The sequence below is a fragment of the Puma concolor genome, chromosome B4, assembly GCF_028749965.1.
Source record: "Puma concolor isolate L17-30 chromosome B4, mPumCon1.1.hap2, whole genome shotgun sequence".
NCBI classification, from domain to species: Eukaryota; Metazoa; Chordata; class Mammalia; order Carnivora; family Felidae; genus Puma; species Puma concolor.
In genome coordinates, this window is record NC_141673.1 from 104,101,112 (window position 1) to 105,082,471 (window position 981,360).

Consider the following 981,360-nt stretch of genomic DNA (forward strand, 5'->3'; position numbering starts at 1 on the left):
AACCAGGCTCCAGGCTCCAAGCTGGCAGCACAGAGCCTGATGCAAGGCTCAAACTCATGAACCATGAGATCATGACCTGAGCGGAAGTTGGATGCTTAACTGACTGAGCCACCCAGGTGCCCCACCACAGACTGGCTTTTTTTTTTTTTTTTCAACGTTTATTTATTTTTTTGGGGACAGAGAGAGACAGAGCATGAACAGGGGAGGGGCAGAGAGAGAGGGAGACACAGAATTGGAAACAGGCTCCAGGCTCTGAGCCATCAGCCCAGAGCCTGACGCGGGGCTCGAACTCATGGGCCTCGAGATCGTGACCTGGCTGAAGTCGGACGCTTAACCGACTGCGCCACCCAGGCGCCCCTAGACTGGCTTTTAAAACAAGTTGTGACTACTTAGGGACTCAGCTTACACCTGTGCACTTTCTGCTGTAGTCAGTCCCCCGCTTGTCACCCAAAGAAGTGATACCTTCCATTAGCATTGGGCCATATCCACGATCCCAAAAGACAGGTTTCATGCACAGTGGGTGTAACAAACCACCCTATAACTTTGTGGCTTAAACAACAATTTATTATTTTTCACAGTTCTGAGATTCAGGAATCTGGGCAGCACTTAGCTGAGCAGCTCTTCTGACCATAGGTGTCATTTGGGTTGGGGTCTTTCACTTGATTGCATCCTGCCGGAGACCGGGCTGGGCTGAAGAATCTATGCAGATGTCAGCACGTGTCTGGAGCCTCAGAGCTCTTCCACGAGGCCTCTCGGTGTGGCTGCCTTGAGCTTCCTTATAGTGTGTGGGCTGATGCTAGCCTGGCCTCTTCCATCTCCACTGGGATGAGCAAGGGAGAGGAAGTGGAAGCTACCAGGCCCCTGAAGACCTGGGCTTGGACGTCCCAGAAATCTTCCTATTAGCAAATTCTATGGGTCAAAGCAAGTCCCATGCCAGCCCAGATCCAGGGCAAAGGCAAGAGACTCCAGCTCCACTTCTTGATGGGAGTCACATATTCAAGGACAGGGAGGGGAAGGATTATCAGGGGGCCAACCTTGGACGCTTGACAGTGAACCACAGACTGTGAACCGAGGGCTGTGGGCAGAAGATGCCGCAGAATTTGGGAACATTTTGAATAAGACCCATGGGCTGTCAGTACCTCTGTTATTGGTTTTTATTTGCATATTAGGGATTGAAGGGTTCAGAAGCTTTTTCTCTCCACCAGAAAACCACTCCTCTCCGTGGACATGCAAAGGCTGGGGAAATCCCAAGTCTCTATGCCACAGGCTATAGCAAGAGAGGGAGGGGGGTCCTTAGAAGGAAATAGGGTGGAGCTGGTGATATGGGTGGAGGTGGTGTGGGTTTGGGGACACGCATTCTGCCAGGGGCACACCAGCTTGCCTCTCTCTGTGCCAAGTTCAGAGGTTACAGTCTGAGTGTGGCCATTCTCCCTCATGGCAGACATTTCAACCAGTGCCAACTTCCCTGGTGAGCCCAGATTTTGACTTGGAGTTCTTGTTAACACGGCACCTACGACACAGATCTGAATTGGCTTGACGTATGCAGGGAAATCCTTTGAGTGATGCAGGTTATCTGCTCTGCGAGGCATCAAGGGGCCACTCTGAGATAAAGTCTGGCAAATCTTGGACTGGCCATTCTCTCCTCCATCTGGGTTTGTACTCAGAGCAAGACAGGACAGAAGAGAAAAATGCCCTCCTGGCAGGTACTTTCCTCGGTTATCAGAAAAACAACACACCATTTGTGGTTTGTTCTTGGAGCCAGTGGGCAGAAGAGGAAAGAAAGAACACTGCACCTTGATCTATTTTAAGCTCTCCCCAACTACCAAGAGGGCTGGTCATTTAATAGGTGCAATCATGGGCACTTTGAAGCGACGCTGGGGCCCCAGGGCTCTTGATTTCATCATCTGTAAAGTCATGGAGTTGTTTCTATGATCTTTTGCAGCTCTAAGATGTTATGGCCATATAACCAGATGAACTTTGGAGGTCTTTCATGCATCAGAAGATTGGTGGCTTTTCAAAGCAGATGAGGGAATGTGACCACTAACCTCCCTGCTTCATACACAGTGAAAATGAGAGAGAAAAAAAGGTAGCTTGACCAGAGGTGTACTTTGGCAGAATCAGAGTGAGAAACTTCTCTGGGAGGGCATGAAGGCGTGGAGGTGTGTTTATTTGTTTGTTTCCTGTAAGAGTCACATAAGAATCAGAGGGAGGTCGGGGGATGACCAGCTTCAGGCCTCTGCCCGGGATCCAGGGGTCCATACTCTGGCCATCAGCTTCCATCACCACCAGTCTCCTGGAAAAGAGAGCTCCTTTCACAATGGGTGGGTTTAGGAATGCCCATAAAATCCATTTCCTTCCCCACAACTTCTTCCTCTCATCATTTTCCCCCCTTTTTAGACTTGCACCTGCGTTATTGCTTTTGCCAGAAAGGCTTAAACCTTGTCAACTTTTCAGCAATGATGAATCCCACCCACCCTCCTGCTCCCTCCAGCCCCAGTTGCCTGATTAGGCTTCAGGAAGAAGCTTCAAAATCCTCAAAGATGTTAATCAGTACCTCCAAATCCCTGAAAAAGAGGAAAACACAAGTTGAATTGGGCTCTTGAACAAATCCAGATGGAGTGGAATCCTGCTGAATGAACCAGACTGTGAGAGAGAGAGAGAGAGAGAGAGAGAGAGAGAGAGAGATGAAGAGCAGAGACAGAGACAAAGAGAAAGATCTTGGGAGACAGCAGTTCAGGACCCAGAGACTTTAAAGACTGGGCTTCTCACTCCTCAGCAGTGCAGGCCACTGCTGGGAGGCCAAGGGCACAGGAGCCCTGTGAATAGGGGCCAGGCTGCCTCTGCTTTCCCTGAGAATGCTCCCAAGACCAAGACGCAGTGGGGTGGGGAAGACTACGGGGCCTGGTGGTGGGGGAGCCTCCAGGGCTGTGACATTGAGGCTGTCTCCAAGGCCTGCTGGGGCAGGGACAGGCATCCCCACACGGTCTCCTCAGCGGGGCCTCGGCAGCCTGGCCCCACAGCAGCCTGGGCCCCAGCCCCAACCGTGCAGCCCTGCTCCGAATTTCACACCATGTCTAATCCAATCACCAGCAGATTGCAAGCTCTCTGCCTACCTCCCAGATCGAGAATTCTTGGCTGGCTCCGGTGATAGGCCCCTTCCCAGCCTAGCCGGCTGTCCTTTTGCCCATCCATGTAAACCATTCTGCAGCTCTCCCCCAGCCCCCTACCTCCCCTTCTGGGCCCACAGAGTTAATCCTGTTTGCCTGGTCTGTCAATTTAAACAGCTTTAAATATGCCTCACCAGGTCCGGGTGGCAGAACCCTGGTGCTTATAAAACAGAGGCCTTGCATCAAAGGGAGCTGGGGTAACAGGGGCCACAAGGGTGTCATTCAGAGACACAAAAACAACCCCTTGTTAAAAAAACAAAAAAAGCAATTCAAATGAATCACACACGCTTAAAGGGGGCGGGGGAACACCACCCAACAAAATGGAGTTCCCTGTACTAAGTGCGAAGACAGTGCCAACGTGGGGTGACATTAGGGGTACAGACGGAAGGGCCAGGGCTACAGGTGTAGGGAGGGCTTCTGTTGTGTGAGCAAAGGCTGACAGATTGATCCCCCTGGAGGAATACTCCCACCTTCCTTCAAAGTCACAGGATTGGGGCTGGATGGCTGGGACCCGCTCAGGGAAGTGTGTGTGGAGTAGGAACAGATTCAGACACTTTGAGACGTGATCTTGCTCTGGGTTGAGGGTCCTGCCTCAAAGCTCGCAGTGAGTAATGGAGAATATGCCCTAGTCCAGTGCCTCTCAGACTTTAATGTACAAATGGACATCCTGATAAAAGTGCAGAAGCAGATTCATTAGATCTGGGGTGGGCCTGATGATTTTGCATTTCTACTGAGCTCCCAGGTGAAGCTGATGCCTCCACTGGTCTGTGGACCACACTTTGAGCAGTAAGAGTTTAGACGGAGCCTAGTGCCCTCAGCCTTGGACACTTCCATCTTGGTTTCGACTTCTATTCCTTCTTCGGGTCCTCCTCCAGCCTTTTCCATTCCTGTCTCCACAAGTAATAAGACAAGGGAGGGGCGCCTGGGTGGCTCAGTCGGTTAAGCGTCTGACTTTGGCTCAGGTCATGATCTCACGGTTTGTGAGTTTGAGCCCCGCGTTGGGCTCTGTGCTGACAGCTCAGAGCCTGGAGCCTGTTTCAGATTCTGTGTCTCCCTCTCTCTCTCTGACCCTCCCCCATTCATGCTCTGTCTCTCTCTGTCTCAAAAGTAAATAAACGTTAAAAAAAAAATTAAAAAAAAAAAAAAAGAAATAAGACAAGGGAAACCGATCTTGCGTTAGAGCATATGAAACATCTAATCCAGATCTCAAAAAGGTGCTCGCAGTCTGTCACATATCCGTGGAAATGCTCATCGCTGGAAACAAGCACGGATAAGCAGGGGCTACTTCAGGGCAGATAGCCAAGGGGCTATCTGTTGAGGAGTACATTAAGACTTAGCTGGAGGCAGGGGAATGCATGAAATGACCCCTTAAGGGGCCTTCCTAACCCGAGATTCTGTTATTGTAAGTCATGTCCTTGGTTTTGATAAGGGAAAGGCATCTGTCCTCTCTCCATCTGGGCAGAGGGTGACCCAGGGTGCTGGCTGGAAACTGGTATCTGCAGAGGACTTGAGCTCCAAGCAAAGCAAGGGGGGGTGGGGGGAGAGGGTGGGGGCCTGGCAAGTATGGGACAGAAAGGCTATTTGCGCTGGGTTTTCAAAGTTTTGTTTTGAGTTCTAGAGAGAGGGACAGTCCCACTGTCCCACAACTGCTAGAAAACAGAGTCTCTAACCACAGTGGGGTCCACTCCACCACACCTTTCCCAAACTCCACCTTGTCACCCCACATTATCATCTCCAAAAAAGGCAACAGGACAGTCCAGTCCACTCTGCTAGAAATGTCCCTATACTTGGAGTATTTGCTGCAGAAGGGGGAAAGGCAAGGTGACAGAGACCATGAGTACAAAGTCATGGTCTGTGCGGGGGTACGGGTGGGGGTGGTGGCAAGGATAGATTCTAGGAAGGGCCAGGTGGCTAATGCTCCAGGAAGACAGGAAAGTGAGCTTCACAGGACACCGTTGGGGGAGGCGCCCCAACCTCAGCATGGCACCCGCAGCCACCACACTGGGACATACGAATGATGGCAGCCTAGGGGCTGGGAATGGGGGGCAACAGCAGAGGGGGAGGCTTAGGTGGAAGAGGCAGGGAGGCTGGTGTGAATGTAGATTTCTGTCAAAGGTAGAGTCCATAACCAAAACCACATGCAGGAGGAAGTAGATGAGAAGTGAAGCTCAGAGCGTCCCATTAAGATCTTTGCCTGGAACTTCGTGTCAACCCCATGTTAGCATCCCCTCAGGCAAGCAGGGCACCAAGGCTGTGAGATGTAAGGAGGTATTTGCCCTCAGAGCCAGGAAGATGTGCCTGACTGCCTCACTCTGGCCCCAACTCTGCTTTCAGTCTTGAGCTGGTTTCCAGAGGAGAGAGGCCAGTGTGGATCCTGAAGGACTGTTTTGTCTGCTTTAAGTGAAATGGTAAACAGGACCTTGCTACTCCATTTTGGCCAGAAGTGGAAGCTTCACATTATTTTCTTAGACCTTGGTGTCTTCATCTGTAGAATAAAACTATTTTTTAAATACATCTTTTAAGATTAAAAAAAATTTTTTTAATGTTTATTTAATTTTGACAGAAAGAGAGAGAGAGAGACAGGGCATGAGTGGGGGAGGGGCAGAGTTAGAGGGAGACACAGAATCCGAAGCAGGCTCCAGGCTCTGAGCTGTCAGCACAGAGCCTGACGTGGGGCTTGAACCCACAAATCGTGAGATTGTGACCTGAGCAAAAGTCAGATGCTCAACCAACTGAGCCACCCAGGTGCCCCAACTTTTAAGATTTTTATTTATTTTTGAGAAAGAGTGAGACTGAGAGAGTGCAGGAATGAGTGAGGAGTAGAGAGAGAGGACGACAGAGAATCTGAAGCAGACTCTGTGCTGACAGCAGAGAGCTCAATGCGGGGCTCAAATTCACAAACCATGAGAACATGACCTGAGGCAAAGTCAGATGCTTAACAGACTGAGCCACCCAGGTGCCACATGTAGAATAAAATTATTAGATTAGGAGTGGCTTATAAATTCTCATTACTCTATGCCTTTCCCTCAAAATGGTTAGCCCTTCAATAATTAGCTTAAAAAAATTTTTTAATGTTTATTTATTTTCGAGAGATAGCGTGCAAGTGGGGGAGGGGCAGAGAGAGAAGGATCTGAAGCAGACTCCAGGCTCTGAGCTGTCAGCACAGAGCCTGACATGGGGCTTGAACTCATGAGCCATGAAATCATGACCTGAGCTGAAGTTGGATGCTTAACTGACTGAACCACCAGGCGCCCCAATAATTAGCTACTTTGAATAAATCACAGATAGTGGAAGACTCTCAGAATATGCTCTACTTTATACCTGACTAAACCTCACACTCTTCTGCTAATCAGAGGGAGATTCCTTAATAATTCCGCCTCTCTTCCCTCAAGTATTTTCCTAGATCTCTCTACATGATTGCTGGTCAGGGAAGATCATATCTGAGTGAGATGTGTGATTCATCTGTAATCTAAACACTGATGAGTCAAGGGAAAGCCTCCTGGCCCCTTTCTCCTCCTCTCCTTTCCTTTCCACCCTTCCCTGCTTACTCCCAAGACACACTGAGCCACTGCTGTGTCTGATACTGTGCTAGACTTAGTGATGAGATCTCCCTGTGTCCTGGGGAAACAGCTGCATGAAATATAATTTCTAACATCCAAGAAGTGTCAGAAGACTATGCTGTGTGAGCCTTGGCTCACCTAGCACCCACAAGCAATGAATAGAAACTCCATTCCCTGGTCATTCTCTTGGTCTTACCCTCTGTAGGATAACTCGACTCAAAAGGCAAAGGGAAAAGGACAGAAAAAAAAAAAAAGCAGAGAAAGTCTAATTTTAATTTGTTTACTGTCTCAAAAAGGTATTTTGCTATTTTATTCTCTAGAAAGCTATGACGTGAAACTTCCAAGTTAGAAGACATTGCTTTTCTCTTCTATGTCCTCCTCCCCCTCTCCCTCCCCTCCTCCTTCTCCTCCTTTTCCTTTAAGAATGAAAATTTTTTAAATTATTAGAGCTTCATCATGTTAGTTTTAAATATTTTAAATGTTTTGCTTATTTTTGAGACAGTGCAAGTGGGGGAGGGGCAGAGAGGGCGACAGAGGATGTGAAGTGGGCTCTGTGTTGACAGCAGCAAGCCCCACGAAGGGCTTGAACTCATGAACCACATGACCTGAGCTGAAGTCAGATGTTCAACCAACTGAGCCACCTAGGTGCCCCACATCATGCTAATTTTAAAATGCCATTTCCTTTGGTGACCCAGAGGTGCGATGTGACTCTTACCAAGGTGTTTGCTACTCCCTTTGCACCAGAGTGTTGTCTGAGTCCATTGTTCATATATTTTTTTTGACTAGGTGGGGAAAGGAAGGCTTCCTCTTGGCAAATTATTGCCCATGGTTTTGTCTATGTGTGTATGCATGTGAATGTGTGCATGTCTCAACATGCATTTCCCCTTCCTTATGGGATCTCACCACCACTGTGTGCAATTTTGGTGGGACCATTCCTGCTGAGTGTGAAGTGGTGGGTACAATGAACTCAACTACACCAATTAGATGTTGTTTCCCAATACTTAAGATCTTGAGCAGAGAGCTGAAAGGGTGAAAAACCACAGCAACAAAAGATTGGAGTACATTAATTCCCAGGGCAATGGTCAGGAGAAGTGTTCGGAAGCAGTAGTGATGCCAATTCTAAGTCCCTCTTCTGGACCCATGCCTCGTTCTGCAGCTTCCTATCCATTTGTGATCTCCTTCTTTTCCCCTCAGTAGATCAAGAAAACCAGAATTGGAGTCTGTGGCTTGCTGGCAAGGAATGCAGGGTGAAACAGCTACCGTCAGTGTTTGGTACTCAAATAATGAATATCTTCCCTCCTCCAAACTTCCAGGGAAATCCCACTGTGCTGAGTGCTGTGATTTACTGCCCAGAATCCACCCTAAGGGTGAGGCACTCATTCTCCCAGCTGCCGGAAGTGTAGGTGGCTGGTCCATCTCCAGGAATTGCCCTCTGCAGAACACAGCTACCTTACCCAAGGTCACATACTCCACAGGGGGCGGCTCACATCCAATGACAGGCATATATGTAAATGTGCATAAAGGCCTGGTCCCCTTTCCTCAGGGGAGGACAACTCCTAGAAGCCATCTCAGCTCCAGAAACCCCCATCGGGTCATCTGAGGCTTGGGGACTGTTCTACCTTCCTTACTCCCCCCAGTCACTGCCGCATAGACTTTCTGTAGACCTCCAGTGTCTCCTTAAGAACTGACCTCAGACACCTGCCCAGGGCACTGATCCACAAGAAAGAGCAGTCTCTGTTGGCACCTGCCTCTCTTCTGTGTGACTTGGGCTTTCGGCAAGCCTCAGGTACACTTCGAGATGGCTTCCTGGATTTCAGCATCATTCATTTTAGTCAACAAATTGACAGAGTGTCTACTGTGTAGCAGACTCTGTTCTGAGTACTTGGGTAATATCAATGAACACAAAGATAAAGAAAAAACAAATGCCTGCCCTTATGGAGCTCATAGAATAAGGATGGGGTTTAAAGGTGTTTTCAAGGGTGGGAAGTCCAGAACTTAAAAGAGGTTGGTCCTGTATGGAGCTGCCAATACTCACCTTTCTGGAATAATCCCTTCCCCTCAAGGATGCAGGTACCACTTCATGGGTTCATTTCTTTTATGAAACAATAATTTACCTTAAAAGTCTGATTTGCCTCCCAATTACTCCCACCCTGTCCAGTTGTTGCCCCAATGCACAATTTGGGAGGGAGTGATCCTCATCCCAGGAGTAGGGTCTTCTCTGAGGACAGTAGTTATTTTTCTTTCTTTTCTTTCAAAATAGGGGTGTGATGGGCTCCCCAAGTCTGAGAAGTGAAGCTCCAGCAGGGCAGTGGTAAATGCCTCCCCACAGGCACTTCTTTGTTATTGTCCTTTTTAAGCAATGGAACTGCAACCTGCAGCCAGTCTTCCTCACGTCCCCTGCAGGGCAGAGTGTCACATCCTAATGCCTAAGAAATAGTCTGACCCTCAGGAAGGTCAAGGAGAGTAGCAGATTTGCTTGACTGAAGTTAAAAGGCAGGTAGGCAAGTAAGAAGAGAGAAAGGTGGGGAAAGAAATGGGGCATGCTGGGTGTCTGGGTGGCTCAGTCGGTTAAGGGTCCAACTCTTGATTTCAGCTCAGGTTATGATTTCATGTTTCGTGCAGGGTGTGGAGCCTGCTTGGGATTCTCTTTCTCTCTCTCTCTCTCTCTCTCTCTCTCTCTCTTTCTCTCTCTCAAAATAAATAAACTTTAAAATTTTTTTTTAAAAATGGGGCATGCCAACTTATGGTTCCCCCCAAAATTATAAATACCATAGATGATATAAAAGGATTTTCATGGATGACCCAGGTTCTCTCTCTTTCCTTCCTAGCCATTGTGCAATCAATTAATACAGAAAGCTGCCATGGACACAATTCTAAGCAGTTCTTCCATCGTGGACCATGTCAGCCCATGACAGATGTTTAATAGAAGGTGGAAAGGTCAAACCAAAGCCAATCCTCTCGGTTTCTTATGAGTTTCTTTCACAGAAAGAGAAAATACAGTTTTAGAATATCTGTAAATTGCTTTTGTCATCTTACTCATGCTGTTTCTCTGCACCTGCCCCTACTACCCACCCTCAAGAGTTGACCAAATACAGTAGCAGGGATGATAAGAGTTATGTTGCTAGTTTGCAACTTAAAAGGTCATGGCATCTAATATTTCAGAGGAAGCCCAAAGTTCAACCAGTCGGCTCACCTCTTTTGTCAGATGAGAAAACAGGCCAGAGAGGTAAATGGCTTGTCGAAGGTCACAGAGCCACTGGTGAGAGGGCTGGTGTTTGTGACACAGTCACCACTCTCTTTGTCACACTGTGATGTTGATCGTTACTCAGAAGGATGGGGGCTACCAGGCAAGCCTTGCGGAAGGTGACAGTTTCTTCTTCCTAGCCATATCTGTGTATTTGGGAGAACTGCCATCTCAAAGAACATAGATGCCTGCCCATGGGTCTACAGGCTTCAAGTGTTCCCTGCAGGTGAAAAGAAGTTGAAAAAGTGGAATTGGCTCTTCAGTAAACTTTCTACCAAAATGTAATTCTTTATTACATTCTTAACTCCCACTTAAATTACTCATCAATTTTTATTTGTACAAATCAAAGTTCAAAATAATATAATGCATGGGAAAATACCAAGTATCTTGGTGTTTAGCTTCATATTTATTAAACGGTTCTGAGTAAAATTTTCACCCACTGTGGGTGTCCAGGTTTATTTATTGTTCTTTTTTAATGTATTTATTTTTTGTCCAGATTTATTTTTAGCAGTTGCTAACTAGCTTTTCTAGTGTGTTATGGGTGTCTATCAGGGTTAACATGTCTTTAACTCTCTGCTCTATATTTTGCTGCCACAAGAAAGTTCTTTTAATGTTCAACAGAAAAACACATCCTGCTTCTCTTGCTGGGTTTGGCTCTCAGCTGGCCCCTGTCTGTGTCTACACAGTAGGAAATGAACTTATGTCAGGTCTTTGTGATGGTTTTTCTCTAGAGAGATTTCAGCTTAATTTTACAACTAGTTAAGTTCCCTTTAGCTTATTGCCAAAGTTTGTTTTAAAATAAGCAAACTAGGGACGCCTGGGTGGTTCAGTCGGTTAAGTGTCAGACTCTTGGTTTCAGCTCAGGTCATGATCTCACTGTTCATGGGTTCGAGTCCCGCATCAGGTTCTGCACTGTCAGCTTGGGATTCTTTCTCTCCCTCTCTCTCTGCTCCTTCCTCCCCTACTTTCTCTTTCTCAAAAATAAATAAAAATTAAAAAAATATTAAAAATAAAACAAACAAGCAAACTAAATTCATTATTAGAGCAACGTAAACATTAGCCAGCATCACTAATCACTAAATAATAATGTGCAAGTATGTAAGCTTTACAAAATTCAAGAGTTGTGACATTTCTCACTAATAATGCTGACTAATGCTAATAATAATGGGCCCGCTATTAAGTGCTTTCAATCTTTAACTAACCAATCTTTTTGGAAAACGCTGTTAAGTAAATATTTTTATTATGTCCAATTTATAGATCATGAAACTGAGGCAGAGTGAAGGGAAACAGCTTGCCTGAGGTCACACTTTTGTTAGTGGCGGGGCTTGGATTTGAACCCATGCAGTGTCTGAGTGTCACTCAGGGTGCTCTACCACAGCCAGCACCTGGCACTTCACCCCAAACTTACTCTCATTGTACTTCAGAACCTTTTTAAAAAATGTTTATTTATTTACTTTTGAGAGAGTGAGAGAGAGTGCTGTGCAAGCGGGGCAGGAGCAGAGAGAGAGGGAAATAGAGGATCCTAAGTAGGCTCCACGCTGCCAGCACAGAGCCCAACGTGGGACTCGAACTCACGAACCATGGGATCATGACCTGAGCCGAAGTCAGCCGCTTAACTGACCGAGCCCCCCAAGTGCCCCTCACTTCAGAACTTTTTTAGGGGAGTCTGAGTCCTTCCCTTCACCTCCACAGAATATTAAGAACCCAACAGAAACAGCAGAGGAGCAGGTAAACTGGTGATGAAGTCATTTGTTAGAAGTAATAGAGTATGTGAGAAAGCTTAGATAGCATGAGATTTTTTTTCTTAGCTTTGGAAATGGACTCATTACCCTTGGTGCAACAGCTGTTGGGAACATAACCCTAGTCCAGGGGTCAGCAACCTGTCCCTGGCAAGGGCCAGAGAGTAAATATTTTAGGTTTTGCGGGTTGGATGGTGTCTGATGCAGCTACTTAGCCCTGCCTCTGTGGGGCAAAAGCAGCCATGGACAGTAACTGCGTTCCGATAATGCTTCATCTCTGGATGTTGAGATTTGAATTTCATAATTTTAATATGTCACAATGTATGATTCCTTTTTTGATTAAAAATAACAGGTATAAAAGTGAGAATCATGCTTAGCTTGTGGGCTCTCCAAAACCAGGCACTGGGCCACATTGGCCTGGGAGTCACAGTGTGCCAAGCCCTGCTCTAGCTAGGAGCCTCCCCCACCGCAGGTGGGGCACAGCCATGCCCCTTCGCTCACCCTCAGAGTCATTACAGACACTTAGTACAAGTTTGCTGGGTTGAACTGAACTGAACCTGGAAAGAAGGATAAGGAGGGGGCACTTTCAGAAACCCCATCCGTCCTGCCTCAAGCCCAGGCAGGATCTCAACTCAAGTATGGGACATTCTTGCTTTCCTGCATACCTCCCTTGCTTTTCGTAATTGTTTTGTTCACTTTTGATTGCACTGGTACCTGGCTTATCCAGGTCTCCCCATGGGCTCTCTCTCCCCATCACTGTCTGGCAGGTCTCATACTGCAATTTGTAGATAGAGATCTTGACGGAAAGAAGAAGAGGCTAACAGCCTCCTCAGCTGGGCTCCCCGCCAAGCTGCCCCAGCTGGCACTGCAAGCGAGGGGGACCTTCCAGGGGATTTAGTGGTTCCTCATTTGGCTGCATAGCAAAGCAGAATGCCTCTTTCTGATTTCTGCTCCTGATAGCATGGCACACAGATCAAAGAAAGAAGTGTTCCAGATAATACTGAAACCTTCTGCCTCCAGCTGCACCGTAACTATTTGGGAAATATGTGAGTCTAGAAGGTTTGCAGCTTAGAGGAGTAGAGGGCACTTCACCTGGGTCCTCCGAAAATGCACGCATTAGAGATCCCTGTGACCCTGGGGCTCGTTAAGATCGGGGAAATTCCAGTTGTCCTGTGATAGACAGACTGTGACCCCTGAAGCTTTATCCTGGTTGGGAGACTTGGTTACTAGAGACAAAAGCCTCATCCTCATCTACAAGAAGTGACAGGTGACTCTGAAGACCTGTAGTCAATCAGGTTATTGAGCGTAAAGCTGATTCTGGGCTGCTTTAAGGGTTCGGGACATCTAGTGGGTGCCTCTCTCTTTCAAGTGCCCAGAATTGGTTCTTGACAGGCAAAGTGAAGAAGGTGGAGTCTTTAGTTTTTAGGTGGTACATTTCCCAGCTGAGCATGAGTTGTCTCTCCCCCTCTATACCCCCTCCCACCTATATTCCCCAATAACACCTGCTCTGAACAATAAACTCCACAAGACAGCTTACACACTGTGGGTTTCCCCTCCTCTCTGTTCAGGTCTGCTTTCAAAGTGCTACTTGATTAAGGAGGGGATTTCCCCACCCATGTTGCAATGTGTTTCTCTCTTTGGGAGATGCACTTCCAGTTTCTTGGCTTTTTTCAACTGAAATAATTGGCACTCCTTTTCGCTTTTCCTGCCCACTCTTACTGTATTTTCTTTTTCTCAGAGCTTGTCCCCGACTAGAATTATGCACACACAGAGTAGGGGGTTGCCCAGTCTGGAGACCTGAAGGGATCCCAGAGGTTTTCCCCAGAACTGCCTGATATCCTACTATCAGTGAGTCACTTGTTTGGGTTAAGCATTGACCCTTTACTGTAATTCTTAAAACTCAAAACAAAAACAAATAAAAACCCAACAAACACCCATGGCTATGTCTGAAAGGGTAGAACTTAAACTTGGAATGCTTAATAATTTATTTACTTATTGACTTTAAAAGTTTATGTATTTAGAGAGAGAGGGAGAGAGAGAGAGAGAGAGAGCAAGAAAGAGAGGGGCAGAGAGAGAGAAAGAGAGAGAATCTCAAGCAGGCACCACAGTGTCAGTGCAGAGCCTGGCATGGGTATCCATCTCACAAACCATGAGATCATGACCTGAAGCAAAATCAAGAGTCAGATGCTTAACCGACTGAGCCACCCTGGCGCCCCTGAACTCTTAATGATTATAATCTCACTTTTCTATTTGACAAGAGTGACAATCCCATTATGAGAACAGTGAATACCAAGGGAATGGACCAGTGTTCTTCATGATATATTCCAAAAAAGGGTTCAAGCTAGATGGAGTACAGTCTAGGGTCAAGAACACCAAAGTCCCAGGGCACCTGGGTGGCTCAGTCGGTTAAGCATCTGACTTCAGCTCAGGTCATGATCTAGCAATTCATGAGTTCAAAGCCCATGTTGGGCTCTGTGCTGACAGCTCAGAGCCAGGAGCCTGCTTCAGATTCTGTGTCTCCCTCTCTCTCTGCCCCTCCCCCACTCACGCTCTGTCTCTCTTTCAAAAATAAATAAACATTCAAAAAAAAAAAAGAACACCAAAGTTCCAGGATTCCCAGCCAAGAGAGCAACCAATGGCTTCCCGTTGGACTTTGACCCAAACTCCAAATTCCTCACCACAGCCCACAAGACCCTGTGTGGTTTGGCCCTGGCCAAACTAATTTCAGCCCCCATTATGGTCCCCTCTTTCACTGTGTTTCAGCCACAGCATCCTTATTTTCCTTTCTCAAACACATCAAGCTCATTCCCACTTCAGGCCCTTTGCAATGGCATTCCTTTTGCCCAGAGCACTCTTCCTCTAGATATTTGCATGGCTACTTTCTTCTCACTCAAGTTTCCATTTATATTTTATTTTATTTTAAGAGAAAGAGAGAGAGAGAGCGAGAGAGAGAGAGAAAACACAAGTTGAGGAGCAGCAGAGGGAGACGGAGAGAAAGAATCCCAAACAGGTTCCACACCCAGAGCAGTCTGGCATGGGGCTCAATCCCATGAAACATGAGATCGTGACCTGAGCTGAAATCAAGAGATGGATACATAATTGACTGAGCAACCCAGGCACCCCTCATTCAAGACTGCATTTAAATTCCACTTCCTGGTACTCAGGCTAAAGTTGCCCATAGATATTCTCGATCACATTGCCTTCTATCATTTTTAGAGTGGTTATTAGTCTCTGAAATGATCTTGTTTTTCACATGTGCTTCTTTCTTATTAAACTTATTAAAACTTATTTAAATAACTTATTAAAATAAATGAATGGCAGAATGAGAGTCTGATCTTCCAGCAAAGACCAAAAGCAGAGATAGGAAGTTCAAGTGGAATCTTGAGGGGAAGCAGGGCTGTGGCCTAGAGGCCATAGACAGGTAGCCAAGCCAATGCTGGGAGCCCCAGAGGGTGGTGTTCCTTAGGAGGAATAGTGGAAGCATTGATGTAGAGGTCTCTGAGAGGGTTCCATAAATAAAGCTCCTCTTTTCCATCTCAATTCAGAACCATCAGAGAAATAAGACAAAGGAGGAAGTGACAGGAGCTAAACTATCACTTTAGTATTGATAAATTGGAGGATGTGGTTTATTTCTAGGGGCAAGAGGGCTAACTAATATGAAACATCAGCACTGGGCAGACTGCCCACTTAGTCACAGCAGAGTTGAGCCATGCTGCCTTCCCTGGGGATGGGCCTTGTATAAATCTGAGGGCACGGAGAAGCAGGGCAGAAAGCATGCTTTGTGGGCAGTGGCTGTCCAGTTTTTCTTTCCAGACTCACCAATCAAGTCCACCACTCTGCCTCCCCTGTGACAGAGTGAGTGGGGGGGTGTGCAGAGAGGCAGGGGTCAGGGATGCCCCGTGACAGACAGCTCTGGATGGAGGTGCTTTCCACACAGAAGGAAACAACAGAGGTGGGGAACTTTGGCTCTCTGATGCCAACCACTGCTAGTCTTAGAGGCAGAAATGGATATATCTCAGAGGGGGTCACTTAGGACAGAATACCTGAGGACTTTGACCACCTGAGTGCACATGGCACAGGCTTCTCTGCCTAACCATGGTCTGTTCATTCATTTTTAAAAATTTTTTCAAATATTTATTTTTGAGAGAGAGAGACAGAGAGACAGAGCATGAGCGGGGGAGGAGCAGAGAGAGAGGGAGACACAGAATTGGAAGCAGTCTCCAGATTCTGAGCTGTCAGCACAGAGGCTGATGAGGGGCTCAAACCCATGAACCATGAGATCATGACCTGAGCCAAAGTCAGACACGTAACCAACTGAGCTGCCCAGGTGCCCCTCATTCATTCTTTATATATTCATTTGTGTGTTTGTTTTGCAGACACTAGAGACCAAGGCTAGAGATGAACAGGACCTACTCACTGCCTCCTTTGGTGGTCCACTGCTGGCTAGTGGAGGAGGAGACCTGGTCTGGCTTCTACTTTTCTGGCGTCTCTCCCAGCATCTTCTCTCTCCTCCCCAGGGCTCCAGTCACTTTGGCTTCCTTCAGCCCCTGCATGTGGTGCTCCCTCCAGCATAAGCTCTACTCTCTTGCTGTCCCCTCTGCTGTCCCTCCCGCTGTCCTGCAGCTTCTTAGTAACTGCTCATTCTTTTTGAAATCAGTTCACTCATTGGTTCATCTGAGAAAATCTCCCCTACCTACAGGGATCTCCTCATTATGTGCTCTTATTGTACCATCTATGTCTCCTTCGGGACACTTGCCATAGAGGCAACTTTGTTTTCAGTTGTGTGATTCTTTTATTCATTTAAAAAAAAACCTTTTTTTTAATGAAAAATTCTGAGCATTTACAAAAGTAGAGAGAACAGTAAAAATAACCACATATCCACTTCCCAGTTTTAACAATGATCAAACCATGACTTTTCTTATTGATTCTTCTATTGCCTTCTCATCAGTGAGCCTTCTAATATCCAATTGTATTTCTTCAAGTTTCTTGAATAGAATTTAAGCTTCAAGAAAGCAAAGAGAGTGTTTTTCTCACCCCTGTATCCCTAGTACCTAGCACCGTGTCTTTCTCATGTAAGGCACGCCATTTTGAATGAATAATGGCTTGAAAGAATGAATGATATAAATTATGTAAAGGAACAACCCAGTTTACTATGAGGGCACAGCAGAACAGCATCTAGCCTCAACTGAGGAGTTTGAACATGTCCAGGCTACCAGCTTGTTCTGACACTGAAAGCTCTGGGACAGCACAGAAGAAGGCATGCAGGATGGATAGGGGGTCTGAAAAGGAGAGTCCATGGGTCACCTGGATGGTTCAGCCCATAAGTGTCCAACTTCAGCTCAGTTCATGATCTCACAGTTTGTGAGTTCGAGCCCCACATTGGGCTCTGTGCTGACAGCTCAGAGCCTGGAGCCTGCTTTGGATTCTGTGTCTCCCTCTCTCTACTTCTCTCTCTCTCTCAAAAATAAATAAAGATTAAAAAATTTAAAAAATAAGAAAGAAAGAAAGAAAGAAAGAAAGAAAGAAAGAAAGAAAAGGAGGGTCCACAAGGCACAGGGGAGGGCAATACACCTGGTCAGATGTCCCGTCTAGCAGCAATTCAGTCCAACTCTCTTGCCTAACCAACTTGTCATTCTTTTTTGTTTTTAGTGTTTATTTTTTGTATTCCTGAGAGAGAGAGAGAGAGAGAGAGAGCGAGCACAAGCAAAGAAGGGGCAGAGAGAAAGGGAGACACAGAATCTGAAGCAGGCTCCAGGCTCTGAGCTGTCAGCACAGAGCCCGTCGCAGGGCTCCAACCCATGAATGGCAAGATCATGACCTAAGCCGCAAACACTTAACCAACTAAGCCACCCAGGAACCCCCCAACTTATTGTTCTTTATGCCAGAATTGATATTTGGGCAATGTTGGCCTCGAACAACAATTCCAAAGGAGTGCTACTCTGGAAAGCTACTTCTTGAAGAAGGGATCATGGGTGTGGTATGGTTGGAAACATTGCTTATACTCTGCTCTCTTCTTGACTATTCACTCGAAGTTTTTTCTTTCTTTTTTCTTTTCTTTTAATTTCTTTTCTTTTCTCTTATTTTTTTTTCTTTTAAAGAAAGTTTTAGTTTGGTCTAAGACAGATAAAATTAAGTTTTAATTTGGTCTAAGACAGATCTTCCCAGATTGATTCATCACAGAACCCATCACCACTACCAGGCAACTATTAATAGCATGGGAACCAGTGTCTGAAGAATACACTTTGGGATGCATTATAAACATGGTTGCTCCATGACTAATCATTTCTAGAAACAAACATTTTTTAAAAAATGTGTGCTTGTTTATTTTTGAGAGAGAAAGCACAAGTGAGGGAGCGGCAGAGAGCAAGAGGGAGAGAATCCCAAGCAGGCTCCGCGCTTTCAGCACCAAGCTCAATGCAGGGCTTGAACTCACGAACCGTGATCTGAAATCAAGAGTCGACACTTAACTGACTGAGCCACCCAGGGACTCTAGAAACAAACATTTTTAAGTTTGTTCCTTTTTTTTTAAACCTTTTTTCCTTTTTATTATATCATTAATATGGGGTCAACACAGGAGAAACAGAAAGTAAAAATGAAATAAAGGAGAAATAAAAACTGCTTTTGATTCCACTACACAGAAATAATCCCCTGACTGTGTTGGTGCATCCATTTCTGGGCTCTTGAAAAAAACGCATCATTACTACACATATTTCTTAAAATATATTTTTAAAAAGTGATCATTGACATTAATTTCCAGTGACAATGACAAAACACTCTTGAAAGTAGAATGCGTCCCCTGACAACTTAAGTAGGGGGTTCTTCCTCAAAAATTCCACTGTGCTATTTTACCTTTTGTTCCTTTGTTTTATTGTGAGTGCATTCCACTTGCTTTCCTCTGTCTATCTGACATTCCCCCAGGCTAGAATTAGTCCAATTTAACAGACAGATTGCTAGCTCCAATACAGGTAGGTCACCAAACTTTTAATCCCAGTACGGGTTCAGGGAAAGAATGTAGTCTGCCTCACTTCTTGATATCAAATGACTTGGAAAGTTCCTTAGCCATCTTTTATGGTGGAGAATTGGGGGCGCTCCTCTACGGTTACTTAAAATGAGACCAGGACACCTGGGAATGAGCTTGAGTTATTTCCCCAAGATTTACCTTTGTAGTACCCTAGGAGTAGATTTCAGTTTGCATGGCCTCCTTTCCCTTGGCAGCTGGGGAACCCAGCATTTCTGACCTTTCAGTGCTTTCCCTATTCTCCCTTCTCTTCTCTGACAATGTTACATAGCATGTATTTATTTGTACTGGAATTTAAAGTGGAGAATTCTGAAGAGAATATCATGATACCCTGAACTGACGGGAAGCCTATTTTGAGAGTTTTAGGATGAGTGGTGGGCGTTTTTGTCTTCGACTTTACACTGTGGTAGGTTGATTGCTAGTCTCAGCCCTTCACCCCTGGTAATGATGTCAGGACCTCTCCCTTACTGTGGCCTCATTGTGGGCAAGGGTGGAGTCCCCGGCTGTGGACTTTGAGCTTGGCCATATGACTTTTTGGTCAATATGTTAGAAAATGTGACATGGGCAAAGGCTCAAACGTGCTTCAATGGTTGGCCTTATCCTCTTGTGCACCTCTCTTTGTCCTGAGATGAATTTACCCTGCAAAACCACTGCCCCAGGGAGGATGAAAGACCCAAGGAGCAGGTCAGAAACCAAGCCAAGCCCAGCTGAGCCCACCCTTTATCAGCCAAGTCCCTCCTGACCTGCAGATGCATAAGAATAAATACTCATAGTTGCATGCCATTGAATTTCAGGGTGATTTTTTTTCCCCACAGCATCATTGTAGTATTGCTAACTGATACACATGGGCTGGGTCAATGTATGTGAAAAGCAGAACTAGGATGCCAATTAACAACCATTAAATAGGAAACATTTAGGAAGCCTAGTATTTTTCTAATACCAAGTTGTGAATATTTGGCCCCCATTTTCATCCAGGTATCAGGTGTCTGGTACTATGCTTTGAAAGGGACATTACAGAGAACACAGAAAGGAATAGAAGCAGTTTGATGTAGGTAGGTAAAAGAGTGTAGACTTTGCAGTCAGAAAAATGCAATTTTTAAGTTATGCTATTTTTTTTGCTACTTGCTTGCTATGGGGTCAGTGGCAAGACACTTAACATCTCTGAGATGTAACACACAACACGAACATAATAGTGTTTAATAGATCACTATCTTGCAGGATGTAAGCATCTGACACAATGTTGACATAGCGGGGGCACCCAGTAAAATAGTCACTGTAAAAATTATTATTGTTAATTGTAGCATCTCAAGTTGCTGGTCATGTTACATACAGACTTATGTCACAGAAGCATAAGTAAGAATGTCAAACAGGATATGGGAGATGCCCACTGAGTAGAAATGTTGGCTGGAATGGAGGGATCCATGTTGGTTGGAGCCAGGAGAGAAAAGCCTTAAAAAGGTAAGTGTGCGAAAAAGTGGGTGTTTTCATAGTGTTATAAAGTTTAGGCTTCAGGACCCCTCACTGCCATGAACCCCTTCCAAGACTGCGGGAAAATACCCTAGGTATTTTGCTTTCTTTTTCTTAAAGAGGATCTCACAAATTGAGTAAGCTCTGGAGACCCTCTCTTCTATAGCCCTGGGTATGTCACGTTGCAGTGAGTCTCATGGCCGGGCTGAGGAGTTCAGATTTCTCATGTAAACCCTGGAGGGCTATCCAGTGGGAAGGAAGGGGCAATGCTGGTGCTCCTGGAAACCGTTCAATTGCCTGGCATCCAGGGAATTTGCTCAGTCCCCCTGTGTTGGTAAAGACGCCTCACAGAGCATGCCCAGAACAGCAGACTGAGAGAAAACCCTGAACTCAACTCCCCTCCCTCGGGCAAGCCAACGCAGGTCCCTCTGTTCATGTGGGATCTGCTGTGGCTCACCCACGGCCTCTAACAATTTGGGGAATCTAAAGCATGGTGCTGCTTTCCTGCCGGCTCCCAGCCGGCTGACACTACCATCCGGCTAAGGAGATTAAGCAGGCTTTATTTACAGAAGCCTTCTGGTGACAGCAGCGCCCACCACACCCAGGTAGAGCCTGGGAAGAATGAAAGCAACATTCCTTTCTTGTTGCCGCTGAATGCCAGGGCAAAGGCTACATCTGCCACAGAGATGGTCTACACAGGTACCAGAGAGATCTGGCCAGAGGCTGCCCTGACAAGGCATCATGGGAAGATCAACTCCAGTGGAGTCTTGAACATGATGGTGGCCAGTGCAGACAGGGTGTCTCATCCAGGGGAGCCTGCATTGCCTGTGCCGTGCTTAGCACAGGAAAGGAGCTCAATGAACATTTGCAGAATAAATGGAGGAACGGATAGGGACGGCAATGACCAACCCCATTGCCTCTGTGTCATATCTTCCCCCAGTCTTCATTTCTGGAAGAAGAAGTTTTTCTTTTTTTTTTTTTTTTTAATTTTTTTTTTCAACGTTTATTTATTTTTGGGACAGAGAGAGACAGAGCATGAACGGGCGAGGGGCAGAGAGAGAGGGAGACACAGAATCGGAAACAGGCTCCAGGCTCTGAGCCATCAGCTCAGAGCCCGACGCGGGGCTCGAACCCACGGACCGCGAGATCGTGACCTGGCTGAAGTCGGACGCTTAACCAACTGCGCCACCCAGGCGCCCCTGGAAGAAGAAGTTTTTCAATAGTATTTTATAAGCACAAGCATTAACACAAAATACATTATTTTATTAATAAGCAATAGCAATCCACCCCTCAGGTGTGGAACTCTCACTCAAAGAGTTTGAACAGACATAAACAATTATTCCCCTGTCCTTCTGCCACATGCCTTCCAGTTGTGCACACGTGTACACACACACGCACACGAACATGCCTGGAGAGACAATGCTGTGTAGCGTCGAGCATCCAGTCTCTGGAGTTAGATGTTTTGGGCTGGGGTCCCGGTTCTTCTGTGTAGTAATGAGGTGACCTTGGGCGAGTTACTTAACTTTTGTGAGCCTCAATGTTCTTATCTTTAAGATGGGCTGATGATACCAACCACTTCACAGGGTTTGTTAGGAGAGTCAATGAAGGCACAATAAAGTGCCATAAACTACATGAAGGGTTTTTGCTACCTAGAGTGTGGCCCGGAATGAGATGAAAATGAGGACTCTCTACTTTGGCTCTTCCTGTCATTCAGTGTGGACAAGGAAAGAATATGCATCCTTACCTACCCTGCTCAGATGGGGCTTGGTAGACCCTGCTGTCACTGGAAATATTTCTGTGGAGTACGTTCCTAAACCTGCAGGGAAAGAGTCAGGGAAGACTTCCCAAAAGAAGTGCTTTTGAAAAGGATCTGAGATGCCTGATCTCTCAGTACTTCAGCTCACTTTTTAAAAACCCAAATATGTCAGGTATCTCTGACCTCTATAAAGATGCTAGTGCTATGTTAGGACTTGTGTTTTTCTGATTTCTATCCTGAGATGCATGTATTTTTTTTTTGTTTTAATTTCTGCCTATCCATGTCATTTGCAGATTTGTCTGCTGCAAGTTGTGTAGCTAGTGTCTTCTTTGTGAAGGGTCCCAGCCCTTTTGGTTGTATTAGTCTGCTTGGGCTGCTGTAACAAAATGCCACCAATGGGGTGGCTTAAACAGCAAACATTTATTTCTTGTAGTTCTGGAGTCCAGCAGTCCAAGATCTAGGTGCTGGAAGATTTAGTTCCTGGGTGTGAGTCTTTTTCCTGGTTTATTGACATTGATCTCCTTGCTGGGTCCACATGTGGCAGAAAAGAGGGAAGGAGGGAGAGAGAGAAAGATCTTTTCTCTTATAATCATACTAACCCCATCATGGGGGCTCTACCCTCCTGGCCTCATCTAAGCCTAATTACCTTCCAAAAGCCCATCTCCAAATACTACCATATTGGGGGTTAGAACTTCAATATACACATTTTAGAGGAGATACAATTCAGTCCAGAGAATTCTGCCCCTTGCCCCCCTCCAAATATGTCCTTGTTGTGTGCAAAATACATACAGTACATCCCAATAGCCCCCAGTGTCTTAACTCATTACGGCATCATTTTTAACATCTAAAGTCCAGTCTCATCTAAATGAAATCTGAATGAGATTTGAGGTGCTATTTATCCTGAGGCAAAAATTCCCCTCTAGCTGTAAATCTATAAAACCAAACAAGGTATGAGCTTTCAAGATACAATGGTGGGACAAGCACAAGACAGACATTCCCATTCCAAAAGAGAGAAGTTGGAAAGAAGGTCCCAAGCAAGTCCAAAACCTAGCAAGGTGAATTCCATGAGCTCTTACGGCTCGAGAATACTTGTCTTTGGCTCGATGCTCTGCCCTCCAGGCTCACTGCCATGACAGTGTCACCCCCATGGCTGTGCAAGGTACTGAGGCTCTCTGTGGGGGTAAGGAAGGACAGCGCAGGCTGTGGATCTCTGCAGGGGTCCTGTCCTTTGACACAGCGGTAGAGACAGCTTTGCCCCTCCCTGTTCCTTCCAGACCGCTGGCCTGTGCACTCTGGACCTGGGGTGGAGTGGCAGCCCTGCTGACCTCTAAATTGCCTTCGGGATTCTCCTTCCCCTTTCTGGAAGGATAGCACACATTTGTAGCTAAATACCCCTACAGTCCCATCTTGTAGAATCTAAAAAGTCCAACAGCTTTCATTCTTTCCCTTCCAGCTTTCCCTATTCCCTTTAGTTAAAACCTGTAAGGGTTTTGCCAATATAATCCCATCTCTCCTGGTCTCTGCTGATTAAACTCATGAGTCGGACCCAAGACCCTTCTGGTTGCTCAGCGCACACCCTCCGTGATCTCTTCAGAGCAAACTTTACTTTTTGCAATATGTATAGCCTGCAAATTATCCAGATCTCAAGTTCTGGTTCTTTTTTGTTGAACAGTTCTGTCTTCAATTGATCTCTCTCCTTCATTTTACAGTAAGCCCTTAGGAGGGACCAAGTCGCTCTTCCAACACTTTGCATACGAAGCTCCTCAGCTAAATTGAGAATTTCATTGCGAGTCCTACAAGGCACAAGAACACTAGAACACAAAACACTAGAAATCAGCCAAGCTCTGCCACTTTTTAACAAGGATCCCCTTTCTTCCAGTTTCCTATAACGTGTTCCTCATTTCCGTCTGAAACTAAACCGCAACATTTTTACCATCCGTATTTCTACCAACAGGCTGCTCATGATTATCTTACGTGTTCTCTTACAAGGTGGAAACTTCCCACACAGGTGTCCCCAGATTGATAGTCACTATGGAGATGAGATCCAGGGGACGGGTCAAGACTGAGCCAAAGGACATTTTTAGGACTCCTTTTTTTTTTTTTTTAATTTTTTTTTCAACGTTTATTTATTTTTGGGACAGAGAGAGACAGAGCATGAACGGGGGAGGGGCAGAGAGAGAGGGAGACACAGAATCGGAAACAGGCTCCAGGCTCTGAGCCATCAGACCAGAGCCCGACGCGGGGCTCGAACTCACGGACCGCGAGATCGTGACCTGGCTGAAGTCGGACGGTTAACCGACTGCGCCATCCAGGCGCCCCTAGGACTCCTTTTCCTACAGTTAATTTACCTTCTATTCTCCCCAACTTCTTTTTTTTTTTTTTTTTTAATGTTTATTTATTTATTTTGGGAGTGTGTGTGAGTGTGTGTGTGTGTGTGTGTGTGTGTGTGTGTGTGCAGGGGAGAGGCAGAGAGTGAGGGAGAGAGAGAATCCCACGCAGGTTCTGTGCTTTAAGCACAGAGCCCAACATGGAGCTCCAACTCACGAACCGTGAGATCGTGACCTGAGCTGAGATCAAGAGTTGGATGCTTAACCGACCAGCCAACCAGTGGCCCCCTCCCCAACTCCTGTACTGTAGCCGTAATCCCTGCTGCACTTGGCTTAATGTTTTGATCTTGGGTTCCTAGTGTTCCAGGGCTGCAAGCCGTTATTTTTTCTTATCATATAGAAACTTAATATCTTTGCCTGACATTTTTTCAGTATTTGTGCAGTCTCCTGAATTACTCCATGCTGCAAGGCAGAAAGACTACAACAGAGAGAAGCAGTACAGAGTGGTCTGGCCTCTCAGGGATTGGTTTGGCTCACTCTGGGACACCCTTGAAAGCCTGATATGCGGAAGGAGAAAAAGGCCTACACTTTAATCTTGTTTTTGCTACCAAATAGCTGTGTGACCTTGCATGAGTTGACTCATCTTGCTGGTCCTCAATTTGTTTATCTGTGAAATAAAATTTGGGGGTTAGGTACATTCATTCTCGCTCTAAAGTTCCATGATTCATATGTTTTGAAACGGCGAGGGGTAAAAAAGAATCCCTGACCTTTGAATTCCTCCAAGGTACCATCTTTCCTGCAGCCCAAAGAGCTGTGGCTTGTGCTCTATAAAAAGTTATTTAAAATATTGTTTGTTTGTGATTTAGCAGTAATTAGCCTTACATCTAAGAGCAATACCAGATAACATTTATATATTTTCCACATGATATAGAGGCTCATTTTTATGCCAAACTAAGTAAATAGAAGCATAATCAAAAGATGTGAATAGGCCACTGTTGTGTTTAAAAAATATTTATGCACGTCACAATCATTGCATGTATATATTATACATTATATATACACCTGTTTATATATATATATAGCACACACACACTTACATATATATGTATACATATACATATACATATACATATACATGTACATATACATATATATGTAAAGAGAGAGAGATAGTGTTCTGGAAAAGTATGCCACAGATTATCAGTTCTACATGTGTTGTAATACAACATAAATGACGTTGAACATAAAAAAAAAATTCTCAAATACAGACTCAAGCAACTGAAAATTTCCACTAAGAGATTGAAACACTGATTTCAGTAGTTAGATGTAGAATGAAATTTCCAGGCTCTGTTTTAACTTTGCATCATTGTACACATACAGTCAAAGAACCAGCCCCAGAACACATGGTAGTCAATGCAATTTTTTACATACCAATTCACCATCCAGAAATACTTAGGATTATCTTTACCCACCGAGCATTTTGGATCATTGATTTTATGTTGATTTGTGACATCACTCGGATAGAGGGGGGAAAAACCCACCCACATTAAGTCTAGGTTTGAATTTGTATTTACATTAGAAAGAAAGTTAAATGAGAAGACAAGAACATTTTGTGAAAACTTAAGAAGCAGTAGTTTTCTCACTGGGGGATTAGACCCACTGCTTCCTCCTCTTGCTGTTTCCTAAAGATGAAAAGATTTGACCCTTCTAAAACTCAAAAATCAACCAAGAAATACAATGATTTTGGCAGATTTGGGAAATTTGGGACATGTTTCAAATAAACTACACTTTGAATCCTATCGTGACTATAAGTCTTTGTCAAAGTAAAACCGTTGTTTTTGTGATGCTGCTTTTGTTCCCTTTGTTTTTCACTTACTTGTTGTTTCCTTTTTCATTTGGCTGTGTTATTTATTTATTTTTTGAGAGAGAGAGAGTGGGGGAGGGACAAAGAGAGAGGGAGAATCGCAAGCAGGCTCCATGCTGTCAGTGCAGAGCCCAGCATGGGGCTTGAACTCACCAGCTGTGAGATCATGACCTGAGCCAAAGTCAGACACTTAACTGACTGAGCCACCCAGGTACTCCTCATTTGGTTACTTTGTTGGCTTTGTTCACTGGTAACACTAAGAGGAAAATGCATTACAGGGTTCAAATATGAATCTAGTTATACCTTGAATTCATGCTCCAATTCCCTTTTGATACCAAGTCCCTGGGCTCTTAAATCACATTTGAGTATGCTCAGTACCAAGGAGCCTGAAATATGCTCTACTGTTAAATGATTGATTAACATGTTTATGGAGCATTTATAATGAATGCTGTACGATTATCCCAACATACAAAAATTGCTTTTGCTGGAGTTAAACTAAATAATCCACGTTATGTGTACAAAACCCCATTGTTGAAAAATAAGGGACTTTCTCAACTAATTAAAAAGGATGTTTACAGAACTTATAGTTCACTAAAATGACCCTTTTTTAGGCAAACAAAGTTACTTCAGATGAGGAAGTTTTCTTAAATTAAATGAATCTTTTCTTAAATTAAAAAACAAGTCATGTGCCAGTGTATAGTACTGTTATAGAATCTTATCTTAGAAGCTTTTATAGCATCCTGTCAATGTCCACTGAAACAATGAAAACCCAAAAGGTACAGTCAATAACCATGGCCAAATATTATAATTGAATTACCAAGTGAAGCATATATTGAGAAATAAAAATTTTTAAGAGTTAATTCCTTGCTCATAATCAGCACATGGGCTTTGCATGGGGTCATATAGAGACACAGGCACCTTTCCACTCATGTTCCATCTTTTCTAGGTCCTCTTGAGCCAACAAACTGAGGATGGTCTCTTGTAGGTTTCTGTTTGCCAGGCTGGGAAGAAGTACACATCCTTTTGCTCCTAGTCTGTTGGCCATAATTTAGTCTCATGATGACATCTGATTGGAAAGGAGGCAAGAACATGTGACTGTTACGTATCCAGGAAAAGGAAGAGAACATGACCATGGGTGAATGCCAGCAGAGTGGCGAAACTGAGGCACCAGCTTGCCTCGATGCAGTCTGAAGTGGATAGCTTTCTGGGAAGCTTCTGGATCTCTTTCTTTCTGCATAGAGGCTCATGCATACTAGTATGGGCCTGCAGTGAAAGATATGTGTCTGAATCGTGGCCATGCTCATTCTTTCACTCATATGTTCATTCAACAAATAGCTATGAATATCACATTTGGACTGGGAACTGTACACCTAAATAAATAATAAATAAATATTTCACAGTCCAAGACCTCAAGGAGCTCACAGTCTAGTAGATGAGCCAGGACAACTACAAAAACAATGGTCATACGCAGTGGTGTCTGGTAAATAGCCTAGGAGAGGGGCAATGTCTTATAGGATATCTGGAGATATCCCATATGGAGAATATTGATTTATTTATGGTATTTTATGCATGTGTCAGAGAATGGTGAGGATCTTGCAGATGGGTTTGCAATGGGGAAAGAGGGTGGAGAGTGAGCAGAGATGGGTAGAGAGGACAGAATGATTTAATGAAGAAATCAGGGAAGCCAACCTCAGGAGGCCTTGGAAGAGTCTGGACTGTATTTCTCAGAAAATGAAGGCCACTGACAATCTTGAACACTTGGGCAGGTTGATTTTAGAGGAGAAAAGGATCTCTAGTGTACCACACTCTCCATCCTTGGCCCAGAGCTTTGCCTTGCCAATGCTGCCTGGTCACAGAAGGGGTGAGGGAACAATTGTGCATGGTGGGAGTTCTGGGAAAGCAGACCAAACCCAGATCCACCAAGGGAAGGTGGTGGTGGTGGTACCCTGGCTCATCTTGCTGTGGACACTACCTCTCCTCGGGAACCCACACTCCATTGTTAGCAAACATTCCACTGACCTCTAGTGGTCAAATGGTGCCCAAACGGTCCCACTTAGTCCTGTTCCACAAGTTTCCCCCCAGTGATATCTGTTGAGGAAGAACTTGCTTAGAATAGAGCTTCTCCTCTTCTAGAGTCATCTTTTTGGTCCTGCATGGGCTTTTCCCTTTCATTCAACTCTCTTAGCCTGGCCCAAGCTTCTGGGCTGGAGGAAATGTGACACTTCACTTGTGTCCAAGTTGGTCACAGGCAGCTGAAGCTCTTTTCACCTCATGAAGCATCTTGGTTGCGGTGAAGGATGTGCACACACTAAAAGTCAGTATCTTACAGTTACATTATACTACACTGTGAAGTGGGGTCAACTTCCTGTAATAATCACCAATGCTTGAAAAACACTGTATGTCAAATGCCATTCTAAGCACTTTAGATATAAAAATTGACTTAATCTCCACAAAATCCCCTGGAAGTAGCACTGTTTTCCTTCATTTTAAGGATGAGGGAATTCAAGGGCACCTGGGTGGCTCAGTCGGTTAAGTGTCGGACTCTTGATTTTGGCTCAGGTTATGATCTTGCAGTTTGTCGGATCGAGCCCCACATTGGGCTCGATGCTGACAGTGCAGAGCCTGCTTGGGATGCCCTCTCTCCCTCTCTCTCTGCCCCTCCCTGGGTCTCTCTCTCTCTCTCAAAATAAATAAATAAACTTAAAAAAGATGAGGAAATTGAGGCCTGGTGAGGGGGGTGGGAGGGGAGGAACTGGTTTAAGGTTACATAGCTAGGCAGGGATGGAAAAGACACCAGACTTGAACAGCATAATTGCAGAACCTGTGTTTTCAGACACCACAGGATAATGACTCCCAGCATCATTTGGGAATAGCCCTGTGACATTTCTATGGTCCCTGGGCCTCTGCTTCCTCATCTGCTATATGAAAGGATTGAACTAGAGCAAGATTTCAGACTTTCCTTAGAAGGGGAACAGACATGGACAAGAGATAACAGAACATTTGCTTTAGCTAAAGCAGAAGGCCAATAACTCACCTCATGTCTCCTTTCCTCCCTGCACCCTTTCCCACCCAAGGGGCTCTTAAACTCCTGGGAAGGATCTCAGGACTCCAGGGAACTGGAGGGCACCAAAGAATTGTTTAGCTAGTATTTATTTAGTACTTACTGTGTTTCTGGTGTTGCATTAGGTGTTTTAGAAATATTTTACACTTAATCCTCACAAAAATCTCATGAAGTAGCTGTTACTATTCCCATTTGGCAGATGAGTAAACCAAAGAGACAATTAAATAACTAGTTCTAGGGGCGTCTGGGTGGCGCAGTCGGTTAAGCGTCTGACTTCAGCCAGGTCACGATCTCGCGGTCCGTGAGTTCGAGCCCCGCGTCAGGCTCTGGGCTGATGGCTCAGAGCCTGGAGCCTGTTTCCGATTCTGTGTCTCCCTCTCTCTCTGCCCCTCCCCCGTTCATGCTCTGTCTCTCTCTGTCCCAAAAATAAATAAACGTTGAAAAAAAAAATTTAAATAACTAGTTCTAAGTCACACAGCTAGTAAGCAGCAAAACTGGGTGCAGGTCTAGGTCTGTCTGATCCCAAAGCCCATGCCTTTCACAGCAAAATTGGTGGTCCCTCTAACAATGAGACTGTGTCCTGGCGTCTGGTTTCAAGCCTATCTATCCTTGATTCATTGTGGAAGCTAAGGAGAAGATGAAGTCGATCCTACCTGCAGGGCAATGGGGGAAGCTGAAGGTAGAGATGAGCTTATAGGAAGAACCCAAATGGGGGACTTCCCCATGCCAGCTCTGGTTGCCTCAAGCAGACAGCTAGCCACCAGGGTCACTGTCAGTGGCCACTGACAGTGGCCACTGTCAATAAGAATGGAGGCCATCTCTGCCTTTACAGAATGTTTATGTCAAAGGAAACTGTTCTGATTGAAGTTCCTACTTTCAAGGCCCCTCTCTAGACTCTGGCTTCCACACTAGGAGGTAGTAGAAGCAGATGCCGTTGTCAGCAGCCCAGACACCAACCAGCTGCCTCTAAGAGGAAACGGCAAATCCTGGCTGAGCAGGGCTGTCAGATCAGCCCACATCGCCTCGCCCACTTGGTGGTTGCCTATCTCCACTTGGCAGGTAAGGAGACGTTGGTTAGAGGCCCGCTGGGAGGCCCCCTTTCTTGAAGGCATATGTTGTTCCTCAAGCTTATGGTTGCTCTAAATCTGGGGTTTGGATAGTGATTATCAGTGGTCTTTGATGCCCTCTCCTAATTTAAAAAAGACCTGATTTCTAAGCAGTGCATCTGTATAGAAGAGAATCAAGAAGATCTGCATTCTAGCCCTAGCTCTGCACTTACTAGTTGTATGAACTTGGGTAAATCTTGTTTCCTCTTTGGCCTTACAGAGGGGAAGCGACTGACCAAGTTCTCCCAGCAAGCTAATGACACAGTCAGGACTTAAAACTAGGCTCCTATTCCCTCTTCAGTATCATGCGACTGATGGACTCACTACATTATTGGATTAATTCACTAATGCAATAAATGTTTGTTAAGCTTTCCCTCTGTGCCAGGGACTGTGCCAGGAAACAGGAATACTGTGATGAACAGAAAAACACACTCCAAACTGGAGGGAAATTCTGAAATCATCAAGTTGCTTGTTTTCCATTAAAATTGAAGAAAGGGATTTCCAAAGGGGTAGCATAGTGACTTGATCAAGGTCACAGAGAAAGTGAAGTGCTAGAAATAACCTTGATGTATGATGAGCATAAAAAGGGACCATGTAAATTAATTTAGTATATTTAACTGAATTTTGTGTATGAAGGGGATAAAAGAGCTGATTAAAAAAAAATGAGAAGGGCGGGTGGCGGGGGGGGGGGGGGGGGGGCGGGGAGCCTTATTTGGAGGCCCAGAAGTCATAGACTGAGAGGTCAAGACTGCCAAATGAACCCAAGCAAGTTTTTATTCCCCACTGTGGCTTTTTGTTCTCTAAGAATAGTAAGAATTACTGTGTTCAGAGGAGTGTCCAGTATAGAGTGTTATTTCCCTAATATGAACTATGGCTGGGAGTGGAAGCAGAGAAAAGTGATACCGAAACAAAGTTTAAGGAAGTTGTTCTCCTTAAGGTCCTTGCTCAAAGGCTGGACGTGTGATAAAGACTGAAATGCCCTTGGGTGGTTTTCTGACTGTCTGAACTTGGCAAACCCAAGGATGCATCTGAGAATGGTGGACAATAAGCTCCTAGGAGACACACAATCTGATTGTGCGTTAGAGCCAAGACTTTGTGCTTTGTGATCACAAGAAACATGTTGCCAGCTGATTTCTGGCGACAATCATTTCTCCCCACTTGTAACCTGAGCATTATAGTTCAAGACTGGGAGCAAGCTGGCTTTATGTGAACGGTACCAAAAGCAGTTTTGAAGCTCACCATTTTAAATTAATCTATTGTAAATCAAAACATCACACCTTAATTTATCTTTTCAGTAAATGTTGATTTTAATTGTTTTTTTAAATTATTGTTTTATGTTTATTTTTGAGAGATAGAGACAGAGAGAGAGAGAGAGAGCGCACGAGCAGGGGACGGGTAGAGAGAGACACACACAGAATACGAAGCAGGGTCCAGGCTCTGAACTGTCAGCACAAAGCCCGATGTGGGGCTTGAACTCATAGACCATGAGATCATGATCTGAGATGAAGTCGGAAGCTTAATCATCTGAGCCACCCAGGCACCCCTGATTTTAATTGTTTTACACCAAATTATTTCTAGTGTCTGAATTATTGGATATGACTGTAGTTGAAAGAAAATGATGTAGTGGAGATAAATCCAGATAAATCCAGAAAGAGGCAGAATAAAAGTTAAATTCACTCTGTATGGGCTATCTACATACCTATCGCTTTCATCATTTACTTGCTTAAAAAAATGATCAAGAAAGGACCCTCATCTTTGAAGAGTTCACAGTCTAATGGAGGAAATAAATGCGTGAATAGTTCAGTATGAAGTGATATATGCTCTCAGAGAAGCATACTCAAAGAATGATGATTAAAGCCATATTTTTTAGAAAAGATGAAGTACCTTCATTGCCCTGTATCATTAGCCCTTACAAAAAAGAATGCATTTTATGCCAATTTGTATGGCAGCCATATGAAAGCACAAAGTAATTATGTCCATTAGAGGAAGAATTCAGTGCTCCCGATGCACTAACCACAACCCCACTCACTCTCCAACAGACTGTCCAGCTGCAATCCAGAGGGCCAGTGTTCCTTCATGGTTTGGCTCTCTCCTGAGAGTAATGGGCCTTGGCCCAAGGAACTATGGGCTGAGATTTCTTGACCAAGACCCTGCAATGTTGCCCAGTGTTGTATTCTCACCAGTATTTGCCCAAGGTCATGTATGGAGCTCATTTCTCCCTTGAGCACTAACCTCAGAGAAGTGATAATGGTGTCTTGAAGGGCAAGAGTGCCTGAAGAACAAACAGGACTGGGAAGTGAGGAAATTGGGGGTACAGAAGGAAACGGGGTGAAGAAAAGGGGAGTCAAGCCAAGGAATGTGATTTTATAGTTTCTGGGTCTAGACATGTCCTACCTGGTTGAGGCCCAGACCTCATTTGGCTTAGTGATGATCCACCATGATGAAGGAGTATGCCTTGGTCCTGAGCACTCATGGTTGAGCTGGACCACAGATGCGGTCTCAGGCTGAATCCATCTGTGGAGGTCGGCCCCAGGGTGACCTTGGCCTCTTCCAAAAACCTGTTCAGTCAGACCAGGCTAAAGGATGGGGAGAATAGCAGGAGGCCAGATGGCAAGCCAAAGGGGCTAAAGCCAGGGTGGATGCTGTGGCTGATGGGTTCAGGGCCCCTGGCTGGACTTCTGTCCCTGTCCCCGCCAAACTCTCTTGCTTGTGGCTGGCAGGAGGAACCGCATGGCTGTGGGGAATTAGTAATGAGATATGGAGTCATTCACCTCCAGGTCACTAGTTCAAAACCAGGTCAACACTGAGTCAAAGTTCCCAACAAGGGGGGACATGGTAAGTGGCTTGAAGGCAGATATTTGCCCTCCCCAAAGACAGCTCAGGCAGGTCACCCTGGGCCACAGGGCAAGAAGCTCTGTCCCTAGCGACATGCCATGCAGGCCAGAGAGGCCTCCGTGTGGGGCTTGTCCTTCTGGCTCCATTCTCTCTAAGACCCAGATTCTCTGCCTCCAGGTCAGGTCACACTCATATATGCTCCCATAGGGCTTTGCATGTCAAGAGAATCCAGGTAGCCAGCACTCAGATCATCTGGCGACAGCTCTGCTTCCTTAGAAATCTCTGACTGTCTGAGGTCAGAGACCACATAGATTATATGTGGTAATCCCAATTTTACTGTTATTTTGCCTTATCATTTAAACTAAATTAATTATTTGTTTATTTGTGTCTTGCCTGAACCTTACACTATTATCATGTAAGCTTTTTGAAAGCAGAGACCCTATCTATGCCTGGCACTTATTAAGTGCTTAAGAACTTTTCGTTGAATGGATGAATACATAAAAGAAGGAATTAATCTTTGATGCTTCACACAGCGTCTGGCAGAGAGGATATGCTCAAAGGTAATTTGCTAAATAAATGAATGAATAAATTCATGGATCACAGAATGAGTTTTCAGAAACATTAGCTTCCAGCATACTAATGGTACCATGTCTTCCTCAATACCAAACTAAAATCTCCAAATCAAAAGCATAGTGCTTGGTTCATAGCAGATGCTTAGGAAATGTTTCTTGAGTGAATGAATGATAAATGGATAGATGGAAGGATGGATGGATGGATGGATGGACAAGAGGATCAAACAAGTAAGGCTAGCATACATGAATGAAGCAAAACCCAAAAGATTTATGAAAGTTAATTTTTCCTTTTCAGTCAAAATGCTGGCCTTTTGGTTTCCCTCTTTCCATACCTCTAGATCTGGAATGTTCTCATGTGTTCAGGCTCAACCTAATTAAGTTTTTTCCATCATTTATTCATTCATTTGTTTTTACAATATTCTCTGTATGCCAGGCATATACAAAGATGAGTAAGACACAATATAAGCAGTGGAGTCAGACAAGTCTTGTAACTTTCTTTGCCTGCCATTTGCCTAAAATATCTTTTCTTCATCATATAACTTCTAGCTTACTCATCCATGTGTTCACTGGGCCCTTGCTCCATGCCAGTCCTACACAATGGAGTTATAACAATGAGTAAGATAGTCTGGTTGTGTTTTGTGTGATTATCTCTATGTCCTGCAGCTGTACTGTTTTTCCTATGTTATAAGTGACTACTCATTCAGACACAGAAGTGGGAATTAGTCATAAATCAGAACTAAGTTCTAATAAAAATTACAAGCAGGAGCTATATTGAGCATATTCACTGTGTATCATGACTAACCTAGCACCACTATGTACAGATTTTCAATGATTAAGACTGCTTATAACACATAAAAGCATTATAATTTCCAGTTATATTTCTCCATGCAAGAATTGAGTAGTCTCATAATTCAAGAAAATTGCTGTAACATTTAGGAGTGTCTGCAATATGGCATATACCATGCTATGTGTTGAGAATGATGGATAAAATCTTACTCTGGCTCTCTAAAACATCTAAATCTAGTTAAAGATGTAAAAACATCTTGGTCAATATGATAAGGATTATAAACGAGATACGTTTGAATGCAATGGGAGCAGAGGAGAGGACTTGACTCATTACGTTTTGGGAAATTGGAGTGGCTGTTACAGAGGAGCCAATATTTGAGGTTTGCTTTGGCTAAGGAATAGAAGTTTGTGAAATGAGCGGCTCCTGGGTGCCTTGGTCAGTTAAGGGTCCGATTTCAGCTCAGGTCATGACAACATGGTTCATGGGGTCGAGCCCTGCATCGGGCTCTGCACTGACAGCTCGAAGCCTGAAGCCTGCTTCGGATTCTGTGTCTCCCTCTTTCTCTCTCTGCTCCTCCCCCCGCTTGTGTGGTATCTGTCTCCATCAAAAATAAATAAATAAACATGAAAAAAAAAGAAGTTTATGAAATGAGAAAAGGGTTCTTCAGGAGAAGGGTACAGCATAGCCTAAAAGTCTGATGGCTGTAGTGTGAAAGTTTGGAGAACCATATGTAACCATGAGTTGTCTGTGTGGCTAGAATGTAGGGCATTCTCTTCAGAAGAGAATGGAACTGGAAAAGCATTTATGAGCCAGACTAAAGGTCTCCTAAAAGTTACACTACAGAGCTTGATGTTTAATGTCTAGGTAATAGGGAGTAATCAAATTAGTGCTCTTGACTATTAAATCTTGGGTCAGGGCTTCACCACTTCCAACAACATGACAAATTAGATGACCTGAAAACTCTCCTACTCCAAAATTTCTAGAAATGCGAAACAATGTATTTAGAAAACATTTTTCCTACTACCCCAAGCTGAGCTCACAAGAGAATAAAGAGGATTCCCCCAAGAGGAAAACAAATAGGAATTGGGAATGAGTACAGCCAGGAGGTGAACAGATGTGAGACAACCCTGGCCATTGAGGCAGGTATAGAGAGGACTGGGTTTTTAGGCTTTTAGGATTTTACAGTCTAAAATTTAGATTGGGTTTTTTAGATGCACAGATATATTGCATATGAGACCTTGGGTTGATGCCAGGTGGAGAGTTAAAAGGACTTCTGGTAATGCTAAGAAAAGGTTTATAAGAAAACATTCTGCTCACATACAAACGGAGATGCCACACAAGCTTGTCTGTTGAGCCTGGGCTAGGAGTAGAAGGAAAAGAAGTGTCCCTTATGATCTCACCCCCCACTTGCTCACCTCCATGTGGATCAGGGCTTTACATTTTCATTATTTGACTGGTCCAGGAGTCCCCAGGTCAATGAAGTAATACTTCTCATCTTGGGTGGATGATACTGCTGGGACTCCATGGTACACAAAATGGCTCTTGCAGGATACAAACTCAGTGCAGGTCATTCAGAATTCTCATGGCCAATGTAGCAAATTCTCAGCTCTGAAGTTATAGTCACGATTGGCAAACATCAGCAGACACACGAACAATAGGTGTAGAACTCTAAGAATCATCGTTCAGAAAATAGAGCTGTTGGTGAAAAACTGTAAATTATGTGTTTTAAAAATAATTAAAGATGAGTAAAGGGGAAAAATGGAAAAAATTAAAAATCATAAGACACTATGCAAAAAACCCAGACTTATTTGAAAAAGCAAATAGAACTTAAAAAAACAAAAGTGTAGTAGTTGACATGGATTAGACATAGCAAAAGCAAGAGTTTAAGAACTGACAGCTTTCAGAAAACTGCCTCAAACATAACAGAGACATAAAGAGATAGAAAATGTAAAAACAAGATTAAGAGACATGGAGGATGGAATGAAAGTAAATGTATGACTAATAGGAATTTCAGGAGAATATTAAGAAAATGAGAAAATAACCAAGGAGAAAAAGTCTGTGAATTTTCTAGAACCTATGAAAGAAATGAGTCTTCAGAGGCAGGAAATGAGTTCTAAGAAAGATAAAATGAAATCTGTAGCAAGTAACATCATAGAAAAAATTTTAAAAAACGAACAAAATATAGGGCCCCTATCTGGCTTAGTAAGTAAAGCATGCAACTCTTGATCTCAGGGCCATGAGTTCGAGCTCCATGTTGGGTGTAGAGATTACTTAAAAATGACATATTTAAGGATGCCTAGGTGCCTCAGTCAGTTAAGCATCTGACTCTTGATTTCAGCTCAGGTCATGATCTCCTAGTTGTAGAATCGAGCCCCACATCAGGCTCTTTGCCGGGTGTGGACCCTGCTTGGGATTCTCTCTCTCTCTGCCCCTCCACTTCTTGTGGTCTCTCTCTTTCTCTCTTAAAGTGAAAAAAAATATATATATGTGTTTATATATTATAAATTATATATAATATAATATATATTTATTATATATATTATATAATATATTTATATATTATAAATTATATATTATATATAATATATAAATACATATATTATATGAATATATATATTTTAATGTTTATTTTTGAGAGAGAGAGAGAGCAAGTGGCAGGGGGGCAGAGAAGGGGAAACAGAGGATCTGAAGCAGGTGCTGCACTGACAGTAGAGACCCTCACATGGGGCTCGAACTCATGAACAGTGAGATCATGACCTGAGCCAAAGTTGGATGCTTAACTGACTGAGCCACCCAGGTGCCCCCCAACAATTAAAAAAAAATAAACTTTTTAAAAAAACAATCAAAAATAAATTATTAGTTCTTAACAGCATCCAGAGAGAAATCTGGACTTCTCACAAAGGAATGATAAGGAGATATTATGATGATTGACTTCTCAAAAGCAGCAATGAAAGCCAGAAGTCAGTGAAATAACATTTTTGAAGTGTTGAGAGAAAAAAACTGTTAGCCTTCATTTTTACCTCCTTCAGCTATCATTTAAGAACAAAAGAAAATAAAGATGTTTTAAAGCAATAACCAGGAGAATTTACTAATCAAAGATCCTTGTGGAGAGTATTTCTAGAGTATGCACTTTAGGAAAGAAGAAATTGAACTCAGAGGTAAAAATTCAGAGGCAAGAAACAATGGTAAGTAAAGAGGTTGGTAAGCATCTCAGCAAAGCCAAAAGTGCATTCATTGTTCAAAAACAGCAACAATAATAATTAATAATAAGGATAATAATGAAATTTAGATGTATAGAAGTCAGGTGGAAATACCTAAAATGCTGGATGGTGGTAACATGTCAGTTTAAGAACAACTGTTCTTAATTCCTTACCTCATTTTGGAAGAGGTAGTAATATTAAGTTTAGACTTCCGGGCCAATAAGCTTGACCAAAGTTTAAGGTTCACCATAAAAAGGGCATAAACAGAACGTGTAATTTCAAAATTAATGGAGGAAAAGGGAGAAATAAAAAAAACTTGACCCAAAAGAAGACAGGAAAAGAGCAGGAAAAGGGTTGCATAAAAGCAAAGTAAGAGATAGTACAGAAAGAAATAGTGAAAATAAATCCAAATCGCTTATGAAACAACACATTTAGGTGCATTAGACTCACTGGTTAAAAGATAATTGTTAGGTTTGATGTAAAAAAAAAAAAGATGAAAAAGAGAACTTGCTACTTCTGTTTTCCAAATATATACCTTCACTGGAAGGATTCAAAGGTGGAAAGATAGAGGATAACAGGAGGTATATCAGGCAGGGACTAATGAAGACAAAACTGTACCTATTATAACTGCTGCACAGTAAAAGTCTCTAAGGCAAAAAAAAAAAAAAAAGAAAAAGAAAATCATTATATAATGACAGAAAGGAACAATTCATCAGAAGATATAACAAATAAAATTTGTGTTTATTATAGACTCTCAAAATGTATAAAAACAAAAGTCAACTGAAGTATAAGGAGGAGCTGAAAAATCTTTATAGGATATTAATTTTTTTTCCTTTATAGGCTCCTTTATAGGATCTTTTATTTTTTTCAATTTGTTTTAATTTTTTTCATGTTTTTATTTATTTTGGAGAGACAGAGCATGAGTGGGGGAGGGTCAGAGAGAGAGGGAGACAGAATCTGAAGGAGGCTCCAGGCACTGAGCTGTCAGCACAGAGCCCAATGTGGGGCTTGAACCCATGAACCATGAGATCATGACCTGAGTTGGAGTCGGATGCTTAACTGAGTGAGCCACCCAGGCACCCCTCTTTTATAGGATATTTTAAAATACCCTTTTCTGGTAATTGATTGTTAAAACGACATAAAAATTGGTTTTAATTTATAAGATTTGAATGACACCGTGAACAAGATTGATCTAACATATCTAGAATCTCGCACCCAACAACTGAAGAACATATACATTTTCAAACACCCAAGCAATGTTTGCAGAAATTAAGAAGGTTCTAAGCCATAAAGCAAGTCTCAACAGAAGGCCAAAGAATAAATATCATATAACCTACTTTTTCTGACTAAAATCAAAGTAAGTTCTAGAGCACCTGGCTGGCTCAGTCAGTAGAGCATGTGTCTGTTGATCTAGGGGCTGTGAGTTCAAGCCCCATATTGGGTGTAAAGATTACTTCAAAAAGAAATTTTTAAAAAGAAAAAAACACAGAAAAAACCAAAGTAAGTTCTAAATGAACAGCAATAAGGTAACTAAAGCCACAACAACCAATGCTCAACATTTAAAGCATTTCTAGGGGTGCCTGGGTGGCTCAGCTGGTGAAGCGTCCAACTTTGGCTCAGGCCATCATCTCACAATTTGTGGGCTCGATCCGCACTTCAGGCTCTGTGCTTACAGCTCGGAGCCTGAAGCCTGCTTCAGATTCTGTGTCTCCCCCTTTCTCTGCCCCTCCCATGCTCATGCTCTGTCTCTCTCAGTATCTCAATAATAAATAAGCATTAAAATTTTTAAAAAATAAAGCATTTCTACGTGATCTACAGATCAAGGACAAATTGTAATAGAGATGAACAAGTACTTAGAACAAAATTTGAAATTCTACTTAATAAAACTTGAGGAATATAGTTAAGAAGTACCGAGAGCAGTGGACACTTTTGATCCTTCAGGAGACATTTGTTAATGTCAGGAGACATTTTTGTTTGTCACAAGTGGGGGCAGATACTACTAGCATTGAGCGGGTTGAGGCCAGACATGCTGCTACCCTACCATGCAAAGGCCAGCCACCCACAGTAAAGAATTATCTGGCCCCAAATATCAATAGGGCCGATGTTGAGAAGTTATGGTCCTAAAGGTTAATCAGGAAGAGAGGAATAATAACTGTGTGGGCAAAGTGAGGATCGATTAGAAAACAGAGCCAGATGGCAGAGAAAGTAGGTTAGTATCATAGTTAAGGTGGACAATAATGAGGACTTAACCCGAGGCAGTGGCAACAGGAAGGACCAGAGAAAGAATTTTTAGGGTGAATCAACAGGACCTAGAGATGGGTAAAGGAGAGGCGTGAAGAAATGAGATGGCTCAGTAGGGACATTCCAGGGTAGAAACAAACTGCAAAACTTCACAAATTTCTTAGTCAACTGTGATAGTCTCGTGGGGTCAGTATTGATTGGACATCCACAAACGTCCAGCCCAGGGAACAGGATCAAAGATTTGTGGCTGAGTGCCATGGGTCCCCAATGAGGAAATGAGGTCGAGGCCACGCCCTCGGAGGTGGGAAGCTGGTGGACACCGGCTCCCAGAGAAAGGAGACAGCGGGGAGACCATGTGCTTTCTGAATTATCAGATATAAGAGCACCTGAGGCAGGAGTGTGAGTGGTGAAATTCACTAGCTCCCAAGACCTCGTCTTGTTCACGTGGACATGATGCAAGCCACTGAAGAAGTTTCCAATTCCACCATGGTAGAGAGAAAGAAAGAGTCCTGCCCACACATACCACAGCTCAGAGTTTCAAAGACCACATTTAAGGTGCACTTCAAACAGCCGTTGTGCAGTCAGAGCACGCCCCAGACTGGAGTCAGTGTAAACAGAGTTATATTTACTAGCAGGAGGCCGAAAATAGAAATCTTATATGCAGCAAGCTCTTCTTCATTAACACTCTGTTTAAAAAAAAATTTTTTTGATGTTTATTTATTCCAGAGAGACAAAGTAGGAGCAGGGGAGGGGCAGAGAGAGAGGGTGGGGGAAAGAGACAGAATCTGAAGCAGGCTCCAGGCTCCCAGCTGCCAGCACAGAGCCTGACGCGGGTCTCAAACTCACAAACTGCAAAATCATGACCTGAGCCAAAATCAAATGCTCAAATGACTGACCCACCCAGGTGCCCCAACACTGTCTCTTTAATACCTAAGTGGATACTCGGGCAAGACCTGGTGTCCGTTGTTAATACCAGAAAGTGGCTGATGGGCAATTCTTTCTCGTATTTTATGGGGAAATTTGAATGGCACCAGCCATAGTCTGGCAACAGCATTTGGAGCACATGCTCAGAGATTTTTCTCTTTGGACCTAGCTGGTTTCCATGGGTTGATGTTTGGTATCTGAAGAGCCTCAAACAGGTGGCTGAGGGAACTTGTAGGTTCATTGTTCAAAAGAATGTTTAAGATAGTCATGAAATTAACTTCTCTGAGCCTCTTTCAGGGTCCAATGATGTTTCTGACCTAATGAGGTTTTGGGTTTTGGGTTTTTTTTTTTCCATCTAGATAAAAGACAGTCTACTGGTCAAAGTAGTTGGTAATTTTTATTTGTTTGTTTCCCACCAGACTGTCTCTCTGACATACACGCAGACCTAGACTCAGTCTGTCAGTGTGTGGGAGGGATAGACACACAGATGTAGAGTAGCAGACACAAAGAAAGGCAAAGAGACAAGGGACTCATCTGTTTGTGTTGCCTCCTCTGTTCAGTTGTCTGTCCTGTTGAACTGTCTGTCTCTTTGAACCTTAGAATAAATAGAACTTCCTAAGTAAATGGTGGTGGTGGTGAGGAGGTGGGAGTGCAGAGAGAAAGATCAGTGCATGTAGAGGGAGAGAAGCTGATGAAGGGGGATGGATGGCAGGAAGGTGAGCGTGTGTGGCTATTATTTTCTGCTCTTAGCCAGCAGAAAGACATGGTCAAGTCCCTGAGGATGAACCCACCTGGATGTCTGGGGCTGTACTTATTTGGGGTCTAGGGTTTTAAGGGAGGAGCTGAAAGAAAAGATGTAGCAGCTTCAGCCCCAATTGGAGTGGAAGTGGGGGTCTGGGAGGAGCAGGAAAGCCAGGGGACCCAGGATGTCTTGCATCATGTCATTGACTGCCTGGCACTGGGCTATCTCCTTCCTCTAGTAAGGGTCAGGAAGGGACATTGTGGAACTTGTACAGACTGGTTGACATTTTTGTGGGATGAAGTGATTGTTGGATTTCAACATCAAGATTTAGCCTATTTGAAAGCTTCTTTGCCTACAAAAGTGAATTTATTCAGCCCATTTCCAGGAAAAATGAAAATGTTACAACGAAATATTTTCTGTTATGCTGTGAAAGAATCCTAACACTAATACCTCTCTGCACATCATAATACCTTATGTTTCTTTATTTTCACAGCTGCAATCTCATTTGGTTCCATAAGGAAGTATGATCTATTACTCTATCACTTTTAATCCTTAGGACATGGGTATGCTTCCTCCTTTCTGATAATAAGAATTGTATGATTGATCATCTTATTTTTTGCTTTGGCTACCGGGAGGCTCAGAACAAAATTTGTAGCTTGAATATAACTGATTTTACTTTTGATTCTGGTTTTGATTTTTTGCTTGTATCCTTATTTTCCCTTGGTCTGTTTTTTTCATTTCTGATTGTGTTTGCCATTTTATTCTCCTTTGAATTTTGGTTAGAAGTTCACTACATTCATGCAACAAATATTTATTATCCCTTACATTTCCTGTTCCTCTTCCCTGTTTTTATTTATCTCCATAGCACTTAACGTCTTCCCATGTACCACGTACTTTACTTCTCTATCACTTGTTATATATCTCCTCTAACTTCCTAACACTGTCAATAGAAATTAAGCTCTATGAGGGTAGGGGCTTTGTCTCTTCTGTTTTGTACTGTATTTTCAGAGTCTAGAGCAGTGCCTGGCATGTTGAAAGCCCTCAATGAATACCTACTGAGTGAAAGAATTGTTTTACTACATGCCAAGTTCTGTGCTAGGAGATCGGAATCAGAATTGTCTTAATGGTATATGACCTGTGCAGGCTCACAGGACCCCACAATTAAACAGCTTCCCTACTTGGTTTAGTGCTCTGTTGTCACCATCTTGAAATTCTTAATACATTTTGAACAGGGAGCCTCACATTTTCATTTTACACTGGGCTCTGTGAATTCTGTGATCAGTCATGATGGAAATGTACCAATGTCATTCCTGCATAGGTCATGATCTACTGGAGGAAGGAATTATAAAAAGTATATATATACATAATCAAAAATGTTTATTTATAAAATTTATTTATTTACCTTGAGAGAAAGAGAGAGAGCATGTGAATGTGTGCATGGGGGAGGGGCAGAGAGAGAGGGACAGAGAATCTCAGGCAGGCTCCACTCTGTCAGCACAGAGCCCAATGAGGGGCTTGAACTCACGAGCCGCCAGATCATGACCCAAACCAAAATCAAGAGTTGGACATTCAGCTGACTGAGCCACCCAGGCACACCTGAAGAATTCTTCTGTAGTTTTATAATCCTCTCTCTAATATTTTATAATCGTTTTACTCCTAAGCAAGTTTTGGTGTCTTACCTTTATCAAGTCTTTCTAAATTATTCAACTTAGTTTTCATATAAATGAATACCTTTTTGTTTTCACATTTCATTGGCTTGTGTAATATCAATTACATAAATATCAATATTGGCTTGTGTAATATTCAATTACATAAATTACAATAGCATGTACAACTAGCATGAGTCAATTTGGGAACAAATACAAATGACACTTAATAAAAAAAAAAAAAACTAAACAAGAGAGAAGTAGAAGTATCCAACCATATTGAAGAGAGACCTACCAGCTTCCAGCATTCAGTGCATTGTGGGCATCAATCAGGATGCTTCCCAGAGAGCTGGAAAGAGTTGGTGAATCTGGGAATTTGGTTAAGTGAGGTTGGTTAAGAGAGTTTCTACTGTCATTAATGCTATGACAACATATAATAAGGAGATTCAATTAGGTGACAGAGATCACAGAAGTCTTCCCTGAGGACTTTATGACTAGGAAGAACTCTTAAGAAATAAAAATAGAGTAGGAGTTGCTTTGATGAAGCGAGAGGAGTATTCCAGGCTGTAGGAACAGCATGTTCAAAGACCCTGTGAAGGGTAGGGACAAGGCATACTTAGAGACCTGAAAGAAGGCTGGTGTAGCTGGAACCTATAGATTGAGTAGAACAGGGCATATGATGAGCTAGAGCTATAGGAGAAAAGGTATGGACTAAAGGTAAAAAGAAATTACAATGATCTTTCTATGAGAGAAATACGATTTCTTTCTATGAGGAAAAAAGATTAAACCACCTAAGGTGAGAATACAGAATGAGAAGGAAATTTCTTATGAAGTCCAATATTTAATTGCTGGATAAAAAATGAAGAGCCCATAGGATAGAAAGAAAAAAAGCTGCCAAAGAAGTTGGAAGAGAGCTAAGAAGTTTTGGGTGGTGAGAATCATGGAAAGAGAGTAATCTTAGAAGGAAAGAGGTCAAATGCGCCAGAGAGTTTAAGTAAAATAAGGACTGTAACAACAACAAACAAAAAACAAACAAAAGTCCAGGACCAGATGGCTTCATTGGTGAATTGTATTAAATATTTAAAGAAGAATTAATACCAATCCTTCTCAAACTCTTCCCAAAATAGAAGAGGAGGGAATGCTTCCAAACTCATCTTATGAGGCCAGTATAACTCTGATACCAAAACAAGACAAAGACACTAAAAAAAAAAAAAAAAAAAAGAAATTATAGGCTAATATACCTGATGAACATAGGTGCAAAAATCTTTAGTGAAATATTAGCAAACAGAATTCAACAATACATAAAAAGGATTGTATACCATGATCATGTGCTATTTATTCCCAGGATGTGAGGATAGTTCAACACCCGCAAATCAAGAAGCATGATACACTACATTAACAAAAGAAGGATACAAATCTTATGATCATCATAATAGATGGAGAAAAAGCATTTGACAAAATTCAACATTCATTTGCTATAAAATCTCTCAACAAACTGGGTATAAAGGAAATGTACCGCAATGTAATAAAAGCCATATATGACAAAGTCACAGCCAATATCACACTCAATAGTGAAAAGCTAAGAGCTCTTTCTCTAGGATCAGGAACAAGACAAGGATGCCCACTCTTCCCACTTTTATTCATTATAGTATTGGGAGTCTTATTTGGAACAATTTGGCAAGAATAAGAAATAGAAGCCATCCAAATCAGAAAAGAAAAAGTAAAATTCTCACTATTTGTAGAAGGCATGATATTATATATAAAAAAGTCTAATGACTCCACCAAAAAACTGTTAGAATTAACAAACAAATTGAGTAAAGTTTCAGGATACAAAATCAATATACCAAAATCTGTTGCATTTCTATACACTGATAACAAACAATTAGGAATAGAAATTAAGAAAATCCCATTATAATTGCATCAAAAAGAATATAATACCTAGGAATAAATGTAATCAAGGAGGTGGAAGATCTGTACACTAAAAATTATAAAACATTGATAAAAGAAATTAAAGACACAAATAAATGTAAGGATGTACTGTGCTTATGGATTGAAAGAATTAATATTGTTAACATGTCCATACTACTCAAAGCAATCTATAGATTCAAGCAATCCTTATCAAAATTTCAACAAAATTTTCCACAGAAATAGAACATTCTTCACAGAAATAAACTTTCACATTTGTTTGGAACCACAAAGGACGCTGAATAGACAAAGTAATCTTGAGAAAGAAGAACAAAGCTGGAGGCATCACACTTCCTGATTTCAAACAATATTACAAAACTTATAGTAATCAAAGCAGTGTGATATTAGCATAAAAACAGACACATAGATCAGTGGAATACAATAATAAGCCCAGAAACAAACATATATGCTCAATTAATTTATGACAAAGGAGTCAAGAATATACAATGGAGAAAGGACAGTCTTGTCCATAAATGGTGGTGGGAAAACTGGACAGCCACATGCAAAAGAATGAAACTAGTCTATTATCTTAAAGCATATACAAAAACTAACTCAAAATGTATCAAAAACTTGAATGTGAAACCTGAAACCATGAAACTTCTAGAAAAAAACATAGGCAGTAAGCTCCTTGACATAAGTCTTAGTGATAATTTTTTTGAATTTGACACCAAAAGCAAAGGCAACAAAAGCAAAATAAACAAGAGGGACTACATCAAACTAAAGAGCTCTGCACAGCAGGAAGCCATCAACAAAATGAGAAGGAAATCCTAAATGGGAGAAATTATTTGCAAATCATATATCTGATAAAGGGTTAATATTCAAAATATATAAAGAACTCCCACAACTCAATTGCTCAAAATTAATCTGATTAAAAATTGGTCAGAGTATCTGAATAGATATTTTTTCAAAGAAAGCATACAGATGGCCAACCGGTACATGAAAAGGTGCTCAACATCACTAATCAGGGAAATGCAAATCAAAACCACAATGAGATATTACCTCACATCTGTTTGAATGGCCAGCACCAAAAAGAAAAGAAATAACAAGTATTGGTGGGAGGTGAGAGAAGGGAATGCTTGTGCACTGCTGGTGGGAATGTAAATTGGTACAGCCACTATGGAAAACAGTATGGAATTTTCTCAATTAAAAATAGAACTATCATATGATCCAGCAATCCTACTTCTGGGTATATATCCAAAGGACACGAAGACATTAACTTGAAAAGATATATGCAACCTCCCAGTGTTCATTGCAGCATTATGTACAATAGCCAAGACATGGAAACAGCCGATGTGTATACTGATGGATGAATGGATAAAGAAAATGTGGTGTGTGTGTGTGTGTGTGTGTGTGTGTGTGTATACACACACAATGGAATGTTAGCCATAAAAAGAAGAAAATCTTGCCATTTGTGACAACATGGATGGATCTTAAGGGCATCAGGCTAAGTGATGTAAGTCAGAGAAAGATAAATACCATGTGATCTCACTTATATGTGGGATCTAAAAACACAACAAGAGAAAACAACAACAGCAACAACAAACAAACTCATAGATACAGAGAACTGATTGGAAGTTGCCAGAGGTAGGGGATGGGGATTGGATAAAATGGGTGAAGGGGGTCAAAAGGTACAAGCTTCCAGTTACAAAATAAATAAGTCCTGGGGATGTCATGTACAGCATGATGACTATAGTTAGTAATACTCTATTGTATATTTGAAAGTTGCTAAGAGAGTACATTTTTTTAAAAAACATAATTAATTGTCAAGTTGTCTAACATACAGTGTATACAGTGTACTTTTAGTTTTGGGGGTAGATTCCCATGATTCATCACTTACATACAACATCCAGTACTCATCCCAACAAGTGCCCTTCTCAATGCCCATCACCCATTTCCCCCTCTCTCCTGCCCTCCCCATCAATGCTCAGTTTGTTCTCTATGTTTAAGGGTCGCTACAAGAGTACATCTTAAAAGCTCTCGTTACAAGGGAAAAATTTTGTAACTATATGTGGTGATGGATGTTAACTAGACTCACTGTGGTGATCATTTCACAATATATACAAATATTGAATCATTATGTTGTACACCTGAAAATAATATAATGAAATTAGTAAGGACTATAAATATCCATTGGAAGCAGCAACATGGACGTCACTGATAACTTTAGTAAAAGCTGTTTCCTGGAGAGATGAGATAGACGGCAAACTGGAGAATATATATATATATTCTATCTCCTTATCTCTCCCAGAAGGATTTTCTGTTTTTTTTTCTTTTTTTTCTTTTTTGATGTTTATTTATTTTGGCGAGAGAGAGAGAGAGAGAGAGACAGAACATGAGCATGGGCGGGCAGAGAGAGAAGGAGACAGAGAATCTGAAGCAGGCTCCAGGCTCTGAGCTGTCAGCACAGAGCCTGACGTGGGGCTTTAACTCACAAACCATGAGATCATGACCTGAGCCGAAGTCGGACGCCTAACCAACTGAACCACCCAGGTGCCCCTAAGAAGGATTTCCTGTATGACTTTCAGCAAATCATATAATTTCTCTGAACCTGTTTTTTCAGCAATAAGATGGGGATGTGTGTGTGTGTGTGTGTGTGTGTGTGTGTGTGTATGTGTGTGTATGTGTGTGTAAACAAATATATATGGATATGTATGTATATTCATATGGTAGTCATATCCATCTCTCTATGTATACACCTGTATACAAATCCACAAATCCCTATTTTATTATTGCTAAAACGGTTCAAAGAAATTATTTTATTTGTTAAAAGTCATACAGAAAACTTGTAGTAAACCTCTGACTATAGATTCATCAGAGATGGTTCAGAACAGGGAAAGAAAATTGGATTTCAGAGAGCTCTGGCAAATTACTCATTTTCTTCAAACCTCGTTCTACCTCATTTGTCATGAGGCTCAAATGCAATAACTGTGTAAAGAACATGACAGTAGGAGCATTCTGTGTCAATTTCCTTACCCCAGAATTGCCTCCTTACCCCATAATTGCCTTCTCACCTTTTCTCCTTAGTCTAAGAAGAGAAGGGTCACATGAAAGGAGAGAGGGCAATTGGATATGTGTTTTGAGAAGGATGATGAGCTGGAAATTATGCTTAAATCAGCTGGAGAGATGTAGGTTAGATGAAAGAAACAAGGTATTTGCTGCCAAACAACCGAGAGTGCAGAAAGTGGCATCAAGGAGAGCTAGAAACCGTCTTTCCCTGGAAGTCTTTCAACTAAGGCAATAATTCCTTTTTGGGTTCTTCAAGCCATTTGTTTAGTGCTACTGTCTCTGGCCTTCAGAGGCAGTGATACATTAACAAGTCTGAGAACTTTGTTAGCAATTCTGAAATCAACTCTTCATTAGCATTTCAGAGGAATATCTAAATGCCATCACTAAAGTGCAGGCTTCCTTGGCCTCCTCAAAACACATGCACAGATTCCTGTGGAGCCAGGCCACTAAGCTGAGTCTCCAAGGGTGACCGGAAGGAATGAGGCTGCTCCTTCCCATGTGCCCCACCTCTTCATTCTGTCCAGAGTCCAGAAAACTCAAGTTACCCGGGGGGCTTATGACCAGTTGTCTTCTGTCTCAGCCCAAAGATGTTAAACCAATTTAGATGACTGGGTTTGGGCAGAGGCATTAATTTGTTCCAAGTCATTTTCAGACATGTTATTATTTCCCAAGTGTAGCCCATTTTAAGAAGAGAATAGTTTCTTATCACCCTGAACCAATAAATATATAGATTTACCTAAAGGTTGGAATTCAGTTGAGGATGGCCACCAAATGACCCAACACAAGGGGCATATATATTGCAGCCCTGTACATTAACATTTGGGTTCTCCTACTCAGTTGCGGTTTTGTTTTGTTTTTCATGAGAACAAGCCCCAGAAGTTGCAAATTCCATTCAACATGCTTGAATAAACTATTTCCAAATAATTCATTCAGCGTCACAAGTCATAGCCAGGGGCTCTATTTCCTCCTAGTTGGGGGAAGGTATGGAGGGAGAATTGGAGGGGAAAAAAACCCAACTGGATGTAGTTAGAATAAATTTGAGAATGGAAGAGATGCATGGTTGATCAGACTCTGCTTGTAGAAAAGGTTAAGTAAATAACCTTCAGCTACAACTTGAGTGAAACAGGAAACTCAAACCTCCTGTATCAGAGAAGTTTCTACAGTTCATGGACTTAGCTGTCCTTAAGCACCCCCCCCCACATGGATGTTTTCTTTCTATCCCACAAACACTTAGGTTCAAAGCATTCAATCTTTTTTTCAGGGCTTGGACACTCAACCATGGCGTCTCTTTCTCTGGTGAATTTTAGGGAGTGGTTCACCATCTGGTTTACAATTTAAACATCACCCTTAAAAAATATTGTGAGTGCTTACAATCAGGTAATGCTTAGCCTTCTCATAGAATGTTAGACATAAAGAAGGTCTTAGAAAATCTAGGGCAATTTGAACATAAAAAATAATAATAATAATAAAGAAATATAACCCATTAATAAGTAAGAATCCATGAGTCTTCCGTGATAGAAATAAATGTAGAAGAAATGATGGAGAATCACCATTTGGCAATCATCATAACTGACTTAGCCAAGTCAATAACATCATCATAACTGACTTAGCCAAGAAATCTCAATGGGTGTTGAAACTAATGGGTGAAAGTTTGAGGAGTATTAGAATTTTATACAATCTGTGTCTTCTCATAAGACATTAATATCAAGGGGGAAATGGTCATTTACAGTGGAGAAACCTGACAGACACCACGTTAATGGAGCAATCAAAATTAACATCACAGTAATGGGACAAATTGATGTTATGTGCCTCCTGAAATAATGCACTAAGAAGAACATAATATAACTTCTGTGGTGTTTTTGCCAAATACATTAAGTCTAATCACCAGGAAGCAGTAGACAAATCCAACTCCAAGGGAATTCTACAAAAGAATTGAGCTATATTCTTCAGAAATGTCTATGACATGAAACACAAAGCCAATTGAAGAACTATTCTAGATTAAGGGAGACTAAATTAGAGATGTGATAAATGAATGCAGTACAAGTCTGGATTTTCTTTTGAAATAAAGAACATCATTGGGGTGATTGGTGGAATCTTTATAAAGTCTCTAGTTTAGGTAGTAGTGTTGTTATCAATGTTTTTTTATTTTTATAATTATACTATGGTAATATCAAAGTATCCTTGTCTTTAGTAAAGATATTCTGAAGTATATAGTGATGTAGGGGTATCATGTCTGCATGATACACAGTTTACAGTCTTGTGCACACACACATACACACACACACAGAAGGAAAATGATAAATCAAATAGGGTAAAATGTTAACCTTTGAGGAATCTGGATGAAGGGCATATATGAATTCTTTGTATCATTTTTCACAACTTTTCTGTATATCCAAAGTTACATTTTAAAAACTTTTAAAGAACATCTTACAGACCAGCTGTCAAATCTTATTTGATGATAGAAGTCATTCCTAAGGACAACCAAGAGGCTGGTGGTGGAGTTAGGCTCAGAGCCTAATTCGGTCTCACGTCATACATCCAGAGAGATAGAGATACAACCCTTTATGGTTTTCATTGTCAATCACTTATGGGCTCTCTTTTGAGACCTTTCTGGATCTCTATGGCCTGGTTTAATGTTGGATAAGGTAGCCTATGAGAAAAGAGGACATGCAGAGCAGTGCTGGGGATTGGCGTTGAGAGCAAGGCTTCTCTGATGATTTCTCCTCAGAACTGTTCTTGATTCAACAATTTCTAAGTGCACCTTGGGGCTGTGAATAAATCTACTGTTGAAAGAAAGGATGTTTGAATCCTCTCCCTGGCATTATTCTAGGCAGATCTGTGACCTTGGGTAAGAAATTGAATCTGTGCTCCTCAATTTCAACTCTGCAAAATGAGCACTTTCCTTTTTGCCCCCTCTCAGTTATTCAGGAATGCCTTGATGTGACATTGCTAAGGTTTAAATATGTTCAGGTTCTTAGAGAAGGACACCTTTTAAAACAAAGTGTAAATGAATGTGGCCTTTGTATTCAGTGTCCTTAAGGAACTACCCACATATGGTTTTTCTCCCACCACAAAACATCCTGGTAATGTCTATATATTATCTTCATTTGATTTTGGGTAGAAGAGTTAGAGAGAGGGGAAGTGATGGAAATCCAATTTCCAGCTGGACTGTGAAATCCACAACACATGGCTCTTCCTCCTCAGACCCTCCTACCATCCATTAGCAAAGCCAAACTCCTTACCCAGGGTCCATAACCTGTTGCCAACTGTTTTCTTCTTTCAGCATTTGGGATGGGGGAAAAATGAGAATGGAAACAGCCCACCCCCTTTATAGCAGCTTTTCCTATTCCACCCACCATTCCTTTCCCAATTTGTCACCTTTAAATCCTTGGGTGAAGTATACTTTTTCTATGGAGTCTTCCCACGTTAAGACCACTCCATAACAGCAGCTCACATTGATTGCCTTCCAATTTGTGACAGATTTTATGTGCATCCAGTGAGCAAACGTAGGCAAAGGGTGAAGCACCATGTTGAGAGAATAGCAAGTATTTCATACATTTTAGCATTTACAGGTCCTTAGTCCTTATCCAAAACCCTGAGGACCAATTGAGTTTGGGAATTAATTAGTTAATTTATATTTATTTTGCATATATTAGGAAAGTAATGAGGTGCCTGTACTAGATATTAATAAAATATATAGTACAGTTGGGTCTGGGGCAACATGCTCCAATCAAATGCATTCATATTGCTATGGTGAAATGTATGAATATTCATATTCAGTGGAATAAATAGTGTAAGTAGCTTTATTTCGGATCACTCAGGTTGTGCAACCAATGAGTTGCCTCCAAACTTATGTAGAATTTACATAAGAGCTTTTGGGGTTTGGGCATAGGATTGTAGTATATTGGTACTCCTATTTTACAAGCGGAGAGTCGCTGCTCAGAGAGAGGAAGAGATTCTTGTAGCTAGGAACAGGGCTGTAAGGCAAACTCAGATTCTTTCTGAACTGGGAGCCCTCACTCTGCAGGGAGTTACTCTTTTTCCCTCCAGCTATTTTGGCCTTCTCTGGAACTTTGCGTGCTTGTGTCTCCAGTGTCCTAACTCCATCTGGCACACTTACTCGCCCTTTCCTTTGCAAGTGGGTTTGGAAGTCCTGAGATTGTGAGCCAGAAGTTCTGCCTTGAATGTGCATTCTCTCACGAGGCATGGAAGATTTTCAAAACTGGTGTGTGTACTTCCCCAGTGAAACAAAGGGCCCAAAGAGGCTCAGCTCCACAGCTTCCCTTTGTTTTTTAACATACTATGGAGAATTTTTAAATTTTTATTGGAAATTCACAGAACACAAAATTAGCCATTTTATTTTATTTTTTTAAGTTTACTTATTTATTTTTGAGAGAGAGAGGGAGAGAGAATGCAAGCCAGGGAGGCATAGAGAGAGAGGGAGACAGAGGATCTGAAGTAGGCTCCATGCTGACAGCAGAGAGCCTGAGGCAGGGCTCAAGCTCAGGAACCGTGAGATCATGACCAGAGCTGAAGTCAGATGTTTAACCGACTGAGTCACCCAGGTGCTCCTAAAATTGACCACTTTACAATTTTTTTAAGTGTATTTCTTTTATTTTCAGGAGGGGCAGAGATAGAGGGAGAGGGTGAGAATCGCAGGCAAGCTCCAAACTGTCAGCACAGAGCTCGATGTGGGGTCCAAACCCATGAACCCTGAGATCACAACCCGAGCCTAAATCGAGAGTCACTTAACCAACTGAGCCACCCAGGTGCCCTTAAAATTCACCGTTTTAAAGTGAACAGTTCAGTGGCATTTAGTACATTCACAATGCTGTGCAACCAGTAACTCTAGTTTCTTTTTTTTTTTTTAATTTTTTTTTAACGTTTATTTATTTTTGAGACAGAGAGAGACAGAGCATGAACGGGGGAGGGGCAGAGAGAGAGGGAGACACAGAATCGGAAGCAGGCTCCAGGCTCCGAGCCATCAGCCCAGAGCCCGACGCGGGGCTCAAACTCATGGACCGCGAGATCGTGAGATCGTGACCTGCGCTGAAGTCGGTCGCTCAACCGACTGAGCCACCCAGGCGCCCCTCTAACTAGTTTCAAAATATTTTCTTCACTTCAAATGGAAACCTCACACCCATTAAATAGTTACTACTCACTTCTCCCTCCCTCTACCATTTGGCAACCACCAATCTGCTTTCTGACCGTATGGATTTATCTATTTTGGATATTTCACATAAATGGAACCATACATTATGTGATCTATAGTGACTGGCTTTTTCACTTAGCGTGATGTTTTCAAGGTTCATCCATGTTGTAGCCTGTGTCAAAACTTCATTCCTTTTTATGGCTGAGTAGTATTCCATTGTATGTATACACCACAACTTGTTTATCCATTCATCTGTTCATGGACGTTAAACTAGTAATGCTGTGATGATGAGCATAGGTGTTAAGAAATTACACAATGCTTGGGGCACGTGGGTGGCTCAGTTGGTTAAGTGTCTGACTCTTGATTTTGGCTCAGGTCATGATCTTACGGTTCATGAGATCAAACCTTTTATTGGGCTCCATGTTGACAGCACAGAACCTGCTTGAGATGCTCTCTCTCTTTCTCTCTCTCTCTCTCTGTCTCTGTCCCTTCCCCACTCACTTTCTCTATCTCAAAATAAACTTAAAAATAAACAAAGAAATTACACAATTCTTTTTTAAAAAAATAAACAAACTATCCCAGCCAAGTGTCACCTTTCCCTTTTACCATCTCACTCCAGGCTCCTCTGCTAGGGTTTGGTATGGACTGGAGCTGGTTCTTTTGTCTACACCCAGGCAGAGTGTGGGAAGGTCTGAGAAGGAGTGAGCGGGTGGAGGAGAGAGACAAAAGGGGGTTAGTTTGTGTTTGCCTTGGCTTTAAATTGTATTTTTTTTTAATGCACCAAGTAATGCATGTTCATTATGAAAACTTTTAAATATGCAGAGAACACAAAAAAGAGATACTTGAAAATTCTTTTTAAGTCCATCATTCAGGGAGAGCTTTCTGGTCTTTGGCAACTTGTATTGTTTATACTGTTTGTTTATTTGTTCTTAAAATAGACTTTACTTTTTAAGACAGTTTTAAATTTACAGAAAAAAAAAAACGAGAGGATAGTACAGAGAGTTTCCATTTACTACATCACCCAATTTCCCCTATTATTAATATCTTACATTAATATCATACATTTGTTACAATTCATGAAGACTTGTTGATGCATTATTATTAACCAAGGCCACAGTTTATTTATTTTTTTAATGTTTATTTATTTTTGAGAGAGACAGAGCATGAGTGGGGGAGGGGCAAAGAGAGAGAGGGAGAGACAGAATCTGAAGCAGGCTCCAGGCTGTGAGCTGCCAGCACAGATCCTCATGCGGGACTCAAACTCACAAACTGCGAGATCATGACCTGAACCAAAGTTGGATGTTTAACCAATTGAGCCACCAGGCGCCCCATAGTTTATTTACATTTCCTTGGTTTTTACCTATTGTCCTTTTATTTTTCCAGGATTCTATCTGGAGACCACATTACATTTAGTTATCACATCACTATGGGCTTTCCTTGGCTATGACAATTTTTCATAGTTCCCTTGTTTTTGATGACTTGGCAATTTGGGGAGGGGGTCTAATCAGGTATATTGTAGAATTTCCCTCTATTGGAATTCGATGTTTTTCTCATGATTTAACTAGGGTTATAAGTTAGGGGAGGAAAGTCACAGGGGTAAAGTGCCATTCTCGTCACATAATATGGATACATATTATCAATATAACTTATGACTGTCAATGTTGACTTGTGTCACCTGGCTGTGGTAGTGTTTCTCTGGTTTCCCCATTGGAAAGCTATTATTTTCTCCCCTCTTCCCATGTGTACTCTTTGGAAGCAAGTCACTATGCATAGCCTACACCAAAGGAATGAGAAACTCCCATGGTGTTTTAGACACTATGATTTTGAACAGTAGGAATTTACTAAAGGAAGCTACACTAATATGATTAACCTACCCTCTTATTCTACCAAGTATACTAAGTATATCACACATTGAATACTCACTGATTGTAGCTACTGTGTAGGACATCCTCATTATTCTGCTCCTACTCATTGAGCCATATACCTACTAGCCATTTCTATTTTTTCCCAAACCTACAAATGCTAATTGTATTTGACATTGTAACCATATTATTTAATTATTAGGCAATTCAATAAACTGCAAGTGATAAAAACTATTAACCAACCAATGAACAAGCCTAACTGAAATTCATTAAGAAGCCTCTATGGTAGTGGCACCTCTATGGTAGGTGGTTCAATTGGTTAAGTGTCTGACTCTTGATTTCAGCTCTGGTCATATTCTCACTGTGAGATCAAACCCCGTTTTGGGCTCTGTGCTGACACAGTGGAGCCTGCTTGGGATTCTCTCTCTCCCTCTGTTCCTTCCCTGCTCTCTCTCTCTCTAAATATAAATAAACTTAAAAAAATGGCTCTATTGTAATATTGTTTTATGTCCAAAAAGTCTTGCCTATATTCATTTATTTTCTCTGCTAGATTAGAATCAGTTTGTGAGTCTAAAGATACTTTAAAAATCTTGTTGTGATTTTCAGTTTTGTTTCTATGAGGATGAACTTGGATGATTTGGAAAGAGCCAATAAAAAAGTCATTTTAAAATCACTACTTAATTAGAAATGGTTGGGACAATCATTTCTGTTTACATTCTCATTCTTAAAACAAAAGCTCCTGAAACTGAAAATTGTGTGTTGTATTATGTGTACAGATTTTGCAAGGAAGATTATGCAGAATCCCAACCAGCAGACCTACACTCTAAGATGTTGTCCTCACAGCAAGTTTGGTGAATAAATATGCACATATATGTTTTAAGTTAAAGTAAAATATTTGAGGTAGATATGAATTATATTTTATTATTTCCCACTTTATTAATAGTGCTTATTAACCTACCAGTTAGTAGGCCTAACCAAAATTCATTATGCAGTTTCTATTGTATGTCATATTGTTCTATGTCAAAAATGTCTTGCCAAATTTATTTATTTTCTCTGCTAGATCAATTTTAGAAGTAATTTGTCAAGATATATTAAAAACTTCTATTGCAATTTACATTGGGATTTTTAAAATTTATTCATTAATTTGAGAAAATTGGCTTTATAATACACGTTTTTATGATGGCACAAATCTCTCTCCTTTTATTCAAATCTTTTCTATATTCTTTAGTAAAGTGTCATAGTTTCACCACATAGCTGTTCTATGTTTTTTTTTAAGTTTATTTATTTTAAGAGAGAGAGAAAGTGTGAGCAGGGAGGGGCAGAAAGAGAGGGAGAGAGAGGATCCCAAGCAGGCTCTGCACTGACAGTGCAGAGCCCGATGCCTGGCTTGAACTCACAAAACACAAGATCATGACCTGAGTTGAAACCAAGAGTCAGATGCTTAACCGGCTGAGCGACCCAGGTATCCCACTTTCTGTGTTTTTTATTGAGTATATGCCTAGGTATTATAAGGACTTTGTTGTTCTAGTTAATATTATTAGATTTTCAAATTGGTTATTGTTGGATTTACAGGGAAACAATTATTGTGTGTCGATCTTGTATTTAGCACTGACATCTATTGATTTTAATAATTAAAAAAATATATTACCCTGAATTTTTAAAGTAGGTGATCATGTATAGGCTGCATGTAATGACAGTTTTATTTTTTCCTTTTGAATATTTGTATCACTTACTTTGTGTGTACTGAATTGGTCTGGATCGCTGGTAAAGTGTTGAATAACAGCAATGATCAAGGCGTCCTTCTTTGTTCCTCATTTTAATGGGCAAACTTCTGTTTTCACCATTCCTGGTAGATTAACCTACCTTCTTATTCTACCAAGAGTTTCCTTGTATCTCTATTTTGAAAAATAAGATTTTTATTTATAATGTTAACATATAAATTATATCCCTAGTGTTAACCATTTTTGCATTCCTGAAATAAATCCTATTTGGTCATAAGATATTATTCCTGTATTACATGGCTGTATTTAAGAATTTTACATCTAGTTTATATGTACGATTGGCTTATAATTTGTCAGGTTTTGTTATTAGGATTACTATAGACTTTTTAAATGAGTTTTGTATTTTTCCATCTTTTTTCTCTGCTCTGGAACAATTTATATGTCATAAGGATTATCTGTAACTTTTAGGCTAGGTAGAGTTTACCCATGCATACACCTGGGTTTCATGACAAAAAATTTTCTAAACATTTCATTTCAGGAATATCATACACAGAGATAATTACTCAGTTTATAAGTGTGTCGCTTGATGAATTATCCCAAAGTTAGCATACTCTAATGACCACCAATAGATTAAGATACCCCCAAAGCCCTCTCCTGTCTTTTTTCATTTGCTATCCCTACTTTCCTCCCCAAAGACAATTTCTGCTCTGACTTCTACCACTTTAGATTAGTTTTGCTTTATTTTGCAATATAAATGAAAATATACAATATACATGCTTTTGTGTGTTATTTTGCTTGGTGAGATTCATCTTGTCGTGTGAAGCAAGAGTTTTCTCATTTCAGTTGTCACATGGTATTTCATTATATAAAATTTGCCACAATTAATTTATCCACTCTGCTATTGAGGGATATTTGAACTTTTCAATGTTAGACTATTATGAATAATCCAGCTTTGAACATTTTTGTACATGTCTTTTGAGCATACACATGCATAATTCTAGTAAAAATGAAAAAATAGGATCAATGGGTATGCATGTGTTAATCTTTAGTAGGTCCTAACAACCACTTTCCAAAATGATTGTATAAATTTATACTCCTAAAACTAATGTATGAGAATTTTAGTTGTTTGATATGCTCACCAACACTTGGTATTATGAGCCTTCTTTTAATTAATATTTTAGCCATTCTTGTGGGTGTTTTGTTGTATTTCAGTGAGTTTAAATTTGCCACACCTGATAACTGAGTTGAGCATGTGTTCTCATATGCTTTGGCAGCTTGGCTATACATTTTTCTCAATGTCTATTGACCCAAATGTCATTTGCCCATTTTTTTCCCACTTGGTTGTTTATCTTCTTCTTAGTGATGTATAAGATCATTGATTTTCAAATTAACTTCCTTTTCCCCCAAATATATGCACTTAAGGCCATTTACTTTCCCCTATTAGCTGGATCTTACATATGTTTATATGTCATATTTTCATAATAACAATGTTTAAAATATCTACTATTTCTTCTTTGTCCTAGGGGTTATTTAGAAGCATATTACTTAATTTCAATTTTATGCGGATTTTCTCATTATCTTTGTGTTATCTACTGTGGTCAGGACATAATCTGCATGATTTGAAAATGTTTTGAGGCTTGTTCTACAAAATAGCATACAGTCAATTTGGACATATATGTCTTGTCAAGTCCATATACACTTGAAATGAATTCTATAGTTATTGGGCACTGTACTGTATATATGTAAATTAAGTCATTTGCTAATTATGCTGCTCAAATCTTTTGTATCATCACTGGTTTTGTCTGCTTATTTTATATTTTTTAAAAAACATGTCTAAATTTCCCACTATGGAGCTTTATACTTATAATTTGTATACTTTTCTGCATATGATGTGTTTTGATAAAAAAATTACTAAATATCTCCCATTGTAGTTATGGGTTTGTCTATTCCTCCTTTAAGTTTTGTCAATGGTTGCTTCATATATTTTGAGATTGTGATTTTCTTTTGGTAAATGCAAATTTGCAATTTTTATATCTTTCTGGCAAAATGACTTTCTTGATCATACTAAAATATCTTCCTTTTTCTCTGCTAAAGAGATATCTCTATATTTCTCACTTTAAAATTTACTTTGTCTGATATTAGCACACCTGTAAGTTTTGTTTTGGTTAGTGTTTTTATGGTATTTTTTTCATCCATTTATTCTTAACTTTTCTGTATTGTGATATTTATGGTATTTATTATGTAAGGAATATAGAGTTCAATTTTGTTTTTCATCTAGTCTGAGCATAGTAGTTTTGTCAGCTGGACATTTTAGGTAATTATAGACGCATTTATGTTTAAATATATCATCTTACTACTTGAAAGCAGATTAGACACAGCTGAGAAGAAGATAATTGAATGGTAAAATAGGTCAGAAAATAATTAAAGGTGCAAACAACGAGAAACAAAAGGGTACACAATATATAGGGAGAGTATATAGCAAGAGTATAGGTGAAAGACATAATATACGTGCAACTGGAGTCCCAGAAACAAAGCAAATTCCATGTTTTTCTTTTTTTAACTTTTTGGGAAGTATTTGTTTTAATCAATTTCTATTAGCTTGTAAAAAATATATATTTAACTTTATATATATGTTCATATGTTATTTGTTAATACATATATATGTTAGTATGTATGTGTATTTAACAAATTAATAGAATACACACACACACACACACACACACACACACAACACGTATATATTCACTGCTTACCTTAGAGATTTTAACCTGCAATCTTTATCTTATTACGGTCTAATATAAATGAGTACTTTTTCTACTTTATGGAAAATTGCAGGTCCTTAGAACACTTTAACTCCATTTATCCCCTTGTAACTTTGTACTATTGTTGTTTGTAAATTAATTTCATATCGATTTGAACTTAAAAAAATTATATTTTTATGTAATTAATATTTATTTCCACTTACCCATATATTTTTCCTTTCTATGGTTCTCATTTCTTTTTGAATCTCTGTGCTTCCATTTAGAAACATTCTCCTTCCACCTGAAAAATTCCCTTTTCTGTTTCTTTTAGCATAGGTTTGTTAAAGTTTCTCCAATTACTGCTTGCCTGAAATTTCTTTATTTCACCTTTATTGTTTTTTTAAACAGTTGTTTATTTTTTTAATGTTCATTGTTGAAAGAGAGAGAGAGAGAGAGAGAGAGAGAGAGAGGCTCTGAAAGTCAGCACAAAGCCCATCGCAAGCCTCCAACTCACAAACCATGAGATCATGACCTGAGCTGAAGTCAGATGCTTACCCACCTGAGCCACCAGGTGCCCTTCACCTTTATTTTTGAAGTATATTTTGCCGGATATAGAATTCTAGATTGTCAATTATTCTCTTCAGCCCTTTGAAGACATCATTCAACTGTCTTCTAGCTTTTACAATTTATGTTGAGAATTAAGGTATCAGTGTTGTTTTTCCTCTTTTGAAGGTGATTTTTTTCTTCTGCTGCTTTAAGATTTTTATGCTTTTTTTAAAAAAAGATTTCCTGGGGCGCCTGGGTGGCGCAGTCAGTTAAGCGTCCGACTTCAGCCAGGTCACGATCTCGCGGTCCGTGAGTTCGAGCCCCGCGTCAGGCTCTGGGCTGATGGCTCGGAGCCTGGAGCCTGTTTCCGATTCTGTGTCTCCCTCTCTCTCTGCCCCTCCCCCGTTCATGCTCTGTCTCTCTCTGTCCCAAAAATAAATAAACGTTGAAAAAAAAAAAAACATTAAAAAAAAAAAAGATTTCCTGCAGTGGCCCTAGGTGTGGATTTCTTTGGTTTATTCTGTTTAATGTTCAAAGGGTTTCTTAAACATGTGGGTTGATGTTTTATTTCACTGGGAAATTCTCATCCAGTATCTCCTCGAATACTATTTTTGTCTCATTTTTTCTCTTCTGGGATTTCAGTTAAATGTATACTAGTTCTTTTCACCCATTCCAGTAGTCTTATATTTTCTTTTATGTATTGTCAATCTTTTTTTCACACTTCTTCAGTTTGGATTTGAAAATGTTTTGAGGCTTGTTCTACAAAATAGCATACAGTCAATGCTATTTTTTGGCCTATCTTTCCATTAATCAAATTTCCCTTTGGCTGTGTTCATCTAATCTAATCTGCTGTCCAATCTGTTGCATTTTTAATTTCAATTATTGAATTTCTCAATTCTAAATTGCCACTCTCTATATAAAATCTTTTTTTATATATAGTTTTCAGGTCTCTACCAAAGTTGTCATCTTCTCATTTAATTTATTTAACATATTTATGTTTTTTTAAAATAGGTTGAACCCTGAGATCAAGGGTTTCATGCTCTACCGACAGAGCCAGCCAGGCACCACTAATTTATTTTACATATTATTCATCTTTTTAAAAAAGTGTCTGTCTGATAAATACACTAGATGAATGCTTTGTGGGTCCATTCATATTGTCTGCTATGTCTCTTTCTGTTATTTTGAATGCTTGTTTATTTGACAGGAGAGGGGGAAGTTGAGTACTAGACAGATTTTTAAAAAAAAATTTTTTTTTTAACGTCCATTTATTTTTGAGACAGAGAGAGACACAGCATGAACGGGGGAGGGGCAGAGAGAGAGGGAGACACAGAATCGGAAGCAGGCTCCAGGCTCTGAGCCATCAGCCGAGAGCCCGACGCGGGGCTCGAACTCGCGGACCACGAGATCGTGACCTGAGCTGAAGTCGGACGCTTAACCGACTGAGCCACCCAGGCGCCCCTAGACAGATTTTTTGTATAAAACATTGGAGAGATAATTTGACTTCCTAGATGGTATCTTCCTGCATAGAATTTATTGTTGTTGTTTCTTGTAGAAATTTAGATTAGGGCTGATCAACTAGTCCAATAAAATACTTGAAGATGGGCTAGTGTTTGTGAGGGCTGGTCTAATTCTGGTTCACTGCTATTCCTAGGGTATAGCCTTTTGATATCCCAACTAAAAACGTGGGAGGCTAATTAGCACCTTTCTCTTGGGGAATTCTGAACCTCAAATACCGTTCTCCAAAACTTGAGAGGCTGCTGAAAGTTCTTTACTTGACTTCTTAGCCACAATTTTTGATCAAATGTCTCTAGGGGAAAAAAATGTTGGACTCCTCAATCTGAACTTCCTTTTTCTCTAGGTCCTTATTCTTATAAATATTTGCTTCACTGGTAGCCCTCCAGTCCCTTGAGTAGATTATTTATTTATGTGACATTTAACCTAGCTCTTCTAGTTGTTCTTGGGGACAGATTTGGTCTAAAACAGGCTGGAAGAAGCTTCCATTGCTGAAAGTAGGAAAGTTATAGCATTCCCTGATGCCATTAAAAAAAATTTTTTTTAATGTTTTTATTTTATTTTATTTTGAGAGAGACTGAGCATGAGAGGAGGAGGGGCAGAGAGAGAGGGAGACAGAATCTGAAGTAGTGTCCAAGCTCGGAGCTGTTAGCACAGAACCCATCACAGGGTTTAAACTCAGGAACTGTGAAATCATGACCTGACCCTAAGTCTGATGTTCGACCAACTGAGCCACCCAGGCACCCCATCCACCACTCCTGATGCTATTTTAAAAGTTATCTTTCGGGGCGCCTGGGTGGCGCAGTCGGTTAAGCGTCCGACTTCAGCCAGGTCACGATCTCGCGGTCCCGGAGTTCGAGCCCCGCGTCGGGCTCTGGGCTGATGGCTCAGAGCCTGGAGCCTGTTTCCGATTCTGTGTCTCCCTCTCTCTCTGCCCCTCCCCTGTTCATGCTCTGTCTCTCTCTGTCCCAAAAATAAATAAATGTTGAAAAAAAAAAATTTAAAAGTTATCTTTCAGTACCTTTTCAATTTTTGATGTAATTATTGCTCTCAGTCAGGTTTTCTACACCTTTTGAGTAAGTCTTCTAGAAAATCATCCATTTTATTTAAGTTAAAGTTTATTGTTATAAAATTATATATGCTATTTATTCTCTTATAATTTAAAAAATGTAATGTATCTTTTGCCATGTTTCCTTTCTCATTCTTGAGTTTCTAAAAATATGTGTTTTTTTTCTTTATCAGAGTTGGCAAATATTTATCTACTTTATTGTTCTGTTCAGTAACCTGGTTTCTTGTTATATCAGTTAAGTTTATGGTTTAAAATATTTTTTTAGTGTTTATTTATTTATTTTCAGAGTGAGAGAGCATGAGGAGGGGAGGAGCAGAGAGAGAGGGAGAGAGAGAATCCCAAGCAGGCTCCACACTGTGAGTGCAGAGCCCCACTTGGGGCTCAAAACCACGAACCGTGAGATCACGACCTGAGCTGAAATCAAGAGTCAGATGCTTAACCAACTGAGCCACCCAGGCACACCTAAGTTTATGGTTTTAATTTTTTTTTTTTAAATTTGTTCTCTAGAGGATCTCAGTTTTGTTTTTTCTTTCTTTCTTTCTTTCTTTCTTCCTTTCTTTCTTTCTTTCAGAGACAGAGAGAAAGTGAGCATGAGTGGGGTAGACGGGCAGAGGGGGAGAGAGAGAGAAAGAGAGAGGGGAAAAAAATCTTAAGCAGGCTCCATGCCCAGCATGGAGACTGAGCAGGCCTGGTCCCATGACACTGGGATCATGACATGAACCAAAATCAAAAGTTGGCTCAACCAAACTGAACCACCCAAGCACTAAGGATCTCAGTTTTAGACCAAGTCAAGATGGTAACTTGGGAAATAATATTTAAAAAAATAAATAAATAAGCCTTCCCTTTGGTGTAAAAGAGTCAAGTTTCAATCCTGACACTATCATTGGCTATCTGTCTCATCTTAGGCAACTTTCTCCAAGTCTCTGAGCTTCACCTGTGAAAGGGGAATAATATCTATTCTATAGGATATTGTGAGATAGCATATTAAAGAATTTAGTACAGTGCAAGGCACATGGTTAAATACATAGTGGTTGTTATTATTTTGATGTGTGAACAACCGAGTAACAATATAATTAGAATTGTCATAACACAACTGCTGACAAATATTTAGGATGTCATGTAAAGTGATTACTCTGACAATAATGGAACATGGAAGATAAGAGCTAAGATTTAATTAGACAGACTTGGGTTTGGACCCTGGCTGTACCACTTACTTAGCTGTGTGAACTTGCACATGGTACTTAACATCTCTGAGCCTCAGTTTTCTCATCTGTAAAATGTGAATCATAATAGGATCATTTCAAGGGCTAGTCGATATAACACAAACAAAGTTCTTAATACAGGGCTTGGCACATAGTCTTTAATACATTTTAGCTATTGTTATTAAATTGCTAATTCCAGAAGGCAGGGCTAGAAACAACAAGTAGAGATCTCAATATAAGAAGGATGTTTCCAAAGATTAAAGTTCTCCAAAAAGGGAAAGATCTAGCATTGCAAGTAGTAAGTTACACATGAGTTAAACACTCAGTCTCCAAGGTGTTTTCAGCTCTGAGATTCTATGATTCCATGACAGTATCAGTGTTCCAGATCTTTCCCCCTTTCTAGATTCCTAAGCCATTTGCCTTTGCTATCTCACTTGGCAACTACTTTGTTACGCTATGTGTTCTTTTTGGCTTGTCTCTTCATTCATTTAATCACAGTGCAGGAAGCCCCATGCCAGATGTTGAGAATAAAGTGAGGAACAACGCTAGACACCCCCGCCTCCCCTGAGGCTACAGTCCAGCATGCAAGAGAGACATTAATCAACCAACCTTACTGACTACTGAGTGTGTGACTACAGCCTGAGATAAGAACCCTGAATATGAGAGAACATGGAGAACCTGACCCAGACCCTCAGCTCAGGATTTCCCTGAGTAAGTGACATGTGAAGTGAGATTCACATTTGACTAAGAGAGACATTAATCAATTAACCTTACTTAATACTGAGTGTGTGACTACAGCCTGAGATAAGAACCCTGAATATGAGAGAGCATGGAGAACCTGACCCAGACCGCCAGCTCAGGATTTCCCTTGAGTAAGTGACATGTGAAGTGAGATTCACATTTGACTAGGATGGCTGAAGTAAAACAGGGAAATGAGCAAGTCTTGTCTTAGATGTCCATCCACTTCTCCTAAACCTCACATCTCTCGACTGGGGCTCATGCTACATGGCAGCCATTGCTTAGGCAATTCCTTATGTGGGGCATGTAGCCTGAAACCAATCCTCCCTGACTTGCTCGTACTAATCAGAACCTACCCATCTGGTGTCGCATTTCCTTATGCTTGGTTCAGCGCTAAGTCAAGTTTAAGATGACACTTTTCAATTAAATCGGTGCATTTTATCAAAGGCTTTAATGTGTTAAAGAAGAAGGATGAGTAATGAGGTCATTTCAGCCATTCTCTCAGGCTGGTAGAAGGGATATTTTTGGGCAGAGAGCCTTTCTCTTCCTCTAAACTACCTCACGCCATGGTTGTATACTTGACCTACCTACGCTGGGGTTCCGCTCCGCCTCTCTACACCCCACCCCCCACCTCAAAGCCCCTCCATCTTCCCACACCCACAGATTCACCACAAACAGCCCTGGGTCTCCCCTACACAAGCATTCACAGCCACAATGTGCTTTCTGCAGGGTTCCAGGGGAAAACAGCAGACAAAGGAATGTCTTCCACATGACCCAAAGAAGGAGACATTGTTGAGGAAGGGACACTTGCTCTGTTCAGCCTTTTCTCTTGGGTAGCAATTATTATCAGCTGCTGTCAGCTCCTCCTTCAAGGAAGAGAGAGCGTAAGGGGAACCGAAGGGTGCCTGCCTTGTCACCTCTGTGTCTGGCTCGGTCAGCTTCAGTTATCTGCCTCAAACTTCTCTCTTAGGCATGGGAATGCATAGAAGTGTTTTGTTTTTGGAGCAAATTGACTATGAAATGATAAATCAGAAAGGTTCTACTGAAATAGATATGAAAGACTTCTGTCTGCTTTAAAACGCTGCATGATATTAACTGTTTACGTTTTTTTCTCTTCCTCCTCATAAAAAAGAAATGCAGGCAGTACCATTTGGTGGTGGTGTTATTGTCACTACTATTTTTATAAAGTGTCACGTTGGCAATGATTGTCTGTGTGCCTGCATGGTCTGCCTGGAGTCATGGAAGATTTATTTTGTGTCACCAATCACAAATTCACTGATGGGTGTGAGGGAGAGGAGCAGGGCTTGCAGTCTCAGAGAAGAAGTCAACCAGGGCTATTAAATGTAAAAAAATAGGGGGGCCTGGCTGGCTCAGTTGGAAGAACCTGCGCCTCTTGATCTCAGGGTTGTAGGTGTGAGTCCCATGTTAGGTGTAAAGATTACTTACATAAATAAAAATCTTAAAAAAATGAATACAAATTTAAAGTTTAAAAAATATATTTGCGGGGTGGATAATCTACTTCTTCGGAGGATTTCAATAGGTTATCGATATAGGAATCAAGAGAAGTAGTGGGCAGTGTGGTGGACTAATGGTTTGGAGTGCTGGTTTGTAAGGCAGTAGAAGGCACTGCACTTATATGCAGGATGAAGGCCAGAGGAGTTCTAAAAGAAAGGTCCAGAATTGATCAAATATGCAGAACATGGGATTTTGGAAGCAAGACATCAAAATCACTCAGTTCAGAGAAGAGATAATTGAGAAGTCTTCAAGGATGTGAATGAGCCTGTAATCACTGATGTACTACTGTTGTTCTGGAATCCAAGATTGTTTTGATATTCCATCAGTAGACATTTAACTAAGACATTTATGACCAGAATTGCTGCTTGGACCCTAACCTGCACTGATAAGGCATCTAACAGCAAGACAATCAGCATCTTAATGGTTAGTCACATCTTTGCTTAGAAGAAGGAATATGGAGAGGCGCCTGGATGGCTCTGTTGGTTGAGCATCTGACTCTTGATCTCCACTCAGGTCATGATCTCACAGCTTCATGAGTTCAAGCTCCGTGTCGGGCTCTGCGCTGGCAGTGCAGATCTTGCTTGGGATTCTCCCTCTCTCTCTGCCCCTATCCCAGTCTGTCTGTCTTTGTTGCTCTCAAATAAATAAATAAACTTTCAAAAAAAGTATAGAAAATGAGAAATTACCTTTGGCTTTGAAAAGTAGGAGAGGATCACAAAGGAGACATTTGGGATGGGTTTTGAAGGATGACTAAGAGTTTGCCAGACAGTAAAGGAAAGAGAGGGGAAAGATCATATGCAAAATACAGCTGTTCTGAAGAACATTATTTGTTTGGAGACTAAGAAGCAGTTCTGTGGGCCTGTGTCAAAGGCTGATGTAAAAAATTAATAGAGACTTTATTGTACATTTACTGAGAACCAGGCAACATCCAAGTGCTTTAAGCATATTAACTAAACTAATTCCTACAACAGTCATGTGAGCTTTATTATTCCCTAACTGATAAGGAAAAGAAGATATATTAGAGAATAAAATGATTGTACCTTTTCATGTAGTTTTATGAGGAGCAGGATTAGGTGGGGGACAGAGGGCAATGAACCGGCTTCATCTTAAAGAAAGAAAAAGCATGCTGTTTAGTATGCAGGAAGCCCCTCTTACCAGATATTTGCCAATCGTTCTTAATTGCCTTCAACTTACAGGATAGGTGTCTTAGTGTTCATGATCCAGGCTTCTTAACTCTGATAAGTCCAAAACATGCACATTTAGGAAGAGCAGCTATTCATCTCTGTTTGAAATAAAAATGGGACAATTTGTGTCCTAAGTAAGATATTTACAAAAGCCAAGACTTGTTTTTCTTTAAGTACATGGCTCTCTCCCTTATTCAGAATTACTTATTCTACAACTTCCACTGCCTAGAATCAGGAATACTTCGGAACAGTCAAAATAGACATTGTATTGACTATGTACTAAAAATGCGTGGATGTTATTCAGACCCATTTCTTCTTGCTGACGTACAATTCTTATAAGCTATGATGCTTTATAAACTGCTTTCAAGTACATTATTTCATTTTAATTTTCACTCACTTTAATTTTTGTGTACTTCCTTACTTTCTGGAAATAAAAGGTGCACCAGGCTCATTTTGGATATTTCCTGACCCAATGCTAAAATCGGCTATGTCTTCAAGAAGCCTGGTTCCTTTTCAGGGCGCCTGGGTGGCTCAGTAGGTTAGGTGTCCAGCTTCAGCTCAGGTCATGATCTCACGGTTCATGGGTTCAAGCTCTGTGTCAGGCTGTGTGCTGACAGCTCAGAGCCTGGAGCCTGCTTCAGAGTCTGTGTCTCCCTCTCTATCTGCCCCTCTCCCACTTGCACTCTGTGTCTCTTTCTCTATCAAAAATAAATAAACATTAAAAAAATTTTGTTTAAAAAGTAGGTTTAAAAAGAGAGTGCTGCTGTTGGTGGGAATGCAAATTGGTGCAGCCGCTCTGGAAAGCAGTGTGGAGGTTCCTCAGAAAATTAAAAATAGACCTACCCTATGACCCAGCAATAGCACTGCTAGGAATTTATCCAAGGGACACAGGAGTACTGATGCATAGGGGCACTTGTACCCCAATGTTCATAGCAGCACTCTCAACAATAGCCAAATTATGGAAAGAGCCTAAATGTCCATCAACTGATGAATGGATAAAGAAATTGTGGTTTATATACACAATGGAGTACTACGTGGCAATGAGAAAAAATGAAATATGGCCTTTTGTAGCAACATGGATGGAACTGGAGAGTGTGATGCTAAGTGAAATAAGCCATACAGAGAAAGACAGATACCATATGGTTTCACTCTTATGTGGATCCTGAGAAACTTAACAGGAACCCATGGGGGAGGGGAAGGAAAAAAAAAAAAAAAAGAGGTTAGAGTGGGAGAGAGCCAAAGCATAAGAGACTGTTGAGAACTGAGAACAAACTAAGGGTTGATGGGGGGTGGGAGGGAGGAGAGGGTGGGTGATGGGTATTGAGGAGGGCACCTTTTGGGATGAGCACTGGGTGTTGTATGGAAACCAATTTGACAATAAATTTCATATATAAATAAAAAATAAATAAAAAATAAAAAATAAAATTAAATTAAAGCAAAAATAAAAAATAAAAAAAATAAAAAGAGAGTGCTGTTAGAAGCCAAGGTCTGGGTATAAGGTTTGTCAATTTCTCCTGGAGTACCATTACTTTTAGGCAGACCAAGGAGATACATGTGCGTATGCTAGTCCATGCATGAATACATGTCTATAAGTGCTTCTGTGTATAACCATGCATGAACGTGAGTCTATACTAATGTCTCCAATTCTAATCCATTACTATGTGGTTTGTTTTGGCCCCCTCTTCTTGCTTATCTGTAATCTCCTACTCCGATAATAAAAACCTGGCCCCCAGAACTCACTTTCCATTTACTTAGTTGTTCATTACCAGGATACATGTATAGCAGAGTCAGAATACAGTGTTCAGGTAGTTTCTTTTGCCTTGAGTCTTATAGACTCCATTTATTTCCCAAGTTATTGAAAGTTGTACATTACCTACTCCCTTCAGTAAGGTTGTTCGATTCATTTGTTACCGTTATGTTATTTTGATCACATAGGGCATTCTGAAACCTCTTAAATGATTTTTTAAAATTTACATACATTAAAGATTTATTCCTTGTGCTATGAAGATCTATGGGTTTTGACAAATACCTAGTGTCATGCATCCACAATTAGTGTCATACAGAATAGTTTTACTGCCTTAAACCAAACCAAATCAAACCTGGGCTTTATCTATTCAACCTCCTCCTTTTTCCCCCAAACCCCTGGTAGCCACTGATTTTTTATTTTTACCATTGCTATAGTTTTGTCTTTTCAAACTGGCTTTCATTTATCCACATGTCTTTAAATATTTTTTTTAATGTTTATTTTTGAGAGAGAGAGAGAGAGAGAGCATCAACAGGGGAAGGGCAGAGAGAGAGGGAGACACAGAATCTGAAACAGCCTCCAGGCTCTGAGCTGTCAGCACAGAGCCCGATGCAGGGCTCAAACTCACAAACCACAAGATCATGATCTGAGTTGAAGTCAGATGCTTAACCGACTGAGCCACCCAGGTGCCCCTATCCATATGTCTTTAAATTAAGGTTCATCCCTGTATTTTTGCCACTTTTTGTCTCATTTCTTTTTCTTTTTCTTTTTTTTGTCACTGATTAATATTCCATTGCATGGATGTACCACAGTTTGTTTAAATCAATCATCTATTAAAGGATAACCTTGACATTGCCAGTTTTTGGTGATTATAAGTAAAGCTTCTATAAATATTTGTGTGTGAGTTTTGGTGTGGGCATAAATTTCAAATCACTTGAGTAAATATCTAGTAGCATGAATGTTTCATTTTGTAAGAAGCTGCCAAACAGTCTTCCAAAGTATTTGTACCATTTTGCATCCCTACCAGCCATGAAAGAAAGTTATTGCCCCACTTACTCACCAGCAACTGCTATTGTCAGAGTTCAGAGTTTCAGGCTTTCAAGTACATGTGCAGTGGCTTTTCATTATTCTTTTAGCTGGAATTCTCTAATAAATAATGTGCAGCATTTTTAATATGCTTATTTGCCATCTGTATGTGTTCTTTAATGAGGTGTCTGTACAAATCTTTTGCCTATTTTTAATTGGATAGTTTGTTTTCTTATTGTTGAGTTTTAAGTGCTCTTTGTACATTTTGCCTATAAGGTTTTTTTTTTTTTATCAGTTACATGTTTTGCAAATATATTCTCTCTTGTCTGTGGCTTTTTAAAATTTGAGCATAGTTGACACACAATGTGACATTGCAGGCATACAACATAGTGATCTGACAAGTTTTTACATTATGCTATATGCACCACCGAGTGTAGCTACCATCTGTCCTGACACATTACTATTATAATAACATTGACGATATTCCTTATGCTGTGCTGTCGCCTGTCTTTTGATTCAACAATGTCCTCTATGGAGCAGATTTTAATTTCAGTCAAGTCCAACTTACCAAAGCTTTTGGTGTTGTACTGACTTATATATATTAAAGGATTTTCTACATCAAGCAAACATGTCTTCTGCAAAGACAAAAAATTTTTCTTTTGGCCAAATTTTATGCCCTTTATTTCTTTTTCTTGCTTCTTTGCACGGGGTAAGACTTCTGGTACAATGTTGAATAGAAGGGGTGAGAGATGTTAATCCCATCCAGTAAATTAAAAAATTAATATATATTTATGAAATATATATTTCAATTTGGTTATTTTATTTTATCTTTTTTTAAAACTTTTTTTTAAACATTTATTCATTTTTGAGAGGCAGAGCACAAGGGGGGGAGGGGCAGGGAGAGAGAGGGAGACACAGAATCTGAAGCAGGCTCTAGGCTCTGAGCTGTCAGCACAGAGCCCGATGCGGGGCTTGAACCCACGAACCGTGGGATCATGACCTGAGCCGAAGTCAGACGTTCAACTGACTGAGCCACCCAGGCACCCCTATTTTTTATTTTATCTTTTAAAAAATGTTTATGTATTTATTTTTGATGGGGCGAGGAGCAGAGGGAGAGAGAGAGAATCTCAGGCAAGCTCCACACTGTCAGTGCAAAACTCGATCCCACAAACCATGAGATCATGCATGACCTGAGCAGAAATCAAGGGTCGGACACTCAACTGAGTGAGCTACCCAGGAGCCCCAGAGTTTGGCTATTTTATATAGTTTCTACTTCTCTGTCAAGATTTCCTATTTGTTAATGTATTATTAGCATATTTTCCTTTATATATTTGAACATTGTGACTTTAAAATTCCTCATACTTGCCAAATACAATGTCTATATTCTTTTGCGGTTGATCTCCCTTGATTGCCTTTTCTTTGGAAAATGAGTCACATTTTTATGTTTCTTTGTATGTCTACTTATTTTGTATTATACCCTAGACACTGTATGTGGTAGAGATTCTGTATTCCTTTGAAGAGGGTTTAGTATTTAGTTTTAGTGGACAGTTAACTTACGTGGACCATGCTCCATGCTATGTGCCCTCTGAGTGTTGGCAAGAGCCACTGATAAATTATTTCAAGTTTAGCAGGAGTCTTTGGACCCTGCTACATAGATTTGTAATTCAGGAACCAGCCAGCATTTATATACAGATTTGGGGGCTTTTTCTTTGTGGCTGTCTCCAGTCTTGGATTTCTCCCTTCAATTCCCAGATGATTGGGATTCCCCAAATTATATCTTCTGGTACTGTAAGCTAGTTAGACTATTGATCCTATTTTTAATCACCCTGGTTGGGAGCTGACTGAGACTTGCCCTAAGACAAAAAGTTGGAAAAAAGAAAAAAAAATCCATAGGAATCAAAAGCGAAAGTAGACAAATGAGACTACATAGAAATTAAAAGCTTTTGTGCACAATCAACAGAGTGAAAAGGCAATCTATGGAATGGGAAAAAATACTTGCACACACACACACACATATATATATATATATACATATATATATTTTTTTTTTGAGAGAGAGAGAGACCATGTATGCATGGGGAAGAGGTAGAGGGGGAGACAGATGGAGAGAGAGAGAGAGAGAGAGAGAGAGAGAGAAAATTGCAATCAGGCTCCATGTACATCATGGAGCCCAATACAGGGCTCAATCCCACGACCCTGGGATCATGACCTGAGCTGGAATTAAGAGTCAGATGCTCCAGGCACCTGGGTGGCTCAGTCTCTTAAGGGTTGGACTTCAGCCCAGGTCATGATCTCACAGCCCGTGGGTTCAAACCCTACATTGGGCTCTGTGTTGATAGCTCAGAGCCTGGAGCCTGCTTTGGATACTGTGTCTCCCTCTCTCTGTCCCTCCCCCTGCTCATGCTCTGTGTGTGTCTCTCTCAATCTCTTTCTCTCACAAAAATAAATAAACATTAAAAAAAAATTTTTTAAAGTCATATGATCAACCAACTGAGCCACCCAGGTGCCCCTGCAAATAAAATATTTTATAAGTAGTTAATATACAGAATACATAAAGAACTTGTAGAACTAACAAGCCAAAAAAAAAAAAATCAAATAACCTGATTAAAAAATGGGCAAACTGGAATAAGCATTTCTCTAACAGTAGTATTGAATAGAAATATTATGCTATCTTTTCTTTTGGGGGGATGTTAATGTAAATGGTATTGTGTTTTTAACTTCACATTCTACTTGTTCATTGCTGGTATATAGAAAAGCAATTGGCTTTTGTATATTAACCTTATATGCTACCACCTTGCTAGAATCACTTTTCTAGTCCCCTCCTCCAGTAGTTTTTGGTATATTCTTTCAGACTTCCTACATAGGTAACTTATCATTTGCAAACAAAGACAATTTTATTTCTTCCTTCCCAATTCATATACCTTTTATTTCCTTTCTGTTTTGTTGTTTTAGCTAGGACTTCCAGTATGGTGTTGTAAAGAGCGAAGAGAAGAGACATTCTTTCCTTTTTCCTGATTTTAGGAGGAAAATTCCTCTTTCTCACCATTAAATACGATGTCAACTGTAGGGCTTTCATAGGTGTTCTTTATCAAGTTGAGGAAGTTCTTCTCTATTCCTGGCTTATTGATAGTTTAAATCATAAATGGGTGTTGGATTTTCCCAAATGCTTTTTCTTATCTATTGATGTAATCATGTGCCTGTTGATGTGAAGGATTACATTAATTGGTTTTCTGATGTTGAGTCAGCCTGCACACCTGGGATAAATCACATTCAGTCATGGTGAATAATTTTTTTAATGTATTGGATTAAATTTGCTAATATTTTGTTGACATTTTACATCTGTGTTCATGAGATATATTGGTCTATAGGTTTGTTTTTCTATAGTGTGTTTGTCTGGTTTTTGTATTAGAGTAATGCTGGACTCATGGACAGAATTAGGAAGTACTTCATCTTCTTCTTTCTTCTGAAGAGATTGTACAAATATATAATTTCTTCCTTAGATATTTGGAAGAATTTACCAATGACCCCATCTGAGCCTAGTGCTTTCAGTTTGAGAAGGTTATTAATTATTGATTTAATTTCTTTAATAGATGTAGGTCTATTCAGATTGTCTATTTCTTCCTGTATGAGTTTTGGCAGATTGTGTCTTTCAAGGAATTGGCCCATTTCATCTAGGTTATCACATGTGTGGTCATGGAGTGGTTCATGATATTCCTTTATTGTCTTAATGTACATAGGGCTTGTAGTCATGTCTTCTCTTTCATTTCTGATATTAATATTGTGAGTCCTTTTTCTCTCAACTAGCCTGGCTAAAAAGATCAACTTTATTGATCTTTTTCAAAGAACTAACATTTGATTTTATTGATTTTCTCTATTGATATTCTGTTTTAATTTCAGTGATTTCTGCTCTGATTTTTATTATTTCTTTTCTTGTGTTTACTTTGGGTTTAGTTTGTTCTTTTTTCTAGTTTTCTAAAGTGGAAGCTTAGTTACTGATTTTAGATATTTCTTCTTCTTTTTCTTCTCCTCCTCCTCCTTCCCCTCCCCCTCCCCCTCCCCTCCTCCTCCTCCTCCTTCTTCTTCTTTGTCTAATACATGCCTTCTCTGCTATAAATCTCCCTTTAGGCACTGCACTGTTTTTTCAGCATCCCCCAAATTTTGACTAGTTATATTTTCACTTTTATTTAGCTCAAAAAATTTTTTAAATATATCTTTAGATTTCTTCTTTGACCCTTGCATTGTTTAGAAGTGTTTTGTTTGATCTTCAAGTATTCAAGTATTTGGGGATTTTCCACCTATCTGCTATCAATTTCTAGCCTAATTCCATTGTAGTCTAAGAATAGATATTGTGTTAATTCTATTCTTTTAAATTTCTCAAAGTGTATTTTATGGCCAAGAGTGTGGCTTATCTTGGTGAATATTGCATGTGAGCTTGAAAAGAATGTGTATTCAGTGTTGTTGGATGTAGTAATCTATAGATGTTCATTCTATTCAGCCAGTTGATAGTGCTGTTGAGTTCAATTATGTCTTTACTGATTTTGTCCTCTGGATCTGTCCATTTCCAAAAAAAAGGGTACTGAGGTCTCCAACTCTGATGGTGAATTTATCTATTTCTCTTTGCAGTCTATCAGTTCTGGCTTCATGAATTTTGATGCTCTATTGTTAAATGCATACACTTTAAGAATTGTTATGCATTCTTGGAGTATTGACACCTTTTTCATTATGTAATGCCCCTCTTTATTTCTGATAACTGTCTTTGCTCTGAAATCTGCTCTCTCTGAAATTAATATAACTATTCCTGCTTTATTTTGTTTAGTATTAGCATGATGTACTTTTCTCCATCTATCTCGAAAACTCAGGTTTAAAATGATTATTGATATAGTTGGATTAATATCTACTACATATGTTACTGCTTTCTTTACATTGCTCTTGGTCTTTATTCCTATTTTTGTCTTCCTATTTTTTCTGCCCTTTTTTGCCTATTCCTATTTTTTTCTGCTTTTTTTGTGGTAAAAAAACATATAACATGAAATCTATCTTCTTACACATTTGTAAGTGTACAATACTGTTAACTATATGCACGTTGTTGAGCAGAGGATCTCTAGAAATTTTTCATCTTGCATGATTAAAAGCACAGACCCACTGAACAGCAAAGCCCTCTTCCCCCTCCCCTACACCCTGGCAACCACCATTCTATTTTCTGCTCCTATGGGTTTAACTACCTTAGACACCTCATATAAGTGGGATCATACGTATTTTTTCTTCTATGACTAGCATACTTTACTAAGCAAATATCTCAATATTCATTCATGTCTAGCATATGACAGAACTTTCTGCTTTTATAAGACTGACTAATATTACATTGTATGTGTATACCACATTTTCTTTGTCCATCCACCTCTTGCCTACTGTGAATAATGCTACAATCAACATTGCAAATATCTCTTCAGACTCTGTTTTCAATTCTTTTGGATGGATACACAGAAGTAGGATTCCTGAGTCATGTGATGAGTTCTATTTTTAATTTTTTGAGGATCCTCTAGTTTTCAATAGCAATCGCACTATTTTACTATCCCATCAACAGTGCAAGAGATTTCCCATTTCTCACATTCTTAGCCACAGTAGTTCTTTTCTTTTTATCATAGCAATCCTAATGGGTATGAGGTAATATCTCATTGTGGTTCTGATTTCCATTTCTCTGATAGTGATGTTGAGCATCTTTTCATATACCTATTGGTCATTTGTATGCTTTCTTTGCATAAATGCCTATTCAAGTTTTTTGCCCGTTTTTAAATCAGTTTATTTTGTTTTGTTTTGTATTGTCTCCTACTTAGTTGTGAGAGTTCCCTTGGATATTAATACCTTATCATATAAATGGTTTGAAACTATTTTCTCCTATTCCATAAATTGTCTTTTAAGTTTGTTAATTATTTCCTTTGCTGCAGTTTTTTTTTAATTCTGATATAGTCCACTTGTCTAATTTTGTTTTTTCATATTCTTTCCCTTTTGTGGTTTCTATTATTCCATTTTCTACCCTTTCTTAGCATATCAACAATACTTGTTTTTTGCTTGTTTAGTGGTTGTCTTAGAGTTTGCAATATGCATTTACAATTAACCCAGTCTACTTTCAAATAAAACTATAGTTCAAGTACCTCACCCATAGTGCAAGTACCCTATAATAGCAAAATAATCCTAATTCCTACTTCCCATTTCTTTTTTTATTCCTGTCATTCATTTCATATTTATATATATTATAATATTATATATACTTATATATTAATAATACATTAATATTATATATAATTCAGTGTTGCTATTATTATTTTGAAAAAACTGTTATCTTTTAGGTGAATTAAGAATAAGAAGAATAGAAGCACTTATTTTATCTTTACTTATTTCTTCTCTAATGTACTTCCTTTCTTTATGTGATTCTAAGTTTCTGATCTGCATAATTTTCCTTCTCTCTGAAGAACTTTTAACATTTCTTCCAAGGTGGATCTACTGGCAATGAATTCCCTTAATGATTGTCTAAGAACATTTTTATTTATTCTTTACTTTTGAAGGATAATTTTGTAGTATACAGAATTCTAGTTTGGGGTTTTCTCTCTCAACACTTCGAATATTTTACTCCTCTTTCTTCTTGCTTATATGGTTTCTAAGATGTAATTCTTATCTTTGTTTCTTTATAGATAAAGTGTTTTCCTCCCTCTGGCTACTGTGAAGAGCTTTGTCTCTATTTTTGATTTTCTGCAGTTTGAATATGATATGCCTAGGTGTAGTTTTTGTGGCATCTATCCTGCTTGGGATTCCTTGAGTTTCCTGGATCTGTGGCTTGATGTTTGACATTAATTTGGAGAAATTCTCAGTCACTATTTTTCAAATATTTCTTTTGTTCCTTCTTTCTTTTACTTCTCCTATTGGTATTTCCATTGCACATACGTTATACCTTTTGTGGTTGTCCTGCAGGTCTTGAATAATTTTTTTACACTCTTTTTTCTTCTTCCTTTTCTGTTTTGGAAATGATTTCTATTGAGATATCCTCAAGCTCAGAGATTGTTTCCTCAGCTGTGTCCAATCTACTAATGAGCCCATCAAAGGCATTATTCATTTCTGTTACAGTGTTTTCAATCTCTAGCCTTTCTTTTTTATTCTTTCTTAAAATTTGCATTTCTCTGCATACATTGCTGATCTACTTTATTCATTAGAGTCATTAGAATATTAATTGTAGTTGTTTTAAATTCCCAGTCTGATCACTCTAACATCCCTGCCACATCTGAGTCTGGTTCTGATGCTTGACCCATCTCTTTAAACTTTGTTTTTTGCTTCTTGGTGTGATTTGTTAAGTTTTTTCTTGCTAGTTGGACATGATATCCTGGGTAAAAGGAATTGTAGTAAACAAGTTTTTAATAATGTGGTGGTGAGTGGTGAGGTGTGGGGGGAGGGGAAGACTTTTATAGTCCTATGATTAGGTCTGTTTTTTAGTGAGCCTGTGCCCCAGACTGTGAATTCATAAGTGCCATTCACTCCCCCACTCCCATGCCTTAGGAGGGACAAGATGTCTAGAGTGGCTGGAGTTTAGTATTTTCCCTCCCCCATGAGGAAGGTTAGTGTAAGTGGAGTTGGCTATTTCTCTTCCCTACATGGATAGCCAGAACAGGTTGTAGTTAGCTATTTCCCTTTGCCTATTGGATCATCTCTGATAAGACCTCAGTAGGCTAGATTCTGGTAAATTTTTTTTCTTACAGACAGGCCTGGAAGAACAGAGTTCTCTGGTACATCTCAAAATGACCCCTTTCCTTTCCCCTGGCCAGATGCATGAGGGGATTTTTCTCTGATACTCACTGTGAGTACCTGGTCAAGATCCTGGAGGTAAAACTGACAAAAAGGAGAGGGCCCCCTCTGAGTTTTTACCTCTCAGACTTGTCCATCCTGAGCCTTTAGCAACTTGTCCATCTTGAGACTTTGTTGGTTACAGTTTAACATGTCCAACTGCAGTACTGGCTCCCATGTAGGTTTCTACTCCAGTAAGTTGTGATTTTCTATATTTGCCTTAGATTTTTCTGTATTTCCCTCCAATTTTGGGGGCGGTAGCTTGCCTTGTGACTTCACTTCTCTGATGGATCTAAGAAGACATGTTGATTTTTTTAGTTTGTTCGGCTTTTTCTAGTTTTAGGGATGGAGTAATGACTTCTAAGCTCTTTATGTGCCAGATCACAAACCAGAAGTCTATGATACCCTTTCCATTCTTTATATGCACAAAGATCTGAGTCTTAAGTCGTCCTTAAGCAAGGAATTGCTATTCTGCTAGAGTGTTAGGTAGCAGATGAAATGTGAGTATCACATGCCCACAGTGCATGGAGCTCACCAGGTTATTAATCTGCTTGCCTGGAGGAAATTATCTTAGATCAGTGATAGTTCTCAATCAAGAGAGATTTTATTCTCCAGGGAATATTTGGTAATGTCACGTTTTTGATTGTCACAATGGGGGAAGCTGCTATAGGCAACTATTAGGTGGAGGATGCCACTAACCATTCCTCATTGAGCAGAACAGCCCCCCACACCCCAGCAAAAAATTATCCAGTCCCAGATGTCAATAAGTGAGACTGAGAAACCTTGTCCTGAGTTAAACTTCAAGTTTTCTTCTCCTCCATCTTCAATAAAACCAGTGTTGAACCAACTTGTTGCCTTGAATGCTATTTTACAACTTTGAAATTCAACTATTCTCTTGATTATTTTTAGGTCTTGCCACCATTATTAGGGTATGAGTCAAGATTCAGCCAACAATGCACTGAGTATCTATGACCCACCAGGCAGCATGCCTATTACTTTCTCTTGTTATCTTGCTTCATTCATCTTCATTAAATATTAATTGAGCCCTTAATACATGCCAGGTACACTACTTCAACATGAAAGAAGGATTGTTTTCCCTGCTTTTACAGATGAGGAAGCTGAAGCTCAGAGAGGTTACCTGATGTAAACCAAATCATATAGCTCAGAATTGGCTTGTCAGTCAGATACATATGCTGAGAGAAGCCACCATAGCCTTCTCTCTGCTGAGAGTTGTGGGTGCCCATATGCTCTGGCTAACTGAGGCTAGCTAGCATCAGCATCTGTCAAAGTTTGGGAAACTGAGGCAGGGTTGAGGAAGCGACACCATGAGTGGCAAAGAGAGGAATAGAACCCAATGTTCCAAGTCCCCACCCAGGTGCTCTGCAGGCCTCCCAGAGAGCATGAATGGGTTTTGATGGGGATAATAGTCTCTCTCCAAATACACTCACTGCTAGCCTTTCTTATTGAGCAATTCAGCTTTCAAATGCTCAGTACATTAGACCAAAGGATGGGTGTTTTGTCTTCTTTTTCCCCCTGGCTTTTTCTTTTTTAGGGAAAGCAATTTGCTCCTTTCTGATTTAGAATGAGATCTGGCAAGTAAGTGCTTGTTCTCCCTCCTTCCCTTGTTTCCCCACTCCCTCCCCACCCTTCAGTTTAAAAACAAGTTGTGGGGAGAGGGAGGGGGAAAAAGAACACAGGATCCATGCTAAGCAAAACTATTTGCATAAGCTGTACACTTGGTTCTCAGAGCCTGAGCTGATCTAACCTATGACAAATTCCTCCGTCTCGGCCACCTGCCAGCTGCGTTTTCATCGGGGCTGGCAGGACAACTGAAGTCTACATTCTGTACTAATTAACGACCTTCGGGGAGAAGACCACCAATTGCAATGCCAGCACACTTTGCTTGTTAAAGGGGACAGGGGGCCGTGTTGGACAAGGCCCAGGCTTTTTTCTTTAGGGTGGTGGGCGGGTAAGCAGGCCAGGAGGAGTGAGGGGTGGACAGGGTTGGGGGGTGCAGTAAACATACCAGAAAGACAAACTCAAAGTTGTAGTAACAGTTGAGAAGACATCTGCACATGCCAGAACATTGTCGTGAACTCTGGCTTCTTCAAGGTAACTCTTTAGCAAGTAGGAAAGGGGCCTAGGAGTGTGGGGCTATCTTTTGGGGAAAAGACTTTGGTCCTGAGAGTGGCAGGCAGAGCCCATGCTACACAGGGCAGCCAGGTCTGAAAACATTAGGGTTGCTTTATCTGTGCCTGCCAGTCACCCCCACAGAGCAAACAGTCATCAGCTTTTGGTAGCATCACCTTGTGGTACAAGGATCAGAGATATGGGTCTACAAGCCATGCTTCAAGAAAAATCTTCTCCCCCAGGATCCCATCCATTTCATTTTTCTTTACTATTGGGGCTTGGGGACATGATAAGAGGACATTCTCAAAGAAAGTGGGGACAAGGAGAAGACTCATCCATGAATCTCCCCATCTAACTCAGTTGCTCATTTATGTACTGGCAAACGTCGCACTGCCTTTGCCACTTTGTGTGTATTCTTGTAGCCATCCTTCACTTTCTTCTCCTGGATGCAGGAGGCCTCCAACTATGACACATGAGGGCTGAGGAGACTCTATGAGATCATTTCACATACCCTTCTGGCTCCAAGAATTACTCTTTAGAAACTAACCCTAGGTGGGTGATGACACAGTAAGCTTTTAAAGAATGAAGAAGTGTCCCCCAGGGTCCTGCTTGTCCACTCGTATGTTGGGTGGTGTAGGGAATCTCTTTGTCCAACAGAAATGTTCCTGGCTGATGCTCCTTGGCCTAGGACCTCCTGCCCACCTGCCCAGCAGTGTCACTCCTTGAGGGAAAACAGAGCCTTTGGTCTTCCAGCTCACCTCCTCACACCTCAATCTCCAAAGTCTGTGGCATGGAATTAGTTTCTTTCTTATAGGCACATCCATTCGAACTGTGGGAGGTAAAAGAAGGGCCAATTGTCCCTTCCCTCAGGAGGAGCCTGGAGTAGAAAGGTGGGGTGTCCCTCTGCTCACCCTTATTCCCTGTAGGCCCCCAACCACCCCCATAACACCAGCCCCATGCTTCATTAAGGGAGCACAATGTGTCCCCGTGGTCGCCTGCCAGCCGGGATGTCCTGTGTGACAGCAGATGCAAAGAGAATGAACAGGCGGCTGAAAGAGCTGGGGACAAAAAGAGCACATTGTCCAGAGCTCTGAAAGGGCTGCCTGAGAGGGGACATATGCATCTGAAAAAAATACCCCAGTGGGTCCCCCCCTTGCTGGCCTCAGCCCGCCCTCACCCAAACCTTCAACTGATGCTGCACAATGGCGTCTCTAGGCCCAGCAGGGCCAGGCCAGCTCCAGGCTAACAGCAGACACGGGGGTTAGAGGGTGAGTGCGAGGCACAGGTTCCCTCCAGGAAACTCTCTACCCCTGTCCCCTATCACTGAACTGCAGAAGACCAGAGCTGGGAGTGTCTGTAGAAATTACCGGGCCTCCCTCCCTCACTTTGCAGGTGAAAGAGGCTGAGGTTCAAGATAGGTGAGGCCAGGATTCCTGGGCACCCAGGTCTCCTACTGCCTGCTCTGCTTTGCTTTGGGTGCCACAGATGCATCAGAGAATGAGGGTGGACTTTCCAAAGGGGTTAGGTATTCTCACTAATCCTCCCTCTGCTGCTCTGCCAGGGTATGGAGCCAAAACTCAGCTCAGGAAGTGATTGCATCATATCCGTAAGAATCCCAGGGCTTGGTTGGATTTCCGAGTTTGGAGCCCCAAGAAATGGGAGAAGAATTAAAAGAGCTTACAAACAAGCTGCTATTTTGTGAGAGACGACTTCATGGTTTTGCAAAAGGAAAAGTACACGGGTTTACAAGTCAAATGTAAGAGTCCAAGTCCTCTATTCTGTTTTGTGAACCCAGACAATCCATGGAACTGCCGCAACTTCAACTTCAAAGTTAGAAAATTAGGGCTAATGCCAGTGTCAGTACCTTTACTGATAACCAATTCTGGTACTAACATTCATACTAGCAATATCTGCCCTGCCTCTCCCAGGGAGCCACTCGAAGATCAAATGTGATACCATGAGTGAAAGTTCTTTGTAGACAATACATCACTGTATAAATTAGAATATTATTTTTAACACTAGAAAGCTTGGGGAAAGCTGTAATGCATGGCCCAGGACAATATTTCTTTGGAAGATACTTTCTAATCAGAAATTGCTTCTTGAGTTTTTGGAGGAGGGGAGGAGGACTTAGTGGAAGTCAAGGTTCTTTTTAAAATCAATTATAAATTGATAAATCCTTTTAACCATAATGGCAGAGAAACTTTCTGGAAAACCAACTCTCCTAGTCAAGGAAGGTGTCCGTAGAAGCACTCAACCTTTAGCCTGTCTCCAGTGAATTTTATGACATGAGAAAGTTCCCCTCCACCTGGGGCCACTTCCTCTTTCCTCCTCAGCCCCTCCCAAGGTGTACTTAAGTGGACCCCACAGACTCAGACTGCGTCCCCAGGAGAAATGAGCTCACCGGCTGTATGCTAGCAGATGTGGGGAAGTCTGTGTGGTCTCTCACAACAGCTGTTCAGAATTCTTTTCCCCTGAAAGTTTCCATTCTGTATATGAGGAGGTGGGCAGGGGGGAAGGGCAAGCCGGCAGGCAAGGAAAGAATGTCGGCTCTCCACCCTGTTTTGGAGCTGTTTTGTTTCTTTGAGATCTCAGTGTTTCAGAGACAGTGTACATGCTGGAAGATGTCATAAATGAGTTTGTTTTGTTCCAGATGTATGACACCAGGATCTCCGGCTTGGATTATACATATTGTGTTGCCATGCCAACATACACACACACACACACACACACACACACACACGCACGCACACACATGCTAGTGTCCCAAACCGTGCTCAACACTGGGGAGGGAATGAGGGGCCTCAGAGAAATATTTTTTTTTGTCTCAAAGGAATTTCCCATGTGAAGTCAAGTAACATATTCCTGAATCAATTAGAGGCCTGGTAAATATCACACTGCCCGGAACCCAGAAGAAGGAGTGTTCTTTTTGGACAGGGCTAATCAGAATAGAGTTAGGGTGAAGGTGGGACTTGAGCTGGCTGGAAAGGAGGGTATAGCTTGGGCAGAAAGGCAAGGGCTGGGCACCCAAACAGGATGAAAGGGTATACAAGATGGCAGAAGTGGGATGAGCCCCTTTCTCCTACCCACGGGCATCCTACATATGTCCAGAAGTCTACTTAAAGATTCCTAGAGCAGAGAAGACCAACTTGTCTATCCCTATCTCCAAATGGCTTCATGACCAAGTCATCCTCTTTCATTCATAAAGCTTATTCCAGAATCTCTAGCACGTTGTTCTAGAGTTTTACAACTGTAATTGTCAACAAATCTTTCCTCATACTTGCTTTTAATTCCTCTGGCAGCATGGTATTCACAACCTGAAAGCAAGTCTTAAATTTGTTTAAACCAATGGCTCCAGAGAGGTACTGTGTATAGGGTGAAAGGAACTCACTCAGCAAACACTAACAAACACCTATGGTGTATCAGGCTATACATTAGGCTCTAAGCATTCAGAGGTAAGTTAGGATTTTCTTCCCTTTACGATGTTCATAGTGTAGTAAGCAATTAAAGCATAATGTCAGAAAGCCCATTATAAAATATAAGCAAAAAGAATTCACATGAATGTTACTGTTTAGGGTTTGGGAGATGATAAGGAAGGTTGCATGGAAGAGGTTATAGTTGCGCTGGATTTTGAAGGATGAATAGCGGTTTGCCAGGTAGACATAGGAGAAACTGGTGTTCTAGGCACAGGGATCAGTAGGTGTGAATATGTGAGGGATAGACAAGCATCCCCTCCTTATTTCCTCCTTTACTGTCATAAAGTCAATTTAGCATAAGCTAAAAGAACAAAAAATGAAAGACCAAACACATAAATAGCACAACACTTCACAGAAATAAACCTTAGAGGCACACAGGGTCTTTTATTAATTGGTTGGTGCCCAAAACAGTGTCTGAGACTGATGGTGAGGTCAAAGTTCTTAGCAGAGTGCCCAAGCATGTGAAGGCCACTTGATCATTCACTTATTTATAGGCTACTCTGAGAAAAGGGATTCCAATGGAGGTAATGAAAGCCTTAGCTAAATCCATGAAAGATAGAATCATAACAAGAAGAGGGGTATAATGTTGGTGTAATGAAAGAAGACATGTTTGTGTACTGTGGCCCTTGGTCTCTTCTCAAATGTTTCTGTTACATAATATAAGTCTGGTTTCCTTCCTCATTGAGCTGGAAGAGACACACACTACAACAATAGTAAGTATGATGGCAATGGTGGCAATGGAAACTTACCATGGACCACGCTCTGCTCTACATGCTTTGTATTTATTAACTCACTTAATCCTCATGATCCTGTAAGGTAAGTGTGATTATTAGCCCCTTTTTATAGACAAGGAAACTGGAGAGTCAACTCAAGCAATTTACCCAGGATCACCTAGCTAATGGTTATCAGAGCCTGCAGGTGAGCTTAGGTGGCCTGGTCCCAGAGCCCAGATGCCAATCCATGACCTTCTGGGTCTTCTTCCAGTGATATAGGACAAACAAGATCCCTTTCCCTGCACCCTTGATGCCTATTTACTGAGTCTCAAATAATAAAAATCATTGTTGTTGTTATTATAACTGCCTTCTAGAAGTCCTTTCCTCCCACCCTCACTTCTTCCAAATATCAGAATAGGGGTGGTGGCAGAGGAAAAGCAGACGCCCCAACTAAGATGTTGTTTGATGATTTGAAAGGGGTTCTGAGCATCTCTGTGTCCCTGCCTTTTTCTTTTGCTGGGGGGATTACAAGCCCCACTTTGACCTTTTGCTTTACCTTCCAAAGCCTTGCAAGAAAGATATCTCATTATAAAGATGAGAAACTGAGGCATGAGGACAACAATTCATGTACCAGTCATAAGACCCTGAGAACATCAAGGCAAGATAAGACAGCAACTCCTATTATATAGTTCCCCTGACCACACAGCTCATGTCACTAGCATCACTAGCCCAGCGCCAGGTGAGAACAGATGGCGGCCATGTGACACATCTGCCTCTGTCTCCCGTTCCTGCTCCAAGACCGACTTCACACATCCATGAGGGCATTCTCTTCCACTGAGTTTGAATGCTGCCTCAGAAGACTTCTTTCTTTTTTTCTAAATTTTAAAAAAATGTTTATTTATTTTTGAGAGAGAGAGAGAGAGAGAATGAGCGGGGGAGGGGCAGAGAGAGAGGAAGACAGAATCTGAAGCAGACTCCAGGCTCTGCGCTCTCAGCACAGAGCCTGATGTGGAGCTCGAACCCACAGACCACAAGATCATGACCTGAGCTGAAGTCGGACGCTCAACTGACTTAGCCACCCAGGTGCCCCAGAAGACTTCTTTCTCAGTTGAGTGCTTCAAGTGGTCACTACATCTCAATCTGATTTGACCCATGAGATAAAACCCTTTTGATATCCCTGGACCAGCCATTAGCTGTTTGAAGGCTAAGAAGTCCTTGGGGCCCCTCTTAGATCTAGAACCAATATAACACCTCTGAGGAGAGCTGGACATTTTCTCACTGCAAGGCTGTTGGGCTAGCTAGTGTTTCTCTCCTCTTTTATGGGACCTGAGCTAGAGGAACAAACATCTGAGTAGTGGCCTTACTTGAGGTTAGATAAATGAACTTTTATTGTGTGTCAGTCCCTGTTAAAAATGAGATATAACAATCCCCAAAGCTTCTGCTTAGGATTGTACAGAATATATTCAGACTACAATGTGAATGGCACCCCAGAGGGTTGAGCAGTGCACATTCTGTACCACTGTCCCTTGATGCCCTCATTATTCCTCCCTTAGGGAGCTCATAGTTGAGTTGGGGTAATGATATCTAAATAAACAACCATAATTCAGTCTCATCAGCGCTATCACTGACGCACATCCAAAGAATACAGCAAAGGAGGAAACCAGTATCTCCCCATCTGAGAGCTGGGAAAGTCTTCATAGCATAAGTGCCTTTAAAGCTAAGCATTGAACAATGAATAGGAGCTTCTCCAAGACAGCAGGAAAGAAATGGCATTCTGGGTAGAGGAGCCGGAATGCGGAAAGGCGTAAGTGCATGGCAAATGGTTTATCATGTGTGTAGAGAGGAGGGGGTTGTGGGGATGCGGGGAGTTCACTCACTCTGTTCTCAGACCACACGGGCTATGCCTGGGTGCCTGCAGTTAGATTAGGCCACTCCCAGGAATCTTCTTGTCTGTACTGCTCAAGGCTGTCTGGAGAGGAAAGGTCCTCAGAGACAAGCATGTCCAATCAGAGAGGAGATGGAGAGATTTATTTTTTTTAAGGCAACCCTCCCACAAACACCTCAGTCCCACAGTACATCAGTGTGTGAAAGTCAGAGCACCGATTCACAGCTTTCTGGGAGTGAGGTGAGAGCAAGGCTATTCCCAGAGGCTCCAGTCTCTGTTTGTGCAGACAGCATGGAATCTTTTCAAGCCATGACCATGTGGCATCCGCTGTTTCCCTCCAGGAAAATTCATGACATGGTGAGGAATGGGCCAGGTTGGTCTGCCAGAGAAGGGGCAGACGTTCTGGGGCCCTGCCCATTGTGGTGGTCAATGCACTTGAGAGACTGTAGCAGTTAAAAGCTCAGTCTCAAGCTGAACATAAAAGCAGTCCCCAGGTTGAGGAGAGGGAAGCAAGAAAGGGCTTTTAGGGACCAAACCTTCCTCAAGGAAAACGCTCCAAGGACAAATAAATCCACTCCTAAGCCAGATAAATCCCCAGGCACTCGGCCACTGAGTGAAGTGTCCATCATCTCTGGCAAGGGTTCGTTTTTCTCCTGCAGCCATGGGGGGAAAAGTGCAGACAAAGTCCCAGTAGGCTCAAGCCACAGGGCAAATGCTGGCTGACCATCTGGGCCAGGACGATTCTGTCAAAACTAGATTTGGGGTACCTGTCGCTGTTCCAAACACTTCAGGGACTGTCCTTGTCTATGAGTAGAATCCAAAATCCTCACTGTGGCTTATTTAGATCCATCACTACCTCCCTCTGTCGTTCAGCTGCTGCACCATTGGCCTATTCTCACTCCCCACGGGTGGCTCTCCCTTCCCTGGGAAGTTCACTGTTCCCTGAGCTCATCACAGCCATAGTGCTGCACTGCCAGCCGGCAAAGCCCGTCCGTCCCTCCCTTCTGAGCTGTTGAAAATGCAGCCTACCCCCACCCCCCACACCCACAGCTGACTCACATGTTGCCCCTTCTATACCGCTAAGTCATGATCCCTCCTCTTGTTCCTCCACATGACTGCACTATGTTGGTCCCTACCTTATTTTGATCAAAGATAAATTCAATTTGTAAAAAAAAAGTATGCATGGTTGTATATCTTCCATTGGATTTCGAATTTCTTAAGGGCAGGGACCAATCTCCCACAGTGTTCGTGTAAGTGTCTTACACTTAGTCACCATGTGCCTACTGGAAAAAAGGAGTGAGGGAAGGAAGGGAGGATGGAGAGGTGGAGAGAAGAAAGGAAAGAAGACTACTGTTTTTTTGAAGACTACTGTTTTTTTTAATTGTTTAATGTTCATTTATTTTAGAGAGAGAGAGAGAGAGTGTGTGTGTGTGTGAGCGGGGGAAAGGCAGAGAGAGAGGGAGACACAGAATCCGAAGCAGGCTCCAGGCTCTGAGCTGTCAGCACAGAGCCTGATGTGGGGCTTGAACTCACAAACCATGAGACCATGACCTGAGTTGAAGTCTGATGCTTAACTGACTGAGTCACCCAGGCACCCCCAAAGACTACTGTTTAATCAGGTGATTTTTTTTTATTTTTTTAAGTTTATTTATTTATTTTGAGAGAGAGAGAGAGAGAGATGAGAGCACAAGTGAAGGAGGGGCAGAAAGAGAGAGGGAGATAATCCCAAGCAGGCTCTACAGAGTGCAGAGCCAATGTGGGGCTCGAACCCACAAACCGTGAGATCAGGGCCTGAGCCAAAGTCGGATACTTAACTGACTAAGCCACCCAGATGCCCCTAATGAGGTGATTTCTTATTCTTGAAAGCAGACCTTACCAATATTGCCTTCTTGTATAGATATAATCAATTCTGTCTGAAAGAGAAACCCTGTAAGCCAGATGTTTTCACAAAGATATCTATGTGTGATGTGGCATCACATATTTGAATACATGAAAAATGATAGTTGCTTTTCATAAAATGTTTCCTTTTTTTTTTTTCAATAAAGATTTCACAAGCCCCTACACTGTGTCGGGCACTACACAAAAAGAGACTGAAACATGGGGGCAGATGTGAGCTATGTCCTCTAGAACTTCCGAGTCTATAGAAAAGGGAAAGGCATGAGCCAAAATATCAAATGCAAGGTGAAAATCCTTACACAAGGTGAGGGCTGGTGAAGAGGGAGGTTTACCTCCAGCCTGCAGAGATGGGAAAGCGGGGCTTTCTGCCTTGAAGGTCTGGGGAGGAATTGCAAATCTGTTTGTTTATTGCCAAAGAATGCTTGCCTTGGAAACTGGAGAGTGCCTCAGATTCAGTCCCAGTGATAGAGTGTCTCTAAACTGGGTCAGGGACAAAGACAAAGGACAGACGATACCATAAATAACAAACTTATAGGGCAGAAGGTGTCAGCTCAAGTATTTAGAGGCTCTCTGCGAGAGAGAGGGAACCGGGGGTGTAATCCTTGGATGAGAGAGGTTTAGGAAAACTTCAAAACCAAAAAGTCAATTAATTATTGAGCTCAGCACTTTTCTTTCTTTCCTGGCATGTTACACCTTCTTCCAAATTGATTTCCCCAACTTCAATCTCTCCCTGGTCTTACCTACCCTCCACAGTATTGCAAGGTTGATTTCCTCAGACAACGCTTTGACCACGTTATTTCTCTTGTTACAAATGTAATAGTTCCATTGAAAAAGAATAAAAGTAAAATTTTCATGGGCTAAGTCATTTTAGCTGCAGCCTGTTTTAACAATGCCCCCAAGTGATTCTGAGGCATGCTAAGATTTGCAAATTATTGCCATATGGCTTATCTCTTCTCCCAAGGAAGTATATGTATCTTCTGAGGCAAGAGCCCTCTCTAGTAGATCTCAGAGTCCCTCAGCTCAGAGGCTGGCATATGGCAGATGTTCTAGAAATCATGGAAAGGTAACATATATATTCAAAAGTTGCTTGTCAAGTGGAGTGCTGGGTGCAGAGGGAAATGGAGCAGAATTAGATGTGTTAATGGGCATTTGTTCATTTTTTCTATCCCCCCCCCTTTTCTCCCATGACTTATTTACTCCATAACTGGAAGCCTGTACTTCCCACTTCTTTTCACTCGTTTTGCCCATCGCCCCACCACTCTGTCCTCTGGCAACCACAAGTTGTCTGTATTGATGGGTCTGTTTCTGTTTTATTGTTTGTTTCTTTGTACTTAAAAAAAAATCCACATGTAAGTGAAATCGTATGGTATTTGTCCCTCTCTGACTTATTTCGCTTAGCATAATACCCTCGAGATCCATCCGTGTTGTCACAAATGGCAAGATCTTAATCTTTTTTGTGACTGAGTAATATTTATTGTATATATACATACCATGCCTTCTCTACCCATTCATCTTTCGATGGGCATTTAGTTTGCTTTTACATTTTTACTATTTTATTTATTTCTTAAAATGTTTATTTTTGAGAGAGAGTGCAAACAGGGAAGGGGTAGAGAGAGGGGGGGCAGATGGTCCAAAGTGGGCTCTGCCCTGACAACAGCAAATCCGATATGGGGCTTGAACTCACAAACCACAAGATCATGACCAAAGCCAATGTTGGACGCTCAACCGACTGAGCCACCCAGGTGCCCCATATTTGACTGTTTTAAATAATGCTGTGATGAACATACAGGTGTATGTATCTTTTCAAGCTAGTATTTTCATTTCCTTTGGGTAAATACCCAGGAGTAGAAATCATCTGATTTCTATTTTTAGTTTTCGGAGGACCATCCATACTGTTTTCCATAGTAGCTGATCCAATTTGCATTCCCACCAACAGGGCACAAGGGTTCCCTTTTCTCCACACCTTCGCTGACACTTGTCATTTCTTGCCTTTTTGATGCTAGCCATTCTGACTGGTGTGAGGTGATATCTCATTGTGGTTTTGATTTGTGTGTCTCTGATGATCAGTGATGTTGAGCATCTTTTCATGTGTCTGTTGGCCATCTGGATGTCTACTGTGCATTTGTTTTGAGTCTATTGGAGGAGACAGAATTGACACATGCAGCAAGTGAGAATAACACAGTGCTAGTCCGTAGGGGGCAGTTCCTAAAAGCAACACAAGCATAGAAAAGGGGATGAGCCCGGGTGGCTTAATTTTATGTCTTTATACGACTGAACTCTTCTTTCACGGTGCTTGTTTTATTCCTTATATGTCTAGGAGTAGGTGGCCAGCAAACCAGAGGATGATGATGATGATGATGGCAACAGTAACAGTCCTATTACTACTTGTGATAATAATAGCTAACCTGTATGAGGTGCCACTAGCATTTTATACAGGTAGCTTATGCAACCCTCACAGCAACCCAACGGTAGATACCAGGGAGGGGTTGAAGTTGGGGAAATCAATTCAGAAGTTACTGCAACATGCTAAGTAACTCAATGAGATAATGTTATTAACTGGTTTTACAGAGGTGGAAACTGAGGCACAGGGAAGTTAGGGGAGATTCTACTGATGTGAAGCAACAATCAGGTTGAACACTTCTGTGGACCAAAAGGGTTGAGAAGGGATAGCTAGGGTTCCAGCAAAGTGCAGGATGGGACTTTAGACTAAACAGAAATTCATGATGTCTTCAGCAGGAGTCTTTCTGGATGGCTGCAGATCCATACTTGGGCTTCCATGAGCTTTCTGGCTCCGTGATTAGCTCGCTTTCCCACCTCCAGGGGAGACCTCCCTTTTTCTTTATCCATTCTGCTTTAACCCATTTCACCATCCTCCTGTCCCTTTAGAAACCCCCAGATACTTCTAGGAGTGATATACTGGCATCTCATCGCCCTCTTTTTCTTCCTTTGCCCCTGGCTTGGGTAGGCTCACCATTAACACTGAGGATCTTTGAGGTCTCTCCTCCATTCTAGAACATTCTTTTCATTTCTTTTTTTCTATCCCATCAGGTATGGAACAACAAGTTCCTATGGCTCCCCTTACGTCTGGATTTTAAAAACAGATGCACAGAGAGTTAGAGTTCAGTGTGATCCCGCGGGGTGGATGCTTTAGGAGACTTGCAGCAGCTAAGTTTTATGCCATCTCTGACTTACTGTGTGACCTTGGGGCCAGCCACTTGCCCTCTCTGTGTCTCAGTCCCCCGCGGTGGGATCATAATATCTACCGCCAAGCAGTGCTCAGAGCATGAATGAATTATTATCCTGAACGCCCTCTGAGCTTCTGGGACAAAGGTGCTATGTTAATACACAGTATCCCTCTTCTTCTTCTTCTCATTAGTATTATTCAAACCCAGATGGCATTATTATTGTTGTTGATTGACAGCCCCGCATAGCCCCATTCACGGGTGTCAGAGAGCCAGGCGGTAGTTAACACAAGCAAAAACCATGTTTAAAACAAAGCCCAAGGAACACTCCAATAGTGTGTGCCTTGGGTTGCTATTAAAGCCAGAGCAGCTGCATGGCATCGCGGAGGGACAGGGCAAGGAAATGCATCCCGGAGCACAAAGAGGGGAAAGTGGGTCTTGACACTGATCATATAATCGTGCTGGGCTTTTATAGACACTGGGAGGCCTCAAACAGAATAAATGCTTGAACTTTATCCACGGTTTACAGGCAGCGGCTGTAAAGGTCTTTGTTGCTGTTGCTGCCATGTTAATGACCCAGCTTGGGGCGCTGCCGCGGCCGCCGGCCGCTTCTTCCAAAGAAAACAAATCAAAGTGAGTAACTCGATGTCCAGCAATGAGTTTTCCATTATATAAAAATAAGTATAAATCTTTCCCAGTTGGGCAGCCGTACTGCGACGTCGGAGGCTGGTAAAGGGGTCAAGGGAGCTAGACGCTTTGAACCCCTGAACCAGCACATCAAAAAGAGGCTCCTTCTCTTTGTTAATTGCAAAATAAACAGATAAAAATAAACTGTGGTGTTCTGGCTCTGTGGACAGTGTTTGCACCAAAGGAGAGAGGATCGGAGGCAGCCTGGGAGGGGCAACAGGGTCCCTTGATCTGATTCTCTGTTCCTTTTCCACCCTGCCTACAGTGGTAAAACCCCAGGAGTAACTGACCCTCAACCAGCAGAGACATTAATCTTCAGCTACAAGGCCTGCCTTGCAACATTGGAAAAGTTCAGTCAAAGTGGTATCGTGGGCAGGTACAATTTAGTGCCTCGGAAGCTTTAAAAAATTATGGTCCATAAATATTCTGATCGTTTTAACAGAACTTGGGAATCCTTGGTAGTGTGAGGAAGCTGAAAAGTGGAGGCAGCATGCCTTTGGTGGAGGTTTGGACAAGCGGGAGCTCCTAGCACATGAGAAAATGGATGAACTAGGGTAGCTGGGACGAGGAGAGGCAAGCATGTGAAAGAAGGCAGGGTGGAAGTGGAGGGAGAAAGCAGGGGCAACGAAGCAAGAGAGAAGTCTGGGGGAGCTTGTCCCTGGTTGGCGGCGGGGGGGGGGGGGGCGGGTGGGGGCGGTGAAGGGAGTGACAGGGACAGAGTTAGTGTCAAGGGAAGGAAGTTACACATCTGTGGGCCCAGGGAGGGAAGCCTTGGATGGGGAGGCAGATGATTCCTGAAGGGTGCTGTTTATAGGGTCTGGGACCCATCCTCTTCCCATACCTATTCTTCCTTCAGTCACAGCAGAAAGAACTCAATGTGCTGCTTGAATGTGGCAGTCTCCCAAAACAGAACTCATCACCCCCAACAAAAATAAATGTGTTCCTTTTACCCACACACTTACTGAGTTTTCATACTCTTCTTCCTCACCAAGTCTCTTTCCTTCCCTGGATCCTCCAGACTATCTCTTCTTCTCCACCAGGTGGGTATTCATCCATCCATCTTTTCACTCAGTCACCATGATGGAACCCATCCTGTGCTACCTTCCAGAAACCGTACAAGCTGTTCTAGATGCTAATAAGGTAAGGTCTCTGTCCTGAAGCTGCTCTCTTCCCAGCGTCAGAGACAAACTGGTGCCATCATAAGTGCTTGAAGCGTGGGGTGGGTCAGGAACAAGATCAGGTGAAAGGGAAATCACTGGGTTATGAGATGAGGAGACTGGAGGGCAGGGTGTGGGGTGAGGACCGGCTGGTTAGGAGGCCTTGTCATCTCTGAAGCAAAAGGCCACTTGGTCTGAGCTATGCCAGAGGTAGCAAAGAAGGCAGACTATCTAAAAAGGTGGAATCAGGAGCGCCTGGGTGGCTCAGTCGGTTAAGTGTCTGACTTCAGCTCAGGTCATGATCTCACAGCTTGTGGGTTGGAGTCCCGTATCGGGACAGCTCAGAGCCTGGAGCCTGCTACTGATACTGTGTCTCTCTCTCCCTCTGCCCCTCCCCTGCTCATGCTCTCTCTCTCTCGGAAGTAAATAAACATTTAAAACATTAAAAAAAATAATAAAATAAAAATGTAGAATCACCTAGAGAGGGAGGTGTGGGAAAGGCAAGGAGAGGAAACCTTTCGGAATTCTAGCAAGTGTAATTAACTCCCTCCTCACCCCGAAGTGTGTCTAACACCCTCTGCGTGTCTCTGCTTTTGCTGCCTCCCCCCCTTGCTTTCCTCCCCCAGGCATGTTCCCAGCGATTTCAAACTTTCCTCTCCATTCCCCAACATTCCTTCTCCTTCAGATCTCATTCTCACCTCCATATTCTCTCCTTTTTCCGCTTCCCTGCTCTTCCCAGGGGGCTCCGCAGTGACATCCTACTGCCCAGGGCTGCTGGAGGGAAGTGTGGAAGGATTCTCCTGGGAAGCACGACGAGGGAGATTGGGGCCCAGAGAGGAGACAGACCCAGAGAGATGAGGTCAACGGTGCATTTGAGGCAGAAATTAAATTAAATTAAACTGGTCTTGTTTCTTCCCTGACATAGTCTGTTGGGAACAGATTTAATGTGGTCCCTGGAGATTTCACATTCCATGGTCCTAAATTTGAGATTTTGTTATAGTGTGGGAGAGAACCTAATTCCTAAAAGGGCACGAGGGAAGCTTCCCTTCCTGTACCCCCCACCTCCCAGGGAGCGGGAGCCTACATTCCTGATTCTAAACACCTCAGGAAAGACCAGCACAGCCTTCAGAGAGACGACAAGGAGTCGTTTCTGTGGTTTTCCACACTGGTGGGTCCAGAGTGGTTTACTAAACATCTGCTAGATGTTCTGCTTAGCTTATGCATATGTGTATTGCTCATACATTATGTGTCTTCTACTCCTGACATCAACCTTGTGAGGTAACTGTGATTAGAATTCCACCTCAGAAATGGAAATACTGGGGCTGGCGGAATTAAGAGACTAAGCCATGTTCGCAGGAGGCCTCGGCCAGCAGCCTTTCCCACTCGGCCACGCACTCCTTCCATGGCCAGTGCTCTTCAAAAATAAAAGTAAAGCATTCCTAACCCATATTAGCCTGATGTACATTTAATCTGACATTTTTTCATTCTCTCTCCTAAAATGTTAGAAACAGATTCACTTTCTGGGTTTTGCCCGTAACACATTTAAAATGTTTCCCATATAATTATGACACTTTTCCCCAGATGAAACGTTTGGTATCTTGGAAAGGGTTTGGTTGCTTGGTTGGTTGGTTTTTGAAGGATGACATCAAATAAAGTCTTTCACTCACCTCATCTTCCAGACCTTTCCCAAGAGAAGCTCCTCGGAGGAACTGATCTCTGGGCCGATATGTGAGAATTCTTTCCCAGGACTGCCCCAAGGGGCAGGCATTCTGGAAGAAAACTGTCTGCCTCCCCTGCATGGAAGGAGACCAGAAGCAGGCTTGATGAGCAGTGGCTGGAGGTATAAATGGGCAAGGGGGCTCAAAGTAGGGGTGCAGAAGGTGAGAGAGAAGTGGAACACTGCTGTAATTAAAAAAAAAAAGATAGAAACTATGAGAGTGGCTTTGGGAGAGTGGAGGACAGAAGCTGGAAGGCCCTTGATGAGGGTACTGGTAAAAATCCAGCAGATCTCCAAAACACTGTTAGCAGAAGCCTGATATCCTTCCAGAAAGCATCAAAGATTAAGGAAAAATGAGGCAAAGGTAACCGGAAATTAGAGAGAAAAGGGTCCCTCTTTTGCAGTGGCAGAAAGGTTAACCACACTCTTGCCTGCAGTGATGTGGAAAATAGAAAAGGTACCTCATGAACTGGGTGGCCTGGCCGAGGAGATTTCCGGACACCATTCAAAGTTCCCCTGGCTTCTTCCTGCTGCTTGTATTAAAATCTGACAGGAGAGGGATAAGCTCAAGGAGGGAAATAAAGTTAAATATAAAGGAGGCGAATCTGCATTGTTGGACTATCCCCTGCCTCTTCGAACTGAAAAGCAACGTTAAACTAAGAATGGCTTCTAGACAAAAATACAGTTCAGGGAATACTCAGAATAACACGTTGGAAAGATGAAACTGAGATGGTGGTGATAAAGTCCTTTGTGAAGACCTTGGAAAGATTTAAACTAAGAAAACTATTTGGTCAAAACCAAAAACAAACAAAAACACAGGACTTTTAAGGACCCTTGGCAGCCTCAGCAGAAGCCCGAGGTACAGAATGGTTTATCGTGAAAAGATTTGTGAATGTGGCCTTTTTCCTTCCCCTAATTGCATGAACCACAATAAGATTCACAGGAGGCTCCCAAAGATTTAAAGAGAATTGTAAAAACAGAAACATCACCAGTTTGGACTAAAAGAGAGAAAGAAAAGTACCAAAAAAAAAAAAAAAAAAGTCTTTGGATCTCCAAACTTCTTTTTTTTTTTTTAATTTTTTTTTTCAACGTTTATTTATTTTTGGGACAGAGAGAGACAGAGCATGAACGGGCGAGGGGCAGAGAGAGAGGGAGACACAGAATCAGAAACAGGCTCCAGGCTCTGAGCCATCAGCCCAGAGCCCGATGCGGGGCTCGAACTCCCGGACCGCGAGATCGTGACCTGGCTGAAGTCGGACGCTTAACCGACTGCGCCACCCAGGCGCCCCTGGATCTCCAAACTTCTATAGGGCCGAGAAAACTCAGTAGCAAATATGGGCTACCTTTTACAGAAAAGGAAGAATGTGACAGAGGGCAGAGCCAAGAGCCACAGAGAATAATTCCCAGGGCTTTATCTCTCATGAGAGGACTGACCACATGTGCCCTGCCACAGAATTACTTTAGACCCTGCACTCCTGTTTGCCTCCTGTTTTCCCCCTTTCTGGGTGGAGTGTCTATAGCGGCTATCCCACACCTGTGCGTAGGATTGAATGTTGGGTGTGGCAGAGGGGTACAGATAGCTGCTCCCTTTAATTCCCAGGTTTTCAGATAGAAACGAGCTGTGCTGGGGGAACGGTGTTCATCTCTCTATAGAATACACCTTCCTTGGCACTTGCACACTCTGTTCCCCCTCCCTAGAGTTGTCTTCCCTTTGTTTCTCTACCTGGATAACTCACTCTCATTCTCTAAGATTCAGTTCAAAAATCAGTTCCTCCATGAAGCCTTCCCAGCTTCACCAGTTAAAGTTAGTGGCTAGGTTTGCTGTCTTTCTACAGGACCTACCATGGCTTTACTTTCTGTCTTCTCCATTGGCCCATGAGTTCAAAAATGGCAGGGACGATGTTTTATCACTTTTGTTGTTTACAGAAACTCATTGCAAAATTAGTACAGATGTTCAGCACATACATGATGGTAAACAAACATGAAACATATATATTTAAACAGATAACATGCCATCTTTGAAGAGAGTGAGTTAAGAAAACCTAAATGGTGTGCTTAATAACTGAGGCATGGAGAAGAGGAAGTTTGATAAGCGTGGAGCTGCGGTCCTGTCTGGAGGTCAGTGTCTTTGATTTGGTGTTTGGAAAATCTGAATGTACTTGCCAGGTGGTAAGAGTATACAGGAAAGACACAGCTTCATTTCTTTGGGTGCAGGTGAGGAATTTTTTTCTCCTCAGCATACAATCAGTGACTTCTAACTCACTCTCAATCTCACAGAACATGAAGGGGGAACCAGGGGTTCTGGAGATGTGAACATCATCAAATTCCCAGAGACCACCTCAGACCTAAAATGTTCTGTTTGGAGAAACCAACTTGGAAACAAACTTGTGTTAAGCTCCATGTGACCAGAAACTGGCTGTGTCTTCCTTTGTCACCACTGGCACATAGTAGGCATAAGAACGTTTCGTTAATGGTTGATTATTGGCATATGGGAAGGAGGAAGAAAGGAAGGGAGAAGGTTAAGGGATCTCTTTAGAAATTTTCTAATGTAGATTCAGTGAGCAGGATCTTTTTTTTTTTTAAAACGAATGGTGTGGATTTCTGGAGTGAGGGTGATATTGTAAAGGAGGTTTTACACCACCACAATAGTGATCTCCAATACCCATGGTCTCAGACTTTTCTCCAGAAGGCCCCTTACATCTGGATGTGACTCTGTTCTCCCCTAATTCTTAGTTAAGGCTCATTTCTGAGAAAGTAGGAGACAGAAGCCCATGCCTCCTGCTGTCATGGAAAACTCCATCTGAATGCCAGGGAACCAGAGTCTTGAGGGCAGATGATTCATGTTGGGCCCAAAATAAGATTTACTGAAATGATTGATATTTCTGTTCTTTTTCTGTCTCTCCTCGTGAGAATCTTATAGCTGAGATGTAAGAATTATCACAAATACACAAATATGTGTATGCCAGACTACATAGGACAACATAAGGAGCCACTTGCAAGATACATTTTAAGAGGGGCTGGTGACGGCTCTTTCCTCCTCCACCTGCAGCACAAAGCTGCCACTGGCCAATACAGTGGCTTTGTAGAAGTTAGAAAAACCATTCTTTCCTTCGAGAAGATGGCAGCTCTGTGCCAGGGTACATGGCTTAGCGGATAGAGGGTAGAATGGGTTTATGGTGTCACCCACCCTGTTAGCTTCAAGTTCCTCAGTGAAAACAGTCTACACATTCCCAGATGAAAGCCTGTTGTCATGGAGTCCAAAGTTCCACCATTTGGATTCCATTCTTTATGACTGGATGAAAGTAGTGTTCCCTCCTTCATCAAGTGCAAGCGCCCCTGCATCGTGACCAGGGCTGCATTGACACCAGGCTCCTATCAGCCATCACTGCATTACTCTACCAGATGACAAGAATTCGGGGCAACAACATGGGAGGAGCTACCAGGCAGAGGCAGGAACTAGTGCAAGGCCCAAGGAGGAACAGACGGGCTTGTAGGAGGAACTTAGTGGCCCTGGGAGGCTGAAGTTCTGGGGCAGAGGATGGGAATGGTAGGGTGAGACTGAAGGTCGGTCAGACCAGACCACATTCACCTATGTCCTTGTAATGGGTTTTAACGTGGCTTATAGCAACTTTAAAATTACACGTATAGCTTGCATTATATCTCTATTGGGCAGAAATAGAACTTACTCTCGACATTAACGCAGTGCCTAGCACCTAGCAGGTGCTCATATACAGGACTTGAAGTGAGATGAAACTAAAGGTACCACAATTACATGTCTAAGAACTGTGGCTGATACCCTTTCCTTCAGCAGTACTTCTTTCTCTAATTTTTGTTCTTTTATTTTTTTCCAGTTCTATTGAGATATAATTGACCTGCATCCCTGGATAAGTATAATGGTTTGACTTACCTCTATTGTGAATCTTGTTCTCCTTTGCAAAAATTCATATGGATACTTAGCATGAAAAATTAAGACAATGAGCCAAAAGATACCCCTAGATACTTTTTCTGTAAATAAAAAATTCCCCACGTCCCTCTCCCTTATCTCCTTCTCTGGGATATGCCATAATTGCTCAAGTACAGTGAGATAGTTGGTTTTACAAGTAGAAAAGACAATTTATTAACTTTGGATCCTTTTTGTAGATGGTGAAATTGATTCAGAATTCTAAATTGTTTAGGGGCACCTGGCTGGCTCAGTCAGCGGAACATGACTCTTGATCTCGGGATGGTGGGTTTGAGCTCGGTGTTGGGTGTAGAGACTACTTAAAAATAAAATGTTTTAAAAAAATTCTAAGTTGTCCAAACTCTAAATCCTTTTTGAGGGCTTACCATGGATTCAAAGTCAATATCTATAGGAAATACAGCACAGAGCAGAGGAAGTAGTTAATGCCTTTTTGTTAAGTGAAATTGAATGAATAAAGCCTTGAGCCTGAATTAAGAATGTGCTGGGAAATAGAGATTTGGAGAAAAATTTTAGGCTTTTTTTTCCCCCCTGAATTACCAGGGATATGAAATCTCGAATAAATTTCATCTGGAGTTTTCAGGAAGCTGGGATGACTAGTGGAATCAGGAATAAAGTTGTAACGTGACATGGGACAATCACTTCTTGTTCTCAGCTCTGTTACCCACAGTTCCCGCATGCAGCTTTGGTGTGACTCAGCCCTGTGTCCCAGAGTGAGCCCTCCATGACAGTGGGCCAGGTGAGAGATGGCGCGTGCTGAAGGAGGTGGCTCCCAAAGAAGCTCCAGGGGCGGAGGTGCAGGCAGGAAGCAGGCGTAGACAGGTGCCAGAGGAGACTGTGGTTTTAGGGGAGTTTTTGTTTGTTTGCTTAATTACTTGTTAGAATGGATTTAGTTTCTCTCCCCAGAAGAGATACAGATTCAAGATGAATTTTAGATGTTTTTAGAACAAAAATGCTACTCAGTTGAATTTCTGTTTTTGCCATAGCTGTGCAACTGAGCTGGAGGAAAAGAAAGCACAAGTATCCTGCACCCAGACTGAAACTGTTTTTTGTTTTTTCCGTGTCACAGAGCCTTCATTCTGTTCCTGAGGAAGAAATAGTTTCCTGAAGGAGTCCAGAAAAGTTGGACAATTAAGTAAATATTTTTGCTCAAAAAACATGCCATTTGGTGCCATTTTCCTTGATAAATTATCTTCTCCTTGTCAAAAAGGGACCAAAAAAATGTAACCCTTCTCCTGAGATAGAATCATAATGAACAGAAAGATACAATTGGGCTTTTATAGATGTTAAAGCATTTAAACATACTAGACCTTGAAGTAATTAAGCTTTTTTCCATCATATTTTTAACATTCCTGAAATGGAAAAAAAAAAAAAAAAAAAACCAACCCAGCGCTCATGCTAACATCTCTTCTCTTTTTAAAAGAATGCTGTGAAATTGAGGAAGGAAATGAGACGGTTTGTCCCTAATCGTCTTGCCTTAATAGTTGTAAAGGCCACACTTTTACAAAAGTATATTAGGCTATCTTAACTGGCTTCATGCAGAATTAACTTAATGGCCATGATACAAGACAACCTTCATGGAAAAACTGTGTCCACTGCTTTCCCCCTACTTACACAGTCGCTCAGAGCAGACACTTAGATAAACAACAATTGACCACAGAGGTAGCAATATGGCAGTAAGTCACACGTCTTGTGTGTTCACTCAGTCTTGCTTATCATATGATTCATCCATTCATTCATTCAGTTTATATGTATTGAGTGCATTGTGCAGAGAAGAAATAGAAATAGCTTAGCCTGTAGGATCTGGAGCCAGCTTCCCAGTTGAAATGAGTTTTGATCAAGGTCTTAAAGTTAAAGGTGTGGCAGGAGGGCCATGCTGACAGAAGGAACAGAGGTGTAAGGGCACAGGAGCATGAATGTTCAGGGAACAGCAGGAAACCCCATGTCAATGGAGTGTGGGACGCCTGGCAGTGGAAGTGGGGTGGACCTGAATTGCAAAAGATGTTGAAAGGCAGCCTAAGGAGTTTATGTTTCAATTTTTAGGGAGAAACTTGTCTGAAATGGATATCCTGTTAATTTGGCTTTCCTTAATTTTGTATTTCCCTGCTCTCTAAGCATAAAGCAATAAATGACAGGTGTAAAAAGAAAAGCAAACATAATAAGATGTAGCCAAACTCAAATACGAGAAAACAGTATCTTTCTGGATCACTGCAGAGCAGTGAGAGTGGATGGAGCCATGGGCTTGTGGGGCTCCAAGTCCAAATCAGACAGCAGCAGGAAGAAGCCTAACTCCTTTGGGGGCAACCAGGACTGAGCCTCTATGCACAAGATGATAGTAGCAGGCTAACTCCCTGGAGACAGGGTCTGACTCTCGCAGAAGATCTGGGGGCAGGGAAGGAAGATCTAAGACCCAACCTCCTAACTAGGAACTGATCCAGGTTCTGCGACAGACTCTGTAATACTCTCATTGTCACTGTGGGGCAGGAGCCCCTCGACATCACTATAAACTGGTGAAGGACCGAGAGTGCAGGGTCCTCGGTGAAAGCATCCACAAAACTTCTCAATTGGGTGCAAGAGAGATCAAAACAAACAAAACAGAAATCCTCTCATGCAAAATGAGTCTGCAAACTTTCCAGAATGTATGTAGAAATGAGACAATCAACAAAATCAATCCATAACTCCAGTGAAAAAACAATTTATGAAGCAATTTGACAAGAACTCACGTAAGACGATTAAAGATATTAAAAAGAAATTAGATACATTGACAACGAGCAAAAGTTGTGACAGATAACAGGGAGAAATTGAACTAGATAGATTTAGTATCAATAACCTTTGGTTACATCACAAACCGCCCCAAAACTCAGTGGCTCAAAAATCAAACCTGTGTTGTATCTTACGGTTTTGTGTTGAGTAGGCAGTTCTGATCTGAACTGGCTTAGCTGGAGCTGCATGGTCCAGGATGGCCTTATTTGCACACTGGGGGCCTCGGCTGGAATCACCGGGACAGCTAGGTGGCCTCTTACTGTGCTTTCTCATCTTTTAGGAAGCCAGTCCTGGCTTCTGCGCACGGCGATAGCATTTTCCTGCAGCCAGAAAAAAGGACAAGCTCCAGTGTACAAGCTCTTCTCAAGACCTTGTTTGAATTATATTTGCCAATGTCCCCTGGTCAAAGAGAGTCACGGAGCTAAACCCAGATTCAAGGATGGAGAAAGAGAATCCACTTTTTCATGAGGAGAACCTCAAAGTCACATTGCAAAGGGACATGCGTGTAGGAATGGGATGAATTTGAGGCCATTTTGCAAATCACCACATGTAGGTATGCAAAAATGATCTGCTGGAAATCTTGGAACCTAAAAATATATTATTGAATGGAATAAGAAACTGAATAGGCAGGATAAATCCTTTGGGCACAGTTTAAGAGATCATTAGTAAATGAGAAGATAGTGCTGACAAATTCACCCAGATTTAGTACAATAAAACAAAGAAATACAAAATTTTAAAGAGAATAGTTAAAGGAATGGAAGATTAAATGAGAGGTTGCAACACACATCTCTAATTTGAGTACCAGCAAAAGGAAAACTTGAAGGAGTGATGGAGAAGCCATTTTTTGAAAGAGAGTAGCTCAGAATTTTCCAGAATTAAAGGAAAGCATGATAATTCAAATCAAAAGTGCTCTTTGGGTATCTAGCAGGATAAAGATACATCTATAACACAGTGAAACTGTGTAACGAATTCAATAAAAGAAAAATCTTTAAAGTTACCAGAGAAGAAAAAATAGATTACTTGTGAAAGATTAACAATTAGACTGAAGTTGTGCCTTCAACTTTCCACCCGTAGCGATAGAAGCCAAGAAATATAGGAATCGTATCTTCAAAGTGCTAAGGGAAGTTTATATTCAGCTAACTCTGAGTCAAAATGCAGTATAAAAATTTAAAAATACAGTATAAAATAGAAACATTTCAGAAATGAAAAGGCTAAAATCTTGCCACCAACTAATCCTCACTAGCAGAACTTATTATAAGTTATATTTTGACAAGAAAATGGAAAAATAATCGAGTATACAGAAATTAATTAAATATGTTACTAAATATAGTTAATTACTGACAATAAAAGTAATACTTTTTATTTATAGAGCAGTGAAAGTAGAATTCAAGAGAATAATAAAATGGAAGAGGAAGAAGAAGATGAATTTTATGTATTACCAGAATGAGAATAAAAATATTGAAAAAAGTTTAAAAATATTGGAAAAGTTTAGATTTGTTAATTAAAAATTTTTTTAATGTTTATTTATTTTTGAGAGAGTGATAGAGCACAAGCAGGCGAGGGGCAGAGAGATAGAGGGAGACACAGAATCTGAAGCAGGCTCCAGGCTCTGAGCTGTCAGCACAGAGCCCGACATAGGGTTTGAACTCACAAACCGTGAGATCATGACCTGAGCCAAAGTTGGACGCTCAACTGACTGAGTCACCCAGGCGCCGTTGAGATTTGTTATTTTTTTAAAAAAGTATATTATTGTTGACTGTTTAAGGATAAATATAATATTTTAAAGGATAGAAATGCATACCATAAGCAGAAGAAAAAGTAGTGGTAAAAACTATCAATCTAAAAGCACATAGGAAAAGAAAAAGCAAATTTAAAAAAGACAAAAGAAGGATAATAATAAATTCATACTACTTACAAATGAATTATACATATTTTCTGATCACTGTGTGATTAAGTTAGACACCTGTAAGCCAGAGGGGAGGTTTTTTTTTGTAATGTTGATTTATTTTTGAGAGAGAGAGACAGAGCATGAAAGCAGGGGGCGGGGGGCAGAGAGGGAGACCTAGAATCCAAAGCGGGCTCCAGGCTCTGAGCTGTCAGCACAGAGTCCGACGCAGGGGTCAAATCCACGAAACGGAAGATTATGGCTTGAGCTGAAGCTGGCCAGTTAACTGACTGAGCCACCCAGGTGCCCAGGTGTTTTGTTCTTTTTTGTTTTTTGTTTTTTTGATTTTCTTGAGTTTATTTATTTTGAGAGAGAGAGAGAGAGAGAGAACACAAGCAGGGGAGGAGCAGAAAGAAGGAGAGACAGAACCCCAAACAGGCTCTGCACCATCAGCAGAGCCCAATGAGGAGATTCAACGCACAAACCCTGAGATCATGACCTGAGCTGAGATCATGACCTGAGCTGAGATCAAGAGTCAGATGCTTAACTGACTGAGCCCCCTAGGAATCCCCCCAGGTTTTGTTTTTTTTTTTTTTAAGTTAAAAACAAACAAAGGAACAAACATGTTTGGGAGCTTAAAAATGCTCTCTCCTAAATAGTTTTTGGGTTCAAGAGGAAATCACAGTGGAAAGTCCAAAATATTTTAAACTAAATAAAAATGAAAGGGTCACATATAAACGTAAGATGCAGCTAGAGTGAAATTAAAAGGTATAATTTTGTACATAGAGCTACGTAATGGTACATATTCAGTCCCTTGAAACCCATTGCCTATATCCTTTTTTTTCATAATAATTAAGGGATTTGTATTTAATTTTCATGAATTGTTTTGTGTGATATTCTTTATTCTGATTCTGAACTTTTCATCAGGGCTATGTAAAAAAAAAGGTACAATTAGAACCTACAATTAATTTATAAAAAGAAAGATGAAAATTACATGAATGTACAATCAATTCAACTCAGAAAAAGCCTAGAAACACCAGAAGGAAGGAGATAATAAAGCTAAAAGAGAGATCAATAAATTAGAAAACAAACTGTATCAAAAGATCAATGAGTAAGATTGGATTTTTTGAATAAAAGAAAAATATTTAGCAAGGCTACCCAAGAAAAAAAGGCATAAATAAACAATATTGAGAAGCACAACAGAAAAGAACAAAAAAAGAACATACACATACCACATTAAGATATGGAGTAAACAAACCATGGGGAGAAAATAGATAAATGTATGCAAATAAACTTGAAAATTCAGATGAAAAGGTTGAAGTTTATTTTTACAATGGGAGAAGGGGAGAATAAATACTGGATGAAGTCAACAACCTTGGCCATATGTTCTAGTCCTAGTTTGTTAAGGTTTAAAAAAAAATCATGTCTGTGACAAATTCTTTTTTTTTATTTTTTTAATGTTTGTTTAATTTTGAAGGAGAGAGAGACAGAGCATGAACAGGGGAAGAGCAGAGAGAGGGCAAGACACAGAATCCAAAGCAGGATCCAGGCTCTGAGCTGTCAGCACAGAGCCTGACACAGGGCTCGAACTCACAAACCATGAGATCATGACCTGGCTGAAGTCAGACGTTTAATTGACTGAGCTACACAGGCGCCCCATGTCTGTGATAAATTCTATTAAATGCTTTTTCTTCACCTATTGGGAAAAGCTTTTCCACCTTTCCCATGAAGATGGTGGAATGTGAAAGTAGAAACCAGAATCTCTCAGACTGCGATGCGCTCGCTGTGTGCCATTTGAATGGACTACCTCTGGACATCTTGAATGTGAGAAATACATCTCTATCTTGTTTAATCCACTGCTATTTAGACTTGTGTTACTTGCAGCCAAGCCTAATGCAAACTGATACAAAAAGGAATAACTTAACCAAATGAGGAATATTTATAAAAATGTATCACAAAATCACACATAATGGCAGAGTCATGTATGGAGTCCCCTGGAGTCATGCCACACTGAGACCTAAGATATAAAACTTCATAAGGATTCCTATCAGAGTCAAGAGGAGCCAGGACTGCTTACTGTAACTGCTCCTTCTCAATACTTTACTGAAAGCCTAAGTAATACAATAAGATAAAGAAAATAAGTAATAGACACAAGAATTTAAAAGCAAAAGGAAAACTGTCCCTACTTGCAGATGATATGATAGTATGAAATTTTCTAAACAAACTTTTGGGAATTAATAAAAGTGATCACGAAGGCTGGATATAAGACCAACAAACAAATCAGTAGCCTACCTCATCATCAGTAGCAGATAATAAGAAATATAATTTTTAAAATGTTTTATTCACAAAAATGTAAGAAGTATCTGTGGCAAAAATTAGGAAATAATACTGAAGGAAATGGAAAAAAAAAAAAAAACGCCTGTTACATTCATCAGGATGCTTTCACATGCTAGTAACAGATACCCAACCAAAAATGTTTTAAATCAGAGAATGTTTATTATTTTGCATAAGAAGAAGTCCAGCATAAGCAGGTCCAGGGTTGTTTAATTCTGCCACTCAAAGATGTCATCAAACACTCAAGCTCTTTCCATCTTTATGCTGTGTCCTCTCCAGCAAGGCTTTTATCCTCAGATTTGTCTTCTCAGGGTTGCAGGTTAGTCTGCAACCTAGTCTGTGTGCAAAGTCTTCCTCACATAGCCCTGTTCTGAAGGACGTAGAAGTATCTCTTCACACATCCATTATTATCAAACCTTTCTCATAAATCTTCACCTTATGCCCCACTGCCCAGGAGGACGTCCTGAGGTCATGCCTGCCAGTAAGGGAGCTGGGAGAGCATCTCCTGTCTGCAGCCTCTATCATGGGGCTTGTTGTTCTACCAACAAGAAAGGCATGGGGTAGGGCATGTCGCTGATGAGTAGGTAACCAGCATACCCTGCCACACCTGAATAAATGGATGGAAGTACTCAATATCATTAGCTTGTCAGCTTTTCCCCCCAATTTAAATCCATGATTTCAGTGCAGTGACAACCAAAATTAAAATGAGGGGTTTTTTTTCAAGGACCTTGAAAAGCTCATACTAAAATTAATATGGAAGAACAAAGGGCCAAGAATAGCTAAGACAATTTTGGAGGGAAAAACATTAGAGGCGCTTGTCCTGTCAAAACATCCTATCAAGTCACAATAATTAAGCTGGAATTGCTTTGGGGTTCCTGGGTGTCTCAGTGGGTTAAGCGTCCGACTTTTGATTTCAGCTCGGGTCATGGTCTCACAGTTGTGGGATCGAGCCCTGCATCAGGCTCAATGAGGAGCATGGAGCCTGCTTGGGATTCTCTCTCTCTCTTTCCTTTCTCTCTCTATCCCTCTCCCACTCATACTCTCTCTGACTGTCTCAAAAATAAATAAACTTTAAAACATTAATTTAAAAAAAGATGGAATTGCTTTGACATAGAAACCTAGACCAAGAGAAGATAGAGAGCCCAGACATAAGCCTGACTGTATTTAAAAATACAGTGAAAGAGGTGGCATTATTTCATCAGTGTTTCTCAAACAGCAGCAGTAAAACCTTATTGCTCCCTTTGATAAAAATTAAAATCCCATGCACTCATCTGCACTCTCAAAATAATATGCTCTCCCAAAAGGATTGAGGGTTATAGTATTGCCTATATATCACTACAAAGCAGGAAATGTATTTATGAGCCAAGAGCTTTAATTTTTCTTTTCAAATAATGTCTGATGCTTTGAACCATGCTTCATTTCCTGCTAAGATTCCAAAATGTCCCCTCCCAACTCGGTTAGGAGTCACTGTGGGAGACAACGGGAAACTAAAGAAATCTAAACAGGGGGCTGACATGGTCGGATCTGCATTCTAGAGACATCGTTGAGTAACAGGAGGATGGCATGGAAAAAGGAAAATAACATATAATCTTACCTGAATGGGTTTTTAAAATCTAGCAGCCTAGCTATGAAATACACACGGTGTGAAGGACAAAAGACCCTCCTATGGGAGCCCATAAAAGACCGCCCAGGGACTCACACCAGAGGAGTGACATCTTATCATGGAAAGTGCCAGGGAACAGGAGCTGGAGGATTGGGCTGTGTCACTTGAGCACTTCAGGCCTCAATTTTCTCGTTTTTAAATGTGGGAGAATGATAACACCTACTTCGCAAAGCTGTTACAAGAATGAAATTACAAGGTGTATATGAAAAACGCATTGCTGACTGTAAACTGCTATCTAGATGAGAACCAATACAGAGCACAAAGATGTATATTGTATCTCTGAGCTACAGTGCTCACCCTGGCAGTAAAATTAATGACATTGACTTCTGTCCTCCTTACCTGCCATAAATTCTTCATGCAAGCAAGGTCACCGAAGGGCAGTTTTGTTACTTAGAAAGCAACACCAAACCTTCCAGTTGGAAGAAATCTTTGAGGTTATTATTTCTGCCTCCCACGCCATGGAGGAATCCGGTCCACAAATTCCTGCCCCGGGTGGCCATCCTGCCTCAGCTTGAGAATTTCCCATGGTGGCCATTGGTAGGCAGCAGGAATCATGATAGATGGAGCTGTGATCAGACTCCCCCCAACCTCTTTCCACTCTCTTCATTCAACCTCTGGAGCAACACAGCACTAATTCTCTCCCTCTCCCCTGTGACAGCTCTTCAAGGATTTGAAGACAACTTTCAGGGTTCTCTCAGTCTGCCCTTCCCTGGGACAAACATTCTCATTTTCTAACTGCCCCTCTCACGACAAGGTTTCCAACAGCCTTCTCTTAATTTGCTGCCCACCCTGAGTTGCTCACTGCTTTGTTGGTATCCCCTTTAAAATCTGGTGTCACCTCCCTGCCACACCTCTAAAAAGAAACAGCTTAAATGAGTCAATGTAAACAATGTAAACAACCTAAATGAGTCAATGTAAACAGATTAAGGCATATCCATATGATAATAGAATGTGTAACTACTAAAGCTGTGTTTTTAAAGGATATATAATGAGTTGGGGAGATAATTCAGGATACAATGTTACTTTTTAAAACCATATAAAACTACATAAGCCACAGTTTTATTTATTTTCGGAGAGAGAGAGAGAGGTGGGGGCTGGGGGGGGGGGGGGGAGGGAGAATGCAATCCTGGGGGAAGGGGCAGAGGGAAAGAGAGAATCCCAAGCAGGCTCCATGCGGTCAGCTCAGAGGCTGACATGGGGCTCGAACTCACAAACCATGAGATCATGACTTGAGCCGAAATCAACAGTAGAACACTTAACCGCCTGAGCCACCCTGGTGCCCGTACGTTTTCCCCTTTTTAAAACTTTCTCCCCTTTGCCTCCTTCTTACACTAAAAAAGATCTGAAGGATGCATACCAAAATGAAATCAGTAGTGATCCTCAACTGATGAGAGAACTAGATTGCTTTCATGTTCTTTTTTTACCTCTCTACATTTCTAAGTTTCTAATGATTATATATTTTTAAAAAAAATTTTTTTTTCCAACGTTTATTTATTTTTGGGACAGAGAGAGACAGAGCATGAACGGGCGAGGGGCAGAGAGAGAGGGAGACACAGAATCGGAAACAGGCTCCAGGCTCTGAGCCATCAGCCCAGAGCCCGACGCGGGGCTCGAACTCACGGACTGCGAGATCGTGACCTGGCTGAAGTCGGACACTTAACCGACTGCGCCACCCAGGCGCCCCATCTAATGATTATATTTTGATATTATAACTAAAAAAAAAAAAAATGGCAAAGGCCCACAAAGCTTAATATGAAAGAGAAACCCAGTGCCTAGGGCAAACCCTGAGACCCTGAGGGAAGTGGCCCAATGGCATGCTCATGACTGGGGGGGGGGGGGGGGGGGGGCAGGGGGGCGCCCTATGCTTCCCTCTCTGTTGCCTGATGAACATTAGTCTTTTGTAGCCATGTCAGAACTTTTGGCTTATGTTGAGCTTTTTGAGCTCAAGTCCTCAAGATTTCTTTACATTAACTATTGTCAACAGTTTTAATAACTGAGTTGTTGTTTTCTTTAAATCAAAATGAAAAACTTTCATTCCCCTCCCCCCCCCCATTAAATTCCACTGTGTTTGTTTTGGCTCCTTGTTCAGGCAGACCATATCCTGTTTCTGTCATGCAGCATATTATTTATATTTCATTTTGTGTCAGCCCATATTTACATGTTGGCATATAGTGCATGTCACTGAAAGATTTTCAACAGAACCGGTCCCAAACAGGGACCAGAGGCATCTTGTTGTATCTACCTCTCCTTGGGTGACTTCGCTCAATCGTGCAATGCTTTCTGGATGCCGTGGTTTGCCTGGTTGTACCTTCACTCAACTGGAAAGCATCTGGTCCTTATCTATTCATCTTACCATGAGAAACTTTGTCAAAAGCCCTGCTGAAAGATTCGCTCCCTCTGGAACAATCCGGTGAGTTTTGGTAACCTTTCAAAAAAAAATGTAAAAAATATGAAATGATGTCAGTATGATGTGGTTTATTCTGCATGAATTTGTACTGGCTTCTTGAGAATACCACTTCCTTTTTGATGTGATTATAATCTCACTCTTTAATAACCCAGGTTAGGGTTTGCTGGGATCAAAATTAAACTGAACAGTGCAAACTTTCCCGAAGCTACGTAGTCTCCCTTTTGACAACTAGGACAGTTGCCCATCACTATTTCTTTGGCATCCCTCCAGAGATTCCTGAAAGATTACTGACAATGGTTCTGTGATTAAATCTACAAGCTGTTTCAGTCCCCAGGCATGTAATTTGTCAGGGCCTGGAGACCTGAGCTTATTTAGAGAGGCCAGGTATTTATTTTCTAAGGAGCTTCGCACCTAGGGCTGCAATTTCCTCTTCACCATGTTTATACTCTTTCCAGATTAAAGATCCTTCTTGGAGATAGGATGGAAGCTAAGTAGGAGTTGAGTAACTCTGCTTCGTATCTCTCACCTGCTAGCATTACATCCTCTGTCCTAAGCACTGGACCTGTCCTTCCCTAGTCTTCCTGAGCAGAACATATTTGCATAAAGCCCTTTCTGTTGTTCCTGAGCACTTTTTGCAAGTCTCAGCTCCTTCTGAGCCCCTGACTTGCTAACGTGGTGGCTACAAGCAAGTGACACTCTGCTTTTCTGCTCTGATTCTGTGCCCCTCCCTCCCACTTTTGTAAAGGCTCTTTGAAAACCTAAGGAGTGCTGTGGAGTTTTCTCTTCTGGCTGTGCCGGGGTCCCCTTTGCGGCTGGACATCGTGTTTTCTGAATTTGATTTAATTTGGTGGAAAATGTTTCTTTAATACATCCTCTGTCCTCCTGTCCTTTAAAAATAAAACACAATAAAATAAAACGAAACAGAGTAACAACCAAAAAGTTCCTCTTCAGGTTTGCTTCCTATCACAGATGCAAATGAGGTCTGGTAAACAACTGGTGGACTTTTAGGCTCATCATGTTCAATTTGCCTAGAAAAATGTATGACAAATGATAAAAAATGTTGCTTAACTTGCTTCAAATAAGAATGTGGAGGAGCTGTTCTTTCCAGTTTATTGTGCAATGCGAAAGAGGGGAGAGGGCAGAGAATAAGAAAGAAGGGAAATTAACATTGAGTGCCAACAACACTATTTCATTTAATTTGTATATCACTCCTGTAAGCACTGTCCTGAATTTGGAGATGGAAAACATGAAGCTTGGTTTAAGTAACTTGAAATAACATTGTCTGTGATCTAATAGATCGAGCCAAGAGTCTAACTCAATCTGTATGACCCTACTGCTTATTCTCTTCTTCCTGCATGATAGGTTGTAGGGAAAGCAGCTCACAGGACCAATTTAGCCCAGAGATGTGTTTTGTGAACCATATGGCATTTAAAAAAAATTGAATATATTGTCAACATTTACAATTTAGGAGATTTTCCATCATCAAATTCCAGATTTCCAGCTTCTTTTGAAAATTTGTGGACCCACATTTTTCCCCCGCCAACCACTGGCCAAGTTGAAGAGAGGTGATCCCTTTAGGGAGATCCTGCCCTCCCCAGGTCTTCATGATCTGTACTTCTTTCCTCATTTACATTCTCTACTTGGTCCTGCTAGGTATTTGGGTTTGCAAAGCCCAGGGCCATGCTGTGGCTCCATTGTTTTTCCTGGTTTCAGAGAGAAAGCCTTCTGCCACATAGAAAAGGAGGGAGCAAAGGCTATGAAAATCACAGATATGTCTCTTACACTCAATTCAGCCTTGTTATTCTCCTGGAAGAGGGGCTCCCAGAAACTCCAGGGGTTCCAAAAAGAATGTACTTATGTTGCTCAGCTTGTCCAAGCTCCTCCATTCCCAATAATGTACTCACTTTCTGTGCTGTGGTTTTTTAACCATAAAGTCTGACAAGAATATAATTTAAGACGTTAGAACCTCTAAGAATGGGGGCAAAAGTTTGTTCCTATGACTGCTTAAACAGGGTTCTCAAGCATAATCAAAGCTTATGTTCTCCATGAGTTTCTGGCTAAGCATGCCATCATAGATGGACACTACTAACAGAACATTAAAAATATTTAGAGGCTGGAATGACCAGGCAGTGGAGGTAACCTAGGCTGAGAATCAGGAAACCTGTTTAATAGTCTTGGTTCTGTTACTAAAGGACACCAGGGCATAGGATTTTATAGTAATACAGACTTGAGAAAATAAGTTCTAAACTAGGGCTGGTAGCTAAAATGGAGAATATAGGAGGAAATCTGAAAATCATCTTTAAAAAAATTATTTTAGAGGGAGAGAGACAGCAAGCATGGGAGAGGAGAAGGAGCGGCAGGGGTGGGGGTGGGGGGAGAGAGAAACTTAAGCAGGCTCCATGCCCAGCACAGGACTTGATCCCATGACCCTGGGATCATGACCTGAGCTGAAATCAAGAGTCAGACACTCAATTGACTAGCCGCCGAGGCACCCCTGAAAATCATCTTCAAGGGAGAAATCCATTCACTCATTCAGGTACTTGACACATATTTACTATGTGTCCACATTTTAGTCAATGAGGGTTCAGAAGTTAACAAGACAGACAAAAATCCCTGCCATCACGGAGCTTACATTTTAAAAGGGAAAGGTAGGCTATTAAAAGAAAAAGAAAAACAAGTAAATATACATAATGACAGTTGGTGATAAGGCTGTGGAAAAATCCAAGCAGGGTAAGGGAGTTAGGGAGCTTTGAGACTGGAAGAGGGCTATTTAAATAGAGTAAGTGGGACATCTTCAGCAGGAGATGAAATTGGAATACAAACCTGAAGAAGTAAGGAAGCAAATCATATAGATATTTGGAGAAGAGTATTGGGGTAGAGGAAAGAGCAAGGGCAGATCCAGAGGTGGGGCCACACCCAGCATGTTTGAGATAGAGCAGAGGCCAGCATAGGTAGAGTGGAGAAGGCAAGGGGGAGAGAATTTGGAAACGGGGCACAACAGGCAACAGGGCTTCAGACCATGGAGGGACTCGCAGACCACTGTAGACACTTTGATCTTTGTTCAGGTCATCGTGGGAGGCAGGGAAGTGACAAACTCAGGCTACACGGGATTGCTCTGAGAGCTCTGTTGAGAATAGCATGTAGGCAACCAGGCACAAGCAGGGAGTTAGGAGGCCATTACATGGTGACTGGACTAAGGAAGTACCTTGGAAGTGGTGGGTTGCAGTTGTATTATGCACATTACGTTGAAGGTAAAGAGAACAGGATTTGCAGAAGGATCACCATAGAATATGAGAGAAGAGAGAGGGAGCAGGGGGTGGGGGAGGAAGGAGATTGGATTCTAAGATTTTAAGCCCCAGCAACCAGAAGAATGCCATTGACTAAGATGGAGAAGGTTGTGAGAAGACCAAGTTTTGGTATCAAGACCAGAGTTCAGTTTTGGATGCCTTCAGATGCCTCTTATACATCCAAATAGAGATTGTGAATGGGCAATTTGATACATGTACATGCAATTCCAAATGCAGGCATCATAGGCATATTGATAATATTTAAAACCATGGACTGGATGAGGTCACTCAGGGAGAGAGAGTAATTAGAAAGAGGTCTAGGGACTGGGTCCTGGACATTCAAACAGTAAGAAGTGGGGAATAAGGTGGAATCAACAAAGGAGCCTGGAAAGCTGTATCCAGGAAGGAAGAAGGAAAATCCGAAGAGGGTGGCTTCCCAGAAGCCAAGTGAAGAGAGTGTATTAAAGAAGGATGGAGTGATCAACTCGGCCAAATGCTGCCAAGGGGTCAGGCACAGTGATTACTTGGGATGACTGCAATGGTGAGGCAATTATTGGTGATTTTCATAGGAACGGTCTTGGCAGTGATGGCATGCGTGGGAGGGCATGGGAGGGTAGGATGCTGTGAAATCCTAATGAGACCGAGTTCAACAGAGAATATGGGAGAAGAAAGATTGGAGGCTATGAGTATAAACAACTACTGAAAGGAGTTTTGCTGTGTAAAGAAGAGAAACGGGATGGCAGCTGGAGGAGGAAGTGGGGTTAGGGAGGTTTCCTGTGTGTGTGTGTGTGTGTGTGTGTGTGTGTGTGTGTGTGTGTGTTTAAGATAGAGCCATGTCTGAATGCTCATGGGACAGATCCAGTAGAGAGCAGAGAAGTGATTCTCCAGAACAGAGGGGAGAATTGCTAGGAAAATGTCTGAGTAAATTTGCAGGATGGGATCTGGTGTGTGCATGGAGAAAGTGGCCTTTGCAAGGACCAGGGCCAGCTCATCCATAGCAGTGGTATAAAGGTGAGATACAGGGGTGTCTGGGTGACTTAGTTAAGCATCTGACTCTTGATTTTGGCTCAGGTCATGATCTCAGGGATGTGAGATCAAGCCCCACATCGGGTTCCATGTTGACAGCACGGAGCCTGCTTGGGATTCTCTCTCTCTCTCTCTCTCTCTCTCTCTCTCTCTGCCCCTCCCTCACTCACACGCACAAGTGCTCTCTCTCTCTCTCTCTCTCTCTCTTTCTCTGTCTCAAAAATAAGTAAGATAAAAAGTTTAAAAGAGAAAAATAAAGTTGTAATACAGATATGTTGGTACATGGGGTGACAAAAACATGTAGCTATAGCTGGTCTCACCACCAAGTTGAAAATGTGTAGGACAGGGAGAAGTTAGAAAGCCAGACCGAAATACTCATGAAGAGGTTGGTAAGGGATAGATGTGTTTAACTCCACTAACTGAATCTGAGAAGACACCAAGTGGAGGCATCCTCTAAGTCATGAGACAGAGTAGACCTGAGGGTCACAATTAGCTGGTCTACTTCAGGCGCCATGACCATAGGTATTTCTCCTTTGTCACACTTCTTTTTTTTTCTTTTTTAAGTTTATTTATTTATCCTGGACACTGCCACTCATAGAGACTCATAACTGCAGTTCTCTTCAACTCCCACACCATCATAAAGGTCAGAGATTCATCTTCCAAGGCCAGGGACTCTTTAGGAACTCATGCCAGCACAATCTTCTTTAATCCTGACAGTTCCACCTTCTCAATGTCCTCTTGCTCCAAAGGCAAAAAGAATATTTGTGTCTTTGATGGCCAAGTGACCCCTTTTTGCCATGCAGAAAGTTTCTGTGTTGTTTTTCCTATTCCAAGAATATTTCCATTTACCAGTTCATTAAAAGGTATGATAAGGATACAGATGACCATTCAGATGGAAGAGATGCATAGGGAAAGGTGTAGGGAAGGGGTATGGAGCTTCTGTTCTATATAGAGATACTCCATTCTCTTGAAATCTCCATGTGTTCACCAACCCAGAAGCTCTGAAAGTCACAATTAGAGATGAAGACTGTGGGCACTGCCATCTGAGCTGATGGCTAAAAAGCATGAGATGGGATGAGTTCACTGAGAAAGACAAAAAAAGGAAGAACATAGCCCAAGGAGTAAGTGTTGCAGGACACCCACACTTAGGGAGCTGTGCATGCACGTGTGTGTGTGTGTGTGTGTGTGTGTGTGTGTGTGTGTGTGTGTTGGGGTGGGAAGGCAGAAAACACAGAAAAAAGGCATTGCTTGGTTTGTGAGTTCATACCTACTTTCTTGCTCAAGGGAGTGAAGATAACCAAGCATGCCAGAGAGGTGGAATGAAGAGTATTTTCAGAAAGGAGTCTTTAGCTGGGTGACCAAACCCAGGGAGACCCCAGGGCTGAGAAAGGGGGCAGGGAGGGTAGCTTAGGAAAGTCACCAGATTTGAGAAGAAGAAGGTCACTGGCTTTCAGGGGAACAGTGGAAGAAGTTGGGTAGATGCCCAGTCTCAGGGGCTTAAGATGTAATTAAAAAAAGAAATGGAGGGGCGCCTGGGTGGCGCAGTCGGTTAACCGTCCGACTTCAGCCAGGTCACGATCTCACCGTCCGTGAGTTCGAGCCCCGCGTCAGGCTCTGGGCTGATGGCTCGGAGCCTGGAGCCTGCTTCCGATTCTGTGTCTCCCTCTCTCTCTGCCCCTCCCCCGTTCATGCTCTGTCTCTCTCTGTCCCAAAAAATAAATAAACGTTGAAAAAAAAATTAAAAAAAAAAAAAAAAAGAAATGGAGACACTATGTGGCTGTAAGGTTTTACACATTGAAATAATGTTCCCATGAAATGAAGAAACTTCTATGAGAAACCATATAGTGTCTCTAAAAACCAAGCAAAACACTTTGAGGGATATCCAGGACGACGTGAGGAAAGGGAATCATGGAGAGGGCAAGAGAACCCCGGAGGGAGTGTTGTGCCTGCACAGTCCTCAGACTGTTTCTGGCTGGGCTGTCCTGGTAGCATAGCCAGAAACTCTGTGGCGCAGGCGGAAGGACACAGCCTCCTGGTAAGATTGTACACAACAAGCAAATGGGAAAGCAACATGTGCCCTAAAATCCCCCGGGATCTGTCTTTCATAGCCTGGAGAAGAGGATAGGAGGCAGAACATGTAGATACCGAGTCTTCTGTTGCTTTCCTTGTTCGTTTTCTGAATTACTTTTCCCACAGGCCTCTAAGTCTGGCTGTAAATGTGTGTCTTTGAGGGGTTTTTCTAACAAGCTCCTATTCCACATGAGAAGTCCAGGAGTTTATTCTTGGGGATGGTGCCATCAGAGATGGACCCTACAACTTTTGGAGAATGACAAATATTGTGCTTTGGGTCCTACAGCCTCCTCCTAGCTATGTCTTGTGGAGGCCTTTATTGACACTGAGAGCCAAAAACTTCAGCCACAGTAGAATAAAACAGCTTCAGGCCCCCTCTGCTTCAGTTTGCTCTTTGACATTCTTACAGAAGGTCTCATGAAGCCTTTAGGACTAAAGCACACTGAACATTTTTACTTTGGAAAGAACTCGTGTTTTTCTTACATTTTAAAGATGCATGCATTTATTTATTAATCCATTAACACATTTCTTTTTTTATGTTTATTTTTGAGAAAGAGCACGAGTGGGGGAGGGGCAAAGAGCGAGAGGGAAACACAGAATCCCAAGCAGGCTCCAGGGTCCCAGAGGTCAGCACAGAGTCCGAGTGGGGTTCTAACTCACGAACCGTGAGATCATGACCTGAGCTGAAGTTGGAGGCGAAAGGGACTGAGCCACCGGGCGCCCCCATTAACACATTACTTAATAAATACATTAAAGTGCAGAAAATGAAGTTTAAAAAATCACCTCTCCACCTAAGGCAAGTCATTTTCTCGAAATAAAACAGATTTCAAGTACTTGAAATAACCGCAGTCATGGGGCCACGTGCTTGACCCGCATCACCAGATTGAATCTTCAGAACAAATTGATGAGGTAGGTATTTACTGTAGCTATTTTATAGATGAGGAAAGGGAGCCTCGGGGACATTCATGGGCCCAACACCCAGAGCTGGAAAATGGCAGAGCCAGAGTCCCATTTCCAATCTGCTCCACTGAACGTGTTTTTACACCACTGCAATCCCCCGTGGTTTTTGGTCAACAGTTTTTCACATGGCGGCCTCGCTTTCACGGCTGTGGTGATGAGGGGTTTCCTTGTAGGAGGAAGTCCTCTGGGAAATCCATCGGGTCCCCTTTCCTCCTCCCCCAGTGATGCTACAATTCTCAGGGAGCTTGGACCCCCCCCCCCCCTTCATCCTCCATACTGAGAACCTCTGTGGGTAGAGGGAAGACAAGGCAGCAATGGAGCCCCCTGCTGGTGAAGGGCAGGATGTGCAGACAGCTCAGAGGCTTGCAAAACAGGCCAGGTCACAATTCCTGTTCAGGGTCCCCTGGGGCCCTTACTAGAAGTGTGACTTGAGACAAGTGGCAAAACTCCGTGGGCCTCCGTTTCCTCAGGTGGAAGGAAGAAGTGATCTCATCCTCCTCTCGGGGGAGGTACGGTGGGGGTGGGGGGAAAGAGCCCTGCCCAGTCATCTGAGACCAAGCTGGAAGAGAAAAGGAGAAAATGTGGGGAAGCCATGGTCCAAGCAATGGGCCGGCTTGGAATTTGCAACCCGGTGAAGGCTGGGGGGGGCGGGGGGGGGGAGGGGGTCAGGGGTTCAGGCATGTGAGAGATAAGGTTGGCTTCACAGGGATGGGATTTGCCAGGGAAAGTACTTTCCTTGATTTGAAGTGACAAGTGCTCTTGACAGTGCTCTTTAAGGGAAGGAGATGTGGCTTCAGTGGTGTAATTTCTGGATGACTGTTACTGGCGAGCAGGAGTTTATGTTCCCACGGCTGATGATGCGTCCAGCAATGCATGTGGCTGGGCTGTTTCTTCACACACTTTTACTTTTGCTTTCCTGTAAAGAGTTCCAGTGTTATCATTATGTTTAACAGTTATAAACACTCCCATTTATTACGAGCTTACTAAGCACTGGCTTTACTTGTATTTGCCTGGGAAATTTGTGCTTATCACCCCCAACCAGGGCAATGAGTGAGCTGTACAAACACTGCTTTATAAGTCTCAGGCTGGCTTGTTAGTATGCAGCTCTCACTATAATAGTACATGGTTCAGCCTCCAAGTTCCCAACTGTTCCTGGTGTTGGAAGATGGCAGGGGTAGTGACTACCAGAGAACTTAGCTTCTTCTCAGGTGTGTGGGGAGGATTTGGGAGGTTGGGAGTCCTACACAGGAACAAAGATGTTTGCTGCCTTCTACATTCTACCCAGGCCCCTGGCCCCAGTGGATTCACAAATCACCGACATAGCATTTTTCTTACCACACAGTCCTTATCTGTTTCTTTAATGCTCTCTCCCCCAAGAAGGTGAGCTCCTCATGAGCAAAATCTAGATATCCTTTCTATTATCTCCTCGTGCCTAACGCCAATGTCCCCAGTAAGGTCTGGTACATAAGTGGATGTTCAGTGTATGTTGAACATAAGAATGACTTCTTTTCTCAGCTCTGTTTCTGACATGCTTTGGGAGCAGCTCATTTTTGGAAAGAATTTATTTTTCCTCTGTCACAAACTCATTCCAAGGCTTGCCCACAACTACAGGACAAGTTGACCCTTGAACGACATGGGTTTGAACTGCACAGCTCCAGATACATGTAGATTTTTTTCCAGTACAATATTGTAAATGTATTCTCTTTCTTAGGATTTCATTAACATTTTCTTTTCTCTAGCTTACTTTTTTGTAAGAATACATGCATGTAATATGACATATTACATATGTGTATATACACATTACATATAACATATAACACACAAAATACGTGTAAATCGACTGTGTTATGGGTATGGCTTCCGGTCCACAGGAAGGGATGAGTAGCTGAGGCTTGGAGGAGCCAAAAGTCATACATGGATTTTTTCTTGTGCAGGAGGTTGGTGCCCCTAACTCTCAAACTGTTCAAGGGTCAGCTGTATTTTTATGACAGTGGTGTGATTCTGAAGTGTTCTGTTAAGATTACTCATGACAATTTATAATTTACTATCAAGAACTATTTCACAAACATTGAGGGGAGAAGCCAGTTCTCCCTGGGATGCACTTGATGTTATGTAGGACACACAACAGTAGTTTCTCCATTGTTAAGAAATGTAACTATACCATTTATTTGGTGAAATATAAATGCGTTAGGCTGTTGGCCAATAGAAGAAGGGTTGGATTAGAATAGGATGGGCACCAATGATGCAAATTGATCCTGAAGCAATTAGTTGTCCATTCAACAACTTTTCTCAAATTCCATAGCATAGGGAGGAAAGTGAGCTAGTTTGGGCTTTGTTATCAATTGTGTACTAAAATCCTTTTCTTGCCTTAAAATGAAATGTGTTCTAGTATTGAGCTATGTGGGCTTACTTCCTATGACTCCTAAGATAAAAAAGAAATTTCTGCATATTAGATTATTACCTAAATGTTCTGATTAGGAAAAACTGTCAATGGCTTGGAATTCATTCAATAGCCCACCAAACTTTTTGGAGTATCCCCTGGACACTGCTCAACAGGAAGAGGGGAAGAGGGAAGAAGGGAGCGGCCCAGGACACACAAATCAATAACAACACAATTCAACACCCACACCCAAATGCCACAAGGATTATTGTGATCAAGTGGCAGACCAACTGCACTGAATGCATCAGAGATTTGGAGAGAGGAGAGCACTGTGCCTGGGGGTGGTTAGGAAACACTGCCCAGGAGGATTGGTTAACTGCACTGGGCTTTAAAGGGCCGGTGAAACCCCACTGAAAGAGATGGCTGGGAATCACATATCACATTTCACCTTAGGGAAGTGGCCTTGGCAAAAGGATGGATGGGCCTGTGCACCTGGAAGACGGCATGGTCCATCTGAATGGATAGTAGGCTTGCACCTGGGTGGAGGAGACACAGCCAGAATTAAACGCTGGGGCCAGATATGTTGGACTCAGTGCCACACTACAACATTTGGATTCTAAACCAAAATGTATCTTCCAAATTAAAAAAAAAAAAAAAAAAGGGTGGAATAAATTTTATTGAGAGGAAACTGAAAGCCGAGATCAATGAAAAAAACTAGTAAGAAAATGTTAGATTACTTGAGACATAGAACAGAGACCATCAGACCTTGAAGGGCCCTTCAACATCATCTGGTCCCAATGCCGTATTTCACAGATGGGGACGTTTCAGCTGAAATAAAATCAAAACGTACCCACGCTCACTCAGCTAGTAAAGGGCAAAGCCAGAGCTAGAAACTAGTGTGGTGTTCTTTTCACCCCCCTTAATAAATTCAAATCTCCAGACTTTGACAAATCACATCCCAGGTTGCTCAAAGAACTCCCAGAACCATTGTCAATAATCTTTGAAAAAGCATGGAGAATAGGAGAACTGTTAACAGACAAGAGAAGAACAAAGTTGTCCCGATTCTCAAAAAGGGGGAAAGGGGCATATTATAAAAACTATAAGCCAGTCAGCTTGACAATTATCCCTGGCAGAATTCTAGAACAGAATTTTAAAAAGCTATTTACTCCACAAACATTATTATAATAATAGAAACGAAGGGGGAAATAACCCACAATTTCCCCACTTTAACCCATCAACTGAACAGATTATTAAGTAGACTCTTTGTAAGTCTTTAGAAAAGCAGAGATCACTCAGAGCCAACCCGAAATCTCAGAAAACAAAACATGTCTTCATTTATTCCTTTTTGGATAGGGATATTAGACTGGCAGAAAGAAGAGGCATCAAAACCATGCTTGCTTTCAGCATGGCATCTGACGAAATCTATCATAATCACCTTGTGGATGAGACATGACCTGGCTGATAGCCAATGGGTACAACCACGGCTGGTGTAAGAAGTATACCTAAAGACTGCTGATTAGTACATATGTCAGCCTGAAGGGAAGCCACGGCGGTGAGCCCCGGAGGTCTCTCTTTTACACGTCTCTGAAAGGATTTTTGTCTGTGTCTTACAGGAGATGCTTATCAGATTTTCATATGCCATGAACAAGGAGGGATAGCTGATATGAAGGATGATGGATAATATTAATATTAATATTAATATTAATAATAATAATAGCAAACACTTAGCGAACACTTGCTATATTGCATGAACTGTGTTAAATATTTTTCCACAAAATTATCACACTTAAATTGTACCACTCTCTGAGGCAGGTGGTAATATTAGATCTCCATTTTAGACATGAAGAAACTGACATTTTCAGAGATCAAGTCACTAGCCCAAGATGACACAGTTCATGAGCAAAGGAACAAAATTTTGAATCCCATTATGTCTGGCATTGGAGTCTGAATTAAATGAATCTATGTAATTTTGACAGACCACAGCCAGAAACTGAAATCCGTGCCACATCTCAGAGCTGAACACATGCATTATAACTTAAAAAATTAATTTCATATACAAGGATTGGGCCGGTCTGACCTACCACATCCATGGGAGTGACCTAGGAGTTGGCCACAGGCTCCAAAAAGAAAACGGTGAAGAGAATTCACCAAATGTGGGTCCTCTTCATAGAAACACAGTGTTTGAACCAAGGCAGCTAATGGTTCTGCTGGCTATGTGATCAGAACACGTTTTAAGATAAATCAGAAAAAGGCAACCAAAATCAATTCAGAAACCATGTTATATAAAACATGGTTGAAGAAAGGGCTGAGAAGTCCTAAACCATCACATATATTTTTTAAAATTTTTACATGTTTTTATTTATTTTGAGAGAGAGAGCAAGAGAGAGAGAAGGGGAGGGGCAGAGAGAGAGGGAGAGAGAGAATCCCAAGCAGGCCCTGTGCATGAGCACAGAGCCTGATTTGGGCTCAAACTCACAAACCATGAGATCATGACCTGAACCAAAATCAAGAGACAGTTGCTTAACTGACTGAGCCACCCAGGAGCCCCTAAAGTATCACATATTTAAAAACAAGTCATAGGAAAAAAAAGCTCAGAATTCCTTTAAAAAGAAGAATGGAAATCTATGGGTAGAAGTTATAAAGAGCCATGCTTTTGTTCAACCTAAAGGACTCTCTGTTGCAATTCTCTGGAAATATGATGGGCAGTTTCTCAGAGTGGCCAGTTTGCCGTTTCTATAAGAGTTTAAACAGACGGAGTGAGCCCTTGTTAATGTGGAAGAGGTTAGTGTGGGAGCTGGGAGGAAGACAGAGGTCATGTAAGCTCCTTTCCAAATCCAAAATTCTAAGACTCCACTTAGATGTTATCTTAGCAGAATTTGGTTAGTGGTTATGGTTCCAATAGTGAATAACTTATCAAATGGTCCATCAACCAATCCTGAAACAGATACAAATATGTTCAAACAATATGATTTGTTGGGAAATAGGAACGTTTCTACTTTAATTCTTAATTGAATTTGTAGCTACCTGAATTTATATCAGTATTATTTAATACTGGCAAAGGTCCATCCATATCAATCCATATCAGAACAAGAATGTAAAACTTCTCACTTTTAATTCTACTGCACAGTTGAGCCTCCTGACCACCTATCTCTTTTTGACACTACATAGTTAAGAGATCTGTAGTTTTTTATAAATGCCTTTACTCCTAAATACACATTATACTGCTTTCATTCGGTCTTGACCATTTGGTTGATTTGGGGTAAAGCAGCACAATTAGATTATTGCTACTCCAGACAGCTATTCTTAAATGTGCTTGACAAAAGCTGATCTTGCCCACCCAGAAACAAAGGAATTCTCTGGCTTATTAGAAAGTTTGTGCTCGCTTTTTTTTAAAATTAAATCACAGCCATTCTTGCCTGTGTGCCAGCGCCATCTAGTGATGAAATGAGCACATTTCCAGTCAGGGAGTAAAAACCCTGTTTCAGACAATCTGGGGGACCACCATTCCTATCTGCATCCCAAAATATTTGGAGTGGAAGATACCTCAGGGGCCAAATATTTAACAGGCTTGTATCATCGTCTCATCTAGGCAGGCCTTCCCCAAGATCCTTCCCAGAGACAGTGATTTTTAGTCTAGTCCCAGAGTAAGTATTCACCCAGGAGAGCCCAGGCTGAAAGATATCCTCCCAGGACAGATGAAGATGAACGAATTGAATGGTAGAGATCACGCTGATTTTTTCCTTTCTATTTGTTTTTAGTTTCACTTTTTTTTTTTTTTTTTTTTTTTTTAAGAAGTCATGGCAAGTGAGGACATGCAAAGGCATGTGACTGGAGACCTGCAGAAATGCTTAGAATAGCCTCAGGGAGTGGGAATGGATGCGAAATGAAAGCATGACATAGGAAAATGTACAAGCGCCCTATGATAGAGGGGAGGAACTTAACTTTCTTCAGGGCAGTGGTTTTTGAGAAGTGATTCCCAGGCAAATCTTGTTCAGTTCTGTGGTAATGATCAGCCTTGTCTTAAAGCCATTCCACATTTCACCACTGGACTTTGAAGGGAAGGATATTATAGGCATTCCTATTCCAGTTTTAGAATTATTCAGGATCATGGATAATGTTAAGAGTATCCTATCAAGAATGTAAACATGAGAGAGCATCATCGACAAATGTTAAATGTTGATGGAGGGATTTGGATTACATGTTTGCTAGGGTTCATTTTCTCCTCTGAAAGTTTCTTATTCTGTGATTTGAATCCATCCACAAGGTCTACAAGGAGTGCCTTTGTATCAGGGGTACCTGTCTCAGAGGGCCCACGGTTTGACAGAGTAAGAGCCTCCTTGTTTCTTTAGTTGCACAGGTGAGTCAAAGCAAAATGATCTGGACAGGAGAACTGATTCTTAGCTGATTCCTGTCCTTGCATTCTTTGGATGGCTTGTGTATTTACTTGATATCTTTTACAAGTCTTACATGTAATTCTCTTTTTAGTTTCCTCCAATAGATTAAAAGTTCCTCAAAGGCAGGGAGTTTATCTTTTGCTTCCTGGATGTCTGGGCATCATGGCGCTGATATACCTTAGCCCAGCATCTGATCTGTCTCATTATGACACCAAATCATGGACTGTGAGATCTGGCAGCAACATTGGAGATCACCTGGTCCAATGATCTCATCTTTTAGATGTGAAATTGAGGCCCCTAAAGGGGATGTGACTTGTGCAACATCACCCAGCTAGTTAGGACCAGAGCTTGGATCAGCCTCTGAGTCTCCTGACTGTTCTAGACTTTAACATGTCATCTCAAGCTTCTCTCCCATAAAGGCAGGGAACACGTGCCCCCTAACCCTCAGCTGGAAACAGTCAGCCACAAGCAAGAAGCTGCTCCTAACAGTATGTGAATATTGCCTTCTCATGTATGCGAATATTACCTTCTATTGCATAATAGATATGTGCTTGTCTCAACATACAAATGTTAGAATTATTGTTTTCTAATAAGGAAAATTGGTACCGAAGGTATAATGGGAAAGTCATTTATTCCTTGGCATAATGCTGTAAGCATGGAAGTCAAAACAAAGTTGTAACTTTGGGTGGAGTGCTTGGGGTTTAAGACTGATGGACATCTTTCTGAGTATGGTTCTGGACTCCCTGAAGCTATGTGAAGGAGGTCAGAGGAGGGTAAACCATGGATGTGAAAGCAAAGATCCTATATTTTTAAAAAAATGAATTGTTTTAACAGCTTTTTTTGAGCTGTAATTCACATACTGTACAATTCCTTTATTTAAAGTGCATAATTCAATGGTTTTTAGTATAAAGGCACTCTATCTTGAGAGAACAGGAAGAAAGCATGAGAACAGCCAGTGGTCAGTGTATTACAAACACACCTCCTCCACACGGTGCCTTTTAAAGTGGAAAGAAAGACAATACATATCTAGTTTTTAAATGCAGTGTATGCTCTGTCCTGCCTCCTAGTGATCTATAGGGCATTATTAATCTACAGAAGCCCCCTCTATTGCTCACCAACTCCCCCTCCCACACTGAATCAAAGCTCTATCCACAGACACGTACTTGATTTGCTGGACGAAAGCAATGGACTTCATGGTGAACTTGCAGAAAAGAGCAGTCCTCGAGTTGGTGGGCGAAGGGTGCAAAGGGTCAGGGAAAGGGATGTAGGCAGTAAGGCAACAAGTAACACTGCCTTTTTATAAAGAAGAACATAAATTTATCTTGGGGGAGTACTTGAATTCCAACTGCAATTGGGTAATCAGGTCTGGTGTCAGAAGTAGATGGGTTGAAACCACATTGAAAACTGGCATAGAGTAGTAATTAGGGGCACAGGCTCCGTAGCCAGCCACCTAGGTTTGAATCTTTGGTCTTGGGCCAAGGTAATTAATCTCTCTGAGCCTCACTACCCTTACATGTAAAAGGGGGTAATAAGGGCACTTACTCTATAGGGTTGTTATGAGAATTATATTTGTTGGTATATAGAAAGAGCTTATAACAGGGTCAAACACATACTTTGTGCCATGTATTTGCTAATTGTTATACCAGGCCCAGTTCAATCTGCACATCTTATCTGCTCCCTGCTCTCCAAACATGCACACTCAGACACACTCACACTCTTAGGAAATTTGCACCAACTGTTCCCTCTGTATGGAATACTTTTTGCCCAAATATACATCACACTTGCTCCCTTACCTCTTCCAGACTTTTCCTCAAATGTTACCTTCTCAATGAGGACCATCCTGATTACTCTCAATATCCTTACCTTCTTTGTTTTTTTTCTGTAGTCCTCATCACCCTATAACATACTGCACAATGTTGTGCCTGCCTCCCCCAGCATGTAAATTCCACAAGAACAGGGATTTTTCTCTATTTTGTTCACTGATCCATCCTAAAAAGCTAGAGACAGTGCCTAGAACATGGAGGGTGGTTGGTAAATATTTGTCAAATGAAGAACTGAAGAGTAATTCATATCAGATAATTTGTTCTAATTTCTTGACCTTCCTGGACGTGCTCATTAGGAACAAGAGAAAGCCCCACATGCCTGGAATGACCTAATGCAGGCAGGACACCCTCCGGCCACTCTTTCCATCACCCAAAGCTTTTGCTTGCCTCCCTGTCTCCTAGTTTTAAAAATTATTTCTTATGGAAGTGTTTTCCTGCTTTCTGCTTTTAACCTCAAAGCTTCTCACACTCTTTTCTAAGTCATTTCTGTTGTCCCTTTCCGGATCAGTCCTATTAAGTCCTTCTTGACAATGTGATGACCAAAACCCTAATGTGGCATTCCTGGAAGGAAAGCCCCAGCCAGGAATGTCACAGCCCCAGAGCCTTTTCAGAATCTCCATCCTCTAATTAGGATGGCCACACATCTCAGCTGCTGCTTTTGACTGCTGCTGTGAGCTGCATGTTGATGCCCAGCATTGTGCCCAGATAATTTCCCTGAGCAGCTAAAACTAATAATCAGTGGTATTTTCAATAGAGCCTTGCCATTTAGTGGGGGAGTTATTTAGTACTTCATTTTTTTTTTTCAGTTGAATTTAATTTCTGGTCATGTTTCCTAATTAGGAAGATTTATGGGATTCATTTTGATTTTTTGAAAAATTCCTTCCCAGGAGGAATGCTTATCTCGGCTTCAGCAAATGTTTCATCTGCTTGTTTCACCTCTTAATTCCTGTCGGGGTTGTTAATGCGTCAGACTTCAACAGCAGGGCTGATTCTGGGGCTGCCTCATTGTTGGCTCTTTTTCAGGCTGAGGCTGGGTCTTTATGTTCAAGGCTGATGGGCACAAATGCTGCTTTTTCTCCCTTACTCCGGGTACCCTCTTGTGGCCCCTCGGCGTTCCTTTTGCGCCTTCTTCCGGTCTCCGGCTCCTCCTTTCTGTCAAATCCAGCCTGTCTTCCATGTGCATTTTGAGCACTCCCCTATTTCTGGCTGTAAATGAAGATTTAAAAATAAAAACAATTATGAAAATTACATTAAAATTATAAGTGATGCTATATCTTGCATCTTACCACTTACTGGTTCTCTTTTCTCCCTCTACTGTCTTTATGTGACATTTGGTTTTCACCACTTTCCCTTGCCACTCAACTAATGGTTTTCTGATCATTTTCATGCTTTCCATTGACAGGTCTCCACTGCTCCTTTTCTTCTCCTCTTTCCTTTCCCCTCAGGCATTTCCTCCCTCCTCTCCTGGTATTCAAAGATCTAATACAGTCAAGCAGGTGGAAGGGGGGCTGCGAGCACTCAGTATCCTTGGGCTGGGGTTAGCATGGCTCTAGACGCTTCCACCCAGAACACATATAGAAAACATGTAAGATAAAGTAAACTGTCTTCCGTTTGTTTGGTCTTCCTGAGAAAGCCAGTGACCATGGGCAGTAAGCATAGTTTCTACTGCCGTGGCACATTGCCCAGAGCCATAATGTAGAGGGAAACATTCCCAGTGCCAGACCTTGTGTGACAGGAGACATTTCAAGCATTACATGCAGAGAGTAATCTATTGAAAGACTGAGAGGCTGGGCTCCAGTGATGGGGCCCGTCCTTGAGAGGTATAGAAAAGTATAGTCAAGTTGTTTCCTATGAGGATATTTTAGAAAGTCCCAGATCCATTGCATTTCCTTAGCCAAATAAGAGGTGCCTTATTAGTACAATTTCAAATACCTAGATGGCCCAAGTAGGTAATTTAAGGATGAGAAATATTGGCCTGGTAACTCAGGTAAAGCTGAGAGGCCATTCCTAGTGGGATGGGATCAGCAAGACTTTAGCCAGTTGTTGGCATATGAGAATATCGAGTCTAAGCGAAGCCAGGGTCACAGTATTGAATGTGAAATTTCCTAGTTTTAAAATGGCAGTAACTTACCCCCTAAACTTAGATACTCTGTGTGTGCTAAAGCTCATTAGCTATCAGTTTGCGATCCCAGGACTAAATGGTCATTAAGGTCCCTTCCCACTCTTGTTCTCTCAGTGGTCATAAATCAAGAATGATAGGAAAAAAGTTTAATACTAAACTTTGCACAGATATTTTCAATTTATGAAATATGTTCCCTTCATATTGCTTTGAGATATAGCAGTTTATATTTTAAAAGCTGATATATATTCAAACCAGTTGTGTTCTCTCCATTCCATTCTTTGATCACCACCACTGGCAACTCTAAGACTTCAAGGAAATGAAGTATAGTCCCAGTCCCACAAGGGTGGAGGACATGGTCCTAACTTGCTTTATAAAAATCCCCATCTTTGAAAAAGAGCTAAATAGTATTCACTTAATAAAAATTGTTGAACACGAACACAAAAAACACTAGTAACAATGGGCCAATTTCATTAATTATAAATAAATTTTAATCCTAAATAATGGAATCCAGTAGTGTATTCAAAGAGTAGTGAATGCACTAAAGGGAGTGTTTATTTCTTTTTTTTTTTTAATTTTTTTTTAACGTTTATTTATTTTTGAGACAGAGAGAGACAGAGCATGAATGGAGGAGGGTCAGAGAGAGGGAGACACAGAATCTGAAACAGGCTCCAGGCTCTGAGCGGTCAGCACAGAGCCCGACGCGGGGCTTGAACTCACGGAGTGTGAGATCGTGACCTGAGCCGAAGTCGGCCGCTCAACCGACTGAGCCACCCAGGCGCCCCTTTTTTTTTTTTTTTTAAATTTTTTTTTAACGTTTATTTATTTTTGAGACAGAGAGAGACAGAGCATGAATGGGGGAGGGTCAGAGGGAGTGTTTATTTCAAGTATGTAAGGGTGGGCTGGACATTAGGAAATCTAGTACAGTTATATTAACAAGTCAGAGTAAAAAGTGAACATAGTAATAGAGCTTAAAGACAGTTCATAAAATTTAACCTCCTTTCCTACCTAAAACCTTGTAGGACACGAGGATTAGAAGGAAGTTTCTTTAAAGATGACTGTATTTTTAGGGGCGCCTGGGTAGCTCAGTCAGTTGAGCATCCAACGTCGGCTGGGGTCATGATCTTGCGGTTCGTGGGTTTGAGCCCCACGTTAGGCTCTGTGCTGACAGCTCAGAGCCTGCAGCCTGCTTCAGATTCTGTGTCTCCCTCTCCCTCTGTTCCTCCCCCACTCGCACTCTGAAAACAAATTAAAAAAAAATTGAGAGATGACAGTATATTTTAAGATTTTATTTTTAAGTAATCTCTACACCCAACATGGGGCTCAAACACACAACCCCAAAATCAAGAATTGCCTGCTCTACCGACTGAGCCAGCTAAGCACCCTAAGGTGACAGTGTATTTAAAGGATATCAAGAACGAACTAGAGACAAATGCTTGTTTTACTGCATTGTAGACTGAATGTTCATTCTCTTGTCATGTGTTCCTCAAAAGTTTTCTGAGGTTTTGGCCAATGCAATAGTAAGAGAAAAAACTGCATTATTTGCAGGTAAAATGATTGTTGACATAAAAATTCAGAGAGATCAGCTTACAAACTATTAGAACTAATAAGACATTTTCAGTGTGTAGGGTTACATGTTAAATAGACAAAAATCAATAGTTTCCCTAACTTACAGTAATGAAAAATGTCTCATTTGCAATGACACCAAAAAAATTATAAAGTATCTTGGAACAAAATTCACAAAAATTGTGCAAATCTTTGTGAAAAAATATGTATGTATTTGAAAATATAAAATAACTAAATGCATGAAGAGATGTATTCCTGAATGGGAAGACTCACGATTTTGAGAATTTTGAAAAAGAAGGTACTTAGGAGAGAACTTGCTTTATGAAACAGCAAATATGTTACAAAGCTACAACGATTATAAGTGTGACATGGCAGGGTAATACACAGATAATAAAATAGACAAGAATGTTCAGAAACAGATATGCCTCCCTCCCACACATTTAGTTTGTAATTAACGTGCCACTTCAAAGCATTCGGGAAAAAATGGGTTATTCAATAGGTGATATTGGGGCAACTGTTTAACTATTTTGTAAAAAGTAAAGTGGAAAAAATAAGGTGAAGATATCTATCTGAATCCATTTATAAGAAAAAATTAGAGATTTCAAATTTAGACACTATTCTTGAGTGTGATTTGGCAATATGTACCAAAAATTTCTATAATCTCTTATTTAGATTATAATCTCTATAATCTCTTATTGAACAATTCCATTTATAAGAACTAATCCAAGGAGGTAAGTGGACAAATGTATAAGAATGTTTATTGCTGCACTTTTTAGAATAGCAAAAATTGAAAACAACTTAAATATTTAACACAATGAATTACTTCAAATGTGTGTGTGTAAGATATACATACAAACCGCGGAATGCCATGGGTCTCCTTCAAAATGATGAAATAGGCTTAAATGCATTGGAGTGAAGGCTATCCATATGATATTAAGTGAAAGAACCAGGTTCTAAATCTATAGGTATTCCTTGATCAAAAAAAAAATTTTTTTTTAATGTGTAGAGCTATGTAGAAAAGCCTGGAAGGATAATATAAACAAACGGTTTCTTTTTCCTTTCTCCTGGGTAGATTCTATTTCTTTGCCCAGAAGATTCTCCCCATCTCTTAGGGTTCTTTATCCAGGTAAGTTCAATAGTGTATCCTTTAGGTCTTAGCTTAAACTCCGTAGGCAGGAAGAAGGAAAGTAGACACTCTGTCCTAGGTAAGCGGCTCTCATAGAACCCTGTGCTTGCCATACTACCTATAAACCATACTGTACCTTTTTATTTACCTAAATTAACTTTTCCTTTCTTCCCCAAGACTCTAAGCTCTGCGAGGGCATGGGCTGCCTACGGGTCAGTCTAGCATGCCAGAGCCTAGCTAGCTGTCTGGGAGCTCTTACTGCATGTCAAATACTGTGGTTGGTGTTTTAAATGATCTCACTACACCCTCAGGCGGGTACTATTACTGTCTCCATTCTGAAGAGGAGGAACTTGAGAGACTGAAGTTTGTCCCAAAAGCCACTGGCCACTCTGGGATTAATTCTCAGGCCTGTCTGATTCTTGGCACTCTGACACTACACTCACTACGTAGTGATCAATAAATACCGTTGGAAACACAACCATCCGCTGCTTGAGGATCATTCGGGGAGGAGATGTTGCCGTGGGGACTCAGCACCGGAAAGGTAGTTGGAGGAGAAGCCCTTTAAATTCCCTTACACTCCCCTTACTCGCAAGCCCCGCCCACCGCGATCCGCCCACCGGCCCGGAAGGGAGCGGCTGGGGCGGGACGAGCTTCCGGAGGCGGGGCGGGGCCAGCGCTGGTTGGCCGGTTCGGGCGGAAGTCGGGAGGGTCGGTGGTCCGAAGACGCTGGCTTGTGACAGGGCGGGGTAGAAGGAAGGCCTACATAAAGGTTGCCTCTCCATCCCTTCGCTCCCGGGGACCCTCGGAAAAAACCCAACACCCCGGTCCCGCGGCTAGCCCCTTCCCCCAGGCTCTCTCCGCTCGATTTCGCCACCGTTATGTGGGAAGCGAATCCGGTGAGTAGCCGGGCGGGACGGGGCGGACCCAATGGGCGGGGTTGAGGCGAGATGGGAGGGAGGGGGTTCCCGGGAACTGCTCCCCCTCACCCGCTTCAGGCTGGGTGTTGAGTTCCGGGACCCCGAAGATCCCGGCCCTTGTGGGTTCTACAGTCTCTGGCCTTTTGAGCGGTAGAGATGATTCCGTGGGATCCCCAACGCATTATTTCTTTCTGTTACAGTTATTTATTTGACTTGCTGTGGTTTCTCTGCCTTCCGCCCTTCACTGTCTTTTTAAACTTTGTGTTTTGCTTCCTGATCGGAGTTACGGGGTTTGGACCTGTTACTCTTCCTTTGCCTCAGGTGTACCTGCCAGTCCCATCCGTCCAAAGCGAGGGGGATTCGACCCCCCGTGTCTTGAATGGGCCTAAGAGGAACCATCAGTACTCCTTTTCCCTTCTTGGTGGACAGTCATTTCAAACTTGGGGGACTGAGTGTATGTTCTAAGCCTCTAGATGGGGAAGTTCTTAGATTTTTTTTTTTTCAGTGGCCAGAACTGATGACCCGGGACTTTTCAACTGCAAGTCTTGTCTCTCTCTCTCTTGTTGTGTCTGCACGTATTTTTGTCTGCTTTGCTTTTTATACATTTATTTAATGTGCCGCCCTCAAAGAGTGGAATCTGTTTGCCGAATATTCCATTCATCTCTTGTTAGAGTTGAAATCGCCTAGTAACATGGCAGACGTACACTATATACACCGTACGAGTTGACCGTGGAAATGGCAGAATCACATTTTGCCAAATTGTTGAACTGTGTGAAACTACCTCCTATGCTGAGATAACTGCCCAAATTTACTTACAGCCCCGTCTACATACTTGCAACAAGTCTTTTGCTGTAATCAACACTTATTTTTTCCCATTTCTGGAATATATTGCCAGATGAGTTGGAGAGTTTATCAGTTAATTCTGTTATGTTTTTTAAGTTTTTGGCCAGTAGCAACTAGTCTTTTGGTCCGCACTTGTTGGTTGTACATCCCAGCCCACCATGTCATCATCTAAGATGTTTGTTGTTGTTCGTACATATAATTGTGCAGTGTCAGGCCTCATCAGAGAAAAGTGATTGCTGGCATTTGATTTTAGCAAAAGTAATTTAGGATTATGAGAATGTGCTCTCTGCTTTTATATTCATTTTCACTGTCATCAACCGTCTTCATTTTATATCATTATATGTATATGTGTGCATGTATATGGGTACATTTGGTGTGTGTGTATTCAATTTTTATTAACAGTCCCTTTTGTCTTGGTTTCTCTGTACAAACTTTCTAGTCACCGCAGTATATCTTGCTCAAATTCTTCACTATATGGTAAGCTCTAGATGGGCAGGGATTTTTGTCTGTTTTGTGAGGATTTTTGTATCCTCAGACTAGAGAACAGAGCCTGGCACTTAGCAGGCACTCAGTAAATAATTGTTGAATTAATAAAGGTGATTGGATTAGGACTAGAGAGAGTCCTTGGCTCCTACTGTTCACTCTGCCTCCTCCGTCACATATATAGTAGCATCTGCTGTTGGCTTATTTGTAAGTTTGTAAGGATTATAAAGATACTCGCGAATGTCTCATATATTTAGTTTGCTATATCATTATCTCATTTCTTTGTTTCTTCTGACATCACCCTAATGATTTTGTTTGATTTCGGTAGAGGAGACTGACTTTTTTGTTAGTAGTGGTGAACCTTCCACATACAATCCCACATTCTTCTTTGACTTTTATCATGCCGCCTTAGTATGTCTTAATGCTACTGTGTTTTTTTACTAGTACTGGTTTTCTTCCGATGAGCATATGAATCCCATCAATAAGGACAGTTTAGTTTTTTTAATTTTTAATTTTTTAATGTTTATTTATTTTTGAGAGACAGAGTGTGAGTGGGGGAGGGGCAGAGAGAGAAAGAAAGACACAGAATCTGAAGAGGCTCTAGGCTCTGAGCTGTCAGCACAGAGCCTGACACGGGGCTCGAACTCACAAGCCCTGAGATCATGACCTGATCCGAAGTGGGACGCTTAACCGACTGAGCCACCCAGGCGCCCTGAGGACAGTTTAGCTTTTGAAAATACAATCAACATCTGTATTTGTGTTTCTCGTGTAATTTATTATCTTATATCAATACAAGAGGCATCTGGACAGTTTGTCCAGCTATGGTCATGGAATGAAAATTAATTTTAATGTTACCCTAAGCCAAACACATTGGGAATTAAAAAAAAAAAAAAACCCACAATGTATCCTAAAGATAAATGCAGAAGACTTTTGCATTACACAGTTGAATTTACTATAAACTGAAATTCCTATTTACCATTTCTTGCCATTGAATGAGATAATAAATTCTGCTTTGTGAAGAAAGGCCACTGTGAACTGCTTTAATTGAAGTCTTCTGCCTCCTTTCTCCCTGCATATGTTTGGTAGCATATATGGCCTTAATAGACCACCTATGAGCTACAGATATGCCTCCTACTGCAAATACACCTTCAGCATGATACTGTATTCTACTCACAAGTGGCTTTGAGATAATGTTACACTGATGCTGGCCATGGTAATACTCCAAAGCAGCTGCCCCTTCCAAACGAAAAGTCTCCGTGACATAGTTTGAGTGTGGAAAATCACCACTGAGCTTGCAACATTTCCTCAGGGGGGAAAACTACGAGATAACCAAGGAGTTATAAATAAACTTTGTCTCAGTACAAAATTTTATTTTATTTTTCAAGACAGTCATGAGGTCAGTGCTATCTACTCAAGCTTTTCACTGACCAGGCACCTTGAGGTAAGCATAATGTCCCTGCCAAGGCAGATCTGGTTGACAGAAGCAGCAGGCACACTCAGTTCTGATATGAGCTCTTGGCAGTTCTTCATCCACCTGGGGGAGGTAGCCCTTGACTGATGTCCCCCAGTTTAAGAAAGGGGCAAGTCACAGAGAGGAATTGCCTTTCTCTGCACCTTTGTCATTGTCTTCTTCCTCTTTTGCAGGGTTGGAATAAGTAACCACTGTTACGTATGAAGGAGTTTCAGTTTCCCTCCATCACACGGAGAAAGGAAACTGAAAAATGACAAACATCTGTGAGGTTATAACCCCATTTATTACAGTATTAAGACCTTACTTTCAATGATAAACTCTTCCATAATTCCTTTCCACGTATTACTCATACTGTTAGGATCTGATGAGTTAGCTCAGGGAGGAGAAAATGATTTTCTCAAGATCACACAGGTGAGTGAGCAACACGATTATATTAGTGCCCACGTCCTGTCTTATGAGGTGGTAGCAGTGGTAACATTTGTGTGTTGGTGCAGTGCTTTACCTGCTGAACCGTCTTTTTCTCTGTTATTTTATGTTCACAGCTGCCACCAGACTCACTTGGCACTGTGAATTTTATCTTTCCTTCTCCTGTCAAACTTCTTGAAGGAATAGTCTTAGGCTTTTTGTCATTCTTATTCATACCTCTGCTCTGCCAGCCCCACCTCTGCCCCTAACACCATACTGGCTAATGGTCACCAAGAATTTTCAAATCTACACATACAGAAGCGACCTTTATGCCTCCAGCCTCTTCTTTCTGCAACATTAATGCACTAGGGGTGTTTCTCAGGAGTCTTTTTTATTCTCCTGGGACTGTATACTCATTTGGATTTCTTTTCCTTTCTGTGATTTATTTCTGAATAATAATCTTAACTGTACTGCCTTCTACCCCTGAAATGTTTTACTGTTAACCTTTGTTTTCTCTTAGCACATCTTTTTTTTTTTCCTTGTGAGTTCTAAGGCTTCAGATATTACTGTAGTGAATATGCCTGCCAAATGTACATTTTCAGTCCTGAGCCTATTCCTGAGCCAGGTCATGGACACCTCTACTGGTTGTCTCTCTGATAGTTCCAACTATCAACTATAGGTCAGAACCAGACTACCAGAGAAACCAATCATTGATTCATTATTTCACCCACTCAACAAATATTTACTAAGTATCTACTACATATAAAACGTTCTAGACACTAGGGAGGAGGATTACAGACATGGATCAAGTCAGAGTCTGCCCCTAGGGGTCTTGCAATATGATTTGGGGGAGAGAAGGTGATACCAGAGCATACAGGGGACTAGGAGGGTTTAGTAGCATAAGTTACATTTGAGCTAGGTGTCAAAGTTATAGAAGTGGTCTTATGGGAAGGTGAGGAGAGCAAAATGACCATAGACCACCAAGGTGAAAGAGAACAACAGGTACAGTTTGGATAATGGAGTGAAATGGGAAGAGTGCATACCTGATGAGTAGAGTCTCAGTATGGGCATTTTGAGAATGAGGATGAAGGGGTTGTGGGTGGTGGTGACTAACATCTGTGTATTATCTCTTCTGAGTCAGGCAGCATCCCTCAGGCCTGGGAGACGATGGAGGTAAGATTTGTTCCTGGAAATGGAAGTTCTATAGCGAACATAGTGTCTATGAAGATGTGTTCCTAGATCAACAGACAGTCATGGGTTCATATACTGATAATCTGTATGTTGGCATTCTTTGTAATCGTCCTAGTAATGGATTGAGTTAAGCTTAGAGAGTAGTGTGACGTGCCAGTGTTTGGTGGCTGAGGCGGTGGTAAGCAAAGTATATGCACACTGAGTTTATCTAATATCCGTGCGAGGTAGGAATTAAATCATTATCCTCACTTTTTTAGTGATGATACTAAGTCTCAAAGTTTGGCGAACTTTCGGAATAAGGACGGAAACAGGTTTTAAATCTAGGACTTTCTGGCTCCAGAACACATACTCTTGCCAGTCGGACTTAACATATGGGATTTCAAGCAGGTAGAAAAGGACCTGTGTGAGGCGACTGGGTGGCTCAGTTAAGTATCTGACCTTGTCTCAGGTCATGATCTCACAGTTTGTGGGTTTAAGCCCTGCATTGGGCTGTCTGCTGTCACCACAGAGCCTGCTTTGGATGCTCTGTTCCCCTCTTTGCCTCTCTCTGCTTTCTCTCTCTCTCTCTTGCAAAAATAAATAAATTTTAAAAAGAAAAGAAAAAAAAGAAGAGTGGTGTCTGGGTGACTCATCGGTTAAGCAGCTGACTTCAGCTCAAGTCATGATCTCACAGTTCATGAGTTCGAGTCCCGCATTGGACTCTATGCTGACAGCTCACAGCCTGGAGCCTGCCTCAGATTCTGTGTCTCCCTCTCTCTCTGCACCTCTCCTGCTCATGTTCTGTCTCTCTCAAAAATAAATAAACAGTGCAAATTAAAAAAAAAGAAAGTAAGAAAAGAAAAGGACCTGTGAGGAAAGTCACAGGGAGTTGAGATAAGGAAAGGTTCCTGAGTTGCAGAAAATCATGAACTTTTTGTGACACAGACTCTCATGTGTTTAGAACTTGTTTCTAGTGGTTCAGCACCTGAGCACGAGTAGGGAAATGATACAGCCTCCTCAGGATTGGCACGGCACATGCAGCACATGGCCGAGGAAATGAGTCGAATGTTTTTTGGTGTCTCAGAGTTTGGTATACAGGCTACAGGCAGACATTTGCAACAGGTTTGAAGGATGGGGTGAGGGGAAATGCTGAGTATGACCCACCTGTTCTAAAATTCTCAAGCAGAATGTTGAGGTCTTTGGTTGATGCAACTCACCCCCTAAGAGTTAGGTCTGTTTTTGAAATAGTATCTGATAACACTCATCTATTTATTGAGTACTTAATACAAGTCAGTCAGTTCTATGCCTCTGCACTTACAGTGGTGAACAAAACAGACTAGGCCCCAGCCCTCATAGGCTTGCAGTGTAGTGCAGGGAGGCATTAAGCCAATAATTAATCACACAAGTAACATTTAACTGCAACTGCAGTAAAAGCTTTGAGAGAAAAAGAACAGTGAGGGTGCCTGGGTGGCTCAGTCAGTTAAGTGTCCAGCTCTTGATATTGGCTCTGATTGTGATCTCACGGTTCCTGAGATCAAGCCTAGAGATGGGCTTTGTGCAGACAGTGCAGAAGCTGCTTGGGATTCTGTGTCTCCCTCTCTCTCATGTCCCTCCCCGACTCATTCTCTCTCTCTCTCTCTCTCTTAAAAATAAATAAACTTAACAACAACAACAATGACAATGTATCATAGAGGGAGCTAATATTAGATTGAGAGACCGGGTAAGTCCACTCTGTGAAAGTCACTTTTACAGCAATCTGAAGGATTGAGCAAGAGTCAGCCAGGTGAAGGTTGGATGGGAGGCCAGGAGGGCTATTTAGACAACAGAAATAGTGTGAGCAGAGACCCTGAGACAGAAAGGAACTTGGTGCCTCAGGCAGAGAGAAGCCATGTGTGGCAGGAACCCAGTGAACCAGGAGATGAGGCCAGTGGGTAGGCAGGAACTAGCCAGGCATGTTTAGAATTTTGAATTTTGTCCTTAGAGGAGTGCAAAGCCATTGAAGGATTTTATATAGGAAGTGGCATTATCATATTTGTGTTTTAAAAAAGACCATTCTGACTGCTGTGGGGAACATGAGTTATGTATTAGGGAGGGTGTTAGGCAGAATAATGACCTCCCAACACACCTACATCCTAATTCCTAGAAGTTGTGACTATGTTAGATTGCATAGCAAAGGGGAATTAAGATTGCTAATCAGCTGACTTTATGATTGGGAGATTGGTTATTTGGATTATCTAGGTGGACCCAGTGCAATCACAAGCATCCTTAAAAGCAGAAGAAGGAGACAAAAAAGCCAGAGAGAGATGTTACTATGGAAGAACAGTCAACATTGCTGGCTTTGGAGATGAAGTAAGGGAGACACAAGGCAAGGAATGTGGGTAGCTTTTAAAAGCAGGAAACGCCAAGGAAACAGATGCTTTCCCTACAGCCTCCAGAAGGGAATCAGGCCCACGGTGATTTTAGCCTAGTGAGTTCCATGTCAGACTTCAACATAGGTGTGAGATAATAAATTTGTGTTGTTTTAAGCCACTGAGTTTATGGTAATTTGTTCCCTCAACAATCGAAAATTAATCCAGAGGGGCATCAGAAAGGCTGTTGGAAGACCACTTGGGGATCTATAGTGTAGTCCAGGGTGAAGTTGAAGGTGATCTGGACTAAATCGATGGTAGTGGACAGAGAGAGACAGAAGTGGATCAGTTCATGCTGCGCTTTGGATGAGGAGTGACAGATTTCTGGCATGGGCAGCTGGGAGGAACGAGATACTTTTCACTGAGATGGGGAGACTGGGAAAGTGGAAGTTATGGTGGAGATCAAGAGTTTGGTTTTGGGCCTGTTCTAGGTTTAATGTGCCTGTGAAGCACTCAAGCAGGAAAGTCAAAGAGGCTATTGGCTATTGGGTAGTTGGGTCTGGAACTCAGAGGAGAAGACTGAGCTAGAAATGGCATTTTGGACTTAATCTATGTGGATGGCTTTTAAAGTCATGAGAGTAAGTGAGGCTCCTAGGACAATGTTTCTCAAACTTTGAACACCCATGCAGATCACCAATTTTAAACAAGAAAGTAGTATTTAAAAAATTGTTTTCAGTATTGAAAAGGATGATATTGGGGCGCCTGGGTGGCGCAGTCGGTTAAGCGTCCGACTTCAGCCAGGTCACGATCTTGCGGTCCGTGAGTTCGAGCCCCGCGTCAGGCTCTGGGCTGATGGCTCAGAGCCTGGAGCCTGTTTCCGATTCTGTGTCTCCCTCTCTCTCTGCCCCTCCCCCGTTCATGCTCTGTCTCTCTCTGTCCCAAAAATAAAAAATAAAAACGTTGAAAAAAAAAATTAAAAAAAAAAAAAGAAAAGGATGATATTTTTGCAGCCTCTTACAAAGTATATATCTGTCTTGTTGACAGATAGCTTGAGATGTACGTTAGATCCAGACACTCTGAATTGCCCCCCCTGTATTTCTACTAAATTAGGAGACTCCATGCTATAGTTATAGATTGTCAAGATTTGCAACTGGTACTTGCTGGCTCTGTCAGATGTTTTGGGATGCCAAGACCAAACACAGACTGAGAAAGTATGAGATTTTTCCCTGAAGACTATTCCTAATGCTCCATCAGTTGCCAAATTGACACACTTAAAAGATTAAGTAACTGTAGGGGTGAATGTTTCAACCAGCCTAAATGTTTGGAAGATAGGAGCAAATGGATTCTTAGTCATTCTTTGAGTACTTCAGTCTCTGGAAAGTATCTGTTGGTGTTTTGTTGTAACATTTGGATGTGTTCCTTATATATCCACAAGCATAAAATCATTCTCACTTTGCTGAGTGAAGAAAGCCATCCAATTCTGGGAAGGAGTCACACCTTAGCAATTCAACCATTTGCAGCATAGTTTCGTGACCAGCAAATCTGGTATCTTATTCTCCTTATTAAAAACTGAGATATTTTGGCCTTGAAGTAATGGTTCAGGTTAGTTAAGCTGCTGGGTGTATTTTAGCTAAGCAGCCCTCTGGAAATCAGGAATGGCTATTAGTATTATCAGCATCACAAAGAAATATTTTTATCTCGTCTCTCCCTGTGGAAACTCTTGTCAGCGCTTTTTTCCTTGACACCCTTTACACTCGAGTAGGAAGGGTAATTTTGCAAACACTGCCATTTCTTTCCACACAGCCAAGAGCACATACTGAGTTGTCAAGATTTGCTGACACTCAATTTTCATTATTTCCTTCAACACTCAGTTACAATCAGGAGGCATATTGTTGACTTCTAATTGTTCCATGTGTCTAAAACGCCTTTTAGTAATGCAGCAACACCTTTTCTTGTTGTTTGTATAGCTCATGCTCTGTCGGTTTTGAGCGGGGTGCACCTTTTCCAGCCCACGTCACGGCTCACAAAAGCATCATCGTCTAAATGAAAACTGTCTTCCCTTGTGCCGTGAGTTTTCACTGATAAGCAGAACAAAAAGTTATTGAGTACTTCTACCTCATTACAGCGTACATATACTACACGGACCGATTTGTGTTTTTCCACAAGTAGTTTGTTCAGTTTTAAAACAAAATATATGCTGAAACACTCATGTGATAATAATTGCTCTCTCATATCATGTGCCATTGATATTATGTGACTTCCAGCAGAGTCCTATAATAAAGAAATTTTGTCAATAGCTGTTTTTTTTTTCCCCCCGACAATTAAATTGGGCATTAAATTTGGGCTAACAGCTTCTTAGGAATATTAAGACCTTACTGTTTTAGCTGAGGAATGCCTCTAGTTTTGGTCTCTTCTCTACCCTGTCAACAAAGTAAATTGATTTGAGGCTTTGTTTGAAGATGAGGTGAAAGTTCACTTGGTTCTACACCACCATATTTGCTGAACACTAGCTGATACGCACTGATCAGCAGAGACTGAACATACTGACATAGCAAGTTGGTAACTTTAAAGAAATCCATGAAAATCACTATTACTCATGTATTTCAACTTTACAAAATGTATATGAGCAAATTTCTTTAATTTTTCCTCTGAAAATGCCTGTGAACTACTTCATGATTCTTGAGGACTGACCATGTTTTGAAGTTGCTGAGAAAGACAAGAAAAGGGGCTAGGACTGAGTGAGCCCACAGAACCTAAAAGTTGCAGGCGATAGATTTTGTGGCGAAAAATGTAAGACAATCTAGAAAGTATGATTTCATGGAAATCAAGAAAAGAGTAATTCAGGACAGAGGGTAAGCTGTGGAATGTTACAGAGAGGTCAAGTAAGATGAGGACTGATAAAAGAGCCTAGGGTTTAGCAACATGAAGCTAGGATTGGAAATCCTCGCAAGTCCAGTATGTTTGTTTGCTTGTTTGTGATGGTGGCAGGAGGTATTGGGCCAGAAGCTAGAGAAACTAAATTAGAGTGGATTTTACAGTGAATGGAAAGGGAGGAAATGAAAAGGTGTGTATAGCAAAGAGTTCTAGTTAATCCACCAGTGGAGATAAAATGGAATCCTAAAAGTGTACTGAATCCAAAAGAAGATAGAAAAAGATGAAAAGGGAACAAAAACAAAAGGAACAAGTAAAAAGCAAATGGCGAGATGATAAACTTAAACCTAATATCAATAATCATACCATAGTAAATGCTGTAAACACTTCAATTAGAGGACAGATTGTCAGATCAGAGTAAAAAGTAAGACCCAACTCTAAGCTGTCTACAAGAAACACACTTTGAATATAAAGATGCAAGTAGGATAAAACTGAATGGAGAGAGATCTGTGGTGCTGACAGCAGTCAAGAGAAAGCTTGAGTAGTATATTAAAGTGGGTTTCAAAGACGATGATATTAGAGAAAAGAACGTCATTTCCTATGATACAGAGGTCAGTTAATCAGTAACAACCCTAAACATTTATATACCTGATAATAGAGCTCCAAAATACCTGAAGCAAAACTAATAGAACTGTAGGGAGAAATAGATAAATCCCATTATCGTTGGAAACTTTACTACTCCTCTCTCAATAATTGCCAGAATAAGTAGATAAAAATGAGCAAAGGTATAGAAGACTTGAACAATACCGTCAGTCAACCAACTTGACCTAATTCACATTTATAGACCATTACACTCAACAATAGCTGAATACACTTTTTTTTTTCAACTATACAGGGAACATTTCACAAGATAGACCACATTCTGGGCTGTAAAATAAGTCTCAGTACATTTAAAAGAATTCAAGTCATATAAAGTATGCTATCTGATCAAAATGGAATTAAATTAGAATTCAGTAAAAGAAAGATCTGTAAAACCCACAAGCGTCTGGTAAGTAAATAGCACTTTAACCTATCGGTCAAAGAGGTAGAAAGTATGAAGGTAACAGATCAAACTTGTGATAAGCTGCTACAACAGTACTGAAAGGGAAATTTATAGCTAAATTGATGCCTATATTGGAAAAGAAATGTCACAAATCCATGACCATAGCTTCCTCCTTAAGAAACTAGAAAAAGAAGAGCAAATTAAACTCAAGCTGGAGCAAGGAAATAAAATTTAGAGTGGAAACCACTGAAATTAAAACAGAAAAATCAATGAATGCAGAAGCTGGTTTTTTTTGTTGTTGTTGTTTTTGTTTTTTGTTTTTTGTTTTTTGTTTTTTTTTTTGAGGAGCATCAATAAAATTGATAAACTTCTAGCCAGACAGATCAGGAGAAAAAGAATACAAATTATCAATATTAAGAGAGGTGACATCACTACATATTCTACAAACATTAAAGGGTAGTGAGGGAATGTTATGAACAATTTAATGTTAAAGACACAAACTACCAGAGCTCACTGAAGAAGAAATAACATGAATAACCTAAAATCTATTCAAGAGTTCAAATTTATGGAAAAGGCCTACCCACAAAGAAAACTCCAAGCCCAGATGGTTTCTCTGGTAAATTCTAACAAATATTTAAGGAAGAAACAGTGCTAATTCTGCACAAGCTTTCAGAAAATTGAAGAGAAGGTTATACCTCACAACTCATTCTATGAAGCTGGCATTACCCTGATACCAAAACCAAAGACATTATAAGCAGCTAATGAACACGGATACAAAAATTTTAAGAAAAATTTTAGCAAATTGAGTCTAACAGATAAGAAGGTTGATGCATAATTACAAAATGGTATCCTCAAAATGGAAGGTTGGTTTAATATTTGAACAGCAATCAATGTAACTCACCATATAAACAAACTAAAATAAAAAAAACCCATATGATCATTTCAATGTATTCAGAAAAAGCATTTGGCAAAATCCAGTATCCTTGATAAAAACTCTAACCTGGGAGTAGAAGAGAACTTGCTCAACCTGATAACGGATGGGCAGAAAAGGGCTAACTCAACAGGCCTGGGGTGCTCAAACTGTGTACATTCTCAAGAAAGGCCTGGGCTCTTAAAATAGTTTGTCTGATGAGTATATTTGCATGCCTGAGATCTTGAGCCATGCTATCCCAATTTATGTAGATAGTTTATACTGGCAGTGTGATTTATGGTGAACATTTGCTTTCTCTCTGGAGGTCTGAAATGTCCGTAGCTGAGGTCAGTCACATAGGGTGCTAAATGCTTACGTGACTAACTCCTAGTAAAAACCCTGGACATGTAGGCTCAGGTGAACATCCCTGGTTGGCAACCCTTTGTACTTGTTTTCACATATGGTTGCTGGGAGAATTAAGTGTGTCCTATGTGACTCCATTGGGAGGGGACACTTGGAAGCTTATACATTTTCCTCTGGACTTCATGCACTTTTCCCTTTTGCTTATTTGACTCTGTATACTTTTACTGTAATAAAGTGTAACCATGAATAGAACAACTTCTGAGTCCTGTGAGTCCTTCTCCTGTGAGCCTGAGGGTGATTGTGGGAACCCCTGACATAAGGGGCATCTACAAAAACCTGTGTCTAATATCAAACTTAAGAGTGAAAGACTGAATACTTTCTCACTTAGATCAGGAACAAATGATGCCCATTCTTTATTCATCACTGAATATGCACTGGAGGTTATAATCACTGCAATAAGGAAAGAAAAAGAAGGCATGAGAAATAGCAGTCATCTATATGCTAAAACAAAGTAAGGCAATCTGTATCTCTCTATCTCTCTATCTCTAGAAATGCCTGTATAGAAGATCTGATGGAATGTCCAAAAACCTAGAAGTAATAAGAAGGTTTAGTAAGGATGCTGAGTACAGGATCCATGTACAAAAAATAATGTACCTCTATATATAAGCAACATTCAACCAGTAATTGAAATTTTAAATGCAATTCCATTTACAATAACAAAAAATGTGGAATACTTAAGCATGAAGCTTGCATAAATGATGTGCAAACCCTATACACTGAGAACTGTAAAACATTACTGAAAAAAAGGTAAAGAAGACCTAAAACAAGTCAATAGATATGCCTCAGGGTGCCCAGGTGGCCCAGTCTGTTAAATATCAGACTCTTGATTTCAGCTCAGGTCAGGATCTTACAGTTTGTCAGATTGAGCCCCGCCTTGGGCTCTGTGCTGACAGTGCAGAGCCTGCAGAGTTCTCTTGCTCTCTCTCTGCCTCTCCCCTGTTCACGCTCTCTCTTTCAAAATAAATACATAAATGTTAAAAAAGAAAGAAAGAAAGAAAGAAAGAAAGAAAGAAAGAAAGAAAGAAAGAAAGAAAGAAAGAAAGAAAAAAAGAAAGATGTGCCTCATTCATGGGTTGAAATTCTCAACATTATTAAGATGGCAGTTATCTCCAAATGGGTCACATACTACACCATCCCAATCAAAATTGAAAGGACCTAGTAGAGCTAAGCAATTCTGAAAAAGAACAAATTTGGAACACTAACACTACCTGATTTAAAGATTCATTGTGAAACTGCAGTCATCAAAACTGTAGTATTAGCAGTAAGATAGAGAAAATGATTATTAGAATAGATCAGAATCCAGAAATAGACCCACCAACATAGATACTGATTTATTGTTTTTTAATAAAAGGATTAAGTGGAAAAAGGACAGTTGTTCGATGTTTGGTCAGAGGTTGTGTTTAAGCCTCTTGTGCCAGTGGAGGTTTCCACTCTGTGTTGATCCCTCCATATGCAGCTTAGGAAATGTTTTCAAGTCTGTCCCATGACCTGCTCTGATCATTCCTGGGTAGGTACAGCCTGGTGCTTGTACACAGCCTTCCTGACTCTCATGGTTAACTGTAATCCCAGGAGGGCTTTCCTTGGTTATCCCTGTTTCTCTATATTAAACTTCCGTATGCTCTACCATTTGGCTTGTATCGGAGCTTTGGGCCTCTTCATTGCTTTTCCTGGATATTTCCATTATTTTCAATAACGCTCTTTGGCATGAGGTTCTCTATTTTCTGTTCCAAATAAAGTCAATCCCCTCAGAGACATGGAGCTCTTTGTCCCTACAGTGTGCCTTTCCCCCTCAGTAGAACCCTGTTGCCACTATACCTGTGGCTTGGGGTGGGAGTGGCTTTTCCCATAGTGATTGATACCTGGTCTTTGGGTGGAAGGGGTGTTGGTAGCCCCGGGTCTTCTTGACTTACTCCTTCTGACATGGAATTTCCACCTTATGAGTAAACTAGGGTGGTAGCAATCAGGGCTCAGTATCTCTAATCTACTGGGCCTGGAGTAGAGTTTCCACCACATGAGCTAGGACTGGGTGGAGGAACCAGGAGGTCCGTCCCATCTATGGCCTGCCCAGAACCTCTAGGCTGAAGGGGATGAGAAACACCAACAGCCTGCCCCTTCCAGGATGAAACTAGCCCAGGACTAGGATATGGAGGGAAAGGGAACCCCTGTCTTCTTCTCTGCACAGACCTGAGGTAGAGCTTCTGTAACAGAGTGCTGGAGGAATGGGGTAATGGAACAGATCTTGGCTCAAATGCCACACTCTCACCTGTTCTGAGATTTAGTAGATTTTTTCTGAATAAATGTTTCTCCATTTGCTATATGCCCTTAGAGACTTTACATGTTTTTGTTTGTTTGCTTTGGTTTTTAAAATGATGCTCACCAACTAAAATGCAATTTTGCTGGGAAGGCCCACTGAACTCCTTACTGTGTCATTCCAAAAGCTCCACCTTGTTTTTAAGCTTTTAATAGCAGGCTTTGGATCTTTGGATCTTATTCTTAGACAAGAAGATTTCTTGTCTCAGAGACAAGAAAGTTTTCATTACCAAATATGATTTTTCTGAAGATACTGTGTTTATACTAATATTTTGTTAGCATTTTGTTCACTGTAATATTTTATTCACTGTAATAAACTTAGCAGAAATCTTTTAACTGGTCTGGAAGATGGCATTATTTTTCTCCTGTAGACTGGGATTTTGATGTTAAATTACTTTTCCACATAGCCTTTCTATTTGATGACCCAGATTGACTATTCCCAGGTTCCATATAGTCTCTTTGGATAGATAGCATTATAGACAGATTCGACCAGCATACCCACTGCACTTGAAAATTTATAAAATGCTTTTCTGGTTTATACTAGCTTCTTTTCTTCATAGCCTGGTGTGCCAGAAGCATCAATCCTGCCAATTAAAAACTGAACATTGGCATGGTAGCTGAACTAACTCGTTCAGCTAGCATTTATTAATTGCCTACTCCACGACAGACAGCTTGCTCACATTCCTCGTATTGCCTATAAATGTGTTCTAATCTAGGTCCGTTATTGCTATGGTTAATGTATTGTGAAGTTATTAATTTAAACTTGGCTTACTCTTTGAGCCTCGTTATACAGAATAGCCCTTCCTTTGGAGGAGTAACTTATTGTAGAAAACTATAAGACTTAGTCTTATGAACTAACTCTTGGGAAAAAGCCATAATGTCTGAGAAGTAAAGCAACCAAATTAAGCTTTCACAATAGAGGAGAGAAGGAGCAACTGTCCATATATGAAAATGAAGCCATCTGCGTTGGCAGTTTAGGGAAGAACTGATGCTCAGGAGGTCTTGGGTGTTTCTTTAATCTCCTTTGTACTGCTAACTCTATGATTCTGTTTTTTACTTTGTTTTTTGTTTTTGTTTTTGTTTTTTTAGTTTCAAGGTTTTGTTTTGTTTTGTTTTTAGGTCTATTTTTTGAGAGAGACGGAGGCAGCGTGAGTGGGGGAGGGGCAGAGAGAGAGGGAGAGGCAGAGAATCCCAAGTAGGCTCCCTACTGCTAGGGCAGAGCCGGACATGGGGCTCAAACTCATGAATCTGTGAGATCGTCACCTGAGCAGAAACCAAGAGTCAGGTGCTTAACCTAAGAATGAAACAGGCGTCCCTCAAGTTTTTATTTAAATTCCAGTTAGTTAACATATAGTGTAATATTAGTTTTAGGAGTAGAATTCAGTGATTAATCACTTACACCCAGGGCTTATCACAACAAATGCCCTCCTTAATACCCATCACCCATTTAACCCATCCACCGCTCACCTTCCCTCAGTTTGTTTCTCTGTTGTTAAGGGTCTGTTTTATGGTTTGCCTCTCTCTCTCTTTTTTTCCCCTATCATCATCTGTTTTGTTTCTTAAATTCCATATATAAGTGAAATCGTATGGTATTTGTCTTTCTCTGACTGACTTATTTTGCCTAGCATAATACACCCTGGCTCTATCCATGTTACTGTAAATTGCAAGATTTCATTTTTTTAATTACTGAGTAATATTCCATTGTGTGTGTGTATCTATGTATGTTTGTTTGTTTATTTATATGCACATCACATCTTCTCATTCATCAGTCGATGGACATTTGGCTCTTTCCATTAATTTGGCGATTATTGAAAATGCTGCTGTAAACATTGGGGTGCGTGTGTCTGTCCCTTCAAATTAGTATCCTTTGGGCAAATACCTAGTAGTGCAATTGCTGGGTCATAGGATAGTTCTATTTTTAACTTTTTGAGGAACCTCCATACTGTTTTCCAGGGTGGCTACACCAGTTTGCATTCCCACCAGCAGTGCAAGAGGGGTCCCCTTTCTCCACATCCTCACCAACATCTGTTGTTTCCCGTGTTGTTAAATTTAGCCATTCTGAGGAGTGTGAGGTGGTAGCTCACCGTAGTTTTGATTTGTATTTCCCTGATGATGAGTGATATTGAGTCTGATGATACTTTCATATGTCTGTTAGCCACTGGATGTCTTATTTGGAAAAATACCTGTTCATGTCTTCTGCCTATTTCTTAACTGGATTGTTTGTTTTTCTTTATAGATTTTGGAAACTAACCCTTTATCAGATATGTCATTTGCAAATATTCTGAAGGTTGCCTTTTAATTTTATTGATTGTTTCCTTCACTGTGCAGAAGCTTTTTATCTTGATGAAGTCCTGATAGTTCATGTTTGCTTTTGTTTCCCTTGCCTCAGGGGATGTGTCTAGTAAGAAGTTGCTAAAGCCAATGTCAAAGAGATTGCTTCCTGTGTTCTCCTCTAGGATTTTGATGGTTTCTTATCTCACATTTAGGTATTTCATCCATTTTGAATTTATTTTTGTGTTTGGTGTAAGAAAGTGGTCCAGTGTAATTCTTCTGCATGTAGCTGTCCAGTTTTCCCACACCATTTATTGAAAAGATTGTCTTTTTTCCGTTGGATATTCTTTCCTGCTTTGTCGAAGATTAGTTGACCATATAGTTGGGGCCCATTTCTGGGTTTTCTATTCTGTTCCATTGTCCTATGTGTCTGTTTTTGTGCCAGTACCATACTGTTTTGCTCACTATAACTTTGTAAGATAATTTGAAGTCCAGAATTGTGATGCCCCCAGCTTTACTTTTCTTTTTCAAGATTGCTTTGGCTATTTGGGGTCTTTTGTGATTCCATACAAATTTTAGGATTGTTTGTTTTAGCTCTGTGAAAAATGCTGGTGGTATTTTGATAGGTATTGCATTAAATGTGTAGATTGCTTTGGGTAGTATAGAAATTTTAACAATATTTGTTCTTCCAACCCATGAGAATGGAATGTTTTTCATTTCTTTGTGTCCTCTTCGGTGTCTTTCATAAGCATTCTATAGTTTTCAGAGTACAGGTCTCTTTACCAATTTGGTTAGGTTTATTTCTAGGTATCTTATGGTTTTTGGTGCAATTGTAAATGGGATCGATTCCTTGATTTCTCTTTCTGCTGCTTAATTATTGGTGTATAGAGATGCAACCGATTTCTGTGCCTTGATGTTGTATCCTGAGACTTTACTGATACCATATACAACTTCATATATCAAGTTCTAGCAATTTTTTGGAGTCTTTCAGGTTTTTTACATAGAGTATTATGTCATCTGTAAATAGTGAAAGTTCAGCTTTTTCCTTGCTGATTTGGATACCTTTTGTTTCTTTTTATTGTCTGATTTCTGAGGCTAGGACTTCCAGTACTATGTTGAATAACAATGGTGAGAGCAGACATCCCTATCTTGTTTCTGACTGTAGAGAAAAAGCTCTTAGTTTTGCCCCAGTGAGGATGATATTAGCTATGGGTCATTCATATATGGACTTTATGATGTTGAGGTACGTTCCCTCTATCCCTACTTTGTTGAAGGTTTTTATCAAGGATGGATGCTGTACTTTGTCAAATGCATTTCTGCATCTATTGACAGGATCACACGGTTCTTAGCCTTTCTTTATTAATTTGGTGTGTCATGTTGATTGATTTGCAAATACTGAACCTCCTTGCAGCCCAGGGATAAATGTTACTTGATCCTGGTGAATGATTCTTTTAATGTACTGTTGGATTCAATTTGTTAGTATTTTGTTAAGAATTTTCACATGTATGTTCATCAAGGACATTGGCCAGTAATTTTCTCTTCTAGTGGGATCTTTGTCTGGTTTTGGAATCAATGTAATGCTGGCCTCATAGAGTGAGTTTGGAAGTTTTCCTTTCATTTCTCTTTTTTGGAACAGTTTGAGAAGAATAGGTATTAACTAATCACTTAATGTTTGGTAGAATTCTCCTGGGAGGCCATCTGGTTCTGGACTGTTGTTGGTTGGGAGATTTTTTATTACAGATTCAATTTCTTTACTGGTTATTAGTTTTTCAAATATTCTATTTCTTCCTGTTTCAATTTTGGTAGTTTATATGTTTCTAGGAATTTATCCATTTCTTCTACCCAGTTTGTTAGCATATAATTTTTCATAATATTCTCCTTTAATTGTTTGTATATCTGTGGTGTTAGTTGTGATCTCTCCTCTCTCATTCGTGATTATATTTATTTGGGTCCTTTCTCTTTTCTTTTTGATAAGTCTGCCTAGAAGTTTATCAATTTTATTACTTCTTTCAGAGAAACAGCTCCTGGTTTCATTGATCTGTTCTTCTTGGGTTTTTTTGTTTGTGTCTCTATCATTTATTCCTATTCTAATCTTTACTATGTCCCTTTTTCTGCTGGCTTTAGGCTACATTTGTTGTTCTTTTTCTAGCTCCTTTAGATATAAGGTTGGGTTGTGTATTTGAGATTTTTCTTGTTTATTGAGTTAGACGTGTATTGCTATATACTTCCCTCTTAGGACCACTTTTGCTGCATCCCAAATATTTTGGATGGTTATGTTTTCATTTTCATTTGTTTCCATGTATTTTTTAAATTTTTTACTTAATTTTCTGATTAACCCATTTGTTTGTTTTCGTAGGATGTTATTTAGCTTCCATGTATTTGTGGTCTTTCCAAATTTTTTCTTGTGGTTGACTTCAAGTTTCATAGCATTGTTGTTGGAAAATATGCATGGTATGATCTCGATCTTTTTGTACTTATTGAGGGCTGATTTGTGACCCAGTATGTGATCTATCCTGGAGAATGTCCCATGTGCACTCAAAAAGAATGTGTATTCTGCTGCTTTAGGATGAAATGTTCTGAATATATCTGTTAAGTCCATTTGGTCCAGTATGTCATTCAAAACTATTGTTTCCTTGTTGATTTTCTGCTTAGATTATGTGTCCATTGCTGTGAGTGGGGTGTCAGAGTCCCCTGCTATTACTGTATTATTATCAGAGTTCCTTTATGTTTGTTATTAATTATTTTATGCATTTGGGTGCTTTCAAGTGGGGGTGTAAGTATTTACAATTGTTAGATCTTCTTGTTGGATAAACCCCTTTATTATGATATACTGCCCTTCTTCATTTCTCGTTAAAGTCTTTGGTTTAAAATCTAGTTTGCCTGGATGCCTAGGTGGCTCAATTGGTTAAGCATCCAACTCTTGGTTTTGGCTCAGGTCATGATGTTGCAGTTCGTGAGATTGAACCCTGCCTTGGGCTCTGCTCTGGTAGCACAGGGCCTGCTTGGGATTCTCTCTCCCCCTCTCTCTGTGCCCCTTCCCTGCTCACACTCATTCTCTTTCAAAGTAAGTAAATAAACATTTAAAAAAATGTCATTTGTCTGATGGAAGTATGGCTACTCTGGCTTTCTTTAATGTTCTTTAGCATGATAAATGATTCTCTATCCCTTCACTTTCAATTTGGAGGTGTCTTTAGGTCTAAAATGAGTCTCTTGTTGGCAGCATATATATGGGTCTTGTTTTTGTTTTTAATGTTTATTTATTTTTGAGAGACACGGAGAGACAGAGCATGAATGAGAGAGGGGCAGAGAGAGAGGGAGACATAGAATCTGAAGCAGGCTCCAACTCTGAGCTGTCAGCACAGAGCCACATGTGGGGCTCGAACTCATGAACCATGAGATCATGGCCTGAGCTGAAGTGCTGAAGTTGGACGCTTAACTGACTGAGCCACCCAGGCACCCCGATGGGTCTTGTTTTTTTTTTTTTTTTTTAAATCCGTTCTGACACCCTGTGTCTTTTGCATTTAGTCTATTTACATTCAGAGTGATTATTGATAGATATGAATAGTGCCATTGATTTACTTGTTAAGTCATCGTTTCTGGAGATTTTCTGTTTGTTTTTTTTTCTAGACATTTTTGCTTTTGGTGTTTCTTTCCCACTCAAAGAGTCCCCTTCAATATTTCTTGGAGGGCTAATTTAGTGGTCATGAACTCTTTTAGCTTTTGTTTGAGAAACTCTTTATCTCTCCTTCTCTTCTGAATGACAACCTTGCTGGATAGAATATTCTTGGCTGCATATTTTTCCCATTTAGCATGTTGAATATATCATGCCACTCCCTTCTGGACTGCCCAGTTTCTGTGGAGAGGTCTGCTGCTAACCTTGTTTGTCTTCTCTTGTAAACTAGGGATTTCTTTTCCTTGCTGCTTTTAAAATGTTTCCCTCATCTCTATATTTTGCAAATTTTACTACGATACGTATTGGTGTTGGCCTGCTTTTGTTGATTTAGATTCAAATTCTCTGTGCCTCCTGGAGTTGGATGTCTATTTCCTTCCCTAGATGAGGGAATTTTTCAGCTGTAATTTGTTCACATAAACCTTCTACCCCCCTTTCCCTCTTTTCTTCTGGGACTCCTATGATATGAATGTTATACTTTATGAAGTTGCTGAGTTCTCTGAGTCTACATTCATGATCCAATATATTTCTTTCCCTCTTCTTTTCTGCTTCATTATTTTCCATAATTTTATCTTGTTTTTAAATTCTTTTTTCTTTTATTTGAGAGACAGAGAGCACACGCCAGGGAAAGAGGTAGAGGAGACAGGGAGAGAATCTTAAACAGGCTGCACGCTCAGTGTGGAACCCTATTTGGGGCTTGATCCCATGACCCTTGGATCATGACCTGAGCTGAAATCAAGAGCCAGATATTCAACTGACTGAGCCACCCAGACACCCTGATAATTTTATCGTTCTGCATTACTTATCCATTCCCCTCCTTCTTCCATCCATGTGTTCATTACATCCTACCAGTTTTCCATCTTGGCATTTTTATTTTGGCCTGACTAGTTTTTAGGTCTTATCTCTGCAGTAAGCGACTCCCTGGTGTCTTCCATGCTTTTCTCAAGCCCAGCTAGTATCTTTATGATTGTTGCTTTAAATTCTGAATCAGGCATATTACTTACATCTGTTTCGATTAGATCCCTGACCATGACTTTTTCTTGTTCTTTCTTTTGGGATGAGTTCTTCTATCTTCGCATTTTGTCTAGGTCTATGTCTTCTTCTCTGTGTTAGGGAAGCCTGTTATGTTTCCTGTTCCTGAGGCTTTTTGAAGAAGAGGTCACATAGTGTCCAGGTCCTTGTGCTTCAGGGAGTTTCTCTGGTGTGTGCTGTGTGCACTCTGCTTCTGTGTCTTAGCTACTTTATCCTTCAGACTAGTCATCTGCAGAGGCTCTCCTTGTCTACAGTAGGCAGTATTTGGACCTTGACCAGAGTGTGGCAAATTTTAACTGGGTGTGCTCTGGTCTTCTTGTTAAAAGAGACCAGATCCTATTTCCACTAAAGCTAGGGCTTTGCAGCACACTATGGTCAGTAGACTTGGTGGGGTGGGGGGTGTTTATGCTGGCCTTCTGGGGGAGGGGCCCACTACTCTGGTTCTCAGGCACACTTGCCATAGTAAAGAAGCACCTGCAGAGTGCACGGGAGTGGAGCTCGGTGTAAGCAGTTTAGGTCACCACTGTTGGCACTGTGCTGTTACTGAAGTTAGTTTATGCTGTGGGACAGGGGAGGGAAATGGCACCAGCCCTCTCATTCACACTGGAAAGGGGAATTTGCAACCACCGCTGTCTGGGAAGCCCTCCCAGAAGAGCAAACAGTCTCTCTGTTTTCCAAGTGTCCCTGAGATCCCTGCCTTCACCCTATGTCCCAGCTATCTGCCTACACAGCAGTACAGTGCACCTGTGTTGTATCCCAGGCAGGCCCACTGAGTTATAAAACTCTAAACTTTAGGGACAGTGTGGCACAAACGTGCACTAGTCCTCTGGAGAAGGGTCTCACTGGGCTGGTGCTGGTTTGTCTCAGAAAGGCAGTGGCACTGAAGTGCAGGAGCTTGGAGTTTAGAGTAAAGCACAGCAAAAACCTGGTGCCCAGGTTAGCCACCCTCAGCAGGTGTCTCTGCCCTTATGCTAATAAATGGGGCAGTGCAATGGCACCTGCTGGCTATTTTGTCCCCTGAGAGGCACCACCACCTCTCCCAGATGTGCTCCAAGAAGGGAGAACCATTTCTCCCAGTCCATCCAGGGGATCCTCAGATCACACTGTCTGCTCCTGGGCCTCTGCCCTGCTTTCCTACAAGAGCACCACAGTGCCTACCAGGCTCCACACCAGCCATAGTGCAGACTTCGAAAACTTCAGTCTTTGAGCCCCACTGGTTATAAAAACTCGCCATAATCAGCCCCTCTTGTTTTCCCAGTCAATGACTTTGGGAAAGTGTTTTCCTTGTATGATTCCCTCTGTGCTTTTCTTTCTTTCTTTCTTTCTTTCTTTCTTTCTTTCTTTCTTTCTTTCTTTCTTTCTTTCTTTCTCTCCCTCCCTCTCTCCCTCTCTCTGTCTCTCCATGACCATGGCTCCTTCTCCTCTGCAGCACCTGTGATCCTTCTCTCCCCCAAACCATGTCTCTGCACCTCCTACCCTCCACAGTGTGGCCTCTTCTCTCCCCCTAGTTGTGCAGTTTGTTCTGTCCTAAGATCGATTTCTTGGGTGTTCAGAATGATTTGATATTTGTCTAGCTGTGTTCGAGGGGTGAGGCACGCCTAGGGTCTTCCTGCTACTCCACCACCCTAGCCCCCCCACCCCCCACTAACTATGATTCTAGACAAAATAACTGCATTTTCCCTGCTTGATTTTTTCTCTAGCTTTGATTGGAAGATAGTGACTTTTCCTGCACGTGGGGTTGTAAAAGACAAAATATTTTGTGGAATTTGAAGTGCTTTAGAAATGTTCGCTACGGTGGCACCTGCCTATAGTGATGCCCTCTCGAAAATAGGGATAAATATGAGTCTGTCCTAGGTCCCACCTAAAGCTATTTATGACAGGAAATTCTGGAAGGACTTTGGTAAAGTACTTACATTTGTAGCCTGGCTTAAAGTGTGATCTTTGGAACAGTGTGACATAGCAAAGCACAAGTGATGCATGTATACTGTGTAAAGAGTATTTTCTGTTTCCCATTTCTTGTTTTTATTTCCCTCTTCTAGTAAAAAAAGATAGAACTCCTAAGCCAAATATTTACCTTAGCTATTACCTTTAAACTCATCTTTCTAAATTTTGGGAGTTACTTTCAGAAGAAAAAATAAATTTAGGTCATTCTTGCTTTCTCACAGTGGAACGAACAAATGATGTGAACGATAATAGAAGAAAGAGCAGGAGCTGGAATAGTTAATATGAACAATTGATCTTAAATTTTAAACCATTGGCTTTATTTTCTGATTGAAAGGTATAAGGCAAATAGTGGGTACTGTACCTGAAGCTCTTGACCCTAGGGTGTTGTATTTTTCATTTCTTAGCAGCCAGTCAACTTTAAAACATGAAGGAAAAATCCACAAAATAATCGTAAAGCATTCCTTGGAGAAGTTTCCAAACATGAATAAAAAATAACAAGCCCCCTTCATTGAGCTCAGGTACTGTACTTGGTACTTTACTGCATTATCTCATTCATTTCTAACAAGAGCCCAATGAGGAAGGAGCCTTTAATCTCCATTTTATGAAGCAGAAACTGTGGCCTAGACGAGGTAATTAGAAACTTATCCTAGGTTATACAGCTTCTGGATACAGGGTGGACCATCTTAAGTAATGAAATTTAAAACAAATGTTTTATAAATTACTCAAGTAGTTACATATTCTTTGTAAAATAAATCAAAGCTGTAGGAAATACAATTTTTAACAAATCACCGATAACTATATGTTTGTATGTGTGTATATGGTTAACCCCCCCCCCCCCCCCCCGCCACACACACACATCTGAAACACACATAGTAAGTTGATAGTCTTGGTTAACCCTGAGGAAGGAAGGAGAGAAGATATCAGAAATGGAAGTGATGATGGTCGAAAACGTTTTTAGCTTTATCTTGAATGTTTTGACTTTTTGCAAGGAGAATATTTTCATATATTAATTGTGCAACTTAAATTTATTCAGAAACCCTGAGGACACATTCCAGATAGTTAGTCTTCTTTGGCTAACCTCATTGCCCTTTTTCTGGTGACCCTCTCTTCATCCTAGTCTCTACCCAAGAATGTTTAAAACTTTTCAAAGATCACGTGTACATGAGTTACTTGATATGGTGATGATTATAAAGTCATCATTGATGAAGTACAAAGCAGTATATTATGGTGGTTACAGGCACAGGCCCTGGATCCAGACTGCCTGGGTTTGAATCCTGGCTTCCTTTTTGTATGACCTCTCTGTGCTCCAGTTTCCTCATTTATAAATTTGGGATAATAATACCTATTTTACAGGATTGTTGTGAGTCCTAAATGAGCTATTATATGTACGGCACTTAGTGCTTGGCATATTTTAAGAGCTAGATAAGAGTTACTGCAAATTATCCTAACACTCAGAAAAAAACTATGATAAATTGTATATATATCCAAACTTTCTTCTGTGTGTGTGCGTGCCTGTATGTGTGTGTGTATATATATACATACGTACATGTACATCCAAATACATTCATGTGGGTAAATATAGATGAATTTTTTTTATTAAAATTGGATTATACTATTTCTATGTATTGTAATCTTCCTTTTTACTTAACTCTATAGATTGCAAACATCTTTCCATGTCATTAAATGAAGTAATGAATGTTTAAAACAAAACTCAGGTGTATTTGGTTTTAACTAATGTGATACATGGATTCTTTTGACCAAATATGTGAACATATGGTAAGACAGAAATTTCTTGGCTCTGTACTGAGAATCTGGAGTGCTTATAGATATTGAAATATCTTAAATCATTGGCGCATTGATATATCTTACTTAAGTGTATTATTATTTGTTTTATTTGTTAAGCAGTGATATTCAGCCTTTTTAAATGTTTGTCTTCAGAGTCAATATGCCAGGGAAAATGGTACTTTTATTTTTTTAAGTTTATTTATTTATTTTGAGAGAGAGGGAAAAAGAGTGCAAACAGGGGAGGGGGGACAGAGAGAGAGAGAGAGAGAGAGAGAGAGAGAGAGAATATCCCAAACAGGCTCCATGCTGTCAGTGCAGAGCCTTGATGTGAGGCTCAATCTTACAAATGATGAGATCATGACCTGAGCCAAAATCAAGAGTTGGACACTTAACTGATTGAGCCACCCAGGCACCCCAGAGGATGGTATTTTTGAAGTGTCACCGTGGTAAGGACACTTGGAATACAGTTCTTTGTAAGAAGAAAAAAGATGTATAAAAAGTACATTGATTGTTAAGAAACGTATATTTCTTCTTCTGCCCCTTTCTGGCTTTTCAGGAGATGTTTCACAAAGCAGAAGAATTTTTACCCGGAACGGCAAATAGTGAGATGGATGAGATGGACACGTCAGACACCCAGTGGGGCTGGTTTTACTTGGCGGAGTGCGGGAAGTGGCACATGTTTCAGGTACCTCCTTTCCAGAATGTAGCACAAGGGCATCCCCTTCACTCAGCATCACTTTGCTGACGCACAAAGTAGCAGTGCAGACCTGGAAGGAAATCAAACCTTAAGGAAATCAGGTAGCTTGACTAAAAGAAAAGTGAGAAATTCTTCTAGTCCTTTTCCTTCTCCTTTCCCCAGGTTTTCTCAATCATGTATTTATTTATTTTTTTTTAACATTTATTCATTTTTTTGATAGAGAGAGATAGAGCGTGAGTGGGGGAGGGACAGAGAGAGAGGGAGACACAGAACCTGAAGCAGGCTCTAGGCCCTGAGCTGTCAGCACAGAGCCCAATGCGGGGCTCAAACTCACGGACCGTGAGATCATGACCTGAGCCGAAGTCGGACGCCCAACCGACTGAGCCACCCAGGTGCCCCTCAATCATGTATTTAGAAGAAGCAGTGCGAGTTCACTGTGTGTACAGAGGCGAGTGTGACTGAGTTACATAGTCTCAGTATGGCTGAACAACTCCAAGTTCCATTTGGTGAACGAGGAGGAGGGGAAGAGAGCAAGCCCATATTAAGCACCTTGTGTCCGCCAGGTATTATGTTAGATGTTGCAGGTATATTTTCTACTTTAGCCTCACAGCAGCTCTGAAGCAGATGTTAACACTCTGTCTCATGGTCAAAGAGAGCAAAACTCAGAAAGGCTAACGGAATCTGTCCAGAGTCACGGCTAGTGAATTTCAGCCAGTACCCAGAAGCTTGGTGGTCTTTCTTTACTTAGAAGCCTACCTAAAGAAGATTTAAGTTGAGCCGGTTAGGAAGTTGTAATTATTGTAATCATTTGTAGAAATTGTAACAGTCTGGAGAGAGGGATTCTCACCAGTTGCTGGAGTTTCTTAGCTGGAAGTCCTTACACCGTTTCGCACACGCTTGCTTAGCCGTGATTCTCCCTGTGTGTGGGAACTAGAACAGGCGCTCAGTCAGTTCCCCTCATCACGCCAGTCTCTGTCTCTGTGGCCACAGAACCGCCTCTGTGGCCAAGTCATTGACATGAACAGCTGGTAAATGACACTCTCTGGTTTGTCTTAAAGCCGGACACCAACATTCAGTGTACAGTTAGCAGTGAAGATATCGAAAAAAGCTTCAAAACAAACCCTTGTGGCGCCATTTCTTTTACTACTTCCAAATTCAGCTACAAGATAGACTTTGCAGGTATGTTTTTTTCCCCTAATAGTTGTGTGTTTTTAGCATATTGATACAGTAAAATCTACAGTTGTGAAGATGAGAATTAGTTAATATATTTGTGCCTAGTGAAATAAATCCTTTTTGTCATACACAAAAATCTCTCTATAAAAATTCAAGATTTAAAATCTTGCACAACATTACCTTTTGTAAAGGAATATTTGTATGCTTATCAATACTAACATGTATGGAGATTGTCATATCTTTTGAGCTTATGTAACAGTTTTCCTCTAAGGAACACAAAACACTTTTTAGCTGTTGTTTTGTTCATCATTGAAATATCTGGGAATCTTTGTATTTTAAGGATCCATCTGAGAGGTTAAGTAACAAAGTCATAGGTAGCTGGTGATAGTTTTAAGACCAAAGTTCAGCTGAACGACCCATCTCTTAGTGTCTTTACCAGAAAACTATTTCTTTAATGGATGTTGCCTTTTGCCATTTTCTGATTTCATTGGCTCTTTCACAGAACAGCCAGCTAATCTGGAAATCAGTCCTACTTTGGATTTCATCCATGATCTATGGGCATGGTTTTAGATATCCCATGAAAAACCTGTCGGATTCAACTCTTTTAGTTTCAAGCTGTTGGTTTCAGCTGTTTGTGGCATAGAGGCATACAAGACCTAGAAGGGAAGCCTTTTTGTTTTTTAAGGTTTTATTTTTAATTAACCTCTCCACCCAATGTGGGGCTCAAACATACAACTCCAAGGTCAGGAGTCACATGCTGTACTGACTGAGCCAGCCAGGTGCTCTGGAAGGCTTTCTTAATAAAGCATATTTTGGCTGCCACGTGGTTCAGTCATATAGATGTTCCGTCCTAGTTTCTATGAGTAGTGTCTTTTTGTTGTTGTTGTTGTTGTTCTTTATATATATTTTATTGTCAAATTGGTTTGCATACAACACGTAGTGCTTATCCCAAAAGGTGCCCTCCTCAATGCCCATAACCCACTTTCCCCTCTCCCCCACCCCCCATCAACCCTCAATTTGTTCTCAAGTATTTAAGAGTCTCTTATGGTTTGCCTCCTTCCCTCTCTGTAACTTCCCCCCTGCCCCTCCCCCTTCCCCTGGTCTTCTGTTAAGTTTCTCAGGATCCACATATGAGTGAAAACATATGGTATCTGTCTTTCTCTGCCTGACTTATTTCACTTAGCATAACACTCTCCAGTTCCATCCATGTTGCTACAAATGGCCAGATTTCATTCTTTCTCATTGCCAAGTGGTATTCCATTGTATATATAAACCCCATCTTCTTTATCCATTTGTCAGTTGATGGACAATTAGGCTCTTTCCATAATTTGGCTATTGTTGAAAGTGCTGCTATGATCATTGGAGTACAAGTGCCCCTATGCATCAGCACTCCTGTATCCCTTGCGTAGATTCCTAGCAGTGCTATTGCTGGGTCATAGGGTAGTTCTATTTTTAATTTTTTTAGGAACTTCCACACTGTTTTCCAGAGCGGCTGCCCCAGTTTACATTCCGACCAACAGTGCAAGAAGGTTCCCATTTCTCCACATCCTCTCTAGCATCTATAGTCTCCTGATTTGTTCATTTTGGCCTATGAGTAGTGTCTTTATGGCAGAGTTGTGTTGTGTTGTGGTGTGGGCGGGTGGTGACACCTAAGAAAATTCCCTTGGATGAACTAAGGCCCAGAAATGGTAAAGGGGATTTGTCCAGTAAGAGATAGATGCAACCAAATCTCTAATCATTATTGTCCCCCCAAAGTTTTTATTTTATTATTGAGAATTTAAACCATTATATTCTTCTTCCCAACTAACCCATAACTGCTTTTTTATGACATTAGCTAAATAGGCTGCCTTCAAGGGCCCTGACATTTGTCTTTTTGCTGCAGTGTAGACAGAAGGTATTCGCTAGACCTTTCAGACATCTTGTGTACAAGTGCCAGTTTGAAGCAATACTAGGACGTAGTGATATGCACACACATCACGCTTCATGTAGAGGATGAAGTTTATCAACACATTTAATTCAGCAAGCCATACGTTTCTGAAAGAATATTTGCTAATAAACTGTATTTTGGGGAGAGCTTTCTCTCAGACCATACAGTTTGTTAAAAAATGTCTTTATCAAAGAATAGGAGTCACATTCAATCATTTAATTCCACCAGCCCCTCTATATGATGATACTGCATCAAAGGTATCATCAGTATTTCGAATGTACTATTTGCAAAATTAGCTCCAACTGTTTTGCCATAAGCTGACTCAGGTGCTCTTGGTAAAAATGGTGAAGAGGAAACTCAGAGTGAGGTAGTAGAAGACCCTGCAGCCTTTGCCTCCTGTGCTGAGGTGATCTTGCTTTTTCCTGCACAGCGGTGATGCCAGTGTGTGTGCAGAACCTAGGGGAATCTGAAAAGGGCAGGGCACACTCTATATTTTACAGCATTTGCCTGGATGGGCGAAGCTCTTTATTTTGGAATGGAATGATGCCAATTAGATAAGATACACTGACTGGGACCTCAAAGTAAGCCTCAGCACTAAACTTTGTGGGAACGAAGACATGGATCTGGTAACAGTGCCACAGCTAAGGCACAGAAGAGAGAAGATGACACTTCCAGTTAGTTATTAGTCTTACCTCACCAGAACCTCTTGAAGAAGCACGTATTTAGTCTAGCTAGATTTTCTATTGTTGGTTTTGGTATATGGTGTAGAGAAGGCCAGAAATGTACCAATTTTTGAAATTCTGTGAATTCTTTCAGTTTTATAGTGGTAGTGTATCTTTTTATCATTCCCCAAATTTTTGGAGCAATCAAAGTACACTTCCCATTTCATAAACTGACCAGAAGATTCGGTACTATAATTTTATTCTCTTTCTAATACTCTTTATTTTCCTAAGTCTTGCACCGTAGAATCAGCTTAAACTTAAGTGTGCTACAGAAAGGTACGGACCCTGTGTACTTAGCAGTCTGAGCCTAGCATCCTTTGTGTGACCGAATGATGAAGCCATGTTCCCTGAATAGCGCTCCTAGGATGTCATGAATAGATGTGTGGCAAGGGGTCCTTGATACACTGTGCTCACCAGCGCCTCCCCAAGTGCCATGGTTCCGGATCGCCATGTGCTGTGGCTACACATCTTCGTGACTATTTGTAGCACAATCTGTCCCTACCGCCTATCTAATATCTTTGTCTTTGCCTACAGAAATGAAGCAAATGAATCTCATCACTGGAAAACAGCGCTTAATAAAAAGAGCCCCCTTTTCTATCAGTGCTTTCAGGTATTGTAAAGAGAACAGGGATAGAGAGAGTGGGCTTTCCTCCTCTTTTTGAGTATTTGACAGAGGCACAAATAGACTGAAAATGTTTGGGTAGCTTATTTAACGATCTTCATGTTGGTCTTTTCATGGCTGAATTTTGCATTAGTTGATGAAGTACAGTATGATGGTTGTCTGCCCTTGTTTCCTTTCCTGTTTTGCTCTTCATTTCCCCTTCTGTATTTACATTTTTCATGTCTTTAGGATGGTCACAGAATGCCATATGGTCTCTGCTATAAATCCTTAAAATAGCTTGCTGAAGTAGGTTTGAATTAACTTGTAAATACTCTAGAGCCATCCAGTTATATGGGCTACTTATAACTCCTAGGCACTTGCCCCCTTTTTCTCTACCTCCACTGAGCCCCATTGGGCAACCCCTGGGAGTGATTCCAAATCTGTAATGACCAAAGGAGACCTAAAGAAGGTGTGAGCTCAGTGGGACGGCAGCACAGCCCTCTGCTCCTGGCTCTGGGTCCCACATTGTCCTGTTTGGTTTCTCTGGCGGTACACAGCCCTAAAAGAGAGCTGTAGATGCCAGAAAAGAGTAAGTATTTGTTATTCCTGTGAATGAAATTGAAGGGGAAAATCTTCGAGAGCATACCTCCTACTTTCTGTCATGGTCCCTCAAGTAAATATTGCTGTTCAAAGAACAAAATAAAACAGAAAAAAAAAAATGGTAGCATGTGAATTGGAAGGGATACCTCTTTGCTCTTTCCAAGGAGATATTTTGAAACAAGGATTCAAATAAGGAAAGAAATGCTTTACGTTTCTATCAGTCTGTTTCTTAAGGCTTTTGGCTTATATTTTAGCATCCTGATTTAAAAGTTTATTCAAGCACTTCTATAACAAATGCCCTAGTACTGCTGTGGAATGTGGAGGATATTATTTTCTTACCCACCACATCATATCTTTATTCTTAGGCACAAGGAATATAATAAACGAATTTCTTAGCTTCCCAAGGGTATGTAATCTAGGGAAAAAATGGGACATAATAACGGAAAATGTTATTGTAATTGTACGTTATTATTTCTGGTATACTTTGGAGGAGAGAAGCAACAACACTATGGGGCCGAACACTTTGTTCTGTCACGGACGATACAAATCATAGAGCAAAGACAGGAGAGGGAGAGAATTAACCAGAATGGACGAGAATAAGCAGGATAATAGCAGAGGAGAACAGTTAGGTCTGCCACAGTAGAGCGATGCTGGTAAGTGGGTGTTGATACAGAAATTATTTACGCAGGAATATATCAAGTGTGTATTACACAAGGTGAATAGTTCACATTTCCTACTGGCCAGGAAATTACAATTAATTAAGGCTATGGTCTACATAAAAATTAAAACAACACAAACAAAAAAACCCTTTTACATAGCTAAAAGGTACTCCAGGCAAAGTAAAAAAAAAAAAAAAAAAAAAAAAACCAACAAAAACAAAAAACAAGCAACAACTGGGAGAAGTATTGTTACTCATGATCATAAAGGGCTCATCTCTGTAATGTATAAAGTACTCCTAAGAATCTCTGAATGGTAGAAGACCAGCAAATCATTAGAAACATCTGGCCTCACTCAGAATCAGGGAAGTACAAATTACACCAGACAATTTTTTACTATCAGATTGTCAAAAATTCAAAAGTTTGATAATGTGCCTTTTTGGAGAGGTTGTTGGAAGTAGGGATTCTCTACATTTCTGGTGGTAATGTTAATGAGCATAACCTTCAGAGAGGGCATTTGGACAGTATCTGCCAGAATCTAAATAATAGTCTTTGACCCGGAAATTCCATCTCACAGATGTCCTCATACAGATACACAAGTAGACAGGTAAGATGGCAGAAGAATCAATTTGTGGTTTTGCAGCATTCTTAACAGTAGCAAATAGTCAGAGACATGCTAAATACCATCAACAAGGGACTTGTTACATAAATTATGGTATGTCGGTACCATGGAATTTTCTGCATCTTCAAAACAGATTGCACTCATTTGTTCAACCAGTAGGTATTGCATGAGCCAGTTTCTGTGGTAGGGGCTGGGAATGAGGTTACTCTCTATCTATTGATGCAGAAACATCTCTAAGAACATATTAAGTTGGGGGGGGGGATGGCTGCAGAAAAACCCTGTAAATTTTATGTGTGGGTGAAAAATTTGGCTTGTGTGAACCTAAAGAAGTCTGGAAGAATACCCCCAAAGACTAAAAAAAAAAAAAAAAAAAAAAAAAAAAAAACAACCAAAACTGATTACTTGGAGTTGGGGCAAGAGTTGAAAATTGGACAGATTAATTTTCACTGTTTCTTTATATGTGTTGTTTCTTTATATGTGTTAATTTTCAAATCATATGATTGTAGGATCTTTTCAAAAATTAAAATGAGCTTTAGAAATTAAGCTAAAGATAGGCTTGAAATTTATGACTTTCTTCCAGTAACCTCCAGTCCCCAAGGAGGATTAGTATGTCCTTTTCAACCTTTTGCCATTAAGCCCTCCAACTTACTTTTTTTCTGTGTTTACATCCAGTGGCTTCAACTTGGTGGGCAGGTTTTTCAAAGTTTCGCTGGCTTCACTGGGTGAATTAATACAGGCTGTGTATGGGGAAGAGAGGGCAGTAAACAGAGAATGGCTTAGGTGTGAGTTAGAGCTTGAAGCACATTGCATGTATTGCCAAGAGGTTTGGATTTTATTTGATAGGCAGTATCAGTCTTTTAGAGGGTTGTGTTCTGTTTTGATTTTAAATTGAGAGTTTCATTTCTTCTTGGAAATTCCTTTCCTTTATCTAAAATCTTCCTTATATTTTAAGGGAATTGTGACAATTTAAAAAAAAACAGGACAGCATTAAACAACTGTTTGTGAAATTTTGATGTTATTTAAGACTGGATGTTTTCCACCAGAGTTTTCAATTCCGCACCTAAAAAAGTAGCACACAGAAGACATGCAGTAAATATTTGAAAATAAAGAGCCGAGAGCTTCAGTTCATTGCGTTTGTCACAATGCCCTAGACATGAAAATTCAGCTTTGGAGAAAAGGTGGAATTAAAGCACTGACAATGATTATTAACAGCTTCTAATATTTTGTCTTGTCTTTTGCTATGTAAAGTTATATATGTGAAAACGAGGCTATCCCCATGCCCCCGCACTGGGAGAACGTGAACACTGATGTGCCCTATCAGGTAAGAGCAGAGCTGATGAACCCCACTGTGGAAGAGCGGAAAGGGCCCCAGTAAAACTATGCAAACTTCTTTTTCCAGCTTATTCCTTTGCACAATCAAACACATGAGTATAATGAAGTTGCTAGTCTCTTTGGGAAAACAATGGATCGCCACAGAATTAAAAGAATTCAGAGAATTCAAAATCTGGACTTGTGGGAGTTCTTCTGCAGGTGAGACGGTGTCCAATCTGAACCCTCTCTTTGGCCTCTAAGACCTTTGTAGTCTTAGAGATAGCAAAACATAGATGTCTAACCGGACTGCCCCTCAGGTGTTGTACCACCTGTGGAGATGCGCTGTGTGTTTCTCTTGTATCTCAACCCTGTCTGTCAGTGCTCCTCCTCAGCACTCTCGGGGAGTGACACAGAGCTGCCCTAGAGGTGAAGGTCAGGTTCACTTCCAGCCCTGTGACACTACCCCCAAGGGCAAAGACCCCCTCTCCTTGCCAGGTGCAGAACTGTGCAGTCTTGGCTGAAATCTGCATTAGAAGGGAATCTAGGGAGCTCTTTAGTTTTGTTGACATTACTTTGGTGGTACAGACCTGTCTGTGGAATTAGAAGTCTCTGGAAACATTGTTGAACTCATTTATTTATTTTTTATTTTTTAGAGAGAGGGAGGGTGCGTGTGCCAGTCGGGAAGAGGCTGAGGGAAAGGGAGAGAAAATCCCAAGCAGGTTCCACACCCAGCATACAGCCTGACTCGGGGCTCGATCCCACCAACGTTACATGATGACCTGAGCCTAAATCAAGATTCATACGCTTAACCACCTGAGCCACCCAGGCACCCCAACATTGCTGAAATTTTTTTAAAAAGCAACTACACTATCTTGCCTCTAGTCATTTGCTTATTTTGTTTTGAAGGACATTGTGGAACATACTTTCAAATGTCTTATTAGGCCCAAAGTTTAGGTAGTAGATTTACTGCTTAATTTAGGGTATAAATGAGCCATTGGATTGCTCAGTATGCACTTCATCTAAAAATAAAGTCCATTACAGAAAACTTAAATGTATTGTCCAAATTAACCTGTTGTGCTGTATTTTTTAATAGCAAATGCTACTTAAAATAAGTGGTTTATAAGTGGAAATATTTTTATTAAATTTTTATTTGTTTTTATTAAATATTTAAATTAAATTTATGATGATAGTTGATTTTTAATTTTTTAAATATAAGCAGGCATTTAATACTGGCTCAGGAAAATTTCAAATAATAGAATCTAATATAATGAATATAATGAATCATATAATGTATCCATCATCCTGACTTAACATATTTAACCACACATAATCCATTTCCTTTTTTGTTTTCTATTGTTGTTGCTGAAGTATTTCAAAGAAAATCACAGACCTTAACTCATTTCATTCGCATATACTTGAAAATTAGGCTGACTTTTGTTTGGTAATGATACATGGAATTCTTTCATGCTCCTGATAAGTAGTTAATATGGCCTGAATATATTCCTGGTTTTATTGTCATAATAGTTTATGGTAAAATAAGGGGTTTCAGCTTGTATTCTTTATAGTCCTGAGTCTTTGGACCAAGCTAACTTTTATTTCTGACAGTAATGAGTTTAACTGAGTGTAGAAGGTTTTGTTGGGTTCTTTTTTTTCTTTTTTAATGTGAAATTTATTGTCAAATTGTTTCCATACAACACCCAGTGCTCATCCCAACAGGTGCCCTCCTCAATGCCCATCACCCACCCTCACCTTCCTCCCCCCCCCCCCCCCACCATCTACCCTCAGTTTATTCTCACTTTTATTGGGTTCTTGTTGACATGATTCTTTTGTTGAGGAAGATGGAGGCCTCTCTCCCCTTAAATTTTATTCTCTCAGTGAATAAAGTGAGTTTTTCTAAAATGGTCTGATGAAAACTTAATTCATTATTCTTAATCAGGCCTCTGAAGTGGAGTTCAGTTATAACTAAACTCATAACTAGAGTTGTCTCAATTTAATCATAGTGGTAAAAATGTACCAGTGAATCCACATGTTTAAACATTGTACACTAGGAATTTCACTGAAAAAGTATCACTCTGTTCACGCCCTTCATGATTTTATGTAATGTTGGCCTATAGAAATCTGTGATGGTAAATGAACCTGTCACCTGCTATGACATTAGAAAATACTGGGTCTCGTAGTAAGGACAACCTGTTATTTTGACATCTCCATTAAGAACTAAAATCCTGGTCAATCTTGTTGTCACATAACCTCTGACTCACCGTACGGGCGGTCAGACATCCATTTCCATGTCGCTCAGTCCTTGTTTTTTACTTTTCTCCTTTCTTCTTCAAAAAAAACTTTTTTGTTGTTGTTTACTTATTTTTGAGAGAGAGAGATACAGAGGGTGAGCAGGGGAGGAGCAGAGGGAGAGGGAGACACAGAATCCGAAGCAGGCTCCAGGCTCTGAGCTGTCAGCACAGAGCACAATGCGGGACTCGAACTCAGGAGCTGTGAGATCATGACCTGAGCTGAAGTTGAACGCCCAACTGACTGAGCCACCCAGGCGCCCCTCTCCTTTCTTCTAATAAATATATCAGAGTACCTACTTTGTGACATGCACTTTCCTAGGCACCCATGGGATATAGTAGTATACAGGACCATAATTTAGACAAGGAGCCAGACAATTGTATCACAAAATAAAAATGAAAATTGAGATGAGTGGTTAGAGAAGAAGGTAGAAAGGTAGTCAGGAGGTTGAGCATGGAGGAGTTTGCAGTAGAGCCATTGGAATAGTTGTGTGATTTTCTTCAGTAGCCTTACCAGAGTTGAACTGACCCAGAGTTGAGGTCAGAGAGTCTGAAGGAGTAGGCCATGCAGGGCCTTATAAATCAAACTGAGGGGTTTGGATTTTTTTTCCCGGGACTGTGGAAAGCCATTATAGAATTTTAAGCAAGAGAATGATCAATATGATTTGCATTTTAGAAAAATAATTTAGCAGGCTGTACTGTGGAGAAGGGGTCTAAAGCAGTGGTCTCAGTTAGGAGTGATTTTGCCCATCAGGGGATATTTGTCAATGACTGGAGATGACTTTTAATTGTCATGTGGTGGGGTGAGGAATTAATACTGGTATCTACTGGGGAGAAGGCGTGGGTGCAAAACATCCTACAGTGCACAAGACAGCCTCTCACAACAATTATTTAGCCCAAAATGGCAATAGTGCCAAGGTTGAAAAACCCTGGTTTAAAGGGGTCACAATCAGAAGCAGGGAGACCAGTTTAGGAAATTGTTTCAGTAATTAAACTGAGCCACATTGGGTGGCTTGAACTGAAGTGGTATGTGCTGTGTTGGGAGGAAGAGGACGGTTTTGAGATATCAAGGATGTAGAATCATGATTTAATGTATTCAGTGGTGTGGGTAAGGAGATGGGAAAGAGAACTCCAGAGTTTCTGACTCATTTTGGTTGACTAACGGAATATGGGCAGAAACAGATTTTGGTCTTTGTCTTCAGGGAGGATGGGCAGGAAGCAGTAGTTGGTACATGTGTCATAGCTCAGGAGAGTGGTGTAGACTAGAAATAAAAGTTTTGGAGTTGTTAGGAAATGTGAGGTCGTAGAAGCTGTAGAATTGATAAGATGACCAGGAAGTGTATGTAGATTAAGAAAAGAAGAGGACCAAGGGCTGAACTCTGCAAGGGATGGACAGAGGAAAACTCAAGAAAGAAACTGAGAAGTAACAACCACAGAAAGTGGAAGAAAAACAATATACGGTGGAGTCACAGAAACCAAAGGGAGAGAGAGTAGTTTAAGCAAGTAGGTCTCATCCTCAGGGTCACATACAAAAGAGATGCCAAACAAGATGATATTGAATTTGTCCTTTGGATTTTGCAACAAGGTCATTGGTACCCTTGATGAGAGCAATGTTGGTAGATGCTATACTGTGTATACACCAAATGTGACAGCTCTTCCAAGAAGCTTAGCAGTGAAGAGGAGGAGGGATGTGAGAAGATGGGTACCATGGAGTTAAGAAAGGTGTCTTTGTTTTGTTCTGCTAAGATTTTTGAATTTAAAGATGGGAGGGACCTGAGCATGTATAAATTACAATAGGAAAGAACCCAGGGAGGGGGAGTTTAAAGGACAAGAGAAAGGGGAGAGTAATTGATGCGTTTAGGCTCCTAAAGAGGTGTGATGGCATGGAATTCAGAGAATTTACTAGAATGTACAGAAGGAGCCAGACAGGGGTGGGCCAGTCATGTTTATAGATGAGTGGAGGTAGAGGATGAGGAGAGGGGTTAGGTTATGGAATTCCTGAAACTTTAAGTGTCCTTGGTGAAGTAAGCGAGGTCACCTACAGAGAATGAAGGGTTAGGGAATGTGGATAAGAGAGAGCGATAGGGGAAGAGGGGAGATTTGGAATGACCACTATGGAAAATGGGAGAGAAAGAGCTAACTTGGGGACCATAGCATTTCCATCAGTGCTGAGGGTTTAGCTGATGTTGGAATATGTGAATTTGGAGTAGGGACCACGGGGATGTTGTGTGATCTATTTCAGCAGTCCATATGTAAAAGCAGAGAGTGAAGGTGGTTGGGTTAACCCAGGGTTGGGCAGGATACGGCATCAAGGAAATGAGAGCAGTGAAAGCTGCTACCTCACTAAGAATATGGATTTAGGGGAGGGTGCTCCAAATCACCTGCAGAGCTCTTTAACATGCGGCAATGTCTATCACCCATCCCGGGTCTACTAAATTAGAGCCTCTGTGTTCTGACACTTTTACCTTTCAAAAGTTCTGCAAGTGATTCTGATGGAGAATCAGCAGCCAGGATGGAGAACCACTGGTCTGAACCTAGGCGAACTTCCTTCAATCTGGAGCATGAAGATATTCCTGTTGCAATTCAGGACGCATGGCAACTTAGCCCTTTTGGCACCCTAGTCCCTGAGACGGTGGGTAATTGTAAGATACCTTCAAGAAGTAGGTGCTGCAGTATTTTCTGTAAGTTCAGAAATGACTGTGGGGTTGGGCATAGGAGGGCAGGGTTGTGAAGAACTTAGTGTAGCTTGAGTCCTATGATGTTTCCCAAAGGTTTAGCTGCAGCCCAAGAGGTCCTAGAGTTCAATGTGAACCTTTCTGGAACCCCAAAGCCATAGTATGTGAGGCTGCACATTTCATGGGTGCCTTAGTAGTTGGCACTAGGATAAATTATGCTGTGGGGATGCAAAGCTTTGCCCCCCCACCCCCACCTCTGCCTTCAACTGGTATATGCCACATCCAATCCAGTGACTCAGCAGATTTTCAATGCTCACACTAAGAGAGACTCAAGTGAATTTTCAAATTAGAAATTATTTTAATTTCTAAAAGAAATTAATGAGTGAATATCCTGATTTTGAAGTGCATTCTAGTCATTACAGATGGTAAAGCTTGACCTTAGAAAGATGTATACTAAACAAATATTTACTTGGGGAAAAAGAGTACGAATTCACTAGTGCCGTGCCCAGCTAACTAAGAGGATTACCATAGTGGTAGACAGCTGAGCCCCTTAGACAATGCAACTTGATTTCTACAATATGGTTGACAAAGGTGCTTATGCTGGAGGCAAGATAGATGTATGCCAGTAGTAGTTCGAAGAGAAAAACTAATACCCAGTTATAAGTATTGGGCAGAGAGTAACTTGAGTGGCATGCATGCTTTCTTCTTGAGACCCTCAACATTTCGATTGTTAATTTGGATAGAAATGTAGAAGGCTTGCTTATCACGCTTGTGAAAGCTTTAAAACTGGGGGCGCCTGGGTGGCGCAGTCGGTTAAGCGTCCGACTTCAGCCAGGTCACGATTTCGCGGTCCGTGAGTTCGAGCCCCGCGTCAGGCTCTGGGCTGATGGCTCGGAGCCTGGAGCCTGTTTCCGATTCTGTGTCTCCCTCTCTCTCTGCCCCTCCCCCGTTCATGCTCTGTCTCTCTCTGTCCCAAAAAAATAAATAAACGTTAAAAAAAAAAAATTAAAAAAAAAAAAAAAAGAAAGCTTTAAAACTAGAAAGGGTAGCTTATTTGTTGTGTAAATGAATCATGAGTAGAAAGACTTTGGAAGATTGAAACAAATTTGTCAAAACAAATTATATTATCTTTTTTTTTTTTAAGATTTTTTTCCTTGCTTAGAACAGCAACAAATGTGTATCATAAGAAAAAAGACGAAAGTCAGTACCTAAAGTTCTAAAAAAGAAAGTCAGCAAATTTGTTCGTAGTGAAAACATGCTGGGTTTTTCTGAAGTAAATATTTGTTTCATGCACATCCTTCTAACACCATGCTTAATGATCTGAAAGACCATCACCAGTAGATCAAAGCATATACATTGAAGTTTGTTTTTTTTTTAATTTTGCTTATTTATTTGGAGAACGACAGAGACAGCAAGAGTAGGGGAGGGGCAGAAAGAGAGAGGGAGAGAATCCCAAGCAGACTCCATGCTGCCAGTGCAGAGCCCAATGCTGGGCTTGAATTCACGAAACCATGAAATCATGACCTGAGCCAAAATCAAGAGTTGGACACTTAACCAACTGAGCCACCCAGGCACCCTTGAAGTTTTGATACATATTGTCAAATGACTCTTGAGACCATTTCCATTTCTGTTGCTTTTAAAAAGTTTATTTAATTTGAGAGAGAGGGAGAACGAGAGGGTGAGGGGCAGAGAGAATCCCAAGCAGACTCTGCACTGTGTGGGGCTCGAACTCACTGTGAGATCATGACCTGAGCCAAAATCAAGAGTTGGACCCTCAGCCAACTGAGCCACCCAGGTGCCCCACCATTTCTCTCGTTTAAATGCAAGTACCATTCCCCCACATAGTCACTAACCTGCATGTTGATTATCAATTATGTATTTAAAAAAATTACTATATCAAGTTTAATCGAAATGAACCTACTACATTAGGTTTATAAATCAGTTGTACAAATATAGGAAGCCAAAAAGAGATCGGTTTGAGAAAGTCTTGGAGGTTCTGAGTGAGTACAGAATTGTGTTTTGAGTGACTACAAATTCACGCCTCTGCTGCAAAATGAACTCGGTGGTACACCAGGAGAGCCGTGCTGGCTGATGGTATCTGGACTTTTTCTATTTCTTACCAACATTTATAAATTAGAAGGTATCCAGCAGACTCTTGTCAACTAAAGGCTGTCCAGGATAGAAAAAGGCCTGGAAGCCGTGCCCTCTGAGAATAGTTGAGGGAATGGATGTTTAACCTCTAGAAGAAAGCCTAGGTTGGTGTTCATTGGTTATATTTTGGAGAATCACAGAGTTGTTACATATAAGTGATTGGAGTTGTTCTGTGTTCAGGAGAGAATTACTGGGACCAATCAGTGGACATTAACAAGAAGGCAGATTTTGGTTCAGTATTGCGGGCAACGTACTTCCTAACCATTCTAGCTGATCACAGAGAGTTGTGCTGTCGTGCAAAGTGTGTACTGGAATGAATTGAAGCAGATGTTAAGTAGCTATTTATCAGAGATATAATGAGGGGAGGGGATTTTTAAATTTTTAAGATCTCTTTTCTATGAAGTATTTCATAGAAATATGGAAATGCTGCAGTTAGTTCACAGACACCCTTGTACCTGACAATGAGATTTAACATTTTGATATTTGTTACATTTTTTAATATTTTCTTCATTTTTGTATGTGGGCTTTTTCATTTTTTAGTGTATTTTTTAAATTTATTTTTATTACTGAAGTTTAGTTGACACACAGTGTTGTATTAGTTTCGGGTGTACAACATAGTGATTCAACAATTCTACACGTGACTCGCTGCTCATCAAAATACATGTATTCCCATTGGTCACTGTAGTGTTATCACAATATCATTGACTCTACTCCCTGTGCTGTGCTTTTCATCTCCATGACTGTTTAGTTTTATGTTTATTTGTTGTTATTTATTTTTATTTGAGTATAGTTGATGTACAGTGTTACAGTAGTTTTAGGCATACAGCATGACGATTCAACTTCTCTGTATACAATACCCTGCTCACCACAAGTATAGCTACCATCTGTCACCATACAAGGCTATTACAATATCATTGGCCATATTCCCTATTCTGTGTCTTTTATTCCTGTGACTTATTCATTCCATGACTGGAAGCCTGTGTTTCCCTCTCCCCTTCACCCATTTTGCCCGGCCCCCTAACCCCCTGCCCTCTGGCAACCATCAGTTTGTTCTCTGTATTTATAGGTCTGATTATGTTTTTTTTTTTTTTGTTTATACATTTGTTTTAGATTCCACATGTGAGTGAGATCATATGATATTTGTCTTTCTCAGTCTGACTTATTTCACTTAGCATAATACCCTCTAGGTCTATCCATGTTGTTGCAGATGGCAAGATCTCATTCTTTTTTATGGCTGCTTAATATTACACTGTGTGTGTGTGTGTGTGTGTGTGTGTGTGTGTGTGTGTGTGTGTATACACCACATCTTCTTTATCCATTTGCCTATCAATGGACACTTGGGCTGCTTCCATATCTTAGTTATTATAAATAATGCTGCGATAAACATAGGAGTGCATATGTATTGTTTGGGCTTTTTTAAAGATACAAACATTACAAATACAGTGGAAGTGTTTATCCCATCCCCTTCCTGTTCTGCTTTCCTCCTGAGGCTGGTGTTCTACCTTCTTGTCCATGTTTTTATATTTTTTACTACCTATATGTGTTCATATGCAATATACAGTATTGAGTCATTTGTCTCTTTCTGCAACATTCCTTTTACATTCAACATTATTTTTCAAGAGTTGTCTAGTACATGTAGATCTGGTTTATTTTAACTTTAAGGTATGGATATATAATTATTCATTTTTCTATGAAAGAATTTTAGGCTGTTTTTAGTTTGTTTGTTTTTTACTGTTACAATCAGTCTTGCACTGAATATCTTTTTATATGTTGGAAGAGATTTGTTCACTGGGAAGTGTGTTGAACTAGATGGGTTAATGTTCCTTCCAGCCCTACGATTCAAAATTCAGTTCAATCCAACCAACATATTCTAGTCTCTGGAGATAAAAAGATTAAGGCATGGTCCCTGCTCAAGGAATGCACTGTTTAAAGACTCTCTGAAGTTTATATTATTTCGTTGTTTATCGTGTCATTTTTAGGCATCTAGAAAGCGTGGCTGGCTTAGGCATTCAGTTACCTTGACTATGATGGGGCATCATCTGGGATATCTCTATAGTTTTGAGTATAATTTTCAACCTTAAGTCTCAATTTTAACTAATAATTTTTGGTAAGATGATTATGTGTCCAAGAGCATTTGAGGTTATTTCTTTTCCAGAGCTGTTTTCACCACCTATGATTTATGTTAAAGAAGTCTTTTCTGTTTTACCCTTCGTTATTGAACTTGGCTCTTCTGAAAATTAATAAATGCCACTTATGGTCTATCTCTCTGTGTGTTTTATGCCTATGTGTATTCTGTGCTTAGGAAAAAGGCTCAGCTCAAGAAAAAACGAGGCGTGCCTCAGATTAATGAACAGATGCTCTTTCATGGTACCAGCAGTGAATTTGTGGAAGCAATTTGCATTCATAACTTCGATTGGAGAATAAATGGTATACATGGTGCTGTCTTTGGGAAAGGTAATTATCAGAATTCCAGGCCCAGTTTGAGTCCTAGGAGACAATCTCATCTCTTTAGAGATAATTGATTGTTTCATAATTCAGGAGTTTGATAGTCATTAAGTTAAAAGTTAAACTGTACTAGGTTCCTGGCACACCCTCAGAGTTTCTGAGCCACGGAAAAGCCACCTCCTGCATGTACAAGGTAGAAGTAAGACTTTGACACCTCTACCAGATTAAGTAGCTCCCCAAGTCCTAGTCATTCAGATGGGACAGCATGTCTGTATTGGCTGATTTTTGCATTACATTTAATTTCCATGTATAAATCCTATACAGGTATGAGTGTATACCAAACCGTTTTATGTCCAATGTATAAAGAACTATAAAATAAATTGATCACATTGTACCCAGGTCTAGGTACTAGTATTTTCTGTTCATTTTGTTTTTTAGAAAATGATAGGTAAGGATATTAATGAGCAATAAGGAGTAATGGGGGAACTCCTCACGTTTTTTTCTAATACTGTGAAAGTCCAGGCTCTCAAATTTATACCTACTACTCAAGCAAATTAAGGTGAGAAATGAGGAGAAAAAGTAGGGGTGAATGTTTATTTTTCTGGCCCTTACTTTGTACCTTATCTCCAGCGAGAGAGCTGGCTACCACTTAGGATCAAGATATGCTACATTTTTAAAGAGTAAATTAATTTTTAAAGTAACTCCTGAAAAGGTCATCCCATTGATCTGACTGTAAGAGGATTAGAAAAGCGTTACCATAAATCCTGTCAGCACTGGGTAACCTGAGACTTTGTGATTCGTTTCCCAAACATTTTAGAGTAAATATTCCCTTCACGATGTCAGTCTCCTAGGCCTACCGTTTGGGAAGATTTGATGCTTCATTGACTTTTCACATGTAGGCGATGAACCTCTGTGAAATTGTACTTTGGGAGTGCTCAGATGTGAATAGTGTTGCACTCTTCAGAGATCTCTTTGTGGTTGTGGGGTGGTTACTATCTCCAGAAATATTATTGATTTGCTACCCCATATCATAGAAATGTGGTTTCTTGGGTTTTGAAATAATCTCCATGGACCAGTAGTTCCCACTGCGCTCTGCAGAGCTTGGTGAATGCTGGCCAAGGGCAGTGGGCTGAGGAAAGTGCTGGAGGGAAATAGAAATGGGAGGGAGATTCAAGCAGGTAAAACTCAGGCCTTGCCTTACTTTTAGTCACGGAAACAGACTGTATCTGTCTTACGTACTGGATTTCTCTAGAAGCTTTCTTTTGAAAATAGAAGACTGATAGCTCTGTTTTGGTGGGAGCGGGGGAGGGTGTCGGTGGTGGGGAATGGTCTGTGTAACAAATCTATCTGTGGGGTGGTCCACAGCATGTGCTTTCTGTTCTTTCCTTAAAGATCTGCAGACAAGGACATTCCACATCTCCTTTTGTTATACGATTCCACGTGTCTGCTCCCCTAACAATTAGAGTGTTTTTGCTTGTGTTTCCTATATTCTTCAGAGTAATCTTGGCTTCTTCTGGTCCTTTTTGTTTAAGGAACCTATTTTGCTAGAGATGCTGCTTACTCCAGTCGCTTCTGCAAAGATGACATAAAGCACGGAAACACATTCCAAATTCATGGCGTCAGCCTGCAACAGCGGCATCTGTTCAGAACGTATAAATCTATGTTTCTTGCTCGAGTGCTAATTGGGGATTACATAAACGGAGACTCCAAATACATGCGGCCTCCTTCCAAAGACGGGAGCTATGTGAATTTATACGACAGCTGTGTGGATGATACCTGGAACCCAAAGATCTTTGTGGTGTTTGACGCCAACCAGATCTACCCTGAGTACTTGATAGATTTTTATTGATTTCACTTCCAAATCTCAGTGGTCAAGGAAGTTCTAGTCTGTTTTGCAGGAAGATTTGCTCTCCTGTCATCTAGCCACTAAATGTTCACTATCTGATACTTTTGAAACAGATATGGAAAAAAGTGGCGTCCATATAAAAAGGCATACTGACTTGAAGGTTGGTTTTTTTGTTGTTCTGTTTTTGTCTGTTGCTCGTAGTCTTGTCTGTTAAAGATTGATAACCATTGCCATTTTAACACAGAGGTGAAAGATAGCACTCGAAACTGAATCAGCTGGGTCTCAATTAACATGATCATTCAGAGTCTGTAAAGTTTACATGTGTGTTCTATTTATTCATATATATGTTGAAAAAATAAAAAAAAAACAGACATAACTGTGTCCCTTCAGAAGAATTGATCCTTTGTAAGTTGAATTCTGAGAGTATTGTCCACCAATCAATATGTTGCCTTTGTTGGTCTTCTGAAGTGGGAATTTTAATTTTTTTTAATGTTTATTTATTATTTGAGAGAGAGAAAGGGGGAGAGAGAGAGAGAGAGAGAGAGAGAGAAAGAGGGCATGAGCAGGGGAGGGGCAGATAGAGGGAGACACAGAATCTGAAGCAGGCTCCAGGCTCTGAGCTGTCATCACAGAGCCCGACGTGGGGCTTGAACTCATGAACCACAAGATTATGACCTGAGCCAAAGTTGGACACTTAACCGACTGAGCCACCCAGGCACCCCCTGAAGTGGGAATTTTAAACCCTGAGGCAGTCTGAGTACCTTGAGAGAACTCAGAAATAAAGCCATTATTTACAGTGCTGCCAGACCAGCCAGAGGGAGAAAGTCAAGGTAGAGTGTCCTGCTTCTGATTGCGTCTGGAGGGCAGGCTGCCGTCTCATTCTCTTGTTCCCACGTTGACAACTGCAGAGGGCAGTTAGCCCACAATTCATCCACCGGGGCTCTTGAACTCTGGTTGCAGGACTTGCTGCACACAGTGTTTATTGCACCTTCAAAGTGAAATCCCTTTGTTTTGAGTAGCAGAATGACAATCTGCAAGCTCTTGAACAGTTAGATACAATTTATAATCACGCCTAATACAACTTTGTGTACCTGTTTCATCTATTTTGCTATTATTCTATTCTGAAGAAGAATAGGCAATGTTGGAACAGCTTCCCGCCCCTGTAGATAGTCTGGCAGAGACTAGACAACACCTTGGCAGAAATGTCATACCAGAGTTCAGGTATCAGATGGGGGAATCGGCCAGATGATCGCTGTGTCCCAACCTTGATTGTCCATGGTTCTTCCTGAAAAAAAGAATACACTTGTATCAAGCCTGGCCAGAAAACCGTTTCCTAACTCAGTATAATAGTGAATTCTCTTCCCATTATCCTCATTCAGTTTTGGCCGAGAGGTTGTGAACATAACTTAACTTCTCAGGAAAAAGCCAGTAAGTGCCCAGGCCTGTGTGCCTCGTTTCAATCATTTGAATTGGGAAGATATCTAGAAATAATAAAAATAAAGAGAATGGAGCAAGATTAGGCATGGTAATTCTTTAACTGCCATAAATCCCCAGATTTATTGTAGCCCAGAGTACATGTAACTGGGCAATTCACAGTAAGTAGTACACAGGAAACTGTTACGTAGGACACTCTGAAACCAAGCAGCAACAAAGACTTCCTGACCCAGCTGCACACCCTAGCAGCCAGCTCCCATGAAATGCTGTGAGTATTTAGGAAGAGCCCATTTTAGAAACACACAGAGGTTATTATGGAAATAATTGGAGGAAAAGTCCCTAGACAACCTTGTGAGAGGCTCTAGACTCATTCACCAGAAAACAACTAGAGACATCAGGAATTCCGATTTTGAAAATCTTTTTGTTCCATGTATTTGTTATTTACACACACACAAAATGCTATGGTGACCCCCACTTCAACATGGATGTCTTGTTTTCAGTTTAACACGATTGCCCTTCCCATCACTCGAAAGGACTAAGTGTTGTAGCATTTGGGGGTTCTTCTTGTGCAGACCTTATCTGAAGGTGTGACCGAGAGCCCTGACTTGAGGTTTGCAAGGCAGTCTGTCTGAACTCTGAACTTCCCTAGCTGGCTCACATGTAGTAAGTAGAGTGCATTGCAACATTGTAAGAGAGGATTCTTTTCCTCTTGTCTGACAATGTAGTCCAACTCTCCTTTTATAAGAAAGAGCTGATTTTGATAAATTTTTTCAGTGTGATAGTGTAGCATTAATTGATGTTAAAATTCTGTTTTGGTCAATAGATTGAGTTGAGGAATCGTAATTAGTATATAAACAGACTGGACACAACCATCTGCCACCTTTTCCTCTTGTCCTCACGTAGTATGTGTGGAGAGAGTAAAGAGAACCTATTCCAGATTAATGAATAAATGACTTTTAAAAGTCTATGTTGAGTAAATTCCAGCTGATCGCGACTTTTCTTTTTCTCTTTGGTGACATCAGTCTCAGGGTAAAAAAAAAAATGTGTTTATGAGAAACAGTTTCAAAATCTTGTGGTTATGAACAGGAAGGCTTTTTTTTTTTTTAATTAGTGCAACTTTCATTTCTAGACTGTTACGGTGATGATAAAGCATTTGGAGCCATTTTTGATATGTGAATGTATTGTTTTTACATGTGGTGATTAAAGCTTTCCGTAGCAGGGCTCAGTTGTCTGTGTATGCCATATATTTGTTTCTATGATTTCTGCGTCTCATTTCCACCTTGCATTACTTAAGCCTACATTTGTAGCTCAAACTCGACCCTCAAGAAGTTTGTTACCTCTAACCCTTATGTAACGCACTTACAGATGGGACAAGTCTCTTGTTCTTGGTTTAAGTCATCATGAGCAATAGCTAATCAAATAATCTGGGAAAATCATTTACTCTGCTATTGAAAATTCCAAAAGCAGTCAAGGCCAAGTGCCTACAGACAGTGTCCTTTACTCTCAGGGTGCTCCCCTGCCTCAGAGGAGCCATTCTGGAGGGCGAGTCTACATTCACCTGAGGCACATGCCTCCTGCAATTCACCTAATCTCCAACCACAGTAAGTGTGAAGTGTGTGTGTGTCCACAGTAAGTTGTGAAGCAAGTTAGACATTTCATTTCAAGCTTATGTTGGCAAAAAAAAAAAAAAAAAGAAAAGGAGAAAAAAGAAAGGAAAAGAAAAAAGAAAAAGGGGGGAGCTATCCAAAGCTGCCTTAATGTTAGAGGAATGATCAAGGCTACTTGTGCAAACAAATCAGGTTTTCTGTTCACTAAAATCATGTCGCAGTCTGTGTACATGTTGGCCTACTGTCAAGGCTCAGTGTGATAAAAATGCAACTTCGATGATGTAGAAATGTGACATCTTTCCAAGTTTTGTTCCTAGGCCATCCGGGACGTGGGGTCGCCTCCCAGGTCACCAGGAGTAGCACTGGGAACAGTCTGTCAGCGGCCCTGGTTACACCGTAGCCTCACGCCGTCCGTTCTCCTTGGAGAAGGATATTGTTTGCTTTTAGATAAACGTATTTTGTTTAAAACCAAGAGTCTATTTCTAGATGAAATTACACATTCTGTACTTGTAAAGAGGAAAAATAAAAGGGAATGGAAAATAGCCAGGAAAGGAAAAGCAAACAAAGCCTTGTCAAATATTAGTTTTCATTAGGAACTTGAGCAAAAGGATTGTACTTATTTTTACCCCTTTGCACTATATGCAGGAAGAGGTTTGGTGAAACGAGCCGCCCTGCCTCGTTTCCTAGGAATAATTTTATAACATCGCTTGGGGCAGCACTGGTGGAAGAAATCAACATTTCCAAGAAGCATGGAGAGCACCATTATTTGGGGGCTGCCTGGGTTTTGTGAGTAATACGTGCAGAAGTGAGCCCTACATATCCAGGAAGATGTTCTTAGTTCATCCATTCAGCTTTACTTTTTTGCAGACTGGCTCACTTCTCCCATTCCAGAGACTGCAGGCTAGAAGGTGGCAGAGAGCATTTGCAGTCTCTTTCCTCTGCCCGCTTCCCAGGCTGAACCGCGCCTCGCGCCTGACCCATCCCAGGTAAAAAGGTGTCTTGGTTATTCCGAACCCTGAGACAGTAAATTCCCTGCTGTTACGGAATTAAGTCTCCTGCTGTAAAATTATGTAATCCATTTTCTCAGCTCTAATTGCTTGGCTTTCATTCTTCAGCACTGCAGGCTGAGAACTTGGCTTTTATTTGAACTTTCTCACTGTGTGGCGATGTAGTTTCGAATTTAACATTGATCTTACTCATTTTCAAGTGGCTTCTCATGAGATTGGAACATAGAACAATGCCAGGGACACTTATGTTTCCTGCAGCTTTTTAGCCTTGCTGTATCCTCTACCAAGAGGTTATACAGGAAACTGATTCTGACCGACTCTGGCTTACACTGACTCCACTGTGGACAAGCCAGTTTAGGAGAATCACAATCCAGGATTTTATTCAAATCAGTTTTGCAATGTTAATTCTAAGTCCAGATTGTAATTCTTGTGTTTCCGTGTTCGTTTTTAAAAAAATACCTTTTCCTGAAGGGCACATTTTGCTTTAATGTCTCCTGGATAACAGGTGGAAGCTGCAGGCATTACAAGTTCACCTTTGATTAACACTCTTAGAGAATCAGTGTTCAAGCCCAGCTCCTCCTCTTTATTCCTTTAAGAAGGAGATCAAGCACCATCTTGGGAGTTGCTGATCCAAGTTTTATTTCTAGCTTTGATGTTTCACACAGCGTGACCTTGGATAAATCAGCAGAGGGGAAGGTTCACTTTTCAGAAGGTGAAGTTTCTGAAAGACTCTTGTTAAAAGTAAAAGGGCCTGACAGAGCGTGGCTAGATTTCTCTAGGCAGCATCTGACCTGACTGAAGATGGTTTTTGAGTTTGGGTCAAGAAAGTCCAGCAGCAGGGATCGCGATGCATTATGAAGCAAGAGTACGGAGTAGGAAGGGAAGCTTCTCCCTGACCCTCTACTGCCAGTCAGCCCCTCTTCGACTCAGAGGTCCTGCGGTGTGCCAGGCGGTTGACAAGTTGTGCACCCGCCTCTGCTCTGGGGGAACTCCACACCTAGCGGGGGGGGGGGGGCATACGCTGAACTGTAACAAGAGCGATGGGCTTAACTGAAGGGGAGCTTCAGGCCACTGTGAAAGCCTGCCACAAAGGGACCTAACCTCTCCTAGAGAATTAGAGAAGGCTTCCCTAAGAAGTGACATTGGAATGTGGAGACCTGAGAGATGAGTGGGTGTTAATTAGGTGAAGGATTGATTTTAGTCCCTCCGGCAACACCCAGTGGTGGGTGCCACATCAGGCTTTCGGGAGATGAGAAGAGCAAGGTATGGGTAGAAGGCAGGTTGTAGCGTTTTTATCACTAAGGTGACAGAATCAAAGCCACTTTAAGAGCCAGAATTATTGCCCAGCTGCAGCTGGCCCTGGGGGTAGCCTCAGGGGAATCAGAACCCCCACTGAGGGTCAGTGGAGACAAGAGCAGGGATGGTGTAGATCTTTATATAACATGCTAGCACAGTCAAGATGCTTGTTAGGTAGGCTTGCTTATTCTTGCCCCCATGCCTTTGCTCATGCTTTGCTGCTTCCCCCCCAGAACCCATACTTGCATACCTCCCTTCTCCCTCCAGAGTCCCATGTCTCTGACACATGGGCCCTGGAGTCAGGTGACCAGGTTGAACACTGGCTCCACCACTTACCAGCTATCTGACCCTGGAGAGGTTTCTCAATCTCTCTGTGTTTCAGTTTCCTCATCTATAAATTGAGATAACAATAATGCCTACCTTATGTGATGATGATGATGATAATAATAATAATAATAATAATAATAATGCCTGTGGAGTGCTTTGATAATGCCTGGCAGCTTTAGCAAATGTTTGTGGGTATTGGTCTATAAGACCCTTCCTCTTTTAGGAAGTGTTCTGTAGCTAATTCAACCCTCCCAGATCTGGGATTCTTACAGGTTTCACATTACACTTGGAGTTACGGGCATACTTTTTTCTTTTTTAGCATTTACTTGGTCAATGGCCTTCACCCAAAGACCACCAGAAGCAGTGCTGTAGTTAAACAAGTTGGGTTGTAGTCAGGGGGAACACAGACCATGAGGAAACATGGAGTGTCCCAGTGAGAGGGTGTTAGAACTTATTATAGGATTTGAACTTTGGTTAGTTAATTTGGGGAAGCATCTAAGGAAGTGGGGTTTTGCCCTAGATTGGACCCTGTCAGACAGCAGGGTGAATCTTTGATTGGGTATCTCACTAAACCATACCTGTCTGGCTGGGTAGACTAGGCAGGGAATAAACTATAATCTGTAAAGCAGTAGCAATTTCTCATTTTGGCTGAAAGACAGGATGTTTGGTATTCTGCAGGTGGCACAGTGACCTAATTTTTGCATGTGCTTGGACAGAATTATGAAGTAGCCTTGCTTTGTCTCATTTTGTCATCAACTCCAATAACCTTGTCTGGGGTTTGAATTCTGGAAGATAGTTTAGGCTGTAAAGGAAAATAACATGACTTAGCACGAGTACCAGGCCAATTTCCAAATGTCAGCGGCTGATCTTTTTTTTCCTTCTCAACTTGTTAAATAACTATTTTGTTTGGGTTAGTTTTATTCCTTCGGGGGAAGTTATATATTCATTCATTCAACAAGCATAGGGCACCATGGTAAAAACCCTGCTTTCAAGGAGCTCCAAGTCTACATGAGAGAAGATTTAAAGACTGTCTGCTTCAGTCAGTCATTTGGGTGGTTTTGATGGTATAAACGCCTCCTTCAGCTTTCCTATTAAAGAAGTTCTCCGGCCTGTGTCTGGATACAGTACCAGTAAGCACCCGCTCCCATGAGACAATATTAAAAGTTTAAGGCCAAGCATGAGAAAATCTTACTTTGACCTGTAACCCCCTCCCTGTGTCTTCCACCACTTGGATCCACGTCTCCCATTAAAGGCACACAGAACAAGTTTTCTGCATGTTCCCTATAGCCCATCTACAGAGTCAACAACACATGAAGGGTGTAAGCAAACTCTGGATTCTTAATCTCAGTGCTGTACTGAAAGACTACTCATATTTTTCTCAAAAGAATATTCTCATTCAACAAATAATTTAATGCGGTTGTGTTTTCTGAATGGCTTTGCTATTAACACAGGCCTGTACTGTGTGGCTGGAGAACAGAGACTATGTCACTGGGGGTTCCTAGGCAGGTGGATGACATTGCGATGAGAGCTACATACACTAGATGGCAGCACCTTCCTTCAGAACTGGCAGCAAGATGTGGGCACCGAGTTCCTATCCCTGTGTTTTACAGAGCAGGGTGAAGGAACCCTCCAGAAACCATCTCTTCCTTTCCTCTGCCACCAGGTATGACAGCCCCTGCTCAGGTCCACCTGGTTATGCCTTTGTCCCATTTGTAGAAATTGCTAGGAAAAGGGGGGCCCTTTCTCAATAGTGACCTCTTCTAATATTTTAGAGTCTTGCCTATTTGAAAGTTCTTCCAACCATTCACATGCTATCGTTTCATCTTATTTTATTTCCTTTTTTCATATGAAAATTTATATAGTCCAGAAAATAATTATTGGGTACTTTCTGAGTCCATAAACACAAAGATAGTTACTCTTCAAACCTTTCCTCTTTAGGCATAACATGAAATGAAATGAAATGATAAAATAAAATGAAATAATAAAATAAAGTCTCTTGTTCTCTAACTGCTTTCTGGCCTCACCCTGCAGCTCTTTATGTACCTGTGGCTCTATCTCCTGGGTATGTATGCTCTATATCATTTGCAAGTTATGGAGCCCCAAAGTTTCACCATCCTCCTTCAAACAGACAAGATACTGTTTCTTACAATTGTAAAGCTAACTCCTCAGAAAGCAATACGTATATTCTTTACTCTTCATGTGTGCCAGAAAAGAGAGGCCATAAACTTGGCTTAAAATTGGAATCTATGACACACCAATACACATTTCCGAAATACCTCTCTCAAACTCTGAGGAGTTGAACTTGGTGCGCTACAATTTTTTTAAAGGTATAATTGCATACAATTCAAGTGTGCTTGGGTGGGTGGGGGGTCAGGTAATAATAATTCACCACTGTGGAGGACAGAACAAAGGGATTCCCTGAGGTCATGTTTCAGTGCCAGAGCCGGCATAGACCCCAATCACAGGCATTGTGCTTACCAGTCCAGGGATCCTTTAGCATAACTTTGTTTAGTGAGACTATATTTGCCTGATCTTAGCACTGACTGATATCCTTCTTTTTAAAAAAAAGGTCTATTTTAAGATGAACATTTTGAAAATATATGTCATATGTTTAGCATTTTGTATTTGGAAAACAATGTGCTATAATGAAAAAACATGGGTTTTAGAGTCAGATCATCCTATGTTAGAGACCCAGCTTTACTACTTTATAGCCATTGTAGCCTTGGAGAAGTTGCTGGTCTCCTCTGAGCAACACTCTCAGAGTTACTGAGTTACTCAGAGTTACTGTTTCCTTGTCTTTCCTCTTTGTCTTTCTGTGATGTTGGGAGAATTACCTGAGACTGTGTGAGTATGAAAAGCACTTAGCACTGGCATGTGCTAGTTGCTCAACAGTGAGATATAATTTTATTACAAGTTGAGTTGTTCCAAGAGGAGGGTATCTGTAAGGCAGTGGTGGAAGGGCCAGAAGGTGTGGGAGAAGTCATTCTGTAGTGCTGCAGAGCTCAACACAGTCCTTCACCTCTCAAAACCGTAAGAAACATGGAATGCAGGAAAGAAAAGGCAAGGCACAGAAAGTCCAAGCGATGTAAATAAGAAGGTATCTATGATTTAGATTCCTTCCCCTGCTTCTGTCCCCTGGCTTCCAGACAGATCTGTATCTTGTCCATTCCAGACAGCTCTAGTGGGCTGGGAACAAAGCAACGTTGTGGGTAAGGATAGTAGGACTTTGGATATCCCTGCCAGCCTGAGAACCTGCTGTTGAGAATGCTGTGTACATCTTCATACCCAACAATAGCAACAATAGAACCTAATGCTTTGGCTTCATTCTAGATTATCATAGACTGCAGTTAAGTAACCTACCATCATTGACTTGAATCCAGTCTTGGCTCTTCCATCAACTTGGCTAGTCACTTCCTCCTCCTAGGCCTCGGTCCCACATCTATAAAATGAGGAAGTGGTCTGAAGGCCCCTTCTAGCTCCTGTCTTCTGTGATACACAGCTTTCACTCTCTCAAAGCTGCCAACAACAAAAACATCAATTCTGCAAAGTAATTTATGTTCACTGTTCTCCCACTTGGAGTCAGAATTGGACCAGAAAATGGAAGGTAGAAAGAAAACTAAGCAATAAGCAAAATATACTAAAATAAAGGTAAAGTAGCAAAGACTGAGGATACTTTAATTTTTTAATATATTTATTTATTTAGAGAAAGAGAATGCACAAGTGGGGAAGGGGAGAGAGAGGGAGAGAGAGAATCCCAAGCAGGCTCCACACTGTCAGTGTAGAGCCCAATGTGGGGCCCGATTTCCAGAACCATGAGCTCCCGACCTGAGCCAAAATCAAAAGTCAGATGCTTAACTGACTGAGCCACCCAGGTGCCCCTGTAGCAGAGCCAGAGGTGTTTTACAGAAAGTTGACCCTCTTGCCAGATGACCTTGGAGAGTCCATTGTATTCTAATAAGAGGAATGATACCACGGGAGGCCATGAGATCTAGTTTATTTCAGCTGTTCCCCCTGCTGTCACACAGGTTAGATGACATTCACAGGCATGAAACACCCTCACAGGTAATCTAGATTTTGAAGAATGCCCCCATGTGTCTGGGGGCAATGAGGCATAAGTTGTAACTACACAACTCTGGGTGCTAAATGGTTACCAACAGCAGCTAGCTGAACTTCATGTCTTCACCTCCTCTGTGGGAAAGCACATTGCAAAGGGATGGGATGAGAATGATCTTGAATAAACTCTAAGGACATAGCCAAAATGATACCATTCAAAAATAAAAGCTCTGTTTTAGTAATACAATTCACTTGTTACAAACCTCACAACAGGCTTGGGATCTTTGCTGTTGAAATCTATTCATCTAGGGGGAGAATTCATAACCAAACAACAGGTATGTGAACTATTCAGCATGTACCTCCACAGGTACAATGTTCATTTACCTGCCGGTGGTGCGGTATATACTCTGGAACCCAGGGAAGGTAAAATCTATATACAGTTTGGGCTAATAGGACAGTCAAAAGCCTTCAAAAATGTATGACCTACACTCAGTGTATGCCTGGGTGGTGGGTATTGCAATAACATTTGGCAAATTTGAATGCAGTATTTTAGGTGGAAATAATTAAACCAAATGAACCTACTCATAATCCTTTAGTTACATCTCATTACCAAAACTGGTTCTTAGTTTTGGTAATATGTGGTTTCAGTTAATAAAACTACCAAATGAATTCTATAAATTAGAAAATGCTAATTGTTGCTTTAGTCATTCCACATTTATTGACCATCTACTGTGTGCCATTTGATAGCCATCCACATACCAGGTCCTTTGCTAGGACTGACTTCAAAGATGAGCAATGTAGAGGCACCTGGGTGGCTTAGTCGGTTAAGTGTCCAACTTCAGCTCAGGTCATCGTCTCACAGTTCGTGAGTTTGAGCCCGTGTCAGTCTCTGTGCTGACAGCTCAGAGCCTGGAGCCTACTTCAGATTCTGTGTGTGTCTCTCTCTCTCTCTGCCCCTCCCCTGCTGATGCTCTGTCTCTCTCTCAAAAATAAATAAACATTAAAAAAACAAAGATGAGCAATGTATAGTACTTGCTTTCCAAGGGCTCTTGGCCTAGTGAGGAGACAAATATGTAAACAAATAAATGATGATTCCATGTAATAAGTGCCTGTCAGAGATATGAATTAATGTGTCATGGGAAATACAAGATGTGCCTGGAGAGTAGAATAAGGCTTAACCTTAGGGCGGGGCAATACAATACCTAAATCTCGGAGGGAAATACCAGGTGACAAAAGTGAGAAAGGCCAATCCAGTGCAGGCAAAGAGATGAGCACAGGCAAATGAGTGTGTTTGAGGAAGAGTAAGCGGGGGTGGTGGCGCTGTGTGGTTGTGTGGTGAAAGCAGAGGGCAGGAGTGGAAGGAGATTGGGCTGAAAATACAGGTTGAGGAGGGATTTGCTTTCCCAGCTGAGGGGTGTGGGCTTTGTTTGAGGAATTGACCAAAGGTTTTAAGAAGCTGAGGGACAGTTTGCAAGACTGGCTGAGTAGAGATGTCATGGGTAAGGGGGGGAAGCATTGCTGGAGACTGTGTGATTGCATCAATGTTTTGTCTGCCTGACACTGTGCCGATTTCCTGGGAAGAGCAGACCTGCTTGCTCTCCCCTAGCCCGTGTGAATACGTGAACCTAATGAGAGCTTTAGGTTCCTTAAGAACCCCATTTCCTTAGCTATAATGATTGTTCTAGGGGTGGATGCCACATGCAAGCTGGTCCAATCATACCGTCTTGTTCTGTTCACCCTTTTCCAAGTGTTTGGTCAATGTGTGGGCATGTGACCCAGAGACCTTCCTTGATAATTCTGCATTTTGAATTGGCAGTAAGGGAAAGAATCTTTCTTTTCTGATGATGAATCTGTGAAGTTGCAAATGTAGACATGCCAGTGCTTATGTATCATATGTGGAAGAAATTGGTATTTATTAGAGCAAAATGGAAACTAACACATGGAGAGAAGCAGGTATGAAAGACAGAAGGGAAGTGAGTTCTGGTGGCCTTTCAGTCTCTAGCTCCAGGCATCCATGAAGCTAGTTTAATTCCTGTCTATCCTGCAGTTTGGTCAACATGAGCCAATCAATTACCCTTTTTGCCTAAGGTCGTTACTGTTGGATTTCTGACATTTGCAACCAAGAGTACTAATTAATGAAAACAGGAAAATACATCTTGATCTTGATACATTACAGTTTAAAAGGCTCTTCTTCAAGCCCAATGTCCATCAACTGATGAATGGATAAAGAAGATGTGGTATATCTATACAATGGAATACTACTCAGAAATGAAAAAGAATGAAATCCTGCCATTTGCAACAACGTGGATGGAACTGGAGGGTATTATGCTAAGTGAAATAAGTCACTCAGAGAAAGACAGATATATGTTTTCACTCATATGTGGAATGTGAGAAACTTAACAGAAAACCATGAGAGAAGGGAAGGGAAAAGAAATAGTTAAAAGCAGAGAGGGAGGCAAACCATAAGAGACTCTTAAATGCAGAGAACAAACTGAGGGATGTTGGGGGGGGGGGCAGGGGAGAGGGGAAAATGAGTGATGGGCATTGAAGAGGGCACTTGTTGGGATGAGCACTGGGGGTTGTATGTAAGCAATGAATCACGGGAATCTACTCTTGAAGCTAAGAGCACAGTGTATACACTGTATGTTAGCTAACTTGACAATAAATTATATTAAAAAATAAAGAAATAAAAGCAATATAGACATTTATGGTATAAAGGTTGAAAGGCAAAAGTTTAAAGAAAGAAACACGTATCTCCTGCCATCTTGCTGTTCAAAGCTACCTCTTCTGAACATCTGAATAGCTGTCTTTTCAAAATTGTATTCTAAGGCTGTGCAAACATATGTATATATCACAAAAACGACATGATACACTGTACATATACTATTTCATAGCCCCTGTTTTTGCCGTTTGGAAATATTTCATGGACGTTTTATCAAGTCATCAAATATTCTTTGAACATACAGCTTTTATGTTTACATTTTAATGTCCATTATACAAAAATGCCATGCTTTGTTTACTTAATATATGAATATTAAGGTAAAATAAGTTAATTTTCTAATTTGAACCATGGACAAAATGTTAGTGGAATTATGTTGAAAAAACTTTTTTTTAAAGGGCATATTACATGTTCAGTTACCCCAAAATTAAGGATCTTTATTTAAGCAATTGCAACTGAAGTTATTCTTTCTCAGTAATTATGGTTGTCACTGGAGGTAATTTAGTTTTACTGAAAGAAATTTGATTAACATATGAAGTTAAATAAAATGGTTTTATGAATTTTAAAATAAAAAATAAAAGGCTCTTCTCCAGATAGTAACAGAGCTCAAGAGAAAGGCAAGGACTGGAGACCTAGATTGGAAAGTCACGTTTGGATAAGGTGGTTGTTTTGCCTTGGAAGTGGACAACCTCATCTCAGGTAAGTGTAGAAGATGGCCAGAAGCGAGGACAGAACCTTGGAGAATGCCAGCATCTGAGAGTATCAAGAGGAGGAACCGGCCGTTTCACACTTGGGCCATCTCTGATTTTACCCAGAGCTTCCAACCGCACTGTCCTCAGTGGGGAGGGGGCAATCTAGGAAAGCCCATAGGGTGTCACTAGCTTTCCTTTTAATTTACTATTTTTTAAACTGCTTTAGGCCACATCTTCTGAAATCTGCCTCCTGTAGCTTTCAGTCATGGGGGCAACTAATCCTCCTTTAGAATGTTCTGGCCTGTATTTGAAATCTGTGATCTCATAACCTTGGGTCTTCTCTTCCTCAGGGTTAAACCTCTCACTTCCTCCAGCCATTACTCATCTGATAATACCAGATTTTACTGAACTCCTCTAAATGTCGGTCCACATTGCTTATGAAGGGTGGTATCTGGAACAGACATAGTGTTTCAAATATCATGTGCCTAGCACAGACTACAGTGGAACAGGATGCCAGAGTTTGCCATACTGAACAGCATACTAGTCACGCTGTTAGGAAATATTGCACTTGTGAGCAACCAAAACATCCTAGGTCTTTTCTTTCCCCTAGAAATTGCTGGGAAACCAGACAAATAAAAACTCTAATTTTGTGATTGCCTTTGAGCCTAAATAAATGCCTTGGCATTTGTCCCTGTTAAATTATTTTGAATATGAAAGGATGATCATTGTAACATTATCTATAAGGTTAAATAATTGGAAACAATATACCTGGTCAAATATAGGGGAATGTTAAATATATTACAGCATATATACAAGATATAACATCATGTCTGTGAAAATGATCTTCCTGAAGTACATTTAATGGCATAGGAAAGTGTGTATGGCGTATGTTAAGGGAAATTCTGGACTTAAACCCTGTGTAACAAATTCTTAAAAGTCCTTCCACTGGCACTCTAGAGGATGGAAGGGAGTGTCCCTGCTCAACTTAATCTTATTGGTATAAATCTACTTTTTCATCTTCAAGAAATATGTTTTGTCCTAATTGCATTGCCCAACAATTTTGTCATCCAAACTTGATCTGCCACAAAGGAGGTATAAGTGATTATACTATTGGGCAAGAATAGAGACCTGCAGTCAATACCCAGGAATGCACTGAAGTTTTGAGACATAGTAACCCAGACCTACTGGGATTTTTGACTTAAGCAGTGTATTTTTTTTGACATATACTGCATTTTTTATTGCTGTACAATATTTTGTTTTTTGGATGATATCACAGTTCTTTTGTCAGTTGATAGACATTCAGGTTGTCTCAGCTATTATGAATAATGCTGTTTGAACATTTGTATACACATTTTTGTGTGGACACATGCTTTAACTTATCTTAATACCTAAGAGTGGAATTGCTAGGTCTTTTGGTAACTCTGTGTTTAACAGTTTTAAAAGCTACCAAACTGTTTTACAAAGTTGCCGCACCATTTTGCATTCCCACTAGCAATGTATGAAAAGTTCCAATTCTTCACATTCTCACCAACACTTGTTATTGTCCATTTTGTTTATTACAGTCATCCTAGTAGTTGTGAAATAGTTTCTCAATCCCAGTTCCTATACCTGGAACATCTTTCCTTTCCCTGCCCATCTTAAAAATCCATCTTTCAAATTGTACCTTCTCCATAAAGCCTTTTCTTGACCACCCCAACTGGAAGTGATTCTTTCTTTCTTTAAATTCTCTAAAACATTGCTTATATCTCTCTTGTGGTGTATTTATATCCCTTATGTTGTATTTCTTTGTATATCTTTATCATAAAGATAGAAAGTTACCACAAATGGAACTAAAATGGAAGGTACCATATCCCATTGATGTTTATTTATTTATTTATTTATATTTTTAAATTTTTTTTAACGTTTATTTATTTTTGAGACAGAGAGAGACAGAGCATGAACGGGGGAGGGTCAGAGAGAGGGAGACACAGAATCTGAAACAGGCTCCAGGCTCTGAGCTGTCAGCACAGAGCCCGACGCAGGGCTCGAACTCACGGACTGCGAGATCATGACCTGAGCCAAGGTCGGCCGCTTAACCGACTGAGCCACCCAGGTGCCCCTCCCATTGATGTTTAAAACCCTAGATTCTAAGTCTCTGAGGAGGTATGTATGGTGAAGCAAGAAGATAATCTTAAAAGGCAGATTATAATATGTACAAAAGAGAAATATTAGTAACTGTGTCCCTGTGTGTGTGTGTGTGTGTGTGTGTGTGTGTGTGTGTGATGGGTTACATTTTGGGAGTGCCTGCCAAATATGCCCTTAGGAAAATTACCTAATTCTAGGAATTAGGGAAGGTCAAGTCACAATATGCTACTCTGTGATAGAAATGGGAATTATGGGGCACCTGGGTGGCTCAGTCGGTTAAGCAGCTGACTCTTGATTTCAGCTTGGGTCATGATCATGGCTTGTGGGATTGAGTCCCACCTTGGGCTCTGCACTGACAGCACGGAGCCCATTAAGCAGTGTATTAATCTCTAACAATGCATTAGTGGAAAATACATGCAGACCAAAGGGCTTCTTAAAAGATCCATTTCATCAATCTTTACCCCTCTAGCCAAATTTGGTGTTACACCTTTTAGAAAGAACCTCATAATCCAGCATTCCCATCAGTGGCTTGTAAGTCAAAAGCCCTGAATTTGGTTTGTGCCTCAATATAGGATTTTGACCAAACACTTAACCAAGACTCTTGCTTCCCCTGTCTGCAAAATGGGATTTGCTTTATGTGAAGTTCCTCATGTTAGTCTAATGTCAGGACAAGATGTAGTTGAAACAAGGAACTATTACATTCAGCTGTAGCAGAAGGAAGGTAGATTAGAACAAAGACATTTTCATCTCAAAGAAACTTGGATGGGAATTGAGGAGCCCTGACAGCACAATATGGAAATTAGGAGAGAAAATCAAGAAAGAAGACGGTGGAAATCTGACAAATCAAGATGCACATTCATGGATATTTTCGTTTTGATGATAGCAAAAGAATGATATCTTTGCATACCATGTAAATACTGTGTGTGCTTAACAAAAGTCCAGTTTCCTTTCATAGAGTTCTTGAAGGACAGGAGAGATCCATTTTTCTGAACAGCAGTAGACAGGGAAATGATTGATGCGCCACCTTCTGAATACCTCTTCAAATCTGATATCTGTAAAATAGTTGAACTACTGGGAGAGAAGCTGAATAAAATACAAAGAAGCTTCATGGCCAATGTAGGGCAGGAAAATTAGTTCTCCCCTTACCTTCTGAATTCTTGCCTGAGACCCATGTAAGGAAAGACAGACTAACAAGAGGAAAACAAACAGCAGCTTATTAACATGTGTACCCCATGTATAAAGGGGAGAAACTCAGGGAAAAAAGAATAACTCCCTGAGGCGGCTTGGAATTCAGGCTTAAATACCATCTTAATGGGGAAAGGGGGTGGGATGTAGGCATCTTAGGGAAGAGTAAATGGGTTTTAGGGGAGATGAATGGGCCCTTGGAAGAACAGATGGGAGGTATAATAATCTGTGACACAGTTTGTCTGGGTGTGGTGTTGACTTCTAGTCTCCTCTCCTGTGATGAGAGTCAGTCTTCCATGGTTGATGAAACTCCCAGGGAGGAGATTTGTGACAATTGAGTTCCTTTTGGAGGATCTGTCTTTAGGCAGATAGCGTTGTTCAGAAAACTCCTCTCCTTGTGTTTGCTGGGTTTTTTTTGTTTTTGTTTTTGTTTTTGAGTGCTTATGGTTCAAAACAACACCTAGGCAGCATATTCTGAGGTGGCATATTCTGGGGCAGCATATTCTGCTACCATTCATTAATATTTGCAAGTAGAAAAGGATTTCTTGGATCAGAAGGTATTACCTGAGCAGTGGACATTATTACCCTAACAATATTCAGTACTTCGTAGTTTAAAATTACTACCGTTTGAGGCATATTTCCTGAGGACTTCACAAGTAATAAATGCATGTCTTTTTTTAAACAACCTAATGACATCAATTTAATTAAGATCAAGTTAAAATATAATATAGGTTTCTCTCTTTACTCCTCCTTTTACCACCTGCTTCTCCCTAAGAAGGTGACTGACTCTGAACGGGAGCAAACTCCCCTTATCTTCTAAAACAGGTTTTAACAGTGATGAAGTGTTTTTCGGGATGCATCATAGTCTGGTTATTGTCCTTGGGAGAAGATCATGGCCATCTTAAACCTGCCTACCCCAACACCTTGTCTGTGCACAAAGGCAACTGCACTGGCCCCAGGGTTGCTAAATTCCCACAGAAACCCATATGCCATGAAAATGGAGTATGATGTCTGCATTCTGTTTCCTCAGCCTACCCATGATGGGTAATCGTATCTAGATCCCAAGAGGGACTTACTAACAGTCTCAATCCCCTGAAGGGTTATTATGCAGAAGATGGTGGCCAGCTGCTGTCCATTGTCTCCAAGAGCAGACCAGAGAGACCAGATTTAAACTACAGCGCAAGATGTTTTAGTTAGACACCAGGAAGAATTGCCTGTTACTGTTTTAAGACACAGAATTGGTAACCAAGGGCAGCTATGAAATCATCTGCCTTGAGGATCTTTAACAGGAAAGACAGGCAGGTGGACTAGGGCAGGTGTACATAGAGGCCACTCTTCATCGATTTCCCCCTAGGGAGATGTGCACTTGTCCTTAGAACTTGTCTCATAAGACTGATCCCGAGGTGGGTCCATTCCTTATCCCCTCTACCAGATGCTAACAATGTTTAGGGCAAGAAGAAGGTCTGGACTGGTACCTCAAACATAGTAGATACTCAAGATGGATTTCTGGAGTAATTAATTAAATTCAGATGAAATTTACCTTTGCAATTCCTCAATTCTTTACCTTCCTTTCTACCTCTTCCTCCTTTCAGTGCCCTTCTCAGCTCAAGCGATCTCCCAAGTCTCTTCTAGGTCAGAAATCTTCTAGGTCACAAGTCTCTTCCTTGTGTTGGTACTACACCATTTTGCCTTTCTTTGGAAGCACAGATCTAATAGTCATACCTGAATCTGAATTCCTTAATAACAGAGTAATTGCTTCCAATTGTACACATTATTTCAATTCAATCTCACAACTCTGTGGATTAGGCATAATCATCCTAATTTACAAATAAGCTAAAGCTTAGAGAGACTGTGACATGTTCAAGGTCAAATAGCTAACAAGAATGTAGACTCACATCTGACTCCAAAGCCCAGTATTCAAACAAGGTCATATGAGCTCTTTCATTGAGAAAGAGAGAGGTGGGTGCAGAGAGGGAAAAACAGAGAGAAACAGAGAGACAGACAGAGAGCACTCGAAGACATTAGTCTTCAGTGATGGGATAGCACCTCCCATTCTCTGGGGTGAAGGAGATATAAATTGAACCTTATAAATGCCTGCAACATTCCAGAGCAATCCTGGAATCCTGCCCCATAAGCCTATCTGACCTTACACCAGCTACTGCTTAGCACCTGCAAAATGCAGGCAGGCCCTAGTTGTCTCCTGGGATAGGGGTCTCCAGGTACCAGAAGCTATGGAGTTGCTTAGGGCCCTAATATTTGAGTGTATGTCACTGCCTTGCAACCTTAGGACTCTAGCATTTCATCCACTGGCAGAGTTACCTGTCAACCCTCCCCTTCTGTCATGGGAACCACCGGAAGTCGGATCTCTGTCAACAGGGCAGTTTGGTTTATTTTCCACTCCTTCAGTTGCCTTTTGTTCTGATCTTGGACCATTAATCCAAGGGGGAACTTTTGATCAGACTGCATCACAGAGCTCCAAGACTGTGATATATTTAGCTGCCATATCAGAAGTAAGAAATACAGAAACCAGTAGCACACACGGCCCACAAGGCCTTGTGCACTAAGTTCTCCCAGTGAAGTTCTTACTGTTCGGCCACATATTGATCTTCCCAGACTCCTTTTAACGAAAGTTATAAATTCTCCCCACCCTACACCTGCAACTATGGTGTAATTTCCTGGGAAAGTGTGGTTTAATTTGCACGTAATTTTCTTGGATTGAATAAATCACCGTAAAGCAATTGTCTATTGAAGTTTTGTTATTACATATGCAAAGAAGATGGTCCAGTTATTGTAGACTGGAGACTGGCCTATTCTACAGGTTTACTTGCGATGGCACTGGTCCAGGTTTGCAACAGAGCGCCCTGAGCTGGAACTTGGAGCCCCCATTGTGGAGGAATAAGAAACTCTGGGGACACACCCAGTAAACTTTCAAATTCTCTATGTTATACATTCGTATGCAAGGTGGCGTGGTATAGTGACTAGGAATATAGACTACGAAGCCACGCAGCCTGGGTTCCAGACTTGCCGGGGCACCAGCAGGCTTCGCGACTCCTCCGCACTTCTGAGGAGTCACTGGCAAAATGGCCCTTTTCCCCGGGGCTGTCATGACTGACAGTTACATGAGTTGATATTAAGTGCTTGGGACACACCTGGCATATAGTAAGTGCCCTACAGCTAACACAGCACCTGGTGCCCAGTGGCTCAATGAATGCTTGGGAATGACTGGCAGCACATCCCTCCGCTCAGCTGTGATCATCCCGGCAGGGGACCCCTACCCCTAGATCAGAATGACAAATTGTGAGAAGTTGGAATGACGGACCAAGCAGAGAATGAAATATCTTTCTTTGAGGTTCTTATAACAACACTGACTTTCCGGAGTCAGGGATTTCCGCGTGGAGTCCTGCATATGAAGAAGGAGCTAGAGGCCTGGGGAGGAAAAAGGCCCTGCATGTTCTTCAAACAAGAGAAGCAGCCTCTGCTCACCGTGCAATGCTCTCCTCCATATTGTAAACAAGCCACTGAGCTCCACTAGAGGGCGCTGTGCTGAGAGTGCTGGCTGGGGACCCTAGAACGGCCTAGGCCTTCCTGGCAGGTGTGTGCAGAGCAACCCCCTACACTTCTCATGTACGACTTTGGTCTCTGCTGTATTTTTCTTCCTGGTACTTCGAGGACCCCCCTCCCTGTCCTCCTTCGCCCTCTGTCTTGTGATCCCAAGCCTCTGACCAAGAACTGTGCAAATCAATTGCCAACATTTAGATGTCATAGAAAACATGATTCTGTGATCCACTGGGGAAAAGCTGTGATGTGAGCATTACGTCTGTAACAGATCCACTTTGCTTCAGTATGTCTTCAATATATGAGTTTTTATGCATGTATATACATGCACATATGCACTCATGCATAAACTTTGTAAGTAATTATACATATATACACTTTAAAGACTATGATGTCTGTATTCATACTGCCCTAAAGTATAAAATGCCTTGCTTCTTTTTTAAAAGTAGGCTCCCCACCCAACGTGGGGACTTGAACTCAGCCCTGAGATCAAGAGTCGGATGTTCTATCAACTGAGCCACCCAGGTGCCCCTTAAAATGCCTTGCTGCTTCTGCTGCCTGGTTTTGTGTTCCTCTACCTTTCCATGACTGAAATCCCCAGAATACTCCCATTACATCAAATGCTGAATGTAGTTCAATGCCTAGAAGAGAAAGAAAGAAAAATCTGTCCCATCTCATATTTTTCTAGCATGAGAATGCTTTATATCTTTTCAGAAAGGATTAACTTTACCAGCTGATGAACTTGATATTCCTACCAAGTATATTAGTTGACCGTAGTTTTTTTTTTTAATGTTCATTTTTGAGAGAGACAGAGAAAGAGACAGAGCATGAGTGGTGGAGGGGCAGAGAATGAGAGGGAGACACAGAATCTGAAGCAGGCTCCAGGCACTGAGCTGTCATCACAGAGCCCGACGTGGGGCTCGAACTCGGAAACAGTGAGATCATGACCTGTGCCAAAGTCAGACGCTTAACCAACTGAGCCACCCAGGTGCCCCAGCTGACTGTATTTTATTCATATCTCAGTTCTGACATTTGCTGAGCAGTATATCATCGCCTATCTCCACCTTGGGCTCCCTATCCTCCAGACTCTAGTATTCAAGAAAGAAGATGGGTGCTTCTCAACCTTCCCTAACAGCACCCAAAATGTAATTTGTTAGAGGCGCCTGGGTGGCTCAGTCAGATGAGTGTCTGACTCTTGACTTCCACTCAGGTCATGATCTCACCGTCGTGGGATCAAGCCCCATGTTGGGCTCCAAGCTGAACGTGGAGCCTGCTTAAGACTCTCTCTCTTACTGCCCCTCTCCCTGTTCACATATAGTCTCTCTCTCTCTCTCTCTCTCTCTCTCTCTCTCTCTCTCTCTCTCTCTTTCTCTCTCACACACACACACATTATATATATATATATATATATATAAATGAAGTAGTGATGTTCATGTACTTGTGTATGTGAGAGAGAGAGAGACAGCGTGTGTGTGGGGGGGTTGTCTGCAAAGAACAGAAACTCACTTCTAGCTCAAGAGAAAAAAGGTCAGGGTTTGATGGTAGGAATTTCTGAGAACACTAGAACTGGAAAACACATCAGGATTTCAGCAGTTTCAAGACACCCATCCTCTTTCTCGCTGCTTCAAAGTCTCCCTTGTGACAAATTTTCTCATCTTTGCATATCAGTCCTTCTTCCCTTTGGTCTTCACTGATCCGTCTCCTCTACATTCTTCGGTGTAAATTCTGACAGACTTAGCTCATTCCTACTACACTAGTGGACAGCACCATTTCCGCAGGCTGCCTCGTGGACTGATGCCCACCCTGTGACTGGGCTGTCTGAGGTCACAGGCACACTCTGATCTAGTCAGTAGCTACACCTTCCCAAAATACTGCCTGGCCTTGCCACTTTGAAGGATGGGAGGTGACGGGCTGTGGACAACACGGTTAAAGAGGACAATAGTTAAAGGGAATAATAAATGCAGCAAGAACATTACAATTCATGCAGAGTATCCCTGAAAAGGGGTGCTGGGACTGTAACAAACAAGCAAATGGATGACGACTGCGTGATTGTTATCTGCCAACTTTGTTCCAGATCCTTCACACATAATCCCTCACTTGACCTTTGATGATGTGGTATTAGGGTTGTCAGATTTTGCCAATAAAAATACAGAACGGATGCCCATGCACTATTTGGGGCATACTTATACTAAGAAATTATTTGTTGTTCATCTGAAATTCAAATTTAACTGGGAATATTGTATTTCATTTGGCAACCCTGTGTATCCCCATTGTACAGATGAGAACACAAGCATGAGAAGACAGTTTGCCCAAGAACACACATCTAGGAATTGGCAAAGCCAATTTGGCTTCAGGTCTTGTGCTTTTTTTTTTTTTTTTTTTAACCTTTATTTATTTATTTATTTATTTATTTATTTTGAGACAAAGAGAGACAGAGCATGAACGGGGGAGGGTCAGAGAGACGGAGACACAGAATCCAAAACAGGCTCCAGGCTCTGAGCTGTTGGCACAGAGCCCGATGTGGGGCTTGAACTCACAGACCGTGAGATCGTGACCTGAGCTGAAGTCGGACACTCAACCGACTGAACCACCCAGGCACCCCACAGGTCCTGTGCTTTTAACCACTGTGCTAAACCGCCACATGCAAACACTCATGTGCACACGTACGCACATGCGCGCGCACACACACAGACCCACAGACCCACACACCCACACACCCTAATGAGGGTGTTTTGTTCTTGTCAGCTTTCAAAAATAAAAGTCAAACACCAATGAGTCCTTAGCGGGTGTATTAATCAGGATCCAGGCAGAAGACAGAAATCACAGCAGAAATCCCAACAGGAAACATTTTAGTATAAAGACTTGTTAACTCTATGAAGGTTGTTAACTTTTAAGAGGTACAAGCGAAGGCTCAGGGCTGGAGAGGCAGTAACTAGAGGAAGCAGGAATTTCACCCAGGACTCAGGGAAAAGAAAACAAGGAAGAAACTTAGAAACTCTGAGAAAAGGGCCCTGCAAGGCTGGGTCCTGACCTCGGGAAGAGTTTCCGGTTGTGACAGGAACATGCCACCTGCAGCATGGGGAGAGGGAAGGGGTGGAGGATGCCCACTCTTGAGCTGCAAAGGGCAGCCTGCCACTGCAACAAAATGCCGGGATACTGCATCTGATCTGTGACCTGCCACACCGAGAAACAGAAGACCAGAAGGAGAAGAAAAAGACCTTCCTTTCTCATCCAGCCTTGCATTGTCCCTCCCACACTACTATTGTCAACGCCTAACATTAAGCCAGCTGGCAAAGAGAATATAGCCCATAGAGTCCAGCTCCTGTAGTACAAAGCAGGATACAGGGGGTGAAACTGAAGTTTGGAGCTGAAAGATACTAAATTAATAACAGGTGCATCTTATCCCGACGATGGAAAGAAGCCCAAAACATCATCACGCAAAAGGAAGATAGATTGACTCAGATATGCATTTGCTCTTAAAAAACCGAAGGTTTTCATGAAAGCATCTCTTGGAGTAGAGCTGTAAAATGCAGTCTGCTGCCAAGGTATTGGATAAGCAAGACAAGGTGTTATGAAGCCTGTTGTGGAAAAAAGATGCAGAACACGGAGAGGTTTTTAACTGAACAAATGCCTGGTACAGAGTTAATAGAGCCAGGAAATTCATTTTGTAAGAAACCGAGTAAAGCCAAAAATCAATCATTACAGGATAGATCACTTTTTAAGTAGCCTCCTTAGTTATTACTTTCAAATGAATGGTGATAAACATTTTCTATGCAGCATATCATTTACCTCCTGGACTCCTGGCATTTCTGGAGAGGGTAAGACTGATGTTTGCAGAGTCAGGGGCACACACTTGATGAACTGTGAAGACCCCATTCACTGCCAGAAGGGAATGGGTCTGGGGATGATGAATAGAGACAGTCTTCGTATGTGAAGGAGAGGAAGTCAGGCATCAGGTCTGTTACTTTAGTCGTGAGGTAGTAACCATTCTATATTGTCAGCAGTTACTTCTTTTTGTATAGAACCCTGACTTTCCTGCTTCCATAGCATCTTCTCTAATTGCAAAGTGTCCTCTCTGATTTGCTCTCTAGACAATCATGTCTGTCCTGTAAAGTGCTGACTCTCAGCCTTGCTGGGCAAATTGAACACATCACTCTTTGAAATGCCGATGTTGCCAAGGTCAGTCCAAGGGGCATTCTTCTATATTGAAAGTATACTTCACTCTCTTGCCTAGCCTAGCAGTGGTGTCTCTTAGTATTTATGGAACATCTACCCCTACAGCTGCACCTGGTCCACATTGATTGAGTCAAGACCCAAGCCATTCTGTATGAAAATACCTCCTATGTAGAGCCAATGCTCTGCATTCACTCTCTTCTTCAAACTGGAAATCAGGGCTACATCCTACTCCTTTTTCAAATATCTAAGCGTGCTTCAAACATTTTTATATTCCTAATTCTTCCTTGAGGGGCAATATAGTATAGCTCCTAAAAGCATGGGCCAGTCTTCCTAGGTTCAAATCTTACCTCTAACCTCTACCAGATATATGAATTTGGATGAGATTTAAAAATTCCTTTATGCCTTGTCTCTTCATCTGTGAAATGAGTGCAAGGATAATTGTATCTATTTCAGAGACCTATCATGAGAATTTATGTCCATATAACAGACTTAGAATCAATGGCTTTGGGAACAGCCCTCCTGCCCGAAAGAATTAGAAGGCATTGGCACAACAAGGCATACAGGACCATGATATCTGGAAGAAGAAAAACAAAACTAGCTGAGTCCTATGATTGCCCAGTTTCCCAACTGGAGGCCATTTATGAGCTGCAGTGTAGGTCAAAGAAATCCAAAGGACGTCCTGTGGTCTCACTAAGTTGATCAGAACTCAGAGTTTGGGGAAGCCAAGGCAGCTAGAATTTGTGGTGCAGAGAAGCTCCAGACAACTACAGAAGGGTCCCCTCAAGTCTTCGGCTTATGATCTGCTTTTGTGCGGACCAAAACCTCATGAGGCGGAGGAAATTATCACCAGAAAGAATAGGCAAAGCAATTAGAGTTCATACAAAGCTGGAGATAGTGCCCATTCCAGCAACCAGAACAGAGAGAGATTATAATACACAAGACATTGGGCAGAGTTCTTAGAAGGGCAATCCTTTAAAGTTTGCTCTGGACCCACTTCATCAAACTTAAAAGCAAGCTTCTAAAGGAATAAACATATCTTCTAGTAATTTAATCATATTCTAGGACAAAAATCCAGCATTCTTTAAAGGATTACAACAATATCCAGAACTCAACATTGTAAGATTCACAATGTTTGTCATACCATAAGAAATTACCAGACATCCATAGAGATAGGACAATATGACCCATAGCCAGAAGAAAAATAGATCAATAGAAACAGATTTTAAAAATGAGAAAGATAATGGGATTAGAAGATTAGGACCTTGAAAAACTATTATAAATATGCTGACATATGTAAAGATAAACATGAACATAATGAAGAGTAAAATGGAATATATAATAAAGAGCCAAGTAGAACCTCGAGAGATATAAATGAGATTGAGAAATCACAAAAGCAAAAAAAAAAAGGAGTGAAATTGAAGGCATACTAAGAGAAACTGCTTGAAACACACAAAGAAAAAACAGGAAAACAAGAAGTAAAAAGCCTCAGTGGACAGCAGACCGCTTATAAATTGCTCAAGTCAGAAGATAGTGCAACACCATCTTTAAAATGACAAAAGGATTAAAAAGAAAGAAAGAAAGAAAGAAAGAAAGAAAGAAAGAAAGAAAGAAAGAAAGAAAGAAAGAAAGGAAGAAAGAAAGAAAGAAAAGAAAAGAAAAAGCCAAACTTGATTTATATAGCCAGGGAAAACATCTTTCAAAAATGAAGGCAAAATAAACCCTTTTTTCATCTGATCATAAGCCAAGGGAACCCATCATCAGTGACCTACATTTAAAGAAGTCTTAAATAAAATTCTTCAGGCAAAAGGCAAGGGATAGCAAATGAAATTTTCTATCAATAGAAAGAAGTGGAGAATGCTGAAGATGATGGATATGTAGATAAATATAAAAGGTATCTTTTCTCATATTTTTAAGTCTCTAAAAATAATTGACTAATTAAAGCAAAAATAAAAATACTGTATTGTAGAATTAATAAAATATGTACTAGTAAAATGCATGACAACAAAAACAAAGGAAAAAAGAGGAAGTGGAAATATAGTGTATGTTTTTTACACTATGGATGAGGAAGTAAAATATTATGTGAAGGTAGATTGTGATATGAAGATAGATATTGTATATCCTGGAGCAATTTCTACTTTTTTTGTTGTTGTTAATACCAGAATTTATTTATTTTTTCATTTATTATTTTTTTAAATGTGATTTATTGTCAAATTGGCTTACATACAACACTGAGTGCTCATCCCAACAAGTGCCCTCCTCGATGCCCATCAACCCACTTTCCCCTCTCCCCCCACACCCCCCCCCATTAACCCTCAGTTTGTTCTCTGTATTTAAGAGTCTCTTATGGTTTGCCTCCCTCCCTATCTGTTTGTAACTATTTTCCCCCCTCCCTTCCCCCATGGTCTTCTGTTAAGTTTCTCAAGATCCACATATAAGTGAAAACATACGATATCTTTTTTTTTTTTTTAGAGAGAGGGCACGTGAGTTGGGGAGAAGAGCAGAGGGAGAGAGAATCTTAAGCAGGCTCCATGGTCACTGGGGAGCCTGATGCTGGGCTCGATCCTATAACCCTGGGATCATGACCTGAGATAAAATCAAGAGTTGGATGCTGCAACAACTGAGCATAAAATTAATAATTTTATGTTTCAGTGGCACCTGGGTGGCTCAGTTGGTTAAGCATCTGATATTGGCTCAGGTCATGATCTCACAGTTGGTGGGTTTGAGCCCCACTGACAGCTTGGAGCCTGGAGCCTGCTTCAGATTCTGTGTCTCCCTTTTTCTTTCTCCCCCTCCCCCGCTTATGCGCGTGCTCGCTCTCTCTCTCTCTCTCTAAAATAAATAAATAAAAACTTCTTTAAAATAAAAAAAATAATCTTATCTTTCACCTTACAAAACTATGAAAAGCAGAGCAGGTTAAACCTGGAGTAATCAGAAGGAAGGAAATAATAAGGACAGAAGGATAAAAATGATACAGAAAAGCAACAGAGGAAATCAATGAAACCAAAAGCAGCTTTATTTAAAGAAACCAAAATTGATAAACTTCTAGCCAGCCTGATAATAAAAGGAAAGGACAAAAATTACCAGTATCAGGAATGAAAAAGGCAGAATCACTACCAATTCTATAGACATTAAAAGAAAAATTAGGAAATATTATGAAAATGTGCATGTCAATATATTCAACAACTTAAATGAAATTAAAAACTTGAAAAACACAAACTAAGAAAGCCCACTGAAGAAGAAATAAATAAATGGGAAAGTCATATATCTATCTAAAATTTTGAATCTGTAATTTCAAACCTTCCCACAAACTTCAGGTACAAATGCTTTCACTGGTGAATTCTATCAAATAATTAAAGAAGAAATAATACCAGTCCTACAAAAATGCTTTTATAAAGCAGAAGAGAAGGAATGCTTCCTAACTCATTGGTTCAGTATTATTCAGAAGCCAGATGCTATTAATAGACAACTATAAACCAATAGACTTCATGAACATAAACGCAAAAATCCTTAACAAAATGTTGACAAATTGAATCCAGCAACATATAAGAAAGAATAAACAACATGGCAAAGTGGAGTTTGTTTCAAGAATGAAATACTAAATTAATAATCAAGCAATGTGATTCATCATATTAATAGACAAAAAGGAAAATCATACAATCAACTCAACAGAGGCAGAGAAAGTATTTGAGAAAACTCACAACTCATTCATGGTTAAAAAAAAAACAACAACAAAAAACCTCTCAGAACACTGGGAGTACGTTGGAACTTCCTCAAACTAATAAATGGAATCTATGAGAAGCCAAGAGCTAACTTCATATTTATCAGTGAACAACTGTGTGCTTCCTCCTTAAGACTAGAAAGAAGATAGGGATCTCTGCTTTTTTCACTTCTGCTCAACAGATATAGTCTTTGGCATTATAGTAAAGTAAGAAAAGGAATTGGGGGAAGTAAATTGGAAAGGAAGAAATAAAACAATCTTTATTTACAGTTGGTATGACCTTGTATATACAAAAAAAAAAAAGGTAAATCTACGAAAAAGTGAAAAAGGTGAATAGAACTAGTTAGTTTAGCAAGATTGCACAATACAGAAAATACGATACACAACATATCAGTTGTATATCTATGTACTAGCAATGAATAATTGCCTTATTTACAATAATGTCAAACAACAAGAAATACTTAGCAATAAATTTAAAAAGTATGTACAAAACCTTCACACTAAGAATGGTATGTTTATCGACAGAAGACTCACTCAATATTAAGGTGACAGTTGACCTCAAATTGTTCTATAGATTCAACACAATATCAAGCTGATTGTTAAATTTATACGGAAACTCAAAGGTCTTAGAAGAGTCAAGACAATTTTGAAAAAGAAGAAAATTTGCACGGGCTTGCACTACCTGATTTCAAGACATATTAAAAACTACAGAAAGGGCGCCTGGGTGGATTTGTCAGTTAAGCATCCAACTTCGGCTCAGGTCATGATCTCACAGCTTATGGTTTCGAGCCCTGCATCAGGCTCTCTGCTGACATCTCAGAGCCTGGAGCTTGCTTTGGATTCTCTGTTCCTTCTCTCTCTGCCCCTCCCCTGCTCATGCTCTGTCTCTCTCTCTCTCTCTCTCTCAGAAATAAATAAAAGTTAAATTTTTTTTAAAAACTACAGTAATCAAGTATGATCTTAGAATAAATATAGAAAAGAAAATCTAGAAATAGACATATATATATATGATTTTTTTTTGTCAAAGTTGCCAATTCAGTGATAGTCTTTGGAACAAGACTATCCAATAGTATTGGAACAATTAAGCATAAGGGAAAAAATTAAATTTGACTCATGTCACATCATACATAAAAAAAAATTCATGGGGCGCTTGGGTGGCTCAGTCATTAAGCATCTGACTTCAGCTCACGTCATGATCTCACAGTTTGTGAGTTGGAATCCTGTATCGGGTGAACCCCGCCTCTCTCTCTCTCTCTCTCTCTCTCCCCCCCCTTCTCTCTCTCTTCTCCTTCTGGGATTCTCTCTCTCTCTCTCTCTCTTTCTCTGCCCCTTGCTCACTTGTGCCCTCTCTCATTCTCACTGAAAAAAAAAAATACTTTCTTGCCAAACTTCCTGTTCCTTAAAAAAAAAAAAAAAACGGAAAACAAAAAAACAACTCACAACATCATAAACTTAAACATAGAGCTACAATTTTAAAAGTTTAGAAGAAACCATAAGAGAAAAACATTGTCCCCTTGAGTAGGTAGGTATAAGTAGGACACAAAATACAAACCAAAAATACTTATGAACTGAGCTTTATCAAAATGTAAACATAAATAAATAAAACATTTGCTCTTGAAAAAATAGTGTTAAGAAAACAAAAAGGTAAATCACAGTCTAGGTAAAAATATTTGCAAAACGTGTATCTGAGAAAGGACTTGTATCCATAATAATAATAATAATAATAAATAATAATAATAATAAACCTCTCACAATTAAATGGTAAGAAGCCAAATGACTCAATTAAATATGCAAAAGACTTAAATATATAGAAAATAGGATATATAAAGAAAATATGTAAATAGAAAATAAGCACATGAAAAAATGCTCAACATCACTTAGCCATTAGGAAAATGTAGATTAAAGCCACAGTGAGATGCGGTTACCCATTACACCTCTGGTATGGCCAAAATGAAAGACCCTGGCAATATGAAGTGTTGACAAGGATGTGGGGCCACTGGAGCTTTCATCCATTGCTGGTGGGAATACAGAAACAATACAACCACTTTGGAAAACAGTTTGGTAGTTTCTCACATTTCTGTAAAACCTTGGCACCCCCACTCTGACGCATGTATCCAACAGAAATGAACATACATGTCGACAACAAAGACTTACTTGGACGTGAATTTTCCCAGCAGCTTTATTTGTAATACTCCTACACTGGAAACATCCCAAACAATTAGTTAATAGATAAACAAATGGTGAAATATTCATTCATCGGAAGACTACTGACTGATACACGCAACTGTGTGAATGAATTCAGAAACATTATGTTAGTAAAAGCAGACACTAAAGACTACAGTGTATGATTCCATTTATATGAAATTCTAGAAAAAGCAGGGCTAGTGTTATAAAAAACAGAACAGTGGTGCCTAGGGGCATGGACGTGAGAAGAGATTGATGGTAAAGGGGCATGAGGGAACTTTGGGAGGTAATGGAAATGTTCTATCTTGCCTGTGGAGGTGGTTACAGGGTATATACATTTGTCAAGACTCATCAAACAGCACTCTTAAAATGAAAAATGGATAAATAGTGGAGTATTACTCAGGAATAAAAAGATACAAACTACAGGTACATGTAACAACGTGGATAAATCTCACAGATATCATGACAAATGGAAGAACCCAGGTACACAAGAATGCATAAGGTATTATTGGAATTATCTGAAGTTCTAGAATAGGCAAGAAAAATCATCTATGCTGAAAAAAATCAGAGATGTGGTTGCATATGAAGCAGGGGCTGGGGAGTGGCCTGATGTAATTTTTTTGGGTGTGGGTGGTGGTAATGTTCTGTATTTTGATTGAAGTATGAGTTACACAGGTGTATACATTTGTCAAAACTTATTGAACTGTACACTTAAGTTCTGTGCATTTCATTGTGTATAAACTATAGCTCAGGAAAATGTTCTCAAAAATTAGAAAAACACCAGGGCATCTGGGAGGCTCAGTTGGTTAAGCATCTGACTCTTGGTTTCGGCTCAGGTCACGATATCATGGCTTGTGAGTTTGAGCTCTGTGTGGGGCTCTGTGCTATCACTGTGGAGCCTGTTTGGGATTCTCTTTTTCTGCCCCTCTCCCCTCAAATAAGTAAACAAGGGGCGCCTGGGTGGCTCAGTCGGTTAAGCGGCCGACTTCGGCTCAGGTCATGATCTCGCGGTCCGTGAGTTCGAGCACCGCTTCGGGCTCTGTGCTGACAGCTCAGAGCCTGGAGCCTATTTCAGATTCTGTGTCTCCCTCTCTCTGACCCTCCCCCGTTCATGCTCTGTCTCTCTCTGTCTCACAAATAAATAAACGTTAAAAAAAATAAGTAAACAAAAAAAAATTAGGGGCACCTGGGTGGCTCAGTTGGTTAAGCATCTGACTTCAGCTCAGGTCATGATCTTGTGGTTCGTGGGTTCCAGCCCTGTGTTCTGCAGGCTCTGTGCTGACAGGGTCCTGGACCCTGCTTCGGATCCTGTCTTCTCTCTCTGCCTTTCCCCTACTCATGTTCTCTCTCTTTCTCTCTCTCTCTAAAGTAAATATTTGAAAAACTAAATAATTAAAAAAAGCACTTTTGTATGCATTATTTCATTTGTTCTTCCCAACAATCTAAGAGGGGAATGCAGTGACCCCCTCCCAACACACACATATTACACATTTCAAAAATCCAGTGTTCAAATGAAAAAATATAGGACTTGCCTGAGCTTACACAGCTAGGATAAGAATTCTGCCTTTCCACTCCTTTTCTTTCTATTACATGTGCTATTGAGTAGTTTTAACTGAGCCATGGAACACAGTGTAAATCGGTCCTTTATAAATAAGCATATGAAATACGATTCTGCGGATCCAAACCAAACCTGTATGTTTTCCAAAACAATAGGACTCAAATAAAAACGGAAGCATCAAGACCTCCTCTGCGGCGATAATTCACGTGGACACGGCACAGTGTGTAAATTGCAGTCCACATGCCAGAGTTCTCTCCACCCGTTGTTAAATTGTAAAGCAAACCCACTCAAATGATAACAGATAGCAATTGCTGGTTGACAACTTCCAGTCGATCAGCAGAGTTACTGATTGCTGCTGTTACCCAGCGGGTTTGTTAGGAACTTCAGAGACGTGTGATGAGACACAAGTCACTCATTACTGCAGGTGATTTAGTGAACACCCCTTGGGCCTCAGTCCTTCCTCATGAATGTTTCTCCCGAGGTGGGCTCATCGTGGGAGCAGTTGATTTCCTCGGGCAGAGAGGTATCATCTCCTCACTGATCTGATAGGGTATGATATGATGTATGAAAGGATCTAGAATCTCCTACTAAATTCTCAATGTCCGATTGTACAAAGTCACAAATATTTGCAGCTCTGTTGTAAAAGAGGAACAGCAACTTACACCTTGTAAGGTCAGAGATCAGGAGGCTCGATGGTGTTTTATTCTGATTTTCCCATAAAGAATTTGAGATACACTTTTCATTGTTAACTGATTCCTAGATATTGTTATTAATTGGTTTCTTAAAAAGGCGCCTTTGGCGTAAGTTCCAGCTTTGCCTGGTCAGTGGTTTATGTCTGTGGCAAAGCTTCGAAATGAGTCAATTCCTGCATCTTTCTACCTCTAGATGGCGCTCTTCTCATTCTGTCTCAGATTTCATAGTTTCCAAAAATGCCAGGGAAGATGATGGCACAGACATTAATTGGCCTGCACTCTTCTTTTTGTGAAGGTTCTCACACAGAGAATAATCCTCCCTCCCTCCCTCTCTCCCTTCCTTTTGTTCAACGAATGTTACTGAGCACTTACTATGTGCCAGGCATTGAAAATGCAGAGTTAATAATGGCAAGTCCTTCCCCATAAGTTACATCCAAGAATGGAGATAGATATGTATCCAGATAATCATAACACAATTGTCAAGTGCTAGATGCGAGAAGATAAACCTGGAAAGTTAGGTCATGACCTGGGGCGCCTGGGAGGTTCAGTTGGTTAAGCGTCTGACACTTGATTTCGTCTCAGGTCATGATCCCAGGGTTGTGGGATAGAGCACTGTCTCTGGATCTGTGGTGGGCATGGAGCCTGCCTAAGATTCTCTCACTCCCTCTGCCACTCTCCCCTATGCTCACACTAAATAAATAAATAAATAAATAAATAAATAAATAAATAAATAAGTAAAATAGATTGTGAAGGGACTTGTGTGCCATAGAAGGTGGTGGATTGTTCCCCTTATGTGTTTGAAGCAGGGGAGGAGTCGGGATCAGATCTGACTGTTGGAGAGATTACTCTGGCCTCAATGTGTAGGACAGATTTAGGCTGTGAAGATTAGAGCCTCCTTTGCTGGCTCTCCCTTCTTTTCCTGGCCTCTGCCACTGGAGGGTGTCAAGGCTCAGTCCTGGGCTTTCTCTCTTCTCCCCTTTCCTTCTCTAGTCATACCCTGTTCCACTGCTGTGTCAGATGATTACACTTAGTCCGGCTGCTTTAAACAAGACCTACTGAGCGATGACTGTCAATTTTGTGTCACAGCCCAGACATGTCTCCAACCTACAGCAGCTAATACCTAAAAGCCTCTTCCACCTCCACTTGGTTGTCTGGAACCTAATCTTTCCATCATCTTTCCCACCATGGTAAATGTCACCACCACCCATCCGGTTAGCTACCGAGGACATCCCATCAGACACACTCTTTTTCCATAATGTCCCATGCTGATCCATTAAGTCTGCACCATTGCCAAAGTATATCCGGATTCATCCACTTCTCTCCATTTTCCCCACCATCACTCTGACCCAAGCCACCATGACCCCTGTACTGTTACACCAGCTTCCTACCTGCTCTACTTCCTTTCACCCCACCCCCACCAGTCCATTGACCGGACACTAATCAGAGGGATTTCCAAAAGACACAAGTCAGATTATGTTACACACCCCCCACCCCGCTGCTTAAAATCTATCCATCAGTACCTAATGCACTTAGAAAAAAAAATTTCCCAGCTCCAGTCTGAGGACAAAGGGCTTTCTGTTATTTGGTCTGATCAGCCTTGCTCTGAGTCATGAGCTTGTGCTCACTATACTCCAGCCTCCCTGTTCCTTAGTCCCTCCAACACTTTGCACTTACTCTGGAATGCCCCGGGCAAGGCTGGCTTCTTCTCCTCAGCTCCCACATTTCCTCCTCTGGAGTCAGCCCCCCTCTGCCCTCAGTCTCCTTCTCACACTCAGATTGCTCTGCTTATTCTCTCAGCAATATATATATATATATATATATATATATATATATATATATATATGTGGATCTTATTTAGTGCCTTTCTTGTCTGGCTCTCCCACTACAATAGAAGCTCCACGAGACTAGGGACTTCTCTCTTACTCATCACTGTGTCCTCAGGACCTAAAAAAGAGCCTGGTGCAAAATGTGTGTCTTGAATAAGTGACAATGGGTGATGTAGGGGGGCATGACAACAGTTCAGATGAGCAATTATGAAGGCTTGAACTAAATCAGTGACAGGATGGGAACCAGAGGAGGTTACAGTCAGTGTACATGAAGATTGCATCAGTGGTGACTGAGAGAAGGGTGGGTGTGGGGACCAAGGGTAAAAGATATTTCTGCTCTGGGTGGATAATAATGCCATGATGTAACGCAAAATTCAGAAGGAGGAGCAAGAATGAACCAGGCATGTGTAGGAGCTGCGAGGCTGGAGAGGATTAAGAAAAACAATGACTTGATCTGTAAAATTGGCTAGGGTTCCAAGACAATTTTACAAGTAGAATTAGATTGTAGATACATATTTTCATTTGAAATCCAGACTTGTGCAATTTAGGCATGTATTAAGATATTTTTGAATTGGCTGATTTTTTTCTACTTCCCAATTCCGTGTCTCCTTATTCTACTTTTAAAAATGCATCGTGTGTGTGTGTGTGTGTGTGTGTGTGTGTGTGATACAATCAAAGAAAATGCCAGCAAGTGAATATCCCCACTTAACTAACTGTCTGATCAAGATTCTGCTATTTTTTCCCATTTAAAAAATATAAAGTGTTTTGAGTTCAAAACATTTAAAATCTCCTGAACAACTTAACTTTTTCAGATCCTTAATGTACTTTGAGCCCAGGTAGCAAAATTTACTAAAAGAAATGGACAGTTTTATTTACTTATCTTTTTAAAGTTTATTTCTTTATTTTCAAGACAGAGTGCATGCACACATGCATGCACGAGTGGGGGAGGGACAGAGAATGAGGGAGAGAGAGAATCCCAGGCAGGCCCTGTGCTGTCAGCACAGAGCCTGACACAGGGGTGCATCCCACGCACCATGAGATCATGACCTGAGCTGAAATCAAGAGGTCACTTAACTGACTGAGCCACCCAGGCGCCCCAGAAATGGACAGTTTTAAAGGTGGATAGGACTTCAGAGGTCATTTAGTTTGGCTAAGGAAAAAGGTGTCCAAGTTAAATATGGCTCATCAAATGCGTGAATCAGAAAGAGAACCCAGGAAAGTGTAGGTAATTAAATCCACTGAACGCCCTGAATTTGAACTCAGCTTTCTATGGCAGCAGCAGAAATCTTCAGAATACTGGTCGCATGTTTGGTGCTGCTGTCCCTTGTCCCCACATCAGCTCAGTTTGATTTTCCACCTTCATAGACGGCACCAAACCTCATCAGTTTCCATTTCAGGGTTGTTCCAGCTGCTGCTGTGGGAGTTGTGGAGAAGTCACTGCCTTTAGCAAATGTGTGTTCTGTTGTTTTAAATGACAACACTAGCCTCCCACCCTCATCCCGCCTAATAGCCTAACAAGTCGGCCGTCCAAGTTATTATTCCATCTCTCTATTCCTTCTGATAGATGAACCCCTTCTCTCCTTTTCCCTTCTGCTTCCAATGCAGGATGCCTGGCCTCAGCGGGTGTTTTGTACCCACTGCACCAGCCACCCATGTAGTCTCGGAAGAACCTTCGGAGTGAGAGCTGAATCACGTCTTCCACGTTGTCAGACTTCCCAAAGTCTTCTGACATTCCGCCTGGGGCTGCATGTTCCTCCACGGGGTATTACTCAAGACTCTGTGTGTACAGTGAAATAAACAGTGATCAGACAGACCTGAAAACAGCATGGCGCACACCACATGTGTGTCTACTGTGGTGCTAGCAGTGGAGACAGCCCGCCTGGTATTTGAGACACTAGGTGGGACTGCCCACCTGCAGGGACCATGCGCTGTGCAAAGGCCATCCTCATTTTCTGAGTTCCAGAGCAGACTGACTTCTGAGCAAATCATGCCCTTGGCACCTCTTGGGGAGGCCAGATCTTTCCTTCAGGAGCCAGACACAGTTCCAGCCACACAGGGCACCAAAAGGCAAGAATTCGTTTTCTGCTCATGACCTCCCAGAAACCACCAAACTCTCCAGTCTCAGTGTGGATGGGACGGAAAGGTTATCCAGTACAACCATCCATATTTTCCTCTAGTAACTTACGGATCTTATCCAGGTACAGCCTGAGCCTGTGCCTCCATTGTTTAAATGCCTTTGAGTCATGAGAAAGCTAACATTACCTGTCTGTAGATGCATCAAAATCTTCACTGGGTTTCAATTTCCCACTGCTCCCCAGCGCATATTCTGCATTTTAACCAAATGATATTGTGTGCTTTCCCATTTACACGTTGTGTGAATTTCCCAAATACACATGGTGCTTTCCCATTTCTACAAACCTCTTCTTCCAGGCACATATCCTTCTCCCTAGCTTGTATTTCCCCCATTCCTTCAGCTCTGTGGCTCAAAGTTATATCCAGCCTTAATGTCTGATTTCAATAACTCTCTCCATAAAGACTTCCCCATTTGTTCCAGCTAAAATGCTCTCCCCTTCTTCAAAACTCCAATAGCTCAGTTTTTATCTCATGTTACCTAATAGTTTAGTTATTTGAGCACATAGCTTATCTACCTCCTGCTTTAATTAGACTGTAAACTACCCAATGGCAGGTCATTCTCTGCTATCTCTGTATCCCCCATAACATCTAAGATAGTCCTTTGCACCTAATAGGAGCTCAATAAACATCTTTTGGGACATGAATGAGAATCAAGAAACGAGTAGTTCAAGGAACATAAAATGAGTAGTTAAGACATTTTGGGGCCCTGAAAAACTCAGCTGGTGGCTAGGTCCAGAGTAAAAGAGAAAGGCAAGAGCAGGAAATGTGCTGGTTTGATCGCTCTTTGGAGGCAGCCAGCTGCAGCCCCAATGAAATACTTTCCTTAAGAAACAAAAACAAAAAAATGAAAACAAAACCAGCAAACAAAGTTGGCAGAGGAAGTGATGATGTCAACCTTCTATTCCTTCACAGATGTATCACTCAGGTAAAACTCCACAGCTCAGACACTAAAGTATGACATCTCCTCATCTTTCACCTAGGTTTTCTGGAACACACACACACACACACACACACACACACTCATTTCAGGTGGACAAACATCACCTATGTTTTAGAACCTTGTATTCTTGGTAGGGCAGAAGGTATCACCCAGAATAGGTGTATATTACATATATTTCACTTTTTTCTTTTTTGCAAAGGCCAAGATAGTGGTCAAGAATTGATTTTTGTTAAATTTATAATACCCAGGGACTCCTACTGGTATCAGAAGTGTCTACATATTGTGATGCTGCGAAATATTGAGCAGGTGGCTGGAAACTTGGCACGCTGTTCCAGAGATCCTGGCAGTGGAATATGAGTCCATGGGGACAATGGACAGCTGGGAAGGACATGACCCGAACAGGAACAGCTCTGGCTAGGGTCATGGTGCCTTCAGGAGGGGAGGCAGGTGAGGAGAGAGATTTTGTGTCACAGCAGGATGGTATTATCTACACACATAAGAGGCTTGTCACTCTGGGCTTCGATCTTCCAGAAGTCGTGTGTCTATTGCTAAATTGGTACTGAGCATCAGATTTCCTTTTGTTGTAGATGTATTGAGGTATAAATTACAGACCTTAAGTCATTCATTGTGAGTATACAATTTAATTATTTTTTTAACTTTTTTTTTTAACGTTTATTTATTTTTGAGACAGAGAGAGACAGAGCATGAATGGGGGAGGGGCAGAGAGAGAGGGAGACACAGAATCAGAGCAGGGCTCCGCGTCTGAGCCATCAACCCAGAGCCTGATGCAGGGCTCGAACCCACGGACCGCAAAATCGTGACCTGAGCTGAAGTCGGAGGCTTAACCGACTGAGCCACCCAGGTGCCCCACAATTTAATTATTTTTAATAAATTTATAGAGTTTTGCAACCATCACAATCCAGTTTTAAAACATGGCTATTATCCTAAAATTCTATTAAGTTTATATGCAGTCAATACTAACTCCAACATCCTGCCTCAAGTATTCACTAACCTGCTTTCTGTCTCTATAATTTGCCCTTTCAGGGCATTTAATATAAATAAAATTATATAATAGATATAGTCTGGGTTGTTTAAGTATATTTTTTTCACGTTCATCCATGTTGTTACATGTACTAGTATTTCATACCTTTTTATTGCTGAACAGTGTTCCATTGTATGGCTATACCACATTGGGTTTAACCATTCACCAGTGGGTAGACATTTGAATTATTTCCAATTTGCGACCACAATTTGCATTGTGAACAATGCTGCCATGAACACCCACTTATAAGTCTTTGTGTGGACATGTCTTCATTTCTCTTGGATAGATTCCTTAGAGTGAAATTGCTGGGTAAGTTTATGTTTAATTTATTTTTTTAAAGATTTTATTTTTAAGTAATCTCTATACCCAATGTGGGGCTCAAACTTCTGACCTCAAGATCAAGAGTTGCATGCTCCACAGACTGAGCCAGCCAGGCACCCCAGTTTATGTTTAATTTAACGAAATAACCAAATAACCAAACAGTTTTTCAAACCAGATGGACTGTTTTTATTTCTGCCAGGAATGTATGAGGGTTCCCACTTTTTTAAACCCTTATCAATACTGTCCTCTTGAATAAAGCAGTCCACTGAGTGTGTAGTGGATTCACATTTGGATTTTAATTTGCATTTACCGATAACTAATGATGTAGATCACCTTGTCACGTGTTTATTACTCATGTATATTTTCCTTGCTTATTCAAATCTTTTATCTGTTTTTAAATCAGGTTGTTTGTCTTCTTCTTGTTGAGTTGTAAAAATTTTTTTCATATTCTGGGTATAAGTCCTCTCTCAGATATATGTTTTATAAATATTTTAGCCCAGCCTATGGCTGGTCTTTCTACTTTGTTGAGGTTTCTTTTTTTTTTTAATTTTTTTTTTTAACGTTTATTATTTTTGGGACAGAGAGAGACAGAGCATGAACGGGGGAGGGGCAGAGAGAGAGGGAGACACAGAATCGGAAACAAGCTCCAGGCTCCGAGCCATCAGCCCAGAGCCTGACGCGGGGCTCGAACTCACGGACCGCGAGATCGTGACCTGGCTGAAGCCGGACGCTTAACCGACTGCGCCACCCAGGCGCCCCAAGGTTTCTTGAAGAACAAATATTTTAATTGTAATAAAGTTCAATGCATCCGTTTTTTTACGGCTTCTGTTTTGGAGCCATGAAGACTTTCATAAAGTTTATTAAAGATTTTTCTTCTACATTTTCTTTGGAAAGTTTCATAGTTTTAGCCCTTGCACTTGGAGCTATGATACATTTTGAATTAATATTTCTGTATTATGTGAGAGAAGGATCCAAATTCATGTTATTGCAAATGGATATCCCCTATCCCAGCCTATTGTTGCAAAGATTATCATATCTACAGTGAATTGCCTTGTTACTTTAGTTGAAAATCAATTGACCATAGTAACATTTTATTTCTGGACTCCAAATTTTGGTCCAATAATCTATATGTCCATCTTGATGCCAATACATCATTTCATCAATTACTGAAATTTCTAGTAAATTTTGTAATCACGTAATGTAAATTCTTTCACTTTTTCCTTCTTTTACAAAATTGTCTTGGTACTCTAGGTCTTTTGCATTTCTCTATAAATTCAGAATTAGCTTGTCATTTTTGCCAAAGAGCCTGATAAGACTTAAACTTTTAAAAATTTTATTTATTTATTTATTTATTTATTTATTTATCTTTTAAATAATCTCTATATCCAACATGGGGCTTGAACTCACAACCCTGAGATCAAGAGTTACATGCTCCACCAACTGACCCAGCTGGGAGCCCCTAGATTTTAATAAGTTGCTTCTATGTAGAACTTAACAATATCAACTCTTCCAATCCATGAACATTTCATCTTCATTTATTAAGATTTTACTTCAGATTTAATTTCTTCTTATTTTTCTAGTTTCCTGAGGTGGAAACTTAGATTACTGATTTTCCATCTTTCTTCTTTTCCACTCTATGCATTCAGTGCTATAATTTCCCTATAAGTACTGCTTTTACTGCATTCCACACATTTGGATAAGTTGTATTTCATTTTCATTTAGTTCCAAATATTTTTAAATTTCTCTTGAGATTTATTTCACCCATGTATTATTTAGAAATGTGTTATTTAATCTCCAAATATTTTGGGTTTTTCCAGCAGTCTTTCTGGTATTGATTTCTAGTTTAATCTCATTGTGGTGGGAACATACTTTGTATGACTTCTACTTTAAATTTGTTAAGGTTTCTTTAAAGGTTCAGAATGTGGTCTGTCTTACTGAATATTGTATGTGAGTTTGAGAAGAATGTGTATTCTGCACTTGTTGGATGAAGTATTATATAAATGTCAATTAGATCCAGCTGATTGTTGTGCTATTTGTGTGCTAATTGTGTTATTCAGTTCAGCAATATCCTTATTGATTTTATGCTGACTAAATCCATTATTTACTGATAGAGGGGTTTCAAGTTTCCAACTATAATAGTATATTTGTCTATTTGTCTTTGCAGTTCTATCAGTTTTTGCTTCATGTATTTTGACACCCTGTTGTTAGGTGCATATATATTAAGCATTGTGTTCTCTTAGGAAATTAACCCTTTTATCACTAGGTAATGCCCTTTTTTATTTTATCACTGATCATTTATCTTGTTCCACAATGTGTTTTGTATGAAATTAACATGACTAATATAACTTTCTTTTGATTAGTGTTATTTCACTTCTTCAACTTATCGGTGCCTTCACATTTAAAATGGGTTTAAGCTTTTTTACAGTTTATTCATTGTAAGAGAGAGCACAAGTGGGGTAGAAGCAGAGAGAGAGGGAGAGAGAATTCCAAGCAGACTCTGCACTATCAGCCCAGAGCCCAACACAGGGCTCGAACTCATAAAGAGTGAAATCATAACCTGAGCCGAGATCAAGACTCTTAACAGACTGAGCCACCCAGGCGCCCCTAAAATAGGTTTCTTAATAGAGAACATATAGTTAGATCTTATGTTTTTATCTGTTGTGATAATCTCTTGTCTTTTAATTTCTGTATATGTCATTCATATTTTAAGTGATTTTGGTATAGTTAGATTAATATTTACCACATTTATAACTGTCTTATATTTGTTGCACTTGCTTTTTTCTTTCTTTTTTAAAACCTCTCCTCTTTTAATGCCTTCTCTTGGTTTTTATTGAGAATTTAATTTTTATTATTTTATCTTTTTTAATATTTTATTTTTAAGAAATCTCTGTACCTAACGTGAGGCTCAAACTCACAATCCTGAGATCAAGAGTTGCATACTCCACAGACTGAGCCACCTAGGTGTCCCTTATAGAGAATTTTATAATATTCCATTTCTCTCCTATCTTAATATCAATTACACTTCTTTTTGAAACATTTTAGTGGTTATCCCAGAGTTAACAATATATATTTACAAATAATCTAACTCTACTTTCAAATGGGTCTATATTTTTAATTTTCAATTCCTCCCTCATGTTCCTTACAATATTGTAGTCATTCACTTGGCCAAATGCTATACTCACCCTGTATATTGTTTTATTATTATTATTATTATTATTATTATTATTATTATTTTAGCTATCTATTAAATCAATTAAGAATAAGAGAAGTAAAAGATTTAATTTTATTTATTATTTTTTAAAATTTTATTTGGTATTTCACTGATTCCTTCTCTGAGATTCTTCTTTTGATTATATAGATCCAAGTTTCTAAATTATATCATTTTCCTTCTATCTGAAGAGCTTCTTTTAAAACATTTCCTGCAGGGAAGGCCTACTGGTGATAAATTCCCTCACCTGAGAAAGTCTTTATTTCTCCTTCATTTTTGAAGGAAAATTTTGTTGGACATAGAATTCTATGTTGGTGGGTTTTTTCTTTCAGTGGTTAAAATATTTTACTCTACTTTCTTGCTTGCATGGTGTCTGAGGAGAAGTCCAATGTAATTTCCATCCTTGTTCCTCTGTAGGTAAAGTGTCCCTCCCCTCTCCTGCCCTTAACTTCTTTGAAGACCTCCCTTGCCTTTGGTTTTCTGAAATTTAAATATTAGATGCCTACATATAGATATTTTGGTATTTATCCTGTTTGGTGTTCTCTGAGTTTCCTGTAGTTTGGTGTCCGTGATTAATATTGGAAAGTTCTCAGCCATTATTATGCAATTTCTTTTGCTTCTTTCCTTCTTTCTTCTCCTTCTGTATGCCCACTACACATATGTTATACCTTTTGTAATTGTCCCACAGTTATTAGGTATTCTCTTCAGTTGTTTTCATTTTTTCTCTCTGCATTTCAGTTTGGGCAGTTTCTATTGATGTATCTTCATTTTCATTGATTCTTTCTTCAGCTGTGTCCAGTGTACTGGTGAGCCCATCAAGGGCAGTCCTCATTTGTGTTACAGTATATTTGATTTCTAACATTCTTTGTGATCCTTTCTTAGAATTTCTATTTCTCTGCTCATGTTCTCTATCTGTTCTTGCACATTGCCACTTTTTTTATTAGAGCCCTTAACATATTAATCATAGTTATTTTAATGTTTATTTATTTTTTAGAGAAAGAGAGAGACAGAGAGACAGAGTGTGAGTGGGGGAGGAGCAGAGAGAGAGAGACATAGAATCCCAAGCAGGCTCCAGGCTCTGAACTGTCAGCACAGAGCCCAATATGGGGCTGGAACTCACGAACGGAGAGATCATGACCTGAGCTGAAGTAGGATGCTTAACTGACTGAGCCACCCAGGCGCCCCTAATCATAGTTATTTTAAATTCCATATCTCAGAATTTCAAAGTCTGTGCCATATTTCAGTCTGGTTTTGATGCTTGCTTTGTCTCTTCAGATTGTTTTCACTTGCCTTTTACCATGACTTATAAGTTTTTGGTTGAAAGCGGACATAATGTATTAGGCAATAGCAACTGAGGCAAATAAACCTTTAGTGTGAGGTTTTTTATTTTTTAATTTAAAAAAATGTTTGTTTATATTTGAGAAAGAGAGAGACAGAGAGACAGAGAGACAGAGCCTGAGCTGGCGAGGGGCAGAGAGAGAATCAGAGGCACAGAATCAGAAGCAGGCTCCAGGCTCCCAGCTGTCAGCACAGAGCCCAATGCAAGGCACAAACCTGTGAACCGTGAGATCATGACTTGAGCTGAAGTCCCACTCTTAACTGACTGAGACACCCAGGGACCCCTAGTGTGAGATTTGATGTCAATCTGGCTAGTTGCTGGCCTGTATTTAATGTTTACTGTAGCTGCAGCTACCAGAGGCTTCAGTTACCTCCTGTGTCCTTGTGTTTTTCAGCCCTTTCCATTGCACTCTGCTTTTATTATACCAGAGCCCTGTTGATGTGCTGGTAAGGTGTTGAGGAGGGATGATTTCTGTAATCTTATGGTTAAATCTCAGTCTTTTAGTGTGCCTGAGTCTCTGGGCTATGACCTTTGGAAGTTTTTGTCTTTTTAAAAATTTCCTCAAGGTGAAACAGGAAGTCAATACAGAGCTAGAGCTGGCTTCCCCCAGGTAGATAAAGCTCTGATAAAGTTGGCCCTTTGGAGAGCAGATTTTTGTTGTGAAGCATATATTAAAATGGTTACTTTCCCCCTCATTTCTGCTGGAAACATGAGGGAGTTTTTGTCGGATCCTCACCTTGAGACTTTGGTGGGGTTCCTAAAGGTAAAGCCAATGTAGGTGTGGGGGCTTTCCTAACTGCCCGCACCTCCAGGAGCTTCTCACTTTCCAGCAAATCCACACTCATCCTCCAGCAATTCATCAAAATATTTAAGTATTCTTACCATTTTATGGCTGTAGTGGCTTTTCCTTTAGGTAAGGCGATTGAGGCTGTGAGTCTCTGTATTTACCTGTGTCTCCAGATGTTAGTCTGACACTTTGCCTTGTGACATCAGTTTTCTGATGGGTCTTAGAACTAAGTCATTTATCTTTGGTTTGTTGAGCTTTTATCTTGTTGAAAGGATGGAAGTAATGAATTCAAGCTTTTTATATGTCATAGTTGACTTTCAATCTCCTTGTTTCTTTCTTTCTTTCTTTTTTCTTCCTTGTTTCTCTGAATCTAAGCTGCTTTTCTTGGAGACAGCATTGAATTTGGTCTTGCTCTTTTCTACTCAGTCTGACAATCTATGTCTTTTGAGTGGAGTGTTTTTTTTTTCCTCACACCACCAAGCAATTCTTGGATACCAGCTGCATGTTCTACAAGTCAACTCAATTGTGACACCTATTATCTGGAGACAAGCAACATCAGATTCCGAAGGTCCAGGGTTCAGTCCTGTAACACTGCCTCCTGCTTCAGACTTCAACTGCAAGCCTAAGTTGTTGTCTGGTGCTTCCCACTTGCTGGATGGCAATTAGAAGTTCCCCTGACCCCCTTCTTGGGTTTGATTACTAGAGTGCTGACAGAACTCAGGAAACCAGTTTACTCATTAGATTCCAGTTTATTGCAAAGAATATTAAAAGATATGCATCAATAGCCAGATAAAGTGATACATAGAATGAGGTCCCACATAAAAGAGCTTCTGTCCTCATGGTTGGGGCCTGACATGGTGACATGTGGAAGCATTCTGGCTCAGCAACCTGGAAGGTCTCCAAACCCCATCCTTTTTGGGTTTTATGGAGGCTTCATTACATAGGCATGGTTGATTAAATCTGGAGCCATTGATAATTGATTCAACCTTCAGCCCCTCTCCCCATCCTGACAATCATGGGTTGGGACTGAAAGTTCTAACTTTCTGATCATGGTTGGTTGCCCTGGCAACCAGCTCCTCCTTTCAATCTTTAGGGGATTTCTAAAAGTCACCTCATTAATAGAAACTCGGTGGTGGTGGAAAGGGGATTGTTATGAATAACAAGACATCCAATTCACTTTTGTGGCTTGGAAACAATTTCAGGAACTGAGGACAAAAGACCACATATTATAATGAAAGATACCACCATTGCTCTCCTCACTTAGGAAATTCCAAGAGTTTGGGGACCTGTGAGCTGAAAGCTATGGACAGAGAACAAATCTATACTTCTTATTATAACTCACACTATCACAGTAGACTGTATTTATATATATTTAAAATTTTTTTTAACGTTTACTTATTTTTGAGAGAAAGAGACAGAGCGTGAGCGGGAGAGGGACAGAGAGAGGGAGACACAGAATTGTAAGCAGGCTCCAGGCTCTGAGCTGTCAGCACAGAGCCCAATGCAGGGCTTGAACTCACGAATCGTGAGATCATGACCTGAGCTGAAGTCGGACACTCAACCGACTGAGCCACCCAGGCACCCTAGACCATATTTATATCTAGTGAATTACTGATAGGGTTGGACTTCCATCTGCTATTTTGCTATTTGTTTTCTATTTTGTCTTTTTATTCTTATTCTCCTCCTTTCTTTCGTTTGTGTTGAATAAATAGTTTTAGTATGTCATTTCAATTCTTCTGGTTTTTTTCCTTTTTGCTGTACTTTTTAAGTTACTTTCTTAGTGCTTGCTCTAAATATTACAATATGCATTCCAACTTATGACAATCTAATTCAGAATTCTAATTAATAATAATAATTAATTCTAGAAACTGTTTTGTAGGGGCAGAAAAATGTTTTCTTTTTCCCTTCTAGGTTCTTTAGCTGATCCAATAATTAAAGTGATATAAGATGGATTAGTAGCAGAATGTATAGGAGTCCCATAAAAATATGAGCCCCAAAGGGCAGCCAGGTAATTAAGGCTTATAGAACATCCTGAGCTAAGGAAAGGTATCGGAGTCTGAGGATGGAAAGAGAAGGATGGCCATTCACAGGAAAGTGAGAGATGTTTGAAAAGTAAATATTGTCCTGTTGTGAAGATAAATTTCTTAGGTATAAAAGGTATCTCTAGCAATAGCTCTTTTCCTAGCATATAAGGAGCAAATAATGTAAATTTAGGCCACTGAGGGGTGGGGAGAGGTAAAGAGCTTTTCCTTAATTTGAAGTTTCTTGAAAGTAATCAACCTAAAATAATCCTGATGACAAAGAGACATATTCTGCTCCCCTGCAATACTGTCTTTGAAACTTCAAATAAGAAGTTTCACAGTCCAGAAATTAAGTTGACAGATTGCTCCAAATCTCTTTGAACCAGACTCAGTCTTGAGAATAGATCAGTTCAGTTTAAGAGTTGTCTCATTTTGGGAAGCAGTCCTGCAGGTGGGCTCCCAAAGTTAGGCCTCTGTTGTGCAAGCAATCAGGTAAACAGAAGAAAAACAAAGGTTAATGGTTGCAGCAAATTATAAACCTAGTGCCTGAGTCTTGAAAGCTGCCAGTCAAGAATATTTCTAAATGCCAGGCTTGAAGCATCTTCAGATGGAATGAAGGCAGACAGGGACAATTTGACTGATTTTCCTGGTTTGCAGTTTGAATGTCTCTGATGATGTCATCAGGTATACTGTGGTAGGGTCACCACCCTAAGGAGAGAAAAAAAAAAGAGAGAAAAGGAAAAAAACCAACAACCTTCAAGGTAATGTGATTATGCACCTATGTGACAACAGCCCTCATGACCTTGTAAACTGAGACCACTTAATCAGACTACATGTTTGTGTGTGTTACCACATATGGGAGACAAAGAAATAGAAAAGGTATTAAAAAAACCTGCCACATGATGTTCGGTTCTCAGTTCTTCGGGTATGAACCCAACTGAGCGGTGCTGGCACGAATAAAGTTGCTTCCTGGAAATTAAAAAGCCTCAGTGTCACGAATCTGAGAGAGAGAGAATCCTGCTATAGTACTGGTTAGCTTTCTGTGTGGCCCATTCAGCAATGGGCATGAAGGTTGTCTCAACATGAGCTATTGTGGAAATTTTCCTGAAGTTTATATCAACTCGTCTAGCTTCAGTTTGCAGGGCTTCAGGGAAAAGTTCTCAATGATTCCAAGTCAAAGGAAAAAATTGGAAACATTAGTTTAAAGATCTGTAGCCCGATATTTGAGGAGAGTAGAAGAATTCAGGATCTAGTCCAGTTTACAGATAAATAAAACCTCAAAGGCAATGGGCAATCATGAAATCTAATAGCCACAAAGGTGAGCTCCTGAAACATAATTTTTCTCTCTAAAATCACTTTCATTTTACAGATATATAGATATAGAGATAGAGATAGAGATATAGAGATACAGATATAGATGTGTGTGTGTGTGTGTGTGTGTGTGTGTGTAATTACGTATATACAAATTTTAGTTGGTTAACATACAGTGCAATATTGGTTTCAGGGGTAGAATTCAGTGATTCATCATTTATATACAACTCTCATAAAATCATTTTTATTTTTACCAAAGATAGCCAAATTAAGACTATTTTGTTTGCAAAATAGGTCTACTTTCAAAAAACTTGGCCTGATTATTTACACAAGCGTGGCAAGAATAGCAGTTGACCACATAGACTCTTTTAAATCTGCTTTACTGGAACTATCATAAGGAATCTCAGACTGAACTTTTAAAAGCCTCTCCAGGCTAGGAAGCCAAGCCAAAGGCTTACCATCAGACTTTGCCTACAATACCATAGATTTGGGTAAATTCCTGTCTTTGAGGTCCCAAAGATATCCTGAGGTTCCTTCATCTGCCAAGAAGTGACCTACCTTACTCACCTATTTAGACTGTCAGGAATCCTGTAAGCAAGGTACAAGCCTGTTTTTCCAAGGGGCATTATTGGCTCCATAAAAGGCAGCCTGTGTTTCTTGAAGCTGTCCGGCATATCTGATTCTATGCACATCTCTCTCAAATATGTCATTCCAGTCAAAGCCTTGGTAATCTAACAGATGTTTCCAATTTTGTCCTGTTACAAGGAGAGCAGATTCTTATTGAACTTTTGCACATAACTCTATTGCCATGAAAATAAGAATACTCACTCACTGAGAGTTTCCAAATCCTGGAGGGATCAGGTAGGGAGAAAATGTGATTGTTTCATCTTTGATTGCAAAACTACACTTTACCAAAGTTGCTCTAAGACATAGGTAGCCTAAGAGAAAATTTTCCTTGGGGCATCTGGGTGGCTCAGTTGGTTGAGCATCTGACTCTTGGTTTTGGCTCAGGTCATGAACTTGCAGTTCATGGGATCAAGCCCCCCATGAGGTTCTGTGCTGACAGCATGGAACCTACTTGGGATTCTCTTTCTCTCCTCTTTCCCCCTCTCTCAAAATGAACAAACTTTAAAAAGAGAGAGAGAGAGAAAGTTTTGCTTAAATCTGGAAAAACAAGACAGTTTCAAACAAAAAGTCATAAAAATTATAATCATCTTCATCAGTTTATTCAGCCCATGTTATTAATTCTTGTTCTGCTTGAATCCAGTTTTCCTACTAGTTCTGGAAAATTCTTACCCATTCCGTTTTATGATCAGAAACCTGTGCTTGTCAGAGTCCTTTCCATGAATTCACTTGAAGATGAAGCACTTTTGTGGGTATGGTTTTGTAAATGCACCATAGTAAAACAATCACTGTAAATGACAAAAGACTTACAAATGGCCAAAGCTAAAAATCTGAGGAGAGTTCATTATAATACTATTGATAAAGAAATTTGGTTATTTCTGTGACACACATATTGTAAGATAATAACTGGAATTACAAGTGGTACTATTACACTAGGACATACTAGAATTTTAGGCATTTCATACAATTCTGGAATGGTTTTATATCTAAACAAATACAACATAAAGAAGACTACTGTTACTTCTTATTTGACAATGTTTCTCATGTAATTTAATATATTAAAGAAACCTAATTAGTGCAATATTTTCCTATTTATAAAGAGAGAGAACAAACCTTTTTAAGATGTTCTAGGGATCCTCTGGGAAATTCCACAGTTGGTTCAAGGTCAAAAAAACTTCATTTGGAATTTGATTTGGTAAAGTTTATCACAAATATCAAAAGGTTTAGATCCTTGATTAATAAGGATCACAGATCACTATGAAACAATACTTAGTTATCTATTTAACCAAAGGGACAATACAAAATTTCAAAGGCAAACACAGAAGGTCACACAGTTGTGAGCAAAACTTAGATCTTCTAATATTGAGAAGTTTCTGTTTTCTTGAGTGCTAAAGGCCTGATTAAGACAACATGAAGCACAAGAAATTATTTTGATAAAACATAAACTCTTTTCTTCCTAGGCAGATTACCTAAAAGGTAAAGAGGAACTTTTCATAATCTCTTATCAGGAGCAGACCAATAGTCCAAGAAAACTTTGTCTTTTTAGCAGATGAGAGAAAATCAAGTTTTAGTTTTATATAAGAACATCACTGATTTTAAAACTGAATTTTATAACCATTATAATACATTTATTCAATCTAAGCCAACTTGACCATACAAGGTCAGATTCTCTCTCTCTTCCTCTCTTCCCAGCTTTCTATCTGATTTGTCCTTGATTCTTTCCTTTCCCATTTGATATTTCACTTTTGAACCAAATTAGTTTCTTTTCCCTCTATCTCTATTTCTCAACTGTTACACTGGCATTCTCTATGTTGGCAGATTTATGAATTCATTTCCTAATTTTTAGAAGGCTGTGCCCTTTTTTTTCTTTGCATGTGTCATTTATAATAACACAATCTCTGGCACAGGGCATGTTTACAAATAGTCCCAAATATCTTTAGTTTCTTTGAAATAGGAAGCCAAAAGTATATAAATCTATGCTCAGTAATTAATATTTTATTATTTTTACCTTATTTGAAAATGGTCTAGATATTCAATAATTTTATATTATTTAACTTAACTTCACATAACTCTAAAGTTTCAAGCTACCAAAAAGATTTTGGAAGCTATTTTTAAGTACACATACCATAAAATGTAACTATTGCTAAAAATTTCACCTATAAATTCTTATCCTGTTTGCATCTAAATCACTGCTCCCAACAATTATGTGTATGCTAATTATAAAAACTTCATGACACATTGGACAAAGTCAGCCGTCATCCAAAATGATTTTTCTTGCTGACAAATTTTATAAGAGATAACATGAATTTGACTAGTAAACCCAAGTCGAATAAAAGTTACTTGTGTTATAGTTAATGTTGATAAATCTAAAGACATGTATGTTTCAATTAAACCAATGAACTTAAACTGGCTTTAATAGTGAATATTTTTCCAGATCATGCAAACCTGAAAAAATTTTGGGTCAGTTTCTGTTATATTTCTGAGACCTTTAGGATTGCTCTACTTATAAGCACTTAATTTTAAGCCAATTAAATAGAGCTTTTTCATAAATTAACTTGGCAATACCATCCAAGGTGGAAATGAGGTAAAAAATGTCACACACCTACTATATGTACATCCAGAGACATGGAAATGTGAGAAGTAAGGGAGATGATTCAGTTTCAGAAATACCAAATAAAATGTGCTGTCTAGTTAACTGTAGGTTTACAACCTATTGGAAATATGAGTGAACCCCCTACCACAATGGAGTCCCAAAACAGTTCGCTTCCTGGTTCTTCTTCCCCTCTCTTGTTTCTCGGGCTTATTTTCTCTGGCTTTGCAATGAGCATGTGCCAAAAAACAAAGGGAGGAGGGACTGAAAGTTTCTGCATCACCTCAGGGAATGATGCACATTTGTTCCCATCAGACAACTTTTTGCCTTACATGGGCACAGGCAACTTCCGGTAAGGCTGTAACCTCTGTAGTACTCAGCCAATGAGGAACCAGGGGAGGGACTTGCACACTAGGAGATAAATGGTCCACCTTGACTGTCCCTTAATATGCCTTTCAATCAGACACCCTCTCTTGCAAGAATGTTGATTAAAGAAAGCCTCACTTCACTGTGTTCTGAGTCTCTGTGTCCCTCCTTTGATTGGGTTGGTGGGCTTACTTCATACAGTAAACTTACATAAAGACAGACAGAGAGACCTTATAGCTATTGTTTTAAATTTTTAGCCATGAGTCCGGTACAATAATCCAAAACTAACTGGTTTATAAAATAATAGTTGAATCCAAAATTTGTTTTGCCAGTTGGAATAAATTAAATTCACCTGCTCAGATAGCTAAAGCCTTTAACTCATATTTGCCGAGAAGACATTTAAGATTTTTTCATTAGCCCAGTTTCCAAATCAGTCCTTCTTTTCTCCCCTCCTTCTCTTGAGAAACTTCTCCCTTAAAGCTTTCACTTCAAAGAATGGCTCTTAGTCTTAGAGAAGATGGAGGTAGAAAATTTACATCACAAAGGCACATTTTCTTTAAGGAATTTTGGGGTATATTTGCCTATTATCAGAGGTCTAGAGTAATTACTTTTAAAATTTTTCCTTCTTTTTCTTAAGGGCAGGACAATTCTGTTTGTAGTGACATGATCTTCTACAATACCTAACAAGCATTTTGAGATGAATAGGAGAGGCTTGGGGATTGGTAAGGATAAGTGAGGTTTGCATTGCTTCTAGAGTTACATTTATGGTTTTGTAGAGATTTGTAAGACAGTAAATTGTTTCTAACTCCTCAAAGAATTGAACTGCAGCTTGAATATCAACAGAACAACCCATCTATCCAACCAGACTTGCTTCTTTATATCAGTGAGATTTCCAACTAAGATGGAAATCAGAGACTTCTGTGTTTTAAAACTTCAGGATTAACTTCTTTAATGCAGAATGCCTTTTTAATTTTTTTAATGTTTATTCATTTTTAGAGATGGTGACAGAGTGCAAGCCGAGGAAGGGCAGAGAGAGGAGGAGACACAGAATCTGAATCTCCAGGCTCTGCACTGTCAGCACAGAGTCCACACTAGAACTCAGGAACCAAGAGATCATGACCTGAACTGAAGTTGGACGTTCAATGACAGCCACCCAGGTGCCCCCACAATGCCTTTCTAAAAATCTGTGTAAATCAGGGGTGCCTGGGTGGCTCAGTTGGTTAAACCATGAGGGGCTCAGGTCATGATCTCACGGCTCATGAGTTCAAGCCCCACATCGGGCTCTCTGCTGACAGCTCAGAGCTTGGAGCCTGCTTCAGATTTTGTGTCTCCCTCTCTTTCTGTCCCTCCCCCGCTTGCACTCTCTCTCTCACTCTCTCTCAAAAATAAATAAGCATTAAAAAATTTTAGAAAAAATCTGTGTGAATCATTCAACAAAGGACTTCGAGTGCTCTCATTCTTTCTGGGTACACAATTCAACCTTGGGTCAATTCACCTTGGGTAGGGGGGAATAATTTAATTTGCTTTTATCAGTCCCTGAATATCGGCCTCCAGCTGATCCATTTCCTGATCATTTATAGGAAGGCCTGGGAGAAATTCTAGTTATCCTTTGGGGAGAGGGCATTCCCCAGGGGGCTATCTGGCTTGTCTGATAAGTATAGTGTAATCATGCATTGAGAGAACATCCCTTAACAACAAATTGGGGTCTCAGTGAGTGGGATTGTGAATGGCCACTAATCTTTTCAACCCTTGTCTAAATTTGTTAGGTTATTCCGAAAGTGGAGGTAAAAGGGTTTTATAATTTAGAATACCTGCTGCTGTCCAGGGGACATGAATTCTTTGCAAGATAGGGGGGTGTCCAATATACATCTGCAAAGACATTGCATAGGAAGGGCTGATCTTGCAGAACCAGATTACAGAGTCCTAGAAAGTAAGAGTTAGAAGGGACAGAACAGTGAGCCTTACTGCCCATCTCAGGTGCTTCTGCCAAATTACTTTCTTGATTTTCATATTTATATGGGTAACCTGCATACCCCAGGCCTGGAGTATGCTGTTCATAAATCTTGCAAAGAAAGGGAAGTCAAACCAAGCAGCTGGGTGTTGAAAGGATTTTCTGGGAAAACTGGAGGAATTGGGGGGGAATCTAAGGGAATTTGATGAGGTCATAGGCTAGATTTGAGAGAAAGGGCCCAGTGACCCAAAATATCTTCTGGAGCATCAGGGACAGGGAGCTGGGGATAAGGAGAAGGGAAATTCATGTTAGATGTGGATTTTGATTTTCGTTTTAAGTACAGTTTCTATTCTTCTGTCTTATTAAGGAAGCTCCTAGGGTTAGCCCTCATACTCTTTTGTGTCCAGTTTTAACTTGATCTTTCCATAGGTACTGTTGGAGAAGTGAATAAAATACGCCAAAGATGGCCGATGGGGCTAAAACAAACTCTGGTCTCTAGCTTAGAGACCCCTCCTCCAGTTCTTCTTCCTTTGCTGAGCGTGCGAAAACCCCCACAGATATGGAAGCTGACAACTATAAATTACCCTTCCCACTTGCATTCAATGCTCAGGTCTTTGGAGAAATGGTCTCCTCTGAGCTCACTGGTGTTAAATAAATCTCCGATCCACCAAGATCTCCAAGTGTCGCTTGGTTTTTTCACCAGCGGTCCAGCCTGGTTCTGTAACAGTACTAGTGAGACAATTGTTTAGGATCAGTGTTCTCTTGAAAAATTTGTTTTTCTTTGAAATATAGGCAATTCAAAGGATCCATCATCTGGCAGTGAGTGAGTAGGATCTTACAGGGACTCAAACCAAAAAGTTTTTTTATGGCTTTACCATGAACACAAGAGGCATCCTTCAAGGAGAGTGCAAAAGATACAGCGCTCCCCATTTCCACAAAGTTCCACAAATTTCACTCTCAGGGTTAGTGTAAGAAAGATCTAGCCACAAATGGGATGCAACCCACATTTCTGTCTTACCAAATTAGTGAAGTGCTGTTTCCCTTTTCCCATGAGACTAATGTGGAAATGAGGTTGAGACAACAAAAGTCCTGTATGTGCCTGGACCCATTATAACAAATCCCCCACTGTCCAAGAGTTGGGAGTCAGACAAGAGAGCAAGTGCATGTCAGTATGTGCATCCTCTGGTTGGTGGAGACAAGAGAGAATATACTCACTGGTCATAAAGCCAAGCTCACAAGACATAGAGCAAGATGAGAGAGGAAGAATCAGTTAAGCATCTGACTCTTGATCTCAGCTCAGGTCTTGATCTCAGGGTTGTGAGTTCAAGTCCTGAGTTGGGCTCCGTGCTAGGTGTGAACCCTACTTAACACACACACACACACACACACACACACACACACACACACACACGGAGGAAACTGTTCACATTAACAGCTTTAGTTAAGCCTTGGGTTTCTTAGCACCAAATTAATATCTGAGAGCGATGTGCTGCTGGGTCTGGGATTGTGTGTTGTTTTACAGTCTACTTTGCTGCATAGAAATTTTCTTGAGGTTGACAGGCGACCCAGTGTCAGTCTAACCCATTTTGTGACCAACTTATCTTAGCTCAGAGACATAGCGTTAGGTGGCCAGAGCTCTATCAGCTTTGAGGTGCTGATTTGACCACCACACGCTTTCACTTCCAAGATTGCCTTAGCAATAGCCTTTACCTCATTTGCATGTTCACTCACAGCAAAGTTTGTCTAAACAGACATCAGTCTGGAAGAACCATGAATTCACCAGTCTGTAAGGCTGGTCTGGACAATAGGCTATAGGACCTATGCCTGTCTTCTACCTATGGTTTTCCTCCTTATGACAAATGACACAAAAGACAGAGACAAAGGAAAAAAATGACCATCTCTGGGACAAAAGGGATCAATACAAAATAAAGTGCTCATAACAAATCTTTTTGAAAAGTTTATTTATTTTGAGAGAGAGAGAGAGAAAGCAGGGGAGGTAAGAGGGAGAGAATCCCAAGCAGGTTCTGCACTATCAGTGTGGAGTCCAATGTGGGACTTGAACCCATGAACCATAAAATCATGACCTGAGCCAAAACCAGAGTCAGATGCTCAACCAACTGAGCCACCCAGATGCCCCCATAACAAATCTTTAGCAGAGTTGCTGTCCCCAAGGAGCTAGTTCACACAAATATTCTTTCCTACCAATCTAACTTTACAAAAAGAAGAGGACTCTCACCACTCTCCCCTCCATCAGACCCTGTAGACAGGGATCCAGGAAACTGACGTGGTAAGAATTCTTACCTTCTGCCAGCTTTTGTCAGAGGCCCCAGGATCTCTCAGCAGCAGCAGCATCCCCAGAACAAGCGGTGTCCAGCCAGTGAAGATCCCTTTCACAGTTGCCAGATGTAGGGGTGGAAAAAATTTCCATTCTTCTCTTCCAGGTTCTTTGGCTGGTATAATTATTACATTGATGTAAGACAGATTAACACAAGAAAAACAAGCACATTTTATTTCACGTATGGTGGCCTCATACCATGGGCAGCTAAGTTATAGAACATCCTAAGTTAAGGAAAGGCGTTAGGGGTCTGGAAATACAAAGGAGAGGCAGATCGTTCACAAGACGGGAGGAGACGTTTGGAAAACAGGTTGTCCAGTTACACACATGAGCTTCTTAGGTAAAAAGGTATGTATCTTTGATAATAGCTCTCTTCTAGTACAGGCCTCCTTTCCAATGTAAATTTAGGCAGTTGAGGGGGAGGTAAAGAGCTTTTCCTGAATCTACAGTTTCTTAAAAATAATCAGCCTAAAATAATCCTTATGCTGGAGAGGCATATTTTTGGGGTGACAAATTTTGCTCCCCTGAAGTTTCAGTATATTTTCTTTTCTCCCCTCCTTTGTTCCATTATTATCATACCTATTTCTACATATGTTATATAGTTAATACAGCGTCATAAAAATTTTTGCTTTGTAAAATTTATGTTTTTTAAACAAGTTAGGAGGAGAACTAAGAAATTATACTTATAGGGTCTTTTATATTTACCCACATGTTTATCATTTCTGAAGCTCTTCATTCTTACTGTGGATTCAAGCATCATCTGTTATCACCTTCTCTCAGATTAAAGGGTTTCCTTTCATATTATTACAAGTTGTGTCTGCTAGCACAGCACTGTCTCCGTCTTTCATTATCTGGGACAATCTTTATCTCACCTACATTTATGAAGGATGGTTTTGCTGGATATAGAATTTTCAGTTGACAGATATTTTCCAGCACTTTGGAATACGTCATTCCACTGCTTTGTGGTATCCATTGTTTCAGGATTGATTCATTTGTATAATTTCTATCTTTTTATTAAGATTGTTTTTATTCATTGAACTGTTGTCCTACTTTCTTTAAATTTTTGAGTAATTTTGTTTTGTTTTTTTTTTAGTTCCTAAAACATATTTATAACAGTTGCTTTAAAGATTTAGTCTGATTAGAGCTGACACCTTAGGGACACATGGTCCCTACTGACTTTTTTTTTCTGAATAGGGTCACACTTTCTTGTTGCTTTGCCTGTGTTACAGTTTCTTTGTTGAAAACTGCATACTTTACATGGCATTAAAAGAGGACTTCAAGTACTCTCATTTTGACCTCAAGCTTTCGATTAAGTTGTTTTCAGCTTATTTCTTATCCCAGGCAAAAGACTGTGCAAGCAAACCATCCCCTGATGGGAACCAAAACTATCCCCTCAAGCAGTAAGGACTTCCCTGAGCCAGCAAGACCCCAAGACAACAATCAGATTGACCTTCATTGCCGGCCTGCATGTACCCACCCACCGTTGTCCCACATTTTCCTTATATAAACCCAAAAGTATTTTGAGCACTTTGAAGACCATCTATGAGATACTAGTCCACTGTCTTCCTGTGGTATCACTGAAATAAATCATTTTCCTGTCTCACCTCCACTTATTTGTCTTTTCTCTTTCTCCCATCAGAGGGGGAGAGAGAGGGGGAGAGAATCTCAAGCAGGCTTCATGCTCAGAAGGAGCCTTATGTGGGGCTCAATCCCACAATCCTGGGATCATGATCTGAGTCGAAATCTAGAAATCTAGAGTCAGATGCTCAACCAACTGAACCACCCAGGTGCCCCATCATTTCCATTTCTTTGAATTTTTTCCAATGGCAAGTGGCCAAACCTCATCTGTTTTGAACCCCTAGAACCAGGTGCTCTTGCACCCCTGCACCCCAGCTACAGTATATTGTAGTAACTACATATTATAGTCTCCCCCCTGAGTGCTGTTTTGTGTGTGTGTTTAATAACTTGCCTCGGCTAAATCGGTGAAGTCTGCCTCCCCTGCAATGTGCATCCACAAATGTTTCTGCTGCTTTGTTCTTCTTGCTATTTATTCAATAGGTCCTTTGACTTTTATTTTCTCAAATTCCAGATTATCAGCTAGTATAACTTTTGATATCTAAAATCTAGCATTGGTTGACAGCACCAACAATTTTTTTTTCCTTTACCAAAACAAAACATCTTCCCAAAATGGCGACGTTCCTAACAAGCTGTAGATGGTGGACGAATGAGGTAATCCGGAGCCTCCCACGGTGCACCGGTGCACGAGGCAGCAGTTTCCTTTTGTTGTCCCTGCTTTTAGAAGGGTGCTCCATCCACCAAACTCGGCTTACAAACATTTCCTGGTTTCCAGAACCCTGCTTAACTTTCCTGTGTTTCTCATCGCCCTATTTACGACGTTAGTATCCAGGGTAAGGTGGTTTTGCATGAATGTGTGCGCATGCGCGAGAAAGCAACCTCGTGAGGACAGAAGAGCTGTCCTTTCCTTTTTGAAACATTTTATAAATAGCAAAATAGTAGATATAAAACATTAATTTAATCATCCCCACGGAGCTAATTCTACCTGAATTTTCCTGTACTTTTTTGGGTAACATATTACTCATGGTAGACTCTAACTTTTTTTTTTTTTTTTTTTAGCAGAAGTAATGATTTGGTTTCTACTGTCCTTTAGGAAACACGCTTGACTATATGGTGCCTTTTCTTTCCTTGCCCCACAAATGTGAAATTCAGAAATGCCTGATAGAAAAGTACAACCTCCTACCCAGGGTGGCATCAGAGGCCACACTTAAAGAGGGTGGAGGTGGGATGACATCCTGCATTCACAGCCAGGAGTGGTCATGTCACCACTGCCATTGGTCAAGTCGCCCTGAACCACAGTTACCCTCTTTATGATAGATGGGATTGGCTCTGTGACTCTAGTTTTCTTCCAGCTCCCTAACTACAACCCCATCTGAATGATGAAGCCCATCTTGCTGCAGGAGGGAGGGCAGAAAGCCATTGCTCATGTCTTGCTTGACCTGCTTCTGAAGGATTCCAGATTGGTGAACCCCGCAGGGGAAGTACATGCCTTTCATAAATTTCCTCAAGGACACCTCATTTTTCCTAACTTCTGGCTTTATGCTTCAATAACAGCCATGAGCCTGACTTGGCCCCTGCAGCCTCATGGAAAATGTCTTTCCTCTGCAAAGCCCAGCATTTTCAAAGAGGAGAAAGATGGCAGATGTGGATACTGGGCAACCTTCCCTGGAGTCCACTTACTCCAGTCGAGCTCACTAACCCTCTGCCCCCTCAGCAACTGTTTGCTTTGGACTTTGCTGGATAGGCTCTGGGAGGTGGGACAGATGCTGCCATTCTGCATGGCGCCGCCCTGGAGAGTCAATATTGAAAGGTCTGTTTGTTTTTCTAGCCTCCACCTGTTGGAAACTCCATAATTACAGCCACTCCTAATCAGGAAGAAGGGACAGCAGGGGAATTCCTGTACTGGAACAGTGAATGTTTCCACTGTTCTCCTGGGGGGACCAAGAGAGACCAACCCGCCTTCAGTTATAGTTGAGAACAGCGTGTAGGCAAGAAGACACAGAGATGACAGGAGGAGGGTGCCATGAAGCTTAACGGTGACTCAGGAAGCACACCTCCTGGAAGTGTCCCGTGCCCTCTAAGCCTACTTGCTACTCTCCCTTATTGGGTGTTCCCCCACCACTCCCCCAGCAAAGGAGGCAGCAACTCGCAGCATAAGTGTCTAAATGCTACCCACCCCATTGGCTTACCCCAGACCCTCCAACCATCACCTATTTTCCTGTGTTCTAGAGAACTTGGGGAGTCACCCAGGACATCCCTCCACCTTCCTCTTGGGCCTCACTCCCCACCCTTACCCACTGCTATCTTCTTCCGCAGTCTCTGGGACGTAGGGGCTTCCCCACCCCCACCCGTGCTCTCCAGGCCCTCCTGTCTCTTCTGGAACCAGGGCCTTTGACCCCTCTGCTCTCCCCATTCCTTCTTTCTTCATCCGATTCTTGACCTCGATCTAGAAACACTTTGTCTCCTTTACATTTCTCTCCCCTCCCTGCGCACTATCTCCTTCCCTCTGCTGCCAGCCTCCCTGAGAGGGGCCCCTCCTCACTCCTCTATTTCCTCACTTCCCATTCACTCCCAAACCATAGTGTTGAGGCATTCAACACTCCTCCCAAATAAAAACAAAACGCAACACAACACAACAAAACCCCTGTTGTAGGACCAGAGGAAAGGGAGAAAGGGGGTGCTGGTATGAGCAGCACCAGAATGGTGCACCCAAAGAGAAGATTCAGGGGTGTTCTACTGGGGTCAGTGTCTGGGGAAGGATTCCAGGAGAAGGGGACATTTCAGCGGGGCCTGGATGCATGAATAAGAGTTCCAAACTCAGACAAGAAAGGGGAAGGGTGTTCCAGGCAAAGCAAGAACTCCCAGAGGCTGCTGTTTGGCAAGAGCCTGGGTGCCTAGAGCCGGGGTGCATGTGTGTGTCTTGGGCAGACGGGTTGAGGCTGGAAAATGAGCGTGTGGCCAGTTTGCCCAGGAAGGTTTTGTATCCAGGCTGAGGGTCATCCGTCAGCCTGAACCTTGGGAGGCCTCTGGAGATTTATTTAATGCTTTATTAATACATATGTATTGGATGTTATTATGTGGGCATCTATGCCCACAGTTCACCTTATAGAAGAGACAGGAGAGCATGAAGGACAAAATCCAGGCAGGTTGAACAGCAGGGGTGGGCCTGGGGTGGACCTGGAGTTTTTCAGGGGTGCATATCCAAAATGAGAGAAAAGCAGCGCCCTACCAGGCTGTCTGTAAACATTCTGAAACCTGGGCGAGGGGCCTAGGGGCACTGGAGCAGAGGGGCCCGGGAAGTCTGACCAGTCAGGCAGGCTAAGTCAGCAGCAGCCCCGCCCTTACCACCCAGGCTCCCGGGCTGGCTGAGGTCGCCTCCCGCCGGCCCAGACCCCACCGCGCGGCGAGGGCGGATCCTGGAGGGCGCCCAGGGGGCGGCGGCGCCGGCAGCGGGGGTGGGGGTGGGGGGCTCCAGGCACGCCACCGCCGCTTCTCTGGCGCCGTGGGCTGGTGCTGCCGGTACGGGTCGGGGCGGAGAAAGTGGAGCAGCCCCGCCTGGCAAGAGGCCACCTGACAGCTGTGAACTGAACCCGCGGCAAGGGCGGGTCAGAGGGAAGGCAGCGAAGCCCAAGGTACGGTGGAGGAGGGTTGAAGGGTCGAGGGGTGCGCGCTCCCCCTTCCCCGCTGTGCGCGGTGCAGCCCGGGAGTCGGCGTTTCCTCTCTGTACCCCCGGGGGCAGCCAGGTGTGCGCGAATGTGTGCGCAGCACATGGAGTTGGGGGGCAGGGGAGGCTGTGTGTCCCGGAGGGGAACAGCGGGACTCCCTCACTCCTGCCCCCACACTGTGCCCGGCCCTTGCTCCCTGGTCGGGAAGATCCCTGAGAGGGACTGGAGGAGGGTGGAGAAGCACTAGGGTTGAGATCCAGAAGGCCCTCAGGGACCCTTTTGCCACACCCAGCCTCTTCGTTTTACAGAAGAGGAAACTGAGGTTCAGAGTGAAGTGACTTGCCCAAGGTCACAGATCTAGAAAGGAAAACTCCTTACTTGCATGTCAGTGCTGTTATGAGCTCTTGCCACGTGGACCAGGACAAAAGCATGGCTGTTACCTTGAGTAAACACAAAGCACTGAGAGAGACAGAGAATCAAAAGACAAAGAGACAGAAAGAGAACCTTCCAGAGCAAAGGAAGAAGGTCAGGAAATGGGCTTATTACTGGGGCTGCACTTCCTCCCTGGGCCTGTTCCTGCTGTGGTCTGGCCACATGACTCAGCTGGCGCTGCAGCTGTGGACTAGGTGTGTGTGCGTGTGTGTGCATGTGTGTGTGTGCATGTGTGTCTGTGTGTGTAGGCACATGTGTATATGTGTGTGTGCACACGTGTGTATGTGTATATTAGCACCAAGATGTAGTGAATCTCGCCAACCATTTGGAAAAGCCTGCTGAGTCCATATGTCCATCCACTTATACACAGTGAACTTGTTGGGGACTGCCCTGTGTTTGACTCTGAGAAGGTTTTTACAGACAGGTTCTGGCATTGAATGGACCATTTTAAGCCCCTATTGCCTTTATTTCCTTTAAACAACACACGCATACACAGAATGGCCCATTATTTCCACTCATCCATCAAGTGGTCAAGTAATTTCCTTGACATCTTAAATTGCTTCCTTTCCTTTAAGAGACATTTGGTTAAGGCTTAGCTTAGTCAGAGCCAGAGGGTGTCCCATCCAAGTGTGCATGGTCAGTGAGAGCTGTCAGTCAAGTCAGAAGGTACCTGTGCCCACTGCCAGCCCCCGTAGGCACTGATGGGGGGAAGCAGAAAGGAGAGGGTGGTTGTGGGAGAAGAGGAAGGAGAGGGAGGGACACAGTGAAGAGAAAAAGGAAGGAAGGAAGAGCTAAGTCCATGGCACAGACAAGTCAGTGGCATGGGCAGAGCTATGTTTGGGGATCTACACTTCAGGAACATGCTCCCCAGTACTTAGAGACGGCACAAAGCCGGGAGATAACCAGATGGACATAAAAGAAAAGACAAGAGCTAGTCAGCCTTAGAATTTATCGTGCAATCCATTCACTTATGAAAGTGAAAAGGAGAGTGTTAACAATGATGCAGGACACTCTGGACAAATTGGTCTTCCTTATGACAGCAAGTACACATATGCTTCCTGGTTGACGCTTCACTAACAACCCCATCACTCTGCTGTCATACTTTTTTTTATAGAAAAAGTAACTGAGGAACAGAGAGGCAAAGTATCGTGCCCACGGTCACGCAGCCAGTAAATGGTAGAGGCAGAATTTGAGTGCAGGCATTTGGGCTGTTCCAGAGCCTGGATCTGCAGCATCACATGACCCTGGCCCTCCACCACCAGCACTAAGATAGAGAGGACTCCCCTGTCCCCTTCCAGAACTCAGCATGTGAGCTTTTAGGTAGTTGTTTCCTCTTATATCTGCTCTCAACTGTCAGCTTAGCATGACATCAGCTGGATAGGAAGCCGAGCTGTGGTCAAAGCTGTAGTGACAGAGGAGGAAGCACGCTGTGGGCCTTGTCCTTACAGGCTGCACCTTGTTTAGACAGCCTTGGCCTCGGGTCTCTAGGTTCTGATTCATTCTTGCTTTGTAGCCACTCTGGCCTTTCAGACTGGGTCCCTGAGGATGTTTGGTCTGGGTTAGATGTAACAAGATCCTCTGGAGGGCCTGTGTTGGGAGTGGGTTCCTAAAGGCCCTCTACTGCCAGGAGTGACTCAAGGGGGCCACCGTCTGATGGACAAAGTTACATTCAGGGGTCCCTCCCAACTTGAGGAATATAGGATTTTCTTTTGTGACAGATTCTTATGCTGACAGGCATTCCCTTTGTCAGTTTGTTTTGGCTCCCAGCCCTGGCTTTCTCAAAGTGTCAGTGGGGCTCTTTCTTCCCTGACCTGCTTGTTGGCACACCCTGGATGGGCTGGCCCGGGGAGGCATTGCTGGGGGCAGCATCTTAGCAGTGAGCAGAGTCTGGCCCTGGGTGATGCTCTGGGAATTTCTAGGAGATGCAGGAAGGTGGGAGCAGACAGGCTTCCCATGTGGTTCAGGTTCCAAGAACCTCTGTCCCCACTGACCTTGTGCTAAAGACCCCTTATTCACGTAACAGAGCTACCCTGCCCTGGGGGCTGGGCCTGAGAAATTGTGGGAGGGAAGGAACCTTCCTTCTTCTTCTTCTTTTTTTTTTAATTTATTCATTTTTGAGAGAGACAAAGACAGAGCATGAATGGGGAAGGGGCAGAGAGAGAGGGAGACACAGAATCCAAAGCAGGCTCCAGGCTCTGAGCTATCAGCACAGAGCCTGACGCGGGGCTCAAACCCATGAACCGTGAGATCATGACCTGAGCTGAAGTCAGACGCTTAATCCACTGAGCCACCCAGGCGCCCCCAGGAACCTTCCTTCTATAAGGGAGCTCCAGCAGTGTGGCTGGATTGGCTTAGCACCCAGCCCTTGCTCCTTGCACTCTCCTGGGTCTGTGCAATCCTCTGCCCTCCTGGGCTTGGAGGAAAGGTGAGAAGGTGAGAAGGTACAACTTAGCACCCAGGCTGGAGTGTGCCAAGACCCTCTGGGGCCATGGTGTGGGTGCCCTCCCCCCGCAGGGCCTGCATTTGCCTTTCTGGCCAGGCAACTTCCTTAGCTCCCCTTCTAACTCACAGCAGCACCAGGGAAGTATGAGCCTGGCTACAATGGCTCAGTTGCCAGTGCAGACAAGAAGACAATCTCCCATTAGCTGGGCGATGGGTTTATTTTTACTTTATTTACTTTAGAGATTGCTCAGTGTTGAGCTCCAGGATATGCAGCTGGCCCAGGTATTTGGATGGAGCTTTGCCACACTGAATCCACATAACCCCACACCTGTACTCGATGGGGTGGGAGGGGAGAAAGATGGACTTCCAGCAGCCCCACCCTGAGTAAACACAGAACTGAACCCCCATTTTACAGATGAGGAAGCCAAGGCTCTGAGAAGTAGAGTAATTTGCCTGAAGTCATATAGCCAATAAGAGGCCAATCTGGGGGGCACCTGGGTGGCTCAGTTGGTTAAGCGTCCAACTCCCAGTTTCGGCTCAGGTCATGATCTCACAGTTCCCCAATTCGAGCTCGCATCCGACTCCAAGCTAACAACACAGAACCTGCTTGTCATTCTGTCTCCTTCTCTCTCTCTGCCCCTCCCCGACTTGTTCTCTATCTTTCAAATAAAAGTTAACCTAAAAAAAAAAAAAAAGAGGCCAATCTGGGATTTGAACTTGCAACCTGGCCCCAGGGCCATGCCTCAACCATCCCTCAGCTTGCACCTCTGAATGCTGAACCCAGAACCAGAACCAGACTGGCTCTGACTCTGACCAGCCACGTGTCCTCAGCCTGAGTTTCTTCCCTCTTCAGTGAAATGGGAATAATTACCTGCCAGTCTGCCTTGGGTGAGCAAATGGATATGAAAGGGCACCGCAGTGAAGGCTTTCAGGAGCCCTTTGGTCGTGGTGTCTTTTGCTGTTGAGCTCCACCGTCCAGGGCTTGTCGCTCCTTGCCAGCATGCCCATCTTAGCCCCTGCTTCCCCAGAGGACAGGGACAACTTCTCTCACCTAATCAGCATCTGTACTTCCTGAGCTCCTCTTGGCCAGCTAAGGGCCCCCAGGGGACCTGATTTAAGAAGAGAGGCCATGTCCCTTCAGCCAGCGTTCACAGTCCCCTTGGAGGGTTAGTCTAAAAAAATGGCCAGTCCTGTTGGGGTTCAGAGCAAGCAGAGTCAAGTATATATCTTGCGGCCCCACAGAGCAAGTGGGATTTGAGCTGAACCCAGAAGAGCGGGTCAACCTTGGAAAGACACAGAGGAAAGTGGAGGTGTTGGAGGTAGAGCCTGTGACAGGGTACAAAGCACAGTGGGCAAAGGCATGCTGGTGAGCAGCAGGAGGCCTTCCCGATTGAAGGGTCCCCACAGAGGCCTGTGTCACCGAGTCAGTGTGTCCGGCTTCCAGTAGAACTCCGCACCACATTGCTGCCCTTGTGCTTGTAATGACAGCTGGGAAATGCTGTTGGGCCCCAGTGAGGCCAGGCCCAGGCCACAGGGCATTTATAGCAGGAGTGCCCTGAGGCACAGGACAGCCCTTTACTCTCTGGAATGGTGGCACCAGGCTGGCATGCCTTGCTGCAGACACCAGTGAGGTCATGGCCAAGAGGGTTAGAGACCCTGGCCAGAGAGGCTACATGTGCCTCCAGCTAGGGTTTATATTTCTGTGGGGAAGGAGGGGGTGGTGTGTCAAAGCCACTCTGTTTATAACCTGAACAAGACAGCAGCACCACTGTCCCCAGAGAACATGGAAGGGAAGGGGTGGAGGTCCTTGGAAGCTTCCTTCTATTTCATCTGAATTATGGTCAGAAATTCCTATCGGGGAGATACCATCAGAAAAGACGAATTGTTCTGCATAAGAATCTTAGCTCTTTCTCTGATGCCATGATCCGTGGTGGCTGTGGGTTTTCAAGTCTTCTGGCAGCTTGTATGAAACAGACGTCCCGGGGGCACCTGGGTGGCTCAGTGGGCTGAGTGTTCGACTTTGGCTCTGGTCGTGATCTCCCGATTCGTGAGTTCGAGCCCCGCATCGGGCTCTCTGCTGTCAGAGCAGAACCCACTTCAGACCCCTCTCTCTCTGTCCCTCCCCTGCTTTTGCTGTCTCTCAAAAGTAAATAAACCTTTACGAAAGTAATAAACAGATGTCCTGGGTAAGGATCAGCTTCGTGCGAAAGAGGTGGTAGCCTTCAGTGTGGTGTCTGGGTGCACGGACAGTGCCTTCCCTGAGTCCCACAGAGAGAAGGCGACCCTAATTCTCCTTTCTGTTACTTTTGTTTTAATGTCTTCGGTGGGCTAAGAGTTCAGTTTTAGGATATTGTTTTATTTTAGAGTTTTTTTGTTTTTTGTTTTTTGGTAACTTGGTCTTTTTTTTAATTGGAGTAAAATATACAGAACATAAAATTTACAATTTTAACCATTTTTAAGTGTGTAGTTCAGTGGCATTAAGAACATTCACAGTGTTGGGACGCCTGGGTGGCTCAGTCAGTTAAGCGTCCAACTCTTGATTTCCACTCAGGTCATGATCTCACGGTTTGGTGAGTTGGAGTCCCGTATTGGGCTCTGTGGGAAGCCTGCTTGGGATTCTCTCTCTCTCTCTCTCTCTCTCTGCCCCTCCCCTGCTCACACTCTCTCTGTCTCACTAAAAATAAGTAAATAAACTTAAAAAAAAAAAGCATTCACAGTGCTGTGTAGCCACCACGACCACCACCAGACGTGTCTTCATCTTCTCAACTGATACGGTGAGGTATTAACCCTGACACAAGAGAGTTCCCCAGTCTTGCTGTGTCTCAGCTTCCTTTCTCGCAGTGGCCTAGCTATCAGATGCCCCCTCCACTTGGGCAATCTTTTTGCTGCTGTTCCTTGATACTTGCTGGGGTGTTGTTTTTTTTTACTCTTTGCTTCTGCCACACGAGCTTCTGTGACACTACACTCCTTTGGGCTGGGTTCTGTGCTGAGCACTTTATACAGCACCTCATATATTTCTCCCAATGGTCCGCTATGGTATTTACTATCATTCATCCTTCGAGATGAGGATGAACAAAAAAGATGTGGTTTATAGATACAATGGAATACTACTTGCATCAGAGATGCAACATCCTGAGGCCATGGTAATGCCAGAGGCCGGGATTGACTCTGGACTCTCTGACCTTCCTCCTTCGTCTGGATGGGAATGTCATTGTATAGAATCAAGCACAGCGTCTACTCCAGAAGGTTTCTAGAATCTGCAAAACTTTGGGTATATGTCCCATGAACCATCTTCCATTAGGATTCCTCACTGGAGGCTTTAGCCAAAAAGGGTTTGCTTGTAAATAGCTTAATTACATACCATAGATAAACTGCTAATGGAATTTTACCAAACTGCTAAATTAAGCTTCTCAACTAATTACACACGTACTATAAAGTGCGAGTTTAGCTTTGACCGTGCATGGGTCCCTCCCACAGCGAGATAGATGGCGAATTCTCTTTGGCCATAGGGATTTTGTCACCATGTCAGTTCTTATTCTTAATCACGAGCAGTTGTGCTTTTCTGTCCCCTCTTGGTGTTCTGATGAAGCCTGACTCTGCATTTACTCAGGCAATGTAATTTATCCCTACAACATGTTTGTCCTGACTACAAATGTGCCAGAATGTATTTCCTGTTTCTTCAGCAGACATTCTTTCCAGCATTTTTATCTTTTGCAGTGTGTGTCTCTTTGGCACCTTTCTCCTCCTCCTCCCCCTCCTCCGCCTCCTCCTCCTCTCCTCCTCCTTTTTTTTTTTTTTTTTGCTGTACTAAATGACTTATTATTTTGTAAAAAATAATTGATTGTCAAATTGGCTTACATGCAACACTCAGTGCTCATCCTAACAAGTGCCCTCCTCAATGGCCATCACCCACTTTCCCCTCTCCCCCACCCCCCATCAACCCTCAGTTTGTTCTCTGTATTTAAGAGCCTCTTATGGTTTGCCTTCTTTTCTCTCTGTTTGTAACTAGTTTTTTCCCCTCCCCACAATGGTCTTCTGGTAAGTTTCTCAAGATCCACATATGAGTGAAAACATGTATCTGTCTTTCCCTGACTGACTTCTTCCATTTAGCATAAAACCCTCCAGTTCCATCCACATTGCTGCAAATGGCATGATTTTATTCTTTCTCATTGCCAAGTAGTATTCCATTGTATCTATAAACCACATCTTTTTTGTTCATCAGTTGATGGACATTTAGGCTCTTTCCATAATTTGGCTATTGTTCAAAGTGCTGCTATAAACATTGGGGTACAAGTGACCCTATGCATCAGCACTCCTGTATCCCTTGGGTAAATTCCTAGCAGTGCTATTGCTGGGTCATAGGGTAGATCTATTTTTAATTTTTTGAGGAACCTCCACAGTTTTCCAGAGTGGCTGCACCAGTTTGCATTCCCACCAACAGTGCTAGAGGGTTCCCATTTCTCCACATCCTTGCCAGCATCTATAGTCTCCTGATTTGTTCATTTTAGCCACTCTGACCGGCATGAGGTGGTATCTCAGTGTGGTTTTGATTTGTATTTCTTTGATGAGGAGTGATGTTGAGCATCTTTTCATGAGCCTTTTGGCCATCTGGATGTCTTCTTTAGAAAAGTATCTCTTCATGTCTTCTGCCCATTTCTTCATAGAATTATTTGTGTTTTGGGTGTAGAGTTTGGTGAGTTCTTTATGGATTTTGGATACTAGCCCTTTATCTGTTATGTCATTTGCAAATATCTTTTCCCATTCCGTTGGTTGCCTTTTAGTTTTGTTGATTGTTTCCTTTTCAGTGCAGAAGCTTTTTATCTTGATGAAGTCCATTCAATAGTTCATTTTTGCTTTTAATTCCCTTGCCTTTGGGGATGTGTCAAGTAAGAAATTGCTACAACTCAGGTCAGAGAGGTCTTTTCCTGCTTTCTCCTCTAGGGTTTTGATGGTTTCCTGTCTCACATTCAGGTCCTTCATCCATTTTGAGTTTATTTTTGTGTATGGTGTAAGAAAGTGGTGTAGTTTCATCTTTCTGCATGTTGCTGTCCAGTTCCACCAGCACAATTTGCTGAAGAGACTCTTTTTTCCATTGGATACTCTTTCCTGCTTTGTCAAACATTAGTTGGCTGTACATTTGTGGGTCCAATTATGGGGTCTCTATCTATTCCATTGGTCTATGTGTCTGTTTTTGTCTGGCACCTTTCTTCTTGCTTTTCATCACCCTCTCTGTGGACTCTGCTGGCCCCTGCTGTGTTGCCCCACACTCAGATTTCTAGGGTTCATCTGGGTTCATCTTTGCTTGGGGCTCAGGGTTTCGTTTTTGGGAGATGTGGCTTAAGTCCAGGAATGAAGTCAGCTGGAGAAACAGCAAGGTATCCAGCAGACTTTGACATGGGCTCCCTGCATAAGATAATTTATTGAGTACCTACCATGTGCCAGGCACTGTTTCTAATCTAGGACTTAGCATCCCCATTTTACAGATGAGGGGACTGAGGCTCAGAGTGGTTAAATAACTTGTCTGAGTTCGCAAATCTAATTCTAGATTAGATACTTACATCAAGGACATCTCCCCCATTGCTGCCGATCCTTCTGTATCAGAAAGGCTCCCTGCAAAGGCTAATCCCTTGGGGAGTGAGGTCTGCTGAATAACAGAGCTCTGTTAACACACCTGTAACATGGGAGCAGTTTCCTCTGACTTGGCACTAGGTAACGTGCTCCAGGCACAGGCCAGCCAGAAATATAGGGATGGGGAAGAGCGATTGAAAAGTCTGCTCTAGCATTTTTTAAGGAATGTGATTTTAATACACTGGGCCGCTGCTTGAATCAGAAACAAAGACACAAAAAGGAACTGCTAAGTGAAATGAATGTTAATGAAAAAAAAAATTACTAGGCCTCCATTATGCAATCACACATTGCAAACTAAAAATATTTTTTTAAACATGCAAGCCCTATTTGCTGGAGTTAGAAATAGAATGAAGAGCTCTAATTTGTTCTGAATAACAATCACATTACACCACTTACCACATCTGAATTTTCGGATACTTCAGGGGCTAAGTGAATGTGATTTTAGTGATTATTAATGCCAGCCTCCCCCCCCCACACAAAACCGCAAAACTTAAACAAAATGGATCAACAGGTAGTGATTAAGCACCTACTGTGTGCAGTACGTTGCGCTGGCAGAAAGAACAAAGGCCCTAATACTTGTGTTGACAGCATAGGTAACTGTTACAAAGAGGGCAAGACAGAGTGTGTACTCTGGAAGGAAATGGGCTTTAGAGAAGGCGTAACAGTGTAGGTGAGAACTGAGCTGGGCTTGCAGTGATAGTGGAATTCAGCAGATGGGTGGCCACATCGAGTCCTGGGAGGAGTGTTCCATGAGAATCCTTCAGTTCATTTTAATAGGCAGTGTCTAAGGGCCCTTCTGAATGGAAATTAAACCCACAAGACATGCTTTAACCCTGCCAATAATTTTTTAATGTTTTTAAATTTATTTTTGAGAGAGAGAGAAAGAGAGAAGAAAGATTGAGCATGAGTGGAGGAGGGGCAGAGAGAGACGGGGACAGAGGATCCGAAGCGGGCTCTGTGCTGACAGCAGAGAGCCTGATGTGGTCCTTGAGCTCATTAACCATGAGATTATGATCTGACCCGAAGTCGGATGCTTAACCGACTGAACCACCCAGGTGCCCCAACCCTACCAATATTTTCAAGGGTTACCTCCTCCTCCTACTGGCCATCACTGACCCAGTTTACCCTCTAAAAAATGTTAGGAGCCAGAACTCTCTGATCCTTCCTCTCTCACGTGGACAGAGATGTTGTATAGAATTCAGCACAGCCTGTCCTGCCTGGGCACATGTGTGTCTACACTCGGAGGGTTCTAGATTCTGCGTGGGTGCAAACCTGTGTTATATGGACCATGCTTCATTAGGATGGAGATGTGTTCAGAACCACGCAGAAGGTTCTATAGGGCTGTAGAGTGGAAGCAGGCAGGGCCACCCACAGAGACTCACACTCTTTGTACAAAGTTATCCACCAGGAAAGCTACCCAAAACAGACAGAGAGGAGAAGCCCAGGTGATAACTCCTTTAACAATAGCCCACCATTGGCTTCTTTCATGTCTGCTGCCTGATTTCTTTTCAGCCTAGTTGTGGGGCACACCCGAGGCCTGGCAACAGCCTTAACCATCCTTTCTGCCCCTACCTGCCTGGGTCCCTTACTAGTTCACGCACCACACAGCCATGCCATGCTGTCTGCAGCTGCAAAGTCAGGGCCGGGCTGTCCCAGAGGACTTTAGAAAGAGATGTTAACTAGCACAGTGACGGTCATGGCTGACTGTCTTGTCCTCACCCAGGGAACACATGTGTTCACGCCACTGCTCAGGGCCGTTAGCCTATAAACTCCAGGCTGATTGGGCCTAATTAATGCTCCTGAGCGAGTTTTCTTCTGTAGCTTAAGACACAAGCTCAGTGACAGAGTCATGCCTCATGTCCCCCTGAATGCAAATGCCAGTCTGATGGAAGTCCTAATGGGGTTCTCTTAGGATGCAGTTCTCTTAGGACCTGGTCCCCAGGAGTGGAAGCAGGCAGTCGGGGTAAGACCAGAAAGCTCAAGCGGAGCAGTTATGCTTGGCAGTAAGTGTGTGGCACTTGCTCACTGTTATTGGCCTCAGCCACCCGCCCCACTGATGGCCCCATGCCCATCACATCTCTTAGGCATGTTGTGAACAGTAGAATGAAGCAGTAACAATGGGAAACCACTTTATAAGGATAAAACCTTTTAAATGGAGGCTGCTTATATTTTTTTACAGCCAAGTAGTCCCCATCCATTCACCAAGCTGGGCTAAATTGACCATTTGCTTTGTAGGTCTTTAAAATAGGTCTGTGGGGAGTCGGCTCAGGCCTCAGTGCCATTTACCAATAGGGTGAGCTTGGCCAGTGACCAGAGTCCAGAGCTCCCAGCTTGCAAGACTCTCAGGCAGAAATGGGAAGGGTCCAGGCTGACTGGCGCCTCGGGGAGCCCGGGTTCCGTTTCATCCCCAACAGCATAGAGATGCCCCACAAATAGAGGTGTTAATCTGAGGCTTTGTTGTCTGTAAGAAACGATCCACAGTACGTCCTGATATCCGGAGCTCCTGCCCTTCCTTCACAAATATTTGCCCAGGGGTATAGAGAGTAGAGGTAGCTATGGAGAAGAAAGGATGGAGCATGGTGCCTGGCTGCAAGTGCAGGTGTGTGTGGTCAGACACCTGTCAGCTTCACTTGGTGTAGATGCAAGTTCACTCATTCACTGAGTGCCTCCCATGTACCTGAGTTACGAGACAGGACTATTACTCTCATCCTTAGCTTAGAGGTGAGGAAGGTGGAAGCCAAGCCACCTGCTCAAGGTCATCCGGGTAATAAGTGTAGAATCAGAATTCAAATGCACATGTTTGGACTACAGATCCCCGACTCCCAACAGGCTAAGACCAGTACGCTGACGATGATCCTTCCTGCGGACGAAGCTCTTTGCTCTTTGCACAGCGGTCCCATGCTCCGCTTTTAAATCTTCACAGCAGAACAGTGAGGTGATTATAATGCTGGGTGTTGTATGCTCCACTGTGCATGTTAAATGAAATGATGCCTATGGAAACACTTAGTAAATTGTAAGATGCTCTCCAAATATGATATAATTACTGCCTCCAATTTACAGGTGAGGAGAATAAAATCAGAGAGGTTCAGTGGCTTGACTAAGGACACATGGGAACAAATGGAAGAGTAAGGATGCCAGCCCAGGTCTTAGAACTTCAGGACTGGTGTTAGTTGTTTCCTTGACACAATCAAGGGAAGATTGGTTCTGGATTTGTCCTTCCCTTCCCTGTTTTTGTTTTTTTTTCCTTAGTGTTTATTTTTGAGATAGAGCGCATGTGCACAGGGGAAGGGCAGAGAGAGAGGGGGACAGAGGATCTAGAGCAGGTTCTGCGTTTACAGCAGCAAGCCCAGTGCAGGGCTCAAACCATACGGGGCTCGAACTCAAGAACCACAAGATCTTGACCTGAGCCAAAGTCAGATGCTCAACTTGCTGAGCCACCCAGGTGTCCCTATCCCCTCCCTGGTTTTGTCCACCCCCACTCCCCATCACCACCCCCCCCGCCCGCTGCCTTCTAGATTGTTGCCAAATGAAAATTAGGCAGAGAACTTCAAAGGGTCTAAGCTAACTTTTCTTAGCTGCCTTTTCTCTTCTTTCGTAGTCCTTATGAAACAGAGTGAAGTCCAGGATGGAGTCAGGGAGAGTGTCTCAGCATGGGGACAGGGGTGCAGAAGCTGCAGCAGAGGGGTCATCTGTGTGCCTCCTGCTGTCTCCTGGTTGTCAGAAGAGCCCTGGGACAGGGAAGCAGGTGGAATGAACCATTTTGCCCTATGGATGGACGAACACATTTTTTATGATCTCTTAAAACTGCGAACGTAGGTTATCTTACAATTGTGAGTTAAATGGAAATCCAAAGTGTACATATCCCTGGAACGTGTGTGTGCGCACATGCAGTATTTTAAAAATAGAGATATCGTATTTTGTTTGGAAGATCTTGGGCTTGATACTGAAAAGATAACAAGGAAACAGCTGCTAAGCATCAGCTCTGTAGTGCAGATTCATATGCTGTGACAAAGTGCCAGAATTGTATCTTCCACCTGAAGCAGAGGCAGTAATTCTCTGTTGCTAACAGTGTCTTCCTTCCTTGTTTATTTATTACATTTTGAAGAGATAGGAAATTAGGATTTATTTTACATCTTCTGGAGGCAGAAGCTATGTTGAGAGCATTTGTATGTGTCTGCTCATTTATTCCTTACAACAGCCTTGAATAAGTGGTATTATTATGTGAATTTTTAAATTTTATTTATTTATTTTGAGAGAGAGAGAGGGACAGAGAGAGACAGAGAGAATATGAATCTCAGCAGGCTCTGCAGGGTCAGCAAGAAGCCCGATGCAAGGCTCCAGTTCCCACAAGATCATGACTTGAGCTGAAACCAAGAGTCAGGTGCTTAACTGACTAAGCCACATAGGCGCCCCATATGAATTTTTTAAAAACATTTTATTTCAAGTAATCTTTACACCCAACATAGGACTTGACCTTAAAACCCTGAGATCAAGAGTCGCATGCTCTACCAACTGAGCCAGCCAGGTATCCCTATTATATGAATTTAATTTTTTTAAATCCTTATTTATTTTTGAGAGAGAGAGACAGACATGAGCAAGGGAGGAACAGAGAGAAAGGGAGACACAGAATCGGAAGCAGGCTCCAGGCTCTGAGCTGTCAGCACAGAGCCCAACGTGGGCCTCGAACTCAAAAACCGCGAGATAATGACCTGGGGTGAAGTCAGAAGCTTAACCGACTGAGCTACCCAGGCACCCCCCTATTATATGAATTTTTAAGATGAAGATTCAAGTTTCGCAGGTAGTAAGAAATGACAGCAAGAGATTAGTGTAAACATGTCTGACTCCAGATCCACGCTCTTTTGTCAGTGGACTGAGAAAATCCATTTTCGTTTTCCTTCTTCTTCATTCCTTCTTTAATCTCAGATCTTCCATCAGAATCTTTCCTCCTGTCAGAAATATACCTTTTAAAAATTTCCTTTAAGGGGCACCTGGCTGGCTCAGTCGGTTAGGCATCTGACTTCGGCTCAGGTCATGATCTCGAAGTTCATGAGTTTGAGCCCCAAATCGGGCTCTTTGTTGTCAGTGCAGAGCCTGCTTTAGATCCTCGGTCTGCCTCTTTCTCTGTCCCTCCCCCATTTGCTCTGTCTCTCTCTCAAAAAAAAAAAAAAAATACTCTTTAATGAGGGTCTGCTTGTGGCAAACTAGAATTTTGTTTATTGGATAATGCCTTCATTTCTCTTATTCTTTTTTTAAAAAACTATTTTATTAGTTTATTTTATTATTTTTTTAATGTTTATTTATTTTTGAGAGAAACAGAGAGAGACAGGGTGCAAACTGATGAGGGGCAGAGAGAGAGAGGGAGACACAGAATCCAAAGCAGGCTCCAGGCTCTGAGCAGTCAGCACAGAGCTGGATGCGGGGCTCGAACCCACGAACCATGAGATCATGACCTAAGCTGAAGTCGGATGCTCAACTGGCTGAGCCACCCAGGTGCCCCTTTATTTATTTATTCTTTAAGTAATCTCTACACCCAATGTGGGGCTCGAACTCACAACCCTGAGATTAAGAGTCACACGCTCTACTGACTGAGCCAGCCAGGTGCCCCCATTTCTCTTATTCTTAAAGAATGTTTTTTTAGGTATAGAATTCTCAGATGACGGTTACTCTCTTCTACCATGTTGAGGGCATTTGACCACCACCTTTTGACTTAAAATCATTTAAAGGTAACTTGTCTCTTCTCGTTGGCTGCTTTTAAGATACTCTTTTTGTCTTTGACATTCTGTAGTCTCACTAAGTTATAACTAGTTGTGGGTTTCCTTTTATTCATTCTTCTTGAGATTCATTGGCATTCTTGAATATGTCTATTGGTATCTTTCTTCACTTTTATAGCCATTATCTGTCCAAATACTTTCTCTCTCTCTTCCCTTGCTAGGGCTTCACAAAGACACATGCTAGTTTCTAGTTTTCATGTCTCTTAAGCTCTCTCCGTATTTTTCTGAGTCTTTGTCTTTCTGTGTTGCATTTTGGTTAGTTTATTTTGACCTAGCTTCTAGTTCACTACTTCTTTCTCAGACTGTATCTAATATGCTATTAAGTCTGTCCACAGATTGTGATTTTAGTTATTTATTTTTATTTCTAAAAATTCCCTTTGGTCCATTTTCCCCATATATTCTTCATTATTTCTCGCAATTTGTTGCTGTTGTTCCTTGTACATAATTTCAAGCTTGTCTTTAATTTCCTTGATTACATTATAGCCATTATTATAATCAGAACCTAGATATTCCATTATCTGCAGAAGTCCCTGACCAGTGAATTCCTTCTTCTCTTGCCAGCTCATCATGCTCTTAGAGATATTTTTTAAAAAAATGTATTTTGTACAAGATTTTTCAGTTGTTTTTAGTGCAGGGGCGGGGGGGGGGGTGGTGGTCAAAGTACTTAGCCTACTATAATGCCAGAAAAAGTTTAGAGTATTTATTTGAGGAGGGCACTTGTTGGGATGAGTACTGGGTGTTGTATGTAAGTGACGAATCATGGGAATCTACTCCTGAAGCCAAGAGCACACTGTGTACTCTGTATGTTAGCTAACCTGACAATAAATTATGTATATATGAAGAAAGAAATTCTGTTAAAAAGAATTGACAAAATTGGGGCACCAAAATTGGGGCATCAATTCATGATCTCAGCTCAGGTCTTGATCTCAGGGTTGTGAGTTCGAGTCTTGTGTTGGGCTCCATGCTGGGTGCAAAGCCTACCTAAAAAAAAAAAAATGGCAAATTATGAGTGGGAAGAGTAACCCAATGGAGATTGGCCTCTGGGACCTAGAATTGTCCACACTGTACTGAATGTAGTTTATGAACACCCTGAACAGTGCATATGTGCCTTAATGAGAAGCCAACCAGCATGGCTTTCCAGCCCAAGTGGTAGAGCGATGGAGGCTTGTTCTGCTCTGTGCCCCACCCCGCAAGGACACGACCCCAGAAGTAGTACAAGCAAACAAGATGAGGAGGTTTTCAAGAGACCTCCTATCTGAGGGATCATTTTATCTCTAAGGGGTTAGAGGCACCCTGAGGAGAGGAGGCTGGGTAAGACTTGTCTCCCAATTGCTGCTATGAGTCATGGAGAGCCACTGGGGCTTGGTCTTGTCTCTGTTTGGAATTCAGGGACACATGTTACTCCAGCTCAGTGATCCTCTGGGAGTATCCAAAATGGACGTAGAGAGGACCATAGAGCACAAGCTGGCCTCAACCCCTCTCCCTATTTACCATATCCAATCCCTCAGTCCTCCTGATCCCACCTTCTAAGAAGTTCTAGAATCTCCCACCTTGGTCCAGGACACTACCATCTCTCACCTGGACTATAATATTCCCCCACCTGCTTTCGGTACATCCACTCCCCATTCCATCTTTCCCTTACCCATTTCATTCCCCACAAGTTGGCCAAAGTTATCTTTTAAAAAACAAATCAGATTGTGACTGTCCCAAACTTTTAGACTACAATATCAGTGATTTCCTAAAACTGCTTGGATGAAGTCCCAGATCCCTAACCCGGCCCCCAGAGCCCCCTCATCCCGCATCCCTGGCCACTCCCTGCCATGTTAAAATTGTTCTTTTCACTTCCATTTCCTTCCATTTCCTGAACACATGAGCGCTCAGGATGAAAACATCTCAGGATGTTTTCAGGGGCTGCTCCTTGTCCCCGCTTTCCATCCTCTTCCCTGGCTCACTCCTGTTCATCTTGGGGAACTGACCTTAAACGTCCCTTCCTTTCCCTCATCTTCTGTCACTGCTGTTGCTTTCCACTCCCTAGAGCAAGCATTCTGTATGTCTTCATGTCTTCATCAGAGCCACTTCCCTCACTTGTGATTCCATCATTATTTTTGTCATGTCTGTTCATTGTGTGTCTTCCCTCACCACCTGCTGGGGGTTGGATTCATGTGTGTCCTGCTTGTCACTATATCTCCAACACAAAGTACAACGCCTGGCTGGAGTATGGTAGATATTGCTTCTCTAGAGAATAAGTCTATGAACGAATCTGGCTTCTGCCTCTATCCCTCCACTGGGACTGCTCTTTCTGAGTTCACCTGTGACCTCCCCATTGCTAAATCCAGTCTTTCTTCTCAGTCTTGACACTTGACGCTTCCTCATTGGAAGCCATTGTCAACCCTCTGCTTCTTTAGACATTCTCCCACTTTTCTTGTCCTTGGATTCTGAGACAACATTCTTTCCTTTGTTTTCTTCTGCCTCTCTAAGTTCTTCTTCTGAGTCTCCTTTGCTCACTTGCTCCAGAGTCCCTTAAATGTTAGCATCCTGCATGAATCCAACCTTCACTCTTTTCCTTCCTACACAATCTGTGATCAGCCTTAACTTTATTGTGGCCTCAGGTATCACATTTATTCAGGTGAACCCCAAACCTATGTGTCCAGCCTGGACCCCACCCCTGAGTACCAGATCCTTCTTTCTCATTGTATTTTGAAATACCTTCATCCCGATATGCCACAGATACCTCAGTATTCACGTTTCCTAAATGTACTTAATTATCTTCCCTGCCAAACTTGTTCCTCTTCCAGCATTTCCAGTCTAGCTAAACACTTTCTCCGCCTACCTAACTTCTGAAGCTAGAAGCTGTGGAAGCATCCTGGATAACTGCCAACACTGTATCCCATGTCCAGCCGTTATCACAACCTGTCTCTTACATTCTCCTCTTGCATCCCTGTTTCTGTGCACTACCACCAGCTTAGTGCAACCCCTGCTCTTACCTGGGCTTCCACCTTCTGGCCGTTTCCCCTCCGGTTCATTCCTAACACCAGTGCAGAGATCTTGCCCCAAAGAACAAAGCTCAATCATGCCACTTCTCTGCCTCACCTCCCACCTTCATTCAAAATGCCTATACCATAACGCCCATTCTCCTTAGGCTAATATGCAGGGTTCTTCAGATTTACCCCATTTTCCCTGCTGACTTTGCTTCTCTTCCCAACATCCCTCTTCCTCTGAACATTCTGAACATGCCATCCTTTCTCATCATGTGTTTATGGTGTCAATCAGGGGTTCTCAAACATTATGGGGCTTCCAGAATGACACAGAAGGCTTATTAAACACAGCATGCTGGATCTCACCTCCAGAGGTTCTGATTCCGTAAGTCTGAAATGAGGCCCAAGATCTGAATTTGTAACAGGTTCCCAGGGGCTTTTGGTGCTGTTGTTCTGGTGAGCATTGTGAGAATCACTGATGTAGACGAGTCAACAGTATGAGCCTGGGAGCACTGGCGCCAGCACTGAAATCTTGCCTCTGCCACTCACTTCCTATATCAGCCTCTCCATGCCTTACTTTGTTTTTCCATAAAATGAGGCTAATAATATGAGCTACCTGATAGGCTTAAGTGGAGGACTAACTGAGTTAATACTCAGAAAGCACTAAAAACAGTCAGTGCCTGGTTTGCTGTAAGTGCTCAGGAAATGTTCGCCGCCATCACTGTTTATTATATTTTCATCATAATTCATATCCTTGGTTGTGAAGGTCTTTCTGCTCACCATCTTCTACTCTTCCCTCAGGAATTAGTTTCTTTTCCGCGGTGCTTTTGCTAGCACTGCCTACCCCGAGGTCTTCCATGCCCAGTGTGCACATCCTACCATGTGCTTGCCACATGGCACTTAACCTCCTTGCCAGGGGTGGGTCTCACCCACCAGGTACCCCTCAAGGCTTCATTTTTGAGTCCCTGTCTGAAACATCATAGGGAACTCAAAATGTCTAATTAATTAAATGACCGAATTGGCATATATTGTAGAATTGATTACTGTATTGAAAAGATGGTCAAATGTGTCAAGTCTGGGGAGATGATGGACTACCAAGAAAAGGTGGGAAGATGGGGTGCCTGGGTGGCTCAGTCGGTTAAGTGTAGACCTCAGCTCAGGTCGTCATCTCGTAGTCCATGAGTTTGAGCCCTCTGCCGGGCTCTGTGCTGACAGCTCAGAGCCTGGAGCCTGCTTCAGATTCTGTGTCTCCCTCTCTCTCTGCCCCTCCTCTGCTTGCACTCTCTCTGTCTCTCAAAAATAAATAAAAAAGAAAAGGTGGGAAGAGAATGATGTGGAAGTTTGGGAAGCTATAGTCAGTATGGTGAGATTGTGCTTCAGAAATATGGTCCTGTGGTTCCAGGAATGTCTGAACGCGCATCACTTAGGATCATCTTAGGTGTAGGCAGTAAAAACAAAACTCCAAAACCCATTTCAGTGAACATAAACAACAGGGGTATTTATTACTTGTATAATGAGAAGTTTGGGGGTGGGGGAGTGACATCAGGGCTGATTAGTCCAGTGGTTTGTTCAATGATATCATCAAGGACCTGGGTTCTTTCTTTCTCCATTTTTCCCTTATGCTTATGCATTATGGTCACAACGTAGTTGCAGAAGGTCACCGTGTGGCTGGACAAGACAACATCCAGCAGAGGAAGAGGTTGCTGCATCTCTCTTTTTAAGAGCTAGGAAAACATTTCCAGAAACATCCTCAGGAGGCCCCTCTCATGTTTCCGTGACCAGAGGGAGTGACATACCCATCCCAAACTTGCCCACAGGCAAGGGGCCTGCATGTGTTCTGACTGGATAGGGCCCCTGAGCTGGGCATAGGTCGCCTATGCTGAGTGGTAGCACAATTGGAGTTCTGTTGGAAAGGAGCAAGGGAGAGATGGATGTTGCTGAGGCAAGCAGTGGTGTCTGCTTCAAAGCCAGACTCAAAGCCCATCTGGAAGTTCATTTGATAAGCAACAGGCTAAAAATTAAGTGACTTCAAAGGCCTTTTCTACTCTGAGAATCTATAATGAATTACATGAAGTCAAAGTGAAGAGACCTTTCCTCTGTCTGTTCGACCTGCAGGTCATACCCTGACCACAGCTGCCCCTCAGGGGACTGGCCTGGAGCCAAAGTCAGGTCATCAGGCTGCTTGTCAAGGGTGGAGCCTCAGCCACTTGCCACTTTTCCTCATGAGCCCTGCCTGGGTGTCCACCTGGCACTCCCACGGCCACGTCTGTTCGTCTCAGAGCAGCCCAACCCGGAGGCCTGGGCTTCAGAGAGAGCTCCAGGAGAGCTCAGTCCCGTGTGCTGCCTCCCCGACCCCAGGCGTGGAAGCAGATGCAAGGCTTCCTTCTGGTAAGGACCAGAGGTTCCTAGAGGCAGGTATAGTGGGAGCCTGCCAGGGGGTTGGGACAAATAAGCAAAGGTTCTGAGTGATGATGCAGACTACAGTATCTTTGCTAAGGGTCTCTGATTTTCTATAGCCCCTCTTAAAACCTCTTCTAGGTGACCTGCCGAAGCAGAACCCCAGACTACCTGGATTTTGTGTTTCTTGCATATCAGATTTGTAGATAAGTGTAGAATAGGCTTATTGTTCATGGTCTTCCTCTTTGAACAGGAAAAGGGAGCTGATATGAAACTGAGGGGTAGCAGACAGTGATCATGGACAGCAGTGGGCATCCGCAGTGGGCAAGAGGTTTGGGCTTTAGGCCAGGAGCAGTGGTGACAGCTTCTAGAAATTGTCTACTAGCCTGACATTCCAACACTTTCCCAGGTCTTCCGGACACACATGTCAGGAGCAGCTAAAATGAAATACAGTGGAAGATTGAGGCCAGGCAGCAGTCCAGTGGGATTTAGTTGAGAGTGACTTCTGTGGCGTCCACTGGGGGATGAGATCATGCTTATTTGGCCGATATGAAATGTATTGTGTTATATTACATATATGTATTATATATGTATATAATGTGTATGTGTGTATATATATGTATATAATGTGCATGTGTGTGTGTCTCCCTCTCTCTCTCTGTCTCTCTGTCTCTGTCTCTCTCTCTGTCTCTCTCTCTCTCTCTCTCTATATATATATATATATGTATTATATTTTTTGTGTCTGTCTGACATCTTCAATCACATTGTCAACTCCCTGAGGGCAGATAGAGAACATTTTCTTTTTCCTATGTTCTTCACAAGGTCAGTACTCAGTGATTATTGACCAACTGAGTTTTTGTTGCATACCTATGCAATAAAACTTGATCAGCCAAGGTCCTAAAGTTTTCATTCATTGGGACAGAGTTGCCCTCTGTGTCTACCAAGCCCCTACTGAGATGGAACAGTGTCAGATGGCTCTGTCACTTGAGCTGGCCGGAGTGTATTTATTTCCTATGGCAGCCATAACAAAGTACCACCAACAGGGTGACTTAAAACAGCAGAAATTTATTATATCAGAGTTGTGGGGGATTGAAACCCAGTGTCAAGGTGTGGCAAGGCCATGCTCCCTCCCTAACCTGTAAGGGAATCCTTCCATGCCTCTACCCAGCTTCTGGTCGTTTGTTCGCAATCATTAGCATTTTGTGGCTCTTAGCCACATAATTCACGCTCCACCTTCATTGTCACATGGCTTTCTCCCTGTGTGTCTATCTTCATGTGACTGTCTTATAAATACACCAGTCATACAGGATTAGGGGCCCACCCTATTCCAGTACGACCTCATCTTAGCTAGTGACATCTGCAATGACCCTGTTTCGAAATCAGCTCCCACTGGAGGTCCTGGGGGTTAGGGCTTCACCATGTCCTTATTGGAATTTACCCTGGAACACTAAGTGAGCTCATTCAGGGTGACAAGATAGAAACACACAAAAGGCTAGGGGTGAATATTAACAGAGAGAGAATCCCAAGCAGGTGTGGGACTTGATCTCACAAAACCATGAGATCATGATCTGAGCTGAAATCAAGAGTCAGACTCCTAACCGAGTGAGCCATCCAGGTGCCCCCCCTTTTATTAGTTTTAAACATCCTTCTAGAGTTTCATTTTGCAAATACAAGTCATTACAAATATATCTTATGTCTCCATCTTGTTTTTTCTCACTATACACACTTCTTTTTAACCTTGTTTTTTTTCCCTTCACTTATCTTGGCGCTCTTTTTCTATTAGTATGTTTAGAGCTTTCCCATCATTTTTTTAAAAGGGGTATAGTACTTCATTGTAGGGATGTACCCTAATTTATTCAACCAATCCCCTGCTGATGGACACAGGTTGTTTTCAGTCATTTGGCATTTATTACAAGTAATGCTGCAATGGGTAAGATTGCCATTTTGTATTGTACCTAAATGTACCTTAAAAATTCTGAAATGTCTATGAATTGTCAAGAGGACTGGAAACACTGGGTTCTAATAACCATATGCTGACCACTGGTTTGGACATTTTCCCAACCCTTATCCCCACCCCCCAATTTGTCATCTTCTTTTTCTTCTTCTTTTTTTTTCTTTTTTGGAGGGTAGGGAGGGGCAGAGGGAGAGAGAGAATCTTAAGCATGAAGCCTGACGTGGGGCTTGATCACATGAACCGTGAGATCATGACCTGAGCCAAAATCAAGAGTCAGAAGCTCAACAAACTGACCCCTCCAGGCACCCCCCCAAAGGGAGTCTTTTTCAAGAAGAGAAGAAGAGGGTAGATTTCTGTGTGGATGTGATTCTGTTTCATTTGCACATGACAAGTGCGCTTTCCTGTGTTACTTGTCCAGGCACCTGGGTGTGCAGCCTTGCCTTGTTATGTCCATGCCATTTTATCCCAGACTGGAAGGGAAGAAACCCTACTCACTATTTGTTTTAGCACAGCCTGGGTGGCTGCTTGAGGACCAAGGATAAAAATGTCAAATGACAGTCAAAAGGCTCATTCTGTCACATGTACTGTCTCACCAGAACCCCATGAGGATGTGGGATTCCCATTCGCATTTTATAGACAAGGAAACAGTATCAGAGTGAAATCATTTGACAAAGATTCATGACTTGTGCTTTGTAGAAGGAGTATTTGAACCTACAAATTTCTCTGCCTCTAGAACCTGATGCTTTAGCTAATATATTACACTGCCTCCAGGGTCTTAAAAAAAAGTGTGATTTACAGTTATACCTTTTACCTTTTAAGTTTGCTGTTAGTGGTGGCATGGTGATGATGGTCATGACAGAGGTAAGAGAGCAGCTCTGAAAATGGGCCAGTTGGTGACATGCCCCAAAGAAGGCTTATAATGAGAATGCGTTTTTGTTCTCCTAACAAAGGTGATGGCTCAGCCTTTTTGGTCTGTCGCACTGTAATTGGCCCTATTGCCCCCTTTACTCTTTCAGTCCCCAAATATCTACAGTACAACTTCTGAATGTGAGGTATGGTGCTAGATGTGAGAGATAAGAGGGGTGAGCCACACCCTGGTCCTTGGAGCCCAGTTAGGACATGTCAACAGGAAGCTGCTGTGCCACCTGGGAAATGTGGTATTGGAATGCCATGATGTGTCAGGCTGGGGCCTGAATGTGATCAAAGAAATGAATTCACTGCAGTGGGGGAACAGGGTGGGTGGTTTCCAGTTGCCTTGGGTCTTTATCATTGCTTGATGAAGGAAGGAAGTGAGGGTCCGGAAGTGGAGACTGTGGGCTAAGGTATTGAGCCATCCTTCTGCCCACGGCAGGGGGTGGGGGATGAAGCTGATGGTGACTGCAGCTCTGTAGGCTGTGGGCTCGGGTCGAAAGGTGGGTTGAAGGAAGTCTCCTCTCCCCTTTGCTGCTCCCAGCTCAGCTTTTCTCATGCTTGGCCATTCTGCTGGTGGCTCAGCTGGCCTCCCCTCACCCCCAGCTGGGACACTCACTCAGGGGGTTAGCATTCCACTAGATAGGATAGGGGGGATGGGCCAGGAGTTCTTAGGTCACTGAATCTGACCTTTTTTTTTTTTAACACACTTTTTTTTAAAAAATATAATTTATTGTCAAGTCAGCTAACATAACAGTGTATACAGTGTGCTCTTGGCTTTGGGGGTAGATTCCTGTGACTCATTGATTACATACAACACCCAGTGCTCATCCCAAAAAGTGCCCTCTTCCATGCCCATCACCCATTTTCCCCTCCTCCCCCATCAACCCTCAGTTTGTTCTCTGTATTTAAGGTTTGCCTCCCTCTTTGTTTGAAACTATTTTTTCCCCTTCCCTTTCCCCCTGCTCATCTGTTAAGTTTCTCAAGTTCCACATATGAATCTGACCTTTTAAAGTTTGTTTATCCATTTTTGAGAGAGAAAGAGAACACAAGCAGGGGAGGGGCAGAGAGAGGGAGACAGAATCCCAAGCAGGCTCTGTGATGTCAGCACAGAGCCCAGTGTGGGGCTCGAACTCACGAACCCTGAGATCATGACCTGAGCTGAAATCAAGAGTTGGACTCTTAGGATACTTAACGGACTGAGCCACCCAGGCATCCCTGAATCTGACCTTTTAAATCACACCTCAGCAAAAGGATCTCCCACTGGAGCCTCTTGTCACAGGGAAGCTCCTTTCCCTGCTTTTTCATGTTGCTATTTATGTATCTTCTGCCTGAGTCTGCATGCAACAGCATCTGTCATCTCTGTAGTTATCATAGAACAACTGGGGTGGGGGGGTTGCTTTTATTTCTTCTTTCTCTGAGAGTGAAGCCCACCACAGCAGCTTACTGGCAGAGGGAGTGGGGAGGGAGACAGTTGCTCTTCATTCAAAAACTGGTCTTAGGCAGGCTGGCAGTGAAATTTACAATACACCGGTGTTGAAACTCAGTCCCAGTGACTGCTGGGGATCTATTGCTTGTGCTTCTACGGAGGAGTAATGGAACTTGTTTTTTTTTCTGGTTAAAAGGAGGATTCAGCCCTGAGGGAATACAGACAACGGGATTTTTTAGGGCCACAGCTGTGTATGCGTCTCTGTGCTGGCGGCTGCGTGCAGATCCGAGAGAAGAATCCCAAACCCGTCTTGTCCTCAAGTAACTCAGTGACAGGAAGAGGAGCAAAAAATACAGGTGACCGACCTTTGACCTTGGTGGGCTCATTGGAGACACCGGTAAGGTTGGGTTTGGTCAGTATTTCTAATGGGGTCAGCACTGCCCCCCAGAGGAGTGCTTCCCAGGCGTTCAGTGTGCCTTTGAATCACCTGGGGAACTTGTTAAAACACACATTCCCACCCATAGGTCTAGTTCAAGGCTTCAGATTCTGCATTTCCAACAGACTCCCAGATGCTGCCTCTGGCCCAGGGACCACAGTGCTTTGAGGATGGAAGCCCCAGAAGGCATTTAGTAAATCTGTAAGGATGGCTTTGAGTTGCTACCTCCCCTGACAAGGGCCCTGCAATTTACCGTGTGGGGGCTGAGGGTGCTACCCCATCAGTGAAGAATCGTCACCTGCCCTGTCAAACTCAACCCCAAACAAATACAAATCAGTCATACTTTTCTACATGTAATACTGAGAAGTTTTCAGAGACGTTATGCCAAAAGCCCAGTAATTTAGGAGATGGTTTCTGGGGAAGAGAAGCCTGACTGGAATAAAGACAAAATCTTGAAATGACTGGATAATTTCCCCACTCTATGCATTTTGTCTAGATTAGAGCATTTCCAAACATATATTTAACTGAAAAGGGTTTTAGTGCAATGTGTAGTTACTGCAAAAGCAAGGAAACCACTTACAGATTTGTAACAGAAGATTTGGGATTTCACCTAACACAGGAAGATGTAGGGCAACATATCATTAAATTAGCGGAGGCACATGAAATATTGCCATGTCAATAAACTCCTTTGTAAAACCTGCTTTTAAAATAGTTTCTATTCTCGGGGCACTCGGATGGCTCAGTCGGTTGGGTTGATTGACTCTTGATTTGACTCACAGTTTGTGAGTTCAAGCCCTGCTTGGGATTCTCTCTCTCTGCCCCTTCCCCCCTCAAAATAAATAGGCTTAAAATAGTTTCTATTCTAATATATGTCTATATAATCGTAGGACAATGATAGGATCACATTACGGTGATTTACTTTGGGGTTGCCTTTCTTTTTCACTCTTACTTTGATATTTCCCTTTGAGATCTATCAAACATTTTCCAATCTGCCCTCCTCTTCCCACTGCCTGAATGAAAAGGCTATTGCTTCCACAGCTTTTTTAATGCTGAAGACTGAATGTATGCCTCCACTCTGTGGGTGGGATTTCCAGATGGGAGACATTGTTTTCCATGACTCTTTGTCACTGCCCTGTGCCATGTCAGCATAATAAATTATTAGGACACTATATAAAGTTTAACTCATTCTCAAGAATAGCATCCTTCCTGGTTGTATCTGCTTTCACATTAGTAATTTCACCTGACTTGTTACCCCTACCTCTGTTAAGACTATTTCCTTCTTCCTCTTGTCGGATCCAAACCAGTAAGTGGGTTTGTTATTTCTTATCCTAACATTTTTAAAATTCTGTCGTCCCCTAGTCTTTTATTCCCTCATACTCCTCATGTAGATGTATTCATTGTACGCAGGTGTAAGCACTGACTGCTTCATTAGTGCGTTCCCATGCAGTCATGCATGAACACCTACATAATGAAATATTTATTATTTTAATATAAACTGCTTTCCTTTTTTTCTCCTGCATATTGCAATTAGAGCTAAATTATGCATGTGTGTTGACTCACTTGTCTGGGAGTATCGTTTCAGGGAGTAAAGAGAGTGGTTGCAAAATATTTGTTATAAAAATGGGGCGTGGATTGGAGAAGGTGGAGCACTAGGTCTCTGACATTTGTCCAGCATTTATTATTTTTTTTAAGTTTATTTACTTTGAGAGAGAGAGAACGAGAGAGCACGAGTGGGGGATGGAGCAGAGAGAGGGAGAGAGAGAGAGGATCCCAAGCATGCTCTGTGCTGTCAGCACCGGGCCCAACTTGGGGCTCGATCTCACAAACCATGAGATCATGACCTGAGCCAAAATCAAGAGTTGGACGTTCAACTGGCTGAGCCACCCAGGCGCCCCTGTGCAACATTTAAAAACCAGCAGATGGCAGTCTGATCTGAGGCTACATTGAAATGATCTTGGAGGAGAAAGCAGTCAGGAAGGTCAGTATCCCTCGTAGTGTCTGCTTGGATGAGATGCATGAGTCCTCCACAATTGAAATGGTCGTTATTCCCAGGTTGTTCCTGAGAAACTGGGAAACCCAAACAAACAAAAAGCAAAAACCCACACACATACTTCACACATTGACCCCACCCAGGGTCATTTGAAACTGAATCTCTGGACTGAGGCCCCCCCTGCCCCCCTGCCCTGGCATCTGGAATCTAAGTCTTCCCAGATGAAGACTGAGAATCACTGCCTACAGTAAGGTGAATGGTGAAAATATAGGTCCACGTCCAGACCTACGAATGTGACTCTATCAGAAGAAGGGTCTTTGAAGATGTAAAAAAGACACAGATCTCCAGACAAGATGGTGTTGGGTTGTACACGTGGGCCCTCCATTTGATGACAAGTGTCCTTACAGAAGATGCAGAGAACAGACACTGAGAAGGGACGCCCATGTGAGGACAGAGGCACAGATTGAAGCTGGAAGAAGGAAGGACTGATTTCTCCCCTAGAACCTTCAGAGGGGGCACAGCCCTGTGGACACCTAGGATTAAGACCTCTGGCCTCCAGGGGCGCCTGGGTGGCTCAGTCAGTTGAGCTTCCGACTTCAGCTCAGGTCATGATCTCACAGTTCCTGAGTTCAAGCCCCACGTTGGGCTCTGTGCTGACAGTTCAGAGCCTGGAGCCTGCTTCGGATTCTGTGTGTCTCTCTCTCTCTGCCCCAACCCACTCACATTCTGTCTGTGTCTCTCTCAGAAATAAATAAACATTAAAAAAAATTAAAAAAAAAAAAAAGACCTTTGGCCTCCAGAACCATGAGGGAATACATTTCTATTGTTTTTAGACACCTAATTTGTTTTAAGTTTATTTATTTTGAGAGAGACAGACAGAGTGTGAGTGGGGGAGGGGCAGAGAAAGAGGGAGAATCCCAAGCAGGCTCTGCACTATCAGCACGGAGCCTGATGCGGGGCTTGAACTCATGAAACTGTGAGATCATGCCCTGAGCCGAAATCAGGAGTCAGACGCTTAACTGACTGAACCACCCAGGTGCCCCAAGACACCTAACTTTTGATGATTTGTTATGGCAGCCCTAGAAGACAAAGCCCCTGCCTAAACGGTGGATGATGTTTGGTAGGAGGGAAGGGACATAGGAGAGTTTTAGATATGGCAGCAACATGAGTGAGAAGGAGTGGCTGGAGGGAGGATGGGTGGCAGGAAGAGCAGAAAGGATTCTTCAGAGAACCTACCAGAGAATCCTTGGATGTAGATGATTCCTTTTCCTAAGAAAAACACCCTCCCCTCCAGGCTGGTTGTCCTACTTCAGGGAACTGTCTATGCAGCACCTCTTAGGACCACAAAGAGCCCCAGAAGCTCAGGAAGCGAGTTCACTCCTCCTTTGGCAAATGTGGAAACCACTGAGGGGTTCAGAGGAGGGAGTGACAGGGTGATGTTTTAAGGGTACAGGCCTATATGGCCTGAGATCACATGCCTAAACACTAGTGTCTATTGTGAATTCATGTAATTTTTCACTGAATCCATTCCACTCTCCAGCTCTTCCCACCCCAGAAGTGCCCCCTACAGTGGGGGCTTCCCTTACAAAGCCATTGTTTCCCAGCCCTGGAAGTGTGGGTGGTATTACTACCATCATTGCCTGGATCTGCCCAGGTCTTAGACGTTGATCCCACCTCAGATCCCTAAGTGCAGTCACATCACTTCTGATGATCTCCAGAGGGACCATCCTCAGTCAACTGCGTTGGGAGGAAAGCAGCCAACCTCAAGCCACTTGTAATGCTAGCCGTGCTTCCTTAACCAGCCTGTTGTCTTGCAGAGGCATCTCGAGGGCACCGCACGATGGAACACAGATCCGTGCCCTACTTTCTGCAAGCGTAAGCAAGGGAAATCATTCATTGACAATGCTCGTGAACTCCGTGTCCTCCCGGACTTTTGTGGCTGGCACATAGGAGCTGAGCGGGGGCGAGAGTGCCCCGGACCAAGCCTCGCTGATCACGTTGCTGGATCTTGCGTGTGCATCTCTCATGCATTCTCAGCAGCCGACTCAGGAAGGACCAGTAGTGTGGGGGCAGAGAGGTCACCTGAGTACAATTGTCTTCAGGGTGGAGAGACAATCATACACTGTCTGGCAAGGACCATCCAGGGACTACAGTGCCAAGCTGGAGGGGAGGGGAGGGGGAGGATACCGGACTGGAAGCAGAGAGAAGAATCAGAGTGGAGCAACCAGCCCACGGTTATTCTTAGTCTTCAACTGTCAGCTGTGTTGGGGAGTTAACGTTATGCACTGTCCCAGAAACAAGCAAAGGACAGAAGAACTTCATTTCGTTTTCTGGGAATGAATGTCTTAAAAGGAAGGAGGTCACTTCCTTCTGTGGACACCACCCTATGGCACTGTGAAGTCAGTGGCTACTGTTTTCATGTTGAGGGACAGGCTGCAAACTGCTGGGTGCAGGTTGGATTGGAGCTGTTAGCCTCAGGAGTTATTTGGGGATCTTCTGGACAGGATGTCCTGCCAGAGGGCCTCCCCGGCCTCCCCCTGCCTCCAGGAACCTGAGCGGCCATCCTTGCCCATTATGGATTGTGAAGGAGAAGGGCCATCCTCAAGTGAGATGTGGGGCCAAAGTTAGGGGGCAGGGATGAAGGACCATTGCTGGTGTCAAGTCTCACAGGGGCACTCAGCTGCCCCTTCCTGAGGCAGAGGACCAGGAAAAATGTTTCCAAGTTGAGCAGTGAGGTGTGCAGAGTGCAAACATACAGTTTCATCACTGTTTGAAAGAGGAACGCTCCCTTGCTCACCATCTCCTGTTTGCAAGGGAATCTGAGGAATTTTCCCGGGGTGGGCGGAGGGGTGCATAAATCTTACACTAACTGACCACGTGAACTGTGGGGAGAAACAGTGGCCCCCAGAGGGCCAGCACTGCTGGAGGATCCCTGCCGTGAGGAGAAGTCTGGGGCATGGCTGCCTTCTCTCACACAGTCCCAACCCAGAGAGAGGGCATCCCAGAAACCAGCCATCAGTCCACCTACCAGACACTGCAGCTGCCTCGTGCTCAGTACTCTAGGGAAGTGCTGGGCGGACCGCTGGGGCTGAGACGGACAGGCCCTGGCCTCAGGGGGGCTCACAGTCCAGCAGGGGAAAGAGATGGTAACTGATGACACGTAGTTATCCATTACAGTGGGGAGAGATGCTAGGGAGGGGCTTGAAGTCTGTGAGAACATACAATAGGAATCCTGGTCTGGGGGTCAGTGATGGAGGTGGGACTGGACACCGTTCCTGACTCCTCACTTGGCTTTCATCTGGGCGGAGGAAATTGATTTACCTGTGTCAAGGCCAGCCTTATTGATATGTTCATGAAGATGTCCCAGGCTGGGAACTTTTATTTTTTTATTTTTTATCATTTTTTAAAGTGTATTTATTTATTTCAATAGAGAGAGAGAGAGAGAGGGACAGCAAATGGGGAAGGGGCAGAGAGAGAGAGAGAGTCGGGGAAAGAGAATCCCAAGCAGGCTCCACACTGCCAGTGCAGAGCCCAACACGGGGCTTGAACCCACGGTCCGTGAGATCATGACCTGAGCCGAAGTTGGACGCTCAACAAGGGCCCCTACCTCTCCAGTCTGGGAACTTTTAGAGAAATACAGTGGACAGGAAAATGTCAGAAGGCTGCCTGGGGAGGAGCTCTTTCCACAAGCCCTGTTCTGATGGGTGGGAGCTCTTCCAAGGACAGGGCAAGTCCCATTGGGTGCTGTCTGTCCCTCTGTTGACATCAGAAATAATAAATGTGCTTGGGACACTTAGCAGCTCAGGAGCAGTCAGCCCTCCGTTCTCAGCACTGCCTCCAGACTCCCCCACCCCGCCTTCTATTTTCTTCACTTCCCTTCTCCGAGCAGCGGGGCTACCTCAGGTCCCTTCAGCCTCGAACGGGTGTCGTCTCCTTGTTTCTGTGATGTTGCCGTTTGACCCTGTCCTCCACACCGTCTTCAGACTCTCCTGGCTTCTCTGACCACTGGCTGTAAGACCTTAGGCAGGTTACTCAACCTTTCTGAGCCTTGTATGTGAACAAGGGTGGACGTAGCACACAGGATTATAGGTGGGACCAACGAAGACAATATAGTTTTGCACTTAGCATAGTGCTTGGTACATAATAACTGCCTGAAGTATGTTAGGTTCTGGATCTCATGATGACTCCTTACTACCTACAAAATAAAGAATAACCCTCTTAGAATTCAGTTCATCCAAGGAGCATCTGTAGACTCCTGTTATGGGCTAGTTGTTATGCTAAGTGCTACGGTTACAGAATGAATGAGCCACGATCCCTGACCTCTGAGACCTGAAAATTGAGTAAGGTATAGACAGGAATACAGCCATGTGTAATGTGGTATGATGAGTGGTATATTAGCAACAAACACAAAGGGCCAAAGAAACACAGAGAATAAGCAACTGAGTCTACTTGGCACAGCATTTGAGGCCTCCAGACCCCCTGCTATACTTCCCACTCTAGGTGAGTGCCTGTACTACTGTCCTCTTACTCACATTTTCCCAAATTGTCCTCCCCATCGCTTCAGCCCTGGGGGCCATTTCATGCTTCTCCTCAGCCTGAGATCATCTCCCCCAACCTCACCACCCAATTCTACCTATCCTGCGGGGCCAATGTCCTTACCCTATTCTCCACAAAGCCTTCATTTATCATCCAAATAGCTATCCTTCATAATGTGTTGGTTTTTTTCTTGAAAAACATACTTTATTTGTTTATTCATAAGCAGCATATTATTTTTAAGTAGGCTTCACAACCAACGTGAGGCTTGAACTCACGACCCTGATATCAAGAGTCACATGCTCTGCCAACTAAGCCAGCCAGGCGCCCTGAAGCACTGTGTGTTTGTCATAAAAAGAACTATCTGAGAATATAGCAGATAGTATAAGAAGAGAAAAAAAATGGCCCATAAATCCAATAAACAGAGATAGTCACCATTAACATTGGGGTGTATTTCTTCCCACCCTTTTTTAGTGCACACACAAACATACTTTTCTTACTACTTTTCCTCATTCTGCCCTACATTTAAGTTTGTCACGTACATCCATCTCCATTAGACTGTGAGCTTTTGAGGGCACGAATAATGTGCTCCTCACTTTTTATCCCTGTTACGGAACACAACATCTTGCACTAAGGGCTTCCTCCATAAATGTCCGCTGAAGATATCCACCAGGTGAATTTGTTGGGCTTTGGAATGCAGCACACCGTTATTTTTGAAAAAACAGATTTACTGCCCTGGTGCTTGCTGCATGTTTAAAACTAGCGTGCATTCCTCAAGCCCTGGTCTGCTGGGTGGCGGGAAAGGGGACAGAGATCCATAATGGTTCAACAGGTAGCTGAGACATGGGTGGGTAACTCGGTTTGCCCTGCATCGTGCGTCAGGCTGCACTGAAAAGGCAGTACTGCCCCTGGTGCCTGGCAGAGGCCCTTTTCTTGCTGTAGAATGACACGGTTGAGCCTGGTAAATCTTTTTTTATCCTTTCTGATCAAAAATAGTGTTGGCGTCTCACCCCGGGCTGGGGAGAGGTGGGTGGAATCTCCAAGAAATCCGTTTGGGCTCTTAACAACTCTTATCTTAGGTTAAAATTCGAGAGGCCCTTGGAGCCAGGGTTGGAAATGGAAATAAGACAGGGTCTTTTCCGGAAAGCTCCATGTAGGGAGGATAGGGAGGCCGGGACCAAGTCAGGAGGGGAATTCGCTCCGTGCGCCACAGGGGAGAGCAAGCAAGGCAGAGACATAAGAGGGTTTCACTGGCATAAAAGCAGCGGAAAATGTTCACACAGCATCAGGATCCCGAGTGGAAACATGAGAGGCTGCTAGTGGGTTGAGTACCTTCCGTTTTTCGAAACAAAATGTAGGGAATTCATTGGTATAGTTGGCAACGGAAGAGTAAAGGCAGATGTAAGGGAGACAAGCCCCTTTGCCTTCTGAGATTTTTATTTGAAGATGGCAGGATGTTTATTATTTAGATGTCTTAGATTTGTGGCATAGCCGAAGCTCTATCTAGAATTAAATATCTCTCAGGGAATTTCATTACAAGATCAAGGAAAAAGTCTGCAAGGTTTTGGCTTCTGATGAAAAGCATCTAAAACTAAGCAAAATCAAAGCAAACCCTTAAACAAACAAATTATTGATTTGGACGATATGAGGAAACCTCAGCGGGAGAGCCTTTTTGGGAGTCAAACAGTGGAGAGGAGAGTGGGAAAATATTTAGGGCTCAGCCTTGGAGACTACCTTCTGGGCTGGGATTTCTCCTCTATGCCCACCGGGAAAAAGAAATGAAGTTGATGCCATCTCGTGGTTTATAGAGTGGAAAAGACATGAGCCCAGCACCCGAGGAGGCCAAGTGACTTTTCCAATGCTGGGGCATCAGCGCTAACGTGAGGGAGTATGCTTTTTTTAAAAAAATCCAAAATCAACTTTTCTTTCTGCAACTCTATATTGCTGTGGGAGGTAAAGGGATTTAGTAGAAAGGACATAGGTCTGAGACGCCCTTGGGTCGAATCTGGCTGTTTGGGGACAAGTTTTTAATACTGTTTTCAGACTCCATTTACTCACCTGTATGAAGCCCACACTGCTCCCCCAGACTGCCTCAGGACTGTCCCCACCTTCTCAAGCACGGCCTCCAGCTCTTGAAAGCTCTCCCTGAGGCCTCACACACTTATGGGTTCACTCATTCATTTAGGGCCCGTTCCACGTGCTGGGGACCCAGCTGTGGACCAAAGCCACAAAGCCTTGGCCTCCATGGAGCTTACTTGCCAGGCCAGTGCTATGCGGTAGACACATAACAGGAGCCATACATAATGCTTTTCAATATTCTAGTAGCCACTTCAGAAAAAGTAAACAGGGGAAATTGGTTTTATTAACCTTTTGTTGAACCTGATACACACCAAATATCATTTCAAGTGCAATCTGCAAATGTGCTAGTCAGATATTTGACATTCCTTTTTTTCTGAACTACGTTATTCTTACAACACATGTCAGTTTGGCCACATTTCAAGCACTTGATGGCCTCGCGTGGTTTGCAGCTACTCTATTGGACAGGGTAGTGGTAGGGGTCAGGAGCAAGACTCCGCCGGCCGCCCCGGTGACCACAGTTGCCTGCCTGACTGCAGGAGAAGGTGCCTACCCAAACCAAGGTGCCTCCCTGGGCACCCGGGTCCACCCTGCTGCAGCACGCTGATTTCACGAAGCAAGAGGGACAATGTCTACCCCAGGAGTTCTGTCCTAGTTCATGCATTCAGGCGAGAGAATGACACAGTGCTGTCTCTGTGATAACAACAGTAACATAATCAGTACTTAATGAGTACTAAGTATGGGCCAGCCACTTCACATGCTCTGTGTCTTAGTATCTTCTGGATAACTTTGCAAGAGGTACTCCTATCACCCGTATTTAACAAAGGAGGAAAGCGGCTCAGAGAAGTTACATACCTTGCTGAGGGTCACATGAGTAGTAAGGGACAGAGCTGGGACTTGAACCCAGGGCTGTCTAAAGCCACAGACTTGTGTTACTCAGAGAAAGCAGAGAATGAGATCCAGGATGAACACAGGTTCCCGGAGTCTTTGTCTAAGGCTCTCCTGCTCCACTCACAGGCCACACTGCCAAGTCAAAGTGCCTTGGGGATGCAGGTGTCATTGAGGATGACTCAGGGTCACATGGAGAGGTGACATCTGTGAGATGTGTGGGCGTTCCTGGGCCTAGGCATGTTCTTACTACAAATAAGATAGCACAACCTTTGAAAACCATGTAGCAGTGTGTGTGTATGCGCGCGTGTGTGTGTTACAAATAAGATACTAGCTTTTTTAAAAGTTATTTATTTGTTTGTTTATTTATTTATTTATTTATTTATTTTAGAGAGAGTATCTCAAGCAGGCTCTGCACTGTCAGCGCAGAGCCCGAGGCAGAGCTTGAACCCATGAACTGTGAGATCATGACCTCTTGAGCTGAGATCAAGAGTTGGATGCTCAACCCACTGAGTCACCCATGTGCCCCACAAATAAGATTTTAACTTGTAAAAAAAAGTGTCTCCTAACTCTTAAGTTTCATGTGAAAGTTTGCTGCCATTACTAAATATTTATTGCTATACTGTTACCGTGCAGTCACCAGTGTGTCCAGGGGGCTCACCACAGCCTTGATCCCTGGTGCCGTGATGTAATAGCAAATGGCAACGGAGAACAGAACCTGGCTTGCATATTCTGTCCCCAGTGACTCCTAGCACCTGGAAGTTTTTGAACTTCACTTACAGATATATTGCAGTAAAACCCCACGCCCAGGTGAGCTAATTAGCCAGGTGTTCTCATTTGCCGGCTTTCCTGGTGCTGAAATCAGTCTTTATGTTCAGCCTTGGGTGGCCAGCAGCACTCCTGGCTCTTCAGAGCACAGCTAGAGAGACACTTAGAAGCCTTCAGACATGATCGAGGGCCCCAGGACTCCCTGCTCCAGTCCCTGGGCCGGTGAGAGGCCAGGAAGCCAGCCACCAGCATCTGGAAGAGAAAGTGTCCCCGAATGTGCCTCAGGTTCCAGGGCATCCTGGTGGTCTTGCTAAATGAGATTACCTTGAAGACCATCCAAATCCCATGCCCTCTCCAAGGCCATTTAAGTCTTGCTTTATGTACAGAAGACTTTCCTGCATGTGCGCCCCCTCCAACCGGTAATGTCCTGCAGTCTTGTGTCACTCAGACATGGAAGCTCCTTTCCTGTATGGTTAGCTGCACATTTTCCTTTCTTTCCCATTCCCAGACTTCTGTGAGTGACCTCTCCTGGCCACAATCATCCTGTGACATGTCTGATGTTGACTTGTGACATTTCTGGTGATGTGGTTGGTAAACTCCACCTTGCTGCGGAGAAGGTTTAGTGGGTTGGTTCGTTACTGTAAGTGTGCACAATGTCCTTAATTAACTTTTCATTTGGCTTTGCCTGCCACCTCTCCATCCAGAACATGCATTCTCCGAGATTTGGGCTCTTGTAATTTTGACCTCCAACTGTATCTGCCTGACGTACCTTGGAGACTCAGCAACAATGTGTTGCTCAATACTGAGCAAAGGGCTAGTAAGTAGTACCTCAGTTCCATTCAGCTCCCTCTGATGCTAATTATTTGCATAACACTCTTTACTTTTACTTCGGTGCAGTTATATATGTATTATATTTTCATGTATTAGTTAAAGCCTCTCCCCTGCACTGGCGGTGGGGATGGGGGCGGTTAGTTCTCCGCTCTATCCTGAGCACCTAGTACAATGCTCAGAACCTGGTAGGGACTCGGACTAGTTAGTTCAGTAAACTCACATATGAACGAATCAGCGTGGCCACTGTGGGGGGCGGGGGTGATGAAGGCAGAGAGATGGGGAGTTAGGACCTGGGGTGCTCAGAGGCTTTCTGAAGGCTTCAGCTATAAAGAGAAGTGAGGTCAGCTACAGAAGGGCATGTGGAATAATGAAAAACATACTGGCCAAGAAGCCAGGTCAGGTATTTTCCTGCACTGGGGTTTATTTCCTGTGTAACCTTGAGAAAGTCTTGTGAGGGTTGAGGGTGATAATTTTGCAAAATTGCTTTCTAAACTACAAAGTGGTGGGGTTAGATGCTATTCACCATCCTGAGATCTGGTCCCTGCCTACTTGTCCAAATATACTTCTATTAATTTTATTTAGCTAAGTTTTTCTTCTCATTTAAAAAACTGTTTTTTTCCCCACTATTGCACAAATAATACATTGTAATAGCAAAAATATTAGAAAATACAGAAGGAGAGAAAAAAAAATCACCTCTTAAGATTACCATCCAGAGAGGCGCCTGGGTGACTCAGTTGGTTAAGCATCTGACTCTTGATTTCGGCTCAGGTTATGACCTCACGGTTCATGAGAAGCAGCCATGAGTCGGACTCTGCAGTGACAGTGCGGAGCCTGCTTGGGATTCTCACTCCCTCTCTCTCTCTGCCCCTCCCCTGCGTGCTCTTGTGTGTTCATGCATGTGCTCTCTCTCTCTCAAAATAAATAAAATTTTACATAAACTTAAAAAGAAGATTACTGTCTAGAAATAACACTGTTGATGTCTCTGTGTATAGCCTATGTATTTTTTTTTTTAAAAAATAGGTATGACCAGGAGCGCCTGGGTGACTCAGTCGGTTAAGCTGAGTTGGCTGATGTCGGCCTAGGTCATGATCTCGCCATTCCCGAGTTTGAGCCCCGAATTGGGCTCTGTGCTGACATCTTGGAGCCTGGAGCCTGCTTCAGATTCTGTGTCTCCCTCTCCACTAGAGTGGAGCCTCCCCACTCTGGTTGCTTCTAGCGTCCTCAGCAGCGATGCCAGTGAGGGGTACCGAAAGGTGACTTAGGGAGGAGGGTGTCTTCTTCCAGCACTTTTTACTCTCTCAAAGTACTTACTGGATTTATGTATCTATTGTTCGTCTCTCTCTACTGGAATATAAATTCCGCAAGGTCAAAAGCTTGCTAGATTTGACTTATTGCTGCCTTTTGGCACTTAAAACAGTGCCTGCATGTAGTAAATATTTATTAAATGAAGGCATGAACACCCCCGTGCTGTATTCACATGGAATAGGAAGCATTTGCTTTGGCTGAATTGTGCATATGAGCTGTATGGAAGGCCATGTTCACTGGTAAGACACATCTGGTCTGCCAGATCAAACTATAGTTGGAGACTGGGCTTAGCAGCAGTGTGATGGATAACCCCAACCCCCTCTGAGTCACCACTGCTACCTCCAGTGATTGCAAGCCTGCTCTCAGACCGTGCTACTTAGCATGTGGCCAATGCATTCTGCAGATTGGACACAAAGAGCTTCAAGAGCACTGCTGGGAACTGGGGCTTTGAGAGGGCCGTCCAGTTAGCCTTGAGGCTATGCCCTTCTCAGGCACAAGGGTCTGCCCTCACTGGGCTGGACACAGTCTCCAGACTCAGGCCACTAAGCACTCAGGCCACTAAGCACTTCCACTTCATCTCCTCCTCTCCAGAATCTGGAAGAGGATGGGACTACACCTGGGTCATTGCAGCCCTGCCGGGAGGGAGGAAGTGAGGAATGGATCCTCTATTTTTCCCCAAATTACCATAAAACCCCTTCCACTGTGGTCCCCAGTGGAAAGTGAGTTGTGATTGTGATTTGTCTGTGTGTGTTTCCTAGGTGGGATTCAAATCACAAGTAGCATAAGTGCCTGCCAGACAGGAAGAGTTATCTATTCCTCCCTCACCCCTGTCTTCAGCCTGTGTTGGGGCCACTGATATTGTTTTTAGTATTCATGAGGATCATTAGCAAGTGCTTAGATTTCAGAACCTGAGTCTTCTCCCAAGCCTTCTTTTCTCCCAAGCCTTCTTTTTTATTTTTTTAAGTTTATTATTATTTTTTTAATGTTTATTTATTTTTGACAGAGAGAGAGAGACAGAGCATGAGCAGGGGAGAGGCAGAGAGAGAGGGAGACACAGAATCCAAAGCAAGCTCCAGGCTCTGAGCTGTCAGCAGAGAGCCTGACGTGGGGCTCGAACTCACAGGTGGTGAGATCATGACCTGATCCAAAGTCGGATGCTCAACCGACTGAGCCACCCAGGCACCCCTTTTTAAGTTTATTTTTATTTATTTTGAGAGAGAGACAGAGCAAGTGAACATGAGCTGGAGAGGGGTAGAGAGAAAGGGAGACAGAGAATCCCAAGCAAGCTTCACACTGTCAGCGCAGAACCCTATGTGGGACTCGATTCCACCAACTGTGAGATCATGACCTGAGCTGAAACCAAGAGTCAGACACCTAACTGACTGAGCCACCCAGGTGCCCCTCTCCCAAGCCTTCTTGAGGACAGTTTCTTTCTTCTTTTTTTCCAGCTTTATTGAGATACATAGGTTAATTAACATATGACATTAACATATTAACATATAATCAACATAATTTACATAAAACATTGGTTAATTAACATATAACATTATGTAAGTTTAAGGTGTATAACAGAATGATTTCATATATATAATTGACAAATGGTTAGCACCATTTTGTTAACATCTGTCACAGCACAGAGTTATAATTTTTCTCTTGTAATAAGAACTTTCATATCTGCTTCCTCACTATAGTCACCACTCTGTATGTTACATCCTTAAGACTTATTTATCTTATAACTAGAAGTTTGTGATTTATGACCACCTTCACCCATTTCCTCCATGTCCTGTTCCCCACTTCTGGAAATCACCAGTCTGTTCTCTGTGTCTGTGAATTCTGGTTTTTTAGATTCCACCTATAGATGAAATCGTATAGTATTTGTCTTTTTCTGTCTGATGTGTTTCACTCAGCATAATGTCCTCAAGATTTGTGTTGTTCACAAATGACAGAATTTCTTCTTTTTTATGGCTGAGTAATATTACATTTCATGGCTGAATAATATAATATTTTATGTATATATACATATATATATATATATATAATGTAACACATTTTCTTCATTAATTCATCCATTGATAGATACTTGAGGTTGTTTCCATGCTTTGGCTTTGTAAACAATACTACAATGAACATGGGGATGTAGGTATCTCTTTGAGATAATGATTTTATTTCCTTTGGATATATATCTAGAAATTGAATTCTTGGATTGTATGGTGGTTCTACTTTTAATTTTTTTAATGTTTATTTATTTTTGAGAGAGAGAGAGAGAGAGAGAAAGAGAGAGAGAGAGACTAGGGAAGGGGTAGAGAGAGAGGGAGACACAGAATCCAAAGTAGGCTCCAGGCTCCGAGCTATCAGCACAGAGCCTGATGCAGGACTCAAACTCATAAGAACCATGGTATCATGACCTGAGTTGAAGTCAGATGCTCAACCAACTGAGACACCTAGGTGCCCCTCTCCTTTTAATTTTTTGAGGAACCTCCATACTGTGTCCCACAGTGGCTGCACCAATTTACATTCCCACCAACAGTGCACGGGGTTCCTTTTTCTCTACATCCCTCACCAATGCTTGTTAGCCAGTATCTTTTTGAGAATAGTAATTCTGACAGGTGTGAGGTGATATCTCATTGTGGTTTTGATTTGCATTTCCCTGATGATAGTGATGTTGAGCACATTTTCATGTACTTGCTGTCTGTTTAAATGAGTGTCTTCTTTGGAAAAATGTTTTTTTAGATCCTTGGGTCATTTTTAATTGGATTATTTGCTTTTTTTGTTTTTGTTTTTGTTTCTATTTTGCTATTGAGTTGTATGATTCCCTTATATATTTTGAATATTACCACTTTATCAGATATGTAGTCTGCAAATATTTTCTTCCATTTTGTAGGTTGCCTTTTTATTTTGTTGTTGGTTTCTTTTCCTGTGCAAAAGCTTTTTAGTTTGATCTAGTTCCATTTGTTTATTTTTGCTTTTATTGCTTGTGTTTTTGATGTCATTTCTAAAAAATCATTGTCAAGACCAGTATCAAAGAACTTTTTCCCTATGATTTCTTTCTATGAGTTTTATGGTGTCAGGTCTTACATTTAAGTCTTTAACCATTTTGAGTTATTTTTTAAAATTTTTTATTATTTTTTAATCTTTATTTATTTTTGAGAGAAACAGACAAAATGTGAGTGGGGAAGGAGAAGGGGAGAAGAGGAGCGAGGAAAAAGAGAGAGAGACACAGAATCTGAAGCAGGCTCCAGGCTCTGAGCTGTCAGCACAGAGCCTGACATGGGGCCCAAACTCATGAACCACAAGATCACGGCCTGAGCTGAAGTCAGACACTTAACTGACTGATCCACCTAGGTGCCCCCATTTTGAGTTAATTTTTGTTAGTGATATAAGATATGGGTCTAGTTTCATTTTTTTGCATATGAGTATTCAATTTTTTTAAGCATCATTTATTAAAGACTATCTTTTCTCCATTGAGTATTCCTGAATCCCTTATCAAATTGTATATGTATGGGTTTAGTTGGGGGTTTAGTCTCTCCCTCTGTTTTTATGACAGTACCATACTGTTTTGATTACTATAGCTTTGTAGTATGGTTTGACAGCAGGAAGCATGATACCTTGTTTTGTTCCTCTTTTGCAGATATGCTTTGGCTATTTGGAGTCTTTTGTGGTTCCAAACTAATTTTAGGATTATTTTTTCTATTTCTGCTAAAAAAAAAAAAAATGCCTTTGAAGTCTTAAGAGCGATTGCATTGAATCTGTAAGTTGCTTTGGGTAGTATGGACATTTTAACAATATTAATTCTTCTAACCCATGAACATGGAATATCTTTCCGTTTATTTGTATCTTCTTTAGTTTCTTTCATTAATGTCTTATAGTTTTTAGTGTACAGATGTTTCACCCCTTTGGTTAAATTTATTCCTAAGTATTTTATTGTTTTTTGATGCTATTGTAAATGGGATTGTTTTCTTTATTTCTTTTTAAGATAATTTGTTGTTATTGTATAGAAATGCTACTGATTTTTGTATGTTGATTTTATATTGTGCAACTTTACTAAATTTATTGGTCAGATCTAATAGTTTTTTGGTGAACCCCTTAGAATTTTCTATATATAAAACCATGTTATCAACACACAGATCATTTTACTTCTTCCTTTCCAATTATTTTTCTTGCCTGATTGCTGTGGCTAGAACTTCTAGTGCTGTGTTGAATAGGAATGGTGAGAATGGGCATCCTTGTCTTGTTCCTGATTTCAGAGGAAAAGCTTTTAACCCTTCACCACTGAGTATGATTTTAGCTGTGGATTTTTCATATATGGTCTTTATTAAGTTGAGGTACATTTTTTATGCCCAGTTTTTTTAGAGTTTTTATCATGAATGGATGTTGAATTTTGTCAAATGCTTTTTCTACACCTATTGAGATGATCATATAATTTTATAATTCATTTTATTAATGTGATGTGTCATATTCATTGATTTGCATATGTTAACCCATCCATGCAACCTAAGGATGAATCCCAATTGATCATGGTGTATGATCCTTTTAATGGTGCTGTTAAATTTGGTTTGTGTCTATATTCATCAGGAATAGGGTACACAGTTTCTTAAAAACTAGATGACAGAGGTAAGTTCTACTATATTAGGGTAGTTACATTAGTGGTAGTTCCACTACAAATGTAAACATTGTTTCAACAATGCCTCGGCAGGAGAAAGTTTTGTCACTTTTACATGGTGACATTACATGCCATTTTAACATAGCTCTTTTACATGGGAACGAGAAAGCCTAGAACCTTTGCTGGCTGCTATGATTTGTTGTTCCACAGTCACTTGTCACTTACAGAGCCAATTCCCTGGCAGAGCATGACCACAGTCTTTTGCTTTCCTCTCTCTGCTCTCTGACCTCTCCCATAGCAATGATAAGGATATATTTGTGTTTGTATGTAGCATTGCTATTCACTTTCACATCCAGTGTTTCATCTGACACTCCTCTGATGGGACAGGTGAGAAACAGTTATTCCTACCTTTTCAGAGAAATGAACCAATTTTCCCAAGGTCACAGGTGGTGAAGCCAGCACCTGAACCAGATTTTTTTTTAACGTTTATTTATTTTTGAGACAGAGAGAGACAGAGCATGAACGGGGGAGGCGCAGAGAGAGAGGGAGACACAGAATCAGAAGCAGGCTCCAGGCTCTGAGCCATCAGCCCAGAGCCCGATGTGGGGCTCGAACTCACGGACCGTGAGATGGTGACCTGAGCCGAAGTCGGACGCTCAACCGACTGAGCCACCCAGGCGCCCCCTGAACCAGATTTTTCGATGCCTGGTCAAAACCTTTTAGGACACAAGGGGCGCCTGGGTGGCTCAGTCGGTTGGGTGTCCGACTTCAGCTCAGGTCACGATCTCGCGGTTCGTGAGTTCGAGCCCCGCATCGGGCTCTGGGCTGATGGCTCAGAGCCTGGAGCCTGCTTCTGATTCTGTGTCTCCCTCTCTCTCTGCCCCTCCCCCGTTCATGCTCTGTGTCTTTCTGTCTCAAAAATAAATAAACGTTAAAAAAAAATTAAAAAAAAAAAACTTTTAGGACACTGTGGTTCCTGCCAGCCTCTTGATGGAGGAGCTTGAGACAGAACAAGACTTCTCCATTGAGAAGGAAGTCAGACTAGATGTTTGATGAGGGAAGGTTAGGAACTGTTAGCTAAGTTGCCAATTAGGCTTATCTCTGCAGTGTGGATTCATTGTTGTCCTTACTCCCCTTTCATTTTCTACCAGCCACTAAAGTTCATGATAGGACTATGCTGTCCAAACTCATCGTGATTCCTGCAGGACTGTGACCTGGGAGAAAATGTGTGACTTTAGCTCTTTGAGTGGCTGTTGTAGAAGGTGCATTAAACAGTGGTTCTTGGTTTTCTTTTCTGCTTCAGATTAAATCAGAAAAGAGAACATGGGCTTGGATTTTTTTTTGTTATTATTTATATATGTTCATTCACTTGGCTTTGATAGTGAGCCAGACATTTTGCTAAGTGCAGGAAATAGGATATGATCCGTTCTCTCAAGGCATGTGCAGGTGGTATGTATGTGTGTGTATATGTGGGGGAGAGAGAGAGAGAGAGAGAGAGAGAGAGTATAAGAGAAGGATGGGGTAGCACAGACAAGTCAATCTCTACCAGGAATAATTCCTGCAGCAGACGTAAGTCCTGGAGACTGTGAAAGCCCAGAGGAAGAAGTCAGACTGTGCTAAGGTCAAGATGATTTCTCAAATAAAGTGCCCCTTAAATGGAATTCTTAAGTGTTCATAGGACTTAGCATAGACAAGGAGAAGGGCATTCCAGGCAAGTAAGTGGTATGTTTGAGATGCTGAGGCATTAAAGAGATGTGAGAATAGAAAATCATGTGGAGGGAAGAGAATGTGGAGAAGATAACTGTAAAGAGGTGGTGGCAGTCCTGCGTATTTAAGAGTTATCCTGAAAGCAGTAAGGAGGCATGGTCAGGTCCCCTGGGCAATGCTGCCATGGCTTGGCTAACTGGTCTGTTTGGGTAGTATCTATTAAAAGCCATTAAAATATGCGTACAAAATGCCCTTTGGCTCAATAACATTACCTCTGGGAATAATAATACTTACCACCTACTGCATAGTGCTTACCATACCAGATATTTTTGATATATTGTGTATGTTATTTTTAAAATTCTTATAACAATTCTGTAAAGTGCAAACCATTGGTCCCATTTTACCGATAGAGAAACTGAGGTTTCAAAGAGTCTGGTTTAGGACTGAATTCACACTGTGTCATTAATTACCTGCTTTCCTAAGACAAACTACTTACCCCTCTGGAGCTGTTTCCTGAAGAAGTACTATTTAAAAAAATAATGCAACCAGAATTAAATGCAAGGTGTTCTTTTTTTTTTTTTTTTGGTTATCCATTTATTTGGGTTATTTCTGCCAGAGCTGACCTCCATTTTCTTAAATATTTACGATTAAATAGAAGAGCCAGAATTGAGTGGCGTGGAGTGGTGTGGACAGTGGCCTGGTTTGGGGGGACCATTCTGACAGTGGCTTGCTCCTGCAGTTTTCCTTGTGTGCACCCATGCAGCTCTTATCTTCTACCTCCTTTATTTGTATCTTGTCCCCTGCAAGATTGTAAATTCATTGAAGAAAGGATGGTCTTAAGTACATCTTTGTATCTCTCACACCATCTGCCTGGTTCAGTGCTTTCCATGTGCCCAAGAGAGCTCAAAGTTTAGCTTTTTTTTTTTTTTTTTTTTAGTTTATTTATTTATTTTGAGAGAGAGAGAGAGAAAGAGAGTGTGAGAGCAGAAGCAGGGGAGGGGCAGAGAGAAAGGGAGAGAGAGAGAGAGAGAGGGAGAGAGAGAGAGAAAGAGAGAGAATCCCCAGCAGGCTTCACACTGTCAGCCCAATGTGGGGCTTAAACCCATGAACCATGAGACTATGGCCTGAGCCAAAACCATGAGTTGGATGCTTAACTGACTGAGCCACGCAGGCACCCCAAGATTAGCCTTTCTAGAAGTAATTAGAACATAATGATTCAAGGAAAAATAGGGGCTCTGAGAGTAAAGAGACTTGATGGCATAGGGAAGGACACAGAAAAAAAAGAAGATATTTTGGGTTGGAGACCTGGAAAGGAAGGTTTGGAATTAGGGGATCTGGGAGAATGTATTTAACAGGAAACATGAAAAATGTTCTCATTAATGCTGAGTCGAGAGAGTTGTCTTAGTATGGGTTCCCCAGAAGGAGATCTTGAGGGGAGGGGATCCATGTGCAAGTGGATGGAATTAAGGAAATGCTCTTGGGAGAACCCAGTAAAGGAGAGGGAAGGAGGACAGGTGTAGGGGAAATAACCAGAGTGTCAGGTGGAGCTCCAGCCTCAGCCTTGTCCTACAAAAGTGTTCCAAACTGTAAAGTACAACTCAGAGTTTGTCCTCGCTTGGGCTTTCACACTTCCACCCCAGCCAGTCATTGGCTATCAGCTGTTTAGAGGTGCCTGGGAAGCCCCAGGCACTTCTGTCTCTGTCTATAAGGACAAAGCCACTGCGGCAGCCCAAGGGCCGGCCTTCGAAGAGGCACAGGTGCAGGGAGTTAGAAGCAAAGGCATGTAGATGCTGGTGGGGGGCAGGGGAGGGTGCACAAATATCCGAGGGGATGTGGGTGGCGCATCAGTAGTGTCACCTTGATAATTCCTGTCTTAACTGTGTCCAGCTGTACATACTGATGTCTGCCTCTGAAGCCCACTTTGCAGCTTCCTCACCTACAAAGCGGGACAGTCTTATTTTGCTTTTGCTCATATCACAGAACGATTGTCAAAACAAAATGAAATGAGACAGGGTACCTAGAATCATGTTGACATCAATAAGCCATTATACAAAGCCAGATGTCATTACCGTATCTTTCTTTTCCAGGCCCAGAGGATATATTAACTCCTGGTCCTCACTGGGCACTTGTCTTGCAGGCATCGATGCTGACAGCCTTTGAAAAGAGCTTGTTTGTGTTGGGAAAAGCAGGCACTTTTTTAATGTTGTTAAATTTTGCAGCAGTTTCTTTAATATATACCAGCCGCCTTGAACTACATCTAATTAACCACCAGATATCACGCTGTGGCAATGTTTGGCTTTGATGTGCTCATCAGCATCAGCAAGAAAATATTGGAAAGCTAATCATAATAGGACTTAGCTCTTATAAAATGCCTTTTATCTTCAAAGTGGTTTACAACCACTAATTATTAGAGGAATTGGGGTGAACAGCAACCATCTCACGGAGACCTCAAACCATTATCAGGACCTTTAATGTATCTTATAATAGAGCAAGAGAAGTGTGAAGGGGGATGTTTAATAATAGTTGTCCAGACCTGGAAGAGTTATTTTATGGAGGTAGGAGACAGCTGTTCCCTGTCTCCCTTGAGGCGAGAACAAGGAAATTGGACCTAATTTGAGGGAAGAGGAGGCAGGATGTAGCAGTTGCATAAGCGACAGCAGGCAGCAGAGTGGTAAGATTGCTCTTCCAAACGCTCTCCCGTACACCTGCCCCTTTATTTAGGCTGAGGAGGCATGTGGCCTTCTTGGTGGCCCGGGGTGGGTGACATCACACCACAAAGTCCCACCCAGCTGTGGCAGCCAGGGGTAGATTTAGGAGTTTCTTGATTGTATCTATTCATGTAATATTTTCTTTGTTTCGTTGCTTTTTTGCTTCTTAGTTTGCCCTGTTAGAATTTTATCCTGGGTGGAAGAAGCCCACTTGAATTCCATAATAGTAAGAATAACCGTAGCTAATATTTTACAGATGAGAAAGTGGGGCACGGAGAGCTTAAGACACCTGTCTGTGGCCATAGAGCTAGTAACTTGGGCAGGCCAGCGTTGGAATGTGTGTTCTTATCCACCACAGTAAGAGGCCTGTCAGAGAAGGGGAGGGATTGGTCCAAAGCCCCCTGCACCGTGTGTCAAAAAAGTAGGTAACAATTGCGTTTTCCATACGCAAAGTCTCATTTCCAGACTGGTCTGGTTCCTGTGCTAAATACTTTAATCCTGAGCAGTGAGTGGTGAAAGGGGCCCTGCAAAGCAGCTCAGCATCTTTGTTCCTCACTGCAAGGAGGCATGTACCTGCCTCAGTGTCCTGAACACACCAGAGCGTCTGCCCCAAGGCCGTGGAGAGGAGGGGAGGAGTGCGGGCATGAATAACAGGCAGCCACCCGTGAAACCCTGAGGTTTGGTTACAGAACGTCTTCCCCAAGTACCAAGATGCATTTGAGATGGGCTGTGCCCCTTAAGTCATAATGTGGGGACAGCGACAGGAGGCATCAGCTACCATCGCCTGTGCAGACAGTCCTGGGGATGCAGAGATCAGGACACCCTGGGCAGAAACATTAGCCTCATGATTCCTTTCTCAGTGAGGGCTGATTGTTGGAAGCTTGAAAGGGGCCGTGATAGGAATACTGACGTTATAGGAACAGGCAGATGCTACAAATCCCCCCTCCTCACCCTGGAGAACTGGTTGCCGGATATTGCGGTGTCATTTTTTTTTTTCAGCACCATTTCTGACACAAATGATTCAATTCAACTCTGATGCTAACTCCCCAGAGTTGGCGTAGACCCATGGTTGAGGGCTCCTTCCTGTAAGACTGCCCCCCTTCAGATCCTGGTCTCAAGTCCCCAGTTGCCACCCATATGTCCGACCGACCCGCAGGAAATTCCGGGCTTCTCACAACCCCTCCTCACATTCAGTAATTCACTAGGACTCACGGAACTCAAGCAAGTGCTTCACTTATATTTACTGGTTTATTATAAAGGATACAACTCAGGAACAGTCAGTGGAAGAGATGTGAAGGGCAAGGAAAGGTGTGTGTAGGGGAGTGGCATGGTGCTTGCATGCCCTCTCACCTCCTCCATGCACTCACCAAGGTTTGGAAGCTCCCAAACCCCGTAGGTTAGGGCTTTTCATGGAGGTGTCATTATCAAGACATGATTGATTCAGTCATTGGCCATTGGTGATTAAACCTAAGCATCAGTCCCTCTCTCCTTCCTGAAGGTCAACCGTCAAATCTCCTGGTTGTTTCCTCTGGCAACAGGCCCCCATTCTGAAGCTTTCTAGAAGCCCACCAAGAATCAGCTCTTCCCCATAAACTCAGGTGTGCTCAAAAGGGGTTCATCATGAATAGCAAGAGACACCCCTTTCATTTAAGAAATTCCAAGGATTTTAGGAGCTCTGTGCCAGGAACCAGGGGCAAAAACCAAATATCTATTTTTTCATTAATCACAAATATTTACCACTCTCAGCCCTCACTGTCGATGGTCAGTTAAGAAGCGAACACATATTTCTTAGGCACCTGCCATATGCTAAGTACCAGACTTGGAATTGGCAGGACATTTGTTTATTTAAATATTCAAATATTAATTTCATACTCACTAAGATTTATTGGGATGGCACTTCTGCCTTCAAGGACGAAGTAAGTCATATCATGTACGCTTGAAACTCTAGGCAACTAGACCAAGCTGTGTATTCTAATGCTGAAAGCATGATAGAGTCAGTAAGAATTCAGAGGGACAGCAGCCAAAGCAGTCCAGACTGGGCAGCCAGAAAGACTTCTCGGAGGAGGTGGACTTATACCTGGGCCCTGAAGGCATACCCAACACTGAGAGTCGGAACAGACCTATATAGACTGTTTTTATAGGATGAAGAAGGAACTGGAAAACTTGCCTTTGTCAAGTCCTAGAAAACACTTCCCATCTGAGGCCTTGATTCCTCCTTAACTTGCTCCTTCCCCGGGGGGCCCACCAGTGTCATTCCCTCATGACATCCCATCCACTCATATTGCAGTTGTGTTTGAAAGCCTTTGCTCAGCACCCCTCCTGTGCCCTCTGCAGTTTGACAAGACCTGCCTACCTCTGCCTCCTTTTGACACTGCCCACTCACAGTGAATGTCTGAGACTTTGAGCGGCTGCTGCATACGGACAATGCCTCTGGCGAAGCCTGGGTAATTAAAGAGATGTGAACAGATCCTGAAGATGCCTTTGTGCTTTTGATTTCCCAACTTCCAGGCCTGCAGGAGAGATTCAAGCGAGATCAGGGTGATTTAGTGGCTGCTTTCAAGTGCACAGCGGGTGTGGTATGTGTTGGGGAGTGGGGGCCAGCTGCTCTCTATCTCCACTGAGCCCTGAGTAAGGGGGTATTCAGCTTAGAGCCCCTAGGAGGGATTTAGGTTTGATCTATGACCTTTCTGATTATAGCAGTTACTAAGCTACTGGAATTACTGTGGAATTCTGGGAAGTGTTCCTGGAAATGTTTGAGGGCTAGATAATTTCCATCTGTGTGTAAAGGCTTTTCAGGAAGCACTCTGGAGGGAGAAGAGTGGTCTGCAGGTCCTGATAGAGAAAGGAAGATGAAAAGTGGTGTCATGGCTCCCCTTGTGATGGTGGTGGCATTTTCCCTTTCCCTCTGGAATATACCCCACAATTTTCCCTTTTATGGCTGTATGTTAATCTAAAAAATATTTGAGGCAGAAAGTTGTGTTCGGCCCTGAGCCCACAGCAACCATGGGCTTCACCCAAATGTGAAACAGCCCAGCCAGTCACAGGGCTTTGTTTTATTTCTGAAAGAAAAGTAGAAACACTTCTGTTGTTTTGTCTGCTATTTCCCTTGGGAAACCCACAGATGCTGTTCGAAGATCACAGGCCAAACCAGAGGGGGCTGGCGTCACAGTAGGGGAACGGTCTGCCCCATTCCCTTACTGCCAGAGTTCACTGAGCTCTCTATGGTAAGGGACTGAGGATTTTCACAGAGAAATTACTTGATTTTATGCCATTTCCTGCTTTCCAGAGTTGAATTTAGAAGGAAGAATCAGGCTCCTGGGGATAAATACAGTAGGTGGGGGTCAGATTTGCAAGTCGGGAGATAGCAGAAGGTTCTGGTCTGGGCCTATTCTCTCTCTCTCTCTCTCTCTCTGTCTTTTAATAGATCTATTTAGCTATTGACATATAATAAACTGTACATATTTAAAGTGTACAATTTGGTAAGTTCTAATATATATTTCTACATACATATGTATGTGTATGTAACTATATGTGTGTATATGTGTATGCATATATACACATATATACTCATACATATATACATACATACATACATACCTGTATATATCTATCTATCTATATAATTTATATATATCCATGAAATGATCACAATTAAGACTGTGGACATATCCACACCCCCAAAAACTCTCCTCTTGCCCATTTGTAATCTCTCCTTCTCACCCTTCTTCACCCTCCCTTATCTCTTTTCTGTCACTATAGATTAGTCTTCATTTTTCTAATTTTATATAAGTGACATCAAATACTATGTGCTCTTTTGTCTGGCATTTTTTTTTTTTCTCACATGATTATTTCAAGATTCATCTGTTTCGTTGCTTAGATCAATAGTTGATTCCTTTTAATGCAGAGTGGCATTCCATTGCATGCATATATGACAGTTTGCTCACCCATGTACCTGTTGAGGAATATTTGTGCTGTTTTGGGCTACTACAAATAAAGCTTCTATGAATGTTCATGTACAAGTCTTTGTATGGAAAGAATGCTTTTATTTCCTTGGGTAAATATTTAGGAGTGGGATGTCAGGACCGTATGGTAGAAGTTTGTTTGACTTTTTAAAGAAACCTCCAAATGTTTTCCTAAGGGGTTGTAGCATTTTACATTCCCACCGGCAGTGTGTGAGAGGTCCATCCAATTGTCCACATCTTTGCCAATACTTGGTATGCCGATCTTTTTTTATTTTAGCCATTCTAATAGGTGTTTGGTGGTGTTTCAGTGTGGCTTTAGATTGCATTTCCCTTATGACTAATGATGTTGAACATTTTCATGTAGTTATGTGATATCCATATATCTTATTTGATGAAGTGGCTGTTCAAATGTTTTGCCCATTTAAAAATTGAGTTGTTTGTTTTCTTATTCATGAGTTCTGAGAACTTTGTATATATTCTGGATCAAAACCCTCTATCAGATACAGGCTTTGCAAATATTTTTCCCAATGTGTACTTAAATGGTGTCTTTCAAAGAACAGGAATTTTAAATTTTTATAGAGTCCAACGGATCAGTTTTTAAAATATGCTTTTGCTATTGTGACTAAGGAATCTTTGACTAAGCCACAGTCACAAGGACATTTTCTTCTTGTAGTTTTATATTTTTAGACGTTACAGTTAGGTCTATGATCCATTTTGAGTCAATTTTTGTATGTGGTATAAGGTATGCATTGACATTCTTTTTTTTGCAAATGGTTATCCAATTATTCCAGTCCCATTTGCTGAAAAGATTATCCTTTCTTCACTGCATTGCCTTTGCATTCTTGTAAAAAAAATCAGTTATATATATGGTCTATTTCTGGATTCTCTATTCTTTATTTTATTCCATTTATCTTTTTATTTTTTTATTTTTAATTTTTGATCTTCATGCCAATAGCATACTGCCTTTTTTAGTATAAATTTATAATGTTTTGAAATCAGATAGTGTTAGTTTTCCAATGTGGTTTGTCTTTTTCAAAGTTGTTTTGGCTATTCTAGGTCCTTTGCATTTCAATATGAATTTTAGATTGGCTTGTCAATTTCTACAAAAAAAAAAAAAAAAGCCTGCTGGGAGTTTGATTGAGATTGAGATGAATCTTTTGATGAATTTAGGGAGAAATGACATCCTAGTAGTACTGAGTCTTCCAAACCATGAACATGAATATCTACCCATTTATTTTGGCCTTCTTTAATTTCTCTCATCAATATTTTGAAGCTTTCTGTGTACAGGTCTTACACATTTTTGCCAGCTATCTCCCTATTTCATATTTTTGATGCTATTGTAAATGATATTTTTATTTCAATTTTAAGTTTTTGTTGCTGCTGTACAGAAATACAATTGATTTTTTAGAGAAAACTTATATCTTTTAACCTTGTCAAACTCACTTATTGTTCTAGTAGCTTTTTGTGAATTTCACCAGATTTTCTACATAGATATGATCCGGATGTTTTTTATTTCTCTTCTTGCTTCATTGAACTGGCTAGAATCTCCAACACAATGTTAAATTGACTAAACACTTTTTTATATATGTAATTTATTGTCAAGTTAGTTAGCGTACAGTGTATACAGTATGCTCTTGGTTTTGGGAATAGATTCCCATGATTCATCGCTCACATACAACAGCCGTCCCAACAAGTGCCCTTCTCAATGCCCATCACCCATTCCCCTCCTCACCCCCACCATCAACCCTCAGTTTGTTCTCTGTATTTAAGAGTCTCTTATGGGGGCACCTGGGTGGCTCAGTCAGTTTAGCGTCTGACTTCAGCTCAGGTCATGATCTCATGGTTCATGAGTTTGAGCCCCGCATCAGGCTCTGTACTGACAGCTGAGAGCCTAGAGCCTGTTTCAAATTCTGTGTCTCCCTCTCTCTTTGCCCCTCCCCTGCTCACTCTCTCTCTGTCTCTCTCTCTCTCAAAAATAAATAAACATTAAAAAAAAATTTAAGAGTCTCTTATGGTTTGCTTCCCTCTCTGTTTGAAACTATTTTTCCCCTTGCCTTCTCCCATGGTCTTCTGTTAAGTTTCTCAAGTTCCACATATAAGTGAAAAATATGATATCTATCTTTCTCTGACTGACTTATTTCACTTAGCATAATACCCTCCAGTTCCATCCACATTGTTGCAAATGGCAAGATTTCATCGTTGTTGCAAATGGCAGGATTTCATTCTTTCTCATTGCCAAGTAGTATTTCATTGTATATATAAGCCACATCTTCTTTATCCATTCATCAGTTGATGGACATTTGGGCTCTTTCCATAATATGGCTATTATTTATAGCCCTGCTATAAACATTGGGGTACATGTGCCCCTATGAATCAGCACTCCTGAACTCTGGATAAATTCCTAGTAGTGCTATTGCTGGGTCATAGGGTAGATCTATTTTTAATTTTTTGAGGAGCCTCCACATTGTTTTCCAGAGTGGCTGCACCAGTTTGCATTCCCACCAACAGTGCAAGAGGGCTCCCATTTCTCCACATCCTCGTCAACATCTGTTTCCTGAGTTGTTAATTTTAGCCACTCTGGTGTGAGGTGGTATCTCAGTGTGGTTTTGATTTGTATTTCCCTTATGATGAATGCTATTGAGCGTCTTTTCATGTGTCTGTTGGCCATCTGGATGTCTTTCTTCTTTGGAAAAGTGTCTATTCATGTCTTCTGCCCATTTCTTCACTGGGTTATTTGTTTTTCAGGTGTTGAGTTTGGTAAGTTCTTTATAGATCTTGGATTGGATACTAACCCTTTATCCGATACGTCATTTGCAAATATCTTCTCCTGTTCCATCGGTTGCCTTTTAGTTTTGTTGACTGTTTCCTTTGCAGTGCAGAAGCAGCAATTTCTTGCTCGACATGTCTCTGAAGGCAAGGGAAATAAAAGCAAAAATGAACTATTGGGACCTCATCAAGACAAATAGACATTTTTGTTTCTTGATCATAGGGGAAAACATTTGGCTTTTTACCATTTAAGTATGATGTTACCTGTTGGTTCTTTTGTGGATACCCTTTTTCAGGTTGGGCAAATTTCTCCCTACTGCTGGTTTTCTGAGAGTTCTCATCAGGAGTGGATTTTGGGTTTTGTCAAGTGCTTTTTCTGCATCTACTGAGATGATCATAATGGTTTGTCATTTTTAATTTGTTAACATGGTGAATATATTGTTCATTTCAAATGTTAAGCCATTCTCTCATTCCTGAGTTAGAACTCCACTTGGTCAGGATATATTTATTCTTTTTATATATGGCATTGGATTGAATCTGCTAAAATTTCCTGAAGAATTTTTGCATCTGGGGCACCTGGGTGGCCCAGTCGGTTGAGCATCCGACTTCAGCTCAAGTCATGATCTTGCAGTTTGGTTCATGAGTTCGAGACCTACATCAGGCTCGCTGCTGTCAGTGCGGAGCCTGCTTTGGATCCTCTGTCCCCCTTTCTCTCTGTCCCTCCCCCAATGCACTCTCTCAGAAAAAAAAAAAAAAAACTTTTTTGCATTTATGTTCCTGGGGGATATTGGCCTGTATTTTTATTTTCTTATAATTTCTTGGTCTAGTTTGGGCATAAGGTAATCCCGGCCTCATAGAATATGTTAGGAAGTATTTCACATTCTTCAGAGTTCTGAAAAGTTTGCATAGAATTGGTACTAATTTTTCTTTAAATATTTAAAGAAATATTAAATATTTCTGGGCCTTGAGTTTTCTTGCAGGAAAGGTTTTCACTATTAGTTCAATTTCTTCAATAGTGTTACTCATTTTATCTATTTTCTCGAGTGAACTTTGTTATTTAGTGATTTTCAAGGAGTTTGTCCATCCCCTCTAAATTGTCAAATTTATTGGCATAAAACTGTTCATAGCATTCTCCTATTAGCCATTTAATGTCTGTAGAATTTGTAATGTGCCACCTCTCAAAGTTCTGATATTATCATTTGTGTCTTCTCTCTTTATTCATCTTCTTAAAGAACTGGCCTTTATTTTTATAAATTTTCTCTAGTGTTTTTCTGTTTTCTAGTTAATTGATTTCTGCTCAGACCCTTATTAGTTTTTCTCCTTACTTTGGGTTTCCTTTGCTCTTCTCTTTCTAGTTTCTTAAGGTAGAAGCTGATGTCATTGATTTGAGACCTTTCTTCTTTTCTATTATATGTGTCTAGTGTTATAATTTTTTCCCTGAGTACTACTTTAGTAATATCCAACCAAATTTGATATATTGTGCTTTTATTTTCATTTAGTTAAAAGTACTTTTTCATTTCCCTTTCCATTTCTTTGACCCATGAGTTATTTAGAAGTGTGTTATATAGTTTTCACATATTTAAGGGTATTCCAGGGGTCTTTCTGTTATTGGTTCTGGTGTAATTCCATTGTGGTTAGGGTACATACTTTCTATGACTTCAGTCCTTTAAAATTTATTGAAACTCATTTTATGGACCAGGATATGGACCATCTTGGGCCACATATCCCATGTGCACTTGAAAAGAAAGTATATTAACCCTTTGTTGAGTATTCTATAAATGTCAGTTAGGTCGAGATAGTTGACAGTGTTGTTCATGTTTTCTGTATCTTTACTGATTTCAGTCTACTTGTTTTATTAACTATTGATAGAGGGATATGAAAATCTTTGAATATGATTGTGGATTTGTCTATTTCTCCTTACAGTTGTATCAGTTTTTGCTTCATGCATTTTAAAGCCTTGTTATTAGGTACAGAAGTATTTAGGATTATTACTATCTTATTGATGAATTTACTTCTTTATCACTATGAATTACTTTCTTTATTCTCATTAATATTCTTCCTTGTAGAATCAACTTTGCCTAATATTAATATGCAGCTCTTTCTTGACTAGTGTTAACATGGTATATATTTTGCCAACCTTTTACTTTTAACCTATTTGTGTCATAAAGTTTATACTTCTTATAGGCAGCATACAGTTGGGTTTCCTCAACTTGGAGACTCTGCCAGTCCCTGCCTGGATTTCCCCCTTCCTGTGTCATGGCCTAAAAACTCTTTATGCAATAATAGGGCTCGTTTCGTTTGTTTCTGTCAGGAACAGGCTTTGGGCTAGAGTGAGGTGAGTAAGGTCCCTAGGGTGCAAAATTTAGAAAGTAATTACTCTCTAATGCACAGTTTTCAGAATGGATTTCTCTTTGAATATTGTACCTTAGGCGCCTCTTCCTTAAGAAGACACTCACTTTTGGGGCGCCTGGGTGGCTCTGGCTCTGTCGGTTAAGCGTCTGACTTCGTCTTAGGTCATGATCTCACAGTCTGTGGGTTTGAGCCCCGCGTCGGGTTCTGTACTGACAGCTCAGAGTCTGGAGCCTGCTTCAGATTCTGTGTCTCTCCCTCCTTCTCTCTGCCCTTCCCCTGCTCGCACTCTGTCTCTCTGTCTCTCTGTCTCTCAAAAATAAATAAGCATTAAAAATTTGTTTCAAAAAAGCAGGCACTCACTTTCAGAGTTGTGCAAGTACAGGGCTAGTACCTGAGAGTAAATTCCTCCTTTAATTTTGCACTTTAGGGGCCTCATTCAGCTCACCCTAACCTGGCCATGCTGAAGGATCACTGTCCTTCATTGACTGATGTCTAGTGTCTTAGAAAGAATTTTCTTTTTTTTTTTTAATTTTTTTTTAATGTTTATTTATTTTTGAGACAGAGAGAGACAGAGCATGAACGGGGGAGGGTCGGAGAGAGAGGGAGACACAGAATCTGAAACAGGCTCCAGGCTCTGAGCTGTCAGCACAGAGCCCGACGCGGGGCTCGAACTCACGGACTGCGAGATCATGACCTGAGCCGAAGTCGGACGCTCAACTGACTGAGCCACCCAGGCGCCCCAAGAATTTTCAAAAATATATTTTGTTTGGATTTTTTAAAAAATTATTTTAGCTGGGAAAGCAAACCCAGTCCCTGTTACTCCATCTTTTCTGGAAACGGAAATCTGAATTTGTTCTTTATGAGATAAAAATCCCACACAGAGAGCTATCTGATTGAAACACAAATGTTTTTAGGCCTCCCTGCAAAGGATGCAGCAAAAAAATTGTTCTTCCTTCATTTAAGAATCAATCAATATGCACTTACTGTGTACCATATTCTGGGATAGGAACTATGGTTAAAATCAAATAAGACATGGTGCCTATCTGCTAGTTGCTCATAGCTGGCTGCTTTAGAACTATTGGACTGGTTCTCTCATGCCATGCATTACCTGGGACATGGGTCAGGGAAGGCAGAGAGCCAGAGAAAGTCAGGCCTAGAACTGAGAGAGCATCTCTACTAATTTCCAGGCCAGAGTGGCTCAAGGGCTTACTTAGCTCACATAGGTGGTTAGAAGTAGTTGATTGCTATGTCGTCCGTTTTGAGGGATATGGAGGAAGGACCCAACCTGAAATACCTTCCCTTACCAGCAGTTACCATGACTGAATTCCCACTATTTGAGACTCATTCATTAACAGCAGGGACCATGTCTTATTCATGTTTGCATTTTTCAGTGTTAGCTCAGAGCCTGCTAATTGGGTAGTTGATAAATAAGAATCAATGAATGATTGAATGAATGATAAATGTTAAAAGGATGAACATGCCTCTGGGAAGTGACTTAGGTTATTATCTGTTGGGGATAAGTAGACCATCAAGAGCAAGTCCATAGCTTGGAGCCATGCTAGGAAAGTAATATGGTATAGTACAACGGGTCTCTAACTATACTAGACCTTGATCCAAGTTGTTTAACCTTTCCCTAACTTAGTTACCTCATCTGTGTGATGGGAATCCTAATTTACCTAATAGAGGGATTAGGTTCCATTAGGATGAAGTATGTTATGGGGCTGGCAAGAGAAAAGCCTCAAGGAAGAACAGATATTATTCATCCAGTCTTCTGGGAACCGCAGGTGGGAATAAGGTAGGGGCTACTGGATGGCAGAGACCTCGAGACAGTCCTGGCTGGGCAGCAGGAAGACACAGACTGTTCTGCTAATGCTGTACATTTACAGAAGCTCAGATGTTACCACTTCTATTATCCAAAAGCCCTTCCTAAGCTGAGTGTTGCGATAGATATTTTGGGCAATACACGTAAGCCATGCAAAAACAGCCCTACTCTCTTGGGACTTATAACCAAGGCCTTTAGTTCCCTCCGGGGAAGACAGAATAGAAATGTTAAGTCTGTCTATGATTAGGTGACAGCCAGTTCACACTGTGTAGGAATGGAGAGAAAGACCCGATTCCTGAGTGAAGGGCTAGTCAAAGGGATCAGGTGGGAGCCCATTGTCCAGTCCAAGTGGAGCAAGAATGTCAAGTCTCCTCTACTTTGTCCAGGCTCTGTTACACATGGTGCATTCCTGAGGCCAGAGGTAGTCTTCCAGCTCTGGGTCCACAGCTCTTGACACATCTGGTAGGTGGAAATTGTTGACCCAAATCACAGATTACTTTGGAGTTATGGTGTAGCTGAGCCAGATCCCTGGGCTCTGATAATCAGACAAACCCACCTGGTGATAGTGTGATTTTCCTCCTTTTTTTCTGACAATGGTGTAGGAGATATGATCTGTATTTCCTTCTTCACTTTTTGCATTTCCCCAAAATGCATTACAGTGTGTATCTGTATTTTAACATTTAAATATTTAAAAATTTAGACCTAGCTTACTTCCAAAAAGTTTTCAGATAGAAAACTCCAAGGATATGACTATTTCCTTTCATCACATTGATCCATTTTTTTATTAGTAACAATTTATTATGTTGAAATATCATACACTTACAGACTGTCAGAGGTAGAAGGGGCCTTAAAGAAAATAGGACCGGTCTTCTCAATACACAGATGAGGAAACTGAGACCCAGACAGGTACTGACTTATTCAAGGTCACTTAAGGAGCAACAGAGTCCAGACTAGAAGTTGGTTTCTGCATAACTTCTCCCATAGCATCACATTACAGTGCACCCTCTGAAAAAAAAAAAAAATCCATAAGGGGCTTTAAATGTCTGATCAGGACATATAATTTGTGATTTTATGTTGGCCAGAGACCAAACTAGGCCTGGCAAATCCAGTAGAGCAGGAAGCTCCTTGAGGACACAGTACACTTTCCTCCATCAGCTTTCCGCTGCATGCTCTCAGGCCCCGTAGAGGCCTGCAGTATGAGCTAAGAGCTCACCAAGAACTTGTTGATTGTGAAGGGCATAGGAAACAGTGAATCTGAGAGAAGAGAGTTCTCCACCCTTCGAAACGCTGAAGAGTCAGGACAATGTAGGATTAAGGTCAAATACAAGTTTGATGAGCTTGGATTTAAATCTGTTTTTGCATTAACTTGCTGTGTGGCCTTGGTCAAGTCACTCAGCCTCTCTGAGCATTGATAAAATGAAGATGCTAATATCTATTTCAGAGGGATGTGAGAAATAAATGAGAAAATGTATACAGAGACCAAGACATGGTGCCTGCCTCCAAGTGAACACTCAATAAATGGTAGCTGGTCTGTCTGTCAGGATCTGTTTTGTTGCTGTTAGTTTAAATGGGGAGAAATTATTTTCAGGCTTCCACTACCCACCTTCTTTCACTCTAGAAATGTCTGTTTTCTTTTCCCCCTTCTTCTTTTTTTTCAATGGGCTGGCTGATCTATTAGCAATCATAGCACATTTCCCCTTGCCGTTCTGCTAATGAGGAGGTGGTTGGTAAGAGAGGCCAGGCACACTGGTGAGCAGTTATGGCTGCCCTCTAATGCCCTCTCATTCTTTCTCAGCCTCACTCCATCCACACCACACCCACTTGTCTCTCTCATCTTCTGTGTTCAGGTTCTGCAAAGACTTGAAGAAATTGACAAACCCGGATGGCTACCCCTGACAGGAGAATGGTCTCTAGACCCCAGAGACCTGGAAAGGGTCCAAAGGAAAGCGGGGCCTGCCTGAGTCCCCTGGACAACCTGGAGTGTAAGGAGACCCAGGAGCTGGCACTGGTAGAGCTGGCCATGCTGAGCAAGGCACAGGAATTCTTTCAGACCTGTGACACAGAAGGCAAGGGGTTCATCGCCAGGAGGGATATGCAGGTAAGAGGCCAGCCCACCTGGAATGCCAAATGGCATGGCTCTCTCCCTCTTGGGTTAGGGCCTGCCCCACTGGGGGCAGTAAAGGTGCCATCTACTCTGCCCTGGAAGGAGGCGTCAGCCTCAACTCTACTGGGAGCCAGATCTCCTAGGTTCATTCCTTTCCTGGCCTTTGCTTGCCGTCAGACTCACAGATTGTTTCCCCTCTCTGACTCAGTAACTGTCAGGTTTGGAAAATGGTGATAGCAACATACAGGACTTGAGTAAGACATGGTGGAGAACCTTCTGAGACAGAGTGGGAAGGCACCAGCTTGCTACTTCACAATAAAGCTTTGAGCTATGCCGTGGTGCTGTGTGTGCCTTAGGAACACATTGACAAGTGCAACAACCAGGGAGGAAGGCATTTCTGGAGCTCCTCCAGAAACCCAACCACACTCAACCCCTCATAACTGGGTCCCAAGAGACATACTGCAGAACCCCGGTGTACCCCATTGCCTGGTGCAGGGCTCAGCAAACTTTCTTTAAAGGGCCAGACCATAAGGATTTTAGGCTCTGTGGGCCATGTACACGATCACAACCACTCAATGCCATGCTGCTGCACGAGCTGACATAGGCAATATGTACACAGGTGAGCTTGGCTCTGATCAAATGAAACTTCTGTGGACACTGAAATTTGAATTTTATATGATTTTTGTGTGTCCCCAAATAGTCTTCTTTTGATTTTTTTCAACCATTTAACATTATATCTCACCCCCGAAACTAATATAACATGGTATGCTAATTATCCTTGAATAAAAAATAATAAAAGTGTAAAAGCCACTCTTAGTTCACTAGCCATAAAAAACAGATGATGGGGTCCGATTTATAACCCTGGGGCATAGTTTTCCACCCCTGGTCTAGTGCCTTTCCAGCATTCGTGTCAAAAGCTTCTTCTGAGTGTCTTACTTAAGTCCGTTATGTTGCAGCCGTGATGTCCTCTGACATAAACAAGATGCAGGCTCCACCAGAGCAAGCTGGACTCAGCCCTTCTCCAGCTCTTTCCAGCCAAGAGCATCTTGGGGAGGGATGCATGGCCGTGCTGTTGCAAGAAAATCCTGCAATGGTCAAGTTTTCTTCTTTTTATTTTTTCATTTTATTTATTTATTTTGAGAGAGAGCACGAATGTGGGAGGGGCAGAGAGAGAGAGAGAGAGAGAGAGAGAGAATCCTCACTGACAGCATGGAGCCTAACACGGGGCTCAATCCCACGAACTGTGAGATCATGACCTGAGCCAAAATCAAGAGTTGGACGGTCAACCAACTGAGCCACCCAGGTGCCCCTAAGCTTTCTTTTTTAAATTTGGCTTTTCAGAATACAGTGAAGTTGGGCAGTGGAATGTAGACCCTCATGGGGCTCAGTCCCCTTCTGGGCTCACATGTGGGAGCTGCAAAGAGATGAGCCATGTGACCCAGGTGAAGGCCGTGGGTCTTTCCCTGGCCCCACAGGATGGTGTTTTCAGGCTTTTCCCAGAGCTCTTCCACCATGCCATAGATGCACGAATGGAGGGAAGAGACCCGGAGGACAGGACAGGCTTAGCCCACGAGAGAGCTCAGACCATCTGTGTTGTCAGTAGTTGGCTCCCCAGTACATTTCTGTCACTGAAACTCAACCCAAGTCTTACTCTCCATGGAAGGCCAGACTCTGTGTGCTTTGAGGAAACCCTGTCTGTGAACTTCATTATTGTCCTTCACAGGTCTGTGGTGGTTGGTGGTGGTAGTTTTAATGGCATACTTAACTTTTGATCGTCCCTTCTGGAAGGAAAGAAAAGGGAATTTGACATGTACTGATGGTCAGCTCCGGACCATATGCGTGGTGCAATTCAGCACTTTCTCTGTGTGTGTGTGTCCCAATTAACCTTCACTGAAGCCCACACTTTACTGAAGGAGGAAGAGTCATGGTGAATTTAAGCTGCAAAGTGTAAGTTGTAAGAAATCATTTGTATCTGACCCGGAATGAAGTCATAACCATCAAGTTGCAGAGGTACCAACTCAGCTACATTCCTACTCAGTCCTTGATTGTGACCGAGGCAAGAGGAAAAGGGGACAGACATCCTACCTAGTGGATACTTACACATCATGGCCTTTATTTCTACTTTGTTTCCCAAAGCTTCTGTGTACCTGTGGACAGTGAAGCATTTGAAATTTTCAGTTCTGTAGGCTCCGAAAGTGCTATCAAGGAAGAACAAGGCCCATCACTTAAGCGCTATCTCTTTGCTGCTTTCTCGGGTCCTATCTGGGGGAAGATGGGCTGGAAAGAGATACGTGGAGAACAGCAATCCACACATCATCAACACTGGATGCTCTGTGGAAGCCCCACGTACCCTTTGGCTCTCCTGGGCAGAACCTACAGACATCTGTCTGTTCCTTGTCACTCCCTCACGGAGCTGCTTTGCCAGGTGACCCCTTTGGTTGGTGGTCACCTCCTTGAACTTGACCACTACCACCTTGCTCACCTTTGGTTCTCAGCCTGGCCTCATGGGAACTGAAAGAAGAGCTCAGATTATGCATGCACACGAAAATTCAGCCACCAGGAGAGGCCCTTTAAAGCAGGGACTGAGGGGTGCCTGGACGGCTCAGTCGGTTAAGCCTCCAACTCTTGATTTCCACTCAGGTCATGATCTCACGGTTTGTGGGATCGAGCCCTGTGTCTGACTCAGTGCTGACAGTGCAGAGCCTGCTTGGAATTCTCTCTCTCTGCCCCTTTCCCACGTGCTCTCACACTCTCTCAAAATAAATAAATAAATAAATAAATATTTAAAAAACAACAACAACAACAACAACAGGAACTGATTGTCAAGGAAGGTGAGGCCATGGACCCGAGGGAGAGCAGATCCAGGGGCTGGAAGAGGTGGGTAAAGAAGCAGAGTCAGAACAAGACCATGCAGGGCTTACTGTCCTTTAGGAAAAAGAGAGAGTTAAGCTCCTCCCTTGGTGCTCTTATTCTTCTTGGTCCTGATGAACAAAAAACTATTTTCAGTGGGTGAGAAAGACTTTGTGTCCATCCAAGAGGTAGGGGTGGGGGGGGTGCGGGTGGGGAAGGAGACTGCTGCAGGGTCTGAGCCCCAGCAGTATGGAGCCAGCCCACTCTGAGAGAGCAGGGACCACAGAAGGAAAGGAGCAGGGTCCAGGAGAAGTTTTTTCCTTTTGGGTCCCTGGAGAAACCTGGAGGAACCAGAGGCAGACTGCACTGAGGGCAAGGGTGCAAGCTGTCCTATGCTGGGGCTCCATATGTGGACGTTCTACTGCGGGGACAGCCGGTGTTGGAATCAACCTGTGTGAACAGATTGTAGGCAGCAGTTTGAGAAACCTCAGCTCCACCCATGGCCCCTCAGACCCCACCCCCTCCTCTATGAGGAAACTGGGTTCCATGGGGATCGCTCCAGGCAGAATTGGAGTGAAGACTGCTTTGCAGGGCAGAGTCTGGTGCAGCCCCTAGACAAGCAGAGTCATGGGGCTGAGGACCCCGAGTGAAAGTCAGTCTTGCCTCATAGGGACAGAGGGACATGAGAAGGCCAGGCTGGAAGGGTGTGAAGGGACTTCTTCAGCCCAGAGAGGGAGAGGGGGCCAGTATGGGCAGAAGATCTCTCTGAAGACACCTAGAGCCTCAAAACCCCTGCTTCCTTGACTTTTCAAAGTGAAATGATTACCTACCAATGCCAAGTACCTACCTCCCAACACTGCCTAGAGTTCCTAGACTAGCCACACTGTTAAGAATCATCTAAGAGTTGGCAAACCAAATATTGCCTATTTGTGTGAGTAAAGTTTTGTTGGAACACAGCTGTGCTCATTCATTTACAACTTGCCCATGGCAGCCTTCATGTTTGTGGCAGGATTGAGTAGCTGTGACAAAGACCAAAAGGCCCGCCCAGCCTGAAATATGTATTTCCTAGTCTTCTACAGAAAAAGTTAGCTGATTCCTGGTTTAGGTTAACTTTGGACTCTCTAAGATTTTTATAGCAAATTGCACTGAGTTTTAGCCCTGAATCTGCAACTTAATAGCATGTGAGTTTGTGTGAGCCTCTTAAACCCTCTAGGCGATAGTTCCTCATCTGTGAATTATTTATAGTACCTCCCAGGGTTAGAGAAGAATTAAATGTGCGTATGCATGTAGAGCTCTTGGCCCTGAGACTGGGACCTGGAAATCTCTCCATAAATACACTTTGTGTGTGTGTGTGTGTGTGTGTGTGTGTGTGTGTGTGTTGGGAGCAGGGGTTGGGGGTTTGTACCCTATATGTCCTCCACAGTGTGATTTTTAAAAATTGTGGCAAAATACACATAACATACAGTTTACTGTCTTAACCATTTGTACGTGTACAGCTCAACAGCATTGAGTACCTTCATGTTGTGCAACCATCCCCACTGCCATCTTTAGAACTGTTTGCATCTTCCAAAATGGAAACGCTGTACCCATTAAACACTAACTTCCATGGACTCCTCCTCCCCACAGTCCCTGGCAACCACCATTCTGCTTTCTGTCTTCTTGAATTTGACTACTCTAAGTTCCTCCTATCAGCAGATCACAGGTGTCTTTCCTTTTATGACTGGTTTGTTTCACTTGGCATAATGCCTTCAGGGTTCATCCGTGTTGTCACAGGTGTCAGAATTTTCTGCCTTTTTAAGGTTGGATAATATTTTATCGTACCTGTGCACTACAGGTTGTTTATCCATTCGCTCATCGACGGACACCTGGGTTGCTTCACACCCTCGTGTGAGACTGATGCTGTTGTGAACAGGGGGGCGCAAATACTCTGAGTCCCTGCTTTCAATTCTTCGGGGTATATGTGCAGAAGGAAAATTGCTGGACCATACAGTAGTTCTGTTTCTGAATTTTCTGAGGAGCCACAGTACTATTTTCCAGCCAAACCATCATACTATGACTTTAAGTGCTCATCTGTCCCTCCTCGGGGACAAAGAAAAGGCATACCTGCTAAAGAGGGGGCCTTCCACTCATATCCAGATGGTGCTATTGTTGTGTGTGCCCAGTCTACATGAGTGGGGCAATTTTGCTTCTTAGAGGACGTTCGGTGATGTCTGGAAACATTTTCGATGGAAACTAGACGGGGGGATGTTACTGGCACCTACTAGGTATTGTCAGGGATGCTGCTACATACCCTATAAGGCACAGGATGGTGCCCTCTTCGTCACCCAACAAAGAATTAACCATGCCAAGATTTCAGTAGTGCCAAGGTTGAGAAACCCTAGGCTATACCAAACACTCAGCCCAAAACAAGCACGTGAAAACATAAAGCAGAATAAAGGTAATCTCACATCTCAGACCTTGAATTCTCCTTATAAAGATGTTTGGAGTAGCTGAGTTATGATACAGGGAAGAGAGTTTTTGGTGCTGGAATAGAGAGGTCTGAACAGAATGCTGCAGAAGCCCCAGAAGAAGGGAGACTTTAATTCTGTCCATAAAGATGGATCTCTTCTGGTTTTCTCTTTAATAAGTTTTCCTCAGACATGTTTGAAGCTGTGCACCCATTCATTTTAAGCTGTGTGAGGCATGTTACTGGACTGGTGACCAGGAAGATAGAGGGGTCTGGCTAGAGTGTAGAAGACGATGGCATTTTTCCATGGTTTTGGGAGCCCCAGGCCTTTACACTGCTGCTGCAGAATTGCTTCCTATTCCTGGTCTTGGAAAATGTCCAGTTTGTAAGACCTTGCTGAGAATCTGCAGTAGTGCTGGCCAGGACTGGGAGTATGAGAGGTCCAGACCAGTGCTCCCTAGATAGGAGTTCAGCGTCTCTTGCCATCACCCTTAGCCGTTCATTCATTCATTCATTCAACAAGTATCTGAATACTCCATGTTGGTCAGCATGGGGCTACCTGAGAACACGATAGTGAGTAAAAACGAACAGAATCCCTGGCTCAGATCTCCTAGTCCACTGAAGGAGCAGACATTCATCAACTGATTGCGTCTATCAGTATATAACTACAAGCTGATAAAAGAAGGCAATGTGTTCAGGGGAAGGCACAGCCTGGCCCTGCCCCAGGGGCTGCAGAGCCTGAATGAAACAGGAGTTCAGAGCTAACTTAAGGCAGTGGAGGGAGGCTGGCTTTGAAGGAGCTGCAGAGTTTTACAGAGCAGCAGCATGAATTGGGTGAGCTGACTTCCTCCCCATTCCTCCTCCCTCCCCCGTCTGCCCTCCCAGATGGAAGTACAAGTGAAAAACAGGATCTCTGGAAGGCTAGTATGTGGTGCTGCTGGCAAGAGAGACTTTTGGTGGTAGGTGGGTAGGCAGGGCATGGTAATGCTGAGTACGGAATTCTAGAAAGAGCACAGCAGAGGACACTTTGACTATAGCTGAAGCCCCAAATGAGAAATCAGCTCTTTAATCCCAGTGCTGGTCTCCACTGTGACTTTAGGCAAATCTAGAGCCTTGCAGGCTTTCCGATCAGTGGAATGAATAATCCTGTCCCTCTTTGCTCTGCTTACCTCACTTGGCTGAAAATGTAGACAGCACCAGGTGCCCAGGAAACAAGACCAGAATGAGTTGGTTTCACATGTCTCTGCAGGCCCTGAGAACAAAGATACATAAGAGGTGATTATGGTGATTGAGACTAAAGAATTTTTCCAGTAGGGCCAACAAAGAGAGGGTCAAGAATCTGGCATGGTGCAGCGTGCAGAGAAGGCTGAAGAAGCACTCAGTACTAATTTGCCAGGACAGGAGGAGCAAGAACTACTTGGAAGATCTAATATCACTTTCTCCAGGTTCACGGACAGCAGAAAGAGGAAACCAGCCTGAGTTGTAGACAAGAGAGGCTGAGATTAGGTGATGGAGGGATTTGTGTTAGATTCAGGAATAGAGCCTAAGGTGGTGTATATTCAACAGCTTTTCCCAGTTCACGTCCTCGAGAGAAAAGGTACCCACGTGTGGGGGTGGCTTCAGTGAAAGGCAAATTGAGGGTCACACCAATGTCGGCAGACCTCTTGCAGCCCATTTGTAGCTCCAGTCCTATGTGAGGCACGTCACTGATCAGATCCAGCAATCCTAGGCTGATGGTGATGGTGGGAAGGAGGAAGGATTACCCCAAGGAGAGGGCCAGACTTGCAAGGGTTTTCACCCTACCTCCCGTGTGATGCCTTTGGTTTCAAATGGGGCTAATAAAACTTCCTGCTTGCAAAATTGACTCACTCCTCACCCCGCATACTCTTACTGTGGCTTTTGAGACAGCTGGTTTATGGATGTTGATAAGCCAGAGATTCTGCTCTGTGCTGAGCAGATGCGCTTCTAGACTCTGCACAAACGCTCACTCCCCTTGCTTTCTAAAAAACTCATTCATATTTAATTCAGTTCTCCTAAATGGCTTCCACATCATCCTGTCTTTCCACTTTGTAATGCATCACAGTCTGCCTTAATGCAGTACCTGCCAAATTAAACTTTATGGCTTATCAGCTAGAAGATTGCCATAGGATCAAGCCAAATGTTCTCGCAAGTTGTGTTATGGGCTTTCACACCTGCCGGCTCATTTTCATTGTTCAGAGGGGTATATACCTTCCTTCCTACAGCCCTGTGTTCATTGTCTTCAGCTGTCAGTCACTTGCATACTGGCGATTTTGTGCACCTGTCCCTTGGGTAACGGGGAGGAAGGGGAGGGGCAGCTGGGCTATAATGAACTCCCTTGGGGAGTCCTTGTTTGGAGACTTAGATTATTAGGGTATAAGACTACGCTTGCTTCAACTATGCAAATTAGCCTTGGCCTGGGGCCACTGCACATCAGGCAGAAGGCCGGAGGGAAGCATCAGGAGCTCAGCCACTTGCTCCTCATCCCTTGGGCTGGTCCCTGCCCTCCCATCCTCTGTGACCCTAGCCAGGCCAGGGCTCAGGTTCAGTGCTTATATGTAACTTCCTTGCACACCATCTTGTCCAATTCTCCCTTAGAACACAAATGCTCCTGGGGGAATGACACCTTAAGCCAGTGACAGTTAACATCTTTTTGGTTGGCAGCCAGTAGGGGGCAGAAGTGGGGCACAGCCTGGTGTGATGGGTGGGGGTCACTCAGAAGAAGGGGGCTTATCCAGCTTCCCCCGCAGAGCTGAAGGACCAAAATGTGTGTCCGCCAAAACTTACAAATGTGGTGCCGGGGCCCTGGGACGTGGGTGGCCTCCATCAGGAAGGCTCCTGAGGGTGTGACCCATACCTGCATCTCAGTAGAGGAGGTACCAGGGCAGAGGACAGGGGCCTGAGGAGACCAGGAAGGACTAGACATGAAACCTGGCTCTGCCATTCACTTGCTGGGCCTTGGTGGGTCAGTGGATCCATCACTCTCATTCTCTCTCTCTCTTTCTCTCTCCCCCCCCCCCCCCACTTCCTACTACCTTTTACCAAATGCTTTCTCTGGGCCAGGCATTGTGCCATGTTCTTTATGTTCACAGTCTCATTCAACTTGACAACACCATGTTCCATGGCTGTGATCCTCCCACAGGATTCAGTCCAGTACAGTTCTGGTCCTTTGTGGCTGTGAAGAGGGCCAGTTTTGGAGTCAGACCCCGGATTTGACTACTCATTGTTATTTACTGGCTAGGTGACCTTTGGGCAGGTAACTTTAACCTGTAAAATGGAGATAATAATGCCCACCTAGAGGGCTGCCATGAGAATTCAGTACAAATATACATGTTTATAAAAATATTGATAAATATTTTATTTATTTATTATTTATTATTTATGGATCGCCTAGCAAATTGCCTAGCACATTAGGAGGCACCCAATAAATAGTCAATGTTGTAACATTCAAAGGAGGAGAAGGATGGATGGTAATGGGGTCTTTTGTAGGCCAGGGCCCACTCTGGACATTTCTGGCAGAAAGCTCTGCCTTCCCAGGGCAGCCCTGTGTGACGATCCGAGTGTTAACCAGTGCCATCTGGATTGTTTTCAGAGGCTCCATGAGGAGTTACCACTCAGCCTGGAGGAACTGGAGCATGTGTTTGACGCCCTGGATGCTGATGGCAATGGCTTTCTGACGCCAGAGGAATTCACCACTGGATTTAGTAAGTTCTGATGGATGCCGGGGCCCCAGCTACATAAAGCTATGTAAGGTGCATGCCTCCTCCCACACCACACCCATGGGTCTGTGTAGCACAAGCTTCCCTGTCCTCCTGAAGTTTCCAGGCTCCAGATTATTTGGGCCTCTTTTCTGGTGTCCGCACCAGCTGTCCACACCACTGTTCTCTCAGTGCCCACTGCACTGTCTCTGTCAGATCCCCTCCCACCTGAGAAGGACAAGGGGAATGCAAGGGAGCTTGGACAGAAGGCTTGACGTAAGAGGGGAGCCGAGATGAGATTTCCAGCCTCTCCTTGTCTCCTTTCCTTTCTGTGACACCAGTTCACAACAAAGTGGGATGGCTGCATGGCTCATTTCAGCCTGGGTCTGGCTGAGTCTTCCCGGGTGAGGGGAACCAGCTATCAGAGGAATTTCTAGAGGGTTCTCAAAGTACCCAGGAGGAAGGAGGACAGAGATTCATGAACAAGATAAAGAAACCAGAAATCCCATCAGATAAGATACTGGTCAGATACTTATCAGAGCAAGTACTGGGCAGCAGGCAGGTCTTACCACACATCTGCCTCATATAAGGTGCCATATAGTTTGTTTAGAAGTATCTGAGGCCTTTCCTGACCTCTAGGAGCTTCTAACTGCCTTGGGAGCATAAGACAGGTTGCTGTATATTACAGACAGTATGAGTATGGAGAACGTGCACCAAAACTGTTATGTTGCTTGTAAATGTGAAGTTCAGTGATGCCACTGGGGGAAGTGACTAGATGGTAATATGGAGCACAGTCAGCCTGCTGGAGGTGGATGGAGGGGAGGCTCTTGTTGTTTAGAGAAGAACCCAATGAAGAGATGAGCTCTAAGCCAGAGAGCCACAAAGGTGCCACAGTCCTGTCATCCATTCTGCCTTTCCCAGGTTGTAGCAGCTCACTCAGAATGTCATGGAAGACGGGAAGACCCCAAATCCAGGAGCTGGTGTCCAAGAATGTTTGCTGGAGGGGGTTTCCCTTTTTCTTCCCTCAGAGGAGCCCCAAACGATTCCTGGCAACTAAGAATTATAAGGTCTTCCCAGGTGCATATTGCCTAATTCAGATCCTTGTGCTGTGCATCCTATAGGCCACTTCTTCTTCAGCCAGAATAAGCCAGGTCAGGAAGATGCAGGCGAGCAGGTTGAACGGCTCCAGGAAGAGAAGGTATATCAGTCCAGAGGGGAAGAACATGCGGGCGGCACGGATGAAGATGAGGAGACTCAGTTCCAAACACTGATGGACAAACTTGGAGCCCAGAAGGTTTCCGAGGAGTAAGTGATGACAGTGATTTGGGGAATGGAGCCCAGCCTAGGAGCAGCCCCTTCGTCTGCCCTGTGCACCATTAAAGTTTGTTAAGCACTCAGCCAGGCCCCAGGTGCTGGGCTGCCAGCGAGGAGGCTTGTTCCGTACCGCCTGCCCTTGGCAGACCCCTGTCTGTGCGCCATGGACCAGGGGCTCTGTGTCTGCTGTTACACTGTCTCATGGGAAACACTGCTAGGCCCCTCTTCTCCCACTCTCCTCACTTCTACCCTACGTCGTCAGCATGGTCCTTGGTTCCATGAGGAGTGCTGTGCAGCACGGGGCGTGCCGGGCCTGGAGGGTTTCTCAGTGTGTTTTGCTGAGGCTTCCGGTCACCACCAGCCTGCCAGTATTTCCACCTCCCCCAAAGCCAGCCCTGGGTCTCAAGGGCTGCAGGGCATCGCAGCCAGCCCCACAGTGCTGTGCTCCTGCCAAAGGTACCTTACGTGCAAGCATTTGCACACTGTATCCCTGAGCCGAACCTAACCATCAGGAAACTGAGGCAGGAAGTGAACCCATTTGTACCAACCCACTACTTGGATAATCAATAGCTCGGCTGAAAATTTCAGATGGCTGGAACTTCAAATAAAACATAATCCCCCATTTTCCCCCAAAAATTTATCTAAGCCCTGACATTTAAAATGAAATGCAGTGGGCCCGCCTGGGTAGCTCAGTTGGTTGGGCGGCCAATTTCAGCTCAGGTCATGATCTCATGAGCCCCATGTTGGGCTCTGTGCTGACAGCTCAGAGCCTGGAGCCTGCTTCAGATTCTGTCTCCCTCTCTCTCTGCCCCTCCCCTGCTCATGCTCTGTCTCAAATAAATAAACTTAAAAAAAAAATGAAATGAGATAAAAATAGGATAAAATAATTAAAATAAAATAAAATAAAATAAAATAAAATAAAATAAAATAAAATAAAATAAAATAAAATGTGATGTAGCTGGTGGAAACCAGTGGCCTGAAAAACGTGGAATAACTTTCTTCTCCCTTTTCCCATTGCATTTTGCCTTTCCGTTTCTGGGTCCCCTCGGTCCTGGGTTGGCTATGTGTTCCGGGAGTAAAAATGGCCTAATGATTGGAGCTGATGTGTCCCAGGCTTGGGAGGAGAAGGAACTGGGATTGAGAATGATAAAGAGGAAGCAGGAAAGGAGTGGTCTGCACACAACACACAGGCCAGAAAAAAGATCTGCAGCTCTGTGGAATTTTGAGCAAATGATTTGATAGACTGTGTCAGAGTTGAGAAAGGCTGGCAAAAGCCTAGGAGAGATCCTGGTGAGAGGCTTGGCAGGGGTGGGGAAGCATGTTTGACCCCAGCAGCAGGGGCAGCATCAGGGGCAGATCTTCTGGGCGTCGGCTGGGGCACGTGGGTGTGCAGGTGGGTGGGAAGTGCATGAGACAGAGACCAGACTCAGATCCTCTAGGGGTAAGAGGCACAGCGACCACTGCCAGTGACCCTGTGAAGCCTCTTCCTGGCGGGGGGGAGGAGGGTGGTGTGGGTGAGCCGAGGAACCGTCATGAAAGAGAGGCACTTCTCCATCCACCCATTCCTTCTGGGGAAGCCCCCTTCCTGGCCAGGCTCTCAAACCAGTCTACCCAATGTTACCCCAAGGGCTCGTGTTAGAGGCCAATGCAGAACTGAGCCAGCATGAGGCATCCTGGAAAGGCTCAAGGGAGGGTTTCCACAGTGGTCGCAGACATTGATATGTAGAAGACGGTGGCCAGCACCTTCCATCCCCGTGGAAGCTAAACAAAAGGCAGAAGGCTCGTGTTGCTGCATGAGGGGGGTGTCAAGACCACGGGGCCCCAGATGAGGAAACAGAGGAGGCTGTGAAGACTTCAGAGGTCTTCCAAGATTTCACGCTCCAGAATAGCTTGTGTGTTGTTCTGGAAGCAGGCAGATGGGTCAGCTGACCTCCCAGGGTCTCTTCTAGCCCTGCACCCCTGGCCCCTTCCACCAGGAGCAGAATCAGTAGGCTGGACGTCTGGACTCCCAGCTTTTCACAGTTGTCCACTTGGCTGAGTGATTTGGCAGTTTAAGGGCCTTGGCTTATTTTTCATCAAGAATTGACAGATTTGTCCCTTCTCCAGAAATCTGGAAGGGAGTGATGTGGCCATGAGTAAGTGGTTCAAAGAGCTTTGGAAGAGGATCGTGTGGGTCTGCAAATCTTACTGGAGGCTCTAGCCGATTGGCTGTCCCATATCTGTGCCCCAGGCACATGGCTAACATGCACTGTCAAATGTCACTTGTTTTTTAAACACTAAAAAAATTTAATGTTTATTTATTTTTGAGAGAGAGAGTGTGAGCAGGGGAGGGGCAGAGAGAGAGGGAGACAGAATCCATAGCCAGCTCCAGGCTCTAAGCTGTCAGCACAGAGCCTGACGCAGGGCTTGAACCCATGAGCCACGAGATCATGACCTGAGCCAAAGTCAGATTCTTCGCTAACTGAGCCACCCAGGCACCCTTCAAATGTCACTTCTCAGGCAAGCTTCTCAAATATAGCACTTGTTACACAAGAACAAAGGATCTTATTCTTTATCCTGAGGGTTCCTGGTTGTAGCTCCCCTCAGATCATGGTGGTTTTAGAATTTCATGGGTTACAGGTTGGACCGCTGTTCTGGCTCAGTTTGATGGTCGGCTGTTTCTCCAGAGAGGGAGAGCATGGTCCGCGGGGTGCGCCACTGCCTCCGTCCTCCCGTCACTGATCAGTGTGGCCCTGTGAGTCTCTCCTGCTCTCCAGTGCACACCTGCCCTGTGTGCCTCTTAGCCAGGGGCATTGGGGTGGCAGTGGCTCTGGACATGTCACTCTGTGTCTTTATCTCTCTGCCTGCCCGCGTCCCTGCCAACTTTCTACTTGTCTTGCCCTGTGTGCACACACATCCTGCAGATTTGCACCTTCCCTTCCTTTCTCCTGTCACTCATTCCTGGTGCCACCAGGCCCCAGTGGGGTGCTGCATATTCTCCTCCATTCCCCGCAGTGACAATTGCTTTCTGCCATCCATCAGATGGCATGTCTTTACCTCTCAGCTGTGAGGACCATCCTTCCTGGGGCGACAGGCTCTCTCCTTTAGCTCCATGGCGTTTGTCCTCACATGCACCAGGCTCCTGTCCTCTCTCTTCTTCCTGACATTCTGAGATGCTCCCAGCACGTGGCCTTGCACAGTCAGCACCACCAGCCCCTGGGGAAACCAGAGCGTGGAAGCAGTGGAGGGTGCGGTTAAGGAGGCGAGGACAGAAGCCAGACAGCCTGAGTTTGACTCTTGACCCTGTCATTCAGCAGCTGAGTGATCTGAGACAGCTCACCTCACCCTCTTCCGGGGGTAGTAGAGCACCAGCCTGGTAGGTTACTGTGAGGGTCAAATAGGCCGATGTACATAGAGTACCTAGCATACAGGAGGCACTCAATACATGCTAGCCACTCCTGTCATGATCATGACAACGGTGTTCTGGCTGTCACTTTCACATCTGGGAAGCTCAGTGTTTGCATGCTCTGACATCAGTGTCCCCCTTTCTGTCGCAGTGAAAGTGATATCAAGCAAGTCTGGCTGCAGCTGAAGAAGGACGAGCCTCACTTACTGTCCAACTTCGAGGACTTCCTGACCAGGACCTTCTCTCAGCTCCAGGAAGCTCATGAAGAGAAGAATGAACTGGAGTGCGCCCTGAAAAAGTGAGTACCCAGCCTCAGCCATTCTCTGTTCCTATGTGTGGCAAACAGAAGCAGAAGGTGCGCTTTCTCATATTCCATGAAGCCTCCTTGTCACTGTCTGCCAGAGTGGGGCCCGGGCCCTATGGCGGCCGTGATATATAGATACTGTCAAGCCCTTGCTCACTTTTATCAGGCCCTCAACATATGCTAGGCACTATTCTAAATATGCACACCACCTCATTTGGACCATTCACTGTATTTTTTTCAAGTGCATTTATTTATTTTGAGAGACAGAGAGCATAAGTGACTGGGGGAGGGGTGGAGACTGAGAGAGCAGGGGGGGGGCAGAGAGACAGGGAGAGAGAGAATTCTAAGCAGGCTCCTCGCTGTCAGCACAGAGCCCCACACAGGGCTCGATCCCACAAACTGTGACATCATGGCCTGAGCCGAAATCAAGAGTCAGATGCTTAACTGACTGAGCCACCCAGGTGCCCCCTGGACTATTCACTGTTACTCACACTTTATAGATATGGAAATCGAGGTACTGAAAGGTGAATGACAGGCCCCAGGACATACAACTTGTAAGTGGCAGGGCCAGCATTCAGGGTGAGATAGCCTGGCCCCTGAGACTGCACAGGGAGGGTTCCACAGCCCGGCTCTCCCTGCCACCCCCCCCCCCCCCCAGCTCTAGACCTGCCCTTGGTCCCACTGAGTACCATCCTGACCACTGTCGGGAACATCACACCCTCACGTCTCTCCTGCCATCTCCTGGCCACCAGGGCCTCTGCAGTAACTAGTGGTTTCTAGTGCTCCCCCTTTGCTTGGAGAAAGCATCCCAGCATGAACCTGAAGCCAACCTGAGTCAGCCTTGTGCCACAGCCGTGGGGCCACATAAATGCTCATCCACCTGTGAGAATGGTGTGCCATTGGGGTACCACACTTGTCCCTACTCATCAAGTGTACGTTACAGCAGTGAGCTCACATTTTGTGAAGCCTGGTGTAACCAAGAATGGTTCCTAATCCTGAAGGTGTGGCCGAAGTACCGGGCTGGGTTTGGGCAGCACTGAAGTGGTCCTCCGGGTGACTGCACATGCTCTTGTCCCTGCCCAAAAATCGCTCCTATGGCATGGGCAGCCTCAACAGTCCTAATGCAGACCACAGGCCCCTCCTTGCAAAGCTCCTGGTGCCCAGCACCACGCCCTGGGGGCAGGGCTTCAGAGTCTATACTGACATGGCCCTGGGGAAAGCACACAAAGCCCCTGATTTAGAAAGAGACCACCACATGTCTGTGTCTTACTGTGTAGATCAGTTGTCCACACATTGCCCTGAACTCCTTCGCATCTTGTGTCACCCCCAGATCAACTCTAAAAATTACTTGTTGGGGTCCACCGGGTATACACAGGTCTGGAAAAAAGGACCTTTAAGAGCCTGAGTTATGAAAAAATTGTGGCCAAATAATACCGGGGAAAGCACAGTTTGGCTGGAGGAGTGTTATGAATATTCTGGGCAGAGGCCCCAAGGCTCAGAGAAAAGAAGGATTGAGAGTATACTTCTATATAGTTTTTAGCTGATTAAGTTGTGACTCAGGCAGATCTGAGTTTGCATCTTGGCTTTGCTCCTTAATAGCTGTGTGACTCAGGCTAAGTTACTTAACCTCTCTGAGTCTCAGCTTCCTTATGTGTAAGATAGGGATGATAATAAAATACTGGCACATAATAAGTATTCAAAGGATGTTAAAATAATAATACTTACCATTTTAAATAAGTATGTTTGTCAGTATTAGAGGATTTGCCTGGTTAAAGTGAAGAGTTTGAGCCTGGATATGACCAGTGGTGAGGTTTAAAGATCCCTTTACCCTTCCAGACAACATGGTATACAGCCAGTAGCATTGGCATCACCTAGAACTTTCTTTGGGATGCAGAACCTCAGGTCTCACCCCAGCCCTACTGATTCTGCATTGTAACAAGATACCCAGATGCTTTGTGTGTGGGTCTGAGAAGCGGGGAGCTGGGAATCAGGAGCTCTGGATTGAAGTTATGTGTGGCTCTCCAACCAGCTAGCTCTGTGACCTTGCTCAAATCTTTTGGTCTCTCTGAGCTATGGTTTTCTCACCAGTAAAATAAGGGGCTGTTTTAGTTTCTGACTCTCCCTGCAACCCCACTTTCCTCTGACCCCAGCGTTGCTCACCCTGAGGAGCCACAGAAAAAGTCAGGTGGTGCCTCCCAGAGAAGAGGGTGCTCTTTTCTCTAAGGAAGGTGAGAGGAGTCACAGCCTGAATGGGCAGGCAGCGACCCAGCTCATGGCCTGGAATCTTCACTGTAGGATGCTTCTCTGCTGGCCTGCACTCCCACAGGGAGAGGCCAGCGCTCTTGACTTGTTTCAGAGCTGGTTAGCCCTCACATTCATCTTAAAGTGACCTCGTTTAGTGCTTTTGCCCTCATTTAATGACAAAGAGTTCTTGAGATGAAAGCCAAGGTCACTCTTGGCTGCATGTGCAAAACTAGCTCAGCCAAAGGTTCCAGTGGATTATCCCTGCCAGGTGCATCTGCCCTGGGTCAGCCGATGGAAGCCCCCTCCTGGCTGGAGAGCTGTGGTAGGATTAGGGGTCCCCGGAGCTCCCTAGCCCACCTCAGGGGTGTTCTCTGGGTGCAGAACCAGAGACCACAGGCTGTAGTGAGCAGAGCACTAAAATCGCTCAGGAAAAACCCAAGCTCTTGCCCAGGCACTGCCACTGACCAGACATGTGACCTTGGGCAGCTTGCTTTATCTCTCTGTGTGTCGGTGTCCTCCCTGGTGACCTGAGAAAATAGGTGTGGTGTTTTTCACACTTTTTGTGATTGTGAGTCACCAGAAGAAATGCATTTGACTTTGCAACTCGCGTACACTTCTGTGTGTGGGTAACTGAACATTTCCTGAAATGGAGCTCATGCTTCCTGCATGTGATGTACTCTGATATTCTCTATTAGAGCCTCTTTTATTCTCTTGTCTTCTGTTAAAGAAACCAGAAAGGTTGATCACATCAGGGCTTCTGGGTTGTGACTGAAGCAGCTGATCTACAGGGGCTCTTGCAGCTCAGCTGTCAAACAAGCAAACAGGAAATCCCGATAATGTATAGACTATTTCAATGGGAGGCGTGACGAATAGCCCAGGGTGAGGTTAAGTGATTCTGAGACATCATCGAGGAGATGAATTTGGAGGTTTGGGGATGTGTGCGGGAGGGGCATGTCCAGGCATCAGTGAGGGGGGAGAATGGAAGCTCTCGGAATGGCCCGATTCAGGCTGGAGTCGGGGGGATCCTGAGGACGGTCTGAACCCCTCCCAGTCTCCTCCGCAACTGGTTTTTCAGTGTGGGGTATAACATGTTGACTCCACAAGGCCAACGAATGCCTGTCCCAGACATGGCTCAAGTCATTGCCACTGTGTGTCCCCTCCCCCCCAGGCTAGGCACCCAGGACACAGGGTGTCCTCGTAGCTCGCCTTAACAAGCACTTACTCTGTGCCAGGCTCTGAGTTAGGCAAATAGAACACAGAGTCCTCATCTTGAGGAGTTTATGATCGCACTGATAAGGTCGAGCTCATGCTCTTAAAAATTCTGCAACAAAGCCAACCAGAGAATTCGTACCATTGAAACGCTAGACAGCGCTGACATAGGCAGCAGAGGCTTTTGCTTCCTCCTCCTTTTCCAAACCACACACCTTGTTTATCCCTCCTGTGGAGCCCAGAGAACATGGGACTGACTGGTGGGGGTGGGGGGAGGGTCCCGTCCCAGCTCCCCAGGCTGAGTCATGTCCCTCAGGGATTCAGTTCTGCTGCAGTGAGTGAACCAGGTCTGCTCTGGCTTCTGGGAGGGAGGGCTGTGCAGCTGGCCTGAGCGCCTAGGGAAAGCTCCTGAGAGCTGGTGTCAGGAGACCAGGGGCCCTCCTTACCTCACTGCCCTGGATTGTTTTTACAATCTGTATATTGGGAATAGGGGGAAAAGGCAAGTCTGGGAGCACTCAGTCTCTCACCCCTTGTCCCTTGGAGTGGAGCTTGAGTCAGATCTTTGATACAATGTTCGACTCTGTTGCGTGTTCACTGGGAAGAAGCCACGGCCCATGGGGCAAGGTGGGGACATGGTCAAATGCACAAACCTGGGGCCAAAGCTCAGTTCTCCTGTTGAACTTCAGAACCTACAGGAGCCTCCACATCTCTCTTAGGAAGTGGAGGCCAGACGAATGGAGCCACGCTCCTTGGTCCACTGCGCAGAAGTTCAGAGAACTTCACATTTAGCGTGATTAATATGGCTTAGGCTTTGGAAGAACTTCTGACTATCAGAATTATGAAGTGCTTTGCCATGGAAAACATCTTCCCAATCACCTTTTCCTGGGCGGCTGGGGCGGGGGGGGGGGGTGAAGCTTCAGCTTTCCAGGGGATGGAGAGCGATACTGTCTAGAGGCAACAATAGATTCAGGCCTTTTGCCAGAATCACTAGTGGAAGTTAGGGCCCCACCCAGGAAAGTCTGATTTATTTGGGCTGGGTTGGGGGCTCAACGTCTGCATTTAAAAAGTATCCTTAGGAATTCTGACTTTTGACCAGGGTTGGAATCTGCTGGATGCATGGACTTGATTGGCCCCTTACCAGGATCTAATCCTGAGGCTGAGGGTAAGGATGAATTAGGTGGTGTCTGGAGAGTGCTTTGAACTCTTGGAAGAAAAGTGCTTTCTAGATCAAAGGCAGGTCGTGGCTGTGCTCTGCTTACTCAGTTGTCTGCAGCTCAGTAGCCTGGAAGGCCACCCAGGCTGCCTATTTCACATCACTGGTGGACCACACTTGGCTTTGACAAACTTGTCAGCACCCACCAGGGCCACATTGGAATCAGTTCCTCATCTGTACATTCTTTCTCATCCAACTGAGTCAGGCCTCATGCAGCTTCTTGAGGGCATGGGGGCCCTTAAGTTGCATCCCCTGCCCAGCCATTCTCTAGGCACTTTCTGTCCAGAGTGATTTCCCTGGGTTCTGGGACAGTGTTCAGACCAGGAGGGAATGTGTCTCATAGCCTGACAGTCTCAGCTATGATACCTGCTGCTCTGACATAAGCCTGAGAACTGGGATTCTATGATATGAAGATTCAGGGACATGAGAGTCTCTGGGGGAAGAGGGGGTCATTGTTTCCTTGGCCTTGCCTCCAGATATGGCAGCAAATACTGCAGCATATATATGGCGTGTGGCCCTTACATTCCATCTGTGAAGGACTTTATCTGCATGGTTCTCCAATGTTAGCTTCCTTCAGAATTACAAGAGGATCTTGGTTAAAGGTAGATTCTTAGGTCTCTCCCCCAGAGAGTTTAGATCAGTATGTCTTGGGGAGGGAGACCAAGAATGTTCATCTTAGCATACATCCCAGTGGTTCTGATGCACGCAGGCTACACACCACACTTTAAATTTTTTTTTTTAGTGTTTATTTTATTTTTGAGAGAGAGAGAGAGAGCACGTGTGCAAGCAAGGGAGGGGCAGAGAGAGAGGGAGACATAGAATCTGAAACAGGCTTCAGGCTCTGAGCTGTCAGCACAGAGCCCGACATGGGGCTTGAACCCACGAACCGTGAGATCATGACCTAAGCCTGAGTCAGACACTTAACCGACTGAGCCACTCAGGTGCCCCAGCACTTTGAAAAAATGCTGCTCTAGCCTCTACATTTTTCCAAAATGTATCAGTCTGCAAAAAGCACGATCCAGGGTGCCCTTCCAGTCTGGGATTTTAGTCTCTTTCTTAAGGTGAAGATAAGTTTTTGGTGAGGGCTCTAGGTAATGATGCTATGGCTTAGTCAGGCACATGTTTTTTATTGGTATATTATTATCTGAGGCAGAAGCACATTTTTATCTGAGAGCAAATTGAAAGGTGAGGACTGTTTGTGCTCTGTGTACACCCTGGGCATGATTTGTAAACCTGACTAATCAAGAATGGGTTGCTTTATAGGATGGGATAAAGCAGCAAAGTTGGTTTATACAAGGCAGGAGAATCTAATTAGGGAGAAACCATCCATCTTGAAAATCCAATTGGCAATTATAGAGCCTGCAGAATTATGTACAAATTCTGATGTTTTCCCCTCATTCAGCTCCACTCCAGTCATGTGTGTGTGTGCGCGTGTGACAGAGACAGACAAACAGACACAGAGACAGACACAGAGACAGAGAGAGGGAGGCAGTTAGAGAGACTGAGAGAGACTCTGAAGATTTTTCTAGTAAGAATTCTCTTTGCTGTCTGGAGACTGCAGCTGCCTGAAGCAGGTGGCAGGGGGCAGCGGTGAGCCTGAATCCCTCATGTACCTTTCTCATCCCAGCCACTAAGTAGGCTGAGCCTGAACGTGCTTCCATTTTCTTCTCTGGCAAATAGCAGACTCCTTGAGAATTTTCCGGCCCAGGATCTTCACTCTGTGCTGAGTACACATGGGGGAGATGGGTGGGAGACATGGGAAAAAGGGTCAGGCCCTTCTGGTGATCTTGGCCTTCTCCAGCCCTGGTGGGGCACCTACTCTGGTTCACACTCACTCTACAATCGAAAGACTCCAGATGGGACTTGGATTGTTGATGATCCTGAGCACAAATGTATGGAGTTACCAGTGTAGACACTCAGGATGCTTGGGAAGACACTGTGGTGTCATGGATGGAACAGGAGACTGGGACTCAAGGCCTGGCTTCTCCCCTGTACTCAGACCTGGACTATCCAGATGCCCACAGACAGGTTACTTCCTTGCTTTGACCCTCATTTTCTTCATGTTAAGCTCAGTCTATGATGAGGAGGGGGATTCTTCCTCTCTTCACATCTGCCTTTCACCAGATTGTGCAAACTAAGAGACATACTGATCAGACCACTGCCTGCCCACATGGAGACACGTGAAATCAGAATGGTTAGTCTCCAAGGCCAGAGACATTTCTAAGTTCTGCCTTGAGTTCAAGCTTTTGAAATTTATTGAAAGTGTAGAAAAATGCCATTTGTCCAAGGTCAAGACTACACCATTTAGGGAAAGAAGAAGCTACCTTTTTCCTGAAATGATTTCAGCACCTCCTGCCTAGAATCTAGAAGGTTAACCAGATGACTTTCTGAGACCCTCTGAAATCTGAAGGGATTCTGTTCCTAAGTGCAGGCAAAAAGGAACGAGGGAACGGGAAAGAGATATTTTGACCAGCAGTATTCTATAGTAGGAAGGCCTTGACCCGTGTGTCATTAGCTGGAACCCCAGTGGTACTGAGTATTAATGCTTTCCTCCAGTGTGGTACCTTAACTCTCAGTGTGCAAATCACTTTGTGAAGGTTAATTAATTTTCACAGTCCCTGTGGGAACCTGGCAGGGTAAGTTAATTGCTAACTACATCTCGCCTTCCAATTCCCTGCAAATAATCTGTAAAGGTCTCTCTGAACCTAAGCCTTGTACTTACATGAGAATCACTATAATCCCCACCCCTACTTCCTTCCCCCACATCCCACCCTAAATCTTCAATATCACGCACATGTGTATATGCACACACACGCTTAAGGGCCTCCTTTAGACAAGGGGCATCTTCTACAGTTAGACACCCTGGGTGGCCCACTATGCTGGACCTGGGCTTTTCATCCTGGCTTTCACTAGGACTCGTTCTTTCATATCTATCATGCCCTATGGTATCCTCAGTATATAATTGTTGCTTCTTCCCTTCACAGTTGAAAATCTCCCTTTTCTGGACTCAGCCCCTCTTAACTTGTTCCCAGAGAACTCTGTCATCCTCCACACTACTAGAGTAAGGGACTTTGTCCACTTCCTTCCAGGAAGGGCTCTCTGGTCACAGAGTTATTATCAGCCAGAGCCCAGGAAGGCATAGCAGGGTGGGGTCTGCTCCACAGTATATGGCTTCTTCTTCCGTTCCTTTCCTCTATGCCACGTTAGCGTCGGACTTGGTGTTCTTAGATGCTAAAGTCCTGGTGTACAGAGCCCATTCCATAAGTCTAAATTATTTTACCTAGAGTGTTACTTTACAAAGAGCTTAACAAGTACTTAATGTTGATGTCTCCCTCCTTCCATGCTTTGTCTTCTCTCCTGAGCCACCTCAGGTCTTGTCCTTCCCCAAGTCTTCTGTTCCCTGATGTTGCCCTATTCTCTCACACCCCTGTTGCTGCATCATTCCCCTTCAGTCTCTACTTGCCCCTTGGCTGAAATTTGAAGGAATTAGAAAGCAGCAGCTCTCAAAAGGGTGTCAAAAACCCCTGGAGAATCAGAGAACTCATTTACTTAGAATGTATTAAATGCATACTATCTGCTCCCTATTGTGCTAAATAATTCCACATGCATTATCTTATTTAAACCTCACAACTTCTCTATAAAGTAGGTATTAACCATCTGATTTTCCAGATACAGAAAACCTCAGGCCCACTGAGGATATGTGACTTATCCAAGGCCAGAAAGCTTGTAGATATCAAAATCAGGATTTGAACCACAGCCTTTTTACTCTGGCTCTAATGAATTCTGAGACAACCATAGCTGTCAGCAGGGGGATTATAACTTAGACTACACTGGAATATGCTAGAGGCACTATCCAGCCATTATACAGAAAGAGCAAGAAAGCGAGAATAAATATTGGTGCTCATGACTCCTTTGCTGCCTTCTTCCTACATTTGTTTCTCTGTCTCACTGAGACTTCATGTCTCTTTCTCTTCCTTTCCTTTCATCTCCCTATTCTCTGTCCCTCCTCCCCCTGTAGCTCAAAATGACTAGGCACAGATAGCAGACAGGGGATAATTAAATAAACACTGGGTTGTTGGGGAGTGTTTTAAGGATGACTAATAGAAGATAAACTGGATATTTATGCCCACAAGTTATTAATAGCTCAGAGAGCTCTCTTCCAGATTGCTGCCCTTGTCTCTTTCAATATTTTTACCAATGGCAAAAACAAAGAGAGATAAGGACGAATATTTTGTAGTAATAAAAAAAGTTCCATCCACAAAGAAGATACAACAGATACAAACTTTTATGCATCAAACAACATAGCAACAAAATAGATAAGGCAAAAACTTTTAGAAAAACAGAAAATTTGATAAAAACAGACTTTAGAGGATTTTAACAAACTTATCTAGGATTTGATACATTAGGCAAAAAGTACAATATATATGTAAAATATTTAAAACTGTCAACCAGCAAGCTTAATTTAAGAGATAAATGTAGAGCTGTGTACCTCACAGTAGAATACACGTTCTCCTCATGGAAGTTATGCAAACATTGATCATGTTTTTGGCTACAAAGCAAAGGTTAATAGGTTCCCAAAAGTAGATACCTTACTAGTATATTATTTTTACTATAATACAATTATTTTACTATAATACTATAATACTATAATATAAAAACAGCAGTTTTTATGTTAGAAACACTCTTCTGAATAACTCTCAGATGAATTAAATTGTCAAAACCAACATATTATTTAGCTTACATTATGACTGAAATTTTTAAATACCAACAAAGCTTGGAAGGTCATTGAGTACACTAGATGACCAGTTGGGATCTATTAAGATAATGTCAGCCTGGAAAGATGGACTGAATCTAACAGAATTATATCCGAGCTCTTGTTCTGGTGTCCAAAAAGCCAGTGACAGAAACACAAGGTGGAGGAGATATGATTCAGTAGCACCATCTTTAAAAGAAAAACAATCACACAGACTTAAGATTTAGAGGTTTTAGTTGACGAATGGGTTCAGCATTCATCAACTGTGATGTGGCTGCCAAGAAAAGTTAATGTGTTCTCAGGCTGCATGAATAGATACGCAGTGTCGAGAACAAGAGAGGTATAGTCCAGCTCTAAACTCTGCTAATCAGACTTGATACACTGGGCATTCAGTCTGGGGCTCCATGGCTTGAGGAAGCTAAATCAGGGCACATTCAGAGAAAAGTAAAGAGAAAGGTGAAGGGACTTACAAAAAAGAAAAAGAAAGTCCATGTGAGACGTGGTTGGAGAAAGTGGAGAGGCATGGCATGAACCCAAGCAACCCCTTGAAGTCTTAATGCTGTTTTCAAATATATAAAGGGTTTTTATGCAGAGGAGAGATAAGGTCATAGAAAGATATATTTCTGTGAGTCAGAATATTCCAAAGATGAAAGAGCTGTTTAGAGATCCAGCCAAGTTCCCTATTGCTGGAGGTGTTTTAACCTACTTTGGGTAAATACATGGCGGGGACATTGTGGCAAGGATTTTAGCACTGGGAAAATAGGTGATTGGATCAGATGAAACTTTCAATTCTGAAATTCTTCAGTTCTTCTGGAATCTGGTATTCCTCCAGTATGGTCCTTCCATGAGCTACTGAGTTAGGTATCCCAAGTCTTAAATTGATTTTATACACATTTTCAGCATTCACATTTTGAGCACAGACCCTGTGGGTGACAAAAATGTCTGAGTTTTCCTAACCTAGTTGAGACAGCATAAACCCAGGTGAAACAGTTTTTGAGGATTTTATTTATTTTTTTTTAATGTTTATTTATTTTGAGAGAGAGAGAGAGAACATGCATGAGCAGGGGAGGGGCAGAGAGAGAGGAAGAGAGAGAATCCCAAGCAGGTTCCACACTGTCAGCACAGAGCCTGATGTGGAGCTTAATCCCATGAACCGTGAGATCATGACCTGAGCTGAAGTCAAATGCTTAACCAACTGAGCCACGCAGGTGCCCCAGTTTTTCAGGATTTTAAAAGTAAATGTTCATTGAAAGACATTTGATATTCTAAGAGTTCAGAGAAGAGACAGTGAGGATTAGAATAGGTGAGGAAATCCTCATAGAGAAGACTAAAAAGTGTAGATGTGCATCAGGCAATATGAGTGGTTTTAGAAATTGTGGCAATATAGATGTATATAATAAGCAGACGTAATTGGTTGCCTCTTTCCTTTGGTGGAGGAATATGGTGTGCCCGCTGGAACAGCACATGCCACATGTGCAGACCTTTTTAGAGTGTCTCTCCCTGTTACTGTTCTCACGGCCACTGCAGAGCTCTCCGCAGACGCAGGCTTCGGGCTCAGTGGCTCCTGCTCACACACAGCCTGCGTCTCTAATGGATTGATCTGACAGGCGCTTTTATGGACAAAGCTTTCCGCTCTTCATCTTCCTGATTGCTTCTCACCTTTACCAAACCCAGCAGCACTTTTATCCTTGAAACTAAGACCTTCCTCCCCCTTGGGGAGCAATGGCCCTTGCCCTCCACAGCCATGACAGTAATTACAATAATAAATAATCCCTTATATTTATTTAGGGCTTTGCAGTTCCAAATGCTTTTCACACCAGCTCTCTTGTTTGTTTGTCATGCCGGTGCTATGAGGCACTCCTGGCGGGTGCTCCTCTGGGGCATAACGAGGTCAGAATGCTCAAGGTCACACTGAGAATATGAACAGGTCTTCTGAGCCCTGAGCTGGTTTAATGCTATGAATGATGTGAGCAGCACCATGATGCTCCCCATTCCTAGGGCTCATGTGTCTGACCCAGGCTGGTCATGAATCAGTCAGTTCCTGGGGCACCTGGGTGGCTCGGTCTATAAAGCGTCCAACTTCAGGTCAGGTCGAGATCTCACGGTTTGTGAGTTCGAGCCCTGCATTGGGCTCTCTGCTATCAGCACGGAGCCTACTTTGGATCCTTTGTCTCCCTCTCTTTCTGCCTCTCCCCCATTCTCTTTCTCTGTCTCTCAAAATAAATAAACATTAAAAAAAAATGAGTCAGTCTTTGTGGGATTCATCTTCTGAAAGCCTTTGGGCCTGGCCCAGGTCCCCTAGGATGCCAGCTGTATTCTAAAGCATTTCCAGAGGGTTGGTTTCACAGATAAGTCTGGTTGAGCTGGACCTAGATGCATTGAGGCCCACCTGGAACCCCTGGGCTTCTCTGCAGTGGACCCAGCCTTTGTCAATGAGGGCTAGAAGTAGGCACCATTCAGCAGCTACCTCTGCCTTCCCCCCATTTGTTTTTCAGCAGTCTGCAAAATTACTTACTTCATGACGAGTGAACTGACATGTGGGCATGAAAAACAGTTTATTAATTTAATCAAATAAAACTTAGAGCAAAGTTAATGTAATGCAGTTAATGATAGTGTAGAATTGGTTATTAAGCACAATGGTAAACAGCTTCTATGGATGACTGTAATTAGTATTACTTTATCAGAGAAAATCAGTTTTTAAATTTCTCCCATCTCACTTTATTAGGTCTTCAGTATTTATGTAGTTGGAGTCACTGTCTAAAGTTATCTAGCACCTGAATTTCTTCAAGCATAGGAAGATGATTGCAGGGACCAAGTGAAGACTTTCTTTCTGAAAGTCCCTTGAAACAATATTCATTTCTGTCCTTGAACTGTTCCTATTCAACAGCCAGTGCCTTTGCTCCTCATTTCCCTCTGTATTTCTTTGTATTTATTATGGGTTAGCTCATAACTAGCTCATAACCGAAACATCTGTCATTTACCAAGAAGGGATTTCTTACTGTTAGCCAGCAAGACATTTCCTACACCCAGGATGGTAAACACAGGCTCCAGCTCATGGAAGTCTTGGAGAGCTGTCACCTTTTGTGCTCAGCAAAAGTATGGCCATTGCCATACTCACTCAAAGGATTTCTGGTCTTAGGGGTATGGCCGGGAGAGGGAACCTAGAGCTTCTGGCCTGATATGAATGACGTTGGCCGTGGAGACTTACACCAGTTCCTTGTCTGGGTCAGTTTTATGGTTTCTACAGATCTAGAAGGATGTCAGTCAAAATGGCTCCTTTGAGTCATAGGCATGTGGTTTAAAGGTACCCCAGCAGGTAGCAAGTGAGGAAGGGACATCTTTTGGTGCAGCAGGGAAGGCTGGCACTGGATTGGAGTCCCAAGTGGATATAAGGCGGTAGGGGTTGAAACGAAGGTCTCAGTGTAATATATACATTCCCATCCTTAATCTTTTGTTCAGAAATCTCCCTAGTACCTCTCAGAATTGAAAACTGGAGCTATTTCCTCAATTATTAAAGTCTCCTTACTTGCGTAAAGGACAGAAAGTGCTTATCACCATTTCAGTTTAAAATGGCAAGTGCCAAAATCTGCAGTATGTGTGTGTTCAAACAGCCTTGGGAGCCAAGACATCAGCCTGCTCCTGAACCTGGATTTCCCTTAACAGGTGAGGAAGAAGAATGGGAGGGACTCAGAGAGAGAGAGAGAGAGAGAGCCCTTAGCTGCAGGTCAGGGGAGAGGGGTAACTGTTCAATGCCCTGGAAATGGGAATACATTGGAGTGATAACTTCCATCTCAGTTCAAATGCTAATACCTGATCCTTCCTGTTTGAATTTGGAGTTGGGGGCTGGGGGTGGGGAGGCATTCAAAGAAGGATCTATTTGGGGAGAGAAGGAGGAACAACACCAGAGATGACCTATAGCCATAGCCATATTTGTTCCCATAGCCATATTTGTCTTGGTCTCTATATAGGAGCAGAGTACCCAGGTTTTTCCTTCCTGTCCTGTGGGGCTCTTCAAGTGTAGGGAGAAGATGCTGGCAGGGAGGAGGAGGGATGTCTCATTATCACTGCCCACCTTTAACCAGCCTGCCCCTTCTCATACTGTCTGCCTGGGGCCGTGGGCCTGAGATGGCATGAGCACTGGCCAAGTGTGGCCCCCACTTCCTTTGTAGGGGGCATGGTTTCCATGATTGTCATTGTCATGGAATCTTTTGTCATCTGATGAGAAATGTGGATCACATAGACTTAAGCACACAATTTCAGGAGAACCCTATGACAGTATACTTTAGACAGGGCTGATGGAGCCAGGTAGAGAGAAAGCATCCACAGTGGGAAGGAGATAAACCAGGAGCCCAAATAGGAAAGAAGCCCACACAACACAACTTTATACTGTCTATAGGTGTAGGGACCAGCGGACAATGAGGAGGTGCGTTCAGCAGAGGCCAAGGGGCTTGTTGTTGAAATAAAGCAGAATTAAGGAAGATAGAGCCAAGGAAGCTTCACTGAGGAACGTGTGGGTCATCTGGGACTGATGGCTTCCTCATCTAGGAGAAGGACGAAGTCCTGCTGGGCCTCTATGGTCAGCTAATCCTGAGGAACTGGTCCCACCTGACCTACGCAGTCGTCCCCACAGCCCCAAGCTCCTGTTGGGATTCTGGTGCCCAAGCTCCAGAGGATAAATACTCTGGGGGATAAATGAATTTTGGTGTAGACCTTCGCAGACTCTCTTTCTGCCACCTCTGCAGGAAAATTGCTGCTTATGATGAAGAAATCCAGCATCTCTACGAGGAGATGGAACAACAAATCAAGCATGAGAAGGAGCAGTTTCTCCTGAAAGTAAGAGTCCACACCAGGGCTTGGCTCTGAGCACCAGGTGGAAATATCGCCTACTCTGACTACCTCCCCCAGTTTAAGATTGCAGTGCCCCCACCTGAGGCACTGTGGATTCCCTGTCTCTCTGCTGCTTTATTTATATTTTTCAAGACATTTGTCACCTTCAGACATGACACTTAATTTCCTTGTTTATTTTTGTTGATTATGGTCTGTCTCCTCCTACTATCACGTAAGCACTGCAAGAGCAGGGATCTTTTAAAAAAAAAATGTTTATTTATTTATTTTGAGAGAGAGAGTGTATGAGCAGGGGAGGGGCAGAGAGAGAGGGAGACAGAGAATCCCAGGCAGGCTTTGCACCGTTACCGCAGAGCTCGTCATGGAACTCGAACCCACAAACGTGAGATCATGGCCTGGGCTGAAACCAAGAGTCAGATACTTAACTGACTGAGCCACCCAGTTTCCCTGAGAGCAGGGATCTTTATCTTTACTTGTTACTGTATCCACAGCCCCTCAGCCATGCTTGGAACACGGTTGGTACTCAGTAAATACTTATTGAATCAATGAATGAATGAACTAATGACGAAAGGATGAAGGTGCATGTGCTTACCAGTTACAGCAGCTTGGAGACCGGGTCTGATACTGGCTGGTCCCAGATCTGGAAGGCAGACCCACCCAAATGCAGTCCATTCTACTCCATGCCCAGCAGCTCCTCTAGGGGGACCATCATTAGAGCCTATGCTTCCCATCCTTTCCCTTAGACACCTAGAAAACTTAATAACCAAGACAAGTCAAATCTCACCCTTCTCGGACCCCATGGGAGAAAATGTAGAGCTCATATACCTCGTTCCGACTCTGGCATCTAGCCTCCTAGCAGCCTCTAGCCTGCTGTTTGTCTTGGGAGGTCAGAATTGGTGAAATTCTCTCCTCTTCCAAACTAAGCAGGGTCCTTTTGGGAGCATATTTATAAAAACAAAGCTACAGGAAACTCTCTCTTACCCATTTTTTCATTATCCACTTGGTGAGTTCTCAACAGAAAGTCATTGATCTTGAATGGTAGCTTTAGACTACCATTGAACTGAATCCCATGAACTGGGTGGCTTATAAACAACAGACATTTATTTCTCACAGTCCTGGTGGCTGGACATCCAAAATCAGGGGGCCAGTGTGGTCAGGCTCTGGTGAGAGCCCACTCCCTGGTTCTGGCTGTGGCCCTCTTGCTGCGTCCTCATGGGGCGGGGGTGGGGGGGCAAGTGCGTCCATGGGATCATCACCTTGGGGGTTAAGTTTCAACATAGGACTTCTGGGAATATAGCAGAGGGACCACGTCTTGCGCTGCCTCTCAGAACAGAACCTGGGCTATTGCCACAACCCTTCCCTCCTCCTTAATGCAGGTTGGTTTGAACCAGTTTTTATTTATATGCTGATTTGGATTATCTACACCGAGGATCTATTTATTATCACAGATACCATTCAAAAGGAGATGAAGTCTGAATGCTTTCCAGAAAAAGCCCATCATTCTCCAACTAGAGCCCTCTGAAGGCTTGTCTGTATTTCCAGACTCCCCCTGTACCCATTCTTTCTTAGAGCTTTAAAACAGTCTGCCTGTCCCCTGCCCTTCAGCATAGTTGGATGAGTATAAGGCAGACAGAACTCACACACTTGTCACCCAGCATACCCTAAAATAGTTTTCTGAGAACAGTAGCCTTTTTTTTCCTGCAGTAGGAGAGTCACTCCCTTTACCCCAAATGATCTACTGCTGGGCCATGACTACAGGTCAGAGGTCCTAGCTAAAAAAAGAGGCCTGCTTCCAGAAGCAAAAGGTGGGCCAAGGTGTGGGAACTGGGAATGGGAAGAGGTGGGAGGAAAAATTTCAAGGACACATTAGGATCATGTAAGGGTATATGACCACACCACTGTACCCTTCACCCCCCATTCCACTCCCTCCTACCCCTTCTAGTACCCCAGGCCTTTCAGGCCCAGTGCCTAGGTTTTCCACTTTTGCACAAACACAGAAACTGTTAAAATGTGCTTGGCTTTGCAGACACAGGCTTTTGCCTTGTCACAACGTGAGGACAGTGGTGTGACAGTTTATGACAGCATGAGAAGGGCTGGGCCTTCTGGCTCTACATGTAGCAGTCTGTTTGACCACGAGGGAAATACTTAATGACTGGCACACTCCGGCTCAAGGAAAATAGACGCCGCCCCTCGATGCTCCATGCTGGCCGGGGCTATAAGGCACTCTGCAGGCCCACCATGGGGATGGCAGCATCCGTGCTGGACTTGTGGAGCTACCCGCCTCCCCCGCACTGTTCATGGGGCACCTACTCTGTGAGTGACAGCCAAGCTGAACAAAGCAGGTTCCCCGGTGAAGGTGTTGACAGCAGGAGCTTCCCGGTCAGATCTTCCCCCTATCGTTGCCTGTGGTTGATGTGAGGGCGATCACAGGCTGTCCCTGAGCTCCATGTACCTACCTGAGAACAGGCTGAGGACCAGGTAGTGTCTACAAAAGATGAGTCCAGGAAATAATTCTGAGCCTTGGAACGGAGGTGTCCAAAGGCCTGTGTCCTGAGAGTGGTTGTGTGCTCCCAACCCCCTGGTGCCACCATCACACCCAGCCTCATAGCCCCTCTAGTGTCCAGCATTCCAGGCTGTCCTCCAAGGCAGGTGGAACCCCAGGGGCTCCTGTCATGAGCTGTATGCACATTATAATGGTTTCTTCTCTCCCTGCAAGTTTCACACCTCATTTCTGCCTTCAGGGGAGTGAAGAGCTGTAGGTGGCCTGCATATTTTTGTTTCTGTCCTGTGAACAAAGAAACAATGATAGATGAATGAAGTCAAGTCAGCTAGGTAAGACCAGGGCTGGAGCCCCAGTCTCCTGACGCCCAGATGAGGGACCTTGTACCAGACCAGGCTCTGTGAGAGTGTCAGGCGTCCAGACAGCCCACACAGTTTTCTCTTTACCCCACCCCAAGCCCTTTCTCACTGCGTCAGCAGCTTCCTGAGTGGGGAAGACCAGTTCTAGGGCAGGAGGGGAGGGGCTGTGGATCACAGAGGCAGAGCTATCACAAGAGCAAGGCTGGGACACCTCAATCATGGTGGGACACGGTGAGGACCTAGACCCTCAAGGGGAAGAAGTAATGCCCTGTGTTTCCCGAGCAAGGGGTAGTGTGAGGGAACAAATGACTGTACCCAATATGGAACAGAATATCCACATTAGAAGGATACCCCCCCCCCCAATTTAGAGATAAAGAGATGGAGGTGTGAGAATCTCTATGTTCAGTACTCCACCACTAACCAACACTGTCTCTCTCTGGGGGAGCGGTGCACAGTCATTGGTCATGGTCACACATGGTGGGAGTTGGGGAGTTGGCATGACCCCTTATGAGCACTTGCTCTGTCTCCGTCCCAGTGGGCCTCCCTGACCAGCCAGGCAGGGCATCGAAGCCCTGGAATGTTGTGGGAAGGGCCCTACAATCCAAAAGGATGGGGAGGCCCTGCTGTTGAGCAGGTGCAAGGTGGGGGACAAATCTCCATCCCAAGTGCCCTGGGGCCTCACGCGTCCTTCTTTCCGGCCCGGCAGGACATGGAGAGGTTTCAGGCCTGCAGTCAGGAGCTGGAGCAGAAGCTGTTATCCAAGGAGCAGGAGCTGGAGCAGCTCATCCAGAAGCAGCAGCAGGTGCGCCTTTGCCACCTTTGCCACGGCCTTGGAGCACCTGGTTCCTCTCTCCATCCCCCCCCCCCCCCCCCCCCCCCCCGCTCTTGCCCACTTTCCCTGCTATTCACTCAAGGATTTGGGTTTGTTTGTTTGTCTGTTTTTAATTGGACGAGAACCATTTAGCTGTACAAAAGATAGCATTTTGAAACCACAGGTGATCTCAGGATAAAGCCTTTACCTCTCCAGCGCCAGGTGTTTAGTTGGGAAAAGTTGCCAAGAATTCTCCCTTGAGGCATCTGAAGACATTGTCAACCTAATTATACCCAGGAGCCGCCAGAATGCCAAACATTAATTTGTTTCCTGCATCCTGGGTAAGAGGAGAGGGGGGTGCTGTGGTACAAAAGACGGAGTCACTAATGCTTTGTGGGAGGCTGCAGTGATGTCTTCCCACTGGGATGGCCATGGATGCCTCCAGCTGGAAGAGACTCTTCAAAGATCAATTTGCCCATCCCCTGTTTTCCTGTGTGCCGGAAGAGGTTCCTTAGCCTTTTTTTTTTTTTTGTGGCTATACCCATCACCCCACAGGATGGATGCAGACACCAGATGTTCCTCTGATGCACTTGAGCCCCCACGAGGCGGTCTGGGCAGTACACTGTGTAGGGTGGTGTCCAGCCACCATGGCTGCCTAATGACCTCAGGAAGATTGATTACCTAGGCAAACTTCACAATCATAGACTCCTCTCCAAGGTGCGGGCTCGTGGGGGAGAGAAGGCCAGGATGTCACTTGGCCTCCCATTTTGTTTTGTCTGGCTCTGGAAGTAATCCAGCCCTGGACAGACCCAGACACACCACATCCATTTGTATAGAGAGGGCTATTTTCAGCAACACAGTAAAATATGCTTGAAGCTACCCCATGCTGAGGCTAGAGACTGTCCCTCTCCTGCTGCTCCCTGACCTATGTATGCATTCTGGTTTCTTTCTTTTTTTAATAAATTCTTTTTTTTTTTTAGTTTATTTTTGAGAGAGACAGAGACAGTCTGAGCAGGGGAGGGGCAGAGAGAGAGAGAGAGAGAGGGATCTAGAGAATCCCAAGCAGGCTCTGAGCTGTCAGCACAGAGCCCAGTGTGGGGCTCGAACTCATGAAACCATGAGATCATGACCTGAGCTGAAACCAAGAGTCACCCATGTGCCCCTTGGTTTCTTTCTCTTGCAACACGATAATTTCCACTGGAGGAACTGCCAGCTGCCTTCCCATTACCCCTCCACAGCTATCCCTTGCTTCTACTCTTTCTCCCCCTCACTATTATGCATTAAGTTCTTACCAATTAGACTTATCCCTCAAACGAATGATTACCACTCGATTTAATTACTGCATGCTTGCCTGATTACACAGGAGCCTCTTGAGAATCACACAAAATTCCTTGTTGCTGCCTCCTCTTCCCCTCACTGGCCACATTTATAAAACTAAATTTATTATGATATATTTGCCTTGGTTTGATTCCTCCTCTGGTGAGAGGGTTAGAAGCTTTGCAAAGCAGAATCACCAGCCAAGAAACGCTGCAGTTATACAAATGCAGGTTTTTTTAGTTCCTTTTGGGACATGAAAAAAAAAAGGTATGTGTTTGGTCTGACCTGTTTTAGCTGTTTCCTAAGAATTTCCAGGGTTTCTGGCCACCACACAACATTTGTCTAGATTAAAGGAATGGATTTATTTAGCGGAGCAAAGAAAAGGGGATACACAGATTTCTGTCAGAATTCAAAATTAGGAAGGACAGTTTTATGAAGAATGCCACTTAGCTGCTTCCCAGGTCCATCAGGGCCGAGGGGGACAATTGGCTGAAAGGACAAGAGGGATTTAGGTTGGCTCTCAAGACTATGGATGAGATGCTAATGGCATCATTATTGTCACCGGGACTGGGGACACAGATGGACTGTTGACCTCCCTTTCCCAGCAGTCTTTGTGAATGGTGCTGTTCCCTCTAGACTGTTCAGTAGCCCTGTGAAGACAGGGGAGAGATGAGATGTGCTCTGGCCATTCCTCCCTGCCTCCAAAAGTGCATCCGTGTGACTTAAGGAGCAGGACAAAGCCTGTCGAGTCCCAAGGGCAGTGAGGGCTCCTGCCCACAGGTGGAGAAAGTGAGGGGAGACTGGGGCAGAGCCAGATGGGATGGGGGTTGTTCATCATTCCCTCCTGCTCCCCCACCTTCCTTTCCAGCTGGAAGGCCAGTGCACCACCCTGCAAAATGATGAGCATGAAACCAAGGCTGAGAACACCAAGCTGAGAGTCACAAACCAGGAGCTGGCCCGGGAGCTGGAGCGGACCTCCCAGGAGCTGCAGGATGCCCGGAAACAGCTGGAGAGCCTCCAGCAAGAGGCCCACCAACTCCACCAGGAGAAGGAGATGTGAGTCTGGCCCTCGTGGGTTCCTGTCCCTGCTGTCCAGCCTCACCCCCTGCTGTGAGCATGACATCATCTCCTCCCTTGGAGACCCTGTCGCCTTGCCTAGAACGTGGGGCTCAGGGGCTCCTTGGTCCCTGAAATCTCTTCTAGGATCCCGAGGCCATCAAGCAGACCAGCACTGTAGCAAGCAGAATCTAGGATTGACAGGAAATCTACAACCCTGTTCTTGGGAAATATATCATGTGATTCAAAAGATGTGTTATCCACCCAACAAATACAGGGCGGTCACTGAGAAAAGGCTGAGTGTGTGGACAGACCACACGTGACTGTCATAGGTTAGAGACCCAGGACGAGAGTGAATCAGGTAGGCTTCTGAGATTTAATCTGATGGAGTATATGACAGTACCCTGGAATCTTCACTGCAGTCTGCCTACTCTCTCCTACCAGTGTCCCTCTGTGTGGACACAGTGTGGTGAGCCCCACATCTCTCAGGGCCTGGTTTGCTAGTGACCTGCTCTTGGTGTGCGGCCAGTGGACTCAGCCTGCTAGGCAGAAGCACACGTAAGGAAGAATCAAGAGCTGGGTCTGCAGGCTGGGGCTGAGGAGCTGCCAACAGTCATCTTGGGAGTGTTAGGTTCTGAGAACAAATGCACTCTTTGGCGTGCCCAGGGACAGGAATCCCACTTATTTGTTCACACATTTATATTTGTTTACTTACTCATTTGTCAAAAATTTATTGCATATGGCTCTGCCCCAGGTACCATGTTGTACATTCAACATATCTCACCTATGTCAACAATTTGACATTGTTTCATATGAACTTTACAGCATCCTGATGTGGCGGGTACTGTTATTATCAACTCTAAGTTATGGACGAGGAAGCTAAGAGTCAGAGGTTTTCAGTAACTCTCTAGCACAACACTCCGTGCTAGACACATCTTGCTGACTCCACACAGTGAATCATGAACCGGCCAGAAAATATGTACTCAGGAATGGGACTGGCCATCATTCACTCATCACTCATTCATGCATTCGTTCATTCCCTTCATTCATTCTGCAGAAGGTAACGTGTGCCTGGTCCTGTGCCAGGTATTTAAACAGTGTGATTTCAGAGGAAAGGGCAGTATTACTTACCAGTGCCTGAGTGTTACATACGTTAACTGTCCTTGTTCAAAAGGGAAAGCCCTCACTCAGTCTGAATGATGGCAAAATTTGGGTCCATTGGCCTAAATCAAATTGTTCTGCTGTCTGTCCTGTGTGTGCTGTCCTGTACTGTTTTGGACTGATTTGCCAGGGTGAAAGAGAGGAAATGTGTTTGCATGTGGAGTTTTACCCTAAAAAGACTTCTCTAGTTTTTTTATTTATTGATTGATTTTATTTTTTTTTAATGTTTATTTATTTTTGAGAGACAGAGACAGAGAATGAGCAGGGTAGGGGCAGAGAGAGGAGACACAGAATCTGAAGCAGACTCCAGGCTCTGAGCTGTCAGCACAGAGCCCGACGTGGGACTCGAACTCACAAACTGTGAGATCATGCCCTGAGCCAAAGTCGGATGCTTAATGGACTGAGCCACCCAGGTGCCCCAAGATGTCTCCAGTTAAAAAGAAAATGTATTCTGAGCAGCTGACTTAAGACAAATCCCTTCACTCCAATTCTTGGGTGACCAGGGGAGGACAGTGTATTTCATTATAAATGAGCAAAATCAGTTCCTCCTCATTGAGAGCAGGCCAACAAGGCACAGGCATTTAACTTTACAAACAGAATTAAGGACTCAGGCTCTTAAAATTGAATCAAGTTTTAAAACAACAAACATCTGAAGGCACCAGCATTAGAACAGCAAATGGAAGTAAGCACCCAGTGCCAGGGTATCAAATCACAGCATGAGGATTAAAATCTTTCTGAAGTCTTATCTTAATTAACCAAGCCAGAGACAATCTCTGGAGGCTGGGAACTGAAAAAGAGGGTCAGGAGGAAGAGATAAATGATTTCAGGAACTTCATGACTTGTTTTCAAAAAGCGCGCAATGCCTTATGCAGCTGGAAAGCATGCTGGAGCCCAGGAGAATGTGTCCTGTCTGGGGAGGTCAGGAGAGAGGGCAGTGAGAGCCTTAGCTGGTTCCCTGTAGAACAGAGTCCCAGATCTGCAGTACTGATAGCAGGTGAGTGCTCTAATCCACCTCTTCATTTTATAAATGAAAAACTTGAGGCTCAGAGAGATGCAGTGACACAAAGCCACACAGCTAGCTAGTGCCAGAAAACAGGGACAGAGCCGAGTTCTCCCCATATCATGTATGTGCTTCCCCCCCCCAACTCACAATGTCTTGCTGTCTGATGCTGCACCAGAGCATCTGGGAAAGGAGAGGATGGTACTGGGAGATAAAAAGACTTAGTCACTTATCAGCTAGAATTCTAAATGGGCAAAATTAATTTTTCTGTTCTCCAAAGATGCTCAAGGAGGGAGAACTTGATTTTATTTATTTATTTTTTTTAATTTTGTTTTTCAACATTTATTTATTTTTTTGGGACAGAGAGAGACAGAGCATGAACGGGGCAGGGGCAGAGAGAGAGGGAGACACAGAATTTGAAACAGGCTCCAGGCTCTGAGCCATCAGCCCAGAGCCTGACGCGGGGCTCGAACTCACGGACCGCGAGATCGTGACCTGGCTGAAGTCGGACGCTTAACCGACTGCGCCACCCAGGCGCCCCGAGAACTTGATTTTAAAATAAGATAAAGAAAGAACAATCAAGCAGGAGAGATAACATAAAGATGAAGGTCAGCTGGAAAGCAGCACCTGTTTATTTTGTTAATGAATTTTTATTTGGGGTGGGTAGTTTATGACGAGACACAAAAGGATCTATACTCAGCAAGAGGTCTGCAAAGACCCAGAGGCCACCCCTCAGGGTTTCTTGTGGATCCTTCCAGAGTGTTCTATGCATATACAAGCACACACACACTTTTCATTTACACACTGTTCTGCATTTGCCTGTGTTTTCACTTGGCGATATATTTTGGAGATGCTCCCTCTCTCATCCCTCTCCAGAAAATAAAGCCAACAGCAGTTCCCTAAAGACAGCCATAAACCTGTCACCAGTCACTCCTATGAAAAATGGTAATTTCTTTCTCTTTCAGTCCACATAGTACCAAGTACAGACCTTTAGAATGTCTAGGTTAGATGCCTTCCTTTTTTTTTTTTTTTAAATTTTTTTTCAACGTTTATTTATTTTTGGGACAGAGAGAGACAGAGCATGAACGGGTGAGGGGCAGAGAGAGAGGGAGACACAGAATCTGAAACAGGCTCCAGGCTCTGAGCGGTCAGCCCAGAGCCCGACGCGGGGCTCGAACTCACGGACCGCGAGATCGTGACCTGGCTGAAGTCGGACGCTTAACCGACTGCGCCACCCAGGCGCCCCAGATGCCTTCCTTTTTGTGAACACAGAAAAAGTCTGACAATGTGTGTGTATCTAAATAGATGCATGTTTATTAGACAAATAGGTAGACATATTTCATCAATATGTAGTGTGTGTGTGTGTGTGTGTGTGTGTGTGTGTGTGTGTGGCTCCAGTAGTCAACTCTGTTGTGTCTACAGTGCAAAGACCTGGAATGCCTTATTTCTTAGGAATCGCTCCTAAATCAAATGTTCTGTGAGAACACAGATGTCAGGTGTCCAGGGAGTGATTTCCCTTAGCAGGGGTAGAGTCGTCTGCTCCTGGTTGAGAATCAGAACCCAGGGCTGGGACAGAGGATCCACAAAGCCATCGTGGCTCACAGGGCACTGCAGCAGCAAACAGCTGTGCTCACATACTGCTCATCACAGCAGAATCCTAGACAGGGATTTGGGGACCCAGTTTGGATAATGGGAAATACATTGTTTTCCCTCAAGTTGAAATTAAATATAATTGGTAATAAAGTGTTAGGAATTGGCATCTCTGCAGGAGCTAGAGAAGTTTTATTGCTTAATTAGGATTGTCTGAGGTGAACTTAGAATTTGATTCGGTCTGTTACTGTTGTAAATTGACTTTATAATTATTCCATAAAGGGGGAAGAACCACACAGATACCTTTTAAGGAATCTATTGTGAGGTGGGCTCAAGCCTTATGGACTGAGCAAGCAGGTGCTATTTTCGCCAGCTCAGTAATGACATTGAGGGTGCGGCAGAGGGGTGACTGTCTCCGCCCAGCCCGGTGTGTGCACAATCGGGGTAGTCTGGACAGCCTATGGAAATGGACGCATTTTGTGAGACTATAAGATGCTCCCTACACTAGCAACTATGCTGTGGTTTGGAAATGTGGAACTTTGGGCCTTTTGCAGTAACCTTAGGGGCGATTTAAACATTTCTAAAAGTAGGGGCGCCTGGGTGGCGCAGTCGGTTAAGTGTCCGACTTCAGCCAGGTCACGATCTCGCGGTCCGTGAGTTCGAGCCCCGCGTCAGGCTCTGGGCTGATGGCTCGGAGCCTGGAGCCTGTTTCCGATTCTGTGTCTCCCTCTCTCTCTGCCCCTCCCCCGTTCATGCTCTGTCTCTCTCTGTCCCAAAAATAAATAAACGTTGAAAAAAAAAAATTAAACATTTCTAAAAGCACAGTGCAGAGCCCAGAGGGAAGGATGGAGGCAAAGTTGCGAAGTTCAGCAAGGCTTATTTTCCAGTGTCGCCCAATTCTGCTTTCCTTTTTTTTCTTTCTTCCCCGGGTGGTGTTGAATACCTCCCCGACTCACCCCTCCCTTCCTCTCTTCCTTCCTCCATCCCTGCCTCCTTCTTTCATCCCCCACTCTCTGCCCTCTCTCCTTTTGTTTCTTACTACTATTCGTTTGTTGTTGTTGTTGTTGTTTATGTATTTATTTTGAAAGAAAGAGAGCATGAAGAGTGCACAAGCGAGGGAGGGGCAGAGAGAGAGGGAGACAGAGAATCCCAAGCAGGCTCCAGGCTCCAAGCTGTCAGTATGGAGCCTGATATAGGGCTTGAACCCACGAACTGTGAGATCATGACCTGAGCTGAAACGAAGAGTTGGACGCTTAACCAACTGAGCCACCCAGGGTCCCCTGTTTCTTACTGTTTTTTGTTGACGACACCTTCATGCTGGGCACTGGGTTGCATTTAGAGATGCAGACAAACCAGGCAGTTCCTACCTCACCATGTGAGTTGGTCTCCAGACACCTCCACTACCTCTCAGCTCCTCCCTCCCCTTACTCAAAGGGTGATTGACATGATTGATGTGTTCACACTGTGATCTAAGTATCTGATTATAATTGATACATTTGATCTCTGCTTTATGGCTAGAGATGAGAACTCCTAAGTTAAAGAAATGAATGACCAACAGAGGAAATTACAGAGATCTAAGAACAGATTGGAGACTTATAGGGGAGGATGGGGAAGGGGAAAGGATTCTTCTGGAGCTCCTGGAAACAAAGGAAACCAGCTACAGGAAAAATACAAGTTCTGCTCTCACTTGCAGGATTGGGCTGGAGAGTATTGGTTCTGGGTAGGACAGGGTCACCTGGAGCCTGGGAAGGCCAAGTGATTATTATGAAGCCCTGTTCATGGGTTTGGGAGTAGGGGGTCCTAATCTACTCAGTCGTGGATTGTCTATGGGACACGGGGAGAGTTACTGGTTCTCTGTCTGTGTCTATAAAATAGGGGTAATCTCACCTTCCAAATCGGGAGTCTGTGATGATGAAGTGAGATCATAGCTGTAACCACCTGCACACAGCAGGTGCTCATCAGGGGAGGCATATCCCTCTGACCCCAGGGTGGGGTGCTACCTGCTGGTCCTACCCAGGACCAACTACAACAGGACCAACTACAACACAGCCCCTCACACCGTGGTGGCTTAAATCCCTGCTATAGAAGCTCATAAGTCTGTGTTGGCCTCTTCTTCAGGGAAGTGTACCGTGTGACGGAGAGTCTGCAGCGTGAGAAGTCGGGGCTTCTGAAACAGCTGGATCTCCTGAGGTGTGTCAGCATCAGATGTGTTCTGAGAGCATATCCCACATTCCTTGGGTTGGAAGAGCCAGGCTGAAAGTCTTCTCTGCCTACATTCTGGATGATCACAGCTGCTGAGAGAGTGCCCTCATTCCCCTGATCCCCAGCATATTATGTTTGGTCCATTCACACACACGCCCACATCCCTCTCCAGTTTGTACATCTGCAGGTAGGCTCTGCCTCATTCTTTGTGGCATCTCCCACAGCACCTTATGTGGTACTTGCTCAGGTAGGAGCAGAACTGAATTTCTTGAGCATCTACCCAGTGGAAGATATACTATCCCTTTCTCTTTAAAAAAAAAAAATTTGATGTTTATTTTTGAGGGAGAGAGAGCGCAAGCTGGGGAGAGGCAGAGAGAAAGGGAGACAGAGAATCAAGTAGGCTCCACATGTGGGGCTCAAACCCATGAACTTGAGATCATGATCTAAGCCGAAGTCAAGACGCTCAACCAACTGAGCCACCCAGGTGCCCCTGGTATGCCTTTCATCTTCAACAAAATTAAAGAAAGGAGGGCAGTTCCTGATAGGGGAATTAACAGAGAAGGAAAATGATAGCAGAGAAGTGAAGCAATTTACCAAAGGAGACAGACACTCACTTCGGGAGTCAGACTTGAGATCTGTATCTGGCTGATTCTCTTGATTCTGCCATAGTCTCCTAATGTCTGTTGAGTGAGCAAATGAGTCACAAACAGAGCATAAACAGAGCAAAGGAGTTTAGAGTTTCCTCCACTTGCTAAAACTTACTGTAAATTCAAAGCTCATTGGTCTGGAATGTGCCAAAACCAAACCCAAAACAAAACCTGCGTGTGGAAAGATGGGATTTTCACTTTTGCATGTGAGGTTTCCAAGTTACAGTACCTTCTGTCTGCCAAACACCTCTTGGGAATGGTGATGGGGCACGAGCACTTTGGGTTCTGCTTTTTATTTTTGTTTAAGCTTATTCATTTATTTTGAGAGAGAAAGAGTGCTGGAGGGAGAGAGAGAGAGAGAGAGAGAGAGAAGAGTCCCAAGCAGGCTCCACGCTGTCCGCACAGAGCCCAATGTGGAGCTCGAACTCACAAACCATGAGATCATGACCTGAGCCAAAATCAAGAGTCGTCCGCTTAACCGACTGAGCCACCCAGGCTCCCCAGGTTCTGGTTTTTAGAGTGCAGTTGTCTTAAATCAGGTACACTCTGACTTGTTTTGTTTTATTTGAAAGCAAGGTGAGGTCACCGTGTCTGGCATCTGTGATGCTACCAAATTGAAAAGTGCTCAGAACTGAATGCATTTCAGATTTACTTCCCTCAATACATGATTCAAACAGGACTGCAAAGGCTGGGGAGATGGAAGGGGGTTCTGACATGACCAAGTTCTAATCCATTTGAGAGCAGGTCTTGAATCTTAGAAGGCTTTAGTGAAAAGAAGAGAACAGGGTGTACAAGGACAAATTTTGATTTTTCCCCCTTTTTTCTGTTGTACTTAGAAGAAAAAGACAGATTCAAAGCGAATGAGCAGAGGAGAATGACAAGGCAGATCTCTACAAACGCATGGGTCTTTTTGATGGAGACTGGCATTTGTGCAGAATTACATGCCCAAAGTCTTTCTGTGCTATCACATGCATACAAGCTTAGATTCTGCAGCAGGTCAAAGTCCATCCGTAGCGAGGAAGGCCCCCATGGCAGATTTTTCCTCCACAGTGAAATCATCGGGTAGTGACAGACAGCAGTGGGGAAATGGGAATCAAGGACAGAGATAATGCCGAGGCAAGGGATATCAAGTTGGAAGTTGGGGGGGAGGATGGGGGTCTGCCCCCATCATGGCAATGGCTGGGATATGACAGTGTGAGGAAGGGACTGCCCTCCTAGGGGCAAGTAGCAGCAAAAGGAAACAATTTCAGGGGACTCAGTTGGGAACATGGACTTTGGGGCCGGATCTGGGTCAAGACCCAGCACTACCCTTATTACTTTGTGTGACCTTGGGCAATTGACTTAACCAGATGGAATGTTCGTTTTCTCATGCCTGCCTCACAGGCTTCTCTTGAGAGTGAGATGATATATATATGAGTGACCATCACGACAGGGCATTAGTGTGAATTAAGGTGGACATTTATTTAGAGGGTGTAGCATCTCTTTGACTGTCGAAGCTTCTGCCTGGAGATGACTGCACAAAGCAGGAAACACCACAGCGAACTCCCTGATGGAGATGGGGCTTCCCGGGGCCCCCATGTCCTCACCCGGGTGCAAGGCTGCTAACCTCTCTGCCAGCATAGAGCGAGGGGCCTTCTGGAAGGAAACTCTCCCTTTGCCATTCTCAGGCTTTGCTACTATCATGGAGACAGGCAGAACTGTCACATGAGCATGTCCCCTGTGCCCATCCATGCCTACCTCCCGCCTTCTCTGTTGTGGTGGCTGAATGCCCCATGTGCCTGGCTCTCCCAAATGTGCACTAGAATGAGACCTTCCTCAAGGGCTGGTCCAGTGGGTATTGTCTCTCCTCCATGGCTGGTTGTTTCTCTTTTGGGGAGACCAACCAATGTCCTATAACATTTCTTACCCAGCAGCTCCTGTCACCACTTAGGCATCCAGCTACTTTGCATTTCTTTAATGGCTTTCAAAACCTTTCAAAAGAATTGTTTACACTTGCATTCCATCTCCACTTCCTTTCCTCACATTCTTGACCCTCCAGTCAGGCTCCTTCTGCCTCAATTGCACTGAAAGGGGAACCAGGGACCTCCATGTTGCTTGAAAGAGTGGCCAGTTCTCAGGGTGCCACCCTTGTCTCCAGCAATGTATTCTTAGCACAGCATCTGTAGGGCTCCTTTGAAAACTTGAGTCAGATCAGGACACTCCTCTGCTACTCCCCCAACCCCCACGGCTTCATATCTCATCTGGAGTAAAATCCCAAGTTCCTACAATGGCCCACAAGACTATGAATGAGCAGGTCTCCATTTGTCCCCTCACCTTTCTCTGACCTCATTTGCTTTTTTAAAAAAATGTTTATTTATTTATTTTGATGGGGGGGAGTGGCAGAGAGAGAGGGAGAGAGAGAATTTCAAGCAGGCTCCATAGTGTCAGCACAGAGCCTGATGTGGGGCTTGAACCCACAAACTGTGAGATCATGACCTGAGCCGAGATTAAGAGTCAGACACTCAACAGACTGAGCCACCCGGGTGCCCCTCTGACTTCATTTCCTAGCGGCTCTCCTCTGAGCACTCTGATGCCCTCCTCTGTGTTCCTTGCACACCCCTGTTTGAGCCTGACTCCAGGCTTAGCCTTTGCTGTCTCCACTGCCTGTGCTGCTCTTCCCTCAACTGCTGGCATAGTGCCCCTTCGCTCCTGCAAGCCTCTGCACAGATGCCCCTCCCTGACCGGCCTCCTGAAATACCACTGCACCCCTGGCACTCTTTATTCCACGTCCCTGCTTTATCTTTCTTGAGAGCAATGAACCCTGCACTAAAACACCAATTCCCCAAGGACAGAAACTTTTTCTTTTATCTATTTGTGTAAACCTTGAGAGCTAGGACTTCACTTAGCATGTAGTGGGTGCTCAGGGGACATTTGTGGGAGTACTGCATGCATGCATGAAATGAATGGTTCAGAGAGAGAGCGCGCCCAATAGCAAGCTCACAGGTGCAGCTGGAACTGCTGGTCACCCTCTGGGGGAGGCTCCCCCTAGTGGCAGGACAGACCAGTGCATGATCCTGAAGGGTGGTGGGTGTCACAGTCATTCTATGTCCCCCCACCCCTGCCTCCAACTGATTTACACACACACTACCCTCCATCACCCCCCCCCCTTAGGAAAGAGATTCCACGCGCTCCCTGGGCCTTCCACATAAAGCCTTTCTCTGCACTCCTCTCACTGGCAAAGTGGCTGCTCTTGGATTTCTCGACTGCAAATACCATGTCTGAATAGATTCCCCTTTTCTGTTTGCAGGGAAAGGAACAAGCACCTTCGGGATGAACGGGACATCTGTTTTCAGGTAATTGCCCTGTGTTCCCTTTCCCGACGGGGTTTGGGTCCCCTGGCCGCCAGAGACCATGCTGGGACAGGCCCAAGAATGTCCTTGCAGTCTGGCTCACCCTTTCTGTAGAAGCAGAAAATGGCATGGATTTTTTGAAAATAATAAAAAATTCGAGGGAGCCTTCTGAGTAGCAGTGTGTTAGTTTTCCGTGAAGTAACACACTTTCTTCTTGGCATGAAGAGACTACGATGCTTGGGAGGGTCACAGATTTCTTGGACATGGACATGGTAGCTCCATCCAGGAGGCGGTGCAGTTGAAATGTCATGATCACTTTTAACCAAAACACTCACAAGTTTTTTTTTCCTTCATTAAAATTTTTATCATTTGATGAAATTTGCATTTTTCCACAATCATGGAACAAATTAAAAATGTACATTTGACTATTAACATAGCTGATTTTAAGTACCCATTTTTTATCCTGTGGGGACCCTGCTCCTCCAGACCTGAGCTCTACAGTACACACTTTCCCTAATAGCACAGAATCCTATATTTATTTACAGGTCATCATTTTGAGCCACATTAAACAAAATCCAGGATTCCGTGTTCTCCTACTCATCTTCCCCTTTAGATAGGAGTCATTGGATGCTCTGAAGGGAAGGAAAAAGAGGGAAGAATTCATTGATGCAATGTTCTAATGATCAGGATTTATCACACCATGAATTTCTCGTATGTCCCTGGGCAAGTCATTAATTTCCTTGAACCATGACCCCAACTATCACATGAGGAAAGGGAATGCCTATCCTTTTTTCCATATGATAGATACTTTCGAGGGAAAAAAAAAAACTCTTGGAAAGAGGAGGGTCATATGCTGTGGGCCCTTAGCTGGACAGTGGCCTAAATGTGGTCAGCACAAGGCAGCCGGTTTGCAGTGAATTAGGTCCGACCTGGTTTATAACTGCAAATCCCTGGGCGACCTGGTTACACCACTGTATCTTTTCTGTCACTGACTGGCAGCAAACTTCTCTACCGCCTACCTCTGTGTACTATTCGAGCAAGGCTTAAGCCTACACATGTTTGTTTGAGGATGATAATGGTTATAATTGTTTTAGAAGTAACACTGAATTTATTATGAAACTTCCAACCAAATGTCCGCCTAATCCTTTGACCTCACGTCCCTCCACCTGCCAAACTCATTTTGCTTTGAAAAGGGAATGGAATTAACAACCCCTAGCGGGGAATAGAAAAAAGAGGGATAAAATCACGTTCATGCTGAATAATAATTAAAGATTAATTTGGAATCATTATAGCCATACCTTCAGGGACCCTGGGAGCACTGCAGCCCCTCCTTCTCTCATTAAGAATCACTGGAAATCGTGGGGATGGTTGATGAGAGATTCTTCCTTGTGATCGAACTCCCCCTCATGTTCTGGAAGACATTTGCTGGGGAGAATTGCCAACAGGGTTGCAAGCCCTGACTCCTCCCCTCCCCAACAAGGGCGCTGGGCTAATCGATCCTCTGGACCAGTCCCTTTCTCATTCCTGGGGCTTTGGAAGTAAAGAGTTAGAGGCACACAGATGAGTGTGATTTAAAGATGCACAGACATTTCCACGCGTAAATATTTTCCTATGCATTCCACATTATCTCTTCTTATTGTCATCTTGCAAACTGTTAGTACTCCTGTGAAGGGTAACAAGGTGGACCCCAGGCTCTAAACTGTGTATAGATTCATTCCCTTAGATTTTGGGTGGGAGATGGAGGGATCCTGGCAAGAGACAATAACAAAAGAAAAGAGTGGGTGAATGTTAACAGGGAGCATGTGAACATTGCGTCTTACTTCAGAAATTTGTTTAGAGCCTGACCTGTGAGGTGGGAAAGTTGAGCCCTTTCTGCTCAAATATTGGGACATATCAGCAGGCATGGATCTGAGGGCATTCTGTGTTTCTGCAGAAAGATAAGGCAGCCAAGGCAAACACAGCTGCTTCCAAGGCAAACTGGAAACAGAGATCTGGCTCTGTGATAGGCAAATATATGGATGGCAGAGGGATTCTTAGGAGGTAAGTTATCCTGTATTTCTTCATTCATTATGTGTTCATTTGTCTTGCACTCCTCCAGAGCTGGCTCTGAGCCCGTTGTTTCTCAAGGAGTGGCCCTGGGTGAGGGAGCCTGGAATCAGTTTCACTCATTCCCCTTGAATCTTGGAGGACATGTTCCTTCCTTACCCTACATCCAAGTGGGAGGAGGACTATGCAGAGCAGGTCCCTAGGACAGGACATCATCTTCTGGGGCTGCCCCACCCTGGTGTGTGTCTACAGAAAGGAACTGAAGAGACGCTGTAGATCAGTGGAGGAAAGAGAGAGAGGACGAGAGGGGTCGAGCAGGAGAGATGAAGCGTGGCTGTAGGTACTGTGCTCTCTGTTGAGTAGGCTGAATGCACTTGGTTTTTCAAGGACATGACTATTTGGACTCTGAAGGGAAATTAAAGTGTGGTATGGAGTCTCCAATAGTTGAACTCCTTTATAAGCAGGAATAGGGCCTGCGCTTGACAGATTCCTTTCAATGACTCATATTTAATTACCTCAAAGATAACATTTTTTGTGGTTGTTAGCACATTATTGAGTTGGAGTCCCCAAAGGGGTGGCTCATTGCCCATTGAAAGAGGCAAGCCAGTCCTCTGCCCTCTCTTCTTTTTTGACATGTTGCTCCATCCACATAAAGGCCATATAAAGGTAGAGGCAACCAGACCCCTAAGTATGAAAGCCAGGGAAAAAGTGAATAGATTTGCTTATCCAGGAGACCCTGAGGACAGCAAGTATGAAATCACAATACAAAAAGGGGAAGTGACTCTGGAGATGTTGATGAGCTCATCAGTCAAGGCTTGGACCCAGTCATCCTGAATTGCTTTTCTAAATAGCTCAGAGAGGGATACAGTTGGGGATCCAAGTTTCTGCAATAAGAGTTGGCCTTTCACCAACTCAGCATTGAATATATTCATTCAACAAACATTCACCGATGACTTACTTTGTACCAGACATTGTTTTGAGTTCTGTGAAGATCCAAAAATAAGCTAAACATGAGTCCTGCCGTAAAATCCATTATTGAGTGCCTCCTATGTGCAAGATATTATGCTATGTGTGAAGTATACAGTGGTGAGCAAAATAGACCCTATCTTTGCTCTCATGGAGCTTATGGTTGAGTAAAGGAAACAGGCAATCAAGTAAATAACAAATTGTGCACCATCAGTTCCAATACAGACTTTGGCAGAAGCCACTGCTCTCTGCTGCTGGTACATAGCCTTTGGTGACAAAACCAAAAATGAACACAGTCGTGCTAAGCCAAGGGTATTACAGGGTGTCAATAGTGCTCGAGAATTTTCCAAATCAAAAGCTTTTTTCAAAAAAATGCTTCATTTTAGGGCTGTTGCGGTGGCCATTTTTTTTCCTGGCTGCAAGGCCTTTAAAAAATATGCTGCATGTGTATTCGCACACTTGCTCACATGTGCACACATGTACATACTTGGGTGGAAGCAGAGTGAAAGTGAATGGGAATACTAATTGTGTTCTAAAGTGGATAAGCAGTCAGTAGGGTTGATAGACTAGAGAAGAAATTTGTTGGAGAGAGGACAGTCAGCTTCTATTAAAAACTATGATTTTATAAATAACTGGAAAAGTCCCTGAATTGCTATAAAGTTCTTTATTTTATATCAAGGGAACCAAATTAAGTCACCATTTTTGTGAGCAAGCCTTCTCTCTTAATTTATCTTTTGGAGTTGTACTTAACTTTGGGACAATGATACATGCAGTTTTTCCTTTTTCCTTCCTATTACTGGTCCTTAGGAATAATAAATATTATAAGCTGAAGACAGGGGGGAAATGAAGGGAGCTTCACTGTTCTGCATACTCTGTGACCTTCCCCCCTGCCTTCTTTCTCCATTGGCCCTGTCACTTCCTTACCTCATTCACATTCTGTTTTCTTTTCTAATCATTGCATATTTGTGTGCATGTGTGTGGACGTGCATGTGTGTTTCAGTTTTGGACTCAAAATTCTCCCTGTCAAACTTCCATTTAAAACACTTCCCAGCTTTAATTGTTCACAGAGACCCGAGCTCCTGTGCCAGGAAGGGTCTGTGAGGCCTTTGCTGTCAAAACCTTCTGAAAATACAGCCTGTGCTTTCATTCTACATCTGGTTGACCAGTTCCCTCCTTTCACTTCCTGCTGCTTTTCCTTATTCTTGATGCTCAGATGCTTCTGGGAGCAAATATGCATGTAGACCTCTGAGGCCACTTACTCTTCACTCTGACTTCCAGGGACACTGAAAGAGAAAAAGAAAGGTAGAAAAAGCAGGTAGAGGTGCCCTGTCTGGCTTGCTTCCAACCCCAAGCCCATCCCCAAGTGAGCAGCTTCTTTGGAGCCAGTGGACGTCCATCCTGTGGTGGGGGCTTCTCCCAGAGCAACAGTACCCCTCACTCACATTGCCAAGGGCTGTTTTGTGAACATGTCTACTTATGCATTGTCTTATTTGTGAGATAGGCAGGGAAGATGAGCCACATTTTTATGCTGAGGAAACTGAGATTTGGAAGGGTGGAAGTGTCTTACCTAGTGGCATAGTCAGTAAGGGCTGGTATGGGACCACAGCCAAGGCCACCTGATTGTTAATTGTGGGTACTTTATTTCCAGATCTTTTTTTATTTTATTTATTTATTTATTTTTTTTCAACGTTTATTTATTTTTGGGACAGAGGGAGACAGAGCATGAACAGGCGAGGGGCAGAGAGAGAGGGAGACACAGAATCGGAAACAGGCTCCAGGCTCTGAGCCATCAGCCCAGAGCCCGACGCGGGGCTCGAACTCACGGACCACGAGATCGTGACCTGGCTGGAGTCGGACGCTTAACCGACTGCGCCACCCAGGCGCCCCTCCAGATCTTTTTTTAAATGTTTTATTTATTTTTGAGAGAGCACAAGTTGGGGAAGGGCAAAGAGAGGGAGACAGAGGATCTGAAGTGGGTTTTCCACGGATAGCAGTGAACCCCAATGTGGGGCTTGAACTCACAAACCATGAGATCATGACCTGAGCCGAAGTCAAACGCTCCACCAACTAAGCCATCCAGGTGCCCCTGTCTCCTTTCCTCACACCCTCACTCCACCTTTTAAGCACTTCCCACAGCTTGTCGAAGTATATTTAGTTGTGCCATTACGGCTTCCATTCCCCACTACGCTGAGCATTCCAGGAGGACATGTCCACCTGTGTGTGACTATGTCATTAGCTAAATATCTGGTGGTAATCATCATCACCACCACCTTCATCATCTTCATCACCACTACCATCACCACCACCTTCATGATTGCCATCATCATCAACATCACCACCATCTTTATCATCATCATCACCACAACCTTCATCATCACACCAGCAACATCATCATAATCATCACCAATGCCTTCATCATCTTCATCACCACCACTTTCATCATTATCACCACTACCTTCATCATCATAACACCACCTTCATCATCTTCAACACCACCATCCTCACCACCACCTTTGTCATCATCATCACTACCACCTTCATCATCACCATCACCTTCATCATCATCACCATCACTTTGTCATTTTTATATTCACTAAGCACTTCCATAAGTGTGTTGGGTGAATGAGCCCAAGAATGCAGGGTCTTGTTTTTTCCTTTCCTGGAGCTCTCTGCCCCCAAGGCGTAATGCTCTTCAGTTACTTGTTTGTCACAGAGCTTTCAAGACATCTTGTTTGTCAAAGAGCTATGAGACATCTCTCTGGTTTCAATATTGATATATTTTGTGCTATTCTCCCCATTTCTCTTCCCTTCCCTATCCAAAAATAGCCAGTCAGAGGAGGAAGAAGATGTATTTGGCTTCTCGAGAAGGAGAAGCTCCCTGGGCCTGAGTGGATATCCCCTTCCAGAAGAGGAGCCAGGACCTGGGGGTCCACTCACCCGGGCATTCCGCAGAATCATCTCTATTGAAGAAGACCCCTTGCCCCAGCTCCTGGATGGTGGCTTTGAGCAGCCACTGAGCAAATGCCCAGAAGAGGAAAAGGTCTCCCAACAGAGGGCGGAAGGACAAAGCCAACAGGCCAGACCTTTGGAATGCATGCCTACATCTCCTCGAGGGCAACCTATTGGAAAAGAAGACCTGTCTAAGGTAAGTGCACATCCTATATTGGTCCATAGATGTCACTTGTCACCTCTATACCTGTCATTTGCATTTGAGCCCAAGAGCCGCAAAAGCAGCGTGAGAAGTCAGGTTCAGCTTGGGAAGTCAGGTGCAGCTAGTTTTATGAATCATCATATTTGTGTCCTTCTGATACTAGCTTGCCCTGCTGAACTGAGTGTCACTGGGGAGACTCAGGGGTCCTGGTAAATACTCTATAACTTCTGTTGTTTTCCCCACTCCCTATGTTCTCATTTCTGATTCAGATTCAGAAGCATTTACTGAGTAGCTACTTTAGACAAACAATCTGCTTGGCTCTTAGCATAAAATTATCACATACTTTTGAAATTACACATCCTCTCTCACATTCTGTGACTGTTCCCAACAGGGGCAATCATTGCTCTGCAAAGTTTGTGTACCATCATTTTTCTCTCAGTTCCTCATCAGCTAATCATGGTTTAATTCCCAAATGCCCTTCCCATGCCTCCCTTTGGGGTAACCCTCTGTTCCCACATCCCTCCTGCACTTCCTACCAGGTATTTCTGCTAAATCTTGTGGGAGAAGTAGGCCATATTAACCATCTTCCTCTGGTTCATGGTGATGATGTTCCTCACCTTGTTGGTGATCCAGGCCCATGAATAGACTCCTCAAGCCCTTTCACCTCCCACTTGACCCTCTAAAAGGCTATAGAAATGTCCACGACAATGTGAAAGAGGCTCGCCCCGTCCACTGGGGCAGCCCTTTAGACCTGAGCCCTTACCACTGGAGCATTTTCAAATGGCTGTGTTAGCATGTATGACAGGAAACCTTTCTGACCACTGCAGGGACCTGTCGGCATCATTGTCATTCTTGGGCCTGGCCTAACATTCATGCTTACATATCCTTTCCCTGAAGGGCCCTAAGCCAGGGGAAACTGAGAACTGGATGGCACCAGTGGTGGGTAGGAGCTCCTCCTTCCTACACGCCCTTCCATGTACCCTTCATCACAGACCTACACTTGCAGGCAGGGGGCACATAGGGGTTTTAAATATCCCAAGATATACCCCCCAATATAAAAGTGTTAAGAAGTCAGTAGGAGACCAGATAAAGGGAAAAACTAAGCATCCATGTGTGCTGGGCCATGTGATCCCCACAGTTGTCTGATGGGGTCCATCAGAAATGGCTTCTCCCATGTGACAGAGAGGGACACAGAAGCCCAGAAGAGTGGGGCCTGGTCTAGCCCCACAGGGACATGCGCCCAGGCTTCTCACCATGTGCTCTCCTGTCAGTGCTGGCTGCCCCAGGTGTGCCAATAGTTAGCCCAGGACAGAAACTACAGCAATGGGGAAATACGCTGTACAAGGAGGCAATAGCAGCTTCGGTGGAGGCTCTGGTCTTTAGAAGAGCACTGTGAGGCAGGCCCTCCCATGCAAGGCTGCTAAGGAATAAATTGGTACAGCCTTTCTGGAAAGCGGTTTGATAACAGGAATCAAGAACTTAAAAATTCCACATCCTACAAACTGGCACTTCTCGTCCAGCAATCTTTCCTAAGGAAATAACCAGATTCAGAAAAAGACTTAACTCAACAATGGTTATGTATATTTGTAAACACTTGAAAAAATGTCCAATGAGAGAAACATAAATTCAAGTGTATTAACTCAATAGATTACGTAGCACTGCTAAAAATAACATTTTCAAGAAACTTTAGTGATGCAGAAAAATATTTATAATTTAATATGAGAAAGTAGAATAAAATTGTATATAATATCTCAAATCTTTTTATTTTATTTTATTAAGTTTGTTTATTTTGAGAGAGCAGAAGAGAACGAGTGGGGGAGGGGCAGAGAGAGAGAGGGAGAGAGAGAATCCCAAGCAAGCTCCACACTGTCAGTGCAGAGCCCGATGCAGGGCTCAAACCCACAAACTATGAAATTGTGACCTGAGCCAAAATCAAGAGTCGGACACCTATCTGACTGAGCCACCCAGGCGCCCCAATATCTCAAATCTCTTTAAGTAAAACATATATTCATTCATCTATATGGAAAAAAGCCTGGAAGAAATGCATCCAAATACAAATAGTGACCACTTCTGGGTGGTAAGGTAGATTATGAGTAATTATTTTCTTCTCTACTTTTCTGTTTTTCCTAATTTTATTTTTTTATTATTTTTTTAATGTTTATTTATTTTTAAGAGAGAGAGAGAGAGACAGAGCACAAGTTGGGGAATGGCAGAGAGAGGGGGAGACACAGAATCTGAAGCAGGCTCCAGGCTCTGGGCTGTCAGCACAGAGCCCGACGCAGGCCTCGAACTCACAAACCATGAGATCATGACCTGAGCCGAAGTTGGCCGCTTAACCAACTGAGCCACCAGGTGCCCTTGTTTTTCCTAATTTTAAAAATTAGCAAGTATTACCTTTAGTTTCTTAAAGCTTATTTAAAAAAAAAAAAAGTGCTAGGAAGGAGAATGAGAACAGGTCTTTCTCTAGCCCTGGCACCCCAGTCTGGTTGCCTCACTGCAGACTGCCCCCCAGAGGGGACACAGGTTACATGAGTAAACATGACTAGGAGTTCCCTGCACCCGTCAACTGGGTCCTGCCTAGAGCTGGACCATCAGTATGTTGACCTTCTTTGGCCTACAAAAAAATGTGCTCTTCTTGGAGTAGGGCCAGCACAGCATCTGCAGCCAGAACCTCCTTCTCTTGCCCTAGGCCTCACATTCCCCACCTGTCGCTGTGCCTAGGGATACACAGACTGTTGCACTGAGCTGTAGTCTCAAATAGATGACAGTTGGAGGCAGAGAGGCTGAGCAGAGACCATCAGGTTGGATGCCCTTCTGCATTACAAGAATAAAGAAAACAGGGCAGAGAGCATAGTTTATGAGTGTGCGGTTTGTTAAAGGTTTAGTTTAAACTCCTGTAATTGACCTTGAATTCCCTCCTAAGTACTACATGGAATTGATTTCTCCCCAAAAGGCTGTTAATGGCTTTTCTCTGAGACTCAAGTTCTGCTAATATCTGCTGTCACTCCATTATAGTATTTGCTCAATGAGAGGAGCTAATTCCCCCAAATCCGCTTCTAAATAGATTCAAAAGAGCCTCCTGGCTTGGGCAGGCGGTGCTGGGCCCAGAGGCAGGATTTGGGCGAGCACACAAGCAGCTCAATGGAAGGGAGGATCATGCAGCCGAGAGGACTTTGTGCCAGAAGGCGGCTCCTTACTCTGCTGCTCCTGGCAGTCCTGGAGCAAGTCCATTCCCCACTGGGCTCTAGCATCCCAGACTAAAGAGCAGGCCGGCTCCCAGTCTATCTCCCTACTGCTGCTGGACACAGGAGAAGGAGTACAGTGACTGGCTCTCGAAAGCTCTGTCCGGTGGCCTGGCATTGTGGATTTCCCAACCTACTGAGTGGAGACTGTTCCCCAGGGCAGACGGGGTCCTAAACAGAAGCTGATGAGATGGACAGAAGAGTGATATGCAGGGAGGCAAGAGCGTCCTCCATTCAGTCCAGGCTTGCAATGATAGGGCAGAAATCAAGGCTCCCTAGCCCACCCCAGGCAGTCTCTGCCCCTGTGATATAGACATGCTTCCTTTTTTCTATCTCCCCCCACCCCCAGCAAACATCCCACCTGTCCTTCCCCTGCATGGAGCATCTCTGCCTCCTCTTTAAACCCCAGCTGAAAGTGTCCTCCCCTGTGGATCCTTGACTCTTCCTCTGTGCTCCTAGAGCACTCAGCAGCTTGTTTTATAATTTTTTGTTTACACGCCTGCCTCCTTCCCTCCACGGCAAACCAGGCCTGCCTCCTTGTCCCTGTGTCTTCAGGGACAACACAGGGGTCTGCAACACAGGAGGCAGACAACACATGGTTGAATGAGTGTCTCTCTTCCCTCCCACTGAAGCTAGAAGGAGCCTCTGTGCCCAGAGCCCAAAGCTATGTGCATCCAAAGCTGGAGTGCCCTCCCTCATGCTGGTCCGGGGGCAGGTCCCCACCTTCGCCTGGACACTGTAGGGACAGGTCGTAGCAGGAGGAGGGGCTGGTGACCATCCTGGCGGTTGGCCAGACTGTCTGCCATCCACAGGAGGAAGCCTCTCCCTCCATCCCAGACCGGCTCTTCAAAATTGTGTTAGTGGGCAACTCGGCCGTGGGGAAGACATCTTTCCTGAGGAGGTTCTGTGAGGACCGGTTTGCCCCAGGCCTGGCAGCCACTGTAGGTGAGTTCTCGGGTCCCACTCTGGGAAGGGGACGGTATGAGAAGGGGGCCCAGGAAGGGACTGGGGGCCCAGCAGGAGTGACCATGGGGGCCTGGCGGGTAGGGAGGCCCGTGTCCGCTTGTTCCCCAGTGAGGCTAAAGGGGCAAGGTGAAGTCCACCTCCCTCACCCTGCACGGTGCTAGCTGCTGAGCTTGTTCCACATGGAGCGGAACCACAGAAGGCTTCCTCTGTCCAGCCTCAGGGGAACTGAAGTTTGCCTCATGCTCCCTCGTCTCTGAGCCCATCTATTTCTTATCTTTTTTCTCCATTTTCAGCAGGGCCTTGAGTGTTCATGCTTTTCCTCAGGTGCACACCTGACACCACAATCCCCACCCCATCCCCCAGGGGCCAGCAGCTTCCTGCCCTGCCCTCCGGTGTGTGTGTGTGTGTGTGTGTGTGTGTGTGTCCCCACCTCCCCCAGGGGCCAGCAGCTTCTTGCCTGCCCTCCTGCGTGTGTGTGTGTATGTGTGTGTGTGTGTGTGTGTGTGTATGTATCCCCACCTCCCCCAGGGGCCAGCAGCTTCCTGCCCTGCCCTCTGGTGTGTGTGTGTGTGTGTGTGTGTGTGTGTGTGTGTGTGTGTGTAGATGGGTGGAGTGGAGGACAGTGCATTGGGTGGCTTCATTTACCATCACATTTTACCCATTCTGCATCCCAGGCCTGCTGGGTGACAGCTGGGTTTCATCATTAGGCTCAGCCACTAATGGATGATCATGGCTTAATGTGTTCCCACTCCTGAGTAATATTTTATTCACATGGAGGCCTTTGCTCACTGCATTGGAATATGTGACAAGACTCAAGGGTGTACTGACCTTTTAGCTTTTGTTTGAATCACTCAAGCAAAACATAAATCCCTTAAGCACCTACTATGTACCATTTAACTGGAGTGATCGGTCAGCTGGATTTGAAAATACATTGATGTGACCTGCATAGTTAGCATGGGCTTTTATGTTCATCTCTTCAAATCTGTGTTCACACAACCCCTGTTATCAGCCCAATGGAAAGATCAGGAAACTGAGGCCCAGAGAGGTTAAGGACGCTTGTCCACATCCCCTCAGCTGGTTTAGTGCTGATATTGGCCCCCTGCATATCCCTTCTAGTCCATCCCACAGTATCTCCTAACAGTATTGAGTTGTGTGTGCCCAGCACCCAGTGGGTGATGAGGACACTTCCCTGCCACGAGAGTTGGGCACACATTGATACAGGCAGGGGAGGCTGTTAAAGTTCAGTGGGACACCAGAGGACCTGGATCTTCATCCCAACTCTGCCGCTGGCTGATCAGCCGTGTGACCTCTGGAGGACATGCCCCACCTTGGGGCTTCAAGTTTTTCCTCCTGGAGGATTTGAACCAGGTCATCCAGGAAGGCTTCCAAGCCTGGTTCTCAGTGCAGACGATGTTTGACCTTTGACTATCTGACAAGCTGGCTCTATAAGACAGACTTTCCCTGCTCCAGGGCCCTGCCTGGGGAGACTCCATTTTCTTCCCTTTCCTTCCAAATTTTTTCCTGCATGTGGATCCCTTCCCACACACTTCAGGCATACTGTTCTTACGGCTGGGTCTTTTCCTATGCTGTTATCACATCTGGAACATTCTCCTGACCCCTCCCTTCTGCCTCATTCCACCCAAAGACTGAGAGAGTCCCCACATGAAGAATCAGGACCCTGACAGGAAGAGGGGCAGAGCCTGTGACTCAAGCCTGGAAGAGTCTGGCCTTGAGAGGCAAGTCTGGGAGTGAGCCCAGTGTGCTGCAGAAGGCAATAGCTGTGGGAGGGAAGACTCACTTTTCCAGGAGCATTCCATGGGATAGGAACCCCAGGTCAGGGCTCCAGCACAGACTCATGGGAGGCAAGAGGCAGATGCCAGCCTCTTGGGCCTCAAAGGCATCCCCCTAGACAGTGCACACAGTGTGCCTCTCCTGTTGATGAAATCAGGGAATCAGGGTCCGTTTACATTTCCAACTTGTGCCCCTGAGCTGGAAGCCTCTGAAAAAGAAAAAACCAGACTAATTTGCACTTCCCAGGAGGCCAATTATGGAAACACCTGCAATTTAGGAACGGAAAAATATCAAAGATTCCAAATCAGGAATGCCCTTCATCACACTGCGCAGAACATGCTGGAACAGCAGCTGAAATTAGTCTCCCTGCCACATAATGTGCCTTGTTCTGGTACACTTGTCAGTAACAGATGTCATGCCAACCACCAGAAAGATGCTCCCTTTAAAGAGACAGAAAGCCCCAGAGTCCTGCCTATGGCCAAAGCAGGGAGCCTAGACTGGGGCTCTGGCTGCCACCTGTTAAGGGCAGCAACACCATCACAGTCAGCACAGTACTAACAGGGGCTCTACAGGTCCTTCAGTCTTACCACCACCATCAAAGGGGACTTCCGGTCTCCTACCACATCATACGAACGTGATCTGTGCTCGACTTGTGGCTTGTGCACCATGTAAGTGCTACAACACAGCAATGTGACTGGGAGCCCCCTGCCCGGGAGCACCCTTTAGGACCAGCTTTCTTCATGGGAAGGTGCTTGAGCCCTGTGGGTGTCCCGGAGATGTCAAATGATGGCTTGTGTAGAACGTTAGAGCTCACTTTGTCAATGACAAGGCTGATGAATAGAAGATAAAGCTCCATGGAAACCAGGACCCTGAGTCCTGTGCTCCTTCCACTGCCCCACATTGGCTCACAGACCCCTGCTTTAAGTCACAGGCCACAACCCAGCGTGTTTCTTCTAGAAGTTTTCCCCAACAGAATGCACTCTGCCTTTTCTTGGCCACCAGAGTCTGGTTTCCTTCCTACTCAGCATTTCTACAGAGAAATCCCCAGAGTTTTTCTCCATGACACCTTGAAGACCCTCCCCACTCCCATATCCCTCCTACTCTAAATGATGTCTGGGGCCTGTCTTGTCCAGAAGGGCTAACGTCACCCTCCCTGGACTCCATCAGCCCAGCTGTAATCCATACTATCCCACGACAAGACTGGACATGATTCACAATGAACAGGGATTCCTAAGGTCCAGCTGTCATTCAGAAACCAGTTAGGTTGCAAGTTGGGGGTCACTTCCATGTGTTCATTGAATGTCACAGCTGAATTTAAAGATTATGAACATCTGGGGGCGCCTGGGTGACTCAGTTGGTTAACCATCCAACTTTGGCTCAGGTCATGATCTCACAGTTCGTGGGTTTAAGCCCTGCGTCGGTCTCGGTGCTGACAGCTCAGAACCTGGAACCTGCTTTGGGTTCTGTGTCTCCCTCTCTCTCTGTCCTTCCCCTGCTCACACACACTGTCTCTCTCTCAAAAATTAATAAACATTTAAAAAAATATTATGAACGTCTGACCTACCCCTCCATACCCTCCATCACACCTCATTTGCAGATGAGGAGTGAAACCCCACAAAATGACGTAATGCCACCAAGGTCACACAGCTCGTCAGAGGCAGAACTGAGACTAGAACATAGAACAGAGGGTTACCTCTGCTCCTGAAATATTAGAACTGGTTGTGGTCTTAGAAACCAGTTTATTCCAGGCCTTCTGGTCCCACATCATTGTACGCTGCCTCTTCTACTATTGGACTGTGACACCTTGTGTCTCCTGCCATCACCCCCAGCCTTCCCCATGGGTTTATCTGTTTCCTTGGCCTCTTTGTCTGAGGTTGCAGAAAGAAGTATGTTGTGTACCCAGAAGGGACCCTCAGCAAGCTCAGCATAGCACAGAGCCCATTTTGTCTAGCACTCCGTGGTCCACTTTGCTCCCTGCAAGACAAGCTCCCTGTCCTCTGGCAAAGAATTTAGCCATTATGGTAAAGCAGAACCATGACAGCAGCCAAGACCTAGCTGCCCCAAGCAGCACCACCTGCCACCCCCCCACCACCACCACCTGCATGCCGTTCCATTCAGGAGAAGGCTCTGTCTTCGGGGGCTTCGGACCCTCTGGCTACTTTAAGATCAGGCCCTGAAGGTGTGTTGACCATGGCTGGCTTTCTCTTGAGCAGTTATCAGGAAGCAGGAAGCTCCTTCAATCCCCTGGAACACAGACTGGGGAAGCCCTTCTACTTTGAGCTAAGAAGAAAACTCACCCTTTCAAATTCAGCCCAGCTAGTCATAATCCGTTTTGATGAGAGCATTTGGCCCTGGACTTTCTAGATGAAATGAGGCTGCCAGGTGTCCTTGTGCACAGGGCACTGCTCCAAAAAGAAGAATGAGCCTCAGAACTGGGCTTGCAACTCGGCGGTAGCTGCTGCCCAGCTGGGCAAGCAACGGTGGACAAGGCACACCGTTGCTGGACACCTGCTTCTTCATCCCTCAATGGTGTGGGGGTGGGGAGTACACATGCACTTACCCGTGAGCATTTGCATGCAGGCGTGTGCCCGTGCATGAGTGTGTATGCATGTGCATGTGTGTACAGATGTGCATGCAGGCGTGTGCTCGTGCATTGTGCAGATAATAACCCTCATGTGAAAGACACAGGAGTGTGGTGAAGATTGAGAGATGGCATGGGAAAACTAGAAATATCAAGCATTCTACCCATGGGACAAACCACTCTTTTTCTCTCTCAAATGCACAAACGCACTCCCTTCTCACGGCCTCACCTGTGAAGCACAGGGACTGTAGAGTCCCTGTAGGTCTGCCATTCTAGGAATGGATGACTCTCCCGCCTTCCCACCACTCCTGGGCCCCTCCCCAGAGCACTAGCCTGTGCCTGTAGATGTTGGCTGGAATGACCTTTTCTATTTACTGCTTCTCTGTTGTCTTTTTTGTCCCATTCTGTCCAAGATTCTGTTGCTGTCCCTTGCTGAGCCCTCCATGTTAAAGGCCTCAGAGGCTGGGCCTTTTCAAAGAGGCAGGGAATGCCCTCTGGTTCCCTGATCTGATACCATGAGGAGGAAAGACGTTTTTAAAAATGTTAAGCATTTGTGAACACTCTTTTTTTTTTTTATTTAATTTTTTTTACATTTATTTATTTTTGAGAGACAGAATGAGACAAAGTGAGAGTGGGGGAGGGGCAGAGAGAGAGGGAGACAAAGAATCTGAAGCAAGCTCTAGTCTCTGAGCTGTCAGCACAGAGCCCGATGTGGGGCTCAAACCCACAAACCATGAGATCATGACCTGAGCCAAAGTCTGACGCTCAACCGACTGAGCCACCTAGGCACCCCCCCTTTTTTTTAGAGAGAGAGCAAGAAAGGGTGAGGGGTAGGGGGAGATAGAGGGAATCATAAACAGGCTTCATGCTCAGCAAGGAGCCTGACATTGGGCTCAATCTCATGACCTTGGGACCATGACCTGAGCTAAAATCATGAGTCAGACCCTCAACAGCCTGAGCCACCCAGGCGCCCTGATTTGGGAACATTCTTACACGATGTAGGAAAGAAGAGTATGTTCTCAAAGAAGCTGCATCAGGTCCTTATTTCTGAGGGCCACTGTAGGGGTACAGAATGCATGTCTCTGACCTTGTCTCTCTGGTCTAAGACTCTGGGTAGGGTCCCGGCCTCAGAGAGATGATTTTGAGTGGCCCAGTGGATGGAATTAGGAGCTCTAAACCCATCTTAAGGGTGAAAGCTGCTTTTGATTCCCTACCTTACCCCTTTTCTTCTCTTCTGACCCCCAATCTGCCTACCACCTCTTCCCCTGCCCCACTCCTCCACAAAGATTTGACTGGGTGATGGAAGTCTGAAGGTATGATCCATTCCTGCAGGGATATTTGGATTTTATTAGGGGAACTTTGAAAAATATTTTAGGGAGGAGAAGAAAGATATATGAGGACACTCTCCTCCTTTTCCATCTTTGCAATAGTAAATTCATGAAAAATAATGATTGTCTTTGCCTTGGTGTATTGCTTTTATACATATGTGATCTGATACTTACTATAGTATACACAAAGAGCATGTGGATTACACTACAGTGAGGAACCTACAGTCAGAGAGGTTAAGTGATTTGAGCAGTACCCCCACAGCCACCCCGCAGTGGCAGACACAGGACCAGAACTCAGGTTCCATGCTTCCCTGTCTAGTCCCCCACGTCTCCTCCCAGGAACTGCATGGGGAGGATTGTCACCCTTGGCCTCATGTGCTTCCAGCTATGTGGGTGGGGGGGGGGGCATCTTTTTCTGATTTGGAAGTGATAGGCTCATTCCACCTTGCAGGCATCGATTACCAGGTGAAGATGGTGCATGTGGATGGCTCGTATGTGGCCCTGCAGCTGTGGGACACGGCCGGGCAGGAGAGGTGAGGAGCGTCCCCGGTCAAACCCTGCCTCCTGCATTGCCCATCACAAGGCCTGAAGGTCCAGGCAGTGGGGGGGGGGGGGGGGGGAGCCATGCAGCCCATGACCTGTGACCCCTTGATGGCAGGTATTGCTGTATCACCCAGCAGTTCTTCAGGAAGGCCGATGGCGTCATCGTCATGTATGATCTCACAGCCAGACAGTCATTCCTGTCGGTCCGGCAGTGGCTGAGCAGCGTGGAGGTGAGCTGGTGACCTTCCTAGGAGCGCTTATGCTGACTCCTGTCTCCCCTTTGTCCCTGCCCATCTCATGCCTGGCCCTCTGCTCTTCCAAAACCCAATTCAAAACCCACCTTCTCCAGGAACAAAACAATTCTGGCGTTCATATGGCCATTCATCCAGCCCAGTACTGGGTACTGGGGATTCAGAAATGAACAAGACAGACACAGTCCCTGCCCTCATGGAGGCGGGGACTTGAAAAATACAAATTATATCAATAACTGTGTCACTGCAATTGCCGTAAGCGCCATGAGCGAGTGGCATAGGATTGGGGGAGGGGCTTAGAGTGGAGCATCAAGGAAGGTTTCCCTGAGAAACCCACATTTAAACTGAGTCCCACCGTGTTCTTCCCCCTTTTCATCCCCGCACTGTTCCAGCTGCAGGGAGCCCAGCTGTGCCTAGCCTAGGAGAAGCACCACGCAGTGTTTTGGGGCCTCTGTCACATCCCTTCACAATGTGAGGGCCCCTGGCTCACCCCAAAGTTACCCTGGGCAGGGCACACAGGCAACAGTACTCTTCTGTGAATTCTGGGTTATCTGTGGGACTCTACTCTCTTGATTTATACTTGCAATAAGTCACTTTAAAAAAAAAATTTTAATGTTTATTTATTCTTGAGAGAGAGAAAGAGAGCATGAGCAGGGGAGGGGCAGAGTGAGAGAGGGACACAGAATCTGAAATAGGCTCCAGGCTCTGAGGTGTCAGCACAGAGCCCGACGTGGGGCCATCGGGGCTCTAACTCACAAGCCATGAGATCATGACCTGAGCTGAAGTCAGACACTTAACCAACTGAGCCACCCAGGCACCCCAACAATAAGTCGCTTATAAGTGCTTTTTACTTTCTGACCATCTGCATGTTCTTCCTCTACCCCTCACATGTAGCCTTCACAAGGCCAAAGTCAGTGTGGACAAGCCACATATGTGTTTTACAGGGCCTCAGCTGAGTATTTAACCAAACAGTCAGAGAGGATGTCCCAACTCCTTCCACTGGCGGGATCCATGCTTTGTTCATTTATTTGTTGAAACCACTGCCAGGCACTGGGAATTCTAACAGCAGATAAGAGACAAGTTTTCTGTCCTCATGGGGTTTATCCCTGCTCAAGCCCCTAGAACCTGCCATAGCCCTTACCTCCTGACCACAGTGTAACACTGCTGTGAAGGTCACTCCTAAGAACTGACACTATGTTTGTCACTGTGTAACTGGTGCTTGGCATGGGGCCCCCCCAGAACTAGTGCTCAGCACATGTGGGAGGCATGAATGGATACGGAATCCTTACGCGGGCAGAATACTGGAGTTGTTCATTTCTTCATCCTTTTGGCCCTAAGATCTGTGATTCCTCCCACCAAAATCTGTTTCTCTTCTAGTTTAGGTTGGCTGGGCCATTCCTTTCTCTGCTGTTAATCCACATCCCTCTCATTTCCAGGAAAAATAAGGAACAAGAATGGAAACTAAATTCAAAGGTTTCTCTGAGATTTGCTTAATACAAATTATTTCTCAAAGTACTGGGCTTAAAAAACTTACAGTAGAGAAAATATAAGTTTTGAAATTTAGTGAATGGCTCTACACCAAGCTAATAAGGGAAATAAATTGTATGGGTAATCTGGAAGTGATTCCTGTTAAACCTTTAGAATTTATGACATGATTTTTTTTGATACAGCTACAGATTTATCTTCCTTGCAGAAATTAAGCACCAGGAGAAACATTAGGGATTACCTAACCCAGTGGTTCTCAACCTTTCTTCCTTGGAGCCCTGGGAAGATAATGATGTCCCCCAGGAACTGGGGAGTGCAGAAAAAGGGGCCATGGTCACAGTTCTGGGTCCTTCACCCCCCCATGTTGGTCAGAGCCACTCTTCATTCAGTTTTCTACATTGGAGGCCCAGGTACAATTTTGTTAGACAAGAGGATTTCCCTTTGAAAATCACTGATCTAACACAGCCATCTCATTATCAAATGGAGAAATAGAGGCCATGCCTTCTTTTGCATCACCCGTTCTTTTCCCAGCCACAGACATTTAATCCCTAATTTGTCTCCTAATATCTAAATCTTTTTAAAAGTTTTTTTTAATGTTTATTTATTTTGAAAGAGAGAGACAACATGAGCAGGGGAGGGGCAGAGAGAGAGAGAGAGAGAGAGAGAGAGAGAACCCCAAGCAGACTCCATGAGGTCAGCACAGAGCCCAATGTGGGGCTCGATCCCACGAACAGCGAGATCGTGACCTAAGCCAAAATCATGAGTCAGATGCTCAACCGGCTGAGCCACCCAGACATCCCTAAATCTTGATATATACTAAAGCAGGCAGAGGCTGTTCAAATAGTCTGGGATCAACAGGGATGGATAGAAGCAAACTTATAGAAACATGCTGTCTGCCGTCAGCAGGGGGTGTAGTTTCTGAGGCCCTTGTTTTGGACCAAGAGCCCAGGATCTAGCCAGAGAGGTGGCATGTCACACTGAATTTGGCGGTGGTGGTGGGGTGAAGGAATATCAGAGGGCCATCATGGCAGGTAGAAGAACAAGTTCCATCATTCTCTAGAAAACCAGGCCAAGCACCAGAATGTTCTGTCATTCTCTGGAAAACCAGGCCAAGCACCAGAATGTTCCATCATTCTCTGGAAAACCAGGCATGTTCCCAAGCGGGGTAGGGCTGAAAAGCATCAGCATGCACCCAGGGAAGCCCTCGTGCATCTGTAGGCCCAGAAAGCCACGCCAAAGGGGCAATTCCATATGCAGTTAACTCAGAATTATCTATGTGTGGATGGGGCTTTTCTGTATAGTTCAGAGCTTGAGTTTTCCTTCTTAAAAATTTTAGCAGAAGGCATAGGTAAACTCAAAATGATGATTCCAAACCTGGATAATCAGGATCACCGTCAGTGCTTTCAAGCAAAACAGATGCCACAAGCCTTCTCTCCCAAACAGAATGATTCAGAGGCTGGAAATACAAAGAAAAAAAAAAAAAAAAAAAAAAAAAGCAACAGTTCCCCCAGGTGATTCTGATTCTCAGCTGCCATGGTTCCCCCAACCTGGGAAGTGCTTCTCAAAGTCTTATATGCACAGGAATCTCCTGGGGACCTTGTGGAAATACAGAATTTGACTCAGCAGGTTCAGAATCTTAGGTAGCCCCTGAGATTCTGCATTTCTAACAAGTTCTCAGGTGAAGCCAATGCTGCCAGTCCAGGGACCACACTCTGAGAAGCAAGGTTCTAAATCAGTTTCAAAGATGTCCGTGCTTCTTCAACAAGAATTTGCTGAGCATCATCCACATGTCTTGCACTCGTGAGGCTCTCTGGGGGACTGACTCGGTGTGGGGACCCAGTCTGATGGCCCAGGATTTCGAGAACAAGTGCAGGGGGCCGTGGTGTGAACATCTGAACAAGTGTCAGATGGTGGAGTCTGTGTTGAAGGTGTGGAACAGTGGGATCATGAATGCAATTATTCTCAAGAGTCTTGAAAAGCTAAGTCACTCTGCCTTGGCAACCAGCAATCAGGGGTGTCAGGTGACAGATTAAAACCTGACACCTAATTTGATCAGAGGGAACTGAAAATAATAAGAACTTTATATTTGTGGAGTACCTTATTTTTCCACAGAGCTCCAAGCACTTTGCCAACTCCCTCGCCTAGAGAAGGGAGGGTGGAGGGGGAGCTTTAATAACAGGCTTTGGGTTCCGAAGCCTTATTATTAAGTGAATGCTGGCCAGCTGTTCTCAGTGCCCCTTCCTCCTGCAACCTGAAAAGCAGTGTAAAAAGAGAGGACTTAAATTGCCACAGATTACATGTGGCAAAGACTCGCTGTTGGAAGAGGTTGTGTGGGGTGGGAACAGATGCTTGGGGGAGGTATGGACTTCCCTGAAAAGGAAGCTCTCACCACCCCAGCTTGGCACTTCCTGGCCACGAAACTGGCCAATCACCTAATGACAGAATGGACCAGAGGCTCTGAAGGGCTCCTCCTGGCCCCCACATGCTGACAGGCTACAGCATTTTGGTCCTCTGGGGGAGGGAGGGGGGATCCAGGATGGAGGAGTGTGTGCAGATGAGAGGACCCTAGAGGATCCTTCCAGCCCCGAGGGAACCCAAATCCTTTGAGATTGAAAGAGAATGAAAGCATGCCCTGCTTTATGAGGTGGGAGAGCCCTGCCCCCATGGCTGTTCTCCCACCCCACCCACCCTAGTTTTCACCCCCAAGTCCAGGCAGCTTTACCTTGCCTGCAGGCCTTCTGCAGAAGGGGCCTAACACTGTGCCCGTTATTGTGCCATTTTACATTTCCTATGTACCTGATAGCGAACCAAAGCAGGTAGCCATTCATGCCAATGCAGTATTCCAAACCCTCCCCTACCTCCTTCTCATCTCTGCTTGGGGGGACCGGTTCAACCAGTCTAATCTAGAGAAGAAACTGGTTGGGCTCTAAGGGTCCCATGGTTAGACCATGGAACAGACTGGACATCTGGAGTCTGGAACAGACTGGACATCTGGAGACTTTGGGGCCTGTATCAGATAGGGAAAATGGGATTTGGTACAAGCCTGAACGGGCCGTTCGTTGGTCCAATTCCAGTTTGTTGGTCCCCAATGTCTGCACTCCGGGTATGTTGAATTTCTTGTCTCGATCTTTTGTCATTCTGATAGCCCTGTGTTGTTAGGCCTATAAGTCAAGGAAGTGGAAAATGACTGAAGTCATTAAGCCAACACGATCAGTGTCTCCGAAAACAAAACAAAACAAAACAAAACTTGGAGATTAATCTAATGCAGCTTCTTGTTTTATAGATGAAAAGTCCTGCGATCCAGAGAGAGGAAGTGACTTGTCCAAAAGTACCCACAGCTTGCCAGACGCCCAGCCAGAACTGGAATCTAGGGCTCTGCTACTGCATTATGCTGCATTATGCATTATGTGACAAGAGCGTCACATGGCCCATGGTTGAAATCTGCTTCTGAAAAATAGGTGTTCGTTTCTTTTTTCAGTCCTTCCCACTTCCGCCCCAAAGCAGAATAGTTCTTTAGCTCAAAGGGGCCAGGCTCACTCTCCTCTCATTTTGTGGACCACCAGCTAATTCTTGTTCTGTGATCTTGGTCATTGGTGACAATGTACAGCACAGAGCAAAAAATAGCAGTTTGATTTTTTCCCCCTGTTCCAAGTTGAGCTTGAAGTGCTGGCAGTTTAAAACGAACTACACGAATAAATCTTGTTTTGACTCATAGTCCAGGGGGTGGATAAATATGGAAACCCCCAAGATATAATTTTGCAGTCATTTTTTTCTTAGCATAACTACATGCTTTAATGTGCTGAGAAATTTTTTGTTCTGGCTCCAGAGAAGTAGCAGCACTATCCTGGCTAAGTGCTTTTTCTTGCCTCCCAGCAAATGGATATTAACACACACACACACACACACACACACACACACACACACACACTACAACCAACCAACCAAACCCAGCAGCTGCACGTTCTGAGCTGAATGCCAGTCCTCTGCTCCAAGCTGACAGCTCATGTTATTTAAAGTCAGAGGTGGGTAATCTTTTGAATTTTAGCACGTCTGTCTTCCAACAAGCTCAAGTTCAAAGATAGGCAACTAAAATGGTTGAAGGTATGGAGAGGCTTCTGTGTCAGTGTCAGAGGACAGCAGCTTTTTGGGGCCATCTCATAGCTCACAGAATAGACTCTGTGAAAAGTGGTGATTCTGACAGGTCCCACACAGACAGAGACTGTATGCCCAACTAAGTATGTTCAATTCCTTCCCTCTGACCTGCCATGCCTACAGAGTTCTACCAAGCATCTATAGAAATTTCAACAGAAATCAGGTGGGGCTTAGACTTGTTTGCCAAAGGAGGTGTGCTTTCGACTTTTAAAAGGAAGTGTTGCTTCATCTGATAGGTAATGAGAGCCTCTTTGTGCAAAGCAGTATCCAGGCTGAACAACGGGTTGGGTATGTGAAAGGTGTCAGGTTTGGGCAGATAGCTCAAGACTTGACATTAAAGTCAGAGAGGACCATGAGACACCCACCCTAAGCCCCGCCCTCCCCATGGCCCTGTGTCAGAGACTAGTCTTGGGCCAGGGTGATGATGGCTGACTGCCCATGGTGAATAGCACACCTTCCAGCCTTCCATGTGTTCTCACTTGTTTTTGCCTTGACTTTGGAGATAAGCCTGATTCTTTATCAGTGGCAGGCCAGGGTCCACAGAGGGGAAGTGAGGTGTCCAGAGTATTTGTGTAAGAGAGGAACAATGCAAAGAACAGAAGCCACAGCTCCAGCTGGGGGCTTGGCTTTTATCAGCTCCTTCTAAGATGTTTTATTTTTATAACCAAGAATTGCTTTAAAAAAGAAGACTGCTTCCCTTCCCCACCCAGAGGCAGCCCTGCTCTTTGTGGTACATGGGGCTCCAATGTTGGGCTTGTGACTATCCCTTACCTGATGCTTAGTCATTCAGTACCCACTATCCCCTTTGCAAGTGATGAAACTGAAGCCGTCACCCATTCCAGCATACCAGAATCCGGGTTCGAATTCTGCCTGGGACTTCAAGTCTGATGCTCATATTTTCAGCATTTCCATGTCAAGAAATCCCACAAGCCTTAGTCATTCCTCACACATAAATCTACAAATATCTCTCATGTGCTCCAAACAGCAAGCCTTTTGGCCCATTTCCCTGCTTCCTTCTCTTTTTTCCCTTTTCTGTGAAAAAGTCTTCACACAAGTTTCTGTGGCACAACAGAGTCAGAAAATGGGGGTATTCCCATTACCCAGCACTCTGGTAATAGGGAGCCACAGCATTGTCTGCATGCCATTAGTGGTTTCTCATGTGCAAACAATTGAAATGTGGTGCAATCCACTTAGCACGTCAACTCCAGTGCACGTAATTTAATCTATTTCTGATGGATCAGAAGACACTGTAAAGATCATGTAGTGCCTTTGACTCATCATTATCAACATTAATTACCATCTTACCATGGATAAGTGGAAATACCACTTTTAGAGAGTTCTAGTTAATAAGACACTAAATAGAGAGTTCACTGGAAATCAGAATTTAGAGAAGAACATTAGAGAATTGTGGACCCATATACTAAAGGGTCCTCATAACTCAGTGACTTTGTTATTGAATGTTCTTTGGGATTCTCTGAACCTTAATGTTCTCATTTAGGAAATGAGAATTTTTTTCACTACCAAACTGCGATAAAAATGAATGTGTAGATTAAGGAACCGTTGAGGCTTTATCTCAAATTTAATTGCATTCAAACTTAAAATACATGTACCTATTGGGTGGACTTTGGACATTTTTTTGAAATGGTGAGATAAAGCAGCTGAGTCATTGACAACACTGTAAGTGATTACTAGCTTGTGTTATCCTCTAACCCTCTCTATTTCATAAAACATTTCTCTGTGATGAATAACTATTGTTTACCAAATTATTATTAAAAGCCCCTAATTAAATATCTCATGAAGTAAAAATCACAGACTGCTTAAATGTGAGTATTACCATATTTACTCACTTAATAGCTGTGTGTCCTGGGCCCTTGGCTTGCCCTCCTCAGGGGCACAAAAGGTACACGCATTTCACAAGGGAGGAAGCCCTGGGGTACAGAGACTCCAGGGTGCAGGCCTTTGGCTGATATGCCACAGTCACTGGAGGAGTAAAGAAGGTTGACCCCTTGAACAAACCTGTTACTTCTGGCCCAAGAAGTGCAGCTTCTGTGGCCACATGCTTCTTCCCCATGTGGGCCTTTGGTCAGAGCTAGAGCACCCAATAATGGTGATCTATCTGTACTGCCCCCCGTGGTGACCTCCAGTTAGGTGCACAACAATCCTTTTATAGGCACTGTGGCCCCACGCCTCAGGGAGCTTATGTGCCCAATATGAGGCCCCTGGAGATGCCATGCCTAATCAAAACAGTCCCTAGAAATGCTCCAAACCACATTGCATTAATTCCTTTCGTTCGTTCTGGTTCATTTAGACGAAGTCTGGTCACTTAGGAATGTTTTCGGGGATACCGTAAGTGCTAGAAACGGACACATAGTTCATGAATGTCTTCTGTCCCCTCATGCTGCTACCCACAGCACACCTGAGGAGCCTGCATGGCCCATCAGGCAAGGGTGAGTGGGGAGGGAGGGAGGCCTCAGACACCTCACAGAAGCCTCAGAAACTGAGGCTCTCAGCTTTTGGGATGACTCTTATCGCCTGGCCTGCTGTGGCAGCAGGGGATTCGCAAGCCAGATTGTATCTTTACTGCCAGCATTTTAAGCCTGCCCTTCTGGGTTTTCCTTCTGGATGCTTCTCTCAGTTGGGGGATTATCTGTTTTGCAGGAAGCTGTGGGAGACCGCATTCCTGTTCTTCTGCTGGGCAATAAAATTGACAATGAGAAAGAGCGGGAAGTTCCCCGAGGCCTTGGAGAGAAGCTTGCCAAGGTAAAGAGCAAACTTTCCATCTCTCTAGACAGGGTACGAGCCCGAGGACAGTCAGGCAAGTGCCCAAGAGCCTTGGTGGGAGCCTTCCCTGGAAGCCCCCTGGGAAGGAAGCAAGTGGGCAAGATGGGTGTCCTGGCATCGTGGGAATGGCATGTGGATGCCCGTGCATGTGGAACTTTCTGTAGAAAGTCACACATTGCAAGATAGAGCTGGCTAGGAATGACTAGGTGGTATGGGGAATTTTCCCAAACACTTTTCCCTGGAACTCAGAATGATAGATTCTTAGATAGTAGGAGGTTACTTCTTTAAATCCCCTATCTGATCTTTGAATGCCTTCCTCTGTGTTTCCACTTGATCACCTTCAGGGATGAAACACTCTCTGTAAGGCAGACTGTTCTTTGAACAGCTGTGTTCACGAGTTTATCCATTCTGATCAATATTGAGTCCAAAAGCGGTGAACCCAAGATAAACTCAGAGCATGCCCTCAAAACTTTACCATTAAAATAAGCATCAGCCCTCTTACCCACGCTGGGGGCCAATAAGGCTTGTTGGAAATCAGGCACAAACAGTGGCACTCCTTGGCTGTTTCTACTGCCTCCGAGTGCTTTTCAGGAACCTGTGTGTCTGAGAAGGTGGGGGTGCTTTCCAGCCCTAGGATTCCATATCTCTTAGTGTGCTTGCTCTAAACAGGCACTCATGGGACACCTGGGTGGCTCAGTTGGTTAAGCATCCGACTTTTGATTTCAGCCAGGTCATTATCCCAAGGTCATGGGATCAATCCCCACGTTGGGCTCTGTGCTAAGCGTGGAGTTGGCTTGAGGTTCTTTCTCTTTCTCCCTCCACCCCTTCTCTTTCTCTCTCTTTCTCTCAAACTAAAAAAAATAATAATAATAGGGGTGCCTGGGTGGCTCAGTCAGTTAAATATCCAACTCTTGTTTCCGGCTCAGGTCATGATCTCACAGTTGTGAGTTCGAGCCCCACATTGGGCTCCGCACTGACAGTGGGAAACCTGCTTGGAGTTCTCTCTCTCCCTCTCTCTCTCTCTGCCCCTCCCCTGCTCGCATGCTTTCTCACTCTCTCTCAAAATAAAGAAATAAACATTGAAAAATACTAATAAATAAATAAACAAACAGGGACTTGTGACCCCAGAGGTCAGGAAAATGGGCACAGATGGTAAGAGTCAAGTAAAAAAGGAGCAGGAAGGGTTTGGCAGGTGTTCCTGCGAAGGGTCAGAGGGTAGCCACATGTCTGCAGTCCCTTACCCACAATGCTCACAATACTGAAACAGAAAGGTTTCTAGTGTTTTGTCTGGCAGAAAAATCTGACCAGGACTGACATGAAGCCATTTATGGTCTTTTTGTTTACCTCACTTGGATGAATTTTCCTATGTTTCAAGAAATATTAATATGTTTGATCATAGGGTGCTATCCCAGACCAACTGAGGGTAATATATAGTATATACATCTGTTATTTTTGTGAAACTCAGAGTCTCTGGATTCCAAAGTACATCTATATCCAAGGAGTTTGATTAATGAACTGCAGGCCTGTATATTTATCATCCCATTTTTTTTCCCTTTTTATTCTTTTTTTTTTTTTTTTTGGTCAGTTAAAAAACGAACATACAAGCAAATGAGGCTCAGAGCAGTTAAGTGATTAATTCGAGTGATCGTACAGGTCCTCAGGGGTGGAGTCAAGACTTGAAGCTGGAAGGTGGATCATGCCTTCCAATTCTAGATCCTATGTACTCTCCCTCCTCCCACCGTGAAGTCTTCATTCTTCCAAAGACTGACCCAGAGTCTGGCTGTGGCACAAGTGTGGACAGGGGTAGGATCTGGGCCTCTGGGGTGTGAACCAGGAAAGCTGAACTGGGGGCCAGTGTCTAGAGCCTCCTGATCTGCAAGCCACAGAAGTGTCCTCATTCAGTGCCTTCATCCCTACAGGGCATCAGCCTCCAGAGTTTCATGCCAATAGCAATGTCCTAAGGAAGCAGGAAATCTATTAACAGGAGTGATAAATGGATATAATGATGAGGCTTAGCCAAGAGCCCCCACCACGCAGGCAGCACAGCCTCTGCATCCTGAAGTGATCGACAACTGTCCTGTGACACGAATGCTGACAGCCTAGGCAGCTGGAATAGTAATTAACTGGTGTGAAGGAGAATTCCCACTGGTGTACCTCAGTGACATCTGCCCCAAAGTTCACGGAATGCCGGTGTTCTGGGCAAAACAAGCTGCTGGGAGGCCTGCCATTAACTCAATAAGTCACTGAATGAACTGACCTGCCCTTTATACTATGCCCTTGGTTTCCCTGCCTGTGCATTGTGGAGAATGTGGTGCATCTTGGCCTTTGTTCCTCTGCCTGCACCACAGGCTGGTGTGAAAAGGAAATGGGCATCTACATACCTCAGAGCAATTTGTGAAAGCGTGAAGCACTAAGGCAGCATACTGTTTGGTGTTTTACAATTGTTATAGCTCACCTGGGAGATGCTTACAGAACTTGCATTAGGCAGGGAGCCTGAGGAGACTGAAATCAACCTTGAAGAGAGCAGGGATGGGGAGAGGAATTAAAGGGGACTGTGAGAGGAAGTGAGGCAGGCGGGCTGATGCAGATGGGGTGTTCTCCTCCCATGGGTCCCTCGAGCTCCCCCAGTACTCTCTTTTTGTCCCCTCTGCTTTATGGTTCTAGGAGAACAATCTGATCTTCTATGAATGCAGTGCCTATTCCGGTCACAACACCAAAGAGTCCCTACTTCATCTAGCCAGGTAAGGAAGGAGGCACATCCCAGCAAACAGAGTCTGGTGGGAAGCACTGCACTCACCCCTGAGAGGCCATTCCTCTGTCTGCCGAGCCTTCTGGGTAAAGGGGTTGGAGGCCTAGGGCTTTGTGTGGGATTCAGGGACAGCCCTCTGAAACACAATAGGGACAAAAAAGAAAGCCCCCTTGTGTCTTGCCCACCCCCCCATAGTCTTCTTCTGGGTCTTAAAAGCTGCCCTTTTCCCAGGGATCCTCTTTTTAAATGCAAATGCTTCCAGGAAAGGTCTTATCATAGGTCCCTGAACACTGGCTAATATCTTAGCAGGGATTAGCTGGCAGCCGGCAGGGAACAAGAACAGTTATAATATGGGCACGGGGGAGGGTGAGGAGAAGCCAGGGAGAGGAGGGGCTATTTGGGGGAACGAGAGGCATCTAAGGTGACAGCTCTCAAAGGGTTAGTTCCATCAAAAGACTGGTTTCATAAGCCTCCGCCTATACCAAAATTAAAAAAAAAAAAAAAAAAAAAGAACCATACAGGGCCCCATTTTCAATACTTGGAAATTCACTCATTTACCCATCTTGGCATTCATTTCATTCTATCTGTCCACCGACCTAACCATCCATACACCCAGTCACCTATCCACCCATCTACCTATTCATCCATCCACCCATCCATCTATCCATCTATCCACCTATTCCTCCAGTCTATCCACCCATCCATCCACCCATTCACACATCCATTTGTGCATCCCTACATGTATCCATTAGTTCACCAATGCATCCATCCATCCATCCATCCATCCAACAAATACTTAATAGTGCCCATTTTGGGTCCAGTGCTCATTCTGGGGAATTTTGTAAATATTTTCATTTGATTAATTAAGAACCCAGAATAACATTTTCTACGCATTGGAGAGACTGTGGAGTTATGGAAGACCATGAGGAAAGTTCTAGGCTTTTTTCTGCCACTGATTCTGGGGTAAAGTAAGTCTACCTCTCTGAGATTTGCCCCCAGCATAGGAACATCAATCATACCCTCTCTGCCTACTCAGACTGTTGTAAAATCAAAAGGGATGCTTAAGGTGAAAGCACATTGAGAGTATAAAGCAGGGATAAGATACTTACCACTATTTTTAATTCTTCACCTCCTACATTTAATCTGCAACTGTGGCAACATGGGACAGACCTTCTATAGAGTTAATAACCAAGAAGTATCTTCTTTGAGTCTCTACTGTGTGCCAGGTACTACGATAGGCTACAGAGACACAGAGACAAAGTATATAGTCTCTGCCTTCAAGCAGCTTTCTCACCTCAGGGAGCCAACAAAGGAAGCAGTGCATTATGACATGGGGTGATGGGGTTTTTACAGAGGAATGGTCAAAATGCTGTCAGGGGCACTTACATCACCTGGAAAATCTGGGGAGGCTTCTTTGAGGAGGTGTCATGAAGGATCCATATTGGTTAAACTTTGTCTTTACAAATTATGGTTATGTACCTGCACTTCCCAGGGGGAGACTTTGAAAACTCTGATGCTCTGGTGATGTTGGGTTCCCTCCTTATCATCCAGATGGCCTATATATAACCCAATGGCCTAGCAGCTCTTCTCTACTGACACTATACCTTCCCCTCTCCCAGGATCCTCAAGAAACAAGAAGATACAGCAAGAGAGGACACCATACAGGTTGACCGCTCTGCCAAAAAGAAATCCTGCTGTGGCTGATAGGAGTCCTCCTAGGACTGTTCCACCCAGGCCTGGGGTCCTAGGACCTACCCTGAATCCTGCACATAGGCTCCCACTTGGATGCCTCCACCATAACCCGCCCAAACCTTTGTCTGTGTCAGTGACTTGCCTCCACCAACAGGAGGGGAAGCACATCTAGTCAGGAAAGCTGCTCTTGGAGCATTTTGAAATCTTCTCTCTCTTCTCTCTCTAGACCCCAGATGTCCATTTTTCCCCCAGCTTGGATTTGTGGGGAAAAGAAACAGATGGGATTTTCCAGAAAAATCACCACATGCCTTCTCCACCTCCCTTCTGCTCCCCTTGCCCTTTGGAGCTGCAGCACTGTGGTTGCCATGGCAACTGTGCAGGGCAGACTTGCTGCTTCCTGTAGGCCAAAGATAAAGCACTTGGGCAGGATAAAGCCAGGATGGTTGGTCTTCCCTTGGCTCCTCGGGACATCAATGGGATGCTCTTGGCATATGCTTCGTGGACCTTGAGATGCCCACACAGGTTGAGAAAAGCAAGCCAGGGCACCCACATTCTATTCCACACCCCACCTCCAGGGGCCCTGCTTCTTGCCAGGCTGCAGAAACCAGCCTCTAAGCAGCCAGCATGTCTACTGTATTTGTTCCCTTGGGGTCTCGGGAACAGTGCCTTACAAGAAACCCACAGCCTTTTCTCTCAACCACCCACCCATGACCCTGACTCCAGGGTGGACTGCGGGTGATTTAAGTATTAAGTGTGTGCCCATGATTAGGGAGAGGGCTTCCTTCCTACTTAACTTTCACTAAGAGATGAAAAGAAAATTAGGGAGAAAAACCCATCTGCTGCTAAACAGAGCAACCATTTCTGGAGTATAAATAAGGTATACATAGCTCTGTGAAAGCCATTTTCCAATGTTTCTCAAAATAGCTCTTCGGAAAATTGTACATGATGATTAATGGGATAGATTGACATGCAGGCAGTGAGACCCAGCACCAGGTCCACAGTTACTGACTTCATTTTATTTTATTTTATTTTTCCAGAGGACTGTATTACAAAAAAGAAAGTGAGGCCGTGGTGTTGACATATAGCTGGTGTTTAAGAAGTAAGCAGAGTATAGCTATAGGCTTCAGCATCCCTGTGACTCTACCAGCACAGGGCACTCACATTGAGGGGAATGATCTGGGCCCATGTATTGTTCCTTTGTCTGGGTAGTGGTGAGTTTCCAGCCCCAGCAGTGCTCCAGCATCACTGGGGTGGAGGGTGCTGGTAAAGGCATTCTCGCCCTGGGTGGGGAGCTTGGGTGAAAAGATCATAAAGATCACTGCATATTACTGCTCTAGGGCTGCAGGCCCAGCCCCACAGGGAAGTGAGTGGTACCCACACCCAATCAGAACATGTAAGAATAGAGAGGAGCAGAAAGTGTCCACAGGCCTCCAAGAAGATTCAAGACAACTGTGCACAGCCAGCCAGGCAGAAAAGAATCCTCTGGTCAGAGTTCCCTGTAGCCTCCACCCCAGACTCCTAAAAGCATCAGTGCCCTGTGGGTCACCAGGCAAGTGCCTGCCTCCTTTTCGTAGGCTTTTCTTTCCCCCATTTAGTGCTTGGAGGCACCAGGGAGCCCACGGAGGGTGTAGAACAAAAGCCAGCACTAAGTACCAGGAGGTGCCCCATGGTCTTGGGCAAGTCAGCTCCCTGCCTGGGCCCCCTTCCCATCAGTAAAATGAAGCGTGGGCTATTCGACACTTCTGGCTCTTCCTGCTCAGAATGCTTATGATGACAGTAGGGGCTCTGGCCCCTAGTCCAAATTTGAAGGGAACTCACAGGAAATTCCTTTCTCTAAGAGAGGGCACTGGTGATGGTCTCATTAGTGGGATGCAGGGGATCACCCAGAAGTAGCCCTCCAATATCTGTGTGGGTGTGTGTGTTGCTGTGTGATTATATGTTATGGGGAGGGTGCAGAAAGAGGGTAGGGATAGCCATAAAGAAAGCAAACCAACTCTCCTGCTTCTGAAAACAAAAAAGCAGAGATGGCAACTGGAATTTATGGGTCAGGCAGGCTATACCTGGAGTTGCCCAGCCCACACATGCTTTTATCCCCTATACCTAGTCCCTGGTTTGGGGCTGCATTTGTCCACTTCAGAAAAGTGCATCTAGGGGTTACAGCAGGGTGGAGTGATCCTAGTGCTGACCCACCAAGTAAACCCCCACAGATCCTCAAAGGTCCAGGCAGAAAGAAGAGAGTAGGAAAGGTCTTTAGGCCCCTGCTGCTTCTTTTTCCAACTCCACTTGAGACAACTATGCATGATGGCACCTCAGAGAGACTCTGAGAAATTCTGTGTCCCCAGATCAAAGCATCCCCCCTCTCCCCATTCCTTTTAAGCTATCATAGTGATCAAAGACACCCCGGTGGCTGTGAGCCTGTCCCAGGGCCTGGCAGAGTGCTGTCGGGGAAACCTCTGGTTCCATCCTATTTTCATTGCTAAAATGGCCTTGAGCAAGTCACCTGAACAGGTTTCATGTTTAGCTGTAGGTTGGAGGTTTCAATGTCTACTTTCCATGGATATTTTAAGTATTAAACGAGGCAATGAATGTGAAATACTTAACGCAGTGCCCAGCACATAATAGGTACTAACAAGTACCGGCTATTATTGTTGTCAACATTGAGTCACTGCCCAGGCCATCATTAGCCTTGCCCTAATTTCAGATTTAGAACCAGCTAACACTAATCATGTACCCATAAGTGAGGGCTTTCACAAATACTACCTCATTTGAGTACCCAATTGCCCTGCTCATTTGCCTGGCTTATGAACTTGTTTTCAGTATTGCCTCCTGGCCCTGATCTTTTTTGTTCCTGTGGGTTTCCTGGCTTTCCAAACACCCATATCTTACCAGTGTCTGTGGTATGGTTTCAGCCCACAGTCCATTCTGCTTCCCTCCCTGTGGTTCTCCAGGACTCAGACAGCAGCTCAGACCTGGTGCCAGGGTGTTTACCTAAGAATGACCTGTGCTCATCACAATCCTTGGCCCCACATTTTTCTCCCCTGTTCTGACTCCTTGTGCTCCTTCTGGTATCTGCTGCTGCCCTCAGCCCCAAGTTGTCCCCAAGAACTTCAGCACCAAACCAAAGCCCTAGTTATTTTGCTGCTTGTCTAGCATTTGTCTTTCTTGACAGTCCCTGAAGTCTTTTCTGATCCTCCGTGATACACTAGCTTTCTTCCACTTCTCCCCATCCTGTACTTTTCCTCTGTTCTTAACATTTCCACCCAATCTTGGACTCCCCTTTTCCCTACTCTCCACACCCTGGGCCCACTCCAGGCCATAACTGTATGTTCTATCAAAAATAGCTCAACTTTTGTCTCTGTCACTAGCAGTCAATGCTCTAAAGGAGCTTAAACAAATTTCAGCTAAGATATTAATGCAATTGGTGGTTTAAGGGCTATGTATATACTTTAACAAAAAATTAAAGGAGGCAAAACTTTATCTCAAGGGAATAAATTCCTAATGGTCATGGGGGTCAAAGATTTAAGACAGAACTGCCTTCCCCTAACACAATTTGCTTCAACCTATTTCTAGGTTCATATAGGTTTATAATTGTTACATCTTCTTTATGAATTGACCCTTTATCATTATAAGGTGTCTTTCTTGCCTTTAGTAACAATTTTTGTCTTAAAGTCTATTTTGTCTAATATCAGTATAGCCACACCAGCTCTCACTTTCTGCCTATTTATGCTTTTAAATCTAAACTAAGTCTCTTGTAGACAGCATGTAGTTGGATTGTGGTTTTTTTGGGGGGGATTGCTTTTTGTTTTTGTTTTTTATTTTAGAAAGAGAGAGAGAGAGCACATGAGTGAGAGAGAGAAGCAGAGGGAAAGAGAAAGACACAGGGCTCAATCCCATGATCCTGGGATCATGACCTGGGCCAAAATGAAGAGTGAGATGCTCAACCAACTGAGCCACCCAGATGCCCCTTGATCATGTTTTAAATCTATTCTTCCAATCTCTGCCCTTTAATTGGAGAGTTTGCTATGTTTACATTTAATATAATGGGTAAAGTAAGATTTAGTGTCTACCATTTTGCTAGTTCTTTTCTATATTTTATATTCTTTGTTCTTCTGTTTCTCCATTACTGCTTTCTCTTGTGTTAAATAATTAATTTCTAGTGCACTATTTTAATACCATTCCATTCACTATATATATTTTAACTTATTTTCTTGGTGACTGCCCTGTAAGTAACCATTAATATCTCAATTTATAGCAATCTAGTTTGGATTAATACCAACTTAATTTCAATATTACACAAAACTTTGCTCCTCTATAGTTCCATGCCCCCCTCTCATATGTTGTTATTGTCACAAATTATATCTTTATACATTTTGTTCCCATCAACGTAGATTTATTGCTATTGATTTATGCAGTTCTCTTTTAAATCAGATTTTAAAAGGAGTTATAAACAAAAAATACATTCATACCATTTTCTGTATTTAATTACGTAATTATTTTTACTAGTGCTCTTTTTTTCTTCATGTTGATTCAAGTTACTATCTAGAGCCTTTTCACTTCACCAATATTTCTTATAGGAAAAACCCCTCTCAGTTTTGTTTACATGAAAATGTTGATTTATCCTTCAGTTTTGAAGGATAGTTTTGTCCGATTTTGAACTTCTGGTTGACAGCGTTTTTGCCCCTTTGCTACTTTGAATATACCATGCCTAGTTTCTGGCCCCCATGGTTTCTAATGAGAAATTACCTGTTAATCTTATTGAAGCTCTTTTGTGTATGTTGAATTGCTTTTGTTTTGCTGCTTTCAAAATTCTTATTTTTTTTTGGTTTTCAGCAATTTGATTTTGATGTGTCTAGCTGGAGGTCTTTTTGAGTTTATCCTACTTGGAGTTTGTGTAGCATCTTGGTTGGTTTCCATCAAATTTGGGGAGTTTTTGGTCATTATTTCCTTAAGTATTCTTTATACCCTTTTCCCCCTCTCCTTTCCTTCTCCTGTAATGCATATGTTGGCATGCTCGATGGTGTCCCACAGGTTTCAGAGGTTTTGTTCATTCTTTTCTTCATTGTTTTTTGTGTTCTTCAGACTGCATAATCTCACTTGCCCTATATTCAAGTTCACTGATTCTTTCTTCTGCCTGCTGAAATATGCTATTGGGACCCTCTAGTGAATTTTTTTTTCCATTGTACTTTTCAACTTCAGAATTTCTATTTGGTCCTTCTTATAATTTGTATATCTTTATTGATTCTCTCTATTTGGTGGGATTTTGTTCTCATGATTTCCTTTAGTTCTTTAGACATGGTTTCCTTTAGGTCTTTGAACATATTTAAGTAACTCACTTAAAATTTCAGAGACCTCACATTAGTAGCCACCTGCACTGTGTACAAATCAAGTTCTGCTTGGCAGTCATTGCTTCCTTCCTCATACTTCACACAACATAGCCAGAACTTGTCTCATTCCTTAACCCAACCTCAAACCTCCTACCTACAGCCTTACCTGACTTCAGGATTGGAGGAGGGATATGAAACTCAAAAGTCTTTCAGATCTGAGAACTGTCCCCTCCACCTTGAGCTCCTTCATGTCCTGCTGGAGATGTACTGCCCAAGGAAGTGTCCAGCTCCTGGAGGAAGTGACGGGAGGCCAGAAATCCTCAGGCAGTGTTTTCTTTCCTGCCAGGAATCCAGACATTCCATAAAGCTTCACTCAGAAGGGATGGGGGATGGGAAGGGAGGAACTACAGATCAGAAGTGTTTAATTACTTCAAAATAATGAAATCACAGTACATAAGCATACAGAAACAAAGATATAAGCAACTTCTTGGTGACTGGGCTTAGGAGCACTGTCACCTCTCCTCCCATTATTTGGGGAAAAGAAATTTGCTACACAAAGCCCAGCCAAGTTTAGTCAAAAATCTATAGGATTTTACTTTATTAGTTATTTCTTCCCTTCTTATCTGGTGTGTGTGTGTGTGTGTGTGTGTGTGTGTGTGTCAGGGTGAGGGGTAGGGATGATGAGGGGTAGGGGTAGGGTTGCCAGGATGTAGGATCTTTCTAAACTTTCCCCACTTCCTAACTTTATTAATGTTTCTATTAATAACTATGTTAATTATCCACAGTAACAAACATCATAGCTCCAACTTTCACACAATTCAGTGGAGCCAGTTTCAGTGAAGTGGCCTACTTAGGAAGAACCTTCCTGGAAATGATGGGGGTTGGGAAACCATATGGTGCTTGGCAGAGGACCTGAAATCAATGTAGAAGCTGAGAAGCATTGGTGAGGCTGTGTCATTTATCATCCTGGAGTAGGACTGAGTCAAGTCCAAGAACTGACCCTCTCTCAGGGCTGGAACTTCATCAGCACTTTGGCTCTGATTCAGAAGTGGTACTTGCACTCTGTTGACATAGCAGTAGGAGACTCCCAGCAAATGAGGACTCTTCGGGCCATGGAGGTCTGTGCGATCATAATGAATTATGACTGGATCCATCTGACCTATAAAAGTAAATACTACCCATGAAAACACTGCATTACTCAGCAAAGATCCCCAAAGAACATGGGCAGAAGGAATGGGATTTTTTTTAACTTGGAATTGAAACATGTAGAGCTCAAGGAATCTCATAATGAATTTGAGTAACATGACTGTGGAACTAGAATTCACTGAGCATGTGTAGTGCCAGGTCAAGGACAGAGTGTCAGGGTGTGATTTAACATCCAGTCCATAGGCACCCCCAGGCCATTCTGTAATGATACTGTGTTGTGCTTATTTATACACACTACCCACAGGGCTCTGATAAGTGAAATGCGCTGGACTGAGCTCCCGAGGGCAGAAGCATTAATCTCTGCCTCATGCTAGGCACAGTGTCTGGCAAACAGTGTTTGCCTTATAGGAGCAGTTGAGAACAGAGCATCATTTCTCAAGAACAAGGCCCACCACTTGGTGAGCCACTCCACTGGAGCCCCAGTTCCCAGAAGCTGGGTGACTGGGTCCCTGTGGTCTGTTGCAACCCATGGGGTTGCCTTGCTGGTTCAAATGAGCTGCTGCTTCTGGCACTCGAAACAGTGCTGAGAAGTATTCCAGCTGCTGTGATTCAGTTCCATTTCAGACAGTGTGATGCCCATCAAAGCATTCCATCTCATCACCCTGCAGCCTCCCCAGCCGTTGCTAGTAGCAATCCATTACCCTCAGGCAGCTCAACAACTCAATTTGACTTGGGCTCCATGCCTCTGTGCATAAAAGATGCTTCCCTGCCTGGCTCTCTTCCTTCCTGGTATGGAATGGGCCATCTTTACCCAGGCTGTGCCTCTCCCAGATGTTTTCTCTAACCCCTGAAGACCTGCCCAGAATAAGAACCTGTACACAAGTTGTGTGGCCTTAGGCAAAACCTGGAACTGCGTGGTGCTCTGAGCCCCAGCTTCCACATCTGTAAAGTAGTGTTCTCTGTCTTACTGTCTGCTAGTGTGAAGGTCAAATGAGAACTCTGGGAAAAGGGTTTAGTCAACTGAAAGGCTCTAGACAAATGTCAGTTATTACATCATCATCTATCTCCCTGTGCAAGAGTCCAAAACAAAACAAAACAAAACAAAATAAGAAAGAAAGCCACACTTCTTGGTAACTGGGAGAAGCTGAGACCTCAGGTTAGAGCATCTCCTATTTCCCTGGGCTAGTAGAATAAGGAAAGCTTGCATTCCTTCAAGGTACAAACCTCTAAGAATGTTTTGTATCTTTCCATTCTGCTTTGTGGTGGGACGGGGGCCCAGCATCCAGGCTACAAGGTCCTCACTGGCAGGGTTCTGGTCTCATCCAATGTTTTTATTACCTAATAGACACTAGGTGTGGATGTGTAGATTTGTTGCTGAGTCAAGACTTCAGATCGTGTACTCTTAATTGAACCACCTTTAAATATATGGTTTGTAGACACTTTCCCTTTGGGACAATAAAAAGCTCTGGAGTTGGAGGGGAGTGCGGTTGCACACAAAATTGTGACTGTGTTCAGTGTCACTGAATTGTACGTTTGTAAATGGTTAAATGGTAAATTTTATGTTTTGTGTATTTTGCCACAATACAATTTTTTTTCAGAAAACACTTTCACACACATTTATGTTGCACGAATGAATGAAGGATTGACTCTCTTCAGTGTCCAACAACTGACAGTCTAAGGTACTGAGTGTTTGTCTCAGGTAATATCAGAGATGAGGGAGCAAGAAAGGAAGACACACTTAGCTTACTTAATGCCCTTGATGCTTCAGTGTACTCAAGGGAGGAAACACCTAGAAACCCACAGGTGTACACTAACATTCCATTAAAATGCCTTGACCGTAATCCCCAGTAATCCCCAGGGTCCTCTTCCTTTCAGGGCGTCACCCAGCCCCACCCAACCCTGGATTCTGCTGGGGAAGGACCCTCAGGGCTCCTGGCACTTCTGCCCCCTGCACACTCTTCTTTTTAGGAGTTTGGCCACAGTCCTTCTAGATAAGCTCCTGGGGATGGGGCCTCCATATCTAACATGCCAACAGGAGGTCTACGCCAGGTCTCAGAGTGTGGCCTCAATAAAGGCGTGTTGAATGAGTCTTTTGTTATTCCTGAAATTCTATTGCATTGACTACAGTGGGAAATACACTCATTAGAAATACTTCAGCTTGGCAAGATTTATGCTGTAATCATTTATGGTAAGAAGACTAGAAACTAGCAAAGAAGGACAGGAGCAGGAGAGGACCCAAATACTGTGTTCCATGATGAAGGACTGACTTGGGCGTTACACTTGCTCTGCACAACTCAGCAGGGCCAGATTAGAATCAGCCAGCACAGAGCATGGGGATTGTAACCTATCATAAGGAAGTGTGTCCCAGTGAGCACTGTCCGACAGTAGAATAGGCTGCCTCACCAGATAGTGAGCTCCCTGATACTAGAAATATTCAAGCAGATGTTGAACCTTCTGCTCTTGAGAATGCCTCTACCTCGATCTGCCCAACCCTAAGAGTCTGGAATTGTTTTGAACTGAAACTGAAGCAGAAGTTTATAGTACAAGGCGTGCCCAGGAGTCTGGATCAGCTAACCAGGAAGCACCCCTGGACCAGGAGAATGCTGAGCCAGTCTATTTCTCTTGTTCATCCTCCCATTCACCCTTCTCCAGTTTATCCCCTGCTCCGCATCTGCCCCACTTCTCCTTCCCTTTCCCCTTTTATCTTTCTGATTCTCTATCCCCACCCCCTCCTGCAGCCCGCTCCCCCTGCCAGGGAGTAGAAAGCACCTGGCCTGAGAGTCTCACGATGCTTCTGCAGCTTGCCTGGCATGGAGAGAGGTGCTGCGTCTTTGCCAGCGGCCTGCCAGCTCCTCTATTGTAGCAAGTGAAATTACCAGCTTCACACTGCGGGTCTATTTAAATCAGCCTTTCATGTCTGATGGATTTAAAAATATGCTAGAAGTCAGCATCTTAAATACAAGAAACACAAACAAGCAGATGAGGCTGCATTTTCCTCCCTCTGTGCCCACCCCACCCTCTTCCCTTCCTCCCACTCTCTCCTACCCCCTCCCAAAGCAGTTTTCATTCACGAGGCCTATCTCCCCACCCACCCGACTGCCCCCCCGAACCTCCATCCCTCCCCTTCTCTAGATGGTGTGGCAGTCTTCAGCCTGATCCGTGGCGGGGAGCCCTGGGTCTAGGTTCCCTGCTCAACTCTGCAGGACACAAGTAAGGCCACCCAGTGTGGTCAGTGGGGTCTTCTGCCCTATTGTGTGCAAATGGAGCTCCAGCCTGAACCCAGTGTGGGCTCTGTCACAGATGAAGAGGCTGTGGCCCAGGCAGGAGGGGTAACTTGCGGGGTTCAGAGGTCAGTGAGCAGCGATCCTGGCTCCCCACCCGCTGCCCTGGCAGTCAACAGCCAGCCTTCCAAAGCAGATGTGTTCAGTTTTCAGGGCAGGCTATTTGCTAGCCCCAGAGCCCCACCGCTCCCAGTAATCCACCTGTGAGGGCCTCTCGGGCTCTGGTCACAGCAGGGGTTCTCTGTCTGTCCCTAGGAATGGACCCTTTTTGGGGCCTTGGCCCACATCGGTTGACCCAACCCCACTTTCTCCAGCTACAATTTAATCATGTTCCCTGTAAGCCCTGGGTGTCATCTCTTTGGGGCTTGATATGTGGGCCCCAGGCATGTCTTCGGGCTGTGGGTCGGTGGCAGGAGTTCCATTGGCACCATCAGGATGGCTGTGTCACCTGAAAGTGCTCTGCTGCTCTGCAGGGCACAGGCGGAGGTGATGGCTGCGGCTCGCGGTTCTCAGCTTTGGATGCCACAGGAATCACCTGGGCAGTTTTCCTTTGTCTTTACTAGTTTATTTATTGGTATTTATTCTATTCTGCTTGTTTTGATTTATTTTTTTTAAGAATAATACCGATTCTCATTCCCCCCAACACACCAGAATTTCTGATTTAAGTAAAAGTGAACAGAGCTTTTAAAAAATTTGTTTAATATTACCACTATCAGCAATAAAAATAGCGGAATGGAAAAATGTTCTGCTTGTGTGTGAACATTTTCTTGACTTGGGATCTGCTCTTGTGTGCCTGTGTCTTTGCCCATGCTGTTCCCTCTGGCTGGATTCTTTAAGAGAATTTCAAGAGCTTGCTTGTGGCCATGCAGCAAGCCATCAGATGGCCTGGCGGGGTTCTGAGGCCTGCCTGGGATTCCACACCCTGTCAACCAGCAAGCCTTAGAGAACAGCCACGTTCTGGTGCTCCCCATGTGGGAGGGACAGTTGGGGCTCAGATGCCACGCCGGATCATCGTGTGTCTGTGGATATAGAGTACATACACATATACACCATATGCACACACACCACACTCACATACTTACACATACCACACACACACACCACACATTCAGACACATCACACACCACACACACTCACATACTCACACAAATTCACATACCACACACAAACCACACACATGCACATAAAAACACACCACACGCTCAGACACACACATTCATTTTTTTTTTCAAAAAGGTATCTACAACCCCATTTATTGCAACATTATTTACAATAGCCAAGACATTGAAACAATTTAAGTGCTCACTGATGGATAAGTAGATAAAATATAGATTAAAAAATAAAGAAAAATGCAAACACACACACTCACGCTCACATATATGTCCATCTCCCTCATCAACTTTTCCAGCATTGGTTCCAGCTCCCAAATGACAGGCCATGGTTACAACTTCTGAAGGTGATCCCAATCTTCCCTTTTTTTAAATTTTTTTTTATTTTTATTTTTTTAATATGAAATTTATTGCCAAATTGGTTTCCATACAACACCCAGTGCTCATCCCAAAAGGTGCCCTCCTCAATACCCATCACCCACCCTCCCCTCCCTCCCACCCCCCATCAACCCTCAGTTTGTTCTCAGTTTTTAAGAGTCTCTTATGGTTTGGTTCCCTCTCTCTCTAACTTTTTTTTTCCTTCCCCTCCCCCACGGTCTTCTGTTAAGTTTCTCAGGATCCACATAAGAGTGAAAACATATGGTATCTGTCTTTCTCTGTATGATTTATTTCACTTAACATAACACTTTTCCAGTTCCATCCACGTTGCTACAAAGGGCCATATTTCATTCTTTCTCATTGCCATGTAGTATTCCACTGTGTATATAAACCACAATTTATTTATCCATTTGTCAGTTGATGGACATTTAGGCTCTTTCCATAATTTGGCTATTGTTGAGATTGCTGCTATAAACATTGGGGTACAAGTGCCCCTATGCATCAGCACTCCTGTATCCCTTGGGTAAATTCCTAGCAGTGCTATTGCTGGGCCATAGGGTAGATTCATTTTTAATTTTTTGTGGAACCTCCACACTGTTTTCCAGAGCGGCTGCACCAGTTTGCATTCCCACCAACAGTGCGATACGGTTCCCGTTTCTCCACATCATCTCCAGCGTCTATAGTCTCCTGATTTGTTCATTTTAGCCACTCTGACTGGAGTGAGGTGATATCTGTGTGTGGTTTTGACTTGTATTTCCCTGATGAGGAGCGATGTTGAGCATCTTTTCATGTGCCTGTTGGCCATCTAGATGTCTTCTTTAGAGAAGTCAGACACACATATTCAGACACAACACACACACACCACACTCTCATACTCACATACACACATTCACCAAACACACACCATACCACACATACCACACACACCATACAGTCAGACATCACACACTCATGCATGTGTCACACATACACACACACACATACACAAACACACTGATGGAAGTGCACACTCTACCCATTCCAATTTCATCCCCACTCCTTCCCCAGTAGTCCCACCACTGATGGCTTGAACTACTTTCCATGTAAGTTTGACTATGTGCCATGGTGCCACGCAAGATACTATGCCCTTGGAACACAAAAATGGAGAAAAAAATCAAGGAGTTCAAAGTGAGTGGAAGAGTTTTACTAGCAAAGAGACAGGAAATGAGAGGGACTGTGCCGAATGCCCTGGGAAGTGGATGTTAGTGAGACTAAGCTCTCCCTGTTGGGGAGGGTGGTTTTAACAAAGGATTGAATGGCTCTCTGAGAGCAGGAATGTAAGGGGGTGCCCTCAGGCAAAGACAGAGGGGAGCAGTCCTGGTGGGGAACACCAATGGAGAGAAGGGTGATAGGGGAGGGAGCGGGTTTGGGGGTCCAGTGGTGTCATCAGCAAGGCTGGTGGGCCAGTGCGGGGAAATTATGGAGGATGAATTGGGGAATGTAACCAGATAAGGCCAAACCTGGAGAGCCTGCCTGGACCAGAGGAGTTTAAATACCATCTCGTAGGTGACAAGGAACCACTGGAGGGTTTTGAACAGGAAGGTGACAGGGTCAGGTCTGTGCCTGTGCTAGAAGAAAGAGGAGAGGAAGGATGGGGGTGAGCCTGAGGACAGGGAGACAGATGAGGACTGATCACCCCAGTCCCAGGACCCCACACTGAGAGGCCCAGGGTGTGGTGGGGAGGGAGAAGGAGCCTCATAACCCACCAACCTCAACTTTCAATGTGACCCATGTTTGTCTGTGAACCAGGCCACATGTTAAACGTTGGCCTTCCCTCTCTGCCTTCCCCCAGCCCAGTGGGTTTCCCAGCTGGCCAATACTTCCTCATTCAGAGACAGGGAAACTGAAGGACTCCGTATAAATGTGTTTTTTTGCTCCTTTTCCTGCTTCTATTCTCGCTAGGACCTGCACCCCCACTTTCCACATGCCTCATAGTGCAGATAGTGTGTGTCCTCTTTGTGAGGGACAAGGGGTCAATGATTTCTCTAGAAATCATCAGCACAACAGATAACATCCAAGGAAGGACCTGGTGAGAACGAGCCCATGAAGCCATCATGAGCGCTTTCCATACTACGCGTGCTACACATCTTTGCACCAAGACCCCCTGACTCCAAGGAATGGGTGACTTAAGGACCCTTATCCTCGTTCTAACTGGTTCCTCAATGTCTGAGGGGACACGTGCACCAGACCACACTCCTCACTGAGGAGTGACCCCCAGACCCCAAGCAAAGATGAGACTCTCTCTCCTTTTCTTTTCTGTGTTTCCCAGATGCTCTGTCTGCTTCTGCACTCTCTTTCTGTATCTTCAGTAAACTCTGCTCTTACTTTCTGCTGGCTTGCGTTTGATTTCTGTCCTGCGAGTAACCAAGGACCCTCTTGGCTGGTCCTGCGGGACCCCCTCTGTGTCCTTGGACCCAACCAGCCAGCATCAATTCCATACTGTAAGTCATTACATCTCAACCACTGCTCTTTTCCAATTAAATCCATTGAGCTTTAGAAAAGGTGCTTTCTCCGAATGAGGTGGGGGCTTAGGAGATATACACTACAAACCTCAAGGCAAATAAAATTAGATATTGTATCCTCCTCTACTTGGAATTTTCCAGGCCCAAATTTCTTCCAGGCACGTAAATAGTCAAAGCTATGGCTGTGGTTTGTGGACTGGGCAGAAGTAACAGAGAACCCATGAGTAGACAACACTTTAGAGTTTACCAGTTTCTTCCACTACACCCTCTGTGGGTCATCTTCCCTCTGTAGAATGGGAGACTCAGTGAAAATGAGCACCTCCTCCAGAACAAGGCTGGTGAGAACTAGAGCTGGGACTTATCCAGCCCCTGAACCCTCAAGACTGGGACCAGACTCACTGTGCTTAGACATAATCACATTGTTTGCCCTCAGTTTCCATCTACAGCTTGTCAACCCCAGGCCTCCCCGGATCCTGTACACTTAGGCAGCCCTACTCACACCCCCCGGCCCCTCCCCTCCCTTTGCTCAGAAGCCATCCTCTCCACAGGCCCCCTTGTTTGGGGACACTCTGAAGAGTGATGTGTGAAAGAGAATCTAATCAGAGATCATCAATAGGCAATATTAGCAGAACCAAATGAAGTCCCTGCCTGGATGAGAGTCACCTAGCCCCAGCCAACAAGCAGCCAGTATCCCTAACTCCATTTCCTCTCAGTTATTAAAATGATTTTACAAGAGATAGTCCCATCTCAGGAAAGTCACAGACTAATAAAGTGCAGTCGAGCGTCCGGAGAAATCCCACATCCAGGCCTACCCTCCCATTTCCTTTGGCTGCTCACTGGCAAAGCCTCTGTGGTATCTTTCTGCAGTACTGGTGGACCTTCATTTCCTCCTTGAGTCTTTATTTCTCACTTTGACCCCGGACCCTTCACAAAGCCTGGCAGCCATTCTCTTGTCTCCCACTAAAAACTCAGGCGTAGGATCTTTTAGGAAAACTCTGTGCCCAGGGTCACAAAATAAGCGCCACAGAGTTACAGAACAAATCTCAGATCCTTCAGACTGGCCATCGGGGGAGGGAAGGGGGACAGTGCCTGGATTTCATTCCAAGTGAGCACCTTTATTTCACAGATGAGAACCCTGAGGCCTAGAAGGAGCCAACCAGGACAGCTACAGGCATCCTGGCAACTGACAGGAGCAGCATGGCAGCAGGTCAGCATCTGCTCCTTCAGCAAGTATTTATCCGATCAGATGTCTCTGGTGGGCCATGGGGCTGTACTCAACACTGAAACACAAACATAAGTGAGCTATAGAACCTTCCCTCCAGGAGACTGTAGTCTCAGGGCAAGGGGAGCAGACACAAAAACAGATAGGGGTAGTACAGCGTGGGAGGTGTGGGCACGGAGAGCCGCCCAGAGATGCAGGAAGCCCAGCAAAGAGGGTCACAGAGGCCCATGTGTCTGAGTCCTGGAGGCACTCAAAGCCTGGCATGAGCCATAGCCTGTACTCATAGCAATCATAGTGAATGGACACAATGTTTACCACGTCCCAGGCACGGTTCTCATCTAATCCTTACCGCCTTCCTCTGAGGAAGATAGTACTGCCAGTTCACAGGTCAAGAAAACTGAGGCAGAGAGAGGCTAGCTTCCTTGCTTGAGGTTACCCAGCCAGGAGAGGGAGAACTGAGGTCTTAGCTTCAGAGTCTACATGCCAGCATGGCCCGTGCTCCTCTGCTCCAAGGTGACTACAGGTCCTCAGTTAAGACACCACATGTGGCCGCCTGCCACTATGGCCAGGTATGAGCCCTCCATCCAGCCGTACACCAGGCAGCCAGTAGCCTTGGCCGTGAGTCACATTTAATGACCTCAGGTTCCCTAAGCCCTGGCCCTGCTCTGACCTCCCATCGCTTCTCTAATCCAGGCATTTGCAAAACCACCTTCAGAATAGTTCCCAAGCAACAGAACCAAGTGCCTTTTCTCTTTGGCCCCACAAAGCAACCATTCCCACCTACTGTGGGCAGAGACTGTACTCGGAGTTGTTTCTCCCTTTCTCCCTAAGACAGCCCGGAGTCACCTGCATGTTCTTGTCTGGGGCCCTCGGTTCCAAGAACAAGGAGCTATCATTTATAAGCAGCTGTAGCATGCTGCATGCTGCATACTGCATGGGGGGAGTCAGCAGGCCATCTCAGACTATCTCATCCAACATTTGCAATAATCCTGGAAGAAAGGTTAGTATCATCCCCATTTAACGGAGGAAGAATTCACACAGGAAGAAAGACTGCCAGTAACTCCCTGCAGGTCTCATAGCCATTGGCTGCAGGAGTCAGGCTTCAACCCCAGGTCTATTCATCTCCAAGACTGGCTGGTGTTCACCGCATCATCCATGACCATGAGCCTGACTGGTGAATCTGTGAAGCCTGCATCTTTGGCTTCAAGCACAATGCTATATCCAACTGAGCTAACCAACCGTGGCCAGAAAGCAATTGTCATAATATCAGAAACCCATTATGACCCACGAAGCCTCTGAAAGATGCTTCAAGAATACATCTGTGAGTTGAAAGCAACGCCGAGCATTATGCTCCCCTGGAAACAGCTGCCTGGGGCTTGAAGACAGCAGAGAAATCCCAAGATGCAGATCCAGCCTCATACAGACCCTACCGACCACCTCTTGCCTCCCAGACAATTACATCCTCTGAGCTAAGGGGAAGTCGTCCTTGTGGGGAGAACAGCATGACATGACACCAGACAGGATAATGCAAATGATCTCAGAGTTGCACAAATAGCCCCTTTGTGGATCCCCGATTGGTGAACAAGCAATCCTACAATGAAGCAATTTGTATTCAAGCCATTTTCCACAACAGCAACCCACAGAAGCCTCAATCTCCACCCTCCCCTCGTGGCTCCTGCGGACTCTGCCCATTTTACATTGACCTTTTCTGTGGTCATCTGTGGTTTTCTGAAATAGGCAATGGAGTACATCTATTACCAGATTCCAAGGGAAAGGACTGCCAACTTAAGTAATTAGATTGCGAGCATGGGTGGCATGCAAATCTTGTCCTGTCACTTTCCTGATGAAACTCTTTGGTGCCTTCTCAGTGTCCAAGGCAAACGTCTCCCTGACATGGTGGCTCCCAAGGCTCTTGACTGTGGGCCCTGGCTATATCTTCTCACTGCTCTCCCCTGCCCCTAGCCTTTGCTCTTCTCTGATCTTCTTTTTCAAATGTGCCACACTCTCTCGATGCCTTTGGGCTGGCCCTTGCCACGTGGCCTTCCTGCCAGATGCCTCCCTATGCCCATCTCCCTTGTCTTGCCCCTCCACTTCTGAAAGTTTCTGTTTAGTTTTTTTATGTTTATTTATTTATTTTGAGAGAGAGAGAGAGAGGATGCACGAGTGGGGGAGGGACAGAGGGAGACGGAGAGAGAATCCCAAGCAGTGTCTGTGCTGTCAGCGCAGAGCCCAACACAGGGCTCGATCTCAGAAACTGTGAGATCATGACCTGGACTGAAATCAAGAGTTGAACGCTCAACTGACTGAGCCACCCAGGTGCCCCTGCAAATTCCTGTTTAAGGTCGTATCTTCAGAGAGGCTCTCTTGATCTCTTAGCAGTGTCTTACTCCTTCAGCCTCTGCCTTTCCTCTTTTATCATATGTGTCATTCTTCCTTAGGCTTTGCTCCCTCAGCAGCCTGTAAATTCCAGGAGGGCAGATGCATCCATTTTGTTCACTCCTATGTTCCTGGGAGGGACTCGAGAAATATCTCTGGAATGCAAGAAGTTAAGAAAGACTGCTTGCTTAGTCCTTCCGGTTCCAGCCAGGACTGGAACCAGAGCCTTCATGGAGCAAATGAAATTACACCTGTGCTTGATCTGAAAATCATGCCCCACCTCCAGATAACATGTAGTGAGCATATCTCCCTCCTGCCCCCATATAGATCTTCCATGTTTCATGGTGACATGATAATCTTGGACTGTGTGGCTATGTGTGCAACAGAAAATTTCTGCATCTCTAAGTTTTGCTTCTTCCTCCCTGCACAGATGTTCTCTCAGGAGGCTCAATCCTTGCCTTGGGCTCAGAGGAGGATCCCTATCGTTCTGTTCTTCTAATGTCCTCTGACTCACAATGCCACAGTGGCACATGCCTCGGTCACATTAATGACAATTTATGACAGTGGGGAAGTGGCTGGTTATTTCCTATTAAGTGTAGCCGAATAACTCTTATGTAAGCATTTATGTGGTTGTTACTGCCGTCAATATGAGGTTCCCAGCCTGATCCCCACCTCATCCCTCTTGCCAGGCCCAGAAGGTGCTGCCGAGTCGCTAACTCCAGCCATCAAGAAAATAGGTGCTCTAAGTACACAAACTCAGTAAATTACTAATCAAAACCAAATATGACTAGAAGAAAATTCTCCTGGGGAAAGCAGCGTGTGTTGGATTCCAGGGTAAAGTGGACATTTTGGATTATTACAGATCCTCTCCACGGGATGCAAACCAGATACTAGATGTAGACACTAGGCTCAGTCTCAAGGTCACCGGGAAGTCCTTGTGTTTGGGGATGCAGGTGGAGAGAGACAGAAGGTGAGGACCTTCCCAGAGAGTCCCAGGTGGGACTGTGGCATCTCAAGAACTGAGGATCTTTTAGCTCTAATGGAAGGACACATATCAGGTGGTGTCAGCCACTGTCTGCTGGAGGGCTGGGAGATGGACTTTGAGACCTCTGCAAGTGGGGCACCTGGGTGGCTCAGTCGGGTAAGGATCTGACTCTTGACTTCAGCTCAAGTCATGATCTCATTGTTCATGAGATTGAGCCCCCACGTCAGGCTCTACGCTGGCAGCGAGGAGCCTGCTTAGGATTCTCTCGCTCCCTCTCTCTCTGCCCCTCCCCAACTTTCTTTCTCTCTCTCTCTCTCTCTCTCTCTCGGAATAAATAAACATAAAAAAAAAGATCTCTGCAAGCCACCTGTGAGGCCTTTAGAGAGCTAATGAACAGGAGCCAACAAGCAGGCCACCTCTGCCCAGGGCTTTTGGCAAAAACTCTACATGTGTGTTACTTACAAGGCTGCCCCCCAAACTCACCAAAGCTTGCAGCCCTGGGGCCTTGCCAGCTGCTGACTGTGGCTCTGATGACAAAGCCTGCTGCCATTCAGCACCTTCAGAGGTGCATAGGCTCAGGCACTGGCACCCAGGTAGGTTTCTCAGTAACAGAGCTGGAATGCAGGGCAGAAATATTAAAATAACAATCATACCTGGAATTGCTATTGTGCTTCACAGGTTCCTAACATGCTTTACATTTATCTCCTTTCATCCAGATCATCTCTAAAGGGTCTCGTGGACGTGCAGTAACTGGCCCAAAGTCACATAGTGAGTAATCAGCCCCACTGGGGTTTGTCTCAGTCTTTGGCTCCAATCCCCAAGGCATGTGGCAGAGTTGTCCAGTGACTGATGCTTGCCTTTAGGGGTGGGGACAGCAGGGCCTGGGCCAAGTGACCCAGCATCCTAGGGGTTTCCTCTGCCAGTTTGCTCTATCTGCCCTTGAGGGTGAGGTGCTAGCACAGACCCTTTGGTAAAGACCCTTTTCACTTCTACTGTGAGAAATGACCTATGGTTAGGATCAGGAAGGGTTCTGGGCCTCCTTGAGTGCTGTCATTCTCTGAAAATGATAGACCGGGTCTTCCTGTGGCATTAACAGATAGCTGGGCAATTCAGGCATATTTTCCTTCTATTTCAAAAGCTTAATGACTGAGGGACACTAAGGAGGCAAAATCCTCACCACTCACACTGATACAGCTTGCATCACCGAGCTGGGCTCACACTGCAGATGTGGGCGGGGGGGTAGAGCAGCCAGGTTAGGGAGGATGGCTGAGGGACCTCATTTCTCAGTGTTGGGGCAGGAGCAAGCTCAGCCTGCCCAGAGATTGGCAACCAGACAGTGCAGGCCATAAGGACAGGGATAGTGCCTGTGACTCTGCTACGTGCCATTGCCTACCTCAGGGCCTAGAGCCCATTAAGTATCTAATAAATGTTTGTTGGTCAAATTTCTGATCATCAAACATGTTGTGTCTGAGCCTTAGCTGAATATGAGCCAATTGCTTCCAATGGGATGAGCTCAAGGCAGCCTGGGAGGCTTTAGATGTGGATCCAGGCACACTCATCATGCCTAGACAGGTGTGAGATCACCCATCCTCAAGCAGGTTTATCCCAACAGTCTCAAGACCACAGGGCAAGGGTCTAAGACAAGCTAGACTGCCACACAGGTGGGGTTACAGTCAGAAACCAGGTATGTAACAAGGTGCTTTGCAAGACTCAAGACAGCAACCAAATAAAATCTGTCTTCAGGAAGAGGGTTCCAGAACCCAGGACCTCTGTGTAGTGGCAAGGGTGGGGTGGGGTGCAAGAACAGACAGAACTCCCCTAGTGTGTGATACCCAAAGATTAAGGGTAGGAGATCACTCATGTTGGCCAAGATGCAGAGAAAGAGGATCTCTTTTGCACTACTGGTGGGAATGCAAACTGGCGCAGCCACTCTGGGAAACAGTATGGAGGTTCCGCAAAAAGTTAAAAATAGAACTACCATACAAGCCAGCAATTGCACTATTAGGTATTTATCCAAGGGATACAGGTGCGCTGTTTCTAAGGGGCACAGGCACCCCAATGTTTATAGCAGCACTATTGACAATAGCCAAAGTATCAAAAGAGCCCAAATGTCCATTGATACACGAATTGATAAAGATGTGGTATATTATGCAGTGGAGTATTACTCAGCGATCAAAAAGAATGAAACATTGCCATTTTCAACTACGTGGATGGAAGTAGAAGGTATTATGCTAAGCGAAATAAGTCAGTCAGAGAAAGACAAATATCATATGGCTTCATTCATATGTGGAATTTAAGATACAAAACAGATGAGCATAAAGGAAGGGAAGCAAAAATGATATAAAAACAAGGAGGGGACAAAACATAAGATACTCTTAAATACAGAGAACAAACCATGGGTGGGGGGATTGGCTAAAAGGGCAAGGGGCATTAAGGAAGATACTTGTTGAGATGAGCACTGGGTGTTATACATAGGGGATGAATCACTGGAATCTACTCCTGAAATCATTATTGTACTATATGATAACTAACTTGGATGTTAATTAAAAAAATAAATAATAAATTAGAAATTAAAATTAAAATTAAAATTAAAATTAAAAAAAAAGGATAGGAGATCACTCCATGATCACTACTGGCCACTAGGCCAAGGACAGACTCCTATCTGGGTGACTGACCCAAAGCGCAGGAATGGGCTGAGATGTCTCGCTTAATTTCATTTTGTTACAGAGGTCTGGATTCAGGCTGGACCTCAAGGTGGGGTGCCAGCTGTAGTGCCAAGAGGGGAGGAAGGCTGTAGAGACAGGGGAGCAGAGAGGGTCTAGCAAAGGGGAGACAGCCTCCATAGGTGGCTTTTGTGAGAGTAACAAAAATTCCAATATCTCCCCAGGGGCACAGATAGAAGGGACAAGAACCTGATAGTCCTAGAATGGCTCCTGAGCACATTCCATGAAGTCAAGTTGGTCAGGTGTCACCCTGTCACCTCCCACCTTCACCCCCATGTTGTTCAAGAGGATGAACAGAGAAAGGCAGGTTTCTGCCCTTGGAGCCTGTGCTCTAATGGGGAAGAGAGACCATGCATGCAATGGCCTTCAGAGAGACTCAGGTAGACAGGCCCAAATAAGACCACCAATGAGGCCCCAGGGCTGTGGGTCTGGGTAGAAGTAGGCTGGGAATGGAAGGGGGAAGTTTTCCCCAAAGACAAAGAAAGAAAGAAGAGAGACAGTAGTGAGAGCCACTAGTAAGTTTTGTACGGTCTCAAAAAAAAAAAAAAAAAAAAAAAAAAAGCAGAGTCAGGGACAGAACAGGTTTCACAAGTGAAGTCATCTTTATAGGGTCTCTACTGTCATGCCAAGACCTCATCTCACACACCCACTTCTATTCAGAACGTGCTCCAAGCAGATATTGCTTATTTTCCACTAAATTAGAGAGAAATTACATTCCCTCTAGAGCATTCTTGTGGGCAGGAGAAAGGGGCTGCTGTGGAAGTGCTCCCCATACCTTGCCCAGCTTCACCCCTGCAACCCAGGGGCAGAGATGGGAAATGGCAGGGCAAAGGCTGAAGACCCAGGGCTGGGCGCAGGCTGCAGGGGTGACCTTCTTCTCCTCTGGTGGCTGGAGAGGCCTGAGAGACCTCTGGGCCTCTGTTCAGCTCAGTCTTCCCCTGTCTTCCAGGGATGAAGGGATGCCTGCAGGCCCCAAATGCCTAGAGCTCCTAGGGGGTCATCCTCCTAGTTGGTTCCTGGCCACATAGGATTCTACTCCGTTGACATGGATGGAATCCTCCACAAAGTTGGCTGGGCTCCCTACCCAGGGAAAGGCAGAATGTAAGGGTTCCCCAATTGCCACCACCATGAAAACCCACTAATGAGTTTCTGTCTAATGCCCTCTGGGGGACCCCCCACCTCCATTTCCTTCTTCACCTCCCTTCCCTCTCCTGACACATTCACTGCTGTCTTCTTGAGCTTGTCCTTTTCTTTCCTTATCTAACACATGGGGATGGAAAGTACTACATGATGTTCACTGTACTTGTGTCCAGGTACAAGGAGAGGCCTCCAGGCCTGGGCTCAGAGGGATCAGCACGGGCAGCAAAGGGACCACTGGGCAGGACTGAGGTCACAGTCTAGCTCTGCTACAATTCCATTCCTCCTTCCGGGGCCTCAGGGGGCCTCCACCACAGAACAGGTGGGGGTGCTTCTGCACCTAACTGCCAGGATTCTGGAGAAGCCAACAAGCATACAGATGCCACAGGGTTACAAAAGGGTAGGGGCCACTGCTGCTGGAGTCACTGATCATTTTCAAGGACACCACCAGCCTCAGGACACCCCACCCACAGCTGAGCCCAGGCCTCCCCTGCCTCCTCCCCACCTCTACCCACTACCTCTAAATGGCCCTCTTCCTTCCCAGCATCTGGGAAATCTCCCCCAGGGGAGATAACACAGATGACATTACCTGTCTCAGAAGCTAAAGAATAACCAGAAACCAAACCACATCCAAACACTTCACCACTCTGGCAAAGTACATTGTGTTTCCATCCTATGGAGATTTGGTTACCACACTTGGACCAAAGCTAGAAGTTTTGCCAACAGGTCTCTAATGGAAAGCATGATTGACTGACAATTGAAATGCAGGACAGCCTTTTACAAGCTAGAGGGAAACCAACATGGGCTCCAAGAGGCTCAGCACAGCTTTTCTCAGGGCCTCTGTGTCCTATTGTGCAGTTTCTGAACTGTACCTATCACCAGACCAGGGGACAAGTGGGGACTGAAGTTCACATTTCCTGCCAAGCAGAGTCTCCACAGAACTGTGTGTGTGCCTTCAGGAGGCCCCTTTTAAAATTCAGGCAAAGGCCCCATATCTGCCCATAGAGCTTGCTCCCCTTTCTGAGTGATGATGGCTCCAGAGAGAATATTTCAGAGCTGATGGGGGCAAGAAATAGCATAAAGATGCAGGTGAGTGAAAATGGGGTTCTGGGCCAAGGGGTGGGCACCCAGCCAAGACCCAAATGCTGCTCTGGGCAACTTTAGGTGAAAATGCACAGGACTAGCAGCAGGAGAGAGAGAACGTGAGAGGGTCCAAGATACCAATGATCTCAGAATATTAGGGTCAGGAGGATTCTGGGGTCACCTAGATACATCATTTTCAGAGGTATTTGCTTTTGGTCTTGGTTCCTTTTCATGTCTTTATTTTATTTTTATTTTTTAGTAGTAGAATCTTTTTCCCAAGGAAAATAAAGACCGGCCAGGGAAGAATTGGGTTTTTTAAATTTATTTTTTAATGTTTATTTTTGAGAGACAGAGACAGAGACAGAGCATGAGCAGGGGAGGGTCAGAGAGGGGGAGACACAGAATCCAAAGCAGGCTCCAGGCTCTGAGCTATCAGCACAGAGCCCAACACTGGGCTAGAACTCACAAACTGTGAAATCATGACCTGAGCCAAAGTCAGATGCCTAACTGACTGAGCCACTCAGGCATCCCAGAATTTTTTTTTAAACCTGGGGAGAAGGGAACCCAGAACTCTGCCCACCTTGATCCTGGCACCTCCCACAAGCCCCAGGGCTCCCAAGGACACAGCGTGGAACATCAGCTAGTCCAGATGAGTGGTGAAAAGGCTGAGGCTCAGGAACATGACATGACTTGCCCAAGGTCCATGGTGCACTGAAGGCAGAGGCCAGCTTAGGCAGGGCCAAAGAATTTGGGGGCGTTAGAGATTTACCAGCCATGCTGGGGAAGGGGGCTGCCTTGGGAACCTGGGGCACCATCCTAGGACCCACGTATTTTTCACCTGTGCTGGGTGGGAAAGCTCTACTCAAGGTGGGTGAGCTCCTGTCGGTGCAAAGGGTGGCAGACCAGGCCAAACACTAGCCAGGGGTGAGGGACCAGGGACAAGACACTGTGCAGTACAGCAAACTCTCAGCACCCTAGTCTTTCACTCAGACCCTGCCCCAGTCTCTCCCCAGAGATCCAGGACCACCATCTCCTGCTTTCTCCAGGCCCTCCCAGTGGGATGCACACCCTAGATTCTTCTATTCCTGAGGTTGGCCTTCCTCCAGGCTACACGTAACCTTCCATTCTAGAGCACTCTTGGTTAGCTCCTGTCCTCCCCCCCACCCAACTTCACCCCTAAGTCCCTCTCCCTACCCTGTGAGAGTTTGCAGGGGACATGCTGTTGGACCAGTCCTGACTGCTTCTACCAAGGCACTACCTTCTGGGAGCTGGGAACAGCATCTGTTGCTCCTGTGATCTTCCATTCCAGTGTGGCCTCTGACCTCCTCCCAAACCCTCCCACCCCAGAGCACCAGGAACACAACCAGGCCATCGCTTCGCTCTCATGTGCATTTATTGAGTGCCAACAGAGTGCGTGGTACTATGCTCAGGGTTCAGAGCCACAGTCTAGTCAGAAGAAGACCAGAGCTAGTACAGAGAACGTTTCATAGCTGCTTAACATCTGTAAGGGATGGGAAGTGGGGAGAACTAATCACAAAACAAATTCCTATTCGAAAGCAACAGAATCTCCTCTGAGAGTAATATATATTCTACGCGCGCGCGCGCACACACACACACACACACATACACACACACACACACACACACACACACACACCCTGAATGAACACAGAAATATACCCACGTGGTTGTATATGCATGCATATACAGGTGTGGGTAAATAAACTAATGTATATGCTGTACACGCACACGCACACACACGCGCACACGCACACCACCGCACAGACAGGTAATCTGGCTTATGCTATCAAAGACACTATGTCTCCAGGTTCTAGTGAAGCAATCTGTCCTAGATGCCTGCAGCATGCAAAACTTGGAAGTTCCAGAGATTCACAGTTAAGGAGGACAAATGGGTATACGTGTATACTTTTCCATCCTCGGGGGCCCCAGCCACAGCACTGGAGGTTGCTCTTTGTCGGCGACAACAAAGCCTCTGTGAAGGGCTCCCAGAGCAGAGCTGAGGAACTGGAAGCTCTCTGTCCAGTGGCCCACGGGAGCCCTGGTGAGTTCACCAATCTTCAAGGCAGAATTTAAAAACTCTGGTTTTCGAGAGTGTAGTGCTGCAAACGGTGTTCCTTGTTACAGAGCCGCAGATCGAGGCAAGAGTTTCTCTTCTTGCTCGCTGTCTGCAGCCTCCCACGTATGCTAACGCATTTTGTAGTCATTAGATACAGATGTTTCACACAGCTGTCCCTTAAAATCCAAATCTACCGTGAAATCGAGGTCTCGCTACAAAGGAAGAGCAAAGGGTCCCAGCATTAGTGTGGTAGCAAAGGCAAGCACCACCCCCTCCCGCAGGCAGAGGGATGGGTAACTACAGTGTTTCTAAGGTTTTCTAGCTAAGGGGTTCCCACAAACAGCCCTCGGGAATCTATTCTAGTGCCTCATTATCCACACAGGAAGTTCTTTGATTCCTAACCTAAAGCCTTCCTGTTATAATATAGAAATGTTCCCTCTGATTTCATCCTGAGAGAAAACAGAGTGGGGTGGTTGAGTCTTCTGTGGCACAACCTTCAAAGCATTCTCTAGATGCTTTTAATACACACGCTTGCACCCGCGGTTGCTCAGAAAGAATCGCACGATCCCTGACCCACCAGGCTCGCTGAAGAAACGTGAACCAAACATCTTCCCGGCCACCAGAAGCTGTTATTTCCTGGGTTGGCTTGTTCTAAATGAGCTGAAACCCATGGCAACAGCCTCCGTGCCCAAAGCCCCTCGGATGCAGAACTGGAGGCTAAATGCAAGGAAGGCTGAGAGTCCAGAGTGGGTCTTCGAGAAAATCTATCACCCTTGAGTTTTAAGGGTCCATGGTTGGAGGCCTTCAGTTATACGTAGTGAGATCCAAACCTGGCTTTCTACTGCCCCTCCCCCAGTACCTTGTCTGGTTGTGCACAAGGCACTTGGGGCACCAGGGTGAGGAGGCCCTGGGAGCTCCAGGGAACCAGCTCCACGGGTCCCTTCTTCCCTCTGACCCTGTCCCAGACAGAGACTGCCTCAGCACTCACCACATTTTTGGCATTTGGCTTCATGGATATGGTCCCAAAGATTTCTTCCCCCCTCCGGACAGTGAGGTAATCTTCCAAGTAGAAGACAGTCTGCTTCCAGTGGGTGTAAGGGGCATCGGGGGCTGAGGGGAGAAGAAAAGGGAGGTGGGAAGGAAGAGTCAGAGAAGATGTCTCCAGAAACACTGAGGCTGAGACCTTGCCTAGAAGTTGCTGGGCTTCTTTTGGGATTCACCGAACCAACTCCCAGCACTTGTGTGGGTCAAGGCACCCAGCCCCTGGAGCCTGCCTCCAACCCCAGAAATCCTCACTCAGCCCCAGGGCTCCTCCTTCCATCAAGATCCCAGATCCTCCAGGCTGCTGATCTTAGCTAGGAATCAGAAGAAAAAGAAGCAGGTATTACAAGTTCCTTCCAAGGGGTGGGATGAATACCCTCTCACCAACTAAACTCATTAACAAAAAAGAATCTCAAAAGGCTACTGTTTTTAATTAGTTCAACAGAGTGAAGACGTTCAGACAGCGTAAGAGGGAGATTTGTAGAGTAGACCATCCTGTCTCCCCTTAAATGTGCAAATTTCTTAACTAAACCCGTGTCCCACCAACACCCCAATCCTACACATAGGCTTCCCTGCCACTTCTCTGCCCTAGAACTGAACCTGGTACCCTTGGCCCACATCTGTTGTGGTGTTTCAGCTGTGTCCTCCTAACTGGATCTAAAAGAAGTAAGGGATATTTCTCATCCCACAGCCTCACCACTGGTCCATAGCTCACTCTTCCTGCATGATCCAAAGGCACACCAATCCTGGCGACTCCCTGTATTTGCCATTAAATCCCATCCATCCTCTCTCAGCACACTACATACTCTACAACCAGAAGAGGGGGCCTGCTTATGGGCCATCTTCCTCAGCAACAACTATCTTTGGAATACTTTTCCCTCCTAGTCCACCAGTCTCTCCCTTCCTCATCCTTCAAAGTCACTTCCTTTGGGAAGCCTAGTTTGGCCACCCACCCTGAGCTTTGGTTAACACAATGCCTATCATACTGCAACATAAATACCTTTGTCTTTTTTCAGCTGTGTGCTTCCTCCACAAGACTGCAATTTCCATGAAGGCAGGCACCATGCCAGACTTGTTCACTGTTATATCCTCAGTGCCTACCACCACACTTGGTAGATCTGTAACTACTACACTTATAGATGGCAAAACCCAAATAGTAGACACTTTGTTATGCCTCAAGGTACCCATAGATGTTCAATTACATTGGAGACTTTGAAAACTATAGATAGTAAAAGAACCCACTATAGTAAGATCCTCTTGGCCCCTCAGTCTCTTACCTTCCTCCACCTGGATGTAGGACTCATTAATACTGATTTCCTCTTTGCTTGGGACCAGAGCTAAAAATGAGAAGACTTGGGGAGAATAATAATAAGTGCCTTTCAATACTTCAAAAACTGTCACATAGAAAGACATATGTGGCCTTATATATGGCATTGGAGGCAGAACAAAGGCTAGTCACTGGGAGTTACTAGAAGGCAGATTTTTAATTCACCAGGAAAAATTAGGGCTGTTCTGCAATCATCTGAGCTACCTGAGGTCCAGCTTTGAGGTGTTCCTATAATAAACACTGGGGATTTATCATGCACTGAGTCTGATCAGATCACTTCTAAGATCTTACAAACCCCAGGATCTATTTAAAAGGTAGTGAAGAGTCTTTCTTTGCCCTTTGCAATGAACTGGCTTGATCAAATGTCAGTGATCTGGGTAAAGACTTGGGTAGCCTTCAATGTATGCATTTGGGAAATCAGTGCAAACTCAAGGTCATGGCAGGGAAAAGCAGCCTGAGCATTTGGAAAGGCTTGAAGGAGGATCATGAACGTGCAGTCTGTGGCTTTTAGATCCTAGATACCCAAACATATCCAGCCTTCATGGCCTCTAAAGCATATTGCTGTCTACAGACAAAGTCCACCTGTCCCAGCCCCTTCCCTGCCAACTACATCTAAATAAATTGTCAAAAGATAGTCTCTGGTGTATACGGAGAATGGCAGCGTATGACTGACAGCACTCTCGCCCCCACCTCCTCCTACACCAGCTCAGACAGGTGTCTCTCCTGTTCTTAAAGACCTTCAGGCAAGGGGATTCAAGCAACTTCCTTCTGTCACCTAATCAGATGCCTTATGAGAGTCCCAGAGATTCACTGGCTCAGGTTTGGCAGCCATCAAGCCTAGGTGTGTCTGGTGGTGGTCCAAAAAATACACCAGCCTTGGGTTGGAGAAAGGTGGGTTTTTTCCCCTTGACAACATGAAAAGTTTGAGAACCTCCCCAAACATTTCTGTCATGGGGTCCATCAGCCATGGACTAATCATCTAGACCACTTTTCACAATACTAATTCTCCATCAAGGTGTCCAGGAGAAACTGATTAAAATTCAGATTTCTCAACTCTACTCCTAGAGACTTGAATTCAGTCATTCTGGGGGATGTGAAGGGAGCAGACTTGCCAAGACTTAAAAATCCCCCCCATGTATTGTAGGCACAGAGCATGGCTGAAATCCCTTTACAAACCCACTCTTTCGCATCTAATAACATCTCTTTGGTGGGCAAGAGTGGAAAGAACATTTAATTAGGCAACAACAGTCCCAGTTTCATGCCTCCATGTTGCCTTGTGTTTGCACTATGACCCTGGGGCTCATTTTATACACCTGCAGAATGTGGGGCATGATATCTATCTCCCCAAGTACTTTGAGAATCAGATGGGATGAGAAGGGGGAAAGTATATGACCAAATCTCCTGCTGTGCCCAAGACAGCTCCAGTTTACTTGTCTTCCTAGCATAACTATTAATAGCTTTCCTTTTCACTATCAGAAGTGTCTTTAATTGAAAGATAAATATGGTCTCCCTACCATAACACATTAACCCCATGTTAGGGTATTGCTAAGCCATTGAATTATGTGGTTATAATCATTATGGGAGGTGGCATATCATTTTATTTATCCATAATCTATGGCTCTGACCTTCAAAGATGTTCTACATCACTCTAGTGGTCTAGAATGTCCTGGGGAAGCATCCAGAAAGGTGCTAGGTGCAAGGGTGAGCACCCAGAACAAGGCTGTGGATGACATCTAGAATTCTCATCAGTAAATAAGTCTTTCCCACCCTACCCTGCCCCAGCTATAACCTTCTAGATCATGTAACTTTCAGCATTCCCTATTATGAAGATATATTTATCCTCTTAATATCCTGACCCCACATGCTAACCTCCCCTTTTCTCCCTCCCCTTCACAGTCTCTCTGGGTTGTGGGTTATGGACAGCTTTTGTTCTATATTTTACAGTGAGTATAACCAGTACTGCCCCCAACATTCCAAGTACATATGCATTTATTCATGCATGCATTCCTTCATTCAACAGACATGAATTCAGGATGCCTGTCAGTTCCCAGATATGGTCCTAAATTTGGAAAACAGCGACCTATACAGCCCTGCCTCCCCCTCACATCCTATAGCCTAAATGAGAAGACTCTCAGGCAGCAAGGTCATCCTTGTGACCAAGGATGGGGGATGCAGAGCTCAGGGGGCTGTAGGAACAAATGGCAGGGGCTTTCATAAGAAGATTTTTCCTGGTGCTTTTGGAAAGGGAGTGGAATCCTGCTTCTTGTTTCACTTCACAGTGGCTAAGTGGCTGGTAGCTTTGCTTAAAATTTAAAACTTTTTCTAGCTATAAATTTGCAATTTATATTGCCCAGGGAGATCAGAAGCTTTTTAGAGAATGAAAGACTATGCACCAAGAAGCTTCTCTGACCTGAGACAATGACTCACTGTCACCAGATGGCAAAGCAGGAAGGGGCTGCTAGGCATCTAGGTCCAACTACATCATCCATAATGAGCTTGAGGCCCAGAAAGTAACTTACTCAAGACCTATCTCCTTTGTCTGGCCGCCTTACCTGGCTGACTCCTGGAAAGACTAAGACTCTACCCCAGGTCTGATTCTACTCAAGCCACTGTCCCTCCGTGCACCCCCAAGGGTCCCTGCCCCATCCACTGAGGATGTGTCCAAGGGGAGGGGCAGCTATGCCCACTGGCTGGCACAGCCTGGAACCCTAGGTTCCTGTGCCCATTTGCGACAGCTTCTGCCTGGAGCTGCAGAGAGGAGATGCCAGAACCATTAACAGGGATTGTTTTCAAGCAGCACAATACGTGATGTGCTTGTGAGTTGGCCCCTCCAGAGCCAGCTGTGGCTGGGCTGAGCTAGAAAGCTCAGCGGGCAGTCAGTCAATGGGATGGGGGCACATATGGCAGGTTACATGCTGCATGCAGTTCAAAAATAGCTGAGCCCAAACAATACACTGTACAGACATACACATAGATGTGATAAAACTTTTTTTAAAATAACAAGGGGATAAAGAACACAGAATTCAGAATAATGTTCATCTAGAGGCAACATGGGGGGTGATGGGTTGGTGTGGAGCCTCCATTTAGTTAGGTGGTGAGCACACAAGGATTAATTATGAGACTGTGAATTAATTTACTTATTAATTATAAATAGTATCATTATATTTATTAATAATGTATTCTGATTAATATTTATATTCTAATTAGTAGCAGTTTATTTCTTGATATCAGCTAATGTATTTACATTCTAAGAACAATAATACATTTTTTTCTAGTTACTAATGTGTGCTAGTTAATAATTATTTATGTCCTAATTACTGAGGCAGTGGTGAGTTCACAGGTGTTCGTTATAAACAAACAGAAGTGAACTGTGCCTGATTCAATGATGTCATGTACCAAGAATTAGAATTAATTCAATTCTGAGCATCTGAGGTCCTTGAAAACAAAAAGCAAATACTCTTTTCTAGATGGTCAAAGTATAGAGGATCAGAAAAGCCCACTGACAAACCCACACTACCTGGTAAAGATGTTTGCTACCTGCTGGAAGCAAAACCCCATGTGGACATTCCCCAGGTGGCTGAGGAAGCAGTGAAACAAAGTATCCCCCCAATCCTGATCTCTATATGGGAATGCTGCTGTGAGAAGGACCTATGTCAACCAGAAGGCATAGGCCTTGATGAGAAAAGGTAGTAAGCGGATGGAGTTAGCTTTCCAGTTGATGTGAAAAGCATCAACATTGGCCAAATTTACAATCTTCTTGTTCAGGCAGCCTAGCACAGAGGCAGTGGTTCTCAAACTGATTTGTGCATTACAGTCACCTGGAGGGCTTGGTAAGACACAGATTTCTGGACCCCACCCCAGAGTTTCTGATTCAGAAGATCTGGGGCAAGTCTTGACAATTTGCATTTCTAACAGGTTCCCAGGTCATGCTGATGCTCCTGGCCGCGGACTACACGGTGAGAACCTCTGCACCAAGGCATGGAAACAGGCAGTGCAGGACCTCTGGATGACCTTTCAGACCTACGTTTCTGGGGTTCTGTGCAAAGAGGAGGTGATATAATACTATAGCTGTAAAAAGACAGACAAGGGGTTCTTGGCTGGCTCAGTCAGTAGAGCGTGAAAATCTTGATCTTGGGGTTGAGAGTTCAAGCCTCACATTGGAAGTAGAGGTTACTTTAAAAAAAATAAAATCTTAAAAAAAACCAAAAAGACAAATGAGCTCAGACCTTGATCTAGACCCATGGTCTTTGAGCCTCTGAAATATAGTCCTCATTGTTTCTCACAGGGACTTGTGACAAACTACAGTGGGAGTATGACCATAGAACAGGAAGAAACTGACCCAGTGGGCTGGAGACTTTAATACGAAGGGCAAATCCTCATTATCCCTCAGGCAGCCAGGGGCTGAGTCCTTCGATTCTGAACTTAAGGTTAACCAGGACTCCTTCCTGTGGGGCATCAGGAATGTTGTTCCCGCCATCACAGTGCCAGAGAACCACCTCTGGGCAGGGGTGGGACAGCCTGTCTGCTTGACCTCAAGGAATGGAAATAAACTCAGGGAAGCGAAGCCCCCAGCTGAAAGCTATGGTCTAGATCCTAGGCTTTACAAACACACAATATTTCCCAGAGTATCCCTGCCACCCTTTCTCATCACCTGTAGCAGGGCAGACCCCGGTGGAAACATCATCCTGGAGATGGTAGAGGCAGGGCCAGCTTCTGTGGCTCCATCCCTGGCTTCCAATCACAGCAATGGTCCTCAAGCAGGCTCCTGTTCCACCCTCCCACCACTGCCACACCCCACCACTGTGAGGCTGAGTCTTACTTACCCTTCAAGGTCCAGGTAAAACCTCCCTTCTCCCTCCTAGCCATCCCTGCCTACCAGGAAGACAATCTCTCCTGCTGCCACTCTAAGAAGGGGAACAGCTAAAAATGACCAAGGTTGGGGGCCTCTGGTTTTCCCCAGGACAGGGTGCACCAGCACTGGGCCAGATGTTGGAGACCAGAAGATCATGATCTTGGTGGTCAGGAGACACCAGTTCTGGAAAAAAACGTTTTTTTCTTGGAGGGGCTGGATAAACCTCTTGCCCTCCTGTTAATAGGTCAAAGAGGATCAATCATTGTCACCAAGGCTTCAGGAAGTGAAGAATCATGTCCTTGGACTCTGGTAGAGCTCACCTACCCTTGGCACATGCATGCTGGCTTGCCCCTAATGACATGCTCCTGCTTCCCAAGAAGACTTCACATGCATGGCCAATAGGAACATGTTCCCAAGAGCAGGACTCAGATCTTCATATACTCATTTAACAGTGATCTGTTTAGAACCCACTACAAGCCAAACACTGCTCTAGAAGCCCAGAGTGCAGAGATTCATGAGATGTGATCCCAGCCCATGGGGAGACTGAGAATTGCAAACAGAGTGAAAAATGTTGAATAAGCTACATCTGACATTGAAATCCTGTGTAGTTGTTTCAAAAACAAAAAATAAAAATAAAATAAAATAAAGTAGTTATGTCAATGAGGCTGTGAAAGTGTCTCCAAGGTATATTGTTTGTTTGTTTGTTTGTTTTGTTTTTTAAGTGGGCTTCAAGCCCAGCATGGTGCCCAACATGGGACTTAAACTCACGACCCTGAGAGCAAGACCAGATCTGAGATCATGAGTTTCTTGCTTAAGTATGCCCTCTAAGGTTTATTGTTAAATAAAGACAAGGTAGCAGAGGGCAGTGTGTTTGGTATAAGTCAACCCATGTTTTAAGAAAAGTGTAGTTTGGATGTGGTACCATAGTTGGGGGGAGCTGGGTAAAGGGTTCACAGGACTCTATGTACTATCTTGGCAACTTCATATGAGAAATATTTCAAATAAAAAGCAAAAAATAAAAAGTGGTTAACATATGCTTCTGGGGCACAGAACTGGGCTGGAGTGGGAAGAGGACTTTTTCCTTGACTTTTTTTTTTTTAATTTTTTTAACATTTATTTATTTTTGAGACAGAGAGAGACAGAACATGAACAGGGGAGGGTCAGAAAGAGAGGGAGACACAGAATCCAAAGCAGGATCCAGGCTCTGAGCTGTTAGCACAGAGCCCGACGCGGGGCTTGAACTCACGGACCGTGAGATCATGACCTGAGCTGAAGTCGGACGCTTAACCGACTGAGCCACCCAGCTGCCCTTCTTGACTTTTTTATACCCTTTTTTTTACATTTCCATGACAAACATAAGCACAAGATGTCAGGAAGCCCCAAGAAGAACTCCTAAACTTAACCAGGAGTGAAGGAAGGGATCAAGTAATATCTGAGCTGAGAGATGAGGCCTGTGCTGGGATTGTCCAGGTGAGGAGTGGGCATAGGGGAGGTGTTTGGGGCTGAATTGTGTTCCCTGAAATTCATGTGCTGAGGCCCTAATCCCCCTGCACCTCAGAATATGACTATATTTGGAGATAGAGCCTTTAAAGAAGCCTTTACAATAAGGTCTTTGGGTGGGCCCTAATCCAATCTGGTTTGTGTCCTTTTAGAGTCTCCTCATACAAATACATAAATGTCCTAATCTCTTAGGACACCAGAGAGACACCAGGAGTACATGCCCTGTGAGGACAGAGAGAGAAGGAGGCCACCTGCAAGCCAAGGAGAGAGCCTCAGGAGAAAGCAAACTTGCTGGCACCTTGATCTTCCAGAACTGTGAGAAGTAAATTTCTGTAGTTTAAACCACTAGCCTGTCATACTTTGTTATGGCAGCCCTAGCAGACTACTGCAGGGAGAAAGGAGATGACAAGAGCCTCTGACAAAAGACCCTCTTGTCCCCGTGAAACACCTGGGTGGACAAAGGGTTGGCATGTGCAGAGGCAATAGCCTAGAGATTTAGGAACCCTTTCTAAGTTCAGGGTGAGGTGAGGTGCTCAGTGTGACTGGACCCTGTGTGTGGTGCAACAATGAGACAGGGGAGGAAGGCAAAGCAAAGGAAGGGCAGTGAGAAATGAGTTGGGAGAAGTTGGTAGGGGGCCAGGTATGGTGGAACCCCCACTTACAGGGCAAAGACATGTGGGTTTACCTGCTTCAGGCAATGAGGCACCTCTGAAGGGGGGCTGGGAGGGGAGCTCAGGTGGTATTTGGGGAACAGTGTCAGGAAGGATGGATTGGGGCAGAAGGAGACAGAGAGACATAGTCTGCAGCCTACCAAGAGATTCATTGAATCCTGAAGTAGGGCACAGTGGTGAAGATGGGGAAATCTTATCACACTCTGTATCCTTACCCCTCACACAGACTATGCCTAGAAAATGTTCAATGAACAAATGTGCCCCTGAAATTGGGCTTCCCCCCTGCTTCTCTCCACCGAACACATACTCTCAGCTCTGATCATACAATATACACTTTCATTTACCTTCTCCTTTTGGCAGCCAAAAGTGTGGGGAAGTGCTGGAGAAGGCTTACAAGATGCTAAGCAAGGGCTTATGCCCCAGGTCCTTTCCCCAGGTCAGGCCAGCCCTGGTCACTTCCACAAAGCCTCAGCATGGAAGGTGGGGAGGGTCTGGAGTGCCAACAAAAGGCTCACCTGTGGAAAACCCCATTTTCTTGTGGCACTTGGTAAATTCAATATTAAAATAGGTGACCAGGGCGTGGATGTAGTCATTTCGCTGTATCTGCAGGCAGAAGGCAGATGTGAATGACAGCTCTTCCGTCTTCACCGTGTAAATGTCCACTTCCTGTGGCCCAGAGAAAAGAGAATGCCAGACACTTAGCATCTTCACTAAGTCTGGGTCCTGGTCAGCAGCTACATTCCCGTGGAAGACCACTGCTCTGGGGCTACCATTTACTCTTGGATGGAACCCCAGGCCCACCCACCACCTCCCAATGACCTCATCCATCCTTTCTTAGGGTGGGGTATGCTCAGGCAATGGTGCAAACACATTTGAATCAGAATGTGAGGGCAACAGAATTAGGAAGGTAAATCTGCTGGGGATGGGGGCTTATGGAGCAGAGGGTGGAAAAGGGAGAGGATTAATGAGACAGAACATTCCTGAACCCAATCTGAACAGCCTCAGAGCAGTCCACCTCAGCACTGCTCTGCTCATCTAGTTGTTCTCAAAGTGCGGTCCCAGATGATGGGCATTAGCATCACCTGGGTGCAAATTCTGTATGGGTGGGGTCGGGAGGGCATCTCAAACCTATGGGATCAAAACAGCAATTTGTACTTTATCAAACCCTCCCAGTGATATCAGTGAACCAGATTAGTCATTTCCCAATTTTTTGATATTCAAGTTCCCAGCAACAGGAGATACCAAGTATTATCTTAGGAGTGACGAACTGAGCCCACCCACAGTCACAGACTAAACTAAGGGGAGCCCTGCTGACCATCTACACCAAACCTGAAAGGAAGGAAGGAAGGAAGGAAGGAAGGAAGGAAGGAAGGAAGGAAGGAAGGGGAGAGGGAGGGAGGAAGGAAGGAAGGCAAGAAGGAAGGGAGGGAGGGAGGTAGAGAGAGAGAAAGGGAAAGAGAGAAGGAGAGAGGGAGGGGGAAGGAGGGAGGAAGGAAGGGAGGGAGGCAGGAAGGAAGGAAAGAAGGAAGGAAGGAATGTAGGAAGGATGGTAGGAAGGAAGGAAAGGAAGGAAGAAAGAAAGAGAGAAGGAGAGAGAGGGAGGGAGAAGAAGGAAGAAAGAAAAGGAAACAATAAGAGGTAAGAATTTTTCAGTTCTGGCCAGGAAATGGAGAGCACAAAGAACTAATAATTCTAACAATTTCAGCTGGGAAGTGGCTGAAAATCAATGTTGCGTGGGGAGCAAGTATAATGAAAGACAGTTTGCAATATGCTGTTCTTTTCTGTGTGAAGGATGCTGACCTGCTATTTGCTGGCTCCGATGAGACAGGTCCAACCTTCCAAGGGCCCTAGAGGCATCCAGACAGCTTTCAGAGGTCTAAGGAAGCTTCCCATTGTCGGGGGTGTGTAGCAAGGACCTCTGTCCTGAAGACTTTGTAAGAACCAGAAAGATATCTGTGTGCCTGGACTGGTTCCAAGGGGCTCTCCTGAGACCCAGATGATAGAATACATTGGGGATAATTAGAAGAGGGGTCTGAAGGTGGGAAAACAAGAGCAGGGAAGACACAGAGTGATGTAGTAGAAATGGTTTTTATCTCTATATATTTCTAGGATAAATAAAGGAAAGGCAGATGCAAAGCATCCCAAGGCCCTCAAAGAGAAGTCCTGCCTCCAAGGGGGTGGACAAAGGAGGAGGTGCAGTCAAGGGAGAAGGTCAGATAAGAGTCCTATTGTGGTCTGGGTTGTGCAGCCATCACATCCTCTGAGGGAAGCTGAAGCTCTGACCTATTAGTTGGGAAGACAGTGGAATGCAAATTTAGGGGGATGGGGAGCTCCTCAGTGATGTCACCTCATCAATTTTGCTGTGCTTCTGGAACCAAGGATGGGGAACAAGAATTAATGGGATGGGAAGCCCTGGGTTGAGCATGTAGAATTTGATGGGATTAGAAAGCCAGTCTCCCTTCATTCAGTGCAAGAGCCCCTTTGTGGTAGCATTCCTGGGAAGTGGCCCTCTGATGCTTGCTTGGACACCTTCATGGATGATGTATTCACTACCTGCCAGGCAGCTGATTCCATTTCCTGACACCTCCAATGCACAGCTCCCTCTTCTAAATGAGTAAGGAGAGTACACACCAGTCTCTGTAACTTCCACCCATGGAATAAGTCAAATGTCTATTCTAGCTCACATGGGCCCCCTGAACATTTTCTTCTCCAGCATAAACTGTGTCTTCTTTTTTATTCACTTTGCATGAGTCATGATTTCTGACTCTGTCACCCTTCTTGTTTGGGACATACTTCTAGCAGCGTCTGATCTCAAAGACCACACTGCTGGCTCAGACTTCACTCTGGCCAAGCCACCTCCCCCCACCGCATCCTGCTCATGTTCCTTTTTTCCTTTTGTCCTGGGAACCGAGTGTAGGGTCATCCATCATATGTCATCCTGTTAAGTTTGGGTCATTGCTCCTTTTTAAACCCAGCACCTGTTAGTCATGACATTCATTATCCCTCTGGTCACGTATTATCCACAGTTCTTTCCAGCTCAACAACTCAGAGCAAAACGTGATTAACTGTATCTTTGTTACTGGCATCAGCACAGTCCACCAGGCTCATGGTACCTGCACTCATGGACTACCATCTCTTTCTTAGCCAGGGCCAGACAGCCAGGCTCCAGGCTCTTTCCAAGGTTCTTGTTATCTTTCTCTCTTGGTCCCCTGCCTCCAGCCTAGCCTGGCCTTTCCGCTGTACTTCTGGCTCATCTCAGCAGCCTGGCCCCTACCATGAGACTGGAGCCAGAGCAGGGGATGCCCATTATTGGTCTGTGTACCCATGCTGTGTAACCTAGCACCTGACACCTCTCAGTCTTCTCCTTACAGGTCTCCCTGCTTGACAATGTTCCTGCCTACCTCCCCCAAACCCCATCCCAGACCTTTCCTCTAAAGCAACCCACTAATCTCTCAGATCCATTCAGACTGTGCTGCTCCCTGAATCCAAACCCTTCCATGACTTTTTATGGGAAGACCTGGGAAGTAGGCTCTGTGACACATTTGGACCAGGCTCCTTTCTCTTGTCAACTCTCTCACTTCTTCACCACTTTCGGGGCACACACACACACACACACACACACACACACACACACACACACCACACCCGTGGATCAGGAATTCCACCTCCACAGGGTCCTGCTCTCAGACATGCATCAACCACTGTCAGCTATCCTGTGTTAGCTGACAGTGTTCACTAGGTCCTACAGACATTTGCATCTTAATAGGGGCTTCTGAAGGAACAAAAGCCTTCAAGACAGAAGTAATGAAGCTATACATTAAAATGAAGACAATGGAGGGGCGCCTGGGTGGCGCAGTCGGTTAAGCGTCCGACTTCAGCCAGGTCACGATCTCGCGGTCCGCGAGTTCGAGCCCCGCGTCAGGCTCTGGGCGGATGGCTCAGAGCCTGGAGCCTGTTTCCGATTCTGTGTCTCCCTCTCTCTCTCTGCCCCTCCCCCGTTCATGCTCTGTCTCTCTCTGTCCCAAAAATAAATAAAAACGTTGAAAAAAAATTTAAAAAAAAAATTAAAAAATAAAATGAAGACAATGGAGGCAGTTGGTCTTTTGGAATGGGGGCAGGGCCATCTGCAAAGGTGGCCAGCTGCTCTGGGCTTTGGAGGCACAGAGGCCCCTCTGGGCTCAGGCCCACCCTCCTATCATAACCAAAGCCTACAGAGCCAAACCTGGTTACTCTGGCTTCCTAGATCCCAGAGCCCCATGCTGGAAGGTTTCTGTCTTCCTGCTGCAGCAGTATCTCTGACACCCCAGGAGGACTTGGCCTCCAGCAACCCCCATGAAAGCTCCATAGGTACCAACTACTGAGAAGAGCCCCTGGCCGCCATTATCCCCACCACTAAATAATGTTACAAATGGATGTCTCAGAGCGGAGGTCTGGCCAAAACAGAGTCTTAATTATAATAAAGTGTTACACTCTAAAACGTTAATAGCGATGAAAACAGCAATTAAGTGTGTGAAGAAGGGCAAGTGTTTTCCCAACAGGCTTGACAAAATGTTGCTTAGCACATTAGCAAGAAAGCTGACGGAGGGGCTCTCTTGGTTGCAGAAGAAAACACAGACAACTCTTATCCTTCTCAGAAAAGAGAGGAAGGAAGGTTACTGCATGGGGATGGGGCAGGACCTCAGCACAGAGCTCCAGGCTCGACACACACTCATAGCCACAAGGAGTTTACAGGAGTGTGTATAATGCCCTCACCGAGTTTGTTTACTTTGTCTCTGGCTGCACTTAGGTATAACCAGGTGAAAGAGTCTTACTAGGAGAGGGGAGAAGGTGGTGGGAAGGCAGAGTGGCCTTGGAGGTGGGGTGGGGGTGAAGCATCATGTGCCTGTGACCTACAGAAGCACAGTGTCCACACCCATCCCACCCCACCAAAGGCAGAAAGCAACCTGGGGCCCAAGCACAGTAAAGGAATTATATCTTCAAGCTGATTCCATTACATGCAGGTGCCTAATGGTTACATATAACTGCTACATGTCATTTGGGCAAATTCAGTTGCACCAGTAGATTTCTATCTATTCTACAGTACTTACAAAAATGTTTTGTGCTATGGGTGGGCTTATTTGGGGGTTCACTTTCCTGCTTCTTCATTGGGGCAGGGAGAGGGAGAGGCTTCAGGGACAGAGGGGCTGGTAGGAAATAACTACAAGAACACGTTTGCTTGCAATCAACCCTGCCCGGACTTGGAACGGACCAAGTTAAGAAGTAGTGAGAACACCATCAACAGAGGGCCCAAGACTTAGTTCCCAGCCACACCTCCTAGGCAGGATGTTACAAGAGGGAGGCAGCATCTGATGAGTCTCATCTGTGTGAGGCTCATCTAGTTTTATTTGTCCTCAGAGGTCCCTTCTAAATGCCACAGTGACACTATGGACCAGGAGTTATGGTTCTTCTTAGGAAGACTGCGCCCAGGCACAAAGGACAGTTCTCCCTTGGCAAAGCAGTGGTTTACATCAGAACTTCAGAAACCTCTCCTCATCCCCAGTGGCCCTATACTCTTCCCCTTTATCCATTGAAAATGCTGCAGGTCTCCAGCTCAGTACTCCCAGACAGGAAGTGACATGTACAGGACCAGAGCAGGCAAGTATGTTTTACAGAACGAACCCAGATTTTTAAACGAAAAAGTTAACTTCAACCATATGAAAGTGATGTCTTTCTAGATTTTAAAAAACAAATAGTCATTTATATGGTTCAACATAATATATTAGCATATATAAATGCAAATACTTAGAAAAGGGGCTGGAAATGTCAATACAATGTGTAAACAATATTACCTCCAAGAAGTGCATGGGGTTGAGAAGGAGGAGAGGTCAAGGGGAGCTTTTGGTTTTACTCTATCAAGTTTGATACATTTGAATATTTAATCATAAGAATGCACTAAGGATCGGTGTGCTGAGGATGCTGACCAGCTGCTCATCATATGCACTGAAGAAAGCCTTGTAAGAAAAGCTGTTAGAGCCTGTACAAACAAGACTACTCAGGAAGGAGGTTGAGTAGCTCTGTCTGTCTGGGTCACATGTAGACTCGGAGGTGGGAGTATAATGAAGATTACAGCAGATTTAGGTATTGGATTTCTTTCCTAAGAGGGCCATCCACCTGTGAATGGAGTAGCTTCCCCAAACCTGAGCATACCCTCCTGCCTCTCCTTTGATGCTCCCTCCCCCACACCCTTCCACTTGCATCATAAAGGATATAAACTGATTCCTTCCCCTCAGCTGTGCCACCGTGGAGTCCAGTGGCTCTCTCTCTGGCTCTGCTCAGTGTGAGCACCTTCTTGTGACAGGCCGTAATGTTGGGATGCCAGAGGCTCCAGCCAAGGTGGCCTTGCCTCACCAGGCAGGGGGTGTGCAGGAGCTGGTATTGCCTTTACTTAAGGCCCACAGCTTTCCAGGGTGGCACAGCTGGATTCCCAGCATGCTTGGGCCCAAGCAGAATGAGTCTGCAGACCTTTATTAAACAGGCATTGGTCACCACTTGCTTTGGATCCACGATGTCCACCAGGGGCTCCTTCATGGCGACATCCCGGATACAGGTCATATCAAAGCCATAGACATTCTCCCACCCTGTGAAAACAGAGTGAGACATGAGGGCCAGCAGCAGGACCTCCAGAAGTATTCCCAGCTCTCCTGAATACTAGAGCACAGCATGCCCAAGAGAGCAAGGGACAGCTCATGTTCCCTGCATCAGAATAGAAAAATTGCTTGTCTGGGTGGAGAGCTTGGCAGTATGTACAGATCTCACTTGATGGTTAGGAAAACTAAAGATCAGAGGGGCTGAGAAACTTCTCTATGGCCACACAGCTAGAATATCACAGGAAGCTAGTCTTCCACAGGCCAAGACCAGAATCCAAATTGCCTGACTCTTCCTATGTCTACTTTCCTGTCCCTCCCTCTGAGCCAAAAGAGTCTCCTACAAAGTCTTATTTGCCATTGACGTTTCTATCTTGGTGCCTTTGTTCAAGCCGTTCTGCATACTTAGAAGACCCATCTTTGTCCCTTCTCCTGACCTCACCCACCGAACCTTTAACAAAGCATGAAGAAACATGGGCTCTTAAAATGGTATAGGCTAGTTTGAATCCCAGCACCACCACTTACTGGCCAGGGCCTTGGGCTAATTCCCTAACCTCTCTGAACCTCAGTTTTCTCAACTGAAAAATGAAAGGGGAGAGTGGGTCCATGAACGTCTTTGCCTTTTTCATATGCCATGATGCACTCACTAGGAATCCATCCCATAAGAAATAAGCCCCAAGTAGTGCACAACCATCCCAGTGGTGCTCATTGGCCCCTTGTAGCTGCTCATAAGGTGCTTTGAGAGGGAGAAAGATGTAGGGTGCAGGGTTGGTGAGTAAATGAATGCACATCTAATGGCCTAAGATCATCCTTAAATGGTGATAATCATTGCTACCATTGAATGGCCACCTAGCTCAGGCTAGACTCTTCATTTTTTTATGTTTATTTACTTATTTTGAGAGAGAAAATGCAAGCGGGCAGAGGGGGAGAGAGAGGGGGAGAGAGAAAGAAATCCCAAGCAGGCTCCACATTGTCAGTGCAGAGCCCAAAGTGGGGCTCCATCTCATGAACCTTGAGATCATGACCCGAGGCAAAATCAAGAGTCAGACACTTAACTGACTGAATCACCCAGGCACCCCTAGACTCTTCATTTAATATACCCAGCAACCTCAAGGGGATACTTCTATCTGACAGTCAAGGAAACAGGCTGGGAGAAGTTGGCATCTGGCTCACACAGAGTATCTGGGCCAAGATCACACTCAGAGAGATGGTGGAGCTAAGGCTCACCCCAGCTTCTCCCCTGACTCTTCAGCTGCAATGACCCAGTTGTGACAGCAACCAGGAATGCAATTTCCTTTCCTTGTACTGCAGAGGGTGGCCTAAGCAGAGATTTTAGTTACTGAGCAGCTGAATTTCATTTGTCTGTTTATTCAGATGAGTCTAGAAATGCATCAAAGTAAAGATGCTTTTCTCAAAATCTTACGGGATTAAGTTTCCTTTTAAAATGTGCATCAAATAAATGTTACCTTAGGGAACTATGTTTCTGTATGTTTAGGAGAGGAGGTGTGTGAAGAGGGAGGTGGGGACGGTCAGCTGTGCCTCTTTGACTCTTTTCTAAGGCACACAAAGACCTTCCTCAGGGAGAAGAGGCAGAGAAAATAATCATCTCCCAGAGGACAAGCCCTTGTGAATTCTGGCTTGAGGATAAGATGTCAGTCATATACCATTAAATCACCTAAGGTTGGTGCCAAATTCCCAGTTGGAATTTACTTTTGGAGAAGGAAACTGTTTGGTTGGCAATGGGACATGTTTCAGAGAAGACCCCCTTCTAGATTCTGGAAATAGCTATCTGTCCTCTCTCCAGACAAAACATTTACACTAAACACGCTGCCTTCATGTAAAATCCTTCCTTAAGGAACCTGCTGCCGTGTTCCTGCTCCTTCCTCTCTCAGCCCTGCCTTAAGCTGAGGTGTAGGGCAACTGTTGGGCAAATATCCAAGAAGTCTCTGTGCATAATGGTTAAAGGCCTAAGCTTCAGAGTTCAAATCGAGGCTCTGCCATATATTTACTATGTAATCTCAGCGAAAATTTACCTCTCAAAGAGTTGGTTTCTTCTTTAAAATAGAGATTATTATATAATTACAATGACTCTATTTGGTTGTTATGAGGTTTAAATGTGATAATATATGCAAAGTGCATAAGACAATGTCTGGCACATAGAAAGCTGCTGATACATAATAGTTGTTATCATTATGTGGCTTGAGCTCTGGGCTTTGCGACCATCTCAGCTGTGTGACCATGGACAGATCAATCCTTTTATCTAGGCTTGCTTGTAAAAGTGAGGAGTTTGGTTCAGTGCTTCTGTGCTCCAAAATCATCTGGTACACTTTTTAAAAATACAAATTCCTGGGCCCAAACCAGACCTACTGAATCAGAATCTCCAGATTTGGCATCGAGGAAGCTGGGATTTTACAAATCTATATAGGTAATTCCAACCAGAGTGTGAAAAACTTTGTGTTAGATGATCTTTAAAGGCCCATGCAGTTGTGAAATGATGAGCTTAATGTCTTATGCTTTTGTGAAACCTTTCCTAACCACTCCCAACAATGGGACTACTTCTATATTCTCAACACCTATAGGCCAGCATCTAGCACAATACAAGTGCACAGATAATGCTTTTTAAATTAAATTTAATTCTCAAATATTTAATGTCTACATTGCTTTGCAATGCCCAGTGTTTTAGTTACTTTTTCAGAGGTTAATTCCTATTTTTCTCCCCAGCTAAACTACCCTGTCTTCAACTATTCAGGAGAAAGTTCACCCAGGACATTAGATTAGTTTTCTCTTCTTTCTGCTAACCGTTCATTTCCCACTAGCTCCTTTAATATATGTGGCTCAGGGATGGGACAACAACAAATCAAATAGGTTTGTTTTTTGCTGCAATTTCTTGTCTATTGCCTGAGTGTATGTGGAGTGAGGGCTATTGTCTACCCAAAAATATTGTTAATAATTTTCTTATTTAAATTGAAAAAAATAACATCAGAAAGACCTGTGAACTTTTGTTAATGGATTAAAAACCAAACTCTTGAAAAGGACTGCCCTGTGGTATAATTAATGCAATTAAGGCAACAACAAAGCCCAGACCTATCATCATTACAGACTAGATTGACTCAAATTTCCACTTTAACAGCCTGACAGAGGAAAAAGCATACTCTTTTCTGGGCATAAATGCTGTGCATCTGTCTCTATTGTGCCTTTAATGACAATGCCCAGCATTAAGAAAAAAATTACAAGGTGAATGATAAAGGAAAAAAATATGACCCATAATCAGAAGAAAATAACAGTCAACAGAACCAGACTTAGAGACAGCCCAGATATTGGAATTATCCAATGGAGACTTTAAAGTACCTATAATAAGTATGTTAAAGAATCTAATGGAAAAACATGCATGAACAGATGGAGAATTTCACTGGTGAGACAGAAACTAAAAATGAGCTGATGGAAATGTTAGAAATGAAAATCACATATCAGAGAAGAAGAATTCTTTCAATGTGCTTACTAACAGAATGCAGACATCAGAGGAAATAATGAATAAACCTCAAAATAGGTCAATAAAAATTACCCAAACTTAAATACAAAGAGAAAAATAAAAGAAAAAAAAACATATATAACACCCAAGATCCATGGGGCAATATCAAACAGTATCTGATATATGTGTAATTGGACTCCCCGAAGAAGAGAAAGAGAAATCAGGCAGAAAAAAATATTTGAAGAGATAATGACTGAAAATTTTCCTAAATGAATGAAATCATCAGCCCACCAATCCAAGAACGCTATAGAATCCCAAGTGGGATAAATACAAAGAAAAACTCACATAGACACATCAAAGTCAACCTGATGAGTATCAAAATAAAGAGAAAATCTCAAAAGCAATTTGCAGAAAAAGAAATATGAAGCACTAGAGAACACATTTTACATTTCATTGGAGAGAGCTGTAGCTACATCCTCCTTTCCCACCCTGGCCCCACGACTTGAGTTTCTCTGCTAGAGCTAATGGGGCTGCCTCAGAATGTGCTCAGAGATAAAAAAAAAAAAAATAGAGCAAGTGCCACCAGGTGCTAATTACAGTTTCTCTTCTAGACAGAAGGGAAAACTTTCATACATTTCAGTCTCTCAAGAATGGAATCAACTCCTTCTATAAAATCAGAGACAGCCAGAGGATAGAACTCTGGATGTTGGGGCTGAAGTTGGAAAAGAACCCCATGGAAAGCAACTGAGTCCTCCAAGTGGTCCTGCCTTTCAACCCTCCAGTAGCAGGCACCACTGACTCCATAGGAGGCCTTCCTTTTCGTCTTCTCATGAGCCAGAAAGCTGGTCCCCATGTCTCCGACTCTCAGTAGGTTGTAGATTCACGTATTGGGTGAGGTTCATGTATTGGCTAAGAAATCAAATACAACACTGACCACATTTCCTTCCAGTTTTAAGATTCTATAAATCTCGATAGCAGAAATGTAAAAATAAATAAATAAAGGTTGCTCCTCTCTTGGGGTTAAACACTACACCTTGAACATTCCTTTACTATTTATTTTCATTCCTTTATTTGTTCATTCATTCACTCAACAAAATATGTACTGTGAGTCTAGTACATGCCAATCATTCACTTCTCTTTTTGTGTGTTCTCTAGCAGTTGATGAGCATATTGAAGGCAACTTCTGTGTTTCACTCATTCTTGTGTTTCCATGTTGCATGTGGTTGAGAAAGGAAAGGAGAGAAGAAAGGAGAGGGGAGGGAATAGGGGATAGGGGAGGGAAGGAGGGGAAGAGGGGAGAAGGGAAAGGGAGGGGCAAGGAGGAAGCTGTTTTGTAACAATTTACTTTATGAAAGGGTCTAGGCTGGTCTCATTCTCCTGCCCCACTTTAAGATTTTTCTTTTTTAGCTGGTTCTTGAAATTTGCTTACAATTGTTCCCTTAGCAACCAGCAACCTTTATGCTTTACTTTTGCTTTAGAACTCAGAGTAACCAAAATCTCTGTTTATTTGAAACAGATTTCTAAACGGGCTCACTTCCTTTACTAAAAACAAAAACATATCATTAAAAAATTTTTAAATGGAAAACTTCACAGTGTTTTAAATTTTAAATGTATGTATGATTTTTATTTGGGGGGGGTTGAGGTTTTTTGGAGGGGCAGAGGTTGGATAGAAGACTCCAGAGCAAACATTTTATGGGAAAAAAGGAGGCTGATGTAATTTTTTTTTCCATTCCCAGAAGCTATGAAAATTGAAGTGAGCAGTGTGAGATTAAATCACATGATCTCCAGTCCTGGACTAGCATCTGAGTGGCAGCAATTGCCCTCTTGCACCTCCCAGGGTCTGCCCAGGGTCCTCTCCAGCTCCAGCTGGCTCATTACAACATGCATATGCCACAGGTTCCCAAACACAATCCAGGGGAAGGAAGAGGGCAAGGTATGTTTGCTTTTAAACCATGAAAAAGTTCCTTAAAGAGCTGTGCCCTGGGTCAGGACTCAATAAATATTTACACATAAGAATGAAGAATGCACCTGAAGTTTCTCCTCAAAACACTATTCAGTATAGTTACACAGCAAGAACTCCAAAAGCTGCATTATAATGCAGCTCCAGGGCAAAATATGCCCTATTTTACATGCATTTGATCAACGTTCACTGTTGAGTTGTTTCTGCAATCTACTGTGAGAGCACACCTGTCCTACATTGTGAGGCACCAGAGGCCAACAAGCTTGGCAGTCAGTCTCGCTTGCCAGAGCTACAAACAAGAAGGGGCTTAGTGACATGTTCAGAACCTAGGTCCAGTCTGGTGCCATATACCACCAGGAACTGTCACATCCTTTGATATACATCATCTCACTTAATCCTCATGGTGCTAGTGTATGGGATTGGCAATATAATCTCTGAGGTCAAAGGGGTTAGAGAATTTGTTTCCAGTCATCCAGGTAGGATTTGAACCCAGGGTTGACAGTCTTTGAATCATGATCATCTAACCTAGGCCACCCTCCCTCTCATTGCTCATCAAATGTTAGAAATGACACCAGACTGGCTGAAGACAGAGGCCATAGAGCTTCAAATAACTGTCCCATTACTGTCTTCTCCTGGATCTGGCTCTGATGTTATATTATCATCAAATGTGATCTGTGTTTTGATGTTATATTTCCAGAAGGGTTTGAACATACACACACAAATATTCACATTCCATAGCACAGTCCAGCTGAGGTATTGTTGGGCACTAGCAATACTTAGATGGCAATTGTGTGAATCAATGGAGCAGTACTCTGTCAAACTCTGGAGTCTCTGCCTCCCAGGGCAGAAGGCGTTGAGCATATGTTCAGTCTGTGAACCCTTCCATGGTAATCTTGCCAAGGAGGGTTTGTCCACTGCAGGGGTAGGAACCGCAGGTCTACTGACTCCATCACTGTGTGGAGTTTCTGCCTCATGCTTGGGGTTGGATCATGCACGTGCTTGCCTGTGTGAGGGGTTCTTTACTCCTTTGTCATGTTTAGCTCTGGTTGAGGAGACATGGCCATTTCTAACTTACAAAAACACATTTGGAATAAGCTTGAAGACCTAACTTGTGTCACCAAGAAATGCTACCCTCTAAATTGAAAAGAACAAAGCATCCCTTTTGGACCAGATAAAACATTGGAGAGGTTGTTTGTTTTTTTGTTTGCTTGCTTTTTTTCCCTAAGAGAACAAGGTTTCAGGTGATAAAGCAGTATAAATATAGGTTTGGATATGAGACGCCCAACATGCACACACACATATGCATGTACCCATGTGCACACACACAGTCTCCATCTCTCCCCACCCCCACTGCTGTCCATTCCCCCAAAAGAACCTCAAAGAAGAATTTGAGTAGCATGGAGACAGGATTGAGAATGGTCGACCTGGCTAGGAATCTGCCATTTCTGACCCTCTGTGGTGGACTTTTGAGATAACTGAACCTCCACAGGATCCCAGCCAGCTGGCCTGATGTGCTCTGCAAAAATCAGCTTCAGCTGCTTCGATTCATTTTTCATTCACATTGCATTCATTCTCTCAGTCCAGGATATGTATCTTATACCAGCTGTATTGCTTATTTTCTCTCTGTAGACCTCCCACCCTTGGGACTAGAAGAAAACATTTAGAGAGAAGAATCCAGAATAAGTCACAGGTAAACTCTCCATAGGCATAGCAGCTATATTCATGAGATCAGATGCTCATCTCAGGGCCAATGAAGTGTCTCCAACCCCAAATGTACAAAAAAAAATATCCAATGAAAACTTAAAAGGTGACTTACAGTGGATTTTGAAGTCCTTGTACTGTCTGTCTTCAATTGCTACCACGTACAATGCTGCCCGGTCTGGAAACATAAGCCCTCCAGGTTTCTGTTGATGAATTGTGGGGAAATGGGTCTCGTAATCTATTCACCTGACAAAGACATCACATTTTGAACTGCACATAGAGTCACCAGACAGGCATCCCCTTGCCAGCATTTCTCATTCAGCAGACTGTCACCTTGGCCAGGGTTAGGGTTAGGATGACAATGCTCAGTTTTTCTTTGGGAACTAGGAGAATTTGAGGGACTTAGGTAGAGTTAATAGAACAAATGAACTGGGGAAAATGTTAGTCTATGAGGAACAGCAAAAGATGTTATAACCTTTAGCCCAGAGAAGCCAAGGTCATAAGCATGCTCAGCTCCCTGGCAGCCAAATAAGTCCTAAGCACCTGTTGATCAGAATAGATTTTTGTCTTGACAACAGAGAATGGGTGTTGTTTATGACCAAAGAGGCCAAGGATAGACCTACAGAATAATGTGATAGATATGTTGGACCCAGGTACCATCATTCTGTCCTCTAAAGCAGATCTGGTTTAAAGAGAGGGTTCTGGAGGAGGTGACCTTTTAGCTCAACCTCTCTCTGGAGTACTCATGTTCTTCCTAGACTGTCGGCCAAGGGTAGAGCAGCAGGACAGCCAGCAGACCAACAAGGGGACAGCATGCAGGACACTTACCAGCCACTTGTCCCTGGCAAAGATCACCGTGTTGAGCATTGACTCATAGAACAGACAGTAGCCCATCCACTCGCTGATGATGATGTCTACCTTCTCCACAGGCAGCTCCACCTCTTCCACTTTACCCTTAAATATGGTGATGACTGGAAAATATGAACCCCACGGCCACACTTTGCAGGGACCCTAGCCTGGAACCATGAGCATCCCACATCAGGGCCAGAGCTACAGGTTTTATCCCTGTTCTGATTCTGCTTTTAAGATGTGACATACCTCATCCCTCACCAAGCTAGTTATACAAAAAGAACTGCAAACTACTTGTGTGTTTTCTTCCTAAAATCTACTGAGCAGTCATTATGCGTCTGGCCCTGTGCCAAGCTTGTGATATACACCCTATAATGTGGTCTTCCCAGCAACTCTAGAAGTAAACGCGTTATTATTATTCTCATTCAGAACTGAAGCTTAGAGATGTTAAATGGTGGCTGTGGAAGTAGAGACCAGGTCTGATATGCTATAACTCTAACACTCTGATCATGGTGCCCATCCCATTTTAGGCTGCCATGATGGTTCAAATCCAAAGGGCAAGGATACCTATTGCTCTTGCATCTGTTCACATCCAGGGCTCATCTCCCAGTGGGTTCATGAGGAAGGCAACTTTGTGTCTTGACAAGAGCATGGGCTCTGTAGTCGGGAGTTTAAATCCTGATCTTCTCATTATTAACTATAGGACTTTCCAAAGGTTACTTGACCTAACTGAACTCTGATTCCCCAGAGAATAAGCAGGGAGAATAGTATCTACTGAGTGGGTAGTTGAACTGATCTGATGAAACAGCAAATGTGAAGTGCCAGGTTCTTAGCCAGGGCTCAACAGAAGGTAGACATCATCTGACATTCCCCCGCCTTGCTGACCAGCTGATAGAGAAGTGAATGGGATAAGGTTGGGAACACTCTCCTGCTCTTAGTGGCCTCTGCTCATAAGTCACTTCCAAGACCTTTCTATCCTTCTGTGGCAGGGGAAACTTCTTATTTGGGGTTTTGATCATTTGACACAGTCGTACACATAATTTTGGAGTCTCTTTTTACATTTGTTGCCGTAAAGATCATAGCAAATACTATCTTAGATGTTGCTGTGAAATTGACAGGGTGATGTATTGATTGGCTGATTCCATCTGAACATTTCCTCTGAAAGGATACACATATTCATGCTCTGAAATTCTCTTTCTGCACCATCTTCTGAAAAATCACACCATGCCTGAGCTTTGCTGGGAAAATTGAACAATAGCTTGTACTCAAGAGTGGGAAAAAACACATACATACACACAAAGAGAACAGATCTTTCCTGAATCTAAGCTTCATTAAAATTAATTTGGATTAGAGGTTGCTGCATGACAAAGGGCACACAGGTCACTGGTTTTGCTTCATGTCTTCACATTGAAAACACAGGTGATGGAATGCCCATTAGTAGCCTCTAATGATGATTTGCTCTTTGATATCTGGCATTTAATCAGGGCTTAATCAGATAAGGCCTCCTCTGTAAGGAGTCAGACACTTTGCAGAAGCATATTGGCCCTGATCACTCTAGTATATGTGCTGCCGAAGCGAGCACGTGGCCCTGATCACTCTAAAGTGAGGCCCCCAGCTTGTGTGGCTTTCTTGGCTGCTGCTCATGAGCCCTACCCCTAAGGAAGGCCTAGTCACTTCCAAAATGTTCAGAAGGGGTAGGAAGAGGAGACATCAAAGCTCTGCTTCTCTGGGGGCTCCACAACTTAAGAGCAGGAGCTCAAGCAAAAGCAGGATGCAGGATGAACCAAGAGGATTCACACAGGGACAAAGTAAGGGATTTTTGAAAATGTAAATCGAGTGCCTAACTTATTTCTCATTCTGAAAAAGAACTGACAAATACATGCCTGACCCACCTGCCTCATTATTTGAGTGCAAAGCCTGGTTTGTCTTACTTTTGCAAATTTGTTGTTGTTGAAGAATAGCTGACATATCATATGATATTAATTTCATGCACACAGCACCGTGATTTGACATTGCAAACTGATCACCACCATAAGTGTAGTTACTATCTGTCACCATACAAAGTTGATACAGATTATTGTCTATATTCCTCATACAGTACATTACATCTCCATGACTTATTTATTTTATAACTGGAAGTTTGTACCTCTTAATCCCCCTCACCCATTCCCCCACCACCCCCTACCGTACCTCTGGCAACCACCAATCTGTTCTTTGTATCTATGAGTCTGGGTTTTGTTTTGTTTTTTAAATTCCACTTACTAGTGAAATCATACAGTATTTATCTTTCTCTATCTGACTTATTTCATTTACTGTGATGCCCTCAAGGTGGCTTCCCTTTCTTCTCTCTTTGCACATTTCTTGCAGGCTCTTCCCTAATGCCTGCATGTGTCTGTGAGGCTATAGGTCTGCTCCATCTCTTACATTAGATCGCGACCTCCTTGTATCTCAGGAAGATGTGTTCTCCTGCCTGTGGTTGCACCACAGCCTCCACTCTCAGTGCCTAGTATATGGTTCACTGAGAATGATTCCATGAACAGGACTCTAGTAGGATGGCAAGAAGCAGAGATGGACAAGAATTTATAGTCCAGTCTGACAGATTGGTATGTACCCAATATTCCTTGGGTGTCCCCCAGCATGAGTGAATGCTGTCCCTGTTCTCTGCAGTAGCGCTCTATCCATTAGTTGCTATATCTTGATCACTATGGGTACAGCAGATGATAGGTAGGAAGACAGATAGACAGATGAGAGAGAGAGACAGAGAGAGAGGGAGAGGGAGAGAGCGAGAGAGAGAGAGAGAGGGAGAGGGAGAGAGAATGAGAGTGGGTCACAGAAAGGCAGAAGGAATCAATTAACCCTATTAAAAAATCAACAGTCTGCGTCTCTGTTCATTTAACATCACCCTTCTGCATCCAAACATTTCTCAGAGCAGATGTAGCCCCTACTTTGGCTTGGTGAGTAGATGGGCCTTATGTGAAAGGAAAAAGGTAGGCTTCCCCTCAATCAGTTGTGGACTGGATTCCAGACATTCATGCCCTTGCCCAGGTGCTTCTGTAGGGTGCTCAATTTTCACAACCTCATGTTGGCACCCTGGAGACAGATAACTTCATTTTTGTTCCAGCCGACAGCAAACAAACCTTGATCAAACAGTTCCTCTCCTTTGGGGCCTCGATTTCCTTATTGGAGGAAGAAAAAAGAGGGGGATTGAACCTAAAATTCCCCAAGATGCTCTGCAGTGCCAAAATGCTTTGATTCTTCAAGTATGTGTGAGCATGTAAAAGGCATTGTGCAAAGTTTACTGGTAGCTGACACCAATAAAGAAGATGTACCTCCAACCTCCAGCTTGACTCGAATTTGTACAAATTCCTTAGGACCAATTTTTAAAGAAAGAGGCCACATTGTTTCCATGGACCCAAATATAATTGCCCAGCTGAATCATCAGGGATATTCTTCCTGTTTTCTATAGTCACCACTGGCAACCACTTAAACTCCCAGATTCAATTTCCTAGTCTGCAAAATGCTACCTCTTATGGTAGGCTTTATGGCACCTAACCAGGGGCTACTGGCCAGTGCATGGCAGCAGGTTGGCTCCAAGAAGTGTGCAGGCATCCAACCCTTCTACATGTCAAGGTTTTTCAAGGGGATCTTAGCCACTGATTCTCATGTTCTGAGCAGCTATGGGCTGTAGAACTCTGCTCCCAATTTGAGCCCCACATCACTAACACTGTGTTAACTCAAGGTTGCATTAAGGTCACTCTTTGGAGCTATGTTTTTATTCCATAAAGATGATCAAAAGTTTGTTCAAATAAGAGGACCATGGCTTGTGAATTTTGGAATGATTAATCATAACTAAGTGCACAACAGGGAGCAATAAACTCTAAACTCTAAATTGGGAGATTCTTCCCCTGTAATTTCAAGTATGCAAATGAGACATCCAGATTTTTTTCTTTTTTTGGATTTGTTTTCTTTTCATCTTCAGTGTTCATTACAGAAATCTAGCCATTCTGACTCATGGTCATTGGTTTGACTTTAAAAAAATGGGGTGACTGGGTGGCTCAGTCAGTTGAGTGTCCAACTCTTGATTTCAGCTCAGGTCATGGTCCCAGGGTCATGAGATCGAGCCCCATGTTAGGCTCCATGCTAAGAGTGGAGCCTGCTTAAGATTCTCTCTCTCTCTCTCTCTCTCTCTCTCTCTCTTTCTCTCTCTCTCTCAAATAAAAACTAAAAATAAATTTAAAAAATTAAACCTAAAACCAAAAACCAAAAAACAAATTGGGCCAGCCTGATCTCATTTGGGCCTCCCACATGTCCATCAGAGTCAGGTGACCCTACAGGTCTGGAGTTAGTAGTCTCCCCAGTTTACAGTCCTCTGTTCCCCAGAGCAGATCTTGTGTAATGGAGGAGTGGGCATGAGGGTCATGAGTGTGAGGCAGGGAGCATGCTCTGAGGTGGTAGAGCCTCTCTGATGCCACCCCACCACAGCATGGACACCAGCTGCCCCTCAGCTCCTTTTCCATGTTGTTCACAGGCCTATTTTGGCGACACCCATGCCAGCTGCCAAACAGCTTCTGGGGGCCTGATTCACCTCGAGGCTACGATCTCCTCTTCTTAATTGTCTATTTCAGTTTCCTATTTCTGAGACCTAGCAGAGCACTTGACCCCTCACAAACATTCAAAAATCATTACTGAATGAATGAATGGATGAATAAGCAATTTTGAAAAAAGGATATTTGGGTTCAAAGACAAAAGATCCTCAAACTAGTCCTAATTATGATAGTAAAAAATTGCTGGCATTTGAATAGCAGCTTGCAGAGTGATTTCACTTACATTATCTCTATAACCCTCACAGGAACCTGTGTGGTTGGTTTTATTATTCCATCTGCCTAAATGAGAGAACTGGAGTTTAGAGAAATCAAAAGGTAGAGCCAAAGGCTAGGCCAATTGTGTAACCCTGGTACAAGTCACCAGCCTCCCTGAGATTCCCCTCCTTTGTCTGCCAGTGGATATAATACTTGACTTACCCACAACAATCGTGGGATTGTTGTGGACACCAAGCAGCTGCTTGGGAATGATGGGAGAAAAGAAACCTGAGAAGGCCAAGGATTAACCTATCCTTCTCCTGAAGGCCAGTCAGGTTGGTTAGTAGGGTGAGGAGAGGTAGAACCATCTTGAGCCATCAGGGTGGTGGAGGTGGAACTGAGACACCTCCCTGGTATCAGCCTTGCCTCAGCTTTCTGCCCTCATCTTCTCCAAGGTCCAGATGCATGGATAAACCTCTTTTACAAGGTCAGTCAGTGTAAGCCCCATTCTTGGGCCAGTGGTGGTGGGAGAAAGAAGACACCAATAACTTTACCCCCAATATCTGGTGGAACTTGGAAAATACCCTGCAGGAAACAGATCCCATAACTGGAGCTGGCATAGATGAGCCATGTGTGCTATGTAGCCTCCATATAGTAGAACCTTCAGTATGGTACCCCTCTTTCTTCCATAACCCCCCATTCACCCAAGAACATAGGGCTTGAGCTTCTGCCTTGCCCCTAGTGCATAATCTGCCTGGCTTCATGTCCTGACCTGCTCTGGCTCCCTTGAGGACTGAGGGCCTACTCTGCTTAGCTAGAGCTCTGAAGTCCTGCTAGCTTTGGCCCGAGCCCTTCCCTTCCCAGACAACCTGCACTGGCTGGACTAATACTTGGGCAATCAAAACCATCCTGGGACTCACCCCACCCCAACCTATCACCCACCACTTAGAATCCCTAGCATGGCACAGCCTGAGTACATACCCCACACATTGGCCACAGGCAGAGGATTGTGGGGGCTTAGCCAAGTAGGGTAGGGATTAAGAAGGCAGGGGTACTGGACAGGGTTTTTGAATCAGTGTGAATGTAGAAGGCAGCAAAGCCTTCCCTAGGCTCTGGGACTCTGAAATCATTCCAGGTATCACTGTCACCCAATACTTAGAGTTTACAGGCACAAAATGTCTTCCATCTCAGGGAGCTGGCACCAGTGGTCCCTCTGTGTGATACATGTCTGTCTACTCAGCAGGTGGCTTCTTCACTAGTCAAGTCTGTGCCTCAGTGCCCTCGATCCAGAAGCTTCCGCACTTCCAGTGCTGTGCTGGTCAGTGTCTAAAACTGGCTCCAGGAGGGGAAAAAAGGCACCTGCTGGTGTCGGTGGTGTAAATATTTCCACCATGGCTGATTTCTGTTGTTCACGCTGGGATGTCACCCGTGCACAGTTGGGAAGAAAAGTGAAGGATCAGCTCTCACAAGGGGTGTGAACTGTGAGCCAATTCCATCATGCCATTGCGATCCCCCAGTCAGAAGTGGGCACCCCACTTTTCTCAATGACTCCATCATGTTTCTTTCTAAGACCTTTCACCATTTGTAATTTTATCATGATGTCTGTTCACTTGCGCTTATGTCTGTCTTCTCCGTGAGATAAGTGAGCTTCACCTGAGCAAAAAGCTTGTCTGTCAGGTTCACCATTGGCTCCCAGCACCTGGTACAGGGCATGGAGTGTGGCACAACAATGCCTGAAGAAACAAGGGCGTGAAACCCAGCCCTAAGATTATTAATAGGCTTCTTCACGAGCAGTTAGGAAAGGAAGCAGCAATTGCCAGGAGTCACTAGTACAGGTTCATTAAAAAAAATTATATCTGATTAATCTCATTTTTTCTTTTGACAGAGTTATTAGTCAAGTTAACAAATGAAATAATAATAACCATGCTAAATTTCTTGGCTGCTTACTGCCTATGGGACACCATTGTGTTTTAACAGTGGTGTGTTGGTAGATACTTAACAACTGGGTCTCCAGGAGAAAGTAGCCCTGATTTGTAGCATTTGCTTGTTTCTGTGGTGTAAATATTCCCACTGTGGCCAATTTCAAGCCACCAAAGTGACTTCATCTGTTCTACAAATACACTGAAAATTTAACAGTTGGCCCTCAGGAGCCTGTAGGAGCCTGTCTCAGCATGCCACAGTTTTACGTGCAGTAACATGGAATCGTCACAATGACCCTATGATGTGTTGTTGCTCCCATTTCACAGATGGGGGAACTAAGGCACAAAAAATAGGGTATCCAAGATCACAAGCTAATCGGGCAGCACTGAGCGTGAACCAGGAAGTCCGGTTCCAGAGTAAGTGCTCTTCACCCCCCTGCCTGTAGTGTACCATGTGGGGACCTCCAACAGGAGCTCTGACAAGGCTTTGCCCCCACAGCATCCTTATCGTATGGATTTGCCACTGGCTATTTGGCTGTATTCAAAGGCACTGATCAAGAGCTGAACACAGACCAGCCTACGAGAGCTTCCACACTCACCCCAGGGCACCCATCAAAAATGTGGGAACAGCAAGCAGAGAACAATGACCCTGGAAGAGCCATGCTCTCTCAAAAGCCTGAGTAGTTGTAAGGAAGGACCAAATCTACCAACAGGAAGTCTAATATGAATAAGAAGTGTGATTCTCCGTTTGGATTCAAGACATAGGTTAGGAGCTCCAGCTGGGCAGTAATTCTGATAGTCAACAGATATGGATGGACAGACAACAGGCTGTAGCTGATTCCATCTCAGCACCAGATGACATTGCATTTTCCACAATTGCTAATGGAAGGAAGTTGGAACCATGGTGTCAGAAGCACAGCATCTGGGTCCCTCCCGTCTCCGGGTTGGGCTTATTTCTTAGCACAACTCCAAGTGTGAGGGGGAGACAGTGGCTCAAACCAAGCAAAGAGTGTAGGATCTGGGAGGGTGTCATCATCGTCGGGGGATGTGGACAAAGGGCTGCCACATGACAGGAGGCTCCTACTCTGCATGGCCCGGAGGAAAGGAAGGGAGCCTCAGCAAGGCTGCAGGGAGGAGGATTCCCCCACCCCCGGAAACAAGTGCTCCTCACAACCATGGATCCCAAGTGGCTGGTGGCAGTGTTCCTATCAGGCGAACCATCCCAAGGCTGCATGCCCCGGGGTGCAGAGGAAACCTGCCGCAGCAGAGGATTGAAGCATCATCTCCAAAAGTCTCAGGGTGCGTGTGCGGCCAAGAAAGAGCAAAGTGTAGAACATGAAGCCTGAAAGGACCTACACTTAACGTTTGAGCACCTACCACACACGAAGCCTGGCATTAGTCACTCTGTGAACACTGTCTCTCATCCCCGAATAGCCCTGCACGCTGTGCGGGGACATAGCTCCTCTCTGGGCAGCAGGTGGTGGATCAGAAAGTCCAAGCGATGGGACAGAGCCATCTCTACTGTTACGTTGTGGAGCATGCTCTGTCCATTGCCACTCTGTTGTGTGCTCAGGTTTCTTCGTCTGTGACACTTAATACTTTAGGACGTGCACAGGCAGGAAAAGAGAAAGGAAAGGAGGGATACACTTTCTCCCTTGAGTTTCCTGAGAAGTAAATGGGTTATAACTTTTTTGTTTCTAGAGCTATAAAAATTTTATCCATCCCTGAGCTCCTATGTCAATCTTCACAAACAAATCTACCTTTCTAAGCATCTTGGTAGCGCACTCAGCTCCGCAGCAGGGAAAAGGAGTCTCTGAGCACGTGAGTGGGCCATGCATGTGGAAGAAGCCATGTGAAGGCTGCATGACCACTGCAGGTGGCTTCGTGGAGGTGTGTGTCTACACGTGAATAAATCCAGCCCCAGGAGCTGTATGGAGGTGGAGGGGGAGAGAGATTGATTGATTCTGGGTAGCAGGTATTTTATGTCCTGTGTTGTTATTTATGTCTGTGCACCTACGCTCCCAAGCCCCACACAATTGGCTGTTGCAACATTTCAAAAGCATTTCCATGGAAGCATTTGTACAGTCAAGCTGTCCTCTTTCCAGTACACATGCCAAGGCTGAGCGAGCGGGTGCAGCAGACAGGGCCCTGGGCGGTCTCACCGGCTCCACCCACCTGTTGCTAAGCCCAGGAAGGAAGAAGTGGAAACAACTTTGCCTTGTAAAGGCCCCTGGGCCTGGTGTTCCCTCCTCCTCGGTACACTGTATGTATGAGGAATGAGGCATGGGGTTGGCTATTTACTTGGAGATAAGGGTTTGTCCCTCTTGGGCCTTTGCTCACTAGTAGAGAATCAAGTGTGAGCCATCAAAGTACAGCGCCTGGGATGATTGCATGCTAAGAATGCGGCTGAGCAAACTAGATGTCTAGGCAGCCCAGAAAGGGGGTGTGTGTACCTGCACAACAGTCCAGCATGGGGTGTTGAAGCTTGAGCAGTGTGGGGGCAGTGTGGTAAGCAGGGCATGAAGAGGTGGCCTGGGATGGGAGAGTAAAGTCCAAGGGGCCGAGAGGGCTGCTGCATGGGAAGCATCCTGGCTCTGCAAGCTGGAGTCTAAGCAGGGAGAGGAGAGTACCCATGCCAGTGTCAGAGCCCAACACGGGGTGACAGACACGTCTGCATAGGGCAGGAGGTGGTGACAATGGGAGATGGTGTACATCCAGGGGGATGGTTTCAATAAGTAAACATATTAAGAATACTGGGAGCCAGGGCAGCCTGGATGGCTCAGTAGGTTGGGCAGCCGACTTTGGCTCAGGTCATGATCTCGTGGTTCATGAGTTTGAGCCCCGCATCAGGCTGGCTTCTGTCAGCCTGTCAACTCCAAGCCCGCTTTGGATCCTCTGTTCCCTTTTCTCTGCACCTCCCCCGCTTGCATGGTTGCTCTCTATCTCTATCTCTATCTCAAAAATACATAAACCTTAAAAAAAAAAGAAGAATAGTAGGAGCCAGGTTTTTCACTGTCAGAGAAAGGAATTGCAAACATGGGAAGAGAGAAAGTTAGAGGACCCTGCAGTGCTGGTTAGAGCAGGAGGTGGGGTAGCACATGGACTTACACTTGACAGTATGTATAGATAGATTCAGAAGTACACGTTATGTAAATGTGTATGTAAACACTCACACACACACACACACACACACACACACACACACATTCTCTAGTTCTTTCTACTGAAGCAGCCTGGGGGCCTCAACACCCTAAAATCAATGAGCACATTTAGCCCCAGATTCTAGTTTCTAAATGCCATTGTCCAGTAAATGGACTCATGACTCCTTGGAGAAACAGCTGATTCTAAAACAAAGCCGTGGAAAGCACAAGATGAGACTGGAATGTTAGTGCCAGAAAATAAGAAAGCTCACAAAAAATAAAAAAGGAATGTCAAAAGGACACAGAAGCCAGCTTAAAGGTGCTCCCATGACCAAATTAGGAACAATTTGTGTATCAAAATAAGTACCTTTAATAATAGATGTAACCTATTGAATAAAATAGGAAATTAAGGATGAGGAATGAAATATTTACATGGTTTCAAACCACTTCACCCAGAAAATCTTACTAATTACAAAGGGAGAAAGAGCAACTTGACCATGGAGAAGCCTGGCAGACATCACCAGAAGCAGTGATCAAAGCAAATGCTGTCGGTAACAGGACAAATCAAAACTGCATGTCCCCAAGAGCATGCAGGAAAAAGGACACAGCATCTCCGTGAACTCCTGCCAGGAGGCACGATCTGAACCCAATCTTGCAGAAGCATCACATGCCCCCAACTGAGGGACATTCTACAGAACTCTAGCCTGCAATCGTCAAGCATCAAGGCAACAAGAGTTGAAGAGCATCTGGCCACTCCAGGCTGAAGGAAACCAGAGATGTGGCAACTAAATGCAACATGTGGTTTGAAACTGAGTCCTTTTAGGAGCGCCTGGGTGGCTCAGTTAGTTCAGTGTCTGACTTCAGCTCAGGACATGATCTCACGGTTCATGAGTTCAAGCCCTGCGTCAGACTCTGTGCTGACAGCTTGGAGCCTGGAGCCTGCTTCAGATTCTGTGTCTCCCTCTCTCTGTCCCTCCCCTGCTCACTTTCTTTCTCTCTCTCTCTGTCTCTCAAAAATAAACGTTAAAAAAATTTTTTTAAGAAGGTGATTCCTTTTACTCTAAGGGATGTTATTTCAACAAGTGGCAGACATAAGCGGGATCTGAGCGCTAGCTAATGATCATGGAAGAACGTTAGTCTCCTGATTTTGATGGTCACAGTGTGGCTATGCAGGGAAATGTCCCTGTTTGTATGACACGCATATGCATGTATTTGGGGCTGATGGGGCATCATGTCAACAACTTGCTCTCAAAGTGTTCAGGAAAAAAAAAAAAAGTTGTACCTTGTCTATATATTGGAATGTTTTGAAGGTTAAAGGAAAGAAGTGATAAAGATAGGAAGGGAAATAAACCAAATTACAGGGGGTGCCTGGGTGGCTCAGTCAGTTAAGTGTCCCACTTTGGCTCAGGTCATGATCTCACCGTTCGTGGGTTCAAGCCCCGCGTCGGGCTCTGTGCTGACAGCTCAGAGCCTGGACCCTGCTTCAGATTCTGTGTCTCCCTCTCTCTCTGCTCCTCCCCCACTCACACTCTGTCTCTGTCTCTCTCAAAAATAAACAAACATTTAAAAAAATTACAGGAAACTGAAGCAGAGGAGAGGCAGAGAGGGAAAGCTCTCGAGGTGTGAATTAGAGGGCATGATGAGGGGTTATTGGCTTCTTTTTCCTGGCATACTTTCAGACCCAAACCTCCCTTCTCCCAAAGTCAGGCACTCCTCACAGGGACTATTCTCCCCCACTCTCACTCAGGCCCACTCTACACACTGCTACCAATGGCTGCAAGCAGCTGCCCTTTGCAAGCTTGGGGGGCTATAGTTCCAGATCCCAAGAGAATTGGTAGCAAGAGACAGATGAAGAGTCAGGGGGATGGGGAAGGCAGACCGTCCCTCCAAGGTCAGGCGTCACTGTGCAACTGAACCTGTACAGAGGCAGGGAATGGTCTAAATGTCCTTTGAAGGCCCCTTGGAGCCCAGGGGTGGTACTGGGAGGGTGTCTGATCAGACATCAATTTGTCCTCACCCTCTTCTCCTAACAGGTTTTAATTTTCATTTTCAGGATTGGCAGCCACTCCTGGGACTTCCACATCAATGTAAACACACTTCAGGAGAGAGTACAGGAGCAAGAACCAAGACCAAATTTCTGCCCTACCTCTCCTACCTCAGTTTACCCATCTGTTAAATGGGGGAAACCTCTTGCCCTATGTCACAGAGTTGGAGAAAGGGATGTCAGATGAAAACACATGGATGTCAGGCTATTGCACCCTTGCAGAGAAGGAATTGGCCAATTTTCTTTTCCTATCTTTAGTAGGCAAGTAGAGAGCTCACCTCTCTTTCCCTTCTGCCCATGTCAGGGACTGTTCTGAGGAGTGTGCAGGATAGCTGGCTGCCAGAAGTGAACCAGGAGAGACTGGACACCAAAGTCAGAGGTCAGGGAAACATGTCCTCTACTCAAGCTGGAAAAAGGCCTCTGGACCTCTGCTCATGGCCTCCCCAATACCGCTAACCTTTTTCATTGTCACTCACCTACCACCCCCCATCCCTTCCTCACTTCCTGCCTTACCCAGCTAAAATTCCATGATCCATTATTGAAATGAACTTGTGTGCCCCCACCCACTATCAAAGCCCCCACCCAGGCGGCCCTCCTCACACCCAAGCTGGTGAGCGTGGTAAGGAGAAACTCACACAAGGACTGAGCTTATTGCATATCTATGCTGATTCATCTCCAGCAATCCCCACCAGTCCAGCATATTTGCCTCCCTCCCTCCTTCTGAAAGACCATTCCATCGTTTCCCACATCTTTTCTCATCCCCCTCTTCTCTGCCAATCACTGTCTCATTCTTTGAAAAGAAAATGGAAGCAACAAACTGGGGGCTTTCCACCAGCAGCCCACCTCTATCTGGAGCCACACTCCTCAGTCTCCATCTGTTTCTGTGGTTAAACTGTCCCTACTCCAAGGGAAAGACCAACCCCTATACCTGTGTTCTGGACCCAAGGGCCTCATGACTGACTTTTCTTTTTCCTGTATGTGCCTGTCTACTGGACAACTGAATCAGACACACATGTTTTCATATCTCCTGCCCTTAAAAACAACTACCTGCCTTGGCCCCACATTCACCTGTAGCTACAGTTCCGTTCTCCTGCTCCCCGGCACAGCAAGACTTATTTATAGCCCTCCCTCCACAATTTATCCTACTCTAACTGAACTTCAGTCCCCACCCCAGCATTGAGTCTGCTCTTGTTTAGAACACGTATGGCCTCCATGTGGCCAAATGCAATGGTCACTTCTCTGTTCTTCCCTTACTTGATCTCTGAGCATTCCCTATAGTCACTCCTTCCTCCTTCCCTTGGCTTCATGGTGCATCTTTCTCTCTTGAATGTCCATCAGCCTCACTGGGTGTATCTTCTCTGTCTCTTACTGGCCCTTTCTCCTCTGACTGGCGTCCAAACGTTGAAATGCCCCAGAGCCCTATCTTTGGTCCATTTCTTCCTCCAGCTATACTTTAAGCCTACGTGACATCATCTTGTGGCTTCAAATAACATCCATATGCTGAAGACTCCCAAATCCCATGTGCTGGATCTCCCTGAAATATAAACTCATAAATTTACTCTTGCTTAACAAGTCCACTGGATGTCCATCTCAAACCTGACATGTGCGAAAGAGAACTCTTGATTTCTTTCTCCCTCCTGTCATCCCCAGAAGTTCTTTACTTTCTGTCTTCCACCATCCACCCAGTTACTCAAGGCAACAAAATAGCTCTTGCTCATATCTTTTTTATCATTTCCATATGCATCTCATCAGTAGACCCCCTTACCTCTAGCCCAAAGTGATCACTTTTCTCCACCTCCACTGCCACCACCCTGGTCCATGCCATAGCATGTCCCCTGAGCATTGAAACAGCCTCCTAATGTGTCTCTGCTTACACTCTTGATGCCTACAACACATTCTAATCCATACCCCATAGGAAATACTTTTCTTTGCATAATAGTCTCCAAAATGCCTCTATCATCCTTAGGGAAAAAAAGTCAACCTTGTTTTCCTAGTTTACAAACCCTATGTATGGCCCAGCTCAGCACAGGGCCTAGAGGCTAAATCTCATCCAGTTGACTAATAAAAGATGCAAGGAGTTCTTTGGATTGGGGACACTTGTGGGTGTGAGTGTGTTCAAAATAGTTTTCCAGGAAGAGGGGCCTGGGAAAGGTTGCAATGCATGGGTAAGGAGTGAAGGGAGGAAGGGAAGGGAAGGCACCTCTATTTATAATCAGACACCAGCTTGGAGAAGGTCCCACTCCCAAAGGCAGCCTAATTGCCAAGACAGCATTATCAGCAAGACAGCCCATGGGCAGTAGAGGACCACATTTCTCCAAAGGCAGAGCCTGGGGTCTGCTAGGATGCCACTGGTTTGCTGAAAGGGAGAGGTAGGGATGGGGTTGTGGAGAGGGAAGAAGAGGAGGAATAGCTGCCATTTTGCAAAACTCAATAGAATGCCTACAGCTGGGGCCAAGCAGAAGGCATGGCAGCTGAGCCATGAAAGCTGCGCTGGGAATAACGTGCCCTTGGCTGACATGGCTGGGATTGGGAACCTCAGAATCCTGTGGGTTCAGTCCTGCTAATAGAGCCTCCACCAGGCTCCACCTTCCCAAGGCCAAGTGCTCTGTACTTTTCCCTCTTACATCAGTCTATACCACCCAAACAAGAAAGTGTAAACCCCCTCACTCCCTCTGTCCATGGGAAAACACACAGAGGTATATCTTACTGTTGTCCAAGTGGTTGGCCTTAATGATCTTCTCTGAGTAGTCAGAAATACTGGAACATTCAATCTAGAAAGGGCACAGAACAAAGGAGAAAGGTGTAAAAAAGATCACAGCCTGTCTAGCTCCTATTTAACAGACAAATAAGCTGAGCCTAGATGGGTACAGTGACCCGCCCACAGTCATACAGCTATTTTTTCATACAGCAGACTGAAAACTACAGTGCATCCCTCCCAATTTTCAGGCCAGTGGCTCTTGCATTGAATCTGGCTGCCTTTGCTGTAAGGAGGCTGACTTCAATCCGCTGCTCCACAATGGAAGACCTGGCGTCCAACTTGGGAGATTCAGTAAGACCTGGCAGGTCTCCTCCTAGCCAGAGGAGAATGGGATGAGGTTGCTTAGCTGCTGTACTCTACCCACTCCCTCCCAACCTCCCTGCTGAACTGGGCACATTCCAGGATAGGGACCAACAGGAAAATGCCATGTCAGGGCCTCAGGACCAGTCTTGAGATCCGTCCTGCCACACACGTCATGCACAAGTCAATTCTTACCCTTTCTGCAGTGTTCACCTTTGAGATGGTTAATTCCTTTTAATCTACAAGTATTTGCAGTCTCCCCAAATCTCCTAAGTAAAGGGCCAAGATATGTGAAAAATTAGCCAAGTATCAGCTGAGAGCAGGACCTTATGGGAAGAGCGGGAGATCAGGTCCACACCTGGGGCATGTGTCAGGAGACAGCCAGGGGATGCTGGAACCAGAGGAGAGAGTATTTGCATAGGAGGACTGAGGGGCTGGCCCACAGCCTCCATAAAAGCCTTGGGGATGGATGAGGGCACCTGCAGGATCAAGTAGGGGTTGCTTTGTCAGAGAAGATAGACCTAGGCCAGGCTCAGAGCCCAAGAGGATGGGCCCTTTCCTGGACTAAGAGGTCCTGTGGCCTTTGATCCCACTTTCTGTGGGACTGTGTTTCTCTCCAATTCTTTCCCCCTCCTTGCCACGTTGGCATCCATCTGCAAGAGGCTGTGCGGTTTCGTGGTGAAGAACACATATTCTGGAGGCAGGAGGCCTGGATTCACATCAGGCCTTGGCCACTCTCTAACTAGGCCTCAGTTCCCTCATAAGTGAGGAAACAGTCCCTGTTTAACGTGGTCATCATGAGGATTAAATAAGCCAAAGCATGCGAACAATTGAGAGCACTGACAGCCCCAGGCCCCAGGACCTTGGCAGCTTCACAGTCCTCCTTCCTCTTTTCCTGTCTTCTGCCCCCTGCTTTCCTTTCCCCTGTTCTTCTCTCTCTCTCTCTCTCCCTCTCTCTCTCTCTCTCTCCCTCCTCCCCCCTACCTCTTTCTCTCCTTTCTTTCCCTCTCCCTCCTTCTATTTCTCTCTCCCTCTCTTCCCCCTCCCCCTCCCCCTTCTCCTGCCCCCTCTCCATCTTTCTCTCCTTCTCTCTCTCCCTCTCCCTCTTATTTCTCTCTCCTTCTCCCTCTCTCCTTCTCTCCCTCTCTCTGGAGAAGAGCAGTGGGCAGAGGGGGAGCCTGGATCAGGAGAGACTGTGAAATGAGCCATCAGGAAAGAGGTCCAGCTACATGTGGGAGTTGTTTATAAAGGCTGTGACAGCAACAGATCAGGGGGCAGACGGATTGGGACAGTTGGGATAGTCACCACAGCTGGAAGGCGCTGAGTGGATGTCTCCTGACAGCTCCTTAGCTGGAGCCGCTGGCCACTTGGAAGCCAGTGAGGGGCAGCCCTACCCTTTCCCTGCTCAGCCCTCAGCTACCCGCGTCCCAGACCAGGACGAGGCCTCAGAGACAAGGCTGGCAGGGAAAGCAGGAGCATGGCTAGATGAATCAAGCCCCACCCCCAGGCTGTGTGATCACAGGAAGTGGAGTCTGTCCATTTCTGGAAAGCCTCCCTCCTGGTGAGGAGAGCCCAGTGAAGGAAAGCTGGAAGGTAGGGAAGGGCAGCACTTGACCTGAGGCACCCAGATTGGCCCACCTCATCACAAGTGTCTCAGCTGAATACATCATGGCTTTTCCAGTTCGGTCTGTGGCAGAGATGCCTTGAGGATGTCCCGGGTTTCTAGAAGACCCTCTGCAGCCCAGGCACTGTCCAAGTCAGGTGCCGAGGGGGAATGCTGTCCCTGCTGGGGGACTCAGGGGCCGGCCTCTGAGGCCAAGTAGGGGTGGGTGGCAAGGGGTTTTGGAGGGCTCTGGTCAACCTGGGGGCCTGGAGTTGTCAGCACAGGCTGCAGGACAACCAGCTAAAAGCACAGAGAACAAAGCCCTACTAAAAGCTGCTCAGCTCCCACGGGCCTCTGCAAACAGCTATCTTGTGCATGTGCTGGGAGTTTGACTGTAGCGTGTCTTTAATTTGGACCAAGATTAATTTTCATATTCCAGCCTTGGACCCACTGCATTTTTCACACATCAGCCAGCTGTGCAGAGCTCTTCTTTTTCACAGTTTCTTCCCAGGTCCAGACCCTCAGCCTCCCTGTCATCAGTCCATGTGCAACTGTGTGGTGGCAGCCAGAGGAAGGCTGGGAAGCTTCCCAGAGAGTCAGCCTCCATTTCTATCTGGAAGACCTCAGTGACCAGAGCAGAATTTAAACCTACCAACTTGCCCTTCAAAGAACAAAGAAAGGAGATTGTCTTGTTATCCGCTAGGGCCTTATCCTAACTATATTAATATCAAACACTGAGTGTTGGTCATATGCTAAGCCCTGTTCTAAAGCACTTTACATATGTATTAAACTCAACTTCTTCTTCACAATCACCCCATGAGCAAGGTGTTGTTATTATGACCATTTAATAGATGGGGAAACTGAGGTACAGAAGTGAATTGTCCATGGTCACACATCTCATGACTGTAAAGGCAGAGATTCAAGGCAAAGCTCACATGTATAATCACACGGCGCTGCTTTTCAAGCTGATGCTAGGACTAAGTTCTCTAAGGTAATGATAACACCAGAATGATTTTCAGAAAGTCAAAAATCCTCTGTAAATGTCAGCATTTGTCAGGGCAAGGGGCCAGGAGCAATGCCTGGATGATAGGGAGTCATGGGATCTTGCCACACCTCCTGAGAGTCACACTCGATTTTTCTCTACTCCTCTTCAAGGATGTGGCCCCAGCAAGGGGTGGACCTGGGCTTGTACTTGTAGGGAGGGCAGGAGAAGGTGGGAGGCAAGGGCTATCTCTACAGAAGCCAACAGGAGAGAGGGTGTGGCATGCTCACCCCAAACACCTTCTTGGCCCCTGCTTTGGCAGCAAACATGGAAAGGATCCCGGTACCACTCCCAACGTCCAGCACCACTTTGTCCTTGAACACATGCTTGTTGTGATACATGGAGTTCCGGTAGGTGAGTGTCCGCACCTCATCCTTCAGCATTTCCTGTTATGGAAGGAAAGGAAAGGCAATGTCAATTTATTCAAGGCACCTGGGAGTACACCAAGATCATCGATCCCAAGACTGTCCTGCCAATTTTTCAAGAATCTCAATGCTGGGGGCGCCTGCCTGGCTCAGTCAGTGGAGCATGCAACTCTTGGTCTCAGGATTGTGAGTTTGAGCCCCATTTTGGGTGTAGAGATTACTTAAAAATAAGATCTTTAAAAATGAAAATCTCAAAGACATAATTAAGCTGAGTTGCAGGAGAGTATTGTAAGGCAGCTGGACCAGGGGCTACCTGCACAATTACAAACGTCTCCAGCCTTAAAACACTACCCAAGAAAGATAATTTTGTACTGTAAGAGAAGAAATTCCTGGCCAGCCCTGGGAAAGCTTCCGTTTACCAAAGAACAAAAGTAGAAATTAGTGCAATGCAACTTGCTGGATTTAAGTTAAACCTGAAGCAGAATGTTCTGCTACAGTGAGAAAATTGTCATTGAACAGGTTATTGGAGGAGGTTTGTGTTTTGCGTGTTTTTGTGGTTTGTGTGTGGGAGGTGCATACTTTTTTGTTTGATTTTTTTTAAGAATAGAAAGTGTTTCTTAATCTACCATTATTCTAGTACTTTGTGGTAAAAGAGAAAGTAGGTTACCCTTTACAACTATCTCCAACCTAAGGAGAACATAATTCATCTGTGTATGGTGGTGAGGCCGGGATCTTTGTCTGTTCAAGCTATCAGCAAACACTTCTGACTAACTCATCACCAGTAATATTGGGATTATAGTATAATTTTAGTATAACTTGCATATACTACATATTTTATTTTATTTTATTTTATTTTTATTTATTTATTGGGAGGAGGGGGAGGAGAGTGCATGGGAAGGGCAGAAAGAGAGGGAGAGAGAGAGAATCCCAAGCAGGCTCTGCACTGGCAGCATGGAGCTTGACACAGGGTTTGAACTCACTAACCATGACTTCATGACCTGAGCTGAAACCAAGAGTCAGACACTTAACCGACTGAGTCACCCAGGCACCCCAAAAAGCACATATTTTAAATGCGTGGTTAGGTGTAAGAGTTTTGATTCACATATACCTGTGGGACAACTACCATAATCAAGATATAGAACATTTTCCTCCCCTTAGGAAGTCCTTGATCCCCCTTGACAGTCAATCCCCACCCCCATCCAGATAACTAATCATCCAACTTCTATCGCTAAAGCTTCCTTCTGCCTTCATATAAATTGAATCATTTGGTATGTATGGCTTCCTTTGCTCAACATAAGGTTTTTGATATTCATTGACTTTAGTGCACATATCCAAGGTTTGTTTCTTTTTTCTTGTCCTTGTTGTTGACTAGCATTCCATTATACGGACGTCCATTCACTTGTTGATGACTATTTGGACAGTTGCAAATAAGGCTGGTACAAACATTCTTGTATAAGTATTTTTGAGGATATATATTCATTTTCCTTCAGTAAATACCTAGAAGTGGGTTTGCTAGTAGGTGTTTAATTTCATAAGAAAGTGCCAAACAGCTTTCCAAAATAGTTGCTTTGGTTCATGATCCCACCAGCAATGTATGAGCACTCGAGCTGTTCTATATGCCAGTAACTTAGTATTATCCCTTTTTGAAATGTTATTCATTCTTGTAGATATGAACTGGTATCTCATTGTAGTTTTAATTGCATTTCCCTGATCCCTATTGATGTAGGTAAATTTTCATATGCTTATTGGCTATTCATATAGATCTTCTATGATGTGTCTATTTGAGTCTTTTGTCCACTTTTTTTCTAGAGCTATTTGTCTTTTCCTTATTGAATTGTAGGAATTTATATAATTCTGGAAACAAATCTTTTTTCAGATATACATGTTGTTAATATCTTCTTCCAATCTGTGATGGGTTTTTTGTTTTCTTAATGTTGTCTTTGAAAAGCAGTTTTTAGTTTTGACAACGGCCAACTTTTTAGGTTGCTTTGTTTTTATTTTTTTAATGTTTATTTATTTTTGAGAGAGACAGAGACAGAGCGTGAACAGGGGAGGGGCAGAGAGAGAGGGAGACACAAAATCCAAAACAGGCTCCAGGCTCTGAGCTATCAGCACAGAGCCTGACGCGGGGCTCGAGCCCACAAACCCACCCAGGTGCTCCTCTTTATTTTTTAAAACATTTTTAAGGTTTTAGGTGTTTTTTAAATTTTTAATGATTAGAATTATTTGTGTCTTGTCTAATCTTTGTCTACCCCAAGGTCACAAAAATATTCTCCTATGTTTTCCTCCAGAAGTTTTATAGTTATGGCTTTTACCTTTAGGTCTATGATTCATGTCAAATTAATTTTTTATGTGGTGTAAATTAGGGATGTGAGTTCATTTTTTACACAAAATAGATGGTGTAAGCACCATTTATAGACTATCATTTCCACCATTGAATTACCTTGCCAACTTTGTCAAAGTTTAATTAACTATATATTGGTGCATTCTCTAATCTGTTCCATTAATAAGCCAATTCAAAACTAACTCAATTTCTGTAACTTAGTATTAACTTTGAAATAAAGTAGTGGGGCACCTAGTGGCTCAGTCGGTTAAGTGTCCGACTTCAGCTCAGGTCATGATCCCATGGTTCATGAGTTTGAGTCCCATGTTGGGCTCTGTGCTGACAGCTCAGAGCCTGGACCCTGCTTCAGATTCTGTGTCTCCCTCTCTCTCTGCCCCTCCCTCGCTCACACTCTGTCCCTCTCTCTCTCAAAAATAAACCTTAAAAAAATGTTTAATTAAAAAAAAAAGAAATAAAGTAGTGTGAGTCCTAGTTATTTTACAAGGTTATTCTGGTTTTTTTTTTTTTTAGATCTTATGCATTTCCATATACATTTTAGAATCTGCTTATTAATTCACAAAGAACAGCCTCCTGGAGTTGATTGGAATTGCACTGAATCTATAGATGAATTTGGAGAGAATTGATATCTTAGCAATATTGAGTTTTACAATCCAAGAACACTGATACAGCCTTCCATTTATTTAGGTCTTCTTTAATTTCTCTCTGCAATGTTTTACAGATTTTAGAAGTCTTGCATTTCTTTCATTAAATTTATTCTCAACTATTTTTATTTTATGGTACTGTATATGATTTTCTAAAATTTTATTTTCTGATTGCTTTATGTCACTCTACATATGACCTTGCATTTTGCAGACTTGCTCCCTTCATATACTAATTCTAGTGTGATTTTCCATAGATTCCTTTGTTTTTCCATGTAAAAAAATCTTCTCACTTGTGAATGAAGACAATTTTACTTTTTTTCCTATCTATATGTCTTATATTTTTTGTTCTTTTTTTTTTTTTTTTTTTTTTTTTTTTTTGTGCTTATTTTACTGCACTGGCAAGGACTGCCATGAAGTAAAACATTCAATAAAATAGAAGGCCGGCATCTTTGTTCCAATAATATATAAATGTCACCACTGAGTATAATGTCAGCTGTAGGCTTTCTATGAGTCTTTTTTCAGATGAAGAAGTTCTATTTATAATTTGCTAAGAGCTTTTATCATGATTGGCACTGAATTTTGTCATGTGCTTTTTCTACATTTATTAAAATATGTGACCTTTCTCCTTCATTCAGATAATGCATTGACCTCCATAGATTGTCTTCAAATGTTGAACCAACATCTTGTCATAATGTATTATCGTTTTTAAATATTGCTAGGTTTTATTCACTAATAGTCTGTTGCAGATTTTTCTATTATATTTATGAGACATGTTAATCTGTAATTTTCTCTTACCTTCTCTGGTAATCAGTAATGCTGACTGAGCTTATGACACAAGTTAGAAAGTGTCCTCTCCTCACATATTTTCTGAAAAAGCTTGTGTGAGATTGGTATTTTTCTTCCTTAAATATTTGACATATAATTCACTTGTAAAACCATCTGAGCCTAGAGCCATTTTTGTAGGAAGATCCCATTTTTTTAATGTTTATTTTTGAGAGAGAGAGAGAGAGAGAGCACAAGCATATGTGTGGGGGAGGGACAGAGGGAGGGAGAGAGAGAGGGAGAAAGGGGGAGAGACAGAGAGAGAGAGAGAGAGAGAGAGAGAGAGAGAGAGAGAATCCCAAGTAGGCTCCAAGCTCAGTGCAGAGTCCAATGTGGGGCTCAATCACATGAACTGCAAGATCATGACCTGAGCGAAAATCAAGAGTCAGACACTTAACTAACTGAGCCACCCAGGCTCCCCAGAAGATTCAATTTTTTAATAGATGCAGGACTGTTTTAGTTTTCCATGCATTCTTAGATTGGTTTTGACAAAGTGTTTTTCTAATGAATGTATCCATTTCAACTAAGATATCAAATTTATGGGCATAACATTGTCATAATATTCTCAAATTACCAGTCGAATATCTATATGATCTATAATGATGTCCTTTTCTTCATTTATATTATAATTTGTATTTCATCTTTTTCTTGATTAGTCTAAATAGAGCTTGTTGACTTAATTAGTCTTTTCAAAAACTAACTTTTAGCTTTGTTGATTTTCTCTATTGCTTTATTTCTACCTCACTGATTTCTGCTTTCATCTTTATTATTTGCTTTTTTTCAACTTACTTGGGTTTTATTTGTTTTCTCTGCTTCATAAAGTGGAAGCTTTGACCATTGATTTTGCACTTTATTTTTGTCTAATGAAAGCATTTAAAGTTATAAATTTCCCTCTAGGTTTTGCTTTAATTACATTCCACAAATTTTCATGTGTCTGTTTCTAGCTATAACAAAATACCATAGACTGGGTGGCTTAGAAAACAAACATTTATTTCTCACAGTTCTGGAGACTAGTAAGTCCAAGGTCAAGGAGGCAGCAGATCCATTGTCTGGTGAGGACCTGCTTCATGGTTTGCAGATGACCATCTTTACCTTGTGTCCTCACATGGTGGAGAGCAGAGTGAAAAGGCAAGCCCTCCTATATCTTTGTATTTTTCAAAGAATACTTTGTAAATTTATTTTGGTGAGAGAAGGATAGATCATCTAACAAATGATGCTGCAGTGCCTAACTATCTGTAAGACAATAAGGCTGGACCAAAACCTCACAGGATTTAAAACATTACTTAAAGATTAAATAAGTATTTAAATATGGAGGAAAAAACAAACAAACAAAAAAATAACCTTAGCAGAGCTTTTAGGAGACTGTATTAGTTTTCTATTGCTGCTGTAACAAATTACCAAAAACTTAGTGATTTAAAACAACACAGATTTGCTATCACACAGTCTGGAGGTCAGAAGTTTCATACAGGTCTCATGGACTTGTCAGGTATTGGCAGGGCTGTGTTCCTTCTGGAAGATCTAGGAAAGAATCCATCCCCTTGCCTTTCATAGCTTCTAGAAGCTACCTGCATTCCTTGGTTCATGGTTCCTTGCACCTTCAGAACCAGCAACTGCATCAGTGTAACCTCTGCCTCCATTGTCATCATATCTCATTCTCTAACTCTGACCTTACTCTTCTGCCTTCTTCTTTAACTTATTGGGACTCTTGTGTCATGTCTCCTCTTATAAGGACACTAATCCCATTCATGAGGGCTCCATTTTCGCTTTCATGACCTACTTACCTCCCAAAGGCCCTACCTCCTAATACCAATATCCTGGGGATTAAGATTTCAACATATGAATACTGAGGGACACATTCAGTCCATGGCATTGTATTTTCATTATCATTCAGTTTCATTATTTTCTTTTTTTAATTTTTTATAAGGTTTATTTTTGAGAGAGAGACAGAGCATGAGAGGGGGAGAGGCAGAGGGAAAGGGAGACACAGAATCTGAAACAGGCTCCAGGTTCTGAGCTGTCATCACAGAGCCCGATGCAGGGCTTGAACTCACGAACCATGAGATCATAACCTGAGCTGAAGTTGGACACTTAACCCACTAAGCCCCCAGTTTAATTATTTCTTAATTTCTCTTGTTATTTCTTCTCTGGTCCTATTTTCAGTGCTGCTTAATTTTCAAATATTTAGAGATTATCTAGATAATTTATTGTTTTTGGTTTCCAATTTCATTATGATCAAAATAACATACTCTGCATGATTTCAATCTTTTGTAATGTGTTAAGATTTGTTTATTGCCTGGCATAGGATCTATCTTAGTGAATGTTTCAATGTGTATTTAAAAGAAGTGTGTATTCTTTACCTTGAGAATGCAATGATCTACAAAAGCCAATTAGGTCAAGTTATTTGATTGAATTGTTCAGATTTCTACATCTTACTAATTTTGTGTGTGGTTATTTGTTCTATCAATTATCAAGAGAGAAGTGTTTAGAAAAATCTTTAACCATGGTTGGGGATTTGTATTTTTCTCCCTCTAGTCCTATAGATTTTGCCTGATGTTTTTAATGCTCTGTGCACACGTGTATGACAATTTTGTAATGTGGCACCTTGGCCAGGCTACTCTGAATTTCCATAATTCTCTTTCTACTATGTCACCAGCTAAAGTGAGTCCCAAAGAAGATTCTTATGAGATTTGGAAGGTAGAAGGGGAGCAGAAATCATTTTGTAGTGCACACTTGTCAATGATGATGTGTTGGCTCGCTTTGTTGGCATGAAGCAGAAGCTGGGCCTTCTTCAGTTTCTTTGTCTCCTGGGCCAGGTGTGTGTGTTTAGCTTCATGATAAAATGCCCAGCCTCTATAGGATATGCCCACCACGGAAGTCAAAGGCAATAGAATGGACATGTCTTTTGGTCTGTCCTCATAGGGTTCAAGCTTGTGCATATTGGTTCTAGCTAGTCCTGATTTCCCCCTATTTTACATTCATATTCCTTTCTGACTAGCTGCCCTATGGACTTCAAGCTCAAGCATCATATCAGACATGGAGACAATAGCCTTACACAATTACATGAGCCATACGTATATATACATATATGTATACAGATACAGATATATATATATATATATATATATATATATATATATATATCCTACTGGATCTACTTCCATAGTTGAACTCTGACTGATACAGAATATGGTACCAAGAATATCTCCTGAATATAAGGATGTGTGCTCTGAATAGGTTTTGAGTTTTCTGGAAACTGTTAGAGAGGCACTAATGACCCTGTTGCCATTGATAAGGAGGGCACTTGTCATCAATAACATGAAATGGCAAAGGAGTTACTTAAATTTTACTTACATATCTCTAATAAAGTACCTATGGAAACCAGATTCTGGTTGAGCAAGTATTTGCTTCCTTAGAACATTTTAGTCAACATGAGAAGTATAATGGGTGGGTTAGTTGGTTGGTTGTTACTAACTGTTCTAAAAAACTGGGAGAAAGAAAATGACCTCAGAGGTTTAAATTCACAGCTCAGGGTCTGAGTATAGCACCTGAAAGGTTCTATGACCTCTCTGGGAAAAACAAACACACAAACAAAAACATTTCATGTAGGTTCAGGATCAAGATTTCTTCTTTTTTTTTTTTAAGTAGGCTCCATGCCCAGCATGGAGCCCAACGTGGGGCTCAAACTCAAGACCCTGAGATCAAGATTTGAACTGAGAATCAGAGTCAGATGCTCAACCAACTGAGCCATCCAGGCCCCCTGCCAGAGCCAAGATTTCTAAAACCTAAATCCAAAGTCTAATCCTGCAAGTACCTGATTACAACACAAATTGCATTCCCATCTTTGCAAGGCCTCTTTTGTTAAAGTGAGGCATCTGTTGGGAAGGAACAGGATCTTGAAAATTGGAATTGGAACACATAGACAACATATGATGAAAGCAGGGCCTGAAGTTCCTAAATTACAGAATCTTCTTTGCCAATAGAAGTATCTTCCACCCCTGTCTGAGGGATTTAGTTTTCCTTTCCCTGAAGAACCATATTGGCCTACCTTGAGGTAGTTTCTTGCAAGGTACTACTGATTCTCCTCAGGACCTACCCCTGCCCTCTTTGCTGCTAACCATATAACAAGATTCAACTCTAAGCAAACCCCAAAGCATGAGGTATAAAATGTGACTCATGAGGAGGTATGATATACACCAAAAGAGCTACATTATATTTCCCATTTATATAGATTGAATCCTGGGGAATATGTATGGGGATGTGTATGAAGGCTGTGGGATCAACATGGAGGGATAAAGTTGGATGGGGCCAAGTTTATCAATACAGGATCATTAAGCAGAAATTTTGTATTCACTGTTTTAGCTTGAGGGGCTTAGAATGTCTCTAACAGTTGATTTAGTTGGGTAGTTGAAACATGGACCTAGGGTTACCCTTCTCTAAATGAAATTTGAAATGCTGAACTTCGTTGATATGTTGAAGAGGACGGTATCCAAAGGCTTAGAAGATTGGAATGTTAGACTGTATTTGTCATGTGAGGCCTACTCACCAAAGCCAAAGAACAGACCTTTCATCACAGCTATGAAAAATAAGTTTGCAAAGGGAGTCCAGCAACCTTAAAGACCTCTGTGATTGCTCTTTCCTATAGGTCATAAATTACAATGGGAACTGCTACCATCAAACTTAAATCCCTATATGCAACAAGAATAATATCAACCTGGGATTCTGGGGAGGCTCAGGTCAAACCACAGCACTCAACTTCATATATTAGGTGGGTGTGGTTACAGCAAAGGGCTTGGAGCCAAAGCGTAACAGTCTGATTTCAGAGATATGTGGTGTTGGCCATAGGTCTCTAGAAAAGAGATCATAGTGTCTCTAGAAAATAAATAAATGGGAAGCATACTGAATTCTTACTTGATCTGTGTAAGCAGAAAAATTATAGGTCCAGTGAACAGAGGTCTGTTTTGAATTGCCAAAATCTAGAGTCATGCCCCTCAATTGATTCCCAGACTTGAGCCAGTTAACAGAACCAGAACCCCTTGAATGAAGGAAAGGCCACGTTCCATGAAGAAAACCCTTGTTACATTGCCAAAAATGGATATTGTTAATCTTTCTTCAAGTCTTCACCAAGAGGATCTGCAGCCATTACCACAGTACAGTGTGACTACATTGGAGAAAGGAAAATAAACAAACTTTGGAGGATCATTGGACCCTGGATCTGAACTGACACTAATTCCATGAGACCCATTAGTTCAGGACACCAATTCCAGGAGACCCACATCCCCAATTTAGTGACCTGTTTGCCTGTGCAGAAGACAGAGGCAGATCTTGGAGAGTGACTGTAGATTATCATAAACATCATCAGCTGGAGATTCCAATTGCAGTAGCTGTTCCATATGTGGTTTTATTGCTTGGGAAAATCAATACAGAGGGTTGCTGGTTCGTTGTTGTTTTTATCAGTCTTAGAAATTGATTCACATCTATTTCTTCAACTCATAGATCCCATGCTTTTGACCTCCCTAACCCAGAACATCATTTAGCCTGTCTCAATTTCCCCTGCTGAAGGTGGAATGATAACAGTACCTACTTCATTGGGTTGTTGTGATGATTAAATAAATGTAGTAAGTGTTACAAAAGTGTTAGTTCTGGCTGTTTGTGACAGCTGTCACCATTTTTATCCATGCAAGGAAACAGTTGAGGGTGAGCAGTAGTTGAGGAATGGAAGCAAAATAATGGCAAAGTTTTTGGAGGTTTGTCATCATGGCCATAGCTGGAAGTCCTTAGTGCTTGCCCTGCTGGAATTAGATTGGTCCAGTACTTCAGCAGATTCTGTTGTTGCTAAAGAAGAGGTTCCCAGCATCCCACCTTTGATTCAATGCCTTCCATCACTTCTTGGACCCCTTCTTCCCTCTAAGTCTCCAGACCACAGGAGTTGGGTCCAAAGGTACAAGTCCTGGGAGAAGAGTTGTGACTTAGCAAGGCTTCCCCTGATTGACCCATCAAAAGGGAAACTCTCTCCCCTTTCTCCACCCCTGCTTTAATCATCCCTAGGAGAGAATAGCCCAAAGAAGTCTCCAGACATTTCAGACAAGAGCATGTCACTCTTTGTTGAAAACAATTCCCAGCCCCCAGCTGTGGATGCCTTTGTCTCCCAGTTTCCCTGCCTATTAAACACATAACAGCACATTGACTAATTGCTGGGAAATGAGGCCCTGAAGAATCTATTTCAAAAGAACCTGCAGCAAGATTGTCAAAATAAGAGAGCTGGCCAGGAATGGGATGGGCATCCAGAGCTGGGGGCTGGGAACACAGCCCCACCGGCAGGGAGTCTTCTGGATGCTGAGAAACCAAGCCCAGGACCAACTGTCAAAGATGCTGGGAATTCAGAGCTGAGATTTGGGAGGTCATGGTCCTGGCCCCCTCCCCTCTGAACAGAAGCCTCAGTAGGCACACATTTGTCACTTCCTCTCCTGTTCAAGATTCCATTCCTCTCAGAGACGCCCTGTGACAGAATGTCACAGTCTTCCTTCTGGAGGCTGAGTACAGAGTCATCGCTGGATGGGGCCATGGAATGGAAGTATAGAAGTATCCAGAATCACCTCTTGCTGTGTTCTCCAGCCCCAAGCAGTGCCCTCTCCCAAACTTGACACCTCTTGTTCGTATTCACAGACTAATCAAACCCAATCCATCCCACACCATGTTTCCTAAACACTCACTGATCACTATTAATCAGCAAGCTGGCGGTACTGCTGCCCGCCCCTGTGAGCATCTTGTTAATGATGGGAGAAGACTGCCAAACGGCCAGCTCGGCTCCGGATGGTGAGGTATGGGTCTTGTCCAGACTGAGGAGGCAAAGGCATCACCGCGAGCTGTCTGGCACAGAACGGAGATCCCTGGTGCTTGATAATGAGAAACAAGCAGGCCCTGTCTCTGCAAAGAACAATGTTAAGAGTCCGTCCACATGCCCCCCTACTTTTTTTTTTATACCAGATGATCTTGGAGACCAAATAGGGTGGAGGGAAGCCTCAAGGTTGAAGGAAGCCTAGGTAGCCACCCTGACACTGAAGACCTCTACATTTCCCCAGAACCCAGATCTAGAGATGGCCTACGGCAGCAGTAGGAGGGATTTAATCTAGTAGTGTCAGTTGAGCTAAGCATCAGAAGTACTTCCAGATGCAAAGTATTGCTAAAACTATTCCAGGTCAGGTTACTAAGGAAAGAAATGTTATATATGACCTGAAGGTCATTTACTCCATGTTTATTAGCTCATTCTGGACAATGCTTATATATGTTCATGTACTAATTTTCTACCAATGTTTCATGTACTAGGTTTTTCTATCAATACATGAAATTGAGGAAAGCTGGTATAGTATTTATTTGATGACCCTTGGTGTCTTCTCCTGCTGGAGATCATACTTTCTGGTATGCCCATTGATGTGCTAACCAGACATCACCTGAGTGATCAGATTAGCAAAATCAGACAGTGCATCAAGCCCTGGGTTAGAGGCAGGGGAAGCAATTCTTGAAGGAATTACAGAGATTAATCATAGCACAGGAGAGCACATCCTAGGAGCCAAAGTTGTGGCCCAGCAAGAATGCAGCCATTCAGATGGAGGTGTCCCAGACGTCAGTCACAGGAGGCTCCATTGGAGGAATGGCTCCTGAAGATGGGGAAGGACAGGCACCAGGTACATGTCATAATTAGCTGGTTTCTCATGGTGGGGGGGGGGGGTGGTTCCAGGCAAGCCCAAGGGGAGGCATTTTGGGGAACTAGCATCTCTTCCTAGGAATCTGCCTTGAAATAGGTACCCAGAGCCACACGCCTGTTAGAATTTGTCACATGAATTAGGGACAGGGTGAACTCTTGAAGATGCCCCCTTTCTGCTCCCAAAACTTCTCACAGGCCTAGGACAGGGCTCAGTGCACCACCTCACTCCAATCCCCACCAGCATGGGGAACAGGATCAGGGAAGGTACAGCAGCTCACTTATCTGCCCAAAGATGACATCTTAGCCACCAAGAATGGCAGGCTTAGCTGGCCCAGGCCTTTCTGGGCCAGGACTCCCAGAACACACACAGGACCCAGTCTTCCTCCCCTGCAGACCCCAGGCCTAACACTTTTATGTGGACAGCAGTTCCTGGGAGACCAAACCCTGAGTCTCTCTCGGGTGAATGGGCCAGGTCCCTGAGTCTAGAATTCATTGAGGAACACTTCCCTCACTCTCTATCTCCACATGGAATTGCAAAGGAACCAGCAGGAAAAAAATCAAAATTTCCAGGAAGAACGAAAGACCTGTTTTAAAGTCTATATGGCATGGAAGTTCTGAATGAAGGCCCTGGGCCCCAAATGTGAAGGTTTCATTTCTAGCTCTCCCATTTATTAGCTTGTGACCTTATAAGCAAAGGAAGTGAGGAATGTAAGTTGATCTGGATTCTTAAGGTCTTACATCCTCATGTATAAACTGGGGACTAATAATCTTCTTGTATTCCTCAAGTTCATTATAATGAACTTGTATTACTTCTATAAGTAGATGGCTGGGTGGCATATAGAACAATGTGCTTTTTTTTTTAAAGGAATATATGATGTTAAAACATAAACAAAAGGGGCAAATACTAAATAATAAAGATTTTGCTTATTAAAAAAACAAATAATTACAAATAATTTGGGGGCAAATAATAATACCAACTTCATAGGGCTGACCTGAGGAATAAATGAGCCAATAATGTAAAATCTCAGAACAACACCCAGCATGTTGTAAGCACTCAAAAAAAAAAAAAAAAAAAAAAGGAAAAAGTGCTGGCTATTATTTTTAAACACTCGTCTGGCAGTGACATTTTGATATAGGGAGGGCTTACAGAAGCATCTGATTGAAACAGAAACGTTGAGATTTATTTGAAAATGCATTTACAAAGCAAGCAAGGCTTCGTTCCTTTTTCACTATTTCTTCATACAGTAAGGGGATAATAGAAATATTTTCTTCATAGGGTTCTTAGGAGCACTAAATGAAATGATACGTATGATGTGCTTAGAACAATGCCTGGCACTGAATAAACACCCAGTTAATGAGTAAGCACTCTGCAACCTGACTGGCTTAGGAAAATGCTGGAGGTGATGGGGGCAGGAGCCCAACCCCAGCCAGGAATTTTCTGGTTAGGAAGCTCTGCTCTGTTCTACAGCTAATATAAATCTTCCTTGCTGTGGTATAAGGCAAACATTTAGACACAAGAATTTCCTGAGAATCAATCAGGGTGACAGACCTGGGCCAGGTCTTCAAGGAAGCTTCCTGCATTTCTTCCCCTGGGGGTGCTCATTGGTCTAGGGCCTAAGGGTTCATGTTCATGCCTGCCTAAAGACTGATGTCATGGCCTCTGGGAGGTCCTCTCAGCATCTAGGACTCGAGCTGCAGAGCATCTCCTGCAGAGCCAGGACTTAGAACAAGGACATCGGTCCGCCTGGATCACCTGAACTTAGGGTCAAGAAGAGACACAGGCGCTGGACCATAAAACAAAGAAACCCTAAGCACCCCTTGCTCTCTGGCTGAGAAACACACAGACACATGCTTTCAGCTACTCACCTGCTCTGGGCCTGGCTCTGACCCTCTCCCAGAGAGGCTCACAGGAGGGAAGGAGGGCCAGAGGCCTTGAGCCACTAGGAAAACCCACTTTAAGACAGTAGACAGATGAACACATTAGGCTGCCTCAGAGGACAGTGAAGAAACAGCAGGGCTGAGCTGCCCTGTTCTGCCACCAGCTCCTCACGGTTTACCTCGTGGATCCCAAAGTGAGCGTAGGAGTCGAAGTAATAATCTCTCGAGGTCATCTCCTCTGGGTTCAGCAGCTTGGACATCTTGCCCCGTCCTGGGCAGCTGGGTTGTGTGGAGACATGATGGACACATTGCACAGGCTTGGGTGGGGCGACGGGCTGAGGGGGCTGTGGGGGGGCACTGCTCACCTGAGGGGGAAAATAAAGGGTCTGGCGTCAGCAGTGGAGACCAGCTCTTGCCCTCTGAGATGTCACCCCTGCTTGCCTCCCCTCCCTGAGCCCAGGGGTTCCAGTCTGCCACAGCAGCCACTCCTAAGGGACGAATGGACCCTTCTGGAAGTCCCACTGAGGGCCATGATTTATGGAGAGGCGCCATGCTACTGAGGAGCCAAAAAAGACATCCATTTAACTTAATTCCATCTCTTAATAGTCAGGCGACCTGAGCCAACCCAGATCTTAGTTTTCATATGTGCTAAATGAGGACAACAATAGGCAAATAGCGAACACTCACTAAAGGGCAAGATGTATAGCGTCACATAGCATGGTGGCTGCAGTGTAGATTCCAGAGCCAGTCTGCTGAAACTTGAATCGAGCTCTGCCACTTCTGAGCTATGCAATCTTAGGCAAAATTATTAACCTCTCAGTGGCTTGGTTTCCCCATCTCTCAAAGGGGAATAAAATGATCCCCATCTCCTAGAGTCATCCTGAGGACTAAATAGTTGTATTTGTGAAGGGCTTATAAAAAGGCTTAGCACATAATAGGTGTTTGTTAAACTGAGTCCCACCTGCATGCTTAGATGAGTCTCTGGGCTTCTCCCCCAGCAGGCAGCACTTGCCCTCCCTCCCCACCAACAGAAGCAGGTATCTTAGGTTCTGGGGTCTCACACCTCTTTTCTTCCCTCCTGGCTTCTGTAAACTTTATTCTGAACTTTGGCAGAAGTTTACTCTGAGCTTGAATACCCACACTGATGGTGGCCTCCTGCCTGCACACAACCAATCACTGTTCTTTCTGGGTTCCCAGCCCCACCATGTAGCCTGGCTCTATACCCCACTGCAGCTGCCAATCACCAGCCAGGCCCTCTTCCTCTATAGGCTAAGGGGAGAAAGAGAAGAAGTTCAGGGAGCTTTGGGGCCCAAAATTTCAGCTTGACTGCAGAAGGGTAGTCATCCCAGGAGAAGAAACTTCTCTCCCTGGAGTGTAGGAATCCAGGTGTGTGAGCAGCACAGCAAAGGTTTCAAAGCAGGACAGAAGTTTAAAAAATAGTGGGGTACCTGGGTGGCTCAGTCGGTTGAACGTCCGACTCTTGATTTCGGCTCAGGTCATGATCTCACAGTGTCTTGGGTTCGAGCCCCATATCAGACTCCATGCTGTTAGCAGCTGTTAGCTTCTTGGGATTCTGTGTCTCCCTCTCTCTGCCCCTCCCCCCCCCCACTGCCATCTCTCTCAAAAATAAAATAACTTTATTTAATTTAAAAATAAATAAAAATTAAAAATAGAGAAGGAGTACTATCCAGTAGTTGGTCTTCTGGGACTCCTGGATCCCAATCCTGCCTCTAGTAAAATTAAAAATAGATATTGAGAGGCAGGTGTCACGGTAAATCCTGGGGCCTCACTGCCTGGCTTTGAAACACAGCCCTGCTGTTTGGTGGCTGACAAATGACCTTTAGAAGTCATTTGTCATCACTGGGCCTCAGTCTCCTCCTCCATAAAATAGAGATCATGACAAAACCCATCTGAGAGAGTGGTCAAGAAGTTTGGGTGAGTTCATGTACATGAAGCATTAGAACACTGCCTTGCAATAGTAAGCTCTATTGTTGTTGTTATTATTATTATTGTTACCATTATAATTATTATTCAGATTACATAAACACTTCCCTGCTTTGTGCCTCAATTTTCTCATTTGTGAGCTGAATCAGCTCAGACTTACTAATCTTCTTCCCATCAAGGGAAATAGGGAGACCCTAGGACAGAGCAAGATCAAGAAACCCAAGGGATTCCATCTCTTCATTATGCTGTTCATACAGCCCCAAGACTGCCCTGTGCCCTGGGCTGGAAGACAGTGAGCTCAGGGGAGTGTAATGGTCCCATTTTCCTGGTGTATCTAGGCTACAGCCTTTGGGAAATAAGCAGACTTCCCAGTTTAGCAACATCAGATTTGAGGTCGGCGAGATCCCGGCTGGCTGGCAGAGGCAATCGGGGCTGCTTCATTAGAATGCAGCAGGTGTGCCCACCCTCAGCTTGGGATGTTGGGCACGGTCTCTGGGAGGCTAAAAATAGACTGTGTCAATTGCATACTCCCGTGCTGGCTGCAGAGTCACCTCTAAAGCTAAAGAAGGCTCTGTGCATGAAGCTGACCCCAATCTTGACTCTATTTAAATATATTAAAGAGAGAAAAAGTCCTAGCTGGTCCAGGCAGCATGCATGGTCAGGGTCCCAGGAGCCTCCGGCACCCCTTAGCTGCCATTCAACTCTGATTTGAAGTTTCCCTTTTCCATGAGGTCTGTGAGATTTCTTTTCCCAGCTGCCAATTTACATTCTACCACGCACCATGCGTTGCATTCATGAAGCAAAGGAATGAGTGGATCTGATGGCCTTTCACCTCAATAACTACAGATCATGAGGATAAAGAGGTGACTGTGGCCCAGTCCTTGGTCCCAAAGACTGTCAGCCTAGCTCAGCCTCTGGCAGAGGGGACTTGGCACTCTGCCCATAGCTGATAGGTGTACCCTGTCCCAGGAGGCTGGGAGTGGGGTGGGAAACAGCAGTGGCCCATAATCCCTAGGCATTCAGCTACCTGGGGATGTTGCTTTTCATTCCATAAATACCTACTGAGCATTGACTTCAGCAAGGCACTGTGCAGGTCCTGTGGAAGAACAGACATATAAGAAGAGTGCCCTCAAAGGTCTCTGATTTCTGGTAGGAATATAAGACCTTTGAGGGCTCCACTAGATGATAGAATAAGATTTGCTTTATAAGGGAAGCTTGAGCAAATTGTCGTAGGGGTTTCAAAGGAGAGAATTCACTTCCATTTTAAAAATCAGAAGCGCTTGGGATAGGCAGTGGGGTAGGTGGAGTGCTTTCTGAATGGATTTTGGTAGGTGGAGCTGGTGGGAGGGAATTCTGAGAGAAGGGGATAGCTTGAACAAAAATGTAAAGGGGTGGGAAAGCAGCATGCTTATTTGAGGAGCAACTTGGCCAAAATAGTGGGAGATTCCATTGAAAGGAAATTAAGGCCAGACTAAGAGATTGTAATTAAATACAAGACAATGGGGAGCTGTTGGTGGTGTGTAACCAGAGAGTTCTATGTTTGAGCTCTACTTTAGGAAGATTAATGTGGTGGCAGTGTACAGGTGGGGCAAGGAGGAGAAATGTCACATCAAGGGTCTGGGGATTGGGGAGGCATATGATATTATGAGGCCATTTTCAAAGTCCAGTCAAGAAATAATGATAACCTGAACACTGTTGTATTAGAGGGCCTGCCTGCCAGAGAAATTGCAGAAATAGAATCCACAGGAGTTGGTAGCTGATGAGATATGGGGGAAAGAGAAACGTTGGAACCCAAGATGGCTTCAACATTTCAAGTCTGGGTGACTAGCAAAATGGTGGTGACATTAACAGGAATAAGCAAGTCAGCAGGAAGAGCAGGTGGGATGGGGGGGATAATGAGTTTCCATTTGGATTTGTGAAATTTGAAATATCATTGAGTCATCTAAAAAAAGATGTCAGGCAAGCAGAGAGTAGTGCAGTTCCAGTTAATAAATATCATAAGTGGGGCGCCTGGGTGGCGCAGTCGGTTGAGCGTCCGACTTCAGCCAGGTCACGATCTCGCGGTCCGTGAGTTCGAGCCCCGTCAGGCTCTGGGCTGATGGCTCGGAGCCTGGAGCCTGCTTCCGATTCTGTGTCTCCCTCTCTCTCTGCCCCTCCCCCCTTCATGCTCTGTCTCTCTCTGTCCCAAAAATAAATAAACGTTGAAAAAAAAATTAAAAAAAAATAAATATCATAAGTAAAATAGAAAGGCAAATGATAAGCTGAGAAGTACATGTCTAACATATATGGACAAAAGTGAATATCCTTAATATGCAGAGAGCTCTTATAAACCTATAAGAGAAAGGCAAACATCTTCCATTTAGCATTGGACAAAGGATCTTCTAGTCAATTCACATGAAAATAAACACAAGGGGTGCGTGGGTGGCTCAGTCAATTGGGTGTCCAATGGCTGATTTCAGCTCAGGTCATGATCCCAGGGTTGTGGAATCGAGCCCCACATCAGACTCTTCACTGAGTTTGAAGTCTGCTTGGGATTCTCTCTCTCTCTCTCTCTCTCTCTCTCTCTCTCTCAAATAAAATTTTTAAAAAGAAAAGAAAGGGCACCTGGGTGTATCCGTCAGCTAAGCATCTAACTTTTGACTTCAGCTCAGGTCATGATCCCACATTCGTGAGTTCAAGCCCTGCATCGGACTCTGTGCTGATGGCACAGAGCCTGCTTGGGATTCTGTCTCCCTCTCTCTGCCTCAATCTCTCTAGAAATCAGGGAGCTTCAAATTAAAACAAAAAGTTAAAACTTTTAATTACCAAATAAGCTTGACTCCTCCAGAAACTATTAAAACACTGCATTTTTAAGGGCTGCAGAAAAAATAGGTACTTTCATACAGTTCTAGAGAGGATTTTTTTTGGAAGGCAGTTTGATAAAAATGCGTTAAAAGTCTTTAAAAGCACAAATCCTTAAACCCAGTAATTACTTTTTTTGGAATTCATCCTAAGGAAAGAATCATGGCAGACAACACAAAAATAGGAGTCAATCTAGAGGTTCCACAAAACAAAACTGCTTACGTAAACTGTGGTACATCCACACAACAGAATGCTATACAGCTGCTTATAATATTGTGGAAGAGTGGTTAATAAGAGAAATGTGATCACGATAAACCGTGGGCTGAGGAGAACAAGTGGGAGAAGAATAGATAGTGTGATCACATTTTTAAAATTAAAACTTATTCATGCCTGTGTGTTAAGAGGGGAGATTCAAGGAAGGCACCAGAATTGGCGGCAATTATGACAGGGTGCTGGATTACAAACAGTTAATTCTTTCCTTTCTTGTGCTTGTTTATACTTTCAAAAATGTATGCCATTGGCACGTACTATTTTGAAAACAGCAAAACGTAATAATATTGGTAAAAAAAAAAAATATCCCAGACCTCTGGAAAGAAGCTGAGGCTGACACTCTGGGTGGAAACCTTCTGCTCAGAGAAAGGCTAAAGGGTTCACTTGAGAAAGCCCCCCAGGGAAGGTGGTAGAGGGGAATGAGGTTAGGCCAGGGAGAGAAGCTGGAAGCCTCCTTCTCTGAGGACCTTGGAGGCACCAGGGGACCTGGGGAGAGAGGCTTAGGGAGGAGTTATTTCTGTGACTGGCCCTCATCTGAGGATGTGCGATCCAAGCATTACACTCCAGTGACCAGTCAATGGTACCAAAGCAAAGACGACCTCTATCTAGCCTCACTTACCCAAAAGGACACCATGCCTAGGAAGCTGTGCAGTCACTTCTAAAGCTGAAGAAAGCTCCATGCATGAAGCTGACCCCAATCTTTACTCTATGTAAAGGTATTAAGAAGAGAAAAAATCCTAGCTGGTACAGGCAGCATACATGATCAGGATAAGATCCTTCTGCACTCCTTAGCTCTGATTCCAAGGTTTCCTTTTCTACAAGATTCCTAAAACCTTTTTCTCATCTGCCAACCTACAAAAAGTGTCTACCATGCACCATGCATTGCATTCATGAAGCAAGGTGGTGAATGGATTTGGGGGGCCATTCACCTCGATAACCACAGGTCAAACAATGAAGACAAAGAGGTCACCACGGACCAGTCCCTAGTCCCAAAGGCTGTCAGCCTAGCTCAGCCTCTCGCATATGGGACTTGCACTATCCCATTATCTGATAGGTGTGCCCTGTCCCAAGAGTGGGAAACAGCAGTGGCCCATGGTCTCTAGGCATTCAGCTACATGGGGGTGTTGTTTTACATCCCATAAATACTGACCAAACATCTGCTGTAACAAGGCACTGTGCAGGTCTTGTGAAAGAACAGAGATGCATACAAACCCTCTAGGTCCCCATATGGGCATATAGGAGCCAGCATAGGAAGCCAGGTGTGTCTGTGGAAGCTATTAAAGTTTATTTTGGTTACACCACAAAGAAAGGTCCTTTGGAAGGGCTCAGAAAACCCAGCCTTTGGCACATCTGCCTACCTTCCAGTGTCCTGGAAAGAATTGAGCAATGTAGGGGGTGGGCCTTGGGGGACCATGGTGAGCTCATTTGGGAAGTCAGAAGCCCTGACTCCTCCATAGGCCAACCAGAGGCTCTGGGTGAAGGCAGCCTTCAAACTTCAAATCATCTTGTATATACTGGCCGAGAGGGCAAACTAGGGTTGGGAATCACAGCAGGAGACAGTGGCCAGACTGACTCCCAGCCTCAGCATATCAGTCTCTCTGCAGCTGTGACTGTCACAGCTCCAATTTTCTCCCTGTGCCCAAGTTCCTTCCCACTAGACATCTTAACCCCTCTAGCCCTGCAGTGTGCGGCTTATGCTTCAGCCCTGCCTTCTCCGACTTGATGTCTGGTGCTGGTAACCATTCCTGCACCACTGTCTCTATCCTTGATGCAGTGGGATGCTTGGTGCTGCAATGCATACAGCAAGCCCTGCCTTGCTCTCCCACCTCCTCCCAAGGGCCTTAGGCTCAGGGCACTGCTTTTGCAGAAGGCTTCCTAATGCCAACTGCTCTCCCAGTCTGCTGAGAGTCACCTGTCACCATCAGGATTTGTGACTTTGCCTTGTACTCTTAGTGCTAACTGCTGATTGGGACTCTTCAGACACTGTGATCTGCCTCCAGGCCTGGTCTTTCCCGGGGCGTTTTCAGCAGTTTTTCTCCCCAGGATGATCTTCCTAGTCCACCCCATTCCACTGGGATGAATGGGTCCAGGCCCCACTAAATGCTGAGATAAGATGTAGGGTTGGGGTGCCTGGGTGGCTCAGATAAATGTCCCACTTTGGCTCATGTCATGATCTCATGGTTCGTGAGTTTGAGCCCCACATCGGGCTCTGTACTGACAGTGCAGAACCTGCTTGGGATTCTCTCTCTCCCTCTCTCTCTGCCCCTCCCTGACTTGTGCTTTCTCTCTCTCTCTCTCTCTCTTAAAATAAATAAATAAACTTAAAAACAAAAAAAAAGATAAAGTGTTGTGGAAGCACCAAAGCTGGAGGAAACACCAAAGCTATATATCAAAAGGAGGCTAGTTGGTGCACCTGGGTGGCTCAGTCACTTAAGCGTCTGACTTCAGCTCAGGTCATGATATCCCTGTTTGTGGGTTCAAGCCCCGCATCAGGCTGTCTGCTGTCAGCACACAGAGCCTGCATTGGAACTTCTGTCCCCCTCTTGCTCTGTCCCTGCCCCGCTTGTGTGCTCTCTCTCTCTCAAAAATAAACAAACATTTTAAAAAAAATTTTTTTTTAAAAAAAGAAGGATAGTTTCCTGAAGAAGTGGCATTTGAACTGGTCCTCAAAGGGTGGCTAAGATTTCCACAGGCAGGGGTAGGGATTCAGTGAGAGATTTTATTTTTCCTTTATTTTTCTTAACCTAACTCGACTTCCATCTGAAAGTAAGGGTGAGTGATAGGTGATGATAATGATGATGATCCTTAACATAGATTGAGGGCTCAGTGTGAACCAGGCAATGTGCTAAGCACTTTACAAATACCACATCTTAAAATCCTCATAATAACTGAATGAATAACTGAAATTTACAAAGAAACTGATACTCAAAAAATTCAGTCAATTGCCTGAGCCCAGGGCTAGGGTGTAACAGAGCCGAGATATGAACCATTATCTGTTGGACACCAGAGTTGATGCTTTTGACACCGATGCTGTGGTTAGCTCAGTTCAGTCACACCAAGCTTAACTGAGCTACTGCTAGGAGCCCTGTCCTCAGAAATGGGTGGCAAAGCTGGCCCAAACAGCACGCCCAGTTCTGGGGAGAGAAAGAAGGTCAACAAGGCAATGACTAAAAAGAAGAAAATGTTCCGTGAAGGTAGGCACAGGTAAGTACCTCTCCAAGGTAACTGAATTCAAAAGGCAGCCAATAGTAAGTTCTATTTTAGAGAAGGAGAAGCTGAAGTCCACATAAGCAAAGGAATATGTCTAGGGTCACACAGGTAAACCCAGAACTGGAATCTCCAAGAAAATAGAAAAAGGGTAAGGAGGGGGTAAGAGAAAGAGGTCTTAAGGAAGGAGAATAGAGGTGAAGGAATATGGAGGGGGAAGCTAGGCAGCAGGGGGCAGAGAGAAACCAGCACTTTCTGCACCAGGCAGCTGAAGCTAACCCAAGCCCATTGGGCTATAAATGGCTCTTACTGGCACCAGCCCAAGCTGTAAAAATGATTTTCCTGAGAACAAGAGGCTCCACTGGAGGAGCCAAATCCTGCTCTGTTTCCAAATGTCAAGAGAGCTTTTTCTAACCTGAGTCGTCTGTCCTTAGCAGCAGCCTGCCTGGCCTGAAGTCCCATGGGGGCGGGATGGGGGGGAGTGGTGGACAGACTGCAAAGGGTGGGTCACTGCAGGGTGGGTAGAAGATGGTGTGGGAGGTGGGGTGACTCCCTGGCCAGGTCTCACTACATCCTTCTTCCCAGATGCCTTTGTCTTCCTCCCAGCTTCTTTTAGCCCATGCTCACATCTGGCCCTTGTCCCAGGGTCACCCTCAGACCCTCACACTCTTTCTCCATCCCAATGTTTACTCACAAGACTGTGAGGTAATTGCCTAGAGTGAGCTCTTCTAGCACTGTGTCTGCCTTTAGATAGGGACCAGAGCTTTAACTGAAAGGAGAACATTCTAATGGTAGAAAGTCTGGCAGCAGCAAGGCCAGAAAGGGCTCTGATGGGCATGTGTACCTCTCCTATTCATATCAAAGATCACACCAAAAATGTATAGCTCTCGTGTCTGCCTTTGGCCAAAAACAATCCTGGTTCCACCCTCATATCTACCCATGTTCCCTATCATCTGGGCTGAAGATGGTTCCCAGGGAAGCAATGTCAAAGTAAGCCTCCCCAGAAGGAAGTGCTATGCTAGAGTACATAGCCCCAGATCATGGTTTCTCGTCCTAGGAATCATAAACTTGTGAGTCTGGGAGATGGGAAGAAACATCTAGATGCTGCTGGTCCCACAAGACAGTGTTGTCTTCTTGTACCTGGCCCTCCAGGGTGCCTTGGTCTGTATATTTGTCAACAGTCACCTTCATGTCCCTCACTAGAGTTTTCTCCTTAAGGGCATATACTTTCTCTAGACCCCCCTGGGGGCAAGGTCAGGCACTGATGCATGTCACAGAGTATCAGCTGCTGTCACCCACTGGGACCTTCCTGTTTTACAGTATCCCTGACTATAACTTGGTAGAGCCCATCTTCACATGCTTTATTCCTTTAGACTCAAGTTCCCTCTGAGACTGTTCTCTCTGGATTCGCCTTCCCTCGGGTCCTGTCACCCACTATTCTCAGTCCCCATTCTCTCACTGGGGGGATGCCTTGTACTGAGGAACGTTGCCAGGAGGCCTGGCAGGACGCTTGGATGAGCCAGGACTTACAGAGGGGTCTAGGGCAGTGGTTCTCAATGTCTAGTCCCCAGACCACTAGCAACGGCATCTCCTGGGAACTTGTAAGAAATGCAAATTCTCAGCCCTTACCAGAAACCACTGAATCATAATCTCTGTGGTAGGGTTTAGCAATCTGTTCCAACAAGCCTCCATGTGATTCTGATGTATCACAGAGTTTGAGCTCCACTGGTCTAGAGTTGCATTTTCCCACATTGTATTCCACAGAATAGATACTCCTAGAAAAGGGATTCCATGGTCAAATAAGTTTGGACAAACAAGCTAAAGAGATTTTTTTTTCTTTTTGTTCTCCAGCTTTACTGAGATATAATTGACATATAATGTGTAAGTTTAAGGTACACCATAATGATTCAATATATGTATATATGAAAAATTGAAAGAGATTTCTTAATTGCAGTACTTTTAAGTCGTTAATTTGCTAAAATGAATTGTGAATCTCCAAGAGGGAGTTAGGGTGTCTTTTGCTCCTAAATTTATTTGTGACATCTTTTTTTTTCTGAGACATCTATAAACATCTCTGGAAATTAATGTTCTGAGGAAACCATCTGGGTGACTCTGATTTAGGACAGTGTTTCTCTGTTAAAATATGTATCAACCACCTTGGGATGGGTCTCAGGCCCGACCCCAGACTCATGCCATCAAAATGCCTTTGCTCCCTCTGTCTCCTGGATCAGTAACTGCTGGGAAGGAATCTATTGGATTTGTTGGGTCTGACCTCAGAGCCTGTGGGGACAAAACACAACAAGCTGCGCATTTAACAAGTTCCCCCAGTGATGCCTATGAAATCCTGGTCCAGACAGAGCTGAGGACAGTTACTTGCCTTCTCCATTACTCTCTGACCCCTAATGCAGCCCCCAGAGGCCAGCCTGGCATACTCTGTGCCCCTGTGATCCCCAATGTCAGAGCCAGGCCAAGGACACCTGGAAGAAAGGCTGCCTTAGCTCCCACAGCAAAAGAGCTGGGATTGGGTGTGAGCTCTCTCACCTTCAGTCTAGGTGACCTTGGACCAGTCCCTACCTTGCTGGCATTGCCAGGGTCATGATGTGGCTCAACTCAAAGGGCAGTCCTCGGCAGCTGTGCACACTGTCTGCGTGCTTCCCATCAGCCCCTGGCTGTCTGTGGTACAATAGCAGTGCTTGCTTCAAATCAAAATGGCATTGCACCCACACGGCACTCCCTCTGTCGCCTGGATCAGTAACTGCTGGGAAGGAATCTATTGGATTTGTTGGGCCTGACCTATTTTTTAAATAAACTGGGGCTGTTTTCCAGCTATTAGTCACTTTTCTCCCAAGCCTCCACATATTAAATTCTCTTCTTATATCCTCAGATATTTTGGCTGCAAGAGATGTCAGGTTAATTGGATGCTTGCCTCCTGGCTCTTCCTCCTTAATGGGCTTAAAAAGCAGACTTCCCCTCCACTTCCTCCCTTTTCCCTCCCCAAGGCAACAGGAGCCTTTTCTCTCCTTTGACTTGAAAGAGGTCGCCAAGCACTTGGCTTCTCTCTCCACTTTCCTGTACAGGCAAATGTGCAGAAAGACACAGCCAATGTCCTCACACCCTAACCTCTCCCAGAGTTGGACTAAGCTTCAGTCTCATATTTGGGTCAAATTGTCCCTGTTGGACATGAGATGGCTTGTGGGTCCGCACTCTAGGCTGAGTCATCTATAGAGGCAAAGAGTATCAGGCAGAAGTTGTACAGATAGTGCATCTGTGGATTCTGGTCTTGGTTCTTTCTTGCCCTGTTTGGGTCACTATGCAAAAACAACTTAATCTTTCCTACTCTCAGTTTCCTTTTCTGTCAAATGACAACAGTTATGTGTCCTGCTTCCTTTACAAACCTACTATGATGATTGAAAGATGCTGGGTGTATAAATATTCGGAGGAAATTCTAATGTGCAGTGAAAGAGTATGTGACACTTCCATCTGTGGCAATCTGAATCTATGCCCTTGTGCTATTTTTGGATGTTCTCTGGGCTCTGCTCTGGCACTAGACACAGTGGCTTTGGCTACCCTTAGCATTCTGTTCTTCTGCCTGCCTGACTCTTGTCCTCCCCCTCCATACTGTCCACTCACTAGGCTCTGTTCTACCCCCCCTTCCTTGGAGCTTTCTGAGTATTATGCAATGGCTACCTTTAAGAACAAGGCCGTCGTGGAAAATCAGTCATTTTCTCCAGTCCCTGACACCTGGTCTCTTCTACTCCTATTCTGAACTCATATGGCATCTGTTGATGAAGCTACTGGTTACATTTTGTTTTATTTTGTTGACAAATGGTCTCATAATTGTAGGTGTTGCTTCTACAACCAAGAAGTAAATTCCCCCAGGCCAGTGACCATATCTGATGTGTTATTGTTTCTTTCTCCTTTAATACCTGGCACAGAGCTGGGGCTCAATAAAGATGTGTTGGTTACAGTATCCTTATACACTTCAATTGGGTCAATGTTGCCCTTCATAAATATATTATGAAAGTGGAGTGAAGGAGGCTTCTTCCCACCGTGTAATCAGAGAACTTTCATTCCCCTTGAAAGGGTGGAGAGATGGCAGGAAGAAAGACAAAACTGAGAAAAATAATTATCAGGATCTTAATAATACTCAACACTCCTTGGAAGGTTCAATGGTACTCCAAATGTCTTTGTCAAGAAGTGTCTCCTGGGATTTTTAGAAGAATATATCTTGCAAATACAGAATGAATTTACTAAGCACCCGTAATTCCATCTGTACAGACTATAAGTGCATTCAAGTACAGATTCAAGCGTATTTGTTAGACATTTTCCCAACAATCTCTTCACACCAAGTAGTTCAAGGCCAGAATTTCAGCTAATGATACTGTGGCTCAGGGAAGCTGACTGACAGATTCAGCCCATACAGCATAGCTGGTCTAAACCCCAGAGCTGACCCTCAGAGAGCCTCAGGCCCCATCATCTGGCCATTAAGCTGATGGCTGAAGAAAAGTGCGCTACAGACACACGTCAGAAAGAAAATCACAAGTTGTTTGTCAAGACCACAGACACACCATCTAGATCCTCATCTGGTTTCCATGGACCCCCCCCCCCAGACAATTTCCATCTAGTTCTAGAAAACCCATTTACTTCAAATAAATGTATTTCCACCCAGATCCTTAGCATAAAAAACTGACTCCTTTAATCAGAGATTCTGATGCAAGTTTGCACTGAAAATACTGGCATTCCAGCTAGAAACAGAACAATATCAACCATCCAGTATATATTTGACCACTCCTCCAAAGGTGGCTGAAATTAGCCAATGACAGATTCCAGGAATATGGATTTTTAAAAGCATTCCCAGGCAATGCCCATGATCAGTTAAAAAGCCAGATAAAACATAAGAAATAACAGTTTTTAAGACATTGAACATCAGGCAATGAAAAACTGTATCCCTGAGGTGGCAAACAAAAAAAGTGAATCCTATGATGACCTAGCGTGAGTATCCAAGCTACAGAGTAGGCAGTAGGAAACCTGCTAGAAATCTGTGTTAGTGAAAGAGACAGAGTCAGGACTCTGAAGACAGCAGGGTAGTGAAGGTTTGCAAGGCAAAATACTGGAGGGTAGAAGACTAAGGGAGGAGGGGTCTTGGTGATCTGGACAGAATCCCCCTCAAGCCTTCAGCTGAGATGGGTTAAACCATGCATGTGAGGAAACTACCTGATGCTAGGGGAAAAAAAGTACTGAGAAGACAGAGGTACTGATTTATGTTTCTCACACAGGGGCAGGAATACTTCTTGTCCACCCAAGCCAGAGTGGAAAACTTCATAATTCATGAATATGCAGAAGAGGTTATTTTTCCCTTAGTGGTGGATATTAGCCCTAGACTAAAGACTGCTTTAATTCCCCCAAACAAAACTTAAAAGCAAGACCTTAAAGGGTTAAACTGTTTAAGTAATTTAACCATATTCCAGAACAAAGCCTAGAAGTACAATACATCAAAAAATACTCAGCACCCAACAATGTCTCAAGGTCTGGATTACATACTGTCTGGTATTCAGTCAAAAATGAAAAGACTTGCCAAAGAAGTGAGAAAACACTACCTATAATGAGGAGAAAAACTGATCACATGAAACCAGCCCAGAAAGGACATAGGTGACAGAACTGGTAGACAATGTCATTAAAATTGTTACTGTAACTATTTCATATGTCCAAGAAACGAGATGAAAAATTAAACCTGAGGGGCACCTGGGTGGCGTAGTCGGTTAAGCGTCCGACTTCAGCCAGGTCACGATCTCGCGGTCTGGGAGTTCGAGCCCCGCGTCAGGCTCTGGGCTGATGGCTCAGAGCCTGGAGCCTGTTTCCGATTCTGTGTCTCCCTCTCTCTCTGCCCCTCCCCCGTTCATGCTCTGTCTCTCTCTGTCCCAAAAATAAATAAACGTTGAAAAAAAAAATTAAAAAAAAAAAAAATTAAACCTGATAAGTAGAGACATGAAAGATAGAAAAATGACCCAAATTAAACTTCTAGACATAAAAATTATATGTGATGAAAAATACATTGGATTAGATTAATAGCAGATTAGATATTACAGAAGAAAATATTAGTGAACCTGACACAGGACAATAAAAACTGTCCAAAATAAAACACAAAGAGAAAAAATACTGAAAATAAGTTAAATAGAATGAAATCTTGTCATTTGCAACAACATGGATGGAGCTAGAGGGTATAATCCTGAGTGGAATAAGAGAGTCAGAGAAAGACAAGTACCGTATGATCTCACTCATATGTGGAAGTTAAGAAACAAAACAAATGAACAAAGGGGGAGAAAAGAACAACAACAACAAAAGCCAGAGTCTTGCATACGGAGAACAAACTGGTGGCTATCAGAGGGGAGGTGGGTGGAGATGGAGGAGGTAAGTGAGGGGGACAAACAGTACACTTATCTTGGTGAACACTGAGAAATGTATGAAACCGTTGTACCATTATACGGTACATGTGAAACTAATATAACACTGTGTGTTAATTATACTTGAATAATAGTTTTTAAAAAGTTAAACAGAGCATCAGTGAGCTGTGGGACAACTTCAGATGTCCTAGTACACATGTGATTGTAGTACCCAAAGAAAGGGGAAACAGAAAAATAGTTAAGGAAATATTGGAATGATGGCTGAAATTTTCCATATAATAAAAACCATAAATTTTCAGATCCAAAAACCTCAACCAACCCTGAAGAAAGTGAATTTGAGGCAGAAAAACTACACCAAGGTAATAATAATCAAATTGCTTAAAACTACTGATAAATAGAAAATAGCTGTCAGAGAGAGGGAAAGAGATGTTATACACAGAACAAAAAACATAATGACAGCCAACTTATAAATACTTATAAGTACAACACAACCTAGAAGACAGAATAGCAACATCTTTAAAGTACCAAAAAGAAAAAAGAAAAATTATCAACTTAGAATTCTATACCCAGGGAAAATATCTTTAAAAATAAAGGCAACATAAAGACTTTTTGAGACTTCCAAAAGCTGAAAGATTCCATCATCCTCAGGCCCACACTATAAGAAATGTTAAAGGGATATTCTTTGGGCAGAAAAATGATATCAGATAGAAATTTGGATCCATGCCAAGAATGAAGTGCTCTGAAAATGGGTAAATACAAAAGAATTTTGTTCTTTTTCTTTAAATGTCCTTAAAAGATCACTGACTGAAGGGGCTCCCAGGTGGCTCAGTTGGCTAAGTGTCCAACATTTGGCTGAGGTCATGATCTCATAGTCCATGGGTTCAAGCCCCGCATCAGGCTCTGTGCTGACAGCTCAGAGCCTGGGGTCTGCTTCAGAGTCTGTGTCTCCCTCTCTCTCCTCCCCCCACCCTCACTCACTCTCTCTCAAAAATAAATAAACATTTAAATTTTTAAAATAAAGTAAATAAATTTTTTAAAAATATCATTGACTGTTTAAAAAAAACAATGTCTTGTGATATTTATAACATACATAGAAATAAAATGTATGATAGCAATAGCACAAAGGCCAGAAGGGGAAGAATGGAAGTGCTCTCTTATAAGATTCTTATAATATATGTGAGGTGCTATAATATTACCTGAAGGTAGACTGTGATAAATTAAATATGTATAATACAAACTCTAAAGCAGCCACTGTATAAAAGCACAACAGGTTATAGGCAAAAAAACAGCAAAGGGTATAAAATGAAATCATACTCAAGTATTACCTCCCCCAAAAGGTTAAAACAAGGATGAAGGTAACAAAGAAAAGATAAACTATATAGAAACAAATAGCAAGATGGTAGGTTTGAACCCAATAGCATCAATAATTACATTAAATATAAATGGTCTAAACACCTCAATTAGAAATCAAAGATTGTCGTATTAGATTTAAGCACACCCATATGCCACCCTATTGAAAACTTACTTTTAACATAAAAAAAGTAAAAGGATAAAAAAAGGTATACCATGTTAATTCTAATGAAAGGAAAGCTAAAGTAGCTATATTAATATAAGACAAAATAGAAATAAGAGCAAATAATATCAGGAAAAAGAAGATACTTTCATAATGATTAACATCAATTCATAAAGAGGACATAATTTCAAATGCATATTCATCTAATAAAAGATATGCAAAGTGTATGAAGCAAAACCCAATAGAACCAATTATTAATGAAATGGAAATTGAAACTACAGTGAGATACTACTTTGCATTCATTAGAAGGGCTAATATTTTTTTTATTTATTTAAAAGTTTATTTATTTATTTTGAGAGAGAGAGAGAACAAATGGGGGGAGGGGCAGAAGGGAGAGAAAGAATCCCAAGCAGGCTCCACACTGCTAGCACAGAGCCCAATGCAGGGTTCAAGCTCATAAACCGTGAGATCATGACTTGAGCCAAAATCAAGAGTTGTATGCTTAACCAACTGAGCCACCCAGGCACCCCAGGAGAGCTAATATGTTTTTAAAAAGAAAGAAAGAAGATGAAAATAAAAAGCGTTGGCAAAGATGTGAAGAAATTGGAACTCTTGTGCACTGTTAGTGGGAATGTAAAATGATGTAGTCACTATGGAAAAGAGAAAAGAGTATGGCACTTCCTCAAAAAATTAAAAATAGGATTATCATATGATCCAGCAATTCCACTTCTAAGTACACACTCAAAAGAATTGAGAGCAGGGTCTTGAAGACATATTTGTACATCCATATTCATAGAAACATTATTCATAAAGTGAAAATGTGAAAGCAACCCAAGTGTCCATCAATGAACGAATGAATGAATATGCAAAATGTGATCTACACATAAAATGGAATATTGTTCAGCCTTAAAAAGAAAGGGAACTCTGACAATTACTGTAACATGGATGAATTTTAGGACTTTATGCTAAGAAAAATAAGCCAGTCACAAAAAGACAAATACTGTATGACTCCACCTATATAGGGTGCTTAAGAGTAATCAAAATCATAGACACAGAAAGTATGATGGTGATTGCCAGGGGATAGGAGAGGAGGAGGAAATGGGGAGTTACTGTTTCATGGGTATAGTTTCAGTTTTGCAAGATGAAAAGAGTTCTAAAGATGAATAGGACTGATGTTTGCACAACAGTGTGAATTTACTTAATACTACTGAGCTATGCACTTAAAAATGGTTATTATAGTAAGTTTTATATTAAGTGCTATTGAGTTTAATACAACACATAAGCATTTAATCGTCAAATTAACACCTTAGTGTAAACTCATTCATCAGGTCTCTTAGTTCCTGAAAGGAGGAAGAAAGTACATTTTAATAATGATAAGAAAGACAAAGTTATAGTAATCAAAACAGTGTGGTACTGGCACAAAAAAATAGACACGTAGATCAATGGAGCAGAATAAAGAGCCCAGAAATAAACCCGTGCTTATATGATCAATTAATCTACAACAAAGGAGGCAAGAATATACAATAAGGAAAAGACAATCAGTTCAAGAAATGGTACTGGGAACACTAGTCAGCTGCATGCAAAAGAATTAAACTGGACCACTTTCGTACACCACAGGTGAAAACAAACTCAAAATGAATTAAAGACCTAAATGTGAGACCTGAAATTATAAAACTCCTAGAAGAAAACATAAACAATATCTTTGAGATCCGCCTTAGCAATGTTTTACTAGATACGTCTTCTCAGGCAAAGGAAACAAAAGCAAAAATAAACTATTGGTATTACATCAAAATAAAAAGCTTTTGCATGGTCAAGGAAAGCATCAACAAAACAAAAAGGCAATCTACTGAATGGAAGAATATACTTACAAATGATATAGCCAATAAGGTCCAAAATATATAAAGAATTTATAAAACTCAACATCAAAACAAACAACAAATAATTCAATTTAAAAATGGGCAGAGAACCTGAATAGACATTTTTCCAAAGAAGGTATATAGATGGTCAATAGACATATGAAGAGATGTTCAGCATCATTAATCATCAGGGAAATGCAAATTAAAACCAAATGAGGTACCACCTTACACTTGTTAGAATGGCTAATATCAAAGGCAAGAAATAAATGTTGAAGAGAAGTGTGGAGAAAAGATAACCCTCATGTGCTATTAGTGGGGATGTAAATTGGAGCAAATACTGTGGAAAACATCATGGAAGCTCCTCAAAAAATTGAAAATAGAAATACCAAAAGATCTAGCAATTCCACTACTGAGTATTTACCCAAAGAAACCAAAAACACTATGTGAAAAATTGTGTGCACCCCTATGTTTATTGCAGCATTATTTACAATAGCCAACTTATGGAAGCAACCCAAGTGTCCATGCCTAGATGCAAGGATGGATAAAGAAGATGTGGTATACAATGGAATATTGTTCAAGCATAAAGAAGAATGGTATCTTGCCATTTGAGACAACATGAATGGACCTAGAGGGCATTATCTCACGTAAATTAACTCAGACAGAGAAAGATAAATACTATATGATTTCACTTATATGTGGAATAAAAAATAAATGAACAAATGGAAAAAATAGAAACAGATCCATAAACACAGAGAACAAACTGATAGTTACCAGAGGGAAGAAGGGTGGGGGGAATAGACAAAATGGGTGAAGGGTCATGGGAAGTAGAGGCTTCCAATTATGGAATGAATAAGTCACAAGGATGAATGGTACAGAGAAAGGAATATAGTCAATAGTATTGTAATAGTGCATGATGACATAACTACGTTTGTGAACATAGTATGATGTATAGACTAGTTGAATTACTATGTTGTACACCTGAAAGTAATGTGACATTGTGTGTCAACTATACTTCAACTTGAAAAAAAGAACAAGAAAAAATTGGGAGAGCAAAACAAAATATCACCTTCATTACTAATAAAGTTGAAGCAGGAAAAAGAAATAATGAGATGAAAGAAGAAGAAGGTAAGACCCAAAGACCATTTGCCCAAGGAATACCTATGGGTCCTGGAGCCTGAGAAATGTAATATCTAGAAGCAAAAGGAGAAGAAGGAAGGCACAGAGTCAAACTGCCATCCCCTCAGTGTTCTAGGTTCTAAACTTTGTCCCCAAACTTCATACCCTCCTTCATACCTATAAGGCCCTGCAGCCTCTCAAAGCCCTTCCTGCTATTCAGTCTCTGACAGTCTGGACTTCATTCTACTGCTTGTGCATCCAAAACTTGCCCCACCTAGGAACTTTGTGCCAACTGCTTCCCCCATATATTTGAATTGTTCCCTCTTTCACCTAATTCAGGTTTTTATTCAAATCTCACCTTTGCAGAGAGTGGTCTCTCCAGGCTACTCTTTCTGCAAACACCCCCTCCCATCACATTCTATTCCCTTACCCACTTTATTTTTCTTCAGAACTTGTATTGTTACCTAATAATAGGTCATATATTTGCTTATGTCTGTCTTACCCACACAATGAAAGCTACAGTAGCTACCATCAGGCACTACTGTAATCCCAGTTTATAGAACCGTGCCTGACACTGAGTGTTCAACAAATATCTGGGGGAGCTATGAAAAGAAAAGGGCTGAACAGCCATGATGGAGCAGATGGAAGTCAGTCCTGGAAGCCCACTCTCACCCCACACCAGGCAGCTCTAACTCACAGAGCCCCCAGTGCACATTTTGCCACCTGTCTGTGCTTGACTCTGGCCCCACACTGTGCTGGCTCTCAGATTCTCCCCGTTATGAATGTCCTGCTCTGCCCTGCTTTATTTCAAAGGACGCTGAACACTCCAGAGCCCAGGAAAACTGGGTTAGCTATTAGCAAACCCTTTGTCCATGAGGCCTAAGCAGAAGCTGAGCTACCAAAGTCCTCACAGGTAAAGTCTAAATTTATTACCAAACTTTACACTACTCTACTCTCTGCCATGATCTGAGCCCCATCTACTCCTCAGGTTCCTCTTCAAATGCTGCCCCAGTCCCACTGCCCTTCTCTGTGTCCCCTGATGCATTGTGCCCAGGCCCCTTGGCCTTGGTACCTGCTATTCCTCTGTCTAGAATCACCAGCTCCTCACTATCAACTGCCACATACTTGTCCAACCCACATCTGGACAACTCCAATTAGTCTTCAAGGAGACTCAGATGTCATTCCTACAGCAAGTCTCCCTACCTTTTTCCCTGTCATATTAAACCCCCTCCAGAAGAAATCAGTCACAGAACATTCAATCTGACTGTTAGAGAAAGATAATTCTCAACAGAATGATACATCCTTAATGCTTTGCAAGAATCCTTTCTAAGGACAGTTTTTCAAAGTTACTAATCGGAGGGTCCCAAGATCTCTTATTAAGAACAATGGGATTGCTGGGGCACGTGGGTGGCTCAGTTGATTGAGCGACCAACTCTTGATATTGGCTCAGGTCATGATCTCAGTGTTGGTGAGATCAAGCCCCCTAGTGGAGATCTGTGCTGACAGCATGAAGCCTGCTTGGGATTCTCTCTCTCCCTCTCTCTCTTGCCCCTCCCCCACTCACAGACACTCTCTCTCTCTCTCTCTCTCTCTCTCTCAAAATAAATAAATAAATAAATAAATAAATAAATAAACTTTAAAAAATAAAAAAGAATCATGGGATTTATTCCCAAGGTGAGTGTCACGAAATTTGTCTTCTGTGCAACCACAAGACAGTTGACAGAGGAAAGCTTAGGCTTCATGTCTGTATAAAAGAAAGCTTATGGTTTTGATGTACTAAGAAATATTAAGGAATGGGGATGCCTGGGTGGCTCAGTCAGTTCAGCGTCCAACTCTTGGTTTCAGCTCAGGTCATGATCTCACAGTTCATGGGATCATGCCTAGCATTGAGCTCTGTGCTAACAGTTTGGAGTCTGCTTGGGATTTTCTCTCCACCACCCTCTATGCCCCTCCCATGTTGGTGTTCTCTCTCTGTCTCTATCTCTGTCTCTCTCTCTCTCTTTCTTTCTCCCTTAAAATAAATAAATAAACATTTAAAAAAAGAAATGTTAAGGAATGGAGGGCACTGAAGCATGCAGCCTTTTGGGGGCATGCCTTTGCCTTTCTTCTTGCATTGCAGTTCTTAGCAAATGGTGAAGTCTTATTTTAAATTACAAGTCTTGTCCTTTTCACCCAATGTCTCTCTTCTATAGAGGTTCCCTTGGCACCCCTCCTTCAGTCTTTACAAATCCCCTGTAATGGCTGGTATCCCGTCTGACTCCCCTACTAAAGCATAAGCTCCTCAAAAGCAAGGATGGTTTCTTACTGGGTTGCATCCCCAGGACTTATCATAATGCATGACATGGAGTGGGCACATAGTACATTCTCAGCAAATGCTTATTGAAGAAGTGACTAATTAAATGGATGGATGGATGGATGGATGGATGGGCAAATGGTCCAGCAGAGAAGACTGAGGCTCAAAGAGTTTAAGCGGCTTCTGCCAGATCCCTGATGCCAACAAATGACAGAACTCAAGGCCTCCATGCTTTCAGAATTGGCTGTAGGCAGTTATTTCTGGGTCCAGTTTCCCCTTCCATTCCCCAGGAATCTTTCCTGATGAATGGGGCCCATATGTGGCCTCATCTCCCTTGGGGCCTAACTGTGACATGCAAACCAGGACTACTTTTCTGAATCCACCCAAAACAGGTGAGCATGTAGCAATCCTGACCAACACTGACCACCACAAACAACAGCTACCGCTTGTTAGCCAGGCACTATGGTAAGAGCACTTTCACTATCATTTCACCTGACCTTACAACAATCTTTTGAAGAAAGAATATATGATTCTTATTTTACAGAAAGGAAAATGAGGCCCAGAGAAAACAAGTAAGTTCAAGGTCATTGTGTTAGAAATTGGCAGAACATGGAATCAAGCCTAGAGGAAGCTGCCTCCCAAATTTTAACAAAGTTATGAGAAGCAGTGTCGCTCCAGGTCAAGATCCTGAGCTGTAAGACGAGTAATGACAGCCCCTGCCCAAAGTATTTTCCATTCAAAGTCATACTTGTATCCAACATACCTTATTTCTAGTCTCATCTTGCCACTAATTCACTGTGCATCCTTGAGTTAGCCTCTACCCTCTCTGGCCTTGGATTCCCAACTATAGAAAGAAAAGGGACTAGATTCAATACCATGGGACCCAAGAATCAAAAAAGCATGTCCACAGGGACCAAACTGGTGATGTAAACCAGTGGAGTGCATGAATATAGGTGATGACACCCACCATGGGTAAGCAGAGAGCTATAGCAGGTAGAGGATGGGCCTGGTGTCTATAAGAGGTGCCTGGTGTCCCATAATGTCATCTTTTGATCAGAAATATCTTGATTTTTAAAAATATGTTTATTTATTTATTTTGAGGGCAGAAGGGCAGAGAGAAAGGAAGAGAGATAATATCCCAAGTAGGCTCTGTGCTGCCAGCAGAGAGCCCGACATAGGGCTTAATCTCATGAACTAGGAGATCACGGTCTGAGCTGAAATTAAGAGACACTTCATTGACTGAGCCACCCAGGTGTCCCAGAAATATTTTGATTTTTATATGCTGGCCTCTATGAGACCAAATGAAAAAAACTGTGAGCAGTTTGTCTCATGTCTTCCCATTATTTATCACCATTGTGTTCCCAATTGAGGAGCTGAGGTCTGCAAAAAGAAGAAGGTCAGTGAAAGAAAAAGGCTGGGGCAAATAGATACACAACCCTGAGAAACAAACCATGAGGGGAACCTGAGCTTCTGGCTGATCAGAATAACCAAAATACAGAAGATAGAAACTGCCAAAGCCAAGGGCAATGCATGGTATTTAAGACAGCCTAGAATAGGTTAGAGAATGGAGTCAGCCATGCTAATTCAGCCACACAAGTCCAGAAGGTACAGGGAGAGTGAATTTCACTCAAAGAAAGTGGTGAGTGTTTAGATTCATGTTCCATGTTCAGTGTAGAGCAATGGTTCTCAAACTTGAGTGGGCATCAGAATCACCTGAAGAGTAGATTGCAACATCCATCTCTAGAGTCTCTGATTCAGTATGTCTCAGGCAAGGCTGAGAATTGCATTTTTAATAAGTTCCCTGATGGTGCTGATTTGGTTGGTCCAGCGATCACATTAGTAACCAGTGGGAATTTGGGTTCTGGTGTATGATTGTTTATGTTTGGAATCAGGGTCCATCAGTTACTAGACACTGGTAAATTCACTAAATTTGTCTGTATCTCAGTTCCTTCCTTTGTAAATTGAGGGCATTATTAGTATCTACTCCAAAGATTGTTTAAAAATTAAATTCGACAGTCTACATAAAGAGCTTTGAAAGGTGCTTGGAGTATAGTAAATACTCAGTGAATGCCATCAAACATTTCTGTTAGTAAAAGTATTTCAATGGAAGCTAAAGTGGGAGTACCTCAGGACTGGTAACACAGGAGCTGTATGATGAGGAAAGAGGAGAGAAGTTACTGGAACCCAGAGATGGTGAGGGTTATATGGAAAGGACTACATGAAAACTTCAGTTCTGGGGAAGAGTCAACTGTGACCCCATAGGGAAGGAACTGGAGGAATAATTACTCTGACTTCACTTCTCTCCCTTCTTTAGTCTGCTGATGCTCCCCACTGGTGGAACTCAACCAGCCAGAAGCTTGGAGGGGCTGGGAAAGGGAGCCTATTGATGTAGTCCATTATAGCTCAGTCTTCCAGGGCACAGAGAAGGATGGAGAAGGATGGAGAGAAAATTGGAGGAACAAATGTAAGACACCAGCACACTTTGAAAAGGGCCTACAGATATTTTTGTCTACACCCCCACCTTGAGGTAAGGTGGCCCCTAACCCAACTCATATTGGTGAGCCCCAGTGAAGGAGCTAATAGATTTGGTCAACATCCTGAAATGCTAGTCACACCTCAACATCAATCTGGTCACTGGCATTCCTGGCAAGGTGAGCCAGAAGATCCTTGTTTGAGACCTAGCCAAGGCTCAGACAGTGAGCTCATTAGGCACCAAGCTTGGAGAAAACTGAACTCTTTGGCTTTCTGTAAGGGATAAGAGACCACCTTGGAGGAAGCAGAAAAAACAGGATGAATTTAGCAGAAACTTGAAAACAAGCACAGTAGCCTGATATATAGGACCAGCAGTGCGTAGGCCCTGGCTCTGGCCCTGAAACCAACTCTCTGACCTTGATGAAGCATCTCTCCTGAGAGCCTCCCTCTCTGAAAGACAGTCACTCTCACTCCTGCCCTCTTCATCCACCTTGTTCCTCCTTATCCTTCAAGAGGTAGGACCTGGAAAAGAATTCCAAGATGTGCTAAGTTGCCTTAGGCTCCTTGGAGGAAACCACTAGAGCAATACCTGATATAATTGTAATTGCTCATTATCTAAAATCGGACAGAATGAACTACTGCAAAATAATATACTGTAGGGAAGGAATCTGCTGAAGCAACGACTGAATTAAAATAGCTGCTACTAAATGTTTTCCTGAGACCAGTAACTTTTGGTGCTCTATTTAGTCATATACTGGTTTTCATCTCCAGAATCCTTGAACAGCACTGATGTTGTGCACTTCCCTGACACTGATGAGAAAGTAGCCTGGAAGAGGCAAGTAGCCAGCTCTCCAAAAAGATCCAGGTACAACAAAGCATAGAAGATATCACAGGGAGTTTACCATGGTAAGAGAAGATAGTATGTACAAGTATAGAGCGTAATTATATTCACTGAAATCTGCAATTGGAAAAGTAGAATTAACAGGTGGAAGCCAGAAAGGGACCTCAATGAGAGATGTATCCCTGTCCCCTGGATTCAGGTAAGGTGTTATTAACCAGACCCAAATAGCCTAAGGGACTTACTGAGGTCATCAGCCAACTACTCAACCTAAATGTAAAATCCCTGCTCAAGCTGAAATACAAGGGAAACTTAAATAGGAATTATCTGTTAAATAGGCACAAACTAGATTTGGTTTAGGAGTAAGAGCTCTGCAAAAAAGACTTCCAGAATCCCCAAGATCAAGCCCATCCTGTCATAAAAGAAAGAAAAAGAAAGAGGACATAGAAGCCCGCATTAGAGCTTTCTGAAAGAATTGAGTGATTCTGGGGATGTTGAACAATGCTTCACGTAAGGAACTCCCAGGATACCTCCATATGGCTTCAACCACCTATCCAGGTTCACTCTCTATCATAATATTTGTTCTTCTTCCTCTCAAAGGATGATGCTTGCATGGTAAATGCAAAGCAACCGAGAACCTCAAACTCCCTGATTCTTTGTTTTGCAGTACTCTCAGGGTCAAAGATAGCATCAGAAAAGACCTGTCCCATAGCAAGCAAATTGCAGAGCCTGGACTATCGCCGGGTTTCCTGAATCCCTTGGACCTCATTCTAATATTATTTAACATCCAAGTATCACCACCAAGGCCAAATGAGATAAAGAATGGTGATCCCTGATGTTAACTCACAATGCCTACCAGCTGCAGAACAATCACCTTGCATTGTTCCTCTGAGCAGGCAATTTCTACCCATAACTAATTCACTCATTCATTCATTCATTCAACTAACATTTATTGAGTTCTTCTGTGTCCAGGCATTGTGTTTCAGTGTAGCCAATGGACTGGAAAGGAGCAAGAGCAGAAGCTGGGAAGAGGGAAGCCAGTTACAGTGGCCCAGACAAGAGATAATTAGTGTCTGATCTAAGGCAGTGGGCTAAGGGAAAGGAGATGTTAACAAAATAGGATTAAGGAAGTAAAATTAAAAGGATTTTGTTATATATTACCTGGGATCGGAATAGGGGAGGTGAGAATAAGAGAAGCCTCTAGTATGATTCCTAATTTCTGGATAGAACGATGGAGAGAATGGCAATGCCCGTCACGGAGACAGGCATACAAACGGAGACAGAGATGAGCACATTCAGAGGAAAGATAAGGAGCTCAGTTTGGGTCATGTTGAATTTGAAGTGCCTACAGAATATTAAGAAAGGGAAATCCAGCCAGGTCTGGATGTCACAAGATGTAGAAGAGGATGACATCATCCAGGGACAGTAATCTGGGGACAGCCTCACTAAGAGGTGAACAGGAAGAAGAATCCACATGAAAGATTGAGATAGAACAGTCAGAGATGTGGGAGAGGCAGGAGAAAGTAGGGCTTAGGACACCAAAAAGGAGAAGCTATCAAGAAAAATACAATAACCAACAGTGTCCAATGTTATTGATTGGTCATGTGTAATGAGAGTCCATAAAAATACTGGATAACAAAGGGGTCTCCAACGTTGGTAGTAAGATCATGTCAGAGAAGGATAAAATAGGATTATCGCTCCCCCAGGCCTCCAGTATGAAGCTCAGCTTTTGGCACCAGCCATGGTACCCAAAGGAGTATAGCATCCTAGTTTGGGCCTGATCTGGGACATAAGCCAGATCCCAACACTTTAGAAATGATGGTCCAGCACCACACACTGGGGAAGACAAATAAGTATGGCTTTAAGAAATTTGAAGCTCAAATAATCCCCCTTTTTAAGTTTATTTATTTATTTTGAGAGAGAGAGAGAGCAAGTGAGAGTGAGGGAGGGGCAGAAAAAGAGGGAGAGAGAGAACCCCAAGTAGGCTCCACACCAACAGCCGCATAAAATCTGACATGGGGCTTGACATGGGGCTTGAACTCATGAACTGTAAGATCATGACCTGAGTCAAAAATAAGAGTCAGACGCTTAACTGAGCCACCAGGTGCCCCTTCTCTTTCTTTTCCTTTAGCCCTGTACACATTCAGAACAGGCTAGACCCATGGCACAAGTAAGGTTATCCATCAGTTGCCTAGTCAAGTGGATATTAAAGGATCTGCTGCCCAAGACTGGATTCTCTCCAACATCCAGGCCCCCAGAGTCCAGAACCAAGAATCTGTGGTTGTCTCCCCCTACCACCTGAATGGTAATCCCTTCACAGTCTCTCCTGCCTGAAAAAGAAAGAGCCATTGCTCTTCGAAGCCTAGAAGCCCATGCCTGGGAAGTGAGAGAGAATGGAAGAGACTGAGCCACCAGGTGGAGAGCAAAAATGAAGGCAGTGGTTTCTGGGGGAAGATTCACTTTTCCCCAGATAAACAGCTGCCTGCAAACAGCCTACCCTTATATGCTTTGTTCAAGTCAGGACCCTAAAAGAGGTCTGCTTCTCACCAAGCCAAAGCCCAGATTGACAGCATCTTTTTGCTTTTCCCCAAACCTCCACTTTCTATGCCATTTGCCACCGAGGGGGAAAACATCTCCCATTTTGAACAGCACGAATTTAGCACACGTGGGCATGTCTGGAAGGGGAAGCCATGTGGAGGATGGCGATGAGCTTGTCTCCAACTCCACTGACAACTCAATAAGGGGAAATTGGCATAATGCTGTACTGGAAGGCACTTGAGATAGCAAGTGAATCACAACAAAGTTTAAGACTTGCACAATACCTCCTCCCTTTCCCAAATGGCCTTATGCCCATTGTCTCATTTAGTTCAGGGGCATCCCTATCAAGTAGGGTAGATTAGGATCAACTCATCCATTTTTCATTTGGTCGCTGAGAGTTATGGAAGGCAGATGGCAACAGAGTCAGAACCATGGGTTCTGTCTGTTGGCTTTTAACTCCTTCTACACTACCTAGTATCAGCCAAGGGCTTGAGGAACTGGACTTAATAAGCAAAAGTTGAGGCATTTCCTCCTTAGTGCTTAGGACAGAGCCTGACTGTCTTGACTAGATCATGCGGGGTACACTCCAGAGGTGAGGGCATGGATCTCAAGAGCTCTAAGACTGTGGATATTTGATGCTGAAGCAGAGCTGGAAGAAGAAAAAGAGGTGGGCACGGGCTTGGCAGAGCTTCCGTGAAGCCTCCAAGAAAAGCCGCCAGATCTGGCCTGGTAGACAAAATCCTAGGACCCTGCAGTACTGGAAGCCCAAGCCAGTGGTTTAGTTTTCTTCACATCTTGGAAAATGGAGCATCTTATTTTTAACCTTTAAACAGAGGAGTGAGTAGCAGTGATGGACCAAGATAATGGTGAATAAAGGAGCCTCTGCAAAGCTCTAGGCAGGAATTGTGTCCACTCTGCAGAGCAGCTGGGCCCCAAGTCAGTTAGGAGTGCCTGCAGTTAGGAGCCAGAGCCTCAGGGCAGTTCAGATCCCTTGTCTTGGGACATCCCCTACTCAGTCTCCTGCTCACATCAGTCAGTGATGTTGGGAACAAATATATTGTTTGATCCAAATCCCCGAACTCCTCTGCCTCAAGCAAGGTTTTTCAGGGGAGCCTCCATAGTCTCTATACTGCATCTTGTCACTGCTAAAGTGCAGTAGTTCCCAATTTCTCAGGCAAAACCCTGACCCCTACCCTTTCTGGGGCTTACGCCTTACCTGTTCAGGAGGGCATTAAACTTAGACCCTTGTTTATCCAAAAATCTCCCCTTACCGAGTTTTCCTTGAGTATAAACTTTCTCCTTGCAATTCTTGCTTTGTCCATCAGCAGTGAACATCTAACTGTGTCAGCTTAACTACAGCCTGGCTTCAGGTCAGGAGGATTTCTTTCTATAGTGGAATCCTAAGTAACTGACCATAGTTGCATTAGGAAGGGACAGAATGGATAGATATCCGTTTAAACACTAGCATCCGTAGAACATTTTCTGTACAGGAAAGGTACATGTAGCAATGATCATTGAGCAAATGATTTTAAACCTCTAATAGGTACTAAGCACTGTGGTAGGTGCTGTTCAATTGTGAACAGCCCCTACTCTCACAAAATTTATGGTGGACTTATAGACAAGGAAATCAGCAAGTACAGTGTGATGTGTGCCATGACAGAGGACGCACAGGTACTATGGGATCACATGGGTGGGAGAACAGTCAGACTTGGATAAGGGGGTAGTGTCAGGGAAGGCTTCCAGAAGAGGTGACGTCTAAGCAGAGATCTAAAGGGAGAGTAGTCGGTTGCCAGGAAGTAAAGGGTGGAAAGCAGTTGAGTATAGCTGGCGTTGGAGCAAAAGACTTCTAAGAAATTAAGGAAAGGAAGGTGGAAAAGTGCTTAGGGCATGACCGTGCAGAGCCTTATGAGCTATGGTAAGCAGGAGACCTTTCTCCTAATGAAAATGGAAAAGTCACTGAAGGGGATTAAGGAGGTGAGAAGTATCATCAGATTTCCACTTCAGAACATGCACTCATGCTGCTATCAGAACAAATTTAAGCAAGGAAGGGAGGATGTGTGGACAGTGTCCAGGAGGTTACTGTGGAGATCAGGCAAGAGATGGGGAACGAGAGTGGGCCATGAACCAGGATTACAAAAGTGGGGCCAGAAAGGGGAGGACAGGTTCAGGACAAAGAAACAAACTTGCAGGATGTAGAATCATCACTCACCATGAAGAAAGGAGATAGGAGAGTCAGGGCTTGTGACTGGTAGATTCTTACTAAGCAGGGTGAGGGTCAGCAGAGCAGAGGCAGGTTGGTGGGAAGAAATGCTATCTCGCAAGGGAGCCAGCAAGACATCTGAGTGGGGGTGTCCCATAGGCAGTTAGCTATGTGTGTCCAAGCTCAGAGGACAGATCTGGGCTACAGCTTGGAGTCTGGGAATCAACACATAAACTAGTAATAAAGCTAAGAGAGGGGATAAGATGACCTGGACAGAATGGGTAGGTAGAGAAGAAGGTGACTCAGAGCCCAGCCCAGAGGAAAACCACAGTGTCCGAGTTGCATAATAAATGTCGTGCATCAGCTGCAAAGTCGGCACTGCCTAATCTTCATGACCCTGAAATTCAGGTCTGTCTCCACAAGACTCTCCCTCAGATTCCCACACTCAACCTCACCCCAACATGGGTCCCCCATAGGACACGCTTCTCCGTGTTGACTCATCAGACACTGGCTTGAGCTCGGAAGCTCCAGGCTAGTGATTAAATGTGTCCCTTATATATCTCCTACTACAAATTGCAAATCACGTAAGATAAGTACATAAGCGTACAAGGATGTACTTCTGCATCAGGGACCCACAGACTTAGGTGTACATAAACATCCCTGCACATAAACGCACCCACACACCCTACAGTCTGGATTAGGTCATTTATGTCTACTCAAGTGGAACATTAGAAGTGACTTTGAACTACAGGTTTTCCCCTAAAAAAACAAAAACAAACAAACAAACAAACAAACAAACAAACAAAAAACACTGGCCTAATAAGCAGTTACAACAGGAGGAAAAAGAATAAAACGTTTGTAGAGATTCTTCTTTATGTCTTATTCCATGATCAAATTTAATCCTCATGGCTAACCTGTAAAATGGGTTTTAGAATCCCAAAGGGATGAAGACCAAAATGTTCTCCTGTGCCTCCATGGGACAATAGCTTTTATTCTGGAGAAGGGAGAGTAGGAAAAGATTCTAACAGAATCTTTGGCATATGAATGATATACAGGTTGACTTCCTTTATTCATTTAAGAAATATTCATCACTGTCCTACTATGTACCTGGAGGCAAGAGTCGACCAAATGCACGTAAATATAGAGCATTCCTTAATTAGGATCCTGTTTACACTCATGATGGGCTGTAATCATTTTTGTGGGACTGTCTGATTGAGCCTCCTTAGAGAAGGGCTGTCATAGCTGCTTGTCAGAGAGAGATGAAGTCCTTGAATTGAAGGCTTCTGTGGGAATTACAGTCTTCCATTTTCCAGAAAGGCCACCACTGTTCTTTACTTCAGCTAACAAGAGATTACCTTTCACAACTGAGCTACAAATGGGGGCCTAATTGATGAATTTGCTAATAGCCTTCCCTTTATAGTGGCATTAGCCTAGTTGGGTCTTAGCTGTACCTCCCTCGGGTGAGGCCTCACACACAGTGATATATTCTGCTAGATTTATGGCTAAGAGGACAGGGAGTTTAACTCAGTAATTAAACATCCAATTTGCCACATGAGCCTGGGAAATATCTCCATCCTCCCTCTTCCTTTTGCCTGTGCCTCAGTTTCTCTCGGTGGGAACGGGGCGGGGGGAGTTATCAATCCACCCAGTAACCAACAGGTAGGAGTTTCTCTCTTCTTAGCTGCAAGGCTTGTGAAGGGCACAGAGAAGTCTGTGATAATGGGCCTTCCCTCAAAAGGTCTGCAATCAAGCATGATTGAGACTCTCACATTCCCCATTTCTCTCACATTGTTAGGGACCCAGTGAGGTTTCCATTTCATTCTTAAGATGTGGCCAAACACCTGCTTCCTAGAGCTTGGAGTGGGGTAGGCCAGGCTGTGGGTCCCTCTTGTAACTGAAGCACTTCACTTGAGGACTAGTGGCCCCTGGGAGGGGGCTGCTAAAGAGCCTTGTCTTCAGTTGTCTTCATGGCTCTGGCAGGCTGACCTGAAAATGAATTGGTGATTCAATGATTGTATGACCTGAATCAAAGACGCCCTCCCCTGGCCACTGTGCTCCATCCAGCTCTACTGAAACTGGTTCCCTGACATCGGTGGTAAAGACCCTTTATTCATCCACTCCCCCTTTGGGATGGCACTAGATAAGCCCAGATTACAAATAACAGCTAATCTTTCTTGAGCATTTACCATGTGCCAGACGCATGCTTTTCGTGAAATAACCCATTTAATCCTCATAATAACTCAATGGGATAAAGTGCTATTACCATATCATAGATGATGGGCCAAGGCACAGACGATGATGGTAACTTGCGCAGCAGGCTGATAAGCTGAGATCCGACCCCAGGCGTGCCAGTCCCAAGGGCTGCACACTTCCTGTCACACAGAACTGCCTCAGGGGAGAAGTCAGTGGCCCACATGATTTAATTGTTTGGAAGGCACCAAGAAAATCCTTATCCCTCCTGCCCTCCAGAATTGCCCCTCAAATAAGCTGGTAATGGGCTCACAACTCTACCCCCAAAATAATTCCTCTGGCAACGACAAAGCAAATCTCCTGGGAGGATGAGGGGATCTAATACATGGAGCCTGCTACTGACAGGCTCCAATTAGCTATAGTCCCTTTCTCCTGCATGGAAGTGTATCACTTCCTTCCCAGATTCCCAAAACCATCAGTGGGTGGGAGCTGGTGTAGGGCAAAGACGAGAATAAGCTTGAGGTTGGTGATGTGGATAAAAAAAGGAGAGAGGCCTGAGTCAACAGCAGAGCACATTCCAAGTCTGAGAATACCCCAACTCAGCTACTTTCTGGCTCTACAACTGACCACCGCAGATTCCCATTTCTTCAACTGCAAAATAGAAGTAGAAGGAGTTGCATTGTAATCTTGTTGTGTAAATCAAATACGGTGATGCTTACAAAGTACTTAACACTGTCCAATGCACAGTACAGACATTAAGATGGCAGCTCTTGTTTTAATTATTGCTACTGCACAAGGAAGGAAGGCCTGATAAAGACACTGAGAAGTCCATGGGCAAGGTGGACCGCTGAGTGAGCGGGAGGAAAGAGACTTGAAGGAGGGAGACTACCTTCATCGACTTTGCAACTACTCTGAGGCCTTTATGTATTAATTCAGTCATTTGTCAGCCGTTTCAGCTCAGACCTACTGTATGTGGACACTGTGTCAGATGACGTTGTGGGTTGAACCAAGCTGAATCAAGTCCCCCTCCCCCAAAAAGTCCTAACCCCTGTTGCCTAGGAATATGACTTATTTGGAAATAAGCTCTTTGCAGATGTAATCAAGTTCAAATGAGGTCTTACTAGATTAGGGTGGGCTCTGGTCCAGTATGACTGGTGTCCTTTTAAGAAGAAGAAATACAGACACACACACGGGAGAAACCTATGTGAAGATGAAGGCAGAGACTGCAGCAATGTGTCTACAAGCCAAGGAATATTGAACATAGCTGGCAACAGCTAGGAGCTGGGGAAGGATCAAGAAACAAGCTCCCCCTAAGAGCCTTCAGAAGGAACTGACCCTGTTAGCATCTGGATCTCAGACTTGTGGCCTCCAGAACTGCCAGAGAGTACACCTCTGTTGTTTTAAGCCAGCCTGTTTGTGGTTCTTTGTCACAGCAGCCCTAGAAAATAAACATAAGCAATAAAATTACCAAGATACATTTAAAAAACAAAGTTCTTGTTCTGGAATCTTTGCTATTCATTTCACCCCCCAGAAGAGGCTGGATGAGAGTCCAGGTTTAATCCAATGGCCTTGGGTCTGGCTTCCAAAGAGGCATACTTTGTTAAACAAGAGCTTCTCCTCTGGCCCACCAATTAGGACTCCAGGCTGGAGGATAAGGATATCTTACAGGAGAAGGCGGTGTGGAATAAGGATTGTCCCAGCCACAAGTCATATCAGGTCCCTGCCACCCACAGGGCATCGCATTGAGGACTGTGAAAAATGAGGATTGCAGGGTGGTGGTGGCGGCAGAAAAAGAAACCCTGGAAAACGAAAGGTGGGGGTGAAGTCTTGTTTTCAATTTCTTCCAAACCCACCATTCCTCACATCTCCTTTTGATATCTCCATTCTTCCTCTTCATAGTTTAAGTTTCTACTCTGGTCCCTCAGATGCCTTCATAGCCTGGTAGGCTGGAGAAGAGAAAGCACAGGTCTTGGTGGCTAGAAAACTAGAGTTTGAATCCCAGTTCTACCACTCACTATTTGTGGGATGTTAGGTAAGTAACACTAACTGTCTGTGTGTCTGTGCTTTGACTTTTTCATCTGTACAATAGGGATAGTATGTAACTCATATATGTTATGTATGTACATCTGACATACATTGTATAATGCATGTGTGTATGTATGTAATGCACAATAGTATACATTGACCAAGATGATATATGCCAAAGCATTTTAAACATCATGTGAAAAGGAAAGAGATCTCATTATTCACAGTTCCTAGATCTTATGTACAGAAACTCTGGTTTTAGATATCACATATCAGGACATACTACAAAATTAGCACAAAAAAATAAAAACAATAAATCAGATGCTATGTTTAAAGAACCAATGCCAGTGTACAAATGCCAACACATAAATAGCTTTGACCTAGGAGTAAACCAGTCTCAACACCAGCACTCAAGATCTCTGTGATACTGGACAAGATTTTCCATCTCGTAGTTTAAATGATTTGTGTTTCCATCCAGCTCTAAGTTTCTATGGCTTTATGAAAAAGTGCACATCAAGCTGTTTGCTCTTATAAAATTACACTTTAAAAAAACTCTTTACTTATGGGTCACCCATTACAAATCTGGGGAAAGCTGTGATGCTTGAGGGAATTCTAATAACAAGTGAAGCAGAAAAGCCATTTGATGTGTGAAATATCCAATGGGCTGGGTAACACTGGAAAGTTTTCTTGAACAATCCTCTCCTGGTTATTCATATGAGAAGGCTAATGTCAGAATATCAGAGACTGGGTTGGAATACCTTGGAACAAAAGCCAGTAAAGAGGGTGAGACAGCCCTAATACAGCCCAAAATGCAAAAACAACCGGCCAGCTTTTATCTCCTTTTAGAATAATATGAACAAAGGTGACTCGGATTACACTAGAAGAGATTGAGCCCCACTTAAGGAAGAACTTCCTTCTGAGATACATAAGTTTGGAGAAATCACCTTCTCTAAAACTTTTCTAAAAAAATTTTTTTTTAATGTTCATTTCTTTTTTGAGAGAGAGACAGAGTGACAGAGCATGAGCAGGGGAGAGACAGAGAGAGACACACACAGAATCGGAAGCAGGCTCCAGGCTCTGAGCTGTCAGCACAGAGCCCAACACGGGGCTAGAACCCATGAACCATGAGATCATGACCTGAGCCAAAGTCGGGTGCTTAACTGACTGAACCACCCAGGCACCCCTAAAACTTTTCAATGAGAGACCCAGCAGCCAACTTTGTGTCCTGGGTGAAGTGTGTGCAGCAGCAGAAGCAAGGACAGAGCGACCCTTTGAGAACTTTTTGCTTGTGTTCTCTCCATGCTTTTTCCCAGTCAGTTCACAATGGCACATAACGCCTGCATTTCACACAACACAATCCGGCTTCCAGTTACCTTGGCAGTTCACATGTTGTCATGCTGCCGACTTTTCCCCTGCTGGCACACTAGACTCCAAGGTGTAAGTACTGTTTTTACAGATGTTTGCATGTTCCACACTGGTATGTGATAATCACTTTGCATTTCAGTTAGCAAAGAGGAAATGAAACCCACTCCTGAATTGGAGACAAGAGTGTTGTGTTTCACCCTCGTTGACAGCCAAAAGCCAATTTAGGACTCTCTGAAAAGCCGAATTTCCCTGGGGGGAGGGGAGCACGGGGCAGGGGTGGGGGGTGGGATATGGGTATCTTCTTAATGCTCCTGAGCTTGCTTAAGGATTGAAATTGGTGTTTGCTGAGGGAGGAAAAATCAATGTGGATTATGGTTTATGGATCACTTCAGCTGGAGAAGCAAGCAAGTGGGAGAGCTCATCCAGTTTGCACTTTTTCAGCAAGACTCCTACAAGCTAGCAGGCTAATAGCATAAACACCTATCCAGAGCTCACCACATTCTAAACCCTTTGCGCGAATTAATTCACTTAATTATCACGACAATTTGATGAGGCCGGAGAGGTTACGCTCAACATAACACATCTACTAAGTTCAGAGCTGGATTTTAAGCCAAGCAGTCTGGTTCCAGAGCTGGCATGGTAAGTTAGCTTTCACACTCTTTGGAAGGAGATGTGAATACAGACCATCCTCAAAGAAGTGGGGCTGGATACTGCTTCCTCTTCTCTTCCTCCTCAATTCCCTGACTTTTGTGCTATGGGACCACACACTTCAGCTGAAAGGAACTTCCCAAGGAGAGGGATCCCTTAGCCACATACACCATGTCAGAAGTCAGCTCTGTGCTTATATAACACTAACCCCCTTGTCCCATTGCAGGATTTTTCCCAACCCATAATTATTATCACTCCCTGGGTCAGTAAGTCAATAGAACATTTAAAAAAAACAAAACAAAACAGTCTCCAAAATGACTCCTTTGCTAAAACTCTTTTCTCACCCCTAGGGCTCTCCTCTGAGGTGCTAAAACCCCAGTCAGGGAGTCATCACCATAAATAATGCATCAGGCTTTCACTAAGAATCAGTAAAGCAAGGAGCAGCTCAGAAAAGTCCATTATCCCCCCATGGTTCGTAATTGGGCATTGCGATTAATCCATTTATCTGCTATTCAGATGAACACCCCATAGTAAGAGTCAGTAATTACAGAATATTGAATAGGTACATGAATAGCCAAAATGTACCCATGCTTTGAGTTACTGCGGCAACTTGATTCCCAGAATCTTTAGTCATTTTGAGTTTTAAAGGTCTGCAACATTAGCAGAGAGGTGAGAGATAGGAAGCCCAATTTTCAGAATATCCTGAGTGGCTAAAACCCAGAAAGCTCATGAGCTTGCTTGTACATAATCACATGAATCAGCTCACATTCAACAATTTATCAACATTTATTATCTGCTATGTGTCGGGCACAGTGTTAAGAACAGGGTATACCAAAGAAAAGTTCTGAAGAGACAGACATATAAAAAGCCAATCATCTTGTAATAAGAAAAGTGAGATGTGTGTTAAGAACACAGAAGAAGAATGAGTACTCACTCCCCAAGAGGGTGGAGGATCAATGCAGATCTGGGAAGGCTGCCCAGAGGAAATGACCTTTGAGTTGAATCTTGCAGGTTAAGGAAGATTTTTTTTCCAGAGAAGAAGGGAAAAGAGCATCCCAGGCAGAGGGACAAGTATGCACAAAAGTATTCGGGCAGAAAGTGATCTGTACAGAGAATTGCATAGGACAGGCATTAAAGGACTTTGTGTACTATGCTAGGGGAACTGGACTTTATCTTGTATCCTGTATTCAGTAGGGCAACATGGTAAGATTTTAAAGAGATGTGTGAGCATGAGCAGTTTGGTGCTTTTGAAAACCCACTGAGTGATGATAATGAGGCTGGATTGGAGAAGGAGACCAACAGTTGAGAGGCTACTGCCTTAGTGAGGGCAAAAGTGAAGATGACCTGCCTCAGGCACTGGGAGAGAACCAAAAAGGATAGTGGGATGGAACAGTCTGACTAAAGGCTTTGCAGACATTTCAGAAGGCCATATCAGAAAGTTTCTGATGATAGGTGGGGAGCAGAGGTGATGATGCGTTTAGTTGAGGAGGAGAAGCCTATCAAGTAGCTGGACAAACTGTAAATGATACGGATATCGCTTCATGTATGTTATGTTCCAGGGACTGTCACAGTATTTCCTTATATCCTCTGCCTACCCTCCACCATAAGGGAAATCGGCTCAAGTTAAAGGGGACTGAGGCACTCAGTGCCACCCAGAAGGTACTCTGCCCACTAAGCCTGTGCCCCTAGTGTTCCCACTGCCCTAGCTCTGAACTTCACTTATTGAGGGAGGCTTTGCTTACAACGTAAATAGCTTTATTCTTCACTTTTTCCTTCCTGTCTAACAATTCAAATGTCTTTCCCTGTCTTTACCTTGTGAAAAACACCTTCTCCCATCATCCTTGCCTACCCCCAACATTGTATCTCTCCCTTCCAAAGTATCTCTATCCTCCCCATTCCTTACCCACTCCTATTCACACATGACATCTTTTTAGAAGTAGCAAGTGTGGGGCAAAGGGCAGTGAATCAGAAGTGAGGGCAATCTGGAGTTCCTGGATGGCTGAGTTGGTTAAGCATTCGATTTTGGCTCAGGTCATGATCTCCAGATAGTGAGTTCAAGCCCTGTGTTGGGCTCTGTGCTGATAACTCAGAGCCTGGAGCCTGCTTCACTTCCTATGTCTCCCTTTCTCTCTTCCCATTCGCTACTCACACTCTGTCTCTGTCTCTCTGTCTCTCTCTCAAAAATAATAAACATTAAAAATTAAAAAAAAAAAAGAAGTGAGGATAGTCTGTGTTCCAAGGCTGTCCTAGCTGACCAGGTGACTTTCAGAAACTGCTTGATCTCTCAGCCACAGTGTCCTCAGTTATAAAATGGGGATATGAAATGAATACTAACCTTTGCTTACCTCACAGGATTATTATAAGAGGAAAAGAGATAAAGTGCTTGCAAACAACACCAACAGAAAGTAGGAAAAGTGCTACAGAATTATCTGGATTGTTGGGCACTACTGACCACCAGACAGTGAGTTGCTTACGGGCAGGGGCCTGGTTGCCTTCATCTTTCAATCTGGAGTACCTAATTATTTCTAGTACAGAGTCAGTGTTTGATAAACACATTGAATTAACGACAAGGACCACTGCCACCACCAACACACACACACACACACACACACACACACACACACACACACACAGGTGTCCTTGCCTCTCTCTCCCACCATAATGCAGGCAAACCCATAATACCTCCGCTTTTGGAACTACTGCTCTAGTCCTGGTGTGTTCCAAAAACAGCAAGTTCCTGGAGGAAAACCAAGTGATTGTCACGCGCCTGGATGCCTCCACTGGGCACGTTTGACCAAGTCTGAATTCCTCCCCTTCTCAAGGGAAGTTGCTAAGAACTGAACCCCAGAATCCCTCTCCTCCAAGGAGCCCCAGCTGGGTCTTTCCTTACCCCCTCCCACCTTTGTGCCAGGCATGCGACGTGTTTTTTTTTTTTTTTTCTTTGCAGGAGCTCAGCCGCCTCTACTGCTGTTTTCATTGATGCCTTGAGCAGACCTGGCATGTGCAACTGCTGAGAAGGGGGGGGGGGGGAGCGTGGAGCCGCGGGGGAAGCAAGTAAAAATAGCCTGGCGCGCACCGCTCTGCCTGCTCTGGACGCCTTTAACCCTGGCCAAGGTGGGTAGCTCAGCAGCCACTACAGCACACTGCTGAACCTGGCAGGGGTCTGCATCCAGACCCCGTACAACAGCTGGGGTGCGGGGGCTTAGAGACCCGTGAAAACTTTTTTTTTTTTAGAAACCCAGAGGTGGGGGGAGGGAAGAGCAGGAGAAAGCTGTTTCTTGCTTCTAGCACTCCAGCCACCTGGCTGCAGGGACTGCTATGTGCCCACTGGTCCAACACTTTACAGAAGTGCAGCCTTGACTCGGAGCTATTTTTAGCAACCTCTTCCGCGGGTGGGCGATCAGAGGGAGGAGTGTGAGGGGATTGGGAAGGCTAGCTCTCTGCTGTGAGGCTAGGCGCCTTTGCGGGTGGAGAAGAGGAAGTGTCGAGGGGATAAGCATGCTGGCTTTGCCCTAACTCAAGGAGACAGTGTTAGCTGCTGAATGCCCTACTGCTTTCAAGCCCCTGAGCGTGTTTGTTTTTCGAAATCGACAATTGCCAGATGCATGCTGCTTCTAATCTCTCAGAGAATTGGGATTTTAAAAGCGTTGCTGCCTATTGCTATGGGGTAAAGGTTAGCTGCAGTTAAGACCTTACCGAAGATCGGAAGGGTCTCTGCATCGTTTTGCATTCCAGCAAGACAGAGGGACAATCCCCGTGCCACACCTCCATCCCCGCCTCACGCTGCATATGGGTAACCATATGTGAAATGTACGGCAGCCCCACCAGACACCCGGCTATTAATAGAGCCCGGGAGTTTGCTCTCTGTCTTTTTCCTGCCACCGAGTAAGGGATGATCTTCACACACATACCCCACTCCGCCCCCACCTCGGCGCACCGTTTCTCCAGGAAGGTAAGGGGGCTGCCCACGCTGATCCCCTTCGTGACTACAGGTGCCTAGAGCCTACGGACTAGTCCAGTTGTAACGACAGCAGGGTCACTGCGAGGCCAGGGAACACAGCCTCCAGTCTTGGGACGCAAAACCCAGCAGGGCTCTTTGCGTCTCTGGGCCAACTCGAGAGTAGAGAAAGGGCAGCTATTGGGCTGCCGAAGGCGAGGGGGGCAAGAGCGCAATCTGAAGAGCTAGAGTGGCCTCCTCCAAAGCCGCAGCGGGACGAATGGCTGTAGACCCATTTCTCCCCTGCAGCCCGCGGCGCGCAGCCCCCACCCGGCGCGGGCTTGGCTGCGGCAGGAGCGGGCGCTGTCCCTGGTTCTGAAGGTGGCCGCGACCAGAGCTCCCTCCCCGGGTTTAGCGCCCCAAGGCGGCTCAAACATTCCAGGGTTGCAGACCTCTCACCGGCCCAGATCTGAGCGGAAGGGTCTGTTGGTGGTGCCCAAGTCCCACCACCCGCTCGGTGTGGCCCCACCGCGGCCCGGAGCTCTCCGCGGTGCTGCGGGGACCGAGAGCTGGGGGGACTGACTTGAGCCTGAAGGGTAAAGCTCAGGCAGCGTCTGGAGATGGTCAAGGCACCGCAGGGAGCCGACCTGGTCCCAGGATCACCCACCCCAGCTTTGCACAAAGCTGGGACTCTGGACCCCTAATGAAGCCCAGAGGAGAGAGCAGGGGAGCGCTGCTGCCCAGGGTTTGGGACTTGGGGAAAGAGAAGCGAGCAGCGGGTGGCAGGAGAGGGAGATGGGGTGAGAGCGATTCTTTTGCATTTTCAAAAGGGAGGGGACCTGAGACATGCACTGGCTTTTCCCCCAACACACATACACACACACACACACACACACACACACACACACACACACGGCCGGCAGAAGCAAGCGGGATGGAGCCGGGGAAAGTTTGGCACTAGGTGCTGAGCAGCGGCGGCGGTGGCGGCGGCGGCAGCGACAGCGGCGGCGGCGCGGTGGTCCGGGGTGGGCTGCCGGGGTCGCCGAGAGCCCCGGCCCTCTCGCCTCCTTACCTCGGTGTTCTCGGCAGCGTTCTCCGCCATTTTCCTCCTTAGGAGCAGGCAGCGGGAGGAGTGTTTCATGCCCATAAGAGCCAGCAAGGGTTTGATGATACAGAGATAGTAGAGAAAGAGAGAGCTGGTGTAGCTTTAAAAGAGAGAGAGAGAGAGAGAGAGAGAGAGAGAGAGAGAATGGGAGGAAAAAAAAAAAAAACCAACCCAGCCCCTCTGCTGGAGCGTCAGCCGATACAATCAACTACGGTTGAGTCTTTTCTGCAGTCTCCACTTTGTTTTATTTTCCTCCCGTCTCATCTGCTTCGGATTCCTTCACACAGTTTCAAGTTCTTCTCGCGCACCCGACCCCCTCCCCGCCCCTCTCCACCCGCGCTGCGGGCTAGGCTGGAGGGAGGCAGCCCCGAAGGCTTCGCGGCAGCGGCGGCTTCTCTTCTCCTGGCTGCTCGCAAAGTCCGGCCGGCCGGAGGCAGCCACCAACTCCTCTCAACTTCTGCCGATCGGCTGGGCGAAGCAACACGCTTCCTGCGCGTCTCTCCTAGGGGCTGAGCCGGGTGAGTGGGGGCGGGGTAGGAGGTTCGGTAGAGCGAGCGGCGGCTGGGCGCAGACGGAGGGCCCCCAGCGCCCCCGGGCCCGCCGCCTCCTCCAGGCTCCAGGGGTCTTTTGGCCGCCTCCACCCCCAGGCGCCGCGGACAACTTGCGCGGGGGCAAAGGGCGGCGCGGACGCTGCAAGGCCACGCGGGAGACTCGATGAAAGCAGGCGCCGGAGCTGGGCTCTTGCAGGTTCTTAGACCCGGGTGTATGTCCTCCCACCGAGGACAAGCTCTGGGCAAGATTGGGCCATAGTTACCTCGCCCCCATCCCACCCCACCCCCAACTTCCCAGATCCTCTGTCAATTCTTGGTTCCTTCCTTGGCGAATTATGGTTTCAGGAGCGAAGGGGTGGGTGTCTGGATGAGGGAGGGTCCTTAACTCCTTCAACTCTAAGGCTAAGTGTGCTGTCATCTCTCCTTTTCTCCCACTGTCCCTGTCCAGGCACTTGGGGCTCCAAGCTTCTCTCAGGTTGAGAGGTCGGGCCAAAGGTTCAGCCAGAGGTGGCTCGGAAGAGACCATAGGAGAAAGTCAAATGGCTGAGCCCACAGTCCTGTTCCCCTTACCCTAGTCTTCCCCGGCAGCCCCCTGCCCACACATTTCTCTTCTCCCTCCTCACCCCTCCCCCATGGTCACCAGATTTTTGAAGTCCCTTTTATGGGAGAGAGGGAGGATGTCACGTACCCATTAGGATTCTCTTGATCCTTTTTTAAGGGAGTTTGGGCGGCAGCAGGGGGTGTGAATTTTTATACAATGCATTCCTGTCTTCACTTTGAGAGCTTCTTTTTCTCTGTCTTACTGGCCATCTGTCAGGCGGGTGGGAAATAGAACAGGGGGGGCACTCTGTCTCTCCCTTTGCAACAGGCCACTCAGGCTGGACTCCTTCAAAGACAGCTGCACTTTCAAGCTTTCAACCCACAAGTCAAGGACAGGGACCTAAAAGATGCATGCTCCTTGGACACCCTGGCTCTCTTCACTTCATCCCTGTACTTGCATCGGGAGATCAGTTCCGCATGCGTGCCCTATTTGTTTTATCACCTTTGACAGCCAGGAAATGTGAGCCTGGTTGTCCTCAGCTAACCTCAGGGTCCATTGAAGAAATGGACCAGAATCTAAAAATGCCTCCATCACCTGGTCCTAGGGGAAAGAGAAGATGCATTGCAATAATTGGAGGAGGGAGAGGAGGAGGAGGAGTGGAGAGTAAACAGAGTGAAAAGATAATGGGCAACAGGCTTGAGTTATTGGGCGTGTGTGCATGTGTGTGCATGTTATATGTGTTTGGGAAAGAGCGAATGTAAATGAAAGAATGAGCCTAACTCCTTAACCTTTTTCTTACTCAGACCACAGACCTTGACTAGTATTGGGGGTGAGGAAGCAGAATCTTTGGCAACACCTACTTGGTCATCCTCCTTCCCTTTCACACATGTAGAAAGCTGTAGGGGGGTGAATGAGATGAATCTAAGGAATGACTTTTACCCTCTTGACCCCCATTTTCTCTAAGCAGTTTTCTCAGAAACAACAGATTTGAGACATCTCATCCTCTACGAAGAGGGTCTCAGTACTATTACAATCAATGAAAATCAGAAAGGAAAGGATCCTCACAGCTCTTTGGTCCAGTTCTCTCATTTTACAAATAAGTACCCTGAGATCAGAAAAAGGAGGCCATTTGTCCATGATCCTTCAGCCAGCTGAGGGAGCATCTGAGAGAAGCTCCCCAGCCTCCTGACTTTCAGCTTTACACTTTTCTCCCACCCTGTTTCTGCCTGTGCAGTGCATCCATTCTGTGACTAACCAGGGAGGAGGGGAGCGGAGACAAGCTCCCACCGAAATAGGCTGCTGCCTGTGCGTGATTATGTTGCTATGAGAACCTCAGTGGGTGTGTTTCCTCCGTTCTCTGTTGAAATCTTTTGCTTGGCTTGGCTTCTCCCCAAGCACAGACACAGCTCCCCTTAGAATGAGGAGTGGAGAGGCTGATATGGAGAGCTGCATTCTCCTGGCAAGAGTTTTCTATTCCAACCCATCCAATGCAGGCCCAGCCTGAGGCTGTGAGTGAGAACCATAGGCCACCATGGTAGTTCCACAATGGCTAGAGTGAGTAGTCTTGAAAGCGAATAGTCCAGTCCTCTGTTGAGCCACCTTGGAGCAGAGAGTTGTTCCTGCTGTGTTCCCACCTAATTACAAATTCACAAGCAAAAGAATTGTTACTTTAAGAGACTAAGTTTTGGGATGCCTTGTTACACAGCAAAAGATTACCTGAACACTCATGTCCTAGGGTTGTGAGAATTGATGATGTGTGAAAAGTGCCTAGCACATAGTAGGCATCCCCACTACCCCACCATTCACAAGAATTCAGTCTTTCTCCATCTCTTTTGCATAAGTATGTTAGCACAGCTCTTACAATATTAAAAGAATTCCACAAAGAATTTACTGGATATCTGTTATATGCCTAGCTCATTAATAGGCCCTGGGCTTGACAATAGGCAACAAAAGGTATTGGACTGATCATTGAGGAGCTCTCAATTTAGCTACCTTGAATGCTTTGAAAGTGTATAGAACTTTCATAGAAGAGATTTTGAAGGGATTTAATGGGAGGCAAGAAGATACATAGGACGACCAGACATACACTAAGAAGTAGGTTAAATATTCTGGAACAAAATGCCCTTCCAGGTAGAGATGTCTTGAGGACACATTTTACTTTACTTACGTCTTTGGTGCAACAAGATGTATTGAAGAGGACATGTGAAGTGCTTAGGATAGTGTCTGGCTCATGGGAAGACCACAAACGTTGTGTTAATGCTTGCTAGGCCCTGTGCTAGGCTCTGAGTCAAACATTACAGAGCACTTATTACATGCCAGAGACTCATCTAGACTTAATGTGTCCTCATGCAGTTCTTTCAACAACTCTTTTGGGAAAGTACTGTTATTATCCCTCAAAAACGATGAGAAAACAAAAACACAGAGAATTGTCCAAGTGTTACGTAAAGTCAGGATTCAAATCTAGTATGATTTATTCCATAGCATGACCTTCAAGAGGTTAACCAGATTCTGTGAACAAGACAGTGGTTCTCAAACTTGGCAGCAAGGTGGAGTCATCTGAGCTTTAAAAATACCAGTGCATTTCTTCGACCCCCAGAGAGTATGATTTAGTGAGGCCTGGGCGTCAGAATTTTTTTAATTCTCTAGCTGATTCTATTGAGCAGTCATGGTCAAGGACAACTGGATAAGGATATGTGGAAAAGATGAAAGTATCCACAGAGAAAGAAGGTCTCTAAGTTATAGAAAGGGCCCCCCAAAACTATAGGAGCCCCCCCCCACCACAGTATAGAAAGCTCCATCTCTAACACAGAAGTTCTTGAGAGCCACAAAGTTCTTGAGAGTGAAAATGTGCTGATGGTTTAGCCAGCATACAAAGGTTGGAATAAGACTCTTGAGGGGCGCCTGGGTGGCGCAGTCGGTTAAGTGTCCGACTTCAGCCAGGTCACGATCTCAGGGTCCGTGAGTTCGAGCCCCGCATTGGGCTCTGGGCTGATGGCTCAGAGCCTGGAGCCTATTTCCGATTCTGTGTCTCCCTCTCTCTCTGCCCCTCCCCCGTTCATGCTCTGTCTCTCTCTGTCCCAAAAATAAATAAACGTTGAAAAAAAAAAATTTTTTTTTAAAAAAAGGCATTTATTTAAAAAAAAAAAAAAAGACTCTTGGGAAGGGTATAATTGGAAAAGTTATCTGCCTTTGTGAGATGCCACAGAGAAGTGAGTTTCCTGCCACTGGAAAGGGTTCAGTCAGACTATTATTTGGCATAGCTATTGCAGTGGAACTGCAAACCCTAGAAGGTTGAGCAAGGCCTCTGAGGTTCCATCCACTCCATTCTGTGACTCCTGAATGGTCTCCTCTCATTTCTGAGTCCTCTGGGAGGTATAGACTGTGTAGTAGCTCAAGTTCAGGAGGTAGTCAACACTGCCTTGGCTGTTTCCCCAAATCCAGTGCCCCTGCAATCAGGATGCAATTTCTCTGTCTGAGAAAGCCTGGACTCTGGCTCATCCAAATGTGGTTGCTGCAATAAAAGATGTATAAGACATGTCCTGTGTCTTCCCCCCTCTTCCTTCTAGGAGAACCTCACATGTGGCCTGGGCTCACATATGGCCAAGGCACGCTGCAGTGAATCCTTGGCTCCTCAAGAACCGGGCCACAGCCATGATCCATCACTACCTCATGGCAGCTAACCCAGCAGTGTTCCTAATGTCTTCTGGGCCAGATGGGAACCCAGCCAAGGCTGCAGCAGCCAGCTAGCTACCTGGCTGAGCCTCCAGGCAGCCCCACACCTGGGCAGCTTTCCTGTACAAAAAGGCCCAATTATTTCTTAAACTACATCTCAAAGAAGGACTTGCAAGAGTGTCCCCAGTACCTGCAAAGTCTGGGTTTCTTTTGTTTTTTCTTTTTCTGTTAAAACCAGAATGTTATTTCTTTCTCACTCTGATAATGTCTGAGTAAGTCAGTTCATTGTTGTTTTGTGCTGGATATGAAAACATTTGGTTTGATTATTCTAAAAATATCTGAGGGGCACTTTCTTAGTAGTTCTTCATTAATAGCTTAATCCTTGGTGTTTTGTGCCTCTAAAAACTGAATACCATCATTATCTGCCTTTGTCTCAGGGTAAGAAGGACTTAAAAGACATCTAGATTTTCTCAATGGCCTATGATGGACCCCAAACTTCTTCAGAGAAAGGGAAAGAGGGAGATAGCAGTAGAACCATAAAGGTACTGAAATATTCCTTCTAAAATGCTATCACAACAGAAATTAGTTTTTTCTTCTTGGCAGAACTTGTACACCCCACTCCTTTCTTCCTTTTCAAATCTTTCATAAAGGCTTACCTTTTTCTGGAAATCTCTCCTAAATCCTCCAAAGCTAACTAGAAATCAATTCAGTTTATCCAGTGCAATAACTCAATACACCTTCACTTTTTAAATTTTTTTTAACTTTTATTTATTTTTGAGACAGAACATGAGCAGGGGAGGGGCAGGGAGAGAGGGAGACACAGAATCCAAAGCAGGCTCCAGGCTCTGAGCTGTCAGCGCAGAGCCCAATGCGGGGCTTGAACCCACAGACCAGAGATCATGACCTGAGCTGAAGTTGGACACCTAACCAACTGAGCCACCCAGGCACTCCTGAATACACTTTCACTTCCATTAGCCCTTATATTAAGTATTATGACCCAAACACTGTGCTAGGCATGCTAGACTAGAAGATTAGATGACATATCCCTACCCCGATGACACATCTTCCAGGAAGAGTTGGTTATGGATTCAGGTCCTATCAGGGGTCATATGGATTGGTTCTAATAGGTTAGATATGGCTATAATCAATGGTTTATAGTTTACATAGGTCTTGCAATAAAAGAATCTATTGATATGGACAGGGAGACCCTCAAGGCTATAGGGTCTGGACAAGAAGCATAGTAGCCTCCATTCAAGGAAGGCTGGGGACACATTTTCTACCAAGATTCCAAAGTTTCTGTGTGTTTCCGAAACTTTTATGGATAAGAAATGTTCAGCCTTGCCTCCCTGCCAGGCACATTATATATATATACATTGATGTCACTTAGAGCATAACATATTATGACCTGCCCTAGAGCAGGTCTGATCTCTGGTGTCTCAGGTATAGATAGCCCTACCTGAAAATGCACAGTGAGTGGAGATGGTTAAACAAAACTGTGCTTGATTCCGTCGGTTTCATTTCTGGACCATTTAACCACCCTGATCTCTTTCTTCTCTTCCCAGAAGAAAGAGCATGGGCTTTGTGGTCTTACAGACCAGTAGGTTAACCTCTCCATCTGTGTAAAAATGGCTTAATGGTGATCTCTCTCTGGCAGAAAAGTTGTGACAATAAAATGAGACAATGCAGATGAAACACCTAGCATAGTTCTTAGTAAATAGTGTTCTAATGAAAGTCAGTTTCTTTCCCAGCATCTCATCATATAAGACCATGTCTACCTACATGAGATAGACACATGGTGTGAGGTGGAGAGTGTCACGCAAGGGTCAGCAGAACTGTGCCCTAGTCCCAGCTCCATCATTAAGTAGGATGGTGGCCTTGAGAAAGCCACTTTGCCTCTCTAAGCCCATTTCTTCTTCTTTAAAAGAAGGGATTTCCTTCCCCTTTATGTTTTATCATTTTATCCATGGTACAAATTATGATTCTAACCACACCAAAATCACCACAAAGACTGGTCACACACATCTCAAACCAAAATGCAACTCTCATGGCCAAAACAAAGGCTGAAGAGTAGAACAGCCTCTACCTCCCACTTGTAAGAGAGCTTGAGTAGAAAGTTAATTTCTGTTAATTCCAAGAATTTACAAAGGATACTTGTAGGTAATGCTCATTACTCCAGTACTGGGCTATCATTAGAGCTTTCCAGAGGTCAAAAGGGGGTTCATTTTTTAAAAACAGTCCTGCTTGATTCTAGCAGCCTCAATGACTACAACCAAACAGTCATTATAAATGGTCATCACCACTTCATATCTCCAACACTTGTCAGGGGACAGAGTTCAGTGGGGAAACCAATGAATTTCTTGACAACACAAACTACCTGGATGTAGTCAGCATAACTTCATCGAAGTCTCAATGATCCGTATCAATTTCCAAACAATGCAAATCAGCAGATGATCCAAAAATTGCTTTTCTTCTACTCATTTTATATACTCAGATACACACAAATAGAATTTCTACCTGTCTAATGATTCTTGGTTTCAAAACATATTCAAATTAATGTGCTGTCCCACAGTACACAATAATGGTCAAAGATGATGGTCCAGAAAGCAGCCAGTTGTGTTGCTGGAGAAGCCAGTCACAGTCCTCTTCTTGCCAGAAACAATCCACTCTGTGGCTACTTCACCTGTGAAAGAACAAAAATCAATTATCACACCTAACACACCAGTCTGGGTCATGGATTGTTCAAGTTATTCCACAGAAAAAACTACATAAAGGTTAGGTGACATTTTAAAATCACACTGCAAGAGAAGAGTGACTTCAATTTCTTGGACTATCCAGCTATCCATTTAATTCAAATGCAACTGTGGCTTTCCAGAGGAAAGGGCTTCCCCTCTCCTGGGATGGAAATACTGTTTGCAAAGCTAAGAGCTATTTCCTGTGGATATTGTTCTTCTCCTAGGCCCTCATGGAAGGGAGAAGAAGCCCAGTGACCTCAGAATAGTGACTTCAAGCCAAGTGTCCACTCCAGGCCAGGCACTGTGCTAAGTACCCTACTGAGTTCTCACACCATCCCCAGATGTTAGTTGCATTGTTACCCCTATTTTATAGATCAGGAAAGGACATCTCAGAAAGGTTAAAGAGCTTACTCAAGTCACAGCCCTGGTAAGGGATTGAACAATGCTCAGAGTCCATGTCTTCCTGACTCCACCAGTGGAAGGAGCACAGACCTCAGAGGCAAACATGCCTGGTTTTCAATCCAGCTATAAACCTCTTATCTGCAAATAAATAAATAAATAAATAAATAAATAAATAAAGTGGACCTGGTAAAACCTACTTCAGGGTTGTTGTAGTGACTGACCCAGAATCAGGCTCATTGTAGACCTCAAAATATGGGCATGATGGTATACAGCATGTGGCCGGATGTTACTGACTTAACTCAGCAAAACTGCATCTGCTGCTATGTTACTCTCAGCCGTAAGTACAAGAATAAAAAGTACACCCCACCTCCAGAGGCCAGAGTATCTGTCAACCTGGCAATGGCTCTAGACAGGGTAACTCCATCTAAATGGCAGCTATCAACCTGTATTCTTGCTGCAGTTCTTACTGTCACATCTGCTTAGTAACTGCCCTAAGTGGTGTCATTCTGGGTGGCATACCATATTTGCAGGTATAGGGGATGTTGATTTTTTTTTTAACTTCTGGAAAACTCAGCCATGGCAGTGGGCAAATCTGCCACATAACTATGTTAGGACTTAGTTAATGCATCCTGAGTGAATGTGGGATTAATCGCAGGAAGGAAGGAAAGATCCGGCACTTTAGCAGGTGGATGGTGGATTAAGAAGGAAGAGAATGATATCAAAACAACTTTGTATATATGCTCTGACTCTCTTCCAGCCAGCAAAGATGGCCTTTTCTTTTTTTGAAAGAAAAATTATATGTGTGTGTGTGTGTGTGTGTGTGTGTAATTTTTTTTTTTTCCTTTTGGTCCATAAACCCTGGGTCCATAAGGCCCTGGAAGGTTCAGGTTATGCCTTCTGGGAGGCTCTGAATAAATCATGCCTGCTTCCTTGTGCCTCATTTTTTCTCTAGTTAATACAAGATTGGGCTTCCTCCTTCTTCCTCCTGGTTGGGTAATGGAGTCCCTGACATTGTTTTTCTTGCTGCTCTTTCCCAGACTGAGTTTGGAACAAATTTTCTGGTCCTATAGAATCATGACCTAAATTTGGGTGGATAAGAAAGAGGGAAATTTGACCAGTGAGCTATTGGACTTTTCTCTAACCAGGGCCAAGGGCTCCTTTCCCTGGTCATGGGATCAGAGTTTATTTTTGTCTATTGGCATCTCAGGCAGGATTCAAATGATGTAAGAGGAACTCCAGTATAACCAAGCCACTCCAGCCCATCACACTAAATAACAATTACTCAAGCTTCCCATTCTTGACCTCTCTTTTTAATTTTTTAAATGTTTGTTTTTGAGAGAGAGAGAGAGACAGAGAGAGAAGGCGTGAGCGCAAGCCATGGGAGGGGCAGAGAGAGAGGGAGACACAGAATCCGAAGCAGGCTCCAGGCTCAGCTGTCAGCACAAAGCCCAACGCAGGGCTCGAACACACAGACGATGAGATAATGGCCTGAGCTGAAGTTGGACACTTAACCGACTGAGCCACCCAGGTGCTCCTCTTGGCCCCTCTTTTGACAGAGACTCTCCTTACCACCCTCTCCCTTTATGAAGATCCTCCCAAGGGTTTCTAGGAGACCCGTAGGACCACATCACATGTACTCACACTGAGTCTCTCTCCCCCCCCCCCTCCTCCTCCTCCTCCTCCTCCTCCTCCTCCTCTTCCTTCTTCATCTCTGGCTTCCCATAGCCAATGTCCAATGACTTTGAGGTTGCTTTTAGGAGCCTTGCCATTGCCCAAGTTGACAACGTCCCTCATGAGGATGCTGATAGCTGTACCAAGGCTGGTCTTCCAGCACTTTCAGCAAATTCCGGATGTCATGAGAAGCAAGAGCAGACCCGGTGATCCCCCAAGCTCATTCCTTGCACTCCAAATCCCTTCAAGGCTCTTAGAGAAGCAGCCCCTTCTACTTCTGGTACAAATTCTTCCATTGTTCTGCAAGGGCACAAAGCCCAGTGTCAGGGTGGAATGCCGATGACACACCATCCTTTCTGTTGCTCAGTTTCTTCCTCCCCTGTATTCCACACACAAGATAGTACAAACTCCCCCATTCTTCAGCCATAAACAGAAGTGCCTATGATGGTCAACTCATGCAAATGAAGCCTTGGGGGAGGAGCAGGGACCTGGTTCCAACCAAGCCGGGATACCCACTACACAGAATGCAGTAGACTGAGCATCTTCTGATGGGAGATGGGTGTGGGCAGCACTGTCTTTTCCATTGGGCTGCCAAGCATTTGTTCATGCCTTGTCAAGGAAATTTCTCACCAGCGTGTCATTCTTATATATTTAGTTGGATGGGTAGATAGTAACATTTATGAAATGTCTACAACAGGGTGGACCCATCCTCACATCAGCCCCAACTTTGTCCTCCTATTTCAATGAATTCCAAACTCTCTCTGCCCCAGCTTCCCCTCCATCATACCACCACACCGTTGGTTATTAACACTCTTGGGGAAACAGCCCTTGCAGTTTATTAGCTATCAGCTGTTGGTGGCCTTCCAGAGGTATTTACATTGCAAGAGGAGACTCTGGAAGTCTACCTCCAGGTTACAAAAGAATGAATCTCTAATGGTGGAAGGTCAAGCATCAGTGACAAACTGGTCAGAACGGGATTTGTGGAAGGTCATCCTGCCCTCTTTAAAATCATTACACTCATTTCATTCTTCCACCCGCCACTAAGTTGTGGCCTGGCCTACAGGCTGCAGAGAAAGCATGGAGTTCCTTGGTGGGGGAAGGGGGAGAGATAAAGCACTGAACTTGAATCAGGAGACAAATTCTAGCTCCAATTCTGTCACAAGTTGCTGAAGACCCTGGGTTGGGGAGGTGTCAAGATAGGGACCCCTGAGCAAAAGGAGAGGGTGACTATCCCTGCCCTCACAACTGTTTGTAGTTCTGGTTTCCATCTCTTCATCTGTAATGTGAGGAGTCTGGACAAGCTGAATTTGTGGGTCACTTTCAACTCTTTTAGCCTATTATTATGAACCTTGTGGCTGGCATTCAGTGTAGAGATGCTGTTCCCAAGAAAAAGTATTTAGGAAAGCTTGTGTTTCAAGGGCTCAGGCACTTGGGCCCTAAGAATGAATACCCAACCCTACCTGTCTTCATAGTTGTTTTTCTTTAGAAAAAAAAAAAAGATAAGTTTTAAATATCACCTTGGGGAGTTCAAATGCTCATGGTCTCCTGGTAGGAATCATTTGTTTAAAAAAATTATGTCCAAGCTAGACTTGCAGAGAAGTTCTGTCTATAGCTAGAAGTTTATGGGGAAACATGTGAGCCAGGGTTATCCAGGCACATGGAAGGGGCAGGCTGGTGAAATGCATCTGTAGACTGGGACTCCAGGCTCTGTGCAAGGCAGCCATAGGCAGCTGCCTGTTCCTCCACCACCTTCCCCATCACACTTCTTACCCTCTGCCCCTGCTATCAGTTTTCTCCGGTTCCATTCAGATGCTTTTAAGTGGCATATAGTGCCTGAAGCATGAATAAAAACATCTGAGGGTCTAACCTGACACTAATATAACATATAAAAACTCTCCACAGCATGTTCAAGAATCAAGAAATCTTTTCTTTTTTTCCCCTAGGCAAGGATGCCATGAGGTCATGTGCACTCAAAGCTCTTTGAGGGATGGGAAGAACTCTCAAGCTGGTCCTTTCCCCAAGTCCAGTGGGTCTTCAGGGGAGTGACTTAACCTTTCTTGGCAAACAGCAAGTGAAATGCAGGAAAGCCTTCCCAAGAGATGCTAAAGTAGCTGCTTCTTTAGGGGTTATTTTTTTCTCAACAGAGAAGAGAGTTATCTGAAGAAAACAGTTTAAATTCAGTACTTGGGGCGCCTAGGTGGCTCAGTCAGTTAAACATCTGACTCTTGATTTTGGCTCAGGTTATGATCTCATAGTTCGTGAGTTTGAGCCCCGCATTGGGCTCTGTGCTGACAATGCAGGGCCTGCTTGAGATTCTCTCTCTCTCTCCCTCTCTCTGCCCCTCCACTACTTGCTCTTGCTCTCTCTCATTCTCTCTCTCTCTCTCAAAATCAATAAATAAACTAAAATAATTTTAAAAATTCAGTACTACCTGGAGCCAGGGGACAGGACATGTGGCTTCAAGGGTCCCCTACTAAGTTGTACAATCTAGGATTATAATAAAAGGACTAAAAAATATTAGCCAGGTTCCTAGGGCTCTTCTGAAGACAGGTGATTGAGCGTGGCTGCTTCTCAGCCTCCCTCCAATCTTGAGAGTCAGGGAGAAACTGACTCACATGACAGGGACTCACATGACAAAGGCCCATGTGAGTGGAGAGAGGATTAGGCTCCACAGAGGGCCAGGCCCGATCTCGAATGGGAGAAGCTGCCAGAGAAACACAAACTCACATCAGGAACATGAGCCCTGTTTGGTTTTCTCAAACGTAATTATACAAAGGATAGAAATTTGAGGGAGAAAAATTACTTTAATAACATGAATTTTTAAACACCTTCCAAATCCTCCTCTGTGGAGAAGGTCCAGACCACTTCCCAGTCAGAATCTGTTGTGCCTTGGCTTGAATTCTGCTGACCCGTGAGACAGCCCCATATGCCCCTCTCATGCCCACAAGGAGGCTTCCTGAAGCAGCACTTTGTGGATTCACCTGGACTTCTGGTACCTACAGCCTCCTACAGTTATTTTTCCTTTTCCTTCCCAAGGTTGTAAGGCCCCTTTCCTATCTGGTCTTCCCCCTCCATCCAGGAGAGCTGGCAGTTTCACAAACTGCCAGGTCACTGGGCAGAGTTCCCAGAGGCCCAGGCCATGCTTCCCTCTACTCAGTTGGGCATACACCTGATGTTCTGAGTGATTTAAGCCTGACATTGTACTGCTTCCAATCAAACAAAGTCACAGAGACGTGTTTACTGCAATCTAGAGCATCAATCGGGGAGAGAATTAGTTTCCCCACCCTCATCCTTCTGAACACTTAATGGGATGGCTTTGAGAAGTAAGAGACAGAAAACATTTAATGGGATGAAGGCAACCCCTAGCCATAGGTCTTCAGGCTTCAGAGACAAAAGCAAGGACTTGGATCAGGATTGAGAGGAGATTGCCAACATGTCCTGCCCATTCCACACTTTAATACAGTGAACCTACACAGGCAGCGCAGCTCATACCTTCTGGATGGGGAGTTGTTTCTATTTAGCCAATTGTCTGTGGAGAGAACAGATACATTCCCTCTTCCTCAACCAGATGCAAACTAATTGAAACTGCCCTGCTCTAAGACAGAAGTATGTGACATTAGCAAAAAGTAGGTCCTTGACTCCCATTCCCTTCCCACTTCTTTTGTTCTATTTTTCATGACCTCTAGTGATTTTTTTATATTAAATATAATTCATTGTCAAATTGGTTTCCATACAACACCCAGTGCTCATCCCAACAGGTGCCCTCCTCAATGCCCATCACTTACTTTCCCCTCTCCCCCACCCCCCATCAACCCTCAGTTTGTTCTTAGTATTTAAGAGTCTCTTATGGTTTGCCTCCCTCCCTCTCTGTAACTACCCTCCCCCCCCCCGGCCCCTCCATGGTTCTCTGTTAAGTTTCTCAGGATCCACATATGAGTGAAACCATATGGTATCTGTCTTTCTCTGTATGGCTTATTTCACTTAGCATAACACTCTCCAGTTCCATCCATGTTGCTACAAAGGGCCATATTTCATTCTTTCTCATTGCCAAGTAGTATTCCATTGTATATATAAACCACATCTTCTTTATCCATTCATCAGTTGGTGGACATTTAGGCTCTTTCCATAATTTAGCTATTGTTGAGAGTGCTGTTATAAACATTGGGGTACAAGTGCCCCTATGCATCAGTACTCCTGTATCCCTTGGGTAAGTTCCTAGCTGTGCTATTGCTGAGTCATAGAGTAGATCTATTTTTAATTTTTTGAGGAACCTCCACACTGTTTTCCAGAGTGGCTGCACCAGTTTGCATTCCCACCAACAGTGGGTTCCCATTTCTCCACATCCTCTCCAGCATCTATAGTCTCCTGATTTGTTCATTTTAGCCACTCTGACCGGGATGACATGGTATCTCAGTGCGGTTTTGATTTTTATTTCCCTGATGAGGAGTGACGTTGAGCATCTTTTCATATGTCTGTTGGCCATCTGGATGTCTTCTTTAGAAAAAATGTCTATTCATGTCTTCTGGCCATTTCTTCACTGGATTATTTGTTTTTGGGTGTGTGGAGTTTGGTGAGTTCTTTATAGTTCTTTATAGGGCTAGTTCTTTGGATACTAGCCCTTTATCCGATATGTCATTTGCAAATATCTTTTCCCCATTCTGTCTGTTGCCTTTTAGTTTTGTTGATTGTTTCCTTTGCAGTGCAGAAGCTTTTTATCTTGATGGGGTCCCAATAGTTCATTTTTGCTTTTAATTCCCTTGCCTTTGGAGATGTGTCGAGTATGAAATTGCTGTGGCTGAGGTCAAAGAGGTTTTTTTCCTGCTTTCTCCTCTAAGGTTTTGATGGTTTCCTGTCTCACATTCAGGTCCTTCATCCATTTTGAGTTTACTTTTGTGAATGGTATACGAAAGTTGACCTCTAGTGATTTTTATAGAGGGAGCCAGCAAATGATAAACTATTTGAATCTGTTATGTCAGAGATGATTCTTTTTCATATACACAATCAAATCATAATTTTCCTGAGTATACAATTCCAGTTCAATATCTTCCCCACCCTCCCCAGTTGTGTGCGTACAATTCCACTGCATTTTTGCTTCTAGCATTTCTAGTGAGAAGTCTGCCATTGCTATCATTCCATTTTAGATTTCATTTCAGATTTTTTTTTCCTCTCTGGAAGAAGAGGTGCTTGAACTCATGATCTCAAGATCAAAAGTCACACACTTTCCTGACTGAGCCAGCCAGGCACCCCACCCACTATTTTCTAAATAGTTTTCCTTTAGCCTTATTATTGTGATGTATCTAGTTACAGGTATTTTCTCATTCATCGTCTTTGAATCTTCAGACTTTTATGTTATACTGATTATTTTATACCTCCTGGTAAATTTTACTGTATTGTTTCTTTTCTGTTTTCTTCATTCCACTCATCCTATCCTTCTGAAACTTCTTATAGACAGATATTAAAATATCTGAATATGTTCTCCAAATCTCAACTTTTCTTTCCATATTTTTATCTCATGATCTTTTAGGCCACATAAGAGAATTCCTCAGTTTTATCTTCCAGTTCACTAATTTACTCTTCAGTTATGTCCACTCTGATGATCCTGCCCATTTGTTGGTTTTTAAATTTTGTTATGAACATTTTTAGTTTCCAAAGTCTTTGATTTTTTTTTTTTTTACCAATCCAATATCAGTACTTATTCCAATATCTCTAGAAAAGTCTCATTTTTCTTGGACTACTAACATTTCCTTGGGTGTGAACTTTTTTTAATTGCAGTCAGCACCTCTTTTTCATATTATTGTTTTTCTACACATTTTTGGTGAATCCTACATACATGCCCATTTTTGTGTAAAATCCATGTTAAATCCAGAAAATCCATGTTAGCTTGGTCAGAGGCAAAGAATAGGATGTACTATGGGGCAGGTTTTACTTCAACTTTTCCAACATAAGTGAGGGAAGATGCTTGCTGTTGGTATAGTGAGCCAGTAGGGAGTACAAAAGTAGAAATCCTTCTCCTGGGTTATGCTGACCATCTGGAGCACTAGTTTGCCTCTCTGACCAAAACATCCAAGTGATCTCTATTACTCACCGCTTACCCTGAGGGAGTCAAATGTAGAGGTGTGGAGGGAATCATCTTCCTGGTAACCCCAACTACTTGCCTTGTTATTTACTACAGGCTTCTTTCTGCCCCATATTTGCTATTTTGAGACCAAGACCCCATTTTTTAGGAATCCTACAGCAGCATTTGGAGATGTGGCTTCCTTCATCAGATCTTAACTACTTTCCATTCTTCAGGGATTCCTCAGTTTCTGATCTACCAAAGATACCCTTTCTTGTTTTCTAGCACTGGGTGTATTTTTAAAATATGTATCATTTCGGGGCACCTGGGTGGCTCAGTTGGTTAAGTGTCCAACTTCAGCTCAGGTCATGATCTCACAGCTCTGTGAGTTCAAGTCCCACATTGGGCTCTGTGCTGACAGCTCAGAGCCTAGAGCCTGCTTCAGATTCTGTGTCTCCCTGTCTGTCTCTCTGCCCCTCCCCCACTCACTGTCTTGTCTCTCTGTCTCTCTCTCAAAAATAAACATTAAAAAAATTAAAAATAAAATATATGTCAGTTCTATGGAAATATTTGTCATTGCATATGGGAATTTGGGATGGAAGGGTGAGATTGTCAATTTTTATTAATCCCTCATCTTAAACAAAAAACACATCATATGTTCTCAATAAAGGGTTATTGGTTGAGTGGATTCTCATGCTTTATTATAAGTTTTATTTGAAAATTTTCTACCTTTGAAAAATTATTGATTGACTAAGCAACTGCTTTCAGCATGCCCCTCCCCTCATTTTAAGTGGGTGCAGAATTTGGCATCAGATGGTAGGATCTTATTCAGGGCCTAAAGGCATGGCTTTTCTTGCCTTTTCTTATTATTCCACATTTTCCAAGGATTGGTAAATTGAAAACAGACCCTAATGTTTTTCATTAATAACAGATGCCCACATGAACTAATTAACACCCATTGGTGGCTCCTGATGTTGAGTGCAACTTTGTAATCTTTAGGGAATATTAGTAAAATTTGGATTCTAGAGAAGAGGATGGTCCTTGGATAGCTCAAGAAGGAGATAAAACTAGTCTTCTTCTCCTCTGCCATTGAAGTACATGTAGAAGCTCAGGGATACTGTACCATTTTATGTCATCTGAGTGAAAGCCATGGTACAAGTTTCTGTCCTGCAATTCATGCTCACAATCCAGGAGACACAGCCAGCAAATGAGACATGGCTTCCTACAGAATGTGGAAGGGCCCAAGCCAAGGATCTATAGAATAAATCTCTGCATGGGGTGGCAAGGTAAGTGACATGCCATCACATATAAGCTCATGAACAGTTATAATATATCATAAAGATTCTGATTCCATTGGAGAGTTCAGTCTACCCCTTCTGAATAATGTAGCCACTTCCCTACAACTCACCAAAGCCCTGTCATGTCCTCAAGGTCTCACTAAGTTTTATTTCCATGAAAACTTTGCTGTGGCCTCCCAGCCCAGAGGGAATATTTTTTTTTCTTTAAACATTCACAGCATTATGGACAGTGTCACTGACTTTGACATCTCATCTTAATAGAGTTTTGTCCTACTTTTAGCCAAAAGTTACATCCAACAACTGTGATTATGCAGAACACAGGTTAAGGGAAGGAAAAAACTCTCAGAAAAGTAAGGAGAATAGTTATCACATTGTCCATGCAACACTCCAACCACCAAACCAAAGTTTATTAGCCTTAAGTTGAATATAAAGATAAGCTTGCTCATTAAACAAAAATAATTCTCTAATTTCTCCAGTCAATCCTCAATTCTAATGGTTACAGCCAGTTAGAAGCTAAACAGCTAGAAGTTGACAAGAAATAACTGCCATTGGTTTGCAAGAAAGAAGCACCAACAACTAGAAAACTTTAGGGGACATTTAAGGAAAGGTCAAGTTAGAAAGAGATGAAATTGTGTTCTGTGAATTCTATTTTATAAAGCAGAAGATATGACCCTTTTAAACACCTCCATCAAAAGTATTTGAATAAAATGTTTCAGAACTTAAAAGCTATAAGAATATCTGCTGCAAGAAAATCCAGGTACAAGGGGCACCCCATGTCCCAAGTGGAATGAAGAAAACTCAAACTACTTCCCCCTTCTGTGCTGCAGATGCTTAGCCATTTCTTGGCCGTGTCTCTTGACTTCTCAATTGTAAGATCCAATAGGGCAGGGTAACACCTTCTGTTCATTTCCCTCTCAATGACTGAATACACAGAAGATGCTTATGCATGCTAGTTGAATGAATGAATGAATGAATTCCTGCATGCATGCCTGTATCTAAAAAACTGATCCCTTCCTCTAACTTTTATTTTTAGGCCCAATGCCTTTCATTATTCTGGAGAAAGATTAGGAAGTGGGTTTTTAAAAATAATTTTTGAACAACTAGGAAGCCTTGTAAATAAACCACTGCAGCCGCATAGTGCTCACCACCCCCTTTCCTTTAGCTTTCTCTTCACTTCCAGCGCTACTATAAGGAAAATTGGTTCTCCTATAATCAGTCACACTCTAGGCTGATGCTACTAATATAAATTCTTAAGGAAAAAAAGACACTGCAGAATGTTGATTCCCTTGAAAATCTTGCCTGATTTCTCCAAGGCTGGAGCCTTGTGGGCCCAGCCCCTGGGGATCCCTCTTCCCTCCACCATCTGCCAAATGGACAGACTTGAAGCCTAGTCCCTATGGAGCTGCATGCTAGGATACTTGCATCCAGAACCCACAAACAGCTCCAGATGCTTTGTCAGGCAGAAAATGGAAAAAATAGGAGTCTGCTATTAGTGCTCCAGGGAAGTCATCCCTCAATTGGCTATTCTGATTGACCCAGCTGTGTAAGTCTCTGCCGAGAAGGCTTTTGGCAGGGGCCCATTCAATTTCCCTCACTTCATGACTTCTCTGCACAGCACTGAGCAAAACTCCTGTCCTGAGAGAGAGAGATGGGGGAGGCAGAGAGAGAATATATGTGTACTAATGAGGGGTCTCAAGCACCTGTGGACCTTCTATATAAATTCAGACCAACTCACAGATACTTCCTGGTTCATTGTTTATAAACCTGCCAATAGCAAAACCTAATCCAAGTGGAGAATCAGACTTCAAAGAAATGGTCTACCCTCAGGTAGTCCAGCTGCTTTAGTCCTCCATTGCCCCACAGTCCCTCATATCTCTCACTCCACACAGCTGAAAGTCTTCCTTTTTAGAAGCCTCTGGAAAAGCAGCTTCAACCTCTCTCATTCACAAACACCCTGACTCCTAGCAAGAAGTGTTGATGTCTGCCTAACCTACACAGTTCTCACTTGCAGCTGAAGCTCCTTTTAAGGTGCTTGGCTCCCGGTAGGGCCAGAAAATATTTGAGTCTCAGCTCTAGTGTTGTGTTGGTAGAGAAGATAAAGGAATTTTTATTAAAGTCAGTCTTAAGACCAAGTACCCAAATGAGGACTTCCTTCTATAAAATTTCTTAGATTCTTAGTAAACAAAACACATTCGTCCTAACCCAAGCCCAACCGCATTTCTTAGCAAATTAACAGAAAGCCAACTTTAAAAGCTCTGACATGGAAAAAGGCATCTAAAAAAAGAATCTAAGGTACATCAGTCTTTGACCCCTCGTCCTCTACGTACATCATACACTTATGGGATGTGGAAGAGAGTGAGCATAACAAACAAGAGTGTTCTGGGGACACCGGGCCCTCCTGGGAGAGGGGGAGCTCAGTAGCTGCCTGCACCTTCCCCTCCCCAGGAATCAGTAACCCAGCACCCCACTGGGTAGGGTGGTGAGAGAGGAAAGCTTGTCCCACCAGTATGGCTAGAAGGAATAATAATGCCCCCCAGCTCTTGCAAGACAACAGATAGGGTAGGGGGACGGGGGTGTCTGAAGATTGCTTGCAATCTATCTCCACTTCTATTAGAGATCAAAAGTAATGAATACCCCAGTAATTTCTAACAACTCAGGAGATGGTAGGACTCTATGACGCTAAGGGCTGCCAAGCAAGATCAGCCCAGATCGTCAGGCAGAAGAAACCCCCAAGGATCCTTTTAGCTAAAAACAGGCAGGTTCACTCATGAACTGATGGGAAGTGACATTCTGAAATGCCTGGAAACTGATTTTGAAACAAAAGCTAAAACCAGTTTCATGGCAAAGGTCCTTGCTTGACAGTCCCTGGGGGCAAATGTCCACAATTCTCCCAGCTAACCAGAAGAGGAAACCGTGTGTTTCCTCCAGGACTTTGCACCTCCACTCTCAAATTTCCCTTATCCCCCACCACCAATGCCATCTTTCATGACCACTGCTGCTGCAGTACCTCAGAGACAGCCCAGGACCCTCCATGGCCACTAAATTTGATTTGCACAAAGTAAGATGAAGACCCAGTTTACTCATCACTACATTTCCCTTCTCTCAGAAGCCAGGCAGTCAGCAATATGTGATGAAAGTCACCAATAGGTTAATTCTATAGGCACCCTCTGTGGGGACCCTGCCTTCAGGGAGCTTACAATCTGATGGGCTGACAGCACCTGCTCCCAAGAGGAACAGAAAAATAAACAAGAATGAACATGTTATAAGCAAATCAATAATGAGAGTAAGAGCTTGAATACCACCTGGATAGAGTTCATGTTTAAGTTTGTTCATTCAGCAAATGTTTACTAACAGCCTGGTGTGCCTGAGGTACTACGTAGGTACCAGGGATATAAAGATAAGTAAGACATGATCCCTACCCTGGAGGAGACGCCTTGCAAAGGGAGGAGTGCTTGAGAAGGTAATTGTAAGACAATGAAGGGCAGTCCTTGACAGGAGCTTGAAATGACTGCTTTGGAAACATCTAGGCCCAGCAGCTAGTCTTGGTGTGCTCAGGAGAAACTTCCGGCAAGGAACCCTAACGATTATGACGAGTTATTCAAGCAAAGAGAGGAAAGTGCTGAGGCAGGCACAGGGCTACAGACAGTGTAAGCTGGGTGGAGAGGTGAGAAGGAAGTGCAGCATCTTCCAGGGAGGACAGCAGCTCAGGGGCACAGGATCAGAGGGCATTGTGTGTAAAGCTGACAGGCAAGAGGCAGGGAGGGGGAATAAATGTGCTGCATGCCTATAATGAGCAAGGAATTTTCTAGAGTTGAAAAGACAAGTATACATTACTTCATTTTATCCTCACAGCATCCTCTGAGGTAGGCACATTACCATCACTATACACATAAGAACGTGGAGGCTCATAGAGGTTAAGTAACTTACTCAAAGTCACATAGCCAAAATACTGCCAGTATTTGAACACAAGTCTACCCGAGTTATCCTGAGTCTATCCAAGTCTGAATACTAGTCATGCTCATATTACCACAAGATGTGAAGGGCCTTGGACACCCCGCTAAGGAGTTTGGACTTTATCCTGAAGGCATCAGGGAAGCCCTGAAGAATTTCAGGCAGGGGGATGCCATGAACAGATTCGCATTTTTAGAAGTTCATTCTGGCAGCTGTGTGGAGAATGAATGGGAGAGTGTCTGCACACCAAGACAGAAGGAGCAGACAGAGAGGCTGCTCATAAATCCCAGCAAGAGACTATGGGGGTCTGGAGGACGGTTGTGGCAGTAGAGATGAAGAAGATGAACTCCACGTGGAGTAAGAAGGTAGAACCAGCTAAACTTGGTGATGGAGTGGGAAAGGGTAGAAAGGAGAATGAACCATCAAAAATAAGCAGGTGGAGCAGAGGAAACACCCACTGGGATTGGTCAGAGCTGGGTCTCACATAATGGTTAATTTGGCCAGTTGGGTGATTGGAGATAATATTTATCATGATAGGGAGCAAAGGAGAAGAGCAGGTTGGAGGGGTGAGGGAAGGAATCCTGTTTGGGGAGAGCAAGAGGAGATGCCCCTCCAGGCGGTGACTGCCCCATCTGGTCCTCAGGAAGGACTCCTGGCTGGGCTTCCATCCAGTGGGTGGTCATCAGCATCACAATCACATTTGAACTCTTGAAGAGAATCTGCCCACCCAAGGAGAAGGTGATGATTGAGAGCTGCAGAGAGTAGGCATAGAACTCTGCAAAACCCTAATCTCTAGGTGGGATGAACAGAAGGAGAGGATCTCAGGAAGAAGAGTGAAAAAGACCAGCTAGAGGAAAGAAGGAAACCCAGGAAGAGCTAAGGCAGGAGAGCATCTCTGGGGTGGAGCTATCAATGGCATTCCACTGCAGAAGCTTGAGTCTGGGAGGCCCGAGAAGCAGTGTCCATTAGGCTTACAATCCGGAGGTCAGCAGGGATTCCAGCTGAAGGAGTTGCATGCAGCAATCATGGAAGCGTGGTCTGTGAAAGCAGATCATGAGGGTCGAAAAGTGAATGGGAAGGGGAAGCCTTAGAGACAATAAATGCAGACAACACTTTCAAGAACACTGACTGTAAAAAGAAACAGCAACGGGGGGCCGTGGTTTCATAGGGACCCAGGGTTGGGTGAGGGCTTCGTCTTTTTTATTAAAAGAGCCAGGAGCACATTTAAATGCTAATGGGAGAGAGATTAGGAAAAGCCTAGGGCTGTGAGAGGAGCATCCAAGGAAGAAGCTCACTGAAGGTCCAGAGAAAGGATGGAACTCAATGCTGTGGGCAAGTATTAGCTTTACTCCAAAGAGCTGGTTATCATTGTTATGGGAGGAGAAGCTACCAGGAAGAGTGGGCCAGAGGGGCCAGAGAGTGGGATCTTCCCTCATAATGAAACTTCATTTTGACCTTGAAGGTACAAGGTGAGGTTGCTGGGAGTTGGGGTGGGTACAGATGAGTTAGTAGGAAAGAAACCTAGAGTGACAGGTAGAGGCTTGTGACAGCTTTTGTGGGCCTGCACATGAAGCTGGCCGGGGTCCAGGGAAGGGCTCTGGGCAGGCAGTGGCACCAGGGGCTAAGTGCAGATCAGAAATCTTGTGCCAGCCTAAATGCAGGAGGCTGTGTGACCTTTGGCAGCTGTGCTCCACCTCAGCTAGGAGCAAAGTAGGCATCCAGCTGGACAGAGTCAAGGTCAGCTCCTCCTTAGCGGCTGACAGGAGCAGACAATGAGGCCAAGGAATGGAAGCAGCACAGGCCTGGTTGGCACAATGTGTCACAGAGAAGCAAGTGATGGCATGAGGGGACTTCTTGGGGGTCTTGAGAGGAAATGGAAAGGCTAAGTCCTGGATGCAGTGAGGCCTCGAGGTCACAAGGCCGACAACCACAAGGACCAGAGCTGGGATGGAAGAGATTGCAGCATATCAGCATTAAGAGGTAGAGCAGTTCTGGGTAATGAAGATGAAGAGGGTGATTTTAACTGGAGTGACAGACATTGGCAATTGCAATAGCCTTGTCTCCACCAGAACATAAACACGCAATAGTCACATTCAGCAAGGTGTCACTGCTGGAGCTGTTCTGGAAACCTAGTGCCTTTCCTGCCTAGAACCTCGCTTTCCCACCACCTCTGTGTGCATTACATCTAGAAGAGCCTGAAAGGCAATGAGCTGGCACATGTTGGGACTCCAAGAGCTGCTGCATCTTTGACATGGGTGAGGGGTAGACACGAAGGAGAGGCTTCCTGGCCTCCTGTGGTCAGCACAGCACAGCATTCTCTGCCTCCCACCTCAGGGCCTCCTGTTCTTGGCTCCAGATGCCTCATGGCTCTTGGGCTTTTGCCCTCAACCTGCCCCACAGACTTGTTCTCTGACTAAGCCTTCATTTACCCCATGAAGATTTTGGCACCACTGGTGGCGTTCCCCTCATATTAGATCCTGATGTTCTCCAGCTGTTTTCCAAAGGCTGGCTTCTGGACACAATCCCCACCTGCTGTATTTGTAGCCTAATGCTGTTGGAACTGGTACCTGAGTCCCAGCACGGCAGCCTTGCTAACCCCCCGGGAGGTGAAGGCGAGACAAGCAGCTGGCATGTGGATTTGCCCATTGATTTCCCAATGGGCCTGTGCACCTGTGTCCACATGTGGCAAATGGCCTGCTCGTACCCTCCAGGCCCTTTGAGCTGGCCCTAATACTCCCAGCTCTTGGACACTAGAGCATCCAGTGTCAGACCCTGTGCTAGGAAGTATATAGTCACTTGGACTTTCCAAAGAACTTTGACATGAGCATTATCCTAACCTTACAGTTGAGGAAAGGGAGGCTCAGAGAAGTTAAGTAACCTGTCCCATTGTGTCACAGCTTGCCAAGTGGCAAAGCCAGGATTCAGAGCCAGGCCTTTGTTCTACCAAAGCCCCAACCTCAACCTTCTCTGAGTCAACCTCCCCTTGAAGGGCTGATGTCAAATTCATGTTTTCATTTACACCCATTCATTTATCAAACATTTGAGCACTTACTAAGCTCCAAATACTACCTTAGGATTTAGAAACGATAGGTTTAGCATATAAAAGGCAAAGGTTCAGGGCGCCTGGGTGGCTCAGTCAGTTAAGCATCTGACTTTGGCTTAGGTCATGATCTCATGGTTTGTGGGTTCGAGCCCTTCGTCAGGCTCTGTGTTAACAGCTCAGAGCCTGGAGCCTGCTTCAGATGCTTTGTCTCCCTCTCTCTCCCCTTCTCCTCTCGCATTCTGTCTTTCAAAATTGAATAAACATTAAAAAAATAAGTAAAAGGCAAATGTTCAGATGAGCTAAGGTGTCAATAACCAGGGGCACAGTGAAGTCCATTTCTTAGGGCAACCTGCAGACCACCTCCTGTAGCCAGAAAGAGCTCTGCAAACCTTTCCAGTCACTCTTTCCTATTCCCGTTTACAGAACCAAAAACAAAGGAAGAGAGTAGGAATGAGGCAGTACCTTCCAAGCCTACCACTCTCTGCAACCTGATGGGGAGATCTGACTTGGAAAAACAGTGCTGTGGATATTGGTGTCTCTCCCACACACACCTAGAGGCCTTTGGAATCTTTACAAAGCACCCGCCCTCCCAAGTGCTTCATAGTCTTTATTGCCGGGACAAAAGTTCAGACAGGCCAAGTCTTCAGAGACCTGCTACTCCCCCATTCAAACCTTCACCCCCCTCCACCCACCACCCCCCCCCCCCACTCCATGCGCGCGCGCGCACACACACACACACACACACACACACACACACGCCCTACCACCAACAGTCTCCTTCGACACAGGAGAAAACGCATAATGTTACCCCAGCTATTGCTTATGGGACCAGGGACAGGCATCAGACTTAAGGGCAGCCTGTTTATTGGCCAGTGGCCCAGGAGGTGGCCTAGCATGAAAGTGGCTACTAACATGGGCCTAATTGAATTCTCTAGAGAAGTTTGAAGGTGAGAGAAAAGGCAGCAGGGTGTGTGACTAGACGCTAAAAGACACAGAGAGAAGCCACAAGTAAGCAGAAGCCATGAAGAAGCAGAAACCACATGCTGTAGGCACAGAGCATCAGAGTCAGTAGAAGCAGAGACAGAGGAGTGGAGAGCCAAATACCAGGATGGAGGGATTTTACCTCGTTGTAGAGAGTATGAGATAATCAGACCCCTGGAGCTGCCTGAGGTCCAGAATCCTGTTCCGAGCTCCTAGAAGCCAATCTGTCCTCAGTGTTTATGGAATCCTAAGGCTTTGAGGCCTCCCAATTTCCAGAAATATCCTTACAATAAATCCCCATTACTGAAAGTAACCTGAGAGGGTCTCTGTGCCCCCTGAGAGAGTCTGACTAATAGGCAGGCTCTTTAAACCTATACGGATTCACGGGAATGGATGGGGGAGGGCTGGGAGCATGGGTGAGTCACCACACAGAGACTCTTGGTGTTTTTTTTTGTCACTCCAACCTGCCCTTCTCATTCCTGCCAAAAGCACAGCCGACTGCACAGCCCAGATTTGGCTCTCTATCCAGTCTTGAACAGCGCAATCGCCAAAACACTCCCCAGGTACTACCATCACTGCCACTTGCTTTTCCATGAAGAAACCTTTGTTCCATCTGACTCCCTCACACACAAGCAACTTGGTTCTAGTCTCCCATTACTCAAGACATGGGTCACCAACCCCTGGACTCCACTAAGTGTGGTCCCAATGGAAAGCCACTAATTTACAGCAGGGCATCTTCCCTTTAAATGTATCTTTTCTAGTAGCAGGTTTGAACTTAGGCCTTTAAAAACTCCTAAATGCTTGCTTTCAAGAGCAGGCACCATGTCCCAAAGCCTGTGGCAAATTGGAAGCTTGGGGTCCTTGAAGGAGCCCGAGAATGGAAATAACAATTTAGAGCTAAGGAGCTCATCCAAATTCACCAGGTTCACGTTTAGCTGAAGGAGGGCTTCCGTTCTCCTCTCCCTCTGCCCCTGAGGCTCCCTCTTAAACCACCTGTGGACACAGCTGTCCACCAAAAGCAGTGGCTTGTAATGGTGCATAGTTCCTACAATCTGAAACCATTCTGAGATGGGTGCTCACTTCACACCTACCCCATTTCCTCCACCTAGAAAACTATAGTGGGTACTTCTACACTGGCAATGGTTTCCCGGCCATACAATGGAGGCAGGGCTCACATGTATCTCCCACACACTGAGAAGAGAGAACAAACCACAGAGAGCCGCTGAAAGGGGACAGATTTCTCTCCTCAGTGGCGCCCCGCCCTGACCACAGCCCTCTGCCATGAGCCCTCTTTCCCTCCACCGTAGCTTGCTTAGTGCTGCCCTTGGCCCCCTGAGTTAGAGGCACATCAAATATTTTGGGAAAATCACAAAAGTTAGTATAATTGGTGCAGTCACCATGACATCCCAGATGCCCAGGAGACTGGATGATTTGAAACACTCTAACTGACCCGCTCTCTGGGGTTATTGAGATATGTGGGCATGTTTGCCTTTCCGTAGATACAGTGGCATCTCATTCTCTAGTTTCTATGGGAGATGAGCCATTCCACATGCATTATCTTTCTAGCTAACTGAAATTTGACACCAGAGGTTTTAAGATTTCTTTAAAAGGTTGGCAAACTGAATTTTTTTTCCAAATTACTTGTGATCCACTCCTCTGCCTTTTTAAACTAAGAGTTTTGAAGATAATGTGACCTTTTCGTGATGACTTGCTTGGGAGTCATTAGTATGAATGCCCACTGTTGCCCTGAGAGGTGCTCTGTCCAGAGTTCAGGGACCTTGGTCCTCTTTATATCCTTCAGCACCTTGGCCAGCAGGGGTGTCCGGACGCATGTGTGGGATCACATGGAAGAGAACCCAGAGGTTATGAATCAAGACGTGGGCAGAGTTTGCAGCTCTTGATGGCCCTGCTTTGGGAGTGAACTTCTCCTTAGTGCCTTGCCATATCTTCACCCTCTTTCTTTTTTAACATTTTTGAGATATAGCTGACATATCATAAAATTTACCCTTTTAAAGTGGTTTTAGTAAATTCACAAAGCTGTGCAACCATCATCTCTAATTCCAAACATTTCTTCACCCCCAAAAGGGAATCCCATACCCATCAATTGTCACAGTCCCCCCTTCCCCGCCCCCTGGCAACCACTAATCTACCTTCTGTCTCTCTGGATTTGCCCATTCTGGAAACTTCCCTAGAAATGGAATCATACACTCTGTGGTCCTTGGCATCTGGATTCTTTCATTTAGCATAATGTCTTCAAGGCCCATCCATGTGCCAGGACTTGCTACTCTCCTTGCTCCTGCTTCTGAGCATTCCCTTCGCCTTCTCCCTTCTGTGAGCATGATAACACAGCTCGTTAGGGTATGTGCAAAACAGAATAAATAGAAAAACTGTAAGTATTTGCGCACTTTCATTTCAGGTGCTTAGAAGTTGTTGCTTGCTTGCTTTCAATTTCCCAGTGATGTTCTCAATGGCCAAGGTTTCTGGATTAGTACCTCCCAGATAAGAAAAGGGTCAAGAATCATTCACTTCATTCTCATTGTGTTTCACGTTTTTACAAATCCTTTTATACCTCTTTTCCATTTTGAGTCTCTCAGCAGTACTGAAGAATTAGTTCATACAAGAAAGAGAAAAGTGGCCGGCAACATTTAAGAATGGGCCTGATATTCACAACTAGGCTTCAATTTGTTAGGAGTTAGCCATGGTGTTCTGTTGGACATAATAATCGCACAGAGCACGAACATCAGACACAGTCTCACTCTGACTCCAAGAGAGACAAAAAACAAGACTACTTCATAATCATGTCTAAGGCCAGACGAAAAATCAGGCTGCTGTGCAAATCACAGAATATCAAGCACCTGGACAATACAAGTGACTACTGCTTCTTTACCAACCACAACTTGAGCCTGGCTCCATTCTTCTCATCTTCCAGATAAGAACTAAGATATACAATCATAGCATTACACCTGGTTACTGACAATAGCCAACTCAGAGAAAGGCCTCACTTTCCTAAACACTCCTGAAAATCACCAGACACAAGCCAAAACCCCATAAGTGTTTTCTAACATTCTCTTAATTGGTGTGCATTCTTCCTTCTTGCGACATCAATGAACTCAACTTTGTTCAATCAGAGGTACATTCTTGGCGGTTTTTAACTGAGAATACTGGCAGAAATGAAGTTTCTACTGAGACACAGCAGAAACACTCATTTCCTCAAACCAAGTGACCCCTGCCTCTTTTATGGTATTCACATCTGAAACCTCTTGACTCTCTGCCTGTTTGGGAAATTATGCAGACCCTAGCAAGGCGGTAAGCTCAGAATTCCAGTGTTTCCTTGAGGCTTTTCTACTTTGAGCTTATTTTGTTTTCCTAGAAATTTGATGCTGAGGGACTTCTTTATTATCTAGTCATCTTTGGACTATTCCCTGGTGAAATTGTTGAGTAGCCTTCTAACAGCTGCTCCAGTGTCTGTCTGTCTAATGTCTTAAGTGTTGTTTGTCTTTAGGTGGAGAAGTTGATAGGAAGAGCAGAGATGAGGGCCAAGAAGTCCATCCTTGAGCTGGTCTCCATGGCAGAGGAATTCAGGAGATCTCTTTGGATTAGAACCCTTTGGGACAGGCTTTACCTGAGGTCACCATTTCAAAAAGGCTTCTTCCCCAATTGGGTCATTGTGTTCTTCCAAGAAACTGCTCTCATTAATGTCTCTTCTGCCTAGAAGCTAGAGGACTTTTGGCTGGCCCCTGATTGGTGATAATCAGCTTTTGGCCTTTGACAAAGCTCCAAGACACAAAGTCTCCTTACAGTCTATTCCACTTTTCTTGGGGGTCTTCTTTGTCTAAAATGGCACTTTTCTGGGCCAAACACCCACTGCTTTATTATTCTTGAACATGTTAAGGCATCTCCTTATTTCTCTAACACAATATAAGAGAAAATTTGGAATGGCAGTGGCTACTTGAGGGAATTTTGACATGAACCAGATGGTACAGATATAGTACAAAAAGTGAAGAAACCCTCACGAAGATCTTGTCATGTCTAAAAGAGAGATCATTTTGTTTAATATAAGAGACACAGGCTTTCTCCTTTGTTTCCATACTTCAGGGATTATTAAGTGCTGGCTTTTTATCATACAGTTTGATAAAATGTCAAGGGCCCAAGCTATTGTCTAAAACAGTATAATGTCACTCTCTTTCAAGTGTATATGTCAAAACCCATTTTTCTACAGCTAACCTTTTTACCTTTCCTTGCAGAAAGAATCTCATTAGCCTTGTAGTGATAATTTCATACTTATTGGAAGCTAGCTCCCTCTGATTTTGTTTCTGTCCTTCTATATTCCCACCCTTTGGAAATTATAAAGATAGCTGATCAAAAGCATCATTCAGTTGTGTGTGTGTGTGTGTGTGTTGATGTGTGTGTTCTAGCACTGTCTAGAATTCAGATAAACAGTCAAAAATGTCTACACAGGAAGTTGTTCAATTGTGTCCCTTTTTGTCAACACTAGAAAGCATATTTAGATAATAGTCTGTCTCTTACTCTCTCTCTCTCTCTCTCTTTTTACCACATTTGTGAGATAATAAGAGAAGGTTTTAGCTCCAAGATAGAGAGTCCTGGGCTTGATTCACAGTTCTTAAAAAAATTTACCATATACAAATATGTCAGTATGATGTTTTGCTTTGAACAAGGCCTTGGTTCAAGTTCATACTTCCCAAGTTTCTACATTGGTTTTATGATGTAGGTAAGTTATGCTGTTTCCATAACTTATTTAAAAATAAAAATATATACACATACATATAAAATTATATTCAACTAAAAAGAATCAGGATAATGGTTCATTTGGGAGGTGTTTATGTAAAAGACATTGAGGTTCTGGCTCATCTGCTTCCTACTGTATTTTGACTCCTCTCCTTTCTTTGATCCCTTACAATCCACCGGTTTTTGACTCTCTGAGGTCTTCTGCCACTTCAGAAGAAATGAAACTCTTGTGGTTTTCTCCGACCTTAGCTACTGCTCTGAATTTAACTGATTTTTTACAAATTTAACTCATTTTTAAATATTTAAGGTGTTTAAATGTTTAACACGTAAGGTGTTCCCTTTTGGGGGAAAAGGGATTCCCTTTTGGGGGTGAAGAAATGTTTGGAATTAGAGATGATGGTTGCACAGCTTTGTGAATTTACTTCTACCTAAGGTAGAAGAATATTTATTCTTCTACGTGTATCTTCTGGTTCTTAAGTTTCTCTTACATAATCCAGACTTGATTCTATAAAAAACTGAACCTTACTCCACTTCAAGAAGATGCTTGTGCTGAGGTTATTACAATCATATCAGCAAAACTTAGCCCATTTAAAATGGAAACTACTATCAGGGCTCTTTTAGCTACAAGAGTCAATCTGTTCTTGCTTTGCAGGAACTATTTGAATCCACTCAAGGAATCTGCCCAAATTGAGGGACAAATACCTGGCTCACTACTGTTATGCTAAATGATGCTTATTCTCCCACTCCCAGTCTTTGACCCTCTAGGGGATTACTTCTCACATGGACATTGGGTTTACACCCACCTGAAAAACACTAACTTAACCTATGTATCCAGGATAGCTGTTAGAGACTTTCAGATGCTTCAAATCACTACCCTCCCATTGAATCACGTTCTCCTGAGAAGTATACTCAAAAACCTCCAAAACAGGCAAGCACAGAGTACAACATGCATACTCTGAGAGCTACAGTTCCCCCAGCAGGATATTCATACAGCAGAGAAAGATAGTCCAAACTTGTCTCTGGCCATAAACAGACACCATAAATGAAGCAGATTCTCCTCTAGAAATCCAGCAGATCAGTGTAAACTTCATTAGCCAGAGTTGATCATTGTGTGGATAATCATATGGCCCTAAAGTTTGTCTCAGGTAGTCAAAGAGAAATTTATATTGCAGTAAAAATGTCTTGCTATCCCATTGTCAATACTATAGGAAAAGCAGGGCAGTATGTGACTAAGTAAAAGAGAAAGCCACCTGGCTCTCTAAAACAGACCCAGATGGATTTTAAGTACATGTTTTCATTGTCTGAGTTTTATAATCTGGGCTTTTTGACTTTAAGACCTGTCACAAGGAACAACTCAGCCTTTTGTTTGTAATGATTGCCTGTGTGGCAGTTAACTGATATATTATGCCCAGAGTCTTTGGTGCTACTGTGCAGGAATTATCAAGTCACAGGAGCCAGCAATTCACCTTGCAACAAAAGAAAGAGGAGAAGACCAACCCTTAGTCCAACTACACACTACACTCTCTGGACACCCTCTTGATCCTAATCAGTATAAATTCAGCAAAGAGCAAAATCTGGATGTCAAAGATAAATGTCCTATAGCTTGAGTCTGTCTCCATTGCCAAAAGGAAGAATCTTTGGCTGGAGGTCATTGATGCATTAATCTATCTTTTTTTTTTTTTTTACAAAAGGAAACAGAGGCTCATGGAGGTTAAGTGACTTACCCAAGTTCTCACCGCTAACCTATAGCAAGGGCATAACTTGAACTCTGGTTGTTAAGACCTGGCCAGGAATCTGAGTACATCCTATTGAGTTGCCTCCCTCAGTACCAATGAGAGAGACGGAAAACTGGGGGATCATCAGACTTGCCATGCCGGAGCTACCAGCAGCTTTCCTTAGTCCCACAGAATGTCAGAGCTCAAGGAACTTTAGATACCATCCAGTCTAACTTCTCCAGAGAAGAAAAGTGACTTGTTCAAGGTCACACAGCAAATTAGTGGCAATATCCAGACGTTATCCAAGATCACCAGAGCTTGGTGCACTGAAACACCTTTCCATTCATCAGTGGCAGGTGCATTCATCCTTCCTGGTTGCTGGAGGATGTTATCATGTTCTGCTTCAGTGCCCTTCCTCCTAGAAAGAAATATCTCCAGACTGAGGTGGCCACTTCCTCTCTTTCAGCCATGTGGAATTTCTCTTATAATTTTAATTGAAACAAGGTCATCTACATTTCTTAAGTGACTGAGTCTATCTTGAAAGAATTCAACTCTCCTGTGTACGTGTGCACTGTTCTTCATGCCAAATGGAGAATGAGAAGCAGTGCATATACCCTTAACAGGAGGGCAAGCTACAAGCACTGCCCCTTTGGAAACTTCTCAAGGCATCTTTCAACCCACCCATGCAATTATCTTCTAAGTTCATTCGCAGAATGGAGATTCCAAATTTCAGGATCTATTTATATCCAGATGACAGTGCTACTTCCCAGCCGAAAAAAACAAACTTTGGTAACTCCCTATGTCTTCAAAATAAAGTCACAAATCCTTAACCCATTATCCTAGGCCACCCGCTGTCTAGTTTAGCTCTACCTCTAGAGCTCACGCCCACTATTTCCTCTGCAGACAGTCTCCCCTTCAGCAGATCAGATATACTACAAAGAACTGCTCCTCTTTCTGAATCCCAAATCTGTTCTCTCTCTCAGCAAATCAAATACACGTACCAGCGTAAACGTCTTTTCTTCCCTAAAGGTAGGGTCCCTAGTTTATTTTTGTCCTCCTTACTCAGCAGAGAGAGCCTCGCATATATCTTAATATTGAGTAAATGAATGAGTTATGCTTGAAAAAATTATACTTATCCTCCCCCTCTGTGCCTGGGAAGAATCAACTACTACTGAAAACAGATAATGTCTTTAGGTTTTCTCAACAGAATATAAACATAAAGCTCAAATGAGAAAGCAAGCTGAAGGGAGTGTGACATTGCTTTATTGGTAGGATCTTTTCTCTCTGAAAGTACACTGAAGAATAAGAAACACATTACACCAGGGGTTGAGATGGTATCTACTATCTTTGTGGTTTGTGTGCACTTTTAAACCAGGATTCATGGCTGGGGAAACAAAAGAACCTCTCTGCCTGTATAATTTTGTTCCTTTCCTTTATTGCTTTAAATAGGCAAGATGTGGTTTGCATTCCTTCCACCACTAATGTTGTTTGCTTTCTGTTCCTGAACAAAAATAACTTGCCGTTCATATTGCTCTCAGAGGTTGTTAAAGATCCCCTCCCCCTTATGCATTCCACTCATTTGTAACCAAGGTCTTGAGTGTTGCTAACAGAGGCTCCCTCGGCCCCATATCTTCTGTGATAAAGCAGCAAGTGGTGGGTCTAATTCTATTAAATACTGGATAATATCAGTATCCTTTAACCTTACTAGGAGAGTCCTGAAGCTGGAAGGATTATGTTGTATATACAGTTGCTCTAGGCAAGGATGTGTCCCAACATCCCAGGAGTATAAATACCGTCACCATCACCACTGTAAGGTGATGACAGCTTTTTACAGTTTACATATCTTTTTCCTGGTTATTCTTCCTCCTAATCATTAAAAGCATCTTGCAAGATAGGTGTTACTCTCTAGAGCACAGCCAAAAATGCTAAGTGGCCTGCTCTGGAGCACACAGCTTGGCACGGCCAACATTAAAAAAGGCAATGCCTTTTCCTCTAAGCTGCAGCAAACCTCCACTAGAGTTTTATGAAAGTCTAGCTTCTTGGCAATATGTAGAAAAAGCAACTATAACCTTCCTTGATATTCTAACCTAGCTAACAACCTTTTCAGTCTAGAGAAAATCCTCTAAAAGTCCAAGACAAGAACACGTGCTGCATACCTGCACTTGTAAACATTCACCCCTCAACTATCACCTTCACTCTGAAGCCAGAAACTAGAAATTCTCAGAGTAGCATTTCAGTCATTAAGGCTCACTTTCAGGGCAAGTCAGGATTTGGGTTCATGTCTCCCCCCTCCCAGATTTCTCTGATTTTACAAAAATCACACCCTGAATCTTAGGGCCATCTGCTAATTCCACTCTTTCTACATGCACTCCAGGGATTTCTACCACTCACCACCTCCAGTAAGGAGGGTGATCCCTCAACGTGTGTGGCAGTTAATGCTTGCCATGCCTCTTCCATCTGCCTGCAATTATGTCACAAGATCTCAGAAAAGGACTAGCCAGGTCTAACAAAGACATTTCTGTGACTTCACAAACTGGCTTCTATCCATTCAACCCAAAATTAAAGTGCTTTTTGATATTGGTTACAGTCAGGGGGCTGCTGGCCCTCCTCAAGCACTTTCATTCCTTTGCATACCCTCAACCTGGCTTCCCTCTACCCCTGCCAGCAGCTTTTCATAGGAGCAATCATGACACTTGTCCTGAACCACATAAGGAGATTCCTAATGAGAATAAATGAATGACCCAACTTGTCTCTCTGTCTGAAACTTGGCCTGCACGTGAGGGATTTCCTGCTTTAAGAGAGGAGAGAGACTATCTCAGAATAAAGAAGAAATCGTGTCCACTAAGGAAGCAGTTCTCTCCAGTGAGGTCAGGGCAGGGCTGTTGGCAGCTTCCGTTAATTCCGTTGGGGCAGGCAAGTGGTGATTGGCAGTTAGTTCTGAGGTTGAGCTGAGGATGCTGGGATAGATTTTTAAGTGCACAGTTGGCCCTTATGTCATGAGCCTAGCTTAAGTGCACAAGGAAATGGAATAGCAGGGAGAAGGGATATTCGCAAATAATGCCAAAACCTCTTGTTAGTCTTTGGCTTCCATATCCTTCCCCAAAACTTTAGCTCAGGTGCTAAGCAGCCCAACATCTCCCCCGTTCCTTCATGGAAGAGGTTCCTGCTGGCAAACCAGTAGCTGAAATGTTGGCAAGATAGAGGGTTGTAAAATTTACCCTAGATAATCTACAAAAAGCTTTGTTGGAGTTAGGTTATGCATCTCTGAATCTGAGTTAGGTTTGTTGGGTCAGTGACCTTGCTCACTTATTGGCTCAAGAATTGACAGAGGAAGTATCTAATAAATGCCTGTTGGATGGATGGATAAACAGCTAAGTTATCTTTATCTGAGCCTGAAAATTGCCTTTACCATCACAGAGATAAAGCCCCAGCTGCTTCAGGCCAACACCTGTTGGAAGAATTCCAGTCAGTCAGCCCTAGGAAAGTGGGCAAGAAGTCCTCAACAAGGCTAACACAGAGGATTTCCATCCTCCTTTTCTTGCCCTCACTTTCACTGTGGTGCTAAAAAATCCCATCAAGGCTAGTCATCAAAATAGCAACAGCAGGATACAAAAGAATAACTCTTTGTTATGGCCACTAAGAGTTTCCTGAAAACCTGGCTCTCTCCCTATAGCATTGCCTCGTGAGCATGGTGGTGACGAGCTTGGCCTCTGAAATCAGGAAGCCCCAACTTTGAATCCTGGGTCCTCTTATTAACTAGATGTGAGACTTTGGGCAAATTACTTAACCTCTCTAAACCTCAATTTCCTCAATCTGTAAAATGGGGATAATATTGGGTAAAGCACTAAGAATAACATCGTGAGTATAGTTAGTGCTCAATAAATGTATTTTATTACTCCTGCACTCTATCCTGCCATTCCCTTCTTTCTCCTCCTCTCCATTACTTCTAATGACATAACATTGTCTATGAACAGCCATAGGGTAGAATGACCAGAAAAGCTAGGTGGTTTTGGACATCCCAGAAGTTATTTACAAGCCTAAAAGCAATCATTGTAGTCTGACCAACTGCCTGATCTTTTGAAAAGCATGATTAGTAGCTGATAGTGTCCATAAGCCCACATGTATGCCTAAGAATGACAGAGATGTGCATCCATTCATAAAGTAGCTCTTAACTGTTTAGAATAAAAGTATTTTGTGCTCCCAGCATATCTCACATGGCACCTACAGTGCCAAGAGTCTGCTACTTAATCAGTGATGTCACCCAGAGAGATAAAGGGTGGATTAAGCCTAGGTCTGTGAACTGGAGTAACCCACTTGTTAGTGGCTAAGTCCCCTCATATATAAAGCATAAGGTATTGGACTAGGTGCTCACTGAAGTACAGTTAAGTTTTAAGACTTAAGGTTTAAACAGTTCTATTTTAGTCCAGAGAGGGACCATAGAAAAGTAAAATACAGCTTAATGTCCTAGAAGGACAATAAAAATGTTTCTATTTGAAGTTAACCTAAAAAGTGGTATAGTTGCATGTAAATGCAATGGCATGGGAAGTCAAGTCTTCTCAAACATTTCTCAGCACCAGATGTGGCACCTGGAACAGACCAAAGGGGAGGCCAATAGATTCTATCCCCTACCCCTCTCTCAAGAGGACTCCATAGTGAGAAAGAGAAAGGGAGCCCCCAACTCTCCCTGTCCCTTCACTGGCCACTCTCAAGCTGAAAGTCAGGGGAAAGGGAGACTCTGAGGTCTTCCATTACTGCTGTAGACACTAACCAAGCCCCTCCCCCTCCATTCCTAGGTTTTGAGACTCTCACCTGCACTCCCACCCCCAAAACAGTCTCCCACTAGGTATTAGGCGTCAGCTGTGCTTCACCTGCAACAGGTCTTCCTTTGCCAGTTTTTGGCACAAACTTTTGCATATTGTTTGCATAAATTTGCAGGTAGGGTTCAAGAGGCCTTGATTCCAATTATGCAGGAGAAAACATGACTGCATTTGCAGTAAAAGGCGACTATGGGGAAAGCATACTTGATCTGTTGTGGAGTGTTGGGAAAGGCGTGCTAACTATGTTGGCTGGGATGTCCATACTGTAGCCCCAACACCTGCCCCGCCCCCCGCCAGCTAACACTGAGGTCCAAGAAATTGGAGCTTTCTCAGTGTTGGCTTGAGGTCATGCCTAGTAGGTAGAAAAAAGCTTTTCCCAGTCATGGGGGAAGAATAGAGAGGGTGGGAAGGAGGACGAGGCCCATGTATTACATCCAAGAGGAGCATTGAAAGATAGCTGAGTGCCCAGGTTCAGAGCTATTCACTCCAAACTGTGAATGTATGACAACTCAACACAGAAGTTCTTGTGTTCTAGGGAGTCAAATCAGGCTATGACTTCCAAAAAAACTGTTCCCAGAACAGCTCAACGAATGAAGGTATCTGGCTGAAAGATGGAAATTGGAATGCTTGCCCCTGCCATCAGCCCTCAGGCCACCTTCGCAGAAATTAATGACCATGCCTATTTGTACTGCATGTCCACCTAACTTAAGAAAAGTTCTTAACTAGAAAAGCAAGTGGGTGAGTACCAACCAAATAAGGCCAATCATTTCAAGTGGAGACCCTCTGAGCAAGCTGGCAAATAAACCAGGCTTTGACCTTCTTCCACGAGGTGTGGGAAAACCTCTTGTGATGACCACAAATGAGGAGGGGCTCTGATTACAACCTCCGAAGGGACAAACTTTCCACTGATCACAGGGATCAGTGAAGTGAGACCCACAGCATGGCCACAAAGGTCACCAGAGCAGTCTAAAGTAGACACCAAATTTATTATTTGCCACACAAGGAGAGAGGCCCATTTCTTTAAGAAAGATCAGGAAGCCTGTCCAAACTGAAGGTAAATAAGAAAGAAACAGTGTGGAAAAGAAGTTCTGTCTGAACTTCTGATTGGCTCGAAAAGTACTTTGTAAACTTTGTTTTGGGATTGGTTGCTGTTCTGATTTTGTGTCACAGAGGTGTGGTCACAGGTGTCGACAGATCCTGGGCAGACCTATCATGCATGGCCCTGGGAGGCTGGAGTATGTCCCTGATCTCCCCTCCATGAAATTTTTCTTTGACACCCACTTTGGTTAAGAGTTAGGGTCCCTGGGGTTCCCCTGGCTGCTGAGTGGCTTTGTGCCTATTACTCCCACTCCCTTATCGTCATTGCCTATAATGGATGGACACACCTCTCTCCTGGCTCAGTGGATGATATAACTACATAAAAGCGTTTGGGTAATTTTGTTTAGCAGGTAGCTATATTTTCTAAACAGGAAAACTGAGGCACAGAGGCCCAAGCTCCAGTAAGTTGGGGAATATATGTTTAAAACATGACTGAATCCGAGGTGCGGGGCTGGGGAGCAGGGAAAGCTAATGGGAAAGATCCAACCAAATGTTAACTCTGCTTAATTCTGGGTGGTGGGATTGCAGGTGATTTTTATTTTCTTCTTTTCTGTATTGGTTTTCTACATTATTGTTTCCTGTATTGCTGTTCTATATTCTTCAAATTCTCTACTATGTGTGGTTTTGAGATCATATTTAAAAAAATTTTTTTTTGATGCAGCAAGGATGAGCTCAAGGTCAAGGTGACTGTAGTAAAGGTGTATGCACTCAGCAAAATCAGGACATTCTCCCCAACAGGAGTTGAGAATTCAGAGCTTGCAGCTGAGTCTGGAGCCCCCATGCTGGCCCAGCTCTGGGCTCCATCAAAGCCAGACAGGCCTGCCTTTCCTCTCCAATGACTCCGAGAGTGTGACAGTGCTGGCCTGGGCTCAGAAGCCCCCACCAGCTCTTGCAGAGTATACTCAGATGCTGGTGGAACAAAGACAACAAATAGCATGTCGTCTTTATGAGACACCTCCTCTGCAAGAAAAAAAGAGAAAGAGAGGGAGAGAAAATATTCCTCTGTTCTCTAAAAGTGGTGGGGAGCACAGTCCCACCCGGACTCTATTTTTTCTGGCCTTAGTGTTTCCATGGCAGGTATGGTCAGTCCCCAACCTTACAATGTTAGGACCTGAGCTGCACCAAGAAAATGCACGTCTGACCTTTGTTTCTAAAGCCTTTGAGTTAAGAAAGCCCACAGCTTCTGTTCTGTTGTTCACCTACTTTCCCTGCTAGAGGGTTTCAATTATTCCTGATAACATTCTTTTTTTCCTCTCCCTCTCCATTCAATATTTAGTCAAGGGGGAAGAGATAGTGGCCAACATCAATGTTTCAGCCCCTTGTCATCTGGTCCTCACTGCACTCTCTCCTCCATGCCAAAGCCGCTCAACCCTATAACTCTCCCTCCAGAGTCACCTTCCTGACCATCCACTCACATTCCTTGACTATTTATTCCTGCCCCATTGGATAGATTCAGAAGGATCATCCTGGCCATTTCACAAGGGAAAGACTTTGTGAATTGAGGAACAATTGGGCTAAACAACAAATTACTCACATTGCTAAATTTATGCCTATATGCCCTGACTTTCCATCTGGAGTTTTGCATGTGGATTCAGAGATTCTGGGGGTCCTCTGATATTCTACAGAAAATGGCACAGGTGGATGTGTGTGGGTGTTAATTTTTCTCTTGGGAGGGGGATCCATAACTTCCATTAGATTTTCAAAGAGGTCTTTGATACAGAAAAATGCCCAGAACATTTCATCTAATGGCTCCACCCCCTAGGTTAGACAGAAATTCATCATCCCAGTAGAAATTGTAGCTTGGCCACAGAGGATGGTGAAGCCAGAGGAAGGACAGTCAAGGGAAGGCCACCAAGTATGTTCTCAGAGGAGGTGGTGTGTGGTGTAGTGGCCTAACTAGCATATACTTTGATGTGGTCACTGGGAAATGTGGTTCAAAGGAGGAAGGAAAGAAGCATTCATTGAGCACCTACTTGACGGTGGGGAGTTGGGCTAAACAGTTACTATACATTTTCTTGCTACAACTTCACACATCCTCTGTGAGGTAGGACTTATTATCCTCATTTTACAGATGAGGAAACAGGCTCAGAGAAGTTAAGGAACTTCCCCTATGTCACATAGCTAGGAAGAGACAGAACTGGATTTAAAACTAGGGCTGTGTGGCCAAAGGTCTGTGCTCTCTTTCACTACATTTTATAGCTCAGTCTCATCTCTTGTGTCCCTGACATCGTCATAAGAGGGAAACAGCCATGTCACTTGATACCTTGGAGATTCAGGTTCTCTTTACTGCAAAAATGGAAATTCAGTCTGTCCCTTCCTCCCCTCGCCTGTCTGGCTGTTTGTCAAGGTGCAACTAAGGGAGGCGGAAGGACCTATCCCTATTCAGTTTAGCAGACTCAACTCCACTATCTCTCCCCTCAATCCTCCATACCAGGGGAGGGATGGGAGGTTAAGGCAATGGGCCAGGATGGCCTCAGTAAGCCCGGAGCCCAGAGAGTGGGTTATGTCACTAGCAGCTCTCTGTAAATTGGAGTGCTGGCTCAGCCATGACTAAGGAGAAAGGAAGGGCATGGCAGAGTGCTGGACCTAAAACTTTCACTGAACAGCCCTCACCTTGCATGTGTGATAGCCTCCTCATGGCTAAGTGAGTAGCAGTTTCTTTGTTCAACGTGGCAAGGACAGAGGAGAAGAGTTAATCCAGTTTGGGGAGGAGGGGGAGGGCAGAAGCAGAAGGAAGTCAGTGCCCCACCTCTCCACCAGCTCACCCTCCTTCCATCCTGTCTGAGGGTCCTCGTCCTCTCCTGTTTAGGCCCCCTCCCCGCAGGCTTGGTGGCACCTTCACCCACCTCCATCTTCCACTTCCAACCCACCAGCCACAAAGTGTGAGTTAGTTAATCATAATGTTTTTGTGAGGGACTGGGAGCCATCCATTCACTGGAACTTAATCTCCCACTTGAGAAATGTCCAAACGGGTGGCTTTCCCCAACCCCTCCCTCCCTGGCCCCTTCTCCTTCCCTCCCTCAAAGCTCAGCCTGAATGACTTCCTTTGTGGTGGGCTTCCCTTCTTTTCAGGCCCCCTCACCCCTCCTCTACAGCACTTTCACAGAATGTGGTCTTTCATTAAGATCAGTGATTCATTTCCCATCAAACTTTAAATATTCCTCTCTGAAATGAGTAATCCCGACTTTGAAGGGAGCCATGCAGTGACAGCCCCGCCTCTATCTGATTCCCGCCACCTCCCGCCTTTCCCCATTTGAAAATCAAGAGGGAGAAGCCTTGGTAAGTGAGCCCTTAGTTGAATCAGGAACCAGAGTTGGGAGAGGAGACTTGATGCAAACATGTGAATCCAGGACGCCCAAGCATCCTAAACCAGAGACAGTGAGGGAGGGGGTAGGTTGCCGGACCTGGAGACCCTGACAATCCTTTCCAGCCCCAATTTATAGGAATCTGTTATAAGCCTTTGGTGGCACCTATAAGGACCTCTGATAACATGGTAGAGATATCCACAAAGCTTTCCAACACACAAGCAGAGAGGTGTGGGTATGGCTATGTCCCAGGACTTGGTTAGCATTGTCAGAAAGAGCTTCTGACAGCAAGTAACCACTCACTTGGCCCTTGACCACCCACCATGTGGCTTTGGCCCTCATTCTTAGCTCAGCTCGCTCATGTGCCCCTGGGTAGGCTTTTCTTAAAACCTCTGTTCCCTCTCAAGTACACACCCAGATGTGAAAAAAAGCAGCCTGTTATTCCACATGGGTCACCATGCTTTGTACCCTGTGACACCACCACCCTGACCACAAATGTTTGGACATAGGATTAGTGCCTGAGCTGACAGCAGCCACCTTGAGATTAACAGCTGCCCATGACACAGCCTTGCTGGGGACCTGGAGTTCAAAGAAGCTTAGAGAGACCAACGGGAGATCAAAACAGAAGCCGAAAGGTGCCCTGGGGACAGCAGGCATTTGGCCATGGAGATGAAAGAGCTGACAAGGGCTAGAAGCATAGAGAAAGCAAACTCATGGTTAGAGTTGGTGTTTGCACGGGGTCCCCAGGATGGTCAAGTTCTCTATGAGGCTAAGAGCTAGACTGTTGCCCAAGTTGGCTTATTTCCTTAGGTATCCTTACAATAAGCCCCCATTACCTGAGGTGGCCTGAGTATATCACTGCTACTTGATACCTGAAAGAGCCTGTTCTAAATTTCCTGTGACAAACACATGAGACAACATATGTTGAGCACTCAGACAATGCTCCACTAGAGGCTAGACTTAGACTCCATTGCGGGCATGGGGCAGGTGCTGAAAGCCCAGACTTAGGCATTGGTCCTGAAAAATGGAATACATGGCCAGGAGAGTACAAGGGTACCAACCGTTGGGCCACATCAGGACTCAAATCACAGGGGGCCTGAGATAAGATGTGTGGTTGGGACATACAGGGAAACAAGCCAGTGTGGCCAAGCCCCAACACCCAGCTTGACTCCTAGACCAGTGAGAACAAGGCACAGCCTCTGAGTGAGCGGGTTTCAGCCCATTCCTCCCTGACTGTGGAAGGGTGGAGTTCATCTTCTAAAAGATGTGTGTTTACTCAGTGGTCCCCAGGTTTTCACCCAAACACATCATCCCCAACCCTACTTTGAGGTCACTTTGGCATGTGGAGTGTAGCCTCTGGAATCTCCCCATGGAAAGCAAGGTCTTTCCATGTCCTACCCCTCTTGACAACACCAGCAGCAGTAGCCTCCTAACGTCTCGGGCTTTGCAAGGACTTACTAGAAGTCTATATATTTCCAGCACACTCCCTTAACTCCTCCATCTGATACCCCACCAGCTTGTATAAACCACCACCTTTAGGACCTGGCACCAGGCCCTCCACTCAGTGGGAGCTTCATAAACAACCACTGAGGGATGAGGCCTTCGGAGTCCTGGAGATGATCTTTGTACTAATATATGATATCATCCAGGAGTATATTTTTACTTCTCTCCCCTATCAGGTCATATGCTCTGAACAGGCAGGTATGGATTTTTTATTGGTTCCTTGTTGTTTTGTTTTGTTTTTCCTTTGAAATGACTGCTAAACTGATATTCCACCTATGAATATATGGGGCTTATTGAACAATCCTGTGATTGACGTTTCTGGCCTCCCTCTCCCACCAAAGATGCTTGCTCTTCAGGTATTTCTACAGCATCCTTCAGGGGAGCCAGCATCTGCCTGAAGTGACCTAGGCTATGGTGCTGACTCTCCTCTGCCCTTTGTGGTCCCCAAGACCAGCCAGTTTTGCAATCCAGGGCTTCACCATCCTAAGAGGCCTGGCTCAGAAAGCCCAGTCTAGGGAAGCTGAGGTCCTGGGAAGAGACCTGGAAGATAGCCAGCCCCGTTCCTAAGCCTGAGGGATCTGGGAAACCATGGGAGGGAATTGGTTGTGAAATAAGAAGCTTCCAAGCCACACCGTCACCCTTCACATTACAGTCCTCAGATATGGGCCCTTAATTACCAGTAGAAGGACCAGAATGCTGAATGTGACCCAAGGCCACCTTGCCCAGGGGAACCCCAGCCCAGGAAAGCTTCTGAGAGATCACTTGGTACATTAACTCTTGCATCTATCTGTTGGGGAAAATGAAGGACAGAATGGCTAGAAATAATTTTCAAGTTCTATTTCAGACTCTTAAAATTTGCCAATAGGTTCTCTTCCCTTCATGGTGTTTGAATGAAACCAAGAGGAAAGGGTCACCATTTCCTCAGCTCAGCTGTCTGGAAGCCAAGCAGACCTGGCACTTTCTTAAAGAAAATTGCAGGTCACTGGGAAGAGGTTTTCATGCTCACTGTCATTAATAATTTTGACGTGGTGTTCTGCAGCTTATTTATGTGGAGAAGACACATCTTACCTTCTCTGCTCCTCAGCTGCCACAGAAAAACGGCCACAGTTTTCTCGTGAAATGCCATGAGGCACAATAGATCAAAGTGATGACTGGGATCAAGGAAATTAGCAACATCACGGCAACCCAGTTAAGGCAGTTCCCATGGAAAATGTTCCAGAGCCTTCCCTTAAGTGAGCCATGGTGCAGGTGGAAACGTGGAGTCCTTAGGTGATCATATTGTGAGGTGACCTAATTGGGTGGAAAAATCCACATGGCCTCTTGGTTAACCAACTCCATAGGGTTCTGACTGCTAGAGTACAAAGGCCTAACTAAGCACCTGCATACACCTGGTGGCCAATTACAATAATTGTAGGCCAAGCAACTGGAGAAAACAGGCAGCCTCCTAGATTTTGGCTGGGCAAAAACAAACTCATAAACCAATGGTAAATAGGACAACAGTAATAGAACATTGCTCACCCCAACTAGAAGACGGATCTTTTTGCAGGTGGGTTTGTGTTAGACACCACTCCGAGTGCTTATCGACAGTGGGGTGTGGTTGAAGGAGCACCAGACAGAAATCAGAAGACCCGGATTCTAGGTTTGACTCTGTCACAACTAGCTGTGGGACTTTGGGTGAGTTACTTCCCCTCTCTGGGCCTAAGCATGCTGGTCTGGAAAATAAAGCGGCTACATTAGACCACCTCCTAGAGCCCTTCCAGCCTGAAACTTTGAACCCATGGCTATTTCCTTGGCGACTCATGAGTTAATCATATAAATAGAGCTCTTCTCTCAAGACTGGCTCTTGGAGTAGTTTCATTTCCTGATCAAAGTAAAACAACACTGGCGTAGCCCAACAATGGGGTCTGTTCACCCCATTGTTCACCCTGGGTCCCAAAACCCTTTCAGAGTCAATGAGCTCAAAATTATTTTCATAATAAAACTAAGATGTTATTTGCCTTTGTCACTGTGTTGACACTTGTGCTGGTGGGTAAACTGTGCCTTCACATAATCAAGGCAGACCTGGCCGCTGTGTCCTTCCCAGCTGGGGGCCTGCAGAAGGAAACAAAAAAACAAAACAGTTTCACTTAGGAATGTCCTGGATGAAGCAGTAAACAAGTTAATGAAAACTCAACTCCTGAATACACTTTTTAAAATACTCCTTGTGACGATGAGGGAAGTATACCTAAAGCAATATGGCTGTGTATCAGAGTAAGATGCTTATCTTGAGGAAAAGCACATGCGTGATTGAGCTGCAGGCTGAACTAGTCATTTCTTACATGAAACATTAGTTTTGGAAAGGACAATTTATAGTCTGAATGTGTAGGCTTTGGTATTTGGTGGCCATTTTTTTTTTCCAAAAATAAGTAAGCAGTCACTTCAAGGAAGACAGTTAATAGTATTTCTTGCCAGTGACAAAATTTGAGCTTTCAAAAGGAAATCAGACTTTTGGAAAACTTGTATCTGTTATGGTGACCTTGATAGTATCCCAGTACTTAAAACTTTGCTAATAAAATTGCTAATAAAATTAATATTAACAAATGTAATTTCTTTTATATTGTGCAATGAGACATGTCAACATTTAAAAGACCTGCATAAACATTTTCCGAATAACTAATGTATGATGTTACAAAATCTCACATGGATAAGAGATCCATTTAAAGTTTAAGGTAAACTGGGGCGCCTGGGTGGCTCAGTCGGTTAAGCATCTGACTTCAGCTCAGGTCATGATCTCATGGTTCATGGATTCAAGACCCGCATTGGGCTCAGTGCTGACAGCTCAGAGCCTGGAGCCTGGTTTGGGTTCTGTGTCCCCCTCTTTCTCGGCCCTTCCCATGTTCATCCTCTGTCTTCTCTCTCTCTCTCAAAAATAAACAAACACTAAAAAAATAGAAAGTTATTAAAGTTTAAAGTAAACTAGTATATTTTAATGTAACAGAGTAGGAAAATTTCATTAATATGGATTGAGATTTCCACATTACAAGTAACCTTTAGGAAATCACCACTTGCTGAGTTTTGGTGTAGAATCAAAGAAGACTATGCACACTTAATTTAAAAGCTATTAAAATGTTTACCCCTTTTCCAGCTACATATCTAGGCAAGGCTGAAATTTCACCATATACTTCAACCAAAACAGCATATTGCAATGGACTGGATGCAGAAACAGATATAAGGATCCAGCTGTCTTCTATAAATTAAGACATTACAAAGATTTGCAGAAATATAAAACAGTGGTTCTCAACAGGGGGATGTTGTCCTCCCCCAACCCCAAAGGGAAATTAGGACATTTTTTTGGTTGTCGTAAGTAGGAGGAGGGGGGTAAAAGCTAACATTCAAGTGGATAGAGGCTAGTGATACTGCTAAACATTGACAATGCACAGGACAGCCTCCTACCATGTAGAATGATCTCGTCCAAGAGTTCAATAGTGCCAAGGTTGAGAAACTGATACGAAATAATGCCACTGTTTTAAGTTTTTTACTTCAAAAACATTTGCTAGCATGCAATGGGCTTATTCTTGTCATTTTTATCTTTTAAAAATTTTTAAATGTTTTTATTTATTTTTTTTTAAATTTTTTTCAACGTTTTTATTTATTTTGGGGACAGAGAGAGACAGAGCATGAACGGGGGAGGGGCAGAGAGAGAGGGAGACACAGAATCGGAAACAGGCTCCAGGCTCCGAGCCATCAGCCCAGAGCCTGACGAGGGGCTCGAACTCACGGACCGTGAGATCGTGACCTGGCTGAAGTCGGACGCTTAACCGACTGCGCCACCCAGGCGCCCCTGTTTTTGTTTATTTTTGAGACAGAGACAGAGCATGAGCAGGGGAGGGGCAGAGAGAGAGAGGGGAGACACAGAATCCGAAGCAGGTTCAAGACTGTGAGCTGTCAGCACAGAGCCCGACACGGGGCTCGAACTCACAGACCGCGAGATCATGACCCGAGCCAAAGTCGGACGCTCAACCGACTTGAGCCACCAAGGCGCCCCATCTTGTTATTTTTAAATGAGTTATTAGGGTCTCTTAATTTTACAATTTTAATTTATAATATGGTAACTATCAATAGATATAACCCACATAAACAAAAGCTCTGGTGTCTTCAACAATTTTTAAGTTAATAAAGGGTTTCTGAGACCAAAAATTTTTAAGAACTTTTGATACAGACTGAATGTGTTGAGCACCCCTATGCATTAACCACTCTAAAAAATAAGAACATTTTATGGCAGGTGTGCCCACAGACGCGTAGTTTCTTCTCAAAAAAGGGAGGTATCTAGACTGAGGCAAAGTAAAGAGGTCAGTGCAAGGGTAAACAATAGCAATTTAAGTATCCAGTATGTGTCAGGCCTTGTGATCACTGGTAGTCATGCAACCATAACTGAAATGCATCCATTGTTCCCAAAAAGCTTACTGTCTAGAAGGGAAGAGAGACACATTAACATAAATTTTAGCTAAAATATGGGTAAGAAGAGGGAAATATACGCAGGGAGTATGTGAGATCAGTGGGGAGGAGCCTTAGGGTTAGGAGTAGGGCAAGGTTGGGGAGACAGGGAAGTCTCCCCAGGGAAAGTCATGTCTGAGTTGAATCTTGAAGAATTAGTAGGAATTTGGTTACTGAGAGCAGGAGGGGCACTGAGGAGAAGGTGGTGTTCCAGGCAGTAGGAACAGCATTAGCAAAGGCACAGAGATATAAAAGAGCATGGCAGATTTGGAGAAGATATGAAAAGGTTGTAGAGAAAATGAAAAAAACACATACTAGATATGCCCCCTAACAAAATAAATCTATGCCCCCAATAAAATTAAGGTATTTTAAAGTCAAAAAATAACAACTCTGATAACACCAAGTATCTCTAGTTCTGGAAGAGGATAGACTGATTCATAACTTAGGTATACTGCTACAAAGTACCTGTTTTGGAAAACAAAAATGAGACCTTGCTCTTTTATCTTGCTGCAACATCAAATGCTCTGCACACACTTCCCTCCCGTGCACTCTTTTTTTCTGTCTTTACACCATTTCTATCTCTGGCTCACAAGGGCTTCCCAGGAGGCTTATTGTGGGTCAACACATTATGCTGGGAATGGACAAGGAGCCTTTCTAGCTCATTAGCATGAACCCCCTGGAATTGGCTCTACATTTTCCAGAAAGGTTTCCTGTGGTTAGTTTACATAAACACACGTGATACTGTTTTTCCTACCAAGGAAGCTGGTCAAAGTGGTTGAATGTTTATTTCAGAAGCAGTATGTCAACACCATTCTGGAAAACTGGAGCCAATTTGCTGTACTAAAAGCCCACTGGGGTGGGAGGAGTTCCTCCCTCCTTACACAAAATAAAAGAGGAGAGGGAAAAGAAAAGGAACATTTGTAACAGTAATCACTGTCCATCTATTCCTACCAAGAGACTTGGTCAAAGGTTGAACTAATCCGGAGGACACCCTGGCATTTGCCCAGGACCCCAGGGGAGAGCCTGCCCTTTCCATTGGTAGGCTACAGAAGAAGACTGCATGACACGCATCTGGGACTCTTGCTTTCAATAGGAGTCTGATTGATTGACATTCCTTGCATTAAGGAGGGCTACTTAAGTCCCCAGCCCGGGGCCTCGGCTCCCAGGAACCCCTTCAGGAGGCCTGTGCAGGCTGGTGTTGGGGCAGCCAGTGAGGGTTAAATCAGGATGGGCGTTTTCCCAGAACAGCATGCAGCTGAGGCAGTGCCTCAGGAGTGAGACTATGCACAGTGGTCAGGATGGGGGATTAAGGCAGTAGGAAGGAGGGCTGGCTTGCATCCATCTGCAGGTGAAGGTGGTTGTATAAACAGGAGAAGGAAGCTATCGAGAAAAGTAGGAGGCCCAGGGGCATGTTGAGATGGGACTCTTAGAGCAGACTGGGGCAAACAGCAAAGGGGTGAGGATACCAGCAGTGAGTGAGTGAGTGGATCCTTACAGGCTACCTGGTTCAGGGGCAGGCAACCTAACTAAAAGAAGCTCATCCATAGGGACTTTGGCTTGCACCCCTCTTGCCAGTAAGCCAGTGATTGAGAATCACTCTTGGACTCTATGAACGTCTACAGACCAACGCTCAGGAGGGCAGTGAGTGTGCCCAAGGACGTGAGCATTGTGAGAAGGGTGTCATATGTGTCCCCAGGAGGGCCTTGGCCTCCCCCCCATCCAGGTCCAAGATGCAGGCCTGGAGTGAAGCCTTATCAATCGAGTTAAAATCCAAGTGGAATTATATGGGACCCCATTGGTGGGGCCAAGAGATAGATGGCTCTCCCAGCTGGGCACCAACCCCAGTAATCACCACCCTGGTATGCGCTCCACCACTGCAAAACAGTAGGTTCCTGCTTCAATGACAAGAAGTGCAGCTTGCATGCATCCTATAGCACATGCATGGGTATTGAAATCATTGCTAAAAACAGATACTAAGCTGGAGAGCACTTCATTTGCAGAAGGCACCAGTGTCGGATGTTAGGTCAGAACAAAGATCTGTATGCACCAGCTGTTACCTCCACCTTCCACCCCCTCTCCTCTGTGTCTGTTAAACCCATCTGGCAAGCAAACAGAAACAATCAGCACAGCCCTGATCCTCCCAGCCCCAGCCCCAGGAACCCCGAGAAGAGTTTGTTGATACAGACCACCAGCATTCAGTCATTGAAACACCGTAGCTGCAATAGTAACAATTATTTTTTAAATAATAGCTGAGTGCCAGGTACTGGACTAAGCTCTTCACAAACATGAAGTCATTTAATGAACAGTAGTTGGTATAGCTTTTTATTAGCAACTGAAACCAATAAAGTGACTTTACCTGAGTTTGGTGACTAAAACTAAAGCACAGGGTAATGGCACCAACTCAGTAGCACTCTATACTCTGTCCCGGCCCCACCCTGACTGGGAAGGAGGCTGCTGGGCTGCCCCCACAGCACCAGGTGGGGTGAGCATTTCCCTCTTTCAATGCTTGTTTTGTGTCAGCAGTAATGACAATGAGAAGACAGAGGACAATGTGGACGCATGTCTGGCTTCATGATTTATACTCCCAATCTGATTCAAAGCAGGAGTGGGAGATCAGCACCCACATGGGGGCTTTCTCCACCCTGAAGCACCAAATAACCCTGTTAGGGTTCCACTTCACTAAAAATGCCTCTTCAAAACAACCACTCCTTTCAATGGTACAAAGCCTTCCCTCCACTATCTCCCTGGTCTTTCCCCCAAAGAGAACTAGCGGGAACCACTGGTGGCCATGCTTTTAAAGACCATGTGTTTCCTTCACCCATGGTCTTCCCTTCCAAAGCCACACTATGGGGCAGAGTCCGTTGCTGGGACCAGCAGCAGGGAAACTGCACAAGGCAGCTTCAACATTCCTTCTGCCCACCACATTGGTCCTCTTCACTGTTGCCATTGGAAGAAGGCAAACCCGCCACTCAACTGCCTGAGTTTTCTCCTTGTCTTGCTCTCTCGTTCCATGAGTTCCTGCAGCCTGCACAGTTTCCATGCTTCAATCAGAATTGTGCTAGCTGTAGTAACTGTCATGCCTTTCCCTTCCCACTCATAGAAAGTTGACCTCTAAATTTCCCCTCTGACCAAGACTTTCACTCAGCATTTACTGATCACAAGACATGTCTAGAGAGAACTGAGAGCATGACTGGAAAATCAGATTTTGCAAAAAGACTTAAAAGTGGCTGATGTTGGAGAAAAGCTGCTTGCCTCCCTAGGATTTTGCCCTAGTAAGGCTAGCTCTGGGGCTGCCAGAGACCATGATCCCAAGATATTTATCTGAACTAGGTATTCTTCCCCTTGTCCCCATCCCCTTAGAGGTCCACAGGCCAAAAGAGTACAAATAGCAACATGACAGAGCCAGAATGGAGAAGAAGTCTGGGAGGACGATGGCCGGGTATAAAGACATGAAGTCCAGGAAGGTACTGCAGGAGGAATAGGGGTATTTGCCAACATCTGGGAACAGTACTTTCCTTGATCCAGAATGGCTGCAAAAAGAGCGCCATAGCACCTCTGATAAGAAAGGAAATTAACCCAAATCCTTGTCTGGGTTCTAGGCTAAGAAAGAATAGGACAATGAACCACTCATTACTGGCTATGTCCATAGATGTATGGGAGTGCATGAAGACTTTTAGACCACCCTTTACACTATATATTGAAACTATAACAGGGAGATGTGATAGAGTGAGGGGGGGTGTACCTTGAATTGAGTTCAAAAATATGTTTAAGCTGAAATTACACCTTTAGAAAAGATTCAGTTATAGGAAGATTTGGGGAGCGTGCATCACAGGAAAAGATGCTAATTCAGGTCTGTGAGGTAGGAATAAACTTGGAGATCAGAGAGAAAGGCTATTGTGGCTGAAGTGTACTGTGAGGAAGGAGAATGGCAAAGGCCAGCATTGAAGAGGAGGGCAGAGGCCTGGTTCTTTGGAGCCTGTAGGCCAGGGAAAGGTATCTGAGTTTTATCACAGATCTGATGGACAGCTCTTGGAAAGCTTTAACCAGGAGGGTGATGGGGTCAGTCTCCACTTAGAAAGATAACACCAGATGGTCCATGGAGAACACCCAAAGGGAGAACAAGCAGAAACATGAATCCCATGTAAGAGACTACTGCAGCATTTTCTCGTGGGCAAGAAATTATGGTGGCTTTGACCTGGGTGCAGGTAGTGGAGGGAGAGAGAGCACCGCATCAATCTAGGAAGCGCTTTGGAAATAGTGTTGACCAGACTTCATGTAGACTGAATATGTGTCAGGAGGGGAGAAAGGGAATCAAGGATAATCCCTAGGATTCCAGCTTGAACAACTCTAGGCACATGGTGGGGCTGTTTAGTGGGACAGAAGAGGTGGTGTGGTGAAGCAGGTCTGGGAGTCGTTAAGAAGTCTGGTTTTAGACAAGCTGAATTTGAGACTTAATAGGTTATAAAATAGAATGCTATCCTGGACCCAGAATGCCTCCTGAAGCTGTGGCTTTTTCCCCAGGCTTTTAAGCTCTACCAAGAGGATCGCCTGCAGAGTCCACAGGGTTATTTGTCCTCTTCAAGGTCATCAAACAATAGCTTTGTCCTTGGTCCATTCATTCATCCATTCATTCGTCTCTCTCTCACACACACACACACACACACACACACACACACACACCTGTGGAGTCCCAGAAGGAAGGTCTGCACTTCCCTTCAATCTGCATAATAATTCAACCTATAGAGGCCTTTAAATCCAAAAGCTGTCATTATACTGTTTAGATACAGGCACAGAAAATTACAAATGAGGCCGAAGCACAGCCTCCAGTCCTCTAGTAGAGAATGCCTTTCAGGAATGACCCCAGCCTGGTTTGCTTAGACTCTGCCCCAGGCCCGGCTCCAGAATGCCAGCCACCTTGTGGTCTGGATGGGAGTTTCCTATTTCCCCTCCTGAGGAAACCAGCTAGGCACAGCTGAAGGGACTGGGCTGCTCATTTGGAGGGGTCAACAGGTCTGGAGCTAAAGATTGCTCAGGAGCCTAGGCTGGAGCTACCATCAGCTCCCTGTCTCTCCACCTCCCTGTACAGTGTTCTAGAAGATAGGCTCTAAGAAGTCACTTTCCCCTATGTCTTTGGGGACTTTTTTTTCATTTTCACTTTTGTATTTCTGCTTTCTCTGTTTAAAAAATAATAATAATAGCTGTCCTCTAGTTAGCTTTTTGATGATTTTATCAAGTTTTCAGATTTTTCCAAGTTCCAAAACATTTATTCTGCTCTCCTTGTGTTTCTTTCTTCCATTTCTAACTTTTTTAGCTAGATGCTTAATTGTCCAATTCACGTCCACACTTTTGGTTTAAGCATTAAATGCTACGAATTTTCCTCATTACATAATACTGGCTCTATTCCACAGATTTTGATATAAAGTGTCTTCATTGTTAGTATTTTCTAAATAATTGTGCAGTTTGGGTTTTACAGTGATTTTCTCACTCAAAATTTGTTCAGGGGAGTTTTAAAATATCCACAGTTGTTTCCACTTTGATTTTTGTGACTTGTTTCCAAATTTCCTGAAATGTAGATACAGAAAATAGTCTCTATCAGATAAGTTTTTCAAACAATCATGAGGTCTTTTTTGTAGTTCAAAGGGTGAATTTTGAGGAATGGTTCATGTTCACCCAATGTTGAACATGTGTTAAATATTTTTAATGACATTATGCAGATATTTTACACCCTAGGAATTTTAAACCCCTCAAGTGGAACCATATGCTGAACCAGCGGACCTTTGTGTGTGAGTCTTGAGGGATGGTCAAAGATGACTTTTTCCCTCCTTCACGTATTCATCTCACAAACATGTGGGGCACCAAACACCTACTCTGTGCCAGGCCCTTCCTCCGGGAACACATGAGTGATGCAGCCCAGTGGTATGGATGGGCATACACTTGCCACATGGGCAGTGAGAGCAAAGTCTTTCCAGGTGGAGGGGGCAGCAAATACAGCAGATGGAGTGATTGGTTCCTCGAGGGCCACTAAAGAAGTTCAAGTAGAAGAAAGAGAAGCCCCTGGCAAGGTTGAGGATATGTGAGTCTTTCATTGTTTCTGTCCTCTCCATTCCCTTCCCCACTCTGTCCTGGCATGTTCAACCCTACTTGCCTGGTGCAGGTGTCGCCTGGACAGATGTGGCAGTGCAGCTGGCCGTGGTGGCCACAAGGCACTCCCTCCGTGGTACCTGGAGCCCCGTGGCAGAACTTCGTGCTGTGGATGAACTCAGGAGACACCACACGCGAAGCTTCGTGGAAGAAGTACCTGAAAAGGATGTCTTGTTCTCTGGGTATCAGTGACAGTGGTGGAGTGTGCCATGGTAGTTCCTGTGTTTCTTGGTTATAGGCAGAAAGATCTTCCGTACAGAGAGACAAGGAACACATCATTAGCAGTTGGGCAGTTATTCTAGTAAAACGCAAAGGGCTCGAGTTTCACCCTGTGATGAGAAAACACCAGAGCCCTGGACACGCCCAATCCTGTGATTTGGCCTGTCACACACTTCATAGCACACCAGCTAGCAAAAGAGGAGCCTCGATGTTCAGATCAAGAAGGGCAAATGTCTGACTCTTCAAAAAAGTTCTAAGTTCTGAAAGAAGCTAAATCCACCAGAATAAGAAGCTAAAACATGCTTAAAATTGTTACAGGCAACTGAAGAATACTCAGGCTCTCCTTATTGATCTATAGGACCTGCGTGGAAAGGCAGACAGAGTGAGTCCCTGCAGGAACATTCTCTAATGATAAAAGCACCGGCAGCTTCCCTTGGAGAGGAGACGCAGGTGAGGACTTGGGATCAGGAAGTGAAGAGCAGAGATGACTGGTACTCCCCTCCTCTTGGAGCCAGGAGGAGACTGACTGAGGTGGCAGAGTCAAGTACACACCAAACACCAAGGGCAGGGAGAAAAATCCATTCTGTACCAACTTTGCTGAAGAAGAGGACAGGGAACTTCAAGCCTTGATTACAAGTGCAGAATGTTTGGGAGACAGTAAATGGAGTGACTTAACTTTGTCAAGAAGAAATGGAGCTTCTTAGAATGCCATCTGTGAAGGCATACCATGACTTTGGAGAGAGGGGAAGAGTATTCAGAGCAAGTGACAAGATAAGCCATGCAGATGAAGAGCAGGAGACCTGCAGAAAGTGATTCAAAGACCTGGGAGAAAAGCTGCAAAGAAGCATTTCTCTTCTCAAAGCCAGATTCTGCCCCTTGAGCTGACAAGCTCTTGCTCATGGGTTGAAAGTTTGGGGGGCTGACAGAAACCTCATCGCCTCCAAACAGGAGGCTGCAGACCTGAGAAAAAGAGTCACTGAAACAGTGGCTAAAGTGAAGCTTCTAGAAGTGGATTTCATAGTCCAGGCGGAGCATCCGACAGAGAACATTGCTCCCTGTTCCCTGAGCGTGGGGTGGGGCTTCCTCTGAGACTCTCCTCTCCTCTGCAGAACCCCTCTTGGCCACCACAGTTTCTTCCTCCAGCTTCTCCCCTCCATTCATGCTCAAATCCCATATTTCCAGTGGAGACAAACAGGGAGTTCACTAGTTAAAATTGCAAAACACGGAGGGGGCCATAGGACACTTTGTTTCTCAAAATATTGTTGAATCATTTACATTTATTTTTAGTTGAGAAAACTTTTTTTAATGTTTTTATTTTTGAGAGAGGGAGTGCAAGCAGAGAGGGGCAGAGAGAGAGGGGGACAGAGGATCCGAAGTAGGCTCTGTGCTGACTGAGCTACCCAGGAACCCCTAGTTGAGAAAACTTTTAAAACAGCAATTGTACTTTTGTTCAATTTACAACTTGATTGCATTATAAATTCAGGACAGTTTTAGAAAATAGGTATCATTTAAGTTGCTTTCATTATATTAAATTTTTAGAAAACATAAGCAGTAAATTCTTGTTTAATGATTCATTCTCCTACTGCCTAAAAAGTATGTAGCATTTGTATATTGCAGTTCATCAATGAGGGGCATTTGAAATAGCAAAGACGGTATCCCTCTGTTAATGTTTCTGTGGTCTATCGTGATAAAAATGTGGAAGTTATTTGTTGGTCTCCATAAATTATGAGTGATCTTTTAAAAATTAATTACCCAATCCACATCTTGACTCTTCTTTTATTGGATATCAGTAAAACACTACAGCACACCCCAAAATATGCATTTCATTATATATAAATTACATGGATATACTTCTGTACTAATATATTCATTACAAAACAACCAAAAAACAGACTTTTGGGAAAAAATGCCATAAAACTTTACAAATGTTCCCAATATACTTACGTCTAGTTAATTAGAGATTTTTATTCTCATTAAAGTACTGTCCATTATATTTTTAGTGAGAGCAATGTGGTAGAATTTGCATCATTTTTTTAAAAACTTTAATATTATACTTTAAGATACATCAAGTTAAATATTTAAAATATCAAACTTGATACATCAATTCATGCTTCTAATGATCTTCAGAGCTTAGAAAGGTAACTCACAAGGGCACAATGGATACACCACACAGAGTGTATCATTGACGAGAAAAAGTCCATGTATTGAAAGTCTAGAAAATTTGGGGGTTTTAAATCAACGTCTTACCTGATCTGGTTAGATCTTTCATTGTTTTTAGCTCCTAATGATACTGATGTACTGTTCCAGGTGCAGAAGGGTGGCCTCTCTTGCTTTTCTTGCTATTGTGCTTGCAAAATTACCGTTATCTTTAATCCATGCATTTCTTTGCAGGAATCTTTTAAGTCACTCATCCATTTTATGAGGGTTAATTTGGTTCACACTATCTAACACATGGTAATGAGGCCCGGGCAGATTGCAAAACATTACAGTATGCTGAGAACCCACCCACCAGTGAGGAGCCCACTGTCAACAACCCTGTATAATGAACCTGCCCCTTCTCTCGGTACAGTGGTGGGGACATGGGCGCCTGTCCCCATGACAATCTCTGTCCACCATACTGGAGGTGTGAGCACCTGACGTAGAGCACCCGTCACTATCCAGGTAATTTGAAAGACCAAGTATCAGTACAAGGTCTAATATCTGCATTTTGTACCTCAGTGGTTTGTGTGGGCACTCCACATAGAGGCCAACCTATTTGTTTTCCAGATGAAGAAAGGTGGGGCAAGGATTTATGACTTGCTCCAGGTCACACAAACATCACAGGATAAGGGCCTGCTAGACCAGACACCCGGTACTCTCCCCACACTACCACGATGCCTCAGTTATACTTCTGGCACAGCCAGCCTCTCGGTCCCTGGCCCTGTTTGAGACCACTAATTCCCACTGAAAACAATGAATGCTTCAAAATTAAAGCAACAACTTCACGCATGACAGTAAATGGGTAGATGAGAACAAGTTTATCTAGCAAAAAGGGTGATATGGAAGGCACCATTTTTATCACTATCAGATTAACGTCAGGTCCCAGAGAGTCACCCCCGTCTTTGTTTCTCATGTGAATCACGCTCGAATCCGATGGTAACAGGAGTCGTAGTAAAGGGGAGTTACAAAATACTGAGTTAGAGCCTACTGAAAAATGTAAGTTGTAACTGATAATGGAGAATGAACATGGTAACCATGAGCTAACAATGGACTTTTATGCTAACAAATTAACCAGGAAAGACACTGAGCTGTAAGCAGAAGAGTAAATCTAAGGTGTTGGAGAAATAAGGAAGTATGAGAAAGTACATTTTTTTAAATTGAGCACAGAATGATAGACCGTGATGCCAGCTGTGTTGGTGACATCTCTCAAACTTACATGGATGAACATATTCCATTGAGGCTGGTGCTACCCACGAGAGGTGGGAAGGGGGAAAAACCACCTACAACAGTGTTCGCCACTGTCAGATTTTACAGATAATGAAAACTCTAAAAGTTTGGGACTCCGTGTGGGACTATTTTTTTAAATCCTTGAAATAAGGACATAAAAACAATTAGGGGAGAAACCAATAAATTTAAGACTTTAATGACGTTGAACTGAAGAGAAGATTGTACAAATTTGAAATAAAGCATGGATTTGTTTTTCCACTGCTCTTATTATCCAAATTGCAAAAAGAATTGCATAGGAGTGCATAAAAATGTAAACTGCACATGGAGAGCATGATACATAAAATTGACATGTGACAAATTATGATGTTTTTGTGAATATTTTCCTCAGGGGTTAATGTTTTTAAAATGTAGAATACATTACAAAGCAATATAAAAACCATTAACACCCGGTGGAAATACGGGCAAAGTCCATGAACAGAAAATATCATTGCAAATTAAATGTTTCCATTTGTCCAAAAAAGGACCACTGTTTTGAAAAGGACATTTTAATGCCAAGTAGGTAATCCCCCAATCTCAAAGGGTAAAAAGCAGTCCTTTAAATATGCATAGCTTTATGAAAACTCACCACTCTGTTATTTCTCTCATTTCACTGTGAACCAACTCCTGAAACCAGTATACACAGCACTATTTGAGTCACTGATCTAGAAAATTCTGAGGACATAGATAAGCTTGTGCAAATTGTTGGAGGTGCCTAATCTGCATAAACACCCAGGGATTGCTGGGATATTAAAGGAAGCCATCAGGGATGCATTTGTCTGATGGCCCTGGAGCCTCCAGAGAGAAATAGTGAAAAGACTTTGGGACTATCTGACTGGTCCCTGGCCCCTAGAATGAAGAGACTCAAGATAAAACCATGTCAACATCTTGGAGTCTGGGGGGGCCAATCTATGAATGTGGGTGTACTAGGAGAATATTCCACCTTGAGGCCTGATTTGTAGGATGCAGGGGGCTGACACCCAGGTCCCATGTTTTCTAAGTTCTTCAACAAGGCGAGCTGATGGTACAAGACTAGCTTAACGGTACTAGCGAGTTATAATCACTAAGAGTTGAGGCCATCTAGATGAAGAATGATAGCCCTTAAGGAGAATTGCCAGTGGCTCCAGTCATTTACACAAGTGGTGGCCGTGGCATGGCAAAACACCAGGTGTCTGGCATCATGACTAAATCGTAGAAGGTCCTTGCATGAGGACCTTGCATAAAACCCCTTCACTTCTCTGAGCACAATGTGCCCACCTGCGGTAACATAACCCTCAAAGGTGTGCAGCTCACAGAGCAGAGGCAGGAGACCCACCTCCTTTCCAGGGCCTCCCAGGGACTTCCCCAGGCTCCACCTCTCACAGGAGATGGCATCTTTATCTGCAGATCCTGTACAGTTGGCATAACCTGGATCTGCATTTCTCCAATCTTCCTCCTTAGAATCCCAGACCATGTAGAGCTCTATCCTCTAATTACAGCAGTGAGAAATATGCCAAAACAAAGGAAGACTTCTGAACGCAAAGTTACCACTTACATTTATTGGATGCTCACGTGTGTCGAGCCCTTCTGACAACACATGGATCATCTCATTGAAGCTGTTTGCTGTCTCCACTTGTCAGTGCAAGACTTTGAGCATAGAGGAGCTTGTAAAATGTCCATAAGGTTACATAGTAAATGGCAATGCTGAGATTCAAACCTGAGTCTGTCTACTCCCAAAACCCCTGTTTTTGGCACACTATATTCCCAGAAAGAGTACCTGGGCAAAAAGCTAGAAATAACCTGAATACACATCAGAAGAGCAACAATTAAAGAAATTATGCAATCCCCATTGTCCGTAATTGTATGCAACTGTTGATAAGAAATGAGCTAGATTTGTATGTGTATTGATCTAGAAACTTTCTATGATATATGGTTAAGCAAGAAAAAAGTTGTAGAAAAAGTGTTGTGCCATTTTTGATGACATTTCTGCACCTATGAACATGTCTATATAAGCATAGAAAACCTATAGAAGCCTATAGCACAAACTCAACATTGGATACTCCTGGAAGGTGGGGTTAAACGCGATGAGAGTGACCTTCTAGCTTATCATTTGAATTGTTAGAACAAGAATATTTAATGATAATTTAAAAGAAGGAAGACCCTTGCTCTTGTGTACTTTGAGCAAACAGTAAGAGTTGAGTAAATGTTTGCTGAATTGAATCAAACTGAGACAGTTGAACCTTCCCCATCCACTGGACCCCCAACAGCAAGGCAGGCTGCCCAGAGCAGAAACATGAAGTCTCAGCTCGGGCACTGGTGGAGAGAAGGAGCAGCCTTCCCTGCTAAATCCATCTCTCCCATCACCCAGACCTCAACGCTGTTGGGGAGATACTGCAATTGATCAGCTGGAAAGAACTCCACCTTGATGCTTGACTCGTGGATTTTGCATTTCCTAGCAGCACAATCATATCAACAACCCCATAACCCAATTATGGCCACACACCCAGCGGAAACTTCCCAGTGCAAAGTGGGGCAGCTAAGCCTCGTTGGCCGCACTACTGCCTTCTTTTAGAAACATCACCAGCAGCATGTAATCTTTAGTCTATTAACAGAGATCTCCTGCACTCTGATAACAGCAGCTCAAAAAGAGAAAGCGGCTACCTGGGTTCTTATGGCTGAAACCAGAATCTTGCCACAGTAGCTCAGCCCCTGTCTTACCTGGGGCTGCTGACATTGAAAAGGTGGAGAGCCTTTGCCTTTCAAAGGCATGAACTTGAAAGTTACCCAGTGTTCCTATGGTAAGCGTATTAAGATGTTTTAAAAGCAAGCGAGTGTCAAAGACAAATGTGCTAGAGATATGTGATAGGAAAAGCCAAGTATATTTCTCCAGGACTTTGAGATGAACTCAGTGCATAATTGGATCCTACCCATCCTCATCAAATCATGACTTTTTTTAGAGGTAGGTAGATGCTTTACCAAGGCACCTGGGTGGTTCAGTCAGTTAAGCGTCTGGCTTTAGCTCAGGCCATGATCTCATGGTTCGTGAGTTCAAGCCCCACGTCGGGCTCTGTGCTGTCAGCTGGGAGCCTGCTTGGGAGTCTCCCTCTCTTCCTCTCTTTCTGCCCCTACCCTGCTCATTCTCTCTCTCTCTCTCTCTCTCTCTCTCTCTCTCTCTCAAAAAAAATGAATAAACACTTGTGAAAAAAGACACTCTACCTAGGACACCTTTGCCCTGCTCAAGAGTGAGTAATTCCTTCAGCCACAACAATCCAGCACTGAATTTGGGTGTTTTCCCTAAGGGTCAATCCTGAATTTTCATCCTGGCTTCACATAAACCTTCAGTTCCTGTGGAAATCTCAGCTGGAATGTGAGTTATAAAAAAAAAAAGGATGGAAATTCACCCATGTTCACCATTCCCCCAACATATACCCCCAGCCTACCCCCACACACACCACCCCATCATACCTGAACACCTGATGCTACACATCAGTGTCTGGACACAACTCGTGCCATTTGCAAAATTTTCTGGGAACCTGATACATCAGCCATGCCCCGCTGTGAGAGGGAAAAAATGCCCATGAAACTGTAGGAATCTGGAAGTAGTGCCAGGTGTGTGCGTGTGTGTGTGTGTGTGTGTGTGTGTGTTAAGAGAGATTTTAAATAGCTTTTACTCCCTAATTTCATGTTGCTCAGGGTTATGTTAAAATTAGTATATCCAGGAAATAGCAGTGAGGAAAGGTGGCCCAGAAACCTTTTAAGATAGCAGGGAGAACGTTGGCCTGCTTTTAATTTTGCACATGTGGATAACCTACAAACTGAATGGTAATTGACAAAATCTTCATTTCCCTACTATCTTTTCTTGTTTGTGCCTGGTAGCCCTTAGTGAGTAGGACTGGTGTAGGGAGGGGCCTCTCTGGGATACCTCCCTGTCAGCCTTCTTTCTAAGCTACATTGTCCTTGGTTCTTCAACCATCCCAAATGGGTTTTTAATGTCTGGATCTAAAGTATGGAGTTCATCATGCCCTCCATGTCAAGACAGATGGCCATCATTGTTGTGTGCAAGGCCCCTCATTTTTCCTTTCATCCTTCCCTGTCCTCGCTCCCACCTATAGGAACCCACTGAAATAACCCTTCACTGAAGGGTAGCTGATATTTTGGGTGAATGTATGTGTCTATTTTACAAAAGTGGTATCATGATATGCATCCCACTTTTTCACTCAGCTGTGTTTTTTACAATCTTGTCCTAAATCTAGTTCCTGGTTTCTGACTACCACAGGGTGTTCCACTATATTCACCTACCATATCCTGGCTCTTCCACTTGCTAGCTGTGTGATCTTGGGCAAATCACCTAACTGCTCTGTGCCTCAGGTTCCTAACACATAAAATGAGATACTAAGAGTAACTACATCTTCAGGTTATGAGGATTAAATGAATTTTTGGTTTATCTGAAGAGCTTTGAAACATGCTTGGCATATCATAACTGCTAAAAAAAAAACAAGCTAATTAATAATATTACTATTATTAACTAGTTCCCCATGCCTCTGATGTAGGGTGTGTTGATTAGACAGCTCTCTGATACATAAACAATGCCTCATGTTTTCTCCTAGAATTATTCATGAATTTCCCTGGGGCATATACTCAAAAGGAGGATTCCCAAATTATGGAATAATTTCACAAAGCAATGCCAGGACATGGACAATGGACAGCTCTCCTGGATGTCCAGCTTTACACTCCTACCAGCAGTCTTGAGAGTCCTCATTTCCCACATTCTCTCCAATACTTGGTAGCACCTCATTTCCCAATGGTTGCTAATCCAATGAATGCAAAGTGGTATCTTGTTTTGTTTTGCTTGTCTTAATCACTAGTGAGATTGGGCATCTCTTCATATATTTGTTAGCCTCCTGTGAATTCACTTAATTTTCTTTAAAAAAAAAGTTTTCTATCTTTTCCTTCTTGATTTGTGCTAGTTCCTGGCACATTCTAGAAATTAATTCCTTTTCATTTTAAAACTTGCAAACATCTTCAGGTCTATCACCAATCTGTCAACTTCATCTATGGTATCATTTACTGAACAGAAACTCTTAATGTGGTCACATCCATCAAGTTTTTCCCTTATGATCTGTGCTAGTTAAGTATCACTTAAAACTCTTTTTCTACCCTAAGTCACACACATACAAAGACACACAAAATTTTTTCATCATCTTAATACTGTAATTTTACCTCCACATTCAGGTCTCCAATCCTTGGCCTCCCATGGATCCATTGAGTCTACAATTCATTTAGAGTTTATTTTTGTATGTGTGGAAGTAAGAAATCTGAACTATTCTTAATAACATATATAATAATTTCATGCACATTTTAAAATTGTTTGTTAAGCTAGTCCCAAAATTCTCTCTTCATTCTTGCTGTAATTTCATTGGATTTATGGATTCGTTTGCAAAGAGTTTACATTTTCATATTAAGTCACGAACACGGTATACCTCTCGAGTTACCTAAGTCTTATAATGATCTTTAACAAAATTAAAAATTTTTGTCCTCAAAGGTCTTATACATTCTTTGTTAGACACTTTCCTAGGTACTTCACAATTTTTGTTGCCTCTGAAAATATCTTTTCCTATCCAGTATTCCAGTTGGTTATAAAAAGACACTATTGATTTTTAGAAGTTGGCCTCATATCCAACAACTCTGCTGACATCTATTATTAGTTCTAATGGTTTGTCTCTTGATTCTTTTGAGTTTCCCAGGTAATTTATCAGAACATCTGCAAATGACTTTTTGTCCCTCTCTATCTTTATTCCTTTTATTCATTTTTCATGTGTTGTCACATTGGCCAGGATCTCCAGTAGTAAACTGAATGGTAACAATGTTTTTGTAAGCATCTTGTCTTGTTCCATATTTCCAAATAATTAAGTTTCTCTGTTAATATATATGTCTGCCATAAATTCTTGGTAGATAGCCTTTATCAAACAATTTCTACTTCTAGTTTTATGGCCATTTACTTTGAGGGCCTTTATGAGTTTTAGTCATCTTTGCATTTTTGGAATAAATGTACTTGTCCATTATCATTTTTTTTTAAATTTTTTTTTTCCAACGTTTATTTATTTTTGGGACAGAGAGAGACAGAGCATGAACGGGGGAGGGGCAGAGAGAGAGGGAGACACAGAATCGGAAACAGGCTCCAGGCTCTGAGCCATCAGCCCAGAGCCTGACGCGGGGCTCGAACTCACGGACCGCGAGATCGTGACCTGGCTGAAGTCGGACGCTTAACCGACTGCGCCACCCAGGCGCCCCGTCCATTATCATTTTTAATACACTGTTAGATTGAGTGAGTTAATGTTTAATTAGGGAATCCAAATGACATAGGACCATAACTTTCTTTAATTTTATTGTACTTACCTGACCTCAAAGCCAAGGGTATATACTAGCATCATAAAAGTAAATCGGATGGAGTTCTCCCTTGTTCAATTTTCTGAAACAACTTGTATAAGAGAGATTCTTGGTTCTTTGTCTATAAAACTGTGTATTCTTTTCTTATGGGTGATAGGGATGGTTTCAATTAACTTTGCAATTCTTCAGTGGCTGTATTTCAAATTTGGCATTTCTTATGTAAATGTAAGCATATATGTATGTATGTGTGTATGCATATATATATGTGTATATATATATGTATATATATATGTATATATATGTGTGTGTGTGTATATATATATATATATATATATATATATATGTTGTGTGTGTGTATAATTCACAAAACATCCAAGTCATTTAGGTTTTTTTATTTGTTTATTTTTTAATGTTTATTTATTTTTAAGAGAGAGAGAGAGAGTATGAACAGGGGAAGCACAGAGAGAGAGGGAGACACAGAATCTGAAGCAGGCTCTAGTCTCTGAGCTGGCAGCACAGAGCCAGATGCAGGGCTCGAACTCAAGAGAGTGAGATCATGACGTGAGCCAGTCAGATGCTTAACCAACTGAGCCACCCAGGTGCCCCAATTCATTTAGGTTTTCTAAATTTTGGCCTTCTAATTCACAATATTCTTTTTGATATTTTAATCCATTGCTTAGGCAGTTATTTTCCCTTTCTAAGCCTTCATTTTGTTTACATGTCATTTATTTTTAGTTATTTTTGCCAGAGATTTGCTTTACAGAGAATGAGCTTTAGATTTGTTAATCATTTTTATTGTTACTGTTCTCTATTTCAACATTATTATTATTTTTTTTTCAACGTTTATTTCTTTTTGGGACAGAGAGAGACAGAGCATGAACGGGGGAGGGGCAGAGAGAGAGGGAGACACAGAATCGGAAACAGGCTCCAGGCTCTGAGCCGTCAGCCCAGAGCCCGACGCGGGGCTCGAACTCACGGACCGCGAGATCGTGACCTGGCTGAAGTCGGACGCTCAACCGACTGCGCCACCCAGGCGCCCCTCAACATTATTATTTTTTATATTATTTGTATCTTGTACAAATCTGTTGCTTCTTTTCTAAATACCTAAATTGAATGCTTGACTCATATGTTTTCAGTCTTTATGGTTGGGTAATAAATGTATTTTTTTTTTAAAGCTACACATTTTCCTCTAAGTATTGCTTTAGTTATGTCTCTCAAATTTCAAGTCACAGTGTTTTCATTATTGTTCATCACTATTTTGTATTTTTTATATGGATTCATCTTTAAATAGGAATTATTTCCAGATAGATGGGAGTTTTTGTAAGCTACATCTTTACTAGTAATTTTTCAATTTCATGGCACTATGGTCAGAGAACAGTCTCTCTGCATCTACCCAACCATGTTGGCATCTTCTATTGTTACAGTATTAATTGCTATGGCTTGACCTCTATATTCTAAGTTCCTTCAATACTTTGAAAATATTATTCTGTCTTCTTCTTGAAACTAGTGCTCCTATTGAGAGGATGGATGTCAATTTGATTCTCATTTTTTATAGGTTTTTTTTCCTCTCTGAAAGTTTTGATATTCTTAATTTTCATCATTGATATGTCTTATGGTGATTTATTAATTTTTATATTTATGCCTATATTGTCCAGCATTCGAAATAAATTGTCCAGTTCTTCCTAACTGCTTGTTTCTACTTCAGGCTTACAACATCCTCTTATATTTCCTTGAATATATAATGTTTATTTTAAATTTGTGTTCACTTGCTGTACTAATTTTGCTCACTCCAGCATAGTGTATTCAGTGTGTTAAACATTTTGCTCTAGTGATTACTCTCTTTGGACATCTGAAAATTTTCCCTGGAAGTTAATATTTCCTTAAGACTATCAACTTACTATTTAGGCAAGTGATATAAACTCAGGGAAGAAGTGGGATCATGGGTTCTAGTTTGTGTTTCTCCTAGTACACTGGAGGGAGGAAAGCCTTGCCTCAAGGCTCAGAGCTTCCAGCAGGACAGTCTGGACTCAGATTGCTCCTTCCCAACCCAGCCAGGAGACCCTTCTCCTAAAGGAATCTCCCAGCTGAGCACTTTCCAAGAGTTGATTCTTCCCTTGGCTGATTGCCTAGCCCACTCCCCTCTATGGCTGAGGAGGGGAGAAGGCTACTCTCAGGAGGGATTTAACAACCACCTTTATCTTTTACCTTCACACCAGCCTAAATCTGGTGTATCTCTGTCCTAATGGTAGCCTCCCTCTTCTGGCTGGCACAGGGTGGGGTGTGCCATTTTCACACCTCATGGCAAAGCAGAAGGCAATGATCCAACCAGGACAACAATCGGGAGATAATGTGACTCATCTGAAAAGTCTCCTTCCCTCCTATCAGTGGCGTCTGACCTACCTCCTTTCTAACCATCCTTTCCAACTTCTCCCCCAACTGACATCTAAGTTTCTAATGTCTCCCCAGAATTTCTTGGAGCCACTCACCTCCCCCTGGCTTCTCCAGCATCTCCAGGTTGGCTTTGGACAGGAAGCCAGCATCTGTCCTGCTTGACCATTTCTTCTGGTAGTGGAATGGTTTCTTTCCATCTGCTGATTCAGTGTCCCTGCTCTATTTCTGATCCATTTCCATGCTTTCACCACCTTACTTCATGGCTGCATCACTTTAAACAAAACAAAATGAAAAACAAGAATTCTTTCCTGGAATTAGAAATGAATTAGAATCATATGAGCAATCTAGAGCCTAGAATGGAAGGCCCAGTAGGCCCTGAGCCCTGCAGACCCTTTGTCAGAAGAGCCTTTCTCACCCCACTCCCAGCCCCTCAACCCCCTGAGCAGTTTCCCTCTCTCCAACCCTTTCTTCCTCCCTCCACCAGGTCTTTCAGGAATCTCAAGTATTCCCCATTTTCTTAGGATTAGGTACAGATGTATGTCACTTCCTCTGCATTCTGACCTTATTTCCATCTTTCCCCTGGGCTGCACCATACATTGGTTTGAATGGTTACTTCAAAGTCTTTCCATTCTGTGCCAATAAGATTCTGCACCAAGATGGTAAGGTCCATGAGAGCAGGTCTTACTGTGAGGTCAGCCAATATGTTGGATGACAGAATCACAGTCCAAAAGCATCTCAACAAACTGGAGTGATGATGGGTTGTCTTTTGCTTACTTCAAGATGGAAAGTGAAACCAAAGGAAAAACAGGAACCTAATCTGGTAGTGGGGCCTACCACAAACATCCCTGTCACCTCTGCTACCACCATCATCTCAGCTATATTAGGCCTTTGTCCAAAGGCCCCTTCAACTTGGGCCTTCTGCTTCAATTGGGAGACTTCTCTGTAACCTAGAGGATGGCACATCCTTTGGGACCCATGCTAGGGACAGCTACCCCACAGCCTGTGAAGGAAGCTTCTGCATTCTTTAAACTCTACAGCCCATTCCAGACTCCTCTGACCTTATGTAAAAATTCCTTCTCCTTTAATGCTCACACAACCTGCCACGAGCATTCTCTACCCCTCCTCATTGTTGCCAGCCAGCAACCTACTGCTCACTCTAATTTCTTCTGGTTCCTCCCCAAGAACATCAATATACTCGAGCCTCTTGCCTCTGCCCCCACCGCAGTGAGCTCCCCTGTGTGCGGCCTCATGCCTCACTTTCTCCCAAGAAACAAGCTTCTTGATAAAGTAGACTGCAAATTTCCCCACTCGCTCACCCCTATTTACTACACGACTGTTGGCTCAGACTGCCCAGGGAAATGGTTCTTGCCAATATCATTGGTGACCTTGACTATGATCATTTAACATGTTTCAGCCCTAATCTTGCTGCAGCCTTTGATACTATGTACCTCTACTTCTTAAAGTTCGACCTTTCCTTGATCTCTGGGACACCACTCATTGGTGGTTTTTAATCCTCTCCAGTCTGCTCTCCCTTGCCAACCATTAAATAGAAGTGTTCCCCAAATCCCAAACTCAGCCTTACCCCTCTCTGATTCTTTGATCCTGACCTCTAAAGTGGCTCACCATGACATCATTTGCCACCCAGATTCAGAAGCCTCTGCCTTCTGGAGACTTTCTGAGTCTTTGCTCTTCCATAAGCCCCATATTTAAATGGTCACCAAGAGCTAGCAATTCCACCTTCATGCCCTCTCTGACATCGGCCCCTCTCTCCCTGCCCTCTGTCACTGCTTTGATCAGAACCCCATCCTTGTCAAGCTGAACAATTGCTGTGACTTCCAAACTTGTCCCTCTGTGTCCAGTCTTACATTCTCCCAACCCATTCTCTGACATGCAGGCAAAGAGATATTTCTAGAACAAAAATCTATGTCAGTCCTCTGTTTAAGGCCACCCACTGGTTTTAAAATCAAATCTAAATTCCTTGGCACACAAGGCCTTGCAGGACTGGGTATTCTTAAAGGCCTCAAGTCTCTCTGACTCATTTCATCCCTCAAAAGCCAGACAGCTCCACTTCCAGGACACTTTCCCTGCACCACCCTTGTTCCTGGCTAGGAGCTCTTCCCTCATGCTCCGGGACACCATCTGGACTTACCACTTTCCAGTACTTCTGATGTTATGTTAGATTGTCTGCCCCATGAGGCTATAAACTCCTTGTCTTTTGTTTCTGTGTTTTTCCATGTGTATTACAGTGCCTGAGTCCTAGTAATTGCTCTGGAAATATTAGGTGGATGGGTGCAAGGATGAATGAATATTCTATTCTGCCTCGTGTATATTATACCATGGTTAGTTCTTTGTGCAAAACTGGAAAAGTTTAGATAATGTCAACCAGTGCAATGAAATGACTTAAAACCATGTCACTTGACAAATTTCAAAAGGGTGGGGAGGGGGGTAAGGGAAAGGGACCTAATGTTTATTGGGTAATTACTTATGACTTCCTAGTGGGCATTTTAAAAAATGTTATCCCATTCAAACTCCGTAAGAATAATCTGAAATCAATATTATTTTCATTTTAGAGATCCATAAATAAGGCACAGAAAAACTAACTTGGCTGAGGCTACCCAGCTAAGTGGCAACACCCAGATTTAAACACAGGTCTCTGTCTGATTCCAAAACCCATGCTCTCTCCACCACAATTTTGCCCAAGGACCACTGGTACCAGTGAAGGCCAGAACCCAGGGAGAGGAAGGCTACTGTCATGGTCCTGGTGAGAGATGGGAAAAATCTGCACCAACGTGGGGATGGTGAGGTAGACATGGATTTTAGAGGCTCCTACAAGGAGCATTACACAACCTGATGTCCAGATGAGACAAGAAGAATCAGCGTGACTTCTGGAGCAAGTGGATGGATGAAGGTGTCATTGCAGAGAAATATTTGTTTTCCATGACTTTAGAGAAATGTGACCGGGTAGCAGATTCCTGTTCTCGGCAAAGAAGGATTGTCTGGCCAAGGTGAAAGGTGCTGCTTGCAGAAGTGGAGGGCAACAGATCTCAGCTCATTGCCCTTTGGCAAGGATGGTGGACAGTGAAGTACAAGCATCCACAAGAGGTGACTGAACTGGAAAATCTCAACAAGCACACATTTCCCTGCAAGTCCATGGTCTGATTCACTCCAACAGGTGTTGAATGGTCAACAAAAGCAATGCTTTTTCTTTAGCTTTTTCTCAACCTACATGAAGGTAACAAGGATGGTGGGGGTGGGGGGTGGAGGTGATTAATGCAGTTTGAGAGGATGGATGAATTTGAAAGGTGAGCTACCAGATCTCAGGCAAATATGGCCATGACTTCCCTTCCCCTTCACATCTACTGTCTGTCTGGCACCAACAACATGCTTTATATCATCTTGCTTTTTGCTTGGAAGGAAACATATGAACTTTCACATTAACTTCCTTTAAATTCAATCAAACTTATTTGGTTAAAATGACATATTTTTGGAACAGCTTCTAGAGTTTTTATTTCTGCTGTATTTCTTTTTTTAAGCCATCAAATTGCCTTCCTTTGCTGCTTTGCATTTTGATGGTCTGGTGTCTGGGATCCATGGTCAGTGTGACTTTGCCCCGATCCTCCCATCACTCTGGTTTGAGATAATAGTAGGTGGCCAGTTAATTTCCAGGTAGGACAACCAGGGACCTGTTCCTCCAGCTTTCCTTGTTTCCTACCAAGACAAACCCATGCAATTCCAGGGAGGCATTCCCCTTGAGGCAGTGGGACATTTGTCCACTGATCCATAGGGGACAGTAGCTTTTGCCCATTGTAATGGATGATCAGCAAGAGAATGATTGTGGCCCTAACCCCTGAACCTCTCAGCCCAGCTTCTGACACCTCAGAGGCTTGGGGGAAATACAGAGCCACCAAAGAAAAGCTAGTTAGAAATGAGCTTGGCAATCATTGAGCCTCCCTCCCTTATTTTACAGGTGAGGAAACCATGACCCCAGGAGCTAAAGGGAGTGCTGGCTGTGTGCTGCTCCATAACTCCAGAGCCACAGCTCAGACCGCGGCTCCTCATAGCCTCACCTAGCCCTTGGTCCCTAAAGCCCCTGAAGACTCTTGGAACTGGCAGAGAAAGCACAAAGGAGGGACAGCACATTGCCCTGAGCAAGCAACCACCCCAACAGCAGGCTAGCAATTGGTGGTATTTGCCTGCAGAGGCAGAGAGAGAGTGTGCAAACTCCTCTCTGCAGCAGCTTTGGTCTGGGTCCGCTTGGTTATTGCACTTAGTTCTTTGTGACGGTAATGGCTCTGCTTTCACATAAGCCTGCCTGACAACTTGCTCTTTCAACCTCGGAGGGGGGGGGGGAATTAAACGCTATAATTAAGTACGGTGCCTTCCAAGTGCCTCCTTTGCAGAGATGGCAGTTAAAGGTGGGATGGGTCCCATGGGTGAGGACCCAATAGCACATCCTTTCTGTCCCCAGGTGCCTGTTTCAGGCTCTTGTGCTTTGGAATGTTTTCCAAAGTGGAGGAAACAGCAGCTTTTGGGCAATGGGGGTATGAAACTGCCACACCTTTCACATCCAGCTCAGACCAGTTAACATGAAAGATTGCCTAGAGCCTGGCCTCCCGCTGCCCTGGCTCCTGCTTTCTGAGAACCGAGGAGCAGACCAAACAGATGTGAGCTCAGGGATCCTCTCTGGGCAGGGTGGGGAGGGTTGGAGATCAAGTAATTGAAGAGGAGGGGTGTCCCCTCAAGTGAAGCCCAGACGTTAGCAGGCAGCTTCTAAGGTTTCCATGGCCAAAAGAAGCCTAGAGCCACAGTTTGCAAGGGTGTCTTTCCAACCAGAGAAAATGACACCACAGGCTGCCAAAACTGGACTCTACATCCTGCGAGACTGGTTGCAGAAAATAAATGTCTGCTCCTCCGTGCTAACAGTCTATCGAAATGGACCTATGCCTTTCTCCATCTTTCTCGAACAATTATGTTTTTGAGTTAAATTTAAGACATCGTGGAGGAGGAGTGGGAGGGCTCTCTACTGGTAAGATGAGGAGAATGTCTTAGATGTTCCTTGTCCTTTACAAAGCTTATTCACAATATCTCATCTCCACAATGATATGCCTGGTATTTAATATGGTTTTGACCATTGTAACTTCAACCTTTTTTTTTTAATATGAAATTTATTGTCAAATTGTCAACCTTTTTTTTAAAGCATGGGTGCAGTAAGCCCTATTATCCCAGACCTAGACCCTCCACCACCTCCCCCCACAACAAAGACAAACTCTACCTGCTCTGAAGTCCCAACCACAGTCCTGCTTTATCCTGGCCATGCTGTGAAGTAGGTGAGGTTTTGAGTGAAGCCACGGTTCCATCACCAGAAATTAATTGGCCTAGTGAACATGAATGGAATTCACTGAGAGGAGATCAGACAGCTGCCAGCATTGACTAAAAGACAGAGGATAAAGGTGAGTTGCAAGGAGAGTCCCGTCTGGACCCTCCAAGGCCACCTCCATGGTTAGTGTCATTGTTACTCCAACGCCTCTACTGGAATGATTCTCAGCTGTGCCAGAGTATTCACATTATTCTCAAGGTACAAATACCTGGACAGGAGCATCTCTCCCTCGTAGTCAGGGGCTGGTCACAGTATATGGCTTTTTTAGTTTCCCAGTAAGGGCATACCTTCTCTTGCACAGAGGCTCACACGGTAGAGGATTTCCCAAAACAAGAAGGTAGTGCGCATGCTGTATAGCCAAAGAAAAAAGACATCTACACTGTAGGACAGCTGTCATCCCCACTTCACAAATGAGGAAACCAAGACTCACAGCCTCATGACTTTAAGTGGCTAGCTCATTGTCACTTAGTAAGAAACGTCAAGCCTCTTAGGGTGATTGTGCCTTGCTCACCAATGAAGATATACTGTCTGGAGAGAGAAGGCTTTGAGTTTGCAGTCTTGCTTTGATAGATCCTACCCACCTTTGAGTCTGACAGCAATGCTCTGTAGGTTGAGAATATCCCATACAAAGGCAGTGCTTCAATGAGGGCAAATGGTTTAGTACAGCCCAGACCCAGGTTCTAAGTATTCCTCTCTCTCCCCCTACTCATCTCTATGATCTTTATCTCCTTCTGGCCCTCTTGCCAAAATATCCACAGCAGGATGAGCTCAGGGAACACAAGTTCATTCTGGAACTTGGGGTAGAATGTAAGGCAGAGCAGTGGATGAGTCTAGAGAGATTGAGAGATAGCAGGGGTTTTGTATTAAGGTTTCTGGGCTTTATCCTGAGGCTGTTGGGAGCCTTGGCAGGGTTTTCAGCAGGAGAGAGACCTGAAAAAGTTTTGGGAAGTAGGGGAATGGATATGAAAGAATAAAAAAAGTGGGTGTGCAGGGAGCTAATTAGTAGGCCAATATGGTAGACAGGTGGCCAGAATGGGGATGGAAAGAAATGGGGAGATTCAAAAAATATTAAGCACATGGAATCAAAAGGTCTTGGTGATTGATTAAACACAGTGTGGGTGACAGCGAGCAAAAGAGAAAACCCAAATTGCTCAGGCAACTGGGTGGTCAGTGGGGCCATTCTCCAAGAGAGAGGACACTGGTGGATGAGCAGGCAAATTCATGACATGAGGCTCCAGGCATTGAGGACCCAGGCAGGAGGTTTTGAAGCTGAAAGGCCAAGTATAGCCTCTTGGTTGGTCAGTGTGGATCACGCCCCTTCCCACCTCTCTAGTTCTGTACCTGAAGGCTGTGACCAATCAGCTTTGATACCCCTCACCAGGTGTTCAAAGGCAAATAAACCAAGCAAAGTGAAAGTCCCTTGCAAGTAGCAGCGTGATGCATGGAGACCTGGGATCTTCTGTCAGCTCTGCAGCAAACTAGTTTTGTGACCTTGAGCAAATCACTTGTCCTCCCTGGGTCTTGGTTTCCTGGCCATCACTAACACTCCAGGGTTTATGGATGAATATTTGAGGAGGTGAAGTGCTATGTAAATGTTTACTGCTAATAACAAATCAGCCACAAAACGTCTGCGTATTGCCTGGGCAACCCAACGGCTTTACAAGTCTTAAGTGGCTCTTGTTCTGATTCATCACATTCTATGCATTTAACTTCCAGAACAAATTTAGCCCTCAAAATATCTTGGTACATTTTCTACCCACCCCTTAACATTTAACTCCTCCATCTTCCATACCACTTCACCATTTCTGTATCACCTGTTTCCCCAGCACACCCTCATCTTTTTCCTCTTCAAGCAAAGAGCCCAGCCCCACCCACCCTTCCCCTGGAGAAGACAAAAGCCACCTGAGACACTGCTTCACTGGGTCTGCACCAGCCACCTCCAAAAAGAGAAACCAGCAGGGCATCTAAACAAAAAGGAGCATGGGCAGGAGAGGGAAAGGGAAGTTAGGACCCAGTGAAGGGAGAGGCAAGGGAGTTATATTCAAACTTGACCATTACAGTACCTTCCCCCACACCTACTACACACATACATGCATGCTGTGAGCTTGAAGCCACAGGATCTGGGGAAGGTCTGCACAGGATGCCAATTTCAGCAGATATTCCAAGCTGTGCTGGTCACTGGCTAGAGTGCTGGTATCATCATCAGTGACACTGGACCAGCCTGGAGTTGCAGCCCATCCTATTTGTTCACTTGGACCAGCTGCTCATCAAGGAACAACAGAACCAAGGTTTGCACTGTCGGAAGCATTTGCCTTAGCCATACTCAGTTTGTGCCACCTTTTTAAAGCAACACTGCCTCGGGGCGCCTGGGTGGCGCAGTCGGTTGGGCGTCCGACTTCAGCCAGGTCACGATCTCGCCGTCCGTGAGTTCGAGCCCCGCATCGGGCTCTGGGCTGATGGCTCGGAGCCTGGAGCCTGTTTCTGATTCTGTGTCTCCCTCTCTTTCTGCTTCTCCCCCGTTCATGCTCTGTCTCTCTCTGTCCCAAAAATAAATAAACGTTGAAAAAAAAAAATTTTAAAGCAACACTGCCTCTATAACATCCAGCACTGCCAAGATCTTAACCACAGGGTTATAGGACAAGCCATGAAGAAAGGTAGAAGTTCAACAACCCCCTGATTAACTGATGACCAAATTTGATGTGCAAGCTTTTGTTCCAAGGAAACTTCTTTTAAAATTACCTAGTCCAGTTTCCCTTATCCTATAACCTATTGGCTTGCTTGATTTTCCTTCCCTGTTCTGCCTCCTTACCCCATGTTCCCATAGTAATTTTCCATTATAAGGGCCAAGGGATGTTTCAAAGACATTTTGCAGTTGAGAATTGGAGAACTGAGGACCGTTGGCCTCCTCTCACAGCCTCAGCCATGGGCACCTTCACACCTGGCTGGGAGCAAGATGGGCAAGTCCCTTAGACCAGCAGGTGCCACCATTCTGAGAGCTGATGAGAATAATGATAGAAACATTTGCCAAGCACTCACTGGGCTCCAGGAACTGCTGTAAGTGTCTTACGTGCTTCAGCTCCTCTAAGCCTCACAACAACCCTGTGAAGTAGATACTATTCTTATTTTCATTTTACAGGTGGGGAAATCGGAGCACAGAGAAGACAACTAACTGGCCCCAAGTCCCCCAGCTAGTAAGCTGTAAGCTGCAGAGTTGGGATTTGAGACCAGGCAGGCAGCTACAAATGAGGCCTCTCTGAAAACAAACCACACCCAAGATTGCTCTTGAGGCAAAAGAAGTCATGTGGGTGAAATTTTTATCTTCTGTTCCTACCTTTCCTCTTTCCAGGTAAAGTGATGGGAAAGGGATTCTGTAAGCCTCACTCAAGTAAAGTGGGGGCGACGGAATGGAGTGCATGCCTTATGGTGAAATTCAAGCCCTGTGGCTGGGATTATCTGAATTGGGATCAAATTATCAGCCCCCTTTAGATTATGCTACTTCTATCATAAGTAAAGTTCATCCTGCCCTAGTGCCTCTTCCCTCACCCTCCCCAAACATATCACCAAAATGGAACCTTTTGGGTACCCTTGAAAAGCCACTTCCAAAACCCACAGGGACCTCATTTGTTTGCAAACACCATGAAAACTGAATGCTCTTCTACATCCCCAACAATTTATCGAATTAGTTTATGTTGCATGACTAGTTTTCTGAAAGTTAACTCCTTTGAGCATAGCCTCTGAGCATCTGTCCAAATCCCCCAAGCAAGGTGAAAACAAGATTCCCCCTCTCACTTCTTTCCTGTGCTACAGTCTGACATTTGATTGTTACATCAGCTAGTTCTAACATGATAGATAGACTACAAACCCTCTCCCCCAAAAAAACTCTGTGCTCCAAAGAAGAGACCCCAAAATTTATGAACTTCAAGTCTCTCATTCAGACGTCTTTGGTTTGTAAGTCTCCTAGACTCCCCATTCAATTACACGCCTCTGCTCAAGTACCTAATGTAAGCCATCAAAAACCTGAGATACTCTGGCTTCAGATCAATATAATAGTTCCCTCGGTAAGGTTCCTTCTGCAAAAGAACTGGAAGTATCCCTCTCCCAAACTCCCAAACACATTGGCTTATCATTATTATTTGACACCAAAACTCACATTCTGTTTGTTCTCTGCCCAAACTCATATTCCAGTTCTTTGTTCATGAGGCCAGCCCACCCCACCCCTGAGAAAATGTGTTCAAACTGCAGGAGCACCTGCCTTTACAGGTGGTCTCCCCACCTCTCCAGACCTGCATCCCTATTACATTGCTTCCTCTTTAAATCATCTTTACCTCAAACAGTACAACTCGTTTTTCTCCTTTCAATATTTGTTCCCTCCCGACTCTGGGTCCGCTCATGTCTTTCTGAAGCCGACACCAGAATCAAGGGAAGAAAGAAAAGCCAGCAGAAAGCCTTTGCCAGGCTCCAATAATGAGCTCTGTACTGCCTGCCCCTTTCCTGGCTGCTCATCAAAATTCTTTGTCAGTTCCTTCTAGATTTTCCCCAGCCTCTCACAAACACATTTCTTTCAAACTCTTCACCCCTTGTTCCACGAGTATTTACGGAGTGCCCACCTCATACAAGACCCTGCCTTTTGAGCCAGGGAGGATGCCAGGATTTGGAGAATAGGTCCCCACCTTCCAGAAACTTCCAGAAACTGTCTCAATAAGGAGACCTGACAATTATCAAAAGAAATGCTACAGAATCCTTTCCAAATGAGAGGAACAGGCTCCACTAGCTGCAAAAGTTCATGATGGGAGCTAAACCTGGAAGGGCAAGTGGAATGAGGGTAAGAGAGGGGAAATGGGAAAAAGGCTCTTAGTAGGGGGCCATGTGAGCAAGGACACAAACATATTTGAGGACAGTAAGTCCACTACGCAGCATGGGATGGCCAGAATAGGACCAAGGGAGTCTAGAGAAGGTGTACAAGAGGTCAGAAAAGTATGTGGGGCAGGGAGATCTGGATAGACCCAGGAAGCTTCTGAATACAAAGCTCAGAAATGTGTCTTGTAGACAGGGCCATGCACTGTGAAGCTAACCACTCCCCAACAAAACCAAAGCCAGGGGAAAGGTAACAGAGCCTCCCACCAACAGCCCTGGTGATTCCTCTGCCTGAGGAGGTCCAGCTGAGCCAGGCTGACTTCCTTTCAGTCTGTGGTCCAGGCCAGCAGGGAGAGCCATCTATCACTTCAGCAGCCCACGTTTATTTGACAAGGTCCTCTGGAAAGAGCTTGTGCCTCTCAGGCAGACCCAGCTGCCTGACCATTGCTGTCTCCAACTAGATGGCAGGCCATGCTGTCTCATAGGCCTCAGTTTCCTCACCTGTACAAGAGGGGTTTAAATAAGATGAGCTAAGTTCTTCTCAGCTTTGAAATGCTATCTTGCAATCTCTCTGGGGCCCCACATTCCTTCCTCCGTGATTCTGGGGTGTCATTTTTTCCTCTAATGTTCTCCTTCCTCTGCCAACTGCTTTCTGGCCATTGCTTTTCTCTAAAATAGCAATTTTTTTAAATATGAAAGAGTTCATTTATCATAGAAAATTTGGAACATACAGAAAAGCATAGAGACAATACGAAATCATCTATAAACCAGTCATCTGGAGAGAACTATCATTAATGACTTGACCTATATCCCTCTGTCTTTCTACATATATACCTAATCACATACTTTTATTTTTAATGAAGGTAGCACCAGACAGCACATACTGTTTTGAAAATTGCTTTTCTTTTCCACTTAAAATATATATATCTCGTTGAGAGTTCCATTTCCATTACTGATTGATAGGGTTGGGCTTGGACCAACTCTCCCACTGGGAACTAGAAAAGCTGAAAGCATATAACAAACTCTGAAGGCTTGTGAATGATGATCAAGGCAGAGAAATTTTGTCTGCAGTCATCTGAAAGAGAAAAGAAATCAAGAGAAAGGAGCCCAGAATTTGGGGCCTCTTTACCCCCTCAATACAATAGCTAGTCTGTAAGCAAAAGCAGTGACAGAGAGGCAGTTAAACGAATGAGCTTTCGGCAGTCTTGTGGGATCAGTATAACCAGAATGGAGTCCAAGTCCACTAGGAAGGAAAGAGCTTGGTAAACACCCCAGGAATTCAGAGAGGACCCCAAAGGGCTACGCTCTGATGATGAAGACGGAAGCCCAGCTTTGAATCATATCAGTTCTTGAGGGAATCAAAGTGACCTACTCCCAGATGAACTAACAGCCAGCAGCAAGCCCATATCCCCTCTGGAGGAAGATAACAACACCCAGAACCTCAAATTATCTCTATAGTTTTTCAAAACAAAATGTGTAGCATTCAGAAACATGTATATGGTAATGGGGCCTGGAGGACTTTCACTACCAGGTAGGATGGAAAGCTGTGGCAGACCGATGCCCCACAGAGTGCAATTAGAAAAGCAGATAAAATGCAAACATCTTGCTTCAGATTCTGTGTCTCCCTCTCTCTGCCCCTCCAACACTCATGCTCACCTCCTGGGTGAGAAGTAGAAGCCTCAGCTCCTCCTTCTAGAAGAAATGCCTAAATCGTCATGACTGACCCCCTGCTTTGGAACTAGATAGCTTTGGAGCAACGCACCATGCACTGGGCAGAGCAGGTCAGGTAGACTCCAACAGTGTCCTCCCGCACAGGGGAAGAAATTAAATAACCCCAGGAGCCTCGTAGCTGATCGATCTTACATAAGGGCAGGCAGCGTGGATGAGCAGCATAATGAAATCATAGCTGGTACTGAACTGGACACAGGCACCTATGGAACATTCCTGAGTAAACCGCTACATTTTTCATTGCTCAATGACAGGGGGACACGCAGATGGACTCCTTCCTTCTGCACATGACAGTATTTCTACACATATAGCCTGCACAATCTATAGCACAACATCATGGCACTGTCTGCCCCAACACCATTCTTGGCATGGCCTGCTGCCTGCTTTGGCTATAAACCATGGCTGAGCTAACAGCCAAAACCTAATGGGCTGAATCCCACCCTCCAAGATGGACACACACACTTGTAAAATCCTGCCATGGCTCCCCATTGCCTGCAGCCCAAAATCCAAGCTTGTTAGCTGGACATGCAATCATTTCAGGATCTGGCCCAAGTCTATAATTCTGGCCTCCCATCCTGCTGTGAGCCTCCTCTCACCCTGTGCTCCAGAAACATTTATCTACTTTCTCAATTTGCCCAGCATGCTTATGCCTCCAAACCTTTGCTCCTGTCCCTTGCTCAGTCTAATATACTTTTTCCTTTCTCTCAACCTAGGAAAAGCCTCCCATTCTTCCAGGCCTAGATGAAAAGCTACCTTCCACATAAAGCATCCCTCTTTCCTCAAGTTTAAATGTATCGGTCCTTCTCCTGGGCCTCTATTTGCACCCTGATTTAGGTTGTTTCATTCTGTTTTATGTTTTTGTGTGCTTATTTATTTGATAGCAAGGCATTGAAACATCTGCCATATACCAGGGACTGTGCTCCGCGTTGGGAATATATACACGGTCCCAACCTTGGGATAGAGAGGGGGAGATAGATATTCATATGGGTAACATTAAGGAACAACAGGCAAGTCAGATATGTCCTTTGTCTGCCAAAATCCTCCAGTGGTCTCCCACATCACTCAGAATAAAGGCCAGGGTCATCACTTAGACCTAGACAACCTTACACAGCCTGCCTGTGGTTGTTTCTTGAACCATCTCCCATCACTTTCCTCTCACTCATATCCCTTTAACCTCTGACCTTTCCATCATTCCTCTAACATCCAGCAAGATTTTTCCCCAGGACATTTGCTCTCGCTGCCTGGAAACCTCCTTCCTTCAGTATTTGTAGGCCTTGCCTCCTTCCTCCCTTCCTTCCTCCCTCCCTTCCTACCTTCCTTCCCTCCTTCCTTCCTTCTGGTATTTTGTCAAATATCACCTTCTCAGTGAGGCTTTTACTGGCCACCTATCTAAAATTCTCCCTCTCTTCCTGACACATTGTATTCTCCTTCCTGAGCATCTATTCCATTGTGCATATGCTGTTATGTGACTTCTTTATTGCTTGCTTATCGTTTGTCTGCTCCATTGGATTGCAAGCTCCACATGGGGTGGAGGTTTTATCTGTCTTATTCACTGCTCTGCCTGGGACAGTATCTGGCATGTCATAAAGATGTGTATTAAATACCTATTGAATATATAAATCAAAGCATGAGTGGTTGCTACAGGAAATGAGAGCAAGAGCAAAGAAAGGAACAGCTCTGCTAAATCTCGCCAGAGGCTTCTCCACGGAGCCCAGAGAGCTCATACCCTGAGAAACCCAGATCCAAAGAAAACCCTGTCTTCACTGACTTTTCTTGCTAGTATAATCAGCAAAATATAAAATAGGCTCCGTAACCTGATCCATAGCTAGTCAGTCAGCCCCAAATACATATTAGACCTCTCCAGGGGGCCAAGGACAGTATAGACTCTGAGGGCCCAGCGGTGAACAAAACAGCCATTCCCTGCCTTCATGGACCTTATCGGCTAACGAACAACAAATAAAGTGAATGAACAACATAATCGCACAGTATAACAAGCACCGGAACTCCTGCCTGAAGCACATCTTCCTGGAATTAAGAAATAATGTGGCTGAGTGGGCACGGGTGTGGGCTTTGGAATCACGCTGCCTGATTCAGTCCTAGTTGCACTATTAGCTGTGTGGCCTTGGGCCAGTTACCTACCCTCTCTGAGCTTTGGTTTCTCCCTGTGCAAAATGGGAACCTTAGCAACGCAATTGTTTGGGTTACTGCGTGGATTAAATAGGTAGCCCACGTAAAGAATTTAAAGCATCCTGACAAAGTAAAATGCCATGTGATTGTCACTGTTTCTGCTGACTATTTTTAGGGGAAGAAGGGCTCTGAGAGGTCCAGCACCGCCCAAGGCCATGCTGTATAAAGTCATTACATCAACTCACTGATAGGTATGCAGCTGTTTCCTAATTGGCCCGAATTATGCATGTGGTCAGTGGCTGGAGCAGGAAAAAAGCAGGCAGAACTTTTCCCTGCCTATGTAGGCCTTGGTCTAATCAGCACAGCAAATTCCTTCCTTCCAGCTTGTGATGTGATTGTTCCCTTGTGCAGAATGAGACTTGGGCTTGGTTGAGATTCCATAACTACGCGTCCATTATGCAGTGTACTGAGCAGCAAGCAGAAGATCACAAGGCCTGTCGCAGCTGGGACTGCAATTAGCGCTCTCAGGGGCCATTGTGTCCCTGCTGCTCTGCGGCCTCACCCCTCCCTCCTCCAGCTCCCTCCCCCATGCCTACAACACAAATGGCCTGAGGACACTATGCAGCCACGGAGGACTCTGACCTGAGCTCTTGTCTAAACCCTTAAGCGGAGCCAAGTCAATGACCAGCAGCAGGTTTCTGACTGCTGGCCAGCGGCAGTTGCCACCACCCCAGCCACCCAGTTACAACGGAGTCTGTGATAGGGTGTGTTTCTGGGTGCCTTCCAGAATCACACAACTACCAAGCTCTGCCCTGCCCTTCCATTCCTTCCAACACTTTCTTCCCTTTCCCCTGGAGGTCCTTACCTTCCCCAGCAACCCGCCCCCCCGCCCCCCCACCCCCCCAGCCACCCCCCAGCCACCACCCCCGCGCCCACACCTCTTCAAGGCATCCTTCCTTTTTCTGGGTCCCAAGAGCAGCAGATGAGCAGTGTTACTCTAGTACCCGGTGCATAATAGCATGTTGGGTTGTATTTCCCCCCTACCTAAACTGTGACCTCCTTTGAGGCTGACACTGTTTCTTTTTGCTTTGTACTCCTGTGCCCAGGGATCTGGCACACAGCAAGTGGATAATAAACCTTAGTTAGGAATAGACAAGCCAAGGAAGGAAGGAAAGAATGAGCAAATGTCTTCCAAAGAACAAATCCAAGAAGGGAACTGATGGCAAAGGGCAGCAGAAAAAGACCAAAGGCTGGGCAAGCTGGTTGGTTCGGTGGCCCCAGGCCAAGGGTGAGGCAAGAGCATAACTTTAGCACGTTGTAACTTACTATGCATGGAGGCCCTCACTCCAGCCCTGGTCTGTGGGTTGCTAGCTATGACCCTGGGCAGCCTACTCTTCATTCCAGGGCTCCGTTTCTTCACCTATAAAGGAAGAAGGGAATTGGGCTAGGTGATCTCTTCTAGTTTGAATATGTTACAATTTTTGACTCCAATTCTTAACTGGCAAACTTGGAGCTGATAGAAAAATTTATTCCTCACTTCTATTTCCAGGAGTCCACAAAACCCCCTTTATGAAACATCCCAGAGAGAAGTTCACTGTAATCATCTCTATAGATTTCTGCGGGGGTCTTTCTCACAACTGAATGGACCACTGCCATATGTAATTGAATCCATCACAGTGAGGTGCTGGCCAGCATTCAAGGTCCTAGACACGTTGCAATCAACCAAAGCAGAACTCCATAGTCCAGGGACCGTTGGACAAAAACATAATTTATTCACCACATTTCAGGTAATAGCAAAAGGTAATTTCAGAGGCATCAGACTTTGGCAAGAAAAAAAAAAGTGCTTAGGGAATAAGAAGGAAGAGACTCAAGTTGAAACAAATTGTGTTTTATGTGATCTTAAATGTCACTTTTTCTTGTCTTGCCTGGAGCAAAAAAGATGGTATCTCTCCCTCCAGGCAGAATGGTGTAGCAAGTAGTAAAAGTAGAGGCCAAGACAGACCCAAGTTGAAAGCCCAGCTGTGTGCCTAACTAGCAGAGGGGCCGAAAGAGGGACACACAGAATCCGAAACAGGCTCCAGGCTCTGAGCTGTCAGCACAGAGCCCGATGCGGGGCTCGAACCCACAAACCGTGAGATCGTGACCTGAGCTGAAGTTGGTCGCTTAACCGACTGAGCCACCCAGGCACCCCATGTTTCTTTATCTTTGAGACTCAGTTTCCTCAATGTAAAAATATGGGTAATAGTATCTCCCTCACAGAGTTATCACAGGGTTATTATGTGAGTTTGAAAAGATATGTACAATTATCATTGATGAATACTAAACCAGTGGATGAAAGATGGATGGGGAATATTCACACAACCTTGAAGTATTACCCTACAGATCACTTATGAATTACAAAGGAAAATGGTATTTCCACTGTATAGCAATCGTGTAAACACTATCTTAACCAAGTGATCACAACATCTCCAATGACAAGACAAAGTGACATTTTGTGCCTCCTGATGTGGCTTGCTGAGAAGCACACAGCATCACTTACGTAACCATTTTTGCCAACAATATTTACCCCAAATCTTTCCATGAGGAAACATCAAACAAACCCAAAACTGAGGGAAATTTTGCAAAATAACTAGCTTGGATTTTTCAAAACTGTCAATGGCATGAAAGGTGGTGGGGGGGGAGGGGGGAAGGCTGAGAAAGTATTCTAGATTAAAGGAGAAAAACAAAGTATGAAATATAAGTGCAATATGTAATCCTTTTTTAAGTTTTGGAAGGAAGGAAGGACAGAGGGAGGGAAGGAGAAAAGGGAAGGAGGAAGGGAGCATTACTATTAGGAAAATCGGAAAAATTTGAATAATGACTATATAATAGATAATGGAATTGTTTTAACATTAAATTTCCTCAGCGCGATAATTTTATTTTAGTAATGTAGAAAAAGGCTCTTGTTCTGAGGAGATGTATGCTGGAGTATTTAGGAGTGAAGTGTCACAATGTCTGCATGTAACTCAAATGATTCAAAAATAGAGAGGGAGGGAAGAGATAAGGCAAAAATGTGAAACTAGGTATAAGAAAGTAGGTGTAAGAATTAAAGCAATTACTGAAACTTGATGTTTCATTGTACATTGTTACTACTTTTTGTGGGTTTGAAATTTTATCAAAAGAAAGATTTGGGGGAAAGGATAATGCATATAAAGTTATTGGCACTTAATAAGAGCTCATAAATAGTAAATAAGAAATGATAGTGAGGATGCCTGGATTTGACTGAAACTATTAAAATCTAAAAATGACAGTTTTATCCCTACATCCCAGTTCCTGACATCCCACAGGAGATGGCTCAAGCCCCTAGGCCATTCTGGGGTTCAGTTTCCCCATCTATAAGGCAGGAGGGACATCAGATCCATATGTGGAATACCAAAGAGAAAAGAGACAGCCAGAGGGTGATGAAGATTACACATATAATGAAGCAATCAGACTTGGCTCAGGGGCTGGGATGAATCAGTCCACATTACCACAGTCATGATGGTGACACTCTCTGATTATTCCTATGGATACTTTCCTGGCTTATTTTTCCCTCTTAGCATTCTTTCAGACTCTGGTGAAATTATTGTTTCTCTGTGCTTTTTTAAATGACCTATGAAACATAAAAGCAGAAAAGAAGTATCTGTTTAGGAGGGCTAGAAGAGAAGGCAGACAATATTGGATAGATAATATGATTCTACAAGCATTGACTGAATACCTTCTTCTATGTTAGGCCCTTGGCACAGCAAGAGCAATAAGACCCTTTCTTGTCCCTGCTCTAGGGGCTTATACTCTATTGGAGGGAAAAACACATAATCAAGAAACTAGACAAGCCACATGAACTTTTTGTTGAACACCATGTGGCACGTAGGCATAGTAGGGTCATTGTAAGTAGGCATCTAATAAATAATTCTGAAATGGATGAATAGTGGCATGGATGGATAAATGGATGGATGGATGAACAAGCAGACAAGAGAATAGAGAGGTTACTCATGACTAACTCTCAACACAGGCAGAATAGAATTGCCCAGCGATTGCCTCCTTTGGGATGTATCTACACCCAAGCTGCCAATGGCTGGTCTGGGTTCCTGGAAGCCTTGCACGGGCAAAATCACTTTACAGAGGAAATCCTGGAATCACTGTGAAACTATAAAAAGAGTAAAGAAAGCCAACGCTTGAATAAGGAGTAATTGAAAACAGTACTTGAGTGGGATAACTTATACTCACTGCCATATTTTAATTTTGTCCTAATCATATCTTTTCAAAAGAATTATAACCCCTAGGTAATAATTAAGACATAGCCTAATAGTTACACTGTTGTTTTAATAAGGAGTTTTCTTTTTAGAAAAAGCAAAATAATATGGCTAAATCATGCTCTTCATCTCTTACCCCTTCTCAGTCACAGAAAATTAGAATAAATTTATTCATCTTCCCTCTACATTTCCTCCAACTGGTAGGAAGACACCAACATTGTGGGCACCACCTAAGAGGAATTGCCTGGCCTTTGAAGAATGTCTTCCTGATCCATCCAGGATAAATGACAGCAAAAGACAACAAAGGCTTGTCTCACTGGGGAAGTGGCATGGTGTAGTAGCAATCATGCTGAATCTAGAATCCGGCCCTGGGCACCTTCCTCAATCTTTCTAACCCTCAATTTCCTGATCTTTCAAAATGGGGGCAATAAAAGGATCTATTTCATAAAGCTGTCATAGCAATTAAAATAAAAAATGATATGTCAGTTAGTACTCTGTGTCTCATAGTAAGCTATATCACTTACTATGAGTGATATTAGATATCACTGAGACATGAAAAATAAAAGAAAAGCTGGTAATTGGGAGCTCCATATGCAGTGCTCAGCTGACCTGGTCCTGGCTTGGTCACTTATTGGCTCACCTTGAGCATATTACTTCCCCATTCTGGGCTTCAGTGTCTTCGTCTATAAAATAATTTTCATGATCTCTAAAGTCCCTTCCGGTCTAAGATGCTTTACTATTAGAACAAGAGCCTAAAGAGAAAAAGAAGTAAGCACGTTTAAGAACAAGAGCTCTCCATTGCAGGCTCTCAGCATATGGCCAGAGTTGGTAATAAGTCTGGCTCCCCGTTGCTACCTTGGAGGCAACCTGATGGTAGAAAAACTAAGTTGGGAGAGATGTTGGGGCCCCTTTGGATACAATTATAATGCTTCTGGTTCCACTTGAAGATGCTTCTTCCCCTCCAATGTCTGACACTATTGGCTATCTACTCAACAGCCATGCCCCCCTCCTTCCTTGAGATATGACAAAGTAAGAATGGACCTAGCTGCTGAAAGTGAATCATGATTGATCTAAACTGATGTTTCTCAATGGAAGGTGGTACTGCCCCCCAAGGGAGGTTTGAAAGAAGTTATCACAGTGCCTGGAGGGCTCCAATTGTGCTTAGTAATTGAGGGGGGAACTTCATAAAGCTGTTAAAATTATCTACAAAAATATATTTAGTTACGAAACACTGCATGCTTCTCCCTGAAATCAGGAATAAGTAAGGATGCATCTCTCACCCCTCCATTCACCATAATACTGGAAGTTCTATTCAAGAACAGGAAATGAAAGAATGAAGTTGCACCCTTACCTCACACCACATAAATAAATAAATAAGTAAATAAATAAATAAATAAATAAATAACTCAAAATAAGTCAAGGATTTAAATGTAAAACCTAAAACAATGAAACTCTTAGAAGAAAACATCAGACCAAAGCTTCACAACAATGGACTTGGCAATGATTTCTCAGATATGACATCAAAGGCACAGGTAACAAAAGAACAAAAATAGACAAATTGGACCTCATGAAAATTTTTTAAATTTGTGCATCAAAAGATACTATCCACATGGTAAAACTATAAACCACAGAATGGAAGAAAATATTTGTAAATCATACATCTGATAAGGGGTGAATATCCAAGATATATTACAGAACTCCTAAAACTTAACAGCAAAAAGAAACTGAAGACAAAAATAGGCGAAGACTTGGGTAGACATTTCTCCAAAGAAGACACACAGATGGCCAAGCACATGAAAAAATGCTAACATCACCAGTCATTAGGGATATGTAAGTCAAAACTACAATGAGATACCAGCTTGTACCCATTAAGATGGATGCCACCAAGAAAACAGAAAAAGCAAGTGTTGATGAGCATGTGGACAAATTGGAACCCTTGTGCACTCTTGTTGGGAACATAAAATGGCGCAGCCCCTGTGGAAAGGGGGTTCCCGTATGGAGGTTCCTCCTGTATGGAGGTTCCTCAAAAAATTAAAAACAAAACTATATGACACAGCAATTCCACCTCTAGTTATAATCCAAAAGAATTAAAGCAGGGTCTCAAAGAGCTATGTGTACACCCATGTTCATAGCTTCATTATTCACAATGGCTAAAATGCAGAAACAACCCAAGTAGCCATCAACAGATGAATAGATAAGCAAAATGTGGATAAACATACAATGGAATGTTATTAACATTAAAATATATGAGTATTAAAAAGGAAGGAAAATCTGCAGATACCACAACATGAATGAAGATATTATACTAAGTGAAATAAAACAATCACCAAAAAAACAAATACTGTATGATTCCACTTAAATGCGGTACTTCGAGTAATCAAAATCTTAAAGACAGAAAGTAGAATGGTGGTTGCCAGGACAACGGGGAGTTATGATTTAATAGGCACAGAGTTTCAGTTTTACAGAAAGGAGAGAGTTCTGGGAATGGACGGTCATGGTGGCTGTGCAATACTATGAATGTATGTAATATCACTGAACTGTACACTTAAAAATAATTAACACAGGGGCGCCTGGGTGGCTCAGTCGGTTAAGCGGCCGACTTTGGCTCAGGTCATGATCTCACGGTCCATGAGTTTGAGCCCCGTGTCGGGCTCTGTGCTGACAGCTCAGAGCCTGGAGCCTGTTTCAGATTCTGTGTCTCCCTCTCTCTCTGCCCCTCCCCTGTTCATGCTCTGTCTCTCTCTGTCTCAAAAATAAATAAATGTTAAAAAAAATTAAAAAAAATTATTAAGACAGTAAGTTGTATATTTTGTGTATTTTAACACAAAGTTTTAAAAGGGAGGAAAAAGGCATACAGATTGGAAAGGAGAAAATAAAACTCTCCCTATTACATACTACAGGATTTTCTATATAGAAAATTCCGAAAAATCTACAAAAAACTACTAGAACTAATAAATGTGTTCAGCAATTTTAGAAGATACACAATAAACACAAAAATCTATTAAATTTCTATACACTAGCAATGGACGCCTAGACACCAAAATTAAAAATATATTACCATCTATAATTACTCAAAAAACGGTAAATATTTGGGTTTAAATATAAAAAAAAATATGTGTACAGGACTTGCATGCTGGAAGCAATAAAACACTGTTGAAATAAAGCAAAGATCTCAATAAATGAAGAGACTCACTGTTTGCTTGGTTTGGAAGACTCAACACAGTAAAGATGTTAATTATCACTCAAATTTATATACAGGTTTAAAACAATTACAATCAGAACTCCAGCAAGATATCTATAGATGGAGAAAATATCATTTTAAAATTTATATGGAAAGGTGAAGAATCTAGAATAGCTAACACAATGTTTAAAATGGAAGAATAGGGGCGCCTGGGTGGCGCAGTCGGTTGAGCGTCCGACTTCAGCCAGGTCACGATCTCGCGGTCCGAGAGTTCGAGCCCCGCATCAGGCTCTGGGCTGATGGCTTGGAGCCTGGAGCCTGTTTCCGATTCTGTGTCTCCCTCTCTCTCTGCCCCTCCCCCGTTCATGCTCTGTCTCTCTCTGTCCCAAAAATAAATAAACGTTGAAAAAAAAAAATTAAAAAAAAATAAAAAATAAAATGGAAGAATAAAGGGGGAGGGATCAGTCTACTCAGTTTTAAGACGTTATATCACAATATGTAGCCAGAGTAATCAAGACTGTATGGTACTGGGGAAGGGAGAGACACATAGATCACTTGAACAGAAAGGAGAACACAGAAATAGTCCAGCACAAGTACACCCCAGTGATTTTTGACAAATGCACAAAAACAATTCAATGGAGGAAAGATCGCCTTCTTAACAAATGATGCTAAAGCAACTGAACATTTATAGGAAAAAAAATACCTTGCTCTAGGCCCTACATACCATGTAAAAATTAACTCAAAATGTATTAGAGACTTAAATGTAAAACTATAAACCTTTTAGGAAAAAAAAAAGCACAGGAGAAATCTTTGGGATCTTGAGTTAGGGAAAAAAGTGCTTAGGCTTGACCTCAAAAGGAAAATTGATAAATTGGACTTCGTCAAGATTTAAAATTTTTGTTCTGCAAAAGACCCCGTCGAGAGGATGAAAAGCACAACTCCCCAGTGGGAGAAAATATTTGCAAACCACATATCTGACAAGGAGCTAGTATTTACCATATATAAGAACTTCCAAAACTCAACAGTAAAAAACAAACAGCCTTGTTGGAAAAGAGGCAAAAGATGCAAACAAACATTTCAGCAAAGAGGATGTATGGACGGCAAGTAAGCACATGGAAAAACATGCAACATCACTAGCGATTAGGGAGACACATTAAGATATCATACACACTTACCAGACTACAATGGAAAGTAGTGGCCACATCTAGTGCAGGTAAGGATTCGAGAAATGGCCATTCATGCATTGCTGGTGTGCAGGTAAAATGGTGCAACCACAGGAGAAAGAGGAACATTTTCGCACTGCTTGTGGGAATGCAAACTGGGGCAGCCACTCCAGAAAACAGTTTGGAGGTTCCTCAAAAAACTAAAATTAGAATTACCCTATGACCCAGCAATTGCACCACTAGGTATTTATCCAAAGAATACAAAAATACTGATTTGAAGGGGCACATGCACTCCAATGTTTACAGCAGCACTATTGACCATAGCCACAGTATGGAAAGAGCCCAAACGCCCATCGACAGATGAGTGGATAAAGAAGATGTGGTGTATGTATGTACAATGGAGTATTACTTGGCAATGAAAAAGAATGAAATCTTGCCATTTGCAACAATGTGGTTGGAACTAGAGTGTATTATGCTAAGTGAAATAAATAAGTCAGAAAAAGATATATTATTTCACTCATATATGGAATTTAATATACAAAATAGATGAACGTAAGGAAGAGAAGCAAAAATAATATAAAAACAAGGAGGGGGACAAAACATAAGAGACTCTTAAATACAGAGAACAAACTGAGGGTTCCTGAAGGGATGTTGGGTGGGGGGATGGGCTAAATGAGCGATGGGCATTAAGGAGGACACTTGTTGGGATGAGCACTGGGTGTTATAAATAAAGGATGAATCACTAAATTCTATTCCTGAAATCATTATTATACCATATGTTAACTAACTTGGCTTTAAATTTTTAAAAATTTTAAAAAATGGTGCAACCACTCTGGAAAATAGTTTGGCAGGTTGTTTTTTATTTTTAAGAAATTAAATATGCAACTACCATATGACCCAGCATTTGCAGTCCTGGGCATTTATCCTAGAGAAATGAAAATTTATGTTCACACAAAAACCTGTGCACAACTGTTCATAGCAGCTTTATTCGCAATAGCCAAAATGCAGAAGCAGCCCAGGTGTCATCCAATGAGTGATAGTGGTATATCCACACCATGGTATACTACTCATCAACACAAGAAAGAACCCTTGATAGGTAGAACCTGGATGCATGCAACAACATAACTCCAGAGAACTATGCAAGGTGAGACCAAAGGAAAAAATAAAATCCAACCCCAGAGACTTACACACTGTATGATTCCATTTGTATAGCTTTCTTGAAATGACCAAATAATAGAAATAAAGAACAGGTTAGTGGCTGCCAAGGGAAAGAGAGGTGGGTGACTCCAGAGACAGATGTGGGTGTGGCTATAAAATGGCAACATCGGGGATCTTGTAATAGAAATGTTCAATATCTTAATGTACCAATGTCGACATTCTGGTGGCATTAATGTATGGAATCGCTGTGTATGAATTCCTACAACTGCTTGGGAAGCTGCATTTAGTTCAAAATAAAAAGTCTAATTTTCTAAGACTGCGTCAGCGGGGACTCAACACATCCGGTGCGAGGGAAGCCCCTGGCAGGGCGGTGGATATGGAAACTGAGCAAGAAGAGGCCCCACAGATGAGTAAGAGAGAAGGAGCCAATAGTCCCACATGGGGTCCTGAAGAATGTGCACGGGTATCTCACTTGCAGAAAGAAGAAAGGGAAAGAATTACCATAAAGCCAATTTACAGAAGAAACCTCTTTCAGCCCTAATCCATCGGAGGCCAGAGACTCCCCGCAGCCTGGCACACATTCCCCACGCCCCATACAAAACCCCACCCTCCAGCACAGACTTGGGGATGTGATCCGTCTCAGCGAAGTCAGCAGTTTGGACAGATGTTTGCAATCTAAGACTTCCTGTGAGGCATACAGGCCCTTAATAATATTTCTTATGGGAACTTGGTGGTTTGTGGTGCCAGGTCAGGGTGGAGCTGGACTGAGGTTTTGGTTGTACAGAAACAAGGGTTTTCAAGGCCACCTCTCCAGCCAGCAGGCCTTCCGGGTGGGGGAGGGGGGCGCTGGGCACTGCTCTCAATGGCTTTTCTCAGAAGATCGCTGCATGTGTTTCACTCAAGTTGGAGAAGAAAAGCTGTGTAGGACTTTTCCACTTCTCTCCTGCCTCCGCTGGGAGGCAGAGGAGCTGGTGTCAAGCCCCACCCCACCCTCCACTCCCCCCTCTCCTCCAGCCCCTAGAGAGAAATGAGAAAAGAAGAGAAAGGCTAGCAGAAATGGCCACCCACTAGGCAGAGCTGATGGCTCTCCTCCCCACCCCTGGATAGCTGCTGTGCCCACTACCTGGCTTCTGCATGGGGCCCCTTTTACATGAGGCACTCCCAAGGGAGCAATTCTCTTCCTACCGTGCTTCTCGGGCACTTCAAGTGATTCCTTAAACCACACACTAAAAATTACCGTTCTAATGCAGTCGTTTGACCAATACCCAAGTTCATCTGCCCCTACTGTTCTCAACGGCTTTTCCCGACCAGACGACAGAGATCTGGAGAAGCCAGTTCTTTCTTACTTAACACTAACATCCTTTCAGCCATTGCTTCCCTCCTTTTGGCTTCAGGAAGCAAAAACCAGAGTTAGGAGGGAACGCTTCCTTAAGTTACAGGCACAAACACTGCCTGTCTGTGACATCTGGATGTCTGGAGGAGAGCCCTGAACCCTCCCCATTCCCCCATCCCTTGGTCTCCAGGAGGCTGTCCATGAAGGCCAGGTTGCAAGGCAAAGGAAAGCAGACTGGCTAATTGGCAAGAGGCTCTTGACCAGAGAGTCCCCTTCTGCAAACTTCTTGCTCCACAACGTGCAGCTTCTCTGCCAGCACCCTGGAAGCGGTGGGCATCCAGGAAACCAGCAGCCAGCCCCGGAGAGCATGAATATGCAGTTTTTCCACAGGGACATGGGGCTTTCTCCAGTCCTGTGCTCTCGTTCCGTAGGGGATGGGGAAGGGCACAGAGAGAAGAAAAGTGAGAAACAGGACAAGAAGACAAATTGCCCCAGTGATGGAGACACCTGCAGTAGAGGCGGCTGAGCTCCCAGGGACACATTCTGTGTGCCTGTGAGTGACAGGGCGGTGTCCTCCAGAGCAGGGCAAGCAGGCAAGGGCATAGCTGCAGAGATGCCCATCATCTCTCTTAGCTGCACCATAAAGGCCTCTTAGATGACAGGAAAAACAATGGAGCAGGTCAGGTGCACGGCCAAGTGCAGTACACGCGGAGGCCTCTGAGTGGGCTCAGCTCTTGCTTCCAATGTGTGCGATTATGGGCTCTACGGTCCGCACCCTTCTATGTCTCAGGTTCCTCAGTAAAGTAGAGGTATTAATACTCATCTCAGGAGGTGATTGCGAGCGTCAACAAGAGTACATTTTGTCAGAAGGGACAGAAAGTCTGACAACCATGCCTAAAATAATGAAGAGTCTGTTGTTCTCACCTAACTCTAGAGGCAGACCAGCCAGGGCTCAGACACCTGTTCATATCTCATCAGTTTTAATGATTGCCCTTCACATATTAACATCTTGGGAATCTGGATGTGCTGTACAAGCGAGCTGTAGTTTCATTAACAGCATTTTCTCTTTCTTAATGGGACTTAAAAAACGGTGTGTCCTACCATATTGACAGTGTTTCCAATGAGAGACAAAATGTAATCATGAAGGGCTAGCCTCAGCCTGGTAGCTTTCATCCTCACACTTTGCCTCATGGTTGCTTCAGGCCCCTCATCCACAGTACAAGCAAGAGGAAGAGAGGGGTGGGAAGGAGACGGAGGGTTTTCTCTTCGAGAGATGTCCTCGCCAACAAATTTGCACTTACACGTTACTGGCTGGAACTGTGTGACATGGCCTTCTGTGGGGTACTGGGAAGTTGAGGTTCAGGGTCCCAGCCGAAGAGGGAAGCAGGTGAGAGAGAAGGTGGTTGGGCATGTAAGATAAGCAGCCCAGTCTCTGGCACAGAGTAGAAGCTCACCAAACAGCAGCTCTCTACCTCCACACGCAAACAAAACTGCAAGTGGTTTGTGTCTGGGCTGAGGTAGGCCAGCCCACCAAGCAAATTCATTTTCTTGGAACACTATAATCAACACTCTCTAGGAATGCAAATGTGGCTTGCCCAGAAAGGAGCCATAAACACTTCTCTCCTTTCCAACTCTGCAGAGCCCTGTCTGTAGGCTCGTGCACCACCAGAAGCTCTGGTGCAACGTAAACAAACAAGCTGTTTTGATTTTCTCACAAATGAGGTGGGGATTTGCTTTTTTTTTTTTTTTTTTTTTTTTTGGTTTTCCTTTACCAAGCTAAGCCATCTCACACGTTTGCTGCAGCCTGCAGCTCCTACTGGCCTCCACGAGAAGGACATCCATACCCCAGGCACCAGGACGTTCCTGTGGCTCGAGCTTTCAAAGATAATGGGAAGAGAGCTGGCCTCTCTTCAGTTTCACATATGTTACCTCATGTAATCCTCGCTGCAAATCTGCAAGCAGGGAATAAGCATTTCTATTTGCTCTACAGCTCAGGGAAAGGGGGAAAGTGTTCAAGGTCATTAAGGAGCCGAGACACAAATGCAGCCCCATCCGGTGCCTGTACCCTTTTCCCAGAGCCACCCATGACTGCAGAAGTATTACTTTCTATTTTATTCTCAGTTTTAGGCACAGAAAAAGTCAGGCATCTCCTCCAACATCAGGAGCCAGTGGGAAGGTTGTCACAGTTCCAGTGAAGCGTGGAAGTGGTGTGTGTTGTGGCCGCAGCTGCCCCAAGACCTCTGGTCCTCAGGGAAGCTGGCCTCTGACTGTGTGCTTGCAGGGCAGTGCGCTGGAGTCACAAAGACTTACCAGAAGGTGACTTCAGAGGCCACCCAGTACAATGCCCTCAGGGGACAGTTGAGGAAACCGAGACAGCGGCGGGCGGGGGGGGGGGGGGGGGGAAGAAAGAGAGAGAGAGAGGCAAATGGCAACAATAATAAGAGAGACTAAAACTCAGGCCTCTAAACTTCTAGGCCATTTGCTTTTTCCAGCACAGCAGGCTCGGGTTGATTTTCAGGCTCTCAGGCAGCCTCTCCCAGTCAATCAGCAGGCCAGGCCAGGAAGCCACCCCAAGGAGCCTACTTGTAGATATTCATGAATTCACTTAACATTTCTAAAGCACTTACCCCAGGCTAAAGACTAGTTATACTGCAAGAACAACAAAGATAATGACCCAGTGCTCATGGTGCATTGGTGTTCTAGAGGGGCAGACAGAGCAGAAGGAAATAAATGGAGAGAAACAAGAAAATATCAGCTATCAGATAGTGCTGAGTTCTGCAGAAAATGACAGAGAGATGATACGGAGAGTGACCGGGGTGTGCTTCAGAACTTGGGTCGAGGACGAGCTCTCCAGGGGCTGACATTTAAGCTGAGACCACAATGACAGGAAGAAAGTAGTAAGTGAAGATCTGGGGAGAGAGCCGTCTTCACAGAGGACACAACAGATGTAAAGCCGCTGAGTTGGGGGGGGCGGGGGTGCAGAGGGGTGCAAGCTTGGCTAAATGAGGAAGAGAAAGAGATGCCTGGGTGGCTCAGGCAGTTAAGCGACCGACTTCAGCCCAGGTCATGATCTCACAGTTTGTGGGTTTGAAACCTGCATCAGGCTCTGTGCTGACAGCTCAGAACCTGGAGCCTGCTTGGATTCTGTGTTTCCCTCTCTCTCTGTTGTGTCTCTCTCTGTCTCTCTCTCTCAAAACTAAATAAACATTATTTTTAAAAAAATTTTTAATGAGGAAGAGAAAGGAGGCCCCTGGGGCCTGAGCTCAGGGAGCAAGGGAGAGAAGAAGGTGACAAGGTAGGAGATGCAGGCCAAGGACAGATCCTATAGGGCCCCGTAGCTAAGCCAAGGAGAGAGATTTTGGTTTTGTTCTTAATATAAGATGTCACTGGACGGTTTTAACTATACAATGCCATGGTCTCACTTAAGCTTTGAGTAGATCATTCTGGATACTGTGGAAAGAACAGAAAGGGCATAAGAATAAGAAGAGGAGGGTGAACAGTCAAGTGATGCCAACACTCTGGGGCACATGCCCATCAAACCCTAAAGCTGGGGGCTCTCCCTGCAGCTGTGTGGGCTGCACCCAATGTCAAGGGTGCCTTTCGCCTAAACTACAACACAAACAGCATCCTCTGAAGTTGTGCCTAGTGGGCCCGGCTTTTTAGTCCCTCGTGATTCTCAAAGACACAACCTTTACGTACTCCTATCAAAGGATCAAAGTAAAAACCCCTTCAGCACCATTTTCTACACAAAAGTAAGACAGACAAACTACAAATCACTACGTCTAAGACCGGATCATTAACTAAGCAGTAAAGTAAATATGTGGAATAATAAAACCTAAAATAACCTGTACCTTTAATTAACTCAGGTCTGTTGAAAAATACATGAATCCCTTGCTTATCTGCCCCAGTGCTTAGGGAAAAAAATCATGGATGATTCAAAACCTCATTTATAAGATTTATATTTATGTAAACAGGTACTTAATGAGGAGTACTCGGAGGCATGTTGGAGCTATACAATGGTCAGTGCTATTTTGGTTGATATCATTGTCCAAGCTGAATCATAAATGCTTAAAAAAACAATATTCATTCTCTCATCAAATATTTATTGTATCCCCGCTATACACCAGCCATTGCTGGGCCCTGGAGCAAACAAACAGCCAATATGTTCCCTGCCTTTATGGACTTTATAGTCTAATGGCTGGACAGATGTTGAACAACAAAAACACAACGAAATAGACAGCTACAATTTGTAATAAGAACTATAACAGAAAAGAGCAGAGAAAATAAGGGAGGGATTTTCATTTAGATCATGAGGGTCAGAGAAAGCCTCTCTATTGAAGCTTTAAGATGGCCAAGGGCTTCCATGGAGGGTGACACACTTCCACTGTCCCCTGACCTCATTCGTCTCTTTTACCTCTCTTCAAACAAATATGTGCTCAGGGACTCACCCTCTTACCCTTTATCCTTCCCTCCCAACTCTATGCCTCCAAGCTCCGTGACCCCAAGTACAAGCAGATAACCCTCAGAGCATCACCTCAAATCAAGTAGGACTCAGGAGCCAGGGCACCAGACAGGAAGGAGCATGGAATTTCCTGGTCTGGTTGTCACACAAGATCTCACTCCTTTTATAACCTTTGGGAATTGTTTCCTCTCTCCGGAAGTCTCCGTGTCCCCCATCTGTCACGTGGACGGAAGCACACTGGCCCTGGAATCCCCAGATGAGCCCCAGAGATGGGCTCTGCTGCCCAGACATCCTTGGAGGGTCCCAGAGCAGACTGGCAGACCTCCAGGCCAGACTGGGAACAGAGTGGCTGAGATAATGAAGGAAAAGCCCTAACCCCTGCCTGATCCCCTATGGACGCGGACCCTGGGGCAGGGCCAGACCGCATGCAGGGCTCCCAAAAGACTTCTTTACAAATCCTGCCTGCTAGCCCCTGATATTTCTCCCCTCCAGGTCTCATAAACAAACCCTTGAGATAAGATGAGGAATGTGGTAGGAATAATGTCATTGAAGAAATCATGTGGATTTTGTTTCTGGATGCTGCACTTGACATAAAGTCAGATCCAAGTTGCTCACAGGACTATACCTCTAGTCTCCTCACTCAGCCAACCTTCCACCTGCCCCCAGCCTCTAACCTGTGAGTACTGCCAAAAGCACTCTTCATTAGCACAAAACCCAGCAGTGACAATGTGACATCTGCAGAGAGTGGCCCAGGCCAGCTCTAGGTAAGAAGAGAAGATAAACCTTTTTTTGCCATTGCCTATTCTCACCTCTCCTGGGTGGGCTCTCTCATATCTGATAGTAGGATTGGGGAACGGCTAAGGAGAGCAGCTCCTGGAAGGGGAGGGGAGGTGGCAGAGGGGAGCTGCTATGGACCTGGATGAAAGGAAGGAAGAGGGGCATACACATGACTTGCAGGAGGGAGGTAGTCCTAACCGGGCTCTAGCTGCTGTTCTACCAACACCAACTGGGTGGTATCACATCCCTCTCCTGATGGAAAATGATACCACACTAGACAACCTTTAAGCCATCTTCCAGCTCTAAATTTTTAAAATTCTCAGCAACTGCTAGTTTTTTTTTTTTTAACGTTTATTGTTATTTTTGAGAGAGGGACAGAGGATGTGTGGGGAGGGGCAGAGAGAGAGAGGGAGACACAGAATCCAAAGCAGGCTCCAGGCTCTAAGCTGTCAGCACAGAGCCTGACGTAAGGCTCAAACTCACGAACCGGGAGATCAAGACCTGAGCCAAAGTTGGACACTCAACTGACTGAGCCACCCAGGCACCCCAGCAAGTGCTAATTTCTAAAGTGGTGCTCATCACACGTGTGCCTGTGTGCCCGGTAGGAAATGGGGCAGGAGACAGACTGCAGGGATCCCTGTTTGGTAAGAAGTGTATGCACGGGTGCAGTGGTTCCCAGCCTCTTTCAGAGGCAGAGCACCTGATGAATGATCACTAAATGCTTGACATACCCCCAAGGATTTTGGTGGATTTCAGCAAGGAGGGGAGGATCCAGGGCTGTGCATGATGCCTGGGGGCTGGGGCAGGGTAGCTGTAACTTCACATCACCCCAGCATATCCCGTGCATTTTAGAGCCACTGCCCCAGCTGACCAGATTTGGGAAATTCATGTTAACAGTGTTTTAGACTAAACCCAAATCATACTGCATGCTATCAGCAGAGTCTCTTGATTGCTTTATAATTTATTCCACATTTATAACAGTCTGTTATTGTCCATCACTGTGCTACGTGCTGGAGAAGTAAAGATGAATAGAATGAAGTCCTTGCTTTCCAGCAGTCCCCACTGACCTGCTGGACCACCATGGGGTGTCCTTAACCAGAGCACCCATTAAGTCCAAATGGCACCTTTTGCAGGACCCCTTCTGGGCAGGTGCAGTCTGGCGGGCACACAGTCTGGTGAGTGATGAGGGAGCCTAAGGCAAGCTGACAGCCACAAACACCCCACCCCCACCCCAAGGTAATACTCCTGGGGTACTCCTGGCTGACCAAGAACAAAGGAAAGGGGAAAAACAAATGGTTAACTGGTAGAGATCATAGTCCTGCTGGACCTGAGTCTCCATCTACCTACAAATGTATTAGTAAGTCACAAGAAAAAAGGCAATCTTATCAATAGGCTAATCTCCAGTGGCGCCTAGGTGGCTCAGTTGGTTAAGCATCTGACTTCAGCTCAGGTCATGATCTCACAGCTCGTGAGTTTGAGTTTGAGCCCCACGTTGGGTTCTGTGCTGACAGCTCAGAGACTGGAGCCTGCTTCAGATTCTGTGTCTCCTTCTCTCTCTGCCCCTCTCCGCTCACTCTCTGTCTCTCTGTCTCTCTCTCCTTCAAAAATAAGCATTAAAATTTTTCTTAATCATTATAAAAATTTTTTTTAAATAGCTTAATCTCTAGAAACCTATAGACTCCTTTTCCAGGAGCCCCACCATCACCCCTCCATAGTGATGTGGGAAAAGAAGGCAGAAGGAAATGGCAGATAGAACTAAATGTTCTTATAACCTGCAGTCCATTGACAAATACTTGAGGCTGGCAGAATAAAAAGTTTCTCCAGGAACTCCCTCTGGTCTGAATACTAATGCTTTGCTAGAGGGAAAAACAACCTTAGCTTGACAATAGTTAGGCCTCTACTATCCTGGGAGTCTTCTTTAGCATAAGAAAATCCCCCTGGAAACTTCCCCTGGACTTTACCTCTCCCAACTCCATAGTATATAACCAGTCTCTCTTCATGATCCTGGGCAGCTCTTCCTGCCCACAAGTCCTGTCCCTGTGCTTTAATAAAACCACCGTTTTGCACCAAAGATGTCTTCAAGAATTCTTTCCTGTTCGTCAGCTCCGTACCCCGCAAACCACACTGTCACCCCAACAACCTCATCAGTGAGCAGATTATAGCTGGCTGTTGGTCTCCCTTTGCCTTTTCATTCAAGCACTCTGGTACAGTGAACAATCCGTACAATGATCCTGACGGTCACGACAAGACATCAAATTTCAATCACTGTCTACCACATACTTTTGCTCTAATGCAAAATGCAGGTTAGCAATGTCCGTCAAATGGAACACAGCCCTAAAGTGTCACATGACAGTGGAGAGTGGAGTAAGCTAGCTATGACAGAAGGTGCAAAATGTAAAATCTAACCAACTTGGTGGTTATTGGAACATAAGAAAATGTTCCATATGAGATATACAAGAACCACAGGTATTCATAACAGCCCACTAGTATTAGAGGGAGACCAAATGATAGTGTGATAACCCTGGATGCTTTCATAGTCACTGCAAGACCCAGTTATACTACAGCAGTAACTGCTCAATTTGTTTAATGTGTTTTTAGTATTTTAATGCCTTCAAGTGTGCCACACACGGTAAAATTAATAAAACTATATAAAAAAAAAAAAGGTTGGAAATCACCAATCCCCAGTGGAAAAGAAATGTATAAGAAAATAATTCCAGCTCCATGATTAAGTTCTTACTGGAGATATGAGAGCAATAAAGGCAAGGCACTTAGTTCTACCTAGAGAGGCCAAGGAGGGCTTCCTAGAGGGGGTGATACTAAAACAAGCTTTGAAGGTTGAGTAGAAGTTCACCAAGTATACAGGGCAAGAAAGGCTTCCAAGTAATGGGAGCCACTTGGGCAAATGCGTGGAAGGAAGAACAAGTTTTGTGTGCTGAACTGCATGAAGTGATACGGCTGGAGAGGGTAGAATGAGTCTGACAGTGTCAAGAGGTTAAGGTGAGGCCAGCTCACAAAAGAATATTAAGAATGTGGCCCACATTCTTCCCCCAAATTCAAACACCAACCCCATCCCTGCAGAAAAAGTAAGATTATTCTGAAGATACACATGATGGAAATTTCTGTGGGGTCAACAAAATGTCACAATCCTTAATCTACTTAGCCTTAACTGCTAAGTAATCGGCAGAAATATCAAGGACCCGGCTCTGCTAGATAGAAGCCTATCTTCAGGATCAGTTACCTAGTTTATGTGACCCATGAAAATGTGGGGCCTCTTGTTTGAAAAGTATTAAGAATTTCAAGACAGCAACCACCAAGTATTAAATGAAGTGCAGGTCCCTTTGAAGCATGGGACCTCATACAGGTCACCCACCCAGAGGACCAGCCTTATGGCTGAGGGAAACCAGAAGGCCTCATTAGAGCATTCTATCTTTATTGAAATTGGATTTATTTCTTTGGTTAAGAGCAAAGGATGGGGATGGGGGAGAATAAGAGGCCAATTCAAGGCATCAAAAATCTTTTTTTAGTTGAATTTTCAACATTTTGTCCTCAAAGTATCCCTAATAACAAGAAAAAGGTGGGGTACAGAAGTCTCCTTTTTACAACTTGTTTGAGAGTCCCCATGTCATTAAAAAATGCCTGCATATATCACATTTTTAATTGAGGTACAATTGACATTATAACATTCTATTTGTTTCAGATATATAACATAATGATCCGTTATTTGTATATATTGCTAAACAATCACACAAGAAGTCTAGTTAATACCTGTCACCTAACATAGTTAGAAAAAAACTTTTTCTTGTGATGAGAAATTTTAAGATCTACTTTCTTAGCAACTTTCAAATATGCAACCAAGTATTAATTATGCTATACATTACATCCCCATGGCTTTTTTATTTATAACTGGAAATTTGTACATTTGGACCCTCTAAACAACATTTAACTGAATTTTATTTTGTTACCCAGTGTGAGAGTTGCTACCTTTTAATGGAGACTTCAGACTTCAACCAAATCACATGAAATTGTGAGGATTGGAGTGTTTGAACTTATTATGTCCATATACTTGAAACTTTTATTTACTATACTTTTTTTTTTTTTAATTTTAGAAAGAGAGAACATAAGCAGAGGAGAGGGGCAGGAGAAGAGAGAGAGAGAGAATCTCAAGGAGGCTCAGCACTGAGTGTGGACTTCACCCCACCAAGCTTGACCCCACGACCCTGGGATCGTGACCTGAGCCGAAATCAAGAGTTGGGCACTCAACCGACTGAGCCACAAGCACCCCACTATAATTTCTTGTTGTTTTTATTCCTCCTCTGATTCCTTACTTTTGTTGGATTAATCCAAATGTTAGGTGTTGTGTTTCCTTTTTTTTTCTTTCAGCAGTTTGCAATTTATATATCTTATTTCTATTCTTCTGTTATTTCCCTTGAATTTTTCTTCAGCAGAAGAAAGAAGACAGTTTTATTTCCAATGATATGTGATTGTCAACTGATAACTACTTTATCTTGCCCTTGTGTTGTCGTTGTTATTGTCACTTTTAGTTTTAACTAAGTTTAAGCTACCTGATATTTTCTCCTTGTGAAAAACCAACACGATAGGTTTGATCAAATTCCTATTTAACTACACCTCCAACCCTAGGCCTCTGCCAAAAGGTAATGACTGTACAGCTGAAACATATTCTACCAACTTTTCCCATGCATTTCATTATATATATATTTGTGTATATACTTCTGTATGTGTGTACGTCTATTTGCAAAATTAAAAAAATGGCATTTTCTGTTATTCCATTCCTAGATATTTACCATACAGAAATAGTTGAATAGGTAGGCAAAGATATATGTGATAAAAGTTTTCATAACCATGTTAGAAATACTTTTGTTTATTGAAAACATCCCTGGGGCGCCTGGGTGGCTCAGTTGGTTAAGTGACCGACTTTGGCTCAGGTCACGATCTTGCAGTTTGTGAGTTCGAGCCCCGCGTCAGGCTCTGTGCTGACAGCTCGGAGCCTGGAGCCTGTTTCGGATTCTGTGTCTCCCCCTGTCTCTGCCCCTCTCCTGCTCATGCTCTGTGTCTCTCTGTCTCTCAATAGTAAATAAATGTTTAAAAAAAAAAAAAAAAGAAAGAAAACATCCCAAACATCCATCAATAGGGGGTAGGGGGTTGATTGAACAGATTGTAGTACATCCATACTTTATATATAAAAAATGATGCAATATACCATTAAATCCATTGACATAAAAAGATGACTAGAATATATTCTAAAACAAAGTAAACCTGGTTACAAACACACACACACACACACACAACTGAAATGGTGTTTACCAAAATAATATGATGATTATCTCAGATGGCTACAATTTCAGATGATTTTATGGTCTTAATATTTTATATCAATCAAATTTTTCTATAATAAGCATATACAGATGTTACACTTTTGAAAATATTAAAAACCTCATCTGTTATTCCCCCAAAATAAATTTTAACATAAATTCTCCAGGAAAATTCACGTTTATCCAAAGGTTTCTCTTCCTCCCTAGTATGTGACCTTGGATACCTGGAAAGCCTATGCCCCAGCTACAGAAGCAGAGTCTCTAGAAAACTTCAGGAAGATGAAGGAGGACTAGTCCCATGTGCTACACAGACTAAAAAATTCAAGCTGTGAATATTTAAGTGTCATTTTGCATGTTATTTATATATTTGTTCAGCTGTCTGTACTTATGTTTTCTGTATCCTAGATGTGTTTTTCTATGTTTTGCCTGAAATAATGTTTTCCTGAGAGAGAACCAGGCTGTAAAGTCCTTCATGTAGGTTGTCAGGAGAGCATTTCAAGCAGTTTGACATCTAAGCAATTATTTCAACACTGTTAATGAAGATCGATAATTATTTCAAGCACTAATTAGCACAGCTAATGTTCTTGATGCCATTAGTATACCTCACAACAGTTTAAAAACTCCTACATCTAGTATAACATCGCTCTCATGGGACTCATACCTGAGCTTGTACAGTTCAATTCCACAATCATTTCTCTACCACTTCCTATTAAACGCCAGATATCATTGCAAAAATGAGTAGGTTAAGTCATCAAGTTCATAGTCAAATGCAGGCTGAATTCAAGCTAATCTAAACTGATCAATATGTGATATCTGATCAGTTGCTATTCCTTCTGGAAAAGGAAAGGTGTTGACCAGATGCTATGAACCTCTACTTCTCACAGGGATGATGAAACTAAGGCCAGTCTCCATTCTCTAAGAGGGTAGAAAGACTCTCAGGAAGAGTTTCTCCCCCATTTTAAAGACTTAAAGGGGAAACAGGCTGAGTCAGACACACTATGGGATGTGTATGCGGATCGGCTTGACTTCTACCTGAGGCTTTTCTACCAAGAACATAGATGTTTTTCCTGGGAGTGACTCAGAGTCTGTATGAAGAGTTCTCATCAGGGCCACATCAGCACGGCAGCACTGCTCAAACAAGCAGGAGTGTCAGGCAGGCCGGAGTAGAGGTTGTCAAGGGTTCGTTCGTTTTTGTGCAATCTTCCTAGGTGGTGACTGGAAGTTTGGAAAGACAGGCTTGTGCTCAGGGGATGGAGAAATCCAAGTTTTAGGTTTCCCGACCTGTGATGGTACAACCTGGAAGCTACGCTAAGCGAATGTGCCATTCATCCTGAGGATGCCACCAATACCCTTTGGTGCGGTGGGTGCCTGTGTGTGTGTTGTATATATGTATATCCACACACACACACAAAGGTATTTTCTGTGACTCTCTTCTATTTCGAGGAATAAATATAGAAATTCTATTTCTAGGAATGGATATAGATACTGTGATGGGGGAGCCAGGATATCAGGCCCTGTGCTGGCCTGGAGGGGATCGCACAAGACCTACCCTGTAACTCCTAGTAATAGGTATAGGCCATTTTATTTTTTATTTTTTTTAAGTTTATTTATTTATTTTGAGAGTGAGCGAGTAAGAGAGTGGGGGAGGGGCAGAGAGACAGGGAAAGAGAAACCCAAGAAGCCTCCACACTATCAGCGCAGAGCCGACACAGGCTCGAACTCATGAACCGTGAGATCATGACCTGAAATGAAGTCAACTCACTGAGCCCCCCGCCACGCACCCAGGTATAGGCCATTTTAGAGCAAAGGAAGTCTAAGTGTTACTACCATTATTTTTACACATCCCAGAAAGTCTACAAGCTCTCTACTCCGGCTTCCCATGTTGGATTGCTCTATCAGCTGTAAGGCAGGGTCAAGGCAGAAGCTCCTGGCACCCAGCCGGGGGCAGAGCTACAGACCTGGAGGAGAAGCACGGGTCTCCAAATCTGGGACGAAAACTCCTCCCTCACAGTAGCTTCATACTTAGGTTTCCACAGTCCTTCTCATTTGTTTTTCCAAAGTAAGAGACCACTCTCCCCATTTTGCAGATGCAAAACTCAAGGGCCAGACCTAACAGCCACACCAAACGCTTGTGACTCGGCCAGTGCTCAGACTCAAGGAAACCACTGAAAGGGGAGACCATGACAACAAGAGCTGTCTCCTCCATTCTCTGCAATCTCTGGGCAAAGAAATCACAACATTCTTCTTACGAACACAGAAGAACAGAACGCAAGACTTCCAACTCATGTCCCTCTCTCTTCCCTCCTCATCTAGCCCAAGCCAAACCTCCAGTTCCCTTCCCACAGACGTTCGATTCTCAACCTTCTTCCTCAGCGTCTTCAAGTGTGTTCTGTGAAATAAAATGGCACAGAAGGAGATCTTGTGAGTGGAGCAGTGGTGGGGCAGCGGCCATCCCTTCATAGAAAGGGAGGACCAAACAAAACAAAAGCTACAAGTGCAGGAGTTCAGATTCTAGACCTGTGGGGTCTGGTGCAGAAGCCACTGCACATGTGTAGCTGTTGAGCACTTGAGATGTGCTAAGTGCAGCAGAAAGACGAAATGTTTTGTTTCAATTAATTTTAATTAAACTTAAGTTTTAAAATTGACCATTCAATTCGGTTATTGGACAGCAAAAGTATGTACGAAGCAAGTGAGATTTGTAACTACTTCTTCAAACATACACATTATGAACTCTAAATGCAGATCAAGGATTTCCAATGAAAATGTAGCATCTAAACTCAGATGCACTGAGTGTAAAACACACACCAGAGCTGGAAGACTTCGTAGGAAGAAAATGCAAAATATCTCATTAATAATTTTTATACTGATGCATGTTGAAATGAACATACTTTAGATATATTCTGTTCAATAAAGTTGTATCATTAAAATTAATTTCACCTGATTCTTCTTTTTATATTTTTAAATGTGGCTACTGGGAAATTTTAAATTGTGTATCATATCTCTATGGGTTCTTTGCTGTAGATGTTTAATGTTCCCGGGGATAGTGCTGGAGACGGGATATCCTGGTCCAGAGCCTCATTTATCACTCGCCCTCTCATATTGCTACAAGGTCCCTCCGGAACACTTTCCAGCCCTCTCTTTCTGAATTTCTGGTTTAATGTTACTGACACTGGGAACACGCACTTCCCTTCACCCTTACCCCACTGACAGTATTCTCTCTCCCTAATCCTGCTCCCCACTTGCCTCCTCTACCCTGCTTTGGAAAACCCATTTCTACTACGAAGAGCTCTCCTGTCCCTCCCCATTTCAGTCTTTTCCTTTAACCCCACCTTCCCTGACTTTTTCTGACAATTTCTGTCTCTTGAAACAGCTTCAGTAGAGGTGAAGGTCTTCATGAGAGGTCTGCTTCATTAGACCTCTTAGAGGTCTTAGAGGAAGGTCAGGAGGAGAGGCCATCATTGTCTGTTCTTGCCAGGTCTCTCTGCTGCCACATGTCTCCCACCTTCCCTCTCGAATGCTGGTGACAGATGTTCATGCCCTCTGTCTTCACCCCCTTTGTTTCACTCTCCCTTTCTCTCTGACTCTACACCTCAGGTTGGATTTCTGGAAAACAGGCTCTGCATAGAGATGGAGATTGGTGGGTAGGAGGTCTATCGGGAGATAGTCTTGGGAACAACTCCTATAAGAAAGTGAGGAAGTGAGACCAGACAGAGAGTGAACTTGAACTGAGATGCAGTTTCCACAGAGGCCTCAGCTGATCCCCTGGGGAACCTAGGAGCTGGGATAGCCCTTTAGGGTCCTCTGGTATGAAAGGAAGCAGATGTGTCTTTGTAGTCCTGCATCAACCAATTGGACCAGATGCCCCAAGGAGGGGCTATCTGGCTTACAGTCCCCACTACTGAAATGACCCTCTCAAAAGTCTCCCAAAGATCTCATTTCTAAGTCTAACCCTGTTTTCTTGGGCACCCTCCCCTTTGGTGTTCCTGTAGCACGGGCTCCTATGGAACATACACTCTTCTCCTCGATCTGGGTGTCCTGCACAGTGCTGACCCTCCTGGATGGCATCAGTTTCTTTCTCTGGCTCCTTTTCAAACATCTACCTGGGCTCTGTCCTCAGCCTGGCCCTCTCCACATTGTCCAAACTCAGCTTCACGTCACCCAGAGTCTGCTCTCAGACTTCCACACTCACAGCACCACCATGGTCCTTCTTCAGACCCCCTCTCTACCTCTCCATGTACACCACACACAGCAAGCTCTGTAGAACCCACACCCACCGCATCTTCTGCACTCACTCCCATTTCAGGTCTTCCTCTCACACGGACCATTGTCGGCTCTGCTGATTTTTCTCTACTGCCATGCCTCCGTCAGCAATCCCAGCCTCCAATGTCTTCCCTGACCTAGCACCCTGGTAAATGGGTAACCTTGCTCGCAGCAGTCAAGTTCCAGAAGCACATGGCTGGATAAGCAGGGGCCTTTGTAGCTTCGAGAAATAATCTGCTCCACAGCTAGAACACAGCCAGTTAGTGGCAGCTTTGCACCTGTTCTCCGCCAGGGCCCAGCCAGGGATCTGTCCATCCTTCCTCTTGCCTCCAGTCTAGGAAGAGGTCTTGATTCTCCCTGGGCCCAGGAAACATAAAGCCCATGGTCCACAACACTTTCACTGGGACAGGGCGGTGATGGGAGTCTTCCCTACGCACAGGGGATCTGCCGAGGGAGAGGGGCGGCTCTTTGGGATCAGAGGGGCTTGTGCCTAGAGTCCCTGGGAGCCCCCACAGGCCAATGTCTCCCAGGACCTGAGCCTTGGAGGAAACTAGGGAAAAGCAAGACCTGAGAGAGGCCCCAGGGCGGGAGGCCCAGGAGCGGCGGGCAGACGCGAGATTGTGAGCCGCCCCTCCCCTCCCGGCAAGGATCCCCGGGCAACCACCCAGCTGCCCCTAACTCCGATTTAATTGGCTCTGTGAGCTCCGAACTGAAGAGAGGCCAACTCCCAAACAAAGAGGCGGCCCAGCTCAGGGCTTCTGGGCGAGGCCAGCCCGGCTGGGAGGAACGGAGCCCGGGAATCGGAGCGGGGCGAGCCGGGAGGGTGGGCGCTCGGGAAGCGGGGCGGGGCGGGCCGGCAGGAAGTGCCCGGGGTGCTGGGGCTGGAGCCAGGCCGCCCGCACCCTGACCCTCTGAAGGTGGGAGGGCCCGGAGCGCGGCGGGGGTGCCGGGCGAGCGCCGCGGCGCCTCGGGAGGCTGCGGGTCCCGTCGCTGCGTGAGGAGCCCCGCTGCGGGAGGCCCGGTAAGCGCCGGGGTGGGGTGGGGGGCGGTGGAGAAGCGCGCGGGGGGAGGGGGAGAGGGAGGACGCGCGGGGACCAGGGGGCCCTGCCCGCCAGTCGCGCCCCAGCCCCGCGCGGAGGAGCGCCCCCACCTCCCTACCCGCGCCCCCGCCGCCTTTCTGAGCCGGACGGTGGCGGGGCCTGGGCTGGCGGGGTCGAGCGGACTCTGGGTGCGGGTGGGGGCAGGGGACCTCCGGTCCCTCAGGATGGGCGCGTGCACGCACTGGGGTCGGCCGGGGCCGCAGCGTTTGTGCCCCTAATCATACTGTCCAGTGTGCCGTTCTGCACTTAGGGCCCTGGGAGGGAGCTCTGGGCTTCTGAGTGGCTCGTGCCGCCCAGCGTGCTCAGTGTCAGTCTGCCTCTCCTCAAAATGTCACCTGAATTCTGGTAGCTGGCTTTTATGCATAAACCCGGGGTGACCGGTCCAGAATAATCCTAGCTAGAATTGTGTGGAGCTTGGCCCCGTACTTCGTGCAAAACAGAGTTTGCTAAATGCTGGCAGCTGGTGTGTCTTCTGCATGCGCAGGTCCGTGCAGCAGATTGTCCACGAGTCCTATGGGGGCACATCTGCGTATTTGCGGGGACATGGCTGTGCGGGCCCTGTCACCTGTGTTTGCCTGTCCATTCCTGCAGGTGCAGTTGGCTGGTCTGATATGGGAAGAAGGAAGATGTGGATGGTTCTAGGGTGCATTGTTTTCACCAGTGATGTGTGCAGTGTCGACAAGTATGAACTGGCTGGAAAATATGAAAGGAGGGGTCAGTCTGCAGGGGCAGGAGAGCATCTCAGCTTGGGTCTGAATTGCTTTAGATGTCACCAGCAGGTGGGCACGCATGATGAGACAGCAGTGGCTCAGAGAGAAGAGACAGCTTCTAGAAATACCCCTAAGTACCCTCCAAGGCATAAGATGTAGATGGAAGGGTGGGAGAGAGAGAACGAGGGTGGATACTCTGTTTAATTTGTGAGCGTTTTGATGATAGCTACCTTTGGGGTCTGGAGCCCTGGGTTTGCATCAGAATTCAGTGGTTGTTACTACGTCACTAGCAATGTTCCCTGCACAGGTTGCTTTGGGGCTCAGTTGCTTTGTGTGCAAAATGGAACTAATAATTGTCGTCTTGCCTACCTCGTGAGGTGACTGGAAGCTCAAATTTGCTAATGCCTGTGCAGTGCTGGGACAGTGTTCGGTTCCGAGGGTGAAAGGCAAACACTCCGAGACTTGGGGAACACTCTGAGAGCCTGGGGCTGTTTGCCTGGGGGTACGAGAAGAAGCCGTTTGCATAGTGCTTCCCTTGATGTTCAGCATCATAGGAGCACATGCCTGGAGCCTGGCTTTGGACTCTTGGTGTGTGACATACCTACAGACCCATGTGTGGTGCCGGAGGTTTTGTGAATGCTTCTATAAGAAGAAAACTGACTTGGCTGGTCTTTAAGTCATTTAACCCCACAGCAGTTTGACTTTCCAGGTAGCCTTCCTCCAGGTGAGCCACCATCTTGCCAACAATAGAAGCAGTAAGGAGCACTTTCCACAGTTTGCCGCCAGGGAGATAGGAGAGGAGGAATCTTTCCCAACTAAGGTCATGGGTCTGGGATGTCAACTGCATGGTGCTGTCTGCTGGGGTACAGCGCTCCCAGACTCTAACTGGCCGAGCAGGGCTGAGAGGGTGCCAGGAGTCATGACAGCCCCGAACCCCAGGGCATGGTTGGTGGCTTGTGGGCAGTTGGATGTCCCCTGCCTTGTTTGCATGCAGTGGCTATTTAGTAAACACTGTGAAAGGAGAGAGCCCTGAAAACCCAGGGTCAAGGACTGGCTCGGGCTTCTGACTTGAAGGGTGACCTGGAGAAAGTCACTTCACCTCTTTGGGTCTGCTTCCTCATTGGTCAAAATCAGGGCATCTTTCCAGATTCTTGTTGTGCCATCAGTTCACATTTTGCTTCCTCAGACAGACCTTTCCCGATACCCCCAACTAAAGTAGCTTTCTCCTGGGGCACCTGGGTGTTTCAGTCGATTAAGTGGCCGACTTTGGCTCAGGTCATGATCTCGCGGTCCATGAGTTCGAGCCCTGCATCTGGCTCTGTGCTGACAGCTCAGAGCCTGGAGCCTGCTTCGGATTCTGTGTCTCCCTCTCTTTCTGCCCCTCCCCCATTCATGCTCTGTCTCTCTCACTCTCAAAAATAAATAAACATTAAAAAAATTAAAAAAATTAAGTAGCTTTCTCCTGGCCCGCAGTCACATTGCCCTAGTCCTTTATAGCACTTTCCATCATCTGAACTTAGCTCTGCTACATCCAGCCACATTGGGAGATTCAGGAAAGCAGGGGCTTCCCCTGTCCTCTTCCCTGCTGGCTCACCAGCACCTGGAACACAGTAGGTACTTGAGAAACGTTGTGTCAGTGAGCAAATAACTTAGTAAGCGAGGAGTGGCAGCCTGCTTTTCATATTGTGCTCCCTGGAGCTTTTGAGGGAGGAGCAAGCCCCATGAGCAGGGCCCTGGGTCCCTCACTGCAACAGCTGGGGGATAATCTGGGTTACTGGCTGCCTTCCAGGTAGGATTTCCTTTGAAGAAAGGGCCCTCCCACTAAAATAAAACTGGAAAACCATTGTGGCAGAAGACTCCTGGGCGCCTGTGCAACTCCAGCTTGAAATAATAGTACCGAATTGGTAGTAGTGCCCACTGGGTTCGGACACTCAGGTCCCATACGTCGTTCCTGCCCGGCCGTGGAAGGCGTCACAGGGCTGTTTGTTCTGCAGCCGGCTTAATTTCCTGACATTTTGGACAAGGTTAATATGAAAATGGTTTTGCACACAGTACGGCAACAAGGGGCACATCGGAACTGTGAACCGTGTGTGAGATAAGCGGGAGGTGACACCGAGTACTGCACAGTGGATAAGCCACACTCTGATATTTGAGAGCTGCCTGTTCAGGGTGACCGTGTCTGGCATTGTCCTCCCAGGCAGACCGCCCAGATGTGCCTCCTCCCCAGCAGATGTCCACTCAGCATGGTTTTTCTTGAGTAGTTGGCAGTGGACAGGAGCCCTCTCTCTGAGTGATTCCTGAACCTAGACAGCGACATGATGGTGCGCCCCGACATGTATTTACAGCAGCCCTGTCAGCCCCATGTAAAACAGCCGCTCCCGCTGTCTCTTCCTGTAGATATGTTTGCAGCTGGCATTGTGACTCCCATGTCCAGCACCGTGCCTGGGTTTTGGGCGTAGAACACCTGTTTACCACAACCTTTATTAATTCCCATGGGAGTTAGTATACCACAAACTAGTATACTGTATAGTATACTGTAATATTATATAACACAATGTTTTATATATATATATAATTATGTAAGATATATTAATGTTGCTTAGGATATAATATGTAATATATAATACAATATATGCTATACATATTAATACATATGGTACATTATTAATATGTATATATGTTATGTAATTATATTACATATTATATACTATTAGTATCATATATTATTATACACTATAGTACTATTACTATTATATACTATATATGTAGTATATAATATCTATAGTAATATATAGTGTATAATATATATAGTACTATAAATAGTATGTAATAGTAATAGTATATATAGTATACAATAGTACGTACTAGCAGTACGTATATAACACATAGTTATAGTATATATAACAGTATATAACAGTTACATAACATATAGTAATAATAATATATATTAACAGCACTCCCATTGATGGAGAAGGAGGTTCAGCTGTTTTGTTGGGTTGTTTTGGGAGCGTAGTTGAGGAGGGAGACTACAGAGAGAAGTGGAGGGAGGAGATAGAACCCAGAAGAGAACCCTTTGTTAATTCCTTCAGACCATTGACCTTGCTTCTTGTAGACGTCCCTGCTCTGGCGGACTCTTGTGGGCTCCTAGGTTCATGAGGTTTGTACTTACAAGGGGTTGTGCTGTCTGTTGCCTGGTTGAGGGGAGGGCTTATCAATATGCACATATTTACCTGGTGCCTACATACTCACCTGGCACCTATTATGAGCCTCCGGGCCTGCCAATACTTAACCTCCAAGCATCGAGTTGTTGAGAAACCCCCAGGGAAGAAAGGAGAAAACAGCTGAGTGGAAGCTGTGTGGTGTGGTGCTCACCCAAGCCACAGCTGGAGCTCAGGGAGGGGAAGGAAAAGCGGTGTGAGGCAGGGGACGGTGGAGGGCAGAGAGCCCAGCTCTGGGTCAGACACTCCAGCCTGGGATCCCGGCCCTGCCCCTTCCTCCTGGGTGACCTTTCATGTGTTACGTGACCTCACTGAGGTTCAGTTTTCTCATCTGCCCACCAAAGAAAGGATCTCTAACTCCTGGCTGGCCTGGGTATGGATGGCTGAGTTAGGCCTGGAGAGCTCAAATTTGTAGAGGGGCACAGAGTGTGTGGGCTGCCCAAGGTGAGCACTCTGGAGAAGGGTCTCGCTGACAAGGGGGTCCACCAGGTGGTGACTGCTGCCCTGTGCTTTCAAACCCTGATCTTACGTGCCAGTCATCTGGGGATGGGGTGAGGGAGGGGGTCGCCCGGGCCAGCCAAGCCCCCAGTTTCTCCTCTGGGCCCCTTCCCTCCCCACTGGGCCATTCCACTCCCCACACATGACTGCGGGCAGGATGCATCTGGATTTCAGCGGCTCCCTCCCACCTCACTGCCCTGTGTACGCATCAGGCCCTTCTTAAAGGCTTAAGGAGTTTTACTGCAAAATGCCAAGAATTCAAGAATTGAGGATATTACAGAGGCTCAGGAAATGTTAAAGGAAATTGCTCTGACATTCCCTGATCTGGTTTGAAGTAGTAAGTTTTGAAATAGAGTTCCGTGACCCTCTTTGATGGCAGTGGATGAGAACCTGAAGTTTTTCTCACCTGTGTCCTGACTTACAGGTTCTTCTTTTTTGAACAGGGAGCTCAAGTTTTGAAAGATTCATGTGAGCCAAACTTCAATATAAATGAAAATGTGTTTCTCCATTGGAAACAATTAATCAAAGACCTTTTCTGCTTATGTCATTTACATTTTTAAAAGATCAGCCTAGACCATTTAACCAACAGATTCCAGTATGTTTAAAGGCTCAGAAAAGAACAAAGAACAAGATTGGGCTGGTGTTGTCCAGTTTGTCTGAGGTTTGGAACAGATTGTAAAATTATGAGAAGTTTTCCATTATCCCGTTTGATCACACAGATGTGGTAAGCTAACCTCTGAAGCTTTTTCAACAGGTAAAGGTCCATGTTTCCGTAAGTGCTCTTAGAATATTGTAAAGACATTTCTCTCTCAGAACCCCCTTCTACAGACAAGTACTAGGATTCTGACACTTGGACAACAATGTCTTATATTTCAGAATTACATTCCTTACCACTGCTCGAGGATAGAAATTATGTTTATTGACTTTCTATCCCTGGCAACTAGCACCATGCTGAACAAACAGTATGAGTTCAGTAAATGTCCACAAAATAGATATTTCCAGAGGGAGATTATCAGTCATCACTAAGACTGTGTGCTTAGGGAGAAATCCCACAACCAGGGCTGGCTACATAATTTGTGGGACCCAGTGCAAAATGAAAATATGGCCCCCTGATTCAAAAAGCACGAAAAAGTGCCATTGAAAGTAGTAAATGTAAAGCTTTTTCCTGTCTTCCATGGTCTCTTTCTTGACTTGTCATGGTGGTTTTGGTTGCTACTTAATGGCATTCCAAGTAAAGAAAAATTAAAATTTTAAATGATTAGCATGCATTTTGGTATCCATCTTTATATTGTGCAATGCCAGTTTTATCCAACGTTTATTTATTTTTGGGACACAGAGGGACAGAGCATGAACGGGGGAGGGGCAGAGAGAGAGGGAGACACAGAATCGGAAACAGGCTCCAGGCTCTGAGCCATCAGCCCAGAGCCTGATGCGGGGCTCGAACTCACGGACTGCGAGATCATGACCTGGCTGAAGTCGGACGCTTAACCAACTGCGCCACCCAGGCACCCCGTGCAATGCCAGTTTTAAACACACGTATGTGAGCATTTAACTCCTATGTAGAATCACCAAAATCACACAATTCAAATATCATAGCTCATGTTTTGTTCTTCTCAGAACACTGGAAATGATGCACAAAACGACCTCAGCTGTTTTTATTTCACTTCTTGATACACGCACATTCTTTTTATTTTTTTATTTTTTTTAATGTTTATTTTACAGAGAGAGAGAGAGAGAGAGACAGAGCACGAGTGGGGGCAGGGCAGAGAGAAAGGGAGACATAGAGTCTGAAGCAGGCTCCAGGCTCTGAGCTGTCAGCACAGAACCCGACGCAGGGCTCAAACCCATGATCAGTGAGATCATGACCTGAGCCGGAGTCGGATGCTTAACCGACTGAGCCCCCCCAAGCTCCCCAATACATGCATACTCTGTCAACACACTGTCACACTCCACTTCCAGCCTAAGGGGAAAGGAAGGATTGAAAGGAAAGGCAATAGTGCATGGACCTTTCTTCCCTTTAGTTCATCCTTTTCAGTGCAAGTAGGTGACTGATGCAGGAAGGACCCCAAGTAGGAAAGGACAGGGTATCATAGGGTTCCTTAGCTGTTGGTGTTTCTTACAAGGCATCGCTCACCTTCTGCATTTGAACCCAGCTCTGGTTCCAGCAGAGAACTTGACCTCCCTGGGTCATCTGCTCCTGCTTACTCTGTCAAAAACCAAACACCTTATCTTGTACTCACTCACTTTGCAGCTCCTTGAACTCCACACCTGAAGGGTCCCCTGGATTTCTGTGCTCATGGATGTGAGAAATAAGCCCACTGACCCAGTTAAAGGAGGGACGCCAAGACTCAGAGCACAGTGAAGTGAGGCTTTAACCAACGTTCTTGCAACAGCAGGTTTCTGATGGACAGGCACACAGGGGACAGTTACAGCAGATAATTTATCTCCTAGCATTCAGGTCCCTCCCCTGGTTCCTCATTGGCTGAGTCCTGCAGAGGATACAGCCTTACCTGGACGTCGCCTCTGCCCATGTAAGGCAAAAAGGAGTCTATTGGAACAAATGTACATTCCCTGAGGTGATGCAGCAGCGACTTCGGGTCTTTAGCCCATGCTCATTGTAAAGCCCACAAAAGCCCAGGAAATGGAGAGGGGAAAAATAACCAGGAAGTGAAGTGTCTTAGGGTTTTGGACTCCACTGGGGAGTGGGAGGAGGGGGGAGAGCAGGTTTGAACATATTTCCAAAGGTTGTAAACCTATTGTTAACTAGACGGTATAGCTTTTTGGTATTTCTGAAAATGAATCATCTCCCTTCTCACATGGGCATCATGGATTGAATGAGATCAGCAAGGAACAGTGGACACACGCACTGAGCATTTCTCTCTGTTCACATTGATGCCCACTGTCCCATAGGGCTTCACTTACAAAACACAAGCTCAAAGATTAAATCATTAAAAATTCCAAGATGCCAACAGCAGAGCATTAAACAGAGCGCCAGTCCCTTGTCAGCACAGGGCACTGTGAGTCTGCACAGTTGCCTGCTTGTGGAGTCAGCCCAGGCTTCAACCCTTGACCTTCCATTTTGGTTACATTTTTAGATGGTGGTCCACTTGGGGCAGAACAGATCCTTTAAATGAGCGGGCCATTCAGGTGCCCTGAGATTCTAGTTAGTCATTTCTGTCTTTGGAAAACAGCAGAGGCTTCCATTTCCTTGTCCAGGTCTCCATCCTTCTCCTTTAAAGCATTTACGTTTTTGAAACGTCAGTTTGGATCTTTCACTCACAGGTTCTAGTGTGGTTGAGAGGCTCAAAAGAAAAGAACAAAGGACAGGAGGAGAGGTGAGAATAGTCCATTTTGCCTGAGGGTTGGAATATGCTGGAAAGCGAAAAGCTTGTAGGAGTTCTAAGTCTGTTCAGAGATACTGATTAGCTGTTCCAGGCATGACCATTTTCATACTGAAGCCAAGCGGATGGTTTGCCATGGGGAAAGGTATGGCTTTGTTACCAAAGGACGAGTTGATCTTTGGGTGACTGCACATTTTGGGGTGCTTTTTGCACACAGGCTTTAGGGAAGCCAGGCCTTCTGGGAGAAATAAATCCCACTCTCTGTGGGGAGAGAGGTGAGGCAGGGAGACAGGAATTTAAGACTAGTGCTAGAGCAAAATGAAATACTCAGAAAGCAATTCACACTTCTTGATGGCAGAGCAGATAGCTCCGGGCTTTTCACTGCTCTGGAAACCTCAAGTTCCAAGCAAGTACTAGGAAGCAAGTACTAGTACCAGGAACTGAAAAGGGAGTTTTTTCCACCTTTTTTTTTTTTTTTTTTTTTTTTTTTTTAATATATAAAGACCTGTTGGAAGAAGTAGTTAGAGATAGCACAGAAGCCACATTTACATTGTACCTTGAATGCCTTTAAGTTGGTCTACCTTCTGCCTTGGTGTTCCTGTATTGTCCAAATAATGCTAATTGTAAGTAGCAATTTCCATCATCAAATTTGGTAGTTGCATGACTCACTGTTCTCCAGGGGTCCACAAAATGGTTCTGTATGGCCTACGGGCTACAATTATGTATTTAAAAGGCTGAAGCAAATGAACAAAACAAAGAGGAATATGCAACAGAGGCCATGTGGGCCGCAGAGCCTGGGACATTTACTAACTAGTCTTCTAACAAACGGTTTGCAGAGCCCCAGTCCACCCACCTGAGGTTATTGACAGTTTGGGGACCCCAGAGCACTGAACGTGGGCACAGGGGCTAGAGGAAGGCCTAGCCTCTGAACCCTGGTCTCTGAGACACCGCTTTCATTCACCTGGGCTGCAGCCTGGGAGGCCAGATTTTTACAAACTCCTCAGGTGGTCTTAGTGCAGCAAGTGTGAAAAGCATGGTCCTGAGACAGTTGTTCTCAAAGTGAAGTTCTGCAGAATCAACATCTTATTGAATTATTAGTGGCTTATTAGAACCTCAAAATCCAGGGTGGACTCCGACCTGCTAACTCAGAAACTCCCCGGGGGTAGACCCAGAGATCTATGTTTTAACGAAGCTTCCGGGCCATTCTGTTGCAAGTTTGAGAACTCTAAGGCTTGGCCTTTCAAACCTGAACCTGCTCAGTCAGGCAAACGTCATGTCACAAGGGCATTGGGTAGAGAGCACAGGAGGAAGGGGGGGAGGCTGGCAAGGGGGCAGCAAGGCCTCCAAGTCTTTGCTTTGAAATCTAAGGCTTTAAATGACTGGAATTGTTCTTTTATTCACAACTGAGGCTCTGGAAGGTGAAGTGAGCCACAGGAACCAGAACTTGGGACCAGAATAACACTACTAACAACAACAGTCATGAATTCCTCCCTTATGAAAGTTATCATTAACAATAGGTTTGTGCTCTACTTTTCATTACTACATATGTTTGTCTTTGAGTATCTTAACTTACATAAGGTTTCCACTTGGTAAACTCAGGGGTTTAAGCACACTTCTGAACTGTCTTGAAATAATTTAAATAAACATATATGTGCGTAGGAAGTAGGAAAGCTATGTTGCTGACCTTCACCCCATAACTGATGGATGAATTCTCTTATCCCAACTGCCCCCTCTAGGGATTCTCATAGGGTACTCTGCCCAGGTGCTAGCCCTCCAACAATGTAGCATGGGGGATATTTATGAGTGTAATAGGATCTATGACTTATTGATGGCCTACTATGTGCCAGGCAGGCATGGTGTGATGTTTTAACATACATTATTTCCTGGAATCATGACAGACTTATAAAGTCAGTGGTATTATCCCCATTTTACAGTCATGAATGTTGAGGCACACATAAATTAAAGACTTTCCCCAAATCCCACAGCTGACAGATGGCAGAGCTGAGATTCAACCCCAGGGAGGTCTGGTCTCAAAATTGGTGAGGGTGGAGAGGCAGGGGAGCTGGCACGTGATCCGGCCTGATGAAGCATTTTGGTAAATCTAAGCTGGATGAGCTGGTGGGCACAGAAAGCAATTATTCCTTGCTCTTCTTATTCTTGCCCAGTGTCCCGTGCATCCTTGGCAGGAGGTGAGCCCACACCTTCCAAAGGTTGGATTGCTGATGTGCCATCTTAGAAAGAATTCAAGGACCAGTGGTGCACAGGGGACCAGAGGTAGAGACTCTGTTTGAGGTGTCAAGAATGCAGTTGCTACCCACAGAGCTGGCTGGGCTTTAAATTCTTCCCTCCTCACTCTGGAAGTTAGCAGCCAAAGTGGTGTATAAATATTACATACCACACATTATCATCACCATCAATAATAATGAGGCATCCTTTTAGAGCTCTTCACAGTTCCAAAGCACCGTAGGCTCGTTAGTTCCCAGTGTCTAGTATTAATAGGCTCAGTAACAACTAGAGGCAGTGGGAGCTCAGAGACGATGGCCATTGGCAGCCTGCAGTCCTCCCAAAGCCCAGGCACTGAGCTGAAAACCAGAGATAGGTGCCTGGGGGCTTCTTCTCAGACCTATTCAGGGAGAGCAGAGATAGACATCTACCCTCTGCGTCTCTCTGGCCTACAGATGGGAGCAGACTGACTCCATCTTCTAGTCCTGGGACCTGCAGGCGGCTTTCCAAACCTCGGGTAGTGATGCTCATGGTGATGATGTAATTAGTCCATGGTTAGGGAGCCGATGTGGGCAATATCTAGGGTGTTCTGATGCCAAGTCCGTTTCTATAACATCCTCCCTCTAGAACTCATGGAACTAAAGTTCTTCCTTCTTTTTTGGAAAGAATTAGGGTAACCGTGTGGGGGTTGTTGGTTAGTTGCCATGCGAGTGCATTATTTCCTTGCCCAGAAAGGTCAAATATCTTTAAAAAGACACAAATCTGTGTGTTTGGCTCTCCTCCAGGGAGAAGATTCGAATGCTTTCCAAGGGGGTTTCTAAGTCCCTAGAAAATATGTTTCTACAGACCTGAGATAAAGAAAATATGGTTTATTTATCAGGGAGCTTAGCGGCTTCCACATTCTCTTCAATAAATTACATCACTTTCTGGACTTAAGACCTAACAGATTTACATCCAAGTCCCAAAGTGAAAATTGGAATTTAAATTCGGATGCGTAAATGTTCCCTCCCTCACCCTTATGTACATAAGCACACAGTTCTATCGGTCTGTGTGGTGTGGTAGAAAGCAAGCTCAACCAGGGTCTGGAAACCTGGATTCCAGCCCCAGCTCTTCCTCTTCGGCTTCTCTGGGGCCCCTGGGCTCCGATCCTGTGCCTAACTCAAGGCCTTTCTCTTGGGAGTTGATAATCCAGGCCTTGTCTATAACTACCCAAAATAGGAACCTTAACCTTTCTGTTAAGGAAAGTCCTAAACCTCTTTGGGGATCTGCTAAAACCTATGGAACTCCAGCATATAAATGGTAAAAAAGAAAAAAAAATTTTTTTCATATAATTTCAGGGGCCTCCAACTTAGAACCCCTTGGAAGGAATGGTCTTTTAGACTCACACAGCTAAGCCATGGTGTCCTGCTCCAAAAACAAGACAGGCCCTATTTTGAAAGCAAATGAGAAATTGTACAAATCCTACTCTCTGGGAAACGGGACAAGTTTTTATGTCATTCAGGCTTCCCCCCACCCCCATTTCCTGCTGCCTGGAAGGGAGTATCTGTGCCTTTCTGGTTCCCAACGAGCAGGTTGTGAATGTACTTAAGCCAAAGTAATGTGCACCATAATGAAGGCTTCTTCAGGGGTCCTCCTCCTTCCAGCCCAGAGCATCTCTCCTCTAGCCTGGCTGATCCCTGCCAGAGAACAGAGCACTCAGACTACCCTCTTCCCCTTGGTGGAGGCCTCTACTGCTGGGGAGGTCAGGAGGAAGCAGGCTGCACACTCAACCAGTGCTGACTGGCCTTCAAGGTCACTTTTTCTGGGTCCTTGCCATCTCATCTCCACGGGACAGGGGAAGAAACTGGCTCAGGTACATAGGGGGCCCTGCCCAAGTTCACACAGCTGGTAAGAGTGACAGTACTTTTCCCTCCATACATGTGACAGGCACAGAAAGCATCAGGGAGCCAGGCTCACATCCACCTTCACTCCCCAGCCCCCTCCTCCTACCACCAGGGATGGTGGAGGGGATAAAAGCTCCCTTCCTGCTTGCACTCAGGATCATGCATAAGCTGCCCCACAAGGACCACTACCACCCCCACCCTGAAGCCCACAGGTGTGCTCAGTGGGCTAAGACCAGTGTCATTTCCCAACCATCTCTCAGAGACTCCGGTTAAGTGAGTAGCTGCTGCAGCTGGGGAGTAGGGAGGAGGTTGTTCTGGGCAATTTGCACTCAGCTGGGGATCCCACCCTGGGGGAGGGGGCAGCAGAGGGGGCCAGCACATGAGGACCCTGGTCCCATGAGTCAAGCCTGGTGGGAGTCCTTGTTGAGTCTGAGAGCCAGGGTCATCATTGATTTGGGGCCCGGAGTGCCTCCCACATCCTCTAGACTGCTTCGAGTCTTATACCCCTCTCAGCCTCATACACACACAACAGAGAAAGCACATCCTGGTGCCTAAGAACAGATAACCCCTGGGGCTCCAGCTCCAGTCTGAGCCCTAAATCCAAGCTTGGGAGGCCTGCAGGGCCTCTAGAGCGTCTCCCACTTCTGTCTGGCTCACTGGGGACTGTAGATGTTTGGAAGTTTCTCCCTCTGCCCTCAGAGTCATGACCACCCAACCCTCTGGCCTTCTCCAATTTCTGTCAGGCCCCTGCACCTGGCTGTTGACTGGGCCACCTGTGGGCAGATGTTGGGGTGACAGGGGAGACCTGCTGCTTCCATCCCAACTCTGTGCCTGAGATGGCAGAGCAGAACTGAGCAGAGAGGGCAGCACTGGCTGGCCTCCTGCCCAGGGTCTGTCTATAGTTGGCAGCCTTTTGGCCTTCCTGTAGTCACATGGCCTCAGACCCCAAGGCCCAGGTGCAGCCTCCAAAGACCAGCCCAGGTTCAGTTTCCTGGGCTATATACAGGGTCTGGAAAGCTGTCATGGGCAGTATGACCCCACACATACAGGGAGCTGCCTTGCAGAGAGGGGAGAGGAAGCCAGGATCAGTCATCATGCCCCAGTGTCCCTGGGGCCCTAGCTGAGAGTCTTCTCAGCTGTGCCAGAAGCCTCTTGGCCACAGGTGTTCTCATCAGCAGCTAGGGGCTGGGCACTAATCAGAGAAGCCTGATGCAGTGGCAGAAACTGGAAAGCAGCCCAGCTCATGAAATGGCCTGGCGGGAGCCAGACTAGGGCATGCTCCTGGGAGGCAGGCACCAGGAGCCTGGCAGGAGGTATCTCCAGACTGTCTGGAGGCTGGTAGGGGAGGGGGAAGGAAAGGCTCCTCGAGGGCAGCACAGGTTGTGGATGAGAGGTAGACCTGTATTTCAGACAAGGCTGTGTGTTTTTGAATTTCCATCTGTGAAATGGGGATCTTAAGATTGCCCGCTTCTTAGTTACTGTGAGAAGTAGTATAACAATTATGTCATCATTATTATCATTATCATTGCCATCATCTGTGCAAGCAAACAGTGAGCTAAAGCCTGGAGAGGACAGAAATAACCAACCACATGCCCACATACAGGGCTGCTGCCGTTCTCCAGGAGGCTTGGGCCCATTTGCCCAGGACAGATGCCATATTGGAAAAATGAGGCGGGGCTATGGAAGAAAATTCAGCAATGCCTCAGTAAGTTACACACATGACCCAGCAATCGCATGCCTAGGCATTACCCAGAGGAATTGAAAACAGGTGTCCAGACAAAAACGTGTGCATGAATGTTCACACCAGCTCTATTCACTATAGCCAAAATGTGGAAACAACCCAAATGCCTATGGACAGATGAATGGATAAGCAAAAGGTGCTCTATACGTACAAGTGAACGTTACTCAGCTGTAACAAAGAATAAAGTACTAATACGTGCTACAGCATGGAGGAAACTTGAAGACGTTATGCAAAGTGAGAGAAGCCAGACACAGAAAATCACATATTGCATAATTATGTTGATATGGAGTAATCAGAGTAGGCAAATCCTTAGAGAAGCTCATTAGAGGTTTCCAGAAGTTGGGGGGAAGGGAAGTAGGGAGTGGCTGCTTAATGGGTACAAGTTTTCCATTTGGAGTGATGAAAAGTCCTGAACTAGATAGTGGCAGATTCCCTCAATGACACAGAATTGTACACTTTAAAATGGCTATAATGGTAAATTTTATGTTACGTCTGTTTTACCACAACAAAAAAAAGGGAAAAAATGGAATAGAATTGGGGCCAGGTGCGGGTCAGGAGAAGATGAACCACTGATGAAATGAAGAGTTTCTCAGATAATCTCAGAGGTCACTTTCAGTTCTTAAAATAGCTTGTAAGTCTATGATATAGGAAGTAGATTTCTATGAGGTAGGCCCCAACAGCTCTCCCCTTGCTTATTTTGACTGGGGACAAGTGTGGAGAACAATATGAAATTAAAGAATAAAAAACCTAATGCCTGCATCTTGGTCTCCTAGAGTGCTAGAGCTGGGTTTCTTGCATGGTTCCAGCTTCAGGGGGAGTAAGGGAGGGGGAGACACTGTTCAAATGGGCTTGAAGGGGGGGCGGGCAGAGAAGGGGACTTAGCACACCCCTTCAGCCAGAGAAGCTACACACCTTATCTGTTTTATATGTTAGGTTCTACATACAAACTTGTTTGAAAGCATGTACTGCTAGAACACCAAGTTCATCATAAAGAAACTGAGGCACAGAGACAGGCAGGTGCTGTCCAAGGTGCTGGCAAGTAGTGAGGGAAATCCTGAATTAAACTCCCCCTCCCCATACACCTGGGCTTCTGCCTGTCTGCCATCCCCCCACCTCCGTAAATACCATCAGCAGACATTCCTAGCATCCCTTTGGCAGTTCCCCCTTTGTTTGGGAGTCATGGGAAAAGAGGACTGCCCTTCGTGCCTGTCCCCCCCCGGGCTCCAGGAACACACACTCTCCCCAGCCAAATCCCCCTCATGCCAAGTGTCAGCCTTCCCGTAGGGGGTGATGACCAAGCAGCCCCTGCCAGGACAGAGCCTCAAGAACATGTCTGCACGTGGGTGATGAAAAGAGCAGCTCTTTCCGGGTGGAAGTCCTACATCCATTCATTCACAAAGACTGGGGAAATTATAATACAGATCCATCTCAGAGTATGGGAAAAATTATAGACTGTATTCTTCACTATAATGAAGCTGGTTTTTAGAGGGAGCAGTGCAATGCATATTAGGCAATGCATTTTTAATTTTTGAAGGTGTTTCTGAGACCTAATGTGTCAAAATTAAAACCCTGTGGTCTTTGTGGAGAGAGGCAGTGATTTTCCTTATTGGGTTTAGGGTTTTGCTTCACCATCGGCTCCTCTGCTCCCCTAGCCTGATCCACTGGTGGGTGCAGTGAGGCAGCCTGGCCCAGCTGCCTTGGACTGACAAGGAGCCGGCCTGGCCTACCCTTGACTGTCTTAGACGACATCCTTTCCACTGCAGCCTTACAGAGTCACCGCAAATCAACCAGACACAGGCTTGGTTCTCCCTTCAGATGCCTGGGCTCCGTGGGGGATTTTAAAATTCATTTAAAGGAATGCTTGTTCCCCAACCCCAGGATCTGGTTTGTGAAACCATTTGGGTTTATTTACTCTAACCTCATAAGTAGTGACTCTAATTCTGTCATTCCCCGGACCAGAGGGTCTGGTGGTGCCCATTGCTTTCATAATGAAGTCCAGAATCTTGAGCCTGGCAAATGGCTGCTTTGTCACCATCTTTGCTGAATTTCCACTTGTCCTTGAACTCTCGCCAGTAGTTCCTCCTCTGCACACCTGGACAGACTTTTTTCTCTCTGAACTCCATGCATAGTGTTGGATGACGTGGATGCGGCCCTCTCCCCAGCTGTGAGCTCTTTGATCTCTGGCCCATTGCATCACACAGCAAGGCCTCAAATGTTCAGTGAATGAATAGACTGATTAATTAATCTCAGAAGGGAACACAGATATGTGAACCACCACCCTGACCACTGCAACAGTAGACAAAGGGTAGGCCTGCAGTGGGGTGGTAACAGTGAGAAGATCAGAATGAATCGATTCCTAAGAGTTGATGGAGGAGCCTGCAGAAGGGGGACAGCTTGGTGAAGTAGTATGTGTTGGGGTGGGAGGTGGTGACACTGAAAAAGAGGGAGAAGTGGGACATAATCCTGAAGATAGTGCACTGGGTGGCGGGAGGGTGGGAACGTCACTACGCTTAGGGATGCAGGATGGCTGGGTTTGTGGGGGACATCCTGGCTTAGTTTTAGACAGGCTAGCAGTGAGGGACTCGTGGCCACATGAGTGAGCCTAAGCCTCAGTAGGCTCCTGAGAGTCATCAGCTTGTGAGACGTAGGTGGAGCTGGGCGTGAGTGGGGTTGAAAAGAAGAGACACTGGGCACCTGGGTGGCTCAGTCAGTTGAGCGTCTGACTCTTGATTTCAGCTCAGATCATGACCTCACAGTTTGTGAGTCCGAGCCCCATGTTAGTCTCTGTGCTGACAGTGTGGAGCCTGCTTGGGATTCTCTTTCTCTCCCTCCCTCCCTCTCTCAAAATAAATAAATAAAACTTAAAAAAAAAAAAAAAAAAGAAGTGACTTTGGGTTGAGTAGAGTGGTAGGGGCAGCCAGACTGTGGTAGGCTGCAGAACGACCGGACGGGGAAATGAAGCTTCAGGCCTTGGTGGCCAGGAGAAGAAGGGTCTGGCAATAACTTGAGGAGACAGGATGCACGTTATCATAGGACTTGGGAGGTAGCATGTGTGGCAACCAGATTGGGCTTCGGAGCCTCCCACCCGCGGTTGTATCCTGGCTCTGTGCACTGGTCTAGGTGAGGACCAACTTGTTGCCCTTACAGATGGAGCTACAGAGGACCTATTTTTGCCTTCTGTTTGAGTGGGACATTGTGCAGAGAAGACTCTGACTCTTGGAGATATGATTCAGTTAGAGACCCAACAGGACAAAAAAGTTTCTTCTTCTTTCTTGTAACAGTCCAGGGCAGACAAGCTGTTGTGCTCCACATAGTCATACGTGGATCCAGGTTCCTGCTCTCTTATTTCTCTACCATCCCTAAGGGCAGTGTGTGGTCTCCAGGACAGTCCCCAGACCAGCAGCATCAGTATCCCCCAGAAATTTGTTGGAAATGCAAATTCTCCGGCACTACCCCAGATCTACTGGGTCAGAATCTCTGGGGCTGGAGCCGAACTACCTGTGACTGTGAACGCCCTTCAGGTGATTCTAATGTGCCCGAAAGTTAGAGAAGCAGTGCTCTGGGGTGCTGTCCTTGTGTGGTGGAAGCTAGATTTCGGGCACATCTGTGGTCCCGCTCTCAGGGGACAGATTGTAGAGATGTGTAGGGGCAAGCCTGGAAGTGGCACTTCCACTCACATTCCGTTGTCAAGGACTAGTACTCAGCCAGATCTAGCTGCTGAGAGGTGTGGGAAATGTGGTTGCTAGTTAGATGTCCCTGTACCCACCTGCAACTCCATTATGATGGGAGGAGGAGAGAACAACTTTTGATAAACCACTAGCAGCCTGGGCTTATCTGCAATCAGTTTTAATCCACTATCCTCCAGAAGAGAGGGGGATATCTACCTGCAGATCAAAGTTAAGGCTTATATGTTTAAAAAGGTATATGGGGGTGGGAGGTTGTCAGTTGTACCAGCCCCCAAATGTCTGCCCACCCCCAGTGGGTTTGGGCAGCCCACCCCTTAGACACACACCTATCTTATTTGCTCACCCACTATATATTGTGCTACCCAGTCCCTATTTGTAAACTTCCAGTAAAAGTCAAGATTTCACCCGAGGCACCAAGTCTTGGCAAGGAATGAGACAGAGAAGGAAGAAATGAGCTTGACAAGGCAGCTGCGTGCACCTGCCTAGACCGTGCCGTGCAGTGCACAACTCCAGGGGCAGCCGCTCACAGGGCCTCTGATGTGTACACCTCCCCCTGGAGTTGAGTGATGTGGCTGCCCTGTTGTTGTCACCCCCCTGAACCCCAACACCCTGGGCTCTGGGGCCTTCCTCCTGCCCTTGCTCTTTACCCTGTAGATCCTGAGGTTACCCTGAGTAGACCACCTCTGAACATCCATCTTTGCTATGAGAGGCTTCTCAGGAGGTGTCTCAGTGCTCCACGTACCAAAGCTTGGACAGAGAAATTGACTCTGGGTGGAGGTGATTTTTTTTTTCTTCCCTCAAAGCCTGATGAAAGCCCAGACCAGCAACACCAGTGATGAGTCCCTGGGTCTGCCAGGAGAGGCTCAGCGTCTTCAGTTATAAAGTAGGTACACCTGAGACAGTTAAATGAGCGACCTGGCCCAGATGAGGGGCTGACACTGCCGGAGGGGTGGGGCTTCTGACTGCTGGCCAGGACTCTAGGAGATGTTGGGGCCAGAGGTGGCTTCTCAAGGCCCTGAAACACAGGCAGAATGACTTGCCTCCCTGGGATCAGGTACTTGTTTATGTAATGAGCTCCTTTCAGGTGCTTGCATGCTCTAACAGTTCAGCCGCCCTGCCACGGAGCGTTGTACTGGGGGAAGGAAGGAAGGAAGCCATGCTTGCACGAGGTCCCGCTGGGGTGGGCCTCGGGGCCCCAGGCTCTCCCAGCCTCTGCTGGATGGCCATCTTGAAGGGCTGGAGCAAAGGCAAGGAAAAGACTGTGTGCTGTTTGGAGAAGGGGCTAACTGCACGCTTGCCTTCAAAACCTGTCGAAGCTGCCCGTCCTGCTGCCGTTTCTGGTGAGGTCTGACTCCACAAGGAAGCGCCTGACTACGTGCCAGGTGTTTCCCATCAGCAGGGGCTGGCCCATCTCTGAGCCTTGTTTGGGTGATTTTCTACCGTGGCATACTCTGGGCATAGGTCTGTATTCCTCACCTGAGTCTGGAGCTGAAAGACTAGGGAAAAGAGGGGATGATGTAGAGGGGGCACCTGGGTGGCTTAGTCATTTGAGCGGCCAACGATTGATTTTGGCTCAGGTCATGATCCTAGGGTTGTGGGATCAAGCCCCGGGTCAGGCTCCACACTGAGCATGGAGCCTGCTTGGGATATTTCGCTCTCCCTCTCCCTCTCCCTCTCCCTCTCCCTCTCCCTCTCCCTCTCCCTCTCCCTCTCCCTCTCCCTCTCCCTCTCCCTCTCCCTCTCGCTCTCGCTCTCCCTCTCCCTCTCCCTCTCGCTCTCCCTCTCGCTCTCGCTCTCGCTCTCGCTCTCCCTCTCGCTCTCGCTCTCCCTCTCGCTCTCCCTCTCGCTCTCCCTCTCCCTCTCGCTCTCCCTCTCCCTCTCGCTCCCCCTCCCCCTCCCCCTCCCCCCCTGCCCCTCTCCTGTTCATGTGTGCACTCTCCCTCTCTCCTCCCTAAAAATAAAATAAATAAATAATTTAAAAAGAAAGAAAGAAAGAAAGAAAGCCCTGGAGAGAGTAATGAAAATACCAGGGCGCCTGAGTGTTTCAGTCCACTAAGCATCTGACTCTTGATTTCAGCTCAGGTCATGATCTCAGTTGGTGAGTTTGAGCCCCACATCGGGCTCTGCACTGATGGCACAGAGACTGCTTGGAATTCTCTCTCTCCCTCTCTTTCTGCCTCTCCCTGTCTCGTGCTCTCTCTCTCTCTCAAAATAAATAAATATTTTTTTTAAAAATAGTGAAATTACCACACGTGTAAATGTGCAGAAAGCAGCCAAAGCAGTACTCAGTGGGAAATACATAGCCTTCAATGTATGTATGCACCTTGAAAAAGATCAAAAGGCTGTACAACTAAGATCTCTGCACTTTATATTTGTTAAACTTCCATTTTAAGTTTAGAAAAATAGGAAATCATCGATACAACAAATTCACTAAAATACAAATAAGGAATAACATTTAACTATATCTGCCTTCTAAGAAAGACTTCTCTAACTAAAGTGATTTTTGTCATACTTTCAAACTGAAAATTTCAGGTCGTCAATGTAGGAGCATTGACCTTCAGCAAACCCATCCATCAGGAGCTTATATAAAAATTGCATTTTCGGGACACGTTGGGTAAAACAGAGCTTAGAAAGTAAGATGTTGGTGAATGATAAAAGAAGACGAGGAAAAATAATATCTCAATATATTTTCATAAGTTCAGACTTAACCTTGGCAAGTGGAAACCCAGGGAACTGGTCTGGTGTCAATGGCTGTTTCCAGGATCACCTTTGGAAAAGGTCCCCTACAACTATCCGTAGCCTTCCAATGTATAATCCCAAATTGATTCCTCTATACTTCTACAGAGAACGTAATTCTCTATCATTCTTACCCTGTCTCCTTCCATCACTGGTTATTTGGTAGGTTCTCATGATTTTGAGGCTTATCTTAACATTAACCTTAGTTAAATCGTATTAATATTTGTATCCCCCTTCTTTTAAAGTGACATTCCTGTCGGAACCAATCTACTCTGTTAAAGTTAGGTCCTGACTTTTCTGTAGCGGATTCCTCATGTCACCTGGGAACAGGGTCTCCTGTCACAGTCGTCTACATAGAGTCTACTAGCAGGTGGATGAGTTTAGGTACAGAAACTGTGAAACTCTGTCTCCAGCTATCAGACACCTGGTCTCTGGCTGATATATTCTATAGGGTTGCCCATACATTGTCCTTCATTGAGAAGCTCTCAGGGAGTTGGTTGTAATAATTCCTTTGCTCTTGGGTGGCACTGAGGCTGTAAAATTACAGTGCACACAGTTCTTGTGAATTCACCATCCTGTTGGATCCTCACAGCCACTCTGCAAGGGAGACAAAGCTGGACTAGCATCAGGTCCATTTTACAGAGGAGGAAGCTGAGGCCCGGAGTCACACTGCTGTAGGTGACAGCTGGTATTCACACCCAGTCGTCTAAACTGCTGACTAGTACTATTTTTATTTGCTCATTGACTCTTCTCAGAAGCACTAAGGAGGTCCTCATTTCATGGGTCAGGCTGCAGTTTACAAAAAGACGCAGGAAACACATAGCAAAGGATGACACCCATCTACACACAGAGTCCAAAAACTCTGTTTATGTATAAATGTGGAGAACAAGGAAAAAGCCAAACCGTTTGCCTCAGGTTATGAGTGGAGCCCTGTCTGATCCATGTAATGCATGTTGGCACTTTCAAATGAAGTAAAAAATAACCCATGTACTTAGGAAAACGTATCTCTCAGAGCATAAAGACTAAGACTTCTTGGTGCTAGGATTTTAATTCAGGTTCCACCTACAGCACCATCCACATGGCGCTATAGTTAGCAATCAAACCTTAAGTTTGGTCCAGAAAAGTTGCCCACATTCATTTACCTGCACACAACAAATACGGTGATATAAATGAAACACCGGCAGTAGCCCAGAGGCCCCAGGCCAGCCCATGCCTCACGGTAGCACTAGCAGCTGCTAGATCCCCAGCCTCAAAGTTGAGGAGACGGAGGACCAGGGAGAAGAAGGTGTGCCCCCCCGGAGGGTTCCCCTAAGCAGTTTGGTATCTTGATAGTGACAGCTGCTTCTCCCCACCCAGGAACACTGGCCCCACCACCTCCTCCTGCGGCCCCTGCCTGGGGTCTTGGCCCCTGGAAGCTTCCCTCATTTTTAGCTCCTACCAGAGGCCACCAAGCTGAGAGAAGTTACCAGAAGCCAGAACTGGAACCGCCCAGATAAAAGTAAAACATCTGCACCCACTCTGCCCATGTCTCTCCACTTCCCAGTTCTGTGCCTTCCTCTTCTGGAAGAGGGATAGTCACACCATTATGGGATAGTTTTAAGTAGTAAATTACTGCACATATAGCACTTAGCTCAGTTGTCTAGCACGTGGTTAGCATTTAGGAAATTTATTATTATTATTATTCTTATATCAGCCAATCAAAATTTGTTGGTGGCCATGGAGATAGGAGACCAGGTCCCTGCCCTGCCACTCATCTGCACTGTGACTTTGGCCACAGTGTGATCACCCCCACCACTAGTTCCTTCCCCATCCCTGCCCCAGGGATCCTTTTGGCACTTTTCAGCTGACCCATTTGGAAGGTCGGAGAAAATCCCACTTTCCTGACTGCTTCAGAGGGACTTTCCACCCACCAGGAATGGGTCAGGCAAGTGGAAATTACAAGAGAGAAGGAAAAGACAAAGAAGGACAAAGCTGTCTATGCAGGGTAAGGAATCACGCTATGCAGGGCTGCAACCAGCTTTATTAGGAGCCCACATTAAGTTATAAATGCAACCACTTAGATTGTTTTTTTTCCTTTCCAATTGTTTTTGCCCATCATGCAGGCATGGTCACTCGTTGGCCAAGAACCCAGAAGTGGAAACTGGCACTTACTTAGAGGAAGGGGTAGGGGTGGGGTGGGGTCTGGTTTTTCCATAGCAAACACACACTGGTTTTGTTTTTATTTTAGAATCACTAAGCTCCCCGGGAGCCCCCTCCCTGACCTCAGATATGAGGTGCTCACCCCTTAGGAATGAAGAGTCAAGGCACCCCCAAACATGAGCTTTTGTGAATGGGAGCAGAGAAGAGGCCCCTGACATCCCAGGAGTAGAGAGTATAGGGAAATGGGAAAAGTCACAACTAAGTGTGGCCAGCAAGATTGTCCCCAGGCCCCTAACCTGATTTGCTGGCCTTTCTGCAGCCACAGTGCCCAGCCATACCTCCAGGCCTCTGCTCACAGCATCCTCTCTGCCTGAGCAGCCTTCCTTCCTGTTCTGCCTGCAGGGACTCTACTGGTTCTCAAAGACCAGATTAAATGCCCCTCTCACCTGCCCATCCCATTGTGGCAGAATTACTGCCACTTCCTCTGTGCCACCCTCAGGGTGTAGAGGTGATCTACATGCCTGTGCCCCACCCCCGGACTAACTCCAGTGATTCTGAGTACAGCTCTTGGCACATAGTGGGGACTCAGTGCACGTTTGTTGAATGATTGAAGGATGCAGCTGGCCCAGGGACCAACAGTGCCTTCGTACTTACCTGGGATTTGTACAGTCTGCCCCCAAGCACTCCACACCTCCTGCTGCCCCTCACCATTAAAGGACTCAGCTCTTCCCTCACCCACCACCCAGGGGATCCATTCTGCCCCCCACTCTGGTGCTCGCCCTGGCTGAGCCTTGCCCTGCACAGCGTGAGTTCCCACACATTTGGCCAGCCCACTGGGCTCTTTGTACATATCTCTCATCCTCTCTGCACTTTGAGACTCATTCACTTGGGGGGCTAGCAGTAGAAGAGATAATAATCCCCAGTTCTCATGGCCTGGGACGTTACACATCCGGCCTGATGAAAGTCCCCCAAATCTGTCACTTCACCATCAAGGCATTTGCGGTTGCTTTTCTGAGAATCCTGTGGTGTGGGTCCTGACTGTGCTATTAGCAGCCCCCAGGCCTCTGGCTGCCCTTGAATGCCAGCTTTGTTCTGTACTCAGAGCCTGGGCCTGGAGGGACAGGCACCCTGAAGCTGCATTAGCAGGCTGTCTGGGAAGTCTCTGACATCTCAACGGGAACACGTCCTAAATGTGGATTTTGTGTGAGAAGGTGTGCCTACCCCGCGCTCCACCCGTACCCACTCAGCTATGTCTATTCAGATGCAAAGGATGGTCTTAGTGCAGGGATATGGACTTCCAGAACTCATAGGGGCTTTAAAGAACACTGATCCAAAGTGGCCCTCAGACCAGCAACAGCATCTGGGAATAGGGTGACCTGACATCCTGACTTGCTGGATGTGGTCCAGGTTTAGCACTGAAAGTCCAATATTCTGAAAAATCCCTCCCTCAGTCATGGGCACATTAGATCATTAGCTACCTACTTGCCTGCCTTGTGGCTTCCTGACACTTGCCTGCCTTATGGGTAGGAAAACATACAGCCAAGAGGGGATGCAACCCGCCAAAGTGCAGGCAGCAAGGAAGGGGCAGAGGCAGGAGAAGTGTCCTGCCTCCGTGGGTGGCTCAGCTGCCCGGTCTCAGCAGGTTCAGCCGATACACCAGGGCCCAACCAGTCAGCTTGTTAGAAGATTAAGAAGGCACTGAAAAGGGGCATGTGGGTGGCTCAGTCTGTCGAGCATCTGACTTTAGCTCAGGTCATGATCTCAAGGTTCGTGAGTTCGAGCCCTGTGTTGGGCTCTGTGCTGACAGCTCGGAGCCTGCAGCCTGCTTCAGTTTCTGGGTCTCCCTCTCTCTCTGCCCCTCCCCTGCTTGTGCTCTGTCTCTTAAAAATAAGTAGGAAAACATTTTTTAAAAAGGCACTGAAAAAGACTCAAACTAGTTGCTGCCATCACTGGGCACTGGTCTCAGGAGGGAAGGTAGAGATGGCAATCTTGAGGGAGGGGGGACCCCGCTGAGCCTGGAGCATGTGGGAGGGCAGCAAGGAGCCAGGACTCCAGATGCAGGGCACAGTGGGGCCAAGGCTGGAGGGAGGGGCAGCAGGTCTTGTAAGAGGCCAAAGAAGAGATCAGCTTGGCTGGAGCAGGGCTCCAGGAGGTACGGTCACCTCTTCTTTGTACTCAGGCTAGTCCAGGACCCCATGACCAACAGTGACTACCACCTCTGGGCGGCAAGGTATCTCTGCCTTGCCTGCCCCCACTGTCTGCCTCTGGCCCCTGAGGGAAACCTCCTGCCATTGGCTCACAAAGTCCAATTCTCCATCCTCTAGACAGAAATAAAACCCACTTAGGAAGGTAAGCTATTTCCCACAAATCCTCAGACGCCCCTCGGAGTTCTGTGAACACGGTCTTGGAGGCTCTGAAACCCTGCTTCCTCCATCCTGGCAGGTCAAATGGCACGTGTTTGCTTTTCTCCTCTCTGGAGGAGAGGCCTTTCCTACCCCCACCCCCCAGCCACTGTCCCCACGTGTTACTCGCTAACCACAGGGGAGACTGAAGAAAACAAGGTCCTGGAGAGGGGTGTCCATCAGGGCAGCTGTCTGTCTGCCAGCAATCCCCTCCAGAACCACCTGGCAGGTGGGCTGGGAGTGTCCACTCTCCTAGGAGGGTAGTTGCCTCACCCTCCCTATCCACCTGTCCCGGGCCACTAGGCAGTCGAGTTAAGGGCAATCAATGTCCTGAAGCTGATGCAGAACCACAGGAGAGTGTTCAGTGAGGCCATCCTTCACGAGGCTTGCATTTCAGAAAGAGTCCCTTGGCAGGGGCCGAGGGGCTGGGGCTGATGAGATGCCCAGAGACAGTTAAGAAGTTAGTGCTGAAGTCTAAGAAGGAGATGGTGAGGTCTCAACCAGACCAGTGGCAGCAGGGATGGTGGGCAGGGGACAGATACCTACGGGCAGGTAGTGAGTACAATTAAGAGGCAGCAGGGGAATGAGCCCAGGGAGGAGGAGGAGGAAGAAGCCAGGCTTCTTCTGACACCCAAGGGGAAGGATTGGCGAACAGAGGAGTGAGGGTCCCAGAAGCCAGGGGGAGGGGCTGGGCCACAGTGCCATGTGCTGGGAGAGGATTCACCTCTGCCAGAGCGGCATCAGTGCAGGATGAGGGTGGCTTAGGGATCCAGGGGAGGGGAGGAAATGGAGACTCAGGTAGATATTTTCAAATGAGAAGGGATGCAGCTTCTAGGGAAGGGGTTAGAAGAATGCCTAGGATAAAGGAGCATTTTTGCATCGATAAGGAGGGAAACGTGTGTGTGTGCTTGTTTCCCTGAGAAAGGTAATACAGCTCTAAAAGTGTCTGAGACCCAGGCTTTTTAAAACTGATCGCTCTTTTCAACTCATAGCTTGAAATGGCTACGAGAGCTGTAGTCAGCCCATCAGGATTCCAACCTGGAAGGAAAGACTGAAGGGAGACATGCCCCCTCCTCACTTTAAGGATATTTCTGATCATTAGAGATAAAGACTGACATTCATTAATGACAAAGGGATCGATCTACCAGGATGATATCACAACTCCAAGTCTGTATGCGCTCCATAAAACAATTGCAAAATAGATGCAGCAAAAATGGACAGAACCGAAGGATAGACAAATTCATGGTCATGGCGGGGGTCTGTAGTATACCTTTTCAACAGATCAGAGAACCAACAGACACAAATACAGTAAAGACACAGATGTGAAAAGAGCTGTTAGCAGATTTGGCCTAACTAACACACACAGAGTTCTGCACCCTACTTTTTTTTTCAAATGCACATGAAGCATACACCCGGAAAATGATACCTCTAAGAAATCTAGTACACTACTTCTGCTTCCATGCCTTTTGCCAGCAGTCAATCTTGGCTGCACCTAGCAGGAAGGAATGCTGGGAAATGTCTCCTCCAGGTGGCCAGTGCTCACTGAAACTGAGGGATTCTGGTCCGAAGGCAGAAGGGGAGAACAAGTATTAAGGAAACCAGCCATCTCTGTCCCTTTGTCCCGTCCTCTGACTGACTGCCTGAGTCCCAAGAGCACTGCACAGTGGGTAAGAGCTTGGGCTGAGTCAGATGCCCCTCACCCTCTCCTGGCTTTGCCACTTACTTGCTGTGTGACTTTGGATAGGTTATTTTACCTATGTGAGCCTCCATTTCCTTACCTTTTAAAAACAGGAATTACCCTTCTTCCTAGGGCTGCTGGAAAGATGGGACAAGATAACACGTATAAAGCACTTAGTTCTGTGCCTGGCACATAATAAATGCTCAATAAATGTTAGCGGCTCAGAGACGGTAAGTAACTTACCCAAGGTCAAACAGCCAATAAATGACAAGTTTAGCTTTCAAATCCAAGCATCTGGCTCTAAGCTGGGAAGCTGGTTCTTTGGGGCCTCTGCCACCCCCAGCACAGGGCCCTACATACAGTGGGGATGTGGTAGAGGAAGAAAGCTGAACAGGAGGGGAAAGGAACCTGTGGTGGAGGAAGAAGCCTGAACAGGAGGAGATAGGAAACTGCTACCACCAATTAGCCTTGTCACTTTAGCAAATGTTAATTTCCTCATTCCCTCTGCAGAAGGTTGAATTAATGAGCCCAGAGGTTTTTTTTTTCCCCCTGACCCTGATATATTCAGTTCTGTCTTCTCTACCACTAATGGCTGAAATTTTACCATTAGAAATGTGTTTCTTTTTGTTAAATCCTGTCTTCTGCCTCAACTCCTTTTTTAAAAACACAGTTTTCCTTTAGAGGGTGCTAGCCCCTTTGTTTGCGGGTCCTGACACTTGGTATACAGGTCTAGAGAAGGGTCTATAGCCTGGCTCTGCAGGCCCTGGTTGGGAGGAGAGATGCAGACAGGAGAGCCCAGGGCCCAAACAAGCTGTCCATTTACTAATGGCCCACAGTGGCGCAGAGGCTCTTTTGTCAGGGCCACCTGCACAACGGCCGTGTAATAGCTCCTGTTCCAGTCGCCCAGCTGACCCCATCTATCACCATTTTTCACCCTTTTTTTTTTTGTAGGCTTCCTTTTTTTCTCCTTCTGTATTTTTGTCCACCACACTGCCTCTGAGACAAAATCGGAGAAAAATGGGTTTTGTCCTTTTTTAACCAGAAGACTAAAAGTCTTAAATTACCTTCCTCAAGTTCTGCAAATAGAAATCCCAAATAAGACAGCCACCTTTTCTTTTCTTTCTTCCTCTCTCTGTCTAGGAGCCCATGGGCTTGAAATAAAAGGCAGAGTGGTAGCTTAGGAAGAACAGTGTGGGCTCAGCCCAGCACCGGCCAGGAAGAGGAGCAGGGTGGTGGCAGGGAGGGCCTGACTGGAGATGGAGAATGAGGGAGAAAGAGAATGGAAATGAGCAAAACCAGCGCCCCATTGCTTATGGCTCTAGAGTAAGAAAGGTCCCCTCAAGGGCCCGGTTTCTTAAAGAACAACTGCTCTGTGCGTGGTAGAGCATGGACGGGTGCGGTGCCGGGGGGAAATGGAGCTGAGGGGAAGAGGAAGCTACAGAGGCTGTTGTTCAGACTTACTGGGAGACAAATGGGGTTACCAGGCACAGTGAAGCTCCTGTACGTGTGTCACCCCACTGACGTCATGGTTCCCAGAGAGCCCCTCAGGGGCTCAGTGGGCAATAGGACAAGCAGAGGGAGCGTGGTTCCAGGGCAACAGCTAGGAATTTGGGGGCTGGAGTCCTGGGTTCTAATCCGTGCTGCATATAATAATAATAGCTAGCATTTATGGAGCACTTACTGTGTGCCGAGGACTATGCTAAACACCTCACATAGATGATCACATTTTATCTTCCAAACAAGCCTGCAGCGTAGGTATCGTTATTATCTCTGGTACAGATGAGGACGCTGAGGAATGAGCAGTTGAATGACTCACCCAAAGTCTCACGTATCTTGCGACAGACCTGGGTTTGAACCCGGGGAGTCAGACTCCAGAGCTCTTGTCTGCCTGCCAAACAACAAGGCTTGCTGACCTGCTTCCTCATGGGGAAAGTCAAGGTGCAGGGGACAGGTAGGGTGGACTGGGTGAGGCTGATGTTCTCTCCAGCCTGGACTGTCTGATTTGGGGCTCATGCCTCACCTACACACAAAAAGATCCCGCTCAAGTAATGCAGAGTGCCAGACTCCAGGGCCAAGCACACACGCCAAGTGTGCGTGAGTATGTGTGTGTGTAGGACAGGTAAATTTGTGTCCTGCAACCCTGATGAGACAGGAGAAGAGAATCAGAACACACTGTAAGGTCAGTGCAAAGTCTGTAGGAAGACCTGTAGGTTAGACTTAGGTCAAAAGGGCAAAACCAAGATCCAAAGGGTCTAGAAAATTCTTCTCAGTGCAGCTGTATTGTGCATCCAATAGCCTTTGGATTTCCCTGATCTTTGCTCCAGGTTACATAGCCATAGCCTCAGACCCACCTGGCCAGATGGGCTAGTAAGGAGTCCTGGCTCTGGAAGGAGTGGCTCCCCATGGTCTGCCACCCCCCCAATACATGTGTCTTCTTTGCAGGCCCAGCAACCATGGCCCATTACAAGGCCGAGCAGGACGACTGGCTGCTCGTCTACCTGAAGTATTTACTCTTTGTCTTTAACTTCTTCTTCTGGGTAAGTGAATTTTGCACACACATCCCCTTCCCCAGTGGAGTGAGTCAAGCCACCTTTGGGTTTTTTTTGTGAGTCACCACTCTGGTTGAATTCTTCCAAATCAAAGACCACCCATGGGCAAATTCTGCCTACTTGAAAGCAAACATGTACATTCGCTGCTGAGGGGGAAGAAAAGAATCTGGTCTGCAGGTTGGCGTGGAGTCCTACCACGTGGCATCTGAATGGAGGATGCATGAGAACAACATGGAGTGTTGTGCTCCAGCCCGCTGCACAAAGGGTCTGGCTCTTCCTCCACAGCTAACTTGTTGCACCAGGGCCTTGTGGGAAATGTGCATGCCTGAAACAATTGCTTGTTTTCCACCGAAGCACATTTGCCTCTCCTGGTTAACTTTCTTCAGGCCCGAGGCCGGTGTGACGGCAATGGCCTCTGTAGTGACTCATGTCAGGAAGCCTGCCCGTGGAGGTCTTTCAGGAGGAGCGGGTTCTGTCCACTTGAGGCAATTACTGGAGTAATTGGGAGCAGAAGACCATCAGTCCCCCCAAGTAGCCAGACACCGGAATGTGTGTACTTTGTATCACAATCTCACGAAATCTGGAGAGGCAGAAGGGTGCTTAAGAGGCTAAGCAGGCTTTGCTCAGCTCTGCTGCTTACTGATGGTGCGGCCTCTGGCAAGCCACTTAACATCAGCGAGTCTCTTTCCCCAGCTACAAAACGGGGAATCGTTTCCAGCCGCTTGGGATTTGTTAAAAACAAGACAACAGGCCCCAAATGGAGGTACTTACACCAAGCCACCATGTCACCAAACCGAGACTTAATTATGGTCAATTACGGTCTCGGCTCTCCCAGAAATGGCATCCTAAACTAGTCAATCGGGAATCGCCTGATGAGCACTAGTTATGTAGTCTGCCTGATAGATCCCCGCCTTCCCCTGAAGGAAAGAAACCTTGCAATAGCCAGCCTGCTTTTTTGCCTAATATAACATCCTTGTTCCTGCTCCCTTCTGGGTATAAAAGTCTTTTCTTTGGTGCAGGTCTTCGGAGCTCCTTCCTGTCTGTTAGATTGGATGCTGCCCGGTTGGAAGCAACTTCTGCTCAAAGAAACTTTTAAAATGTTTAATATGCCTCAGTTTATCTTTTAACTGTTCGCTTAGCAGATGCTCTAAAACTATATGTTAAGTGCTTAGCTCAGTCTCTGCACATAGAGGGCATTCGATATGCAATATTTTGGGTATGTTAGATGCAGAAAGCCTGAAAATACCACCAGATCAACCTGCTGATAAAACAGAGCTGAGTTTCCTTATTACCCTGGGAAGCGATGCTCTCCCTTGACAGAGTCTTAGAAACATCTCAGAAAGGCAAAGGCAAAGATAGGTTATATCTACGTTTTCAGGGTCTTCCATTAAGACTAATGAAACTGCCTAAAGTGGGGCAGTGCATTAAGACACTGAAGGATCGTGACACACAGTAATTTAGGATTGTTGGGCACAGCAAGACCAGGGTTTGGAGAGCCTTGGAGAGTAGACAGTCATTTGATGCTATCTGTTAAAAAGTTGAACAATTTGATGTTTGTTTAAATGTTTTCTGCAAAGTTCCTTAAATGAACAATAAACTTTTTTTACTTGCAACTTTTATCTTCCTGAGCAAGAGTTTCCTGGAATAGTGAAGCTGTATTGAGGAAGACAGTGGAATAATAAAGCCACGCTGATGTGATCAGTGAGCTGTGTGGGTGTAGATAGTTTTGATTCTCAGAGATAAATCCGATAGAGTGCTTGGGATTCTTGCTGAGTGAGGGTTTTTTTTTTTTTTCTTTTAAGAATGTTTTTCCTGAGCATAAAGGTCTATGTCTCCACAACCGATAATCCCTAAAATACTGAAAAGTATAAATAAGAAAATAAAGATTGCCCATAGCTCACACCATTAGGTCCCTAGAGATGCTGTAACAGGGCATCACGAACTGAGTAGTTTCAAACAACAGAACTTTATTCTCTCACAGCTCTGGAGGCTGGAAGTCCAAAATCAAGGTGTCTTCAGGGCCACGCTTGTTCTTAGAGGCTGGGTAGAATCTTGCCTTGACTCTTCCAAAATTCGGGTGGCGACCTGCAATTTTTGGCATTCTTAGGCTTGCAACGTCCTGATTCCGGTCTCTGCCTCTGCCATCCCATACTGTTCTTCCCATTCATAGATGCTGGGGTTAGGACTTCAACAAACCTTTTGGGTCGTGGGGGGACACAATTCAACCCATAATACTTCTCATCCAGGGATGACCACTGTTGACACTCCCGCTAGACTTGGCCCCGATCAGGACAGGAGATGGTGGTGACCTACAGTATGGGGGTGACAGTGGGGATCAAATATTTGGAGAGAGTCAAGGGACTTGGGAGGCAAAGTTAGGTCCCAAAGTTAATCCCCAGGCAAAGTCCCTGGGGATTAAAATGTGTAACCCTTGGGTAGATGGTAAAGCTCTTCACTGCAGCAGTAGACTAGAAAGACAAGCTACTGGGCATCAGATGGCGAGGTCAGTTGTAGGCACGGTGAGTCTGAGTTGCCAGGAAACATCTGAGGAAAGATGCTCCATGGGAAGTTGGCTTATGGGTCTGGATCATTCCCACCCAGCTGGTGGCTACAGCCACAGAAACAGGTGAGAACCCCCAAAGATAGCATGGAGACTGAGAAGAGAGGCAAGAATGAGATGTAAACTGTCCCAATGGTCAGGAGTGGGTCTGGGTTCAACAATGGCCCCTGTTTGCCCTGACGGAAGGAGCTTCTGAGATGTGGGACTCATGGAGAGCCCCAGGCAAGGAGATACCCGTGGTTCCCCAGGGAAGGCGGAGGAGAGGCTGTCAGAGCCGTGGGAGGAAAACTGGGAGAGACAGAAGCTGGAGGTTGGGAGGGCTGGGCCGTGTTAAAGGGAGAAGGCACGTCAAGTATTTTAAGGCCCAGAAAGTGGCCATCAGGTTTGACCACACAGAGTTTACTGGTGGCTGTGGTGAGAGTACTCTCAGGAGAGTAGTGGTGGGAGGTGAGGGGCGGTGAGGAAGTGGGCACTCTGTGTAGACACCACCTGCTGGGCACCAGCAGAAGAGAGAGGGCAGTAGCTGGCAGGGCCCGAAGGCTGTTGTGAGGTGCTCAGCTCAGAGTATCTTTGGAAGGGCCCTGACATTGCACATCCTGCCTGTGACCACCCTCAGGGTCCCCTCCATCCTGAGTGGACTCAGAGTCTGTCTATTTGGTGCGGGCATTCCTTTGGGAGTGGTAGGGAGAGGGATGTGGGGGTGGCAGCACAGGCAGATGGGCAGCGAGCGTGTTACCAGAGCAGCTACCAGTGAGGGGGAGCTTCCCCCATATAGATCTCCCTGCTTTGGGTTAAAAATACCCCTGCCTGGGGGCCTGGCTGGACGTGGACCAGCTTCCCGGGGACCCATTCAGCCAGGCCTCGTCCACCTTATGACAGATGGTCAGTTAAGGGATATCCAGGCCTCAGTCTCCAGCTCAGGAGCATCCTGGCATCGTCCTCTGGACCCACTGCCATGTCCTCAGAAGTAGATATGGGACAGACTGCTGGCCCGTCTCCTCCCACAGCAGAGCACAACATCATCCATTTTGCAGTGCACAAAGTCCCCGGGAATTTACCAGAATTCCCTAGGGAGTGGGCCGTGTCAGGGAGGGCCCCTTCCCTCGAGAGAAGGATCCCCCACTACACACAGCCCAGAGTCCAGCAGCCAGCCCCACACCTGAGCCCCTCTCTTAAGACACATAACAATGCCGTTGTCTACACCGGCCACCACTCCCACCTCTTCTGCCTTCCTCTTAAGACTCTAATGCCGAGAGCCAGGGAGGGTCTTCAGAGAGCAGCCAATCTGCTGTCCTTTAAGCCCCTTGCTACCACCAGCACCACCATGCAGACACAGAGAGCAAGCCCAGACAGCAGCAACAGGTTGTCCTTGCGAGTATGATTGGGGCGAACACTCAAACTTCCTTTCTCCCCCAGAACAGTTTTCCCTCCCCATACATCACCTTGCCACACTCTGTCCAAATTCAGCACAGAGAGGATCAGGAAGCCTTCCTCGTGGTGGTTTATGATGCCTAGCCCTTGTGAGGCACTGCTGGATAAAGACCTTCCTCGGGTTATCTCTTGCGATCCCCCAACCAACCATGATGTTCGGTATCACCATTATCCTTGGGCAGGGAGCAGGCTCACCCAGTTCAGAATCTTGCACAAAGTCCTGTAATGGTGACATCCAGGCATTCTGGCCAACAATAACAACAGTCAAAAACTCCATCCGCGGTGTTTAACAAGTACTGTACAAGGCACTTGGAACAAATCAGTGACGGAGTCCCTAGTATGCATTGTACTTACTATGGAGGCTTGCTCTGTGGAAGCATCATTCTGTGTAATCTTCCCAGTACCCCTGCACCCCTGAACAGCTCTAGTAGAAGCCCCACTTTGCAGAGGGGGGAGCAGTTTGCCCAAAGACCCAGAGCGGGAGCCCAGCTCTCTTTCACCTCTAAACCTATGCGCACGGCCCCCAGCTCCGAGTCCTGCACTCTCCTACAATGTCTTTGGGGGCATCTGTGGATTAGTGCGACAATAGAGCATGCTGGGAAGACTCAGGCTCAAGTTTGGGTCCAGATTCAGATCTTATTTATTTGCCATGGGACATTAGTTGCTGTGGACTGAATTGTGACCCCTGAGAATTCATATGTTGAAGTCCCAAATCACAATGTCCCTGTATTTGGAAATAGGGCCTTTAGGAGGTAATTAAGGTTAAATGGGATCAGAAGGGTGGGATCCTAATCCGATAGGATGGAAGGCCTTACCAGTAGAGGAAGAGAGAGATCTCTCTTTATAAGCATGCACAGAGGAAAGGCCATATGAGGAGGGCAGGGCAGGGCATCCTTACCAACACTGAATCAGCCAGCACCTTAGCTTGGGACTTCAGTCTCCAGAACCGTGAGAGATAGAAATGCATTTCTGTGGTTTAAGCCACTCAGCTATGTATTTTATCCTCGTAGCCTAAGCAGACTAAAAGGTTAGGCAAATCACTGAATCTCACCAAGTCTCACCTTTTTTCAGACACTCAGTGGGAGTGTCAAGCCCTGTAAGAATTAAAGATGAATATTTGGAAAAATAGCATAGTTTCTGACATACTTGGTGCTCAGCTAGAATATGTAGCTATTTGAGGAGACTAAGGGACATGCCTCATCAGTTAGAGCTTTCTCTGTTCATAGCACTGGCTTTAAGACTTTGGGGATCATGATCCATGTAAGAAACAGACATAAGCATAAGCAATAACTATGTGAAGAATTGTTCGTAAAGCCAAGCTTACCTTTACTGTGTGCAGTGCACTCTGATATTTTCTCTTCTGCCTTGTGTCATTTTGTTTTGTTTTGCTTTGTAGTGCAGGTTACAATCCACCAAATTTATTTCACAGCCATAATGGGTTACAGTCCAAAGTTTCAGAACCCAGAGCAGCAGGATGGTGAGAGCGGCCCCCGCCTCCACCCTGGCGTGGGCAGGACGCAGGTGCCGGTGGCCATGAGCCAGGCCTGGGGGTCTCAATGAGACTTTAAACCCAGTCTCCCCGCCTCCCAATCAACTGTGCCATGGTTGCAAAATTTGAAGGCCGTGAATCAGTTTACACTCTGCATTGATTCTCACAACCACTCTTTAATGTCTCCATCCCTGTTTTGTAGAGGTGAAATGAGGCTCACGTGGTTGGCAGAATCTTATGTGAATTTTGGGTTTTCTGACTCAAAGTCCAGTGTTCTTCCCATCTGCAGAGACCACTGACCAATAATCACAGCCTTAGACCCGCTGCTCTGATGCTTCCTTGGAACCCAAGATGTCCCCAAGGTTTAAGGTTGCACCTGAATTGGGATGTTACGATGTTGTGGGCAGGCATGCAGATTGTGAAGGATATAAGCAAGACTTCAGAAGTGCCCCACTAGACACCCACATCCTGTGCCTAAGCTTCACCGTGCCTCTGGCCCCAGGCCTGCAACACTCAACCCACACCTGATCCCCCCATCCTTCAGCGTCTCCCCATCCCTGATTCCACCCCCTCCCCCTCTTGCATTTGATCGGGGCCATCTCATGGGGCAGAGGAGACCCCTTGGATGTAGCTTTGGGTCAGGAGCCAAAAATGCCAACACTTTTATGCCTCCTCCCTGATCCTAAAAAGATAATGTGATCCTGGCTTCCCTACATGGTGCCTAGGAAATGCTTTTCTTCCCTCCCATTTCCTGCACGGCTCCCTATAGCTCCCATCATCCCTGCAATGTTGTTCCCTAATTTATTATTTTAATTAGCTGCTTGGCTGTGTTAATAATCAAAACCTTCCCAGCCTCCCCGGAGCTATGCCAGGCTACAGGAGAATGGGAGAAGAGCCGGCTGCTCCCGGAGCTCTGTGCTGCCCCGGGGTGTTGTGTGAGGCATTGGTACTTCCCTTGGGGACTAGTGAGGCTTGGCCTCCAGGGGACCCTTGGGATCCCTTAGGGGGGACATGGGCCAACACGGGAGGCAGAGATGGTGGAAGACTCGTGCCCCGGCCAGGGGAGGGAAGTGAGGTGACTTCAGGACATCTCTCTAGGACTCCCATGGAAGGCCTAGAAAAGAAGGCCTCCTGCTCTCCTGCTGAGGGTAGAGAGCCCTTTACCTCCACATCATCGTCCCACTGTACGGGCCTTTGCCTGCCTCTCAGGACATGTCATCTGTGACAGAACAGGTGAGGGGTCCCATGGCTGGTTTTTCTCCTGCTCCCCTTCTTAAGGTGCTAAAGTCACAGGACCCCCCATGGGGTTGAGGGCATCCCTGCCTCTCTGTGCGGTCAGGGTCTGCTCATACATTTGACAGGGATGCACATTTGGTCTGCACGGGGCCATTGTGGGTGAGACCAGTCACAGAGGAAGCCTGTGGTGACAGCCCTGAGTAACGTGGCTTGCTTCGTGGGCAAAGCAGCTTTGTGTGGATCGACAGCCCAGCTGGTAAAATGGGCACTAAACTGGCCAATAAGGTTCTTGAGTTCTAGTCCCCACTTGGCCCCTGGCTACTTACAGGACCTTGGAAAGTCACCTCTCCAGGACTTTATATATAGAATATAAAAGGGGCTAGACTTGACTCTTCTGCCTGTCCCACCCTCCCTCCCCCTCCTTCCCTAAGGAGTTACCAGGCACTACCACATGTAGTGCTCTGCTGGGGATACTAAGATGAGGAAGATTTAACCAAGAGGCTACAAGGGAGACCAAGTGATGAACACAACAAATACACTGTGACACGTGTCACTCTAGAAGCCCGTACAAGGCGTGGAAGCAGCAGGGAGCACAGAATGACTTGTGAGACAGGGGGGCAGAGTCTGAGCTGGGTTTGAAGAAGGAACAGGTAGTCTTATGTTCTCTCCCAGCTCCAGCCCCCAATACATCCCACGATCTCTGCTCTTGTCATAAAGGTAGACTGGCTTGGGGAAAGAGGGAAAGTAGTGCTCTGATTTACTTTACCAAGGGATCTTTAAAACCACAGAGCCAAGAAAAGAGTGGATCAAAGTAGAAAGTGGCCTTTATCAGGACAAGCCTACCCTTGAAGATTCAACTCAAACAGAACTGGCACTGAGGCCATGGGAATGTGGGGTGACCTGGGAGAAATGCCTGCCTGGCACTGGGGGGTGTTGGTCAGGTCATTTATCAAGCTGAGGCCAGATATTGGAGGGCCTTGAGCCCACGGTGGAGTCTGGGCTTGGTGCGCTGGGTGCTAGGGAGCTGGGGGCAGTTTTTCGGCGGGATCAGCCCTGGAATCATGACACACTTGCTTCTGGGTTGAGCAGGGGCCAGGAGGCTGATGATACACGGGTGGGGAGGTGGGGAGCCAAAGCCAGGGCGGTGCATGGAGCTGGGTGGGAGAACAGATGGGGACTGGCATACGGCTTCCCTGGGAGGAGAGAGAGGAGTCCATAATGACCTTGGGGGAGGGGGGGTGGATTCTGGTCTGGGTGGGTGGTGGTGCATTGATGAGACTGCCCAGGGCAGAAAGAGTGGAGAAGGCAGGTGTGGGCTCTACACGGGCGAATGCACATTCAGCTCAAAATCCTGTCCGGTCCAGTGTGGAGCTGGGCACCCAGGAGGCACCCAGCAAACACAGAAATGAACTGCAGGGCCACCCCGTGTGTTTCCTGCCTCCCCATGCCATGGGCTTCCCTCCCACTGAAGGCAGAAAACTCTACTGCCTGGAGGACCCTTCTCTACTGGGAGCCCCGCAGTCCTGGCCCCTGCTCCGCCCCACCAGCCCTTCCCCCAAATCCCAGGACAGAAACGCTTCAGTAGCCTGGCAAAGATAATCCTGCAATTACTTTTACACTCTCTGCCTGATGTCTGTCAGGGCCCAGCCATGTGCGGTTGCTCAGGCTAATCCTTCTGAGCATGTGATGACCTGAGCAACTTTTTGGCAATGTTTCTTTTCTATAAATGGGAAGTTCCTAAAATTACAAGGCATCGGTGACCTGCCATGCCCCTCCTGGACTGCCGGTGTCCTCATTGGCAAGAAGACTTCACCCTCTGCAGGGTTTTCTAGCTAATCGGCTACAGGCTTTGGTTTTGAAAAATGTAGTTAGTATTCCGCAGTTTCTGTAAAGAGCCAAATACTGTTGAATCAACTCTATGCAAATAGCTGTTGAAATAGCTCATTGGGATCAGACCTCTCCCTGCCCCCTGAACAGTCCTCTCCGTTCCCCTTCCACTGCTCTTCCTGCTGATCTAGGCAGTCTCCCCAGGGCTTGAGTGAAAGCCATGAGCCACTGGTCCAGAAGCATCTTGCTGGAGGAGTATTGGCAGAAGGTTGTCCTCTGGTACTAACGGGGACATTTTACCCACGTGGAAGAGACCTCAGAGATATTCTCATCCAGCAGTGCCATTTTACAGATGAAGAAACTGAGGCTTAGCTAAGTGAAGTGTCGGGTACACAGTCACATGGTTAGTCAGGGGCAAAGCCAGGGCTGGAACCTCAGTCTGCTGACCTCCCAATACCCCTCTGGTGACCTCCTCCAACATTTAGCAGCTTTTACTCTTCTGTCCAGATGCAAGATTGTTTTCTCAAGAGCTGACCAAGCCCCATGCAGGAGACGCCCTGGAGGACTTGAAACCCTCTTGTTCCTGATGGCAAATCCCTCTCCCTGTCCCTTGCAGACACTAACTGCTCTACCAGATGTGACACCCCAGGGTGTGGGATGGGGGTTAGTGTCCCCATTGACTCAGAATCACATTCTTATTTCTTCTGGACGTCAGAACGAGTATGAATTTGTTTTCCAGACCTTAATCAGGGGCAGCGGGTCCCTTCAGATGGCTTCCAGGCCCTCCCTTGTGGCTGGAGACCGTGCTGCCACCCTGGCTCACTTGTGGGCTCTCCCTGCTTTGCAAGATTCCAGCCCTTTCTGTGACTGGCAAGAAGAGCTCTAGTAGAGAGCAACCCTCCATTAGTGGGATCAATACTGCTTGTCTCCCATGGCTGCATTTCTTAGAGCCCCCCACTCCTTCTCCCGGGAGCCCCATGGTTTTTTGTTTCGTTTCGTTTTCGTTTTTTCATAATAGGACTTTAAATCCTTTCGGATTGAAAACTGCTCCTCACCACCCCACCTTCAACCTCAAAGCTTCTACGGAAGCAAACACCCTCACATAGACAGGGGAGAGGATAGGGTTCAAGTCGGGAACAAATGTCAAGAGCTCTCCAGGCAGCTACGCCCAGGGGTGGGGCCCAAAGCTTCCAGGAAGTAGCATATTCAGTGGGATTCAGCACAGCGCCACCTACTGGAGGAGAGGGACAGGACACTCTGACCCTCCATTAAATAGAAAACCTACAAGGTGGTTTTTTCTCCCAACCACCTGGGAACTTAATTAAATATTCATGCCAAATCCCACTCCCAGAGATTCCATTTGGCCTGGGGTGTGACTTGGGTTTTGTGGAACTCCCAGGTGATTGTGCAGCCAGGCTGAGAAATGCTACCTTATCTGGGTGTGGAGGTGGAGGAGGCCTCAGAGACCGTTCTCACTGGGTCTCATTGCCTGCTACAGGATTAGACATCAGCCCCCAAACCTGACTACATTATTTTACATGGATTAGCATTTCTCTGGCCAAAGTGTCCAAAGCTTTTTATCAGATTTTCAGTGGGTTCCGTGTCCCCCAACAGATAAAGTGTCCCTAGTCAAGCCCAAATGTGCCCAGATGTGTGGTCCTAAGTCTGATTCTCAGCCTGTGGGGTTGACAAACCTAATGGATAATGGATAGTGTGTATATTTCTATAAAGAGACTACACCCATTAAAAGATCAATGCAAAGTGGTCACATTGACTATCTCAGGCTGTTCAGAATCTCTTCCTGGCACTGTCATGTGCCTTTGATTAATAAAAAATGAGAAATGAATTATTACTTAATTAATGCACTGTATATGGTGGGCAAAAGCCTTCAAAATGTGAGATCCACAGGAAAAAGTAATCAAAGGAGTCTTTGGTGATTATAGACTGGGAACCACTAGTCTTTTATAACCCCCTTATTTGAGATATGAAGAAACTCAGGCTCAGAGAGGTTAAGGGACTATCTTTAGGTCACACAGCTAGTTATGCAAAGCTGGGACCCTCACCCAAGCCTTTCAGTCATGCTGTAGGGGGCAGAAAGAATATGTGCAGGATATTTTGCTGGAAACCCTCACTTGACACAACTCCATTGACCCAGACTCAGGAAATTCCTCATTGGTCACGGAGGTTGTATGGGCCAAAGATAGCCTACATGCACAGGGAATTGAAAAACCTATTGTAGTCCAGGATTTCATTGAATCTAAGATACCATCAATTGTGAGGTACACCATTGTTTTCTGTACCAGTAAGACAAAGTGCTGCCAAGTATAATCATAAGACGGCATTAATCATAAGATGCATCTCAATTGTCGGGTTGTTAAAATGGGGGCGGGTAGGACTGTGCATTGTGGAATTAAAGAAATGGGGCACGTTAGCCTCTCCCATGCCTTTCGGAGTGGCCCAGCTGTGTAATGTTCTTCTACCTGTTTCTCTTACCTCCTGGAGGTGCCAAGGAGGAGAAAATGGCACTTGGAAGGAAACAGATATATTTTAAAAGCGAAGTGAGTAATACAGCAGGACCCGGCCCAGTCTGTGGAATCTGAGGACAGAATCCCAGACTAGCCTTCAGAAAACCTGGGTTTGAATCTCAGTTCTGAAACCTTCCAGTGGTGTTATCTTGAGTACCTTTTTATTCTCTCCAAGCCTCAATTTCTTCATCTGCAAAACAGAGATCATATGTGCCCCACCCCCACCCTATCCTCACCAAACTATTGCAAAACTCAGAGGGGAAGATGGTCAGCTGAATGGTGTACCTGCCTCCAGCATGGTGATTGCCGAGAACCACCTTTCGTTTGCCCCGCTGATGTCTGTGGCTCCCGAGAATGGACACTGTGAAGTGTCAGGGTGGGTCCTGCAGAGTCGCTCTGGGGCAGATGCCAGCACCTTAAGGACGAGCTTCCATGGACCGAGCCAGTGGGCCTTGTCTAGCTTTTGACACCCCACCCATCTGAGGAAGAGAATGCATTGTTAAATGAGGAAGGGAGACTGAGGGCCAGACAGAAGTCCACCTTCCCAGGAACAGAAAGCAGAGATGGTCAGAGGTCCCAGGGGCCCTGCCCCCACCAACACCCTAATACTGCCCCGTCCGGCACCCTGGGGACACACATGCACACACAGGCTTCTGCTGAGCATACAGGTCACAGAAAGGGTTGTTCGGCCTCTGTGCAGAAAGAACCCAGTGGGAGAGCCACCTCAGTTGTATTTCCCAGGTACCCCTTCCTAGGGAGACATCTGCCTGACCTGCCAGTCAACAGTGTCCTGTCCCTGTACCCTTCTCCGGGCCAGAAGGGAATGGGACAGTTAGCAAAGAAGAAATGTCTCCCAGTCCTCCTGCTGGTCCAGACCAACCCCATTTGTGGAGAATGCATCCATTCAGTGGTGGAGACACCATGCTCAGCCTCCAGTCCAAGGCTCTGAGCTCTCGTCCTGGCCCTGCCCCTAACTGCCCCTAACCAGCAGCAGAGCCTCCGGCAATTGACCTTTCCTCTGTGGGCCCCAGTTTTGTCACCTGTAGATGAGAAGAAATGAGATGAGAAGCCCCAGGGTGCTCCCCCCATGGGCACGTGTAAGCCTGAAATGGGGCACATAGGAAAGTGCCCCCCTGGGAAATGTGCACCAACCCAAGGAGCACTGGGGGAGAAAGGACACAGGGCAGCTGGGAATCAGGGAAGTGAAGGGACCCAGACACATTGCTTGTCCCATAATTGCAGCCATCTCCCCCACATCCACTGGGGACACAATAGGCCCTAGGAAGGGCCTAGGAAGGGTACCTGGGAAATACAACTGAGGTGGCTCTCCCACTGGGTTCTTTCTGCACAGAGGCTGAACAACCCTTTCTGTGATCTGTATGCTCAGCAGAAGCCTGTGTGTGCATGTGTGTCCCCAGGGTGCCGGACGGGGCGGTATTGGGGTGTTGGTGGGGGCAGGGCCCCTGGGACCTCTGACCACAATGTGGTAAGAAGTACAAAATTGGGAGTCAGACTCAGATTCGAAATCTGTTCCTGCACCTGCCTTAGATGTGTGACCATGGACAAGTCTCTGAACCTCTCCATGCCACAATTTCCTCATCTGTGAAATGGGTAACCAAACTATTGTCTCAGGCTCTTCGAAGGACTCAATGAGATGGTGACTAAAAAGTGCCTCAAACGTGGTAGGCTCTCAATCGATGGCAGCTGTGGAGCCCTCGGGGGCCGCCTGCCCTGACCTGGGCTTTCCTGCAGGTGGGTGGGGCCGCCGTCATGGCCGTGGGCGTCTGGACCCTGGTGGAGAAGAGCGGCTATCTCAGCGTCCTGGCGTCCAGCACCTTCGCTGCTTCCGCCTATATCCTCATCTTCGCAGGGGCCCTTGTCATGGTGACGGGCTTCCTGGGCTTCTGCGCCATCATCCGGGAGGACAGGAGCTGCCTCTCCACAGTGAGTGCCCCCCCACCCCACCCCCCCATCGGGCTCCTGTGCTGAGAACCCCCTGCCCACGCGGTAGAGATCCCTGGAATCAGAGAAAGACGGCTGCCCTTGGGTCTGGTGTTGGCCGAAGTCTCCAGGCTCTTAGCACCTACGCCAGTCTTGGTGGCTGCTGCTGCTGCTTCTCCCCTCCCTGCCTTTCCTCCCTCCTCCTCCTCCTTCCAGATTTCATCATACGGTGCTTCTCAAAGATATGCAGAAATGAAAAGGGTGTGATAAGGCAGCCCCTGTCCCATCACCCAGACTCCACAACTACGTTCTCCTCTTTCATTGGTTTCCTCCCTACTTCCTGCCTCCCCGCCCCCCTCGGCACCCAGACACCGTGTCATCTGTAATATTTCACTGCATCCCCCTAGAACTGAAGGATCCTTCTTCAGAAAACATGACAATACCTTTCTCTCACCTAAAAACAATTATTAGTCATTCCTTAATATCATGAAATAACCAGGCAGTTTCAAATTTCCCCAGTTGACTCAGAAACTGTTTTTGTTTTTTCAGTTTGTTTGAACCAAAACCTAAATTAGGTCCATGTATTAAGATTAAGATTGGGCTGGGGCTCCTGGTTGGCTCCATCGGTTAAGCATCTGACTTCGGCTCAGATCATGATCTCACGATTCTCAGGTTTGAGCCCCTCGTCAGGCTCTCTGTTGTCAGCACAGAGCCTGCTTCGGATCCTGTGTCCCCCTCTTTCTCTGCCCCTGCTCTGCTCGCACTTTCTTTCTCAAAAAACAATTTTTTAAAAAATTAAGGTCGGGCAGTTTTTCTCTTGGGTCTCTTTCAGTCTCTCAGCAATACCACCTACCTCTCTCTCTCTCTCTCTCTCTCTCTCTCTCTCTCTCTCCTTCTGTCTTTGCTTAGAAATTATTTGTTGAAGGAACAAGATCATCTTTCCTATGCTTTCTCCCAGTCTGGAATTTCTGATGATATCCTTGTGACGTGTCCTCCAGGCAGTTGAATCTAGAAGCATGATCAGATGTAGGTTTGATTGTTTGGGCAAGAGGATTTCACGGGTGGTGTTGTGGACAGCACAAGCTCCTTGAAGCCGGGAAGACTGTCCATCCATAGCCGGTTCATCGTGTCAGGAAAGAAAACCAGGCAGGACTGGCAGGGGCAGAAGCCAGACCCACCCCCTTGCTCCCAAGGACACTTTGCCAGGGTAGGCTCCCTGGCACCTGGGTGACATCTCCCCTCTTTTAATCTCCTGAGGACCAAGCTCAGTGGGAGCAGGGGAGGCTACAGAACACGTGGACTTAGCAGGAAAGGGCCAGAGCCAGAACCAATCCAAGGCTTAGTGAGAAATCAGGTTGAGCCTGAATGGAATCAGGTCGCAGGACGAAGCCTCGAAGGGCTGTGCTCTCCCCACCCTGCTTCCCCATACCCTTGTGCATCCAACCAAGGGAGCAGGAGGCAGTGGAGGGGCCGTCCCCTGAAGTCACTCTCACCAGCAGTGACCTACTTTTTCAGCTTTGGATACAAAAGCGCCTGTGCACAGGCTCCACAGGATGGCTCTCCCCTGCCTAGAAAAAGTCTTTAACTCTGCTCTGAGGGACAGCCTGGAGCGAAGGTGCAGGTCACATGGATGGTGGCACACCAGTGGGGTAAAGTCCCACAGGGGACCAGCCACCAGAGCGTGGGCTGTGACGTGAGCCGTCCTTCCAGCAGTGGGACAGGTGCACCATGAGCCAGCCCCACACCTGCCAGCCATCCCTCACGTGGCCTCGCATGAGTCCTCATAAGCCTGCTGGACATCCCTGATCTGATCAGCATTAGCCGAATGAAGACACGGGACATGACCGAGTGACTGGGCATGTGATGCGGCCCGGGAGGAGGTGCCAGCCCTTATGGGGACCAGTGTAGCTGGGCCCAGAGGAATCCTGATCCCTCCATTCTCAGGGAGTCCACCTTTGCTCTGCTCAGCCCTTTAGGAAGTGGGGCCTTCAGCTGGGCCCCGGGCTTCAGGCTGGGCCCTCTGGCCCGCAGAGGCAGGCTGCTGAGCTGGGTCATCACCGGCTGCCCCTTCCTAACACCAGCTAATCTTGTGGAAGAAACAGGACTCACCTCTCCAGCCCAGGAAGGAAGGCAGAAGCCCTCACTTGGGAACCTTGCTTCTCAGTTGGAGCCATCTGTCTTGGTACCATAGGAGCTCCTAACACCAGTGGTCCCCTACAGCCCAGGGAGACAGCCCCCTGCATTCCACCCCAGCGTGCAGTTATAACACAGATGGGCATGGCTCTTCGAGAGCCACCTCCCTCTGTCCTTACAACAGCCGCCCTGCAAAGTCAAAATGCTCATGAACTTTCTGTGCACCGAGTGCTATTCTAAACACTGCTGAATTTAGCTCGCTTAATCCTCACCCAGCCCTATGAGGTGTTTACTCTTATGGTGTGCATTTTACAGGTGAAGAAGCTGGGCCACAGAGGGGTTAAACAATTTGCTGGAGACCATCGTGTTAGTGAGCAGCTAGGTCTGGCCCCCCGGGCCAGTGCTCCCATTCAGAAGGCGTTGTTCACCCCACCATGCAGATGAGCAAGCTGGCCCTGGACATGTGGAATGAGTAAGGGCTGGAGCTGAACTGGGAAGGCCAGTCTGTTAGAATTGCCGCCAAGAATCCCCATCACAGGGAGGCCAAGCAGGGTGGGAGGCAGAGGCACAGGAGGCAATGTGGGCAGAGGGACATGCCATTCTCCCTACCCGTGGACGTCAGCACAGAGCATCTGTCCTGTGATCTCAGAGATCTGAGTGGGCACAGGAGGGAGCACTCCGTGGGGCCCAGACAGAATACTAGGGCAGGAGACCAGGGGGCGGCAGGAGTGGCCCCTGCTCTCATTATAGTATGGAAAGAGCAGTGTGTGTCAGAGGATGCCTCATGTGGAAGGGAACTTGAGGGACATCGGGTCCCTTCCAGAGGTTCTGGTCTAAAGACACTAGACTGGGGAGTATGGGCATTGATGGGGGATACTCAGCTTTATTGACTTCTCTGGAGAGCGGCCCAATCATAAGAGCTTTTGGCATTCTCAAAGACCAAAAGGAAAGCCTAAGGGTCAGTAACTGACAGCATTCTGATCTGTGAGCCACACACCACAGGCCCCTCTTCTTCACTCCTGTCTTAATACCATCCATTAGCCAGGCCTGTCCCCCCCCCTCCAGCTGAGCCCTTAAGAAAATTGATGTCTTCTAGCCTCCAGTCACAGCCCGCCTGGAGGGGACCAAGCTCCGCAGCCAGGGCTGGGCGGGGAAGACGTGGGGACTTCTGGAAGGCCAGGGTTGCCTGTAGGACGGTGCACATCTACCTCTTGGCTCGCCCTTCTGAGCTCCATAGGGTCAACAAGTTAGAGGTTTTCTCATCCCCCTGGGCCTCAAGGCAGGGCTGGGAACACAGGGACTGCTGGACAGGCTGGTGCTAGATGCCTTCCTTGTTCTCAGCCCCACCTTCCGCCCCACCCCCCCGCCCCTTGCCTGCTCTCACTTTCATCCCAACAGAACTGACACAACACATCTGACCTCTGTGGTCCACCATCCTAACCGGACACATCACCAGCCCAGAAGTCTAGGGGTGTGAGCACAGCACTGTAGCAAACAGCAAACCTCGAAGCCTGGAGTCTTCTCTCTTTGCCTTTCCCTGATCCCCCACCCCCACTGAAAGAACCAAAGACGGAACCATCCTAAGGACAGAACATAGGTGAAGCAGTGCTTCTGAGTAACCCACATTCTGGCCTGTCAGCCCCGGGGTTATTGAGCACCTGACTGTTTAACCAAGAAGGTGGCTGAGACATGCAGGAATTTCTCAACCCAGGCCCCCCTTTGGAGGCAAGTGACGTGGTTAAGGCAGTTTCAAAGTGTTCTGTGGTTCCCGGAGGCTCCTTGCTGCTCTCATTTCATTTTTTCGCTTCCTTATCTAACTTCCTTTTGAAATCTTTCATCAGCTAATGGCTGAAGGAGACTCCAGAGGAGAAATGCAGCAAGCCTAGCTCTACACAAAGTGGTCCCCAAAGAGAAAAGGGAAAGACGAAAGACCAGGCATCCGAATGATGTGCGTCCAGCCTGGACCAGGAGGAGGGCGAGGCCAGACATCAAACGCTCCCTGAGAACTTTGCAGAGTGGGTGGTCCATCTCACACAGTGCCACGTCCTTCCTGGTCCAGGCCCTTCCTCCTGGCACCTCTGCAGCCCCCAAAGTCACTTTCCCAAGAAGGCAGCACTTATCAGGGACAGGAATAGCACATCTTTGCGGGCGCTGAAATGCCGACCGGCGTGGTGTGGGAAATCAGTAGAGGGGAAAGAGAATGAGGTTTAAATTATTCACACCAGATCTTCTGTTTCAGTGAAGGCTGCATGAGGGAGCCAGATAATTCAGGCCAGCTCAGCCTAAGGCCGATGGCCGGGACAGATGCTACCCTGATCAAAAGAAAGGGGTATTTTTAGAGTTTTGAATATGGGCTCTGAAAACTTCTGTATCTTAAGCCACATGAAGATTATGATGGATAGCTCAGGCTAAACGGGTCTTTGTGAGGGGCTCTTTTACATTTAGGGGATGGATTAAAGAGTAAGAAGTGCTAGAACCAATTCTTGAAAACAAGGAGACCCCAGATTGCAGTTTGGAGCTGGTTGTCCAGGGCAGTAAGGTCTAGAATTAAGGACTGGTTCAAAAGCAAGTTGTAGCGCTGCCTGCCCAACTTACTTTGGGACTTGGGGAAGTCACTCGGCCACCCCTGGCCACTCCTATCCCTGTCTTTATCTGGGGGTAAGGTATGTGGAGAATGAGAGAGCATTCTGAGGCTTAGGAAATAAGTCACCACATTATGTAAAGATCATAAAATGTGGCTATAATTATCGTTTACATCACCATCACCATGACCAAGCTCCTTTGAGAAGGAATCTAAATAAATGGAGTTATTCTTAGGGCCATGACTCCCAGGGTCCCTACAACTTCTTCCTCGATAGAAGCTGGGGATGGAGGAAGGACCCCAGTTCCCTGGCGGGGGTGGTAGGCAGAGCCGGGGTGGGGGTTGGGATGTTGACTGTGTGTTCCCATTGCCCATTTCTCAGCCTCCCATTACCTTCGTGTTCATCAGCCGCCCAGCCAGAATGGTCATAGCCTCATCTGTTTGGTAACACTTTGACCTTTGAGTCAGCTGCCCAAATGCTTCAAAAGAATGGATCTTGCAGCCAGGGCTTTGAGAACCCCAGCTCCTCTCGATCAGAACAAGAGAGCCTTTCCTGGTCCTGTATGGTCTGGTGCAGTGGAAGCAGGAAATGGACAACAGGCCTCTTGCCAAGGCTCTTCAGGAAGTCAGGAGTCTGCTTTGAGGCAAGAGGGCTGCTCAGGAGACCCATACAGTCAGCCTGGACCCTGCCTCTCCCAGCTGGGTCCTGCTGGGTTCATTCGGGAAAGGCCTGTTGTATGCTGGACAGCCACAGCTGCCTGGTGGAGTGTGGCGCCTCTTCCCCTCAAGACCTCAGCAAGTCTTTCCCATCAGCTTCCTTCTCAATGGCCTTACTTAGTTCAGGGGCTATGCAGGAGGGACTGCCAGGGGCCTTAGACATGAACCCTCCACCCATCTCCTTAGCCAAAGAGAGAGATAGACTTGCCTAAGGTCACGTAGCCAGGAACTGGCAAAGCCCAGTCAACACCCAAGTCTTGATCCAGGCCCTGTTTACTGTCCCAGGCCAGCCTTGCACAGCCCCCCCCCCCCCCCCCACCCTTTTGGATGCTTCCAACACAGGAAATGGGCACTTGCCTTTCTTGTGCTCCAGGACCTATGGTTTGCATTCCAGGTGAAAAGGGAAGCATTTTGAGATCTGGGGTCAGTTACCCGGCTGCTGTCACCTGATCCACTCAGAAGTGAAGGTCAAGCTTCAAGGTGCAGGCAGTGTGGTAGAAAGCAGCTCTGTTAGTGCACGAAAGAAAATTTTTTGGCCTATTTGGAGAAAGTTCAACTCAGTTATGTGCGGGTAGATGATCACCCCGTAGTGGGGGCTCTCTGTGTCCCCACCCCCAGCTGTGGCCCGAGCAAGGCTCAGAGCTCAGAGAGAGAGAGAGTGTGTATACCGTGCACGTGTGCGTGCATGCTTACATGTCTGTGTGTTTCTGTTGCAGGAGGACAGGGGATGGTTGCTAAACAGCATCTGTTTGCATCCCAAATCCAAGAGCTTAGCTCAGGATCACTGCCTCTTTGTCATTCGGTTCCTGCTTCCTTTCCTTAGCAGATTCTGAATTTAGCCACATAACAGAAAGAGACATGCTAGATAGTCCCTCTCACCTAAGGAGGCATGGTCCATGTGTGCCCTGATGACTGTGGGCACAGGTGATCTGAACCCCAGATAGCCCTTCCCAACTTATTTGGAAGGCTGTGCCTCCATGCAGCTGTTTCTACCTTCCCAGTGACCTTTCCCTCCCACTGGTGTTAAACTGAATCTTATTCCACAAGCACACACCCAGTAAGGGGCCTAGAAGTGGGCTGGCAGCTGAGGAAAACTGATCCCAAGTGGATGGTCTCCTCCTCCCAAGGCCCCACCCAGGGAGCTGCTGAGGCTGTTGTGGGCCGTCGGTACTGTCCTGTTCTGATGAGGTTCGTTCCCCGACTCCCCCCCCCCAACCAGGAACCACCCGCTTCCCACCGATGAGGTGAGCTTTCTGAGCCACACCCCGTTCCCATCTTGGAGTAGTGGCACGCCTCGGAGTCGCAGCCACCCTGTGTCCCTGGGATGGGGACGGGAGTGGTGGCTGGATGGCTGTCTGGACATGCTCCTCCTGGAAAGTCCCCCCCTCCACGGTGACATTCAGTGCCCTTCTCCGTCTCCCCACACATCACACTGAGGTTTTGGGGGAGTTTACAATCCATTGAAAAATAAGGCCCAGGAGGCAGAGAGATGGCTGTGAAAGGTCATCTCCACGGCTAACAAAGGTGATTGGAGCATGTGGCTTTATAGCTGCAGCTGGAAGCCGTAGCAGCCCTTCAGCTGTGGTTGAGATCGGGGTACACACCTTTCTAAGAACTGCCTCACTGTACTTGCCACATGGTGGAGAACAGAGAATGTGGCATCCTGAGGATAGGCTGGCCCCGAGGTGAAGGAGGAAGGCCCCCTCAGCAGATAGGACAGGCAGTGAGTAAGGAGAGGAGCCAGGGTGTCCCTCTAGCTGTCCCTGCAAGGAAGCAGGAGGCCAGGACAGAGGAGGCAAGGTCCCAACACTGCACAGACTGATGAAACTGTGGCACCAAGACATTTTTCCCATCCAAGCCCTACACTTTATGCAGAAGGACCAGAAAGGGTGAGTAATTCGCCCAGGGTTACACAGCATCTTGTCACAGAGGCACACTGGACCCAGACTCCCAGGCCAGGGCACCTTGTGTAACACCCCTTTTCTCTGACCAGCACCATTCTGGGCTCAAGATGCACCTTTCTCAGGCTGCAGTGGATTTAAATGATCACCGCTTACCTGTAACAGCAACTTTCTAGATGGAACAGGTTTTACAGCCACTTAATTCCCTCCACCTCCTCCCTGCAGTTTCCTGCAACTCATTCTCCATGTGCCATCGATGGGGCTGCCATCAACCTCAACAAGCATTTCTAGCACATTCCCAGAATTTTTGCTGGGCACAAGGCAGCATAAGAAGGGAAGACATGATTGGGCCTGCAGCCCAGTCCTTGGCTGGAGTCTAGTGAGGAACACAAGACACCTGTATCAAAAGACCGAGAACCCTGTGGGTGGTTTCAATTCCTGTTTCCATCTGGTCAGAGCCTCTGACCTCTCTGAGCCCCAGGACTTTTCCTAACATCCAGGCTTGGTAGGGATTTCTCCTGCTCAGCCTTCCCTTCTTCCCCATTGCCAGCCCTGTCCTCGAATTACACCACTGGGAACCCCGTCCCCAGTTGCCTCCTTGGTTCTACCCTGTCCCCATGCTCTATCTTATTTGCCTGCGGGCTGCACCACATTTCTCCCACAGCCTGGGAGAAGACACCAACAGGGACATCTAGGTCCTTCCGAGGGACAGCAGCAGTCGGCCATTTCCCCCATGCCCAAATCCCTCAGGCATCCCTAGGCTGTGGCCCCTGAGAGGAGTCTGGCCCTCCTTCTGGCAGCCAGCAGGCCAGGCCCCTGCCCCTCTGGATCCTGCTGTCTTAGCCCATCGGCCTGAACTCCTAGCAGCCCTAGCTTGAAATCCAGTGGACTCCTGTCTTTGGCTCGTAGCTATAGGTTCTATTCCCCTCCTGACCCCACCCCCACCCACAATGTGATCTTTGGACCCCAGCACTTTGGCTTGGACTTTGGACAGCCTCAGCTGCATTCTCTTGATGTGTCCCTTGAATGCCTCCTGCCTCCCCAGGCCCCACTGTCCTCAACTCTCCCATCACTGATTCGACCAGCTTTCACTACCCCAGCCCTGGTCCACTCCTCTGCTCCCAGTCCCCTGGGCCAGAACTGAACATTAACTTCAGTCAGAACACATACTAGCATCCTCTGCACAGCCTGTAGAGCACGACTAGGTGGAGTGCCAGCTGGCCGGGGCTGTGAGCCCTGGGCTGGGGCTCCCCGGGGTAGAGGTCACCTTCATCCTTCCAACAGTGACATCTTGTTACAGGAATAACTTGAGGCTCTCAAGCCCACATCCTCTCTTCTCTGCAATAACAGTCCGGCAGCTGCACCTCTGAGTCCTGACCGCCTCCAGCCACTGGTTAATTGCCAGAAAATAATGCACCCTGAGGTCATTGCCGCTTAAACAGCCTCAGCTGTTGGCAGCTCCCTGACCCTCCCACAGCATGCTGCTGTAACCCTCTCATACACGGCCAAGCTAGGACCTCAGGCTGCACTCTTCTCCCTGAAATTTTTTTTTTTTAATTTTAGGGAGAGAAAGAATCCCAAGCAGGCTCCACACTCAGCACAGAGCCCGACACGGCTCAATCCCATGACCCTGGGATCATGGCCTGAGCTGAAATCAAGATTCAGACACTCAAGCGACTGAGCCACCCAGGCGCCCCTCTCCCTGCAACTTAATGTTGGTAGCATCTTGAGTCTCCTCTCCTCTTCTGCCACACTGCTCTGAGAAGGGGCTGGTGCCTCGACTCCCACCCCTCACCCCAGCCCATTCTCACCTTCCTAGGCACCAAGCCTTCTCAGTTTTCCATCTCTGGCTTAGTCTCCATCTCTGATTATGCAGAATAGCAGAGGGGGTAGTGGAGGAGAGCTTCAGCGAGGTTCCCTCCTTTGTGGCAGAATCAGCCCAGTGAGGAATTCCAGAAGTCCAATTGTAGAAAGTTCTTAAAACGTACTGCAAGGAAGGCACCAGCCGGAGCTGAGTTACCTGGGCTCATCATGTACCAGTGAATCTGCCTCAGAAACTTTATTTGGAGCTCAGCTTGCCCCCATGCAGTATTAGCCCATCTGAAGATGCAATTTCTAATTAATCCCCTTAATGTCACAATGAGATATATTTCCGCAAAGCTCCTGCAGAACCTCTCATTAAAGAAAGTATTGGTTTGGTTCAGAGAGTACTGTGCTGTTCCAGCTTTGCTTTGGATTTATAGTTCTAGAAAATGTCCAACTTCAGTTCTAGTTCAAACTGTACCATTAAAGAATTAAAGAAAAAAAAACTTTGGTAGATGGTACAGAGGGAAGATGAATGTTTGGGTCCCATTCTTTGTTACCAAACTGGTTTCTTGTACATTTGGGGTTCACTTTGGCATATTTCGAAGTGGCACAGTTCTTCTGGGGAGCTCTGGGGATAGAGGCTATAAGAACTTTTTTTAGAAGTCTCATTCCTGGTTTCTATCAGACCAAGACTAAGTAGTTGCTTCTGGAAGGACTGGGGGCAGCCCTGAGTGCAGGGGCCAGCCAGTCACAAAAACCAAAGTGGGGCTGAAGGTCAGGGAGGAGTTAGGGCAGGGTGGGTCCAATTCACACCAAGGTGCCCAGGGACTGTGAAGACAGAACAAGATACAGGTCAGAGCAGGAGGGCAAACAAGGATCAAAGGACACACAGTCCTGGGGAGCAGGACGATCATGTGACCCTGGAGTCTGACAGAGGTTCAGAAAGAAGGATGTTGGCAATGAGGTCACGGTCAGGAACTTCTGGCACAGAGAGGGCTTTGGGGAGACCTCCCCTAAGCTGCGATTTGATGGCTAACAGCTGTGCAACACAGACACATTCCGGACAGCGAGTCCCAGGCAGGGGCACAGAGGGCAAAAGCAGGGAGGCCTGAGGCTTCGCTTGTGTGTAGGGCCCTGCACGCGCGCGCGCACACACACACACACACACACACACACACACGGGGAGTGCTGCACAGCTGTGCAGACTCTAGGATCTGATGAGGCTAGGATCCCCCTAACCACAGCCACCCCAAGTGCTCTCAGGGAGCCCACCCACCCAGCCATCTGCTCTGTAGTGGGCACGACAGCACCCAGCAAGTAAGTGCACAGAGTTATGCCGCTGGAATCCCTGAGTTTGGTTTCTGGACTCAGCTGGACTCAGCCATGCTCTTGCCATGTGACCACAAACGGCTTCGCCTCTCCATGCATGTGCCTCATGGTTACGACGAGGCTAACGTCGGTGCTCACACGGCAACATGATGAGTAATGCTATGCTCATCTCCGAGGGTGGTTGGGAGCTGTCATGAGATGTGCTCACCAGAGGGGCCGGCACCTGGGGAGAGCTGGCAAACCTTGGCCATTACTGTCATGGAGCGCCCACCGTTTGCACTGTGGGCCATGAGTGAGGCACTGATTCTGCCAAGGAGGGATTAATTTCTCCCCCCTCACCCCCTTTTTGGTGGAAGGGCTATTTTACCACTATTCTCACTATAGGAAAACTACATTTTTACCGCTGTTGAGACGCAAGCTAGGCATACCTCTTCAGCTGTAGTCCAGGAATTCTGGCAGCCCATTCATGAGAGTAGTGGGCTCTGTTGGTAGAGAGTGGGCCCTACACAGCACAGGGCCCAGGAAATCTTGGCTTTCATTCAAATAGGACAGTTTTCATGTTTCCTACAGGCAAGGGCAACACATCCCTCCTTAGCCCAGGGAAGCCTGGGCAAGCCAGTAGGTACCTAGCAGCTTCAGGAAACAGTGCTATCAAGAACCAAGAAATTCACTGACTACCCCAGGGTGCACCTGGGCCCATCACATCCCTATAATAGCTACTGATCCCAAGCACTGTTGGCTTCACTGATCCTCCCTAGAGTCAGGGTGAGCAGCTTCCTGCCACAAAGTGCCCTCAGAGGCAGGTACACAGTAACTGCCTCACATGTTTCTGTCTGTGTTCAGTTTCAGGCTTCTCAGGAACTAGACCACCTTCCTCAGATCTTCTTTTTCACATCTCCCATAGTGAATAGGGGAAATCCTATGCAAGTCAAGTCCCAGCAGCGGCCTCAGAATCTGAAGTTAAATGTGCAAATCAGTTCCTCAACCTTGGCACTAGTGACATTTTAGCCCGGATCATCCTTTGCCAGGTGGCCTGACTTGGGCACTGTAGGACATTCAGCAGCATCTTTGGCCTCTACCCACTAGCTGCCAGTGGCATTCCTTACCCCAGTGGTGACAATAAAAAACAGTCTCCAGACACTGCCAAATGTCCCCTGGGGGAAAAACCATGCTAGATTGGGAACCAGGGGTATAAATTAAACCACAGTAATAATTCCATACCACCCACACATCAGAACAAGATTAAACTCCTGCCCCCAAGCCTGGGGCTGCCAGCTTCAGCCAGTTCCCTTCAACTCACGGCATGCGTATTACGATGTGCACTCACAGGTCTTCATCTGGGCTGTTTACTGAGCATGCCTCTAGACCCAACCCCATACCAGGCACTGAGGCCAGAAGAACCTGAGATGTGGTCCCTGTTCCCCAGAAACTCACAGTCGTTCTGGGGAGACGGGGTCACAACATCTGAGGCAATGATAACCTCTACAGAGCAGTAGGTACGGATACGTCACTCAGCCCGCCCGTGAGGAAGAGTGTGGCAGACAGAGGGGAGGGCACAGGGGCAGCTCTGAGTCTAGTCGAGGAGAAGGAGCCGCGCTGAAAGTTGTGTCAGAAGGTGGAGGCAGGTGCAGCACTGTAGGCGCGTGGACGGGGGCGCTTGGCACCCACTGCGGACCCAGGGAGGGCTTCGTGGAGGCCATGACCGAGCCCGGTGATAGAGGGACAGGCAGGGGAACACTGAGGGCAGATACATGGAGGCTGGAAGGCTTGGGCGGTGTTTAGGGAACCGTGTGCAGGAACAGAAGGAGTGCTTTGCAGATTGGCGGCCAGCTAGCCTGTGCCGTAGGAGTACTGGGATGATTTGGCTGGACATCAGGAAGGCTTGGTAAAGAAAAAGGTGGAGCAGCAGAGGCGAGGCACTTGTGTCACGTGGCAGCCCCCCACCAGCCTGGCCCCACTGCCCAGAGGCAGGGCTGCCAGGCCCCTCAGTACAGGGGGATCCCAGCAAGCACAACCTTTTGCCTGCTTCCCCGAGGACTGTCGCACTGGAGCTGTGATTCAGGGCCACCCCCGCCCGGGTGAGTCACATACCTACAGCCCCTCCTGCCACCGAAGCTGCACCCATGCCCACCGAGCACCCAGCCGGCCCACTCCCTGGCACCCCGCGTCGGGCCCCCAAAGCCCCCGCCTGGCCCTCACTTCCCTCCCAAGGGCCTCTGAACAGCTGGAGGCAGCACTCTCCCCGCTCCTGACAACTCCGTCAGGTTGGGGAGCCTGTCTGATGCCTCCAAACCGTTTTGAGGGGCTGGCATGTACTAATTTAGGCTGCCATTACATCAGGGATGTGGTTCAGTTTCTCTCCCTTCCCATCAACCCTCCTCCCAGCCCAGTGTCAATAGCAACGACGGCAGTGACGTCCCGGGAGAGCAGCACGACACTGCCAAGTCTTCATGACTACCAGCCCGCGTGACTCTCGGCTGACAGCCCCTGGTGATCGGTGATGGGTGATCAGCGATCGGGAGAAGAGCCTCTCCCGCCCCCCCCATAGGGAAGGTGCCAAGACACCGAGATGCTGCCCTCCCAGCCGCGAGGGGCCCGCATCCTCCCATTCAGTCACGGGCTCCTTCACGTCTTCCCGGCCACACCACAGAAGGCACATGGGGCGCACCTAGGGAGCCTGGGAGCATCCAGCCGGCAGTCACTGCATGCAGGGTCCTGTGTGGCAGGAGGAGAGTCGGCCTCAGAGTAGCAGGGTCAGGGGGAGCGGAGGGCAGTTTGGAGCGAGCAGGATGGGCGGCCAAGTCAGGATGTCCGCAAAGCTGCTGGGGGCTGTCAGAGGGACTGGCCCAGGCCACTGCGCCTGCAGCTGGCTGACAAGCCTGGCTCACCTCATGCTGTCACACACAGACTCCGGGAGCAGGAAGCAGCTCAGACCACCGTGAAGTGGAATCCCCTCCCTTTGGGTCCTTTCAGCCCCTCGGGATAGGCAGGACTGCTGTGATGCCATTATGCCCACCCACAGGCTCAGTCCCACAGGCACAGCCACTGCATATGGCCCCAGATGCTGCGTCCTGTACGGGGCCTGAGGAAGGTCAGAATTCAGCCACACATGTTCTCATGGGAGCACATTTTTGTAACTCACACCAGGCCGCCCATCCAGAGCCTGGAAGTGGCAGAGCCCAACCCAATCCTGAGTCAGCTGACTGCCGCCACCATTCTTCAGGTTTCCAGGCCCTATATCTCAGAGGCTCAGCAAGCAGAGGGCCCATCCACAGACCCCTTGCCAGCCTCCTGCCTCACCTGGATACCATCCCACACCCTCCCTAGTCCCAGGCACATGGAACACTTCCAGACCCCTCCCCGTGGCATAAAAAGTCAATGAGGCCCAGGGAGTGTGCCATCGTGGGATCTGCAACTCCCTTCCCCACTTCTAGACCTGATCCGGGTGCCCAGGAGCTCGCAGACAGCCTGAGTCTCCATTCAGAGCCTGCACAGGGTGACGAGGCTGCTGTGTCCCCCACATGCCACCACACCCAGCCTTCTGTGCATCCTCATCCAGGGATGGCCAGGGGGTGCCTGATCCTGGCCGTGCATGGACTGAGCTTGGACATGCAGGCCAGAGGCCTTTCCTTGTATGGCATTGAGCCCGGGGTAGGTGGGGAAGGGCAAACCAGGAACCTCCATTTGTACTCTTGCCTTGGGCCCCACAGATGATAAGGGCAGCCACCATGATTCAGAGACAGGAAAGCTTCCCTCATTCCTGATGGTGGGCAGCTCTGAGCCTGGCAGACCGTGGGCTCAATAAGATGGCCGTGGGGTAGGTGCACAGTTCATGTAACTCAAAAGGAAGCCCTGTCCCCGGATGGAATGTTCTTCATGATCTTCATGAAAAGGAATACCTTCTCCTCCCCCTGTGTTTAAGTCCTGCCCGTGCCAGGCCCCATGCTGGGCTCTGGGAGGTAGTCAGGCAAGGCCTCAGGGACTCACGTCGCCTCTGAACAGGCCCTATGGCCCCTGCCCTGCGCCTTTTTCCCATTCCCATGCCCTCCTGCTGCATCCCTACCCCTGCTGAAGAGCCCTGGAATTTCAGAGCTCAGACACAGGCTGAACATTCCCTGGAATCCAGTGATTTGAATGACTATAGCCAGGCAGATGGGCGGTACCTGGGGGGGGGGGGGGAGACAACACCAACCACTGCTCATGGGGAGGGGGGCTAGGCTTCCCCAGACGGGGCTAATTTCAGGCAGCAGCACCCCACTGCTTTGCCTCCTCTCCCCACTCCCTCTTTCCCTCTTCCCTGCCTAGAGCCTGCTTCCTCTCCACCACCACCCCCACCCCTGCCATGCCCTCCTAGCCACGTGGGTCTGACATGCATTTTTGACCTGTGGGCCCCCACAAGAACACACCAGGATGGAGCAGTGTCCCGGAGCCTCCTGACTAAAACTAGGAGGGAGGTCACGGCAGAGAGAGCACAGCCAGGAACGCAGCCGGCAGGCTGTGAAGCGTGCAGAGCGGCCCCGAGTCTGGAGGAGGCCAGGCAGTAGTTGTGTCAGGAATTTAGAAACCCCTGCAGGGCCGTGAAGGCCTGGAAAACACACCGATGCCTTTCACAGGGCACTGCCTTTGCTATTTCCTGAGCCTTGGTCGCTGCCCAGCCACCCCTACACTCCCAGGCTCTTCAGCTCTCTCCACTCCCAGAACTCGGACGCCCCACGCCCTCTGCACTCTCCAGGCTTCACACAGGGCTCTCCCCTCTGCCTGGCACATGCTTCCTGCCTTCTCCACCTGGTAGCTCATCCTTCAAGGACTCAGGTGTCCCCTCCTCCAGGAAGCCTTCTCTGACTGCCCTCCCCCCCACCTAGGTCTTGCCCCATAGTAACATTTGTAACACAGCATTGTAATCACTTACCTATACCCCCACCACCAATAACTCTGAGGGCAGTAACCGTCTTACTTACAATACCTGGCATGTAGCAGGTATTTAATAAGTATCGGATGGATGGATGGATGGATGGATGGATGGATGGATGGATTGACACACTGACAGAAGCCCAGTGGGTGAGGGGGTGAGTGGGCAACTCTGTGCCAGCAGCTGGGAGAGGTGAGCATGCCCAGAGCTGCCGGGAAGAGGGGGAAGATGGTATGGGTGGGTGATGGGGTCCTGGCAGGTCGCCCTGCCTCCCCTACTGCTTTGGGAAGACTTGTCCCAGAGCACTGTGTGCCTACCCAGGCCTGATCCCCGTGGTGACCACCTTCCTCCTTGCTCCTAGTACTTCTGCCTGTTGCTGGCGATCTTCCTCGTGGAGCTGGTGGCAGGGGTCCTGGCCCACATGTACTACCAGAGGGTGAGTAGACCCTCTTCCTGCGTTCCCCATCGGTGCCCCCTGTTGCCCTGGAGGCAACAGTGTGGGGCGGGGTGCAGAGGCATGGGGGAGCTAAAGCTCGGCAGTGACACAGAGGGCGGTCTCATGTCCCTGGCCCCAACAATCCTCAGTATACCTGGGTCCTACTTCTTGTCTGGCTTCCAGCAATTCTGTGCCCTATCTGTTGATGCTGACTTATTTGGCATGGGGGCTGGGGAGTGGGAATGCCCCGTGGGAGGTGGGGTGGTCTCTCTCCCCTCCTAAGCAGAGATAGAGGATGAACCTAGCAAGTGGGCATCCAAGGAGAAAGGCTGGGGCCGGGGCTACCTGCCAGACTATGAAGACAGCACCGGGCCTTGCCTGCCTGCAGCAGACAAGGATGAAGTAGCCGGTCGGGTCTCCTCCCACTGGCTGCTGTGAACCAGGGGTTTGAGGTCATGACCAGGGTGAGACAGATGCCTGCACTGGTTGTTTTAAGGCAGCACCGTACAACTGATGGGTGCCCATAGGATAACAACTGTAAATATTGTGAATGTCACCTCATAATCAAAATGAGAAAAAGATATTTATTTAAAAGCACCCCCTGTGCCCAGCCTCATTGCCCTCCCACCAGCTTTGAGCCATCCCCTCCCCGGCCTGCCTCTCAGTTCTGTCCATCACCTGCCTGGCCCCAGCTTTTACAACATCTCTCCATGAACTCTGTGTTCTGAGCGGTCTCCTACGACGCTCCCATTACGCTGGGGAACCTCTGCCCTCACACCATTCCAAGTCCGTGGTGCTCAAGGCTAGCTGGCCTGGCTTTGGAGCGGGCCTGGAGAATGAGGCCAGGGTGAGTGGTTCTGCTGATGCCACCTTCCCTCTCCACTCTCTCCAGCTCAGTGATGAACTGAAACAGCACTTGACCCGGACGCTGGCTGAGAACTACAGGCAGCCGGGAGCCGCGGACATCACAACCTCAGTAGACCGTCTCCAGCAGGATGTAAGCACCCGCCCCCTGGGCTTGAAGGCCAAGCAGATTCAAATTCCGACTCTGTCCCTTCCTGTCTGTGTAACCCAGGACAGGTTACTTACCTTCTCTGAGCTTCATTTGCCTCCAAAACGAAGCCTCACTGCGCGTGTTGATCATTCAGTACCATCGCGTATGCGGAAGTCCCCGCCACCATGAAAAGGGCAAGTTGAATCCTGGCCCTTTCCTTCTTCCTCCTGTGCCCTGGCCCCACCACGGCCCCCTTGACTGCCTCCTCCAGGTCCCACCCCTAGGGCCCTTGCGGGCAGGAAGCTGGCTGCGTCAGGAGAAGAACTTCTCTCCTGGCCGGGATCTGGGCTCCTTCCATCAGCAGGGCTGTCTTCTTCCTTCTCTGGGGGCTGACAGCTGAGGTCCCGTATGAGTGAACTGTAACAGGCAGAGCTATTTCAGCCAGACTGCTGCAAGAACTTCCCAGTTGTGAGCCGTGGGGCGGAACACTGGAGGACAGAAAGGTGGTCCCTCCAAGAAGAGGCTCAGCAGACCCCTTCAGTGAGGCCCGTGGTCCTGCCAGAAGTAGGGAAGGGACAAATGGCCCCCAGACCTGCCTTGTGGAGTATGGTAGCCACTAGCCATGTGCAGCTAGTTAAATTTACATTACAAAATTCAGTTCCTCAGTCACTAGCCACATTCCAGTGCCCAATAGCCATAGATGCCACCGAATTGCACAGGACAGATATAAAGCATTTCCATCATTGCAGAAAGTTCTGTCGAACAGTGTGACTCCAGGATCCTGATGGTTTCACGTCTGAAAATTTGAGGAAACTCTACCGGCCCACTCTGGTCCCCTTTCTCCCTGCCACCTTAGCCTGTGGTCTCTGCTCTATCCTGTATCTACAGACCCCACCCTCGGCCTGAGGCCTTGGTCTTTCTGCCAGGAATACCAGGCCAGTGAGTGGAGTAGAGGTTAGCATCTTAGCTCAGCTGGGGAGGCACCTTCTCCGTCTCCCCAAGACTGGCTTGGACCCCAGTAGGCTCTGTGCAGAGGGGTCTCTTGTGCTCTGCAATAGTGGCTGAGGGCACTCATGTACACATAGGTACACACATCCACACCCACACACTTAGCCCACACATACCCTGCTGGTCAGCCCAAAGCTCAGTCTGCATTTTTAGGGCCTCCCACATGAAGCACTGAGCCTGAATCCCTGCCCTCGGGGCCTTAGTTGGGGAGCCCAACACACGCAGTCAGTGCTAGGCTGGGAGGACCCTCTGAGTGGAGAACAGAGCTGGGAAGGCCAAGAGGGGAAGCAGGAAGGAGGGCCTGGGTTTGCCTAGTTAGAAAGGATGGGAGGGGCAGTCAGAGAGTAGGGAACAGCATGAGAAAGGGCACAGCTGGGAGCCACTATCTATCACTGCCCCAGGCCTCCTCCATGGGCACCTGAGCATGTGGGCACGACCTCACACATGCCAGCAACAGTTAGAACCAGAGGGGCACGAGGGAGCCTGGGCCCAGGCCCACATCCTAGGCGTGAGGAAGCAGCCCTGAGAAGGCAGTGGCTTCAGGCCAAGGCCAGCATCTGGGCTGCGGGCTGCACCCCAGTATGTAAATGACACCCACGTGCCTGCATTCACAAAACGATCTTAGCATAGAAGGTGTCACTAACTGCTCCCACCTGCAGGGCTCGCTTCTCAGGGCTTCACAGAATTGCCTCTTGCCGTCTTCACACAGAGCAGCATGGAGGGGCTTCCTGAGCCCCATTTACACGTGACGAAACTGAAGCCCAGAGAGGCTAGATAACCTGCCTGGGGACACACCGCAGTATAATCCCACATGATACCTAGCACACACTGTGCTGTTCCTGGCTCCATGTGCTGTTCTGTTCTGCCTGCCTCCTGCCTCCTCCTCTTCCTTGTGGGACCTTTCCACTAGCCCCTTCCTCCACAGCTCCCGATGTCTCCCCTACTAAGCTGTAGTCACTGAGAAGCTTCAGAAAACCAGGAACCATATTACTCATGCGTGAGCCCAGTGCTAGCTTCACTCCTGGCACATAGTAGGTGCCTATCAAACACCTGTTAACTGTACTGAACGTACCTCCCACCCGGCCTGCACCTCCACACATCAGAGACAGTCTCAAAACAGCTGCCTGTGTGGCTCACACGGGGACTTGGATTCTCAGTCCCTCAACTCAAGGGCAAGAGAGAACCAGTGTCCTGTTGTGTCTGCATCACTGGAGACCTGGGTTGGTGCTTTCCTGCTCTGGAGTGGCACAGATGACCCAGGTCTTACCCAGCGCCAACTCCACCCCCTGGTCAACACTGATCTGCCCACACTGTGGCTCTGGGACACTCTGTGTCCCTCCCTACAGGTCTGTGGTCTCTGAGGCTTCAGGGTCTGAATGAGGGTCCAGGAACCTCTGGCAAGGCTGGGTCCCTGTTCCTGAGGTCCTGCCTCTCTGGGTGACCAGGAAAACACCCCCGTGTGGTGTGAGCTCTCCTGGGGTATACAGCCCCACTCTCTCGGGGACCCACCTCCATCTATCTCCCCACCCGTCTTCTCAGAGACTCTCCCTGCTGTCAGGATGCCCAGCGTAATCTCCTTAAAGGACTTGCATGGATAGAAGGTAGCCATAAGGTGTCTTGCAGCCAGCTTCTGCACCTTCCTGGAGAGAAGGGCCCCCAAAAGCCCAGCTCCCTGCTCAAAACAGGCAAAGGGGAAAATTCGCAGGGAGAACAAATCCCTATTTGTGCTTGAGTTAGTATTTGAATAACGAGTCCTGCAGCCCTGACACGGAGGGACCAGAGGAGCCTCCTGCCATGTCTTCACCTCCAGCCTCCTTCTGTCCCTCTAGTTCAAGTGCTGTGGAAGTAACAGCTCCGCCGACTGGCAGCACAGCGCATACATCCTGTCTCAGGAGGCCGAGGGCCGCCGGGTGCCGGACAGCTGCTGCAAGACGGTTGTGGCCCGCTGTGGGCAGCGGGCCCATCCCTCCAACATCTACAAGGTGGAGGTGAGCACCCAAGCTCCAGCTGAGGCATGCAGAGCGCACCCCACCCCACCCCACCCCACCCCACCCCAAATGGGGGCTCGGGCAGAGGGGCGGGGAGAAGCAGAACACGTTTTCTCATTGGCCGTGAGACCGCACAGGGCTGTCACTGGTCTCCACGAAGCAGCTTGGGGACAAGCAGCTACTGGTGGGAGGTTCTGAGACATCATGGCATGCCCCTGAATCACCCGAGAAGCCTGTGGGCAGTTGAAAGGCTGGAGCAGGCCCATTAAACCTCTGGCCTGCCCTCAGCGGGGTGGATGCAGCACCGGCCAGCCCTTCCCTCCGCAGCCTCGCCTACTTCACGGCGGCGTGCATGACCTACCGTTACCTTACAGGGAGGCTGCGTCAGCAAGCTGGAGCAGTTCCTGGCTGACCACCTGCTGCTCATGGGGGCAGTGGGCATCGGGGTGGCCTGTCTGCAGGTGAGTTGGAGCGCGGATTAGGAGAGGGGGTTGTTTGGAAGAGTTCTGAACCCCTCTCCCATCGGCAGAGATCACAAATCACTGGCCCTCTGCACACCCATGCCCTGTCCTGCCCTCTCCTCCCCTCCTCTTCTCGCCACTTGCCCTTGGCAGCCAGGAATGAATCACATGGTCACTCTCTTCCCCAGAAAAGATGAAGGAAAATGCCTGGGGGCCTGGGGGACAACTTGAACTTGTAAGAGACCTGGGAGGAGTGTGAGTGTGGGCTCAGGTATGTGCATGCACCCTCTGTGTGTGCACGTGGGTGTGTGTGTGTGCACATGGATTACCCGCATGCATCTATGTGTACATGGGGTTGTATGCATGTACGTGCGTTTAGGTGTGCTTGTGCATGTGTGTATATGTGTGTGCATGCACAAGTACCCATTCCTGTGTGTGTGTGTGTGTGTGTGTGTGCACACACACATGCCCGTGGATGTGCACTCCCCCTGTACTCCCAGCTCTTTGAGCGATGTCTTTTGCTCAGTTTCACTGTTCCACCCCTCCCTCTGCTGCCACCCAGGAAGTCAGTGTCACTCTCAGATCTGCTTTAGTCAAAGGTCCATACAGAGGAGTCAGGATGGCACCCTCAGGCTGGGGCAGATACAGGGGCAATGGCCCTGCACACCCACCTTGCCTGGCACTCTGCTTCGGCCCAGCAGGTTCTAGAGGGAGCTCAACACTGCCCCACCCTTCCCACCCCCGGGACCACCTGCACTGATGAGGAAAGGGGTGAGAGGCTGGGACCTCAGAGGACCCGGATCGAACCCTTCCTCTGCTCCTGTATGACTTAGAGCAGTTGTAGCCCTGCCCGCAGCTTCTCCGACCACAAAATGTGGCTCATTTCCCGAACCACATAAGGTCTAGAGAAGAGCGAGGTGATGAGTGTGACACACTCACTGTGCCGGGCACGGGTGAAGGCCTCCAGTCAGTGGAAGTGGTTGTTATCCAGCCATCTGTAGACTTCAGAGTGGTTTCAGGTGCTTTCTATCATTAGATCCCCACCACAACCTGAGACCTGGCCAGGCGAGGTAGTAAGTGTGCTCCCATTTTACAGATCAGAAAGTTGAGACCCAGAGAAAAGACTTACCCAGGGTGTCACATACTGAAGTGGCACCCAGGTCTCCTGGCTCTTGGTCATTTGCTTTTGCCAGCCCCCTCCCCCCACCCCGCACCTCCCCAACCGCCAACACAGATTTCTTTGGAAAGCAAAGCAGGGGCTGGTATCAGCAGCTGGCTCAGGGAGGCTGCCAGTGTGGGGTTCCTTCCAGATCACCGCTCTCCCTGCCCACATCAGTCTGTGCGTTCAGAGGACCTAGCTGCAGCCTCCTCCACTGGGCTCGACACTCTGGAGTGGGGGGGGGGGGGGACCAGGCAACCTCAGGCTGGTTATTTCATCTCTGAGCCTCAGTTCCTTGTTTGTGAAATGGGGCTAATTATATCTAGTTTGGTGAGAGGATTAGCAATATATATGTAAATCACTTGTCACTGATGAGCAGATAGCAGGTGTTCAATAAATGGTACCATCATTATTTTTATCATCTCCACCTGGGCACATTGTCTCTCAAAAAAGCCCTCATTGTTTCCTGGCCAGAGCAGCTCCCCCTTCGTCTCCATAGTTAGCATGCAGGCCGGGAGCCCCAGGGGGCATTAAGCAGAGCCCCTCTTTTGCAGGACCCTAAGGCAGGCCTTCTGTCCCACATACCCCAGTGGGAGCTGAGGAAGGGGCTGCTCTGTGCTCCAGCGCCAACTGAAGTTTCCAGAAACCTGCTGTCTCCTTCAGGTGCTGAGGGGGCCTGCTGTGCATGGACACTGACCAGGCCAGGACCACACTCCCCATCCATTTCCTCCTGGTCTCTCTGGCTGTGGGAGCCTGGAGAAGCTGAAGACAGGGGCAGTGAGGCCTAGAGCAGGGAGTGGGTCTGCCAGTGCCCCAAGCCCAAGGTCAAGGTGAAACAAGTACCCTGTGGAAGTACTGCTGGGAGGCCATGTTGTCAGGAGGGTGCCTGCCCGCTGCAGAGGGGCTTCCTCCTTGTAAACATCCCCGACCGTGAAGTCTCGGTCCTCCAGGGCTCTCTGTGGAATGGCGCCAAGTGTCCCTCAGAGAGAGCTTCACCCAGCCACCACTGTGGACCCCCATCCATAGCCCAGATTCTCCACCGACTCTGGCTGAAGCCTGTCCTGCAGCAGCCAAGCCTTGGTTACAGCCCCCTCTGCTGGCCAATGCTGGAACTAAGCTGCCCAAGTCCCGGTTGGCCACCAGCCTTGAAGGGCTCACACCAGTCGTGTCCCTAAGCTCACAGTCACCCTCCACCAGTGTAGGTATCCCCACACACGCCCAGCCTGGCACTTCAGAGACTCCCAAGGCTCAGGAGATAAAAGGCCAAGGTGGTGGCTCATGTTTCCCTAGTCCCCAGGACTAGAGGAGACCTTGCTATGAAGTCAGAGGACCTCTCCTCTTCTTATGTGATCCTGAGGAAGTCATGTTCCCTCCCTGAGCCTTGGCTTCCTTCCCTATAGAACGGAGGAGATGGACATTGTTGAGCCTTCCTTTAAGTGGCAGAATTCTATAACCCATGGGAATCTCATGTAGGAGCCCGCAGTATTAAACAAGCATGCGGTGGTGCTGCTGTGGTTGAAGCAGGAGTTGGGGCTGTAAGGTTCCATGAATTTTGGTAAGAACCCTGCCTCAGTGTGACTCCTGTGCCACCATATTCTAGAATGTTGAGGCATGTCTTGTGCATACTGTGAACACCAAGCAGAGGATGTGACAAACATAACAAACCCTGATTCCAGCCATTTGGCAACCTGTCACTTGTTGCCCCGTGGATGTGTGGACCAGGGCTGACATGCTTAGATCGTAGCAGGCTGGGGGGAGACAGGATCTCCACAGAGCCTCCACGGCCACAGGCCTCAACCTGGGCTGCACATGGGGACCACCTGGGGAGTTTTAAAACTGCCCAAGGCCCCGGCTGCACCCCAGCACAATTAAATCACTTTGTCTGGGGCTGGCACCCAGGCACCAGCATACTTGTGAAGCTCTCTGGTGGGTCCAGTGTGCAGCCTGGCTGAGAACACTGGCCCACATGAACGACAAGAGCCATAGGGCACCTGGAAGTCAGATGTGGGAGAGGTCAAGGGCCAGGGAGAAGATGGCACCATCACAGTCCTTAACCACCCAAAGGCAGGCAGGTGGGGGAGGGCACATTCCTGGGAGGTACCGGAGGACAGACAGGAATAACAGGTAGAATTTACAAGGAGACAGGCTGGAGAACTTGCTAACAATTGGAGTCTTCCAGCAGTGGTCCCTGTGAAGCACGAAGCTGTCTGTGGCTGCAGGTCGCGGCAGAGGTTGGGGGCTGGCAGGGACCCTGAAGTGGGGAGACCCGCATGTGATGGGCTGCAGGTCCCTGCCCCGCTGCTGCGTGCACCTGTTCCTTTCAGCAAGACCCTGTAGGGCCCCTCTGTCCACGTGGGCATGTGGCCATCACTGCTCTGGTTTTCAGACCTGACAGGGATAATTGGGGTCTGGAGTTACCTCCAAATCAGACTCTTCTTTCTGGAAGGACCTTACCGGTTATCTAGGCCAGTGCCATCAGCCCCGGCTGCACATGACAATCAGATTTGAAAAGTACCCTTGCTCGGGCCCCATGCCAAGGATTCAGGCTCAGATAGATGGGACAGGTCCTGTGCCTGGGTGTTTTTTCAAGCTCCCCAGGTGATTCACATGTGCACCTAGGATAGAGAACACTGTGCCCACCCCTTTCACATATACCTGAAGACACCAAGCCCAGCGACATGGTCACTTGCTAACAGTCACATGGCCACCGTGGCAGAGCCAGCCAGGACCCCAACTCCATGTCTCTCTGTTGTACACCAGCTTCCCCTTTTGGGTGGACTCTGGAGGCACTCCACCTTGGGGTAACTCTGGCAGAGAAACTTCTACCCAGGAAGGACATAGTGGCTCTGCCCCCTTTTCCTACTGCCCTGCTCACACACAGACTCTGGGAGTCTCCCACCCAGAAGCCATGCTGAGTGAGCATTCGTTGTTAGTTTTGTAATGAGAACCTCTAGGTGCCAGGTGCCATGGCCAGTGCTGGGGCCACACCAGTGGGCAGGATGTGGTCCCTTCTCCCAGGAAGCTTTCACTCGAGGCAGGAGGCACGTAGAACATGGGTTGTCACATGCCATCAGAGGCACTGTGCAAGTGTGAGACTTGGGGCTTGGGGGAGCATGTAAGAGGCCCTAACCTGTCAGGGCAGTCACAGAAGGCTTCCTGGAGGAAGTGATATATAATTAAATCTTGAAGGAGTTTGATGGGAAAAAGCAAGAGGGGAAAGAGTGACAGGGCGAGAGAATTGAATTGGCAGAGCCCTGGCCTGCTGCAGTGGAGGGAGGGCTTTATCCTGAGGGCTCTGGGGAGCTACGACCTGGCCTGTCAAAGCCTCAGGATGCAGGAGGGGGTGGGAACCCTGATGTTGGTCCTGTCGTCCTGGTTTTTAAAGACTGTTTCCAGGGAAGGCTGCCAAGCAGTGAACAGATTAGACGTTTCCCTATTGAGATTTGAGACTCAGAGAGGGTTATATCTGTGCCCAGGATCACACAGCCCTAAACAGAAACTACCCCATTCCTACTTCTATCCCAACATTCCCGTCCTGTAGATGGAAACATGTTGCAGAACCCAGAAAACTCACACGACAGCAGAGATTGGGATCTGCAGGTCAGTAAAAGGGAAACTGAAAGATGACATTGGATTGGCTTCCTGGGGCCTCCCTGGCCCTTCCTTGGTTCTCTTGGTGACAATCAAGTCCTGGCCCAAAAACCTCAAAAGCAGCTGAAACCATGCCACCACCTCCCTGTTGTAAACAGCCCCATGTGGCAAATGCTGTACCTAGGCAGGCTGCCAGAAGAGGGCGCCATGCACCACACAGCCAGGCCCCCACGCAAGCTGGGCGCCCCCGCAGCCATCTCCACGCATCCTCCTCCATTCCTGCTCCTGCACTCATTACCACGTGTTTCCTCTGCTCACCCCGTGCTGGCCACGCAAAGCTGTGGGTGCTGATTCGTCCACGTCCTCCATCAAGAAGGAGACGGCGGTACCAGGGATCCGATAGCTTCCACTGCTCCTCTGCATGAATCAAGGTGCTTGTGTGTGTGCACGTGTACGTGCACGTGTGTGCAGACCTGTGTAGACATGTTGTGAGTGCATCCTTAGCCCCTCTGCATGTGTCAAGGTGGGGGCGTGTGTGCGGACATGCACCCTGCCTTCCCTGGGAGGCTCCCTGGTGGGAACACACATCTTCTACAGAAGTGCGGTTATGGGCAAGCTCCGCCCTCCCGGTCCCCCAGCACAAACTGTCCACTGTAGATGTGGCCTCAAGTCCGTGCTGGCCCAGCTCTTCCCATCTGGCCTCCCCCCCCCGCCCCCTCAGAAAGAATCAGAAAGATCCAGATGACCCTACACGTTAGCCATCAAACCACGACATGGGGATGGGGAAGAGAGGGTGCTGCACGACACCTGGCTGGAAAGGCTGCGATGGCACCTGCTTAAAGCCAGTGGGAGACAAGATAACCTCTCAAGCTGCCTTCAGCTTGTGGCACTGAGTCGGGAAGGAGATCGGCACTGCTCTCGGTACCAAGTCTGAAAGCTGCACTCACGGGGTTCTGCCCTCCTCCCATGTAGGGGTGGAGAGGAGAGAGGAGGGGGGAAGAAGAAGGGCTCATCCTCTGCCACCTCAGGCCAGCTAGCCTTGCAAAGAGAAACCAAATGCCTGCTAGCCCATGAGCGTCTTCATCAGCCTGCCCTCCTCCCACTGGTCAGAGCTCCAGGTGCATCCAGAGGGGCTGTAGCAAGATCAGGCCAGCAGCAGGTATTGGAGAAATTTGGCAATGATGGGGCATTGTTCCCTGTCTTCGGGGAGATCCATCTTCACCCATGTGCCACAGGACATTCATGGGGCTGCCCTAGCAGCGCCCTCTTTCCTGTGGGTGGGGAGTCTGGATCCAACGGCATCATTACCATGGAAAGATCACAGGCATGGGTCTCCGGGGTCTGACACATCCACATCTTGTCCTGCATTTTAGAGATTGGAAAAGTGAGGCCCCCCAGGGGGACAGCGATTGCCCAGTACTGCCCTGCTCTGGGCAGGATGCTCTTCTCATTCAGCTAGCGGGTGTGACAGAGAGGCTATTAGGCAGGCTCCTAGGGCCTGGGTCTGGTGCCTCATTCCCAGCTAACTTATAGGACAAGTTGGGGACAGCTCCAGGTGCTCCTTTCAGAGCCTCAGTTTCCCCAGTGGCTTCTGTGAATCAACTATGAACCTTGGTTTTACTCTGGAGTCTGAGAGCAGCGAGACACAGACAGCAACAAGGGAGTGGAACTACTGCGGCTCGGGATCTGATGAAATCGGGCCATCTCTGGAGATCAAGGACCACAGACCAGCAGTGCACTGCTTGTTAGAAAGCAGAATCTCGGGCCCCACCCCAGACTTCCTGAGTTGGAATCTGCCCTTTATCCAGGTCCCCATGTGTGTGCCCAAGAGGGAGAAGCCTGCTGCAGGGCACTGCAGGAGAGCAGCTTCATGGGGTTCTGATTTCTCTTTGCTCCTCTGCTCTCTCCACCTGGCAGATCTGCGGGATGGTTCTCACCTGTTGCTTGCACCGGAGGCTCCAGCTGCATTTTTACTAACGGCCGACCGCGTTCCCCTCCGACTGCCCCTCACAAGGACAGGTGCCCAAATCCCATCTTCCAGGCCTGCAGAGTCAGCACCAGCTCACCTAGAAACTCCCAGAAACTCCCCCTACTCTTCCCAGCCCCTTTGGATTCACCAAGTGCCCAAGACTTTGGCTCCTGTGATTCCCACCCAGGCAGGGGGGACCCATCCTGTGTGGAAACAACAACCAGCACCACTCACCAGGCCTGGGGATCCTGTGGACGACAGGAGGGTGATAATCAGACCCTCCACTCCCTCCCAGCTCCAGAACCTAGAATGAAGGTCTGAAAGCCCCCCTGGGATGCCTGCATGGGGCACATGATCTCCCCACTGGTGCTGAGCACCCCTCTTCTTGTCTCTGCTTGGTGTGTTTTTCTCTACCCACGGGGAAGTGCTTACCGGCGGGAGGATGGAAGCAGTTAGGGTTGGCTCTACCCCAGAAGATCCAGCCCTTTGATCTGCCCGCCCCCACACCTCCTCACCTGGGAGTACCCCGGCAGTCTGGGGTCTGGTTCCTTCCCACAGGGTCTGGCAGCAGAGAGGCCTGAGGTGAGGCCCCGGAACTGGGGTTGGGCAGCAGCAGGCTGGTGGGGCCACCAGGGCAGGGAGGAAGGCAGGTAAAGTGGCCACACCAGCACATGCTGCACCAGGACCTTGCATCCAGCCTAGAAACCTTCCCTGGGAGAGGTACCGCAGAAGACCATAGCCTTGAGCTCCAGTCTACAGTAAATGACCCTCAGGGGTCTCCCCTCTAGGGCCTGATTCTCTGGAATGCCAGGTGTTTTAAATGATCTCCAGCCCTTCGTGTCGGTGGGAGTAAAAATCCTTCCTGATTAGGCCAAATCACAGACCCTGCAAAGTTGGAGCCACTGAGAAGGTACAGCTCTGAGTAGAAGGGTGCTGTGCCTGGAACCCCATTTTTCCTGGGCCCACAATCCCCAACCACATATGGCCACCACCATTCTGCCTCCAGGAGCCCTTGCTCTGCTTCCCAGAGTGAATATAGTGGCTTCTTTTGATTCTCTCTTGCATCTCTGAATCAGGCAGGGAATTTTCAGGAAGAATTTTCTCAAATACTAAGGGAGAACAGAACAGAAAGAAAATCCTAGAAAATGCAGAATATAGATGCTGGCAGTTTTCCAAAGAACAGGTGTCAACTTGTAAGACAGCCATGGAGACGAGACCCTCCCCCTCCAAATACCTATTACAAGTGGGTAACTTGTAGCGAGAGAACCCCACACCTGGCTTCCCACCTTCCAGGTGCCGTGCTTCCCGTGCTGGGGACCCTCTTACATCCCACCATGAGAGAGTGGCCCCTTGTTGCCAAGATCAAGGGCAAGAAAGGTCACACCTTACCTCCTAACTCATTCTAGGCCCCAGTCTGATGAGCTCAGTTCTTGGTGACCTGGGGAGTCCTGGGTGAAGGGTGTTCTCCCTCCCATACACAGCTCACTGCTGTCCCTAAACACAGCCCTCAACTGCACAGAAACCATACTTGCTCAGAACAGGGATTCCCCACATGCACAGAGGGAAGACCAGGTTCCGGGGGCAGATGGCCTCCCCTATCCTGGGGAATCTTCTTGTGGCTTCTCTCCTCCACCCTCACGGCCCTGGGGCTGCTGATACAAGTTCATTAACAGGATACCAACTTTCCAGCAATCCCAGACTGCACCAAGGCTGGAAGAAATTGCGCTGTGACTAGCTTTGCTGCCCTCCAGCTTCCTGGGACTCGTGCGGACAGTTGAGAAATGACTGACTCCCAAGCTGTGTGCAGCTGGGCGCAGGCTGCCAGGTGTTACCAAGTGAGGGCTGAGAGAGAGAGTTCCTCCTGGGCAGGCAGCGATGCCCGGGGAGGCGCTGTGTCCTGTGGGACATGTCAGCCCCTGGCGGAGTCCCTGAACTCTTTACTGAGGTCAGCTGGGCTTGTGGAGACGGGGACAGGGGGATGGGCGGGATGGCTTGCACACCTTGTTGTCTGTCCCTGCCCCCCCCCGAGGGGTGTTAGGCTGTCCTAGGCTAAGGGCAGGTGATTCCACCCTGGGCACCTGCCCACCCAGAGGGCAGCTGGAGGATGGATGGACCAAGCTACAGAGAGAGAATGACCCAGAGCTTTTGGGAATGGTGACCAGCTAGCTCATGCTCACAGCTTGGGAGGGGTGAGGGTTAGAGGGAACTGAGGCCCAGGATGTGACAGGCTCCCCGCTCAGGGCGTACAAAGGGCTGGGGTCTGGAGCCAAGAATGCCATCCCCAGTGAGGTGTGCCCACCCCACCTGAGAGGACGCAGATCTGCGCCGCCCAGGATGACTGCCCCCAGGGCCCTGCTTGGAGACAGAGAGAGAGAGAGAGAGAGAGAGTGAGCCATGACTGTTGAAAGCTGTCCTCAGTCCTGTGTGAGCAAAAGGCCCCTACACACTGGGACCCAGAAAAGAAGCCAGCATTTTGTAAAGGTCAGAACATGGCGGATGCTGGAATGCACACAACCTGAGTCCCCACAACCTCGGCCTTCCCTCCCACAGCGCGCAGGGGTGGACAACCCCAGGGCACGGCATGTCCCCCACTCTCCAGATGACCTGTGTTGGGGGAGGCAAGAATGAAACTCAGTGTTTGGTGAGGAGATGAAGTCTTGTTTAAAATGTTTGTGACCACCCTTTTCTTCTCCCTACCTCTCCCGCCAGCCTTGCCCCAACCCCAGGGGCCCCTCCGGCCTCGCCATGGGGGAGCGTCCAGGGCCTTGTGGTTACTGAAGGCCTACTGTGTGCTTAGAGTATGTTAGTCGTGTAAGTGCTTTCTCTCCCGGTGATCACAATGGGAAGGTACTATTCCCCCCACTCTGCAGATGATGAAATTAAGGCTCGGAGAAATTATAAGAGGTTGGCCAGTCAGTAGCAGTGGTTGTCGACATGCCACCCCCAGCCGGGTAGAAGCAAGGGGAGCCAGGCTGAGAGCCCCCTCTCCTCAGCATCCTGCAGCTCCCCATCTCTGCAGTAAGCTGTCAGGCTGCCATGCAGGAACAGTGCGTCCCTCAGGGGCACTAACAGCCGCAGCCTGGAACCCCCTCCCAGACTGGATGAAACCATCCATCCGGCCCCGGCCCAGCGCACCCTGGACATTTGCAATCAGCAGAGCAGTGTGGCTCCCTTCAGACTGACAGCCAGGCCCTCCTGGTGGAGTGGCTCAGGCAGCAGGCGGCCCTGGGGAACCGTCGCTCAGGGGAACAGCCAGCCTATCACCTCGGGTGCCAACGCTGACACCAAGTGAGGGCAGACCAGACCTGAGCAATCAGAAACCGCAAACAACAGGGTGTGGAATCTGGTGCCCATGCAGAGATCACATGTGGGGCCGTGGAGGGCTGATGAGGGCATGATACACCCCTCTCCCTGCTCCGTACTGGGGGCCAGGGGAGAAACCTCAGGTTTCATGCGCTCAGAGCCACCCTGGGCAGGGGGGAGGCACCCCGGGTGGTGATGTTAACCACCTTGTGCTACTTTTGCCTCCCCTGTGTTGTGGATGCGGGACTCTGGGCTGGCACAGTGTGGTCGCTGTCGTAGGGAGGGGGTGGCCTGAAATCTCACCAGGCTGCTCACCCTGTGTGCTTAGACCTGGAGGGGCCAATGCAGCACTGAGGGGGGGTGAGGGTAGTGAGCCCCCCGGGACTCTTGGGCTCTGCAGCCAGTTTCAGTCTTAGGATCTGTCACTCTGGTCCATGCCTGGGGTTGGAGGTGGGGAAAGTGAATTGAAACACTTTCATCACCACCCACCCCACTTTCTGCCTTGAAAATGTTTGCTACTTTCTGGCCACTTCGGGCCTGGGGAGAGAAGGGGAGGGGGAGGGGAAGGCAGTTGACTAGCAAAGGACAGAACCCATCTTCCATGTCACTGCTGTGTGGTGCTCACATCCCCGAGGATGTCGGTGATGTGTCTGAACCAGCAGTTCTCAAACTTGAGGAAACATCCGGCCACCTGGAGGGCTTTCCAACAGACTGCCAAGTTTCACCCCTGAGCTCCACATCTGCAGGGGTGAGGCCAAGGACTTGCCATCTAATGAGTTCCCAGGTGCCGTTGGTGCTGCCGGCCCTGGAACCACCCTTTGAGAACCACTGCTTTAGACCACGCCACAAAGGACACTCTGCCACCTTCTTGTGTGTGCCACAACCCCCCAGAGTTCCGAAGCCCCTCAGGCTGTCCAGCTGGCCAGAAACGTGCCTCTCCGGCAGTGCCCTCTGGGTGGGTCTGTTATCTCGGCCGGGAGACCAGGTGCCTGGGTCCTCTTCCCAGAAGGAAACAGATCAGGTTCCCAGCCCCCTTTTCCCACCGCCTTCTGTGTGCCTTGGGAGAGTCTGGCTCCATTCTCAGCACCCCCAATTTCTAGTTTAGCACATGCGCCCCCTTCCTCTCCTGCTTATGCCCCCGAGTCACCCTGTGCAAGTGCCCCTAGGAATTCCAGGCAGCCCAGGATTAGGCCAAATGGGCTTCTGGAACCAGCTGGCCCATGGATATGGGATCCTCACAGTATTCTAGAAACAGAGAAGTTGCCTTAACCTCCCGCCTATAGAGAAGTTGCCCTGGTTGTAAATATGCCCTCTCCTTAGCCGGCCTCAGCGTCAGCCTGGCCTCACGTGCTGGGTGGCATGATAATAAAGGAATTATATCTAGGACTACCTTCTGTTGCTTTTTTCCTCCTCTGCAGGGAAATCCCAGGTAGCTCATCAGATGTGTTTCAATCTACCGTACAAGCGGAAGCAGTCATGGGGAGAAGGGGAGGGAGGAAGGAGGAGCCCTATTAGGAAACCCAGTGATTGGGGTCCTGCTTACCCTTCTTTTATCAGCTCCCACCTTTCCTCTGTTTGAACTGACCTCGCTTGCATGTGTGTGCCATTGGCTCCTGGCTCCACTGGCTCCTTGGCAAGAGCCGAGCTCAAATGAGCGAGCTTGAATCGCGTTCCTCTTAAAGCTGTCCGCCTTTGGTCAGCCGGCATCCCCGCACCACTCACCACGATGGACGGCAGCCTCTGTCAGTGAGCCTCCGGCCTGCACATCCTGCCGCGGTATCGCCCCGTGCTGGCTGCAGCAGATGCCGGGTGTGGTGACAAGTCAGGGGCGAGGGGCCCTCTCTGGCTGGCCCTTGGGCCCCAGCTGAGTGTTGGAAGCTAAGACATGCACGCCTACTGCTACCTGGGCCCCTAGACCATCTCACTAATTTGTCCATCTCCAAGTCCATAGTGGGATGCTTTTTCATCCAAATGCGGAAAGACTTCAATCTTACAAGTCAGAGGAGCTGAGGGCATCAGGTTGCCCAGTGTGGAGCTAAAAGGAAGTAAATGCTTTGATGCATTGACTTGATTTCATTCACTATTCTGTCTAGAGAACTTGAGGCAGGTCAGTGAGTGAGCCTGAACAGTACCTGGGAAAGCCAGACGCTGAGGACCCCAAGATGGCGGGAGTGGGGTGCGGTGGGGAGGCAGACTAGAAGTGAGCCTCTCGCCTGGGGAGAACCTGGAAGGGGCCTGTCACTTGCTAAGCAGTTGGAGTTTGCAGCCCAGGCCTGCTCCCGTGTGTCTCTCCCTCCCCTTTCGTCGAGATCATTCACCAATCACAGCAGCAGCCCTCTGATGGCCTGGATGTTGAGAAATGCACCATTTGGGCCTATCCAAGGTCTCCTATCTTGTTGGACCCAGACATCTCACCTCCACCATCACTATGAGTATGAATGTGTGTACACATGTACAGAAGCACACAAACGTGCCTGGGACAGACGGGCGCCCCTCTGCGCCCCTCCCTGCTGCACACAGGAGCGCCATGGGTGAGTGTAACTGCTGTCTGAAATGGCTGTAGGAGCGCCTGGGTGGCTCAGTCAAACGTCCAACTCTGGGTTTCGGCTCAGGTCACGATCTCATGGTTGGTGGGTCAAGCCCTTCATCAGGCTCTACATTGACAGCATGGATCCTCCTTGGGATTCTCTCTCTTTCCCTCTCTCTCTGCCCCTCCCCTGCTCGCTCGCTCTCCCAAAATGAATAAACAAACATCAAAAATAAAAAATAAAATGGCTCTGGTGGCCAACTGGGGCCTCAGGTAGGTGGGCAGCATCGAGCAGCTGTGTGAAGCTGTCCTTGGTGGCTGCTGCGTGGCCTGTCGGCTGCCACTGCTCCCCAGCTGGTGCCAATGCCTCGTGTCAGTCCCAGTGCCAGGCTGTCATGTAGCCACCAGGTGGGCTGCTCTGAGCTGGGACCCTGGTTCCCACTCCGTCCCCCACAACTGAGAATAGAGAGGCTGCTGGTGGAGGTGGAGGAGACACAGGCTCCAAATCCTGGATCATTCCACTTACCTTCTTCTTAAAAACAAGTACATGGAAACTCCTACTTCCCTTTTCCTTCAACTTCTGTCCCGGGATGAAACCCTGTCGAGCGAGGACTGGGCGCAAAGGAGAGGCAGCTGCGAGGGACCCAGAGGGATCTTTTGGATCAGGCCAGGGGTGAAGAGGGCGGTGAGCAAAGCTTCAGTCCGGCCCTTCCCATCAGCAAGGTGCAAACAGCATCACTGCACTGAGGACACGCGCAGGCCAGCCAGAGCCAACAGGGCTATGTTCCCGTCAGTCTGGGCACTCTTGAAGAGGTCATGGGCAATTTCTGCCGGCCTTCTAAAATATGGAAAGCAGCTCATGAATCCCTAATTGGGGGTTAGAGATCCCCAAGCTGGGGAGGAGATCAAATTCAACATGTCTCCCAGAGTTGCCAAGCTGTAAGTAAGGCTGAGTCCTTTCAGGAACTGGTGTCCCCTTCCAGGGAGAAGAAATGTATTGAGAATATGTCAGGATCCCAGGAATTCAGTGGGGGCAAGTTGGGGCAAAGGGCAAGGAGCTTCCTGATGCCATTTAATGACAGGACACAGGCTCGCCTTGTCCGCATGTCGAAACAGCCCTGCTCCGCATGCTGGGCCAGGCTAGATCTCACAGCTCTGTAGCCACCAGAAGGAAAATCTCTGACCAACAGGCTCCACCCAGCAGACCCAGCCACAGACCACACACAGTGTGGCCCTGCTCTGCCGGCTTCCCGCTCTCCTCTGAACAAAGGGACGCCGCGGGTTTGCCCCGGCTGGCTCTCAGCTGCCTGGCAGTCTGTAGGGCCACAAAGGGGAGATTCCAGCAGGCAGCTTCGGAGAGACTGGCCCAAGCGTGCCGCATGGAGTGTCGTTACGCTTTTTGTTAGCTTAAGGAGACACAATAGTCCATCTCCACAGCTGTCATTAAACTCAGCAAAAACGAGATGGCTAAATCAATAGCTTCCTCATCTTTGCCGAATGCTTTAGAAGGGACCATTGCAATGCCAATATTTTCGTGTCCAAAACGACATTCATTTAATCTGACTTCCCTCTTGTTTCTGTGGAGCAGTGAATGCGGCAACCGGGCCATCCCAGAGCAAAATGGAGGCATGAGGGAAGCTCGCCCACTGAGCCCACACGTCTCTGCCCCCCGCCATGGCTACCTGCCCTCATATACCGACTCCCCTGTCCAGATGACTCTCCTGTGTCCCCAGCTTTCAAGCAGGGGGATGCTCTTCCTTGGGGTTATACCTCTAGTCTGGGGACTCCTGAGGACCCAGACTTGACCCATTTCTTGCTAAGCACTTAGCCTGGTCTAGGAATAAGCTGGAGGTCTTTACATGCATGGTTTTATTTAATCCTTGCAGCAAATCTGTAAAATCGGTATTGTCCTCATCTTGCAGATGAGGAAAGCAAGACACATTCAGTGACTACCCAGGGCTCACAGCGGTATCATATGCAGAATGAGTAATTCAGACCCTCCAGCTCCCAAACAAGTGGCACCCAGATGTGGCACATCCCTAACGTTGAAAGTTCAGGCATGATGACAGCCGATAAAATAGTGGAGGTCAGGAGGAAGCCAGATCATGGATATGAGAGCATTTTGCAAGCTGCAAAGCTCAATGCAAACCAAAGGAGAGATTTAATTATATCACACTGGTCTCCACTTGCACACGAGCACGGAACCTGGAAAACACACTCGCCCTCCATTTGGTGCAGTCATCTACCTGTCCAGGGCGAGGGACGTCATGTTGGATGAGTGGCCCGAATGCTCCTCTCCCCCCAGCACCACCCCCCCAAGTAAATCTAGTAAATCTAGTTAATCACTAAGTCTCTCAATTTTCTCTCAGACCTGATGTTTTTCTCCCTCCCACTGATGCTTCCCTGAGGGCTCAGTCACCTCTCACTTAAGTCACTGACACAGCCCCTCCTTGAAGTCCCGGCATCCACCCTGTCCCACCTTACCACTCTCCAAGCGATCCTTCCCAAAGGCAGATCTGAGCCGGCCGCACATGGCTTCAAGCCTGTCAGCGGGCTCCCACCACTCTTGGCTTCAAGTTCAAGCTCTAACCTGGCTTAGGATCTTGTGATCTGGTGGCTGCTGCTCTCTCCAGACACCCCCTTCGCGCTTGCTCTGTGCGCCGGCCCCAATGACATCACCAGGGCTCACCTTCCAATCCCCGCCAGGTTAACTCTTGTCTTTAACTCTCAGCAGTGACATCAGCTCCCCAAGTTGGGGTCAGCATGTCTCCCACCCGTGAATATCACGATCACAGCACCGAGTTGCAATCCTGTTTGCTCTTCTGCGGTTCCTGTCAGATTGCTGGCTCTGTAAACACAGGGGTTGGTCTGGGTCCTTCACCATATACTCTAGGTGCTTGTACAAGTTAGCATCCAATAAGTCTTTGGGTGGATAAACATCTTGTCTCAGGAAGCCCTGCTCGTGGCCATTTTGAAGGAGCTCTCGTATGGGTACCAAGCCCACTGTGCTGCTGCTGGCAAGCCATCTTTCTCGTGTGCCCTTTGCTGAGTGCAGATGGAGAGGCAGCTCTCCCACCACAGCACACGGCCGGGGCGGTGGGGAGCGCCCCCAGGGTCATCTCATTCACCCCCTCTCAGGGGCTAAGGAGCCCACCACCCATGGCTTTAACCTAGTCATTAGACATCCCCGGGGAGAAGCAATGCCCAGCCCTGTCCTGATAAGAACGTCTCCTCTCCTGCCCAGCCAGGCAGCCTGCCTTCCATGGCTTTAGCTCATTTCACTGGAGCCCAGTGCTGAGCGGTCAGTGCATCCCATTGTCCTGTGATCCAGAGGACTTCACTCTGCCCCCCAAAAGCAGACAGCACAGGGACGTGGCCAGCATCCTCGTGGGTGGGCGGGAGCTGGAACCACAGTAGGCATAGACAAAATGGCTTACACCCACACACCTCTGACTTGGTTGGTGCTCAGAGGATGTTGGAGGGTCACCGCCCCTAGTTCATGACTAGCCCCTGGCTCCACGGCCACAGGGTTCCTTCTGGTAAATCTCCTTAGGGGGGATTTTTAGGGACTACATTCTAGCTGGACCTTCGATAGAGGGTCAATTCTCAGCAAACCTCTGAGGGCTTTGGGACACAGCAGCTGCAGGATGGGGTCCTAAAGTTTGGTGTTCTGGGGCAACCCTGCCAACCTGGCCACTGCCCTGAAGAGGAAGGAGAAGCCCCCTCCTGCTCCTGGGCCCACATGGCACATTCACTCTTTGTTCCCACCCCAGCCCGGAACACTGGCAGCGATTTCCACGTACATGTGGTCCCGGATGAGGATGACCTCTGAGCTCCTCACCTGCAACTTGTCACCATGACTGTGGCAGCCAAGGACACTGGGAGCCCAACTCCACAAACCAGAACCCCAGCCAAGGACACAGGGAGACTTCCATGACCAGGGGGGCACAGTGTCCGTGGGCTCACATGGTGTTGAATGCCCCCTGCCTCCCTGCTGACCTCTCATCCTGACTTGGTGTTCCTGTGCCCTGTTTGAGGCTGTCTCAGAGCCACCCTGAGAGCACAGCCTGGGCCAAGTCATGCTGTGAGGTCCCCTCATCCTGGAAGAGCTGTCAGGCCCACTAAGAACATCAGAGGGATCAGGGAGAGACTGTACCTAAGCCCTGTCCCTACAGGAAGCCATGAATGACTTACTCCCTCCCCCTCCCCCAACACACTTCTGGGCCTTTCCACAAGACTGGCCATGTGTGAGAAGCGACAGGTACTGAGGTGGGAGTTGACCCCTCACACAGAGAGCTCGGGCCTCTCGGACTAGCTCCCAACCAAGCCCGCACCCAGTCACTGGGCAAAGGGCACCCCTAGAGGGGACTGAGCCCCGCCTCCCCCAGCAGACCTGTGACCTGGGCTCGAGGAGGGGAGATGAAGTCCTTGCCGTGGGGGTGTCCTAGACAAACGGTAGAGCCAGTGCCTGATCCGTCCTGGGTCCCTCACACCAACCACTACAAGAAGTCATGGCGGAGTGAACACAAACCACGAAGAGACCACCTGTTTGTGCTTTTGACACATTATCAGTTTTTTATTTAAAAACATGCTAAAAACATGGTGTTCGATAAAGCCAGGACCAGGATGAAGGAAACGCACAGATACGGCATTGCAAGCAGAAAAGTGCATTTAAAACCAACAAGTGTGCTGTCCCTGCTCTCCCACGCTCCCCGGGGGTGGGCAGGGTGTGCGCATGCCCCTGGCTCTGGCCCTCAGGTGCCCGTTCAGGGCAGGGAGGCCAGGACCCGCCGGGACCACTGCCTCGCTGAGGTGCAGAGGAGTGAGGGGGAGACCAGGACCGGGAGAGGCCGGTCGCAGAAGGGCGGAGGGACAAAGGGTGGACTCAGGCACCTGGCACCCATCCTACACCAGGTCCCTGCTAGTTAGCACCTCCACCAGTGTGGGTGGGCAGGGGGCTGCAGAGGAGGGCACAGCCATTTCCATCTACCTGGACTGCTTTGGGGCCACCAAAGCAAGGAGCGACGGCCACCCGGGTCCAAGTCAAACCAGAACATCTGTGCGAGGGTCTGGGGTGGGGCAGCAACCTTTCTGGAGTGAGAGCCCAAGGTGCTGGCCCATGCTGGTGCGGGGGAGGGGGTGACAGTGCTCCAGCGGGGGTCTGAGGGTGGAGACTGTCCTCCAACACCTGCCGCAGCCCCCCAAGGGTGGTTCTCAGTCCCTGCTCGCCCACCACCTCTGCAAGATGGCTGCAGGGAAAGGCCAAGTCTCGGCCGGCACCCCCTTGAAGCTGTCTCCAGAACCTGACCTTCTAAGTCGAATCTGGAAACTGCATCAGACCTGACCAAACTGACGCTGATTTTGGCAAGGGAAGTCACACGTGAGGGAGCTCATCGAGTTAGTGCTGCCCCAGTGGGAGCACAGTCAGGAGAAACAGAGAAGACACTGGGCTGCCACAGACACCGTGTGGCGTGACCTTCTATGTGTGGGATCCACCCTGCAGGAAGGGCGAGGGGTCTGGAAGAGCACCCCCACCCCTCGTGCCTTCCCCCAGAGGAGACTCGAGCAAATGCCTAAGCGGCCAAGCACAGGGTGAGGCAGGAAGGCGGTCTGAGGGACTGTGGACAAGCCTCCATGAACGGACAGGTGAGGGGGCACTGGTGGGTAGAGGGGGACCGCGGGGGAGGCTCCAGGGCCAGAGGACATCCCTGAAGCTCTAGAAACTAAGACTGCCAGGGAGGCTACACACACGCACCCCCCAAGGTGTTGGGCTTTTGCTGCTGATTTGAACAAAAACTGAAATTGCATTGATAGGCATGAACAAGCCCGCCCCATCCTCCCCAAGGTCATTACACACCCAGTCCCTTCTGTGTGACTCCAGCGCGCATTGGCTGAGCGCGTGTCCACAGTGACGCAGTAGCATGTCTGTTCTGTGCTCTGCAGCTGGGAGTCCCCAGGGAGGCAGCTGAAGTCCCGCACCAGGAAGATGGCACCAGAGGACCCAGGAAGGCAGTTTGGCTCCAGCATGTGCTGGCCCCTTTGTCCCCCCAAGGACCCACCTTCCCAGCTTTGCCATGGGCACCTTCACTTCTGTCGTGGGGTGGGCTGTGGGGGTTCCTTGCCTGACTCATTGAGCCCACCTTACTCTCCACTTCTCATCCCCCAAAATGGTGACTCCTGAACACCAAAAGTTCTATACTTCTGGTCCCCCCTGTATTTTACTTCGGCGGGTGCAGGAGTTGCCGGCTGAGTGGCCAGGTCTCAGCTTTTGGAGCAGACAAGTGCAGGCTGGAAAGGAGACGTGGGCCTGGTGAGAAATCAAGGTATTGAGCCACACGGTGCAGGGAACAGGCAGCTGCCCCACGTGAGGCCGGGTCGGGGAAGCGCACTGGATCCTAGCCGGCCAGTGGACAGCCTCTGCAAGCTCAGTCCCATGAATTCTTGACTTTAGTTTTTTAACTGCAAACACACTCAGACCAGCTTAAAGCCTGAGGGCCCCCCTGCTGCAGTCTGATACCCCACCCGGCCTGTTCAGCTTCTACACCGTGACTTGGCTGTTTCTCCCTGGGGCTGCTGTAGCAAGATCCAGTCTGACCTCCCTGTGCTTCTCCTCGGGGCCACGGAGGACAGACCTGCCACCACCCCACCATCAATGAACCCTGAGGAAGGGGATGAGGGTCCCGGGACCCCCTGGTCATCTTCCCCTCCCTCTCGGCAGGGAACGTGCAGCCCAGTGAGTACAGCTGGAATGATCACGGGCACTACTTCCACCGTCCCCTCCTGATGGTCACGGGACCTCTGCCACCGTCTGAGCAGCAAAACATAAGGAATGCTTCCCCTTCCAGAAGCAATGTGAGAAAGTGAGCAGCATCTGAACTAGAGAGGTATTTGTCCGAGAGTTTCTAGCAGGAATGTCTGTGAAAGTAACTGGGGTTTGCAGAACCTGTCGCGGGAATATGCCCGCATGGGGCGGAAGGGGGAGCCTCCGGTGCCAGCAGAGGGCAGGAGGAAGGAAGGATGGGAAAAAGAAAAGACTGCTCATCGGTGAAGCAGAAGGACCCACAACGGCCCTGGCCACGTTCCTGGCAAAGCACTTCGCCGGCCCCCCACGGACCCCCAACCGTTCGGGCCGCTGGAGCCAGCATCAGCAAACCTATGGCCCCCGGGCAGGGTGCCCCTCCACGCTGCTCTGTGCCTTTCTGTTGCACACGCCTCATCCAGGCTCCTGTGCCACCGACGCGGGCCCCGCACACCCTGGCCCACTCTCCCTCCCACTCGGTGCGTCCTGAGCACAGGCCTGGTGCATCTCCCCGGGGACTCCTGAGAGCTGCACAGTGGTTTGTCCTGATTGAAACCTGACGGGACATCCTCTCTCCCCGCACCTGTCCCCCACCCTCAGGAAAAAAAAAAAAAAAATCAAACCATTACAGAAATCAACACAGTAAAAAGTTATAAATCAGAAAGCTAACCCTAAACTTATCTGGAAGATAATATTCCTGAATAATCAGAATCAGAGTAAAATAAAATAAAAAAGTTACACTGTAAGGTATAAAAAGCCTGGGCAAGATGCTCCCGGGGGCCTTGCCCAGAGGCAGTCAGACCCCCACCCCACCCCCCCCCGCCAGCTTTCCCATGGATGGCGGTGGGCACCCGTGGCTCCGTGGGCAGTCTCTGGACCAGGAGGGAGCACTCTGCGCCCCACCCACATGGGGACCAAGTGTCAGCGTGAGGAAGGGCAGAGGCAGAAACGCATCAGTGCTGGAGGGCTCCTGGAGCATGAACCCGGCCCACCCTGTCTTCTTTGGCAAATACACAGATGCAGGAATCCAGGCGCCCCCAGCACCCAAGGTCTCTGTGTGCCTCCTCCACGCCTCCTCCTCCCTGGCCCTCCACCCACCAAGAAGGCTGAGGCGGGGTGGGCTGGGGGAGGGTGGGCTGCGGGGGGAGTCGGGTGCAGGGGTCAGCAGTCTGGAGAGCGCGGGCAGGCAACACAAAGCTCAAATCTTCTTCCCTGGCACAGTGTCTGCGTGGGGGCTGGGGTGCTCCCGGCCAGCCCGCTCAGGCATCGTACTTTTTACCAGTCCGGTGGATGTGCTGGAAGAGGGTCATGGAGAAGGCCATGCCCAGAATCTGAAAGACATGGGGGAGAGGGTTTTGGACAGAAGCCCCAGGGCAAGCGGGGGTACCCACCTGTGTGCCTGAAAATCACTGGTGGACGGGAGCCAGTGGTGGACAGAATAGGTCACACACAGCTGAGCTCAGCCCCTCAGAGCTGTTTGTACAGAAGATCATAAACCTCTCTGAGCCTCAGGAATCTGCCCATTTCAGGGTTCTGTTGTGAGGACCCAAAGCACAAAGGACCCGGCCCTAACTGGTAGCTACCACGGGACTGAGGTGGGGGCAGGAAGGGGACAGGAACGTTAAAAACCCAAGCCGAGTCCCTCCGTTCGGTTCTGGAATACACGACGTGATGTTTTGGGTGCAGCCAGTGTGTCTTCACCACCGATGTGCTTATGACAACATTAACACTCCTCTGTGTTCCCTCAACTCCTGAATCCTGAAGGGGGTGGTGGCCCAGAGCAGTGCAGGAGGAAGCCAGCCTGGGGCCTCACTGTCACCATGGGTAGCATGCCGTGGGCACACACCACAAAGCTAGGGACTGGGAGACGCTGCGTGCCTCTCGTGGTTTGGGCGTAACTGGAGGAGACCCTGGCTGGTGATGCTCTGGCGTTCTGGTCCAGGCCTGAGCACAGTCAGCTGAGAGGTGCCCTCTTCTCAATACTGAACAGCATCTTGCCCCCGTGTGCTCATCTCACATCAGAGCTCTGCAAAAGTGACAGCGGGCTTGTCTTCTGAGCTGGAAAGCTCTTGGATGAATCAGACACGTTCAGACCCCCAGACCCAAGAGTTTAGGGCAAGAAAGATACAAGATGTCAGCCATCTTCCCGTGGACCAGCCAGTCAAGTTCAAGCGCTCCAGGGAGAATCAGGCACTGAAGACTCTTGCTCGCCTCAGGTTGGAGCCATACATAAATGGACCAAGGAGGGAGCCCGGAAATGTGCATCCCCAGAAAGGTCAGGGGACTCTTGCTCCCCACCGGCCATGCCACCTTCATCTTTAGGAAGGGAGGCAGGATTCCCTCCTGGTCCCACCATCTCGCAAAGCGCAGCTGGGCACCGAATGCGGGGCTTGCAAAGGACAACCAGGCACCGAATGCTTGCTAGGAACAGCTCACACCTACTGAGCACGTCCTAGCTGCCTGGTACTGCTCTACGCCCTGTTCCACGCATGGGGCTCACTTCATGCTAAGAAGTGGCATGATGATCATGCCCATTATGCTGATGTGGAAATTAAGGCACAGACACTCAGCAACCTGCCCGGCTCATGTACATTTAATGGGTGCCGAGGCCAGAACGGACACCCAGGAAGTGTGAACACCTCAAGTGTTACCTGAGGACTTGGGTTCCATTCAATCCTAGGGTAAGTGTCCCCGTGAAGTAGAGCAGGCGTGTTGTCAAGCAGACCCACACAGGGGATCTGCACGGTGCTGGCCCCAGGCCCCAGGCTCGGAACGGATGCCCAGGAAGCAGAGCCCTACTGCGCCTGCGGGGTTGGGACAGGCGTTGGGATGGAGGCCTCAGGACAGAGCAGAGCAGGACAGCGCAGGGGCTTCAGGCTGCTGGGATCAGCTATTTAGTGCGTGTGCGTGTGTGTGTGTGTGTGTGTGTGTGTGTGTGTGTGTGTGTGCTTCGTCTTCTGCCTCTGGCTTAGGTCCAGCTGGGAGCTCGAGCTGCAAGGCTCCCAACAGTCCTCTTACCTGCATGATAAGGATGCACATCCCCACCGTGCCAAGCACATGCTTATTGTCATCAAACCACGTCTTCACCTTTTCATAGCAGCCCTAGGGACCAGGACCAAAGGTTAAGGCACCACAGGACTGTGAGTGCCCCTTCCTGCCCAGCCCCCACCTCACGTCCCCTTCTGTCCCTGTCCTTGCTCTTGTCTCCTGCCCCTCTCTGACCCTCAGCCCCAGTCCTCTAGCTTTTGAGCAGGCCCCGCCCCTCCCCACCCAGGGGTCCACCTACAGGCTCCCACTCTACGGCCTCCGACCCCCACTCAACCTCCACCCTCGGGACACTCCCGACTTCAGGCCCAGCCCTCCCACTGGCCACCGGCCTTTTGGCTTCGGTCCTGCGCGTCCCCCACCCCACCTTCCGTTAAGCCAGTTCCTTCCTGTCCCAGGCGACCCTCCCCTGCAGGTGTCCTCTTGCCAGACTGTCCTCCACACCAGCTTCTGGGAGGGGGACCTGGGGAAGCAGCTTCCAGACTCACCGTTCTCCACAGAGGGGTGGTGGTGTTGCGCCCACAGCCCTGGGAGTTCTCCATGCAGCAGCGGTCGGGCACTGTGTTCTCCCCCAGCACTGGGTACCAGTCTGTGTAGTCGGTGACGCCACAGCAGCGCATCTGCAGGTGGGAAGGCACCGGGTCAGACACGTCACTGCCCGCGGGCCTCCTCTGTGCCTCCCCCTGCCTAGACCATCCTGGCCCCACGAAAGCTGCCTCCCTGCGGTTCAGCAGAGGAGAGACAAAGGCCTCCTTCTTGGGGCCTCAGCTGGGCCCTAAAGGGAAGTGACGGCCCCTTCCTGGAGGCCAGAGTGCAGACAAGGTAACACCCACCTGCCACCCTGAGCTGGGCACTGGACACCAGGCAGGAGTGCTCTCTGCTTGCCCACCACCCCTCTGCTTTGTGGATCGTCCCAAGCTGGCTGCCGGCCCCTCCCCAGGGCTTAACGAGGGACCTCTGACTTGTTCCCCTCTTAGAATCAAGGCCTTCCTGCCTGACCCATAATCAGGGCAACAAACTCTGTCATCCATGCCAAAGCTTCAGAAAAGAAGGGCCTGGATGATCTGCTCTTCTAGATTATCTGTCCTCCCTGGTCCCCTGTACCCACTTAGGCACTCGTCACCGCTCCCGCTCCCATGCCCTGCTCCCCCTCCTTCCCTCAGCTGCCTGTCCCTCTCCAGATGCATCCTCGGTCACCCAGGGTGAGTCTGAGCCGCGCCCCCCCACCCCCCGCCCTGCCAGGCCCAGCCCCTCACCTCAGCCTGGATGATGTTCCAGGCGTTCTTAAGCCCCACGTTGTTCTCTGTGTTGTACAGCAATAGTCCTTCTTTCAGGTCCTTCTTGGCGTTCTCATTTACCTGTCGGGTAGAGGGCAGGCCCCTGAGTCCCTTCTCTGAGTGCTCCACACAACTATGCTTGAATGCTCCCGGTGACGGGCAGCTCACTAATGCCAGAGGATTCCTAAGACTACACAGGTAATAAACCCCCCACACTCCCCTCAAAGTCACCTTCCCCATGCTCCCCCCTACCAAAAGCCTTTCATCTGGACCTCTCCCAGCTCTCCTGCTGCCATTCTCCTTCCTCCCTTCCTCATAGGTACTCTCTGTCCATGCTTCTCCTCTGGATTGTCCTGACTCCAGCCCACTGCCACCCCACATACCCCTCCCTTCCTGTAAGGCCTACCTTGTCCATGTAGACAAAGAAGAGGATGAGCAAGATCAACTCTGCCAGGAGGATGATCAACAGGACGATGAAAAACTGCAGAGAGAGTGTCGGTGTGGGCACACGGTGGTGGTCACGGCCAGGGATGGGGTGCACACAAGGGCTAGGGGAGCTGGGGACAGGAAGCACCTAGACAGGGCTTCCCAGGTATGGGAGAGGCCAGCTACGGCTCCTGAGGAGTCCCTGATAGTTAAGGGAGGCAGATGAAGGAGACAGCCAATCGAGGAGTAGAAGGGACAACTAGGGCCGGGATACGCGATCGTGAGGAAGAGGGGTGTGGTCGGGCAGAGAACATCCTAGAAGCAGTTTCTGTCGGGCATCTAATAGGCTAGCGGTCGTCTCAGGCCTTGCCTGTCTCCGTGACCCGGATGCAGGGTGTTCAGAGGGCTGCGGGTATGGAGTTCACTTACACTGAGAAGGAGGCACTTGTTTTCCTTGATGGCCCCCAGGCAGCCGAGGAAGCCTGTCACCATGACAATGGTGCCTATGGCGATGACCAGGTTGGCTGCAGACAGCGAGGGGAAGCTGGGGGAGAAGGTGGCAAAGTTGCCTTGGGACACGGATAGCCAAATGCCCACTCCGAGCAGCCCACAGCCACAGAGCTGGAGAGAAAAGAAAGCCATTAGATCAGCACCGCTTTGTGTTCATCTCCATGGAACCCAAAAGGCTGCATGTCCCCACCCCCAACTCTGAGACTGGGAAAGGGGGAGAACGGGGCTATAGGTCAGATAGGGCCACGGGCCCTAATCGTGTCGGCTCTGAGGCCCAGACAAACCCTCAGCCTCTCCACGTCTCAGTCTCCGCATCTGGCAAATGGCACCCTGCCAGCTTCACAAACCTCCTAGGGTCACTCTGAGGATCAAATTTTAAACGACACAGGCAAAATCCTGTAACAAACACTGACGGTCCCAGACACACATGAGTGGCTGTGGTTACCCCACTTGTCAGTGGAGAGGCCCTGGCATTCAGGAAGGAGTCTGGGAGGAGGAGCGTGGTGCCCAGGGAAGGTGAGTAAAGACTCGTCTCTGGGGCCAGGAAGACTCTCTGAGTCCGGTTTCTCAGGGCCAGGCCTTCCAGCGACCACATCCTCCTGCCCTGTCCAGCAGGGCCATTTGCCCACTATTCTCAGGAGCCTGAAGAACAAATTTCCCACAGATGGAAGGTGAAAGGAACTCAACGGGCTGGCCAACATGCAGGCCATGAGAATCCATCACTGCCTTCACCTTCCATCCATGTGAGCCCGCAGCCCACGCTCTGGCCCCGAAAACCGACTCTCCTCCACGGCCCCCCTGGGCCCGCGACGCCACCGCTTCACCTGGGGACGCTTGGGTTTCACTGGCTGCGGGTCTCCACAGCTGCCTTATTTTATGCTCCGTATAGCTGACACTCACCCCGCTCCCTCCGGCAGCTCTGAGGAAATATGCGGAGTCTGAGGAGCCAATCAATCTGTCAACCGGTATTTATTGAGTACCGAAGGCTGCGGCATCCTGTGCCAGAAGAGCCACAGCCTCTTTCGAGACCTGCCTTCCTGGGACCTCTGTGCTGCATAGACAGGAACAATAAAAAAGCAGCATCGACCCCACGCAGTATACACTGGTGCCAAATAAATAGTTCAGGAGTTCTCAGAGGAGGCAACCACTGTCCTGGCCCAAGATGTCAGTTGGAGGAGGCAGTCTCTAGAGGACGGCTGGACCTGGGGCAGGTGGGGGACCACAACATTCCACGCAGGGCAAAAGCATACACGTAAGGGCTCAGGAGGTACAGATGTGGATCTGACACCTGGCTCCGGCTTTTCCTGGTAGTGCGACCTTGCAAACTCCTTTTATGCCCAATGAGAATGACACCGCCTGCCTTCACCTTCTGGACTGTTGGGAGAATCTAAATGGAAGAAAGCATGTGAAGTGCATGGCCATGACCAGGTGCTGGTCTCCGAAAGGCATTTGCTGAGCAGCTCCCATGTGCCCGGGGCTGTGCCATGACCCCAGGAACCAAGCACATCCCTGCTCTCGAGCTGCTCTGGCTTCCGAGGGGAGACACAGATGGCCCAGCGAAGACAAGGCGGCTCACGAGTAGGGGGAGAGCAGTTCTCACATGCATGCCTGGAGGTTGAGGGGGAGAGGCACAGGCTGCCCCTCAGGGGTGGCATTTTCTTCCCTCATGCAGTCCACAAACCCAAACAGAGCACCCATGTAGTAAGTGCCAGGGCCCGTTCTGAGTGCTGGGGTGGAGGTGGTAGCAGCACAGGCAACTCCCCCCTACCCCGCCCCGCCTCACTCACGAACAGGCTATTCTTACAGAGCACACGGATGCTACATAAGCGAACAAGTGATAGAATCTCAGGTGATGGTACGTGCCATGAAGGAAAATGAGGATGGCCACGAGTTAGAAAGTTTCAGGGGACAGAGTGGTCAGGGATGGTGGCATCTGAGTAGGGACCCAAATAAAGAGGGGAAGTGGTGGAAGGATGTTCTGGATAGAGGGAACAGCAGGTGCAGAAGCCCTGAGGTAGGACTGAGCCTGGCCAGCCCAGGGAGAAGCAAGCTGCCCAGGTGGCTGCAACAGAGTGGAGGAGGTGACAGTGGTGGGGGACCAGTAGGTGGGGTGGCAGGGGTCAGATGAGACAAGACCTTGCAGGCATCACTTAAGAAAACCAGGGTGGGATGCCCCTAGGCCTGGAGAGTGACATGGTTTATATTTCCAATAGATCTCTGAGACTGCTGCTCAGAGAAGACCACCAGAGAGCAAAGGGGGAAGCCCAGGGCGCAATCAGGAGGCCACGGCAGGGATCAGGCAAGAGCTGGGGGTGACCTACACCAGGTGGCTCTGGAAGAGTGGTGAACAGCAGTACAAGGAGGTTTATCTGTAAGGTAGGATTGACAGGACTTGCTGGGATTTAAAAGATGAGTAGGATTTTCATAAATGAGGAACCAGAAAGGTGACCCAGATAGGGCATGATGGAAGAAGTGCAGGCATTCCCATGTATTATTAAGCCAGAGATGGTTCAAGGAGCCGGGGAGGAACAGGAGGAAGTGGAGCAGGTTCCCGGGTCCCCCACACCATGGAGCGGTCCTGCGCCTCCTGCACCTGGGAGCAGTCCCAGTGGAACTACATCAAGGCTCCCCAGGTATGGGCACACTCAGGCCTAGAACACCCAGCCAATGGAGTACCCGCCAAGCTTTGCAGGGGGCGGGGGGGGGGGGGGGGGGGGGGGGGATGGTTGCCACCACCCCTGTAACCACTAGGTGGCGCTCCAGGCTGGGTCAGAAGCTCTGAAACTTCCATCCAACTTCTCATACTGACTTTTTTTCAATCTGGTCAGTTCCTATACTGCCGTCTCAATTTTTCTTTCATTAATCATACCATGGAAATTCATGATCTTCATGCTGAAGATTTATGGCTCTAAAAGCCAGAGCCTGGAATGATTGAGAGGAAACCCCATGGCTGCCAGGTCACTCACTGCAGGTAGAGGAGCCTGCTGTTAAAGAGACCTGGCTGTGGGACCCCCGGAGCGGCAAGATGCCGTTACCACCCTGCAGTGGGGACACCAGGGCCCCCAAGACCCTCCTCAGTCACAGTGCAGCTTTTTCTGGAAGCCAGTGCCCACTGGGCATGGGCCTGGCGGGGGCCCTCTCTACCTCTTTTCTCCATCTCCCTCCTGGGGAGAACTGCCGGGAGGTCCAGGAGCCCCTCTCTGGGAAAACCTCAACAGTTCAGAAATTCCCAGGACCTGGTCATCCCTCTCAAAATGGTTCTATGATCTTGCTTCATATTCTCTGAGTTGGTCGGCAAGCTTCCCAAAGTCCCACCCAGCAGCCTCCCTCTACCACGGTAAGAGAACAGCACTGTGGCTCTGTCCCCATACGTGCTTCCTTTCCCACTTCCTGTCTGAGGTCCCACCACACCCCAGGCTAGACCCCAGGTGAGACCTGCTGCCTCCAGGTGGGGCAGTCCCCACACACAGCGTGTACTTAAGCCCTGGGGTGAAGGGGGCTAGCTCAGTGAATGAGGCCTTGTGGGATCTCAGTGCACTCAGGGACAAGAGCCTCCAGGTGGGAAGAAAACATGGCCAATCAGGCCCTGAGTTTACAGATTAGGACAGCAAGGCCATGGCACTGCCAGGCTGGGCCCAGACCTGGCTCCCTGGCCCGCCTTTGGTGTGGAGCCCCTTCTGTACCCGACGTCAGGAGACCGGCCAGTGCATGCCGAGCCTGGGCCGACCGGTAAAAGGCACGGCCTTAGCCCCTGCCTCAAGCCCGGTCCCAGCCTTGCTCCCCTGCCTGCCTCTGGCCTGTTTTTCAGCCCAGCCAACATAGAGCTGCCTGAATCCTTTTTCTAAGAAGCTGCTTTCATCATGCTGCTCCCCTGTGTGACCTTACAATTCTTTAGCTCTCTGAGGCCCAATTTCCTTTAAAATGTGGGATTTGGACTAGAGAATTTTTCAGGTCCCTGCCAGCACGGGCTTAGCCAAGCCTGAGACATGATGCTCTCATGTCCCTGCCCGGTGGTTCTCAACCCAGAGTGATGTTGCCCCCCTGCAGACACCTGGCAACATCTGGGGACACTTGTGGCCATCACAACTTGGAGTGTGGGGCTCCTACTGCTGTGTGAGTAGAGGCCAGGGTTACTGGCAAAAAACCTATAATGCATAGGACAGTCTCCCACCACAAAGAACTACCCAGCCAGAAATGTGGATAGAGGTCAAGAAACCCTGCCTTAGCCCCTTCCCCATGCCAGGGGTCCACCCTCTGGCCATCACCTCCAGGAAACAGCCATCACAGAAAGAACCCAGTGTATTCCCTCCAAGAGTGGGGCAGCGTCCTAGTTCTGAAAGGGACAGTAAAATGTGGGAGGAGTAGAGAGCTGGCCAGACTCTATCTGGGGAGCTGGTGAGAACCAGGGCAGGAACAGGGAGAGGTCAATGTCTGGTGCATGGCAATGGGCAGGAGGGAGGGGATGACAGCAGAAAAGGTTTGCTGGGCAGGAAGGCAAGAAGACAGACAGGAAGCCAGAGCAAGGGGCAGGGGAGGGAGCGGCAGGCATGGGGGGGGGGGTGGGGAGGAGCACTGCCCCATGCAGACGGTGCCCAGCACAGGAAGGAGACAAGGTGTGCAGTGCCAGAGAACTTAGCTCGTGGCATTCAGGAAGATTCCCTTCCCAAAGCAAAGGACTGTCTCAGCTAAGATGACTGAGCTACAGTCAAACCCAGGGCAGGAAGAGACTCCAAGGACTCAGGGAACCACAATCTAGCCAAGTCAGCACCAACCAACCTGAGGTCACCAGCCAGACAGACCTGGTCAGCAACCCTCGCCAAGCAGGGGGGGACCCAGTGACCACCCTGAATAGCAAGCCGTCCTGCTCCCTGCCCCCTCCCCCAACCGAGGGCATTTCTGAATATTCTCAGTTCAGCGCTCCAAATAAATCCACATCCAAATGTGAGAAAACAAGTTCCTACCCTTGCACTTGCCTGTGGCCTGGATCTCTGTCAGGGCAGGGATTTGGGTCTGTTTTGTTCACTGCTAAATCCCCAGAGCCTAGAACAGTGCTTTATCCTTGGCAATGCCTTGGGGTGTCTCTCCTACGGGGCTCTCCTAAGGCCCTTCACGGACTCTGCAGAGGGAGAAAGTACAGGCCCTTTCAGGGGGCCATCTCAGGGTCTTCCTGGTCACCCTTGGGCCCATTGGCCTGATGCACAGCCAGTAAACTGAGGCCCAGCCAGGACACAGCCATATAGTGAACAAGCACTCCAGACTCACTTCAGTTATGAAGCCTGTTGTAATTAGCTGAATATCCCCGTGGCGTTTTTCTTCATCTTCAGTTTGAATCTTATTGATTTGTAGTTTCAATATATGTTTCTGCCTTGTGTCCTTATGTATTTTTCATGCAGGCATCCCATTTCTCTGGGGTGGGGAGTCCTGTGATTTCCCCTTCAATCCAACCTCCCTCCTTAGCTTCTACCCCTGACTCAGAGCACAGGACAGCCACTCCCTGTGTCCCCTCCTAGCTGCCAACCGTCTCTGCCCCGTGCAGGGGTGGCCTTCCCTGGGGGTGACCTCCTGTGCCAGGGCTGGGCCCAGAGCAGCGCATCGGGGACCTGCCCAGCCTTCTGTGCCAACTTGCTACCCACCCCCCACCGAAACACCAGCACTTTGGGAGTCAGGCTCAGTCTCCTCCATTCCTCTTCTGGGAGGGCCCAGAACACGCCTGGGATACTTCATAAACATTAGCTTCATGGATGGATGGATGGATGGATGGATGGATGGATGGATGGATGGATGCGGGTAGGAGGGCCTGAGAAGGCCACAGCCTGGGAACAGGACCAGACCCAGACACACAGACCCACCTGAATAAGAAGCCCCCACACATCCCCTCGTCCCTGTTCCTAGAACCCCCAAGTGCCCCAAGTTACTCCCAACTCAGCCCCCTGAACTCCTTATTTGCCTGTGTGAGTCGTCTGTTTGTCTGCCCCTCACAGCCTCATGTGTCTCTACAGAATCCCCCTCCCCAACCCCCCCCCCCCCCCCGCCCCCTGCCTGCCTCATCCCCTCTGCTTTGCAGGAGCTTTCCAAACACTAGGTCTCAACACTCCCCAGTGCTCTCTATGAGCCAGGGCCAAGTGCAGCGTTTAATGGCATTTAATAAATTAGTGGATGTGGAGAATAAAAAAGAAAAACAAAATGACTTTAATTTCACAGCCCGACGTGCAGCTAGTAATGGTCCTGCCTGGTCCTAGGAGAAGCCGTCCTGCCAAGAACTGCATCACAGGGAAAAGGGACAGGACATCAGCACCAGGAGTGAGGCCGCTACTTTGTATGTCCCACACCCCCTGCCTCCAAGGGGCCTGCAGCTCATTCAGTGTCACAGCCATAAAGGGGGGGAAGGGAGGGAGCCAGACAATGTCTTTGCCAAAGTCACCCGGCAGGCAAGAGGATCAGAGAGCAGAGGGGAGGTGGCCACTCAGCGAGAAGTCTCCTTTGTGAGGCTGTCCCTGGTCCCCACAGACCAGCCCCCGCCTGCGCACCCCAGGGTCGTGGCGTTCAGCATCCATCAATAGTCAGTACATGCCATTCTGTCTTTGCCCAATTCTGGGTCCTCAAGAATTCTTATTAACTCAAGAACGCACTTCCTTGTGGCTGACACGCACATGCATCAGTCCTAGCTTTGCCTAAGCAGCCACCGAGAACAAGTGTGGCAGGCTTTTAAATATTGGAAGGCCTGTATCTCACGGTCCTTTCCCAAGTCTTCTGGTCTATTCAAGGGCTTTTACAGCTTTGTCTCTGAGTCACCCTCCACTGCTCATCCCTGTCCCACACTCAAAGTCAGATTCCAGCTACTGAGGGGATAGCACAGAGTACAAAGATACCCCTCTCACCTCCTACATTCTGAGTCCTATACTTCTAGTAATCCAGCCGAAACCCCCACTGGCTTGGCAGGCAGCCCCCCATGGTTTTGGCTCACATAGAGCTTGTGCATAATTTAAAGTGAAACAGCAGGACTCATCGGTCATTCTTTTTTTGACCCCACACTTTTCTCTCAAAGCCTCCAATTTCTTCACATCTTCACCTTGCAGCCCCCAATATCACCAGCTTACATAGGTGACAGGGAGATCACACCCATATTTCTGAGCCGAATTCTCCTCCAAATAAACATTACATAAAGCATTTGCATATCTAGAACCCAGTTACATTTTGATTATCGCAGAATGAGGTTATTTTCTCAGATGGTTCTAGGAGAGAGCATTTAAACCTGGCCAAGCTTCAGGGATGCTGTGTTTGGTTTTGCTGCAAGACTCAGAGGCTGACAGACCTCTTAAATTATATGTTTCAAGAGTCCACTTCTCTCCAGAGAACTTTGTGGAGACACTGAGACCGTGGTAACGCCTCGTTAGGGGGTTTTCTGGGGACAACTCACCAGAACCCCCCCCCATCAGGTCAGAGTGGCCACGGGTCCTGTCATAATACCTCTTGTGCCCTCGAACCCTAAGACGTACATGATGATGAAAGAGTCCGTGATGAGGGAGACCTCACTGGAGACTTTGAGGACAGCCCCTGGCCACCCTTCCAGGGGCGCAGGCAAAGATGCAGTCACCAGCAGTCCTGGCCCCCAGCCGGCCGCACATAGGGCTTGGGGTCCTCCAACCCCAGCAGGGGAGGAGGCTGGCTTCACTGAAGCACTGCCCATGTGTTTGGACTTCCTGGCTGGACCTCAGCACGGAAGGCATGTGCCCTGCCCAGGGGCCCACTCGAACCAAGGCATCTGTGGGACTCCAGGGTGACCAGCCCTAGGGGCAGGGAGAGTCTGGGTCTGTCCCCAGGCTCCAAAGGCTCCAGAGGGTGCTGAGAGCAGGCCTAGTCCCTGATACAGCTGATGTCTAGAGAGCAAAGGGCAGGGGCTAGAAATGGGAGGGAAGGGGATGTATCCACCTGGTGCTCCCCCAACACAGCCCCTTTAAACTCCGGTCTTCTGCAACCACTCCTCTGTCTGGGAGAAAGGCTTGCAGAGCACCATGGCTCACCTCCCCCACCTCCACCTGCACCCCGGCCCCTGAGCCCTCTGGACGCCTCTAATCTGATGGCAGGTCCCAGATCAACTTTCTCAGGTGCTAGCACTTCTCTACCTTCTCAAACTGAGTGGGGGGAGAGGGGGATGAGAAAGGATGTAGAGACAAGCCCAGAACCCCCTCAGAGAGTCCAAAGTGGCCCTGAGGCAGCCAGAAGGAAGCCTGAGGAACAGCCCCCAGAAGGGCCACGGAGCGATGTGTGGCTGTGATGCCAGAGAGCGGTGGATGACACAAACCGCCGCCAGCCTTGTAAAGCAGGAGTGATCACTCACCAGTCCATAAACATCGATTCCCACCTCCAGTGCAGCCCTCCCTGGGCAGATGGAGCGCAGAGACAGGGGTGCTGGGGGGAAGGGACACTCAGGAGTACTTGTAGCCAGCGTTTCCCAAGCTGACCCCAGCCCATCCGGCTCCCGCTCACTGCTGGCAACGGGAGCTGGAGGCCCTGACCAGGAGATTCTGCTCAAGGACACAGACAGATTTTGCACAGAGACCACGCAGGTGTTTCATGCCCCTCTCTGGGAGCACACAAAAGGAAGCAGGCTAAAGGCTGAAGGGACAGGGGCATGCACAAGAGGGAGGCTGACAGTCCTCTGTCCCCGGCCCCCTCTAGAGGCTCTGTTCCCTGAGCTAGCTGGCAGGCTGCCCTCGGCTGGGACATTGGGGCGGTAGGGGTGGGGGGGTGGGGGGTGGAGAATGACCCTTGGACATGTCTTTTTCCCAAACTCCGGAACTTGTCAACACTCAGTAGGAAGCAGCTTGGAGCCTGAGGCCACCCACACCCAGTAACACACTCAGTCAGGGTGCCAGTGTCAGAAGGGTGCTGTCTATGCTGGGGCGGGGATCGTACATGTAGCTCTCCCTTCCCGCACCCCCAGAGCCATGACTGCCTGAGCTCCCGGGCCTGGGGTGGACCCTCGGGGGACACAGCCTGGGACCACAGTAGGAGACACAGCCTTAACTCCCAAGGTTGCTGTAAATTGGGAGGGAAGGCGCCAAGGACTCCGAGTAGCTCGTTAGAGGAGTCTGCAGAAAGGATTTTCCAATCACCAGCATATTTTCTCCTTCCTGCATTTGCTTTATCTTATGCCTCTGGGGAGAAAGGCCCTTCTGACAGCATCAAAGTGTGGAGAAGTACGTGCAGCCAGGTTGCCGTGGGAGGCAGGAATGGGCTCAGGAAACCGGCCTTCAAGGATCACAGTGATAGCGGTGGCCATCTGGGCTTCTCTGAGAAGGCAGGGCGGCCAGCAGCCCGGCTCTCGGGACGGCAGGCTCGAGGACAGTGATGTGCTGTGCAGCTCTGGCCAGCCACCTGGCCTTTAGAGACGATGCTCCGCTAAGACAGGGAGAGAAACCAGCTCCCCAGCACTTGGAGATGCAGAGAGGATGAATAGGATTACACCTGCCGAGCACTCTGTGTTCCTTGGAATATAAATATCGCACAAGGTGCTGGGCTATTATTCAAACTCCTTGGAAAAGGCAGGGGAGCAGGACAAGGATCCCTTGAATTCCTATCACATCTTTCTGGCAAAGAGCTCAAATGAGACTATAACTCATCCTGGAGAACGGGGAAGGGGGCGGGGACCGTTCTCCTGTCTAAGGAAAGTGCCCCCACCCCCACCAGAGGTGAAGAAAAGCCACACAGTGGAAACATGTCCATTACTGGGGCCTTTCACGCGGCGAGGCTCGTCCATTCTGCCCATCACTAATGGACGCCCTTTTAATAATCTTCTACAGCTCAAGTTCAGCAAATAACACTCTATAATTACACATACAGATATCCGGAAAGATTGTGGCTGACAACCAGGTCCATCTGTGGCCCCAGGACGGCCATCCACATACACTTCCGCTGTAACCCTGGGACGTGGCCGACACATGACTGGTCTTCTCTCCAGGGATCCTGTGCCCACAGCCTGATTATTTACACTGCCAGATGGGAGCCGTGTCCACCCAGGCCAGGATTTGGCATTTCTGACACGCTTTGTGGGAGACATGGGCTGGTGACAGTCGGGTCCCTCTGCCAGAGATGGTGTCAGCGCAGCAACCTAAGTGACCACCGGAGACCCCTCCCCACTCTGTGCGAAGCCCTGCCTACCTCTTTGTCCTCCTGGCAAAACAGGAGACCACAGCCCACCCTACTATTATTCCACATGTGCGCACAATTCAGGTGACTCTGCTGACAGCTGCCTGTCCAAGGTCAGAGAGCCCATTTGCAGGGGAGCAGTGCCTTACGCCTCACCCCTGCCCCTGCCCCGACCTCCCTGCATTAACTCTTTGATACTGTGCCACTGCAGCCAGCAGAGCATAAGCACTCATGAGCACTGACCATGAGCCAGCACAGTCCCGACTGCCTGGCCTCTCCTGCCTCATTTAACCCTTTCAACCCAGTGGCAGGGAGCAGGGATGCTATATTACTCTCCCCATTTTACAGATGAAACAATAAAGGCACAGAGAGGCTAAGTAGTGAAGGAACCCAGGAAACCTGACTCCAGAAACCATGTTCTGACCCACCGTGCCCCACTGCTCAGACCTAGGTCATCCCAAATAAGCCGTCGCCCCCTAGACATGTCTATCTGGAGAAAGGAAGGCTGGTTGCAGTGCTGTGTGTGAGCGAGGCTCTGTGGCCTGGAAGCCTACTTGTGCACTGGGAGGGCAGGAAGAGAAAAGGCAGTGATGGTGGATAATGGCAGTGGTGACAGGGTGGCGTCCAGGGTGACGATGGTGATGAAGACAGTAATAGTACCTATGAGAACGCTAGCATTTATTGACCCCATATTACATGCCAGGTACCGTGTCAACCTCTCTCCCCCAACACCATACAAGGTAGTTACTATTACTTCCCTCCCCACCAAATTCGCATATGGGAAAACTAAGGATCAGAGATTAAGTATCTTGTCTAAACTCACACATGGGGTTGGCAGGCCTGGGATCGTAATTCAATGTGATGTGACTCGGAACCCTATGACTGAAACCTCTCTGTGCCTCCTACACACCTAAGAAAAATCCAAGACCTCATTTTATGAAAGCTTTTCAACAAGTTTCTAGCCCAATCTGAGTCAAGGCAGGTGGGAAGGGGGTGCTGAAGGGGACACACAGCCCCAACAGCCTTGGGAGGAGTTGTTACCCCACTTCATAGATGAGGACATTGTGGCCCACAGGAGTCAAGCCCTCCTCTCACACAGTGCCTGGAACCAAGCTGCGTGATACACAGGGATACAAGGAGCATCTTGGCCTGACCCACCAGGAAACAGAGCTTCGTGGTACCACAGAGTAGCAACTCAAAGGCTGTCCACTTTTTAGACAGGAAAAACACGGAGGGCCTGATAACCTGCTTATTGAGGCTTACACATCAGTCTCTCACCAGGTGCTTCCAAGGTCTCTGCCCTGAGCTGGACACCGCACTGGCCACAGCCACATACGAGCCAGAGATGGGGTCACTGCTCTGGGAACAACCAAGCCAGCTGGACCAGCAAGTCAAGGTGATAAAAACCAGCCCCAATGTAGAACCGCACCGGCCAGTGTTGAGTGTCGGGTCAGGGAGGGCTGTGCACAACTCTGGCCTTGGAACCAGGTAGACTGGGTTCAAATTCTCAGTGCCCTCACCTACTATCAGACTGGGGGGAGCGGAAGGAGTCTCTGAAAACAACATTCCCACTGCTTGTTTTTAAATGGGGGATTTGTGGTACCTACCATGAAGTCGTAGCTGGGATTAAATGAGATTCATGAAAATAAACTTCCTAGCGTGGTGCCACGTACAAAGCTATAAACGGCAGTCATGATTAGTATTTATGGGCTGCAGTCCCCATTCACCCAGGTTACCGAGACCAGGCGGAGCAGCTGTAAGCCAGAGGCCAGCGGTGGAGAGAGGTGGAGAGTCTTGCCCAGGCTGCAGCCCTGCTGTCCCCAGGCCCCAGCCCCACCCCCGGCCGGCCTTCATGGGCCGTCCTCCTCCAAAACAGCACAGCACGTCTGCCCAGACAAGCTTTACTCACCCTGCCGTCCTGCTGCTCCCCAGCCACCCATCTCCGGGAGGCAGCTCCCTTTCCCGATGTGTGAGCTGCTTTCTTTTGGCAGAGAGCTGCTGCTGTCTGTGCTCTGGACCGTAAAACAAGTTTTCATCAATAAATTAAGATAAGCGGAAAGCCAGCTCAAGAGGGGGGCGGGCTGAGGCGGGCAGGCAGGCGGGCGAGAAGTCGCTCTGTGACCCAGAAGGGACCAAAGTAAATCCAAAGCAAGACTCGGGCTCACGGCCTCCTCTCCCCAGATCCCAAGGGCCCCATTTGACCCAGACTTCTCAGAGAGGGGGAGACACAGGAAGTCACCGTGCCTCTCTCGGGGCCCATTCCATACTCGGGGCGGGTACGCAAGTGTCCGTCACAAGTCAAGTCAGGTTCTCAGCAATGCTCTGAACCAAAATAATGATCTAAGTCACTGCGTTAGACAAGCTAAATCTAATCAGGTGCTGGCCTGCCCCATCACTAGCAGTAGAGAGCCACCTCCGAAGGGAAAAACATCGTTCTCGCAGAGCTTCCCCACGCCTCCTCGTGAACCGCCAGGTCTCCCAAACTCACCTTGCACACGACTACCTCCACGCCTTGCTCACAGCATCTTCCCCTACCCGGGAAGTCTTCCTCTTTTCATCTTTCTCCATCCAACCCAGGGCCTTCAAGGCTCAGCTGATGCCCACCTCCTCCTCCTCCACGCTGGCCAACCCCACCTAGCATCCTGCAGTGGCTCGACGGTCTGACAACCCATCAGCCTTAGGACCTTCTCCCATTTGCCAGTGCTGACCTCTGCCAGGGGTGTGTTCCTGCCCACAGCGGCAGCACAGGCAGGCGTCTCCCGCCACCCCACCTCTTTGTGCATCTCCCTGACAACGAGCTCAGTGTTGGGCACAGAGAGATCCTCGTTTATCAACAGCCAGGTATGGACAGAATGAGCCCAAGTGAAGCAGAGACGTGGGAACACGGAAGCAAGGCAAGTTTTCGACCCCAACAGGAGTGCCTCCCCAGACCTGGTACACAACCCCCTTCTGTTCCTGACGCTCTTAAACAGGCCAAGCATATGGTGGGAGACGGGCCAGCTGTGTGTCCAGCACCACACACAGAGAGGTGCGTGGCTCTGCCTAGGCTTATGGGTCAGTCGACAGGTGAGCCTTTAGACCAAGCGGGGTGACGAGCCCGACCACACGGCACATGCCACCGTGCTGCTAAGGGCTGCGAACCTCCAGCAGGTGGATTCCTCCCCGGAGCCTCTCAGCTCCCTCACTCATAACACAAAAGGTTGGACTTGATAATATCCCAAACCCCTTCCAGCCCTAAGATCCTGGGATTTCACTTCTGCTCAACCCTCACTCTAGCTGTGTGACTTAGGGACGATGACTGCACATTCCGTCCACATTCCGGGGGAAGGGGCCAAGGGAGGGAGAGTGCCAGGCCCTGAGCTGGGCCTGAGAAGTGGTATGTGATTTACGCTCACCCCATGATCTAAACCCCCAGTTAAGGAAACGGACGACCCTGGGAGAGATCTGCTCTGGCTAGGGTCCCCCAGTCAAGGGCCCAGTCGGATGCCCATTCAGCACCCTGCCTCAGGAACCCGCCATGTACATATACCCCCGAACAGTGGGAGGAAGTGGCAAAGTTGCAGGCCACATTGACATTAAATCAAGACTTCTAATTATACCCCAACCTGGACATAAATCAGAATTGATTACTTCTGAGCTCAGGCGCTTCCCATACCTGGAAGGAGCAGAGTAACGTGAGGGCTTTGATCAAGTCTGGGCTGCGGGGAGGCCTGGTTCTAAAGCAGATCCCAGTGGGCCCTCCCTCCTCTCTCCCACCCCTGCCACACACGTGTGCACGCGCACACACACACACACACACACACACACACACACAGAAGCACTCCCTCCACCAAGACCTGGAGGGGGCAAATGGTGCCATTTCATAAAGAGTAAACAGAGGGAAAATAACCTACATGTGAAAATGTGAGTTGGCATGGGGTGCTGAGAACAAAATTCAGCCAATGGAAAAGAAACATATTGACAATAGCAAAAAGAAACAATTACTACGCATTTTCATAGAAATCCCAAGGAATAAATTTGCTCTTGCTTTTGCTTATTCAGCAGAAAAAAGAGAACGAGCGAGCGAGAGAGCAGTAGCCAGAGAGGGATGAGGACACAGCAGAATGCAGGCGCTTGCACTTTGCGGTTCCACATTTCCCTTAAGCTCTCAAAAGAGTGTTTTTTGAGATACAGGCTGACACAGGAGTCAAAAGAAATAGAAAAAATAACACTGTAAGTGGAGAGGCTTAGGGTGCTGCCTCCAGGGGCACCCACCAAAGAGTCACCCTCAAAGTAAGAGGGACAGGTGCTGCTTCCATTCATTTGGCAAAAGCAGAAAATACTTTTAAAAAAAAAAATCACTTAAAGACAGAACCTTTAACGTCCATGGCAACAGCTGCTCAGGGGGGCCAGAGCCTGGCTTCACGTCAGGAAAATTCTGACCTCTTTGCAAAAGCGAGCCCCCAGGGTAGCCCCACAGATTCCACCCCTTCTGCAGAAAGCAGGTCACCACAGACCCAGAGAGGAGCGGGGCTGAGCCAGCACCAGAACCGCTTGTGGGTGGGGGGCTGGTCCACGTTAGGACTCACCAGTCTCGTCCGTGAGCATGACACTGAATGCTGGAAATACTGGACGCAGGTGAGGACCGTGCACCTGCACCAGGCGCCTACACTGCCTCTCGGGTCACAAATGCCCGAGACCCTTTGCTCTCACAGAACAACGGTACCTCTTTTCCATGGTCTGCCCACCATCTGCTGAATCAGCGCATCTGTCCCAGGCTCCTGCAAATGTGCTTCTCCACCCGTATCCCTGCCTTGGGGACGTGCGTCCTTCACCTCTTCTTCCATCCCAGAGTTAAACTTGGACCTGTGGGGCGCCTGAGGGGCTCGGTTGGTTAAGCATCTGACTCTTGATTTTGGCTCAGATCATGATCTCACAGTTTGTGGGATCCAGCCCCACATCAGGCTCCGTGCTGACAGCGCAGAGGCTGCTTGGGATTCTCTCTCTCTCTCTCTCTGCCCCTCCCCCTCCTTCTCTCCCTCTCTCTGAAAATAAACAAAAACAACATGGATCTGTGTCCAGCAGTTACAAGCACAGGCTGTGGCGTGAGTACCTGGCTTCTGAATCCCAGTTCTACCCCTCACCAAATGTAACTGGACTGGCTGACCTCTGTGACTCTGACCCCTTGTGTGTGAAATGGAGAGAAGGGCACTGTCTCCGAAACAAAATCCATGTAGTGTGCACCATATACAGTGGTTGTGAAAATTAAACAGAACAAAGCTTGTAAAGCTCTTAGAACAAGGGCACGGCCTAACATCATAAAGGTTTACCACTGTCGTTGCTACCCTTCTGTGTCTCAACCATCTCAAATCCTTGGACCACATCCCTGCAAATCTCCTGCATCCACCTCATCTCCTCCTCACCCGCAGCCCAGATCTGCTCTCACCCCTTTGGCCGGAATCCTGGGAGGTGCCCTTGTTGGTCACCCCACCTCCTCTCTGTCATCACAATCTACACACTCTGCCTGGCGCCCATCGTGCCTCACGTTCCAGCCCCTGGAAGGCTGCTGCAGCCCACACCACATGGCTGGAACTCCTCAGCAAGGCGTCCATTCGAGACCTCCTACAGGGTCATCTTTTCATTATTCGTGCACCACTATCCCCTACAATCTGAGGTACTCGTCCCTCTGTGATATACCCCACACCGTGGGCCTGTCTCTTTTCTAGCTCCTCCCCCACCAGCCATGCCCTTCCCTCCACCCCCTACCACTCCGCAGTGCCAATCCTTCCCATGAAGGGTCCGTGACCTCCACTCACCCTTCCGTGTCTGTGCACTCGAAGCACCTGACAACTCGCAGTACCTAATACACTTTGCCCTGCAAATATTCACTGTTTGTTGGCTTTGCCCAAGCCAACCTCATTTTGCATCTCCTACAGTGCCTTGCATACAGTAGGCTCCCAAAAGGTGTTTTTTCAAGTTGGAACTGTTTTCACAAAGGCAAGCTCCCAGCAGGATGGGACGGAGGTGGTACAATTTGCTCTGTGCGGCTATCAGCTGGTACCCCAGGGGAAAGGGTACCTCCACTTACACTGTCCAGGACCGTAACGGCCAAGCAAGCCCCACCTCCATGAAGACCAAATACACCCAAATTCTTCAGCAGCACAGAAATGTCCTGTCAAATGCAGCTACGTTGCCATCCCTACCCCAACGCACATGACCACAGGGATTACCAATGGCCTTCCTTTGTGTGCCTCGTTCACGCAATCATCTTGCTTTCTCTCCTTAGTCATTAGTAAGCACGAACTACGCCAGGAACCATGTCTAGCAGCACTGAGCACCTCCCAGGATCTCAAAGTGCTCTGCCTGACTACTGTGGGGCGGAAGAGGACATCCCCTCTCTGGGTTCCAGACTCATGCACCCACTCGCCTTCTTGTTCTCTCCATCTGAATGTCTCACAGGCATCTCTCACGAAATAGGTTCACAGAAGAAATCCTGATGCCCAAGTCACAGGGAACCTGAGAGTCCCCAGTGACTCTTTGCCCTACCTGGTGTCCCACACCATCCGTCACCACGTTCTGCCACTTCTGCCCCCAATTTCCACCTCCGGTCCATCCACTTCTCTCCGTCGCCACTGCTACAATCCCTTCTTTGAACCTCTGCGATCATCTTCTGCTTTCTCAGCTGTCACTCTTGCCCATCTATAACCCATTCTCCACAGAGCAGCCAGAATGGTCCTTGTTCAAATTTCCAAGGTCCCCCCCTCATGGGCAGAACAGATTCCAAATCCTTCCCACAGCCTACAAGACCCTACGTGATCCAGCCTCTGCCTTCCTTGCCTGCTCTGTGCTCTGCTCCACTCACTGGCCTTTGTTAGTTCCCAAGGCGCACCACACTATTTTGCATTTGGTATTTCCTTTGTCCAGAATGTTCTTCCTTAGGTAGTCATGTGGTTGGTTTATTCTTACCCTTCGAGTTTCCCTTGCTTCCTTCCCATCTTGTGTGGCAAGCTGCTATTACTTTAAGTGTTTGTTTTTATTGTCTGTTTTCCCTACTAGAGCATGAGCTCTATGAGATAAGAGATCTCTGACTCGCCCTCCGTGTATCTCTGGGGTGCCGCACTGTGCCAGGCACATGATAAAGGTTCAGTAAATATCTGCGGACAGGAGGGACAGAGGGAGGGAGGAGACCAGGATTTGGAAATCCTCTGTCCTTGAGAACATTCCTCAGAAGTAGCATTTTGTATACATGGATTAAGCTTCTTGGCACCCCCGAGATCCTGGGAGCAGTAGCAGCACACTGAGTGGAAGGACACAGAAAAGGCCACAGGATGTAGAAAGCTGTGGCAAACAAGAACGAGATGGGACACAGGCTGGAAAGTCAATGGACTTGAGTGAGTTGAAATCTTTGCCGAGGCCATGCAACCTTAGGAAAGCAACTTAATGTCTCCAGGCCTGAATTTCTCACTTACAAAAGGAAGACAACACTGAACTTACAGGGTTGTGTAAATATAGCGCCTGTACAGAGTGGATGCTCACGTAAAATTATTTTTCTAAGGACTCTAGGGGTTCAGACCGCACACACTTTTTTTTTAAATTTTTAACGTTTATTTATTTTTTGAGAGACAGAGAGACAGAGCGCAAACAGGGAAGGGGCAGACACAGAGGGAGACACATATTCCTAAGCAGGCTCCAGGCTATGAGCTGTCAGCACAGAGCCTGATGCAGGGCTCGAACCCACAGACCATGAGATCATGACCTGAGCTGAAGTCGGATGCTTAACCGACTGAGCCACCCAGGCGCCGCGCCCCCACCCCACCACCACATTAGTTAAATGAGTCCCATCTTCCTGCTCCCTAGGCACTGGGCTGCCTATGTGTCACCATCACTCATGCATCAGCCACCTTATCTCAGGATCTCGCCTAAAGGACAAGAGGCAATGAGGACTGATTGGTGAGGCTCCTGGAGAGCATGCCACACTGCCCACAGAGATCAGATGCATTCAGATGCCACAGAACCTCTGCCGGAGTCACCAGGGGAAGCCTGCTCCCGGACAAACCCATCATTCTCTGTCTGCAGACCCTAAGGAGCAGGCACTGGGGCACCAGGAGAAAGGTCATGGCGTGGGGTTATCCAACAATGCTTGGGATCTGGGGTACCCCATCCTGCTTGCAGCCTCAGTGGGAGGGCAAAGAAGGAGGATAAGAACCAACTTGCCTGACATCTTGGTCTCAAAAACCAAATAGCGGCTCACAAGCCGGGGAAGGGATCGGGCTCCCTCCACCCTTAGTCACTTCCTGAAGGAGAGGACAAGGTACCTGCCCAGACCAAAAATGCTCACTGAGGTCTCCCTTCCTCTAGGAGTGGAGGGCCTGCCTTCTCCTCCCTCATCCCAGCAGAGAGAACACCAGGGAAATTGTGAAGCCCAGAATATATCCCTGGTGGAAAGAACGTGTCCTGGGCCCACAGCACTCAGATGCAAAATGAATCTTGCCAAGGCTCTCCCTTCCTAACCCCCTGACCCTGCGGGCTGGGACACCAGGGTGCAGACTGAGCCCAAGGGAGTGTCATGCGGCACCTGCAGATGGCTCAACTCTCAACCAGCCCTTGAGACCCCCTATACTTGCCATCACCATCCCAGCACCCCTCTCATCACTGCCCCAATTATTCTAAGGCTGCTTTTTTACACCATGTCATTTCTATGCTCAGGGGCTCACTGGCTGCCCCTGCCTGTGTGAGGTGCCCAAACCCTCTGGCCTAACAGTCAAGGTCCTCCACAAGCTGACCACAGGCTCATCCCCAGTGTACCCATTGTCAGCCATTTCACTCATCATCACCCCAACAGCCTCTGTCCGGAAGGAAGATCCTGCTTCTCCTGAGTCACCCTGCAAGACCAGCTAAGATCCTGTGCTTTCGGAGGTATCTTTCTCGGGTAAAGAGCATGAAGAAACAGAAGAATAAAATCCAATCCTCTCTGTTTCCGGGCACCTGCAGTATTAGTCCTCTGCCCGAAGCCTCCTGACTTGTCACGCGTGGTGGTTAGAAAGAAGCCATCACAGCAGGTAGAAAGGGCATCGGAAGGGGACAGCCAGCAGGCAGGCTCCAGAAACCCTGATGAGATGCCAGCAGAGGGGAGCCGGGTGGTAGCAGTGGAGGGGCCTGGCTTTTAGCAGGAGAGCTTGTTGGGGATAATTTATTCCCCCCGTGTCTCAGCGGGTTTCAGCTAGTTGAGTTTATAATGGAACAAGCAGTTGCTGTTGTTCTTGGACGCCACGGCTCTGTGATGGGGGAGCAAGCGCTGCACAGATACAGCAGCCATAAAGCAGAAGACGGCCCGTTGGGGGCCATGACACTCCACAGGGACCATGTTTTACAGTCCCAGAAAGAGGAGGTTCCAAGAAATCCGTGAGCATGGCCTATCCATCACAGAAGGAAATAGAGCGGTGCCCGCGGCTCAGGGAGGGAAGCGGGTCAGACTTGGGGAAGAAAGCTGGGCCGGAACCCCATGCAAGCGAAGGGGAAGGAACGAGTACCTCCGTAGATGGCAGCAGAGAACCGCCCACCCGCTGCCCTCAGAGTTCCCGGGCAGGGGGTGGGGGTGGGTAAGGGCCAGAAACTCACTCTTACTCTGCAAACAGGGTAAGGCATTGTGCCTCTGGCCGACTGGGTGGGAACAGGAAACCCCAAAGCCCAGTGCACTACAGAAGGGGAGTACTGTGCTTCTACTTATGAGAGTCATTGGAAATTTGGTGGGAGGGGTCTCCTAACTCATCAGACTTGTGGGGGCCGTTGACACACAGGCTGTCTACTAGGCGTCTTCCACCCAAGTCACCGCTGATACTCAGCAAAGCCAGGCTCCCCAAGAGGGGAGAAGTAGTTGCTGTCCTCATTAACCACAGGGCTGTCCCAGAACAGGCCTCTGTGTGGATGGCCTGGTTGGAGAGATGGTCACAGGGCAGAGTCTATTCTGTATTTCAGGAAGCAGCTCTCTCTGGGATGGCCTTACCAAAATCCAGCTCTACTCTGTTTTAGGCAATGTGGAACAGTCAGGACTTTGGGGTTCCTCTGCAGTCCCCCTGAAAGGGTTAACCTGGCCTCAAAGTCAAGATCAGGGGCGCCGCTAGGGAGCTTATCTGACCTCCTGAAGGGATTAGCGCCCCGCTCAAGAAATGCCAATCAGCCAACAGGGCCGAATTTAACCTCGTCCATCCCTCCTAACCCTAGCCAGGGCACTCTCAAAATCGACAATTACGCTACAGCAGCCCGTCATCCACTATTTATAACCCACTCGCCTTGTGCGGGGAACCAGACACCTCCCGTCACAGCGAGGTGCTGAGCACCAGGCCTGTGGCCTTGGCCTCAGGGACTTGGCCACGCTAGACCCCTGTGGGAGGGCCTCCCCAGGTTCCGAGTGGCCCTGCCCCATCTCCTCTGAGACACTGAGGGCTGCATTCAACAGGGTCTTACACTTCTGGCACAGCTCCCTGGGGAGTTCCAGGCCCCCTACTGGATGGGGCTTTACTCCCTGGCTTCTCACTAGCTCACTGCTAGGCCTGGCGGTCCTGCCCCCATCAACCGCCACACCACCCCGCCCCTGCAAGTGTTCTCCTCCCTCCTTCTCACTCCTTCATCACCTCCCTGGCTCCTGACCACCCAGCCAAGGGGAAGCAAGGGCAAAACCACAAAAGAAGCGGGAGTGGAGACACTCACATAACTAAGCCTTGAGGGCGGAATGGGTCTAGTTCGGGGTACACATCTCCCCACCTTCTGTAAAAGAGGTGGTAAATGAATAATGAACTGTGGCCCATCCAGACAATGGAATAGCTTTCAGTGCTGAAGAGAAACGAGCTACCAAGCCATGCATGAAGAGACACAGAGGAGACTTCGATGCATATCACTAAGCGAAAGAAGCCAATCAGAAATCACACTGGATGGTTTCATACGTACTGCATGATTCCAACCATATGACATTCTGGAAAAGGCAAAACTATGGAGACGATAAAAAGATCAATGGTGGCAGGGGGATGAACAGGTGGAGCACAGAGGATTTTTAGGGTAGCAAAAATGCTCTGTATGATACTACAATGATGGATACGGGACATTATATGTCTGCCCAAACCCACCGAATGCACACAGCCAAGAGTGAACCCCAAGATAAATTATGGACTCTAGATGATCACTGGGTCAATGTAAGTCGAGTCTTGACAAAAAAAAAAAAAAAAAAAGAATTTACCACTCTGGTCAACGACGTTGATAATGGCGGAGGCTGTGGCATGTATGGGAGGCAGGGGGTACATGGGAAACCCCTGTGCATTCCTCTCAATGTTGTTGTAAACCTCAACTTGCTCTTTAAAAAAAAAAGAGGTGGGGCATCTGGGTGGCTCAGTCGGTTAAGTGTCCGACTCTTGGTTTCAGCTCAGGTCATGATCTAGCAGTTCGTGAGTTCAAGCTCCACATCAGGCTCCACACTGACACACACACACACACACACACACTCACTCACTCACTCACTCAAAATAAACCTAAAAACATTAAAAAAAAAAAAAAAGAGAGAGAGAGAGAGAGAGAGATGGATGACCAACTAACAGCCGTGCCTGCAAGGATGTAACTAGCGAGAGAAAGATGGCCCTTCGGTTCAAGAAAACGAAAAACAGCAGATGCCCGTGCCTCAGAGATACAAAGGGGAAATCCCGCTTTGTTCCTACGTGGTCCACACGTCTGCTGAACCTGACTCTCTTCTCTGGACCCACGCTATTGCTAAGACTTCCCAACACCGCCATATCCTCAAGGGTTCGTTTATTTGGCTGCACAAAGATTTCATCTTAAGCACGTTTACCTAAATGGTAGTTTGCTTGAACTCAAGGGTAACCTAAAGAGAGAGGTTCCACGACTTCTGGGTTATGGGGCTGGATGCCCCAAGAGGTTCCTCCTGCAAACTAGTCATTCCCATCCTTCTGCCACCAAAAAAAGGGAAATCCCAAGGGTGCTTCTATGAAACCCAAACAGCACCCCTCCTGTCCTCCCTATAGCAGCCTACGGCAGCCACATCCCCTTGGGGTGGCATGGGGACAGTCTTGCGAATATGGTGGCAGAGGGCTGAGCAGGGAGAAAGTGCTAGAGAAAAGTTTAATAATAGAGCTGGGTTGGGCACGGCCCGTTTCCTTTTTCAGTTGCCCTGACCGGCTGCTCCCATTACGCGATGCGGCTGCGGGCAGGGCGAGTCAGCTGCCGTGGAGATTCAAACCCAGGTCAGCCCAGGGGCCACGTCTCCTCAGGCCACCTCTGCGAAGGGTCCACATGCTGCAGTCAGATGAGGCCCATATGCACAAACTCACTGGGCTCGCCTAACGCAGTCTCTCTATAAAAAGCCCAGAGCTGGCGGGACAGACAGAGCCAGGCCGGAAGCCCCAAGGTTGACTGTCCTGCACCCATCGGCCCTCTAGCCCAGCCACGTGCCTCACTCCTCATTGTCTCTCTTGACTGCAGACGGCTATTTTGGGCTCTGGGGGACAAAGGGGAGCTGATGACTGCAGCAGGAAGCCCACATGGTGGGCAGGTTGGCGTCAGAACAGCTCTCCTGGCGGCGGGACAGCTGCCGCCCTCTCTCCAGCCTCTCCCCTGTCCCCTGGAAACCAGCAAATACAATTCGCTCAACAGTCAACACTCATGTGTGCACGGAGCATCCGCCGCGCAGCAGTTACAGACTGCAGAGAGAGACACAGGATACACGTTTGTCACCATCGATGGGTTATTAATGAAAAGGGACTCGAAATCCATACTAAAAGAACAAGACTGGGGAAAGGTACACTTGGAAGCAAGACCCTTAGCAATTTTCACTTGCTGGACCTGTGAAATGGGTTTGCTAACAGTACCTCCTTCAGGGTTGTCACAAAGCTACAGTAAGGTAAGGCACAAAAAGCACTTAAAGCAGTGCCTGGTACCTAGTACATGTCCCACAAGCACTGGGTAATGTCATCGTCACTGCTGTTTTTGTCGTCATCAGATGGATAAGACAGAGCCAAGTCTTTCGCTTTAGCTCTCTTTTTGGTGGAGAAATGTGCTGAGCATTTGGTCTGGGCCCTGGGGCTCAGGCACAAGCTGGTTAAGAAGGTAGCTGTGGACCCGACCAAGGAGCAGGGCAAGGCCGAGGACCGGTGTCCAATTCTCTGTCCCCCATTGTCCTCACCTCTAAAATGAGAAGACCCCTCCCCATTTAGGCCTCCAACAAGGGGGGGGGGGCACGGAAGAGGGTGTCTAAGCACTGAAAAGGCATGGAAAGGAGGCTTGAGTCCTGAAGGCAGTCAGCACCTGGTCCAAAGAAGGCAAGGCGGGGGCTGACAGAGGAGTGGGCCCTCGCCAAGCCTGAGCTTCAAAGGTCACCCCCATTGCCACCATTTAGGGAATAGGCCTATGCACTAAACTCTGGGCTGGGTGTGCCAGATGCATTTTTCGACTTAATATCACACCTGTCCAAGGACGTAGGCAGTATTATCCAAGACTAACTAGTGGGGTCAAGCTCAGTCCCCAGCTCTGTCTGACTCCATAGTCCTTAACCCTCCACTCCCCTGCTGGGCATCAGAGTCGCCTGAGAAGGTTTCTGACATCACAGATGCCCAGAACCTGCCCCGGACCTATGCATCAGAATCTCCAGGGCTATAACCACCCATCTGCCCAGCCAGCAGTTGGCTCCACTGGGCTGAGGCAGAGTGGACAGATATATCCCCAAGGATGTGCCGTCCCTTGAGACTTGACATGCTGTGGCCCCTCCCTACATACCCTCTAGAATGAACACCCTGTCACCACCACCACTGGCATCCTAACCCCATGATAGAGTTCCTGGGGCAGCAACCAGATTCTAAGCCTCACCTGGTGCCCTGTGGACCTCTGCTGGAGAAGGACCATTTCCTACCTAAGCTGATCCTGGGCTGATCAGTTGGCATGTCCTCTCCAGGCTTTGGCACCACCACAAGCACTATGTGTCTATGATGACGTTCTATGAATTCTATGCAGGCTCTGGAAGTGCCAGCAGCAGCCACTGCAGTGGCCAAGCTCATCCAGCACTTCCTTGTGGCAGGCACCCACCCTTCAGACCCATTAACCCCTCACACGCCCACTACAACCGATGAGGTAAGTGTCATTATCATCCCCATTCACAGATAAGAAGCCGAGGCTCACAGAGGTTAAGAAACTTGCCCAGTGAGAAGCTCACCAAGTCGAATCCACATTCTAAGATCCTGAACGCCAGCCTCTATTGGATCCTTCATGAGTGATTATTGTTACTTCATTCATTGAGCCAGTAGGCAGCCTCATAAGTAATTGAACAGCCTTTACTGCCTGTTGCTATCGTCTTTTTATTTGGTTTTCTTAGAAACTTGGGTCTGCTTCGAGTAAGTTTTGCCTGGTGGGGAGGGTGACTTTGGCAAATGAAGCAGGACGACAGGCTCCAGAGATGTCCCAGATGTGTTGATAACCATTCTCTGAGGTCACAGGAGCACTTTGAGAGGAAGGGCAGAGCCGTGTGAGCCCCCTTTTTCCAGATGGCAAGAACAAACAGGGTGATCAAACAGCTTGCCCATACACGGCCGCAGCAACACAAGACAGTGGACAAACCGAGTCTCCCAACGGCAGTCTGGGGCTCACTGTGTAATCGTACAAACCCTCTTCTAGGCTGCCCCGAAACAGCCCTATTTCCCATCCCCTGTGCCCTCCCCACAAGACAGTTGTCCGCTTGCCCATGGAGGGAGAAAGTGACAAGCCCCCACAGGGGAAGGGTCCTCAGCTCAGCCTGGAAGGTACCTCTCGGCTCCCGTTAGTTTAAAATAGGCCACGAGGATGCCTGCCAAGATCCAATGCTCTTGGCAAACGGGAGGGTTATATTTCTGGCTGCGCACGGTGAAATGCTGGACCGGGGAAGGCTTCCCAAACCAACAGCTGACTCCGGCTGTGATGACAAGACGATCCTGAGAGAGTCGGCTGGAGCCCAGCTAGCTGTGGGCTCCCTGCATGTGTACAGTAGGGGGGCCCCGTCCCCACCCCCGGAGCTCTGAGAGCACAGGGACGGCTATGTAAGGGCATGGGGCTGGGGGGAGCCCAAGGGGACTGGGATTTCTGCCTGGCCCCATCAAGAGCTCACGCACACACAGGCATGTGCCCACACCTGCCACGGATGAACATTCCTGCATGCCATTCCCTGGCCTGGAATGGGCTTCCCCATTTCACTGCCATCACCATACCCTGCAAACACCACTCTCATCTCACCTGCTCCGGGAAGCCTTGCCAGAGGCTCCACCTCTCCCCAGCCACACCAGCACCAGAGGGTGTGAAAATCATGTGGCCCATGAGGGACGGGTGTAGGAGCCAGAGGTGTGTGGCTGACATGTGGCAGGGAACATGGGTACAGGTTTTAAGTACAAGAAGGCCGTGGCTCACACTGTTTGGACGTATTCCATGAAACTCTGCAGCATAGAACAGGGACCCAGAATTAGAACTTACAAGGTGAAAAGCAATCCCTTAGCCTCACTTGCCCAGAGACCCAGAGCTGACCAACATGGTGGCTGCCACTGTAAGTCTGGATGGAGACTCCACGGCTACCTGCTAGGAACCTCTGCTCCAGGGGCTGTCCCGTGAGTCTGCTGCCATCCCAGTCACTTTCCACTTTGTGTTTCCACATTAGCTAGAAGCTTCCCAGAGCAGGGTCCTCTTCCCAGCTTAGCTCCCAACTCTGAGCCCAACAGTACTCAAGCACTGTGCTGAGTAGCTGCCCTATCCCAGGGGACAGCCAGCTGGTGGGGGGGGGGGTCAAAGAGGGAGGCCCCAGGAAGCCCAGGGGATGGGGGCTGAGAGGCCACTGTCCTCCGTGTCCTTGTACTCTTTATAACTAAAGGCATCCTTTTCAACAAAAAACCTACACACACACACACACACACACACACACACACACACACACACACACCCCTAGAAACTCATCAAAAGGTGAACAGTGGTTATCTCTGGATGATGATATTATGAGTGATTTTAATCCCCAATGATCACATACTAATTTTATAACCAGAAATAAACTTTTTTTTTTTTTAATTTTTTTTTTTTTTCTTTTTCAACGTTTTATTTAATTTTGGGACAGAGAGAGACAGAGCATGAACGGGGGAGGGGCAGAGAGAGAGGGAGACACAGAATCGGAAACAGGCTCCAGGCTCTGAGCCATCAGCCCAGAGCCCGACGCGGGGCTCGAACTCACGGACCGCGAGATCGTGACCTGGCTGAAGTCGGACGCTTAACCGACTGCGCCACCCAGGCGCCCCCAGAAATAAACTTTTTAAAGAAGAAGCAACCTCCTTCTCCCCTCTCAGGTCCCCAACCCTATCGTTAGTCGAGAGTGGCCATTTCAGAGACCTTGACCCTCCTTTTTCCCATACCGCCTGGGACACTCACACATACCAGGGAAGGAAGTCACGAAGCAAGTGGATTTCATCATTGTTGAGAAAGAAACAGCACTAGACTTTCCAGTCTCTCTGGTACTGGATGCCTGTGTGACAGCATGCAGCATATGGTGCATGCTCAATGTTACTTCCTTCCCGTAGTCCTGGAGGTGGCCTCTGCTGTTGCTCTTTACATCAGCAAGGCTCCCTACCCATCTCCAAAGACAGCCTTCGACACTTAACATGCCTGCAACCTCTTTAAGGAACCTATGAGGGTACGGAGCCCACAACCAGGCTCTAACCTCAGCACGGGATGGTACCAGGCCACACCCGTTATTGTGCTCACTCCCAAAACGCAGATAGGAAAGAGAGAGATAGATGACGATGAAGAAAGGGAGCTGAGAAGGAAGGGGAGGCTGAAAGGAGACAACGGATCATGGGTTGGAGCACGATGCCATCCCCACCTGCCACGCCGTCCACTTTGCACCACCTTTAATCCCTCCCGGGCTCCAAGCCCCTTCGCCGGGCAGGTCGCCGTGCCCATCACGGCCATGAACCTGGCCGTCCCCAGGCCTGGCAGCCTGTGATCGGCACAGAAGTTCGAGAGCCGAGCACTGCATACTTCGGACGCTCCATCATAGCACCCGAAATGGGTTCTGGTGTCACAGGCGTGATGCCGTGAGCCAGCCAGGCTGGCATGGGCCATCTCCACAAATGCTGAGAAGCTGGCCTCAGCATGGGCAGGCTGGGTTCCGGAGTGGGAGCAGAGACAAGGCTTCCCACTAAAGGTCTGAGCCACTCCAGGCAGAGCTGAGGGAGGGGCACCGGAGCCTGGCCCTCAGCATGCCCAACTCTAATGGGTGACTCACTTGCACACATCCAACACACCAGACACCACAAGAGGCAAGTGAAAAGGTGAGGCATGAAGGCAGATTCTAAAAGCAGTGAACTCCTCATTCTAGAAACACAAAGCTTGCAAGGATTACATCAAAGTTTGCAAAATCCTGAAGGACAACGACAGAGCCAACGCAGACCTGTCCAACAGATCCCAAAATAGAACCTCGGGCATCCCTCGAAGCTTAAAAAAAAATTATCTGAGGACAAATAAAAGGCAGTTCAGCGTTACACATGGGCAAAGGCAAGGGGCTCATTACCATGCGGGGTGGCACTGGACAAAGACATGGCTAAGATCAAGACAGCTCAGATAAACCCAGGGGTGACAGAACCACAGCAGGCCATTAAAGGAAGCAGGGAAGCTGGGCGCTCGTAACCTTCACAGACGGCAGCCCTGTGGCAAACACTGCTAGATGAGCCGCTTACCTGGCATGGGTAGCCCTGCCCACATGCCCTGTGCACTATCAACACCACTCACCGACAAGGTGTGGCATGAGAGGAGGGCACAGACGTCCAGAGTTCAAATCCTAGCTCTAGCACTCACTTGAAGGTCGAATAAATTACCTAACCTCTCTGGAGCCATTCCCTCGTTTGCAAAATAAAGATAAGGATATTTCTGTGTAGGCATGATCTCGATTAAACCAAATAACACATGTGAATCCCGAGGCCAGTGCCTGTCATGTGGGAGGTGGGCAGCAAATAGCAACAATCCATATTCACTTCGCCAATATATCAGATGTGGTTCTGCCCACAGGAACATCAGGTGCGTGCATAAATAACCTAGCATGAGTGCAAATTAGTAAGGATTGTAGGAGAGAGAGAAAGTGGAAGAGGAGTTCAGAGGTTCTACCTGGAGGAGTCAAGGAAGGTTTCACGGGAGAAGAGAAGTGCACTTGATATGGAATCTTCAAGGAAAAGGGGATGGGCTTGTAATGTGCACAGATAATTGGTATGGAAAGAACCATGGGCAGGAAGGAAAGCGTGAGCCACACAGCAGCATAGGAAGGAAGTAGAACAGGAAATGACATCTGAGTACTTTCTGGGGGTCACCCAGGGTGCTGTGTGACAGGTGGCAATGGGGACCATGAGGGGTGGTCCAAAGGATGCTTGAGATCATTAAGAGAGTGACTCCAGGTTGGAAGGTCCAGGTGATGGAGATGGGGAGCATGGCCTCCGCTGAATTCTGAGTGCTGGCACCTTGAATGGGAGTGGAGAGAAGGCTGTTAACACGGCCAAGGCACTAGGAAGAAGAAGCCAGCAGTTGTGAAACCAGTGGTCTAAGAGAAACTGGAGATAGGAAGATCAGGAAAGACCCTGATGAGTGGGCAAGGGATGCGGGGGTCCTGACCGAGGGAAGTGGCAATACAAATGGACAGGTGGATGACGGATGGGGAGGGAACAGGCAGAGTTTCTGGTCTGACAGCTGGGCAGGTGGTGGGACCTGATACCAAACCAAATAACATAGGACAAAGGAGGGCTTCTGAAGCAGGAAGACGACATTAGTTTGAGGAACCAGTGGAAGGTACGCGTGGAGACACCGGAATGCAGTGGGAAGCATGGTAAGAGAGAGCTGCAGACCTGGCACCAGAAGATACGGCTTAGCCACGTACCCTGTAGCCTCAAAGCATTATCAGACAAAACATGACTTAACTGTGCTGTGCCTGAGTTTTATCATCCAAAACATGAACAAACCATTCCTTCTGGGGGCTTATTGTAAAGAGCAGATATAACGTATGTAAAGACACACTGTAAACTACAGAGCACTTGGTACACATGAGATGTTCTTATCAGAGTTCATAGCCGACACCAAGAGGCTAGACAACTTTGTCAAGGCAGAGAGAGAAGAACAAGAGGGAGGAAGGACCAGAGGTGTGATTTTCAGGGACATCCGGTCAGAGCAAAAAGCAGCCCTAGAGAAAGCAGAGAAGTAGAAGACAAACCAGGAGGGTACGACATCTCAAAGGTCAAATAAAGAGTGTCTTATCTCCAAAGGCTACACACCGACCTCCCCTGCAGCATGTCGATGCACCCATGCTGCCAGCCCTGGCCATCACTGCCCAACATCCCACAGGGAACAGGTGCCCTTAGTCCATCCTGAACAGGAGGACAATGTCAAAGCTGAATAGAGTGTGTGCCACACGGAACTGTGGCACCTTGAAGGACTAACCACTGCAGATATAACTATGAGGCGTGAGTGGCCAAGTGAGGGAGGGCTCATCAAAATCCCAGGGGTCAGACAGGTCAGAAAAGAAGCATTCAGCAGCCACTTGCTCCCCCATTACAATGAAGTGGCTGCTGCTCAAATGTGCAGAGCCGAGCGCATCTGTGGGAGAGGGGCTGTCACTTCATTGAGAGATGGTCTTCTACCCCAGCATCCTCCCTGCCCCGCCACAACGCCCCATAGGCACTCATGCGCTGGACCCGCACACTGCCCCATTCCAGTGATGGGAACCGATGGGCGGTGGGGGTGGAGGAGGCAGGGCGTGTGCTCCTGCGAGGTGGTGAAGGAGCTTCTCTGTGAGTCTGGGAGCCAGCAGTGGGAAACGAATAGCCCAGAGGGTGGTCCACAAGGGAAGCAGCAGTGAGGACACCATCTAGTGGGCCGACACCAAGACTGATGGAGAGGGGCCTGGGCAGACACCAGCGTGGTAGCTCACCGGGATCTGAACCTTCCAGACCAGCCGGTCCTCAAAACCAGACAGCCACAAGAGAAGAAAGATGACAGTGGGGAATGAGGTTGGGGTGCTTCTCTGTGGAATGGAGCACCCCATTTCTCTCCGGGTCTCTTTCCTCCACCACATCTGTCTCTGAGGAGGCTTGGAGACCTTGTCAGTCATTTTGGCCTGACACTCTCTCAGGCCTCCCTGTGCTTCCTCTTGCTCTGAAGGCCTAGAGAACTGAAGCAGGAAGGACCTCCAGAGGGCTTCTGGTCCCATCTCCTGCCTCCAAACTGACTTACCCCCCCACATTACAGATGATGGGCCACCATTACTCTTTCCCCGGGTGATAGGTGGGCCAGCAAATCCCATCAGCTGTACCCAGAGCAAGTGAATCTCTTCTCTCTGACTCACCCTTTAGCAAACTTCACTGGCCTCCGTCGGGTTGTTTCTGCTATCTCTCACTGCTCATGGCCAGGCCTAGGTGAGGCCATCGTCATTCCCAAGATGCTTTCTCAAAAAACTCCTCAGCGTTCAAAGCAATACCCATTTCTTGAGCACCGTCTAGGAGCCCAGCACCTAACACACTCCTTTTCTGTGTTCTGGACAAGCCCACACCTTCCTTCCACCATTGCCTAGGACCATGCTCTTTTCTGGTTACCCTCACCCCCAGGAGCCAGAAACACACTGCTGACAATGCTGGAAGTTGTCCCACTTTGCTCACAGAGCAGGCTCGACCTCTTCACCTGTGCCCACAGGAGCACAGATACATGCACCGCCAAGCCCCAGGGCCTTCTCTGTGAGCTGCTCTGAGCTGGGCTGGCAAGGATGGCCAACAGTGCTTGAAGAGGGGATCAAGGGAAGATGCCAGGGTTGTTCTGAACAGCCACTAGCTCTAGTTTTGCTCTGCCCTACCCCAAATGAGGCTGTTACGAGGCCCAGAAATTGAAGGGTCATGGTCAGGAAGGACGTGGGCGTACCGACTCAGATAACAGGGGTTTGGAACAACTGGCCTGTTCCCTGGCACTGAGAAGGAAATAGACTTGGGATCCCAAACTTTTCAAATGGGAAATTTTCCCAGTTGACCATATGCCTTCCTCCCTCTCCACTACAGGGAACATTCCCAACAGGTAAATTGGGTTCAAGCCCTCTGTCACACAGTCCTCCTACCTGCCCCCCCCCACCCCAGATGGCTGTGATGAGCTCATCAGAGTCCTATGAAGGGGGCACTGACGCTGGGAAGAGGAAGGGGGCTGGGCTGGGGGTGGGGGTGAGCAGCCCCCATCCTCCCTAGACTTTGAGGAGAATGCCCCAGGTTGCCCCGCAGAAACTCTTCAGCATACAAAACTGGAGCACCCCCACCAATCACAAGAGTACACAAGACAGACAAAGAAACAATCCCAATGCCACTAAGCTTCGTGGCCCCACCCCTTACACCTCCATGCCATGAGCAAAGGATGTTTGGGGTGAGGGGATATGCAGCCCAGGCCTCCACCACCCACCCCTCTTTTGACTGTTTTGGCAGCTAACATACTCCAAGGAAGCAAAGTAGGGAGGATGGGGGAGCAGGCTGCCCCTTCCCTACTCAGTTGTAGGTGGTGGGGGCCCCGAGAGGTAGTCCATGGTTATATGGCAAGTCAAGGGCAAATGCTGTCCCATCTCACTCCCCTTCCTTCCAACACAACGAGGCTTCCACTCAACTTGCTCCCCTCCTTTGAAACATTCAGAAGTAGTTTGAGAAAAACAAAATTGAAAAACATTTCTCTTGGCAAGACTCAACTTTCCCTTTCCATTTTCAGGGTGGAAGCCCAGAAGCAGTTCTGAGGATATCCGTCTGTCCTTCCTGTACCCCCTGGGCACCTCCCTTTGGCAGTAGCTTGGGAACTGGAAATGGACCTGGCACCTTCCGGGGCTGTTCCACCGGCTAGCAGGTGCAAGAAACGTGCCTTGGTCCAGGCATCTGCTCACTCGCTTGGCCGCCTCAGGACGGTCCTATCAGAGTGGTGCTGAGTTCCAGAACCAGACGCTGCCAGCGAGAAGCAGAGGAGAAGCACCTGCCAGGGGTTGGAGGGGGGCATGGATGGTACCTGGGACTCAGGGAGGGCTGTTCTCCTCCCTTCAGTAACACCTCGGCCTGCTAGGCTGCAGCACACAGATGTGTCTTTCCCAGAAGCCTGGATGCCACGGAGTTAAGAAAACTAAGGCACTGAGAGGGAGAGAGACTTGGCAGAAGTAGGTCTTTGAAACTCCAACAGCATGCTGCTGGCTACTGAGAGACAAAGCTGGGTCAACTGTCCTCAGGAAAGGGAGGGAAGAGCCCAGCCACACTCATAGAATGTTCCAGAGCCTGGCTAGGGTGGTGCAAACCTAGTGAACCACACACCCTCCCTTCTCTGCTGTAGAACTCCAGCAAGATTTGGCTCCACTAACCCTTTCTCCTCCATTACTCGGGCTCTCACACCCATGACTAAAGACACCATCAACCAGATGGTCCCCTTCAGGGGAGCCGCTGGGGGCTCACCATCTGGTAGGACCTGCTGCCACTGATGCTCGCTGTCTGCCTACAGCAGAGGGACCAATAGGGCACAGGGGACACAGGAGCGCCTTCTCCCAAAGTGGACCTAGCCAGGTGCTCTGCAGAAGCCCCAGCACACACCGCCAGGAGCCTCTCCCCATCTTTGTACCTTGTGCCTCCCTCTGGGGAGGGCTGGGAGGACCGGGACCCAGCTCCAGAGCTATAGCCAGCAGGACCTGGCCCCCTCCCCGGCTGGGGCAAGAGGCAGCGGCAGGTGGCTTCCAGACACCTCTTTGTGGGAATGGCTAAGGAGCTCTGGGGGGTTCAAGGAGAGAAAGGAAGGCCCAGGGTGAGGATGAGACCTGCCTAAACTCACTCATCCATGAGGACCAGAATCCCTGTGGCTGAGTCTCATGGAGAGGGGACAGCAGTTTGGATCAAGAAAGTTGAATCACAGACAAAGTAATCTTCCTGCCCCCCGAGCAGACTATTGAGGTGAAAAAATCACATCACTGAAGCATCTGTCCCCTTGGAGTACACTGTGTGGGGCAAAGTGCCCCGGACAGGCCCTGCTGCTAAAGCTTACACCCAGCAGGCACAGTAGGCAAGCTGGGAGGGCACAGCCTTGCCCGGAGCCCAGGTACAGCAAACAGAGGCCACACTCCTTTCGACTGATTAGCCAACACCTGGCCAATAAACCTTCGGTTCTCAGGGGTGCAGACCCAGAGGGTATGTAGGGACAGAGGAGCCGTCTGATGGCTGGCAGGGGTAGCTCAATCATAGAAGGCTTCTCAAAGGCAGCAGTCTTGACCCCAGTTACCTCCTGCACCCTTGCCATCTACCACAGGCCATGAGGCCGTGCTGTCTGCCCGCCAGACAACCTGTATCAGAGGAGACAGGAAAGCAATGGGGCGTGCATGGCCCTCTTCAGCCAACCCTGGGCAAGGAGGGCCCAGAGAGAGGGGGCTGGAGGGGTGGAGGCAGGGTCCGCAGCCTAGCTTCTCCCCCTCTCTGGTGCCCAGGACTGACGCCGTCTTGGCTGTGATCTGGTCCTGCACTAAGCGGCTTAGCCACCCTATCTCCTCAGCTCAAGGCTCAGCTGTCTGAGGACGAGGGGAGTGGAGCCACCCCACAGGAAGTGAGCGCCTCCAGCCAGACAGAGCTGCTGTGACCCAAGCCACTCTGAAAGCCAAGCCAGTCACTCAGCTTCTCTGAACCTCCTATGTGCGAAAGCCCCTCCATCTGGGGCTATAGCAGGAGCACAACAAGGCAGGAGGAGCAGAGGCCCAGCGTCATGCCTGGCCCGCGGGAGATGCCGTGTGGAAACATCCGAAGAAGCCCGGGGACTCTCCATGTTCCTACCGAGGTCCTTGTTGGATGCCCTGCCTCCAAGGACAGGCTCACACTTCACTGGTGGGCGGTGGGGGACGTACACAGGGTGTGGGGAGCAGCCACCACAGAGGGGCACACGATGCCCAACGGTCAGTGTCGCTGGAAATCCTGTGAGGAAAGGAGGGAGCACAAGGGGTTCTGGGGGATCACACGCTGGGCACCCAGGCCCAGGGAGAGCTCACCCAGACCTCACGGCACATCCGGGGTACAGCCGGGGCTCCCTACTACAGCAGCCTGCCCCTCCCTCCAGGGCGTAGGCAAGCACCAGTGGTCAGCAGGCCTTCTCTGCACAGTCCTGTGCCATAAGCTGAGCACATGGAGAGGGGCAGGAATAGTCCCCGTCCTTGGGAGGGAGGAAGACAGCTGGCCATAAGGGACTCAGCCCAGGGCTGATGGTGGGAGGTCAGGCAGGCCGTGCCCTGCTCCCAGGAGTTGCTCCCCACCTCTAGACCAGGAGTTGCCCTCGCTAGTCGCTAGGATGGGGCGAGAGGAAGCTCAGCGCAGAGGGGCTGGCTGGGCGCAATCTCAGGGCACCAGGCCACTAGGCAGAAGGCATGCCCACCCCAACCCCCATCCAGGGAAGGGCAGGTGGCAGGTCCCCTCCCAGCTGTCCCAGAGCAGCCATCTCCTCCCCACTCGCTCGGGGCTTTGAATAAGCAGCTCCTAAGAGCTGGGGTCAATGTCATCTGCAGGCTTCTCCCTGCTGCTGAGAAGCAGTTCTGTTGGGATCAAATGAATAATGTGCCCCAGGGGACGGAGGAGGCCCAAGAGGAGGACCCCTGAAGCTGGCCTGAGGGACACCAGAGGTGGCAAGACGGTGGGACAGCAGAGCCCTACTTGATTCAACTACTCCCTGCCCGGAAGAAGGTCTTCAGGAGAAGAGGGGAATCCCTCCTCCCCAGGGCCAGCAGCGCCCCACACACTGGAGCCCCAACTCTGAGCAGCTGCCTCGCAGAGGCCCGTGCCCTCCACTGCTCTTCGTCAGGACGTGGCCCCGGCTAGCAGCATTCCATTCTATCCTGGGCCGGGTGACACAGCAGAGCCCCAGGCTGGCAGCCCCACTGGGCACACCCCGAGGCCAGCACCTCCACCCAAGGTCAGGGCCTGTCACAGGCCTGCAACCACACCCACCGAGCAGACCAGGACTGAGGCGAGCATGTTGGCCAGAGCTCTAGCGCCCCATGTCACCATTTTACAGGCGAGAAACCGAGACTCAGAAAGACAAAGATGGTCTGAAAACTATGCCACCCATACCCCCTTGACCATTTCTCTGGATCTCTGTTCTGTGATGTCCTTCTGGTCCTATGCGGGCACATGTGTACACATACGTGCCCTTAAAATTCAGGAGCTTACTCTGTACACACTGCCCTTTTTACAGTGTGTGAAGTACGGTATGTTGCAAGCATTTTCCCTGTGTCGTATTCAATAATTCCAAATTCACTCACTGCCAGACGTACCACACGTTACCTGTTCCCCTAATGTAGGACGCTCAAATTGTTTCCAGTTCTCCTTTACTACAAATTGCTCTCTAATGAACACTCTCACACATATTTGACAGCATTTCTATTTTCTCAGGATAGATTCTTAGAAGTACAGCCCCTGATCAGAGGACAGGGCCGATTTTAAGGCTCTCCATACCCCCTGCAAGCTTGTCTAGCGCGAAGGCTGCATCACCTTACACTCCCCCCAGCGCTGTATCGTATTAGCAAAGAGCAGTGTGAAAATCTGGGCGCATTTGAAACACAAGAAAATAGCATACTATTATTGTCAGAATTGGGATTTCTTTCATTACTAGTGATGTTATGCCTTCTTTCTCATGCTTATCGATCACTAATATTTCTTCTTACACAAACCTAATTACGGCAAAAGCCAGCAAGCCACAATTCTCAAACGTCCATGCCATTTCAGGGTTATTGTTATAATATATCAAATACATATTCCATCACAGGAGTTCATATTATGCTCGTATTTAATACCACGGTACAGTAGAGACAGGCACGAAGCAGTGTAGAGAGCACCAGATCTGAAGCTAGACAGTCCCAAGTTTAAATGCCTACACCCTCAAGCACCCACTGGGTGACCTTGAGAATGTGATTTAGCCTCCCTCAGCTTCAGTTTCATCTGCTCTGGAAGTAGGACGTGGAACCATAGTAACTACTTTTCGGGGTCCCCAGGCAAACCAGGCAAGGTAATCGGTGTAGGACCGCACCCCAGTGGGTGCTCAGCAGGAAGCAATAGCTACCACATGGATGCTACTGAATGGCCCAATACGCAGAGCGCCCATCCTCGATTATGGGGAGAAGAAAGAGAGGGGCCAGTGATACTGGGCTCCACTGCTCTGATGCTAACTCCCAGCGTGGCATTCCAAAGCAGGACTTCCACTAGCTACACTTTACAAACAGGGCCCTCATCCTTTGAGGGTTATCAGTGGGAAAGCAAGGGAAGAGACCCAATGACCCTAGCTTTTCCTCTCCAGGAGACAAGAAAAAAACTCAGGGTCCCAGTAAGCTTCAGAAGGGAGCAGGAAGTGATCGCTCTCCTACTTGGGGGGTCCCGGCTCCCGCGTAGAGGGCTCAGTTCTAATGGAACAGAGCAGCAGGGAGGAGAGATGCCTGGGGGGTGGCTGGCCTGAACTGCTCTGGGTGCAGGCTGGGGCTGACTGCAGCTATCACTACCTACCAAGAGGGGAAAATCATTAAGCCATCCTAAGACACAGCCTTATGGCTTAGATGCCTCCCCTCCCTTCTCTAAAGGTTGGCAGCGGGAATGTCTACTCCACAAACCTGGCAGCTTACTAATGCCAGGAAGCCCAGAACCTCCTTCCTGCTCCGCCTCTCACCATGTAAGTGTCATCCTGGGGCCACAGACAGATGAGTCTAACCAACCCAGACACAGGCAGGTGGGGAAAGATGCCACCAGCCCATCTGGCAAGAGAGAGCAGTCAAATCTCCCCTTTAAGCAAGAAAACAAGGCTTTTAATGGGCAAGCCCTCCGCCCCCGCCAGAACACTGAGCTACCCCAAAATCCATGAAGGGGCCAGGTAGAAAGCAATTCTGATGTATCTGCCCACCTTAACACCCTCAAGAGGCAGTGCAACAACAGATAAGAGCAAGAGCTTTGGAGGCCTACGGCCTGGATTCAAATCCTGGTTTCCTAGCTGCCCAGCTGTGTGAGCTTAAGTATGTTACCTGGCCTCTCTGAGCCTTCACTCCACATCCATAAGATGGCAATGCTGACAGAATCGCCCCCATAGGAACGCTGTGAGGACTGAGTGAGGTAAAGCATGTGAAGTGCCGAGAACAACATCGGACGCATTACAAGCACTCAATCAAGAGGCAGGGAGTGGAGATTACAGAAAACGCCCTCCGCTCTCTTTGTGGGCTGTCCACTTTCCAGATGACCATGATCCTGCTGGGGCTGCTCCTCTGGGAAGAGCTGGTCTCCCGCCCTCCCACCTTGTCCACACCACCCACACCCCAGCCTGCAGTGGGGCCTTCTGAATCCAAACACACCCCTCAAAGCGTTCAAAAAGCAGCTATGTGTGAAATGATAGGCTACCTGGCATCCACTTTAAAACACTCCAGAAGGAAGAAGAGGTGGGGAGCAGCAGGCCGTGGAAGCTGTGTGATGGGTACACAAGGGTTCCTTACACTATTCTATTTCTGCACCTGCTTGAAAATGTCCACAATGAAAAGTCAGAAGGAAACAGGAGCTATTTCATAACACCTGGCCCCACTCCGTCAGACCTTGTCTCTGTACCTAGGATCCTGGGGATGCTCTCCTTCTGCACACCCTATCATCAGGTTTCTCTTGCCTTTATTCCTTTTGAAAACTTCCAAACTCCTAGCTATTCTCCTCCCCCCTGCCCCCACTCAGCCCCTTCCTTCTCTCCCTCCTCTGCCCCTCCCTACCAGTGGCTGTCAGAAGCCCCCAATGACCCTCCAAGAAGGCCACATCCAGGGAAGTGGACTCTGAACTGGGACATCTGGGTTTCAGCCTCAGCCACACCACTGTCTGTGCTGACCTATACACCTAACCTCTCCCCACGTCAGATCAAATGGACGCTCAGCAGTGACAGCAGGCAGATTTTTAACAGTCACTGCTGCTACTTTGAAAAGGCAGAAAAGAGTCCCCAGCTCGCTTCTCTGAGTCTGCTCATGGGCATGAGACTCAGGCAGTGGAGCTGTGATAAGGTGATTTCCATGGCAAACACTCCTTACCCACAGAGGGGCTATGGAAATGGGAACACGGGCACTAGGGCCACATTAACAGGGATAAAAATGAAAACCAAAACCGAGAGAGACGAGGGGTACATTCGTCTGCAGACATATGGGAGTGTGCACCTTCACAGATGATAAGCTTGAGGCAGGGAGGCAGCGTTCCTGGTAAGTGTGGACCCCTATCACTCACTCCCTATCCCAGCTGCCTTCTAAGCCCAGGGTTTCTTCCTCCTTTTCCTCCCAGGATGACAGGAATCAGTCCTGGAAAACAGGCTTCTAGGATCACAGGCTGAATCAGAAGCCCTCAAGTCTAATTCCAGGCCTGTCTGCCATGTGGGTGACTGTGGAGAAACTCCCCTACCCCTCTCTGGGCATCACCTGACCCCTTTGGGGAGTACCATGCCTCTGGGGCAAGTGGAGAGAAAACACAACAGGAGACACCTTGGGAGTCGAGGTACTACACAAGCTAGAGGGGCCAGGAGCTAGTCACCATCAGTGACCCAGGTTCCCCAGGCGCTAAGCACCAACTGGCCCGTCCGCTGCTGTGGTCAAAATGGCCTTGGCTGACAGCTCCCAGGGCATCCACACACTGCCCCACTACGGCCTGGGCTTTGAAGTAGTAATAAACTTCACCTCTGTCTTCTGAGTAGGGCAATGAGGGCATGCAACTTTGCCCCAGAGCAGGGGATAAAAGGACAGTTGGCTTTGGGTCTAAACCCAGAAGTCCTGACCCCTAGCCAAGGCTCTCCCCAGGAGACATCAAAGAGCTGACGTTGTTTTCTGGGAAAGAGCACCATTTGGGGCTCGGTTTTCCTGCTAGTGAAGTGAAGGAGCCGGTCCTGAGAAGTCAATGACATTCACAAAGGGCACCGTGGGAACAAACAAAAGCCACACACCACAATTCAGCACAAAGCAGGCTGGCCCCCGGCAGCTGCAGACTGTGCTCAGCCCAACATGTCCTGGGGGTGGGGCAGGAGGGATCTCTGAGCCATGGCCAGGCAAGGAGTTTGCCCTGCCCACCAGGTTGAGGGAGGGCAGCAAAGTGAGAACAGCAAAGGATGCAGACTCAGGACGCGGGTTCAAGGCTCGGCTCAGCTCAGCTGCTTCTAGCCATCAGCCTGAGGCCAATCGCTCCGTTTTCTTACCTGTGAAATGAGAAGAATCCATCTTGGCTACAGGAGAGAGGCAAGCGCCGCGTAAACTGCGAGCAGCATGCAAAAACGAGGGAATATTCTAGACTTCTTGAGGATGAGAGGGGGAGGGGAGAGGAAGAAAGGTGGGAAGACAGAGGAAGTCAGAGGAAGAGTCCCCCAGTGGAGCTGAGAGTTTGAAGCCCGACCTACTGGCTTTACCACCAAGCCCTTTGTCATCGCAGGAAACACAACCTGCGGCAAATATGTGCATTTGCCGAGTTCATAAACATGATTAAAAAGGTTGTTTGTAAAGTTCATACAGGGGAACGAGCTGCAGATGGCAGCGGTAATGCCCTTCCGCAGCAGGCAACAGCTGGCTGTGTGGACTCAGGACAGCTGGGGGCAGGGGGCAGTGCTGATGCCCACTCTTGGCTTTGGAAGCGGAGGGTGCACTGACCCTACCCTCTCTGGGACTGGGGATCGGGGACCCTTCCAGAAAGTGAAACCCTAAGCTATAAAACTGCCATGCATTCCAGAGAGATCAATCAAGTTTTTGGTTCCAGCCGAAAGAGGAGGGCAGCTCAGGGCCAGACAGAGAAGCGTGTGAGGTGAGGAGGCTTCCTCAGGTGGGACACAGCCTGACCGCTCTGGCAGCCCAGCCCCTGGGCTGTCCATGGCAGGAGGCGGTTAGCCGATCTGAGGTCTCTCCCTGCTCTGAGGCCAATAGGCCTTCCTGGTATGAGGAGAAGGGGTCGGAAATGCAAGGGACCAGAACCTTCTCTCCTGCTCACAGCTTTGCAGAGGGCTTTGTAGGTCACATTTCACCGAAGTGGGCATCAGCCTACCCGTCTTTGATGGTGAGCCACCAGGAGGCAGGGTCCCAGGACTATCTGTCACTGGCTTCCTATGTAAGCAGCCAACATAGACACTTTACGAATGCGACGAAGGAGACAACATTCATGAGGATAATACGATGAGCCCTCGGCCCCAGTTCGAGGTGCCCCCCTCTCTCATGACGCACCTACTGCCTCAGACCCTTTCCCCCACCCACATTCAGGAGCAGCTCCACCTGCCCCAGGAGGCCCTCCCCGATGGGTCATCCGTGGCAGCCCTCACACCGAGCTGCTCTCATGTGTGCCGCAGCTTCATGCGCGCCTGTTGGACAACCGGGGGCCCCCGTGGGCAGCGCCCCACCTGTGTGATGTTTCTCAAATGTTCCCTGCAGTAGGAGGAACTCAGACAGCACCCAACGAAGACTTCCATGACTAGGTCCGAGCATGCAGAGCTGTGTCCCTGCACATCACTACGGGCCCTCTGCCTCCTGCTGAGCTTGGAGAAGAGTCATCCGTCTGCCACCAAGAATCTGCCAAGGGCTGGACTCACAGATGATTCCCCTACAAAGGTTGGGGAGCACACACCCAGGCTTACGAGTCTCTTCTCTACCCCCACCCCATTTTTTCCGGTCCCAGAAAGCCCCAGCTAATCTCTCAGTGAATACCATGTGCTGCATCAGATTCAGAGCCAGCCAACTGCATACCAGGCGCTCTTCACATATCATCTTCTTTACTGAGAGAGGCAACATGGCGGTGACGAAGTGCACAGGGGCCAGCTGGGGATGAACAGACTCGGTAACCACCAACTGTGTGACCTGGGACAAGTTACCTGACCTCTCTGAGCTGCAGCTGCCTCCTCTGTAAAAGAGGTCCCCATCACCACTCTCTCACATTTGCTGCCAAAATAATGTTTGTAAAGTGTTTACAAAGTGGCCCTCTTAGAAAGCACCCAATAAATGGTAATTAATATTACATTATTGCATCAGTCCCTCAAGGTATTACTGTCTTCTCTCTACCAGAAAAGAGAATAAAGCTCAGGATGTCAGATTCAGAGTCACAGAGTTGTTGCTAAGGAGACAGAGATAGGGATTTGAACTCAGGTCTTCTGACTTAGGGCACACTGTTCTTGCAATACCATGGGCTTGCAGAGAACACTAAAGGGACAGAGAGGCAGCAGGGTATGCCGGGGGAAGGCCACAGCTTCAAGTGACAGGGACCAAGTAGCTGGGGCCCCTGAGTCGGGTACCTGCACCCCTGACTTCAGCAGCCCCCTGAAAGATGAGCCTTGGCAAGTCTTCAAGAGGCTTGGCTGGTGTCCCCCAAGTTAAATGCTGCTACAGCAGCCAGGCCAAACCCCCAAAGCTAATGAAACTGGTACCTGCTCTCCCCACATAGGAAACTGGGAAGGTGCAGCCAGCTGCCAGCCTTCACACATGATGGGAAAGCAACAGTTTCCAACACTCTGGCTGCTGGGCAAACCCAGCTCATAGGGGCACTACCTTCTCCATCTGCAAACAGCCAGCAATGACCAGAGGGTGGGAGATGGGATGCAATGGGCATTTCACAGACGACGACCCCCTCGATGGGGAAAACCACACACATGCGCCCGTCACACCCAGTCTTGCCAATCCCCTGAGACTCTGGTGACATTAGACACAACCTCAAGGAGAATAGGCACGTTCACAGACATGTTCTCCTTTGGCCTTCTGAGCCACCCCGGGGAAGTACATACTTTTGCCCCATTGTACAGATGAGGAAACTGGAAAACATTAGGTGATTTCCCCAAATAGTAAGGAAATAGTAAGGAATAATAATAGTCGTGCAAATAGTAAGGAAAGGGTTAGGATACAAATGCCAGTCTTCAGGTTCCAGGCCAGGATTCTTTCTGGAACAGCGTGCTGTTCATTTGTCCTCCTGTTTATTCATTATTCTCCCTTTGTTCCACTCATTCCGTCATTCACTTGCCTACATTCCTGACCCTCGAGGTCATTTATCCACTGCTACCTTCTCCTGTTTCCTGAGAAACAGTGGGAGACCACGGTGATGTTTTCCTTTCCTGCAGACCTGCCAGGAATGCCCACTTCCCCAAGCCCTACCCACAGAGCTGTACACAGCCAACAGCGGCTGGTCCCAGAGTAAGAGCTGGGGATAGCGCAGACGACTCCATGCTTCATCCCTGACTGCAGCCCTGGTCTAGAACCGGCCCCTCCACTGCACAATGAAAAGCCCCATACAGACGTATTTGAACCTTCCAGAAATCTGGCTCTGGGATTGGTATTTTGGGAGGGGGGCGCGGAGTAAGGAAAGGGAAAGGCAATGGAGCCAGTCACCCAGCTCACAGGCACATGCATGTGGCTGAACTGGATCCAGTCAATTAATGACAGTATTTACTGAGTACTCACCACTGTGCTCAGGGCTGCAGGGGGCAACAGGTACTGGGAGACAAAGTTTCTACCCTCAAGAGACTGATGATCTGGTTGAGGGAAGGAGGCACACATATCTGGAAAGAGAACTGACCAGGCAGGAAGCACCACAGTCTCAGCTACAACACAGACATGTAGAGCTACTGAGAAATTCAGAGGAAGGTAAGGCACCTGCAACTGGGGGGGACAGAAAGATTTCATTCAGACCATGGGATATCATAGGGGAGATGTAGAAGGATGGCCAGGATTTAAATCTGGGATGGCATGGAAGGAAATTACCCAAACTACCTTCTCAACACCACAGCTAATGCAAAAGACTGCCTTGATCTTTCTTTCCCCAATCTTAACTAAATATTTCACCTTTTTTATATAGGCACTTGGCAGAGGCTCCAGGATGGGAAAGCAGAGCAGTAAATTAGATCTGTGAGAATATCTCAGACACACACAGACACACACACTGGCACGCGCGCGCGCACACACACACACACACACACACAAGCTCACACACTCCATTCATCCCCACTCTGTTGTGAAGTGACTGCCATTCTCCGTAGCCTGCTGTGGGCTCAGACCTGGGGCTGCTGGAAAAAACCTGGCTCAGGCCACTGGCTTTGGAATTATCCCCTGCAGAGACCAGGCTGCTCACCTGACCAGGACAGGCACAGCCTCTCTACCCCAAAACCCCAGTCAGAGAAAACCACACCTGATCGGGACTAGCCAGGATGACTCCTTGCTTTGAGATCCGATGGTTCTAAAAAGAGAAGACTGTCCTTGCCCCACAACCCAGCACCCAAGCCCTAGGATATGCCCTGGAGACACTCCTAGACACACACCCGGTCAGGAATGCTCACCGCATCTTGCCCCTGCCAGCCAAAACAGGTATCAAAAGACAGACTACATAGTCACACAGTGAAATATTACAGGGAAGGGGAAATGAGCGAACTACAGTTACAAACATAACACGGGTGAATCTTGGACACATACACCTGAGTAAAAGAAATGCAAGCTACATACAGCATACCACCATCTCGTACAGCTCAAGTGCGAGTAAAATTAGAGGTTATGTTTAAGAATATGTATCAGCGGCAACACTACGCAACCAAGGAGAAAGAGTGATAAGAATGCAATCAGAAGAGGGGTTCCCTCCAAAGGGAGAGGCCAGGGGCACACAGGCGGGACGAGCAACGACAAGAGGCAAGGCATTGGTGAGGTTGGGTGGTGGGTTCAGGGGTGTCCCTCCTATTAGCCTTCATAACTTACATGTATATTTTGTCTTTATCAAATACTACTTAATAAAATAATCGAATGAGCTTGCTAGCTTAGGCAATTAATAATTTAATGTGGCTGTGGAAGCTCAAGAAGTCAGTGAGCCAATCTGCCGATGGTCACATAATGACACAGAACAGCGGGAGCAGTGGTGGGGCTGGGCAGAGGGCTGCGCCCTTGGCCAGCAAGAGTTGGGGTTTGGAGCACGCGGGTTCCCAGCCCCCGCTCCTGGGCGCACCCCCTGGGTTCCTTCTCACTGCTCCCACGAGGGAAGAGGAGTCAGAAGCATGAGAAGCAGCAGGGGTGTGCAGACTGCAGGGGACAAGACGGGAGGGACGGGAACAGCTGTCAGCACAGGAGAAGGCCGGCCACAGAGAAGAGGAAGGAGAACCTCTCTGTGTAGCTCTGGGGAACAGAGCAGGGCCAATTGGAGAGAATCAGCCACAACTAACGTGTCCTGGAAGGGAGCGAGCAGTCCGAGGAGGTGGTGAGTGTCCACCGCAGGTGGCCACGTGGAGAAGCTGGAGCTGGGCTGTCTGCCCCTGCTAAGGGCCAGGGCCGCTCGAGAGAGAGCATATGAGCACACGGGCCAAATGCCGCTCCCAGGACCAGGGAGGGCTGGATGTGTCAGTATCATCTGGGGCGCTGGCTAGCCAAACCACTCTCAAATTCCTCCTTCAGACCAACAAGGCATCTCCACAGGTGGGAACCCCAAGTCCAAAGTTGCGTAAACTTCCCCAGCCACTCTGATGCAACGCTAGGCTCCAAACCACCAGATTTAATGTCCTTTAAGAATCCTTTTAGTTCAAGATTCTGTGGACCAACTGCACCAGTGGTCTGGAACAGGGAGCGGGCAATCAGGACAGGGGATGGGCTTCTATGTCTCAGTACCTCTGATGACCCAGCCCAGATCCCTCCACTATAGGCTTCTTGCCTCTGGATTGAAAAAAAACAAAAAAACAAAAAACAAAGTTAAACTGGCTTCACAGCCTCTGGCTGTTGGGAGGATGTTTAAAAAGTAAGTAAATCTATCTATCTATCTCATGGTAAAAAGAGATACAAGCTTATAATAGAAACTGGGGATTGGGAGAGAAGACGTTTTGAGAGGAGATGGCACACATTTCCTGGGATTTACCATTACGTGTGCCGGGAGCAGGTACTTGGGTATACAAGGCACTCTGGTAGCTGAAAGCCTATGCCCACTTCACTTACAAAGCTCACCATCCTGAGGCCCATAAGAATTGTGCCAAAAAGAAAGATCCAGGAGTGCACCTAATGACCAGACGGCAGGGGCTTCTGGAGAAGCTGGGACTGAGGTCCTGCAGATGCCCAGTCCCCTCCCGGCGTACATGTAATTGTGCTGTTGCACTGGAGATGAGCAGGATGCTCCCAGGTGGTTCCTGGCCAGAGGCAGCCCAATGCAGAGCCGGCCCCAGGCTCAGGGAGCTCGCAGTGCCGGGGGCGCAGTGGCCAACTCTCCCGGCTGGGCATGCATGCAACAGCGGGTGGAAAGGCAGTGGTGGGAGGAATCTTGGAGGCCAGACGGCCCCCAAAGTGAAAGGCCCTGCCCAGAGCCAACGAGAAACCTGACCCGGGAGATCATCTGAAGGCGCCGCCCGCCCACGGCCTGGAGCGAACCCCATCCAGGCTCCAAAGCGAACATCTGTTGTCCTGGCACCAAGGCTGGCCAATTCTACGTGAATTTCCACCTTCCCCACCCCTACCAGCTCCAGTCTTTGCCCCTTGAGGTTGACCTCTTTAGGGTGGGCCTGGCATGGGGTATACACAGGTCAGGTTGTAATGCGTGGATCTGGTGAGCTCTCTCCAAGCTCTCACCCATGGCATCTCTCCCTGGTGAAACGGGGCCAACACGAGGGATTTTGCCCTAGCCAAGGCCAGAGCAAGGCCCAGCTTGGGAATGCTGTCCTTGCTGATGCCCCATCTCACATCGTGTTTAGCATCTGCAGTGGTGGCAGCAGCAGAACCAGAGTCTTCCGTCTGAAGGAATCCGGAGGGGCAGTGCTCTGATGGAAATCCCGGGGGCCAGACAGGGGAGGTGCTTGGTCCTAGGTCACGGAGCCAGGGAACCTGGGACTGTCCCTGCTTCCCTTCCCTCCCATCTGCCTCTCCCATTTCTGCACCTGCTGTCCTGTTGCTTCTGCAGGGATAAGAGGCTCCACAGAGCAGAGAGAGAAAGAATGCATGGCATTCCCTGGCGAGAAGTTAAAATGACTTTTAAAAACCCACAATCCTTACACACTCTCTTGACCAAGCACTGTCCCCAATTCGAGGTGTCCTTCACCTCCCGGACAGGCTTATGGAGGTCAGGCTGCGCTCTGATAGCACAGAGCCCCCCGGCCCCACCCCATCACTACACCTTTAGGCAGGGAGGAGTGCACAGAGACCCTACTGGCTTAGGGCCTCCAAATAAGGCCAGATAAGGCCCAAGCCACCCTAAGGAGTCTCTAGGGTGACTAAGGAGTAAGCAAGCCTTTCGATAGGTTGGCACCTGCTCAGGGAACAGAGAACCAGGAGCAGTGGCTGAACAACAAAGAAAAGAGGGGTGCACTGGGGATGAAAGGAGATGGTGGGGGAAGAGTTGGCAAGACGGGCTGGGAGGGACTTCTGCCGCTGTTCCCAGAGCAGCTTGGGAAAAACCTCATGGACTGAGAAACCACTATTCCACCCCCATTTTAGAAGACTATACCCAAAGCGTTGAGGAGCATTCAATAGGCACCTACTATTTGCAGAGGCAGGTGCAAAGCAAAATGCCTTAGTGTCCTCTAGAAACACTTAGTTCTGGGCATGAAGGGAAAGCCCCGGTGCACGCAGCACTGCAAAAGAAAGGGCTGCCTGGCTCCGGGCAGTGGGAGAAGGGCCCAAGAGGGAAGAGATGGTGAGACATGGACAGGGGAGTCAGGCCCACAAGGGACAGGGAAGCTGGGCTGCAGGACTACGCATCAGAACACACGCAGGAAGAGCTGGGACTTCACCCTGACTCCTAATCTTCAAAACTGGTCATCCTCCCAGACATCCTGGGATGTCTGCCACCCCTGCCTGGGTCCCAAGCATCTCTAACAGAAGCCCAAGCAGGCTCAGGGCAATCCTGAGGGCAACTGGGGGTGGGGGTGGGGAGGGGCCCAGGTGGTGTGGAGGTGGGGGCAAAGCAGGGCCCCACAGGGCAGGGGCTGGGAAGGGTGGGAACCATAGGAAGGATGGAGAATGAGCTGAGAATAAGGAAAGGAGCCACACTCAACACAGTCAGGTCCCAATCTCCCGCTCAGGGACCACAGGAGGCAAACTCATCTGGCCCAAGGGAGACAGGGCTGGCTCTGATCTTCGCACACAGCAGACGGTTCATGAATGTCTTTGCAACAGAGGCGGGTACAACAGGGCCTGCCTGCCAGAGCAGAGGCTGCAGAGCTCCATCTGCATCCCACACAGGCTGTACCTGGCAGGAGGGAGATGCCACCACGAGCCTGCTTCCCCCCTCTTTCCGAGGTCAGCAAAACTCAGCAGGGAAACTGCACATAGGTTGACCTTGAGGCAAAGCCCTCCACACTCTTCCAGTGCTGTGCACAAAGTTTTCAATCAGGCGTGGCCCTCACTGCGTAAAAAGGTCCTGGTGAAAGCCCCTTGCCAGCAAGCCCCAGACAGGAATACTGCAGAGCTCAATTAGGCCAGGGGTAAGGAGAAAGTGTGTGATCAGCAGAGCAAGACAACCGTGGGTGCTTCCCCCCAGTCCCCCAGTTCCAGAGTTTAAGGATGAGAGGAAAGGCAGAGCAAAGCAGCATGTCAAGTGCAGGTTCAGGGTCAGAGGCATGCTTGAGGGCCAAGCCACGATGCCACGGCACGATGAGACCCAGTGTAGGAATCACCTTCCCTGTTCTACTGGCTGCCCCCTGCTGAGAGGGCGGGTACAGATCCTTGGCCTCTACCATCCCCTAGGTCTAAAATGGGACCCACCTCCCTCCTGTGCCCACTGCACCTGAGGATGCCCTGGGTAGTGGACTGACACACCCATGTCCCAATCTCCAAGACCTGTGAGTGTGGTCTTATTTGGAAAAGGGGTCTTTGCATGTGTGATTAAGTTAAGGATCTTGACATGGGGAGATCATCCTGGATTACCCTGGTGGGCACTCACGAGCATCCTTACAAGAGAGAGGAAGAGGGAAATTAGACACACAGGGGAGAGTGTGACATGAGGGTGGAAGCAGAGACTGGAGTGCTGTAAGACAGAGAAAGAGGTCAGAGCGATGCGGCCACCAGCCAAGGAATGCCAGCAGCCACCAGAAGTTGCAACAGGCAAGGAAGAGTTCTCCCCTAGGGCCTCCCAAGGGAGTGTGGCCCTGTGAACACCTTGATGTGGTCTTCTAACCTCCAGAACTCTGTGAGAATACATTTCTGTTGTTTTAAGCCACCAAATTTGTGGCAATCTGTTACGGCAGCCACTGGAAATCCTGGAAGGGAACTGTGGTAAGTTTCCATCAAGAAACCTGCTTGGGTAACAATCTGTGCCCAGGTGGAGAGGTGCTGCCACCCAGGAACAGGCCCTGTCCCCCAGGAATGGGCCCTGCCACCCGGGAACGGGCCCTGCCACCTGAGAATGGGCACTGCCACCAGGGAACGGGCCCTGTCCCCCGGGGAACGGGCCCTGCCACCTAGACACAGGCACTGCTCTACGGCTCACCAGCAGCCAGGGCTCAGGGCTGGTGCTAGAGCCAGATGCTCTGGGGGACAGGGTGGAGGGAGTATGGCCTCCAGAGCCCAATGGCTTCAGTATTACCTGTGTGATCCTGTTACCTAACATCTCTGAGCTTTAGTTTCCTCACAGAAGATGGGGCTGTACTGGTATTGTGTCCCAAGGTGGTTACAGAAACTAAATACTGTAAATATTGTAAAATATTTTTTACTGTCTGTTGAGCACTTAGCACAGCACCTAGCATACAGTAATTGCTTGGTAAATATTAGCTGCCATCGTTATATCCTTGAAAGGGGGCGTGAGGAGCAAAAGGGCAACGTATATGAAGGTGTTTGCTGAACAGGGAGGCACTACATGAGTGGCAGCTGTTGTCAGGTACTGTAACTCGGCAGAAGTCAGGCTCTTTAACACCGCAGCCCACGCGAGAGGGACCAATCATCCCTGTTCACGAAGAACCTCACCTCCGCTCATCTTCAAGCCCACCAGGGCACAAGGCGCCACCTCATGCAGGTCTGGTGCAGGGAGCAAAGGGGTGAGTGGAGAACACTGTGAGACGACACGGCAGGAGGGAGGTTTGGGGTGGGTCTGGCCCACAAGGCGGCCTACTGCACGGACACTCGCCCACTGGAAAGGGTTGTGTCCCCTCAGGCCTCTGACCTTGGTGTCTCAAGGAACCCAGGAGCACACAGGCCATGGAAACTATGCACAAGGAGCTTGTCAGGAGGCTGAAGCAGCCCTCCAGCCCCTCCCCCTGCAGTACAAAGAAGCCCAGACTGTGTATCCTTGGGGGACACATTCAGGCCCAGAAAAAAAACCCAGGACACATGTGTGGCAGACAACTTCTAATGCTGTTCTGGGGCTCTCAGTCTCCCTGTGTTGGTTAAAATTACTGTTGGCCTCAGCTCTCGCATTTAATTTTTCACCACTGAACAGTCATTTGGATTTGCCCATGGTGGTGTTTCTCATAGAGTACAGACAGTACAGGGCTCAGTGTCCACAGGGAGAGAGCTGCAGACTAGGGTTCCATTTTGGCCTCCACCACCCACCCAGGCCTGCTGGGGAAGTGCTTGGTGTCCCCCTCAGCCCCTCAGTATCTCACTAATCAATGGGAAGAGGACCTAGCCCCCTCTATAGTCAGGGCCACCATGTGGAAATCCTCAGAAGGATTCAGGTCACAAATGAGGGGGGAGCCCTAAAATCTGAACACACCTCCTCTTTACCTAGAGGTGGAGGCTTGGGACTCTCTACCTCTAGGTAAAGAGCAGTCAGTGTTCTACCCAGAGAGAAGGAGAGACTAGGTGATCCTTAAGGACCCTCTTGAGCAGAGGAGTCAAAGGTGGGCCCTCCTAACGCTGCCGACATGTGAATCTGACCTTTCAAGAGCTGACTGCTCCCTAAGAAATATCCTGGCCAGTTTTCCTTGAACTTGTGGACCAACTAGGAACATTCCTCCTTTCAAAGCCCAAAGACCAAGAATGGAAGGTTATCTCCTCTGGCCTATAAAGAAGTTTCTCCTGCTATGTGCAATTCTGGGAATAAAAAATAGCCTTCTTTCTGATCCCGCCATCCCCCTCCCATACCACCCTCTTCTCCTCACATACAGACTTCCTCCCCCCAACACTCAGAGCAACCTCCTGCACCCTCCCTCACCCATTTACACTCTGCTCCGGTGCCCCCCAGCACTGACGTCAGCAGGAGAGACAACAGAACAGTGCCTCTGACCCTCCTCCTGCCCGCCATCCACACTGATGGGCCCTGTCGTAGTTTGCTGTGGTCAGAAGAAAGGAAAAGCAGTTCCCAGCTGGCTCCCAATTGGGCCAGTGGGAAGGAGCACAGAAGAAATGTCCCTCTGGGTCCCCCGAGTACAAGCTTGTTCTATGAGCTGAGAAAGGACATGTCTACCTTTCCCAGGGATTAAGCCTGGTAGCCCAGGACAAAGGAGTGACCTGGTCACAGCCCGTCTGATGAGCATAGCCTATTTAAAAACAATCCCCCCTGCTTCCCCAGACTTAAGGCAATCACTCTGCTCCTGTCTTCCTGTTATTGTAGAGAGGAGGGGGCTGTTTTCCCACCTTTTTAAAGCTCCGGAACCAAGCATGAGTCAGGCAGTGTGCAGGGATACATTGCTCATCTTCTCTTAAGGATGCAACAGGCCAACATCCCACAGAGACCTGCCCCGCTCACAGCTGCCAGCAAACTGCCCCCAGACCGGCACCACATACACGTGACTCCTGCTCTGCTCGGAGCTGCTGTGCCCATCTTGGGTGTGACACCCTTCCCACCACCTGGCCCCCACTTCAATGGAAGGTGCAGAAAGTGCTGCTGACCTCCCCAGCCCAGACTCCCTTCATTGCTGGGTAGGCCTGCAGGCCAGGGAGGACCCAGGGATGCGAGAAGTCAAAGCCCTGTGTGATCTGAGGTCACTCACCTCCCTCCACCTTGGGTGCAGATGAACGCATTCCTAGAGTCCCCAACATTAGGCTGGGTGCCTCTCCTGGGTGCCCTGCACAGAACTAGTAAAAGGTGACACTCACACTCAGCTGTGATTGAGTGATGGCAAATTGATTGCTGATGTCCTGACTGTCACATGGGGACGAGCATCACTCCCCATGGCCGCCCTGTGAGTTTGACCATCACTTGCCCCCCCCCCCCCGCCCCCGGCAGCCGCCCCCCCCACCTCCACAATGGGCTGATCTAAGGCAGACCTGCTTTCACCAAACAGGAAGCATGCTGCTACAGCAAAGCTGACAGAACTGGGGAATCTGTCAGGGGGCCTGCACTGACGTCAAACCAGACCCGACAGCTGTCATTCCCCCAGCCCATCACGCGGCCATCCTGGCGCAATGCGTGTCTGTGACTGAGCAGGCACTCGGCCTTGTCTGAGATGCAGGGCTGCTCAGAGCCATCCACACGGATCCCGCCCCTCCAGGCACAGCCTCCCCAGAGACAGGGTCCAGAGGCCGCTTCTCCCCAGCCCGGAGCTGGGACAGTACAGAAAAACAGCCCTGAACCAGAGCCTGAGCCTGGGGTTCTAGTCCTGCCTCTGCCACCAACTTGGTCTGATTCACAGGCCAAATGCCTTTCCTTCTCTGGGTCCTAGCTCCCTCGTGTGCAACAAGAGAGGGATGGGCTCGCTGAGCTCTTTCCCTCCCATAGCCTGCAAACTCCGGGGCTCAGAATTTCACCTCCCTGGCTTGTGAAGGTGCCTGGCACACCACCTGGCGGAGTGGTGCAACCTCGGTGAGGCCCAGCCACTCCCAGTAGACAGCCTCACTGTCTCATTTATAAGTGTGCAAGGGTCCCAGGGAAAACCAGGTGCTCCCAATGAAGACAGTGCTGCCTGACACCTACCATACACAGAGGTGGACGGGCCAGGTGCACACATTCAGCCAAGGGTGGAGTGAGTAGGTTGAATTGGAAGCAATGGGGACTCTGGTAAGATAGGAGGAAGAATTTCCTGCCTGCCAATTAGAAAAACTTCGCTTTCTTTTTTCTCAGAGATCTTTTTAAGTAGGCTTCATGCCCAGCACGGAGCCCAGCACGGAGCCCAGCACAGGGCTTAAACTCACAACCTGAGATCAAGACCTGAGCTGAGATCAAGAGTCAGATGCTTAACCCACTGAGCTACCCAGGCATCCTCTTTCAGAGATCTTGAGCAATAGTTAGTATGGGTTCTACCCTAAAGAAGCACACACCCACCTACAGATAGAGAAACAGACAGGTAGCAGTTTTCAGCCTTGGCTACACATGCGAATCCTTTGGGGTCTTTCGATACCCAGATGCCCAGGACAAACCGCAGCGCAATTAAACCAGACTTTTGGAAGACGGAAGCCAACACCATTATTTCATTTTCAATCCACTGTTCAACTCCAATGTATGGAGAAGACTGAGAAGTGTCCTGACGTCTGGCTGCCTCATCAGTACCGGGTTAATCATTCTCCTAACAAGCTACTCCTGCTGCTAGTGCTATATCCGTGCTCTAGCGTTAAAGTGCTCGGACTCCCATTCTCTTTCCAAAATTTCATAACAGTGTGAGAGCAGTGCTATCCTCCCAGGTGAGGGGACGGAAGTAAGGATAGGAACTGCTAGGGAGGCAGGGTGCAAAGTGACAAGTGGGCCTCACTAGTGCATTTTTTTACTCTAAGGCAAGACAGACATGCAGACACACACACACACACACAGGCACGCACACACAGACATGCACCCACATATAGGCACATACATTGATACACACAGACAGGCACATACACATAGGCACGTACACACAGGCAAACATGTACAGGCATACTCACAGGCACACACATAGACACGCACCCACAGGTGCACACACACAGGCAAACAGGCACACAGACACAAGCACACATGCAGACACGCATCCACAGGTGCACACACAGGCACATACACACAGACATGCACACACACACACTCAGGCACATACACACAGGCAAACAGGCACACGGGTGCACATACACACAAACACAGGCACATACAGGCATGCACACACACTCAGGCACATACACACAGGCGCGTGCACACAGGCACACACACATGCAGGCACATACGCACGTACACACACACAGCACATACACACAGGCATGCACACACAGGTGCACACACAGGCGCACACACATACTCAGGCACGTGCACAGGCGCACACACTCAGGTGCACACACACAGCGCATACACACAGGCATGCACACAAACACACAGGCATCACATACATTAAAGCTCTTAGGGCTGTTGCTCCAGGCCTAAAGCATCACAGCAGCAAAGCACACAGAAAACATGCCACAAAAGCTAGGGGGGGCTGGAACAGACAATGACACAAACGAGGGCCCCATCCCACACCTCCATGGGACGTCAACATGAGCATTCCCAGGCCCACTCCTGACAAATCCCTTCGTGACATGTCTCCATCGAGAACTGGCCATGCCGGGGGAGGGCTTGGCAGTGAGCTGTGTTCAAATTAGCCGGGGAAAGGGCACGGAATTTCACTGTAATTGGTCATGTTTGTTCCAAGGATGACGACTACAGCACATTTCTCATGTTAATGTCGTCCAACTACCCGTGTACTGCAATTACTCTGCATCGATTTTAAAGCCGACTTAGCACAATAGCAGCTTCTAATTTGTAAGCAAAACCTCAGTGGCATAAATCAAACTGTTAGAGGCAACGCCACCGTCGCATGCTAATGGAGAGTTAATAGACAGGGGAGGGCAGCTGGGGCACCGGGCCCCCACGGGTCCATCTCCACCAGGTGCCCACGCTCCACCTGCGTGTCTGCCTTGGCCTCCACGTGCATTTCCGGGGCAGCTCCCCAAGTCTGAATAGCCAGAGCTGTGACTAATGCCCCCCTCTGCTCTCAGCTATAGGACAAAACCCACAGTACGGAGAAGTCGGTTGGTCCTGTGTCCCAGCATGAGGCCTGGGGGATGATTTAAGGAGAGAACTATAAATTGTGGGAGAACAAGGACCCAGAGGCCAGCATTTGGTGAACTTGACTCTCTGGTCCCTACTACCAATTAATATTTCTTGAGGACCCACTAGAGAAAGGGCCCTTGGATTTGGCACACTCTTGGCAGGAATGTGGGCCTCCAGAGCCAAGACAAAATGAGCCATCCATCACACAGGACCCCACACACCATCCAATCAGATCACCTCGGTGGCATCAGGCTCAGGAGATACAGCCAAGAGCCAAGACCCCTGTGACTCCTCCCAGATACAGATCCATGGGGTGCTGGGGTGACCTATTAGCCTGGCAAGGGAAAAGCCCTGGGCCTGGAGACTTGTGCTGGTAACCGCCCAGGAGGAACTTTCGACCTCTCCCTTTGCCACCATCATCGTCCAGCCTGGGCAGGGTTTGGAACCCACCAGATGCTTCTGCTCCCCACCGTGGAAGTGCAGGTTACACCAAAGCCAAACAGGCCTCACCTGGGCTGGAGCCAGGGCCCTATGTGCAGGAAGTGGGGGTCCCCACTCACACACCCTTCTCTTCCCAGGACAGTCATGGCTGTGCCCCTCCCTCCAGCATCTTCACAGAGCCAAGCCCAGGCTGTGCCTTGGGTACAGGAGAAGTTCGATAACGTTAGAGGAAGAACTGTCAGGAAACAACGGTGCAGAACCCTGCACAGCTCCAAGGAAATGTGTTCATAACAGAGCACCTGAGACAGCTGCTCACTTTCTTTCCAATATACTCTCGTTCGGGGTTCTTTCAACCACACATTTTATGGTGTCAAAAGAAAGGCTTCGATTAGGTGCTCAGGTAGATTTAATATTTCTCTTTAATACAAAATAATGTCTCAATATGTCAAGGCAGTCTAGTATGACAAGGTAGGGACTATGTTCCATCCCTGTTTTTGTCTTTCCCGGAGCAAGTAGGTGTTTGAATGAATGAACAAACAAGGGGAAGAGCTAGCAAAGGAGACAGTGAAAAATCTAGAGAGCGGTCCTAACAAGAGATCATCCTCCCACCACCGACAGTGAAGGGAGCCCTGGAAAGCTCTGACTGTGTGTTCATGTTGGTAAACTAGTCCCCTCGTCCCCAGGCTTCTCTCTCCCCTCCCCCACCCATCGAGAGCCAGTAAGCCTGCAAAAGGTCAACCTGATACCAAGTCTCCAGAGCTCTCCTTGCCCCAGAGCCATAAAAGGTAACTTGAAATATCTCTTTGAATCTTTGGAAAAGAGCAACGGGTGAAAGATGGCTCCAGAGTCAAGAACCGTCTCACAGGAAAAGGCCAGTGCATCCCTCATCTAAGATCTATGACCAGCAAGGCCCTGTCCTTTGAAGAGCAGAACCCGGAAACGGCCTGCCCTTCCCACCTGAGGCCCCTCAGCTCGTGGCCTAGTGTGCCACCATTGCCTCATACTGAGACAGCTCCACCAGGCAGACTAGGAATGACCCCCACAGGCCAGGAGAGCAGCGCTAAGCTCTGCACTTGGGCCCTCCTGCCCGTCCAAGGAAAACACATCAATACCCGATTCTTCTGCAGATATCCCCCGTACTTCCCACTCCCCAGGAAACGACCCAGGTTAAGCCTATCAACAAAAGCATCACCTCTGGCTACTCCAAAGAAACACCTCTGCCCACATTTGCTGAGCTACTCTGTGACACAACGTGTTCTCCTGGAGGGATGGACGAAGTGAGGCTCAGCCCCTGGGGCAGGGGCACCTGTCATGTGGGCTCCCAACCATGAGGCCCACAGCCTACCAGCGAGGTGCCACCCGCCCACCCCAGACCCACTGGAGAGCATGTGGGGCGACACCCCGGGTTTGCTGATCCTGGCAGCTTTACTCGGAGTCATACTTCCTTGGTCTATTACCAGCCTGGAACAGAAAAGGCAATGCAGGTATCCCCCCACTTTCCTGAAACTTTGCACTGTGCCACTTTTACACAAGACGTACATCAATACCTGTTTTCGCTGGCTGAAAGAAATCCGAAGAGGATTTTCACTTTGCACACACACACACACACACACACACACACACACACACACACACACAGAGCAAAAATACCATTCAGTGTTTGTTTTGCAGCCAGCCATTATAGAGGCGCACACACCCTGAGCTGTGAGAGTGGCCCCACCGAGTTCTTTCCCTGGAAACTATACTCAGCGTCTCAGCACCAAGCTGCCATAGCTTTGAACTGTGTCTGTGAGCATCTGTGCTTTATCTCCACTTATTTTGTGCCTCTGTTAGCAAGATGTGCCCTAAGGTATCAGAAAAGCCTAAGAGAGGTTATTTTTTGCATCTGGGAATGCTCAAATATTATTTCCATATAAATTAATGGTAATTGCTTCTTCACTTTACACCATTTCTGCTTGTGAAAGGTTTCATAGGACGACTCTACTTTTAGATAGCAGGGGAAACCTATTTGGTGGTTAGGAGCAAGGAAGGCTCTGGAATCAACCAGACAAGGGACAAGGGAGGCAAGGCGCTCAGACCAGGGCCCAGCACAGGTGAGCCCCCAGAAGTGGGGGCTGCACAGATAACTAGAATTCAGGCCTAGTCCAAGAAACTTCCTTGATTTATTCCCTCTATTTAAATCATCCTTTCTACCTTCCCTCCGTTTGTCCCTACTCTATATTCCTAAATCCAGAGTGAAATATACAAAACTTTAGAGTTTTAGAAGAGGTCTCAGTTTAAGAGAGCTACCTGTCCAGCCGATCCTTTGCTCCTGGCATGAGAGGTATGGACAAGTGTCCCTCCATTCTCCCGAAGGTCAGTCTTGGTCAGGTGCCCAACCCAACACAGGCACTGCGGTTGAATAAACGCAGTTCCCTCTGTAGGTGAATAAACGCAGTTCCCTCTGTAGGTGCTACTCAACAGAGGCAACATAATAATAATGATAATAATAACAATAACAATAATAATGGAGACAAAGTAGCAGGAGCTATCCTTCCTTGTGTGCTGTGCTGGGACATTCCCTGCTCTCCCCCCATCAACAACCCCCTGGGGAAGGCTGTGTGTCACGGTCAGTGTTCACAGTGGAAACAAAGTGAGTCCAGAGAGACTAAGGAATCTCATTAGATCATCGTCAAACTGAGGCTGTGACTCTGGGCTCATGTCCCCACCACGGCCACTAGACTATCTGCCCCCTGGCCTGCCAACAGGAAGGAAAACCACCTGTAAAATCCTTGTCCCCAGCACATCACTCTCCATTTAAGGCCCGTGCTTCACAACAACAGAACCTAGACAGCCAGGAAGGGTGGCAGTCTGTCTGGCTGAGTGGCCCTGACAGCCAACACGCCCACCCTGGCTCCCTGTGCCTCTGGATCCCTCCTTTGGGGGTCCCAGCTATATTCCAGGACATGGATTGCCAGGGGGTGAAGGAAGAAGAGAAATATCAGGTTGTTTTTTTAATGACCCAGATTCCAGCCAGATGCATTTGTTATTGGCAGCGGAGAGCCAGCGGAGCTAAGAACACAGGCAGCTGGCGATGTCTTAATCACTGCGGAGAGGAAGGGACAGGCAGGCTCAGCCCCTGGAGCTGGCTACCTGAGGCTCTCTGCCCGCGTCTGCCCCGCCCCTCCAGCTGTCCCTGTGCCTTTGCCTTTCGTTCCCCTTATTCCTTTTCCTCTCCTTCTCCCTGCTTAGGTTCTGCTTTTGTCTTTCCTAAGTGGGGCACCCAGTCTCTCCACAGGCATGCCTCGGCCCCACCAGCAAGGCCAGGTGGGACATCTCTGCCCGCCCAGGTCCCTGGCTGGTCTGGCTAATGCAGACCCCAGGGGCCTCCTCCAGGGCCTTCTTTTGTGAGCTCAGTAAGAGGTTTCAACTCTAGTTTAAACATTGTGTCCCTAGAGACCATCCTAAAAGCATAGAACAGCCCACCTTCGATTTTCTCCCCCGTCTCTGGCTGAGAGAGCTCCAAGCACTCAGCAGCTGGGAACCCATTCCTCATCTGTCCATCTCTCCCTGTCCTGCAGGAGGCTGGGGGAGGGGGAAGGGGTGAGAGGCACCGAATGACTTGCCTCATTCCACTGAGGAGAAAGCCAAAACAAAGCCTAGAGAAAATAAGGGCCCAGCTGAGGAAGTGGGGGCTGAGAACAGAAACAAAACACCTACACCCTAATTCTGAACACATGTTCCCTATTTCGCTCTGCCAAGGAATATGGCTACACTACCCCAGCCAGCATCACCTGTCCATACGAGCCTCACCTGACCCGAAGACACCCATCACTTCATACAGTGTTTCCATTACTCCATGAACCAACCTAGAGAGTAGACCTATTATTGTCCCATTTTACAGATGAGGAGGTCAAGGCTCAAAGAGTTAAGCATCTTGTCAGGTCCATACAAACAGTAAACAGTAATGCCAAGAGACAAACGCACTGCCTCCAGAGCCAGTGATCTTTACACATATTACCTTTCACTTCCCAAACCAGGCAGCCTGAGAAGCCTGGCAGAAGGGAAGGGGCAGGGAATCGCATGCTGGGAGGTGGGAGTGAAGGGTGGCTACAGGGATGCAGACAGGGGCGGCTGAAGCCAGGGGCAATTAGTCTCTGTGGGGTCTGATTTTCTTCTCCCCTCCCAAAGGAAAAGACCTCGTCCGATTTCCTGACATAAGTGAAAGGGAGAGAAACATGTCTGCACAAGAGCAGTGTCTGGAACGAGGCTCACCCCTCACTCTCCTCTCAAAGACCAGGCCGTCCGCCACACCGGGGCCCCTCACTGGTGCCTCAGTGATGCAGACAGACGGTCATCAGGGACATCAGGTGTTGGGTGTGGTGGTGTTGTTTTTACTCCTCCCCCACCTTCCTTCTCCCATCACCTAGAACGCAGAAGCTAAGTCCAACCTCCGACTGAGTCCGTGGACATCTCCATCAGGGGACCTATGACTGCCTCCCCAGAAGGGCTCCCAGGTGTGCCCTCCCTCCTCAGTCCCAGCATTCAATGTCAGGAGGCATCAAGTCAGGGGCAGTGTGGAAGGTTCGTCTACTTAGTCATCTCCTAAATACAGCGAGGTGAAGGGAACCTGGAAGGGAGAGAGGTGTGAAGAGAAGTTTGGGAACACCAAACAGAAAAAGACAAGGAAAAATACTCTAGTAAATTAAATATAAATAGCAAAGCAAGAGGCTGCCCTCTGAGAGGTGTCTCTCAGCCCTCTGCCCCCTTCCCCATTTTCTCCAGCCCTTTCTCCAACCACGTTCAGAAGTCCACTCTGGCAGCTTTGCCTTCCCCAGGATGGTGGGCCCTTCAGGTAATGGCCTGGCCTGGAATTTCACAAGGGTCCTGGGAGCCTATGGTAGGCCCAGACAGAAGCAAGGGGCCATGGGTGTCTGTGTCCAAAGGCTGGAGGTCAGGGCCTTGGCAAAGGAGGTGCACACTTCCCCAGGACACCTGCAGTTCTGTGGAGAAACCAGCCCACAAGTCTACTCGGGAAGCTGAGAAGGGTCCACGTAGCCTGGAAGCCAGGCCACATCCTGACTACATGTAATTCAAATGGGTTACCATGCCCACTCGGGCACTCTGGGATCCAGTGCATTCCATGACAGCCAAGAAGGCTTTGTTTATTCCACATGTGACTTGGGCCCTCAATATAACCCCTTCTCTCTCTACAACTCAGTCTCCCTAAAAGCAAAATAAGGCTGTTGACACTCTGGTAAACCTCCCCGAGGAGAAAATGTCCTTTGGGAGACGGTATACAATACTGATCACAGGGAGGACTGAAGCTGCCCAGACCCTTGCCTCCAGGCCGACTCCCCTTAACCAGGCTGAGTGCATGGGGTGGGGGTAGACATCTCTGGCGGAAGCAAAGGAACTGCTCACATCTTCGGTGTGCATCCACAGTGGTGTGGGTGAATGTGAGCACTCTGCTCATGCCCTGCCCCCAAAACCTACTTCCACATCTCCATGCTTAAAGCAGAAACCAGTAGGCTTTGTCCCTCAGAGGATGATTGGCCTGGCTTGAGTATCCCCACAGGGCAGATAAACCCAAGCAAATTCGCTCAAACTCCTGTCAATCAAAGTGCCAGACTTACAGGCTCAGAGACCAGCCCCACACCCAGTGGGGGAAGGGCCTCCCCAGAAGATCCCCGGCCAGCACAAGATTCTTCCTTGGCAGAGCTGAGGTCACCACGGCCCTGAGAAAGGGCAAGGCAACGGACCGGGTACGCAGTGGGTCTGACGGATCAGCCACTGAGAAAATGAAACCAGCTCTCTGTGATCTGGAGACACAGGTCATCTTAGTAAACCCCTAACCAAAGGAATGAGCCTGAACAAGCCACACAGAGCAGTCCTAGATGAATATGGAGGGGCATTTGTAGTTCCTACCCAGACAAGCCATTTTCTCCGCACTGACCCGCTACAGAACTTTGGGAACGCTGGAAGGGGCCCCCTCCCGCCACCACACTCCCTGGACAGTCCTGAGTGGGCTTGCCAGGGTGTCAAGCATGGTGGGATGCCTTGGCAGGCAGCCTGCAGGAGCCGGAATCACGCACTTTAGTCACACAGGTACGGTGGCCACCTGGATGGAGAAATATGTCCGGGAACAAACCACTGTGCAACTTTACGGCCCACTCGGAAACGGGAAGGCAGGAAGGTGGTGGCAGAAACAGACACAGAGAGCGACGGGCATTAACAAAAAGAAACGACACAGTAATCCCAATTTACAGAGCGCCACCCTACACAGACTTCAGAGGACTGTCTCGATGTACCCGCCTGACAGTTCTTTGACAGGTTCCTTGACCGGTTGGCCAGCCAAGTATTCAGGTTTATCCCCATTTTACAGATGAGAAATTGAAGTCAGAGATCATCACAGGGGGAGCCGTGGCAGAGCTGTGAGGGGCACCCACACTCCTGGTACAGGCTTTTTCCATGCTGCCCCAGGGGCCTTCTAACAAAGTCAGAGTAAAGGACAGGCCCAGGGGCTCTGGGCCAGAAGGGGAGATACAGCCAGAGACGGCAAAGAGCACCCAGTGTGTGCGCTATCCAGTTGAGGACACCCACCCTGCTGACCCTCACACCGCAAGGGGAGGGGCAGACAGGCTCCTGAATTCATGATTAAGCAGCCCATTGAAGGGACAGCATCCCCAGCTTGGAGCCTTGAGTTTAGTGGGGTTGGGGGGACTGCTGTTTGTTTTCTCAAAGGGTGGCAGCTGGGGGCACAAGGTAGGGCCACAGGACAGGGAGGCAGCTGGTGTTGGGACTGCCCCAGATAGAGGTGGGCGGTAAAGAGGGGAGAGATAGAGGCGGGAGGCATCTTGGTGCAAGGGAACAGCGAAGACACTGTTCAGGGGACTTAGGGGAACGCAGGAAGGGAAAAGAAAGCTCTTCCTAATGATGAATGCTGGAGGGCGGAATTGGAACAATTGTAATTAAGGCTTCTAACAATAGGAAGGGAGCCGAGACAGTTCTGTGTGTCAAACAAGGTGCTGAGCTCCTCTCCTGCAGTGAGGGTGCTTAATAAAGCGGCCCACCCCTCATTACCTGCTTGGTGGGTGACAGCCCTCTCGGGTGGGGGTGGGGGCCAGGCAAAACCAGCTGACTGCTGTGGCTGGCCCCATCTCCTGCTCAGACCCAGCCACGACCCTGAGGTGGGAAATGGGAAGCAGGGGAGATTCTCTGCCTGCCACTGAGCAAGGAAACCAAGGTCCGGGGAGTCAAAGCCCATTGGGGAACGTTCCGTCTGGAACCCGGGAGCCCCTGTGCCTGCACCCAGCATGTGAGCCTCCAGGCAGAGCAGAATCTGGGGCAGTTTTGTGAGCTTCAGGCAGCGAGTTCAAGCACACCAAGGACACACCCGGCCCTGCTAGGTGGGTCCTCCCTCACTCTGGACTGTTTCCCCACTTGTGAGATACAAGGAATCCTCCTTGTTCCCTCACTCTACCAAGGCTACTGTGAGGAAAGGAAAATAAGGTATCTCAAGAATCATCAGCTCTTTAAAAACACAAAGGGAGCAAAAGAAATGTGTAAAAACGCAGGATGTCAGAGCCCAAAGGGACCCCAGAGATGAGCTGGTTCAAGTCTGTCATTGTCCAGATGTGGGAACTTAGGCCCAGAGAGGGGGAGTAATTTGTCCAGGGTCACACAGCCAGTGAGCAACACAGCCGGAACTAGAACTGAGGTGTTGGCACCCCATTCCTGCTCTTTCCCACTCTGCCACCTTCATCCCAAAAGCAAACTGAGAATTAGCTGGTGTATGTCTTGAGCGAAACGGGATTCCGGCATTTCTACAAATGGGGAGGAAATGCAGGATTCATGGCTGGGCACACCAGAATTTTGCCGGCTGCTGGAGGGGCCATCCAACCTACCCTGCCCCCCAACAAGTTCTGAGGAGCCCCCAGCCAAAAAGGAAGAGAGAAATCAGCAATGCCGAGAATCTTGTCAATCTTCCTCCTACAGCTCCTGATTCAGACCCGCCACCCTCTACAGAGCGGCTTTTATGAAACATGCACTTTTCACACAGACTCCCCTCCTCCCACCAGGCAGGCTGAGAAAGGGGCAGATGAAGGGGGGCTTGAGGCAGAGAGGGGGAAGGGGGGCCTCGCGCCCTTCTCTTTGGCTGCCATAAATGGTAACAAATCAAGCACCTTGTGCGCTCAGCTCTTCCAACAGCATCAACTTCCTCCCCCCCACCACCCTCCTGAGGGTCCCCCAACCTCCTCCCCACCAGGCCCCCAGGCCTCAGGGACCGGTCATGGTGGGTGTCCTAAATGGCTCGGACATCACAGAGCTCTGGCCCAGAACCCAGGCTGACACGCTGTCACTCTGATTTGGGTCTCATGAGCTCTTGCCCACAGGCAGGGGAAGCCTCCCTTGAGTGGGTGGGGGGCACAGTCAGGCCTCAAAACACACCTGACCTCCTGGAGAGAACACACTGGGGGCTGCCCCTCAATGAATGGAGCACAGAAGGCTCTGGGTCCTTCCGCCAGCCACCGCAGTCTCCTTAGACCCCCCTGCCAGTACAGCCGGGTTCACCACGTCCTCCACACCTCAGGGTGTTACACAGACCTTCCACCCGACGGTCTCTACACTCTGCCAGGTACCACCCAAAGTACTGTTTTTAAAGGGGTCCCCAATGATCAGCAAACTTTTCTACCAAAGCAATTCCTTGCCCACCACAGTCTGGCTCAAAACTCTCTTGCATTAGCCCCTTTCTCTGGCTTCAAATATCACCTCATTTTTCCTGCCCTCACCTCCTCCATCATCCCCACCACCCCCTCTGCTCGTCCAGAAGCCCTTTGCCTAGCTGTCCTCTTGCCCCTTCCCTGCCGTCTCCCCAGGCACACATCTTCCATCGCCTAGGCCCTCAGGTCTTCTCCCCTCTGCCCTCAGATGCTCCCTGAGGTGCCTGCTCTGCTCAGAAGACAGACAGCAGGTGCTGGACACGAACATCCTGACACCGCCCTCCATGGTCAGGAAAGCACTTAGCATCGTGCGGGGCATGGCAGGTACTCAATATGTACTGTCCCTTCTATCCCAGGGAGGTGCCCTGATGCGCACCTGTTGGAGGAACACCTTCTCCTCCATGCTAGCCTCATTCATCAAGTCTGTACACATGGCCACAGGGAGCCTGAGGGCTAGGTCCTGCTCCAGGCCCTCATCGTGCTGACCACATTCAGGCATGCCTGAAAGGCCATCCCGCCTCCTCACCGTGTGGCTGAATACCATTCTTTTGTCAAGGATCAGCTCAAGTCCTGTCTCTTGCGCAGAGCCCTCCCTGTCCACCTGGCCTTACACTGGAACCACTTGGGGCTACCACAGCTCACACTTTCCGGAAGCCAAGGCAAACAGGAAGCACGTTTATGTGATTACGTAAGAATATATACCATTTATAAGTGCCCACTACACGTGAGAGGCCATGCACAGGAACTCTGATTGACATTAGTTATTCAATAAGTCCCCACTGCCTTGTAATACTGGATGGGGAGCCCACGGGTCGCACACTGATGATGTCCATAAAATGCACGAAACTTGGTCTGGCTGACTGCACGTGTGGGCTCCCTGTGGCATGCTACACTGCCTTATCATACACCCTTGTGACAGTAGTTGGCTCTTCCCAGCTAGACTACAAGCCTCTCTAGAGCAGGAAGAGAGGGAGCTCTTGTTCCCCTACAATGTGCAGCATGAGGTTAGCAGACCATAAGCACAACTCAAGACTCACTGGCTGGTCACGGAGAACACATTTTTGGGAATTCAGAGACTTAGGACTGGGGAATGTCAGGAAACTCCAGGGCAGGGCTGAAAAGTAGCTGCAGCACCGTGGGCACACCCTCCCTAGAGCATCAGCAGGCCCTTCCAGCAGACCCAAGGGCACTCACCAGGGGTGGGCATGGAAAGGGGCTGACACAGTGGAATCCATATGCATGGTTTGCTGGGAGATGCCTCAAAGGTGTCTTAGCTCTGGGGAAGCTGGAAAACCAAGCTACCTACCTACCCCTGAGCAACTCAGACATACCAAGATGACACAGCCAGGCACAGAGAGATCAGAGGAGCACCACGGCTGCCGAATCTCCCCCACACAGGCAGCCAGGATGGCCACACAAACACAGCAAGAGCTGCTGGATGGGGGTGGGGAGGTCTCAGCCTCCCCATCTACTGCTGACTTCTCTCCCCAGGAGGTGGGGAGGACACTTCCAGGGGATGAGCAAATCCTAGCAGTGGCACCTGGCATTTGGGGGGCCAAACACTTTAGCACACATCTACCATTTCTGCCTCTGCCCCTTCTTTTAGTGTCAGCTCCCCTGTTCTCCTTTGGGGAATTCTCTTCTCCCCACTGCATACAGCCGTGTCCCATCAATCCAGGTGCTCTGCTCAACCCTGGCCAAGGATGGGCTCATGACCAGTCAGACCCTCTGTCCTAGAAGTCAGTTCCTGAGCAGTGGGTCCCAACGGCCAAAAACTGACAGAGTCGACATGACCAGGGTCATCGTTACCTCATGGTAACGACACCCCAGAGCAGCTCTGGCTTCTGTCCTTGTGTGTGGCCTGTTGCTTGGCTTTCCTTTTAGCCTGTGAGCTAACCTTGTCTCTCCATAGATACTGAAAGATCCGTACATAGAAACACAGGAGTGCAGAGAGCAGAAGGAAAAAGAAACCCGGGCCGGTGCATGGCCAAATGCTAAACAACTGCTGGGCCGAGGTCACAGAGATAAATAGTCAGGTCTCTGTGTTCTGGAGTTTGCCATGGTTGGTGTGTGATGCTTGCAATCTATGAGCCCCACAGTCCATCCAGGAAATGGGTTGCTTAAAATGAGGATACCAGTTTATACCCAAGGTCACACACACTTGCGGGGAATCTAACTAAACTGACATATTCATTTACAATGGACCCTTGAACAACACCAATCTCCCCACGGTTAAAAATGTGCATGTACATCAATCTACACTTATTCAAATATGTTGCCAGAACTCAAAGATCTTCCTAAGAGACGTGTCTTTCCAGGGTGTATTAATTACAGTACATTGTGGTTATTACTTTCTTTCATAGAAATATTACCCATATGGAACAAAATGCTATTATTAATAAAAATGTATTTTACACATGTGTAAAAAAAAATCTGCACCTAACTTTTGACTCCCACAAAACTTAACTACTAATAGCCTAATGTTGACTAGAAGCCTTACGGATAACATACACAGTTGATCAACACATATTTTGTATGTTAAATGTATGTATCATATACTGTGTTCTTACATTAAAGTAAGCTAGAGAAAAGAAAAGATTAAGATCATCATGAGGAAAATACATTTACAGTATTGTACTGGAAAAATATCTGCTGTGGACCCACACAGCTCAAACCCATGTTCAAGGGTCAACTGTATATATAAATATAGAGACACGTATTCACACTATAAAAACATTTCTAAACATTTATGATGTATATTCATACACATTTATATACACACGTGTCTTACGTATGTCTGTATACACGTGTGCACACCTACACGTATGTATATATGTGTGTCAACATGTGTCTGTTTGTGTGTGTTTGGGGCAAAGGGGAGCTCTGAGAACTTACAAGTTAGGTACCTAACAAAAACCTTTAGGCCCCACAATCCGTGCTACTCAGGGACTCGTCACACAGAGACACACACCTTCCAACTGCCCCCAACCCCACTCCTTCTGGCTTTGACTGGCCAGTGTCTCTCCTCTGGCGTATGGGGTCCCAGTCCCAAGACTCTGAAAGGGCACCCCCAGCCCTAATCCTGGGGGAGGACGAGCAGTGGGCAGGGCCACATGGAACCCCTGGTTGGGCGCACGGGACCGAGCCCACCATGTCCAAGCAGGGTTGCATCTTGGGGTTCTGTTCTGAGGTGGCTGGCAGCTCCCCTCACATACAGCCACAGGCTCTGACACAGAAATACAATTAAACCCCCGCTCCCTGTGGAGAAAGAGGAACCCTCTTGCACTGCTGGTGGGAATGCAAACTGGTGCAGCCTCTCCAGAAAACAGTGCGGAGGCTCCTCAAAAAATTAAAAATAGATCTAACCTATGACCCAGCAATAGCACTGCTAGGAATTTACCCAACGGATACAGGAGTGCTGATGCATAGGGGCACTTGTACCTCAATGTTTATAGCAGCACTTTCAACAATAGCCAAATTATGGAAAGAGCCTAAATGTCCATCAACTGATGAATGGATAAAGAAGATGTGGTTTATATATACAATGGAATACTACTTGGCAGTGAGAAAGAATGAAATCTGGCCATTTGTAGCAATGTGGATGGAACTGGAGAGGGTTATGCTAAATGAAATAAGTCAGGCAGAGAAAGACACATACCGTATGTTTTCACTCATATGTGGATCCTGAGAAACTCAACAGAAGACCAGGGGGGAGGGGAAGGAGGGAAAAAAAGTTCCAGAGAGGGAGGGAGGCAAACCATAAGAGACTCTTAAATACAGAGATAAACTGAGGGTTGATGGGGTGCAGGGGAGAGGGGAAAATGGGTGATGGGCATTGAGGATGGCCCTTGGGATGAGCACTGGGTTTTGTATGTAAGCCAATTTGACAATAAATTATATTAATAAAAAAAAAGAATGTTAAAAAAAATTTTTTAAAAACCCACTTCCTCATCTCCTTTTCTGCCAAAGGACAAATCTAATCATACTTTTCCCTTCACAGGCTCTTCCCACTTCTCCCTCACATCAGAAATCATTTCTCAGGCCATCCCACTAAATTTCTAACTCCACAATAGGAAGGGAAACTGAGGCATAGAGAGACAGATGGAATTTTTCGAGTGCTCATCACTCATCACGCAGTGACCAAGAAACAACACCAGGGCCTACCTAGAACCAGATCACAGGGCACCAAAGCCCATGAGTCCACAGCACCTCTGGAAATGAATGCAATGGAGGCAACAGCATTTTCCAGAGTCCTGGGGGAGAGTGCTGTGTGTGCTATAAAAAAGGCACTGATAAACCATTGCTCAGGGAGACACCCACCAAGGGCTTGCTGCAATAAGGCTGGTGGTCACAGAGCCGCCTTCCAAGGTAGTGAGTATGTGTGGCTGTATGGGTCCTGTTTGGCTACACGGGATACTCCAGGTGGGGGGCCAGTATGGCTCCCCCCACAGCATGGGGCCTTTCCTTTAGATAAACCCCAATCATATTTAAAGGGTATCACCTGCCAAAGGCATCCCATGATGAGCCCACCCAAGCCCCCTTTACCTAGCACTTCTGGGCCATTCAGCCAGCCCACAGACCAACACACATTAACTGAGCACCAATCATGAGCAAGCAAGGCACAGATAAGATGAAGGCCCCTCACGCTCACCTCCTCCTGCTCATGGCCTTGGATGACAATGCCTTTAGCTTCAGTGTCCTCATCTACACAGCAGTACCACTGCCCACTCGAGGTAGCTGCAAGGATTTCAAGTTCCTAGAAGATGCTAGCAGAGTGGGGGAACAAGATACAAAATATAAAAGCAGGGCCATATGGTTAGAACAGTAAACCCTGCCAGAGGGCCTGGGTGGCTCAGTTGGTTGAGCGTCGGACTTTGGCTCAGGTCATGATCTCATGGTTCATGAGTTCGAGCCCCAAACGGGGCTTGCTGCTGTCAGCACAGAGCCTGCTTTGGATCCTCTGTCCCCCTCTCTCTCTGCCCCTCCCCTGCTTGCACTCTCTCTCCCCCTCTCTCTCCTTCTCAAAAAAAAGGAAGAACAGTAAACCCTGCCATGATGAGATGAGTAGAATCTGAAACATTTAATAGCACAATGGAGGGTCATGCTTTTGGGAAGCTGTGAAGAAAACAGTCTTCATTCTGGGGCACTCGCATAAAAAGCACAAAAACAGATCATGAAACCTAGACCGTACACAACTGACTACCCACTAATCTGAGAAAGGCCCTGACAATCACTAGGTGGTCATCTGCTGACCCATTTCTGTTGGGGCTGGGACTGGCGGAGGGAAGGCACAAATCACCAAGGGGTCACATCCAAATATGCATAACACTGGTCCTGTTATCGCAGGGTTGCACCGCACCAAATTGGAAGCACAGATCCAAGAAAAACACAATCTGAAGTTAACAGAGGAAAGAGCTGGATCAGGATGACCTCCCAGAGTTAGTCATAAAAAGAATATGGGCTCTGAACCCAGGTTCAAATCCCAGTTCTGTCACTTTCCAGCTTAGTGATCTGGGGCAAAAATCCCTACCCTGCCAGAGCTTCCAACTCCTCGGAGGCAAAATGAGTATAAACCTACCTCTCCTCACCAGGTGCTGTGGAGGGCAGATAAGGTAACAAAGTTAGGGAAGTGTCCAGCACAGCACCTGGCCAACTGCTCAGCCCCACCACACCATGAGGAGGAGTGGCTGGAAGGTGCCCCCTTCTCCATCCTCGTGTGCACAGGAGTTCTGCTCAGCCCCACCACATCATGAGGAGTGGCTGGAAGGTGCTCCCTTCTCCATCCTTGGGTACATAGGAGTTCTGCTGGACTCTGAGGGGAGGAAGGGGTGGTGTCAAAGGATGGAAGATCAAAAGTCTCGACATAACAAAAGCTGTGTAAGAGCTTCATGGAGAACACTATGAGACTTTACAGAAAGACATTAAAGAAGGCCTAATATATGAAGTATACCATGTCCATGAATAGAAATACATGCCTAGAATACAATTTATATTCATAACTGGAAATTAAAAAATAGTAATTCTACCCAAATTGATCAACAGACTCTATGCAAAGCCAATCCAACTACCAACAGGGCTTGCATGAGGGAGGGTGGGGAGAAGAGGTGACTGATCGATTGATTTTTGGTGAAACTAAACAAACTGTCCAAAATTTATGCAAAAGGACAAAGGGCCAAGAACAGCCAAAACATTCTTGAAAAACATCAGATAAGAGGATTTGCCTTACCAGAGATCAAGACTTATTAAAAAGCTATAGTAATTAACACAATGTGGCACAGGGATAAATAGTGCCATGGAAACGGCACAGTTGACATGACTCATCTGAGGGGAAAGTAAGACTAGCCAATCACTGGAGGCAGGACCACCTATTTGTATATGGGGAAGAAAGAAACTGAGCCCTACCTCACACCACATGGAAATATATATAAGAAAGTGAAAAGCTAAGCTATAAACTGGAAGATATAGACTGTGTTTGTGGCACACTTAACAGACAACACATTAGCATCCAAAACATAGTAAAACTCCTAAAAAATAGGAACAAGCAAGCAACTCAATAGAAAAATGGACAAAAACATAAAACAGGCATTCACAGAAAAGAATGGCTAATAAACCTATGAAAGGATGTTCACTAGTAATCAGAGAGATGAAAATTTACGACATAAGATAGCATTTTACACCCACGGTATTGGAGAATGCCAAAACTTCCCATTGTCAACTGACATTCCACTGGTGGAAGTGTCAACGATACATCCACTTTGGAGAACAATGTGGCATTATCTGGAAAAGCTGAAATGTGCAAATCCTAAAACTTGGCAATTCCACTCCTTGCTATGTACCCTAAAGCAGTTCTCCTGAAACTCTGGTCCATGGAAATGCTTAATACTTCAGAACTTTATAGCAATTTGATGCTTCCAGAACATTCACATGCATTGTCAATGACTGTCTGGATGTAGGTGAGTCACCTGTGGTTTGAGCTGAGAAACCCTGGCCTATGCACACCAGGAGCCTTGCACGAGAATGTTCACAGAAGCATGTTTTTAAAAAAGGAAATAATCCAAATGCTTATTATCAGAAGAATGATAATGGAATACTTTAGAACAATAAAAATAAGTGGATGATGGCCACACGTATCAACACAAATGAATCAATAAACACTGAAGTCTTAAAAATTCAGATGATTCCATCTATCAAAAGTTTAAAAACAAGCCAAACCAAATGATGTGGTGTTCAAGGATGTTTACGTATGTGGAAAAACCACAAAGAAATAGACCTAACACAAAAGGATCCTGGTTCTCTCCAGGGGACAGGTTGGGGGCACACTCGGGAAGGGGCACACAGAGGCTTTGTGGGTAGAGCCAGTGTTTTATTTCTTTTTTAATTTTTTTTAACATTTATTTATTTTTGAGACAGAGAGAGACAGAGCATGAACAGGGGAGAAGCAGAGAGAGAGGGAGACACAGAATCTGAAACAGGCTCCAAGCTCTGAGCTGTCAGCACAGAGCCTGACGCGGGGCTCGAACTCACAGACCATGAGATCATGACCTGAGCCGAAGTCGGACGCTTAACCGACCAAGCCACCCAGGCACCCCATAGTGTTTTATTTCTTAAGCTAAGGAACACATAGGTATGTGTTCCTCATGTAATTGTTTTAAACTATATGCATTTACATATGATTTATTCCACAATTTGAAGAAAACTGTTTTCAGTGACTGTTTTTCTGGTTAGTAAAGTGACCTGGACCTAGAGCTGCTCATCTGCTCAGGTCACAGGCCAACTGCCCATCCAGCAGAGTCCAACACTGAGTGACATGTCCTCTGAGCAGCCAGGGCAGAAGGCCCTTAGAGACCCTGCAATACAACCACCGGCCCAGCTGGCCGGCTCCCGGCCTGACTCACCATGCCAGCGACAAAGGGAAGCAGAAGGGTGTGGGCCGCCCCACCTGGGATGGCCAGAGGTCAGTGTACAGTGAGTGTGGCAAGTGCAGCTGCCAGCCCTGGGGTCTGAGACCACACCGCACCCTTCCCCCATTGCCTTCCACTCCCACCCTCCATCCCAACAGACCTGCCTGAACCTCCTGGCTTCTCCATTTCTACCCCATATATCCCTATGATCAGAAGACACTCTGAATGATCCCCAACCTGAAGAGACACCTGGGGCCCCTTGCAGGGCTCCAAAGCCCTGCCTGCCTCTGTCACTCTAGCCCCAGGGCGTGTGACTCTGTTAGAGGGGCTACCTGTTCACATGCTCTCACCGCATGAAGCGCAGTGATAGTAATGTAACCATAACGGCAGCTGCTAGGCATTGTGTCCAGCATGGCGGCATCCTGCTAAGCAGGATCCCTCCAGGACACACAGATGGCCTCAGCTGGGCCTCATCACAGCCCTGGAAGATAGCTGATACTGTCAAGCATGAGGAAATCCAGGCACCTCCAAAACACAGGACCCGTTTCTGGAGACTCTGACTCAGTAGGTCAGTGAATGGGAGGTGGGGAGGCGGAGGGTGGGGGGGCGGGCAGGGGACACGGCCTCTGTTCATGTAAAAAGGTATCTGGTTGATTTGAATCCGTATCCTAGTGAAGAACTGCCAAAGCAGACAGAAGCCACGTCTCTGTTCTCCTCGGCCAGTCACCCTCCAACAGCCACTAAACGGGACCCCCCACACGCACCAGTGCACTAAGCCATCCAACACAAGGAAGAAGCTCTGAAACCCCGCAGCCTTCCCTTCCAAGCGCTTCTCCGGGACTCCTCAGAGCCTTCAAAGCTTGCTGGGGCCCAAGAGAAGAGAAGGCAGAACCCCTCCCCATGGAAACACAGACTCACTACCTGAAAAGATATTTCAGATATCACCCGAAGCCCCATGACTAGCTAGAGAAGGGTAGGGGGTGAACCTGATCTCTGCCCTGCCCTGCACCCCACCCCACCCCCACCCCAGCCACAGATCTGCTCACCCTCGGGCCCACGTGCCATTTGCAACGTCCCTGCCCCAACCCCCCACTTCTGCTGGCAGATTAGCTTTCAAATGTGAGCAGGGACAAAGCTGGCTCAGAAGACTTAACTCTGCCCGACGGGTTTAGCTCAGCTTCAAAGCTTCCTAACTGGAACCAAATAAGCGGGCACATCGCAGCTGGAAGGGAGAGGCCGGAAGGGGGGAGAGGACAGGGGCATCTCTGTAAGCTGGATTACCTACAGCAACAGCTTGCGGCCTGAGTGACACAGCAAGACCCGTCATGGTGCTCACTGTCGGAAAAACAAAACAGCCCTTTCCTCCAGGCCCTAGGGACAAAGTGAAGAGCGTCCACAGACACTGGTGCACACGCCACAGCAGGGCAGGGCCACCTCCTCCTCAGAACCCACGCCTCACTCACCGCCCTGGAAGCTGTTCTCAACCGGCACCATCCAGGCAGACACCAGCCTTTGTTTCTCCGGGTTCAGCCCATCTCACGTGTGCAGGAGGCTCTGTGTCTCTTCCCCTGGGCTGCAAGCTCTCCCCAGGCATGGCTCTGGATCAACTCGAGTCTACCTCTCTCCACCTCTATCTGGGCCTGGAACCCCACCCTCATCGATCCAGCAAACTCTTCTCCATCCTTCAAAAGCCAGGTGTCACTGGCTCTACTCGGTTATCTTTGTATCTTTTCTCTACTAAGCAGTATCAATTATTCTATTAAGTAACTCTACTGAACACCTACTGCTCAGAACTGCAACTGTTTACTATAATTGTTTATGTGCCTGACATGTGCCTGACTCCTCCGCCAGCCTCTGAGTAGTAGCTCCAGGGCCTGGCTTACAGCAGGTGCTCAATAAATGCATGCAGTACACACTAGCCACAGTGCATCCTGTCAGCCCTCTCAGAAGAAACAGAAAAAGATACATATTTCACTAGTTCTTTTTTCTAAACTAGAAAACTCCTAAAGGAAACTCAGACTTTTTTCCTCCCCTTTATTTCTGATGGACACAAACATTTTAGAGAGGGAGAGTCAGACAGCCACCATGCGGGGGCGGGGAGACAAAAGGACAAATCAAGCCAGGCCACCTGGAGGCTGGGTCCAGACCTGCTGCTGTCCCTCCCTAGAACGCTGGGGAGGGGGAGAGGGCCCAGCTCTGACCCCTGCCTCGGTAGCCCTGTGTTCAAATGCTTGGTGGAGGACAGGCTGATGACCTCCCGATTCCACGACTTCCTGGCCCGAGAAAGCTGATCTGCTCTATGCAAGCCCAGTCAGCCTGTTCTCACCAACTAGAGGCTCCTGTGCACGCAGCGAGCATTCAGTAAATAGTTGTGGCATGAGTGAATGGGCTCGATTGGGACCCCAACAGCCCAGCAAGCCCCAGAGCCCGCTGCCAAGTTCAGCCAAGGGCAGTCAGGCACATGGAGGCACAGCAGGGGGAGGGCGAGGCCCCCCATCCTCAGAAGAGGTCAGTGCGGTTTTCTGTGCTCTCCACTGGCAGGCCAGCCAAATGAGGGCAGAACCATGGCCCTTTCCTCAAGGCAGCGACAGCATGCACCCTGTTTCAGCTGGGACTCTCTCCTTTCTCTCCTCTTCCACCCCGCCCCCTCTTGATTGACACCAGTGCTGGCTCTGACACGATTTAAAAATAGATATTAAGACAAGGAAGTTTAATTTTTAATGCTTTGGAAAGGAAGTGAACACGGAGCCGGCATTCATTCCTTCATGGCCATGCTCTGGGGTCTCACCAGGCCCCTCTCCCCCAAATAGAGCCATGCCTGACCCACTCCAAAGGCCTACTTGGAGCCCTCTGGGGAGACAGCCTGATGCCTCACACCTGAGCACTTCAGGAAGCCTCTAAATGCCTCTTGCTGCCCAGCTTAGCTAGTCTCTCGCTTGGAGAGGCCAGGTGCAAACCTGTTTGGACCCTGTTGGGGTCCCCTCAGCCCACTTCCCACACTTCGCTTTCCAGACAGAAAGCACCACACAGACCCCTGAGACACACAGCCCATCCAGCATCGACTGTGCACAGACCCGTGTCCTGGGCCACCATGGACCAATGGGGAGCCAGGGAGCCTGCAGAGGCACTCATAACACAGCCAAGCCAGTAAAAAAACACATGATGTGACAGGAGAGCCTTAACCCAGTTGCCTGCACCCAGAGGCAAGTGAATGGTCTGTGAGGGGCCAAGCCGCCAAGACCTGACCCCACTTAGGGGAGGTTAATCAGGGCCTCCACCCGGCACCCTACCCGTGGCAGGCCGGCCCCAACCTTTCCCCTGCTCCAGCAGGCACACTAAGCACTGCCTCTTTGGCTAATTGGCCTTTATTAAGGGAGCGATCCACAAGGAATAGACTTTCCAGTGGAGCCAGAATGTCACTGCTCTGCCAGCCATGATTTAAAGTGACAGGCTAGCTCGGCCGGCAAGCATGGAAAGTGACCATTATCCTGACTGGCAATTAGGCCAGCAACCGCAGGCCCACCCCATCCCTCCTTATCAGATAGGAGCTGGATTTGGTTTGGGAGGGTCTGGCAGGGATCATGATCTGCTGTCCCAAGAAGGGGACACGGGCCCCAGCACCCAAAGCCCACGCCTACACTCTCTCTCTCCCCTACTCAGAGTTTAAAGCATCGAGCCTCCTTTGCCCTCCTGGAGGGGCTCCGATTCACTTCATCTCTCCCCAGGGTATTCCACCAGATGGCTCCCGGAGGGCTCAGAGATGGGGCTGACAGAGGGAGCTGCCCCATGGTTTCCACTGCTGGGAGAAAGACCCTGGGGTGGGTTTGATTACCAGTGTACAGGCCCCTTGGGATGGAGAAACTTCTGTCCCAACTCAGGCCTCCTATTCCCTATCCACCAAGAAGCCAGCATTCTCTTTGGCCCCAAGGGTCAGGGTGAGGGGCGCCAAGGAAGAGGAGGAGGGGCTCAGTCAGGCATGACCCCTGACTCCTCCTCCCCTAGCCCCACCATCTCTAGCAGGCCCTCAGAAATGCTGCCCTGGGTGCCAGCATGGCTAGCACCATCTGGGTGAGGTCGCTGGTACCAGGAGCAGACCTGGACACCACCCCCTCCCCCAGCGGCCTACAAGTCACCTGCCCTTTTCTTGGTGAAGAGGAGGAGCACAGGCCACATAGATCTGCCTCTATCCTGCCCCCGGTGATGTCACCCAGGCTCTCACTGATAGCAATACTCTAGAAGCTCCACCCAGTGGCAAGGAACCAGGATTCTCACGCCTGGGGCTGGGGGGTGCAGTGTGACAGCTGCACCTCTCCTCCACGCTGGGAATCCTCCCAGCGGGCTCTGAGAAGGCAGGGGGGTGTGGCGGCAGCGGTGGGTTTGGAGAACTACCAGGAAGGCTCCAGGATCTATAGGAAGATCTCTATCTATTGATTGCAGACTTCGGTTCAACTCTAATGCCTCAGAAAAGCCTTCTTTTGGGACCTGAGCCACGAGACTAGGAAAAGCGATGGCTACACAATTCCTAACAATTGCTCTGGGTCCCACGGGCCTCGGGCTCTGACCAGCCTTGCATCCCTCCTCACCCTTACCATCTCACTGACCTCCAGCCTTTCTCTTCCTGTATGCATTGGAAGTGAGCAGAAGTCTCCCAGGGGTCCTGCCTCATCAACTACCCCACCTGCCTTGGGCCTAGACACCTTCATTCTTTCTCTTCTGATTTGGCTCTTTCCTCCACTTCTTCTCTATCAGGCCCAAGCACCTGCCTGCAGGACGTCTTTGTTCAAGTACAGTCACCCCATACCCAAATCCTGGCTAACTGCCTGCTACACCTTCTCCACCTCCCAAAGAACCCAGTGGCAAATATTCTCGCACATGCAAGCATCCGTTTCTCTTCTGCTAACTTTCCATCTTTCCTAAGGTCTACATCTTATTTTGTAACTCACATGCTACCAGCATAAAAGAACTGGGTCTTTGAGATTCAATTTCTCCCAGCTCCTGGCATGTCATGGGAATTCTGAAAATATTAAGTAATCAGAAAAGTCAGAGATTCTGAGAGAGAGAGACTCCTTGCCTGGTGAAAGAGGGGTGGTGGGTACCTCCTAATTAGGAAGAGACGGCATGTTCTCTCACTATAACCAAAGAAAAGAAAGCCATTCCATCAATCAGCTCATTAACCTCTGCCAAGCTTTTAAGGGAAGATGAAAAGAGCCCTTGTCACCCCACAGTTAAGTTGCTTAGGAGAGCCTTCATCACAGGCAAGTTGGAGAACTAACTTCTCTTCCCTATCAAGTGGGACTCCCCACCACACAACAAGATGTGGTTTCACCACCCTGGCCCACCATTCATTCACTCACAAACATAATGAGTGCCTACTACGTGCAGCACACAGCCCACCGTGCCAACCTGTGAGAGAGGAGGTCCCTAAACCAAGCCGGGACCATTCTGGAGAAGGAAGGAGCCACAAGCAGTTATATCTACTTCGACCAGCAGGTGGCGGGGTGGGGGTGGGGAGGAGGGGGGCTGAGTAGGAGGAATGTTGGCTGAGGCACTGAGCATCCCCACCAAGGTGTTTCTAGTAAGTGTTAAGATATACAGAGTGGGGCAAAGAAGAAAGGTAGGTTGAGACTATGAACAAGGGCAGAGAGGGAAACTCCACCATGAAAGCGAGGCAGCATTCATGTAAATCGTAGGCACTAGAGAAATACACACCAGTACTTGGCTGACACGGACACTGGCAAATGAGTCAGAGGACCAGGAGCACTTGCCCAAAGGTGGCCACAAAATCATTCTTGACATTCCAGTGGCTCTGCCCCAATTTCCACAAAACCCTCACCACAAGACAGGTAACGTCCTAACGGCGGTGGCTGGAGGGCCCAGGACCATGCAGACATCCGGGGAAATCCAACTCAAATGATCTCAAACCAGGCTCTTCAGAAGAAAAGCAGCAGCCTATGCCCCAGGCCAGGAAGGGCCCCCCCCCCCTCCCCAGAGGGAAGGCAAAGATGCAGGCTGTCCCATAACTAATGGGATCAGACATGAGGGAGACCATCACAAGAGCCCCCCCCCCCAGACAGGAAAGGAAATCCAGTCCTTAAGCGATAAAGCGATTTGCCCAAGGTCACACAAGAAGCTAACACAGAACCAAGACTAGACCCAGTCTTCTTCCCGCCCAGTCCCGAGCTCTCCCCTTCTATGGGAAAAGTCACCCCCCCACACACACACCCCCAAAAAAGTTGGTCAGTTAAAGCAGATCACTTCACACGAGTGTTGAACATCAAAGCACAACGGCTGCTACGGAGCTTCACTGTGAATGACTTTCTCCTGCCCCCAGTGCTCTTTCTGGACCATGGGCAGCTGACAGCCTCCAGCAGGCAGGACAGGCCCTGGGGCAGAGCCAAACATCTGTGCTGACTACGTTGGAGCTCTAGTGAAGAAAGGAGGAGGCAGCAGCTGGGATGAACAATTAGATGTGAATTTAAGAAGTTTTCAAATTTGTGTAACTAGTATTTCTTCTGCACACACGCACACGTGTGTGCATGCGGCCCCCAGAGTCACAGAGGATGGAGAACAATTCCAAGCTGCCCCACCCACGGACACCTTCTCTAAAAAATAATCTCTCACCAAGGATAGGGGTGCTCCCTTTGTCCCTTCTAGCCTCTGGGGCTCCTGGAGCTGGAGAGGGCTGGCATTCCATGGTGGGAGCACATGGCCAGCCCGCTCCCTGCCCAGTCCACTGCAATCCCTCAAAAGCAGCTGCCCGCCACCCGATGGCAGCATCCCTCCCACACTCTCCTTTTCCACACAAGCCCTAACTCAGGGGCATATCTGCAGGCTACCAAACGTGTGTCTCTACACTTGGGATAGGGGCTCCTCTCCTCTTTCTGGGACTCACTGAAGGAGTCAGAGGAAGTGACCTCCACTACCCCTCCCACCCCCACCTCATGCCCACAAAATGCTGCAGATCGTATTCTTGTGTATTCAGGAAAAATACAAGAAGAAACTCGAAAACCATCCACACTTGCGCCGGTCTTCCACTCAAGGTCACAGCTGTTAAAAATTCTGGCCCCACACCTATTTCTGCAGGTTACCCAGCTGGAGGCACTTCCAGCATGGGTTTCTTACAGGGGAGGGAGGTGGCAGCAAACTTTGTCAGCCACCTAGGAGTAGAGTAACTATCTCCTGGAAGACAGGCAAGTTAGAGCCTCCATTCAGCCACCACGGAGAGAGAAAGGAAGAGAAAGATGAATGAAAGGGGGGGGGGGGGTGGGAGGACAATTTTTTAAAACCCCCACACTTACCGTTGTGCAGAAAGCAGGGCAATGCAGCAGCCAGGAGGAAGAGGGTATCACGCTAGGATAAGCAACGAAGAAGAGAGGTGGCAAAGGAGAGATAAACGCAAGGACTTACCCAGAATATCAAATTGAAGAGGAACATCATGTACTTCAAGCAGCAGAGGCAGCCTCTGGCCATGTTGCACTTCTTAAATTCTAGGAGAAAAACAAAGGACAGGTCCAGGTAAAACACCACGTACTTGCTGCCTTTGGGTGCATTGTACTTGTCAGTCTTAACGCCAGCCTCGGCGCGGCTCTGGCCCCGCGAGCCCGCGGTGCCGTAGAAGGCGCCGGCCGTGAAGCCGCGGCCGAACGGGCGGCCCGAGGTGGACGGCTTGGCAAAGTCCGAGTCCTTGCTGTCCAAAGATGGACTCCGGTGGATCGAAGAATCCTCGCTACTCGACTTCTCCATGCTCGCGTCGTTCCCGGGGGGCGCAAGGGGCGGGGGGCATCGCTCCCGGAGTGGGACGGAGGGGGCGCCCAAGTCGGGCGCGGGCTGCGGGCGGGCTGGCGGAGCCCTGCACGCCCCCTCTCTGTACCCGGGCGCACTCCCGGCCAGACCCCGTGCTCAGGGGCCGCTGCCTCTCGGACGGCGCCCCGCTCCCAGCCGCCTGGCCCGGGAGGGCTCTGCGGTGCGGCGCGGCTCGGCTCTACGCGCGCTCGCGAACGCTCTCCGGGAACTGGCTGGCCTGCGTAACTTAACGTCTTTGGGGAGGCTGCAATTTGATTTCTCTTTCCAAAGCGTCAGCTCGCCTCCCGGCTGCACCGGCCGCTCCACGCGCGGCACAGGGCGCCAGGATCCAGGTCCCCGGGCACACCTCTCCCTGCCCAGCCCCAGCGCCGAGCCCGACCACTTCGCGGGCGCTCCGCCTCCTCTCGCTCCGCGACTTTGCGGAGCTGCTCGCCGGCCCTGGGCTGCCCGGGCGCGCGGCGGGCCGTGCCGAGGGATCCGCCGCAGCTGCCACCGCTGGGCTTTCCCTGCGAAATCCCAGCCCCGACTCCTGACTCCGAAATTGCCCGGAGCCCCCTCCCCGGGCCCTCGGCCCCGCCCCCTGCTTTGCATTCGACCAATGAGCAGTAGGCCTTACGGGGGGCGGGCAGCCTCCCCCTCCCCAATGACACATTATCTTTAATAGGATTAGCGTTCTGCTGTGTGCCTATACAAGTGCGCCGCGAGCCCTCGCTAAATGTCAAGGGCTCTGGAGCTGGGGGTAAACCAGAACCTTCATCGGAAGGCGCTGGTCTCTTCAACAGGAGAAAGGGGGGCGGTGAGAGAAAGGGAATGGCTGGAGGTACCAACGACCCAAGGAAACCAGAGGAAAGGGCTGGGGAGGACAGAAGGAGGGAGGAAAGAAGCGCGGCCACTGTCGAGGTGGCCGCCGCCCCCCCCCACCACCACCGTGCACACGGGGGCCTGTCCGACCCCGGGCACACGGTCTCCCTGCTACACACACACGCTTTTGCACACGTGGGTCTAGCTACGGCTTGCAGGGAAAAGAGACCGCAGGGGAGGCGCGAGGTATGGGAAAGGCGCTTGGGGCCTCCGCGGGGAGCGCGCCGCCCTCCCCGCCCCCTCCGCGCGCGCGCGCACGCTCCAGCACACACGCGGCTCCGCGACGCTCCTGCAGCTGCGCGAGGCCCCCCAACCCCCACCGCCCCCGCGTTCCCGGGTGGGATGCGGTGCTGGCTGGGACCACAGCCGGGATGAGAAGAGTAGGTGGCAGAAGTAAGGTCCTGCCTTACCCCTCTGAATCCTGCCTATGACAGGGTGACGTAGGAGTGCTCTTGGACACAGGTAGAGTCCTCTCCCGTGAGGAGGGCACGAAAGGGGCTGGTCAAGGGAAACAGCACGAGGAATGCTCTAAGGGACTTGGGGAATATCCAGGAGGAGACTTGCATCCCACTGTAAAAAAAAAAAAAAAAAAAAACACGTGTGTCCCCTGGGCTCGTGCAGAAGTCTGCACTGCTGATCTGGGGCTCCCATACTTGGGAAACAAAGAAAACTAGAAGACGTGGGGGGCAAGAAGCCCACCTCTCTTTTCTGCCCCGACGAAGAGAGTGCTGAGAGCCCCTGAGAGCAGGGCCAAGTATTTACCAAGCTCAGTATCCCAGCACCTAACAGCGGCCTTGGCCTCTAGGAGGCGCTAGACAAGGATGGCTGGAGAGAGGAGGAATTCCGGCCCCTCCGTGGGAGTGGGAGTGTGAAATGTCCACCCTGGAACCCATTAGACACTTATTCCACCTTGCTATGTGCTGAGCATGGGGCCAGGCCCTTGAGGAAACACATAAGGTGTGCTGCTCCCTGCCCTTCAGACACACACAATCTAATCAGGAAGACAGAAGGACATTAATCACCAAGGCGATGGGCAGGAACATAACTGGCTGTGGCCCAGAGGGAGGGGGGCATTAATTCCAACCACAGGGACAGGAAGACACTCCTCACAGGTTGGCTGTGGTGGTCCCATGCTGAGTCTGCACTCTCACTGGCTCACAGCCAGGGGTACAAGCACCGCACTTCTCTAGAGGGACCTGCAGTAGTGTTACTATTCTAAGCCCCTTCCCCACTCAGATGGCTGCCCAGCAATGAAAGCTAATGAGCATCACAGCCATGGCACCTTGGTCTCTTGGCTGGTCACAGTGGTCTTCTGGATGCTTTCTACAGATGAGGGGCACGTGTCTGGCTGGCTCCTGACTGAACCCACTGCCACCTGACTGGAATGGCTAATGTCTTTTGTCCTCTTCAGCCCTGACCGGCTCCCACGGGCTCCGGGCTGCCACTCCATTCTCATAACATTACTTCTTTGATGCAGGAGAGATCATTTACCAGCTGGACTGCGAGTCAGGAGACCTGTTTTTCACTCTGAGCTCAATTTTGAGCTGTGTGATCAAGAACAAGGCAGTTTGCCTTTCTGAGCTATCATTTCCTCCTCTTTAACATGGGGATTAATAGAGCCTCCCCCCAAGAGGAGTTGTGAGAATAAACTGAGCTGGCAGGTGTGAGACCAATCTGAGTACCATAAGTAAGCCCTGAGCAAATGCAAGAGCCTGTTATCACTAGTCTCAGAGATTCGGTGGTGTCAGCTAAGGTGCTCCCAGGCTGGCCCCTCTACCTTCTCAACTCTTTCCCCCTTGATTCACACCTTGTTCAGTGAGAATAGCCTCTGCATTGTCTCTGGATCTTCACCTTCATTTCTAAGTGGATTTAGGCAAGTAACTATTTCCTGGTGGGCCAGGGTGAAGGACAGGGTAAGAGAAGAGGAGGCTGCCAGTTAACAGTTCTGCTCACTCCTGGTCACCCTTGTGGGAAGGGCATTGAAGTCCAGGTCGTCTGTCCATTAACAAAGTTCAGTGATGTCCCCTCAGGGCACCTGGCTCAGCCACTATAAGAATAATCAGAGCTTTGTAAGTCCTCATTATATCCCAAGCACCCAGCTTCACACACACTGTAACTCACCGAATCCTCATGACAACCCTACAGAATAAGGATGTTATTATCCCCATTTTACAGATGAGGAAACGGTATGATTTCAAAGCCCATTTCTTTACTCTCTTGAGCTCTAAACCAAGTTCCCACCCTTGGGAATCTTCCAGTCTAAGAGACAGAATCTAAAAGCACAACAGGGAACCTGAAATTGCATGTTCTGATGAGAGGTCATTAGATAAAAGGATCTTAGGTCAGGGGGAAGCCTTCTGCCCCCACTCCAAGACCATACCTAGAGAAGCCCAAAGTAGAGTGATATAGCACGTTTCATGACAGGACCAGCAAAGAGCGTCCCTTATGACCCCTGGAGCGAGTATGGACAGGGAAAGAGGAGGCGGGAGGGCATGTCAGGAAGGCATGGGTATGGTACATGCAGGGGGCAGTGAGGAGACAGGCCTGCCTGAAAGTCAAAGTGAGCTACTGTGCACGGCCTTGCATGACACAGGAAAAGTTTGGACTTCATCCTGGAGCTTCCCAAGCAGTGGAGGCACATGACAAAATTGGTGCCCTAGGAAGCCGGGTCTGGCAGCAGCGTGGAGAAGTGAGAAGATCAGCTGCTGTGGTTGTCCCGATTTCTTAATATTTTGGGTACATAAGTAACCACCAGGGATCAAAGGTGGTCTGAGACACCATGTCTCCTGCCCACCCCCGATCCTCAACCACTTGCCATGCGCAGGAGAGCTGGAGCCCTTGAGGATCTCTGAGCATGTGAACAAGACAGAGCTGCTTTGCCGTGCCTTTTTTTTTTTTTTTAACAACAAAAAAAGTGAAGCAAGTACAGAATCCCCAGAGGGGAGAAAGAGAAGTGAATACGTGAAATCAACGTGCAACATCTCCACTGACTGGCAACTGGGGAGATGTGGGCTCCGAGTAAATGTCAAGCTCTCTCTGCCTCTTCCCGAGTTTCTCAGGCTTGCAGTGTGAGACACAGCTCAGCTTTGGTCACTCACTCACCCACACACAATCAGAGCTGATGGGCCAACACAGATCCCCTTCCTGACCTGCACTGAATGTTTCTGTATTTGGCAGTGTGTGCAGCTCATGAGGTATCCTGTACCTCCAAGCTTCAAATAGGGCAGCCTCATCGAGAATTTAGATTAGACACGAGGTGACACTTGCTATCCTAAGGAACGTGTGAGATGGGCCACCTCTGATGAGGCTTACCTCATCCCAATTTTTAAACTCCAAAATTGGGATCTTTCTAAGCAGTATAGAAAATGCTTTAATTGCTAAGCAAACCATTTACCCATGGTACCAAAAGAAAAGAAGGCTGGGGAGGTCCCTAACAGGGGGCAATATCCCACAAGGTCTACAAGAAGGTTCAGCAGACAAGGAATGGTTAGAAGGGTCCAGAGGCAGGGGCAAGTCTCCCCTTTGCCATGAAAATTAAACAGCTACAAGGTCACATGTTACCATACTTGGCCAGGATTCAGGAGGATGGTAACAATGCCAGTGAAAGGTCAGAGTAAAAAAGAACTAGGGGTAGTTCTGGTTTTTATGCGTTAAGTTTCTGAGACTAGTAAGGAAAACAAATAGGGCTTGGCTGCAGTGACCAGGTTCACGGTTAGACAGGATTGCTCCAGACAGTCTACCAAGGGTGGTCCAGGTCCCTCGCTCTCTGGGAAGAGAGTCCCCAGCTATTTGTTCGGCCTACAATTATAGTTTGCCCACATGCCTCTGCTCTGGCCACCAGGCTTCCCCAAGGAGGCAGGGGCTGGATCTGAGCCATTCCATCACCCCCCAGGGCCTGTCACAGTGACCACCACGGGGCTGGTACTCAGAATTTGTAAATAGGTAGAGGGGAAAGAAAGACCACCATGCCTAAGTCCTGGGTTCTCTCTAAGGATAGCCTGAGAGCCCCAAGTTCATTAACCAGAGGATGGGACACAAGCCAGAAATCTATGGAATTGTTCCTGGAAAGCAGGCTATCTGAGGCCATCAGAACCTGATGAGGGAACTCAGGAAATGTAAATTTCCCAGCTACAGATAACAGGGTATAAAGGCCACAAGGTCAACCATTTTGTTCACAGCCATATTCCCAATACATAGAGCAGCATGCAATGGGCGAGGAAACAGATAAATAAACTTACAGATCTGAAAGCCATTTTGGAGGAAGACTCAGGAAAGGCAGGAAGTGGAACACAGGGAAGACAGAGGCCAAGCTGCTCATGGACCCCTCCCCATCCAGGGTGGGGATAGAGGTCCTTTAAGAGGTGCTCTAAGGACAATGCACGTTTGCCTCCACTGAGCCCCTGGTGAACTCGTGCAGGCTCCCTCGTACTGCAGTCACATCTCAAAGCTCAAGAGCTGGCCATGATCGGCCCCTGTCAGAGGCCACTCCTGGCTACTGAGAAGCCATGACTGTGAAGAGACCCTCAGCTGTGCGTCCACACTCCACAAGTGAGAGGTAAGCACACTGGTCAGAGCATATGCTGGTGATACTGTGAGTAGTTAGCTCTGAGAAAACTGGGTTTCGGCTATAGACCAACCGGACCACTCATCAGGAGTACTAAAAATAAGGCTTCTAGATCATGAGGAGCCAGGTGAAGGTATGTATGGATCGTCAGAAAACCAGCACCCCTCAGCACATACCACATGCCCTTGTGACTGTGTGGCCAGAGGGGTCCGGTTCTGTGAGAAATGATGGCTCAGATGCCATCAAGAACCCCTGCCCATACCCACCGCCCGACCCAACCTCCAAGAACAGAGTTCTAGCAAACTATTGTCAGGAAAGTGCTCTGGGCTTTGGGACTAGATGGACCTGCATCCAAACCCCTTCTGGAGCAAGTTATTCTAGAACTGCCAAGAAACCTAGAATGACCACTTACCCACATGTATCTCAGTTTCCACAACCACAAAATGGAGATGATAATGCACACCTCCCCAGACGGTAAGAAGCTAGAGATTAGGGGCGCCTCGGTGGCTCAGTCAGTTAAGCGTCCAACTTCAGCGCACGTCGTGATCTCACGGTTCGTGAGTTCGAGCCCCACGTTGGGCTCTGTGCTGACAGCTTGGAGCCTGGAGCCTGATTCGGATTCTGTGTCTCCCCGTGTCTCTCTCTGCCCCTCCCCTGCTCACACTTTGTTTCTCCCTCTCTCAAAAATAAAAATAAACATTTAAAAAAATGAAAAAAAAAAAAAAGAAACTAGAGATTAAAGGTTAACACTGTAATGCACACAGCACAATGTCTGAAACAGAGACATTCAAAGGAACTGAGGCGCTATTATCATTATCAACATAATTATTATAGTAAATATGGTCCCAGTCCCCATCTAATTACAATGCAGTTGAACAGAGATACAACACATAATCAATACAAAATGTTCTGTGGCTCCAATTCTAAGGTTGAACCCTGGCAGTTCCTCTTCCTCAGGCCCTCAGTTCCGGGCCCCCTTGTCCTGGGCCCAACACCCCTGCATTTGGCCAGCCCATGGGTCCCAGTGCCATCCACCTGCCAATGTCACCTAAACGTTTACCTGGATCTGCCCCATCTTCTGAGCCCCAAGTGCACATACCCAGCTCCCACTTGCTGCCTCACAGGCAGCTCCAATTTCACATGCCCCAGAGGGACTGACCTTGCCCTAGCCCTGCTCCCCAGGCCAAACCCTCCCCTTCTCAATAAATGGCCTAACACTCAACCCATTCCTTATGCCAGGAGCCCAACACTCACCCTTGACTCCTCAATGGCACTGCCACTTGCTCCCACCTCCAATCAAACACAAGTCCTGTCCAATGAGCCACCTTCTACTTCTGTCTCCATGGGCACTGCCCTGGTCCCATCTGACACCATGTCTCACTTGGGCTCCTGCCTCAGCCCAGGACAAACTCCCGTTCCCACCTCAGCCCTAGGTCCTCTTCACAGGGCACCAACACTGTTTTCTCACTCACAAAGTGTTCCCCTACTTTAATCCCTCCAGAGGCTTCCCATTTCTCTGAGATTAGGGGTGTGTGTGTGTGTGTGTGTGTGTGTGTGTGTGTGTGTGCGCGCGCTAGTCTACTTTCAGTTGGCACCACTGGCCCCAGCCTACTTGTCCAGCACCATTTGCAAGTAAGTATTCTTCTCTTGCTCATTATGCCCCAGCCAGCAAACCCTCTGAGCTTGCTCTCTCCTCAGAGCCTTTGCCCATGCTGTTCCCTCTGCCTGGAATGCTCTTCCTCAACCCACTGCCTGACTTAGTTGTACGCACCCCTGAGCTCTTGCAAAAGAGTTTCTTCTGGTTTGCTGGTTACCCCCACAGCCCACACCGAAGCTCCCCTGCCCATCAACAATACAGCCTCAGCACCACCCGCCTCTTCTTGCCTAGCACAGTTTGAAACTATACATTCATGGGGCGCCTGGGTGGCTCAGTCAGTTAAGCCACTGACTTTAGCTCAGGTCATGATCTCGCGGTTTGTGAGTTTGAGCCCTGCGTCGGGCTCTGTGCTGACAGCTCAGAGCCTGGAGCCTGCTTCAGATTCTGTGTCTCCCTCTCTCTCTGCCCCACCCCTGCTCACACTCTGTGTGTGTGTCTCTCTCTCTCAAAAATAAATAAACATTAAAAAAAATTTTAAAGAAAGTACACATTTATTGAGTGACAATTTGCCATCTGACTCTCCTATTTGACCATGAACATGAGGGCAGCAGGGATTGGGTCTGTTTTTCTCACTGCTGTGTACCCAGTACAATGCCTGACCAATGGTGGGGGCTCAATAAATACTTGATAAATGAATGGGGGCTCAATGCAGGGTGTGCACAGGGCAAGCCAGTGTCATTAGGAAGGGCCTTCCAGATGTATGGTCACCTCGGGCCACCTAAGGAACAAAACCTCAAGATACTAGTTACCTGTATGATCTCTAGTTCCTCAACTACAAAACAAGGATCTCGGACTAGGTGGTTAAAGGCACTTTCCAGAGTTCCAGCCCTGAAATTCCCACTTGTGAAATGGGAAGATGGGCAGGACTGGACAGGCAGAGGGCAGGAGGAAGAGTGTGCTGGGAGGGGAATGGCTAGGCAAAGCCAGAGGGCAGAAGAGTGCCCAGGACATCCAGGAAGGACATGTCTACATGCCCAGCCAAAACGAAGCTTTGCTGAAAGTGCATGAGGGAGAGAGGTGGGGCTGGAGCAGAGATGACCCTGGATGCCAATTAAAAATCTACATAGGTGTTTCCCCACCTCCTCCTCCCCCTATGCCTCTTGTTGACTCCACCTTCCTCCACCCACACTCCCACCAAGATGAACACGTTCAAAGTCGCCATTTCCTCTGCCTGCAACTCCCTCTCCACACTTCTCTGACTGGCTAACTTTCACAGCCCAGGTGGCATCCGGGTGGCCTCCTCCTAAAGTCTGTGCCCCTCCTTGGAGCTCCAGAGCCCGTCGCAGCACGGCACTGCCCATTTGCCACCCTCCCCGACCCCAAGACTGCACTCCTTGAGAGCACAGGCTGTGTCCATCACCTTTGCAGGCCAGCCCTTCGCAGTGTCTCGCACATTGTGCTCTTAAACATACAGGCACTCTTAAATACCACCAAACTCTTGAGTGAGGCAGTGAGGGTCTTTGAGGGGCTTGTGAGCCAGGAATAGTCGCTCTTTAGAAAAATGCCCCTTGGCTTAGAGCAGGGGAGGCTTTAAGCAAAGAGCAAGAATGGACACTCCCAAAGGACAACAGTCTTTTCTTTGAGGCGGTTTATAGAGTAAGAGGCAGCAGCGGAAGCTGAGCCCTGGAAGCATAGGCTGGTGGTCCACCTGTGCGATGCCCACCTCTCAGGCCCTTTTTCCCAAGAAAGTCCCAAACCAGCACCGTCTTTCATCCCAAGCCCAATCAGCATCCCGAAAGGGCCTGGTGTGCAACACATTGTGCTGGACAGATGTACCCAGACCCACAGATGCACACACACTGAGCCATTCACTCCAGGGAGACAGAGAGAAAGAAAGGATTTGTTATTAGTACTTATCAAAGAGGGCAGGTGGCTTCAGGGAGGATGAGATAAGGCCAGACCGCCAGGCACAGGGACGTGTGATGAAGCCTGAGGTTTATTGCCATGCACCAGTGGAAATTTACTGACCCAGCAAATCCAATATTCCTAAACCACTCCACAGAGGGCACTGACTTGCCGGCTGGGACCGCGCTCTCTGACCCAGCATCCAGCCTGCCTGCGAAGCTGGCCCTTGCACCTGGGACCCTTCCGCTGATTCAGGAGCTGCTGCCTGCTGCCTCCCCTCTTCCCTCCGTCCCTCCGCTGAGCCTGGAACCACCGTCGGGAAGGGCAGTGCATGAGTGGCACTTGGGGATGCTCGAAAGAAGATGGAGAAAACACAGTGCCCCGGGATCCACCAGCTCTGAAGTCCTCACGGGAAGGGAGCCCACACTTGTTCTGCCCCAGCTGAAGACAATGAGAAGCGTGTGGGTGAGCGGAGGGGAGACATATTTGGGCATCCCTATTGGGTACTACCAACTTGGCTGTCGAAGGACTCCCAAGTCTCAGGGCGCATGAAGCCACTTGTGGTCTCTGAACTCGCACCAGCCATTGGGTAAAGTGCGGCAGCAGCACCGGCCAAAACCCCACTGCATCTCTCTTCCCTCTGCCTGCCTCAGGCAGACCCACATCCATGCAGCTAAGTCAGACAATGTGCCTCCAGCTGAGGGGGCCTCAGAGAAACATCCATCCCAAACCTGGAGGCATCTTTCTCATGTCATAGTAGTTAAGATGAAAATGGTCACCAACCACACCTTTCAGTCTGCTATTTGGGTTTCCAAAGCTGTCACGGTCCTGCTATGTTCTTCCAAAGCCTCCCAGATTGTGCCACAGAGCTGCTGTAACCCAATCTTACATGACGTGTACCCAACCATGTTCCCCTGACCCAGATGTGCCCAACACATGCTAGAATGCAGATGGCATGCACACACGTTCCCTGTCATGGCCCCCCCTCCTTAAGACTGCCAGCCCCACTCTGCCTCCCAGCTGCCACAGTCTCCTTACTGCCTCCAGTCCTCCTCCTAAACTCCCCCCACCATAGGCTGCCACCATCACTGTCCAGAGACAGGGCTCAGGGATGCCACACTGCCCCTCTCACCGGCTCAAAAGCTTCACTGGCTCCATGGGGGATTTAACACAAACACTCAAGCTTGGCATTTGAGACCTTCCACACTGTACTTTGTGGGTCTTATTTCCCACAAGTCCCTGACCTGTGCCCTGTGTCCCCAGCAGTCAGAGTTCCTCACTGTTCTCTGGACACGTCCCCACCTCCCCACCTTGATACGCTGGCTCGTGCACTGCCCGCTACCCATGAAGGCTCCCTCACCCATCTCTGTCTTTAGTAAATGGTTCTGGACTCACCTCAAATGCCACATCCTCCATGAAGAAGACTCTGATCCTAAGGGTCCCCCAAAACTTAGAGGCCCTCTTCTTGTTCTTAACCTCTCTTTGAGGGACTAAGTTCACTCTGCCTTGAATCATGGCTGTTTGCATAAATGTCCTCCTACAAGATGACAGAAAGATCTGAGGGGATGAACTCACCGGTATGACTCTTGCAGCAACCAGTCGGATGTGTGGTGGACACTTAAGAAATCTGAAGGCAAATTAACTGAATCCCTCACACAATCCCCATGGCCCGCAAGCCTCACCCCCACCTTCATCATATGTACTCACCTCAACCCATGAATTGGACACCCCTGACACTGCCCTCAGCCTTTCTGGTAGGTGCTCCCCTTGCTAGATCACTGGCATTTGTCCTCCCTTCTGGAGGCCCTTTCTGGGCTCACCCACCAGATCTGGCCATCTCCTGAACCACCGGAGAGCTCAGATGTCCAGCCTAGAGCTCAGTGTGGCTGTGCTCTGCGAGGCCCCATGTGCCTGGGTGGCTATGTGTCATTCATCCCCCAAGCTCTGGCCCCAAGGGGCGCTTCTATATCCCAGTTGGGCCAAATGCCAGGGCACACCTGCTCTTCCCCTCCCCCACACCACTGCCAGAGGAAATGCCAGCCCGTAGCCTCGGCCGGACACAGCAGGGACAGGCACTGAGCACTGGCACTGCCCCTCTCTCCCTCCACCCCCAAGCCTGAGCCTGACCAGCATCCAACCTGGCTTATCCCCGATCCTTCCATGAATGCACACTCAACCATGCGGCCCTGTCTGCCCATAAAGAGAGCACAAGACAAACACTCCTGCCGCCGGGAGCCAGGCAGAATGAGGGGCTGGGGCCCCGGTCCCAGCTCGGACACCTGCTATCGGTGTGACCTGCATGACCAGAGGCATACTCTGAGCACACATTTGTTAATTGAATGAATGAATGAGCACACATTTTCTTGTGTGTAACCTGGGGCTGGGTATGGTTGTGAGGGACAGATGAGGCATGGTCTGGGAAACTGCTTCATCAAATGGACAGTTCTACACTTCGGAACCTTCCAGCCACACACACACCATAACCATCCAAGTTACATGAACTCCATGTAAAGTCAAAGGACACTATACTGGTTACTAATCACTGAAGATTTCCTGGGCTCACTACCGTGGGTGTTGCTGAGAAGCATCAGATCTTAGGAGCTAAAGATCCATTTGAGGGAAGAGCAACAAAATGAAAGGACAGCAGGCGACAGAGGCCACGCGCATGTGCCAAAGCAGGTGGTACACACTGTGTACTCAGTGCTCAGTGCTCAGGTGACCAGCCCGAGGAGGGTAGACCTATCTGGGAACTCTTCCTGGAAAAAAACAGGATGCATGCTGAGCTCTCACCCTCACTGAAGGAGAGCAGAGGATAGGGTCCCACATGCCCGAACACTGTAAGCAAAGACGTGTGACTCAGCTTGTTCAAGGGGCTTTCGTACCTAAGACTGCATGTGATATTCACCACACTCCTACCAGATACATGAGGAGGGCTGTCGTCTCAGTATATGAACGAGGAAACTAATCACCAAAGAGAGGAGAGGGCTTGTCTAAGCTAGTTAGGGGCAGGGGCACCTGGGTGGCTCAGTCGGTTAAGCATCCGACTTCAGCTCAGGTCATGATCTCATGGTTTGTGAGTTCGAGCCCCACATCGGGCTCTGTGCTGACAGCTCAGAGCCTGTAGCCTACTTCAGATTCTGTCTCTCTCTCTCTGCCCTTCCCCCACTCGCACTCCATCTGTCTGTCTCTCTCTCAACAATAAATAAACATTAAAAAAAAATTTTTTTAAGCTAGTTAGGGGCAGAGTTGGGACTGAACCTATGTTTCCTGACTTCTAAACCAGAGACCTATCCTTACACCAAGTGGTTTTACCTGGTCCCAGCACTGGAGTCTGCCTTTATGCACGAAGCAGACCCCTACTGAGGCATGTACATGGCGTGCTACATACACAGAGGGGGGTGAAGGAAAGGGAAGGAATGAGATGAGATTCATCATCAGGATGCCCAGCCAGGAGTGACAGAGAAGCCCCACACATGGCACCGGGGACCAAGCCCTGTCACACCAGCACTCCCAACACCAGCTTGAATCACCCCCTCAGCCAGCATGTCCCTCATGCTCTTTCTGACCTCACACAGTAGGAACACATGTATGTGCTTTGCCAAATGAAAGCACACAGAGGCCCTACCCTCCAAAGCCACTGTCCACGCATAGTAGAGATAATAAGCCAGTGGTGGGCTGCTAAATGCTTTAACAAACAGCTCTCCAGCAGAAAAAGCCATGATTTGTAGTGCTTGCCAGTTTCTACAGTGTAGATACTCCCACCATGGCCAATTTCAGGCTACCAATGGCTTAACAAACAGCTGACAAATTTCCTGATTATTTACTAATAGGCTCTTGAGAGCAAGTACCCATAGGCTCCAGCAAACCACTGTAATAGCCCAGCTCCCTTCCCTCCAGAAGAAATTCCACAGCAAGGAGAAGAAACCCAGTACCATCCTGTCCTCCTGCCCAGTAGAAGAAGTCTCATGGTTAGGGTGTAGGAGTAGGAACGGAGGCCAGACAAGTCCTGGTGAAGGCATGAAGCAACCCTCTGTCTGGTCTCCTGGGGTGCCCCACAGGGGCCTAATAACCAGAGAAAGCCCACTGACCTTAGCTCCTGTACTACAGTGACCCTGTCATACAAGTCAGGCCAGGTTACTACTTGGCTCAGAACCCTCTAATGGCTTCCCATCTCTCTCAGAGTAAAAGATAAAGCTCACACACACACACACACACACACACACACACACACACACACACACCACACACCACTCACTGTCCCCACTACAGCCACACTGTCCGTCTTGCTGTTTCTTCCAGCAGAGGTCTTATGCTGGCTGTTCCCTCGACTGGAACATTCTTCGTCTAGATCTCTGCATGGCCAGCTCTCTGATCTCCTTCACACCTTCGTGCCAAAGCCACCTTCTCAGTGAGCCCTTTCCTGGCCACCCCATTTAAAACTGTACCTCCCCCCTCACACTCAATCTCTCCTACCCTGTTCAGCTTTCTCCATCGCACTTATCCCCAGCATACAATATAATTTACAGGCAGACCTCAGAGATATTGCGAGTTCAGTTCCAGACTGCTCTAATAAAGCGAATGTCGCAATAAAGTGAATATCATGGTAGTGCAAGTATTGCAATAAAGCAAGTCAACTGAATTTTGGGGTTTCTCAGAGCACAGAAAAGTTTAAACTACTGTAGTCTATTAAGTATGCAACAGCATTATATCTTTTTTTTTAAAAAGTACAGGGGCGTCTGGGTGGCTCAATTAAGCATCCAATCTCGGCTCAGGTCATGATCTCGCGGTCCATGAGTTCGAGCCCCGCGTCGGGCTCTGTGCTGACAGCTCAGAGCCTGGAGCCTGTTTCAGATTCTGTGTCTCCCTCTCTCTATGACCCTCTCCTGTTCATGCTCTGTCTCTCTGTGTCTCAAAAATAAATAAACGTTAAAAAAATTTTTTTTTAAGTACATACCCTTAATTTTAAAATATTTTACTGCTAAACAGCGCTATCATCTGAATCTTCTGCGAGTTGTAGTCACTGATCACAGGTCACCATAACAAATGAAAATCGCGAGAATTACAAAAACTTGACACAGAGACCAAAGTGCACAAATGTTGTCGGAAAAATGGCGCCCACAGACTCACTAGATGCAGGGTTGTCACAAACCTTCAGTTTGTAAGCAATGCAAGGTCTGCAAAGCACAATAAGGAACAGCACACTAAAACAAGGTATGCCTTTGCTTTTTTGTTAATCGATTATGATCTCTCTCCCCCACCAGACAGAAGTCCTGTGGGGGTGGGGATGTGGTGTGTTCATTCCTTGCTGACTTCTACAGCCCAGAACAGAGCTTTCCCTATGGCGGGTACTCAGTACGCACTTGCTGGATGAATGAATGCTGGAGGACACCCCTGCCTCATCCTCAAGGTGCCATTTTGGCTTCCCAAGAGGAGGTAACTGGGGAGTGAGGGAGCCCAGTGGTAAGTGCCCACCTGACTAGGACTCAAGATACCTGTGTCCTCCCGCTGACCTGGCCCAGCAGCACCCTCCACCCCCACCCCACGCCTCATTTTCTCTCTTCATTTGGGCTGGAATGGGACCCTACATAGCTAACCCGGGGCAGTACCAAGGGCCAGGGCTAGAGCCAGACAGGACACCAAGCTGAAGGCCTCTGAGCTTAACAGTAGGAGGCTCTGGAGGCAGGTTCAAGGCATTCCCTTAAAAGGTCTTCAGAAAGACAAGCTCTTTGCTTCTCCTCTGCACCACCCACACCTGAGCCTCCAACACCACACACCACCCCCCGTTCCCCCAGCCCCGAGCCTAGAAGAAACCCCCAAAGAATACTCTCCACCCCAGTAGTTAGAGCCAGTGGAGCCCCAACTCCACACAGCTGCCCCATCATGCCTCAGGCGGGCTCCCCACATGCAAAGCAGCCAGCTCATACTGCTATTTTAAGCTCTGCGGGCCCAGCTGTAGCACGTAGCCACAGCGGGCCAGAGGCCCGGGCTGGAGGTAGGAGAACTCGCTAAGAGTGCTGACCTGGGGAGCTCAGAAAGGGAGTGCCGGCCACCCTGCATAACACCAGCCCTTCCTTGGTGGGGCCGGAAACTCCCAGTCCACACCCTCAAATCCACCAGCCATGGGGAAAGTGAATCAAGAGCTGCATTGGGCACACCCAGATTCCATTTCTGAATGTGACCCCCTGAGTTTCCACATTAAAATGACTCCTTGCCCCACCCAGACAACCTCAGAAATTCCAACAAAGCTGGAGCTAGCGGGGCACCCATCTTCCAGGACCTGGCCACACGAGCACACACCACAAATGCAGAGTGAATGAAGGGAGCTGGCCCACTCTTGTCTGAGAACAGTTTATTCACCGAGTCCCTCTCCACCCCTCTCCCCGACTCCAGTACCCCCTCAGTGACTCTGCACACTGCTAGGCACACAGCCAGACTCCATGAATACTTGTTTACTAAATGAGTATTTCCAAATGTATTCTGAAACCAAGTATGGTCAGGGGACAAGCTAGTCTTGATTACTTTTATCATCTTTAATGTATACATTTCGGGGCACGTGAGTGGCTGTATCGGTTAAACATCTGACTCTTGATTTCAACTCAGCTCATGATCCCACTATTCATAAGATCGAGCCCTGTGTCTGCACTGACAGCTCAGAGCCTGCTTGAGATTCTCATTCTCTCTCTCTCTCTGCCCCTCCCCTGCTCACACACACTCATGCTCTCCCTCTCAAAATAAATAAATACTTAAATATATATGTGTATATATACACACACGTACATATGTGTGTGTATATACACACATGTATATGTGTGTATACATATATATATGTATATACACACACACACATACATATATATGCATTTCTACTGCCATCATCAGGCACCAAAACTGAGAATAAAGACTATAGGACCAAGGAACCAGTAGAGTTTAGTAACAAAATAGGGATGCTCCAGGCCGCACCCCTTCCAGGGAGAGCTGCCACCCCTCAACTCCTGGGGAATAGTTACACTGTGTTCTCTGGGAAGCATGTCCCCTGAAGTTGTGTGACATGGAGGCCCCGCCCCTTCCATCAACCACAAACTGGCTTGAGAAACAACACACAGAACAGAAAGTCTGAGTGCAGGCTATTCCCACCCCAACCTGATGCTACAGGACATCAGTAGACCCTCCCAGGGCAGGATGGGTCACACGTGCAGGGAGCTCCCGGCAGCAACCCACAGCTCTAATTGCTCAGTTTAAGCAACATCAGCAGCAGAGAAAAGGGAAAAGTGACCCAGAAGTTGCTCTAATTAGGGAGCTTTGGGACCTCTCTTCTTGCTACCCATCTATCTCAAGGCTGAAGCAGCCACCCACACGGTAAAGCAATAGATTCACCACCCAGTCTAGGGGGATGGAGGGGGAAATTCCTTGAATTTTCTTGTTGGAAGAAGATCCCAGAAGCTATGGGTCTTCAGAGATGGTCTGATTCACTTCTCTCCTCCCCTCCCCTTCCCTGGCTTTAATCAACCTAGACGGATGCTTTGGAACATTTCTATTATAATTATAAAAGCAATGACGATTGCGCGCAACTACAGAAAAGTGTATACTGTTCAGAGATTTTGCATAAGGAAGGGTCTCGCCTCACGAAAGTAGGCTGCAGCACACGCCACTGTATGGGAGGTGATGCGACTTGCACCGAGCCAGTCACTGAAGGGCCACAACCAGGTCTTCACAGCCCTGATCCAGTGCCCTTTCCAAGTGCTGGGTTCCCTCCAAAACACAGTTCTCTTAGTGTGGCTCCCAAGGCCACCTACTTCCAAATCCTTGAGTGTCCTGATACCAAAGGAAAATTCCTGAGCCCACTCTGGCCTTCCAGAGTCCCCAACCATGACAACCCCCCCTGTTAATAAAACCTCCAAGGGACTCTAAACTGTGCTCAACTTGGAAAGGCCCCGCCAGCCCTTCTTTTCACTACGCACTAGCAAATCCTCCAGGCCTAGAGGCTGTTGGGTACAAGACCCCCACTGCTCCCTTTGGTTCATCTCCTGAAGATACATCTGCACATAATCACCAAAGTCACCCTGAGACATTTCTGTCAGTAATCTGAAGTCACACCAGCTGGGAAGACAATCCTGGCCAACAGCTCCCCTCTCCAGCAGGAACATATCTGCCAAAATCACTCTGTCAGCCTAAGCCCATACTCACAGACGTGCCTAATGAAGAGGGACACGGTGGGGCGGGGTGGGGGGAGGTTAGGAAGGGAAGGAAGAACATAATGGTAGGATTAGGTCACTCCAGGGCTGCTTTTCTTTCCCTCCTGCATGTGTCATCAAAGACATAGCACTCTGCCTCTGATTGTTCACTTTCAGATACGCTCTCACCCTGGCTCTCACCCTGACAAAGTGGATACCCAGCTCTCCCTATGTCAGCCCTGGAGTCGGCTTTCAACCCGCACTCCATCATCTGTTCTGACCTTGTATCCACCATTCTGTCTTGGACTGCACTCCTGTGTGGCTATTCCAGCCTTAGGGAGGGCTACATGGGCTGGCTCAGCTCTCCACCAGCCTGCCCCAATTCTGGGCTTCAATTAGCATCCCCTCCCTTGGCATGGAGGCTCCTCAGGTTGATGGCGCAGATACAGATCTCCCCGTCCTCATGACCCCAACACACACCTGCTCCCCCACCCTCCCTGCTCGCCACCCCCGATCATGAGTCTCCTTGACTCAGCCTGGGCAGCCCGAGCGGGCAAGTCTTGTCTTTGTAAATGGACTGTCAGCTGCAAGAGAGCAGAGCACGAGTCAATTCCTGCTGTGTCCCCTTAGCATCCAGTCATGTGCCAGTGACTCAGTAACCACTTGTGGAGTGAATGAACGAAGTCTGAAAATCTAGCCCAGCCAGCTCTCCTGGTGGTATCTGGTGCTTACAAGAAAAAAATGCGTGTGTGTCGGGGGGGGGGGGGGCAGGGTGGGAACCATGGGGTGAGAGAAAGAAGAGAAAGAGACATGCTCACTCACATAAGGACAAGAGCAAGGCAATCAGCTCAGAGGGCCACAGGCCCAAGGGAGCCTGGTAGGGTGTACCGACAGCTTCCATACCTCCCAATATCCTCTGTCAGTGACCAGAACTGGCAAATTAGCAATTTCCTCGTTCCATCAGCAGAGCATCTCCCAAGCAGAAAGTCTGTCTGATCTGGGTGAATTAATTGAGTAATTAACTTCCCTAATCTGCTCCCTCCAGGCCTGCCTTCCAGAAAGGGATAGCAGCAGCCCAGGGGAGGGCTGATAAGGGGCAGGAGAGAGACCACTTGCCCCCTCGGGATCCTGCAGCCTTCTCCACCAGCCTGTGCCACAACACACACAGCCCACCAGACTTCAAACCCTGCTCATGGCAGTGCATGTGCTCTGACTGTGGTACCACCTCTCAATCTGCTTGGATACGGGCTATTTTTGAGCTCGTTACTGAGGCTTCTGTTTGAGGCCAGTTTTGAGCTCTGGTGCCCAAGGGACATCACAGGCAACCTGTCGGATACAGCAAAGGAGCAGGGAGGAGCAGGTGGAATGAATCTGGGCAAAGACTAATGCAAATCACAAGAGGTATATGACTGCTGTAAAGGGCTGGCTGGCAGAGTGGGCAGCAGGAAGGCACATAGGACGAGGCCACAAGACCCAGGTGTGAGGCCCAGCTTTGTCTTTGAGAACCATGTGACTTCGGGCAAGCCACTTAATCCCTGTGAGCTGCAGTTTCCCCATCTACAAAATGGGCATAATGTCTCCCTCCCTCCCTCCAGGGCTGTCCTAGGAGCCGGTGAGCCCAGGAAGAGCGGCTCACTGATGTCCAATCTGCACCCCTCTACAGAAGCCTCCTGAAGAAGACCGTACAAGGCAGCCAAGTGACTGTGCCTGAACGCCGCCTGGGCATCACCTCGCAGCTCTAACTACCGTAAAGCCGTTCCTTATTCTGAGCTCTCCACCTTAGAGACGTGGATGGGGTGTGGGGAGACATGGGCCACAAACTCAGTCACATCAGTATCAAATCCCAGCTCTGCCCCTTGACAAGTTACTTAACTGCCCTGCACCTTAGAGACGTGGATGGGGTGTGGGGAGACATGGGCCACAAACTCAGTCACATCAGTATCAAATCCCAGCTCTGCCCCTTGACGAGTTACTTAACTGCCCTGCACCTCAGTTTCCTCATCTGAATTATGAGTCTCATAAATGCCTAACAACACGCCGAGTCAATGATCTACATACAGGGCCTGATTCAGTGCCTGGAACACCCTACGCTCAATAAATAGTAGATAATATTTCTTTTAATTATTATCATCATCATCATTATTCTGGCTAATAGAATTAGCTCTTCCCTCCGGAGCAGTAAAACAGAGGCCTCATTCCTCACCCAGGTGCCAAGCTTTCCCATGTAAGAAGGCAGTATCACGTGCCCCTGAGTCTTCTCTTCTCCAAGCAAAACATCCCCACTCCTTTCTGCTGGTACTCACTCATGCAGCAACCTACAGATCCTTTGCCTCCCTGCCCACTCTCCTCCCGGCGTGTCCCGGTCTGCCAACGCCCTCCCTAAGATGCAGTGCCCTCAACTACTGCATCTGATCGATACAGTACCTCCAGCACCCACCTCAGCACCCAGCACATAGCAGGGGTGCAGCAACTGTTGGTGACAGAGCAGTGATGAAGGGGCTGGACACTATGCTCCATGGAGTCTGAACATTGCAAAGGGCAACAGGCTGCAATAGCTCTTGATCTGGACACTGTTTCCACCAGTGCAGTGGTGCAGGCACTGAACTCCCTTCATACTGTGTGTCAGACCGTCACAAACGTAAAGCTCCGAGCAGCACCAGGGCCTGCCTGGGGGTGTCACATCAAGCATTTGAAGCCTGAGCTCCCCCTTCCACATTCCTGCAGGTTTCTAAATCTAAGTATAACTGTAAACATTCGCCCCTCACCTTTCATCTTGTTAGTTTCTCTCCGTTGTTACAGCACACTTGTTAAAGTCCTGATTCTATCAACCAATGTATTGGTAAATTATTTCTCTTAACGTTCAGAAGAGCACAGAATTTTTGCATTAGAATGGATGCATTAGATTAGATCATCAAGCTTAATCTCTGCCATATCCAAATGAAGAAATCCCAGACTAATGAAGTAACTTGCCCAAGGACATCTGTAATTTTGCAAAACTGAGACTTGAGCCCTGGATCCTTCCTTTCAGCCCAGATCACTAATAGTAATGCTATAAAAATCTGAGTACCTACCTTGTGCAAGGATTTCAATAGCTATTTTCCCCAATCCTCTTAACAAGCCTGAAAGATAAACACTGCTTTCCCTACTTGACAGATGAGAATCACTTGACAGGTGATTCATCCTGGACCACATAGACCAGGAGTACATGGCCAAGCTAGGAAAGGAACGTGCTCTTTCTCCAGAAGCCCTGTTCTAAGCCGTCAAGCACTGGAACACTTCCACCAGGATGTCCACCAGGAATGCAAAGCATCAGGCCTAAATCTACATTTGTTACTTCTCTCCCCACCACCTACCTGTTCCTCCTTTGCTATTTAATACTCCTACTCTGTTAATAGCATCACCACCAACTTAGTCACTTGATCTAGAAACCTAGAGAGGTTCCTCAGACTCTGTTACTTTATCTCTTCACCCTGCAGATTCAAGCAAGCCTCTGTGCCCCCACAACCCCTCCCCCTCCCCCCATGCCATTCCCTTGGCCAAAACTCCTCAGTTGTATCTCCTTCTCATAAAACCAACAAAAGGCTATTCCCAAAACTTCCTGCCTGGTTCCCCCTTCCCAGCTTGCTCCAGTTCCTGAACACCTTCTACAGTAGCCCTCACCAGCATCTCTCGGAAAGAAACTGATCTTCTGTTGCTCCAGCTTAAAACCTTTGTTGATTCTATTCCAAATTTCTTTTATCACAACCTCGCAGGCCTGTCACTCAAACTCCTATGCACCCTGCAAGACTCAACTCAACCCTCATTCTGGTTCCTGCCCTCCTGACTCCCCTGAGTCAGTCAGTCTTTCTGATGAAGGCTTTGCAAGCACCTCTACCGTGGTGCCTCACACACTGTACTTCCTTCACAAGCCTTTCACCCCTTTGGAGGTAAGCTCCTTGAGGGCAGGAAGGTGACATCTCTGAATCCCCGGCTCCAATCTGTGGATTTGCTAATTTACTCAACCTTGAAAACACTCCATGAATAACTGTTGAGGAAATTAGCTGTTTTCATAAGTCAGGGCTCTGTTTATGCTTTTAGTATGAAAAAGAAACCATTAGGTTAAAAAAAAAAACCTGTGTCTTAGGATCAAATTTATTTTAGAAAGATGATGTTAATATACTGACTGATGGGGTCCTTGTTAAAAGATGTGTGAAATCCAAGCCTCCTGGACAGGAGCTTGCTTTGAAGGCATCGATGACAATAAGGAAAAGAAAAACCCAAACCGCAAAAATAAAGAATCTGAGCTGTAGTAGATGTGTGACTATGACCCAAATGAATTAACTTGCTAATTGTTTCCATTTGCTTTAATCTATAGCAACTCCCAGATTAGTGTTTGTTCCAAACTGCAGGTCATTGCTCATTAATGGGTTATGAAATCAGTTTAGTGGGTCAGGAAGAGTATTTTTAAAAACTAAACAGAAAATGCTAGAATGAGATATCTCACATGTAATTTCATGAAACATTTTTTCAGATGTAGCATGCACATGTATGCGGGCATAGATGCACACACACGTGCATACACACATGCGCATGCACGCACACACATGCGTGCACACATGAGAACAGGGACTTTATAGGCATGAAGTTCAGAGCTGGCTACTTTCTGCAAGGGCCACACCTGGTCAGGAAGGTTTACCCAGCTACAGGAAACACCCTAGATTCGTCCTCTGAGATGGAAATGTGCTTAAAGATGCCAAAATGTTATGTGCACCATGAGAAAACAGCAAGTTTTGTCACTGTGAAAACTCATCCCTGGCTCATTTGATCCAGCGACATCATCTGCTGGGCAGAATTCTGGCTAGAAATGTGGGCACAGGGTACTCGCCTGCATAACTGGGAGAACAGAGCCCACCTCCGAGTGAAGCAAAATCTCAAATGGACAATGTATAATATGGACTCTTTATTCATGTATTCCTCTCTTGATGGCTGAAACAAAGTTGGTTTAAAAAATGCATGAAGTTAGCTCAGCACAGAACTATACCTTCCTACCCCATTAAATGAGAGCAAACCAATTCTGAATTGAGCCAATATTTTATCCATTACAAATTCTACTCAGCTGTCTTGCATCATGTGTCGAAAGTAGACACCATCTCCCACTGGTTCTCCAAAACAGAAGGAAGACATCATACCCTCATGCATTTAAAGGCTCCATGCAGAGGACGATGGCCTCACGTCTTGCTTCATTTAGGGCAGTATGAGGGGACTGGACTCAAAATGCAAGGGGAAGCCTTCCCAAGAAAGCTGTTAAGGACAGGGGCAGGTGAGCGAAGCACGCGCCAGCTACCACCCTGGGCGGGCTGAACCCTGGTCCACCTGCAGTCCGAGCGGCCGAGTGGCGGGTGTGTAATGTGCCCAGCATGGAACCAGCAAGGTCCCTTCCTTCCTAGATGACTTTGGGAGGTGCCTTCCTGTCTGTGGCATCCATGGTTCCAGGATGAGGCGGGATGGTGACTGTGGGGTTGCCACAAACAATCGGCCCTCCCCCCGGGGCCCCACGGCCTATTTCCAGCTCCTGATAGTTCCTGTCTAATGCCAGCGTGGACTGAGGAATCCAGGGCATCCTGGGCTCAGCATTGTTCAAATCACACATTCCTCTTCATGAAAAGCTACTGAATAACTCTCATTCCTCAACCCTCCCAGGAGAAACCACATCAGAGGATAAGCAACCAGATCCCGTGTGTGATGGGAACAAAGGGGGACAGCGGGAGCCATAGGGTGTCTCCACCACTGTCCATCAGACCCTCTGCAGCGGATACACAGACTGCCCAGAAGGTTCACCTGCCCCATCCCACAGGCTGACCCCACTCTCAAACCTTGGCAGCAGGAGCAGGTGTGAGCTGCCTGAGCCAACCTGTATCCTTGGCCCAGACACACTGCTTTCCAAGTGTCCAAGTTTCTATGCCATCCTTCCCCTGACTTTTTGTGAATACCCCCATTAAACCCTCAGGGAAAGGAAGAAGACTGCCCATGTTTGTTGAGAACCTGAGTGTCAGGCACTGGGTGAAGGACAAGGGGTCCGAAACCTTTCTATCTCTATAGGGCAACGGGCACACTGAAGACAGAAATGGCAATGGAGAAAAAAGCACAACAGATTATGCTACTGTGGTAGGAATGGGTGAGAAAAAGCAGAAGGAGGGGGAAGTCAAAAAAAAGCAGAGGAGAAAGAGAGAAAGAAGTGTACAGTGGGGAGAGGCTGAAGCACACCCTGGCCTACCTCCCCGCTCCCCACCGCACCTGCCACCCGCAAAAAGTCGAACAAACTGCCTGGAGGCCAAGCAGCGGGCAAGACCCCTTCCCGAGGCAGAGCCCGAAGGACCCCACACTCCCAGGTGGCACCCAGCCCACCCTCACCAGCCACGTCTCCAACCAGAGAGACGCTCTGTGTGAATCACTTCCGTGACAAGGGATTTCACTGCTCTGGCTTCTGACTTGTAAAAAAGACTTGGGAACACTACAAGTCACGGAAATATAAATCAAAGTAGCCAAACTATCACTGTTTACACCTATCAGGTTATATATATATATATATATATATATATATATATATATATATATACACACACACACACACACACACACACAAATATATATTTATAATTTTTATATAATGTAAGTACTGATTTATATATTTTTTCAATGCTGGAAAGAGTGTGGCACATCTCCTCGGGGCCTCCCACTCCCCAGTGCCTAGCCACCTCCACTGATTGGCCTTGGCTCCCCCTCCTCCCCAGGGCTCTCCTCAGAAGACTGACCAGCATCTTCCTAACACTCAGACCTGCTCATTTGGCTCCACTGTGGAAACACTTCAATGGCTCCAGTTTTTATGGAGTGACTAAGAAAAGCTGGGTTGGGTCATTTGGAGAAGCCCGGACAGGACTCCGCAGGGCCTCCAGGATGCACAGTTCTGGGCTGAGTGGCAGTGTGAAGGTGGAGCTGGGTCAGGCAGGGGAGCAATGTGGATATGGGAAACCTGCTGGGAGTTTTCCAGGGATTTTCTCTAACACAATACCTTCTCCCCTGTGACTAGGTTCCAGGATGGAGTGCAAATCACCAAATGAAAAGGGAGGAAGTCTTAGTGGTGGTGAAGTTATTCAACTCTTTGGTCTTTTTTCACTAAGTTCTTCTCTGGGACTAGACAAGAGACAAAATATTTTAATCACCCGAAAGACACAGTGAGGGAGCAGGTATATTAAGTGGACATCACAGCCCACTGGTAACTGGTAACTCAGGTGACAGTGAGGAGATGCCTGTTACATGCCAGCTGTTTGTGCCCTTTGCACACTCTGTTCCCTGTGTAGAATGTACTTCCCTCTCTTGGCCACTGTTTTCTCTGTGGCGCCTCTCCCCTCCCCAACCCAGGCAAAACTGGATGCTGTCCTCATCATTCTCTGAACACCGCCCCCCCCCCCACACTAAGATTCTTGCTCTGCACACTGCTGTGTGAGTCTTGATGCTGAGAATGGGGAGGAGAGAGGGAATAGGAGGTGATTCTCGTTGAACTCTGAATCCCAGAACCTAGCACAGTGCCTGCCTCATAAGAGGTGAAATGCATTAATGCATGAATGAATGAGCAATGAACAGATGCACACCAGGCAGAGAATAGCCCCGGAAGTAAAGGGACACAAACCCCAAACCCGTGACCCTCCAGGCCCTCTGAGGATTAGGATGGGCCATGAGTGTTCCCGAGAGGGGACAGGAGCAGAGACAGGGCTGAGCAGAACCCTGGGAGCCAGTCTGGGTCTGTTTAATATGCAGCATGTAGATTCCCAGCAATCAATGCTCATTTTTAAAACACGGTTGCCCAGAGCCACCCTCCCTGCTTGGTTCCATGGTCAGTATTAAGTATCTTTCTATTTATAAAGTGACTCTCACTGCAGTGGTGCAATGCTGGTCCTACACCCAGCCACAGAGGTGGGGCAGAGTGGGGCAGAGGGAGAAACTGAGGCCCCAAAACAATCTCTGGACACGCCAGAGAGAGACTCTCCTCCTACCCTGGGGCCTTCTCAGTGGAGGGCCTGCTGGCCAGCTGGGAGGTGCTGCTCTCGTCCTCTAGGCTTTCGTGACCACCGCCAGATAGGCTGGGCCTCTCAGAGTGAGTCTACGAAGCACTGAGGGAAATGAGCCCAGAGGGACAGGGAGCTCGAGCAGCCTGTCCCTCTGGACAGGACTTTCCAAGTCCAGACTTCTGACCTTCCCCGCATCCGCCAGCTCCCCATCTCATACCTTCTCCAAGGCAGTCACGCTCTGGCTCACAAGAGCCAACCTCCCAATTCCTTCTCCATCTCTCTGTCCTCCCGCCCATCTCCGGGAGCCTGGACGTCCCAGTGCCCTTATGATCAAGGCCCAGGAGGAGAGACACGAGAGAATTGTGTCACCGTCTTGGGCTTCTCCCTCCCAATTTGGGCCTCAGTTCTGAGGGGCTGTCCCTCTCCCCAGCCTCGCGCCTCGGCAAGATGCTTCCCGGGTTCCAGCACATCACATTTAGCAGGGCTCACGTCTCCAGGAGACACAAGAAGTCGGAGGCTCGGCCCAACACTTCACATCGTGCAGGGCACAAAGCTGGTGACGGAAGCCTCATGAGTGCTCCTGGCCACCTCCTCAGAAAATAAGGAAGGAAAGATGAGAGGTGAGGCAGGGGAGGCTGAACAGCCATGCAGACTTCTTATACCACCAAATCAGGAGGCTCCCAAGGTCCCAGCCACGTCGGTTAACACCACAGCTGAACCACCACTGCGTGCTGGGCCCGTAACCAGACACCCCGAGGAAGGCCCCAGGCTGAGCAGGATGCACACACTTGTGAAGACGGACACACAAACCCCTCTCCGTTTTCTAATGCACAGAACCAGGAAATGTCCGAACCAGAAGGTGACCTAGAAGTCATGCAGGTGCAAACACTCTTTAGGATTAAAGGAAAAATGAGCTTCCAGAGGAAAGAATTAACTCTTCTCTGGTCATCCAGCAAGGCCATAACAGAACTGCTAGGAAAACCCACATTCCTTGACTGCGTGATCAGTGTCTTTTCCACTATACTCTCTTCATTCAACAAACACTGGCACAAGCGGTTGATTTAAGACATAGTTGGTCCCTATGCTCAAGAAGCTTAGAATTTAAGACAGAGACAGACAGAGACAGAGGGAGAGATATATGAAACAAAATCTTTAAAACAAAACCAACCCGTTGAGCAGCACAAGAATGTGCAGGTGGTATGATACCAATGGAGCACAGAGAGGGAGGTGACTGCTTTTGCTAGGGAGCAGGGCACAGAGCTGGGCCCACTGGGTGAGCAGGAGTCTGCCCGCCTAGCACAGAGAGGAGGAGAGTGTCACCATCCCAGGGAGAGCAAATGGCATGGGTGCTCCCCAGAGACTGGAAGCACTTGGCAAAATCGAGAAGGACCAGAAGAGCAGTGTGGCTGCTGGGTGCCACTTGTGAGGGCCACACAGGCAGGGCCCAGTCCCATGTGCAGGGCCTGGAAGGCACCCCCCAGACTCTGGGCCTTCCCCCAGGACAAGAGGGCACCAATGAAGTCAATCCACCCAACAGAAATGAGCATCCTGCACATACCAGGCACAGGTAACCAGGTGAGCAGGTATGGCCACTCTGCTGTATGGCAGAGGACAGCCCAGAGGGGGCTAACAAGGAAGCTGTTATGACATGGGGTAAGACACCTGGAGCACCTCAACCGGGAAAGTGGGGTCCAGAGGCAGAGTGGAGGTGGAGACAACAGAGCCCAGGTGTGGGGAGGGCCAGGATAGGTGGTAATGTCCTTCGCAGGGACTGCCCTCTTCCTTTAATAGACTCACCTGCCTTGTGCAGTTAGTTACTTTTTGTGCCTACATGCCTTGGACAGCTTTGTATTCCCCACAGGCCCAATCGATCCCTGCAGGTGGACGTTGATTACAAAGCCAGCACGACTCCACAGCTGGAGAAAGCCTTCCTAAGTGACAGTGCTGATGGATCTAGTACAAGAGTGGGCCACGCGAACCAGCCCCTCTCGCCACCCAACCCGCCACCAACCTCACCTCCTCCATTTGTCCCCAAATGGGGTCACACGGCCAGTGGCTCCCACCAGCCGTGGGCACCAGGAGCCCCCATGGGCAGGGGATGGTCCACGGAAACACTCCAGACTAGACTCCCATGACGCTGATTCTGTGCACTACAGTGAGACTCAGCAAGCTGCTTTTAAGTTCCCTGGGTGACTCAAATGCTCACTCCAGATACCAACCAGTTGTGAAATTCTCTCATTCTAGATATAAACAGGCTTGCGAGGCTACACAGTGGTCCATCGCTTGATGGAGAACGGCCACAGAGGGGAGACCTGTACCAGTGCAGTCTGGCTCCCCCGTGCCACCCTGGCCACAGAGAGGCCCCAGCACCCAAGCACCAATCTGCATCCCTGCCGCTACAGCAATGCATGGAGAGCAGAAGCTGGGGCTGGGGGCAGGGACACTAAGATGGATGGATCCTGCTTTGCCAGCTGCTGCCAGAGGGCCAGGGAGGAAGAGGAGAAATGAAAAGCCTGGGAGATATTTCCCCCGTGATTTGTGCCGCTCGAGATGCCCTGTAGCAATATTTATCCTGCGGCTCTGTCCCACTTTCGTTTATTATCCAGCTTAGCCTGAGTTATCACAACCAGGACGGGACCCATAAACTAGCTACCTGACACCATCGGGACCGTGCAGCGTATTTTAAAATCTCAAGGAGCAGCTTCGATCCTCCATGGAAATTTAAAGAAATAGGTGCACTCCTCGTCCTCTGGGGGCCGTGGGCATTCTCGAAGCAGACACCAGGAGAACCCGTCTCACTCCCAGAGATGCATCCTGGACACTGCACCATCCACACCCTTCCGCATCCTACCTGCTCACGCAAACTACCATCCGGTCACAACCCCTTGTGTGGGACTGTATCACACGACTTCCAGGGGCCCAGGTCATCTCTAGGCTTGAGTTTTAATCATCTGCCAACAGTATTTCATTGAAACATTTGCCAGTCAACAGATGAATAATGAATTTATTGAGCACATTCCATTGCATCTTAGGTCTGTGCTAGGCAAAGGGGGTTCAAAGTATAAAACCAGGCTCTCAGTCTTATCTAGCAGATCTGCTTGTAGAATACACAGGGCTGAATAACTAACAAGGCAGGAAGGATAAGGGTCCCGTGGGAGAGGGAGGGACAGCAGGGGCCACTAGGAGAGGTCCAGGGCTCAGGGATCCACAGGGTTGGGGCTGGCATCAAGAAGAATTCGACAAGAGAGTAGACAATCAATCCCAGACTGACAGCAAACCATTTCGAAAGATCACAGGTTAGTTGTGTGATCTAGTTACTGGGTTTATGGCAGTGTATAAAACCAGAAGAAAAAACAAATCCCTTCTTATGGCTTACATTCTTACTTGAGGACAAGGGGGTGACAATAAAGAAACACAATTAAGAAAGAAGTAAAAAAAAAATTATATGTCTGATGTGCTGTAGAAAATAAAGAGGGACAGGGGTACCAGGAACACAGGGGGTGGGGGAAGGGAAGCTGTTTTGAGCAGGGTGGTCGGGGACAGTCTCAGCGATTCACCGGAGAAGACAAGTGGGGAAGCCATTATAGTAATCCAAGCAAGAGATGATGGATGGTGGCTTGGACCAGGGCTGTAGCAGTGGAAGTAGGAAGAAGAAAATGGATCCTCACTGTTCTATAAAGGACATGGTGGGGGCGGGGGGAGACCAAAAGTCCACTTTTAGATACATTAAGATGCCTACTAGCCATCCACGTGGAGATATGACCCCATGATTTTATGAGTCAAAGAACTTTAGAAACAGAACAGACTTGAGAAGAACGACCTGGCGTCCTTACCCAGCAGGTAACGATGGGATAGTGACCACGAAGCCTCACCTGGTAGCTCTCCCGGCAGGTGCCACTGCCATGCGGTCCTTCTACCCTGCTCCAGGGTCTGTGGCATCACCCCCAGCACTCCTGCCTGGCTCGTTGGGAGGACCGACCTACGCATCTGTCTCTTTCTATAGGTGAGGTGCTCTGAGGCCAGGAGGAGCCAAAGGACTTGTGAAGGGCCTCTATTACCTGACTGAAGGGCCCAGCTCAGTGATGTCTTCTTTCCGCTACACATACCCACAAATTAGGCTTTGTTTCTAGACATGAAATTTTGATGACAAGGAGTGAAAGATCTCTGCTCCTAGAAGATTTTTCATAAAAGTTGCTTATGAATTTGAGTTTCCCCCCCAAAAATAGACGTTAAATACCAAATCCATGCTACCTGATGTCTGGCTGCAAAGTGGACATAGTTAGGAATGACACAAGACTATGAAATGTGAAGTCTGCCTCCACTGAAAGGAAGGAAAATCCTAAGCCCTGGCATGGACCAATGTGGATGTATCAAAAGGCTCTAGAATACTCCCTGCAAACACCATAAAGGAGATGGATGGGAGAGAAATTCAGATTTAAGTGACATTTATTGAGCACCTTCTATTTCCAGGCTGTTCTTTCGCTTCATTCAATCCTCACAGCAACCCTGTGAGACAGGTATTAGGATTCCCAGATGAAGGACGCGGAGCCTAGAGAAGTTAAGGGACTTGCTCAAGGTCACAGAAGCTAGAAAAGGATGGAGACGAGATTCAGGACAACACCTTGCTCCTTCTCCAAGACATTTTGACTCGTAAATCAGAACCCTTCCATTGCCACACAGCCTCCCAAAAATGAGGAAAGAAAGCCTCCCCCACCCCCCGCAAATCAGGATTAAGGGGATGGCTTAGCCTAACTCAGGGTACTGAGCACATCTCAAGGCTCCCCTCATCCTTCCCCTCCACCCTCTTCTCCAGGACTGGCACCTTCCTAGACCCAATTACTTCTGGCCAAAAGGAAGTCATCTGCCCACCTGGATGCCTGACACAGTCTTCTTCCCTCCTTCAAATGTGTTTCAGAACTGCCTCCTCGATCAAGCTCTCCAAACTAATGCCATGCCTCTACCTCCCCCAATGAGCTAACAGAGTTGGAAAAATGCCACAAATCTCGGGTTCTGCACGCGTGACCTCGACCTCTCTCCAGCTATAATTACTCACAACCCTCACTGACACCTATGGCTCTGAGTGTTTACAGTATTTATTATTAATAATGATATCAAATTACTTTTGAACAGCACTTTTCACTCTTCCTAGGCTATCATATTGTTAATTCCCATGGTCCTTACCACTACCCTGGGCGGTAGGGAGGGTAGGTACGCCTACTGCTACTTGCCACACGAAGAAATGGAGATACAGGGGACAGGGACTTCTCCAAGGACACCAAACTAATTAATGCCTGAACTAGAAAGCAGAGCTTCTCAATCCCAGATCAAAGATCTTTCTGCTAGACCAGATGAACTCTCTGGCCTGACTTCCTAGAGCAGGGTCTCCTCCCACACCTCCTCCCTGAGAGTGCCAGAGTCCATCATACCTTCCTCTGGCCTGAAGCCAAGCTCTCCCTAACCACCAGAGTGTCCCCAACCGCCCAAGACAGAGTGAGCACCTTGTGCCCGCCACAGGGAAAGGCAGAGCACCCCAGAGAAAAGATGCCACGCGTGTGGAGCGCCTTTGCCGCTCTCCAACTCCCCGTCCAGAAGCTGGAATGGTCAGAGGAAACTCATGAGCACATGAAAACAGAGCCAGTCTTCTCCACCTGATGATATCCACAGAGAGTCCCATCCAGGCAGACGGCTGCCAGGGGCTCTGAAAGGGGGAGAGAGATGACAAGCAGATACGCATGCACACACTTCATGTTCCCGGCTCCATTTAATGCCACATGAGATCACCACCTCATATTTCTCCACTACCCTCCTCCTGAGTCACATCCAAACCTGAGCTCACCCATCAGCATATGCTAGCGCCGGCCAGGAGCGGAGGCGGGCCCGGCAACGGACCACATCTTATTCTCTCATTTGCTCCACAAGAGTTTTGTTGATGGAGACACACAGGGAAGGAGGGGTGGGAGGCCACCTTGGCTTCCTGGAGGGACAGGGCCTGAGCTGGGAAGAGACGTGAGATTGACCAGATCCTCCTCACCAGAGCCCATTCTGCCCCAGTCCCTGTAACCCTTCTTGAGACACTTGTTGGTAAAGAGATTGGATGGAGCACTTCACGAGTAAGTAACACTAGTTCCTAGACAGAAAGGGGGTAAGAGAGAGGCTGGGGAATGGGGAGGGGTATGGAAAGACACAGAAAAAGTAAGTGGGCTGTTGCCTGCTCTGGCCCCTCTCCTCAGGGGCCTCGTATGCTCTCGTACCCTGTCCCGGATGTGTTATTTGAATACATGCATTCTGCTCTGTGTGCTGGATGCTGTGGAACTGGGGGACTTCAGGCAGAGCCCAGGGCTTGCTCTTCCAGCCCAAAGCACCTGGCACATACACACTGGGAATGACACATACTGGCTCTTGGCGTTAAATTGAAGGAGGCATAAAGAAAAAGGCCAGAGGGAAGATTTTATGAAGACCTTATCAACTAAATAGGTTTGAAGCATCTGGAAGGAGTTGGTGCAGCATAGAGAGATGACTTTTTTTTTTTTTTTTTTTAATGATAAAAAGTGAATGGCTCTTTGTCAAGAATGGTTGATGCTATCCCTGCCTTGTAGGAGACTGAGCTAAATGGTGCTGTCGGTTCTCCCAAGCCTGGACTTCCATAGTGCTTTTTGGTGCATTACATATGACATGATGGCAGCCTCCTGGGGCTGCTCTTCCCCCTGAACCCTGGGGCTCCCTAGGACCATACAGGGAGAATCACCCCAGGCTGTGCCTTCATCCACAAAGGGCTAAAACCCCTGTTGACTTCACTGTCTCCAAAAGTATATGCCTGTAACCTGAGCCAGCAAAATCAGGCCCAGAGCTCCCCAAGGAGCCAGCGGCATGGCTCTAAGGGGGTGGTCAGCACAAGCTGAGCACACTGCCCCAGACAGGGACTCCACAGGTCCAGTAGAAGGTACCTCACCCACCACCTGGGTGATGCCGGTCAAGGCCACAGGAGGAAATTCAGTCACCTGGTCCCTGCATTCCAGGCAAGCAACTACATCTGTCCCCAGCAGTTCCCGGTCCTTGCCATCACCAACTTGCAGAGGTGACCCATGTTCACAGCACTTAGGCAGCAGCTTTCTGGACTTAGAGCCTCATCTGAGGGGCTTATGCATGCCCCGAATCCAACCCATCACAGGCTCCATGCCCCCACAGTCACCCTAGCCTGTCTCCATTATGCCCTCCAGCTGAACCTTGGGTCTATCCCAACACATGTCTTCACTGAGCACCTACGTACATGCCTGGCACTCTCCCAACCACTAAAGGAGAAGGCAGGTGCAGAAGCATACAAGATAACCCCAGCCTCAAGGGGCTTGTAGCTCCTCTATCCTAAGCTGACCAGTACTAGACAGCAGTTATAGGTTTATTTGCCACCCCCGAAATATGTCTTAGGCGCTCTGTGTCCTCATTGGATGGCCTAGAGTAACTTCCCTAATGGAAGAGCTAAAAATTCCAGTGCGTGCCCAAAGCCCCATTTCTAGTGCTCAACTTCACTGGTCACCAGCAAAATCAAACAAAAGCCATCCTCAGATACTACCACACATCTACCAGAATGGCTAAAACAAAAACAACAGAAAATACCAAGTCATCGGATAAATACAGGCTATCTGGAACTCTCAGACACTGCTGTTGGGAATCCAGATTGGGACAACCACTTTGGAAAACTGGCAATATCTATGCAAGTGCACTATTCCCATATTCTATGTCCACCCTTTACTACAGACCTATACAAATTAGATTTAATGATAAAGATACACCTGCATACCCAAAGAGGTACTAAAAAAAAAAAACAAAATTTCTGGAAGCTACCAAAACATCCATCAGCAGAACAGCAGGATCAAAAATGGCATAGTCAGTTCCATGACAGAATGCTACGTAACAATGAAAATGAATGAACTATATAGCCACTCCAGTAACATGGACAACTCTCAAAATAAAAAAAAATTAAAAAAAAAAAAAAAAACCTTGAGGAAAAGAAGCCAGACACAGAGGAACACATACAATATGATCCTACTGATGTGAAACTCAAACATGAATCTATGCTATTTAGAGGTCAGGATGGTAGTCACCCTTGACTGGGGGTAGTGGTTGGAAAGGGGCATGAGGGTGACTTTTGGGTGCTGTAATGTTCTGTTTCTTAATGTGGGAACTGGTCCTATTGATGTATGCTCTTCGTACGAATTCAATTAATGCTACATTTCCGTGTATGTATGTTCTACTTCAATCAAAGGCTAGAAAAGTTTTCCACTTCTGTTCCCTTTTGTTCACCCTGTAGCCCTTTCATATTAAGGGACAAAGCTGTTCACGTAAAAGAAACCACTGATCATCTGTCAGTGTGTGTAATAAGCTAGTCGTTTTTCATCTCTAAAATGAAGAATACAAGATAATCTCTAAGGAACCTTCCAGCTCTAGATAGTCTGATGCTTTGATCCTATTCTTAGTAAAACCTCATTAATCAGTAATAAGAAATTGTTCCCAAATTAGTGAAAAATAAAAAAAAAAATATGTAACCTTTGTTTAAAGAAGGCAGTGTGACAGCTTTCAAGAACTAAGCACATTACAAATTAAAATATAAATGTCCACTAAATTGAAGTTAATGAAAAAAATTACAATACACATTAGGCTTACACGACTTAATACTGCTTAGATATTATTAAAGTCCTGTGTCTTGCCCATGTTAAATCTTCCCTTCAACCATTCTAATCAAGATGAGTCGTGAATGCCACAGTACTGCATCTGTGATATTATAAGTGACCAAATTAGAGCATTTTGATGGTAACACAGACCCAGACACCTTTAACCTCCAAGTCCCAGCCACCTCCTTTTCCATCCCTGTTGGATGAAGCCTCTGCCCCACACCTGGGAAAAGCTGAGCCCGGTCTGAGCCCTGTGCTGATCCCACTCCTCCAGGGCTGTCCTCTCATATGAGGCTGCCCTCGAACATGGCTGACACACAGATTACTGGGGAGACTTAAGACACCCCTGGGAGCCTAGCAACACCAATGATGGCAGCGGGACGGGAATGCTAGGCGCCATCATAAATAAAACCTCTGCTCAGTAGCTAATCTCACGGGCGCCTCACAAATACACAGATAGACTAAGGCTCCCTCGCAGCCTTGAGGGCTTACAACCAGAGGCACCGCCCTCCCCGACTGCCCGCAGAATCACAGCCTTGCTGGCAACTCTTTGGGCTCAGCACCTCCTTCTATACAATGGGAAGAAATTCTCCCATGCCCCTCGCCCTGCTTTGAAGGGATGGCACAGGAACTTGTTCACGAACATTCCAAGTATCTCTGGACTCCCCCGCCAAATAAGAAAGTATGGAGGAATCATGGCTCAAAGGAAGTAATTTCCTGGAGGCCTTGATGCAAGTCCAAAGAGTGGTGTCTGCCCCAAAAACAGGCATCTCACAAAAGTTTGCTGAAAAGTGAGTGAGTGAACCTGACTCCCAGCTAACTCCCCACTGACAGCTCTCCTTTCCCCCCACCAACAGAGAGTGGGAGATGGTTTTAGTGGCAGAGTACTTGACTTGGGTCAAGTTAACTCACAGGATCCAGCTTCTTTGCTAAAGATCTAAATGCACTACAGAGGACTCTGTCTGAAGGCCTTCATTCCATCAGAAAAAAGGGCAGCTGAGCTAGGCCTCCCTTCCCCCTACCCTGGGGCTGTGAGTGCACTTCCCCTCCTCCAGGCTCCACCACCTGTCTCTGGACCAAATACGGATCACAGAGAGGCATTTCCTGAGCTCTGCAAGCCTGCTGACCCTGGAGGTTAATCCTACCCCTCTGTGGCCAGGCTACGTGATGATGATCCTCTCCCTCCCAACCAAGGGAACCACAGAATCCTAGAATTTCAGAGGCATAAGGGACCTGAGAAACATCAAGTTCAAGGCTCCAAAATGTCCAGGCATTAGCCCAGTTTCCCAAAGCAGAACGAAGAGGGCAGGGTTCAAAGCTAGGTCTTCTCTCAGCCTAATGCTCTTTTTACTATACCGAACCGGACATCCAAGTGCCACTTTGGCCCTTTGGTGGTGGCAACCTGCAGTGCTTTGCTAAAAAGGATCGAGTCGGATGCAGAAGAAAGACTGCTGTGATCAATTAGCAACATCCACCTTGAGCCAAGGAGGAGGGTTTTGCATCAAGTATTTGCCAGCCTTCCACGAAGCCACATTGACTCCCAGGGTGAACACTCTGCATCTCCCTATCCAGAAACTCTGACTGTCATTCCACAGTCTGGGACATGTGCAAGGGCTGGGCAGAGTGACTGTCCCTAAGGGGAAGAGAAGAAACTGAGTCAAAGAGTGAAAGAGACCAGAATGGTTTGAGAGTAAAATCCAGAAAACTCTGCTTTTGTCTCAAATCAACTATTTTTATTGAGTGCCCCCTATGCATACGTTGGATAAACATGCATCAGATGCCCACTGTGTGCAAGGTATGGTGTGGCTTCCTCACCCATGCTACATCCCACAGAGAGCAAACCTGCCTCCTGTCCCTGCTACTAACTTCAGGAAGAAGTCAACTTCCTTTCTGCTCTGCGGACCCTGTGTCTGAAAACAGACGTCAAAACATCTCCCGGGATTCTTGTAAGATTCATCAGCGAACATCTATATGAAAGTGTGTTAGGAAACAGAAATCCCCTTCCACATAAGTACAGAGGGTCTCCGTCATTTCCTCCTCTCTCTCTTCTCCCATTAGGGACTTGGCACCCACCAACCCTGAGCCTCCTCACCAGTCAGTCTTCCCCCCAGGCCCTCAGTAGCTCAACAGTCTTCCAGATCAGGAACTATTGGGGAGCACTGCAAAGAGATGAGGACAGAGAGACAAGAGCTGCCTGAACAATTGGGAGGGAGAAATCCAGCCGCTACATTAAACATAGCAGGTAAGTCTCTAATATCCACAGGCAGCAACTCACACCAGAGATTTTCTGTATCCTCCAGGGCAGAGCAAGGGATTACCACTGATGTGTTATCTGCTCCAATTCTTCCTGCCAGGAGTCAAGTATCATACCTTAGTAATACGGTCTCGTGGACGCTCCCTACACGGAGATATGCAAATTATACACAATGGATAGGGAGGGCCACACACTGGCATCTGTGCCTCACAGATATTTCCCACTCCAGGACGTGAAACCCAGGAAAATTCACTGGATAACATAAAGCTTGGGTCAACTGTAGGCAGAACACTCACCTGGGGGGAGGGGGCGGGCTGAGACCTGTACTAGTCATCTGTGACCTAGGCACTGTAATCAAGCAGACTTTGCTGAGTGACCAATGTCTGTAAAACATAGCACTAGGTGTGGTGGGGTGGATGCAAGGGAGAAGGAATACAATAAAATACAGAACGAGAAAGCATGGTCCCTTTCTCACGCCCTGTGTTTCAATTCTGGGGTTAAGACATAAAGATATTTTGCCACAGGGGAGAGCATGGCAAGTGGCAAAACAGAGGTAGAAACATAATAAAGACAAAAGAGAGAGAGAGAGAGAAGAGATCAACGTATTCAATTATAGGGGCAAGAAGGAGTAGCTAACTTTTGTGGACAAGATATATAAGCTATACTGGGAACACCTGATAGGCTCCGGAAGTCGGCCAAAGGGCAGTGGGGAATGAGGTAAAAGGAAGAGATTGGGCACACAGTGTAAAAGCATTCGTTCATTCTTTCATCCATCCATCCACTTATTCAACAACTCTTTATAGCGCCAGACAGTCTCTACATGCTGGAGATGTAGGCATGGAGGTCTGTGCTGACTGGAGCCAGCAACCCTGGAAGAGGATGGGAATGAGCCTGGAGAAGAGAGCTGGGCCTTACTGGAGAGATCTGCCAATGACTGGCAACAGAGGGAAGAAAGAGAAGGCCTGTGCCCTCTGAGTCCCCCACTGCCTTCCCATGGGTACTCTACTCAGCAGGCTGCCCAGTGCCTCAGCGCCTACTTCAGCTTTCCTGGTGAGGAATATGGTGCTGGGAGGCCTGGGAGAGAAGGGGTACATATAACCCAGAGCCCGATATAACCATAACTTGTCTTACTAACTTCCCTTAAATCCACCCGGGGGACCTAATAGCTCTGCTGAAAAAGTGCTGAGGGGAAAGAAAATGGTCCTCCCCTGGCCTGAAAGCAGAGTCGGATTAAAGGATCCAAAAAACTGAAAAGGCCCTCTTTCCTCTTTTCCCCAAACATCCGTCACCTCTGGCCTCAGCTGTCACAGTCATCTCCTCCTCAGCCCGATGGAGGGCCTGCAAGGGTCCCACCAAGTGGACTCTGGGACCCTCAGGTACCTCTCCAGGTAGAAGGAGAGTGGCTAACTTCTCTGCTCTTGGTTCCAGCGGGTCTCACAGGCCAGGGACACCTTTGCTGAGATAGAAGCCCTCAACCTCTTGTTCTGACCTTCACCATCATCAGAACCAATTATTTAGCATATGCAGGTGCACACAACACCATTCTGAAAGTTGTGAGGAGCAAGGTCAACAAACATCGAATTGTAAAATCCCAACACCAAAGACTGTCAAGCAGGGCCTGGGCAGCTGAGTGTTGTTGCTACTGCAAGTAGAAAGGGAAAGGCAACAGAGAGAATTCTCCCCAAGCCAGTCTCCCAGGCTAGTTGTTCCCCACACTGTCCCCTCTGATGGCAGGCTGCTCCAAATGACGTTTAAGGTCCTAGCCATTTCAACACGTGCTGCTGGACAGCAACATATCCACACGCAAAGAAATGAAGTTGAACTCTTGCCTCACACCATACACAAGAATTAACCCAAAAGGGATCATGGACTTAATGGAAGAGCTAAAACTATAAAACTCTTAGAAGAAAACACAGAGGGTAAATCTTTGCGACCTTGGGTTAGACAAGGGTTTCTTAAGACACCAAAAGCAGAAGTAATATGAGAAAAATTAGATGAACTTGTACTTCAACAAAATTAAAAGCTTTGACACTGCAAATGATACCACCAAGAAAATAAGAAGACAACCCACAGAATATAAAGGAATATTTACAGACCCTATATCTGATAGGGGGCTTATATCCAGAATATATAAAGAACTCTTACAACTCAGTAATTAAAAGACAAATAACTCAATTTAAAAACAGGCAAAGTGCATCAATAGATATTTCTCCAAGAAAGATACCCAAATAAATATATGAACAGATGCTCAACATCACTCACCATCAGAGAAATGCAAACCAAACCCACAATGAGATGCCAACCTACACCCACTGGGTGGGTGGGTGGGTTTCTACAACAAGACAGACAATAATAAGTGTTGGCAAGGGTGTGGAAAAATTAAGGTCCTGTACACATTGCTGGTGGGATGTGAAAGGATGCAGCCGCTTTGGAAAACATTTTGGTAGTTCCTTGAAACATTAAATACGGAGTTACCACGTGACCCAGCCCTTCCTCTCCTGGGTACTGAACCTAGAAAAATGATACCATGTCTACACAGAAACTTGTACGCAGATGTTCACTGCACTATTAGTCATATCAGCCCAAACTGGAGGAACCCAAATGCCCATCAGGTGATGAATGGATGAACTAAAGGGGATGCACCCATACAACAAATTATTATTCAGCTATAAAAAGGAATGAAATATTTGTATGGTCTGCGACATGGATAAACCTTGTCGTAAAAGATGCCGTAGTGTAGGACTCCACTTACAAGAAATCTCCAGACTAGACAAGTCCGTGGAGGCAGGACATAGTTAATGGTTGCCCAGGGCTGGGTTGCGGGAGGAGGAAGTGAGGAACGACTGCTCGCGGGTACGAGGTTTAATCTGGGGGTGATAAAATGTTCAAAAAAAGACTGCGGTGGTAGTAATACTGCTCTGTGAACATACTAACCCCCTGAGCTGTACACGAAATGGGTGTGTCCACTTGCTGGGGCTGCCACAACAAAGTACCACAGTCCGGGGGCTTAAACAACAGAAATTTCTTTCCTCACAGTTCTGGAGGCCAGAAGTCTAAGATCAAGGTGTCAGCAGGTTGGCTTTCTCCTGAGGACTCTCTCCTGGGCTTGTAAATGGCTGTCTTCTCCCCGTGTCTTCACATGGTCCTTCCTCTGTGCGTGCCTGTGTCCTAACCTCCCCTTCTTAAAGCACACCAGTCATATTGGATTGGGGCCCACCCTAATGACCTCATATAACCTCTTTAAAGATCCTATTTCCAAATACAGTCACATTTTCAGGTACGAGGGGTTAGGGCTTCAACATACAACTATCTGTAAAATCCCATCCACAAATCCTAGAGATCAGCAAGCCCAACCCCTTGTTTTGCACATGGGGAACTGAGGCCCAGAGATGAGGAGCATTGCCCCCAAATCGCAGTTGGTCAGAGGCAACCAGGAGTAGAATTCACGGCTGCTGCTACAAGTCCAGTGCTCTTTCTCCTACATCCTCCTTCCACCTGAAACTCTAGGGCTCAGAAACTGAACAGACAATGACGGGAAAAGGAAGAGAACTTTAAACTTAAGGAAAATGCCTGAGAACTTAGATCATGTGCGATCGAGAAATAAATAGGCCCCGCGGCTTGTGGGAAAGGGGGCCGACGGCAGAGCTGTAAGGAGGCCCTGGGAGAGACCTGCACAGTGCCAGCAGAGGCCGTGAGCAAATCTGACATTAATTCTGTATCTGCTGTGTGCCATGTGAAATAGAAGCTTGTTACCGAGCAAGATGTGCTCTACAGAAGAGCTGGCACTTCAGCTAATCCTTGAAGAATGGGCCCAATTCCACCGGGTGAGGGCTTTCCAAGCAAAAGGAGCCAGGCGACCAAACGCAGGTAATTTCCAGACCTGTTCAGGAAACAGCAAGTTGGCCGGTGCAGTGGAAGCATATGCTTTTGTCCAAGGAGCAGTGGGGGGTTACAAAGCAAAGGTAGGCTGAGGTCAGATCCTAGAGAGCTTTGCACACTATGCCTCGAAGCGTGAACTTGAGATAAGTAACAGGGAGCCACTGAAGGTTCTGGGCCAGCAGTGGGGAGCACGCGAGGAGTGCTAGGGAAAGGTGGCCCCACTACAGCCAGACTGGGATGCTCTTATAAGAAACATTCATGGGACGGGAGAGGATGGTAACAAGGAGAGCTGAAAGGAAAAAGCCGATGGGATTCAGGGAAGAAGAGAGCTCCCTGCTTCTAGGGGAGCTCGCCCAGATTTGTCTTAATTAGACTCGGGAAAGCGAGAAGTTGAGGCAAGCAAGGAGAGGAGGGAACTCTCTGCAGGCACTGAAAAGCCGCCAACTCCCGGGGCCCGTGTTGTGATCTGGTGCTGACAGCCCTTCATCTTTTTTCTGCGGTGGGTTTTTTTTTTTTTTTTTTTTTTTTTTTTTTAGGAGCTAGAGGGAGGGGTGAGGAAGGGGAGAGAGACACAATGGAGTTGCTTAGTGAACAAAAGCCTGGTACGTTTTTGCTCTTGTATGCATCAGGGTGTGCCGCTCTGTCTGCACCCTATAATCATACTCAATGCGGGGGTACAGCCCATGCCTTGCAGCCGAGGCATGGGCAGCAGTGCCGCCTGCCCGCCAGTGTGTGCCATGCACCAGCCTGATCAGGGAGGGGGAGGAAGGGCCCAGGTACACGCAAGAGAACGGGGAAGACAGCACAAGAGGTTGAGAGAGTCCTTGGTTCAAGTCCTGGATGTTTCCCTTTCCAGCTTTGTGACCGTGAGTCAGACACTTCCCCTCCCTAGGTCTCAGTTTCTTAGACTTCAACACAGCAATAGCCACTACTATTAAGTGTCTATGTGCCAGGGACTATTTGGGCTCTTATCCCTTACAAAACGCCCTATGAGGTAAGTCTTAGTCTCCCCATTTTACAGATGGAGAAAGTAGGGTCCAGAAGTTCAATTGGTTAGTCAAAGTCAGAAAGCTATGCTTAAACCCTATTTGTCTAGCTTCAACATCCACACTCTTAAACAATATCACACTTAATGTAAATTAAGTGGACATGGTAAAACCTGCTCTTCCTTCCCCTCACCTTATGCCATGAGGCTCAGTGGGGAGAACTCACTCTCAATACTGTAAGAGTATTGTCTTTACTGATACTGTAGTTACTCAAGGTTCAAAGGTTCATGTCAGCTAGAACTCACCTCAACTGACGCCCTAGCCCCAGGCCCTTCTCCTACACAAAGCCCTCCAACCAGCCCAGCCTTCCACCCTGTTGACCCACTGTCACTTTATCCATGATGCTCTTGGTCCCTGGATTCCATTCGACTCCTAGAAGCAAAGTCCAAGTCTCATCTGGGTTCCAAACTCCAACAAGAGTCTACCCTATTAGAAGATGGTGCATATCCCCATGAGTCCCCCAGTCCTGCTCAGTGGGGTTCCCCCACAGCTGCCCTTCACTAGCCCCAACCCTGGAGGAGATTATATGAGAGGATTCAGGTAAAGCATCCAGTACAGTGCCCAGCACCAAGATTCAGCCATTCTTTACCACTGTTCACAAGATCTGGGCCCAGGCACCACACAGCCTTTTGATTCTTTAATGGCATGTTCCCTTCCCCTTGGGTAGTCGTCACATGCCAAACGTACACCCAGACACACATCCTGATGCTTCTGACACAAGCTGGGAAGGATATCGACCTATTATTAATAGAGGAAAATCGGACCTGACATTGTCAGTGATCTGAAGCCTCCCAGCTGAGGAAAGCTTTGTTTTTTTTTTTAATAAATAATATATAACACAGGGTGTTTATTTCCCTAGCAAGTCGTACTTCTTAAGTATCACTCAGCTCGTACGTCAAGGCTGTCATCTGGGGAAACCGTAGAGTGATGTTGGCGTCTTCTAGTCCCTCCTTCTTCCTGAGGAGTTAGAGCACCACAGAAGGATCCCTCCCACCCCGCCCTTCATCTTCTCTACAGCTCTCGGAGGGTACTGGGGAGAGGGGCCCCTGGCAACACTGCCTCCAGAGTGCCTACAATAAATATTTGCTATCTGCCCAAAGGGGATGATTTTCCTCACTGCACAGATGGGAAGATGGAGGAAAGGCAATTTACTCAGCACCCACCTAATCCAATTTTCCCAGTTCTGACTGTGCACTTCAAGCCCTCTCTCACTTGAGACCTAGCTCCTCGCAAAGGCCTTGCCAGAGGGACTAGAAAATTGAATTGCAGTCTCTTGCTCAAGACGGACCAACAGACACAGATGCCCAGTCTCATTGCTGACCAGAACGGTGTAGGGAGAGTAAGTGAGGATGGCCCAAACCCTCACAACAGCACAACCCATGCCTGCCTGGGCACTTCTCACTGGTGTCACCAATTGTGTAACGTTCCGTGTTGTCGCTGTGTATGCGAGGTGCTCCCCTCCCCACGATTTTTATTAATTGTACAGCTTTATGCTCCTTGTACCCTCCCCTGAATAACAACTGACATAACACAACTGCCCTGCATAACAACTGACCCTAACACATAAAGCAGGCTAACAAACTAGCACCCTAAGCCACAGATACGCTTTGTTTGATCTGTACCATGTTTTCAATTTTTTATCAATTGCCAATAGTTAAAAACCAGGAGACTTTAGTCCAAAATCAGGAGCTCAAGCTTCCTTTGAAAACTGGAAACGCTGGCAATAGCAGGCTCACATTCTGGTGTGGGAACCATCAGCCACAACCAAACCACAGGAACAGGGTAACAGGGTCTTCAATCTGTCACAGACCCTGGCCCACACCGCACCTCTGAGTAGGCAGCTTTGCCTATAGTTTGGTTGCATGTACTTGAATGGGTGGGCCTGTGGTCATTTAAGACTACAAGATGCCTGAGGGGGAGAGCTGGATCTATTCACATGCTTTCAATGGGGTCCCATGGGGACATGCATTTAGAGAATCACCAAATGAGTTAAACATGCATAGTCAAAATCTGTGTGCTCAGGCCATCAGGCTTCAGAGCCAGAGCTACCACAGACATAGAGTTCCCAGCCTTTAAAACTCTGCTACCTAACTCACTTCCAAGGGTATTTTGTAAGGCCAGACTTAGACCAAGATCTGAGCTAAATCCTGTGGCTGCTCTCAGGCACCTGACTTCCGGCAGGCATTTAACAGCCCAGAATGAGATCTCCCATTACTCTAGGAAAGAATGCCTGGCTTCTTGACTCATCCTAAACAATTATACAAAAAGGGGGGGTGGGAGAAAGAAAGGGGTGGAGAGAGAGAAGAGAGACACATTCATAGACACACACGTGTGTAATATTAATATAATACATGGCTGTACATCAATGCAGATTCCTACATTAGGTAAGCTAAAAAAGTGTGAACTAAATGTTTGACAATGGGGAAATTGATAAATACTCAAAGATTGCTATGTAGGCACTTAAAAGCCTAATTGTGATGATTATGTAGCTTGTGGTAGAACAGTAAAGCAAACAGAATGCAAAATTCTATCTACACTACGACTATAATCATGTGAAAATTATGTCTGCAAGTAAATACAGACTGAAGGCATCATAGAAAATGGAAAGTTGATTTCTCATGGTGGCAGGTTTGGGAGGCTATTTTTTTCTTATTCCTTTGATTTGTACCCTCATTGTACAGCATTAGTTATAGGATAACTATTTGTTTTTGAACTTCCAACCCACTCCTGACCCTAAAATAAGCTAGCACAATCTGAAGCCAGATAATGATGAGGGCTAGGTAGAAAATGTCTCCTTGGCTCAGGGCCTTCCAGGAGTCCCACAGGGGTCAGGCACGAGGCAAAGGTTTTGCCACAAATCAGTCTGCAGGGTTGGGGGGGGGGCACTCTGTGCACCTCCTCCACCACACATACACTATAAAAAGGAAGCTCAGCACTCCTCACTGAGGTGCTGTCTCCCAGGGCCCCCCTTCACATGCATGTGGCCCCCAATGGCACTGTCTCCCAGCTGTGGTCTCAGAGCCCCCATCTTCTGGATGCTTCAGGAAAGGAGCAGGCTCCAAGGCTTCCAGGCTGGAAGCAGCCACACCAACAGTCCCACTCCTCACTCCTTTTCAATACACTTTGCATCGTATCCATCACTGAGGACTCAGGAATCAGTCCAGGGAAGAGGCAGGCAGAGCATCAGGACAGGAGGACCGCCAAAGCGCCTGCTAAACGGAGGGAACCCACCATGGCATCGAGCCAAACGCCACGTGGGCCGGGGGAAGACAAGGGTGGAGCTGAGCATCAGGGGCCATGTGGACAACCAGAAGACATGACCCCACGGTGGCCTCCTGGTGGCCAGGAGCTGAGAACTGTAAGGTAGCCTTATTGTAAGCGGTGACAGAGAGCTGGTGCTTCAGAAAACAGAACAAGACATGTTCTCACATACACTCTCCAAGCTGATCAGACTCCCCAGGGAGAGATTTCCTGCTATGAATTCCCCCTGGGACTGAGAGGCAGCCGGAGGAGGAAAAAACCTCCTCCGAGAATCACACCCCAAATCCAGCAGGGCTTCCCATTTTCAGGGAAATTCACTTACACTCGATGATTGCACTGTTACTTTTCAATTCCAAAAACTGGCTTCTTTTACAAAGGGGGCTGGGGTAAAGGTGGGGGGGGGCAGGGAGTGAGGAAGAGGGAGAGAGGCATTTATTGCTGCCCCATCCTTTTCAGTGTATGGGGTTCACAGAGGGAGTCCCCAGGAACAGGGGTGACAGTCCCGACAAGCAAGGGTGGGAAGAGGGCAGCCCAGCTGGTCAGGTCGTTAAGACCCTTGAGGGGCATCTGCAAGCCGGGTGCCTACTGGAGGGGAGGTGGTAGGCAAGGGCAGGAGAAGGCCAACGGGACGGGACGGAATAGACGCCACAGCAGGCAGCCGGTCCCTCCTCCTGTAAGCAATCCCCACCCCAGGGTTATTTCCAGGCACTTTTTCCTGTGAGAAAAGAATGGGAGGCATGCAGCCCAGCCATTACCCAAATCCACCCCACCACGGCTCCGTGCCCAATTACGTCCAGTGGGGGGGAGCCCTCCAGAGCCTGTAATCAGCAAATCCGTTTAAGAAATGCAAACTGGCAGCCAGAAACAAGTGACAGAGGCAAGGCAACAGAGAGCCTCCCTTACAGCCGAGTGCACACATGCTCACGAGCTCTGCGGGTGTGCGAGAGCGTGCACCGGCCACTCCAGGCTCTACAAACCACACGGAAAGGTGGCCAGAGACACTCCTGGACTTTTATAGCTCTTCAGGGACCTGATCTCCAGGAAGTGCTAGCAACTGCAATCCAATTGTGTCCCTGGCTAGAGAAGCCGGCTGGAGACTGGGGACTGCAGGGGGAGGAAGAACTTCATTGGGAAAAAATGTTGACAGAGTTGAATGTCGAGCGGAAGGACAAAGGCTTGGATGAAGGAGCCTTACTGAGCAATAAGGCATTCTGAGTGCTCCAGCAATTTGCATGGGGCTGTGCAGGGAGTACTGAGTTCGTTCAGGGCGGGGAGGCTATGCTCCCCAAGGCCAGGCCAGGCACAAGGTGAGGAAGGGGTAGCATGGGCTCTCCTGCAGTGCCTGGGACTTAGCACCCTGAATTAGCCCTTAAGTGGGAACTCGCTGAGGGCAATCCCCAGCTAGAAGGAGGACCCAGAAAACTGAGGCCAAAGAAACATGCTACCTTCACCCAAGAGAAGCTAGCATCTATCGAATACCTAGCATGGACCAAGCACATGATACCTCTAATCCTAAGAACCTGCAGCAAAGTGGGTATGTTATTCTAATACCGCAGACAAGAAATATAGGAATCCAGGAGATACACCCTCAGCCACGTGGCTGGAACCAAGACTGAAGCCATACCACACTCCAGATACACCACACTCCATTGGGGGTTTCATGGTCCAATTTTCCCTAAAGTGAACCCTCTCCACCCCAGACCCCTCCCTCAACAACACCACCACCTAGCTCACCGGGTGGCCCTTAGTCTCTCTGGGCATCGGCTGCCTCTTTCTGTTCATGTACACATGGAAAGGGTAAGTCAGCCCATAACTCTGGAAGAGGAACTGAAAGGGACGAAGGAGCCTTCAACATGGTTCTCTGAACCCTAGCTAAAAGTAGTAGCCCCGGTGAGTATCTGCAACACTCCAGCCCTCACACCTTATTATAATTGTTAGCATTCTTGCGTTCCTGTCTGTCTCCCCCCACCCCAGACTGTGCACTCCCTGGGGGAAGAACACTCCACCTAATTCTGCCTGCACCCCTCTGCCTACAGCTGCATCTGGCACGCCACAGACACTCATTCAATGTCAGCTGGTTGAATGAGTGGGTCGATGAATGAATGCATGAACAAATGCTCCTTTTAAAAGCCAGCACACTTCAGAAGAAAGCACTCATGAATATCTGTTTACCAGATTTCTCCTCAAAGGTAGAAAAGTTGGACCTTCCCAAACCTAACTTTGCATTGAAATCATCTGGAAAGCTTTGTCAAAATACAGATTCCTGCCCCACTCCCAGAGTTTCAGACTCAGAAGAAGATCTGGGCTGGGGGCCCAGAAATCTGAATTATTAAAAAGCTCCCCAGATGTCTCTAGCTCAACGCCAGGTCTGGAATCACTGATGTATATTACTTGGCTAACACCCGTTCAGTCCTGCACTGGGACCGGATGAAGCTAAGAAATAAAAACAAAACAAGTGACTCTCTCCTACAGCCTTTTCTCCAAAGAGCTCCAACTGACTTTTTATGCCGTGATGCTGTTACCTACTGAACTAAACCATAAAACAGAGTGGCAGTGCTCCTCCCCATTCTGTAGGTCGGCAAACTGAGGTCTGCCCAACAAAGGGTGTTAATTCCTCTTTTCACCTCTCCTTTGAGTTCCAGTAGAATGCAGGGTACTCCAGCATTCAAGGACTCGGCTACATTTCTAAAAAAACAAAAACAAAAAGGAAGAACAAGGCCAACCACACGCTTGGCTGCAGGACTGACATACCTACGCCTCCTATACAGGCTTGAAGGACAAAACATAACTGTTGTTTGGCAGTCACACACCCCAAGTCAGCCCTTCAGACACAGCACCTCTCGAGTGTCAGGCCATCAAGAGGGACAGAGCCCTGTGCCCTTCATCTCAGGCCAGCCCTGGAGGTGGGGGAAGGGCCGTTCATTCATTCATTCGTGAAAATTCCAGCACTGCTGAGACATGCCAAGCAGAGGAGGTTTGGAAGGTGCTGTGTCCCAAGCAGAGGTGAAGGAAGGATTTAGCTACCCCTATTCTTTTCGGTAAAGGAGCAGCCCTGCTGGAGGGCTGGCCGACAGCTGAGCTGCCCACAGCCCACTGTTTATGCAGCAGTGGGGACAGCCTCTCTGACTAGAGACACCTCTTAGAGGCTGGAGCCAGAGGCACCTCGGCGGGACATGCCTGAGAGGCCCCCTCTTCCCTTCCCCTCCTCCTTCCAGCCGGCCCTGGATGAGATTGATGGAGCTGGGGCAGCTGCAGCAGCGGGGGGTGCAGGGGGGACAACAGCTGGACACAGGGAGGGCCCCTCCCCCACTGGAGCCGGCCAGGAAGGAGGGGACAGGTCCCCTCCACGTACTTCTTCAGGAGCGGAATGTGGGCCTTCAGGCCCCCTCTCACCGCGCTCCCCCTGCCTCTCCTCGTCCTCCAGGCAGGCGGGTGTCTCTGGGTTCCACAAACAGCAGGCCACTCAATGGCACAGTCGCACATTCTAGGCCCCAGAGGGGGCGGCCCCACGCTGCTACAGGCCACACTCCCCGCAAACATTCTGCCCTCCACCACTGGTGGGGGACCTGAGCACCCACCCCCACCAGCTATCCCACAGATCACAGGTGCCACAGGAAGGAGCCTGGAGTCCTGTCCCCGATCCCGACGTGGTGGAGGGCAACGTAGTGCCCCACAATATGGAGTGCTGGCCTGTCAGCGGACATGGATTCTGTCACAAATTAAGCTTGTGACTCTTAACAGACTTGGAATCAATACTGGTTCTACTAAAAAGCGTCATGACTTTGATTTCTGGTTGCCTTGTCTGCAAAATGAGGATGATAATACCTACTTTATGGGGTAGTTCTTCTAAGGAGAGAAACCACATCCTGTTCCCTGATAGGTACCTGATGTGTGATGCGCCTCAGGTTGTTCATCTGTAAAATGAGTGAGCTAGCCTGGATGGTCTATCAGGGCTCCTCCAGCACCTATAAAATGGATTCAGCCTCTGGCCAACAACCCTGGGGTGTATCTCCTTCATCCCTTTCCTCTAAAGAGAATTGCTCCTCAAAATCCCTTCCTCAGTTCTGCAGTTTCTCCCAGATGAATAAGGCTGAGGTTTCTCCCCTCCTGTTCCCCCATCGAGGCCCTACAACTCAATCTCCAAACGTGCCAAGGGCCAGCCTTCCATCTGCCAAGCCATGCCCCCTACACATACGTAAACCATTCACACAGTTCAGTAATTTCTTACCAAGAGCAAATTACTCACTCCTAACACATCTCACACCAAAGGTGACCCACCAAGTGTTAACTGTTGGTGCAGAACAGTACTGTCCAACATGGCAACCACTAGCAACATGGGGCCACTTAAATTTAAATTGTAATTAATTAAAACTAAATAAAATTAAAAACTCCATTCCTCAGAGTGTCTGGGTGGCTCAGTCAGTTAAGCGACCAACTCTCGATTTCAGCTCAAGTCATGATCTCACCATGAGAGTTATGAGAGTGAGCCCCATGTCAGGCCCTACATAGACAGCACAGAGCCTGCTTGGGATTCTATCTCTCCCTCCCTCTCTGCCCCTCCTCCGTTTACTCAATCTCTCTCTCTCTTTCAAAATCAGTATTTTTTTAAAAAATAAGGGAAGGGGCGCCTGGGTGGCGCAGTCGGTTAAGCGTCCGACTTCAGCCAGGTCACGATCTCGCGGTCCGTGGGTTCGAGCCCCGCGTCAGGCTTTGGGCTGATGGCTCGGAGCCTGGAGCCTGTTTCCGATTCTGTGTCTCCCTCTCTCTCTGCCCCTCCCCCGTTCATGCTCTGTCTCTCTCTGTCCCAAAAATAAATAAAAGTTGAAAAAAAAATTAAAAAAAAATAAATAAATAAAAAATAAAAAATAAGGGAAAAACAATTCTGTTCCTCAGGCACACTAGCCACATTTCCAATGCCAGATAGCCTTGTACGACTAGTGACTGCTCTACTGGACAGTCCAGAACAGAACATCTCCATCACCACAGCGCTGGTCTAGGAGATGCTCTCAAGTGAGGGGCAGAACAGGCCCCAGGTGTCTCAGATGAATCTGGAGGGGGGACAGAAAGGGAGGGGGAGGGCAATCCTGGAGGAGGAGGGGCCATTCCCCATTGCTTCAGCGGGCATACCACCAGGATGGGGGCTCCCACAGGCCCACCAACTCAGGGCAGGCCCCCCGGGGAGGGCTCCCTGGCCCCAACACCTGGCAGGATGCACAGACAGCTGTCACACCATGCTTCATTTTTGGGATGCATGGGACGCTTGTCATTCTCTCCAGCCACTGGCAGACTCCCTGGCCTTTCCCAGCTCATGGTGTACACCTTGTTTCACAGCAAGGGGTGCCGCCACCCTCCTACCACCCAGCTTCAGCTAGGGTTCGACCTCAGCTCCTCCACGTCCATCCCAGGCTCAAACTATCTGGCTGCTGGCCTAGACAGAGGAAAAGGAAGATGAGAAAGCTACTTTCAATCAAGCACCTATTATATTCAAGGGACCACCCGAAAGTACTTTCACATTTTCCCATTGGATCCCCGCCCCCAAAACGCTTCAAGGTAAGTGTAATTAAACCCATTCTCCATATAAGGAAACTAAGGCTCAGAGAAGGAACTTGAGTTGTGCAAGCTAGAAAGTAAGGGTCACAGTCTCTGTGCAAACCCAAAAATGTCAGACTGAGGAACTTATTATCTATTACCCCGTCCATGGCCATGGGGCCCACAGACTACTGACGAAGGAGGAGTAGCCGCTGCCACTCTCCCTCCCAGGGAATTCTCCAAACACATCAGCATGACAGTCAGGACCTACGGGCCTTTGGAGTTTCTGGCCTGAGAGAGTCTAGAATCTCAGGAAGGTCTTGGCAGTGGCGAGGCGAAGACAGGCCGTAGACAAAGCAGGTAGAGCAGGATATGGAAGAGAAGGAAGAAGGCAGTAGGGAGAACAGAAAAGCAAAATCATGGGAGGGGACAGAGCACATGGAGGCATTTGAAAGCATTCCAAGCGTAATTAATACCTGTCTTCCTCCATTAGACCTCAGCCTCCATGAAAGCAATGCCCTCGTCTTGCTCACTGCTGTGTTCCTAGGACTACCACGGTGCCTGGCACACAGCAGGTGTTCAATAAATGCCTGTCGGAAAGATGGAAGGGTAGATGGAAAAACAAACAGAATGTCAAGGGACTGTGGAGAAAGACAAGTCTTCTTTCTGCCCTTTCAGAGCCCAACACCTCCAAGAAGTCTTCCTGACCTCAGTGCTCACTCAGCTCCCGAGGGCTCTAAAACATCCAGGGCAGACAGCCTCCTGGGCTCTGTCTGCCCCTCTGCATCAGCCATCACCCATCCCTACTGTCCTGGCGACCACAGGTCGCCACATAAGTCTAGGCTATGTGAGGGCTGAGAGAGACGGCAAAGATCATGCGGTCCCATCATCTCATCCTCTAGGTGAGGAGACTAAGACTTAGGGGAACTGGCTTGGCCGGGGCACAACCTCAAAGGGGGGGAAAGTTTCTCATGACAGTGTCAGCAGGAGCTTGATAACAGAAGCCCAGTGCTGAGCCCCAATGCTCTGTAGCTCACTCACAGGGCCAGGCAATGCCTACAGCCCATCTGTCTCTACAGCCTGCCAAGAGGCCTTCCTTCCCCTGTGCCCATGTTGATGAAACCCACTGCGGGTGACTTCAGAACACTGCACCAGGGGGAGGTTTTGCTGGCCATGGCGCCAGGCCTTTAATTTCCGATTTCCCAGCCTGATACCCCTAATCGTCTGAGCCCTCTCTGCTCTGAGCCCCATGTGGTCATACATCATCTTGGCTGATGCCAGCCATGCCTTCCCCCAGCCATCTGGACAGAAAAATGAGGAAAGAGCAGGACAGGATGATTTTGGCAAAGAGGACCGATGGGAAGCTAAGGACACCTGGTCCCTACCCTTCCTGACCTCACTGTGTATATGCTATTGGAATGCAGGGTGATGAGCATGCTTTTCTCTTCCTGGGACTCAGTTTCCCTATAAGTAGTCGGGACTCTTTAGCCTCAAACTCAGCAAGATGTGTTGAGATGGAGATTCCTTTATGTCTGCCCCCAGGTATAAACAAGGATATGCATCAGTATAAATGTGTATCCATATAAATCCATAGCAAACCCAAGTTGGGCACTTTCTAGGTATGGTAGGGTCTCTGCCCCGGAAGAACTCTCAATCAAGTCGGAGAGTCAAAACAAGTTCAAATAAAAAGCTACTCTCCAAATGAGAGCACTGGCACATGAAGGACACGGGACAAGGCCAGGGTGGACTGGCGCAGTTAGGGAAGACGCAACAGGAGACAGAAAAGCCAGCACCAAAAGATGGGCATGATCTCAAGAGTCAAGAGGTGAATGCAAGAGGTTGTGGGCCCTGAGCACAAGGCAAGTGTGGTCCCTACTGAAGGACCTCACTGTCCAAGCAGAGAGCAAACACATCACCCACCATGGATACGGTGCCCTGCTCACACGGGGGAGGCAGGGAGCACAGGAGACTCTGGGATGAAGCAGCGCTCCTCAGGGAAGGGGCTGATTCCAGGGCTGGGGCAAGAAGAATAGACCATGAGCCTGGAGTACCTTGGGGTACCAGAAAGTAAGGATAAGATGAGGCCACATCCAAAGGGCACAGGAGCCAAAGTGAAAGCGCTTCCAATGGTCAGAGGTGGAGTAATCTGAGCCACAAAACAACTACATTATTGAACTATAACTATAGCCGATATGAACACATATCCATGATATTTATTACACAGCAGATATCCATACATTTGTTATATACTATACATTTTATAAGATAGATACAATAAATATTCATGTGTTTGTAATGACAAAAGAAATAACTCGATAATCAAATAAATAAATGTGGGAGAGGGGCCAGCTCTTCCTACAGAAGAATTCCAATTAATAAACAGAGGAAATGAAGGAAATAGAAATTACCATGAGGCAAACACTGCCATAATAACTCACTACAGGCAAGAACCACTGATGGATGCTAAAATTCGTGAGTAACGTTTAAGGAAAACTTGGATATTTGCATAGTCTCAAAGTATCTTCCCACAAGACATTTATGAATTACCAAAAGAAAAACAGTACCTTTATCGAGGAGATACCTGGCCAACACCACCTTCTCCAAGCAACCAAGGTGAACGTCACCGGTAATAAGACATATTGACAGCATGCACCCCTTGACACGATGCACTGAGAAGGACACAGCATCACGTCTGTGGTATCCTTGCCAAAAATGCATAACCTCAATCTAATCATGGGAAAACACCGGACAAATCCAAAGCGAGGGACATTCTACAAAGTTCCTGATTAGTAATCTTCAGTATCGTCAAGGCCATGAAAGTCAAAGAGAAACTGAGAAATTATCACAGGTTGGAGGAGACTAAGGAGACATAACAGCTAAATGCAGTGTAGGATCCTGGGGCATAAAAAGGACATTAGTGAGGAAAACACCAAATAGTCTGTAGTTTAGTGAATAACATTACACCAATATCAATTTCTTGATTTTGACAGTTGTACTATGATTATGTAAGATGTTAACAACAACCCAAGAAAGCAAAAGGGCGTATGTGCATGTGTATGCCACACGCATACAAGCTACAGGGCACATGTGTGCAGGAATGCAGGAATGTCAGGAAGTGTGCAAGAGAATGGGGGGGGGGGGGATGGTCCTTTGCTGTTTCAGGCAGCGTGCTGAGCATAGGATCCGATTTTCACAAAAGAATTACTAGATTACATTCTTTACCACAGGCAGCTGTCCCTGTCAAATAAATAATCACCGCCTTACATTTATATATCACCTTTCACCCTGCAGCCCTTTTCCTACAGCCAGGAGCAGCCTGGGAACAGTCTCAGCCCTTCACACGGTGGGGAGGGGCCAACCCACACCAGAGAGATCAACCCAAACCCCATCTGGTTTCTAAGAAAGGAAGGGCCAGGACCCCCAGTCAGAGAAGGAGAAACTCAGCAGCCAAGAGGGGAGAAGGGTGTGGGCGGATGGGTGGGGTGCCCCAGGATTAAATAAAAGCCAGCCCAAGAGAGAGAGAGGCAGGTGGCAGGCTCCCCTGATGGGTATCCGTGTCAAGCAGTGTCAACCCAGGAACAGTAGGGCAGAGTGGCTACCGGCCCTCAGCCTCTGAAGCATGTGTGATGTTGGGCAGTTTCCTCATTCCTGAGATGTACCTATCACATAGGATTCCCATAAGCGTCAATCCATGTTAAGCACTTAGCATAACAGCTGACACCAAATCTTGCTAGTCACCTGCTGGCCATTTGGGAAAGGGCCAATGCAAGGGCCAGATGGGCAGAGTAGGTGTGGGCATGGTGGAAAATATAAGGGCTTACTAGTCCCAAGGAAAGAAGCCATGAGTTTCCCAAGTGGCTGTCACCAGTCCACTGCGGAGCAGCATGGAGTAGGGTCCTTACATCCAAGCCATAGGTAGCTGCCTACTCAGAAGAGGCAACTTGTTCTGATGTGGGGCTGTCCCAGCAAGGGAGAAAGGCAAGAGCTTCCCTGTAAGGTCCACAGAGCAGGGTTGGCCAGGCTAGGGAAGGAGGGAGGGGAGAGCTAAGGATGGGCAGCTCAACTCAGAGAAAAGCCTTTAGACCAGTGTGCCTGTGTTTCCCAAGCAACTAAGACACCATGCAGAGCCACCCAGACCCTGATGGATATTTACAGTCCAGCTGCATTCATGCATCCACTGAAAAGTCGGGTCAAAACATGAGGGCCATCACCACCCATAATGCAAGCCAAGGGCAAGTGAGAGGACCAGAGAAAATGCCAGGCACCAGAGATGAAAGAGGTCACTCTGGGTAATAGCATCATGCAGGGCTTCCTCAAAGAAGCAGGGCTCTCTCTAGACCTCGAAAGACAAGGAGGGCTCCAAGGAGCAGCGACGGGGGCAGAAAGCTGGCACGGACACCAGTGCCATCACAGCATGCTCCAGAGGCCGGCAGAACATCGGTCACCGTCATGGTGGGGGCCAAGGGGGGTGGGCTGGAAAAGCCATTGGGAGTCAGACTAAGAAGGGCTGGAGCTTCAGCCTCTGAGTGAAGACACCTCTGTGTGCTGCCACAGCTCTTGTGCTGAGAGAGCTGGAGAAGTTGGGGGAGAGAGAAGGTTTGGGCATCAAGGAGCAAACTTTCAGTGAACAGGTTGAGTGATTTTTTTTTTAAGTTTCTCATAACACAGGATACTTAACAGCTGATAGAGACCATGGAAGCTTAGGCCACCTTGTGTAAAACAAAACCCAAGCTTCTCCTTTGGCAAGGACCCCTTGGTCCACATCAACTGAATCTCCTGGCTCCCCCTCTGGCCTCCCGCATAGAGTCCCAACCTCTCCGTTGGCCTCTACTGTGAACTCCCACATTTCCCATGGCCTTCTCCATGAAGCCCCAATGCTTCCCCTTGGCCTTCTCCAATAAATCCTGAACTCCCTTGGTCCTTAGCCAATACACATCCAAACTTCCTTCTAATACCCTAAATAAAACCCTAAGTTTCTCTTTAGCCTCCCTCTGTCTACCTCCAAACTTCCACTGGTCACATGACTGAACCCATTCTTCCCTTTGTCCTGTCCCAGGATCCCAGTATTGGGTATCCATTCTCACCCATGGAACCTCACACCAGTCATCTGCCTTCCCACACCTAACCCCAAAACATCCCCACGTCCTCCCGCTGCAAGCCCAAACTACCTTTGAACTTCCTGTGCCCAACTACAAACGCTCCTCATTCAAATTCCTCAAGTAATCCTGCACTTGACTTCCCTTGGACCTTCATCAAACCCCCAAACTCTCCTCAACTTCCCCCACCAAACCTAAATATCTCCAGCTTCTTCTAAGAAACCCTCAAGGGGTTTCCTTCTAGGGACTCTTGAGCAAGCCTGGGATGCTGACAGCAGCACCTCCCAGCCAATCCGAGGCAAATGCCAGGCATTTTATTCCCAGTCCATCCTGGACCCATGGGTGGGCCTGCCATCCAGGATTAGTACACACTTCACACCACACGTGAATGTTATGGAGAATTTAACAACATCCTGTTTGACAAGACAGGTCCTTCAGCTCTGACTAAAAATACCCAGGGGTGCCTGGGTGGCTCAGTTGGTTAAGCGTCCCAACTCTTGGTTTCAGCTCAGGTCACGATCTCACAGTTTGTGGGATCGACCCCCACATCGGGCTCTGTGCTGGTAGCACAGAGGCTGCTTGGGATTCTCTCTCTCCCTCTCTTTCTCTCTCTCTCATAATAAACAAATAAACTATAAAAAAAATAAATGAACGAACGAATGAATGAATGAATGAATGAATGAATATACCCTTAAGAGTTCCCTAACTCCAAACAAACCTAAGAAAGCTATGGCCATGTCCCTCACTAGAAGTGCTGCTAAATGCTTACTTTCCGTTTCCAACCCTGCCTGGTCACCACGGTCCCCAGACCGCACTTCAAGGAGCACTTGCCTAGATGATTATTTCCTCGGAGACTGTCCTGGGGCTGCCCGGAGACACCCTTTGACGGCCCAAACAGGAGGCCTTCCCAGGTGTGCAGATAACCAAGAGCTAAAACGGTAGAGGGCAAGTTCCACACAGAGGGAAGCATGGGCATGCCCCACAGGACCAGCTGGGGTTTACTGTCCCTGTGCTTCTAGCTGGGCTGGTGTGGGTGCAAGGGTCTGAGCCCCAGGTGGGTCAGCAGCAGGGGCTGGAGCCTGCCCACCTGAGATGCAGGAGAAAATCCACCTGAGGGAAGCCCTGAGGAAAACTGTGTCTATGGACCCCAAGGCTGCAAACTCTGTCAAGGGATGTATCAAGGGGGGGGCGTGAGGCAGGCAGCTGGTCCCGGTGGCCCACTACAAAAGCCGGGCCCCAGGGAGAAAGCCCCTCTGACTGCAGGTAAGGGACACACAGGCAGGCTGGCCTCCCATAGGAGGAGGGAGGAGGGGAAGGTGTGAACAGAAAAGGGGAAAATCTAATTAAAACTGGTTCCTGCTCAGCCACCTGCTAAAAACCACAGCTCACCCAAGGCTTGGACAGAGGATCGCTGACAACACTGCCAAAGGTTTCTCCCCGTGGCCTCGAGCAGAGAGGGGAGGGGGAGGAGGGAAGGAGCAGCGCAACGCCGCCGTCCTTCCGAGAACCCCCCCAAAAGAAAAAGGCTCAAAAAGCTGAAACCTGAGAAGATGCCAAGGGGCAGCGGGAGGCAATTTACAGCCGAGAAAACTGAGCACTCGGGCCAGATGTGGGCCCTGGGGAGGAGGGGGGCCTAATGCCGGTGTGCGCCAAGGGGGTGTGGCAGAGGCCCGAGGGGGTGGGGCAGAGGCGCTGAGGGGGTGGGGCAGAGGCGCTGAGGAGGTGGGGCAGAAACCCGAGGGGGTGGGGCAGAGGCCCGAGGGGGTGGGGCAGAGGCGCTGAGGGGGTGGGGCAGAGGCCCAAGGAGATGGGGCAGAGATGGCTGCCCTCCCTGGGCTCAGTGGCCAGAGCAAGGCCTGGTGACAGGGCTGGAGAGAAGGAAGTAAAGGAGGCAGAAGGAGGAAAGCCAAAGAAGAAACCGAGGAGGGACAAGCCCAGAAAAGAGGTCCATGAGAGAGGTCTGCAGGAGCATGGCACAGGCTGGACACCTGGGCCTCCACCCTCTGTCCCATTGGTCCCTGGACTAGCTCCTTCCTCTGACATCTGTGACTCCAAGAAGTGGTGGGTGAGAATCAGTGAGGAGACAAAGCTGACTCTCCTTCCTGGCTCAGCCCTGCACTACATACATATACACAGTCACACACACACACACACACACACACACACACACACAAACACACAAACACACACACACCACAGGGATCTGGTCTTCCCAGCTTGCTGCCACACCTGCCAAACCCCGCCCCAGGCCGAGGGGCCAGGCCAGGGTGGGGACAGGATAGGAAAATCCATTCCAGAGTGGGAATCTCTGGGCCGCCTCACCATTGCAGATGACAGATGTGGTCGGTCCTAGGTGCATGAAGGGGCAGCTGAGACCCAGGGAGGGAAGGCCAAACCCCAGGTCACACAGCAGTAAGGGAAAGCCAAGCTCCAGACACCTGACTCTCAGCTCTGTGCTCTCCCTGCTCCCTATACTACCTTCCTTGTTCCCAGAACCAGCAGCAGCCCCAGTTTAAGGAAACAGAGCTGCCCCCTCTCTTGAACATCAAGGGGGTTGGGATAGGATGTGGGGAGGAAGTCAAGCCCCCTAAAGAGCTGAACACAGAAATTCATGTGACAAGAGGTGGAATTATTTCCCCTGGAAAAAAAATTAATAGAAAGCCCTCCCTTACCAGACCCCAGGGGTATTTTGCTGGAAGCTGACGTAATATAGAGAGGAGAGGCCAAGGGGAAAGGAGCCCCCCCAACCCCCAGCAAGCCTACTGCCAGGAGCACAACAGGGAGACTGCAGCTGGAGCTGGGGCGGGGGGGGGGGGGGCGAGGTTGAGGGGGACAGGACACGCCAAGCAGGATGTTGGAGCCGGAGACGCAGTCCTTGGCGGGTGTCTGGCTGGAAAGCAGAAGCCTTTGAACTGGCAATCCAGGGGGTGATGCTTCCCTGGGGCCCAAATCCAGGCTAACATGGATGTGGGGTGCCCAGAGAAGGGTGTGTCAGAGGTTTCATAGCGGTTGTGTCGACCAGCAGAACCCACTGGATGTGAAGCCAGGTGGGAGGTGGGAAGCAAAAGGCAGGGTTCTGGGAGAGCAGGGACTCAGGCTCCAGAGGCAGACACTTGGATCCTCCAGCGAGGAGGGGGTGGGAGGCCTGTGGTGGCCAGGAGTAGGGGGCCCAAGGAAAAGTAGGCAGGGCCAGTGTCCATCTTCCCATCGACTCCTGTCACTCAACCACTGCAGTTCTGATAAAGCTGACATGGTTTTGTGGCCAGAAAGAGTGGAGCTGAGTGTAGAAGACCAGGACCTCAAGAAGACCCATCTCGGAGAGGGAAAAAGACAAAGGGGAGGATAGAAGCCAAACCCATGGTTGCTGCTCCAAATTTGGAAGGTGCTGCACCAGGAGGGGGGGCCCAAATGAAAAGGGGGGCTGAGCAAAAGCCATGCTTCAGAGAAGCCCAGAACAGTATTGGTACCTCAAAATGCTGGCAGGAGCTCGGTTCCCAGCACATAAACACCCTCCTTCCCAACCTGATCTGTGCCCTCATAGTACAATGGCCAGTGGAAGGTTCTAACAGCTGGGGCCACCTGGCACTCCCACAGTACAAAGTGTGAGCTGGGGCTGAGTCCCAGGCCAAGCTGCCCTCCATCCTGCCTCTCGCTCAGGGTGCGAGCTGGTGGAATGCCTGAGCTCTTACTTGCAGGCTTGGGCTCTTTGACTTCCCACAGGGCACCTGCACACACTTTCCACTTCCAGAGGTGCCGGCTGTGACTATAAAGTACTGGGGTAGGTCTTCTGACAGTGATCCTGGTCCTGAGAGTGAGTGCTTTTCTTACCTCACCCCCGCAACCCCCAACACACACACACCTGCTTCATGACAAAAAGAGAGGCAACACAGTGTGGTCAAACAAAATGCCACTGGACATGGAATCTGAACACCGGGGTCACCATCCTGTATTTGAAGTGTTGGGCCCATTCTTACTTTTCTATATGCCTCAGTCTCCCCATCTGTAAAAAAGGGGACGTGCCAGTACCAAACACAGGGTAAGACCTTTGGAAAGACCATGGGAGACCACGGGAGATGACGAAAAACCACATAAACTGAAACACAAACTGTAGAGTAATATGCAAAGTGCTTAAGAATGAGCACAACTCTGGGGTACCTGGGTGGCTCAGTTGGTTCAGTGTCTGACTCATGGTTTCAGCCCAGGTCATGGTCTTGTGACTCATGAGTTCGAGCCCCACATTAGGCTCTGTGCTGACAGAACAGAGCCTACTTGGGATTCTCCCTCTCACCCACTCTCTCTGCCCCTCTCTTGCTCACTCTCTCTCTTATCAAAATAAGTAAATAAAAGTTTAAAAAAATTTGAATTTTTCTTACTGTTTTATTTATTTTTGAGACAGAGAGAGACAGAGCATAAGCAGGGGAGGGGCAGAGAGAGAGCAAGACACAGAATCCAAAGCAGGCTCCAGGCTCTGAGCTGTCAGCACAGAGCCCAACAGGGAGCTCGAACCCACAAACCGTGAGATCATGACCTGAGCCAAAGTCGGACGCCTAACCGACTGAGCCACCCAGGTGGCTAGTTAAAATTTCTTTTAAAAAATGAGTACAATGCTTAGGTGGTGTGTGACTTATCATGAGAGCCAGCCTGCCAGATGCAAGTCCCTACACACGACCAGCTGCATGTGAGGGGTGGAAGAGTTCGGGGTGGGCAGAGCATCGTCTGGCTCCAACACGTGCTTTGCAAATGTCTGCCACTACTACGGATCACTGTTAGCGTGGCCCACATCTTTGGCCTCTGTGCTGTGGTCCCTCCCTCAACCACCACTGCACCCGTCAGTGTGTGCATAGACTGCCAGGCTGGGGACTTTGCAGAAAGCAAGTGACTCTGGGTCTCAGCTCCTAGTCCCTTTAAGGCACAAAACCCCAGCCTGGGACATATGAGAAGACTTCCCCAATCATGGGAGCTGTACTCAAGAAGTCTGGGTCACACTGAGGGAAGGCTCCTGAAAAGCCACCTCCCGGCACTGAGGCTGTTTGAGCTGAGACAGCCACTTCTCAAGAATGTTGTGGGAGAGTCCAACATCAGGCTGCCTCAGCTTCACCCCAGCCTTTCCTCATACCCATCCCAGAACCAGCGAGACGTGGAATCTGAGAGTCCGTGTGCCATCCAAGAAACGATGGCTGACCACCTAGAGCAAAGGGCTTGACCTAAATAAAATCAACATGGAAGAGAAATTGGTAAGTTTCCTGCTGCCATCTAGTGGCCGACACAAATAAGAGCAGGCAACGAGCCAGCAGGCCACCAGCCAAGGGGTGACCAGTAAGCAGTCAGCCCTGCACCCCTGACCAGGGGTGAGTGACCAGCTACGTGAGGCAGCACCTAGCAGAAGACAGAGGGTGCAAGAAAAATCATTAAAGTGCTGGAAAAACGCCTGCCGGTTAGCCTCCAGAGATTGAGGGAGGAAGGTTCATTCACCCACGTAAGAAATAAAAATGGTGGTCTGCCGGGTGAGCAAAATAAAAACTTAAACAATTTTTAAAAATATATTTTAATGCCGCTCTGACTCTAGGGCAAGGAACCACATGGGCACTGAGAAAAATCAGGTAAACAAGATGCTGGCCCTGCCCTGACCATGGAAAGCTTCCTATGTGGCCCCTCCTCCTCAACTCTCGAAGGCCCCACGCAGCCTCACTCCTGTCACACACGTCTACCAGCCCCTGACTTTGCCATGTCTTTCCCCATGCTGGTCCCTCTTCTCCCTGCAAATGTCACCACCCCTTCCACATCGCATCATCCCCTTTCCTTAGGCTCTCACGCTGGACTGTGATTACCAGATTGCATGTCCCACCGGATCCAGCCCCCCTGCTCTCAGCTAGCTGTCACATCCACAAAGCTGCATGGCTGGCTCCACAGGCCAAACTGGATCCCAGAGCCCTCAGATACTTCTCACCTCCTGTCTTGAAAAATATAGGACCCTAACCCTGCCATGCCAAACCCCAGGGCCACTGTCCAGAGACCTCCCTCCATCCCTCCAAAAGGACCATCTGTCTGCTGGCCTGTCTGTGAGCCTCCTGCTACAGGCTGCCTTCTACCTGCAAGCAGCAACCCTGAGCAGAGACAAGCAGTCCCTCACAGATCTTAGGTGCTCCCTTTGGATTGACAGAGTACAGACCAGAATCAGGAGACCTGGGTTCCAGCCTCAATTGGCCCCTAAGTGGCTGCAATAATACTCTGGCAAGTTTCTTCTTTCCTAAAGCCTTAAAATTTCCCCTTAAAATTGTAGAATGAAGGCTTATTACTTGGGTCCCATTACTTGACTACAGGTCAAAACATCTATGGCACTAATTCATACTAAAGTGTCAATGACCAGTAACAGCTAATTGTGTAACTGCTCCCACAATACTCTCATCTTGAGAGGGGGGAAGGCCTTGACCCATCACCCATTCATTCATACAGTAATTGAACACCCATGTGCTTGTGGGGGGATCAATATTTTCAGCAGTGTGACTTGCTTAGGTCTGCTCCAGACACAGGAGAAAGGCTGATGAGGAAGGCAAAATGTCAATGCAGAGCTGACATGGGCAAAGTGGAAGGAAGGAAGGAAGGAAGGAAGGAAGGAAGGAAGGAAGGAAGGAAGGAAGGAAGGAAGGAAGGAAGGAAGGAAGGAAGGAAGGGAGGGAGGGAGGGAGGGAGGGAGGGAGGCAGGCCCTCACCCTTACCTGACCCGCTCTGCAGGCACTGTTTCTTGTACTCACCCCTCACAGCAACCCTGAGAGCTGACTGTGTTTATAATTGAAGAAACTAAGTTACCCAGTGAGCGTGGAGCTGCGAGCTGAGTGCTGGTGGGTGCTCATAAATGGCCCTGCCCTCTCCTGCCCTCCATCGACATGTGTTTGTGGTATCTGAGCCCTGAGGTTCCCCCACTCCCCATTCAAGGTTGTCATTCCCGTGGCCCCTTATTCAAGTCTGCACACCAGAGTCAGTCAGAGTCCCCAAGGGGGACCCCCAAACGCCTGCCCAGCTTTGAAGAAGCATCATTCTGGGGTACATCTGAACGCATTCTGTTGGATATGCTCAGCCTGATGGCATCCGTTGTTTTGGAACTGCCCTTGGATAACAGTTAAAACATAAATGGGAAGGCACTGGAAAGAAAGGCCTGGAAGGACCCAGAACCCATAGTAAGTTTTACCTGATTTCCCCTGGGAAGGGATCTGAGGATGGGGGATGGCTATGGGGGTGGGGTCTCTCACCTTTTACCCTATCACTTTTACATTACTTCATTTTTTGCAGCAACCAAATTTTCATATAGTAACTGAGTCATTATTTTAAACACTCTATGCAGATAGATGGCAGGTCTACACCCGGTACTTATAAGGAAAGTGCCAGTGGGGTGCACCAGGTCTCGCAGGACAGGCTCCTAGAGCAGGAGACAAGTCCATGGCTTTTTCCAGGATGGGTGGGGTCCCCTGGGCACAGGCAGATGGTGGCATGGTTTCTGGAGCACAGAGACAAACTCTCTGCCCCCCAAAATACCTCATCCATCTGCTCATTCATGCCTGGAATTCCTTCACTGAGGGGCAGTCTTTGATTCCTTGGTCAGAAATAGGTCTGAAATCGTAAACCCACCCAAGAGAAGCCAAACAGTGCCTTCAAGTCATACTCAGAGGGAACAAGGTCACTGGTGTTCGGGGCACAAGTCTCTTCCAAGGCTCTTAGAATAATCCTGTGGCCAATATGGGGATGTCAGGCTGGAGGCAGTAATAACCTGGTGGATTAATAACAGCCCAAAGGTGAGAAAGAGGACTTCTTTGTCAGCCTGCAGGAAGGCATGTGGCCTCACCCTGGCTTAGGTGGAAAGAGAGAGCCCACAGACCAGGACTGGGGAGGACAGGCTGAAACAAGCGTGACCACCTGGGCTGAAAGAACCAGACCCTGAGAAGCTCCACGAGCTGGAGGAAGGGATGACACCCTCAAGGAGAGAGTGGATAAGAGAAAGTAGCAGATCTGGAGCAAGGGAACAGGGAGCCCACACCATACTGCTCCCAGCCTCGCCGGAGGCCTGTCCAGGGGTCTGAGCATTTTAAACAGGATCTAGACAAATGGGGCCACACACTGTGGAAAGTACCAGTAGGGTGGCGGAAGACCTGAGAACTGGGTCAAAAGAAAGCGGGAACGTTAACTCTGAAGGAGAATGCTTCAAAGTTACTGATCATCAGGGAAATGCAACTCAAAACCACAATGAGATAGCACTTCACATCCACTAGGATGGTCATAATTTTTTAAAAAAATGTTTTAATGGCAATAACTGTTGGCATGGACGTGGAGAAATTAGAACCCTCCTACTTGATGGTGGGGCAATGTAAAATGGGGTAGCCACTGTGGAATAAAGTTTGGCAGGTCCTAAAACGTTAAACACAGAGTTACATATGACCCAGCAGCTCCACTCCTAGGAATCTACCTGGAAGAACTGGAAACAGGTGTCCAAACAAAGACCTGTGCGTGACCGTTCACGACAGGTACATTCACTATAGTCGAAAGGTGGAAACAGCCCACATGTCTAACAACAGATGAATGGATAAACAAAATACAGTCTATATGATGACTTTGGGGATGATGGTGGGAAGTTCATTGGGTTCAGAGCTGATGACCCGTTACATACTATGAAGTTGGGGGAGGTAAGGTCAAAAGGGAAGCCTCCAGAGGGACTTTGATATGCTAAAGAGGACTCAAAGATACCTGAGGCCTTGCTATTGTCAAGCTAAGATTGTTTTTCCTCTAGTAAGGCATTAACATTAGGACAGTAGGGAGTTCCTGGAGAAACTAGTCCTTGTATTTGTCAAGTATTTGTCAATGGGCTATAGGTTATAAGGAAATTTAATTTTACCTGCTATTGTCTTCTTGCCTTGGTTCCCCATACCACTATGGAGGAGTGATGTTGGGGCTCCAGGAAGCTGAGTCTATGGGTTTCTGGAGATTAGGATATTGATAAGATTGCCTTTTCCTTGTAATTTACTAAGATATTTTTGTAAACTGATGGAGACTCATGTCCTGTAAGACTGTGATCTCTATCAGTTAACCATTTATTTTCTTTCCTTTCCTTTGTTTTTGGGCAGCCAGGAGTGCCTGAGGAATATCACACACATCCCACCTGGGGACATGGTGGGGGGGGGTCCACTTTGCTAGCTTGTACTTTGCCCTCAGCTTGCCTTATGCTCCCTCATCATATACATACCAGGGAATACTATTTAAGCCATAGAAAGGACTGAAGTACTGACACATGCCACAATATGGATGAGCCTTGATAATACTATGCCAACTATTGAAATAAGCCAGACACAAAAGCCACATTATATGATTTTATTCATACAAAATGTCCAGAATAGGCAAATCCATTGACAGACATCAGATCAGTGGTTGCCAGGGGCTGCAGGGAGGGGAGATGGGCGGCAGGGGAAGGGACGATGTCTCAGGGGTGCGGGATCTGTGTGTGGGGTTGTGAGAAGCGAGATGGTTCACTTTCAGAAATACCAAATAAAAGCAGCGCTGTCTAGTTAACAATAGGTTTACAACCTATTGGAAATATGTACGAACCCACACCCCAAAATGGAGTCCCAAATCCTTAGACACTTCACTTCCTGGTTCTTCCCCTCTCCATTCCACGGGCTTATTTTTGTGGGCTTATTTTCATGGGCTTTACAATGAGCATGCGCCAAAGAACTGAAGTCTCTGCATCACCCCAAGGAATGCACGTTTGGCCTTACATGGGCATAGGTGACACCAGGTAAGGCTGTGACCTCTGCAGTACTCAGCCGATGAGGAATCCAGGGAGGGGCTTCACGCTAGGAGATAAATTGTCTGCTGGAACTGCCCCAAGTGTGCCTGTCCATTAGACACCTGCTCTTGCAAGAATGTTGATTAAAGCTTCGTTTCACTGTGCTCCGAGTCTCGGGATCCCTCCTTTGATTGGGTCAGTGGGCTTATTTCTCACAGGGTGATAAAGTTGTGGCTCTAGATGGTGATGATGGTTTCACAACACAATGAATGTACTTAATGCCAATGAATGGTCCACTTTAAAATGGTTAAAATGGTAACTTTATGTTATGTGTGCTTTTACCACAATAAAAATAAATGTTTTAAAAAATGGAGAGCACTTTAGGAGGGACATGATACCTGATGGAAAAATCGTGAGGGTCTGTCCAGAAGAGATCAGAGGACAGGACTTGTTCTGTGAGTTCCCACAGTAAGGAACCTACCAGAAGTCAAACTCTGACAGTACAGTGTGCGTGGTGGCACATTTGATGAGGGGGTGTGGGGCAGGCTGAGGGCAAAATACAGGCTAACAACACCCCTCTCCCAGGTAGGATATGTGTGATATTCCTCAGACACCCCTGGCTACCCAAGAACAAAGAAAAGGGGTTTAAGTGCTTGCCATGGTGATGTGGGAAACAAAGGCAAATGAAAAATTAAATTCCCTACTGCCTACAGCCCATTGACAAGTCCTTGAAACCGGCAGAGTGACCTCCCTCTAGGAGCTCAGCTGCCTCTATGACGACACGTAGCTAGGGGCAAAAGAGAATCTTAGCTTAACATTATCCCAACCTCAAGGATACTTTAACATATAAAAATTCCCTTGGAAACTTCCTTTATCTCAACTCCCCCCAAGATATATGCTGGCAATCATACCCCAAGCTTATGGCCCCCTGATATACATCTGAAGGGTCTCATGACTGATTTATTAAACGGTAATAAGTGGTGTTTCCCTAGCAACAGCTAGCCCCTCAAGATCCTGGAAACCTTCTTCCAAAATTCCTTAGAGACTTACTCTATCCCTAACCCCCTCTCAACCTGAGGGTATATATAATCAGTTACCTGCCACAAACCCAGTGCAGCTCTTTCTGCCCACTGGTCCTGTCCCCGTGCTTTAATAAAATCACCTTTTTGCACCAAAGACATCTTCAAGAATTCTTTCTTGCCGTTGGCTCTGGACCCCTCCACCATCACCCCAAAACTTCATCACATTCACCACGTGATGTGTCAGGCACCGTGCCAATGGCTTTACCAGCATAGATACTACTATTGTACCCATTTTTAGGTGAACAAACTGAGGCTCAGAGAAGCCTCAGTCACACAGTTAATGGAGGAGCTAAGCACCTGTGCTCTGTGCCACCATGCTCTACACCATCCTCAGTGGAGAGGACACAGCTGCAACTTCAGAAAGCCTTAATCAAGCCCCACTATCACCTTTCTGCATGTGGCCTCTGGCTATTTGCTCAGCCTCACTGTGTCCAGCTTCCTCCATTGTAAAAACTGGAATAACTGCCATCAACTGGCTCCAAGGCCTGTTGGGACAATGAAATGAGATAACGAAGGTACCTAGCAGCTCCCGGCACATAAAGGGACTTCATAAATATTCAGTTCCTTTCCCCCGCCTCCCCCCAAAGTACAGAAATTTACAAAGGTAGAGTAAACTCTCTTAGCAGGTGGAGAAGGAGGTGAAGAGGTGAGAAGAAGCAAAGGCCCCACTCAGCAAGGACAAGAAGCAGACGGGTGCCCCAGGTGACTTTGAAGCTTCTACCCTTCAAATCTGCTGTGGCTACAGCATGAGACCTTTTCCCAAGAGCAGGCTATGGCAGAGGAAGAAAGGGAGCCATTCGAGGACACTGAGATCCTACAGGAATCCGAGTTCTCTCAAAAAGAAAAAAGGTGAGAGAGACGGGCGGCTGGGAACAACAAAAATAAAGTTTGCCAATAAAAATAGAAGGAACGTACACTTTTAGAGCATCCCCATGTGTGCCAGACACTATGCTAAGCATTTTATATAGATTATCTCACTGAATCCTCACATCTCTGCAGGGCAGATACTATTATTACCCTCATCTCACTGATGAGGAAGCTGAGGCTAAAAGAGGTAAAGAAGCTTGCTCAAGGTCACGGAAGTAGGAAGTGCTTGCTCTGCCACCGGCCGCAGGCCCATCCTAAGTGCCAGCCTCCAGAAGCCCTATATCACCTGACGTGAGAGGTGATGGCCTTTGGCCTTCATCTGCCCAGATCCTGCCTCCTGCTTTCAGGCAGAAGTCTATCCAGAGCAGAAAACTAGCCCCAAGCAGAACCTTCTCCCTGCCTATCTATGGGCAGAAAGCCAAAGCCAGAAGCTAATGCTAAGAAGAAATTGTGAGAAGATCCGGTGAATATTTAGGAAAATTTTGTAAAGTAGAGGGAAAAAAAAAAGAGGAACTTCTGTTTTCACCAGCTCAGTCAGCTTTGGGAAGAAACCACAGGCCACTTGGGGCGGCTGCCAAATGCTCAGCCCTATCCTGCTGGTGCGTTGGCTCTGTTGCGAGAGGGGTTCAAGTTTCCCGAGCTGGCCAGGCAGGACCAGCCACAGGCACACGGCTGACTCTGCAGTGGCCAGAGAAAGCAAAGCTGCAGGGACATGACCCACGGGCCATCCCAATAGCACTATCCTGAAGGAGCCAGAGTCCCTACAGCCTCCCCCCCCACCCCCCCCACCCCCCCCGCTGCCTAGTCCATCCCATGGATCAGCGCCCCTTTCAGAAAAGAGGCTGCAGGGAAGGCACCGGAGGTGACCCAGGGCCCAGGGCACACTCAGGGTCTGCACACTACCTAAATGGGGGCCAACAGCACTGGAAGGAAACGTTAGTGACCAGCAGTAAGCAGGCTCTAACGCTGCCTGGCTCTGACCCTGCCTGGGACCCCAATCCATGGTGGAGGCCATTCATCTTACTCGTGAGCCACCTCGAGAAGAAACTATGAGGATAAAAGAGACAGATTCTGAAAAGGATGTTGAGATTCTTATTGGTTCATAAGCTAACTTTTAAGGGCTTATGATGTCTAGGACACTGTGCCAAACCCTATACATGGACTATCTCATTTCATTTTCACAAGAGCCCCAAGAGGTGGTAATCACCATCATCGCCATTTCAAAGGACAAACTGAGTGTTGAAAAGGGGCCTGTGCAATGACAAATTAGTAGGTGGTAGAATTAGGATACACACCCATGTGGTCTGACCTCAGAACCCACACTCTTAACCAAGATCCTTTACCACTTCCTAAAACAAGACTCTCAGGAGCTAGTAAAAAGAATTATTAAACAAAGTTCCTGGCCTCAGAGCATTTACAGCCTGATGAGGAAAATGGATAAATAGATCCAATGCACAGGGAAACAGCCTACGACTGCATATATTATTACCAAAGGTACTCATTCATTGCTTCCATTATATAAAGGCACGAGCTAGAGAACCAACGGAATGACTGAAGAAAGACGGTGGGAATTTAACTTTAAAATATGATGTGCACATTTGGGGCTCCTGGGTGGCTCAGTCGGTTAAGTATCCAACTCTTTATTTCAGCTGGGGTCATGATCTCACAGTTTCTAAGTTTGACCCCTGCACAGGTTCTGCACAGACAGTGTGGACACTGCTTGGGGTTCTCTCTCTTCCTCTCTCTCTGTCCCACCCCCCTCCCAAAATAAATGAATAAACTCTAAAAAACAATAATAAAATAAAAGAAATGAAATGAAATAAAGTAGAATAGAATAGAATAGAATAGAATAGAATAGAATAGAATAAAATAAAATAAAATAAAATAAAATAAAATAAAATAAAATAAAATAAGACGTGCACAATAGCCATACAGTGGAAATGACCCAAATGTCCATCAACAGACGAATGGATAAATATATGCAGTCTATACATACAATGGAATAGATTATTCCACCTAAAAAAGGGATGAAGTTGTGGCACGGGCAACAGCACGGGTGAACCTTGAGGTTGTTATGCTAAGGGTACTAAGCCAGTCACACAGGACAAATGCTGTGTGATTCCACTTATATGAGGAACCTAGAGCAGTCAAAACCATAGAGACAGAAATTAGAACGGTGGTTGCCAGGGCCTAGGGGTAGGGGGGAAATGGGGACTTGGGGTTTAATGGGAACATAGTTGCAGTTTGGGGTGATGACAAAGCTCAGGAAATGGATGGCGGGGGTGGCTGCACAAGATTGTAAATGTATTTAATGCCCCTTTGTGAAGGTAACCTCATGTGTCGCCTTCACTGGCCCAGGGGTGCCCAGATGAAACATTATTTCTGGATGTGTCTGTGAGGTGTCTCAGAAGGGATTAGCATTGGAATTGGTGCAGTCAGTAAAGCAGACCACCCTCCCCGGAGCAGGTGGACATCAACCAGTGCGTTGAGAGACTGAACAGAACAAAAGGCGGAAGGAGAAGGAATTCAACCCTTTTTTCCTGCCTCACTGCTTGAGCTGGGACATCTCTTCTCATCTTCTATCCTTGAACTATCAGCTCCCCTGGTTCTCAGGCCTTTGGACTCAGACTGAATTACACCACCTGGGTCTCTGACTTGCAGATGGCAGAGGGTGGGACTTCTCAGCCTCCCTAACTGCACGAGCCAATTCCTCCTCAATCTCCATTTACATGATGTGTATATCCTATTATCCTATGACATCATATGATAAAATACATGTGTGTGAATGTTTATCCTATTGGTTCTGTTTCTCTAAAGAAACACTACTGAACTGTACACTTAAAAATGGTTGAAATGGGGGTGCCTGGGTGGCTCGGTCCTGCTTCAGATTCTGTGTCTTCCTCTCTCTCTGCCCCTCCCCTCCTTGTGTGCATCCTCTCTCTCTCTCTCTCTCTATCTCAAAAATAAACATCAAAAATGTTTTTAACTTAAAAAAATGGTTAAAATAGTGAATGTCCTGTGTACTTTGTCACAATAAAAAAATTTTCTGAAGACAAGATAATATACCGGTGGTGGTGGTGATAGCCTGCTAGCTTAAACGTTTTGTCTTTGCTCTAACGAGTGAGAAACCCAGAGTGCAATCCAAGCAACCTTGTTGTGGGGTGCAGGGGTGTTGAGTGGTCATGAAGCCAGGAAGGTATCTCTTGGGGGATGTGGGAAATTCAGCCTTTTGTCTTTAAGGCCTCCTTGAAGATGACCTGAAAACTGGGCCTTCTGTATTTTGAAAGTTTACTCCCCACTGAGTGCAGAAAGCCAAGGAAGCAGGTGGGCTCAGCCTTCTTGTGTCTGCAGGTCCGAAAGGAGCAGCAGGTCCTGAAGGTGGAGTCTGGGGGTTAAGAAAGTGGTCAGGGCTCTGGATCCATAAGACAATGAGCCACTAAACCCACATTCCTGGCACAGTGTGCCACCCCACGCAAGTTGAGAACTAAGACCAGGATGGGGGTGGGGGGAGCCTCTCCTCCAAAAATAACAGTATTACTACCTTAATATTAGTTGATCCCTTAACCAAGCATTTTATAAGCATTCTCTCATTTAATTTCTATAACATCCCTATAGGGTTTTAGCATTATGCCCACTTTACAGAGGAGGAAAGTAAGGCTCCAAGAAGCTAGGGGCGGTGCTAACAATCACTGGGCTGGTAAGCCAGGATCTGTATCTCTCTGATCCAAAACGTGTTTTCTTAACCACTACAGGATACCATTTTCTTTGTACACTTGAATACAACACACTCTCGCTGTTGGGAGGGAACATTGCCACAAAGGCCAGAATTTATCCAAACAACACATATGGGAGCCTTAAATGCCAGGTGGCATGCTAAGTCCTCATCAATATCTACAAAATACAAACAAAAAGGCAGTTGTTGAATTCGGATCACAAGTCTTCTCAGGGCTCACTTGGGGGTCAGTTTCAAACCTACTATCAGCCACAGAACTCTGTTAAGACAGTAAACCGTGCCTCTCTCCCATTCCTCTGTGGTGAAACCAGGCAGGAGTGGTATTACCTAATAGGCCATGGGAACGACGCATCATTTTAAATTGGGCTTTCTGAGGCCATTTAAGGCAGGAGCAGAAAATTCTTCTATCTGACAAAGGCCATCTGAACTACAAAGGGAAAATCAATTGGGATCGCATGAGTGGAAAGACACTTAAATTAGGGTTTTCTTTTAGAGGGGAGTATAAAATGTCTCTCTTGTCATCGTATTCAGGAAACACAAGCAATAAAAAATAGTGCATATTTTTAAAAAAATCCTTCTTCGGTTTATAAATGTATGGCCAACTAAGGGAGAAACCTGGCGAGGGGAGAGTATAATAGGGAAGAGGGAGCTCAAAGGCAGAGGAACCACCTCCCCAAACACAATTAATGCCATGCTCTGGAAAGTGCTAGAGACCGCGTTCTGCAGGGCACAGTGGTGCTACGTCCATGCAAACAATACCCTGGGTCCTGGGAGATGCCTGAGACATGGATGTTCTTGCTGTTATTACTGTAAAGAAACTTTAGAAACTATAAAAGAACATAAAAAAGAAAATAAAAATCACTAATAATCAGTATCATCGTTAGCATTTGGGGTATACTCCCTTGGGTCTTTTTTCTTCGCATGTTTAAAAAATTAGGATTTACAGCAGATACAGTTTTAAATCTTACAGTATTTCCTGACACATTCTCATAAGCATTATTTTGAGTCATATATGATTTTTTTAATTATTTATTTATTTATTTTTTCAACGTTTATTTATTTTTGGGACAGAGAGAGACAGAGCATGAACGGGGGAGGGTCAGAGAGAGAGGGAGACACAGAATCGGAAACAGGCTCCAGGCTCTGAGCCATCAGCCCAGAGCCTGACGCGGGGCTCGAACTCCCGGACCGCGAGATCGTGACCTGGCTGAAGTCGGACGCTTAACCGACTGCGCCACCCAGGCGCCCCGAGTCATATATGATTTTTGAAGACATGACTGTTTTTTAATACTGTAAGACATCAGATGAATATGTCAAAATTTACATAACTAATCTATTGTTGGACATTTGGAATGTTTCCAATTTTAACTATCTATTATAAATAATGCTACAATAAAGATATATTATGCACATCTGCATACATATACATACATATATACACACATATGTATATGATTACTTCCTCAATACAAGTGCCAAAAAACAGAATGACTGAGTCAGAGAGAATGAATATTTGATATAAATTTCCAATAACCATACTAAAAATAATTGTAAGTAGTGTTGCATTTTTGCAACTCTAGACATAAATGGCATCACATCTCAGTATTTTTTACATGGACCAATTTCTTTATTTTTAAGTTTTTATTGATTTTGAGAGAGACAGAGATGGTGTGAGTGGGGAGGGGCAGAAAGAGGGGAAGAGAAACCCAAGCAGGCTCTGTGCTGTCAGTGCAGAGCCTGACACAGGGCTCAAACCCATGGAATTGTGAGACCATGACCTGAGCCGAAATCAAGAGTCAGACACTTAACCAACTGAGCCACCCAGGCACCCCTACATGGACCCGTTTCAATCACGCTGACAACCGAGTCAGTCCTGTGGGCTAGGAGTTTCCCACCTCTGTTTTGAAGTGTCTCTTTATCCAGGGGCTCATACACCAGACAAAAATGCAGTTCCAAATCACTCTGGCAGCCCACTGTTAGCACAAGTCACAACATGTCTTGCATCAGAGGTGGGTGATAACATGCCTGTTTCCTTCACTTTCCTATAAACTCCAAGGACACAGGGACTTGGTCCCACTCACTTTTGCATGCTCTCTGCACAGCTTCTTTCAAACCACTCATCATTCACCAAGGGTCCTCAAACTGGTTTCCATACTCTTCCACATACCCCATGTTCCTCCCTAGGAAGTCATATGTCACAGGACTTTGAAATGAGAAGAATCTGAGATCTTGGACAAGCTCCTTGCCTTCTGGTGCATCAGATGCCTCGTCTGTAAAATGGGGGTAAGGATATGTCCCTTAGAGAGCTACCAAAGGACTGTTAGATAAATTATGGAAAGCGCTTGTGTGACAGGAACCTCAAAAACACTCAATAAACAATCATTTTTGTTTAAAAAAAATCATAATGCATGAACACAAACCCACCAAAAAATTGCTTAATCCTCTGCCCACTGGAGGAGATTAAAGAATCCTACAGCTGTCTTTCTCATCTGAAGCTTATCCAGGTCCTGGATGCCTGGGTAGAGATTCAGAACCTTCATGGATTGTGCCAAACCCACTTAACCTCAAACCCATTTAAGGGAGGTCTGGCAAAGCCCGACTTGGATGGCAGGCAGGCAGCTGGTCAGCATGGAGCCTCTAAAGCTCTGGTCAGCTGTGCACAACGACAGAGTGAGGACAAGCTATAGGGAACCAAAAAGCAACAGCCTGAATGCAACCCATCCAGAACAGGACTTTGGGGCACCAAGAGCAAGAAGGGAGATGGTTCAAGGTGCCACTGGCTCCTCCCAATGGGGAGCCTGGAAGCAGGTTGACTGGTGTAGCCGCCACTCCCTCACTGACCCTGGACAGATCTGCTATTGTTCATCAACGGTGCTGGGAGTTGAGTCACTGTGACATTGTCCAAATGCTCTATCAGGAGGAAACAGCTGGACAGACCAACATCAAGTGCAGGAAACCTCCACCTCCACCAGGGCTCCCCTCAGAGCCCCCACCCTGTTTGGGAGGCCCAGCATCCTGCCTGCCCATCCCTCAGGGACCCCTGACCAATCCCAAGGCCTCCACAGTCTGAATAGACATCTCTGTTTCCTGCCTCTATTTGCCTGGGGCAAAATACATGTTCTTTGTATGGCATTTTGGCAACACTCTGAGGCGTGGGGAGGTGGGGTCTCCTGGGTTCAACCTGCCAGTAAATAGAAACCAAGATGGCTCAGTCAGTGAAGCATCTGACTTGATGTCAGCTCAGGTCATGATCTCACAGTCCTGAGATCGAGCCCCACATCTCTCTCTCTTTCTCTCTCTCTCTCTCTCTCTCTCTCTCGAAGAAGAAGAAGAAGAAGAAGAAGAAGGAGGAGGAGGAGGGGAGGAGGAGGAGGAGGAGGGGAGGAGGAGGAGGAGGAAGAAGAGGAGGAAGGGGAAGGGGAAGAGGAGGAGGAGGAAGAAGAAGAAGTGGAAGAGGAAGAGGAGGAGGAGGAGGAGGAGGAAGAGGAAGAAGAAGAAGAAGAAGAAGAAGAAGAAGAAGAAGAAGAAGAAGAAGAGGAGGAGGAGGAGGAGGAGGAGGAGGAGGAGGAAGAGGAGGAGGAGAAAGAAATCACTCATAAAAGCCACTGGGCAGTTCATGGTTTAAGGTCAAAGACAGCCAAGTGTGACTCCTGCCTCTCTAACAGTGAGTGGCTGTGTGACCTATACGGTGTGAGTTATATCACATCCTTAACCTGAGGCAGGTAGAAAACACAAGTTAATGACACCAGCCGGGTTTACAGGCACATTCCCACACTGTGTCAACACTGAGGGGGTCGGGAAAGCACAGGCCCCATCTGAGGGTGGTGGCTGAGACTCAGGTCTGGCCAATTGTTGCACCTAGCAGCATGGACTCCATGTGACCAGACTTTTCATCTCTAAACCCCAAATCTCTATTTTTGTGAAATTTCTTCAGTGTTTAAGTTTAAATAAATAAGCAAGAACACCAAAGGGACCCAAACAAAACACATGTGGCCTGGACCTGATCTAGGGGCCACTGGATTGACTGCAACCTCAGCTCTCAACGTCAGGTTCCTCATCTGCAAAACGAGGGCAAGTGAAAGCCTGGTGTCGGGAGGATTTGATGGGTTTAGACCCGTCAGGCTTCCCACAGGACGGCACACAGGAAGCGCGTGACAAACAGAGACTGCTATAACTTGGCAGAGCTGGAAGGGCCTCAAGAAGACGTACCCAACCTTCTCATTCTATGAAGAGGAAACATCAGAGAGGGCCTGTGGCTGACCCGAGGTCTGTGAATGAGCCTGTGGCAAGAGGGCCTGGGCCTGTGCCTCTCACCAAAGATGCACAGGCCCCCAGCAGCCCCTCCCAGCTATAGACTCAGTTTATCCAGATGGCTCTGCAACTGTCCCTCACAAGTGCCAGCCTCATCAATATTTGTGGGCCACCGGCTGCCAGGCCTGTGATGTCAGGACACTGCGGCTTCCCCCACTCCCCTGCTGCTCCACGCTGTCACCTAGAAACATCTCCAGAGCACAGCAAACACAGCCATCTCCCCATCTCCCCTCTCCACGCTTCTCACAAAAGCCCAGGGTCACTCACACCTTCTAGCACAGGTCTCTTTCACCGGCTGATGGCTCACTTCCTCCTCAAATCTCTGGAGGTGACAGGCTGGCCTGGTGTGTCACCAGCCACGAGCAGGAGGCTCTCAGGTTAAACACCCCAAATACCCCTCCAGGTTGGAGTGGGCCAGAGGAAGGAGAAGAGAGAAAGAGTGAGGGAAGGGGAGAGGGCTGAGACTACCAGAATAAAAAAGAACACACAAACATCATGTGGCTGAGAGAAAGGATTTCACACCAATCCTCCAGAAAAGCCGGAAGAGAGATGTGGAGACTCCAACAGGCCTCGTGGGGCTCAGAATCAAGTTTCCCCTCCTGGAAAGACCACAGACTTTGGAATCCCCCAGAGAAGAATTTAAATCCTTCCCTGGCATGTCCCACTGTATGACCTCAGGGGGCAGCTAATGAGCCCCTCTGAGCCTTGTTTTCCTCATCTTATAAAGTAGATGTCTAGCATAGTACTTGAGGCATAAAGGGAAAGTAACAACCACTGGTTATTCATGTCACTGAGGCTTTCTTCCCAGTATTAAACTGCCCCTAGCCCCTTCGTGAGCATCCTGAGGGCAAAAAGCATAGGCACTTGTCCAGGTGGAGATCAGAATGAGCTGGAAGAACATTCATTTGCGACTGATTTTCTGAACAACATCCCACACACTTGGGATGAGCTCTGTGTGTTGTATAAGCGATGAACCACGGGAATCTACCCCCAAAACCAAGAGCACACTGCACACCCTGTACGTTAGCCAATTTGACAATAAATTATATTTAAAGAAATTTTTTAAATAAATAAATAATAAACAACATCCCACATACGTTCTCTGTGGGCAGTGTAACCCATACTGTTGTGCTCACAGCACCCCAAGGAAGGTACTCGTTCACCCCCCTCCAAGTTCACCCCCCTCCAAAGCCTGCCCCAGGGTTACTGAGCCCTTGGCCCTGTGCCTTCCATCTCTCCCCTACCGTCCACCAAAGTTCTGTCTTTGTAACCTGTCTGTCATGCTTAATAATGGTGCCTAAAGCCTCTTCCCATCTCTGGAGGGGACTGGGAGGAAGAAGAGGGAGTGGTAGATGTTTTTCCACAGGTTACAGATGAGGAGACAGAGGCAGGGACATGAAATTGTCTCCTGCTACTGGGAGACCCACCTCTGGCAGATTCTCACTCAGAGTCTGGGAGCAGTGAAGGCACCGGTCAGCGGTGGGAAGGAAGGGGAGCAAAGGCCTCTGAGGGGGAACACCATGGGGTTGAGCTCACACCAAAGTTTTCCCATATGTATCAATAAATATAAACAAAAGGAAAAAAAAAGAGGGATCAGGTAATCCAGTAGGAAAGAGAGAAATCATCCTCACCATCCTGCTCACCACCACTAACACCTGCACCATGCTTTCTACGTGCCGGGCAGGTTCTAGAAGCTTTACACGCGTTAACTCACTTCATAGTCACAGTAACCTGCTGAAACGTGTCCTTTAGTGTCTCCATTTTACAGGGGAAAAGGGGTCTGGGAGAACTCGTCCAGGGCCACGACGGGGAGCAGTGTGGCTGGTGTGTGAACCGGGAGGTGGGCCTTGGCCATTCATTTTGCTGCCTCTCACCTCTAGGCTGCCCTCACCTGCTAAGCCCTGAGATGACAGCTTGCAGGCAAGTGGTCAGACCCGGCAGCCACAGCACCTGTAGCAACTGCCCCCTGAGGTGCTTCCTTCAACTGGAGGAGCCAGACCAGGATCTGACGGCCTCGACAAACGTCCTGGTCCTTGGCCTCTGCCTCTGCCTCCAGGCAGGGAGGAGGAACAGGAGGAGGCAGGGGCCAGAATGTACCGTAGTATTCTGTTCCCACTGACTCAGAATCCCAGAACAGATGGACAGGGGAATTTCTGAATGAGTAACTAACCACAGAAGAATAAAGTTATGTAAATCAGCCTGGAACACAGGAAGAAATGTAGGCATGGGCTTTCAAAAACTCAGGCCTAAGGAAGTGGGAAATGCCCAAAACGTGTGCTCCCTCACCGTTCCTGCCTTGGGGCAGAGCTGGGCATATTGTGGGTTTCTAAACTATTCCCAATTCTAAAACTACTAGGTTTTTACCCCACAGGCAACAGCGCAGGAATTGCTGAACATATTTGGATTTCTCCTACCAAAAAAAGAAAGAGGCCCTAGGATACAAAAATCAGACAGACAAATGATAGAGCTCTGATTCCTCCCCCTTCCTTGTGTTGTTTTTGCTAAAGTGCTTTTATTAACAGGCTGCTTGTCACCATCTCCCTCCAGCAGCTTATAAAATGGAGCCCAAGGAATGTATCAACAGCTCTGCCCCATCAGGACAGGAGGTGACAGTGGGGAACACTCAAACTCTCAATCACAAACCCTTTCAGCCAAGCAGGTTGCCCCTGCAACGCCCATCAGGAGCCAGATGATGAGGGCAGTCTGTGCTGCCTTCCTATCGACTGAGCTTGGCAAGCAGCAGGGGGAAATGGACAGGCTTTAGCTGGAATTTTATTTTTTCTGTAATCTTGAATGAAGTTATCTTTCCTTCCTGAGCACTTTCTTCCATAAAACCGTCCTGCTGGTAAAGGTGAAGATTTGTCACCCTCATAAGCTTACAACTCATTCTGGCGCTCAGTTTGTGTGGATCTCCAACGGGGAAGGCTCAGGCTGAGTCCAGAAAACAGTGCTGGAGTGCATCCAAAGGCAGCCACCGGGGCAGTGGGGTCTAGAAATGAAGTTATCTGAGAGACAGCTGGTGGAACTGGAGAAGAGGTACAGGGGTAGCTGTTGTCAAATACTCCCGGGTTGTCATGTGGACGAGGGAGCAGGCGCGCGTTCCCAGGCTCGGCCGGCAGAGACAAGGCCAAAGGACGGCTCCAGAGAAGCAGATCTGAAAACCAGAGCTGTCCAGCGATCAGAGGGGGTGCTCATCACTCGAAACATCCAGGCAGAAGCTGGCTGCTGGACTGGGATCCAGTGCAAGCCACGAGTGAGAAGGACACCCACTGAGGACCCTTCCTCCTCTGACAAGCTATCTTCACCTGACAACAATAACAAGCTATGAGGAGCCAGATGACCTCAGGAAGGGCAGGGTCTGTTGATTGGTTTTGTACTATTATCATTTATGCTCAGCACTTCATACACATGACCCTGTTTCATCTTTACCATGACCCATAAAGTGCGTGCTAGGCCTGCCACATAGTAGGTGCCCAAAAGAGACGTGTTGAATAAGGTGAATGCATGAGTGAATCCCTTTTGCCAAGGGGAAAACGGAGGCCTACAGAGACTAAGCACCTTGCCAATGTCGAGCATCTGGGCACAGCAGAGTCAGTCTGTGCCCCGCATTCTGAGCCCCCAGGCCCGCATCTTGATCCACTGCACTGCTCGCTATGCCAACTGCCTTGGTCTTAGGGGACCTGTTAGAGTTAGCGGGCTGCGACCAAGTGCCACAAGGACATTGCTAACAGCCATCAGGTTCTGTCCCCCAAATATGCTCTAATAAGCATGCACTGCTCTTACAAAAGAAAATGATGGAACTTATCTAGGTGCTCAATTCAGCCCACCGTCTCACAACCAAAGGTGTGTGCAATGAAAAAAGAACTGGCCAATCAAAAAGACAAGCAGTAAAAGAGTCGTTGAAACAATTAAAATAGGAGCACCTGGGTGGCTCAGTCGGTTAAGCGTCTGCCTCTTGATTTCAGCTCAGGTCATGATCTCAAGGTTTGTGAGATTGAGCCCCGCGTGGGGCTTTGAGTGGACAACACAGAGCCTGCTTGGGATTCTCTCCCTCCCTCTCTCCCTGCCCCTCCCCAACTCACACATTTTCTTTCTCTTTCTCTCTCTCTTTCTCTCTCTCTCAAAATAAGTAAATAAACTTAAAAATTTTCAAACAAAAAGTCGTCGGCAAGGATGTGGAGGAAATGGAACCCCTGTACACTGTTAGGTGGGGTGTAAGACGGTGCAGCTGCTTTGGAGAATAGTCTGGAGCAACTTAAGAGGCTCAACACAGTTACCATATGACCCAGCAATTCCACTTCTAGGTATTTGCCCAAGAGAAATGAAAACACATGCTCACACGAAAAATTGTACGTGAACGTTCACAGCAGCTTTATTCACAGCAATCTAAAGGTGGAAACAACTCAAATGTCTGTCAGCAGATAAATGAATAAGGACAAACAACATGTGGTATGTCCATGCAATGGAATATTACTCAGTCTTAAAAAGAAATCCTAACAGGCGACAACATGAATGAACCTTGAAAATACCATGCTTAAGTGAAAAACTAGTCATAAAAGACCACATATGACATGATTCCATTATATGAAATATCCAGAAGAGGTAAATCTATAGAGGAAAAAAAGTACATGAATGGGGCTGTATGTGGGGATGGGAATGACTACTAATGCATACGGGGTTCTCTGATAGGGGATGAAATTTCTAAAATTGATAGTGATGATAGTCGCATAACTGAGAATACACTTAAAACTACTGAATTGCTCACTTTGAAAATGGGTGAATTTTATGATATGTAAATTACTACTTAATAAGGTTTTTTTCAATTTTTTTAATGTTTATTTATTTTGGAGGCAGAGCACAAGTGGGAGAAGGGCAGAGAGAAAGGGAGACACAGAATCTGAAGCAGGCTCCAGGCTCCGAGCTGTCAGCACAGGGCTCGACACGGGGCTGGAACCCATGCACGGGGAGATCATGACTTGAGCCAAAGTCAGCCACTCAACTGGCTGAGCCACCCAGGCACCCCAATAAAGCTGTTTTTTAAAAAAGAACCAGTTGAGTATCTTCTTCGATTTTAACAGATCATGGGGAATCTGATAAGGGATAGAGATTATGGAGTAGATCAAGGGAAGGCAGCAGCTCATAAACTCATTACTTCTTACTGTGTCCAAGATGCCATCCACTTGTTCAACAAATACTTACTGAACCTACTATAAGCCACGCATGATGCTACATCAGAGGTCCATAAACTACAGGCTGGCCGAATCCAGCCTGCTGTCTATAAAGCCTGCAAACTAACAATCATTTTCCCATTTTTATAAGGTTAGAAAAAAATCAAAAGCAGAATAATATTTCATGACATGTGGAAATTACATGAAATTCCATCACTGATGTCCATAAATAAATTGGGAAATAGCCACGCACATTCGTGTATGTATTGTCTATGGCTACCTCTGTGCTTCAAGGGCAGAGCTAAGTAGCTAACACCAGAGACCAGACGATCTGCAAAGCCATCAGGTCCTTTACACACAAAATTTGCCAACTCCTGTGCTAGATGCTGGAGGTGCAGGGGAGGAAAAGGGATGAGCAACAGCAGTTTAGGCCTCTGTCTCCTGGAGTTTATGGCCCAGGGAGAAAGACATTCAGAGTCTGAGGACCACACAGGTGAGTATACAGTTATAAATGGAGAGAAATGCTATGAAGGAAAGAACCAACAAGTCTATGAGAGCACAGAACAAGGGGACTGACCCGGGTCAGGGATCAGGGAAGGCTCCCCTGTAGGCAAAGCTGACTAACACGTGAAGGAGCATATGGGACCCACGTGTGCAAAGGCCCTGGGGAAGGCAGCACGTGCCCTGGTGAAGGGCTCAGAGAAGCCCAGCACAGCTGCAGCACAGAGAGGAGGGCAGGCCTTGCAGGCAGTGATGCTCCCAAGTCTGTGCTCCCCTGGAGACTGTGGGAAGGGGGCTGAGAACCATCCAAGAGTGGTGACTATGTACAAACCCTGTGCCTACATAGGCACTACCCAACTGCAAGTTAAGAAGACATGGGGGGAGTGCTCATCAACCAAAAAATATTTCTTGATCATCTACCAAAGTGCCCCCCACTTTCTTTATCCAATGTCACATAGGACACAAAACAGGAAGAAGAGGCAGTCTTCGACTTCAAAGAGGAAGCAAGGAATTGAGGAAACAAGTTCACGTCCTCAGCTCTGCTACTCACAGTCGCACTCACTGGCCCCCAAGACCTGGAATGTGCTTCCCCAGACACTCAAGAGGCCTGCTCCCTCGATTCCCCCTGAGGTCTCTGGATCCCCATATGAGAGGAGCTCTCCCTGACTCCTAACACAAAATAACTCTCCCCATCACCCTCTCACAGGCCTAGTGGGTGCCTAGTGCTGCCCCATTTTCACCTCCACGCTTGCTCTGCCTGTTACATAGTGTTTGTTTGTTCACTGACCCGCTCTGACACAAGAAGACAAGCTTTATCAGGGCAGGAACTTTGTCTTCTCACTGCTATGTTCCCTGCACCAAGACCTGACATGGAGTCAGCTCACAGATCAGTATCCATGGAGGAAGTGCAAACACAAAAACACTTAAAGAGAAAAAAAAGCCCTTGATGGGGCACCTGGGTGGCTCGGTAGGTTAAGTGTCCAACCTCAGCTCAGGTCATGATCTCACAGTTCGCGAGTTCGAGCCCCGTGTCGGGCTCTGTGCTGACAGCTCAGATGGAGCCTGCTTCGGATTCTGTGTCTCCCTCTTTCTCTGCCCCTGCCCCGCTTGTGCTCTGTCTCTCTCTCAAAAGTAAAAATGAACATTAAAAAAAAGAAGAAGAAGAAAAGGAAAACACTTGAAAAAAAAGGTGAATGTCCTTGATTTGTAACCTTTGGCAAATTATTTCTTTACAGTTCCATCTCCTCACTGGAAAAATAAAAATAATAGAAGTTTCTACTTTGTGAGTAAATAAAGTAATGCACAGAAATACTGATCATTACTGCTGGCACCATCATCTTGTGTGATGGGGCTATTTTGTGTCACATGTTAACCAAGGCACTTTAAATACATACCATATTCAATTCTCACGTAAACTCCATGAGATAACTTTCAATACAAATTCCCTTTGAGAAGATGAGGAAACTGAAGCTCAGAGAGACCAGGTAAACTGTCCAAGGTCACATTATTAGTAAACAGCGGAATTAAAATCCAACCCAGCACCATGGGGCTTCAAGGTCTAGGCTCTTTCCTTTCTACCCAACTGCAAACTAAAAAAGCCAAAGGCTGCTGCAGAAAGGGAGACTGGCATATCCTGGAGCAGCAGAGGACTGTTCAGGAAGGAAGGGAGACTCTGATTCTGTTCTGAAGGTTAGAAGGGTCCAGCTGAGCAGAAATGCAGGCAAAAAAGGCATTCTAGGTCAGAAAAGAAAAAAAAAGGAGGTAGGGGCAGTTCTTTTCCACAAGAGACCTACACTGTCATAACAGGAGCAAGAGAAGACAGTACTGGAGTCACAGGACTAGCACTTTGGACCTTTGATGCATCTGGTCCAGCCACTTGCTTTACAGAGGAAGACACCAAGGTCCAAGGCAGTAGAATGACCTTGAAAGGCTGCCAAAGCCCTAGATGGTACCTAGGTTCCTATGTGCCTAGGCTTACATTCTAAACTAGACATGTTCTTATTCTTCTTCATTTAATTCCTCTTCAAAAATTACAGAAGTATGGCATGCTCACTACGGCCAGAGAAAATAAACCAAGATGAGGAAAAAGTCCACAGTGTCCCCACCGCTAGCCATCAAGTCTGTTAAACAGTTTGATATTTAACAGGTGTAGAGTTGTGTTGTTTGCCTTTCAGTGCAAATGAATTGTACTTCTGCTTCCATTTTTGTTTCCAAGTCTCTTTGCAATTCATTCGCGTGTTCACTCATTGATTCAGCCAGCGACTGCTGAGGGTCTCATGGGTCACTGGCACAGCTCTGGGTACTGGGGGTTCTGCAATAAGCATGCATAATAAAATGATCTTTCATTCCATTCCCACAAAGGCTGAAGAAACACACCCCCTGCTCCGTGAAAAACAACACAGAAGGGCAACTAAACATACCAACTACGCTTTGGCCAAAGCTCTCAGAGAGAACACGTGAGTTCACCTGGGCTGGTCCCTGACACCTCGCTAAAACAAGAAAGAAGAGACTTTTGTTGCAGGCATAAGCCCCCAATTTCGAAGAGAGCAGAAGGGAAGATGGTAGCCACACAATTTTAGAGACTGGAGGGCACAAGGACAAAGGCTAATTATCTTAAGAAACCTGATAGCGCTGAATCCCAAAGCACTGGCCCCCCAGAACCCCCAGAAGGCGTGGGGACCGGCAGCACCAGGGAAGCCTGGTTACAGGTCTGCCTAAGAAAGAGTCCCAAGCCCCCTGACTTCCTCCCCAACTTGCCTCAGACAGGTCAGTGTCCCTCCCCATCCCAGGGGTTTATTCTTTGGAGAGGGTAAAGTGGAAGGTCTGCAGAATGGAGAAACTGAGCAAAAGGAAATGCTGGGCACCATGCTGGAAACGGCTAAGCTGAAGTACAAGAAGGCCCAAATCCCTGCCCTCTTCCCCATTAGGTTCCTGGGCATAGAGGGTCAGCCTTAGGCTTTCCAGGTAGACTAATAGAAGATTCCTCTCTAGGAAATCTTAACAGCTCAAGAGAAAATACCTAAGATACTAACTTACTGGTTCCTAAGTGAAACAGGCCCACCAGGTCACCCCACATTAGGCCCAGAGTCCACAAGGGCCTGCCACATACAAGCACACAGAGCTAAATGCCCCACGCAGATGTAAGCAGACTACCAAAGGTCTGTCACAGGAAAAACAGAAAAAGCATACATACACACACCTTATAGGCATTGGTAAGGAAGAATACTTCCCCCCGAAATAAAACTATATAGCACCAGAGAAATAAGAGGTGATATTGCATCTATGAAACCAAAAAAGAATGCTATTTAAAACAAAAAGATATATTCAGAAAACATAAGAACTCTTAAAAATTAAAAAATATGCTAATTAACATGAAAACCTCAATAAAAAGCTGAAGAAATCTCCCAGAAAGGGGTGAGAGTAGAAAAGAGAAAGAAAATAAAATTATAAGACCAATCCAGGAGATTTAGTATCCAAATTCTAGGAGCTCCAGGGGAAAGAAGAAAGAAAGTGGCAAGAGAAAAATCATCTATGAAGTAATTCAAGAAAACTTCCCAGAGCTAGACAATGTGTGTTTCAAGAGTGAAAGGTTCCAGGGTGCCCTTGCATGAACGTATATCCACACTAAGGAATGTCACTTGTGATATTTCAGAACGCTAGACAAAGATGACTTTTACACAGGACGCTGGCAACTCCAGAGAGAAAAGTCCTTTGTGACCCACAAAGGATCAAAATTGGAATGGCATTCTTTTGGACAGTAACCCTGGAACTGAAAAGAAACCTAAGCAATATTTTGCACACATACACACACAAAAATCCCTAGCCTAGAATTCTACACCAAACCAAGTATCAATAAAGTGTGAGTACAGAATGAATACTTCTTCAGATTTTTAAGGCGAACACATTTATAGAGCACCTCTGATGTGGGCCCCTGCATTACCTGTATAAAGGCAAGATGCCTCACTGTCTATCCCACTAGGCTCTATGATAGAAACTGTCTTATTCCTCTCAAAAGCTTCACCCAAGGCGCTACAGGGTCACAAAGGAAAGGCACCCTCAGCAAGGGGGAGGCAGGGAACACTTAGTGGAGGGAGGGGACATCTACAATGGCTCCTCAAGACTTTGTAAAGAATGTAGAGCCCAGTGTTGTTCCAGGAAGGATGAATGAGTGCAAAGCCTTGGGGACCCATCACAAACCATCAATTTGCTGACCACAGATAAGAGTCCTAGCCAACAGGTGAAACTCAAGCCAGGAACAAACGGACCAGTGATATTGCCAGGTATTTGGGTTTGTTTTAATCATCTTTCTGGAACAAGGTAATATATAAATTAAGAAAAATACCATTCTGAGTGTGAAGAATGGGGACACTGAGGCAGGAGGCTGGCTCAGAGTATGACCTAAGAGTCTCTGGAGCATTTGACAGCCAGACAGGGCACAGGCCACCATGAAGCCAGTGCCCTAACAGAAAAGGAAAGCCAGACCTAACAACCACCATGCAAAGGCCTCGGAGGAAGGGCACCTGGCATCTGGGGGCTGGGCAGGGGCAGGGAGGGTCTCTGTACCTGGGTCCTCTCTCCTCACCCTGACCTGAGAAAGCTGGAGCTTTAAGGCTCAGAAAGATTGCAGGTGGGAAGACTAGAAAGAAGGCCCTAGTCACCTGGCTGGTCAGCCAAACCGGCTGGAATGCAATCCAAGTTTCCAGGCCACTTCCCACCCTTTACTGTCCTGCCTCACCACCCTCAGTCTTTGAGGCAGATATTCACTTGCTGGCTTGTGAGGTCAGGAGAACGGGCCAAGGCCGAGGCATGTCTGGCCCCTCCCCCACTCTAACTCGAATTGATGGAGGCAGCGGTCTCGATAGAGCCCCCACCCTCGGCACCCCCTTCCCCACCCCCACTGCAGGAGGCAGCTGTCAGCTCCATGGCCCTGTGATGATGCCACGTTCTGCAGTGGTGGCCTGTCAGCAACAGTGAGGTTTCTGAAATAGAAACAAAGTCAGGGGCCTGTTTGCTCTGCTTCTGTGGCTGCTAACCCGCTGGGATCTGAGCAGCCAAGAAGGAGCCTTTCCTTCCCAAAATGGTCCTCTCTCTACCCTGCGGAACAATGTACCCTCCCCTGCCTGGCCCGCCAAGGTCTGGCGCTGTGGGTGGTGGTGTGTATTCAAGGTTGGGAGAGTGCCTCCAAGCTCCAGCCCCAGGGCCCCCGCTGACGCTGAGCAGCCAGGGAGTCTGGCCTGAGGCGGCCACCTCCTCTCTTTTCCAGAATCCCCCTCACTTCACGTGGCCAGGACCGCATCAGCTCTCTGAGACCACTTGCTAGGTCAGGGCAGGGAGTCCCAGCTCAGCCCCACCTCCCACACACTCAGACACCAAAGGTCAAGCTAAAAAGAACAAACCCAAGTCAGCTCAGCTCTTCCCTCCCTGCCCCACTCCAGCCCACTCCAGGCAAGCTGCACCCAGGCCTGGGCTTCCCTCCCTTGATCCACCGCAGCCTCACTCCCCCAGTTTTCCCACCCGGCAGCACTTTTTTTTTTTTTTTTTTTTTTAAGTAAACTCAACCCCCCAACGTGGGACTCGAACTCACATGCCCAAGATCAAGAGTCACACGCTCTACGGACTGAGCCAGCCAGGGACCCCCAGCACTTTTTTTTTTTTTTTTTTTTTTTTTTTTAAGACAAGGCAAAATCTTCCTACTTCCTTAGGGAGCAATAAATATGAGGATTATGGAAGTGACATTCTGAAAGTGACCTAAGCTACTTGGAAGAAAAGGGGGAGATAAAATACAGGGCACTTTGGCCCAGACTTCACTCAGAAAGAGAGGGAGGCTGTGTCTCCAGGGAGGGGGAGACCATCTGCAGAGGTCTCCCGCCCACCTGCCTCGGGGCACTGAGCCCCAGTCCGTAGCAAAAATTCCAGGTCTCTAAGTACAAGGGCTTGTCTGATAGGCCAAACACAAAGACACAAGGCCCTCTCAGGCCCTGAGAGTCTGCTGTCTGGAGACAGGGCACAAATTCCACTCCCCAAACTGCTTCCCTCATCTGGAAGCAATTTGCCCCAGCCTCCACTCAATACGAGAGTAAGAGGAGAGAGCCTGCCCCTCACCCCTCTTCTGGGTGGCCCGCTGAACCCCCGAGAGCAGCCAGAGAATGGGTACACGGTCCACCCGACTGCCACACCCAGATGTCTGTTTGCTGCCATTCTAAACGAGCCATCCCTCTGCCACTGAAAAATGGATGACAGTCAAGAGCACAAACTTTGGAATCAGATTGTCCTAAACTGACAGCCAGCTCTACCAGCTGAGTCTAGGTTTCCGCCTAAGGAAGATGGAGATAAAGTAGTCAGGAGGATTAAATGCGACCATGCCTGGCACTCAACAAGCACTTGATAGAGAGCAGTTATTATTATTGCTGCTGCTGCTGCTGCTGCTGCTGCCGCATATATACGCTCAGTCGATTTTCTACATAGTAGCCAGTGATCCTTTTGAAATGGGAGGCAGGTCTGTCTCTCCTCCATCAAATTCCTCCACTGGCTCCCACCTCACCACCAGAGAAGCTAAAGCCCAGAAAAAGACTTCCAAGGCGCTATGTGCTCTGAGGACCATGACCTTTCCCTTGCTCACTTCACACCAGCTATACAGGCTTGAACAAGCCACACACACTCCTGCCTCAGGGCCTTTGCACATCCTATTCCCTCTGCCATGGGATGCACCTTCCCCAGGTATCTTCAGGATTGGCTCCATCACCTTCTGCCATCTCTGCTAAAATTTACCTCCTCGGTAAGGCCTTCCCTAAGTGCCCTGTGTAAGCCATAATCCCTGAGCCCTGCCCTATCCTCCACCCCTTCCCTATTTCACTTTTCTCCATAGCTTCTGTCACTACCCAATGTAATACAGAGCTGAAATTATTTGCTTATGGTCAATCTTCTCCACCAAAATATAAGCTCTTGAGGACAGGGATTTTCCTTCGCTCCTGCATCCCCTGGCAGAGGAGCCCCTCAAACATTTGTGGAATGAGAGTCTCAGACCACTTAGGGTGAACCAAGCTGAGGCCAGGATCGAAATCACAAGTCCTCAGCCCCACTTACACGCTGTCAGTCCTCTGAGGCTCAGTGGCTTCCTCTGAAAAAAAAAAAAAATCCTCATTCTAACCACTTCTCAAGGTCATTGTCAGGGGGAAACGACAGTAAAATGATGCCTGGGAGTATGCTTCAGTGCTTTCCTAGCAGAGTGCCCTATAGAAAAGGAAGACTCCACAATGCATCCCCCATGCTAACTTTCAGTCCCAGGGCAGAGACCCTAGTGCTAAGGGGAGCCTTAAACACAGAAGGATTTACACACACAGTTCTTGCCTCGAGGAACCAGCTAAGTCATGTCTGAGGTCCTCAGACAGGTGGACACATCAGGTGCTAGTCCCCACCGAATCCCTGGTGCCCAGGACCTGCTTACATACAGTAGGTGCTCAACAGATGACCGGCAGAAGCACAAATGAGCAAATCCCATACTGATAACCACATAGAGAATAGTAAGATCACCAATATAAACACCCCCAATAAACCATTAGTTGACCTAAACAGCATGCAGACAACAGCTACCATGGATAGGACTGATGAAAATAGTATCTTTTTCTTTTCTTCACATCGAGGGCAAATGTGTTCTAAGGTGGACACTAGGGCATGGGTACAGAAGGCCACAGGGAAGGGTGAACAAATTCGGGAAATCTCTTTTCAGTGAGCGCATTTCAAGAATTAGGCCAAAACACTCCCCGTCATGACAGAGCGCACTCCGTCAATATTAGCTGTAATTATAGCATTGTTTTTATTATTGTCTTGGCAGCCTTCCAGTGGAACAAGCAAGCAGCTGGGAGACAAAACACTGAGGTCTCCCATCTGACAGCGAGGGGCCTGGGCACACTACTGCCCCGCCGAACCTCATCTACCTCATCTGTTAAGTGGCAGAGGCCAGGTGGAGTGCTGCACAGCCCTGGCCACACGACCCTGGCCACACGAATGCCGGGACTCCTTCCTCCCGGATGCTTTCATTCAGTCGTCAGACGTCTACGGGGTTCCCACTTTGTGCCAGCTGCTGTCTCGATGCTGGACTTATAGAGCAAATACAGAGAGAGGCACGCCTTCTCCCCTGGAGCTCCCTTTCCAGTGGGGGCGCTGACTTTGTGAGCCTAAATGCACTTGCACTCCAGCCCTCCTAGCAGATAGTTTCCAAATAACATTCCCTTTGCTTCTATGGGAGAAAGGACTCCCATTTGCGAGGAGTGCTGCGCTTTTGCTGCGGAAGAGGCTAAGCCCACACTGTCCAGGACGGCGAAAGCAGCTCTGGGAGCGGGAGCCTCGAACATCAGTCCTGCAAACGAGCTCACCCCCCCGCTCCCCAGTGGAGCCCTTGTTCTTCCCATTTGCAGAGGAAGAAACAAGACTTCCCCATGTCAGACCTGTCTGACCAAGGCTAAGAGGACCAGAGAACCCGAGTCCGAGTTCAAGAGTGCTCCTCACATCCATGACCATGCGTGGCCCAGCGAGCTGAAGGAAGACGAGCAGCACACTGGGAAGGAGGCTCTCGGGAGCTCGAGGCCACTTGGGGTCAGGCCAGGGCACTCAGCTGCCGGGAAGATTTCTCACCTCAGGTCTGCTTCCTATAAAGCCCTTGCCCCCAGAGCCTGCCTGGCTGTGACTTACCCCCTGGGTACAGCTGACTGCTGCAGACACCACGAAGGAACCAGGGAGGTACCATGGATCCCCTAGCAGACAACCTGACAAAGGTTCCTTCCACTGAGAGGTTGGGCAACAGCTTTAGGGAAGCAGAAGATGGAGTCCTTGGCTTTTTGCCCCTTCTGAGTCAGCCCCCTACACTCTCCAGCCACTGAGCTGCAGACCTGCCCTTCCTTCTCTGGCTGGAATCTTATTTGGAGCTCCCTAAAGACCACCTTAAAAATGGCAAAAGGCTGGGGTGCCTGGGTGGCTCAGTCAGTTAAGCATCCAACTTTGGCTCATGTCATGATCTCACAGTTTGTGTGTTTGAGCTCCATGTCGGGCTCTGGGCTGACAACTCAGAGACTGGAGCCTGCTTCGAATTCTGTGTCTCTCTTTCTCTCTGCCCCTACCCTGCTGATGCCTCTGTCTCTCTCTTTCTCTCTCAAAAGTAAATAAACACTAAAAAAAACTTTTTTTTAATGGGGAAAGGCAGGTCCTTGAAGATTCTCTTGAAAATCCTGCCCCCACCACTGTTTAACGGGCCTCCACAGTGTGCAAGGTACCATCCCAGACCCAATGGGGTGGCACCTCCCTGGGAGCTTTCAGTCCAGGGAGGGGAGAGGCTGCACAGAGGAAGTGACACGATCCCAGAGAAGTAAGTCAATGAACAGGTCAAGAGCAGCCGTGTCTGTTCAGAGCGACGTTCGCGAGCACGGAGAATGGCCGCAGCAAGGCTGCCAGATGTTGCTGTGTGGGCAGGAGGGAGAACAACGGGCTAACCAGAGTCCTGCACTGTCTCAAAGGCACTGTGTATCCAGACACAGGAGACACAATGGGACAAGGCACTGACATAAGGCACCAGCCCAGATGGATGGGGTGCCAGTCAGGCTGGAACTGAAATGATGGAGATGAGCACAGACAGCGAGCAGCTGGTCTGCAGGGCCACCAGAAGGAGTCCACTTTGGGCAAGGATGAAGGTGTGAGGAGTTCCACAAAACTGTAGTAAGGAGGGCATATTCAGGTGTGCACTGTGTGTGGTGGCGGGGGGGGGGGGGGTGGTGTTGGGGACTGGGAATTTCCAGGAGGGCTGGATCATTGGGCTCAAAGGGAGGACAAAGATTTAGAATCATTGAGTAGAAAAGTATCTTAGAAACGATCTCATACAACATCATATCTAATCTTACAATCCCAAACACAAAATCCCTGATCAATAAATATCAGTTTTTACTTAAACCCCAGAAGTGATGAAGAGCTCACTATCTCCCAAGATAGCCTATTCATCTGCTAGATGGCACTAGCAGTTAGAAAGTTCCTCCCAGGGGCACCTGAGTGGCTCAGTTGGTTAAGTTTTCAACTCTTGATCTCAGCTCAGGTCATGATCTCACAGTTACTGAGTTCATGCCCTGCACTGGGCTCTGCACAAATGGTGCAGAGCCTGCTTGGGCTTCTGTCTCTCCTCTCTGCCCCTCCCCCGCTTGTACTCACTCTCTCTCAAGATAGAAAGAAAGAAAGAAAGAAAGAAAGAAAGAAAGAAAGAAAGAAAGAAAGAAAGGAAGGAAGGAAGGAAGGAAGGAAGGAAGGAAGGAAGAAAGGCAAGGCAAGATAAGACAAGTTCTTCCTGGAACTGGATCCACATCCAATCTTCTGGAATCCCCTCATCCATGGGTCCTAGGTTTGGCCCTCTGAAGCTACAGGACACGTTTAAGCCCTCTTCTTCCCCATCAATCCTGCACATGTTAGAAAACAATTATCGTGTCCCCCTTACCACTCCATAAAAGCAATTCTAGGACAAAACGAACATTCCTAAATCCTTTATCCAACTCCCACGTGGTATAGCGTCCAGCACCTTAGTCGCCCTTCTCTGGATGAATTCAGATTTGCCAGTGTCCCGACCAGAATTAACAAACCCCAAAACTACAGATGTGGTGGAAGCTCCACAGAGCACAAAGAGAGTCTGAATTCCATACCCACTGAGATAGTGTTCTTCTTAGATAGTTAGCTTACAGTTTCTTTCATTTCTCATTCACTCATGCAATCAACAAATGTGAGCTGCCTACTATATGCCAGGCACTGGACTATGTACCAGGGAAATACTACATTTTCTTTGACAACAAGAAAATACCATCTCATCTTTGTGTTCAGGGAGACAGCCTACTTAGAGAGATAACAGACCCAGATAAAATTATGAGGAAAAGAATATCCTGCTTATGGGGTCTCATAAGAGTGCTGACTAGAGACACATTCCTCAGTGGGGAAGGAAGTGATGCCCGAGGTAAGTCTTCCAATAATGCTGGACTTTGGTTTACCACCATGGTGAAGTCATGCAGACTGGCTCTACCCTCCCACTTTAAGCAGTTAGAAATCTGAACAGAATACATGAGACAATTCCTTCAGATATGAGACAACAGGCCGCACAGGACTGTAATCCCTGAGAAGAGGAAAACGTAAGAGTGAGTTCTATGGTTACCCAGCTGACTGCCTGGAGGTGGTTTGCACACAGCTGCACAGGAGAAGGAACAAATGGAGTCCAGTGGGGCACCTGGGTGGCTCAGTCAGTTGAGCCTCCGACTTCGGCTCAGGTCATGATCTCAGTCTGTGAGTTCAAGCCCCGCGTCAGGCTCTGTGCTGACAGCTCAGAGCCTGGAGCCTGCTTCAGATTCTGTGTCTCCCTCTCTCTCTACCCCTCCCCAACTTGTGCGCTCTCTCTCTCTCTCTCTCTCTCTCTGTCTCTCAAAAATAAATAAACACTAAAAAAAATTTTTTTTTTTAAACACACAAATGGAGTCCAGTGGTCTCACCAAACTGAAGAGACAGAAATCAGAGTTCATGGAGCTAGAATTGAAGGTAGAATAGTAGAGACGAAGGGCTGTGCAGACAGGGTGCTCTAGGAATGTGCAGAAGAGTCTCCTTGACTCTCTGGCTAATCCACACATGTGTGAAGTGAGCTCCACAAGACTGGGAAGAGAACCAATGGAAAGCAATAGGCCAAATGATTGTAGCACACAGGGCCAAAAAGAGGTCACATTCCCCCCTGGAGAGTAGAGAGACCTAACTATACCCAGGGCACTGGGCAGAGTCCTCAGAAGGGTGGTGCCTTAGTAGTGAAGCTAAATTAGCCCTGGACTAAAAGCTGCTCTGGATCCACCCTCACAAAGCTTAAAGACAAGCCTCAAATATTAAACTGATCCCAAGCAATTGAAATGCATGCCAAAATAAAGTCCAATACTATTTAAAGAAATATAATGAAATCCAGCAACATTAAATCTACAATGTCTGGCACTCAATCAAAAATTAGCAAGCATTCAAAGAAGCAGAAAGATATGACCCATAACCAGGAGAAAAATCAGTTAATAGAACAGACCCAAAGATGACAAAGATGATGACACCAGCAGACACAGATGAAAAGCAGCGATTGTAAGTATGCTCCATATGCTCCAGAATGTAGAGGGAAACATACACATGATAAAAAGAGAAAAGATATAAAAAGACTCATATCGAACTTCTAGAGATGAAAAAGATAGTATCTGAAATGAACGATACACTGGATAGAAAAATTTAACATCAGATTAGACCCTGCAGAAGAAAATAACATTGTACCTGAAGACATAACAATAGAAATTATCTCAGATGAAGCACACAAAGAAAAAAGACTGAAAAAAATTAATAGAGCATCAGAAACCTATAGGACAATATCCAAGAGGCTAATAGTCATGTAACTAAAGTTCTAGAAAGAGAACAGAGAGAAGGGGGAACAGAAAAATTCTTGAAGAAATAATGGCTGAACAAATTTTCCTACCTGCTAAAACAATGCAGATAAGAGAAAACACAATGCAGGGTGGGAGGGGCATTTCAAGCAAGTAGACCACACCGGGAACAATGAGAAATGAGAGCTTGCATGGTGGGAGAGGGAGGAAAGGCTACAGGTAATTTAGCCTTACAGAAACACAAGAGGCAAAGTGGCTCCAAGGGGGAAGCAGTAAGGATGGCCAGGGGCAGGTGCAGACCTCATCTTGTTGGCCAAGGAATGATCACCTCATCCTGGACAAGGGCAACTGATTTTTTAAACCTAATGTCAGATTTTACAGTTTTCTTGAGCAGAAGTGTCCAGAGAACAGAAGAGAGGTTTGGGGCCCAGCTGTGACATCTGAGCCTTCAGCCTGCCCCCCATGGGGATGACCAGCTGAGATGCCCACCCTTGGACCCCATATGGAACAAAGAGCAGAGGCAACACAAACACCCTGCCCCAATCTGAGAAAGTTTTTCCTCCCTACAACCCCCGAAATCAGATCATTCTTAAGCCAGAAAGGACCTCAGGGATCAGAGACTCCTCATTTTACAGATAAAAAACTAAACTAAACTAAACTAAAGCCTAGAGAAGTAATGTGACTGGTCCAGGACAAGCCAGGTGTCCTGCCTCCTGGTAGCCTGCTCTGTCTACTGACCCACTCTGTCTGTTACAGTTCCACCCGCCCCCTCCAGAACTATGGACTGGTCTGGATGATGCTTCTGAGTCTGAATGTCTACACACAGTCGTCTCTACATGTCCAATCTAGCTCCTTCAGGACAAGGGCAGATTCCTGAACTTCTGTAAGATAGATACTCAGTACACATCTCCCTCCCGTACACTGAGCAAAAGTGACTCTGGACCTGGCTCTGGGGAAGAAAGGAGGCAGTAAGCCTCCCTGAGAATCCAAGGCCACAGCTGCCCCAAGCCTGCCTAAGTCTGAGAGGGACAGAGAAACAGAAAGAGGCAGTTAGAGAGACCCAGGAAGCTGGACCCACTGACCCTGGCCATGGGAGCTCCCAGGCGACTCCCCAAGAGGCTGGGATGGTCTAGTGGGAGGAGGGACATTCCTCTGGCCTCTAAATCCTTCTCTCTTATCAGATTGGCACTGAGCCAGGCACTGAGCTTGCCACCTCCTCCACCCCAGGGGAGGAAGAGGAAATGGTCTTAACTCTCCTTCTCTACCCCTCCCCATACCAGCACCCACCCCCAGCCCCAACTTCACTGTGGGCTCTGGGTTGGGCGGCACCTCTTTACAGAGGTTAAGAATGAACAAATTCTTGGGCTATTCCTGGAGCCTTGATTTTTATCATCCTTCCATTCTGGTCAATTCTGAGAGGCCAGCGGCCGGGAATGCCAGAGAGATCTGAGCCCGGCCCACCAAACCCAAAATAACCCCACACGTGCCTCCCTCAAGTCCTCACGGATTTGGCCATTTGGGGTGCATGTTTTCCTACAAAGCTGCCCTCAGGCCCTGCAAGGTCACCTCACACACAGGGTGCTAGGAACTCAAGAGGCATCCTTGGGTGAACTGAGGAAGATGGGAGCAGGTGTGGGGGTGGGGATGGAATAAAATAGAATCCGGGGTCAGCATCTAGAAAGTCTGGCTCCAGCTTCCTCTGCTCAAAAGAACCTGGGAAAACCAGCCTCAGTTTCCTCCACTGTGAAATTTTTGAGCAGGGCTCCCTGTTCACCCCTCCTCGGGAAAGGGAAGGTTAAGTCTCTCAGGCAGAGCCACGGCTCCTTCAGTGAGGAGCTCCTGATCTACAAGTCCTGCCCCTCCCCAGAGACATTTCAAACCCCTGCGATTATGAAGATGGATGGTTTATTTTTTAATTTTTTTAATGTTTATTTTTGAGAGAGAGAGAGAGAGAGAGAGGGAGAGAGAGACAGTGTGAGTGGGGGACGGGCAGAGAGAGAGGGAGACACAGAATCCAAAGCAGGCTCCAGGTTCCGAGCTGTCAGCACAGAGCCCGACACGGGACTTGAACCCACAAACTGTGAGATCATGACCTGAGCCGAAGTTGGACACTCAACCGACTGAGCCACCAGGTGCCCGAAGATGGATGATTTTAAATCAAGCAAGAGCTCTAAATGTCCAGGGGAATCGGCTAGATTAGGGATACATTTCTTTTTATATCACAAATGCAGTATTTGTTCCGTTCATTCAAAAAATATTTGAGTGCCCACCTGGTTGGTACCAGACAATGAGAAAACAGGCAAAGTGTCAGTGGAGGGGAAAATCAAGGGCTCTGCTCCTCAGAAGGAAGGAAGAACCAGAGATCGAGTGGAGCCATTAGAAATGTCCCTGCCCATCAGAAAAGAGCCGTGGAAGCTGCAGAAGTCCTGAGTCCGAGTCCGTCCCCTGGCAGCACTAACCCTACTTGGAACCTGGGGGATGGGGGGTGGTGGCCACAGGGGCTATGGAGATCAGTCCCCCAGCCCACTGGGACCATTGGGTTTACAATGTGGCAGCATCTAATGCTTTAGTCCCTGGGGTGGGGACCAAAGAAGAAAGGCCCTGCAGAGTCTGAAGAATCACCTCCTACTTCCCCTCTGCTCCACAGTCAGGGTGGCCATGCTCCCGCACCCCAGCCCATAAAGAAAGGGTCAATCAAGCAAGGCTTCCTGCCTGTGCTGATCAACATTCGCCCCAGAGCCAGCTGCACTGAGGGCCCAGGAAACCGGACTGCCAGCCATCGCCCAGAACTGGGGACAATTCTGTGCTGTAAGCAGGTCCTACAATCAGTATTAGCATCCCAAAAGCCAGTGGCCCCAGAAGCATTCCCAGAGAGAAGAAAATGTGTCCAATTCAGGTCCTCCAACTCCGGGACTCTGCTATCCCACATGCATCGGGCTTAACTGGAATGTCAGAACGGGAGTGGTGTGGAGAGAGAGGCCCACTCTGCCTGATATTCCAGCCCCCAGTGTCCAAGCCAGAGTGGGCTTGAAGCATCCACCCAGCCTGCATCCACCCAGCTTGAAGCATCCACCAGCCCCAGGCATGGTGGCACCCACTGTTAACCTCCCCATCAGCCAGTAGAGTGTGGCCCCTCTGGGGAAGTCACACCCACGTTTCAGAAAGGCAGCTGCTGCTGTTTTCTTGAAGAACAGTCCTCAGAGCCCAAGACCTAGTCCACTGAGCATCCCCAGGGGACATCCATCCCTCTCCTACAGGGACACCTGAACTTGTTAAACCACCGAGGGGCATTTGGATAAAAAGTGAGGAAGGTGGATGCTGGAGGTGAGGTAACATCACTTTTTTTCCACATGAGGTGTGGGTATAAAGCAGGGAGACTTTGGCTGGGGCAAGGCAGGCATCTCCTTTCAGCCCTACATAAAGGGCTCTGGCTGCATCTACAGCAACCTCTTCCCTTCCTGGCTGGCCTTCAGAGCCCACTCCTGAGGGCTGTGGATGTGGCAGGACCAAACCCTGGTTGGGGGGGGGGTGGGGCGGGGAATGGGAAAACCCACATAAAACACACAAGAAAGTTGGTAGCCAAGAACAGAAAGGGTTGGGGACTCACCTAACCCTGCATCAGTGAAATCAATCTCTCTCTCTCTCCCTCTCCCTTTTAATAAAGCATTGCGCATAATTTATACCCTATTCAAATAGTTTTTTCTTTTTTTATTGAAGTATAACTGAGACACATTGCATTAGTTTCAGGTGTACAACATAATAATTCTACATTTGAATACATTGCTAAATGATCACCACAATAAGTCTATCTACCATCTGTCACCATACAAATTTACAAACATTGTTTTTCTTGATAGGAACCTTTAAGATTTTTCCTAACAACTTTCAGTTTTGCAATACAATATTATTGACTGCAGTCCTCATGCTGTATGTTACATCCCCATGACTTACTTATTTTACAAGTGGAAGGGTTTTTTTTTGGTTTTGGGTTTTTGTTTTGTTTTAAAGTTTATTTATTTTGAGAGAGAGAGCATGTGGGAGTGGCAGACAGAGAGAAGGAAAGAGAGAAAATCCCAAGCAAGCTCCACACTGTCAGCGCAGAGACCGATGTAGGACTCGAACTCATGAGCCATAAGATCATGACCTCAAATCAAGAGTAGGACACTTAACCTACTGAGCCATCTAGGTGCCCCTATGAGTGGAAGTTTGTACCTCTTGATCCCCTTCACCCATTTTGCCCAACCCACATACCCCTTCTCCTCTGGCAACCAATTGTTTTAGATTCCAGATATAAGTGAAATCATAAGGTATTGTTCTTTGTCTGACTTACTTCACTAAGCATAATACTCTCAAGTTCCATCCATGTTGTTGCAAATGGCAAGACTGCATCTTCTTTATGGTTGAGCAGTAAGTATTCCATAATATGTGTATACCACATCTTCTTTATCCATGCATCCATTGATAGATATTTAGGTTGTTTCCATATCTTGGCTATTATAAATAATGCTGCAATGAACATAGGAGCGTATATATCTTTTCAAATGAGCATCTTCATTTTCTTTGAATAAATACCCAGAAGTGGAATTACTAAATCATATGGCAGCTCTATTTTTAATTTTTTTAAGAATTCCTATACTGTTCTTTTTTAAAAAAATTTTTGTAACGTTTATTTATTATTAAGGGACAGAGAGAGACAGAGCATGAGCATGGGAGGGGCAGAGAGAGAGGGAGACATAGAATCTGAAGTAGGCTCCAAGCTCCAGCTGCCAGCACAGAGCCCGACATGGGGCTCGAACTCGCGAACTGCGAGGTCATGACCTGAGCCAAGCAAGGTTGGACACTTAACTGACTGAGCCACCCAGGCGCCCCAAGAATTCCTATACTGTTTTCCACAGTAGCTGCACCAACAGTGCCCAAGGATTCCCTTTTCTCCACATCCTTCCCAACACTTGTTGTCTTTTTGATAATTCTAACAGGTGTGAGGTGATATCTCATTGTGATTTGATTTGTATTTCCCTGACGATGACCAAGGTTGAGCACCTTTTCATGTGCCTGTTGGCCATCTCTATGTCTTCTTTGGAAAAATATCTATTCAGATCCTCTGCGCATTTGTTAATCAGATTGTTTACATTATTGTTATTGAGTTATAGGAGTTCTTTCTATATTTTTTTCCTTATGGTATGTTTTTGCCTCCTCTGTTGTAAGTTAATTGACCATATATGCATGGTTTGATTTCTGAGCTCTGTACCCTGTTGCACTAATCTTTGTATCTGTTTTTATGCCAATACCATACTATTTTGTTTACTATGGCTTTATAGTATAGCTTGAAATCAGGGAGCATGATGCCTCCAGCTTTGTTCCTCTTTCTCAGGGTTGCTTTGGCTATTTGGGATCTTTTGTTGTTCCATATAAGTCTTAGGATTGTTTGTTCTATTCCTATGAAAAACACCATCAGAATTTTGATAGGAATTTTGATAGTCTGACTGAATCTGTAGACTGCTTTGGAAAATATGGACATTTTAACAATATGAATTCTTCCAACCCATGAGCACAAAATATCTTTCCATTTATTCGTGTCTTCAATTTCTTTCATCAATGTAATAGTTTTCAGTGTACACGTCTTTCACGTCCTTGGTTAACTTTAATCCTAGGTATTTTGTTCTTTTTGGTGTGATTTGAAATGGGAATGTTTCCTTTTTTTTATTGTTTTTTTTTCCCAATTTTTATTTTATTTTTGAGAGAGACAGAGCACGAGCAGGGGAGGGGCAGAGAGAGAGACAGAGAGAGAGACACAGAATACAAAGCAGGCTCCAAGCTGCCAGCACAGAGCCTGATGCAGGGCTTGAACCCACAAACCACAAGATCATGACCTAAGCCGAAGTCAGACACTCAACCGACTGAGTCACCCCAGGTGCCCCATGAAATGGGAATGTTTTCTTAATTTCTCTTTCCTATAGTTCATTCTTAGCGTATAAAAAAACAACAACATATTTTTATATATGGGTCTTGTACCTACCCTCCAACTATATCAAACTCATATATTAGTTCTAACAGTTTTTTGGTGGAATCGTTCAGATTTTCTAAATATAAAATCATCTCCACTAACATTGACAGTTTTACTTCTTTCTTTCTAATTTGGATGATTTTTATTACTTTTCCCTGCCTAACTGCTCTGGCCAGAACTTCTAATACTAAGTTGAATGAAAGTTAAAAGAGTGGGCATCCTTTTCTTGTTCCAGATTTTAAGGGAAAAGCTTTCAGTTTTTTTGTCATTGAGTATGATGTCAGCTGGAGGCTTGTCACTTATGGCCTTTATCATGTTGAGGTACGTTCCATCTATACCCGCTTTGTTGAGAGCTTTTATTGCAAACGGATGGTGAATTTGTCAAATGCTTTTTCTGCCTCTATTGAAATGATCATATGATTTTTGTCCTTCATTTTGTTAATGTAGCATTGACTGGTTTGAAAATGTTAAACCATCCTTGCATCCCTGGAATAAATCCCACTTTATCATGGTATATGATGCTTTTAATGTATTATTAAGTTTACTTTGTTAATATTTTGCTGAGGAATTTTTCACATATGTCCATCAGGGACATTGGCCTGTAGTTTTCTAAATTTTTTAAAATATTTATTTATTTTTGAGAGAGAGAGAGACAGAGACAGAGCGTGAGTAGGGGAGAAACAAAGAGAGAGGGAGACACAGAATCCGAAGCAGGATCCAGGTTCTGAGCTTGTCAACACAGAGCCTGACACAGGGCTCAAACTCACAAACCGCAAATCATGACTTGAGCCAAAGTCAGACATTTAACCAACTGAGCCACCCAGGCACCCCTTGGCCTATAATTTTCCTTTTTTGTGGTGTCCTTATCTGGTTTTGGTATCAGAGTAACACTGGACTCATTAAAATGAGTTTGGAAGCATTCCCTCTCTTCAGTTTTTCGGAAGAGCTTGAGAAAAGGATAGGTATTAAGACTTCTTTGAATGTTTGACAGAACTCACCATGGAAGCCTTGACTTTTTGTTTGTTGGAAAGTTTTTGATTACTGATTCAACTTCCTTAGTAATCTATTCAGATTTTTTATGATTCATGAATCCGTCTTGGAAGATCATATGTTTCTAGGAACTTATCCATTTCTTCTAGGTTGTCCAGTTTGTTGGCACATAATTGTTTGTAGTAGTCTCTTACAATCCCTTGTATTTCTTTGGTATTGGTTATAACCTCTCCTCTCTTATTTCTGATTTTATTTGAGCCATCTCTTTTTTTTCTTAGTGAGCCTAGCTACAAGTTTGCCAACTCTGTTAATCTTTTCAAAGAACCAACTCTTAGTTTCACTGATCTTTTCTATTATCTTTGTAGTCTTTATTTCAATTATTTCCAGTCTGATCTTTATTATTTCCTTCCTTCTACAATTTGGGGCTTCATTTATTCTTCTTTTTCGAGCTTCCTTAGGTATAAAGTTAGACTATTTGAGATTTTTCTTATTTCTTGAGGTAGACATTTATCACTATGACTGTACCTCTTAGAACTACTTTTGCTGGGGCGCCCGGGTGGCTCAGTCGATTAAGCTTCTGACTTCGGCTCAGGTCATGATCTCGCGGTTCATGAGTTCGAGCCCTGCACCAGGCTCTGTGCTGACAGCTCAGAGCCTGAAGCCTATTTCGGATTCTGTGTTTCCCTCTCTCTCTCTGCCTCTCCCCTGTTCACGTTCTGTCTCTCTCTCTCTCTCTCAAAAATAAGTAAACATTAAAGAAAAAACTACTTTTACTGCATCTCATAGATTTTGGTATGTTGTAGTTCCATTTTCATTTGTCTCAAGTAAATTTTTTATTTCTTCTTTGATTTCTTCACTCACCCACTGTTTGTTCAATAGCATGTTGCATAATCCCCATATATTTGTGATTTTTCTTTCTTTTTTTTTTTTTGAGTTTATTTATTTTGAGAAAGAGACAGAGAGTGAGTGAGTGGGAGAGAAGCAGAGGGAGAGACAGACTCCCAAGCAGGCTTTGTGCTCACAGTGCAAGCCTAACACAGGGCTTGAACTCACAAACCTTGAGATCATAACTGGAACCGAGATAAAGAGTCAGACACTTAACCAACTGAGCCACCCAGCACCCCTCTAACTTTCTTTTTGTAATTGATTCCTAGTTTTATACCATTGTGGTTGGAAAAGAGTCTTGATATAACTTGAATCTTCTTAAACTTATTGAGACTTGTTTTATGGCGTAACATGTGACATATACTGGAGATGTTCTATGTGCACTCCAAAAGAATGTGTATTCTGATGCTTTTAGATATAAAGTTCTATACATATCTATTAAGTCTATGTGGTCTAATATATCATTTAAAGCCAATGTTTCCTTATTGATTTTGGTCTGGATGATCTATTCATTGATGTAAGTGAGGTATGAAATCCCCTACTATTATTCTAATGCTGTCAATTTGTCCCTTTAGGTCACTTAATATATGCTTTGTATATTTAGATCCTTCTATGTTGGGTGCATAAATATTTACAAATGGTATATCTTCTTGCTGGATTTACCCCTTTATCATTATGTAGTTTCCATCTTTGTTTTTTATTACAATCTTTTTTTTTTTTTTTGAAAGAGATTAGAGACAGCATGAGTGGGGAGGGGCAGAGAGAGGGAGAGAGATTCCCAAACAAGCTCCACACTTCCAGCCCAGGGCCCAATGTGAGGCTCAAACCCACGAACCATGAGATCATGACCTGAGCCAAATCAAGAGTTGGACGCTTAACTGACTGAGCCACCCAGTCGCCCCTACAATCTTTGTTTAAGAGTCTATTTTTCTGATGTCAGTAAAACTACTCCTGCTTTCTTTTGGTTTCCATTTTCATGAAACATCTTTCTCCATCCCTTCACTTTCAGTCTCTATGTGTCCTAATATCTAAAGTGAGTCTCTTGTAGGTAGCTCATAGTGGAATACTGGGTTTGTTTGTTTGTTTTAATCCATTCAGCCACTCTATGTCTTGATTGGAGAATTTATCCAATTATTTATATTCTGTGTAGAATTTAAGGTATGCACTTGTTGACATTTTGTAGTGTTTGTTTATGGTTTATTGTTTGTTTTGTAGCTCCTCTCTGTTCCTTTCTTCTTTTCTTGGCTTCTTCCCTTGTGGTTTGATGACTTTCTACAGTGTTGTGCTTATGTTCCTTTCTCATTATCTTTTGCATATCTATTATGAGTTTTTGCTTTGTGCTTACCATGAGGCTCATATTTAACAGCCCATATACATAGGAATCTATTTTAGGTTGATAGCAGGTTGTTTGAATGCATTCTAAAACTCTATGCTTTTACTCCACCCCTGAACATTTTATATCTTTAATATCACATTTCACATCTTTTTCATGTCTATCCTTTAACTAATTATAGTAGTTACATTATTTTTAATACTTTTATCTTTTAACTTTAATACTAGCTTTATATGTGATTAGTCCAACACCTTTACTAAATAGTTGCCTTTCCTGGTTACCATTCATATGCTTTCTTGTTACTAATTAGTCCCCATTCTTTTTAGCTTTAACATTTCACGTAGGGCCAGTTTAGTGCTGATGAACTCCTGTAGCTTTCAGAAAGCTCTTTATCTCTTTTTCAATTGTGAATGATAACCTTGCCAGGTAGAGTATTCTTGGTTGGAAGTGCTTTCGCTTCCCTTTCGGCACTTTCAATATACCATGACATTCCCTGATGGCCTACAATTTTCTGCTGAGAAATCTCCTGATAGTCTTATGGGGGCTCCCTTGTATGTAACAAGTTATTTTTAAGATTCTCTCTGGGCATGCCTAAGTGACTGACTCTTGATCTCGACTTGGGTCATGATCTCGCAGTTTGTGGGTTTGAACTCCACATCAGGCTTTGTGCTGGCAGCATGGAGCCTGCTTGGGATTCTGTCTCTCCTTTTCTCTGCCCCTCTCCCACTCTCTCTTTCTCACTCTCTCTCTCAGAAATAAACAGGTGAACTTAAAAATAAATTCTCTCAGGGCGCCTGGGTGGCTTAGTCGGTTGGATATCTGACTTCGGCCCAGGTCATTGAGCCCCGCGTCGGGCTCTGTGCTGACAGCTCAGAGCCTGGAGCCTGCTTCGGATTCTGTGTCTCCCTCTCTCTCTGCCCCTCCCCCACTCAAGCTCTGTCTCTCTCAAAAATAAATAAACATTTAAAAAAATTCTCTGTATCCTTAACTTTTGACATTTTAATTTTTTTTTTTTTTTTTTTAGAGAAAGAGAAAGAGAGTGCAAGCAAGGAGAGGGGCAGAGGGATTGAGAGAGAGAGAGAGAGAGCAGGATCATGACCTGAGCAAAAATCAAAAGTCAGTCACTCAACCAACTGAGCCACCCAGGTGCCCTGACATTTTAATTATAATGTGTCTTGGTGTGGTCTCTTTGGGTTCATCTTGTTTGGAACTCTCTGGGATTCCTGGATCTGGATGTGTGTTTCTTTCCCCAGGTTACAGAAGTTTTTGGCCATTATTTCTTCAAATAAGTTGTCTGCCTCTTTCGCTCTCTCTTCTCCTTTTGAAATTCCTATAATATGAATGTTAGTCCATTTGATATTGTCCCATAAGTCCCTTAGGTTACCTTCATTTTTTTTAGTTCTTATTTCTCTTTGTTCATCTTTTGGGTAAGTTCCACTGCCCCTGTCTTCCAGCTCACAGATTCTATCTTCTGCTTCATTTAGTCTGCTTTTGAAACCCACTCATGGGGGCGCCTGGGTGGCGCAGTCGGTTAAGCGTCCGACTTCAGCCAGGTCACGATCTCGCGGTCCGTGAGTTCGAGCCCCGCGTCGGGCTCTGGGCTGATGGCTCAGAGCCTGGAGCCTGTTTCCGATTCTGTGTCTCCCTCTCTCTCTGCCCCTCCCCCGTTCATGCTCTGTCTCTCTCTGTCCCAAAAAAATAAAATAAAACGTTGAAAAAAAAAAAAATTTAAAAAAAGAAACCCACTCATGTCTTCTTCAATTCAGTTATTCTTCAGTTCTACTATTTCTGCTTGGTACTTATATTCTCGATCTCTTTGTTGAAGTTCTCACTGTGTTTAACCATTCTTCTTCTGAGTTTGGTGAGCATCTTTTAACTATTACTTTGAAATCTACATCATGTAAATTACTTATCTCTATTTCACTAAGGTTGTTTTTTTTTTTTTTTTCTGGGGTTTCATCTTGTTCTTCTGTTTGGAACCTATTCCTCTGTCTCCTTATTTTGCTTGAGTTTCTGTGTTTGTTTCTATGCATTAGGTGAAACAGCTATCTCTCCCAGTCTTGCAGGAGTGGCCTTATGTAGGAGATGAACCTTACTGTTCAACCATGCCCTAGCTCTTGTTTGCCTCTTGAACCTTTGTGATTATCTAAGCAGCCGGTTTTTTCCTGGTGGGTCCCTGTTGTAGAGGTTATGCCAAGATGTGTCAGTGTTCCAGAGGGAAGATTTCAGTTAGCACCTGGTTTCAGGCCATTTGGGAGCTAGATCCTCAAGTAGCAGGTTTTAAAGCATGCAAATATATGCAGTCCTATGGGAACATAATCACAGACTCTGCTGGCCTGCAAAGCAAGCAGTCTGGAGGAGTCCCCTCAGTGACAGTTGTAAAACATGAGGCTCCTTTCTGGGAGGGACCAGCAAACTTTCTGAGAGGTATAGCAAGGCTGAGGATCAGCTCAAAGATGGTATCCTATGTTCCCTGATAGCACCTCTGTAGCCTCTAGATGTGTTGTAAATGTGAAGCCTGCCCCTCAGGCTAAAGCTCCAGGGCAAGTAAATAGGCCTTTTACATCAGATAACTGGGAGTGTGTTTTAGTCTGCTGTCTGTGCAGTGCCCTGGGGATGGCAGTCTGCCAAGAACTGTCTCTCCAATTGTTTCAGACCCATTTGACCCAGAAACACAATCGCCCTTGGTCACTGGAGCCAGGTGCTCAGGCATCCCTATGTGGGCTACATCCATAGGCCAGCTTTGTTGGAGCTGTAGTCAGACAGCAGGTAGTGGTGGGGCTTTTGTCCTGCTGGCTGAGGCACAGTCTCAGGGAGTAGCGCACGGGGGCACCCACCAGTGCTAGCAGGGTAGAGGGAGAGTGACAAAATGTCATCTGCCATCTACCACCACCACTAACTGGGTAGAAGGAGAACACCAAAAATGGCACCCACCAGCATCTCTGTCCCTGGAGACAGTCCCAACAGGCTCTTGTCCTTCTGGCAGACGCCTTAAGAATAGCAAATGGAGGGGCGCCTGGGTGGCGCAGTCGGTTAAGCGTCCGACTTCAGCCAGGTCACGATCTCGCGGTCCGTGGGTTCGAGCCCCGCGTCGGGCTCTGGGCTGATGGCTCAGAGCCCAGAGCCTGTTTCCGATTCTGTGTCTCCCTCTCTCTCTGCCCCTCCCCCGTTCATGCTCTGTCTCTCTCTATCCCAAAAATAAATTAAAAAACGTTGGAAAAAAATTAAAAAAAAAAAAAAAAGAATAGCAAATGGAGGCACCTGGGTGGTTCAGTTGGTTAAGCATCTGGTGCCTGATGTCAGCTCAGGTCATGATCTCACAGTTTATGAGTTCGAGCCCTGCATCAGCACAGAGCCTGTCAGCACAGAGTCTGCTTGGAATTCTCTCCACCCCCCACCACCCCTCCTCCACTCATATTCTCTCTCTCTTTGTCAAAAACTAAACTAAACAAACAAACAAATAAATAAAAGAACAGCAAACAGATCTCTTTCACTTGTGGTCTAGGCACTTTTCAAACTGCTGCTTCTACACTAGGTCCGAGGACAAGTGAGTCTGCACACGAGCCCTTTAAGAGTGGAGTCTGGGTTCCCTACAGCCCTGTGGCTTTTTCAGACACATGCCCCATTGGTTTTCAAAACCAGATGTTTTGGGGGCTCGTGTCTCTAATGCAGGTCCCAAAGGCTGGGGTGCCTAATGTGGGGCACAAACTCCTCGCTGCACAGGAACAAGCTCCATGTTTGTGAGATCCCTCCCAAATGTGGGCCACCGTGCCAGGGGTGGAGTCTTTGGCAAGACTATGTCTCTGCCTAACCTACCATCTCGACGTGGCCTCTTTATCCATTGTGAAGGAGCTTACTCCAGTAGTTTTCAGGTCTTTTTCGGAGGGAATTTTCCCCTAGGTAGCTGTAGATCTGTGTCTATGGGAAGGGGTGACTTCAGGATCTTCCTACACCACCATCTTGAACAGAAGCTCCCTCATCACCTGGAGCACCAGGACCAAAAGATGCCTCAGATCTTAAAAGAATCAAAGTATTCAATAACTGCTTGTTGATGAATTGATAGTATGACTGTTGAGCATGCTGACATGTGAATCCATTCTCACAGCTGTAGAGAACCGGAAAGGGGGGTGTAGGCATGGGCAGAGAAGTTAGGAATCCAAGACAGGCCTCTTAGGTCTCTACTGATGGGGAATTTACCTAGCAAGCAGTGAACTCTCAGTTGAAGCAGGCCGAGGTCCTCCATCCAGTTTTTCCAATTCCTTGTCCAAAAGGAGTTGCTGAGGTCTATCTTGCTGTGATGCCAGCTTTCTCAAGGTTTGCAGACTAGGCTTCACGTTTTCCTCAACCCTACACATTGGTCCACAGTAAGCCCCATGAGCTGATCAGATACCATTAACCCTGCAGCAGTAGCACAATGCTGGTCCCCAAGTCACCCAGATGTAGCAGGGTGGCTCCAAGCATAGGGCAGCTACTCGCCCTTCCCCACAGTCCTAGCCAAGTCCTCTCTCAGAGCTGGGTCAGCTCCCCCACAGCACAGTCGAGAAGGAGGGGGGAGAACGACCGAGAGGCTGAGCTGTGCAGCATGGACTGCACTTTCACAAAAAGAGAAGCCTGCAGCCACGAAACATCTCTTTTCCAAGAAATGCTGAGAGGGAGCAGGGAGAAAATAAAACACCGAGGCATTCTCAAATGTGGAACCCGCTCAGCCTTTGTTCTTATTTGATGAATGCACCAACCACGAGGCAGATGACAGGCCAAAGAACATTGTTGTGCTGAGAAAGTGTATTTCATCAAGTCCAGCCCGAGATCTCCAAGGAGAGGTAAGTCTGATGAATGATCAGTGCTGGGGAGGACTTCACTAGCAGCCCCACTGCTGCATCGTCTAAACTGGCACTGGGGATTCATAAATGACCTGGAGCTGGCTCTTCCCCTGTTTCTTTCTGCCTCTCTGCCATTTGTGACATTTCACAGGAGAGAAGAGCTACCAAGGCAGGTGAAAAGAAAACTTTAAAAACAAATACATTGTGGGAAGTCGAAATGTTAAGTCCATTGTGCTGCCTGAGAAGGAAAAGTGTAATCTGTGAATCACACAGGCCTGGGTCTTTCTATTTCACATCCGCAGTTAGAAGAGGATGGAGAGAAAGTCTGGGGCTTAGTAGGTGCAGTATTTGCTGGGTGAATGAATAAAAGAATTCCCAGCAGAGGCTTGGATCTGGAGTGACCAGCTGGCTTTCTTAAAGACCTGTCACTCACGGACTCACATTCTTCAGAGACGTCATGAAAATTAGCAAGGGGTACTAAGCAGCCAAGCTCTTGGCAGCTTCTAGAGTGTCTAGCTCTACTTCTACACTCCAGTCGCCCTAGCAAGAGAAACAGTCTGCTCCAAAGCCCAAATTCTGGATTACACTCAGCACGAGCCCCACACACAGGCAAACACAGAGAATCCACCTCAAACAGCACTTCTTGCCCAACAAGATTAAGTGTCCTGTCCATGCCAATTTCCCATGTTGACCCATATGGTAAAGAGGGGGCTGGGAGGGGAAGAAGCCTTTGCTGTCTTCCAAAGATCAGTGGGGTCTAGGGGCACCTTGGTCAGTTAAGCATCTGACTCTTGATTTTGGCTCACATCGTGATCTCATTATTGTGGGATCGAGCCCCACATCAGGCTCCGTGCTGGGCATGGAGCCTGCTTAAGATTCTCTCTCTCTCTCTCTCTCTCTCTCTCTCTCCCCCCTCTCTCTCACCTTCTGCCTCTCCCCTGTGCACACCCATGCTCACTATCTCTGAAAGAAAGAAAGAAAGAAAGAAAGAAAGAAAGAAAGAAAGAAAGAAAGAAGAGAGAGAGAGAGAGAGAGAGAAGAAAGAAAGAAAGAAAGAAAGAAAGAAAGAAAGAAAGAAAGAAAGAAAAAGAAAAGGAAAGGAAAAGAGAAAAAAAGAAAAGAAAAGACAAGACAGAAAGAAAGAAAGATTGGTGGGGTCTATTCCCAAATATTCTAATTCTCCTCCTTCTGGGCACATGAAGGAGGCCACCTTCAAGAGGTAGAGTTTTCCCCCCAACCCTGGAGTTCCGGCTGGTCCTCTGACTTGCTTTGATGAAGCAGCAGATGGATGTTACCCTGTGAGACGTCAGAGCCTAGATCCCAAGAGGTCCCAGAGATCCCATTTCACCTTAAAGGACAGTTTCCCTGAGAATGAGAAATCACATGGGGGAAGAGGGGCCCAGATGAGAGGCAACACCAATCACCAGACACCTGAGAGAGGCTCTCAGACTGTCCAGGCCCTGCAGGGCCACCAGGTGACGGTCACCACATTAATGAGCTTAGGTAATGAGACCAACTGGGCTGGGCCTCAATGGCTAACCCACAGAACTGTGGGCAAATAAAAATGGTTCTGCTAAATTTTGGGGTGGTTTGTTATACAGCAATAAACAATCAATACAAAACTCATCCAGCAAGTCTGTGCAGCTATTCACAAGAATGAGGTCATTCTCTATGCACTGATGTGGAAAGATGGCTGGAGAAGTTGCCAGTCAGTATAATACAATTCTACTTATGGAAATTGTTAAGTTAGTAGGTAGACAGCTGGATGCCGGTCTATCCTAAAAATACCTGGAAAGAATAAAAACCGAAGTATTAACAGTGATTATCTCTGAAGGGCAGGATTATAGGAGATTTTCCTTTTATATAATGCATGTAATGTTCGAATATTATAATGAATCTGTGGGGTTTTTTGTGACAACAACAAAGAAAGGTATATTTAAAAAATTCACCTTGAATTCTGCTACAAGCTGATTTTTCCTAAAACATCCCTTTCATCCTGTCATTCCCCCGTTCAGGGACCAGCACCTGCTCCCCACTGCCAGCCTCCTACAATCTGACTCTCCTCTGGATGACATTTAAGGTGCCCCCAGGCCGGAGCCCTCCTCCCCCTCCCCCGTGTTCATCTCCAGGTCACACCCATCTCGACCTCCACCTCCAAGCCTGCCACCCACCACCGCGACCACTCAAAGAACCCCTTCCTGTGCCTCTCACTATCCCACCCCTCCCACAAGGCCCAGCCCCATCTCCCCTGGGACCCTCTAGGGGTCCTCAGAGAAAGTTCCACCCAGCCCTGCCCTGGATTGGATAGTGTACTATATTATGATCTCCCTGCACTGCAGGAATTGACTGTCCCTCAAGGGGCACCTTCGTAGACACAGGCTGACTGACCACCATCATCTCCAGCTTCTCTAGCTAATAGTGGGAGAGGGAAAGAGCACAGACAGGCAATTCCAACTCCCTTCCCTCTCTGTGCCCACCGGCTGGATGGTGGGTAATGACCCTGGACTAGGGCTTTCTCCCCATGCACCTCGTCTCCACAGGCAAGTGGGAGCCAATTTGCAACGGCTGCTAATTCACACTGACTCATGCCTCCTGGGCTGCTCTAGGGGCTCTCCCTCCCCACCCTCCAGGTCCCACAAGCTGTATTTGGATCCAAACTCTGGCTTCAAACCTAATTGCCTTCCTGGGGGGCCCAACAGCTCTTCCTCCCTCAGGTCCCTGCAATCTGCACGTCCAGTTTTTAAACAAAGCTGTTTAGAATCTCTCAGGATTAAGTGGAAAATTGCAAGCCCAGACCTCTACCTCACTTTCTCTAAAACACAACATGTCATTCTACATGTTCATACAGTCCCATTCAAACCCAGCCAGTCACCCTGCCCCTCTGAGCCCTTCCATAGGGCTTGGCCCTATTGGGGGCTGGAGACTTGCTCAGGCAGGCTCTGCTCCCACTGTCCTTGGCACCGCCACCCCCAGGGCTTGTCGGAAAATATCAGCCCCCTAAGCCTCCGTTTCCACACTGTGGCAGGTGGCCAGGTAAGAGGGCTTAGGCAGGGCTGGCAAGTACTGTGTTCAAGTCTTACACCGCCCTCTAAGGAGGGGGTGTTCCCACCACAGGTAGACAGTGACGTATTGAAAGGGCTCAGGTGGGCCTCTCACCTGAGTCCCAGAACAACACAAGAGAACTCCTTCCCACACAAGCCCACGTGGGCACACCCAGCCACACACACGCTAGGGCAAACACATGCATACTAACCCACATGCACACAGACACATGTGCATGGCCACACCCTGTCCCAGCCTTGCTCTGAGCACCCCCCCCCCCCGAGATCACTTCCCTCACCTGTCCACTGGTCTCAGAGACCCGTCCCCACCCCCAAGCCCTCTCCCTGACTCAGAGCCTGGCACATTTCCCTCACTGGGAGGGGGAGGAGCACGCATGCATGTGCCGCCAGCCACATGCGCCCCGCATGCTGGTAGGAGGTTGTGGGCACGGGTGGGTATACACAGCCAGGGCTCCGGGGGAATTCCCAGGCAGAGACGGGCATTGTTCAGGTTTTACAATCATGTATTTGCTTTAATGTTTCTTTTTAACCTGAGAAACAGCAGTTTTTTGAACTGCATGAAGATGCTATAAGGGTTAGCAGTGGCCTACGCTGCTAAGGCCAAGGCTAAGAACACACCAAGCTCCCATGCCAGAACAGGACCCTCAGCCCTCCTGCAGAGACAGTCAAGCCCCCCCCAGTACGCGAGAGGATCCCAAGGGTTCTGCTGAGCTGTCTGACTCTCCAGACCCCCTGGACAGTTCTCCACTCACATCCTTTCCTATCACAAGGTCAGATATTTGAACAAACACTGACCATTGAGCATAGATATGGTCACAAGACTCTCAAAAAGTGAGTATTCAAAATACAGTTAATTTCCCACCACTGTCTGAGGATTGGGAAGGAAGACTAAGCAGAAAAGAGGTGTGATAAACCCAAAAGCATAGACAGTATTAAACAATAGATACTCAAAAAATAATCTACATTTCACTCCTGAGTATAGACTAAAGCACAGAGGCTGTGACACTCAAAGCCAGCAGAGGTGCTCCTTCTGGCTCTGTCACATTCACAAGGACCTCAACCCAGTTCAGGCTGAGTTTTTGGTTCAGTACGAGGGAAAGGGTTTGGAAGCTGGACTACACCCAGGCAGATATTCTCGCTTCATTATGCTGTGGCTATAACTAAAGTTGAAATTGTCAACTCACCAGGCTGGAGTGCAGCCATGGAAACTTCTAGATCCTAAATGCATCGGGCAGGGGCAGGAGGCAGTTAAAATGAAAGCAGCAGCAGGGCCACCGGCACAGGACGGAAGTCAGGCCTCAAGACCCTGCCACTGACCGGACAGGCAACCATCTCTGTAAACAACCTCCGCCCCATCCCACTTCCATCAGAAACCAGGGCCTCTGTTTTAATCATTAACTTCACTCTTTCCTCCTCCATGTACCTCTAGGCCAGAGGCAGAAAGGACCCTTGTAAGAGGAGGAGGTATTCGGGAAGCCCCAGGACTGGAAGCCAAAACCCCCTCGTCCCACTCAGAAACCACCTTTATCAAAGCTCAAGGAACCTTAGCAAAGGGCGGTCCAGACTCCCATTTTTCAGGTGAAGAAACCAGCCTGATGAAAGCAACTAATCTGCCAAAGGTCACAAAGCCCATTAGAGGCAGAGGCAGGAGCCGGGTGAGAGCCTCCATCCAGGAGCTGGCCATCATTCCAGAGGCTCAACAGCATGACAAGAAACGACACAACCAAAGCCCTGTGAGGCCAAAACCATAGGAAAGGATAAACTTCCTGTCTGGAGGTCCTTCCCTCAGGTCTCCCTCCCAAATGTACAGAAGGACGGTCTTCTGGCTAGAAATGACTGGTGGTGTCAGGGGCCGTCTGTCTCCCCAAGGCTGTGCAGGCCTCCTGGGAAGCTTGCCACCATGTTCTGCCCTGGCAGGACCCCCCAGAAGCAGGCTGCACAGGATCTCCATGATGGGGCAGGCCATACTGTGTGGGGCCAGGAGGCGCTGAGTGGCAAGGGGTGACCTAGTCCTCAAGTCTTTCCCTCCCTGCTGCTTGCTGTCTGCCAGATTGGTTTCTTTGGGCTCAGGCCACTGTGCCTGGCTGCACTGCACAGTCCATCCACAGGCGGTGCTCCAAACCCCACAGCGCAACAATGAAAGCAGACACCCCACCCGAGCCCCAGGGAGGAGGGGGGGAAGACTTAAAATGGGAGCTCCCACATTCCTGCCACAGGAGCCAAAGGAGGGACCTGGAGGTGATTCTCAGGAGCCACGAGAAGGGGCTCCTGGCCTGTGGTAGGAAAAGCAGGCACTGCGGGCTAGGGTCTGAATCCCCGCCTCACCTGCCACTACAGATGTGGTCTTAGGCCAGGCTCCGGCTAGCCCTCAGCCTCAGCTGCGGCCACTGTAACATGGGGGCAAATGACAGCTACCTTGTAGGATTCTTGTGAAAATTCAAGGAGATTTAAATGAAGATTTAATATGACTTCAGTTAAATTCGTCATGGACAGAGTCTGAAACCATGGCTACTGGTGATGATGATAAATGTGAACGCTGGCATCCTAAGTATGACGTGCAAAGTATGGCAGGACAATAAGAGGTCCGTGGCCACTCCTGGGACACCAAATAGTCTCTGCTGCAACTCACAGAGAAAGGAATCTTTGGGCAAGATAAGTTACCAGCCAGCACCATCCTTCCAACCACCACCCCCATCCCCACCCCCATACTGCTGAGTTCTTGGAACGTGAGAGATTTACCAATCACCCAGGAGGAGAAAGCCACAGGATAAAACACACATAAATTAAAACATAAAAAGACCCAGGTCTTTAAGCAGTACCCCCAGGGAATGAATCAGCACCATCCACAAGGACTGCCTTACTGCCTAAGTGGCTTCTGCCTGGCTCCAGTAGGGCAGGGACCTTGACGCACAAGTGCTTGGACAAAGAAGCTATCGGCAAGACCCCAGGAAGCTGTGGGAGCAGAGATTAGGATCCTGGAGAGGGTCCTGGCAGAGGGTGCCCACCCGGAGGGCCAGGGACATTGCTGCGGCGGCGGCCAGGATAGAGAACTATAGAGAACAGAGACAGGTAGGATTGGCCAGATTCCCTCAGATTCTTTTCTGGCCAGCTAGTGGGAGGTCCTCTACCCTGGCTCCCAAGCCTGCTGGGAGGAGACAGGAAGCAGGAAGGTATAGGCCTCTCCTGCGTCCCTGGATTTCCTCCCTGTAATCAAGGTGGCCAGGAAAGAAATTAAGAGGACTACCCCAGCCATCAATCAGAAATAGTGGGGAGGGAGTAACTGTCTCCTTACCCCCAAAGCCCAATTTTAGGAGCTTATCAAAATGCAAAGTCAAAAGCCACGACAGAGAGACATCTAGCAAACATCAGCATACCATTCATTCTATCCTCTCTCCCCAAGAATGACTTTAGACAGTTTATAACACAAAGATTTTCAGAGACCCCATCATACGATAGACCCAGACTGACCTGTTTCTTTGAATTTCCTACAAGCACCTTGGCTGCTGACTGAGGGGAGAAGATCCCAGGATATTCCTGCAGAAAAATAAAAAATTAAGTAATTGCTTTGCTGTGAAGCCACTCTAGGGTGAATTCCGTCCAGCAGTGGCCACTCTTTGGAGAGGAGGCCTCCCATCTAGAACCTAGTCAATCAACAGATGGAGAAAACCAGAAATGGTAAACTGGTTCCAGCTGCTACACCAAGTTCACTCAGCTAGTAGTGGGTGCCTAAAGCATCATACGCAGAACCCAAGCCCTGGCCTGGTGGTTAAGACAGCTGTGATCTATTAGTAATGTCTGCTGTGGGCAGTTACAGAAGGAACAGAATCCATGTTATACATATTTGCCATCTGTGGAGTAGACCTTGGCATCAAGGGCTTAACATTTGTCATTTTGACCACTCACAAAATGACCCGAACTTTCAAGATATGTAAAACTGTTGAACTTTACTGAGACCTGAGTGTAACGCACATCCCCTATGGGGCTGATGTAAAGGAACAGGACATGTTGTTGTTTTCATCTCTACCACATCCAAACTTTCTCTTGTGGAGCAATAAAAACGTGGTGGAAAATGCCCATCAAGTGAGAGAGAAATCTGCAGCAGGAGTTGAAAGGGTAGTTAACTCGGGGTATGAAAATATATACAGGAAACACTTGGCTGTCTGCAGAAACATGACACTGGAGAAAGCCAGGCCCATGTACAAAGACTGCTGTGGATACAAATCTGGCATTCTAGAAGATACAAGATTCATTTCTTGAGGACATCAGAGGTACACACTGTGCCCACTCTGTGATGCTCAGCAGTGAGTAGTGGGCCAGGAAGAACACAGAGGGAGTCAGAATCCACCCCCTGAAGGGGCTTATCATCTACTTGGAGAAATGATGGTGCACAATGGAAATAGTAAATGGCCTTGCACATTCCCAGTCACCCAGCTTAGAATCAGCTTCTGTGCCCCTTCCTCCTCTCCTCACCACCCCCATTCAATTAATTCACAAATGCTCTAACCCTGCTTCCAAAATGTCCCAGGTCTAGCTCCACCTTGCCATTCCTCACAGCTGCCCATTGCTCTCCCCACCATGATTTTCCTCCTTCCTGGGCCCCAGACTCACCCTCCTTAGACCTCGCCCTGCTTCTGCGGCCCCTGCTCGAAAACCTGCCAAGTTCCTATCTCTCCAGCAGCAGCCCAGTGCCTGCAATGGTGGGCACTCAGCTTCTTATGACGGAACGGTCGGACGAATGGATGAGATTCTTTGGCTGTGCATTTGCGGCCACCCACAATAGGCCCACTGTCTACCTGGTCCAGCCTTCTATTTCTCTTCATGCAACCTACTCACCAGCCCACACTCTCAGCGCCTCTCTACAGGCTGATCCTTCCTCCCTTCTGCTCAACTGCAAGCCACTCTTCAAAGTTCACATCAAATGCCACCCGCTGCATGAGGTGCTTCTCCAGAATTGAGGTGGTTAATCTCCTTGTTCGAACTCACATAATACCATGGTCCACTCACTTTGTACCTTAAATTGTCACTTTTTGAACCCCTTTCTTGACCTTTTACTGCATTATACACGCCATGAAAACAAGGACCTTTATCTTTTTCATTTTTGTATCATCAGAACTTAGCACAGACTCTTGTACTATGACACACACACCAAGTGTTGGTGGATTTCACTAAAGAATCACCCCCAGGCAGTGTATAAAAGTCAGGAGAGATGAAGACAGAAAATGCCACAGGAGTTCCAAGGAAAAAGAGGTGCTTTGATGGATGTGTGGACAGAGAAGCCTCCAAGAAGGAACTCAGGCATGAGTAGGGTCTTGAAAGAGGGGGAGGTGGAAGCAGGGAAGAGCAATCCAGAAAGGTGGAACAGTGTGAACTCAACGGACAAAGGAGGAATGAGCAAAGCATGCTTGGGAGATCAGTTTGGCTGGAAAATCAGCATGCTTGGGAGATCAGTTTGGGTGAGAAGGGTGGGAGATAAGGCTAGCCAGGCAGGCTTGGAGATGGATAGGAAGGATGCTGAGTGCCAGACTAAGGTACCTGGATTTGACTCATTCCCTCTTAGTCAGTGAGGATGACAATCACACCAGGCCTAGGCCTTAATGGTAGAAGAAGTCTTGTTTCTCTTGTTCTGAGCATATTAGTCTAGTCTCCTTAGCTAGGTTATAAATAACAACCACCATTTACTGCACACCTGCTGTGTGTGAGGCCCTAAGCTACGAGCTTCACATACATTATCTCATTGCTCCTTCCAACAGCCCTGAGAGCTTCATATTGTTATCCTGGTTTTGCAAGCAGGAAGCTAAAGCTACAAGAGGTGAAGGCACTTGCCCAAGGCTTCACCCACTCACTCACTTACTCACCAATACAGTGGTACTGGAGTTAGACACAGGGATGGGGCCAGCACTCCAACCAGCTACCACAGGCCCCAGGACTTCCCTTTGAAGCCGGGCTGCTTCTTCACAACCCTCCTCAATAACTCCTTAAAGCCAACATTTATTAAGCACATAGCAGGAGCAGAATAAAGCACACAAAGAACGGTGGTTTGGTGGGGGGCGGGGGGGGGGGAGAAATGGAGAGTTATTGTTTAATGGGTGTACAGTTTCAGTTTTGCAAGGTGAAAAAGTTCTAGAGATCTGTTGCACAACAACGTGAGTATACTTAACCCAAATGAACTCTACGCTTAAATATGATGAAGATGATACATTCTGTTATTTTTACACAATAAAAAACTTTTTTAAATAAAGCACACTTATTATTTGACTGATCGGCTGTCCTTGGCATCTTATTTTGTTAATCATCTAACTCAGGAAGAGACTCTAGAAACATTTTAATCCAGTGACCCTCCAAAACACAGAGCTGAAAAGGGGAGGTAACATGTCCAGGGCTGCACAAACAGATGGTGTTAGAGCTAAGATCAGAGCCCAGCTTCCACAGACTTAATAGGGAAGAATGACAGAGACAGCACAGCATAATGCAAAACACATGGCAGGGAGGTGGTCAGAAGCCACAGGTTCAAGTTCTGCTTCCTTCCACCTAATGAGTTCTGTAACCTCAGAGAAGTCATTTATTCTCTCTGAGCTTCATTTTCCTAATCTATAAGAAGACAATTAAAAAGAACATATACTTAACAAGATTAGGTGTGAGTCAAATAAAATTATATACAGCTAATAACGCAGTGAAAGCATTTGACCAACTACGAATTACCTTATAAACACTGGTTATTGTGATTAATACTAAATATCTGTTCATAGATTTAAAGACTAAAATCTGATTTAGTCAGATCAAACAAAAAACAATCCCATTCCATTCTGGTCCACTCTCAGCTGTTCAGAGCCTTGCACATAGCAGGTCTTCAATGAGTGAGTGCAGAACTGAATTACCCTTCAAAGTTTTCTCCACCCCCATCCTGCTCCCTCCCTCACCCCCAACCCAGAGCCCAGCTGCATCAGCCATGCCAGGACCAGGTGGAAGATAGGAAGCCCCTGTGAATGTCTGCCTCCCTGGCTGCATTCCTTAGCTAAATATAAATGATTTGTCCAGTCCATTGTTTGAAATTATCCATAATACCTCGCCTCCCCTCCCCATTACTTACGATGACAAGCTGACTGCACATCTTTATAGCAGAACATACATACAAAACATTCTCTGCGGCTATTTTTAGTAGAGAGAGGGAAGCTGGTGGGTATACAGGGATCAGAGCATGAGTCCTCAGTTTTCTCCACTAGTCCAGGAAAGCTTCCTGGAGGAGGAAATACCTGAGTCACTTCAGAGAAGGGGGCAGCTGCAGGTCAGAAAGACACCCTCACATGAGTGTGCTTCTCTGGACCAAAGGGAGGTGAGCTGCCGCCTTCTAATCCCCATTTTTGGGATGGGGAGGAAAGGTCGACACAACCCGGGAGGCGGGGGGGGGGGGGGGGGGGGGGGGGGGGGATCCCATATTACTCCAATACTTCAAATTGGCCCAGACAGTACACGCATTTGGGGAGAGGTTAGGGAAGAGGCCAATATCTTTTTCAAAAAGAGAACATCCAAGACCGGATCCAGTTCCGAGATACACAAGTACAAACACTGTTCACATAACAAGCCAGTTTCTTGTTGGGACTTTTTTTTTTTTTTCCCCAACCACAAGAAAGTTTTTTAAAGTCCCAAACTTGGATACACAGATGGACTACATCTTGGAACTCGGGATGTGCCAAAGCCCTGTCACTGTGAGTGCCGATCTGCCAGCGGTGGCCCAAGGAGTGGTCAGGGGTGTCCGGCGAAGGGGGGAGGCAGGCAATATCCCAGCCCCGCCCGAGCTCCCGCCCTCCCTGAGGGCGCGCTATAGACTACCCCAAGCCAGTCCACGGAGCCACACCGTCAGAAAGCCTTGACAGCTCTGAGGCTCTCTCTTTCTGCTGCAGCCTACAGCCCTCCCATCCCTTCACTTGGCATTCCGCTGTCCGCTCTCCCGCAGCCCCGTTCCCAAAGGGTCTTCGTCCGAGCCTCTCCGCCTGCAGACCCCTCTTCGCTCTGTTACGGGACTCCGCGCACACACACCCCCTTCCCCGGCCGCTTCCCGCGTCCTCACAGGACGCCTACCCCATCCCTCCCTCGGCTCGCCCACTACCGCCCTCCCGACACCCCTCCCCGGGACGCCCCGGAGTCGCTCCCCTCGATGGAGATCCGGGCCGGGGCTGACGCGGCCCGCCCACAGCGGGCCCGAGCCCCGCAAGGCCGCGCGCTCCCGAGCCCCCGGGCCCGCCGCCCGCCCCGACCGCACTCACCGCGCTGGGGGAACGTGGGGTCCCAGCTCGCTCCCGCTCCCGCACCGCCGCCGCCGCCGCGGCCGCCAGCGGAAACGGGGGGCGGGGCCGGGGGCTCGCGGCGGGGGGCGGGGCCTGCCCGGGAATGGCGAGGCCGCGGGGCGGGGCCGGCGGCGGGGCGGGGCGGGGCCGAGGGGCAGCAGCCCGAAGCGCGAGGGGAGGGGGTCCGGAGCGCGAGGGGAGGAGGGGCCGGGGCCCTAAGAGGGAGCTGGAGCGGGTCCTGGAGGCCGGGGCTTCGGACACCCCCTGGCCGCACCCCAGCGTCCGAGCCGGAGGGAGCCCGTGGTGAGGCCGGGGCCGCGCTGGGCACCGGCGTCCAGGGCCAGGCGTGGCCGCCCTCTGGGCTTCCTTCCGGAAGCCTCCCTCCCCTCCCACCTCGGGGCTCCGACCCGCCGCTCAGCCGGGGCGTCCGCACGACGCCACCCCCCTGCCACCGCGGGCCTGGGCCGCCGCCGCGACCAGACGCGGGGAGGGAGCGGGAGGAGCCCGGGAGGCCGCGCGCCCGCCCCGCCCCGGGGGCTGTCGCGGCCTGGGTCGCCTGCGTCCCCCGGGAGCCAGGCCGGCCGGTCTCCCGCCCCCGCCCCCACGCTTGAGAAATCCGTCTCCGGTATTTCGGGCGGACTAGATGTTGACCACCGGTGTGTAGTAGGTCCTGTCCGCAGATACCCTGGAGGAGGAGCTGCTATTTGCCTCCCCAGGAGCGCAAGGCCTCCAAGTGTTGGTAAAGGGCACCGTGTGGTGGAGGAACTGAATTGAAGCAGGAAAATTCAAGTTAGGCATCTCTGGCCCAGCGCTTCCTATAGGCCTTTCTGGGCCTGGATTCTTGAAGTCAGAAGGCCTGACTCTTTTCCCAAGTGAGGGCGCCTGCCGTCTCTCCTCTCCAGTATTACTGTCCTCAGGCGGGTTCTGTGCTCCCCACGTGCAACCATGGTGTGTTGAGTATGACTTGAGACAGATTTTTTTTTAAACCTGACTATAATTACCAGGACCCCTTGACCTCTCCTAATTAGACTGGCAGTTTCTTCTCATCTCCGGGGCCCCCTCCCCTTATACACTCACAGTCTTGCTTTTGTCTATAACACTTGACCAAATAATCCACCTCCTTCTGACTCCCCTTTTCCTTCCTTCAACACCTTGTTCACACACACAGCCCCATAAAGTCTTCCTACACTAACCCCCACCCACCCCAATGTCTTCAGTCACTGTGGCAGTCCTTTACCCTTGAGCACAATGCTGCTAGTTCTGCCCAGCTTCCAGAAGAGGAAACAGACCCAGCAAGGGAAAGGGACTTTCTAGCAATATCTGCCTGGGAGTGGTCCTACTGTAAAAACAAAGAGAGGCAACCTGGTATGGGAGCAACCATGGGGCTTTTGAACCCATCAGACTCTGAGTGGAATCCCAGCTCTGCCTCTTACGGGTTGTGACCTCTCTAGACCTCAATTTCCAAACCTGTGAAATGTGACTTAGTAATATCAATGCCACAGGGCTGATGGGCTTACTAAGACCATGGAGGCCAAAGCACAATATCTGATGCATGCTGGATGTTTAACAAATGTTAGTTTCCCCCTGCCCTTTAAAGGAAGATACACAAATCTGAAATAATAGAATTACGGAGTCTTAGGGCTGGAGAAACATTAGAGGTCCCTAAGCAATACCCCAGAAAGTGGTTGCTCACCCTTCATCTACACATCCAGAGATGGGGACTCAGTGCCCCCAAAGGGGTTTGCAGCTGCAAAAATATCCTGTGGGGCAAAGCTATAGAGGATGTGGGATTACTCACCATAAAAGTCACTACAGTGACTTGTAGTCTGTGAGGCAGACACACACGGGTCGTGTCCATTGAGGACAAAATTCAAATAATTGGCCTAATGAGGAGGAAGATGTGCTTAGGGCGGGAGCTTCCAAAAGCACGGGGCCACGGTTTTCTGTAGCTGACTTCTGAGGAATGTCATCGAGTTTCTGTCCTGGAGATTCTGGAAATGCTGAGGAATAATTCCCCTAGTGATAGGGTGACTATATCCAGGTGGTCAGGACACAAGCCATTCACTCTACTTGTCCTGATAGAGTTATTAATAGTCCCCCTTTCACTCTCAAAATAGCCTGATTTGGACAAAAAACTATATGTCACGTTAACTATGAACAAAGGCAGTACTCCAAACAGCTCCTTCCAGCCCTGGTTGTCAATGGTTTCGCTGGAATTTCTGAATCCCCAAAGACTTCAAAAATTTCTATGTCCATTTATCCCCATTGAAATCACCAAATCAAATCAAAAGTGATCAGCACAAGTTACCCCAAGTCAAGCTGAAGGACAGTGCCTGATGAATTGTGACACCTAGTGGGGAAAGTTCACACTGCCTGAGGCTGAGTTTTAGGAACACCACATTCACACAGGTTTCTCCGAGTCAGCCTGAGAAGCAGAGAACAAGCTGTTAACATTTATCAAGTACTTATGTGTCAGCCACAGTTCCAAGCACTTCACACGTTGTAATTCATTTGATCCCGACAACTCCATGAGATAGGTACTACCACCACCGTGGCTCCATTTCACAGATAAGGGAATTGAGGCTCAGAGGCTAGGGAATTTCCCCCAGGTCATGCGGCCATCAAAACTGAGCCAGGGGGCACCTAGGTGGCTCAGTCGGTTGAGCATCCAACTTTGGCTCAGGTCAGGATCTTGTGGTTCACTAGTTCAAGCCCCACGTTGGATTCTGTGCTGACAGCTCAGAGCCTGGAGCCTGCTTCAGATTCTGTGTCTCCCTCTCTCTCTCTGCCCCTACCCTCCTCACTCTCTCTCAAAAATAAATAAAAACATTTAAAAAAAAAAAAAAAAAAGACTGAGCCAGGATATAACCCCAGGTTGTCTGGCTGCAAGGCCTTGGCACTTAACTGCTACTCTGTCCAGCCCGTGTCAGCTACATATGCTACGTTACTGCAGTGGTGTCTTCCCTCACAAGTGACTTCAACCAACCCTCTGCTATGGAGATGACACGCAGGGAGAGTAGGAAGCAGAGTGTGTGAGGAGCCAACCTCCACATCTACCAATAAAGAGTGATAGTTTCTGCATCTACTGGGGATGAAAATCAGGGCATTAAACCAGACCGTGAGAAGATTTGCAACCATCAACTGGATGCACTTTCCAGCAGGAAGAATCAAAGAGTTCCTCCCCTACCCTGCTCCCTTCAACATTTATTCATGCAGTTTCAAGAGTGTTTACAGGTCACTGAGGCCCCCCAGCTACACCCAGAGGGCCAAACCAGAAGTCTCACCATTCTCATGGTGATGAAGGTGGAAGTGACCAAAGAAGGTTTTTCTGCTTCCTTTCCATGCTCCCTCTTCTAAAGAATGCAAATCATCCCAAGGACCCCTCTTCCCTTCACCTTCTTTCTCTTTCAAGCTCAGTGAGATAGGTGTTGCAGGACCAAGGGAACGACAGGAGTCTTGCACAAATCTTTGTGATAGGGTTGCCGAGTGAATTTTGGGACAGACTTATTCTAAAAAAAATGTATTCATTATTTATCTGAGTATCCTGTATTTTTAATTGCTAAATCTGGCAACTCCACTTGGTTATTGATCGATGCTAAAATAGTTAGAAAATTGTACTAAAGCACAGGTCTTTAAACTTTTCCTGTACAGGGCCAGATAGTAAATGGTTTAGACTTTGTAGGCTACTCCGTCTCTGTCACAACTACTCAAACCTGCCACTGTAGCAGCTATAAACCATTCATAAAGAAAATGAGCATGACTGTGTTCCAATAAAACTTTATTTACAAAAACAGACATCAGGCCATAGTTTGCCTACCCCTGGGCCAAGTTAGGGCTTTGGACTCCTGGCTTTCTTCAGATGTATTGTCAGGGTGAGAGTGGTCTAGACCCATGTTCTCAAGCACAAAAAAAGAGAGACTGATCAAAACCATTGCATATAATAAGCACCAGTAATTCTGAGTGGGTGTGCACCTGTGCATGTGTGTGATCCAAGGTGGGTCAGTGCCTGCAGGAAGCATGCACTTCTAGAGGGTTTAGAGCCACCTAGGATTTAGAAAGTCTTGGTCAGACCCTGTCTGAAAAAGTACAGACTCTGTGTCTGGGATTCACCATGGTCGGCATGTACTCTGTAAAGACAAAAATGCAGAGGCAACATTGTGAAGTCAGACAGAAAGTGCAGAGGCCAAGAAAAGCAGAACGCCCCTGCAGAAGGCCTTCGGGTGAAGCTAACGCTGTTGGTATTTGTTCACCTAATGCAGAGTACTCAGAAACACGCGGTAGCTGTTGGTAAGGGTGCGTGTGTGTGCCACATGTACACCATCTATCTGAACATGTGGGTAGTAACTGAGGAACATGCATGGTGGGTTGAAATCAATTAATGTAACAGTAATAACCATATCAGTTACATTTAAATCAACTTTCTTATGATCTTAGGATATTACTATATGCCTACCAAAGGCAATTCCGTGGTTTAAAATCACCACTTAAATTCTGCCCTTCAGAATTTAAAACCACATGTAAAAGGGCTGACCAATGAAAAGCATTAAATCCAATCATCAATTTGCCACAGCACAGGAAATGTTAACGTGTCTGGAGCAAGGGAGTTGTGGGGAGCACGGTGCAAGATAAAGGCATAGAATCATGTAAGCAGCAGACTATATTGAACCACATTAAGGATTTTGACATGCACATATGTCTTAAGATACATAAATCATCACTGAAGTGTTTTAAATAAGAGAATGAATGACAGCATCAAATTTGGATTTTGAGGCTATCACTCTGGCTGTAGTATAGAAAAGGAATTGGAGGGTGGCAGGGGCCAAATTGGAGGGTGGCAGGTGGCTCGAGTAGTGGTCTAGACACAAGAAGAAGTTAGCTTGGTCTAGGTTGGTGGTAGTGAATGAAGGATATGGATAGACTTGAGAAATTTAAAAGGTGAAATGTACAGATTGGTGATGAATATGGGGAATGGCGAGGGGTGTCAAATATGACTTGTCAGGTTCCTGACCAGTCTAGGAGGATGGTTGGTGGAGCCATTCATCGAGATTGGCAATAGGGGAAGAGGACTAGATTTAAGAGAAAGATCGTGGGTTCAAAGAAGAGGACGGCTAATAAGTATCCATCAGATTCAGTGAGTTGAAGGTCACTAAGGATCTTGAAAAGAGCCATCTCTTTGCAGCGAAGACACAGAGGCTGTGCTGGAGAGAGTGGAAAAGGCAGTAGAAGCTGAGAAATGGGGATAGAAAGAATTATCTCAAGAAAACAAGCTGGGAAGATACATGGAGCAGAGAGCTGAAGGAGATTTTGAACCAAGGGTGGGTTTGTGGAATTTAACAGGGAGAATTGAACCTATTAATGGAAAGAGTCCTATTTCTGGTACAGAGGAGTCCACTTCTAACTGAACAACCCTCTCGCAGATAATATCAATACACTCTGGACAACTCTCAAAACAAACAAATGAACAAAAGAAGACCAAACCAACCAACCAACTACCCAAGAACTCTGGAGAGTGAATCCATGTAGGTAGATTTTGGAGGGGATTCAAAGTGTGGAAGAAGAACTGACATGAGATGAGTTCCCATTTTTTGTGGATTTGCCCTGTGTTAGCCACAGTTGCAATGCAGCATAGGACAGCTATAATTCCAGAAGAAAACCCACTGTCTCTCAGCCAGAGGAACCAGAAGGTAGAGCCTAGAGCAATCAAGGTTGCTGAAGAGTGAGGGAAGAATCCTAGAAAGAGGAAAGCAAAGGGCCGAGAAAAGGAACCCAAATTTCTCTGCATAAACTCTGCCCAAGTCTCTGGCTCTTTCTTGAACTATATATGAGCAGGGAATCCCAGGTAAAGATGAAAGAACCAAACTGAGACTTGAGCAATTGCCTGCTGCAGATAGTACAGAGTACTGTACTACAGAGTACAGAGTCTGTAGTTTGCGTATAATCAAGTTCATTGCTTGCAAGAGAAAAATATCCATACTTTTCTTAGGGATAAAATAGATTCTAGTCTCCTTAACATAACCTTCATATTATTCAGGATACGATCCCAAATTACTCAACTTACAAAGAAACAGGATAATGTGACCCATTCTCAAGGGAAAGCAAGCAACAGATGACAATCCCAAGATAACTCAGATGTTGGAATTATCAGACAAGAATTTTAAAACAGCTATTAAAACTACGTTCAAGGGTACAAATAAAAATGCATTTATAATAAATGAACAGCTAGGAAACCACAGCAGAAAAATAGAAAATATAAAAAAGAATCGGGAGCACCTGGGTGGTTCATTTGGTTGAGCATCCGAGTCTTGATTTCAGCTCAGGTCATGATCTCACATTCGTGGGATCGAGCCCTGTGTCAGATTCTGAGCTGTCACTGTGGAGCCTGCTTGGAATTCTCAACCACCCTCTCTCTCTGCTCCTCCCCCACTCACATGTGCCCGCGTGCTCGCTCACTCTCTCTCAAAATTAATAAAAATTTTTTTAATTAAAAAATAAAAAAGAGGGGCGCCTGGGTGGCGCAGTCGGTTAAGCGTCTGACTTCAGCCAGGTCACGATCTCACGGTCCGTGAGTTCGAGCCCCGCGTCGGGCTCTGGGCTGATGGCTCAGAGCCTGGAGCCTGCTTCCGATTCTGTGTCTCCCTCTCTCTCTGCCCCCCCCCCCCCCCCCGTTCATGCTCTGTCTCTCTCTGTCCCAAAAATAAATAAAAACGTTGAAAAAAAAAATAAAAAAGAATCAAATGGGAATTCTAGAACTAAATATCTGGAGCTTAAAAAAAATTCACTGGATAGGCTTACTGGCCAAATAAAGATCTCAATAGGAGAAAATGAATATGAAGATAAATCAAAAGAAGTAACCAATCTTAACGAGAGAAAAATCTCTAATGTATGGGTAACTGGAATCCCAGAAGAAGAAGAGAATATGAGATGGAAAAAAAAAAATATATATATATATATGTATAAAAGCTTATGGGGAGGATCCAATCAAGAATAAGAGGTTGAGGGGCACCTGGGTGGCTCAGTCAGTTTATCATCCAACTCTGGATTTCAGTTCAGATCACGATCCCAGGGTCATGGGATCGAACCTCATATCCGGCTCCATGTTGAGTGTGGAGCCTGCTTAATATTCTCTCTATCAACAGGAACCCTCTTGCACTGTTGGTGGGAATGCAAACTGGTGCAGTCGCTCTGGAAAACAGTGTGGAGGTTCCTCAAAAAATTAAAAATAGAACTACCCTACAACCCAGCAATAGTACTACTAGGAATTTCTCCAAAGGATACAGGAGTGCTGATCCATAGGGGCACATGTACCCCAATGTTTATAGCAGCACTGTCAACAATAGCCAAAGTATGGAAAGAGCCCAAATGTCCATCAACTGACAAATGGATAAAGAGAACGTGGTTTATATATACAATGGAATACTACTTGGCAATGAGAAAGAATGAAATCCTGCCATTTGCAGCAATGTGGATGGAACTGGAGGGTATTATACTAAGTGAAATGAGTCAGAGAAAGACAGATATCATATATTTTCACTCACATGTGGAACCCAAGAAACTTAACAAGACCATGAGGGAAGGGAAGGGGAAAAAATAGTTACAGAGAGGGAAGGAGGCAAACTATAAGAGACTCTTAAACAGAGAACAAACTGAGGGTTGATGGTGGGGGAGGGGAAAATGGGTGATGGGCATTGAGAAGGGCACTTGTTGGGATGAGCACTGGCTGTTATATGTAAGGGATGAATCACAGGAATCTACCCCCGAAACCAAGAGCACACTGTATACACTGTATGTGAGCCAACTTGACAATAAATTATATTTTTTAAAAAAAGATTTTCATTCTCTCTCTCTCTCCCTCTACCCATCTCCCCAGCTCCCGCTGTCTCTCTCTAATAAATAATTTAAAAATGGTTGAATATATGGGAAAGATAAGAGGCCATAAATAGTAAAAGTTTTTCTAAAATAAGAGAAGGGAAGGAATCCAAGTTGAAGTGCAGAGACTTGGCTAAGGCAGAAAAGATTAACACCTGCACTGCAGCAGGAGGAAGGAGGATAGGATGGGAGCAAACAGGGTGGATTTGTGTCCTAGGTGGAGATTTTCATTTGATGGCTTCTATTTCTCCTTTTACTTTTTTTAATGTTTATTTATTTTTCAGAGCAAGCATGAGTGGGTGAGGGGCAGAAAGAAAGAGGGAGACAGAAGATCTGAAGCGGGCTCTGGGCTGACATCACAGAGCCAACATGGGGCTCGAACCCACGAACTGCGAGTTCACGACCTGAGTCAAAGTCGGATGCTCAGCCGACTGAGCCAGGTAGGTGCCCCTCTAGAGAGTTTAAAGGGAGAAGTTGAGGGGCGCCTGGGTGGCGCAGTCGGTTAGGCGTCCGACTTCAGCCAGGTCACGATCTCGCGGTCCGTGAGTTCGAGCCCCGTGTCAGGCTCTGGGCTGATGGCTCAGAGCCTGGAGCCTGTTTCCGATTCTGTGTCCCCTCTCTCTCTGCCCCTCCCCCGTTCATGCTCTGTCTCTCTCTGTCCCAAAAATAAATAAATAAACGTTGAAAAAAAAAAGATTTAAAGGGAGAAGTTGAAAGACAGAGACAGAAGTTCATTTGCTGCAAGTTGAAGTGTAAGGAATGGCCAGGAGTTTGAAATAATCACTGTGGGAGAGGGAGTTCATCCTAGAGACTTACTAGTGTCCCCTAGGTGTAGTAAGGGCTCCTTTGAACATAGTAACCATGAATTTACATGGAACCAATATGTCCTACTGTGTGGCTTTCCCAGAGGCTGCTTGAATGCAAGCACCCTGATTTGGGAGACTTAAGTTCATCACAGTTGGGATTTTGCCAGAGGGGTGTGACCAAATGACAGAGGATCAAGGTTCAGGACAGACATTACTTCCAAGCTTGATAAGGAGGATGGGAAAACAGTGAGAGGGCCGATGGTACAGGGATAATTAGAGAGGTTGTAGACCACAGGTGAAGGGAAATGGTGGCGGTGGGAGTAGTCGAACTGCCAGCGGAGAGGAAAGGAGATAGAAGTCAGACAGGGGCAGCCTGACTCCATGAGTCTTTGAGTGGAACAGTTCCCAGAGATGCCAAAGCCGCAGTTGTGACTGTGGAGGTAGGTGGCTTGGAGAGAACAGAGGTGGCCCCACGAAGAGAAGGAAATTAAGAAACTGAGAGTCCGGGTTGCCCTGTTGAAAACTTCATCCAAACCGATGCTGAGTTTACATGGATGAGAGGAGAATACAAGACAGGTGCTGAGATCTTTGAAGCCTGAGAGACCAGGGGGTCGGTAAATGGCAGAGTCTCTCAGAGGGGGAAGAAGGTGGCATAGTCATACAGCTGACACTCAGAAAAATGGCCTACAGGAAGTGGGAAGTAAGAAAAGCCCCCCCACTCTCCCAGCTTCCACACTGTGGTGTGAAAGAACATAACCAGCCACCATGTAGGAGGGTACAGAACAAGCAGGTAGGTAGGTATATTACTTATCTGTTACCGCACGATAAATGACCATAGACTTAGTACCCCACACTTTCTGTGAGTCAGTCCCAGCATGGCTTAGCTGGGTCCTCTGCTCAGGATCTTACAAGACTGCAATCAGGGTATTTGCCAGCTTGCCATCTGGAGTCTCAACTGGGGAAGAATCTGCATCCATGCTCACTCAGGTTGGTTGTCAGAATTCACTTCCTTGTGGCTGCACGGCTGAGGACACTGGCTTCTTGCTGGCTGTCTGCTGGAGCCGTCCTCAGCTCTTAGAGGCTGCCCTCAGTGCTTCGCATGTGGGCTTTCCCAACATGGACACTGATTTCATCAAGCCAGCAAAGAGAGTCTCCTAGAACAAGTGGGTCAGCAAGACGGAGTCTTGTATCACATAACATAATCACAAGTGTGACATCTCATCACCTTTGCCATATCTTAATCATTCGAAGCACAGGTGCACGTGCACTCAAGGGAGGGTCATCACACAGAGATGTGAATGCCAGGAGTCAGGGATCATGGAGGCACCTTATGATCTGTCCTCCCAAAAGGGAAGGAGATATGGGATGTGTGCTAGTCACTTAGGGGCAGCATGGTGGATGCAGGTGGGAGGCAAGGAGGTGGGAGCTGGATCAGGGCACGGAAGTGCTGGGCACCCGAGGGGGAGGGTTTGGCAGAGGATGGATGGTGTGACAGGGAAGAGGGGCTTAGACTTCAGGTACAAACTGATGGAAATGAGGTTCTCTGCCTTTCCCCATCATAGGTACTATGGAAGGTAAATCTGCTTACTTACAAAAATATGTTGTGTCAAATAGGTTAGCTTTGCTAAATATATATTGATTCTATTTTCTCCAAAAGTCTGGCCTCTTTAAAGAGCAGATGGTTGAGGCACACACACTGGGACAGCCTGAGAGGAGCCTTAAAGATAACAGGGAGAAACAAAGTGACAACTCCATTTCCAGTATGAAAGGCAGAGGAGAGCCAGAAGGCAAAGATTGCTCCGGGAGAAAGGAGAGAGCTGAAGCTGACACTTTGAAATTGGAATCAAGCCTAGTGAATTCAATAGAGTTGGATGAAATGAAATTGTGTGACTGTCAATAAAATGACCAGAGGATGATGGTTGATAAGACACTCAAGGATCATAAAAGTGACAAGGAACACATTTGCAGCCCCAGACCAGGGCATCTGGGATCTAAGTCAATATACATTCATTTACAACATGGGAAGTTTCATTCATAGTATAATTAAAATATATATAGCATGACATATTAAGGTTGTTTTGAAAGAAGAAGCAGCAGCTGGTAGCTAAAAGCTGGTAGTTTAAAAGTGGGGGAATAAAATGAAAGCCTTTATAGAATATATATTTCTCAGGGACTTGGTAAGGTTGGCGTTAAATTGGATAAATAAGTGTGAACTCATTTTCTGGCTCTCTCACTATTGGACTGGAGGTGGAAACTCCTCCTCGCCTGTAGTCCTCATGTGGGTAATCTGATTTGCACAAGGAGTGCCCAGATATTGGCCCCTAATAACACTCACCACTTAAAGAATCCAGGGCTTCTTGGAAAGTAGCTGATAGTGTACCTTGGTGCAAGAAGAATCAAAGCAGGCCTAAATCCGCTAGATGATGCAAGAGCATGTTAGTTTCAAAAGATATTTGAGGAAAGGGACACAGCAAAGGAAGGAAGCATGGAAGCGAGGGAGGAAGGGGGGAAGGAAGGAAGGAAGAGAGGGAGGGAGGAAGGGAGGGAGGAAGGAAGGAAGGGAGGGAGGAAGGAAGGGAGGGAGGGAGGGAGGAAGGCAGGGAGGAAGGAAGGCAGGGAGGGAGGGAGGGAGGAAAAAGTGGGGAGGGATGGAGGAGAGGAAGGAGGGAGGGAAGGGAGGGAGGAAAGAGATGAAGGCAGGGAGGGAAAAAGCAAAGCTGCAACAGTCTGAGTATCAGAAAGGAAACGAACATCTTGTGAGAAGCCCAAGTCCATCTTGCTATTGAATGTGGGTTATACTAGGGCACCTGGGTGGCTCAGTCAGTCAAGTGCCGGTCTCTTGATTTCGGCTCAGGTCATGATCTCACGGGTTTGGGAGTTGGAGCCCTGTGTTAGGCTCCATGCTGACAGTGTGGAGCCTACTTGAGATTCTGTCTCTCTCTCTCTCTCTCTCTCTCTCTGCCCCTCTGCCACTCTGTCTCTGTCAAAATAAATAAATGAACTTCAAAAAATATATATGGGTTATATTAAAAAAAAAGGTCTATGTGAGTTCCCCAAAATGTCAACTATTCAATGTGCATACCATAGCCAAGTGGGTTAATAATTAAGCTGTGGATTTCTTGTACCTGTGTCAGGCAGTGCGACTTAAGGGACACCCAGGGATAAGAGATGCACTTTCTTTCTTTAAGTGAAGCTCTTACGGATGTTGTAATTGTGGCCAGCAAAATTTGACCACAGGAAGCCACTCCCACAGGTAATTGTCCAGCCAGGTGACATTCTTTAAGAAGGCACATCCAGACCCCGTCCCCATACTGGTCCAATCTCCAGGTGGCTCTCCACATCTCTAACAGTACAGCAACTGCAAACGTGAAGCTCACGACTCTAGTCCGTAAGTGTGTATGAGCCCTGCTTTCACATCAGTTATCTCAACCCAACTGTGAGGCTCATTCTGCTTTCTTTGCCTGAGTAGAGGCTTGGAAATAAATATACAGATGGTGAATGACGCAGACATATATTAACACTTTTGTAAGAAGTGTAAGGGTGTGTGTGATAGTAACTGCAACAATCCTTGGAATAATCTGTGTTCTGTCTGTAATTTTATAACTTTAAATTTTTTTAAGGTTTTATTTATTTTTGAGAGTGAGAGTGAGAGCGGGGGAGGGACAGAGAGAAAGGGGAACAGAGATGACGCAGACTCCGTGCTGACAGCAAGCCCAATGCGATGCGATGCGATGCGGGCTCGGATTCACAAACAGGGAGATCACAACCTGAGCCAATGTCCGACATTCAACTAACTGAGTCACCCAGGCACCTGTATCGTTTTTGTAACTTTAAAAAATTAATTTAAAAATGTATTGCTTTATAAAAAATTCACAGAACATAAGTTAAGCATCAGCCATTTCAACGTTTACAATTCTTAACTGCTTTTTAAGGCGTGGGAAAAGTATAAAAGCATGTAACGTATTGGCGTTGTGATGTTGATTTAATAACTTAGGTGGATTAAATGATGATTAAATGCTTAAATAAATCTGATTAGATCTACAAGTTGAGACTTACTATGTTTAGTGTATGAATGTGAAACATGAATAGTGTTTAAGTTCTTAGTGTTAAATTCTTAGTATCTAAGATTTGTTAGATTTGTAAGTCTGCCTTGTTAGATTTTTTTGAAGTGCTTAATTATAGCTTAAACAGTCTAAGCTAATTTAATCAATCGGGTTTGTAAGTGATATTAAATGTTAGGAGAATTTATGAGCTAACTGAACATTAATTAAAGAATAAATGAAAGATTTAACATAAAACACTAGCTTTATGAATAAAATAGCAAGACTTGTAAGTTGAACTTGAGTTAATAAAATTAGGCCTCAAAATTTACAACTTTAATCAGTTGAAAAAAATTAAAATATACAAATAACCTTAAGTATTCTTTTCCATGCATAAAATGTCCCCTCCAACAATAAAAACTCAGTTGATAGTGGGTTAGTAGTTCACAAGCTAATACAAAGTATAGAATGATATTTATTTCTTGAAATGTTGACCGTTGCAAATATTACAAGTCAAGTATTCTAAGTCAAATTAAAGAATGCACCCTTATTTGAACTTGTTTATTTTCTTTTATTCTTTTTTTCCCTTATTTTATTTATAGTAACTAACTTTTGCAAACAGTGGTGAGTATGTTGCTCAAATGCATACATTTCTCAGGGAAGGAAGCCCTCCATATCCCACCCCACACGCCATCTGCAAGAGGAATTATTAGGAGTTGGTCACAGTCTGGTGTTTTTCTCTGCACCTGGTCAAAGTCCAGCCTGTTGCTTCTCCAACTTGAATGTGCACAGGAATCACCTGCAGACTTCAGAACAACTGGGGTGGGGCGTGTGGGGTGAGAATTTGCATTTTTACTGAGCTCCTGATGATGCCCTGCATCTAGGACCCATACACTAAAGCCCAGGAAGGGCACGCTCTGCACACGTGGACATGTGTGGACGTGGCTCTTTACAATGCTTACGGAGGGCACGCTATCCCCGCACCCCCCCCCCCCCCCGCCTCTCTCAGGTAAGGAGTTTTCTCTGTAGATGGAACTGTATGCTACTACTCATACAGCAGCAGAGCCCCAGGGGCCCTCATCTACGGAGGCATTGAGGTAACTGCCCTCCCTTGTTCCTGACATTCCTGCTGCTCTCTGACATGTAGCCTGCCCTCCATCACAGAGATCAGATCCAAGACTGTTTGGGTATGGCCATGGAGGGGGTTCCGGGGTGGGAGGGGGAGTGGGGTGGGGGGGAATACAGAACAGGAGGCCTGATGTTATTTTCTTGATTTTTTTGTGTGATCTCCTCCTGTTAGCATGTAAGCTCTTCTAGGATTGGCACCAAGATTCTATTCAGCGTTGTATCCCCAGGAGCTGGAAGTGCCAGACACATCCTACGTGCTCAGTGAGTGTTTATGGGATGAACAAAGCCTTTTTTACCTCTAGGCCATTCAAGCCAGCCCTTCTAGAATTTGACATTAGGGCCCAAATTGTACCTGATGAAGACAGTGATAAGTGCCTTGTTTAGCCTCTTTTGTGGATACACCTCCCCCAATGAAGGGGAGCTGTGGCCAAGGGCAGGACTAGAATCTCTTAGACCCCCTCCATAGTGCCACTTCGAGGCCACATCCATCTCTGGCCCAGACACGCGATCCGAAGAGCCCAGGCCAGAGGGTGAGCCCTCCTCGCCCCAGGTCAGGGGAGGACACTGAGTCGGAGGTGGACAGAGCAGAGGGCAAAAAGAAAAAACCCTGAAGCCCCCAAAGCTGCAAGGAGAATGTGAGGAGTTGCCAAACTCCAGACAGCAGAAGCAGATATCAAAGCCAGGGACTACAGCCAGGAACCCAAGGTCCAGGGAGATGAAGAGCCGGAGCAAGTGGGCCGCTTGGAAGTGGGGCGGGGCTGAGGCCTTTCCCTGGGGCAGGCATGTGAGGCTTGCTTTAATGTGCCTCCAGGAGCGGGGCCTCCAGGGCGGGTCAGTCAAGATTAAAGAGGGACGTGGGTGGGATGGACAGAATGCTATTTCCCTGAGGCCTCTTGGTTTTCTAGGGCCAAAGCTGGGGGAGCAGCATGTGACCTTAGAAGTCACAAAGCCGTCTTCCAATCCCAGCTTCTACTTCCCGACTGCATAACCTTGAGCAATTTACTTAAAAGTAATCCCACCTTGCTGGTAGGAAGGTGCAAACCCTTAATCAGCTTAAAATCTGTGTATCCCCAGCAATCCCCAGATTGGTGGGGATTTACAGAAAGAAATTGGAAAGAAGTCAGCAAAGAAGTTACTGAAGAGGAAAAGCAGAAGGAGAGATTCATGCCAAACTTCAAAAGCTCCCAGACTGGCCTCTGAGGAAGGGAGACTGCAAAGAGAAGCAGATCCCTTTGATACCAAGAAAACATTTATATGGTCACAGGACACTCAGCAGACTTGGTCTGAACATCTGATTGCTACCTGATTACTTCCAAAATGGGATTGCTAGCATGCCACTGGCAGCCACACTTCCCCCGGGTGTTGATGCCTGTCTCATTTTTACCTCCTTTGTTCTCCACAGTCTCCTGTCCTCCACATCACCTTTCTAGAAATACAAGCATTTTCCTGAAAAGGCGACAAAGCTCTGATGCTCCACCAAATGACACCTTCTCCTGGCAACATGTTCTCAGGGACCTCTGGGGCCAGCTTCCAATTATCCCCCCAGAATTGGGCAAACTCTGGGCCAGAACCTCCTGCACGTTTGTAACCTGCTCTCCACCTACGTTCATGAGCGCTGGGCAAGGAGTCAGATGACCCGGGTTAAAGTATAAGAGCTACAACCTAGTAACCTTGACTTACTGGCTTCTCTGAGCTTCCGTTTCTTCATCTATAAAAAAAAGAAGTCTACAGAATCACAACGGACCTGCAAACGTTGAGGAAGGCAGCATGTTTGAAAGTGCTTTGTAAACTGAAAAGTGCTATAGTCAGGGTGTTGTTGTTGTCACAGCCATTCATGCTTCAACCACTATGCCTCCATGTTTGTTGCCAAATCCAATGATACATCGGTTAGAATTAAGTTTGGCTGCTAATTGCAAACACACACACACACACACAGTAAAAGTGATTTAAGGGGGATAGTTTATTTCTCTCTCATATGAAATCTGTCCAGGGCTGTTATGGTGCTCCATGGTATCAAAGACCCAAGATCCTTTTATCTTGTTGCCTTACCATAGGTAACTTCCATTCCTCAGGTCATCTCATGGTCCAAAATGGCTGCAGGAAATCCAGCCATTACATGACAATCCAGTCAACTGAAAAGAAGAGGTAAGAAGAGCATGCTTCCTCCCTTTTAGGACACTTCTGGGAGGTGTAGTTCTCCTTACCTCCACTGGCCAGCCTAGTCACATGGCCACATCTAGCTGCAAGAGAGACTAGAAAATACGGTACTTATTCTGAGTGACCAAGGGCCCAGCTATAACTCAGGAAGAAGGGGAAGCTAGGGAGTCTCTACCACAAATGGTCATTTCTCTGTCTTCATCCTAAGCTACCTGCCAGTAGCATTTCAGCACTCCCCACAGAAACCCTTTCTTTCCTTCCCTACTGAGAAAACCATGCCCTCCTGGTTTTCCTCCTCCTCTCTTCTCAGTCCTGGGGACACCCCTTCCTTCTCCATCCACACGGTCCTCCTAGGTAATCTCATCTAGTCTCAAGGACCTAAATGCCAATCCAGGTGCCAGGAAATCCTAAATCCTGCCGTGGCCTCTCCCCTTAATTCCAGAATCATATATGTGGCAGCTACTTGCCCTCTCCACTTGGACGTCTAATAAATGTCTCAACCTCAACTCTTCATCTCCAACCACAGACTTACTCCTCCCCAAGTCTCTCCTGTCACATAAATGGCACCAATGACTTAAGCCAGGAAATTTGGAGTTGATCGTAATTCCACTTTTCCCGTCCTGCCCACACCCCTGCCATCAGGAAGTCATAGTGACTATCTTCAAAACATCTCAAGGTCCACTTTCTTTGATGTGCGCCGCCATACTCTATGCTCTCCTCCAAAATACCACCAAGTCACCCCTGGATCTCCACAGCAACCTCCTAACTGGGTCTCCCTGCGTTCCCTCCTGCCTCCCATCACCTATCTTCACACAACAGAGTGATATTTTGAATAAGTCAATTGGGACAAAGGTGGTGATTCCACACCTGCATCTACTTTGTTCCCTGCAGAAACGTCTAAGACGACCATGAACGTATTTTTTTTAAGCTGTATATCCTAAAGGACAAAGAGTACAGGAGAGGAGAGGACAGTAACAAAAATTCGGAAGCTGGAACACGGAAGGGCGAGCACCAACTGATTTAGCAAACCCAAGAAAGCTGAATCGTAGCCCAGAGAAAGCTAGCGAGGGGCATGATTTACAACCACCAAACTGCCCTAAAGTCCACACGTGATGGCACCAGCTTTCTCTGGAAGTGGAGGCTAGGAGAGGAGGGCTCAGCGTCAGTTCAAGAAGAGACAGAGCCCCCAGATGTTCTCCTCGGCTCCAGCCGCGGGACCGCCGCTCCGCAACCAGGCAGGGGCCGGGAGAGGGTGACGTGGAGGGGCTCTGGGGTGGGACACGAGGTCCGGCAGCAGAAAACAGGGATTGATGAACGAGTCCATACTGAGCCGTCCCGGCACTTTTTTCCCACTGGGTCCCCAAACCGCTGCTGGCCAGACGATCCTCCCCAGCAAGAAACTGTTGGAACCCTTCCCATGGAGTCGGGCCGGAGGAGGAAGAAATACCGTAGAGAAACCCACTTCCTCACACAAGAGCTGCCAGAGGGCACAGAGCGCAGCCCCGCCGGGACACTCGCCCTCCGGTGGGCTCCCGGAGCCGCTCGGAAGTATAGCCAGCCAGCCGGGGGTCACCGGCCAGTGAGGAAAGTCTCGAACGCGGACATCAAACACCGAAACACACCAAGAGAAACACAATCGGGAAGACGCGCGTCAGGCGGGGAGAGGAGCCACACCCCTGACCCCTGCGGCGCTGGCGGGGGGTGGAAACCGGTGAAGACCAGGCCCCCACGCAACCGGGCAGGGAGGTGCTCCAGAGCGCATGCGCCGCCCCCCCCCCCCCCCCCCCCGCCCCGGCCCCCGCCGCTGCACACGCCCGCTTCCTTCCCGCCTCACCACCCTCGAGGTCAGGGTCTTCCCAGGTCCTCGTGTGTGTGTGTGTGTGTGTGTGTGTGTGTGTGTGTGTGTGTGTGTGTGTGTGAGACTCCCACTGTCGCCCCAGAAGCCTAGCGCAGGAAGAGCAGGCTTTTCTGGAAAGGGCCAGATAGTATTTGGGCATCGCGAGCCGTGTACAGTCTCTGCGCCCCCCTCCTCCGCTCTAGGCGGTAGCGTGAGCCGCCACGGACAGAGGCTGTGGCTGTGTCCCAACCAAATCCTGTTCGCACGCCGAACCTTGAATTGTGCAGTTCATTGTCATGGGTCACGAATGTTGTTTCCCTTTTGATTTTCTTTCAACCATTTGAAACTGTAAAAACCATTCTTAGCTCCCCAGCTATCCAAAACCAGGCAGCCGGCCAGATACATCCAGACCGGTTCTAGTACATCATCCCGTTTTCTGGTCCTGAAAGCACTGACCACTTCCTGCCATTTTCTCGTTTATTTGCTTCTCCGTGTTCCCTGTTTCTTCTCCGCCCCACCCCACCCCCCAAGCCAAGATGGAAATTCCGTGAGAGCGCTGCCCCTCCCCCCTCCCCTGCATTCTGCCTGGTGCCCTCGGCACCTAGGAAAGGGCCTGGCGCACCGCGTGTGCTCAAACGTGCCTGTCGCGGGCCAGGGTGACCATGGCGCCACACCGGGACCAGGCGAGAGGACACGTCCCTGGGACGGACGACGCTGCCCCGGCCCTGCCCTTCCCTCTCCCTCTTCTCTCGCTTCCTGCTCCTGATCCCCTTCCTTCCTTTCCTCTGGCCCAAGCTGCAAGCCTGTGTGTGAGGCCCAGGGCGACTCACAAACCTGGGAGCCAAGAACCGCTCTGCCTGTCCTCCGAGCCACCAGACCAAAGGACGGGGGAGCAGCGCCCAGACGCGGGGGCAGCCCACGGATCCAGAGGCTGACCAGCAGGCCCTGCCAGTGAGGAGAGGCCGCCCGCTTACCACCAAGAGGGCTTCAGAATGACCCTCGTGAGGAATGGCTGCACAAGCCCGCCAACTTTCAGCATGATGTAATGGGGCTCATGGTGACACAGAAGGAGGCATCTTGCACTAGTGTCCAGAGAAGAGGATTTCTTGGGAGAAGTCAGGTCCCCAAAGTGGAGACGGGGCACCAGACTCTCACATTGGTGCACACGTTCCTCGAAGCTCGCCCAACTTCCTTCTTGAACATACGCACAAACCACTGTGTCCAAGTGGCCTCATTTCCCGCCGAGGAAAGCATGCGCGACTAGAAGACAAGTAGTCCCATGACGTGGGCGTGGTGCTGCTCCATGTGAACCAATGAAGTGGCACTCGGACCTATCAGTCAAGCTGTTTTGATTTCGGTCAGCAAGCCGGTCCTGTGGGTCTGCATACTCTCGGGTCAAGGGCTAAAGTCACGTTCCTAACATGCCAAGCCAGGAACCACAGCCAGCCTTGCCTGAAGCTCTCATTTTGACCACTCTTCAAATCCAGTGGTTTTTGTGTCCTTTTGTTGTTTATTAAACACCTAACGCTCTGCTTCTAAAACTGCAGTGCTCACAGAACCTGGCGCCAGAACCTCCTCACTTAGGCGGTGGTGAGGCATTTATGTAACGCGGCTGGCAGCCAAGGCTCTTGTGCTCTGCTAGCCCAACGGCACAGGCTTGAACTTTACCCCGTTTGCAGGCACCCCTAAGGGCTTTCTATTCTCTTGGGAGGGACTGGGCTGGCTGGAGGCGGCTCACGTGGGCTCTGAATTCCTGCTTCCACTGACACGGTTCAGTTTATGCTGCCTCTGTGGCCCCAACCTGCTGCTGCTGTTTTGGGGCTGTATTCACAGATGGGACTCTCTCAATTCCATAAAAAGAAATCACTCGCACAAAGGCCTTTGTGTATGTAGCAGACTTTACTGAAGATTTGGGGAGACAAAGGGGGGTTACATAGCAAAAATACAAAAAAAAAAAAAAACCTTAAAGTTGAATATTAGACATCCATGAGCTTAAAAATAAAAAGACCTTTAGCCATTTCCACCCAGTGGGCTCCAGCCTTCTGCAAAGGGGCCGGACTACCTCCCCCATCTTCTCTTGGGAAGTAAATCTAAATTCTGGACAGTCGCTTAGCCCACCATTTGTTCTGTGCTCCCTTTCGAGACCCTTCCTTGGGGTCTCCTTCCCCTCATGGGCCACAAAGTTATTTTCCTCATTTAAGAACACTTCCTTGACCATTTCTGAGGCCTGAGGATGAAACTCTAAGCATTGTGTCTGTGCTGGACAGTTCCCACTAAACTAAGAGCCCGTGGCCTCCTTATGGGCTCTGGGAGACATTAGAACAGAGCTTTTTTTTCCCCCCGCTAAACGCGAGTGCGCGCGCGTGTGTGTATGTGTGTATGTGTGTGTGCGCGCGTGCGCGCTTTCCTGGTGGGAAGAACAGTCAGTGCAGGCTTTAATATACCTAAGTTATGACCACTCACTGAGTGCTAACGTGAGCTAGGTACAGTGCTACTCCTTCACATATACTCTGTCACCTTTCTGCTGATAGCAACCTAAAGTCAGAGCCATTTTCTTCCCGTTTCACAAATAGGGTTATGAAGGCTCTGAGAGGGTAAGCTGTTTGCCCAAGATCACATAACTTAGAAGCAGTCAATTTGGCCCTCCAGCAACCTGGCTCTAGGGTTTTAGTTCTTAAGAACAACTTACATAGAGATTGAACTCTTTGGGGAAAAGCTCTTTGTTTTCATTTTTGGAGTGGACATAACAGACAATGTAAGAAAGAGTCAAACACAGTGGTCACTGGGCATAACTGCCCCTGGGGTAAAACACACCACTGCTCTTTCGCACATTCCCCCTCTGTGCAGACTCAGCCCAGGTGAGCACTGGTGAACCAGTGGAGCCCTGCACCAGGCCCAACGCTGAGGACTGTCAGGAGCTCCCTGCTGCCCCCACCCCTGCTTATATGAAATGCCTGCCCTCCTACTTCCAGCCGGTTCTCACCCTGCCCACTGTCCTCTGAAGCCTACAGCTGGTTAGAGGGCACAAGTGATGGATTAAGCACAAATAGTCTATGAGCAGCCTGATACAGCCGCCACTGATCCTTACTCCACTGGCTTTAGTCCCGAAAGGGCAGAGTTGATATCCACACGCACATGCATGCACATGCACCCTAAAGTCCTTCTGTGTGAGTTTCTCTCATTAGGAAGATCATCCCACTCTATGGAAGTTCACTGGGGGCCCCTGAGGCAATCTGCTCAGTCACTGTCAGACGCCAGGAGACAGGAGGTCTGTTTCCACGTCCCTATCTCAGTGACGCTCCCTGCTAGCTCTAGATGTGTTGAGAGGGCAAAGGGGTCCACCCTAGAGGGCTCAGGGCCCTCACTCACCTCCCAGGTCCCAATGGCAAGGATCACATTGCTTTGTATGTGTGCACTCCTTCAGCACATGTTTACTGAGCACCTGCTATGTTCCAGATGTGGTGTTTGGTTTACAGAAAGCAACAGACCAAGGAAGCTACAGTCTCCACCCACAGAAGCTGAGTCTAAGACGAAAGACAGACTCAGAAGCAGACAATTACATGTGCTTCTCTGTGGTCCACAGCAGCTCCACCATTTATTTCTAAAAAAAAAAAGCAAAGATTAAAGATCAAAAATATTTACTGCTTGTTTCAAACACTTCCAGGATCTCCCTTCACAAGGAGTAAAACCCAAAGACCTTGCCAAGCAAGGGGGTGTTGGGCTGCAGAGGAAGTTGGATTGCCTGGCCCCACTCTGGCCCCCACCCCAGTCTGGGCAGCTGGCCCGACCAGGATCTAGCCCCTGTTGCCTCCGTACCTTAGCCTGTGCAGCTCTTGCTCTCTGTACCTGGCACACACCTCCTCTCTGCACCTGCCCTGCACTCAAACCTCCCTGCCTCTACTCAGAATGCCTTCCCTCACCTTCCCCGGGCGGGAGAGGCTTTCCCAGTGACTCTCAGCACCCCTCACTGCCTTGAAAGCACTTGCCATGGTCTGCACATCCTGTTATGTGCTTTGTTTCCCTCCTCAATGAAATGTAAGCTCCCCAGGGACCGCATCTGTCTTGGTCAGTGATATATTCCCAGTGCCTGGCACAGAGCAGAAATTAAGTAAATATTTGCTAACTGAATGAAAAAAATGCATTAATACTCTAAGCAAGTTAGTTTACTTCTCTGTGCCCCTTTCCTCATCTTTCAAAGGGGGACACCACAATACCCACTGGGTGAGGATTAGAAGAGGTGACAGGGTGCCTGTGTTCTGGTACCATGTCACAGGTGTCCAAGGGGTCAGGAATGGAAGGCTTCTGCCGCATAAGGGCAGGTGTGGCTAACCCTTCTGCATGAGAAGGGGTGAGTGCACACCAGCTCCTGAAGAATGTAACAGTTCTCCAGTGGGAGAAGGGCAGGGCACAACTGGCCAGGGGAACATTTGGTGCCAAGACCGAAAGGCAGGGAAGGGCACCCACCTCGGGCCGCAGGGCAGTCAGTGTCAGAGATGCCTAGCAGGAGAGGCAGGCCAGGCCAGGGCTCCCACTTGCCCCCATGGCCGCAGTCTGCACTGCACCAGGGGAAAGGCACCTACGTCTGCATTCCTGTGGCTGACTAGCCTGGAACTTACGGCTGTAAGTACATGACTTTCCATTAAGCTACTGAGGTCAGGTCATAAAGAAAAGGGAAAATGCACAGCCAACACTTGGCCCCCACACCTGCACTGACTCCTTTCCACCCATAACACAAAAGATCATCTCCTTGACTCATGCATTTGTGCCACGGCCAAGAGGCTGCTCACACATCCTTCCTGCGTATTTACCTAGAGGTTCACAGTCAAGCTAGAAGTGTAGGTATAAGGTGCCCCTTATCCAAATAGCCTGAGGGGAAAGGTGCGGGGAGAGGGCAAGGCTTGTGACAGTGACCAGGGGTGGGGTGGGACAGGCTCACACAATCCCGCCCACGGACACGTGAGCACACGTGGTCTGCTCAGACACTCCTGGACCCCAGGCCCCACCTCCACATCACATCTCTTGACGCGAGCCGGCCCCGCATAGAGTGCAGTTATGTAACTTGGCACGAGGTCTAGCAGCCATCCAGAGGCGTCTGCTTAAAGTTGCTTCTTGATGAGAAGAGGCAGTCCTGGACTGTGAGGTAGGAAACTGGATAGCCAGCTTCTTTTCCCCATCTGGAGCACTGGCCAGCCCTCATGCTATCTGCTGATCTAAACATTGCTTATCTAAACCCTTTAAGGGGCAGCCCCTCTCAATCGCAACCTCTTCCCTGGATCTTCCACACCCTGCTCTCTACCATCTCTGAACTCCAGTTTCTGTGAGGACCAGCCAACCCCACTTAAGAGTTATCCAATCTGGCTTTTTAGACTGCGAGCTCCTGCTATGAATAACAATGTATATTTATCAAACACATTTATGTGCTCGGCACTATGCTAGGCACTCTATGTATACGAGGTAGGTACTCTTATTATACCCATTTTACAGATGGGGAAACTGAGGCACAGTGAAATTAAGTAACTTGCCCCCCAAGGTCACATAGCTAGTCAGTGGCTGAATGCCAGGATTTCAATCCTAGCTGTTTGACTCGAGCCCTTGATCCTAACCACCATAACACCTCCTAAATGCTATTTTACTCACTTTTGTATTCCCATAATATATCTCCCTGAGTGCTGGACACAAAGTAAACACTGGTAGTTTGACTCTTCTTCCCCCTTCTGCTCCAGGTTGCTGGAATTGTGGTTCCTGCTGTGGATAACAGAGGGCCACTAGATGGCAGCAAAGAGCCAGGCCCAGGCCCCACTGAGGGAAGGGAGGGATAAACTAATTAACAACACTTAATTAGTGCATCTTGCACCAGGCACTTTTATAGACATTAGCTCTCTTTCTCACTAAGGCCTTCTAAGGTAGGTACTATTGCCTTCCCTTTTAGAGAGAGCAAAGGACACTAAGGCTCAGACAGGTAGAGAAATTTGCCCAAGGTCAGACAGCTAAAAAATACCAGGACTGAAGCCAGGACCACCAAAACCCTAAGCCCATGCACTTCTCAAAAGAGATGAACCAGGGAACCCTTCACTGGTTCCCTCAAGGCCCAGAGAGGGTTTCACCCCCCTCCTCCACCCACAGAGAGTACAGAAACTACTACTGTCTGGGGAGGGAGTGGACAGTCTGGACTGACTCCGAGGCAGTCACCACCCAGCAGGCACCCCGGCTGGGGGTGGAGGGGAGCCCAGGGAGGACTCACAGATCATCAGAACTGGGTGGTCTCAGAGACCACTGGTGCACTGCAGACCTCTGACCCATTTTCTTGGCCTTCACCCCCCACAAAGGATGCTGTGTGATACCAGCCTCACCACCTAAACTCTGCAGGCTGGCTTCCATGCCACCCCTCTCACCCTCCCTGTCTCAAGCTCCTATGATCTGTGACAGCTACTCCGAAGCAGCCAGCATGACCATGGAATCTATGCCCACTGGGGATGGACGGATAGAAACTATCTAGAGAGCTCTGGCTGTGTCCCCTTCCAACCTTTCCAACAACTGTCACCTCCACACCCCAAATCCAACCCCTGGGCTGGACCAAGCCTCTCTGCTAACTGTGCTGGGGAAGGGGCAACAGAGGTGGCCAGGGCCGTGCACAAGTCCCGCACGTGCACACATGGATATGCACAGAACCCACAAGCCTATCCTCAGGCCTCCCAGGGTGGCCAGCAGCACAGTGCAGGGCTCAATGACAGCAGAGGAGGAACAGAGAACCCGCGAGCCTATCCCCAGGCCTCCCAGGGTGGCCAGCAGCACAGTGCAGGGCTCGATAGCAGCAGAGGAGCCATCCTATCTTGAGCTTCAGCATCTGGCGACGTTCCTAGCTGAGTCCACTGGGGATTTCGGGAACTGCTTCTGGCCTGCTTCCCAGTCAGTTCCCCTTCTCCCACAGTCCCTCCCGAGGCTCATACAGCCAGATCAGGTCCTCTGAAAATACACACCATCTTGGGTTTATTTGGGATTGGGCATTGCAGGTTCAGGCACAGTTTGTTCCTGGATAGGAAGAGTCATGACCTCTCAGCTCTCCTGGCACTTCAGGGGCCGCCCCCACAGATCCCCTCCCCATGTCCCTGCACACACGATGTCACTTCCCCCCTCCCTGCTCCCTGAGTCTCTTATTCTTTCACCAGCCGGTAGATATGGTGCTGAGCCCCGTGCTCGCTGGCTGACACCTCAAAGACATAAGCAACGCACAGCAAGGTCTCCTGCGTGTCTCTGTTGGTGACCACCTGCAAGTGATGAAAAAGATGAAAAAGGTGAGCCCCAAACGAGGGCATGCCATTTGCTCTACCTACCCATCCGCTCCCACCCCACACATGTGGGCCCCCCGGCCCCTCCACGCACACACACCTGCAGGATGGTGAAGTTCTCCAGCACACTGTTCATCATGTATTTCTCGGGCAGGTGCTTCAGCTTATGGATGAAATTGATCATGTACTCGCAGAGTGGGGACCGATGAATGCGGTATGAGTAGTGGCCATTCTCATAGCGGGCATACTCGGTCTGCAGGACCCAGGGAGCAGCGGAGGCTTAGAATCTCTTTGGACCACCTCCAGCCCAGGCCCAACTCCACAGGGAAATTCCATGACCCACTCACTCTCAAGTAGGAAGAAAAGGCTGGAGGCCTGGAGGCCCTTGAGAACAGAGCCCCCCTCCTCCCTCAGTGATAGGCAGGCCAGGTACGGGAGGAAGGAGCATTGAGTGTAGCGGCACTAGGCGAGATGGGACAGAGCGATGACTCAGTCCTGACTGCACACTAACACACGCTAACGTGCACAAATGACAGCATGTAAACAGGTGACACCCGAACCGGATTGCTGGGCTGCATCAATGTCAATTTTCTGGTGGCCAATATTATGCTCTAGTTATGCAAGATGTTGCCCGATGAAGGGTACATGGGGTTACAATTGCATTGCGTGGGGAACCATAATTATCTTAAAATAAAATTTTATTTAAAAATAACTGGAAGAGCATCTTATAAACTACTATTGCTGCGGAGTGGGGTTCAGGCACTGGTGTGTTTCCAAAGTCCCCAGATGACCAAAGGTGCAGCCAGGGCTGACAAGCCCTGGGATGGGGGGCACTGTCTCTTCCATGGTGCCAGCCCGGCATCTGTGTTTGACATGAGGTGGGTTGCCAATAGGTAACAGACTTATTTATGAGGGGAAGAGCTCACTGACTCACACAAATCTGGGGAAAGAGGTGGGGGGGGGGGGGCAGGGATGAAGGCCAACCTGAAGCAGCAAGGGGCCTGGTTTAACAAACATATGGGGAGGGCTCCTACCTCCACTTTCTCTACCACCTGCTTGCCAAAGGAGCAGACCTTGGTGGAGCAAGTGATTATCATGTTCTCCGGACTCTCATATTGGCTGGAGACTCCGTAGAAGGAGCTGCCTTCATCCTCGATGTTGGTGTTGAGGTCTGCCTGGAGGAAGACACAGGGAAGACAAGCAGTGGACAGGTTAGTCGGCAGGGGCTCCAGGGGTGGAGTCAGAAAGAAGCCTGGGGCCACAGTCCAGGTTCTAGGGCCAGGGAAGACATCAGGAGGGCCTAAAAAGAACTTGGACAGTAGGATCTTGGAAAGCTTCCACCTTTCTCCATATCCAGGCCTGGTATAAGATCAGGTTGTGTTGTCTAAACAATGGAAAAAGAGAACATTGGCACCTGTGTTAGTTTCAGGCCTCTGCTACCCATTTAGGCACCAACACACCCAGCAGGTGGGGCCCCCAATTTTGTCCTTAGGACTTCAAGTCCTATAGTCTAAGGCTCTGCTCTTGTTAAACTGCAAACATCTGAATCTATATCAGTCATTTCTATTTTAGTATAAATTTATCAGATCCTCTCCAGAGTCCATCCTAATGGTGAAGTAAGCGTGGGAACAGAAAGCCAGAATGGGAGACTGGCAGAGCGGAGAGTGGGAGGGGGTGCTGGTACATGGAGGAGAAGCTGGGACTTGACAATGTCTCATCCTCCAGTCCAGCTGGCCACTGGACCCTGCCAATGCTCTTTTGGAAATGGCTCTGGGGGTTGGCCTCTCACCCATCTCTACAGCATTACTGAGTCTAGCTACCCTTGACCTTCTTACATCTCTGTTTCAGCCTCCAGACTAATCCCAACACCAGTCTTCTTCCCTCTGGTTCATTCTCTAACTTCTCAGAGCTCTCTCCGAAAACCAAGTCTGATTGCATCACCCCATAGTTAAAACCCTCTCACCGAGCCCCTTGCCATCAGAGAACACTGCTCTCACTCTCCAGCCTGGCTTGTGAGCCTCTGGTCCTCTAGATCAGCTTCTTGCTGTTCTCCAACACACAGCTTTTCCTCCCCTCCTGAAAGCAGAGCCTGAAGCATCTGCTTGATGTTGGGTTGATTAGAAAAGGTGGAGTAAGATTCCTGATTTCACACATGGATCTTGGCCTCGGTCTGATCAGTGAGGCTCCCTGACCACAGGCCCCGCCCAACACCACACAGCTGACAAGGGATGGGTCCCAGGTCTTCAGGCTCCAACTCCAGTGCTTACCCAAATCTGGCAGAGTTACAGGACAGGGAGGGAGACACTGGATGAGATAATTCAGTGCCTTGGAGACTCTGAGGCAGGAACTGTATTTCAGAAGCCCTGAACCACTTGGGGGTCCCTATCCCCAGAACTTAGGCCCCACATCAAATCATTCCATCCGAACCAGGGGTGCTAACAGAGCCACTTAGGACCCAGAACAAATGCACAGATTTAAAAAGGTTCATTCTGAGGGTGGAGCCTCTCGTCCCGCCTACACACTAATCTGAAATCACTACCAAGCTGGACTCAGAGTGAGCCCTGCGGATGCAGTAGAAGCTCTAGACCCTTGGTGTCTAGATCCTGACACCAAGGACTCTTCCGCACAAAATAAGGGGATCCCCAGAACCCCAGGAAGCCTCTGGCACCATTTAGAGCCAGGCACAGGCAGTTCTGTTACTGGCCATTAGGGGAAGCTCAGTCATTATTTTTCTCTACTTTGGGGAAAGAAATTTTCCAAGAACAAGAACATTCTCTAGACTGGTGGAGGGCATTGCATTACATGTCTTACGGCACAATAGAAATATTATGTAGCCACAAAAACTGTTGAGAAGGACCTGTATTTACTATTGTGAATTGACTACAACAATTGTTAAGTGAAAAAAAAAAGCAGGTTATGGTTATGGAACAGAATGTGGATGTGTTCCTTTTATGATGAGAAAAAGAAAAAAGCGTGTTTTCATGTTGAATAGAATGGCATATGTTTAGTGTAGTCTGTGATGGTTTTAATGAGGCCACTGGGAAGACAGGAAAAAAAGGAATTACAGCTACATTCAAGTCAATGCTCAGCCTCTGAAATAAACAGCAGTGTTGTGAACACCCCCCGTCCCGCCCCCGGGCTGGCCTGTCTCAGTACTCTGTGGTGGGGATGGGGCCTGGCAAGAGAGAGGGCCCAAGTCCTGGCCGGGGTAGACCAGGCCTCGGTGGGCTGCACACTGACGGCAGCTGGGACTGGCCCAAAGCTTTACAGTTAAGTATAAGGTGAACTGGGCTCAAAATCCAGCTCTCTATTTTCCCTGCTAAGTCACATGCTCCTCCTGGGAGACGAAGTTTGCCAGACTTCTTTAAAAAGGAACAGTTTGCTCAAAGTATGCTGTAGCTTTTAGCGCAGGGCAGAAGTGTGAAAAAGAGCTGGCAGGAAGCCCGGCTGCCCGGGAGGGCAGGCACCCGAATACGGGATGACGGGTGCCAGCCAAGTGGCAAGGCCAGGGCATAAGATAGTAGCACTCAGACTATAGCCCCTGCCAGCCTCCTCTTGATTAACGGTGTACGTGTGTCCCACCTACCACAGGCCTTACCCATGCCCCTACTGCTTTCTCTTAAATCAACTCGTTCCCTAACTCCATGCTAAGTAAGCAATAATACCCATGAAATCAGTCAGGGATTCTATTTTTTCTGATACATGTAATAACAACAGCATGACTACTAAAGAAGAAATATTTATTCATATGTCACCTAAAAGAATGCTGTGTACCACGGCTGGGCAGGATTGGTCCAATCCCTCCCTGGTTCTTCCCAGCACACAAAGGTCATGGCTGCCTAGCACCCCTGCAGTGCCCTGGACATGACATGCCCTTCATCACCTTGTGCTGGTAGGATCTGTTTGGATGGCCGTGGCCCCTTCCAGATGGTAGGCACCCTGCCAGCAAGGACTACGCTCTCCCAGGGTTTGGACCATACCTGGTGTGAGGTGTGCCTGTAACAAAGGCCACGTGTGGCTGTTCAACCTCTCACCTTTCGGTGGCACTGAGCGGGGAGAGAGATGAGCCCCACACCTCCCATCCCACCCCACCCCTGCCGACCTCCCCCTGCAACCTCCGCACCCTCCTCCGCCCCAGGTCTTGGTCAGAGCCCCCCACTCACCTGGCCCTTCCATCTCTCGGTCACCCACTTTATCCTGCTCCCCGCCCCCAGCACAGCCAAGGGGGGTGGGGCTCAGAGAGGCTGAAACATTGTCTCTGCTGTCAAGGAATTTGGAACTCGTAGGACAGCAAGTAGGATAAATGCGATGGTGTTTTGAGTGGTAGAGAGGAGAGAGAAAGAGGGAGAGAGCTAAGGAGGTAGTGGGAGAGAGATAAACATCCTGCCAATGACCATCCAAAGTCTGCCCCGGGACCTGCCCTGTGATTATGCTGCACAGATCCTGGAGAGGCAGCCGGGGACACAGACAACCCACTCTCAGCACCCCCTCTAGCCCTCAGTGCCCCATCCTCCTAGTTACTACCCCACCCCCTCCTGCAGCCACACTTCAGGCACTTCCTGTCCACCCTTACATTCCCCCTTACTCTAATAAGCATGGCTTACCTTTCTCAGCCTAAGAGGAAGAATGCCCCCCCTCGCCCTCCTGCCCTCTGAGTGCCCCCATGCTCCCCTCCCTTCACCCTATTCATAGCTGTGATGCGGGTGGGCAGCCCAGGCGGGGCCTGGAACAGGTGTGGGGGATCGGGTGACTGACAGATGAGCCGAGACAGCCGCAGCCCAGGAGTGGGGGCCAGAGGGGCTCAGATTCATTGTCATGTGCTGGTATGTGCCTGAGAGAAATGTCAGGGCCCAAAGGGAGCAGCAGGCTGGGATGCGGACCAGTCTGGGGTACTCGCCTCCCTCCAAGGCCTCAGCTCACCTCTGCCCAACATTTTCAATTTACAGACTGGTGTTAACAACCATCAGTGTCTAAGAGTCCTCTCTCCCCCGCCCCAAGGACAGAGGTGGCCTCGGCTGGTCTCATGTGTTGTGGGGAAGGAGGGAGGGATTCAGCTTCTCAGTCCCTGCTCTAGACCGTGCATGTCACATCCAACAGAGCGCAGCCTCACAACTCAACCCCTCCTGCACCCAGATGCCAGCTCCAGCTGGAAATGATTTGTCCCGGCAGCCATGAGCCTAGGAACTAATACCGCAATCCCATCAAAGAACAGTAACTTTCAGTGGGGGGTGGGCTAGGAGGCTGGGTTGGGGGTATTAAAGTCCTCCTCCAAGCAGACCCTGATCAGCTCCCCAGCATGCACAGTCAAGGCCTGGGCTGGACCAGAAGAACACTGCCAGGCTGGAGAAGAAAGGGAGGCTTTGGGGGAGAGGGCTTTGTTTCCTTGTCTGCTCAGCTCTCCTAACTGTGTGTGGTTGGTCTCACGGCAGCTCACAGCAGGGGAGGGAGCGGCCAGGCAAGTGGGCAGGAGAAGAGAGTTCCAGATGGCTGGGAACGCCAGAGCTGGCTGTGAGGACCCCATGGCTGACCAAAAGTCTCATGGTTAGCAAACAGGAGCATTTATTTTCCCCCATCACAGATTTGTACTCCCTGGTGGTTCTGCCCTCCCCACCCAGGAGGGACCAGATGGCTGCCAAGGTGCCCTGGCTGCCGCCATGCCCCCATCTCCGATTTCACCCGTCCTCACCCTGACCAAGTGTCTGGCCTTCAGAGAGGGCCTGGCTCTAGGGGCTCAGGCAAGGGGCAGGGGCAAGGCAGGCACACAGCCTCCCTTCACTGCCAGCAGACCCCTCACACATCGGGGTCCTCAGAGAGGCAGCCTCCTGCAGACCCTCAAGAACAAAACTGCTGACTGTTCAGAGAAACAGGCCCAAGGAGGCTGAGATCTGCTTAGGTCATCACAGTTCTCAAGTGGCAGAACGGAGACAAGAGCCTCTACAGCCCAGCTGGGCCCCACTGCTGCCCCCCTGTTCTCCCATGGCACACTGGAAGGGCCCCACTGGTGGCCCACCATGCTCCCCTATATCCTGGTTACTGTCCCGGGACCCTGAGATCTGCTCTGGATTCTCCCACTTGGAAGGTGAGCTCTTGGAAGACAAGGTCCATGTCAGGTCCACACAGTGGGGGCTATGTGCACAGCCATGGGCACAGCGCAGAGGCCACAGGGGAACCTGCTGGATCAATTTCCACCCTTCCCTTCTCCCATCAATCCCTGCCTCCTACCTCCCCCAAAACATCAGAAGGAGGGGATGTGGGCCACAAGCCCACAAGGTTGGACAAGAACACTCTAATTCCTTTTCCCTACCCGCCCAACTCTGACCTCTGGCAGGACAATCTTCTTCATTTTCTGGAAGGGAAGTCTGGACTCTAGAAAACTCAAGAGGCCTAAGTGCCCAACTCTACAAGAAATGCGCAGTTAAGTCTGCCATCTCCACACCGCCATTCTCTGCTGTCCCTCAGGGCCTTGAGGATCCTTTCTTAGGCAATCCAGAGCCTTCTCCAATGGGAACAGGGGGAGCACAGGACCCTGAGCAGGGTACACCCCAGGCACTCTGTAAGGTCAGGCAGCTCAGTGTCATGGTTCCGAGCACACACCCTGGAGACACAGTGGGTGTGAATCCTCGTGACCCTGGCAAGTCATTTCACTTCTCTGTGCCTCGGCTTCCCCTCTATAGAGTAAGGCTGTCAACTGAACCTGCCTTTGGGGTTGCAGCCAGGATGGAACATGCTGATATATGTAAAGTGATGAATAGTGCCTGGTGTGATTGTCCACCGACTGCCCTGACCTACCTTACAACATGTAGATCACGAGAACGACCAAAGGAAAAGAGGCTCACCCTGGCTGGGTGTCTTAAAGCCAGGCCCCTGCTTACTCTATGCCTCAGTTCTCCCCTGCCTTTGTGAGATGGGAGGCTGAGGATGGTCCTTGTCTGGATGGTGGCTAGAAAAATACAGAATATTACGACTAAAAGACAGGAACTAGTGAAAAGGCCCCAAATATACCATTCACTCCTCCAGGGTACTGTTCCCATAAATGCTTCCTGCCAACTAGGCCTTTCTCTTGATCCAAAATTGCAACCCCAGGGTGACTGAGCCAGTGCTGAGAAGGAGCCACAAATCACCTTCCCAAGCTCCTTCTTCCAAGTCAAGGCTAAGCCTGGACTGATGTGGGGGCCTGGGGGAGGAAGACTCAAGAGAGGGTGCAGCCTTCGCCAAAGAAAAGACCAGAAGCCTCCCTAGACACACAGCAGGAACAGGAGTTGCCTGTACAGTGACAGTGCTAATGGTAGCCCATGGCAAAGCCTCTTGGCCCCAATTTCCATGTCATAGCTGGAAAGGAGAGTAGGGAAAGGAAAAAGGGAAGTGAGGTGGACTAAGCCCCTCCTGAAAAAAAGGGAGAATGGGTCCCTGGGTGGCTCAGTCAGTTGAGCATCTGACTTCACCTCACTCAGGTTATGATCTCACAGTTTGGAAGTTCAAGCCCTGCATCGGTGAGCATAAGCCCTACTTTGGGTGAGCCCTGCTTCTCTTTCTCCCACTCTCTGCCCCTCGTAGGATTCTCTCTCTCTCTCTCTGCCCCTTGCTCACTTGCACCCTCTCCCTCTCTCACAAAAGAAAAAAAAAAAAAAAAAGGGAGGACAACCTGCTATGTCAGCCTCTCTGGCTGAGGTCCTGAAGAGGCTGACACGCCTGCCTGACCTACCCTATTGGCTTCCAGTCTGGATGGCTAATTATTCAACTCAGGACAACTCTGGCCACTTCCCACCTGTTCAAAACCCTTCAATGATTCCTTATTACTAAAGAGAAGGGATAGCAAATCTTTCTCAAGTGTGCCACTATCTTCCCCCACTGCCTTCACCCATGGCAGTCGTTGCCCGTCAATCCAGAACCTTCTCCTTCTAGATCTTCTCAACCCAGCATGGAGGCGAGACCACACCACAAGAAAGTTCAGCAAACTCAAGACTAAAGGCTGGCCAGAGCTAGAAGGAGCCCTGAGGGGCAAAGGAAACAAAAGGAATTATAACCTAAAGCACCTCCAGAGGGCTTAGAGATAAGAAGTGAGCTGGTGTGCCTGAGAGAAGGCCTCAGTGGCTCTGGCCTGGAGGGACCAGGACAGTGGGGGCAGGGGAGGGACAGGCTTCTACACAAGGAACTGACTGAAAGGCAGTACCAAGGACGGTTAGGCCTCTGGGCCACCTCTCCCACCCTTCAGCAAAAGACGAGGGAATAATCATCTTCAGAAATTAAACAGGAGGGCTTTGGGCTTCAGGGACCCTGGGCAGGCCCGAACAGGGAAGACAGAATTACGTGAAACCCGCATAAGAAATGTTTGGCGCCCCCCCAGCCCTTCCTGCTGCCTCATGCCTCGGATGCAGTGACCACGTATACCCCTTCCAGGGGCACAACTCAAGGAGTCTTCTATGGAGAAACTGAGCCACCTCAAGAAAAAAAAGGTCTAACAAACATACTGACATTTATAGATTTCCTAAAACAAAACAAAACAAACAAACAAAAAAAACAGATGTCAAGTCCGACCTTGCACACAGAGCTCCCAATAACTATTAAATATGGGCATGGCGTAAACAACAAAAGAACTTCAGACTTCATCAAAATGAAAACCCTCTGTGCTCCAAAGGACACTATCAAGAATGTGAAAAGAGAGCTGACAGACTGGGAGACAAATCTCCAACCCGCACATCTAATAAGGGACTTCTATGTATAATATATAAACTCATGACTCCATAATAAAAGACAATCCAATTTAAAAATGGGCAAAGGAGCTCAAAAAACATTTCTCCAAAGAAGATACAAAAATGATAAGCACAGAGAAATGCAAATCAAAACCACAAGGAATCCCACTTCATACCCACTAGAATGAGTATAATCACAGAAAATATCAATTGTCAGCATGGGTCTGGAGGAACTGGGACCCTCATACAACTACTGGGGGGAATGTAAAATGGTGCAGCTGCTTTGGGGGACTGTCTGGCAGCTCCTCAAAAAGGCAAAGAGTTGCCATATGACTCAACAATTCCACAGGTGTCTACCCAAGAGAAATGAAAACCTACGGCCACACAAAAACTTGTCATGAAGTTCACAGCAGCATTATTCATAAAAGTTGGAAACAACACAAAAGTTCACCAACTGATGAACAGATAAACGAAATTTGGTATATCCATGCAACGGAGTCTAAGTGAGCCATAAAATAGAACCAAGTACTGATTCATGCTATAACACAGCTGAACCTTGAAAACATTATGTTAAGTGAAAGAAGCCAATCACAAAGGATCACATATTGTATGATTCCATTTATATGAAATGTCCAGAAAAGTCAAAGCTATAATGACAGGATTAGTGGTTGCCTAAGGCTGGGAGAGTGAGCATAGGAGGTGGTAGCTAAAGGGTATGGGGCTTATTCTGGAGGTGATGAAAATGTTCTAAAATTGACTGGCTGCACAACTCTGTGAATATACTAGAAAACACTGAACTATACATTTTAAGTCAGTGAATTTTATGGCAGGTGAATTATACGACAAGAAAGCTATTAAAAAAATATGGACCAGGGGCACCTGGGTGGCTCAGTCGGTTGAGCATCCGACTTCGGCTCAGGTCACGATCTCCCTGTCTGTGGGTTCGAGCCCCGCGACGGGCTCTGTGCTGACCGCTCAGAGCCTGGAGCCTGTTTCAGATTCTGTGTCTCCCTCTCTCTCTGACCCTCCCCCGTTCATGCTCTGTCTCTCTCTGTCTCAAAAATAAATAAATGTTAAAAAAAATTTAAAAAAAATATATGGACCAAAAAATATGACCATTTTAGGAAACTGTCCAACTTAAAATACAGACATCAAAACAGATAGAAAAAGGGATTAAAAGGAAACAAAGAAAGGAGAAGAAACTTAAAAAATGATTCTAACTTTGTATCCCCAGAAAGGAAGAGAAAAACTGTAGTCATGAAACAAGATCAGGATGCACTCAAAGAACAAAAAGGAACTCTTAAAAATGTCATGGTCAAAGTTAAATATCTGACAGAAGGTGGTGCAGAGAATGCCACCATATTCCATTGATCTAATCCACCACTAACTGTGTGATGTGCCAAGATCTTTGGAATGACTAAGATAGGAAAATGCCACCAACTGAACTATGACACACTAGCAACTGAAAGACTCATCCATCTTCTTCTACAGTCACAGAACCCTAATTTTATTGAGAATGGCAGTTTACTCCACCAAAAGAGTACATTTCCCTGGCTCCTTTGCAGCTAGGTGCAACCATACAACATAATTAGGTGCTGTGTGGGACTTCCAAGAAGGCTCCATAGAGGGAACGAAGTTGGCTTCTTCCTTCCTGATGGCTGGAACTGGGAGATAAATATGATGGCTGGAACTCCAAAAGCCATGATCTTGAGGACAGAAGCCATGCACTGTGTATGGCAGACAGTTGGAAAGGAGACAGGCCCCCGTGATTTCAAGGAGCTGCTGGACCAGCCTAGACAGTCCATCTCGACTTACTTTACATGAAAGAAAAATAAACTACATCTTTATGCCACTGTTACTTTGGGTTTTATGAACTATACACTCAGATACATTCTTAACTAATTTAGAAGAATTAGAAGATAAAGTTAAGGAAATCTCCAAGAAGATGAATTGGAAAATCAACAAAAAAATTATAAAACTTATAGAGGATAGGTCCAAGAAATCCAACATTAGACTAACAGGGGTTCTTGGTAAAGAACACAGAGCAAACAGAGGGAAAGAAACAATATAAGTAAATCTCCCCAAATTGAGAAATACTAATGTCACAATTGAAAGTGCCTGGCTTGAAAATTAGAAAGTAAAAACACAGACAGCCCAAAGCTCATGAATGTGAAACTTAAGAACATAAGGGATAGAAAGGAAAATGCAAATTTTTCAGAGATAAAAAACAAAAACGAAACTCAGTGGCACAACAAAGGATAGAGAATTAGGATATAATGAGACTACTAGTGTTTGAAGACAATGGAGCAACACATTGAAAAATGATTCTTGCAAATCCTTTCTGGGAAAATGATTTATGACCTAGTTTCTCTACCCAAACTATTGATCTGGTCCCCAAAAACAGGCATTCAAACAGGCAAAGACTTAGAACATTTATCTATCACACATTTTTTTCTTAGGGAGGTACTAGAGAATGTTTTCCAGCAAAATAAGTGGGACACCAAACAGAGAGAAACAGGAGATCTGGAAAGCCATAGATTCAATACAGGAGAAAAGTGGAAGCAGTCTAGGTGTAGAGAATAACCAGTCGCTGGAGCAGAACAGAGGCACCCGGGAGGAAAATCTCCAGGAGAAAGGGTAAACTGCTGAATGATCTGATAGGTTTGAGCATTTGGGGAAAAACTTAATAAAAAAAAAAAATTTGTATGATGGTTATGATGGAACGATTTGTAAAATTTTAATAATAGGTTTATTTAGAAATATGCAAGTAAGAAAGCCATTTATTTGTAAGAAAAAAACAAGAAAGTTGTACAAAAAAATAAAACGTGATCATAACACATAATTACATCATAAGCATTATTCTTGGCTCTCTGGTAGTCATTTTGCATGGTCAAAAATGTAAACATTTTATTGCTTTTATTAAATTATACAACTTACTGTATATGATAGTACTGAGGTGATGAGAGGAAAAGTGATATAACATTGCTGATGCTTTTCTACAGTACTGGAATAAATACAAAATGTCTTAGTTGTGATATCAAGGTATAGCAATATAAAGGTAGAACTTTGAACTCAGGAGATAAAACCTAGAATAAACAAGCGAAAATTTACATCAACTGCCTCTGGGGATCGGGATTGGGGTTGGGGAGGAGTGGGACAAAAATCTGACACTTTTCACTATAAGCCTTTGGTATTAGTTAATATTCACTGATTTAAAAATAAGATAAAGTGAAAGAAAATATAACCTATTTTTCATCCCAGGATAGATTAAAACCCAGACCTTGTATGACCAAGACCTTCAGGATCCAACTCCCCTTTCCAGTCTTATTTTCTATTATTCCCTCTCACACACCTGTACCCATGATTTCCCCTCTAGAGCCCACTTCCTTATGCCTCCCCCAGGCTGTACCAGCCCTTGCCAGGCTCAGATCCTGATAGATCTGACCCATCCCTAAAGGCCCAGGTCCAACTTCCATTCTGCTCATACAGCAAGCCTGCAGTGTGTAAAAGCCAAGCACCCTAAAGCTCAGGGGCCCCGAGTCTCAGTTCTAGCACTGTCTCTTCTGAAGATAGCCAGGCCTGTGGGTTTGATTATAGAAGCCCAGGCTGGAGATTCCCAGCCAGGGGCCTTTAAGCCACCTGGAATTATATGTAAAATACTCTGAAACTGTCCAAAGGCTCCAATCAGCATGCCCGAAGGACTTCTGCACTTCCTCACCACTGGCTTAGTGTGCACTTGTCTGACTCTCTTCCCTGCACCCCTTTTCTGCGTATACTGGGCCCCCAGAAGGTAAGCTCCCAGCGCAGGTACTACACCTCCTAGTCTTAGAGGAGATGTTTCAAAAGCAGGGGGCTCTCCCAACACAGAACCCGTCCAGGGGTGAGGCAGGGAAGGCAGCAGAGGCAAAGCCTATGGGCTCAGCTGTTTGACAAGCTGGGTAGGTATTCCTCTTGGGGTGACCTATCCTAATCCTACGGCCTACTTCTCCAAGCCCTGCCCAGCCCAAGAGCTGCTCTGTTCCAGCCCTGAAACCAGCTCAGGAGTTGGCAAACATTCCACGATGGCTCTTTGCCTATGCCCCCTTCAGTGTCTCCTGAAGTCTGTTTGCAGTGCTATAGCCCCCTAGAGGCTGCATTTCCTGGCCAGACCCGGATGCCATCACCACCTCTCAGAAGAGGGACTGATTCTGCTAGCTCGGCCCTCCAGCACCACTGGCTGGCTCCCTGTCTCAGCCTCCCGCCACTGTGTGGCCGTTTTGTGCTTGCTTCCCCACTCTGCACTGGCCCTGCCTTCCCCGGGTTTCCACTCATGGAAAGGGCACCTTATGCTCACTCTTCCTCCGTTCTCCTCATTATCATCAACGTACTAGGGACTGGAAGGAAGAGTTTATCAAAGGGCTTACCCAGAATTTCACAAGAAAAAAGGCATTGGAAGGTCCCCGTTCAAAGAGCTCCTTGAGTCCCCCCTTTTTCTCTGGGAATTTGTCATAGATCTGGCGGATGTCCACGGCTTCGAGGTAGGGGTCACTGTAGCTTGGGCTTGACTGGCCAATGTGTACAAACAGGTGCTTGTTATACTGTGGAGAGAACAGCTGGTTTCAGGGACAGGTAGAAGGAATCAGGGCAGACACAGCAGCCCAGAGCTCAGATCACAGCCATGCCACCTAGAGCACGTGACTTCACTTCTCTGGGCCTCAGTTTCCCAACTGGAGACAGTAAAAGGATCAAATGTAAAGCAAAGTTAACGGGTATAAAGCATTTGGTGCTGTGCCTGCACCTAGTCAGTACTCAATAAATTGCAGTTATGTGTATCATTCTTGCCCTGGCTATGTGGGCATTTTCTATCTTTGGGCCTCTGTTATCTCATCTGTCACGTCAGACCACTGACCTAGATAAGCTGTTTTCAAACAGTGCTCCACCCTATAGATGGGGGCTAGGCTGCCTCTGTGTCCCCTTACAGGCACCTGGCTACAACCAAAGTCTACTTCTTCTGTTGTACCCACTGGGTTTCTGAGTAAGAGTATGATTAATGGGTGCCTCAGCTGAAAAAACAAGTTTGAAAACATCAGTGTGAAATGGTCTGTGAAGTCCCCCAGGCTCTGGCACCCTGTCAGCCCAGCCTTCTCTAGCTCCTCCTCCTCCTCTGACCTTTGCAGGTAACGCTGGTCACCAGGGACACGGGACCCTGAAGGAGACAGGGTGGGGATGGGGCTCCTCTCTCTGCTACTGTCCCAAAGATATGGGTCAGACACAGGAGGCTCCTCAGAGCCACAGGGGAAAGGGGGGGTGGTGCTGGGTGGGAGGGCAGAGAGCACGGAGGGAAGAGTACAGATCAGAGAGGGAGCAGCAGAGGGAGAGGCCAGGAGAACCGGGATAGAAAAAGAAACCAGGGGATGGCTTTGGGGTGGGAGCATCAACAGTGTCAGGGAAAGAGGGAGGTGAAGTGAGGAAAGAAGAGAGAGGGAGGATGAAGGAAAGGGGGAGGGCCAATGGAAGGGAAGACTGGGAAGCAACAGGACATCTAAGTAAAACCCAGAAGTGGAGTGGGGCAGAAGGCCAGGGCAGGAAGCCAGAAGCAGGTGGAAAAAGAGCTGGAAAGACATGGGAGCAAGAACCTCCGGGAACAGGAGAGGGTGGGAGAGCCAGCCAGACCCAGGCCAGGACCTACCGTATCAGGGTCCTGCTGCTGCTCCAGGAAGGCAGAGAACTCCAACATCCAGAGCTTGGAGCTGGCCACACTGCGGCCCTGCCATGGGGGTGCCGGGGGCGCTGAGGGCGATGGGGCGGGTCCTGCAGGAGACTCAAACCCTGCATGCAGCAGGAAAGGCACATGGGGACGGGTCCACGCCTCAGCCTCTGCGAGGATCCCAGGCCCAGCCGTGAGACCCTGTGCTGGCAAGGGAATCATCTCCTGCCTCCCCTAAATGGGACCCCCCCCGCAGGGGTGGTGGAGGGGAGTGCCTGGCCCAGTACAAGTTAGGCCCCTTGGGCCCCCCGTACAGAACTGTCCTCAAGGGAAAATGGGTGCCGCGTGGAGGGGCCGGGATGCCAGCTGGGCTGAGGGCTTCCGAGCAGCACAACTACGTTCTTGTGGAGGAGCTTCTGGTCCGGTCAAAGATAACCAGACACACTGACTGCTATAGTGATGGAAGCCCCGTGAGAACTGGAAGTTTCCGGATCGGTTCACTGCAGTCTCTCCAGCCCCTAGAACAGTGCCTGGCATTCCTTACAGGTTTGCTAATAACAGAAGTAATGAGTGTGATAAGAATTGACAAAGTATGCACTTGGGGGTGGGCAGGGAAGGTTTTTCCCAAGAAAGTGATGCTTGAAGGAAATAGTAAGTACAGGCAGGAGGGGAGAAAGGGGAAAGGGTGCTCCAAGCAGAGGACACGGCAGAGGCAAACTAGGGGCTGTGAGAAGCCCCGTCCTCAGAGGAACTGGAGAGTGGGTGGGTTTGTGCCAGTGGCAGGAAACGAAGACAAGAGATGAGCCGGACGGGGGAACTGTGCTAAGCAGCATGAATTTTAGCCTGAGAGTCTGACAGGGACAGAGCATTTTAGGGAGGACAGTGAACTGATCAGACATGCATTTCTGAAAGATCCTACTCAGTGTGAGGGAAGGACTGGGCAGGGGTGAGGCGGTCAGAGGCTTGGTCCCAGGGATGTTTTCCCAGTGGAAAAATGATGGCCTGAATGAAATCGGTGTAGTGAAGGGAAGAGTAAGGGATAGAGGAGGCACATCCTGGGCCTTAGTGACTGACGGGATGTGAGAAAGCAGTGAGACAGAACTCCAGACACCAGCTTTCCAGGCTGGGAAGTCCCACATGCTGAGGTGGGTAACTCGGGAGCATTCAAGGAAGGAGACAGAGAAGAAACACAAGGTGGGAGGAGGGCCATGCTGGACACTGAACAAGTGCTATGTGCCAGACATGACTGGATACACAGAAGACACAGACCAGTCAGCCACAGACGTTGCCCCCCAACCCCAGATACTGGCAATAGAGTGTCAAGTGTCAGATGGGGGTGCAGAGCGCTCAGGATGCCTAAACTGGGTGGGGGCAGGGCAGAGGAGCTTCCAGGAGGCCTGAGCAACAGCCCAGAGGCAGGGCGGGGCTGGGGGCATGGAGGGAAGGAGGGAGAGGAGAGAAAGCTAAATTACCAAGGAGGTCCATGCAAGTCCTACTACAGAGTTTAGATTGTACCCAGAAGGCACCAGGGAGCCAGGATTGGAGTGAGTTTGTTTGTTTGTTTGTTTGTTTGTTTGTTTATTTATTTGCCAGGATTGGAGTGAGTTAGTTTGTTTGTTTGTTTGTTTGTTTATTATTTATTTATTTATTTATTTATTTATTTATTTATTTATTTATTTTAGGATTGGAGTTTAAGCCTAGGAACCACATGGTGGGATTGATGCTTTATAAAGGTCCCTGGGGTAAATTACAGGGTGAAGAGGGGAAGCGAGATAAAACCGGTGTCAGGTTAAGAGGCTGCTGCAGTAATCCAGGCAAGAGTAGGTGGGCCTGAACCAAGACAGTGAGGCCAGGGAGAGGAGGGGACACACAGGAGGGTGGATCGCTCGTGCTGGGAGAAAGTAGCAATAAGGACACCAGGAGGGTGATGGGCTGCTCTCAGAACAGAACCAGCCAGGCCAGAAGGTCAGCAGGGAGTCATTCCCCGAGCCAGAAAAGGTGGTTAAGGGGAAGGATCCTGTCTTGCCCTTCAGAGAGGAAGGAGGTAAGGGACCTCCATGAGAAAGAAGCAAAGACAGGGCAGGTTACCTGAGCAGTGAGAGGGAGGGGCCCTACCCATGCTCCAGGCCTCTGCCCAGGAGTGTTCCCTCTGCTCACAAGTGGCTCCAGGCAACAAAGCCACGCTCTCCTTGGACCTCCCATTTTGAAAGAGACATCTTAGCATCACCAAGAGGGAAGCCATCCCAGGAGCCAAGCTGCACAGGACACACATGCAGCATAGAAAGACGGCTGGGGGACAGCTGCCCTGGGGCACAAGGACCACCCCCTCTGACCCGTGTGCACCCCTGGAAGCCCTGAGTGTATCAAACAACCCGAGAGGTATGGCGGGCTTGGTGCACGGCAGAGGTGTGCGTGGCAGGAGCACAGAATGGGGTGGGGCCAGGAGACTGAGCACACGCCAGGGCAGCATCTAACAGGGGCATGAGGCATCCAGCTGTCGGGGGGTCGGGACCTGGAGGGCAGGAGCTGCAGGTGTGCGAGGTGCACGGGAGCTGTGCGCTGCCGACCCACCTGGCAGAGGCAGCGAAGGCTGGACAGCGTAGGTTTGTTGAGAGAAAGGTTTCACACTACGGAGACAGGAGAGAGGAGGTGTAAGCCCTGGGCAGGTTGCAGCCCAGGAGTCTCTGGCAGTGTCCAATGCTGTGTGTGGCTGGCCCCAGTGGTCTGAGCATAAGTGGCCTTAATGGGCTCTGGCCACCTGCTCCCTCCCCTGCCAAGTCCCTCAAGTTTCATGGATGACCCACAGAAGCAGCATGTCTGTTGGGAAAATCCATTCCTCCCTCCTTCCTTCCCTCCCAAGCCAGCCAGAGGTCTGCTTCCTAGCCTCTCTCCCTCAGGGTCCCAAGCTCTGGCCTTGTTTCACCCTGGACAGACTGGAGTTTCAGCAAATGCCACCCCAGAGTGTCCACACCACAGACTGAGCTACTGCCTAAAAAGCAGGACAGCCTGATCCCAAAGCTCAAGCCCCTCCTGAAAGGCTGTCCCCAGACTGCTACCCTGTCCCATACTGGGAGCCAGGCTCCACAGCACAAGTTCACAGGCTCAAGTTCAGTTCAGAGAGCAACTGGTAGCAGGCCATACTCACTCATGGGATGTTCCAGCTTGGCCCGGCAAAGCTCCTTGCCAAAACTGAGGAGGCAAAAAGCACAGAGTCAGCACAGCCCCATGCACCAGAGCCGTGGTGTGGGAAGACCGAGCAGGGGCCTCATCTGGAAGGCAGGATTGGGGGCCTAGACCCAGTGGGCAGTAAGGAGAGTCAGCACTGCTACACTGGGCTAGGTTACAGCAGTGTCCCAAAGTGTGTTTCAAGGAGCTCTAGTCTCTAGACACACTCTGCCAAGAAGGTGCTCCTTGAGAGAAACCCCAGGTTTAGAATTACAGCAACTGTATTCCTCCCTTAGAGGCCCACAGTGCGTAGCAGCACATAAGGCCTGAACAGTCCAAGGTCAAGAAACCTATTTAGTTGTAAGCGTCCCAAACTTCCTTACGCACAGAATTATTTTGTTCCCTATCTATGCAATATTCTGATGGACTAGCAGTCTCTGGAGCACACTTTGAAAACTCCTGGACGAGAGGCTCACCGAGCATGGGGTGAGGTCCTTCCCTACACGCCTAGGGCAGTGCTATGGGTGCATGGTGAAGACCCATGTAGACCCTATAGCCAAGAAAACTTTGTGAGGACACAGCCCTAGAAAGGAGGAGCCTTTCTAGATCATTCTGAAAGGGTGACCAAGCTGGCCGTGGCCAAGAAATTTAAAACCCAAACAAGCGTTTGTTCCTGAACATCAGCTCTCCGACTGGAAAGAGAACAGTGTTGAGGAGCAGAGGGGAGGGGGGAGCCGGGACAGGGCCAAGTGGTGGAGAGCTGCTCAGGGGCATGCTGGTGTCACACCAAAGACTCAGGCATCAGCCCCCTCACCTGTCAATCAAGCCAACTCTGTAGAGCTCCTTGGTTGGTCAGCTAATGCGAGCTGCTTTGCCCCTTGTGGGAGGTCTGCTGTGTCACCGTCAAGGCCCCCGAGAAGGTGGTGCCGATGCCAGCAGAGCTGTGCCTCAGCGTGGCCCCTTGGCCCTTGGTCCCTCCTTCCCCCTGGCTCTCCTGGCCTTGGAGGACTCAAGTGAGAGAAATGTGGCCTGGCCAGTGCCTCTGGCTCCTCAGGAGGGGGAGGAGTGAGAAGGAGGGGCTGGTGTGGCCTCTGGCTCCAGGCAGCCCCACTTACCCCTGAGACTGCTGGGTGGCCTGGGCCCCGGGCGAGGGCCATTTTACTGTGGAAGGCTGTGGCGGAGATGGCCTGGGCGGGCGACATGGGAGCCATGCTCTGCAGGGCCTTGTCCTTAGCTGCCTGGTCCTGGGGAGACATTGGAAGGGAGGGCCTCAGCAGTGGTCACTAGGGCAGGCATGGGCAAGGCGGGATCCGGGCTTGTGCTCAGGGAAGCTGTCCTATCGCCAGTGGCCAGAGCCCTGGACAAGGCCCTGAGGGCCGAGGCTTACGCCCCTGCAGTGCTATTAACATTGTTTGTGACTAAGTGCAGGTCACTTGGTTTCTCTGATCAGTTTCCTCATCTGTCAAAGGGGCAAAATATGTGTCCAGCCTATTTTATTAGAGCTCAAAGGGCCTTTTGGAGACCATCTGCCAGGCGGTGTCTCCACGAGGATACTTTGAAAACAGAAGCTTTTTAGTCCTTGCTCGCCTCCACACCACTGGCAGCTGGCATGGTACCTGGCTCATAGTAGATGATACATAAATATGTCAGAGCCCTCCTCGAATGGACAGTAGGGGTCATCCTCGGTCACACAAACTGTCTAGAGGCATGGGGCGATCTCCTGTGGCCCCACCTGTCTCAGGCCTACCCTAGGGGTCTCCCCTTGCACTGTGGACACCCAAGGCACCCCCAGACTTTTCCATGTCAGGATGTAAACACGTACGGTCTGCCTTCCCTGGGTCCAAAGGCCCCAAAAACGGTTCACCCTGCACCGGCTCTGAACAAAGAAGTACTCAGGGAAGCATATGTGAGGAACAAACAGGCACTTAATGACATTAGTGATGATGATAATAATAGTAGTAACAATTTTTATATGTGTGTAAGCCAGCAGTTCCTATCCTGAGTGTCCTAATCCCACAGGTCTTCAAAAGTGATGAGACCGTATTTCAGTACTGAGATTTCTGTATTTCAAAAAGCCTGATGGGAACTGTGTTTTTGTCCAAAATAAGACCACATTTATAGACTGGAATGGCAAGTATTATTCAGCGTGTATAGCTTAATTGAGGCCAAAAGATTGGATTATGTCAACTCAGGAGCTCAGATTAGAAATTCTATCTTTACGATGAGTATTTTTAAACAGAGAAAATAAATTAGCTGTTATTTGGTAATGAAGTTGGTAGACCCAGATCTGTCCTGAGTCATAACCGAGTCATCCCGGAGAAGCGATGGAGGTCCCTGCAGCCTACAGGTGCCGTTCTATGACAGTTTCACTGAGTCCCCACCGTAGCCCTGTGAGGCGGGCACCACCTTGGTGGCCCCCAACAGCATCCCAACACCTCGTGATTGTGGGGCAGGATTCCAAAGGCCCCTCCACTCAGCTTCTCCAGGACCATCTGCACTCACTTGGCACAAGGTGACCCACACGTGGACTCTGAACATCACAGCACTCCTGTGAGGCCAACAGGACCAGTAGGATCCCCATTTTAAGATGAAGAAACCGAGGCTCAGAGAATTTATGTGACTACGGTGTTGACAGTGGTGATGGCTGGCCTGAGAGTTTGGCCCCGGTTGGCATTACCAATTTACCTCTGGGCCTCTGCAGGGCTGGGGCAGGGGGGCGGAGGACACTGGGGCAGGGAGCGAGGAGGATGGACACTGATATTTGCCAGCACCCAGCGCACACCACAGAACACACAGGATACCCTTCTGAGTGGACGGGTCATCCTCAAACCACTGTCCTTTTGGGGTCAAACTTGGGCCTTGCTCTCAGAGGCTCCCTGATAACCAAAGAGGGAGCTAATCAGCATAAGGTGGCCTCTTCCCAAGGACACTTGCACTGTTCAGGAGGAAGAAGTCAAACACGCCCAGGCCAGCTGGCTCAGGCCTCTCCCTCCAGGAGGACATGTATGATGCAGCAGGCCATACCCTCCCAAAGCTTGCAGACCTCTGTGGTTAACAACTACATTATGAAGCCAGAGAGCCCCATCCGCTCAATGTCAGCCACTTACGTCCCTTCCCGGATAGCTGATCTAAACAAATGACTGGGATTCAGGAAACCACGTCCTTACCAGGGTGGGACAGGAATCAGGGGGAAGTAGGAAGGACATTATGAGGAGTGACATCAAATGGCCAGGCTATAAGGCCAGGGAGTCACTGAATTTTGGGGCTGGAGAGGACCTCAGACGTCAACTTGCTTAACTCTGTCATTTTACATTTTAAACCAAATGGAGCTTGAGGAAGGTCAGTGACTCATCCAAGTTCACATGGTACAAGGGCAGAGCATGCTACACCAAATCCCGGGTCCTGGAGGATTTCTATCTAATAGAAGTCTGTCCACCAGGGATTATGTTAGGTCACAGACCCCTTTGAGAATATGACAAAATCCTCAAACCAATCTCCCCAAGAAAACTCATATAAATATTTGCATATTACTTAAGGGGCTCATGGCTGCCCTTGATGTCCATCCAGTGGTCTACGAAGGCTCTCCCTGGCCTCCAAGTTACAGCATGTGGACAAAGGTAGGTGCGATTCCTTGAAGCAAATGTGCCCATACAGATGGTCCCCAAGGGAATTAAAAGTTTCCCTGGATGGCTGTAAACAGAACACTGTAAAGTCTTGTCTCCATTCTGGCCCCCTGCCAGGGTCCCAGTGAGAGGCAGACCGGAGAGGGAAAGTGGGGCTCAAGTTGGACTCCAGGACCCAAGGGTGTCTGAGGGTACGTGTGCTGGCTTGAGAGGGAGTGACAGCTGAGGCCCAGCCAGCTGTCCCAGGGACAAAGGAACGAGGTGCCGGGCTGCAGCTGTGGGGGCTGGGGACAGCTGGGCTGAGTGGGCAGCGGGGTGCGGCTTCCTGGGAGTTCCCACCACTCATTTGGAGCCTCCCATGTCAGGATCACGGACAACTGAAGCCACACGGGACCTTCAAGTTCCTCTAGTTCAGGGGTTTTTAAGTGGGTTATGAGCTACTTTGGGGTTCAAGAGCCACAGAGCATCAGAAGCAGATGGGAGCAGGGTCTCTGGCCTATTCCTCACTAACCTAGCTTTGACTGGAGTAGCCCCTTTGATAACATATGGGGGTGATATTTTGTTTGGGGGGGGAAAGGGGGGACCTGGCTGCTTAAAAAAAAGTGTGTTAACTGCTGGACTCAGTCTGATTCCCTCAGATGTTAGCTCTTCCTGCCAAGTAGCTGGGAAAACTCTACTACAAGCGTGTCTATGGTGGGGTGGGGGCTCACTCCCTCTTGCCATTCACCAAAAGGGTCCCCTGGCTCCAGCGACCAGGAGGCCTAAGTCCTGTGGGGAACAGAGTGCCCCAGGGGGAGTCCTGTGGGGCATGGCCCTGTAAGGTAGGGCTGACCTGGGGAGGGGAGAGAACTGCCCATCTCAGAGAGCAGAGTGCAGGAAGGAATTCCACCAGCTCCCACAGTACAACCCACCCCCACCCCACTACCCACAGCAGTGCCTCCCAAGCCTGACCACCCTGTAGGCTCAGCAGATGGCAAATAAGGGGCCAGTGGCTCAAGGACGTCCTCAAGGAAGGGGATATGGAGGACAATCCCACTGTGATTCGGAAAGTACTCTGTCCAGGGAGGGGGGATGCTCTAGAGCCTGGTGGTCACACATACTTACACACACACACACACACACACATACACACACGGCTCTGAAGTCAAGTGTCATTCCCTATATAGACAGGAGCACGATTATAGGCTAAATCCCAGTCTTCTTAACACCAACAAGCATGCTGGCTCTGCACACAAACAGCCAGCCCCTGAACCCAAGGGAAGACTTTTCCTGCTGGAAAAGGAGCTCCAATTTCTAGGAAGCTGGCCCCACCCATGCCCTAGGTCCTCCCTCCCACTGCTGCTGTTTGCCTTACCTTTAGCTTGGCCTGGATCTCGCGGGCTTTGCGACGGGCCAGCACCTGGATGTGGCTGGAGACCTGCAGCAGGAAGAGAAGGCTCCTGTCCCTACCTCCCAGAAGGCCTGTGCTCCCCATTCTGGCTCCCTGACCCTCAGCACCGCCCTCCTCAGCCTCAATCCACATCTGTGGAATGAATGAATGAAAGGGCCAGTCAATGGTGGGCCTTCAGTCCCTCCATATCCAGCTAATCCAGACTTTGGCAATAAATACAAGTATAGTGCCAGTACTTTGTCCTCTGTTCTTCTGGTGTCCTGGAGAGGGGAGGGGGCTGCTGACTCCCCTGTAAGGTGAGGGATTTCCTCCCAGTTGATAGCAACAGGAACCACAGGGAAACTGAACTATCTGTGGCACACCAAAAAGACACAACCCCTCTGAACCAACCCCACCAGGAATCCACACTGGGGCCTACAGAGGCCCTGGCCCACCATGGGAGCAGGCTGGAACTGGGGTACCTGCCCCTGGGACCCACACTCATCTTTCAGGGCCCACCTGCTTCCTGGTGCGGGTCTTGCCTGTCCGGAGCTTGATGTAGCGGGCAATCAGCTCATTCCGACCTACAGAGACACCAACAGCTTCTCAGCAGAAGAAGGACAAAAGGCAGGCACACAGGACGATCTGGGAGATCTCTTCCCTCATCCTCTGGCCACCTTGACTGGGTACTTGGGGTGAGGATTCTACAGGTTCCCTCCTGCCCTCCTTGGATCCCACGGATCTCCCAGCAGCAAGAAGAAGCTGAGGCCTTGGTGGGAGACTGGTAACCTGAGAGCAAGGAGGTGACAGGGCTGTGGGCCCCACATAAACTTGGGGAGCCCTCTCAGAGGCCACCTCCTCCCCTCCACTCTACAGCAGGCTGACAGTCCTGCCTCCTCCTGGGGCCTTCTGCACACTTGAGAGGCTGCAGGGAAGCGCTTCGGCTTTGGCCATCCCCCATGCAGTCCCCGCGGCTTCCACCACCTCCATACGAGCAGGGCCTTACAAGATGTCTTGTCTGGTCTGTGAGCAGCAGCGGGGATGGGGGACATACGTGCTGAGACACCGAGGGTCCCCAGAGAGGAGGTCTGAAGCGCTTAACTCAAAGAAAACCCAGACAGACCACAACTCCAGCCCCGTGGCTCTAACCAGTCAACAAGTAATACTGAGTGTGCGCCATGGGCCCACCCTGCTAGGGGCTAAAGCTGCATCTAAGGGATCTCAGAAAACTATGAGGAGCCACCTGTGTCCTCTACTACTATAAATGCAATTATGAAAAGAGGTTCCATCTTCAAAGAAACTGCCACCTAGCTGAGGAGAGACGTGTGCCCATGCTGTAACTCCAGTGCGTGCCACAGACAGGGAACACACAGTGTGTTCAGAGCACAAGGGGTCAGTTCAGGTTGGGTGGTCAGGTGAGCCTTCAGCTGGACCTTGACCACTGGGTAGGATTAAACCATAAAGAAGGACATTGGGCTGGGGAGAGGGAGGGCAAGGGGATTTCAGCAGGAGCTACCACCTCCCTGGTCCAGCTCTGGGGCCAGAGGGCACAGCCGACAGCCTGCCCTGCCCTGCTGGCCCTTGTTGAGCCTGGAGGACTGTGACTATGAGTAAGGAGACTGCTGGTGCAGGGGGTGGGGGCGGGGTGGTGGTGATGAATAGGCTATCCGCCACCCTGCTGTAAGCAGAGAGCACAGCCAAGGCCAAGCTGGCCCCCCAGCTGACCTTTCCCCACTGCCAACGCTGAATTAAGAGGCCACCCTGAAGAGGTCTCATCTGCCAGAAAGACTAGCTGGCCTGAGCACTGGACTGTCTGTGTCAGGGAAAGAAGGGAGGGAGGATCAGACCCTGAGGATATCACCTGCCGGCTGGTCTGCACCTAAAACAGGGATCCAGCAAGATGGCTCTTCTCAAAGCTCTCCAGGGACAGGTATTCCAAAGGCTCCTTTAAACAAATGTCTGAATAAAGTTCAACAGTCCTGCCCCATGTCTAACTTGAGACACTCATGTTGCAGCTATGAAGTGCTATTATCACTTGCCAGAGAGTCTAAGTCATCACCAGTGGTGACTATACACGGGTCACAGAACTGGGATTTGGGGAGCCAGATGCTAGCCCAGTGGTTCCACAAATGAGCTATGGGACCGTGGCCAATGGGATTTTATTCCTCCATGGACCTTTACCCAGACTTCTCTTCTTAAAACAGGCCCTTTTAGGTGCGCCTGGGTGTCTCAGTCGGTTGAGCGTCTGACTTTGGCTCAGGTCATGATCTCGCAGTTTGTGGGTTTGAGCCCCGCATTGGGTTCTGTGCTGACAGCTCAGAGCCTGCAGCCAGCTTTGGATTCTGTGTCTCCCTCTCTCTCTGCCCCTCCCCCGCTCATATTCTGTCTCTCTCTCTGTCAAAAATAAACATTAAGAAAAATTTAATAAAAATAAAATTAAATAAATAAATAAATAAATAAATAAATAAATAAATAAATAAATAGAACAGGCCTTTTTAGGGTATTTTCTCAAGATTATTCCAACCAAATTTTTATAGACTTAGGAAACAGACCTTAACTTTGGCTCAGTTTCCTTTCCTGTAAAACAAACTGGCCTGTGGGAGTAGTGTAGTTCAGAGACCAGCCTGGGAGCAAGGAGAAGAGCAAGGGGAGAGAGAAGGTTCCTGAGAGCCAGGAAGCTGACTGCAGTGCTGGAGGACATGCTCTTGAGAAGGGCAAGTTGGAGAGTCCCGGGGCGGGTGGTGGGAAAGGCAGGGGGCACTCGTCTGAATGGCATCAGAGACCATTGTGTTCCCATGCTGCTCCTCTAGCCCACACCTTGTGTGCAGGGAGCAACCTATCAGTTCTATCTGTCTTTTCTGTTAGATTCTCAACACCTCAGAGCAAGAGACTACACATCCCCATTCAGGTCGGCATCTCCAAAATCTGGCCCTCTTTGTCAAATAAAGGGTATATCAGCAAATCTTGACAGCCGACCCTTGAAGAACATGGGTTTGAACTGCACAAGTCCACTTACACATGAATTATTCTTAATAAATACAGCACAATACCATATGTATTTTCTCTTCCTTAGGATTTTTTAAATAACATTTTCCTTTCTCTAGCTTATTTTACTATAAGGATATAGTGAATAGATATACAAAATATGTCTTAATCGACTGTTTATATTATTGATAAGGCTCTGGTCAATAGCAGGCTGTTAGTAGTTAAGTTCTGGGGGAGTTCAAGTTATACGTGGATTTTCTACTGTGTCTGGGGGGAGGGTAGCATCTCTAACCCCCACATTGTTCAAAGGTCAATTGTATAACCGGAATCTAGACACTTCTCACCACCTTACCCTCCGTGGTCCAAGCTCCCATCCTCCCTGGCCTCAACTATTAGAATAGCCTTCTACCTGGATCCCCTGATCAGCCTATTCTCAACACAGCAGCCACAGCAATCCTGTGGCTCAAACACCCTCCAGTGGCTTCCCATCTCCCTCAGATTATAAGTGTCCAAGTCCCTACAATGGCCTAGAGAGACCCACAGGATCTGTTCACTCCATCCCCAGCTCAGCCCCTCCCTGAACTTATGTCACCTGCTACTTGGTCTCCTGGCTGTTCCTAAGACCTGCCTGACCCATGCCCATCTGAAAGCCTTTATGTGCCCTGTTCTCAGCCCAGTCACATGTGGCCCACAACCTCACCTTCACACCCTTGACACCTTCTTTGCTCAGATGCCATTGCCTTAGAGACCACTTCCCTGAACACTCCCCTGAAAACTGAGGTCAGCCCCCGCCTACCCACCTTGGACTGCCTACTGTCTTTACTGTTCTCATAGCACCTTCTCACATGCCGTGTGATCTGCCTACTTACTGAGCTGCCTACTCGGAGCATTGCCTACCTCCTCCCCACTCCCAGCAGAAGGAAAGCTCCTGAGAACAGGGATTCACACCCAACACCTAGAACACTGCCTGCAGTTTTCTGTAGCAGGTTCCCACAAACATTGTTAAATGAATAAGGGATAATGTTAAATAGTGATATGATACTGGCCAAATGTCCTACAAGGCTCTTTAGCCTTCTATAGGTAAGGTACAAGTTATAGAAAAGCAAATACCCTTTTACTCCTGATTAGTCCAACATAATTTTTAAAGTGATTTCTTATCCCGGTCTCATTTGACCCTCTCCATGCAGGAACAAATCCAGATTTGGGGGGAGCCTAAAGCATCTAAAAATTGGAAGGCTCTCATTGAGAAAAAGAATTTAAAATATAAACCAAAATTAGGCTAAGATCATTTTAGGTTAAGATGGGTATGTTTATTCTCTTGATGATAGTAATTGGTTTCATAGGTGTATATGTCTGTCAAAACTCAACCAAATTATCCACTTCAAATATGTATGTATAGTTCACTATATGGCAATTATATTCCAATAAAACTACTTTACAAATTTAAATTAAAAATAAAAAGCTTAGAGGTGCGTGGGTGGCTCAGTTGGTTGAGTATCTCACTGGCTCAGGTCATGAATGATCTCACGGTTCATAAGTTTGAGCCCCTCAGGAGTTCGAGCCCCTCATCGGGCCCTGTGCTCAGAGCTGGGAGCCTGGAACCTGTTTCGGATTCTGTGTCTCCCTCTCGCTCTCTGCCCCTCCCCCGTTCCCTCCCTCCCTCCCTCTCTCTCACCCTCAAAAATGAATAAACGTTAAAAAAAGAATAATAAAAGGTTTAGGGACATCACATTACTAGTGATGGTCTTGAAGCATTAGCCCCATCAACTTCACAGTAAACCTCCCTACTGCCTGTAGAAAGGCCAGCAATTACACCTATTACCAAAGGAGAAAACTGAAGTCAGAAAATCTCACCCAGATTGTCTACCAGCAGATCTAGGACCAGCTGCCTGGGTTTGAGCACTGGTGCAGCCACTGTGGGCGGTACAGTGAACACCTGCCACCAAGAAGGTGCTGCTCAGTTAATGGGAACTCGCCTCCAACACCGGGCCAGCGTCCTGGCCCTTTACGCAGTGGCACATCCTCTACAGTACATGTCACACAGCAGCAGCAGCTAGGGAGGAGGCCTGTGTCCTCCATTGGCCAAGACCCTTACTCCAGACATTACAGATGGCTCGCCTCCTGTGAGAGCCCCAGGTCACGAAGACAGAGCCCCTCCTAGCCCCACAACTGCCTCTGCCCTCGGCTACAGAGTTCAGGAACGAGACAGGCCATCCTGGCCCTGGGCTAAGCAGTGGGGGCCATGGGAGCCAAACCCAAGGGGTCTGGGCTGGCTCAGCTGTCTTTTACCAACTTGTGCATCTTCCCTCTCTTTCTCTGGAACAGCATCCTCTCCTCCCTTACCAGCTCATCTCAGACCATTATTCCATCCAGCCTTGTTCTGCTTATCAGAGGCAATGCCAGGAGTCGAGAGCACTCCCTGGGTGGGAGTGAAGTGCTGGGCTTCTGTGGGTGTGTTGAGCCAAGAGGGGTCAAACAGCTTCCTTCCTGCCACTGGGGTGCTTTGGAGGTCACCCTGGCCATTCTGCCTCCAGGCCAGCTGGCATCTAATCCAGGCTTTACACATACATGGAGAGTTTCTACAGCTTCTTTCCCTCTTGTAACAAGAGCTACGATAGTGAACATTTATTTATTGAGCACTTATATGAGCTAGTACCTGTGCAAATACATGATGTGTACTGGGAGTTTTATTTGCATGCTCCTTGTCAATCCTCATGTCAACTCTATGCAGCTGCTACTACTGTCACATTTAACAGACAGGGAAATCAAGGTACAAAGAGGTTTGGAAAGCTGTTCAGGGTCACAGGCCAACAGGTAGTTAAGACTGAAATCCATGCAATCTGGCTCTATAATCTGTCTCTTCAGTATTGCACAGAATTACTTCTATTTCACATGGGATTGAGGGCCGTCTCTCTGAAGGGTTGGACCTGGAGATCCCACAGGTCCAATGTAGCCTAAGGAAGACAACTCTGTGGCCCAAGCAAGGGAAGTGATTTACTGAAAGTCACATAGTTTGTTAGTGTTCCAGGTGCCATGAGAACATACATTTCTAAGGCTTCATGACTATGATACAATGACTGCCCTCCCTTCGCCAAGCTGGGAGCTTCCTCTGCAAGACCACTGTGCTCCTCCCTCTGGATTGATCCCCCGATTCTCTGGGGCTCTGCATGAAATAAGTCCTTGATGATGTCTGACTGCCCCTCACCTGACCCAGGTGCTGGAGGAAGAGCCGACTATTTGAACCCAAAAGCCTGCCCACCTGTTTTCATTCTCTTATGGACAGTGGTACCCACAGCTGATAGAAACCAATGTGCTTTGGATGATGTAGACGTCAGGAAGCCACAGAGTCAAAGACAGAAGCGGAGAGAAGTAGGGAGCATGTGTTCAGAGGCAGAGCCCTGAAACTACAGCCAAGGTCAGCAAAGAGCAAGGGCCGAAAGAAACTAGTACAAAATCCAGATGAGTTAGTGGGAGAGAAAGAGACCTGCATCCTTGTCCCAGCTCTGCCACTTGCTGCTAAAACCCAGGCCTTTCTTCTCCCCTCCAGTTCAGAGACCACATGCTGGGGCAGCGGGAGGCCAGCCTGGACCTCGGTGGGGGCAGCTGGGCATTACAGTGTGGCAGGTGGCCTTGGCCAACCCAAGAGAGGGCCTGGGTGGGGCTGGAAAGGACACCTCTGCCAGACTGTGGCCCATCTGTCAGGGGACATGTGTCCAACAGCCCCCACCTCATGTCCACAGCCCCATCCCACCATGGGTGAGGACAGCCGATGGACAAAGGTCAGCCTTGGCCTAACTACAGGCTGAGTGTGGGGCGTTCTCGATGCAGAGTCCACATATCACCACCACTTCCTCCCAACCCCACATACCAGGTCACACGTACCTGCCAGCCACCCCAGGCTTTTCCTTGAACACACACTACCACTGAAATCGTTATCCCGTTTGCACAACCCTGTATGGAACAGGCCATTTCTGCATCTCATTTCCTCTGTATTGCCTCCTCTCTCTGCACCAGCCCTCTGTCTGGGTCATAAGGGTATTAAATGGCACAAAGGAAGTGAAGCACCTACCACCTAGCAGGTCAGTAAGGTCAGTAAGGTCAGCTGTTGTTGTTCAGGTTGTTCATAAGGCCCATTATACTGAAAGCTATTAGTTTTCAAAATTGGAAAAGTTGAGAACCTGGGCACAGAGCCTCCCACCCAAAAGGAGACAGGTCTGCACGTGTAGTGTTTTAGTTCACCAGAGGCCTCTCACGGGAGGGAGCCTCTTACGAGCTCTCCATTTCACCCTGGCAGCTTGGAACTGGCGGGGGGGGGGGGGGGAGGCCAACCTTCCTCCACAACCAGCCCTAATCCCGATGGCCTGGGGGCCTCTCTGTCCAGGGATCGGCTGAAGCTATAAACACCTGCAGCTGGAGGAGGAGGCTATTTGTGGAGAAGAAACTTCTGCCCGAAGCCTGGAAGCCTGAGAAGGCAGTGATTAGGCCTGACATCGGAGCTATTACCACCGTTGTCCCTGGAGGGCTCTGAGGCTTCTGGTGAAATCCTACTCGGCCTTCAAGGCTGCCGCCCCAAGAAGCCTTCCCTGATCCCCACCCAAGTGGGTGTGCCCACTCCCACCTCCAAGTCCGGGTGCACAGGGGTCTGTGCCTTTCTCTAAAGTCACTGGAGCGCCTGTCTTCCTCCCTCACTAACATCCAAGCTCCTTGAGGGCAGAGGACATGTACCATTCAGCTCTACACCCCACTGCTGCTCTCTGGGCACCTCCATGGGCTCCCATCCCTGCGGTAACACTAAAAGGTGATGTCTTCTTCCAATGAGCACACGAAAAGATGCTCAACATCACTAATCATTAGGGAAATGCAAATTAGAACAAGATGCCGTTTCACACCCACAAGGATGACCATTAAAAAAAAAAACAAACGGAAAGTAACAAGTGTTGGCAAAGACGTGAAGAAATTGGAGCCCCTGTGTACCACTGGAACGACATAAAATGGTGCAGCCACTGGAAGACAGTTTGGCGCTTCCTCAACAAGTGACCTCCAATTACCATTCAATCCAGCAATTCCATCTCTAGGTCTATACCCACAAGAATTGCAAGTAGGGACTCAGATACCTGCACACCCATGTTCAGAGCAGCAGTACTCACAACAGCTGAAAGGTGGAAACAACTTACTGTCCATCAAGAGGTAAATGGATATATAAAATGTGGTGTATCTGTGCAACGGAGTATCATTCAGCTATAAAAAAATAATAGAGCTATGACACAGGCTACAACAAGGGCTAACCCTAAAGACACTGTGCTAAGCAGAATAAGCCAGTCACAACAGGACAAATATTGTATGATTGATTCTACTTCCATGAGGTACCAAGAATAGGCAAATTCATATGGACAGAAAACAGAACAGAGGTTACCTACGGCTGGGGGAGGGGGTTGGGGAGTTAGTGTTTAATGGCTACAGTTTCAGTTTGGGATGGATGAGAAGGTTCTAGAGACAGATGACAGGGATGGCAGCAACAATGTGAATGAATTTAATGCCACTGAACTGTACCTTAAAATGGTCACAATGGTAAATTTTATGTGATGTATATCTTCCCACAATAAAATAAATGAATGTAACCAAAACCAAACAAAAAGGTGGCTTTACTGTCATCACTCCTCGGTTGCACAAAATGAGGAACTGAGGCTGAGAAAGGTTAGACCACCAGTCCAAGGCCACACCAGTGCAAGTTTGAACTGAGGGTCACATCATCAGGCCCCCAAAAGCATGAAGTTAGCATTGTAAACCAGAGATGGGGGGGGGGGGAGGGGGACACATGGAAGGAGCCAGAAACCACAGAGCAACAGAGCAAAGGGCAGTGGAGGATCCAAGGAACATGGTGGTGGCAGGGGGCAGAAGCTCGGATGAGGGCACTGACCGCTGTCCCATCACCTCAGTGACCAGAGCCTTGACCTGGGCCTAGTCCCTACTCTGCCTCTCCTTAGCTGTGTGAGTTATCCAAAACAGGGTCTCTTCACCTCTGACAGTGGTCATCGTAGCACCTGCCTACAACGCCCATCAAACCACCACACAGAGTCCCTCCTCTGGGTGGGTGCTCACTGTCTTCCCCCTTCCCTGAGCACCTCCCTCCTCTACCCTGCTCACGCTACACTTCCTTCCAGAAAACTTCTAAGATAGCCTAGCCCCCTGAGTAACACTATACACAACATAAGCGCCATGAGATTACTTTCTAAAGATGTTTCTCCTGCCCCTCCACTGTCCCATACAGTTGTAGACAACAGAGGCTGCAGCCCTCAGCCCAGGCCTGGCTCAGGGCAGTGGGAGCTTGTTCAAGAGGAGCTGCCCAGGTAGTAACAAGAACAAGAAGCCTGGGCCACAGGGCACCCAGTGAGACAATGGAGAAAGCAAGGAGAGGAGAAGCAGAAAGAGGGAAGAGAGGCCAGGAGAGCTCGGAGATTCAAGAGCATGGTGGGCAGGAAGGAATGGACACACAGAGAAGACACAGCTGGCCAGCCAGCCCTCTTGCAGGCAAGGCAGAGACGGCAAGACAGAGGGGACCAGGGCAGAGCTGCGAGGGGGGAAAGACAGAGTGTGCGGGCAGATGGGGGTGACAAGTTGCCCCACGCTCACCTCCCCACCACCTGCCCACGGGGCCAGAGGCCAGGCTGGCCAAAGGAGGTCAGAGTGACCAGCATGGGGATGCCAGGGCGAGGGTCACACAGTGACGGGGCACAAATGAAGGCAGTCGTGAGCGAAGATGGCTAGCGGCCCCGGGAGCCTGTCTGCAAATGTGGGAGGCTCAGCTCAGAAGTCACAGGCGCTAATCTGTGCTGCACTTCTGCATGCTATCCACATGTCTGCCTGGCCCTCCTCAGTGTCCTGCTCGGCTGCACTGGGGCCAGAGCTGGGAGCAGGCCTAATTCCTGTCCTCAGAGCCTCCAGCTCTAGATTCCTCCTCTGGGCGCCCTGGAATCACTCCGATGATCCTCAGCTCCCACCCTGTGCCCCACTGGGCTGGCCCACCTGGAAAACAACTGATGGCCTCTGAATGTGGGAAGCGGGGTATGTATGCAGTGGGGCTCTCAGGGGCTCAGGCACTGGGGGATGGCAAGAGAGGGTCCCCAAGGGAAGATGAGAAGATGCAGGAGAGCAGCCAGAGTAAGGTGACGTCTGAGTCAGCTTGGCAGCCTGTCCCTCTTCCTCCACCTCCCGGGTCCCATCTCACACACACACACACACACACACACACACACACACACACACACACACACACACACGGGGCTGAGCTCAGAGCTATATATACCTCCCAGCTGGACGGCAGCCCCTGCTGAGTGAGGGCCCCTTCATCGACTCCCTGCGAGGTCCTGCCCTGGCTCAGCCCCCATGCCTGGTAAGAGGAGATGGGGATAAGCCAGCGTCTGGACCCCAGCAGGATCTGTAGTCAGGGAGGACAGGTGCTGTGGGGGCTGAGTGAGTCATCAGACTCATACTGCCCCTGCCCAGAGCCTGACCCACCTGGAGCCCGGGCCAAGTAGAAGGGGGAGGTGGTGCAGGGAGGAGAGGAGCAGGCGGGGCAGGCGTCACAGAGCACACAAAGGCCGTTCAGGGTGATGGGGGAGCATCACTGGGGTAGGGGAACTGGTTCTACCCGTGGCTCTTGCACTTACTACCTAAGAGACTCTGGGAGAAACTCTTGGCCTCTCTGAGGTTCTATCTATCTCTGCATCTGCAACCAGAGATTATAATTCCTCCCTCCTCTCCTTGAAAAGATTGAAGCGATAAAGGGTATCAGAGACCACTGAGAACCTCTATCTTCCTTGGCACAACTAAGAGGCTCCGGGACCCTGCACCCCTCCCCTCCCTCCCTCCCTCCCAGGTCCTCGCCTGTGTGATCCCCCTCCTGGTCTCTCTGCACAAAAGGGACACCAACATGGCCAGGGCAGTTTGCCAAACACCATTTTCAGCCTGTTTCCCCACCACTTAACAGCTCCCCTCCAGCCAAACAATTCCAACCCAAGGCCTGCCAGAGGCCCGCAGGCTTGCACTTCCCAAACTGGCTCAGTCACAATCTCAGGCTTGCACTTCCCAAACTGGCTCAGTTACAATCATCTGCTGACTGATAACAAAGTCTCTTAACCCAATTCCTTTACATGTGAAATGGGGAGAGAAATATCTACCCACAACCACTAAATAAAACTAAGCATCCCTCCCCAGACATCCACCACCAAGTGAACAGATAAACGAACTGTGGTCTATCCATATGGTGGAACGTTATCTGGCCTTGAAAAGGAAGTTCTGACATAGGCTGCAACGTGGAGGAGCCTTGAGGACATTACGCTGACTGAACTAAGGCAATCACAAAAGGGCAAACAAACAATACCATATGATTCCACTTCTCAGAGGTGCCCAGAGCAGTAACATCCATAGAGACAGAGAGCAGAATGGTGGTTGTCAGGGGCTGGGGGGAGGAAGGGATGGGATGTAGTGTTTAGTGGGTACGAAGCTTCAGTTAGGAAGATGAAGTTCTGGGGATGGATGGGGGTGGTGGCCACACCACAATGTGAATCCACTTTCTGCCACTGAACTGTACACTTACAAATGGTTAAAAGAATATACTTTATGTTATATATATTTTACCATACATGCACACACACACACACACACACACACACACACACAAAGAAACATCTCAGCATTCAAAGTCTGGTCCACAGTGGCACCCAAATAAATGTCTGCTGATTCTTCCACATTCTGCCATCTCCACAGGTACCCTCAGCTCTTGCCCTTTCCTGAATGCCTCTTAGCCGCTTGTGTTTGCCAGAAAACTTGTGCTTGTCCCGGGCACACATCACGGCTTCCCCACAAGAGACCCTGACAACTCTCAAGCTAAACAGTTTGCCCTCCCCTTCCCCCCAACCCCTTCATACCTTCACACCTCAGCTCTTGATCAATACCCATCCCATTCTCCACTAAAGTAGTAGAAAGAGCCTAGAACATCAGTTCTCCATTCCTCTCCAGCTCTATGGGAAGAAACTATGTAAAGTGCTTGATCCCACATCTAGCACCCAACAGGTGTTCCATACACATCCACCGTCTTCTCCATGAGGCTTCCCAAGGGGCCAAAAATAAGAAGCAACTACTAGAGCAGAAAGTGGTTAGAGCAGGGGTGGTACAGGGTGTGGGGAGGACGATGCAGGGCATGGACACCTACAGAGAAGTAAGACAGACTCTGTAGGGATCCAGCAAAGCCACAGCGGTGGGGCTGGTGAGGAGAGATGAGCAGTTAGAACTTGTAACTGGTGCCCGAGGACAAGATCCAGGGTCCACCTTGCCCACCTTGCTTTCCCAACAAGTTAAAGAAAGAGAGGAATCACTCTGGCCTTGTAGGTAAAGCTGCAGGTAAAGAGTGAGTACCAGGTGCTGTGAGAGCCCTATACTCCCCAAGGCAGTAACACACAGGACCCATGTTCACTCTAGTTGAGCTCAGTTGAATAGTGTCCCCCCAGAATTCTTGTCCACCCAGAACCTCAGAATGTGACCTTATTTGGAAACAGGATCTTTACAGATGTACTAAGATGTACACTGGATTAGGTGTGACTAGTATCCTTACAAGAGGTCAGGACACACAGGGAAGACAGTCGTGGGACAACAGAGTCACGGACTGGAGTGATGCAGCTACAAGCTAAGGAAGGCCATGGATTGTGAGCGACCCAGGAGCTAAGAGAGAGGCTGGAACAGATCCTGCCTCAGAGCCTCCAAGAGGAACCAACCCTACAGACACCTTGACTTCAGACCTCTGGACCCCTTAACTGTGAGAGAATACATTTCTGCTGTGTTAAACCACCAGTTTGTGGTCATTTTTCACAGAAGCCCTCTGAGGTGAATACAGCTAGCTCCCACGAACCCCTCACAGAGCGCCCTTTACTGTGTTGGAGGGAGGGGCACCAGCGTTGGATGGGGGAGAGAGAACCTGAATGTAAACTTCTGGGGGTGGGTACCTGGCCTAGAACCATTTTGTTGGGAGCCAGGGCAGGGCCCTCTGTTGTCAATGGTGCCAACCAGTTACAGAAATCCTCCCACCGCCTGCCCAAGACCAGTGTTTCAAGCTGGGGGTCCTGGGAGACTTTCCACTGGGAAAGCCTGACCTGGGCCTTCCAACAGCTATTCAGTTTTTGGTTTTGTTTTACTTTTCCACATAACCTCTCTTCCATCCAAAAGTCAGCACAGCCCCAGGCAGACTGCTTGGTCCTTCCCACAGGGCTACTGGACATAAAGTATCTCTGAATGTTCTGAATCCTCAGCCACTCACAAAGATCAAGCCTTTCCAGATCACTCCGAGCTCAATGGGACCTTTCCTGAGGGAAAGGTCTACAGCACTCTGCTTGACTCTCTCCTGGAACACTCCACATCTGTCGTGTTGCACAGACATGTGTGTGCTCACCTCACCTACCCCCACCATATTGTGAGCAGGGTCCAGATCTTCCCCGCTTAGGCTTGGCACACAGAAGCCTCACGACTGAGTGCATGAATGAGGGAATGAGTGAGTCCAGTAACCACCTTCCTAACCTCCCTTCACAGTCAAGGTAGGGAGCTGGGAGCTCATGAAGCATTTGCCTGGGGAACAGCTTATGGGATTTTCCCAGCCTGCTCTGGCGGGAGGGGGTTATTCTCCTTTCCCAAGCCTTCTACCACAGCTTCCCTCCCACTCTAAGGCTTCTTCTCACACACCCTCCCACACTCTGGGAACCCAGGTCAGTGGAAGCAGCGTCCACCTGATAAATGCCCTAGCGGTCATTCCCCCATGCATTACTTGAAGAACCCCAAGGTTGCTGTGCCTGGCCCCTTGCCGGGCCCTATTTCCAGAGCTGGATCACGAGGGCAGGGGCCCACCCCCCCACCCCAACAGGCTCCTTACCGTACATCTTGCCCTCATCCGAGAGGATGATTTTGCGGCGGCCGCAAGGGGGGTAGATGGCCAGGGCCTCCTGGAAGCTCTGCTCGATGTCCGGACTCCATACACCCTCCGCATCATTGTCGATGGGCTTGTCCAATGCCTGGCTGCCCCCAGAGACGTTGCTCCCCTCAGGGGAGTTAGGAGGGCTCCACTCGTTGGAGGTAATGGTGCCGGCCTTGCCCTCCAAGGCTCCGCTTGGAGGAGCGCCCGTTGGACCTGTTTAGGCAGAAACCTCCGCTTTGGTGGAAGAACACATGTCCGTGGGATGGGGCACCCAGGGGAGTGCCAAGCCCCAGGATCAGTTGCCCTTCCTTGCTTGGCCACCCACAGCACAGGAGCTCAGAGGGAATAAGGCCAAGGACCCAGCGGATAAGGAATGAACTGAAAGATCTGGGAGCATCAAGAGACCTGGAATCTGGGGCAGGTCATGTCCCCTCTGTAGACCTAAGCTTCCCACCCTGTTAAGCGAGCACAAACATCCCAGGCACCTGGGATGACCTGACAGATACAGGGAGGTTGGAACTCAGAACTAAATCTCAATCTTCAGCAAAAAGACAGAATACTGACAAAATATGACAAGACTGTCTGTCTGCCTAAACCCTAGGTTAAAAAGACAGTCTTAACCCATACTGCAGGAAATTCCCAAAGATAAAATCTTGCTAAAGAGGTTCTCAAAATATAAAATTACAACATAGAAGAAAGAGGAAACAATCTACCATGATCAAAATTCAATAGAATTAGAGCCCCAAGAACTAGAGATAACTGGACTATCAGATAAAAACTATTATATAATGGTATTTCAAATAATTATCAACTTAAATAAGGAATTGGAAACATGAGAAAGAATTAGACACAATCAAAAAACACAAAGCAGACTGGAAAAAGAACCAAATAAATATTTTAGTCACTGAAGTTAAAACTCAATCGTTTGGGGCACCTGGATGGCTCAGTCAATTAATTGTCCTGCTACGGCTCAGGTCATGGTCTCACAGTTCGTAAGTTCAAGCCCCGCGTCGGACTCTGTGCTGACAGCTCAGAGCCTGGATCCTGCTTTGGATTCTGTGCACCGCCCCCCCCCCCCCTTCCCCACTCATGTCTGTCTCACTCTGTCTCTCAAAAATAAATAAATGTTAAAAAATATATATTAAAAAAACTCAATGGTTTAACTGAGATTAACAGCACATTAGATACAGCCGGAGAAAGAAGAACCTGGAAAAAATATCTTAAGGTATTACTGGGAAATGTATTTTTGTAATGATGATAAAGAGCAAAGGAGAACAAAATAAGGCACTTCAACATACCTCCAATTAGCATTCCAGAAAGAGAGAATACAGAAAGTGAAGTAGAACAACATTTGAAAAGATAATGGCAAGGAAAATTTTCAGAAATAATGAAATACATGAATCCTCCAATTAAGGAACCATACTGAATCCTAACCAGGATAAATTAAAATAAAATGAACACATACTGTAAGGACACTGCAGAATACCAAAAACAAAGAATAGATCTTAAAAGCATCCAGAGTGAAAAAAGACAAATCACCTACAAAGGAAGGACTATGATGTTAATTGTATATACAGATAGTGAACTTCTCAACAGTAGCACAGGAGGACCCAAGTTAATGTCTCTAAACTGTTGACAGAAAAATAACTGTTAACCCAGAATTAAAAGCCCAACCAAAATATCTTTTGAGAGTAAACATTTTTTAAAAAAAAGCATTTTTAGACAAAGATGGAGAGAATTTACTAACAGACCCTCACTTAAAAAAAAAAAAAAAACAGTAAAGGAGGTATTTTTTTAAAGGGAGCTTCTAGGAAAAGAAAGCATGACACACATGGAAGAGGTGAGCAAAGTTATGGTAAAATAAAAATGAATCTAAACAATATTAACTATATAAAAACAATAACAATGATGGTGGCTACGTTTGGTCATGCAATACACACACGTGTATATATGTACATGCAAGAAAAACCATGTTTCTGAACCATACATTCTGAAGATGCATTTGCTAAAATTCCAGACCCAGTCACAATAAAAAATACTTATTAGCAAACTCTATAAACAAGGAAACTTCCTTAAATGTGACAAATGGCACCTTCCAAAACCCTACTGTGATGTTGTGATTTATAATAAGAAATGTGTATCTGGTCTTTGTCCCAGTTTCTAGCACAGAACTTCTAAAACCCCTGGAATTTCCAAAGAGATGAGAATGATAAAGGTGTCTTATTATGTGAATGTGGTGACTTTTGGAATGCATGTATCTAAGGATGAAGGCTGGTGGTCAGGAGAACTAACCATGTAATTAGAGGGTTGGAACCTTCAGTCCCACACCACCACCCCTTTTGCAAAGTACAGGGAAGGGAAAGGGACTAGAGGTTGTAGTAACTGCCAATGGCCAATAATTTAATCAACTGTGTCTATGTAATGAAGCCTCCATAAAAACAAAAAAGGAGGGGCTTCCGAGAGTTTGAGTTGGTGAACACATGGAGATTTGGGGAGAATGGCACATACTTGTAGAGGTTATGGAAGTTCTGTGCCTTCCCCCCGACCTTGCCCTATGTATCTGTTTCACTTGACTCTTCTGAGTTACGTATTTTTTGTAATAAACCAGTAATCTAGTAAGTAAAGTGTTTCTCTGAATTCTATGAGCCACTCTAGCAAATCAGTTGAACTCAAGGAGGGGTTACTAGAACTTCCAATGTATAACCAGTGATAACCTGGGCTTGCCACTGGTATCTGGGGTTGGGGGGCAGTCTTATGAGATAAGCCATTAACCTGTGGGATATGATACTACCTCCAGGTAGACAGTGTCAGAATTGAATTGTAGGACACCCAACTGGTGCTAGAGACTTGTTGATTAGTGTAGGAACGTCCTCACCCCCCAACCCCACTCACACACACGCACATTGGAACTGGTGACCAGAACTTTAACATGCACAACACTTACTGATTAAACACTAGAAGCATTACCTTAAATTCAGAAATAAGATATCACTTTCAACATTTATACTCACACTGTACTAGAGTCCTAGCCAACACAGTAGGACAAGACAGATCTCAACATTGGAAAAAAGGAAGTAAACTGTCGTTATTATAAGGAATTACAATAGAAGACTGAAGGGATTTCACAAATTACAATTACATTCTTTGATACCAGAAGTAAGATGGCATATCTTACTAATTTCTAAAAATATTCCGTCTAGAGGGGAGCCTGGGTGGCTCAGTTGGTTAAGCGTCTGACTTTGGCTCAGGTCATGATCTCACAGTTCATGAGTTCAAGCCCCACATGGGGCTCTGTGCTGACAGCTCAGAGCCCAGAGCCTGCTTTGGATTCTGTGTATGTCTCGCTCTCTGCCCCTCCCCAGCTTGCACTCTGTCTCTCTCTCTCTCTCTCTCTCTCAAAAATAATTTAAAAAAATTTTTTAAGAAAAATAAATAAATATTCCTTTTAGAAACCAAAGTAGTAATTTACCTACTGATAAATCTAACAATAGGTGAGACAAAGGAAATCATAATGGTTTTGAAAGACATAAAATGCCTAAATAAATGGAGAGGAAAATTGTGCTCCTGGATGGGAAAATATCATAAAGATGTTGAATCTTTACCAAAAAAATAATTTCAATGAAATTATGATTAAAAATTCCACAAGGTCTCAGGGCACCTGGGTGGCTCAGTCGGTTGAGCATCCGACTTCAGCTCAGGTCATGATCTCACAGCTCGTGGGTTCAAGCCCCGTGTCAGGCTCTGTACTGACAGCTCAGAACCAGAGGCTTGCTTCGGATTCTGTGTCTCCCTCTCTCTTTACCCCTCCCCGCTTGTACTCTGCCTCTCTCTCTCTCTCTCAAAAGCAAATAAAACATTAAAAAAAAAAAAATTCCACAAGGTCTTCCATAAAACTTAACAAGCTGATCTCAAAATACATGGAAGAACAAAGACCATTCTCAAGTTGTCTTAACTCACTGTCTTCACCCTTCCTTTCTTCTCTTTGGTCTCATATTTTGCCAGACCCATTCCCTACATGTTTTCCTCAGGGTTCTGACCTGACCTCTCCTTTCAAAACCCCATACATACCCCCCTGGGGGATCCCCACCCACAGCTTACATTCCCACTGTATATTTTTGATTCCCAAATCTGTACGTCCTTCCTGAGTTTGGGCATATATGGCAACTGCTTACCAGGCAGTCCTAATCAGCTTTCTCTGAAGCTCCTCAAACTCAGCATGTCCAAAACCAAATTTTCAGCTTGCCAGTGAGTCCTGGTCCTCCTCCTCCTCCTCTGTGTCTCTCAAGAAATGACACCGCCATCCACCCAGAGGCCAGAAATCTAAGAATGTATTGACTTTTCCCTCTTATCTCCATAAATAATTAACAACCACATCCTATCTCCTAAAAGTCTTCTTGAAGCCACATCTCTTTCCATCTCAAGCCCTAATCCAAGCTTCCGCTAGTGCTCACCAGCATGACTGTGCCAACCCCATGTAGACTCCGTAATCCGTCACTGCAGCCACAGTGATTTTTCTACAATACAAATCTGATCATGTGATTCCTCTACTTAAAATCTTTCAATGGCTTTCCCATAATCTTACATAAAATGATATGTTCCACAATAGGATTTTATAAGGCCCTTCATCAACTGATTCCTGCTCTCCTGCCATACCTTCCATGCACCTACCCAGTCCTCTATACTCTCTTCTTTGCACCCGGCCCTAACCCCCACACTCAATTAACATAATAAGCTCTTTATACCTGGAAGGGCTGCCTGCAGCCTTCCTCCCCATCCCTCCCTCACCTAACTCCTACACATCTTTAAGGTCCAGCGAAAATGTCATTTCCTCTGGGAGGATGACCCAGACCTCAAGTCTGGATTAGGCACCCACCTCTGAGCTCCAACAGGTCCCCGTGCTTTACATATCTGACCCTTCCATCTCCCATGAATGATGGGCCTCCACCATACGTCAGACTCCACGAGGGTGGGGATGGTTGTCTTTCTCTAAGTCCTCAGCACATTGCACAATGTGAAGAACAAAAGAATGAATAAATGAGTAGAGATTTGCTAAGTGTTTTTTGTGAAGTAATGATTTCCCTGTGGGGAAAATGAACTGTTCTGTGTTTAGTGTCAGGAAACCAAAAAAATATCAGTAAATGTCCGGACTTTGGCACACCAGGGGGAGAGCTTCAGTTGTAGGTTAATCCCTTTGGGATTTATTTTGGAGGTTTGTATAATGAAAGTGTGATGTCTGGGCATCAAGAGACTGGTTCTAGTTCCAGTGTTATAAGCAACCGTGTGACCATTGTCAAATTCGTCCATTTCTTAGATTGGGATCTAAGGTCCTTTCTGTCCTACAGTGCCTGTGGCTCACATTCACTGCCCAGGTCCTCCACTTCTTCTGGGACCGCTCCTACCATGCAGACTTTCACCTGTGGCTTTGCTCAGAGAAGGCTGGAGAACTGACCTGCCACGGAGAGATATCCCATATGCTGGTCAACAAGATCTGATGTTAACTAGCATGGGGCATGACGTAGAGTCAGTGCTCAGTAAGAGCTATATTAATTGTCACCATCGTTATCTAAGCTACAAATAATGCCTCACGTGGAAGGTCTAAAGTCCTAACTGGACCTAACAGATACATATACCTTCAGCTAGTATTGATTAATGTTAATAAATAAATAATATTAATACTTAAAGTCTTGTATGTCCTAACTTCAGCCTGGATTCTCTTCTGGGACCTGGCACTAAACCCAAATGGTTACCCCAAGCCAGATGGAGGGTGCTATGAAGTCCAGAAAGGAGAGAAGGAAAGGAGGGAGGCCCAACCTCCCTGATACTATGTAAACCTTTCTGAGGAGTAGAGACCAGGGTCTCTGGGCCCTCTTTCACCACAGCTGAGCTAGACCAGCCAGGTGAAGTAAGCACGTTCAGCCCCTGTATTAGTTGGGCCCAGGGCAGCCCAGTGGACCACCAGACCTGGGGAAAACCAGAGAGTCCTGTCAGATACTGCCCCACAAGTGAGGTTTCTGAGGACCTGCGCTTTGTGTTCCCAAGATTGGGTCCATCCCAGGGGAAGCAAGGCAGGGGGTCAACCAAGGCCCCAAGCCCGGGGATTTGTGACTGAAATGGAGTTGCTCCCAGCCCTGTGTGGCCCTGCTGCCCCCAGGCCATAGCTCTCACTGGCTGGCCTCTCCCAGCCTCACCGCCCACGGCCCCAGGCCTGGCAGCTGCCTTCCCTCACCAGGCAAACCTCCCACACAGCCTAGGCCCTGCAGCTAGTAGAATGGAGGGTAAGCCAACACCAGTCCAGAGAAGGAGCCCCACTCCCCCTCCTTCCCCAAACCCTCCACAATGACCCCATGGGCCTGCCAGGACGAGAGCAGGAGGGGAGGACAGATGGCACAGTTATGCCTGGGCCATGTGCCATGAACAGAGGAATAAAAATAATCCTTGGCTTAGCTTCCAGGGCCTGGCCTGGAGGCCTCTGGTTCTGCCCCCAGCCCCACCCAAAAGCCCACCAGATGGCCCACCCAATGCCAGCTCCAGGCCCAAACAACACTCAGCTCCACCCTAGGGACCACAGATGCCAGTTACTCAGGAATTTTCAGGAGAATTAGAACTCACAGGCTTTTATTAAGATCTTTTTAATAATGAGAAGAATAAACTCCCCAAAAACACTTTCAGGAGAAGGGGATCAGGATCCCCAGGTTATATATGGAGAAACGAAGCCTCAGGGAGGGCAAATGGCTTGCCCTGAGAAAGTTGAAGAACCAGACCTCATCCCCTTTGGTCCTGTCCCCTGCCTGCTCCAGGGCCATATCCTCAATCAAAATCTCCATCTCCTGCTCAAAAGCCCACCCCTTCAGTACCCTTCCATGGCCATCAGGGACCACTAAGCTCTACCCTTCTCCCCCTAGCCTGCAGAACCCCCAAGATGCAACTCAACACAGGACAGTGCCTGATCTGTGTTCACCTACTTCCCCACTGGTCTGTGAGCTACCTGAGCACATAATTATTTCTTATACATTAGCACCTCCCCCAACTCTCCTGGCTCAGTGTTGGGAATTTAGATAGATGTCACCCTACTTTAGGTAGTACCAGTTATCCCACTGATTCCCTTTCCTCAGTCAAGAACAAATCTCCCACTCATTTCCTTTTATCATAGTATCTCTAACTTGTTGAGGGTCAATGCATGTTATAACCTCCTCCCTGTGCTCCCGACCCCAAATCGGAAGTGATGGAGACTGAAACTCAAAGTTTATGACACTTGCCTGGTATCATCCAGAATAAAGGAGAAACAATTCAGAGGGGCCCTGAGTTCCCTGCCCAATTATGAGGGTAGAAACGGTTCTCTCTGCCCCTTGTCTTCCGACTCAGATTCCAAGAGCTCTGGGATCCAGGCTAAAGGCTCCAGCTCCATCAGGGTCCTCATGACCCGTGGGCCCTGACATCCAGCACACCTGCCTCAGCTCTTACTCTGATGCTCTCCTGGGGCCCCTGGAAAGAATGGCCACCTTTATCCCAATGACTCTTTAAATAAGCTGAGAGGAAAGAGAAAATGGGATTTCTTTCCAGGAGAACCATCCCATCTCCCACTATATGAGTCTCAGAAGTATAAAGTTAGAGTAAGCAGAGGGAGCTGCTAAAGTAGTTAGCAGCTTCTGCCTCAATCTGAGAGCATGAGACCTTCTTCAGGCTGGTGGGCTTATCTGCAAGGCTTGGTAACCGAGGCCAGTGGAGTTATGTCTCTGAACCTCAGGTGCTTTGTTCAATCCACCATAGTTGTGGTTATAGAACATCTACGTTGGATGCAGTGTGGATCCTTTGTATCAATACATTTCAGAGCAGAGACAAGAATGAGCCCTCCCATCATTACGTTGGCTATTCCCACTGGACTAGACTCTGGAGACTGGGCCCAACCGTACGAGTGCCAAACAGTGCTACACACACTGAACCACAAGTACAAGATGCAGAGCTCTGTGCAAGCTCCCTGATTTGGGGGGTTGCAGTAGATCTCTAAGTCTTCACTGCCCTGACCTCATTTCTTAGTAAGAACAGGAAGGGAAATCAGGAACAGCGGATGCCAGACTCATTCCCTCTCTCCCCTCTAGCCCCCTTGGTCTCCTCAGCAACCCCTGAACCCCAAGTTTACTCACAATGACTTCCTGCTTAGGGTGGGCCTCCTTCCTGACACCAGTTCATTAACAACCATCTGCTGAGGGTAGGAGAAGTGGGGGGAGGTGGTTCAACTACAAGCTGAATAAGATCTGAGGATCTAGTGTAGAATGGGGTGACTACTGTCGATAACACTGTATCGTATCATTGAAAATTGCTGAGAATACAGCTTAAATGTTCTCACCAAAAAGAAAGACATGAGGTGACAGATGTGATAATTAAGCAGATGAGGGGGGATCCTTTCACAATGTGTATGAATATCAGGTCACCACAATGCACACTTAACATATCTTACAATTTTAAGTCACTTATACCTCAACAAAGGTGAATTTTTTAAAAAGAAAAATACATTTTTTAAAAACCACCTGCGTACCTATTTTGGGGACTCAACTCTGGAGAAATGGGTTCGGGCCCTCAGGGAACTTAGATGGGGGAGGGAGGCTGAGTGCTACAGAGGGTGAGTGGCTTCGGAGGAATCAGGTACAAGGCACACAGCTCAAGCCAGGGCCTGCCTTGGCCCCGGGCCCCACCCACAAAGTAGTTCAGGTCCGAACTACTCACTGGGCCTCCTCAGAGGTCTCTGTCCTGATTCTAGTTGATGTCTTCTTTACCAGTCGGTGATGTCTGAGGAGGAGGGCAAATTTACAGCCCCCAAGGTGCCTAGAAGACTGGCTGCTTAGTTGTAACTGCAGAGGCTGAGAGATGGAAGAAGAGCGAACCCAGCCTCCAGGCAGGGCTAGGCCATAGCGGGGAGGCCCACTTCCCCAACACACAGTGCTGCCTCCTCCCCTAGTGCATGGCCCCCATGCACTGGGCAGATAAACTGCAGGACAGGTTCAGCTGGCCCAACACTCGTGGCAGAGAGAGCGAGCAGTCAAGGAAGCACCGGGACACTGAGGGACTGACATTCTGCTCACCGAAGAGAGAACTATTTTCATATTAAGACTAGAAGGTACCATATTTTCATACCCATTCTGTGCCTGGCACGGGGCTAGGCACTTGACTATAATATCTCCTCCAATCCTCCCAACACCCCCTTGAGGAGGCTAGTACCGCTGATTTCAGATGATGATGCTGGGGCCCTCCAGGTGCAGTGCTATGCCCAAACCCCAAAGCTCCAAGTGGCAAGGCTCAGTCCCTTCCCCTCAGCAAACTGCCTCTTGCCCACTGCAATGCTGCTTGAACCTCTTTGCCAACAGTTCTGTGAACAACGGGATGCTGATTCTACACCATGCGGGATTTAAGTTAGTTGTAAAGCGTAACAGGGACAGGTACCAGCTCCAGGACTGACCAGGTAAGGGGAGCTGGAGGCATACGGGCCCCACAGCCCCCACAGCCTCTGGCAAAGGTCCCAGGTGGGAGATGCAGGCATCCCAAGGTTTGTGTGTGTGAGAAAAACCCCAAAAGAGAAAGTTGCCCTCCATCTTACAGATACAGGGACTAAGGCCCTACGAGGTAAAACAACTTGCCAAAAGGCCCCATGGCTCATTAAAACCGGGACTAGAACCAAGCCTCAGCCCCATGCTTTCTTGCCACACAAGTAAAACTGCCATGCCCATCATCTGGATGCCTCTCAAAGAGGAGAGAAAGTTGGTTCCTAGGAAGGAGGGCAGCAGGTGACCCACATGTGGATAAGCAGGTTCCCCAGCCAAAAAGATCGTTCCCTCCTATTTTCATGCCCAATACCTCCCCATAAGGGATTTAGTCCTTTGAGTCTTTCATTCATTCATTTAAAACTATATATTGAACAACTACTATATGCCAGGCCTTGAGTACAAGGTCACAACTGACATGGTCCTGCCCTCAACATCCTTCAGCCTAGTGGGTGCAGGGGCCCAGAGTTCCCTGTGAAGCTCCTGATTATTCACAGAACATTCACAAATTCTGTATTGCAAATCCACCTACCTACTAAAATCTATAACTCCTACATCAATACTTGCAGCGCTTCTGTGGTTATTTGGAGAAATGTACACACTCTGCACAGCCAAAAATGTGAGTTACCATCATACACACTCCCACCTGAGGTCGACCAAGGCTGTACTCTGCTTTCCGGCTCCAGCTCTCACAGTGTATTCAAGTGTCCTTTTCACCGTCTATTCAGTGCCACTTTTTTCGCAATTTTATGCTTTTTGTTACTGATTTCGCAGTTTAAAATGGCCCCAAGAGCAGTGCTGCAGCACTGGCTAGCGTTCCTATGTACAAGAAGGCTGCCATGTGCCCTACGGAGAAGACATGTGAGTCTGATAAGCTTCGTTCAGGTTGACTAATAATGCTGTTGGCTGTGACTTCAATGGTAGTAAATTGGTAACATATATTTTTTTATTGTTTATTTATTTTTGAGAAAGACAGAATGAGAAGGAGAGAGGCAGAAAGAAAGGGACACACAGAATCTGAAGCAGGCTCCAGCTCTGAGCTGTCAGTATAGAGCCCGACACCAGGCTCAAACTCACGAACTGTGAGATCATGACCTGGGCTAAAGTCAGACACTTAACTGACTGAGCCACCCAGGCATCCCAAATGAGTGACACATATTCAATAAGGTGTCTTTGAACAGAAACACACATAAAACAAGGGTTATGAATTCATCAGTTGAAAACATTGCATTAGATGCTCATAGGGACCTAATAAGAATCAGGTGTACCCATGGAGGGTAACAAATTAAACAATTATAGATGAATATCTTAGGGGGTGGGGATAGGATTTTAATAGATGCTGAGCTCAAGGCCTTGGGAATACCACATCTAGTGGAGACAGAAACATCAAAAGGTAGAAACCACCCAAATGAGCATCAAAAGACAAAGGGACAAACAAAATGTGGCATATCCATACAATGGAATATTATTCAGCCTAAAAAGAGGAATGAAGTACTGACACAGGCTACAACATGGATGAACCCTGACATTATGTTAAGTCAAATAAGCCAGTCACAGAATGACAATTCTATGCTTCCACTGATTTTACAACAATCCTTTTAAGCGCACCAGGAGACAGAAGGGAAAAAGATGAGGACAGAGAAGGGGATCAGGAGACACTTCAGGAGACGTGGGCCTAAAATATAGGAAACACAGGAAAAGGGCCTAGCTATAGCTAGAAATGAAAGAGACAAAGACAGCAGTGTTTGGGTCATGGGTGGGGAGTCCCTGCGGATGAAAAGAAGGAGAAGGAACAGAAGAGGAGAAAACAATCCAGTGGACAAATGGGCCTACATGGCCTGAACTGAGCCATATACTCAGCTGAAAAAAACTGGCCCCAATGTGACTTTAGAAGGCTGGCTAGGGCTTACTGGATGTCCGAAGTAATACACACATATAATATTTTTATCATAATATTTTAATATTAATATTAATTTTAATATTAATAATAAAATAATATTTTTATCATAAAAATAATAAAACTGCACAAAACCTGGGTGTCCCAATTGCACCCCAGGAGCAGCCTCCCTAGCTCTAAGGAGTTCCTCTTCCTCTGCTGACACACACAAGGCCCTGGGGAAAGCATGACACGAGCCTGGTCCACTGTGAGCAGCTTCAGAGTGGTACAAGCTGAATGAAAATCCTACCAGCTGTGCAGCCGATCAGGAACTTCTTTAACCTCCCCAAAGCTTCTGTTTCCTGATCTCTCAAACAGGGATGAGAAGACTGGCCTGGCAGAGATGAAGGACTGAGACATAACAGGTAAAGAAGCTGAAACACAGCACACTGTGTGTGAACCACCACCACCCTCACTGACCTTTCAGTGTGAAGCTAACTGATCACACCTTGTTCCCTGACAGGACAGGAGTGGGGAGAGGTGAGAAAAAGGACAAAGGAGGACCCCACCACCCCAGCAGTGTAAGCATGCATCGGAAGGAACCAGTCACTGAGAGCCAACCCACCAGGCCAGGAGAGGGGTGCCTGCTTGGGCTCTGGAGTCAGAGGCCCAGCTCAGATCCTGGCTGGGCCTTGAGCAGGCTACTCAACCTCTCTGAGTCCGTCCCCCTGAATACATGCCAGAGGTAATAATGTCATCTCCTCATGGGACTGTTGTGAGGATTAAGTTCAATTGTATCCACAATGTGCAGGCACAGAAGCTGCTCTCGACAGGGCTCCTCAAACATTCGGGGTTCTTGGCAGGATGGTGGAGGGGGGCAAGAACCAGGGAGAAGGAATTTTCTCTGGGACACAGTGGACAGGAGAGAAGCAGGAGGAATGAGGGGTACAAGAAGAGGTAAGGGTGAAGAGGGAGCAGGTCGGTGGGAGGAGCCTCAACAGGGAGGGGCAGCGGTAAATATACGGATGTAGCCCCAAGCCATCAGTCCCACTGGGCAGCACAGAGTCTGTGCTCAGAACCCTCAACCTCAGGAGGGGCAAGCAGGGTAAATGAGAACACAGATCCAGATTCCCAGGAACTCAACCTGGGACACTGCCCCATCCATCCCTTCCAAGCAGCCAGGAACATGGGTGTCTATGGACCTGGCCCTAACACATCCACATCACAGCAAGTGGGTGTCCACGGCCCTCCACTCCCCACCCCACTCCACCCCAGCGCTGGCCCCAGAGCCACTAAAGACTCTGGTGATGCGGTGATGGGGCTTTCGGTCCCGGCAACAGTGCCTGCACAGAAGGCCCCCCGCCAAACAGGTCTCGAAGGAAGGTAAACCAACCTTGCTCCGAGCTCAGCCTTGCCACAGATTCGCTTCCCCTATCTGGACCTTGGTGTCCCCACTCACACAAAGAAAAGGTGGGGAAAGAAAGTGGAATATCATTCAGTGATAAAAAGAAATGAACTATCAAGTGACTAAAAGACATGGAGGAACCTTAAAGGCGTATTGCTAAGCAAAAGCCAATCTGAAAAGGCTACACACATACTGCATGATCACAACCACATGACATTCTGGAAAAGGCAACACTGAGGGATATGCAGAGCACTGAAGTTTTTAGGGCAGTGAAACTCTTCTGTAGAATTCTATAATAGTGGAGAGAGGGCATTCACCTGTCAAAACCCAGAGAAAGCACAACACAAACAGTGAGCCCCAATGTAAACTATGGACTTGAGTTAATAATAACATATCAGTACCGGTTCATCAACGTAAAAAATATGTTGCACCAGTGCAAGATGTCAATAATAGGAGTAAGTAGGCAAGAAGGTAGGAAACTGTACTTTCTGCTCAATTTTTCTGTAATCCCGAAACTGCTCAAAAAAAAAAAAAAAAAAAATACAGGGGCGCCTGTGTGGCTCAGTCGGTTGAGCATCCGACTCTTGGTTTCAGTTCATGTTATGATCTTGTCGTTGGCAAGTTCAAGCTCCGCACTGGGCTCTGTGCTGACAGCATGGAGCCTGCTTGGGATTCTCTCTCTCTGCCCCTCCCCTACTCTCTCTCTCTCTCTCTCAAAATAAATAAATAAACTTAAAAAATTTTTTAAATAATAATAATAATACTAATAAAGGAATGGGAGAGGTTAGGCTATTAATTTATTTTTTATTGTTTTCAGTATATTTATTTGAGAGAGAGAACGAGCAAGCAGAAGTGGGGCACACAGAGAGAGGGAGAGAGAGAATCCCAAGCAGGCTCTGCACTGTCAGCACGGAGCCTGACAAAGGGCTCAAACTCTCACAAACCATAAGATCGTGACCTGAGCCAAAATTAGGTTGGACCCTTAACCAACTGAGACACCCAGGCACCACCACCCCCCCCCCCCGCCATTTTTTTTTTAAAGATAAGGAGAGTAAGGCTTGCACTTTTTTCTCCTTGGGGCCTTTCTTCAGGATTTTTTTTTTTTTAAACGTTTATTTATTATTAAGAGACAGAGAAAGTCAGAGCATGAGCATGGGAGGGGCAGAGAGAGGAAGAGACACAGAATCCGAAGCGGGCTCCAGGCTCCAAGCTGTCAGCCCAGAGCCCGACACGGGGCTCAAACTCACAAACCGTGAGATCATGACCTGAACTGTTAAGTGGGACGCTTAACTGACTGAGCCACCCAAGCGCCCCTTCCGGATTCTAAAATAAAGCAAAGGTTATGAAAGTTCTGGAGAGGCAAAAGTACTGAACCAAACTAGCTGACTTCACCTTAGATAGGCCTACGAAAATTCAGATCAGGTGCCTGGGTGGCTCAGTCGGTTAAGGGTCCAGCTTCAGCTTAGGTCATGATCTCGCGGTTCATGAGTTTGAGCCCCGCGTTGGGCTCTGTGCTGACTGACAGCTCAGAGTCTGGAGCCTGCTTCAGATTCTGTGTCTCCCTCTCTCTCTGCCCCTCCCCTGTTCATGCCCTATCTTTTTCTCTCTTTCTCTCTCAAAAATAAGTAAACAAGAAAGAAAGAAAGAAAGAAAGAAAGAAAGAAAGAAAGAAAGAAAGAAAGAAAGGATAGATTCAGATCTCAAAGTAGATCCCAGAGCTGGAGAGTCTTTGCCTAACAGACTGGCCACTGAATCCCATCAAACAGTGACTCTCCCTGGGCACCGACAGAACCAATGTCTTTACATGAGCCCAGTGTGCTGCTCAACAAATGCTTGCTTTCCCCAGCCTTGGGTGGGTTTGCCCCAATCAGCTGCTTTGCCAAAGACAGACATGCCATACCTCACCCTGCCAGGACCCGAGGGTATGCCCACACTGGGCCCCCAAGCAGCACAAGGCACCATGGGTGGGGGCTCTAGGTGCACACCCCGCCCACGCAGGAGCTCTCAGTGCTGAGGAACAGCCCTCCAAGGTCCAGAGCATCAGGGAGCCACGGGGAGCCTATAGGGCCATAGAGGTAACCAGGCAGCCAGCCTTAGCAGCCGCAAGAAAGCAGGACCCATCTTCAGCTCTGCCCCATTCTCCACCTGTAGGCCTTTGGAAAAGGCCTACCCCTGGGAAGAATGAAGGCTCTAGCATCTGGACAGTGCCATAGCTGCCAAGACACAAGAGCAGGGGACATGCTGGACTGGACTTGGCCAAGAGGCAGGAGGCAGCACCTATGCTACCATTGGTCATCTTTCACAGAAATGTTGTTCTGTCCCAGAGCTACCCCGCCTGGACAGGGACAGAGATGACAATCACAATGCTCTGGAGATTCTAATGGCCCAAAGCCCTCAGATCTTAGGCTGAGGTCACCATCACCGAGGACCCAGCCTGACCCAGAAAACTCACTGCACTGATTCTCTCTTGCACCAGCCACACAGCTACCCAGTGGCTTACCCCTGCAGGCCCAACAATCATTCCACCTCCCATTCCAGAATGCAGTGGTCATCCAGTTTGGAAACAAGGCCATGTAAATGGTTGGTACCCAGACTGGGCACAAGCAGTTGTTGTTCTGGATGGGGCCGGCCCAGCTTGAGCCAGGGGCAATGAGGAGTAGACCAGGCATAGCAGCCAGTCAGGGAAGGTCCTAGCAAACTAAGAAGCTACGTGCACCTCCTATTCAAAGTATACTCTACTGCAGGTGCTAAGCCAGGAACAGAACTTCATAGAAGGCCCTGTTCCTTCCTCCTTTCCTCTTTCTAAGTCATTCTGTAGGTGTTCTCCGCCATCTATCCCCCTGGGCCCACCTTTGCCTCTGAAGAAAGGCCAAGGCTCAGGGCACCAAACTCTTTCCTTGCTTTCAGAGTCCCTAACACCCACCATCTTCTTTTGGAGATTCTCTCCTTAAATGAATTTTCTCCAAAAATTTGTAAGTCACACATCTGACAAGGGACTTGTATCCAGAATATTAAAGAACTCTCAAAACATAACCATCAAGAGGAAAAATAGGCAAAAGATTTGGTAGACGTTTCATCAAAGAAGTTACATAAATGGCAAATTAAAAACACAAAAAAAGTTCAACATCATTAGTTATTAAGGAAATGCAAATTAAAACCATGCTGAGCTACCACTACACCTATCAGAATGTCAAAAAGACAAAAACAAAAAGAAAGCCAACAAGACCAAACGCTGTTGAAGATACGGAGAAACAGAACTATCCTGCTTTGCTGATAGAAATGCAAAGGGTATATACACTTTGGCAGTTTGCCAGTTTCTTAAACCACTGCATGTATGCTACCACGTGACCCAACAATCCCACTCCTAGGTGTTTAAGAAAGAGAAATGAAAGCCTGTGTTCACACAAAAACCTGTATAGAAATGTTGACAACAGCTTTACTCAAAATCAACAAAGGCTGGAAACAACCGAAAAGTCCTTCTGCCAGTGAATGGATAAACACACTGAAGTGTAGCTATAAAATGGAATAGTACACAGCAATAAAAAGGAACAAACTATTGATACACACAACCGGATGAATCAAGGCATTATGCTGAGTGAAAGAAACAGACCCCAAAGCTCCATACTGTCTGATTATCCATCTGATATTCTCAAAAAAGCACAATGACAGGAGTGGACAGATCCATGTTCTCAGGGGATGGGCATGGCGGGGGAGGGGGAGACAGATGGACAGCCCACAAAGGGTGGTAGCGTGAGGGCATCTTTTGGAGATGGAGCCCTTCTGTATCTTGACTGTGGTGGGGAATCCCATGCCTTGCATTTGTCAAAACCCACAGAACTGTATACCATGAAGAGTAAATTTTGCTGTATGTGAATTTAAAAATAAACTTTTAAAAAGTCCTCCTTACTCTGCCCAGAGGACCTGGCTCAAACCCACCTCACTTATAAAGCTCCACTGTCTCCTCTCCTCTGATTATTTCATGACCATGACCCTGAAATCACTACTTTTCCTGTCCTCTCACCTATATTTCTCCCTCTGTCCGTTTCTCTCTCTCTCTCTCTCTCTCACACACACACACACACACACACACACACACACACACACACACACAGCATGCAACCCTACCCATCCTTCAAAGTCAGCTCAAGTGCCTCCTCCTCTGAGAAGCCTTCCCTGACTCCTCCCAGCCCCATCAGAATGAATCACCTTTACAAGACACCCCCTCAGCACTAGTCTGTGCTTCTAACTAGCCCTTCTTTAATCTTGCAGGTGTTCAGTGTTTGCTATGCAGTCCGTCTCCCATGCAGGATTGCAAGCGTCTTGAGGACACAGACCAGGTCTTCCATTCCACATTTCCCCCACTGCCCCTGGCACAGTGCCAGGCACACTGTGGGTGCTCTGTGACCACTGCGGGCTGGCTGGGGGCAGGTGCAGGCAGAGGGGGCTGGTGCCAAGAGAGGCAAGCAGGCAGTGTTGGGGCTGGCAGAGTCCTGAGGAGGGTATCGGAAGCCACTAATACAGCTCTGCTTCCTCTCTTGCATAAGCAGCAAGACTACTGCTTCAACCTCCAAGTGCTGGAAGTGACCTCACCCCCCATTCCAACATGAGGTCACGCAATCTACGACGAAGCATTTCGGAAGATCCTTCTGTTTCTTCCATGTCACGCAGCACATTTCCAAGCCCCAAGCAGGACAGCTGCTCGGGACATACCTGTCAAAGGATTGGAGCCTATCTTATACGGGTGCTGCCATTTCTTCTCACTTCCAGAAGGCGGGCCCTCTCTTCAGCAATAGTAGATTAGGTCCATCTGATCTGAAGGCATTTCATCTTGTAGAACTACCAGATATAGGCACAGCCTACCAGTAACGTACAGGGACTCTCCACGACTGGGTTTTTCCCAGTGTATCACAGGCCTCTCCCTCCAGAGTTTAAGGACCATTTATGGGTCATTTATTTGATAAACACTTAGATGGTGTTTAGTATATGCCAGGCAAAAAAACTAAGTATATTACAAATATTAACTAATGTAATCTTCCCATCAGCAAGAGGTTGGTCCTATTAATATTATTTTCCTCATTTTGCAGAAGAGGAGAATAAGCTACTGTGTAGTTAGATAACTTGTCCAAGGCCACATAGCTTGACAAGTGGCAGAAAAGGGATTCAAACCCAGGCAGGCTGGCTGTAATGCTATACTGTCTAAACACGAACCACTAGCCACACATGGCCATTCAGCACTTGAACAGCAGCTAGTCCAAATTGAGATGCGCTATTAAGTGTAAAATGCATGCTGGAATCCAAACAGTTTGTATGAAAAAAATGTGAACTTCTCATGAACATTTTTTCACTATTGATGGTACATTTAAGCGATAGTATTTTAGATACAGCTGTTTAATTTTTTTTTTTTAATTAATGTTTATTTATTTTTGAGAGAGAGAGACCGAGTGCAAGTAGGGGAGAACACAGAGAGGGAGACACAGAATCGGAAGCAGGCTGCAGGCTGAGCTGTCAGCACAGAGCCCGACACGGCACTCAAACCCACACACCATGAGATCATGACCTGAGCCAAAGTTGAGCACTTAACCAACTGAACCACCCAGCTGCCCCTAGACACAATTGTTTAATAAAATATATTATTAAAATTCATTTTACCAATTTCTTTTTACTTTGTAAAAGTGGCTCTAAGAGAACATAAAATGACATATCTGGCTTACATTGTACTTCTATCAGGCAGGATGGGTCTGGAGTCTGTGCTTATAGCCACTACCCCATGCTGTGCTCATCTTCCCCTGCCCCAGCCTCAGGGGTGCAGCCTGTCCCTAACACCTGCTTATTCAGCTTGTCCAAAGGTGATGGGGAGCCAGGCAATAACTCCCACATCTCCTCATTTGGTCTCCTCAAACTGCTGGGACTGGACATTCCCACCTCACATTTCTCAGCCTTGCTTCCAGCTTTGGAGACAGCTTATCTTTACCTCCCTCCAGCAGGGATCCCAGAAGGTCAAGGTGGGAAAATATCTCCTTCATCGCCAGGGCAATCCCCACCTGCTGCATGCAGAGAAACTGAGGCCCAGGACCACATGGAGGAAACAGAAGCCCTAGAGGTCATCTGGTGCAATCTCCCACCCACTGGAGAAACTTCCTCCAAAGAAGCCCTAGCAAGTTCTACCTACATCGTTCTACATTATAAAACTCCACATAGGTCTATGTAGTACTAGAGTGAAACCGACTTCCGATCCCTTGGACCTGATCTGCTATTACTGCAAAGAGGGACTAACTTCTGGCAATGAGAAATGACAGCACGCTAAGGACTGCACAGGTTCCAACCCCCCCTTCACCAAGACACTCACAATATCTACAAGCTCAACACTGAATAGATCGGGGTGTATCTACCCTCCAAAACCAGACATGGCTCTCAGTGTGACCAGAGCATCACAGAGCCTAGCAGACTATGGTTTTCCTTGATGCAGAGCCCCCGACCCCACTAGCCCACAGGCTCAGGGTTTAACGGGTGACAGGAAGAGTCAGGCTGACCTGGGTTCAAACTCCAACCCCAGCATTAATCTCTGGGTAACTTTTCTCCTCTTTTGTTAAAGCAAAGGTAAAAAAAAAAAAAAAAACCACGGGGCACCTGGGTGGCTCAGTCGGTTATGGGTCCGACTCTTGATTGTTGCTTAAATCATCATCTGACAGTTCATGAGTTTGAACCCCACCTCGGGCTCCAAGCTAACAATGTACAGCCTGCTTGGGATTCTCTCTCTTGCTCTCTCTCTCTGCCCCTCCCCTGCTCACGCTCTTTCTCTCTCTCTCTCAAAAATAAATAAACATTAAAAAAAAACCAGGGGCGCCTGGGTGGCTCAGTCGGTTAAGCATCCGACTTCAGCTCAGGTCACGATCTCGCGGTCCATGAGTTCGAGCCCTGTGTCGGGCTCTGGGCTGATGGCTCAGAGTCTGAAGCCTGCTTCCGATTCTGTGTCTCCCTCTCTCTCTGCCCCTCCCCCATTCATGCTCTGTCTCTCTCTGTCTCAAAAATAAATAAAACGTTAAAAAAATTTAAAAAAAACAAACAAAAAAAACAAAACGGGGCACTTGGTTGGCTCAGTCAGTAGAGCCTGTGATTCTTGATCTCGGCGTTGTGAGTTCAAGCCTCAAGTTGGGTGTAGAGATTACTTAAAAATAAAAATTTAAAAATTAAAAAAAAAACAAAAACAAATCAGCAAACCCTATCTCACAGGGCTGCCATGAAAATTAAATGAAGTGATGTAGACAGAAATGTCTAGAACAAAGCTTGGCACCTGGTAGGCACTTAATAAATGCTCATATCCCGGGGCACCTGGGTGATTCATTCGGTTAAGCATCCAACTTTGGCTCAGGTCATGATCTCATGGTGCGTGGGTTCAAGCTTCTTGTTGGGCTCTGTGTTGACAGCTCAGAGCCTGGAGCCTGGAGCCTGCTTTGGATTCTGTCTCCCTCTTTGCCCCTCCCCTGCTCGCTGTCGGTCTCTCACTCAAAAATAAACATTAAAAAATTCTTTTTTTAACTTGTCAGAATGGCTAACATTAACAACTCAGGCAACAACAGATGTTGGCGAGAATGCAGAGAAAAAGGATCTCTTTTGCCCTGCTGGTGGGAATGCAAACTGGTACAACCATTCTGGAAAACGGTAGGGAGGTTCCTCAAAAAATTAAAAATAGAACTACTCTACGACCCAACAATTGCACTTCTAGGTATTTATCCAAGGGATACAGGTGTGCTGTTTCAAAGGGACACATGCACCCCAACATTGATAGCAGCACTATCAACAATAGCCAAAGTATGGCAAGAGCCCAAATGTCCATCGATGGATGAATGGATAAAGAAGATGTGGTATATATGTATACAATGGACTATTATTCGGCAATCAAAAAGAATGAAATCTTGCCATTTGCAACTATGTGGATGGAACTAGAGGGTATTATGCTAAGTGAAATTAGTCAGAGAAAGACAAATATCATAGGACTTCACTCATATGAAGACTTTAAGATACAAAACAGATGAACATAAGGGAAGAGAAGCAAAAATAATAAAAAACAGGGAGGGAAACAAAAACATAAGAGACTCTTAAATATGGAGAATAAACAGAGGGTTACTGGAGGGATTGTGGGAGGGGGGATGGGCTAAATGGGTAAAGGGCATTAAGGAATCTACTCCTGAAATCACTGTTGCACTATATGCTAACTAACTTGGATGTAAATTTAAAAAATCAATTAAATTAAAATTTAAAACAAAAAAAAATGTTATTTTTAAATTTTTTTAAATCTTTATTTTTGAGAGAGAGAGAGAGAAAGAGAGAGTACAAGCGGGGGGAGGAACAGAGAGAGAGGGAAACACAATCTGAAGCAGGCTCCAGGCTTCTCTGAGCTGTCAGCACAGAGCCTAACACGGGGCACAAACCCACAAACTGTGAGATCATGACCCCAGCCGAAGTCAGACACCCAACCAACTGAGCCATCCAGGCGCCCCTAAACAAAAAAATTTTTTATAAATAAAATAAATGCTCATTTTCCTTCCCCTGCTTCATCAACCAAAACCCCAAGTTTTTTTCCACAAGAATTGACAGTAAATTCCTATTCTATATATATAATATATATATATATTATATATTCTATATATAATATTCTATATATATTCTATTCTATTCTATATACATAATATATATTATATATATAATACATATATCCTATTCTATATATATAATATATTATATATATATATATATATATATAGAATTGATGCTCTGACCTTAAATGCAGGATTTTACATTTATATCTATTAGAGTTCATCTTGAGATAAGTGTACCTATTTAACATCACTCAACGTCAAGTAATTTTTAATGGCTAAAAATTGAACACAATTTTTAAAAATGTTCAGGAGTGTGCAGTTAAAGAAATTAAAGTGTATTCATATGAGGTAATATTATCCAGATCCTTACAATTATAGCTTTAAATTATTTATGATAGGGGATATTACTCACTACATAGTATTCAGTAGGAAAAAAAACAGGATAGAGTATAACTGCAATTATGTTAAAATACACAGATTTATTTGCATGAACACAAATTTGAAGGGACATATACCAAAATATTAACTGTGCTCACCTGAGTTGTAGCATTATGTACCAGTTTTTCTTGTTGAATTTATAAGAGTTGTCTACAATGAGTATGTATTAATTGTAACAGAAAAAAACATGGTTCTTCATTTCCTATTTCTGCTTAATCTCAGCATTTAGTTAATCAAGATGACTTTGAATCCTGGTCCTGTCATCCAATACTCTTGCTATCCTAGACACGCACAGAACTGACAGGGGACAAAACCAAAACGAGAGCTCTGTGGCACAGCACTAGAGACTGCCCACTCCATGGTGACAAGAGCTCAGTATGAGTAGCCTAGACAGCCATTCAACCAGTTACAAATCCATCTTACTGCTGCATCAACCAGACCCTATTTATTTCTCTTGAACCCAAGAAACCTCATTAGACTCAAAGTCCTTACTAAACGTTCTTCCACCTAAACTAGATTGTTTTCCAAGACTTGGTAGGGTGACCCATGTGGGCTAGTAGTTATCTCAATGTCATTTTTGAAGGCCCCACATCAATAAGAAGCTTACCGGCCTGCCATTTCCTGAATCCCCATCTTGCCACATTGAAGAAATAAAACAGGACAACATTTATTATGTTGCTACCCTTACCTCCCCGCTCCCATTTGTCAGGGCTCCTCCCAGATCCTAGAGTGATTCTGTGGTCACTCCTGAAGCTGCTATCAGGACCCCAAAACCTGATCTGTGAGAACCTGGCCACCTGAATTCACAAAAGGCAACTCAGTGCAGTCTCTCACTTCTCCCAAAGCCTGCCTTAGCCCTCTTGCCAACTCTGTTCTTCCTTTACAGAGATAAAGGCAAGATAAGTGTGTTGTGCCTCCAAGAACATTCCACCACCTGCTTCAAGCAGGAATCTCCCCCTGCCTGTCCTGGTTGTCTTCTTGCTCTGAAGATGGCTTAAAAAAAAAAAAAAAAAAAAAAAAAAAATCCCTTTATGTTGTCCAGCTGACCCAGGCCTGTTGCCTCCCCACCCAGAGCTCTGCCTACTGAACAAATTGCCTCCCTCGTCGACTATTACTCAAGGCTCAAAGCCAAGATGGAGACCAGCCAGGAAGAAACAAAACTAGCCTTTTATTCAAGCCAGGACAATTCACGCAGACCTCTGAAGGGCTTGAAGGGAAGGGGAATTCATGGTTCTGGCAGGGGTCAGCTTGGCATGAGCTGACACTGGCAGACACCACAATACCTTTGCTGGTAAGACACAAAGCAGACGGCTCCATCAAATAATGGGCTCTAAGCAGCTCAGGTTTCACTCTGAGTCAAGGGCCCCCTTGGAAGGAGAGGCCCACCCTATGTGTCATCGGCCCTACCCAGTGCCCTCTGCACTGCCCCCAACACCCTGCCTTTCCTTTCGGCCGGATATGCAACCCCATCCTGCAGAAGGGTCACCCTGCCTTAGCACAGCTCCTATTTCCTGCCCCTGGTGACTCCTCTGAAGTCCATTGTTCCCATGAAGTTTGGGTCAAAGGAAGCTGGGTCCCCACCCATGGGGGCCCGCCTACCCTCAGCTCAGCGAGGGCGCTGGCCCACACCACAGGGAGCCAGGACCCATCCTCCGGCCTTTCCAAGGGCCTGTATTATAGATAGGAGGGCACGGTACCTATCTTAGGGACTGGAGTTCCAGTGGAAATGTTCCCAAAGATCCAGTGCTAGCAGCTGAAGGCTCCAGGACCGTATCACCCAGGAGGTGACTCGAATCTCCCTAATATCTAAATGGAAAAACCAAAAGCAAGGGAAGAACTGTCATTTCAGAAGAGTTCAGGAAAAGCTCCAGAGTTGGAGACCGCACTGCCCAGTGACAAAGCCCTGCCCCCACCTCCACCTGGGCCCCTGAACTGGTTAAACCCCCGGGGGGGGGGGGGAAGGGGGGGGCAGGAGAGCAGCTGTTCAGCTCCAATTTCAGAGCTTTAAAGGGAGCTGTTCTCCGAACCCCTGCCAACAAAGGGTCATGGGGGGCAAAGCAAGACAGACAAGGTAAAGCCACCCTCACAAGCCCTGAATTTCCCACTGCCCCCAGACTGACCTCAACTACAGGAAAGGCAATGGAGCAGAGCTGGTGACCCGTGTCCTCCACTTCCACTGAGAAGGAGGAGAGGAGCCACGGATTAGGCAACAGGTATTGCTGTGTGACAGTCACCAGTACAAGACTCCAGAATGGAGGCAGAGGGAAGTTGCGACACTTGCATCCCAGAAGATCTAGAAAGATAAGAAGACCCTTCTCCACCTGGCTGAGTAATGTACAGACCAGAGAGGAAAAAGGAGGATGCATTTAAAGACCCTTTGAGGGTCCCTTCCAAAGTTGGCATTCTCAGATTCTACAGTTCTGTGCTTTCTGCTGGGAAGGAGGGGAGAATTTCTGCTTCCTATCTGAGCCACAGGATGGGAGACATTGCCAAGCCAGACTGTTCCAGCCTCCACACCTGTTAGATGAAGTGGCTAGGGGGTCTGAGCATTGGGAGCCACAGAGCAGGAGACAGAATGCAAAGTCGAAACAAAATGGACTCTAGTCCCAGCTCTGTGACTCACCAGTTGTGCAATCTTAGGCAAGTTACTGTCCCGCTAGGGGCCTCGGTTTCCCCATCTTTAAAATGAGGGAGTTAGAGGCTAACACTAGAGTATCCAATAATGTTCAGCAGATTCACCCTGAGGTCAAAGCAAAACTGAAATTAGAACAAAGGTGTTGGAGGACTGCCTGGGTAGCTCAGCTGGTTAAGCATCTGACTTCTGCTCAGGTCATGATCTCACAGTTCATGAGTTCAAGCCCTGCATCAGGACCTGCACTGACAACTCCGAGCCTGGAGCTGCTTCAGAGTCTGTGTCTCCCTCTCTCTCTGCCCCTCCTCCCCCTTCTCAAAAATAAATAAACATCAAAAAAAAAAAAAAAAAAGAACAAAGGAGTTGGAGACCCTGTGCCCCTGTGACAAAGCCCTGCCCCCACCTCCACCTGGGCCACTAGCTACCTTGGTTCCTAAGGATGACAAACATCACACAGGGCCTGGTCTATGGTAAATGCTCAGTTCATGTTTGCTGAGTAAACACAAATGAACAGGGCAAGGTTTGTCAAAGGGTATTCAGAGAAGTTCTTGGGGAAAAAAGAGGTTCCATGCTGAAATAAGCTTAGGAAACACTGGAGTCTGCAATATGCCATGCACTGTGCTAGATACTTGGCAAACAATGAATTTTCACAACAAACGTTTTAGATAGATATTAATTAACCCACCCTCCCATATTACTCATCAGGAAACTAAGCCCGAGGGCCTTAACAGTTGTGACTATCAGGATTTGCACCCAGGTATGTCCAGCCCCAAGTCTGTACCCTTTCTATTCCATCAATGCTACCTTTAGACCCGGGCCCTCAAAGCCCCAATCACACACCTGGTCAGGTGAGAGGGTGAGGTGGCTCCCACCAAAACATCTGCATCCTCAAGGTGCATGGAGGAGCAGCAACCAGCCCCCACCCTTCTGAGAGGATCTTGTTCCTTCCTTCCAAGAAATGCTCAACATTATGCCCCCCATCACCTTGTTGTAGGAATGAAGACAGAACTCTGATTCCAGGTCTGCCTGTGCCCCCCCTCCCAACACCATCACATGCTGTGTCACTTCTGCCAATCTCCCGGACATCTGTGGCTCCCTCCCCACCCAGCTCCCACCTCTAAGATATTTCAAATGGGTAAATCCCAACTGGAGTTTGGGGGGGGGGGAAGCAGAGCATAAAAGAAGGGGTGGGGAAACTGAGACACCCAGAAGGGTCTTCCCTAGCAAGTCAACTAGCAAGTCAGAGGCAGCCATTCCCTCCCGGGTTGGTACCAAAGCATGCCTGCAGTTACCCCTCTCTCTTCCCACAGCCAAGTGCAGAGTGGTCTAGCAAGTTGTAAAGAACTAGGATTCTTCCATCTGACTGCTGGGGAGCTCCAAGGAGAGCTGGACCAGCAGAAAGTAGTTCAGGCTGGTATACATCCATTCTTCTTTGTCCTTGGGGCCAACTTGAAAAGCAGGGGCTACACACCCTTCAAGATTCAAAACGGTTTCCTCTGGGGGCGGGGGAATCCTCCCCCACGAACATCCCCAGTTCTGTCAACAACCTGTCCCATCAGGGAAAGACAAATATCTCCACTTCCTTTAGCCTTCTACCATCTTGCTCTGTGAAGTGTTTCAGGCAAGAACAGCACCCACTCTCCCTCAGAAAGACAGCTGCCTGGAAGAGGCGGGTGTGCACAGCTTCCTTCCAGCTCTGCCCAGTCCAGGGCGCATGCAGCCCGCGGACCGCACTCCCGAGCACCACGGTCCAATTATCCCTGCACACCTCACCAGAGACAAACTCTCTTGCCCACGGCCATGCAGGGAGGAAGAACAGTCATGCCCAGAACCAACATCCTCGCAGAAAAATACACACGCAGAGACGTAGCATTGCACAAGGGCTCAGAGACACTCAGACTTCCAGATAGGCAGCACTGCTCTCAAGTGTAAATACACTCACGTTCAACACAAACAAGGTGAGTCACATGTGAACAGATATCACCTACACCCAAACCTAGGGAGACGGGACACTCAGGCGGTCACATGAAATCATCCGACAGCCCCCGTGTGTGCCCGGAATCCCCTCTCCACACGTGTGCACGGAGGCCGTGTCCCTGGGAAACGTGCGCTTCGGGTCTGGGAGCTCTCCTCCCTGGAGCTAGTCCCCACCACAGAATACAACAAGCTTCTCAAGTCCCGGGGAGCTGGGGACCCTGCGGAGGGCTCTCCTCTTTCGCAAAGCCTCAGCACTTAAACCGGCCAATACACTACCTCCAGGGCTCGCTCTTCCAAGTCGGAAAAGGGCCCGGCAGAAAAGAGGCATGGGTGCTGGGTCTCTCCGACCGCCGCTGCTCTCGGTTCTGCTTCTGGGCCTTTCGGCTTCCGGGACCCCCTTCCCGCGAGCCCCGAGCATCCACCCCCGGCCCGGCCCGAGGTCCGCGCCGCCTCCACGTGCCGGGAGAGCTCCTCACGCACCGCCGACGCCGGCCCTCGGGCGAGGTCCTGGAGTCCCCGCGCCGCGCCGCAGCCTTACGGGTCCCAAGGTGCGGGGGTGCGGGGGGGCGGGGGGGGCGAAGGCGCTAAGCCGGCTCCACGGGGTCCGCAGCGCGCGCCAACTCCTCGCCGAGGTCCCGAGGGCGGCGACGGCGCTGCGGGACGACAGGGGTCAGCGCGCGCGGCCCCGCGGCGGCCCGGGCCACCGGCCGGGCAGGGAGGAGGGCGGGCGGCGGCCGGAGCCCACCCCGCGCCGGCCCGCACGCGCTTCGCCGCCGCCGGGGGGCTGGCGCGCCGAGCCGAGCTGAGCCGAGCGGAGCGGAGCGCGCCGAGGGAGGAGTTTTCCCAGAATGGGACTGACGGGAAAGCACGGGAGCTCCCTATTCCTGGAGGAGTGAGTCAACGGGAGAGAGGAAGGCAGCTCGGGGGCCGGCGGCGGAAGGGAGGGCAGCGGGGGCGCGGGCCGGGCCGGGAGGTCCGGGGCGGGAAGGGCGAGGGGGGGAAGAAAGCGGCGGCGCACGCGGCCGAGGGGGCCGGCGGGGCGGAGGGGTGGGGGCGCGCGGCGGGGCGGCGGCGGGGCGGGCGCCACTCACCTGGGGGACGCGGCCGCGGGCGGCGGGAGCCGGGAGCTCGGGCCCTGCCCGCCCCCTGGCCTGGAGTTTGAAAGGAGGAAGCCTGGAATGTGCGGAATGAGGGCTGGTATGAGATGCGCGCAGCTGAGGGAGGGAGGGACCCGGAGGGAGGGGCGGCCCTGCCCCCGGCCCCTCGGGGAGGAGACTGGGTGGTGGGGGGGAGCGGGGAGCCGGGCGGGGGCGGGGCCGGCGGAGGAGGGGAGGGGCGCGCGCGGCGGGGCGGCGGGGCGGCTGCGGCGCGGACCCCTCCGCTGGGACCCGGCCCCCTCCGCTGGGACCCGGCCGCCGCCGCTCCCCGGCACCCAGACTTTCCCTTGGATCTCTCCGCTGCGACTCTGTTCCTCCTCCCCGAGCCCCCCGGTTCCTGCCTTTCCTGGCCGAGTCTCCGACTGCCTTTCCCAGGAGCTGAAAACCTTCCCCGTAACCGGGATGGGGGGTCCTGTAGGTGGCCCCGCCACCCTCGGCGTCCCCGGTTGCCGGCTGGCGCCTCTCCGCACAAGTCCATGGGAGGCCGGGGGAGGGGCGGGCGCCCGACGCGCAGGAAGGGCTGCTCCCTTCCCCGCGGCTCCCACCAAAGGACACTCGCTCCGGGGAACCAGGAAGCAGGAACTCCCGGGCTGTAGTCCCAGATCCGCCGCCAGTGCCCCCACGCGCGCTCTCCCTTGCATTGGTCCTTTCGGCCGTTGTCCCGTGGCCCTGGCAGATCTGTCACTACCAAGAGCAAAGCACATGGGGAGAGGATATTCGATGTGAAGTACGTGTGGCGCGGGGAGCCACCTTTTGGGCTCAGTAACTGAGTGAATCTTTATCCAACATGTATTATGTGGCCACCAGATGCTGTGAGAACAAAAATGAAAATACGACTTAAGCACCTGCCCTCAAAGAGCTTATAATTTAGCTGAGAAGACTCCATATATAGAAGAGCATTACCACAAAGTGGGAGTCTGGGTTTGAAACAAACATGCCAAATAGTTTAGTCTCTTGTTGGGGAGAGGGGTACTGGAAACGAGTTGGGCTCCTGTTTGGCATTGGTTTAAGGCAGTGTGTTATCACATACCTCTGTCACTCACCTTGTTGGAAGGTTGAAACCAAAGGACTTTTGGCTTTTTCCAAAAATCAGATCCAACCTCTGGGGAACATGATCACTTAAGCTTGTATTGCAGTGTTTGCCCAGATCTTATCTCCCTTACCAAACAGAAACTTCTTTGAAGACAGAGTGAATGTCTGATTTATCTTATCTTTCACCCAGCACCAGTTTGGTGCCTGGGATAGATAAGCACATAATAAATGTTTAATAAGTGGAAACAAACAAAAAGCTACCACGGGGGAGATTGAAAAGAAAGTGCTACAAATGCCGAAGTTGTTTCCAAGAGAGGTGTTCCAGAGGTGTTTTGAACAATGAAAGCATGGCAGGACTAAGTATCCAGCCTCACAGGATGAAGACTTTGAAGGAAGCAGCTAAGCAGCTCTCATTTGGTTCCATAAATTCTGGTATGCTTATTAAGTAATGAGTCACATCAACATCACGGCTTGGTCACACCTCATATGTTTAAAAGGACTGCCATACAAGACAATATTAGGCACCAAGGGAAGTACAAACTGTAAACACTGGCTCTCTAATGGAATAATTATTTGTTGAATGTCTATTTGAGCACCATGCTAAGTGCAGATTCAGGTCCCTGCCCTCAAGAAGTTCACAGTCCAGGTAAGAAGGCAATTATACAGAGCTCAATGGAAGCCCAAGGGAAGGAACAGTGAATTCCAAGTTATAGGTGTTACATTTGCTCCAGCTCTTAAAGGGTAAATGAGAACGTACCAACTTGAGGGTGGAAAACCCACAAAGGTATAGGAGCATGTACACACGGGGTGTTTAGGAAAACTGGTGTGCTGGAAGAAGAGGTTACAAATAAGTGGGTGTCAGGTTGTGAAGATCATTATATACCATGCTGAAGAGTTTGGGCATCAGAAAGGCCCTTTAGACAAAGGTGTGACACGATCAGTACCATTAGAAAGACCTCTCTGGCAACAATGTCCAGCCGGATTGGAGAGTCAGGATACCCTAAACTCAGGCAATGCTCCAGAGTTTAAGGATGAGGGAAAGGCTCTTAGAAACAGCCCAGAGGCAAAATCAACAAGAATTGGTAACTAGGCTGGCTGTGAGGGTGAGAGAGGAAACCAGAATCACTAAGCTTTGTCAACTGAACAATTGGTGGTGCCATTCACCGAGATAACGATTCAAACACAAGAAGAAATAGGTTAGTTGGGAGCTGAGTCCAGCCAAGGTTCAGAGGGTTTAGAGGAAGACAGGACAGAGTCCAGAATGGAGACAATAAAGCAACCTTGGAGTATCACATCCAACCCAGATTGCTGAGAGGAAATTCAGAGCTCAGACTGGCTTATTCCCCCCAAATCTTAACTATCCAAGACCCTAAGTGATCCAGGCTGGAATACTGTGCCTTCAGGACCTCAGCCTCCTGGTCCACACCCTTACAGGCTAGGGAGCTCTGTGTCTTCAGGAATCCCACTTCCCAAGCTTTTGTGGTCCCTTTAGGTAGAAGAAAGTTCTCAGACATGGAAATTCCGAAGATTCAAGACTAGCAGTGATTTTACATACATGCCCTGCCCTTACCAAGGGTATGTACATTTCTTAAGGGACAGGACCCTCTTTCACTGACCCTCGGGAATGAATCTGTTGGTGGAAGTATTGCATCTGTCTGGATCAAGCTAGAAGAGATGCATGTGACTCCCCTCAAACGACACCATATAATCCACAGCTCACCTCACTTCTTAGCAATCCAGGCCACTCTACCTGGTCCTACAAATGGCTGTCACCCAGGGCTTGATGTTCAGTAGCGCAGAAAGAAGAGGGCAGGGGTGTGGTCAGAGCTGGTTTTCACGTGGGAAGGCTATTTGTGTTGTCTGTACTCCAAAATTATAGTAAAAAATTTTATTAATTACTATTATCACATGTTGTTTGGTATTATTTCCACTCCTTTAATAATTTTTGTTTTTCCAACCCACATGGTCATGGTTAAACAAATTATCTATATGTGTTAAACAAATTCAACCACATTTATGTGATGGAATTCTTTTCAGTTATTAATAACAAGATTTTTAAAAATAATCCAGACAAACATTGGTCATGATATAATGAATGGAAACATGGATTCTAAGAGCAGTATATGTGGGATGATCCTGTCTTTGAAAACTAAATTGAAAAGTGTTGGAGAATGACAGGTTAAAGATAAACAGGATCTTTTTTTAATTTTCTCATTTTTATTCTTTATTTTTTTTACTGAAGAAGACTTGACAATGTTACATTAGTTTCAAGCATTTTTTATTTTCTTCTTTATTCTTCTATATTTTATTTTCTTTATTCTTCTTTCTTCTATATACAACAAATTTTATAATCAGGCAGAAAAATGTGACTAGAACCCTTCCCTAACTTCTCCACATCTTTTTTTTTAAAAAACACCCACTACTGGATTTAATGGCCTCATAAGAAGTTGACCATGAAAATATTGTTCCCGCGCCTTTAGGTAAGAGGCATCTCTACTGTTTTTCGGATATCTTCAAAGCATACCCTCACCTCCCTTCAACACTATCATGTGGCTGACCCCTACCTTGGTTGTGGTATCCATGACTCAGTTTCCTTTTCTTTTTTCACTTCTCCATACTACACCTCTATTTGCTTTCCCTGAAGAAGACTTTTCATTCCATATCAGCTGAACTGCATCTTGTGTTTTGGAGAACAAAGCAGACCTTTAGCAAAGGTGTTTGGAGTCTTTCTCTTTCAATAGAATAAAAGTAGCCTATAATTTGATAAACATAATATTCGTTGCTATCTCTTGTCAAAGAGAAATGTGGAAGAGAATGGACTCTGGGTCTATCTAGGAAACAATGTACACTTATGGGCTGAATTGTGCCTCCCCCAGATTCACATGTTGAAGCCCTAATCCCCAGGATTCAAAATGTGAGTGGTTTGGAGATAATGTCTTTAAAGAGGTGATTAAGTTAAAAAAGAAGTCTTTAGGGTGGGCCCTAATCCCATCTGACTGGTGTCCTTATGAGAAGAGAGATTAGGAAGGACACAGACAAAGCACAGAGGGGGACCACGTGCAGACACAAGATGAAGATAGCCAACTGTAGGCCAAGGGCAGAGGCCTCAGGAAAAACCAAACATGCCAACCCCTTGATCTTTGTCTCCTAGCCTCCCTCCCAAACCTCGAGGAATAAATTTCTGTTTAAGCCACCCAGTCTGTGGTATTTTGCTATGGCAGTCTTGGCAAACCAATACAGTGTATTTACCGACCAAAACAAACCATTGGTTCCCAGAGACCAGAGGTTGGGGCCTTCCCCACCCAATTCTCAAGTGAGAGAGTTTCTCTGAGGTTCCCAAGGGATCTTTAGGATCAGATATCCAAAACTTCCAGGAAAAAAAAAAAAATCAAAAGGAAATAAAAGCTTTCTCCAGTGTTATTCAGCTAAAATTTTCGTTTTCGGTAGCTATTGATTCAGTATCTTGAAATGAAAGTTAACATAAGTCATGTCCTATAACCTTACCCAGGGAGCTAAATAATCTGGGTTCAACAGCTGAGGCACATCCTGATTGTGACCTTGGGCATACTTCGACCAGGAGCCTCGGTGTCCTCGTCACTCATGTTTTCACTCCACATTTATTGAACATGGATGATGTCCTTGGCACTGTGCTAGGTAAGCACTAAGGAGAAACAGAGGAAAGTTCATCATCCCTCCAGATGCTGACAGTCTAACGAGGGAGGTACAAGAGGAGCAACTTCCACATGGCAGAAGGGTAGAGAGTGACCTTTAGACCTGAGGTTGAGATTTCTGTGCACCCGTGCTCTCCAACAGAACTTTCTGCAACAGTGAAGTGTTCTGTATGTGCCCTGTCTGATGGGGTGGTCACTAGCCACTTGCGGCCACTGAGAACTTGAAATGTAGCTAGTCTGACCAAAGAACTGACTTTTATTTTGATTATGTTAAATTTGAATAACTGAACAGGACAAGTGGCTATGGTGTTGGCCAGCATAGCCATGGACCACCCTCAAGGAGATGCTCAGCAAGCAGTCAGGGGACACTTGCAGAGCAAAGGGGAGAATTCAGGGCTGTGGGAGGCACCAAGTGTAAAGGGGTAACGTTGTGGTAGTTACTGAGTATGGAGAGTGAAAAAGAAGAAGATTACAATAGGTAACATGGTCCCTGGAACACTGCTTATATTCAAAACACGTTGATAAAATTTCTTTTTTCACCTCCTCCCCTGATAAAATTTCTTAATGTGCAAATTGTCCATGTATAGGGGATTAGTTGAAAACACTGTGGTACTTCCCACAGTGAAATACTGTGGTGCACAAACAAGTATAAGGCCTGCATTTACTGATCTGGAATTATCTCCAGGGTTAAGTAAAAAAAAAGCAAGCTATCGAACTGAGTATATAATATGCTACCTTTTGTGCACAAAGATTGGGGAATTACAAATGTGGGGTTTTAAAAAATCTTTTTTAATGTTCATTTATTTTTGGGAGAGAGAGTCAGAGCATGAGCAGTGAACGGGCAGAGAGAGAGAGGGAGACACAGAATCTGAAGCAGGCTCCAGGCTCTGAGCTGTCAGCACAGAGCCTGACACAGGGCTTGAACTCATGAGCTGTGAGATCAGGACTTGAGCCGAAGTCGGATGCTCAACCAACTGAGCCACCCAGGCACCCACAAATGCATTTATTTTTGCATAAAGATACACTAGAGGGAAATTAAAAATAGTTAACTACAGGAGGAAGGCAGGGCAAGGGAAAAAGGGGACAAATATGGGAAGAGGCTTTAATTGTAATTTTTATTTTTTTTAACTATAGTGTTTAAAGTTTCTTTTGGACCATATGAAATTATTAATATTTAAATTTTGTGTCTATATATATCTGATATAGAACATAAAATTGACTAAAGACAAAATCAGGACATATTTTTTAAGGTCCTATTTCTATCATATTATGTATTTTGTCCTTAAGTGTATTTGTGCCCTAGAAATTGCATATTCACCTCATTTTTCTTAATTTTATTTTTTATTTTTTTTAATTTACATCCAAATTAGTTAGTATATAGTGCAACAATGATTTCAGGAGTAGATTCCTTAGTACCCCTTACCCATTTAGCCCGTCCCCCCTCCTATAACCCCTCCCATAACCCTCACTTTGTTCTCCATATTTATGAGTCTCTTCTGTTTTGTCCCCCTCCCTGTTTTTATATTATTTTTGTTTCCCTTCCCTTACGTTCATATGTTTTCTCTCTTAAAGTCCTCATATGAGTGAAGTCATATGATTTTTGTCTTTCTCTGACTAATTTCACTTAGCATAATACCCTCCAGTTCCATCCATGTAGTTGAGAATGGCAAGATTACATTCTTTTTGATTGCCGAGTAATACTCCATTGTATGTATATACCACATCTTCTTTATCCGTTCATCCCTCGATGGACATTTGGGCTCTTTCCATACTTTGGCTATTGTGGATAGTGCTGCTATAAACATGGGGGTTCATGTGTCCCTTTGAAACAGCACACCTGTATCCCGTGGATAAATGCCTAGTAGTGCAATTGCTGGGTCGTAGGCTAGTTCTATTTTTGGTTTCTTGAGGAACCTACATACTGTTTTCCAGAGTGGCTGCACCAGCTTGCATTCCCATCACCTCATTTTTAAAATCTTAATCTAAATCCTAGCCCTCCTCTACCTGCCACTCTCTCTGGGACCATTCTTCCTCCCTAGTCTTACTGTCCCCAGACTACAGAATAAAGAGAACTACTGGATTATTCTTTGAATCTTTGAAAATCATGATAAGGGACAGAATCTAGGTAGATAGTAAGTACTTAACTAGATGTTAACACTCTGAGGCTTGAAAACCACTATATTAAATGAAAATGTTTGATAAAAGGTGGTAATAGGCCAGAAAAAACCCCACTCCCACATGGGCCCCCGCCACCTTTGCGCTTTCTGGGGCTTATTCTTTTCTTGCCCTCCAGATGCCTGGGCCATAGCCCTAGAAGGTAACATGCAAAGGAGCTTGGGCCCAATGGACCAAAAGACTAGGCAGAGCTGTAAAAAACGTTGGAGGCCCATTTCATATTTGAAGTGTTTCCAAAATTTCCATTAACATCAGGGTTTTTTGTTTGTTTGTTTGTTTGTTTGTTTGCCTAGGCTGTTCCTTCAAGTAGAAATGGAGAGATGGGTACAAAGAAAGGAATGTAAGGTAGGATCAGGGCTGAGACTTGAACCTGGATGTTTAGTTTCCCAGTTAAACCGTGTTTTTCTTTCCTCTCCTCATAGTCCCTAGAAAACCATCTATAGTCTATGATGCATAGACTATTGCATATAGTCTATGATGCATAGACTATTGCATATAGTCTATGATGCATAGACTATATGCAATCTATGAGTGCATATAAACCATTTTGTATAACTGCATGGCTAGCAGAATTATCTGGAATGTATTGCTCCACTTTGAAAGGATATTTTTTTTTTAATTTTTTTTCCCAACGTTTATTTATTTTTGGGACAGAGAGAGACAGAGCATGAACGGGGGAGGGGCAGAGAGAGAGGGAGACACAGAATCGGAAACAGGCTCCAGGCTCCGATCCATCAGCCCAGAGCCTGACGCGGGGTTCGAACTCACGGACCGCGAGATCGTGACCTGGCTGAAGTCGGACGCTTAACCGACTGCGCCACCCAGGCGCCCCTAAAGGATATTAATAGAAGTGATATTGATACTTATGTGCCAAATCCTGGGCATTTAAAAAAAAAATTTTTTTTTACACTTATTCATTTTTGAGAGACAGAGACAGAGCACAAGCAGGGGAGGGGCAGAGAGAGAGGGAGACACAGAATCTGAAGCAGGCTCCAGGTTCTGAGCTGTCAGCACAGAGCCTGACATGGGACTCAAACTCACAAACTGCAAGATCATGACCTGAGCGTAAGTCAGACGCTTAACTGACTGAGCCACCCAGGCACCGGCCCACCTGTCCCACCCCGCTCCTGGGCATTTTACCTGGAATACCTCTACGGCTTCTAAACTCCGGAAATATTACTGTTCTCAAACCTTTAAAAGACTCACACCATATCACAAGGGTGCTTAGTAAATATGTGGTAATAGGGACTAGTCGTTACAGTCACTGAGCCCTTTGTAACTTCCTCTTCTGGATTACAGAATCAGTTTTAGTCAGTCATTTTAATGTACTTGTAATGTACATCCTTGGTCAGTAGGTGGTGCCATGAACCCATCTGTGGTTTAAGGCTTGCCTAAGTTCCGAGCATCAATGGCAAATCCTCCATTTATTGTGGTTTCCCTGGCTTTTGGTGGATGAGAAGAGTGTGTGAGACTTTTAAGGAATGTACATTGACCAGGATAGCTAGGTGAAAAGCGGGAAGAAGAGGCAAAACAATCCATTATGCAATTGGTCAAGAAATGTGTCTGAGGGGGTGGGACAGGATCTGGCCAGTCCTTGGCAAGCCCCTAGCTGGGAAGATGAAAGGAGGGCTATAGATGGAAGTAAAGCAGCTATTAGACATATGACATGAGTACACAGGCAGGAGCCATTCTATCTAGAGGGGGATCTGGAGGCTGAGGGAAAGGGCAACTTGCAACACCCCAGGTTTTCTCAGTGGAGCAAGATGTCTCCAGTGGTTAGGGAAAAGCAGTTCTGAGGTTTTGCACTTCCTTAGCACCCGACCCTGTCTCTCCCACATCATGTACCCCTGCCATTTCAGAATCTCTCACCAAAGACACATTGAGAATCTCCCCTCTCCAGTTCCTTAGTTTGAGCATCCATGCTCCTTTCCTGGGGTATCTGGCACTCCTCTCAGAAGTATCATCAGCTACGAAAGGCATAAAGCTGTCCAGGAGGTAACCAGAGTTCAATTCAAAACACAAGTAGATGGACCTCCACACTGTTGCCAGATGAGTGGGGGGAACCATACGCAAGAATTGAAGATCATATCAAAATCTCTCAATCTATAGATGAGGAAAGGGGCACATGGCAAATCATTGGCAGAAAGGGGGCCAGAACCCTGGGATTTGGCCTCAATCAAACCATCCCTTCATTTCTGTACCTGTAATGCTATCTAAAGGAAGTGAATTGATGCTAGTTGTGTGATCTACTAAACTTCTGATTAAAAAGAACCTTTTGGGGGCACCTGGGTGGCTCAGTCAGTTAAGTGTCCAACTTCAGCTCAGTCAGGTCATGATCTCGTGGTTTGTGAGTTTGAGCCCTGCTTTGGGCCCTGTGCTGACAGTGCGGACCCTGCTTGGGATTCTCTCTCTCTTCCTCTCTCTCTCTCTCTAAATAAATACAACTTAAGAAAAAAGAACCTTTTAAAGGCCTGTTTTAGAGTTTAAAAAAACACTTGCTAATATCTTTCATGTCAGTGACCACTGATATTATTCCTGGTCACTGAAAAGTACACAAAATTGTGTCACAAATGATGTTTAGCTAGCCACGCACTTTAACCAAAAAGAACCACGTGAAAAAGAAAAACCAAGCTCTAAGAATTAAATTCTGACTCCAGCTCTCCTCCTAATTTTTAGGCACTTCCTGCTTCCTTCCACATGACTCATTTTCACTATGACACTGATAAGAGCAGGAAGGCCTGGTAAAGATTTGTGAGCACATTTTTTTTCAAATTGTCTCTATAAGGTGGCTCTAAAATGTGAACATGCAGAGGCAAGAGATAGGGTCTATTTCGGTTTTAGATATTTAATTTGTTTTGCTGCTGAATCAGTAAACAGTACCAATGAAGAAGATCCAGGAGGCCGACTGGTGCAGGTTATCTACAACAATATAAAATCCCACCCTTCTGTGGCCCCCTCTTTGTTCAGTTCTTGGCTCCATCATCTATCTAGAAAATTCTTGGTGTCACGAATATGATGAGTCTAGACAGTCTCTAGAATACAAACTTCTGAGTCTGCAGACTCCTGCTGTCCTGGGATGAGCTGATTTACATGATGAAAACGATTATTACAGGGGCGCCTGGGTGGCTCGGTTGGTTAAGCATCCAAATCTTGATCTCGGCTCAGGTCACGATCTCATGGTTTGTGGGATCGAGCTCCACATCAGGTTCTGGGCTGAGTGTGGAACCTGCTTGGGAATCTCTGTCTCCCTCGCTCTCTGCCCCTCCCCCACCCATGCCTTCTCTCTCAAAATAAATAAACAAAAAAAAAAGAAAATGATCATTATAGAACATGACTGCCAGAACTCTGTAAGGGATAGGACTTTGCAAAGAAGACGATGACACATTTTTATATAAATTATCTTTATTTCTGTAGCATACAAAAGGTATAAATATGATTTATGTAAAACCAATCAGCTGCACGCTTAAGCAGAAAGTACAAGGAGCTGGGGGATAGATGTCTCTGAGCTGAACAGAGAGGAGGAAGCAGGATTAGATCCAGTAGTCCCATCAGGCTCCCTTTCCCCAGACACTGTCATATACGCAACTGGAGAGAAGTGAACAGCTTTCTGTTTTCAACAAGGGTTGATCGGACAGTCCATCAGGACGGTGGTGCCAGAGGCCTGAAGGGCTTTAGGGCACTTCTATGAATGAGGCACTTGATAGGAAGCATGCCTGAGATGGAAACCAGCCATGTCAAAACCAAGCAGATAGGATTTGCCAGCGGGGGATGAGTAAAGAGTCTTTTCATCTCCCACATCTCTTTCCTTCCCATTGCTATTTGATGTGGAACAAGGAACAACAGGAAGCGGGGACGAAAAGGAAGTCCACAGAAAGGAAATATGATGGACCAACAGCCACTGATCCCTTGCCCCATGCTGGCCAACAGCTCAGTGCACACTGGGAGTTGAACAATGCTGAATGTAGAACTCACAAGTTCTCAAGATTCAGATGCATTCTGAGACTGGTGAACTGGTAGCAAGCAGAGTCATATGGTTTGTTGGGAGGTGCTAACAATCTGAAAGACTTGGCAAAACTCTTATGATCTGTGAGGAAAAGTGACAGGAGTGTGATCTCTACCAATGAGCCAGGCTTTAGGGAGCTGATAATATTTAGGTTAAGAAGAGAGGCCCAAAGCTCCACCTAACAAGGTCCACAGAGCTCAGAGTCAGCTAGCTGGTCTTCACCAAAGCCTCCCTGCCACCTCTCTGCACAATGACAACAACAAGTTTCGAGATATAATGTTCTCTTACCTCTTACATGGTCTATAGGTGTGTGTGTGTCCCTTTATACTAATGGCTCCATGTAATAGGGCTGTAGGAAGCACTCCTGGATTGGAAATGAAGGCAACTGTCAAATCACCCTGTCTTAACTAGACTAAGTCACCCCTAGACTTTATGCTTTCAGCCTAAACTGAAATTAAGACAACTGCATACGTTTCTCACATCCCTGATCACAACAAGTTTGGCCACAGCCACTTTGAGATTGCTGCTGGCCGACCTACTCTGAGGGAAGAAA

The 981,360-nt window shown here is 46.4% G+C and overlaps 6 protein-coding genes and 4 long non-coding RNA genes across 35 annotated transcripts; 4 read left to right on the plus strand and 6 right to left on the minus strand.

Annotated features, from left to right (window-relative positions):
* Positions 1–109,710: 109,710 nt before the first annotated feature.
* PARP11 (poly(ADP-ribose) polymerase family member 11) lies at positions 109,711–178,931 on the plus strand. 4 transcript variants are annotated; one of them, XM_086714283.1, is made up of 9 exons: positions 131,353–131,566; positions 140,275–140,374; positions 157,122–157,250; positions 158,321–158,441; positions 161,619–161,694; positions 164,812–164,884; positions 164,963–165,093; positions 174,288–174,439; positions 175,963–178,931. In XM_086714283.1, exons 2-9 carry the CDS (start codon positions 140,351–140,353, stop codon positions 176,277–176,279), a joined length of 1,023 nt encoding a protein of 340 aa, XP_086570409.1. In that variant the 5' UTR covers positions 131,353–131,566; positions 140,275–140,350; the 3' UTR covers positions 176,280–178,931. The 4 variants fall into 4 exon arrangements, with proteins under 4 accessions (XP_086570411.1, XP_086570409.1, XP_086570410.1 ...); XM_086714284.1 differs by lacking the exon at positions 140,275–140,374 and adding an exon at positions 155,185–155,298; XM_086714285.1 differs by lacking the exons at positions 131,353–131,566; positions 140,275–140,374 and adding an exon at positions 109,711–109,922.
* LOC147579385 (uncharacterized) lies at positions 117,924–131,281 on the minus strand. The gene is made up of 3 exons (XR_015253869.1): positions 131,135–131,281; positions 126,796–127,065; positions 117,924–118,178 (listed from the first exon to the last, which is right to left on the minus strand). It is a non-coding gene; the product is annotated as an uncharacterized LOC147579385 (long non-coding RNA).
* Positions 178,932–224,052: 45,121 nt separating the features above from the next.
* Positions 224,053–237,149, minus strand: LOC147579386 (uncharacterized). Its single transcript, XR_015253872.1, has 3 exons — positions 237,016–237,149; positions 231,364–231,512; positions 224,053–224,286 (listed from the first exon to the last, which is right to left on the minus strand). It is a non-coding gene; the product is annotated as an uncharacterized LOC147579386 (long non-coding RNA).
* On the plus strand, positions 236,438–377,461 carry CRACR2A (calcium release activated channel regulator 2A). 4 transcript variants are annotated; one of them, XM_086714287.1, is made up of 19 exons: positions 236,438–236,604; positions 256,001–256,273; positions 295,166–295,416; positions 304,329–304,440; positions 305,556–305,739; positions 309,285–309,431; positions 323,599–323,689; positions 327,267–327,362; positions 329,557–329,744; positions 335,614–335,685; positions 339,631–339,676; positions 341,607–341,713; positions 345,512–345,830; positions 349,891–350,023; positions 356,196–356,277; positions 356,403–356,517; positions 364,834–364,935; positions 367,621–367,697; positions 369,325–377,461. In XM_086714287.1, the coding sequence occupies exons 3-19, from the start codon at positions 295,201–295,203 to the stop codon at positions 369,407–369,409; spliced, it is 2,172 nt and encodes a 723-aa protein (XP_086570413.1). In that variant the 5' UTR covers positions 236,438–236,604; positions 256,001–256,273; positions 295,166–295,200; the 3' UTR covers positions 369,410–377,461. The 4 variants fall into 4 exon arrangements, 3 of the variants coding, with proteins under 3 accessions (XP_086570413.1, XP_086570414.1, XP_086570412.1); XM_086714288.1 differs by lacking the exon at positions 256,001–256,273; XR_015253871.1 differs by lacking the exons at positions 236,438–236,604; positions 256,001–256,273; positions 369,325–377,461 and adding exons at positions 289,047–289,135; positions 361,307–362,045 and having other exon boundaries at positions 367,621–367,632.
* Positions 377,462–394,038: 16,577 nt separating this feature from the next.
* Positions 394,039–491,988, minus strand: PRMT8 (protein arginine methyltransferase 8). 4 transcript variants are annotated; one of them, XM_086714291.1, is made up of 12 exons: positions 490,817–491,988; positions 483,105–483,207; positions 450,270–450,455; positions 436,569–436,724; positions 433,343–433,406; positions 418,713–418,855; positions 418,000–418,087; positions 410,633–410,748; positions 404,647–404,797; positions 397,059–397,133; positions 395,729–395,850; positions 394,039–394,952 (listed from the first exon to the last, which is right to left on the minus strand). In XM_086714291.1, exons 3-12 carry the CDS (start codon positions 450,348–450,350, stop codon positions 394,869–394,871), a joined length of 1,080 nt encoding a protein of 359 aa, XP_086570417.1. In that variant the 5' UTR covers positions 450,351–450,455; positions 483,105–483,207; positions 490,817–491,988; the 3' UTR covers positions 394,039–394,868. The 4 variants fall into 4 exon arrangements, with proteins under 4 accessions (XP_086570417.1, XP_086570415.1, XP_086570416.1 ...); XM_086714289.1 differs by lacking the exon at positions 483,105–483,207; XM_086714290.1 differs by lacking the exons at positions 397,059–397,133; positions 483,105–483,207 and having other exon boundaries at positions 490,817–491,985.
* LOC147579387 (uncharacterized) lies at positions 489,795–591,195 on the plus strand. Its single transcript, XR_015253874.1, has 2 exons — positions 489,795–491,367; positions 590,520–591,195. It is a non-coding gene; the product is annotated as an uncharacterized LOC147579387 (long non-coding RNA).
* Positions 498,073–517,440, minus strand: LOC147579388 (uncharacterized). The gene is made up of 3 exons (XR_015253873.1): positions 515,889–517,440; positions 498,757–498,885; positions 498,073–498,293 (listed from the first exon to the last, which is right to left on the minus strand). It is a non-coding gene; the product is annotated as an uncharacterized LOC147579388 (long non-coding RNA).
* Positions 591,196–596,721: 5,526 nt separating the features above from the next.
* On the plus strand, positions 596,722–670,587 carry TSPAN11 (tetraspanin 11). 5 transcript variants are annotated; one of them, XM_086714307.1, is made up of 9 exons: positions 596,722–597,024; positions 625,801–625,895; positions 638,728–638,919; positions 654,654–654,728; positions 655,621–655,725; positions 658,560–658,718; positions 659,093–659,179; positions 659,333–659,450; positions 665,847–670,587. In XM_086714307.1, exons 2-8 carry the CDS (start codon positions 625,812–625,814, stop codon positions 659,408–659,410), a joined length of 780 nt encoding a protein of 259 aa, XP_086570433.1. In that variant the 5' UTR covers positions 596,722–597,024; positions 625,801–625,811; the 3' UTR covers positions 659,411–659,450; positions 665,847–670,587. The 5 variants fall into 5 exon arrangements, 4 of the variants coding, with proteins under 4 accessions (XP_086570433.1, XP_086570434.1, XP_086570436.1 ...); XM_086714308.1 differs by having other exon boundaries at positions 596,723–597,024; positions 659,373–659,450; XR_015253877.1 differs by having other exon boundaries at positions 596,726–597,024; positions 659,368–659,450; positions 665,847–665,864.
* Positions 670,588–676,276: 5,689 nt separating this feature from the next.
* TSPAN9 (tetraspanin 9) lies at positions 676,277–880,820 on the minus strand. 5 transcript variants are annotated; one of them, XM_086714305.1, is made up of 10 exons: positions 880,696–880,820; positions 875,903–875,968; positions 762,233–762,312; positions 740,512–740,613; positions 683,705–683,896; positions 683,256–683,330; positions 682,829–682,930; positions 682,061–682,192; positions 681,546–681,629; positions 676,277–679,858 (listed from the first exon to the last, which is right to left on the minus strand). In XM_086714305.1, the coding sequence occupies exons 3-10, from the start codon at positions 762,293–762,295 to the stop codon at positions 679,787–679,789; spliced, it is 822 nt and encodes a 273-aa protein (XP_086570431.1). In that variant the 5' UTR covers positions 762,296–762,312; positions 875,903–875,968; positions 880,696–880,820; the 3' UTR covers positions 676,277–679,786. The 5 variants fall into 5 exon arrangements, with proteins under 5 accessions (XP_086570431.1, XP_086570429.1, XP_086570430.1 ...); XM_086714303.1 differs by lacking the exons at positions 875,903–875,968; positions 880,696–880,820 and adding an exon at positions 873,619–873,774; XM_086714304.1 differs by lacking the exons at positions 740,512–740,613; positions 880,696–880,820.
* A 21,335-nt stretch (positions 880,821–902,155) lies between these two features.
* TEAD4 (TEA domain transcription factor 4) lies at positions 902,156–970,448 on the minus strand. Of its 9 annotated transcripts, XM_086714298.1 has the most exons (13): positions 966,281–967,891; positions 965,858–965,966; positions 942,270–942,524; positions 928,889–928,953; positions 928,355–928,417; positions 924,493–924,621; positions 923,358–923,401; positions 922,784–922,839; positions 920,195–920,382; positions 918,930–919,103; positions 906,871–907,011; positions 905,937–906,089; positions 902,156–905,815 (listed from the first exon to the last, which is right to left on the minus strand). In XM_086714298.1, the coding sequence occupies exons 3-13, from the start codon at positions 942,274–942,276 to the stop codon at positions 905,702–905,704; spliced, it is 1,134 nt and encodes a 377-aa protein (XP_086570424.1). In that variant the 5' UTR covers positions 942,277–942,524; positions 965,858–965,966; positions 966,281–967,891; the 3' UTR covers positions 902,156–905,701. The 9 variants fall into 9 exon arrangements, with proteins under 9 accessions (XP_086570424.1, XP_086570419.1, XP_086570420.1 ...); XM_086714293.1 differs by lacking the exons at positions 965,858–965,966; positions 966,281–967,891 and adding an exon at positions 969,861–970,012; XM_086714294.1 differs by lacking the exons at positions 965,858–965,966; positions 966,281–967,891 and adding an exon at positions 969,861–970,011 and having other exon boundaries at positions 920,195–920,334.
* Between the last annotated feature and the right edge of the window lie 10,912 nt (positions 970,449–981,360).

What these genes read in the sequence shown, in the direction of transcription:
- PARP11 (XM_086714283.1), top strand. Translation starts at nt 140,351, where the DNA reads ATGAAAACTGTCTTCCCTTGTGCC. An exon ending in TTTTCTATCAGTGCTTTCAG is followed by an intron (nt 161,695 to 164,811) that starts GTATTGTAAAGA and finishes TGCTATGTAAAG; the next exon opens with TTATATATGTGAAAACGAGG. An exon ending in ACACTGATGTGCCCTATCAG is followed by an intron (nt 164,885 to 164,962) that starts GTAAGAGCAGAG and finishes TTCTTTTTCCAG; the next exon opens with CTTATTCCTTTGCACAATCA.
- CRACR2A (XM_086714287.1), top strand. Translation starts at nt 295,201, where the DNA reads ATGGCTACCCCTGACAGGAGAATGGTCTCTAGACCCCAGAGACCTGGA. An exon ending in GAAAAGAAGACCTGTCTAAG is followed by an intron (nt 345,831 to 349,890) that starts GTAAGTGCACAT and finishes TGCCATCCACAG; the next exon opens with GAGGAAGCCTCTCCCTCCAT. An exon ending in GACACGGCCGGGCAGGAGAG is followed by an intron (nt 356,278 to 356,402) that starts GTGAGGAGCGTC and finishes CCTTGATGGCAG; the next exon opens with GTATTGCTGTATCACCCAGC.
- PRMT8 (XM_086714289.1), bottom strand. Translation starts at nt 490,891, where the DNA reads ATGGGCATGAAACACTCCTCCCGCTGCCTGCTCCTAAGGAGGAAAATG. An exon ending in TTGCCAGGGACAAGTGGCTG is followed by an intron (nt 418,088 to 418,712) that starts GTAAGTGTCCTG and finishes ATTCATCAACAG; the next exon opens with AAACCTGGAGGGCTTATGTT. An exon ending in GAAAATGGGGTTTTCCACAG is followed by an intron (nt 397,134 to 404,646) that starts GTGAGCCTTTTG and finishes ATTCTCCCCAAG; the next exon opens with TCTTCTCATTTTTAGCTCTG.
- TSPAN11 (XM_086714307.1), top strand. Translation starts at nt 625,812, where the DNA reads ATGGCCCATTACAAGGCCGAGCAGGACGACTGGCTGCTCGTCTACCTG. An exon ending in TCTTTAACTTCTTCTTCTGG is followed by an intron (nt 625,896 to 638,727) that starts GTAAGTGAATTT and finishes GCTTTCCTGCAG; the next exon opens with GTGGGTGGGGCCGCCGTCAT. An exon ending in TAGACCGTCTCCAGCAGGAT is followed by an intron (nt 655,726 to 658,559) that starts GTAAGCACCCGC and finishes CTGTCCCTCTAG; the next exon opens with TTCAAGTGCTGTGGAAGTAA.
- TSPAN9 (XM_086714301.1), bottom strand. Translation starts at nt 762,568, where the DNA reads ATGGAGAAGTCGAGTAGCGAGGATTCTTCGATCCACCGGAGTCCATCT. An exon ending in ACAAGTGCCTCCTTCTCAGT is followed by an intron (nt 683,331 to 683,704) that starts GTAAGTGAACTC and finishes CTCTCTCTGCAG; the next exon opens with TTTTTCATCGTCCTGTTGAT. An exon ending in TCTTTGTCTACATGGACAAG is followed by an intron (nt 682,931 to 683,255) that starts GTAGGCCTTACA and finishes TCTACCCGACAG; the next exon opens with GTAAATGAGAACGCCAAGAA.
- TEAD4 (XM_086714295.1), bottom strand. Translation starts at nt 970,404, where the DNA reads ATGGACTTGTGCGGAGAGGCGCCAGCCGGCAACCGGGGACGCCGAGGG. An exon ending in GCCTTCGCTGCCTCTGCCAG is followed by an intron (nt 920,383 to 922,783) that starts GTGGGTCGGCAG and finishes GGATCCTCGCAG; the next exon opens with AGGCTGAGGCGTGGACCCGT. An exon ending in AGCAGCAGGACCCTGATACG is followed by an intron (nt 919,104 to 920,194) that starts GTAGGTCCTGGC and finishes TTCTCTCCACAG; the next exon opens with TATAACAAGCACCTGTTTGT.